The 1,131,362-nt window shown below is 44.2% G+C and overlaps 14 protein-coding genes, 1 long non-coding RNA gene and 2 other non-coding genes across 66 annotated transcripts; 7 read left to right on the top strand and 10 right to left on the bottom strand.

Annotated features, from left to right (window-relative positions):
• Nucleotides 1-10,876: 10,876 nt before the first annotated feature.
• Nucleotides 10,877-38,953, bottom strand: LOC127052032 (suppressor of cytokine signaling 1-like). Its single transcript, XM_050955196.1, has 3 exons — nucleotides 38,860-38,953; nucleotides 16,201-16,325; nucleotides 10,877-13,602 (listed from the first exon to the last, which is right to left on the bottom strand). The coding sequence occupies exon 3, from the start codon at nucleotides 13,534-13,536 to the stop codon at nucleotides 13,024-13,026; it is 513 nt and encodes a 170-aa protein (XP_050811153.1). The 5' UTR covers nucleotides 13,537-13,602; nucleotides 16,201-16,325; nucleotides 38,860-38,953; the 3' UTR covers nucleotides 10,877-13,023.
• Nucleotides 38,954-82,680: 43,727 nt separating this feature from the next.
• On the top strand, nucleotides 82,681-101,761 carry SERHL2 (serine hydrolase like 2). 3 transcript variants are annotated; one of them, XM_050954658.1, is made up of 14 exons: nucleotides 82,682-82,797; nucleotides 85,378-85,439; nucleotides 86,120-86,269; nucleotides 86,363-86,476; nucleotides 88,099-88,140; nucleotides 89,301-89,320; nucleotides 89,553-89,627; nucleotides 91,850-91,933; nucleotides 92,175-92,287; nucleotides 92,662-92,741; nucleotides 93,134-93,168; nucleotides 94,784-94,860; nucleotides 98,663-98,753; nucleotides 101,169-101,761. In XM_050954658.1, the coding sequence occupies exons 2-14, from the start codon at nucleotides 85,400-85,402 to the stop codon at nucleotides 101,286-101,288; spliced, it is 1,041 nt and encodes a 346-aa protein (XP_050810615.1). In that variant the 5' UTR covers nucleotides 82,682-82,797; nucleotides 85,378-85,399; the 3' UTR covers nucleotides 101,289-101,761. The 3 variants fall into 3 exon arrangements, with proteins under 3 accessions (XP_050810637.1, XP_050810615.1, XP_050810625.1); XM_050954668.1 differs by having other exon boundaries at nucleotides 82,696-82,797; nucleotides 85,351-85,439; XM_050954680.1 differs by lacking the exon at nucleotides 91,850-91,933 and having other exon boundaries at nucleotides 82,681-82,797.
• A 990-nt stretch (nucleotides 101,762-102,751) lies between these two features.
• Nucleotides 102,752-110,837, bottom strand: RRP7A (ribosomal RNA processing 7 homolog A). 2 transcript variants are annotated; one of them, XM_050954820.1, is made up of 7 exons: nucleotides 110,712-110,831; nucleotides 109,210-109,352; nucleotides 106,507-106,632; nucleotides 106,132-106,255; nucleotides 104,991-105,088; nucleotides 104,235-104,433; nucleotides 102,752-103,318 (listed from the first exon to the last, which is right to left on the bottom strand). In XM_050954820.1, the coding sequence occupies exons 1-7, from the start codon at nucleotides 110,773-110,775 to the stop codon at nucleotides 103,233-103,235; spliced, it is 840 nt and encodes a 279-aa protein (XP_050810777.1). In that variant the 5' UTR covers nucleotides 110,776-110,831; the 3' UTR covers nucleotides 102,752-103,232. The 2 variants fall into 2 exon arrangements, with proteins under 2 accessions (XP_050810777.1, XP_050810785.1); XM_050954828.1 differs by lacking the exon at nucleotides 106,507-106,632 and having other exon boundaries at nucleotides 110,712-110,837.
• Nucleotides 110,838-112,452: 1,615 nt separating this feature from the next.
• On the bottom strand, nucleotides 112,453-135,296 carry POLDIP3 (DNA polymerase delta interacting protein 3). 2 transcript variants are annotated; one of them, XM_050954427.1, is made up of 9 exons: nucleotides 135,118-135,296; nucleotides 131,749-132,142; nucleotides 124,889-124,963; nucleotides 121,474-121,569; nucleotides 120,092-120,274; nucleotides 119,328-119,405; nucleotides 118,115-118,244; nucleotides 117,078-117,144; nucleotides 112,453-116,578 (listed from the first exon to the last, which is right to left on the bottom strand). In XM_050954427.1, the coding sequence occupies exons 1-9, from the start codon at nucleotides 135,222-135,224 to the stop codon at nucleotides 116,404-116,406; spliced, it is 1,305 nt and encodes a 434-aa protein (XP_050810384.1). In that variant the 5' UTR covers nucleotides 135,225-135,296; the 3' UTR covers nucleotides 112,453-116,403. The 2 variants fall into 2 exon arrangements, with proteins under 2 accessions (XP_050810384.1, XP_050810376.1); XM_050954419.1 differs by having other exon boundaries at nucleotides 124,889-124,966; nucleotides 135,118-135,292.
• Nucleotides 135,297-135,582: 286 nt separating this feature from the next.
• LOC127043405 (U12 minor spliceosomal RNA) lies at nucleotides 135,583-135,732 on the top strand. Its single transcript, XR_007772256.1, has one exon. It is a non-coding gene; the product is annotated as a U12 minor spliceosomal RNA (small nuclear RNA).
• A 15,555-nt stretch (nucleotides 135,733-151,287) lies between these two features.
• On the bottom strand, nucleotides 151,288-234,836 carry LOC127051572 (uncharacterized). Of its 22 annotated transcripts, none has more exons than XM_050954018.1 (18): nucleotides 234,528-234,836; nucleotides 233,023-233,112; nucleotides 232,480-232,545; nucleotides 228,313-228,402; nucleotides 227,770-227,835; nucleotides 225,374-225,463; nucleotides 220,697-220,762; nucleotides 217,929-218,018; nucleotides 217,393-217,458; nucleotides 216,060-216,149; nucleotides 206,585-206,650; nucleotides 159,113-159,202; nucleotides 158,583-158,645; nucleotides 157,231-157,311; nucleotides 155,756-155,951; nucleotides 153,851-153,961; nucleotides 152,689-152,778; nucleotides 151,288-151,612 (listed from the first exon to the last, which is right to left on the bottom strand). In XM_050954018.1, exons 1-18 carry the CDS (start codon nucleotides 234,626-234,628, stop codon nucleotides 151,358-151,360), a joined length of 1,767 nt encoding a protein of 588 aa, XP_050809975.1. In that variant the 5' UTR covers nucleotides 234,629-234,836; the 3' UTR covers nucleotides 151,288-151,357. The 22 variants fall into 22 exon arrangements, with proteins under 22 accessions (XP_050809975.1, XP_050809985.1, XP_050809994.1 ...); XM_050954028.1 differs by lacking the exon at nucleotides 225,374-225,463 and adding an exon at nucleotides 221,242-221,331; XM_050954037.1 differs by lacking the exons at nucleotides 225,374-225,463; nucleotides 227,770-227,835; nucleotides 228,313-228,402 and adding exons at nucleotides 221,242-221,331; nucleotides 223,006-223,071; nucleotides 223,560-223,649.
• LOC127052326 (uncharacterized) lies at nucleotides 177,142-182,030 on the bottom strand. 2 transcript variants are annotated; one of them, XR_007774723.1, is made up of 3 exons: nucleotides 181,935-182,030; nucleotides 177,628-180,401; nucleotides 177,142-177,408 (listed from the first exon to the last, which is right to left on the bottom strand). It is a non-coding gene; the product is annotated as an uncharacterized LOC127052326 (long non-coding RNA). The 2 variants fall into 2 exon arrangements; XR_007774722.1 differs by having other exon boundaries at nucleotides 177,628-177,780.
• A 143-nt stretch (nucleotides 234,837-234,979) lies between the features above and the next one.
• LOC127051756 (heat shock 70 kDa protein 12A-like) lies at nucleotides 234,980-249,839 on the top strand. Its single transcript, XM_050954478.1, has 4 exons — nucleotides 234,980-235,323; nucleotides 243,146-243,370; nucleotides 245,140-245,311; nucleotides 247,112-249,839. Exons 3-4 carry the CDS (start codon nucleotides 245,158-245,160, stop codon nucleotides 248,158-248,160), a joined length of 1,203 nt encoding a protein of 400 aa, XP_050810435.1. The 5' UTR covers nucleotides 234,980-235,323; nucleotides 243,146-243,370; nucleotides 245,140-245,157; the 3' UTR covers nucleotides 248,161-249,839.
• An 11,504-nt stretch (nucleotides 249,840-261,343) lies between these two features.
• Nucleotides 261,344-267,835, top strand: LOC127052065 (cytoglobin-1-like). The gene is made up of 3 exons (XM_050955300.1): nucleotides 261,344-261,892; nucleotides 265,289-265,520; nucleotides 266,662-267,835. Exons 1-3 carry the CDS (start codon nucleotides 261,798-261,800, stop codon nucleotides 266,788-266,790), a joined length of 456 nt encoding a protein of 151 aa, XP_050811257.1. The 5' UTR covers nucleotides 261,344-261,797; the 3' UTR covers nucleotides 266,791-267,835.
• An 18,583-nt stretch (nucleotides 267,836-286,418) lies between these two features.
• Nucleotides 286,419-359,459, bottom strand: LOC127051762 (putative RNA-binding protein Luc7-like 2). Of its 6 annotated transcripts, none has more exons than XM_050954531.1 (11): nucleotides 359,285-359,459; nucleotides 358,623-358,749; nucleotides 336,095-336,189; nucleotides 321,352-321,450; nucleotides 319,818-319,928; nucleotides 317,480-317,623; nucleotides 309,673-309,849; nucleotides 300,822-300,913; nucleotides 298,681-298,710; nucleotides 297,508-297,696; nucleotides 286,419-287,379 (listed from the first exon to the last, which is right to left on the bottom strand). In XM_050954531.1, the coding sequence occupies exons 1-11, from the start codon at nucleotides 359,420-359,422 to the stop codon at nucleotides 287,187-287,189; spliced, it is 1,395 nt and encodes a 464-aa protein (XP_050810488.1). In that variant the 5' UTR covers nucleotides 359,423-359,459; the 3' UTR covers nucleotides 286,419-287,186. The 6 variants fall into 6 exon arrangements, with proteins under 6 accessions (XP_050810488.1, XP_050810477.1, XP_050810448.1 ...); XM_050954520.1 differs by lacking the exons at nucleotides 358,623-358,749; nucleotides 359,285-359,459 and adding exons at nucleotides 337,849-337,919; nucleotides 347,489-347,683; XM_050954491.1 differs by lacking the exons at nucleotides 358,623-358,749; nucleotides 359,285-359,459 and adding exons at nucleotides 336,610-336,680; nucleotides 337,849-337,865.
• A 3,358-nt stretch (nucleotides 359,460-362,817) lies between these two features.
• Nucleotides 362,818-362,890, bottom strand: TRNAR-CCU (transfer RNA arginine (anticodon CCU)). The gene has a single exon. It is a non-coding gene; the product is annotated as a tRNA-Arg (tRNA).
• Nucleotides 362,891-364,000: 1,110 nt separating this feature from the next.
• On the bottom strand, nucleotides 364,001-484,806 carry UBN2 (ubinuclein 2). 5 transcript variants are annotated; one of them, XM_050953778.1, is made up of 17 exons: nucleotides 484,241-484,806; nucleotides 479,128-479,220; nucleotides 463,674-463,775; nucleotides 447,669-447,806; nucleotides 446,628-446,740; nucleotides 437,408-437,906; nucleotides 426,362-426,432; nucleotides 425,425-425,554; nucleotides 421,882-422,000; nucleotides 421,052-421,165; nucleotides 419,001-419,144; nucleotides 411,034-411,084; nucleotides 408,846-408,888; nucleotides 405,337-406,866; nucleotides 382,413-382,659; nucleotides 381,440-381,529; nucleotides 364,001-373,183 (listed from the first exon to the last, which is right to left on the bottom strand). In XM_050953778.1, the coding sequence occupies exons 1-17, from the start codon at nucleotides 484,682-484,684 to the stop codon at nucleotides 373,134-373,136; spliced, it is 3,978 nt and encodes a 1,325-aa protein (XP_050809735.1). In that variant the 5' UTR covers nucleotides 484,685-484,806; the 3' UTR covers nucleotides 364,001-373,133. The 5 variants fall into 5 exon arrangements, with proteins under 5 accessions (XP_050809735.1, XP_050809741.1, XP_050809752.1 ...); XM_050953784.1 differs by having other exon boundaries at nucleotides 479,128-479,217; XM_050953795.1 differs by having other exon boundaries at nucleotides 479,128-479,254; nucleotides 484,241-484,323.
• A 51,636-nt stretch (nucleotides 484,807-536,442) lies between these two features.
• IFT56 (intraflagellar transport 56) lies at nucleotides 536,443-743,238 on the bottom strand. 6 transcript variants are annotated; one of them, XM_050954243.1, is made up of 18 exons: nucleotides 743,160-743,238; nucleotides 742,905-743,042; nucleotides 611,269-611,361; nucleotides 598,718-598,832; nucleotides 590,819-590,868; nucleotides 585,719-585,864; nucleotides 584,089-584,260; nucleotides 583,571-583,645; nucleotides 577,987-578,089; nucleotides 575,049-575,104; nucleotides 571,307-571,360; nucleotides 570,781-570,844; nucleotides 555,492-555,580; nucleotides 550,386-550,469; nucleotides 548,713-548,782; nucleotides 542,811-542,917; nucleotides 539,668-539,801; nucleotides 536,443-537,893 (listed from the first exon to the last, which is right to left on the bottom strand). In XM_050954243.1, exons 1-18 carry the CDS (start codon nucleotides 743,160-743,162, stop codon nucleotides 537,782-537,784), a joined length of 1,665 nt encoding a protein of 554 aa, XP_050810200.1. In that variant the 5' UTR covers nucleotides 743,163-743,238; the 3' UTR covers nucleotides 536,443-537,781. The 6 variants fall into 6 exon arrangements, 4 of the variants coding, with proteins under 4 accessions (XP_050810200.1, XP_050810192.1, XP_050810209.1 ...); XM_050954235.1 differs by lacking the exons at nucleotides 742,905-743,042; nucleotides 743,160-743,238 and adding exons at nucleotides 611,945-612,082; nucleotides 612,200-612,321; XR_007774561.1 differs by lacking the exons at nucleotides 536,443-537,893; nucleotides 539,668-539,801; nucleotides 542,811-542,917; ... (1 more) ...; nucleotides 742,905-743,042; nucleotides 743,160-743,238 and adding exons at nucleotides 551,573-551,729; nucleotides 611,945-612,082; nucleotides 612,200-612,324 and having other exon boundaries at nucleotides 550,414-550,469.
• Nucleotides 626,170-689,570, top strand: LOC127051530 (guanylyl cyclase C-like). Its single transcript, XM_050953946.1, has 27 exons — nucleotides 626,170-626,380; nucleotides 628,027-628,139; nucleotides 628,735-628,802; nucleotides 633,409-633,624; nucleotides 636,634-636,755; nucleotides 637,652-637,748; nucleotides 648,914-649,031; nucleotides 651,752-651,890; nucleotides 653,706-653,791; nucleotides 654,747-654,858; nucleotides 656,134-656,215; nucleotides 659,566-659,671; nucleotides 660,607-660,669; nucleotides 661,254-661,325; nucleotides 662,212-662,316; nucleotides 662,888-662,974; nucleotides 665,960-666,092; nucleotides 669,626-669,763; nucleotides 674,388-674,476; nucleotides 675,763-675,854; nucleotides 677,299-677,457; nucleotides 682,994-683,186; nucleotides 683,835-684,009; nucleotides 685,071-685,169; nucleotides 685,930-686,024; nucleotides 686,513-686,589; nucleotides 689,402-689,570. The coding sequence occupies exons 1-27, from the start codon at nucleotides 626,170-626,172 to the stop codon at nucleotides 689,568-689,570; spliced, it is 3,216 nt and encodes a 1,071-aa protein (XP_050809903.1).
• Nucleotides 670,083-889,387, top strand: PLBD1 (phospholipase B domain containing 1). 2 transcript variants are annotated; one of them, XM_050954286.1, is made up of 11 exons: nucleotides 670,083-670,090; nucleotides 852,015-852,184; nucleotides 855,145-855,228; nucleotides 855,987-856,125; nucleotides 861,627-861,788; nucleotides 866,377-866,521; nucleotides 874,353-874,553; nucleotides 874,668-874,808; nucleotides 885,944-886,129; nucleotides 887,213-887,319; nucleotides 889,134-889,387. In XM_050954286.1, exons 2-11 carry the CDS (start codon nucleotides 852,144-852,146, stop codon nucleotides 889,299-889,301), a joined length of 1,374 nt encoding a protein of 457 aa, XP_050810243.1. In that variant the 5' UTR covers nucleotides 670,083-670,090; nucleotides 852,015-852,143; the 3' UTR covers nucleotides 889,302-889,387. The 2 variants fall into 2 exon arrangements, with proteins under 2 accessions (XP_050810243.1, XP_050810233.1); XM_050954276.1 differs by lacking the exon at nucleotides 670,083-670,090 and adding an exon at nucleotides 838,893-839,024 and having other exon boundaries at nucleotides 851,965-852,184.
• LOC127042754 (guanylyl cyclase C-like) lies at nucleotides 763,292-827,038 on the top strand. The gene is made up of 27 exons (XM_050936006.1): nucleotides 763,292-763,502; nucleotides 767,026-767,138; nucleotides 767,919-767,986; nucleotides 772,384-772,599; nucleotides 775,993-776,114; nucleotides 777,045-777,141; nucleotides 782,489-782,597; nucleotides 784,033-784,171; nucleotides 785,670-785,755; nucleotides 786,621-786,732; nucleotides 792,769-792,850; nucleotides 795,834-795,939; nucleotides 797,532-797,594; nucleotides 798,165-798,236; nucleotides 799,136-799,240; nucleotides 799,774-799,860; nucleotides 805,694-805,826; nucleotides 809,350-809,487; nucleotides 813,058-813,146; nucleotides 814,565-814,656; nucleotides 816,107-816,265; nucleotides 821,367-821,559; nucleotides 821,956-822,130; nucleotides 823,196-823,294; nucleotides 824,032-824,126; nucleotides 824,623-824,699; nucleotides 826,864-827,038. The coding sequence occupies exons 1-27, from the start codon at nucleotides 763,292-763,294 to the stop codon at nucleotides 827,036-827,038; spliced, it is 3,213 nt and encodes a 1,070-aa protein (XP_050791963.1).
• Nucleotides 889,388-909,556: 20,169 nt separating the features above from the next.
• ATF7IP (activating transcription factor 7 interacting protein) lies at nucleotides 909,557-1,076,942 on the bottom strand. Of its 9 annotated transcripts, none has more exons than XM_050953856.1 (14): nucleotides 993,484-994,556; nucleotides 978,174-978,266; nucleotides 976,684-976,829; nucleotides 969,616-969,753; nucleotides 967,664-967,729; nucleotides 966,394-966,467; nucleotides 965,385-965,473; nucleotides 963,969-964,604; nucleotides 960,318-960,385; nucleotides 941,070-941,148; nucleotides 934,976-935,134; nucleotides 933,543-933,728; nucleotides 917,439-917,551; nucleotides 909,557-915,830 (listed from the first exon to the last, which is right to left on the bottom strand). In XM_050953856.1, exons 1-14 carry the CDS (start codon nucleotides 994,547-994,549, stop codon nucleotides 915,414-915,416), a joined length of 3,330 nt encoding a protein of 1,109 aa, XP_050809813.1. In that variant the 5' UTR covers nucleotides 994,550-994,556; the 3' UTR covers nucleotides 909,557-915,413. The 9 variants fall into 9 exon arrangements, with proteins under 9 accessions (XP_050809813.1, XP_050809823.1, XP_050809833.1 ...); XM_050953866.1 differs by having other exon boundaries at nucleotides 934,976-935,131; XM_050953808.1 differs by lacking the exons at nucleotides 909,557-915,830; nucleotides 917,439-917,551; nucleotides 933,543-933,728; nucleotides 934,976-935,134; nucleotides 941,070-941,148 and adding exons at nucleotides 957,213-958,864; nucleotides 1,076,501-1,076,539; nucleotides 1,076,795-1,076,942.
• Nucleotides 1,076,943-1,131,362: the final 54,420 nt, after the last annotated feature.

The following is a 1,131,362-nucleotide window of genomic DNA, read 5'->3' as shown; positions in this document are numbered from 1 at the left end:
AGCCTTTGCTGGATGCTGGACTAGATGAACAGTGATCAGTTCTAGGTAGACAATTTAGAAACTTCCATGTAAAAATTACATAGTCCACAATGTAGTCAAATGCGGAGTGCTTGATCAGCTTACTGTCAGTTGTGACCATAAGGAAGTGATGGAAACCTCGTGGCACGGGATGTTTAAAACAGACCTGGATAAAAACACTGCTCTTATTATCATCATCATTTACCCTAAGGCCCCAAATCAGATAGGGACCCCGTTGTTCAGAGCCCTGTATAAACATGCACGCACAATCCCTGCCCCAAAGAGGTTATAGTATTATTTGGAACAAGATGCAGTGAGTAACAAACAACAGGAGGGAAAGGTGGAAATGAGCTAGAGAGAACAATCTTGCATGGCAGAGACCAGACGAGGCTTTTTGCATCTCTCTGAGTGGTGCACATTGAACCACCAGGTGGTGCCCCATTACAGAATGTGTCCTTCTTCCTTTGTGCATCTGTTAGTTCTGGGGGTGGAGAGAGCTGTATAAATATACCACTTTCTCCCTTCCTATCTTAGTCACCTCTGCAAAAACATGGTTCATTTAGTCAGTGGTCCCTTTTCTCTAAGCCTCAATATGGTTACATGAACAAAATATGAAATTACACCATGTGGCATTATAGAAAGTGAGTCCTAGCCAGGGCACTGCAGGGTAAGGTGATCAGATGTCCCAATTTTATGGGGACAGTCCTGGTATTTGGGGCTTTTTTTTATATCGTCTCCTATTACCCTCCCACCTCTGTCCCAATTTTTCACTCTAGCTATCTGGTCACCCTACTGCAGGGAGATGATGTTACACGCACACACTCTATCCTTTGTTTATTTATCAAACAGCAAAGATTCCTCACCCAGCCTACCTTTGGACCTGGGGAAAAAAACTACAGTTGCCCTTCTCTTTCCTCATGTTATAATGAATCTTGGGGGAATTATTCTTTGCGAGGATAATTCTGCCTCTGGTCTTCTTGTTTCACTAATGTCAGGGCTAAGGGAGGGGTGGATGAGATGACATGACACATACACACACATATCCCTTTCCAAGGCTATTCAACCATCTTTCTCTGAAAAGACAAACAGCAGAGTTACAGTCAAACACTTTGTGGTATTGTTCTTACAGCCCGGCCCCTGGCTCCTGGAGACAAGTGATTACATGAGAAGCTCAGTTTTCGTTTACAAAAAAAGGATGTTTTTAGCTTTCACAGTTACAGGAAGAAGATTATAAATGTGATCCAGAACTTGCACATTAAAGGCTCAGAAACCAGAAGACAAGTCAGAATGCATATTGCCTTAAAAATCATGAGAGAGTTTTTTGTTTGTGATGTTTTTTAATTCATGATTTTTTTAAAAACTTTTTGGGTTAGAAATATTGTAAACAGCAAGAGAAAAACAGGAAGGCTTATGAAGACCGCACTAAAACCAGAGAAACTCCATTTAACCTGCATGCAGCACAAGCGCTGTAGAGAAAGAGGAGCAGAAATGCCAATTAGTATCTGGTATTTATTGCGCTGAGTGCCTTCACTGTGTAGGTTCTCTGGTGTTTCATGAGACCTCCCTCTGCAAATGAAATAGCACTTCCTATTGGCTTTTAAATTTTGCCTCTTTGTTTCTTTTAATATTATAAACAATTTATATCCTATGTAGTAAATAGAATAGAATTTTTTTCACCTCAGGACAGATTAACATTAAGCTTCTACTTTCACACACGAAAGCATTTTCTATTAATACAATAAAAAGCTTTGTACCTTGCACAGTATCTGGATTTCATGCAAGGTAAAACACCAAACTCACAGAGGTCAAGTGGGAGAAAAAAGCTTTTATAAAGTACAGGCTATGCTGATTTCCCTCTCCCTTCCCCTCCTCCCCCAGTTCCCATCATCTTGCTTTGGCAGAATTATATAAACCAGGATGTAAGATGTGACATCTGTATTTTGTATTCTACAGTCAAAGTTCTATGTGAATTGAACAGCTCTTCCACTTACCAGCACCAGAGCTATAACCCCAGAGAAAAAGAGCACAACTAGAATACGCTTAAGGCAAAAAATAATGCTAATGAACTGTAATCAACAATTTAAAGAACAAAAATTTGTACTTCTCAAGCTGTAGATGTTACTGCAATGGTTCACACATTACACAAAACATGGGAAATAGAAGAGGAAAAACACTTTTCTCACTCATTCCAGGTCAGGTCTGTGCTAGAAATTTTTGCCAGTATAGCAGTATTAGTTAGGGATATGATTTTTATGACATTTTTATACTGATAAAGCTTTTTAGTGTAGATGAGGCCCTAGTCACAAATTCCCCTGGTTGTTATCAAGGCATGGCAGGCAAGGGAAAATTAGAAGATCTGCTTTACTGATATGTTTACTTGAAGAAGGAATTGATGGTAAAAGCTGATTAAACATTCCTTATTACTCCCAAAGCCAACACCATATTCTGGAATTAAGAAAGGATACCAGAGTTAACCAATAGCACTGTGCAAACAACCTATTTCCTTAACTGATAAACTGAGGCCTAGTCTTCACTGGATAGTTACCTTGATTGTATTTAACTTAATTTAGTGATTTAGTGTTCTCACATTACTGGCTGAGAGGCCAGCTGGGTGATACTGGGCAGGAAGAGAGGACACGCCACTGTGAGCTAGATTTTTAAAGGTAATGGGGTTCCTAGATATACAGATAAATGCCTAGTGGGATTTTCAAAAACACCTGGACACCAAATTCCCATTGAAGCCCAGGGGGCACCTATCTACATCTTTAGGTTACTATTACCTTTGAGAATCTGGCCCTGAGTGAATGGCTGTATGGTCTCCTGGTGGAAGAAGTGTATGTGGCAGGGCAGTGCTGTGGGGGCGAGCTGGGTGTTGATCCTGAAGAGGGCAGACAGAGTTGCATGTATAAACACAAGTTGTCAAAAGGATGCAAGGGAGCCAGAGATCCCAATTCTACATTACTAACAGTCCAGCTCTGTATCTCATCTACACAAGAAAGTTGAATTGATTTAACAAATCATGTTTTCAACCAATTTAGTTAAACTGCTGCAAAGCCCTGTGTAAACACACATTTTGGTTTAGCTTAAACAGATTCCTAACTGATTTAAACTAAATGGAACTAAAATTCCACCTCCCTCTAGACTTTTGCTTAACTAAATCAATATAAAACACCACCTTAAATTAAAATGGTGCAAATTTCTCATCTGTAAGAGCCCTAAATCACTTCTCTCTGGTTAATCTCATCCGCAAAACACAAATTCAACTACCTGCTGACAACTCACTGATGTAGCTTTGTACTCCACACCTGTCTCCTTCTGTCCAAAGTAAAATCTAAGCCTCTCTCTCTGATATCTCCTAATGGATGTCTAGCCATCAGCTCAACCTCAACATGGCTAAAAAAAAGGCCCCTAAGCACCTCCCGCCCCAGCCACTACCTCCTTTCTCAATTACCGTGGACAATACCATCATCCTACCTGCCACTAGGGTTGCCAACCCTCCAGGATTGTCCGGGAGTCTCCAGGAATAAAAGATTAATCTTTAATTGAAGGTTATGTAATCTGATGAAAGCTCCAGGAATACCTCCAACCAAACTTGGCAACCCTACCATTCACTCAGGTCCATAACTTGGGCATCATTGACTCAGAGCTCTCTCTGGGCCCTCACAGCTGGGCTATGTCTCTAAATCAGTATTTCTCAAATGTGGCCACTGTGGCCACATGCAGCCACCAGGGGCTTTACTTGAGGCCATGACAGCCACCTGGGCTGTGAGTAGAAGGGGGTAGGGAGGGCAAAGTAGTGCCTCCTCCCCCTCCCTGGTGCTCCTGGATGCACTGCCACCTTGGTGTTGGTTGCTGGGGCCACCCTCTGGAGTCACCTGGGGGCGGGCACAACGCTGTAGGAGCAGGCAGCCGGTGAGTTCCCCATCTTCCCAGGGGTGGTAGGGCACTGGCTTTGGGCTTCAGCTCAGAGGTGTCAGGGCAGCAGGCTCTGGCTGCAGGACTTCAGCCTTTACCCCTGGGCACTGGCAGCAAGCCCCAGGATCCAGTCCATTGGCTTCAGGCTTCATCCTCTGGCTCTGTCCTCCAGCTGCCGGACTTTGGGCTGTGAGTGCCCATCTCAGGAAGCAAGAGACAAGGGCTGGGAATGGAAGCCAGGTTTTCCAGAAGGCAGTGCAGAGCACTAACCACTAAGCAAGCAGACCAGGCAAGCAAAGGGGATTTTGACTTTTAGTATCTTCTGGTGTCTAGGAGTAAAAAAGTATCAGAATACAGTGAACAAATATGTCTGACCTTATCCAATCAAATGAGTCTCTTGAATTTTAAATGGCTTCTATTGTTAGATATAAAATCCAATAGTGTTTGAAATAGCAAATAAGTGTTGTAGTGGGTGAGGCAGAGCGCTTTTTCATACAGAGAAATAGCATCACCAAGAAAGGGTGCATGGAGGGATTGTTCCTTACCAGGATTCAAACCCCTGCCACAATATTTTTATGCATACCAAACTTTTGGTAAGACTTTGCTTTCACTAACCTTTCTCCCCCAGCCTCACAGCCCCATATTCAGATCCTCCTCCCATCTCATCTCATCCTTCTACAGCCCCACGAGAACCCTCCTGTCAGCTCCTAGCTCTCTGGGGACATTCCTCCTCACCCCCATCAGTATGTCCTTCATTAGCTCTGCCCAGCTGTGGTTTATAAATTGTTTAAATCTTTTCTAGGTACAGATAACGATCACAATTACCCAGAATACAAAAACACAGTCAGCTCAAAGTGTGGTTAGGCTCTGCCCTACTTTCATTGACTTAAGATGAAAATGCTCTGTTCGAGGGGTGGGGGAGGGGGGAGAGATAGAGAAGAAACCCACTTCGAGAAATACAACTGCATTTGTTCAAACCGCATAGCCCTTTCCTGCTGTCCTGCTTTGGACCTTATGTGAATAGAACAAAATGCTTTTGAGATGTGAAACCTGAGACAGAGGCTCAGATTCAGCATAGCACTTAAGCACTTTTCTGAACAAGGATAGACTTATGTACTTTTCTGCATCAGGGTCAGAGAGAGGCCCAGATCCTAGAAAGTATTTAAGCACCTAACTTCCAAGGCCAGAATGATTATAGAACATGGCAGGTGCTGCAGAAAAGGACTCAGATGCATTGGCAGAGTACCTCCCACAGTGCTTAATATATTAACCCATGTACCCAGTGAGGTCTTTCATCATATTAAGTTAGTCAGTGGCCATGTCCAGAGAAGTGGGGTAGAAAAGAGCCCTGGACTTTCCTTGCTGTGACAAAACCCCTCTATGGGAAGCCCGCCTTTAGTTATAGAGGTAGCAAGTAGCCGTGTTTGTCCTAAAAACATCAAAGTAATTGTACACCTACATTGCAATGTCTGCATCCTTATAGCATGACACAGCAACAATTAGCAGTGATCAAAAATCATTATTACTGAAATAAACGTGGGAGACCCTTTAACTTCCCTGCATGGAATAGGCTCACACAGAGTAGAATGGACGTCCACGTTTCAGCAGCAAGGATGATGCCCAGATATATATGACCCTAGACTTGAATGTGCAGTTGCTAAACTTCTCTATATTGTGTTTTTTTTCAGGACTTTCACCTCTGGAAACTGTAAAGGACAGCTGAGGTTTCACATCTCTGGGTCTATGACCTTGCCTAAGATAAGAAATATTTGCTGAATTCGCTCACCTTTTCAACCCCATCAGTGGTAGCAATGTTGGGGGAATATTAGCATACACAAGAGAGCAGCCACTTGCACTTAAAGCACAGGGTTGTGTGGCTCTCCGGTGAGCAGGGTTAGACAACACAGAAGTAAAACAGCAGCAGCACTGTATTTACACTAGTACTCCCACTGGTGGAGTTGAACTAGTGGTAGCAACAATAGCAAATTTCAGGGGAAAAGGTCTATTGTAGTGAAGACCAAGGAGAGACTAAGAGGATATAGTGTGAAATATGATGCACTCACGGATGATAGTTATTAACACCGTTGACAAGGCACAGCTCATACAGCCTAGGAAGTGTGAGTGACAGAATACCCAGAAAACACATTAGAAAATTCTGGTAAGAAGTTTTTCATGCTACTGGAAAAATGTTATAAAGAGAAGAGACAGTAACAATAATGCACTGCAGTTATACTTAGTGCATCTATAGCACCTTGCCTCAGGACTTTAAAGCACATTACTGCTATTATTAGCTTTGCCCCTAATGGATAACATATGAATGATTTGTCTGTGTGGCTTATTTTTAAGGAAGGTAACTATATCAACATACAAGTCAGATGCTGCATTTATTTTTGGCATATTCCCTGCAAGGTTCAGTGGTGGTGGGAAAACATCTGGGCTTCCTTACTTCCCTGTCTCCAGTTCATCCCTTCCTTATGCATGATCCCGAGCCTGCAGGGATGGTGTCACCCCCGCAGCACACAGATCTATTATTTATTTTTGCTTGGGAGTCCAAGAATCCAGATACTTACAATATGACTGGATTTATGTACAGATCTAAGCAGAGATGGGACATATCCCTAGTACTAAGCTGTTGTATAATATTACGGTTCACAATCTGCTGTCAAAACAGCTACCACCTTTTTAGGTTTATACATTCTTTGATCTAAATGTAGAAGTAAAAAGTGAACCATCTTGTCCATTTAGAAATAATTGTGTGCATCATCACATTTGTTGGGAAGCCTTCTGCCTTGAGAATCTGCAGCTGAAGGAACTTTAAAGAGACTGTCTTGTACAGACAGGTTCATATGCTGCACTTACTGTAAAGAAGTAACCAGCATAGCAGCATAGAAAGTGAAAGCTGAAAATGAAGTTAATTCAAGAACATCTTAGTCTATCCCCAGCTGGTAGGTAAGCTCTAGCAGACGCATTCAGCACTAATCATTTCAGAGGTATAAAACAGGACTCAAAGAAAGAGATGAGGGATCTGGTGTGTGTGGATCCTTCTGGATGAAACAGGAACCACTTTAGATGTATTTCTCATCTGAGTTAGGTTGGCTTGTTCCTGCGATAGGTCCCAATTCAGCAAAATACTTAAATACATGGGGAGTTTTATTAAAGTCAATGGCATCATTGATTTGAATGGAATTCCTTGTATGCTTATGTACCTTATTGAGTCAGGGCCATAATGAGGTGGATTCAGTTCTGACTTATTCTCATGAAATTTAAGAGACAAATGCAAACATTGAGTGTTTTTTTTTAATGAAAGAGGATTTTTATTAATTTTAAAAATATAGAAAATATAGTTTATACAAACTGAACTGTTTTCAGCCCAGAGTTCATAGCATCACATTCATTAGCTTACATCATAGGAAAGTGTCCTTTCAGATTTAATTCATACAAAAGATAGAGAGACTGGTCTTATCTTTTAAGTGAATTGGTGCAGGAATCTTCTCTATGCCCACCAGGTATAGTTCAGTGACTGTTCTAACCCCTCCTCCTCCCCCACACTGTATCTCTGCACCACCATGCCTCAGCATTGATGTAAACAGCCACCTCTAGGGAAGATAAGTTGCAGTGGCCCATTCAATCCTTGGCCGCTCTACTGGACTATCAAGAGTGGGGTCGTTAACTGCCATCTGTGATTATGAGTTGCCTGATGTGTACATAGGCTGGGGAAAAAATTCTGTTCACTTGGCTACATGCAGATAAGATTTCAAAAGCTGGTTGCCTGACTAGAAAATGGGTTGTCCAGTTTCCAAGTTGTGGGCTCGTTCTCTTGAGTAAGTTATGTTGAAATACTGGTCCTGCTGTGATTGGCTAAAGGCTTTTCTCTGTATTGCACTTGTTCTGCTTTGGAATATTATGCCCAGGTTTCCGACTTCTATTCTCTAGTTTTTAGAGCCTACATTTTCCTTGAGAAAGGCATATCCCAATGGACTTCAGAGCCTAAGTCACTTGGGCATGTCTGAAAATGTTACCATGTCCATGTTTTGCTCCTGGTCCTCTCCCACCCTTAAAGCCAGAAGAGAATAACCTGAGGGGATTTGAAAGCATCTACATGAGACCTATTCATGTATAAATCCATCAATTCCACAAGTGCAATTTGTTATTCATAACAGTGCGAGTATGGGCTTGTTTTGATTAAATGTATGATGGAAAACCCACTTTCTACCACCACTGTCTTATTGCGAAGTGCGCCTGATCCAAAGATCATTGAAATCAATGACAGTCCTTCCATTGATTTCAATGAGATCTGCATCAAGCCAAAATCTAAAGTATTGCCACCAAGAACAATATCCTGAAAGGCAGGCAGTTAAAAGCTTTGTTAAAACATGCATGTGCTGTCATTTATTCTGGATCTGATGCATTAGTGCTTTTTGAGAGCAAACCACTTCTCCTCCACACTTTTGTCAAGCCTTCGAGCTTTACTGTGGTTGACATTAATTAGGCCCATTCTTCTCCCCTCTGACTGGCACAGATGAAAGCTGCTGCTCCTGAAGTTACTCAGCCTGCCACCAGCCTTCCTTGTTGTCTGGGTCTAACAGATAGGAAGCTTGACTCTGTCTGTCCCAGGCAATATGATTTTTCCCCAGCCTAGGTCCATGCTTGTCTACTAGGAACTAGACCGAAACCCCCACATCTCAATTCAGAAAAGTAGATGGTAACAACTTTTGGTCACTGTGGACCTGGAGCTGGAATCAATTCAATCAGTGACAGAGGGAAAGGGCTAGGAGTCACATCTGCAATTCTTTTGTGCCATCTAGTTCCTTCCCATCTGAACAAATTCAAGGGAAGTCACGTATGGAATTAAACTATTTAGCTTGAATCAAAATTAGATTTTTCTGACAATAGTGCTACTAGATGTAGTGGCCCAAAAGCTCAGACAACTCTCCAGAAAGGAATCGTGAGTCAGAATGGCTCTCTTGGCTCCCGTTTTTGTCTTTCTTTATGACACCTATTCTCTCCTTTCCACATCCTCCCTAATCTGTCCCATCTTCCTGTAAGGCAATTACATGATACAACCAGAAGATTCCATCAATCTACATATACAAATATACAACATTCATGGGGTTATACATCAAAAGAATTGGCATATTTGGTATAGTCTAGTACCTGAGTTTATCCTGGTAAATTATCAATTCTAGCAAATTATAAGGCAATACTGATGCAAACATAGTTTTGGTAACATCATCAGAGGTCAAATCTGAGACATTATTGCATGTATAGGGAAAATTATATTTGGAATTCTGATAAAGTAGAGGGGCCATTCAGAAATCCAAACATTCATCATGCTCTAATACTATGCAATATATGAGATGTGGGAGTTTGTGCAAGCTCCACCTAGAAACATGGAGTGTGATCTGGTGAAGCAGGTTCATAATGTACACAGACCCTTTTCTCAGAGGTAGTGATAACATAAAAGCCATCAGCTGGGGGGCCCCGCTGCACATGTGCATACTGAGAAGCAACTAACAAATTTCAGCCAAGGACTCTGGAAAAAATACGACATGACTAGTTAAGACACAAGAGCATTATGAAGAGAGCTGGTGAGAGTCAAGTCAGTAATCCCATCTGTTAGGAACTTCCAGTTTCTTATGCTGCACTTGTTGCTTGTTGGGATTAAAACTCGAGCTCTTTAAGACTTGATATACAGAACCTCTTATGAGTCCAATCAACTTTTAACTTTTACTATTAGCAAGAATACATTAAGAATCCATATGTGCGCTTGTATAATTCCCTCAGCAAACCGAGGTGTGCCAGTCAGAGACCTGAACCAACCTTGTTTTCCTATTCCCTGAACAGGGTGTTGAGGGCAGTAGATGATAAGAATGCTATAAAGAAATTACAGACCTGCAGACCTCCAAAGAGGCACTAGGGTACATGTCAGGAGACGTTTTCTCCTTCTTGGGGTGGGGATGGACAAATCTACATTCAAGGTGTCTTACAGAAATATCTCCCACTGAGTGTCAGCAGCAAAATCCTTCTTAACAGAACATACTTTACAGAGAGAGAGATTTAAACACTCCCACAAGCTAACAATTATGGTTTTACTTAGTCCATATTTTTCCAGAAGTTTTAAAAAGTATTTCCATAATCCTGGGCAGGTGGGGGGAGGGAAAGCACCATCTCCAAAACCCTTTACATCCAAATTGCCACAATACTTTTCCACACCATAGTTCTCCCAAAATTGGTTTCTTTGTCCCACTCTTTGTCTGAGAGACCCTGAGAGACCTTTGTCTTTGTATTAATTGGGACAAACGTGCATATCATCCTTGTTTTAGAAATTAATAAAACAATACTTAGCACTTATATATTAGTTGTCATTCTTTAGAGCTCAAACCAATTTCCTATGGAGTGCGCACCAATTAAGCTATTTATAATACAGCATGTTAAGCATGTGCTGTGTGGTTTAGGTATAGAGCACGAACATTAAAACTAACTAAAAGATCCCTCTATTAGGAGCTAGAGTATTTTATTTATCCTTAATGTAATTTTCAAAGAGAGCAATCGTGACCATTAACAATGGAATGATTCAAGAGCTGTTAGCTACACAACCCAAGGTGCTTATTTTTAGGCCAAATAATCAGATAAGAACAGTTCACAGCTGGGTCAAAGCAATGGAATGAGATGGCTCTTCCCTCTGTGTGTTACACAACCATCGTAAAACAGAGCCATTCCTGAGCACAGCTGTGAACCTTTAAGAAATAAGTCAGTTCCTTTTGCTATTGCACGGAGTAAATAGAGGAATGTAGCGAGCATACTTCAGGTGTTGCATTTGCAGTGGGGCAAGGGTGGGAGGGAGTGAAATGCCATGTAGGTAGGGAGGACTATGTCCCACCTATCTTCCAGAGATAGGATAAGTAAGGGAGTGCACAGCACAGAGTGGAGCAGGCAGGTGGCATTCATAGTTGAGGAAGGAGCTCAGGGACAGTGGTTTTGCAGCAATGCACAGAAATAAAGAGTGTCTGATCTTCGCCTACAGGCTGGAAACACTGATGAAGTTCAAAATTGCACAAAATATTGCTGTCACTGACTGCCTCCTGTTGACCCACCTGCCTCTCCATCTACTTTGCCGTCAGTCCCACCTAGGCGGTATGACAGAGTACTTTGGTTGTGCTGTTGAGGAGCTTGTCATGCCAATTTCATTGAATAAATTTCTTTTAAAAATATCCTTGTAGGGCCTGGGGCAAGGCCTATTTCCTCTTTTCACTTTGAAGTGGGCAGCAGCCCAGGACTCTCACTATTTAGAGCTAGTGCCAGAAAAAAAATTTGCAAGCTATTAATCAGAGGAACACCTTGCCTCTCTGCTGCCTGAGACATTAAAAAGAAAAGAGATGTGCCTGAAAAGGTACCAAGAACATACAGTCTACTTGTCTGCACAAACTTGGTTATTTAACTTTGTACGTGTGCTAATGAGGCAATTTAAGTTGGTTTCTCTTTTAAAAGGAAACTGTTCCAATATAAGTTATGGACCAAATTTTCAAACATTTGCTCTGAAGTTACACACTCACAATGCCACCTGTGCACAGAAACATCTGTTTTCTTAGGACATTTTTAGGGACACTGCTTAAATACTGATGTCAGTCAGATGAACCCAATCTTTATAGAACCTTATTTTCATAATTCTGTTTAATCCCCATGTCCGTTCCCACCCTCACCAGCTGTGACATCTATGTGTATTCTTTGCATCAGGACCTTGTATAACTAGCTGTTCTTTGAGGCACCTAGTATACTATTCAATGCAATACAAATACAATATTTGAAATTTAGATCTTATATACTGAGACAGTATCCTCCTTGTGGTACCTATATTTTTAGATTAATACACTAAAAAAAAATGAAATGAAATTTACTGTTCCTAACTAATCCTTTTTTCCTTTTTCACTTCACTCAGCATGGTCAGTGAATCTTTGATTTACATGTACTGGCCCAATGCCAGTTTGTTTGGTTTTCCAGCACTGCAGGACAATTATTACTTTTTTTGAAAGCTCCTTTCGAAAACATTTTTATTAGTAGTAACTTTTATAATGCACTTCTCTGTCCCTTTTAGACAAAAACCTAACTTTTTAGAGAGTTCCTTTAATGATGATCTGCAGGGGGCAGCAGCATACTGCCAGATGACCGTACGTGATGGTGCTTTATACACATCCGCTGATACAATCAATAACAGAATTGACTCTCCAAACCAAGACTTGGTTGGCTGAAATATTATATTATCCCATTACAGTATGGCCCAGCTGCCCATAAAAAAATGAAGCTATGCAGTCCAGCTTCCAATAAAAGCAATGCAGAAGCTGGTGGAACTGTATTATTACACATGCCTGCAACTGTTTCCTCCAGTGCAAATATTATACAGTCATTTCTTGTATTTCTGAAGTGGCATGTTATGTATTTCCATGGTACAGGGAAGTGAAGGTTGCTGGTTGTGAAATCTTTCTCTCTCTCAACACACACACACACACACACACACACACACTGACCCATCCACCTTTGGTATCAGAGAACAGTGTACAATTCCTGATGACATTGAATCAGAGCTTGTCAAAGTCTTTGAAATTCAACTGGTCCTTTTCACAAGGAGAGATTTTTCAGCAAGAAATAGCTTAGGCACTTTAGAATACAGGGAGAAGAGGAGTGTGCTGGGAGGACAGGCAATGCCCATGTTTCTGAAGCTTATGCATCACAACTGGAATAAAAAGTGCTGCATTGGGGCAGTTCTACTCTGCCACAGGGAGAAACTATGCACCTTTACCTCAGGAGGACATGGCTCCCCTAGTCAGCAGGTTTCAGTTATCCCCCCACCCCTACCCCAAGGAAAAGTACAACCTAACGGCAGTGGCACATTCAGTTAGCGTGTCACACTCACTCAGTTTTGCCTGCCACATGTATGCAGCTGTCTCCCTCTCTGTATAGGCAGTGGATTCCAAGTGATATTATGCCTTGTTCCTTTCCACACTGAAAAGTAACTGCCGCTCCCATGTACCTCTTCCAATCTCTGACCTTCCTCCCTTGTCCCATTGTAAGCTCCCAGGCTTTGACGCAAAGTTCCTACAACTTGGGAACAACCCTGTGGTTCCTGCAGAGGGGTTCAGAGAACACCAAGGGGGTTCCCCCCATTTCATCACAGTGGATGGGGTTGGCCTGGGTTCCTGCCACCACCATCTCCAGCAGCCTAACTACGCAGTCCGAGAACCAGTCCTTCAGCCAGAAGTAGCCCTCCCGGAAGGAGATCCGGAGGCTGACTGGGCCTGTTGGCATCCGAACACTCACACTGAAGAGGCAGTTCCCCTGAGAGCTGTCCCGCACCAGATAGGTCCCCACTGGCTCCTGCTGTAGCTTTGCGTGTGCTTCACTCACAGATAAGGGACCCCAGTAGAAGCCACTGGCCTGCAGGATATTAAGCGATCGCTCCACTACCTCCCACTCACAGCTGCGGAAGGCCCGGTAATGAGTGGGTAAACTGGATGGAACTGGAGCATGGGGAGTTCTCCGTTGCTGCCTTTGTGGAAGAAAAAGGTTATTGTGTGCGTTCAGTAGATCATCCGGCCTCCCTCTGATCATCTCTCAAAAGGCCCATGGATCCCAGAAAGATGTTATCTTTAATACACTTTCTTCTTTGCATTCAGCCTGGGGAAGAGAATGAAAGTGAGGCAGGCAGATAGGAGTTTTAGTATCTTTCTAATTGGATAAACAAAGTGTCACACAAAGAAAGCTGGGGAGCAAGGACACTACCGGGAGGAAAAGGTACACAGAATTTATACAGCTGCAGAAATCAGTGATAAAAAAATTGTTCAGTAACTCATATTCTCTCCACCCTGGCTCTCACCTCAGCCAATGCAGGATTATTCCTTGTAACGGTCTGCTTATTCTAGTCTTAAATGACTCCAGCAAAGGGGCTTTCACCACATCCTTCGGCAGATTATCTTAATCTAATAAAGCACACTGCTGGGAATTTCCCAACACATTCCCACAAGTTAGAGAATAAGATAGGATCTTTCCTTGCCAGGAAATCTTGTTCATTATCATTTAATGACTGATCAAAGGATTTCTCATATCTGCCTCCACTCTCTTCTTTGAGGACAAATATGGCTATGAAGAAACAGATGCTGGGAAGGACTAATTGCCACCAATACCCACATGCTCCTGTAATCAGTGATTCAATTATAGAATAGCTCTCCTCAATGCAACAGAAGAAGGTGAAGCTCTCTGCCCCAGTCTCCAACAATATCTCCCATATCTGATGATCTGTTTAACCCTGAGCATGTGGGTCAGAATCACCATGAGTTAGATTTTAATCCCATTTATACAGATAGGTACTGTTGAAGTCCAAGTAGTGATCTTCTCCTTAACCTCAGCCCCTTACCACTGAGAGTCTCCTGTATCACAGCCTTCTGGGTGTCTCTCCCCTGTGCTCCATGAATCCTGTTGAATAATTCCAGACTATATGCTTCTTCCCTAACAAGTTATATCCTGACAATCTATTGCTAATTGTCTGCCTGTTACTCCTCCTGCCTCTGTTCACAAGCTGGAATAAGAATACTCCTCTTTCTAACTGTCACGGTCCCTTTCTCTGTTTCTGTGTTCCTACCAGGTTCCCTATATTTAGCAGTGTTGATTCCTGCACCCGGACCTGCTGCTGCAGACATCAATCCATCTAAGTTATTACAATTTATATATATACACACACACATACACATATATAAACATAAAAACCACAGCCCGAGCCAGAGGCTTCTTCTGTATGAGAAGCCTGAGCTGTTACATACCACTTCCCCGGCGTACGAGTCAGTAACTCACCGCCAAAACCTTGCCCTCAATCCTCTGACATGCTCCATTAACCCAGTCACTCTCTCTTTTTCTGACAGAACATGAGGGGGAGAAGGCAAGCATGCGAGCAGACTGAACTGCCCCCAAGCAGCCTATAGACTGGGGAAGAGACATGCTTCAGTTTCCTCTTACTTCACCTTGGGAAACTTCATAGCTTATCTCAGGCATACCACAGTACTACAGCAACAAAAACCAATGTCCACATTCCTTCAGTCAAAAGACAGGGATTTTCCATTCCCTCAGACTGGTCAGGCAAGCCAAACCCCAACAGAACCCCTGTGAAGCCTGCTACAGCAGTCACTGTTCTAAAGCTCAACTAATCACATCACTCAATTTGCTCATTATTTTGAAGCTTCCTTTAATTTATTTAGTTTGGTACTTGCACCAGATTGACTGCTCTGTAGCCTGAAGTCCTCCAATGGTGGGGAAGGTATAACACAGGCAGAGGGAGCCAAGCTTCTTTCACATGGCCCTGCTAACAGGTGTTACCCCTTACCTAAGAGTGGGCTTTGGAGGAGGGTACAGGAGTTCAGTCTCCATCATCCATTGTCCTTCTGCTGAATCTACCAACAAAGGACTAAGGCCAGTTGTCATGGTGATTTTGGGGATTTGGACACTGGTCAACTAAGGCCCCATCTTTGCTAGCCTTTTCCCCCACTAATGTTTCTCATTATGGTTAATAATGACACAGCAGCAGCACCACCAGTGGCACTAACAAAGGGAACTTTTCTAGACATAGAACTGTGACTATACCGTCTGATCTCTCATTGGGAAACTTTTACAGTGGCAGAAAGCTTCACTTTCTAGTCCTGAAAGCTTATGGGACACAGAACCTTTAACCCATCACTGGGAGGATAAGGAGAAGTCAGCCACTGGCAGGTTGATTTTTATTTATTTATTAAATAAAGCCAGCTGTTGGAAGCTGCTCTGGAGATTTGGAATGTCAGAATAAATCCCAGGGGAGATTGATCAGTGGGCAGAAAGCAAGTAACAGTCGAAAGTGCATTATAACTGCAATTTATCACAGAACTCACCACCTCAGATGAGAGAAAGTAAACACACACACACACACACACACACACACACAGAGTTAAATGGATATACCCAGCCTGTAAAGTGCTTTGAGATCAAAGGTACTATAGAAATGTATTATTACCACTATTGCTTCCCAGGATGTAGCTACAGCACTGAGTTGAGGAGGCAGGTCCAAAACCTCACTTCTTTCAATTGCGCCCCTTTTGGCCAAATCAAGACATCCAAATAGCAGTTTAGCCAAGTCAGCTCAGCTATGACATGTGACCTCAAGGGTATAGGTTGTAAAGCAAAGAAAATTGCAGCTTCAGGCATATAGATCTGATTTTTCTGCACCTTTGCATCCAAACTCCCCAAAAGGCTTACCTCTTTCAATTTGCCATCCATCGGGATAAGCTTTTGGACATAAGGCCCAGGAATATCCATTTCCAAGAGTTCCAGAACAGCACTTCCTAACTTTTGCAAAGCCCCAAGCAAGAATAGCTTCTCACCTTGAAAAGTAAGAGACATCAGTTAAACTGGTGAGCAAGTCCATCAATAAAATACAGTGGGCCCCAAGTTTGCCCATCTTGATCTATATCAGCCCAGACACATTTGCTCGGCAGTACATTTCAGATGGTGTGTGACGGAATGTACCCATGTCCACACCTTACACACGATTGTAATAATCTTTGTACAAAGTATACCTTGTGAGATATCATTCAAAAACTCAATTTTCTGATAAATAACATCATGGAAAAACACATACAACACTGTTACATGCAAAGTTATAAACATAAGCTGAGACCATTACTTAGGCCTGGTAAATACTGGGGTGAGGGGGGGGAGAAATCGATCTAAGTTACCCAACTTCAGCTATGTGAATAATGTAGCTGAAGTCGAAGTACTTAGATCGACTTACCGTGGTGTCTTCATCGTGGTGAGTCGACTGCTGCCGCTCCCCCCGTTGACTCTGCCTGCGCCTCTCGCCAAGCTGGAGTACAGGAGTCGATGGGAGAGCACTCGGGGGAGTCGATTTATCGCGATAAATTGATCCCTGCTGGATCAATTGCTGCCCGCCGATCCGGCAGGTAGTGTAGACATAACCTAAGACTGTGACTACACTAGCACTTTTGTCAGTATAACTTATGTCACTCAGGGGTGTGAAAAAAACAACACCCCTCTCAGTGACATAAATTACACCTACAGAAGCTCCAGTACTGACATCACTATGCAGCGGGAGATACTCTCCTGACAACATAGCTACTGTCGCTTTTTGGGGGTAGTCTAATTATGTCAACGGGAGAACTCTCTCCCACTGGCATAGAGCAGTTAGACAGGAGATCTTACAGAGGTGCAATTGCCTTGGTACAGGTGTCTGGTGTAGACATATCCTAAAAGTATGTTTTCCAGAGAAGACTTGGGAATGGCCAAACCAGTTCCTCAGAGGCAAAGGGCAAGCTGATGCCTCAGCCAGGTGTGAACAAGGCTGATGGAGCATTACCCGTGAAGCGGCCATTCTTTGGGCTTGGTTACACTTGCGAGTTACAGCGCAATAAAGGAGCTCCGGGTGCCCAAGCTCACTACCTGTCCACACTGGCAAGGCATGTAGACCGCTTTGACTCCGCGGCTACAGCACTGCTGGTACTCCACCTCGCTGAATGGAATAATGTTTGCTCCACCCCCACTGGAGCGCCGCGGCACCAGTGTGGACGAAGTGTTGCATTACATTGTAGCCTCCGGAAATGTCCCATAATCCCCTTAAGTCAAGTGGCCGCTCTTGTCATTGCTTTGTAATCATTGCAGGAATGCAGATATGTCCTTTGAAAGACAGCCGGCTCCTTATCTGCTTTGAGACAAAGCAACCATTACTGTGGAATGCTGTGTGACAGAGAGAGAGAGAGAGAGAGGCGGAGGGGGGGGTCTGTTGCTGTCTGAACTTACAAGACAGCATGCTGACATGTTCTCAGTCCCCCAAAAACCCACCCTCTTCCCCCCCCACATACACACAACACATTCCCTGTCACACTCCACCCCCAGTGGTTTCCCCAGGAATTGAAATTGGGGGGTGTTCAAATTTACAGGTGGGGTGTCAGGAGCAATGAGATAAATAAAAGAGATATGAATAAAGTAAATGTTTTGTTAGGATTATGCAAATTTAACATAAGAATAATGCAAGTTACACCAAAACACATAACAGGTCTAGATTTCTAAAAAATATATACATTTAAAAAAATGTATTTAATTTAAATTGACTTTTGAAAAGTAAGCCATCATGGGATAAGAGGGCAGTCCTCTCATGGATCAGTAACTGGTTAAAAGATGGGAAACAAAGGGTCGGAATAAATTATCAGTTGTCAGAATGGAGAGAGATAAATAGTGGTATCCCTGAGGGGTTGGTACTGGGACTAATACTGTTCAACATATTCATAAATGATCTGGAAAAATGGGTAAACAGTAAGGTGGCAAAATTTGCAGAAGATACAGAACTATTCAAGATAGTTATGTCCCAGGCAGACTGTGAAGAGCTACAAAGGGATCTCACAAAACTGGGTGACTGGGCAACGAAATGGCAAATGAAATTCAATGTTGATAAATGCAAAGTAATGCACATTGGAAAGCAATCTCAACGATACATACAAAATGATGGCATCTGAATTAGCTGTTATCACTCATGAAAGAGATCTTGGAGTCATTGTGGATAGTTCTCTGAAAACATCCACTCAATGTGCAACAGCAGTCACAAAAGCAAGCAATGTTGGGAATCATTAAGAAAGGGATAGATAATAAGACAGAAAATATCATATTGCTTCTATATAAATCCATGGTACATGTACACCTTGAATACTGTGTGCAGATCTGGTCACCCATCCTAAAAATATATATATTGGAATTGGAAAAGGTACAGAGATAGGCAACTAAAATAATCAGGGGTATGAAACAGGAGGAGAGATTAAAATGACTGGGAATTTTCAGCTTAGAAAAGAGATGACTAATGGGGATATGATAGAGGTCTACAAAATCTTAACTGGTGCGAAGAAAGTGAATAAGGAAATTTTATTTAATCCTTCACATAACAGAAGAACTAGCAGTCACCCAATGAAATTAATAGGCAGCAGGTTTTAAAAAAACAAAAGGAAGTACTTCTTCACACAATATAAAGTCAACCCAGGGAACTCTTTGCCAGGGGATGCTGTGAAGACCAAAACTATAACAAGATTATAAAAAGAACTAGATAAATTCCTGGAGAACAGGTCCATCTGTGGCTATTAGCCGGGATGGGGAGGGATGCAACACCATGCTCTGAGTGTCCTAGCCTGTTTGCCAGCAGCTGGGAATGGGCAACAGGGGATGGTCACTTGATGATTACCTGTTCTGTTCATTACCTCTGAAGCACCTGGCCTTGACCACTGTTGTAAGACAAGGTACTGGGCTATATGGACCATTGGTCTGACCTAGTATGACCATTCTTATGAAAAAATTAATTATAATAATAAAAATGTTTAGTTCAGAAACTCCCCAACATAATGACCTCCCAAGATAGCAACAATGTGAGATAACAACCTTGGCAAATAATGCATTTTAAAAATCTTGGCCTACTAGGAAACATATTTATATAAGTGTCCATTCCCAGGCCTTGGCTACACTGGCGCTTTACAGAGCTGCAACTTTCTCGCTCAGAGATGTGAAAAAAAACACACCCCTGAGCACTGCAATATACAGCGCTGTAAAACGCCAGTATAAACAGTGCCGCGGCGCTGGGAGCGCGGCTCCCAGCACTGTAAGCTAATCCCCACAGGGAGGTGGAGTACATACAGTGCTGGGAGAGCTCTCTCCCAGCGCTGGTGCTGCGACCACACTTGCACTTCAAAGCGCTGCGTGCTCACACGGCAGCGCTTTGAAGTTCCGAGCGTAGCCAAGCCCTCAGTCACAAATCTAGCATTCTGGAGCAAAGTGACTAAAATATAGTCCAACAAACAAATGTTTATTTAACATGCCCCTCACTTTCCCCTCCACCGCACTCCACTCATCGGTGTTGTCCGTGGTCAGTGGAAACTCAGAGTTCAGAGGTGCTTTCACGTGAGTACACCTCCCAGGTGGGGGACAAGAAGGCACCTTGCTTGTTCCTCCAGCTGCTCAATGTTCGCTCTGGCCACATCTGTTCGTCGTGCCACCGTACACTCCACTGCTCTGTTGCCAATGGCCCTGCACAGTCACCTTCTGCTGCCACCTGCCACTGTGACCTCTGCAAGTTGGTCTTTGAGGTTCCATCAGCTCTCAGTTATTTCATCTGAGCTCTCACTGGGGGAACCTCGCTTGCTGCTAGTGCAGTCTGGGCTGTCTCCTCCACAAAAACGCTGTCCCACAGGAATACTGTTCCCACAACAGGACTAAGCACTTAGACCTGATTGTCAGTGATTTCAGCTGCAGTGGTCACTTCACAGAACAAAAGACTCTCTATGGAGCCTAATCAGCTCTGTCTTTAAACAGTGGAGAGGGACAGATCCCCACCTTCTCTCTTGATGCCTTCAAATCATCACAGGCTAAGTACAGTTCTACTGCCCTTTACTCATACAATAGGTACAACATTTCATCCCCCATTCCCCCCACATTCAAGTGGTTTGTAACCCAACCCCAGCCAAAATCTATCACTTGGACAACACAGATCTGTTTGCTGGATACCTAGGTACATTAGGTGTGAATGTAAATATAATCTGGTCCCACAGCCCCAGCTCATCACTAGCTGTCACGGAGAGCTCATTTAGACTTCGCTTACAAATCATCATTTGATATTATTAGGTTGGCCAACATCATGAATGCACTGACATCAAAAAAAACAACAGCTGTATAAGGAAGCAAGGAAGCTGGTCTATGTTCATACTTTTCAAATCTAGTATACTTTTTCAGATACAGATATTTTATCATACACTATATAAGCTTTTAAGTGTGTATTAATGTTTCAGTTTAAATTCAGATTTCCAAACAGTCACTAAATTGGTATGTAACTAGCTCACAAAACTAGAGGGGGTGTTGGGGAAATTCAGGGAGGGTGTATACCCCCCCTGGGGGAGGGTCTAGGGAAATCCCTGCCCACCCCCCATTTGAAAAGCATGTTGCAGCCACTTGCATGCTGAGATAGCTACCACAATGCACTGCTCTCTGTGGCTGTTGCAAGAGCTGCTAATGTGGCCACGCCAGTGCGCTAGCAGCTGTCAACGTGGACAGATTGCAGCACTTGCCCTACTGCGCTCTACAAAGGCTGGTTTAACTCAAAGCGCTCTATGTCTGGAAGTGTAGCCATGCCCTTTGGCAGGAAAAAAGGGCATCTACATCTTGGCAAAGAAACAATATGAAGTTCCCTTCCCCACAGACTGCCTGTCACCTTGCTCCCAGCTGGAAATGCTTTGAATTTAACATAGTTTGTTAAGTTAGGCACCGGTTGCATTTTATTTTTATTTTTCTTGCAACCATTTCTGACTTTTATATTCTATTGCTTGTACTCACTTAAAACCTCTTTGTAGTTAATTAACTTGTTTTATTGTTTTATCTAATCCAGTGTGTTTGAACTGAAGTGTCTGGGAAACTCCATTTGGGGTGGCAAGCTATGTGCACATTATTTCTATTAAAGGAATAACTGACTTTATATAATTTGGATTGTCCAGAAGAAGGCTAGACAGTACAGGACATACATTTTCGGGAGGAAGTCTAGGACCTGGAGTGGGTTGGGTTGGGGTCACCCTGCATAACCAAGGCTGGCAAGAGCCCAGATGTGGCTGGCTGGCTGCAGCACACACAGACACAGCTAGGAGTGACTTGCCTGCTGGAGAGTGTTTGTGAGCAGTCCAGCAGCCAGGCACTGTAAAGGGCACCCCAGGTTAGAAGGCAGGGGTGAGACAACTACTCCTTAGTCTGGATTGTACCCTGGGTATGTCACTTGCCGACAGTCAAAGGATAGCTTTATTATCACTGCCTTCAATGCTCTGGCCTGAGTAGCAACCCCGTGTACATGGTGGATACCTCAAAAACAGCTCTCAGTTGCCTCAGAAGCATCAGGAAGAACTTTGAAATTGTCATGGTCTTTTGGAATTTTAACAGTGAAAACTGAAAATGTCTTCAAACTAATTTTAAAAACTGTTCGGGATCTCAAAGATTCTGCTTCCCACAACAACAAGCTCAAGATAGCGATTGATACAGTGCCTAACAAGAGAAGCATCTTGTTTACATTTGTTCTGTGTGTCATTTGAACAGCCCATATTCACTATTGAACCATCTGAATGCAGCCCCAATCAATTTTGATTTGAGCTCTTCTGCCTTGATTCCAACAACCTCTACAGCTGCCTTTTATTCCTTCTGCTGGCCCAGTTACCAAGGCTGCTATGTCAGCAAAGAGAGCACACGTCCCAAAAATACAATGTACAACGACTTGTTCAGCTACAGACCGGTTAGTGGATTCATCAATAGGCAGAAAAATAAACCTAGCTTTCTATACATATTTCGGGGGCACTTCCCTAAGACCTTGTCTACACTACAGAGTTTCATTATTTCTATTTAACTGGACTGCTTTGCAATGTTTATAGTCCACGCCATGAAGTGCAACCATACAAGGGAGGTGTATTTAGCTGATTTGTAGTTCTGCCACATGTCCACAAAATCAGTGTAGCTGCAGTGCTTTCTGGGTATCTTTTCCTGAGTTCTCAGAGCAGCTCCAGGCTGAACTCTGGGCAATTCTGAAAGGCCTCAATATATTTGTGGGAGGAGGGGTCAACACTCCCACAACTCACTGGGGAAATTCTCTGCTTCCCATGAGGTATCCCATAAGTCCCCTGGAGCACAGCAACATATTACAAAGAATTTCATGCAATCTGGAGTCCAGTCAGAATGCTGAGCTTGCACTTTTGTATCAGCAGCAAAGGTTATAATTGGATCTTATAAAAGTGTATCATGAGTCATGCAAGGTGGCGGCAGTGAGAGGGTGAGGAGTGTTCCAAAAGAGAGCCCAAGAGTGAAGCTGGAAAGGAGTCCTATCTGTATACTTTAATGGTTACCACATGCTCCATCCACATTAATGCTAACCTTATTTAAGCTGTTACCAGAATACTGTAGTATCTCCTTTGTCCACACCAGCACTAAACACAACTGAGTCTCAATCAAGGTTGGTTCTAGGGAGGAACAAACAAACCTAGGCTGAATAGTACACAAAGAGGCTTGCCTGTAGATGAAGGTGCTACTGTTATGTTAACAGTGTCAACTGCCATTCATTTCTTTAAGACAGTTGCAAAGTCTCAGGCCACGTCCAGACTAGGAATTAAAATCGATTTTAGATACGCAACTTCAGCTACGTGAATAACGTAGCTGAAGTCGAATTTCTAAAATCGAGGTACTCACCAGTCTGGACGGCGCTGCATCGATGTCCGCGGCTCTCCGTGTCGATTCCGGAACTCCGTTCGGATTGATGGAGTTCCGGAATCGATGTAAGCGCGCTCGGGGATCGATACACTGCGTCCAGACTAGACGCGATATATCGATCCCCGAGCAATCGATTTTAACCCGCCGATGCCGCGGGTTAGTCTGGACGAGGGCTCAGGCCTGTTCCTTCTCTATCCTTCACTCTGTGGATATAAACATAGGTTGATTCAAGAACGAGGCCATTTATTTATTGTTTGTTGATTAAGCCCATTATGATTGGCAAGTTACAGGGTATTTGGAAAAACTCAAAACTGAAATTGCATCTACTGATTGTACAAACCAGTGTTCAGCAAGGAAGCAAATGTATAGCTCTCCTTATACTGCAATCTAGTAACAGAAGCCACATGTAGAGAGAGTGACATTTCCTGCTTCCATGTATTGTATATCAGCAGCAGAACAATCATGTACACGGAAGGAATCAGTTCTACAGGCCTTGCAAAAGGATTGCTCTTATCAGACAGCTTTTCATTAAGCTGCTTGGCTCTAGCAGCAACAGCCAGGTTCATTACAGCCCTGCAACTGCAAAATATCAGAGAGGCCGTTGCTCTCCTAAAAGCCAAAACATGTTTTGCAAGAGCTGTAAGTAACCAGTTGCAGTTTAGTTACTACAAACCTGCTCTGGTTTGCTTGTCTAATTTAATTATCAGGTGGCAAAAATAACTACTACTGAACTCTGGCCTACAGCTTGGAATTATTTTTCTCCCTCTTAAACAGTCAAACTGTTTTGCAGCAGCCATATTGGCTGATGCTAAGTTTAGGAGACTTTAACAGCTGCTATTTAGCCTACTCGAGCCTGACTAAAAAACTGAATTGTTGCTTGCCTTTCTGGTCATTGGCCTGCCTTTGGTGGTCATTGGCCAGCTGTAGTGTTGTCAAAATCATGATTTTATCTTGTGATGCAAGAAGCTCCAACCTTCACACAAATCTCAGCCCTGCTGGAGGAAAACCCTTGACTCGTGGTCTTCCCCACCTCCTGGAGAAGAGCAGCTGATAGAGCTGCTGCAGGAATAGCTCTTCCCCCTCCTCCTGGGAGCACAGGGACGTTTTTTTGGGTGGAGGATGGGGAGATGGGGAGCGGCTGAAACCATTCTCGCAAGAGAGGAGGAGGAAGCAGAAACAACCCAGAAGCTCAGGGTGGCTTGGCTCCCCCTCTCCATTGAAAAAAGGAGCAGCTTCCTCCTCTTCCCATTTCCCTCTGCAACATCAGGCCTGGGAAGGTGAAGCGGGGGGAAGGGGGGGAGGGCGGGGAAGCATAAGCCCTGGATCTGCCTCCTACCCGCCCCCTCCTCCCCCTCCCCCCCCAGGCTGGTAGAGGGGGTGAAGAGCCACTGGAGATGCAGGAAAAAGAACAGGAGTACTTGTGGCACCTTAGAGACTAACAAATTTATTTCAGCATGAGCTTTCATGGGCTACAGCTCACTTCTTCAGATGCACAGAATGGAACATAGAGACAGGAGATATTTATACATACAGAGAACATGAAAAGGTGGAAGTATGCATACCAACTGGAAGAGTCTAATCAATTGAGATGAGCTATCGTCAGCAGGGGAAAACACTTTTGAACTGATAATGAGATAAAGAGATGCAGGGGAAGCAGAGGTGCACTGAGGGGTAAGGGGCAGATGTGGGACAGGGGTGGTTTGTTATTAATTGATGGACTGGAGGATGGATAGATGCAGGGTGGGAGGGCACAGAATTAATTAACATTTTGGGGAGAAGTTGGCTGCCTCCTTGTACAGAGTTTACAGTAGACCTCTCATAGCAGGGCCCAAAACCCATTTTATAAATCTAGAAGAGCTGCCAGTTGTGTGTCTGTCTGTGTCATATTTACAGCCACCACAGACCAGATCAGAACACTAACAGACAACACACTCAGACTTAGGCATGTTCAGCAGTGCATTTTTCCTTGGTCTCATCCCATCCCCAGTGCAGTACTTCTATGAATAACATCATTTACGTCCATTCACCTGCCTTCTGACTGCCAGACTCTCCTCAACCCCTTCTCCTTCCCTTTTCCCTGATGCAGCTCAATCCTCTTTACTTCAGCCCCACGCAGGCACCATCCCCATCTCACTGGGGCTCAGTTGCTGCTGTGCCAGGTTGAGACTACAGAAATAACTTCTCCAGAAGTAACAAGCTGTCAGTGGTTTCAACGTGGTGAGACGACTGGCCCACTGATCAGAAAAAGGATATTGAGTGAATGGTGCTGAGGAAGATCTAAGAGGTAACCAGTCATAATGGATAGTTTCAACTACCCGGGTACAAAACTGGTCAAGTGTTACAATGGGAAAGGTTTCGAGAAAATTTCTTGACACTTAAATGGTTGCTTCTTGGAACAGTTAGTCCTACAAGCACACAGGAAGAGAGGATATCCTTAACTTAGTCCTAAGTAACCCACAGGAGTTGATTGAAGAAGAAACAATAGTCAGGCCCCTAAATAACAGTGATCACAATATAATTAAGGTCAATATCCTCAAAGGACGGATCGTATAAAAAAATTGCATTGACACACTAAGCATTAGAAAGGGGGATTCCTGCCACCTGCCCTCTCCATGAAAAGGAAGCTAGAAAAAAAAAGCCCTGAAAGTCAAAGTCACCACAGAGGTTACTTAAGCAACCCTAACACAGTCACAAATGTATGCAAACAAGGAAGCAAGAAAGGAACCAAAATGGCTAAAAGGCAAGGTACAAGAGGCCATTCAAGCCAAACAGGTATTATTTGCATTGTGGTAGCACCTAAGAGCCCCCGTCACTGATCAGGACCCCACAAGCCTAGGCAATGTACTAAACATGCAACAAAAAGATCGCTCCTACCCGAATGTGCTCACAATGGAAGTAATCTTTAAGAAGATGGCATCTAACCCTAGTGAAGCCAATAAACTACAGAAGGTAATAAGTACATTGAGGTTAGGATGGTTATGATGAGATTGGGTCAGCAAATAGCAAAGATATATATAAAAACTAAAGTGTTTTTCCATAGATCAGGAAACTTGTGAGAAAATAATCCGGTCTACTAGACTACTAGTAAGTAAAAGGCACAATTAAGGAGAATAAGGACATTGCTGAAAAGCTAAATACATCAGTCTTCACTATCAAGGATGTAAAAGAGATATCTCCCCCAGATCTATTATTTTCCAGTTATTAAGGTTAGGCACTATCAGACTTAAAGGTATCAAGAGAGAAGATGCTGAGAAAAACTGATAAAAAAAAAACAACAAGTCATGAAGACCAGATGGTCTACACCTAAGGATTCTGAAGGAACTAGTGGAGGAACTGGCTGCAAACAAAAACCGGCAATCTCATTAAAATCAGCTATTCTATCAAAGGATTGGAAGATAGCAAATATTATCTTTTTTAAAAGGCACTACTACAGAAGAGTAAGCCTCATCTCAGTATCAGATAAATTTATTGAGAAATCTATTGTAATTCTATGTCAACAAGATAGTGGATAAAGGAGAACCAGCTGACATAATTTATTTTAACTTTTACAAAGTTTTGGTTGAAGTCCCTCACCAGAGGCTACTGGAGAAAATAAAGCAGTCATGGGGTGAGCGTTAAAGTATATCATCACCGATTACAGACAGGCCAAGACAGAAAACAAAGAGTAGGAATAAGTAGTCAATCTGCAATATGGAAAAAGGTTAACAGCAGTTAGCCTCAGGCCCCAAGGTTCCATACTGTTTAATATATTTATTAATTATCTGGAAAAGCAGGTGAACAGTGAGGTGGCAAACAGTGCAGATGACAAAATTATTTAGCTTAGTTAAAAACATTGAAGAGAGGAACTTCGGAAGGGTCAAGCAAAGCTAGGTAAATTGGCGACACAAGGTCAGACTAAATTCAGACTAAATTCAGTGTTGATAAATACAAGGTAATGCAATTTGAACTACTCATACAATTTACAAGATTCTAAATTAATTGTAATAACTCAGGAAAGATCTGGACAACACTGTAGACATGGGATGGGCAAACTTTTTGGTCTGAAGGCCACATCTGGGTATGGAAATTGTGTGGTGGGCCATGAATGCTCATAAAATTGGGGGTTGGGGTGCAGGAGGGGATGAAGGCTCCAGCTGGGGTTGTGGGCTCTGGGGTGGGGCCAGAAATCAGGAGTTCAGGGTGTGGGAGGAGGCTCTGGGGTGGGGCAGGGGGTTGGGGTGGAGGGGTGGGAGGGTGAGGGCTCCGGCTGCGGATGGGGCTGGAGATGAGGGGTTGAGGGTGCAGGAAAGTGCTCTGGGCTGGGACTAAGGGGTTCAGAGGGCAGGAGGGGGAATCAGTGCTGGGGCAGGGGGTTGGGGCGCTAGAGGGGATCAGAGGTGCAGGCTCTGGACAGGCAGCTCTGTGCGCTGCCCTGTCTGCAGGCACCATCCCTGCAGCTCCCATTGGCTGTGGTTCCCGGCCAATGGGAGCTGCAGGGGTGGCACTTGGGGTGGGGGCAGCATGCAGAGCCCCCTGGCTGCCCCGACACATAGGAGCCAGAGAGGGGATATGCCGCTGCTTCCGGGAGCCCCAGCACATGCGGAGCAGTGCAAGCCCCCGACCTCGCTCCCCGGTGAGAGCCTAAGGTCCAAATTAAAATGTCTGAAGGGCTGGATGGGACCCCTGGGCCATAGTTTGCCCACCTCTGCTGTAGACAGCTCAATGAAACAAGAGTCTGCTTGATGTGCAGAGGCAGTCAGAAAAGCAAACAAAAATGTTAGGATGCATAATAAATAGAATGGAAAATAAAAATGAGGACGTAATGACATTAAGAAAGTCAGTAATATGCCCTCACCTCTCACCTGGAATGCTATGTTCAGTTCTGGTAAAAAAATGGATACAGAAGAGAGAAGGGGGTTCAGAGACTGGGGATGAAGAGGCACAGAAAAGACTAGTACTGTTTAGAAGAGACAGGTGAGAAGAGCATGAAGGAAATATCAAGACAATGAATGTATAAAGTCAATCCAGCAGTTCTTTCTCTACGCTCTCATAATACAACAAGAAGAGGACAGTCAATGAAGTTGAAAGGTAAACTAAAAATTGACAGAAGAACTGCTCTCCCCGTGCATACTTTACTTTTGGCGCAGTCCCCAACATTCTAATTTCTTCATTGCTTGTCCTGCACAAACTCTATTAAATACTCATCAGCCTGTGAAGACTTCATAAAGCACACCTCACTATACCAATCCCTAACGCCAGTATTTGTGCCTTTGTTTAGGTAACAAATTTTTTATTGGTCAGTTTATGCCCTGGTTTAAAAGTATTTAGCTGTAAGTACAGAAGTTTTTAAATCAAGTGATTTTAAAGCAGAGCGGACTAGAGACTCCACAGTGAGTCATTTTAAAGTATCACTTTTAAGCAACCATCACTTAAACATTCAAACTTCCCATAAGAATTCCATTGTGCTCTGATAATCATCACAAACATACTTTTCCTTTGCAAAGTTAAGAACGTGAATACAGGTCTTATAAAGGAGCCCTTATGTCAATCTCAATTATGGAGCTGCTACTGAATAGCTCTATATCAATAACTTAGACTACTTTTCTTCATACTATCGCAAAAGAAAAGTTATGTACCATTCTACAGTGAATCAGTTGTTACAAACAAAAACACAATCATACCTCTCCAACATTTTGAGGGGCAGCACTTTGGTCCTGTTGTACATTACATTCCACACAAATCTTGGGTCTCATCACTTACTTTCAAAAGTTGCTTACAACAAAAATAATCATGATGCTGATGTTATTGAAAGTCATTTACATTAAAGGGATATAAATCTCACAGTACTTTCAGTTTCTTGCATTCATATATTTATGTCCTCCTCACTTTGGTTCCTGGTCACACATTGTCTCCTGTATGTGGGCCCTAGAAGGTTGAGAAATATGCACAAAATTACTAGATAAGTGACTTAGTCCAAAGCTGGAGCTAGAACACTGTTCCTTTAGTGCCAAAAAACACAGACTTCTACCATTTGAGAATAAGGGGAAAATCTCTGTTACGCTGATGAATAAGAGAACCATTACTGTTCTCTCCAAAAGTGTAAGAGCACACATACAGGCTATGGCCCCAGTCCTGCAACTGGATCCTCAAGGGCAGATCCATGCACCCATGTTCAACCCCACTGACTTCAGTGAGACTCCATGCACGTGGAAGCATCCCCCTATGCAGTTCAAACTGTAAGAACAGGGGCCTACAACAATTACAATTAAACATAATTTGAGTACATTTGCTTAATTATAATCTATTTTCTTTTACTATAGGTGGGACATAAGTTTTCAATATAATTTAATTATGTGGAAAGTATGACAGCTATTTTTGAGCTAGAGAATCACAAAGTGTTGGACAAGTCAAAATTCGAGATCAGGCTTACAGAAAAGCCTTCAGAGTAATTTTTGATCTAGCCCAATTTTGCTAACAAAAATTCTAGGGGAGCTAATACAAAGCTAAAGGAACCTGGCTGCAACCTTAACCATGGAAAGATGATCCTCTATGTAGTACATTACATATGTTTATGAGTATGAGAGAGCATAAGAGAACTGTTCGGGGGAGGGCAGGAAGGGGGAACACAGAAAATGAGCGTTACCAAAATACCTTGAGAGTAGTTCTTGGAAATGTGCAGTCTGCAAATTTGTATCAGACTTCATTTCCTGTGAAGTGTACACTGACTTTTTCATCTCTCCACCAAAGGAAAGGAAAATGAACACGCTTTAAAGGGGCTGCTGTGCACTCTCCAAAGGCAACACAGCAAATGTTGCCATTAAATGAAATGCAAGCAAATTTTGCCATTAAATAACACACACAAAAATTGACATCTTTTGCTCATTTAATCTAGTTTACAAGAACTGAACTATTATGATTCTGGTACAGAACAACTGGATATAACCTACGATTCAAAGTAGTATTGATTATACCTTCTTAAACCTTTCGCTTCTGGAGACTTGGGTTCAAATCCTGGGTTTGGTCATGGATGTAAATGAGTTTGAAAGGTCTCATCTTGGTCATTTTGGGACACTTATTCACAATACAAAATAAACAGGGACCAGTTGTGCCAGACATCTTTGCTTTAAGAAAGGCCCAAAACTGAATTAATAGATGGGTCTGATCAGAAATAAGGCAGAATTGTACAAATGTAGGGCTGGAAGGGAGCTCGAGAAATAATCTAGTCCAGCCCCCATGCCAAGTAAACCATCCTAGTCTAACCCTGACAGCTGTTTGTCTAATCTGTGCTTAAATACCTTCAATGACAGGGATTCCACATCCTCCCTTGGTTCCAGTTCTAACAATAAGGATAGTTAAGCAAGTTTGTCCCTAACATCTATCCTAAATGTCTTTTGCTGCAAATGAAGCAGTTTAGTTCTTACCCTACCTTTCATGGACATGAAGAACAATTGACCACCATCCTCAACAAAACTCTGCAACCACATTAAGGGCTGTTATCAGGTCCCCCCAGGGTCTTCTTTTTCAAGACCAAACATGCTGACTTTTTTTTAATCTTTCCTCAGAGGTCAGGTTTTCTAAACCTTTTATCATTTTTGTTGCTCTCCTCTGGACTCTTTCCAGTTTGTCCACATCTTTCTTAAAGGATTGTGACCAAAACTGGACACACGCTCCACCTGTGATCTCATCGGTGCTGAATAAAGCAGAACAATTACCACCCATATCTTACATATGACACTCCTGTTAATACATCCCAGAATCATATTAGCCTTTTTTGCACCTGCACCACACTATGGATCATGTTCAGTTTGTGATCCACTATAACCCCCAGGCCTTTGCAGTATTACTACCACCTAGCCAGTTATTCCCCATTTTGTAGTTGTGTGTTTTATTTTTTCTGTCTAAGCATGGTACCTTCCACTTGTTAATTTCAGACCAACTCTCTAATTCAGCAGTTCTCATACTGTGGGTCAGGTCCTTGTTTTAATGGGGTCACCAGGGTTGGCTTAGACTTGCTGGAGCCTGAGGCTGAAGCCTGAACTCCACTGTGTGGGGCCAAGGCTGAAGCTCAAGGGCTTCAGCCTTGGGCAGCAAGGCTCAGGTTACAGGCCTCTCGCCCAGGGCTGAAGCCATTGGGATTTGGATTTGGCCCTCACTGCGGCAGTGGGGGTTGGGTGGGCTCAGGCTTCGGTCCTCCCTCCTGGATCGTGTAGTAATTGTTGTTGTCAGAAGGGACTTGCGGTGCAATGAAGTTTGATAACCCCTGCTCTAATTTGTCACTGTCATTTTGAATTCTAATCTGTCCTCCAAAGTGCTTGGTGTCATCTGCAAATTTTATAAGCATACTGTCCATTCCATTATCCAAGTCATTAATGAAAACACTGAAGAGTACCAGACCCAAGACTGAGTCCCGTGGGACCACACTAGATATGCCCTCCCAGTTCAACCATGAACCACTGATAACTACTATTTGAGTATGGTCTTTCAACCATTTGTGTACCCACCTTATAGTCCTTTCATCTAGACCACATTCTCATAAGCAAACGAGGGCAATTTCATGTGGGACTGTGTCAAAAGCCTTACTAAAATCAAAATACATCACGTCTACTGCTTCCTCCCTATCCACTAGGCCAATAACTCCATCAAAGGAGGAAATGAGGTTGGTTTGGTGTGATTTGTTCTTGACTATTGGCTATTATTTATCACCCTACTATCTTCTAAGGCTCAGATTTTTTTAAGACATTTAGGCATTGCAACACCTATCTGATTTAGGAGCCTAAATATCATTTTAAAAGGGATGTAGGCACTTAGGGGGGCTTAAATCCCATTGGCAGTTGAAATCTTTTTTGAAAATTAGATTTAGGCTCCTAAATCAGTTAGGCATTGCAATGCTGAGTATAACAATGCCTAAATACATTTAAAAATCTGGGCCTAGGTGATTGCAAGTTGATTAGTTAATAATTTGTTCCATTATATTTCCAGGTATAAAAGTTAGGCTGACTGGTCTATAATTCCTTAGGTCCTCTTAGTTCCCTTTTTTAAAGATTGGTACTATGTTTGCCCTTCTCCCTCTTCTGGGACCTCCCCTGTCCTCCATGAATTCTCAAAGATAATTGTTAATGGTTCCGAGATTGCTTCAGCGAGGTCTTTAAGTACCCTAGTATGAATTTCATCAGGCCCTGCTAACTTGAATACATCTAATTTATCTAAATATTCTTTAACCTGTTCTCTGGCTTGTGTTCCTTCCCCCTTGTTAATATTAATTGTGCTAAGCATCTGATCACAATTAACCTCTTTAGTGAAAACTAAAGCAAAATAGGCATTAAATACCTCAGTCTTCTTGATGTCATGAGTTATTAGCTCTTCTTCCCTGCTAACTAGTGGACTTAGGGCAGGCCTAAACTACAAACTTTCATCGATGCAGCTGCTGTAGCACTCCTGGTGAAGACACTTTAAGCCGACAGGAGAGAGCTCTCCTGTTGGATTAATAAGTCCACCTCCGTGATAGGCGGAAGCTTCTCCCACTGACACAGCGCTGTCTACATGGAAGGGTTAAGGTTAGTATACCCATCGCACGGGGTGTGGATTTTTCACATCCCTGAGCAACATAGTTATACTAAAGTGTGTAGTGTAGACCTGGCCTTACCCTTTCCTTTGTCTTTCTTTCACTCCTAATGTATTTGTAGACCCTTTTCTGAATGTCCTTTATGTCCCTTGCTAGGTGTAACTCGGTTTGTTCCTTAGGTCTGGGTCTACACTCAGTGGCGGCTCCAGGCACCAGCGCTCCAAGCATGTAAGCCACAGGGGGTGCCCTGCCAGTCCCTGCAAGGGCGACAGTCAGTCAGCCTTCAGCGGCTTGCCTGTGGGAGGTCCACCAGTCCCATGGAGTCGGCGGCGGGTACGCCGAAGCCGCTGCCTGTCTGCCGTGCTTGGGGCAGCACAAAAGCTAGAGCCGCCCCTGTCTACACTACAGGTTTAGGTTGACATAAGTTGCCTTGCATCAACCTAGCTGTGGAAATGTCTTCATATAAATTTGGCTCCCACTTCTCTATGCTGATTTAGTAACACCATCTTCCCAAGTGGCGTAGAGTGATGGTAGACATAATTAGGTCAATGCTGTGTCACTGTAGACACGGTGTTGCTCACATCAACTGTTACTGGCTTTCAAGAGCTATCCCACAATGCCCCACACTGACAATACAATCAGCATAAGCGCTCCTGGTGAGGACACACACTGCTGACAGAAGGAGCCAAGTGTGCACATACACAAGCGATTTAATAACTGTGGTGGGTATATGCTGATGTAAGTTAAGTCGACATAATTTTGTAGTGTAGACATGGCCTTAGTCTTTCTGATTTTGTCTCAACATGCTTGTGCTATTCTTTTGAACTCATCCGTAGCAATCTGCCCATATTTCTACTTCTGGTTGGATACATTTTTGATTTCCAGGCAATTAAAGAGTTCCTGATGGAGCCATATTGGCTTCTTACTATTCTTCCTGTCTTTCCTTTGCATTGAGATAATTTGCTGTAGTGCCTTTAATATTGCCTCCTTGAGACACTGCCAATTCTCCTTTACTCCTTAGTAGTATTAGCAATAGTTGAGATGCTGCATGTCAGCAGTGATGTACATGGGCAGACTGGTAGTAAGAACCAATATTCTAGCTTTAACTTATGCCTTTAGTCACATGCATTCATGTATCAAATGAATATATAATTTCAGCATGGTCTTGTAAGTAAATATTCATTTATAAAAGTACTCCTTATACAGCAGAAGTGTCTACCATCTGATATTTATGTGGCCCGCATGACATATTCAGATTCCACACAATCTAAGCTTTCATTTAAAAAAATACATTTCCAGCCCTCATGGTTTACAAACACTAACCAAGTGTAACTGAAGCAAAGCTGTCTGTTAAGTCTGCAGAGCTCCGGAAATAATGGTTGACAAAATGTGACCTCCTTAATTAATCCAACTGAGGTGGTGATCTTGGAGTCTAATTATTACATTTAATATCAGCAATATCTATTTTATTGCTAACCAAGATGAGATGGGAATGGGTGAGAGAAAAGAATGGGTGAAAGAGGGAGTGTGTGGTAGTAGGGGGGACTGGGAGTTACTGGTGGGAAAGAAATGCAGATAGAAGAAAGATGGAGACAAACAGAGAAAGAAAAATTGAAAAGGAGAGAAACATAGGGCAGAAATAGTGGCATAAAGGTGGGAATATTTTCTGTGAGTAATATTGAAGCCACATTCAGTATCAATGAGATAACTAACATTTCAGTTACAAGCTATATTCTACCTTAGATCTTTGTGCAAATATCCCATTGACACCTGCAAGAAATTCCCAGTGGATTAAGGATGGTACATACTCCAACATGTTGACTCCAATCCATAATTTAGAAATAGAATTTGGCCCTCTCCAAAATGAGTTTGACAACACTGTTACAGAAGCAGAGATATGTATATTTGGAGGTTTGCATGAGATCAACTTTTTTTTTGGTGGGGACAGAGGCACAGGTGTTCTTTCATGTCTGCTTTTCAAGACACAAAGGTTCAATAGTTGTGACATAGACTCCTGAGCCTTGGGAGAAGACTGCAGTTTATGCATTGCTTCTAGAACAGCCTAAAATTACTCCTGGGGGAATTCTGCACCACTGCATGTGTGCAGAAATCACGTCTCCCACTGATTTCTTTGCTTCCCAGCAGAAAAACGACTTTTTGACAGGGAAGCTGCAAGAGCAGTCATACACTAGTCCCTAGCAGCGCAGGTACATCATTTCAGCCACCTGGAGCAGCCGGCGGAGAGGTAAATCACCATGGGGCTGGGGACACCCCAGCCAATGGCTCCTACCCTGAGCCAGGATCAACTGCTAGTCCTGGCTGGGCTGGAGGCAGGAGAGGATGGGACTTCCTCTTCCCCTGCAAGGAATAGTTGGGGCTGTGTCAAACTCACCCCCAGAAACCTCCCCCAGGAAGTTCAGCATCCTCCCATGCTTCCTGCCCCCATCGTTCCTCAGCTGTGGGGCAAGGGGTCACTGTATGAGGAGCTGCTCCCCCATTCATCCAACCCCCGTGCATCTGGACCTCCCATACTCAGACACCCCTGCTAAGCCTCACCCCATACACCCAGAAACCCCCTAACCCTCCATACCCAAATCTCACCCAACTGAACCTCAACTCCTGCATCTGGATCCCCCCTGCACTCAGCCCCCTGCCTCTGAACCCCCACCCTTGCACCCAGACCACCCCCCACTGAGCTCCCTGCACTCAAACCCCCACCCTGATGCCCCACCCTCTGCACCACCTTGAATCCCCACATCTAGACCCCCACACCACTGACCCCCACCTAGCTGCACCCAGACCCCCAACCCCATCAAGCCCCACTCCCCCAGCGCCGACCCCCCCCCCAACATCCCATGCCCAGACCTCTCTGTTGAGCCCCAACCACCTTCACCTGGAAGCCTCTGTAGTGGGGGTTCAGGGGCAATGGGACACAACAAGCCTCTGTTCATCCAGATCCCCCCACACCTACACCCCCCGCCACCGAGCTGCCTGCACCCAGATTTTCCCACACAGAATCATCTCACCCCACACCTGGATCCCCTGAGCTCCTCCACACTTGGATCCTGCCTGCCCCACACCTGGTGCACCTGGTGCAGGCGGGCAGGGCGGCCCCAGGGTGTTTCTGGGGCAGGTCCAGGCCTTGTGTCAGGGTTAAGTGCAGCCTCACTCGGGTGTCTCAAGGCTGGGGGGAGGGGGGCTCAGAGTGATTTCCCACCTTTCTGCAGCCAGTGGCCTATGCTCCCCACTGCCATGCTGGAGCCTCTGCATTTATTTATTCACATATAAAACTTGCATAATTTTAAAATATTGTGCACAGAATTTTTAGGTGCAGACTTTTTAATTTTTTTGGTGTAGAATGCCCTTAGGAGTATTACATGAAAGACTGCATACATTTCAAATCAACAATATACAAGGTCAGTTACGGATGAGCCGGGTTATTTAATCATATCACTCGGACAGTGATGAGCAGCATAAAAATGAATCAGTGCCTATTGATCTGGAGAAGGTCAAAACAATACTTAAAAATCATTCCTGAAGCCAAATATCCAACTGAGGAAGACAATTAACAAAAACAGAAATGCTTATAAACACAGTTTGGCTTCATCCACAATGGCTAGCCAAATCTTATTAGAACGCAGGTCAACATTTATACTTAAATGTTTTGCGCGGCAAACATTAAACACATATGCTTAACTTTAAACATACATATAGTCCCTTTCACCTCAAAAAGATTAAACATGCTTAAAGCATGCGTGCTCAGTGTTTGCAGAATCCAGGCTACAACCAGGATTGTTTTGGTAATGTAGACAGGACTGTGTCCTCTCTTCTGACAGACTGGCATTAAAGGGGAAGTGTCAGAAAACTGTAGTTATATTTGATCTCATCACATCTCAGGAACTAAACAGGGTTGGACCTGATCAATATGTGATTGGATTCTCCTTTAAATTCCCCAGAGTGCTGCAAGGAGCGAAACTGGCAATACAAGAAATTATGCTGTTCCCTTTAAATTAGTAATGAACTAATAATCCCAAAATGGTAGCAGGCTGAATTGGCAACCATAAAAATTAAAAAATCACAAGTCAAACACCCTCCAAAAATCACAAGACTAGCTTTTAAATCATGAGTTTTTATTTATAAAAAATAATAAAATGTTGGATTATTTTCATTTGCCTTCAGGGTTCATCCAGGTCCTGTTTTCAAGCTTTTCTTTGAAGCAGGGCTTTTTTATTTATGTATTTATTTTTAGATAAAAGCTGTGATTCTCAAGTCTGAGTTCTTGGAAGCATTTAATTAAGTAAAAAATAAATATAGTGAAATTCACAATAAAAGCGCAAGGAGGGTGACTAGAGTAAGGAACCCGATATTGCTGTAAAGTGCCATTTTTCATATAAATTACAGAACCAAGGTATTGGTTATGACATCTTTTTGCAAGTGTAGGGATGTCATCATCATCCCTGGTGTGCTAAGCAAATTCCAATTTAAAATTACAATCTACATTTATATAGGAAGAATTTCCAGTTGGCAAATTATTCAAGTCCTACATTGTGTACTGTTACATTACACTTACCATTCCAGAGGTGAATGCACCTCCGTGCCAACAAAAATGATCCTGCTGTTTAAAATTTGTAAAGTTGGTAAAATATTTTATATTCTTTGGATGAAAGAAACCAATTCTCAATATTTTATTTCTGAGTCTTCTGAGATTTGATATTTTTCTTATAGCCACAGCTCCTGCATTTGAATTACCATCAGTTTTCTTTTTTCTACATTGAATTTCCAGCCCTTGTGGTTCTGGGGGGAAACTTGAAAACGTGACCTGAGTGAGCCCAAAATACTCAAAAAGCAGAAAGCAAAGAAGAAGAACCCAAGATTCATTATTGTTTGAAAAATCTGATTATTTTTAGAGGTCTGACTCATGATTTTTTGAATGCTTGGTGTTTGCAATGCTTTTATACCAATTATTCAGGTCCTCTACCAAACCCACACCAAAGAACACACATTCATTGAAGCATTTTCTAATTTTCAAATCTAGTTCCAATCCACAAATTCACCCCAATTTTAAATCTTTAGTTTAGAATAAAATCAACCGCTACTTTACTAAGAAACAAAAAATAAACCAAAATCAGTAGCCACCTATAGTAGCAGTAACAGTAGCTGCACCTACCACCTGTGTTCTAGCATGTAGCAACAAACAAGAGGACTGTCCAAGTGAGCTAACAAACCTGACAGCTAGAATTTGGGACAGAGCAAGTGGTGACATAAGATAATAAAACAGCTTTTAAGAGGCTGCCTTTATCTTCCCCTTTCTTTTTTTTTTTTTAAAGAAATTTCAGTGCTGGTTAAAGATGACAGATTGGTTTCTTGTGTCTCCACCTGCGCTGGTACCCTCAGACCAAAGCTGTAGCATCAGGATGGTTGAGTGGCTGTAGCTGGCATTGCCAGTGCCTGTGCTAACTTGCTCTCCAGGGCTGCTCATCTAACAACTAGCGCTAAATTGTTTCAGCAGAGAAGCTGGGGGGAAGCCCATTGTGTGGCATCCATCTTTGGCCAGGTTGGCGACTTCAGTGACTCGAGCCTGCTTGAATCAGGAAGGGATAACAGCAGAGAGCACATCTTTCCCGAGGAAGAGGTGGGGGGGAGGGAACCCTTCCACTTTCTAGGTTGCCGCAGTCCAGATGGACTCAAAGGAGCGACCCTCTGATGACTAGCCCCCGAGGATAGGACCTGCCCGCGATCTACGCTCTTTGGGGCTAGCTACTTCGGACACCGTCCGCTGCAGCGTGGGGCTCTGCTCCTACGTGGATTTGCAGGCTGGAGAAGGAGTTTTGTGTGCTGGGGGATCAAGGCAGGAAGCGGCTGCTAACTGGCTTTAATTTTAGGACAATCGGTGCAACTTTCCAGGCGGAGAAGCAGCACCGGACCCTGCAGTTCAGCCAAGAGTTTGCCTCTCCACCCCAAGGAGCCGGGTTTCATCCACAATCTCCCGCTAACTCAATGAAGCGCCCACCCCAAAACGTTCCTCCCTCCTCCCTCTCTCGAAGAGAGCCCCCCTTCCAGCCACTCGAAAGTAACAAAGGAGGCTTTGCGTTACTTACTGGAGGCGGGGGCCAGCCCGTGCACTCGGGCCAGGGATGCACGCCAAATCCTCCTGCTGGCTCGCCCGTGCCGGGGGCCGGGAGGAGGGATGGGGGCTAGGGCGCCTCGGGTTTGCAAACAAGGGAAGAAGATGCTCTGTTCAGGACAAGAGGCGGAGGGGGTGTCCCTCTCTCCCGCCCCCGTTTCCTAAGTAGGTCCCAAATAGTTGCCCAGGTGCAAAAGTGCGGCTGGAAACCCCCCGAAGGAGCAGCTCGGAGCCGAGCCCTCTAGCAAAGTTGCTCTGAGCTCAGAGGGGAGAGAGCGAGGAACGCGGGGCTGAGTCACGGGAAGGCGGCGGCGGCGGCGGCTGCTGCTTGGCGCGTCCCGCCTGCTTGGAGAGGGGGGGCGGGGGGCAGAGCGAGACTCCCAACAGCAGCAGCAGCAGCAGCCTCCCTGGGCTGCCGGCCGGCGCGCGCCAGCCTCCCCCGCACGCGCGCCTGCCTCGGGTACCGGCAGCTGGGTCGCGCGCCTGGCTGGCTGCGCGCCGCTCGCAGCCCTTCGCTTTCGTTGGTTCCAAGGAGGCCGCGCGCACCAAGGGACCGCCGGCAAGTGCGAGCCCCGCTGACAAACGAAAAAGCCCCCCCTGCGCTGGGGCGAGGCGAACCCCTCTCCGCTCTGCTGCCCGCCCGCGCCAAGCAGCAGGGCCGCGGCCAGGGAAGGGCAGGAGCGAGGGGGAGGCTGGGAGGTGACTGACCCCTGCCCTTCCTGCGCAGGGGGGTGAGCCAGGGCTCGCTGCACAGGCCAAGCCTGGGCAGACGCTGGCCCCGCTGCTGGGATCGCAGACGGTAATTCCCCCTCCAGAGACTCCTAGGAGGGGGTCAAAATAGATGCCCCCTGCGGTGGCCGGGAGCCAGCAGCGTCCAGCCATCCTCCTTCCCAGCCAGCCTGCAGCATTTAACCGTGGGGCAATCGGTGGGTCTCTTGTGGCTGCAGGCAGTGCGGGCTCAGGAGCACACAGACAGAGGGAATGGTGACCCCTGCCCACCTCATGCATGGTAGCCCGGCATCCTGCTCCCAGGCCTGCTCTACACCCAAAACTTGTACCGACCTACGCCATGGTTCAGGGCTGCGGAACGTTTCGCACCCGCGGCACCGCAGTTAGGTCGATCCAACCCCTGCTGCAGATGCAGCCAGGTCGATGGAAGAATTATTCCATCAGCCCTGCCATGGCCTGTCGAGGGGGTGGATTTAGTACAGTGATGAAAAAACTGCCTCTGTCGCTGTAGTTAGCATCTACACTGCGGCGCTACAGCTGTGCCACTGTATTGCTTTTAGTGTAGATATACCCCAACTCAACAAAGGACACTCTGTCCTCCCTCTCAACAGCATCCTTGCAAAGGATCCTGTGCTGTGATTTTGAATAGAAGAACACTGTGGGGTAGTGCCAATAAACTTTGCCCTCTATTTTACATAGTTATTTCAGTTAAATATTGGTGGCCCCCTAAACACAGAGCTGCTGTGATATCAGCTCTACTTGAGCCTTGGCCTGCTAAACCCAGGGTTGTAAGTTCAATCCTTGAGGGGGCCATTTAGGGATCTGGGGCAAAAAGCTGTCTGGGGATTGGTCCTGCTTTGAACAGGGGTTTGGACTAGATGACCTCCTGAGGTCCCTTCTAACCCTGATATTCTATGATACTTGTCACAGTTGCAGAAAGAAAATGAGGGCAAACTATACCAAGCACAATGGGGGGTTTAAGGAGAGGCTGTCCCTTCAATTCTCTTTCATCATGGCAAATCCCAGAGGGATGTGACCTCTTTTTGTGCCCTGTGCCATCCCCCTCCCCCCATTGGTCTCTAGCTATGTTCTTAAGGTGGTCTGGATGGCTATTCGGTTTATGTCCTTCACTGGCAATCTTATTGCACCCCTGAACATCTGGTATTCACACGAGTCAGTCTCCTGCATGTTGGTGGCAAATGTAGGATTGGAACCTGGAATGTTTGAGTGTTGTCCTAAAGAGCTAAAACTGTTCTTGTCAACTGATTGAAAAGCCTGAACATTGAGACCTTTGCTTTATCTGAAGTGCACTGGCCAGAAAGCAGTGAAAAGACAATTGAGGCCTGTACATTCTTGTTCTTGGGCTTCCCTAATGGATTGCTCCAGCAAGGGGTGGCCATTGTACTTTCACCCAGTGCCCCATGGGCATTGTAGGGTTGGTGGGTGATTAATGAGCAACTTATCAGTGCCCAATTCTGTACCAGCCATGGCCATCTTACCATGATCACAGTGCATGGTACCACCAAGGCCAATGATCAATAATGCAGCTGCAGTTAATTTTTACTAGCAACTGCAGTCAGTCCTTAATGAAACTCTGAGAGGATCATGATCCTGAGCAACTTTAATGCATGGGGAAGAAAGGATAATGACACCTGGACATGAACACTCAGAAAGTTTGATATCAGGCAGAAGAACAGGAACAGACAGCAATTGCTCGAATTTACAGCTGCCAGTTTAATGGTGATTGCTGATTTGCTCTTCTGCCATCCAAAGACCAGGGCCAGCACTTCCATTTAGGCGACCTAGGCAATTGCCTAGGGTGCCAGGATTATTGGGGGGCGGCAGGCGTGCCTGTGGAGGGTCCGCTAGTCCCGCGGCTTGGCTCTGATGGACCTGCCTCAGGCGTTCCTGCGGACGGTCCGCTGGTCCCGCGGCTCCGGTGGACCTCCCGGAGGTGTGCCTGCGGCAGGTCCACCGGAGTCGCGAGAGCAACGTGCGGGGCGGAGAAATGGCCATGCGTCTAGGGTGCCAAAAACACTCGCACCGGTCCTGCCAAAGACTCACAAGCAGACCTTGTACAGCTCCTGCGGTTTCACTCTTTCTTCTCTGGGTTTCTCCAAATTCAGCTCTTCCTTTGGCCAGTCACTGTGGTGTCCTGTGATTGCATTGCACTAACAATGTGCTCTTGGTCTGAAGTAAGGTTATTGGCAGAGCTGTGTGGAATCTAAAACCATTATAAGAGTGAGTGCTGCAGGTAACAGTTACAGTGCACTGACAGAGCAAGCCCCTTCAAAAAGTTTGTTTTTTTCCACCTGGGGAGAAACAAACACTAAAAAGAGTGGGGGGAAAACCCAGAGAAAACCCACAAATATTTTATAACATTAAACATAAACAGCATACCATGTGATTCATTTCATAAATGTCTGTTCCTCAAAAATAAAAAGGTACATGTTATTTTTGTCTCAGCAAGGTTGAAATAGTGCGCTGAGCACCAGCCATTAGAAGTTTAAGATGACTACACTTTAAGAAGGTCTCATCTTTTTCATGTGAATTTTATTTGTCTGCGCAAATAGGGGAGACTTGCTTATCATAGTTTTCTCTGCATTCTTGGATGACATCTTCAGCAAGTTGGGCATAGTATTCTGTGCTTTCCAAATGCAAAATTGAAGAGTGGTCAAGAGGAGAGTTTTTCGTCTGTGGATAGTTGTAGCCATTTCTGCGTGATTTCTCAGATTATACCAGCCACCCTGCATTAACGTTAATGTTGATTCTTCTAATTCTTCCTTTAAGTTTTCCTCTATTTCTTTACTTGCAACATCTAGCAGTGAATCTCACTTTCTTACCACTACTGCAGCTCACTCATTCTAGCGCTGAGCTAACCACCACATAAAAGCTATCTCTGGGACACCCTGCAGCAGTCTACCTCATAAGCAATAAAGGCCCATCAGACATATCACATCTGTGTTTTGACTCCATTTGCTCCACATATTTCGAAAAACTGGCTATAATCTATGTCATGGTACAATTCCCCACTCTGAACCTTAGCATCCAAAAGGTGGGGTACTAGCATGAATCCCTCTAAGCTCAATTACCAGCTTAGAACCTGTAGCGCTGCCACCAACCAGGAATTTCAGTGCCTGGTACATTCTGGTCCCCCCAAAACCTTGCCCAGGGACCCGCAAGACCCAGACCCTCTAGATCTTAACACAAGGAAAGTAAACCCTTTCCCTCACCGTTGCCTCTCCCAGGCTTCCCCTCCCTGGGTTACCCTGGAAGATCACTGTGATTCAAACTCCTTGAATCTTAAAACAGAGAGGAAAATGCACCTTCCCCCCTCCCTCTCTCTTCCCCTCCCAGATTCTCCCTGAGAGAGACAGTAATCCTACCACAGAGAGAAATTAGCCTCTCTCTCCCCATTCCCTCCTTTCTCCTCACCAATTCCTTGGTGAATCCAGACCCCGTCCCCTGGGATCTCACACCAGAATAAAAAAAACAATCAGGTTCTTAAACAAGAAACTTTTAATTAAAGTGAGAAAAACAGTAAAAATTATCTTTGTAAATTTAAAATGGAATAGGTACAGGGTCTTTCAGCTATAGACACTGGGAATACCCTCCCAGCCTAAGTATTCAAGTACAAATTAAAATCCTTTCAGCAAAATATAAATTTGAACTCCTTCCAGCCAAATACACATTTGCAAATAAAGAAAAACAAACATAAACCTAACTCGCCTTATCACCTAGTACTTACTATTTTGAATCTATAAGAACCTGTATCAGGGAGATTGGAGAGAAACCTGGTTGCACGTCTGGTCCCTCTGAGCCCCCAGAGTGAACAACCTCCAAAAACTAACAGCACACACAAAAACTTCCCTCCCTCAAGATTTGAAAGTATCCTGTCTCTTGATTGGTCCTCTGGTCAGGTGACAGCCAGGCTCACTGAACTTAACCCTTTACAGGCAAAAGAGACATGAAGTACTTCTGTTCCATTAACTCTTAACTATCCATTTATGACAATCTACAAGGACCATAATGTGTTGGGGTCTGGGTACCTCAGAGATTACCTCATTATATGCTCTCCAGTGGGATGCTACAGCTGGAGGGACCCAGAATAAGGCTCTAGGTGTAGGGGACAGAGCATTCTTAGCACTGGATCCACTGTTATGGAACCCCTTTCTTGTCACAGGAGAGTTGACTGAGACCAAGCCTGACTGTCCAGACTGAAATGTAAGATTTACTTTTAAAGTATTCCCCAAGTAATAATTTACTTTAAAAAAAAAGAAAAAGAGGGACACTAACCAAACAACACTCCCTGAAACCAGGAGACCACGTTCGAGGCTTGTGCTTTTTACAGAACTCTTTTCAGTGTTTAGGTACCAAGATGAAAGGCACCTTGGAAATACAATAGGCCCTTGTTACTGCCATGTGTGACCCCTTTTAACTCCAACCCAACACTGCACCTTTGGAGAATGCACATGCATCCTGAGAGTAAGGTATTCTGGGATGTTCAGGGTAGCGATGAAAAGCTGCTTATGCAAAAGGGTTAGTTCAACAAAAACTCGGGCCTGCATCATCCTCTATTTTCAGTAATAAAATAGCTTCTCCGAGACACCAGACCAAGACCATACCATTCCATGGCATGCTGCAGGTTTGGGGGATTAATTCCCACTATTCCTGAAACATTCTAAAATAGAATACAAGAAAAATATATCCTCCCCAGGAGAAGCCTTAGGTCTTAGGTCCAAAGGGTTTTATTGAAATCAGACTGCTGATTGCAATAGCTCTAAATTCACTGTGTTTTTGGCTGAGCAAAGTGAGGTCCTACATTCAAGTTGCACAGAGACCTGGGCATGTGGGGGAAGGGTGGAATGGGGGTCACACAGAGCCCCTGATGTGTGGTAAACGGAGAAATGGGGTGGAAATGGGGAATGGGGAGCACACAGAGGTGAATAAAGGGAACCTGGGGGTCATGGGAGAAGAAATGGAGAAGCAATGGGGGAAATGGGGGGCACACAGAGCCCTGGCCATGGAGAAGAGGAAATGTGGGATAATGGAATGGGTGCAGGGGGATGTGGGGAATACACAGAGCCTCTGGCATGTGGCAGAAGGGGGCATGGAGGAATAGAGAACTGCTGCCATGGGGGAGGGGAATGAGGAGTTGCAGGGAGTCACTGAAATAGACAGGGATGGGAGAGTGGCACAGGCAGCTTGCAGGAGGTGGAATGGAGAGATACAAGGAGCCCCTGGTGAATGCAACGAGCTCGGCCTATCCAAACTAGGAAATGTGTGACTACAAACCCCAGTGTGAAGACGACAGCTTAGATCCTTTTCCCAGTAAGATACCTTCCCCTACAGGGTCCCCTCTCTGATGCTGCCTTGCACAACCTCCTCTGAGGGATGTTCACAGTTCAAAGAATGAAGCATCAGGAAAAGAAGAGGACAAATCTTTGTGGCTGCAAGCAAACTGAGGCTGAATTAGTTCTACTCTTGCAGGAATCGCTGGCACATTTCATTGGCCCCTTTCAGTGAAGCTGCAGCCTGGCCCAACCCCTCCCACTCCAGGAGTAGGTCACTTCTCAGTAACAAAAAGAGACATGCTTTCCAGGAAAGTGAAGGCTGCTTGCATGCCGCCCACAGTGCAGTGACCCAGTGAGGGATGCCAGAAACACGTTGTGCACTTCCATTCTCACACTGCAAGAATTGGGCAAGAGACTGATTCCGTCTATGAATGTAAGACAGTGCTAAACAGCATCATAGAGCATCCAGGATCACTTACAAGGCGGGTTAGGAAGAAGAAGAAACGTTAAGGGGCTGTACAAAGGTAATGGGGGAGGCTGCTCTTCTGAAGGCTCCCACATGATAAGCACTACCAATTCATCTCACTTCTGTCCTGCAATAACCCCTGCTAGTCCACTCTTCCCCCTAGTCCCAGCACACAGCTCTGCCAAGGCATCTCAACAGTTTCCTAGAGAACCCCCTGCTTTTCCATTCTGGGCCCCATGCATGTATATGGGGATCCTTTAATGGACTTGTAAAGGTATTTTCCCCCCAGTTTGAACTTTAGCGTCCAAAAGTGGGGACCTGCATGTACCTTTCTAAGCTTAATTCCTAGCTTAGACCTGATAGCACCGCCACCAGCCAAAATATAGTGTTTGGCACACTTTCTGTTCCCCCCAAAACCTTCCCTGGGGAACCCAAGACCCAAACCCCTTGGGTCTTAAAACAAGGAGAAATAAGCCATCCCCCCTCCTTTCCCGCTCCCAGACTTTCCCCTCCCTGGGCTACCCTGAGAGACTACACTGATCCAAACTCCTTGGATCTTAAAACAGAAAGGAATTAAAATCCCCCCCCACCTCCTTTCCCCCACCAATCCCTGGTGAGTTCAGACCCAATCCCCCTGGGTTTTAAACAAGAAAAAAAAATCAATCAGGTTCTTAAAAAAGAAAGCTTTTAATAAAAGAAGAAAAAGTAAAAATTATCTCTGTAAACTCAGGATGGAAAATGTTTACAGGGTATTCAGCTCATATAGACTAGAGGGACTTCCTTCCCCTTAGCCTGAGATTAAAAAAGTTACAGCAAACAGAGGTAAAACTCCTTCCAGCAAAATACACATTCACAAGTTAAGAAAACAAACATAAGACTAATCCGCCTTTTCTAGCTAGTACTTACTGTTTTGAACATGAGAGACTGTTTCAGAAAGATTGGGGAAACCTGGGGTGCACGTCTGGTCCCTCTTAGCCCCAAGAGTGAACAAGGAACAAAACAAACAACACAAACAAAGACTTCCCTCCACCTAGATTTGAAAGTATCTTGTCCCCCGATTGGTCCTCTGGTCAGGTGTCAGCCAGGTTCACTGAGCTTCTTAACCCTTTACAGGTAAAAGAGACATTAACTCTTAACTATCTGTTTATGACAGGACCTCAGTCCTGATCTGCAGCACCTCCTTTCATATGGAATGGCAGACAGTGAGGACTTGTCTTCACTGAAGGGTGAGCTTGTAGTAGAACTCACATGTTGCCCCTAACCTGACTCCCATCCACACACACATTCTCTAAAATGAGTTAAATGGTGCTTTAAACTCAAACTAGCTGGCTTGCCAGGGGATATATTTTGAAGCTCAAGTGTTCCTGACACCCAAACTAGTGATGTAGTAGGACTCAGCCAATCTTTGCTGCTAATCCCATTGCTCTGCGCTGCCCGGTGTTGGTTTGCACCATGGCCTTTCTCAAGATAGGCTAACTTGAGTGTGGGTAACTTGAGTTGACTCTGGAGTGAAGACATAGCCTGAGAGAGCTACCAAAGTGGGTGCTGACTGGAGCTGTGCAGATAGCTAAGGGTTAATGTCTTTTTCACCTGAAGCACCTGACCAGAGGACCAATCAGGAAACCGGATTTTTTCAACTTTGGGTGGAGGGAACTGAGTGTTTTTGTCTTTGTTTTCTGGCTGCCTGCTTGCTCTGAGCTTTGGAGAAGTAGTTCTACTTTCTAGTTTTCTGTTTCCAAGTGTAAGGACAAAGAGATCAGATAGTAAGTTATATGGTTTCTTTTCTTTGGGATTTGCATGAATATAAGTGCTGGAGTGCTTTGATTTGTATTCTTTTGGAATAAGGCTGTTTATTCAATATTCTTTTAAGCAATTGACCCTGTGTTGTATCATCTAATACAGAGAGAACATTTGTACTTATTTTTCTTTCTTTTTATATAAAGCTTTCTTTTAAGACCTGTTGGAGTTTTTCTTTACTTCAGGGAAATTGAGTCTGTACTCACCAGGGAATTGGTGGGAGGAAGGAATCGGGGAGATCTGTGTGTTGGATTGCTAGCCTGATGTTGCATTCCCTCTGGGGGAATAGGAAAGTACTTTTTGTTTCCAGGATTGGGAACAGAGAGGGAGATTCACTCTGTTTGGGTTCACAGAGCTTGTGTCTGTGTATCTCTCCAGGAGCACCTGGAGGGGGGAAGGGAAAAAGAATTATTTCCCTTTGTTGTGAGACTCAAGGGATTTGGGTCTTGGGGTCCCCAGGGAAGGTTTTTCAGGGGGACCAGAGTGCCCCAAAACACTCTAATTTTTTGGGTGGTGGCAGCAGGTACCAGGTCCAAGCTGGTAACTAAGCTTGGAGGTTTTCATGCTAACCCCCATATTTGGGACGCTAAGGTCCAAATCTGGGGCTAAGGTTATTACATGAGTGGCAGCTGGTGGGAGACAGAATCCAGAAGCCAGTAGAAATATTATATTTTTCTTTTCTCTGCTAAGGGCTTTTTAGCAGAGAGAAGCAGTTGGTTTTAAAAGGGAACCAGAGAGAATTTTTTTTTCTGCTCTCTCTCGCAGTTTGTGGCTTGCATGTTAAGGGTCTTTTGTCATGCAATAGCCCTCCCATTAGGAGTCAAGTACCAGCACTTATAGGCATGCAAATAAAGTGGTTTTTCTGGTTTCCCTTCATTGAACATTAGCTAGAGAGAGAAAAGGAAAATTAGCTAAAGGCACTGTTGCTAGGCAGACTTCAGGAGGCAACAGAGAACCTGCAGTGCAGAAGATAAACACCGGAGGGCACCCCAACACAAGAAAACAGGAATCATGACTTCTAAGGCAAAAATTGAGGCCGAAGAGCAAATCAAAGAAGCTGAACACAGGCGACAACTGGAAATAAAACAAAAAAAGATGGAGATGAAAGAAAGAGAAGAACAGATCAAAGAGGCAGCCTTCCAAAGAGAACAGGCAGCCCAAGAGGCAGCACACAAAAGAAAACTAGAAGAAGAAGAGGTGGCCCACCGCCGAGAAATGGAAAAGCACCAAAAAGAAATGGAAAAACAACAAAAATAAAATAAATAAAAAGGAAAAACAAAAAAAAAATGAACTGGAGTTGACAAAAGCTGGGCTGCATGTGCCAGCCAACCCTAACAACCCGGCGCCCATTATTGCTCCACAGCACAGGAAATTTCCCACCTACAAGGCAGGTGATGACACCGAGGCCTTCTTGGAAAATTTTGAAACAGCTTGTCTTGGGTACAAGATTCCCGAAGACCAGTACATGGTAGAATTGAGGTCACAGCTCAGTGGACCTTTAGCAGAGGTGGCAGCTGAAATGCCTAAGCACCAAATAAATGACTATAAACTTTTTCTAACCAAGGCCAGATACAGGATGGGGATAACCCCAGATCATGCCCGTCGGCGCTTCAGAACCCAAAAGTGGAAACCCGAGGTGTCATTTCCCAAACACGCCTACTACATTGCAAAAAACTATGAGGCCTGGCTAACAGGAAACAACATTCAAACCTTGGAAGAACTGAACCTCCTCATACAAATGTAGCAGTTCTTGGATGGTGTTCCTGAAGACATCACGCGGTACATACAAGATGGAAACCCCAAGAATATCGCTGAGGCGGGGGAGATTGGAGCCAAATGGATGGAACTGGCAGAAAGCAAGAAAGCTACTGTCAAGGGGAACGATTACCCCAGGGGGCACACAGACCATAAACCCTACCACCGAGGACAGCCAAAGACCCCACATACCACCCAAGTAAAGCCACAGATACCCTACCCTTCAACCTCACCAGTCTCCAGTAACTCACCTCGGCCCAGTGACCCATCAGATGGAAGATGCTTTAAGTGTAATGAACTGGGACATATCAAGGCCAACTGTCCCAAGAACACCATGCGAGTGCAATTCATTACACCACCATCACACCAAAGATCCCCAGGCCCGGATGCCTCTCAAATACCCTTGGAGCGAAGGGAAAATTTGAGAGTGGGCGGAAAGAAGGTTACTGCGTGGAGAGACACGGGGGCACAAGTGTCAGCTATCCACCAATCCTTCGTTGACCCCAAATTCATCAACCCAAAGGCCAAAGTTACAATTTACCCCTTCATGTCACAAGCTGTAGACTTGCCTACAGCTCAACTGCCTGTCCAGTACAAAGGCTGGTCAGGAATGTGGACTTTTGCAGTCTATGACAATTATCCTATCCCCATGCTACTGGGGGAAGACTTGGCCAACCAGGTGAGGCGGGCCAAGAGAGTGGGAATGGTTACACGTAGCCAAACCAGGCAAGCTTCCAGACCCATTCCTGTTCCTGAGCCGTCCACAGAGGCCCCGTCTGTGTTACCAGAGACCCAGACAGAGGTAGTGGACCCGGATTCCATGCCAACCACTGAAACAGCCACAGCACCTCCAGTCCCAGGCCCGGAACTGGAACAGCAACCAGCACCAGCAAGTGCAACTACATCTTCAAACTCAACGCCAGAGGGCGCCAGCGAGCCAAAACTGGCAGAAGCACAAGACAGCCATACCCAAAAGGCTCAGCCAGAGCCTGAAATACCCTCAGGTGCACCAGCGGAGAGCGGTACACCAGCAACGGAAACAACCCCATCACCTACATCGCTTCCAGAGGGACCAAGCCCAAGTCCACAGTCTGAGGAAGAACTGGTGACCCCAGCCTCAAGGGAACAGTTCCAGGCTGAGCAGGAAGCGGATGACAGCCTTCAGAAAGCTTGGGCAGCGGCACGGAGCACCCCACCGCCTCTCAGCTCTTCTAATCGATCCCGGTTTGTTATAGACCAAGGACTTTTATAAAAGGAAATTCTTTCTGGTGGACACCGGGAAGAATGGCAGCTGCAAAAACAGTTGGTGGTTCCAACTAAGTACCGGGGGAAGCTCTTAAGCTTAGCCCATGATCATCCCAGTGGCCATGCTGGGGTGAACAGAACCAAGGACCGGTTGGGGAAGTCCTTCCACTGGGAGGGGATGGGCAAGGACGTTGCCAAGTATGTCCGGTCTTGTGAGGTATGCCAAAGAGTGGGAAAGCCTCAAGACCAGGTCAAGGCCCCTCTCCAGCCACTCCCCATAATTGAGGTCCCATTTCAGCGAGTAGCTGTGGATATTCTGGGCCCTTTCCCAAAAAAGACGCCCAGAGGAAAGCAGTACGTACTGACTTTAGTGGACTTTGCTACCCGATGGCCAGAAGCAGTCGCTCTAGGCAACACCAGGGCTAACACTGTGTGCCTGGCCCTAACAGACATCTTTGCCAGGGTAGGTTGGCCCTCTGACATCCTTACAGATTCAGGGTCTAATTTCCTGGCAGGGACCATGGAAAAACTGTGGGAAACTCATGGGGTGAATCACTTGGTTGCCACCCCGTACCACCATCAAACCAATGGCCTGGTTGAAAGGTTCAATGGAACTTTGGGGGCCATGATACGAAAATTCATCAACGAATTCTCCAATAATTGGGACCTAGTGTTGCAGCAGTTGCTGTTTGCCTACAGGGCTGTACCACATCCCAGTTTAGGGTTTTCACCATTTGAACTTGTGTATGGTCACGAGGTTAAGGGGCCATTACAGTTGGTAAAGCAGCAATGGGAGGGGTTTACGCCTTCTCCAGGAACTAACATTCTGGACTTTGTAAGCAACCTACAAAGCACCCTCCGACACTCTTTAGCCCTTGCTAGAGAGAATCTAAAGGATGCTCAGGAAGAGCAAAAGGCCTGGTATGACAGACATGCCAGAGATCGGTCCTTCAAGGTAGGAGACCAGGTTATGGTCTTAAAGGCGCAACAGGCCCATAAGATGGAAGCATCATGGGAAGGGCCCTTCACGGTCCAAGAGCGCCTGGGAGCTGTAAACTACCTCATAGCATTTCCCAATTCCTCACTAAAGCCTAAAGTGTACCATGTTAATTCTCTCAAGCCTTTCTATTCCAGAGACTTACAGGTTTGTCAGTTTACAGTCCAGGGAGATGATGCTGAGTGGCCTGACGGTGTCTACTACGACGGGAAAAAAGACGGTGGCGTGGAAGAGGTCAACCTCTCAACCACCCTGGAACGTCTGCAGCGGCAACAAATCAAGGAGCTGTGCACTAGCTTCGCCCCACTGTTCTCAGCCACCCCAGGACGGACTGAACGGGCATACCACTCCATTGATACAGGTAATGCTCACCCAATCAGAACCCCACCCTACCGAGTGTCTCCTCATGCCCAAGCCGCTATAGAACGGGAGATCCAGAACATGCTACAGATGGGTATAATCCGCTCATCTACCAGTGCATGGGCATCTCCAGTGGTTCTGGTACCCAAACCAGATGGGGAAATACGCTTTTGCGTGGACTACCGTAAGCTAAATGCTGTAACTCGTCCGGACAACTATCCAATGCCACGTACCAATGAGCTATTGGAGAAGTTGGGACGTGCCCAGTTCATCTCTACAATAGACTTAACCAAGGGGTACTGGCAAGTACCGCTAGATGAACCTGCCAAGGAGAGGTCAGCATTCGTCACCCATGCGGGGGTGTATGAATTCAATGTCCTTCCTTTCGGCCTTCGAAATGCACCCGCAACCTTCCAGAGGCTGGTAGATGGTCTACTAGCTGGACTGGGAGAATTTGCAGTTGCCTACCTCGATGATGTGGCCATTTTTTCAGACTCCTGGCCCGAACACCTACTACACCTGGAAAAGGTCTTTGAGCGCATCAGGCAGGCAGGACTAACTGTTAAGGCCAAAAAGTGTCAAATAGGCCAAAACAGAGTGACTTACCTGGGGCACCAGGTGGGTCGAGGAACCATAAACCCCCTACAGGCCAAGGTGGATGCTATCCAAAAGTGGCCTGTCCCACGGTCCAAGACGCAGGTCCAATCCTTCTTAGGCTTGGCCGGATACTACAGGCGATTTGTACCCCACTACAGCCAAATTGCTGCCCCACTGACCGACCTGACCAAAAAGACCCAGCCAAATGCAGTTAAGTGGACTGATGAGTGTCAAAAGGCCTTTACCCAACTTAAGGCAATGCTCATGTCTGACCCTGTGCTCAGGGCCCCGGACTTTGACAAGCCATTCCTAGTAACCACAAATGCATCTGAGCGTGGTATAGGAGCAGTGCTCATGCAGGAAGCAACAGATCACAACTTCCATCCTGTCGTGTTTCTCAGTAAGAAACTGTCTGAAAGGGAAAGTCACTGGTCAGTCAGTGAAAAGTAATGCTATGCCATTGTGTACGCCCTGGAAAAGCTACGCCCATATGTTTGGGGACGGCGGTTCCAACTACAAACTGACCATGCTGCACTAAAGTGGCTTCATACTGCCAAGGGGAACAACAAGAAACTTCTTCGTTGGAGTTTAGCTCTCCAAAATTTTGATTTTGAAATTCAACACATCACAGGAGCTTCTAATAAAGTTGCTGATGCACTCTCCCGTGAGAGTTTCCCATAATTCAGTAGTTAAAAAGTGTTCTTAAAATGTAAAAGTCTGTTAGTTATATACTTAGGAGTATATGTAAAGGTGTATGTGTTGTATTAATCTGTTTATTTTCAAGTTCTAGAAGGAAATCGCCGCCAGTGAGCTTCCCCACTGTCTGCAATTTGGGGGGCGTGTCATAAACAGATAGCTAAGGGTTAATGTCTCTTTCACCTGAAGCACCTGACCAGAGGACCAATCAGGAAACCGGATTTTTTCAACTTTGGGTGGAGGGAACTGAGTGTTTTTGTCTTTGTTTTCTGGCTGCCTGCTTGCTCTGAGCTTTGGAGAAGTAGTTCTACTTTCTAGTCTTCTGTTTCCAAGTGTAAGGACAAAGAGATCAGATAGTAAGTTATATGGTTTCTTTTCTTTGGGATTTGCATGAATATAAGTGCTGGAGTGCTTTGATTTGTATTCTTTTGGAATAAGGCTGTTTATTCAATATTCTTTTAAGCAATTGACCCTGTGTTGTATCATCTAATACAGAGAGAACATTTGTACTTATTTTTCTTTCTTTTTATATAAAGCTTTCTTTTAAGACCTGTTGGAGTTTTTCTTTACTTCAGGGAAATTGAGTCTGTACTCACCAGGGAATTGGTGGGAGGAAGGAATCGGGGAGATCTGTGTGTTGGATTGCTAGCCTGATGTTGCATTCCCTCTGGGGGAATAGGAAAGTACTTTTTGTTTCCAGGATTGGGAACAGAGAGGGAGATTCACTCTGTTTGGGTTCACAGAGCTTGTGTCTGTGTATCTCTCCAGGAGCACCTGGAGGGGGGAAGGGAAAAAGAATTATTTCCCTTTGTTGTGAGACTCAAGGGATTTGGGTCTTGGGGTCCCCAGGGAAGGTTTTTCAGGGGGACCAGAGTGCCCCAAAACACTCTAATTTTTTGGGTGGTGGCAGCAGGTACCAGGTCCAAGCTGGTAACTAAGCTTGGAGGTTTTCATGCTAACCCCCATATTTGGGACGCTAAGGTCCAAATCTGGGACTAAGGTTATTACATGAGTGGCAGCTGGTGGGAGACAGAATCCAGAAGCCAGTAGAAATATTATATTTTTCTTTTCTCTGCTAAGGGCTTTTTAGCAGAGAGAAGCAGTTGGTTTTAAAAGGGAACCAGAGAGAATTTTTTTTTCTGCTCTCTCTCGCAGTTTGTGGCTTGCATGTTAAGGGTCTTTTGTCATGCAATAGCCCTCCCATTAGGAGTCAAGTACCAGCACTTATAGGCATGCAAATAAAGTGGTTTTTCTGGTTTCCCTTCATTGAACATTAGCTAGAGAGAGAAAAGGAAAATTAGCTAAAGGCACTGTTGCTAGGCAGACTTCAGGAGGCAACAGAGAACCTGCAGTGCAGAAGATAAACACCGGAGGGCACCCCAACACAAGAAAACAGGAATCATGACTTCTAAGGCAAAAATTGAGGCCGAAGAGCAAATCAAAGAAGCTGAACACAGGCGACAACTGGAAATAAAACAAAAAAAGATGGAGATGAAAGAAAGAGAAGAACAGATCAAAGAGGCAGCCTTCCAAAGAGAACAGGCAGCCCAAGAGGCAGCACACAAAAGAAAACTAGAAGAAGAAGAGGTGGCCCACCGCCGAGAAATGGAAAAGCACCAAAAAGAAATGGAAAAACAACAAAAATAAAATAAATAAAAAGGAAAAACAAAAAAAAATGAACTGGAGTTGACAAAAGCTGGGCTGCATGTGCCAGCCAACCCTAACAACCCGGCGCCCATTATTGCTCCACAGCACAGGAAATTTCCCACCTACAAGGCAGGTGATGACACCGAGGCCTTCTTGGAAAATTTTGAAACAGCTTGTCTTGGGTACAAGATTCCCGAAGACCAGTACATGGTAGAATTGAGGTCACAGCTCAGTGGACCTTTAGCAGAGGTGGCAGCTGAAATGCCTAAGCACCAAATAAATGACTATAAACTTTTTCTAACCAAGGCCAGATACAGGATGGGGATAACCCCAGATCATGCCCGTCGGCGCTTCAGAACCCAAAAGTGGAAACCCGAGGTGTCATTTCCCAAACACGCCTACTACATTGCAAAAAACTATGAGGCCTGGCTAACAGGAAACAACATTCAAACCTTGGAAGAACTGAACCTCCTCATACAAATGTAGCAGTTCTTGGATGGTGTTCCTGAAGACATCACGCGGTACATACAAGATGGAAACCCCAAGAATATCGCTGAGGCGGGGGAGATTGGAGCCAAATGGATGGAACTGGCAGAAAGCAAGAAAGCTACTGTCAAGGGGAACGATTACCCCAGGGGGCACACAGACCATAAACCCTACCACCGAGGACAGCCAAAGACCCCACATACCACCCAAGTAAAGCCACAGATACCCTACCCTTCAACCTCACCAGTCTCCAGTAACTCACCTCGGCCCAGTGACCCATCAGATGGAAGATGCTTTAAGTGTAATGAACTGGGACATATCAAGGCCAACTGTCCCAAGAACACCATGCGAGTGCAATTCATTACACCACCATCACACCAAAGATCCCCAGGCCCGGATGCCTCTCAAATACCCTTGGAGCGAAGGGAAAATTTGAGAGTGGGCGGAAAGAAGGTTACTGCGTGGAGAGACACGGGGGCACAAGTGTCAGCTATCCACCAATCCTTCGTTGACCCCAAATTCATCAACCCAAAGGCCAAAGTTACAATTTACCCCTTCATGTCACAAGCTGTAGACTTGCCTACAGCTCAACTGCCTGTCCAGTACAAAGGCTGGTCAGGAATGTGGACTTTTGCAGTCTATGACAATTATCCTATCCCCATGCTACTGGGGGAAGACTTGGCCAACCAGGTGAGGCGGGCCAAGAGAGTGGGAATGGTTACACGTAGCCAAACCAGGCAAGCTTCCAGACCCATTCCTGTTCCTGAGCCGTCCACAGAGGCCCCGTCTGTGTTACCAGAGACCCAGACAGAGGTAGTGGACCCGGATTCCATGCCAACCACTGAAACAGCCACAGCACCTCCAGTCCCAGGCCCGGAACTGGAACAGCAACCAGCACCAGCAAGTGCAACTACATCTTCAAACTCAACGCCAGAGGGCGCCAGCGAGCCAAAACTGGCAGAAGCACAAGACAGCCATACCCAAAAGGCTCAGCCAGAGCCTGAAATACCCTCAGGTGCACCAGCGGAGAGCGGTACACCAGCAACGGAAACAACCCCATCACCTACATCGCTTCCAGAGGGACCAAGCCCAAGTCCACAGTCTGAGGAAGAACTGGTGACCCCAGCCTCAAGGGAACAGTTCCAGGCTGAGCAGGAAGCGGATGACAGCCTTCAGAAAGCTTGGGCAGCGGCACGGAGCACCCCACCGCCTCTCAGCTCTTCTAATCGATCCCGGTTTGTTATAGACCAAGGACTTTTATAAAAGGAAATTCTTTCTGGTGGACACCGGGAAGAATGGCAGCTGCAAAAACAGTTGGTGGTTCCAACTAAGTACCGGGGGAAGCTCTTAAGCTTAGCCCATGATCATCCCAGTGGCCATGCTGGGGTGAACAGAACCAAGGACCGGTTGGGGAAGTCCTTCCACTGGGAGGGGATGGGCAAGGACGTTGCCAAGTATGTCCGGTCTTGTGAGGTATGCCAAAGAGTGGGAAAGCCTCAAGACCAGGTCAAGGCCCCTCTCCAGCCACTCCCCATAATTGAGGTCCCATTTCAGCGAGTAGCTGTGGATATTCTGGGCCCTTTCCCAAAAAAGACGCCCAGAGGAAAGCAGTACGTACTGACTTTAGTGGACTTTGCTACCCGATGGCCAGAAGCAGTCGCTCTAGGCAACACCAGGGCTAACACTGTGTGCCTGGCCCTAACAGACATCTTTGCCAGGGTAGGTTGGCCCTCTGACATCCTTACAGATTCAGGGTCTAATTTCCTGGCAGGGACCATGGAAAAACTGTGGGAAACTCATGGGGTGAATCACTTGGTTGCCACCCCGTACCACCATCAAACCAATGGCCTGGTTGAAAGGTTCAATGGAACTTTGGGGGCCATGATACGAAAATTCATCAACGAATTCTCCAATAATTGGGACCTAGTGTTGCAGCAGTTGCTGTTTGCCTACAGGGCTGTACCACATCCCAGTTTAGGGTTTTCACCATTTGAACTTGTGTATGGTCACGAGGTTAAGGGGCCATTACAGTTGGTAAAGCAGCAATGGGAGGGGTTTACGCCTTCTCCAGGAACTAACATTCTGGACTTTGTAAGCAACCTACAAAGCACCCTCCGACACTCTTTAGCCCTTGCTAGAGAGAATCTAAAGGATGCTCAGGAAGAGCAAAAGGCCTGGTATGACAGACATGCCAGAGATCGGTCCTTCAAGGTAGGAGACCAGGTTATGGTCTTAAAGGCGCAACAGGCCCATAAGATGGAAGCATCATGGGAAGGGCCCTTCACGGTCCAAGAGCGCCTGGGAGCTGTAAACTACCTCATAGCATTTCCCAATTCCTCACTAAAGCCTAAAGTGTACCATGTTAATTCTCTCAAGCCTTTCTATTCCAGAGACTTACAGGTTTGTCAGTTTACAGTCCAGGGAGATGATGCTGAGTGGCCTGACGGTGTCTACTACGACGGGAAAAAAGACGGTGGCGTGGAAGAGGTCAACCTCTCAACCACCCTGGAACGTCTGCAGCGGCAACAAATCAAGGAGCTGTGCACTAGCTTCGCCCCACTGTTCTCAGCCACCCCAGGACGGACTGAACGGGCTGAACGGGCATACCACTCCATTGATGCAGTTCGGATGAATTTCAGTGAATAGATTTTCTTGTGTGAACTGGGTGATCTAAGCCTCACGCCCCTCATCAGACAATCACCCAGGAATCAATGCCCCTTTTAGAGATATAGTTTAAAACTAGAGGGGATTAAAATCTTTGGGGAGGTTCTCAGTCGTATGTTATACAGGTCAGATAAATGATCTGGTGCCTTCTGGCCTGGGAATCTATGTGGTCTTCCATTTAAGGACTTTTACACAACATACAGACACAGTCACTCAGAGAAGTGCTAAGCAAGTCTAGAATCAGGGCCTTTTATGTAATGTGACATAATTCCTCATTTTTAAAATATAGCACATGATTTTTTTAAAATGGAAGTTTAGATTCTGGAGCACAGTGAAGTCTCTTGCCCTGTTAATTGCAAATAAATGAAGGTAAAATGATCTAGTGATATATGTCTGAGTTTGCAAACAGCCTGAAACACTAGCTCAGAAATGTTAACTGCTCCAGTCCATGTAAACAAGCTGTTAATTCTAAAACCTAATGATGACTATTTAAATGTCAATATTGTTAACTATTTAATTCCTGATTGTTTTAGCAGAAATGTCAGACTAATATGCTTAGTTGTTGTTACTGGGGGTAGTGACAGATATTTGGGGAGGGCATAGTGTTACACCCTGAGGGTTTTTTTTATTATTTATATTGGGACCAGGCAGGCTCCCAGACAACCACAAAACAAAGAAGGCACAAGCTGGCATAAAGCCACCTTTGCCTCCACCTTAATTCCTGTGCTGAGTGGAGCTTGCTTAGAATGCAAAATTGGGGCCTTATTTTTTTGCGCTAAGTTCCAGATTGAATTACACCCAAAGTGCTTAACACAAAGAGAATCATGCAGCCCTAATAATTCTCTCAGAAGAATCACAGAAGAAAACCCACCAAAAAACTCACAAGGTGCATTTTATATTTACTAATGTATTGTGATGGACCCAGGCTAGTTGAGAACAGCAGAGTAGCCCTATTGGCATCCAGCGGGGGTGGGCGAGCGAAGCCCGCCCACTTCTAAAGGACCTCCCCCCAGCCTAAGGGAGGACCCACAGGTCTGGGACACCAAGTAATTACGGGGGGCAACTAATGAAAAAACAGGATCGGGAGTGAGGTCATAGGGCTAAACGAAGGGAACCCGATGGGGACACCGAGCAGAGAACCCCGGACAACGCCCACTGCTCCTCGAAGGCCTCAAGGGAGCCAGTGGATGCCGCCCAGAAGAACTCTGCCCGGATGCGTGAGCAGACGGAGGAACGGAAATAGGCCCTACAGTCGCAGGAAATCCCATCGGCCAACCTCCTCTCCCTAGTGTTGTAGATGGCCAGTTTGACCAGGGCCAAGAGGAGGTTGAGAAGGAGATCCCGCGACTTCGTGGGGCCACGGATGGGGAGCATGTAGATAAAAAGGTGAGGGGAAAAGTGCAACCAAAAACGCAGGAAAATATTCAGGAGGAGCCGGAACAGGGGCTGCAACCTGGCGCACTCCAAATAAACGTGCGCCAAGGTCTCCTTCTCACCACAGAAAGGGCAGGTGCTAGGGACAGATGTGAACCGCGCCAAGTACACGCCCGTGCTCACGGCTCCGTGAAGGAGCCGCCAACTGATATCCCCGGCAGGCCTCGGGACCAGGGCAGAGTACAAGCTGGCCCACCGGGGCTCCTCACCCTCGAGAGGCGGCAGGAGGTCCCGCCATTTGGTATCGGGGCGGGATACGAGGGTGAGGTAGTGAAGGGTATGGAGCACGAGCGAGTACAGATGTTTCCGTGGCGTGGTCTGGAACAAAACCGGCTGCAGATCATGCAGCCGGCTGGCAGTGAAAGGGTGAGGGGGCCGATTGGGTCCACGGGGCAGGGGCCCGATAAAAATGTCCACAGGGCCTGGGGTGGAGGGTGGGCGGGGCGTGCCCTCTCGCAGGACCCGGTCGAGGTAAGCCCGAGCAGCGGGCAGTAAAGCGGCCTTCACCTCCTGAAGTATGCGCTGGGGAGTACGAGGTCTGGAGAGCCCCATGCGCTGAGCGAGCGTCAGGGGATCCAGCCAGTCTCCCCGGTCGTAGTCCAGGAGGTCTCCGACCCTGGTGACTCCCGCCAAGACAAACCTCTGGCACACCGTGGGGGACTCCGCCACCTGCACACGAAGCTGGGGATTGTGTAGCACGGGCTCCGCAAGGAGATCAACCCCCACAGTGGCCGCCACGGACCTGGTCGTTGAAAAGAGCTTCCAGGTCCGGAGGAGGTCTTGGTAGAAGACCGGCAGCCCGGAGAGGTCTCGCGGAAGACCTCTCGGATGGACGTAAAAGAGCTGCCGGTCGTATCGGAGCCCTCGGAAGTGGCGGAGGAATGCGTGCGGCAATACGCTCCACGCCGGACTACCCGCACCAAACAGGAGCCTCTGCAGGGCCTGGAGGCGGAAGACATGGACCTGAGCGCGTAAGCACTTCAGGCCCTGCCCCCCCTCCTCCAGGGGCAGGTGGAGGACCTCCGCAGAGACCCAGTGCGTCCCTGGCCAAAAGAACTCCAGAATCACCGTCCGGAGGTTGGCCAGGAAACCCGGGGCCGGGACCAGGGTGTTGAGTCGGTACCAGAGCATGGACAGGACCAGTTGATTAAGCACCAGTGTCCTCCCCCAAAGGGAGAGGCACCGGAGTAGTCCTGTCCATTTCCGGAGCCGCTCCGTCACCCTGCCCTGCAAATCCTGCCAGTTCTCCGGCGGAGACGGATGCGTGGCAGAAAGGTAAACGCCGAGATAGAGCAGCGGACCCGCGCTCCACCGGATGGCCTGAAGCGCAGGTGGGAGGGAGCTCGCCTGCCACCCGTCCCCAACCACCAGACCAGAGCTCTTGACCCAGTTGACCCGGGCGGAGGAGGCCGCCGAGTACACAGCCTGGAAAGCCTCCACCCGCGCCAAGTCGCCCGGGTCCTGGACCATGAGGAGCACATCGTCAGCATATGCCGACAGGACCAGCCGCAGCCCCAGCTCCCGAAGCACCAACCCCGTCAACCTCTTGCGGAGGAGACAGAGAAAGGGCTCGATGGCTAGAGCGTACAGCTGGCCCGAGAGGGGGCACCCCTGCCGCACTCCCCGCCCGAAGCTGACCGGCTCGGTCAGGGTCCAGTTGAGCCTGACCAGACACTCCGCAGAAGCGTACAGCACCTGGAGAAAACCCACAAACAGGGGTCCGAAGCCAAACACTCGCAGAGTGCCCAGGAGATACCCGTGATCCATCCGGTCGAACGCCTTCTCCTGATCCAGGGACAAGAGGGCGAACGACAGACCATCCCTACACCCCAATTCCAGAAGGTCCCGGACCAGATACAAGTTATCAAAGATGGTGCGGCCCGGGCCGGTGTAGGTCTGGTCTGGATGGACCACGTCCGCCAGCACGGACACTAGCCGCATCGAGATGGCCTTCGCAACAATTTTGTAGTCCGTGCTGAGGAGCGAGACGGGACGCCAATTCCGTAAGTCGCGGCGGTCCCCCCTCTTCGGCAATAAGGCCAGCACGGCTCGCCTGCACGAGAGAGGGAGGACCCCGCTCTGCAAAGCCTCGGCCCAGACGGTGACCAGGTCTGGGCCGAGGACGTCCCAGAACACGCGGTAGAACTCCACGGTCAGCCCGTCCAAGCCCGGAGATTTATTGGTGGGCATGTGACGGAGGGCCTCCGAGAACTCGGCCAGAGTGAGAGGCAGCTCTAGCCGGTCCCGGTCGCCCGTGCTGACTGTCGGGAGCCCGTCCCAGAGCACTCTGCAAGCGTTAGGATTGGTCGGATCCGGGGAGAAAAGAGTGGCGTAGAAGGCCCTGGCCCTCTGGCACATCTCCGCCGGATCCGTGAGGGGGGTGCCGTCCTCCGCCAGGAGGCAGGTGACGTGCTTCTTGGCCCCCCTCCTTTTCTCCAAGGCGTAGAAGAAGCGGGAGCCACGATCCATCTCCCGAAGGAGGTGGATGCGGGACCGAACAAAAGCACCCCGAGCCCGATGGTCTTCGAGAGCCCGGAGCTCCTCCCGCTTCTCCCGGCATGCTCCGCAGAGGGATGGATCCGCGGGGTTGACGGCCAGACGCCTCTCCAACTCCAAGACCTCCCGCTCCAACTGCCCTATCGCTGCATCCCTCCGTCGGCTGGCACCCCGAGTGTAGTCACGGCAGAAGAGCCGGGCGCGCACCTTCCCCAGATCCCACCACCGCCGCGCCGAGGAAAAGGCGCGCCTCTGCCCTCGCCAGGCCAGCCAGAACTCCCGGAAGGACGCCACGAAGCCCACATCCTCCAGCAAACTATTATTAAAGTGCCAATAGGCCGGCCCCGGCCTCTCCGCGCAGAGAGAGGCCGTCACGGTGGCAAGGTGGTGATCCGAAAAGGGGGCCGGCCGAACGCTGGAGGAGTGGGCCCGTGAAAGGCGGAAACGTGACAGGTAAATACGGTCCAGCCGGGAGTGGCACGACCGATGGGCCTCCACCCGGACGAAAGTGAACGTCGAGACGTCGTCCGGGTGGTGGTCGCGCCAGACGTCCACCAGGGAGTGGCGGTCGACAATCTCCCGGAGGACATCCGCAGCTGCCGGGCACTGCTCGGTCCCCGAGCGGTCCCGTTCCTCGAGGGTGGTGTTAAAATCGCCTCCCAGGACCAGGCACTCACGAGGGTCCAGGGAGCCGAGGAAGGCGGACGCCTGCTGATAAAAATGTAGCCTCTCCGGGGCCGATGTCGGGGCGTAAACGTTGACGAGATGAACCACAAGCCCCTCCATGCGGACCCGGAGGTGCAGCAGGCGACTCGGCACAGCCTCGGCGACCCCTAGCACCTCGGGCCGTAGGTCGGGGGAGAACAGGATCGCCACTCCAGCCGCGCAGACAGAGAAGTGGCTAAAGTAGGCCTCGTCCCCCCACTCCAGCCGCCAGCTAGCTTCAGCGGCCGGATCCGTATGGGTCTCCTGCAGGAAAACCACAGAGTACCCCCCCTCCCGGAGGAAGGAGAGCACCTGGCTCCTGCGGAGACCCATCCTACAGCCTCGGGTGTTTAAAGTGGCAAGGATGATCGGCGCCATGAGGAGGGCTGGGGGGGATCCTCGCTGGCAGACACGCCCACGGCCTCCGGCAGGCCGCGCAGCAATCCATGACCAACCCCGAAGGTGAGTAAGGAGTCACGGAAGACACGAACCCGCCGGTAGGCCATGGCGGCCTGCTTCCCGGTTCTCTTACCCTCCCCCATGAGGGCCCTCGCGGCCCGGAGGACCTGATGGAAATCCCCCCACCGCTGGAGCGCAAGATGGACTTTGTTCCGGGAGCCACAGACGTCCTCAAGGAACTCCCGCAGCTCCTCCCTCAGCGCATGGGGGGGTGGGGTCACTGATCGATGACTGGCCCCCAGTGGGGCCCCCGTCACAGCCCCGTGGCCCACCAAGGTGGGTAGGCAGGGGGCAGATCCCCAACGTGGCAGCAGATGGACCGACGCCACACGACCCGCCCCGCTCCCAGATTCAAGAAGGGGCGGTGGAAGGAGAACAGCAGCCCCTGGGGGGTCGGGACAGGAAAGAACTAGTGAATGCGCTCCCTGGGAGGTATTGCCAGGGGCGGCACTGGCATTACAGGAAGTGGGGGGGACAAGGAAGAGCCAACAGGAGTAGGGCGGGGATCAGGGAGAGAATCCGGGAAGGAGGTAGAGGCGGGATCCGGAGCCTCCATAGGTGAGACGCCAGAAGGTGGCTCCTCCTGGCCAGGCTCAAGGATCTGGGAAGTGGGCAGGGGACCCCTAACGATGCCGGGCTCAGCCACTGTAGCACGTGCGGCAGCTTCGGCATCCAGAGAGAGATGGTGGTCAATGGGGTCCCTGCTGAGGAAGGAGGGCGGGTCCTCCACACCCAAGAGGGACACCCCCTGGGAAGCGGGTCTCGGCAGCGGGGCACTGGCCGTCGCCCCAAGGGGCTCGGCAGCTGCCAACAAAGTGCCACCCGCAGTCGAGTCGAGGGAAGATTCCAGGGGACCCTCAGAGGTGGGAGCAGAAACAGCGGGTAGGGGAAGGGAACCTGGGGACAGGGGGGATGTAGTGAGGTCGCCCAGATCGAGGCCCGCCGGCAGAGGGTCGTCCTCCCCCTGCGTGACCGGGGTCAAACCCAGGGCCTCGATTTCTGCGTAGATGGGAGGGAGATCACAGTCCACCACCCCAGGGCCCTCCTCGCCAGCACCCGAGGCGATACCCACCGCGGAGCTCTCAGAGGCGCCAAGTGGGAAGGGGGCGAGAGAGGCTCCCTTGGGGGCATCCACGGGAAGGGACCCCGGAGAAGGGGCGGTGTCACCCTCTGGTGCTGCCACGGCATCCCCAGCCGGCACCACAAACTGGGAGTCATCAGGGGACAAGGCGGAAGACTCGACATCGGCACCCCCCTTCCTGCTCTTCCGGGGGGCCTCCGAATCCGAAAGATGTAAAGAAACTCGAGCCTTCCACTTGCCCCTCTTCCCCTGCACTAAGGACCAGCCCTCCATGGCATCATCCGGGGGCTGGCTAACAGGGGTCGGCTCGGGGGGCAAGGGCAATGGCTCAGGGTCTCGAGGAGGCAGTGGTGGGACAGCAGAAACCGGGGAGGATTCCCTCTGGGATGAGCCCTCTCCCACGGCCGGCAGTAGCCCCGCCACACCCTCCTCCACAGAGGTGGACCGAGAAGGAGGAGGAGGGGCAGCTTCGGGTGCCGGGCAGCTAGAGGGACCGGCAATGACAGGGCCGGCGCCTTGCCGGGGCTCGGGGGTCCCGGACGCTCCTCCGTGCTGGGCCAAGGGACAGTCCCTCCAGACGTGCCCCATCGCCCGGCAGAGGTAGCACCAGGCCTCCCCCGTTGAGTAATGCACCCGGTAGTGGGCTCCCTGGTAAGGGACCAGAAAGGAGCCCTCGAGCGCCTCTCCGCCACGCGCCGCCGGCGGCAGTTGAAGCTGCACTTGCCGGCGGAACGAGAGAACATGACGGAGGGCGGGGTCCTTGCAGCCCAAGGGGAGAGGGCTGATGACAGAGATGGGGCGTCCCAGGGCAGAAAGGGCGGGCAGCAGGGCGGCATTGGGCAGAAAGGGAGGGACGGAAGTCAAGATCAAACGGACCCCCAGGTCTTCCAACGGCTCCAGGGGGACGAACATGCCCCCCACCGCCAGGCCCGTCTCTACCGCCTCCTGGGCGGAAGCCTCCGATGCCAGGAAGAAGACCACCTTCCCGTACATTTTGGAGGCCGCCACGATGGCCGTGGGCCCCACTACCCTGGCCAACGCCCGCACGTAGGTCTCCACGTGGGGCGAGGCGGGCACCAGGAGGCAACGGACGCCGTGCTTCCTGGTCAAAGTGGGAAAGGGGCCCCGGCCGCTGTAGATGTTGGCGGAAGCGGCGGGCGGAGGAGCAGCGGCAGGCAGGGGGGCCGCCGCCACCTGGGCGTACGCCCTGGGGGCCGGGGGAGGGACACCTGCAGAGCTGGTGGAGGGAACAGCAGGGAGGGACGCCGCAGCCGGTAGCGGGGCTGCAGCAGCGGGGGCAGTCTCCGCCATATAGGGCCTGGGCTTTCTAGCGGGGCCCTTACCCTTCTTCCCACCCCGACCCTTCCCACCGGCTGGGGGGGCTCCCCCCGAATCAGAAGTGGCGAGAGACGTGGCAGCAACGGAGGTCTCCCCAGTACTTGCCGCCGCCAGTGCCCCAGCAGGGGCGGTGGTAGGTGGATCGGCAGCAGCGGTCGAGGTAGAGGCTTGGGCAGTGGACACGGGGGCAGGTGGAGGAGGGGTAGTGGGAGCATCGCGAGGGGTCTCCCCCGCCGCATCCCCCGCCATAACGAGAGCGGGGAGGGGGACAAACAGCGAGGGGAGGGGAAGGAGAGGAGGCGGCCACCCTTCCCCGCTAGGCTGCAGGCAGGGGAGGAGGGCGCCAGAAGGGGAAGGCTAAAGGGGCGTAGGGAGCAACCAAGGACTACGGGTGGGATTGGTGCAGGGCACCAACGCAGAGGGGGGTTCCGGCTCCTCCAGTTGCACTAGGGGAGCGGGGGGGCAATGGCAGAGGGGGGAGTGCAGTGAAGAAGGGGAAACCAAATGGGGAAGGGCACAAGCGCCTGAGAGGGGGCGTGGGCGCATGAGGGGGAACCGATCAGGGCTGGGGTAGCACAGGGTGGGGGGAAAGGGCGAGCTGAGATTGGGGTAGAGGGACCACGGGGACAGCTACAGGGCTGGGGCAGAACTATCAGGCAACAGAGGGAAATAGGTGGGGTGGACAAATGTGGCAGAGGGGAGGGGGTCAGTCCAGTATGAGGGGGGAGGTGGTGCACCCACAGGTACTTGTGCCAAAAAGTCAATGGTTGGCTGCTGCTGCTGCAGGCCCAAATGGTGAAAGTGGGCGTGGTGAGCCAGGCGAGCAGCTCAGACCCAGAGGCAGGAGTCCAAAGCAGAAGGAAAACAGCCAGCGGGGGTGGTGGAGGGGGCAACAATGGTGGTGGGGGCGAAGGGGGACACGGATGGACTGGGGGCAGGCTCCACGCCACACCCCCGGTGCCCCAGCAGACACAGTCCAAACCCCCACCACAAGAGCACAGTTTGAAAAAGACTCAGTCCAGAAAAGCCCCCTCCACAGTGGTCATCAGACTGTCTCCAGCAGCGGGTGGTCGACTTCTCCTTCTTCTCCTCCTCCGGGCACCAACAGCTCCCCAGCAACAGCCACAGCAGCCCCAGCAGCTCCAGGTGGTGGTGGTCTGGTGTCCAGGCAGGAGGGACCCTGCTCAGATGGTGGTGTCCTCAGCAACAAGAGCTGGGGTCCCTCACTCCCCTCCTCTCTGGGAAGCAGGCCAGCAGCCCCCTCCCAAGGGGCTGTAGGTGGAATAACAGCAGTAACTGAGGTGGGGGGAACCACCAGCCAGCCAGCAAACAGACAGCAGAGAGAGGGGTCAGTGGTGGTGTCTAGCCCAGCCAGGGGAGCAGCAGGAGCAGGAACAATAGCAGCAGAAACAGCAGCAGTGAGGGCCCAGTGCCCAGCAGGAAACAGCAGCAGCAGCAGCAGCAGCAGCTCTCTCCCTCCTTCCTCTACAGCAGAGCGGTCAAAGGGAAACCTGCTACTGGCCCCAGGAGAAGCAGGCTTCTGCTCCCTGAGTGACCAGAGCAGGGGCTGCTCCAAACTAATGAGAACACCTGACTCCAATTAACCTGCTAAGAGTCAGGTGAGGCTGTTAAGCACCTGACTCTAATTAAGGCCCCTCTGATGCTATAAAAGGACTCATTCTAGTCAGCTCCCCAAAGGGGAGCCAGAGGACAGGAAGATGATAGCAGCAGGTGGCATACTGCTGGAGGACTGAGGTTGGGATGAAAGTAATTTACAGGACTTATGGTACTGCTGGAGTCCTAAGGGGGTGTGGCCTCTCAAGATTTAAAGGCCCTGGGGCACTGACTGTGGCTTGGAGCCCCAGGGCCTTTAAATCAACCTGGGGCTCCCAGCTGCAGAGGTGGCTGGGAGCCCCTGGGGCTCAGGGGCAAGTTAAAGAGCCTAGGGCTCTGGCTGCCATGGAGCTCTGGACCTTTTAAACCCCATGACTGTAGCTGTGGCAGCCCAGAGCCCTTTAAATCTGTCACCAGCCCAGCTGTGGGTGGGATTTAAAGGGTGGGGAGCCCATAGCCCTTTAAATCCCCACCACGGAAGCCAGTGCTGTCTGGCCTGGCATACTGGCTCTTGCTGGTATGCTGTACTGGAGGAGACCAGCTTACTTTCACCTCTGACTGAGATGTACAAATGTTATCAGATATCAGGAGGAAGGTCCTGTGGTGAGGCTAAAGAAGGTGTTGGGAGGAGGCCATGGGGAAGTAGCCCAGGGAGTTGTAGCTGTTGTGCAACTGTACCAGGAGGTGCTCTAGATAGCTGCAGTCCACAGGGCCCTGGGCTGGAACCTGGAGTAGAGGGTGGGCTTGGGTTTCCTCCCAACTCCTGATCAAATGCAGGAGGAATTGACCTGGACTGTGGCTTCTACCAGAGGGGAAGGTCTCTGGGCTGTTTCCCAACCTACAGGGTGAATCTATGAGGTGAGCAAATCTGCCAATAAGCACAGGACCCGCCAAGATAGAGGAGGAACTTTGTCACAGTATCTTAACCCAAATTAATTAACAAAATGTGCTAAAGGAAAATGGTGTCACCAAAATGTTCTTACATGTTAGAGACTATAAAACCAGGTAATTCCACCCTTCCCTAACTGCTTCTGTTCTACAGCAACACTTCTGAAAACTGTTTCTACACTTTGGTTTATGCTAAAATAGCTGGTTGATAAAGGGAAACAAAATGTTGGGACAGGCCCTAGAGTTTAAGTGGCAGACAAAGGAATTGCATGCAGGCTTCAAAAAATATTCACAAGTTAAGTAGAATACAGTACAGATCAGTTTTCCATGTGAGTTGCATAGGCATTTTAGATTAATATAGAAGTGCAACATTAAATAATCCCTCAGCACATGTGGGATTTTACTGACACTCACATTTGTACAGGTTATCATCAATTCTGTTACACCACCATAAGTATATAGCAATAAGACTACCCTCAGTCACTCTTAGACATGAAATAAATAGATTGACTTCAGCACAAGCCAAATTTGCTTTTTTTTATACTCAAACATACTGGGAATTGGGGGAGAGAGCAGGGAAATTTCTCACACAGATTAAAAGTGAGAGGTCAAAGGTTCTGAATAGTATCAATCAAATCAGAACAAGGGCACGTTATTACTCACCACAAATAGATCAATTTTTGAAATTCTACCAGGCTCTTTACAATAATTTACCACCTGACACAGAAGAACTGAATAACTTTGTTAAAACTCTTAAACTCCCACAAATCTGAGAAGAGCAGCAGGCCAGTCTGGCCTTTCCCTTGCAATCAGAGCGAATAGTCAAGGCTGTGGAGAAAATGAGTCCAGACAAGACCCTGAGTCCTGATGGCCTACTGATAGAATTCAATCAAAGTCTCAAAGAAATTCTGGTCCCTAAGCTGTTCTACATTTACCAAGATCCCTTAAAGAAATGGATGTTGCCTCCAGTTATGAGGGAAGCCTTAAATAACTGTGCTACTTAAACTGGGTAAAGTTGCATAAAAGTCTAGTAGCTATAGACTCATCTTTTTAGTCAATACTGATATAAAAACATTTTCAAAAATATTGTCTGGGGCTTGAAAAAGTAACAAGTGATATGGTTCACCCCAGTCAAGTGTCATTTATTAAAAGAAAGGCATGGTTCAGATAACACATCAGTTGATCAACGTTATGGCAGTCCACCAACATTCTGGAAATTTCCATGCAATAATTTCACTCAGTGCAAAGGAAGCCTTATCTAACAATATCTGTTTCTTACCCTGGATAAATTTGGGTTGAGGAAATCCTTTATTTCATGGACTCAGGTGCTAACATCCAATCCCACCTCCTCTATCATAACAAATAGTACAACGTCTCCCACCTTTGATCTGTTCTGTAGAACTAGACAGGAATGCCCTCTCCCCATTCCTGTTCAATCTAGTATTAGAACTACTTGGACTACTAATTAGAGAACACAAAGGTATTCAAGGGATCAAATTAGGGACTTGGGAGGCAAAAATCCTTCTACATGCAGATGACATCCTCCTATTTATTAAAAATCCAGATCAATCTATTCTAAATATTCTACCAACAATGGATAACTTTGGTAAATTCTCTGGCTACAAGATAAATTGTGATGCATTAGAAGCAATGAAGATTTCATTGGATCTAGTTGAAAATGGCTCTCCTATAGGGATATTTAGATGGTTACAGACAAATCTCAGATATCTTGGCATCTTGTTCCTTAAGGGAATTAAGAACTTAGTCAAGGTTAACTTAGCCCCATTAATCATGCAGTCAGAAAATGATTTAAACAGATGGAAGGCACTACCCGTCTCCCTTCGGGGAAAAACAAAATGAATACCCTTCCCATGATCTTTTGTATTCCAAATTCCCTTCCCATCCATATTCCTCCCTTTTATTTTACTGAAATCGACAACATGTTCAGGTCTTTCTTAGGGGTGGGGTTGTGCTGGTAACAAGCCCACAACATCCTTACAAAGATTACAGCCCTCTGTCAGTACAGGTGGGTTAAAAGTTCCCAACTTCAAACTTTACCATCAGGCTATAATTTTTAACCATGCGGCACAGTGGCTTGTTCCCTCATGCTGGAGCCATGGATTGAATCCAGCTGGAAGCAGAATTGGTTGCTCCTTTACCCCTCTCCAAAGCGCTGCACTCAGATTACAACAGATTCCCTAAAGAACAATTTCCAGTTATTGTGACAACCAAAAATATTTGTAGTACAATGACTACTAAATTTAAAGACCACCCCCCTTCTACATATCAAAGCCTCTCTCTAGGGATAACTTGAAACTCTGTATAACTGGCAACTCCATGATTTGGCCAGATAGGATTAGGAAAGGGATTTTGATCATCAGAAATTTTGACCATCAAATTTATGGCTTACATTGTCCAACTCCTGTTGGCACTTCCTAGGCTGGTCAGGGAAAATCACATTCTACCTCTTGGTCTCTCTTTGTTATCCTTACTCCGGCTCCCAGCCCCATTACTTCCATTCTTAGTCTGCCCCAGACTCCCCACCCCCTGGTCCTGGGCTGGTGTCCTATCCCCTCTTGCACGAGGGCTGAGAAACCCACTCAGTCTCTCCCCAGAACTGTGGGCCAAGGCAGCCCCTTGGCCACCCTGACATGCAGTCGAGATTTCCAACCCCACACCTCCAGCTCAACTTCTGCAGTGGGATAGATGCAGGTCTCAATATAAATACAGGAGACACGTACTGGGAGGTGTCAGTCCAGACTATTCAGCTTCCCCTGGTCTTCCTGAACCAGAGTACACCTGCAACCTGAATCTACGAGTCCCTTAACTACAGTTCCTCTCACCCTAACTGCTACTACCGAAAGAAAAGCCCTCTGATTTTTGGAGCGGATGCCCACTGCTTGGGCCCATTGTGGTAATAGTTGAGGTAGTAACATTCCATAATCGGGCAATTTTTATTTAATATGCCCAGACTGACCACACCTGAAGCAAACCACAGGGCCCCATGGTCTGCTCCTACTAGTATTTCAAGTAGACCGCAGGGCTCCCCGGGTCCTTTGTAGGCGCTGTGCACTCCCCACCTCCATGTTTAGGACACTCGGGGTCTTTCACCCTTGAGGACTTCCCTGGGTCACCCCCGGTGAACTCCCCTTGGTTTACCATATTGCCCCGGCTGCTTGTCTCCTTCGGCCTCAAAGAAGGCTTCAGTTCACTCCATGGCTTCCCCCCCGAGGCTGGCTGAAAGTGCCTCATCCAGCTCTGCACCCCCCGGGGAGAACCTTCAGGAACTGTTTCAGGACAGCCTGATCCCGAACTTTCTCCATTGAACTGGTCTCTGGGCAGAGCCCCCACATCGCGAAGTCCTGTGGTTTCTGGGCCACTACCCACAACCGTGCCCCTTGCGGAAACGGTTCTATCCAGACCCTGACGCCATAAGCCCTCGGAGTCGGCCCTAACTGGTCTAGGACAGCTGCCTTCACCACTGGGTAGGAGTCTGCCTGCTCATCACTCACTACCTGGTAAGCCGCCTGTGCCTTGCCTGTCAGGAGCGGTGCTATGCCGACCACCCAACCCCAAGTCGAATCCTCCCAGTCTGCTGCCTTTACCACCAGGAAAGCCTCAGGGTCATCCTCTGGCCTGAGCTTTGCCAGGCCCAGAGCCAACTGACCCCCCAGTCTGATCACCAACTGCATTACCAGGTGTGGGCACGGCCCAACCACTTCTGTTTCCACACCTGCTGTTTGGAGTGGACTTCTTGCCAGTGGGCCCCCTGCTGTTTCTGTTGATTCTCCTTCAACTGCATGAGCAGGGCCTGGGTCAGGCAGATCACCTTCTCCATCTTTCCCCGTAGTCTAGGGGTGGGCTGGGATCCTACTTCTCATACCATGGGTCACAGGTGGCCACCACTGCTCAACTCCAAGCATCCATTGCCAGGCCCAGGCCCACGGGGGTTTATTATTCCTTTTTTAACAAAGGTTAGCAAACAAGCAGAATGCCATCTTAATTCAAAACCAAACACCCTAGCCCCATCCCTTCTCTGAAGACCTGCCCCCCACTCACAATATTCCCCCTCCCTCGGTGGCTTGCTCTCCCTCACCCTCACTCACTTTCACTGAGCTGGGGCAGGGGGTTGAGGTGTGAGAGGGGGTGAGGGGCTCCGCTTGGGGGTGTGGACTCCAGGGTGGGGCCATAAATGAGGGCTTATGGGTGTGGGAGGAGGCTCTGGGCTGCAGCAAGAGCATGGAGTGCAGGGGTGAGGGCTCCATCTGGGAGTGCAGGCTGTGGGGTGGGCCTGGGATGAGGAGTTTGGGCTGCAGGATGGGGCTCCAGGCTGGGGGGTGGGCAGAAGGGTTCATGGTGTGAGAAGGGGCTGTGGGCTGGGGCAGGAGGTTAGGGTGCAGCGGGGTGAGGGCTTCATCTGGAGGTGCAGGCTCTGAGATGGGGCCAGGGATGAGGGGCTTGGGTGCAGGATGAGGCACTGGGTTAGGGGAAGCTCAGGGCTGGGGAAGGGGGTTGGGGCATGGGCTTACCTCGGGCAGCTCCCAGTCAGTGGCACAGCAGGGCTAAAGGCAGGCCCCCTGCGTGTCCTGGCTCTGTGCTGTGCCCTGGAAGCAGCCAGCAGGTCTGGCTCCTAGGCAGAAGCGTGGCAGGTGGCTCCGTACACTGCTCTTACCCGCAGGCACCCCCCCTGCAGTTCCCATTGGCCACGGTTCCCAGCCACTGGGACTGCAGAGCCAGTGCTCATGGTGGGGGCAGGATGTGGAGCTCCATACCCCGCCCCTACCGCCTAAGAGCCGGACCTGCTGGCCACTTCCGGGGCACAGTGTGGAGCCAGGACAGTTAGGGACTAGCCTACCTTAGTTCCACAGCACCACTGACCAGACCAGTGATTTCCCTACACCCCCCCTGAATTTCCCCAACACCCCCCCTAGTTTTGTGAGCTAGTTACATACCAATTTAGTGACTGTTTGGAAATCTGAATTTAAACTGAAACATTAATACACACTTTAAAAGCTTATACAGTGTATGATAAAATATGTGTATATGAAAAAGTATAATAGATTTGAAAAGTATGAACACAGACTAGCTTCCTTGCTTCCTTATACAGCTGTTGTTTTTTATGATGTCAGTGCACTCATTTTGGTGATGTTTGCCAACCTAATAATTTTAAATGATGATTTGTAAGCAAAGTCTAAATGAGCTCTCCCTGACAGCTAGTGATGAGCTGGGGCTGTGGGGAAAGGCTTCAGGGCCAGATTATATTTACATTCACACCTAATGTACCTAGGTATCCAGCAAACAGATCTGTGTTGTCCAAGTGATAGATTTTGGCTGGGGTTGGGTTACAAACCACTTGAATGTGGGGGGAATGGGGGATGAAATGTTGTTTCTATTGTATGAGTAAAGGGCAGTAGAACTGTACTTAGCCTGTGATGATTTGAAGGCATCAAGAGAGAGGGTGGGGACCTGTCCCTCTCCACTGTTTAAAGACAGAGCTGATTAGGCTCCATAGAGAGTCTTTTGTTCTGTGAAGTGACCACTGCAACTGAAATCACTGACAATCAGGTCTAAGTGCTTAGTCCTGTTGTGGGGACAGTGTTCCTGTGGGGACAGTGTTTTTGTGTAAGAGACAGCCCAGACTGCACTAGCAGTGAGGTTCCCCCAATGAGAGCTCAGCTGAAATAACTGAGAGCAGGTGGAACCCCAAGAGACCAACTCGCAGAGGTCACAGGGGCAGGTGGTAGCAGAAGGTGACTGTGCAGGGCCATTGGCAACAAAGCAGTGGAGTGAATGGTGGCACAACGAACAGACGTGGCCAGAGCAAACAGTGAGCAGCTGGAGGAACAAGCAAGGTGCCTTCTTGTCCCCTACCTGGGAGGTGTACTCATGTGAAAGCACCTCTGAACTCTGAGTCTCCACTGACCAAGGACAACACTGGTGAGTGGAGTGTGGTGGAGGGAAAAGTGAGGGGCATGTTAAATAAACATTTGTTTGTTGGACTATATTTTAGTCACTTTGCTCCAGAATGCTAGATTTGTGACTGGGAATGGAAACTTATATAAATGGTTCCTAGTAGGTCAAGATTTTTAAAATGTATTATTTACCAAGGTTGTTATCTCACATTGTTGCTATCTTGGGAGGTCATTATGTTGGGGAGTTTCTGTACTAAACATTTTTATTATTATAATTAATTTTTACATAAGAATGGTCATACTGGATCAGACCAATGGTCCATATAGCCCGTACCCTTTCTTACAACAGTGGTCAAGACCAGGTGCTTCAGAGGGAATGAACAGAACAGGTAATTATCAAGTGACCATCCCCTGTTGCCCATTCCCAGCTTCTGGCAAACAGGCTAGGGACACTCAGAGCATGGTGTTGCATCCCTCCCCATCCTGGCTAATAGCCACAGATGGACCTATTCTCCAGAAATTTATCTAGTTCTTTTTATAATCCTGTTATAGTTTTGGTCTTCCCAGCATCCCCTGGCAAAGAGTTCCCTGGGTTGACTTTATATTGTGTGAAGAAGTACTTCCTTTTGTTTTTTTAAAACCTGCTGCCTATTAATTTCATTGGGTGACTGCTAGTTCTTCTGTTATGTGAAGGATTAAATAAAATTTCCTTAATCACTTTCTTCACACCCGTCAAGATTTTGTAGACCTCTATCATATCCCCGTTAGTCGTCATCTTTCTAAGCTGAAAATTCCCAGTCATTTAAATCTCTCCTCCTGTTTCATACCTCTGATTATTTTAGTTGCCCATCTCTACCTTTTCCAATTCCAATATACATATTTTTAGGATGGGTGACCAGATCTGCACACACTATTCAAGGTATGCATGTACCATGGATTTATATAGAGGCAATGTGATATTTTCTGTCTTATTATCTTATCCCTTTCTTAATGATTCCCAACATTGTTTGCTTTTGTGACTGCTGCTGCACATTGAGTGGATGTTTTCAGAGAACTATCCACAATGAGTCCAAGATCTCTTTCATGAATGTTAACAGCTAATTCAGATGCCATCATTTTGTATGTATCGTTGAGATTGCTTTCCAATGTGCATTACTTTGTATTTATCAACATTGAATTTCATTTGCCATTTTGTTGCCCAGTCACCTAGTTTTGTGAGATCCCTTTGTAGCTCTTCTCAGTCTACCTGGGACTTAACTATCCTGAATAGTTCTGTATCATCTGCAAATTTTGCCACCTCACTGTTTACCCATTTTTCCAGATCATTTACGAGTACGTTGAACAGTACTGGTCCCAGTACTGACCCCTCAAGGATACCACTATTTATCTCTCTCCATTCTGACAACTGATAATTTATTCCGACCCTTTGTTTCCCATCTTTTAACCAGTTACTGATCCATGAGAGGACTTCCCTCTTATCCCATGATGGCTTACTTTTCAAAAGTCAATTTAAATTAAATACTTTTTTTTAATTTTTTTTTTTTAGAAATCTAGACCTGTTATGTGTTTTGGTGTAACTTGCATTTTCCTTATGTTAAATTTGCATTATCCTAACAAAACATTTACTTTATTCACTTTCTTCACATCAGTCAAGATTTTATAGATCTCTAGCATATCCCACCTTAGTCGTCTCTTTTCTAAGCTGAAAATTCCCAGTCATTTTAATTTCTCCTCCTGTTTCATACTCCTAATCATTTTAGTTGCCCATCTCTGTACCTTTTGCATTTCCAGTATGTCTTTTTTGGGATGGGGTAACTTGATCTGCACACAGTATTCAAAGTGTACATGTACCATGGATTTATATAGAGGCAATATGATATTTTCTGTCTTACTATCTATCCCTTTCTTAAAAAAGGAAAGGTTTCAGAGTAGCAGCTGTGTTAGTCTGTATCTGCAAAAAGAACATAAGCTTGCATGGTGTACATCCGATGAAGCGGACTTAAGCCCATGAAAGCTTATGCTCAAATAAATTTGTTAGTCTCTAAGGCGCCACAAGTACTCCTTTTCTTTTTTTAAAAAGCAAACAGAATGTTGGGAATCATTGACTGACGCTGCACACTGAGTGGATGTTTTCAGAGAACTATCCACAATGACTCCAGATCTTTCTTGAGTGTTAACAGCTAATTCAGACTCCTTCATTTTGTATGTATATCTGAGATTGTTTTCCAATGTGCATTACTTTGCATTTATCAACATTAAATTTCATCTGCCATTTTCGTTGCCCAGTCACCCAGGTTTATGAGATCCCTTTGTAATTCTTCGTAGTCTGCCTGGGACTAACTATCTTGAATAGTTTTGTATCATCTGCAAATTTTGCCACCTCACTGTTAACCCATTTTTCCAGATTATTTATGAATATGTTGAACAGTAATAGTCCCAGTACTGACCCCTCAAGGACACCACTATTTATCTCTCTCCATTCTGACAACTGATAAATTATTCTTACCCTTTGTTTCCCATCTTTTAACCAGTTACTGATCCATGAGAGGACTTTCCTCTTACCCCATGATGGCTTACTTTTCAAAAGTCAATTTAAATTAAATACTTTTTTAAAATGTATATTGTTTTAGAAATCTAGACCTGTTATGTGTTTTGCTGTAACTTGCATTATTCTTATGTTAAATTTGCATAATCCTAACAAAACATTTACTTTATTCATATCTCTTTTATTTATCTCATTGGTCCTGACACTCCCCGTGTAAATTCGAACATCCCCCCTAATTTCAATTCCAGGGGAAACCACTGGACCAGACTTTTAAGGGCCCAGTTGGTGGTGCTGATCAGAGCTGCTAGGGTCCCTTTTTGACCAGCTATTCCAGTCAAAAACCGGACACCTGGGGTATGTCTACATTACAAAGTTAGGTCGAATTTATAGAAGTCGATTTTTAGGAAGCGATGTTATACAGTCAATTGTGTGTGTCCCCACTAAGCGCATTAAATTGGCAGAGTGCATCCACAGTATTGTGGTTAGCATCGACTTTCAGAGGGTTGCACTGTGAGTAGCTATCCCACAGTTACCACAGTCTCTGCTGCCCACTGGAATTCTGGATTAAGCTCCCAGTGACTGATGGGGCAAAAACATTGTCGCGGGTGGTTTTGGGTACATGTCGTCAGTCACCCCTCCCTCCATGAAAGCAATGGCAGACAGTCGTTTCGCACCTTTTTTCCGTGCAGACGCCATACTTCTTTCGGCAGATAGTGCAGTAGGACTGCTAATCATCATCATCCAACCACTGCTTCCACTACAACTCTGCTCTCCTGGTGCCATGAATCCATCTCACAGGGCCTCTCGTTGTTTGGTATATGTTGTCAGAGGTGTGTTGTTAGAAGCACTACTGGTGTGGTGCTCTGCTCTCTCCTTGTTGGTATCACTCGGCTGCGTGCGTGTGTTCCCTCTTGTGCTGCCCCAGCTCTGCAGATAGCTGACACAGCAGACCTGAAGAGAACCCCCAAATGACCACAGAGACTAGTAAGGTACGAAGGCACGTCGGCCAGGTTTATTGCCGTATGGACACAATTGCAGTTCCCTCCAGATTGTTACTCTACAGGGCATACTACGAGAAAGTGTCCCCGGTCAATGGACTCGGCTCAGTTAGTGGCGGGACTTTCCACTGTCCCCTAGGCCGGACAAAGACATCGCCCCAGGGATACATTTTTATACACAGGTACAAACAAGTTACACATCACTCCTGACGTATTGAGGTACATCCCTTCTACGTACAAGGTACAACCCCTCTACGTAGTAAGGTGCCGCCTCTCACCTTGTACATGTTGGTTCGATCAAAACAACTCTATCCATCATTTTAGCCTTTTGCCCCTGTCATTGGGATGGGTCAGTCTGTTCCTTGTTATCTGTGTGGAATGTGCAAGTATGTGAATGTTCTGATCTCTAGTGTTCAGTACCTTTTAGGTACGTATCTTCTTGCAGCATCAGCCCTTTCCTTGCCAGCTTCTGTGAGCAGGGCCTGCCTCTGGCTCACAGCTTCACTTTGCTTTATGTTAGCAAAGTCTTGGCCATTATTTTAGTTCAGGCCTCAGGCCTCATACTGGGCCTTTATCAGGGCCTTCACTTACTACAGTATAAATATCTATTCTTGTGGCATCTGTCATCATCCACCACTTCCGCTGCAACCCTGCTCTCCTGCTCATGTCTTGATTGCAAATTTCTCCATGTTGTCTGTCATGGGCTCCCAGGAACATGTGTTCTTCCTCGGAAAATGTGTGCGGTGCTAGCTGTCGTCCTCCACCACTTCCGCTGCAACTCTGCTGTCCTGCAGACGCCATACCACGGCAAGCATGGAGCCTGCTCAGCTAACTGCTGCTGTTGTGAGCATTGTAAACACCTTGCACATTATCCTGCAGTATGTGCAGAACCGAACCTGCAAAAGCAGGTGAGGAGACAGCGCAGTGATGAAAGTGATGAGGACATGGACACAGACTTCTCTCAAAGCACAGGCCCTGGCAATTTGGACATCATGGTGGTAATGGGGCAGGTTCATGCTGTGGAATGCCGATTCTGGGCCCGGAAAACAAGCACAGACTGGTGAGACCGCATAGTGTTGCAGGTCTGGGATAATTCCCAGTGACTGAGAAACTTTTGCATGCGTAAGAGCACTTTAATGGAACTTTGTGACTTGCTTTCCCCTGCTCTGAAGTGCAAGAATACCAAGATGAGAGCAGCCCTCACAGTTGAGAAGCGAATGACCATAGAACTGTGGAAGCTTGCAATGTCAGACAGCTACTGATCAGTTGGGCATCAATTTGGAGTGGGCAAATCTACTGTGGGGGCTGCTGTGATCTAAGTAGCCAACGCAATCACTGAGCTGCTGCTATCAAGGGTAGTGACTCTGAGAAATGTGCAGGTCATAGTGGATGTCTTTGCTGCAATGGGATTCTCTAACTGTGGTGGGGTGATAGACGGAACGCATATCCCTATCTTGGGACTGGACCACCTTGGCAGCCAGTACATAAATCGCAAGGGGTACTTTTCAATGGTGCTGCAAGCACTGGTGGATCACGAGGGATGTTTCACCGACATCAACGTGGAATGGCCAGGAAAGGTACGTGACGCTCACATCTTCAGGAACTGTGGTCTGTTTGAACAGCTGCAGGACGGGACTTACTTCCCAGACCAGAAAATTACTGTTGGGGATGTTGAAATGCCTATAGTTATCCTCGGGGACCCAGCCTACCCCTTAATGCCATGGCTCATGAAGCCATACACAGGCAGCCTCAACAGTAGTAAGGAGCTGTTCAGCTACAGGCTGAGCAAGTGCAGAATGGTGGTAGAATGTGCATTTGGACATTTAAAAGCTGGCGCAATTTACTGACTCGGTTAGACCTTGGCGAAATCAGTATTCCAATTGTTATTGCAGCTTGCTGTGTGTTCCACAATATCTGTGAGAGTAAGGGGAAGACGTTTATGGTGGGGTGGGAGGTTGAGACAAATCAGGTTGAGGTTGATTATGCACAGCCAGACACCAGGGCAATTAAAAGAGCACAGCAGGGCGCGCTGTGCATCAGAGAAGGTTTGAAAACCAGTTTCATGACTGGCCAGGCTATGGTGTGAAAGTTCTGTTTGTTTCTCCTTGATGAAAACCTGCCCCCTTGGTTCACTCTACTTCCTTGTAAGTCAACTGCCCTCCTCCCTTGGATCACCACTTGCAGAGGCAATAAAGTCATTATTGTTTCAAAATCATGCAATCTTTATTAATTCATCACACAAATAGGTAGCCCGGGAGGGGTGGTGGAGGGAAGCACTGCATGGGGTGGGGTGGTAGATAAGGGGAGGAGGGAAGGACAAGGTCACACTCCACTTCAAAACTTATTGAATGCCATCCTTCTGTTGCTTGGGTAGTCCTCTGGGGTGGAGTGGTTGGGTGCCCAAAGCACGCCCCCTCCCTCCATTCTTGGGCGTCTGGGTGAGGAGGCTAGGGAACTTGGGGAGGAGGGTAGGCGGTTACACAGGGGCAGCAGCAACGGTCTGTGCTCCTGCTGCCTTTCCTGCAGCTCCACCAGACGCCAGAGCATATCAGTTTGATCCCCCAGTAGCCTCAGCATTGCATCCTGCCTCCTCTCATCTTGCTCCCTCCACCTCTCATCATGCTCCCGCCACCTCTCATCTCGCTCGTCCCTCCTGTCCTTGCATTCATTTTCTGCTTTCCTGGACTCTGACATTGTTTGCCTCCACGCATTCTGCTGAGCTCTTTCAGTGCAGGAGGACTGCATGAGCTCAGAGAACATTTCATTGCGAGTGAGGTTTTTTCGCCTTCTTATCTGTGCTAGCCTCTGGGACGGAGATGATAGGGGGAGAGTTGAAACATTTTCAGCTGTGGGAAGAAAAAAAAGGGAGAGTAGTATTTAAAAAGACACATTTTAGAGAACAATGGGTAGACTCTTTCATGGTGAACCAAGCTGTTAACATTACACAGCACATGTGTTTTTGTTACAAGGTCGCATTTTGCCTCTTATATTGAGGGCCTGCCAGTTTGGTGTGAGAGATCTCACATGCAGGGCCGGGCAACAGAATTCAGCTTGCAGGCAGCCATGGTAAGCCACAGTCTTTCGGCTTCTTCAACTTCATAACATGTGAGAATGGTTTCAAACAGCAGCACCCTCCTTTCCCATACCAAGCACCTGCTGGGTTAGCCATTTAAAAGGAGGGGCTGTACTGGTCGTGAATGCATCCCAAGTCTTCAAGGCAAATTAATCATTAAACATACTTGCTTTTAAACCATGCATTATATTTACAAAGGTACGCTCACCAGAGGTGCCTTCACCGGCTTCATGGTCCGTGAGCCTGCGTTGGGAGGGTATTGGTTCCAGGGTGATAAACAGTTCCTGGCTGTTGGGGAGAATGACTTCTCCACGTGTGTGCTGTGCGCTATCCTCATCCTCCTCCACCTCCTTATCTTCCTTGTCCCCAATATCCTCATCCCTGTTGCATGAGACTCCCCACTTGCAGGTGTCCACGGACAGGGGTGGGGTAGTGGTAGGGCCCCCCCCTAGAATTGCATACAGCTCATCATAGAAGCGGCATGTCTGGGGCTCTGACCCAGAGCGGCCATTTGCCTCTTTGTTTTTTTGGTAGGCTTGCCTCAGCTCCTTAATTTTCATGCGGCACTGCTGTAGGTCCCTGTTGTAGCCTCTGTCCATCATGCCCTTGGAGATTTTTTCAAGTATTTTGGCATTTTGACTTTTGGAATGGAGTTCTGATAGCATGGATTTGTCTTCCCAGACAGCAATCAGATCCAGTACCTCCTGTTTGGTCCATGATGGAGCTCTTTTGTGATTCTGGGACTGCATGGTCACCTGTGTTGATGAGCTCACCACGCTGGCCAAATAGGAAATGAACTTCAAAAGTTCCCGGGGCTTTTGCTGTGTACCTGACTAGTGCATCTGAGTTGAAAGTGCTGTCAAGAGCGGTCAAAATGGAGCACTCTGGGATAGCTCCTGGAGGCCAATACCATTGAATTGCATCCACACTACCCCAAATTTGACCCGGTGATGTCGATTTCAGCACTAATCCCCTCGTTGAGGAGGAATACAGAAATTGATTTTAAGATCCCTTTAAGCTGACAAAAATGGCTTCATCGTGTGGATGCATGCAGGGTTAAATCGATCTAATGCTGCTAAATTCGACGTAAACTTGTAGTGTAGACCAAGGCCTGGTACGGTGACCAGATAGCAAGTGTGGAAAGTCAGGACAGGTGTGTGTGTGTGTCTGTGTGTATGTAATAGGAGCCCATATTAAAAAAAGCCCCATATATTGGGACTGTCCCTATAAAATCGGGATGCCTGGTCACCCTAGGGCCTGGTCAACCTAAGGAAGCTTATGTTGACCTAACCATGTAGCAAAGATCAGGCCACAGTCTTCTGCTGTCAAAGTGCAGAAATTTCTGAGCAGTGAAGCTGCAGGTCTCAGCTGTGTTCAGGAAGGGGTGCTGCAGGCTAGGCTGCCCTTTGGCTGCAATTGTGCTTATAGTCACCAGGGGTCGCTGCTCCTTGGAGATGGGGAACTCTCCTGGAAAGTTTAAAATCAGAACACAGTGGTACTGCCTTTTGCACGGCACAGGAAGCAGAGGTACTGATCCCTTCTAGTCACAAAAGGGATAATTACAGAGAAAAGGTGGGTTAGGTAATATCCTTTACTGGACAAACTTCCAAGCTTACACAGAGCTCTTATTCATCAACAAAAGTTGGTCTAATAAAAGATATTACCTCACCCCCGTGTCTCTCTAATATCACAGGGCTGACATAGCTGCAACAACACTGCATAAAAGGGATCATGTTACTTTTGCAAGTGCAAGGGGGGTTTATTATTTGTGTCTGGGTTAAATTCTTGTTTGGGTGATGATTGTCTCCCCTGAAGCTGACACTGGCTACAGCATCCTTCTTCATGTCCTATCTTACACTGTTGCCTAGGCCAGCGGTTCCCAAATTTGTTCTGCCGCTTGTGCAGGGAAAGCCCCTGGTGGACTGGGCCGGTTTGTTTACCTGCCGCATCCGCAGGTTCAGTTGATTGCGGCTCCCCGTGGCCAAGGTTTGCTGCTCCAGGCCCATGGGAGCTGCTGGAAGCGGTGGCCAGCACATCCCTTGGCCCGTGCCACTTCCAGCAGCTCCCATGGGCCTGGAGCAGCAAACTGCGGCCACTGGGAGCTGCGATCAGCCGAACCTGCGGACAAGGCAGGTAAACAAACCAGCCCAGTCCACCAGGGGTTTTCCCTGCACAAGCGGCAGAACACTTTGGGAACCACTGGCCTAGTGGTTGCTGAGTGCTGTTAAAGAGCAGCTGCAATACACCAGAGCAGCAGTGGCTGCATAGCAGCAGTGGAAGAAACACTTACTTTCTACGCAGTGCACAGATAAGCAGGCTCCCTTCAGCACGAACGGTGCTACAGAAGTGTAAGGTACAGTTATAATCACTACTGCTAGACATCAATTTTAAAAGGGCACAGCCCCACCATCCTTAAGTTGTGTACAGCAATGAGGCTACAGAGGAGAGCTGGAGAAGGGGCAGTATTAGGTCCCTTTAAGCGTTGCAACCACAGGGGGAGGATCTTCTCTGTAGTTCCGGCTGCAGCTATTAGGAAGTGGCTATCTGAGTCCTTCCCTCCTGCTCTCTGCATCAAGCCGACTCAGGGCTCAGTGTGTGCAGCTGTGACTTTGACGCAGCCGTGTGGACTCCTGGAGGTACGTGAGCAGCCGCTGCACAGGTGCCCTCGTGCCTTCTGATCTCCTTTCCCCTTGTGGTTCTTACCTAGCTTCCTCCTTTTAGAAATCTCCCCTTTGTACTGAGTGAGGCTAGTGCTGGGGGGAATGCCAGAGCGAAAGCCTGGCTTGTAGTTTCTGGTATAAGTACAGGCTGGGTAGGTAGCAGTGGAGTTTCCAACTGTGCCTTAGCCTAGGGGGCCCACAGCTAAGGGGTCCGTTCATTCTCCCTGGCACTGTCAGTCCTTGGCCTGTGTGCTAAGGCTGCAAAGGCAGGGGCAGATGGGCAGGATGCTGAGTTTTGGTATTTGGACCTGTCCTGCTAGGAATCAGACCAGATCCTACCAAAGAGCTTTTGTGAAGCAAGTTGGGATGACTTTGGCCTAATCTGCATTAGAAAAGGTTTGCTGCTACTATAACTATGCCAGTAAACCCTCCTTGCACAGCCCTAGCTTATACTGATGAGAGAGTTCTTTTGCCAGGAGAGTGTATGCCACTGGCACTAATGAAATCAGCTATTCTGGTAAAGTCACTTTTTGCCACTATAACTGATTCTACACTAGAGCTTTTGGTGGAAAAGAAATGTTGTGAAAAAAATCCCACCCCTAACTGACATTGCTAGACTGGCAAAAGTTTCTAGTACAGCCAAGAGCGGCGCCAGGGTTTTTGGTGCCCTAGGCGGGGGTCCTTCCATGCTCCCAGTCGTTGGTGGCAATTCTGTAGCGGGGTCCTTTCACGCTCCCGGTCTTCGGGGCACTTTGGCGGCGGGTCCCGGAGCGAGTGAAGGACCTGCCGCAGAATTGCCGCCGAAGACCCAGAGCGTGGAAGGACTCCTCGCCGCCGAATTGCCGCCAAGGGTGGCAAAATGCCGCCCCCCCAAATCCTGGTGCCCTAAGCGACCGCCTAGGTCGCCTAAATGGAAGCGCCAGCCCTGAATACAGCCCTGGTCAAGGACACATCCAACCAGGGGCTGGAACTCGACCAACACCCTAGTGCAGAGAGGCTGTGTCCCTCGTCTCAAGCTGCCTGGCTTCTGGAAACTTAAGGGCCATGTCTGCAGTGAGGGTAAACTGGCATATTTGCTTTATACCAGCAAAAGTTCCAGCCTTATGTGTCTTACTCTAGGGGCAGTTCTACACTAGGGACTTCTGTCAGCACAGCTGTTAGTCAGGGGTGTGAAGACCTGTGATCTGACATAGCTGGGTTAGGAGAAGTCCCTATGGTAGGTGCAGCTATGCCAGCAAAGCTATGCCTTTCCCAGCTTGTTTCGCTCATGGAGGTGATTTTATTATACCGGTAACAGCCTTGCCAGTATAGCTACTCCCACACTAGGAGCGCTTTGCTGGTACAGTGTGTCAGTATCCCTATACCAGTAAGCTTTCCTTCTCCTCGCAAGAATACTATAAAATATTTTGTTTGCTGGTAAGTGGGGCTGAACCACTCTCTGACTTCTCAGACTGAAGATATGTCTATACTATGCCAATGTAACTATGCTGGCATAGCCCACTAGTGCAGACACAGCCTACACTGACAGGAGTTTCCCATCACTGTAGGAACACCACCTCCCTGGATGACATTGGCTCCATTGACAGAGGCCCTCTTCTGTCAGTGTAGCTGCATCTATCCTAGGGGTGTTGTTGGTATAGCTATGTTGGTTGGGGTGTGGTTTTTCCATACCCCCCAACCACTGTAGCTATGCTGATATAACTTTTTGGCATGGGGCCTGAGCTAAGCCTAAAAGTCCTGGGCTCCCCACACAAGAGCAACCTCTGCTCTAATATGTTCTTGAATGGGTGGAAAGAGCAAAAGCCTCTGTCTTCCCAGCCCACGCATAGGCCAGGATGAGGTGGCAGCAATTGGGGGAGCAACAATGATTGGGGGATCTCGAGAGCAGAGGTAAAAGAGCCTCTGAAATGAATGGAGATTACCATGCTGAGTCAGGTAATCTGATCCCATATCCTATCTCTGACTGGCCAATACCAGCCTTGGCTCTATCAATACCCCTCAAGCCTTACAGGCACAACTCCCTGCTATTCTATTTCTGGGATTTTTTTCATGCGGCAGCTGACATCTCTCATGATCTGCAGCATCTCCTACCATTCTGCAGAAGCATCTGATTGAATTCAATTAAATGAGCCTTCATTGGCATGCCAAGCTATACAGATATTGCCAAGCATCCTACATTGTTCCCAGGGGCATGATAATTTTGCCATGGAGGGCAGGGGGAGAGGATCTATGGTAGAGGAGCCCCTGGTGGATGATGAATAGGGAGCTGTTTCCTTGGAGATGCTAATAAATACTGTGTGAGAGGAGGAGTATGTGAGAGGCGGGGGGAGAGGATCTATGGTAGAGGAGCCCTGGTGGATGATGAATAGGGAGCTGTTTCCTTGGAGATGCTAATAAATACTGTGTGAGAGGAGGAGTGTATTCTGTGACAAGGTGGACCAGACTCTGGCAATCTGGCATCAGGTTACAGAGTGACTAAAGTGCTAAAGGAGAAAAGTCAGTAAGCCTCTCCTTGCTTACTGTTTCTAGTAGACTGTGTGCCCCTTTTCTTCTAAGGTTCCAGGAGGTAGAAAACGAGATGCCCTCGCTGCTGAAATGGTCTTCTCTGCCAGTGGCAGGTAGGTGTCTGTGTTGCTAACCAAGGGGAATCTGCTGCTGAGATCCAGGTTTGAGTCCCACTCTGGATCTCCTGTGCTTGTGGCCAGCAGGGTTAGCAGGTGCTGTGGAGCCAGGAAAGGATTGGGAGAGGGGAATTCCTTCTGTTGCTTTATTGTGAAAGCCCTCCCCTTCCTGGCAGTTAAGGAGCATAACTGGCATGTTGCCCTGGAAGGTGCAGTCATGCTGATGGTGCTAGCTACCAGAGAGGGCAGCTGCTAGTGACCTGGGGTGGGGAAATCCTAAAGGAAAGGTCTCTGGGGGTCAGCACTTACCAGAAAGAAACCCCAAAACACCTTGGCAAATAACCTCTGTGATTAAAGAGGGTAAGATCCTGGGTCCAGCTCATCACTCACGGACAGCTGGTGAAACTGGGGGAGCTGGGATGTGGGAGGAAGAGGAGGGATGTGATTGCAAGGCTGTACATGGGGCAAGGACTAGTGAGAGGCCAGAAGCACGTGGGTCAGGCCCAGGGGTGGAGGTGGCAAACAGTTACTACATAAGCACAGGCTGGAGTTTGCTAGCTGACTAACAGCTGGCACCTGTTCTGAGCGCAATGTGATGAGTCTCTCAGCACCCTAACTGAGCAATGAGGCTGCAGTGCTTGGGTGAGGTAATTTTGCTGATGTATGTTGTATTTCAGGCATGGTCTCGGAGTTGACGTTTCCAGTTCCTTGGGGCCACATTGCAGCCAAGGCCTGGGGATCCTCGCAAGGCCATCCCGTGGTCTGTTTGCATGGCTGGCTGGACAATGCCAACACCTTCAACAGACTTATCCCATTGCTCCCTAAAGGTGGGGCAGTTCTTTTATGGTAGAACCTTTGGTTCGCTGCTGGGGGGAGGGAGGCTGCTCTGTGACTTACTGCCACTCCTGCCTCTCTTTCAGATTACTATTACATGGCAATGGATTTTGGGGGCCACGGCCTGTCATCCCACCGGCCCATGGGCTTTCCTTACCACTTCCTGGACTACGTGAGTGAGATCCGCAGGGTGACAGCAGGTGAGCAGGCTGGGAGGACTCGCAGGGCAGGGAGCTTTGTGTTCCTGGCTCCACAGCCAGACAGGACTCCTCTCACACCCCTGTTCTCCCCCCACACACACACCACATGACCAGTTATCTCCTGCTTCCTCCTGGCCTCGCCATGATCCATCCTCTGGATAGCCCCCTAGGCCAGACTCCTTCTTGACTTTGGCTTTAGCCAGACTGAGCCCCAGGCTCCCTCAAAGAGCACTTCATCCAGAAAGTGTGCTAGGTTCAGAGGGGGCATAATGCTGCTTACCTGGGCTTCAGGCACCATGGGACCCCAGTCAGGAGCTGAGCCTTGATCACCACAGGAGCCAGACCCCTCAGAAACCAAGGGCTTATCCAGAGCTGCAGGTCCACCAGCACCCAAGAGCAGCACTCCAGGGCCGCCCAGAGGATTCAGGGGACCCCAGGCAAAGCAATTTTGGAGGCCCCTGTCCATAAAAAAAAAAGTTGCAATACTATAGAATGCTATATTCTTGTGGGGGGCCCTGCGGGGCCCAGGGAAAATTGCCCTACTTGCCCCCCCAATGCACTCCCTCTGGGTGGCCCTGCAGCACTCTGCACTCGCAGCCTGGATGAAGAGCCCAATTTCTGACTCTTTTTCCAGAGTGAGAAACATGAAACCAAGTGATAGAAATAAAACCCTGTAAGCGCAGCAGTTAGTGACCTGCTGATGTGTCCAATGGATCTGTGTGCTGCCAGGCTCGCTCATTCTTACCAACCAGCCCCCAGGCTTCAACGGTCTGCGCTCTGCTCCCCCGCTCAGACCAGTGTTAGAAGAGTCTCTCAATTCTTCCTGTCGAACCTTTCTCTGTGACTCATCAGTGGGTGCATGGAGTCAGTTTTTGTGCTTTACAACAGGGTCAGCCATAAACAAAAGCAGGCCTGACCAGGACTCTGCAAATCCTCCGACCACCTGGTCCAATTTCCTGCCTGGGAATGAAACTGGAAAAGCAGCTGTCCGCTGCTCAGTACCACCATCCATCTCTCCAGAGCCGAAGGAGCGCACACCCCTTTGAAGTGCTGCAGTGCAAACCCTGTCTTGAAGATGCCAGGGCACATTTATAGGAGCAGGATGGATGCAGCTGTAACTTCCAGGCTGATTTCCACAAACCTAAAGGGCTGTTATGAAAATGCATCATGTGATTTAGGAGCCTGGCATGCTGAATTATGCCACACATTTTCATTAAGAGTAATAACAGTCCTTCCCCAGGATCATGGCCCCGTCTGCCCTATTCCCTATGAATGCTCCACAGCAGAGCATTCAGAGGTGCGACTTTCCTACAGTGCAGAATGCAGCCAGGCTCCTTTGTCTGACTGATGGTCCCAAGGACTTGCCCTGAATGGGAACGGCTGTGGCAGGTGAGATCTATGAGCCAGAGGTAACTGCCTGGAATCAGCAAACAGGCAGTGAGAAGCTGAGGCAGGCGGAGGTTGATCCCTGTAGGCCTGGCCTACTAATCCATCCTATTTCCTGACTAGGAAGCAAAACATCAGTGAAGGCTCTCTTTAGGTCCCTGTGTGTAGGAAAGGGGTGAGTGGCAACACATCACTGCTGCTGTATTTAATCGAGTGTTTTATCTGTTGCTTTTTAGCCTTGAAGTGGAGTCGATTTACTCTAATGGGCCACAGTTTGGGTAAGTGACTCTTGTCCCAATGGTAGTTTGACACCAGCAAACATTGGTGAATGATTAACTTGCATCACTTTCTTTTGGCAGAGAATAGACTGCAGTATTTTCTTTTCAAGTGCCAAGCACCCCACCCATTTGATGCAATTATGTGGCTCACACCCCATTTGAATTACACACAATCATCTAGCACACCTTTAAAAAGAACTGTGTAAAAAGAACTCTTGAGTACAAGAAAAACAGTCCAAATGCAAAGTGGGTTTCAATCAATGCAGTGCTGTCTTCCTGAGTTGGCAGAGAGCCTGAAACAATGGCTCTCAGATGTAATTTCCCAGAACCCTCTTACTGATCTTATCAGGACATTAACTTTAAATCCTAAGGATGACACTTTACATGTCACTAACTCTTTAGTTGCTCATCACTTTGTCAGATAAGATGGGAAATAGAGTGGGTATGGAGTCCATGGGGGAATTGAGACATGGTGCAGGAAAGGAATGGCTTCCTCTCCTCCCTCCTCACTTTTGCTCTGAAGAAAGAAGGAGAGATAAGAAGGGAGGGAGGGAACACAGAGGAAAGCATGGAGGCCTACAGGTGACCGTATTCTCCCCCTGAGTGATGCTGAATGTAACTAACAGGACTTCCTGATATCCTCACTGTTTCTACATACAGTCCATATTCTATCCTTGATTGCCATTGGTGAGAGAAATGCTGTGAATTGAGGGGATCAAGTACCCCTAAACTTATCCCTTGGGCCACAGACCATAATTAAAAATGTTCCTCTCCCCAGTGGGTTTGACGCCCCAGATCTTATCTATCCCATCTGTGACCACATCTCCTCGTTCCCAAAACACTGTACCATTTTTGCTGGCAGCTCCCACTAGCCAGGGCTTCCTGCTGAGGCAGACTGGGTGTGATGTCTGAAGGGATCTCCCCCACAGACAGTATCCCTGCCCTATTTCCTACAGTCCCCCTACTGGGACACTCACTGACCTGTGGCTTGGGATTCAAACCTCAGGTAAGACTGTTGCCTCCTCCTTGTCAAGTGAGCACTTCTAGGCCAGCCCACCAATACTCACCGGCATCCTCTTGGTAGCTGTCACTCTGGGGAAGGATGTTGCCCTGCACAGTGTTTACTGTATATAAGCCAAATGTCGTCCTCTCTCTCACAGGTGGGACTGTTGCAGGAATGGTGAGTACAGCAGCCTTTATTCATGGGGTTGCCTCAGATGGAAGGGTGATGGCCCCTATAGGCTGGGGGAATTAGGGGGCAGCCTGCATGGGACAGAAACAAATTTGTGTCTAAGATGAGAGGAAGCCCCTCCCGATACAGGATGCTTAAGAGAATTGTGTATGTTCTGGGCCAGCTAAGAACATGACCCTTTTCTGTTCCTCCCTCTCACAATATTTCTGCCTCATTCCAGTTCTCCTGCATTTTCCCTGAGATGGTGGATAAGCTGATCCTGGTGGAATCTTATGGCTTCTTCCCAGCTCCTCAGGTTAGATTTTTCCCTTTGGCAGACACAGAAGAGATGACAGGGTAAAGAAAAAACCCTCAGAAGGCTTATTCCTTGTACTGCCACTAGGGGAGCATGTTTCTCAGTGGTCTTCCCTTCTGGAGGGCATGTGCTCATTTCCAGTTGCAGCGGGTAAAGGAACAAGAGGTTGAGAGACCTAAGACAACTAGAACAGTTCCTGTCTCTTCCCCAGGCACAGTGCTGGTCAGAACAGATCTAAATGAACAATAAATATCTGGAGCCACTTGGGGCTTCGGGAGTTCATAGTGAAGAAACAATGCCCTTGTTTGTTGTTCATAATCATGTTCCTTAGGGTAGTACCTAAGGGCCAACCAGAAATGGGGCCTCATTGTGCTAGGCACCGGACAAACACAGTAGCAGACCGTCCCAGGGCTGGATGACTCAGGGGACTGATGATAGGGCATGAAGACTTTCATTTCTAGTTCAGTGGTTCCAATCTGATCACAGATTCAGTATTGCCAACCCCAAATGTTCAAAAATCATGAGTCACCAAAAACCATGAGGTTGGCTTTAGAATCATGAGATGATGTAAAATAATAGATTTGGTGTTTTTTATTCATCTTCTGCTTTCTGAGCTTTTTGGCTGCACCAGGGGGGGGGGGTGTGTGTCACATTTTGAAGCTTTCTCCACAGCCACAAGGACTAGAAACTTATTTTTTCTTTAAGAACAAAGACTGAAATCTTCACATAGCCACTTGGCTCCAGGAGCTGGGGCTTAAAGGAAAGCAAGAATTATCAGAAGACTCTTGACAAAACCGTTAGAGTTGGCAACATATTTTAAACATAGCCTCTCTCTGGCCATGTCTACATCTAAAATTTTGCAGCGCTGGTTGTTACAGCTGTATTAGTACAGCTGTATAGGGCCAGCGCTGCAGAGTGGCCACACTTACAGCAACCAGCGCTGCAAGTGGTGTTAGATGTGGCCACACTGCAGCGCTGTTGGGCGGCTTCAAGGGGTTTTGGGGAAGGCGAGAGCAAACCGGGGAAGGAGACCAGCTTCGCCGCGGTTTGCTCTCGCGTTCCGCGAACCACCCTGCAAACCGCAGGGAAGGAGACCTGCTTGCTCGGGGGTTCGGCGAACGCGAGAGCAAACCGGGGAAGGAGACCAGCTTCGCCGCGGTTTTGCTCTCGCGTTCCCCGAACAAGCAGGTCTCCTTCCCTGCGGTTTGCAGGGTGGTTCGCGGAACGCGAGAGCAAACCGCGGCGAAGCTGGTTTCCTTCCCCGGTTTGCTCTCGCCTTCCCGGAACCACCCAGCAAACCTCAGGGAAGGAGACCTGCTTGCTCGGGGTTCGGGGAACGCGAGAGCAAGCCGGGGAAGGAGACCAGCTTGATTACCAGAGGCTTCCTCAGGTATGCTGGGATACCTGCTTATTCCACGGAGGTCAAGAAAAGCGCTGGTAAGTGACTATACTTGATTACCAGCGCTGGATCCTCTACACCCGAGACAAAACGGGAGTACGGCCAGCGCTGCAAACAGGGAGTTGCAGCGCTGGTGGTGCCCTGCAGATGTGTACACCTCCTAAGTTGCAGCGCTGTAACTCCCTCACCAGCGCTGCAACTTTCTGATGTAGACAAGCCCTCTGAGTATGTCTATAGTACAGAGCCTATGTCACCACAGCCACTTAGTGTTAGGCGTAGCATACACCGACAGGAGTTTTTCTTTCCAAGTAGGAAAACCAGCTCCTTAACAACATTAGCTATGTTGATAGAAGCCCTCTTCTATCGACATAGTTGCATCCACACTGGTAGGTTTGTTAGCATAGCTATGCTAATCAGGGGTGTGGTCTTTTTCACACCCTGTAGCTTTGCCAACATCATTTTTAAGTGAAGACCAAGCCTCTGTGCACACAATCACTTGCATTTTCAAATTTCACAGTCACTTGTGCCAGGGCAGAACTTGCTTGTTCCAAACCCATTTAGACACAACAGTGAAGTGCAGGTTAATCACAAATGGGTAATCTGAAGGTGTAAATTCTCCACTTTTGTCTATACATGCACAAACTTGTACAGATGGGGATATTCTGAGGCCCTTTGAAAATGTCACCTTAGGGCCATTCCTTTCATGTAGGTCACCAAAATAGTAATCAGAGAGGATTTGATGGATGTCATTCCAGTTCCTAGTGGGACAGGCGTTCACCCCACACCAATGACCATCACCACTAATTGGCTGTCTTGTTGGCAGGGTCAGGACAAAGGCCCAGGATTAGGTAGGCACAGGAAGCTGAACTCCCCTCTTCCCTCTAGAGATGGGCCATCCAAGTCAGAGGTGAGATATTAAAGAACTTGTAGTATTTCATTTGTAAGAGTAGTGGTGTCTTTGGCAGTACTTTGTTCTCCCGATTACCACCTCCACTGCTGTGTAGTGCTGCCATTAACCCCTTCCCAGCATCCATGGTGGTTGTTCAGATGAGCTGTACGTAATTGGTAAAGTGCTTTGAGATCCTTGAGGGTGAAAGGTGCTACAGAAACATACAATCACTTCTGTTGCCTGCATCTCTGATTTCTAGGAAAGTGACGCATGGCTGAATTCTAAGAGGAAGGTGATTGAAAGTCTCCTGAGTCTGGAGGAGGACAAGCACCAGCCCCCTAAAGTACGCAGCCCCCAAGAAGCGCTGCAGAGGTGCGTGTCTCCCCCCCCCCGGCCCCATCTTTGGTCTCTGTGAGAGATGGTGCCACCTCTGCCCTCGCAGAGCTCTTGCCGTAGGTGGGTGTTCTCCTGGACAGAATTAGTAGGGGCAAGAACCATGAGAGGCAGCAGACCCCTTTGTACTTTCCCCTCCCTTCAGAATCAGCAATTCATTTTCTTCCAGAATCTGAGCAGGGCTTGTACCCCATTGCCAGTCCCCTGCCTCCTGTGGGGCTGGAATAGGTTGGCTAATGTACAAGAACTGAACTAGTTAGGTCTTTTCCCTTCCATCCCCTCTCTCTATCATCTTCTCTGTTGATGCCTTCCATCCCCCACTTCTCCAAAGCCACATGCTGTCTCTTTCCCAGGCTATTACAAGCCAACAGCCACCTGACAGAGGAGAGTGGGAGGATCTTACTGCAGCGAGGAGCGACTGAGGTGCCAGGAGGTGAGGTGCCTTAGCTGCTCGGGGAAGTGATGGCCAGCTGGCTACAGAGCCATGCTGACTTTGGGCTTAAAGTGCCACCTGCTCCCTGGCCTAGGCCCAAGGCCTGGGGCAGCCTGGGTGTGAAGAGCCCCTGAGATCTGAATGAGTGACTACATTTGGAAGGTGGACTTCCTGTATCTGACAACTGAGGTCCAAGCCCACCTTTCCCCTCAGGCCAAGGAGCTTAATTCATTTAACACTTGAGTAAAAAGAAGAAATCCCCAATCCATCATTCCTCCCCTTCCCCCTAGATATGACCCTGGGTTAGCTAAAAAGCAGAGGGGGAGCTGGAACCCCAGTGTGAATTCCTACTCTGTGGGGTGTAAATAACTCTCTCTCTCCTTTCTTTCCAGGCCTGGTGTATAACAGAGACATGAGAGCCCTTACGGTGAGTACTGACGTTCTCCCCTGCCCCTTACTCTGATGAGGCCCTTTGTTGAGGGAAAAAACCTTCCCGTTTTAGGTCACATCCCATCTGAATTCCATTTCCCACCACCTAAAGCCCAGGCCATAGGTGCTGGAACTAGGGGTATGGTTTCCATCATATCCAGGGTTTACAGTTTGGTTCAATGGCTCTCAGCTCCCCCACTCTACAAATTGTTCCAGCGCCCCTGCCCCACGCTTGTTCAGTGCCTCCCCCGCCCTCCCCGGCTGCAAGTCTTAAGTTATATAAATGGCAGAGCTTCCTCTGGGAGACTGTTTTACACTCTAATAGGTTGAATTGACCATACAGCTTTGAAGCCCCACTGCAGTTAATGGGTTTTCCTAAGCAGAGCAAGTTAAACCCTTTCAGATCATCCTGAACAAGTCCTCTCCCTCCCTATCCTAAGTCCGGGGAGAGTGGGAGGGTGCTTAGGGGCAGCTTTTCAGCTTGTTTCCCTTCTGTGGGGTTGCCTTGGAAGAAGAGCGGGGGCAGGAGTTGGGGTGATCAGATATCTACATCTTGTCCAACTGTCCTACCTTTAAACAAGTCAGGTCTGCCCTACACTACAGACCTATATCGGAATAACTACGTCACTCAGGGATGTGAAAACTCCACATCCCTGAGCAACGCAGTTATACCACGCTAAACCCCCACCCCATAGACAGCACTGCTTCTCCTGCCGATGTAGCTCCTGCCTCTCAGGAGATGGATTTACTAAACCGATGAGAGCTCTTTCCTGTCAGCTCAGAGTGTCTTCAGCAAAGTGCTGACATAGCATTTTAAGTGTGGACTTGCCCTCAGTCCTCATTTTGTCTGCCCTAAAGTAGGGACTCAAGCAAGAGATTCAGCCAGCCTTCTTTTAGGGGAGGCTTTCTAAAACCTTTCTCTACTAACAACTTTGTGTGAATGGGGAAACTCTAGTCATGCGATCTCTCAGCATCACTCTGGGGTCTGCGGAGCCTTGTGTGTCAGACACCCACTAGAAATGCTCAGACCTGAGACCATTCTCATTCTTGAATGTATTACAACACTTGGCTTTGATGTATTGGTGTTGTTGCAATTTTGAAACCCTATGGGTAGAAAGAGGTGCCTTGTTTCATAGCTCTAGACACCTTGTTGCCCTAATAAGATCACAAGGGTTTTTCACTTATCACGGTGGGCCTGCAGCTTGGATAGAGCTGTCTGAGCCAGCTTTAATCCAGCTAGCACAGCAAAAAAACAGCAGTGAAGAGACGGCAGCACAGACCCCAGCATGGGCTAGGGCGCAAGTACATACCTAGGGTCTAGACAGGCTTGTACAGCCTGCGCCACTGTGTCGCCCACATCTTCACTGCATTTTTAGCCATGCTAGTTAGATTAAAGCTAGTGTGCATGTCTGTATGTGCTCATCCCTGTGATTGCAGTCTACACTGCAACACTCTGCTGCACTGATAAGTCCCATCCAGGCCCCAGAATAGCCCATAGGATGTAGTGTCAAATGTCAGATTCCAGGCCAACCAGTGAGTGCATTGCCTCCCAACCTCGCCCCCCGTGGAATTTCTGTGGATGTCTGTGTCTCCATTTGTCTTTGCATCTGCAGCACAATCAAGACTCCCTGACTCTGGAGCAGTGTGTGAGCTGCTTGAACAAAATCCAGGCCAGTGTCCTAATGATCATGTGAGTGATGCACAAGCATAGCCAATAGCTATCGTCCGCCCCTTTCCATGTGCCTATGCCCAGGGTGGGTGGTGCATTGGAGTGCAGGTATGAATAAAAACCCTTTCCATGTGTGGAAGGTAGAGTTAAGGATTTAATACTGACAGGAATTAAATAAGCTTGGTGTATAACCGCTCCGGGACACACAGCCAAATACAAACAAAGTTAGCCCCCTGCTCAGCTTTCGACAGGGCGGTAGTGCCACTTCCAGCAGCCAGCCCCGTTCCCCTTCCACGGGTTCCTTCACTTAACCCATGGCAGGTGCGTGTTCACCTACAGAAAAGGGTATGGACACCGGTTCTCTCTTGCTCGCTGCTCCCTCAGAACTAAGGCTACGTTTTAGTCATGGGTGTTTTTAATAGAAGTCATGGACAGGTCTCGGGGAGTAAACAAAAATTCACAGCCCACGATCTGTCCATAACTTCTACTATATACCTCTAACTAAAACTTGGGCCTGGGGGCCTCTGGGGGGGGGCACGGGGTCCAGGGGCACCGTGAGTGCTGGGGAAGGTGGCCTGGGACCCCTGCTGATACTGGGGGAGGGGGCGGGCAGCGGCATGCAGCCTGGGTCCCCTGCTAGTGTTGGGGGGAGGGTTGGCAGGGCTCACAGCCTCCCTACCAGGCTCCATGTGTCCTTGCATCTCCTAGGTGGGGAAGGGGTCAGGGGGCTCAGTGCGCTGCTCCCACCACAAGGGCTGGCTGCGCAGCTCCCATTGGCCGGGAACCGCAGCCAATGGTAGCTGCGGGGGCAGGGCCTGTGGGCATGGGCAGTGCACAGAGCCCCCTGGCCCCTCTGCTTAGGAGCTGCAAGGCCATGCCAGTGGGAGCTGGGGACCCTCTGATCCTGAGGTAAGTGCCACCCACACCTCCCAACCCCCTGCCCCTAGCACCCTCCCACACACCCAAACTGCTGCTGCTGGCCCAGCGGCTGTGAGCACCAGCTACTGCAGAAGTCATGGAATCTGGAAGAAGCTGAGTCAAGGAGCCCTTCACAACTGGTTAGCGCTGCTGGATGCTCAGGGAGGAAGAGTCTCTAGGCTGGCAGACAGAACCCCCAGTGCAGTATTCATGCTTCTTCTGATCATCTACCCCATGGGAAGCCTCCACTCCCCAGCCCATGCAAGGGGCTGCCACCATCCCGCCTGTTAAAGGTGGGTTTTCTTATCCTTTGTCCCCAGGCTCAGGCTTTCTTCCCCTTCTGCAGGATTCTCCTCCCTTTCTTGGAGAATCCTGCTCACTGGGTCTTTCAAAGCTTGTATCTGTGGACTTGTGTGCACAGGCTCCCAAGGGGTCACTAATGTGTGCCCTATGCTGTAACCTTTCTTACCATGCTCAGAAGTGGAAGAGGGGAGAGAAATACTTGTAGTGGAGCTCTCATGGTGGAAAGACCCATTGTAAAACAGTTCTCAATTCCTGCTGAGTGTATGTTTCACTCCCACCTGCTGCTCGCTTGCTTCTCCTCTCAACCCAACCCAACCCAACTCCCAATTCACCCTGGCACCGCATGAGTGGGCTGGAATAACAGTGGGAGAAGCCTGATTGTAAAAGAGCAGGTGCGTATGTGAAATGACCAAAGATTCTAAAATGGCTGAATAGGAGAACTGCTTTCCACAGTCTGTCTTTAACAAGAAAAATAAGCACACAGCTCTCATCCAGTCTGGATTGCATGCATCCTAGAGCATTATGGCAATGAACTATCAAATTTACTCTAGGCACTACTGTCATATAAATACTAATAGTTTCAAAATAGTAGGGGAAAAGTGTGTTTCTCTTTTCTTATCCTTCTATGGGGATCTCTTTCATAGGGTGAGGTGGCACTAAACACAGCAACGCAGACACAAAGTGGAGATTGATTAAGTTAAATAACACTACTGGGCCCTACGCTAATAGCAGTTAGCCACCCCAGATGAGAGAAGGGTGGCAGTGCATTTCTCAGGTTAGGTCACATACACAGACATCTAAGGCTGGTACAATAACTGCTAAGGTGCCCCCCGTGATGGCTTATTGCTGTAATCAATGGTAACATCTCACAAGGGAGGCTTTCGGAGAGGAGCTGGTGTTAAATTAAACACAGATGTAGAACAGCACATTAAAGACCTAGCACTGCTCCCCGTGAAGTGTATGGCAGAGATATTCATGTCACTGGCAGCCGAACTGGGCCCTAAATGTATAGATTATACTGTACCAACTAACAGGGAGGGAAGATGAGGCAACTTAAGGAGGAGACACTTTTTTGTAACGCACTCTTCATCAGTAGATCTTAAATGCTTTACGAAGGAATTTAGTATCATAACATCAAGAATCGTGTGAAGGTCTTTAAAACTCCGCCTTTAACTACTTCTCATTGTCTAATTCTTTCTTCACTAGTGATGCTAGCCTGGCTTACCCATTTCTCCACTCCTCCCAGAGTTGGAAAACCCATCCCCGAAACTAATCTCAACCCATTACCACTGCCTCCCCCAAAGCCCTTCTCAACTGCCCGCTTTTATCACAGCTCCTCCAAGAAGAGGCAGCAGGGCATAAATTGATGATCATTTAAATAAGGCAAAACAAGTAAATTATAAACATTATATTCCCCTGCTCACTTCTGTATGTTGCTCCTCTTCTTAAAGGACAAGATCTGCAGGGCTGATGTCATGTCCGCTTAACCTGTCTCTAATCCTGATTGGGACCTTAGAGCACCTCTATAAAATAAAACCTCACTGGAAGTTGTGGGGAAAATGGAGAAACTAACTGCAGAGCTGGCTTAGCCTCCATCTGTTACAGAAATAGAACCATAGGCACTTTTACTTTAGGAGAACATGTTCTTAAGTGTCTAGCTGTTTCTTCTGGATCGTGTCAGGGCCAGCTCCAGCTTTTTTGCCGCCCCAAGCAGCGAAGGAAAAAAAAAAAGTAAAACCTGATTGAGCTGCTGCTGAACTGCCGCCGAAGGGGAAGAGTGAAGAACCCACCGCCTCTTTCTATTGGCTGCCCCAGGCACCTGCTTCCTTAGCTGGTGCCTGGAGCCGGCTCTGGATCCAGTAGAAACAAACATTTTTTGGAGACATCTTGAAAATGTGGGGAGGGAGAGGACTTGTAATCGCACGTTGCACCACCGTGTGGAAGAAATGCAGTGTTACAGCCTCCCATAAAAGTTAAAATTGGGAAACTGCAACATACTTGTTTGTGGGGCTTGTTTTGTTCTCTCTCATTTGTCTGTTTTAGCACTTCCGGAGTGGCTGCTCTTGTAGCCCCTCGTACCCTACTGCCCAGAGGAGGCTAATGCCAGGGATTGTTTAATGGCTAAAACCAAACATACATGTTCAAAGGGAGAGGAGGAAAGCCACCAGGGAGAGATGGAGGGGCTGGCTGGGTGAAAGCACCAAAGAAGCTGGTTTTCAGACCCTAGGCAAAGCTGTCCTGGCCTTGGCTCTCCTAAGAACTTGACATTCACAGAACTGAGCCCTGGGAAGGGTAATTTCCTGAGCTTATGCACCATGATCAATCCACTCTTTCAGCAAAGGCTTTGATAGATAATGGACCCCTGAGTGTGGTCCTTCCTCCTCTCACTCAACTAAGTGAGTCTAACCCTTGGTGTCCACAACAGAGTCATATAGTCCAGTCCCAGCCTACACATATTTGACTCTGGAAAGCAAGATGAGCTAGTTCAATTTCTCTGTGTCTGTGTCTGGTCTCACCTCTCAGGGAAGGAGAGCAGCTAAGATCTGTAGCGATGTGGCCCAAGATGCAGTGTGTTAGATGGGATTTTGTGATTGTTTTCTAGAGCACAGGATGGAATTTTTAATCCTGAAGCTGAAAATGTGAACCGGTACTTTGTGAAGCCCCTGCGGGAAGCATTCCAGTCCAACCTGAAGGTGAGAGCAAGCACCAGCCAGACATGCCCAGTCACTGCGGGTTTGTGCACACAGGGAAATAGCAATTATTTCAAAATAAGCATCCACCTGGGGAGTTCTACTGGACTAGCTTTAGTGCCTTAAGTTCACACCCTTCATCATTCTGGTTGTCTCCTTTACTTGAAGCATTAGGCTGCCCCACTCAGCAACTGCTAGGCCAAGTCCTTCTCCACTTCCAGTTATCTCAGCAGTCTGATGCTTCAAATGAAGGAGATCCCCTGCCCCCCTCAGAGGGTGCATCAGACAATTTGCCACCCTAGGCACTACATCAGTGCTCTGCCTACCCTGCATTTACACTTCCGTAACATAGGCAGAGCCAGGTTTGTACAAATTTTGATGAGGCCAATGGAGCAAAGCCCCCAGCAGAGGCATAAGGGGCAAAGCCTCCCCCATGCTGGGGACTTGTGGTGGGGCAGAGGGGGAAACCCCCAAGTAGGCACAAAAATTGAAAATAAAGGCACAAGAGAAAGTCTGGTCCACACGTATTGGATAAAACCGTGGGACTAAGCCTGATTATAGCCCTGGCCTGGGTGGGTGGGTAAGTGACTCCGCCCCAGCCCAGGGTCTGATATAAAGATGTATAGGACCTAAAGGACTCCTTTAAAATAGCACCCATATTTCAAGGGGGACACCCCATGCACAGACAGGAGTGACTCGCCACAACTTCCTGACGGACTCCCCTTTCAGGGCCACAGTCCAGCAAGTAAAGCAGTGTGCTCCTCCATAAATAGGCTGTCCTGGAAGGACCCCCACACTGGGATCCCCCATCCTGAGGAACCAGCAGCCCTGTGTTAGGGATTTAGCTGAGACTTGTGGCATAGGGGGGCCATCCGTCCGCCCTCCCCCAAGCAAACCCTTCTGGGTGTCAATCCAAAGGGGAACCCTATGATGCAGGGGGAGTTGCACCAGGCCAGTGGGGACTCCTGACATGAAGGTGGGGCAGTAGGGGCATGCAATACATGGGTGGAACAATGTGGGGAATAATATAGGGAGACTGGATGAGTGGGACTGGGGGGTGGGGGGGACAAGACCTGGGATGGGGGGGGGAAGACCAGGATACAGAGGAGACAAATGGGGTGTGGTGGGAGGCAGGAAAACAGGGCAAGGGAGCAGCTCCTGGGGCAGGTGGAGAGTGGAGAGAGCAGGACGTGGTGGGGTGGGGCAGACCCCAGGGGGTAGGGAGGACTAGGGAAACGGACAGACCCCAGGGGATCAGGGGCGTGGAAATTAGAAGGACTGCAGAAGTGGGGGGAGGGAAGCCCTGACCCTTCTGGACCCCTTGATGGAGCCTCTAGTCTGAAGCCCCTACCTCCCCCTCAATCCTACCCTCCTAGCTGCCAATCCTGAGGCCCTTGGGTGATGGGTCCATCCTGCCTCCCAGACAAGCCACCGTGGACTTTCAGCAGCCAGTAGGTGAGGGATCAGGAGATGATCATGGTATGAAGCAGAGTGGGACCCAGATGCCAGCCAGACCAGGCTGTGGCATGCTCCATCCCAGCCAGGTTTTAAAAGTGTGTTGGGGGAGGGGGCAATGGCCCTTTGGCCTCTGTCTCCAATGCCTATGGGGGCAGATAAGGTGGGATAGATAGGAGGCAGGATGCCAGGTGGAAGATGGGCTAGCTGCACAGGAGGGAGATCAGGGGCAGGAAGGCTAGGATGGGGGCGGGGGAAGACTTAGGATATGGAAAACAGGGGCTGTATCCCAGTGGGGCAGGGGTATCTGGGGTTGGAGAAGGACAGAAAGGAACTGGAGACTAGGACAGGAGGGACAGGCTGGGGGTGCCACATACCTACCACTAGGGGGCTCCTCATTCTCTGGCTCATCCAGGGGGAGGCCACCAGGGGCTAAGCTGAGCCCTCCAGCTACATGGTCCCTGCCTCACATGCTAACGTGCCAGGGTGCCACTGACGTGCATTAACAGTTTGTTAATACGCTTTGATTTAGTCCTCTTTGAAACCAGACTAGGTCAAAGCACTTAAAGGAACCATTAATGGATGCAGGGTCCACACAGACAGCCCATACTACAGCAGCTAGTGTGGGGCAGAGTAGGCCCCAGTGTGCCATGAATCTGCTGCCCTGGGCAGCTGCCTTTTTTGCCTGTCCCTACTGCAGCCTCTGTCTCCATGCTCAGTACTGCTCATTGCAGAACATGTCTGCCTGCCTAGCTCAGTTGGTCATTTTATGACCTTGCAGGATGAGGTGAGATTATGCTTATTTGCATGTCTACAGCATCTGTTGATGAAGTTATCCCACTCTTCAAGAAAAATATTTAGCCCCAGCATTTAGCTTGATGGCTTCCTGTTGCAGTGAACTCCACAGACTGCATGGAGAAGTATTTCCTCCAGTTCACGTCTCCCTGTTCTCTCTCCCTCTAGCACTTCCAGTTTGCTGAGGTGACGGGGAATCATTTTGTGCACCTGAATGAGCCTGAAGTAGTGGCTGGGCTCATCAACATCTTCCTGAAAAGGGACCAGAGCTCCAAAGCCAGGCTGTAGCCTGGATTCCTGCATCAGGGCTTGGCTACCAGCTTTTCATGGCAGACAGCAGCAGTAACAAAAGAGGACAAGGAGCTTAATAGCCTCGCATGCGAGACAAGACAGCAGCATTACCTGGCTGGGCCCTGAAGTTTTGCTCATTACATGATTTTCATCCCTCTCTTGAGCCCAGTGGCTTGGAATGGCAAAAGAACCTGTCTCAGCAAACAGGCACACAGGACTCTCAAGGAAGAGCTGTTCAAATGGAGACAGGGAGGAGTCCCACCTCATACCTCCACTTTACATGTTACAACAGCAGCTTCTGGATTTAAGGCCCACTTCCCTGTTAACCCTGGTGCCGTTTCATCAGCAGGAAGCAAACCCCCTTGCTTCATTCTGGTGATGTGCTGCCTTAGAAGAGACTGGGAGGGGTAAGCCAGGCACTTCCCTACCACCCACAGCTTATAATAGATATGTTTATATATGCATGAGAAGTGAGTTCTTTGATACTGTATGACATTTCACCTCTCTTGACCCAGTACCTGCCTCCTATAACAATTCTGCATCTCTAGTTTCATTGAGCATTTTAGCCAGGAGTGACATGAATTTATTCTGGGACCAGTAGGTGCACAGTGCAGGTTCTGCTCCTTAGCAGGTTACAGGAGACTCGGCATCCAAGGAGAGTACAGCATTTGAGCAAAAAGCCACAATCTGGTATTAGGAGGGGAGTAGAGGGTGGCATTGCTGGAGGGAGACAGACAACCCTGTAGGAATACACAGCTTCACAGCTGGACTATGAACAGCAGCCATTGTGACACATTTTCTAGTGTCTACTCAAACCAATCAAAAGAGGTCACACTCTTCCCATGTGCTAAACAAGCAATAGCCTAGCTGCCATCACTGTAATAAAGGGGGCCACTTACTCCAAAAGAGAGCTGGACTGTTAAAACAGATTCACCCTTATTTGAGAGAAAGGGAATGAGAGGGTTGTGGGGAGAAGCATGGGCCTGCGGGGATTCCCTCCCCCGGCCAAAGCGCTACAGGCAGGCCCCCGCGAGCACCATCCTTGCAGTCAGAAACACAGGACACTGACACTGCCTTCTTGTGAACGTACTGAAACAGAGGATAAGCCAGAGCAGCTCAGTGCCCTAAAGGCAACAAGCAGGAGGCTCATGACAGTAGGGAGGGAAGCATGAACACCTGCCTTGTAAGCCTGCAGGCACCAGCCCAGCGCTCTGAAAAACTGCCACAGGGCACGGTCTCAGGGGGACAGGAGCATTCTCCTCTCTTTCCACAGGGCCTCACTTCCCCTCCCCCAGGGCGTGGGGAGGCTCACCGCAGCAGTCAACACACTAGCTTGGCCTAGATTAGGGCAGAAGCTCTGCCCAGCACACACTACGTAGTGTATTCTGCCCTGTTATCTACTCAAGCAGGCATGTGGAGAGCTGCTAGCTGACGGCTGACAAGGGCAATAAGGCGGCACATAGGAAACGGGAAGTTTATTTACAATTCACATACAGTGGACATCTGCTGCCTTTGATTCAGCAGCAGCCCTCCTGCAGTTGTCCAGGAGTGGGGGTGGGTCCCATCCCTTGCTGGGGGATCTGGTTTAAGACGGGTGTCCAGAGGAGACTGCAGTAAGATAGAAGATGAAGGCTGGTTACAGGAGGACCCCATTCCACTGAGCACAGGAGGGGCTGCAGCCTCTGAACTGCACATGAGTCATGCTAATGGGAGTCTCTGCTGGGCTCACTGCCACTAAAGGCATGTTCAGCAGACAAAGAGCTCCACCCAACCCTCTACTTGTAACCAATGGGGATTTCTCATTGAGGGCCCAGGTTACCGCAGAGGGAACAAATCGGTGACACTGCACTTCCTAGAGGCCCCTCAGCAGGCTCTGTCTGTAAACTTCTCAACGCGTCCTCCCGCAGAAACATCCAAGGACGTGGCAGCGCCCAGAGTGGCTCAGTATGGCCGGAACTTGCGCTGGGCCCGCATCAGCGCAATCCTCTGCTTGTCCTCCTCAAACTTCTTTCTCAGCTGAGCTATGTCTGAAAGGACAAAGAGGGAGGTTGAGTATGGCAAGACCGGGATGGGCATGGCCACATTACCAAGAGCAGATGATTTACCTTGCTTGAGAGCTTTGTACCCTGGCGGCTCTCAAAAGCTCTTTACTTACTGGGAAGCAAGTTTGATCCCAGCACAAGCAGGCTCAACAGCCACTTCAGTTAAGTGGTGCAATTCCCATTGCATCAGTGCTGAATTTAGAACTGCATATATAGGGACTCTCTCGTTTACCAATGTGCTGCAGTTCCATCTGCGGTGGAACATGTCGCTGTTTACTTTAACACAGCTGCCTGTATGCAGCCAGTGAAAATGATATTCACTGGGAATTCAAGGGAAACAGAGAGAACACAAAGCAGCAAATAGTCCTGTGGCACCTTATAGACTAACAGATGTATTGGAGCATGAGCTTTTGTGGGTGAATACTCACTTCATCCGATGCATGTAGTGGAAATTTGGAAAGGATACGGGTGCTAACAAATGTGTTCTTACAAAGACTGGCATGGAATCAAATCAATGAGGACAAGACAAGGATCTCATGATCATGTACCATTCAGATAGCAACCCAAGCTCCCCACAGCATTCTGCTGGATATTGCTTCTGCACGAACTCAGAAAGGGAAAATGCAACCATTTGAATCAACACCACTTCTCCAGGTTTTCCGCAAAGGTCTCCCATCCAAATACTGACCAGAACCAACCCCATTTAGCTTCCAAGATCTGACAGGATCGCAGCCTGAAGTGGTGTGACTGGCTGTCCTGCACCTGTGCCTGGAATTCACAAGAGCAGTGGTGGCCACTCTCACCTGTCACAGTGTTGGTGACAACCAACCTGGACAGGTGGGGTGTTCAGACTGTGATGCTGGGGAACAAGGAGGTAGTCACCCCTGCCTACACAACTCACTTTCTCTCTTGGTCTCTCGATGCTGCCAGGCATAGAAGTTGAGCAGCTCCTTGCGTGCTCTTTTTCGCTTCTCCCTCTCCAGCACCCGCAAGCTGGCAGCCTCTGTCCGGGGGAGTCCAGGCCTTCGGCCTTTCCGTGTCACCTTCACCCAACCCTCCTCATCCGGAATACCCTCCTCCTTCTTCGCTTTGGCTTCTTTCTAAGTGAGAAGGATGAGGGAGAAAATGCAGCTTAGTCCAAACCTGTCATGAGCCGACTGGTTCCACTCCACAACAGCTTCCTGAGACTGTCACCCAACAAACACCTCCCTCACAACCCAAGGGCACGGAGAATCCCAGCATCTGCTGCTCTGCCATGCGAGAAGGCCCACGGTGGTGTTCTGAGGGAGCTGTAGAATTGTGATACAAAGTGGCTGAGGATGTGGGCATCCAAGAGCTGGTGTGTTTGTGGTAACTATACCACAGCTTGTGGGGAGGATAATGGAACCTGGTCAGACCAAGTGCCTGTGCACTACCTGCCAGCAACTGGGAGACGGCAACCATGGGCCCAAACAGGAGGCCTTGCCCAGCCAGCAACCCCGATAAAGAGCGTGGACAAACTGACAGCATGTGAAACACTGGAAGACTCGGGCATTCCTGCTGCTGCGCAAAGAGCTGCTCTGTCCAACAGGAACAGGCCAGTCAACAATGACAGTCCCCAAGGACTTGCTAGGCGCAGAGAATCCCATGCCTGGTTTATCTCATCAGCCCTTCCTACCTCTGCTATTTTCTTATCATAGGTTTGCATGAAAGCGTCCACTTCAGCCTTCAGCTCTGCTGGATCCACCACTGAAGCTGCATAACGAGCAATCCACTCTGAGACAAGGAGAGAAGAGGTCAGCAGCTGCCTCTCCAGTGAGCCTACCCCACAACAAGATACCTCAATGCAGCCCTGGACAGAGGTACCAGAGAGGTGCTCAGTCTCCATGTCATCACTCCAGGGCCTGCCTGCTAAGATGGCCAGCAAGGGAGCCAGTGATTGACAAATGTGGCCACAGTGGTTTGTGGGGCCCAGGCACCTTTCTCACCATGATCTGGGCTGATGCCTGTCAGCTCTTTTCACACAGGCCAATGAACATCTGTGTGATGAGAATAGCAGATAGCCACTCACGTCTAGGGCTGGGAAGAATCCAGTGTCAGAGCAGAGTAGCTCCATGCTCCGCTACACAAGCCAGCCAGGGCCCTAAACATTCAGAGTTCAAATTTAACATCCTCTGCTGTGAGGACCTAGCATCTCCTTAAAGTGCATCACATCCTTCTAAACCTAAAGCAAAGATGTCAGCATCAGCAGGAGGAGGTGCCAAACCACAGGAAATCCTGGCTCTGCCATGGACTGTGCTCCCAGCTGGATAGTTCATTAATGTCAGTAAAACACACTGTGATTTTCAATGCATAGTGCCATAGGAATGGGGACTAGTCTCATTTTCAGTTATAAGCAAGTCAAGGCCAACTCCCCCAAACCAGAGAAGATACTGAAAGACTATGGATAAGGGCCACACAACCACTTGAATGACGAAGGCATCATATAGGGGTGACAACTGCAACTCCCTTGTGGACCTCCCCACCCCTTCCAGAGCAGCGGGTTATGGAGCCTGTGATCAGGAACTAGGTCCTTCCACTAGTGTGAGAAGTTCCATGTGGGGTGAGTGAGGAATACAGGGAATGCAGAACAAAAGGAGGAGGGACAGGGGAAATGCTGGACAACTCCCAGCTCAACATGGGGCATGTGAGAATCACTGTTGAGGGGTGACTGACACACAACCTGGATGGCACTGTTATGGTGTGGGATATAGCCAGGATGAGACACCACTCTGATACACCCTCCCATTGACAAGTCTGGAGAGCACAAGGTGACTTACTGTGGATACCGGTTTTCACGGGGTGACTCTCTGAAGATATCACATGAGGGCCCTGCAGAGATAGGGACTTGGCTGCCTGTACCCCAGCCGGATTCTTAAACACCACGTAAGCCACTCGAAATCCCTAGGGAAAAGGCAGTGCATTGGTACAGTCAGTAACCAATCAGCTCAGAACAAGCAGTACCACAGAACGAGCGGCTTTATTAGAGAAATAAGGCTGCAGCCAGCACTAGGGTTCCCAGGAGAGAGTTAAAAAAATTGAAGAATCCCTCAGGAGGCCTCTTTCCCCACCAACACCTCAGGTTTCTTCCTGTCCGAGCCCCTACAACATGCCCCCTTTCCCTCTGCTCTTCTCAGAGTCTCCCTGAGCTTTACCAGAACTGTCTTGAGATTGAAGAATTTGGACTTGGGTGCCTCTGGTTTCTCTCGTGGCCCCGGTTTCTCACACACGTTCACATACTGGACAGACGAGCAGCAGGAAAACAGCCTGGACAGACATGCCTTAATACAAGGGAGAGGAAAAAAGGTGACCAGGGCTCACCTGTGTGCCCTTCCCTTGGGAGATGGGGGCTACAGTCTGCTGTAGATACCCCATTTCCCCCCTACTTCCAAAGATTCCACACTGCAGCCATCACCATCCTCCCAGCTGAGAATGGTTTATAACAGTCTCCCTGTGCTCATCTGCAGCTGTCAACGCTGAGTGACAAGAAAGCCCTCTGCCATTCCCCTCACATGTGAGTTTGACGCCTCACAATGTTTCCTGCAACTGGTGGATCAAGGAGCAAGACACCCTTGCCTGGGTCCCCCATCTGGTAGCGTACCTACCATGAGGGAGCCTGATCTAGGCTCTCAGCCCACAGGGGAGTGTCCACACTCAAGTTTTGTACCTGTTTTCAAATAGTGGTGCAACTGCTCTGGGATAATTTATAGTGAGCACAGGGCGCACGTGTTTTCATCACTGTTAAGAAACATCTGCTCCCAGCAGATTTTCAGAAAACAGAGTCAAGAACGTCTGAGCTGCATCTGCATCAGCTTCTACTTCTGTGTAGCTGCATCATGGCCTAAAAACATGCACAAACTTTTGAAGCAAAGACACATTTAGGAGTGAGATTGGAATGAAGATCAAACCCAGCTCCTGTGAAGCCCTTTGGTCAGTGAGATGGTCTATCAGTTGTACCTTTAAAAGCAATGATATCCTACAACTCTGGGCTAACTGAACAAACTTACACCAGTTTCCTTGTGGAACTGGTGTAACAGAGTCCCTAGACTTCTGCCTTGTAGGATCAATAAGCTCCAGAAGCACTGCAGCTCCCTTGAGGTTAAGGAGGTTGCGTGGGCAAATCTGTGGCAACTCCCCACGGTTACTGGATATGTCACAAGATGGGAGAAGCACCAGGCAAATTTACCTTTCCTACAGGCAAGAAGGAAGACATAGGCTTCAGTGATCCCCCTGTAACTTGTAACGAGGACAAAGCGTGATTTTACAAAAACTCGTTAGCTAGTCAAGGTGAACTTTTGGCTCCACGCTATGGTTGTCTTTGACTAGCTAACGTGGGTTTAAAGGTATTAAACTGCACCTACACTAGATCCCAAGTGGCATTTCAAGTGGGGTTAGCTAACAAACAAAACACATTTTTCCTTATTCTAGACAAAGCCTCAGAGGGAAGCACGGCCTTTCTTAAGTCATCATCACCCTCTCCCTGCACCACTGTTTAGTCTGTACAGCTCTCCCATACAAGTACTAACATACAGTAACTCCTCACTTAACTTTGTAGTTATGTTCCTGAAAAATGCTATTTTAAGCGAAACGATGTTAAGCAAATCCAATTTCCCCATAAGAATTAATGTAAAGGGGAGGGAGGGCTGTTAGGTTCCAGTGAAATAAATAAATATACATATACTCTGTGTGTGTGTGTGTGTAAGTATTAAACAAACAATTTAATACCATACACAGCAATAACGCTCGTGAAACGTGGTTGAGGTCAAGTCAGAGGGTGGGATATTTCCCAGGGAATACATTACTGCTAAATGATGAACTAGCACTTGGCTGAGCCCTCAAGGGTTAACACATTGTTGTTAATGTAGCCCCTCACTCTACAATGCAGCACAAATGGAGGGAGGAGATACAATAAACGCACGGCAGTGGCTGCAAACATTCCTTGCGGAAACTGAACCCACGCTATCCTACTGGAGCATACCACTCCCTCCACTTTCCAAAATGTCGGGGGAGGGGGGGGCGTGTGATGTGTGTGTGAGAAAGACAGAGACACACATGGTGTGTGTGTGAGAGACAGACAGACATGCACTGCCCCTTTAAGTACACTGCCTTTTTAAGTAGATCAGCAAGTTGAGACAGCAGCTGCTGCCAGCAAGCTCCCTCCGTCCCAAGCCCTGTCGTGTTGTTCCCCCCTCCACTCCATGGAAATAGGGTACAGGAGTAGGGGGCAGGGCTAGGGGGACACCCTGACATTAACACCCCTCTTCCCCTCGCCCAGCAAGCAGGAAGCTCCCGGGAGCAACTCCAAGGCAGAGGGCAGGAGCAGCACGTGGCAGTGGGGGGAGGGACAGCTGAAGTGCCCGGCAATCAATAGCCTGCTGGGCGGCTGCCGCACAGAGAACTTAGGGCAGTGGGGAGCTGATAGGGAGGCTGCCTGCTCGGCCGCCCTCCCACCCTGGTTCCAAGCACGCACCAGCTAGATCCAATGGGCTGCTCTTCCTGCAACCAGTGGACAACGCAAGTGGCTGCTAAACATTATAAGGGAGCACCGCGCAACTTTAAATGAGCATGTTCCCTAATTGATCAGCGATGTAACAATGAAACAACTTTAACCAGGGCAATGTTAAGTGAGGAGTTACTGTACTTGTTACAGCATCACACTCTGCTCTTCTGGTTATGCTCCAGCCCCCAGTAAAAAGACCACATTCATGTATTTCTTTCACAACTTCTTCCAGCCCAACAGCTAGGGTTGCCAATCCTTCAGGATTGTCCTAGAGTTTCCAGGAATTAAAGATTATGTCATGTGATGAAATTTCCAGGAATTTGTCCAAGCAAAGTTGGCAACCCTACCAACAACTCACCTTTGTGCAATATGGGGGGATATTAAGGACAAAGAGAGTACGGTTTGGAGGGTAGGTAGTATTGGTGCCTTCTCGGACTTTGTGCTCCTTCACATACAGGTAGTGAGGCGACTGTTGCTTCTCAGAAAGCTTAACTGGAATGGCTAAAATGGGACAATTTTTAAAGAGATGTAGCAATTTACAGCAACTGACTTCAGCAGAGTATCAAGTTCCAGAAAACATTTTAGGAGGCAACACCATCAGTTGCTGACTTCATTGCCTAATCAGGTTCTACCTGGCTCCCACAAATAAATCTCCAGATCTCCCCCAACACCCATCAGTCCTGACAACTCAGGAAAATGTGTCAAGGTGCAAAGTGCTTTACTCAGCCAGGAATACTAGAAATCCATTTCTTATGGAAAAACATGGAATTTGCATTTTTACAGAGACTCTTAAATTTTAAATTCTGTGAAAAAATAAAAACATTAACTAACTTTTACTGAAAGTACCAGTATCACTTATTCCACAGGTTCTCAAACTGAGGGTAGGTGGGTGAATGGAATGTATTCTGGAGGGGAGGAGAGCATGAAAAGCTGCTGGTGGCAGCACTGCATTCAGAGCTGGGTGCTTGGCCAGCAGCCACCACTCTCCAGCCACCCAGCTCTGAAGGCAGAGTAGAGAGCAGCAGCTGCTGGCCTGGCACCCAGCTCTGAAGGCAGCACCAGCACAGAAATAAAGCTGGCTCGGTATGGTATTGCCTTCAGAGCTAGGTGGCCAGACAGCAAGTCTATTAATTTTGTTATAATAACTGATGGTACCTATAGGCTTCAAGCTTGTTTAAAAATTGTAAATATATCAGTAAAATATTGTGTTCAACTGATACCTGCACATAACGTGGCTAGGAACAATTAAGTTCAGCATCTCATGTTCATCATGGGGAAAAAACATGGACTTTTATGTAAAAAGCAACAAAGAGTCCTGTGGCACCTTACAGACTAACAGACGTATTGGAGCATGAGCTTTCGTGGCTCCAATGCGTCTGTTAGTCTATAGGGTGCCACAGGACTCTGTCGCTTTTTACAGATCCAGACTAACACAGCTGCCCCTCTGACACTTGACGGACTTTAATGGGTTTTTTTAACCCAGATGTTTTTGGGGGGCGGGGGGGTTGGTGTCATCACAGAAAACTGGGATCCCTGCTCATGCCACAGGAGCTGCTGGACGTGCTGTGGCGCAGGCCAGGGAAGGTGCCGCGGGATCGGGGCCCTGCCACGCAGGCGATGCACCACGCGCTCGGCTCGGGGCAGGACAGCAGCGTGCGGAGCAACCAGCGCCCGACACAGGCAGCGGCAACGGGCGCGTGCGAGAACCGGGGCCCAGGGGGCGCGCGAGGGGGGGGACTGGGCTTGATCAGCCCCTGTGGATACGCTGGGGACGGGGGCACCCCGGGATTTCAGGCTAGAAGTTCCCCCCTTTAAACCCGTGCCCCGTCCCCGCCGCAGGCCCCTCCCCCAGCTGCTTACCTGTGTAGCCCGCCGGTGCCCCGGCCTCCGCGCTGGTCACATGCTCCCTCTTACCGGCCGCCATCTTAATTTCCCAATCGGTGACGTCGGCTCAGCAGCCCGGACGTCGAGGCGCGCAGGGGCCGCCGGGAGCTGTAGTTCCTTCGCGGCGTCCCCTTCGCGCTGGGGGAGCTGGCGTCACGCAGTGACTGGGTAGGGGGCGGGGCTTCCGGAGAACGGCGAGGCACGAGGCGCAGCGCGGGAGCGCGCGCAGCCAGGGTGCTGCTGGCACAGGCGCAGCCGTCTCGCAGGGAGGCCTCTGCCAGCGCCGAACTGGGTGGAGTCAGAGCGTGCACGGGGGGGTCGGGTAAATACAGGGCCTCACACCCCACAGGCCTGGCAGTAGCTACAGTGCTTCTGACTGTGCCCTAGAGGTGGCTGCAGAGAGGCTCCACGCACCAGCATCCCAAGCAGCTGCTTGGGGCGGCTCGCTGCAAGGGGCAGCAGGCCGGGTGTTTTTGCCCCCAGGCAGCCCGCCGAATTGCCGCCGCGGAGGGCGGGGGCAGTCCGTGTGCTGCTAGGGTGGCACGCATGTTTCCGCGGCGGCGGCAATTCAGCCGCAGCTTTTATGTTCAGCTGGGCGCGGCGGCGCAGCTTCTGTCTTCCGACTGAAGGCAGAAGCTGCCCCCGACTTGCCACCGCCCCGGAAACGCGCGTGCCGCCGTAAGGGCGCACAGCCTGCCCCTGCCATCAGCAGTGGCAATTCAGCACGCTGCTTGGGGGCAAAAACAGTAGAGCTGGCCCTGCCCACAGCACCTCATCGACCCTGTTCCAGTGATTGCATTGCCATGGCCCTTTCCCTAATTAGAGCAATTTCCATTCTAGGGCAATTTCATCAGGGGATTTTGCTACTTCTGAGAATGCTGCTGAGCCCCACAACAATCTTGCCATAGCCAAGTATTATCACTGCTTTACAGATGGGGAAATTAAGGCAGTAGGTTAATCACTGTGGCCAAACTTGCATAGGAAAGCTGTGACAGTTTGGAAGACACTAGAGCTCTAGGCATAGGCAGCACAGCATGCCCTCTCCCTTCTGTTTCTAAGATGTCAGTTTTATTTAAAAAAAAAAAAATTCTCATTGGTGAAAGGAGGTAAATGTAAAGCCCTGGAGTCTGAAAGCACCTCTCTATACCCAGAACAGGTGCAGCACAGCCACAAATAACACAAGTTCTTTCCAAATCACTCCTCCTCTGTCTTCCCCACTACTGTCCAATTCCCACAGCGAAGTGCAGTGCAACCCTAGGGGTGAGAGAAATTGTATCTCCGTTACCTATCTTTGCTGACAGTTGTGATATTGGTGGACCACTGGAAACTGAACTTGAACCACCATCTAATTTCACACAAACCACTGTTTTTAAGTCTCTGTCACTGGAAAATACAAAATCACTAAGGTGGCAGAGTGCTTAAAGACAATAAAAAAAGAGATGGAATCCTATGAAATGAGCAGCTGAATCTAAGGCTCTGCCCCATTCCCTCACTCTCTTTAACATGAGAATCCCAGCTCCCACAGAACAAACTGTTTTCTTTAAGAGACAGATTTTTTTCAAATGACCATGTCAAAGCTCTCTCTCAACCATTTTAACTTCTGCTCGCCGCAAATATGAGAACTCTTTGGAGAAGTCGGGATGAGCTGTGATAGGAAGTCTAAAGCAGTTGGGAAGATTCTCTAAATTAGCAAGATTAACAGAACAGGCTGATCCAGTAAGGATGGCAAGATTTGGTTTATTTAAATTATGATTAAAAATGGATATGGATAAATGATTGAACACTTTGCAGATATCATGGGAAAGGTGACCTTCATTAGATTTAAAGTCTCAGAAATGACCAAGGTCAAGATCCCCCACTGCTACACCTTTACAGGTAACACATGACAAATGCACTTTTTTTGGGTAACTTACTAAATTATATTAGAATTCTACAAATAAGGTCTGTTAGTAGAACTCACCTTTGACTCAGGCTCTCCATTACAGTATATGTATAATCCAAACATTCTCAATGGTCACACTTGAGCTCCTGGGCTGTAGGGAAATAAAAAGTGTGCCATGGCCTTCTAAATAAATGTCCATGTCAGTTAAATTATCCCAGGTTTGACCTATGATCACAATGTTAATAATGTGACTCTCTTCCTTAAACAAATACCATTAATGCATGTGTCTACATTCACATCATCCTAACAGTAAAGGAACTTCCTATGCCAAAAATATGGAGATTAGTGACCCACCTAGACCTGTATCCTTTCTCCAGCTGTGGCTGAGGCTTAGTGTATAAAATCAGAAAGCTCCTTGTTAACTGCATAATAATCTACTATAGAGAACATTTTTAGACAGAGGGACACCAGAACGCACCATGCCTTTCTGCCTTTGGAACTAACTGTGGATCAACAGGACAACAGTCCTCTAAAAGGATTAGTGTTACTGCAGGTTTGTCTCCATGGAGCAGTACTTACAGTAGTGACAAACCCTTTCAGAGCCTTGAGGCTGCATTTTTAATCAGGAAGATAAACTTTGAAAGCTTGTCACCATGTAGGTTCTGTTTACATGCTTGCTAAGTGGTCAGTGGCCGTTCTAGGGCTTGTTGCTTCACACGGTCCTGATAGTCTTAGCCAGGCTGAAGACCACCATGTTTCTTGTCAAATGGGAAAAGGAAGGTTAGCATCCATGTAAAGAGGCTTTGCAATGCAGACAACTCAAGTCTTCTGTCCTAAGGAGGCCATGATGAGCTGGGTAAATACACCACCACAGAGCATATGGATGTTTAAAAATAAGGATGCAGCACAGGAATTCTTGTGGTTATCATCAAAAACATGCACTCCACCACTTGGAAGGTCAGTGGCCTTATAGACATTTCATCTGTCATGATAGAAATATTATTACTGGGAGAAAGGACAGACAAAAGTTTTCCGAGGCAGGCAGGAGAGTTGTGCTACTATGTAAGGTTCCCAGGTTCTCATTGCCTTATTTACATTGCAGTAGCACTGAAAGACCTTACTCAGGTTCAGGGCCCATTGGGCTCGGTGCTGTCCCTGCTCCAAAGAGATTACTGTGTAAATGAACACTGGAACATATTTTCCCCTCTACTGTTACAACTGTTGTAGACCTTCATGAAGTGAGAATTGCCAAAAGGCTCAGACAGTGCATAGTTAGGATCCACTCTTTAATTAAATGTTTGTTGTGAGCTTAGTGCTCCTGAAAGATACCTAAAAGACCTGTAAACTGAAGGCCTCTCTCAGAACAGGTATGGAGAAGACAGCAGCAATGCAAACTTCTCCACATCGTCTCACCAATATATTTCAACCCTGAGGGTTGTTCAGTCTCAAAGCTCCATTCATTCTTTTGCCTTCAAGCTGCCAATAATGTGGACTGACTGTCCATTTTGATAGTGTGGATACCTAGCTACTAAAAATTAGACCAAGACTACCAATCTCATTTCACATCATAGGACAGCAGCCAGCTATCAGCTGGTAATAATTCTGATGACATAGTGAGCTGGGCTGAACTTCAGCACTAAAGCTGTAAGGCTTTGTCATATTAGTACCAGTTGCCTGAGTTGAGCCAGGCATGCACTCTCCTCCCACTGCCCACCTTGTGCTTAACTATGTATGGCATTCACTGAACCAACACTACTGATTTGAGACTTCCCAACTTCTTTCTACCAGTGAAGCAGCAGGCTTGATTCAAAGTTCAACTGACCTGGCCTCTGTCAATTTCCTCAGTGTCTTAAGAAGTTTAGAATCCAATCTCTGTATAACAAACATTTATTCTGAAACAGATAATACATAGTCTTCTCCAACCCCTAACACTCCCTTTCTCCCACCCCTTTTTATTAAAACACAGATGTCTGATGGATGATCTAAAAGAGGAACAATTGATGTCTCAAACCTTTCCCCCATACACTTGCAGTTCATAAGAAGCATCCCCGATAACTGCAGTTATTTTCCAGATACAATGAGTACTCAGAAAAGCAAGTTCTGTTGAGTCCTCAGTTCTTTCTATGGCTACGAGTGAAATGGCATGATAGAGGAATGGTTTGTAGCCACCGGACAGAACAAAGAGTTTGCACAAGAGTGCAAAAGAAACATAGGGTCCACCAAGAAATGGAGTCTGAATCTATAATGGTACTGGACAGAGTTCACTAAAGAATATCCGCAGTGCTGACCAGAATTGGTTAGTTTCATAGCTGGAAGGATCAAGTTCAAACTTCAGCCAGATTTTGGGGTGGTTTTCACTTTCCTCTTTTCTCATAATACAATTGAAACTAATAGAGTTAGAGCTACCTGGACTTCCCAATTTTCACTGGGTTAATACTATGCTAACAATGGGAGCACAACAAGTGCCACCTAGTGGCCAATGGCTCATCACAGACAAACAGTCCCTCCTTGGAAGGTACATTCTTGTGGCTCTACCTGGGGCTTGCTTGGTTTCCATGCTCTCTTCTCTGCTGTATACCTTACACTGATTTCCCAACGGCCATCCCTGAGGCCATGAAGTGCCTCCACCATCCTTCCAGCCCATGTACATGAGCAGCTGGTCTGCATATCGGCCAAGCATAGCTCACGTGGAGCCATTTTACAATTGATACTCCTTCAGAGCAGGCGGACAAGAGGATTATTTCCTACATATTAGTACATGACTTACTTCCCAACCCACTCCTCTCCATAAAATTGGACTGGAGATGCTAGAAGAACTTCCCAGTCCCAACCCCACTCAATAAAAAAGCTCATGTCCCTACATGGACAGCAGGGGTTGGCAGAACATGATATGACTCAACCTAATTGGAGGGGAAACACTCAATTTCTAGTGTTTCTGGTTAAAATCCCTGCTCTCACATGAAGTTAGTCCAGAAAGAAGGAAAATGCAGATCACCCTGGGGTACCCTAAGGAGCAGATATATTCATGTTACACAGAAGCCTGGGCTATTTTCTCCCCCTCAGTGCGTTACTGAATGCTGAACTTCACCAGGACAATAGCAGAGGCTTAACTGTGACAGTAGATTAGATGCGGTATGTCTGCACTTGTGCACATATCCTCCCCACAGCCCAAACTCTTCCATCAGTTGATAAACAGGGGAGCTGGATTCTTCTCAGAGCCTCCAAGTGTCACAGCTGCTGATTAGCAAAGCATCTAACAACCAGGCAGAAGTTGTATCCTACCAGGTGCACGTGAGATAAAAGTGTCAAAACGCTGCTTGCTTCTGAGCATCACACCTGGCTCCACCCCAAATGAAGCAGCTTTAAAAATTAAATCTGGTATCAAGCAACAATAACAGAGGGGCTTCACCTTTCGGTCAGAGGTTGTTAGCCGGAGGACAAGAGGTGCTGTTTATCATTCCCCTTCCCTCAAAGTCTCTAGGTGCACTTTTAATAGCTGGCCACAAAGGGGTGTGGAGCAAACGAGGGAGTTACATGAGTCTATGCTTGGTAATATATCTCACTGTTAGACGGGGGAGGTTATTCTCTTGGAAAAATGTGGAAGAAAACTCCAACTATGAAAACAGAAAATACACAAGAGAGGGAACACTACTGTACAGGAAGGTAGCGATCATAGAAAACAAAAAACACAAGGTGGGCAAACACAGTAACACCTGCGCTCCCACGTGATTCTCCCCTTCCAGGCCTTCAGCAAGTTTTCCAGTCCACTGCTCGCCTCCACTCTTCTCAGAGTTTGATTTTGAATTCTGTGGGCTGCACAGAGACAGAGGCCGCCGAGGATTTGAAGAGAGCCTTCAAAATGGTGTCAGGGTCCACCTCAGCTGGCGGATTTGAGGAGGCACCAGCATTCGACCGCCGTGGTTCTACTTCCTTCTTCACAGAGGGGGTGTCGCTTAATCGACTGCATGATGAGAAAGACACAATAGTTAATCTCACATTACAATAAGACTAGGGCAGTCTCAGAGGCTACTGTTCCCCCTCCAAGACATTAGGTGTGTGGCTTAAGAAATGCTTTCAGCCGTGGAAGGGTTCCTGGTCCCAGCCTCTCATTCCTGAGCCAGCAGGGGCTAGGGGTGCTTTGGAAACAGACTGCAGCACACTCAATTCAGGTGCATGTGAAGGGAACGCATTGCATTGCTCAGGAGCAATCCTGCAGCCAGTCAGGCTAGCACTGATGGGCTGTGGAAGGAGTCTCATCTTGTTTTCCTTGAGTGGAAAGGCAGCAGCTGCAATCCAGCGCTAGGTACAGCTGAAGGGGTGTAGGTGAAAAAGGGCTACAGAGGATTTTCTTGTGAGAAGAATTTGCCATAGAAAAATATTCCTCCTGTACCTCACCTCAAAAAGTCCTCCCCAAAACAGAACCTGCAAATTCTTTTGGCTCTTCCACCCGGAGCACTTACAGCAAGATTGGCTGATCTGATGTGATGACGTTCCCGTTCATGTGAAGGTTGCACTTCATTGGCTGCCCTAAAAAAACCCAAAACCAAATTTCATATCCCCAGCAAGGCAAGACCCCAGAAGCATTACACTGACGTGCGGACAGAGGTGAGTGGATGCAGCCCCACACATTGGGGAATTGTGGGGAGCCATTAGAGACAGCAGCTTCACTCTTGAGTCATGGCAAAGTCAGAGCACTTGCAAGCAGCAGCGGAGCTACCGTAAGAGCTTAATGCAATTACAATACTCTAGCACCAGCATAACAGCTGGCCGAGCAATTACAGAGTAGGCTGCTATGGTTTAGCAAAGATGCAAGAGAATCTCCGATTGTGAGCTGCTTTCACCTTAAGTGACTTTGCTCGCTAGGATAAAGTTACAAGAGCCATCAATCCTCAAGTTTAAGGGCAAAGAGCAAGTGAATAACCATCTAGAGTCAGCAATGAATTTCTATCTACAATTATATATCGGTAAATTGTATTAGCTGAATCACTGTACTATTCAAAATCCATACAGAGACTGATATTCATTTTTGCAACCCCCTGATTTCAGAAATGCTTTGGATGTGCCTTGAGGCCTTTGCAAAACACAGGGGTTCGTCATACTGCCCAAGCAGGGACACAATGCCTTCCTGTGAAGTGTCCAGCATTGGCTGGGGTCAGAGACAGGATACTGGATTAAATGCACCAATAGTTTTATCTGGTGGGGAGAATTTTGTGTTTTTAACTTCAGCGGAAGCCAGAGGCAACCTCTGAGCTAGACCGCTCCCCTAGGGAAATAGATTTTGAAAACAACACTGACGGACAGTGGAGATACTCAACTACCTACATAAAACCTGTAGCATTGAACCCCAACCCCCTTTATCCAGCTCTCAGTAGCATTCCCTGACACACTCCCTCCTTGAGCAGCACAAGACTCTGAATTACCTTCTGAAATCTGCACCGAGCTGGAAAGCCTTTGATTGATTCATGCACCTGACCTTCAACTCCAGCCTCAAACTTACCATCTAAACATCTGTTGTTGTATTTCTTATATGCTGTGATGGCATCTTCCTTCTTCACAAAGACCACTTCAGCCACTCCAGGGTGCATGAGACGGGCTCGCTTTAGAGCGCCACACACACAAAACAGCTCCTGAGGACAGACAGCAGGTCATGGCTGTGCTTGCTGTCAGTGCCACATTAGAGTTATTGCTTTGATCTGACGGTCTTACCATGGTGGGCCAGGCTCAGAAAGAGGGCCCCCACATCCACAGCTGAGTAGTTCAAGACTCTGGGAGTGAAATAGCTAGCAGTCTAGAGATACCGACTATGGTATAAGTCAGTGGTGGGCTACACTGCGGCCCATCAGGGTAATGTGACTGTGGGCCACAAGACATTTTGCTGACGTTGACCGTCCACAGGCATGGCCCCCTGCAGCTCCCAGTGGCTGCAGTTCGTCATTCCTGGCCAATGGGAGCTGCAGGAAGCAACGAGCCGCTGGGATGTGCTGGCTGCCACTTCCTGCAGCTTCCATTGGCTGGGGATGGCAAAAGTGACCACTGGGAGCTGCAGGGGGGCCATGCCTGCAGACGGTCAATGACAGGAAAACATCTCGGGGCCCGCAATCAGATTACCCTGATGGGCTGCAGGTTGCCCACCACTGGTATAAGTACTTGGGTGTCTGATAGATTGATTACTAACACTACTGCAGGATGAAGCGTTCAAGGTTACTTCAGTCATAGCATAGGAAATAACTGGAGTTAAACCCAGTAACCCCTCTCTGTCTAACTGAAAGAGAGAGGAAGGTTTTTCCAAAGTGGGATTAAAAGGATTTCCATGTTTTTCATTTCTGAAAGGAACACAAATTAAAATTCTAATCAGCTGGGGGCCTATGTTTAGTGCTCAGGAGCTGGGAGCACAAGGGAGGCTTACTATGAGCAAGTGCTGTGGAGGTTCTGGATGTGGAGGGTGGGCAGTAGAAGGGTGAGAACAATGCCACGTATCCCTTGAAATCAACTCCTCCAGCCAACTACACATGGTCTCAATGCACCCTAAAAGGGATTTTTCTTCAGCATAAAGGTTAAGAAGTGGAAGGTAGGGAACTCTCAGAACTCTTCCGAAAAAACAAATGTCAACCCCTGCACTAATACAAAATGTGGCTAGTGCAATCAAATCTATGGAGAGGGGCATGAGGGAAATTCTAGCCACACAGAGCCCAGCAATAAATGGCACTCACAACAATGTCTTCCTCTGTGACTCTGGGGTGCAGATTGTTCACAGTCATCTTTGTACCTTCCAAAGGGCTGAACACCGGCTGCTAACACAAAGAAGAGCATATCATATGCAGAAGGACAGAGTAAAAGACATCAGAGAAGACATCATGGCAGAGAAAGCATGAATAAACTGAAGCAAATAGGGCCCTAGGGAAGGCAAATGGGAGAAGGGAGAGGGAAAAACAATGCTGAAAAGTTAAGACGGTACTAAGCTCCCTCAAACCTAGCCCAACTGGTCTTTACAGATAAAGCCCATCTTTCCTGCTGATAGGTCTCTGAAGTTATTTTTCCATCTCAACCCCAAGTGTGATCATTAGTTTAGCCCTGCACATGTAAACAGTCAGTTAAATCTCAAATCCCATTGGTCCCTGAAGTCACCATTGGTGTTGAAGTAACCACCCATTTCTTATCTTTTATCCTAGCAACACGGATTCTGCCAGGACTTCTGGGGGACAGAACATTCAACAAAAACATCAAGATGGGAAGCCCAAACATTCCCCCTTCTTACTGTTTAGCAATAAATGAGGATTCATAGACAGATTCAGCTTTAAAATGCCTGGAAGTGGGTTCTAGTCACCTAGATTGGCTTGACCCTCTAAGTAACAAATCCCATGTTGAGGGTGTGGGAGGGAGATGTCGAGGCGAGCTCTCCATCCAGCCAATCTAGACAGATTTTAGAGGTGTGGAGGGTATCCACTAGAAGGCAGACCCCTTATCTTGTACTCACCTCTACAGGTGCTGGTTCTTTTGGTGGTTCCTCCTTGGTCACCAAGGTCCGGGACATGTTTGTCAGGGCCTTTGTCCGAATGGGAGAGAGAGGTGCTGGGGGGGCTGTATAGGTGTCATTCTGGACCACTTTGGTGAGGGGGACGGTCTTGGAAAGAGAGAACTTATTGCCACTCAGCCCAGCCTAAACAAAGGGTGAATAACAGCATCCTTGAAAGCTGTAACCTTCTCAAGCAGAAACCCCTTTTCAAGCAGCAATAGCCAGGGAGAGTTACCAACACACACTGAGGTGCTGTCACACCCTCCCAGTCTGATGACTTTATGAGCTACTGGAGACTCTCAGCAGCTCCACCCCTGGCTGGGGAAATCAGCTAAAGCACTTATGGATGCATTTAGCCCTAAAGACAGTGTCACCGCTCCTTGCAGACAAGCACTGTTAAAGGATACTTGTTTTCACATTGCAGTAGTAAAGCTCAGTTAAGAAGGATTTTCATTTTACATCATTCATCCTGAAGATCCCAAAGCACTTTTCAAACTGCCTGCAGAGATCATTCATCCATTACGATTTATCTATCTATGGGCTAGAATGCAGTGGCCATTCTTCTCCAGAAACACTAACCTAGTATCACGGTAAGAGATGTGAAGAATAACATCTCCAGTTGGGGGCTGCTTGGGGAGTTTTAGGTCAGCAGAATATAATGATCATGCTTGGAATGTGGTCAGTGTATTGGAACTAACATCTCTACTCTTGCAAAAAAAATCCAGGAATTTTTAATGACCTTAAGTGGTCAGGAGCTCAGTTTTAAATCTTAGTCAGATGCTGGCAACTCCAGCAGTTAAGTGGCATTGATTCAGCACTGACTTAGATGAACCAAACCAGATTGTGGGCGCCAGGACAGCCACATTTATTTGCCTGCTTTTCCACCCTCCCCCAGATGGTTGGTGCCTGCGGATAGGCAGCCAGCTGCAATTTTGCAATGCAAGAGGATCTCTCTCTCTAGTTGTCCAGTCTGGGATCAGTGGGACCAGCAAGTTTCCACTACTCGCATGCTCAGGCAATGATGAGCCAGGTTCAAGGAACTATTCCCCCACCAGGGGAAGACAGCCAAAAGCCAACATGCAGGAATCTCCTACCAGTGACGGTAAGCAGTCATTCTGGCTGCAAAAGGCTTATAACAACGTACAGAGCCCAAAGAGGACTCCTCTGACCTGCAAGGTAAAGCTGGAAGCACAGGCATGAAGGAAAGGGAGGGGCTGAGGGCAAACACATTCCAAGGGGATCTTTTACATACTTTAAAAGAACATAAGCCCTGTAAAACTGCAGCCTGCATGTCCACCCAAGGTGAGCATGGTGTGGTGGGGACTGTCGAGACACTCCCTTACCGCGTTGTGCAGGAAGCTGTTTGTGGTGGTGATTTTCATCTGTTTGCTAGGAAGGGGAGATACACTTTCATCATCATCTTCCATGTCATACAGGCCCTAAAGACAAACAGCAAGCAAACGATAGTCTCACAAGGGCATGGTTTTACTCAGATGGCACCATGCCCATCACCTTCCTCTCCCCAACTACAGCCTCCTGAGGAACAGACCTGCTCACTGTCAGAGAGATGGTAGCAACAACCCCTCTCTGTGCCTTGCTCCTGCCCTCACAACTCAGTGACAAAGAGCTGAGGTTGGATAAATCTGATTCAAAAAGCAAGTGAACACAAGAGTGCCCTCGCAATGACACTTCTTCCTCAGGGATGCCACAGCAAAGAGAGTTCTCCAGAAATACTGCAGCTACATACAGATTTCTGAATCGCTGAACATTATGTGGACTCATGGACATTAATACAGTGAAGATTTAGTGCCTGCTGTTCCTTAGCATCCTGCCAGCTACCAGCCTAAAGCAAATGTACATGACTTTTTGGTAAGCAGATGGCTGCCAAATGCATGTGAGTCCAAACTTCCTTTTGAATAAACTGTATTCAACACATTAGATGCCTGTCCGGTCCCAGAAAACACTGTGCTGAGGAGGTCGAAATTCTTTGTTGCTGAATGAACAATTCATTTCCAAGCTTCGTTAGATGCTTTGAATCCCTACCCTCAACACTGTGGGGAACTCCCAAATACTTTCATTACATTGTAGCCAATACTGTTTTTAAGAGGAAATATAAATGCATATGGTTGTTTCCAAAACACAAAGCCAAGATACCTGCCCAAAGAGCTTATAATTCAACTCAAACACAAAGATATATGGTATATCTTGACTTTAGTAAAGCTTTTGATACTGTCTCGCAGGATCTTCTCATAAACAAACTAGGGAAATGCAACCTAGATGGAGCTATTATAAGGCGGGTGCAAAACTGGTTGGAAAACCGTTCCCAGAGAGTAGTTATCAGTGGTTCACAGTCATGCTGGAAGGACATAACGAGTGGGGTCCCGCAGGGATCAGTTCTGGGTCTGGTTCTGTTCAGTATCTTAATCAATGATTTAGATAATGGCATACAAAGTACACTTATAAAGTTTGCAGACAATACACCTCTACCCTGCTTTAAAGCTGTCCTCGGGAGCCAAAAAAATCTTACAGAGTTATAGGTGAAACTGCATTATATTGAACTTGCTTTGATCAGCCGGAGTGCTGCTTTACTGTGTTATATCCGAATTTGTGTTATATCGGGTTGCATTATAATAGGGTAGAGGTGTACCAAACTGGGAGGGGTTGCAACTGCTGAGGAGGATAGGATTAAAATTCAAAACGATATGGACAAACTGGAGAAATGACCTGAAGTACGTAGCATGAAATTCAATAAGGACAAATGCAAAGTACTCCACTTAGGAAGGAACAATCAGTTGCACACATACAAAATGGGAAATGACTGCAGAGGAAGGAGTACTGTGGAAAGAGATCTGGGGGACACAGTGGACCACAAGTTGATTATGAGTCAACAGAGTTACACTGTTGCAAAAAAAGTAAACATAATTCTGGGATGTATTAGCAGGAGTGTTGTAAGCAAGACACAAGAAGTAATTCTTCTGCTCTACTCTGCACTGATTAGGCCTCAACTGGAGTATTGTGTCCAGTTCTGGGTGCCACATTTTAGGAAGGATGAGGACAAATTTGAGAGAGTCGAAAGGGCTACAAAAATAATTAAAGGTCTAGAAAACATGACCTATCAGGGAAGATTGAAAAAACTGGGTTTGTTTAGTCTGGAAAAGAGAAGACAGAGAAGACATAACAGTTTTCAACTACATAAAAGGTTGTCACAAGGAGAAGGAAGAAAAATTGTTCTTAACCTCTGAGGAGAAGACACGAAGCAATGGGCTTAAATTGCAACAAGGGAGGTTTAGATTGGACATTAGGAAAAACTTCCTGTCAGGGTGGTTAAGCACTGGAATAAATTGCTTAGGGAGGTTGTGGAGTCTCCATCATTGGAGATTTTTAAGAGCAGGTTAGACAAACACCTGTCAGAAATGGTCTTGATAATACTTAGTCCAGCTACGAGTGTAGGGGACTGGATTAGATAACCTCTCGAGGTCCCTTACCGTTCTATAATTCTATACTCAGGGAAACAGTTTACAAAGTGTGGAGATCAGTGAAGAAAGGATCTGCAAAAGAAGTGGGTTTAAGGAGGACACAGGTTCTGGTTGGGCACAGGAAATAGGAGTCTGCTCCAAGCATAAGCTGCAGTAATGAAGAAAGCATGAAGGCAAGAGATGCAGCAGGACTGTAAGAAGAGGGATAGTTGGATGAAATGAGAGCAGAAGTATTGGCAGGGATGGAGTTGTGTGGAACACTGAGGATGAGGACAAGGGGCTTGTATCTGACATGGATGGAAAGAGAAAGTTGGCGAAGGGATTCACAGAATGCAGCAACATTGCCAGAAGAAAGGAAGAAAGAAGTGTTCTAACCAACGGCATTCTGGGCAGATAAGGGTGGGGAGTAAATTAAGAGATAAGACCAAAGAAGGCCAGAGATAAGGCAATTACACTCATCAAGGCAAGAGATGACCAAGACATGGAAAAGGTTTTACCATAGCTATGAAGAGGAAAAAATAGATTTGAGAGATACTGTGGAGGAAAACCCCAAAAGAAACAAGAGCCTGGGTACAGAAGAAGAGAAAAGAAATCAAAGGAGATGAGAATGTTACAAGTCTGGCTGGTGCTAAAAGATTTCAAATGCAAATATGGTAAAAGAAAGTGACAGCACAGAGTGCCAGATGTCTCCCTCAGACCTCCAGAGGAGGTGTGCTCAGTTAATGAATACAGAAACTACCAGGCTAAATCATAGCACTGGTCAACGTAATCCAGCATTCTGCCTCATCAGAGTCCAGTATTCAGAACTTCTGAGAAGGGGGAACCCCCCACATAATGCACCTGGTCATTTGTGAACAGACCACAACCAGATTCAGCCTAGCAGGCTGGATGTTGGACTAGATGGACCAACTGCATGATCTGGTGTGATATTACCAACGATTTTATGACAAGAGTCTAGAGGGAAGGGACACAGGAGAGGATTCTGCAAAGAAACTTTAAAACTCAGAAAGGCAAAGGTTGTAAATACCACCCTGTATTCTCAGAACTGTCATGTACGATAGCTACGATATAAAAGGTCCCTTTTATTTGACCTCTCCTCCTCCTACCTTCTTCACAAGAATACACAAGAGTCAAGGTGTGAAAGAACTTTCAAATTCCTCCCTTTCCAAGATACTAGAACCCAGAGGAAAATGAAAGGTGTCCCCGTCACATTTACTAATCCTTGGGGAAAACACATAATAACAAGTGGATAGTACCAGTACTGCCAGTGAATGGAACTCACCTGTCTCTGTGTGTGGTTGTTCACTACATTGATCCTCATTCCTGCAGGATGAGTGTGTCCTGGGACTGCAGCCTTCTGCTGTGGTATCAAAGGAAAGAAACAGCCAAAGGATTAACACCACAATCTGCCAGTCCCAGTCTCAAAACAGGGCAGCCATTTGTTCATTTCAAGAATACTTAAATAAGACTCACATCCCTGCTCTCATATATACCATGGTAGGTAGGACATAGAGACAAAGCCTCAGTTAGAAAGCACAGAAGAGTCAGAATAATGCAGAATCAATTTTTTTTTCTGCAGTAAGTGCTCAGCATGACACACCAGCCCAAAACAACAAAGGAATTAAGAGCTAAGGCCTAGGTAGAGGATTTATAACTGCCAATTATGTGAACTTTGACTCAAGATTAGCAGGAGATGAATTTAAAACCTGCAAGGCTAAGATCAGACTTATGCATATACAAATATTAAATATAGCTAAGTGACAGGATCTGCAGACTGCCCTTCTTTGGTGCTGTGGGAAGCAACAGTGCATATAACCACGTTTTATGGTATTGTCCAGAAACCTACACCCTAAGGATCAAAGTAATTCAAAAGCTCTGTTCTATATCAAGCATGAACTTATCCCTACTCAAGTATGAAGTTTTGCTTGAAGCTAATGCTGCACAAGATGGTACAGCTGGTCCTTTCAGCAGTCTGACCAGTTACTCTGTGCGACTGGAATAAACCCAGGGTCTACCACAAGGGTCTCAAACACGCGGCCCGCAGGAGCCCCCCACCTTCCCCCAGTATTTACCTAGAGTGGCTCTGGCCTGGAGCACACCGGGGTCAGGGCAAGCTCCCTGCCTGCCCTGCCCCCACACCGTTCTGGGAAGCAGAAAGAACGTGGGGGAGGATAGGTGCAGGGTGTGTGTTGATGTTGCTTCAGGCACCGCCCCCAGCAGCTCCCATTGGCCACAGTTCCCTGTTCCCGGCCAATGGGAGATGCTGGGGGTGGTGCCTGAAACAACAGCAATACACCCCTGCACCTCTCCTCACCCATGTTCCAGTATATGCTGGGCCAGTACATGCCCACCCCCCCGAACCGTGCCTGCAGTCGAACACCCTGCCCTGAGCCCCTTGCCGCACCCCTCCTGCACCCCAACCCACTGCCCTGAGCTCCCTGCCACACCCAACCCCCTGCCGTACCCTGAGCTCCCTGCCGCACCCCGCACCCCAAGCCACTGCCCTGAGCCCTCTGCCGCACCCCTCCTGCACCCTAATCCCCTGCCCTGAGCCCCCTGCCGCACCCCTCCTGCACCCCAATCCCCTGCCCTGAGCCCCCTGCCACACCCCTCCTGCACCCCAAGCCCCTGCCCTGAGCCCCCTGCCGCACCCCAGCCCACTTCCCTGAACCCCCTACCACACCCTTCCTTCACCCCAATCCCCTGCCCTGAGCCCTCTGCCGTACCCCTCCTACACCCCAACCCCCTGCCGCAACTCTCATCCCTCCTGCACCCCACATCCCAACTCCCTGCCCTGAGCCCCTGCCACACCCCACACTCCTCCTGCACCCCCTGGAGGCAGGGAGGGGGCGGAGTTGGGGTGGGGATTTTGGGAAGGGGTTGGAATGGGGGCAGGGAAGGGGTGGGAAGAGGCGGGGCAGAGCCACATGGAAGGGGTGGGGTGGGGGCAGGGCTGAGGGCAGCGGGGGGGGTTTCAGTGATGCGGCCCTTGGGCCAATGTACTAGTCCTCATGTGGGCCTCATGGTCATTTGAGTTTGAGACCCCTGATCTACAACTTCACCATTTCACAACTGACAGTTCCTTTTCTGGAATATTGGGTCTCTTAACTGTTTAGCAGCCATCTCCGAGAGCAGTATGTAACTTGTCCAGGACAGTGGGGCTAATATTCTCTTTGCAAAATTAGCATAGGAACTTTTAATAATCACAATGAGTCAGAGCCTCAGTTTTGCATTTCTAGAAGGCAGCATCTCCTGCAGCACAGCTCCCTCTAGGCTCCTTCTCTGCCACTGATTCAGATTCAGAGAGAATGTCTTCCCTACTAAACCACCACCACCACTTCCTGCAGCACACTGAGGTTTCCTTGGAGGCCTCTCATTCAGGTAATGATCAAGAACTATCTTCCATTCATGTCAGACATCTGACAAGATTGCATCCCAAGGCAACATGGCTGTCTGCCTGATGGGACCAGGACAGTTTAGTTTGTGGGTTGTGAGCAGGGGCATTTGCAAACAGCTGGGAATTTTGGCAAAACCTGTGAAGAATCTTAGATCACATGTAGGGTTTCCTCTGTGGTTTTAGTTATGTGATTTCATGTTGTTTTTAACTCTACTATGCACAATTCCAGCAGTTCTCAAACTGTGGGTCGGAACCCCAAAGTGGGTTGCAATCTCATTTTAATGGGGTCACCAGGGCCAACATTAGACTTGCTGGGACCCAGGTCTGAAGCTGAAGTCTGAGCTCCCACCCGCCACATCAGACAGCGGGGCTCGGGCTCCACCCCTCCCACTCCCGAGGTCATGTAGTAACATTGTTGTCATAAGGGGGTCATGGTGCAATGAAGTTTGAGAAGCCCTGCACTACTCCTTAGTCAGCTCTGTAGGGCAAGAGGAATTGGTCAAAAAAATCAGTAAGGTCATTAAAGTAGACCAAGTTTTCAGAAGCCACTTAAATCTTCTAGCGTGCACTGCAAGAGTCTTAACGCCTCACAGCCGAGAGCTCTGTACACATCCCTTTACCTTAACTGTCAAGGATTGCTATAAGTGTCACCTATTTGAATAATCAACCACTATGGGAAGCTTTACTGTACTGTGATTAATGCATCACACTACAGTAAAGTGAGAGAGCCAGCTTCTATCCTTTGGTCTAGTCTCTCACTCCCCAGGCTGGCAAGGACTGGGAACTCTGCAGAGATAATGTGCAATTTCTCCAAAAATTCAGTCCTCCAAATTCAAGGAGGAAATGGCTTTTCCTAGCAGACATGGGAAGCAGCTGAAAAGAGTGGTCAGGTAAGAGATTCAGCAAAAGGTTTTGGTAGCTGTGGTGCTCATCCTAGGGAGGAGGACAGTTTAGCAGCCAGAAGGGGTCAGGATCAGGTTGTAAGTTCCTGTTATCATGTGCGGTGGTTTGCTGCTCTCCCCCAGCACCTTTCCTTTTAGCTGTCCAGCATCCTCTCCTCCTTTACAGTGACATACGGGTCTACTCACTGCACTAAGTGCACGTGTAGTTCACTGTGGAGCCTGGCAGGTGATAAGCGGCACTGGGGTCCAGGAGAGTTAGCTGAGATTCATGTTACCTGAGGGCAGTGGTGGATTACCACACAGGCCCACAGAGCCTGTGCCCAGGAGCCCCGGCCAATGTGGGGGCCCCTGCAGGAGCACCGGAACTCTGGCCCTGCATCCTTGCTTCTCCTCTCCCCCCAGGGTCTTGCCACGCTGCTCCTCCTTTCCTGAGGCCCCGCCCGCTGGAGCCCAATGAGCATATTCCCCCCCTGCCTCCTTGTGCAGGGCTGGCCTGGGCCCTGCTGCTCACCCCCAAGCACCGCCACTCTTCTCCCCCCACCCCCCCCCAAGTCCCTTTTTGGCAAAACTGGCCATTTATCCCATTTCAGCCAGGTCACAGGGCCTTGGCGGGGAAAGGAAGGAGCATGGGGGGGCCCAAATGTTCTTTGTGCCCAGGGCACTAATAAATCTTAATCCACCTCTGCCTGAGGGTGGATGGGAAAGGTTGTATCCATGGCAACGGGGTAAAGTCAGAGATCAGTGAACAGAGGAAAGCTGGCAGGCCAATCAGTTGGCTATATTGAATCTGGGACAAAACCCGGGTTTTGTAATTTGTCAAGTAAATAGGCCACTTCCTGAAAACGAGAACTTTCCTGCTAAAACAGGTCATCATCAGCTTGTGCTGGAAAAGGGCTGGAAAAGAAGAGAAGATGGGGAAATGAAGACCAAAAATGTAGATATCTGTTATAAATGCAAATAACTGCATATTCTAACTTGTAATCTTATTCTTGCAGACAGTCCTATCCAATTAACAGAACATCCAACCACGCTGTCCAGATGGGTGTTTTGCTATGATGATCAGCAGTGTAGGAGTTAATGATGATACTTATAGACTCATAGACTTTAGGGTCAGAAGAAACCAATATGATCATCTAGTCTGACCTCCTGCACAAAGCAGGCCACAGAACCCTACCCATCCACTTCTATAACAAACCCCTAACCTATATCTGAGTTATTGAAGTCTTCAAATTGTGGTTTGAGGACCTCAAGCTGCAGAGAATCCACCAGCAAGTGACCCAGAGGAAGGAGAAAAACTGCAGAGGAAGGCGAAAAACCTCCAGGGCCTCTGCCAATCTGCCCCAGAGGAAAATTCCTTCCCGACCCCAAATATGGCGATCAGCTAAACCCTGAGCATGTGGGCAAGACTCACCAGCCAGCACTCAGGAAAGAATTCTCTGCAGTAACTCAGATCCCATCCCATCCAACATCCCATCCCAGACCACTGGGCATACTTATCTGCTGATAATCAAAGATCAATTGCCAAAATTAAGCTATCCCATCATACCATCCCTTCCATAAACTTATCAAGCTTTGTCTTAAAGCCAGATATGTCTTTTGCCCCCACTAATCCCCTTGGAAGGCTGTTCCAGAACTTCACTCCTCTAATGGTTAGAAACCTTCGTCTAATTTCAAGTCTAAACTTCCTAGCGTCCAGTTTATACCCATTTGTTCTTGTGTCTACCTTGGTACTTAGCTTAAATAATTCCTCTCCCTCCCTAATATTAATCCCTCTGATATATTTATAAAGAGCAAGCATATCCCTCCTCAGCCTTCTTTTGGCTAGGCTAAACAAGCCAAGCTCTTTGAGTCTCCTTTCATAAGGCAAGTTTTCCATTCCTCGGATCATCCTAGTAGCCCGTCTCTGAACCTGTTCCAGTTTGAATTCATCCTTCTTAAACATGGGAGACCAGAACTGCACACAGTATTCTAGATGAGGTCTCAACAGTGCCTTATACAACGGTACTAACACCTCCTTATCTTTGAGGAAATACCTCGCCTGATGCATCCTAAAACTGCATTAGCTTTTTTAACGGCCATATCACATTGGCGGCTCATAGTCATCCTGTGATCAACCAATACTCCAAGGTCCTTCTCCTCCTCTGTTGCTTCCAACTGATGTGTCCCCAGTGTATATCTAAAATTCTTATTATTAATCCCGAAGTGCATGACCTTGCACTTTTCACTATTAAATTTCATCCTATTATTATTACTCCAGTTTACAAGGTCATCCAGATCGTCCTGTATGATATCCCGGTCCTTCTCTGTGTTAGCAATACCCTCCAGCTTTGTGTCATCCACAAACTTTATTAGCACATTCCCGCTTTTTGTGCCAAGGTCACTAATAAAAAGGTTAAATAAGATTGGCCCCAAAACCAATCCTTGAGGAACTCCACTAGTAACCTCCTTCCAGCCTGACAGTTCACCCTTCAATACGATCCCTTGGAGTCTCCCCTTTAACCAGTTCCTTATCCACCTTTCAATTTTCATATTGATCTCCATCTTTTCCAATTTAACTAATAATTCCCCATGTGGAACCGTGTCAAATGCCTTACTGAAATCGAGGTAAATTAGATCTACTGCATTTCCTTTGTCTAAATAATCTGTCACCCTTTCAAAGAAGGAGATCAGGTTGGTTTGGCATGATCTACCTTTAGTAAAACCATGTTGTAATTTGTCCCAATTACCATTGGCCTCAATGTCCTTAACTACTTTCTCCTTCAAAATTTTTTCCAAGACCTTACATACTACAGATGTCAAACTAACAGGCCTATAGTTACTCGGATCACGTTTTTCCCTTTCTTAAAGATAGGAACAATGTTAGCAATTCTCCAGTCGTACGGTACAACCCGTGAGTTTACCAATTCATTAAAAATTCTTGCTAATGGGCTTGCAATTTCATGCGCCAGTTCCTTTAATATTCTTGGCTGAAGATTATCTGGGCCCTCCGATTTTGTCCCATTAAGCTGTTCAAGTTTGGCTTCTACCTCAGATGTGGTAATATCCACCTCCATATCCTCATTCCCATTTGTCATCCTTCCATTATCCCTAAGCTCCTCATTAGCCTTATTAAAGACTGAGGCAAAGTACTTATTTAGATATTGGGCCATGCCTAGGTTATCCTTAACCTCCATTCCATCCTCAGTGTTTAGTGGTCCCACTTCTTCTTTCTTTGTTTTCTTCTTATTTATATGGCTATAGAACCTTTTACTATTGGTTTTAATTCCCTTTGCAAGGTCCAACTCTACATGGCTTTTAGCCTTTCTCACTTTATCCCAACATGTTCTGACCTCACTAAGGTAGCTTTCCTTGCTAATCCCACCCTTCTTCCACTCCTTGTAGGCTTTCTGCTTTTTCTTAATCACCTCATCCAGCTTGGTCTACAACTCCTGCCTCTGGTTTTTTCTCCCTTTTTTGGGATGCAGGCTTATATTTTCCTCAGATTTTTTCTGGGCAAGATGAGGGTGCTTCACATCTCTCAGTGCTACTACTTCAGTCTGTCTGAAGACTCAGAACGCTGCCTTAGTCACATGTAGAAGATTTTATTGGCCACTAGAAGGACCAGAATCACTTTTGCTCACATGAAAGCTCAGATTTTGCAGACAACACTCCAAATACCAAAAATCCAGACACCATAAAACCTGGCATGCCTATTTCAGTGTCTGGGTTAAAATTCATCACTATGGTTCCCACATTCCTCCTCTGTAATCATTTGAATTCATCTATCCAACCGCTATCATTGTAACTGGCCTGTCATAGCACAGATGGTGGGGATCAAGTGATAGGATAGCAGTGACTACCTACCTGAATTGTTTTGGTGATCTTCATGGCTGGGGTCACTGTCCCCACAGATGGACTTACAATTGCAGCAGTAGGAGCACTCCTTTTCAAGCTGATCTTCTCTCTGGCATCTATCACTTTGGTCACCTTCTCAGCAGGCACACTCTGCTGCTTGCGGGAATTCAGCATTTCCCGGGCATCCTGCACTTTCCCTTTGATTTTGAACCGAGCATCTTTCTGAAGCAGTTTCTCCCGAGCATCTTTAACTCCCAGTTTGTGTCGCGCATCAGTGAGGCCAATCTTTTGCCGGGCATCAAATGTCCTTTGGAAACTGATGGTTGGTGTTGGTCTACTTAAAAGAGTTTGCTGGATCCCAATTCGAGATCGAATGCCTCCAAATACTGGCCTGCTGTTTAGTCTGGAAAAATATATTTCAGACTGATAAAGTGGGTTATAACATTAATGGAAGCATTTCTGTGGGTGCAAACAAAACCCTGTATTCCCAAACAGAACCCCGAGTATGCATGTGCACATACAAAACAGCAGCAGAGTGATATTCCAATAGTCTATCTATTCTAAAGGTCCTAGGTGTTTTATAAGCTGATTAATAAACTATATGACATGATATGCAAAAGGCAAAACGACAAGATTTTTAAAAATGAGTTCCTAAGTCCATACTTAAGCAGCTGTAAATGCTGAACATACAGCAGCTCCCATCTAAGCCCTTATGACTTCAAGCGTTGTTATTTTGGGGGAACCATGCAAAGACCAAAAGGACAGAAACAGCTTTCCACACTTTTGGATTCAGCACATCCTTCAACATGTTCTTTGTAACACAATATGCCCTGGTAGAAAAACAAAATTAACCTGTACTGACATCTTTTCAAGAATTCCTGTTAGACAAACACAAGTTATGTTTTCTTGAAGTGCATGACCCTCAGATGTTAGGATGTGTGAGTGGCTTACACCATTTTCACTTCAATTCACCCAGTTCCAGTATTAGCATCTGAGCAGAATTATACAGACTGCTACCTACTTAACGCTGTTGAAAGCAGTCAGGATTCTCTGTATTGAAGATTAAGTTAAATCAGTGTTATCAAGAGAGCAAGAGTTAAAGAAAAAAGTAGGTGGTATGACGACTGTCACTTTTCTGCAGAGAATCACTCCTGTAGTAACTGAATGATGCCTAATACAGGAGGAACCAGTAACCACATCACTCCATATAACTCTGTTCCTGTTATTACAAATTCTACTTAATAGCTTGATGTGACAAATAAAATAAGAGTTATCACTTTCATAATGTTTGAGTGGGCAAGCAGATTTTATGCCTAGACTTTTGAATTTTCATGACAATCTTGCAAGGCTGTATTAAACAGCATTATATAGTAATATAAATTAATTCTGCTTGCCAAATACTAAGTAAGGCATATTAGCTGGATCAGGGAGCTTACAATCCATGTCAGACACCATGAACAAGAAATAGACAAGGCACAAATGTTCAAGTAAGGGATGCTGTTGACAGATTACTGCTGAGCAAATGAAGGTTGTAAGGATTCCTGTTAAGAAGGGTTTTGAAAGAGAGAGAGGAAGTGCTTCGTGTAATAAACAGCATAAGACTGTTCCAAGAATGCAGGAAAGCATGAATGAAGGGACAAAGCCAAGGCCTTGGCTAGACTAGGATTTAAAAGTGTGTTAAAATGTACTAGCCAAGTAGTTCTCAATCTTTTGGGGCTCAGGATCCATTTGTAAATGTTTATGACTTGTCACAACCCAGTAAATAGTCTGGGGGTGGACGTCCTGGGGTGGTTTCAGTCAGATCCTGCCCCGGGGGTGGGGCACTCACCCCACAGTGGCAGCTCCTGTGCTGTGGGGCTGGCTGGGTTTGGCTCTCTGCTCCCGGCATTGCAACCTCTGGGGTTGCAGTGCTGGTCTGGTCTGGTCCCGCCTCCGTGACTGGATAAAATTTGTGAGTGGAGTTCTGACCTGCCTCACAGGGTTACAGCTTGGTTCACTCAAATTTGGACTGTTGAGGCTCCCATCATCATGACAGCTGGGCCCTGGGACCACAGAGATTGTAGTGCCTGGAGCAGGGAGGCAAGCCCAGCCAGCCCTGTGGGACAGGAGCTGCCACGTGACCCTTTGGAACATTCTCGCAACCCAATTTCTTGCAACCCAACCCATGGGTTGAAAAATGCTGCACTAGTCAATATGCGTAAGCTAACCTGTTGTAGAAGATGAAGCTAGACAAGATAATGTAGACTTTAACTTATCCACTTTAGCACATGTTCAAGTCTAACCTCTCCCCAAACTAAAACCATGGGAGCAGACTGGATTGCCTAGGAAGAGCAGAGAGAGAGATGCGAAGCATGAACAGGGTCTTGAGGAGCATCGAGTGTCTGAGGCAAAAAGGAAGGTCAAAAGCTGCCATAGGAAAAGGTAGCAGGGCAGGAAAATCAAGAGGGCACATAGGCCTTGTCTACACTAGATATATACTTGCTATGCTAAGAATCATTCTCACCTCTTAACTACCTTATAACGCATGTCACATCCACAAGAACGCTGAACAGTTTTGCAGGTGTGCTATCAACTGTATGAAGGAGACTATGATTTTTCAGATCTAAATATCTGTTTAGTCTGAATCATTTCATCCTGAACTCTGGCCAGTGTGGCTGCAGACTAGCCCAAATGTTTAAACTAGGCCTTCCATGTCCCACTGCTGGGAGCTGTGCTGGGAACTGCAGGCAGGGTACCCAAGAACACAGAAAACGTGAAGTCCTACACTTAAAGCAGTGTGTTAGCGTGGCTGCAGGGCAAACCTGCAATAGTTACTGAATCCTTTCAGCACGGCTAGTGTGGACTCACTGAACCCTTTATGCTTAGCCTGGTTCAGTTCTCCAGTGTAGACAAAGCCGCAGCAGGGGAGGCCGAGAGAAGAGCAGCGGAGCAGCAGTCTCGGGAGGCAGCAGATCCCTTTGCTCTGGCAGGGAGGGGGCTTGCGCAGGCGAAGGCAGGAAGCTGGAGGGGAGCCTAGGCGAGCACCGGGAAAGGGCAGGGCGACCCCCACGGCACAGCGAGGCTGCCGGCCCCATACGGGAGAGGCCGGTCCCGCACCCGGGAGGGGGGGGGACAGGGGGCAGCAGCCGCCGCCGCCGCCGAGCTGCCCCCTCCCTGAATCTCCATTCCCCCCATCCGGTCTGACTGACAACAAGGCCAGCCAATTAGCATCTAGAGAGGGGTCCCAGGGGACAGAGACTCAGCCAATGGAAAGTCGGGGGTGTGAGGAGGGGGCGGCCGCCGCTGGAACAGGCCCAGGCAGGGGTGATAGTGGGGCTCGGAGTCCCGCCGGTGACTCCCCGCCCCAGCGCGCTGCGTCCCGGGCCCCCGGCCGCTCACCTCCCCTTCACCGTCACACCGCGCTTCCGGATGAGCTCGTCCAGGGACAGGTCCGCCATCTTGTCGCGGGGCCCAGAGACAAGACGCAGCGAGCGAGTCCCGGACATGAGATTAAACTACTTCCGCTTCCCCTCCCAGCTCCGCGCGGCAACGGGGCTGCATCGCGCGACCCACCCTCCCCGGGCGCGCGCGCGCGCCACAAAGAGGGCGAGAAGGTAAGGCGCGCGGTTCCCACAATCCTGTGCGTCCGAAGACTCCATATTTGCATACGGGACGACGGTTACGTGGACGATTTCTACCCCGAAAATAATGCTCACGCTGAAAAGAGACACGATGGAAGCGTAAAGAGTGTCTGGAACCGCGGCCTGGGTTAACCTGAATCCGGAGTGGAACTGCCGCCTCGCTCACCCCGACTGTGATAGCATCCGCGTCGGCTCCCCCCTCTAGCTGCTCCATTTTGCCGTTATGCCTTAAACTTATGAGTAAGGAAAATAACGATCCGGGGTGACGCCCGGGTCCTCACTGCTAATGTGAGAAGAATTTTTGCGCGGGCACAGGTCGCCCCCAGGGTGACTCGCCTACTTAGCGAGATGCCCGGGTGCTGTGATCTGCCCGATCCCACCCACCTGCTGATGTGGCAAAGACAAAGAAGTTGTGCTTGTTTCGTGCACGAGCTGTTCCTTGCTCGGGCCTTGTGTGCTTGGCATGGTTCAGTGCGGCGGCGACAGAGCGCCGTGCTGGGCACAGCCCTTTAAAAGGTTTTTTTTTTTTCCTACGGTCCGGGCGCTTTCCAGCTCTGGGACCAACGAAACGAACTCGTTATTTCGGCTTCCTCATATCCAGGCACGGACACCCGCGGGGGCTGAACTGGCAACATTTTGCAGCGCTAAAAAAAACAAACATGAACAGACCTGTCCAGTTTTATACGTGAACGCGTGTTGTGTGAGTCTCATGAAACAGATCAATGAGCAAAACGGGAAGATCTTTGCCTGCCAGTTAAAAGTGTTTCAGTTCCATTTGCCTTCTGCCCGGACTGAACTTCACACCAAGAGCAATTAGGGGGTAACGTAACATAATTAAATCTATGTCCTAGTCTATCAAATACCATAAACAGTATGCTAACAAAATACTAAGTTTAGCCCTAGCATTTTCAGTCTATTCATCAATAACCTACAGACCCTATTAGTGCAAACTCAGAGCTCCCACTAAAAGAAAGAAAGAGAAAATCAGCTCTGTGTGACAGGGGTGCTGGAAAAATTTGTATGTGGGGATGTGGGGCTGAGAGCAATTGAACCAAATTGTAAACGCACTGTATAATGGAAAGACATCAAGCCAGGGGTTGTGGCAGCACCTCCAGCACCCTTTGGGTTCCAGCACCTATGCTGTGTTGATATTTTGGTCATACAATGTGTCTAGGCAAGCAAGGCTACAATAAGTTACAACAGCTAGAAACATACTGTAAAACATTAATGGATGCAATATAAACGTTTAAATATTTTTGAGGAAGTTGTGGGGGAGAGGAACCACTCACAATCAGACAAAAAGAGATAACTGTGCAAAGCGTACATGTAAATCCAAAGTCTGCAAGTTTTTACTATAAATCTAGGAGACATTTCATTTCCAATGACACATGATCTTTCACTCCTAAGAGTCTTGAGAAAACTTGTGTCCCGCTGTTTTCTTAGAATTTGCAGATTCAGGGGCTGGTGAGGTGACCTGTGCAGAGATGGCTGTTTGCTTCACCAGTGGGCTCTGCTGGAGCCTGGTCAGAAAGCCCATACAGGAGAGTTAGGAGTGGAGCCTGACCTTGCTGAGTAGGTTTCCTTTCTCAATGTTTATTAGAAGCTTCAGGGGTCTCTAAAGCCCCCGGGTCAGCTTCTGCTCGTGCTCTGTTACATTTCAGCGGGATCAGTCCCACAGTCCCCAGAAATCATGTAGGCGAGACTGTCCCCTCCACAACTCCTCTCATTTCTGAAGTGTCATTTCCCCCTACACTCCCTGGGAGAGAGTGAGGACAGGCACAGCACCAAAGGAACCTCTTCCCTAGGACATCTTCCTTGGTGACTTGCTGCTTTCTGCTAACTCTTTCCAGAGCAGGGGCACTCTCTTACAGGAGCAATTTTCCTCCCATCGTGGCTTTCCAAGGCTGACCCTTTAAATATGCAGAGCCAACCCATGCTCCCACAATGAAGAAAGAAGGATACACTGGTTAAAAAGCCAACCTGCCTTATAAGGGAAGTGAAAGCAGCTATTAAAATAAACAAATAAATAAATACATAGAGGGATGCTAATAGCAATTAATATAATTTAAAAGCTAGGAATTGTAGAAAATTGGTAATGGAAACAAAAGGATACATGGAGACAATAAGAAGATTTTTAGTATATTAGGACCAAAGTTAATCTTAACTATAGTGTTGGTCAGTTACTAGCTGGAAATGATGGAATTGCCAACAATAATGTATAAAAGGCAAAAATGTTCAATAAATATTTTAGTTCTGTGTTCAGGAAGAAGCCAGCTGATGTATTACTTAATTTACAAACTCTTTGGGGGCAGGAACCGCCTTTTTTTGGTTCTGTGTTTGTGTAGCACCTCGCACATGGGGTCCTGGTCCATCTCTGCTAGGTGCTATGGTAATACAAGTAATAAATAATAAAATTATTCCTATACAGTGCAGAAATACTTTTCATTCCAACAGTAGCTCAAGAGGATATTAAACAGCAGCTACTAAAGATAGATATTTTTAAATCAGCCAGTCCAGCTAATTTGCATCCAAGAATTTTAAAACTGGCCAATGAGCTCTCTGGCCCATTAATGTTGATTTTCAATAAGTCTTGGCACAATGAGGAATCTCCAAAGGACAGGAAGAAAGCTTATGTGCCAATATTTAAAAAAGGTAGATGGGATGGCCCAGATAATTATAGGCTGTCAATCTGACATCACTCCTGGAGAAAATAGTGGAATGGCTGATACAGGACTTCATAAAGAACTAAAAGAGGTTAATATAATTAATGCCAAGCAACATGGGTCTGTGAAAACTAGATCTTGTCAAACTAACTTGAGATTTTTTTTGATAAGACCACAAGTTTGGCTGATAAAGAAAAGAGTGTTGCTGTAATATAATTAGACTTCTGTAAGGCATTTGACTTGGTACTGCATGGCATTTTGATTACGAAACTAGAGAAACAAAATCAACATGGTAGACATTAAATCATTAAACACTAACTTACTGATGGGTATTAAAATGTAATTGTAAAGGGGGAATCATCATCAAACTGGTTTGTTTCTAGTGAGGTGTTGCAGGGATTGGTTCCTGGCCCTATGTTGTTTGACATTTTTATTAATGACCTAGAAGAAAACATAAAATCATTACTCATAAAGTTTGCAGATGACACAAAGATTGAGGGAGTGGTAAATAATGAAGAGGACAGATCATTAAACAGGGAGCAATCTGGCTCACTTAGGTCAGGTCTACACGGCATGCTTACTTCAGTATAACTACGTTGCTCGAGGGTGTGAAAAGTCCACACCCCTGAGTGACATAGTTATACCGACCTTAACCCCCTGTGTAGACAGCGCTATGTTGGGGCTGGGGGGGAGAGCTTCTGCCACCATGGCTACCACTTCTCGCTGAGGTGGAGTTATTAAGCCAATGGGAAAACTCTATCCCATCTGCTTAGAACAGTGGTCACCAACCAGTCATTCGCGTTCAACTGGTCGATCCTGGAGTCTCTCCCAGGTGATCACGATCTCCACGGGTGTAGTGGGACTGCCTCTGCCACCAAGGCAGGGTCCCTGCCTGCCCTGGCCCCACGCCTTTCCCAGAAGCCACCAGCACGCCCCCATGGGCCAGCGGGAGAGGAGCAGGGGTCTCTGGATGCTGCTCCTGCCTGCAAGCACTGCCTCTGCTGTGCCTGCAGAGAGGGACAGCGTGCAGCCACATGTCCCCCTTGTGGCTGCAGGGGAGCGTTGACCCCTTTCGGGAGCGGTGCGGGGCTGGGGCAGGCAGGGAGCCTGCCTTAGCCCCACTGCACCACTGCCCGGGAGCCACCCGAGGTAAGTGCTGCCTGGCAGGAGCCCGCAGCAACCAAACCCCCAGCCCTGAGCCCCCTCCTAGAGCCAGCACTCCATACCCCCTCCTGCACCCCAGCACTGTGCTCCAGCCCAGAGCCCCCTCCTGCACCCAAACTCCCTCCCAGTACTTGTACGCCTCATCCCCTCCTGAACCCCAAACCCCTGCCCCAGGCTCAGCCCGGAGCCCCCTCTCATACTGCAACCCCTCCCGGCCCCAGCCCAGAGCCCGCACCCCTTCCTGAACTCCAACCTCCTGCCCCAACCCGTTGTAATTGAGTGAGAGTGGAGGAGAGCGAGCGACAGAGGGGGGGAATGGAGCAGCAAACATCAGCACTTGGATGATCACCTGATCTGTAGATGAAATTAGGTTGTTAGTCACCTGCAATTCATTGGCCTTCTGAAAATATAGTCTGTTCTGGCCTTGCCTTTTGTATGAAATTCCCTGGCTTTATCATGGAAATTATATAATAGACATACATCCAGCGCTGTTATGCCATCTCTGTCTGCATAACAGTCCCAAGCAACCTTCGTTGCACAGTTGACTGAATTTACAAAGAAAGACAAAGATACATTTGTCAATGCAGTGAACATCTCAATTCTCATTAACATCTGGAGACATTTGCCTAATTCTCCATTCAATGAAATTGATTTTAGCATGAACTAACCATATTGACATATTTCTTCCCTGTAGAGCATGCAATAACTACCCAGAATGTTATTTCTTCACTGTTTCCTGTTCTCAGGAGAGCAGTAAAAATCAATGAGATAGAGATGGCAAAATCAGTTCTTGTTAAGATGGACAGCTGGAGCCAAGATTTCCTGCAAGAAGTAGAGAAGATGGGGAAAAAGTAATCTCTTTTTCTCTAGAAACTTTTGGCAGAGAATCAGTTGGATAAGGAGAGACAAGTCTAGTAAGTCATTTAGGGCCAAACATTTAAAGGTATTAAAGTGCCTAAAGATGCAGATGGGTGCTTAGAGGGCACCTTGGAGGTGCTTTTGGAAATCTCACTATGGCCCAGATCCTCAAAGGTATTTAGGTGACTAACTCCAATTGAAAGCAATGTAGGTTCAGCACCTAAATATCTTTGAGGATCTGGTCTAGGTGCCACTCTGGATCTTTAAGCACTTTTAAAAATCTGGTCCTTTGTCCCTCACCTCACACTGTAGCAGGTTTGGGTTCAATATCCCTGAACCAGCCATATTAGGTACATAAAGAGTTTTGAATACTTCCACCCTCCCTCCTGTATAGTCCCATCACTGCTCCTTTGGCTGCTTATTTAAGTGCTTTCTCTGCTTTGCTTCACCAGAATACCACATTTGTATTTCAGCTTCTCTGACCTGAGGAAGGAATTTGAGAAACGGACTGACCTCTCCAAACTGAGCATGAAAGCAAGTAAGGGAGAAGGGCAGGAAGAAAGGACATACAAGAAAAGAGCAGGGGGCTCAAGGAGCCTGGCCCCTTATTGCATCTCCACCCCTTGCTTTGTCCACACTACAGCTTAAAATCGATATTAGTAAAATTGATTTTATAAAACAGGGTTTATAAAATCGATTTTACGCGTCCACACTAGGGCACATTACGTCGGTGGTGTGCGTCCATGGTCCCAGGCGTCCATCGATTTCAGGAGCGTTGCACTGTGGGTACCTATCCCATAGTTCCTGCAGTGTTCCCTGACCCTTGGAATTATGGGTTACTACCCCAGTGCCTGATGGGGCAAAAATCACTGTCGTGGGTGGTTCTGGGTACAGCCTCACCCCCTCCCTTCCTGAAAGCAGAAGACAGCCATTTCGCGCGTTTTTTACTGGGTAAAGTGAGCAAACGCCATTTTACAGCAAGCATGGACCCTGGTCTGATCAGTACCTTGATCATGGACGTTGTAAACAGTTCACGCATTCTCGTGCTGTCTGTGCTGAACCATGAACAGCAAATGCAGGAGAGGATGCTGCAGCGACGGCAGCGCAGCGACGAGAGTGATGAGGACCTGGAGACTGAGTTCTCTGAAACCGCGGGCCCCCGCGCTTTGGAGCTCCTGATGGTAATGGGGGAGGTTCTAACCATTGCTCGCCAATTTTGGGCCCGGGAAACAAGCACAGACTGGTGGGACCGCATAGTTTTGCAGGTGTGGGACGATTCGCAGTGGCTGCGGAACTTTCGCATGCATAAGAGCACTTTCTTTCAACTTTGTGACTTGCTTTCCCCTGTCCTGAAACACCATAATACCAGGATGAGAGCAGCCCTCACAGTGGAGAAGTGAGTGGCAATAGCCCTCTGGAAGCTTGCAACGCCAGACAGCTACCGGTCAGTCGGGAATCAATTTGGAGTGGGCAAATCTACTGTGGGGGCTGCTGTGCTGGAAGTAGCCAAAGCAATCATTAAGCTGCTGCTACGAAAGGTTGTGACTCTGGGAAACGTGCAGGTCATAGTGGATGCCTTTGCTGCAATGGGATTCCCTAACTGTGGGGGGGCCATAGATGGAACCCATATCCCTATCTTGGCACCGGAGCACCAGGGCACCCAGTACATAAACCGCAAGGGGTACTTTTCAATGGTGCTTCAAGCACTGCTGGATCACAAGGGACGTTTCACCAACATCCACGTGGGATGGCCAGGAAGGGTTCATGACGCTCGTGTCTTCAGAAGCACTGCTCTGTTTAAACGGCTGCAGCAAGGGACTTACTTCCCAGACCAGAAAATTACAGTTGGAGATGTTGAAATGCCTGTAGTTATCCTGGGGAACCCAGCCTACCCCTTGATGCCATGGCTCGTGAAGCCATACACAGGCAGCCTGGACAGTCGTCAGGAGTTGTTTAACTACAGGCTGAGCAAGTGCAGAATGGTGGTAGAATGTGCATTTGGCCATCTCAAAGGGCGCTGGAGAAACTTACTTACTCACTCAGACCTCAGCCAAACCAATGTCCCCTTTGTTATTGCTGCTTGCTGTGTGCTCCACAATCTCTGTGAGAGTAAGGGGGAGACCTTTATGGCGGGGTGGGAGGCTGAGGCAAATCACCTGGCCGCTAATTACGTGCAGCCAGACACCAGGGCAATTAGAAGATCACACCAGGAAGCGGTGCGCATCAGAGAAGCCTTGAAAACGAGTTTCATCATGGGCCAGGGTACGGTGTGACTGCTGTGTTTCTTTCCCCTTCATGAACCTCCCCGCCCCCATGTATTGACTCCTGCTGCTGCAAGCAAGCTACCCTCCACCCTTCCATAACAGCTTGCTTATGGAAATAAAGTTACTATCTGTAAAAAACCTTGTATTCTTTATTAAAAGTCAGTCCCTGTAAGCAACCCACCCTCCCTCTTGCTTTAAAAAGCATGTAATTAAAAATACATAAGTAGGGGTTTTGGAGGAGGATGGGAGGGAGGGAGGGAAGAGAAAGGCAATTAAGGAAGCCTTGAAAACGAGTTATATCATGGGCCAGGGTACGGTGTGACTGCTGTGTTTCTTTCCCCTTCATGAACCTCCCGCCCCCATGTATTGACTCCTGCTGCTGCAAGCAAGCTACCCTCCACCCTTCCATAACAGCTTGCTTATGGAAATAAAGTCATTCCCTGTAACCAACCCACCCTCCCACTGCCTTTGAATAGCATGTCCTTATAAGAACAGTAAAAGAAATGAAAAGGTACCCCGGGAGTGGTTTGGGAGGAGTATAGGAGGGAAGAAAAAGGCCATTAAGGGCATTTCAATGTAATGACAGTCTTTTGGTTGGACTGTCCACGGGGGTGGAGTGGGCAGGTGCAGAAAGCCTTCCCCCACGCGTTCTTACATGTCTGGGTGTAGAAGATATGGGACATGGTGAGTACTGAGGGAGGTTAAACATGGGCTGGAGTAGCACTCTGTGACCCCGCAGCTCTTCCACCAGACTTCGGAGGATGTCAGTTTGATCGCGCAGCAGCTCCAGCGTTGCAGCCCGCCACCGCTGATCTTCCTGCCTACACCTCTGATCTTCCTGCCGCCACATCTCATCTCGAGCGTCCCTCCTGTCCTCACGTTCACTGGCAGCGTCCCTGTACTTTGCGACCACTTCTTTCCACTCCCCCAGATGAGCTCTTTCACTGCGGGTTACTGCCATTATTTCTGTGAACATCTCCTCCCGTGTCCTCTTCTTCCTTATTCTCCTTATCTGACCTATCCGTCGGACTGGGGTAGGGAGGCTTGAAAAATGTGCAGCTGCATGAGTGGGGGAAAAGAGTGATAGAAGGATCATAAGAGATACATTTCACAGAACAATGGTTATACTCTTTCACAGTGAACTACACTATTCACCGTACGTAGCACATGTCACTTCACTACAAGGTCGCCTTTGGATTCTTTTAGTATTTAGTGCTTGCGGCTGTGGTGTCAGAGATCAGCACAGACGCAGGTCCGGGGATTACAAATCAGCTTGCAGGCGGACATGGTAAGGCATACATCTAATGGCAGTTAACCGTGCAACCTCTTTTATTCCCCCGTACCACTGGCTATTACCAGGTAACATTCATGCTTGGCAGCCAAACTGCTAGAAAGCACATCTTCTGCTTCTTTTCTTATGCCATCAGAAAGGTTAAGCACTAGAGGAAAATTGTGAATGGTTTCCCCCCCCCCACTCTGCATGTCTGCTGTAATGGCAGGTCACTGAAACTTTACCACCTCCCCCCTCCCCCCTCTATGCCTTGGCAATTAGCAGCAATAATTCCTGCTGCCCAAATGCTAAAAAGGTCAGCGCCATTAGAGACACCTCCCCGTAGGAATGTGCAGGTTTTTACCCTCCCCCCCCCATGGCTAACTGCTAGGAAAGGTTTTTTTTAAGGGAGCAGGAAAGCATAAACGAAGGAATGGTCATCTCTGTCCCCTTAATAAACTACATTACTTTTTAACAGGTGACCATGAACGATATCACTCTCCTGAGGATAACAGACAGAGAAAAAGAAATTATGCTTCTTGAATGCCAGCAATCCCCGGGCCATACGCAACTAGGCTTTGTCATGCAATGATACCCGATTACGTGCTCCAGGCATGGCGGGGTAAAGTTTCGTACCATGGTGGACGGAATAAGGCTGCCCTGCCCAGAAACCTTCTGCAAAGGCTGTTGGGGTACCTCCAGGAGTGCTTCATAGAGATGTCCCTGGAGGATTTCCGCTCCATCCCCAGACATGTTAACAGACTTTTCCAGTAACTTTAATGCCAGCTACTGCATGCAAGCCTTCATGGCAAATCAATCATTAAAAAACGCTTGCTTTTAAACTATGGCTTTTATTTAAAAAAGTACACTCACCAGAGGTCGCTTCCATGGCTTCATTGTCTGTGCTAGTGGCTTGGGAGGGCTGTGATGGTAATTCTGGTTGGGTGAGGAAAAGCTCCTGGCTGTTGGGGAGAATGGAGTGCTGTGTGGTCTCTGCCATCTCGTCCTCCTCTTCCTCCTCCACATCTTCGCCGTCCGCAGAATCATCAGCAGTGGCTGAGATTACTACCCCCACCTCTGAATCCACAGACAAGGGGGGGCTTGTCGTGGCGCAGCCACCTAAAATTGCGTGAAGCTCCGCGTAGAAGCGGCATGTTTTTTGGCCCAGATCCGGATCTGCCATTTGCTGCTTTGGTCTTCTGGTACGCTTGTCTGAGCTCCTTCACTTTAACTCTGCACTGCACCGAGTTCCTGCTATGGCCTCTCTGCCTCATGGCATTAGAAATCTTTTCAAAAGTTTTCTCATTTCGTCTACTGGAACGCAGTTCTGATAGCACAGAATCTTCTTCCCATACAGCGATCAGATCCAATAACTCCTGTGCGTTCCACGCTGGAGCTCTTTCCCTATTCTCAGGAGACTGCATTGTTACCTGTGCTGTTGAGAGCTCCACGCTGGCCAAACAGGAAATGCAATTCAAAAGTTCCCAGGGCTTTTCCTGTGTACCTGGCCAGCAGTAGAGTTCCTTTACCTGTCCAGAGCGGCCACTGGTGCACTGTGGGATACCTCCCGGAGGCCATTAACTTCGATTTGCGTCCACACTAGCCCAAAATCGATTTTGTAAAATTGATTTTAGGGTTACTCCTTTCGTTTAGCTGGAGTACAGAAATCGATTTTAAGACCCCTTAAAATCAATTTTAAGTGCCTTGTAGTGTGGATGGTTACAGCGTTAAATCGATTTAACGCAGTTTAAATCGATTTAACGCTGTAGTGTGGACCTGGCCTCAGCCCTTAAATTATCTTCTCTTCCCCCATCACCATGGCTAGTTAAAATGTGTTAGGGTCAAATTGCTTCCCTTCCAGCCCTTACATGAGTATGTGGGCGGTGGGAGGGTCAGAAGGAGCCTATTTAGGAGTCTGGCACAACTGTAGTCCCTGCAAATGGGGGAGTGTTCCCTCCATATTCCTCAGGGATGCACAGAAAGAAGGGCTGGAGCAGTGTCATGCCCCACCGCTCTGCCATTCCCTCCTCTGCACCCTCTGGCCATGCAGGCTGGGGTTTGCTGCAGCCCCTGAAAGGGTGTAGAAGTAGGTGCACTTCCCCTGACCACCATTACTCCTGGGGAAACTCTGCGCATCTGCGGACGCACAGAATTCTACTGTCCCGAATAATTGTGTATTTTCCCGCCTAAAAGACATTTTGCCCAAGCAGTGCTGCATTTCCACCCTTTGCCCACCAGAGGCCGCTATGGCACCAGAACAGCCGGCTGCATGAATGCAGCCAGCTGGTCTGGCACAACGGCCTCTGGTGGGCAAAAGGCGGAACTGCATCACTTCGGGGCAGAATGTATTTTCTGTGGGGAAAAAAAATGTTATGTCCAGTTCTGCAGAATTCCCCCAGGAGTTCATCACAGCACCCTGCCCACAGAGCCATGCTAGGACAGAGTGGGCCACACAGGGCTGCTGGGGGGTCACAGACTGGGGTTCAGAATGGCTGGGGGGTGCAGATTGGGAATGGGCTCAGGAGCTAGTGGGGTGACAACGCTGATGCTGGAGATGGCGGGGGGGGGGGGTGTCTGTAGAGACCCATGGCTATGGGGAGTGTGGGGACGGGGCAGATGTGCCTGACTGAATGGGAGAGGCTTGGGATCAACTGGGGTCTGCATGGGGGGGCTTCCCAACTCCCTAACAATCCCATCCCCCCCCAAAAACCTTCTCCCACCCAACACCTCCAAGTTCATTCCTAGACTCCTTTCCCCTCCCTCAGCTCCTCTGTTACCCCTGACTTCCCCAGCCTTTGCACTACCCCTGACAGGTGCAGGAAATATAGTTCTGTATTTTAATTTAAATGAATTACTCAAAGTTCTGCATAACATGCCTAGTAAGAAAGTTATTTATAAAAAAATATTACCAGAATCTTTTTTTCTGTATTGCTCTGTATTGTTACAGACATACTTTCTGACAGATATTTTGAAATAAATTACCAAAATAATTGAAACTGGCATGATTATATTGTGCTATTTTGACAAATTAAATATGCAGAATTTTGCAGAATTTTCAAATATTGTATGCAGAATGTTTAATTTTTTGGCACAGAATTCCCCAAGGAGTAACACCATGGAGCTCAGGGCCTGGCTACACAAACATGTTTGGCACTGCAGTAGCTACAGGTACTGCCACCAGGGTAATCTATACTGGGGTAAGTCACTTTTTACAGCTCATCTGTGCTAAGGGGTTGCGCAATACAGAGCAGAGTGAAGCCAAGTCTCTGTGAGAATGCACACTTCCATACAAGGCTTTCAAAATGGCGGCTGCAGCTGCCAAGTCCTAGAATACCCAAATGCAGTTCGCAAAAACCAAGTCTTGTCCGATACAAGTGTCATACCTACACCACATGCCTCAGTCAGACATGTCCCCTGCCCATTTGTTCCTTTTGCTCAGGCCCAGCTATTTATCATCTTCTCATATTTCTTTCTAGTTAGTCTCACTTTCTGGCTGGCAAGTTCTAGCCCAGCATTTCCAGTATTGCAGGAGAAGGTTAAAGTTAAAGAAGACATTTCGTCTTTGATAGCTAACATAATGGAAACACATCTATTTGTTTCAGAGATTGAACTCTTCCAGTTGGTGTGCGTACTTCCACCTTTTCATGTTCTCTGTATGTATAAATATCTCCTGTCTGTGTGTTCCATTCTATGCATCCGAAGAAGTGAGCTGTAGCCTATGAAAGCTTATGCTGAAATGAATTTGTTAGTCTTTAAGGTGCCACACGTACTCCTGTTCTCTTTACCTCTATTTGTAACACAGTTTAAAAGAAGTTTGAAGCAATGAGCTTTGTCTGTCCTGAATTAACTGACTGCATCTCTAATATTTACTACAACTTCTCTGGTTTACAGCTTTGTTTGTTTCTTTTTCTTTTTCATAAAGGAGCAAAATGCTCTCTTTTCTGCTTTTCTGCAGAGCACGCTGGGTCACCATATAGGTAAGCACTGATTTAGTTTTAGTACCTTATGGAAAAGTCTGAAAGAATTTAATAAGGATGAAACTCATAAAGTTTCATAGAAAATTACTTTGAAAACCTAAAAATTGCAATAGAGAATGAGATCTCTCCTATAAAAAATGTATAGAGTATCTTTAACTAGCAATTGAATAAGGTTTTTTCCATAAGAGAGATACATTTATGCAAATCATCGTTTGCTGAAATGGCTTATGTTTGCATATTGTTCACTAGCTACCCCAGGGGAAAATAAGCACTTGAAAGGGGTATCCAAGCATTTAACCAGAATCCAGATGGTGATTTTGAAAGTGAAAACATTCTGGAAAGAGATTAATGCTATGATCAAAGGACTACAAGAGAGACATGAGATGACAGAGATGTTGTTTCCTGGTCTGTCAAAGTATAAAACAGAATTCTCTGAAGGTGTGGCATCTGCTGAAAAGGTAATGAGTCTCGTGCACAGTAGCAAGGCACACTTGGGCTCTGATTCTGGGCTGCTATGTAGCTCCTTTACACTGCTCCTGCAGAACAAAGAGGATGAAAATCAACCAGATCTTCCCACTGGGGAATCTGCTTCCACCAATCCAGTGTAAGAAGGGTTCACTAGTAACATAAGGCCTGCAGAATGGGCCTTTACTGCTTCCCATTTGCAGCCGTATGTTTAGTATTGTGCCGGGGGAGGGAAGAGGCATGTGGGGAGAGGGAGTGGATATCGCTGGAGAAATCATGACTGGTATGTAGAAAGTAAATAAGGAAGTGTTATTTATTCCTTCTCAAAACACAAGAACTAGGGGTCACCAAATGAAATTAATAGGCAACAGGTTTAAAACAAACAAAAGGAAGTAATTTTTCACACAACGCACAACCTGTCTAACTCTCTGCCAGAGGATGTTGTAAAGACCAAGACTATAACAAGTTTCAAAAAAGAACTAGATAAGTTCACGGAGGATAAGTCCATTAAAAGCTGTTAGTCAGGATGGGCAGGGATGGTGTCCTTAGCCTCTGTTTGCCAGAAGCTGGGAATGGGCAACAGGGCATGGATCACTTGATGATTACCTGTTCTGTTCATTCCCTCTAGGGCACCTGGCATTGGCCACTGTCAGAAGACAGGATACTGGGCTAGATGGACCTTGGGTCTGACTCAGTATGGCCACTCTTCTATTCTTATGTTATGTTAATCTTCTGAATGGTTCCTTGGGGACAACTGCTGCCAGGACATAAGTTAGGGCAGCCTATGAAGCTGCTCTAGCTTATTCTGGGGACTGAACTAGCTCATGACAGCCCCATTATCCACGGTGTGTAAAATAGCATTGTCACCTTTGTCCCCTACTCCATATTGTGGGCTATGCCAAGCTCACTATGGCTGCAGCCAGATATCTGAGCCAGTATCTCTGTTATGTCTGGTCATCAATAGAAACATTTTTGCAAGCCTGTTCTAGGAATGATGTGATATTCCCGTGGTGTTATCTGGGCTGATGAGCTGCTAGATCACTCCAATCCTTGTCTCTGGGAGCCAGCCTCACCTTGCTCTGCTGTGAGAACACTCACTCCTGTGCTGTTCACGCGGAGATGTGAACTGCTCCTCTGTTCCCGGAGAGTTTTGCCTGGGCTTGTTTTAAGCTATGAGGACACATTTTCAGCCTCATAACTATATACATGAAATTATGACCTATAACTTCACTATAACAACAATGCTCTGTGCATCATGAGCCTTCTGAAGACACCCGACATGCAAAGTTTGCATTGGATACCACACAATCATATTCTAAGGATGAACATGGGGGTGCCGGGTGTTCCCCCGAGATACAGAGTGTCGCAAATGGATGGACCAGTTCAGATATAATAGGAATCTACTTGGACCAAAACAAGAACCATGCTGAGATTTAGAGAAGTTTGGTTGACTTATTCTTTTTCCACCTGGAACTTCCAGGCAGGACCAAATGGAAAGCCCTCATATGCCATGAGCAAAGATGTTCTTGCTGGTATGCCTCACCTCTCAGAAGCCAGAAGTACTGGAAGTCACATGAGAAAAATCAGTTCTCCCGAGTTTCCAGCTCACTTTAGCACAGGCAGAGGTTTGGAGTAGCATTTAAATGTCAATGTATTTATCTGGACCTCTAGTCTTTCTGAGATATTGCCCATTTCACTTTCTGTTGGTCAGGGCTGTTGGCAGCTATGATCATGTTAGGTGCACCCTGCATTCTTTACACTGACTGACTGCAAAGCAGGAGCTGGATTTTAATTTGGTCCAGATAATTTTTTTAAAAATTTTAGGTCAGTTCCCCAGCTGGTGTAAATCATTGTTGCTCTATTACATCAGTGGAGCTGCAACAATTGACAACAGCGGGGATCTGGGTTCCTAATGGTACAGACCCAGGCCAGACTCAAGATCTCAATCTGGAGCCTTTTTCTCTGGGATATATTTGTATTCCGAAGTCACCAGTTTTTCAGGGATCCCTCCACTACAGACCAGGTGGTGGGCATTTGGGTCCTCATTTGGGTGATCTTCTGGAAGTCGCTTCTCCTTGAGATTTGTTTTAGCTCCTCCCTGACTCTTTTTAAATGACACTAAAATGTGTAGCACTTTGGGGGAGAGGTGCTTTATAAATACAGTCACTGTGTTATTATTTTGACGATCAAATAGAAATGAACAATGTGACATGGATTAACTTTCAGCCTCTTTATTTTCATTTTTTTTTGTTTTATTAACCAAGGCATGTTACACCATATTAAATAGTACATTATGTTGGCTTGGAAATTGTACTCTTGTCCTGTTTTATAATTCTAAGCTGAGATGCTAGATAATTTGTTTGAAGATAGGTATCTTGGAGAGTCCAAAGTTAGATGCAGAAGTGAATAGGTCAGTTTGAGTGGATAATATTGTGTCCATGCTTGGCATTCCAGGAGTAGAAAGGTGTAACAGGGGGAACAGAAATGAGCAACCAAACCATAATACATATACAAGAAAATGAATACATGCTTTCTAGAGACTCATCTTAACTTCACAAGCCAAACCCCTTTCTAAAGAAGTTTATTTTACCCAAAGTCTTTTTTGCCGTGTTTCAGCCAAGGTTAGTTGAGATCCTGTTTTCACAAATGTAAACCACTGTTCATTTACTTCCTAGGTGCAGGATAAAAGGGTGTCTTTTTGTCTTCTTCCTATATCTCCCAAAGTTCATTGTCCCTAGTCAGGGGTGCTATCACTCCCCCATTACTTGTTTTTTCCAGTGTGCTCTTCTCTATTGAATTCCCATGGCTCTGTTGACTTCCTGTGTAGATGGGGATTCCACTGCGTTAACTTACAATCTGAATTTACATTTTGGCAGATAGAGACACATATTATCTCCTGTTTGGAAGAAAACCTGCCTTTCTCTTTGGTTGGTGACTCATACCTTGATATCAAATCTAAACATATTTCTAGTACAGGCATATAACCCCTCACATAATATCTGTACATACATTTCACAACCCTATTAATGACCAGCGTGACCATGGTTTTGAGACCTCTCATGGCATTCTTTATGGATAACTACTATGAAAGCTATGTGCAAGGTATAGTGAGCTTGTCAAGCCTGTTAGGATTTGCTGCTATAAAGCAGTGAACGCTTTGCCAGCAGGCACCAGTGGTCTCTATGTCACATCCCCTTCCAGGAGTATACGCTACAAGAGCTAAAACCTGAGCATTTTCTGAATAAAAAAAGACACAAACTGCAAGGCTACTCTTTCACTATTTTTTAAATTGTTTTATAACTCAGAGGTATAATCAGATTCCAAACAGCCATTCCATTTAATCATAGATTACAGCTTTCTTAAATACTAGTCTCCCACATGCCAGCACGGGCCACAGAAAGTTAAACAGCATCCTATCCTCCACGTTTTTATTGTCCACATGCTGTATGCAAGAGATTGGGATTCTTTCCTCTGTGGGCCACACAGCTTTAATGGGCGGGTTCTGAAGAAGCAACAAACAGTAAATTTTGTAGCACTCTGCTGTGAAATGTACAAGTGGCTGAAACTTCTGTAGATCAGGAGGAAGTGAAGGCTGAAAATAAAGTGAGGACATTGAGTATCATAGGGATTTTGCAATGTTGTTATGCTAATTGTTAAGCAGATTCTACCACCACCCGTTGACTCAGTTTGCAGCTTATAAATATGGAGTAACTGACACCAATAATGGAATTCATAAGCCAGAACTGATAGTGATGAGGGAAACACACCCAGGATTCTTTTAATTAGTCTGATCTCCGCACCAGGAGAAGTTCTAGGTTATGGGACTTAGCGTGCCAGAGGCCTGACAAAATTCCTGGGCTGTCTTTTCTCCCACATATCCAAACAAAGCCTTTCAGGAGACCAGAGAAACCAAGGATTTTTGAAATGTCCAAACTGCAGGCTGACCACACAGGTCCATTGCAGTCCTGATGGACATTTACCACAAGAAACAGGACAGAGTCTGGTTTTATAGAACTGGAATATAGGTATTGAAATCAGAGTTCCACCCACTTACGGTTGTCCCAGTTCCACATAGCACAATGTAATGTCCAGCTTTCATGGGCCAGCACAGAAGCCAGATGCACATTCTCTATCAGCCCCTTCTGGCCGATGGAAGGTGTGGCATTAACAGGGTGTGAAGGGAGGAGCATCTAGAGCTCCTCAGCCAGAGGTGTTACTACGATGTGCAGCTACACTACAAACTTACATTGGCATTTTAACTACATCCCTGAGGGGGTGTGAAAAATCCACACCCCCAAGCAACGCAGTTATACCAACCTAGCCCCCAGGTAGTCAGTGCTAGGTGGACAGGAGGGCTTCTCCCATCAACATAGCTATTGACTCTCATAAAGGTGGATTTCTTCCGTCGGCATAGTAGCATCTTCACTGAAGCACTACAGTTGTTGCACCGCTGCAGTGTTTTACGTGTAGATCTGCCCTTTGAGGGGGGCAGAAAGAGGAGTAAAAGGGAGGGGCTGGACAGGAAAATTCTTGGAGTTTGGTGAATCCCAGCCCCCTGGTAGACGTGGACAATACAGCACAGAACTCAGTGGGGTGTCTTTCAATACCGTGAGTTTCACAGACATTTTTGGAAATGGAACCCCCTTCCCAGGCTTGGTATTTACTCACCCTACTCTTGGCTTGGTAAAAGTCTTCTCCATAGTTAAAATAGAGATGTTTAAGGTGATTCTTTATCTCTCTTGCCAGCCCAGGGGGCAGCTACAAACCAAACAAAGAACGAAACAGCCTGCCTTAGCCAATATGAAATGGGAATAATCCATTTCCTGGTTATTGGCCCAACAGTGATTTGGAAACTTCCGTCTCCCAAGGTTTGGTCAAATGCCCAGACTGGGACATGGGCTTGGGAGGAGGTTTCTATGTCTTGTAAGTGCATTCCAGACAGTCAATGGCAGAATTCGTGTCTCAGTCATGTGACCTACCACACTACATATGACTCAGCCATTCTCCTGTCACATCATTCACAAATATAAAGGAATCGCAGTTCTCCCCTCTGCTCTGCCTGTCCTGCACAGCTTATAATTTAGCTCATGTTATTTCCATTGTAGCTGCCTGTCTATGTTAGGCTTCCAGCCAGGGCTGGCTCTAGGCACCAGCAAACCAAGCACATGCTTGGGGCAGCACATTTTCAAGGGCGGCATTCTGGCCGTATTTTGTTGTTGTTGCTGTTGTTTGTTGTTGCTTCCAGTGACAAAAGCCTGGAACCGGCCCTGGCAGCAGCGTGGCCGTGCGCTGGGGCCGCTGTGGTTCATGTTGGGGAGCAGCGTCTGCACCTTGTGGCTGGGCCGGGCAGGCTCCAAGTGGGGGACACTCAGGGTGGTGGCTGCCCGCAGGGTGCATGGAGCCACCTGCAGGTGCCGCAGGGTGGCTGCCCCCCAGCGCCACAGCCGGGGCTGGGCGAAGCAGCCCAAGCCACCCAGAGACTGTAGCAGGGCAGCCAGAAGCTGCAGCGGGGCCACAGAGGGCAGGGCGCTGCCGTGTGGGGCCTGGGGCGGCAGGGGGTGTGAGTTGGGGAGGGCACTGATGGCGGGAAGAGAGCCAGGGCCCGGGTCGGGGGCAGCCAAAAATTTTTTTGTTTGGGGCGGCAAAAAACCTAGAGCTGGCCCTGCTTCCAGCATCACTCGCACAGTTGGTGCTGAACCAGGTTTAGCAACTGTGGGACATTTGAGATATTTCCCTTGTGTGAATAAGACTGTAGAGAGGTGTCAAATCTAAGCAGGTTACCCAGCTTCCCCCTGCTATCCAAGTCCTAATGCACTATAATGTTAAATACCTGTTGGCTGTCAAAGAGGCTTGTGGTTTTCTTCGAAACTGGAATCTCAAGGAGTTCAAAAATTCGCGTCAGTCTTTGTGACAGATCTTCTTCACATATGGAAAACACAGCCTGCGGTGCAAAGATAGCAACAGATCATTGTAAACATTGATGAGGATCAAGAATCATGGTGCAATACGTACAAGACTTAAATCTCATCTTCAGTAGAGAGGTCATTCGACTGTAACATCCCTCAATCAGTAGAAATGCACCTTGAATCCATGTGCAAAAAAGCTTCAGGTAGCTGTCAGGGATTGAAGTTATCTCAATAATAGCTAGAGGTTAATCAGTTAAGGGAGTGCCAGTGTGGGTGCCTCCCACTGCACAATTGGTGCAGACATTTCTGACAGCAGTCACTCCATTTCTGTGCACCTGTGCTGTCCTCTTAATATACAGTGGTGATTTTTTCCCCAATACACCCAGTCTTGAAGCAATAATTAGAAATCAAAACTAGATCTCCTATGTGGCACAGCACAGGGAATCAGAAGGAAACCAGACAAGATGCTGCAACACTCTCAGCTGATGCCTAGTTGGAGTGAGAAATGGCAACAAGGAATTGAACCTGCTCTTCTGAATGCCAGGACTGTGCAGCACCATTAGGTTGGTCTCCATGGCATTCCATAGGCCCTGCTGGGCTGGAAAATAAGAGTTAACAGCATAGTAGCTGACCCTTTTGTGACACTTCCCAGGGTTACCCAGGGTTGTGAGGCACCTCACTACCACCTGCCCTTAGTGTGAGGAAGTCTTTTCTCTACCTGCTGTGTGCCAGCTCCCCGAGTCCCCCGGACTCTGGCAACACAAGCCCTGCTTTCCAGGCCTCCGCAGGCCTCGCTTCTCTGTACAGGTTAGCAAGAGGCACCCACTCCCTACTGAGTCCTCCGCGCATCCTCCTGGAGCATCCAGCCTCTAATTCATTGAACACTCTTAGAACTCTTAGATTCTCTGCTCCCAGGACACACCAGCTTCTACAGTCAACTCAGGATGACCACTCCACTTAACACACAGCTTAGATACATGGATAGTGAAACAAGAATAAGGGTTTTTTTAATCAAAACACAGAGAGTCAAATGTTAGTAAGTAACAATGCTGGAAACAAATAGTTACATATAAACCATAACATGCTTATTTCAGCTAAACTAAACTCACAAGGTATTCCTCAGTCTCTTCTAGGAGAGCTTTCTCCCAGTCTTTTCCCTAGCATTTTCAACCAGGATGGCTGAGATCTCTCTTTCATAAGATCAGTCCAGCTGGAAACTTGCCTTCACAGACTGAAGGATGCCAGAGCATCTCTCTGCACCCCCCAGGTATACCAAGCTAGAACTTTGATCTTCACCTGAAAACCGGGCATCCTCGGCTCTTTGTCTCTTTCAGTTAATTTCCTTCTAAAGTTTCTGGAAACTCTTAATGAACATGTGACTCAGTATGGGAACAGAGTTTTATTGTAAGGCACACAATGGCCCACCAGAGAGATAAATATCTCTCTTCCTGTCTGGACAATTTGTCTCATGGTGCACTACATTTCAACAACCTGCCTTCAACCACCAGTCCTACAGAGCTTAATTTTCAGCAGATACACTTAACTCCTCACGTATTCGCTATACGTTCCTTTTACAATGATTATGATGTCATGTGTGACACAGGCTTTCATTAGAGACCATATATGGCATTCTTTTGATGAACCTAGGGGATCCCCATACCCCTATGCCCTCTGTCAGTTGGCATCAAGAGGTGCTTAGATCACATTTAGTTTCCTGCTTAATCATGCAAGTACCAAACGCCAGGTCATTAGATTGGCTCATACAGTGCTATTATTTTTTCAAGACTTTATACATTTGAGTTCTAGGATGGATATGAATAGGAACAAACCTTAATTATGGTGCTACCTTTTTCATATGTCACTGGGAAGGCAGAGCCACTTGCAGCACATTTGGCTTTCTCCCATTCATGTGTCCTGAGCCCATTGTACATTTCCAGCACATCTGCTTCTTGACAAGGGTCATTCAGGTTCTCAGAGAACTTATGACTTCTCATTGCATTGGCCAAGACAGGCTCCAATCCAGGGCTAAAAGAGGGGTTAAAAAGTTCATTTTAAAATGGAAGCGCCAGATACAAAGGAGAAGCATCAAGAATAAAGGGATATTCATAAAGAATAACTAATAATAATCTGGAAATAGTTTATGAATTGCCATATAATTCACAAGACACAGCCTCCACTCTGTATTTCCCAACCCTAAACTGATATCTGCCTGACCAGGGAGCATCCAGGTGTGCCAGATTCTGTCTGGAAAAGTATCACCCTCACAGTGATATTCCACAAGTGGCAGCTGGCATGATCTAAACAGCACTTGGGTTTTGTCTTGAGAGCTTGCCTCTTTCATCTGCACTTGGGTAGTGGGACAGGCACAGAGCTGCCATTGTCACCCTTCTCACTGCAGCCAGTAGTACACATACCCCATGGAGACTGAGAATCTGAGGAGGGGACACTTTGGCTGCCAAGGTGGCATAGAGGGGTCACAGCATTGGGAGAAGGATCAGACTCTTTGTAGAAAGATAAGCTCTGGAGGAAATATTTACAAATCCCCTACTTTTGCTCTAAGACTCTTTTTTTCTTTCTCCACTTTTCACATTCTTCCTCCTTCTGATGAAACTTTTCTGCGCCGATCATTCTGGAAAGCTCCATGAAACAGATTCATGGACAAAATAAATATCACCAACCAGCCAATGATGCACAGGACACTCCCATTCCAGAAGTTAAGAGACAGTCCCAGCTTCTCACCAATCTATTCTGCAAGCCTAGCTCACAGGACAGTTATTGTTCCAGATGTATTTATGGCCTTGCAATGTTGTGATGTTGCTGCCGCCAAATGCAGTGTTATTACATTGTGGATTTCTTGTTTCACAGGTTGAATTCACAAGGCACTTGATGGGATTCATTTAGATACTGAAGGGATTTGCTAGCCCCAATATTTCTACTTAGGAGGAAGGTAATGTGTGTTACAAACTATAGTCTGATCCAGCACCCACTGAAGTCAATATCAAAATTCCCATTGACTTTGATAAGAGCTGGTTCAGTCCAATGTGTCAAAACCTTGGGTAATAAACATCTTTTGATGGACAAGCAACACTGCTTGTCCCTAACTCACAAAAATCTCCTTTTCCCTGAGCACAGACATGTGTGCTGCTGTCTTCATGCACCTTCATGAAGTTTGTTCACAAGGTTGTGTTTGTAGAGTCCCAACAAGTTCACAGGTGACAGATGTACTAGAAAGATGGGAGCAGGGTGAGTGGTCCTAGATGAAGAGGCAATTCACAGAATAGCAACAAAAATACACACTACTCACTTCTGAGCGAAGCACTGACTATTGTTGGAGGCTTCCTGCGATCTGGAGCCACAGCAATTGGTCTCACTTGCTGCTTCCTGACTAGAGATGGGACAAACAACGTTAAATAAAAAATGCAGATGGGAATAAACCAAAACCCAGAAAACTGAACTTTGGAGAAGTTCAGATCCAGATCTAGATCCAGATCCAGCCTTTGCAGCTAGCCTTCTGTATTTGGTTGAACAAAATCTCTGGATCCAACTTAGTCTGAATTTGGGGGGAAATTTGGATCTAGTTCCAATCTCTGTATCATGGATCACTTTCTGTTAACAACCAAAATTTTTGTTCTACATCAACCGAGTCTTGAGTTGACAAAATTCTAAGAAAAGCCTTTCAGGTTTGAAAAAAGATTGATTAGCTATTTCCCTTATCCTGGCTGCCTCTGTATTTCCTTTTTCTAGCTGGGATTGGAAGCTCCACAATACCATGGAGAGAGGCGGCTGTCATTGTAATGCCATCCTGACCAAGCACAGAAGTTGCAGGAAATATCTCACTAAAGCCTGTTCTTATCCAATTTCCATCCCTGTTATATGGCATTCAGATAAGGCTAAAGAAGATCCTTACTTTTGTGTGTTTATTGGAACCAACCTTTGCTGGATTTGCTCATCACTATTCTTGATCTTTTCGGAGGATTCATTTTGACATGTTATGCTTGTGTATTGCATCTCTAGGGTACTGCCTCTCTTCTGTCCCCCACAGTACACCCCTTTCCACTCTCACCAGAATCTCAGCTGCCACCCTTCCTTTAGGAGCTTGTCAATGCCACCCCTTAAATAGCTGTTAAGAGGTCACTGCTAAGTAATGCAAGACTCTCCCTTTCCTCCAGGATCAGAGTATGCTATCATGGCAGCTGCACTCACAGTCCTGCCAAGTATAAGCTTACCACCTGCCCTTTCTATATCAGGAAGGGTGGCTTTATCCTGTGTCCCGCTGATGCACAAAAGGGTATTATCTATTCAGAAAACTATTTGGGATGGAGCTGAAATTCATCATAGTGTTTCAAAACATGACATGATTTTAAGATGAAAATCACACAGCGTAATAAGGCTGTGGTGTTACATCACACTGTCAGATTTGCATTGCAAGACAAACTAAAGTTGATGGCAGCCTCAGGACCTGACCATGGAGAGCGATGCCAAGCCAGAGAAATGGAGCTAGTCCAATCACTAGGCATGTTAATATTTTAGTATCAACACCCACAAGCAAGAAGAAAGCCCACCTGGAAATGTACAAGACTTCTTTGGTATGATAGATACTTGAGAAAGAATCACAATATTTTTCACTGTCATCGAGGCCTGACCCTCCCTACTTACCTGAGCCGTTCTTGCAAAACCTCTAGTCGTTTCTCTGCGCCTTCAAATTGAGCATTCATTTCCCTTCCATTAGGCAAAGAACAATGCAAAGGATTTAGAGTTAATAAAATATCCATAAAGTAATAACATCTGCAAAAGCTGAAGTCCCTCCCAAAATTTTTAGTCAGCCCTTCAGCAAAAAACCGAAACAGTCAAAACTTATATGGTTAAAAACATATCTGCTCAGCTGGGTGACCATGGCCCTGCCCTGCCATGTGGGAGACCTGTGATGATCTTAGCCACCCTCTCTCTCTTTCTCTAGGAGTCAGCGCCAAGCAATGGTGCCAAGGCACAGCACTGAGCCTCTGGAGACAAGGAGGGCCACACATTGTCCCTCTAGCCAAAGAAGGGGCCGGCATCTCAATAAACAACAAGGAGGGCAAATGACAAGAACAGTGTGAACCTCAGAGATCCATTAGGAACATGAACACTTGTTTGGCCCCAAGGGTAGGGGTCTAAAATGGAATATAATTTCAGATCACCAAACTTACCTGAGTTTGTCTTCCACATATTTCACCCGTTGTTCCATCTTGGTTCCACTCAAATTTGTGAGCTCATCCTGTGGAGCCTCACTTTCACCTCTGGATGGCACAGAGCTATTGAGGATGACTGATAACTCATTAGAAGTCTTTCCAGCATAGACATTTTAGCAATTATCACTAGAGCAGGATGAACTGGGCAAGATAAAATAAGAACTCACCACACAAAACTTAAACTGAATCGAAAACATTTCAGAGGTTGGGGGGAAAAATCTGGCTTGCTATTTTACTTAAACCAGTCTTCAATATTTTTAAGATACTTTTATTTTAGAGAGTGTGAGAAAAAGAGAAAGACAGAAATAGGTTGTAGCATTCTAAAGATATGTTGCAGTTTCATGGATGCTTCTCTGTTTCTCAGTTCTTCCTAGGACCAGAAATTCCAAATATTGTTCTGGAGAAATGTCCAGCTCAGTTTTGCAGGTTCAAGATATTCCTACAATTCAGTTAATGACTGAGTAAGGATCTGACCCCCTACCACAGAACCCCAGTGTCAGATAAAGGATGAGGCAGCCTGGGCCATTGGTAACTGCAAGCATAGGCACTGATTCCGTGGCTGCTGTGGGGCAGGAACACCCACTGGCAGTCAAGCTCCCCTCCCTCCCTGAGCGCGCTGCGTCCCTGTTCCTCCGCCTATCTCCCAGTATTTCCCGCCCAGCCACTGCCTGGCTGCGTTAGCACGCTCTGGGAGAGCACCCACGTGAAACAGGGAAAGTTGGCACCTCTGACCGCAAGTCTATAATTCCCTTCTAGGGTTGCCTCATGAACTGCTGTCTAATATTTATGGAAGGAGCGGTTCTCTGGTTTTTCACTGGGTGTCACTGCTGTTGAAAACCTCTCTTTTGAAACTGAAACAGGATCCAAATTGTGCAGCTCGAACTCGCTCCATCGGTACAACGATTGGACCCAAAACTCCAGATCCAAATACCCCCAAATTTTAGGGGAAGTCCAGCTTTGGAGCTGAACTGTGCAGCTCCACTCCAGATGTCGTTAAGACTTACTGCACAAACACACACTGGCCAAGCTTTTGCAGCTGAGCATGGGATGATTCAGGATGCATGTGTGTGTGCTTGCTGGTGAACTTAAATGAGCAGAAAGGTCAAGTTCAGCAGCGGTCAGTGAAAAAGCAAACCCTGTTTTCCCCTCGCAGTATGTGCAGGAACAATCATTTTGCAATTTTCTAATTGGTGCAAAATCAAAGCACTTTAAGATATCATTCGGGGGAGGGTAGGGGACATGCATAATTTTGTCATTTTTGGTTTAAAATATCTGGTCTTCATCCTGGACTGAAATTTGCAAATGCTAGGATTAAGAAAAAAACGATGCTGTCTCTGACTGCAAACACTGACAACAGGAAGAATGCTGCATGAGAATTTCATAACCATTTTTAAACAGAAACTTAGAGCTCCTATTAAACATGCTGTGATTACCCATTGAGTTCCAATTGCCCAGCATACCTGTTGGTCTCTTTTGAAGTCCCTGTTCTGTGATCCAACTCCTTGCACTGTGAAACCTCTGGCTGAGCTGTGCCTGGGTTAGATAAAGCGCATTGCTCCATGCTTCTATTAAAATAGCAAAGGTCTCTTCCAAACTTTCCACACTGAATGCTAAACTAATTTATTAGACTATCATAAGAAAGCAAAGTCAATTTGTACAGTGTCCCACTTTGCCCACTCACACTCCCCTGAGCTACAAGTAATTTAATGCAGCTCTCCTGCAGGCTGAAAAGAGACTACTGTTGCTATTTATAGTTTTAAATATGTGGGAGGTGTTTAAATGTGCTGATGGTATCCAGAGAAGTGGACAGACAATCTCTTTGCAAAACCAGAGTAGAAAGCCAAGAGATTTGCTGCCCTGGCAGTGGGAGCTTGATTTTGGCCATGATTCAGTTTCTATTGAAGTAAATGGGAGTCTTCACAGTAGAACTGGGTGAAAAATGGATTTTTTGGCTTGTGGGCAACTTCACAATTAAAAAAAAAAGTCCCAGTTAAAAATGAAAATGTAAATCTTGAACATTTTAAGCACATTGAAAATTCAAAAATAAATCAGCAAAAAGTAAGTCTTATTTTGGCTCAATTGAAATGTTTTATTTCCATAAAAAAGAAATGTTTTATTTTGGTTTGAGCTGTTATATTTAAAAATAAAATTAAATGAAAATTTGAAACAAAGTTGTTTCCAACTAAACTATCAACAATCTTTGGTCAGAAAAATATTGAAGCAGTCCATTAGGCATTTTTCAGCTTGACTTAAAAAATTCAAAATGAAAAACGTGGCAAAATTGACATGTATTTGCAAATGTTTGGCTGTTGCCAATTTTTTTTGTGTTTATTGCCCCCAAAAAGTTGCCTGTGAAAATTTGCTCATCTCTGTATATATCACCCCCCCTCAATCTCACCCACCAACAGAAGCAAGCCAACGAACACAAAGCCTACAGCCAGGGCCGGTGCAAGGATATTTTGCGTCCTAGGCGAAACTTCCACCTTGTGCCCTCTGCCCCCACCCCTCCCCCCAGAGCATTGCTTATTATAAACTTTCAAAAATGAATACTGCATAATGTGGCATTGTTCATTAGAATTAATACATATTCGGCTTGAAAATTTATTAATTTTATTATTTAGCCTACATATTTAATGAAAATAATTGAATAACCTGACAGGGTGTGGGGCTGGCTGGCTCTGGGCAGGGCAGGGGTGCAAAGCTGGTTGGAGATGGGGTGTGGGGTTGGCTGGAGACAGGGGGTGCGGGACTGGCTGCGTGCTGGGCAGGGGGTGTGGGGCTGGCTGCAGGCAGGGCAGGGGCTGCAGCAGGGGCTGGATGGAGACAGGTGGTGTGGGGCTGGCTGTGGGCAGGGCAGGAGGTGTGGGGCTGGCTGGAGACAGGAGGTGTGGGGCTGGCTGTGGGCAGGGCAGGAGGTGTGGGGCTGGCTGCAGGCAGGGCAGGGGGTGCAGCAGGGGCTGACTGTGGGCAGGGCAGGGGATGCGGGGCTGGTTGAGGCAGGGAAGGGGGTGCGGGGCCTGCTGTGGGCAGGGGGTGAGAGGCTGGCTGGATATAGGGGTCTGGGGCTGGCTAGAGACAGGGCAGGGGGTGTGAGCTGGCTGTGGGCAGGGCAAGGGGTGTGGGGCTGGCTGTGGGCAGGGGGTGAGAGGCTGGCTGGATACAGGGGTCTGGGGCTGGCTAGAGACAGGGCAGGGGGTGTGAGCTGGCTGTGGGCAGGGCAAGGGGTGTGGGGCTGACTGGAGGCAGGGAAGGGGATGAGGGGTTGGCTGCAGTCAGGACAGGGGGTTCAGCTGCCATGGATGGAGCTGGAGCACAAAGAGCAGCTGCAGAAGGAAGAGCTGTTGGACAGAAGCTTCTGTGAGGAACCGGCTCTGTCCCATGGAGAGGTACCGCTGCGGGATCTGCATTTTAAATAGCAGTGGGGATGCCCCTGGAGCCCCTTGCCCTCTCAGCCTTGTGGGCACTGGCTCTCTGCGGCTCACTCCCTAGGGGCTCAGCCCTGCTCTTCTTGCCCCCAGTCCCTCATTAGGCCTGGGTGCCTGTAAAGCATGCAGCATATCTTTGTACTGTGTTAAAGACTCCTGAACTGGTGGGGGCTATGCCTAATTGCTGCCACTATCTCTTTCTTTGCTGGGCAATTAGATGACAATTAACTTGGAATAGCCCAGAGGGGTCAGAGTAGAGAAGGAGGGAGGAGAGACCTTTAGGTTTCAGTTCTGTGCAAAGCTGGTTAACTTTTCTTTTCAGCTGCCTATAAACAAACCTAGTAGAGAAAAGAGTTTCTTCCCCACATCTCCTCCCCCAAAAAATCGGTTATGATTTTAATGGATCCAGAAGCAAAATAATTCTGTAATCAAAAAGACAAGTTTCCTGCTTTCCCTTTCACAAAGATCTATTTCCAACCCAGGTAACTTATTATTTATTATCTGTAGTAACTATGTTCTCACGTTTGAATGATACACTGTAGTGGTGTCAGAGTTCTTTGGAAATCCCTCAGCTCTTTTGCGGTGTTGAGAGTGAATGCTAGACCCTCGGTTAATTACTTTTACCTTACTTCACGTGCCCATCTTTTGGTCATTAATTTTTGAAGTTAAATTAGATTTTCAAAACCCAGCTTTAAAATGATGTTCATGCCGACAATTGCAATTTAAGTGTCTAAACGGGGAAATCGATGCCTTGAAATGATGGGATCTAATTTTAAAATTGTATTAAAAATGTGTCATTATAAAGGGGAAATATTTTAAAAGGTTTATCCAGCATCCCCATTACTGTTACCCAGGACTCTGCTTCAAGCAGTAACACAGGAGGGAGAGGGCAATGGACAGATTAGTGTTCAGTGGCACTTCAAACAAAAAGACATTTACTCTTAAATTATCTCGTTGATGCCTAATTGACGATCTAATAGCATGCATCAAGTACATCAAAACTTTGCTGAATAAGCTTGTTAGCATTTCTAAGGGGGACACTGAACATTCCAAACAGTGATAAGTGGTGCTGTCATGCAGGCATGACTGCGGCAGCTCAGACTCCCTCTCTGTCCCAGCAGCAACGGCTGCTCAACCATTAAAAAAAAAATTTGAGGGTGCCTTTTGGCGCCCTCAAATCTTGGCGCCCTAGGCAACCGCCTAGTCTGCCTAAATGGTTGCACCGCCCCTGCCTACAGCCTGATCGAGTTATTTCTCCTACAGCCAGGAAAGGAAGAGAGAGTTTTTATTGCCATTTCGAGTTCAAAATTCTCAGGAAACATGAAGATACTATAGCAACAGGGCTAGATAAGTAGTGGACTAGACAGAATCTAGTTGTAATGTTAGAGAAGTGGGTAGCCAAAAGTTCTGGTGATCTGGCAGCAGGAGGTTGGAGAAACATTAGATCCAAAATAAATCCTTATCTGGGCTCAGAATCTGTCTTGACCTCAGTCACCAACAGCCATGGGCCCATTATGGGGATAATTGATTTAGGACCTGATCCAACTCCCATTTAAGTCAGTGCAAATCTTCACACTACCATCAATGTGAGCTGAACTGGGACTTTACAGGCTTGGCCAGCCATGACACTTACAGAGTCTAATGAAGTAAAAACATTAGAGTTTAATACTGTTTGTTTTTTTGATTTTTCTGGGTAACCCTGAGCAGGGCTGCTGAGTGTTTTACCCATTGCTGGGAAGTTGCTGACTCTTCACATTGCTGGGGTGTGGCCAGGGCTAGATTAACCCTTTGTGGGTCCCAGGGCCAGCTCTAGGTTTTTTGCTTTCCCAAGCAAAAAAAATTTTGGCTGCCCCCCACCCGGGCCCTGGCTCTCTCCCACCCAGCAGTGCCGTCCCCCACTTGCACCCCCTGCCACTCCTGGCCCTGCACGGCAGCGCCCTGCCCTCTATGGCCCCGCTGCTGCTTCTGGCTGCCTTGCCGCAGTCCCTGGGCGGCTTGGGCCACTTCGCCCAGCCCTGGCTGCAGCACTGGGGGGTTGCCACCCTGCGGCACCTGCAGGTGGCTCTGTGCGCCCCGTGGGCAGCCCCCAGCCCGAGTATCCCCCACTCAGAGCCTGCCCTGCCCAGCCCAGGCACAAGGTGCAGGTGTTGCTCCCCAACACGAATCACAGTGGCCTCAGCGCATGGCGCACTGTTGCTGCCAGGGCTGGTTCCAGCCTTTTGCTGTTGGAAGCAAGAACAACAACAACAACAACAAAGGATGGCTAGAATGCCGCCCTTGAAAATGTGCCACCCCAAGCACGTGCTTGGTTTGCTGGTGCCAAGAGCCAGCCCTGGTGGGCCCCTTCCAAGTGTGGGCCTCGTGCCATGGTGCCACCGGAGCCATTGTAAACCCGGTACTGACCATGAGAGACTTTTGGAAAACTAGCAGATTGCTACAGCTCTGCTGTCATTTTTGACTTACAAAATTTGACTCACCTATTAATGTATTTTACCTGCTTTAACTTCTCATTTCTTTTTCTTAGCTGATAAATCTTCAGTTAGTTTACTAGAGAAGTTGGCTGCCAGCATTGTTTTTGGTAACATCCAGAGTAGCAATTGGTCTGGGGTAAGCAACTGATCTTTGGGAATGGGAGTAACCTAATGTGATGTAATATTTAGTATAGTGACCATTATCACAAAGTCCAGTTTATCTGGGTGGCAAGATAGGCTAGAGAGTCTAAAGGGACTGGCTGTGACTCCATGGTAAGACTAATATAGTGATCCAGGAGTTCACGTTTGTTACTGGATTGGTGAAATCTGATTATAGAATATACCATCAGTTTGGGGTGTTTGCCCTGTTTCTGACACTCTGGCCTGAGACTGGCACTCATAGTTGCTATGCCTTTGTGCAGGATTGGCCTCCCAACTGCCTATGGACCATGTGATCTCAGGAGCCCAACAATTCCCAGAGGTTCCCCCAATGGAAGCAGGATGAAGAGTGCAATAGTGAAGTGTGCACAGACATATGGAATGTGCCAAAGCCTCTGCGTTGACATTTTCTGGGTTTGCTACCTTGTTGAAGTGGCTCCATCATCCCCTTCTCCCAGCACTCGTCCAAGATATCACTGAATGCAGGAAGCCAACATTTGAATCTTGGTTCCAAACCATAAAAGAGTTAATCAATTAAACTTAATGTGAACCCAAATTATGAATTTCCCCAGAAGTGGAAATTTCCTAAACTGAAAACATTAACATTTCCTCCTCTCCTCTTCAGAAACACAATGTCAGGGGAAAGGAAACAAAAGTAGTGCTGGGCTATCAAGGCTAAATCCTCACTCTGGCACTTTGAGTGCAGAAGGTGGGGGCCTGCAAGGATTCTAAAAAATAAAACTGGCCACTCTAGGCTGGTATTAAACTCCCAAGGTTACAGCTTTTCTCTGACCTTGAATGGGTAGATGCTGCCACCACTCAAATGCAAAACCCATTTAGGAACACAGGAAGGCGCACCTGGGAATTCCTTCCTGTGGGGTACCCTCAAGCCCTTTCACACCCCCTCCGAGGAAGAGCGGAGAAAGAAAAACAAAGGAAATCAGCTGTTGCCACCAGCTAATTAAACAACATGTGCACAAACCTCTTAGGACACAAAATCCAATCCCGTTCTTTAAAAAGGTAAATTTTATTAAAAACAAAAAGAAAGAAAAAACACCTGGAAACTCAGGCTATTGCTAGATTTAAAAAAAACACTTACTAGGATTAAGCATCAATAATAACTTTCTTGAGGTCCAGCTTAAAGGTTACAAGCAAAACAAAAGCATTTGGGGTTAGCACAGAGGAGTCCACAGGCCATAAAGAAATAAAAAGAGAGAAACCTGATCACGTCTTCCTAGACATTTCCTGATCTGCTTACATATATAGGATTTCAAATGCATAGTTTCTAGGTATGATACCAATGATTTTTCATACCTGGCCCCAAGCTTCTCACAGCATAGTTACTCCCTGTCTGCCTCTCCCCGAGAACAACCACAGACAGACAAAGGGGAAGTTTTTCCCCAGTTTTAAAAAGTTCTAGCCTTCCCATTGGCTCTTTTGGTCAGGTGCCCACTCACTTCCCTTTACCTATGCATCACAAGGAGACTTTTTAACCCTTTACAGATAAAGCAAGTAGAGAACAGCTACTAAGAGGGATTTCATAGCTAACTGGCTGGCTGCCTACCCCTCCTTTCATTTATCACATGGGCTTTGGCAGAGGAGAGGGTTGGAAACTCCTATGTTTTGGGGCGAGAGAGTCAGTCAGCTTCTAATTTAGAAAGAAACAAAGCAACTGCTTCTTCAGCCTCTGTTAAACACTTAAATGTCACATTCCTGCTGCCCTTTGCTCTTTGCTTGAGGCTCATTCTATTTTGATTGGTGCTGTGGGAGCAGCAAGTATCATACCTTTAGTCCCAGATTTGGACCTTAGCGTCCAAAATATGGGGGTTAGCATGAAAACCTCCAAGCTTAGTTACCAGCTTGGACCTGGTACTTGCTGCCAACACCCAAAAAATTAGAGTGTTTTGGGGCACTCTGGTCCCCCTGAAAAACCTTCCCTGGGGACCCCAAGACCCAAATCCCTTGAGTCTCACAACAAAGGGAAATAATCCTTTTTCCCTTCCCCCCTCCAGGTGCTCCTGGAGAGATACACAGACACAAGCTCTGTGAATCCAAACAGAGTGACTCCCCCTCTCCGTTCCCAGTCCTGGAAACAAAAGCACTTTCCTCTTCACCCAGAGGGAATGCAAAATCAGGCTAGCAAATCCAACACACACAGATCTCCCCCTGATTTCTTCCTCCCACCAATTCCCTGGTGAGTACAGACTCAATTTCCCTGAAGTAAAGAAAAACTCCAACAGGTCTTAAAAGAAAGCTTTATATAAAAAAGAAAGAAAAATACATACAAATGGTCTCTCTGTATTAAGGTGACACATACAGGGTTAATTGCTTAAAAGAAATATGAATAAACAGCCTTATTCACAAAGAATACAAATCAAAGCAGTCCAGCACTTATATTCATGCAAATACCAAAGAAAAGAAACCATATAACTTACTATCTGATCTCTTTGCCCTTACTCTTAGAAACAGAAGATTAGAAAGCAGAAACTACTTCTCCAAAGCTCAGAGACAGCAGGCAGACAGAAAACAAAGACCCAGACACTAACTTCCCTCCACCCAGAGTTGAAAAAATCCGGTTTCCTGATTGGTCCTCTGGTCCGGTGCTTCAGGTGAAAGAGACATTAACCCTTAGCTATCTGTTTATGACACGCCCCCCAAATTGCAGACAGTGGGGAAGCTCACTGGCGGCGATTTCCTTTTAGAACTTTAAAATAAACAGATTACTACAACACATGCACCTTTACATATACTACTAAGTATATAACTAACAGACTTGTACATTTTAAGAACACTTTTTAACTACTGAATTTTGGGAAACTCTCACGGGAGAGAGCATCAGCAACTTTGTTAGAAGCTCCTGTGATGTGTTGAATTTGAAAATCAAAATCTTGGAGAGCTAAACTCCAACGAAGAAGTTTCTTGTTGTTCCCCTTGGCAGTATGAAGCCACTTTAGTGCAGCATGGTCAGTTTGTAGTTGGAACCGCCATCCCCAAACATATGGGCGTAGCTAGACTGCAAAAGTCCACATTCCTGACCAGCCTTTGTACTGGACAGGCAGTTTAGCTGTAGGCAAGTCTACAGCTTGTGACATGAAGGGGTAAATTGTAACTTTGGCCTTTGGATTGATGAATTTGGGGTCAATGAAGGATTGGTGGATAGCTGACACTTGTGCCCCCGTGTTTTTTCACGCAGTAACCTTTTTTACGCCCACTTTTAAATTTTTCTTTGCTCCAAGGGTATTTGAGAGGCACCTGGGCCTGGGGATCTTTGGTGTGATGGTGGTGTAATGAATTGCACTTGGATGGTGTTTTTTGGACAGTTGGCCTTGATATGTCCCAGTTCATTACACTTAAAGCATTTTCCATCTGATGGGTCAGTGGGCCGAGGTGAGTTACTGGAGACTGGTGAGGTGGAAGAGTAGGGTGTCTGTGGCTTTACTTGGGTGGTATGTGGGGTCTTTGGCTGTCCTCGGTTGTAGGGTTTATGGTCGGTGTGCCCCCTGGGGTAATCGTTTTCCTTGACAGTAGCTTTTTTGCTTTCTGCCACTTTCATCCATTTGGCTCCAATCTCCCCCGCCTCAGTGAGATCTTTGGGTTTTTTATCTTGTATGTACCGTGTGATGTCTTCAGGAACACCATCCAAGAACTGCTCCATTTGTATGAGGAGGTGCAGTTCTTCCAAGGTTTTAACATTGTGTCCTGATATTCAGGCCTTATAATTTTTTGCAACGTAGTAGGCGTGTTTGGGAAATGACACATCTGGTTTTCACTTTTGGGTTCTGAAGCGCCGACGGGCATGATTTGGGGTTATCCCCATTCTGTATCTGGCCTTGGTTTGAAAAAGTTTATAGTCATTTATTTGCTGCTTAGGCATTTTAGCTGCCACCTCTGCTAAAGGTCCACTGAGCTGTGACCTCAATTTTACCATGTACTGGTCTTCGGGATGCTGTACCCAAGACAGGCTCTTTCAAAATTTTTCAAGAAGGCCTCGGTGTTATCACCTGCCTTGTAGGTGGGAAATTTCCTGTGCTGTGGAGCAATAATTGGCGCCGGGTTGTTAGGGTTGGCTGGCACATGCAGCCCAGCTTGCGCCAAGTTCAGTTCATGTTTTTTCTGTTTTTCCTTTTTTTTTATTTTCTTTTTGTTGTTTTTCCATTTTTTTGTTGTTGTTTTTTTATGTCTCGGCGGTGGGCCGCCTCTTTTTTTTTTTTTGCTTCTTTCTGTGGGCCAACTCTTTTTTTGCTTGTTTCCTTTGGTGGGCCACCTTTTTTTTTTCTAGTTTTTTTTTGTGTGCTGCTTGTTTGGCTGCCTGTTTTTTTTAGTAGGCTGCCAGTTTGATGCTTTTTTTCTTTTTTTTTAAGCTCCACCTCTTTTTGGTTTTTTTTTAGTTGTCGCCTGTGTTTAGCTTTTTTGATTTGCTTTTCGGCCTCCATTTTTGTCTTGGTAGACATGGTTTCTGTTTTCTTGTGTTGGGGTGCCCTCTGGTGTTTCTCTTCTGAACTGCAGGCTCTGTTGCCTCCCGGGGTCTGCCTAGCAACAATGCTTTTTTTCCTTTCTCTCTCTAGCTAATGTTTAATGAAAGGAAACCAGAAAAACCACTTTATTTGCATGTATATAGTGCTGGTACTTGCCTCCTAATGGGAGGGCTATTGTGTGACAAAAGACCCTTAACAGTCTGGTAATGGCTTCTTGCTTAACATGCAAGCCACAAACTGCCAGAGAGAGCAGAAAAAAAATTTTTTTTTAAACCCAAACTGTTTCTCTCTGCTAAAAAGCCCTTAGCAGAGGAGAGAAAAAAATAATATTCCTACTGGCTTCTGGATTTTGTTTATCCCATATCATACCTTTAGTCCCAGATTTGGACCTTAGCGTCCAAAATATGGGGGTTAGCATGAAAACCTCCAAGCTTAGTTACCAGCTTGGACCTGGTACTTGCTGCCAACACCCAAAAAATTAGAGTGTTTTGGGGCACTCTGGTCCCCCTGAAAAACCTTCCCTGGGGACCCCAAGACCCAAATCCCTTGAGTCTCACAACAAAGGGAAATAATCCTTTTTCCCTTCCCCCCTCCAGGTGCTCCTGGAGAGATACACAGACACAAGCTCTGTGAATCCAAACAGAGTGACTCCCCCTCTCCGTTCCCAGTCCTGGAAACAAAAGCACTTTCCTCTTCACCCAGAGGGAATGCAAAATCAGGCTAGCAAATCCAACACACACAGATCTCCCCCTGATTTCTTCCTCCCACCAATTCCCTGGTGAGTACAGACTCAATTTCCCTGAAGTAAAGAAAAACTCCAACAGGTCTTAAAAGAAAGCTTTATATAAAAAAGAAAGAAAAATACATACAAATGGTCTCTCTGTATTAAGGTGACACATACAGGGTTAATTGCTTAAAAGAAATATGAATAAACAGCCTTATTCACAAAGAATACAAATCAAAGCAGTCCAGCACTTATATTCATGCAAATACCAAAGAAAAGAAACCATATAACTTACTATCTGATCTCTTTGCCCTTACACTTAGAAACAGAAGATTAGAAAGGAGAAACTACTTCTCCAAAGCTCAGAGACAGCAGGCAGACAGAAAACAAAGACCCAGACACTAACTTCCCTCTACCCAGAGTTGAAAAAATCCGGTTTCCTGATTGGTCCTCTGGTCCGGTGCTTCAGGTGAAAGAGACATTAACCCTTAGCTATCTGTTTATGACAGCAAGGCAGAAGGGCTTTTGCATCTTTTTCAGAGTTCCACATTTCCCATTCCTCCTCCCCACACATTTATGCATTCCAGCCCATGAAATCCATTCCTTAATAGGTCTAAGGGAGAATGGTCACTTATGGAGGTGACTGACACCCTTAGAAGTGTGTGTATGGGATCACGTCTTTTAACGGCACTCAATCCTATTCAGGTTCTTATGACTTGTTTACATAGGAGGTGTTGGGGGGTTATTCTGTACTAACGCACATTAGTGCAGATTAAAAATACCTGTGTATACACACTGCAAATCCACAAAGCACACTGACTCCCTATTTGGTGCAAATTCTGGTGTCCTCTTTTAAAGTGGACTAAGTTTGGTATGAATTGCGTTAGTTCAGTCTACTCACGTGCACACTGCTGCTGTGAATTACTTTGGCAGTCCTCCCACTGCTATCCCACACTGCTTTGCGGACATCCATGACCGACTTTTCTGTTTACCTGTGTGTTTCCACTGCTGCCATTTTTGGTGGATGTGAACTAGAAGCATTTCCATTCTTCAGGTCCTTCCTAGGGATGCTAACTTTCTGACTGCAGAAAACAGAACACCCTTGCCACACCCCATCACAGAGACCATGCCCCCACTTGCTTCATCCCCCCACCCCCTTCCACTGCTTGCTTTCCCCCATCCTTGCTCATTTTCACTGGGCTGGGGGTTTGGGTGTGGGAGGGGGTGAGGGCTCTGGCTAGGGATGTGGGCTCTGGAGTGGGACCAGGGATAAGGGGTTTGGGGTGCATGAGGGGGATCCGGCCTGGGGCATGGGGTTGGAGTGTGTAGGGGATGTGAGGGCTCTGGCTGGTGGTGCAGGCTTTGATGTGGGGCCAGGGATGGAATAGGGATGAGGGGTTTGGAGTGTGGGAGTGGGTGCAAAGTGTGGGGTCTGGGAGGGAGTTTGTGTGGGGAAGCTCAGGGTTGGGGCAGGGGGTTGGGGTGTTCGAGGGGGTGCAGGCTCCGGGTGGTGCTTACTTCAGGCAGCTCCTGGAAGTGGCCGGTATGTCCCTGCAGCCCCTAGGCGTGGGACAGCCAGGCATCTCTGTGCGCTGTCCCCATCTCTGTGCGCTGCCCCCACTCACAGGTGCCACCCCTGCAGCTCCCGTTGGTCACCCCTGCACCTAGGGGCCCCAGGGACATTCCAGTGGCTTTCGGGAGCCATGCAGAGCTGGGTAGGGGGCCTGCCTTAGCCCTGCTGCACTGCTGACCAGACTTTTACGGCTTGGTCAGCAGTGCTGACCGGAGCTGCCTGGGTGCTTTTCTGACCGGGCGTTCCAGTCAAAAACCAGACGCCTGGCAACTCTAGCCCAACCTTCCCCACTCCCTGACCAATGCTATGGCCATTAGTTCTCACCCCAGAACACATTTTCAAAATGGCTGCTGGACTAGCTGCGCAATGGACTTCTATCTCATACTGAATCCTTGGCCATCAGCTCTCTACAAACCCATCCCAGAGAGGGCGCATACCCATCTGCTAATTTCCTTCTCCCTCCCCATATCTCTCCAGTCTGGTGAGTGCAACCCACCGCCCTAACCCCATTCACATGCTCAAAATGGTAGCCATATGGTGCAAACACAGCCGCATCCTTTCCCTCCATTTCCCTCCCATAATGCAGCAGAATCAAATAACGATATTATATAGTTGTGTGGAATTAAAAAGTTTGAGATATTTGTTACATGAAAAAAAGTTTGGTTAATATTCACAGGTCACATGCGGCAGATGTAGGCACAGACACTGCATGCCCATAAAGGTAGTAAGGCTACTGCTCTGGCTGAGGTACATATGTCTTATAATTGGGAGTTGTACTGTTGCCGCTGCTCATCCTGCCAGGGCTGAGAATGATTCTCTCCCACTAATTGATGCTGGTTTCTCAAGCCCAGGAACAGTGCAGCACTTTGTGAAGCTGCTCCAGGCATAGCTTGTGTAGTAGCAGTTGCTCAGTGTCATCCTCTTCCTCCTCTTCCTGCCTCTGCTGCTCATAGACTCATAGACTTTAGGGTCAGAAGGGACCAATATGATCATGTAGTCTGACCTCCTGCACAAAGCAGGCCACGGAACCCTACCCATCCACTTCTATAACAAACCCCTAACCTATGTCTGAGTTATTGAAGTTTCAAATTGTGGTTTGAAGACCTCAAGCTGCAGAGAATCCACCAGCAAGTGACCCATGCCCCACGCTGCAGAGGAAGGCGAAAAACCTCCAGGGCCTCTGCCAATCTTCCCCGGAGGAAAATCCCTTCCCGACCCCAAATATGGCAATCAGCTAAACCCTGAGCATGTGGGCAGGACTCACCAGCCAGCACTCAGGAAAGAATTCTCTGCAGTAACTCAGATCCCAATCCCATCTAACATCCCATTACAGACCACTGGGCATACTTACCTGCTGATAATCAAAGATCAATTGCCAAAATTAAGCTATCCCATCATACCATCCCTTCCATAAACTTATCAAGCTTTGTCTTAAAGCCAGATATGTCTTTTGCCCCCACTAATCCCCTTGGAAGGCTGTTCCAGAACTTCACTCCTCTAATGGTTAGAAACCTTCGTCTAATTTCAAGTCTAAACTTCCTAGTGTCCAGTTTATACCCATTTGTTCTTGTGTCTACATTGGTACTAAGCTTAAATAATTCCTCTCCCTCCCTAATATTAATCCCTCTGATATATTTATAAAGAGCACGCATATCCCCCCTCAGCCTTCTTTTGGCTAGACTAAACAAGCCAAGCTCTTTGAGTCTCCTTTCATATGACAGGTTTTCCATTCCTCGGATCATCCTAGTAGCCCGTCTCTGAACCTATTCCAGTTTGAATTCATCCTTCTTAAACATGGAAGACCAGAACTGCACACAGTATTCCAGATGAGGACTCACCAGTGCCTTATATAACGGTACTAACACCTCCTTATCTTTGCTGGAAATACCTCGCCTGATGCATCCTAAAACTGCATTAGCTTTTTTAATGGCCATATCACATTGGCGGCTCATAGTCATCCTGTGATCAACCAATACTCCAAGGTCCTTCTCCTCCTCTGTTGCTTCCAACTGATGTGTCCCCAATGTATAACTAAAATTCTTATTATTAATCCCTAAATGCATGATCTTGCACTTTTCACTATTAAATTTCATCCTATTACTATTACTCCAGTTTACAAGGTCATCCAGATCTGCCTGTATGATATCCCGTTCCTTCTTTGTGTTAGCAATACCTCCCAGCTTTGTGTCATCCGCAAACTTTATTAGCACATTCCCGCTTTTTGTGCCAAGGTCAGTAATAAAAAGGTTAAATAAGATTGGTCCCAAAACCATCCTTGAGGAACTCCACTAGTAACCTCTTTCCAGCCTGACAGTTCACCCTTCAGTACGACCCCTTGGAGTCTCCCCTTTAACCAGTTCCTTATCCACCTTTCAATTTTCATATTGATCTCCATCTTTTCCAATTTAACTAATAATTCCCCATGTGGAACCGTGTCAAATGCCTTACTGAAATTGAGGTAAATTAGATCTACTGCATTTCCTTTGTCTAAATAATCCGTCACCTTCTCAAAGAAGGAGATCAGGTTGGTTTGGCACGATCTACCTTTAGTAAAACCATGTTGCAATTTGTCCCAATTACCATTGACCTCAATGTCCTTAACTACTTTCTCCTTCAAAATTTTTTCCAAGACCTTACATACTACGGATGTCAAACTAACAGGCCTATAGTTACTCGGATCACTCTTTCTCCCTTTCTTAAAGATAGGAACTATGTTAGCAATTCTCCAGTCGTACGGTACAATCCCTGAGTTTACTGATTCATTAAAAATTCTTGCTAATGGGCTTGCAATTTCATGCTCCAGTTCCTTTAATATTCTTGGATGAAGATTATCTGGGCTCTCCGATTTTGTCCCATTAAGCTGTTCAAGTTTGGCTTCTACCTCAGATGTGGTAATATCCACCTCCATATCCTCATTCCCGTTTGTCATCCTTCCATTATCCCTTAGCTTCTCATTAGCCTTATTAAAGACTGAGGCAAAGTACTTATTTAGATATTGGGCCATGCCTAGGTTATCCTTGACCTCCATTCCACCCTCAGTGTTTAGCAGTCCCACTTCTTCTTTCTTTTTCTTCTTATTTATATGGCTGGTGCTGGAGGAGCCACTGTTATGGCCACATCAGCTTTAGCTGAAATCCAAAACCAAAGCTACCCACAGCCAAGAGCTCATATAAAGTCCACACAGTCTCTGCGTATTGGCAGTAGAGCAGCACAACATATTGTTGCATCCATGCTGGCCAACAGCCATTTGAAAATGGTGCTAACTTGCCCAGAAAGAGAGGAAGCACAGGAAGGAGGGAGCAGACTTATGCGATTTGTGGAATTTAACCCCAGTCCCAGAATACCACTCGCTTCCACTATGTATCCCACAACGCACTGCAAGAAAAATCCCAGCATGTGCACAGCTCAGCAGCCAAGTAAGGATCCTGAGATATGTGACACTACTCTCCATATTCTTCATAGAAATATTGTTATGATACTACTGCACTACTTCACTACTACTGCAAGCAGGGCCAGCTCCAGGCACCAGCTCAGCAAGCAGGTGCTTGGGGCGGCCAAGGGGAAGGGGCGGCATGTCAGGCTCTTCAGCAGCGGGTCCCTCGGTCCCTCTCGGAGGGAAGGATCTGCCGCTGAATTGCTGCCGAAGAAGAAAGCGGCGCAGTGGAGCTGCCACTGAGCACTTTTTGTCCCCCCCCCCCCCAGCCGCCGCTTGGGGCGGCAAAAACCCTGGAGCTGGCCCTGACTGCAAGATGGGTCATGTGAGGTTTTATTGGAAAAGTTATAATTTACTCAATATGATTATCCTATTTGTATGCATGTATCATTTCTGATCTGAAGTTAGGAATATTGACAATGTAATATTTACAACTGTGTTTACACCTGGGGAATGCACACCAGACAGAATGCAATCAGCCTGGAATGGGTCATTAGGGAGAACAATAGGACTTTGAAGATGCTAATCTCCCTCCTTCCTGAGAAGTTTCCTGGGATGCTGCTTTGACTCTGCAGGGTCATGTGATCATGTCACCTAGTACTGGATTCATCTTGGACTTCTGGTATTTTTCCATTGGAAGGAGGGGGATGGGATTGAAACAAAGGATTCCCACCATATATAAATCCTATTTAAGGCTGGAAAGTGAGTTAATCTTGGTTCTTCTCTACTCTCTCCCTGCCCAAGAAGGAAGACTGCTGAAAACACCCGAAGAAACAAAGGAACTAAGGAGGGGGAGAGGGACGGGGATGGGGCCCAGGCGAAAAGGGTCTATCCTGTGAAAGGAATACCTGGAGATCTAAGCTGCAAGCAGTGCAGTTTACCTCCAAGAAACTTTGCAACCTGCCTAAAACAACACTTAGGGTGAGAATTTCTTACTATTAACCAGTTACTTTAGTGTATTAAGCTTAGTTTGTGTGTTTTGTTTTATTTGCTCAGTACTCTGCTTTGATCTGTTTGGTATTCCTTATAATCACTTAACATTTGTCCTTTGTAGTTAATAAACTTGTTTTGTTTTCTAAACCCCAGTTTGTGCAATTCATAACTGGGGGAACTGTGCATATCTTCCTCCACACTGAGGGAGGGAGTGAATTTCATGAGCATACACTGTACAGTTTTCTGGGCAGTGCAAGACAATATAATTTTGGGTTTGCACCCAAAGGAGGTGTGTACTTGAGTGCTGGGCAATCCCCAAGCTGAGTCTTCGCACACAGAGCTGATCTCAGTGCGTGTCCCTTTGCAGCTCAGTGTGTCCCTACCTGTGTGTGTGCTAGAGGAGGCTTGAGGGCCTGGCACAGCTGGACTGGGTAAAGGAGCCCAGGTTGGCTGAATGGACGGGCTCAGTAGGACCCCAGTACATCAGGTGGTACCCTGGAAGAGGGGTCCAACCCTTCCAGGATACACACCTGAAATGCCACATGCTTAATGAACACCAAGCCCCCACCATGTGTACACACTGATCCAAACTGAAAAAGGACACAGCTGTCCCATGGATACACTATTAGCCAGCGTATGTAGTGCATCAACTCAGTACAAACTAATCCCCTGTGTAGACAAGCCCTTATACTGCCCTAATCACTGTAGTATCTGAGCACCTAAAGCATTTGTTTTAACCAGTGAATAACACTGATATCGAGGACACCGGGGGACTTTCGTTAGTCATGTCCCACTGAAATAAAACAAGTGTTTTTATTACAGCTCAGATACATCAACAGTACACTAGTGTAGATTTATATAGCCCCAGGAACGCCAGCTTTCTGTGCAAGAAAATACAATAGATATAGGACTTGGAGAGTTAATGCCAAGGGCTCCATTTAGGGAGGGCGGGGGGGAGAGGGCACCTTCAGCCCCTCCAGTTTCGTACCTTAGCTGGGAGCCTCTCCTCATAAGTCATGTGCTCCAGCCCCTTAATCATTTTCATTGCCCTCCACTGGACTCTGTTAGAAGAAAAAGGAGCAGGTTGACCCAGAGGCGGATTTTAATACGGGCTTCTTTATTGCGATACTTGTTCCCCTTGACCCAATTGTCAAGTAAGCACTGAATTAGTTACAGTACACTCGTTTTGTTTAAGTTAGCATGCACATGCCTACATCTGTTACAACACTTCAAAACCCCTTATTACGTAATAAAAACACCCATTCTGTTAGTAAACTCACCTCTATTGATTGTGCACAGCATTACGCAGATCACACAGGCATTTTTACCTTGAAAATACATTTCTTTGCAACAATTTGGTGCCACGCATCTCCCTGGTCAGCAATTCTCAGGGGAGGGAGGAAGGGGCCATGAATAAGGGCTCTTTTATGTAGCTGGGAAAGGAAGGGAGGGAGAAATAATATTGCTTTACATAAAAAGTATATTTTAGATCCCCACACTCTTTATGCACCTGCGAGCTTATCTATCCCCCACAAGCTGGAGGGGAGGGCAACGGATGACACTTATCTATCAAGCGAAGAAATGGTGCCTGCCTGTGACTTTACTCACTAATACCATACCAGCAAACCAGTGGTTTCCCAGGTCTCTACTTAACCCTTACATATCCCAACACTCTCTCCAATTTGTCCACATCCTTTCTGTAGTGAGGGGCCCCAAAACTGGACGCAATGCTCCAGATGTGGCCTCACCAGTGCCCAATAGAGGGGAATAATCACTTTCCTCTATTTGCTGGCAATGCTCCTACCAATGCAACCCAATATGCCGTTAGCCTTTCTGGAAACAAGGGCACACTGCTGACTCATATCCAGCTTCTCATCCATTGTAACCCCCAGGTCCTTATCCGCAGAATTGCCTTTTAGCCAGTTGGTCCCCAGCTTGTAGCAGTGCCTGAGATTCTTCCATCCCAAGTGCAGGACTCTGCACTTGTCCTTGTTGAACCTCATCTGATTTCTTTTGGCCCAATCCTCTAATTTGTCTAGGTCACTCTGGACCCTATCCCTACTCTCCAGCATACCTACCTCCCCCCCACAGCTTAGTGTCATCCGTGAACTTGCTGAGGGTACAGTCCATCCCATCATCCAGATCATTAATGAAGATGTTGAACAAAACCAGCTCCAGGACTGACCCCTGGGGCATGCCGCTTGATACCAGCTGCCAACTAGACATGGAGCTATTGATCAATACTCATTGAGCCCAATGATCTAGCCAGCTTTCTATCCACCTTATAGTCCATTCATCAAATCCATACTTCTTTAACTTGCTGGAAGAATACTGTGGGAGACTGTATCAAAAGCTTTGCTAAAGTCAAGGTATATTATGTCCACGGCTTTCCCCATATCCACAGAGCCAGTTATCTCATCATAGAAGGCAATCAGCTTGGTCAGGCATGACTTGCCCTTGTTGAATCCATGTTGACTGTTCCTGATCATCTTCCTCTCCTCTAAGTGCTTCAAAATGGATTCCTTGAGGACCTGCTCCTTGATTTTTCCAGGGACTGAGGTGAGTCTGACCAGTCTGTAGTTCCCTGGATTCTCCTTCTTCCCTTTTTAAAATATGGACACTGTATTTGCCTTTTTACAATTGTCCAGAACTTCCCCCGATTGCCATGAATTTTCAAAGATAATGGCTAATGGCTTTGCAATGACATCAGCCAACACCCACAGCACCCTCAGATTAATTGCATCCGGTCCCATGAACTTGTGCATGTGCAGCTTTTCTAAATAGTCCCTAACCTGTTCTTTCACCACTGAGGGCTGCTTGCCTCCTCCCCATACTGTGCTGCCCAGTGCAGCAGTCTGGGAGCTGACCTTGTCTGTGAAGACGGAGGCAAAAATGCATTGAGTATGTCAGCTTTTTCCACATCATCTGTCACAAGGTCATCTCCCCCATTCAATAAGGCTCCCATACTTTCTCTGACTTTCTTCTTGTTGCTAACATACCTGTAGAAACCCTTCTTGTTGCCCTTCACATCCCCTGCTAGTTGCAACTCCAGTTGTGCTTTGGCCTTCCTGATTACACCCCTGGATGCTTGAGCAATATTTTTATACTCCTCCCTAGTCATCTGTCCAAGTTTACACCTCTTGTAAGCTTCCTTTTTGTGTTTAAGCTCACTGAAGATTTCTCTGTTAAGCCAAGCTGGTCGCCTGCCATATTTGCTATTCTTTCTGCACACCGGGATAGTTTGTTCCTGCACCCTCAGTAAGGCTTCTTTAAATACAGCCAGCTCTCCTGGACTCCTTTCCCCCTCCTATTAGCCTCCCAGGGGATCTTGCCCGTCAGTCCCTGAGGGAGTCGAAGTCTGCACTTCTGAAGTCCAGAGTCCCTATTCTGCTGCTCTCCTTTCTTCCTTTTATCAGGATCCTGAACTCAACCAACTCATGGTCACTGCTGCCCAGGCTGCCACCCACTTCTACTTCCCCTATCAATTCTTCCCTGTTTGTGAGCAGCAGCTCAAGAGGCCCACAGCCCCTAGTTGGTTCCTCCAGCACTTGCACCAGGAAGTTGTCCCCAACACTCTCCAAAAATATTCTGGATTGTCTGTGCACTGCTATATTGCTCTCCCAACAGATGTCAGGGTGATTGAAGTCCCCTATGAGAACCAGGGCCTGTGATCTGGAAACTTCTGTTAGTTGTCCGAAGAAAGCCTAGTCTACCTCCTGCTCCTGGTCTGGTGGCCTATAGTGGACGCCCACCATGACATCACCTGTGTTGCTCTCGCCTCTAAACTTAACCCAGAGACTCTCAGCAGGCTTTTCTCCAGTTTCATACTGGAGCTCTGAGCAATCATGCTGCTCTTTTACAAACAGTGCAACTCCTCCACCTTTTCTCCCCTGCCTGTCCCTCCCGAACAATTTATACCCTCCATGATGCTCCAGTCATGTGAGTTATCCTCCAAGTCTCTGTTATTCCAACTACATCATAGTTCCTTGACTGTGTCAGGACTTCCAATTCTTCCTGCTTGTTTCCCAGGCTTCTTGCGTTCATGTACAGGCACCTAAGATAAATCATGGAGCAGGTCCTCAGGAACAGTTAGCATGGATTCACCAAGGGCAAGTCATGCCTCACTATCCTAATTGCCTTCTATGATGAGATAACTGGCTCTGTGGATGAGGGGAAAGCTGCGGACGTGTTATTCCTTGACTTGAGCAAAGCTTTTGATATGGTCTTCCACAGTATTGTTGCCAGCAAGTTAAAGAAGTATGGGCTGGATGAATGGACTATAAGGTGGCTAGAAAGCTGGCTAGATCATCGGGCTCAACGGGTAGTGATCAATGGCTCCATGTGTAGTTGGCAGCCGGTATCAAGCAGAGTGTTCCAAGGGTTGGTCCTGGGGCTGTTTTGTTCAATATCTTCATTAATGATCTGGAGGATGGCGTGGATTGCACCCGTAGCAAGTTTGCAGATGACACTAAGCTGGGAGGAGTGGTAGATACACTGGAGGGTAGGGATAGGATATAGAGGGACCTAGATAAATTAGAGGATTTGGCCAAAAGAAATCGGATGAGGTTCAACAAGGATAAGTGCAGAGTCCTGCACTTATGATGGAAGAATCCCATGCACTGCTACAGACTAGGGACGGAGTGGCTAGGCAGCAGCTCTGCAGAAAAAGGACCTAGGAGTTATAGTAGACAAGAAGCTGGATATCAGTCAACAGTGTGCCTTTGTTGCCAAGAAGGCTAATGGCATTTTGGGCTAAATAAGTAGGAGCATTGCCAGCAGATCGAGGGATGTGATCATTCCCCTCTATTTGGCATTGGTGAGGCCTCATCTGGAGTACTGTGTCCAGTTTTGGGCCCCACACTACAAGGATGTGGAAAAATTGGATATTGTCCAGCGGAGGGCAACAAAAATGATTAGGGGACTGGAGCACCTGATTTATGAGGAGAGGTTGAGAGAAGTGGGATTATTTAGTCTGCAGAAGAGAAGAATGAGGGGGGATTTTTTATAGAATATTAGGGTTAGAAAGGACCTCAAGAGATCATCTAGTCCAACCCCCTGCTCAAAGCAGGACTAATCCCCAAATGGCCCCCTCAGGGATTGAGCTCACAACCCTGGGTTTAGCAGGCTAATGCTCAAACCACCGAGCTATCCCTCCTCCTATTTCAACTACCTGAAAGAGGGTTCCAAAAAGAATGGATCTAGACTGTTCTCAGTGGTACCAGATGATAGAACAAGGAGTAATGGTCTCAAGTTGCAGTGGGGGAGGTTTAGATTGGATATTAGGAAAAACTTTTTCACTAGGAGAGTGGTGAAGCACTAGAATGGGTTACCTAGGGAGGTGGTGGAATCTCCTTCCTTAGGGGTTTTTTAGGTCAGGCTTGACAAAGCTCTGGCTGGGATGATTTAGTGGGGGATTGGTCCTGCTTTGAGCAGGGGGTTGGACTAGATGACCTCCTGACGTCCCTTCCAACTCTGATATTCTATGATAACTAGTTGATTGCCCTACTTTCTCAGCATGAATCAGGAGGCCTCTCCTGTTGCACCCTCCTCCTTGTGTTTCCATCTGGTATCCCACTTCCCCACTTACCTCATGGCTTAGGTCTCCATCCACTGCAGTAAGAGTACAAACCATTATATATTTTCCTCTTGTAAACTCAGACACTGTCCAGGTTCTTAGGGGACAACTGAGACAAATATAGTGCCCATCTATAAAAAGGGAAATAAAAACAACCCAGGAAACTACAGTCCAGTTAGTTTAACTTCTGTGCCAGGGAAGATAATGGAGCAGGTAATCAAAGAAATCATCTGCAAACACTTGGAAGGTGGTAAGGTGATAGGGAATAGCCAGTATGGATTTGTAAAGAACAAATCGTGTCAAACTAATCTGATAGCGTTCTTTGATAGGATAATGAGCCTTGTGGATAAGGGAGAAGCGGTGGATGTGATATACCTAGACTTTAGTAAGGCATTTGATACAGTCTCGCATTATATTCTTATAGATAAACTAGGAAAGTACAATTTAGATGGGGCTACTATAGGTGGGTGCATAACTGGCTGGATAACCGTACTCAGAGAGTAGTTGTTAATGGCTCCCAATCCTGCTGGAAAGGTATAACAAGTGGGGTTCCGCAGGGGTCTGTTTTGGGACCGGTTCTGTTCAATATCTTCATCAACGATTTAGATGTTGGCATAGAAAGTACGCTTATTAAGTTTGCGGACGATACCAAACTGGGAGGGATTGCAACTGCTTTGGAGGACAGGGTCAAAATTCAAAATGATCTGGACAAATTGGAGAAATGGTCTGAGGTAAACAGGATGAAGTTCAATAAAGATAAATGCAAAGTGCTTCACCTAGGAAGGAACAATCAGTTTCACACATACAGAATGGGAAGAGACTGTCTAGGAAGGAGTATGGCAGAAAGAGATCTAGGGGTCATAGTAGACCAGAAGCTTAATATGAGTCAACAGTGTGATACTGTTGCAAAAAAAGCAAACATGATTCTGGGATGCATTAACAGGTGTGTTGTAAACAAGACACGAGAAGTCATTCTTCCGCTTTACTCTGCGCTGGTTAGGCCTCAACTGGAGTATTGTGTCCAGTTCTGGGCACCGCATTTCAAGAAAGATGTGGAGAAACTGGAGATGGTCCAGAGAAGAGCAACAAGAATGATTAAAGATCTTGAGAACATGACCTATGAAGGAAGGCTGAAGGAATTGGGTTTGTTTAGTTTGGAAAAGAGAAGACTGAGAGGGGACATGATAGCAGTTTTCAGGTATCTAAAAGGGTGTCATCAGGAGGAGGGAGAAAACTTGTTCACCTTAGCCTCCAATGATAGAACAAGAAGCAATGGGCTTAAACTGCAGCAAGGGAGATTTAGGTTGGACATTAGGAAAAAGTTCCTAACTGTCGGGGTAGTTAAACACTGGAATAGATTGCCTAGGGAAGTTGTGGAATCTCCATCTCTGGAGATATTTAAGAGTAGGTTAGATAAATGTCTATTAGGGATGGTCTAGACAGTATTTGGTCCTGCCATGAGGGCAGGGCACTGGACTCAATGACCTCTCGAGGTCCCTTCCAGTCCTAGAGTCTATGAGTCTATGAGTAATCAGAATTTTGTTCTTAATAAGGTTGAAATGATTGAATAATTTAGATGTAATTATTTTAAAACCACAGCACACATTGAACTTGACCTGACATCACTCTGGTACAAATGCTGCTTAACAATGGTCAGTTCTTACTCACAAACACAGAGCTAAACTGATGGCACAATTTGGGGATTAGGAAGACCCTAGGGTATATTGGCAGGGTCTCCAGAGCATTGGTGGGATATTACCCTTTTGGATCAAGGAGGTGAGGCTGGGCTAGTGAGATTCTCTCTCTCTCTGACACACACACAAACACATACACACATACACTCTCTCTCTCTCTCTCTCACTCATCCTCCACCTCCATTTTTCCTCTCTGTGTGCCCCCTATTAGTAAAAAAATACAACTTTTACAGAAACTCCTTGTTACTTTTGATTTCTGCCTGTGGGCTTGAAAGCATTGTTTGTGCTTTTATAAGAGCAACTTTGCAGCAGCACTCTGCTTCTGGCCCAGCCTATCTAACCTAGGGATGAAGAAGAGAGGCAGGAATGGGGACCAAATGTTACAGATGGTGGAAGGATTAGTTAAACCTAGCACTTCAAGAGAAGCAGCTAGGTTCTAATGGGTCGATAGGAGGTGAGGCTGCATTCCTACTGGGCTCCTATCATCCTTTGACATCTACAACTGGTCACTTATGTATACTCAGCCTTTGATCTCTGTGATGCTGGTGAGTCTAGTGAGTCCTGGAACTCAAGGTTGATATTACCATGTCCTGCATTTCCCTTTCCTAATTCTTGATTACTAAGTAGATTTTCATGCAAACAGGATACTTGCTCCTTAACACCTCATCTTTTTCCCCTCCTGCTGCTTATTCTCCAGCAGAAGGCATGATCCTATTTGTTGTGGAGCTATATTGTGACAATGTCACATGCAGTGGACTGTGACTCCCAACTGTGGAGAGTAAGCAGCCGATAAATTAAAAATGGAGATTCTGTTTTCACACAAATGACACTTGGAAGTAATCAGGGATAATAAGTTCCTACAGTTTGAGACAGGCAGGAGCAAAAGTATTTCTAAGAAAAATGTTTTCCATGAGATATCTGGAGACATATAATACCCTATTAGTAAATCCTACACTCTCCTGTCTTCTCCCCCTCCAAAGCTAAATTACAAGAGCTAAAACCCAGGAATTTGCTGGATTAAAAAAAAAAGACACATACCACCAGGCTGCAGGTTTACTTGCTTTTTATTGCTTTTCAACACAGGGGTTTAATTTGACTCCAAATAGTCATTACTTTTAATCATAGATTACACCCTTTCTAACTAGCTGGTTCCCACAGGTCAGCACTGGCCACAGAAACTTTATTGGAATAGAGCTTTCTATCACTTTATTGTCCACATGCTCTATGTAAGCTGTTGAGATTTTTCCGTTTGTAGGCCACATAACTTTAATGGGTGGGTTCTGAAGAAGCAACAAACAGTAAATTTTGTAGCACTTTGCTGTGAACTTTACAAGTGGCTGAAACCTCTGTTGATCAGGAGCAAGAGCAGGCTGAAATAAAGCGAGGACAGTGATTATTGTAGGCACTCTGTGATGTTGTTATGATAATTGTAAAGCAGACTCTACCACCACCCTTCGTCTCACTTTGCCGCTTCTAAATATGGACTAATATCAGCAAGTGAATTCCTAGCCCAGAATTGATGGTAGTAGGAAAGGCATGTCTGAGGATCCTTTATTTTCTCTTATCTCTCGTCTGGAGAGGTTCTTGGGTTCAGCATGCCAGAGACCTGGCATAATTCCAGTAGCCATTGGCTGCCTTTGATCCCCATATCCCCATCCCTCCAAACAGAGCTTTGCAGGAGACAGGAGAAAGAAGAACTGCAAAGTGATGCAGCAGCGCCATCCAGCTCATATACTTTTACCACAAGAAACAGGACAGAGTCTGGTCTTGTAGAGTTGGAATATGGTTATTGAAACTTGGGTTCCACCCATTTACTGTTTTCCCATTTCCACATAACACAAGATAGTCTACGTCCACCTCTCATGACAAAACATGAAAACCAGATATAGACACTCTGTGAGCCACTTCTGACTGATGTAAGGAATGGTATCAGCAGGCTGTGAAGGGAGGAACATCCAGAGGGTTTTCCACAATGTCCGCTTTGAGGGGGGCAGAAAGAGGAGTAAAAGGGAGGGGCTGGACAGGAAAATTCTTGGAGTTTGGTGAATCCCAGCCCCCTGGAAGATGTGGACGATACAGCACAGAACTCAGTGGGGTGTCTTTCAATACTGTGAGTTTCACAGACATTTTTGGAAATGGAACCCCCTTCCCAGGCTTAGTATTTACTCACCCTACTCTTGGCTTGGTAAAAGTCTTCTCCAAAGTTAAAATAGACATGTTTAAGGTGATTCTTTATCTCTCTTGCCAGCCCAGGGGGCAGCTACAAACCAAACAAACGACAAAACAGCCTGCCTTAGCCAATATGAAATGGGAATAATCCACTTCCTGGTTATTGGCCCAACAGTGATTTGGAAACTTCCACCTCCCAGGGTTCGGGCAAATGCCCAGACTGGGACATGGGGTTGGAAGGAGGTTTCTAACTCTTGTAAGTGCATTCCAGACAGTCAGTCAATGACAGAATTCGTGTCTCAGTCATGTGACCTACCACACTACATATGACTCAGCCATTCTCCCATCATACCAATTACAATCATAAAGGAATCACAGTTCTCCCCTCTGCTCTGCCTGTCCTGCACAGCTCACAATTTAGCTCAGGTTATTTCCATTGTAGCTGCCTGTCTACTTTGGGGCTTCCAGCTTCGCTCACACTGGTGGTGCGGAACCAGGTTTAGCAACTGTGGGACACTTGAGACATTTCCCTTGCGTGAATAAGACTGTAGAGAGGTGGCAGATCTAAGCAGGTTACCCAGCTTCCCTCTGCTACCCAAGTCCTAATGCACTATAATGTTAAATACCTGTTGGATGTCAAAGAGGCTTGTGGTTTTCTTTGAAACTGGAATCTCAAGGTGTTCAAAAATTCGCTCCAGTCTTTGTGACAGATCTTCTTCACATATCGAAAACACAGCCTGCGGTGCAAAGATAGCAACAGATCATTGTAAATATTGATGAGGATCAAGAGTCATGGTGCAATATGTACAAAACTTAAATCTCATCTTCAGTAGAGAGGTCATTCGACTGTAACATCCCTCAATCAGTAGAAATGCACCTTGAATCCACGTGCAAAAATGCTTCAGCCAGCAGGGATTAAAGCTATCGCAGTAATCTATGGAGGTTAATCAACTGAGTGCCAGTGTGGGTGCCTCCTACTGGCTGGAAAATAAGAGCTAACAACTGAGTCGTCAACATGGGTGGTGCATGAACCACCCGTTCAGGGAGGCTTCGGAGTGGGGTCTGCTACTGACGATAGTATGGCAGAGCCGAAGATGGCATCAGAGGCAGAGTCCTGGGTGGTCACATAGTGATCTGTGAAAGTATGGGCAGAGACCCAGCTTGCCACTCTACACTTTTCTGAGATGAGGACATCTTTAACAAATGCAACCGCAGTGGAAACAGATCTTGTGGTGTTTGTGTGGATCTCTGATGGAGACAGCAGGTTATGTGCATAGTAACAGTGGTTAATGCAACTGGAGACCTATTTGGAGAGTCTTTGAGCTGTATTGCGGAGCCCTTGGATCTTTCCTCTAATGAAAGAAAGAGTTTGGGAGACTTCCTCAAGTCCTTAGTTCAGTCCAAATACAATGCCAGGGCTCTCCTAACATCCAGCATATGTAGTGTTGCCTCCCTGTTGGCACGATGTGGTTTTGGAAAAAAATACGGGGAGATGAATTAGCTGGTTCATATGAAAGGAGGAAACTACCTTGGGAGGAATTTGGGGGTGTGGCCTCCCGGCCCTGAGGTAATGGCCACTAGAAATGCCATCTTCATGGATAAGTGTAACACAGAGCAAGTGGCCATAGGCTTGAAAGGTGGTCTAGTCAAGGTTCTCAAAACTAGATTGAGGTCCCAGGTTGGAGTGGGTGGTCTGAAATGTGGGAAGCGGTTTCCCATGCCTTTAAGGCATGTCGTTGGTTGGGCAAATACTGAACATCCGTCCACTGGATGGTGGAAGGCTGTTAGATGTACTTTGCTAAGAGCTAAGAGAGAGCCCACACCTTCTGAGGTCTAGCATATAGTCTAGGATCAAAGGGAAGGAGGAAGATGTTGGGTTTGGAATCACATCAAATTTGGAATTGTTTCCATTTTTGAAAGTAACGAGGATGAGTCCCCAATTTCCTATTATGTAGTAACACCTCTTTCACCTCCTCAGAGCATTCACTCTCTAAGTGTTGGAACCAAGAAGGTGCCAACCCTGGAGCTGAAAGATCTGTAAGTTGGGATGAAGAATCCACCTGTCCTTTTGGGAGAGCAGGTGGGGAATGGGCCGAAGAGGAATCAGAGGACATACTGCCAACTGTGCAAGGTACGGGTATGAAACTTGTCTTGGCCAGGAGGGAGTAATCAGTATAACTTTTGCTTTTTCTCGCCATAACTTTAACATGACGTTGGACATCAGAGGGAACAGGAGAAAGGCCTACAATAGTTCCCTGCCCTGTGAGAAGATGAGAGCATCGCCCAGGAATTGTTTCCCTAGTCCAAAGTTGGAACAGTAGTAGGCACATTTCTTGTTCTGGTAAGTAGCAAACAGATCTATTGTCAGAGTGCTCCACAGGATGAATATGTTGTGGAGCACTGCTGCGTTGATTTCCCTTTTGTGATTGTGTGAGAAATTCTGACTGAGATTGTCAGCTGTCACATTTTATATCCCTGGTAGGTAAGTGGCTGAAAGGAGCACATTGTGGTAGATGCACCAGTTCTAAAAGTTTCAGCATTTCCATGCATCTGGTGCATCCTTGGTGATTTATGTAAAACATGCAGATTATACTGTCCGTAAGGACTTTTGTGTGAGTAACCCTGATGAATGGGAGAAAATGTCACTGGCATTTCTGACAGCTCTTAATAGTAAAAGATTGATATGACAAACTGCTTCCATGGGAAACCACTTAGAATATCAGGGTTGGAAGGGACCTCAGGAGGTCGTCTAGTCCAACCCCCTGCTCAAAGCAGGACCAATCCCCAGACAGATTTTTGCCCTAGATATCTAAATGCCCCCCTCAAGGATTCAGCTCACAGCCCTGGGTTTAGCAGGCCAATGCTCAAACCACTGAGTTATCCCTCCCCACACTTGCCCTGGACTTTGCAGTCATTAGGTGGGCTCCCCAGCCTATTAGAGATGTGTCTGTTCTTAGAATCACTGTTAATGTGGGTTCTGCAACTGGAATGTCTGCATGGACCTTGTGTGGTTCTTTCCACCAGTCTGGGGAGTATTTGACCCTGGAGGGCATCGATAGCAGCTTGTTGAGCCCGTCCTTGTTCCGAGAGTAGACAGATCTGAGCCACATCTGTAAACATCTCATGAACAACCAAGTGTGTGGAGTCATAAAAGTGCATTCCACCATGTGCCCGAGAAGTTGGAGAAATTTCTGGCTAGCATTTGGAGGCTGGCCTGGACTGTCTCTATGAGACTCCTAAGGGTGTTGGATCTGTGCAGTGGGAGGAATGCTCTTGCTTGCACTGTGTCGACTTTGGCCTCAGTGAACTGCAGACATTGCAGTGAGGTCAAGATTGATTTCTGGGTGTTGAAGTTGTAGACCCAGCTGCACAAACATGTGCATAATCATCTGGGTGGCTTACAGGGAATCTTGGAAGGAATGAGCCTAAAGAAGGAAGTCATCCAGGTATGGGTGGATGACAATATCTCATGTTCATAGGTGTGCCACTACAATGGAGATCATCTTGGAAAACACCCTTGGTCGACTTGGTATGATGACTTGGTATGATGTTGCTTTCCCATGCATTAACCACATCCACAACTATAGAATTAAGCTGAGGGTGCATGAAGAGGAAGTCTGCTTCCTTAGGGGACATGTAATACTTTTTGTCAGACCTTTTGCATGTTGGCGCAATGGAGTCTGGTGTCTGCCAGATGACCTTGGCAGGGTACATAAGCACCTTGTTGATTGGGAGGGTGATTCTTGAAGAGGAGGGAGTGTGCAGTATGTCTAACCATTTATAGTAGAAGTCTTTCACCTCCTCAAGAGGAATTTGTAGTGCATCCACCACCCTCTTAGTGAAGTGTTGGAAGAGCTTACAGTCATTGGCCAGTGATGGAGGATGGGGCATTACTACCTCATCTGGTGAGGAGAAGGAGATATTTGCCAGTGGGGTAGTTTCTATCTCTAGTCTAGCAAAAGAAAAGGAAACTCTACAAATCACTATGAACTCTAACTATCTGCTACCAATATAAAGAAAGTTAAGTAGTCAATGGACTGCTACACGTTCTGTTTGAGGCCGAAGGTGATCGAGAAGGAACTGATGGTGGTTTGCCTATGCAGTGCTAGTTAGACTCAAGGCAGACCATGTGGGAGGGTGAGTGTATATATAAAGGCCAAATGGACACTGCTACCTAAAGTCTCTGATTAGAGGTGCAGGGGTGCAAATACACCTAAAGTGGAGCAACCATAGGGACGCATCTTGAAGAAGAATTCTCAGATTCTCTGTTGCCAGAGGAAAAGTACACACCACCTTACTAGATTCAATTCAGGATCACCACTCCATTTAACACACAGCACTTAGAGATATTGATAGTGAAAGAATAATACATTTTTTGTTAAAGGGCAAAGATTCAAATGGTAGTAAGTAAGAATATTGGAAACAGTTACATAGAAAACAAAACCATAACGTGCTTGCTAGAGCCTAAACTAAAGTCACAAAATATTCCCGTCTCTTACAGCAGTGGTTATCAACCTTTCCAGACTACAATACCCCTTTCAGGAGTCTGATTTGTCTAACATACCCCAGTTTCACTGCACTTAAAAACAACTTGCTTACAAAATCAGACATAAAAATACAAAAATGTCACAGCACACTGTCACTGAAAAATTGCTTCCTTTCTCATTTTTACTGTATATAGTTATAAAATAAATCAAGCAGAATGTAAATATTGTGCTTACATTTCAGCATATAGTATACAGAGCAGTATAAACAAGTCATTGTCTGTATGAAATTTTAGTTTATACTGACTTTGCCAGTGCTTTTTATGTAACCTGCCATTAAGTTAGGCAAATATCTAGGTGAGTTGATGTATGCCCGGAAGATCTCTGTGTACCCCCAGGAGTACACATGCCCCTGGTTTAGAACCACTTTCTTACAGGATAGCTTACTTCAAGTCCTTTCCCCAGCATTTTCAACCAGGATGGCTGAGATCCCCCTTTCATAAGATCAAGCCCACTGGCTGTCTTCACTGATTGAAGGATGCCAGAACATCTCTCTGCACCCTCTAGATATACCAAGTCAGACCTCTGATCTTCATCTGAAAACAGGGCTCCCTTGGCTTTTTATCCCTTTCAGTTAATTTCCTTCTGAAGTTTCTGCAAACTCTTAATGAACATTTGACTCAGTATGGGAATAGAATTTTACTGTAAGACACGTAACGGCCCACCAGAGAGATAAGTATCTTCCTCCTCTTGTCGGGAGAGTTTATCTCATGGTGCACTGCCTCTGAGTGACCTGCCTTCAACTACCAGTCCCACAGAACCTAGTTTTCAGTGGATACATTTAACTCCTCACATATTCTCCATACATTCCTTTTACACTGGTTATGATGTTACGTGTGACACAGGCTTTCATTACAGACCATACATGATGTTCTTTTGATGAACCCAGGGGATCCCAGTACCCCTGTGTCCTCGGCCAGTTGTCATCAAGATGTGCTTAGGTCACATCTAGTTTCCTACAGTGCTATTATTTTTTCCAGACTTTATACATTTGAGTTCTAGGATATGAATAGGAACAAACCTTAATTATGGTGCTACCTTTTTCATACGTCATTGGAAAGGTGGAGACACTTGCAGCACATTTGGCTTTCTCCCATTCATGTATCCTGAGCCTGTCGTACATCTCCAACACAGCTGATAATTGACAGGGGTCATTCAAGTTCTAAGAGAACTTATGGCTTCCCATTGCACTGGCCAAGACAAGGTCCAATCTAGGGCCAGAAGGAGGTGAAAAAGTTCATTTTAAAATGAAAGTGCTAAATACAAAGGACACACACCAAGGCTAATGGGCTTTTAATTCATAAAGTGATGGCTAATAATAAGCCTGAAATACTTTAATAATTGCCATGTAATTCACAAGCACACAACTTCCACTCTGCAGTTCTCAATCCCAAACTCATATCCCCCTGACCAGTAAGCGTCCGCGTGTGCCAGATTCTGTCTGGAAAAGTATCACCATCACAGTGATATTCCACAAGTGGCAGCTAGCATGGTCTAAACAGCACTTGGGTTTTGTCTTGAGAGCTTGCCTCTTTCATCTGCACTTGGATACTGGGACAGACACAGAGCTGCCATAGTTGCCCATCTCACTGCAGCCAGTAGTACACATGGCTCATAGAGACTGAGAATCTGGGGAGGGGACACTTTGGCTGCCAAGGTGGCATAGAGGGGTTACAGTGTTGGGAGAAGGATCAGACTCTTTGTAGAAAGATAAGCTCTGGAGGAAATATTTACAAATCTCCTACTTTTGCTCCAAGACTCTTTTCTGTTCCTTCAGCTTTTCACATTCTTCTTCCTTCTGATGAAACTCTTCTGCGCTGACCATTTTGGGAAGCTCCCTGAAATCGATTCACGGCCAAAATAAATATCACCAACCAACCAATGAAGCACAAGGCAAGACTAGGATTAGCCATCCAGTCCAGAATCAAGTTATGAGATAGTCCCAACTTCTCACCCATCTATTCTGCAAGCCCCGCTCACAGGACAGTTATTGTCCCAGATATATTTATGGCCTTGCAATGTTGTGATGCTGCTGCCACCTTTTGTGATGTTGTTGAATTGTGATAAGAGAATGCAATGTTGTCGTACAATGATGTAATGTCAAAGTCCTGGCCCGTGGGCCATCTGTGGCCTGAGAACCTCCCAACTGCAGCCCGCAGCTCCCGTTGGCTGGAGGAGAGGGACAGAGATACCATCACTAGTCGCTGGGCAGAGTCAGCCATAGAGGCAGCATCGTTAGTTGCCAGGCAGAGTCAGCCCTGGAGGCAGCATCACTTTTTTCCACAATGAATATAAACAAGTCAAAATACTGAACACAACTATCTGATGCACACCTTGCTGCAATCCTGAAAGTTTCAACTGCTCAGTCACTGAGGCCAAACATCAACAAACTGACAGAACTGAAGATTTGCCCAGTGTCTGGCAAACACTAATAACTCTCCGGCAGGCAAAGAATTGTATAAAGTTGTATGACAATTTTATTATTTCTAAGAAATTCGAAATAAAAAAATACAATATAAACTTTTTCTTTTCTGAACACTACCTTCAGTGACATTATTGGTCTGCTGGGAGGATTTGAGGACTGGCACTGGCCCTAAGGTAAATTGAGTTTGAGACCCCTGATTTAGATACTGCAGGATTCGCTAGATTCCCAGATATGTAGGTGAAAGGTAAAAGACAGTTACTCACCTTTGTAACTGTTGTTCTTCGAGATGTGTTGCTCATATCCATTCCAGTTAGGTGTGTGCGCGCCGCGTGCATGGTCATCGGAAGATTTTTACCCTAGCAACACTCAGTAGGTCAGCTGGGTCACCCCCTGGAGTGGTGCCACTATAGCGCCGGATATATACCCCTGCCGACCCAACGGCCCTTCAGTTCCCTCTTGCCGGCTACTCCGACAGTGGGGAAGGAGGGTGGATTTGGAATGGATATGAGCAACACATCTCGAAGAACAACAGTTACACAGGTGAGTAACCGTCTTTTCTTCTTTGAGTGCTTGCCCATATCGATTCCAATTAGGTGATTCTCAAGCCTTACCTAGGCGGTGGGGTCAGAGTGAGACGTTGCAGAATGCAAAACTGCTGAGCCAAATGCTGCATCATCTCTGGACTGTTGAACCAATGCGTAATGTGAGGCAAAGGTGTGAATCAATGACCAGGTAGCAGCGCGACATATTTCCTGGATGGGGACATGGGCCAGGAAAGCGGCAGATGAGGCTTGTGCACGAGTAGAATGGGCAGTGAGATGGCTAGCCAGAATGTGAGCCAATTCATAGCATGTTCGGATGCAGGATGTCAACCAAGATGAAATTCGTTGGGAAGAGACCGGCATGCCTTTCATCCAGTCTGCCACCACTACAAAGAGCTGAGGCGAACGTCGGAAGGGTTTGGGTCTCTCGATAAAGGTGAGAGCCTTGCGGACATCCAAGGTATGTAGTTGTTGTTCCCGATGCGATGAGTGCATCTTCGGGAAAAAGACTGGGAGAAAGATGTCTTGATTGACATGAAAAGCAGACACCACCTTAGGAAGGAAAGAGGGGTGTGGTCGCAGCTGTACCTTGTCCTTGTGGAATACCGTATACGGGGGATCTGCTGTCAAAGCCTGAAGCTCCAATACTCGTCTTGCCGATCTGATAGCGACGAGGAAGGCTGTTTTCCAGGAGAGGCAGCGAGCAGGTGGCCAGAGGCTCAAAAGGGGCACCCATAAGCTTGGCTAGCACCAGGTTTAGATCCCAGGTAGGGGTCGGGCGTCTGACTTGAGGGTACAACCGTTCCAATCCCTTAAGGAACCTGGAAACTATGGAGTGAGAAAAGATTGAACGGCCACTTTGTCCTGGGTGGAAGGCGGAAATAGCTGCCAGATGCACCTTTATAGAAGAGACCGCCAGGCTCTGCTCTTTCAGGGACCATAGGTAATCCAGGACAGTAGGGACAGATACCTGTCCAGGAACTAAGTTACTCTGAGCGCACCAGCAGGAGAAATGCTTCCACTTGGCGAGATATGTCATCCTAGTGGAAGGCTTCCTACTGCCCAAGAGCACCTGTTGTACTGAGGCAGAGCAGCGCAACTCAGACTGGCTCAACCACACAGCAGCCATGCTGTGAGATGAAGGATTGCAGGTCTGGATGGTGAAGCCTGCTGAAGTCCTGTGTTATGAGGTCCAACCAGAGTGGCAGGGGGATCGGGTCTGCCACTGAGAGGTCGAACAACAGGGTGTACCAATGCTGCCTTGGCCATGCTGGAGCAATGAGGATCAGGTGGGCTCTGTCCCTGCGGAGCTTGAGTGGGACTCTGTGGATGAGTGAAAATGGTGGGAAGGCATAAAGTAGGTGCCTCTTCCACAGGATCAGGAATACGTCTGAGAGGGAGCCTGGGGAGCGTCCTTGGAAGGAGCAGAACACCTGACATTTCCTGTTCTCTCGGGAGGCAAAGAGGTCTATGTGGGGAAAGCCCCACCTCCGGAAAACAGAATGGATAACGTCCAGACAAATCGACCACTTGTGAGACAGGAAGGACCTGCTGAGGTGATCTGCCTGAGTGTTCTGGACTCCTAGGAGAAAAGACGCTACCAAATCGAAAGAGTGGGTTATGCAAAAGTCCCAGAGGCGGATGGCTTCTTGACAAAGGAGAGAGGAGCGTGCCCCGCCCTGCATGCTTATATAAAACATGGCCATTGTGTTGTCTGTGAACACTGATACACAACGGCCTTGTAGATGGTCCCGAAACACCTGGCATGCTAGACGGACTGCTCTCAGCTCCCTCACGTTGATGTGCAAGGTCAGCTCTTGGGGCAACCAAAGGCCTTCAGGGTGAAGGCTCTCAAGGTGGGCACCCCACCCAGAGATGATGCATCTGTGGTTAGGGCCACCGAGGGTTGCGGTGGGTGGAATGGCATCCCTGCGCAGACCAGAGAGGGGTCTAACCACCAAGTGAGGGAGTCGAGAACCTTCCTGGGGATAGTGAGCACCGAATCCAGACTGTCTCTGTGTGGACGGTATATTGAAGCAAGCCAGGTTTGGAAGGGACGGAGACGTAGCCTCAGGTACTTGGTCATGAAGGTGCAGGTGGTCATGTGACCTACTAGGCTGAGGCAGGTGCGCACCAACATTGTCGGAAAGGATTGAAGACTTTGAATTATTGAAGCCATTGTTTGAAAACGTGACTGAGGGAGGCAGGCTCTCACCAGATTGGAGTCCAGAACAGCTCCGATGAAGTCTATTCTTTGCGTGGGTGTCAGAGTAGACTTTTCTGGGTTGATCATGAGGCCTAGGCTCCCGAAGAGGTCTCTGACGATGTACAGGTGCTGCAATACTTGTGATTGGGAAGTCCCTCGAATGAGCCAATCATCGAGATGCGGGTAGACGTGAACTCGACGACACCGGTGGGAGGCGGCTACTACAGCCATGCATTTGGTGAAGACCCTTGGAGCTGTAGAAAGCCAAACGGAAGTACCATGAACTGAAAGTGTTGGTGGTTGACCACAAAACGGAGGTACCGGCTGTGTGGCCGTGGCTGTGTGGCTGTGTGGATAAATGGCGATGTGGAAATACGCGTCCTCCATATCGAGGGCAGCATACCAGTCTCCCGGATCCAGGGATAGGATGATGGTCTCCAGGGATACCATGTGGAACTTCAGCTTTATCATGAATTTGTTGAGTTCTCGCAGGTCTAGGATCGGTCGTAGACCTCCCTTTGCCTTGGGGATTAAGAAGTAGCGGGAATAGAACCCCTTGCCCCTCATGTCTTTTGGTACCTCCTCTATGGCTCTCAGTTTTAGGAGTGCCTGGACCTCTTGTAAGAGGAATTGCTCATGAGAGGGGTCCCTGAAGAGGGACAGGTAGGGAAGGTGTGGGGGAGGGGTTGAAACAAACTGGAAGTGGTATCCCGCTTCCACCGTGTGGAGGACCCAACGATCTGAGGTTAGCTGGGACCAGGCAGGGAGGAAATGGGAGAGGCGGTTGAAAAAGGAGGGAGAAAGATCTGGTAGGGTAACTGGTGGGCCGCCCTCGGGCGTCCCATCAAAAGTTTTGCTTGGGCCTCGTTGGTGGTTTAGGAGGCACTTGACTTTGGGTTCCTTGAGGGCAAGACTGCCTCCGCCGATTCCCCCTGCCATGCCTTCTGGTAGCGTCCTAACGCGGCCTAGTCTGGTTGTAAGGGCAGTGTGGCTGGGGCCGGAAGGACCTTCGTTGGGTCACTGGCGTGTGCATACCCAGCAAGCGCATTATGACACGATTGTCCTTCAGACTTTGCAACCTGGGGTCAGTTTTGTCTGAGAAAAGGCCCTGGCCCTCGAAGGGTAAATCCTGAATGGTCTGCTGCAATTCAGGGGGAAGGCCTGAAGCCTGGAGCCAGGAGATACACCTCATTGTCACTCCAGATGCCAGAGTTCTGGCAGCCGAGTCCGCTGCATCCAGAGAGGCCTGCAGGGAGGTTCTTGCTACCTTTTTACCCTCTTCAAGTAGGGCTGTAAACTCTGGACGGGACTTCTGGGGAAGAAGCTCCATAAACTTCCCCACAGACACCGACGTATTAAAGTTATACCATCTTAGGAGTGCTTGTTGGTATGCCACCCCTAAGTTGGAGGCCCCCAGCCGAGTATATTTTGCAGCCTAGGAGGTCCATGCGTCTAGTCTCCTTTGCCCTAGGAGCAGATGCTTGCTGACCATGATGCTCCCGTTCGTTCACTGATTGGACAACCAGAGAGCAGGGAGGTGGGTGAGTGTAGAGATATTTGTACCCCTTTGAGGGGACCATATATTTCTTCTCTACTCCCCTAGCTGTAGGTGGAATTGAAGCTGGGGATTGCCAAATGGTGTCCGCATTAGCTTGTATAGTGCGGATGAACGGGAGAGCCATTCTAGTAGGTGCATCAGCCGATAAGATGTCCATGACCGGGTCCTCTATTTCAGTGACCTCCTCCATCTGCAAGTTCATATTCTGAGCCACTCGCCTCAAGAGGTCTTGATGGGCCCTGAGATCGATTGGTGGAGGGCCTAAGGAGGATGTTCCTGCTACCGCCTCATCAGGTGAGGAGGAGGAGGAGGAGGAGGAGAGGCCTGGGACCAATGGGTCTTGAGGTGGGTCATGTACTTGAGGGGCATCATCTGCATCAGGTGGAACCTCGGTGACTGCAGATGGAATTGGAGCCTCGTCTGTGTCCGTAGGAGGAGGGCGGCTCACTGTCGCCTCTGGTACCCGGTGTTCTGACGGGGCTGACCGTTGAGCCACTGATGGGGCACCTTGGGCCTGGTGGTATGCCCATGGTGTCCAGAAGGACCAGTGATGAGGCTCTTGTTCGTGGCTTTGTCTCTCCGGATATTGGCTGGGGACATCAGAGTCACGCTCCTGATGGTAGGATGCACTACCAGCCTGAGACGATACCGATGTGTGTCTCGAAGGCCACGGTGGTGCCGAGAGACCCTGGGAGGGCATCACTGTTCTTGACGCTCGATCCCAGGGAGGTACCAGGGAGCGGTACCGGGGGCTATGGTGGTACCGCGAGCGAGATTGGGACCTTCTACCGTACCGGTGCCGGGAGGTGGACCGGGATCTCGAGTCCCTTCGTCTGGAGCGACTGCGGGATACACGGTACCGAGATTGGTGCCAAGAGCCGGATCGGTACCAGGAGTATCTGTCCAGTGAACGAGATGTTGAACATCGCCACAAGTGTGACCGGTACCACGATGGAGAGCGGTGCCGGAACTGCGAGCGGCGCCGGGAGCGAGAACAACGTGATCGAGAGTGTCTGCGAGACCGTGATCTGGAATGACGTCTCTCTGGTGGACCGACGGAAGGAGGCCTTACCAGGGCCAGATTGCCGATGGATTGAACGACCCGCACCGGCGGTGCCGGGGGTTGAGGATGTATCGGCTCCATCATAGCAATGAGCTCCCTTGCCATAGAGAAAGTCTCGGCATAGAACGGAGAGCAAGACCAACCACAGCAGGAGCCAGGGAGTTGTCTGGCACCGGACTCAACGGCCCTTGTGGGACCGGAATCGATGGCGCCGCGCTAGGTGGAGCTGCAATCTGTGGTGCCAGCGTCGACGGTGCCGGAGCAGATGACGGTGCCCGACGAACCGTCTTAGACGAGCACTCCTTCTGTGAGGCTGGAGTTGGAGCACTATGTCGTTTCCCAGTCGGGGAAAGGGAGCGGTGCTGAGGATTCGGTGCTGGTAGAGGTTGGTGCCGGGACTCCTTCTCAGTACTGGAGTGATCCGGTGCCGAAGGGGTGCTCCTTACCGAGGCAGTCTGTTGGGCGCTCGGTACCAGTGTTGCAGGACTAAGTGCCGACTCCATGAGGAGCTGCTTCAATCGAAAGTCCCGCTCCTTTTCGTCCTTGTTTTAAATGACTTGCAAATGCGGCACTTGTCAGCAAGGTGGGATTCCCCTAGGCACTTGAGGCAGGAGTCATGGGGATCCCCTATTGGCATCGGCTTCTGGCACGCCGAGCACGGTTTGAATCCCGGTGCCTTGGGCATGGGCCCACACCGGGGTGGAGGAAAGGGGCTAATCCCGATCCTCCCTTCAACTATATACACTAACTATGAATAGAAGTACTAACACTAACTATAACTACAAGAACTTGAACTATAAACACAGTAAAGAGCAAAGAACTACGAGAAGCTAGGGATGTGGAGACCAGCAAAGCCGTGCTCCACAGTTCCAACGACTGTCACGGGCGGTAAGAAGGAACTGAGGGGCGGTTGGGTAGGCAGGGGTATATATCCGGTGCTATAGCAGTGCCACTCCAGGGGGCGACCCAGCCGACCCACCAAGTGTTGCTAGGGTAAAAATCTTCCGACGAGCGTTCACACGGCGCGCACACACCTAATTGGAATCGATATGAGTAAGCACTCGAAGAAGAATGTGTATTACAAACTATGCTCTGATCCAGCACCCACTGATGTCAACTTCAAAACTCCTGTTGACTTTGTTAGAAGCAGGTTCAGGTCCTGTGTGCCAAAACCTTGGGTAAGAAACATCTTTTGATGGACAAGCAACACTGCTTGTTCTTCTCTCCTGACAATCCCCTTTCCCTGAGCACTAAAGCATGGGCTGCTGTCTTCATGCAGCTTCATGGATTTTGTTCAGAAGACTCCAGAAGAAGATGTACTAGACCAGTGGTTCTCAAACTGTGGGTCAGGACCCCAAAGTGGGTCACGACCCCATTTTAATGGGGTCTTCAGGGCTGGCTTAGATTTGCTGGAGCCCAGGGCCAAAGCCCAAGCCTGAGGGCTTTAGCCTTAAGCAGTAGGGCTAAGGTTACAGGCCCCCTGCCTGGGACTGAAGCAATTGGACCTCAGCTTTTGCCCCCCGGCCTGGGGTGAGGGAGCTTTGGCTTTGCCTCCTCCCCCGCCCCAGGTGGCAGGGCTTGGGTGGGCTCGGGCTTTAGTCCCCCCTCCTGGGGTCCTGTAGTAATTTTTGTTGTCAGAAGGGGGTCGCGGTGCAATGAAGTTTGAGAATCCCTGTACTAGACAGATGGGAGGAGGGTGACTGGCCCCAAGTGAAGAGGCAATTCAAATAATAGTAATAAAAATACACAATACTCACTGCTGAGCGAAGCACTGACTCTTGCTGGCGGCCTTCTGTGATCTGGAACAACAGGAATCAATCCTGCTTCCTGCTTCCTGACTAGAGATGGGATAAACCAAGTTGAATAAAAGAACAGATAGAAACAAACCAAAACCCAGAAACCTAAACTTTGGAGAAGTTCAGATCCAGGTCTGATCTGGCCTTTGCAACTAGCCTACTGTACTTGATTGAACAAAATCTCTGGATCCAACTTCAGGGGCACCTTTTCAGATTTTGGTGGGGGGGGGGCAGGGCAACTTTAACAGTGATTTCAGGGGCTACTTTGGCACCTGAAAACTCTAGGTTTTTTGCAGATAATTTAGAAATTAGCTGACAGGAGCACTGTATCTAGTTCCTATATAAAGAAAGACAAATAAAGAAATAATAGACCCACTCAGCTGTAATACTAACATGTTCTGACATCTTGTGTCAAGACACTTAAAGGGTACTGGTTAAGTTTAAAATTTTAATGTATATTCTTACTTTGTTACTAAGTTTCGAAGACAACAACTGAAACAGTTGTAGAAAAATCTAGATTACTTTCTATCACTTTTTTGCAGTTCACTAAGCTTGGAATAGATCATTTAACTTTTGGAAACATTCTACTAGGGCAAGGTTCCCTGAGTTTATATTGCACTTGCCTGGGGCTCTGGGGTATTAATCCACTACAAATAATAGGCACAAAACTGACCTTAAACATGAGTGAAACTGACACTTTCAAGTCACTTTCACAGTATTGGCAAACCCAGATATTCAAAAATCATGAATCAGGCTCATGGGATGACCAGATGAGAAGAAGAAAATATCGGGACACATCGGGGGAGTCACTGGTGGAGCAAAAAAAAAAAAAAAAAAAGCAGAGTTCTGCAAAATATCGGGACAAACTGGGACAAACGCCTAAATATCAGGATATGAGATGGGCTTTAAAATAATGAGATTATGTAAAAGTAATAGATTTGATGTTCTTTTTATTTGCCTTCTGCTTTTTGAGCCTTTAGAGTGGAATGGGGTCACATTTTGAAGCTTTCTCACAGCAACTAGGGCTAGAAACTTAAATTTTTCTTTAAGAATGAAGGCTGAAATAATCATATATCCACTTGACTCCAAGAGCTGGGGCTTTAAGGAAAGCAAGAATTATCATGTAGAAGCAGCAAAGAGTCCTGTGGCACCTTATAGACTAACAGACGTATTGGAGCATGAGCTTTCATGTGTGAATACCCACTTTATTGGATGCATGTCTAATTATCATGAGACTCACAACAAAATCATGAGAGTTGGCAACACTGCTTTCACTTCTGTTTAAAGGCTAGTAAGTTTCCAGAAGGCTCTTAAACACAATACTACAGTGATTGAGTTGCATTTCTCACAGGAGAACATTTAAAACCAAACACCAAGAAAATTCCACATTTTAAAGTTGAGAAAAAAAATGGAGACTTCTGAGGTATATGAGGGCCACTGCAGGCAGGAAAGGAAAATAAACAGGCACAGGAGCTCTGGGAAGCTCTTCCTGTTGAAAGAAAGTTGGAAGGTCAAATCTGTTAGTCCTTAATCCAGTAAAACGTCTATTGCCATCAGCGCCTCCACTCATAGATATTATCATGTGCTCCATAACTGCACACTTCCTGCTTACATATGTAAGTGGACTGTTGCCCCCTTACTAACATTCAGTGGGAGTGTTTGGTTGCTAGCTCCCAGCACTAAAAAGGGAGGGGTCAAAAGGAAATCAGGAGCCTGAGACTGACAGTCTCCAGGATCAATGTGGAGAGGCCAATGCTCCAGATCAGCCTGATTGACAGGGCAGGCAGGCTAATCAAGGAGTCAGGAGGCTGGGGGGCAGGGGGGAGGGTCCCGTCCTCCCTGTGAGCTGGAATTATCTGAGTCAGATGGAGTGGGGCCGAGCTAAGGAGAGAGCAGGGGCCCAGGCTAAGCTGCTGGGAGCAGAGCTGCAGCCCAAAAAGCCAGAGCACAGCCCAGAGAGAGCAGACCTGCCCTGGGAGGAGAGAGGCAGCCACCAGAGGGGCCAGATAAGCAGCCCAGGAAGCAGGTGAGAGCTGAGAGAGAGTCACAGAAGCAGCCTGCAGAGCAGACCTGCCCTGGGAGCAGAGCTGTAGCAACTGGAGCCAGAGAGGCCAGAGAAGCAGCCCAGGGAGCTGAAAGCAGAGCAGCAACAGCTGACGTGCAGAAGCAGAGTGGAGCTGGGGCTAGAGCAGTCCAGAGCTGGGTTCGGTGAGCAGCTGAGGAGAGCGAGGGGGACCCTGGGCAGTGGGCCCAGCACAGGGAGATGCCTCAGCCAAGAGGTTCTGCAGGACAGACTTGGAGGGGGATTGTAACCCTGGCAGAGCGGGGGTGACACTGGGGAGAAGGGTCCTGCCACCCAGAGCCTGAGAGTGTGTGGCCACCACCAGAGCAAGTATCCAACCCGCAGCGTCCCTGCAGCACAGCCAGGGCTGGAGGAGGAGGCCTGGGACCTACAAGGAACAGACTGTCAACTGCCCTGACATTCCAGAGAGACTGTTTGTAATGTTCTCTGCCACAGAGCAGGGTGATGTGTTTTCCTTTAACCTTTTCCATTTTTCCTTATTCTTTTTTAAAATTAATTGTTAATTAAATAACTTGTATTTGCTTTAAATTGTATGATGTGATCAGTGGGTCAGGGAGGTGCGCTGTGCAAAGAGAGTACCCCGGAGTGGGGACACCCTAGCCCCTGTCCTGGGTGACCACAGCAGGGTGGGGGGTCGAGCCCCCCAGGAATCCTGGGCCCAGCCTTGTTGGGGTTACGAGGACTCTGCCAGGAGAGTGGAAGGGGAGTCCTCAAGGACAGGGAGGCCTCTGGGTAAAGAAAGTGGGAGTGAGGACTCAGATCCTTTCTCCAGCCGACTTCACCGGGGTAGTGCAGAAGCCAGGAAAATTCCCCACAATAGCGGGACCATTCTCCAGCTTACACATATCTGAGCCATCTTGACCAGGGCTACACATTTTATACACATTGACTCAGGGACTAAATTTTCTGGCATATTCTGAACAGTGCTAAGCACACAGATGGTGCCCAGTGAATAATAAAAATCATGACAATAATCATCGACTTTATGGACTCTGTGGATGCAATTTCTGTTCTTTGTTCTGGAATTAGCCTGGATACATAAAACCCTAAGAATTTGAGGCAAAAACACACCTGATATTCATATGACACTTTCTCCTTCCTTCCTTTTCTTGAACTCAGAACAAAAAGTGACAAAACAAAATGGGTTTCTGTTAAAATGTAAAATTGCACAGCAACCATTGCTCTATAACCCAGCATGGGGCAGAACCTGCCATCCCGTGGGAGTTAAGTGATCTCCTCTTATCTCTCTCTCTTTCTTCATCTTTTCTGACCCCTGTGCTGCTTTTCATGCTGTCAACCATGACATCCTTCCCAAGCACCTGGGACCGTTTCCTAGAGTCTCAGAGAACTGGCTGCCTTGGTGTTGCGCCCATCTATCAGCGTCTTCATTTTTGTAGCATTCAACAGAGAAAGAGGCTGGTTTGCTAGATAGGGAGTTAGCCCTGAAAGACCTAGGTTCTACTTCCCCTATGGACTTCCTATATGATCTTAGGCCAGTTCCTAAGGGACTGAGTTTCTAAGGTTTTTAAGGCACCCAAAGATGCAGCTAGACATCTAACCTTTTAGGTGCTTTTGAAATTCCCACTAGGTTCCTTAAATACCTTTGAAAATCTAGCCTTTAGTCTCTCCATGCCTAAGGCCTTGTCTACACTACAAAGTTTTGTCAGCAAAAGCTGCCTTTTGCTGACAAAACGGGAGGGATACACACTATAAAGCTACTTTTGGCAGCAAAACTCTACTGTTTTGCCGACAAAATAAAATCACCTCAATGAGAGGCATAAAGCTTTTTGTGGCAAAGTTAAAGTGACAAAGGTCAGTATAGACGCTGCTGTTTGTTTTGTCAACATAACTGGCTTCCACCAGTATCCCACAATGCCTGCCGTTACCGCTCTGCTCACTGTTTTGATCTCTGCTGCCCTGCAGGCTTGCGCTCCACCCCTTTCAAAGCTCTGGGGAGTATCTGAGAGCTGAGCGGTGCTGCTCTGTTTGGGGAACAAAGACCAAATCATTAACAGGGAATGCTCCTGTTCTGCCCTCCAGTAGGAACACAGCTGCAGGCAGACTGCTGCTGCAGGGAATGTGGGGTAGGGAAGGGAGACTGCTGTGCTGCTTTGACATTCCTCAGCACAGAGAGCTGCTCAGGATGCTGCTCCCGGGCTGGGGACACTGTGGGAGAGCTTGGAGGGAATCAGAACCATAGGCAGGCAGGCAGAGTGGGCTGCTTCTGCCAGAAGGGTGGCGTGGAGGAGACACTGCTGTGCTGAGCCAGGGGCTGGCATCAGGGGGGTGTCCCCCTCCACCTGTCTCAGGATAGGTTGGTCAGCCTCCTGTCTCCCTCACCCCAGACATACCACTCACAGCTCCCTCTCATCACATATGTCAGTTGAAAAGCAGCTGACAGTCTACTAGGATGCCCCTGGAATAATGGGATTGAGAAACCTGCATCACGTGACACTGTACCTGCTCCATAAGGCATTGCAAACCCTTCCCAAAGCACCCTGCGGCCAGTTACACAGTGGGATAGTTACCCATAGTGCACTGCTCTCTGTGTCGATGCAAGAGTTGCTAGTGTGGATGCTGACATAAGGAGCTGGTGTGGACATGCAACAGCTATTTTAATTACAGTGGCATAACTTTTGCTGACCAAAGTAGTATAAACAAGACCTCAGTGCCTCATCTATACAATGGGGATAACAGCACTGCTCTACCTCACGAGAGGCTGCGAGGAGAACTAGGTTAGACATTGAGAGGTGCTCAGATACTATGGTGATGGGGTCACAAAAGTACCACAGGTAGAGTGAAAACTTCTCTACACCACTGCTATCCCTTCCCTGGGGTTTGACCCCTTCTTTTGACCTACACCCCTGAAATCTCCCTCTTTTCTGAATGTAAACTTGGCTCTGAGGGCTTCACTGTATTTCTTCTGGGTCTCCTGGATTCTCTCTTCAACACCTCCTGCCCCCTGCAGAGGGATTCCTGTTTTATAGGCTCATTAATGACTTCCAGATCCTTGATTTAATCACCACCCCTTTCTTATCTTAATTCCTGCCTCTGTAAACAAAATACTGACTCCCTGCCTAAGAGGCACAAGCTAGGAGCAGCCCCTCTCCTCTGTAGAACTCACATTCCACACATATGCTGTGCTGCAGTTAAGAGCTCCTCCAGGGAACAAGAAACCTACTGTATGAAACTCTGGGGGAGGAGCCCCCCCAGCTCCCTTTAAATGGTGCCCAGTGGCAGATTAGCCACTGGGGAAAGGGGGCCCGCGCCCAGGGGCTCTGGCCAATTGGGGGACCCCGGAAAAAGGGGCACACCCATGCCCTGACCTGCTCCGCCTGCCCAGGGCTCCTGTGGGGGAGTGAGGGAAGCCTGAATTTCCCTGGCAGCAGGAAAAGCAGGGGACTGCAGGAGGAAGAGGTGGGGAGTTTCCACTTGCTCTGGCCCAGAGCCCCACAAAAAATGTACTCTGCCACTGATGATGCCCCTGTCCAATTGATCTGAATTTGGGGGGAAATTTGGATCTAGCTCCAATCTCAGTATCATGGATCACTTTCTGTTAAAAAGCTGAACCTTTGTCCTACATCAACCAACTTGCCAGTTGATAAAATTCAAAGAAAAACCTTTCAGGTTTGAAAAAGATTGACTAGCTATTTCCCTTATCCTGGCTGCCTCTGTATTTCCTTTTTCTAGCTGGGATTGGAAGCTCCAAAATGCCATGGAAAGAGGTGGCTGTCATTCTAATGCCATCCTGACCAGGCACAGAAGTTACAGAAATCTCAAACCAAAACCTGTTCTCACAGTTAGCCGGGGTTCAGACAAGGCTCCAAAAACATCTTAAATTTTCTGTATTTCTTGGAATCAACCTGTTTGAAATTTGCTCATCACTAATCTTGATATTTTCAGAGGATTCATTTTGGCATTTTATGTTGTGAACTGTGTTGCTAGGGTACGGCCTCTTTTCTCTCCCCACACTGTTCACCCCTTTACACTCTCACCAGAATCCCAGCTGACACCCTTCCTTTTCGGAGCTTATCCAAGCCACCCAGGAGCACCATCAGCTTTTTTGCCATCCTAGGAGGCAGAAAGTCCCGCCCCCGAAATGCCGCCCCCGACAGAGGTGGTGGAAGATCCCGCCCCCAAAATACCACCGACGACCAGAGTGGCCGAAGACCCAGCTGCCAAGGTTGCCGCCCCCCAAATGTTAGTGCCTTAGGCGACCGCCTAGGTCACTCAATGGGTTGCGCCGGCCCTAAAGCCACTCCTTAATTAGCTGTGAGGAAGTCACCGTATACAGGATTCTCTCTTCCCTCTAGCCCCAAGAGCAGTGTGGAAAGAACCATACAACAACTGTGAATGCAGGCATTCTGTTCGCACAACCCAAGAGATGCCAAGCAGGAGAAAAGGAGCTAGTCCAGTCAATAGGCGTGTTGATATTTTACTATCAACACCCACAAGCACTCTGTAAACTTGGTGAGGAGAAAACCAAACCTGGAAATTTTCAAGACTTCTTTTGTACAGTAGATATTTAAGAAGGAATCACAATACTTTTCATTGTCATGGAGGCCTGAACTTCCCCACTTACCTGAGTCTTTCTTTCAAAAACTGTAGGTGTTTCCCCATACCTTCAGATAGAGCGTTCATTTCACTTCTGTCGGGCAGAGAATAATGCAAAGAGATTAGAGTTAATAAAATATCCATAAAAATAACATCTGAAAGAGCTAAAGCCCCTCCCAAAATTATTAGTCAGCCCTTCAGCAAAAAACTGAAACAGCAGAGACTAATATGGTTAAAAACATATCTGCTTGGCCTGTTGGCTTAAAGATCACTGCTCTGACCTGCCCGTGGGAGACCTATGATAATCTTAGCCACATTCTCTATGGCCTGGTCTACACTACGAGTTTATATCAAATTTAGCCATGTGTCATAAACAGATAGCTAAGGGTTAATGTCTCTTCCACCTGAAGCACCTGACCAGAGGACCAATCAGGAAACCGGATTTTTTCAACTCTGGGTGGAGGGAGTTTGTGTCTGAGTCTTTGTCTGTCTTCCTGCTTTCTCTGAGCTTTGGAGAAGTAGTTTCTACTTTCTAGTCTTCTGTTTCTAAGTGTAAGGACAAAGAGATCAGATAGTAAGTTCTATGGTTTCTTTTCTTTGGTATTTGCATGAATATAAGTGCTGGAGTGCTTTGATTTGTATTCTTTTTGAATAAGGCTGTTTATTCAATATTCTTTTAAGCAATTGACCCTGTATTGTATCATCTTAATACAGAGAGAACATTTGTATGTATTTTTCTTTCTTTTTATATAAAGCTTTCTTTTAAGACCTGTTGGAGTTTTTCTTTACTTCAGGGAAATTGAGTCTGTACTCACCAGGGAATTGGTGGGAGGAAGAAATCGGGGAGATCCGTGTGTTGGATTTGCTAGCCTGATTTTGCATTCCCTCTGGGGGAATAGGAAAGTACTTTTTGTTTCCAGGATTGGAAACAGAGAGGGGGAGTCACTCTGTATAGTTTCACAGAGCTTGTGTCTGTGTATCTCTCCAGGAGCACCTGGAGGGGGGAAGGGAAAAAGGATTATTTCCCTTTGTTGTGAGACTCAAGGGATTTGGGTCTTGGGGTCCCCAGGGAAGGTTTTTCAGGGGGACCAGAGTGCCCCAAAACACTCTAATTTTTTGGGTGGTGGCAGCAGGTACCAGGTCCAAGCTGGTAACTAAGCTTGGAGGTTTTCATGCTAACCCCCATATTTTGGACGCTAAGGTCCAAATCTGGGACTAAGGTTATGATATGGTGTAGCAGCGGGTGGGATATAGACAGAATCCAGAAGCCAGTAGGAATATTATATTTTTCTTTTCTCTGCCAAGGGCTTTTTAGCAGAGAGAAACAGTTGGTTTTAAAAGGGAACCAGAGAGAATTTTTTTTTCTGCTCTCTCTGGCAGTTTGTGGCTTGCATGTTAAGCAAGAAGCCATTACCAGACTGTTAAGGGTCTTTTGTCATGCAATAGCCCTCCCATTAGGAGGCAAGTTCCAGCACTATAGGCATGCAAATAAAGTGGTTTTTCAGGTTTACTTAACATTGAAGATTAGCTAAAGGCACTGTTGCTAGGCAGACTTCAGGAGGCAACAGAGCCTGCAGTGCAGATGATAAACACCGGAGGGCACCCCAACACAAGAAAACAGGAATCATGACTTCTAAGGCAAAAATTGAGGCCGAAGAAGAAATCAAAGAAGCTGAACACAGGCGACAACTGGAAATAAAACAAAAAGAGATGGAGATGAAAGAAAGAGAAGAACAAATCAAACAGGCAGCACACAAAAGAAAACTAGAAGAAGAAGAGTTCGCCCACCGAAGGAAACAAGAAGAAGAAGAGTTGGCCCACCGCCGAGAAATGGAAAAGCACCAAAAAGAAATGGAAAAACAACAAAAAGAGAATGAAGAGAAGGAAAAACAGAGAAAACATGAACTGGAGTTGGCAAAAGCTGGGCTGCATGTGCCAGCCAACCCTAACAACCCGGCGCCCATTATTGCTCCACAGCACAGGAAATTTCCCACCTACAAGGCAGGTGATGACACCGAGGCCTTCTTGGAAAATTTTGAAAGAGCCTGTCTTGGGTACAGCATTCCCGAAGACCAGTACATGGTAGAATTGAGGTCACAGCTCAGTGGACCTTTAGCAGAGGTGGCAGCTGAAATGCCTAAGCAGCAAATGAATGACTATAAACTTTTTCAAACCAAGGCCAGATACAGAATGGGGATAACCCCAGATCATGCCCGTCGGCGCTTCAGAACCCAAAAGTGGAAACCAGAGGTGTCATTTCCCAAACACGCCTACTACATTGCAAAAAACTATGAGGCCTGGATAACAGGAAACAACATTCAAACCTTGGAAGAACTAAACCTCCTCATACAAATGGAGCAGTTCTTGGATGGTGTTCCTGAAGACATCACACGGTACATACAAGATGGAAATCCCAAAGATATCGCTGAGGCGGGGGAGATTGGAGCCAAATGGATGGAACTGGCAGAAAGCAAGAAAGCTACTGTCAAGGAGAACGATTACCCCAGGGGACACACAGACCATAAACCCTACAACCGAGGACAGCCAAAGACCCCACATACCCCCCAAGTAAAGCCACAGATACCCTACCCTTCAACCTCACCAGTCTCCAGTAACTCACCTCGGCCCAGTGACCCATCAGATGGAAGATGCTTTAAGTGTAATGAACTGGGACATATCAAGGCCAACTGTCCAAAGAACACCATGCGAGTGCAATTCATTACACCACCATCACACCAAAGATCCCCAGGCCCGGATGCCTCTCAAATACCCTTGGAGCGAAGGAAAAATTTGAGAGTGGGCGGAAAGAAGGTTACTGCGTGGAGAGACATGGGGGCACAAGTGTCAGCTATCCACCAATCCTTCGTTGACCCCAAATTCATCAACCCAAAGGCCAAAGTTACAATTTACCCCTTCATGTCACAAGCTGTAGACTTGCCTACAGCTCAACTGCCTGTCCAGTACAAAGGCTGGTCAGGAATGTGGACTTTTGCAGTCTATGACAATTATCCTATCCCCATGCTACTGGGGGAAGACTTGGCCAACCAGGTGAGGCGGGCCAAGAGAGTGGGAATGGTTACACGTAGCCAAACCAGGCAAGCTTCCAGACCCATTCCTGTTCCTGAGCCGTCCACAGAGGCCCCGTCTGTGTTACCAGAGACCCAGACAGAGGTAGTGGACCTGGATTCCATGCCAACCACTGAAACAGCCACAGCACCTCCAGTCCCAGGCCCGGAACTGGAACAGCAACCAGCACCAGCAAGTGCAACCACATCTTCAAACTCAACGCCAGAGGGCGCCAGCGAGCCAGAACTGGCAGAAGCAAAAGACAGCCATACCCAAAAGGCTCAGCCAGAGCCTGAAATTCCCTCAGGTGCACCAGCGGAGAGCGGTTCACCAGCAACGGAAACAAACCCATCACCTACATCGCTTCCAGAGGGACCAAGTCCACAGTCTGAGGAAGAACTGGTGACCCCAGCCTCAAGGGAACAGTTCCAGACTGAGCAGGAAGCGGATGACAGCCTTCAGAAAGCTTGGGCGGCGGCACGGAGCACCCCACCGCCTCTCAGCTCTTCTAATCGATCCCGGTTTGTTATAGACCAAGGACTTTTATACAAGGAAATTCTTTCTGGTGGACACCGGGAAGAATGGCAGCCGCAAAAACAGTTGGTGGTTCCAACTAAGTACCGGGGGAAGCTCTTAAGCTTAGCCCATGATCATCCCAGTGGCCATGCTGGGGTGAACAGAACCAAGGACCGGTTGGGGAAGTCCTTCCACTGGGAGGGGATGGGCAAGGACGTTGCCAAGTATGTCCGGTCTTGTGAGGTATGCCAAAGAGTGGGAAAGCCTCAAGACCAGGTCAAGGCCCCTCTCCAGCCACTCCCCATAATTGAGGTCCCATTTCAGCGAGTAGCTGTGGATATTCTGGGCCCTTTCCCAAAAAAGACGCCCAGAGGAAAGCAGTACGTACTGACTTTAGTGGACTTTGCTACCCGATGGCCGGAAGCAGTAGCTCTAGGCAACACCCGGGCTAACACTGTGTGCCTGGCCTTAACAGACATCTTTGCCAGGGTAGGTTGGCCCTCCGACATCCTTACAGATTCAGGGTCTAATTTCCTGGCAGGGACCATGGAAAAACTGTGGGAAACTCATGGGGTGAATCACTTGGTTGCCACCCCATACCACCATCAAACCAATGGCCTGGTGGAAAGGTTCAATGGAACTTTGGGGGCCATGATACGAAAATTCATCAACGAATTCTCCAATAATTGGGACCTAGTGTTGCAGCAGTTGCTGTTTGCCTACAGGGCTGTACCACATCCCAGTTTAGGGTTTTCACCATTTGAACTTGTGTATGGTCACGAGGTTAAGGGGCCATTACAGTTGGTGAAGCAGCAATGGGAGGGGTTTACGCCTTCTCCAGGAACTAACATTCTGGACTTTGTAAGCAACCTACAAAGCACCCTCCGACACTCTTTAGCCCTTGCCAGAGAGAACCTAAAGGATGCTCAAGAAGAGCAAAAGGCCTGGTATGACAGACATGCCAGAGAACGTTCCTTCAAGGTAGGAGACCAGGTTATGGTCTTGAAGGCGCAACAGGCCCATAAGATGGAAGCATCATGGGAAGGGCCATTCACGGTCCAAGAGCGCCTGGGAGCTGTAAACTACCTCATAGCATTTCCCAATTCCTCACTAAAGCCTAAAGTGTACCATGTTAATTCTCTCAAGCCTTTCTATTCCAGAGACTTACAGGTTTGTCAGTTTACAGTCCAGGGAGATGATGCTGAGTGGCCTGACGGTGTCTACTACGACGGGAAAAAAGACGGTGGCGTGGAAGAGGTGAACTTCTCAACCACCCTGGAACGTCTGCAGCGGCAACAAATCAAGGAACTGTGCACTAGCTTCGCCCCACTGTTCTCAGCCACCCCAGGACGGACTGAACGGGCATACCACTCCATTGATACAGGTAATGCTCACCCAATCAGAACCCCACCCTACCGAGTGTCTCCTCATGCCCAAGCTGCTATAGAACGGGAGATCCAGAACATGCTACAGATGGGTATAATCCGCCCATCTACCAGTGCATGGGCATCTCCAGTGGTTCTGGTACCCAAACCAGATGGGGAAATACGCTTTTGCGTGGACTACCGTAAGCTAAATGCGGTAACTCGTCTGGACAACTATCCAATGCCACGCACCGATGAGCTATTGGAGAAGTTGGGACGTGCCCAGTTCATCTCTACAATAGACTTAACCAAGGGGTACTGGCAAGTACCGCTAGATGAACCTGCCAAGGAGAGGTCAGCATTCGTCACCCATGCGGGGGTGTATGAATTCAATGTCCTTCCTTTCGGCCTTCGAAATGCACCCGCCACCTTCCAGAAGCTGGTAGATGGTCTACTAGCTGGACTGGGAGAATTTGCAGTTGCCTACCTCGATGATGTGGCCATTTTTTCAGACTCCTGGCCCGAACACCTACTACACCTGGAAAAGGTCTTTGAGCGCATCAGGCAGGCAGGACTAACTGTTAAGGCCAAAAAGTGTCAAATAGGCCAAAACAGAGTGACTTACCTGGGGCACCAGGTGGGTCGAGGAACCATAAACCCCCTACAGGCCAAGGTGGATGCTATCCAAAAGTGGCCTGTCCCACGGTCCAAGAAGCAGGTCCAATCCTTCTTAGGCTTGGCCGGATACTACAGGCGATTTGTACCACACTACAGCCAAATCGCTGCCCCACTGACCGACCTGACCAAAAAGACCCAGCCAAATGCAGTTAAGTGGACTGATGAGTGTCAAAAGGCCTTTACCCAACTTAAGGCAACGCTCATGTCTGACCCTGTGCTCAGGGCCCCGGACTTTGACAAGCCATTCCTAGTAACCACGGATGCATCTGAGCGTGGTATAGGCGCAGTGCTCATGCAGGAAGCAACAGATCACAACTTCCATCCTGTCGTGTTTCTCAGCAAGAAACTGTCTGAGAGGGAAAGTCACTGGTCAGTCAGTGAAAAGGAATGCTATGCCATTGTGTACACCCTGGAAAAGCTACGCCCATATGTTTGGGGACGGCGGTTCCAACTACAAACTGACCATGCTGCACTAAAGTGGCTTCATACTGCCAAGGGGAACAACAAGAAACTTCTTCGTTGGAGTTTAGCTCTCCAAGATTTTGATTTTCAAATTCAGCACATCACAGGAGCTTCTAACAAAGTAGCTGATGCACTCTCCCGTGAGAGTTTCCCAGAATTCAGTAGTTAAAAAGTGTTCTTAAAATGTAGAAGTCTGTTAGTTATATACTTAGGGGTATATGTAAAGGTGCACGTGTTGTATTAATCTGTTTATTTTAAAGTTCTAGAAGGAAATCGCCGCCAGTGAGCTTCCCCACTGTCTGCAATTTGGGGGGCGTGTCATAAACAGATAGCTAAGGGTTAATGTCTCTTCCACCTGAAGCACCTGACCAGAGGACCAATCAGGAAACCGGATTTTTTCAACTCTGGGTGGAGGGAGTTTGTGTCTGAGTCTTTGTCTGTCTTCCTGCTTTCTCTGAGCTTTGGAGAAGTAGTTTCTACTTTCTAGTCTTCTGTTTCTAAGTGTAAGGACAAAGAGATCAGATAGTAAGTTCTATGGTTTTCTTTCTTTGGTATTTGCATGAATATAAGTGCTGGAGTGCTTTGATTTGTATTCTTTTTGAATAAGGCTGTTTATTCAATATTCTTTTAAGCAATTGACCCTGTATTGTATCATCTTAATACAGAGAGACCATTTGTATGTATTTTTCTTTCTTTTTATATAAAGCTTTCTTTTAAGACCTGTTGGAGTTTTTCTTTACTTCAGGGAAATTGAGTCTGTACTCACCAGGGAATTGGTGGGAGGAAGAAATCGGGGAGATCTGTGTGTTGGATTTGCTAGCCTGATTTTGCATTCCCTCTGGGGGAATAGGAAAGTACTTTTTGTTTCCAGGATTGGAAACAGAGAGGGGGAGTCACTCTGTATAGTTTCACAGAGCTTGTGTCTGTGTATCTCTCCAGGAGCACCTGGAGGGGGGAAGGGAAAAAGGATTATTTCCCTTTGTTGTGAGACTCAAGGGATTTGGGTCTTGGGGTCCCCAGGGAAGGTTTTTCAGGGGGACCAGAGTGCCCCAAAACACTCTAATTTTTTGGGTGGTGGCAGCAGGTACCAGGTCCAAGCTGGTAACTAAGCTTGGAGGTTTTCATGCTAACCCCCATATTTTGGACGCTAAGGTCCAAATGTGGGACTAAGGTTATGATACCATGTTAAACCGCATTAACCCTGCACGTGTCCACACAACGAAGCCCTTTATATCGATATAAAGGGCTCTTAATACTGGTATCTGTAATCCTCCCCGATGAGGGGAGTAGCGCTGAAATCGGTATTGCCATTTCAGATTAGGGTTAGTGTGGCCGCAATTCGACGGTATTGGCCTCCAGGCGCTATCCCACAGTGCACCATTGTGACCGCTCTGGACAGTAATCTGAACTCAGATGCACTGGCCAAGTAGACATGAAAAGACTCGCAAACTTTTGAATTTCAATTCCTGTTTGCAAAGCATGGAGCGCCGATTAGCACTGGTGACCATGCAGTCCCAGAATCAAAAAAGAGCTCCAGCATGGACTGTACGGGAGATACTGAAGCTGATCTCTGTATGGGGAGATGAATCTGTTCTATCAGAACTCCGTTGCAATAGACAAAATGCCAAAGCATGTGAAAAAATCTCCAAGGCTAGGATAGAGAGAGGCCACAACAGGGACTCAACACAGCGCTGCGTGAAACTTAAGGAGCTGAGACAAGCATAACAGAAACCCAAAGAATCAAATAGACACTCACAGAGGGAGGGAGTGGGGACTGAGGACTCCATCTATCCCACAGTTCCCACACTCTCCAAAAATCATTTGCATTCTTGGCTGAGCTCCCAAAGCCTGAAGGGTGAAAAACATTGTCATGGATGGCTCAGAGTATATGTCGTCAGCCACCCCACCCCTTGAAAGAAAAGGCAAAAAAATCGTTTCTTGCCTTTTTTCAATGTCATCGTATGTCTACTGGATGCTGCTGGCAGACACGGTGCTGCAGCACTACACAGCAGCATCCCCACCCCTTCTCTTCCTGATGGCAGATGGTGGAATACGACTGATAACCGTTGTCATCATCCTGTGAGTGCTCCTGGCCGGCCTCGGTGAGGTTGGCCGGAGGTGCCTGGGCAAAAATGGGAATGACTCCCGGTCATTCCCTTCTTTAAGCTTTGTCTAATGGAGATTCAGTCCTGCCTGGAATATCATAGCAGCTGGTGGCTGCCTCCCCCGACCTTTTATCTCTGATAGCCGACGCAGTAAAGTCAGTTTCTTATTCATGCATGCTTTATTACTTCATCGCATAAATTGGGGGATAACTGCCATGGTATCCCAGGAGGGTTGGGGGAGGAGGGAAGCAACGGGTGGGGCTGTTGCAGGGGCACCCGCTAGAATGCATGCAGCTCATCATTTCTGCGGGATGTCTTGGGCTCTGACCCGGAGCGGCCGTTTGCCTCTCTTGTTCTTTAGTAGACTTGTCTGATATTCTAGGCAGGACTGACTCTACCTTTAGACCAAATGTAAAGAAGGGAATGACCTGGGGAGTCATTCCCATTTTTGTACGTGCGCCCCTGGCTGACCTCACTGAGACCAGCCAGGAGCACCCATAACAGCAACAGATGGTACAATATGACTGGTAACCGTCGTTGCCCATTTGCAAAGCAGCAGACAGTACAATATGACTGGTAACCATCTCTGCTAACTTGCAAAGACAAGTGAATGCTGCTGTGTAGCACTGCAGTACCGCGTCTGTCAGCAGCATCCAGTAGACATACGGTGATAGTGAAAAAAGTCTGAATGGGCTCCATGGTTGCCATACTATGGTGTCTGCCAGGGCAATCCAGGGAAAAGAGTGCAAAATGATTATCTGCCGTTGCTTTCACAGAAGAAGGACTGAGTGACGACATTTACCCAGAATCACCCATGACACTGTTTTTGCCCCATCATACATTGTGATCTCAACCCAGAATTCCAATGGGCGGGGGAGACTGCAGGAACTATGGGATAGCTACCCACAGTGCAACGCTCCAGAAATTGATGCTAGCCTCGGTACATGGATGCAGACTGCCGAATTACTGTGCTTAGTGTGGCCGCGTGCACTCAACTTTACACAATCTGTTTCCAAATACCGGTTTCTGTAAATCAGAATAATCCCGTAGTGTAGACATACCCTATGTCTCTTTATCTAGGACTCAGCACCAAGCAATGGCCCCAAGACACAACACTGAGCCTCTGGAGACAAGGAAGGCCTCACATTGTCTCTCTAGGCAAAGAAGGGGCTGGCATCTTAATAAAGGGGAAGGAGGACTAATGACAAGAACAGTGCAAACCTCAGGGATCCTTTAGGAACATGAACAATTGTTTATAGGCCCCAGGGATAGGGGTAGAAAATGGAATAAAATTTCATATCACCAAACTTACCTAAGATTGTCTTCCACAGAGGTCACCAATTGTTCCATTTCGGTTCTGTCCAAATTTGTGAGCTGGCCCTGTGGAGCCTCACTTTCACTTCTGTAGGGCACAGATGTATCAGGGAAGACAGTTAACTTATTAGAAGCCTTCCCAGGATAAGAGCGGCAGCACCAACACCACCTTCTACCCAGTAATCCCGTACCAGCACAGAAAAGAGGAAGTTAATAAAATACACATAAAATAAAAAAAAATTAAAAACCCTACCCCGAGCAAAGTTACCCCAGAAAGAGAAGTGCCAGAGTCTCCATAAAAGCTGCTCGAGACTTCGCTATTGTAACTGATTTTTATGTGGAAAGTGCTAAGATACTACCATGATGGGTGGCAGGATAAAACCTTAAAATAGGTTAGTGACTGCAATAATCACTGGAACAGGATGACCTGGGCAATATAAAATAAGAACTCATCACACAAAACTCAAACTGAATCTAAAATCATTTCACTTATGAAAAAAATCTGTCTGGCTATTTTGCTTAAAGCAGATTTCTTTTTGGTAGGCTACCACAGCAGCTGCACTCACAGTGCCTGCCAAATACAAGTTTATTACCTACCCTTACTGCATCAGGCTGGGTGGCTTTATCTTCTGTCCTGCTCATGTGCAAGGGAGTATTACTTATTTAGAAAATTGTCCAAACCACCACTTCATGAACTGTTACGAGGTCAGTGTGTACAGCATTCTCTCCTCCCTCTAGCCCCAAGAGCAGTGTAGGCTACCACAGCAGCTGCACTCACAGTTCCTACCATATACAAGTTTACTGCCTGCCCTTACTGTATCAGGCTGAGTGGCTTTATCCTCTCTCCTGCTCATATGCAAGGGGGGTATTACTTATTTAGAAAATTATTTGGAATGTAAATAAAAGTAATCACAGTGCCTCACACCATGACATGATTTCAAGATGCCAATCACATGGCATAATAAGGCTGTGGTATTACATCACACTGTCAGATTTGCCCTTCAAGATAAATTGAAGTTGGTGGCAGCCACTGGACCTGTTTTTCCAGCGTTGAACACTCCCTGGACAGGTGGAAAGAACCATACAACACTGTGCAGGCATTCCACTTGCACAACCCCCAATGATGGAGAGTGATGCCAAGCAGGAGAAATGGAGCTAGTCCAGTCACTAGGCACGTGGATATTATAGTATCAACACCCACAAGCACTTGGTAAACTTGGTGAGGAGAAAACCACACTTGGAAATTTTCAAGACTTCTTTTGTATAGTAGATATTTAAGAAAGAATCACAATATATTTCACTGTCATGGAGGCCTGAACCTCCCCACTTACCTGAGGCTTTCTTCCAAAAACTGTAGATGTGTCACCATACCTTGATATAGGGCATTCATTTCACATCTGTCAGGCAGAGAATAATGAAAAGGGATTAGATTTAATAAAATATCCATAAAGTAATAACATTTGCACAAGCTAAAGCCCCTCCCAAAATTATTAGTCAGTACTTCAGCAAAAAATAGAAACAGCCAAGACCTATATGGTTAAAAACATATTAGCTTGGCCCGGTGGCTTAGAAATCACTGATCTGTCCTGCCCTCTGGGATGATCTTAGCCACCCTCTCTCTGTCTTTTTCTCTAGGACTCAGCGTCCAGGAATGGCACCAAGACAGAGCATTGAGCCTCTGGAGATAAGGCGGGCCACACATTGTCTCTTTAGGCAAAGAAGGGGCTGGCATCTTAATAAAGGGCAAGGAGGACAAATGACAAGAATGGTGCAAACCGGAGGGATCCATAAGGAACATGAACAATTGTTTGGTGGCCCCCAGGGTAGGGGCACAAAATGGAATAAAATTTTGTATCAGGAAACTTACCTAAGTTTGTCTACCACAGAGTTCACGAATTGTTTCATCTTGGCTCCATCCAAATTTGTGAGCTTGCCTTGTGCAGCCTCACTTTCTCCTCTGTAGGGCACAGATGTATTGGGGATGACAGTTAGCTCATTAGAGGCCTTCCCAGCATAAGAGTGGCAGGAACAACACCACCTTCTACTCAGTAATTTTGTACCATCACAGAAAAGAGGAGGAAGTTAATAAAACATATATATATGGAATACTGTGTGCAGTTCTGGTGTCCCATGTTCAAGAAGGATGAATTCAAACTGGAACAGGTTCAGAGACGGGCTACAAGGATGATCCGAGGAATGGAAAAACTGCCTTATGAAAGGAGACTCAAAGAGCTTGGCTTGTTTAGCCTGGCCAAAAGAAGGCTGTGGGGGGATATGCTTGCTCTATATAAATATATCAGGGGGGTTAATGTTAGGGAGGGAGAGGAATTATTTAAGTTTAGTACTAATGTAGGCACGAGGACGAATGGGTATAAACTGGATATTAGGAAGTTTAGACTTGAAATTAGACGAAGGTTTCTAACCATTAGGGGAGTGAAGTTCTGGAACAGCCTTCCGAGGGAAGTAGTAGGGGCAAAAGACTTTTCTGGCTTTAAGACAAAGCTTGATAAGTATATGGAGGGGATGTTATGATAGGATCGTTAATTTGGGCAATTGATTTTGGATTACCACCAGATAAGTCTGCTCAATGGTCTGCGGGGAGATGTTGGATGGGATGGGAACTGAGTTACTGCAGAGAATTCCTTCTTGGGTGCTGGCTGGTGAGTCTTGCCCACATGCTCAGGGTTTAGCTGATCGCCATATTTGGGGTCGGGAAGGAATTTTCCTCCAGGGCGGATTGGCAGGGGCCCTGGAGGTTTTTCGCCTTCCCCTGCAGCATGGGGCACGGGTCGCTTGCTGGTGGTTTCTCTGCAGCTTGAGGTCTTCAAACCAATTTTGAGGATTTCAATAACTCGGTCCTGGGATAGGGGTTGTTATAAAATTGGATGGGTGGGGTTCTGTGGCCTGCCTTGTGCAGGAGGTCAGACTAGATGATCATATTGGTCACTTCTGACCTATGAGTCTATGAGTCTATATATATATGAAATAAAAAACCCTACCCCAAGCATAGTTACCCCAGCAAGAGAAGTGCCAGAGTCTCCATGAAAGCCACTCAAGACTTCGCTATTGCTACTGATTTTTACGTGGAAAGTGCTAAGATACTAACATGATGAGTGGCAGGATAAAACCTTAAAATAGGGTAATGATTGCAATAATCACTGGGGCAGGATGAACTGAGTAAGATAAAGGAAGAACTCACCAAACAAAACTCAAACTGAATCTAAAACCATTTCAGTTACAGAAAAAAAAATCTGTCTAGCTATTTTGCTTAAAGCAGCTTTCTTTTTTTGTTAATGACACACTTTTTTTTAATTTTGTAGAATCCCATTTAGAGAAGGAAAAAGGAGGAAATAGGTTGTAACATTATAAAGATATTTTTCACTTTCATGGATGCTTCTCTGTTTCCCGGTTCTACCTCAGACGAGAAATGCCAAATATAGTTCTGGAGAGATTTCCAGCTCAGGTTTATATATTCAAGATGCACCTGCACTTCAGTTAATGACTGAGGAAGGATATGACACCCCCCTCCCTCATATAAATTCACCTTCATGAATTTTGTTAGAAATATTGTGTTTATAGGGTCTCAACAAGTTCAAAGGTGACAGATGCACTAGACAGATAGGAGGAGAGTGACTGACTCTTGGTGAAAAGGCAATTTACAGAATAGCAACGAAAATACACAATACACACTTCTAATCATTATTATTGATCTTTCAGGAGGATAAATTTTTACATTTTATCCTTGTGAACTGCATTGCTAGGGTACAGCCTTTCCTCTCTCCCCCACGGTTCACCACTTTCCACCCTCACCAGAATCCCAGCTGACACCCTTCCCGTTAAGAGCTTGTCCAAGCCATCCCTTAATTAACTGTAAGGAGGTTACTGTATACAAGATTCTCTCTTTCCTCTATCCCCAAGAGCAGTGTAGGCTACCACAGCAGCTGCACTCACAGTCCCTGCCAAATACAAGTTCACCACCTCACTTTATCAGGCTGGGTGGCTTTATCCTCTGTCCTGCTCATGTGAAAGGGGGTATTACTTATTTAGAAAATTATTTGGAATGGAAATAAAAGTTATCATCTTTCTTCACATCATGACATGATTTCAAAATGTCTATCACATGGCATAATAAAGCTGTGGTGTTATATCACATTGTCAGATTCGCCCTTCAAGGCATATTGAAGTTGGTGGCAGACTTTGGACTTGACCTCCGGCGTCAAATGCTCCCTGTACAGGTGGAAAGAACCATACAATACCGTGCAGGCTTTTCGTTCACACAACCCCCGCTGATGGAGAGAGATGCAAAGCAGGAGAAATGGAGCTAGTCCAGTCACTAGGCATGTTGATATTTTAGAATTAACACCCACAAGCACTCGGTAAACTTGGTAAGGAAAAGTCACACTTGGAAATTTTCAAGACTACTTTAGTATAGTGGATATTTACGAAGGACGCACAATATTTTTCACTGATATCGAGGCCTGAACCAACGGTGACCAGACAGAATATATGAAAAATCGGGATGGGGGTAGGGTCGGGAGTAATAGGAGCCTATATAAGAAAAAGACAAAAAATTCAGGACTGTCCGTATAAAAAAAATGGGACATCTGGTCACCCTACCTGAAGCTCCCCACTTACCTGAGGCTTTCTTTCAAAAACTGTAGGTGGTTCCGCATCCCTTCAGATAGATCATTCATTTCACTTCTGTCGGGCAGGAAATAATGAAAAGAGATTAGACTTAATAAAATATCCATTAAAGTAATAACATCTGCAAAAGCTAAAGCCCCTCACAAAATTATTAGTAAGCCCTTCAACAAGAAACATAAGCAGCCAAGACTTACATGGTTAAAAACATATCAGCTTCACCTGTTAGCTTAGAGATCACTGTTCTGCCCTGCCCTGTGGAAGATGTGTAATGATATTAGCCACCCTCTCTCTGTCACTTTTTCTAGGAGTCAGCACCAAGCAATGGTGCCTAGCCACAGCACTGAGCCTCTGGAGACAAGAAGGGCCACACATTGTCTGTCTAGGCAAAGAAGGGGCTGGCATCTCAATAAAGGGCAAGGAGAACAAATGACAAGACTGGTGAAAACCTCAGGGATCCATTAGGAACATGAACAATTGTTTGGCGGCCCCAAGGGTGCGGGTAGAAAATGGAATAAAATTTCATATCACCAACTTACCTAAGTTTGTCTTCCACAGAATTCACAAATTGTTCCATCTTGGTTCCATCCAAATTTGTGAGCTTGCCTTGTGAAGCCTCACTTTCATCTCTGTAGGGCACAGATGTATCAGGGAAGACAGTTAACTCATTAGAAGCCTTCCCAGCATAAGAACAGCAGCACCAACACCACCTTTACCCAGTAAACCCATACCCTCACAGAAAAGAAGAGGAAGTTAATAAAATATATATATATATATATAAAAATAAAAAATAAATAAAAAACCCTACCCCAAGCAAAGTTACCCCAGAAAGAAAAGTGCCAGAGCCTCAATGAAAGCCACTCAAGACTTCGCTATTGCTACTGATCTTTACGTGGAAAGTGCTAAGACACTACCATGATGGGTGGCAGGATAAAACCTTAATATGGGTTAATAATAGCAATAATCACTGGGGCAGGATGAACTGGGCAAGATTAAATAAGAGCTCATCACACAAAATTCAAACTAAATTTAAAACCATTTCAATTACGAAAAAAAATCTGTCTAGCTATTTTGCTAACAGCCGTTTTCTTTTTTGTTAAAGACACTTTTCTTACAACTTTGTCTAATCCCATTTAAATAAGAAGAAAGGAGGGAAAAGGTTGTAACATTATAAAGATATTTTTCAGTTTCATGGATGCTTCTCTGTTTCCTGGGTCTTCCTAGAACCGGAAATGCCAATATTGTTCTGGAGAGATTTCCAGCTGAGTGCAATAGGTTCAAGATGTTCCTGCAATTCGTTTAACAACAGAGCAAAGAACTGACATCCCTCTCCCTCATACAAAGCACCTTGATGTATTTTGTTAAAAATATTGTGATTCTAGAGTTCTAACAATTTCAAAGGTGACAGATGCACTAGACAGATGGGAGGAGGGTGACTAGCCCCAGGTGATGAGGTAATTTACAGAATAGCAATGAAAATACACAATACACACTTCTGATCACTATTTTTGATCTCTTTGGAGGAGTCATTTTGGCATTTTATGCATCTCTAGGGTACTGCCTCTCTTCTCTCCTCCACAGTTTGCCCCTTTCCGCCCTCATCAGAATCCCACATGACATCCATGATCCATCCCTTTAGGAGCTTGTCCAAGCCACCTTTTAATTAGCTGTTAGGAGGTCACTGTATACAAGATTTTCTCTTCCCTTTAGCTTCAAAAGCAGTGTAGGCTACCATGGCAGCTGCACTTACAGTCCCTGCTAAATACAAATTTACTACCTTCCATTAGTGTATCAGGCTGTGTGGCTTTATCCTCTGTCCTGCTCATGTGCAAGGGGGTATTACTTATTTAGAAAATTCTTTGGAATGGAAATAAAAGTCATCATATTACCTCACAACATGACGTGATTTCAAGATGCCAATCACATGGCATAATAAGGCTACGGTGTGATATCAAACTGTCATATTTGGCCTTCAAGACAAACTGAAGTTGATGACAGCCTCTGGACCTGACCCTCCGGCATCAAATGCTCCCTGGGCTGGTGGAAAGAACCATACAACAACTGTGCAGGCTTTCCATTCGCACAGCCCTCACTCATGGAGAGAGATGCCAAGCAGGACAAATGGAGCTAGTCCAGTCACTAGGCATGTTGAGATTTTATTATCAACACCCACAAGCACTCGGTAAACTTGGTGAGGAGAAAACAACACTTGGAAATTTTCAAGACTTCTTTTGTACAGTAGATATTTAAGAAGGAATCACAATATATTTCACTGTCATGGAGGCCTGAACCTCCCCACTTACCTGAGGCTTTTTTCCAAAAACTGTAGATGTTTCCCCATACCTTCATATAGAGCATGCGTTTCACTTCTGTCAGTCAGAGAAAAATGAGAAGGGCTCAGAGTTAATAAAATATGCATAAAGTAATAACATCTACGAAAGCTAAAGCCTCTCCCAAAATTATTACTCAGCCCTTCAGCAAAAAAACAAAACAGCCAAGACTTATATGGTTAAAAACATACCTGCTTGGCCTTGTGGCTTAGAGATCACTGCTCTGCCCTGCCCTGTCCCGCCCCGTGGGAGACCTGTGATGCTCTTAGCCACCCTCTCTCTGTTACTTTCTCTAGGAGTCAGTGCCAAGCAATAGTGCCAAGGCATAACATTGAGCTTCTGGAGACAAGGCGGGCCACACATTGTCTCTCTAGGCAAAGAAGGGGCTGGCATCTCAATAAAGGGCAAGGAGGACAAATGACAAGAATGGTGATAACCTCAGGGATCCATCAGGAACATGAACAATTGTTTGGCGGCCCCAAGGGTGGGGTAGAAAATGAAATAAAATTTCATATCACCAAACTTACCTAAGATTGTCTTCCATAGAGTTCACGAATTGTTCCATCTTGGTTCCATCCAAATATGTGAGCTTGCCCTGTGAAGCATCACTTTCACCTCTGTAGGGCACAGATGTATTGAGGATGAGAGTTAACTCCTTAGAACCTTCCCAACATAAGAGCGACACACCAACACCACATTCTACCAAGCAACCTGTACCCTCACAGAAAAAAAAGAGGAAGGTAATAAAACATATATATAAAAATAAAAATAATAAAAAACCCTACCTCAAGCAAAGTTACCCTATCAAGAGAAGTGCCAGAGTCTCCATGAAAGCCAATCAAGACTTCACTATTCCTACTGATTTTTACGTGGAAAGTTCGAAGGTACTACCATGATGGGTGGCAGGATAAAACCTTAACATAGGTTAATGATTGCAATAATCATTGGAGCAGGATGAACTGGGTAAGATAAAAGAAGAACTCACCACACAAAACTCAAAATGAATCTAAAACCATTTCAGTTACAAAAAAAAATCTGTCTAGCTATTTTGCTTAAAGCAGATTTCTCTTTTATTAAAGACACTTTTTTTTTATTTTGAAGAATCCTATTTAGTGAAGGAGAAAGGAGGAACTAGACTGTAACATTATAAAGATACTTTTCAATTTCATGGATGCTTCTTTGTTTTCAGGTTCTTCCTAGGATCAGTAACGCCAATATTGTTCTGGAGAGATTTCCAGCTCAGATTTATAGGTTCAAGATACTCCTGCAATTCAGTTAATGATGGAGCAAGGATCTGACACCCCTCCCTCCCATATAAATGCATCTTGATGAATTTTGTTAGAAATATTGTCTTTGTAGAGTCCCAACAAGTTCAAAGGTGACAGATGTACTAGACAGGTGGGAGAAGGGTGACTGGCCCCCGATGAAGAGGCATTTTACAGAATAGCAATGAAAATATACATATGCAAGGGAGTATTACTCATTTAGAAAATTCTTTGGAATGGAAATAAAAGTCATCATATTGCCTGGCACCATGACGTGATTTAAAGATGCCTATCACATGGCATAATAAGGCTGTGGTGTTATATAACATTGTCAGATCTGCCCTTCAAGACAAATTGATGTTGGTGACTGCCTCTGGACCTGACCCTCTGGCGTAAAATGCTCCCTGGACAGGTGGAAAGAACCACACAGCAACTGTGCAGGCATTCTGTTTGCACAAGCCCCACTGATGGAGAGCAATGCCAAGCAGGAGAAACATATTTCACTGTCATGGAGGCCTGAACCTCCCCACTTCCTTAGTCTTTCCCTCAAAAACTGTAAGTGTTTCAGCATATCTTCTAATCGATCATTCATTTCACTTCTGTTGGGCAGAGAATAATGAAAAGGGTTAGACTCAATAAAATAGCCATAAAATAATAACATCTGCAAAAGCTAAAGCCCCTGACAAAATTATTAGTCAGCCCTTCAACAAAAAAACGAAACAACCAAGACTTATATGGTTAAAAACGTATCTGCTTCGCCTGTTGGCTCAGAGATAACTGCTTTGGCCTGCCCTGTGGGAGACCTGTCATGATCTTAGCCACCCTCTCTCTGTCACTTTCCCTAGGAGTCAGCGCCAAGCAACGGTGCCAAGGCACAATATTGAGCCTCTTGAGACAAGGAGGGCCACATATTGTCTCTCTAGGCAAAGAAGGGGCTGGTGTCTCAATAAAGGGCAAGGAGGACAAATGACAAGAATGGTGAAAACCTCAGGGATCCACTAGGAACATGAACAGCTGTTTGACGGCCCCAAGGGTAGTAGTACAAAATGGAATAAAATTTCATACCACCAACTTACCTAAGTTTGTCTTCCACAGAATTCACAAATTGTTCCATCTTGGTTCCACCCAAATTCGTGAGCTTGCCTTGTGGTGCCTCACTTTCACCTCTGTAGGGCAGAGACGTATCAGGGATGACAGTTAACTCATTAGAAGCCTTCCCAGCATAAGAGCACTTTTTTTTTATTTTGTAGAATCCATTTAGAGAAGGAGAAAGGAGGAAATAGTTTATATCATTATAAAGATATTTTTCATTTTCATGGAGGCTTCTCCATTTCCTAGGTCTTCCTAGGACCAGAAATGCCAATATTGTTCTGGAGAGATTTCCAGGTCACGTTTATAGGTTCAAGATGTTCCTACAATTCAGTTAATGACTGAGGAAGAATCTGACAACCCACTCCTCCATATAAATGCACCGTGATGAATTTTGTTAGAAATATTGTGCTTTAGAGTCCCAACAATTTCACAGGTGACAGATGCACTAGACAGATGGGAGGAGGGTGACTGGCCCCAGGTAAAGAGTCAATTTACAGAATAGCAACGAAAATACACAATACACACTTCTGATCACTACTCTTCATCTTTTCGGAGGATTTATTCTGGCATTTTATGCTAGTGAACTGCGTCACTAGGGTACAGCCTCTCTTCTATCCCCCAAAGTTCATCCCTTTCCACCCTCACCAGAATCCCAGCTGACACCCTTCAGTTTAGAAGCTTGTCCAAACTACCCCTTAATTAGCTGTTAGGGGGCCATTGTATGCAAGATTCTCTCTTCCCCCCAGTCCCCATAGTAGTGTATGGTACCACAGCAGGTGCACTCACAGGGCCTGCCAAATATAAGTTTACTACCTGCACTTACTGTATCAGTATTGATGGCTTTATCCTCTGTCCTGCTGAAGTGCAAAGGGGTATTACTTACTTAGAAAATTCTTTGGAATGGGAATAAAAGTCATCATCTTTCTTCACATCATGACATGATTTCAAGATGCCAATCACATGTCATAATAAGGCTGCAGTGTTATATCACAGTGTCAGATTTGCCCTTCCAGACAATTTGAAGGGCAAATTGAAGGGCTGTCATGGTATAATTCCCCACTCTGAACCTTAGCGTTCAAAAGATGGGGTACCAGCATGAATTCCTCTAAGCTCAATTACCTGCTTAGTACTTGTAGCGCTGCCACCAACCAGGAATTCCAGTGCCTGGTACACTCTGGTCCCCCCAAAACCTTGCCCGGGGACCCCCAAGACCCAGACCCTCTGGATCTTAACACAAGGAAAGTAAACCCTTTCCCTCACCGTTGCCTTTCCCAGGCTTCCCCTCCCTGGGTTACCCTGGAAGATCACTGTGATTCAAACTCCTTGAATCTTAAAACAGAGAGGAAAATTCACCTTCTCCCCTCCTTCTCTCTCCCCCTCCCAGACTTTCCCTGAGAGAGAAAGTAATCCTCACACAGAGAGAAAATTAACCTCTCTCCCTCCCTTCCCTCCTTTCTCCCCACCAATTCCCTGGTGAATCCAGACCCAGTCCCCTGAGGTCTCACTAGAATAAAAAACAATCAGGTTCTTAAACAAGAAAAGCTTTTAATTAAAGAAAGAAAAAACAGTAAAAATTATCTTTGTAAATTTAAGATGGAATATGTTACAGGGTCTTTCAGCTATAGACACTGGGAATACTCTCCCAGCCTAAGTAAACAAGTACAAATTAAAATCCTTTCAGCAAAATACAAATTTGAACTCCTTCCAGCCAAATACACCTTTGAACTCCTTCCAGCCAGATACACATTTGCAAATAAAGAAAACAAACATAAACCTATCTCACCTTATCACCTAGTACTTATTATTTTGAATCTATAAGAACCTATATCAGGGAGATTGGATAGAAACCTGGTTGCATGTCTGGTCACTCTCAGAACCCAGAGAGAACAACAACCAAACACTAACAGCACACACAAAAACTTCCCTCCCTCAAGATTTGAAAGTATCCTGTACCCTGATTGGTCCTCTGGTCAGGTGACAGCCAGGCTCACTGATCTTGTTAACCCTTTACAGGCAAAAGAGATATGAAGTACTTCTGTTCTATTAACTCTTACTTATCTGTTTATGACAGTGGCATGCTCTGGACCTGACTCTCCAGCGTCAAACTCCCTGGACTGGTGGAAAGAACCATACAACAACTGTGCAGGCATTCCGTTCACACAACCCCCACTGATGGAGAGAGATGCCAAGCAGGAGAAATGGAGCTAGTCAAGTCACTAGGCATATTGATATTTTAGTATCAACACCCACAAGCACTCGGTAAACTTGGTGAGGAGAAAACCACACTTAGAACTTTTCAAGACTTTTTTTACATAGTAGATATTTAAGGAGGAATCACAATATTTTTCACTGTCATGGAGGCCTGAACCTCTTCACTTACCTGAGGCTTTCTTCCAAAAACTGTAGATGTGTCACCATACCTTGATATAGGGCATTCATTTCACTTCTGTCAGGCAGAGAATAATGAAAAGGGATTAGATTTAATAAAATATCCATAAAGTAATAACATCTGCACAAACTAAAGCCCCTCACAAATTATTAGTCAGTCCTTCAACAAAAAACCGAAACCGCCAAGACTTATACAGTTAAAAACATATCTGCTTCGCCTGTTGGCTTAGAGATCACTGTTCTGCCCTGCCCTGTGGAAGATGTGTAATGATCTTAGCCACCCTCTCTCTGTCACTTTTTCTAGGAGTCAGCATCAAGCAATGGTGCCTAGCCACAGCACTGAGCCTCTGGAGACAAGGAGGGCCACACATTGTCTGTCTAGGCAAAGAAGGGGCTGGTGTCTCAATAAAGGGCAAGGAGGACAAATGACAAGACTGGTGAAAACCTCAGGGATCCATTAGGAACATGAATAACTGTTTGGCGGCCCCAAGGGTAGGGGCACAAAATGGAATAAAATTTCATATCACCAACTTACCTAAGTTTGTCTTTCACAGATTTCACAAATTGTTCCATCTTGGTTCCATCCAAATTTGTGAGCTTGCCTTGTGAAGCCTCACTTTCACCTCTGTAGGGCACAGATGTATCAGGGAAGACAGTTAACTCATTAGAAGCCTTCCCAGCATAAGAACAGCAGCACCAACACCACTTTTACCCAGTAAGCCCATACCCTCACAGAAAAGAAGAGGAAGTTGATAAAATATATATATATATATATAAAAATAAAAAATAAATAAAAAAACCCTACCCCAAGCAATGTTACCCCAGAAAGAAAAGTGCCAGAGCCTCAATGAAAGCCATTCGAGACTTCGCTATTGCTACTGATCTTTACGTGGAAAATGCTAAGACACTACCATGATGGGTGGCAGGATACAACCTTAACATGGGTTAATGATAGCAGTAATCACTAGGGCAGGATGAACTGGGCAAGATTAAATAAGAACTGACCACACAAAATTCAAACTAAATATAAAACCATTTCAGTTATGAAAAAAATTCTGTCTAGCTATTTTGCTTACAGCTGTTTTCTTTTTTGTTTAAGACACTTTTTTTTAATTTGTCTAATCCAATTTAAATAAGGAGAAAGGAGGGAGAAGGTTGTAACATTATAAAGTTACATATGAGCTCAAACTAGCTATGGGAATAAAGGGAAACAAGAAGACTTCTTATCAATACAATAGAAGCAAGAGGAAGACCAAGGACAAGGTAGGCCCACTGCTCAGTGAGGAGGGAGAAACAGTAACAGGAAACTTGGAAATGGCAGAGATGCTTAATGACTTCTTTGTTTCGGTCTTCACTGAGAAGTCTGAAGGAATGTCTAACATAGTGAATGCTTATGGGAAGGGGGTAGGTTTAGAAGATAAAATAAAAAAAGAGCAAGTTAAAAATCACTTAGAAAAGTTACATGCCTGCAAGTCACCAGGGCCTGATGAAATGCATCCAAGAATACTCAAGGAGCTAACAGAGGAGGTATCTGAGCCTCTAGCTATTATCTTTGGAAAGTCATGGGAGACGGGAGAGATTCCAGAAGACTGGAAAAGGGCAAATATAGTGCCCATCTATAAAAAGGGAAATAAAAACAACCCAGGAAACTACAGACCAGTTAGTTTAACTTCTGTGCCAGGGAAGATAATGGAGCAAGTAATTAAGGAAATCACCTGCAAACACTTGGAAGGTGGCAAGGTGATAGGGAATAGCCAGCATGGATTTGTAAAGAACAAATCGTGTCAAACCAATCTGATAGCTTTCTTTGATAGGATAACGAGTCTTGCGGATAAGAGAGAAGCGGTGGATGTGGTATACCTAGACTTTAGTAAGGCATTTGATACGGTCTCGCATGATATCCTTATCGATAAACTAAGCAAATACAATTTAGATGGGGCTACTATAAGGTGGGTGCATAACTGGCTGGATAACCATACTCAGAGGTAGTTATTAATGGCTCCCAATCCTGCTGGAAAGGTATAACAAATGGGGTTCCGCAGGGGTCTGTTTTTGGATCGGCTCTGTTCAATATCTTCATCAACAACTTAGATGTTGGCATAGAAAGTACGCTTATTAAGTTTGCAGACGATACCAAACTGGGAGGGATTGGAACTGCTTTGGAGGACAGGGTCAAAATTCAAAATGATCTTAACAAATTGGAGAAATAGTCTAAGGTAAACCGGATGAAGTTCAATAAAGACAAATGCAAGGTGCTCCACTTAGGAAGGAACAATCAGTTTCACACATACAGAAAGGGAAGAGACTGTCTAGGAAGGAGTATGGCAGAAAGAGATCTAGGGGTCATAGTGGACCACAAGCTAAATATGAGTCAACAGTGTGATACTGTTGCAAAAAAAGCAGATGTGATTGTGGGATGCATTAACAGGCGTGTTGTAAACAAGACACGAGAAGTCATTCTCCTGCTCTACTCTGCTCTGGTTAGGCCTCAGCTGTAGTGTGTCCAGTTCTGGGCACCACATTTCAAGAAAGATGTGGAGAAATTGGAGAGGGTCCAGAGAAGAGCAACAAGAATGATTAAAGGTCTTGAGAACATGACCTATGAAGGAAGGCTGAAAGAATTTGGTTTGTTTAGTTTGAAAAAGAGAAGACTGAGAGGGGACATGATAGCAGTTTTCAGGTATCTAAAAGGGTGTCATCAGGAGGAGGGAGAAAACTTGTTCACCTTAGCCTCTAATGACAGAACAAGAAGCAATGGGCTTAAACTGCAGCAAGGGAGATTTAGGTTGGACATTAGGAAAAAGTTCCTAAGTGTCAGGGTAGTTAAACACTGGAATAAATTGCCTAGGGAGGTTTTGGAATCTCAATCTCTGGAGATATTTAAGAGTAGGTTAGATAAATGTCTATCAGGGATGGTCTAGACAGTATTTGGTCTTGCCATGAGGGCAGGGGACTGGACTCGATGACCTCTCGAGGTCCCTTCCAGTCCTAGAGTCTATGAAGGTATTTTTCAGTTTCATGGATGCTTCTCTGTTTCCTGGGTCTTCCTAGGACCAGAAATGCCAATATTGTTTTGTAGAAATTTCCAGCTTAGGTTTATAGGTTCAAGGTGTTCCTGCTCTTCAGTTAATGATTAAGCAAGGTCCTGACACCCTTCTCCCTCATATAAATGCACCTTAATGGATTTTGTTAGAAATATTGTGTTTGTAGAGTCCCAACAAGTTCAAAGGTGACAGATGCACTAGATAGATGGGAGGACGGTGACTGGCGCCAGGTCAGCGCCGGTGCAACCATTTAGGCAACCTAGGCAATCGCCTAGGGCACTGGGATTTGGAGGGTGCCATTTTCTTAGGCAGTAACTGCGGCAGCTGGATCTTCAGATGCCACGGTCGCCGCCGGCATTTAGGAGGAGGGAGCTGGGGCGGGGGGGTTGGGAGGGCTGCCTGCAGCAAGTAAGGGGGGGAGGCAGCACACAGGGGAACTCCTCGTCCCAGCTCACCCCTGCCCCGCCTCCTCCCTGAGCACGCCATCGCTGCTCCACTTCTTCCGCCTCCCAGGCTTGTGGCATCTAAGCTGATTTGCTCCGCAAGCCTGGTATGCAAGAGAAGTGAAGCAGCGATGGCATGCTCGGGGTGCTCATGCTTATGTGTGGAGCAGGGGTGAGCTGGGGTGGGGGGGGTGCCTCAGGGCACAGGGTGGGGGTTGGGGAGCTGCGACAGGGGGGCGCCTCATGGCAGAGGGGGGAGCTGCCATGGGGGGGGGGCGCTCAGGGCGAAGGTGCAGGGGGGAAGGAGCAAGGTGGAAGTTTCGCCTAGGGTGTGAAACATCCTTGCACTGGCCCTGCCCCAGGTGAAGAGGCAATTTACAGAATAGAAATGAAAACATACAATACACACTTCTGATCACTATTTTTTATTTTTTTGGAGGATTCATTTTGGCATTTTATGCTTGGGAACTGCCTCTCTAGGGTACAGCCTCTCTTCTCTCCCCCACAGATCACCCCTTTCCACCCTCACCAGAATCCCAGCTGACACCCTTCCCTTAGGGAGCTTGTCCAAGCCGCCTCTTAATTAACTGTTAGGAGGTCACTGTGTACAAGATTCTCTCTTCCCTCTAGCCCCAAGGTGTAGGCTATCATGGCAGCTGCACTGTCCCTGCCGAATATTAGTTTAGTACCTGCCCTTATTTTATAAGGATGAGTGGCTTTATCCTCTGTCCTGCTGATGTGCAAGGGGGTATCACTTATTTAGAAAATTTTTTGGAATGGAAATAAAAGTCATCGTATTGCCTGGCACCATGACAGGATTGCAAGATGTCAATCACATGCCATAATCAGCCTGTGGTGTTACATCACACTGTCATATTTGCCCTTCAGGACAAATTGATGTTGTTGGCAGCTTCTGGACCTGAACCTCCGGCATCAAACACTCCCTGGACTGGTGGAAAGAACCATACAACAACTGTGCAGGCATTCTGTTCGCACAAACCCCACTGATGGAGAGAGATGCCAAGCAGGAGAAATGGAGCTAATCCAGTCACTAGGCATGTTGATATTTTAGTATCAACACCCACAAGCACTTGGTAAACTTGGTGAGGAGAAAACCACACTTGGAAATTTTCAAGACTTCTTTTGTACAGTAGATATTTAAGAAGGAATCACAATATTTTTCATTGTCATTGAGGCCTGAACCCCCCCACTCACCTGAGGCTTTCTTCCAAAAACTGTAAATGTGTCACCATACCTTGAAGTTGAACATTCATTTCACTTCTGTTGGGCAGAGAATAATGAAAAGGGATTAGATTTAATAAAATATCCATAAAGTAATAATATCTGCATAAGCTAAAGCCTCTCCCAAAATTATTACTCAGCCTTTCAGCAAAAAACCGAAACAGCCAAGACTTATATGGTTAAAAACATATCTGCTTAGCCTGGTGGCTTAGAGATCACAGCTCTGCTCTGCCTTTGGGAGATTTGTGATGATCTTAGCCACCCTCTGTCTGTCTCTTTCTCTAGGAGTCAGCACCAAGCAAAGGTGCCAAGGCACAGCATTGAGCCTCTGGAGACAAGGAGGGCCACACATTGTCTCTTTAGGCAAAGAAGGGGCTGGCATCTCAATAAATGGCAAGGAGGACAAATGACAAAAACGGTGCAAACCTCAGAGATCCATTAGGAACATGAATAACTGTTTGGCGGCCCCAAGGGTAGTGGTACAATATGGAATAAAATTTGATATCACTAACTTACCTAAGTTTGTCTTCCACAGAATTCACAAATTGTTCCATCTTGGTTCCATCCAAATTTGTGAGCTTGTCCTGTGGAGCCTCACTTTCCCCTCTGTAGGGCAGAGATGTATCGGGGATGACAGTTAACTCATTAGAAGCCTTCCCAGCATAAGAGCGGCAGCACCAACACCACCTTCTACCCAGTCTCCATGAAAGCCATTTGAGACTTCACTATTTCTACTGATTTTTATGTGAAAAGTGCTAAGATACTGCCATGATGGGTGGCAGGATAAAACCTTAAAATAGGTTAATAATAGCAATAATCACTGGGGCAGGTTGAAATGTGCAAGATAAAGTAAGAACTCACCAAACAAAGCTCAAACTGAATCTAAAACCATTTCAGTTACGAAAAAAGTCTGTCTAGTTATTTTGCTTAAAGCAGATTTCTTTTTGGTTAAAGACACTTTTTTTTTATTTTGTAGAATCCCATTTAGGAATCTAGAAGAGAGGAAATAATTGGAACATTATAAAGATATTTTTCAGTTTCATGGATGTTTCTCTGTTTTCTGGTTCTTCCTAGGACCAGAAATGCCAATATTGTTCTGGAGAGATTTCCAGCTCAGGTTTATAGGTTCAAGATGTTCCTGCAATTCAGTTAATGACTGAGCAAGGATCTGACACCCCTTTCCCCTATATAAAGCATGAGGAAGGCAGGGGCCAGTGGCAACCACAAGTCTATAATTCTCTTCTAGGGTTCAGAGGTAAACAAAACACAAGGATGAAACCAATGATACTTTTCATTGAGACTGTAGCTTCAACACCACCCTTGGCTTATGAACTATTTTTTAATATTAAAGGAAGAAGCAGTTCTCTGGCACTTCACTGGGTGTCACTGCTGTTGAAAACCTCTCTTTCAAAACTGAAACAGGATCTAAACTGTGCAGCTTGAGCTTGCTCCATCGTACAATGATTGGAGCCAAAACTCCAGAACCAAGACTTATATTTTAGAGGAAGTCCAGCTTTGGAGACTACAGCTGTAGTTAAGACTTACTGCAGAAACACATACTGGCCAAGCTTTTGCAGCTGAGCGTGGGATGATTCAGCATGCGTGTGTGTGCGCCTGCGAGTGAACTCAAATGAGCAGAAAGGTCAAGTTCAGCAGTGGTCAGTGAAAAAGCAAACCCTGTTCTCCCCTCACAGTATGTGCGGGAACAATCATTTTGCAGGGAAACCACTTTAAACAAAAATGGGAATTTTCCAACTCTGGCAAAATCAAGACACTTTAAGGTGTAATACGGAAGAGCGCAATTAAGTGCAGAAACTTATCATTTTGGTTTCAAATATGTGTTCTTCATCTTGGATGGAAATGTAGAAATATTAGCAAACAAAAACACGTAGCCTCTGGCTGCAAACACTGATAGCAGGAAGAACTCTGCATGCAAGTTTCATGAGTACTTTGAAACAGAAACTTAGAGCTCCTATTAAACATGATATGATTACCCTCTGAGTTCCCATTACCCAACATACCTGCAGGTCTCTTTTGTAACCGTTGTTCTGTTACCTAGCTTCTTGCACTGTGAAACATCTGGTCGAGCTCCGCCGGGCTTACGGAAAGTGCTTCGTTCCATGCGTCTATTAATATAGCAGATGTCTCTTCCAAACAGGAAGGGACAGAAGGGAGAAGAGATAAATGGAAGCGGATCCACAGGAGTGTGGGGAAGAGCTCCAAGTATCAAGCACTTTCTTGCTTGTACAAACAAGCAGGAAAGGAAGCCCCAACTAGGGTGTTGGTGCTTTCAAGATCTGTTGTAGCTCAAAACTGCAATTAAGTTAGGCTGACCCCTGCTTGGAGAATTTATGCAGAGAGCCCTGGCTCCCCACCCCCCAACACCAGACTCTGCAGTAACCACCCGGCCAATGGAAAAGGAGGGGCAGGGTTTCATACTGCAGAGTTAACTGTAAAACGGTTTCACTTTAAGTAGTCTGTTCTAACAAGCTGTACAGGAGTCTCCCTCTCTCTCTCTCTCTCAAGTTTATGATCATGGCAAGCAAGTCCTTGTTCATTGTTGCCATTGATTTTGGCACGTCTTACAGTGGCTACTGCTTTTCTCTTGCGACACGCACAGATCAAATCCGGCAGGTGTTCTGGGGACAGGCGCACGGGCTCATGACTGTGAAGACCCCAACGTGCATCCTCTTCAATGAAAAGCGTGACTTTAAGAAGTTTGGCTATGATGCCGTCATGAAGTACACCACGCTCCCCTCCAGCGAAGCTCACAAATGGTAGTACTTCCACCACTTCAAGATGAAGCTGTACAACAAGGTAAATGCAATCTCTAGGTCAGAGCAGCCAATTCACAAAAGAGCAGGGAACATGCATAATAAGGTTGTAAGCTTTCTAAGAGCCGGTAACTGGACCACTGACATGCCATCCCCTGCCTTGCCTCTTCCCCCAAAGGCGCTGCCCTGTCTCGTTCCCCAATATTCCACCCTTTCACCAGCTCATCCTGAAGCCCCTGCACGCCCTGTGCCACCATTAGCTGCCCAGCCCTGAAGGCGGCAGCGGCTGTTGCTGCTGTGCTGGCTCCTTCCTTCCACTTAGAATTGCCAAAGATCAAAAAAAAAACAGCCATCAGGGCTTGTCAAATGGCCCCCGGACACACAAGCTGGCACCCAGACACACAAGCCCGAACCTGGACTGTCCAAATGAAAACCAGATTGGTGGCAATCCTAGTGCTTAATGGACTAGAGGGACTGATTTATGAGGGAGGATTAAGAAACATGTGTAGGTTGGTTAAAGCAGTGGTTCTCAACCCCTGCTGGAAATACGCAGAGGGGTACCCTCAACTCATCCAGATATTTGCCTAGTTTTACAAGAGGCTACATAAAAAGCACTAGCAAAGTCAGTACAAACTAAAATTTCATATAGACAATGACTTGTTTATACTGCTCTATGTGCTATACCCTGAAGTGCAAGTACAAAATGTATATCCCAATTGATTTTATAATTATATGGTAAAAATGAAAAAGTAAAGAATTTTTCAGTAATATTGTGGCTGTGACACTTTTGTATTTTTGTGTTTTTATAAGCAAGTAGATTTTAAGTGAGGTGAAACTTGGGAGTACACAAAACAAATCAGACTCCTGAAAGGGGTACAGTAGCCTGGAAAGGTTGAGAGCCACAAGGTTAAATGTAACTTAATAAACTACCTAGAAGTATCTGTGAAGACCAAGGAGGGAGGAGAATTGCTTAAGGAGGCTCAAGAGCTAAAACTAAAGCCTGGTCTGTACTAGGAAATTGAGTCTTCACTGAAACACTTGCAGCAGGTCCTCTTCTGAGCTAGTATTGAAAATATTTAAATGCTAATGTAGGCAGGACACAGACATTTTCAACATCATTTCTGAAAGCATGACTGAAACTTACCAACAGTTATTGTGAAAACAGACCTATACTGCAGCATTCTTTGTTGTTTTTTTTTTAAGTATGAAGAATGGGCGAGAATGGGCCATGGAAGAGAGACATGGATTTCAGCTGAATCCCCTGTGTCTCAGTGACACCTAGAGGAGAGGCAGTTACTAGACATGCTCAGTAGCTATTTTGGAAGCTATACGGAAAGTTTCTGCTAAGGACAAGCAGTGCTACAGATTCCACATAGTCACCATAGGAAAACTGAGCCAAGAAACGGAGATCAAAGGAAAGAGATTATAAATATAGGAGGCAAATCTGGGGATTCAGCAGCTAATGATGCAGAACCAAGAGATGTGTCTGCTGTGAAGGCTGCATCGCAATACCTGCAGCTCTTAGATATGGGCTATAGATTCCTCTTCTTACTAGAAAGTCAGACAGTCCACTGTTGGCTCAGAGACTGGAACTGCTGCTGGCTGTAAGGAGCTTTAGAATATCCTCAGGAAATCAATAGTTCCAAGAGTTTGGAGGGGAATGGAAAGGAGGGCATTTTCCTCAGGCTTTGCAGAATCCAAGTGACAAAACATGTACATTAAAAGGCCACACGATAGAGCCTGAGACATTATCTCTGTGTAGGGTGACCAGACAGCAAGTGTGAAAAATCGGGGCAGGGGGTGGACAGGAACCTATATAAGAAAAAAAAGACCCCAAAATCGGGACTATACCTATAAAATCAGGACATCTAGTCACCCTAACTCTGTGAGAAGATTAGAGGTGAATGTGTATGTATTTGTGTGCCGAAGTACAAAAGGGTATAAAAAAGGCATACTGTCTGTTAAAACCTGGCACTGAATTTTATGTATGTAACAGCAACAAAGTGGGGAAGCCCAGGGCTGGCTCACAATGTTTTGGCACCTGAGGCGAGGAGCTCAAATGATGCCCCCATGCCCCTCGCTTGGGCTAAAACTTTGAAAGGTCTCAATTCTGCCTTCTTCCTGTTCTACTCCTCTCATGGTACTGCTCTGCTACCTACCCCAATAAAGGAGAACTAACAACTTAAAATGCCTTGTTCAAAAATTTTAAGTAACACTTAACTTTCAAGTGCCTGAACAGCAAACGTAACTTTTCTTGTCTGCATAGTAAACACTGGCATTTTTGTCTGTTTGAATAATCAAAGTGGTGCTTTCCGTGCCTTCTTGGTTGCAAAGATTTTAACTGCTTCCTGCTGAAGGTCCACAGTCTGGGCCAGCTCATGCTCTATTGAGATGGTTGCAAGGCTGACCAGCCTCTCCTATGTCATTGTAGAGCCTATGTGTTTTTATAACTTCAGCTTGGAGAAGCTGCATTCTCCACTGGCAACTGCTACAGGAAGTGTTAGAAGTATGCGCAGAGCAACAAAAGCATTTGGAAAGAGGGTGGTCATCTTATTTGTGCACATCTATTCCAGAACAGCCTTTGGATTTGATCCTGCTGAAATGTATCTTGAAAGGGCTTTCAGTTCATCCAGGGGTGACTCCAGACACCAGCTGTCATAAACAGATAGCTAAGGGTTAATGTTCTTTTACCTGTAAAGGTTTAACACAGGGAACCAAACACCTGACCAGAGGACCAATCAGGAAACAAGACTTTTTCAAATCTGGGTGGAGGGAAGTTTTGGGTGTGAGTCCTTTGTTGTTGATCTGTTCTTTTCTCGGCTTTGAGAGTGACCACAGGAATCTCCAGGCTTTCTAATCTTCTGTTTCCAAGTTGTAAGTACAAGGATAGTAAGACAATAGGTTTATATTGTTTTTTTGTATTTACATGTATGTAGTTGCTGGAATGTGTTAAACTGTATTCTTTTTGGATAAGGCTGTTTATTCATTTTTCTTTTAAGCAATTGACCCTGTATATTGTCACTTTGATACAGAGATCCTTTTATGTCCTTTTTCACTCTTTTTTATATAAAGCTTTCTTTTTAAGACCTGTTGGAGTTTTTCTTTAGTGGGGACTCCAGGGAATTGAGGCTGCAGCTCACCAGGGAATTGGTGGGAGGAAGAAGTCAGGGGGAAAATCTCTTTGTGTTAGATTTACTAAGCCTGACTTTGCATTCCCTCTGGGTGAGGGGGAAGAGAGATTAGATCTCTCGGTACTTGTGTTTCCAGGACTGGAAGCAGGGAATCTCCTAGGGTCGTCCAGGGAGGGGAGCCTGGGAGAAGGTAACAAGGAAACAAGGGGAGGGGGTTATTTCCCTTTGTTGTAAGACTCAAGGCATCTGAGCCTGGGGGTCCCCCAGGGAAGGTTTTGGGGAGACCACAGTGAGCTAGGCACTGTATAATTCCTGGCTGGTGGCAGCAATTACCAGGTCCAAGCTGGTAACTAAGCTTGGAGGTTTTCATGCTAACACCCATATTTTGGACGCTAAGGTCCAGATCTGGGAAGAAATGTTATGACATCAGCGCAGTAAGCGCGTGCCTGGGGCGGCAAGCTGTGAGGGTCAGTGTGCCGGTCTTGGTGAGGGCGGCATGCCTGCAGGAGGTCTGCCAGTCCTGTGGCTTCAGCGGCAATTAAGCGATGGGTACGGCAAAGGTGTGGGACTGTCAGACCACCCACAGAAACGCCACCAAAACCACGTGGGCAACGGACTACTCGCAGGCATGCCACCGAAGGCTGCCTGACTGCTGTGCTTGGGCTGGCAAAAAACAGAGCCGCCCCTGAGTTCATCAGCTAAATCACTAGCATCAATATCACGTGTGTCATCATGTGTCAAAATTGTCTCTAGTGCCCTGCATTGCTGGTGTAGGTCTTTTTCAGGTATAGTGAGGAGTTCTGGAATATCACACAACATCCTACATATACTGCTGTGTTTCTTGAGCTGCACGAAAAGTTCTTCGACTGACTGTATTGCACAACCTAGCACCTGGTTAAAGAATTCAACTTTGAATTGTTGTTTGGGGTCTCTTATGGGATTAACCCATGCCTCGTAATCAAAATGTCGTCTTCTTCGGTGACTCTGGTATTCTTGAATGGGTGGGAAAATAGCTTCAGTGTGAAGTTCCTCTGCCAACTGCTGTGTACTCTTCAGAATGTTTTGAAATCCCTCATCTGACCAGTAAGACTGTAGGTATGACTTTGCTTTGTCCAGTTGTTCCATTGCTCCAGATATATCATGGAATATCAAGGCTGGAAAGGACCTCAGGAAGTCATCTAGTCCAACCCTCTGCTCAAAGCAGGACCAATCCCCAGACAGATTTTTGCCTCAGATCCTTAAATGATCCCCTCAAGGATTGAACTCACAACCCTGGGTTTAGCAGGCCAATGGAAGGTCAACACCTTAGAGTCTCTTGCTTACAACATTTATTTCAAACAGTATGTCATGCCACAACACTAAGTCACACAGAAATTTGAAGTTATGTATGTTTCTGGTGATTCCATTTCCCTCTGCCACTGTTCTCCCACAAACAGTTCCTGTCATAGCATTATCCTCCATAACGGCAACTATGGCATCATCTATCTTCCCAAATAGGTGTTTGATAGGCTTTATCGCCTCCACTAGACTTTCCCATCACATGGCACTCAGTGGTTTCAGTATCAGAGAAGATGTTCCCAGATGTTGCTTCAAAATCTGCCATTGAGGAGTCGATGCAGAAAAAAATATATAGATGCTTTGAATTACATTAAAAAATTCAGAAGCCTCATTAGAAGCTGATGCTGCATCACTGATCACCAAGTTCAATGAATGAGAACTTCATGGGACAAAAAAAGCTTGAGGGTTTAACTCTTGGATCTGTGTCTGCACTCCTCTGTTCTTTCCTCTCATGTTGGTACCATTATCGTAGCCCTGACCTCTCATGTCAGCTATCGCAATTCCCATATCTTCCAGCTTTTTAAGAAGCACATTTGTCATATCAGCTTCTGTAGTATCATCAATGTCAATACATTCTAAAAAATACTCTCTGACAGTCACCATTGCAGGGACATTTTCACTAGGTTCTGTTGCTGTTACAAAATGCACCATTAAAGTCATTTGTTCCATATGGCTGATGTCAGGTGTTAAGTCCAGAATAACAGAGTAATATGTTGCTGACTTCAGATCTGCCACAATCTTCTGTTTTACTTTTGTATGATCTCATTTTGAATTGTTTTTCCAAGGTAGTGGTGTGTGTACATTTCTTGGGTGGTGACTCTTCTTAGATGTTCCTGGAATACTGCATCAAACTCAGCCATCAGCTCCACAATTTGAAGGAAGTTTCCATTGTTCCACATACAGCTGATATGAAGTGCCACACAGAGCTAGGTTTTGGGGAGCAAGCATTCTCACAATGGCAGTGAGCCGTGTCAGAACATTTTGCCAGTAAAGAGACTCTGATGAAATCTTCTCCTTATGCTGATCATCTATGGTGGCCTTTAACCTTAGTCTCATCTCAAGCTCTTTCCACCTATGGAATGCTCTCTGGTGATTTTCTGCCTTCTCATGGCATGCCAGATTTCTAGCCAGATTTTTCCAGTCCTTTGTTCCTGTAGAACCCAATGTGGTGGGAACATATGACTGGAAGAGTTTGCAACAAAAACACTATGCAGCATTCTGGGTTTTTTAGTACATAAGCCATGGCCTCTCCACTTTGTCACCATTGTGGATTTCACACCTGTAATGTGTTCGATGAAAACTTCTATTTTCATCGTTTTTGGAGAACATGAAGTTTTTCACTTGCTGTAGCCCAAGCAGTACAAGGAAGTCCTTCAGGCTACTGCTCAAGTGGGTCCACAGTCCTGGATCATCTAGACTTAAGGAACTAAACTCAGCAGCAGCTGTTTCTTGTGCCTCCACCACACTCTTCTCTGATCTACACTTTTCTTCAGGAATGTGCATGGTTACATCCATTTGAGATGGAGATATGGATGCTGCTGTAGCTGCCAGGTCACCTGCACTCTGACTAACTGGAAGATCAGACATTTCCTCACCACTCACATCCTCACTGGGGCCGAAAGGCTCACCGTGAACATTTGTGCCTATGTATCTCAGGAGAGCTCCTTCCTGCTTAGAAAGAAAACCTTCCTTTGCTTTCCTTCTTTTTCTGAATGCTGCCCCAGAGGGGTGTTTTCTTCTCTCAGTCATGACTGCTGGTCTGTGCCAGCTATAGTGGCTCTCAATGTTCAGTTGAAGGGGACAAATAAACAGGCTGGTAGCAGGGCCTGAGTGAGGGAACATATCAGCATCTTAAGGGCCTAACTGACTTCAGTTGATTGCCTGTTCCCCTCAAGTGGGTTTAGGGAAGCAGCAAGCTCCCTGAGAAGCTAGTGTTAATCAGCCCAGGCTCCTGGGGGTGCAAGAGAGGTATCATAGAACATCAGGGTTGGAAGGGACCTCAAGTGGTCATCCAGTCCAACCCCTGCTCAAAGCAGAACCAATCCCCAGACAGACTTTTGCCCCAGATCCCTAAATGGCTCTTTCAAGGATTGAACTCACAATGCTGGGTTTAGCAGGCTAATGCACAAACCACTGAGCTATCCCTTCCCCCTGTATAGAAGAGGCTCCTCTTCCTCTCTCTCTCTGCGGCTTCTGCTGCTTTCTGTTATTCCCACTCACCTTTTCTCCTGCCTGCCTGTTATGTCTCTTGTGCCCTACTTCCTCCAGCACAGCACTCCACCATCTCTGTGCATCTAGAGCAGAGAGAATACATATGCAGCAGCAGCAGACACAATTTTCTACACTCTGGGTCCTAGTGGTGCCCCATCCCCACCCCATCCCACCCCACCCCAGTCTGGCACATGAGGCGGTCGCCTCAGTTCGCCTCATGGTAAGGCCAGCCTTGAAGAAGCCTGTATAAAGAACAACAACAGGTTTACTGCCTAACAGTTTTGTTTATGATGTTATTCAAAAATATGCATAATACAGGTTGCAAATGTTTGTGTATGTTTTAAATGTGTGTTCACTAAGAAATAAATTGTATGCTGGTTCTCTCTCAGGCTGACTGGCAGCTGTTAAGGTGCTGTTCTCTTGCAGTGGTCTTTGGGAATTTTGTGGATTGTGTATAAAATTTGCGTAAAGTTGCCTTCGGTGATTCAAGAGCATGAGTACCAACCTCAGAACAGACTGTCAAGAAGCAGGGCATAAACCCCAAACTGGCTGTGAGTTCTACACTTGGATTTCACCAGTCTATTTTAACTGACTGATTCAGCGATGTGTTTGTCAGTGTACAGTTGAGACATGGGGACTTTTGCATGAGCTGGCACCTGGTCTGCCAGCATCACAGTTTGGTTGAGGGGAAATAGTTTGCTCTACTAGCCACATTAATATTTGACTTACAAAGTCATTCACAGATTTGAGGCAGCTGGCAGTCATGGGCTTTTGGAACAGCTGCACCTCCTACACTTAGAGTGCAGTGATCTATGCTCCACAGAGTTATTCTCCCTGCTTACTTAGATTGTAACATCTTGGGGGCAGGGACCATCATTTTGTTCTGTTTGCACAGTACTGATCACAAAGGGACCCTGATCCATGACTACAGCTCCTAGGGTGTTACTGTACACCATTGATGAGTGTGTTACAGGTCCTCCTCTGCACCAGTCTCCAGAAGCTGAGTGGTTATATTCCCAGTTACAGAGAAGCTGTTCTTGTGCTTTTGGCTCTGGAGGTCCCCAGTTCAATTGTCAGTGTGTTGGCCAAGCTGGCAGCAGAGAGGGGAACCCACAACACACCCAGCCATGGGTTACGCTACCACAATACAAATAAAAATAATTCATTGTTTTTTCTCACTTCTAGAAAATCACTTCCAATATGGAACTGGAAGCAGATAATGGAAAGAAGTTTCCAGCCCTAAAAGTATTCTCAGAAAGTCTGCGGTACATGAAGGACCATGCTCTGAACACCATACTGGAGGCCTCATCCCAAACTGTCTACGACACTGAGGATGTCACCTGGGTCATTACTGTTCCAGCCATATGGGATGCTTCTGCCAGGCAGTTCATGTGACTGGCAGCTAAAGAGGTAAAGTGAGTAATAGCCTGATGGCCTCTGAGATTCTCTCTGGAATTTTCACTGCACAGCGGTGCGAAAGAATCGTTCAACATTTAAACAAATCTTATTTTAAAACTTGCTCTGCCATGGAGTAGGCTGTGGTTGAAGACTTTTTTCTATGTCCGGTGTTCTCAACCTGGAGGTCACAGCTTCTCTTCCCTCTCTATCCTGCTAAATTAGAGGGGAATCCTGACTAGATCTTGCCTAGGCTGGAGAAGTGTTACAGTACAGAGCACTGTTTTGCTTGCTACACATTACTACGAGAAGTGACAAAATTATCTACTGCCTGAGAGGCTTCTGTGAATGAGAATAGCATCTGCAGCGAGAGTAGCTGGAACAGAACCTACATGGACTATGGATCCTCATGTGTCATGGCATATACTAATGCTGGTTGGAATAAGGTAGAAATTCCCCTCCCGGCACACACACAGTTATAGTACTAAGTATCAGAGGGGTAGCCATGTTAGTCTGGATCTGTAAAAGCAGCAAAAAGTCTTGTGGCACCTTATAGACTAACAGACGTATTGGAGCATGAGCTTTCGTAGGTGAACATCCACTTCGTCGGATGCATGTACTGGAAATCTCCAGAGGCAGGTATATATATGCAAGCAAGAAGCAGGCTAGAGATAACGAGGTTAGTTCAATCAGGGAGGATGAGGCCCTCTTCTAGCAGCTAAAGTGTGAAAAGCAAGGGAGGAGAAACTGCTTTTGTAGTTGGCAAGCCCTTCACAGTCTTTGTTTAATCCTGAGCTGATGGTGTCAAATTTGCAGATGAACTGAAGCTCAGCAGTTTCTCTTTCAAGTCTGGTCCTGAAGTTTTTTTGCTGCAGGATGGCTACCTTTAGATCTGTCCATTTATCCTTTTCCGTAGGGACTGTCTAGTTTGGCCAATGTACATAGCAGAGGGGCATATCTGGAATATGATGGCATATATTACATTGGTGGACGTGCAGGTGTATGAACCGGTGATGGTGTGGCTGATCTGGTTAGGTCTTGTGATGATGTCGCTGGTATAGGTATGTGGGCAGAGTTGGCATCGAGATTTGTTGCATAGATTGGTTCCTGAGTTAGAGTTACTATGGTGCGGTGTGCAGTTACTGGTGAGAATATGCTTCAGGTTGACAGGTTGCATATAGCCGGCTTCTTGCTTGCATATATATATATATATATATATATATATATATATATATATATATATATATATATATATATATATATATATATATATATATATATATATATATATATATATATATATATATATATATATATATATATATATATATATATATATATATATATATATATATATATATATATATATATATATATATGCAAGCAAGAAGCCGGCTAGAGATGACGAGGTTATATATATATATACTTGCCTCTGGAAATTTCCACTACACGCATCCAACGAAGTGGGTATTCACCCACGAAAGCTCATGCTCCAAAATGTCTGTTAGTCTATAAGGTGCCACAAGACTCTTTGCTGCAGTTATAGTACTGCACGTAAATTGTCCATGAGCATGGGGTGGGGGTTTCACCTTCCTCTGGCTCATCTGCCTTTAGTCACAGCTGAGAACAGACTAGATGGAACAGACCATTATTCCTGATAGGACATCCCAACATTCCTGGGATTAGGAGAACCTGGCCAACATACTGTGCTCATGGTGCATCCAAGAGGTGAGAAGTCAGGATCCCATCACCACTCCTATTATCACTTTCTCTTCTGATTTTAGGCAGGACTTATCAGTGACATGTTTTCTGAGAAGCTCATCATCGCCTTAGAACCAGAGGCTGCCTCAGTCTGGTGCAAGCAGCTCCCACGAGAAGGGTTTGTGGCAGAGGGTGGTGATAGACAAAAGTTTGAAGAGTCACCTGGGACCCAGTATGTCGTCGTTGATTGTGGAGGTAACTTTCCCCCTTAAACAGGTATAATCTCTGCTACCTGCAGAATTTGTCTATTCAGCAGGCACCCTTCTCTCATAGAGAGCAAGGGACCGAGCTCTATACTGAATTCTTATCCCCCAGGCTGTGCTTGCTCTTGGTTCTTTAATTTCTACCTGAAAGAGCAGACACCTGATGTTTTGTCTATATGTGGGGTGGGGAGTAGTCTGTACTAAGTTGAGTTAGCGTTGATTGAAAAAGTCTGGTACACAACACAACCCCTGCAGCACACTAACTCCCTACTTACAGCACATTCTGGAGTCCTCTTTCAAAGTGTGCTAAGTTCAATGCAAATTGAGTTAGTTTGGTCCACAGCTCTGGGGTCAAGTGGACGAGATGTCTCCTCCGCTGTTTAAAAACTGATGCAGAGCCAGGATTAGCCAATTTGCTCCTGGATCCAAATATATCAGCATTGCTGCAATATTTGTCCAGCAGTCTTATAACACGCTTCAAGCAGCTGTGGTGAGATCCTTGATCTCTTCATCATCTGGGAGTGATGGTGCAGGGAGCTCCTGTGGCCAGCTATCACATAAGAACCTGTCTGAGGAGATCTCAAAACACATGGCTGAAAAGGGTCGCAACTGCATGCCTGGCAGTGCTGTACAAAAAGCAAATGACTAAGAAAAATGTACAGAGGAACCGGGGATGACAGAAGAAAGTCTGGCACTGACCATCCGACCTGTCCATTTTAGGAGGAGCTGGACAGGATTTTTAGTTGGCTCACCACTGCAGAAAGGGGGATGAAAGGAGAGCCCCTTTAAGGGCCTGATCCAAACCCTATTGAAGTCAATAGGATTCTGTTGTCTTCAACTGACTTTGATCAGATCCTAGTGTGCAAGTTGCTGCTATCAGAGCCACACCACTCCACTGTACACTGCCCTGCTACGTCAGCAATGCGTACACACCCATTTCCTGTTGTGTAGCTTGAATCCATAACCTCCTGCTGCAGGAGCAAGAGTGCTGCCACATAGTTTCACAGTATTCACCCACGAGTCTGCAAGGTGCCACAGGACTCTTTGCTGCTATTACAGCTTCTTTAGTTTCTTGCTGTTGTTTTGGCATAACATGTGAACTTAGTGCTGATGACAGACTGACATCCCGGTGAGACAGAAGTTTGTGTTACACACAGAACAAATTCAGCATGGACAGCAGCAGTGCAATCTTCCTACAGACAACCTATGTTCAGCATTGTGCCCCAACTCGGCCAGAGAACATGGCTATCACAAGATGTCAGTTTTCACATCTATTCAGTTCTGACATCTCAGCAGACTACCCAGAAGGGACTTAGCATCAACTGGGATGTGGATACTTGGCCACTGGGTACTAGACTGAGACCTACCAACTCATTTCCTGCCAGCATAAGAGCTCTCCTGCCAGCATAATTAACCACCCCCAACAAGTGCCGTTAGCTATGTTGGCAGAAAAGCCTCTCCTGTCGACATCGTGCTGTCCCTACCAGCACTTTTGCCAGTGAAACTTATGTCAGTCAGGGGAGAGTTTTTTTTCACACCCCTGACTGACAAAAATTATACTGACAAAAGTGGTAGTGTAGACAAAGTCTAAGAATCCTTGCGCATGGAAAGATTATAAACTAAAGAATGGGCAACTCTGTATCCAATTTGCAGAGTACATTTGCCAATTGTGAGATTTTTTTGCTTTTGTAAAATTATGAACTCTTTAGAAAGCAGCCTTTTATTCAGCTGAAGTGAAAGCAATAACTTATTTTTAAAAATTAACTAATTTCACTCTTTTTGAGGGGCTTAGGTGGTACTATAGACATCACAGTACATGAAATCCAAGAGAACTACTCCCTGAAAGAGTTACATAAGGCATCAGGAGGAGGATGGGGAGGCAACACAGTGGATGAAAACTTCAAAGAGTTCCTGAAGGAGATCTTCCAAGATGGAGTATGGGAGGAATATGCACAGAATCACCCAGCGGAATGCCATCAAATGCTGTACAACTTTGGCCTTCAGAAATGCTCTTCCAGCAAAGATGAGGTCTACATCCATTGCTACCACAACCTAACAAAAGTGGCAGAATGCAAGCAAAAAGACATCTCCCTCTTCTTCAAGGGTGTGGAGGGAGCTCTGTGGTGCAATGGGACCATCATGATTACATATGAAAAAATGAAGAGCTTTTTTGCCTACAGTGTCAGACAAACCATTGACACCTTGCAGGAAATCCTCAGCAAGCCTGAGATGGCCAAGGTCCAATATATTTTACTGGTTGGGGGCTTTGCTTCCAGCAGTATCCTGAGGGAGGAGATCTATGAGACCTTTAGGGGGCGGTATCATATCCTGTGTCCACTGGAAGCTCAGGCAGCTATTGCAAAGGGAGCCGTTTTATTTGGGAACAATTCACAAATTGTTGCCTCAAGAATCAGCGCTCTGACATATGGAGTAAAGGTATCTCGGGCATTTGATATTGCTGTCCATGATATACAGAAAAAGAGAGTCTCAAAAGCTGATAATTATGTATATTGCACAGATCTCTTCAATAAGTTGGTGGGAATTGGGGATTTGGTAGAGGTAGATGAGGTTGCCAGTTATACTTTCACTCCCATAGAACCAGATCAAACAAGTGTGATTTTTAGTTTCTATTGCACAGAAAAGAAGAATGCAAAGTACGTAGATGAGGAAGGGCTGAAAATGCTCGGCTCCTGTACTGTGCCAACGCCAAACACAGAGCTGGGGAGAAACCGCCAACTGAGACTGGATATTAAATTTGGGCTAACGGAATTTAAAGCCACAGGTACTGATGTCACGTCCGGTGAAACTCAGACGGTTATGATAGATTTTTTAACAGTGTGAAGATTGCACAGTTCTAGGACTTGTAAGAAGAGCATCAGACTTGAATGATTCAAGGGACTATAGGGCTCAATTAGGAGAATATATGAGCTGTCACAATAGAATATCCAAGTGGACCATATAGTCCAGTAACTCACTTCCTGCCACACTAGAACAAACGAATAGTCTGTCTAGTCTGATGATCCTGCCTCTTCGCAAGTCACCTATTAGTCTGATATTCTGCCATCTGTCATTCCTGATTGGACCAATACAATTTGTCTAGTTCAGTATTCTGCCCCCTCCCATGCTAGATGAGACTAATGGTGCACTATCTAGTCCAGCACCCTGCATGCTACACTACTGGATCTGAACACAGTAGCCCAAGTAGTCCAGTATAATTACCTATATCCCACTAGAGCAGCTTTATCGCCATCTAGCCTGGTATCCTTTTTGCTGCCAGACCAGGCCAATGGTCTCTCTAGTCCAGTATTTTTCTTGCAGCTGTATTTTCTTAAGCTATTATCTTGTCAGACATCATTTTCTAAAGACTAAGTTTAATTCTGCTTGCTGTGATTTTACTGTATTATGAAAAATATTCAAATATATGATTGTATTGTTTTAAAGATCAGAGAAAGTGTAAACACATAATATTTTGCAACAGTGAAATTATGTTTAAGCAATAATTGAATCGTAGGACTGGAAGGGATCTCGAAGTGTCATCTAGACCAGTCCCCTGCACTCCTGGCAGGACTAAGTATTATCTCAAATTAAATATCTTAAGTACTAACTAAATGTAGGTATATTGAACAGGATGAAAGACAAAAAACAAACTCTGAACCATCGTACATGGACAGCTACAAAATGTTATGAATTTTGGGGCTTTTAGATACGAAATTGTGAGCGTGTGGTGATAATTTAACTACATCATTTAAGCAAACTGGCATCATTAATTGAATAGATATTAATGGGCAGATTGTACCACACAGCCCTGAATAATAATAATGCTGCAAACTCCCTTTGGGGAACTAGCAGTCTCTGTTTAGGTGAGTACAGGGACACAACTGTCTCAGGCTCCTCTATGCACAGGACAAGCAATCTGGCTCTAATTAATCTGGTTACTAAGAAAGAGCTACGAGACTCTGATCCTGCTGTCTGATCTGCGTGAGAAGACCCCTACACCAGTTTATTTGAATAGGGCTTTGCATGGACAAAGGCTCTGCCTAAACAGATCCATTGTAGAATCAGAGCCTAATTGACTATTACCGAGATCCTGTAGTGTACATTTCTATGCACTTAGAAGTGAAAATTACCATGTTAAAATATAAACTGTTACCTGGATTGATACATTGTATTAGAATTAGATTTTGGGATATTTTACATTAGATTTCTGTCCTCTGCCCTAGAGTGAGCACTTCAATTTTACTAGCTGCCCCTGCACATTAAAAGTGGCATTCAGACAGATAGATTGTGGCCTTTTTTCACTGCCTTACCGGGTTTCATTCTCCCAACTGCTGAACACTTCCTGAGCCTTCCCCAATGACAAGTGCCCCAGGTCAGGTGAGCTAAGGGTTACACAGAAATATAAAATTGAACATGAAAATGTCAAATAAAAAATGTACACAAAATGGGCAACTTCACCCCATCTGTGATATTTTGACTTGGGTAAGGCCTCAGGTAGAGACAGTAAAGTAAAATGGAGAGACCCTCAGGACCCTGTCCTTCCCTCACTCTCTAAAATACATATGGGCATAACAAAGGTTTCCATGACTAAACTGACTGACTTGCAGTGCCTACCACTGTAGCAAACCCCACACAAATGGCGTTAAATTACCCAGGCTGGGAACATCAGTTAAAAACACTGCTGCTGTTGCCACCACCAATATTTGCATCTAGCTAGTAAGGGAGTCAAAACAGTTAACCAAAAGTGTTTCACCTCCACCACCTCCCTCCAAAAGACAAAGGTTGTTGTGTTGTGCCCTGGAGCCTGACACAATGGGCTCTGGCAGAGTCACTCCAAAGGCATTTAAACAGCTTTCTTTTTCTCTTCCCAAATTGGTTAGACATGATTTATCACAACTGGAAAGTGAAAGCAGACAGTTCCCGTAACATAGGGTTGCTTCTGTTAACTCTAAACAGCATCAAAAATGTACTGGGTGCTTTGCTGCCAACTGGCGGAGACTCAGAGAGGGGAAAAAACATGGTCATTTAAGCCCATTGCTAGCCAATACTACATTGCTCCTTGTGGTTTATCTCCCTAAGATTTTTTCAGTCCAGTTTCAAATAACCCAAGTGATGTAGGAGACTATTCCACAATCCATTAAGTCTCACTGTTAGGAAACCTTGGCTTACATTCAGCAGAAATGAGCTGTTGTTCAAGTTCCTCCACACATATGCTGTTAGATAAAGAAACAGAAGTGAAAGTTTTTATTTCTCAGAAACCCACGATGGGTGGGGAAGGAAATCAGCAACAAACAGGCTGTGTCTATAATTAAGCAATGAACACTTACTGGCTATTCAGTTTTAACACCCCTTGAGTGCCAGGCTCCCAGCACTTTTCTCTTTTAACCACTGGGGACTCCGTTAGCTATCCAAGGGCTGGTCTACGCTACGCGTTTAAACCGATTTTAGCAGAGTTAAACAGATTTAATGCTGTACCCGTCCACACAACGAGGCCCTTTATATCAATATAAAGGGCTCTTTAAATCGGTTTCTGTACTCCTCCCCAACGAGAGGAGTAGCGCTAAAATCGGTATTACCATATCGGATTAGGGTTAGTGCGGCCGCAAATCGATGGTATTGGCCTCTGGGCGGTATCCCACAGTGCTCCACTGTGACCGCTCTGGACAGCAATCTGAGCTCGGATGCAGTGGCCAGGTAGACAGGAAAAGCCCCGCGAACTTTTGAATTTCATTTCTTCTTTGTCCAGCATGGACTCTGATCAGCACGGGTGGTGATGCAGTCCCAAATCCAAAAAGAGCTCCAGCATGGACCGTACGGGAGATACTGGATCTGATCGCTGTATGGAGAGACAAATCTGTTCTATCAGAGCTCCGTTACAGAAGACGAAATGACAAAACATTTGAAAAAAATCTCCAGGCTGTGATACAGAGTCCACAGCACAGTGCTGCGTGACATGCGTAACGGAAAACCAAAGAATCAAATGGACGCTCATGGAGGGAGGGAGAGGGTACCAAGGACTCCAGCTATCCCACAGTCCCCGAAAATCATTTGCATTCCTCGCTGAGCTCCCAACGCCTGTAGGGTCAAACACATAGACCCTGAACCACCCCAGACAATCTCATCAATTTACCACCTCTCCCCCTCTGTGATAGAAGAGGGGGAAAAATCGTTTCTTGACTTTTTTAAATGTCAACCTATGTATATTGCATGCTGCTGGTAGACACGGTGCTGCAGCACTAAACAGTAGCATCCTCTCTTCTTCCCTCCCTGGTGGCAGATGGTACAGTGCAGGAGGACTGATAGCCGTCCTGGTCATGAACTTGTGAGTGCTCCTGGCTGGCCTCAGGTGAGGCTGGCCGGGGGCGCCTGGGTATAAATAGGAATGATTCCCTGTCATTCCCAGTAGATGGTACAGAATGGCTGGTAACCGTCCTCATCATAGCCACTGGGGGCTGAACTCCATCAGCCCCCTCCCTCTCATGTGTAAAGAAAAGATTCTGTACTGCCTGGACTATCATAGCAGCGAGATGCTGGGCTCCTCTCCCCCACACCACTTAATATCCTGCCTGGACTATCATAGCAGCTGGAGGCTGCCTCCCCCTCATTTTATCTCACTAACAAGTCAGTGTTTCTTATTCCTGCATTCTTTATTACTTCATCACACAAATGGGGGGGACAGTGCCTCGGTAGCCCTGGAAGGTTTAGGGAGGAGGGAAGCAACCGGTGGGGTTGTTGCAGGGGCACCCCCTAGAATAGCATGCAGCTCATCATTTCTGCAGGACCTAATATGGAGCAGCTGTGTTCTCTGATACACTGGTTCTCTAGTACACTTGCCCCATATTCTAGGCAGGACTGACTCTATTTTTAGATACCATAAAGGAGGAATTGACTGGGGGAGTCATTCCCATTTTTGTCTTTGCGCCCCCGATCGACTTCAGCCAGGGGCACCCATGACAGCAGCAGACGGTACAGAATGACAGATAACCATCATCTCATTGCCAATTTACAATGGCACAGCAGACAGTACAGAACAACTGATAACCATCACTGCTGTCATGCAAAGGCAAATGAATGCTGCTGTGTAGCGCTGCAGTATTGCCTCTGTCAGCGGCATCCAGTACACATACGGTGACAGTAAAAAAAAGCTGAACGGGCTCCATGGTTGCCGTGCTATGGCGTCTGCCAGAGCAATCCAGGGAAAAAGGGCACGAAATGATTGTCTGCCGTTGCTTTCGCGGAGGAAGGAATGACTGGCGACATTTACCCAGAACCACTCGCAACAATGATTTTTGCCCCATCAGGCACTGGGATCTCAACCCAGAATTCCAAGGGGTGGGGGAGACTGCGGGAACTATGGGATAGCTACAGAATAGCTACCCACAGTGCAACGCTCCAGAAATCGACGCTAGCCTTGGACCATGGATGTAAACCACCAAATTAATGTGCTTAGTGTGGCCACATGCACTCGACTTTATACAATCTGTTTTACAAAACCGGTTTATGTAAAATCAGAATAATCCCGTAGTGTAGACGTACCCCAAGGTACTACAAGGGGCTGGCTGCCTTTCAGTAGATATGAGTTCCCTCTAAATGTCAGGATGAGGGTTTTCAGGAACAGAGCCAGCTCCAGGCACCAGCAAAGGAAGCTGGTGCTTAGGGCTGTCAATGGAAAGGGGCGGCGGGTTCGGGTCTTTGGTGGCAATTTGGCAGCGGGTCCATGAATCCCTCTCGGAGTAAAGGACCCGCCGCCAAAGTGCCGCCAAAGAAGGAAGCGGCGCGGTTGAGCTGCTGCCAAAGTGCTGTAGATTGGAGCTTTATTTTAATTTAATTTAATTTTATTTATTTATTGCTGCTTTGTTGCTTGGGGCGGCAAAAAAGCTGGAGTCAGCCCTTCTCAGAAAAGAAGAGAAAGTTCCAAATGTGCCAGTTTCTGTATGTGTCATACCAATTATAGGTTTCTTTACCGTGATTGTCCAGAAGAGGGCAGCAACAGGGACCAGTATTTCCCTCTCAGTGGAGAGTCCACAGTGGAGAGTCCAACTGCAAACCAGTTATCTAACCATGAGGTCACCCAGGAAGTTAACTGCCTTCCCAGTGCTCCCACTCCGTTACTGGTGTGGGAGTGAGGGAACTGACTTTAGATGCCTCGTTAGACCCACAGGGAGAATGCCTGGCTGGCCTTCCTATAGCTTAGCATTACTCAAAGGAATTGCCACACCAGAACAAGCCAATGGCCCAGTGAAGTCCAGTATCCCTTCTCAGGCAATAATTAACATATGCTACTTCAGAGGAACGTGCAATATGCTGTCCATAATGCACTTATTCTATACTGTGATAGATTGGGGGGGAGGTATTCTCCTGATCCCAGTTGATCAATGCTACCATAAAACATGATGAGCACCAGCACAGTTAAGTGTCATCCTAGCTAGAGTAATGGCAGAAGTTATTCTTATTCATAAATGTGTCTAGCCTCTGAGAGATACCATTATCTCAGAATTCTCTGCTTCTGACCTCCCAGTAGTATAGGGTTACCAGGTATCTATCTGATTTTTGACTGGAACACCCGGTCAAAAAAGGACCCTAGTGGCTCCGGTCAGCACAGCTGATTGTGCCGTGAAAAGTCCAGTTGGTGGCGCATCAGGGCTAAGGCAGGCTTCCTGCCTCCCATGGTTCTGCACAGCTGCCAGAAGCAGCAGCATGTTCCTGCTCTGGCTCCTAGGTACAGAGGCAGCCAGGGGCTCTGCACACTGCCCCTGCCCCAAACACCAGCTCTGCAGCTCCCATTGACCAGGAACCACAGCCAATGGGAGCTGCAGGGGCAGTGCCTGCAGACAGGGCAGCACACAGAGCCATCTGGCCATGCCTCTGCATAGGAGCCAGAGGGGGACATGCCGCTGCTTCTGGGAGCTTCCAGAGGTAAGTGCCTCCCGGATCCTGCACCCCTCCCACGCCCCAACCCTGATCCCCCTCCCACGCTCCGAACCTCTCGGTCTCAGCCCAGAGTACCCTCCAACACCCCAAACCCCTCACCCCCAGCCTCACCTCAGAGTCTGCACCCCCAGCTGGAGCCCTCCCCCCTCTGCACCCCAAACCCCTGCCCTGATCCCCCTCCCACCTTCCAAACCCCTTGATCCCAGCCCGGACCCCTCTCCTGCACTCTAAATCCCTCATCCCCAGCCCCATACCAGAGCCTACACCCCCAGCTGGAGCCCTGACCCCCAACCCCCTGCCCCAGCTTGGAGTCCCCTCCTGCACTCTGAACCCCTCAACCCCAGCCCAGAACCCCCACCTGAACCCCAAATCCCTCAGCCCTGGCCCTTCACCAGAGCCCACACCCCCAGCTGCAGCCCAACCCCCACCCCACCCCCACTCCAACACCCTGCCCCAGACCAGGGCTCCGTCCCATTCTCCAAACCCCCCAGCTTCACCCCCCAACCTGGAGCCCCCTCCTGCACCCCAAACCCTTCATCCCCAGATCCCTCACTCCCAGATGGAGCCCTCACCTCCTCCCACATCCCAACCCACTGCCTCAGCCCAGAACCCCCTTCCACACCCTGAGTTCATTTCTGGCCCCACCCTGGAGCCCTCACCCCCAATTGGAGTCCCTCACCCTCTCCCACACCCCAAACCCACAGCCCAGTGAAAATGAGCGAGTGAATGAGGGTGAGGAGAGAGAATGACAGAGGGAGGGGAGGATGGAGTGAGCGGGGCGGGGCCTCAGAGGAGGAGTGGGGCCTTGGAGGAAGGGCAGGGCAGGGGGCAGGGCAAGGGTGTTCGGTTTTGTGCAAGTAGAACAGGGGTAGGCAACCTATGGCACGCGTGCCGAAGGCAGCACGTGAGCTGATTTTCAGTGGCACTCATACTGCCTAGGTCCTGGCCACCAGTCTGGGGGGCTCTGCATTTTAATTTAATTTTAAATGAAGTTTCTTAAACATTTCAAAAACTTTATTTACTTTACATACAACAATAGTTTAGTTCTATATTACAGACTTATAGAAAGAAACCTTCTAAAAACATTAAAAGGTATTACCGGCAGGCGAAGCCTTAAATCAGAGTGAATAAATGAAGACTCGGCACACCACTTCTGAAAGGTTGCCGACCCCTGAAGTAGAAAGTTGGCAAACCTACAGTAGTACCTCTCACTCCCCACCATGGGGAGCCATAACACTAACAGAGATGGCTCCCTTGGATAATTTTAGTATCATTAAGAGGGCAGCTAAAGAGCACCTGAGACAAGCAGCGCAGGTCGCCTTTGATCTGCCCATGATGCTCATTCAATACAAAGTGATATAAATTGAAGAGGGAATTACAAAGGAAAGGTTAGCCTGGTCACTTCAAAGGTTTGCCAAGCCAGCTTCAGGCAAACACTTCCAACCAGGACCAATATAAGGGAAAAGCCTGTTTGTTAGGACAAGGGCAGGTGGCATTCTAAAGTCTGGCCATGGGAGGCAGGTGCGGGGTGACATCTTTATTTGGAAATAAGGTGTAAAGCTGGGCTGGGAGACAACTATTCTCCTTAGAAAGACTTTTTAAATTGTGCAGGAAAATCAAAAATAGTTTGTCCAAAGCAATAAATACAATAGTGAATGGATTGAAGAGATACAAAGGATGTTTCAGCAGAGGAGGTGATAATCTCTTCAGAACATCAGCGTCTAATATCTTTGTGGGAGGTGTCATGGCTGACAGTATAATTAGGGCTCCATATCTGTCACAGAGGTTGTGGAAGTCACAGATTCCATGACTTTCCATGACCTTTGTGACTTCTGCAGCGGCTAGTGTGACTGGCCCCAAGGCAGACCAAGCAGCTGGCTTGAGGGACCGCCCGAGCAACCACTGCTCTGGCAGCCCTCAGCAGCTGGTGCTGCTGCCCCCACCTTTCCCAAAAGCAGCCCCCACAGGATGCCCTCTGCCCTGCAGCAGCAGCTCCCCAGGGAGGCCAGCAGCAGTCCCCGAGGTGCACCTCGCAGCAGTGGCCGCCCCAAGATTGAGTCAGGGGTATTTATAGTGAAAGTCATGAACAGATCATGGGTCGTGAATTTTTGTTTATTGCCCATGATTTGTCCGTGACTTTTACTAAAAATACCAGTGACTAAATCGTAACCTTAATTATAATATACAAACTAACGCTTTAGAAATTAAAAGGACCACAGGCTGTAACCAGGAGGCCTGAGGGAGAAGGGGAAAAGACCACTATCTAAGGAACCAAGATTTGTCTCAGACATGCTGCCTACAAAAAGGGGATAGAGAAGAACAGGACAAGCTGGAGAAAAGAGAATATACTCTGAAATCAATGGGTATTGTTACAGCAAGTGCCCCAAGGGTATCTGTCTAGATGAGCTGTTGCAGAGTTTCAGGCTAAATGTATTATGCACTCACCACTGTTGTAGCCTGCCCCGCTGGAAGAAGTTATCTGGGATTGAGTGCGGCTCCCTGGGTCTCCCCTCCTCTAGAGGTGATCACAGTGGTCCAAGTTCTAACCAAGAGAAAAACTTAATACTTCTAGTATAAAGAAAATACAGGAACCTGAGAACAGGGCATCTCATGACATGAAAGAACATTCCATTGGAAAGTAAATTCTACCTCCATGCCCTGTGCAGGTCTAATTCCTTAACATAAGGAAAATGAAGGTTCCCATTCTCTTCTTTAGGAGTCCTCCCTCTCAGAGCACCTTGAAAAAGAAAACCTCTTCGTAATCAGGGAGGATTTTGGCCCTAAAAACCCTCACTGCCCCTTCACTTGGTAATTCTCCCATTCCCAGATCCTAACAGGACGTTATAGTTCTAAGGCATGGGAGGCCCCAACACCTCATGTCATCTTAACGTTACTCCTCCCTTCGAGCTTCTGTGACTACTTGCTGTGTTGGTCAGAATTTCCCTGACCTAGTTTTTCAGTTACCTTCAAAGACCTATTTGTGCAGAAATTCCAACAACACAGCTGCTCCCCCCGCAACCTTCAGGAGCTTTCCTGAAATCCAGGACATTTTGCTGAGGATTTAGTACAAGAAAACAGAAGTCCCCATTCTTAAGGCTCTGCCTCAATCTGCTCTTTGTTGGAGTTGGGAACAGGAAGGGCCTTTCACTTTCAGTGGAGTCATTTGAGAATCTACAGTGTGCTGGAGCCTTCCCTCATTATTTACCCAACACAACTGTATCCCCTCCCATCCTTTAGATGTGGCATACTCCCACACCTTTCCACCCCCTCCCGATATCCACTATACACACAGCCTCTAAATCCACCTATCTGTACCCCCATACAGGCACAAAGCACACCCCATTCCTCTCTGTACAGAAACACAACTCCTGTCTACACACAGCTCCAGACATCATACACAAATCTCCACTCCTACATACACCAACTCTCTTCGCCTTGTGCACAAATTTCCACACGTGCTCCCTTCCACGCCATACCCACATACCACCAGAGAGACTTGCAGAACAGAGGAGGTCTTCACTTCACAGGGTAGCTGACATCCGCTGATATAGAGGAACAAGTCTGGAGTAGTGCTGAAGTGACCTTTGCCCACCCCCCGCCAATGAAATTGAGCTGGCATGAATTTACCAGGCAGGCACTGAAGATGCCTTTCAGCAGGCCTGAGATGGAGGAAGACTCTTGGAAAGTGCAACATGTGAAAATAAGGAATCCCAGACCTGGGCTGTAACAGCCTCAGTGCTGGTGCCCTGGTTCACTGCTTGGTTAAGCACCTTTACTTTGTCTCTGCTGGTATTACTAATGCACCCATCACTGCAGTATCTAGACCCATCTACACTAAGGCTGCTGGCTGTGTGTTTGGAACTACTATTTCTTTTTGTTTATGATGCCAGATCCATGTCACTGTATTACACCAAACATGCTGAAACACCTTGCTTGCTATCATGGTAGGATCAGTTCCTTTCCTCCCCCTAAATCATCCCTTATACATAAGATTTTGTCCCTCATTTGAATAGCTCCAGAAACATTGTTTCCTCCACCTCCTGCCACAGCGTTTTTGTTTCCTGAACTTTTCTTCATTAAAAAAATTCTCTTAGACTTTAACCTGAATTACCCATGCAGCAGCTTAAGCCCCTTTGTTTCCTATTCTGCTCTAAGTGACTAATAAGAATAATTAGCCTCTGTTCTCTTTCTACAATCTCTTTCTACCACCTCACGTTAGGTTTCTATCAGACACTTGTCTGTCTCTCCCTCGGTTGTCTCCCCCTTACCCTGAGCAGGTTGCACTGAACTGTGCTCATCAGTTTTGGTTTTTTTTCTTTCAAACCTCTTAGGGAGCCATGTGAGGAGGATCATAACTGTAAACCAACAGGATTAGAGTAAGGAAAGGGAAAGAAACACGTATGCTCTGGATCTTCAATGCTGTTGATTTCCTATTGTGCTAGAATTACATGGCCCATTGGGGGTGCAGTGAGCTCAGGCAGTGGTGGCCTGAACTTCTAAGGATGTGCCTTCAAAGATAAAACTAAAGTAATAAATGAAAAGGGTCAGGTAATCCCAGCCTAGGCTCCAGCAGATGTTTTGCCCATACTGCTGACCTACAACATGGTAGAACATAATTCTATATTTGCTCAGTTCAGGAGCCACCAAGGACTGGAATAACAGGAGAATTAGAAGGTAAGGGGGAAGTCTATTGAGGGGCAGGCCTGGAAAAGCAGTGTTCCTGCAAGGCAGGACTAAGGTGAATTACTAAAGCTGAGTGAGAGATCTGAGCACTGGAACAGCAGAAGTGCTGGAAAGTCAGGACTGTGGTGAACTGTGGTGCCTAGGATAGCAGTAGCCCTCTCTGATTAAACAAACAGCAGCAGCAAAGAACTCCAGAGCTCTGTGTACAACCCTCCCACTGATATGGATGGTCATCACCATAAAAAGCCTTCAAAGGAGGTTGTGACAGGTTGGATCACAGAAACCCTCTTGGGAGCTGCCAGTTGATGTGCCAAGACTACTTCTGCCCCTGCTTTCCCTCTGGCAGCCTGGGAATTCAGCACTCTGTCTGGCTGAGCCAGACACTCCCATCTGCTCCCACAAAGACCCTGGGTCTGAATTACTTGCCCCAAAGCTGCAGGTTTACCTGAAAGCAGCTAACAGAAATGTTCCTGTCTTTTAACACTCAGATGTCCAACTCCCAATGGGGTCTAAACCCAAATAAATCCGTTTTACCCTGTATAAAGCTCCCTCAAGTATTAATACACACTCTGAGTTAATTAATAAGTAAAAAGTGATTTTATTAAATACAGAAAGTAGGATTTAAGTGGTTCCAAGTAGTAACAGACAGAACAAAGTAAGTCACCAAGCAAAATAAAACAAAATGCATAAACCTATGTCTGATCAAACTGAATACAGATAAGATGCTCACCAGTTCTAGAATGCTCCCTTTTACAGACTAATGTCCTTTTAGCCTGGGTTCAGCAATCACTCACATCCCTTGCAGTCACTGCCCTTTGTTCCAGTTTCTTCTAAGTATCCTGGGGATAGAAAGCCTCTCTCTTTGGCCAGCTGAAGACAAAATAGAGGGGCCTCCTGGGGGGTTAAATAGACTTTCTCTTGTGGGTGGAGACCCTCTCCTCACTCCTATGCAAAGTACAGCTCCAAGATGCAGTTTTGGAGTCACCTGTCCATGCATGACTGAGTTGCTTACCAGCCAAACCACATTCCTGGGAAAGCCCAGATGTGGATTGGCGTCTCCAAGTTCATTGTTGGCTTAAGTGTTTCTTGATGGGGCACTTACTGAGAATAGTCTTTTCTCAGGAAGCTGATCAACTGCTTCACTACAGCCTACTTAGAATCAAACAAGTATGTAGCCAATATTCATAACTTCAAATACAAAAATGATATATGTATACAAATAGGATTAATAGATTCAATAGATCATAACTTTTGCAGAGATATGTTACATGGCGTATGTAGTATAAAACACATTCTAGTTATGTTATATATATACATTCATATGCATATTTCCATAAAGCCTTAAGGGAGGTACCATCACAAAGGTGAAGCAGCATAGGCAAAAAAAATGTTCAGACTAGGACTACAGAGACTCTGTATCTCTCAAATTGGAGGGCTTGGGCTGGGAAAGGCCAAGATAGGGAGCTGGCTCAGATGGCCAGATTAGTAGAGTTTGATTCAGATGCCAGTTCTCAGCAACAGATGAGTTGAGATAAATCCCCTCCTTGTAAAAGTAGCCAGCATGGAATGATCAAACCACAAAGAACTATAAAAGCATCTTGTCTACATCACCGATGACATAGAGAGGTCACTGCTCTGACAGTGACAGATGCTATGGAGTGGAGCTGGCAGGTCAGGCATACGCTAGAAAGGGATCAGTGTAGGCTCACTGACACTCTGTGAAGAACGTGGGAGATATCTATTATTCATTGATAGTATGCATACCTCTGTATTTGATTGATACCATGCTGTCTGCTGTATGGGTGCAAAGAATTAAATCAGTCCTGGTTGGTTTTTGCAGGTCTGCAGATAGCCCAATCACTGATACTTACTACAGGTATCAATGCCTTTGCAGGTTTGCCCCCACCAGGCTCTGCTCAGCAGGCTCGCTAGTAACCCCAAGTGGTGATGGCGATGTGATAATCCTAGTGGGAAAAAGGAAACAAAGCTAGGAAGGAGTTAAAAGCCGGAGCCCTGAAGCTGAGAGTGTCCAAAGGAAGAGTTAATGCTGGGGAGACACTGACCCTCCTCTCATGGCTCCCTAAGTTTGGGGGGAAATGCTAAGCATTATGTGGGTGTATGCCTTCTTGCAGGCCTTTTTCTCCCTGATTTCAACATTCCTATGGATAAATAAATACTTTGTTTTGAAGAAGTTGTTGGGTGTCACTGTGTTTACCTAGTGTTCATGGTTCCTGAAGGGAAGTCTATAGCAGGGGCCAGAGCCAACTGGACCGTCTGAGGAAACATGGTTGGTAACAGGTGTGCTGCAGCCTTGAGACCCAGTCTAAAGATGGGGTGAATCTCAGAATTCCACTCAGAGACATGAAGGTGCTGGGCCTGTCACTTGGAAAAGTGGCCACAAAGATACTGAGTGAGAGGTTGAAGATATAACTTACGCTACAACTCCGATATCCACAGCAGTGTGGGAGTGTCTTTATGGAAGAAAATGGACACACTGCCATGGCTGAAAAGCCATTGGATAGGCCAGCCCAAACCCCATCCTTGCCCACTGAAACCCCAACTACTCTTCTTCCTCCCCTCCCTTCACAGCAAGACCTCTTCTCTGTGTACTGTGGTCCCCTGCCTTCACAGTGAGAATGCTATCTCTTCTCCACATGGTAACCTCCTTTCCTGATTAGAGGTGATTAGACAGCACTAAAACCTGCAGAAATGTGACTGACTGAAATGGAAACAAAGCACCCATTCAAAAGCCCTTAAATCCCTAGGGCAGTATATAGAGAGCTCTGAAACAGAGAGCAGAAGCACAAATAACACTATCTGCAACTCCCTACCCCTCCTCTCTCACCTCACTGCACTCTAATCTCAACATGGCATTCTCTGAAGCAGAAGTGCAGAGGGCTCGTGGGGCCTGGGAGAAGATGTATGCCAATGCTGAAGACAATGGGACAACTGTCCTGGTCAGGTAAAGAAAGATCCTATTCCATTGCTAGCCAAACGGGGGAGGAATGAAGACTGAGAGAACTACATGCTAGGAACTTGTTCTGGTGCACTTCGCACAATTCCTTGCCTTGAAACGTTATTAGGTATGGATACTGCACCTCAGTGGGAAATAGATGAGACAAAAGAGGTTCAGAGAAGTAAAAGAGGAGTGTGGAGAAATGGGCTGGAAAAGATGAAAGAAACTAGAACGATTTCATTTGAAAAGAAGAGATATAACTGAGATATATACAATAATGAACAGTATAAAAGAGAAGGCCAGCTAGCCAGACACTCCTCTTCACTCTGTCCCATAAGCAGATAACAATGGGACAGACAAAACAGAAAGTTAACTGACTTCCCTTAGTCCACATACTAATCTGTGATAGAACCAGGAACAGAATCCAGATCCTATGTCCCTCTAAACTCCTTTAATGAGTTGTTTACTTCTATGTCCTCAAAAATTCTCCTTCAATTCTCCTTGACCCTTTCCAATCTAGCTTTCACCTATTTCATTCCACAGAAATTGCTCTCATTACTAACCTCCTTTTACATAACGAATAGCTTTGTTTCTAGTCTCATTCTCCTTGGATCTTTTCCTCTAGAATCTTAACACTTGCGTCTCTCCTTCTTCCAAAAATTCAAATATCTTCTTTTCATCTTCAAAGCACCCAATAACTCAGCTGGCATTTACATCTCTGCCTTTACCCACTCGTATAAACCCACCACGGATCTGCCCAAGTGCAACTCCATACCGTTTCTGGTGTCTCTTTCACTCACTCCTTCCTCCTCTGACACCACTCCGAATGCCTGCATTAGCCTCAGTAAATGTATATAAAGCTCTTTCCCTCTTTATCCTAGAATATTGTGAAGTAAACTAAGGTCAGAAAAGATATAATTTAAAAAATGGTGCTGTCTCATTCAACCGATCTGTTCCCTGTGGTATTTACTGTAAAAGATTTAGCACTTTTTATTACTGTTAGCTCTACTGAGCCAACACAGCTCATGGAGAATGAGCTGGATTCTATTAAGAACATAAGAACGGCCATACCAGGTCAGACCAAAGGTCCATCTAGCCCAGTATCTGTCTACCGACAGTGCCCAATGCCAGGTGCCCCAGAGGGAGTGACGCTAACAGGCAATGATCAAGTAATCTCTCTCCTGCCATCCATCTCCATCCTCTGATGAACAGAGGCTAGTGACACCATTCTTTACCCTTCCTGGCTAATAGCCATTTATGGACTTAGCCACTATGAATTTATCCAGTTCCCTTTTAAACATTGTTATAGTCCCAGCCTTCACAACCTCCTCAGGCAAGGAGTTCCACAAGTTGACTGTGTGCTGTGTGAAGAACAACTTCCTTTTATTTGTTTTAAACCTGCTACCTATTAATTTTATTTGGTGACCCCTAGTTCTTGTATTATGGGAATAATACTTTCCTTATCCACTTTCTCCACATCACTCATGATTTTATATACCTCTATCATATCCCCCCTTAGTCTCCTCTTTTCCAAGCTGAAGAGGCCTAGCCTCTTTAATCTTTCCTCATATGGGACCCTCTCCAAACCCCTAATCATTTTAGTTGCCCTTTTCTGAACCTTTTCTAGTGCTAGAATATCTTTTTTGAGGTGAGGATACCACACCTGTACACAGTATTCGAGATGTGGGCGTACCATGGATTTATATAAGGGCAATAATATATTCTCAGTCTTATTCTCTATCCCCTTTTTAATGATTCCTACCATCCTGTTCGCTTTTTTGACTGCCTCTGCGCACTGCGTGGACATCTTCAGAGAACTATCCACAATGATGCCAAGATCTTTTTCCTGACTCGTTGTAGCTAAATTAGCCCCCATCATATTGTATGTATAGTTGGGGTTACTTTTTCCAATGTGCATTACTTTACATTTAACCACATTAAATTTCATTTGCCATTTTGTTGCCCAGTGACTTAGTTTTGTGAGATCTTTTTGAACTTCTTCACAATCTGCTTTGTTCTTAACTATCTTGAGTAGTTTAGTATCATCTGCAGTTCCTTTCTATGCACTATCTGCACAATTGCTGACTAACATCTGATTGCAGACTTTTTTTTTGTTTTTACTGGTGATGATGCCCAAGCCAGGAGTCCTGGCTTTAGTATCAGATCCTGGGCTACACTTGCAGGGCTGGAAGTTTTGGGAAAATAAAAAAAAAACTCTTTACCTATAAAATGATATGATAGTCACTGAGTCGCAAAACTAGAACCACACAATGCCATTTTCAGAGTCACTTCTCATGTATATAGCTGCACTGCATGTATATAGCTGCTAGTCTGTGAGGCATTTCAATTACAATGACCATCTTCCACTCCATTTCTGTATTTCATTGCTCTGTAGTGTATTAACTTGTACCCCTTTAAACCATAAGCCCTTCTGCCCAGGGAATCCTGTTTGGCACTTTCTATGGTCAGACTAAATAAATTATTAGTTTGTTCCAGCGAGGGAAATATTGTCTTCTTACATGATTTGCCAAGGTGCCACTAAACTTTGGATGGGATTATAGAAAGAAGCCTCATTTCCTTCACAGGTGACTTCAGTCTAAACCATCTTTTGAGTGAATGATGCCAGTGGTACTTAACACTTAACCATATGAAGGGAGGCAGCAAACTGCAGTCTGGGCCTTCCCCGAATAAAGAGTTGGCTAACAAAGCCTATGCTAGGGGTTCCCTCCATCTACTCATGTATTTAAATAAGGGAAAGAGCCTACCACTTGGATTCTCTGTTTACATCTTCTTGGGCTCTCGCAACATCCTTGATGGGACTGAATTCCCAATTTCCAATGAATTTCAGCTTTTATTTGTTTTATAAATCATCTATTTAAGTGAGCAAACTGGACAAGGTAGAATTTTAATCCAGGTACAGAAGATGAATGTGTCTCCTGGCCTCACACTCTGGAGGCATTTTGTTACAAACTTTTGTTAAATGATGAGTGAAACTAGCTAGGAGGAGAATACAACGGGTAGGCTGTGAGCATTTAGTGTTAGCAAGCATCATTGTGGTCACTGGGTTTCTGGCTGGCAGAATTCTGAACAAGTTTTAAAGTTTAATTAACGAGAAAAAATCCTGGAGGTGGCTAAGCAGAGGTAATGGCAGATTACTACAGGATAGTGGTCTGGAGTTAGCAGGGATCTGCTTTTGACTTGCTAGGAAAGAAGGCCAGAGAAAGCCAGAGCTGACACAGAAAAGGGAGCAAGTGATGATTATAGTTAGGGAGAGAAGTCAAGGAAGTCCATGAGACAAGGTCCTGAACATGACGCTATACCAGTGTCAATGCCTCAGTGCTCAGCTCATTAGGAAAAAAAAAAGTCTCTCAACTGTCTTGTATTCTTCTCCAACCCCTGCAGAATGTTTACAGAACACCCAGACACCAAGTCCTACTTCACCCACTTTAAAGGGATGGGCACAGCCGAAGAGATGGAACAGTCAGATCAGGTCAGGAGTCATGGCAAGAGGGTCCTCACCACCATCAATGACTTGGTCCAACACCTCGACAGCACTGATGCTTTCCTTGGGATAGTGAACCCACTGGGCAAGAAACATGCAGTGCAGCTCAAGGTTGACCCCAAGAACTTTAGGGTGAGTCAGCAGACTTCTCCTCTCAAATGAACCAACATGTATTGGGATGCACATCTTTCCTGTGAGACAGAACAGATGTCAATCAGCTTTGAGGATGCTTATGCATTTGGGGCTGCAGAAAGGTCATAATTAGAACTGACAAATGGCCTGCCAGTAGTGTCCATTCCCCCATCCCTACATCCCCTTGCATCACGTTACCCAGGCTTGTAATATAGTACTATATAGAAAGTACATAGAACTTTTAACCTTCAAAGCATTCTTATAGCATTAATTAAATCTCAAGACTTGCCTAGGAAGTAGGTTAGTATTGTAATGACATTACATATATACTTAAGAAGAGATAAAGACACTTATTGTTTTAGAGCATAAGACAACTAGTAAATGAGAAGGATTAGGAGAAAGCTTGCCTTATGGGCAGGCTAATCCATAATTGTTCAGTACATGGTTTCTTGCACCTTATGCTGAAACATCAGGACTGTGTCTACACTAGAGAGCTTACAGTGGCACAGCTGCACCAATGCAGCTGTGTCGCTGCAAGATCGCTCATCTAGCCACTCTGTGCTGATGGGAGCGAGTTCTCCTGTGAGCACAGTAAAATCACCTCCACAGGCAGCAATAGCTAGATGAGAGGGAGAAGTTCTCTCGATATAGCACTGTCCACACTGGTGCATCTCTTGGTCTAACATATGTTGCTCAGAGGTGTGTTTTTTCACAGCCCTGAGTGACATAAATTATAATGACCAAAGTGGTAGTGTAGACATGGCCTAATACTGGTCACAGACAGGATAATGGACTAGATGGTCTGCTGATTTATCTTATATAGCAATTCATATGCTCTTAGGACTACGTATACAAGTGTGGCCTAAATCAATCCATCAGATATGGGATAGATTTAAACAAACAGTGGTAATGGTGTAGAGTGGGTTTTCCACCACAGTTCATTTTCATTACCCATTTCCAGTTCTGAATGCCACACATTGCAAAGCAGTTTCTGTGTCCCTTTCCCTTCTCCAAAAAGAATCAGGCAACTTTTTTCTTATTAGGAGGAACCAACTGACAAATAGCAATTCTTACTCACAGATAGAATGGAGAGAGTTCACATAGTCTGCTTCTTTCCCTCCCACCCCTCCTTCTCCTTTAGATAATCTGTGACATTATCTTGCAACTGATGGAGGAGAAATATGGTGGAGACTGCAAGGCTTCCTTTGAGAAGGTGACCAATGAAATCTGCACTCGTCTGAACAATGCCTACAAAGAAGCTGGCTGGTGAGGAAGTGCCATCTCTGGGCTCCTAAAGCCTCTCACCAGCACCAAGACTCAGCACTGAATCACTGATTTTGAACTTCCAGCCACAGTTGAAAGCGAAGAAAAAAGAGGCAAAGCTAACAACATGACTATAGGAACGTAAATACATATAGGAAAATAAAAGCATATATATCAAAGGCAACCAACCAATCTTAATGCACTTTGCACCTAGAGATGCCCCAGTTTGATTCTTCAGTCAATATGTATGTAAATTAGCAATAATCTTAAAAGCCCATGTAATACATTTTAAGGTAGATACTTCTGGGTGGAAGACTCATCACTTCACCTGCTACTAGAATAGAAAGGAACAAACCTCCCTATCACCTCCCATCTTTCCATCCCTTGAGCGATGGAGCAGTATTCCCTTTCAGAGCATCTCATCCTCTGGTCAGCAACCTGAAGGCATCATTTTTGGAGTGATATGAGAGGTGCTTCTTTCTCCAGTTGCCCTGTTTGTGAAATACCGAGTGAAAGTCTCCAGGTGTGAGAGCAATTAACTACCGAGAAGCCATGAGGGAAGTTACCAGATTGGCATGTGCAAGGATGGTGAGATTTCCAGAAGTATGGGGTGATAGTCCTCATCAGGCCAAATAAGGCCACCCACCCCTTCACGGTCATAAACGAAGGTCAGACCTCAAATGAAATACAGGCCTTAGCAGCAGAGTTTAACACTTAATCTGTCCACTAGAGGGCAGTGGTATCACACATACTAGCCTGTATACTATGTAAACAGTGCCTTAAAATTAATCCAGTGGAGAGTCTTTCTTTGTCAGCTGAGTGAGGCCTGGCAGGTTTGACATTGGTGTAAATCTCCCCATAGTCCTTCCCCTATTCCTTGTCAGCGTTCCTGTTCCATCACGGTGCCTCAGCCTCTCTTCAGCAGTAAATGAACCAGTGTCTGCTTGATTGTTTTTCCTTGTACTTAAAGGAAGTGGTGAAATCATTAGTTACTATATTTAACAGCATGTGTCCTTCTGCTTAAGTGTAACTGCAGATATCGCCTGATTGTAATAAACAGAATTAAAGAAAGCGAATGTCTCCCCTCACTTGTAAAACCAGAACGGAATATTTCATAACACAGAGACCTTGTCAAGGGAGTGGATAGTCAGCTGTGGAGCCTGGTTATAAATGCACTATTACTGGCAGTTATATGGCATTTAAATTAACCCATCTGGGATGCAATTCCCAGGCACCTAACAAATCTACAGTGCTTGGACTCCTAAAGTGGTGGAAGGGGAGTTTCCATCTTGTCCAGGGGCACAACCATAAGATAAAAACAACGTTTAACAAAACAAAACCAGAACTTGACGTTTCTCTCACATTCCACTGTTTCATTCACAGATCACATCCACTCAGCAGTAGACTCTGAACTCCCAACATCCAGAAACTAAACTGGTCCTGGAGAATGAGGACTGACTAGATAGTCTTTGCTTCAATGCCCTGCCCACTGAATCCATGTATATTCTCGGCACTCAGACATCTAAAGTGAATTACTCAGGAGGCAGGAGAGGGGAGTAATGTTGTTGTTTTTTCAGAGATCAGGATCATTCCAGTTCTCACACCTAGCATGAACACACTTGATTATTTATGCTTCAGATCAAAACGGAAGGGAGTAGGATTTTAAGATAACTCCGGGAAGGGGAACCAAAGGAAGTAACCAAGCTTTAGGGCACCTGGAGACTGGAAGAACTTGGTGACAGGATGCTTGCAGCTGGGCAGGCTTCAGGGAGTGAAGCTAGGGGCTGGGAAGGGTAGGAGATGGGTTAGGATGCTTGTCTGTGGGTATAAAACAAGAAAGAGTATCAGGCATTTTTGCGGGGGTCAGATTACAAGCAAGTGTGCTCCACTGCAGTTTTAAGTGTTAAAGGGAAGAAGCAAAACTTGTGAAAACTATTTATGGTCCCAAATGCATCACAGAGCTTACATATAGAGCCAAGTTAAACATGTTGGAACATTATAAATAAATTCCTATAAGTAGATTAGTTGCACTTTCCAAGATCTCAAAAATGATCACCTAAGTATTGTACAAACAGCCTATACTCTCAAATGATCAGTCTCTCCAGTGAATTCTGACCTTTCAGTGCTTTTCCTTTGGGCTTAGAGGGTGGGTTGGGGTGAGGAGCAAAGAAAGATAAAGAAACAGTTACAAGCAGGATGAAGCAAATATAATTGGAAACTATCAGACTCCTATCATGGCCAAGCAGTAACTTACCAGATGAGAGTTGCATTGGTAAAGCATTGCCACAGGAAGGTGAGAATTCCAAAGCACCCCATCATCAGCAGGTGTGTTTTCACAAGTCGTGAGTGAGGCATAACAAGAGGTTGCAGTGGGGTCTATGTCCCTGGCGTTCCCAACTCTCATCTGTTTCTTCCTACAACACCAAAAATTTTTTGAAAAATTACATATGCGGCAAGGAGCCAATATATAAGAAAGGTTAATTGCTACTACATCTCTAAGTGAGGATTACTTAGATCTTTACAGTACCTGTCATCTGGAAGGATCCCAAGTATTTCACACTACACAGGAATCATTTCTTCTCGCTACTGACATGCAACCAACCTTGGGATGAAACATCAAAAGTCTAAAGGTGCACAGCAATGCTACAGAACAGTTTTGGACAAGAGGCGAAATATACTGGAACCATTTGAAACTGCAGAGTGAATTTCACACAGGTGAAGTAATTACCCAACACGTTTATACATCTGGGTTTAATATTTTCTTTATAAAGACCCTGAATATCCCCTCTGCCACCTGGAAATGTTATCTCAAAGGGGAGCCAAGATAATTCTGAATGTGTAATGTGGTGTAGGTGTCGGAATACAAACAAGCCCCTTTTTTCTCAAAAGAGCTGATTTGCCCTCTGCTGTATCTGTCACAGGTGGACTGTTGCAGATCTCCTCCCTGCTCCCCTTGTGTGGTGCACAATAAATATAACTGACAAGAGATAAGGTTCAAAACAAACAGGTAAATGTATTAGGAGATAGAATTACACAGATAGGGAAGGGGTAAATGTAAATGACTAATAGCTATATAACAAACAAACCCAGTAACGCAGCAGATCTTCCCTGCAAGCATGAAGCTCAGGCCCAAGAATGAAACTAAACCCACCCTGGCATTCAAGAAATAGGACCCCCAACTTAGAAATCCTAATTGCTTTCTCACTCAATTCCCAGCACTTTGGTGGCAGTGGTGAAGTCCAGGACCTCTACTCTGTAGGTAATTGAAACCCTTGGAGAAGGAACACTGGAGAGTCCTTCGATAGAAGTCAGGACAGAAGAAGTGGACCAAGAACCCTCTGGATGGTGACATTCTCCAGGTACAGGAAGTGTAAGATGGTAACATGTCTTCTTTTCTCTTCACTCCGGGAACGAATGGTGTTCTTCGCTGATGCACGAGTGTCATGAAGACCCAAAACCGCACACACAGTCGCTATGATGGACTGCCCTATCAGCCTGTGATCACAGTTCTTTTACAGAAACTATGGTGGGAAAACATGGTACTATCTGTAGAAAGGCGGGAAACAGTCTGAGGTGATGGAACCTTGGGGATCGCCCAGTGGTGGGGAAAACTTGTTCAGTTCAGTTTCATCCAGACCAGGCTGACAGTGTACAGAAGATCACAAGATGGAGTCACAAGATGACAGTTTTCAGACTCCATCTTGGATTGCCACAGTGTCCTTAAAATCACTGATCATTAGGTCTGATATCCACACAATAAACTGTGTGTAATGAACCAGAGAATGATACAACAGTCCATACCCAACAGAAAGAACACCCTGTAATTATAAATTTAATGAAAACATACTGAGAAGAGCCTAGGAGCTAGTGAGAAGGATTAATAAGGATGTCCTATGAGCTGTAGAAAGTTCTAGAAGAGCATGAAGCTGGTCAGAGCGACAGTTAGTGAAATCACAAAGCATTTGGGGAAGCATCTATAACAGGGGTCCCGTAGGCCATCTGTGGCCTAAGAACCTCCACACTGCGGCTCGCAGAGGAGAGACCCATGCAGACACACTGCCGGCTCTGTCTGCTGCAAGCGCCGTCCCCCGCAGCTCCCATTGGCTGGAGAAGAGGGACAGAGATAGCATCACTAGTCACGAGGCAGAGTCAGCCATGGAGGCAGCATTATTAGTTGCCAGGCAGAGTCAGCCATGGAGGCAGCATCAATTTTGTCCACAATTAATATAAACAAGTAAAAATACCGAACACAACTATCTGATGCACACCTTGCTGCAATCCTGAAGGTTTCAACTGCTCAGTCACTGAGGACAAACATCAACAAACTGACAGAACTGAAGATTTGCCAGGTGTCTGGCAAACACTAAAAACTCTCTGTCAGGTGAAGAATTGTATAAGGTTGTATGACATTGTAGCAGGGTGGACCCCTGCTCCTGCCCTGAAGGGGTTAAAAACAGCCCAGGGAAGGGGCTGTGGCTGGAGAAAGCAGCTTTTAGGCTAAACTGATTGGGGAAGTGGCTGCAGCTGGGGCCATGCCCCAAACTGAGCAACAGGGCCTTATAAGAAGGCCAGGGAAGCCAGAAGTCAGTCAGTCTCTCTTTAGCTATAGAGGGAGCTGGACATAAGGTACCTGAGTGAAGCAGGGCTGGGGAAAGGCAGAGGGGCTGGGGAGCTCTAGCCTGGAAAACCCTAGGCTGTGGCCTAGTATTGGGCTAATAGGTACTGGGGGTTGCAGAGGGCAGCCCAGGGGTAGGCCAAGGCAGCAGGTCTAAACCTTCCTTGCCAGTGATGAGTAGGCTGATACTGCAGTCTGTCCCAGGGCATGGGGTTAGACAATGACTGGCAGTAGCCATATACTGAGGTAAGGTGGGGATAGAGGGTGGGAGTTCCCTGGGGAGGGGAGACCCTGAGAGAAAGGGGTTACTGCCAGGGGGCAGCACCCCATGTAAAAGGGCACTGGGTCCAGGGAGGGACATGGGGGCCAGAGGACAGGCAGATCACCAGCCTGCAGAGGGTGCTCCAGAGCTGAATTGAGCTAATTCCCAGAAGTCACCAGCAGGAGGTGCTGTGGGGGTGAGTCTGGCTTGTCTACAGACATTTATTATTTCTAAGAAATCCAAATAAAAACTACAATATAAACATTCTTTTCTGAACATCATCTTCAGTGACATTATTGATCTGCTGGGAGGATTTGAGGACTTGGCACTGGCCCTAAGGTAAATTGAGTTTGAGACCCTTCTTCTATAAGAATGAGAGCTGGTCAGAGAGAAACTTGCTGTCAGGTGTGAAAGCAGAAGTAATGAATCTGTACTAGCCCATAGTAAACAAGTGAGAACTGATGCAGCAACCAAGTGCTAGTGAAATGCCACACCAGAAAATGTTTAGAAATTCCACGGAAGTATATGCCAGAACCATGCTTCCAGCAGAGAAAAGAAAACCAACCACCCCCAGTTATTCAGTTCCAATCCCTGCCTTTTTGTCTCACTTACCTACCAAGTTTGATAAATCTTTAATTACCACACTTTGGGGGGGGAGGGGAAAGCTTGCTGTGAAAATAGATCGTGACTGCCAGTTTGTTCAATTGGAGAATGCAGGTTTGTAGTCCGCAAGTCAACTTCATTTGAACAGCCATGCTGAAGCCCAGCAAACAGTCCCAGTTTAATGGTTTTATTTTGTTGTGTTGACTTCAATATTCTGAGCATTGGGTATCACTCTGGCTTCTGCTGCCTCACAAAGGGATACAATCAGGATCCCTTTAATGGTTGCCAGGGGTGAGCAAGCCACCAGCCTCGGACATCAAGCCCAATGTCGCACTAAGCTGGCCAGCAGGAGCTATTCAGATAAGCAGCTCGTACTGTTTCTTCCCCCTAAAAATCACCTGTCTAAGGCAGCTTGGTTCCATTACAGCTTGTAGTGAAGGGAGGGAGGACAGTTATTTTAGGGTGCATCTGTACAGTCTCCCTACCGGCTAGAGTTTAGGTAATCCCAGCTCTGAAGGAGAGGAAGAATGGCCTTGTAGTTAAAGCACTGATAATCAGATTTAGGTTGTACTCCTGTCTCTACCACAATCTTCCTGTTAGTCTGGGAGCATGTGTAATTCAATGGGCAAGTGAATGATAGAAAGGGAAGGGAGATATTTGATTCATAAAAATCTACAGAATCAAGCAATGGTGTCAACCCTCTGTGACGTGGTGGTAATTGAATCTTTGGGGACTACCACCACGGAAAACCTGATAAAATACAACACTCAGTGGTGTCACCAGTTCCCTTCTGTGCACTTAGCTCAGATGAAGCCCAAGAGCATGAAAACAGAGCAATGAAAGTCATCAGGGAGTATCACAGTATCCAAATACTCTTTCCCAATTTTTCCTGACAACCCCAGAACACCATCAAATTTCTGAAAGAACATTGAGCATGGCTGGGATGACATCCCCAGAAGTAACCAAGCACCATCTAAACTCATTAGGTACTGTTAAATGCTAAGAAGGGGCAATTTTCAAGCTACAGGATGAGCTTGCTCGCACTGGCAACCCATTCACATATAAGGGACCAAAGCTCATTAATATGACAAAGTCTTTAGCGCAGTCTTTAGTGAAGATGTCAATTGAATGGATACTTTGGGTCATGACTTGTATGAAGCCTTCACAGTCCAAATAATTATCCTAGGCTCTGTCAATCTATGGGCTCAAATCAAGAACAGACTAAAACTGTGTGATGTCATTCCATATTCTTTATGAAAATATGCTTCTGATATGAATGACATAAGAGACTTTATGAAAGATGGCTCACGTGAGATATCATTGGAAAGGTTATGATTTACTGAATGTGATTATCCAGTGTGTATGCCTGTATCATTTCTGTATCTGAAGTTAGGAATATCGACTATGTACTTGTATTTCAACTATGCTACTTTGAGTGATGCCCACTGCTAACACTTCAAGTACAACAATGGAAAAGCCAGACAGGGCAGCTGACCCTCAGCCAGGACAATAGTCTGTGAAAAGCTTGGCCTTCCTGTGTATGCTCCATACTGCCCCTGACTCATGGACACTGTAATCCTACAGAGTCAGGTGGTCTTGTCACCTGACATTAAAACATTACCTGGGACTTTTTGTAACTTTCCACTGTAAGGGAAGGGGGGTCAAACTAGGAAATAAAGGACTCCGGCCTTAGGCAAATCCTATTTAAGGGGGGGGAGTGAGGTAATCCTGGTCACCAGTTCTCCCCTGCTACCCCACCCAAGGTGACTGCTGGAAACAACTAAGACTGAACAAGGGGAAAGAACTGGGCCTTGGCTGGAAGGGTGTCTGGCCTGTGAATAAGATTATTAGAACCATATTTAGGGTGAGAACTCACATGTAACCACTTCCTTTGGTGTATTAAGCTTAGTTTGTATGCTCTGTTTTATTTTCTTAGTAATCTGCCTTGTTCTGTCTGCTACCTTCTAAACTACTTAAAATACACCTGTAATAGTTAATAATAAATGTATTTCTGGTTTATAATACAACCCAGTTTGTGATTTCAAATAGGGTGGGGGTTTGAGAAACTGTGCATACTGTCTTCCACATTGAGGGAAGAGGACATCTGAGTGCTGGAGCAAGTCTCTTAAACTGAGTCTTCCAAGAGCTGATCTGCAGCTGGGTGTGGCTCTGCCTGTGTGTGTGTTAGAGGAGGTTTAAAGAGCCTGGCTCAGCAAGACAGGTTAAAGGGGGCCCATGCTGGCAGAACAGGTAGACTCAGTGGTATCTCAGCAAATCAGGTGACGTCCCAAGGGGTCCATCCCATCACACTGTGCTCAAATGGAAAGAAAATCAGAGTGAAGGTGGCAGGGACTATCACAGAGAACCACACACAGGTCATGGCTCATTTCCTGGTCATGTCCAGATCTTGGTGTGATGTTGATCTATGTGAGACTTTGAGAAAGTGTGAGACCTCCGTGGTATCATGATTTATGTTCATATGTAATGGAACAATGCATATGTGCCAAGCAAAAAGCAAGATAAAGCACATCTTGTATGGTCTTCCTGAGAGAGGACCAATTGACAATGTGATCGATACCTTTTGCCAGAAGGGACCTTTCAACATAGAAATCACAGATGGTATGGCTGAGGCGCCAGCTCTTGACAAACAAGAAACTGTTAAACACCTGCCAAGATTTGGTTGAACGCTTCATTATAAGGCTACAGAGAAAATAAGGGATCTGTGATAAAGTCCACCCCTTGTGTTTGAAATGTATGCAGAGGAAACCATTAAAATATTCTCAGAAAGAAGAGACTCCATGGTATTGTAACTGTCCAATACTAAATCATTGACTCCACAAATATCTCCAAAATCTCAATGAAGAAGCGACTGTCTCATAGGCACACAAAGGACAAATTAAATGCATACTTTTGTAGGAAAAATGCTCCAGCATGTAAAGAATTGCTCAAAGAATTTCATAGTCACATGGCATAACGAAGCTGCTGCCTAACACTGTTCAGTGGAATTTCTTTGTAGTCACGAGGAGGCTGACAAATTATCTTGCATGCCATAAATGTCACGGGGAGACTATTATACTCAATTTTTTTGTGCTAGATGCAAATGTTCTAGTGCTTTCTGTAAGATGCTGTCCAAGACTTCCACCAGATTGTGGTTTTGTGCCTGCTGGGGAACAGAATTACTGTATATCCATCAGAGATGTGTTCCTATCAGTCAGGCCATTAAAAGCCACTCCATACCCTTTCAAAATGTGACACTACTGGAAGGTTGGCGAGAAAGACCAAACTTTCTTACTGGAAGGCATTTGATTCAGCCTCCAAGGATTCTCTCCTTACTGGTAAGGAGCTTGGTATGGCTGAGATACTGACTGATGAAGTCATAAATGCACTGGATGCATTCATATGCCAAGTTTACTATCCCAAACTACCCTCTCCTATTGGGCATGGATGGGCCTTGGAAGTTGATCACACTAGTTGTGTGTGAAAAACCATGTGATCCTGAATCAATCCTTTGAGTGCCCTGTTAAAATCTTGAACTTTTTTTTTAAAGATGTAAGACTTCAGTTGCTTACCAGCCCACACTATGGTATAGCACTCCTTTTCTATGACAGAGTAATTCTGTTCAGTGGGGGACAGCTTTTTAGTTAAGACAATGGGCTGCTTCTTGTTGTCCTCCCCTGCTTGCAGCAATACAGCACCCAAGCCAGTGTCAGATGCATCAGTACATAGGCAACTAGTAACTGCTGTTAGTAAGAGGGCACAATTTAAAGGTTATGGTAGTGCAAATTAGACAATAGAATGGGGACTTCGAAGCAAATTAGCAAGGTCTTGCTCAGATAGTGCACAAAAATGTGTCACTGATTTGCTATTGAGCTGGCTTTGAACCCTTCTAAAGTGAATGAGAATGTTATGCCCTTGAGCTGCTAGATCCCCATCAAACCAAGGAGACAGCTGATCCATCTTTACTTCTGTATTACTTATTTAAAAAGATCAGCCATGGGCTAAAATGTAAAAGACCATTTTCCTGTAACAATAGCTGTCTAAATGGGGATACCAAGCCAAGATACTTATTTCAGTGATCGATTACTCTCGTTTATTTCAGACTTGGGATTAATTCTCCACTGTGCCCAAATGGAAAGATCCTCTAAGGACCTTGCCAGCTGTGAACTGGGTATATCAGAGCCTAACTCTGCCTCCTCCCATTCCCTCACATGCTCTGTCTCCTCCTTGCCTCCAAGAAGCCTTTGCTTTCCCTTATGCCATGCAGTGGGTTCCAGCACGGTAGATGGCAGATGCAGCAGGCAGAAGAACCATCACTGCCACTAGGGAGATTCCTTTGGCTGTTTCAAGTCCACTCTGTGCTGCATAAGCAGAGAGCTGTCACTTTAGGTCTGTAATATGAGGGATGGATAATGGTGTGATTTATCTTAGGCCAGGTTTGCCTCCTCTATCACCACTGACCGGCAACTTTGTTTGGTTTTGGGAGCAGAGCAGATCTACTACATCTCTCCACCAAACACCAGGTTCTCCTTAGCAGCCCAGCTACTGTGTTGCTCAGTAACTTGAATTATACATTTGACCTTTCTGCTTTATGGCTTGAGCCTTACATTTCTCTTGTCATTTTATTGTTTGTTACACTGAAGTGCAGGGAACAAACAATAACTAACTGCATATTTGCTGAGGATTTCTGGAACAATGTAAACCATAAGATATTTTTGGAGCAGTACAGAAAAAGAATTAAATCTACTAGGCCAATTTTACCCCTGCTGTAATTTTCACTGGAGTGAGTGGAAGTACAACAGATTAATTATAGCCCTAGCTTTCAAAGTGCAACAATATGCTACTTTCAATACCTCACTGCATACAATACAGTATAGCATACCTTCTACTACCCCACTCTGTACACAGTATTGTCAGAGCTTGTAATTTAGAAATAATATTGAAGTATGTATCTATGTAACACTCAGCCACTGCAGGGATGGGTGTGGTGACACTCAGGATTGCTGCATACCTGTTGTGTACTTTGCACCTGGTGGGAAAGAGCAGCTAACAACACTTTGTCCTTATCCTTGCTTGGAAAACTCTTTGCAGTGAAAACATTGCCATCAATGCTACTTTCTGTATTTCCAGTGTGAGCTGGAAGTGGCTCTCTTGTTACATAGCAAGACCATCAAAATGCTACTATGGGAATAGGGCACCTACAGCTGTAGACCCACACAGTGTGAAAGGAGGCGATCAGCTAAACATACTGTACAGCTCTTCTAGTCTTAGATACAAATCACACTCCCAGCAAAAGCAGGAGAGGCTCTCAGAGGAGCCAAGAGTCAGCAACTGCTTCTGTCTCAAGGCTATGAAAGAGGGTGAATAATGAAAACCAAAAGACATTGCTGGAAAACTCACCCACAGCCCTGCTTATTATACAATAGAGCAATTTCCATCTTTGAAGCCTGTATCTGAAGGAAGAATGGAATGTGGGGATATGACATTGACCCACCCTATCTAGACTAGGAAATAGGTTGTATTGAAAAATAAGATAGTTCAAGATGTTAGCAAACATATTTTTAAACACTGCCTATTTTCCCAGTTTAGACCTGCCCATTCAGAAGAGGGGCAAGGAAACAGCACTGGGCATGTTAGAAAGTCCCATTTCAAACCACTTGAGCATCCAACCAGAGAGCTCAAGTAGTTACACTCCAGCTCAGAGAACTCAGCTGGCCCATGGCCTTGAGCTGCTCTGGTCAATCCCAATAGTAGGGGCCTTAGCAAGGTGAAGTTCCCTTGTCTGCAGACACAATGGCATGAACAGAAAATCCCTGGGAATCGTGCTCCTAACCATAATTAATCCTAAGGGATTCATCATGTGAGGGAGGAAATGCAGGATATTTTAATTCTGACCTGGGATTCTGGGAAGACAATGAAGTGAGCAAGCAAGCATTCACCCCTGGGCTACCACGACATACACAGACTCTAGCCCATCCTTTTCCTACCAGCCTGAAAGGGGCTCAGCGCTTCTCTGTTTCAATCTTTAAAAAAACCCAGACTCCATCCATCCATTCATGTCACATGGCTGTTTCCCTGCTGCGGCCACCTCTTCCCACTCCCCCAAGATGCCCAGCCCTGGCCTATGCTGCCTCCCCATCCCATGATCCCCACGATCATCCCTAGTGTCCCCAGTGGCCCTGCTTCCTCCCTCCCTGAGCCCTCCCATCCTCCATGGGTTTATTTCTCCCCAAACACCCCCCATCGCTAGCCCCTGGACCCACTGCCCCCCGCATCCCAGACACCCTTCCATCCAGGCCACATGTCTCTTTCCTTGCTGTGGCCACCCACAGATTCCCAGCCCTGGCCTATGCTGCCCTCCTGTTCCCCCCCAAGATCCCCCCCAATCATCTCCAGTGTCGCTGGCAGTCCCCCCCCTTCCTCCCTTGGGCCCTCCCATTTTGCCCCTCACTGCAAGAAAGAAGCTCACCAGGGCAGGGCAAGCAGCTGCAGAGCACAGGCAAAGTACTCTTCTCCTGACCTGAGACATGTACCTGAGCAGCTGTAACTCCCCTCCCCAGATGTTGGGGAGGGGCATGTGACCATTCCTGCCCCTCCCTAGCATTGCCCCTGTACGTAATTCAAAGTTCTTAGTAAAGTTAGGACTGGCTAGCACAGGCTTTGCAGACAAGAGTGCTGTTACCTTATCAAAACCTTTCTGGCACACCTCTGACCATTTCACCTTATTAGGTTTGTGCTTTATACACAAGTCTGTGATTGGGGGATACGTGGCTGAACCCCATCACAAACCTTCTGTAGTTGTTTGCCAGGGCTGTGAAGGATCAGATCTATCTTTTAGTTTGGGGCACAGCCCAATTTACAATGGCTTCCACTTTAAGAGGGTCGGGGGATATTTGCCCCCCTCCAACCCAGTGCTCTAGATCAGGGATTGCGGCTGCTCCTATTTTGCACTTAGAGGATCAGACTCTCTGAGCTCTGACAGCACAACCCCAGGTGTTTTTTATAGTTGTCCCATGTGTTGTTGAAAACTGCTATGTCACCTATATATGCCCTTGCAAAATTCTGTAAACCGTTTAACACTTTGTTGACCAGTCTCTGTAAGGTTACATCAGGATTGACTAACCCAAAATTTGTAGAGCCCTATGGCAGTTATAAAAGTGGATTTTTACTGTGCCTCCTCCTCTAGAGGGATCTGCCAGTAATCTCTAATTAAATCAAAAGTACTGAAGTGCTTGGCTCAGTACATCCAGCATATCATCAATTCTTTTCATGGAGTACACGTTACAGTAACAGCATTACATTTCCTATAGTCCACACAAAAGCTCACAGTGCCATCCTTTTTGGGGACCAGATCACAGGGAATGCCCACGAGCTGTCAAGATTCCTTAAGTAGTCCCAGGTCTAACATGCTTTGTACCTCTATACGAATTTGCTCTTGCACCTTGCCAGTGGCCCTGTAAGGGGGAGGTTGTATCCCTTTGATGGGGAGTTTATGGGTTAGTGAGTATGTTCTTCCTGGCTTTTTGTAAAATAAAATATCTCACTGTATCCTTGCAGCACAGCTAACACCTCTTCCCTTTCGCTGGTGCTAGCTCTCCACAGATGTCAATGCTTTCCAGAGTTAAACCACCTTGGCATTCAGCCATCAAATCAATGAGTGGGTGTACCTCAGTTTCCCCTTCCACACAACAGATCATGTTTACTACGGTCTCCCTGCTGTGATAGGCTTTGAGAGGGTTCATGTGTACAAGCTGTGGGATAGCATTCTCCTGGGGCTTCCTAACTTGATGTGTCTTCATTTCCCACTTCCATCACTTGAAAGGGCCCCTTCCAGCAGTATTACATTTTGAATTTTTTCACGGTGTTAAGTACTATCACAAAATCTCCTGTGTCAAAAAATGTGTTTACAAGTATTTTTGTCATATCATGCCTTTTGTTTGGCCTGTCTTGGACAACTTCCATAGAATCATAGATTATTAGGGTTGGAAGGACCTCAAGAGATCATCTAGTCCAACCCCCTGCTCAAAGCAGAGCCAATCCCAAATCCCTCCCTCAAGGATTGAACTCACAACTCTGGGTTTAGCAGGCCAATGCTCAAACCACTGAGCTATCCCTCCCCCTCATCATGTTCATTGACTCCTTCCTGACCCACCCAACATATTCAGATACTGGTTATTCCCTCACCTCATTGCTCCCTTCCCCTACATCTTTAATGAGCTCAAGAGGTCCCCTTATTTTTCTCTGATATAAAAGATCAAATGGAGAAAACGCTGCAGATTCCTGGGGTTACCTTTCTGTAAGCATACAACAGCAATGACAATAACTTGTCCCAGTTTTGGCCCCTTTTCTTGGCATACATTACCAGCATGGATTTTTGGGCCCCATTAACCTTTCCACCAACCCATTGCCCTACGCATGATAGGGGGCCGTCTTAAGTTGTTGCACACCACATAGCTTCCATAGCTCATTGAATAACTGCACCATGAAATTCACCCCTCGATCAGACAAAATCTCCTTAGGGAAGCCCACTCTGCTGAATATAGCGAGAAGGGCTTTTGCCACCATCTCAGCTTGTTAGACAGTGGCCACCTCAGGATATCTAGTGAAAAAATCCATCAGCACTAAGAAATACTTTTTCCCCCTCTGAGTTGGGCACAGCATAGACCCCACAATGTGCACTGCCTCCCTGAGGAATGCCTCCTGTATGACAAGTAAGGGATACAGAGGAGCTTTCTGGGGTCCTATGCATCTTTTCCTCTCTTGACATGCTACAAAACACCTGCAATAATCTCTCACATCAAGAGAAATTCCTCTTTATCCTGTTAAGTCTTCTGTACCCCCAAGTGACCAGCAAAAGGCCCAACATGCGCTACCAGCATCAATTCTCCATGGGGCTGGCTGGGTAAAACCAACTGTTTATAGGGCTGCTCAGGGTCTCTGTTTCTTCCCACAGAAGCCTGCAAGACAGCTTCCCATCCTCTTCAAAAAAAACTTCTCCCACTCCTTTCCTCTAGGATACATTTCCTTATGCTCTCTAGAGTGGGGTCTTGCCTTTTGCTTAGCCACGAATTCCTAACACTTGGGACAATGTCCTCAGTTACTGACATCAGACCCTGTTTCCCTCAAGCTTGTGAGGTAAGTTATGGGTGTTCCCACCTGGGTCCCCCTGGGACCTTGGACAACAAGGGCTTACTTTCCTTCAATTTGGGGCATTTATTCCTCAGGTGCTCTGCGGAATTACTTCTGGGTTTTCCTGTTTTTATGGAGGTAGGGTTCTGGTGAGGCAGGGGCAGGGGGAGAGAGGTGAGTGTCCTGCCTCCTGATCACCCTCCTTCTTCCAAAGAAAAGCAGTGACCTTGCTTTTCACCAGGTTTAAACCCCTTCATCTGTGGTTTATTTGCAATAGATGCTTGAGCTCTCTCAAATTCATCACGTAGGGTAGCCAGTTCAACAGTTTTCATCTTTTTAGCCCATCAACACTGTTTCACATAATCTCTGCATATGCTCAGGAAATGTTCCTGAGCAACAAGATCACACGTTCCTTCAAAGCCTGTAACACTTTTTCAATCAAATCATTCATCTAGTTCACATATACCACATTACTCATCCCAGCACTCCTCTTAAGGCTTTGAAATTTTACTCTGCATGTTTCAGGTGTAATCTGAAACGCTATTAAACCTATTTCCTTTAATTTACCATAATCTGAAGCATCTCTAATTGGCATTTATATTATTGACTATATCCAGAGCTCTCCAGGACACCTTTGAAACCAAAGTGGGCATCTTTTGGTTCTCAGGAAACTCAAGAAGTACACACAACCTGTTGAAGGTGATAAAATATTCAGCAATATCCCCATCTCACTGTATGCAGGACATAACTGTTCCTATCTGTCGATTTTTGGAGAGGTGGGACTCCCTGGTGTGTGGGGACTGTAGTTTGCTTCCCTATCAAGTGCAGCTGGTGATTCCTCTCTTTTTCCTTCTCCTCCATGGCTACTTTCTGGTCTTGATTTCTTCGGCTTGCAGTTCCATTGCCTTTCAGTGTGCAGCTTCTTGCCTGGCATTCTCTTCTTCCATTTCTTTTATCTGTAATGATTTTAATTCTAAAAGTCTTGTTCTTTTTCTCTCTCCTGCCTGCAATATGCACAGCTCCAATTTCTTACGAGTTTCTCTTTCTTGTTGTTCTGTTTCTATGTCTCTTGCCCAAAATAAGCAAACAGAAAATAAACTGGTAAACTCTGATCTCTAGCCACCACACTTAAATATGACATAAAATCATCACTAGTGTATGAAGTACAAATCTCACTCAGAACAACAAGCAGTGCATTTAATCCTGTACAACCATGACACAGTGACTGGTTCCCCCTGGGTTGCCTCCTGGAACTGGGATACCACTGAACCGTCTGACTCACCAGCCTGGGCTTCCTTTCACACTGTACTGCTGTGACAAGCTGCAAAGCCCTCCAGCCTGCACTTTCACCAGCATCCACACATGCAGTTACACGCAGGCTCTCTAACCACCAGGTTCCAGGCCTAGGACCCCAGAGAAGTACCATCCAGCCCTGGTCAAATCTGGCCAGTATATGGGTTTAATACCCAGTCTGCCTCTCCCTCAATGTGAAGAGGACGATGCACACTTGTGGTAACCAAGCAGAGATTTTCCACAAGCACTCCAGTCAAAGCTCACTGGTTTCGATTAAAACAAAACCAAGTTTATTAAACAAAAGTGATTATAAGTGATAGCAAACAGTTCAAAGCAGACTACCTAGCAATTGCAAAACAAAAAAACCCCGCAAACTAAGCTTAATATACTAAATAGATTGGATATGAATTAACAGATTCTCACCCTGAGAAATGATACAAGCAGGCTGCATTTTCTTAAGGGGTAAGCTGCACTTGCTTTACAACTTGGAATCCCCAGGTCTTTCATAAACAAGCTAGAAATCCCTTTAGCCTGGGTCCAGCACTTCCATAAGTTCAATCTTATTCCTCAGTTGTTTCCAAGAATCTTATTGGGTGGGGAGTGAAGAACCCCAGATGTCACTCTCTGCCTTATATAGCTTTAGCATATGGAGGAAACCCTTTGCTTCAAAGCTTGGTTCCCCTACCAATTTGTGGAAAAAAAACCAGACATCCCAAGATGGAGTCCAGAATCATGTGGCCTGAGGTCACATATCCTTGTAGAGTCATATCAGCTATTACTTACTGCATTCTCAGGAAGGCTCACCAGGTGGGAGATTAGCTTCTCCGAAGGCCTACTGTTTTCCCTAATGGCTCATTGCCCTGAATAGATCCTTCCCAATCAGTTATCTAGACTGAAAGCATCTTATCTAGTGGGTGTTACCCAGGTGTAACTACATTCGAAGTACAGATACATACTCGGTATTTATAATTTCAGATACAAAAATGATGCATGCATACAAATAAGAATCATATTCGTAAATCATAACTTTTTCAATGACAGCTTACATGACCTATCGTGCACGCAATGCATCATAATTAAGCCATAATCATATCATAATATCACTGAACAATATGGGGTGCAGTATCACAGTAGGTTTCTGAGCTAGAGGGACAGATGTTGATTTGTATTTACAATGCACTTGGCAATATAGACAATTTCACAAAACATTCCTGGAGAAGGAAAATCATGCTCCAGATTTAAGAATGATTTCATGTAATTGTAAAATTTGTCCACCAAAACTGCTGTAACATCTTTGTAAGTTCCTGAAGTCACTGACCTAAAAAATAAGACAGAATGAGCCACACAGGGTACAAAAACAAATTTCAGTTCCAATCAACTAGAATGCTCCTACATATAGTTTAAAATGTAAATGTGCCCTGCTCATACCATCTATCTTAGGCTAAAATACTGGCAGAACTATACTAGTATACCTGGTTAGTACAGAGCAACTGTGCTGCCCGTTTCAGGATTGGAATATAAACTGAATGGTACAGTAACCCAATGAAAAAGAAATACATGTGGTAACAGTCACTAGGTAGAACAGAGCAGACACATGCCATATGTACGCATTGCAAGGGCTTGCATGTGCCCTTACCTGAGGGTATGAAGGATACACTGTGGAACTTTTTGAACAATGACAGTATATCACATCGCTGTGTAGTTCAAGGGTGCAGAAATTCAAACTAGGACAAATATATATAAACATAACTTACATTTCTTAAGCACCTTTAATCTCGCAGGATCCCAAAAGGAACAATCCCTGGAAAAATCATGGAGCAGGTCCTCAATCAGTTCTGAAGCACTTAGAGGAAAGTGATCAGGAACAGTCAGCATGGATTCACCAAGGGCAAGTCATGCCTGACTAAGCTAATTGCCTTCTATGACAAGATAACTGGCTCAGGGTGGGGGAGGGATAGCTCAATGGTTTGAGCATTGGCCTGCTAAACCCAGGGTTGTGAGTTCAATCCTTGAGGGGGCTACTTAGGGAATCTGGGGCAAAATCAGTACTTGGTCCTGCCAGTGAAGGCAGGGGTCTGGACTCAATGACCTTTTGGGGTCCCTTCCAGCTCTGTGGGATAGGTCTCTCTCTCTCTCTCTCTCTATATATATACACACACACACACACGCACATTCCTTGACATTAGAAAAGCTTTTGATATGGTCTCTCACTGTATTTTTGCCAGCAAGTTAAAGTAGCATGGGCTGGATGAATGGACTATAAAGTAGCTAGAAAGCTGGCTAGATCATCAGGCTCAACAGGTAGTGATCAATGGCTCCATGTCTAGTTGGCAACTGGTATCAAGCAGAGCGCCCCAAGGGTCAGTCCTGGGGCTGGTTTTGTCCAGTATCTTCATTAATGATCTGGAGGATGGCATGGATTGCACCCTCAGCAAGTTTGCAGATGACACTAAACTGGGAGGAGTGGTAGATATGCTGTAGGGATAGGATATAGAAGGACCTAGACAAATTAGAGAATTGGGCCACAAGAAATTGGACAAGGTTCAACACGGACAAGTGGAGAGTCCTGCACTTAGGACAGAAGAATCCCACGCAATGCTAGACTAGGAACTGAGTGGCTAGGCAGAAGTTCTGCAGAAAAGGACCTAGGGGTTACAGTGGATGAGAAGCTGGATATGAGTCAACAATGTGCCCTTGTTGCCAAGAAGGCTAACGGCATTTTGGGCTGTATAAGTAGGGGCATTGCCAGCAGATCGAGGGACGTGATCATTCCCCTCTATTCGGCATTGGTGAGGCCTCATCTGGAGTACTGTGTCCAGTTTTGGGCCCCACACTACAAAGAGGATGTGGAAAAATTGGAGAGTCCAGGAGAGGGCAACAAAAATGATTAGGGGGCTGGAGCACATGACTTTTGAGGAGAGGCTGAGGGAACTGGGATTATTTAGTCTGCAGAAGAGAAAAATGAGGGAGGATTTGATAGCTGCTTTTAACTACCTGAAAGGGGGTTCCAAAGAGGATGGATCTAGACTGTTCTCAGTGGTACCAGGTGACAGAACAAGGAGTAATGGTCTCAAGTTGCAGTGGGAGAGGTTTAGGTTGGATATTAGGAAAAACTTTTTTACTAGGAGGGTGGTGAAGCACTGGAATGGGTTACCTAGGGAGGTGGTGGAATCTCCTTCCCTAGAGGTTTTTAAGGTCAGGCTTGACAAAGCCCTGGCTGGGATGATTTAGTTGCGGATTGGTCCTGCTTTGAGCAGGGTTTGGACAAGATGACCTCCTGAGGTCCCCTGCAACCCTGATATTCTATGATTCTATTATCCCTTTATAAGGAATCACTCACACTCAACTGAAACACAACTGCCTCTGGGGTGGAACATGGATCACATTCTGTGTCAGCAACACAATGTTCATTTTTAGGAGGAGAAAGTAAAGACTAACTTTTCTAAGTTGAAGCTGCTAAAGGTATGCATTGGTAACAGCCAGGACACTATGATTTTAAGAGCTTTTGTCTCTTCATGATCTTGCAGTAGCCATTGTCTGTTTTAGGTCTCATCGGAAAGACAGAACTTTGAGCAGTAGAGTTGTGTATTTAAAACATTTTCCTCCAAATGAGAAAAGTTCTGTACTGCTTTTTCTCATACAATTGACCTAACCAAAGAACATACAAAAATAAACAATTAGCCACATTCACCCTGAGACACCAAGGTGCTCAATGTTAACTTACCGGACAATGCAGTTTACTTTAATTTTTTTTATTTATTTATTTTTACAATTAAGGATGTACAGCCTACATCCCACAAGAAAAAGCAGAAAAAGTCCTTATGGAAAAAAACCCAAATATACTGAACACATACCAAATGGTACAGAGATGGGACTGGCTTTGATTTCAAAATTTCAATAAAAATAAAAAAAAGATGTAATGCAACAGCTGTTCAATTCCCCAGTCTAAATAGGCACTGTAAAAAAAGACATTTCAGCTTTCTCTGGCACATATTCCAGTCTAAATGCTCTGACTGTAAACAACTCCTAAGTTCCCATACAATTATTGGGAAACAACCTTAGAATAAAAGTTTAGTACCCACCCGCCCTCTTAAAAAAGCCTTCAATGCTGCTGTTTGGACTGGACCAGAATTAGATAATTTTATAAAGGTTTGAGAGCACCCAAGGCAAGTAGTGCAATATAATTTGTCACTATTTAACTTGCTTTGGAACGGAGAGTAAAACAGCGAGATCTGCACCTTAGTACATAAAACTGTCATCCTGGATAAAGAGAAATCGTTCAGAGAAGTTTTACAGCTTGGTCAAAGTCAAGGACACAGCTTTAGGCATCATCAATTGAAGGGGTTCAATTTAGACTTAGTTATAACCACTTTTATATACTGTACATCTACCCTAGTTGGATCAGTATCTGGAACTGCCCACTGGTGTCCCTTTGAACAACTGTAAACTAAACCATAGTATGCAACTCCATAGGAAGCTAGAGGATCCGGTGACTGTACAGCAGTTATATCTCCCCTGCTTCACGCTCCTCTGAGCTCCTCCGGTCTTCTGATCGGCCATTAGCACTTTCATATGAACGTTTCCTGTCTTTGTTATCTCGGGGTGACCTCTCTCTTGAGCTCCTGTCTTTGTCACGTGATGTTCTGTCATGATCTCTTGACCGTTCTTTGTCTCTGGAAGATCTTTCTTTTGAGGATCTGAAAAGTGCAATACATTTGAGAACCCAAATTAGTCATGAATCTTTTGCTGCCACAAAGAACATGTTTTGTTAAAATTTGTATTTATCTTTTGCAGACATACCCAGTTTGGTTCCATATAGACAAATACATGAGAAGCCATCAGGAGACATGGACCCCCATATCCAATTTCAAAACAGACTAGCAGAGGCAGCATTTTTGAAGTACACTTATCATGGAGCTAAGCTTAAGGTTGGAACTTGCTTTTCATTAATCCTTTTGATCCCTTCCCCTGAAACTTTCATCAATAAAAGTTTCTGCCTGAATTTTCCCATGTGTGGTCTTTAGTCCAAGGAGAATTTTCTGGTACACTTTGAGGTTGATAACAGAGCAATTTTAAAGTGGTTTGAGATACGAAAGTTTTTTCTTTTCTTTTTATAAACAGAAAGCAAACTACTGAAGTCTTCTAGTTTTTGGAGTGCTCAAGAATAGCTTTGCTTACAGACTTCAGAGTTGTTTTGTTCATTGACCCTCTCATGAAAACTAGCATTTTTGAGTAATTTTAGGAAAGTTGCATGCTTTATTTTATTTTTTAGATGCTTAACTATGATTATTTGAACTTCCAAGAACTCTGCCAGGCAGCCACAGGAATTTTCTATTGCAGATTTGTGGTATAGCTTTAATCAAGTAAAAATGTGTCTCATATTCCCAGCCCTGCGTAAGGGGTTAATTCTTACTCCCCTTTGTAAAGCACTTCAACTCTATAGATGAAAAGGCTCTTTGTAAGTAATAGTACCACTGAAGCTTTACAATGTTATAAAAAACTAAATGATGGAAAGAGAAATTATTACAGTGGTCAAGAAATTCTGTGTACTTAAAACTAGTATAGAAGATTGCCCTGTCTCCACTAATGGAATGGTGTTGAGAGTTTGTATTAGTGTCTCATCTTAATTCTTCAAAGGACAAGACTGTAAGAAAGAAGATCTACAATCTGTTCTCAAGTTTTGATGCAGACTTCCTTTTTGAGCTTGGACAAGTCACAACCTCAGTTCCCCCGCTTGTAAAATGGAGATTACTCTACAGGAGTTTTTCAAAGCTTAAATATTTAAAAGACATCTCGAGGCTCTCAGATGGAGGGTCATATAGAAGTACCTAGTATCAATCACACAGAGTAACTCAAATTACAGACCAAAGAATTAAGAAAAGATAAGACTTGTTACAACCTGGACCAGTTACCACCCTGTATGGTCAGTCTGTTGTGAGTGGGTCCAATCACCACATCCCACTGCAGTTCCAAATCAACTGGGACTGGGTAGAATCTAGTCACTGTTTCTAGCTCTAGGACTATGGATACACATTCAGGTTCAGAACTATTTGACATTCTACCTTGTGACTTACGGTGCCACCACCCAGAGGCCCTACACCCCAAAGTCAGTATGAGGGCTACTGTGCACCTCACCCCCCCAAGTTGCTCCCCAGAGGTAAGCCAAGCCAGTGGGCACTCAGCTTCTACTTCAACCCCTCTGGGAAGAAATCCTGCAGGAAAGCATGGAAATGAAGGTTACTTATCTGTAGCTGGACCAGACGAGCCTCTGCATAGTCACACTATGGGAATCATGGCACTTGTGTTGTGAGCTTTCAGTACCTTCTGGAAAGCAGTGCCTGTTGAGGCCATTCACTCCTCTCTCCTCCACTCACTCTGGAGAGTTTTGAGGGTAGAAAGGGTAAGTGGCCCTAACTGCTCTCCAGTTCTTTCCACTACTTTGGGAATTCTAACCTGAGCCATTCCAGAAGTTGAGAGAGACAGAGACAGAGACAGAGAGAGAGTGAGAGAGAGAGAGAGAGAGAGAGAATATGCAGACTCCTCTAGAAGAATTCTGGTTACAGGTAAATAACTTTCATTTCTTCTGAGTGGCATCTATACATTCCCGCTTGTGGGAGTTTAGTAAGCAGTTCGACCTGCAAGAAAGTAGGCTGAGGAGTTCTAGGTAAACAAGGTCAACAGAACACTTAAAACAAGCATTAGTTCTGCATAGAGCAAACAGGAGTAACCAAACTTCTCGCTTTCTCAAAAAAACTAAAACCAAAACAAAAAAACCCTTTGGTTACTAACCTTTCTGTAACTCTTGTTCTCAGAGATGTGTTGCACATGTCCATTTCAATTTAGGTATGTGCACACCTTGAGCACAGTTGCCGGAATTTTTTCCCCTAGTGGTATCCATCAAGTTGGTTCCAAGCACCCTCTGGTGTTGTGCACTCATAGCACTGGTATAAAGGTCCCTGACGATTCTGCTCCCCTTAAGATTCTTCTTACCAACTGATGAGTCTCTGATGAGAGGAGACTGACGGTGGGTTTTGGAATGGACATGTGCAACACCTCTTGGAGAACAACAATTACAGAAAGGTTAATAACCCCTTTTTTTTTTTCCCCCTTCAAGTGCTTGCACATGGTCTGTTCCAATTTAGGTGACAAGTAGTTGCACAGGAGATGGGCTTGTAGTTCAAGGACAGGCTGACTGCAAGACTGCATGACCGAAGTTGGTGTCATTTCTAGCTAGTCAGGTGATGATATTTGGTGAAGACCGGTGTGGCGGCTGACAGGTTGAATGGAAGAAGTGCAAACTGGTAATGAACTTGGTTCATGACAAATCTTAGGAACCTTCTGTGGCCTGGGAAGATTCATATGTGGAAGTATGCATCCATTAGATGGAGAACAGCATACCACTCCCTGTGAGTAAACGATGGAAACCAAGAAGAGCATGTGAAATTTAAGTTCTTAAGATAGTGGTGGAGATGATGCAGATCTAGTATTGGCCTAAGAACACCCTTGGCTCCCAGGATTAGGAAGTAACAAGAATACAACCCGTTTCCTCTTAAGTGGAATGGAATCTCTTTCACAGCTCCCACCTGAAGGAGGGACTGAACTTCTTGTTCTAAGAGTTGCTCATGAGAAGGGTCCCTGAAGATGGATGGGAGGGTGGGGGTGGGATAGACAAAAACTGGATGGTGTATCCCAATTCTACTGTGCTTAGAAACCAACGATCTGAGGTAAGGTGGGTCCAGGCACTGAGGAAGCAAGAGTGTCAGTTGGAAAACAAGGAGAAAATTGCCTAAGCAATGAGGAATTCCCGCAACCATCACAGGCAGTAAGAAGGAACAGAGAGGGAGTGGTGTCAGTAGGACCCTTCACACCAATGGTAGGAGCAGAGCCCTGTAAATCTGCTGATATCCACTTTATATCTACATCTGCGGATGTGGATATCCGCATATCATTTCTGCAGATTGCGGATGGATGGATATGGATACTAATTTTATATCCACCCAGGGCTCTAGCTATGAGCGTGCAACACCACAGGGTGCTAGAGCTGACCCAAGAGATGCCAATAGGGGGAAAAATTCTGGCAACTTTGGTCAGGGCATGCACACACCTAAACTGGAATGGACATGTGTAAGCACTCAAATAAGTCACCTTAATGAGGGAAAAATTTTGCTAAAAACCCCAAAATATAACAAAACCACATATATAGGTACAGTAACAGTCATGCAACATGATGTGATGATGACAGTGTGAAGATATGCCATGGATGTTGCCTTTGTCCTGGATCAGGGCTAACAGTTCCAGGAGACTGAAGCCCTGTCAGGTGATAATTTGAAACAGTGCATTTTACATGGACAATCTTTGAACCATGAGGGCCTAACTCCTTTTGTATCAGCTCCCTCTCTCCAAGGGCTTGAAGAAGTTCTAGATAAGCTTTGGCCCCATATAAATAATGGCAAAGTTTTCTGAATATATAAAGTATGATACCAAAAGGTAACTGACTTTGTTTGCAGCAAGAGACATTTAGATTAGATATTAGGAAAAGCTTTCTAACTATAATGTTAGTAAAGCACTGGGACAGGTTATCTAGGAGCTTGTAAAATCCATATAGTTGAGGGTTTTAAGAACTGGTTAGACAAACATCTGTCAGGGATGCTGCAGGTATATTTAATCCTTCCTCAGCATGGCGGGGTGGACATCCTACATTTCTGTAATTCCTCAATAAATGTAAATGAGACTTAGGGACATATAGACATGCAAGTAGTCAGAAGAAGATGGAAAGCCCAGGCATCTCAATTAGGATAGACATGAGGGCAGGACCACCTGTCCTGTAAGAATGAAACTTAAAGGTGATAGTACAAATAGACTTTAGGTTTGTATCTCAGAAATTATCAAGAATAGTATCTTCATAGAGATACAGTCTAGAGAACATCTGACTAATGTTTAAATGGAAACCTATGAGCTTTATGAGAATAAAAGTTACAATCCCACAGGTCATGCTAGATGGGAACACCCTAGGGTGAGACAAATGAACTTATTCTTCTGCAGCATTAGCAGTACATCCTAAGCATTACAATGGATAATTTAGTCTACTTTAATGCTGCTCTTAACAGCAAAATAACTATCCCAAGCAGCTCTAGAGGTACACAGAGCAACTCGATCACATAGAAAGTTATTACTAAGCGAAGAAAGGCTGTCAATGTGCATCAGATGTTGGAACAGAGATGACAACCAAATGTCCTTTGGCAGGAGTTGTTTCTTAAAAACAAAAACAAAAAAACCCCAAATGCAATAGTCTAGAACAACAGTAAAGGAAGCCTTATCAAGTTCACCAATTTAGGAACCGTTCAGATGGGGAATTGAGAGATTCATAGCGTAAAGGCTCCTGTTTTTCAACAGAGATTTTCAGATATCAGCATAAACACTCAGTCAAGAGACACAACAACATTGAGTCAAGATGTCAACCAGAGAAACTTCAAATCTGTATAGGGACAGGAGACCCAGTTGTCTGGAAAGCTGGACCTGACAGATATACCACCATAACCAAGATACTGAGTGACACACTTGCCAATATGTAACCACAAATACTGATAGCAACTTTATACCAAACTAACATCATAAATCAGGGGCAACATGCAAAAAATTTCCTGTTCTAAGTGCAGGAAAGGAGTGCTACATTAGGACATGCTTCTCTCTGGTTCAGAACCATAGGCAGACATGTTTTATCCCTGTTTGGAAAGGACTTTAGTAGTATTTAACCCATTTGTAGAACAAGATAATATAAGATGGAGACCTTAGGCAGAGTACTTGTACAACTGAAAGAAAAACTCTTCTCAAAGAATCAGTCAATACATCTTCTTTTCCTGGTAGATGAGACATAGGACCAATCCAATGAAGTTCTTGGACTTTGGAACAGGAAATTTCCCTGGCAGAACTGTTTAGAGCGAACTCCTCTTCAGTGGTGTGAGAGATACATTAATGTAATGCTGTCCATCGTAATTTAGACAGATTTGCATTTGATTGCGGGGAGAAGAGCCTGGCCGGTCAGGGCAATCTTTCACTCAGCTGCCGTATCTTTACATGGAGCTACATCTTCCACCAAGATCACAAACTTGGGAGTAGATGGAGATGAAGGTGAAGATTCCTTTCCACCCTCTAGGATTATTACTGCACACAGCCAGAAGATAAAGAATTCCCTGGAGCGCATGCTCTTTCCCCCCATCTTATGAAATCTTGCAACTGGAAGATACTGAGGCATTGTAGCTGAGGTGTTCCTAGAAAAGGTTGTAAAATCCTGAAGAGTTCTGCTGAAGTCTCAGACATAACCTGGTATTAAAACTATCAAGTACCTGTATAGACAAGGAACCTGTCAACCGCAGACAAGCTTACAAGTCTGGAATATATTACGGCTTTAGTGACCACAAATCTTCTAAATGAGTATGAAAGTTGTGCATACTGCTAGGGAAGAACCATCCAGACACATGGAGGGTCAAGTCTATATAGAGACAAACACCCGAACATTCAAGGAGAAGAGTCATGACAGCCAGGCAACACTTGTTGCCGTATAAATGGCAATTGGAAAGGTACAGCTTTACTGATAGAGGTCTTCTTTGACTCCAATAAGAAATATGTATAAAGAAATAAATATGCAACAATTGCATAGAAGGGGGGGTAGAGTCTGGAACATTTCTGGAAATTAAAAAGAGCTCTTTCTCTGGAACTCAGAAGTATGTCCATCCTCAGGATATTAGTACAACCAGCCAGCAGTCTGCTCCATGCCATGTAGTCCTGTTGTCCACACTGTATGATATGTGGCAAATCTCATTCACACTGTGGCCAGGAAATAAACCTTATGTTGTCTTTAAGTGTAGGCAATGGATGTTTCAACCCTTACGTTCAATTGTCCTTCCAAATTGGAAAGAACAGAAGCCAGGTTTACTGAGACTTGAAATGTGGGTCAACTGCTCCATTGGACAGAGTACTCTATTAGAGCTAAGGAAGGCTTAGTAAAGCTAAGTATTGGTGCCTATCTGTATTTCTACTACTCATGGGGGGAAGGAGTAATGTCACTGGTAGCCAATCCCAGACACTGTACTCCTTCCTCATTTGGAACCAGAAGCTAAGTATACAGAGCCCAATATTATTCTAATAAAATTTCCTCTTGCAAGAGGTCATGTTGATTGATCCATGTGTCTATTTATGTCTGATCTAGAACAGTGGTTCTCAAGCAGGGGTACATGTACCCCTGGGGATACGCAGAGGTCTTCCAAAGGGTACATCAACTCATCTAGATATTTGCTTAGTTTTACAACAGGCTATATAAAAAGCACTAGCAAAATCAGTACAAACTAAAATGTCATATAATGACTTGTTTATACCTCTCTATACACTATACATTGAAATGTAAGTACAATATTTATATTCCATGGTAAAAATGAGAAAGTAAGCAATTTTTCAGTAATAGCATATTGTGACATTTGTATTTTTATGTCTGATTTTGTAAGCAAGAACTTTTCAAATGAGGTGAAAATTGGAGGCAAACAAAACAAATCAGACCCCTGAAAGGGTACAGTAGTCTGGAAAGGTTGAGAGCCACTGCTCTACGAGATATCAGAGTAGGCCTCAAAGCCCGTCATATACATCTCTAAATCTAAATAGGTCCTACAGCACTGTAACCTCTCTGCAGAACCTTGGCAACATGCTTTTTAATTCCCTGTGTGGGAAGGACTTCAGTATCTTTTTTGCCTTTGCATTTGAGGGCTACAAAGAGGGTCGGAAACCAAAAGACAATTCTTTCTGGATCAGATTCCTCTGACACTGTAACCTGTCGCTCCTACAAAGGCTGCACAGCAGAGAAATCTTTGGATCCTTGAAATACCTCAGAATCAACAGAACTTTAGTGGGTATAGACCCTCACATCTGAAGGGAGTCTCTCATCCAGATCTCAGCTCTCAGCCTTTCAGATCTCAGCACCTGTGTCTTGCAAACCTGGCTCTGGGCCGCTGATGGAGCATCGGAAAGAGAAACACCCTCTCCTTGGGGAACAGCCATTCAGAGCACTGAGTGTGTGCATCTGAAAATGGCCAAACAGGAAGAGCAATGTTAAAACACTATCCCTGTAACAGAGACCCACCATCCTGGATCTGATCAGAATCTTATTCTTCCCCCTTTCCAGTGCTGTGAGGGCTTCCACACTGAATTTGTTTCCTCAAGCCACTATATTGAGTACAGAATCAATAAGGCAAGTAGTTCTGCAAAGATCATGGTGTTGGAATTTCAGTACCATGGTCTTAGTGGTGCAGAACCACTAGACAAATGACACTCAATAGTCAAAGACATCCGATTCTCATGCTGGCTACGTCCCAGGCAATTTGATCTTGGGAACCATGCTTGGCAGTTATTCATATCTGGCTGTTGAATCTGGATCCATGTTGCTACTTAGGATCCATGTTGGTTCTGGATACGTACTTGCCAGGCACTCATCTATGCTTAGCTGTAAAATTTGGATTTTTTCCCCCCTTTTGTAGCCTGGACTCATGCTTTGCTGCAGACCCAGATCTTGGATTTTGCAGGTCCAGATCCTGGCTCTGTGGATCATGATCCTTTGGCAACTGAATCCAGTGGCCAGAGAGCCCCTTTAGGCACATTAGGTCTCTTAGGTCAACCTGGACAGATCCTGGAACCAGATACCCAAGCTGATGCTAGGACTTACAAATGGCCAGATTTAGCTGACTGAGCCTGAGGAGCCTCCCCATCAGCGGGGTGCCACTGAATGGCCCAACCCTCTCCTGCCAGTCCAGACAAAGCCAGTGTCAAACAAGCATCTGCTCTCCTCTTTTAAAAGAAAAATCTCACAAACTAACTATAAACAAAATTTGCCCCAAAGTTTACCAAAGAGGCAGGGGGCAGGAGCAGATGAGGAAAGCATCAAGGACACTGTGTTCAGTATGAGTTCTCTGCCCCTGTGGCGGTTAAAATGAATTGGAGGGCGGTTAGGACCATTCCTTTTTTCCTACCCTCAGAACCCTCCATGACAAGAAGGGGAGGAAGGAACAAGTGGCATCTTTCCAGAAAGGATGCATCTTTCCAGAAAGCTCTGGAAGCTCATGGTGTACTTGCCTTGATCCCCACGAATAGGAATAAACAAAGACCTAATGAAGAACACCACAGGCTAAGAGGATTTTCTTAACCATAGTGACTTTACTCGTAAAGCACTTGAGAGTGAGAGATCTTTGAAAACAACAAAGTCTTAAGATTCAACTTCCCCATGTCTGATCTCTCCCCTTTTGTGAGTCTAAGATTTGCCAGCATTTCAGGCCTATAACCTGGGTATCATTTTTGATTCAGACCTCTCCTTAGGTCCTCACATCTAAGCCAAGTTTAAGTCTTGCAGATTCTGTGTGTGTAACATCTAAAATATTGCCTCCCTTATCCATCCACACAGCTCAAACTCCCATCCAAGCTCTCATCTTCTGTCCCAATTACTGCAACATCATTTTCCCTACTCTGGACAATACAGTTTTGCCTTGATTATCTATTCTGAATACTGCTGCAAAGATCATTTTCTTAGCCTGTTGCTTTGACAACATTCTTTGCAACCCTCTACTGCTTCCCCTTTCTCTACCACAACATACATACGTTGTTTGTCTTCACTTTTAAGGATGGTGTATTCCCACCTACCTCATTAGAAAATGAGATGCTGATCCTCACCTACAAGTGACCCAAGATGCCAGCCTCCATCGCTAACTTGTTAAATTTTCTAATAGGCATCTTTCTGCTTTCACCCACGTTTGGGAGAAGCTCCCCATAAACTTCCTCAAAATCAACTCATTATCCTCCTCCAAAACCCTCCTCAAAGCACTGTTTTGCCACGATGCCTACAAAAAAAAATTAACAATGGTTTGGCTGCTCATGTGCTGAGCCCACTGCTTATCAAGCTGACAGATACTGTCTCACTGCTTCCTTGTGCTCGTCTTTCTGTATCCATCTGCTGTCTCCTGTCGTATACCAGATTGCAAGCTCTTGAGGCAGAAGCTGGTTTTTTTTTTTGTTTTGTGTTTGGACAATGCCTAGCACACTGGGGTCTTAGTCCACAACCAGGGCTCCGAGGTGCTACAGTAATACAAACAATCACAACAGATGGTTCTCAGCAATAGTCCTTCAATGAGCTATCAAATACCTTTGCAAAGCAGGGAAGCTGTCTGGAATGCAGTACAATAAGTTGCCTTCAGGAACATTCAGGCTTATTTTCACTCACAGTACGGCACAGGGTTCACAATTTGACAAATATATTGCACGTTGTCACAGCAGTTTCCCCCCATCAAAAACAAACAAAAAGGTAACCCTGTTTCTATATCAGTGCTCATGCTAAAAAATGACTGAAATCTGGAAATGCCCCACAAGGTGTGTAAAATTACTAAGGGTATGTCTACACTACCTGCTGGACCGGCAGGCAGCGATCAATCCAGTGGGGGTCGATTTATCGCGTCTAGTCTAGACACGATAAATCGTCCCCCAAGTGCTCTCCCATCGACTCCTATACTCCACCACCATGAGAGGTGCAGGTGAAGGCGATGGGGGAGCAGCAGCAGCAGTCAACTCACTGCGGTGAAGACACCATGGTAAGTCGTTCTAAGTACATCAACTTCAGCTATGTTATTCATGTAGCTGAAGTTGCTTAACTTAGATCAATTCCCCCAGTGTAGACCAGGCCTAAGTGTTCTTGGTAAACAATTACATTTCTACTCTAAATTTCTGGAAACAGTTACACTGATCAGAAAACAGTTGTATCCGGGACGGGAAACTGCTTCTCTCAGAAGGCCAACGTTTACCTTTTTTTGCGTTCTCTGCTCCTGTCCCTGGAACTATGCCTGCTTCTCTGATGGCTGCGGCTCCTGCTGCGGCTGCTGGAGCGAGACCTGTGACGGTGGCGTTTCTCACGGGATTTGGAGCGAGTTCTTCTCTTTCGTTCCCGGGAGGCAGAGCGAGACCGATGTCTGCGGCGATCTCGAGACCTAGATCTGGAAACAAAGGATTTATGGTGAATGAGGCAGTCAGCAGCTCTACCAATATGCCAGTATTTAGTGCTTTGTACATGGTAGTGAGTCTGTACAGAGATCAGTTTCCAATTATCACAGCTATTACATATTTCTCAGAGACCAGCCTGAAGGAGGAAAGTGATGGGGGAATCCTCCAAATTCCCTTGTGACTTGTCCAACCAAATTTAGAGCAGATGAAGGGAAGACTCTGCATGTTTGGTGCTTTGCCACTACCCTTCAAAGAAATACAAGTTCTTATTTGACAGAGTCTATTTAACAAACAGATAAAGTTAAAAATGTTGATGTTATGAAAGACGTAGTGACAATGCGCCTCTGGCAGGTGCTTTATGTTGCAGTTCTGTCTATGAAGCCTTCTATTTAAGACCTGATATGCACCAGATACCACTGAAGTTTTAAAACAAGAGCTATATTCTTATTTAGGGCCATTAACATAAGATTATATTTGCAGGCTCTCAAATCTCTGAAGGTTTATTATTACAAATAATTTCCTATTGAAAAGCTAGCAATGTAAATGAGTGGCTTCCAACTGAAGCTTACGAGGCGAAGTGCATTGCCTAAGTACTGACACCTCTGGATGGGTCACCTGTGGATCCTGAACCTGGGACCTCAGGGTCTAAAAGCACAAGTGTCCATTGCTTAAGCTAAAGGACCTGGGCCATTAGCTTGCAAGCAGTCACAGACTCAAGCCTTTTGACATATTCTTACTACCACCAGAGGACAAAAAAAACCATTGTGTTGGCCATGGGCGAACACATGTGCATATGCAGTCCAACACCATAGCGATCAGTGCAGTATAACTCTGTTGAGAACGGCCATCATCTATGATGTTTTGGTACTAAACAAGGATGCTGCAGTCTAGTAATGCTTGACAATGAAATTTATAAAGGTTCTAGCTTTTAAAAGCTTGGCTTCACTACTAGTGCCCCTTTCCTACAGATTACATACCTTCTGGGATTCTTGCTATGGGATCTGGACCTGAAACAAACAGAAAATGGAGATCAGCTTTTGTTATACAAATATTCACAAATTAGAAAATGCAGAATATTACAATGAGAACAAGCTAAAGTAATTGATTACTTACCACAGGGGTCGGCAACCTTCGGCACACAGCCTATCAGGATAATCTGCTGGCGGGCCACAAGCCATTTTGTTTACATTGACCGTCCGCAGGCACGATCCCCCCGCAGCTCCTAGTGACCACGGTTCACCCTTCCTGGCCAATGGGAGCCGCAGGAAGTGGTGGCCAGCACATCCCTGCGGCCTGCCGCTTCCCGCAGCTCCCACTGGCCAGGAATGGCAAACCGTGGCCACTGGGAGTTGCGGGTGCCCGTGCCTGCAGATGGTCAATGTAAACAAAATATCTCACAGCCCGCCAGCGGATTACCCTGACGGGCTGTGTGCCGAAGGTTGCCGACCTGACTTACCATTACATTTCTTATTCTATGAAACAGTTAAGATAAAGGCCCCAATAAAATGTGAGTTACAGTTTCTTTAGAGAAAGATTTCCCAGTGCTACATTGATCCGACTGTTTAAATGCTTCTTCTCTATTTCTTCCTGGGTATAGCATGCCACAAAAATTCCTTATTTTATTTAAACTCTCTTCTTTTTTATGAAGACCTTAGAGAGTTAAGGAAAATACTGACCCTCTGTTCTTCTGATGCACAGAAGACCTGATTTTATGGGGGATTTCACAGCTGAGATGTGAGCTCATCAACATTGCTGTAGAAAGTCACTGTGGACTTCTTAAGTCCACAACAAAATGCATGCAAACAGCAGTTTAAACAAGTCTGCATGTGAATTCCTAGAAACAGTGATTGTGTATTTCACTGAGAAGATTCAGGACTACTCCTAAAGAGCCCATCATATACTCAACCTCTTTAGGTCTAATTTGAGTATTTCAGATACTTTCCAATCTATCTATGCAGCGTATTTTCCCTAAAAGACACCTAATGTATAATTTACTTGTTAATTCTCAGAGAAAATTACGTCTGAAATCACTGAAAAGTCAATATTTGCTCATGTTTATATTAACCCAGTTGTATCCATTACTTATATAGAAAAAGTACAGTAACTCTCCACTTAACGTCCTCTCCCTTAATGCTGTTTCGATCTTACGTCCCTGCTCCATTACAGAATATACTTGTTTAAAGTTGTGCAATGCTGCACTATAACATCGTTTGGCTGCCTGCTTTGTCCACAGCTGGCAGCTCCCTTATCACCGCGTTTTCCCCGCCTCCTGCCCGCAGCAATCAGCTGGTTTGAGGCATTCAGGAGGTAGGCGGGAGAAGTGAGGACTCTGTGCGCAGGCTCCCCCTCCCTCCCCTGCCTCCTGAACACCGCAAACTAGCTGATTGCCACCAGCAGGAGGCGGGGGAAGGAGCCAGGATGCGACATGCGGAGTAAAGGGTGGGAGGAGAGAAGAGGCAGGTTAAGGGTAGGGGTTTGGAGGAAAGGGTGGAGTGGGTGGACTGAGGGTTGAACCCCCCCGCCCCTGGTGCTTGCACAGTAGGGGAAGCTGCACCGGCTGCTGCGCAATGTGCTTCTCCTAGCCAAGGCACCTTCAGCCTCCTTGCCTGCAGTGCCAGTGGGCTGTGCCTGTATGGGGTAAGGCGGGGTACCTCCCATTGCTTCATACTACAATCATCATTGTTGAGTATTAAATTGTTTCTTTAAAATTATTTTAAAAAACGTATACCTGTATTAAATTGCTTGTTTAAAATTTATACAATGCCTTTTGTCTGGCAAAAAAAAATTCCCTGGAACCTAATCCCCTCTATTTACATTAATTCTTATGGGGAAATTGGATTTGCTTAACATTGTTTCGCTTAAAGTCATATTTTTCAGGAACATAAATGCAACCTTAAGTGAGGAGTTACTGTATTCCACCAGAAACAAGGAATTATAGACTTGAGAAAAGCAGTCAAATAGCAAATAATTTTCAATTCATGTAGAATTTTCAGCAAAAGCAGCCTGTTTTGCCACCAAGCATACATACACAAACACAAATATGCAAGAAAATTCAGTCTTGCATAGATTCTGCAATGGCTATTAAATGTATGCTGCCAAAAATAGAGCAAATCTCTACCTCCTTAGCTTCTCCCTTTCTTCTTTCTCCCTCTCCTCTCTGCGTTTCAGGCGCTCCTGATTTCGTTTTTCCTGTTTATCAGCCACAACCCTCTAAAACACAAAAGGACATTTTCAATACATCACTTGAGCTGAAAGGTGATATAAAGTCATCTAAACAGTTAGTTAATAGTTGTTTCTTTCTCACTTTCTGTGCATGTATATTATCAACTCTCTTCTCATTCTCTTAGCATCATATTTGACTTATTTACTTTGTTTCGGAAGTGGCCATTATTACAAGAGAGCTACACAGAAGTGATGGTATTAACATCAAGAGCTGAAGGAAGTAGAACTATATTAAGTCAAAGTTTTGCATGGAAAGGAGTTAAAAAGCAGTGGGTCAGGATTTCAGTGTTAGAGTTTCCGTACTAATTCTGTCATACTCTGGCAAGTGGGTGGTAAATCAGAATGAGCAGAGCTAGAAATTTTATGAGCTTCCTTCGTTTACACTGGAAGATAAGTAAGGGCTTAGTCTGCATCAGAAAGACCCTGAATGGGCTGGTGCCTGGATCTGAGGCTACTTGTCTCCACACTGTGAACATGACAGTTACAATCACAGAAAGGATGCTTCAGCTGATAGTATGTGGAGGTTGAATTCACTACATTTAGGGGCAGGGCACTCTCGGCACAGGGCCCTTAGATGTGGAACTCACTGCAGCTGGACATTAGGAAAAGCCCCAAGTCTTTCCACCTTCTGGGCATAATGAAAGAGATTCATATCTCTTTCTAAAGGTCATCTTCTGAGTTGTGGAATTGTCCCAGACCATCTTGATTAGATTTCTGAGGAGAGTTTTAGGAAGGAGGAAAGTTATTTTTTTTGGTAAGTGACGTACTTCAAAGATTACATACAGGGTACTTGAGGAATTTGGAATTATCATCCATGGACAATTTTTATAGTTAGTATTCAATTTCTTATAGTTTTGATTTCAAGTAATTCCTTGTAAAACTATGACAATTTACTTGTAATTATTTTTAATAACTATTCTTGTTCCAGGGAACTATTTGCATTAATGCCTTCCTCTCATAAATATCACACATAACCACACAAAATAAAAGACAGTTACTCGCCTTTGTAACTGTTGTTCTTCGAGATGTGTTGCTCATATCCATTCCAATTAGGTGTGTGTGCACCGCGTGCACGTTCATAGGAAGATTTTTACCCTAGCAACACTTGGTGGGTCGGCTGGGTCGCCCCCTAGAGTGGCGCCGTTATGGTGCCGGATATATACCCCTGCCGACCCAACGGCCCTTCAGTTCCTTCTTGCTGGCTACTCCGACAGAGGGGAAGGAGGGCGGGTTTGGAATGGATATGAGCAACACATCTCGAAGAACAACAGTTACAAAGGCGAGTAACTGTCTTTTCTTCTTCGAGTGCTTGCTCATATCGATTCCAATTAGGTTATTCCCAAGCCTTACCTAGGCGGTGGGGTCAGAGTGAGATGTTGCAGAATGCAAAACTGCTGAGCCAAATGCTGCATCATCTCTGGACTGTTGAATCAATGCGTAATGTGAGGCAAAGGTGTGAATCGATGACCAGGTAGCTGCCAACATATTTCCTGGATGGGAACATGGGCCAGGAAGGCGGCAGATGAAGCTGGAGCCCGAGTAGAATGGGCAGTGAGGTGGCTAGCCGGAACGTGAGTCAAATCATAGCATGAATGGATTCAGGATGTTACCCAAGATGAAATTCGTTGGGATGAGACCGGTAGGCCTTTCATCCGGTTTGCCACAGCTACAAAGAGCTCAGGTGACCTTCAGAAGGGTTTTGTTCTCTCGATATAAAAGGTGAGAGCCCTGTGAAAGTCTATGGTGTGCAGCTGTTCCCGACGCAATGGGTGCGGCTTCGGGAAAAAGACTGGGAGGAAGATGTCTTGATTGACATGAAAGGCGGATGCCACCTTAGGGAGCAAGGAGGGGTGTGGTCGCAGCTGTACCTTGTCCTTATGAAATACTGTATACGGGGGGGTCCGCTGTCAAGGTCCGAAGATCAGATACTCGTCTTGCCGAAGTAATAGCGACAAGGAAGGCTGTCTTCCAGGAAAGGTACAGCAGTGAGCAGGTGGCCAGTGGTTCGAAATGAGCACCGATAAGCTTGGCAAGCACCAGGTTGAGATCCCAGGTAAGGGTCAGGCATCTGACTTGAGGGTACAAACATTCCAATTCCTTGAGGAACCTTGAAACTATGGGGTGAGAGAAGATTGATCGGCCATTTTCCCCTGGGTGGAAGGCGGAGATGGCTGCCAGATGCACTTTTATGGAAAAGATGGCTAGGCCCTGTTCTTTCAGGGACCAGAGGTAGTCCAGGACAGTAGGAACAGACATCTGCCTGGGGACTGAGTTACGCTGAGTGAACCAGCAGGAGAAATGCTTCCACTTGGCCCGATGTGTCATCCTAGTGGAAGGCTTCCTACTGCCCAAGAGCACCTATTGGACTGAGGCAGAGCAACGCAACTCAGACTGGTTCAACCACGCAGCAACCACGCTGTGAGATGAAGAGACTGCAGGTCCGGATGGTGAAGCCTGCCGAAGTCCTGTGTTAGGAGATCCGGCCAGAGTGGCAGGGGAATCGGGTCTGCCACTGAGAAGTCGAACAGCATGGTGTACCAGTGCGGCCTCAGCCATGCTGGAGCAATCAGGATCAGGTGGGCGCTGTCCCTGCGGAGCTTGAGTAGGACTCTGTGGACGAGCAGAAACGGTGGGAAGGCATAGAGTAGGTGCCTCTTCCACGGGATCAGGAATGTGTCTGAGAGGGAGCCCGGGGAACGTCCCTGGAAGGAGCAGAACACCTGGCATTTCCTGTTCTCTCGGGAGGCAAAGTGGTCTATGTGGGGAAACCCCCACTTCCGGAAAACAGAATGGATGACGTCCGGACAAAATCGACCACTCGTGAGACAGGGAGGATCTGCTGAGGTGATCTGCCAGAGTGTTCTAGACTCCTGGGAGAAAAGACGCTACCAAATCGATCGAGTGGGCTATGCAAAAGTCCAGGAGGTGGAAGGCTTCTTGACAAAGGAGGGAGGAGCATGCTCTGCCCTGCTTGTTTATGTAAAATATGGCCGCTGTGTTGTCTGTGAACACTGATACACGACGGCCTTGGAGATGGTCTTGAAACACCTGGCATGCTAGACGGACTGCTGTCAGCTCCCGCACATTGATGTGTAAGGCCAGCTCTTGAGGCGACCAGAGGCCTTGAGTGCGAAGGCCCTCGAGGCGTGCACCCCAACCTAGAGATGACGCGTCCATGGTTAGGGCCATCGAGGGTTGCGGTGGGTGGAATGCCATCCCTGCACAGACTAGAGTGAGGTTTAGCCACCAGGTTAGGGAGCCCAGAACCTTCCGGGGAATAGTGAGCACCGAGTCCAGGCTGTCTCTGTGTGATTGGTATATTGAAGCAAGCCAGGTTTGAAAGGAACGGAGGCGTAGCCTCGCATGCTTGGTCACGAAGGTGCAGGACGCCATGTGACCTACTAGGCTGAGGCAGGTGCACACAGACGTTGTTGGGAAGGTTTGAAGACCTCGAATAATTGAAGCCATTGCTTGAAAACGCGACTGCGGGAGGCAGGCTCTGGCCAGATTGGAGTCCAGAACTGCTCTGATGAAGTCTATTCTCTGCGCGGGTGTCAGAGTAGACTTCTCTGTATTGATCATCAGGCCTAGGCTCCCAAAGAGATCTTTGATGATGCGCAGGTGCTGCGACACTTGTAACTGGGAAGTCCCTCGAATGAACCAATCGTTGAGATACAGGTAGACATGTATCCGATGACGCTGGAGGGAGGCGGCGACTGCAGCCATGCATTTTGTGAACACATGCGGAGCTGTAGAAAGGCCAAACGGAAGTACAGCGAACTGAAAGTGTTGATGGTTGACCACAAAACGGAGGTACTGGCTGCGTGGTGGGTAAATTGCGATGTGGAAATACACGTCCTTCATATCGAGGGCGGCATACCAGTCTCCCGGATCCAGGGACAGGATAATGGTGCACAGAGTTACCATGCGGAACTTCAGCTTTATCATGAATTAGTTGAGTTCTCGCAGATCTAGGATCGGTGGCAGACCTCCCTTTGCCTTGGGGATTAGGAAGTAGTGGGAATAAAACCCTTTGCCCCTCATGTCTTTTGGCATCTCCTCTACGGCTCCCATGGCTAGGAGCGACTGGACCTCTTGTAAAAGGAATTGCTTGTGAGAGGGGTCCCTGAAGAGGGATGGGTAGGGAGGGTGGGAAGGCGGGGTTGAAACAAACTGGAGGTGGTATCCCACTTCCACTGTGCGCAGGACCCAACGATCTGAAATTAGCTCGGACCAGGCAGGGAGGAATTGGGAGAGGCAGTTGAAAAAGGGAGGAGAAGGATCCGGTAGAGCAACTAGTGGGCCGCCCTCAGGCATCCCACCAAAAGTTCTGCTTGGGCCCCGCTGGTGGTTTAGGGGACGCCTGATTTTGACCTCCTTAAGGGCCAAACTGCCTCCGACGATTCCCTTTACCACTCCTTCTGCTAAAGTCCCGGCGCGGCGGCCCTAGGTGGGGCGTAAGGGCGGTGTGGCTGGGTCAGGAAGGTCCTGCGTTGGGTCACTGGCGTGTGCATACCCAGCAAGCGCATAATAACGCGATTGTCCTTCAGACTTTGCAATCTGGGGTCAGTCTTTTCTGAGAACAGGCCCTGGCCTTCAAAGGGAAAATCCAGAATAGTTTGTTGTAATTCAGGGGGAAGGCCTGATACCTGGAGCTAGGAGATATGCCTCATCGTCACTCCTGACGCCAGAGTTCTGGCTGCAGAGTCCGCTGCATCCAGAGAGGCCTGGAGGGAGGTTCTTGCTACCTTTTTACCCTCCCCAAGTAGGGCTGTAAATTCTTGATGGGACTCCTGGGGAAGAAGCTCCGTAAACTTCCCCAAGGACACACATGTTAAAGTTATATCTACTTAGGGGGGCTTGTTGGTTTGCCACCCTAAGTTGGAGGCCCCCGGCCAAGTATATTTTGCAGCCTAGGAGGTCCATGCGCCTAGCCTCCTTTGACTTAGGAGCCGGGGCTTGCTGGCCATGACGCTTCTTTTCATTTACCAATTGCACCACTAAAGAGCAAGGAGGTGGGTGAATGTAGAGATATTTATATCCCTTTGAGGGGACCATATATTTTCTCTCTGCTCCCCGTGCTGTAGGTGGAATCGAGGCTGGAGATTGCGAAATGGTGTCCGTATTAGCCTGTATGGTGCGGATAAACGGAAGAGCTAGTCTAGTAGGTGCATCAGCCAATAGGATGTCCACAACAGGGTCCTCTATTTCAGGGACCTCCTTCCCTGTAAGTTCATATTCTCAGCCACTCGTCTCAAAAGGTCTTGATGGGCCCTGAGATCAATTGGTGGAGGGCCTGAGATGGATGTTCCCGCCGCCGCCTCGTCAGGTGAGGAGGAGGAGAGGCCCGGGACCAGGGGGTCCTGTGGAGGCTCCTGTACTTGAGGAGCGTCATCTGTGTCAGGTGGAACCTGGGTGTCTGCAGATGGTATCGGAGCCTCATCCGTGCTGGGGGAGGTGGGGCGCGGGGCAGCTTACTATCGCCTCTGGTACCTGGTGTTCTGATGGGGCCGACCATGGAGCACCTAAGGGCTTGGTGGTATGCCCACGGTGTCCAGAAGGACCAGTGATGAGGCCCTTGCTTGTGGCTCTGGGTCTCTGGAAATATATGGCTGGGGACGTTAGAGTCACGCTCCTGAGGATAGGATGCGCTACCAGCCTGCAATGACACCGATGTGTGTCTTGATGGCCACGGCGGTGCCGATAGGCCCTGGGAGGGTGCCACTGTTCTGGATGCTCGATCCCAGGGCGGTACCAGGGAGTGGTATCGGGAACTATAGCAGTACGTGAGCGAGACCAGGACATTCTACCATAGCGGTGCCTGGAGGTCGACCGGGATCTCGAGTTCTTTCATCTGGAGCGACTGCGGGATACACGGTGCCGAAAGCGGTGCCGTGAGTTGGGTCGGTACCGGGAGTATCTGGCCGGTGAACGAGATGTCGAACAGTGCGAGTGCGACCGGTACCATGATGGAGAGCGGTGCTGGGACTGCGAGCGGCGCCAGGAGCGGGAACGGCGTGATCGAGAGCGTCTGTGAGACTGTGATCTCGAACGACGTCTCTCTGTTGGACCAACGGAAGGTGGCCTTACTAGGGCTTGTTTCCCGATCGATTGTATGACCCACACCGGCGGTGCCGGGGGTTGAAGCCATGTCGGCTCCGTTATGGTGATGAGCTCCCTTGCCGTGGAGAAGGTCTCTGGTGTAGAAGGGAGGGCAAGCTCAACCACAGCATGAGCCGGGGAGCTGTCAGGCACTGGACTCAATGACCCAGCCGACCCACCGAGTGTTGCTAGGGTAAAAGTCTTCCGACCAACATGCACGTGGCCCGCACACACCTAATTGGAATTGATATGAGCAAGCACTCGAAGAAGAACACTCTCAGTCCACTAGCACTTTTACTCATGATCCTAACAGAAGCATTTACTGCATTTGGGCTTCAATTGAGGAAAACTTGTGCTTAACTCCTATTGAAAACAAGGGGCCTTAAGCGCATGCTCACATAGCTCACTGAATTGCAAAACCATAATTCATAGATTTTTAAGGCCAAAAAGGACCATTATGATAATATAGTCCTTCGACCCACATAACACAGGACACAGAATTTCACTCAGTATTTCTTGCCTCAAGCCCACAATTTCAAGTTAGGCTAGAGATTCTCATTTAGAAAAGACACAATAGCAGAGCAGGGAGAGCAGAGAAATTTGGGAGTTTAGAGGTGGTGTCGGGGCTTGTAAGCTCTGAATTCTCCCAGTCTGTGCATGTGCTGGGATCTCAGGGAGCCCCTGGAGCAGGACGCCGAACGGGAACGACACTGACATTCGTGCTGTGACTGGCTGCAATAGCCCCTCCGAGATGAGGACCTTTGGCGTCGTCTGCCTCGGTCCCGTTCGTGTTCGCTCCTTGAGGTGAAAAGGTGCTGAGAGTCTAGGTCAGACGGAATCCAACCAGACAGTCTGGTGGGTGTCAAGGGCAATCCACATGGACTTTGCCCTGAACCGCCACTGGGTGGCAAACAGTGTCGAGAATGTTCCCTCAACCGAAACCAGTACCGAGCCGGGGTGACTGTGGAGATCGCAGCGGCAGCTTGCCTCTGGAGTGCAGGCTGACATTGGCGGTGCTCCTGGTACTGGCATGGACATAACATCCCAGGTCGCCTGCAGGGCCTCCGGTGTGGAGGACACCTGGATATCTGGGGAGGCCTGCTCTGAATGGGCCAGGCTACTCTGCTCGACTTGAGTCGGAAGCCTAGAGGCCGGTGGGGATTGAGGACTGCCCGATATGGGTCTAGCCTCTGTCCCAGGTTTACTCAGATGCTGCAGCGAAGAAAGCCTCTTTCTAACCTTCCTGGCATGCCCCATGGACAGGGAGCGGTACCGACTAGTTGATGGTGCCGAAGGGTTGCCGCGCACCGACACCATGGTGCCCGGTGCTGATTCAGAGCAGTGCACCAGAGCCGAGGTCAGCACTGACTCCATCAAAATAACCTGGAGCCTGATGTCCCTTTCTCTCTCGGTCTGAGGCTTAAACGACTTGTCAATCTTGCAGTGTCCGCTGAGATGGGTTTCCCCCAAACAGCTCAGACAGTCTGTATGCGGATCACTCAGTGGCACAGATCGCCTACATATGTTGCATAACTTAAAACCCGGAGCACGGGGCATGCCCAGGCCTGGGTCCTCTAGCTGAACTAAACTAACTAACTACAGGTACCATACACTGAATGAACAAGCAGTTTTGGGGACAAGCTACAGCAAAGCTGGAGCAGAGCAGTTCCAAATCACCTTCACTGGTGGCAAGAAGGAACAGAGGGTGGGAAGAGCGTGCAGCGCCCCTTATACCGCACCATGGAGGTGCCACTCCAGGGGTCGCTGGGGCGCTCCTCTATGGGTACTGCTAGGGGAAAAACTTCCGGCACCGGTGCATGTGGCAAGCACACACACCTACTGTGGAATACACATGAGCAATCACTCAAAGAAGAATCATCACATCTCGAGATTAGTTATTTCAATGGTTAATTTACTGTTAAAAATTTGCATCTTATTTCTAGTTTGAATTTATCTAGCTTCAATTTCAAGGGACTGGATCTTGTTATGCCTTTGTCTGCTAAAGGGAAGAGCCCTCTACTACCAAGATCTCCCTCCCCATGTAGCTACTTTTACAGGGTGCTTAAGTCACCTATTAACCTTTTCTTGAACAGAGCTTCTTTCGTTTCTCACTGTAAGGCAGGGTTTCCAGAGCATGGACACCACATTCCAGTAGTGGTCCTGTTCACATTGAATACTGAAGAAATACCACCTCTGTTCCTACTCAATATTCCCGCTGCTTGTACATCCAAGAATCACATTACTCCTCTTAGCCATAGTATCATACTGAGAACTCATGTTCAGTTCATTATCCAACATGACCATCAAGTCCTTTTCAGTGTCAGTGCATTCCAGGATACACTTCCTTCTTTGTAAGTGTGACCTATGTTCTTTGTTCAGAGATGTATGATATGCATTTGGCTATATTAAAATGCAGGTTGTTCATATGAACTCACCATGCCAAGAGATCATTTTATAACACTGTCCTGTCATTATCTTTAACTTACCATTCAACCAATTTTTAATATGGGCCTGCCTCAAAAGTTTTAAATTTACAAGATGAACAAATAAATTCACATACAATAAAAAAGTTTCCTCTAAGATCTTCTCACATGAGATTAAGTTGTCAGTAAGAGAGAAAGAAAAAATAAGTAAAACTGATTTACCCTGAGCTCCTCAAGTTTCTCCCTTATTTCGATAAACCCTAAGTGCAGTTTTCCTCCAAAGTGGTCAGCAAGTCGCCTGTCGTTATCATGAAGACCAAGGTAGGCAGAACACACTTCACACACACGGAGCTTCTGCTGCTGAAAGCTGGAGGCAGGCATTGAATTCCTGTACACTTCCTGCGGGGGTGGGGGGAGGGGAGGAGATACATTTTGAGAGCTTCTTACTCTTCAATACATGAAAATACGAACACAAGAACCTCTTACCAGAAGCAACATACATCAAGGGTTATACTTGCCAATTAAGAGTCAGAGTAATTCAGGATACTATATTAGACCTGTTTTACTATTAATTTTATCCATGTAAGGTATAAATCATATGTCTCCATTAAAATACAAAGAAATTTCATTATTTTTAAATAAAACATTATTTGGACACGAACAAAAAAATAGAGCCGTGGGCAATTCATTTTGCTTTTCAAATAAAAACAAAAGAAAACGGACCTGTTCTTTAATCTCTCCTCCACAGTAGGTTACTTTGGAGGAGTCTGACAATTTTTGAGAGTTCAACATAGCTAGTAAATATTAGCAGTGAGCACCATATCTATGAAGATTGCACAGTGGTTTCCAGAGTGAATCTATTTAAAATGCTATCCTGAAAAATCAACTTTCCAATCTTGATCTCTACTGAAGAGTTATTTTTAATTGAGCAAAATTTGTTTGGCCATTTGAGTATCTGAGGACAGCTGGGAAAAGGAACAAAGCCACACTTAATCCTCTGTAAAAAAAAAAAAAAAACAAATATTTGCAGTTATTTTAAGCTGCTCCAGCATCAAAAAGACTCAGATAGAAAGCAGAAATATGACATCGAAATAGCTCTCAGTGAAGAGTCTTTTGAGAGCTCCAGTGAAAACTGGTTTGTCTTGTCAGTGTTATACACCTTTGAAAAAGTCTCATCATGCATAAGGCTGAAAACTAGTCTTCTTACCAGCACTAGCCATAATACCAACTGGTCTTAACAACTGTAGAACCAAATACACTGTCCATGAAAACGAAACAGACCAACATAACTCAACTTAAGTAAAAGCCTTATCTGTGAAAATAAATACACTTGAAATAGTGCAGGACTACCTTAAAAAAAAAAGTGGGAATACCAACAGAGACCCAATGGACTGAATAATAACAGAATAGTGGTGAAAATATGAGCTATATTTAAGCTAACTCTGAAGCAAAGTTAGCTTTACAATGAGGGTGGATACAAATAAATGATTTAAATTTTTTTAAAAAAAACTCACTTTTTTATTTAAAATCGGATTTTTTTGATTAAATGCTTTTTGAGGAAAATACTTACCTAAAGATAGTTTTAATTAAGATACATTATAGCTCAAAGATATCTCATCATGGAATAGGGATTATAAATTCTAATTCTATAGTATGAAACAATATATTCATGTAATGGTTAAGAAAAGTTTTGTAAATGAGTTCCAATAGTTCATGGATTAGGGAACCAATCTTATGGGGTTCATGGGTCTTCTGTCTAGATTATTTAGGTTTATCTTTCTATCTACCCAATGGGACTCAGTGCTCAGTCTAGAAGATACCATCAGAGATGCTTAATTTTGCAGTTCTCAAACTGTGGATTTGTGTCTCCAGAGAGAACATGCTTGTTAATAGCAAAAATATTTTTAAATAAATAAATTATATATAGAGGTGAGAAATAACAGACCTCAACCCTATTGTCCCTCTGCAAATGTGTGTCAATCCCTTACCTCTCTCTAAAAGTGCAAAGTTTCAAAAAGTTCAATGAATAGAAGATTGTGGGGGCAGAATAGGTCTGGACAAGGAGAAGTCACCTGGAGATAAATGTGAGAAGGGAGGGCCAGGCAGTAGAAAAAAAAAGTGAAACTGTTTGAGCAGCATATTCCAGAAGTCTTGAGGTCTTTGAGTGTAGCCTTCATCGATTTGAGATCTACCATCCCATTCTCTCTCTAGAAGGGAAAACCTATAATGGCAGCAGGCCGTGAAAAAGACCCAGTTTGGAGATATTTTAATGAAGTTCCTCTACCTGTGGATAAGACAGGCATGCGTGCAAAATGCAAACAGTGCAATAAAGAAATGCAAGGCCTGGTCGCCCGAACGAAACAACATAATGAGAAATGTTCTCTCTCAGGAGGTAGCTGCGTTGAAGATGAAAGTAAAAAGAAAAAAAAATCTCCATCATCCTGAAACAACCATAGATAAATCTGTGATAAGAACCAGTAGATTATAAAAAGAGGTAATTGATTAAAAATTGCCTGGTTTGTTTATGCAACAAACTCTCCTTTCCGTATGACTGAGAACCCACACTTCATTAACATGTTCAGTCATTAAGATCAGGATACAATCCACCCAACAGAGCAGATTTCACAGGCAAATTGCTGGATAAAGTGTATGAAAGAGAAATAGAGCACTATGCAAAAGGTCTAGAAGGTGAAATTGTTAACCTGAGTCTTGATGGGTGGAGCAATGTCCACAATGATCTTGCTGTATATCTTTGTGTGACAAAAGAAGAAGGGAATGTTTTCCTTAAAGAAGCACTTGATACATCAGGAAATGCACACACAGAATACTTACAAGTAGCAGCAGCAAGAGCTATAACAAACTGTGAAAAAAAATTCAATTGTCTAGTACACAACCTGGTTGCAGACAATGCTGCAAATGAGATGAGAAGAAATTTAGAAGAGAGTCCCAAGCTAACAACATACGGTTGCAATGCTCATTTGATGCACCTCCTAGCCAAAGACTTCAGTGTTCCAGAAATAAAGGTTAATGTTGTTGAAACTGCAAAATACTTCCGTAATAACCACTATGCAGCGGCTGCTCTGAAAAAAGTGGGAGGATCCAAGCTAACTCTCCCACAAGACATGCAATGGAACTCAGTAGTGGACCGTTTTAAGCACTATATCAAGAACTGGCCCAATCTGATGACAGTTGCATCGTGGAGGTGAATGCCTGGCTGCAAAGATGATGTCGCCAGGAGGGCTTTGGCTTCCTCGACCACGGGATGCTATTTGAGGAAGGACTGCTAGGAACAGATGGCGTTCACCTTTCGAAGAGGGGAAAGGCCTTATTTGCGCACAGACTGGCTAACCTAGTAAGGAGGGCTTTAAACTAGGTTCGACGGGGACAGGTGAGCAAAGCCCGCAGGTAAGTGGGGAACAAGACCTGGGAGAAGGGTTGGAAACAAGAGGGAGCACGGGCTATAATGGCAGAGAGGAAGGAGGGTCAGGGCAAAGCTGGGAGGCAAAATCAAACCAGTATCTTAGATGCCTTTATACAAATGCAAGAAGTATGGGTAATAAGCAGGAAGAACTGGAAGTGCTAATAAATAAATACAACTATGACATTGTTGGCATCACTGAAACTTGGTGGGATAATACACACGACTGGAATGTTGGTGTGGATGGGTATAGTTTGCTCAGGAAGGATAGACAGGGGAAAAAGGGAGGAGGTGTTGCCTTATATATTAAAAATGTACACACTTGGACTGAGGCGGAGATGGACATAGGAGATGGAAGGGTGGAGAGTCTCTGGGTTAGGCTAAAAGGGGTAAAAAACACAGGTGATGTCGTGCTGGGAGTCTACTACAGGCCACCTAATCAGGCAGAAGAGGTGGATGAGGCTTTTTTCAAACAGCTAACAAAATCATCCAAAGCCCAAGATTTGGTGGTGATGGGGGACTTCAACTATCCAGATATATGTTGGGAAAATAACACCGCGGGGCACAGACTATCCAATAAGTTCCTGGACTGCATTGCAGACAACTTTTTATTTCAGAAAGTTGAAAAAGCTACTAGGGGGGAAGCTGTTCTAGACTTGATTTTAACAAATAGGGAGGAACTTGTTGAGAATTTGAAAGTAGAAGGAAGCTTGGGTGAAAGTGATCATGAAATCATAGAATTTGCAATTCTAAGGAAGGGTAGAAGGGAGTACAGCAGAATAGAGACAATGGATTTCAGGAAGGCGGATTTTGGTAAGCTCAGAGAGCTGATAGGCAAGGTCCCATGGGAATTAAGACTGAGGGGAAAAACAACTGAGGAAAGTTGGCAGTTTTTCAAAGGGACGCTATTAAGGGCCCAAAAGCAAGTTATTCCGATGGTTAGGAAAGATAGAAAATGTGGCAAAAGACCACCTTGGCTTACCCTTGAGATCTTGCGTGACCTACAAAATAAAAAGGCGTCATATAAAAAATGGAAACTAGGTCAGATCACGAAGGATGAATATAGGCAAATAACACGGGAATGCAGAGGCAAGATTAGAAAAGCAAAGGCACAAAATGAACTCAAACTAGCTATGGGAATAAAGGGAAACAAGACGACTTTTTATCAATACATTCGAAGCAAGAGGAAGACTAAGGACAGGGTAGGCCCACTGCTCAATGAGGAGGGGGTAACAGTAACGGGAGACTTGGAAATGGCAGAGATGCTTAATGACTTCTTTGTTTCGGTCTTCACTGAGAAGTCTGAAGGAATGTCTAGTATAGTGAATGCTTACGGGAAGAGGGTAGGTTTAGAAGAGAAAATAAGGAAAGAGCAAGTAAAAAATTACTTAGAAAAGTTAGATGCCTGCAAGTCACCAGGGCCTGATGAAATGCATCCTAGAATACTCAAGGAGTTAATGGAAGAGGTATCTGAGCCTCTAGCTATTATCTTTGGGAAATCATGGGAGACGGGGGAGATTCCAGAAGACTGGAAGGGGGCAAATATAGTGCCCATCTATAAAAAGGGAAATAAAACAACCCAGGAAACTACAGACCAGTTAGTTTAACTTCTGTGCCAGGGAAGATAATGGAGCAGGTAATCAAAGAAATCATCTGCAAACACTTGGAAGGTGGTAAGGTGATAGGGAATAGCCAGCACGGATTTGTAAAGAACAAATCGTGTCAAACTAATCTGATAGCGTTCTTTGATAGGATAACGAGCCTTGTGGATAAGGGAGAAGCGGTGGATGTGATATACCTAGACTTTAGTAGGGCATTTGATACAGTCTCGCATGATATTCTTATAGATAAGCTAGGAAAGTACAATTTAGATGGGGCTACTATAAGGTGGGTGCATAACTGGTTGGATAACCGTACTCAGAGAGTAGTTGTTAATGGCTCCCAATCCTGCTGGAAAGGTATAACAAGTGGGGTTCCGCAGGGTTCTGTTTTGGGACCGGTTCTGTTCAATATCTTCATCAACGATTTAGATGTTGGCATAGAAAGTACGCTTATTAAGTTTGCGGACGATACCAAACTGGGAGGGATTGCAACTGCTTTGGAGGACAGGGTCAAAATTCAAAATGATCTGGACAAGTTGGAGAAATGGTCTGAGGTAAACAGGATGAAGTTCAATAAAGATAAATGCAAAGTGCTCCACCTAGGAAGGAACAATCAGTTTCACACATACAGAATGGGAAGAGACTGTCTAGGAAGGAGTATGGCAGAAAGAGATCTAGGGGTCATAGTGGACCACAAGCTTAATATGAGTCAACAGTGTGATACTGTTGCAAAAAAAGCAAACGTGATTCTGGGATGCATTAACAGGTGTGTTGTAAACAAGACACGAGAAGTCATTCTTCCGCTTTACTCTGCGCTGGTTAGGCCTCAACTGGAGTATTGTGTCCAGTTCTGGGCACCAGAATTCAAGAAAGACGTGGAGAAATTGGAGAGGGTCCAGAGAAGAGCAACAAGAATGATTAAAGGTCTTGAGAACATGACCTATGAAGGAAGGCTGAAGGAATTGGGTTTGTTTAGTTTGGAAAAGAGAAGACTGAGAGGGGACATGATAGCAGTTTTCAGCTATCTAAAAGGGTGTCATCAGGAGGAGGGAGTAAACTTGTTCACCTTAGCCTCCAATGGTAGAACAAGAAGCAATGGGCTTAAACTGCAGCAAGGGAGATTTAGGTTGGACATTAGGAAAAAGTTCCTAACTGTCAGGGTAGTTAAACACTGGAATAGATTGCCTAGGGAAGTTGTGGAATCTCCATCTCTGGAGATATTTAAGAGTAGGTTAGATAAATGTCTATTAGGGATGGTCTAGACAGTATTTGGTCCTGCCATGAGGGCAGGGGACTGGACTCGATGACCTCTCGAGGTCCCTTCCAGTCCTAGAGTCTATGAGTCTATGAGTTTGTGAACAAAACTGAAAAAATAGATGGCACTGTCACAGCCAAAGTTCTTAACATTGGGCTTAAGAGAAATGTTGACCACATGCTGAGTACCCTGAAGCCTATTTCTGTAGCATTGAACAAAATGCAGGGAAATAGTTGTGTTATTGCTGATGCTGTTGAAATTTGGAAGGAACTGAGCGAGATCTTAAAGAGAAATATGCAAAGACAGAGTTAAAGTACAAGCATTAAAAAAATCGAATGGGACAAGCACTATCTCCAGTTCATTTTCTTGCAAATATTCTCAATACTTGGTACCAAGGTGAAACCTTAACTGCTAAAGAAGAGGAGCTGGCTATGACATGCACATCCAGCAATCATCCGTCCATAATGCCAACTATAATAAACTTCAGAGCTAAGCGTGAACCATTCAAGAAATATGTTTGCTGATGTTTTAAAGAAAGTCACACCAGTGAACTAGTGTAAGTCACTTAAGTACTTGGATTCGAGACTGTTGAAGTGATAATCTCACTTAACAGCAGTAGCTTCTTCTGCTGGTGTAGAACGAATATTTTCGTCCTTTGGACTAATTCATTCCAAATTGAGAAATCATTTTGGGACCTGAAAGAGCAGGAAAGATTGTATTTCTTTTTCAGATTATGAACAAACAGGAAAATGAAGATGAAGATGACTTAGTTAGCTGCAGAAGCCAATATTTTTAGTTTCTCATGTTGACCTGGCTGACATAAATATTTATTTAAAAAAAATTAAATCAACTATTTTAGTTAAACAATTTTAACAAAAACAAACCTGATTTTAAAAAACTTGAATGTTTACATTCAAAAATTTATATGCTTGTTTTGTTAAAATATTGTATGTTTGCTGTTGAAGAAAAACATCCAGAATACACAACATAGTTGTTTTAGTTAAATAAAAAAAATTAAATGTCTGTCTGGTGATGTTCTCCTCCTAATACAGCATGGCAACAAAATCCTCCAAATATTAATGATTAACCTGTTGAATTGGAGATCACCTCCCAATGACTTCATAAATATCTGCTTCAATTACCTTTGGTAAATGAAATAACCAAACAATCATTCATTTTTTGATATACCTATAAAACTAATCTGAAAAGTTTTCAAAAAACACTTAAAAAATGTATAGTGTGTATCTTCTAAAAATGAAACCTACATCTATTTCTGAGTTGTGAAGAATATGTATTAATGCTATAAAAACCAATGAGAATGAACTTTTATGTAGAAATCCATGATTAAATCGAGTCTTCCTGACTAGTGATTTAAATCAAATCCACCCTGTTTACAACTGACGTCTCATACCCTGAATCAAAATTAAGGAAGTGCTGCGGACTGATAAATTGTATAGTACATAGCTGCTGATGAAATGTAAGGTATTTTGGGGAATTCAAAAAAATTAGGTGTCAAAATACACAATTTCGGAAGAAAAATCCCTTTTACATAGAAGTTCAAGTCAAAGACATACTCAGCCATTTCCACTTTGGCAACAAAAATAATACAAACCATTTAAAAGCCTGCAATACATGCTGAGCATTCCAAACCAAATTATTCAGAGAAATATGGTTTAAGAGATCTGGTCTCATCTCCTAAGGACCATCTGGAATGAAGTGTCAATGAATTCACAGATGTAAAGACAACAAAATTACCTCTGCTTCTCTCTTCTTTGCCCTTGCTTTCTCCACTTCATCCATTACTTTCTGGGACTCCTCCACATTTCCATCAGCTCCCAGCTGTTCTACTTTGGCCAACAGCTTCCCAATTTCTTCATTCAATTCATGAACTCGTTCAGCCTTGGAAGAACAAGGGGGAGCTCAATACAGGCAGGTTTTCATGTGTTTTAGGTTTGGCTTTTTTCTCAGAGAAGCTGGATTGTGCTTGTTGGGATTAATATCCAGAAGTCATTGCTTATATGAAATAAACTCTTTAAGGCAAAATCAATGGAAACATGTTCATATACAAATACCTCTGATCCACAAGTAGTGTAGGCCCCACCCAACCTGTAGTCTGCAACACGTATATCCCGAAGTAGGAAGTCCACCCTGCATATTCACAAATTATTAAATATTCAGGTTATGACATTTCTACAGCTGCCTCTGGGATTTTCATGGTGGTAACTGTTCTGTGGTGAGCTGGAGCCGGTTCGCACCAGTTCACGGGAACCCGTTGTTAAATTTAGAAGCCCTTTTAAATTTAAAGTGGCACCTTAGGCGCCAACTCCATGAGCTCCGGCAGCTCCCTGCCCTAGCTCACCTCCGCCCCGCTCTCCCCCCCACCCCCCTCAGCAAATCAGCTGTTCGCACAGGAAGCCTGGGAGGGCTGAGAAGCAAGCAGCGGCTTCGCGCTCAGGCCCAGGGAGGTGGAGACAGAGCTGAGGTGAGCTGGGGCGGCGCAAGGAGGGCTGCCCACGCCATGGCAGGTAACCCCCTGCTCCCTCTTTAGCTATGCTACCCCGCCCCTAGGAGCCAGAGGGACCTGCCAGATGCTTCCCAGGAGCTGCCCCAGGTAAGCATCGCTGGAACTCCCCACCTCGCCCCCTGGCAGGTCCCTCTGGCTCTTAGGGGTGGGGCGGGGCGGGCACCCACTACAGTGGCCCACAAGACCCTCCTGCCCAGCCCCTGAGCTCCTGGCTGGGGAGGCTAGTCCCAAACTGTTTCCCCTCCCCCGCAGCTTCAGCTTGCCCGCCGCCGGTGCATGCTCTGGGCGGCGAGCTCAGCCTGACCTGGTGCTCTAGGTACCGTGGCCCACCTCCAGCTGAACAGCATGGTTGTAGTGCCTCCAGCCACCAATGCTCCATGTGGTTCGTGGTGGCAGAGGCCTGCCCCGGCTCCAGCTGAGCAGCGTGGCTGTAGCGCCACCAGCCACCTCCAGGCAACACAGTAAGGGGGTAGGGAGCAGGGAGGGGGTGTTGGATAGAAGGCAGGGGCGTTTGGGGGAGGGGAGGGGGCTGGATAGTGTTCGGGGTGGTCAGAGGGCAGGGAACAGGGAAATTGAATAGGGGCAAGGGTCCCGGGGGAGCAGTCAGGAAGGAGCAGGGGTTGGATGAGGCAGTGGGAGGCAGTCAGGGGCAGGGATTCCAGGGGCAGTCGGGAACAGAGAGAAGAGGTGGTTGGATGGGGCAGGGGTCCCGGGGAGTCATCAGGAACGAGAGGAGGGATTGGATGGGGATGGCAGGGGGCAGTCAGGGGACAGGGAAGGGGGGTGGAGGCGTGTCAAGGAACGCAGGTGGTTGGATGGGGCAGGAGTCCCGGGGAATGGGGGCAGGCAACAACCCCCTCGTGAGGGGGCCACAGCTCCATTCCCAGCCTAGGGATGAGGCTGGGGACAGGGCCAGAAGCAAAGCCGCACCCCTCCACAGATCCAGCTCCTGGCCACCATGGCAGCCCAGCTGCGGCCCCAAACCCACCCCCATCTTCAGCCCCTGGCCATAGCTCTGTTCCTGGCCCCAAATCCACCCCTAGCGTCTGCCTCCTTACCCCTGTCATGCCCTCCCCCCCCCCCACAAGCCCAGCTTGGTGGGGGGAGGGAGAAAGGGAGTGTGACCCTTAAGTTTGGAAACCACCACTCTAAACTCCCACATGCTCCAGGCCAAGATTAGGGTTGTGGTGCCAGGGTTGAGGGTGCATATATGTAACAATGGGTTGCAAAAAAATAAAAGAAGAAGAAGAAAATGCTGTTGGGTGGGTTGCCCTAGTAAAAAGTTCGGGAAACAATGATTTTAGGGACAGATTCTGGGAGGAGAAGGAATCTCTTTCTCAAACAAAAATGCTCAGTTCAGGTGGCCTGTCAAAGCCTAAACTTCCTTCCTTATGAAAATGGTTTGAATTTCACTTCTGGGTAGTCTCATTTGAATTCACCTCAGGTGTACTTGTGCTAAATAAGAAATGGTTACTTTCTGAGAGAGGAAAATCAGCCCAATTTTAAGTATTCCCTTAAGCAGTCCAATAGGGCTTTGCAGCATGTCAGACACCTGTTTTAAATGCTTACTTTAGCTGCAACTTCAGCACTGATCTCTTCTTGGGTTTCTGCTAGTCTTTTCTTAGCCACTTCAGTTCTTCTGTCACAGTCGGCAATGAATGACTGCAGGTGATCCATTGCCTAAAACATCAAAAAAGATTATCACTGCCAGAAAGAACAAGCAAAGCCACTTAGACAAAAAAATCTGGACAAAGCCATATTTGAAAATGTGTAGGAATTACCCAATAAACTCCTTTTAGGTTCTCTTCACTAAGAAAAAGATCATTTTTAACCAGTGTTCAAATCCTTCGAGAGCAGCCTAGAGTTTACTTCAACCAGCCAATATGGGTTAAAACTAAAAATGTTTTATCATTGGGATTCTAAATGAGAGTTAATGAACAACCTTCCAGGTTCATTCCCAGGTTCCTTCCCAGCAATTATGTCCCTCTCCCTCAGTTCCTCCGTTATCCCTGACTCCCTCAAGCCTTCGCACTGCTTCTGATGGGTGCAGGAAATACATTTCTGTAGCATAGTTTAAATGAATTACTACTCAAAAGTTCTATATTAATACAGTAGAACCTCAGAGTTCTCTCAGGAATGGAGATTGCTTGCAACTCTGAAATGCTTGTAACTCCGAACAAAACATTATGGCTGTTCTTTCAAAAGTTTACAACTGAATGCTGTCTTAATACAGCTTTGAAACTACACTGTGCAGAAGAAAAATGCTTCTTTTACCATCTTAATTTAAATGAAACAAGCACAGAAATGATTTTCTTACCTTGTCAATTTTTTTTTTAAACTCTCCCGCTCCCCCCCTTTTTTTTTTTTTTTTTTTTTTTTTTAGTAGTTTACACATTTAACACAAGGCTATCCTGTTTGCCTGAGGGCGGGGTGAGGGTGGAAGGGGGTACCTCTTCTGCTGCCTGATTGTGTACGTCCAGTTCCAAATGAGATGTGTGGATGACCGGTCAGTTCATAACTCTGGTATTTATAATTCTGAGGTTCTACTATATGGCTAGTAAGGAACCTATTTGTCAAAAAAACATTTCCTGAATCTTTTTCATAGTCTGTATTGTTATAGACATATTTGTGGACAGGTATTTTTAAATAAATTAATAAAATAATTGAAACTGGCATGATTATATTATGTTATTTTTAAAAATATGCAGAATTTTAAAATATCGTGCACATAATTTGTATTTTTTTTTTGGGGTGCAAAATTCCCTCATGAGTAATTTCAATTGTAACAAACCACAATTAGTTTTGAGACAGGAGTTGATGGCAACAGTTGGATGACATTCAGAGTCATGGGGATAACAGATATGAAGATTTAACTGCCTAGCCACAGACACAATACTCAACTCTAGCCACAGACTAGATGCGTAGCTATTTATATGCTCCCATTATTGTAGTATCTAGATAATCATGCAAGAGCCCCACCCTCCAAATCTATAGCTTTGTGGAGAAGGTTTATATTTTCTCTATATATTTAGCACGTTACATCTATTGTATGTGCATAACCAGTTTGTAGAGAGAATAGTGTATTTTAAGGCAAAAAACATACATCAAGCTCAAAGAAAAAGTCTTGTTCTTTGGATGCAATTTCATAATCTGCTCTTAATGCCAGGTCATGCACCTTCAGACATTCTCCAAGGTCCATCCTCTGAAAACAGACAAAAATGATTATTTGAGGGTGGAGTGGGAGAAGAGGTAGAGCTTAATCTGTAGGAGAAATATTACTATAGTGGAGCGTGAATGATTTTTTCAATTGTAAAATATTGGAAAGTGAACCATTTTTCTTTATGGACCTTCAGATAAGATTATTTTAGTATTGCTGCAGGTTATTTCAGTTTTGCTACAAAAACAATGTGGCATTTGGAATGATTATAGCATATAGGTGTCAGAAGAAATAAAGCAGAAAAATGACTAACATTAAGTCAGATCCTATTTGTGCTGTATGACCTGAGAACCATCATCTCCCACCCTAGTTTAAAACATGCTCACTAACCAAAGTTCATGAAAATGACTGAAGTAACAGACATCCAGTATTTAGCTAAACAACTGCAACACCGTTCTCAGCTAACTGGGTAATAGTCATCTTAATTATCACTTCAAAAGTTTTTTTCCTCCTGCTGCTGATAGCTCATCTCAATTGATTAGACTCTTCCTGTTGGTATGCATACTTCCACCTTTTCATGTTCTCTGTATGTATAAATATCTCCTGTCTCTGTGTTCCATTCTATGCATCCGAAGAAGTGAGCTGTAGCCCACGAAAGCTCATGCTGAAATAAATTTGTTAGTCTCTAAGGTGCTACAAGTACTCCTGTTCTTTTTGCAGATAATCTGCAGTGACAGTTGCTGGTCCACACTAGGAGATAAATAACTTAGTCTTAATCATCCTTTAAATTGCTGCAATCTAAGCTTTCTTACAGACAAGCATTGTTTAGAACTGAATAGGTTAAATAAAAAGTCTGGATGAAATCTCCCTCTCCCTCAAAAGATTTTGGTGATGAGTGAAGACCAGCGGTCTAAGTGCACGTCTTAAGACTGAGGGCTTGTCTACATCAGAAAGTTGCAGCGCTGGTGAGGGAGTTACAGCGCTGCAACTTAGGAGGTGTACACATCTGCAGGGCACCACCAGCACTGCAACTCCCTGTTTGCAGCGCTGGCCGTACTCCTGTTTTGTCTCGGGTGTAGAGGATCCAGCGCTGGTGATCCAGCGCTGGTAATCAAGTATAGACACTTACCAGCGCTTTTCTTGACCTCCGTGGAATAAGCATGTATCCCAGCATACCTGAGGAAGCCTCTGGTAATCAAGCTGGTCTCCTTCCCCGGCTTGCTCTCGCGTTCCCCGAACCCCGAGCAAGCAGGTCTTCTTCCCTGCGGTTTGCAGGGTGGTTCGGGGAACGCGAGAGCAAACCGCGGCGAAGCTGGTCTCCTTCCCCAGCTTGCTCTCGCGTTCCCCGAACCCCGAGCAAGCAGGTCTTCTTCCCTGCGGTTTGCAGGGTGGTTCGGGGAACGCGAGAGCAAACCGCGGCGAAGCTGGTCTCCTTCCCCGGTTTGCTCTCGCGTTCCCCGAACCCCGAGCAAGCAGGTCTTCTTCCCTGCGGTTTGCAGGGTGGTTCGGGGAACGCGAGAGCAAACCGCGGCGAAGCTGGTCTCCTTTCCCGGTTTGCTCTCGCGTTCCCCGAAAGCCCTTGAAGCCGCCCAACAGCGCTGCAGTGTGGCCACATCTAACACCACTTGCAGCGCTGGTTGCTGTAAGTGTGGCCACTCTGCAGCGCTGGCCCTATACAGCTGTACTAATACAGCTGTAACAACCAGCGCTGCAAAATTTGATGTAGACATGGCCTGAGAAATAAAAAAGAAATAAAAATAAAATTAAAAACAAAAAAACTCCAGCGCTTAGTTTTTTTTTTTTTTCTCATCTAAAGTAGTATTAAAAGGGATGCGGTGGGAAGGGAGAGAGGCAAAAGGGATGCAGTAGAAAATGAAATGGATTGAGCCACTGCCCATTATATGTTATGGAGAAAAAAGCCTGCATGGAGCAGAGAATTCTTTTAAAGTGTGCCCTTAAGGGTACACTCAGCTAGCAGTTAAATTCTGCTTCTAATTTTGAAATTCAGCTATAATAAAGCATAAAGTTCTAATGAAATCAGCTGCCTATGAGTTTGTAAGGAGGGCAAGACAAAGCAAGATAAACATAACCCAATCAGTTCATACCGAGAGAAAGAACAAAGCGTTACGCAAAACACCATGCTATGCAAAATGAGATTCTGCAGAGATGTGTCTGATTTTTTCTCCCATGTGAAAATACTTAAGGCCCAACAAAATTAGGTTACCAACATCTTTATTTATTTTACTATATCACATAACATTTTAAAAAACAAAGTGTGTAGAATTTTCCTTAAATCAACAATCTAAGATAACAATGAGAAATATTTAATCAAACTATGAAAAGAAACAATTTGTAATTTCTAAGCCACTTGTTGGCAGTAGCCATCCTGCTAAATCACGACCTCAAGCATGCAACTGTCGGTATGCATGGAAAGACCTGAACATTGTCAGAGACTGGAAATAAGTCACTGCTCTGGTTTAACAGTGATTTTACAACCAAAATAAAATAATAAATATGAGTTTAAAGCATTTTTTAAAATAAGCACAGTATTAATAGCAGGGGGAAATTTGAAAGTCACCTGATACTTGACTCCAATTGTCAAAGACAATTTCACTTTAACAAAATACCTAATGTATTGCCAGAGGTTCAGAAACTATTAGCATTATAAATTATTCACAAAGGTTAACATTTAAGAGAACACTCTCCAATAGCTCACATCAGTGAAAAGTATGTTTAAATTTAACATTTTAAAATGTCTGTGGCGAAGTAAAGAACCCTAAATGTTCTTGGTTAGTTAAAAAGTTTTTAGTTCTTTACACACACTTCATCTTGTTAATCCAAGGTTTTTTTTTCTTTAAGATTTTATTTAATTGTTGAGCTGAGCAAGAGGACTGCAGTTTTCCCTACAGTTGCTACACAGGACTTTGTGACAATCATGTTGTTAAGTGAAATAAGCCACTAAGCCAGTGATTCTCAAACTTTTGTACCGGTGACCCCTTTCACATAGCAAGCCTCTGAGTGCGACCCCCTTTATAAATTAAAAACACTTCTTATATATTTAATACCATTATAAATGCTGGAGGCAAAGCAGGGTTTGGGGTGGAGGCTGATAGCTTGCGCCCTTCCCCCCGCCCCCCGTGTAATAACCTCACGACCCCGAGGAGTCCCGACCCCTAGTTTGGGAACCCCTGAACTAAGAGTTAGTGGCCATGTAAGTTATTACACAGGTCTGCTTTCCATGGTAGCAGATTCCAATTCTTTATTCAACCTGGAGTTAGAAGATTTGATTATGAGGAGAATAATGAATTATGTCTTGACAAATGTAATTAACTAACATTAGAACGTACATGTCTTGCAGCCTCAGAAAGCACTGCACATCGTATCTACAGCATTGTTGAATTTAGGACTAGGTAAATTATAACCACTTAAGAGTTAAAACCTTGGGTTTAAAAGGGAACTGTTAAATTTGTCAGCACATTGGACAGAGTTGCTCCAATCCAGGTGTACACAAAACTTTACCTCAATCTGGTGATCTGCAGTAATAAGTGATATGAATATATTGCCATAAGATCTGAAATATGCCCAGCGTTAGATGGGAGGAAAAAATAAATCTGAAAATTTTCCAATTCAGAGACAGAAGATTAGACTAGAAGGAAAATTACAAATTATACTTAGTTAATAAATTAGAACACTAAAGCTATCAAAAAGAAAAGTTTTGGACATGAGACTATAATTCAGATTTAAAGGTTCTTACACCAAACTTTGCAGACATAAGCAAACCTGGCTAGATGTCATTGCAGTTGTTGGTGCAGACTTCAGCCAAGTATACTGTGCAGCACTAGACACAGGGAACTCAGGCAGGAGGCATGGCTGTGCTTGTTCTAGCTACATTCACATGTAGGAGGTCTACAGACCTAAAGATAGTTATATGCGTCCATCTGATTTTCAGATCTTGGAATGGGGTAATATTGATACACTGGTCACCCTGAAACACCAAAGAGGCCTTTGCTGAACCGATCAGATTCTTCACTGTGCTGAGGCACCAAGGCTGACAATGTTTGGCAACTTCACTGAAGTTAATGACTTCTGCATAGGTTCAAGTTTTCATGGATGTCAGGTGCCATTACAACTAGGGCACTGTAAAAATTAGTTTGCAGATCAGCTCACAGAGTCAAAAACTGTAGTGTCAAGTATTTGGAATGGGACTGGAGATGGAGCAAGAAAATGTTAATCAGGACAGATCTTTTATCTTCTGTGATTTGAGGTCAGGACACATCTTTCCCATAAGGAAAGAGAGCATGTTGTGGTCGTCCATGCCTTAGAGGCTCATGAAACTTGAGGTTCCAGATGGCTCTGAAGTAACGTATTGTTCGCCATCAGGCCACTATCAAAGGGTTGGGACTGCATAACAACCTTTTGTCCGCCATCATTAACATAAGAACATAACAACGGCCATACCGGGTCAGACCAAAGGTCCATCTAGCCCAGTATCTGTCTACCAACAGTGCCCAATGCCAGGTGCCCCACATGGAGTGAACCTAACAGGCAATGATCAAGTGATCTCTCTCCTGCCATCCATCTCCATCCTCTGATGAACAGAGGCTAGGGACACCAATTCTTTACCCTTCCTGGCTAATAGCTATTCATGGACTTAGCCACCATGAATTTATCCAGTTCCCTTTTAAACATTGTTATAGTCCCAGCCTTCACAACCTCCTCAGGTAAGGAGTTCCACAAGTTGACTGTGCGCTGTGTGAAGAACTTCTTTTTATTTGTTTTAAATCTGCTACCTATTAATTTCATTTGGTGACCCCTAGTTTTTGTATTATGGGCATAAGTAAATAACTTTTCCTTATCCACTTTCTCCACATCACTCATGATTTTATATACCTCTGTCACATCCCCCTTAGTCTCCTCTTTTCCAAGCTGAAGAGGCCTAGCCTCTTTAATCTTTCCACATATGGGACCCTCTCCAAACCCCTAACCATTTTAGTTGCCCTTTTCTGAACCTTTTCTAGTGCTAGAATATCTTTTTTGAGGTGAGGAGACCACAACTGTACACAGTATTCGAGATGTGGGCGTACCATGGATTTATATAAGGGCAATAATATATTCTCAGTCTTATTCTCTATCCCCTTTTAATGATTCCTAACATCTTGTTTGCTTTTTTGACAGCCTCTGCACACTGCGTGGACATCTTCAGAGAACTATCCACGATGACGCCAAGATCTTTTTCCTGACTTGATACAGTGATCTTTAAATGTCCTCTTAACTTCACCCTTACAAGTCATGATGGTTTACAGAGGAAGGTAAAGGATAAGCAGAATGGCTACAGCACTGGAAGTCCCTGACTGAATTTGATCGCAAATGTATAGAGTATTTGCAGTCACAAGCAGGAACAGTGCAGGAGACAAAGAAGAGTTCTTCACCTCCACCATAGCATCTTCTAACTCTCTCACTGCAAACTGGATGTAAGTCCTTCGCTAGCAAAGGCCAGTGTGGCAATATTGAATTGGAGGCTATCAATATATCCATGTGGGAAAAAACTTCCTTAAGGGCAAAGGACATCCTGTCATGGAGCTCTTGCTTCAGAAACTATTGTTTGTCATAAAATCTTGCCAACTACCAACATATGTAAAACCTTCCATTTTTCTGGAAAGGTCGGCAAAAAGGTGGAAGCAGATTAAATGGCAATTTTTCAAGTCCTCCAATTTCCTAGCTCCAAGTCAGCTGGGTTTTAGATAACTATTAATCTGTATTAAGAGATCCTACACATACGCTCTTACAGGAAACTGTTTTGCCACCCTTTCTGTGTAACATGTACATGAGACCATCAGAGTTAGTAAGGAAACATGGATTGCATTGAATTCAGTATATTCACCTTTTCACATAAGATCCACTGGTGCAATGAAATGAATAAACTCAGTGTCTTTATGAAGACAGAACAGAGGAAGGCAAGCTTGATGAGTATTAATTAAAACGATTGGAGAAGCGATGGTGGGTTAGGGACAGCAGTTGAAAGATGAGTATAGTACCCCTGGATGAGAGAATCCACCATTTGTACCCATTTGTACCCCCAAATTAACTTTTGGAACTGTATGATTCAGAGTTGCTTTTGGAATTTTAACTAACAGCTGTAGCTAAATAGGTCTTTTCCAAGAATCTGGATCTAGTTAGAGTGAGATTTTGTTTCTGTTACAGACCTTGCTATAATCACTCACTTCTTTACCACCTTGAGACAAGACTGGTATCATGAGCACTACAGGGGGTTGCAAAGACACTATTCAGAAACTCGAGCTAGTACAACACAGATGGCCGTATGATGAGCCAGCCATAATGTAGCAGCATATAACATCAGAACTTCCAGGAGCAGCACTGCTTCCTGATAAATTTCTGGGAAAAGTTCAAGGTGCCTTTTTTTTAAATAAGGCTTTAAGTCTTAAATGGTTTGGTATCTGAGGTACTGCACCTTTGTCTTCCACTGCAGAAGGACAGAAGAAGAGAGGTACTCAAGCTGGAGCACCATTTCTACAAATGAAAGGGAGCTTTTTACAAGGTGTCCTCAATTATGGAATTCACTTCCTTTTTAAATCCAATAGAGCCAGACTTTGCGTCTTCTAGATATGCTGCAACACTTATATTTTCTTGTAGGCATAGGAGGGTCCGGAGACTGATGATGATTTAAGTTATTTTATCACATGAATGGACAGAGTGTATTTTTTGTGGAAGAGTTTACTAACTGGAAAAACTCATGACCTGAAAGTATTGTAAAGAAAATGTAAGATTTTTAGTTAGGCATCAGATTTAAAATACCCATCCAGAGTTCCATGTTTTTTTCTCTCTCTCTCTCTTCCCCCCTCCCCCCAACCTATACTTTCCTTTGGATACACAAATTAAAACATTGTAGATTTTCTCTAGAATATAGACTGCAACCATCCTCCCCTACCCTATCAGACATTGGGTGATTTCAGGGCAGTATTGCAAGGGTGTCTGCAATATTAGAGTTTTACAGACCAGCTGTGTAAATACTAAAATATGAGCTCTGGTCAGTCATCTAGAGATTGGAGTCTGACCAATACTGGGAAGGTGAAGTAACTGTAGTCAAAGCTCTGGCCCATTTTAACAAAAACCTTAAGAATGTACTTAACTTTCAGCAACGGTGAGTTGTCCTGTTAAAGTCAATAGGATTACTCATGTGCTCAAAGTTAACCATGTACTTAAGTATCTTGCTAATTTGGATCTTCTATCTATATGGTCCTATCCTGCAAGCCTCCTGGAAGGTGTCCAGTGCCATGGCTTTGAGGGATGTTGTAGGTACTCAGCATCTTGCAGGATCAGACCTACATAGTGTACTTTATGGTAGGCATATGGAATGTGCAAAATGTGTGACAAGGTGCTCTCTGGCCCATAATGAAATAGGATGATAAGAGGCAGGGCCTCTGGTTCATGAGTTGTATATGGGATTTTTTGCAAGACAACACGCAGTATTTTTGTGGCATGCCTGAGTATCGGATAGGGAAGTATGGTCAATGTTAATAGGGCAGAGTTAAGACTATTGCAGGGAAGCAAAAGTGAATTTCCTCAATTTCAAGGATTTTGGATTTTTTTTAAATATCATTTCAATAATTTTCTGAACACACATAACCTATATATAAGCCCCTTCATTTTCAGTTTAAACAGATTTTTACCAAAAAATTCCCATGTTTTACAAAAAGTATTATTCATTTTTTGCCCTGATTTTCACTCTACTTTCTAAACAAACAGGCACGCACACAAGCTCTGAAGTGCGCACACATCTGAATATACTGATTAATCTTATGCCCATCATGTACACATTTCAAGCTATTAGCAGATAACACTTTAAATATTTGACACACTAAAATGGGAAGAAAGCAAAAATCTGTATCAGAATATGTTTCAGAACACATGGAAATATTCAAAAGTTTAAATACAAAACAGGAGAAAAGCAACAAAAAACAAAAACAGGAGAAAAGGATGAAGTTGAGTGCATGCGCTGCAAATGGAGTGGCCCAATTATTAAATGTAAATATTTATATGCTAATAGTTCTAAGTCTACAACAGTAAACTATTTATTCAAATGAAAAGTTTTATTTGGAGATTGGAGATGTACAGTTTTCTTAAACTCAAGAGGTGGCATTATTTTAGTTCTGCAGCAACCTACATTGATGAATGGAATTTAAAGCATTTATCTATTGAATACTTTCCCCTCATCTTTCCATCCACCAAAATAAACCCCAATATTTACCCAGAAAAATTATTAATAGTTTTTTGCACGGATTTGCACTTGTTTTTTGGCTTAAAAAACTCTGGTAAATTCCCAGAAAAATGTAAATAAAATAAAAACTGAAAACAAAAAGGGCCCTACCTATGTATTAATGACCTTTTCTTTATTACGTATTTGTCTGAAACTTAGTTTTCATTTTAGTATTCTGGTGTTTCACTTATACAGAAATTTGAAATGTAACACTGTAAAGACATGTATAAGCTGTATAGGTTTTGATTCACAAACCTTGTAAAGTATACAGAGGCCGACACAGTGCTTACATCTGCAGGCTGCTTGTAAGCTCCATACCACTAATTATAGCTTAGAAACTCCACTAATATTGTGTAGAGTTTGTAAATACTAGTAAGAAAAAAAAACCTAAAGAATTTAGGAATTCTTGAAAAAAGGAAAAATAAAGCCTATGTACTAGTTTTCACTGGGCTTAAAAGGCATAAAAATGAAGTCTGAAGCCTTTAGGACTACGTACTTTAGATATAAATGGTCAAAAAAACCCTCTTATATAACAAGTGTTAGTGAGAGAAATATGACTTTTTACTTTTGAAAGATTCATAACTGGAAAGAGCTGGGTCAATTAAGCTCAAACTTTCTAAAAATTCTCCTCAATCTGAAATGTTCGGGTTAAGCCCTGCACCCATATAAGGCCTGAGACTACCCCTGTGCCCATATAGTCAGATTGAAGGACCAGGGCATCAGTATGCAAAATACCAATCTGAAAGAAGAGTTTCTGTGAGAAAAAAAGAGGAGAATGTCAAAACCAAGTTTAGAACAGACACTGATTTATATGGAGTCACTTTCTGCGGCCCATGATAACTAGTATATTACAGCTTACTGCATGATATAGTATTACCTGTAAAGAACTTGAAGACGGCTTTGCGTAAACAGACATTCACACAGGAGAGAACACACTGTGGTCTTTTTAACCTTAATTTTAACTTTTTCAAATAGGTTCTATTCTCTTACTTCCACTGTTCCTAGAACCAGAGTATACAAAAAAAAGTTCCTCTTCCCTCTCTCCTTGCCAGCTTCTTCTACTGGAATATAGACAGCTGAGTGTGAGATCCGTGCAGTGGCTTTCAAATTAGAGCTGGGTAAAATTTTCAGATGAATAGTTTATTCAATGAAAAAGGAAGTTTCAGGTTGACCAAAACTATTCATGAATATATTGACCAAACACACACACTAAACACTGCAGTAATGTCAAACCCAAATTTTTGCCCCAAAAAACTGTTTAGACTTTCAGGCATTTTGACAAAAGCAAAGGAAAGGATCAATGAAACAGCCAGAAGAGGAGCCTCCCTCGTAAGTTTTAGCTCAGTAGTTAGGGCGCACTTACGTGGGATGTGGGAGACGAGTTCCATTCTCCACTCTGCCTGATGAGGAGGGCCATTGTGGGAGACCCTAATTCAAATTCCTTCACCTCATCAGGCAAAGCAGTGAATTGAACTCAGGTCTCTCACATCCCAGATGAGTGACCGTTCGGTCATCAGCAGAATCTCCCATAATATCCTGGGTCTGGCCAGAGTAGCAGATCTTATATACAAAACATGAAATGACAGGTAAGAAAACCACTTTTATCCTTTCTCCATAGTAGAATTCATCACTCTAAGCAGTAGTTATGGGAAATGGCCAGAAGTGCACAAACTCCCTTCCAAAAAAACATGGAGGGAGATGTACATTTTAGAGATCCATTGCTCTAACAAGAGGAAGACAGAAGCAGAAGATACACTTGCATCTGAGTGTTTTACTTGTTCTCCAATCAAAGCAAGAGCATATCTAAAGTATGGTGAGACCATTTACATACTGTATTTATAAGTGATATAGATTTGCTTTTGTTTTATTAGACAAAACTGAGAGAAGGTTAGGAGATTCTGCATATGAAAACAGCAGGTAAGAGACCAATATTAAGTCTTAGTAGTTTGTCAAAAAGATCAACAGAAGGCTTTTCAAGGCTATTAGTTTAGTCATATGAAGCACTGTAGCTTCCTGTTTGCAAAGCCAGCAACTCACTGGTGGAGTGAGCACTATTTCCTTTCAGAAACTCCTGATCTGCCTTTGAATAATTTTTAAAACCATATGGCTTTATACTAAATACAGTTTTATACCCTTTAACCACACATAGACTACAAAGTTGATATTCCAACCTGTTTGAAGGCTTAGCAATGAAAGAGAATAGCAATCTAAAGTGTTGCCATCTCTCAAGATTTTGTCATGAGACTAGCAATACTTGGTGAGTTTTTGTTTTTTATTTAAAGCCTCTGTTCTTGGAATCATTTCATTATGCAAGAATCTCTGCTTTCAAAAGAAAAGAAAAAAGTATCTTGCCCTCATGGCTGGGGAGAAATATGAATTCTAAAGGCTTAAAAAAATAAAATTAAAAAAAAGACTAAACAATCTCATGATTTTTAAGCAACTCGTGATTTGAGGTCCAACTTATTTTTGAATGTTTGCAGCTAGTAAAACTGGAATGCTCATCCAATTATGCAGAAATAGTCTCTGTAGGGGCAAAATCAGAAATAAGTCTGAAAACCACCTTGTCTGCATGTAGGGTCACTTACTAGAGAGATAGTCACTCTCCTGGCTGAAACAATGGCCAGGATATAAGATACTTTAGGGTCAAAATATGGTTAACACTTTTGTCCTCTGTTCAAAGGATGTATTTGACAGAGCCCAAAATATTCTCTTTAGCTTCCGTTACTCTACTTTGAATGCCTCACAGCTCTGTCCTAGGAAACTGCTTTGAGGAAGCAAGATGTAAGAGGATGCAAAAGTAGGAAACAGAAGAATTTGTGTACATTGTTTCTACTACACAGACTTGAATTCTCTTGAAATTCCAGCTTAGAATTTACAGAAGCTTTACAGGTCATCTGGAATTTCATCTGAAAAGTCAGCCAAAACAGGTTAATCCTCCAGAGGAAGCACTAGGAAAACAACCACTCCAAATAGTCCTGAGAAGTTGAGTGAAGTTCTTTCGAAGTGTTAAAGGAAATCAAGTAGTTACTTAGAGCATCCATGGCTCAAAAACACTATCAGTATGGATCCCAGGTTATACATGTAGAGATCTAAACTATTCAGAGGAACTTTATGAACGGTCTTTGATCCTCAGGAAAGTCTACATACAGGGTTCTGCCAACACATGTAATATTCAGGGAGACCCCAGGCAAGGTAGAAAAAAAGAAATCAGGATGACTAAAGCCTTTTCCTGACTGACCCTTCTGGCCACTTGGCTATTAAGTCAGACAAGATCATGTATAAGCGCACAGCTCTGCCCACCACTGAGTTTCTCTGTCTTGTGTTTATATGAATGTCAACTGCGAGAGAGAGAGAGAGAGAGAGAGAGAGAGCGAGAGAGAGAGAGAGAGAAATTGTGTGTATGTAGCATGAAAATCTGTATTGGGCTGATGGGATTAGCCACAGATGGAGTCTTCTTTAAATTGAACTATCTGGCCACGAATAGCTTAAAGACCTTGTGGTTGAACTCCCAATCTTCTACTGCAAAACACAGTCAATGCACAAGTTTGACCGTAGGATATATGCTGCTGAGACCAAGAGATTTGTTCCTCCAAAAAATTCTGATGGACTCGAGGTTCGATAACCCTTTCTTGATTCTTCCCCAGAAGTCAGGTATAACATGATTTTCCTATGAACAGTAATAACATTTTACAGAATCTCATGGAGACATTTCTCAAGGGCAAAGATTGCTCAGACAAACTAGAAGTTTTTATGTTCCCCTTTTAATGGTGCTGTAGGCTTCCTAAACTGGCCATTTCCCCAGAACCGTGAGAAAGTTCATTTGAACTCTTGCTCTTAAAGAAGGCTTCTCAGTAAACAGCATGACATAGGATAAGCCACATAAAGGCGTGCCTCTGGGAATTCCTTTCCAATTGCTCCTAATGAAGGGAATAAGTTACTAAGTTTTTTGTTGTATTCAGAGCTACACTGTGGGAGACTCTGTATCTTGAGGATTCCCTTTGAATGAGGTGGAAAAAGTGTTGCTGATAAAAATATTTAGGAATATGGAGACAGGTCTTGAGGGGATGGATCTCCCGAAGTGCCTTGGTTAGAAGAGATATGAACTCGACACAAAATAATCTTAACAATACAACATTTAGAGCAGGGAGGTCCAGAACAAGGTAGAAGCCTTCGATGCACTTAGTGAGAACAAACACATTTGAAAATAGTCTAAGCTTTTTCATTCTTCTTGAACCAGGAAGTTTGGCCCACACCCAAAAGCATTTTTATGACCAGTATAGGATTCTGAAGCTCATCTGTAGATTAGTGGAAACCAGGAAGATGCTTGTCAGAACAACCTTCTACAGGTTTTTTGTTTTTGTTTTTTTTTTTTGGGTGGGGGGGGGAGAAGAGAGATTTTCTGAGCAATTTAGTGTTTAACAACACAGCTGAATGTTGTATCGCTATGGTCCACATTCTTCTCCCAGATACTGACACTAAAAGGGATCTGCGGAGAATCATATTATATCATGGATAGCCTTGTAGAAAATAAAATCAACCAACAGATATTAACTTCCCCATGCCCCCTTTCTCCATATTTCCTACAATAATGAATTAAGGAGAGGGTAAAGGTGGAGCAATACAATTGGTTATACATAGACCATCATCATTTTCTAACCTGCTAGTACACAGATTTGAGAATAAAGAGATGTGTATTAGCCATGGTATTCCTGGAGTGCTACAGAAAGTCTGATTGCTGAACATGACTAAAAAAGAATGAAGCTTGAAGTGAGTCAGTGACTTGGGGATCAACTGCTTTACATTTTTAGAAGTTTTGGAGGTGAGGGGGAGTGGACGACTGTTGAGCTCACTGTAGAAATAACAATGCTCTTCCAAGTCAGGACAAAAACTTTGTTATGCTAAACTAAGGAAGAGTCTGTTTTAGGAAATGAGAAAAGAGAGTTGGAACACAAATGACTGTGTAATCTGGTGACGCTAAAGATGTGCTCTGTAAATGGCCCTCTCTGTTCTAGGTTCAGCTGCTTAGAATCCACTATCTTCCACACTGTTAGCTTTCCTCTTAAGTCCTCCACATCAGTCCCATGGCTTATTTATTTGGCTCTTTTTCCTTCTCCTCGAATTCTCTCTCATTCTCTTCTCTGCTTTTGTAAAGGCCACTTCAGAGAAGGGAGGGACAGAGCTGCAACTCCTAGATCACAAGTACATAGAACGCAAGGATTACTAATGGGGAAATCTGTGTACGTGTGTTCTGCGAGCACTTTATGCACCTGAGAATATTGTGGAGAAGGGCCCTGAAAGGTTCTATGGCCATCTCTTAGGAATTAAGGTAAACTGAACCAGCCACCATGGCTACCTGGAAATACACCGAGGCACAGGTAAACCATCCATCAAGTCTACTAATTTCAGTTCTTGTCTTCCAACAAATCCTTATGTTGTTTCCAAGCTCCATTTAGGAAAATTTCTCTGAAGGACATGTTTAATGATGAAGAGAGAAAGCATACAAAATTGGTGAAGAAATATGGGGGGAAAAAAAACCCAACAAACCAGGTTCTGCCTCAAATGGCCTCCCAAAAGCCTTTTCCAGCACTGCTACTGAATAGGAGGAGGGGACTGCCTACATGTGCCACACCCTTTGATTATCACTCTGAGTCATAATACTTCTACTACTTCTAGCACTGGGGAAATGCTGCAGAAATCCGCAAGGCTAACGGAGCCCTCCTACTACCCTTCAATACTTAACCGTTATAAAAGGGAGAGAGAAGACAGCAAAAAAATCTAGCCATGAAAAAGAGTAAGCAGAGGAACTTCTGGCTCAGCATATGGAGGCAAAAACCAGGATAACAAGCAGAGCTGTTGATGTGCCGGAACAGGTGGTGATAGTATCTAGGATTTATTTATTTATTTTCAAGTAGGATTTTTTTGTTAACCTCCTCAAACATCAGTAGAAATGGCAGAATACCTGGAAGGAGAGGTCATTTAGTAGATCCTACAATGGAAAGCACTACTTTGTCTAAATGAGACTTCATGCACAATTGACATCATAGCTTCTATTACAAAATATTTAATATTCAGCCATTCATTCCTTCTCTATAACCTTTCCAATGAAACAGAAGTGCCTCAAATGAACATAGGTGCATATCTGTATCACATATCCGAAATGTCATAGCACAGAACCCATGGATGACAAGTGTGTGTAAGGATTATTTATGCATGCACACACACACTTTGGCTATGTACAAAGTTGGCCAAACTATCCCATAACACTAGAAGGAAAACCAAGGCAGACATTTTCAAAAAACTGTCAAGTTAACTTAAATGTCAAAAATAGGTATGTTTCAGGCATAATTAAGACAAACAGAAGAATGAATTTCTGTTATTGTTTCTGTAAACAAAATACAAGATTAAGTTACATACAGTTCCAGAGAGGACATCATGAGGGCAGCAGTTTAGGAGGTGACTCTTGCACACTCGGTCATCACTGAATTTGATTCGCTGACGGGTAGTATCCCCTGAAATATAGAAATGAAGACACTCCAGGTTAGACAAATGGAGAAACCAGCCTGCTTTTGCTAAAAGTGTTAAAAATTCCTTTACCCCAAAATGAACAAAGAAACCCTAATGGAAGCTTAAATTTAAACAATTAAAGTACCCTTTAATCCCTACCCAAATATTAACTATGTATTAATTTTTTTTTTTACATACACTATATACTGCTGTTTAAATGTAATTATAAGCTTCCACTTTTTCACATATTTTTAATATTTTTTTTATTGAAAAAGCAGTATATTAGGTAAAAATACTTTGCCAAGAGAGCATCAATGTAAGATGCTATATAAGTGTCTGTTCCAGATTTTGTGTAAGCTACCAAAAATGGATTTGTACTTGCCAATTAGCATATAACAATCTTACAAACATGTAATAATACACACTTAGAGCCTCCACTGAACACCATCTGCCATTTCTTCCATTACTTTCTTCTTGGATGCAAAGCATCCCCTTACTTCTGGTGGGGCAGGATAAATAGAGGGCAAAAGAATGGATTAAGTGATTAGAAACCTGAAAGAACCAATCACACAAATAGACATTGCCTATATGTAACATTACTTTTACAGAAGCTTGCAACCCCCATGTCATAGACCCCATCTGCTGCATGTTGCTGAGCTGGAAACATTTTAATTCTATTTTCATAATGGTGTAGCTCCTGCATCACAGCAGAAGCATCAACCAGCTTACCACACAATGAGGTCCAATTGCAAGTTTAAAAAAATCCCATCTGTGAACAAGGTTGGATAGTTCAGTTCCAAATAACCAATTATTGAGGGCTTTTTTTATTGCAGGATGTGTTTTCCTTAAAAAGTCATAATGGAACAGCCACTATTCCATTTCTGGAAGTGAGGTCACTCAAAGAGTTTTTTTTCCTGTAGAGATACAGGAATTATAAAACATCTCAAAATCTCACAGGATGCCCATCTACTCATTAAAATACAATAACCGCCTAACACCACTATTAAATGAAAACCTACTGGTGAATTACTGAAGCAAGGACAGCTGTTGGAGAAAAAGTACAATGAGTTCAGTTTGCAACTTTTTCCCATCCCATTACCAAAGTACTTTAAAGAGGGTGGTTAAATTTTGCAGTTAAGAATGTAGTCACTTCTCCATTCTAATAAACCGGAAACATCTGAGATTTTAAATCTATGAAATGGTTCAACAAGCCCAATCCATTTGTTAACTATACAATAAAATGGTCATGTCCTTCATTCTATTATGTAATCTCATATTTAAATATCACTGCTATGCATAGGAAACTAAAACGTAACATTTTCAGATGGGCTGAACTTCATTCAAGTTGTTAAACAACTGAAAATTTCCAGAACAAGACACACTTAATTTGCCTGTAGGATGCAACACAACGTTAAGACCAGTAATTCACAGGCTAGAACAGCTTCGGAGCAGTTCAACAATAGGTTTTCTAGAGGCTAAGTCTTCAGTTTTAATGGGTTATTTGTAAAACTAAAAATTTAGAATAATCCCTTATTCAATCACGCCTGCTACTGCAGTAAAAGGTTTTTTGGAGGGGTCCATTTTTTTTTTTTTTTTTTTTTTAAAAACACAACTGCGTTTGTTCCACATTCATTAACACATCTGAAAAGTTAGTGATAACTCACGGCTCGGCGAATGCGGGGCCTTTCTGACACTCCCTTGCAGATTGAAGTAGGCAGGCAAAGATACATTGAACCTTTATAAATAAAACAAGGGGCCAGATTGTTCAGTTTGTATAGAATAGACTCTGCCAGCAATTTCAACACAGCATCTAGAAATACATGTTGACTGTAAAGATTTGTGTACATAAAAACAAATGAACAAACCAACTGGTGTGTTAAAAAAAAACAACAGCTGATGGCCACTAGAACTACTGAAAGGGATATTGAGACTGGGGAGTAGCTAACGGACTTATGTTCCTCAGGCGTTCGGATATAGGAGTGTTTTCAGATATGTTACTAAGCTCCAGAGGGAGCATTCTTTGTGCCTTTGCCACAATCAACTGCTGATTGTATAGCAGCAATGTACTCAGTCTCTCTTGCCTTTCCATTTACATAGCATGTGAGACTTAGGAAGAAGGGATAGGACAATACAGAGAAAACAGAGGTAGCTACAAAAAGGAACCTGTTCCACATTTACATTATAGTCACTATTTATGGATTCTGTATTAGGTCTTCACTTGAATAAATACCTAAATGTTTGCTGGGTAAGTTGGTTCTGCATATAGCATTCTGTTCTACTCTTTTCCCTGGTTCTACAAGACTGGTTTAATAGATATTTGGATTTTTTTTTAAATTGACTCTGCTGTTATCATAGAAAAGCTTTTGCAAAGAGAAGGCTCTGGTAACATGCCCTAAAGAAGGTTAAGTTATAAGTTAGTTCATCTGAGAGACCATTCCACAGCCAGATCCCCTTGAATAAAAATATTCTGTCTCAAGCATTCTATGAATTGGTGCTATCCCAAAGCTGCACAGATGTCTTGGCAGGTCATAGATGAAGATGCAGTCACAGATGTAGTTTGCTCCTAACCCACTGATGACCTTCTGCTAGGATAAGGTGAGGGCCCATTTTGTAGGTGCCTTTGCTGGGTAAGGTGTGTGAACAGGGAGAAAGACAAAAAACCACCAAATGCCTGGGGCTCACTCTGCTGCAAAGGGAGAAACCTTTTGAGAATTATTTTTGTAATGCAATAGCAGATGTTCCTTCCCAGAGTTTTCCAATAATCGAGTGATTTGGGTGTGAATAAGCCAAGGTTCACAAGAGTTCTACTAATCAAAATGAATATTCCTCTTTGGTCTGAATGGATTTAATTAAGCAGCCACAGTATTCTCTTTAATATTTTATAATATGAAAACAGTCACTAAACAAACCTGTGAAATACTTATGAATATAACCTTGTGTTTTCACAAGGGAAAAAAATTTAAATGCACTTAGTAGTAATTTTAAAGTGTTTTAAATTATCTTTATTAAATACAATTAATTAAACCTATCCCTTTGTAAGCAGTAGCCTAACTTTTTGATTGCACTATGCTGCCTTTTTTTGATTCCATCACGTTTCAACTTTTTCTGAGATAAAATAACTAAGTTAAATAACTTATTTTTTGTAATTAAGGCATATGTATTGAGGCTAAGCCTACTAGAGACCATAACACCTTAATCTTTTTTTGTTACTATTCTAATAAATTAGTTTTTTAAAATATTTGACTACTTTTGATATTGGTCAATTGACAGGTCAGATATTGTCAATTATTTTTGGACTAGTCAAATAACCAAACCCATTCTTAACCTTGTCCCTACTGAGTACTACATGGTCGATCTTCAGGGATTACACTTATTAATAAATTACCGTTTTACATTTTTAATGTGTTACAGCAATCAGCATCTATTCTATTATGACCCATTTCAGTGCTCCCAATCGGATTTTATTTGTTATTTATGTTGATTGACAGTGGATTTATATGGAAACTCAAAAGGATTGATTTAATTCACCTAAAGAAACAGCAGCTTCAGTTTTATTCAAGATATCTGACCCAAACCATATTTCTGTGATTTATTACACTAGGGGTGAGCGGGAGAAGAACTTTAAACAAGAACGAAGCTATTCAGGAAAACAGCCAATTGTCAAGGATGCTTCTATGCTCAACCATCTCATTTCTTAAGATGCATGCACACAACACCCGTTAGTATTAACACACACATCAAGAGGTGACCAGACCCCAAACAATGGCAGTAATAATGCAACAGTCATTTCAGAAAACTGTTTTACTACATTAAATAAAAATAATGTTGACTAAAAAGCAACCAGAGTCAACAGCTAAGACCAAATTATACTGCTGAGCTTTAAAGAAAATTTAAGGGCTAAGAACACACTTAGTACCTGTAAGATTAAGCCTCGTAAGAATAAGTCATTTTAAACACCCTCCAAAAATCAAACTTTGCTGTGAACATCCACCATGTTCCTTTGGTTCATGCCTGAGGGAATTTACAGTACATTTTGACTGCTGATTTTGGCAATGAGTTTGTATATTTCACCCATCTTTTGCAATAACTAACTACAGACTAGTTTTGTTTCAATCCATCGCTTGTTCACAGTATTGAAACATACTATGAACAGCAATTTATTCCTTCCATTTTAGAATCATATATTCTAGCAGGAATTATCAGTTAGTGTTAAAGCTTAAACTCTAATACCAAGGCACAAGTGCAATGCAACCAAACACAATGGCAATGTGTCTTTGCATTTGGAGGACAGGATCAAGCTCTTGATATAGATTTTTCCTCATAACTTAAACACCAAAAGTTTACATCTGTTTAATACCTACCACACTGTATTTACCATAATATATTAATAGGAATAATATATTCTAAGTGCAGAATCTCTTACACTTTACACTGTGGCAATATAAAATTGACAGCTATATGCCACAGTCAAACAGTTCACTTAAAGTTTACTTCTGAGCATGCAATGTATCAAGAAGGAACATTATTCCCACGCCCATCCCAAGAGACAAGAAGATACCAATTTATTTTTCATAGAATTGTTGTTCCAACAGGATCTTCAATCCTAAGATCTCAACTCTGCAGCCTGAGACTGGCAGAGATGTTCTTGAACATTTTTTATGTTTCTTTATTTAAACGGCAGCAGCAGCAGGGCTGAGCACAAGTCAGCAGCTCACTCCCCCTATGGCAGATGTATGCCAGTCACTGAGCATGATCACTGCCCTAGGAACCTTCCCATCAGTTCCCAGTTATGAAGGACGTAAACCTCCCAAAAGAAACAAGCCACCTGATGTTAAAAATCTGCATTAAGAAGTGAAATAAAATTAAGCTGCAAAAAGCAAAGATCACTTCAATTAAAAAAACCCTCCAAACTCTGAGGGAGCAATGAGCAGGTGAGAAGAATCCTGTTGGAATTACAGCTTCAGAAAAGAATTGCATGTTCGGAATTCTCTCTTCTCTAAAGGTACCATCCAACAAGATTCTCATTCCTGGAGAGTAAAAAGTACACGGGACGTCCCAAAAGAAAGCAATGCTGCAACACACAACCCTAAGTCCAAAACAAATAATGTGACCAAAACAAAAATTAAATACATAAGGGAGAGGTTAAATACCTTCTACCCTCAAACAAAACACAGACAGCATTTAAAAAGTATAAAAACCTCAAAATCAGCCAACTCAGATACAGGATATCCTAAAATGAAACAAAAAACTTTACAGGACAGAAGAGTTATTTATTCTATACTCTGTAAACAAATTCTGTAGCGCAAAGAAAACAAAACGTAATTCCCTCTCGATAGCTGAATCAAAAGGAGTAATCTTTTGCGAACCTCTGGAGAAAGAACAGTGAAGATATCTGTGAGCCAAATATCTAAGAGAGGCATGGGAGACGAACTTGCCTTGGATTCAGTGAGGTTTGACATGACTATCTAGTTCATACCAGCCACATCACAGCAACACAAAACATATCCAACAACTTTGACATGGTCTTCTTAAAAATTATTGAATCAATTCTAAACAAAAAATTTCCAAAGTTGCTGGAGTTTGCAAGGACTTTAGTCCCTCTCAAGGAAAATCTACAAGAACATTTTAATAATCAAATATATGGAGAAGGGCTTCCCTAGGATGGTTTGTGTGGAATTGGCAGTTACCGGAATACAATGAGAGACACCCCCTACGACACTTGGTTTCTCTGGGATTTCAGGGTCCACTAAGGTTGTCACATGTAGAGATTCACCATGGGTACTACAAAGCAACTGCCACAACTGTGTATCTAGGTACTTATTTGACCCCCCTGTTCAGGGTAGCAACTAAGAACATGGGCTCACTGGCTCTGTCAGGAAGTACTAGATTTCTTGCAGCATCTTTTCCTGATAAGGTGCATGAACATATTCTCAGTAAGGAAGGGATAGAGGAGAAGCGATCTGGATAGTTTTCTGAAAACCTCAACTTGTAGCTCCATTGGACAACTCTCAGAATGCATGTGTTCAAGGTGACCATGAAACTGCCTTGGAAAGCACCAACTTTCTTGTAGACCCAAGTGCAAGAGATACCTGAAGCTGCAGTGTCAAAGCTGGAACTTTTGTGCACTGAGAGCACTAGCCACAATACAAAACACACCTACCTACACAGAGAACTCTAATTGTTCACAACCCAGGGATAAAGAAATGGTTTGAAGCTTGTACTAGAGACCTCATGATAGCCTCACAGAGGATCTGCAGCGATTTGGCAGGTTTGGCAAACATATGTCATCAGAAATCCCTTGGAGTTTGAGAATGACTGTCTTCCATAAAATGATTGCCAGTAATCACTGGTGGATCTGCAAGTGGCTAATGAGACCAATCCAGGATCCACAGATCTTGTCACAACTGGGGCAGACATTTCCCAACAGAAGGGGTAGATCTGGATTGCTGAGTTGGGATGCAGAGCATTCTTTCCTCCTTTCCTGTTTATCCAATTCCTGTTGAATCAGTTAGATCTCAAAATACTGGGGTTCTTGCCACAAGGTCCTTTCCCATTTTGGTCAGCTGAGGGCTTGGGCTTCCCAGGAGTTTGTCAATATTGCACTTCTTCATGTTGGCTTTGAGGGTGTCTTTGAAGTGCTTTCTTTGCCCAGCCCTCATCTGTTGACCATGGCTCAGCTGTGAGAACCTGACTTGCTTTGGGAGTTGATTTTCTGGCATTTGAAGAACATAACCAGACCAATGGAGTTGGTGGTGGATGATCAAAGCTTCAATGCCGGAGGTTTTGGCTTGGGACAGAACACGGACACAGATGTGCCAGTCATCCCACTTGATTCAGAAGACCTTGCGGATGCACCACTGATGGTATCATTCGAGAACCTTGAGGCATCCACTGTACATGGCTCTGGTTTCAGCACCATACAAGAGAGCTGGGATAAAAATGGCTTGGTACACGAGAAGCTTGGTGTGGTTCTTGATGTCACAATCTTTGAAGACATTTTCTCAAGCATCCAAAAGCTGCACTGGTGCATGGAAGGCAGTGTTGAATTTCCTTGTCAATGTCAGCTTTCTGTGACAGATAGCTACCAAGGTAAATGGAGTGCTAGACATTCTCCAGGGCCTCTTCATTGATCTGAATTATGGGAGCAGGATCCTGGTGATGCAGAGCCTGTTGGAGGAATACTTTCATTTTCTTGGTGTTGTGTGTGAGGCTGAGTTGGTTGTAGGCCCCAGATTTTTTTAGGATAGTTTTCTGAGTGGGCGCACAGGGCCCAGTCATCTGCATATTGGAGTTCAATGACTGATTTAGTGATAATCTGTGTCTTGGATCAAAGGAGATTGAGGCTGAAGAACTTGCCGTCCATTCTGTATTGGGTATCAAATGCAAACATATAATGAATCACTGAATCACCAACTCCACCTCAAGAACATGAGCATAGATGGAGTTCGAGAACTCTTGACTGAAGTCTGCCGTCAGCAATGTGTCAGAGAACTACTGATTTTCTTCTAATACTTCATGAGTTGACTGGAGCTTAGTATCACAGACTTCAAAAAACTGAGGCTTCCAGCGTATGGCAGAGACAAGGCTTGTAGGGCACTTGTATTACAAGGTGATGACGTGGGACACTTCAATGACTCGGCTGCTTCACTGAGTTGATCACAGAAGTGCTACATTTGAGCCAAAAGGACTGGCAGACAGACAGTCAAACAACTCAGATGTCTCAGCCAACTGAGGCTTCTGCCTTGAAGCACTCTGGCCCAGACTCATGTCAGACGTAAATAAATTTCTGGAGTTGCTGGAGGATGCATTAGAGACATTCTTCATGTCATCTTAGAGCCCAAGGTGACATCTGCCAATATTTCTGGCACTCCTTAACATGGTGGTTGACTCTATATGCAGACAATGCAACCAATATGCTTATTTGTCATTAATAGTCCTGTTGCAAGGATGTGGTATGAAGCTTGTGAGTGGCCTTCCTTGCTCCCTATGTCCTTCAGAAAAAAACAAATATACCACCAGCAGATATGAGGCTCAAATGATGCATCACAAATGCCAACACCAGGGTGCAAAAGACAGGCTCCCAATTCCAAGAAAACCACTGGCAATGACACTAAACAGGTGCCTAAAATATGAGACACGGGCAAAGTTGCTTCAGAGGTGCTGAAGTGCAGATAGACAAATAGGAAAAGACCATGGGTACGCACTGATTGAAGTGTTGAAACAGCTAGCGCAAAAGGCAAAATTTGAGAAACTTGGACCAGAGTGGAAGCCAAAGACTTTACTACGAAATATTGTGTGTGTTTCCAGGAGTAAGGGGGAAAGAGCTGGAGTAATGACTGGAGAGGTCCTTTGCGGACCACAGTTCAGGAATTGAACTGAATGCTCCAAAGGCAATGGTTAAACTAAATATGATAGCATGCACTCAGAACTAGAACTGCTGGCCTGTTCTCCACCCCACCAATTATGTATATATGGACTAAATGTATTCAAGAGCTTAAGAATTCCTGAGTCTCATGCTGAGGTGGTGAGAACCCTAACAGATGTTATGTTTAGAGAAGGTTTTGTTTTCCATTAACAGACAATTCCACAACTTAGTCTGTACTCTGCTTCCAGTTAGATTCCAATTCTTATAAATGCTCACAATCTAAAACTATACAGCTGTATAGGTTACTTGTCAAGATTACTTTATTCAACTCATTTTAATAGTTTCTTCTACATCACTTATTTTGTTTAACTCCCTGATTTTCCTCATATAAACCTCATCAACAGACTACTCAACTTTGACTTTACATCATTTGTCAGGTTATTTGCATACAAGATAAATGCCTGAACTATATAACTAGAACTTGCTACGTCACTTTTCCTTAGAAAGAATTTGGGCTCTATTTGCTCAATACCTTATACTGGGTGTTTACAAGATAACAAGCACATATGTGAAATTTTGAAAATAATTAAAAACTTAAATTTGTACTTCCTGCAAGTACTAAATGAAGTAATCTCAACAAACATGTTGTGCGGGATGGGAATGACAGATCAATAAGAGATTGGAAGACAAGCTTCTACCTTGTCTTAATATTGAACTATTTAACATTTAAATAAAATGTTACTACCTACTAAGTAAATACTAGAGAGTTCTGTTAGTAAGCAGTAGTAAAGCAAAATGAAAACTGGTCTTAACATCTTGACATTGAGCATACACGGTCACTGCCAATTTTAGTTAAAGATATTTATTTTCAACTATATGTCAGTTTAAAAATAGTAAAGAGTGCTTACCATCAGGACAAAGCTACTACCTAACTGTAGTATAAGTCTGACACCAATTCTTGTTAAACACTTTAAAAGAACTGTGTCTATCAAATGTACAAAAAAGTAAATGTAATAAGCTCAGGGCTAAGTGTTATTAACCTGAGGGCCTCCCACACTCTCTCTTTTATTAGCAAGTTTTGAAGCACTCAAGTTAGAATTGGATGCTGATCCTCTCATCCCAAAAACTGTTTTGAGATTAAAAACAGCATATGCAAAGGAAAAAAAGGCATGCAAGTAAATTAACAGATATGTAACAAAACTGTGAGATATGTATTTCCAGCGCTAAAAAAAATAAAATATGAAACAGAATTTTCAAAGTTGCCATAACATACATACCACTAAATTCAGGAAGAGACTGTTTTACTTAACACTATGCAAAAATGTATTTCCATAATTTATTATGCCAAGAGATATGCTTGATATACCTTCACTTTCCCCCAGAATGTTATATGTATTGTAGACATATAACCTTTGCCTTCTTTCTAAAATAGGACTACTTAATGTCCCTAGCCTCAGTTTGCTAGAAGCTGGGAAAGATTCAAAAGGAGCAATAAAATGGGCAACATTTTCAAATTTAAGTACCTAAAGTTAGGCACCTAAATCTGCAGCTTTCATTTACTTCAGCACCTCTGAAAGTCAGACCACTTATTGAGTTGCCTATATTTAAAGCATCTTCATTTGTAAGTCCTGACGTAGTTGTATCAAATATGACAATTTTCCACACCTCCAGAGCAGTTTCACTCTAGTCTTAGCTGTGTTAATTAAACCAGTTTTATGCTACCACCACAGCACTGTTTTTTTTTTTTTTTTAAATTATGGCATGCTCTGCTATCAATCCACTTTTTTTTTTTTAAACAAACAGCATTAATGAGAAATGCTTAAAAGCTGAGCTCCTATGCAATCATTTCTCAATCTCTTCAATGTACCCTTGTCAGAAAGAGTCTGGGACAACAGGTAAGATTTGCCAATGTGGCCTGAAGGTCAAGCTCATGCTTTGTCTGATACATTCTCAATAGTATTGCACATAACATTTAAGATATATAAACTATGTCTCAATGACAGTGCAATATTCTGTCAACTTGTTATTAGTAAGTTGTTTTATTAAAAGGAAAACTGAATAGCAAGAATGTCAAACGGTAACGGTGGAAAGGTCGTTCTATGGTCCAGTCTATCTCCTGTAGGATCAGTCTGCATACATTAATTTTCCCTTTTACCTATCTTACTTTCTGAACAGCTCTAATGGCGATGCCTCAGCCCCGCTGGAGTAAATTTTATTAACTCGATTCTCACTTTCAAAAGTGATCATCATTCCCGCCTGTTGATTGAAATGATGGTTTGGGTCAGACTTCCCTCGGACGGACTATTACACCTCTCGCCATGGCTCTGCACCTGACGATCTGAAAGGCTGATTTCTCCTGTCCGAACAATGCAAAGTGCGGTGTCTAGGGACCATGAGCTACGAGGGAAGATTTACAAGTGTTTTATCTGGGACTTGGCGGGGGGTCCTCTGCTGTGCGCGCGGGGCGGCTCGGAAGGCGGCGTGCGCCCCGAACACTGGCTGGGCGCGGACTCGGCCGGCCCGGAAGACAGGCCTGCGCCGACCAGCAGGACGAAGGATGGATTTTTCCACCACCTGACCGGGGAGTGGGGCCGCCTGCGCCTGCCGGGCTCGAGCTAGGGCTGGCGGGGCCGCGGGCAATGGGGGTTTCATTACAGACTCGCAGGCCGGTTCTAGAGGAGATCGCCGTAGCCACCAGAGGCCCGTAGCAGAGCCAGCCCCGCCCGTGCCCCCCACACGGGGTGTAACCGCCTCCGACCGGCCCAGTGCGCCGCCGCCGCCCTTTAACCCCCTAGCCCCGCCCCGAGCGGCAAAGGGGAAGTAGGTGCTCGTCCTGCCAATCATCGCTGCCAGCCCAGCGCGCTCGCTGTTCCCAAGCGATGCCCCTGGCTATGACCGCAGGGGGCAGCAGCCCCGCCCCCCGGCCGGGTGGCACTTACCGTCCCGGGACGTGCCCATGAGCTGGTCCAGCATGGCGCGCATCTGGGCCTGCGCCGACATCCTGAGCGCGCGGGGCCCGGCCGAGCCGGCGGAGTCTGTGTGAGCTCCGCCGACAGCGGCCTACAGCGCTTCGGGTCGACGCTGGCTCACCGCCCTTACGGGTCCGGGCGGAGCCTCTCTCCGCGGCCGGTGAGGGCTACGATGGCGCCTCCGCCTCACGTTCGCGGTTCGGGCCGAAGGGCAAAGCGGGAAACTGCTTCGCGCTGTTCTCGGTCTCGCGACTTCGCTTCCCCCGCGCGCGATCCTTCACGCTTGCTACACGCGCGTGCGCGCCAGCGATAACGGAAAGCCGCGCAGCGCACGCGCGCGGGCGCGCGCCTTCTCTCCACTCCACCCCTTTCGACGTCAGCGCTATCAGGTTGAGCACCCGCTGATTGGGCGAGTAGACAAATTTCTGTCTGTGACAAAAGCGGCTCCGCGTTTCCTGATTGGACTCTAGAACCTTTTGCCCGGCTGGGCTAGCGCTCGTGCTGATTGGACACGGCTCTCGTTCTCTTTCTGTGTGACGTCCTCTATACCCCCCCCTTCGAGTCGGGCGAACCCGATCGTTGTATTTCCCTTTCGATAAGAACCTCTTCCCCCGCCTCCTCCCCGATCCAAGACTAGTACAATCCGCGTTCTACCTGAGGAACGTGGCGCAGCTGCGTGGCTCCGCGGTCACCGCAATGACCAGCTGGAACACGCCTGGTGTAGTCTGAGCTAAACCGAAAAAATAGTCCATTGGTAACATCTGGATGGGCAAAATCTCTTCTTGGATTGTGAATAGCTCTGTGTCAACGGACAGTGAAAAGTTATGGTGGATTTTTTTGCAGAGTAGTTTAGTAGAACTGAGCCTGGTTGTTGTTTTTGAAAAAATTCCTGATATGCAGATTTTTGTTGTATAAGGACTTCAGTGAAAGAAACGCGCTTTGCTAATGAACGTGTTGAATAAAATCTAATCAAACCGTTGCATTTTGATATCAGGTTAAGGACATTAATTTCAAATCTCAATCTACAAAATAGATAATAAAACCGCTCCTGACATCTAAATACTAAATAATGTAATAGAAATTTTTCTTTTCATGTTTTTGAAGCTTTTTCCATGCTGCTAATGTTATTGTATGTTCTGCCATAACTGTATTGGCAAGTGACATATCAAGCCCACAATAATACAAATATTGGAAAAACTCAATTTACTTTCTCTGCTCGTGGAAGCTTCTTGGGTTCTCTAACAGTTGGTACGTGAGGCTGCACTGCAATACCGATTATTCAGTGATATCCCTGCACTGAATATCTCCTCAAGTCTGTTGATGTTACATGCCAAAGGTGTGGGGATGAAGGGCAGAATGTTGAATGGTATTGCCACACCTGATTCATCCTCATTAACCCACTTCTGTAGACAGGGGGCTGTGTCCATTTCATTTCATTCAGCTGACTATATGGTATACCTGTTGGCTGAGTATCTTAAAAAAAACCATGTTGCCTGTGAGGGATGTGACATTGACATGAACTGTGACTATATAAATCATGGTTGCACCAGGTCTTATACAGAGGAGGTCAAGTGGGATGCCTATGGAAAAGTTGTAGTTTGCTGGTTATGATTATGCCACCTATATGTGTGTATCATTTTTGTATTTGAAGTTACGAATATTGACTGTACTTGTATCTCAATATGTTTGATTCAGTGAAGCATTTGGTCAGCTTCTTGAGAAAGGACTATTCTCAGTAAGTGCCCAATCAAGAAACACTTAACTGACAATGGACTTTGGGAGATGCCAGTCCACAGCCGAGCTTTCCTGGGAATGTTCCAACTAACATGTAAACAATGGTGTTGGCCTGCAAAAAGCTGAATCATTCATGGACATGTGACTTGCCCAGATGGCTACAAACTCCATCTCGTTGCTGTGACTTTGCACAGAAGAACAAAGGGGTTTTCACCCACAAGAGAGAGACTATAAAAGGACCTGGAAGCCGCTTCATTTTGTCTTCAGCTGGCTCAAGAGATAACCTCTCCACCCCAAAGAGATCCCTGAAAGAAACAAGAATAAAGGACAATAACTACAGGGGTGTGAGTGATTGCTGGACCCAGATTAGGAAAGAGTCCAGTCTGTGAAAGAAGCTTATTGGAACATCTGTGGGGGTGAGATTTTATCTGCAGTCAGTTTCTTAATGTATTAGGCTTAGACTTTCGTGTTTTGTTTCATTTTGCTTGGTAACTTACTTTGTTCTCTCTGTTATAACTTGGAACCACTTAAATCCTACTTTTTATACTTAATAATCACTTTTTCTTATTAATTAACCCAGAGTAAGCAATTAATACCTGGGGGAGCAAACAGCTGTGCATATCTCTCTATCAGTATTGTAGAGGGTGGACAATTTATGAGTTTACCCTGTATAAAGTTTATACAGAGTAAAATGGATTTATTTGGGGTTTAGGCTCCCAGAAAAACCAAAATACTGAGTGTTGGGAAAGTCTCTGTTAACTAAGAAGCCCCTGAGTTGTGTGGATCTCAGTTTCAGTGAACTGCAGGAGGCCATGGCCCAACCTCTGGGTCTGTGCTGAAGCTGACTGGAGTGTCTTACGTAGCAAGACAGGAGTGGAGGGAAGCCTTCTCTGGCAGGGGAGTTTGTTCTCAGTGGTATCCCAGCACATCTAGTGTCAGTCTTGAGGGAGTTTCTGTGACTGAACCCATCACAGTGGCATAATTGGTAAGCTCTGTGCACAGCTGATTGCTTTCAAACATTGGTAGTGATTTTAAGTGACTTTTTGAGTGTGGTGGCTGGAGAACCGACAAAGTGGTTACTGGTTTCTTATTTTCTGTTTGCTTATTTTGGGTAATGGAAATACAGGCAGAAAAATTAGCAAAATAGGTAAGAGTAAAGCTCAGAAGAAGCTATAACTGCACAGGTTACAAATTGCTAAGAAGGAAAGAGAGAGCCAGCAAGCCTTGGACTTAAAAAAACAAAGAAATTGAGGCCCAGAGACAAGCACAAATTGAAACCCAAAAACATGAACTGGAATGAAGTGGAAGAGGTGCTCAGAGACATGTATCCTGAAGGTCGAAGTTGGGGTCCTGGTGACTCCTGGGGTGGGAACAGACCCCAAGAACTCTGTAGCTGGAAGCAAGCCTAACCTGAATGAATAGGGGGTTGGGGGAGGGATTTTGCTGACCAGTGAAGGGTCTGTCATAGCTGTGAGCTGGATCAGGGTCACCTTTACTTTTGGGGGACACAGTGTCTGCCCCAGGGGAGAGCCCAAAGAGGAATTTTAGGTATACTGCCTCCGCCGCAGACAGCGTCCAAGTCTCTGGCAGTAAGTTCAGGAGAACAGTGTGATGTTGCACTCCACAATGTTTTATGGAAATATGCTAATGAGTGTGAATATAATATAACTGGAATATCCTCCATGCAAAAGGTCTCTTGTAAGGTATCATTACATAGCTTATGATCTACTGAGTGTGGTCATCCTATTTGTATAAATGTATCATTCTTGTATCTGAAACTAGAAATATGAAAGATAACTCTGAGGTCCTATTGTAATTATGCAAAGTGTGGGCCATTAATGGTGGTGGTTTGGAATCTTAATGGCTCCAATCAACTAGGACAATTGGTTGTAAATGGCTCTGTTTACTTGCAAGCCTTCCTGTGAGCCAGGCCAGGAAGAATGAAGGTTTGGGGTCTCTCAGGACGTGACCATGCTACCTGGTACTGGAGTTCATCTTAAACCTGGTGGTTTTCCATTTAGAAGGAGGGGTGGGTGCCCAGAGAGACAAAGGATTCCTGCATTGTGCCAAAGCTATAAAAGGGGGCAGAACAGAACAAAGGGGGCTGCAATCATGAGAAATCCCCTAGATACCACCTGTGCTGGAACAAGGGCTGTACCAGGGGAAAGGATTGGGCCCGGACTAGAGAGCAGTCTAGTCTGTGAAAGACGCTTATTGGAACATTTCTGAGGGTGAGATTTACCAGCATTCAGTTTCTTAAATGTATTAGGCTTGGACTTGCTTGTTTTGTTTCATTTTGCTTGGTAACTTACTTTGTTCTGCCTAAAACAACAAGGAGTCCTTGTGGGCACTTTAGAGACTAACAAATTTATTTGAGCATAAGCTTTCATGGGCTAGAACCTACTTCTTCAGATGCATTAAGTGGAAAATACAGTAGCAGGTATAAATACATAGTACATGGAAAAAATGGGAGTTGCCTTACCAAGTGGGAGGTCAGTCTAACGAGACAATTCAATTAACGGTAGGATACCAAGGGAGGAAAAAATCACTTTTGTAGTGGTAATGAGAGTGGCTCATTTCAAACAGTTGACAAGAAGGTGTGAGTAACAGTAGGGGGAAATTAGGTTTTATAATGACCAACCACTCCCAGTCTTTATTCACGTCTAATTTGATGGTGTCCAATTTGCAAATTAATTCCAGTTCTGCAGTTTCACGTTGGAGTCTGTTTTTGAAGTTTTTTTTGTTGAAGGATTACCACTTGTAGGTCTGTTATTGAGTGACCAAGGAGATTGAAGTGTTCTTCTACTGATGTCAGATTTTGTGTCCATTTATTCTTTTGCATAGAGACTAACAAGTTTGGCCAATGTACATGGCAGAGGGGCAATGCTGGCACATGATGGCATATATCACATTAGTAGATGTGCAGGTGAACAGGCAGGTGATGTGGTTAGGGCCTATGGCACCGGGATTTGTTGCAGGGTTTGGTTCCTGGGTTGGTGTTTTTGTTGTGTTGTGTGTAGTTGCTGGTGAGTATTTGCTTCAGGTTGGGGGGCTGTCTGTAAGCGAGGACTGGTTTGTCTCCCAAGGTCTGCAAGAGTGAGGGATTGTCCTTCAGGATAGGTTGTAGATCCTTGATGATGCGCTGGAGAGGTTTTAGTTGGGGGCTGTAGATGATGGTTAGTGGCATTCTGTTACTTTCTTTGTTGGGCCTGTCTTGTAGTAGGTGACTTCTGGGTACCCTTCCGGCTCTGTCAATCTGTTTCTTCACTTCACCAGGTGGGTATTGTAGTTTTAAGAACGCTTGATAGAGGTCCTGTAGGTGTTTGTCTCTGTCTGAAGGATTGGAGCAAATGTGGTTGTATTTTAGGGCTTGGCTATAGACAATGGATCGCGTGATGTGGTCTGGATGAAAGCTGGAGGCATGTAGATAAGTAGAGCAGTCAGTAGGTTTCCGGTATACGGTGGTGTTTATGTGACCATCGCTTATTATCACTGTAGTGTCTAGGAAGTGGACCTTTTGTGTGGACTGGTCTAGGCTCGAGGTTGATGGTGGGGTGGAAATTGTTAAAATCCTGGTGGAATTCCTCAAGGGCCTCCTTCCCATGGGTCCAGATGATGATGAAGATATCATCACTTGGGCCTCTTCAATCCTACTTTTTATACTTAATAAAAGTCACTTTTGCTTATTAATTGACTCGGAGTAAGTAAGTAATGCCTGGGGGGGCAAACAGCTGTGCATATCTCTCTATCAGTGTTATAGAGGTTGGACAATTTGTGAGTTTACCCTGTATAAGATTTATACAGGGTAAAACGGATTTATTTGGGGTTTGGATCCCAGTGGGAGTTGGGTGTCTGGGTGCTGGAGACAGGAACACTTCTTAAGCTGTTTTCAGTTAAGTCTGCAGCTTTGAGGTACGTGGTTCAGACCCTGGGTCTGTGTTGGAGCAGACTGGTGAGTCTAACTCAACAAGACAGGGTTCTGAAGTCACAAGCTGGCAGGGAAAACAGTCTCAGAGGTAGTCTCAGCACATCAGGTGACAATTCCAAGGGGGTCTCTGTGACCCAACCCATCACAAGGGATTTCACTTCCCATGGTAATCGGATATGCTTGGCAAGTTTCAGCACTCCTCCACTAATGGCATATATAAAATCTTTGGAAAAGGATTGTATGAATCTTCAAATTTGTGAGGATGGTATAGCTTCATTTTTGTCCCATGCTAACAACATCTTGAGGAAGTCCATGAGATTTTGGCATTAGGGTGTAATCATCAGGCCTCTCTGGTGATGGAGGCTATACTTGTTCAGTGTTGGATTTCTTCAGATCCAGTCATCTGATCATGGTACATGGCTTCGAGACCTGATCAGGCTCTTCTGAGAAAAGTGAATCCAGCTCAGAGGCCATTCTTAGTCAGAGAGAATCTAATATTGCCTTAGACAGGTTGTTTGGTATCACCACAAGTTTGTGATTATCTGATATAATCTCCAGGCTGTTACCAAAGCCTGCTTCAAATTTTCTCTGAATGGGTTTCTTTGTGGCTTGATAATTTTTAATATCAAGATAGCTCATATTGGCCACACATTTCTGTGTGAGATTCACCATTGATACAAAACAAGGCTTTGAAAATAAATCAGCTGAATAACCTCTCATTTACTGCTTTTTCTTTCATAGAGTATATGCTATCATTATCTTCACCTTAATGACACTTGTGCTTTTCTGTTGATCTTGTGTAGGCTCTATAACAAGATTGTGATAGTGTGCCTCTGCTGCTACCAGCACCCTTGATGTAACAGCCAGTCTCTTTTGTCTGTCTGTTTTGCTCTTTTCCACGCATTCCTTTCTGACCTGAGATCTACTGCTAGACACAGTGGCTCTTTGAACTTGGTCCCTTTCACATACGTCAGTATTTTGTCACAGAATATATAGACTCTTTCTGGTGGAGGATGAGCCCAATCACCTTATTGATTTGTACAGTTCATGGCCAATTTCTTCACTGTAGTTGCAAGGTTCTGTTTGTTTTTCAAGCTGTTGCAAAGTTTTCTTGTATGTGTGATCTTTCTTTCTACAGTTGAAATGGTGTAATGGCCTCCACTCAGGGTCTGGTTGGGAAGAGTGGCATAGTGGTCAAGGCCACAACCCTGGACTGCCAAGGGGGGTGTGAGGAGGGGAGTCCGGGCCCTCCCACTCCACCAGGCTCCGACCCAAGGCCCTTTGGGCTACCAGTAACCTGGCAATCAAGACTACTTAAGGCTGTTCTCCCTGGGCCTCTTCCTCTCATCTCCCCCACTGGGGTCACCTCAGTCCAAGGCTGTCTCCTGGTGGGGAAAATCCAAATCAAAAGGAAGGAAGAGGGAGTCACTGCTGTCCACGGCCACAGGATACTTCCCACTCTGCTTGTCTCTGCAGAAGATCCTCCCTTCTCACAGTGGGTCCCCTTGGGCAGCTGTCAGAGCCTTTCGGTTTAGCTCTCCTCTGCTCCCCCTCAGCACTGCTCCCTAGCTGAGCTAATTCGCTGCCTTTTAATTCCTCCAGCGCATGGAGCATTGCTGCAGGTGTGAGAGGTGAGGTTGGCTGAGCCTAAAATGAGCCCTTAAGCCCTTGTTGCTCAGTGTGGGATTTGTACACCCTATTACAGATGGTAAAATACATTGGGTATTTCATTGGTGTCTTTTATATTGCATAATGGTAGCACATTATTGGATCTCTGTGGGTCTTAAAAGATTCATCCATGATTCCAAGTCTCTTGGTTTGGTCAGTTCTGTGAAAAGAGCATCTACATTACATATCACTCATGTTTTTAGACCTTTGCTCTGTTCAAGGACCCTTTCTGGGAACTTCTAAATCAAATTCCATTGTTCATTCAGGAATCACAGCTGCATAACAGTCAAATCTAAAGCAAACAGTGGAAAAATACATAAAATCAATGTGTAAAGTACTGTGACCTAAGATGTAAGTCCAAAAATAATGATTTTAATGCCTGTAGAATGATAACATGTTTTCACATGAAGCAGGGTGTGCCCCCCCCCTTAGGTTGTTAGTGGTTGCCATGGCAATGGGGCATAGTTTTCATTATTTTAATGTTAAAAAATTACCCAAGACTGAGTGAGGATGTATTCATTTTTAGTCAAAATATGGCCCATATCTGTCTTTCACCCAGTGTCTACTCTTACGTGAATCATTTCCTGGGAAACCATACAATTCCATCTTTGACCTTTATGTGTGGTAGTTTAATCAACTGTTTTTGTAATGTGTATGCATGGACTTTAAAAAATAAGAAAATGGGAATTTGCCTACCCCATGGTACCAAAAAGTTGCCTGGCTTATGGACTGATGCATCTATGTCTGCTAGAGACATACTTTTGTTTTGCCATTTACAGTGTGGTAATATTTGTATAACTTTAATGCCAATAAAGTATACTTGAATGGAATTGTGTGTCAAAGCACCTGCAACAATGTATGCCTGAGCAAATTTTTTTTTACAAGTTATTTTTTTTCCCCTTCTGAGCTTCTTTGTTTGGATGGAATTGAGCATCACCTTAAGGTTCCCCTTTTCATATCAGGGTAAGTTCAGAGAGAGAGCATGTTAAAATGCAGAATGAAATTATGACAGTGCAGGTAGAAAGATGACAGTCATAATAGCAACTATTTAGAAACTCCTCCCATAAAATTGAGGTCCCTGTGGGTGTATCTGGCAAGACCAGTGGGTTGGATGTGCTTCTTATGTTTTCAGAGCAATGCTATAAGAGCTCTTGGAATTAGCTCAAACCAAAGAGATCTCCAGAATAAAAACAAGATAACGCTGCACTGGCTATCCATCCAAACTCACAAACCTCCCAGTTATCCAATCCCTAGAACGATGTTGCCATCTAGTGTCCCAAAAGAGCCACTGATTTCTACAAGTCCCAAGAGAGCCAGATTTTTCCGTCTGCGTCCAGGAACCAGGGCCAGTTCCAGGGTTTTTGCCACCCCAAGCAGCAAAAATGAGGAGGCGGGGGGCGGAGGAAAGCCACAATTGCTTCAGTCTTCGGCAGCAATTTGGCAGCTAGTCCTTCACTCCAAGAGGGAGTGAGGGACCCGCCCCCGAATTGCCGCTGAAGACCCAGACATGCTGCCCCTCACCGTTGGCCGCCCCAAGCAGCTGCTTGCTCGGCTGGTGCCTGGAGCCAGCCCTGACAGGAACACATTAAAATAGTTTTACACATGGCTAGTATTGAACCAAAATATAAATCAAAAAACAGATTTAAGATTATAGATTTGAAGTTCTTGATAAAAATTTGAGTTGAAGGGGGGAAAAGTATGTTGCATTGCTCAAAAATAACCAACTTTAACCAGGTTAGGAAGGGAAATCTCCCCTCCTCCTCCTCCTCTCCCCCACCCCTTCTCAGCTGGAGACAGGGTAATCACTACAACAATGGCAAAGTAAAGCTGGGAATAATGTGTATATTTATATTTTTGTGTATGGAGGGTTTCAAGAGGTATATGAAGGACCACCCCTCCACAGGAGAGGAAAAAGTAGGTTAAGAGGTGCTAGAAAGGAAAAAGTGGTTGGCCCAGTGGGCCAGTGCTTAGTGCTAGTTAGTAATACTAGGTTTTAACCTCAACACACTCTGCTTTTCTACCACTGTTTCTATGAAGCATCATCAATTTGTCTCACACTCATTCACCTAATTTACATTGTAGTTTGGTAATTCTACGTGTGTCATCAAGCTTTTAAATCTGACAAGGAAGATGCACATAATACAGCTACCTTTGATCACATTCACTGGACTGAGCAGTGAGGCACACTTAATCGTGCTATGGAAATCAATCACATTACTCATTTCAATTCCTAGCATATATCCATCTTGGCTTTTAACAGCCTATAGTGGTCCTGATAAAATCCAAATGATTATGCTGGGCAGGGGAAAGCATCTTGAGGAGTTAATGGAGGTTATATCCACCCCCCATTTGACTCCAATGATCCTTGAACCCTCCCAAACACTGGAAACTTTAGGGTTGAAGGATGGCTAAATGCCAACTGTTCTCCATAGAATCAGATAGAAGCAACCTGGAGTGCTCCTTCCCATGTGCATTTGGCCTAGAGATTGCAATATTTCCTCATAGATTCAGACATGGCTGGAGTGATTTGTCATCTCTAAATCAGACTACCACAATGAGCTTGGAATGAGGCTTTATCTTAAATCCATTTGGAAAATGAAACTAGAGCAAAATCCAGGAGCTGACTTGTTAAATAAAATAGCTCTTTGAGTACATTACATCTATCTCTCAGACATGCACTGGCTGCCTCTTGACTTTCAAGTAGTTTGACTTATCAACTCCTAAATGGGCTGGGACCTTTCTACGTGAGATATCACCTCTCTTCCTGGGATACTTCTATACATGAGGTCAACAGAGGAGCTGCTGGTAGGGCATTCTCCATGAAGACCCCATGACTTTGGAGTTCATACCCTCTTCCTGTCTCAAAGTAGACAGTTGGGGATAGAACTTTTTTCAGAGGTGGGTGAATCATGAAAGGTTGAAGACCTTGATTTACTGACTAATGGGAAAACATGTTGCTGGCATTTTTTTCCCTTTAGTGTTCCAGCATGTATGCTAAGCAAAGAATAGTAGCCATATTTACTTAAATAATCCATGTCCCTTGGGTCTCTTGTGTGAAACATTTTAAGATATACAACATATTGAAGGCTTTAGAGAAAACCCAATTCTATTCCCTGAAGAAATTTAAAAAAAACAGCTATGGTAGAAATTGATGATTCAGTAGGTGGTGCTCTTCTATCTGAATTACTATTGCATGGGCTACTGTGGTCGTAGTTGCTAGTGAAATCTTTCCAATTAAGCACAGATCTGAAGTCTTGACCTCTTGTTCTCATTAGGAATCCTCTGGTATTTTTCTTACAAAGCAGTCTTCACTCTTAAAACAGCCAATTACTATATGGAGGACAGCTAGAAAATAACTGTTTGAAGGATCTAGGTAACATTAGACACATACAATTTCATCCAGAGATTCAGGAAAGTTTCTAGAAAATGAGAAAAATTAGCACTCATGTCAGGGGAGAGTTTTTGCCCTGTTTCCCTGGACCTTGTCTGTCACATCAGAAACTAGCATCTGATAAGCAGATTGTGTCTCCTTCAGGTGAGAATCTAAGCCTAAAAATAATAGAAAACCTAAGCAAGGAAACCTAAATAAAGAAGTTTCAATAAACTGATTTTTATTTAACAATAAATAGGAATTGTAACAAAGCAAAAATCTAACTCAGCTACCACTCTGAAACCTGTCTAGTGAGCTCTTCCATTCCTACGGATCCCATCCTTTCCCTCCTGGCTGTTGAGGCAGTTTAAGGCCCACGAGGCCAGCAGCTTCCTCAGTGGAGCGCTCCCCTTTGGCGTGGTACTCTTGGTGAAGAGCTAGGTGTTCACGGACACTGCGCAGAAGACAGAGATAAGTAGCAGCCTGGAAATGCAACTCATGCTGGGCCCTGCAGAGTTTCTCACTGGTGATCTGTAGACAGGAGGAAGCCAAACAACAGGCTTAGCACACACCCGACAAGCTAACGGGCCCTTCAAGACACACAGTGACCTTACTGGCCTCAACGTCCCCCACGGGAAGAGTGTGTATAAAAACGGACCCTGGGCACCCAGGGGCTGGCTGCGCGCCACGTACTCGCTCCGCTTAGCGCTGCACGGCCAGTGTCCCGCTCCTGCAGCGGTGGGGCGTTGGGTCACCTCACCTCCACCCCGGAGGCCCCGCCGCGCCCCAGCAGGCAGCTCAGGTGACCGGCAAACCCGGGCCCGGGGTCGCTGCCGGACTCTGCGCAAAGCGAGGAACGCGGCAGCGGCACCCCGGCCAGGCTGAGCTGCAGGGGGCAGCAGAGAGCAGCGCCCCGCCCTGGCTCCTGGGGACGGACTCCGAGTGCCGCGCGGAGCTCAGCGAGGCTCCCCAGCCCAGGCGGGAGGGGCGGGCCACGGGGGTGTTGCCGGCAGCTTCCTACAGCGGGGGGAGGGGGTGGCTCGGCCAGCGGCCTCCCGCCCCGTACCCGGTGGGCGCGGAAGGCCTCCCTGAGGTGCTGATAGGCCGCCATGTCCCGGTAGGGGCGGCCCGCCTGGGCGCTCACGTAGCGCAGCTCCCGAAGGAGGCTCCGCAGGGTACAGAGCGGCGACCCCAGAGACGCCATCTTCTCAATCTCCCCCCTCAGCGCCTGTGTCTCTGTGCCCTCAGCCAATGGTGTGCAGCCGCCTCACCAATCAGCCAATGGAAAGCAGACATCTGGCGCAGACTCCGCCCCAATTAGGGGAAAGCAATCGAGCGCTAAAAAATCCCGAAACAAACTGAGGGAGGTGGCGCAATCGGGCGCTGAACTGTCCATCGCAGTCAGAGAGAGGAGGCGCCGCACAAGCGCTCAGGACAGACAGCGCAGGATGCGCTATAGAGGGCTTATTTGCATGCTCGCACCCTCCAAACGCGCTGGCAGGGCAGGCAATCGAGCACCGATGCGGATTTGCAATTGAGGGAAGGAGTTTCGAGGAGCCGCGCTGGCTGAGGGCGGAGTTTCTGGCGCGGTCTCTGCCTCCAGCCTCAGCGACCTTCGTTCCCCGCGGATTTAGTGCCCCCCCCCGCCCCGTTTGTAGAACGAGTGGGGACTGGGGGCCGCTGTCGGGTCCCGTCCCCGGGGTGCCCAGTGCCCAGACATCCCGCCGGGCCTGGCGCCCTTGAGCAGTCGCAGTCCCAGTCCCAGGCACCGCCCCGCTTCCCTGTGTGACCTGCAGGGGCCTGGTGCATTTACCGTCCCACCACGGGGCACGCGCAGCTCTGGGTAGTTTGTGACACTTGCCAAACTCGCAGGCTTCACCTCTGAGCCGGAGGGAGATTAGCCCATAACAAAGTGTAAATAAAATGGAGAGGACACAGAGACCGAACCCGCCCCGTGACCCTGCTCGTACACAGAGAAATGGCTCTAGCTCCGGTTCTCACACTGGGGGTTGCAAGGTTATTACATGGGAGAGTCCTGAGCTGTCAGCCTCCACCCCAAACCCTGCTTCGCCTCCAGCATTTATAACCGTGTTAAATATATAGAAAAGTGTTTTATATAAGGGGTCACCAGTATGAAAATTTGAGAACCACTGCTCTAGGGGCTGGCGAGTGACAAGCTGAGATAGACACTTAGTTGGGCTACCTACTCATGCTGGGCAGGAGACCAGGAATTCATTAATCCAGGCTAAACAAGTGACTTGCACTTTTCCTTATGTGTTTTACTTGAGCTTTAGGCATCTGAGCTATTTTTAAGCCTCCTTTGCTGTATTTTGAATGCCCAGCGTCTTAGGACTGATGAGTAGCACTTTAAAAACGAATGTTTGCAGTCCTAGTGCCTTGTGAGCAAATTTACGGCAACAAACTGGTGTGCAGCTTAGTGCTCACAAGCTAGTGTTACTAACTTATTTTATTTTGAATTTTGCTATCTGTTTTGCTATCTCCAAACCACTGGAGTCAAATGAGTACATGAGCCTTTCAGCTTAAATTTAAAGTTTCTATTTCTTACATGAATCCTAAAAGCGAAAAAATCCCACCACCACCAACTCTTCCCCAAGCAACATCACCCGCCCCCCCCCCAACCAGACAAACAAAAATACAGACCTCTCCCCTTCATCCTTTGGAGCACAAGACATGCATCATTTTCTGCCATTTCTTTCTTGTGCTGGTCTGTTCAGGTTTCTGAGTGTCATGTTGATGGATTTGGCTTCTTTTTCAATTGGTCTGTATAATGTTTCGCTAAGTGGCCTGTTCATATGATCACTTGCCATGGAAGTCATGTTGTTGTCATTCTTAATGTGTGTCCTAACTATGTCCATTGTCTTCATACCACTGTTAGATTGTTCTGCTTAAGAGTTTCTGATGTTGCAAGAAACTCTTTCCAATGGAGTTTGAAGATCTTCCTTTGGCATTTACTATCAGTTGATTTTCGTATCAACTTCTATAGATTTCCATGATGCCATAAAGGAGGGAAGGCAAGATACATTGCTGTTTTTTAAAGCTAGCATTTTTGTGTGAGGGCCAATCATGTTACTTTTTCAAATCTTTTCAAGTTTATGAACATTTTTGGTGTTTTTTTATATTTGTTGTGTGACAAACAGCATGGTGTCATCATCATTACACATCTCACTCCTTAGCTAGGTAAAATAACTTACTTCTTCTAGTGCAGGTGTGGGCAAACTGCAAACTGCAGCCCGCAAGCTTAATCTGGCCCACCAGCCATTTTAATCCAGGCCTGGCGCTCCTGCTGGGGAGCGGGGTCTGGAGTTTGACCCACTCCGGTGCTCCAGCGGGGAGAAGGGTCGGGGATCTCTCCACGCGGCTTCTGGAAGCAGCCCAGCTCCTATGCATAGGGGCAGCCAGGGTGCTCCACTCTGCATGCTGCCCCTGCCCTAAGCACTGCCCCTGCAGCTCCCTTTGGCCAGGAACCACAACCAATGGGAGCTGCAGGGGCGGTGCCTGCAGACAAGGCAGTGTGCAGAGTCGTCTTGCTGTGCATCTATGTAGGAGCCAGAGACAGGACATGCCACTGCTTCCAGGAGCTGCCTGAGGTAAGTGCCGCCCGGGGCCTGCACCCCTGAGCCCCTGCCCCAGCCCAGATCCCCCTCCAGCCTTCCAAATCCATCGATCCCAGCCTGGAGCACCCTCCTACACCCCAAACTCCTCCTCCGCAGCCCCACCCCAGAGCTCACACCCCCAGTGGAGCTCTCACCCGCCCTGCAATCCCCAGCCTCGAGCCCCCTCCTGCACCCTGAACTCCTCATTTCTGGCCCCATCTCAGAGCCTGCATCCCCAACCAGAGCCCTTACCTCCTCCTGCACCCCAACCCCAATTTTGTGAGCATTCATGGCCCGCCACACAATTTCTATTCCCAGATGTGGCCCTTGGGCCAAAAAGTTTGCCCACCCGTTCTAGGGGTTCTTCATCCAGTCTAATGGTTACTTTTGTGACATTGAGAGCCATATATTTTGTCTTCCACTTGTTAATGAACCAACCAACTCGTTATGCTGTATCTGCCAAAAGCTATGCTCCCAGAGTGGGGGAGGAGGTGGGCAACCAGACGACTCTATTTTATTGAACCTGATTGCCATATAATATTATCAATGCCAAGCATTAAAAAATCATGAGCCTTTAAAATAAGAGATTTTGGGTTATTTTTATTTGCTTTCTGGGATGTGAGTAAATTAAAAAAAAAACAACATGTTTATTAAAGTCTCAAAATTTTGAAGCCAAACGCATGATATTTAAAGGCTTGGAGTTGATAAAACTGTATGTTGATCAGGGTCAGCAAGATAGGGTGTGGTTCCTCCCCTGCTGTGGGTTAGTCAGTCAAAGACAATTTCAGCTGGGAGGATGAGGTATTATGCTTCAACTCATCTCACTTCAAAGTGTTCAGAGTTATGCATAAGGCTATATTGGGCACAAGTCACCTCCAGCGGCTTCAATCCACCCCCGAGTTGAAAGCACAGTGTGGAAAGACCTGCGAAGAGCAATTTGCGTCACACGGATAAATAGTTTGGGAAAGGGGAAAAAACTTCTCTTCACCCCAGATGGGACTCGAACCCACAATCCCTGGCTTAGGAGGCCAATGCCTTATCCATTAGGCCACTGGGGCTACCGTAAAAATGTGTTCTTCATTCGCTCATTTCTCCCAACATCTGACCCCTCCCCCTTTAACGAACACTGATTGGTCAATCTATTAGCACCCTCCCCCCACCTTCTTGTCAACTGCAGACAAGAAGCTGTGCGCACAGCCTTCTGGGACCTATCATGTCTGCGCACTAGCGTACATGGGAGCGGCAGCTCTCCCCGCACGGAACCCTGGGAAGTGTAGTTTTATCCCAAGACAGTGCGTGGTTTGGGGCGATGATGGCGCTGGGGGCGGGGCGTGGCCTTAGAACCTGGCCCCTACGTTGAGTTGGGGAGGCCACGGAGCAAAGTGGGCGGTCCCGCTGCGTGCCAGACCCATCACTGGTCGCTCGCCGCCCCGGCCTGAGATCACGTGCGGCCCCTGCTCACCGCTGCGCCAGGCTGCCACGTGCTGGGTGGCTCATGGGGGAGCGAGTGGCGCCCTGTGCCGGTGGAGAACAGGTACCGCTGCTCAGCTCCCCCTACACACCCCGATCCCAGGCCCGGGCGGACTGAGTTTTCTTGTGCACCGTCAGCAGCTTCTGACACGTGGGGTTGGGGGTTAATTAGTCAAGCAAATCTGGGCCAACATTGTCCCCGGGTGATTTAAGAGTCGCCCCTCTGCAGTCGCAGGCCAGTTGCACTAAAACTGATGGGCCAATCAAAGTTTAATGCAGAGCTCTTCAGTGTCAGCAACGAGCAGATTAGATACAAACTAGGGGGCTGGAGCAAAGTTAAAACCACGACCTGTTAACCCAGCACCAGCGCCGTTTCCGGGGGGTGATGTGTTGTGGGGGTGCGATGGGAAAGATAAGATGTAGTTTAGCACCCCTGCCTTTACACGTTTATTTAATAATAGTCCCCCTTCCCCATGTAGTTGTGAGTCTTCCTCAGGCACTGTCCCATTATTGCTGCTGGGAGCCTGAAGATGAGGCAGCTGACTGAAACAATGCCTGTTCTTCCCCAAACACTGGGGGATTGATCACGTTACCTGACCCTTGATTTATCAGCTATAGCAGAAAGCTTAGATAGATGTAAATGGTCCAGTCTTTATGATGCTGAGAAGTTCTCTATCTTACAACCACACACACGGTGCTAATATGTACATTCCTCTTTATTTAATACAGCACAGACACGTGACACATACAAAAGAAAAATACACTCATGAAAAAGAACCCTGTCCCAATTAAGGACAGGAAACATTTACACTCAATTGAATAAGGCTCTTACTTTAGAACACAGGTCTGCTAGCTACACTTGGAATCTCAGAGCAAGCCTATTGCCAAAGAATCAGCACCCTATTTAGGATAGTGAAAATAGGGAGGGACAGAACATGTTTGGGACCTGTGAGGCAGGTTCAGTAGATTCAGTTAACACACTGAGATCTGCAAGAGTGGGTGCACATATGTGGTTATAGGATAGCACTGCCTTCTTTGCTATTTGATCCTGCGGGACCAAAGCATGATGAAAGGAATTATTGTCCACCAGCTCTTCTTGCAGAATGTCAGATATGCAACCTGTCAAAAAAAAATCCAAACTGTCCTACAAAATGCAGGACGATAAACCTGAATATTTGGGAGGAAAGCAAAAACATCACAGTATCAAGGTGAAGAGTTTTATCAGGAACCTCCCAGGTGGCCAACATGCTGCCAGCACACTTGGGAATGCACACAGGAAACTCTAGCTTCCCTGTTAAATGGCTAGCATGTATTAAACTGATCAGCAAGAATACACATTTGGAACTGGTGCAGACTTCTGTGGCAGCAGCTTCCCCATTTTCCTGCTCCAGTTCAGGATGGAAATTAAGCAGGCACCAGTTCCTCTGGCAAAGAGCCTTACACACTTTTTTTTTTTTAAAACTAAAATAATAGAAAAAAAGGGAGACAAGTGTATTTACAAAATCCATGGCTGGTACAGTACATAATTTTTAAGACACACTAAATGCTACAATCTTTCAGGTCCTGAGAGTATTACAAAAAAAAAAATCAACTCAAAATTTGTATTCAGGTCCAGTTTTATAAGGAGAGAAATCAAAAAATCACTTGTTTAAAAATACAGTATCCCTTTAAGTTAGTGGAACGCATCTTTGTAAAAAAAAAAAAACAAAAACAAAACCAAAGTAATTGGCACCCGTCACCAATAAGTAGCTGGATTTGGTTATTCAGGCCCCTCTCCTCAAGGGCTGCTATACATGCTTTTTGTCATAAGGGGGAAGCATTTCACAGGGGAGTTCATCAGGTAAGCACATGGGCCTGCTCTCCTTTCACCAAGCCAAAGGCTTTTTCCCCATGTTCTGAAGTAAGCAGGTACTAAGGAGCAAGCAGATGTGAATTTGTGTGGAATAAAATGAAGAAAAAAAATAAATCACAGAATCCCCACTTCAAATGTGTCTGCCATCACACAGGAATTGTACATTCCCTTTCTTGGTATTAAGGAGGATCACAAAAGTCTGTATACTGACAGTTTCTTTTTGTTTAGTTGAGGCACAATAAGCACTCGCCTGCTAATTTTTTGTTCTAAACTTGGCAAGGACAGTCAGGAAAGTACCCAGGTAAAGGGCCCTCAGCCCCTCACTTTACATAATCTACATTCTCAAGAGCACCAGCCAGCCAAGTAGAATTAAGCTGGTTAACGCTTTCATATATTTTTTAATGAAACAGCAAACAGGATGCTGCAGCCTAAACCCTTTCACTGAGAGGACTCTTGCTGCAATTAGAATAAGCAGCTTTTAAGCTTGGAAGCTCTGCTGTTGAGCAAATCCCTTCACTAGGCAGAGGTAAAAGGACTTGCCCATGTCTGCTCACAAGGAAGAATTCTAGGACAGTGCTTTCTCTCTCTCTCTAAATTAGAGCAACAGATAACCTCCTATAGTAAGCATCTTTGACTGGGAGCCTAGAAATTGCCAGCATTCTAAGGATTAATTAACCACAAAATGCATTTGACCTCCAACCCTTGGGGGAAGGAGGCTGGAAGAAGGAGAAAAATCACACAGAAAGGGGACTAATTTAACTGCTAAAATATAACAATGCTCAGCAGAGACTTTTTGGGGGGGAAGTAGAAGAATAATTAATTGTGTAATGTATTTTACTTCTTTAAATCAATAGTCCTAAATAAATATTCTGGAGAGAAACAAATCCCAGTCTAAACCTTGAGAATGTATGCAAGAAAATTGCACAAATTGCTACAGCAAGATAGAAATACTGACTAAAACAGACTCATTACAGCTCTTGCTTCTGAGCTGGATTGTTCTGCTGTAACAAGTGCAACACTGAGCAGTGGATGAGAAGGCAGTGGGGATCCCAATGCAGCCTCTATTTAGATGAGATACCATCTATAAGAGATCCAGCCACTGATTAGCTAAAATCTCCCCTTAGTTAGAAAGGGTCCGTTCACTAAACATTGCATTTACTAAATCCTATATTTCGATGGCAGGAAGGGTACAGGAAATCAATCCCTCACCCACCCAAAAGTGTAATCTATACATCAGAATTACTTCAGATTGCTGTGGCTTCTTGGTCCAGTTCTGCAGAGCTGAATATTGTGCAACTATCTAAAAAGCTCTCAGAATCAAACCTATCACCAACTGGAGATTTTAGTCTCCCTTCAAAAGCCATTTTATTACACTTTTGACACTAGAGTTTGCGCAAGAGAATGGGTTTTTTTCTTTTTTTCTTCTTTTTGAATACAAAGTTCATTTTCCCTGTTAGAAAAAAATACTTTTTTTTGTAGTACAGACATTCAAAAACTACGTCATGTTTCTTTGGGTAGAAGTTTAACATTTGTTAATGGGGGCAGGGAGAGGAGTGTACATAACACTGGAACATGTAAAGAATACTTATCTGCATAGTTGATATTCATGACTATTAATCAAACTAAGGCCTTATCTGGAAAAAGCTGAGAACACAAAACAGTTTTTTCACCCCCACAGGTGGAAACTAATCAGTCCCAAATAAGCTCTGGGTGTCATCAGCTATTTGGTTTATCTTAAACTTGGTAGCATCTCCCAACTTGTTTTGGTTGGACAACAGCTCTTTCCCTCGCTCACCATCCTCTCTTTTGTTGTTGGGCAGTCAAGAACACTGTCAAAGTTAACCAAAGGTAGTGTACCCCACTTGTACTGGACACTTTCATTAGTATTAAAAATGTATTAGCAGCTTACTGCTTCACAGCCAGAAGGGGGTGATGAGAGAAAATGAGAAATTGCAATTCATTTCTAGAAAGATGGAATAACTAGGAATTTTTTTTTTTCATTCTAAGAGTTGCTCTACAGAGTTACAGTTATCACATGTTGGATACTAAAAATGTAGACAGACATCCTTTGCCTCAGCTAAGGAGAGCACAGCACAACTCAGGTAGGGCATGCACACATGGCTGGAGGATACTTTTTTTTCCCGCCTCCCCCTCCCCCAATCATGGGACAGCTGCACGCCAGGCTGGTCCCTTGGAGCAGATTCATAGGTTCTCTAAGATACTTCACCTACCCAAAACCCCAAGGGGTTATGTTAACAGCCAGAAATTGCTGGGTCTCAGGAAAGTTGGGTAAACCAGCTTTGGGGTTGCTTTGTGCTGACAGGATCACTAATTTATATAGATACAGCTGTGATTTTCAACAGGTTAAACAAAGCTTTCGGGTAAGTTTAAAAACTTAAAATTACAGCCATAACCTATTTTCTCTCACAAAATCAAACCCTGGTACTTGACAGCCCACCTTACTTTCTAGATTAACTCTGGAAAGTTCTCAAACCTTGATCTGGTTTCTGGAAGGGGAAAGCCTACTCTTTCCTCCTCCATACTGCAACCAGACCAAGCCTGTCACTACCTAATAGAAATACCTCACAGAACCACCATAGCTTACTTATGTTTGTTATTGTCGGTTGAGCTACATTCAGCATTAGTCAACATTTGATTTTGACTAGTCAACACTGATTTCTCTGAAAGTTTTTATAGAAATGCAAGCTAGACATTTGTTCAATTATTTTCAGCATACAGTAAAACCTTGCTAATTTGCATTAAATCACTTGGACAACTATTAGCAGACTGCTTATTATATAACAAGCAAAATTTAACAAATAAAACAGATACGTTCATTTAGTTTGATCACTGTAGTTAAGATATATTGTAAATTATGTATACTGCTAATTAGTAGATCTTCTATAAATAATGAAGTCTCAACAAGACACATCACTCCAATCTTTGAGAGCTGGAAAAATGCACTTTTTCTGGTGTGTGATTTAAGCAGTTTGTGGATTATAGCAAGGTTTTACTGAGACTAATTTGCTGAGAACAATATAAGGAAGCCCACTCCATTCTTCTATTGCATGGGAGAAAATGGCACAACTTTGGTGAATTTAAGTACTCATTTAAGCCAGAGAGTGATAGAATGACTATTGTCGGGCAGACGTGGATAGCACCATGCAAGCTTCCCTGTAATACATCTCAATTCAGACTTGTTTCAACCTAATATTTTAGCTGTCTCCTCTACTAAAAGGGCTATCAGTGTGGGGAGTTGTGCCAAACTCTAGGAGTGGTTATGACAGACAGTCTAATACTTACAGGTAGACAGACTGAGATTACCAAACTAATTTCATTTGTGACCTAAACAAGATTCAAACAGATCTCCAAAGGGAAATGCATCAAATTCCTTTCCCTCTAACCAACTCCTCTCTCTCACACACAGCTTACTATACTGTCATCTGTGCCCAAATGTCCACCTTTCAGAAGTAAAATAGAATTCTTAGGAATACTGCTTTGTGTGTGTGAGAGAGCATACAGAATGAATGCCATGGTACAGCAGCTATAACTTATTACACACACACACACAAACACCACACTTATTACAAAAAGGGAAAATAGTATAACAGCATAAAGTCATCTTGGCAAGTTTAAGATTTTTCTCCCAAATGCCTCCCAGCAGTTTAGGATCTCTGAGAACAGTTTAAAGGAAGGGAGAGGGGGAAATAAAATAAAGAAAAGGCACTTAAACAAAGGACAAAGGCCTGAATCAAGTAAGTCATGGAGGGGTAACAGCCATTTCACCAGAGCTAGGACCAATCAGAATCTACCAACTTTTATTTTTAAACTTCTATAAAATTAAAATTGCATAAAGTGTTAATTAACCAGTCATTTACCTACCACATTTACCTTCTGGTTCATTTTAAGAAAACAAAACAGCAAGTGTCCCTACTGTGATCCCCATCTCAGCAAAAAATGGGGAGCTGGAGTCCGGGGTGTAAGCCTTCCAGAGCTTTGCTTGACTGCAGGTTTTGCTTTTTCCTGAAATTCAATCTTCAAAGAAAATCCAAAACTAACATAATCGAAGAGGGATCACTGTGCCTTTAACAATGCACTCAAAAAAAATCAAACACCCCATCACTCCTAATCCATCTGTGGGCAAATACTACTCCAAAAACGAACTGTAAACTAGATTAAAATTCGCTAATAAATACAGCCAAAAGTTCATTTTACAAATGTAGCAGCAAATGTGATAAAGTTAGTTGGAGTCCTAAGAGACAACCCCCAGAAGGTTATGGTTTGCACAACTGATGGCAGCTTGGGAGAGTTGCGGGATTTCTCTGCTTTCATGTCCTCAAATGTCCTGGACCAAGTGGAGGAGGAGTGTGGAGGAAGTATCAGGCAGTTGGAGTGGGGGAAAGGAACAAGACCCTGTGTACCTGCTTCACCCAAAATCTATGCATCAAACAGCCTTGACAGGATTCAAAACAAAAACCAGAACCCAGGTAATTAAAAGTCACTTCTGATTAGCTGAAAACAGATGTTAAACCCACAGCATCCACTCATGACTTGGTGACTCAATATTACTAATGCATTTTAACAGCAACCTAATAGAGAATGATGGGCAAAAAATAACAATTTAGGCCATCAACATCTATCTGGGGAGGTGGAGAACACAGCAATAATGATCCAAATGATTAGAAATTTTGCAGCTTGTGGTTCAACTAGCCTAGCTCCTTTCTCTATTCTTTGCAAAGTTCCCAGAGGATTTAAAATTGCTACCTATGCCTTTTGAAGCTTTGGAACATGTAGCAGAAGGCATTACCCAAAGGGTTTTTAGCATCTAAAACCTGTGTTTGAAATTATTGCTTGAATTATTTGAGGTTAAGGGTGAGCTTGATACTTCAGCTCACAGACAATCCCCAAATTAAGGTCAGCTGCCCAGAAAGACAGCTCAACTGGCTCTTATTGCTTGTGAATACTGAGGGTTATTTAGTATGTACAGCAGCTTATATACATTACCAAAGGCCCTTAAAAAACAGTGACTTGAAAAACAGCTTAAACAACAAGTTGCTGTGCAAGGAATAATAAAGTGTATTAGTCTAATTTTGCATTGGGATGTTGCAGATATCCTTCACCTGCTCCCCGGTTCTGGGAATTACTCTATAGTTATCTTTTGACCTGGCCTTTCCGGGTCAAGGAAGTGGAGAATAGAGAAGGAGTTGGAATACAGAATCTTTCTCCTTTGGGTCAACTGATTCCAAAGTGGCCCACCAGACTGGTAGTGACTAGAAATAGTTATACTCCCAGAACTGTTTCAGTGGCCTATATGAAGTGAGTTTGTGACCTCAGTAAAGTTTCACATCATACAACTATTTCCAAAACTAGTACTAATATGCCTTCTTGTTACCATTCTCAGAAAACAGGCCAACAATTGAATGGGCTGTGGAGACTGAACTCCCCTCTCAATCCTAGAGATATACCTTGCAAATGAGGCACACTTGCGGAATGGGGAAAAGGAAACTTGTGCTGTCATTGTCTGTGCTGTACGGATAAAGGGCTCCAATCTCCAGGACTGTCAATTGTGTACCTGTCACTAGATCTAGAATTTCACTTTTAAAAAAAAAGTATGAAAGTAAAGGATGGCTATATGTGTGAGACACCTTGAGGGAGGAAGTATAGAAGAGAGCAGAGTTCTCTTGGGGTGGAGGTCTTTTCCACATATTGCTGCTGGGTGGCCCTCCACTTCACCCCCTCAGCTATATGCATTATTAGAAGTGTGTGGTATGTTTGGCATAGGTCAAAGAATTCTGGCTTCACAGAATCTGCTTCCTTCCTCCCTTCTTGGGGTAAAAGATCACACAAAAGCAAAACTTGGATGCTACCCTCTGAATAGTTAATGAAATCTTATGCCTTGGAGAATTTTCATCTGAGTAGGAATGCCAGGGTCTGTATGAATATATACACCCTTTTTGAAATTAACCTTTATGCTAAGAGTTGTAATTTTGTCTAGCCAACATGCCACCTACAGAACATTTACATAAGCAGAAAAACACAATTTGCCTAGTGCCACGGGGTGAAATTCAAAACCTAATGGATCTTATTTTGGTTCAGTCTGTCATTTACAGAAATTCCTTGTGCAAAATCCTTTATTGCTGGGCTCAACCCAACATTTATTTATTTTTTATATGATATATACAATATATATTATTTTAAATTCATGTTTTTATATAATTTATATATATAAAATTAAAGAGATCTAAATAGAAAAAAGAATTGTTGTCTGTTCTTAAGAAAAATAGTTCACATGTCAAAGAAAATGGAAAGCTAAAAGTTGGTTTAGCAAAAACACTAGAGATTTAATAGCCGGAGGTCAAAGTTTGTACTTGGAAGGTGTGAGGTGACCATCAGTCATAAATACAATCTCAGATCAGAACTACTGGAAAGTTCAAGACAGACTAAAATTCCAGTATCTTTGATCACAGGGATATACTGGGTTTGCAAGAGAAAGGGCCTCAAATCAGAAATTGTGATATTCCAGATCAGAAGATCCCATACTTTCTTACTTTTATGTTGCAATTTCTGCCATGCTTCTCTTCCCACTTAAAGAAAGATGGGACTCAACAATAAAGTTTTAAGGAAAGAACCTCTTCTGTCCTATTGTCCAAAGTGCAATGTGTGCTAAATGTTTCCTAAACATACAAATGGACTACCCAATATATTGCTATCCAAAAATGAAAGCCAGCCTTGCTGTCTTGTATTACCATGCAGGGCAGAGTTCAGGTCATGAGTACCCCAGGCCAGCGGGGGCCGGGAATGCTAAAGAGACAACAGATTCAGCCCCAGGAGGAGAAAAGGCTCCCCAGGTCACTTTTGAATGATTCCTCTTTGGCTAATGATTGAAGCAGTATAACTTGGCTCTGAAGTAAGCCTTATCCAGCTCTCTTTAGCTGAAGGGTTCATTACCATGTCTAGCTTTTGAAAGTAGTTGGATGGAAGAGGGAATGGATCTAGCAGGGATGAGGAAGTGCCTTTGTGTTTCATGAAGGATGTAGATTCTACACTGTAAATAGCAGAGATACACAAGGAGAACCAATTGAAGAAATGAAGCAAGTTTAAGGGTGTAAAACCATAGTGTTCATCTTCCAAAGAAATTAGGTATGGGGAGATAAGAATGCTGTCTGATCTGAAACAAAATTTAGATTCCATTTTATGTAAAAAAAGATTTTTTTCTTTAAATACCAATCACTCTATGCTAAAATTAACTTGGGAGTAGAGACTAATGGAAACCCCTCTTTACTCTTCTCCTGCCTCTCCAATAGGATTCTCTCTTTGAAAGGGAGCTCTGCCTGGGGAGTAATGAGACTGCTTTAGCCACAGGACCCACAAAACCCAACAGGGCCTGTATTCATTAGGCTTTTCCAAAGAGGTAATTTTGGACAAATGTCTGTATCAGAAACTATTTGTGGAAAGTTTATTCTTATTTATGCCACAGAGTGCCCAAGCAGAGACCATCTCTGGGCTGCGCTACATATGGTCCACGACCATATGATACACTCAGGGCCCATTCATATTTTTTTGCAGGGACCTTCAAATTGTTAAAGTGGATGGCTTCCTACCTCCCAGGATAGATGGAGAAATTTACTCCATCTCTCTTCATGCTTCCTCCTTATCATTAGGCATTACCCAGAAAGTAAACATTGTGCCACTGTGGGTTTGACAACTGAAACTTGCCAGTCAGAACAGATTTTAAAAGGCTGAGTTTCTTTAGGTAAGCTGTAACTCTGATCAATCTGCATGAAAGCCTTTCCTCCTTTTCCTCCTCTATTTGATCAAGTATTTTCCTTTTTCTTCTTTCCTCTCACCACAGTGCTTGGGATCAGAGTATGTAAACATTGACAGAAACAGCAGCCCTGTGACCATGTAAGCACTTTTCCAACCAGGCAGATTCCATCAGCCAATCAGAACCGCTTCATGCTCCTGTGCTCATCCAGAAGTCACTGGGTTTTCCGCTGTAACTTAGTGTCCCCTTTACTTTGGCCTCCATCTGGAATTTGGGGGTGGGGGTAGACAGGGGAAAGAAGAGGAACGAAAAAAACAGATAAAGTTCTCTTATGATTATGGGAGTTACAGTATGAATAAAGCAACCTGCACTGCAGAATACTGAACTGCATTCCTATTGGTTGCACTGAATAGGTGAATTCCAGCAGCTAATGAGAGTGCACAACTGTGACATGCAGTAAATGAACATACCTGTTTGCACCAAAGGCTGTGGCTGACGGATAAGCTATCTACAGGATGTGGGCAGCGTTTGTTTGTTTTTAAAAAATAAATTTTAAGTGGAGATGCCAAACTCAAACACTACTAAAATGTGCTGTCTTCATGGGGTGGAGAATTCCCTTATCTTCTCACCAGCTTATTTAATTTGCATTATAATTGTTGATGTTTAACACTCAGCAGAAAACACTATTCTTTCTTGAAGTAACAGCTAAATTGTTGTTTGGGAGAGTGCTAAATCTAACCCTCAGGTCTCTCTAGCACTTTTTGCAATAAAGCATATAAAAATCAACCTATGGAACTTATTGTAAACAGCTGAGTAAGAAAGGTTGAACTGTTTTCACAGGCTCTTGAAACAGCACTTCCTAAAAACTGTGGAGCTGAGCATTATGTGGGTGGAGTAAAGAACACCCCCAGCTCCACTCAGCCACAACTCATGAAGGAGCCAAGAAAATTCCATGTCCTAAATTGCATAATCCTTTACAACTGTGAAACTATTTGAGCTCGTGGACTGTAACAGGGCGAAGCAGGGTCCCCCTTGGTCCTGCCTCTGCTCTGATCCAAAAAACACTCAAGAGACCCTTAGGTTTAGCAATCACCGGTGCAGTTTATTTACAGGGTGCAATCCCACCACCTTCTCATCCTATACCACTTGGGGTTTTCAGCCTTGAGGACTCCTTAGCCTCAGCACTCACAAGGGAAGAGCTACCCTCCTCTGACTTCCCGTCTTCCTTCCTTCCTCTGGGCCTGTATATAGCCACAGGCTAATAGGCTGGCAGCTGTTTCCCCTTTGCCAATCAGGCACAGGTTTCTCTAGCCAGTTCCTATTTACCTCCCTTAATTGGAGCTGGCATGACAGAGGGCTGGCTCAACAGTTCCTGCCCAGCACCCTGTCACATGGCCCAAAAAAATGAAGAACCACTGCTTTAGACTGAGGTGCTCAAACTTTATTGCACCGCGACCCCCTTCTGACAAAAAAATTACTACATGACCCCAGGAGGGGGTACTGAAGCCTAAGCCCACTCGAGCCCCACTGTCATGGGCGAGAAGGGCCAAAGCTGAAGGGCTTCAGTCCTGGGTTTGGGGGTCAGTAACCTGAGCCCTGCTGCCCAGGGTTGAAGCCAAAGCCCAAGCCCCAAGAGATGGGGCTCGGGGTTAGACCTGAGCTCCAGCAAGTCTAACACCAGCCCTGGCAATCCCATTAAAAACGGAGTTGCGACCCACAGTTTGAGAAAATACGGTTTCTCACCTTTGTAACTGTTGTTCTTCGAGATGTGTTGCTCTTATCCATTCCAATTAGGTGTGTGCGCGCCGTGTGCACACTTGTCAGAAAATTTTTACCCTAGCAACACTCAGTGGGTCGGCTGGGCACCCCCTGGAGTGGCGCTGCAATGGCGCCAGATATATACCCCTGCCGACCCTATGGCCCTCCAGTTCCTTCTTGCCGGCTACTCCAACAGAGTGGAAGGAGGGCGGGTTTGGAATGGACATGGGCAACACATCTTGAAGAACAACAGTTACAAAGATGAGTAACCGTCTTTTCTTCTTAGAGTGCTTGCTCATATTGATTCCAATTAGGTGATTCTCAAGCCTTACCTAGGCGGTGGAGTCGGAGTGAGAAGTTGCAGAATGCAAAACTGCTGAGCCAAAGGCTGTGTCATCTCTGGACTGTTGAACCAGAGCATAATGAGAGGCAAAGGTATGTACCAAAGACCAGGTAGCTGCATGGCATATCTCCTGGATGGGTACACGAGCCAGGAAGGCAGCAGATGAAGCCTGGGCCCTGGTAGAATGTGCGGTGAGGCGGCTCGAGGGAACATGAGCCAAGTCATAACAAGTACGGATGCAGGCCGTCACCCAAGATGAAATCCTCTGGGAGGAGACAGGTAGGCCCTTCATTCAGTCTGCCACCGTGACGAAGAGTTGGGACGTTCTACGAAAGGGTTTTGTCCGCTCGATATAAAATGTGAGCGCTCTACGAACATCTAGGGAGTGCAATTGTTGTTCCCTTCGTGTTGAGTGTGGTTTCGGGAAGAAGACCGGAAGGAAGATATCCTGGTTGACATGAAAGGCCGATATCCCCTTAGGGAGGAACGCTGGGTGTGGTTGCAACTGCACCATGTCCTTGTGAAACACAGTATACGGTGGGTCTACCGTGAGAGCCCGAAGCTCGGAGACTCGTCTGGCCGATGTAATGACTATGAGGAAAGCTGTTTTCTAGGATAGGTATACTAGCGAGCAGGTTGCTAGTGGCTCGAATGGGGCAGACATAAGTCTGGATAGAACCAGGTTAAGGTTCCAGGTTGGGGCGGGGTGGCGTACCTGGAGGTATAGGCGCTCCAAGCCCTGAGGAACCTAGAAACCATAGGGTGCAGGAACACTGAACGGCCACTCTCCCCTGGGTGGAAGGTAGAGATAGCCGCCAAGTGCACCCTCAATGATGATATTGCTAGGCCCTGCTGTTTGAGAGACCAGAGGTAGTCCAAGATGGTGGGGATCGGGACCTCGGTGGGAGTAACGTTTTGCGTTTCGCACCAGCAGGAGAAGTGCTTCCACTTGGCCAGATACATGGCCCAAGTGGAAGGTTTTCTGCTATCCAGGAGTACTTGTACTGATGCAGAGCAACGTAATTCTGATTGGCTTAACCACGCAGCAGCCATGCCATGAGGTGAAGGGCCTGCAGGTCTGGGTGGCAAAATCTGCCGTGGTCCTGAGTTATGAGGTCTGGGTGGAGTGGCAGGGTAATTGGGTTGGCTATAGACAGGTCAAGCAACGTGGTGTACCAGTGCTGCCTGGGCCACGCTGGAGCGATCATGATTAAGCGAGCTCCGTCTCTGTGGAGCTTTAGCAGGACCCTGTGAACCAGCGGGAATGGTGGAAAGGCATAAAGCAGTTGGCCTGTCCATGGTATCAGGAGGGCGTCCAAGATCGAACCCGGGGAGAGACCCTGGAAAGAGCAAAACATCTGGAATTTCCTGTTCTCGCAGGAAGCGAAGAAGTCTATGCGGGGAAATCCCCACTTCCAGAAAACAGAATGGATAACTTCTGGATGAATCGACCACTCGTGAGACAGGAAGGATCTGCTAAGTTGATCTGCCAGAGTGTTCTGAACGCCTGGAAGGAAGGACGCTACCAGGTCTATCGAGTGGGCTATACAAAAGTCCCAGCGTTGGATGGCTTCCTGACAAAGGGGGGAAGACCGTGTCCCTCCTTGATTGTTTATGTAATACATGGCCGTTGTGTTGTCTGTGAACACTGAGACACAACGGCCTTGCAAACACTGTTGAAATGCCTGGCACGCAAGGCGGATTGCTTTCAGCTCTCGGACGCTGATGTGCAAGACCAATTCCTGAGATGACCAAAGGCCTTGAGTGCGAAGATGTCCAAGGTGAGCACCCCAGCCGAGAGATGACGCATCCGTTGTCAGGGATATAGAAGGCCGGGGCAGATGGAATGGCATCCCTGCACACACCAGGGAGGGCGTCAGCCACCAGTCAAGGGAGCCTATGATGCTCGGGGGAATGGTGACTATCATGTCTACGGCGTCTCTGCTTGGGTGGTATACCGAGTTGAGCCAAGATTGAAGGGGACGGAGGCGTAGCCTGGTGTGTTTGGTCACGAAGGTGCAGGCGGCCATGTGACCCAGGAGACCGAGACACATGTGAGCCGAAGTCGTCGGGAAGTTCTGTAGGCCTTGTATAATTGTTACCATTGCCTGAAACCGAGGCTGTGGTAAGCAGGCTCTGGCGAGACTGGAGTCCAGAATGGCCCCAATGAAGTCTATCCTCTGTGTGGGAACCAGAGTGGATTTCTCTGTGTTGATCATCAGGCCTAGACGTATGAATAGGTCCTTGACGATGCCCACATGATAGGTGACTTGTGACTCTGAGGTCCCTCGGATGAGCCAATTGTCCAGATATGGAAAAACGTGTATCCGACGGCGGCGGAGGCTACAGCCATGCACTTTGTGAATACTCTTGGGGCTGTAGAGAGGCCAAATGGTAGGACCGTAAACTGGAAATGCTGACAGTTGGCTACAAACCAGAGGTACCGCCTGTGAGGAGGATAAATTGCGATGTGAAAATATGCGTCCTTCATGTCGAGGGCGGCATACCAGTCTCCGAGATCCAAGGACGGGATGATGGTACCCAGGGATATCATGTGGAACTTCAACTTTATCATGAACTTGTTGAGTTCCTGCAGGTCTAAGATAGGTCTGAGACCTCTCTTTGCCTTGGGGATTAGGAAACAGCAGGAGTAAAACCCCTTGCCCCTTTCGTCGTTTGGTACCTCCTCTATGGCTCCCATGGCAAGGAGCGACTGCACCTCTTATAAGAGGAGTTGCTCGTGAGAGGGGTCCCTGAAGAGGGACAAGGATAGGGCGTGGAAGGGGGGGCAAAACAAACTGGAGGTGGTACCCAAGTTCCATCGTGAACACTGAGACACAACGGCCTTGCAAACACTGTTGAAATGCCCCAACGATCTGAAATTAGGAGGGACCATGCAGGGAGGAAACAGGAGAGGCGGTTGGAAAAAGGATAGAAAGGATCCTGGAACGTAACTGGTACGCCGTCCTCGGGCGTAACTTCAAAAGTCAGGTTTTGGCCCCATAGGCGGTTTAGAGGGACCCTGATTTTGGCCCCCTCGGGATCCTGATTGTTGTCTACGGCCAGCCCTACCCCGCCTTCTACCAAAGTCCTGCCTTTGTCTAGATGGAGGGTACGGGCGGTGAGGCTGGGGACGGAAAGGCCTGCACTGAGTCACCGGCGTGTGCATGCCGAGAGAGCGCATGGTGACCCTGTTGTCCTTCAGGCTTTGTAGCCTAAGGTCCGTCTTTTCAGAAAACAGGCCTCGACCGTCAAAGGGCAGGTCCTGTATGGTATGCTGAAGTTCCAGCGGGAGGCCTGACACTCGGAGCCATGAAATACGCCTCATGGTGACTCCCGAGGCCAGAATCCTGGCTGCGGAGTCAGCTGCATCCAACAAGACCTGGAGGGAAGTTCTCGCCACTTTTTTCCCCTCCTCCAAGAGGGCTGCAAATTCCTGATGGGAGTCTTGGGGGACTAGCTCCGTAAATTTGCCCACCGCCGCCCAGGTGTTGTAGTTGTAGCGGCTAAGCAAGGCTTGCTGATTCGCCACCCGGAGTTGGAGGGCCCCTGCAGAGTACACCTTACGGCCCAGTAAGTCCATATGCCTAGCCTCCTTCGATTTTGGCGCCAGAGCTTGCTGGTCATGGCGTTCCCTCTCATTGACGGATTGTACAACGAGGGAGCAGGGAAGAGGATGGACGTACAAGTACTTGTAGCCCTTGGAGGGCACCATGTACTTGCACTCAACTCCCCTGGCAGCGGGTTGAATGGAGGCTGGGGACTGCCAGATGGTATCATCATTGGCCTGGATCGTCCGGATAAATGGTAAGGTCACTCTTGTGGGGGCGTCAGCTGAGAGAATATCCACCATCAGGTCCTCTAGCTCCGGAACCTCCTCTGCCTGGAGATTCATATTGAGTGCCACACGTCTCAGGAGGTCGTGGTGAGCCCTCAGGTCAATAGGAGGAGGGCCCGTGGAGGATGTCCCTGCCACCGCCTCATCAGGAGAGGATGAAGATGAAAGGCCAGGGACAAGTAGGTCCTGTGTGGCCTCGTGGTCCTGGACGCCCTCTGACTCCCTTGGTAACTCAGACTCTGGTGGGGGAGCTGGCACTTCCTCCGTAGTGGGAGGAGGGGGGCGGCTGATAGTCACCTCCGGCACCTGGTGCTCCGATGTGGCAGAGCGAGATGGGGCTGGAGGTACACCTTGGGCCTGGTGATACACTCAAGGCATCCAGAATGACCACTGATGGGGGCCTTGATCTTGGGCCTGGGTCTCCTGGAAGATCCTAGTGGGCACATTGGAGTCCTGGTCCTGTGCATATGAACTGTCCGCCTGGGATGACACGGATAGGTGCCGGGATGGCCAAGGACGGCCTGAAAAACCCTCTCTGGTTGGTTTTGGTTTATGAGGCCCCGGGGATCGGTACTGGGAGCCATACCGGTACTGGGAACAAGATCGGAACCTATGACCGGAGCGGTGCCGGGAGGTCGACCAGGATCTCGAAGCTTGGCGTCTGGATTGGCTGCAAGAGTCACGGTGCCTGGGGCAGTGCCAGGAGCTGGATCAGTACCGAGAGTACCGGGCCGGTGAACGGGACGCTGATCTGCACCACGATTATGACCGGTACCAAAGAGGCAATCAGTGCCAGGACTGCGAGCGGCGTCAGGACCGGGAATGCCGGCATGATTGCAATCGTGAGCAGTGCCATTCTGCAGTGCCCATAGAAGGTGGTCTTTATCAGGACAGGCTTGCCCACAGACTGTATGACCCACACCGGTGGTGCCGGGGGTTGAGGCAGCGCAGACTCAGTCATTGTGATGAGATCCCTCGCCGTGGAGAATGTCTCCGGCGTGGAGGGAATCGTGAGCTCAACCACTGCTCTTGGCGGGAAGCTTTCAGGGACCAGACTCAACGGCTCTTGCGGGACCGGAATCGACGGTGCCAAGGTAGTCGGTGCCACGACAGGTGTAGGTGCCGGGTGGTCCGATCTATCCGAGCACTTCGGCTGCGGTGCAGAGGGCACAGAAGCAGTGCAAGTCTTAGGCCTCTTCACCCTCGGGGAAAGAGAACAGTGCCGAGGAGGCACCGGTGCCAGAGATGGTCAGTGCCGAGAGATCTTAGCAGCGCCGGTGTGATCCGGTGCCGAAGAAGCGCTTCTGGCAGTAGATTGTCCAGCGCTCGGTGCCGAGGGCAAAGGAGTAAGAGCTGCCTCCATCAGGAGCTGTTTGAGACGAAACTCCTGCTCCCTTTTTTGTCCTCAGCCTGAAGGCCGTGCAAATGCGGCACTTATCGGCGAGGTGAGATTCCCTGAGGCACTTAAGGCAGGAGTTGTGAGGATCTCCTGTTGGCATGGGCTTGTGACAGGCTGAGCACGGTTTGAAACCCGGTGAACTGGGCATGGGCCCCGGCACCGGGTGCGGGGGAGGGGCTAATCCCCGAACCCCTCTTAACTATATACATTAATTATGTAAAGAACTACTAAAAAATAACTGCAAGTATAGAAATTTCAACTATATACACAAGAATAACGAGAAAAACTACGAGCAGCTAAGGAAGTGGAGGTCAGCTAAGCTGCGCTCCACTGTTCCAACGACCGACATGGGCGGTAAGAAGGAACTGAAGGGCCGTTGGGTCGGCAGGGGTATATATCCAGCGCCATAGCGGCATCACTCCAGGGGGCGCCCAGCTGACCCACCGAGCGTTGCTAGGGTAAAAATCTTCCGAAGAGCGTGCACGCGGCGCGCACACACCTACTTTGGAATCGTTATGAGCAAGCACTCGAAGAAGAACCGCTGCTCTAGATCACAGTCTTAAAAAAATAAAAATAAAAAAAATCAAAAAAAATCAAACTAATCCTCTCAGAAGGGACAATATTTATCTGAGCTAATCAGTCAAGAGTTTTCAACCTGCTCATCCTATTTAAAGTATGAGGTGTTGTATACATACAAAGGAATTAACGAAAAATCAAGAAGCTGGTAAATGGAAGTTCAGTGTCACCTCCAAAGCGGAAGACTAGCTCCACAAATAAGCCCCTCATTCATCTTGTAACCAATAAAAAAATTATTTACTGGGTATTAATAATTCTATTTCATTCATTGCAATCTTAGGTCTCTAGTTTCCAGTGCAAGAAAGTTCACTACCTCCAAGATTTTTTTTTACCTTTTGAGGTAATGGTAGTGACAACTTATGCACGAAAGACCCACTATTCCACTTCCACATATAAAACTGCAATAGCATGTACACCATTTGCCATTACTAAAGCCTGAGAATATTCCAGCCACTTCCTCTATTGTCTTCGTTATCTTCAGATCATCATCAGTCTGGTCCCCAGCAAGGAAGCTGAAGCCCAGATAAATTCTCAGGCCAAAAAGATAAATTTGGCCTTTATGTTTTTAACTTCTGAGAAATGAAGGAGGGGAAAGGATTTCCTTACCTGTGTAAGCTTGCTGCAAGTGAGTAGGCAGAGGTGAATGAGACAGCGTCGCTGCATGCTGGGCACCTGGCTGCAAACCTTTCAGTAAATCTGAATGAAATGAAAAGATTGGGGGTGGGGGGTGCAGGAATTCACATCCAATGTATACAAGAAGGCAGTCACGTTTAAAAAAAGCAGCCTCTTATTTTCAGACCTATGTTGATGGGCGCTACATAAATAAGTAGATGCACATCAGCACATTCCCATTACTTGTTTTAAGCCATACCCCAAACCTTAAATGAGATATCCAAAATTACATGATAGCGCTATCACATGTGGGATAAAGGGCCAATGGGTTAACATCACCAAAAGTTGGTCCATTCAGCACCGAGCAGGGGGCATGTTAGAAATGCAATCCTTTGGACTATTTCAGTAAACAGAAAGGTCCCATTGCCTCCAATAATAATCCCAAGTGGAAAATCTAAAGGCTTTTTCTACACTAGGAGATAATCGATCCTGTCCTGGTCAATATTCCCCTTTGCAATTAAAAATGGTTCCAGTATCAGAGGCTCTATGTGAGCTGCTACTGAGGGGAGCATGGCTGTGACCTTGATCAAGTATCTCTGCATTACCAGTCTTCTGATTCATTGCTCTGTAAAACTTGTAGCACAGAAACTGCTCTAATAAAACTGTGTTCTCTCTTCTAAAAAGGTGGGACAAATGAATACAAAAAGCAAGTTCAAATCCTACTGTATAGTATGAACATGTTAGTGCTGGTCAACTTCTTGAAGAAAATTGTGACTAATTTTTAGAATCATACACAACTAGAGACTTCTTATGTAACATATTATAATGCTGTACTTTGCCCAGTCCAACTTTAAAGGAACTCAGGCAATGGTGTTTCCATCACTTCCTTCCCAATTTGAGTTTGCAAGTGGTGAAGTAAGGAAGGATGCTGAATTAGATTGCAGTGTGAATAACTAGCTTCACTTACTCTGAGCTAGGCTGTGGTGGAAAGCCGCTGAGGTAGATCCCGAGGTGGTTGTTACTCCAGCTGTGTCCGTCCCAAAGCCAAGCAGCTCCAAGGGAAATTGGAAGGGTACGGTCACAGGAACAAGGCCACCCAGCATCCCAAAAGGAGTCAATGGTGCAGATGTCACATTCTGATTGGTTACAGACAGGGGTGATGTCATAAGAGTCAGAGGTGAGGCATTTGCCAGTAACGATGCTCCTGCTGTTGACTGTACAGAGACAAGGGTTACAAATAATAATTAACAATTTTTAAAAAGTATTACTGTAGCACCTAGGAGCCCTAGTCACAGACCAGGACTCCACTGTGCTACGTGCTGTACAAACAGAGAAAAAAAATCAGTTCCTGATCTGAGGAATTTACAATCAAAGCTCTACTGGGACAAAACCAAGAACAGAAACTTAACAAAATTTAAAGAATTGAAATGTTTTTGTTATATCTGGTGTTCCTTAAAATAGCAAGCTTAACTCCTTAGAAATATTTGCTATCAGTGTTAGATTTTTTCTTCACATTGCTGGCTTGTTACATAAGCACAGCTTTCACTTTTATAAGATTCAGGCACAATGACATTCTTGTTCATCTCTTGTGATTGCAGGGTGACCAGAGGGCAAGTGTGAAAAATCAGAATGAGGCGGGGGGTAATAGGTGCCTATATAAGAAAGCCCCCCAAATCAGGACTGTACCTATAAAATCGGGATATCTGGTCACCCCATGTGATTGCCTTCAGTCTAGGCATAACACTATTTCTTTGTTGGTTGTACACGAGAAGAGTAATCAGAGCTCTAAAGAAGAAATTTCCCATTGATTTTTTGCATTATTTTTAATTTAATAAGAGTAGCTCTGAAATTTTTGGAGGCATGGTACCTCTTCCCCTTCAAAACATATACTTTGAAAACATTGAGTACACTGGCAGCTTTTTGATTTCATAACAAGATGCTTACAATAAGGAGTCCTGAAAGCCACAACTCTATTATAAAATGGCTCAATTTCAAGAGATACATGGCACTGCAAATAAGTGGCCATAATCACGCTAATGAGAATTTCAGAAGGCAGGCAGGAAAAAAAAAAATCTTGCTCAGAGAAAATATAATCTCTGCATAATCATTTGATATCCAAATTACATTTGTGTTAATTTCATCTCCAGGTTGGAAGCAAGAAGAGCCAAGAATATTCAGGTTTCAATACCCTCTAAAATGCATTAATTAGCCTGCCATCTAAATACCAGCAACTGTCCAGCTCATTATAAATCACCAGTTCTGCAAAGACACAGAAGTCATATGATAATTCCCTGCCATTGTACAGGCCTTAGGCATTGGTGTACCTCAGTCCCTCCTATTCTCTGCCTCTGGCACAGTCTCCTGTGGGCTGTAATACTTGGTCTAATTTTGGTTGTTGGCTTTAGTGTGTGAGTGCTGGTGGCCTGTGATATATAGGTGGTCAGGCTAGATCATCTGGTGATCCCTTCTGACCTTAAACTTTATGATTAATCTCTTCCAACTGTTTTCTTGTGAAATGTCTGAGAAATGTAGACGAGCTTTCCAGCACATTCAAAAGTAAACAAATCCAGGCTGTGGCAGAGTAAAGGTCAGGGAAGAACATTCCAGGACTGAAGACATATACAGAGAGAATTCCAGCTCAAGTGCCTTTCATCTCACCTATAACTGCAAGGCACAATGAAAGAGGTGACCTCTGGTAACTCAGACCCAAGTCATTTACAGCATTAAATGGTCAAAACCCAACAGCAGCTCATGAAGCAGCAGCAGGACAAGCTATCTCCACTTAATAATCAGGCTGCCATTATTTTGGACTAACTTCAGCTTTGAATGATTAGCGCTAAAGCTTGGTGGAGAGTAGGCTGTGTACAGATGGTGGGCTTGCCACGGTACATAAGGTTCCTTTTGGACTCCGAAGAGGATTCTTCTCTCGGCAACAATGTTGGCGTGGTACCCACTTATGCCTCCATATGGTGCCAGGGGTCTGGGGACTGGTGGCATGCCAGAAATAGGGATGCTGGGATCAGGTAGGGCTTGCTCCTAGATAGTGCTGGGGGACCCAGTGCCAGGAAGGTGCTTGATGCACCCTGTTCCCTCCCGCTTACAGACACTGGAGCTGGCAGGTGCCCTACTGGGGTTGGCGGAACCGAAAGAGAGAGAAGGTCCCTAGCTGCCTGAAAAGCCTCTGGGGTCGATGGTACCATCAGTCTGTTAGCACCATGGTGGCTTCCTTGTGTCTACAGAGGGTCCTGCACCAGGCTCAATGCCCTCAGTGTTGGTCCGGGGGGTAGAAGAGTGGCCCCGCATGGGGTCTCACTAATCTCTGTTCTCGCCACTTGCCTCTCTTCTGCACCAACGAGCACCCTCTCAGTGTGCTGCTTCTTATGCTTCTTCCTCAGCACTGGAGATGGAGAATGGTGATGGGAAGACCTCAGTGCTGGGGGAGCACTTCACACTGACGTCGAAGTACTCGGCGCCAAATCGGAGCAGCTTGGCTTTCAGACAGGTCTGAGGGCAGCTTCCATGAAGATAACTTTCAATCTGATGTCCCCCTCTTTCTTGGTGCAGGATCTGAAGTCCCAACAGATCTGGTATCTGTCCTTCACGCGAGTGTTGCCCAGGCACTTTAAGCAGCTGGAGTGCAGGTCACTCACGGACATAGGCTTGCCACAAGAGGCACAAGGCTTGAAGCCTGGGGATTGGGGCAGGCCCAGCCCCTGGGGCTAAGAAGTCCCTCCACAATAAGAACTAACCATTCACGCTAAATACATACATTAAAACTGCTTGAAACTATATACGCTACACTATGACAATCACAAATGTAGGAAAAGTCTGAAAACCACTAGGAAGAAGCCTTTCTGAAGTAAGAAGGATTGTTCCAACGACCACCACGGGTGGTAAGAAGAAACTGCGAGAGTGCAGGGCCAGCAGCACCCCTTATACCAGCGCATAAGCATGCAACTCCAGAGGGCACTAGAGTGGCCCAATGGATACCATTAAGAGAAAAATTTCCAGCAATGAAATTCCAGATCTGTTGGGACTTCAGATCCTGCACATACACACACACCTAAGGCCTGGTCCACACTACGCAGTTAAATCGATTTAAACAGCGTTAAATCGATTTAACGCTGTACCCGTCCACACTACAACACACTTTAAATCGATTTTAAGGGCTCTTAAAATCGATTTTGTACTCCTCCCCAACAAGAGGAGTAACGCTAAAATTGATATTACTGTATCGATTTAGGGTTAGTGTGGACGGAAATCGAAGTTATTGGCCTCATCATTTTACAGTAGCTACCCACAGTGCACCGCTCCAGAAATCGACGCTAGCCTCGGACCATGGACGCACACCACCGAATTAATGTGCCCTAGTGTGGACTCATAAAATCGATTTTATAATATCGGTTTTATAAAACCGGTTTTAGTTATTTCGATTTTATGCTGTAGTGTAGACGTAGCCTAAGACGGAAGGCACATGAGAAACAACTCAAAGAAGAAAAAGTACTTTTAAAACATGGCTGCTAGGTGCCAACACCACCATTGCCATAGATTTTATGGTCATAAACACCATATTTTTTGATCTGTGCCGACAGCCTGCACAACACAGGCCATAACATTTCACCAACTGACTCCTGCATCAACCCTATAACTTCTGGTTCAGCCACAGCATCTTTCAGAATGATATTCTGTCTTGATTTAGTTACTTCAAGCAACAGAGAAATGACCGATGGCTAATTACTTAAAATTTTGTGCCTCACTTAAAATCTGAATTTGTCAACCTACAGCTTCCAGCCATTTGATCTTTTTATGCCTTGTCTGCTAGATTAAAAAGCCTTTGACTGTCAGAAATCTTCTCCCCAGGAAGATAGTTAGACAGTGATCAAGTTATCCGGATCCAACCATCTCTTGGATAAGCTAAATAGATTGATCATTAATAACCCACCATAAAACAGATTTTCCAGACCTTGAATTGTTCTTGTAGCTCTTTTCTGAAACACTTCCAATTTGTCTTTTTTAAAGCATGGACACGTCACTGAACACAGTACTCCAGTAACGGTCTCACTAATGCCAGACATCTCTTCCTACTCTAGTCAATATTCCCCTGCATATACAGCCAAGGATTGCCTTTGCTTTTTAAGTAGGTGCATTGCATTGTCAGCTCACATTCAGTTGATTATCCACCATGACCCTGAAGTCACAGTTGCCCAAAATACATTTTCCCATTCTATAAGTGTGACCTATATTCTTTGTTCCTGCATGGATTTAGCTGTAAACACGTTTGAGTGAGCCCAGCTTACCATGCAATCCACATTGCTCTAAAGAACTAACTTGTCCCAATTATTTACTACTCCACTGATTTTAGTGTCATTTACAAACTTTATCAACAATGAAGTTTTCTTCCAGATCATTGATAAAGATATTGAATACTTTCTCAAGATAGTTAAATCCAAAGCAGACTGCAAAGAGTTACAAAGGGATCTCACTAAACTGGGTGACTGGGCAAAAACATGGCAGATGAAATTCAGTGCTGATAAATGCAAAATAATGCACACTGGAAAACAATTCCAACTAAACATACAACATGATGGGATCTAAATTAGTTGTCAACACTCAAGAAAGATCTTGAAGTCACTGTGGCTAGTTCTTTGAAACTTTGCTATCAGTTGGCTGTGTGTGTGTTCTCTGTGTGTGCTGCCCCGGCTCTGTGCAGACAGCTGACACAGCAGACCCCGAGAGAACCCCCAATGACCACACACTCTAGTAAGGTACGAAGGCACCCGGGCCAGGTTTATTGTCGAAGAGAGAAACAGTCTCTAGCTCCCCAGATTAAATATCCAAGGTGCTGCTAGCTAGTACGTATGTGCTCCTTGACAATGGACTGGCTCAGTCAGTGGCGGGACCTTCCACTGCCCCCTAGGCCAGACAAAGATATCCAGTCAGGGGTGCATTCTTATACACAGGTACAAACAAGTTACACATCACTCCTGATGTATTGAGATGCAACCCCTCTACATAGCAAGGTACAACCCTACTACAAAGTAATGTGCCACCTCTCACTTTGTACACATTGGTTTGAACAAAACAACTCTATCCATCATATTACCCTGTCATTGGGATGGGTGAGCTTGTTCCTTATCTGTGTGGAATGCACAAGTATGCAAATGTTCTGGTATCTGGTGTCCAGTACCTTTTAGGTATGTCTCTTTTTCCACCATCAGCCCTTTCCTTGCCAGCTTCTGTGAGCAGGGCCTGCCTCTGGTTCATGGCTTAACTTTGCTTTATGTTAGCAAAGTCTTGACCATTACTGTAGTTCAGGCCTTAGGCCTCATACAGGGCCTGTGGTAAGAGTTCATGTTTCAGGGCCTCATCTTACTACACATGAACCACTGTCAACTTTCTGGTATCACTCATTGCTGGGTGGGTTTTTTTGGGGGTGGGTGGGAGGCGTGGGGGTGGGAATTATAAACTTTTATTTAAAACAAGTTACTAGCTTCCCTCATTGTGAAGAAAACCTTTCCAATGTGAACGGCAATTCTGTCCTGAAACTAGACAAATTGAACCACCACCACAGCAAAATGTGATCCACATTATTATTCTGAAACCTAGTTGTGTTCATCCTTTAAATATTGCTGTAAATGGGTCACTGCCAAACATAACATGCCTCTACCCCAAGGGCTCATCAACTAAATGCACAAGTGAAAACAAGACGGGGAGGAGACACAGTTAAGGCTTGACTACGCAAAGCTCAAATGTTTCATAGAATATATTTTGGCTTTAGTACTTCACTGATACAGAAGTTGAGGGGAAATTATTGTTTATTAATGGGAAGGGTATTTCAGACCTATCAGGTGGTGCAGAAAGCAGCAAAGAAGGTAGTGGAAGGAGATGAAGGCAAAAAAAATGACCAGGGTGAAATTACTGAGAACCATAAAGGTGAAGAGAAGCTTGAACTTCATACAGGAAAACAGCAGGAACTATAGCAGGAAAATGCAGAAATCTGAGAAGCAAGAGACAGGGTCAGGAAAAGGAAACTGCATTTTAGATTAACTGGAACAGGAAGATATCCAAGTCTGACAAGCTGGAGAGAAGGTTGCAGTAACTATACTGACATTCAAATGATCATAATTTACAATTTTACATTTTAGAGTAAAAAAATCAAGCCAATATAGTTACTCAATGTGGCTAGATGTTCCATTAATTGGAAAAAAGACATTCCATTGAAATAAAACTTCCAGCCTTCAGCAGGTAATAGCTTAATGGAGAAAGCATCAAGTATGAAATACCTATTCTTCCAGGAACCACAAGTTCATATTCTAACAGTCAACTCAATCAGCTCCTTATCTTTCTGAGACAGATAAATTGAGTGTCAGACAGTTTACTTTCTGTTGATCTGTAGAGAAAACCTTAATAATCAAGCTCCTGTCTGCTTCATGTGCATTTTTACTTGCATTGTACTTTAACAAAAGTGCACGTGTCAGAGAACTGAAGCCTTTAATGCTTCATGTACATGCTGTACACATACATAATACACGCTTTGATTAGTTGGAGTTATACGATGTTGTATATGGTGCAATAAACAGCATGCTTTAAAAAGTGTATCGCTGCTTGACAGATAGCAGATATACCCATCCCCACAAGTCATATGTTGTAAAATGCTGCAGCTGTTTAACAGAAAGTAAAGAATCTTTCTAGGTGTAACTGTAGGACTAATTTTTGGTTTAGGTAGGCAGAATGTAATTACCCTAATTGGAATTTGGCCAAATAACCAGAGCTATTCTCCCTATGCTTCCAAAAGTAGCATGGAATCTTTAATAGTGATGAGTGGTCAAGCATTCTATTTTACATCTCATTCTAAAGATGACATTTTGACAGAAACCCAGCACCTTACAACAGGATACTGTGTTACTGGTTCACTAACAGCTCAGTGGGAAGAATATAATTCACTAAATTATGAATATCTTATTTACAGAAGCCTGGGTATTCTTTAATAAACAATAAATAACTGCATTTTGCTCTTATATAAATGCTTTTCATCTGTAGATCTCAAAGCAATTTACAAAAGGAGGTATCAGATCTAATGGCAGAACTGGATATGGAACACAGGTCTTCCATATCCCAGTTTAAGTGTTTTATCCACTAGATCACACAGTCTCCCAAAAATGAGTTGCTGGGTCTCCTCTTTGAAAGTTTCTAATGCAAATTCTGATCAGATACGACCACTTTGGTTTACATCTGAGATTACAGCATCAGACGAAAGGGTTAAAAGCCATACGGTAAAACTAAGCAAAAAAACCCATACAGCCTCAGCACTCCCAAGTGTTACACTACAACCAGAACACATACATCAGAATAAATCACTGAGAACAATAAGGGAAAATGTCAGTTTCAAGCTTGCAAGAGGGTGACTAAGCAGAAAGAATAAAGCTAGTTTGAAAGCTGGGACAAGGATCTTAGTGCATCTTAAAAAACTTCAAATAAACTGCTGCTTTAGGTTCTACGGATGTGACGTTAAAACACAACAAATTTTCTCAAAGCTCTCTGATCAATACCATGGGTACACAACGGCAGTTCGTTTAAAAGGATTTCTTTGTTTACACTTTCAAAGCAGACTTGAACAGTTGGCTTGCTAGCTAGTTTGTAAGTGCTGCAAGTTCATGCTGGCTGGATGAGTTAATGAATAAGAGGAGGTTACTTACCTGTAACTGGAAGTTCTTCGAGATGTGTGGTCCCTATTCATATTCCAATCATGAATGTACGTGCAGGCCATGCGCCGGAGGGTTTTTGTAGCAGTGTCTGTTGACCCATATGTCATGTGTCTCCTTGTGCTCCCAGCCAAGGTTATAACAGGCTGTGTGGATTGACGTCTCTCTAGTGACCCTTTTATCGCTGATACCACTAGTCCACAGCAGAGGGGATGGAGGGCAGTTATTGGAATACATATAGGGACCACACATCTCGAACCTCCAGTTTCAGCTAAGTAACCGCCTCTTCTTCTTCAAGTGGTGGTCCTTGTATGTAGTCCAATCGTGGGAGAGTAGTGAGCAGTAATCAGTGTGGAGGTGGATACATGGATGCAGGAGGATACGCAGTTTGTAGTACAGTACAGCACACGGCAGTGTCCACAGCCATCTGCTGTCGCCTCCTCCCTGAGGTGCTTTCTGAGGTGCAATTGTCGCACCTCCCAGCTCTGCGGCAGGAAAAGCAAACAGCAATATGGGCTTCCCTGAGGCAGTAGAGAGAGTGCTGGTGCTAGTCATTCATGGAGAATAAGCAAGGGTAGGAAATAGTTCTTAAACCCAGGACTGGAAAGCATAGTCCATGGGAAGAAGTGGTGGTCAAGGTCAGACTCCAACCAGGGAAAACTATCACTAAGTAACTATCAGAATTATGTAAAACTATCTACACTACAAAAAAACAAAGAACTACTATATAAAAGGTAGAATAAAAGCTCTCAGTGTAAACACTAAGATTGCAGAGGAACAGGGGTTCTAACTCCAGCCATGTGACAGTAAGAGGGAACTGGAGAGGCGTCAACCCATATGGCTTATCATAACCTTGGCTGTGAGCACAAGGTTACACATGAGCAGGTCAATGGACATGGCTACGAAACCCTACGGTCTCCAGTGCATGGCATGCATGCACACCTACAACTGGGATACATAACAGGGACCATCACTCAAAGAAAGTAGGCTTTGGTTTCATTTCCTCCTCCCTACAAACCTTTGGAAATAAAACATCATCATCCTTCATTTTGGATACAGTGGGAATGATTCTCCACTTCTGGTGCATTAGGGATACTCTGTGCCTCTCTGGCAGTGCAAAACAGCCCTTAAAGATAGGGCCAACCTGTGGCTGGTTAACCATCACCCCAACGTAGGGGGAATCTCACTTTGCATAGAGCCACTATTTTTCTTCTGGACACTGGGACAGGGGAATGGCTAGTGTTCCATTATGCCTATGATACAAATTATGAGATTGGCTTAAAAAATCTGAAGCTTTAAGTAAAATACCTAATACTGTGAGATTTGCGATACAATTGTGAAAGCTGACAACACAATTATGGTTGTTGAGGGCCACTGGCTGCTGGAGTAAATTAGAGTGTGTACGTTGGGGACTGGACTGGTGCCTGATGGTCAGGGCGGGGAGGACAAAGCTACCCTTGTCCCTACTCTGATTTTCACAGAGTGCTCCTTGGACAGACCCAAAGGTAAGGGCCAGAGTACGTTTGACGTGGAAAACATTAGCCTGGGGAGTCTGCAATAGGACTTAAAAGTCTTATAAGTAATACACACCTCAAACACACAATCGCCTTTATTAAATTGGGATTTCCATGAACCAAAAGGATCTGTGAATGGGGTGGGGATAGAGGACAATGCCTCAAACCACCCAACAGCAATTCCTGCAATCAAATAGAGTTCTACAAGACCAAAATGTTGTTGTGAATGTAAATAGATATAAAGCAATAAAAGGGCAGGGGGATATGGAGGGTTTAAGGAGGAAGTTTCCAGAACCCGGACAGTGTGATGTAGGTATTCCCATCTGACAACGGAGAAGAAGAAAAGACATACATCTATTTAACAATCTACCATCTAGGTTTCTTATTAATTAGAGAAGATGATGACATCGTAGAAAAGCAAAATGATTTCTCTCCGGTTTTCAGCATGGAGGATGTTTGGGAGATGCCTCCCCCCCATTCCCAGTAATAAAAATGAAGCACTGTCAGAAACTGAAGTATCAAAAGAGGAGACACCAGAATACACTGATAAATTAAACAAGAAGTCTACAGGATCAGATTGTGTATATCCACCAATTTTGAAAGAACGTTAGAATGAAGTGGCTACGTGGTTAACAAAAATATGCAATCTCATCCAAATGAGCAACTGTACCTGAGGAATGGAAGATAGTAAATGTTGCACCTATAATTAAGAAAAAGATATTAGATATCATCCTAGAAGTTACAGAAAAGTGATCCTTACTTCGGTACCTGGCAACTTGGTTGGAAAAATAATTTAAAAGAATTATTAAACACATCAAATTCATCTATGAAGGAACAGGCAAACACAGCTTCCTTAAAGATGTCATGCCTTCCCACTCTACAGAAATTCTTCATGTGTGTTGTGAAAACGGTGAATAAAAGAAAATCAGTTGACTGTTCATTTGGAATTTAAAAAGCTTTTGGAATTTCAAAAAAGCTTTTACGCTGTGGCTACTTAATAGTAAAAGTACTCCCAGGCATTAGAAACTGGCTAAATCCTAATCTATATTAAAAGATGCATCTGTTTAAAACCATTTAAAATCACAGCTTTGTTAAAGTTAAATTGGAGAAACTCTGAATGTAGGGAAGGCCTAAGAAACAAATATGAACAGTAAGAATAAACTCTCACTCTTTGCAGTGGCCAACGTTTAATCAGTAAGGTGCTCCAAAGACTGATACTAGTGTGGACAGGACTCCTGTCCGGGAGTGTGCGAGCCTCTTGTACGTACCAGCATGACCAGGAACAGCTGTTAGTGAGCCTGGTGCCCATCCCAGTCGGCAGGGCTGAGGGCGGGGCTGGGTGCAAGCAGTGGCCTGACATGCTGCTGCTTTCGCCTCTGCAGTTTCTGGCCCGGTTGCTGGCCATGGCCCTCCTGGTCTCTCTCATTGTCCCTAAAGCCCCATAGCTCTGTGGATATAAATTGTGTATCCACACAGGGCTCTATACACGGACCACTAATTCAATCTTGTATGGCACGCTACTTTTTCCACAAGCCTTTCAATAGTTTATTTTTATTCTGGAATTTATCATTCTGGAAAAACACACCGAACACTTTACATTTTAATTTTTCATTGTAAGTGGTACCAACTCTCTTAGAATGCCGAAAATAAATGTCTCATTTTTGTCCTCCTATCCCATATTTTTACTTGACTTGGAAATTAACTAATTTGTTTGTTTCTTTATGTATTAACAGCAATTCCAACAGAGCAAAAAAATGTGCTCATACATATAACCCAATCCCACAATTCTCAACAAGGTTTTAATGCAACGAATAAGTGTTAGTTAATTGCTTCTACTGAGTCAGAGAGCACAAGCAATTGGTTTTTTGTTGGTACTATTTTTCAAACAGCTACATGACATTTTCTTAAATGGGATAGTCATTAAAAGAGGAGCTAGTAGTGACCCCTGTATTAGGTTACCTGGCTTTACATTATAAAACTTTCAACTTTTAAAATAAGTTCTAACACCTCCATTGTTTGCATCAGGCCTTTACAAATTTGGCAGGGAGAAAGCCCTTGTGATAGAAAAGGCTGTTTTCTTTGTCTCACAAAATTTATTCAGTTTTAACTGATGTAAGCTATTAAAAATGACCATTTCCCTTCTGTCATTTACACTCAGAAGAATTTTGATAACACACTAAAACATAACTTAAGAACCACTCTAGAGAGCTGGGTCCATGCTGCCATCACACAGGAGCAACAACACAAACCATACCGGGAATGGTTGGGTGCTACTTGAGCACTGAGCCAGGCTCCTCCCTAGCCCAGGGGCATGAAGAAAAAATGATTTAATTGCATATGTTTACCAATGCTAGGAATCTGGTAATAAGAGAAATCAGAATTTAACATTTATGAGCATAAGTTCAGCCTAGTTGGTATTGCTCAAATCTGGTGGGAAGATTCACATAATTGAAAATTAAAAATCAATGGTTATTAACTATTTATGAAGCACTGACTGGGCAAAAGGGGAGGGGGGTCAAAAATGGCCTTAACTGTTTTAGAGTCACTGACAACTCAGAAGAAAATGATCTGGAATGCTTATAGATCAATATCCTAAAGGCTAAAGCACAAGATGGGGTACTAGTTGTGGTTTCTTACAGACCACCAAAATCACTCTAGAGAACACTTGACTGGCTCCGTAAGCATTATCTATACTGTGTTGGAAAGAAAGCTGAATTATTATGGTGGACATCAATCTGAGTGACATATATTTACAGTCTCATGCTGCCTACAGCAGGATAAGTGGTATTTTAAGGGAGACATAACCAGCCCCAACTGTGAAACTTTGCTAATCTTTTCCACCTGGCGAGGTGAGCGAAGTCACATGACAGGCAGATCATGCGTCTAAATCAGTCCTTTGGGGTCGAGATAAATATGTTATTTACACTATAGAAATTAGTTCTTTGAGATGTTGCAGTCAGCGTGGATCCCATTGTAGTTGCACGTGTGCCTCTCATTCATGAGACTGAATTCCTTTCATTAGTAGCATCTGCTGGGGCTGTGCACACACCCGGAGTCTCCTCATACTCCTGCACAAGTGCATAAAAGAGGAGGATGGCTGCAATCCTCCTTTGGTTTTCTCACAATTCAAAGCCTGTGCAGCTGAGGACTCAGAAAAGCGGGGATGGAGGGCTAATTGTGGAATCCACACTGACTACAATACTTCAAAGAACCAGTTATGTAGGCTGAATAACAATATTTTCCTCTTCAAATGTGTCAGTGTAGATCCCATTGTAGGTGGCCTGGAAAGCAGTATTCTCCTCCACATGGCTAAGAGGACTATCAGTTGTGTTAATCAAATAAAGATTTAAAGATAGACATTCTGGGTCTTCTGAACTTGGCATCTGCCCTAGCTGCCATGTCAAGTGCGTAATGTTTAATGAAAGCCAGTGTGTTACATCACATAGCTGTCTTCCAAATCTGAAACTGGCATATTTCTGAAGCAGACTGATGAGGTCCCCTGTGCCCTGGTGGAGTAAGCCTTCACATTCAGAGGGAGAGCTGATAACAGGTGGAAGTACACTGTGTAATCAACTTGGAAAGTAGCTGAGAAGAGATCAACTGGGCCATCTGATATACCTGATATGGCCACAAAGACAAGGAGGCGAGCTAAGGGCTCAGTCCTATCTAGATAGTAGAGTAGAGCTCTGGAAGTGTCCAGGATATGGAATTTTTCTCCTGGAGAGGAGTGAAGTTTTCAAAAGAAGTCTGGCAAGGTGATGGATAGTCTGATTCTGGTGAAATCTTCAAACCTGGGAATGAACTTGGGGTTTGTTCTCTTCATAGGGAAATGGTGGTGATACGACATTCACAGCAGTCCAGCCATAAGAGCTTGAATATCGCTGACATGATGTTGACATAATGGTGACTAGAAAGACCATCTTGATGGTAAGGTGGTACACTGAACATTCTGATAGAGGTCTGGAGGGAGGCTCCTTGAGCTACAAGAGGATCACACTGAGGTTCCAAGTAGGAATGGGTCTCTAACTGGAGGGCAGGCATGGAGAAGGCTTTTGAAGACTCTAGACACTCTGGGGTGAGAGAAAACAGAATGTGACAGAACTGGTGCAAGATGCACAGATATTGCTGGTAGATGAACTTTGAGAGAGTGAAATGTCAGCCCTGACTGTTTCAAAAGTAGCACATAGTACAGGATCATTGGGATTGGGGCCTTGACCAGATTTACATAGTTCTAAATTGGCCATATTAAATAAAAACCAAACCAAAACAAAAAAAAATGTTTCCATTTCACAGAGTAGGTTCTTCCTGTGGAAGCCTTCCTGCTCTGCATAAGACTCTCTTGCACCTGTCTGGAGCATTCCCTGTTAGTGATACTCATCTAGCCAGCATCCAAGCTGTCAGGTGCAGCAACTGTGGGTCCAGATGCAGCATCTGACACCCTAGATACTATGTCTGGGTAAGAGGGGAGGCATGGGAGGTTGGCTGGACATCTAGTGTAGGTGTGATTGCCAAAACTGTCCTGGCCAGCATGGGGCTATTATGACAGTGACTTTGTCCCATCTGATCTTGGATATTATCCTGGGGATCAGGGGAATCAGTGGGAAGGCACAGAGGACAGCATGAGACCACTCAAAGAGAAAAGTGTCTGGCAGAGATCCTACACTCATGTTGCCCCCTAGAGCAAAAGGCTTCACATTTGGGGTTCTCTGCTGAGGTGAACAGGTCTATGATCAGGGTACACCACCTTTGGAATATCAGTCCAGGCTGGATTTCTGCAGTGACCACTAATGGTTGGTTACCATGTTTCTGCTCAAGAAATCTGAAATGTTGACCCCTGGGGGATGAAGAACTAGTGGTAGGTGATGCATGGAGGTATTGTCTATCAGGATCTGCACTACAGAGTTCCAGGTAGGAACACAATCCTGGCTAGTCTGATGGCCCATAGCAAAAGGTAATTCCTGTGGGGATTGGTCTGGCTTTGAGGAGGGAGTTGGACGAGATGACCTTCTGAGATCCTTTCCAGCCCTGATATTCTATGATTCTATGTTTAATTTCAGATGATTCGGGAACTACACTTCTCATATTTGGAGGGGATTCTGGTGGTCAGCCCAACCTGTCCCTAAGGCATCCATAATAAGCGTCACTGTCAAGGAAGGGGCTGAAAAGGACAGTTAATTCCTCATATTCACAGTAAGTTCTAGCAGATCAATGTACTGTAACTAATCCGCAAGTATAGTGTTTGTCTAGGGAGTACACTGTTTTTAGTCTGTGCTGTAACGACCACAGGTAAAGTCTGGCAAGTGACATCACATTAAGTAAATACTGGCACGTGTCCTAGAAGTGCTAGATGTGTGTGAATTGTCATAGATGGTCTCACCCTTGTCTCATGTAAAAGGGACCTGAATCTGTCTTCCAGCAGGTATGCTCATGCTGCCTGCACGTCAAGTAGTGCTCCTATGAATTCTGTCGCCTATGGTGGTGAGATTTGCAATTTTTCATAGCTCATCAGGAGCCTTAATAGAGAGACTAGGGATAAACAACTTACTCCATGGCTGTCTGCCTCATCCTGGGGTTTTCCCCTGAGCTGCAGCCTGTTGTCCAGGTACGGGTAGATATAAGTCCCTACCTCCTTAGATGTGCTGATACTACTGCCAGGCACTTGGGGAATATTCAGTCTTGTGGAGAGTCCAAAAGGTAGAACTCTGTATTACTAATGTTTGAGTACCACCATAAATCTTTGGCACTTCTGCAAACTGAGTGAATAGCAACATGGAAGTATGTATCATGAACCAGTCTTGAGCCTGGAGAAACACAATAATGAAAGTGTTACAAATCTGAATCTGAGGCGACATATGCATTTGTTCAGTCTCCTGAAGGCTAAATTAGGACAAAGACCTCCTTTCTTCTTTGGACTGAAGAAATACCCAGCAGAGAAGCATCTTCCCCTTTATTCCTGAAACACCTCTTCTATGGCTCCTACCCAGAGAAACAAGGCCATTTCTGTTTGTAAAAGGCTCCGGGAATGTTTCAGTAAGTGTAATGCACTGTCTTATTTAACTAGGAGTGCTTGGCAAATGGATACTCACAGCTGGAGTAATGCCAAGGTGTAGGACTTTCTCCCGAACAGATACAATTGTTTGGGATCTTTATCTATTGGTGTGTTCTTGACCAAATGTAATTTCTCTTGGGCAGGGGAGACTACTAGAGAGCCAGGGATGGGGTGCGAATAAAAATACTCACACCTGGAGGGTGACACCTGGTATCATTTTTCAATACATTTTGTCATGGGTGGTACAATGGCTGGTGTTTGCATAGAGCTTTAGTTTGGTCTAGAAAGCCCTCATTTATAGGGATAGCAATTTGGGCAGGGGCTGCAGCTGACACAATATTGAATAGTCTGTGATACTTCTCCGATGTGACCAAATCTCCATCTCCAATATGTCTGCAAATTCTAATAGAAGCTCCTGAAATGCTTTTAATATTTTCCAATGTCTGTATTGGTGCCAAGGCAACTGCCTCATCAGGCAATGAAAAGAGGTCTTTAGGAGGCAACACTGGGTGTTAGTGGTCTCTGTCTCCAGGTCCCATTCTTCTGGGTATTCTGGTGTCTTGTCAATGAAGCTGTAGTGGAGGGAGATGATCGTTTCTATCTTGAAGGGGGAAAAGTGGCTCCTCAAGGAATGGGAAGACTGAACCCAGTAGCCCCAGAAGGGTCATGGAAGCATACCATACAGGTAGGAGGGTGATTGAGAGGCAGAAGAACTCTCCTGGTAATGCCACCCAGGGATGGTATGGGACATGACTCTCTTCTCAGTGTGAGAGAAAAAGTTTGCTCCGGTGATGAGGAGTAACTAAACAGTATAACCTTGTCAATGCCAGAGCTCTTGTCTGTACTTGTAAGCATCTTTATGTCAATGACTGTTTCCACTACTCATTTCCCCAGTTCTGGGGTTGATGCTGGCAATGGGGCCTCTGATACTGGGCCTGGTTTCAAAGGAGTCTGCTACAATGCAGTTTGCTCTCACACATTTTTCTTCGGTCCTGAGATTCGGAAGATTTATTCGACAATACCTTCTGAAGCCTCACTGCATGGCATGGGAGGAGACAGAGCACTTCCTCAAATTCCTACCCAGATGTTTCTGGGCGGCATCTGACAGTGATCTGTTTCAACATCTGAGGCAATGCCTTAGATATCGATGGCCTCAATGTCTACGTTGCTGTCAGTGCTTTTTCTTTGCTTAATGTGGTTGTCTCTGCTGAAGTCTTAGGGGGTCTCACATGCCTACTCATTGGAGCCCTGGTTGGTGCAGGTTTGGCTGGTTCCTGAGCCTGGATTTTCTGAGTCTGATGCCATCCTCCTAGACTGTTCTAAGAGATTAAGTTTAAGCTGTGTATCCCAAGATTTTCTTGGGATGTAGGATTCACCCAGGCAAAAGGAGGACTTGTTGTGCTCATCTTTAAGTGGGATAAATCTGTCACACAATGGCAGGGCTTGAAGCCCACTAATTTTGATTCTTCCATCTTATACAAGGCGATCTACAGAGGGGGTTCTGGTCAAAGGATATCAATCTGGACAAGGATTAAAGAGCCCAAAAGGTTAAAAGTAAAGTTTTAAAGGTTGCTCTGGAATTTTTCAGAGGTTTTGATGAAACCATGCTAGAGTTGTCAGCAGAGAGGACGGCGCTAGGTTCAGTCTCGCTGCTGTGGGTGCTAAGAGGGAGCTGAAGGATGGTCGCAGCGCCTCACTCTTTATGCCCTTCTGTGGGCAGTTCAGCTCAGGGTGCATGTGCAACCCCAGACAGACACTGCTAGTGGAAATAATTCAGTCTCATATGCATGAAGTGCATGTATGCCTACAGTGAGATTCACCCTGACATATGCCTGAAGAACAGAATCCTGTGCAGAGCCACAGGGAAGAGAAGAAAAGATTTAAGTTAGAAAGCCCTGGGAGCTGCTGCTCAATAGAGAGCAAGAAGAGACTCTAAAGAGCCAAGAAAGGGCTCAGGAAGAGACTGAACAGAACGTGGGAAGTACTAAAAGCTTGGTCCAAAGGGTGGGCTGAAGAGTGTCTAAAACTTGAAGACAGACCCTCAGGGTCTGGGGTGGAAGACTTTTGTATTCCGACCTCCAGTCTGGACTGTTTGCTGTAGTGACTTGGTACTCTAAATAAGTCATTAAAGAAAAAGTCCACCTTACTCATTTGGAGGGCCAAGTCATTGCAGCAAACAATCCAGGGTGGAGGTAGGGAGATGCAACCTGAGTGAGGGGAAACCAAGGAAATGGCTACCCCAAAGCCAGACTGGGTAAGGCAGTGCTGCTACAACTGGTGTAGTTTTCAGAATTAATCTGACAAACCCCCTTTAGTAAAAAGAAAAGGCTGGAGGACATTCTACAACTCCTGGAGAGCCAACAGAAGCAGGAACATGCATGGCTGATACCCAGCAGCTATGACAGGAACACCAGTGTCTCCAGCAAGAGATGAATGTCCTGGTATGTTTCAGAGGTAGAAAACCTGTACATCAGAGGTTTGAGTGCCCTGGGTAGCAGTGCGAACACTGGGCAGGGGCTCAGGGAAGACAAACCTCAGGAACATATATAAGAAGCAGAGGCACTGGAAGGCAAAGACATAGAGGGGTAAGGGGCTGCTTAAATGTTTCAGGTCTGGAAAGGTGGATCACTACTTCAGGAGGGTCTTCCCCTTGAAGACCTGTGAATATGGTAACTAAAAGGAAATAAATCCTCAGGCAGAGAGATGAAGATGGGGAAACAATATAACCTGCTGGAAGAAGCAACACAGCAGGAGAAAAAGGGGCCTTCTCTAGGGTAGAGAGAGGGGACTGGATTGAAAAACCAAAAACAGGAGAGGACAAGAAGCTTAAGCTGGATGCTGATCATAGCAAGCTTAGAGAGCTCACAGGGAAAGCAGAGCAGCTGCAGGCTTAGGCAAAGGACACCAAGCAGTGAAGAGAACTGCTTAGAGCAGGGGTAGCCAAACTGTGACTCTTTTACAGTTAAAGTGCAGTTCATGGAGCCCCCCAGCTCAAACTCTTTCCCCTCGCTCCCCTTTCTCAGCCTACCAGACTGGGGGGGAGGGGTGATCTCAGGGCATCTGCCCTGCAGCGGGATGGTGAGACTAGTCATTTCTGGCAGAAGTCTCTGGTGCCTGAGAGTTGAGGAGCAAAATTTAAAAGTTCACACACCCTCCAAACACCCCAGCAGTTTGAATCACACCCTCCACAGGCACACATCTCCTCTTATCCTCAGTGGCTCCTCCCTGCAGCTCCCAGGCATTTGCCATTGCATCTTCACACAGAGCTAACAGCTGGGAACTGCAGAGGTGGGCCACAGCTTTAGTTCTGCGAGGAGAGGCAGCAGCAAAAGCAGCAGCTGCCATCATTTTGACGCTGCCTCTCCCCATGGCCACAGTTCTCAGCTTGCCCAGCTCCGGCAGCTGCTATGCAGGGAGTAGGCCCAGTAGCAGCATGTGACTGAGCAAGGCCAGCAAACCCTGCTAAAAATTTGGGTGGGCATGTGACCCCATGTGCCACCACCCCGCCACGTTGTCTCTGGCTTCTGCACAGCCAGGAGGGGTTCTCGAGGCTTCAGCACCGCATGGTGTGCCTGCCGGGGCTCAGGACTTCAGCAGGAGCCCTGGCAGGCTCTCAAACTTCTGAAGATGGTCGTATGCAGCTCAGTGGATCAGTAACTTTGGCCACCCAGGGTTAGAGGAAAGAATGATCAGAGCACTGAAACATCTTATGGAGTGTGGTAAAACTGTAGGCACCACGACCTTCATCGATGGTGAGATGTTCACCCTCTTGAGCTGGCATATGGAGAGGCAGCATTATCTGTGGGAGTTTTGATGTCAGTTTTTCAAAGCATCCAGGCAATAGCAGCATCAAGGAGGTCCAGCAACTAGAGTGGGTCAACTGCCATAGAAACAGAAAGGAAATAAGGCATGGGCACTGCCAATTGTGTGCACTGATTGTGAGCAAGTGGGACATGGAAGATGGGTTTGCCCTATATGAACAATGACTGTAAGCTCTGCCTATTTACACATAGCATCAAGAAAATATGAGAAGGCTTAGAATACTAAAGATACTGCAGGCAGAGAAGCAAACTGTCTGGTGTCAATGGGGGGAGGGATAGCTCAGTGGTTTGAGCGTTGGCCTGCTAAACCCAGGGTTGTGAGTTCAATCCTTGAGGGGGCCAGTTAGGGATTGGTCCTGCTTTGAGCAGGGGGTTGGACTAGATGATCTCCTGAGGTCTCTTCCAACCCTAATAATCTATGAAATGAGGTTCTGGTAGATATTGAGAGCTTGCCTTGGGATGGGCAAGGCTTTGGACTGTCACATGACAAGTAGGTCATGTGGTTAAATCAGGTTGAGATAAAACAGAAGCCTGTGGCGAGCCAAAGGGAAGACAAGAGAAGGAAAGACTTCAGGCAGAAAGCCATGGACATGACGGCTCGCTAGAGAGTCAAAGGAGCAGCAAGGCTGAATACGCAGCTCTAATGCAGAGGCTCTCTGTAGCTCCCAGGCAGAGGGCCTGGAGCCTGCAGAAAGCGGGAGCCAACTAGGACAACTTGAGCATAGAGAGCAAGTCTGCTAAAGGATGGCCTCAGCAAAGACAGGGCTACAAACTCTGTACCAACAGTTGTGAGCAAGTGAGGAAGACTGGGTAGGAGTTCATGCTTCTTTGAAAACTTAGTTAATAAACAAAGACCCCAAGAAGGGCTCTTAATACATGAAATTTTATGTTGAAGTTATTGGTGAAACTGAAGAGAGAAACAGAAGTAGCACCTAGCTTGAAACCAGAACAGGTAAGGTGGCCCTGCTATATGGCTAGTACTAATTCTTGGAATTTGTAAAATTAAAGATTACAATTCCTTAACTCAAAATCTGTTGCATCTAACATGGGGCAATTCTATATTAAACCTCATCTTGCTAGATAAAGTGGAATTGATCACAGAAACAAAAACTAGTAGTTGCTTAGGTAAAAGTGATCATGACTTGAGAGAGTTGTCTTTTTATGTGCAAACAGAAAGAAGTCCAAAAACCATTAATACAAATACTGGGTGCTTTAAAAGGCCAGTTCACAAATCTGAAAAAAATTATAACTCAAATCAGCTGGAAGAAAAAAGTTTAGAGAAAAATGTGAATGATAATTGGGAACCATTTAAGAATATTTTATTAAATGCCCCCCAAATCCACAAATAGAGAGGGGGGAAGAGGAAAAAAAAAAGGACTACGTTGGTTAACCTGACTTATAGGGGAAGTGAAAGCAGCTATAATATAAAATAAATGGAAAAAAGAAGATGCTGATAGCTATGAATATAAATTAGACAATAGCAACTGTAGAAAAATATTAAGGAAAGCAAAAAGCACACAAGATAGAAATCAATGGCCAGAAGAGATAAAGATAGTAAGGAAGAGGTGGTTTGAGGTTTTGTGTGTGTATTCTTAAAAATATATTAGGAACAAAAGGAATCCTAACAATAGTATTGGTCCATTACTAAATGGAAATGGTAGAAAAGTCAAAAATAACGCAGAAGAGGCAGAAGTTTTCAATAAATATTTCTGTTCTGGCTTTTCCCCCAAATACAGATGATTTATTCATATTATATGATTATAAAATACTTATTTCAGCAGTAACTCTGAAGTTAAAACAGCAGGTACTTGAGGCATTTTTAAATCTGCAGGTCTAAATATTGTACATCCAAGAGTTTTCAAAGAGCTGTCTGAGGAGCTGAATTGCACCATTAATGTTGATTGTCAGTAAGTCTTGGAACACTGGGAAAGTTCCAAAGTACTGAAAGAAAGTTATTGTGCCAATATTTTAATAGGGTAAACACAATGACCTGAGTAATGTTAGGCCTGTCAGCCTGACATCAATTCCAGACCAAAAAAAAAAAAAAAATGGAATAACCAACACAGAACTCAATTAATAAAGAATTAGAAGAGTAATATAATAGAAAATAAATTTTGTCTAAGTAACAATCTCTTTTCCTGATAAGCTTAGAAGTTTGGTTGATAAAGGTAATAATGTGGACATAATAGACCTTTAAAGGCCTTTGACTGAGTACCACATGACATTTTGAGTAAGAAACTACAACTATGCAAAAATCAACATGGCACACATTAAACATTAAAAATGGGGTGACAGGTCTCAAAATGTAATTTTAACCAGGGAACCACTGAGCAGATGTGTTTTTAGTAGGGTGCCATAGGGATCAGTTCTTGGTCCTATATTATTTAATTATTTTATCAATGACCTGCATACAACCATTACTGACAAAGTTTGCAGATGACAGAAAAACTTTGTGAGTGGTAAATAATGCAGAGGATACAGATACAGAGCAATCTGGATCGCTTGGAAAGTTGGAAGAAAGCAAAACGTGCATTTCAATAACCAAACAAAGTTATACATCTAGAAACAAAGAACGCAGACCACACTTACAGGAAGGATGATCTATTCTGGCAAACATTTTCTCTGAAAGAGACTAGAAGATCATGGAAATAATCAGTTACACATGAGCTCCTAGTGTAACATTATGGCCAAAAGGGTTAATGTGATCTTTGAATGTATAAATAGTGAATACTGAGCAGGAGTAGAGAGGTTATATTAACTCTGAACAAGTGTGACTGCTACCAGAATAATGTCCAGAATTCAAGAAGGACATTGATAAGATGAAGAGGGTTCAGATAAGAGCCACAAAAACAATTAAAGGATTAGAAAATATGCCTATAGAGAAAGACTCGAGCTCAATCTAATTTATCAGAGAGAAGGTTAAGGAGTGAGTTGATCATAGTGTATGAGTACCTACGCGAAACAAAACTTTGATAATAGGGGCCCTCTTCAATCTAGCAGACAAAAAGGTAAAAGAAAATCTAATGGCTGGAAACTAAACAAATTCAGTCCAGAAATTCGGTACAAGTTTTAACATATGAGCAACTATGAAGGCTAATCTTACATGGGCAGTTTTTATTCATATACAAGCAAATCTTGCCCAAGCCCTTTTTACTTAGCTCATTTCCAGGATGTGTGTACTCTTGGGCTTTCATATTCCTTCTGAAAGTATTCCATAGCATACATAATACGTATTAGCATAAATATTAAAACTATGCTGGTTATCCATCAACTTAACAGAGGTTATGCTTGCTATTCTAACCCTACACAACTTAATTCTCATTGTGCAAGTCAATCCTGGAAGAGTGGCAGCAGAAGTACAATACAGCCTTCTTTATCGTACCATTACGATAAAGGAAATCAAACACAGAAGATGTAGACAGGAATGGCCTCAGTTTACCAATGCTTGATCCCACTGCAATCTCCAGAAATACCATTAAGTAGTTGTAGTCCACAGAATCGAACCTCTCTCTTCTCAGTGTTCTAGAGAAGACAAACTCTGCTCCCTTACACCACAGACCTGCCAATATATGTTGTGATGAAAATTCCTTCCCTCCCGAACCCTAAGGTCAGTTGGAACCCTGCTCCTGTGCAGAAACACACCTTTCACCAGTGTGAAACCATTTCAGCACATGCATTAGAAAGATTTAGTGAAAACATGTTCATGACCAATCTTCAATCACATTTATGAGAAAGGATAGTGACAAAAAAACTTCAAAATAAATCTCATTATGAGACCCACAATTGAGTCTCATTAGATACATACCTGCACGCTCGCTGCTATAACTGGAGACCCTGAGGCAGAAGATGGTCTATGTGGCATCGACAATTGTTTAGTAGCACCCTGTGTTCCACTTCCTGCTCCCCCAGAGAGACTAGTCCTACTTGCTCCACTTGAATTAGGGTTACTGCCTCTGCTGGCAGGTACATTCATTCCGACTCCACTCAAGTTATTTTTGCCAATAGTCCCAGAGGGAGAGGAGGTGGGCAACTTTGAAGAGGCCTGAGGGTTCTTTGCAGGCTGAAGGCCTGTGGTGCGACTAGATGGCAGCAAATTCATGGTGGGAGACTGCCTGCTGATATTTACTCCACTGGGCTGTTTATGAAGGGGGCTGCTACTGGAGTGACTACTCTGGGGTACTAGTGCACTTGAACTGGAAGAAGTGGGTGATGTTGTGGGCCTGGAAGAGGAAGTTGATTTAGATGGAAATTTAGGAGATGCTGTGGGCTTGGGTGTGACAGAGGGTTTGGATGAAGTGGGCTTGGGAGAGGCAGCTGGTTTAGGAGAGGCAGCCATGGAGAAGGGAGGCTTGAAACCCTGGGAAGAACCCTGCGACACCATAGCCTTGGCAAAACAGTTACTAGAGGTAGAGGTGCTGGATGTTGTCCGAGAAACTAGAGGGTGGGATACTTGAGAACCACTTCCAGATGAGGGGCTAGACAAAGGAAGGCGGTACATTACTGGCTTATCTGGACTTTTGATGACTGGGGATGAACAGGAGAGTTTGGGATTGCTACTCAGTTTCACCACGGGATTGGTCTGTGACTTAGTAATAGTTGCTTGTAGAGGAGACACGTATTTCTGTTGGACAGCCGAATGCTGGTGCACCTTTGTCACTTGTAATGTTGAGGAAGAACCACCTTGGCCCTCTGAACAGGATACCACGATAGCAGCATCCTTGCACCTCTGAGAGGAGGAGGAAGCAGCTGCTTGAGCCTTGGAGGAAGAAATATGGGTCTGCGAAGAGGAAGCAGCTTGGATCTGGCTTGACCTCTGTAGTCCTTGCTGAAGTAGCTTGGCTGGCAAAGGTTCCAAGGAAACCTTAGGGTTTTGAATTGAAGAGCCAGCAATAAGGCCTGAAGAGATGCCCGTGTGAACTAAGTCCTGGGGTTTCTTTGGTACTGGTCCTGTGTGACCAGCGATAAGACTTGATGAATGTGGAGTCTGAGTTGGCTCTACCTTCTTTGAAGTTGCTAGAGGCAACTTACTCATGATGCTTGCCAGTTTCTCTTCTCTCAGTCCAGGGCGAGGTCTTGAGGTTGGTGTGTCTATGGTGGACCCCACGGGCGAGATCTTGGCTCCATTGTTGATAACTGCCAAAGCATCAGATATAGAATCCAAAGAGGGTGGGTGGAAAGAGAGGTCTTCATCGAGTGAGTCATCCAAACAGATGGTCTCTGGAGCTGATGTACAGATAGAGCTAGCTACCGTACTGATAGGTGCGCTGGAATTAGCAAAACAAACTGAAGTCACCAAAGATGTACAGGCTTTCTGCTCTTTCTTTGGACTGGAGTCCTGGTGGAGAGTGGCAGGGTATGGGATAAAAATAGAGAAAAAAAAACACATTAGCAAGTCACAATGCCCTCTCCAAAGCAGATCAGTGTAACTTTAGTGCAATGCTATCATTCTGCAAATCCAGAAGCACAGCTCTACTGTTATATTTTTCCTTTAAAGATAGTCTCAGCATTATCTGATACCTAGATGCTGCAGTACAGAATACCTTGTTCACCAGGTAGTAGGGTACAGGAAGGGAAGAACACCGTATTCAGCTATGAAGAACAGATATTACGTGCTACAAGCGATCATATTAAGTATACTGAATTTAACTATGTGAGTTAAGTGGTAAGGCATTGTGAATGGCCTCCATGCCATCTTGATGCAAAAGCCCAGATAATGGTCATGCTATGAACAGAGTCCAAGATATTTAGATGCTTAACTCCCATAGATTAAAATGGGAATTGGGTGCCTAAATACCTTTTGAGGATCTGGGTCAGAGTTTGCAAAAGACCTCTAAAGACACTTACATTTAGTATATTAAGGCATTCACCACTTAATATCTAGGTATCAATAAGGTCCCACCTTTCTCTGCCTGCATGACTGAACACACACAGAAGAGACAGTGCAGCAAGGAAGTGGTTCTAGGATGCAACATTTTAAAATGGGTAGTTTCAGTCAAATTCAGTCCTGTGTATATAATGTAACAAAGTGACAACATGATCTACTGTACCAGGCCCACATACTCCTGGAGTATGTTACCAGTATACCTAGTGTTGCTCACAGAAACACGACTTAGAGCTGTAGTTTCACTTGGAATATCACAGTAAAGAAGAGTAGAGTAAACTGTATTATAGAGGCTTACGGAACTAGTCTTCAATATGCTGAAAGTTAAGGCAAATCTGAGCTCAACCATAACTACAATGGAACTCAGAGGAAATGGTAAGCCTAGTTAGAGGCTACATCAGCTTACTACATTGAACTTGTCCACCCAACTACACAAAATTTTCCAGTGCTATGACCTAATTTAAGACGAAAATGAAGTAATCAAAGTGCATGCATTTTTAAAAAATGTGTATTACTTTAATGCATTTAGTACCTTCTTACAGCCATTTTTAATGTCTTTATAATTTAAAATTACAATAAAGCCAAATAGTATATTACCCACTTTAAAGCCTATGGCATAAGTCTCTAAAGTGAGTAACGGCATGTGATGCCACCACATGCAATTAAGTGCTGATTGAAACAAGTAACCAGTGATTTTCAATTGATATAAAACAGGATCATTAGCAATATATTCATGCCAAATGGTTTAGTATGTGAACAAAGATTCCATTGTGCAAACTGATGTTAACTGGATTCCACTATATTTCCTCTTTGCCAACAGCACTATGAAGCCAAACACTCGAGAGGTCACAACGAACAGGAGGCAGATTTTTTTTAAAATGTGCATATGCTCTTTTAGGGAGGTTACCAAATGGGTCCACTCAAAGACCCTGCATCAAGTGTGTGCTAAAAAGAACTTGTCAAAAAATGGAATTTCTAGCCCACAGGAAATTCTGAGATTCCAAAATCTGATTTAATCCCAAATTGGGATGAAAAATTGAAATCTCAGTATTTTTTGAGAAATGAAATATTCTGAAATATTTTGGTTTGATCTTACTGAAATTATACATTTCATTTTTACTTTGTTTTGACTTTCATGTATAATTTATGTAAAAACCAACTTTTGTTATATATTATAATTCATAATATAATAAGATGAAGCAAAACTTTGACCTTAATGTTAAGTTTCATTTTCTGTAGAAAATTTCAACAAAATCAATGTTCCCATGAAACATTCTGATTTCATGAAGTCTGCATTTTCTGATGGAAAACAGTTTCCTTGGAAAGTTTTCAACCAGTTCTAGAGATTTAGCTATGGAAAAAGGAAATTTTTTAACATGCATCATGTTCAACATCACTTCCTGAACGTTTGCATGGGTGGCTGCAATATTTACCTTGACTTTGGGTTTAGGTGCCAGAATCACCTTCTTCTTTGCCCTAAAAGCAGGAAAGAGAGACACACACAAATCAAGAGAAAAAACAGACGGTTAGTCATTCTAATTCTAGAAGATGTAATCAGAGTAACAAGTTCACAGGACTACAGAAGACTGTTCCTCCCCGCAGTTTAAACTGCAAAGGTCCCTGAGACAAAAGTTCAGTTAGACTAGGAGGGAACGAGCGAAAAGGAGGAAACAGAGATAATATGTAGTGCAACATAGCTCAGTGGTTTGAGCATTGGCCTGCTAAACCCAGAGTTGCGAATTCAATCCTTGAAGGGGCCATTATAGGGATCTCGGGCAAAAATCTGTCTGGGTATTGGTCCTGCTTTGAGCAGGGGGCTGGACTAGATGACCTCCTGAGGTCCCTTCCGACCCTGATATTCTGTGATTCTCTATCATGCTTGTCACACTTCCCTGTGTTTTCTTAGATACATCTGATACGCTTGCTGACTATCAATTCTGCCTCATATATACCAAGTTAAAAGAGAGGCTCATTTAGTCCTTTTGAGGCAGAGAATATTTGTATTCCAAATTATAACAGAGACTACACTGTTTAATGTAAACTCATATTTCAGTCAATTTCAGTTACAACTGTGTTTGCTTACTGGGTAGTCGCTATAGCATTGTGCAATCTGGAGTGATCTATGACAGTTATACCCATACTGAAAGTCAGTGCTGCTCCGCAGGTGTGGCAGTTGGGAGAAGTAATCCACCAATGTGCAGTCTCCCTCATGTGATCAAGGAAACTGTTGCATGCAAATCAGATATACAGTAGGGGTGGTGATTGGTTGAGTTATCACTGATATCACAATGGTCTAGAACTCTTGACGTGGCATAGATACATGCTTTGCTGTTGCATGGGTTTAATTTGTAAAGTCAAAATGACTGAAAACTTGTGAATTGGATGGTAATAGACTGCAAATCCTAATGATGATTGAACCTGGTGATATTCTGAATAAAAAGAACTCTCAAACATGCTTGTAACGGTTTCTGTCACTTCATATTGTCACTTTGAAGCCTAATGTCTGAGTCAACCATGAAATCTTATTACATAGATAAAAGTGCCTCATACACCTGCTATTAGATTCGAGAACAACCTAGCATCTGGGTGTCCTGAATGTTTTCACATCTGTAGTTTGTTATCAAACCATACAGGAAAAAATAAATATTAAAAAGGACAAAAAGAGCAATAAAGACTGAATTTCTGTGTGATTAGCTAATAAAATGGCAAAACGTCGATAATTAACTTTTGGAACTCTGATATTATTGAGGCAACCAGTTTAGTAAGATTCAAAAAAAGTTTAAACGTTTAAATGAATATGAATAGTATCTGCTGTTATACCAGCTCAAACAACAAGGGCTTAACAATCCTCAGCTGCAAAGTCTGAGGAGTACCATACTCCCACCTGTATCCTCCTCCACACACTTACCTTTGCCCTTCCATTTCCTCAGAAGTATTAAATAGTTTAGTGCACTGTACTGTTTTTATGCACTTCTCTGAAACAGGATACTATATTTGTAAGATTAACACAGAAGTGTTGCGGTTTTGGGTTTTTTTGGTTATTACAGGAGTTACAATTTGCTTGGTGCTAAAAGTTATAAATGACTATTTCAATTCTGTCTGAACTACAATGACTCCTCACAGACAAGGGCAGCAGTGTTTGAGGGTTAGGGAAGATAGAGTTTCACTCAAATCAGAGTAGATATCTTAATAGATGTGCTTTTGTGGAGTGGAGTGAAGAAAGAGTGGAAGAAATACCCACATGCTATAATACCTATTTGCCAAGGGTGGTGCAAAGTTTAGGATTTACAAATCACTTTGAAATCCTTGGATGAAAGGCGTTATACCAGTATTAATATCTGTTCCAGCTTTTTAACCACTTCACGCTTGAATTACGCAAACCACAGTGCCTCAAGAACAACAAAGATGTAGGTCAGAGGGTTAAATCATTAAAAGAAAAAATCCTGGTGCATTCTAAAGCGCCTCAAGCAAAAAACAAAAAGCAGGAGGTAGAAGCAGTGAAAATAAGCCAGAATCTGTCTGAACTCCTAAGGAACAGAGCAACACACAAGGCTCGCCACAGCTACCCAGACAACTGAAGCACAAGGAAGGGATACCAGCAGGTGCCAGCTTTGTACTCACGGAACAGAAGTGAGATGATTGTGAACACTTCGGCTTTCTTTAAAGAGCATCCTGAAAGAGAGAAAGAGGGAGAAAGAGAAAGACATACAGTGATTCTACATGAGCAACCATGACATGGTTACTAGCAACTCATCTACCACTAAATTTTCTGATAGGCCATTTGTTTATCTGCCCCCTAAGCACAAAGCAAGCAGTTTATTTGTACTGTTATCTTCGTATAGTTAAAAACAGTCAGTCAACCACGAACAGACAAATGCTGCAAAACAGATTACAATTCACATTCGATATAGATAACTAGTGAGCTGGCAGAAAGCAATGGAGGCAAGTATTATCTTCAATGGGATAGAAGTATCATATTTTAAATGCAGCAAAGAGTCCTGTGGCACCTTATAGACTAACAGACGTATTGAAGCATGAACTTTCGTGAGTGAATACCCACTTCGTCGGATGCATCCGACGAAGTGGGTATTCACCCATGAAAGCTCATGCTCCAATACGTCTGTTAGTCTATAAGGTGCCACAGGACTCTTTGCTGCATTTACAGATCCAGACTAACACGACTACCCCTCTTATACTTGATGTATTTTAAATGTCCCCCTCCCCTTGCCAAGGCTCTCAGTGCAACATACAACCAAAAAATCCCATCAATATTTCAACATACTGTAATGGGGCAACACCATGGTCCTTGATTTAAATTAATTTCTGGCACTGCAAGGATCTACACACCATAATTTCCTTACCATGGTGGAGGAGGAAAGCAGAATCCAAAAGACATGCTAGCTCCCAAACATCTCAGCATCATGTACAGAATACCAAAAAATTGCTACACACAATGACATCACTTAGGCTGCTTCAACATTGTCCAAAATTCATCAATGGAGTCAACAAGTACAGCTCTACCAATGACAGCAATAGTGAATGTTTTAATGTTGATAGGGTTCAGGTGTTATTACCTTGTCATCAGATCCTGCTCTGAGACAGGTTGAACAACATGGTGGTAAAAATACCCACATGCTGTCTACACTAGAACTTCCACTGTTGCTATCATCGATGGAGCTGCATCAGACGTGAATTACAGTCCTTCCTCATTCCCCTCCCACCCCACCGCCCCCTCTAGGCAAGGCATTTACACTAGGACAATGAAGCATTCTTCTGCACTGCTTCTATCATCCGGCAACTCACCCATTATTTCACCTAATCCTGAACAGCTGTCTAAATAGCTTCCACCGTTGGTAGCACCCTGTAGAGCACGGATCAGCAACCTTTGGCACGCAGCTCACCATGGTAAGCACCCTGGCACGCAGGGCCAGTTTGTTTATTTGCCGCATCCATAGGATGCGGCGGACAGCACATCCCTCGGCCCACGCCGCTTTCTGCAGCCCCCATTGGCCTGGAGCAGTGAACCGCAGCCAGTGGGAGCCATGATTGGCCGAACCTGTGGATGTGGCCAGTAAACAAACTGGCCTAGCCTGCCAGGTTAGTTACCCCGGTGAGCCGCATGCCAAAGGTTGCTGATCCCTGCTGCAGAGGTACACCACAGCAGAAAAACTTGTTTCCTAGTATATGAGAGGTATTGCAGCATGAGGCAGGTCCAAGAGCAGGGTTTCATAAATCCCATACAAAAAAACTCTCCCAAGAATCTTTTCGTTACAGCTTCAAACCCCTTCCTTTACTCAATTCCATTGTTAATTCTTTTGACTCCATTCTCACAGCTGCCTTCTAGTCCTACACTATGTAGTTCAAATTACATGCAGAGGCTGCAGCAGGGCTCCCACAACAGCTGTATCAGAACACTAACTGCAAAGTTCCCTCCAAGAAAGATGAAAGCCTCAAAACAATGGAAAAAAAAACACACTTTCTGCATCCCATCCACAACACTCAATGGGGGAGGAGGGGTGATCCACCTGAAGAAAAAGCTATCAGTAAACTGAATGTTTATCAAGAATATTTTACATTCATATAATGCCTTTCATCCTGAAGGATCCCAAAGCACTTCCTCTATAGACATGCACACCAATAAAATATAACCCCTGGTGTGGAGTAAGGCAGATGGCATACAGCACATCACATGAAAGTGGGATGGGATAGGGGAATGGTGACAGGTTTTGGCCAATGACACTGGGGCAGCCTACTAACCAAAGACCAGGAGATCATTAGTGTCCATGCAGAACAGATGAGACATTGATTTGAATGTTTCCTCTGAGAAGTCTCCCTGCATGCAGTAAATTACAGGGAATTCAATGTATTATTTAGTTCATAAGAGCAAAGAACAGAGCTGAACCTGTCATTCCACAGAATCTAGATATTTCAGACCCCTTGTTTATATTATCAAACCATTCTCATCTGGAATGTTACATGCTTATCCAACCATTCATGATTCAACATAAAGTGCTTCATTAATTTCCAGTTTACATAGTTCCTGCTGCTGAACAAACCAGTCCAAAGCTAAAAAACGGTATAAATAATGGAACATACTGAGCATAATTACAAACACATCAAATAGGCAGACTGGTTAATAAAAGAGATACTTCATATGTTAAGTGCTAATTGCTTATTTACACCACACTATGATTTGTTAGATGTCATCTCCCCCATTGTCAGACAACAGGAACCCTCCTCCCTCCACTCTCTTTTTCCTTCCCATGTACACCTTTAGATTAAAAGGTTCCATGGACATCTTTCTAAATACAAAGGCCTATGAAGTACTCTCTCTGGAGTCTGCTGATGCCCATTCTTACTTAAAGAAAAAAGTTTCTGTATAAAGTTACATTAAAATTTCTTCCTCTTCCTAGTCACTATGTACAGCCTTGCCAATACTCCAGAAATTGTACAGATAGGTATTGATCTTGCAGGGCAGTAGCAATTGCACAATTTTATCTCCTATACAGCTGAATTGAATTTTTGTTGGCACAAATTTGTTTACTATACCCATTAGAATATACTATTGCTTGACTGCTGACCAATCCATCAGACGTAGTAAAAAAATCTCCTGCCAGCAACACTCCAAAACCTTATTTGCATACACCGCTCTCTCCCCCTAAAATGATATTTTATAGCTCAATTAATTGAAATACAAGCCAATCAGAATGCGATGCATCAAAAATGGTACAACTTTCAAAAGTCAAGCTGTCACACCAGCATGAATCACACAACAATGATCAAGTCTACATCAGTTATTCTCTCTCTTATAATGTCACTGCAATGGAACATGGGTCACAAGATCAATCTCTCCTGCTTTGCCTTAGCTTTTCTTCTCCATGGACTGGTAGTTATAGCATGTAACTGGGAGTCAAGAGACCTAAGTTCTCTTCTTGTCTCTTTCAGTGGCTTGCTACAAAACCTTTGGCAAGTCACTTAGCATTTCTGTGCCTCAGGTTGCCCATCAATAAAATATGGACATTGCCTATTTCACAGGGGGTGCTTATTAATGTTTAGAAAACAGATGATTTTTGGACAGAAATATAAGTGCATTCCCATAAGCACAGCCATGTACCTGTCTTTGGTTCTTGTCTATTTTGGGTATTTGGTAATCTTGCTGAACTGCATTACAACCTCACATTTCAGTGCAGGAGCTATGCCACTCCAGAGTTTTTTCATTCCTCCACGGTCCCTCAGACTGACGGATTGTCTCCTGCTAACTGGTGTAAAGAAACGTTCAATTTTCCCTTACAGGAGTGTTGGAAGAAATCAATCAGCTCAGCAACTGCTATTACCATCTGCATTAAGCAGCTTTAGACTGCTTTACTTACATAAACTTGGTTGCCTCTTGTGCTCAGAGACCACCATGGTTCCATCTGTGGGAACTGAAGCAGCTGGGGCAGAGATTAGAGATGATGGCAGGGATGCATACTGAAGTCAGATTATTTCCTGTACAAGGAATTTATGGGGTATACATACAAGATAGACAGCACAAAGATGTTCCTTATCCTCAGAGACAGACACACCATGAACTCGTGTCCTACAGTCAAGTATACTATGATGTTTGTAGCTAGGACTGACTTCAGGCTGGTCTTTCTACACTCTCTGATTTCACTGTTTCTTCCTGTGTACATGTTGGGAAGTTGGGGATATCTGTGGTCTTCTGGGCTCACTAAGACTCACCATTGAGAACTATGATAATTGTTCAACCTGGCTGGCTATAGCAAATAGTGTGGATATGGTACCATTATCAACAACATGCTTAATTATGCGTGCTAGTCACCCTGAAACACATGGAGGCCCACCCCCTCCTCAAGAAGGAACCATTTGATGCTGGAGTGACTGTCAACCAGCCAATCTAATTTCTTCATTTTAGCTACTGAGAAAACTGCTATTCAGGTTTACAGGCAAACTTAAAATTAACGACAACCTGGGTAGAATGGTCCATTCTTTCTCTGAAGTTGAAACCATGATTGAGAATATTCTGCTGGTTTTAAAGCACGGTCAGATGGGCATACTGGACCTCTCAGCAATTTTGATATGACTGAAAGTAGGCTGTTTGGTGACTAAAACTTTGCTGAAGTGTTCTAAAACTACCAAGGAGTCATATTTAATAGTGATGGAAAACTGTCATGTCTGATTTGATAGGACACATCCCTGATGTATACCACATATCTTCCACATTTTTCAGTATACATGAGCTCTCTTGGTGAAATAGCCTCTAAATGCAAGATACAATTGTATCAGTATGTGGATATAAATTATGTATGTCTTGCTCTGTAGACTCAGCAAGTTATTTTCTGTCATGTAATTACCAGATGGATATATAAAACTGCTTAGTCCTTAACGCTGATAAAACAGAAATCTTGTTGTTGGGCAGAAGTAATTTAGATGAGACTACTCTTCTCCTTCGCAGCCCCACTTGTTGAGATCACTCATCTGGAGGTAATAAGATTAAAAATCTTGAAGACACTTTTCACACATTCATCCCATCAAAAGCCATATGCCAGATGTGGTATAATGTTTTCAGTAGCAAAGTATGCACAGGTTTCACTTTAATTTATCCTAGGATGACCTTGCAACAGCACTCAGGTACTTCATTTTCCTCACCAATAATCTCTCATGACACTCTCTTACCTAAACTGTTGTCCTGTGTCTTGTCTATCTTAGATTGTAAACACTCCTGGACAGGGCATGTGCTTCATTGTTTGTAAAGAGTCAGATATATTTACAGCACTATATAAATAGTGAACACATTAATAATAGTAACAACAGACATACCCATGTGAACATGAAAGTTTTTATCCATTAGCACATTTACTCACTAGTTTAAGAAAATCATTGCACCTTCCCTTGTATTCTTTACATTGGCTGCTATGCAATGGTAGACAGGTTATAAGCTTGTTGGTTGGTTATTTATTTGAGTCATACGTAGTGTTGACTTTTGGCTACACTCAGGACCTCCTCTGAGTCTCGGATCATATCAAAACTCTTGACACCATCCGCCTTTTAGGACTCCAACTATTATGTTTAAGCATGGCAGAATTCATTTTTTAAAATAATTCTGATGGATAATATTGATGTTTATTTTTAAGCTTTTTAAAAAGATTTTTATCGATTTAAATCTTCACAGTTGCAGAAAGTGATGGGGGGCTGTCAGTTATTTAATGAGAGTAGATGACAAGATTCAAAAAATTTAAGCATTATCAATGTTAAAACAAATTGTCAACATAATGTCAAAATATACAAAGTAAATATCCTTAAATCAACAAAACATATGTTTTTACTATTCATTTGCTAGTCGATTTGTAACAAGCCTATTTCTGAAGTCTAAATAACTGGATTTTGACTCTGAAAAGTTCTCATGCAGCATTTTTCTTTTCCTTTTCCTATCTGTAAATTTTCATCATCATCTATGGAAATATTTTTCATTGTTTTGTATGTATGGCGAAATCAGCATTTACTGACAAAAAGCTTATCCTTCCAAGACTAATTATGTCTTAGAATTTCGCAGGCAATTATGCCTTTTCTGTGATGGACCCTAAAGTATGGAATTCATTCACCTCTTTGCCATCAGACTCTGTTCATCTCTTCCTATTTTTGAAACACCGTAGGACTTTATTTCAAACTTGCATTTTAGCCTCATTATTATGTCCCTCCTACTTTCCCCTTCTGCATTGTCCTTGGTTCATTGGTTTATTTGAATTTTAACAAGATTAAGGAATTGTTGTACTTTACTTATGTCATTGCACATCATCCAAAGTGTCTTAGCAGGGGACATTTTAGAAATACAGTAACTCCTCACTTAAAGTCTTCCAGCTTAACATTTGTTTTTTTGTTGTTTTTTTTTAAATAAGGGTTGGAAGGGACCTCAGGAGGTCATCTAGTCCCATCCCCTGCTTGTTTCATTGCTGATCAATTAGGGAAACATACTCATTTAAAGTTGCGCAATGCTCCACTCTTACGTTGTTTGGCTGCCTGCTTTCTCCACAGCTGGCAGCCTCCCTATGCCCCTCCCTCTCAAGTGCCTACCGCCCTTTGGCAAACCCCACAGATCAGCACTTCCTCCCCCCTCCCCTGCCTCCTGCCCATGACAATCAGATGGCTTGCTGCGTTTAGAAGGGAGGGGAAGGAGGGCAGGAGAGAGAAGGGGAGGAGGAGGAGCCAGGATGCAGCATGTGAAGTAAATGGGGAGGGGGGGGAGAAGAGGCAGGTCAAGGGGGGGTTTGGGGGAAGGGGTGGAGTGGGTGGGCTGAGGGTTGAGCGTCCTGCCCCTGTTGCTTGCAGAGTAGGGGAAGCTACCCTGGAACCTAACCCCCACTATTTACATTAATTCTTATGGGGAAATTGGATTTGCTTAACATCGTTTCACTTAAAAAGTCACATTTTTCAGGAATGTAACTACAACGTTACGTGAGGAGTTACTGTAAAAGTACAAAGGATTATTAATAAAATGTTTTGTGCACTCTTGCTATAGTATCAGAGCACTGACATTAAAATCATAATCTAGTCACATGTTAAATTGGTCAGAGATTACACAGACAGCTCCACTTCCTATATCACCCAAACCATCACAGGAAAAGTCTCCCCAGCAATCAACCCACAATCCCCTGTATTTCCCCAAAAAGATGTGCCTTGGACCATGCAGTGAAGGTTAGTAAACTCAATCTCTGGCAGACCACCAGAGAGAGTAACCCTCCGCTAAAAGCACTCTTCTTCCAGCCCTCAAGATTCTATGTAAATACAGAAACAAATTTAATTTGTAAAATCTGTCAATTTTCCTACAATTATGTTCCAGTTCAACTGGCACAGTTTAAAGCACAGCTGATCACTTTACGTGACCTTCATTACTTAACAAGGTAAGGTGAAAGATGCCTGCCAGCCACCCTGTAAAGGGACACTGTCATGTAGTGTGGCACAATATTTAAGTATATTTAGGAGAGACTTACAGAACATAATTAAAATATTTTTAGGAACATTTCATTTCAATTAGGAGATGCGTTACCAAAACATTCCCCATAAGGTAGGGATTCTCTAACTGGGGGTCGGAACCCCTCAGGGGGTCGTGAGATTATTATAAGGGGGGTCACAAGCTGTCAGTGTCCACCCCAAACCCCACCTGGCATCCAGCATTTATAATGGTGTTAAATATATAAAAAAGTGTTTTTAATTTATAAGGGGGGGTTGCACTTAGAGGCTTGCTATTTGAAAGGGGTCATCGGTACAAAAGTTTGAGAACCACTGCCATAAGGGAACCTAATTTATAGCATCATGTTAGTATAAAAGAGCAAAGGAGAAAACCTGAAGTAGCTACATTGTTCAAACCAGGTGAAATGCAAAAAAATATACTGCATCAGTGATGAAAGTTAGATGTTTTTAAATTTTCAGCTTCAATGACCTAAAATGTTATCAGTAACAGGATATTTACAGTATTTTAAAATTATGACAGTGTCCTTTATACCAATAGTCTGCAGAAGCATGTCACCCTAAGTGAGACTCAAGAAGCTGTTACACAAGTGGCAATCGGAGATACTAAGCAAGTAGCTTACCTAGCCTGCATCCAGCCTTTAGGCCAAAGTGGTTTCACCTCTGTCTCCATAAAGGTCTTGAGGTAATCCTCAGGAGACTGACTTCTATTTGGCTCTAGCTCATAGCATCCCAGCTTGATCTTGACAAGGTTACACAACAAAGCCCTGTTGAGAAAGAGAGAAGCCAAGCATGAACCATATAATGAACTGCAAAAGTCAATCTGAATGCTCAGCAGAAAGACTGAGGAATAGAAGAGTTGTTGCCATGTAATGGGCTGTTCACTGCCCTCTGTGAAAAGAGCTCATGAGTCTCAATCCACTTTTGTAGAAAAGATGCTAATGTAAAAGACAACCATTGTAACTGACACTGATGACCCACCTCACCACTTTCCATCCAGGCTTTATGACTAAGGTTGTTTTAGTCCCGGGTATTTTGAGTAAAAGTCATGGACAGTAAAAAAAAAATTCACAGCCTGTGACCTGTCTATGACTTGTACTATATACCCTTAACTAAAACCTAGGACCATCGCAGATGTGGGTGTGGGTGCGGGGAGGAGTGCAGCCCAGGCAGGCTCCCTACCTGGCTCCACGCAGCTCCCTGGAAGTGGATGGCATATCCCTGCAGCTCGTAGGGGGAGAGAAGGCCAAGGGGGCTCCATACACTGCCCTAGCCACGAGCTCTGGCTCCGCAGCTTCGACTGGCTGGGAACCACAGCCAATGGGAGCTGCAGGGCAGCATGCAAAGCCCCCAGACCCCTCTGCCTAGGAGCTATAGGGACATACTGGCCACTTCCAGGGAGTCCCCCCCGAAGGTAAGCACCGCCCACACCTCAACCCTCTGCCCCAGCCCTGAGCCCCCTCCCACACCCAAACTGCTGCTGCTGGGGGTGGAGGGACCGCGGTAGCTCAAGACTGCCCCAACAGCAGCTGGTGCAACTGGCCCAAGGGCTGCCTAATCTGCTCAGGCAGCCCTGGAGTGCCACTGCAGAAGTCACAGACTCCGTGACAGACAAGCAGACTGACTTATGACCAACACCCTCTGCGCCCTCCAGTTCTTGACATGTCCTCTTTTATATGGCATCATGTCTGGAACGTTCTCCCACACCTGGTCTGTCATGGCTTCAATTTCTTCTTAGAACAGAGAATGCTTAAAAGCTCTATTGATGCACCATATTCCACATCACAGTACATTGTTTATTGAGACTGCAAGCTCATCTGGGCAGGGACCTTGTCTCTTTACTGTCACTAAAGCACCTGACACTGAGTTATACCAGAAAAATTGCTTTTTAGGCCTTGGTGGACAGATTGAATGAATGGGACAAAAACTGAACTCCCTTCTTGACCCGGTGGTAGTCTCTCTAGGTCAGCTTGTGATATATTGGCCATAGATGTAGATGGGCAAAGACCTCATCAGTGTCCAAGAGCTACAAATCCAGCACCTTTAACTAATGCTGGTTTCTGCTCTGAACTGAATTTAAGTCTTGCCTAGATTGGGAGATTTAACCTTTTTAAATACTGATTTAGTGAGATCCATTTGCTAAAAAAAACAAACAATTTTCAGTAACTGTTAAATTTCCTGGAGTAGACAAGTCATCAGTATGTCAGGTGAGGTTCCAGGTGCTGTCCAAAATCTCAACAATGCTATGTGATGCAGCCCACCCCCAGCACATCCTCTTATATTAAAGTTTCTAAGGCGAGTCCTTGAGATGCAGCCTTTCAACTGTCTTCTGAAATTCCTGCATGAGGGATATCCTCCCTTTGGCCAGATACAGGATCTTACATAACTGATGGCCCTTTATACTGCTTCAGCATTTTTATGTAGTATAAAGGGACTGGAGTGGGGATTAAGGTCCCTCACCCCTCAAGTTTCAGAAACAGCTGCATGGGAAACTGAGATGCCTTTCTTCATACCTATCTTTTTTATAAAGCCATATTGCCCCTGTCCCTTTCCCAAATCTTTATCGAGTCTGTTTCTCACTGACATTGTTTATTAGACGGTGCTGTGGCTCAGTGTCCCCACAGAAAGGCTAAAAAACTTGTGCAAGGTGAAAAAGGGCAATGTTATGTCACACCTCACTGTATCATCCCAGTGGAATTTCTTTCTTGGCCCAACAATCCTCTTTCCTGGCTTCTCATCATCATCTTCCTCTGACCCATTTTTCTCTCGTTCATCTTCTGCTTGCAATCTAGAACAATTTTTTTGGTGAGAGAATTAGGACTTAAAAACACAGACACATGGTGTATTCCCCTAAGAAAGGCATGAATTCTCTTGTACCAGGCTGTACAAATTGGGGTGCAGCCCTCAAGTTCTCATTATACCATTCCCAAAGAGGCAAACAAGACTCTCCCACCCCATCTCTCCATGTCACTCTCACCATCTCTGGCTGGCAGGGCAAATTGTGTAGACTCCTTCAGGCCTGCTCACTGCCAGTCTAGTGCTGTGAATGGGATGACAGATGGAGGATGCTCACCAGTCAATTCTTACTCCTATATCCAATCCCAAGCCCAAATCAGTTTCCCCTCATGTAGTGAAGAGGTAACAGTTTTAATAATCAGGACAAAAATAATCAAGAACATAAAAAATTACATTTCAATTCCATCTTCTTCTTGTTTACCACTCTTGATATGTTACAGCCTCCTTTTCCTCCCATCCTTACGATCTTACCTCAAAGTCACTTAATGGGACCTCTTTTCAGAGTTAATTGACAGTGTTACTTAATTAGCTGAAGGAATCAAGGATTACTTTGCACTGTTCCAATTTCCTTTTACACCCCTATATGGCCCAAGTACATTGCCTTTGCAGTATTTATACCCCAAAATTGAGAAACATGGAAATTTAACCTATGTTTCCTGCATGAATCCCCTCGCCAAATACAAATATCCAGACTTCAAAAGTACACACTTTGCATTCTTGGCTTGATTGTGAGCCTGACAGTCCTCCTGATACTTGAATAATTGTTCAGGCATGACATTGCTGACAGCCAGTCTCAGTTTTTGCAGTGGTTCCCTCAAACGGTCATCCTGGAAGGGGCAAAAACAAAGTAATCTTGGTATATGCCCTGGAAAGGACATACCCAAGAGGTTTTATGAGCTGCTGCTCAGAGATTGCAATCAGGCATTAAGAGTTATTTCTAATCAATATTCCCATCAAAACATGTGTCACGAAGTCCCCAGGCGATGCTCTGGAACTGCGCCCTATGAAGCCAGTCAGGAGTCCAGTGAAGTCTCCTCTCTATGAGCAGACTGTCTTCAGGGCAAGAAGCTCACACAGCCTCCACCTTCCTGGGTCTGACCTTGGAACATTCAGCATCCTCTGCCCCTCTGTGCGCTTCCCACATTGAGTCCGCCCAGGCGGGGTCCTGGAGAAGCCAGAGGGTCCCGCACCCCTACTTCGCAGTCAGACATGACTAAGCCAGCCAGTAAAACAAAGGTTTATTAGATGACAGGAGCACGGTCTAAAACAGAGATTGCAGGTACAGAGAACAGGACCCCTCAGCTGAGTCCATCCTGGGGCGCAGCGAGCCAGACACCCAAATCTGCCCTCACCCCTCCTCCCCCGCTAGCTCCAAACTGAAACTCTACAGCCCCTCCTTTCTGGCCTTTGTCTCTTTCCCAGGCCAGGAGGTTACCTGATCTCTTTGTTTTCCAACACCTTCAACTATCCCCTTCCGGGGGGAAGGGCCCCAGCCATTAGCTGCCAGGGGATAGAATGTCAGCCATTTATGTGCATTGGCCCTTTGCTCTGCAACAATCTCACACCTTAGAGACTTAAGAACTGCATAGGGGAAACTGAGGAACCCCTACAATATTCAGAGGAAAAATGAAGAACAGTCCTACTTCATCTCAATACGGAAACTTTAGAAACAGTTCAAGCAATACCTGCTTATTGGCAGTAATAAAAAAACCATGGGAAATTCCAACATGGTTCTCTAAAATGGCACTGAACTACCACATTATGGTTAACAATGATACAAAACAATAGAATACTGTTTAATTGCTAATACAGCTGAAATGTTCAAAGGCAAATATCTAAAAAGAAAAACATTTCTATCTTTGTGCATTTCTCACAGCATTACCTCCTGGTCTCTTCAGATGACCCTTTTTTACCAAAAAGGGGCTAAAAGTGTTTGATAGAAAAATAAGGAAAATGGACTGAAGTGGGTACCAACACTTGCCAGTAAGTAATCTAAAATTAAAGTGGCCAAAAATTCCCAGTTGTACACAAGCCGTTCAGGCAATATGCAAGACTGCCAAATTTTGAGGAATGATCATCTTCATAGCAAAAAAACTCCAGCAAATGTTAAGCTGATATTATATTATGTACTTACCATTTTCCCAGCTCTTAATTATTTTATCCCTGCCACTGCAACCATTTGCTGAGAATGACTTTTACAACATTTCTACAATCAGCAAGAGGACGTTGTAGCATGCAACATGGCATTGTCTACTCCTTCTTCCACCTCCCGCCTCTCCCCCATACCACACAGATGATAAGCCTTTTGCCTCCATGGAACACTTCCAGGCCCTGAACAAGGCGTGGTCCCGAGCTCTTCCACCACAAACTTTAACTACTCGCACAAGTAGCAATGCATTAAACAGACCACCAGGGTAGCTTTACTATTCAATCATAGATCACAAAATACCTTCATTTACTCATCTCCACAGGGAAAACATACATACTCATATTTAAAAGCAAAGCAACTGTGAAAATGGAGCACAAAAATCGTCGAACAGTCATAATAAGTACAAAAGGGAGTTAAACTAGATGATTCCTGCAGTCCCTTCTTACTCTATGATTCTATGAAAGCAGCATTTTCAGACTCACAGAAGGGGTTAAATTGGCTAACCTCCTGTTATGATAATGACTTTCAATTCTGAAGCACTTAGAGGAGAGGAAAGTGATCAGGAACAGTCAACATGGATTCACCAAGGGCAAGTCATGCCTGACTAACCTAATTGCCTTCTATGAGGAGATAACTGGCTCTGTGGATGCGGGGAAAGCAGTGGATGTGTTATTCCTTGACTTTAGCAAAGCTTTTGATACCATCTCCCACAGTTTCTTGCCAGCAAGTTAAAGACGTATGGGCTGGATGAATGGACTATAAAGTAGCTAGAAGGCTGGCTAGATCATCGGGCTCAACGGGTAGTGATCAATGGCTCCATGTCTAGTTGGCAGCCGGTTTCAAGCGGAGTGCCCCAAGGGTCAGTCCTGGGGCCGGTTTTGTTCAATATCTTCATTAATGATCGAGAGGATGGCATAGACTGCACTCTCAGCAAGTTTGCAGATGACACTAAACTGGGAGGAGTGGTAGATATGCTAGAGGGCAGGAATAGGATACAGAGGGACCTAGACATATTAGAGGATTGGGCTAAAAGAAATCTGATAAGGTTCAACAAAGGTAAGTGCAGAGTCCTGCACTTGGGACGGAAGACTCCCATTCACTGTTACAGACTAGGGACCGAATGGCTAGGAAGCAGTTCTGCAGAAGAGGACCTAGGGGTTACAGTGGACGAGAAGCTGGATATGAGTCGACAGTGTGTCCTTGTTGCCAAGAAGGCTAACAGCATTTTGGGCTGTATAAGTAGGGGCATTGCCAGCAGGTTGAGGGATGTGATCATTCCCCTCTATTCAACATTTGTAAGGCCTCATCTGGAGTACTGTGTCCAGTTTTGGGCCCCACACTACAAGGAGGATATGGAAAAATTGGAAAGTCCAGCAAAAGGCAACAAAAATGATTAGGGGGCTGGAGCACATGACTTATGAGGAGAGGCTGAGGGAACTGGATTGTTTAATCTGCAGAAGAGAAGAATGAGGGGGGATTTGATAGCTGCTTTCAACTACCTGAAGGGGGGCTCCAAAGAGGATGGATCTAGACTGCTCTCAGTGGCACCAGATGACAGAACAAGGAGTAATGGTCTCAAGTTGCAGTGGGGGAGGTTTAGGTTGGATATTAGGAAAAACTTTTTCACTTGAAGGGTGGTGAAGCACTGGAATGGGTTACCTAGGGAGGTGGTGGAATCTCCTTCCCTAGAGGTTTTAAAGGTCAGGCTTGACAAAGCCATGGCTAGGATGAGTTAGTTGGGAATTGGTCCTGCTTTGAGCAGGGGGCTGAACTAGATGACCTCCTGAGGTCCCTTCTAACCCTGATATTCTATGATTCTATGACTGATTTGCATGGAATTTTGATCAATCAGGTACCCCAATTTGTGTCCCCATTCATTGTGTGTTATTAACTGTGTAATCTGCCACTAGAGCAGAGCTAGAAGTCAAGCACAAGCAAAGCCATCTTGATTTCTAATCTCATCTAGCCTTCAAGATGAATCAGGTCCATCGCCATAAAGGTCTTGAAATACCTGGCAAACTAGCTTTGCCTTCAGTCTCTCACACCCTGCCCTCACTGTTACATACATGACTCTTGCAGAAGCCACTCTCTTCCCCTTTTACCTGGACATTGAGATGTAATTTCTTCAGACGCTTTATCAGTGTGTCCTTATTGCATGGCACAAAAGCCTCAAGATGGGAGTACACGTTGTGACGGACGATAGGACTCATCTCCTGTAACTGCAGCTCAATACTGAACAAAAAACAAAAAACAAAGAGATAGCTAACTAGTGAGGCAATCCTGGGTGAGAATGGAAACTATGCAGAAACCTAAGGAGCTTTGCATACATTACATACTCTAGTTATGCATACAAACACACATTGAGGGTGGAGTGTTTTTCTATAGGTGTGTGAGTAAGACTAATTTTTGCAGAGAGAGATGAAAATCCATTAGCTAAGAATGAGAGTACATTCAGAAAAATATGCTAATCTAATGCATATTATCCTGGCAATACTAAACATGGTTTTGTATACCATTCAAATTTGCAATTACTCTGCCAATTTCATGCCATGAATCAACCAACTGTGGCTGTTACATTTATTCAGAAATAATTTACATTTTCTAAAATTTCCTTTTCAACCTACACTATGATCATACAAGACCCTGCCCCCAATACAAAAACACCCCAAACAAAAATCACCTTCCCACACTAGACATTGGGCTGCAAAGATTAGAGAATTAGAATGGGCTAGGTTTTTCCTTCTTAATAAAATCTGAAATTATTTCATTTTATGAAAACATGGGACTGTAGAGAAGTGATGTGCAAACTTCCATAGAACTCTACTAACAAACTCAAGGCCAAGAGCACTGAAAAATATTTTGCATCTGTATGGTTTATCCAGTGTATCTCTGTATTGGAACTTGTCACCAGTACAGATCTTCAGCTGGTCACTAACTGGCTTAGATTAACTTGTCTTCCCCACTTGTTTAGTTTCCTTTAGGTCTTTGTAGGAGTAACTTAAATATAACATCCCAAAACATAGAGAGGTGAACACTTACTCCAGCAGAATATTGTTCATATCCTGTGTGAAGAATTTCTTCCTGCCTTCTTCATCAAACAGCTTGGCAGCCTGGAAGGAGAGCAATAAAAGTACCAAGAAATTTATAGCACATTTTACCCTTAAGATCTTTACAGACTAAATAATATACAAACTACCTTTACGGCCATATCTCACTCTGTCCTGAAATACATCCACCTAACAGTGAAATACAAAATCACTACATGACTATTTAGAACAGGAAGTGAAGAATATTACTACACTTCTACCCCGATATAACGCAGGTTCACATACAACGCGGTAAAGCTCTGACACACTGCTCTGAGCAGCGTGTTAAGGATGCCCGGCCAGGCCAGGGCCGAGGGTCTTGATAAAGAGCAGAGGGTCTCAGGGGTGGTCAGGGACTCCCCCTCCCCCCGGGTCTGGGGAGCAGGAGCTGTGGGAGGCACTTTTGGGGGCAGCGCAGTCCCAGAGCGGCCCAGGGGATTAGCAGGGGGCCGGGAGCAGCCTGCTCTGCTTCCCTCACCCCGGCTCCAGCTGTGTGGCTCGGGAAAGGAGGCTTGGGGGGGGAAGGCATCCACCCAGCACTCATCAGCAGTGACGGAAGTGGAGCAGCCCAGCCCCAGTCCCCTCCACTCCGCCAGCTTCCAGCTGCAGCGCTCTGCTTCCCACCGCCGGTGAGCGTGGAGGGTGTCCTTTCCCCAACCTCACCACACTCACCGGCAGCAGGAAGTGGATCAGCCCAGCCCCAGCCAGCTCCCAGCTGTGGTGCTCCAATTCCTGCCACAGGTGAGTGCAGGACCTTTCCCCAGCTGCCCCCTAGCGACATGGCTGGAGCTGTGGCAAGGAAAGCAGAGCAGGCTGGGACCGCGTCGCTCTGCTTCCTGCCGCAGGTGAGTGCGGGTGTGCATCCTTTCCCCAATCTCCCCGCACCCACCTACGGTGGGAAATGGAGCCGGAGTTGGCGGAGTGGAGTGGACTGGGGCCGGGCTGCTCCGCTTCCCGCCTCTGCCAGTGAGTGCCTGTTTCGGGGGGTGGGGGGGGAAGTGGATAGGGATCGGAGCAGTCAGGGAACAAGGAGGCAAAGCAAGTTTGATATAACATGGTCTCACCTATAACATGGTGAGATTTTTTTTTTGTCTCTCAAGGACTGCATTATATTGGAGTAGAGGTGTATATCGAACTGAAACTGCAGATAGGCAAAACAATCTTTCAATTTAGAATGTTGCCAGGTCTCTTGGGTTAGTACCCCATTCTTACTACAAGCGCCAAAGGACCTTTCAACGAAAAGTTATAAGGACCTTTGTTTTAATGTCTCCTCCAAAAGATTCCACCAGCAGGGATATCCTCCCACCGTAAAAAAAAAATAAAATAAAATCATACTGGGACGGTGGCTCACCTAAAGAGAAAAATATGATTCAAATTATACCAACAGTTGAAGCAGTGAAATCTCTCCTCAGTTCATTAAGGATTCTCTTTCTCCCTAGGATTACTGGTTCCTGCTGCAAATCCTCTGCCTTCCTAAGAGGACCTATCTCCACTGCTCCTGATGGAATCCCTGTGAAGGAATCATGTAGACAGGAGCCACATCCACTTCCTCCTCTATGGTGCTGTCCAGTATTCTCTCCAGCTTTGGTTTCATGGAGCGGACATCCTATCTGTGCTCCCTCCTGCTGTTCCTGTATCTTCCTATGTAGAAGTTTTGACTTGAAATTAGACGAAGGTTTCTAACCATTAGAGGAGTGAAGTTCTGGAACAACTTTCCAAGGGGAGTAGTGGGGGCAAAAGACATATCTGGCTTCAAGATTAAGCTTGATAAGTTTATGGAGGGGATGGTATGATGGGATAGCCTAATTTTGGCAATTAACTGATCTTTGATTATTAGCAGGTAAATATGTCCAACGGTCTGTGATGGGATGTTAGATGGGGTGGGATCTGAGTTACTACAGAGAATTCTCTCCTGGGTGCTGGCTGGTGAGCCTTGCCCACATGCTCAGGGTTTAACTGATTGCCATATTTGGGGGTCGGGAAGGAATTTTCCTCCATGGTAGATTGGCAGAGGCCCTGGTTTTTCGCCTTCCTCCGCAGCATGGGGCACCGGTCACTTGCTGGAGGATTCTCTGCACCTTGAGGTCTTTAAACCATGATTCGAGAACTTCAATAACTCAGACATAGGTTAGAGATTTGTTCCAGGAGTGGGTGAGATTCTGTGGCCTGCATTGTGCAGGAGGTCAGACTAGATGACCATAATGATCCCTTCTGACCTTAAGTCTGTGAATCCATGAATCTTCCTAGCCCTATGGGGAGTGGGAGGGAAGATGGTCTTGCTCCTACTCCTTCCCATTGATCTCAGTCTACACTGAAATTGAAGGTGTGACTGGCAGCTCTGGTAGGCACACTCACATTAGCTTTAATCTAGCTAAGAGACTAAAATAAGAGTGAAGACACAGTGGCATGGGCTTTAGCACAGGCTGTACAAGCTGGCCTGGAGACCCTGGGTACATGTGTTGCTAACCCATACTGCTGCATCTTCACTGCTATTTTTAGCATGTTAGGATACTGAAAAAGGGTGTGCTTGTGAATGCCTGGAGCAATGTGCAAGTGTGATATCACTCTAATACGTGAGACTACAGACAATGTGATAATCACACAGCAGTGCAATTGACTATATAGAGAATGTCAATTTTTTTTAAAATGAAAAATGTTCTCCAATCTATTTCCATAGTCAATGTGTTACAAACAATTGTGATAATTTAAACTATTTGGTCCTGTCCAAACAGAAACCTAATGCTCTCCTGACATTTTAAAGCGTGGTGTCTCTCCTCACCCTTATGAGCATGAGGCTTCAGAAAGAAAGAAAATAGGTATATTGATTGATTGACATGCAAGCGAAACACTACCTTTCCAAGAAACTTTGGATGTGAATGCATGTAAACCTTGTCCTTGTAGATCATGCATAGAGGACCAGACAAAGTACATACGCGGTGTTGTTGTAGCCATGTTGGTCTGAGGACATTAGACAAACAAGGTGGATGACAATATCTTTTATTGGACCAACTTCTATTGGAGGGGGGGGGGGGGGGGGGGGAAGGAGAGAGAGAGAGAGAGAGAGAGAGAGAGAGAGAGAGAGACAGACAAGCTTTCAAAAGCTTGTGTCCCTCACCAACAGAAATTGATCCAATAAAAGATGTGTCACCCACCTCATTAGAATACATAATTCACCTAATCTGCTAGCTGAGGTGATTGTCACCAAAAAGGCTACATTCACTGATATATATAGCAAGGAAAATGTAACTAAGGTTCAATGGGAGCACCCATTAGTTTTGACACCACCAAGTTCAAGTGGGTACAATCTCTCCAGAGCCTTCAAAAACTTCATTGTCTTTTCCAACTCTATTGCAATTATTATCAATTAGAGGGTAAAAAGCCGAAATAGTTGCTAGATGGACTTTGTTTGATCAAACTAATGTTTTAGGGATAACAGATAATCCAGAATATGATGCATTGGTAACCAGATCTGGAAAACAGATTTCTACTGGAACAAAATAGAGAATCTCTTCCACTTTGCTAGGTGAATATACCCAGTGGATTATTTTCTACAATTTAAAATGCATATCTTAACTCCTCTTGCACAGCCTCTTCCTAGGAGGTTAGCCACAGAGCGATCCAGTCTGTCACATGGAGGGCCTGCAGTATGGAGTGGAGGTGACGACTGTGGTCCAGAGAGATTAGATGTGGGTCTGCTGGCAGAGTGACTAACTTTGATCAAGTGGAAAACCAGTGTTGCCAAGGTGAACTTGGAGCTATAAGTCTGATCCATTGTATGGTCCTATCTGATTTTTAACAATACTCTAGGAAAGAGCAGAACTGGAGGAAATGTGTGCAAGATCAGGTTTGTCCAGGGTAACAGAAAAGTGTCACGGAGACTCCAGGCTGTGATTTTGTTGAGAGTAAAACTGATGACATTGCCTATTGACTTTTGTTGCAAAGAGGTCTACCTGGGGAGTCCCCTGCAGCTGGAAAATGGACTTGGAAATGCCTGATAGAGACCACTCATGGTGGTTGGTAAAACAATCTGCTTAACTGGTCTGCCAAATTGTCCTTCATGCATGGAATGTGAGAGGTTTTGAGGTTGATTTAACTGGTGATGGAAACGTCCCACAGGTTGATTGCCTCTAGGCATAGACAGCAAAGAATCCTGTGGCACCTTATAGACTAACAGACGTTTTGGAGCATGAGCTTTCGTGGGTGAATCCCCGCTTCGTTGGATGCATGTAGTGGAAATTTCCAGGGGGCAGGTATATATATGCAGGCAAGCTAGAGATAATGAGTTAGTTCAATCAGGGAGGGTGAGGCCCTGTTCTAGCAGCTGAGGTGTGAGGGAGGAGAAACTGGTTTTGCAACTGGCAAGCCTTTCACAGTCTTTGTTAATCCTGAGCTGATGGTGTCAAATTTGCAGATGAATTGAAGCTCAGCAGTTTCTCTTTGAAGTCTGGTCCTGAAGTTCTTTTGCTGCAGGATGACCACCTTAAGGTCTGCTATAGCGTGGCCTGGGAGGTTGAAGTGTTCTCCTACAGGTTTCTGTATATTGCCATTCCTAATATCTGATTTGTGTCAGTTTATTCTTTTCTGTAGCGACTGTCCAGTTTGGCTGATGTACATAGCAGAGGGGCATTGCTGGCATATGATGGCGTATATTACATTGGTGGACGTGCAGGTGAATGAACCGGTGATGGTGTGGCTGATCTGGTTAGGTCCTGTGATGGTGTCGCTGGTGTAGATATGTGGGCAGAGTTGGCATCGAGGTTTGTTGCATGGATTGGTTCCTGAGCTAGAGTTACTATGGTGCAGTGTGCAGTTACTGGTAAGAATATGTTTCAGGTTGGCAGGTTGCCTGTGGGCGAGGACTGGCCTGCCACCCAAGGCCTGTGGAAGTGTGGGATCATTGTCCAGGATGGGTTGTAGATCCCTGATGATGCGTTGGAGAGGTTTTAGCTGGGGACTGTATGTGATGGCCAGTGGAATCCTGTTGGTTTCTTTCTTGGGTTTGTCTTGCAGTAGGAGGCTTCTGGGTACACGTCTGGCTCTGTTGATCTGTTTCCTTATTTCCTCGTGTGGGTATTGTAGTTTTGAGAATGCTTAGTGGAGATTTTGTAGGTGTTGGTCTCTGTCTGAGGGGTTAGAGCAGATGCGGTTGTACCTCAGTGCTTGGCTGTAGACAATGGATCGTGTGATGTGCCCGGGATGGAAGCTGGAAGCATGAAGGTAGGCATAGCGGTCGGCAGGTTTTCAGTATAGGGTGGTGGTAACGTGACCATCACTTATTTGCACCGTGGTGTCTAGGAAGTGGACCTCCCATGTAGATTGGTCCAGGCTGAGGTTGATGGTGGGGTGGAAGCTGTTGAAATCGTGGTGGAATTTTTCCAAAGTCTCCTTCCCATGGGTCTAGATGATGAAGATGTCATCAATGTAGCGTAGACAGAGAAGGGGCGTGAGTGGACGAGAGCTGAGTAAGCGTTGTTCCAGGTCGGCCATAAAAATATTGGCATATTGTGGGGCCATGCAGGTGCCCATAGCGGTGCCACTGATCTGGAGATATGTATTGTCATCAAATTTGAAATAGTTGTGTGTGAGAATAAAGGCACAGAGCTCAGCAGCCAGTTGTGCTGTGGCATCATCAGGGATACTGTTCCTTACAGCTTGTATTCCATCTGTGTGTGGGATGTTTGTGTAGAGAGCCTCTACATCCATGGTGGCTAGGATGGTGTTTTCTGGAAGGTCACTAATGCATTGTAGTTTCCTCAGGAAATCAGTGGTGTCATGGAGATAGTTGCAAGTGCTGGTGGCATAGGGTCTGAGCAGAGAGTCCACATATCCAGACAGTCCTTCAATGAGAGTGCCAATGCCCGAGATGATGGGGCGTCCAGGATTTCCAGGTTTGTGGATCTTGGGTAGCAGATAGAATAACCCTGGTTGGGGCTCTAAGGGTATGTTGATTTGTTCCAGTGTTAGTTTAGGTGAGTGTCCAGAGTATATGGTGCAGTTTCTTAGTGTATTCCTCAGTGGGATCTGAGGGAAGTGGCCTGTAGAATTTGGTATTGGAGAGTTGTCTGGCAGCCTCCTTTTGGTAGTCAGACCTGTTCATGATGACAACAGCACCTCCTTTATCAGCCTCTTTGATGATAATGTCAGGGTGGCTTCTGAGGCTGTGGATGGTATTGTGTTCTGCACGACTTAGGTTATGAGGCAAGCGATGCTTTTCCACAATTTCTGCCTGTGCACGTCGGCTGAAGCATTCAATGTAGAGGTCGAGACTGCCATTTCGACCCTCAGGAGGAGTCCATGTGGAGTTCTTCTTCTTGTGCTGTTGGTGGGAGGGTACCCGTGTATCAGTGCACTGTTCAGTATTGTCCTGAAAGTATTCTTTGAATCGGAGACGGCGAAAGTAGGCTTCCCAATCGCCGCAGAACTGTATCATGTTGGTGGGGGTGGCAGGGCAGAAAGAGTCCCCGAGATAGGACAGACTTTTCTTCTGGGCTGTGTGTAGCTGGATAGATTGACAATATTTCTGGGTGGGTTAGAGGTACCATGGTTGTGGCCTCATGTGGCAGGTAGGAATTTAGACAGATTGCAGTCCTTTTTCCTTTGTAGAGAGGTGAAATGAAATGAGTAATGTAGATCTCCTGTCTTATTTTAGTGAAGTCCGTTTGTATGGAAGTTTGTTTATTAATGAGAGTCTCCAGGTTGGAGAGCTCTTTTTTGATGTTTTCCTGTTTGCTGTATAGGATGCTGATCAGGTGGTTCCTCAGTTTCTTTGATAGAGTATGGCATAATCTCTCACTGTGGTCTGTGTAGTATGTAGATAGCAGTGGATTTTTCACCTTTAGTCCATTTGGTATGATGTCCATCTGTTTGCATTTGGAAAGGAAGATGATATCTGTCTGTATTTGTACAAGTTTCTCCATCAGGTTGATGGATTTCCACTCATTTCCACTTCAACCTCCCTGGCCATACTATAGCAGACCTTAAGGTGGCCATCCTGCAGCAAAAAAACTTCAGGACCAGACTTCAAAGAGAAACTGCTGAGCTTCAGTTCATCTGCAAATTTGACACCATCAGCTCAGGATTAAACAAAGACTGTGAATGGCTTGCCAACTACAAAACCAGTTTCTCCTCCCTTCGTTTTCACACATCTCACCTGCTAGAACAGGGCCTCATCCTCCCTGATTGAACTAACCTCGTTATCTCTAGCTTGCTTGCATATATATACCTGCCCCCTGGAAATTTCCACTACATGCATCTGACGAAGCGGATATTCACCCACGAAAGCTCATGCTCCAAAACGTCTGTTAGTCTATAAGGTGCCACAGGATTCTTTGCTGCTTTACAGACCCAGACTAACACGGTTACCCCTCTGATACTTCTTCCACCTGGATATTCAAGGTGGAACCCACTCTTTTTAAAAGGTCTTGATGGGCCAAATAGTCAACAGGTGGAGGTGACGAATCCTCGGAAACCACTGCCTCATCAGGCAATGAACAGGATGAAGCCAAAATTAGCTAAGGTAGACCCTCCACTGGCTTTTCAAAGGGGAGATTCACCTGAGCAACATCCTCCTGCTTGGTACTGAGCCTGGTACCAGGCATGCTCTCCTTGGTGGGATGGTACTTGACCTTACTTGATGCAGCAGAAAGGGGTGGGGGTGGAAAGGACCTGGCAGTAGGGGGGAAATTCTCAAGGGTTCCAAAACAGCAATTGGTTAGGCAGAGGAGCCTAATTACTTCCAGGCCATGGATTGCTACAGGTCACTCAGGACAGTCCCTGCTCTGGGGGCCAGGGTGTTAAGACCTCAGAGGGGAATGAAGAAATACATGACATGACTTCATAGTCTGAAGATGAATCAGCCTCTTCTGACCAAGGAGGAAGGGAGGTGCTGTTCATGTTTGTGCTGGTGACCAGCACTGGAAGTCCTGGGATGATGGTAATAGAGAAATCATCTCCAGCTTCCCTCTTGATGGCTCTTGGATGGCCCATGATACTAAAGTCTGTATTGTAGTAGCTGGCAAAGTTTGACCTGTGGTCTTCGGTACCAGATAAGAAGTCTCCTACACCTAGGGTGACCAGATCACCCAGGTCAAATATCGGGACGCAGGGGGGCAGGGTGGGGGCAGAGAGGAAAAAAATGGCAGTAGAGAAAAAATAAAAAATCCCCCACCTCCCGATTCCTCCTCCCTCCACGAGCGCTGGAGGGAGGCCCGGGAGGCTCAAGGGAGTGCAGGGCCGGGGTGAGTGTGAGTCCGCCCTGGCCCCGAGCAGGCAGAACTCAGGCGCGGTACCTGGAGGGAGAGTAGGGGGTGGCCTGCGGGGCCAGGCGGCAGCTGTTCTCCCCACCTGGGTAGCAGGACTCGGGAGCAGCCGCTGCTGCAACTCCCACTGCCGCAGGGGGAGGAAGCGACTGCTGGCCAAGCTCAGCGCCTGTGGCTCTAGTGCCCACGAACCCCCCGAGCCCGGGCCTGCTGCGGGGATCCAGCGTGCACACTGCGAACGCCCAGCCCCTGGCCAGTAGCATCTGGGCTGGCTGCCCAGCTGGTGCAATCCCACGGGCGGCCCCAGAGTGGGGGCAGCAGGCCCCAGGCCCACCATCCCGCTCGGGTCCCGCAGGGGAAGGAATGGGGCTGGGCTGCCGATGCCTCCGCCGCGGGATTGCACCAGCTGGGCAGCCAGCCCAGATGCTGCTGGCCAGCAGCTGGGTGCAGCGTGCGCGCTGCTGGGTCCCCGCAGCAGGCCCAGGTTCGGGCCCGGGCGCCAAAGCTGCAGCTGATGAGCTCCACGTGCTTGGCCACTTCCTCCCCCCGCGGCAGTGGGAGCTGCAGCGGCGGCTGCTCTGGAGTCCCGCTGCCCAGGTGGGGAGAATAGCCGCCGCCTGGCCCCAGGGGCCGCCCGCTACTCTCCCTCCAGGTAAAGCGCCAAAATCCTGCCTGCTCGGGGTCAAGCCGGACTCTCATTCACCCCGGCCCCGCACTTCCCTGCGTCTCCTGGACATGGCGTGCTTGGCAAGAGGAGGGGATTTGGGAGGGATCCAATGGGGGAAGGAGGGGGCGGAGTCAGGGCAGGGGAGGGCACAAACCCTTCTGGGCTCCAGAGCCTTTGCTTGTTTATCCAGTGTCCCAACCAAACACTGGTCGGGACGCGGGACAAACAAGCAAATATCAGGACAGTCCCGATGAAATTGGGAAGTCTGGTCACCCTACCTACACCACCTGAAACAATGGTACCGAGAGGCTCAATAAGTCACTTGCAGCAGTATAAGCCACTGGAGTCGATGGCACCAAGATTGCCTCTGATGAGTCAATACAGACAGCACAGAGGAGCTTCACAGTGCCACTTCAGGGGCCGGATGCGACAGTGCCTGTGCCAGATTCGACAGTCCTGACTGAGCAAATGATTGTCTCATGGAGTGCCTCAGCTTCGAGTGCTCTCTACTTCCATTATCTGCATGCCTGCTGAACTTCGGTGACACAGATTCTCCCTCTCCCTTTGGGGGCAGACCTGCGATGTTACTTCCTCAGCACTGGGAAAGGTGACCAGTGCAGAGACTCAGACAATACAGGTGGAGTGGTCCTCACTGAAGCCAGAACACTCAGCATCCATTCAAAGCAGGAAGGTACAGCGCTTCTTCCATAAGGAGAAATTTAAGTCGGCCTGTCCTGTCTTTCTTGGTTCTAGATTTAAAGTCCCTACAAAATTGAGACTGATCCCTGATGTGCAACTCCCCAAGACGCTTCAGGCAACAGGAATGCAAGTCACTCAGTGGCATTAGCTCCTTGCAGAAGTAGCAGGGCTTAAATCCTAGTGACCAAGACATGCCCTAGTATGGTTCCCAGTAATGGGAACTGAAGTTTTTGAAAAAAATTTAAAAGAAAAACATAACCATCGCTAACACTATAAACTACTAAACTAATAAAAATGGATACAAGTTATATATAAATAGAAGGACAGAACTTGCAATTGCATGACAACTGTCATGGGCGCTAAGGTACTGAGGAGGGAGAGGTTAAGGACAGCCCCACCCTCTATCCCACCATGCACCAGTGCAGGGTAGCTGGGGATGCATGTGCCACTTCAATGGGTATCCTTGAAGGAAAAAATTGACCATAGTGCACTGGGTGCATGCTACCCCTGAAGTGGAATGGACATATAATCACCTAAAGAAAAAACTAACTAGTTTATTTTTCATCCTTCAAATTGATATACACACAATAAATAAGCAGCATGGTGAAAAAATTAATACTTTCAGTTTCAACAAGATTAAGGTTACAATAAAATAACTTAGATTTTATAAAAAACTAAATCCTCAAAGATTTTAAACCTGACGGTATCTTTGTGAATGAACTTGGACTCTGTCCTCCTTCCTACCTCGACAAATGAAAATGTTCAGAAATCATTAAAATTAGCAGAAGAGTCCAAGTTCTAAAAATTACCACTGAAACTGGAAGGACATATTGTGTCTCTCTCTGACACAAAGTGGGAAAGTCTCTTGAAAAATATCACCAGTTTGCCCCTTCCTGATTGAACTTCACAAGAAGGGCAGGAATAAAAAGACAATATGAGCAAAATAAATGAGCAAGGAATTAGGAGTTAAAGATGGAAAAGATTTAAGTCATCTAGTCTATCGAAGCCCAAACCTCACTAGTACTGGATTTTTCTGTACAGAATATTCAACTGTTTTGTCTAGTCGTTTTAGTTCAAGCGATGAAGTTCCCACTATTTCCCTATGGAAAGCATTCCACAATGAGGTGAAATAAACTAAACAACAGATCTTGTTTCTGGCAAATATTTCCTTTATATTCAACCTACATCATCTTTGCTTAGTTTCACCTACTTAATCTTACTCACAGCCTCTGGGGGTGAACCAAACAATTATGATCCCTTCCTGATATTTCTACCAGCATTTAAAGGGTATGACAATGCAGCTTAGGCTGTAACTATTACTCTTGGCTCTCAAGGGTCCTTGAATGCAATCCCCTACCAATGAGTTTACACTTACTATTCGTAGGTCTCCAATGCGCTTTTCAAGAAGTACAGGCAGGCCTTCTGGGAGGGCAGGCACCTGCTTCGGTGTCATGACCTGAGAGGTGTTGGTTGGCTGAGTGGCACTTCCATTCTCTCCTGATGGCTCGGACACTGGGCTGCCATTAGAGGTGCCGTCAAGCAGCTTGTCAAAGTCAATTTCTCCCAGAATCTCCAGGGCACTTTCGGCTTCCTGCAGGAGCTCATGCTCATTTGTGCTACCAAAAATGGAGAGGACAGGATCGGTAACCCTGAGGTTCAAGTCTGAGACATCATTTCCTGTGGTAGCCAAGGAGGAAGGGGCTTTACTAGGGGTGGAGGTGGCAATAGTCACTGGGGGTTCTGGATTGGATTCTTTCTTCCTCAGGGCTTCCTTCTCCTTTTGGAGCTTCCGGAACACGGCTGCCAAAGAAAGCGAGTCCTTGTATAACTTCTTCTTCTTCTTTTCAGATTTGTGTGAATTTAAAGCCAATACTCTGCAGAGAATGGAAACTTTTGTTAGAACGCATACAACTGTCAATGCCAAAAAGTCTCTTTCTGCAAGCATGTGGGAATTCACAACAGCTCAAAAATAACCAGTGGGGACAAAGAGCAAAGTCAGGTTGTGTGCATGCACCATGAGATTTTTACCCAATCAAAATAATATAGACCTCATTGCCAACCAAACTGCTCCTTTTCCATGCTGCCCATCTCTTCATCATCCACCACTACTAAATCCTGCACACAATACAGTATTAACAAAGTAAAGCTTATCCTAATGAATGATGAAGAGCAAATTATGGAGGAATCAGTAGACTCCATAGTTAAAGACAAGAGTCTAAACTTATATTCTAAAGCTATTTTCTCCATTGCCTTCCAAATATTTGAATGGTGACCAGTTTGCTTTTGATTTGGTATATTTAACTATCATAATGGCAGAAATTTTTCCTAAGAATTTTGAAAGTGTAGGATTAATGTTTATATCCTACTCAATCAAAATGAAGTTCTTATATATTTCCTCAATTTCTCTTTTTTTTTAGCACGTTATAAGCAATAGCAAGTTTTCAAAGTTAATTCTTAGACACTCTCAAACAGGTCAGTTTTAGTTCATGAAGAATTAACCGAGAGTCAATTTAAGAATCTTTACCTTTATGTACTATCCAGAGAGAACAGGAAGGATCAAACCAAATGATAGTTTAGTTACGCTGCCCGTTTGTTACAAATATTTAAGATTTTGGAGGACTATAAAATGTTCTCCAGGATCAGATAACAGAAAACATGACACTATCCCATTGGATACATATTTTTAAGTCTCACCTAACAAAGGCTGCATTGGTAGGAAGACTGGATAGGATGGATGCCTGGAGCAGGAAGGTAGGGACTGAAGAGGTTAACAGAGATTTCCTGAGACGGGAAACCTGATGTGGTTATGAAATGTAACGAGAGCAAGCAGGACAGGAGAGTCTAGTTGTGGAAAGAAGGGCAGGTGGAGTGGCAGGGAGCAAACAGAAGATGCACACGAGAAGAAACATGGCGAAAAGATGAAAAATAGTAGACTAGGAGATAAAGGAATGACAACTTACAGCAGAAGTAAAAAGGAATAGGTGTAAAAAGGAATCACTACAGTGAGAAAATGAAGAATGAGAGGAGAAAAGTCTGCATTAGGAAAACACATGCTGCAAGTGCCTCAAATGCTGTCTTGTTTGGCATTATCAACCTGGAATTCAGTATCATCTTAGAGCTCATCATCAATGAGTTACTTGACATCGGCGCTCAAACGCTGTATTTAACATATTAGGATTTCACTAGTGCATGAATGCCTGAGTATCACAGCACTTCAAGCACTGAAACATTCAGCACTGAAATCTTTACACATGAAATCTGATGGTGATATACACAGTTAGAAAACTGCAGGGAATGATATAGGAAAGGCATGGAGAAATGCTGGGAGTAGGAGGACTGGAGGCATAAAGAGCAACAATACTGCTTTCCACCTTACCTTTCTAGCAACACTTTCTATATAGTTTCCTTTCTCACTGCACGCCTCTATGCGCACCTGCTGTTAACAAAATGTGAATGCAGCAAAGGAAAGCAAGGGCACAAAGAGATAGGCGACATGAAAAAAGGAGACTAAGGATGGGAAGGGAAAAGAGAAGAAGGGAAAAGAGAAGATAAAATATTGCTGGTAAGGGGCCCTGGGCAGAACAGAGATGCTGATCTTCATGGACTCCAGGCTCCTTCTGCATATAGTAGAACCTCAGAGTTACAAACACCTTGTGAACGGAGGTTGTTCATAACTCTGAAATGTTTGCAACTCTGAACAAAATATTATGGCTGCTCTTTCAAAAGTTTACAACTGAACACTGACATAATACAATTTTGAAACTTTACTATGCAGAAGAAATATGCTTCTTTCCTTTTTTTTTTAGTAGCTTACATTTAACACAGTACTGTACTGTGCTTGCTTTTTTGGTCTCTGCTGCTGCCTGATTGTATACTTCCAGTTCCAAATGAGGTGTGTGGTTGAATGGTCAGTTCATAACTCTGGTGTTCGTAACTCTGAGGTTCTATTGTACTTAATTTCTCCTGCTTCTCTCTTCCCTGCTCAATGTTTTGTGTCATTACTATGGATATTTAAATATTAAATTACTAATGCAAAACCATGGGTTTCCCAAGCAAGAACTTCATTAGCTAAGAGTTATGGTTGGAAGTGCTACTACAGAGAACAATTATAAAAATTAAACTGTGGAAATCACTAGCTAAGGTATTCAATTCTGATGCTAAACTTCAGGCATGTCTATAATGCCCCACAGTTCAGACTAAGGAGGTGTGAATAGCAGTATGTACCAAAGTGCTGCTCGGTAACTCCCCCATGGAGATACTGTGGGCGTGAACTCAAATCTATATTAGTGTGAACTCAGGACCTTTAAGACTGCACCCACAGCATCCTCATAGGAGAGAGAAAGCACAGCTCTTTGGTATATATTCGCTATTCGCATTCCCTTACTCCAAAATGCAGGGCAGAATAGACATGCCTTTTCCATGCAATTCGTTAATGTACACCTACCTAGACCACAAGCTTCTGTCTGAGCAACAAACCAGTCTCAACTTTGCATCTGTATTGCTGCTCTGAAGTTGGGGAGAGAAGAAACTCAAAACAACCTTTCCACCCATAAGAAGTTTGATCTCAATGACAACAGCCACTATAATGCATTATTGAGACTTGTAAAGTAGATGAACAAACACTATTCTACTTTATAGCTATATATAGTCTACTAATCATACATAAGAATGGCCATACTGGGTCAGACCAAAGGTCCATCTAGCCCAGTATCCTGTCTTCCAACAGAGAGAATGAACAGAATAGGTACTCATCAAGTGATCCATCCCTTGTCACCCATTCCCAGCTTCTGGCAAACAGAGGCTAGGGACACCATCCCTGCCCATCCTGGCTAACAGCTATTGATGAACCTATGCTCCATGAATTTATCTAGTTCTGTTTTGAACCCTGTTATAGTCTTGGCCTTCACAGCATCCTCTGGCAAGGAGTTCCACAGGTTGACTGTGCATTGTGTGAAGAAATACTTCCTCTTGTTTGTTTTAACCTGCTGCCTATTAATTTCATTTGGTGACCCCCTAGTTCTTATGTTATGAGAAGGAGTAAATAATACTTCCTTATTTACTTTCTCCAGACCAGTCATGATTTTATAGACCTCAAGCATATCCCCCTTAATCATCTCTTTTCCAAGCTGAAAAGTCCCAGTCTTATTAATTTCTTCTCATATGAACACTGTTCCATACCCCTAATAATTTTTGTTTCCCTTTTCTGAACCTTTTCCAATTCCAATATATCTTTTTTGAGACGGGGTAACCACATCTACATGCAGTATTCAAGATGTGGGCATAACATGGATCTACAGAGAGGTAATATGATATTTTCTCTTATCTACCCCTTTCTTAATGATTCCCAACGTTCTGCTCAAATTTTTGACTGCCACTAAACACGGAGTGGATGTTTTCAGCAAACTATCCACAATGACTCCAAGATCTCTTTCTTAAGTGGTAATAGCTAAATTAGACCCCATCATTTTATATGTACAGTTGGGATTATGTTTTCCAATGTGCATTACTTTGCATTTATCAACACTGAATTTCAGCTGCCATTTTGTTGCCGAGTCAGCCAGTTTTGTGAGATCCCTTTGTAGTTCTTTGCAGTCTGCTTTTGACTAAACTATCTTGAATAGTTTTGTGTCATCTGCAAATTTTGCAACCTCACTGTTTACTCCTTTTTTCTAGATCATTTCTGAACACGCTGAGTAGTACTGGTCCCAGTATAGACCCCTGGAGGACACCACTATTTACTTCTCTCCATTCTGAAAACTGATAATTTATTCCAAGCCTTTGTCTCCTATCTTTTAACCAGTTACTGATCCATGAGAGGACCTTCCCTCTTATCCCATGACAGCTTACTTTGCTTCAGAGCCCTTGAAGAGAGACCTTGTCAAAGGCTTTCTGAAAATCTAAGTACACTATATCCACTAGATCCCCCTTGTCCACATGCTTGTTGACCCCCTTAAAAAATTCTAGTAGATTGGTGAGGCATGATTTTCCTTTATAAAAATCAAGTTGACTATTCCCTAACAAATTATGTTCATCTATGTGTCTGACAATTCTGTTCTTTATTATTGTTTCAACCAGTCTGTCTGGTACTGAAGTCAGGCTTACCGGCCTATGATTACCAGGATCACCTCTGGACCCCTTTTTAAAAATTGGCACCACATTAGCAATCCTCCAGTCATTTACAAAGGGATATAGTATGTGATCATGTAACTAAAGGCGATAACACCATGGACAAGGAGACCAAATTAGGATTGCACAGGTAACCTTCATTCTGCATTTGCTAACTTGAGTGCCTATCTTTGCAAACTTAACATTCTTTTAACTTGAAGTTGTGTGCAATCCCTTTGGTTTTTAAAAAAAACTGAAAAAACAGATATTCCATCATGTGGAACCGAGAACAATGTAGGTGACAACAACAGAGCTGGAATCTTTGGATTCACAACACACATCTCTGCCACTTAAGCTAACAGAGTTACTGATGGCACTATCAGACTGTCATCATGTATATATGGGCCAGCCACTAGAAGTGGATAAGAAACACTGCTAATGGGGTTCACAGATATTTGCTGACAGCAGACGTAATGGAAGGTTTGGGCATTGTGGGTTACATTCCAGGTTCTGGAGGGGAGTTCACTCTAATGGCCCCCTCAAGCCTAACTCCTTTTGCCCCAAGCTCTCCAAGTTATACCCATCCCAATCGTCTCTTTGCCCTCCCCACCAGCTCTTTGTATCCTCCCTCTAGCTTCTCATCATGGTCTCAGTCTTCTCAGCTAGCAAGTACTAGCCTTCCCTCGGAACAGCACATCTGAGTCTTCATTCCTCCACCTCAGCTCCCACTCCCAGTTTCTCTCCACAGGCTCTTCACTCCAGTCTCCTTACTTCCTTACCTAACCAGTTCTAGCCCCCAACCTACCACTGGCTCCTCATGTGATCTCTCTTCCCTGCTGCAATGGCTCTAAATCCTAATCTTCCCTCTGAACTGATTCCCAATCCTGTCTCATACCCACATTTCCCTTCCCCACAGCTGTCTCCCAATTCTAGTCTCCCTGCCCTCACAAGGCAAGCTCTTACTTCCACAGTTCTATCTCAGCCCCAGTCTTCCTCCATCCTCTTGTCCCAATCTACTCCCTCTACTGCCACCCATCCCAGGTCCAGTTCTCACCCCATCTGCATTCAAGTCAAAAGGCTTTTTCCTCCTTGCTGCCTGAGTGCCAACAACGGGAACACAAACTACAAAGAGAGAGAGTCTCCCTTTTTTGAAGTTAGTGCCACTGCAGCCAGAAGCAGCAACTGCAAGGTAAGTCTTGCTCAGTCCCTGCCGCCCTGCAGAATTTAGCTGCCAAACTCCAACAAGACTCTATTGAGCATATATGATTTGAGATTTTTTTTTTCCAGATCTTTAGAACTTGGGCAAATGTGTGGGGTTTAATCACAGGAACAGCGAAATACACATCCAAGGCCAGGATGACACCTCTGCCAAATTTCCAGTCACTGTTCCAAAGCATGGTGGCACTAAACTTCTCAATGACACAGTTTTTGGATTTGACTTTAACATGGGCAAAACCATTTACTTTTTCCTAATCTTACTTTCACAAACTACTGAATCATTTTTGCTGAAACAAACAAAAAAAACAGCCTGAGGAAGGCACCCAGCATGGGAAATTACAGCCCACATGGCTAAAATCTGGCATACTTATAACTGAGCAATTGAAAACAGGGTCTTTATAATCAGAATGGCTGTGTAACCTTAGCTAAAGATAGTGCTATTAGTACAGCATGTAACAAACTCCTTTTTGGACTAACAGCACAGAGTGTCATAACTCTATTTCTATATTTGTCTGTGTACATTAGGCTCTCTGAAAACCTTATCACCATGGTATACAAAAGCAGATAGTAATGGATGAGACAATTACACGGATGAGACATTTACACAAGTATATGTATATACACCATCTAGGTTTACATCACTCTTCAGATTTAAGATTTCATCTTGTAGAAGACTGCTTAAATTCCTTATGATAAAAATCATGTTGAAGGAATACTGAAGATGGGAATGGTAAAGTTATGATAGCAATATATTGGCATTTTAAAAAAAATGTCCTATGTCCAAAACTTCCATTCTGCATAACTACTTAAAGTTCTTCATTCAAAAAGAACAAATCTTTGAACTTAAAGGCCTCATTTTGCAAGCCTTTAATATGTTGAGTAATATATATATATATATATATATATATATATATATATATATATATATATATATATATATATATATATATATATATATATATATATAGTGTATACTCGATCATAAGCTGGTTCATTTATAAGCCAACCCCCCCCAACATGTATAAGTGAAAACAAAATTTTTATAACCTGACCCTACAATTCAGAGGTCAGCAAACTTTGACTCCCGAGCCATCAGGATAACCACTGGGGGGCCGAGATGGTTTGTTTACCTTGAACGTCCGCAGGCACGGAGGTAAACCTAATTAAACAAGGTGTCCCGGCGTGCCAGCTGCTTACTCTGATGGGCCTGGACAGTAACTGGTGGGGAATTTTTGAGGGGGGGGGGAGGAAGCTGGGACTCAGGGGAGTAACCCAGATGACCACCCCCACATGATCCCACCCCTAGCCCAGGACCCCCACTCTCTCCCCATCCCATCCCTTTCCACCTTATCTGGGGAGGGCCAGGGGAGGATGTCTCTGACCTGGCTGGAACTGCTCCAGCAGGCTGGGCAGCACGGCCACAGCCTGCTCCGGAGGCCACAGCCTGTTCTGGGGGGCGGAGCCGAGCAGCACAGCTGCAACCTGCCAGCCCCAGAGTTGCAGCTGCTTTGGAGTGTGGGGGGAGAGCAGCGTGGTGGCCAGAAGCGGAGACACACTGGCCCCACCTCTTCCCTTCTGTCTCTGCTGTCTGTGCTGCTTCTCCTTGCTCCCTCCGTTGGGAGGAGGGGCTGTGTCCTACCTCTCCCTCTCTATACCCGTTCATAAGATGACTTCCTCTGGTGCTTCCTTTTTTTTACTAAAAAAATTCGGCTTATGAATGAGTATATACCGTTACTTCTGATTAAGATCACCACTTTAGATTATTAGAACAATTAAAGCTATTCAAATTTTCACAAGTGAAACAGAGTGATGGGCCAGAAATTAAAATCTGAAGTCTCCAACCAACAAAGACTTGTGCGCATGCTTAACTTTATGCACTAGTGAGTAGTCCCACAAAAATCAATGGGACTATTCAGAGTGTGTAAAATTAAGAACATGCATAAGTCTTTGCAGGATGGAGGCTTCAGTTTGTTCAATGACACACTAGCCTGAATGTTGTCACTTTCTGATTCGCATATACTAATATTATCTCAGTTGACAATATTGCAGTATAAATGTAGAGGAAAAATATCCATTAATTTTCTTACTCTCTTAGGTGAAAACATTTTTGTCCATATTACATTTTGTAAAAGTCTCCCTCACTCCTCTTCAAAAAGGAAAATAAAATTTTGGACAGAAAACTAGATCAGCGCCCATTTAGCTACCCAAGCAATTAAAATAAAACCAACATCATATTCTATTATAGACTAATTACATGACAAATTTCTGTTTTCTTAGGTTTCAGCTATTACTGACAGTAACAGTCTCAAACTTGCATTTTAATCTTGTCAAATGTGGGTTTCCTTCCAACTTTAGGCAACTGACTTTCTCCACATAAGTTTTTTGGTTTGTTTTTTTAAATAAGAATGGTAAAAGTGAAATTTATAAATCAAACTTGACTAATTGATCAGAGATATATATTGCTTGTAAAGCTGCATCCCAGAACAATTCTTACAAAATTTATGGTCACATTATTTTAAGCCCCTGAAAAAGGAGTTTTAAATTGGGAAGTATGATATAAACCCCATTATTGCGCTAACACTAGGAAGTCCCCGGATAGTGACTGAAAATCTTATATAAAAGGCTGTACCACTAACATCCAGACACACACCACTGCTCAAGTCCTAAAACAGCAATATATATCCATTTTAGTACAATGGACTGACCCCACTTCTATCCCACTCCCTCACTGTTCTTTTGATATCCACATGTCACAACTTCACATTTAGGCTTGGAAGGATTAGATTCTTATCGGTGTCAGCCAACGTCGATTTCTCCATACACAAACCCTTAAAAAAAATTTTTTATCTATAATAATGGAAATTCATAGAGGGCAAAGAAAGAAAAATAAAGTTTGATAACTTATTGAAGTCTGATTTAAGGATATTTCCTTTGTATATTTTGACATGTGATAATTTTTTTCCAACAGTAATAAAGCATTAACTTCTTTGAATCTCACCAGCTGTCATTAAATTGTTTGACCCCTTCCGTAATTTTCCACAGCGGTGAAAATTTAAGTAGATAAAAATCTAAAAAAGCTTTACAAAACAAATATCCCTCAAAATTAAAAAATAAAACTCAAGTTCTGCCTACCCTATTTATGTTTAACTATATTCAGCTAAAAAGTCAAGACTGGCAAACGAACTCAACAGGGGATGAGGGGACATTAAGCTATTGCTTCTCTTGTTGCAGTGAGGTGCCCTCTCTTTTAAAAACCTAACAGATGGACCTACCCCAGTTGCTTAGGAACTTTCATTTTCCGAGGCTTTTTCTCCTTCTCTGTGCCCTCCTCTTTCCGCTTCCGCTTCTTAATCCCATGGTCCTCTCCTTCTTTTAGTTTGGACACCTAAAGAATCAAAAAGGTGATAGCGTTACCTCTGCTCTACAATGTTTTTATACAATAAGTGCTTCAGCCTCATGTCTAGCAAGTCAGAGCCGACATCATCACTGTTAAGCAACTGGATTTAAAAAAAAAAAAGGGGTGAAGGGCACTCCTTCACTGTTTAGCCCACCAAGAGCTCAAGGCCTCAATTACATATTTTCTTATGTACTTTCTTTTTGCTTCTCACCACTTCAGATGACAAATTAGACATAAGTGTTCTTAGACTAAGGGCTTGTCTTCATTACCCAGGTGAAGTCAACCTACGTTACACTACTCCAGCTACGTGAATAAGGTTCCACCCTTGTGCTACTGGAGTGCATGTCAATACTTGAATATTAACAACAAATGTTTTTAAAATTAAAAAGATACGAGATAATGAGACTGACATCACCTCGGGGTGAAAGTAATTAATTTCTTATCGGTACGGGGACCCAACCCGGATCCGGGCCTCCGGAGAAAAGGGCAGGGCTTGGGGTCAGCCTCCCCCAGCCACCCCATCCATGCTGCCTGGCCCGCATCACCTAGGGCTCTGGTGGTGATTTAAAAGGGCCCAGGGCTTTGGCCGCTGCTGCGGTAGCAGCGGCTGGGAGAGCCCCTTTTAAATCGCCGGCCCCAGGGCACCTTCCCCTTTTGCCACCCCCATTGGCAGCCCAGCCAGTAGTCCCTGCCAGAGGGTCCTTTGCCACAGCAGCGCTTTAATGTCAGCTGGGTACGGGCTGCTACTGGCTTCTTACCGGTATGCCGTACCAGCTGCCTTCAACCCTGCATCACTTATATCTCTTTATCAGCAAGCTTTCAGTTTCTCATTTTGTTGTAGCCAGATTACGAAGCCTTTCCTGATTTTCAAAATCAGCCATAAATTCCAAGAGGAAAAGAAACTAAGATCACTTGCTTTAGGTGGCCTGTGCTTTTTGTCCTCTGCAAAGTCTTCATCCTCTGAATCAGATGCTTGGCGGAATTGCAATGTTCCCGTGTTGATGTAAAATCCTCCATATTTGGTTGTCAGAGATGCAGGAACCAATTCATCATACTGGGCAGGAAACAGAAGAGTCAGGTAATTAACCAACATCTATCACTTTATTAATAGGAAACAATTCACTTATTTAAATACAGTCTCTGAACATGAGGTATTAAACACAAACATCTTACATAACTTGCTAGATTTCAAATCATAAACATACCAGTGCTGCTGAAAAGTTATTTGTCAAGGCTGTGGAGTGCTAGTGTCATAGTATCAATCAACTGCTTTTGAAGCAACTAATAAAAGTTCATATTTGGGAGAAGGCCAGGGTCACCACACTGTTGATGACACACTATCCATGGAGTGGCAGCAGTGGCACACCAAAAAACACCACCTGTTAGATGTCGTCCCGGTTTTATAGGGACAGTCCCTATATTTGGGGTTTTTTCGTATATAGGCTCCTATTACTCCCCACTCTCTGTCCCGATTTTTCACACTTGCTGTCTGGTCACCCTATTAGGAGATGTAACAACAGTCATCTACGTCAATATTCCATTTCTGACAGTGTCTACTACCAGAAGGTTCAGATGACGGTACATGAAACCATATAGCAGACAATTACTGAATAACCACCCAAAGGTCAACATAGAGTTGTGAAGAAATATTCTATCAGTTACTGGGTGACTTGCATACTGCTATATGCAGGTTTAATATTTAGTATACCTGGATTTTTTTTTCAAAATCCTACTAAGATCTTGGCCTCACCAAGATGCGCTAGCCACAGACTCCACAGATTTATTATAAGTTGAATAAAAATATCTCCATTTATCAATTTTTAATGTGTTTGCATTTCAGTTTCACAGAATTCACTCTTATTTTTCTAGTATGAGAAAGAATACCCAATTTACCTTCTCTATACCATTCATTTTTTTTGCATGCCTCTAGCATGATCCTCTCTCAATTTCTCTTTAAATGGTCCTTATCTTTCCATGCCTCTAATTATTTTCATCACCTCTTCCTAGACCCTTTATTTCTGCTATATATTTTGAGATAAGGTGACTAGACAGAACAGAACATTGCAAGTAAGCGGGGGGACACCCATGAATTTATGTGCAAGCTTTATAATATTTATAATCAATTTATGTAGGGGTTTTATAATATGTTCAGTGTTACAATATTTTCAGTATTATACTTTTAATATTTTTTTTTTAACCTCTGCTCAGTGTGTTTGTTTCACTGAGCTGTCTGCAATGATACCCAGGTTGTCTTCTTGTGTAATTACACTTAATTAGAACTCAGCAGTGTCTCTGAATAGTTCATATAATTACTTCCACCGTGCTTTACTTTGTCAACATTAAATGTCATCTACCATCATGTTGCCCATTCAACTGGCTTTGAGAGTCATCTGTAGTGCCTCATTATCTTCTCAAGTAGCCTACAGAACATAAAAGTTACCATCTTACAATTCCTAGCTCACAAATGTATCACATACCACCAATGGTAGCATAAAACACTATACCACCTCAAAATTAACCTTATGCAATATAATCATCGAAATGTAGGGCTGTAAGGAACCTTCAGGAGTCAAGTCCATCCAGCTCCCTGAGCTGAGGCAGGACCAAGTACACCCAGACCATCCTTGACAGGCCATGTTGGTAACTATAGATTTATTCCTACTTTGTTTACCCTCACTCAATCAATTTCTTGTAGATATTTTGCTAGCAGTGTATGTTCAAGAAGGTTCTGTACACAGAGAGTAGCAGTCTTGTTGATTCACTCAGGAACAACATTCCATAGAGTATCATGAAAGAAGTGCTTGCAAGAGGACTAGAAGAGTGGGGCATTGAGCAGTAGCATGAAAGGACAATGAAAATGAGACAAGCATGTTAAGATTGATGAAGTGGAAGAGGGAGTGGAAGAGATGAGAAGGTCATCTTGAGGGGTGAGAAATGTGATATTGGTGACAGCATTTTTTATGGGGAGTGGTGAAAGAATGGGAAATCTGTACAACACCTGTGACTACGAGTCCAGAGAGAAGACATTTACAATACCTACGAGAAAAGATTACAAGAACTATCACAACTGTAGTGTACAGACAAATGGATTTGTGAACTATTTTGAAAGAACAAGAGACAGCATTTGGATGTGCCTTAGAGGTATTAGACATAGGACATGGAAAAGTCAAAGGTGACCTCAAAGATACAGGCCTAAGCAACAGGGAGATTGATGCTTGTCAAATATGAAAGAAATGGAGAAAGTGGCGGCTCGCAAGAAAGAAAAGGAATTGTTCTCTGCCTATGTCAGCTTGAGCTGAGACACATCAATAAAAGGAAATGTTGGAGACAGGAGAAGATCCAAAACTGAACAGATGGAGACAAATTAGGCGCTAACAAGTGAATGAGAGTCACTGGGATGGAGATGGTAACTGAAGACATAAGAGCATATGAGATCACTTCATGAAAAGAGATAAAATGAGGAGGGGAAAAAATCAAGAACAGAACAATGAAGGATGAATAATAAGACAGAGATGGTCAACAAAAGCCAGGAGAGGTAGGTCAAGAACCAGAAAAGAACAGAATAGCAAAAGCCTAGGGTGACTAAGATGTGAAGGAGGGTATGATCAATGGCATCAAAAGCAGTTGAGTGCTAGAAGGAGGAACATGAATTAAAAGATCTTAAGATTTGACTAGGAAGAGGTTGCTAGAAGCCTTGATGACAGCAGTTTCAACAAAATGAAGGAGGCAGAAGCCAGACTGGAGGGGATCCAGTAGAGAGTTGGAGATTAATGTGGCAGTGTTTGTAAATTATAATATTTGATAAGGTCATAGGTAAAAAGAGTTAAATGGAGAAGGCACTGGAGAAAAAGGCAAGAGGTTAAATGAAGATGAAGGAGGACACAAAAGTGGTGAGGGAAAGGAGGTTAGGAGGCGAGAGGAAATGGGGATCACTGGAGCACACTGAAGTCACAAGATAGATAATGGAAGTGGGAGGGGGAGGTAGTGTTAGAGGGAGAGAAAGTGGAAGGCAGGTAGAATGAAAGGCAGAGAGAGGTTTAAGGTGAGAATCAACAGTAGAAACAGGCAACAGGGACTTCAGGCATAAAAATCAACAAGGGGAGAACTTGTAGTGGAAGAACTCCATGCAGCCACGTAACTTTCTTCATAGACTCAGTGATGCAAGAAGATAAAGGAAGTTGGAAAAGAAAAGGCTGTGAATGATGATTATCTTTTAAAAGATGGAGTGGGCATTCCACTGGGAACAGGAGTAGATTTAGTGAAGTTGGAATATGTAAGGTCAAAGGAATGGGGATGCAAGTGATGTCAAGGGCAAGAATGCAGGGAGATTGGAGGTACCCAAAGTTGGGACAAATGTCATCCCAGGCCAGGTAATGGTGGCAGTGAGAGAGAAGAAAGCAAAAACAGGGAGTGAACTGTCTGAGGGTTGGGAAGGAAGTGCTGATATGAGTGGAGAAGAGAGTTGTATGAAAGAAGTGGGATGACAGAGAAAAGCAGGAACTATGCCACAGAAAGTTAGTCAATCAACCAGACAAACAGAAATTTAAAGGCGTTCATTCAGTATGTATAAAACCAAACAAGTAGAATGTAAACTATCCAGTGGTTGAATAAGCAATCAAGCAAATAGCAAACAAGATCAGTGAGACACAGATGGACAAAAATATACCAGTTGATGTTTCAAAAGTGGCTTGTGAAAGAGTGTCAAAGAGCTTTTTGAAAGCCCACAAAAATTCATCCAGCTCAAAAAAATTCTAGTAGACTTGACTTTCCTTTACAGAAGCTATGCTGGTTTGTAACCATCATATCATGCGTGCATAATTTATAATTCTATATTTAATTTTCTTTTCAGCCAGTTTACCTAACCCAGAAATAATGCTAACTGATCTATAACGCCCATGATCACACCAAATGACTTTTTAAAAAAATAGGTACAACATTTGCTAACTTTTAATGCTCCACTGTATTAGCTGATTATGTGATTATATAATCTTGGGAGTAGCTTAACTATTCCACTCTGAAGCTCCTTCAGAACTCTTGGATGAAGAACATTTGGTCCCTAGTGAGAAAGAACTCTTGGATGAAAAATATCTGGTCCCTCATCAATTTGTTCCTCCTTGTTCCTAATGCAAAGGAGCCGAATGATTTCTTTGAAATGTCTTAATTCTCTTCATTCGCTGTGAGACTAGGGGGAAAATTCTTATCACAGGACCATAGAAGCTAAAACTTTAGATATGGTTTTCTGATGAGAAAAATGAAGAGCAACTAGCAAAATACTAAAAAAAAAAAAAAATTGCTGTTAATTTTTAAGTACATCGGAAGCAGGAAGCCTGCCAAAAATCAGTGGGGACACTGGACAATCAAGGTGCTAAAGAAGCACTCAAGGAAGACAAGGCCATTGCAGAGAAGCTAATGAATTCTTTGTATCAATCTTCACTGCAGATGATGTGAGGGAGATTCCCACACCTGAACCATTCTTTTTAAGGGCGGAAATATGAGGTCCTGTCCCAGACTGAGCTATCAGTGGAGGTGGTTTTGGAACAAACTGATAAACTGAACAGTAATAAGTCACCAGGACTTCATGGTATTCACCCAAGAGTTCTGAAGGAACTCAAATATGAAATTGCAAAACTACTACTGTGACATGCAACCTTTTGCTTAAGTCAGCATGTATCACATGACAGGAGGATAGCTAATGTGACACCAAAATGTTTAAAATGCTCCAAAGGCGATCCTGGCAATTACAGGCTGTTAAGTCTAAATTCAGTACCAGGCAAATTGGTTAAAATTATCGTAAAGAACAGAATTATTATATAGATGAACATGATTTGTTGGGGAACAGTCAACATGGCTTTTGTAAAGGGAAATCATGCCTCACCAATCCATTAGAATTCTTTGTGGGAGTGAACAAACGTGGACAAAGGTGATCCAGTGGATACAGTGTACTTGGACTTTCAGAAAGCCTCTGACAAGGTCCCTCATCAAAGGCTCTTAAGCAAAGACATGAATAATGAGATAAGAGGGAAGGTCCTCTCACGGATCAGTAACTGGTTGAAAAGACAAGAAAAGGGTAGGAATACATGGTCCATTTTCACAATGGAGAGAGGTAAATAGCAGGGTCCCACAAGGATCTATACTGGAACCAGTGAGGTTCAACATATTCATAAATGATTTTGAAAAGGGTAAACAGTAAGGTGGCAAAGTTTGCAGATGATACAAAATTACTCAAGATAAAGTCCAAAGAAGACTGAGAAGAGTTACAAAGATCTCACAAAACTGAGCAACAAAATGGTGGATGAAATTCAATGTTGATAAATGCAAAGTAGTGCACATTGTATGTATAGTTGAGATTGTGTTTTCCAAAATGATGGGGGTATAAATCAGCTGTTACCATTCAAGAAAGATCTTGGAGTCATAGCAGATAGTTCTCTGAAAATATCTACTCAATGTACATCAGCAATCAAAAAAGCAATGTTAGGAACCGTTAGGAAGGGGCTAGATAAGACAGGAAATACAATGCAACTATATAAATCCATAGAATGCCCACATCTTGAATATTGTGTGCAGTTCTTGTTGCCCCATCTCAAAAAAGGCATATTAGAATTGGAAAAAGTACAGAGATGGCAACAAAAATTATTAGGGCTATGGAACAGCTTCCATACACAGAAAGATTAAAAAGATTAGGACTATTCAGTTTGGAAAAGAGACGGCTAGTAGCGGGGATATGATATGTCTATAAAATCATAAATGGTGTGGAGTAAGTGTTATTTACCCCTTCACATAACACACAAACAAGGGGTGAACCAATGAAATTAATAGGCAGCAGGTTTAAAACAAACAGAAGTCAACCAGTAGAACTCATTGCCAGGGAATGTTTTGAATCCCTAAAGTATAACTGGGTTCAAAAGAGAATTAGATAAGTTCATGGTGGATAGGTCCATTAATGGCTATTACCCTAAATGATCAGGGACACAACCCTATGCTCTGGGTGTCCCTAAACCTAACTGCTAGAAAGTGGGACTGGACAAAAAGGGATGGATCACTAGATATATTTCCCTGTTCTGTTCACTTCCTCTGAAGCATCTGGCATCAGCCACAGTCAAAAGACAACATACTGGGCTTGATGGATCACTGGCTTGAAGCAGTGTGGCCAGCCTTAAGAAAGGCTGTCCCTCTCTTGGGTTGCGGACTCATTCTCAAAAGTTAAAAATGAAATTAATTGCTCATGACTGTTTAAAGGCAGTTCTTTAAACAATCATGCACACTAGTCATTCTGTTTTGGACTATTGTGCAAAGGCTCCTTATTTTTGTTCTTATATTTAGCATGTCTGAATCTCAGTCAGAAATATTTAGGTTTGTCTCTAATGTAAGAGAACTATAAGTCTCAGTTCTGATACAGACAGAGCACTGCTTTACTGCATTATATCCGAATTCATGTTATAGTGGGTCACGTTATATCGGGGTACAAGTGTATTTAGATTTCCATTAACTGTGAAAGTGTCTTAAGTTTTTCACATTGGTTTAATATACTCTTCTGCACCACATGCTTTAAGATTACTTGGCTCAGGGCCATCAGTACTGCCTTCTGGTGATTTAGGATTTTATTTTTATTTGGTTTAATTTTAAACCCAAGGAACTCAGGGTGATTTGATGTTTTCCAGACATTTCTCTTTGTAAAAAAAGGTCAACCAAGTTGGTGTGTAGTTTTTTTAAATACAGATGTTTAGTTTGGAAATTAATATTTGGCACTATGTTAAGCTTCCTGGCCCTAACAGCACCAAAGGCTTCAGTTCAGTAAGGTACTTAAACCTATGGCTAACTTTAAGCACCTCAGGTGTCTCAGAGTCAATGAAATTGCTCATGTGCTTGAATTTAGACACCTGCTTAAGTACCTTGCTGAATTAAGTACTACAGAGGCCCTTTCCCTTCTAAAAGGGAATCAAATTACACTTTATAGAAATAGCAAATAATTAAATTGTTGTTAAATTTTACTATAAAGCCTACTCAGGCTCACTTGGCAAAAACAACTGCCTTTGAACTATCTGACTGTAGTTTGCAACACAGCTTCATTCTTCATCTTAAACTAACTGTCCACGACATTTGCCAGGTTCTAGAAGTTACTATACCACCTACTTTGTCCTGCTTGGGGGGGGGGGTGGGGGGGGGGGAGAAAGAGAGAGAGTTACTTGCTAGTAACTGTTCAAGACACACCTTTGTGCATTCACACTCCTAGGATATGACACTCCTGGCATCAAGGTACAGATGTGCCCTGAAAAGTTGTGTCTATTGAGAAGTGGTCAAGAGAGCTCGGGTGAGGGTAACAGTGCACTTTTTTAGGCCTTGTCTACACCACAGAATTGTGTTGACAAAAGTTATGCTGCTTCAATTAAAGTACTTTAATTAAACCGCTGTTGCATGTCCACACTATGATCCTTGTGTCTGGCAGCAGAGTACATCCACACTAGCAGCTCTTGCATCGAAACAGAGAGCAGTGCACTTTGGGAAGCTTGCCCACTATGCAGCTGGCCACAGGATACTTTGAGAAGGGTTTGCAATGCCTCCTGGGGCAAATACAGTGTCACATGATGCAGGTTTCTCAATCCCATCATTCCATGGGCATCCTACTAGATTGCCAGCTGCTTTTCAACTGACGTGTATGGGGGGGAAGAGAGAAAGAGAGCACACGTGTAGGAAGGAGACAGCATGTTTTGGGGAAGCATGCGAGAGATTGTGTATGTGGGGAGTGTATATGTGAGAGATAGTGTATGTTGGGGGAGAGTGAGTCAGCAAGCTGTCTTAGTTCAGACAGCAGCCCAAGCAACCAATCCTGGGGGAGAGGGACACCCACCACCATATCAGTCCCCAGCTGTGCTCAGCAGCCTCTTCCCCTAACACTGTCCCACCACCTGCCCACTCTGCCTGACAGCTGATTTCACATTAATAGTTCTGTGATTCCCTTTGAGTTCTCCCACAGACTCCTAAGATACCAGGAGCTGCATCCTTATCAGCTCTGAGAGCTCTCCACCCTGAGGAATGTCAAAGTTTCCCAGAGTTTTGAAAGGGGAGGGGCATAGTGAGCAGAGTGGTCATAGTGGACATTGTGGGATACTGGGGGAGGCCAGTTATGTTGACGTAATGAACGGCAGAAACTACACTGATGCTTTGTCACTTTGCCATCAAAAGAAGCTTTGTGGTATGTACACCTCCACTGTTTCGTCAGCAAAAGCTACTTTTTGCCGACAAAACTGTGTAGTGTGGACACATCTCCCAACCGCAAAGTGCTGTGTTATGTATGGCTCAGATGTACAGGGGAAGGCGGAGAGGTAGCATGAACACAGAGGAAACTCTAGGAACCAGAGCGACTAGTAAGTAACCTTTTTCTCTTTGAGAGCCTCTGAGTATTCTAATTTGCAGATCATCAAACAGTGCTCTACCAGAAGTACATCAGGCAAGGAGTTCTTCACTAAATATGCACTGTAGCACTGCGTTCCAAACTATGCATCAGAGCATAATGCTAAATCCAAGGATCAATGTCTGTGAAAGTATGCACTGAACTTAAAGTTGCTGCTCGGCAAATCATGACATAGTGGGTCTTGCAGAATGGGTATTTAAATCAAGGGGTACTGGTTTCCTAGCTGACATGTAGCAGCGTTCTATGCACCACCTAGCCCAATATAAAAGTCTATTTGGTAATAGGTTCTACATGGCATTTCTCCCCAAATGCTACAAATAGCCCATTAGTATTTTCTAAAAATGTCTCTTTTTAACCCAAAAAGAAAGTGCCCTCACTACATCTACAGTATGTAGACAAGTTTCTTAAGTGGGAATGGGATTGGGGGGAAATACATTGAGATAGGTGGAAATTTGAGTCCAGCTTCATGCATAAAGTGGGATGGGGCATCACAATGATCTTGTCTTAGCCACTCAAACATATACTAGTGCACAATCAGAGCACTGATCTCATGCTTCTAGAAGGGACAAGACCTATCAGGAGGGATAGTTTTGATTAAAAAATGTTGAAGAGGCTTGTGCAAAAGGCTCATACAGAGGGCCCATCAGCTTCATTAAAACGAGATTTAGGTGTCATAAAAGGAGAGGCAGGAAGTAAATTTATCATAACTTTAAGGAACCTGGATACCATCAGATATGAGAAGATGGATTTGTCCCTAACAATTGCAAGAAAGCAAATATTGCTGTCAAACAGACTTTTATGGAGAGTATGGCTAGGTCCTGAAACTTAAGATGTAGGAGGTACTCTAGAACTGCAAGGACCTCAGCTGGAGACGGAGTGAGTCCCTTACCTATGGCCCAGACAGTCAACCGTTTCCATTTTTGCATATTGCATTTTAAGATAGAGAAGATAGAGTCCTGGATTGTAAAAGGACATCTGAACCCTCCAAAATCAAACTGTCCACATTTGTCAGGTAGTTAGCCTCTGCACTGCAAGATGGAACATCTCTGAGCTGGGATGCAGAATCTTCCTTTGCTATTGAGACAAACATCCAGAGATAGAAGGCAGCAGGTATGGTGGTTCTCTGGGCCACCCGCAGTGCTAATGAGGTCACCTTGTGGCTTTTAATAGGATGTTGACAGTATGACCTGATTTTCTTATGACCTTGAATATCAAGAATGGAATGGAAGACATATAGAAGATGTTGGCTCCAGCCCAACAGAGAAACATCCTTAAGAAAGTTTTTGTCTCAGAGTGCTCTTGTGCAATACACTTGGCAACTGGTCTTTTGTTTGGTCACAAATCTATTATTGGTTGGGCCTATCTGTGAAATAGCACACTAGCTCTGCTGGATTCAAGGATGGCTTTTATTGATGATCCTGAGACTTCCTGCAAAGCAAGTCCTGCCCATACGTTTGCCTTGCCTGCAAGGCAAAGAGCTACTGACCGGCTTTGGATGCACCACAGCCAAAGATATTTGTGAAAGCAAGAAGAGCTACAAATATACTCCTCCCTATTTGCTGCTGTGACACAGGACAGTGGTATTGTCTGTAAGCATGTGTACTATACAGTGCTGCAAAGATAGCTGAAAGGCTCTGAGAGGCCACCAAGCTGACCTAAGTTCCAGTATCTTGATAAGAAGTGTAGATTCTCAAGTGTTTCCTGGCCTATGTCCTTGGCAGTCTTGGTAATGCACACCCCAGACCAAACTGGAGGAATTGGCGAGGATTACAATGTTAAGGGAGGGGAAAGCAAAAGGTATTCCCTGGAGGACATGGCCCCTGTGAATTATTTGTATTGCAGTACTGTCTGTTCCCACTAATGAAGCTATTGGAGCACTTGAGAAGGAATAGTCTCCTTTGAAGACTGTACATTTGGCATGGCCAGTGGTGTAAAAGTCTCATGTTCAGACAAGCAAAGGGTGTGACAGAGTGATGAAACCATCAGGCCTAGTAGTCTTAGGAGGAAAAAAAAAAAATCACGTAGTACATACTTGTTAATCCCTGAGAATTGCCGGAGGGTCTTGAATTTGAAAACTTTGTGGAAGAAAGGCTCTGGCCTGAGTGGTGCCCAGGACTGTTCTGATTAAAATGGATTCTTCGTATAGGTTGAAGTGTCAATTTCTTCCAGTTAACAGTCACAAAGACTGGAAGGAGTTGCACACGTAGTGATCTCTGAGGAGAGGTCCCTCAGTGAGTTAGCCCTCAGGAGCCGATCATCCAAGTACGGGTAGACAAATATTCCTTGGTGTCTGAAGTGTGCACTAGCTACTGTGAGGCACTTGTTGGGGCTGTAGACAAGTCAAAAGGAAGGCCTCTGAATTGGTAGCATCTTGTGCCCCATCTCACATACCTGATGTGAGCATGTTTGATTGCCAGATGAAAGCAGGCATCCTTTAAATTGAGGGCTGCACACCTATTCTCTGGTATAAGGAAGAGATGTCCCCTAGAGACAGCATCCTGAACTTGAATGCTTTTATATATCTGTTTTGGAACCTGAGGTCAAGGTAGGGTCTCAAAGTTGCTCTTGTTGGGGATCAGGAAATGGATTTGTCTCACTTTCCCCGAGTTTTCCTGCAGACACTGTTCACAGTGTCCCACCTCTCTGACTCACTTCTTGAAAAGGAAATCAACTTCTTCCACCAGGATTCTCTTATAGGATGGGTGTTTGAAGAGAAAAGTGAGGGTGGCGAGGTAGTCATGTGCAGAACTAGATGGAATCTGTCACAAATGGTGTTCAGTAACCAGCAATCAGAAGTAATCATGCAACAGATGCTGCAAAAAGACAAAGTCCGAAAGTGTGAATGAATGGAGTGGAGATGCAGACTGGAGGCATGGTACACTACAAACATACAGTCAAAATTGCTGTTTAGAAGCTGATGTTGATGGCTGTGAGGATGCACAGGGAGAAAGCCTACTTCTGTACTGCTGAGGTTATTTGCCAATAGCAGGTTTAAGAGATGGCTGATATCACTTCTGGGGATGTATCCCTTGGTGTTGCCTAGGAGCTTGTCTTTGGAAGCAAAATGATAGGTAGAAAAAAATCTCAGAGTTGAGGAAGAGGACTGTGTTAATTGTAGGGAGTGGAGAGTGGCCATGATCATCTCTAGGCCTTCATCATTTTGTCACTAAAAGTGGCAGTGCCCTCAAAAGGGAATTCCCCAGCCCTCCCCAGGATTCAGGTACAAGACCAGAAGCCCTCAGACAGAAGTACCTTCCAAGAGCCATTTCTGTGGCCATTTTCCTTGCACTGGCATCTAAGGCAACCCAGGCTGCTCTTCAAGCAAGCAAACAACTATTGGTGACAACAGTCTTGGCCACTTCCTTCTGTTCCATGAACAAGGATTCAAGGCTGGGGCTTGTGACATCAAACAAAGCATAACTGTAGTGGGACAACACAGCTTTATAGCTGACCACTCGAAGGCCTATTTAACCAGGTAAGTAAGCTCTCCTGCCAAAACATCCATGTCATCTCTCTCTGACGAGAGTGTTGCACTTACGTGTCCTATAAGATGCCTTGTTCCCCTTAAATCTCCTATATTGCAGATACAATCATGGAGTTTGCCAAAGGATGCTGCTGCAGCAGGAACTGGTGTCTTTTAGTACAGGGTATATCCGATCATTATCTTGGATACAGGCAGGGCCAAAAAAAGTAAAAATAAAATGAAATAATTTTGGGCTGCACTGAGAAGGCTGAAGCCAATAGGCAGAGGCAGTTTCTCCCCAATCTCCATCTGTAATATGTTCAACAGGGAGAATCACAGGATTTCTCCAGTGCTGTGATCCCTGCTTGCAGCTAGCTGGAGTATTTGCCAGTACCCAATAGTTTCTGAAACATTTATTAGTCAGAAGGGAAAAAGAGATGAAGCATTAATCTGATCCTCTAGTGAGGTGCCATCTGTATGTTTCTCTAATGGTGATTTATACGGTTCCTCTGAAGAAATCTCATTGTATTTCTCAGACTGTAGGTGGATTACCTGCAGATCTGAGGAATCTGGTAAAAGTAAGGAAGTTTGCATTGACATCAAGTGAGGAATAGAGATGTTAGTAAAAGGACTGATGCTAGAGGAGGACACGGTGCTGAAAGAAGTATTGGCACTAATGTCAGTGTGAAGGTCAGAGTTGATCTTGCAGCCTCCAGCAGGTCCTTCATGGAGTCCCATATGTAGGGCCACAAGACGAGGTGAAGACTGTCTGGATCTGAGGCAAGGAATGAGGACCAGAATCTTGAGGTCAAGTTGAGGGACCCTCCAGCAGTTCCAGATCGAGACTGGAGAAGTCAGCAAAGTCAGGCAGCAAACCATGCGGTGGGGTGGCTAGTAGCCTCCATGGTGGATTCCCTACTCGGACACAGAGGTCAAAGTTTTATCAGAATCTGAAGCAATGAGGAGTCCAGTTGGTGCTGAGATGTTTAGCTCTGGTGGTATGCAGAGAAGAGGTGACAGTTTAAGTACGGTTTTAAGTGTCTTCCAGGCCCTCCAGAATCGAGAGAGCACTTCCTCCTTTTCTTCTGCTTATGTCTCTCTTGTGGGAGATGTGCTTCCTCTTCTCCTTCCTTTTAGCCAGATGGGCCTCTGAGTGGATCGCAGTGCCAAGACTGGGGCAATGGAGGATAGGTCTGGTGTCAGAGAAGAGGGCAGTGGTGCTGAGTGAGGGTAGGCACCCAAATTTAGGCTTCCTGAATCACCATCAAGGTTACTGGGACCTGAATAGATGGTGCTGATTTGGTCATTCAAGTCACTTTTAGTTTAGCCTGGTTTGGGACCTGACAGGTTCCCAAGACATAGGAGGGGGTGTCTTCACTAAACTGTCCTATGCTACTCTAAATTAACAATTTTCTTGTAAATATCAAGCTAGACTAAGAGAAGTTCTAGCCTGAGGAAATGAAAGCAAGTTCACTTTGCTCTCTGTAGTGGCAGCAAATGAACAGAGGTGGGTGGGAGCTGGCTGACTTCCTTTAAATAGGGCAATGAAGTCATCCTCATATGAGATCTCCTGAGCACCCTACAATAGACACTGCTATTCGAGGCAGTTTCACAGCTCAGTAAGAATGTACAGTGGCCCTCAAACAAAAAACAAAAAAAAAAAATATATCAATTGTCCCTTGTCTTTCTAGCTATTCTAATTGCATCTGAGCACATAACTATCATTAAAAAGCCCAGTCTTAATTTCTGCCTCTAATTAAAGTACTAACCAACACCACATTCAAATGAGGCTTTGCATGACATATGTCAACCAATGCACTTCTCTTGGGTCCAATTTCCTTCTCCTTCCCTCTGGCTATGACTCACTTCAGTTCTCTTGCTCCATTCTCTCTCAAGCCTTCTGGCCACCTTCCTCTAGGAATAGCAGCTCAGTACTGCTGGGCTTAATACAACTCAGCCTATACCCAGAGCGCTGCTATTGCCTTTGTACTGCAGGCAGGAAGCCCTATACTTTTACTTGCCTGGATAGCACTTCACTTATCCCGAGTAACAGAATTTCCCTCAGCCTGTTTGCTCCCTTGATTGCCTCATATTCAGTGAATTCTTCACAAGTTTACTGCTTCTGATATGCTTAAAGAATTTCCTGCTATTTGTTTTTATATCTGACTAGCTTCTCTTCAAATACTCTCTTAGGATAGGTCTACCTTGCAAGTGCTACAGCAGCACGGACACTTGTTTCAGTGACAGAAGGGTTTTTTCTGTCACTGTAGTAAATCCACCCCCTCGAAAGGCAGCAGATAGGTTGATGGAAAAATTCTTCTGTTGACCTAGCAGTGTGTATACCGGGGCTTAGGCTGGCTCAATGGTGTGAATTTTTCACACACCATGAGCAACAATAATTAGACTGACTTAAGTTTTAGGTGTAGACTAGGCCATAGCCTAATTTCCATCTAAGATTTTACCTGGACTGAGTTAATGCTTCTATTTACTTCATTTCAACTGGATGTCTAGTTTTTGAAGTTTAGGTTAAATAAGCTATTGAACCTTGCTGTTAAACTATACCTGCTTATCACCAGTACTCCTTATGTACTTACAGTAACTCCTCGCTTAACGTTTAGTTATGTTCTTGAAAAACGCAACTTTAAACAAAACGATGTTAAGCAAATCCAATTTCCCCATAAGAATTAATTTAAATAGGGGGGAGGGATTAGGTTACAGGGACACACACAGTATAAGTTTTAAACAAACAATTTATACTGTACACTGCAATGATTATTGTGAAGCTTGGCTGAGATGGTGAAGTTAGAGGGTGGAAGAAGGTGGGATATTTCCTGGAGAATGCCTTACTGCGAAATGATGAACTAGCATTCGGCTGAGCCCTGAAGGGTTAACACATTGTTGTTAATGTAGCCTCATACTCTACAAGACAGCATGAATGGAGGGAGGGGAGACAGTATGGCAGACAGAGACACAGAACCTGTCTGTGGGAAACAGAGAGATGCACATTGCCCCTTTAAGTATGCTGACACCACTAAGTACATTGCCGTTAAAAAAAATCAGGAAGTTGAGACAGAAGCTGCGGTCAGCAAGCTCTCTCCATCCTGAGCCCTGTCCTGTCCCCACCCTGCTCTATATGGACAAGGGATAAGCAGGGGGGCATGGGGAGGGGGACACCCAGACATTAGCCCTCCTATACCCTACACAGCAAGCAGGAGGCTCTTGGGAGCAGCTCCAAGGCAGAGGGCAGGAGCAGCACATGGTAGTGTGGGGAGGGACAGCTGAACTGCCTGACAATTGGTAGCCTGCTGGGCAGCTGCTGCTCAGGGAACTTAGGGGAGCGGGGAGCTGATCGGAAGGCTGCCCGCCCACCCTGGTTAAAAGCCCCCACCAGCTAGCTCTAATGCGCTGCTCTTCCTGCAAGTGGTAGACAAAGCAGGTGGCTGCCAAACGTTATAAGGGAGCATTGCACAACTTTAAACTAGCATGTTCTACAATTGATTAGCTACTAACAACAAAAAAACATTAAGGGGATAACTAAGTGAGGAGTTACTGTATTTCAATAACAAAATGTTTAAAGGTAATGAAAACAAGGTGATTGTTTTTGGAGGAGAGGAGGAGAAGAACCTAAATAAATATTCTTTTGAAGTGTTGGAAACCCAAATATACCAGCATTTTGCCGGAATGGGAGACCTAGTCAAACAAAGCTGGTCTAATTTCACTAACAAAGCTGAGTGAAGTATGATAAAGTGAACTATTGCATCAATAAGGAAGTCAATTTGATTTTTAAAATCACTGGGTTTTAATAATTTATGGGATAGTAACAAGGCAAAGAATTTATTTTAATATACAGTGAACATTTGATCTTCTGATGCAATGATGCCAGTGAATGACCATAAAAATTAATACAATAATAGTTTCTTGGGTGCCTGAAGTCATTTGTCTTTTGGATTCATATCATGCACACAGAATAAAAAGTATGTTCCCCTCACCCTCCTTCAAAATAAGTACCGCCTCACATCTTTATTGCTGCTTAAATGAGATTTACTCACAGCTTCAGAGTTATCGATGAAAGGGTCTGTTTCATCATAGCCATAACCTATATCAATCAGATCCTGCAAGCGATCCTTTCGATGCTTGTGACACTTTCCACCCTGCAAAGAAAACAAAACTGTGGTAAGCCAGTCTGGGAATCACACTGTTCTGGTATCAAATGAAGTCTGTGAAACAGGAACAGGAACCCTGGAACGATGGCTCAATTTAGGAGACTACTAATCAGATAGAGTTTTTCACCTCTTGGACACTTGGGACAACTCTGAACTAGTGAATATAGAAACCAAAAAGCCATTAATATCCAATGCCTATATTTTAACTTATGCACAAAGTTAGTTGGTGGTATGTGCAATTCTTTATAACATCCACACCAGAAACCACAAACACAGTTGACATTCAAGTTGACCAAATGGTGGTTGATGCACGAAGGGACATACGAATCTTTATCACATCTGGTACGTAAATATCTTGCAATGACGGCTACAACAGTGCCATGTGAATGCCTGTTCTCACTTTCAGGTGACAATGTAAACAAGAAGCGGGCAGCATTATCTCCTCCAAATGTAAAAAAATTGTTTGAGCAATTGGCTGACCAAGAAGTAGAACTGAGTGGACTTTAGACCTTAAAGTTTTACATTGTTTTATTTTTTAAATGCCGTTTTTAGGGTTTTTTTTAAAACAATTCTACACCTGTAAGTTCAAATTTCATGATAAAGAGATTGCACTATGGTGTTTGTATTAGGTGAATTAATTATTTCTTTTGGTTTTTTTACAGTGCAAATATTTGTAATAAAAAATATAAACTGAGAACACTTTGTATTGTGTTGTAATTGAAATCAATATATTTGAAAATGTAGAAAACATCCAAAATATTTAAATAAATTGTATTCTATTATTAACAGCACAATTGAGATTAATTTTTTAATCACTTGACAGCCCTCATCATAAATTATTACAGCTGCAGACATACAAATGGGAAGAATGAAGCCTCATCTTATTTTTCAATTTTTTTTTTTTTTAAGACAACTTGAGCATATCCCTTTCAACAGCAAATGGCAACTAAGGAAAAAATATACAAGGGCAAATTTAGCTTTTGGTTTGAGCTTCCTGGTTTTAATTTTACAACACCTTCCCCAACTCCTCCTTCATTCAAAGAGCAGGTCAAACTTGGAATAACTTCATGTCACCACACATGCAGAACATTTTTCAAAGTTCTAAAAGGGAAATTAATTCTCTTTAAAGAAGTGCACGATGTTACTATCGGATTCTCACTCTTGGGTCTCCAATGTAAATCATGCAGGAAAGTCCCCTAATTCTTAGATTTTTGGCCTTCTGAGGCACCTCTAAGATAGAAGAACATTGCTCTTGAGCTAAGCATGCTTCATCCCCATGTATCTCACTGGATCCAACACACCTCAACAGTTCCTTTCAAGAGCTCCCTAAAGTTGAATTATATACAAAACATTGTTTGGTATATATCTATATAGCCCATTACCCTAGTATCTGAGCACTTCAGAATCTTTAATATATTTATATTCACAAAACATCGGACGTAAGGAAGTATTAACATCATTTTATGGATGGGAAACTGAGGCACAAAGGAACTAAATGATTCAACTAAGGTCACACAGGAAGTCTGTGGCAGAGCACGGAACAGAACTCAGGTCTCCAGACTAAATATAAATATTTGATACATGTAGTCAACCATTTCCTTCCCTAAAATACTCTCATGGAAGAATTCTGCTTTTGGAAAGGAAGTAGATTGAGGGATGCCCTAACAATGATAAAATAAACATCCCGCTTGACAGCCTGAACAGGAGCAAGGCCAACAGATAAACATATGGAGCAGGGCTTCAATGACTACTTTGTGCGTTCCCATAATTTAAATATTTTTACAGGAGAAAATAGAAGCTGCCTTGGTTAAGGACTAACAGAACCCTAACATTTTCCTTAAGACCCAGGCCAGCTATATCACTGCACTGAGAAATGTCATCAGGAAGTAATTTTAATATGGTCCTCTAGCAATATTACCAGGGAAAGATGCCAAAAAAAAAGTTGAATAGTGCTTCTAAGGCTTGTCATCTTCCCAAAGTAAAACCTTAATGGTTTTTCAGTTTGAAAGAAGGGGGGCCTTTCTTCAGCCAATTGAGGATGCAGGCATGGGAAAGTGTAAATAAACGTAACAGAAAGCTTCAGTGGAATAAAACAAAACTAAGGAACAGTAAGTTACACTCAAACAAGTGAAGACATTTGAACTGCCTGTGATTGCAATTAGAGTGCTTCTTGTGGGCATGCTTGCGCTCTGCTGCAGATCACTTGCAGTCACAATTGTAAGACCCATTTGTAGACACCACCCGAGATATTGGAGTCTGAGGCCTGGTCTACACTACGCGTTTAAACTGATTTTAGCAGCATTAAACCAATTTAACGCTGTACCCAACCACACTACGAGGCCCTTTATATCGATATAAAGGGCTCTTTAAATCGGTTTCTGTACTCCTCCCCCACGAGAGGAGTAGCGCTAAAATCGGTATTACCATATCGGATATGGGTTAGTGTGGCTGCAAATTGACGATACTGGCCTCCAGGCGGTATCCCACAGTGCACCATTGTGACCGCTCTGGACAGCGCTCTCAGCTCAGATGCAGTGGCCAGGTAAACAGGAAAAGCCCTGCGAAATTTTGATTTTCATTTCCTGTTTGCCCAGTGTGGAGCTCTGATCAGCACGGATGGCAATGCAGTCCCAAATCCAAAAAGAGCTCCACCATGGACCGTATGGGAGATACTGGATCTGACCGCTGTATGGGGAGACAAATCTGTTCTATCAGAGCTCCGTTACAGAAAACGAAATGCCAAAGCATTTGAAAAAAAAATCTACAGGCTACACAGTGCTGCGTGACAAGCATAACAGGAAGCCAGAGACTCAAATGTACGCTCATGGAGGGAGGGAGGCGGTACTGAGGACTCCAGCTATCCCACAGTCCACAGCAGTCTCCAAAAAGTATTTGCATTCTTGGCTGAGCTCCCAGTGCCTGTAGGGTCAAACACATTGTCTGGCGTGGTTCAGGGAATAGCTCGTCAATTTACTCCCTCCCCCCACACACGTGAAAGAAAAGGGAAAGAAATCGTTTCTTGACTTCTTTCAATGTCACCCTATGTCTACTGAATGCTGCTGGTAGACGCGATGCTGTAGCAGTGAAGAGCAGTATCCGCTCCTCTCCCCTCCGTGGTGGCAGATGGTGCAGTAGGACTGGTAACCGTCCTTCTTATGAACCCGTGAGTGCTCCTGGCTGGCTTCAGGTGAGGCTGGCCAGGGGCGCCTGGGTGAAAATAGGAATGACTGCCAGTCATTCCCAGTAGATAGTACAGAACGGCTGGTAACCGTCCTCACCATAGCAACTGGGGGCTGAGCTTCAATCAGCCCCCACCCTTTCATGTGAAAAGAAAAGATTCTGTACTGCTTGGACTATCATAGCAGTGGGATGCGGGGCTCCTCTCCCCCACACTGCTTAATGTCCTGCCTGGACTGTCATAGCACTGGGAGGCTGCCTCCCCCTCATTTTATGTCACTAAAAACTCAGTGTTTCTTATTCCTGCATTCTTTATTACTTCATGACACAAATGGGGGGAAACACTGCCACGGTAGCCCAGGAACGTTGGGGGAGGAGGGAAGCAACGGGTGGGGTTGTTGCAGGGCATGTAGCTCATCATTTCTGCAGGATCTGACACAGAGCAGCTGTACTCTCTGATACGCTTCTCCAGTACATTTGCCCCATATTCTAGGCAGGACTGACTATTTTTAGAAACCATAAAGGAGGGATAGACTCAGAGAGTCATTCCCAGTTTTGCCTTTGTGCCCCCGGCCGATCTCAGCCAGGGGCACCCATGATAGCAGCAGACAGCACAGAAGGACAGATAACTCATCTCATTGCCAAATTACACTGGCCGCAGACAGTACAGAACGACTGGTAACCATCTCTGCTATCATGCAAAAGCAAATGAATGCTGCTGTGTAGCGCTGGAGTATCGCCTCTGCCTGCGGCATCCAGTACACATACGGTGACTGTAAAAAAAAAAAAAAAAAAAAAGGCTGAACGGGCTCCATGGTTGCCATGCTATGGCGTCTGCCAGGGCAATCCAGGGAAAAATGGCACGAAATGATTGTCTGCCGTTGCTTTCCCGGAGAAAGGAATGACTGACGACATTTACCCAGAACCATCCATGACAATGATTTTTGCCCCATCAGCCACTGGGCTCTCAAAACAGAATTCTAAGGGGCGGGGGAGACTGCAGGAAAAGACGGTTACTCACCTTTGTAACTGTTGTTCTTCGAGATGTGTTGCTCATATCCATTCCAGGTAGGTGTACGCGCCGCGCGTGCACGTTTGCCGGAAACTTTTTACCCTAGCAACTCCAGTGGGCCGGCAGGTCGCCCCCTAGAGTGGCGCCACTATGGCACTAGATATATACCCCTGCCGGCCCGCCCACTCCTCAGTTCCTTCTTGCCGGCTACTCCGACAGTGGGGAAGGAGGGCGGGTGTGGAATGGATATGAGCAACACATCTCGCAGAACAACAGTTACAAAGGTGAGTAACCATCTTTTCTTCTTCGAGTGACTGCTCATATCCATTCCAGGTAGGTGAATCCCAAGCCTTACCTAGGCGGTGGGGTCGGAGTGAGAGGTCGCGGCCTGGAGTACTGCAGAGCCAAAGGCCGCATCATCTCTGGACTGCTGAACCAGGGCGTAATGGGAAGCAAATGTGTGGACCGATGACCAGGTCGCCGCCCTACAAATCTCTTGGATTGGCACGCGGGCAAGGAAAGCCAGCGATGATGCCTGTGCTCTGGTGGAGTGAGCAGTCACACGGCCGTCGGAACGTGGGCCAGGTCGTAGCAGGTCCTGATGCAGGAGGTAACCCAGGAAGATATCCTCTGCGAGGAAATCAATAGCCCCTTGACCCGGTCCGCTACCGCCACGAATAACTGGGGGGACTTGCGGAACGGTTTGGTCCTGTCCACATAAAATGCTAGCGCCCGATGGACATCTAGCGAGTGGAGCTGTTGCTCCCTGCGGGACGAATGGGGCTTTGGGAAAAAGACGGGGAGGAAGATCTCCTGGTTAATGTGGAAAGCCGAGACCACCTTGGGAAGAAAGGCAGGGTATGGTCTCAACTGCACCTTGTCTTTATGGAAGACCGTATACGGGGGATCTACTGTGAGGGCCTGTAGCTCTGACACCCGTCTAGCTGAGGTGATGGCCACTAGGAAGGCGGTCTTCCACGAGAGAGCAGGGAGCAAGGAGCTAATGGCTCGAATGGAGGACCCATGAGCCAAGTTAGGACCAGGTTGAGATCCCATGAAGGGGCAGGAGGGCGGATCTGTGGATAGAGACGCTTCAGTCCCTTCAGGAATCTCGCCACCATAGGGTGGGAGAAGACGGAACATCCGTCCACTCCAGGATGAAACGCGGAGCTGGCCGCTAGGTGGACCCGGAGGGACGACAACGCCAGACCCTGGGCCTTGAGGGACCAGATGTAGTCTAGAATAGTGGTGATGGGAGTCTCCATAGGGAGAAAACCTTACTCCGAACACCAACAGGAGAAACGCTTCCACTTAGCCGAGTAAGTAGCCCTGGTGGAAGGCTTTCTACTGCCCAGGAGAACCTCCCGAACCGGGGTACAGCAGCGTAGCTCGGAGCCTGTCAACCACGCATGAGCCATGCCGTAAGGTGCAGAGACGGAAGGTCCGGGTGACAGAGCCTGCCGTGGTCCTGGGTGATCAGGTCCCGATGTAGGGGCAGAGCAAGTGGGTTGGCTACTGAGAGGTCCAGCAACATGGGGTACCAATGTTGTCTGGCCCATGCTGGAGCTATGAGAATCACCTGAGCTCTGTCTCTGCGCACCTTGAGGAGAACCCTGTGTATCAGCGGAACAGGAGGGAAGGCGTAACACAGGTGGGTTGCCCATGGGATCAGGAAGGCATCTGCTATAGACCCTGGCTCCCGACCTGGAAGGAGCAGAATGCTCGACACTTCCTGTTCTCCCTGGACGCGAAGAGGTCCATCCGGGGACGACCCCACCTCTGGAAGAGTGAGAGGGCGACGTCTGGACGGAGGGACCACTCGTGCGAGCGGAAGGATCTGCTCAGTCGGTCCGCTAGAGTGTTCTGCACTCCCAGGAGATAGGAGGCGGAAAGGTGAACGGCATGGGCTATGCAAAACTCCCAGAGAGGCATCGCCTCAAGACATAGGGGAGAGGACCTGGTGCCGCCCTGCTTGTTGATGTAAAACATGGTCGTCGTGTTGTCGGTGAACACCACGACACAATGACCTTGAAGGAGATGGAGAAACGCTTGACAAGCAAGACGGACTGCTCTCAACTCTCTTATGTTGATGTGGAGGTCCATCTCCTGAGGGGTCCACAAGCCCTGAGTTCTTTGGGCGCCGCAGTGCGCCCCCCAGCCCAGATCTGAGGCGTCCGTAGTCAGGGATGCCGAGGGCTGGGGCGGATGAAACAGGAGCCCCGCACAGACTACGGACTGGTTCAGCCACCACCGAAGGGAGTCCAATACCCTCTGAGGAACGGTGACGACTGTGTCCAACGAATGTCTGGCCAGACGGTACTGCACGATGAGCCAAGATTGAAGAGGCCTCATGCGGAGTCGGGCATACGCCGTCACGAACGTACAGGCTGCCATATGGCCCAGGAGGGCCAGACATGTTCGTAGAGAGGTCAGCGGGGCCGCCTGCAAGCGCAGAATGATGGCCGACAGCGACTGGAACCTGGGCAAGGGTAGCAAGACCCTGGCCAGGGTAGAGTCCAGAACGGCCCCGATGAACTCTATCCGCTGCGTGGGGAGCAGAATAGACTTGTCCACATTGATCACGAGGCCCAGGGCAGCAAAGAGGCTGCTGATCCTGCGGACGTGGTCGCGGACCTGCAGCTCCGATGTGCCCCAGATCAGCTAGTCGTCGAGATAGGGAAACACGTGAATGCGGCAACGCCGAAGGTGTGCGACGATGACTGCCATGCATTTCGTGAACACCCTCGGGGCCATAGAGAGGCCAAAACGGGAGGACCGCAAATTGATAATGTTGGCGGTCGACCACAAAGCGGAGGAAACGCCTGTGTTGGGGGGATATGGAGATATGGAAATAAGCGTCCTGCATGTCGAGGGCAGAGTACCAGTCTCCAGGATCCAGGGATGGGATGATGGTTCCAAGGGATACCATACGGAACTTCAACTTCACCATATACTTGTTGAGCTCCCGGAGGTCGAGGATGGGCCTGAGGCCGCCCTTGGACTTGGGGATTAGAAAGTAGCGGGAATAAAACCCCTTGCCCTTCTCGCTCTCTGGAACCTCCTCTATGGCTCCCTTGACGAGGAGCGTGTGCACCTCCTGACGGAGGAATTGCTCGTGAGAGGGGTCCCTGAAGAGGGATGAGGATGGTTGGGGGGAGGGTGAAGAAAACTGCAGGCGATAACCGGCCTGCACCGCACGCAAGACCCAACGGTCCGATGTTATTTGGGCCCACGCCGGGAGGAAAAAAGAAAGACGGTTGGAAAACTGCGGGGAAGGATCCAGAGGGGAAACTGGTACTGCGCCCTCGGGCGCACCTTCAAAATGAAGGCTTAGGTCCAGGAGGGGCCTTGGCGGAGCCTTGGTTCTGCCCCGTTTGGCCACCAGACGGTCTGCGTCGGTTGTTCCTGCTGCGGCGCCTAGTGAGGTCCTGCCGCGGACGGAACTGAGGATACGACCGACGCTGCTGCTGTTGGTTCTGCTGCCGGAATGGCCTGCACTGTGTCGCATGCGTATGCATCCCCAGCGACCGTATTATGACCCTATTGTCCTTAAGGTCCTTTAGTCTGGGGTCTGTTTTGGCAGAAAACAGGCCCTGGCCTTCGAAGGGGAGGTCCTGGATAGTATGTTGGAGCTCCGGTGGAAGGCCAGAGACCTGCAGCCAGGAAATTCGGCGCATCGTGAGCCCCGACGCAAGGGTCCGAGCAGCCGAGTCCGCAGCATCTAAAGAGGCTTGTAGCGATGTCCTCACTACTTTCTTGCCCTCATCCAGGATGGTGGTAAACTGGCGGGCGTCCTGTGGTAACAGCTCTGCGAATTTCCCCGCCGCTACCCACGAATTGAAGGAGTAGCGGCTAAGGAGGGCCTGCTGATTCGAGACCCTGAGCTGTAGCGCCCCCGCCGAATAGACCTTGCGGCCCAGGAGGTCCATCCGTCTTGCCTCCTTCGACTTGGGCGCTGGGGCCTCTTGACCGTGGCGTTCCCTGTCGTTCACCGACTGGACCACAAGTAAGCAGGGTGTCAGGTGAACGTACAGGTATTCATAGCCCTTCGAGGGGGCCATGTACTTCCTTTCCACCCCTCGAGCAGTCGGAGGGATGGAGGCCAGTGACTGCCAGAGAGTAGCTGCGTTGGTCTGGATAGTTTTGATAAAGGGCAGGGCCACTCTGGTGGGCGCATCGGCGGAGAGGATGCTCACCACCGGGTCCTCGATTTCAGAGACCTCCTCTGCTTGCAAGTCCAGGTTCTGTGCCACACGTCGGAGGAGGTCCTGGTGTGCCCTAAGATCTAGCAGGGGAGGGCTGGAGGACGAGGTACCCGCCACTGCCTCATCTGGTGAAGACGACGAGGAAACCCCCGGCAACAGAGTGTCCACGGGGGGTTCTATCTGGGGCTGCACCTCCATCACTGGAGGGAGCTCTGGGTCCTGGTGGCTGGACCTGCCGTCTGCTTCCGGGGAGGGAGGGGGTCTAGACACCGTCGCTTCCGGTGGCCTGCGTTCCGCCGCAGGGCGGGGGGTAATGTGTTGTGGACCCTGGGCTTGGCGATACGCCCATGGGGTCCAAAACCCCCACTGTTGAGGCCCTCGTTCCTGTGGTGGAGGATCCTGAAATAGGGCCGAGTGTCTGTCCTGGCTGAAGGCATAGGCGCTGTCCGCCTGAGAGGACACAGATGGTTCCCTGGAAGGCCACGGAGGCGCTGGGCCTGTTTGATAGGCGTCTCTGTATGCCGACTCCGACGCTCTCCTCGGTGCCGAGGATCGGTGCCGCGACCCGCATCGGTGCCGGGATCGGGACCGGGAACGGCGTGGTAGCCGGTGCCGGGATCCGGAGCAGGATCTGCATCGAGGTCGGTGCCGGGAGCGGGACCGTGACCTTCGATCAGCACGGTGCCGGGATGGCAGTGGGGACCGGGACCTGCCACCGACGCGGTGTCGGGAGGTCAACCGGGATCGGGACCTACCACCGGCTCGGTGCCGGGAGGTCGACCGCGGAGCCGAACGTCGAGGTGAACGGCTCCTAGAGTCTCGGTGCCGGCGGTAAGAGGAGCCAGACCGGGACCGTGCAGATACTGATCGGTGCCGCGAGTGCGACTGGTACCGCCTGGGAGAACAGTGCCGGGACTGCGAGCGGCGCCCCGAGCGCGAGCATTCACGTCTCCGGGGCGATCGGTGCCGGGACTCTGGGGACAGCACTCTTAGCATTGGTTTGCCTCTGGAGGTTACCCGTCCCAGGGGTGCCGTCTGAGGCTGCGATGGCTCCGTTAGCGCTATCAAGTCCCGTGCCGAGGCAAAGGTCTCCGGCGTAGATGGGACTAACAGCTCGATCCCTGATCTCAAGGGGGAGCTAGGAGGGGCTGGACTCGACGGACCTTCCGGACCCGGAGTTGACAGCAGCCCTGCAGGCGGTGCCGCGGCCAAGGTAGGTGCCGGGCGTTCCACTCGGGCCTGCCTCGATGGTGTTGCAGACGCCGAGGGTCGTGGATCTGCTCCTGGTGCCGGGGATGGTCGGTGCCGGGGAGTCTTGCCGGTGCCGGAGTAGAAGTGACCAGCTGCGCCGCCGGTGCCAGAGTCAGTGCCACTTCCATTACGAGAGCGCGGAGTCTTTGATCCCTCTCCTTCTTTGTGCGAGGCTTAAAGGCCTTGCATATACGGCACTTCTCACTTATGTGCGATTCCCCCAGGCACTTGAGGCACGCATCGTGGGGATCGCTAGTCGGCATCGGCTTCTTGCATGCCGAGCACTGCTTGAAGCCCGGCGAGCCAGACATGAGCCCGGTGCCAGGCGCCGGGAAGGGCAACGGCCCACCTGCGAACAAGTTAAACAACTATATATAATACACAACTAACTAATATACTATCAAACTATCTATGAACTATTTACAACTATGACTACGAACAGAGTACAGGAGAGCTAGGTACGTGGAGGACAGCAAGCCGCACTCCACAGTTCCAGCAACCGACACGGCGGTAAGAAGGAACTGAGGAGCGGGCGGACCGGCAGGGGTATATATCTAGTGCCATAGTGGCACCACTCTAGGGGGCAACCTGCCGGCCCACTGGAGTTGCTAGGGTAAAAAGTTTCCGGCAAACGTGCACGCACGGCACGTACACCTACCTGGAATGGATATGAGCAATCACTCGAAGAAGAACTATGGCATAGCTATGGAATAGCTACCCACAGTGCAACGCTCTGGAAATCGACGCTAGCCTTGGACCATGGATGCACACCGCCGAATTAATGTGCTTAGTGTGGCCGCGTGCACTTGACTTTATACAATCTGTTTTATAAAACCGGTTTATGTAAAATGGGAATAATCCCGTAGTGCAGACATATCCACAGGCAGGTCTCAGGGTACCATATGTACCCAGGTTCACCTGGTTTGAACTTAAGTTATCAGAAAATGGATTCTTGGGTTGGAATGAAGTGAAGTGTCCTGATGACATTGAGCCACTAAGCAAAACTCTTAGTACCAAGACTATTATTGGTGCTGGCCATCCACACTTAAAAAAAAAAAGTAATTGCTTGGCAAAAAACATGAAAGCTTTCACCTTTTAACATGCAAATTTATCATCTGTACCTTACGAATTAAGTCAAGATGTAGCAATATACTACAATCTGCTGCATTTCAAAAATAACCAAGTAACAATGTCAAAGAAAATCCCTAGTCAAATCAAAGCCATTCACTGAAAAAGTCAGAGATTATATCCATTTCAGCTAATTCAATCACTCAAGGTATTGCCTCTGTCTCTCAAAGTTATTCAAGAGACACCACCTACCAATGTGGAAATAAAGATGGTGCTTTTAAGATGCAGATATTGTGCTTAGATAAGTTTCAGAATCAGAAGCCTATCCAGTTTAGCTGCAGATATCAGTGGCAGTTGAAGAGGAAGGACCAAGTACCTTTCAGCTAATTACCTTTTTTCATAGTAAAGTATGCACTGTGTAATTGTGTCTTTTCATCATATTAAATGTGATGTGCAGAAACCATGTATTGAATTATTCTGAACACAAAAAGACAATGAAAATATTTCTTTGCACAATATGCACCCAAAACTTAGTGAGTTGAACTGTGCCTAATGATTCTATCCTTTTAAGCAACTTAAGCCTCTAAATCCAGAAGAAAGAATTAGGTTCTGGGTCCACGCTCTCTCCTACCATCTGTAATCTATGCGGTGTTTGAAAGCGCAGCGTGATCTTAGAAGAATTACACGGATTGGTCATTTAGATAGCAATGTGAAGCACAGACCATAGATTTGATTTTAGTCAGGGAAGGAAAATGGCTGCATGGATCAAGTCAAGAATGGGGCCATTCAAAGCATACTTTGTGTGTTGAAGTCTAACATGCAGGAGTCAGTCCACCTAGAAAATTCTGCCTGATCAAATGAGCAGCTATGTAAAGTGTTCCTATTCAAATGCTCACAGAATGCATCTACTTTTATGGGAAAAATTTCTACTGGCATGCTTTTTTCCTTCCCCTTCTTCATTTGGTTCAATGAGACTTATGCCTGTTTTTTTTTTATATATATAAATTTTACACACACAGGTCTGCTTGAAAACTAGCCTACACATAAGGTTCTGATGCTGGCTATTTACCAGCTGAATGAACAGGGTGTTCTGGTGAAACACAGCATCCAGATGAGTGGCCCCCAAACTTTTTCTGTCATGCCCTCCCTTACCACTAATGGAATCAGAGCCACGGTCAGGGGCCAAGACGCAGTTCGGGGCCATGGACCCAGACTGGCGCTGGAGCGGAACTGGGGGCAGAGCAGGGCTAGGTGGTGCTCCCTCCCTGCCCCCGGTGGGGGCTGGCCCAGGCCCCGCTCTGCCCCCCTGAACATTCCTTCATGCCTCCTAGGGCAGCATGCCCCACAGTTTGGGGAACTCTGATCTGGATACTTTAGTGACTGACACTATAAACACTCATAATTAGAGTATCTAACTCCATTCTCAATATATACAAACATTAACCAGTTAATTTTCCAAAAAGAATTAGTTTTTAAATCTCCACATATCAGAAAAAAGTTCTACGTCACTGAGTGAACTTTTTTTATTATTATTATTATATTATTATTATTGTTATTAAAGTTACAAGGGAAATTGGAGGTGCAAACTGACCTTACGATAGGAGTTTAGTTGCACCTTTAAATACAAATAAATTTTCTCCACAATATTTCAAGCCCTTACCAAAGAAATGCATTTCATAACATGATGTACTGTATACAAATATTGTTTTTAACACTTTAAATTTTTCTCAAGTTCAATAAGTGCCATCTTTCTCTTTTATTATTGGACAAGGTAAACAATAATATTCAACTGCCTTTTTCTATACCAAACATTTTATGTATCTATGTCATCTCTCCTCATTAGCAATCTCATCCCCCATAACACGTCTAAGGTATTGTGTCTAAAACACAATTATCTCTGTATAATATATTGATATCATAGACTGAATGCTTCTTATCCTATTAAAGAAACTTGCCTTTTTGATAGGAAAAATTCCAGAGAAGTCAGAAAAATCAGTTTACATAGGAACATTAATACCAAACGTATTTTCGCTAGTGAAAGGCATCACACTAACAGCCCTGGATACTGAAGTCTTCTAAATACAATGATTAAGTTGTTTTTATTGCCAGATCAATCTATCATCTAAGACTATCCATGTGAATTTAAGGAGCTGGCTGGGTGTGGTCTTATCTAACATCTCTTGGTTTCTACTTTGGCATTTATTAGTGGAAGCTTTTTTCACGGTGGACTATTTAAAAATCAAAGCAATTCAAATATATTATCATGATTTGAATTACCAAGCAGGGAATGTTGATTTAAACAACTGATTTTAATCATGCTTTGCATTTGTACTTTTAAGCTATTTTCTTAAAGAAAAAGCTGCGCCTCATTCATTGGTAACCATTTCAAACATGCTTTTTTGCAACTAAATGTAGTTTTTACATTAAATTCAGTAATTTTTTTTACTAACCAGAAGGGTATATTCTATATACATTTATTTAAGCAATTACAAAGCTTAACATATATTTATTTGGATTCTGAATTTTTTGACGTCAGTAGATGGCAATTTCTTATTCACTAGATTATTAATTTACTTATGATTTCTGTCAAGTTATATTTGGGCTGAAATTGTAAATCAAAGAAAAATGCACAACAGCGTTTAGTTTTTCTATTAGTTAATATAATTACCTTAAAAGATGCTAGACACAAGAAACAAATTTAATCAAAAGAACTTCTGCATTTAAAACTCACATTTATTAAAAAAAGAATATCTGCAATTAGTAAATTACAGTGATTGTTTCTGGTCAGCATATCCTTCAAGATTTTAGAACGAGCAGATCTCATCCTCTCATGCCTACTTTTTATTCACACATTTGAAAAAGAAAAGCTTTCCTCCTTTTTCATTCCCAGTTTTTCAACTCTGAATGAACTATTCATTGGAACTAAACTAATTGAATTAACTGAAATGAAAAATATTCTCTGCAGCAGCAGTTACTGCTGTCAAACTCTGGTTCCAGGTGCTTAGCCTATGACTTCCCCCAGTTCAGTGGTTCGACTTTCTTGAAAATGTCAGCACCAAATATACTACTTAATATTTTTAAGTGATTTTAATAGATCATAGTAAATTTAGGCCTTTACATATGTGAAATTATGACAACCTATTTAAAAAGAAAAAATATTTTGATTTAAATTTTTAAAAACTTTTTAAAAAAAAATCACTGATTTTTATCCACTCTGGCTTGTTTACATTACTACACAGTGCTGTTCAAATTACTCTCAGTACTATTTTAGTGCTTGTTCCTAGCAGCCTGCAAGTTTTTTGTGATGTGGCAGCTGCTGGATAAAACTCATTCAAGACTGAAATTTCTATTATAACTTTCCAACAGAGGCATCCCAAAACAAGTATGGCTCTATCTTGCTGCATCTACATTTGAGGTAGAATGTAGCAACTATTTAACAGTGCCCAATACTACTACACGACAATTCAGGGAGAGAGAGAATATGGTATCAAATAGGGCTCACACTACTAGTGTTAGGAAAAAAGATCCTGAGTAAGGCTATGATTCTGTCACAGAGGTCACGGTTTGGTGATTTTAACAGATGTCCAGAGTTCTTGAAAATTCCAATAAAAGCATTAGATTTGAGGAAAATGAGAAATCACTTATTTCCTTTAATGTCTGCAGTACAAGTGTTGAAAATAGCATTTTGTGCACTGTTACTGAGGACAGCGTTAGTGAGTAATAAGCAGGGCATTACTGGCTAACAAGCTAAGTTACAGGCAGCAAGGTTCAGGCTTTGGCTTTCAGAATCATGGAAAGCTCTGTTAGTAAATGGCCATTTTAACACTAACAATCTTGTCAAAATTATACAAGGTTTAATAGACAATTTAAAAGTTTCTGTATTGATTTAGTGAAAACTGAATTAGTATGTGTACATTTCTGTGATTTATTATTTACGGCCCACATCCTGTCAGTGACTTTTAATACAAATACCCATGGCACAATCATGGTCTTAATCACGATAACCACAGTGGTCAGTACCTACATTTTTTTCTTTCATTCGAAGAACTGCACCATCTGAATTTTTGGGTTTTTTTTTTGGTGATGTGGTGGCTGCCTGAGAAAAGGCATTAAATAATGACTGACATCTGAAGGCTAGGAGAAGTGGACTGTGATGGTAGCGTGGGGAAAAAAATCCTCTTGCAGAGTGGTCCGCATCACTGGTACAAATATAGAGAGAAGAGTACCATCTATTGTCACTATCCTTGTATTCTGCAGCACATGTTTTTCCTCTGAGATTTCCCATCCAGTACTGAAGAAGTGCAATGACTTCTTCCCTTGAGAGATCTATCATGAGTACCAACCACTGTATAACAGGTGCAGGTATTTGCTTAGGGAACTCAGCATATGTTCCAAGGCACAGATAATATCAAGTTGAGCTCTTTTCATTAGTATAGCCTTATCAGACAGAAAGTGGGTCCATTACAATCCAAGCAAATTAAATAAGACAAGAAACTTGACTGATATAGGTATAAGAAGCAGCTGTGAAGTCAGAGTAGCAACCATATCCCAAAAAACCTGAAAATGTTAGCATCTAATGTTATTACTAAGAAATGGGGTGTTACAGCAGCTCTGCTAAAATACTCACATATTTTGCCTCAAATTTCTTGGCCAGCATTTCCACCTCATACCGCTCACGTTGTTCATCACTAAATGGATCTTCTGAGTGGGCAGGTTTCTTCTGAGAGAAGAGAGGTGGAAATTACACATTCATTCTGTTTCACAGAAAGACATGACGAAATGAAGCCTTATTTAATATCAAATTGTGTTCTGATAGCCTAAGTAGTTAGAATTCACTTAAAAAAATACAGATGAACTTTTCTGCTTCCAATAGCTATTAAAAAGGAGTTGAACTATTCAGATCAGTCAGAGCTACACAATTGCCCTTTTACTCATTTATCTTATACTTCAGTTCATAACTCTTTTGCTGGCATATCTGAAATCAGGCATATTCCAAGGTACAGTATACCCATTTGCCCAAGTAATTATCCTACCTGGCAAGCCTCAGCACTTGGCAGACATGGGAGAACTGCTGTTTGAGGAGCAACAAAAGGAAGAATTACCTCCAACCAAACATACTCCCTTATTGCTTATCAACACAATTTGGATGTGATATTTTGTGATGATAAAAAGATGAACTTAGTATGTTTTCAGCATGGAAGCAATGCAAAAGAACTATGATGCTCAATAAAGCATAGCCAAAACGGAGAAGAGGGTAATTCCCTTTGCATTCTCTCACCATCTCCTCCTGGCTCTTTCGAACAATAAGGAGTCACAGTACATACTGTCTGCATCTGCTGCTATGGCAGCCATAGGGATGATGCAAACTAGAGATTATGACCTCATTGTACAAATAAGCAGGAAAGAGGTACTGGTTTCAAAAAAGCCATTTTCACTCAGCTATGGATAAACTGATGTAAGGACTGACGGGGACAAAAAGGGACCTGTAGACAAGAACATGAGGATTTTTGTTTGGGAGTAAGGGGTAGCAAAGGAAGCCGGATTACTTTCCTCAGACAAGATTTCATCTATCGAATGGGGGAGTTGTAACAAAAAATACTAAAATGGTCCACAGAATGTTTTTTCAGGCTAATGCAGTCCTTAATGGATGCCAACTAATTTGGCTGAGCCTGGCCTTTCTATTCTAGGTTTATTTTAGCACTTCAGGATAAGAAAATTGGTGACATTCAAAACTTACAAAAAGATAAGTGCCTTCTAATTAGGACATGAAAGTCCAACCTAGGACCAACTAGTTGCAATTCTAGCCCAATGAAGGATTGTGAACTATTCCCTAATTCAGTGTGATGGGGTCACAGTGAAGTAGGTCTGCAAGGCCCACATTTCTAAAGTTCACAGGGCTTCTGAACCAAGTGCTTAGAGAAGAGGTAGAAGAAATTACTTATCTGAGAAATTCTGTAATGGTATAAAATTTACTGCAGGATTAACTAAACTTAACCCCTTGGTCACTTTCATTCTGAAACAGAAAAAGCCTGGTTTATACTTAAGTGAAATGTCACATGAAGACAAAACATTGGCAGCAGAAATAACAACTTAACAAACACAATCTTACACTGGCATATATCAGCCCTTTATTTCTAGGTTAATTTTCCTCCTGCTGGGACTCCTAAAAGCCACACTAGATTGTTATATCACTTTTGTTAGTTAATACCACAGGCTTCTTAACATTTAAGGACAACTATTACTACTGCAACTTACCAAGACATCCTGCTAATCACATGCCACAATCTTTCATACTTAGAGTTAGTAGAACACATCTTGTCAGCACTAAACTAAAAGCCTTGACAAATGAATTTCTCCATCTATCCAGAGGAAAAACAGAGCAAGGGCCGCATAAATTTCTTCCATGTAAACCAGCCATCTGTTTCTTACTTGGGGAGGGAAACCCATCTCTAGGCTGGAAAGAGGAATTCATTTTCATGTCCGGTAAATTTTTGGGCTCTTCACTGAGTCTGGCAACAAGGGATCAATTATTATAGTGATATTTTAAAGTTATATAACTTCCTTTGGAAATATGTACGACAAAACTGTGAAATGCCCTTCCACTTCTTGCAGTAATCATCTGTCTCTTGGGGATTCCTTTAAGGCTATTTCAGTTCTATCAGATACTGTAAGATGGAAAAGTGTACTCCCTATCTTGTTATGCAACTCCTTATAAGAAAGGTGGGAGAAAACAAAAGCTTTAAAAAAACCTAATCTTCCTTTGTGCAATAGTAATGTGTAAAACTCAACAAGTTTATATAAAGATCTTATTTTAAAATCTGATATGTTGCTAAAAATTATGCTAAATTCTAAAAGCTAAAACTACTACTTAAAAAAAAAGCCAACAGTGCCAATAACAATTTTCTTCCTTTCCAGCAGAGATTGAATAGGCCCAAAGAGATGCTATTGAAAGAGCCATAAAGGATAAGAGTATTAATTCTTAAGGCTCATTTAATATGGATATTTTCCTCATTGCATTAACTGGCAAAATGTTAGTGTGGTTCTTCTACACAACAAAGGTAATCAATTCCCGTTTTAACACCATGACAGCCATATCCCTGTTATTTTAGTTTGCTTCGAAAAATCGCATCTGTAACACATCCAGAAAAGTGGGAAGTAGACTGAAAAACAGCAAGTCCAAAAGAGCTACGGCACCTGTATCTTGCAGAGCTATCCTCTCGTCTCATATCTCCCTGCTTTAAGTGAAAAATTCAATACTAGTAGCTACGGAGTAAAATTGTGCCTCTATAATACGGCTTGATTAAGTGTTTTTCCCCTTTGTTGCTCTACTCCATTAAATGAGGATACTTTCACTCCTGTCTTTAACTTAAGACTTCTTTTTTAAGCCTCTACTGTTCAACAGTTTCAAAAGAGGATGGAAGGAATGAAAACTCAAAGGATCACTTCAAAAGGATGGAGGTTCTTTATGGAAAAAAACATCTCACCATTTGATGGTTTCACACTGTTCAGGAGAGAGAAGACATCATGACCTGTTATTATAAAGTAGGACTCTGCAGGGAATTGATAAACATGAGAGCATGTATAATTCTTGTCTTTTCCAATACCTAAAGTGAAACATGTTCCTTCTCATCCCAGTGGTACTAAAACCCACTAACCCACCAATATTTTTTTTTAACTGGTCTACATGTGAAAGTTGTACTGGTATAATCACTGAGAGGGCATGTTTTTTTAAAAAAAGTATAGGTATACTAGTACTACTCCAGGATGGACTCAGACTAGTATAGCTTATTCCCATTCCCTTAGAGGAATAGCTATACTGATGTAGGCATCTTTAAAAAACAGCAGAGAATCCTGTGGCACCTTATAGACTAACAGATGTTTTGGAGCATGAGCTTTCGTGGGTGAATACCCACTTCGTTGGATGCAGTATATTCATATGCACACGAGCAGAAGTTTACACTTTAACTATACTGGCATAGTTAAAGCAATACAACTGTTTTAGTGTAGGCAAGGCCCTTGATAGCACAACCACTAACAATGGTCAAAATTCATATTTCATGCTCTCCTGCTTTCAAAGATAGAAAAGAGATGTGGAAATGAACTATATCAGATCATCACCTATCGGCCAGATATGAACATTATATGTTACCAGAATTAAGTATATTAAGACCTTCAGGGAAAACTGGGCTAAAGAAGAGTTGGGAAGAAGTCAACCTCCACAAACACAAAACCTCTGAACATTTAACATCAATTTTCAACCCCCTCTCCCAACACTCCTTAACGTTCACATAGGAATAGTGAACGAATTTGGTACTGTAATATTCCATACAGCCCTGCAATATACAGATTTCCACCAAAGTGCAGACCAGCCATTTAAGTAGCCTGCACTGGCACTGTATGCTCACAGTAGCTTAGGAAGGGATCTCACTATAGGAAGCAGATCCCACAAAAATAATTAGGAGTTAAGTTGCTCATTTTCTGTAATCCCTCTATATTTCAAGGATAAAGTGATATTATTCATTCCAAACAGAGAAGAAGGTCAAGGAGGGTAGAATATAAGGTTGTAGTACCGCCTGTTTGAAAGGCTTTGAATGAGAGCCCAGGGCTTATCTATCCAATGCTCTGGATGTTCAAGTCTAGTGGTGCTACAGACAATGGCATTTAAGCCTTTTGTAATCAATATAACCACCATAACCAGAATGATGTCAGCTATCCCCTTTCCTCACCACTCCCTCCAAAAAGAGAAAAAATACCCAAGAATTTTCTATATACTAAAAGAAAGAAAAGCAAGTTAAACGAGTCCTCTAGCAACTTCACTACTACCAGCATATTATACAAAAAAATGCTCAGATATTATGATGATGGGCAGCATTCAACACTCAAGAACTGATAAGAATAGGATAGGCCTAGTGTATCTACTTTAGCATTGCTCCACATGCTGGTCTCTGATGAGCAGCACCTGCTGCCTATTTCCCATTAAGTTGTATCCACAAGTTTTTTTGTAATCCACTCACCAGTGCCAAATGGGAAGCTTTTTGGAGGAGTTCTGGGGGTCTACCCCAACAGTTTTGGGGGTCTCCCCCAAGAATTCAGGGTTTTCCCCCCATTAAGTGACGTTTTCAGCAGTTCTAACATTCCTATTAAGCCTGAGTCTACAGATACATGCCTCCAGCACAGCTACTGCTAACGCTGTACTTTTGCCACACCAATAACTTCACACAGCTCTGACTCAGTTTCATCCTGCTGATGAAAACCTTGCAGACAACTGTGACCTGACAGGAACTGTCAGTTTCACTCTGCAGCTGTTTGGCAGAGCTTATAACAGCAGGAAAGACAACACTTGACCCGCTGACAGGAGAGAAAGACCTGGGAGAGGCGCGTAATAATAGCACGGCCTCCTCCACGCACTGGGGCAACATACTGGCGCCTAAAAAGGGGACTTGTGCTTGAGACAGCAGCCAGCAAGGGCGGACATGGAGTCCCGTCCTCCGCACAGGGCACACGGTAGAGGAGCAAGGCAACTGGACTCCTCAGCAGCGCGCTGCCCGAGCCATCTCCGGCGGGGCCCACCCCCAAGCGAAAAGTCGCTCAGTAACAAGCGCCTTAGATGCGCCGCCGGAGCCGAGAGGCTGCGGGCGCGGCCGGCTGTAAACCGGCCGGGAAGAGGGAGCAGGCCCAGCTCCGAGGGCGTGGGGCGGGCACTGTGCGCAGCTCCCCGGGGAGGTGTTGGGGTCCCGTACCCGCGGCTCCCCGCACAGCAGCAGCTCGGGGTAGCTGAACTCCACGCAGCTCTCCTCGGTTGGGTCCTTCAGCACCACCTCCAGGCGGACCGTCTGCCGTGGCGGTGGCGCCTCCTGCGGCGGCGGCGGGTCCTGCCTGCTGCTCTCGCGCTGCTGCTGTTGCGCCGGCGGCGGCTCTGGCCGGGGGGGCTCGCGCTGCTGCTCAGGCCGGCTGGTCTCACACGGCGGTTCCGGCCGCGGGCTGGTCTCGCGCGGCAGCTGAGCCTGTGGCTCCGGCCGGGAGAGCTCGTGCTGTGAGTCGGGCGGCGGCACCACCTCGCGCCCTAGCAATAGCTGCTGCTCCGGCTCGCGGCCCCCAGGCTCGCGCTCCAGTGACGGGCTCTCACCCTCGCGTCGCCTCACGGGTGCCAGACTAATGAACGGCACCCGGCGCGGCTCCGCCATCCTCCGACCCCCCTCCTCACCCGTACGGCGACACTCCCCCGCCGGCTCCTCCTCCCTCTCCCTCCCTCCCCACCCGATCGGAGCTGCCCCCTACGTTCTCCTCGCTGCTACCACCGCCGCCATTTTGGAGCCCCCCCACATAAATAGAAGCAGGCCGCTAAGCCGCGCATGCGCAAGACGCCGTAGGCCACGGGCGAACCGCCCCACGTCGCTGTTGTTATTGCTCATCGACTGCTACGTCACGGCAGCCCCAGCGCCCACACGCTGCTGACGCCAGCTCCCGCCCACAGTTGCCTTGGAAATATGCACGCTGCCTGCGGTACGGCTCTTAAAGGGCCACGAGTGCGGAGGTCACGGCGCGGGGGTCTGCACAGAGCCAAGCTGGACAGTGGGGGCGGCTCACCGCGGGGCACGGATCTGGGCCGCACCGTGACCCCCATGTTGGGGCTGCAGCGCGAAACGCCGGGCCCGGCTGCCGGGCGCCCCGCCAGAGGCGTCCCCTCGTCCGCCTTCCCCAGGGAGCAGCGGGGCCCACCCCAGCGGCTGGGCCCGTCCGGTGTGGGTGCGTGTGACGCGGTTGGGGAGGGGCTGGCATCTGAGTCCTGACCTGCTTTACTCAGCTGCCCGGAATGGGCCGTCCTCACGGTGCCACCAGCGGAGGTGTCCCGGCGAGCCGCGGCCCCGTTGGGGACTGCACGCTTTGGTTTAGTAAAATCCTTCTGCTCCAGGAGCGCAGGGCCTCGTCCTACCCGTTGCGCAAGCCAGCCAGGGGGGCTCAGCTGTCATCTTTGAAGGCAAAACAGGACAGTATCCCGCTGTAGAGGAAAGACAGGAGAGAATGAGACCAATATGGCTGCAGCAGGAGCACTTTAATAACCGGAAAATCCAGAAAGAGTCTTACAAAAAGTGGAAACATGGACAGATTGCCAGGAGTACAAAAGACTAGCGCATGGATGTAGTGATAAAATCAGAAAAGCTAAGACACAGCACATAGTTACAGCTAGCAAGGGACATAAAAGACAATAAGAAGTGAGTCTAAAATACAGTAGGAGAAAGAGGAAGGAAAGTGTAAGGCCTTCACTTCACTGGAGAGGGAGAGAATAATGGATGACACCATCACCAAGAACGCTGTCGTGTTTAATACCATTTTTTCCCACAGTCTTCACTAGAAAGGTTATGACTAGATGTTTAACACAATGTTAACAATAAGACAAAAGGAACACAAGCCAGAAGAGGGAACTACCAGGTTAAAATATTATGATAAATTAGATGTATTCAAATAGTCTGGCCCTGATGAAATCCACCTCAGATTTACTTAAGGAACTATGTGAAGCAATCTTGGAACCATTAGTTAACTTCAAAAACTGAATGAGTTCTCATATCTTTCTCCTTTTTATCCTCCCCTTATGTAAACTAATAACAAAAGGGGAGGGTAAAATGGGGGAAGATATGCCCACTTATTTAGCACAGAATCACAATGTTGAGAACATTAATCAAAGAACGAAAGGGCGTGAAGAAAATAAGTTCTTTCATTGGCTATATACCAGTACCAGGATCCTGGCTAAAATAAATAGACTTGGAATTCCTCATTTATGAGCATAAGTTTGATATAGTTAATATTACTGAAACTTGATGGTATGAATGGCACAATGGGAATGATAAAAATCAACGACTATTACCTATTTAGGGATCAAGTGGGCAAAAGGGGAACAGGAGTGGCACTCTGTCAGGGCATTGCCTGGTTCTTATAACTTTAAAGAAAATTATCTTAAATGCTTGTGGCTTGATGTCCAAACAGATAAAGCACACAATGGTGCCTGCTACAGACTACCAGTTCACACTAGGGAATAAGATGACTAGCTCTTGATGCACCTCTCGATAGTGAGTAGGAAAAAAGCTATGTGACCCTGGAGTACTTCAGTTTGAGTACTAGCAATCTCATGGTGCCAGTGCTAAAATATCCTTGCATGAAGAACAAATTTTTAATAATGGGCTCTTCAGTCTTGCAGAGAAAGGTGTAACAATATCCAATGGCTGGAAGTTGAAGCCAGCCAAATTCAGACAGGACATTTTTTGACAGAGTAATTAACCATTGGAACAATTTACCAAGGTTCATGGTGGATTCTCCATCACTGGCAATTTTTAAATCAAGATTTGATTTTTTCTAAAAGATCTGTTCTAGGAATTATTTTGGGGAAGTTCTATGGCCTGTGTTATACATGAGAGCAGACAAGATTATCCCAATGTTCTCTTCTGGCCTTGGAATCTATGAAAATTCATGGAGCATGCATGAGAGGCTAGAGAACTGGAGAAGAGCAAACAAAGCACCTATATTTAAAAGAGGAACAAAGAGGACCTAGGGAATTATAAACCAGTCAGCCTGTCTTTGATACTCAGAAAGATCCTGAACAAATTGATTAATTTATAATTTTGATAAATATAGTTAGCATGGATTTATTAAGAACAAATCATGCCAAATCTACTTAATTTCCTCCTTTGACAGGGTTATTTGCCTAGTGGATTGGGGGTGGGGAGTACTATGTAAATATATTTTGATTTTAGTAAGGCTTTTGACACAATCCTACATGACATTCTAATAAAAAAACTAAGAAAATGTGGTCTAGATGAAATTACTATAAAGTGGGTGCAAAACTCGTTGCAAAACTGTACTCAGAGTAGTTATCAGTGGTTTGCTGTCAAACTGGAGGGATGTATCTACTAGGATTTCACAGGAGTCTATCCTGTGTCTAGAACTAATCAATATGTTTATTAATGACTGAGATGGTTGAGAGTATGCTTATAAAATTTTCAAATGACACCTAACTGGGAGGGGTTACAAGCACTTTGGAGGACAGAATTCGAATTCAAAAGGACCTGGCTGTATTGGGGAATTGATCTGAAATCAACAAGATAAAATTCAGTAAAGACAAGTGCAAAGTTCTACACTTAGGAAGGAAAAAATCAAAATGCACAATGCAAAATGGGAAATAATTGGGTAAGCAGCAACACTGCAGGAAAAGATCTCATAGTTATAGTGAATCATAAATTGTTTATGAGTAACAATGTGATGCAATTTCAGAAAAGGCAAATATTCTGTATCTTGTGTATTAACAGGACTGTTGTATGTAAAACATGGGAGGTAATTGTTCCACTTTATGTGGCATTGGTGATGGCCCAGATGGAGGATTGTGTCCAGTTTGGGTTACCATACTTTAGGAAAGTTGTAGACAAACTGGAGACAGTCCAGAGGAGAGCAACAACAAAGATAAAATTCTTGACCTATGAGGAAAGGTTTTAAAAATGAGATATGTTTAGTCTTGAGAAACGAAGACTGGGGGTGGGGGAGAAAACTTGATAAGTTCTCAAATATGTTAAGGGCTATTATAGAGAAGATGGTGATCAACTGTTCTCCATGTCCACTGAAGGTAGGGCAAGAACTAATGTGCTTAGCCTGTAGCATGGGACCCTTACGTTAGATATTAGGAAAAACATTCTAACTAAAGATAGTTTAAGTACTGGACTAGCTTATCAAGGGAAGTTGTGGAATCCCCATTATTGGAGGTTTTTAAGAACAGGTTAGACAAACATCTCTTCAAGGATGGTCTAGGCATAATTGGTCTTGCCTCAGTTTGTTGGGATGGAGTGGATGACCTCTCAAGGTTTCCTGCAGCTCTGTATTTCTGTGATCCTGATAGCTGTTGAGCTCTGCTGGTATACGGGGGTAAGCAAGAGCATGGGATAGTATGGAAATAAAGCAAGGAAAAGAGAGAGTCACTTATTACAGGAGGGAAATCCTGACAGCCCTGGTGGGGACATACAAGTATGCCAAAACAAAAACAAGCTAAATCCCACAAATCCTTTCAAATCACTAACAGGGAATAAAGCATGAAAATATCTTGTGTCCATATCATTCCTGCCTAGAACTTTTTGCAGCTTCATTGTCATCATCACTTAGATATAGACATATCCTGGAAAGGGAAAGCCAGGGCCCAGTAGATAGGTACGGAGTTGTACTAAGAATAACTTCTAAAAGTTTGCCATGTTGGCAATCCGAGAAAGGGGAGTAGGAGTCTAAAATGTAGATTTTTAAGAAGCAATCAGCCATACGCTTTTTCAGGGTTGAACAACATATGATGTATCCTTATTCTGGAAAAATGGGGCCAGGGTGGCTTGTCCTATATTTTGAAGATGTTGTGAAGGATTAACTTAGTTCTCAGTTTCCCTTGTTCTCCTGCTCCCACCTCATAATCTGTCAGTTGCATAGATTAGCCACTGTTTTTTCTCTCATCTAAATTCAAATCGCCTGGTCAAAGATAGTGCAAATCATACTTTTTTACTTGAAAGCGTAGGCCATTGCTTTGTTTCTGAGTAGAAAAAAGCAATAGGAAAAACACTGCTGATGGACTGTAACTCTGAGAAATGTGGGATTTCCCTTTGAAGCCTGGCAGTCTTTGGCAAGTGTTGCTATCCAAGAGGACTTCTCAGCCCTGAAAACTTGCAGCTTTCATCCAGGTTTTCATAAAAGCAACTTGTGTTTGGACTCCGGCACTACAATGAGTAAAACATACGATCTGTAAAATCACTTTTCCTCTGTTGTTTTCTTGAAACTTGTATCTGATGAGGTAAAATGGCATTGCTCTATTCCAGTGGTTCCCAAACTGTGGGTCGGGACCCCAAAGTGGGTCACAACCCCATTTTAATGGGGTTGGCAAGGGCTGGCATTAGCCTTGCTGGGGCCCAGGACTGAAGCCTGAGTCCCACTGCCTAGAGTCAAAGCCCAAGGGCTTGAGCCCTGAGTATGTGGGGAGGGGGCTCAGATAACAGGCCTCCCACCTGGGGTTGAAGCCCTTGGTATTCGACTCTTTCTCTCTCCTCCTCCCACCCCACCAAGAGCAGTGGGGCTTTGATTTTGGCCCCCACTCCCAGAATGGCACGGCTTGGGTGGGCTCAGGCTTTGGTCCCCACTCCAGGGGTCGTGTAGCAATTATTGTTCTCAGCAGGGGCTCACTGTGCAATGAAGTTTGAGAACCCCTGCTGTACTCTCTGGACTGGCATAGGAAACTATCAAATTAAGATCTACTGACCCTGCCAGATTGAAATTTTAGGGCTCGTTAGGTTCTGTGAGATTAAACTCCATATTTCACTGAAACTTATTGAGGGAGGAACTTGGTGCTCAGGTAACAGGTCTTGTGTGGGATCTATGGAACTCTGAGCCAGCTGCTGTGAACCCCTTCTGCTGAATACTTGTTTTCAATTTAACAAGGATATGAGAGCCAACAGAAGCTTGTTTTTATTTAGGAAAAAGAACACATGGATACTATCTTCTAGGTTGAGCATGGACACAACTTGTACTGCAAGTTTGAAGACAACCCTTAGGAGGCTACCTACTGTAAAACTAAGTTGCTGATCGGAAGCCAGAGAAATCACTGATAAACTGGCTATCTACATTCTCGACATTCAGAGAAATGATGAATGCAGACCAGCTCAAATTTTTAATCAATACATAGTAGCTGGAAAACTACCTTGAATTTGCATTCAATGTGGAGGTTGGGTATAAAGAGTGCATACACACCCTGGCTAGATTTTGCGTACAGTGTCTGAATGTTTCTTTGACAGGAGAAAACAGGAAATAGTGTTAATGGTAAGTGACTGGACTACAGAAATGTTAGTTAGAGGAAGTTACTTCTTGTAAATATTCTCAGACAAACACTTGTTCTGAATTATGCCATACCAGACCTTAATGAAAATAGCAGTCTTCTACCTGCAAGGTTCTGGCAGGCAGAGGCACCAACTTCCTGAGTTCCCAAGTGGTGCTCGACTGCCCCCCAACCCCAAGCCCTGCCCCTTCCTCAAGCCCCAGCCCCACCCTACCTCTTCCTGCCCCAGCTCCTCCCCCAGTATCTCCTGCATGCTGTTGAACAGCAGATTACCAGCAGGTGGGAGGCCCTGGGGGAGATGAGGGTTGAGCTGATCAGCAGGGCCTGCCGGTAGGTGGGAGGCACTGCGGGGTAAGGGGAGTAGCTGATTGGTGGGGCTGCCAGTGGGTGCTGAGCACCCACTATTTCTTTTTCATTAGTGCTCGTGCTGGAGCACCCACAGAGTCAGCACCTATGCCACAGGTCTTTATGGTGTATTTTTTCCTCCTCTTGACTTGTGTTACATGATAAGCTCACTGTTGTTTGTTGTATATGTCTAATTTAAATTGTGAGCTTGCAGCAACATATTTCCTTATTCCTTTGGCACTATATAATTCTAATCTTAGGTCTGGATCTTTCTTTGGATTTAAATTGAAGTTACCAAGAACAAGTCAACTTATCTCATAAGGAGAGTGGTCTCTTTTTGTATAAATAGGACTTCTGTTTTGGGGGAATTTAGTCATTTGATTTTTCAGGATTTATTTTTTAGCAATTTTTTAGTTTTATATAGATGTCCAAAAATTGGGGTTTTGTGGGGCTCTCTTTATACATATGGTAATGAGTAATGTATATTATTACTTATTTCAGTATCATATACTGTAATGAGTAATCTCTTTGAGATGTTCCCTAGTGCACTTTAATGTAGTGCTTTAGTGCATACCAGCAGGGTCTACGTAGACCAATTAATGTGCAACACATTAGTGCACGCTAGAAATCACACTTCCATAGCGTACCATTTCCAGAGTTTATTGGATAAAAAACTATTTCTTTTTTAACTGGGATTGTTTTATGGGGCAAACTTAAAGCCAGAAGCCTTGTGTATAAGCCTACGCTGAAAGTTCTTCTCTTATCTTTCAGACTGTCTGAAAGTTGTTCAGATTAATAGTTTCATTAATGGATTTATCCAGAGAATTTCCTAAGAATATTGCACCATGAGAGAACCCAGACATTGTGAGGGGTGGTATATCTACATCAGAGATTGAAAAGAAGACACACAGCAACAGATGCAATAAAAGTAGTCACTGGAATCAGTTGTTGCATTAAATATAAACAGAACACAACACTTTAAGACAATTCAAACATTTTTGCTGCTGTTGGTCTTTAGAGATTTGTTTGAATGCACCAGCAGAATATTCTGGCGTTTTACCATACAACAAAGTAGTTTGGAAAGAGGAATCGGAGGCCTCTCAAAGCAAGTTATGAGTTTTCTGCTTTGTCATCTACTCTATTCTTTGGAGTCAAAGTCCTGTTGCAGGATACATTTTCTTTGCAAGTTTCAAGACAAACATTCATTGTAGGATCATAAACTATAAAAGACAAGTGTAGTAAATGTACATGTCATGACCATTTATTTTTTTCTCCTCAGGATGCAACCATTCAGACTTAAACATTTAAGTGATCCAGTACAGAATACAGATTCCCTTTTTTGCATCTTTATTTTGAAGGTTTCCTGTCTGCATAACACTTAGAGACTGAAATATCCAATGCAGTGAGCAAGCCTTCTGGAGGGAGTTTGAAGTTCTCTTCTTGAAGGAGGCATCTGTTAAATTATAAGGAAGGAAGAGAGTTTACCAGCCCTCAGAAGAACAGTAATTTTGAGATGAATATGTAAAGTTGTCTGGTATTTCTTTGATGAAGGTAAAGTAAAATAATTCAGAAGGATTCTAGATAGATGCAGAGATACCTGACAGAGAGGAGGTGCAGAAAACTTGCATTTAGCCATGTATAATAAAGATACACTTAATGAGGGTATTGGTCCAAATAAAATCACTATTTCAGGGCAGTGGCTGTAAAACAGCCCTCTTCCCCCATCCAGGGTTTTTCATTCTGTGGTCTAGTCACAGTCTTACTGTTTGAAGGAGGAAGTTTGGACCTATGGCTCATTGGGCTAAGGTCAGAAGCCATTTGGCAGCTTCTGGTTAGAGCTCAAATCTTCAGTGACCAACAAGGAGCTTTGCAAGTAAGAGCAGTTTTCATACATAGACAGGTACTGTAGCTATAGAACACATTTTACCTTTAGAAGTGTATTTATGTTTAGCTGCTTCATTTGCCATTTTGCTGAAGTCAGGGAAGGCACTGCACATGGGTGGACTTGGAACACCCAAAATAATGAGGCAAACCCGCTGGTAAACAGTAAGCCTGTGACAGAAGTAGCACCTTTGCTGTTGGATTTCTCCCATTGATGAAGGATAAGTTCCAGGAGACCAAAACAACTATGGTAAAAAGTGACGACCGGTTGGGTTGGGGTTTTTTTGGTTATTGTTTCTGTGAACTGTAGATCACTGAAGATATGTAACAGGCCTGCTAATTACAGTGCTGCTTGTATCCTTTTGAGGGGTTATGAACAGATCACTTAGGAAATCAAAAAGAAATACATAGAAGAAAAATACAGAAAAGATTTTGAAGAGAAGACCCCACTAACCTGAAAACATAGAAGATAAACATTGTTTTAAAAAAAAGCCTTCAGTGAACGGGCTAGCTCAGGAGTTCTCAACCTTCTTTTTGAGGCCTCCCAACATGTTATAAAAACTCCATGGCCCACCTGTGCCTAAACAACTGTTTTTCGGCATATAAAAGCCAGGGCCGGGGTTATGGGGCAGTAAGCAGGACAATTGCCTGGGGGCCCTGCAAAACTAAGTTACTCAGGCTTCAGCTTCAGCCTTGGATGGCAAGGCTCAGGGACCCAGGCTTCAGCCCTGGATGGTGGTACTTCATCTTTCTGCCCTGGGCCACCGTGAGTCTAATGCTGGCCCTGCTCAGAGGACACCCTGAAACCTGCTCATGCCCCCCTTCTCCCCCCTGGGCCAGGGAGCTCCAGACTCCTAGTTGAGAACTGCTGGGCTAGCTGAAAGAGACATTTAAATTGAGCAGCACATGCCTGTAAAATGCTGATTGTGACCACTGTGGTGCTAAAATTCAGCTGAGCTGTCTATCTACGTATTGGTAGAAACCGTGGTCATTTTGCAGTTTAGAAATGCCAGGTCATTTTCAGGGACAGGAGGGATTGTGTCCCCTGGAGTTTTGTCTTAAATGCTGTTTTGGTTATTTGCACTGTTTCTTTAAAGAAGTTTGCCTGAAGGGGATACCTGACTGGTATAAAAAGCTGTTCTATCAGACCAGCACATCTGGAGGCAGGTTGCAGATCTGTCTTCGAAATGTTGAAGCCAGGTTATTGTGTCTTATTTATATTCACAGTCAAGCTTTAAACAAAACTTTAACGAGGATATGGCTACACTTGCAGCTGTATAGCACTGGGAGTTACAGCTGTCTTCGTACAGCTGTGTAGGGAAAGCGCTGCAGTGTGGCCACACTGACAGCTACCAGCGCTGCAGTGTGGCCACATTTGCAGCATTTGCAGCACTGTTGGGAGTGGTGCATTATGGGCAACTATCCCACAGAGCACCTCGTCTCATTTTGGCACCGTGGGTTGTGGGAAGGGGACGGAAGGGTGCGGGTCATTCCGCTTCCTGTCCCAACGCCCTGTGATGCATCGCTTCACATCCCTGCAGTCACTGTTTTTCCGTCCACGTTTGGTGCCATTGTGACTCTCCAAACGGTTTCTGTGCAGCGCGATTTCTGTGGGAAATGGAGACTGAGCTGCTGAGGAGTATGCTGATGAGTCTCGCCAGCATATCACGTTTGGCAGTTGAGCTATTCCTTCAGCTCCAAAGTGACAGTGAGAAGTCCGACGATGATATCGAGTCGCCTGACACATATGACACTAAATTGCTTGTGGCATTCATGGAAATGCTCAGCACCATGGAATGCTGCTTTTGGGCTCAGGAAACAAGCAGAGTGGTGGGATCACATCATCATGGAAGTCTGGGATGACAAGCAGTGGCTGCAGAACTTTCGGATGAGAAAAGCCACTTTCATGGGACTGTGTGCTGAGCTCGCCCCCACCCTGTGGCACAAGGACACGAGATTGAGAGCTGCCCTGCCAGTGGAGAAGTGGGTGGCTGTTAAAATCTGGAAGCTGGCAACTCCAGACAGCTACTGATCGGTCGGGAACCAATTTGGAGTGGGAAAGTCGACCATTGGAATCGTGTTAATGCAAGTTTGCAGGGCCATTAATCGCATCCTGCTAAGAAGAACCGTGACTCTGGGGAACGTGCAGGACATTGTGGATGGTTTTGCCCAAATGGGTTTCCCTAACTGTGGAGGGGCGATAGATGGGATGCATATTCCTATTCTAGCACCACCCCACCTAGCATCCGAGTACATTAATCAGAAGGGGTATTTCTCTATGGTTCTCCAGGCGCTTGTGGATCACCGTGGGCGTTTCATTGACATTAACACAGGCTGGCTGGAAAGGTGCATGATGCACGCATCTTTCGGAACAGTGGCCTGTTCAGGAAGATGCAGGCCAGGACTTTTTTCCCAGACTGGAAGATCACAGTAGGGGACGTTGAAATGCCCATTGTGATCCTTGGAGACCTCGCTTACCCGTTAATGCCTTGGCTTATGAAACTGTATACAGGGAAGCTTGACAGGAGCAAGGACCGGTTCAACTACAGGCTGAGCCGGTGCCGAATGACTGTGGAGTGTGCTTTTGGCCGTTTAAAAGGGCGCTGGTGATCTCTATATGGGAAGCTAGACTTGGGGGGGAAAGCGGTATCCCTGCGGTTATATCTGCGTGCTGTACCCTCCATAATATTTGTGAAGAGAAGGGTGAAACATTCAGTGAGGAATGGACCTCCGAGGTTCAATGCCTGGAGGCTGAATTTGCACAGCCAGAGAGCAGGGCTACTAGAGAGGCCCAGCACAGGGCTTCAAGGATTAGGGATGTCTTGAGGGAGGAATTTGAGGCTGAAAATCAACAGTAATGTTTGGTGCCTTGCACGGGAGTGAAGTGCAGTGGTTACAATGTTAGTAGGAATCTGTTTTTCCTAAAATGATTTTCAGTGCCTGTTTCTTTCCTGGGCTACAGTATCTTTCACTTTCTGCAATAATAAAGACTGTTTTCAAAGCCAAGAATTCATTTATTGAAAAGAAAATAACTTTCTTGACAGACCCACAACATTTTGGGAACCTAAAAGGGCAGGGGTGTGGGGTGGTGAACTGTACAGTCACAGGTTTGAATATGTCCTGCCTGGAGTGCTGTGCAATGACTGCTGCACTTCAGGATGAAAATACTGCATGGTGATGGGGGTTGAGTGCAGAGGGTAAGGGTCGTTGTTCTCAGGGCTGGTTGGTGAACGTACAGGTGTTGAGGGCAGCTGGTGGTGGTAAGAACCTGGATCCTGGGGAAGGGGGTTTGGAGCTGACACTGGGGCACAAGGGAAAGAGCTTTGGGACGGGAAGTGGGGCCAGCACGGTAGTGCTCTGCCTGCATGGCTACGAGTGACTGGATAGAGTCCGCTTGGCGCACCAGGATGCTTATCCGCTGCTTTGTGCTTTTCTTCTTAGCCGCTGCGTTTCTCTGATGGATCCTGCTTTCCCTTTCCCTCCAGTCCTACAGTTTTTTCCTCCAGTCCTGCAGTTTTTCACTCTCTCTGGCAGAGTGATCCATAACTGCTTTCAGCATGTCTTCTTTGCTTTTTCGTGGCTTCTTCCTGAGGTTTTGTAGCCTCTGAGCAGTGGATGATACAGGCAGTCGAGTAGTCAAGGACACTTTTTGAAAGGCAAAAATGGCAACAGTTAACATAGGCAGCATTGTTTATAATCTCACCCAGACAGTTATTCCCACACAGTGAAGGAGCTTACAGTCTTCACTTTGGCATACTTTTCCCATACCAAACAGAGCGCACATAACCCACAGGAGCCACGAAATGGTGAGTAAGGGGGACTGATTGCTTCAGGGATATGCTGGGGTTTCTGTGCGTTGGGGAAAGCAAACTGCTGCAGGGGGCATCTACACTGAACAGTCTCCTAACATTTTCCACAGGAGTTAATCCTGGAAGATATCTCGCTGCTGTGGGTCACCTGGGAAGAGCAGGAGGGTCTTCTACAGCAATGCAGATTCCGCCCTGGCCCCTATGCAGCTTGCCTGTGTGCAGCAATGGTCCCCCCACCCCTCACGGCACAGTAGCACGGACACGTTAGCCTGACTGGGGCAAGGACCACAGTGGCTCTCCCTATAAACTTGCGCAAGTGCATTGCCCACGCTCTGGCTGAAACTTTTGAAGAGATTACTGAGGCTGATTACCGTGACGTGATAGACCACATCAATGGGCTATTCCACATCTAAGCATGCATGCATGCAGCCTTAACCCCCCCTCCTCTCCCAAAACATTTCCATCCTGAAAATAAAAGCTGCTTACCGGTAACCCGCTCCTCTGCTTGTCCTTCACCAAGTACCGGCTGCTACGACTGGCTACCTTCCTCCTGGCTTGAGAAGAGCTCCTGGCTGCATGCCTCCTGGGACTCCAAGGTGTCTTCCCCCACCCTAGTACCCTCAGTCTCGGTTTCCTCCCCCCCCTCCCTCCCTCCCTCCCTCCCTCCCTCTCCCCCTGCTCTGAAGTGTCCATCGTGGTCGTCGGATTGGCAGTGGGGTCACCCCCAAGTATTGTGTCCAGCTCCTTTTAAAAACGGCAGGTCGTGGGGGCAGTGCCACAGCGGCGGTTTCCCTCGTTGGCTTTGCAATAGGCACTCTGCAGCTCCTTCACTTTAACCCTGCAGTGCACCTTGTTCCGGTCATGGCCCCTTTCCAGCATGGCCCTTGATATCTGCCCATAGGTATTGCAATTCCTACGGCTGGAGCACAGCTGTGACTGCACAGCTTCCTCCCCCTAAACACTGATGAGGTCCAGCAACTCGCCATTGCTCCATGCTGGGGCTCGTCTGGCGCGTGGAGGCATGTCACCTGGAAAGATTCACTGATTGCACTCCACACCTGGCTAAGCAAACAGGAAGGGGATTTTTAAAAGTCCCGGGGCATTTAAAGGGCGGGTCACCTGAGGCCAGGGCAGTAGAGTGTGAACTGATGAGTAGAGTGGCTGAACAGGCATTCTGGGATACCTCCGAATACCTCTGGAGGCCAATTACAGCGCTTTTGGTGGCCACACTGGCGGAGCAGCGCTGCATCACCAGCGCTGCAATCGTTATTCCCCAGGCAGAGCAGGAGTACAGCCAGCACTGCAGCCAGGGAGATGCAGCACTGTATGTGCCTTGCAAGTGTGGATGGTGAGTAAGTTGCAGCGCTGTAAACCCACCACCAGCGCGGCAACTCTCCAGTGTAGCCAAGCCCTGAGTCACAGATTTGTTTTATGCAGCCACCACACCCATTTGTAACACAAATAAGGATTATCCTTGATGAGGAATCCTTTTCAGCAAAGACTTTCTCAATACAAAGGCAATAGTTCTAAAAGAGAAGCTGTGAACATTCTTGCTTGAAGCCTGTAAGTAACACATTGTACAATATATATATTTGTATTATAGATGTTTTCCCTTTGAGGGATCTTATGCAGGTAGTGAGCGGACACAATCCTGCTTTTGAAACTAGATGAGAATAAAATTGGGCACATTCAGACCAGAACAGACTGCTTGTTAAGCAGCTAGCTATTTCCTCTTCAATGTCATCTTTAATTGTTACCAGTACTTCATTAATTCCCCAAAGCAATTCAAACTACTGAACAGGTAATAAGATAAGGGCTATTAGGGCAGGAACAAGCATTGAGCAGTGTTCTCTCCCAGAGAAAGGACAAGCTCAGGTGAATATTTCTAAGCTGTCTTCATGAGAACCAGAAAGATTAGTGGATCCAAATCAACCTTTTGGGGAGCAAATGGAGCAGGAAATTGGGACTCAACTGCTGAGTTCTTTTCCCAGCTCTACCGCCAACTTGCTGTGGGGTTTTAGGAAAATCACTCAACTGCTTTTTGCCTGTTTACCAATTTCATAAACGGTTCTTTCATGCCTTTCTCTCAGTGATTTGCAAAATGTTTTGAGTAACTAAAATGATGGACATTTTATAATGGCCAGATCCACAAAGATACTTGGATGCCTAAATCCCTGTTTAGGCTCCAATGCGATCCAAATAACTGCCACTTGGCTGTCACCTAACCTTGCAGGCACTTAGCTTACTCATCATATAATTTTTGCAGTAAAAGTTCCCTAGGCTCAGCCTCAGCAGAGCTTTCCCAAAAATGTGGAGGGGGGGTCAGGGCCAGGGCCCTTGGCCAACCTGGAAGCCAGAGCGTGCCAGGAGCCATGGACTCTCCACCTGCCCAGGATGTGGGGGGCAAGAGTAGCCCCCACCCCATGTATCTGTCCTATGGGCCCTCTGCCCAGGGTGTGTGGACGATTCGTGGCTCCCCACAACTGCTCGTGGCTCTTACTCCAACTTGACTCTGGCTGGGGCTTGGGAGCTGCCACCCAGCCATGGTAAGAGCCCACGCGGCCAGGCAGCTGTGAGGAGCCGTGGACCCTCCACCTGTTCTGGGCTGGGGGCCCAGGGGCAGGGACATAGGCCAGGGGCTGCTCTCAGCCCTCCCACCCCAGGCAGGTGGAGGGTCCGCACAGTTTAAACAACAGCCCCAGGCTTCCCAGTCAGGCTCCAGCTGCCAGCCTGGCCAGGGGGGTGATGCCTTGGGGGGATGAGGAGGGGTGGGAGCAGGAGGGTCCATGGCAAAAAGTGGGAGGGCCATGGCATCCTGCCCCCCCCTTTCCAGCACCGATGCCCAGGCACCTAAATTTCTGCCAGTGCAGCAGGTACACTGCTGCACAACTCTAGCTGATCAGGTGTGTATCTCATGCCTAAGCTCCAGCACAATCCATGAACCATGGGAAAATAAGTGTTTGTCTGCTTAACTTTCATGTGGGACCCAACCTGGTAGGTGTGCTCAGAGGCTGCCCACTGAATTGTGTCCCATTCAAAATCTGGCCACTGAACAAGATATCTTTGTCCACCTCAAAAACTTAGCACCGTGTTCAGAATACTACACTAACCTGGGATGTGGGAGACCTAGGTTCAATTTCCCCCTTAGGCAGTGGGGGAGAAAATATTTGAAGTGGGGTCTCTCACCTCTCAAGACAATGCTCTAAATGCTGATCTATGGCAGTGGTTCTCAAACTTGTTGTATTGGTGACCCCTTTCACAAAGCAAGCCTCTGAGTGTGACCCCCCCCATCCCTTTTAAATATAAAAATATGTTTTAAATTTATCATTTTAAATGCTAAATTTATAATTCTGTTTAAAATGAATGTACCTTTTCTCACCTCTTTTAAATAAAGACAAACATTTTTATTGAATTATTGTTATAAGCAGAATTTTTATTTTTTAATAGTTAATGTTTAATACTGGGAGTGCAAAGAAACTGGATATCACTTTTCACAGCAGACTTAGCCACTCTTCTGTGCTGCTGCTGCTGCTGCTGGCAGCACTGCCTTCAGAGCTGGGTGGCTCACAACCCCCACATAATAACCTCAGGACCCCCTAATTGGTCATGACCCCCATTTTGAGAACCCCTGATCAATGGGATATTCTGATGTAGGGCTCCCTTAATCTCTCCTGTTGAAGCTTTTACACTGGTGAGCAGTTAAACAAATAATCAGAATTAAGTCAGTGGGACTACTCACATAACTGCTCACCATTTTAAGTAAGAGGTTCACTGTCTAAAACCAAGGAATGAGAGGAGTTATTTAATAAATCACACTTAAATATAATCTTCTATGTGAAGATTTCAGTATACTCAACAAATAACTAATAAAGTCTCAACATAATACCTCTGTTGGGTAGGGCAAGCTAAGCATAGCGGGTTTTCAGATTAAATTGAAAAAGAGAAAATGTAGCTGATTAGCAGGAAACATTTTCTGATTATGAGATCTATTCAACTTTGAAATAGACCATAAAGAAAGTGTTGGAAGGCCCACCCCTTCAGCAGGTAATTTATAAACAGATTAGACAAAGCTATGGGTTATATTATAGGAGCAATCACACACTAGAGGATAGAGGAGAAGAGAAATTAATTTAGCAGGAAAGTTAAGGTGCAGAAATATCTTCATGTGGTACTGTGACTGAAACGCAAAATGTACACATTGTACAGAACCTGCCCTAGACTGACTAGGTACATTGAGTGGGAAAACTTGTATACCTTCTCATTGAGTTTATTCAGCATGTGACCTAATAGATCTTTACTTTATGAATGTAACAACCAGCCTTCTGTTCTTTCTCAGTTCACTGCATTTGTGACATCCGTGAACGAACAGGATAAGAGTAGGATGTACACTATAAAGGAGAGCCATATTACATACAGATACTATGATAATCAGCAATGATGAGAAAGAAACACAAACTTCAGGATCATGTCTGACAGAGTTTTGGTAACAACATTTTTCTAGTTTGCTTGTGTGTGGCAGTAGTTTAAGGACTAATTTTAAAGCCATTCACTTTGTGCTACTTGCATAAATTCATTAATCCTGCAAGATGAGATATACCTTTAAGTTTTACATAACAAGTAAGATGCTTTTCCACACAGCAAGAAATCTCTCTACTGCAGTTACTTTGCACTATATGGTGCATGGTGTCCCACAGAATATTGGTCACTTGAGACTGATCGTGTATTAAAGGAACAGATGATAAAAGATGAGGCACATTGTCCCTCCTGCAGCCAGTTTAAAATGTGGTTTGAAGATTCTGACTTTGTAATGTAATTCCTACATCCAGGGAAACACAGCTCAGGGACCACACTGGATCAGTTATCCCATTTTTCAAACAGGTTTGATTGACACATGAAATGGTTATGTATGAACTACTTGCATACAGTATTTGAATATTGAATAGCTCAAGGCCTTTTTTCTTTTTAAAATCCATGTAAAAAAGAAACTGTGTACGGAGATGTTAAGGTATTTATACAGCACTGCATATCCTACAAGATTACAAATATGTTATAGACCCATTGGACACAACACTATATGTAGGGTTGAGTTGATTTTTGCACTTAAAACGGGGATTCAGCCTAAATTTTTAACACTTACTAATACAGAATGAATTTTCTGAAAATGTATAAGTAAATATTAATATAGCATTTGAATTAAAATTAAAAATAGGCCCTATAAGAATGTCAGTAATTGCCTCACTGGTCAGAGGTGTCAGACAACCTGGCTTACTTGATATGCTTGCATGGCATGTTCAAATAAAGAGAATCAGAAGAGGAAAGAGAGAGAAAATGTAGAAAGTGGAGGTTACTTACCTGTAAATGGAGGTTCTTTGAGATGTGTGGTCTCTATCTGTATTCCACATGTGGGATACGCATGTGCACGTATTTTTAGTATTGGTCCACACATGCACCGTAGCTCTCCTCATGCTCCAAATAAAGGGTTTAAGGGACAGTGTGGGTTGACACCTCTCCAGTTCCTTCGTTTACCACAAATTCAGATATTCCACAGCAGAGAGGACAGAGGGCTGGTAGTGAAATACAGATAGGTAACACACATCTCAAAGAACTTCCAGTAACAAGTAAGTAATCTCTCTTTCTTCTTCATGTGATGGTCCCTATGTGTGTTCCACATGCGAGAGAGTAACAATCAGTGGTCAAACAGGAGGTGGCTGTGAGGACACAGAAGTGATAGCTGACTGTAATATTGCTGTCCCCACAGCTGTATCTGTAGTTGAAGATTGGACCAAAGCAAAATACCTTGTGAAGGTGTCTACAGAGCTCCAGGTAGCTGTCCTACATATCTCTAGTAGAGGTACGTCTCTCAGAGATGCAATAGAGGTTCCTTGCGCTCTGGAGAAATGATCCTCTCCTCGGGAGTGTGGGGTGGGATGTGAGCTAGTTGGTAGCAAAGGATTATACAACCAGAGATCCATTTTGAAAGTCTCTGCACAGAGGCAGCAGAGAAATCAAGGGATCAAGCTATGGTAACGAATAATAGGTGTCTTTCTAATAACTTTTATACTTCTTAGAGTGATTGCTCATATCCATTCCAGTTAGGTGTGTGCGCGCTGCGTGCACGTTCGTCGGAGAAACTTTTACCCTAGCAATCCTCGGCGGGTCGGCTGGGCACCCCCTGGAGTGGCGCCGCTATGGCGCCTAATATATACCCCAGCCGACCCGGCCACCCCTCAGTTCCTTCTTACCACCCGTGTCGGTCGTTGGAGCAGTGAAGCGCAGCTTAGCTGACCTCCACATTCCCTAGCAGCTCATAGTTTTTCTTATCGTTGTTATATCCATAGTTGTAGTTAATTGTTGTTATATATATGTATATATAGTTAGTTAGACTTAGTTAGTGTTAATAGTATTGTTGTTAGTACTTGTTTGAGGGGATCGGGGGTCAACCCCTTCCCCGCACCTGGAGCCGGAGCTCATGCCTGGCTCACCGGGTTTCAAACAGTGCTCGGCCTGTCACAAGCCTATGCCGGTAGGAGATCCCCATGACTCCTGACTAAAGTTCTTCGGGGAGTCACACTTATTGGCTAAGTGCTCAATTTGCAAGACATTCAAGCTGAGAACTAAGAAGGAGCGGGACATCAGGTTAAAGCAGCTCCTCATGAAAGCGGCCCTGACACCTCTGTCCTCGGCACCGAGCACAAGCCAGCCGGTAAGCAAAGGCACTCCCATGGCACCGAGCGCTGCCACCAAGGACTCCCGGCACCGGCCCCCGCCAGCACCAAAACCTACTCCGAGCCGCTCGCTCTCCCCGAGGTCGAAGATGGCGAAGACCCAGGTGAACCTGCCAACACCCGCCTTGCAGCCAGAGCCTGCACCGAAGTCGGACTGCCCGGCACCGATACCTGCCGTGGCACCGCCTAAGCCGGCACCGTTGACTCCAGCCCCACGAGGGCCGTCGAGTCCGGCTCCTGGCAGCTCCCCGGTACCCACCGTGGTAAAGCTTACTTTGCCGTCTACCCCGGAGACGTTTTCTGCGGCAAGAGACCTGATCGCGATCACTGATGCTGCACCGCCCTTACCCCTGGCACCGCCGGTGCGGGTACTGCAATCAATGGGCAAGCCAACCCTTACCAGACCATCATCTGTCAGCGTGGCAGACCGGCACCGCTCCAGACTGTGATCCCGCAGACGCTCCAGATCGAGACGTCGCTCCCACTCTCGACGGCGATCCCGGTCTCGGCACCGTTCCCCTACTCAGCACCATTCGGACTCCCGGCACCGGTCTTCACCTCGGTACCGTTCAGGCTCCTGGCACAGGTCAGGCTCCCGGCACCAGTCAACATCTCGAGCGTCAACCCGATACTCGCAGTACCGCTCCAGCTCCCGGCACCGTACCAGGCACCGCACCTCCAGGAGCAGGTCAAGGCAGAGAGACTCGAGATCTCGTTCGACCTCCCGGCACCGAGCCGGTCGCAGGTCCCGGTCTCGCTCTCGGTACCGTTACGAGTACCGGCACCGGTCGCCACAACCGAGGGGTGTGAGGTCCGTTGGGACTTCGGCTCCATCCTTCGCTGCTCCACCATGGCCGTCCAGACACACATCTGCATCCTCCCAGGCGGACAGCTACTACGACCGGGACCGGGATCCGGAAGTACCGGTGGGTGTGTTCCAGGACCCCCGTCCGCAGGACGTAGGATCCCAACAGTGGTCCTTCTGGACACCCTGGGCGTACCATCAGGCCCAGGGTGCTCCCCTGGTCCAGACCCGTTCTGCTACTTCGGAACATCGGGTACCAGAGGCCACCGTTTCCCGCCCCCCCCGTGGTTGAGTCGGAAGAACAGATACCACCAGACTCCCCAGGGCAGCTGGAGCAGGAACCGACCCAGGAGCAGGAGGCCATCCAGGACACACTCATCCCCGGAATATCCTCCTCCTCCTCGCCGGATGAAGCCATGGCAGGGACCTCATCTTCAGGACCCCCGCCGATAGACCGCAGGGCCCATCAGGACCTCCTGCGCAGAGTGGCCCTTAACATCAATCTACCAGTGGAGGAGGTTCCAGAAGTTGAGGACCCAGTAGTGAGCATCCTCACTGCAGATGCTCCCACCCGGGTAGCGCTACCGTTTATCAAGACCATCCAGGCCACTGCCGATACCCTTTGGCAGTCTCCAGCCTCCATTCCACCGACGGCTAAGGGAGTCGAAAGAAAGTACATAGTACCCTCTCGGGGGTACGAATACCTGTACGTCTACCCTCTTCCCTAGTTGTCCAGTCGGTCAACAAAAGGGAACGACATGGCTAGCAGGCACCGGCCCCTAAATCCAAAGAGGCTAGATGGATGGATCTCCTGGGTCACAAGGTGTACTCAGCAGGTGCCTTGCAACTCCGTGTGGCCAACCAACAGGCCCTATTGAATCGGTACAGTTACAACACCTGGGCGGAGGTGGGTAGGTTCTCCGAGCTACTACCCCCGGACTCACGCCAGGAGTTCAATGCGTTCCTGGAGGAGGGTAAGAAAGTGGCCAGGACCATCCTCCAGGCCTCCCTAGACACGGCCGACTCAGCAGCCAGAAGCCTGGCCTCGGGGATTACCATGAGGCTCATTTCCTGGCTTCAGGTCTCCAACCTACCCCCGGAACTGCAGCACACCATCCAGGACTTACCCTTTGATGGCAAGGGTTTGTTCTCGGACAAAACGGATTGCAGGCTGCAAAGCCTGAAGGACAATCGAGTTATCATACGCTCGCTGGGGATGCATACCCCTGCGACCCAGCGTAGACCCTTCAGGCCCCAAGCACGCCACCCATATTTCCCACCCCGCCAAAGGCAGGACCTCAGCAGAAGGTGCGGACGGGGGAGCCGCAGACGCCAGTCCAGCTCCCCGGGGGGCCAAAACCAAGGGCCCTCTAAGGCACCACCGGGCCCCAAGTCCGGCTTTTGAAGGTGCGCCCGGGGACGGCGTACCAGCCTCAGGACAGGATCCTGCCCCTACCTTCTCCAACCGCCTCTCCCACTTCCTTCCTGCATGGTCCCAATTAACATCAGACCTTTGGGTTCTGCGCACTGTGAAGCAAGGATACCACCTACAATTTGCTTCTTCACCACCCTCCCACCCCCCTTCCCGGTCCCTCTTCAGGGACCCCTCTCACGAGCAAACCCTCCTGCAGGAGGTCCGATTTCTCCTCGCAGCAGGAGCTATAGAGGAGGTACCTCTAGATGAGAGAGGAAAGGGGTTTTACTCCCGATATTTTCTGATTCCCAAGTCAGAGGGAGGCCTCAGACCTATCCTAGACCTGCGGGGCCTCAACAAATGGATGCTCAAGTTGAAGTTCCGCATGGTCTCCCTGGGAACGATTATCCCATCCCTGGATCCTGGAGACTGGTATGCCGCCCTCGACATGAAGGACGCGTACTTCCATATTGCCATTTTTCCACCGCACAGGAAGTACCTTCGCTTTACGGTCAGACACCAGCACTTCCAATTTGCAGTCCTCCCCTTCGGCCTCTCCATGGCCCCAACGGTGTTTACGAAGTGCATGGCCGTCGTGGCCGCCCACCTCCATCGGCAGCAAATTCATGTGTTACCGTACCTGGACGACTGGCTCCTCAAGGGGTCCTCCCAGTAGCAGGTACGGCAGCATGTCGAGGTGGTTACGGACCTTTTCTCCCAGTTAGGTCTGCTCCTCAACGCCAAGAAATCCACCCTGGTCCCCACGCAGAGGCTAGACTTCATAGGCGCAACCCTGGACTCTACTCAAGCCAGGGCCTACTTACCTCAGCCCCACTTCCAGACGATCGTCTCGATCATACGAAGCTTGCAGGCCTCCACGATCACCTCAGCTCGCACCTGTCTCGCACTCCTGGGACATATGGCCGCATGTACTTATGTGACAAAGTATGCCAGACTCCGCATGAGACCCTTCCAAATGTGGCTTCCGCCCGGGCAGGGACCACCTAGACGTCCTGATGACAGTCCCCCCCGGCCCCCTCCACTCCCTCGACTGGTGGCTAACTCCATCCCTCGTATGCGCGGGGATGCCGTTCCATCCACAGCCACCGTCAATGACTTTGACAACAGATGCATCATCCCTGGGTTGGGGGGCCCACTTAGGGCACCTGCGTACCCAGGGTCTCTGGTCGTCCCAGGAGTTGACACTTCACATAAACGTCCGGGAGTTGAGAGCAATCCGCCTCGCCTGCCAGGCGTTCCAACAACACCTACATGGCCGTTGTGTTTCGGTATTCACAGACAACACAACGGCCATGTACTACATCAACAAACAGGAAGGGACCCGTTCGTCTCCCCTATGTCAGGAAGCCGTTTGACTCTGGGACTTCTGTGTAGCCCAGTCGATAGATCTTATGGCGTCCTTTCTTCCAGGGGTCCAGAACGCACTGGCGGACAGGCTCAGCCGGTCCTTTCTCTGCCACGAATGGTCGATCAGACCGGACGTCATACATTCCCTCTTCCAGAGGTGGGGATTTCCCCTCATAGACCTGTTCGCTTCCCGCTCGAACAGGAAGTGCCAGGAGTTTTGCTCCTTTCAGGGTCTCTCTCCCGGGTCGATCATGGACGCATTCCTCCTGTCTTGGAGGCACCACCTATTGTATGCCTTCCCTCCGTTCCCCCTATTGCACAAGGTCCTGTTGAAACTCCGCAGGGACAAAGCGCGTCTAATCCTGATCGCATCTGCGTGGCCCAGACAGCATTGGTTCACCACACTGCTGGATCTGTCTGTGGACTCTCCAGTCCCCCTCCCTCTCCATCCAGACCTGATCACACAGGACCACGGCAGGCTCTGTCACCCGGACCTATGAGCCCTCCACCTCACGGCGTGGCTCCTACATGGCTGAACGCGGCGGAGTTGAGCTGCTCCGCGCCGGTTCAGCATGTTCTCCTTAGCAGCAGGAAGCCTTCCACCCACTTAATGTACTCGGCGAAGTGGAAATGCTTCTCTTGCTCATGTGCAACTCAGGGCGTTACCCCTTTGGAGGCTCCGATCCCCACGGTCCTAGACTACCTCTGGTACCTTAAGCAGCAGGGCCTGGCGACATCCTCCCTGAAGGTACACTTAGTGGGCATATCCACTTTCCGACCAGGAGAAGGTGGCCACTCCGTGTTCTCCCACCCATTGGTCACTCGGTTCATTAAAGGCCTAGAGCGTCTTTATCCCCCCGTACGTCGCCCTGCCCCTACCTGGGTCCTTAACTTGGTCCTAAACAGGCTCATGCTCCCACCATTTGAGCCACTAGCGACTTGCTTACTCCTGTACCTATCATGGAAAACAGTCTTCCTGGTGGCCATTACATAGGACAGGCAGGTCTCCGAGCTGAGAGCTCTAACAGTGGACCCACCCTACACTGTTTTCCATAAAGACAAGGTACAGCTGCGACCCCACTCGGCGTTCCTCCCTAAGGTTGTGTCTGCCTTCCATACCAACCAGGACATCTTCCTCCCGGTCTTCTTCCCGAAGCCCCACTCTTCTCGGAAGGAGCAGCAGCTACACTCCTTAGATGTACGCAGAGCACTCGCTTTCTACATTGAGCGAACAAAGCCGTTCCGAAAATCTCCCCAACTGTTTGTGGCAGTCGCGGAGCGGATGAAAGGCCTGCCAATCTCCTCTCAGAGGATTTCCTCCTGGGTGACTGCATGCATTCGCGCATGCTACGATCTAGCTCATGTCCCTTCTGGCCACCTCACAGCGCATTCCACTAGAGCTCAAGCGTCATCAGCCGCCTTCCTGGTGCGCGTACCTATCCAGGAGATATGCCGTGCAGCGACCTGGTCATCGGTCCACACATTCACCTCGCACTACGCACTGGTCCAGCAATCAAGAGATGATGCAGCCTTTGGCGCAGCAGTTCTACATACTGCCACATCTCACTCCGACCCCACCGCCTAGGTAAGGCTTGGGAATCACCTAACTGGAATGGATATGAGCAATCACTCGAAGAAGAAAAGACGGTTACTCACCTTTGTAATTGTTGTTCTTCAAGATGTGTTGCTCATATCCATTCCAAACCCACCCTCCTTCCCCTCTGTCGGAGTAGCCGGGGAATCACCTAACTGGAATGGATATGAGCAATCACTCGAAGAAGAAAAGACGGTTACTCACCTTTGTAACTGTTGTTCTTCAAGATGTGTTGCTCATATCCATTCCAAACCCACCCTCCTTCCCCTCTGTCGGAGTAGCCGGCAAGAAGGAACTGACGGGTGGCTGGGTCAGCTGGGGTATATATTAGGCGCCATAGCGGTGCCACTCCAGGGGGTGCCCAGACGACCCGCCGAGGGTTGCTAGGGTAAAAGTTTCTCCGACGAACGTGCACGCGGCGCGCACACACCTAACTGGAATGGATATGAGCAGCACATCTCGAAGAACAACAGTTACAAAGGTGAGTAACCATCTTTTCTTTGTAGATAAAAGGCCAGTGCCCTTCAGACATCCAGAGAATCTCTTCAACCGAGGCACGTAGTTTTGAAAAAAATACTAGTAAGCTGATGGTTTGACTCATATGAAACTTGGAAACTACTTCAGGGATGAATTTTGGGAGGGGGTACAGCGAGACCTTTTCATTATGGAAGGTAGTATATTGTGGGCCCGCCATGAGTACTCTCAGCTTGCTAGCTCTTCTGGATGACACTATGGTGATCAGAAAGGCCCCTTTCATAGACAGATGGGCCATACATTGTGTGGCTAGAGGATTAAAGGAAGGTCTGGTGAGAGATGAAAGAACAAAATTGGGGTCCCACTGGGACACAAATTCCACCAATGGGGTTGAAAAGATCAAAGGACCCCCTTTAAAAATGTAACTGTGACAGAATGAGTGAAGATTGTGCGATTATTAACAGGAGGACAAAAAGCATTGATTGCTGCTAAATGAACCCGAAGAGAACTAAAAGAGAGACTTGAAGACTTAAGGGTAAATAGGTATTCCAGGACAGCAGGGATCCCAGCAGATTCTGGAGATAACTGGCCTTGCTGAGTCCAAGAGGAGAAATTCCTCCTTTTAGCTGAATAACCTCTTCTAGTAGAGTCTTTCCTGCTTTGGTTAAGGGTGGATTGCCCCACTCTGGAACATAAGTGCTCTACATCGATGCCCATCCAAATATGGGGCTCTGAGCTGCAGTGATTCCAGACTGGGGTGTCTGAAAGTGTCCTTGTGCTGTGTTAGTCCAGAAATGGGCAGGTGTTAATGGGCGTTTGAGACGAAGGCTTCATTAGGTCTGTAAGCCAGAACTGTCTCAGCCTGCTAGGTGCCACAAGGATGATTTAAGCTCTGTCTTGATGGATTTCCAATAGATCAGGGGTCAGCAACCTTTCAGAAGTGGTGTGCCGAGTCTTCATTTATTCACTCTAATTTAAGGTTTTGCATGCCGGTAATACATTTTAATGTTTTTAGAAGGTCTCTTTCTATAAGTCTATGATATATAACTAAACTATTGTTGTATGTAAAGTAAATAAGGTTTTTTAAATGTTTAAGAAGCTTCACTTAAAATTAAATTAAAATGCAGAGCCCCCCAGACTGGTGGCCAGGACCTGGGCAGTGTGAGTGCCACGGAAAATCTGCTTGCATGCCGCCTTCGGCACACGTGCCATAGGTTGCCTACTCCTGCCATAGATATTAATGTAATGGGAGGGAAGCCATACCTCAGGTGATCCTTATCCAGTGAAAATGATGAAATTGTCCCTGGAATCATCATATCCAGTTTACCTTCCTTCTCTGAATACTCCAACAGAGCTGGTTCATGGTGGCAACTACAGCTCATGTACTGATCCCATGGGCCCCAATAGTGCCAGGAGGAGGGATCACCCAGCTGGGGAGGGCTGCATGGCATAGAGTATTACCAGTCTCTAGCAACTCATTCTTGGCAGGAGAATGAAACCTAATCTTCTAGGGCTTCTGTCTAGGACCATCTCCGCCTGATACCTCTGAGACTCCTGAGGAACTTCCAACTCATTGGAAGAAAAGGTCAGATCCTAGATTCCCAGCAGAACCAACAGTACCAATGGTTGCGTGCCAAGGCTCGCAGATCTGAGGGGAGAACAGCTGTGCACCTTTTGAATAGCTTTCTCCTTTGGAGTAACTATGTCCTCGAACAGAGGTAGGCCAGAGAGGAGGAGTGAATAAGGAAAGGGGAGAGCAAAAATGTTCTCCGGGGAAGATATAGGTCTCAGAAGACCTGGGAGTATGGGGTCAGTCCATTGGTGGATCTGTCGAATCCAGAGCTTCCCTGATCATAGTGGAAGTGGGATCCCTCCAGGGATATGTTGGTATAGGCACTGCGTTGGCTCTGGATGTGGAAGAGAGGAACAGAGGGATGTTTTTCCTGTGCATTACATGTTAGAACCAGCAACTCCATAGCCGTACACACCACTTTCTCTTACTAAGAAGTTTTACTCATGCCTAAGTCCTTAGCACCTGTGCACACAGAGTCTCCCGACTTTAATGAGTTGGAGGGGATGCTTGCTTTTCGGGGCAGTCTTGGATGAAGACAATTTGTCCCTCTGCCTATCAGAGTGCCCCTTACTCTCATGGGAAGCTGCCTTTTTATGGTTAGAAGTCTTAACTTCCACTCCTGAGCTTGTGCTTGGAGGGGTGCTGCCTGTTTGATGAGGCTGATGTACTGTGGGGTCTCCCCAGCCTGGATCTGATTGGGATCTCATTGCCTGGCCCATCAGGTGTTTCTTAAGTCTCAGTTCCCAGCCCTCACTAGTTCTGGTGGAAAAGGAGAGACAAATGGTGCTCTAGTCTGAGATGTGAGCCTTGCTAAGGCAGCAGAGACACTATCGATGTTCTTTGCTAACTGAAAAAAGAGCGTGGGCAGGAAACAATTTCTGGACTCTAGGCATAATCCCTGCCTTCCTGAGGGAGCAAATTCCCCAGGGTGGGGAAAAAAGGGGAACAACTACTTCACTAAACTATACTGGAGTCTAAAAAGGAGAAAAATACTAAAAACAATTTACAATATATTTACAGAAATGACACAGCAGCTGAAGCAGCTGAGGACAAAGATGATTCCAGCTTGGACCATGCAGCAGTAAGACAGAACAGGAGAGATGTCAGTCTGCACCATCCCATATATCCTCAGTTTGGGGTACAAGGAGAACTACAGTGCATGTGTGGACCAACTGACACTGCTTACTAAAAAATTCCAGATTCAGGCACATTGTGGAACCTGCGTGTCCCACATGAGGAATACACACAGGGAACATCACTCAAAAGAAGAAAAGTTGTGCTCTGAGAAGTAAAAATATCCAAGAAGACACTGAATAACTAAACTTAGTTCAGCTAAAGACCATATTCTACTTTGACCTTACTGCAAACTGTTGACATCAGAGGGAGACCCACTGCAGATTGAGGGGGCATGTAATCCTAAATGTATACCACAGACAGGCATTAAAAATGGAATGTGGCTTTTGCCACAGAACAAATTTGATACCTGTCACTGGGAGATTGCTCAGGCCCAACTGTCAGTTCTTAAAGGTTATATGGCCACATGCTAGATTCAGGGATTAGTAAGAGAGGAATGCTGCTCTATTGGACCAGTTCAGATTCTGGTCAAGGAGACCACCTCCCCTTGAGCTTGCTTCTATCAGTTAAGGAGGTAGGACTACCCTTCCTTCCCCCACAGTATGATTTAGTGAGATTTTATTAGCATGACAATTATTCAGGTGTTGCCAAAGTTTAAGAAAAAAACACTTTCCTAAGCTATGTCAGGTGAGTAGGACCCATCCAAGATAGGGTTACATACTGTGACAGGGTCAGGCCAGATGGCTACAAGAGAGTGGTCGAAGGTAGATACGTTAGCTCCAGGTAAAGCAGGTCCCTTTTCCCTGGGTAAGATAACAAGGACTATTCCAGAACACTCAGGAACTTTCTAGAACTAATTAAGGCAGGCAGGCTAATTAAGACACCTGTAGCCAACTGGGAAGGTACTAGAATTAATTATGGCTAATCAGGACATCTGGTATAAAAAGGCTCTCACTCCAGTTAGTGGTGTGTGTATAAGGAGCTGGGAGTGAGAGGATGTGCTGCTAGAGGACTGAGGAGTACAAGTGTTAACAGACATCAGGAGGAAGGGACCTGTGGTGAGGACAAGGAAGGTGTTGGGAGGAGGCCATAGGGAAGTAGTCCAGGGAATTGTGGCTGTTCCAGAAGGCACTCTAGACATCTGCAGTCCACAGGGCGCTAGGCTGGAACCTGGGGTAGAGGGTGGGCCCAGGTTCCCCCTAAAACCTCCCAACTCCTGATCCAGCACAGGAAGATCTCTGAGGCTAGCAAAATCTGCTAATAAGCACAGGACCCACGAAGGTAGAGGAGGAACTTTATCACAATACATATTTGGAGTTTGATCCCATGTCCATTTGTTGTTACTGATCCAGTGGCAGATTGCTGTATAACACCATGCCATCTGTACCATTACTCTCCTTTCTCACAGCATTAGGTACAGTTTTGCTTCATCACTGTTTGATGAAGTCATTTATGACTCCTGATAGTCTGAAAGATCTTTTTTGAACTTTCTTGTATTTTGGATATTGAAGAAGGAAAGTGTCTCTGCTTCAATCTCGCCTCTCTTAAATTAGCTGTACAATAACTCCTCTCAGTGTTCAGGCTGTGTTTTGTAGCTACCAGTTTCCATTTTGTATTTGACTTATCCCCTTTTCCCTCCTACAGCCCACTCTTTGCTCCTCCATTCCTCATATCCCTGCTCTTTCCCTCTCCACATTCCTTCTGTTCCTTCCAGGCTGCCTCACATCTCCACTTGACCCCTGCTCTCCCCACACATGGCTGTTTCTCTCCAACCTGGATCCCACAGTTCTGCTTTCTGGTGTCAGGGGAACTGAGCTGGATTGGACAGGGAGAAGGTTTTGTTTTGTTTGGCTGGGGGCTGAATATATAGTTGAAGAAACTCTTTAATAAAGGATTCACCCTTAATTCCCCTTTCTGAGCTACAGGAATTCCAGCTCCACATCTCTGTTCTTCTAATAAGATCTCAAGCTAAATCAGAGAAGACTTGTTTTTTTTAATCTTAAAAATATTAAGCAGCAGCAAAGAAATGGTTACTCACCTTGTAGAGCAGAGGTGGGCAAAGTTTGGCCCATGGGCCACATCCGGCTTGTGGGACCATTCTGTCTGGCCCCTCCCCTGCTAACTTCCTCCCTTGCAGCCTCAGCTCACTATGCTGCCGGGCAGCTCAGCATCAGCGCATCCCCTGCGGGGGGGGGGGTGTGGGGGGAGAGGAGAGCAGGGAGGAAGCCTCACCCGCAGCCTCAGGGAAGCAGGCTGGAGGTGCAGGCGGCAGGAGCGCTGCGAGCCTGGGCCAGAGGACTCAGGAGGAGCACCGGGTGGCTGCGCAGCCAGCCGGAGAGAAGCGGCGCTTTAAAGGAGACATCGTCCCTGGTCCTCCTGAGTCCTGCACCCATGTTTGCAGGGCCACATTCCAAAAGGGCTGGAGGGGGGGGGTGGATAGGGGGTGGGGTCCCAGGAGGGGTCGGTCAGGGGACAAGGGGGGGTTTAGATAGGCGATGAGGGGCCTGTCAGGGGGGATGTGGATAGGGGTCAGAGGGCAGTCAAGGAACTGGGAGTAGCAGGGTTGGATAGGGGGTGGGGTCCCGGGCGGGAGTGGTTAGGGGACAAGGAGCGGGGATGGGGGGGGTTGGATGGGTTGGAGGTTCTGAGGGGGGCAGTCAGGGAGGTGGGAAGTGGGAGGAGGTGGATGGGGGCAGGGGCCAGGCTGTTTGGGGGAGGCACAGACTTCCCTACCCGGCTCTCCATACCATTTCACAACCCCAGTGTGGCCCTCAGGCCAAAAAGTTTGCCCACCCCTGCTGTAGAGCAACTATGGTTCTTCAAGATGTGTATCCCTATGGGTGCTCCACTCTAGGTTCACTTGTGCCCTCTGCACCTTTGATTGGAGATTTCTCACAGCAGTGTCCATTTGGCCTGTGCATGTGTGTTACTCGGTCTTGTGCTCCGTGACGTTGTTATATAGCATTGTGAAAGCGAACTGCCCTCAGTTCCTTCTCTACAGTAAAGCTCCATCAGAGAACTCTGAAGCAGAGGGTAAGACGGGTGGATAGTGGAGCACCCATAGGGACATACATCTTAAAGAACCACAGTTTGTGCACAGGGTGAGTAATCATTTCTTCTTCTTCTTCAAGTAGTGTCCCTATGGGTGCTCCACTCTAGGTGACTACTGAGCAGTTTTCTCTGAGGAAAAGTGGGCTTTGGCGTTGTCAAGGTTTTTTTCCCCCACTTTGAACGTTAGAGTACAAATGTGGGGACCTGCATGAACACTTCTAAGCTTAATTACTAGCTTAGATCTGGTAACACGGCTACCACCCAGAAATTTTAGTATCTGGGGCACTATCTGTCCCCCCAAAACTGTCCCCTCCCTGGGCTGCCTTGAGGGACTTCACCAATTCCCTGGGGAACACCGATCCAAACCCCTTGGATCTTAAAACAAGGAGAAATTAACCATTTCCCCTCCTTTCCCCCCACCAATTCCTGGGGAGTTGTCATAAACAGAGTGTTAAGGGTTAATGTCTCTTGTACCTGTAAAGGGTTACAAGCAGGAAACTGGACACCTGACCAGAAGACCAATCAGAAGACAAGATACTTTTAAATTCAGGTGGAGGGAAGTTTGGGTGTGAGTTCTTTGTTCTTCTCTCAGAGGGTCTGAGAGAGACCAGACATTACTACAGGCTCTCTAAGTTTCTTTTCATATAGTAAGTAAAACAGGCAGTTTAGGCTTTTTAATTGTTTTACACTATTTGCATTTGTGGATCTGGCTGGTTAACTTTTATATGTGTAGTTGCTGGGAATATCTTGATTTGTATTGGTACTGGTGGGAAAGTCTCTTTCTGGTGTCTGTAAGCTATAAGACCCTGTAATATTTACATCTTGAAGTTACAGAGAAAATTCTTTACTTTTTCCTTTTATTAAAAGATTTCTTTTTAGACAACCTGATTGATTGTTTTTTCTCTGTTTCCCTTGTTTTATCCCAGGGGATTGGGATAACTCACCAGGACGGGTGGGGAGACGGGAGGGGGAGAGATAAAATCTCTCTTTGTTTTCCTTGAATCTGTTTGCCTCTTTGTGAAAGGGAAGGAAGATGCTTCTCTGTATGGTGATTTAAGAGGTTAGATCAGTATCTCAGGATAGCCCAGGGAGGGAAGTTCTGAGAGGGAGAAGGTGGGGGAATGGTTTATTTCTCCTTGTTTTAAGAACCCAAGGGATCTGGGTTCTTGAGGTCCCCAGGGAAGGTTGGGGAGGTCAGAGTGCCCCAAAACACTATATTTTTGGGTGGTGGCAGCCTATCAGATCTAAGCTGGTAATTAAGCTTAGGGAAATTCATGCTAGTATCTCATTCCTGGACTCTAAGGTTCAGATTTGAGAAAGAATGCTATGACAGGAGTCCAGACCCAATCCCCTTGGATCTTAAAACAAGGAAAAAGCAATCAGGTTCTTAAAAAGAAAGCTTTTCATTAAAGAAAGAAAAGGTAAAAATTATCTCTGTAAAATCAGGATGGAGAATGCTTTACAGGGTACTCAGATTCATATAGCCCAGAGGAAACCCCCTCTAGCCTTAGGTTCAAAGTTACAGCAAACAGAGGTAAAATCCTTCCAGCAAAAAGAAACATTCCCAAGTTGAGAAAACAAACAGACTAATCCGCCTTGCCTGGCTATTACTTACAATTTTGAAACATGAAAGACTGATTCAGAAAGATTTGGAGAGCCCGGATGTATGTCTGGTCCCTCTTAGTTCCAAGAGCGAACAACACCCAAAAACAAAAAACACAAACAAAGACTTCCCTCCACCAAGATTTGAAAGTATCTTGTCCCCCTATTGGTCCTCTGGTCAGGTGTCAGCCAGGTTTACTGAGTTTCTTAACCCTTTACAGGTAAAAGAGACATTAACCCTTAACTATCTGTTTATGACAGGAATTTAAGTCCAATATCGAAGAAAGTATAACCAAGCCAAATGCAGCATCAGAAGCAGAGTTGTGAGTTATTGCATAATGCTCAGCAAACATATGTATGGAGATACAAGTCACGGCTCTCCATATTTCAGTGATGAGAACATTTCTGAGAGAGGCGGCAGAGGTGGAAACAAACCTCAGAGTGAGTTCATATGAACAAGGATGCTTGAATATTACAAAATCAGTAGCAAGAACAAATGCAGTCAGATATCCACTTGGAAAGTCTGTTTAGAAATTGCAGACCCATTTGATCTGTCTGCGATCAAGCCAAATAATTAGTGAGCCTTTCTGAAAGGTTTAGTCTGTCAAGATAGAAAGCCAGGGCTTTCCTGACATCAAGTGTGTGTAACAGCCCCGCTTCTTTGCCTACACAAAGTTTAAGGTGGAAGATTAGAACATGAATTGATTGGTTAATACGGAACTTGGAAAATATTTTTGGTAAAAACTTGGAACATGGTCGTAATGTGACCTTGTCCTTCAAAAATACTGTGAAAAGAGGGATATGCCATAAGGTTCCCTATTTCCCCAATTCATTGAGCCGACGTGATGACTACAAGAAATGCTTTTTTCATCATTTCATACATGAGTGAGTGAGCAGGAAGCCATCTGGTCAAATGGAGATCTTGTAATGAATTTAAGAACCAGACTGAGGTCCCAAACTGGAGTAGGACGCTTGACTGGTGGAAAGGGATTTCCAAGCCCCCTGAAAAAACCTCATTGTCCTTAGGTCAGCAAATACAGAATAATCTTCCTTTGGAAAATAGAAAGCCATGATGGCTGTGTCATGGTATGAACCCCCACTCTGAACCATAGCATCCAAAAGATGGGGTACCAGCATGAATTCCTTTTAAGCTTAATTACTAGCTTAGATCTGATAGGGCTGCCACCAATCAGGACTTGCAGTGCCTGGTACATTCTGGTCCCCCCAAAACCTTCCCAGGGGACCCCAAGACCCAGACCCCCTGGATCTTAAAACAAGGAGGAACTGACTATCTCCCCCCTCCTTTCCCCCCTTAGACTTTCCCTCCCTGGGTCGTCTGGAGAGGCTTCACCAACTCACTGGTGAAACAAGATCCAAATTCCTTTAATCTTAACACAAGGGAAAATAAACCCTTCCCCCACTGTGTCCTCTCCCAGGCTTTCCCTCCCTGGGCTATCCTGGAGAGAGAGACAGATTCAAGCTCCGTGAATCTAAAACAAAGGGAAATTCGCCTTCCCCCTCCTCCTTTCCCCCCACCACTCCCTCGTGAGTTTAGACTCAATTCCCTTGAGCCTTAACAAGGGGAAAAAATCAATCAGGTCTTTTAAAAAGAAAAGCTTTTATTAAAAAGAAAGAAAAAGTAAAAATTGTCTCTGTAAAGTCAAGTTGGAAAATGTTACAGGGTCTTTCAGCTTGTAGACACTAGGGAGAGTCCTCCTCCCCCTCCGCACAAATACAATCCTTCCAGCAAAGTACACATTTGCAAATAAAGAAAACAAACAAAATAGACTAAACCGCCTTTCTAACTGGTACTTACTAATTTGAACAGGAGAGATTTTTTAGAAAGATTGGAGGAATCTGCTTACATGTCTGGCTCCTCTCAGAACCCAGAGAGAACCCAGAAAAAAAACCCAAGAAGCACAAAGGCTTCCCTCCACCGAGATTTGAAAGTATCTTGTCTCCTGATTGGTCCCCTGGTCAGGTGTTCCAGGTTTACTGCTAGTTAACCCTTTATAGATAAAAGAGACATTAACCCTTAACCATCTGTTTATGACAGGCTGTTAGATAGAATCTAATTGATCTCAACAAGAGCCCTGAGTTCTAGGGTGTAGTCCAGTATATCTGTCCGCGATGAGGTTGTTGGCAGAATGTGTTTGAAGTCACACCAGCAGGAATATTTTGTCCATTTTTGGAAGTAAGTGTAGCATGTAGACTGTTTTCTGCTATGTAATAGCACTCTTTTTACTTCCTCTGAGCAGTTTGTTTCTAATCACATCAACCATCGAGCAGCAGTGCTTTGAGATGAAGTCTGAGATTAGGGTGAAGGATCTTCCCGCCTTTCTGGGAGAGGAGATGAGGAGTGACCTGGAGAGTGACTGGCGAGTAAACAGCCAGCTGTATCAGGTAAGGAAACCATGTCTGTCTGGGCTAGATCAGAGCTATTAGAATAACTCAGCCTTGTCCTTTTTATTTTGAGGAGAACTTAGGATATTACAGAAGTTGGGGGAATATGTATTATAGACCCGACAGCCACTGAAGGTGAAAGGCATCCCCCAAGGATCAATGACCCAACTCACCCCTTGAGCAGAACCGGATGCATTTCTTGTTTATTACCAGGTGTATAGCTCTATTTGAGGGATTCCCCATTGCTGGAATATGTGGTGCAGTATGATGGAGGCTTTCTTGGGGAGGCTTGAGAATAATATCCTAACCAACTGGTTACAAAGTGAGCACAGATCAACCCCCCTGGGTCTTTAGGACACTGAAAAACAATCAGGTTCTTAAAAGAAGTTTATTAAAAAATAACAATAAAAGAATCATCTTGGTAAAATCAAGATGGAAGATAACTTTACAGGGTAACAAAAAGATTCCAAACACAAAGGATTTCCTCTGTTGGCAAAAAAGACCGTTACTCACCTTTTTAACTGTTGGTCTTCGAGATGTGTTGCTCATATCCATTCCAATTAGGTGTGCGCACGCTGCGTGCACGTTTTTCAGAAGATTTTTACCCTAGCAACAGTCGGTGGGTCGGCTGGGCGCCCCCTGGAGTGGCGCTGCTATGGCGGCGGATATATACCCCTGCCGACCAACCGCCCCTCAGTTCCTTCTTGCTGGCTACTCTGACAGTGGGGAAGGAGGGTGGGTTTGGAATGGATATGAGCAACACATCTCGAAGAACAACAGTTACAAAGGTGAGTAACCGTCTTTTCTTCTTCGAGTGCTTGCTCACATCGATTCCAATTAGGTGATTCCCAAGCCTTACCTAGGCTGTGGGGTTGGAGTGAGATGTTGCAGAATGCAAAACTGCTGAGCCAAAGGCTGCATCATCTCTGGACTGTTGAATCAGAGCATAATGTGAAGCAAAGGTGTGGACCAAAGACCAGGTAGCTGCATGACATATCTCCTGGATAGTACACGAACCAGGAAGATGGCAGATGAAGCCTGAGCCCTGTTAGAATGCGCAGTGATGTGGCTTGGGGAAATATGAGCCAAATCATAACAAATGCAGATGCACGCCATCACCCAAGATGAGATCCTCTGAGAGGAAACAGGTAGGCCTTTCATTCGGTCTGCTACCACGACAAAGAGTTGGGGCGTTTTACGAAAGGGTTTTGTCCGCTCAATATAAAATGCAAGCGCTCTACGGACATCCAGGGAGTGCAATTGTTGCTCCCGTCGCGTTGAGTGTGGCTTTGGGAAGAAGATCGGGAGAAAGATGTCCCGGTTAACATGAAATGCCGAAACTACCTTAGGGAAGAATGCTGGGTGTGGTCGCAACTGCACCTTGTCCCTGTGGAACACAGTGTACGGTGGATCCACCATAAGAGCCCTAAGCTCGGAGACTCGTCTGGCCGATGTAATGGCTACGAGGAAAGCTGTCTTCCAAGACAGGTAGAGTAGTGAGCAGGTTGCTAACGGCTCGAATGGGGGAGACATAAGTCTGGTTAAAACCAGATTGAGGTCCCAGGTCGGGGCTGGGCAGCGTACTTGGGGGTATAAGCACTCCAAGCCTTTGAGGAACCTTGAAACAATAGGGTGTGAGAACACGGAATGGCCACCTTCCCCTGGGTGGAAGGTAGAGATGGCTGCCAAGTGTATCCTCAGTGATGATACTGCTAGGCCCTGCTGTTTGAGAGACCAGAGGTAGCCCAAAATAGAGGGAATGGGGACCTCAGTGGGAGTAAGATTATGCATTTTGCACCAGCAAGAGAAACGTTTCCACTTTGCCAGATACGTTGACCAGGTGGAAGGTTTCCTGCTACCCAGGAGAACTTGTCGTACTGATGCACAGCAACGTAACTCTGACTGGTTTAGTCACGCAGCAGCCATGCCGGGAGGTGAAGGGCCTGCAGGTCTGGGTGGCAAAGTCTGCCGTGGTCCTGAGTTATGAGATCTGGGTGGAGTGGCAGGGTAATTGGGTTGGCTATCGACCGGTCAAGCAACGTGGTGTACCAGTGCTGCCTGGGCCATGCTGGAGCGATCATGATTAGGTGTGCTCTGTCCCTGCGGAGTTTTAGCAGGACCTTGTGAACCAGCAGGAACGGTGGGAAGGCATAAAGGAGCTGGCTCTTCCACGGCATCAGGAAAGCATCCGAGATCGACCCCGGGGAGAGACCTTGGAAGGAGCAGAACATCTGGCATTTCCTGTTCGCGCGGAAAGCGAACAGGTCTATGTGGGGAAATCCCCACTTCTGGAAAACAGAATGAATAACGTCCGGGCAGATCGACCACTTGTGAGACAGGAAGGACCTGCTGAGTCGATCCACCAGAGTGTTCCAAACTCCTGGGAGAAAGGACGCTACCAGGTCTATCGAGTGGGCTATGCAAAAGTCCCAGAGTTGGATGGCCTCCTGACAAACGGGAGAGGATCGTGTCCCTTCCTGCTTGTTTATGTAGTGCATGGCTGTTGTGTTGGCTGTAAACACTGAGACACAATGGCCTTGTAAATGTTGCTGGAAAGCTTGGCACGCCAGGTGGACTGCTCTCAGTTCTCGGATATTTATGTGTAATGCCAGCTCCTGAGATGACCACAGGCCTTGAGTACGAAGGTGTCCGAGGTGAGCACTCCAGCCGAGAGATGACGCGTCCGTTGTTAGGGACATTGAGGGTTGGGGCGGATGGAACGGCAGCCCTGTACACACCAGGGAGGGAGTCAGCCACGAGTCTAGGGAGCCTAGGGTGCTCGGGGGAATGGTGACTATCGTGTCTATTGGGTCCCTGCCCGGGCAGTATACCAAGTTGAGCCAAGCTTGGAGAGGACGGAGGCAGAGCCTGGCGTATTTGATCATGAACGTGCAAGCAGCCATGTGACCCAGGAGACCGAGACAAGTGCGAGCCAAGGTCGTCGGGAAATTCTGTAGACCTCGGATGATTGTTGCCATCGCCTGAAACCGCGGTTGTGGTAAGCAGGCCCTGGCTAGACTGGAGTCCAGGATAGCTCCTATGAAGTCTAACTTCTGCGTGGGAACCAGAGTGGATTTTTCTATATTGATCATCAGGCCTAGACGTGTGAATAGGTTCTTGATGATGCCCACATGCTGGGTGACTTGTGTCTCAGAGGCCCCTCGGATGAGCCAATCGTCCAGATAAGGAAAAACGTTTATCTGACATCGGCGGAGACAGGCGGCAACTACGGCCATACATTTTGTAAATATCCTTGGGGCTGCAGAAAGGCCAAACGGCAGGACCGTAACCTGGAAGTGCTGACGGTTGGCTACGAAGCTGAGGTACCTCCTGTGCGGAGGAAAAATGGCGATGTGAAAGTACGCGTCCTTCATGTCGAGGGCGGCATACCAGTCTCCAGGATCCAAGGACAGGATAATGGTCCCCAGGGATACCATGCCGAACTTCAACTTTATCATAAACTGGTTGAGTTCTCGCAGATCTAGGATAGGTCTGAGACCTCCCTTCGACTTGGGGATTAGGAAATAACTAGAGTAAAACCCCTTGCCCCTTTCGTCCTTCAGTACCTCCTCTATAGCTCCCATGGCGAGGAGCATCCGCACCTCTTGCAAGAGGAAGCTCGTGAGAGGGGTCCCTGAAGAGGGACGGGATTGGGGGTGGGAGGGCGGGGTTGAAATAAATTGGAGGTGGTACCCATACTCCACCATGCATAGGACCCAGCGATCTGAAGTTAACTGGGACCAAGCCGGGAGGAAGTAGGAGAGACGGTTGGAGAAGAGAGAAGGATCCTGGCCTGTAACTGTTACGCTGCCCTCGGGCGCACCTTCAAAAGTTCGTCCTTGGTCCCACTGGTGGTTTCGAGGGACCTTGATTTTGGCCCCCTTGGGAGTCCTGACAGTTGTCTACAACCACCTTGGCTGTGCCACCTGCCAAAGTCCTGTCTTTGTCTAGGCGCAGAGTACGGGTGGTGAGGCTGGGGACGGAAAGACCTGCATTGGCATTAAGAATTAACTACAAGTATATAACTTTGAACTATATACACAAAAAGTAACTAGAGGACTACGAGTAGCTAGGGAGGTGGAGGTCAGTAAAACCGCACTCCACAGTTCCAACGACTGACACAGGTGGTAAGAAGTAACTGAGGGGCGGTTGAGTCGGCAGGGGTATATATCCGGCGCCATAGCGGCGCCACTCCAGGGGGCGCCCAGCCGACCCACCGAGTGTTGCTAGGGTAAAAGTCTTCTGACGAACGTGCATGCGGTGCGCGCACACCTAATTGGAATCGATATGAGCAAGCACTCGAAGAACTTTAAAGTTACAAAAACAGGGATAAACCTCCCTCTTAGCACAGGGAAAATTCACAAGCTAAAACAAAAGATAATCTAACGCATTTCTTTGCTATTACTTACTATTTTTGCAATACTAGATGCTTAGTCCAGATATGGCTTAGGGAGATGTATTTGCCCTGCCCTGGTTCCTTTGCTGACTCTGAGAGAACAAAATAAAGACAAAACTAAAAACCTTCCCCCACAAATTTGAAAGTACTGTATCTTCTCCCCTTATTGGTCCTTTTGGTTGGGTGCCAGCCAGGTTATCTGAGCTTCTTAACCATTTACAGGGTAAAGAGGGATTTTATGCTACCCTTAGCTATATGTTTATTACAGGGGTCAACATGGATTTTTGAATGTTTGATTGTAGGCCCAATTTAAAAGAGAGATCTGTGGCCTCAGACGTTGCCTGGATGTTATGTCCATGGAGCAACCTTTCAGAAGCCAATCATCTAGGTGACGGAACACCAGAATTCTTTTTCTGAAGATATGTGCCGCTATCACTGACATAACCTTCCAAAAAATCCTTGGAGCAGGTGACAGGCCAAAAGGGAGCACCCTGTACTGAAAATGATCCTGACAGACAGTAAAATGTAGGAATCGTTTATGTGAGATGGGTGCATCACTATATGGAAATATGCATCTCCTTGGTCTAGTGGTAGAATTATTGCTGCAAGTGTCACCATTTTGAATTTTTGTGCTATCACAAAGATGTTGAGTATACTTAAATCTAGGATATGTCTCCAACTGCCATTCTTTTTTGGAATCATGAAATACCTGGAATAAAATCCCTTTCTTCTGTGCTGCATGGGATCTGATTTACGGCACCCAAGAGTAGGAGAGAATACATTTCTTGTTGTAGCAAGTTCTCAGAAGGGTCCCTGAAGAGGGACAGGGTAGGGGGGCTCACAGGCAGAAGAGAAGTAGTGGATGGAGTACCCTGTGGAGATTATCTCCAAAACCCACTTGTCCATAGTGATTGACTCACAAGCCCACCAGAAGTGGTAAAGGCAGTCGCCAAAGGGAGGAAGACAGGTGAATCGATGCAGCTAGTAAGAATGGGGATGGTAACTCAGGACCTCGACCAACCCATCAAAATTGGTGCTTGGAGGTGGAAGACTGCAAGGTTGAAGGTTGAGGAGTGGGTGGTTTTCTTCTCTGAAACCTCTGTTTTTTATGTTGAGGATCATACGATCTGTGGGAGCTTGACAAACTGGGCAGGACAGGGATCTCTGTTCTGCCTGGGACTTGCTAAACTTTCCCTTGTGGGCAGGTGTATAGACCCTGAGAGAACAAAAAGTGGCCTTTAACATGCACAGAGATTTGTCTGTGCTGTCCATGAACAGTTTAGTACTATCAAAAGGTAGATCTTTAACCGTATTTTGGACCTCCTCTGTAAATCCTGAGAGCTAGAGCCAGGAGTCCCTCCTCATAACTACTGCTGTAGAGACTGAATGGGCAGCAACATCAGCAGTGTCAAGGGAAGCCTCCAAGGATGTTCCAGTGAGAATCTGTCCTTCTGCAATAACTGCCTGAAGGTGCTCTCTATGTTCAGCTGGTAAGTACTCAATAAAAGAGTTCAGCTAGGTATAACTTGTATGATTGTACTATTGCCATTAATGCCTGTTTCTGAATTGTAAAGTAGCTGACAAATACAAATTTCTACTAAAGAGGTCCAGGCACTTATGGTCCTTGTCAGAGAGTGCAGATTTAGCATGAGTGTCCAAGATGTGCCTTCCATGTTTGTTAACTACATTGACACCAAAGAGTTAGAGAGATGAGAAAATAAAAATTGAGTCCATTTGGCACTGCATTTAGCCGTATGGAATGGAAATCCATCAACCTCATGAAGAAACTTGCACAAATACAGACAGATATCATCTTCCTTTCCAAATGCAAACGGATGGACATCATACCAAATGGACTAAAGGTAAAAAATCCACTGCTATCTACATACTACACAGACCACAGTGAGAGATTATGTCATGCTCTATCAAAAAAACTGAGGAACCACCTGATCAGCATCCTATACAGCAAACAGGAAAACATCAAAAAAGAGCTCTCCAACCTGGAGACTCTCATTAATAACCAAACTTCTATACAAACGGACTTCACTAGAATAAGACAGGAGATCTACATTACTCACTTCACCTCTCTTCAAAGGAAAAAGGACTGTAAGCTGTCTAAACTCCTACCTGCCACATGGGGCCACAACAGTGGTACCCCTAACCCACCCAGCAATATCGTCAATCTATCCAACTACACACTCAGCCCAGAAGAAAAGTCTGTCCTATCTCGGGGACTCTCTTTCTGCCCTGCCACCCCCACCAACATGATACAGTTCTGTGGCGATCTGGAAGCCTACTTTCGCCGTCTCCGACTCAAAGAATACTTCCAGGACAACACTGAACAGTGCACTGATACACGGGTGCCCTCCCACCAACAGCACAAGAAAAAAAACTCCACATGGACTCCTCCTGAGGGTCGAAATGACAGCCTGGACCTCTACATTGAATGCTTCCGCCGGCGTGCACAGGCAGAAATCGTGGAACAACAACATCGCTTGCCTCACAACCTAAGTCGTGCAGAACGCAATGCCATCCACAGCCTCAGAAACCACCCTGACATTATCATCAAAGAGGCTGATAAAGGAGGTGCCATTGTCATCATGAACAGGTCTGACTATCAAAAGGAGGCAGCCAGACAACTCTCCAATACCAAATTCTACAGGCCACTTCCCTCAGATCCCACTGAGGAATACACTAAGAAACTACAGCATCTACTCAGGACACTCCCGACACTAACACCAGAAGAAATCAACATACCCCTAGAGCCCCGACCAGGGTTATTCTATCTACTACCCAAGATCCACAAACCCGGAAATCCTGGACGCCCCATCATCTCGGGCATTGGCACTCTCACTGAAGGACTGTCTGGATATATGGACTCTCTACTCAGACCCTATGCCACTAGCACTCCCAGCTATCTCCGCGACACCACTGATTTCCTGAGGAAACTACAATGCATTGGTGACCTCCCAGAAAACACCATCCTAGCCACCATGGATGTAGAGGCTCTCTACACAAACATCCCACACACAGATGGAATACAAGCTGTCAGGAACACTATCCCTGATGATGCCACAGCACAACTGGCTGCTGAGCTCTGTGCCTTTATACTTACACACAACTATTTCAAATTTGATGACAATATATATCTCCAGATCAGTGGCACTGCTATGGGCACCCGCATGGCCCCACAATATGCCAATATCTTCATGGCCGACCTGGAACAACGCTTCCTCAGCTCTCGTCCACTCACACCCCTTCTCTATCTACGCTACATCGATGACATCTTCATCATCTGGACCCATGGGAAGGAGACTCTGGAAAATTCCACCATGATTTCAACAGCTTCCACCCCACCATCAACCTCAGCCTGGACCAATCTACACGGGAGGTCCACTTTCTTGACACCACGGTGCAAATAAGTGATGGTCACATTAACACCACCCTATATCGAAAACCCACCGACCGCTATGCCTACCTTCATGCCTCCAGCTTCCATCCCGGGCACATCACACGATCCATTGTCTACAGCCAAACACTGAGGTACAACCGCATCTGCTCTGACCCCTCAGACAGAGACCAACACCTACAAAATCTCCACCAAGCATTCTCAAAACTACAATACCCGCACGAGGAAATAAGGAAACAGATCAACAGAGCCCGACGTGTACCCAGAAGCCTCCTACTGCAAGACAAACCCAAGAGAGAAACCAACAGGACTCCACTGGCCATCACATACAGCCCCCAGCTAAAACCCCTCCAACGCATCATCAAGGATCTACAACCCATCCTGGACAATGATCCCACACTTTCACAGGCCTTGGGTGGCAGGCCAATCCTTGCCCACAGACAACCTGCCAACCTGAAACATATTCTCACCAGCAACTGCACACCACACCATAATAACTCTAGCTCAGGAACCAATCCATGCAACAAACCTCGATGCCAACTCTGCCCACATATCTACACCAGCGACACCATCACAGGACCTAACCAGATCAGCCACACCATCACTGGTTCATTCACCTGCACATCCACCAATGTAATATACGCCATCATATGCCAGCAATGCCCCTCTGCTATGTACATCGGCCATACTGGACAGTTTCTACGGAAAAGGATAAATGGACACAAATCAGACATTAGGAATGGCAATATACAAAAACCTGTAGGAGAGCACTTCAACCTCCCTGGCCACACTATAGCAGACCTTAAGGTGGCCATCCTGCAGCAAAAAAACTTCAGGACCAGACTTCAAAGAGAAACTGCTGAGCTTCAGTTCATCTGCAAATTTGACACCATCAGCTCAGGATTGAACAAAGACTGTGAATGGCTTGCCAATTACAGAACCAGTTTCTCCTCTCTTGGTTTTCACACCTCAACTGCTAGAACAGGGCCTGATTGAACTGACCTCGTTATCTCTAGCTTGCTTGCTAGCACACATATATATACCTGCCCCTGGATATTTCCATTACATGCATCTGAGGAAGTGGGTATTCATCCACGAAAGCTCATGCTCCAAAACGTCTGTTAGTCTATAAGGTGCCACAGGATTCTTTGCTGCATTTGGAACATAGTATTTCTTATCCACTCTCTTGCATGTGGGCAGAATTGTGGTTAGGGTGTGCCAGATAATAAGGCCCTGCTGGACCCTGCAAAGGTTAACAGGCAGGGCAATGCGGGCAGATGAAGCTGTATGGAAGCTATCAAGCAGCTTATGATTTGGTTCTTTAACCTCCTCAAGAGGGATCTGCAAAGAGTCCCCAATTCTCTTGACTAGTTCCTGAAACTGTTTAAAATTATCTACCAAGGATGGAACAGATGGCCTAACTGCTTCATCCAGGGATGAAGAAGAGATCTTAGCTAGTGGAGAGACATCTTCATCAGCTCTAGCATTCTGTTCCACAAAGGTTTCTTCCTGAGGTTCCAGTTTCCTAGAGAGGGAAGGTGATGAAGGCTGTCTATCACTGTGACAGGTGGTGCTATAGGCCCTAGAAAATTGCTGATGATAGGCCACACAAGGGTCAGTATGGCCTAGGAGGCCAAGGACATTGCGCATATGACATGGGTGGAAATATCCATGGGTGTTCATAGCAGCAAGATGGTGTTTGTGGCCATCTCTCATGAGTGGCACCAATCTCTTCAGAGACCTCAAGAAAGGAGCCTCTATAAGAATGGAGAGGAGAGCCCTGCACAGATATTTGGGAAACTGAGCAAGATCTTCAGAATTCACCTCTTCCAAGTCACTCTGTATCAGTGGAGCATTGGAAGAAGCATGAGATGAAACCGTAGGTACCGGGCTAATGTCCGGAGATCTGGAAGTCTGTGGTACCAAGAGTATATCAGAGCAGAGCAGTGGTGAGTCAGGCATCTTGGACACAGCAAGGTCTTGGGGAAAGTGAAGCTTCTGTGTACCGAGAGTGTTGTCAGTACTGCATCCATGGCCTGCGCTGAAGCGATAGTGGATGAGGAAGTTGACAGAATCATGAATCTTGACTGCTCCAAGAGGAGTCCAGAGAGTTCTCAAGTGGGTTTTTTTGATACCGAGAAGTAGAGCTCTTCTTGCCACCTTGGCTCCACTGACAGTACTGATGATCTCTTGAAGCCTGAGACTTTACAGTCTTTAGGTCTGATAGCAGCACCCTTGGTACCTGAGGAACAAGCAGTTTTGTGGGTACCAGGTTGGAGAGCAATGAGTGCTGAAATGAGTGGAGTCATCAGAGACAGAATTCCTACCCGGAGAACTCGAGGGATGGTCTTTGGGAGTCATATAGGAGGAATTTTAGATCTTCTCTTAAATATTGTTGAGGAGTGAGGCTTGGGTTCAGTGAACTTACTCGGGAACTGGCATACAAGGAGTGGTGGGTGGTCCCCTGGCTTGGGTCAGACGCTGGGTGCAATGAGGTCTCCATCATAAGTGGTTGAAGTTTGATCTCCTGTTTTTTTTCCTGGCTCTAAATTTTAATGCCAGACAGAAATTGCACTTTTAGGAAATATGAGATTCCCCAAGGCATTCACTTGGATTGCCTCCCAGCATGATAGGCAATGTTTGAAACCCAGAGAACCGGGCAGACCCTTCCAGTACAGTAAAACTCCAGGACAGAAGAAACTATATCTATAAAAATATTTTTATACAGGTTTTTTTTAAAACTACTATAGCTGGGATGCACTATACCTCAAAGTAGCACCCAGTAACTCTCATATTCATCATTTGTATATGGTTGTGATATTGCACACAAAGCATGCCTTGTTAAGCTATCATATGAAAGGTCATGATCTGCTAAACTCGTGTGTGTGTGTGTATATATGGATAGATAGATAGATATAGATAAAGTGTATGAAATCGAGATTTTGATATATAGTTGTTGTTGAAATATGTTGCAAGTCTGGGAGATGACCACAGTTGGCCTTCCAGTGGCAACAAGGGGTGACACACCCCCAAATGGGTGTTAAGCCACCATCACGAGCCATTGAACAGCAGGAGAATTGTAAACAAGAGATTTACAGTTCTGCAGGAGACAGTTGCACACCACACAATGAAGACTGCTCAACTCTGTGACTCAGCAAGACACACCATGACATGTTTAAGCCAGTAACTTTCCTGGGACATGAACTGAGAGTATAAAATAAAGGCCAGTGGCATCATGATGGTGACCTAAGCCCAGAGGTAAGTGGGATACCGGGAGGAAACACGAGGAGGACGGTACAAGACAGGAAGCCTCCTGATTCATGCTGAAAAAGTAGGGCAATCAGCTAGTTATCTTAGGCGCATGTACACAAATGCAAGAAGCCTGGGAAACAAGCAGAAAGATTGGAAGTCCTGTCACAGTCAAGGAACTATGATGTGATTGGAGTAACAGAGATTTGGTGGGGTAACTCACATGTCTGGAGCACTGTCATGGATTGGTATAAACTGTTCAGGAAGGACAGATACAGGAGGAAAGGTGGAGGAGTTGCATTGTATGTAAGAGAGCAGTATGATTGCTCAGAGCTCCAGTATGAAACTGGAGAAAAGCCTGTTGAGAGTCTTTAGGTTAAGTTTAGAGGTGAGAACAACAAGAGTGATGTCATGGTGAGAGTCTGCGATAGACCACCAGACCAGGAGGAGGAGGTAGACAAGGCTTTCTTCGGACAACTAACTGAAGTTTCCAGATCACAGGCCCTGATTCTAATGGGGGACTTCAATCACCCTGACATCTGCTGGGAGAGCAATACAGCTATGCACAGATAATCCAAGAAGTTTTTGGAGAGTGTTGGAGACAACTTCCTGATACAAGTGCTGGAGGAACCAGCTAGGGGCTGTGCTCCTCTTGACCCGTTGCTTACAGCCTGGGAAGAATTGGTAGAGGAAGCAGAAGTGGGTGGCAACCTGGGCAGCAGTGACCATGAGATGAAAGAGTTCAGGATCCTGACAAAAAGAAGAAAGGAGAGTAGCAAAATACGGACCCTGGACTTCAGAAAAGCAGATTTAGACTCCCTTAAGGAACTGATGGGCAGGATCCCCTGGGACGCTAATATGAGCAGCCAAGTAGTCCAGGAGAGCTGCCTGTATTTTAAAAAAGCCTTACTGAGGACACAGGAACAAATCATCCCAATGTGCAGAAAGAATAACAAATATGGCAGGCTTGGCTTAACAGTGACATCTTCAGTGAGCTTAAACTCGAAAAGGAAGCTTACAAGAAGTGGCAATGTGGACAGATGACTAGGGAGGAGTATAAAAATATTGTTCAAGCATGCAGGGGTATAATCAGGAAGGCCAAAGTACAATTGGAGTTGCAGCTAGCAAAGGATGTGACAGATAACAAGAAGGGTTTCTATAGGTATGTTAGCAACAAGGTGGTGGTCAGGGAAAGTGTGGGATCCTTACAGAATGGGGGAGGCATAGTGACAGATGATGTGGAAAAAGCTGAAGTACTCAATGCTTTATTTGCCTCGGTCTTCACAGACAAGGTCAGCTCCCAGACTGCTGCACTGGGCAGCATAGTATGGGGAAGAGGTGAGCAGCCCTCAGTGGTAAAAGAACAGGTTAAGGACTATTTAGAAAAGCAGGACATGCACACGTCTGAGGTCCAGATCTAATGCATCCAAGGGTGCTGAAGGAGTTGGCTGATGTGACTGCAGAGCCATTGGACATTATCTTTGAAAATTCATGGTGATCGGGGGAGGTCACGGACTATTGGAAAAAGGAAAATATAGTGCCCATATTTTAAAAAGGGAAGAAAGAGAACTGGAGGAACTACAGACCAGTCAGCCCCACTTCAGGCCCTGGCAAAATCATGGAGCGGGTTGTCAAGGAATCCATTTTGAAGCACTTGGAGAAGAGGAAGGTGATCAGGAAGTGTCAACATGGATTCATCAAGGGCAAGTTATGCCTGACCAACCTCATTTCTTTCTATGATGAGATAACTGTCTCTGTGGATATGGGGAAAGTGGTGGATGTGATATATTTTGACTTTAGCAAAGCTTTTGATACGGTCTCCACAGTATTCTTGCCAGCAAGTTAAAGAAGTATGGATTGGATGAATGGACTATAAGGTGGATAGAAAGATGGCTAGATTGTCGAGCTCAATGGGTTGTGATCAACAGCTTGATGTCTAGTTGGCAGTCTGGTATCAAGCGGAGTGCCCCGGGGGTCGGTCCTGGGGCCAGTTTTGTTCAACATCTTTATTAATGATCTGGACGATGGGATGAATTGCACCCTCAGCAAGTTTGCAGATGACACTAAGCTGGGGGGGAGGGGTAGATATGCTGGAGGGTAGGGATAGGGTCCAGAGTGACCTAGACAAATTGGAGGATTGGGCCAAAAGAAATGCGATGAGGTTCAACAAGGACAAGTGCAGAGTCCTGCACTTAGGAAGGAAGAATCTCATGCACTGCTACAGGCTGGGATGATTTAGTTGGTGTTGGTCCTGCTTTGAGTAGGGGATTGGACTATATGACCTCCTGAGGTCTCTTCCAAGCCTAATATTCTATGAGACCACCTCTCTCCTCCACCACCTACTTTGAAGGCAATGAGAATGCTGGAAAGACAAAGACTTTAACCTGGGGAGATTGGTCCAAGACTGAGAAGGAAATTAAGCCTGTGTATTAGGAACTGTAACCTGCATGTGACATCCAGTGGGGTGAGAAAAGCTATTTGCATCCAATCTTGCTTAGTCTGAAAGGTTGAATTTAGAATGCGTGTTTAAGGTAATTTTCTGACCTTTATGCCTACCACTTATAATCATTTAAAAATCTGTCTTTCTGTAGTTAAACTTATTTTAATGTTTTTATCTTTAATAATGAGTTTATCTAAAGTGCTTGGGGAATCTGCTCTGACTACAAAAGCTGATTCATGTCTTCTATCCCTTGACAAAGTGACAAAATGATGAGCTTGCATTGTTCAAGAGAAAGTCTTAAGCAATGTAAGATAGTACATTTCTAGGGTGCAAAGCTGAGGGGATTTGCTGGTGTCTCCCTCTATATCATTTATGAATGGCTTAGAGAGCATTTGTGCAATTTAGCTGTGTGTGTCTCTGTATGCTGGTGACTGAGTGATAACAGCACCTGGAGGGGTTTGCTGCTTGTCATTAACAAAGCAGCGTGAGAGACAGCCCAGTCTGGAGAGTTATGGGGGCACAGCGATCCCACAGTTCCATGCTGTGCCCCAGTGATTCCGTCACAATAGCTAAACTGAACAACTACTACTAAGAACCACTATAATAAACTAACTAAGGGGACACAGTTGAGGTAAAACTCAATGTGGACAACTGCAAAGGCTCCATCTTAGGCTAGGGCAATTGAGAAGGAACTGAGGACGTGCCTGTACAATGCTACATAACGACAGCACGGAGCATGAGACTGAGTAACCTGCATGTGAAGGCTGAACAGACACTACTATGAGAAATCTCTGATCAAAGGCGCAGGGGGGCATGAACGCACCTACAGTGGAGTACACATAGGGACACTTTTTTCAGAGGAACTTTCTGAACTAAACCTTTCAGGTCTTCTTTATGTATTATAAAGCTGTCATAAACAGATAGTTAAGGGTTAATGTCTCTTTTACCTGTAAAGGGTTCAGAAGCTCAGTAAACCTGGCTGACACCTGACCAGAGGACCAATAGGGGGACAAGATACTTTCAAATCTTGGTGGAGGGAAGTCTTTTGTTTGTGCTCTTTGTGGTGGTGTTGTTCGCTCTTGGGACTAAGAGGGACCAGACGTACATCCAGGCTCTCCAAATCTTTCTGAATCAGTCTCTCATGTTTCAAACTTGTAAGTAATTAGCCAGGCAAGGCGTGTTAGTTTTATTTTTGTTTCCTCAACTTGTAAATGTTTGTTTTTGCTGGAAGGATTTTTACCTCTGTTTGCTGTAACTTTGGACCTAAGGCTGGGGGGGAGTCCCTCTGGTCTATACGAATCTCATTACCCCATAAAGCATTTCTCTGATTTTACAGAGATAATTTTTATCTTTCTTTCTTTAATTAAAAGCTTTCTTTTTTTAAGAATCTGATTGATTTTTTCCCTTGTTTTAAGATCCAAGGGGATTGGGTCTGGACTCACCAGGGATTGGTGGGGGAAAAGGAGCGGGGATGGTTAATTCCTCCTTGTTTTAAGATCCAAGGGGTTTGAATCTGTGTTCACCAGGGAATTGGTGAAGCCTCTCAAGGCAACCCAGGGAGGGGAAAGTTTGGGGGGGACAGAAAGTGCCCCAGACACTGAAATTCTGGGTGGTGGCAGTGTTACCTGATCTAAGCTAGTAATTAAGCTTAGAAGGGTCCAAGCAGGATCCCCACATCTGTACCCTAAAGTTCAGAGTGGGGAAAGAAACCTTGACAAAAGCAAAAAGTTCAATCCTTCCCCTAATTCAGATCACCTTTAATGTCAGCACATAGACTTGATCTACACTGGGGAAATGTGTTGGAAGTTATGTTAAGTAACACTTTGTTTACAGTACTTGCTAAGAGGAATTTAACTTGTTTAAAAAAAAAACCAGCATGCATCAAAATGTTTTAGTTGGTCATGGATCAACCTTAGATAGTTACAACAGCTAAGACATTTTAAAATAAGAAATATTTAAAATATGACAATTATGGACATTCTAATTAAGTCACAAAATACAACTTTTACAAGAAAGTTTAAAATTAGCCCATGAGCTCACATTGCTTAGAAGATAATAAGGTGCTAAGTAACAATCAGCATGGATTTGTCAAGAACAAATCATGTCAAACCAACCTAATAGCTTTCTTTGACAGGATAACAAACCTTGTGGATGGGGGAAAGTGGTAGATGTGGCATAGCTTGACTTTAGTACGGCTCTTGATACTCTCTCACATGACCTTTTCATAAGCAAGCTAGGGAATACAACCTAGATGGAGCTACTATAAGGTAGGTGTATAACTGGTTGGAAAACTGTTCCCAGAGAGTAATTATCAGTGGTTCACAGTCAAACTGGAAGGGCATATCAAATGGGGTCCTACAAGGATTGGTCCTGGGTCCAGTTCTGTTCAATATCTTCATTAGTGATTTAGATAATGGCATAAAGAGTACATTTATAAAGTTTGTGGACAATACCAAGCTGGGAGCATTGCAACTGCTTTGGAGGATAGGATTAAAATTCAAAACAATCTGGACAAATGGGAGAAGTGATCTGAAGTAAATAGGATGAAATTCAATAGGGTCAAATACAAAGTACTCTACTTAGGAAGGAACAATCAATTGCACACATACAAAATAGAAAATGACTGCCTAGGAAGGAGTACTGCGGAAAGGGATCTGGAGGTCATACTGGATCATAAGCTAAATATGAGTCAACAGTGTTACACTGTTGCAAAAAACCCCCTCATTCTAGGATGTATAGGCAGGAGTGTTGTAAGCAAGAAATGAGAAATAATTCTTCTACTCTGCTCCTCGCTCATAAGGCCTCAACTGGAGAATTTCAGGAAAGATGTGGACAAATTGGAGAAAGACCAGAGGAGAGCAACAGAAATGATTAAAGGGCTAGAAAACTTGACCTATGTAGAAAGATTGAAAAAATTGGGTTTGTTTAGTCTAGAGAAGAGAAGACTGAGGGGAAACATAACAGTTTTCAAGTACATAAAAGGCTGTTACAAGGAAGAAGGAGAAAAATTGTTCTTGTTAACCTCTGAGGATAGAACAAGAAGCAATGGAGTTACATTGCAGCAAAGAAGGTTTAGGTTGAAAATTAGGAAAAACTTCCAGTCAGGATAGTTAAGCACTGGAATAAATTACCTAAGGAGGTTGTGGGATCTCTGTCTAACCTGCTCTTAAAAATCTCCAGTGACAAACACCTGTCAGGGATGGTCTAGATAATACTTAGGGCATGTCTACACTTACGTCTGGAGCAATCGATCCAGCAGGGGTCTATTTATCACATCTAGCTCTCCCGTCAACTCAGTACTCCTCCAGAGCAAGAAGTGTATGTGGAGTTGACGGGGGAGCATCAGCAGTCGACCAACTGCAGTGAAGACACTGCAGTAAGTAGCTCTAAGTATGTTGACTTCAGCTACATTATTTTTGTAGCTGAAGTTGCGTAACTTAGACCGACTTAGCTTGCCCCGACCCCCTTCCCACAGTGTAGACCAGGCCTGAGTCCTGACTTGAATGCAGGGTGTAGAGTAGAAGACCTGGTCCTGCTTTGAGCAGAGGGTTGGACTAGATGACCTCCTGAGGTCCCTTCCAACCCTGACATTCTATGACCTCTCAGTCTCTTTCAGTCCTACAATTTTATGATTGTTGTCTACCAGCCTACTTCTAGAGGCTATCCGGCTTTCCTGCTGGTTAAGCATCAGTGAACAGAATAATTAGCTGCATTTAACATCTGTCACAAAGCCACCACATTGATTTTTCTATAGCTTTAACCCAGGCTCATAGCAGCCATTCCAATTTGTTTCCAAGTTAATTAAACTGGAAAGGAAAATAAAAATGCCTCTTACAAATGGAATGTTTTATGTAACTGCCTTTAATGACAGCATTTACTGATCCATTATGTGGTCTCTTTTTGCAACATGGTGACCCTACCCTTATTCCTGTCATGGTTTGAGGACCTTATTCCCATCACTATCATGGTGGGGGTCCTTAAAATGGAATTTTTCCTTCTTTTCATATAAAAGCAGGTGGCCTACAGCCTATCAAATCATGCCAGACATCACATTGATGATACAGGTGGAAGTTCTTGTTTGAAGACTTGGGCATGCTGGAGAAACACCTTTGTCTCTGCTGCAGTGAGATGATAAAAGGTAACTGAAGTTCCTGAGCTCCAGCAGAGAGGCCTAGCGATATCCTCAGAGTTAGGAGCCTTTTCTATTAGAAGCTGGGGAGAATTCAGAATCTCTTCAGGAGTAAGAAAAACAAAAAATAAAACCACTTACAATATAAGGGTTATCCAGCCACCCTCATCTCAGGATCTAACATCAAAGGTCAGTACATAGGCCATTAGGCCAGTCTGCTTTAACATGGTTCATCTTCATTTGACCATAAAATGCTGATTTGGCAGTCAGTCAATCATACATCCACCCACCTCTGCAGTGAAATAAATTTGCTGTCTCAATTGCCAGCCTCATCACAAGGCAACAAAGCCAAGCAAGAAGTTAGACTGAAAATCAAAGTATAAGCTTTAATCAAGGTACAAACATCATAGTGTTCAATGAAATATCTTGTCACAAGGTACAAAAATACTTTATAAGTTAAGTAATTTTTCCTTTACAAATAATGTACAGATATTATGTACTGTAAGCCTTAAAATTCATTTCTATATCATATCCATTGTGCATTTTCTTAGAATTTCATCTCCTTTAGGATTAAGTGGTCTATTCTGAAAAGGATTCTCCCCAATTCCCTTTCCAGACCACCTTGAAACACAGCAGAGTATTTGCTGGGCAAACTGTCAAGCAAACGCACAATACGTTGCTGTCTAAGGTAGTGACTAGAGAAGAGCCTGATCCTGTAAACATACATTAATAACTTTATTGATGTGAGAGGTAAACTGGTGGGACAACTCACATGAGCAAATTTACTAACGTGCACAAATGTTTGCAGGATCAGACTCTATAGCAAGAAACAGCTCAGCCAATCAGAACCTAATGCTTTGAAAAGCAATCCCCCAAACCTTGTAACTATCCTCCTTGAAAATAAGTAAGCAATTCTGGGGCCCTGCATTTGTGGTTGATTAGCTTTGTGTTCAGAATTAATCTGACTTTGGCCAAGGGATAGCAAATCCTTTTAGACAAAAAGGAAAGAGATAAAAGAGGTTATAAATTGGTCAGAAGGATCCATCTCAAAATGGATGTTGCTCAGGATGTGGTGTGTTCCATCCTGCAGTAGGCCAGGAATATTAAAAACATGTTAACTGTTAATAGTAAGTCAGTCACTAAGATAACACAATCCTTCTTCCATTTGCCATCATCACTCTTGTGCTGAAGCAGATTTGCTGAGTTCTTCTTTGAAGGCCAGGACAACTATTTTAAAATATAAACCTCTCAAATTGCCACAGTACATCTTACGCAGTACTGTGGGAGCTGGTACAAAGGAGTCTGGAGTGCCTGTGAGGGGCAGTTTGAGTTGCTGAACATTGGAATCAAAATCTGAAAGGTTGAGAACCCTTGAACTAGACACTGGGATTGATGTAGAACAGAAAAAATGCCACTTGGATCTAGGTGGGAAAAGCATGGAATTCAAACCCCTTCTGTCCAAAAGAAATCCTTCATACCAATATCATTGAAATTTTGTGCAGTCCAACTGCAGTACTCTTTTTTCCTCCATCTGAGAGTTTGGCAGTCTCTTTAATGTTTGAGAGGCCAGCCCTAAACGAAGACTACAAGAAAGATGTGTGTGGGGTGGGAGGGTGAATGAAGGGGAGGGGCTGGACTCCATGCCCTCCGCTATGCACAAAAAGATGGCATCTGACTTGGTTTTCTTGGTGATGCTGTCTTAGACAGGCACTCTGTTCTCTTTGGCCCACTTCTTCATGATGCGGATGATATACTCTACCTGAGGGTTACCAGTGCTCCTTAGGAGATGTAGCACTTCCCGCAGTGTCTCTCTGAAAAGACAGAAAACAAAGGTTTAAAGCAGGGTCACGAGCACTTGGCTAGAAACAGCTGAAATTTCTGTGCATCTTTACATCCTGAAGGATTGCAAAGCACAGACTCTAAGTATGCAATCTACTTCACCTATGACTGAGGAGGAAGGTGACAGCTAATAAACATCACAGTAAACCTACACAATAGTATGAATCAAGAAATAAAGAATATTGTATCTAGTTGGAACTAGAATGGAAATTCTAGATCAGCAAAAAATATTATTCATACTGTAGCTTGCCAGGATATAAAATTTAACACTCCTACTCTTGCAAAAAATGGCACAAGACATTTAATGGCAAATTGTAAGAGCTTCAGTTTTTCAGGCCATCTGACAGACAACTTCAACAGCACAGCAACACCTATTTCAATACAGGAGCACTGCTCAGCACTAATTAGTCAATGTGTTTTCACAACATGAAGCATTATGTATTTTTTATTACTAAGAAATAAGAGTGCTGCCTTCAGAAGCATGACTCCCTGAAATACCCTGTTTTCCTTGGAGGTTTCCCATTCAACTACTAACCAGATCTAATCGTGTTTAGCTAGATATATCTGATTAATTAATTCATAGTTTTAGGTGGTTTGCATTTAGGGAGAACAAGACCTGACATAACAAGTACATCAGTTTGTTTCTCAGATGCCTGCCATATCCATGCAGAATTCAGATTTTTGTGGAAGGATTAACTCAATTCGAGTTCAGAGACTGAGGTGTTCAGAGACTGACTAGTTTATCTGCACTACTTTGGTAAGGGGCACTGTTAGAAAATGGAGGGCAGACAAGGGAGACAGTAACAGATGCCAGGGCTATGGGCGCTCCTGTTTTCTTGAAAGGTATGCATTTAAGAAAGCAACTGCAACTCCTCCTCTGTGTGGGCCCAAATGGGGAGAAAAATAAGAATTCTAGAGATTATGTGAATCTTAACCAGAACGTCCATGAACTCTGCCAGAGGGAAAATTGGAGGGTGCATTAGTTAATGCCACTGCTTGCAGAGCCTGGTCACTCAGCAGCACAGCAGACTTTTTACTGGAAAACAGGAACAGAAGGTATCCCCTCTTATCCTCCTCCATTCCCCTATCCAGTGAGGTAGGCCAAACACAAAACAATAAATCGGAAGGACCATTTCCTCTTTTCTCTTGGAGGTTTAATCAAACCAACAAGCTTGTATTGAACAAAATTTGCAGAAAGAGAGATTAGGCTTTCACTGAAAACATTCATTTATCATTCAGAAACATGTTCTTCATCCCTCCTGGAGTTGTGAGTAACCATCCACCTTTTTAATTCTGCCATCCTTGAAATTCTAAGACCAAGGAGGAGGGGATATGACTTCCATTCACAGGCCATCAATACCTCTCCCTAATCAGTGAAATGAGGTCCTCCCTTCCTGCCTTCAGGGAATAAGCATGCTGTGTCTGTAGTTTAGCTACTACAAGAACAATGACCAGCAATCTATTTGAGGTCCCTGCAGTGCAGAGCACTAGCTGATGGACTATCCTCCACCACATATCCTGTCCCTGTTGGGCTGGAAGCTAGAAATCAAAAATGGTTATTGAGTGTGCAACTACTGGGGCAGTACAGGTCTCTTTCAAAAGACAAAAAAAAATGGAGGGTTAGGGGACATCTGTTCCTGAAGTCATGCATCTCTTCACAAAAGCAGCTGTGATTGTGGTTCTAGCTACAGCTAGCTGGGAACGGAAGACTAATGAGAAAAGTTCATACACAGCAATGGTACGTACTTGGGTTCTCGGCCAGCTAAGATCATTTGGAAGATGCCCACACAGGCACCCCTCTTGCCTTCCCAGTATTCAGGGTTAGGGTCCAATCTCTCCAGAACATCAAAGGCTTTGGCTGAATAGTAAAACTGGCCCATCTGTGTAGGAAGAAAAAAAACTTTACACATTTCAGGTCACAAGACTGCCTATACAGAATGAGATCCAAAGTTACAGGCTGGTTCTGATGCTATTTGTCTGGTGTTAACAAGAGGACCTAGTCATGGGAACAGCATGCATTTTCCTTTTCTTTTCAGGTAGTCCGTAACTAAAACAGGTACATTCCAATTCCACATTGTCTATGTACAGACTAGGAAAATAGTTTTATCTAACATGATCTTAAACAGTACAGACAGGCCAAGTTGTGACCTTTATTAACTGGTCATGATCAACTCTAGACTCCCCACTAGGTAAACCACATTCAGCTATGAGCTAATAGAGCTAGTCAAAAATGTCATCCCTTTATTTTTGTATGTAATGTTGTAGCCGTGTTGATTCCAGGATATTAGAGAGATAAGGGGGATGAAGTAATATCTTTTATTGGACCAGCTTCTGTTGGTGAGAGAGAAACTCTAAGGCTTACACAGTGTCGTCGACCTGTAAGAAGTGTATAAATTCCAATGAAAGACAGCCTTAGTCTTTATGCATGACTTTCCCTGTATACCCTAGGTGCAAAGTCCTGTTTAAAAGCATGTTAGTTAAAACAAGTTTATCCACATTTTAAAACATAATGGATTTTCCTAGTCTAGATATGGCCATAAAGACACAGCTCTGAAGACTGCTGGGGTATTAGTTCAAAACTAATTTTTTACCCCTCACTATAAAAGTAGAAGAAATATCAAATGTAGTAGTGTTGCAATTCAGAGCTTTCCTGAACCTACGGGAAAATCGTAAGTACACCCAACCTTAGTTATTGACTTGCAGGATAGGTCTAGGGGCACCTGGATTGGTACAGATGGGGAACTCTCAATTCTTCTTTTGGACCTTTTCTAAGGTGGATTTTAAAAGGTGTAACGTGCTAACATGTTTTAAAAGTCTACTGTACATAAGGCAGTGTATATTTTAATATGTGCTAGTTGGTCAAGTTAAAGCCTAGGACAGTTTAGCACACATTCAAGTATATGCTGCCTTGTCTACACTACACTTCTAAAACATATTAGTTAGCCTGTGTTAGCGAACACATGCTAACAACCTACCTTTAAATCCTGGTCTGGACAAAGCCTTGATTGTAGTAGGAAGGACCTGTGGGAAATTAACCAGGGAACATAGCCTCAACTCCCTCAGAGGGGATCTAATCACAGAAGCATTTAGCTTCATATTTGTTCTCATAGAAAGAGTGAAAAAAGATTAAACATATGTGCACACCAGTCCTGGGAAAGAGACAATTTCCAGCAATGCACTGCTACATTATCACAGGACAATTATCAATATGCTTTTGAAATCTTTCATGGCCTGTGTCTCAATCTAAAGGAGTGGGCAAGAATCCCAGTGCTAGAGGCTAAAGATGTTGATCTCATCTATTAGTTTATTGTACCTACTCTTGAGGGTGGAAAAACAAACACCAGAGCATCTGTGCTAAGATTGACAAGGTAGGTAAGGTAAAACCTTTTACTGAACCAACTTCTGTAATTGTAATTGTTTTATGATACCCCGTATGTGGGTTCCCACCTGTATTGAAGGAGGTTCTCCGCTTGGCCTGAATGGGTATCTGAATGGCCTATTCCACAATGTGATCTATTTCTCTGGTGGAGTGTCCTTGTTTAGTGAAGGCAGTTTTGACTGTGATTAAATGCCTGGCTGTTGCTAACAAATTTATTGGTGTGTCTGGGGTAGTTGCAGGAGCTGAGAAGGTAAGTGTAGTGATCTGTGGATTTCTTGCACACAATCATTTGTGGGGTCTCCTTGGTGAAGCTGACTGTGGTATCCAGGAAGTTAATGCTGGTGCGGGTGTTTTCTAGAGAGTATGATGGATGGGCAGTTGTGGTTGAAGTTGTGGTGGAAATCTGAGGGAACCGAGGTCATCTGTCCAGAGGAGGAAAACATCACTGATGTACCTCATGTATATCGTTGGTTTTGTGGTGTATTTTTCCAGAAATTTTTCTCGAGGTGGCCCACGAAGAGGTTGGCATACTGGGGGGCCATCTTAGTACACATGGCTGTTGCCAATATTTGGAGAAAGTGTTTGTTAAATGTGAAGTTACTATGTGTGAGGATGAATTTGATGAGTCTAGCGATGTGTTTAGGTGGATTTTTGAGTGCTGTATATTATCTTGTAAGTATTTGAGGCAGGCAGCAATGCTGTCATGGTGAGGAATGCTGGTGTATAGGGAACGTGACATCCATGGTGGCAAGGATGGTGTTCTGGGGGAGGATGCTGATGTTGGAGTTTCTGGAGGAAGTCAGTAACATCTTGGAGGAAGGTGGGCCTTTGTGTGGGGAGGGATAGCTCAGTGGTTTGAGTATTAGCCTGCTAAACCCAGGGTTGTGAGTTCAATCCTTGAGGGGGCCATTTAGGGAACTGGAGTAAAAATCTGTCTGGGGATTGATCCTGCTTTGAGAAGGGGGTTGGACTAGATGACCTCCTGAGGTCCCTTCCAACCTTATGATTCTATGAGTGGTTTAAGGATGGTTTCTATGAGACCTAATATTCCTTCAGTAAAAGTCCTGTGGCCAGATATGATGGATCTGCCTGGGTTCCTTTGTTTGTGTATCTGGGAAGCCTGTAGCAGGTCCCTGTGGTGGGTTTGTGGGGGATCAGGTTGTAAGCTTCACAGTCTGGACTGCTGTCCCAGAAAGAACTCCAACTTATAGCCCCTGGTTGTGTCTATATTAGAGTTTTCTCTTAAAATTTCCCATTGCTCCCACCACTGAAACTCTACTAGAGGTAGAAATTGTGATTAGCCCTAGTGTAGCCCAGTCACCAGTCTAACTAGAAGACATGATGGTTTAAATGTTGACAGATCTCTACCAGCCTCTATACATTGTGGAGCTTCACTAAAGGTAGCAATGGTGAGCAATTTTAAGAAGAGGAGTCTGCTGTAGACAAGGCATCGGAGTGTAGTGCCACAGATTTAACAAACTAGATACCAGGCCTCAAACAGAAGACTCACCTTGTAGCAGTCATTTGCAATGAGTTGCAAGAGACTGAAGGACTCTCCTGAGGTTTCCATCTTCAGGTAGAGCTCCCAGGCCAGTCGAGGCTTCTTATTCATGATATCTACAATGAGAACAGAAAGTTAGAGAAGGTGAAGAAATGCTATAGTGCACTGTCCAGTAACAACAGGACTAAAATGTTCATAATCTTATCAACCACTTCACCAAAGTCCCTGTTCCCTACTGAAACACATAGGGTTTGAATGAAAGCTAACCATCCCCTCAGCCACATCAATGATAGTGGTAAAGTGTTACAGTTTGCAAACATAAGAAAGAAGAGTTATGAAATCTACACCCGTCAGATTTATATTTCACAGATACAGCACTTACTGTGCTGGAACTCAATGGTCCATCTAGTCTGGCATCCAGCCTGGTGACACATCAAGTCAGTCCATTGCTCTAGCTAGTCTGGTATTCTGCCCCTGACTGCAGACAATACCAAATGCTTAACAGGATGAGGGAAAGGGGGATGGAAATAAAACCCAAGAGAAATCTCATAACACATAGCTAGTTATACAGTGCTATACATGAAAGAAACAATTTGTGATCCTCATTCTATGCTTTGAAGCAGGAGTTCATATTGCTCTCATTATCTTAGTTTGCACACAGTAACTACAAAATTAAAGAAGTCCTAGCCACCTAAGTCTGCAGAGTTTTAGACTCAAAAGGTTATCTACAGCTCAGCACATGAACTCTTTAATTTCAGTTACCAGCAATAGCTCTAAGTTCCATTTCATGGTTTTGCTGCTAGTTTCCACAGCTTCTGTGCAAGGGCAGGATAAACCAGCATTCTTTGAAGTGAGTGTATTCCCTTGGAACAGTGGATTTTAGAGATGACATACAGTACAAATAGGAAAAAGTCTAGAGTATGTTTTGTACATGTATTCAATAAGAATCTATAAGATAAGCCCTTATCTACACTACAACACTTAACTGTGTTTGTTACACTTAGTAGCATGGTTAACAGTTAAACCACAGCAGCTAACAGTGTTTCACCCTTGCCAGAGGCCTGGGCTGACACTGATCAGCACTGTTATTTTGCTGTGTTGACAGGATGCTCTAATGGTGCCTGTCTGAGTCCTCCTCCTTCCAAGAGCTCTGTGCAGGACCATCCAGAACCAATTTCCTTGCATGATGAAAGAGTCTTTGTGCACGTCCTCAGGACACTCTATCCCTCTGCTTGGGCAGTGTAGGAGACCTATAGTTACCCAAGATTTTCCCAGAGATATGAGTAGGAAGCATCAATGATGCAGATGCACAAACTTGGTTGGAATATGATTATAATAGGAGGGGTGGATAAAGAGAGGAGGAGAGTAAGCTGTTGTCTGGACACGAGTCAACCATGTTTGTTGAACAGAGTCTGAAAAGAGTTTGTATCCAGTTCGCAACACATGCACTAATACTTATAGCATTTAAACAACAATTAAGCAATTGAAATTCACTTAAATCCTTTTACCTCTTCAGTTTTGGGTAGAGGACATGCATGACGTGGAACTAACTACCACTTTTGAAGTCCCATGATGTCAGAGATTATTATGGGGCATAGAGTGGAGAATGTTGAATAAACAGAGAATGTATTTCTTATAGGGTACTGGACTGTGACATTCTCCTACTCTCTAATCTATTCAAACAGTGAGACTTAATATTACCCACTCACGTTCATAGAAAATAAGTCAGACATGAAGGACTGATGTCCTGAATGCCTGGCACCCACCTGATTTTAAATACTGAATCCCCATAGTACTCATTGGTCCAAAGAAAGATAAAAATATCCACAAGATCCTTGCCATTGTGCACCCTATGAGGAAATTCTTTCCAGATTCCATAGATCTTGTGGTCATTTTAACAGTGCATATGTGAGCAAGAACTGCCACGAGCCATTAACCTGAAACATCTCTGGTATAACACAACTAGTCATAAGTGCCAGAATACACTTTCTCATGAATCCCAGTAAGTTTCATCCAGTACTTTTAGAGACAGAAAATTCCACAAACAGACCCTCTGAAGGTAAGGAAGTATTTAACCTAAAGTTTGGCTTGTTAATTCCAGGCATATCACAATATTTTCTTATTGTGAAGGGAAAATATCCCCTTGGATCAGGTGTCTACCTCCTCTCAGAGTTCCACCAGCTATTCATTCTGTGCACTGGTCATTAATATGGGGAAAATTCTTGTGCTCTTCAAGGTGAGGGAATGCTTGGCATTATGTGTACAGAAGTCAAGCGGAGTAACAATCATTTTTGACATTTATCAGGAATACCAATATAAATCCCTTCACACTGCACTAGAAACATACTCCAGAGTAGTCTATCTGCACAACCAACCTCTCTCTATCTGATTCTAAGTAAAACTATAATCTAGGGATAACTACATTAAAAATTACAAGAACTTCTCATATGTCCGAGCACAAACTGTTCACCAACTGGAGTCAGGAAGAATCTACCCTTCCTTCACAACCTACATGGTATAGTATTGTACAAGTAGGTGCATTATGGGGAAGTTACATCCTGTTATGAAATATCCTGAAATGGCCACTATTGGAGATAGTACATAAGAACAGGTAATTATTGGACTCTCCTGGTGTGGCAGAAACTGAGACACCAGACTAGATTTTGGTTTCTTCAGCTTCAGTAGTAGCACCCTCAGCAGAGAGAACACAAGTCTTAGCCCCACATATGACGACCAGATGTCTGAGCACTGAAAACCTCACAAACCATGATTTCTTATGGGGAAAAATGCCTTTATAATTTAGTAACAACTAGCAATCTATGCATATAGAGAAACAGTGCGCCATGCTGGGAAGCGAAATAGTAATGGCTTTTCACCTCCTCTTTGAGATAAGGTCTAAATAATTGGTACAATAGCTCGAGACCACACATATTACACAGAGCCCTGAATCAGTTGCATTTCCAGCATCTCTAGCCTCCTGCAAATATGTGAGGACAGAAATATCCAAGGGATGATTTGAAGGCCAAAAGTACAACTAGGTTAAAAAAAAGAATTAGATAAGTTCATGGAGGATACGTCCATCAGTGGCTATTAGCTAAGATGGCTAAGCTTCTGACTGCCAGATTCTGGGACTGAAGGACAGGGAATGGATCACTTGGTAATTGTCCCATTCTGTTCATTCCCGCTGAAGCATCTAGCATTGGCAGAAGACAGGATATTGGGCTAGATGGACCATTGATCTGACCCAGTATGGTCATTCTTATGTTCCTACAATATCTGCTCATACTCAGAAATGAATACGCTAGAATACTTTACATTTCTATAGAATCTTTCATCCAGAAGGATCTCAAAGTAATATATATACTTTACACATCAAGGGATAAGTTCATCCACCACTGAAAGCAGCTGGCCCTGTAATAAATTGTGGCAGCTATTTAGCAGCACACCTCAACATTTTAAGAGATATGGAAGAATACAGCAACTCTAATGAAACTTCAGTGGAAACTTAGCATGAAGAAAATAATTTCTAATGCCACAATTACCTAATGTACCCAAGAATATTTAACTATTCTTATGAAAGTTCCATGGGATCTTTTTAATGACCACAAGGATCTTACAGCATCCCTAGCACCATAGTAGGGAATTGCTTTAGTACAGAATTAAATGGAAGCGCACCACCTACTGAATCAGCACCATCATTTCATTCTGCATCTTGGGTTCTGCCATCACGTAAAACTTTATCCATGGGTGTGACACATGGCCAGAAAGGGTTAAGCATCCTGCAGGATAAATTACTCAAATTCAACCTTTAGGGACATATTGGTAGATAATGATTGTGTTTTCATGTGTTTACATATATATTGTTAGAGTTTAACAATGTAACCAAATAGTTCCTGTTTTTGCTGTATTCTATTAATTGAGATCAAAAGGAGATCTGAACATTTAAATGAACTGTAAATATAGTGCTATCACTGTATTGATCTCTCTTTGAAATGTATAGCAAATCACCTGCGAATGGTGAAAAACAGGTAATTGCCTTATGTTAATCCCTGTAGCTAGTTACCAGTGATGCTTAGGAAATAAGTCTACTTCACAGTCTCAATGATTGCTTACTGTTCACCTAAGAACTCTGAGCTGTCAAGAGAAGACGTGAAACTGTATAAAAACCCTTGGGTCCTGATCCTTTTTATCTCAGATTTGCTTGATGCTTTACGCAAGGGAAGTTTCAGTTGTAAACTGAGATCTCCAGTCCCACCTGGATCACCCTGAATATGAATGTTGAACCTACGGACTAATTCTGAAAGAACTCTTTGCAACTATAAAAGTTACCATCTCTACTATAAAACTGATCTCAGAATTGTACTCAAGTCTGTATTTTACTGATCTTTTAACTAATTCTCTCTTCTTTTTTAATAAATTTTAGTTTAGTTAATCAGAATTGGCTGTAAGTATTTATTTGGGTAAGATCTGAGATATTCCTTAACCTGAGAGGTAATGTGTCTGATCCTTTGGGACTGGTAGAACTTTCTTCTATGATGAATAAGATTTTCAGTAATTCGCATATCTGACTTGGGTGTCTGGGTGGAAGCCCAAAACTGGGTTGCTTTAAGGGAAGTGTGTTTTGGTTTCTTGGTAACCAGTAAGGTATTATAGAAGTGTTGGCTTGGTATAGGAATATCCACCAGCATTGGGGATTGTCTGCCCCATTCTTTACAGTTTGCCCTAACTGAATAACCTCAGTGTGGCTCCCCTGGGACCCCGGTCACAATGGGTAAATGTCAAAACATAAAATTCACAATAAACAAATATTCTAGATTTATGGATTAATTAAGAAAGAAACTGTGAGGTCCCCAAGGAGAATGAGGAATGGTTGGTCAATGTGTGTGGTGTAGAAGTCTCCAGTTACCTGTCTGGGAAGGGTATAGCATAGATAGTGACTCCACCTCCAACACAGCATAATGAAGCTACTGTTGCTGCTCTGGAAGTCATTGGGGTGGGAGAAGGGCAGTCTAATGAACATTCTTACGGTTGTGCTGAGGCTACAAGGAAGGAGTTGCCTCAGGAAAAGTCTCCAGATTTGAGCTGCACAAGCCTGTAGCAAAGGCCACCTCTGTGGTACTCCGCTTTGAAAAAGTGGTACTGCTCATGTGCTCTCAAATTGACAAAATGTCACCTAAAGTAAGTGACATTGGCAAGCAATCATCACAGTAACAGCCACCATGTTCTTTATCTATTTAGTCAGTCTATGGTCTTCTTCACCAAAGTAGTTGAGCATTGCACAATCACTAATGGATTTTATTTTCACAGCATCTCTTTGAGTTAGGGAACTACTGTTCACATTTTATAGATGGAGAACTGAGGCACAAGTGTAAGTGACTTATCCAAGATTACAGAGGAAGTCTGTAGAATTGAACCCAGGCCCTGACTGCTAGGTTGGTGCCCTATCCACTAGACTACCTTTCCCTTCCACTCACCTCTTCCTATTCCTCTAAGGTTTTATATTATACATCACTTGTATATGAGCACCTTTCCATGAGAAGGATTTTGTAAAAACTGGAACAAACCAATATTAATTTAATAGCAATTAATGTAATCTATTATAATCGGCAATCTCTGCTCAGACAACGTTCTGGACTTGGAAGAATGAGGTCCGACAGGTCAGGAAGAAGGAGCATTGGCAGAGCTGTGTTGGGCCAGAACTGAAATAGGAGTGGTTATGCAGCCAAAGATATACTGCTTGCAGAATACTTACTCGCACTACAGCTGGCTAGAGCCAGTGCTGTTGGCACTTCACTTTCATAAGTACTAAATCCACCCACAACATTAAAAACTAATAGGGAAGATGGATTGGCAACACTAATGCAAAACAGGAGGATCCACACCCTGCAATCTTGCAAGTAAAGTGACTCACAGCAACGAGCCAGCCAGCTAAGGTAAACATAATCATTCTTTATCTTCTCACTCTGGATCAAGAGGAACACCTGCAGGAAAGAAGGAAAAAGAAAATTATGTGCATCTGCTCTCCCAAATACACAGTAGACCATGTTCTTGTTTCAATATGTAGCCAAGGCCCAGGCCGGAGAACACTCAACAACAGCTTGATGGGAAGAGTTAGGGTGTGAAATTGTAATCCCTCGGGGCATCTCTCTGTGTCTGGTAAGTGGGGAATTCACACAGTACAACATTTATCATGGTATTATCTGGAGCTCTAAAATGCCAAACTATGGTGTGGCCTCACTTGAACAGCTGCTAGCGGGTGTTGGTACATAGCAATCCAGCCATAAAGAAAGACAGCGGCTGAGAGAAGAGGCTAGTTTGCATAGGCAGCAACTGAGAATGCATTAATTTAGAATGCAGTGCAAAGAATGAAATCAGTGTCTTTCTAAAATACCAGAAGTCTCACTGTGATGATGATCCCTTCCCACCCCTCTGCCACATATTGTATGAAACAGAGCATTCCTGGACTAACAATAACAGTCCTTAACTATTAGTTTTATCAAGGCTCTGTGTCAAAAAATGACTTTTTACAACATATAGTGGAGTTACAGTCATTCCACATCTAAGGAGGGCTGGGGGTGATTTTGTTGAGTTCCTGAGGTCTGGTCTATACTACAATGTTAGGTTGACCTAAGTTGACTTGTTTTGCATCTATCCACACCACACCTGATGCAGGTACCCACCAACATCAATGCAATAACAACCTCCAACAACGCAAAGCTAAAGTCTACGTTCTTCCATCAACATAGTGCTAATATAGACAGTGCATTACCTGTGTCAACTCTAGCAGTCTTTCAGGAAAAAACTGTCACCATATGGCTCCTGGAACTCAAATTTAAAACTCAAAAGAAAACCATTTCATTTTTTTTGGCCTATAAAAATCAAACGATTTGCTTAAAATAAAATCACATGGGTTTGGGGAGTTTTTGGGTCTGTCCTCTGATTTTTTTAACCCTTGTGGGAAATGTCTCTTCTTTCTTCCCAGCAGCCAACTGGTTTTGTGCATTTCAGGGATAATTCAACATCAGATGCACCAAAAAAAAAAAAAAAAAAAAGCTATGTGTGGGGAGAAATTAATCTCCTTAAGTACTAATATGCTGCTGAATAGAATGGGCAGCACTTCCTCTTTCTTTCCTCCTCGCAGGGGAAGAAAGTTTGTTTCTCACAAAGCTCCAAGGGAGACACCTAAAGCTCTCATCTATCCGGTCTCTGTTGCTCAGTGATCCCTACTCCGCCTGAACAAGCCCTAAGTATGCCTGTGATCTCAGGCACAGTACACGGAACACTGATCAAGAGAGCATTCCTTGATCAGCTAGAGATAGCTTGGAGTGCTGCACTCACAGCATAATCCCCAGATACCCAATCCTATGAGTTAGCAGGACTCCAACTCCCTTGAACAAGATTCACTGAAAGCAAGATATACATCTCAATTCCTGCAGGAAGTAGCAGCTGCATTTCCACACAATATGCAGAATCAGAAAGGTGTGGGGGTGAAAGTGTGTGTGTGTGGCAGGGGGTGGTGATTATGTAGGAAATAATTCCATTGGCTTTTTTTTTTCTCTTTTTCTTAAGAAAGTATATACATACCTCTTCACCCTCGCTGGTATTGCCAGTGGCAGCTTTGGCTTGGGCGTAGTTAAAGTTAAAAGTGTCATCATTGTAGAAATAACTCTGGAAAATAAGCCAGACAGACAGAAAACCATGGTGTACAACGTTAAAAATAAAGACCAAAAATCTGAGTCAGCCTATAGCAGACAATTGGGAAAAAAACCACAAACGATACACTGTAAACATTAGGCACTTACAAACAGTGCCTAAAGAATTATGGAGGGGCTTTCCATCCTGACAATATGATTACAGTCAAAACTGAAACATTCCTGGGTATTAATCATGGTTGGTTTGGAGAATGTTCCAAGCCAAAAATTACAGGGTGGCAGCTTTTGTTGGGTTTGGCTTTCATTCTGGGCACGCTAACACCTGCTATGAGGCTGTGGCCACTTCCTCCATGACCCCTCATATATCCCCAACACCTTAAAATCTGGGCTGGTGAACAGGTAGCTCTGACTCTCGAGTGGTTTAAAAGAGTGAGCAGTGGAGCCCTCTTGCTTTGTGAGGCTAGCTAGCTGACATTCACAATCATAATACTGTGCTGAGTATTCTCCCTCAACAATGGTTTTGTCAGGGTTAGAACAAGTCTGTGGGTTAGGGAAACTTGGTAAGCAAGAAGCTAGCTTCTCTGCATCACCACTTCCTTTTGTACAAATACAGCCAGCCTTCTCGCTCAAACTTCACTTCTAAGTCCTTCAGCACTGGATGCCAGAGAATTTCAATGCTACCCTTCCTGTGACTTACATCTCAAAATTCTTTATGCTGTGGGAATCCGCACAAATAAGGCCAAGTCCATTCTACAACTTTCAAGAGAGTCTTATCAGTTATTGACATGGTCAGCTATAAACATGATTACAAAACTCTGACAGCAACTATGGTCAGCTAACAGCATTTCACCGCAGTTAGGGTGTATCTGCATTACAGAAGTGAACATAAGTTGGGAGGAACAGACCTTGTGTAAGTACTAATGCTGCTGTGAATTCACAGTAGCCATGCCCATCTGGTTGCAGAACAAGCACATTTTCTATCCTGCACTAGACTTACAATTGTTATCTTGGGTCTTGTAGCACCAGACCTTAAGTCCCTTGATCTTTTCATACCATCACTTGCTGTTCTGAGTAAGGTACAACTCCGCTAGCTGTTCAGACACTCAGTTGTACACTAACGTGTTCCTTATGACCAGGACTCATCTTGGCCTGGATTATCTCATCTCCCCAGATGGTCATCGGTGCCAGTATGTTGCCCTCAGACCGGCTGGCACACTCATAGCAAGGCGTCCTTTGAGACATGCAGTTTTAATTCAGTCACAGATAAAGGTGATTACTGAGGAAATATAATGCAAATGAGTTCCACAGTGTTCTCAGCTCTACTTGTAAACCTAAGTGGCTTCGATCAAAATTGGCCTCTGTGCTACAAAGCATAAACCATACTGGGCAGGCCACCTAAGACTTGACTGGTGGGAAGTAGCGGGAGAACTATTTGAACCATTAGGGCTATAGGAATATAGGTGTTGCCAGCCTGGCTTAGACCAGCGGTCCATTTAGCTTGCATCCTGGTTTGGAGAGTGGCCAGTACCAGCTGCTTCAGAGGAAGGTGCAAAAAACCCTGCAGTAGGCAGTATGGGATAGCCTACTCCCAGGGAACAGTTCCTTCCAATCCCCACTCTTTAGAAGTCACCTTATGCTCTCAAGTATAAGGGTGTGTATCCCTTCAAAAAGATTTTTAAAATACTTATTGTTATAACTCTGGGAATATACAGGACTGGCGCTAGACTTTTTCGCACCCTAGGCACATGGCCATTTTGCCGCCCCGCACGCCGCTCCCGCGGCTCCGGTGGACCTCCCGCAGCCATTTCTGTGGAAGGTCCGTTGGTCTGCGGCTCCAACGGACCCTCCACAGGCACGATTGCGGCAAGTCCACCGGAGCCACCTGCCGCCCCCCACCCCCACAGCAAAATTCCGCCCCCCGAAAATCCTGGCACCCTAGGCAATTGCCTAGTTCGCCTCAATGGAAGCACCGGCCCTGGGTATATAAAATGTCCAGTCTTTTTTAATCCTCCTAAGATGTTGGCCTCAATATCATCTGGTGGCAATAAATTCCACAGGTTAACTGTGTGTCTTAGCTGAAAAATATATTTCCTTCAAAATGATCCATTTTGAATTTGCCACAATTCCACTGACTCTCCTTGTTCTTGTCCTCTGAGAGAGTGAATAGAAGTTCACAATCTACCTTCTTTGTATCATTATTTTATATACTTTTCTCCTGTCTCCTTTTATTCTTTTTTTCCCTAAAGCCTACAGTTTCAAACTTTTTCAATCTCTCTTCATATGAGAATATGTTCATGTCCCTAATCATTCTCATTACCTTTCTCTGAACCCTCTCTAATTCTGATGTTCCCTTGGAGTGACCAGAACTGAACAGTATTCCAATGAGGGCATACCACCAATGTATATATTAGCACCATTTCTTCTGTATTAATCTGTTTCCTATTCCTTATGCATCCTAATTTTATTTGCTCTTGATGAACACATTGGCAATGCACTAGAGGAGACTGACAGAGGTGGATCACATGATGGTTAATTTTGCTTGAAGCACGTCCAATCAAAACAGTGATCACTTGCATGCCATTGGAAACATTTACATGTGCAGACATGTGATGTGTTCCATGCATTCTTGGGGGACAATGAGAAGGTGGGAGGGGCAAGTGGTTATTAGCATACCCCATTTTTCTGGAGTAGACCAAGTCTCAGAGTTCTAGGCCGGCAAATGGTTGGCTTCCTTTATCCAGTTCAGCACTCCTTTTTACAGAGTGAAGTGGACGCTCTAGTTATATTCACATAACCAGTTTAACCTGCCCTCCTTCCTCCAGGCTCTCTTATATGATGTCCCAGAGTGCATTGTTCCACATGCTGCTGAAACTGCTTTGTTTGCATGCCCTCAGCCCAGTCTATTAGCTGTGGAGGCACTACAAGGCAGTTGCCCAGAATGCACCGATAAACATAGTTAGATAGCACAGTAAGTGCAGATGTACAAACAAGGCTCTTTGAGCAAAAAATGTGCCCTGTTACATGTATCCAGTTAAACTGCTCTGGCCTCTACAAAATCATGGATAAAAGTTGTAGGGCTGAAACGACCTAAAAGATCATTGGCCGCTTTGTTTGGGAGCTTCAAAAGTACTACTTCCTTACCCACCCTTGTTAATGTTTAGCCATGCCTAGGGACATATTTTTCATCTCCAGGTGTGTGGACATATTAGATTCTTTTGTGAGCTCTTTATGCTTGAAAGCACTGGCAATGCATGGTATACAAGGGGTTAACCTAATGACCCTTGATTTGGAATGTATGGAGGGGCCTGGTGCCAACTGGCACCAGGCCTTAGTCAGCAGGGAATGTTCAAGCACTGATAGGCTGAGTTATCCTAGACTTCTGGAACTGGCTTTGTGCAGCACCCTATTTCTCTGGCACTCCTTAGCCGCCCTTTAATCCAACAATCATTGTTTGCCAGCTTCATGATCTGGTGTCTTTATTTTAGTTATCTCATCTGTATGTTTCATTTCTAAACTGCTTTTCCTCTCACCTACTTCCCATTTCCAAAGTTACTTCGAACTCTGCTATATTATACTGAGATAATATAAATAATATCAAATAAACTACAGGAACTGTTTGTACATATTCCAAGTGAATGATCAAAGGAACAGGGGAGGTGTGTGTGCATGCCTGTGTACACTAGTATCCTCTAGTGGGTGGCCCAGGAAAGAGCTGCTCATGTGCAAATCAGAATCTCTTCAGCAACTGAGCTCAGGAAGCTGCTCTTTCAGGCATGCAAATAGCAGACAAGTGTAAGTATGTGTGCGCGCGCAATACTGCACTGTGCTGGATGGGATAGATTATTCACCCTTGACCCCTGATTTGCTCTTAGAAGGTTTACATTTTAAAATCAAATTATAGCCTATACGTTAGGGAAAGTTAAAATGTGTAAAGATGTTGATGATAAAAAATAATTGAAGTTGTAATGCAAGTAGGGAAAACAAATGTAAAAATACGTGTTACAGGCTTTGCAAAAGTAGGCAACCTAGATAGTTAGCCGAAAGTGCTTGACCTAAGGTTATAAGGTTTAGTAATATGCATCTTGTGATAAACAAATAAACCACAAAAGAGGAGTGTAAGCTTGAAATAACAGATTTTTAAGGGATTTTTGGTATATGTAACCATCAAGTTAACCACATTAATGTGCTGGAAATATTGGGAAGTGTGTTGACACAAACAGCTTATGTCAGCAATCAGAACCCCAATTATGGTTTCCCCGAAAGCCACACCTGGACAGGAGCTCATAGGCAATCTAAATATGGTTACCGGATGCATGGGGGATGTAAGGAAAAAGGGTATAAAAAGGTTGTCAGACCAACCCCAGTGGGCACAGCAGCATGACAGGATGTGGAAGTTTAGATTGTCACACATCACTTCTGATATTCTCCACTTACTTTTCCTTCCATCCTCTGATACTTCTGATTGTCTCCATATGGGTGTGAGAATGCATAATGCAGGGAATTGTTCTGCTATACTTATTTTGCTTTTCAATTATTGCTATTATACTTGTATGTATTTAAGTACTAAATAAAGTCCTTGTGTCTGTGTGTGTGATTCACCAATCTCATCTCCTTTAAAAAATGTGTATAGCTGTTTGAGCAAAATAACCTGTTATTAGTGACTTGTGCAATCTGCATGCTAAATTAATCAAAGGCTACAAGGTCAGGCTTTTCATTTGTTCCCTCTGCTGGTTGAGTTAGGAAGGCAGGCAGCTCCTGTCACTCAGCGAATAGAGAACACTGGTTTGCAGTTGAAGATAAACCTCTTGATGTTATGTATATCAACATAATATATAAGAATGTGCCATTGTTTTCATTTCTCCAACAAAAAAAAGATAGAAAAGATAGAAAAAACAATCAGACACCCAATGGAAATTTCCCACCCCAGATAAGTAAGATTTCTTCTCTCAATGGGAATTATGCATACACAGGCCTGAGAGAAAAAGCTCTTAGCACAAAAAGCTGGTAAACACAGCAGTAGTTAAGGTGCTCTACTGACCTTGACTGAGTTGAGGTAAATAAGGACATCATCAAATTGTCTGAGCAGAAAGAAGCAGGAGGCCATGCACTGTCTCCCTGGGATTGTATCTAAGGCATGAGAGGAAAAGGCAGATATTTAAAATTGGGTGGTGGTGGAAAATTAACTTGGATATCTGCCTCCCAAATTGCCAACAAAATCCTAGAAAATAGTATAACCTGCCTCTTTGAGACAAGGGACTACACTACAGATGGAGAATAGCTATTAGTTCATCTGGTCATCCTTCCCTATTCTGCGCTGAGATAATGCAAGATTGTTTCCCAAAATAACTTTTCTAAATCTAAAAAGTTCACATATATTAATTCCTTTATATTGGACTCCATATCAGGCCTTGCCATGTCCCACTGGAAAACTGTTAATCTCCCTTCACAATGGTATACGAACACAGTACTCTTATACGGCACTTCTCATCAGTAGATCTCAAAGCACTTTACAAAGGAAGGTCAGTATCATTATTCCCATTTTACAGAGGGGAATAATTCGAAGTGAGGTGATTTGCTCAAAGTCACTCAGACAGCCAGCGGCAGAGCCACAAATAGAACCCACATCTCTTGAGTCTCAGTTCAGTACTCTATCCACCAGGCAACATTACCAAGTATATGGGTATACAGTTTCCATTTCTTGTCCTGCAGGGTCAAGAGATAACAGGATTGAAAGTTGTGACTGATGTGAGACCCTGGAAATGTGAAGACCTCAAAATCTCATGCATTGAGATGAGACAAAGGTTATGGACCCAGGAGATATTCATTGACTATTGTATCAATAAGCATTATGTGTATCTTTGTGTTCCTGGTTCACTGGGCTGGGTTCCTATGAAATCTGGAATCACTTAGAGGAGGGATGTTAATAATTAATGCAAGTTCCCAATGCTGGTTATGCAGATATCCGGAGAGGTGAAGCTACACTCCCCAGGAGAAGTAGCATTGACTTAATTTACCTGATTCAGGAGGTCTGAAAGACAAAGGCCCCAAACTGTACAGAGTCAGCTTGAATTTATTCAGGACAGATCCATTCTGCAACCAAGAACGGACAAATCTGTATATGGACCTATCAGGATTTCATGTGGATAGCTGGTAATTTTGTATGTATGTAGGCTGTTTATTGTTTTATGATGTTTTCTCTGTAATGCTTTTGTCATAAATAATTGTACTATGCTTTGTGAAAGCTAACTGGTCACTGATTAACTGTTATTGTCCCTGAGAAACAGGAGAACTGCAAGTGCTGAAATAAAGTCAGACGGACTGGGATAATCACCACAGTGAATTGTAAGGGGACTGTAGCTCTAAAATTTGGATCTGGAGAGAGAGGAACACTGGTCCTGCCCCGATAAAGGGTACAGCTAGAGGCTTGAGACCTAAGGGTATGCCTTGAGGAAATCATGAAGGGGGCAGATGTATAGTTAACCCCAATATTATGACAGTTTTCAAACAGAAATCCTTCCCTAGCCGAAGGTTTTATCTGGGCCTTGGGCAGGAGTTATGGAATGAAAAATTGCCCATTTGAGAGGAAAAAGTTTTGTTTTTGCTTTTTTAATGAAGCAGCAGTTTGAAGTTGTTCAGGGGTGCTGAAAAATTAATCCATATCCCAAGGGGATTTATTCTAGTGGACAGAGGATTAGGAGGCAATCAAAAGTGTTATCATATGGCTCTGCAATTTAACACCTTAATATCACCTCTAGGTGTGATGTCTTTGTATAAAACACACACACACTTTGGTTGAATGTAGAAACAAAACAAAACAAAATGAAACAACCTGAGTGTTTAAACAGAGTCCACTAATGGAGAATGTAAGAAACCAACTGAAAATGGGTATGTTTTTGCTCCCCTTCTCTATCCACTGTCAGACTCCAATCTTATTGTCCTTCCTTGTAGGATTGCTCTAGTGTGTTTTTTTTTACACCAGTGGTGCCCAAACTTTTCCTGTAACACCCCCTTTTACCAGTAATGGAATCTGTCTGCGCTATTCCTTCCCCCCACAATTATTGCACAGCCATGGCTTCCGCAGCAGAGGAACTTGGGCTGAAGGTGGAGCTGGGTACAGAACTGGGGATAGGGGAGGAGCTAGGGCTAGAAGCAGAGCTAGCCTGCCAGCAGAGAGGGAAAGAGGGCAGAACTGGGCAGGAAGTGGAGTTGCAGCTGGGCTAGGAGCATAGGAGGGGCCGGAGCAGGAGCTGGGCTGGCGGGTGGAGTGGAGCTGTGGTTGGGGCTGGAGCTAGGCTGGGGACAGAGCAGGGGGCGGAGTGCAGCTCCCACTGGAGGCAGAGCTGGTCTGGGGGTTGAGTGGAGCTATGAAGCTGAGGTCAGAATTGGGTGGTGCTCCCTCCCCACCACTCGTGGGGACTGGCCAGCCCCTCCCGCGGCATGTTCCTCTGCGTCCCCCTGGGGGAGGGCACACCCCACAGTTTGGGGACCACTGCTCTACACTCTGGCTTCCCCAGTCACTTCACTATGTATTATATTCTAGTACCTACTTGGGAACAGAAATTGGCTTGTGTGTTTAATTTTCCCTTTGCTTACATATATGTCCATCACTACATGCATCTTCATGTGTCAGGGCAATAAGTTAAATAAACCTCAGTGTTCTTCCACTCCCCTCAAGGCAATAGAAGGCACAAAGAAACCCCAAAAGAGACCGTCCCACACACCTACCAAGACATTTAAGTTCATAAATCCATAGCAATTTATATTATACAAGATCCAAACAAAATATAAAGAAATATTTAAGGAGAGTAAAAATTAAGAATATGTTTTCTTTATAATTTAATCAAGTTAATGGAACATTAATTTATAAAAACAGAATGTTCAAAGATCAAGAAGTTCTTGAAATTTATTCTCCCCCCCACATTCCCACTCATCTTCCACTTTCTAGCTGGAGATCATCTTATCCCAGCACATTCTTCTCTGCATAGTTATTTTTTTAGAAATGCATTTAATTAAAGTAATATCCATACATCTCATACAACTCAGGCTAACACTACACATTTCCAAGACAGTCAACTGGGGCATTAATCTTAGAGTTCTAGTTTTTCCCTCTTCGTAACACTCATACTTCCATATTTGTAAAAAACAGCCTCCCACTGAACTTTCAGAGTATAGCCACAGACACCCCTTTTCCCCTTCCTGCAAACTATCCCTTAGAAAATTCTATATACTGGTTTATGAACTCCGAACATACAACACATAATGGCTGGAGACCGGAACTATTTTCCCATTAATGGCCAGAGACCATAACATCCTGATTGTTATTTCCATATGTATGTGCTACAGATACCATCATGTCCCCATCCATCATTATGTGATGGGCTAAATACTCCACTAGACTTAGTTTACTTTCCCCACAAAGATTACAGACCTCACTAACTAATATTATTTCAGGCAATTATATTTCACCCATCACTATAGGATCTGAGTGCCTTACAAATTCTAAAGAATAATATGTTTCTCTCCCTCACACAGTTTTTATTATTGTGAAAAGCTAAGCAGAAGTAGTAAGTTTTGCATTCCACACTGATGGTGGCAAGGTTTGCAGTCATTCTGATTTCCTGCAGCACGTTCCACAGTCATGGCCAGCTGCCAAGAAAGTTTTGTCATTCCTGTTCATTATCCTCATTGTTCTTTGGTGGCAGTTGAAGTAGGAAAAAGAGTCCAAAACTGAACTGAGATTTTCACCATTATTAAGAGGCACAAACTCCTTAACAAGTAAGAAGATTTCAGGTTATGATCCGATCACATCTAAGAAAAGCAATTGGTCCTTATGAGTACTTGGGGAAACACCTAGGGGAAAACCTACAGGAAGCAGTGTCTATAATTCAGTATAGCATACTCTTTTCTTGGAGTCAGTAATAAACTAAAGCCCCAGCACTGTTTTGAGGATATTGTTTTGAGGATATTGTGCTGCTACATAAGCGCTATCTTGGGAAAAGACAAGCTGGGTCCCTGACTAACTGTGGTCATACAAAAATTCAATGGCACACTTTGAAAGTCTGTTGCTCTAGTGTTCTGCCCAAATTCCCTGTTAGAGGATAATTTTATGTAGGCAAAATGCAATTATCTATGATTTCACTTTAACAGAATATTATTCTTCACTCCCTGTTCTTAGGTATAAGTAGCATTACTGTGCTTTGTTAAGCATCTGACCAGTATTGTGCTGGTACAGTACCAGTGCTGGATGAAATATTTCCTGAATAAAGATCATTCATAGAATGCTTTGAGAGGATGCCTATATAAAATATGGTATTAAAAAGAGAATAAAAAGAACACAAAATAGTCATGGATTGGTGCCACTATCACCAAACCTGGTTTACCATGGATACTACTTGTTATGGCAAGAAGTGAATGGGTGACTTTGCTTTAGCTTTGTTCCATTTTGACTAATGAAATGGAAGTAAAATAGGAAAGTTAGGATTTTATAGACCTAATCCATCCATGTGATTCATGCAGAAAGAGGAAAAAACCTCATTTTGAGAAGCTCCATACTTTGTGTAACTTAAAGTGACTCATAAAGGAAGGTAATATGAATTCCAGAAAAAGAGTTTTCACTCCCAGTGATTTGATGTTTTTCCTTTACCAAATGCAAGATTTAGTCTTTAAACTATTGAAGATGAAGGGGGGGGGTGCTTAGTCCCCATTATTTTGGAATAGTGTGCAATCCTTGTGTTCTAGGAGGTAGAGCTACCAGCTATAGGTGTGCCAGCAGCAGCCACTTCCGTGGGCTACAGAGTCCACTCATATTGAGAATTAAGTTTGTCTAATGAGAACTGGATACTTACTAAGAGATATGCTCAGCTACAGAAATGATATACCATTTATTAAGTGAAAGTGTTAAAAATGTGACAATTTACTGTGTCTCCCCCCTTCAGTTCTTCTTTTACTCTCTCCAAGGAATCTGATCCTTATTTCTTTTTCCACCATGAGGCTAAAGAAAGGTGAGCTATTGGGAAAGATCACTCAGAGCACTGGCATTAACTATTCCACCGCTTGGGCAGGGAAAGACCCTGGCGGGCCGGGGCGGTCTGTTTACCTGCCAGGTCTGCAGGTTCGACTGATCACGGCTCCCAGTGACCGTGGTTCACCACTCCAGACCAATGGGAGCTGCTGGAAGTGGCGCGGGTCGAGGGACGTACTGGCTGCCACTTCCAGCAGCTCCCATTGGCCTGGAGTGGTGAACTGCGCCGCCTGGGAGCCGCAATTGGCTGAACCTGCGGACGTGGCAGGTAAACAAACCGGCCCGGTCCACCAGGGGCTTTCCTTGCACAAGCGGTGGAACAAGTTTGGGAACCACTGGTATAGGGGACTGTAGTGGGGCGGCTCCCCCACTCCAGCGGAAAAAGGGTTAAAGTCAGCCCTGGGAGAAGGTTGTGGCTGAAAGCTGCTAAACTGGGCTGACTGGGGAAGCTGATTGGGGCATGGCCCAACTTAGTCAATCAGGCCACAGCTGGCCTGTATAAAAAGGCTGTGAGCCAGAGGTCCAGAAGCCTGTGTCCAGGCTGGGAGAGAGCAGGGCATTGCTGCCTGCAGAAAGGGTACCGGGAGTGAAGCAGAGCTGGGGAAAGGCCTAAGACGCTCCAGGCTGGCAACTCCCCAGGCTGCAGGGCCTGGTCCAAGGCCCATAGAGGTACTGGGAGGCAGAGGAAGGCAGCAGTCCAAACCACCTTGCCTATGATGAGTGGCTTTTACACTGCAGTCTGCCCCAGGGAGTGCGGGCGTGGTGATGACTGGCAATAGCCCAGACTGAAGCAAGGTGGGGATTAGAAGGTTGGGTGTTTCCCAGAGAGGTGAGACTCACAGAGACTGGTGGAGTATTGCCAGAGGGAAGCCCCAGAATAAAGGGTCATTGGGGGCTGGGAGGGACACAGGGCCAGCTACAAGTGGGACACCGGTCCTGCAGAGGGTGCTCCAAGGCTGGAAAAGAGCTAATTCCCTGAGACTACCACCAAGAGGTGCCACAGGGGTGACTCCCACACCTTTACAGTGACAGTAAAAAAAAAAAACCAAACAAAAAAGCAACCTCTAGTGCAGGGGTGGTAAACCTGAGCCTGAGAAGGGGCCAGAATTTAACACTGTACATTGCCAAAGAGCCACAGTAATACGTCAGCAGCCCTCCCCCCAACACACACACCAGCTCCCTCACCCTGCTCCCAGAGTCTCCCACCCACCGGCAGCCCCACTCATCAGCGCCTCCCCCTTTCTCCCCATCAGCTGTTTCGTGGCATGCAGGAGGCTCTGGAGGGATGGGGGTGTGGGGGGGGGAGGCAGGGAGAAGCAAAGGCATTGCAGGTTCAGGGAAGGGGGTGGGAAGGGGTGGAGTCCCTGGGGCCAGGGCCTGTGGCAGAGCCAGGGGTTAAGCAGTGAGCACTCCTGGAACATTGGAAAGTTGGCACCTGTAGCTCCAACCCTGGAGTTGGTGCCTATACAAGGAGCTGAATATTAATTCCGAAGAGCCACACGTGGCTCCAGAGCCATAGGTTGGCCAACCCTGCTCTAGTGCCCTCATTTGCAATGTCAATTCCAGTTTATGAGCTGTTTGTGATCAATAGTTTTAGCCATCTTTTTTCCTAGCTGAAATGCAGTGTAAGCTGTTGATTTTGGGCAGGTTTTATTGTGGAAGAAATGTAGACAATGGTTGCTGCATAATGGATGCTTCTTGAGTTTTTCTGAAACCACACAATAATTAAAAGTCTAGATTTACACAGCTCTTGAATGGAAGGACTCATACCCTAACCCTGCTCATTGCGTGTTTTTTAATTTTCTAAGTCAATAATCTAACTAGAAACAACAGAGATCTAACCGCTGACCTCTGTAAGACTTTGCTGAATGTGTGACATAGTTATCATAAACTACCCTGTTCTCAACAGTTTTTTAAACATTTTCCATGTCCATGTCTGGTCCTGGGATCTCTGTAGAGAGTGTGAGATGCAGAAAGTCCAGAATCGCAACAGAGAAAGTGCTCTGCTTTTTCTGTTTGTCCATTGGCCTTTGAAAATTCCCAGTAAGTTAACAGGCTTGTGAAGGTGCTATCAATCACTTCTCTGGCCTCCTTCCAACCCCCCCCCCCCAACACTAAAGCAGGATTTTCTTCACTTTACGAAACACACAAAACTAGAAAGGAATGATGGTTTGTAACAGTTAGATATGCTGATGCAGGGCACAGACAGTCTAGTGGTACTAGCTCTTTAATCCTGGGAGACCACCAAGGACTGGCAATAGAAGGAAATGCTGGATTTTGACTTCGAGGCCAACTATGTTAGCAAAGGCTCTCATACAAAGGCAGCAAAAAAGACGGTTACTTACCTTTGTAACTGTTGTTCTTCGAGATGTGTTGCTCATATCCATTCCAGGTAGGTGTGTGCGCGCCGCGTGCACGTTCGGAGAAACTTTTACCCTAGCAACCCAGGCGGGTCGGCTGGGCGCCCCCTGGAGTGGCGCCGCTATGGCGCCCAATATATATCCCAGCCGACCCGGCCACCCTTCAGTTCCTTCTTGCCGGCTACTCCGACAGTGGGGAAGGAGGGTGGGTTTGGAATGGATATGAGCAACACATCTCGAAGAACAACAGTTACAAAGGTAAGTAACCGTCTTTTCTTCTTCGAGTGATTGCTCATATGCATTCCAGGTAGGTGATTCCCAAGCCTTACCTAGGCGGTGGGGTCGGAGCGAGATGTGGTGGTATTTAAGACTGCTACGCCGAAGGCCGCATCCTCTCTTGATTGTCTGATCAGCGCATAGTGTGCGGCGAATGTGTGGACCGATGACCAAGTTGCAGCACGGCATATCTCCTGTATAGGCACGTGCGCAAGGAAGGCCGCCGACGTCGCCTGAGCTCTCGTGGAATGAGCCGTGAGATGGCCAGAGGGGGCGCGAGCTAAGTCGTAGCATGCGCGAATGCATGCAGTTACCCAGGAGGAAATCCTCTGTGAGGATATAGGCTGCCCTCTCATTCATTCCGCGATCGCCACAAACAGCTGAGGGGACTTCCGAAAAGGCTTTGTTCTCTCGATGTAGAAAGCAAGCGCTCTACATACATCTAAGGAGTGTAGCTGCTGCTCCCGCCAAGAAGAGTGTGGTTTCGGGAAGAAGACAGGGAGGAAGATGTCCTGGTTGGTATGGAAGGTAGAAACAACCTTAGGGAGGAACGCCGGGTGGGGTCTCAGGTGCACTTTGTCCTTATGAAAGACGGTGTAGGGTGGGTCCACTGTGAGAGCTCTCAGCTCTGAAACCCGTCTGGCCGATGTAATAGCCACCAGAAAAGCCGTCTTCCATGACAGGTATGTGAGCGAGCACGTCGCCAGTGGCTCGAATGGTGGGAGCGTGAGCCTGTTCAGGACCAAGTTAAGGTCCCAGGTAGGGGTAGGGCGGCGTACTGGGGGGTATAGACGCTCCAGGCCCTTAAGAAATCTGGCGACTAAGGGATGGGAGAAGACAGAGCGACCACCTTCCCCTGGCCAGAAGGCGGAGATGGCCGCTAAGTGTACCTTTAAGGAGGAGATTGCCAGGCCCTGTTGCTTAAGGTACCAGAGGTAGTCCAGGACCGTGGACATTGGGGCCTGCGTAGGGTTCACCCCTTGAGAAGCGCACCAGCAAGAGAAACGCTTCCACTTGGCCCTGTACGTTGAGCGAGTGGAGGGCTTCCTGCTGTTAAGGAGTATATGCTGGACCGGTGCGGAGCAGCTAAGCTCCGCTGCGCTCAGCCATGCAGGAGCCACGCCGTGAGGTGTAGAGCTCGTAGATCCGGGTGGCGAAGTGCGCCGTGGTCCTGGGTAATCAGGTCTGGGTGGAGAGGAAGGGGAATCGGGTCGTCCACAGATAGGTCCAGCAAGGCGGTGAACCAGTGCTGTCTGGGCCACGCAGGTGCGATCAGGATCAGATGCGCTTTGTCCCTGCGCAGCTTCAACAGGACCTTGTGCACCAGAGGGAACGGGGGGAAGGCATATAGGGGGTGGTGGGTCCACGGCAGGAGAAACGCATCTGTGATCGACCCCGGAGCGAGACCTTGAAAGGAGCAAAACTCCTGGCACTTCCTATTGGACTTGGTTGCGAAGAGGTCTACGCGGGGAAATCCCCACCTCCGGAAGATGGAATGGATGACATCCGGTCTGATCGACCATTCGTGGCAGAGGAAGGATCGGCTGAGGTTGTCGGCCAGCGTGTTCTCAACCCCTGGGAGGAAGGATGCCCCCAGGTCTATCGACTGGGCTATACAGAAGTCCCAGAGTCGAATGGCCTCCTGACCTAGGGGAGACGAACGGGTTCCCCCCTGTTTGTTGATATAATACATGGCTGTTGTGTTGTCCGTAAGTACGGAAACGCAACGGCCTTGTAGGTGTCGTTGAAACGCCTGGCAGGCGAGGCGGACTGCCCTCAACTCCCGGACATTTATGTGGAGTGACAACTCTTGGGACGACCAGAGGCCCTGGGTGCGTAGGTCCCCTAAGTGGGCTCTCCACCCCAGGGATGACGCATCGGTTGTTAGAGTTACCGATGGCTGCTGTGGCTGGAACGGCATGCCCGCACATATTAGAGATGGGGTCAGCCACCAGTCGAGGGAGCGGAGAGGATCGGGGGGAACCGTCAGCAATACATCCGGGTGGTCCCTGCTCGGTCGGAATACTGAATGAAGCCACGTTTGGAGGGGCCTCATTCTGAGCCTGGCATGCTTTGTCACGTAAGTACAAGAGGCCATATGGCCGACCAGTGTGAGGCAGGTTCGAGCCGAGGTGAGTGGGAAGGCTTGCAAGCTCCGGATGATCACACCGATCGCCTGGAAGCGAGGTTGAGGTAAGAAGGCCCTGGTTTGAGTCGAGTCCAGGGTCGCGCCTATGAAGTCCAACCGCTGTGTGGGTACCAGGCTGGACTTCTCGGCATTGATAAGCAGGCCCAGCTGGGAAAAAAGGGCCGTAACTGCCTCGACATGCCTTTGCACCTGCAACTGAGAGGACCCTTTCAGGAGCCAGTCGTCGAGGTATGGGAAGACGTGGATTTTCCGCCGACGGAGGTGGGCAGCTACGACGGCCATGCACTTGGTGAACACCCTCGGGGCTGCAGAGAGGCCGAAGGGTAGAACCGCAAACTGGAAGTGCTGATGTCTGACCGTGAAGCGGAGGTACTTCCTGTGCGGTGGAAAGATGGCGATATGGAAGTACGCGTCCTTCATGTTGAGGGCGGCGTACCAGTCTCCAGGATCCAGGGATGGGATAATGGTTCCCAGGGAGATCATGCGGAACTTCAACTTGAGCATCCACTTGTTGAGGCCCCATAGGTCTAGGATGGGCCTGAGACCTCCCTTGGATTTGGGAATCAGAAAATAACGGGAATAGAATCCCTTGCCTCTCTCGGCTATCGGTACTTCCTCTATAGCCCCCGCCGTCAGGAGGGAGCGAACCTCCTGTAGGAGGGTTTGCTCGTGAGAGGGGTCCCTGAAGAGGGACCGGGAAGGGGGGCGGGAAGGGGGTAAAGAAGCAAATTGCAGATGGTATCCATGCTTCACTGTGCGTAACACCCAACGGTCTGACGTTAATTGGGACCACGCCGGGAGGAAGTGGGAGAGGCGGTTGGAGAAGGTAGGGGAAGGATCCTGCGTTGAGACTGGTGAGCCGTCCCCGGGCGCACCTTCAAAAACCGGACTTGGGGCCCGGCTGTGCCTTGGAAGGTCCTTGGTTCTGGCCTCCCTGGGCGCTGGGTTGGCGTCTGCGTCCTCCCCGGCCACGCCGTCTATTGAGGTCCTGCCTCTGACAGGGTGGGAAGTATGGGCGCCGTGCTTGGGGTCTGAAGGGTCTACGCTGGGTGGAAGGGGTATGCATCCCCAGCGAGCGAATAATGACTCGATTGTCTTTTAAATTTTGTAGTTTGGAGTTCATCTTCTCTGAGAACAACCCTTTCCCGTCAAAGGGTAGGTCTTGGATTGTATATTGCAGTTCCGGGGGTAGTGTGGAGGCTTGAAGCCATGAGATGCGTCTCATGGTTATTCCGGACGCCAGGGTTCTGGCTGCCGAGTCAGCTGCATCAAGGGAGGCCTGGAGCGAGGTCCTGGCCACCTTCTTACCCTCCTCCAGGAACGCGTTAAATTCCGGCCGTGAGTCCTGGGGAAGCAGTTCGGCGAACTTACCCATCTCCGTCCAGATGTTGTGGTTATAGCGTCCCAGCAGGGCCTGCTGGTTGGCTACCCGGAGTTGCAAAGCCCCCGCCGAGTATATCTTGCGCCCCATGAGGTCCATCCGTTTTGCCTCCTTGGACTTGGGGGCTGGCGCCTGTTGGCCATGCCGTTCCCTGTCGTTAACCGACTGAGCCACCAGGGAGGAGGGTGGACATACAGGTACTCGTACCCCCGAGAGGGTACCATGTACTTCCTCTCCACTCCCTTAGCTGTCGGCGGGATGGAGGCTGGTGATTGCCAGAGGTTCTCGGCGGTGGACTGAATGGTCTTTATGAATGGGAGAGCTACCCGGGTAGGCACATCGGCCGAGAGGATGCTCACTACCGGGTCGTCATCCACCTCTGCGACCTCCTCCACCGGGAGGTTGATATTAAGGGCCACTCTACGGAGGAGGTCCTGGTGGGCCCTGAGGTCTATCGGTGGGGGTCCCGATGCCGATGACCCAGCCACTGCCTCATCCGGCGAGGAGGAAGAGGAGGATACCCCGGGGATGAGGGTATCCTGTACGGTCTCTTGTTCATGACCTGGTTCCTGCTCTTGATGTCCCGGGGAGTGCGTGGGTGACTGTTTGTCCGACTCAACCACCGGGGGGCGGGAAACAGTGGCCTCCGGTACCCGATGCTCTGAGGCGATGGGATGTGTCTGAGGCACGGGGGCACCCTGGGCCTGATGGTAAGCCCAGGGTGTCCAAAAACCCCACTGTTGGGCAGCCGAGTCCTGTGGGCGGGGGTCTTGGAACACCCCCAGCGGTACTTCGGGGTCCTGGTCCCCATAGTAGCTGCCTGCCTGGGAGGATGCCGACGTGCCCCTTGATGGCCACGGTGGCGCTGCAAAAGTCGGTGCTGAGGTGCCGACCGACTTCACACCTCTGGAGGATGGTGACCGGTGCTGGTATTGGTGCTGAGATCGAGGCCGGGACCTGCGACCGGCTCGGTGCCGGGAGGTCGACCGGGATCGCGAGCGCCGTTGACTGGATCTGCTCCTGGAGGTGCGGCGTCCACCTCGGTGCCGGGAGCTGGAGCGGTGCCGGGAGTCTCGAGTTGATGCTTGGGACGTAGACCGGCGCCGGGAGCCCGACCGGTGCCGAGAGCGTGAGCGGTACCGGGGTGACCGGTGCCGGGAGTCTGATCGGTGCCGGGAGCTCGACCGGTGCCGGGAGGTCAACCGGTGCCGGGATCGTGATCGAAGTCGCGAGCCTGAGTGGCGCCTTGAGGTCGAGCGACCGCGGGACCGCGAAGTGGAGCGGTGCCGGCCTGTTACACTGACCGAAGCTGGTCTGGTCAGGGTCGGTTTGCCCATAGAGCAGAGAACCTGCACCGGCGGTGCCGGGGGTAAGGGCATTGTCGCCTCAGTGATGGCAATTAGCTCTCTCGCCGCGGCGAACGTTTCCGGGGTCGAGGGAGAGGCGAGCTCAACCACGGTGCGTACCGGGGAGCTGCCAGGCGCCGGACTCGACGGCCCTCGCAGGGTCGGAGTCAACGGTACCGGCTTGGGTGGTGCCGCGGCAGGTATCGGTGCCAGGCGATCCACCTTCTGCGCAGGATCTGACTGCGGGGCGGTTGATGGCGAGATGGTCTGCGCCTTCGCCGCCTTTGGCTTCGGGGAGATGGAGCGGCTCTGGGCTGGTTTCGGTGCCGGCTTCTTGGTGACACTTGGTGCTGCGGTGCCCTTGCTGAGCGGCTGACTTGCGGTCGGTGCCGAGGGCAAAGGTGTTAGGGCCGCTTCCATGAGGAGCTGTCGCAATCTAATGTCCCGCTCCTTCTTGGTCCTGGGCTTGAAGGACTTACAGATAGCGCACTTGGCCGATAAGTGCGACTCCCCTAGGCACTTCAAGCATGAGTTGTGGGGGTCTCCCACGGGCATGGGCTTGTGACAAGCCGAGCACTGCTTGAAGCCCGATGAGCCAGGCATGGGCTCCAGCTCCCGGTGCAGGGGAGGGGGGGTACCCCAATCCCCTCGCTACTACTTATAACTACACTAACAACACTAAATAACTTACTAACTATCAACTATATATGTACAAGAACAACTACAACTACTATATACAACAGTAGCGAAAAGAGCTGCTAGGGAGTGTGGAGGTCAGCGAAGCCGCGCTCCACAGTTCCAACGACCGACACGGGCGGTAAGAAGGAACTGAAGGGTGGCCGGGTCGGCTGGGATATATATTGGGCGCCATAGCGGCGCCACTCCAGGGGGCGCCCAGCCGACCCACCTGGGTTGCTAGGGTAAAAGTTTCTCCGACGAACGTGCACGCGGCGCGCACACACCTACCTGGAATGCATATGAGCAATCACTCGAAGAAGAACTATAATCCCCATCCTAAATCTAGGGAAGCAAATGCAAAGTCTAAGGTCAGCAGAATGACCTTAAGCAGGCAACAGAATGGCTGGTGTGTTATAATATACATAAGTACAGTACATTTTGGAATACTGCACTGAGAGTTCTTATTGTTCCTTTTTATTAAATGCTATCAGCATGTGCTGCCCTGAACATATAAAACATTGTCTCTGCCTCAAGGAGCTTACAATCTAATTTAGACAAAAATATGCTACTTGAAGATAATACGGTAAAAGCTGTTTCATCTGGCATGTTGGGGGAATGGGGGTTGCCGCTAAGTAAAAAATGCTGGTTAACTAAGAGGGAGGAGTTGGGTACTGGAGGGGGTGTGTGGCTGGGGGTTGGGGTATGGGGTGCCATATCTGGGGGATGCTCACCTTGGGCGACTCCCCACAAGCAGTGACCTGTCCCAGCTGCTCCTAGGCAGAGGCACGGAAGGCAGCTCTATCTTCCGCCGAGTGCTAGCTCCCCAGTTCCCATTGGCTGGGAACCATGGCCATTGGAGCTGAGGGGGTGGGAGCTGCAGGTGGAGGCAGCGAATAGAGCTGCCTGCCCTGCGTCTGCCTAGGAGCAGCTGGGACAGGTCGCCGCTTGCGAGGAGCCGCCTAAGGTGAGCGCACCCTGGATATGGCACCCCGCACTTTCTTCCATGTCCCAACTTGCTGCCCTGAGCCCTCTCCCGCACTGAAACTCCCTCCCAGAACCTGCGCTCCACATTCCCTCTGGCACCCCAACCCCCTGCCAGCCCCACGGCAACTGGACTATAAACAGGAATTTTAATGAAGATCAGAAATGCCAGTTTAGAGAGCTTTCCGGTTGGTGAAGTGCTGGATAAAGCAGCTTTTACTGTACTGTGTATTTGATATATCACTGGGCCCATCTCCAGCCCAAATGCTGCTGTTAATGTGATTGTTTATGACAGAAGTACACCTCTACCTCGATATAACACTGTCCTCGGCAGCCAAAAAATCTTACCGTGTTATAAGTGAAACCGTGTTATCATCAAACTTGCTTTGATTCAGAGTGTGCAACCCTGCCCCCAGAGCACTGCTTTACCGCGTTATATCTGAATCTGTGTTATATCGGGTTGCGTTATATCGGGGTAGAAGTGTACCATTTTACATTGATAGAGATGCTGTTTTATTACAAACCGATTGCTCTAACTGGAACAATGTAGGTGTCTATAACATGCTCAAAATTGTGTGCACATACGTCTGAGCATATCCTCAGTTTCAAATGACAGCAGAGGTACTGTGTGGAAACATTATGCTGGTAACAGCATAACTAGAGCAACACAGTGCCTGGCACTAGACATGCTGAGAGTCAGCAAGTGCATAGGCACTATTATAAGACAGTATATACCAGTAGTTCTCAACCAGGGGGTCCAAGGCCCCCTGGGGGCCACAAGCAGGTATCAGGAGTCCGCCAAGCAGGGCCAGCATTAGACTCACTAGGGCCCAGGGCAGAAAGCCAAAGCCCCACCAGCCCAACCCTGGCAACCGGGCCTCAAGGTGAAGCCAGAGCAGCTTAGCTTCGCAGGGCCCCCTGTGGCTTGGGGCCCTGGGCAGCTGCCCTGCTGGCTACCCCCTAATGCCAGCCTGGATTGTACATGCAGAAAAACAGTTGTGGCACATGTGGGCTGTGGAGTTTTTATAGCATGTTTAGGTGGGCTGCAAAAAGAAAAAGGTTGAGAACCCTGGTACATACTGTAGTATCAGTAGAAGAGTTTTTACATAATGGAGAAAGAAAATTTCAAACATACCACATTCACTGGCTGATCCTCCCACAAGCTGGAAGAATTGTTGCGCAATTTTCAGATGATCCCTCTTGGAGAGAAACAAATGACATGAGATCCAGAGCATGGAGTGGTGCCATGGGACAGAATGAATGCATGCTCCAAGAGAGGTGAGAGGAGTGAAGTAGAGCAAAGTGAATATACACATTGTGGGGTGAGGGGAAAGATGGGGATGGAGGTACAATAAGGAAGGAATGAATCTTATTGCTTGGACCCATATATACAGAATCATTGCAAAAGGAAACAAGGCTTTTGTAAGCAGGATAGAGAGGCTCAGTTTAGTTTGGATGAGTCTCAGGGCTAGTAACAGAAACTCACAATTCACTCACTCTGGACTGTGAATTATGGAGAGAGAAGAAATTAAGGGACTCAGAAAGCATGGGATTTGAGTGTGAAAGTATCACCTCTTTCCCATTAGCTGCATTCCAGATACCACATTTCTTTCTCCCTAGTACTAATGTAAATGCTGGAGCAACAGAGGGGTTTTACTCACTGAGCCCATTTCCTGTCCAAGGGCTGCATTCACCACTCCCTTGAGTATGTACTCCTGCAACAAACAAGAGGATCAGAGAAGACAAGTTAAAGAATTCAGAAGACATACAAAACAGCTGCAGACAACTTAGAAATTTTGTTCCTGCCCATGCCAACTCTATTTAAACTTCATTTTATTAGTAGTCAGATATGACTGTACTCCAGCAGCGTGTAATAAATAATAACAAAAAAAAATCCTGCATGTAAGCCAGTTGTTTAAGTGAAATGAGCTAGGGTTCTGAATCAAGGTCCTGTGTAGAGACAGCAACATTATAAAAACACCATCAAAATTGTCAGGAATTGTCCTGCTGTTATCAGTCACAGAAGAGGGGCCCAAGTAGACTGAATTCCCCTTTCAGGCTTATAAGTGGTCAAGCCAGGGAAGAGGATATGTGTGTCTGCCCCAGGGTATGGACGTTTGCATTGCCTCTGCCAGTATTATACCTACTCTGTGAATAAAGAGAACTTGAGTCTCTAGGGCTGACAAACTGACTGATATCTTTCAGCCATCATGAAAAAGTAAATCCGGTGCTGGTATAAGGTATTAGATTGACAGTGTTGGAGGCTGAAGTCCTCTGCCCATAAGTCAGGTACAGCAAAGGCAGAAGCATTGCAAGTTTTCCCATATATGTATATATATAGTTCCTCCACCCTTCCCTGGAGAGAGGCACCTCTGAAGCCTCTGCAGTTCTTGAACCCCTCTGCTGACATGCCAAAGAGGGGGACAATTAATGCCAATTGTGATTACAGTTTTTGGTGGAACTTGTCCAGTAGTACAACAATGGCATGTTACCAATAATAAATAAGAGGAACTGGACTGAGAAACTCACTGCATTTTACACAGGTCACAGGCCCATTCAGCCAGAATGCAATTTATCTGTCTGCATTCAGCCAGAACAACTGATTTTCTGCATATCCAGTAGATTAAAAGCCAGGGCTGGCATTAGGAGTAGCAAGCAGGGCAACTGCCTGTGCCCCGGACCACAGAGGGCCTCACAAAGCTAAGGCTTTGGCTTCAGAGACGTGCAGCTTGGACTTCGGCTTTTTGATCTGAGTCTCGGTGAGTCTAACGTCGGCCCTGCTCTCTGGTTTATTTTGGCAGATCATCTGAAACCTGCTTATAGCCCCCCAGGAGGCCCCAGACATCTGGTTGAGAACCGCTCGGATCAGCTTTTAGCCAAGATGGCCAGGGACACAACCCCATGCATCGGTGCCAATTTTCCCTGGTGCCGGTGGGAGCTCATGCCCCGCCCGGCTCCGGCCCTGCCCCGACTCCACCATTTCCCCGCCCCAACTCCACCCCCTCCCTGCCCCTATTGGAACCCTTCCCTAAATCCCCGCCCCACCCCCGCCTCTTCCCTGAGCACACTGCGTTCCCCCTCCTCCCCACTCTCTCCCAGCCACACAAAACAGCTGTTTTGCGGTGCAAGCGCTGGGAGCTAAGGGGAAAAAGTGAACACACTGCGCGCTCAGGGGAGCAGGTGAAGCAGAGGTAGAGGTGAGCTGGGCAAGTGGCTGCTGGTCGGTGCTGAGCACCCACCAATTTTTCCCCGTAGGTGTTTCAGCCCTAGAGCACCCACAGTCGGCGCCCATGACCCTACGCTCTGAGTGTCTTAAGCCTCTTACTGCAAGAAGCTGAGACTGGAGAACAGGGGATGGATCACTCAGTTGCCCAATTCTGTTCATTCTCTCTGAAGCATCTGGCACCGGCCACTCTTGGAAGACAGGACACTGGGTTAGGTGAACGACTGGTATAACCCAGTCTGGCCCTTCTTATGCATATTAACGTACTGTATATTATCAGCCTCGTGGCAAGTACCAGCATGTATGTGAAGAATATATTTATAAAATCAGACACACATAGAAGTCCTGCATGTGGAGATGGATCTATCATTCTTAACCCAAGGAGCTGCAGTCACCTTTTCAAAAAAGCCTACCAGAGAAATGTTTCCTCTTTTCCCTGAAATATAAATTTCCTGACAAACACTGAGGAGCAGGACTTGATAACATTCAATCTAGAACCTGAGACCGATTTATAGTTGTAGAAGGTCTCTGCAGGGCTAAATAAAGGAATTTATACCATAGCTATAGAAAGATTTCCGTTTTGCCAGTGGGAACCAGCATTTGATTTGAGCCATGGAAGATCCTAAAATGTCAGATGTTAGAAATTACATTATTTTTGAAAAATCTCTTTTAGGTAATATTAAATCTTTCTAACATTTATTCATTATAATTTCTCTCTCTTTAAAAGTCTGCACGGTGGGACTCATGATAACTACAGCAGCCTGGCTTTACAGGCAGAGAGAGATAATAAAACAGTACCAATAAACATATTAAAACTTTGTAAAACATGTTTTCTGTAACATATATGGCATATGCACAATTCACAATGGCTGTGGTGTGGCATAAAAGATTTATTGGTACTCATCTAGGATGATCTCCATAATTTGCCTGTAGTTTTGCCACTCTCAACTCATGTTTACAGCAACATTTACAGCACACCTCCATTACCAATAAATAGATAGAGAATACATGAACACAAACAGCTAGCACATGAAGGAGTGGAGAGGACAAAAGGTTTTATCAGCATGAGTTTGGGATGACTGGCATAATTTGAGTGGCAAAGCCATCAGTAGCTGCTCCAACGCTGTTAAAACTAGGATTCGTAATTCACTGCTGGTGCTACTCCACCATCAGCAATGGTGGAAGTTATATAGAGTACACAGGACTCAGGAGTTTTGGTCACTGTATCATGTAATCTTCCAGAGTATGCCTTCCTTAGTGTCTACTTTAGACATTTTCTCTTGTTCAGATTCACTGTATTTATACAGTGCATGTGTCTCTATATATGTGGGCTTTGAGAAAGAAAATGCAGGGAGGAGCAAGAGACTGAAGCTGGCCCAGCAGCTGCAGAAAGCAGTTCAAATAGATAGTGTTGAACTGGAATGAGGGGTTGAAATGAGGCCCAGCTGGGACCATCTCTTCCCCCTAGCACCTCCCAGACCCAGACCTATGCAGAGGACAACCCTATCCCCTCACAAGGACCCATAATGTCTTCCGTCTCCTCCCCAGCCATGTGATCTTTGAGAAAAAACTGCAGGGAAGAGTCAGCAAGAGACATAAGTCAGCCCAGGAGCTGCAGAGAGCAGTTCAAGCAGGAGCCAAGGACACGGCAGTTTTCACTCCGAACATTCCTTCTCCTCTGCTGATTGGCTGTTCCTCCAACACCTCCCACCATCACTCTTCCTGTCTAGTTAATACGCTTAACATAACCCAACTGAAAGGATTAAAATAACGAAATCGCAAAACTAACATTACGTTTGCCACCGCTACATTGTTCACTCTGTTTCTGCATTCTATCCCTTTCCCATACCCTGCGTCTGTCTTCTCTATTTAGACTGTAAGCTCTTCAGGTTAGGGATTGTCTCTTATTCTACATTTGTACAGTGCATTTACATTTGCACAATCAGGCCCTGTTTTCTACTGGCCCCTACACATGACCATAATAAACATGATAAATAAAATACTACATGCATATATATATTTCACACATACAAAGCTTTAGCACTGGTGAAAGGTGATGGAAGGATGAGTGCAGGGTGTTAAAAGAGATGAATCCTCAGGGTACTGGCTTGGATATGGCAGATTCTACCCCAACTTACAAACTCTTTCTTTAAGTAACCATGCCATAAGTCTCCAATTACCTGTGGAGTTGTAGGTTCCAGGTCCTTAATCAGGTTATAAGCCTCCTGCACATCATCTGAAATACCAGAAGTTACATGCATGACAAACCACAGTGAACTGTATTTGGACAGACCACTCATCCTCCACAACATTCCTTTACCCAGTCACAGATAGATAAAGCATTTGAAGGGGAAAAGTAAGGGGACTATAAATCTGTGTAAATGTATACCTTGCTGGTGGTGGTTTGCTTGAGCCTGTATAACAAATATGGTTTGAATAATAGCTTCTTTATTACTACATTCTTCCTAGTACAGAGATCACTTGGCCCCTTGTTCATAGTCCAGTGGATGACTTCTCAATAGTACAAGATCAAGATAATAAATCCTTCACACTCCTGTCTCCCTCAACATGTTTATTCCTCCCTCAGGGCAAGACTGGGTTAGCTGCTTCTGAATACAGACTTTACAGTTTCATTATTAATACCTCAACATTTGGCAAATTAGTGTATCTGACTCTAATTCTCTCATGTAAAAAGCACTGTTAGTGCAAACGTTAATTAAAGAATTTTACTCACACAAAAAAGTTATATACTAAAAAAAGTACATTAAAAAAAAAGGATCCAGTCTTAGAACATCTTAACTCCATCCCCTTCACTTATATATATTAATGCGGGGCTCTTCTGTCACACAATTACCCAGCAAAGTTAATTCACACTAATAAAAAGGAAATCCATTGCAAATTACCAGGTGTTGATAATTGAGCAAATATTTTTTTTTAAACTAAGGTACTATAGAATAGCATATTTTGTTCATGTATTTTGACAAGTACAGTTTAACTTTAATGATATTTCATTGTACAATACTTATACACCATTTACATCTTCAAAACACTACAAAATAAATCAAACCTCACATACTCATGAGGCACTTAGGTACATATGAGGCCAATAATTTTTTTTAAATACTTTGCTCTTAAGTACCAAGTATTATTGGTTTACTAGTACATGCATTTTAGTACAATTTGTAAAAGTAATGAAGTCTTAATATGAGATCTTACTGTAGATCTCTGGTATTAAATCTTTGATGAGAAATCAGGTGAAATAGCCATTTTTGTGAGAATTAAAAGGGCTTGTGGATTAGCAAAATAATATTAATGAGGTTCTGTCCAGTATGTACCATAAGTGAGTTATATCCATTTATGGCAATAGGAAAAGAGAGCACATCTATGTACTAAAATTTGTGACAGCTCAAGTAATGAAGCTGAGTTCCAGCTGGATGCGCAGATACAGAGACAGTCTAGGATGCAAGTGAGTAGCAAGCAGAAAACTCATTTGAGACAAGTCCTCTGACAAAGGGATTAAATTTCAATAACCTTATTGGCATGGAATAAATGTATTGCTAAAAATCAGCACATCAAGCTTCAGAATCAATATAATTAAGCTACAGAAGGCCCATAGAGCTTTTTCTTTTACAACTTTTATAATCACTCAAATGCCTTGATGCACTTATTGGTATGTAAAAGTTTAGGGTGTGGTTTATTTCTGCTCCTTAGGTATGAAGTCTAAAGTTTATCTGATTATTTTGAGTTTTATGGGGTTATCACAGTTTTATTTCTTTCATCTAAAAAGAACCAACTTGACCAAGACTATGGCACCTGTAGCGTCTACACTGAAGCGCTACAGTAAGAGGATGGGTTCTCCATCTCTGTAGTTAATTCACCTCCCCAAGAGGTTGTAGCTAGGTTCATGGAAGAATTCTTCCATCTAGTCAGCACTGCCTACACTAGAGTTAGGTTGGCTTAACTACATTGCTATAGGGGAATAGAATTTTTACACCCCTGAGAGACAGCTATGTGGATAGAACTTTTCATTGTAGACCAGCCACAACTCTAGACAACTAGGTGTCAAAGTGGTAAAGGTTACTAGCTGAAGCAGTCAACATTACTGAAACCAGGGCCGGCTCCAGGCACCAGCGCAGCGAGCAGGTGCTTGGGGTGGCACGTCTGGTTCTTTAGCAGCAATTTGGCGGCGGGTCCCTTGGTCCCTCTTGGAGGGAAGGACCTGCTGCCGAAGTGCCGCTGATCACAGCTTCCCCCTCCCCCGCCCCCCGCCGCTTGGATGGCAAAAAGAATGGAGCCAGCCCTGACTGCAATCTCCTTTGAAATACAATAAAACAGAATGTGTGGGACTAAACCATAAAGACAAAGAAGGTAACATCTACTGCTTTTAAGGACACTGCTCTAAATAACTAGTCATGCAGAGGTGATGAAATACCATGAATAAGGAAGACAATGAGTGGAAAAGTGCTCAACATATCCCATTACACAGGTTCCTGCAGTTAACACCAAATCATCAATCATTCCACTTCTCAATGGAGAAATACAGTGGTGATGAGCATGAGGGGAGAGGGAGGCATTGTAACCAATAAAAAATACAAAAGGAACTGAAAGCAAAGACAGAAATGACTTGGAAACACAAGAAACTCTTGCTGCCCGGGGAATCTACCTACATTTTTCAACAGTTGGCAAATGTGTGTAGGATGGATTGTCTTGTTCAGACTGCAGCCCTTTTTCTGGTAGGTGTTTTTTGTTTTTTCTTTTTTTTTTTTAACAGTCTGTCTGTGCCACGTTTACAGAAATAATTTTCATTGCCTGGGTGGCAATCCTGTGCCCATTTTTAGCATTTTAGCAGATTTAAGGGGAAGTGTTTCACTAGTGTAAAAAAAAAAAAGTCTCTGATCTTCTGCCGAAGTGGATTTGTTCAAACCTTTGCTAACAGTCCTCCTTCAGAAGTCAAGAAAGTATGTAAGACATTAGCTTATTTACGATGGATGAAATAGTGCAAAGAATGATGTAGCCCATTTAAAGAAGGCTAGTTGTGAGACAATGAACAGATGTCACAGAAAAAGAAGAGTTTTTAATCCCTGCATCTAAGGGAGAGACAGAGGGAGATTTCATTACCTTGCCGGAGATAGTAAATCACCAGGTTCAATCTGGCTTCAGGAATAACATCAACCAGGGGTGGCAGAACCTGCAGAGCCCCTTCCCCACCTCGGAATACAACCTGCAGAAACGAAAGCACCAATCTTTTTAGTCCTATAGAGTGTTCCAGTCTGTGGTCTCACAATCATCCTTGAAATTTCCACAGTAATGACATATTATAGTCAATGGATTCAGCATTAGCTGGACCCCTAGTTTATTAATAATTATAAACATCTCATATTTTATAGTGTCTTTATCCTGAGAAATCTCTAAGCACTTTACAAAAATAAATAACTACTATTCCTGGAGCAGAACAAACCAGCTATTCAACAGTCAAAGCAACAACACATGACAGCATTGAACAAGTTAGGCAGAATATGAACTAAAAACTGACACTGCAAGGGGAATATAGATGGAAAATTACAATTAACTTTGATTATACCAAAATATTAGGGCTAATAATCCTAAATACATGAAAAGTGTCACATTATCTTTAAATGACCAAAAAAAGTCAGGTCTTCAGTTTCACATAACAATTCCCTCCTCCCACAACACCATATGGGACATTGGTTCAGGTGTGATTTGGGAAGGAAGCTTACCACCTGCTGAATCATTGCTAAAAAGGATCAAAACATAATTCCACCACTGAAATCAGAAAACAGCTTTAACTCTTGAATGCATAATATGTTAGAAAAAATTATAGATAAGCTTATTGGGACTTGGTTTGTGGTTCAGCCAATGTGCCATTTGAATAGGGTTGTCAATTTTAGTTGGGCATATTCCTGGAGGTTTCATCACATGACATAATCTTTAATTAAAGATTAATCTTTAATTCCTGGAGACTCCACATCAGTACTGGAGGGCTGGCAACCTACATTTGGATAAGTTTCTCAATCACAATGCAGCTTATTGAACAAAAAGACGAGGGCCCTGAGTCAAGCAAGGGGTGTGCTTTGGTGGCTCCTACAATGGGAGAGGACAGGCCCTGAGGAATTTCCAGCTCCAACAGGACTTTCAGGGTACCAAAGTTAGTAGATCTGCAATTTCATATTTGAGTTTCTTCAGAACTCCTGGGTGAATATCATCTGGTCCTGGTGACTTGTTACTGTTTAATTTATCCATTTGTTCCAAAACCTCCTTTACTGATAACTCATTCTGGGACAGTGCCTCATATCTGTCAAATGGTATGGAAATCTCCCCCACATCCTCTGCAGTGAAGACTGATACAAAGAATTAATTTAGCTGCTCTGCGACGGCTCTGTCTTCCTTGAGTGCTCCATTAGCACCTCGATCATGCAGTAGCCCCTCTGATTGTCTGGCAGGATTACTGCTTCTGATGTACTTAAAATTTATTTTGCTGTTAGTTCGTGCGTCTGTTGCGAGTTGCTCTTCAAATTCTTTTGGGGCTGCCTAATTATACTTTTACACTTGACTTGGCTGGGTTTTTGCTCTTTTTTATTTTCCTCAGTAGGATTTGACTTCCAGTTTTTAAACTGATGCCTTTTTGGCTCCAACCAAGGTGTCATTTTTTTTTTGGTCTTTTTTTTTTTTTTAATTTGGGGTACACTTAATTTGAGCCTTTATTATGGTATTTTTAAAAAGTTTCCATGCAGCTTGCAGGTATTTCTCTCCTGTGACTGTACAATGCTTGGCTCAGCTGTCAGGAAGCGTGCAGGATGCCAACTGGTGACACACTACCTGGACTGTTTTCAGGCAGGGCTATAACAGGCAAGTGTGAGGGTTGCTTGGGGTTTTTCAATAGCTATGGGGTAAAATGGGTTCCCCTACCGCTTGAGGCCAACCTGCAAGTCATCTCGGATACAGTGGGAGGGATAGGTTTTAGTCTGTATTTCAGGAAGCGTTGGTGTACCCGTCAATGGCCCCAGGAGTGGAGGGAGTCTGGAATTTTGAAAGACATCAGTCACATTCCTGGTGTTCGTCCCAATTTTGGTGGAAGTCACCATCTGGGATGGGGAGTTCAAGGACAAGAGGATCAGGTTTTGCTGCAACCATCAAGCAGCTGTTCTTGTGGTGAACTCTCAGTCCACTAAATCAGCCAGGGTAATGAGTTGATAAGGTCCTTCATTCTCCATTGCCTTGAATGCTGTACTTATTTCACTGCCAAGCACATAGCTGGGCTTAAAAATGATATAGCAGACACTCTTTCTTGATTGCATGTCAACCAATTCTGAACACTAGCACTGGAGGCCATGGCGGTGCCCAACCTAATGCTGGCAGCCCTATGGAATCTTGCACTGTGCACCTTTTTGGCTTACATGACAGCGTTTGAGATTCAGGTATTCAAGGAGGTTGTGGGTCTTCCCAGGGCCTGGCCTATACTAGAACCACAAATTCGGCAGTTTATGGTCTTGCTACATAGGTGGGGGCTTGCATCACTGGCTACAGATAACCAGTTAGCTGGGGTGTCCTTTTGCTGCAAGTCTGCAGGTCATCCGACCCCATCAAGGATTCATGGCCTGTAGGATGCTGGAGGGCTGGGTCTAAGTTGCTGGGACACAGAACAATGTTAAGGAGCCAGTGACCTTGCAGGTCCTTAGACAATCAGTCAAGGTTCTTGCTCAGATCTGCCATTTGGGTTGGGGGTGAAGCTATATTCTTCAAGGCAGCCTTTCTTTGGGGCCTTTTGGGTCTGTGAGCTTGTCCCATCAGTGAAGGGTGACACTTCAGTGCAGGATATCAAACTACAGGATGTACAATGGATAGCTGACTCTCTACAGCTCAAGGTTCACAGGTCAAAAAAACAATCAAAGAGGGGTCAGCAAGGCTGTTGCTCCGCACTACTCTGGTGAGATGGACTCTGTTACAGGCACTGCAGGCATATGTGACTCAACAGCCACCTGGTGAGGGTTCCCTGTTCCTGCATGGGGAATGTTCCTTCCTAACCAAATTCCAGTTTGTGGGAGTGTTTAGGAAGAGGCTGTCATTCTTGAGCTTGCCGCCAAGAGAATATGGCTCCCACTCGTTCTGTATGGGGGCCACACGGTGGCTATCCTATTAGATCTGTGTGCATTAGAAGTCCAGGCTAAAGGACGCTGGTGATCTACAATTCTACATGCAGCTGCCTGAGGCGAAGCCAACATAGGGGATGGGCTGTAAGTGTCACAGGTTTTAACCATGTCTGCTTTCTTCCCCATGCTGATCACACACAATGATCACACAGCACACACACAGCTGAGAATATGGATTGAAGGCATGGTATTGTGCACTGGGCTTATAAGAGAGCACGTAATTCGGGCGAGAAGCTTGCAACTGGTCCTCAGGAGGGACATGACTTTGTCTTGGCACGGCAACGAGGGCATGACCTGGGACCAACTCGTGTCCCTCTCGCATGGGCTGGTGCACCAAAAGGACATACTGGGCATCATCATTATCCATTTACCGGAAAACGACCTTAGAACGTGCTCTGGCCCCAAACTGATTTTGAAGGCTAAGTGGGATATTAGACTGCTGGCAAATGTTTCTTGGCATGGGGATAGTATCACTAGAGATGCTGGTCTGCAGGGTTTGGTGGACTGCAGAATACCCACAACAGATGGATAGGGCCTGAATGAAGGCCAACTGGAAAATAGCAACATGGCTGGGGTCCAGAGGTGCTTCAGTTATCAGACACGGCCACATACCCTAGAGTGCAGCTGAGCTTTATCGAGGATGGTGTGCACCACTCTGATACAGGTGCCAATTTGTTTCTGGATGATCTTGGTATTGGGTTGGCCAAAGTTCTAGGTAGTGGGATTGAGGCAGCCAAGCTAAGGTGGGCACCTCCTTGTGGCAGGTGCCGGGAACAGGAACTTGCTGATTTAGGCTCCAGATACAAAAAGGTAACATAGTGAGCATCTGAGGGCATCATGTCTAACCCCTAGGGGAAAATGAGAACCAGGGGTCAGGACATTATCCTGGGGAATCACCCCACCAATGCACTTGATGGTGGTGCTAAGGGGTCGAGGCCCGCTCTTGTCTCAATCCCGGAAAGGAGGAGGGATGCTAGCAGGCAATTGGAGACATGCAGAGACCTTCCTAGTGTGATGACTGGCACCCCTTGCAGAGGGAGCCCCTAAGAACTGGCAAAAGGTCAATGGGGTGCAAGTGACCATGCTGGGCTATCCTCCAATACAAACTTTGGATGTAATTTGACTAGTAAAGTTGTGGCCTGTTTAAAACTCATACCAGATGTCCTTGCCTTCTTCCATCCAGTGAGCACACCAAACTGAGCAACTTGCCAACATCAAATAAAAGCAAACTACTATCACCAGTCGTTCACCAGAGTAGCAATAAAATCACTGGAGTAGAATGCTGCCAGATGATCAGTATATCTCCTCCTTTAAACACAAATATTTTTACTTTGCCTCAGCATCTGCCCACCATGAGTTCCTAGTCATTAACTTTGCAAATAGAGACTATTATCTTGAGACATTTTAATTCCACTGCCATTGTATCGTGGTTAGACAACATTGTTCAGGATCCTCACTCATTCTGATTTTTGCATTGAAGTCCTGATTTTGACAGGGCTGTTCAAGGAGGGTTGGGGATTTGACCAGTCCAAAATTAATTGGTCCAACCACATCAAAAATGGTCAAATATTTTAAACCACTAATTTATTAGAACAATAACAAAATGAGTAAGACTGTATGGTCTCCAGCAGGCTTAGCCCTAGATAGATACATATGCCTAATTACAAAAAATGAGTACTTAACTGAGTTACTTTAAACTCAAAAAATATGAAATACAATTAAATAAAGTTCTAAAGAAAGACAGCATCAAAAAATCCTGTGGCACCTTATAGACTAACAGACGTTTTGGAGCATGAGCTTTCGTGGGTGAATACCCACTTTGTCGGATGCATGTAGTGGAAAACCACTGCATGCATCCGAATAAGTGGGTATTCACCCATGAAAGCTCATGCTCCAAAACGTCTGTTAGTCTATAAGGTGCCACAGGATTCTTTGCTACTTTTACAGATCCAGACTAACACGGCTACCCCTCTGATAAAGAAAGAAAGAATGGCACCATGATGCAATCAAAAAGATAGGCTGCCATCTATATCAGGGCATTCTTGCTGGAATATATGACAAATATTTGACCATGATCAAATAATAGGCAGTCAATTGACTGGCTTGCCAAGCATAACCCCAAGTATCTTGCAAGGACAGGATCACAGGACATTTAAAGCATCCTAACTTATCCCTGAGGATAAAGCAACATTTTTTCATGACATGGTAACAAGCCATGACAATGTAAAAAGACCAGAATGGTGTAATGCAACAACTTTGCCCTAGAAGACAAAGTATAAAGAAGGGGTAGGAATGCAGGTTCTTGTCTTGAAGGTGGCACAAAGACAAGAAAAGCATCAGAAAATGAAACCGATTAAATAAAAGTGGGAAGCGTATTGATCAGACTGCCTCCCTTGCTTACATTTATGGATTCACATAACCTCTTAACACCTCATCTCCTACTGCTTAATTCCCAATTTTCAATAGTGCTACGTCAAGAAAAGCTCTGCAGACCATAGTTTGAGATCCACAGCTTAGATGAATCCATTACTCACCAGATTGTGCTTAATGAGCTCCTTAGCAAACTCAAAAGATGACGAAGCATTGTCCATCAGACTCTTGAGTTCTGCCTGAAATTAAATATTATACCTATAAAAAGTTTATTAAAAATACCCCCCACAGGTGCAGATCCACACCACATCTGAAACTGATAGGACAGCAACTCCAGCTGTGATAAGCTGGGTTGGTGGAGAAAAACAGCCCCCCCACCCCCGACCCCCCACGCACACTTCACCGTGCTGACTGTTGCAAATGGATAATTCATACAAATGTAAAGCAAAACTTGCATTGGGAAAATGGAAAGGCCAGCATGTGAACAGAAAACCTAAGTGTCCAACAATGTGAAGACTGTGGATAGGTAGGTGATATCCTTTGGGGGAGGACACTGACATGATAAAAGGTCATTTGTCAATAACTGTGATTAAGTATAAGGCAGATACCACAACAGGGAAAAGAAAGTTGCATGAGACTTCAAAATGAGACTGACAAGCCAGAAGGGCTTTCCAATAGATACCTCAGCAGCCTTGCCATTGTAAAGACGGAAGTGGTTACAAGCCTTGAGGTTAAGAGCTATGGTGCTGTCAGGAACTTGCTGAAGGTAAACAGCCAGCACCTCTTGTGACACATCATAGTAATCCAGTTTGTAGTAACATAAAGCCACATATACGTTGAGAGCCAGGTATTCCCTGAAGGGCAAAAGAGGAAGTGTTCACAGAAGCATTCATCTCCTGCCAGAAAATTGTGCTGAAAAGGAATATTAAGGTCTTTTGACTTTCCCTCAGCTTCCCATGTACTGTTTACAAATACAACAAGTATTGAGTTCCTGAGAACAGCCTTATATGTGACTAGGAACTGTCAGGCTGAAATTTCCTCCCAAAGCACAGAATTACACAATGATATGCATTATGGAGGTGTTTCAGCTTTCTCTGAAGCATTCAGCATTACACACTGTCAGAGGCAAAAGACCATTGACCTGTTCCAGAATAGCCATTTATACGTTGCAAAACCTTCCTTTGACTCTGGACCCTGCTTCCCAGGCCAGCAGCATCTAGAGCAGGCCTGCACAACTCGTAAAGCGGTGAGGGCCATATTACTCCAAAGAAAACAGCTGAGGGCCAAACCCCCCCAGCCCCGCCAACCCCCCCCCCAAACACCGCCAAGCCTCCCCCCCCAAACACAACATCCCCTGCCACTGCCCGCCCACTCGCCTCCTCAGCCCTTCACCCCCACCGCCGACTCACCTGCTCTCCCCACCACCACTGCCCATCCACTTGCCTCCTTAGCCCCCACCCCCAGCTTGCCTCCTCACCCTCCACCACTGCCCGCCCACCTCTTCAGCCCCCCTCCCTCACCCACCACTTGCCTACTCACCTCCCGCAGGCCGCACAGTGAGCTCACGTGGGCCGCATGTTGTGCAGGCCTGATCTAGAGAATATTACATAGGCAGCACACTAAAAACTGTCTGTGAAGATGTGGTTGGGGGAAAAAAACAAGCCCCGTGCTGCTCAGCAGCAACATCTCCGAAAGTTTGGTTCCTTATCCACTTCCTGGCTGAGGCTGGTGGCTATAACGTGGAATCCTGGGACAGAGGTAATAACAGGATAAATGGGAATGGAAAAAATCCTCAGAGCTCAAAAGGACACACAGGATCCCTTGAATAAAAACAACAAGACTGAGGATTTCTTATGAAGGCTGAGGTGGAAGAGAGTTCAATAACTAAAAATCAGGGCCAGCCAGGCAATCAGCCAAACAAAACAAAACTAAAGTGACAGGTACATGCTTTGTATTGTGGGTAAGACACACTCAGAACATTTTCTGCTCTGCTTGTAATTCTGCAACATTTCATAAGAAACAGGAGAGGGGGTCCCAGGATGGGTCACAGAACAAAGCACATTAAAAATAGGGGATTGAGGCGGACACATTCCCCCTTGTGCCTTATGGGTGTAACAGTTCTGATTCCAGTGACAAAATGGAGATAGCTGCAGAATCCCCTTCTCACAGAGGGAAAGACACAAAAGTGTCGATACCACCAAAAATAAGTTTCCAGAAGCCAAGCAACCACATACATGGAAAGGAAACACAAATTCTTCAGAGATACTGCAGTGAGGCTGAGAATGGAGGGGAGGAGAAAAAGAGACACCAACCGGTTATCAAGAAGTATGCGTTTGTAGATATCAATAGCCTCTTGGTAGTGGGACCGCATATAGTGGATAGATGCCAGACTGAGCTGATCTTCTGTGATGTCCTGCAAATTCTGGTGGAAGCTCATCAATTTCTTTTCATCACTGAACTAAAGAGAAAGAGACAGACAATCTCCAAAAGAGTTCAGCAAGGAAAACAAGAGCAATTAGTCATATTAATCAGGAAGGGCATACAACAATACTAAGTGAGATTGAACTGCAGCAGAGAAGATTCAGATTAGACATTAGGAGTTGCTTTCTAACTTTAAAACTTGTTTAGCCAATGGAGAAATCTGTTGAGGGAAGATGTAGAAAGCCATCATTGGAAATAACTGAGCCTAAAACACACAACTGTCAAGTCTGATTCAGACATAATTAAACCTGATATGCCATGATGTATGGGTAACAGCAGGGAGATGGACTAGATACTCCATACTCAAAATAAATCTATAATATAAAATTTTACTACTATAATTTGAGCTAAGATTTGTTGGTTTTGGATCCAAAGCTTAGTTCTCAGGAACTAAGTTCCCATCCCTCTCCGCTAAAAACAAAACAAAAAAACCCACAGCTCTCGCTGAGCAAAAGGCTATTGCAAAGACAATTCCCACAATACTATTTTGTGGCACTGACTAGTTCTCTTTTTCCCCAGACCTCACATTTCCAATTTTTGTGATTCCATACAGTGTAATGTAATAGTTTCCATTTAAAACAACTGTTGTAGTTACATAACAAATGTGCAAATGTAAAATGGAAAGAACATGGTTAACAAACAATTTTGCAATTGCATCGAAATTATAAAGTAGCCAAGAACATCCATTTAATCAGACCATTCAAGTCACTTACAATTCTGATGCTTCCCCATCTTATACACATTGCTGCTAGCAATGGTAATTATGAACCCGCTCTATTGCTGATTTTTAAATTGGGGTGTTTTTTTGTTAATTGATAGGTCTCCCACATTTAAAATATCTAGCTGCTCATCTTTGCTTCATATCTCTTTCCCTCTTGCTTGAGCTGGTCATGCAATAACACTTTAGCACAGCCAACAGTGCTCAAAAACATTAATTTTATATCTTCATAGCATGGGCATCAGGTCTGTATAATTTTTGGTGGTGCCTGGAATGGGTCCCAGCCCCGGCCCACCCCACTCTGCCCTGCCAGCTCCCGGCATTGCTTGGGAGAGGGAGCGAAAGCCAGAAAGATGCAGGGCAGGGACTTGCGGGAAGGGATGGAGTGGGGGCGTGGCATGGGCAGAGCAGGGGTGGGAAGAGGCAGGGTGGGGCAGAGAGGAGCAGAATGGGGTGGGCTGGGGCCAAGTCATTTGCTGCTGCCAGCACCAGGCCCCCCCAGACCCCACATCTACCCAAAGTGAGGGTCCCGGGGTTGTTGCCTCAGGCCTTCTATGGACGGAATGGCTCTGAAAATATAAGCCAAAACATTGGTGCAGCTGGTCCACCTTCTTGAATATGGGTGGAGCACGCGCACCACGGGTCCATATAACTCGCCACCTATGCTTCATAGTATCTTTCATTCCAAAGCCTCCTAAAGTACAGTAGAACCTCAGAGTTACCAACATCAGAATTACGAACTGACTGGTCAACCACACCCCTCGTTTGAAACCGGAAGTACGCAACCACGCAGCAGCAGAGACAACAAAAAATAAGACTAAAAAATACAGTATAGTGTTAAATGTAAACTAATAAAAAAATGAAGGGAAAGTTAATAAAGGTAAGGAAACTGTTTCTGTGTTTGTTTCTTTTACATTAAGATGGTTAAAAGCAACATTTTTCTTCTGCATAATAAAGTTTCAAAGCTATGTTAAGTCAATGTTCAGTCATAAACTTTTGAAAGAACAACCATAACATTTTGTTCAGAGTTACAAATATTTCAGAGAACAACCTCCATTCCCAAGGTGTTTGTAACTCTGAGGATCTACAGTACTTTGCAGACTATATTCATAATGATTGTTCAACCATCATTGTAGCGTAGACACCTCTGGGTGTTAGTCAATTTGTGCCAGTGCCAGTACACAACAGATTTTAGGCAAGAAAATGAAAAATTATGTTTTCAAAAAAACCTGCAGAGAGACTTAGGTAGACAGAATGCAACTACCCAAATTAGAATTTGGCTGGGACAACAGGGTTAACAGGAGTTTTTGCAGAAAGCGACAGTATCTGGGTTTTATCTCTCATCCAAAACACAGTTTCTCTAGAAGTAGTGCCCTTTCGCTGCATGTTGGGACACGGCACAAAAATGAGTCAGAGGGAATAATGCATTACCCACTGATGCCCAAACATCTAATGAGGACCCAATCCAGCAAAGCACTTAAGCAAATTCTGAACTTTAAGCATATTCACATACTTAAAGTTAAGCATATGCTTACCCGCTTTGCTAGATTTGGAGCGTGAACAACAAATACCACTTCTTGCAGCACTTGATATTTCTGTGACCTTGCTTAAGTTATAAGGTCTCACAAAAATCACAGTGACTTCATAATACATACATAATAAAGACTTTTGTTGGGAAGTGTAGGGCTTAGAATAGCAGCATTTTATCTGCTCTTTTGTCAAGTTTAAAAGGCCACTGTGAAAGACAATCCAATTTTATCAATACATTTACTCTGAAACAAGCACTTCTTGATGTGGTTGCTTTCTTAACCTTTGATGTTTCTAAATTGACAGAGCCACTTATTCACAAGTGGTTCATGACATGGAGATAAAAGTTCCCTTGTTAGTAATAAACTGTGATCTATTTATAGAACAAAAGCAATCCAATTTGCTGGCTAGAAGTGAAGGAGCTCTCATGAGTGGGCTAGGATAAAACAAGCCAACTCCTCTATAATCTGTTCAATTATTCTTGAACATACCAAAATGCAACAAAGTGAAGGTTGTGCCTCATCCATTGTTGAAATGAAATGAAATTTCCCTGCTATAAACAAGATTGTGTTTGGGGGGAACTGAATAGCTCAGGAGACTTTTATATCATTTACCAGTCATTTTACTTAAAATTAGGGCTGTTAAGTGATTAAAAAAATAAATCCCAATTAATCACAATTAATTGTGCTGTTAAACAATAATATAATATTTATTTAAATATTTTTGGATGTTTTCTACATTTTCAAATGTATTGATTTCAATTACAGCATAGAATACAAAGTGTACAGAGCTCACTTTATATTTATTTTTGATTGCAAATATTTGCATTATAAAAAAGAAATAATATTTTTCAATTCACCTTATACAAGTTCTGCAGTGCAATCTCTTTAGCATGAAAGTTGAACTTACAAATGTAGAATTATGTACAAAAAAAATGCATTCAAAAATAAAATGATGTAAAACTTTAGCGCCTACAAATTCACTCAGTCCTACTTCAGCTAATCACTCAGACAAACAAGTTTGCAGAAGATAATGTTGCCCACTTCTTCTTTACGTCACCTGAAAGCGAGAACAGCATTCGCATGCCACTGTTGTAGCCAGCGTCGCAAGATATTTATGTGCCAGATGCGCTAAAGATTCATATGTCTCTTCATGGTTCAACCACCATTCCAGAGGACATGCGTCCATGCTGATGATGCCTTCTGCTTGATAACGATCCAAAGCAGAGCGGACCAACCGACACATGTTCATTTTCATCACCTGAGTCAGATGCCACCAACAGAAGGTTGATTTTCTTTTTGATGGTTTGGGTTCTGTAGTTTCCACATCAAAGTGCTGCTCTTTTAAGACTTCTGAACGCATGCTCCACATCTCATCCCTCTCAGATTTTGGACGGCACTTCAAATTCTTAAACCTTGGATCAAGTGCTGTAGCTATTTTTTGAAATCTCACATTGGTACCTTCTTTGCATTTTGTCAAATCTGCTGTGAAAGTGTTCTTAAAATGAACAATATGCGCTGGGTTATCGTCCAGGATTGCTATAACATGAAATATGGTAGAATGCAGGTAAAACAGAAAATGAGACATACAATTCTCCCCCAAGGAGTTCAGTCACAAATTTAATTAACACTTCTTTTTTTTCCTCCGAGCATCATCAGCATGGAAACATGTCCTCTGGAATGGTGGCCAAAGCATGATGTTTAGCATATCTGGCACATAAATACCTCGCAACGCAACTACAAAAGTGCTATGTGAATGTCTGTTCTCACTTTCTGGTGACATTATAAATAAGAAGCAGGCTGTAGTATCTCCCATAAATGTAAACAAACTTGTTTGTCCTAGCGATTGGTGGCACAAGAAGTATGGCTGAGTGGATTTGTAGGCTCTGAAGTTTTATACTGTTTTGTTTTTGAGTGCAGTGATATAATAAAAAAAAAAATCTACCTTTGTAAGTTGCCACTTCTACGATAAAGAGATTGCACTACAGTACTTATATGAGGTGAATTGAAAAATACAATTTCCTTTGTTTATAATTTTTACAGTGCAAATATTTGTAATAAAAAAGTATATAAAGTGAGCACTATATAATTTGTATTCTGTGTTGTAATTGAAATCCATGTATTTGAAAATATACAAAAATATCCAAAAATATTTAATAAATAATAGATTACCAATTGAAATTTAAAAAAAGTAATCACGATTAATTGCACTGTTAATCGTGAATATTTTTTTTTTTAGTTAATAGCAAGTTAACTGCGATTAATCAACAGCCCTACTTAAAATGTTAGTTCCAAGATGTGCCCCACCTGAGAAGAATTAGATGATCTTAGAAGAAAGAAAGTGGAAGTAGCTGCCTTTTATGTCAGTGGTTCTAATCAGGTCCTAGGGTGGCAATGGCCAAAAAATACCGTCAGACTGTTTCTATTAGGCCTATGTGAAGTGAACTGGTGGGTCTCATTCTAGTTCCTAGCAGACCGGTGTCTTCTCAGAGCTCCCCTCTTACACCTACAGATGATTTCTCTATGTCAGATTAATGCAGTTGTGTTAGTGGTTGGGAAGGTTTGTTCTGCTGCAACCCATGATGTACCTATCCTGAGGACGCATTCTGGAAGGTTGTCAGTCCAGCACCAATTACAGTTCAAAATTCAGAAAGAAACATGAAGTGTGAGCAAAGAGACATACATACCTTATGTGCTAGATGAAAGAGCAGACGATTCTGGAGTCGACTTTTAGGTGCTGAAAGGAAAATCCAACAGTACGTTTCAGAGCCCTGGTACTAACACAAGGAACGTTTCTAATTCAAGTTTTCCCTCGCTATTTGTATGACCCCCCAATACACACCACTAGCTTGCCCAAGCACATCTCACTAACCCACCCACCCCACACAGCCTATAGCTGAATTTCTTCGCAATTTCTCACAGACTTGACACTCTTTACAAGTCTTCCTGTGTTTCTCATCTTCATCAGCTCTAAGACTCTTTTTAATTTTCTGAACATACATTTCCCCCATGCCTTTGCCTCTTGTCTTCCTTAACTCCATGGTTTTATTACTTCTCTCTAAAACATTTAGTACATTTGATAGCGTTTGTATGAAAGATGCTATAGAAAGCACGTTGAGAACAATGCATTTCTAAAGAAATATAGGCAATCAACCCTTAATCAAGGCTTCAAGTACCATGTGCCACAATTAATGTAAATTATGTTGCAAGACCCTTAAAAATTACACAGCAATATTCCTGGAATTATGAGGCAAGGCCCAGCACAGTAGAGAACCCAGGAATTACACCATCCTGCTACAACACTATCTATTTAGGTCTGCTAAGACAAATCAGCTCTAACTTATATCAATTTAGATGGAATAAAGGGGCCCCAGAGTGTCAAAGGTATTATAACCCAGTCACTGTTCAACATTAAAGAGTTTTAAACAAGTGTCAGGGATTGGTATACAGAGACTTTGGTCTGCTGAGTACCATGGCAAATACACCATTAAAATCATTTTAACCTTTTATTAAAGATACAGAAAAGGAAAAAACAGATAAAGCATTTGAAATGTAAAATAGTAATAAGGCTCTCTTTTTAACAACAGCCCTTGTTCCTTTAGCTGGAGAGAATTTTTAGAAGGGAAAACCCTCATGACTGCCAGTCTCTTAGATATCAGAGGGGTAGCCGTGTTAGTTTGGATCTGTAAAAGCAGCAAAGAATCCTGTGGCACCTTATAGACTAATAGACGTTTTGGAGCATGAGCTTTTGTGGGTGAATATCCACTTCATCAGATGCATGTAGCGGAAATTTCCAGGAGCAGGTATATATATGTAAGCAAGCTAGAGATAATGAGGTTAGTTCAATCAGGGAGGATAAGGCCCTGTTCTAGCAGCTGAGGTGTGAAAACCAAGGGAGGAGAAACTGGTTTTGTAGTTGGCAAGCCATTCACAGTCTTTGTTTAATCCTGAGCTGATGGTGTTAAATTTGCAGATGAACTGAAGCTCAGCAGTTTCTCTTTCAAGTCTGGTCCTGAAGTTTTTTGCTGCAGGATGGCCTGCTATAGTCTGCTATAGTGTGGCCAAGGAGGCTGAAGTGTTCTCCTACAGGTTTTTGTATATTGCCATTCCTAATATCTGATTTGTGTCCATTTATCCTTTTCCGTAGAGACTGTCCAGTTTGGCCGATGTACATAGCAGAGGGGCATTGCTGGCATATGATGGCATATATTACATTGGTGGACGTGGAGGTGAATGAACCGGTGATGGTGTCTCTTAGATGATATTAAAGATATCTGTTGTCCTTTAAGGGAAAAAGAGAAGAGTCCCCTCCACTCAATAATTAGCCCTGCCTTGAGAGCAGGAGACTGGACAAAAAAACTCTTGACGTCCTTTGCAGTCCTACCATTCTATGATTCTATACATTAGTTGAGATGGGCTGGAGCTGTTATTGCTGCTGCTGTTAAAATTTGATCCCATTTCTAAAAAGACAAAACAAGAGAAAAAAAAAACCACAAAAAGGTGTGGGTGAGGAGGGGGGAAAACAGAAAATGTAGCTTCTGTCTCTGGTGCTGACTTTCACTTGCAACCTTATTGCTGGAGAAACACAGGCCCAGAACACAATCTTATCAGCTACTCTGTGAACTGGCAAACTTGTACCAGCACTGGGCTTCGTAGGGCATCCCTTTTAGTTGCTTCTTTCTGGTCACAGGCTTAGCAGTGTTGCAAAATATGCAGTCTTGGATGGGTAAGCCAGACTCTTATTATATAGAAGGAAAAAGGAGAGGGATAGAAGAGAGAAGAAATAAGGCAGGGAAGGGAAAAAAAAAAGCACATGGGAATGGTGCAGGAGAGAGACAAAGTCTCTCCTCTCAGGTGTGTTCAGGTTTCAGCCAAACTGTTGGAGGAAGAGATGTCATCTGGCTCCCTCTCTCTGGCATGGTTTTGTCAGGACATCCCTCAGGATCAGGACGACAAAGGGACAAGGTCCCAGGAGATGGTGGAAGTAGCAGCTATGATGATAAAGCTTGCTCCAGTAGCCAATTTTTCTCCCAAAGTCCCTTTTTTAAGTCCCTCAAAATGGAGTGATTGGTAGAACAGCCCATTCCCTCATTATTTTTTCCACCAATTAGGCATAATATCCAGCACACCGACTTTGGTTCACTAATTTCTTGATCCACATTCTTCTTGTTTACCAAGCATGACCTTAAATTAATACAGCCCTTCAGTTATATCTATAGCCCTTTCTGCTTGGACTAATTCAGTCCGCCTCACTTTTGCATCTTTTCTCATCAACATTTGTTAATATAGGATGGTTATTGTGCTATTTATGAACTAATACTCTTCTTACAGTTAAGCTCACAATTAGAGTAAATTTGTAGGCCCAATGATCACAACAAATCTCTCTCCCTTCTCTGTGTAAAGGCATATGTGGCAGCAGTTGGCAGGAAGAACAGGGAGTTTTGAGAAGGAGATTGCATACAGGAAGCTGTTAATGTCCAAACCAAGAAGGGGGCAGAGGAGGAGAGTTTACAGAAGACACCTCCTCTCTGAACCTCATAAACTTCACTGCAGCAGACTCTGCTCTGCCAAGATTGGGAACTCCATAGGCCACACATCCCCAGCTGTGGAGCTCTTAAGATGTGCACCTTAAGAGCCCCACAACTGAAGTAGCTTATCCTACAGAGCTACTAAGCTTTGCTGGGAAAGTCCTTCTTCCAAAAACCTTCCCTTGGCTGTATCTCCCCAGCTAATCAGTATTCCCATCTCTGCCCTACCCACCCAGCTGGCCATTAATGCACCATATAAATGATTGTATGTGACACCTTTACAAAAAAGGAAAATTATGCAGGTACTGTATCTGTATCTGTGTGGTCACAAAACTGGAGAGTGAGCAAAGCCTTCCTTGTAACATGGAACAATAATTCTATTGGCATCCTAAACCATGAAAGCAGAGCTCATCCCAAAATGACCCCTTCCCAGAGATGGAATTTCCTTGTATTAACTTGTAGATATTTAAAGTAATTTAATGGGTGATTTTTAGACTCATTCTTATCCCTTCCTAGATTTTCCTTCTTCCCAACAAGAGCTCCTGCTCCTTCCCTCTCCTTTATGAAAGAAGAGCCTTCCCACCTTGCTAGCCTTTCTTGTGTACAATGCCACAAAACAACCCTCTCTCAATGGGCTGCCAGCCTCATGCTGTCTGCCCACATTCTTTTTATCACTGGACTTGCCTTCTCCTGTGCTTTATTATGTCCAGCAGCATACTTTCCCCTGCCAATTCCTGTGGGAGAAGGAAGGGAGATCTTATCTTAAGAGAAGCCCTGTGGTAATAAACTGGGCTTAGTTCTGATATCAGGTATCAGCCCCATGCCAAAGACGTCTCCAGAGGTGATCTAGGGTGCTCTGTAAGAGTACCTCAGGCCCATAATCGGCACAGTGGTTGGTTCTAGAATTTTTGTTAGTGCCAGATTTGCTGTCATTCCAATCTCAGCAAATGACTTAGACCAGTGGTTCTCAACCAGGGGTACATGTACCCTTGTGGATACACAGAGGTCTTCCAGGGGGTGCATCAACTCATCTAGATATTTGCCTAGTTTTACAACAGGCTACATAAAAACCACTAGCAAAGTCAGTACAAACTAACATTTCATACAGACAATGGATTTGTTTATACTGCTCTATATACTATAGGCTGAAATGTAAGTACAATATTTATATTCCATGATAAAAATGAGAAACAATTTTTCAGTAATAGCATGTTGTGAAGCATTTGTATTTTTAAGTCTGATTCTGAAAGCATGTACTTTTCAAGTGAAGTGAAACTTGGGGTTCACAAGACAAATCTCTTCTCCTTCTGAGATGGTGTTACCCAATGTTTGCAGCCATGTCTAGGCTCTGTTTGGCTTTGCCTTTCAGCCTCACCTATTGGTTAGGACACAATTGCTGGCTCCAAAAATGAATTTGTCTGTGCTAGAAGAGCTGGAGTTCAGGCCAACCTAATGTCAGCTGGCCTCAGTGCCAGTCTACCAACTTTGACAGCGTTTTTTCCCCTTCTTTTTCCATTCCTGATCAACCCTATGGCGTGGTGCCTATTAGAAGGAGCACTCACTGAAAAGTACTCTCTTTGTTCTTTGGCGGTAGTATTCTCTTCCAGGTCTAAGGTGATGCACGTTGATTGTTCAAGCAAGTACAGTTTCAGTCATGCATCCCTTGACCTCCAAGTCCTCAAGGAAGATTTACAAACCACATATTTATTTGAGATGTGACTTTCCTCCAAACAGAATAAGCAGCAACAATATCCATCAGCCAGAAAGGATGAGTAAGTCACAGATCCGACAGGGTTTAAATCTAGAAGATTTTAAGTCTGTCATAGCAGTAGGCAGAGGGTGCCTAGCCCCATTGTAGGGGGTAGGGGTTGGTTTTAGAATGTCCAAATTGAAGAAGAGAAAAAATAAGAGGGCAAATATAAATTTCTTCACAGAATTGTTTATAAAAGGTTGAGCTCAGTAGGAGTAGCGGGTCAGAGACCCACTGGATTCCACCTTGCTGCTATAGGCTGCAAGATAGAACTGAAGGAAGGAGGGTTGTGGCCACTTCACCCTTTATGCCCTTGCACAGGGAACATGCACTGCCCCAATGAACAATGACATTAAAAAAAAAATCAGATTTTGCACAAATAAGGTGCAGGCATAACTACTGTGGGGGCAATGATGCATACTTGAAGACCCTCTCTTTCAATTGCTAAGAAAGAGATTTAAAATGCAATTTGATTTTATTCAAATACTACACTGAGATAGACAGAAAGTGGATGGGTAACTTCTCAAAGTGAAACTGCAGTGAGAATTTTAGACAGGCAGAATGGGATTGGAATTGGGTTCTCACCCTTCCTCTTTCAGACTGTGCCACGGGAACTTTAGGACCCTTTCTTGCAACAGCAAAGTCCTCCTGCAAGGTGTTGAACATCCCCAACTCCAACAGAAGTTGACCAGTAGTTAAGTGAACTCAGCACCTTGCAGGTATAAGCCCCCAAACGTCTAAACTGCTTTGGTTCAGCATTGATGCATAAGCCAGCACACCATCTACTGAACCACTCAAAGTCTATATGGGGCCTACCCATGTCAGGGAGACCAATGTACTGTTGCCTACATTTCATTTTCTGACAGTTGTGCTGCGCTAGTTAGCTTCAGTAGCACTGGCTCACAATCAACAGGATGGTAACTCCCTGCCGCTTGTCAACTACAACACAAACTGCATTTTAGATCTGTAAGTAACAAAAATGTAAGGCTGGAAGGGACATTGACATTTGACCTAGTCCATCCTGCTACACTTGAGGCAGGACCATCCCTGAAAGGTGTCTGTTAAACTTATTCTTAAAAACCTTCAATGATGGGGATTCTACAACTTCCCTTGGTAAACTATTCCAGTACGCAACTATCCTTATGGGTTAGGTAGGTAGTTTTCCTAATATCTATTTAAATCTCCCTTGCTGCAGATTAAGCTATTACTTCTTGTCCTACCATCAGTGAACATGGAGAACAACTGATCATTTATAACAGCCCTTAACATATTTGAAGGCTGTTATCAGGTCCTTCCCCACCCACAAGTCTTTTCTCAAGGTTAAACATGCCCAGTTTTTTTCAACCTTCCCTCATAAATCAGGATTTCTAAACCTTTTATCAGTTTTATTGCTCTCCTCCAGTTTGTCCATATTTTTCTTGCAGTGTGGCACCCAAAAACTGGAAACAATACTCAAGCTGAAGTTTCACCAATGCCAAGTAGAGCAGGACAATTACCTCCTGTGTCTACATACAGTACTCCTACTGATACACCTCAGAATATTAGCCTTTTTCACAACTGTATCATATTGTTGGCTCATGTTCAATTTGTGATCCACCATAATTCCAAGATCCTTTTCTGCAGTACTACCATATAGCCAGTTATTCCCAATTTTGTATTTATGCATTTGATTTTTCCTTGTTAAGTGTAGTACTTTGTGCTCATCTTTATTGAACTTCTTCTTGTTGACCTCAGACCAATTCCCCAATTTATCACGGTCATTTTGTATTCTAATCCTGTCACCGAAGTGCTTGCAACTCCTCCATTTTAGCGTCATCTGCAATCAGGAGAAATTCATTTCTAATAGACCATTTCAATTTCAGATGCTCCACCTACCCAAGACTTTCTTACAGAGCAAGAGACATTACAACCCTCTTGTTAAATAAAAACAGCTTTGAACACAAGCTTAGAATAATAGAATCATAGGGTTAGAAGGGACCGCAAAAGTCATCTAGTCTAACCCCCTGCCAAGATGTTGGATAGATCAGCTTCTTGCATTCTTGTTTCAGATCTTATTTTCCAAAAGCATAAAATATTTTCTGTAGCATGCATTGTCTGATGGGTTCGGTCACAGAGACCCCCTTGGGACTGTCACCTGATGTGCTGAAACTACCTCTGAGCCAGTTTTATCTGCCAGTTTGGGCCTCCAGAACCCTGTCTTGTTGAGACAGATACACTAATCTGTTGCAACACAGACCCAGGGTCTGAACCATGTGCCCCAAAGGTGCAGACTGAAAACAGCTTAAGTGCTCCTATCTCTAGCACCCAGCTCTCAATGGGATCCAAACCCCAAATAAATCTGATTCACTCTGTATAAAGCTTATACAGGGTAAACTCACAAATTGTCCGCCCTCTAAAACACTGATAGAGAGATATGTACAGCTGTTTGCTCCCCCAGGTATTACTTACTTACTCTGGGTACAATAATGAACAAAAGCGATTTTATTAAGTATAAAAAGTAGGATTTAAGTGGTTCCAAGTAATAACAGACAGAACAAAGTAAGTTATCAAGCAAAATAAAAGAAAACATGCAAGTCTAAGCCTAATACATTAAGAAACTGATTACAGATAAAATCTCACCTTCAGAAATGTTCCAATAAGCTTCTTTCACAGACTGGACTCCTTCCTAGTCTGGGCCCAGTCCTTTCCCCAGTACAGTTCTTGTTAGCTCCAGCTCAGGTGGTAACTATGGGATTTATCATGACTGGAACCTCCTTTGTTCTGTTCCACCCCCTTATATAGCTTTGGCACACGGCGGGAATCTTTTGTCTCTCTGGGTACCCACCCCTCCTTCTAAATGGAAAAGCACCAGGTTTAAGATGGATTCCAGTACCAGGTGGCATGGTCACATGTCCCATGAAACCCCAAGCCTTCATTCTTCCTGGTCTGCCTCACAGGAAGGCTTGCAAGTAAACAGAGCCATTTACAACCAATTGTCCTAGTTGATCGGAGCTATCAAGATTCCAAAGCACCATTAATGGCCCACACTTTGCATATTTACAATAGGACCTCAGAGTTATATTTCATATTTCCAGTTTCAAATACAAGAATGATACATTTATACAAATTGGATGACCACACTCAGTAAATTATAGGCTTTGTAATGATACCTTACAAGAGACCTTTCGCATGAAGCATATTCCAGTTACATTATATTTACACTAATTAGCATATTTTCTTGAAATCATATGGAGTGCAATGTCACACATTGCAAGGGTTTTTAAGACACCATAACTCCTAACACAGTTAATCCAAGAGACACACCTCACCTTTCAAGCCTGCCTGTTCAGCTTGTGTATACATCCCCAAGAGGAAGTAAGTGCATGCTAGGTTCACCCAGACATCAGGGTTGCAATCTGGTTGCTTGGTCAACGCCTCATACTCCTGAAAGACAGAAGGTTTTTGAGACACTTTCTCTGTGATGTCCCAGACATTTGACAGCAAGACAAGCACTATGTAGACCAGAGGTTTCCAAACTTTTCTTATTGCATACCCCCTTCCAGATCTACCAGCTGCCCACATACCCCATTCCTTCTCAGCACTGATACCTTACATGTTCTTCTTAACACTACCTATCTTTAGCCATCTGTCTATATTTCACTGTTACACACAGATATAGTTATAGTGTGATATATAGAACTGAAACAAAAACCCTGACTACGTTCTGAGCTCAGTTATACTAGATAGTTGCTGGACAACTGAATCCGCACTGTACAGTGATTGGAAGTGAGGGCTCTATTCATCAGCATTTCTGTGTTCTCATTGGTATATCTTGAAGTAAAATTAACCACCATATTTTATGTAACAAATTCCCACAGTTTTAAAGTTTTGTCTGAGTAGCCTATTATGAAAATGCAATAAATAAAATAATTAATAAATAAAATCCACTATTACACAATTTCTTCCGTGTACCCCCAGAGATGTCTCGCGTACCACAGTTTAGGAACTGCTGATGTAGACAATATTACTCTCCCTTTCTGACACTGGCCAAAGTATTACCAGATGACATAGATCAGCCAATTTTTTCCAAAATACAAAAAAGTCAGTAGTATGAACTACCTTTGGGACAGGATTTTGAAGGAAATGCAGGAATGGAGAGAGGAGGTGGTACAGACAATTCAAGATTTGCAGACACTTGCCAAACAAAAAGGATCTTGTTTGAACTGACAGAAGAGGAGGTGATCCATGAAACAATGTGACCACAAGGACAAGGTAGAGGAAGAGATTGGCTAATGGTGGCGAAACTGAGTTAACAGGTTTGCAGCACTGGGGAACAAAGAGGAGAAACAGGCAGAAGCTGGGGTGGCAAGGAAGAAAAGAAAGGAAGCCAGTCCCTGCTGAAGAGAGGAAGAGATGCAGATAACCAAGGACTGGAGACCAAGGAAAAATGAGGATAATTTAGAGCTTACTGTGAGAGAAAACGTAAGACAGATTCATATCAACACCAGGAAAAGACAGATCTATGTGATCAAGGACTCTGAACGGATCAGTGATGACTATGCTAGGCTGGGTAGGTCACTTAAAGAAGCTCAGATCTTCAGTGGAATACTTGTCTCTAGAGAAGGGTGAAGGGGTGACAAGATAATGAAGATCAGCAGCTAGCTCAATGATTGGTGGTATGAGGAAGGTTTTGGGATGATTGACAATTGGGAGGCATTCACAGAAAGAAGACTTTTGACTGATGGACTTCACTTGAGCAGCTGAGGCGTTAACCTTCTGAGATCAATGCTGGCACAATTGATAAGAAGGTCTTAAAATTAGGAGATGTTGGGAGAAAGCTGAAAGAGACTTGTGAAATTTCCATGCCTGGCTTCACTGCACAAGAGGAGGAAAATCAGTTAAATGAAGATACAGTAAGGGATAAAAGAACACCAAAGTTAAGAGTATGGACAGCAAGAAGGAAAGTACAAATATTGAGTGCAGTCTGTTAGTGAAAGGACTGGACCTAATCCAGCTAGAAAACTGAGGGAGGTCTGAGGGAAACAACTGACATGGTTGTACAAGAATACAAGGAATCTGAGCAATAAAATGGAGGAACTGGAATTACTGGTGGATGAGGTCAAACTGGATATTATAGGGATTACAGAAACATGGTGGAATAGTAATCATGATCTGAATACACGTATTGAAGAGTGTGTGTTGTTTAGGAAAGACAGAAATAAAGGTAAAGGTGGTGAGTAGCACAATACATCAATGATGCAGTAAACTGTACAGAATTAGGACACAATAGCATGAACAAAACAGAATCTGTTTGGGTCAAAATCACTTTGGGGAAGGATTGTCAAAAAGGTTCTTTTGAGACAGTGGTAGGGATCTGCTAATAGACCCCCCACGATTGGACTGGGATATGGATAGAGATCTCTAATATTACTAGGAAAGATAACTACTACCAGGAACAGTGTCATAATGAGAGGTTAACTTCTTGGATATAGAATGCAGAATAAATACTACTAATACTGGTAGGGCCCAGATATGCCTGGATGTGATAGGTGATAGTTTTCTTCATCTTACAGTAAGTGAATTAACAAGAGATGATGCAATTTTAGACTTGGCCTTGATAAGTGGTGAGGACATTGTAAAAGGGCTGGTCATAGGAAGTAACCTTGGATTGAGTGATCACAGTTGTTTAAGTTAAATGGAAAGATAATCAAAATCAGGTTGTCAACTATGAATTTTTATTTCAAAGGGGAAGACCAGGGAATTAGTTAAATAAGTCAGCTGAACTTCACTGATACTCAAATTATGTGAGCATGCTCATCTGTCTGGTTACTGTGGTGTTGGTTTTTTATAACGTTCATGGTAGAAAACTAAGATTTGCAGAGGTACATTAATCGGAACAGATTCTGGCTATTCTTAAACTGGTCAGCGTATTGAGTCCCAAACTCACTAAGTCTCACTTCTCTGAATTTTGCCTTCAGGACATCTGAGCTCTGGAGCCTTATAATTTCTAATTTAAAGGCATATTCATCAATTGAATCAATAATTTTCTTTGCTTCAGCAGGACAAGGTCCAGCGACAGAGATAACAAATAGATCACAAATAAATAAAACAAATCCTTTGGAATTTTAAAATTCTCAAACTACATTTTAAAACTTTTGGTCAGATAGTTTAGGATTTCTTGAATAGTTTTCATCAACATTTACTCCTGGGGGAATTCTTCATCACTGCACATGCTCAGAATTCACGTCCCCCGCAGATTTATTTGCTTCCCCACAGAAAAATTACTTTCTGAAAGGAAAGCAAAGGGAAGCTGCAAAAGCAGTCACGCACTACTCCCTAGCAGTGCAGGTACATCGTTTCAGGCACCTGGAGCAGTCGGTGGAGAGATAAATCACCGCAGGGCTGGGGACACCCCAGCCAGTGGCTCCTACTCTGGAGCCAGGATCAGCTGCTAGTCCCTCCTGGGCTGAAGAGGATGGGACTTCCTCTTCCCCTGCAAGGAGTGCCTAAGGCTATATCAGACCCACCCTCACAAACCTCCCCCAGCTGCAGCAAGCTCATCATCCTCCCATGCTTCCTATCCCCATCACTCCTCAGCTGTAGAGGAGGGATCATTATATGCTGCTCCCCAATCCACTCAACCCCTGCACATCCAGACCTCCCGTACCCAGACACCTCTGCCAAGCCTCACCTAGTACATCCAGAACCCCCCTATCCCTCCATACCCAAAACCCACCCCACGGAACCTCAACCCCTGCATCTGGAGCCATCCTGCACCCAGACCCCCTGCCTCCAGACCCCACACCTGCACCCCCACTGAGCTCCCTGCACTCAACCCCCATGCTGATGCCCCAGCCTGAGTCCCCACATCCAGACTCCCACACCACTGACCCCCAACTAGCTGGACCCAGATGCCCATCCCACCAAACCCCACTCCTGCACCACCCTGAACACACCTCACCCCGCTCAGACCCCTACACCAGACCTCCCTTCACTGAGCTCCAGCCACCTCAACCTAGAAGCCCCTGCATAGTCCCATTGCCTCTGCACCTGGAGGCAGAGCCATCGCTATTGCCACCCTTACTTCTGCTCTGCTGCTGGTGGTGGTGCTGCCTTCAGAGCTCGGTGCCCGGACAGCAGCTGTCACTCTCTGGCTGCCCAGTTCTGAAGGCAGCACTGCTGGCAGGGGCAGCACAGAAGCAAGGGTGACAGTATAACACACCATGCCACCCTTACTTTTGTGCTGCTGCTTGCATTGACGCTGCCTTCAGAGCTTGATACCCGGCCAGCAGCTGCCACTCTCCAGCCACCGAGCCAGTGCTTAATTTGTGCTGGGGTTTGCCAGGGCTGAGACCCAGTACCTCTTTCATTACAAATTAAGCACTGTCGGTAAGTTACTTACTAAGGAAGTCATAGGCAAATGATTGGCAACACATCACAGTGCATTAATTTAATTATAAACATCTTTTTTAAAGTGAGCCGATGGGCCAGATAGGAAGCCTTGGCAGGTCACATATGGCCAACGGGCTGCCTACTGAGTATCACTGACTTAAATGTGTAGAAGGCTTTGAATTTCTTTAAATCAACTATACACAAGCTATCAGCAATTTGCATCCCGAGCTAGGGGAATAGGGGTGAGGAGAAAAAAAAACTTGTGGAGAAAGGCTCCAGACCCAGTAGGATGAATAATCCTCTCAAAAAGGTTATTAAGAGTAAGCAGAGAGCCTATAGGTAATGCAAAAAAGCACTGATCAGCAAAAAAGGCTACATCTTGGAGGTTAGAAAATATAGTAATAAAGTGGGAATTGCTAAAAGTCAAGATGGATTAGCTCTTGCCAAGGAAATTAAAATAAATCAGAGGTTTTTTTAAAAGCAGCAAAGAATCTTGTGGCACCTTATAGACTAAAGAGGTTTTTTTGTTATATAATTAAAAAGAGGAAGAGGTTGGGCTGCTATGCATTGTGAATGGAAAGGAGATTAAAGATAATCTAGGTATGGTCCAAAGACTAAAACAAATGCTTTGCCTACATTTTCAATATAGATGATAAAAATGGAACACAGGCATAAAGGCAGGAGAGCTGATGGAAGAGAGTGTACAGATATGCAAATTACCACAGGTGGAAGAAAAACTTAAAGAGCTTAATACACTCAAATCGAGGAGACTGGATAATTTCCAACTCAGAATACTGAAAGAACTGGCATGTGAGATAAGCAGTCTGGTACTAAGGATTTTTAATAAATTTATTTAGGGTAGTTTGTATGACTGGAGAATAGCTAGTAGCATACCTATATTTAAGAAAGGGAAAAAAGTGATCCAGACTACTACAGACCTGTTAGTCTAACCTCAATAGTACACACAGCTGTAGAACAAACTGTAAAGGAAAGAATAATTAAATTCATGGAGATAAATGGAAGAAGGGGGCTCTAATTTAACATGAGTTTACCAAAGGTAGATCATGCCAGATTAACCAAATTTTCCTTCTTTGAAAAGAAAACTGATTTTTAGATAAGGGAAATGGAGTAGATCTAATATACTTGGACTTCAGTAAAGCTCTGACATGATACTGCATAGGAAATTGTCAGTTAAATTACAAAAGACAGGGATTAGTACAAGCACTGTAAAATGGATAAGAAACTGTCTAAAGGGGAGAAGGCAACAAGTTGTGCTGAAATTAATCGGACTGGAGGGCAGTTACTAGTGGAGTTCCTCAAGGACTGCTCTTTGGACCAATCATATCCAACGCTGGGGCCATGGCACAAAAAGTAGGAGTGTGTTAATAAAATTTGCTAATGATACAAAGTTGGGAGGCACAGTCAATACAGAGGTGGATTGGCATGCTATACAGGAAGATCTAGATGACTTTGAAGACTGGAGCCATAGAAGTGGGATGAAATTCAATAGTACAAAATACAAGGTCATGCACTTAGGGTCTAATAATAGAGGCTTACAAGCTGGGGCCTCATCAGTTGGAACAAAGGTGAGAGAGGAGATGGGAGACCTGGGTGTGCTGGTAGATTATAGGATGACTACAAGCCACTAATGTGATGTGGCTGTGAAAAAGAAAAAAACACTAGAACATAAGAACGGCCATACTGGGTCAGACCAAAGATCCATCAAGCCCAGTATCCTGTCCTCTGACAGTGGCCAATGGCAGGTGCCCCAAAGGGAATGAACAGACAGGTTATCATCAAATGATCCATGCCCTGTCACCCAATCCCAGTTTCTGGCAAAACTAGGATATATCAGATTATGTCAGTGGCCAGGATGTGGGCACTTGGAGCAGGAGTCACGCCTAGTGCTCAGAGCAGGAATCAATACCCAGGAATTGGAAGCCAGGTGCCCAAGCCTAAGGTCACAGTTGGAGTCAGGAGCCATGCGTACAAGTCATCGGTCAGAACTGGGTTACCTGGAGTGAGGCAAGGCAGGAGCAGGGCTGGAACAAGGCAGGAGCTATCACAACCACGAGCAAATGCTTTGAGCAGCCGCTGAATTGCTGCTACTGTTGGGCCTAAGATCCAGTCTTTTGACCCTTCCAATCAATCAGGCAGTGTAGCCACTCAGGCAGTCTACGATAGGCCAGCTGCACTCATCAGATTGCCCAGAGACTGGTTCTGCCGCAGGTGCTGCTTCCAGACTAGATCTGTTGCAGACCCTGATTCCTGACAAGCATAGCATTTCCAGTAGAGAGAGAGAGAAGTATTAATGCCATTATACAAGGCACTAATAATACCTCTTTCAGAACATTGTATACAATTCTGGTCACCCCTGCTCAAGAAAGATGAATTCAAACAGGAACAGATGTGTAAAGAACAGTTACCAGGATAATCAGGGGAATGGAGGGCCTATTTTGAGATGAGATTGGAACAGTCTGGCTTGTTTAGACTAGCAAAAAAGGCTGAAAGAGAAAATGATTGCTCTCTATAAATATATCAGGGAGGTGTACACCAGGGAGGGTGAAGAGATGTTTAAGTTAGATGACAGTGATGGAATAGGCACAAATAGGTATAAACTGGCCATAAGCAAATTCAGGCTGGAAATTAGAAATAGGTTTCTAATAATCAGAGAAGCGAGGTTCTGGAACAACCTCCCAATAGAACTCCTTCCAGTTTATGTTTCCAAAAGCTCACATTTCAGAGCTTCAGTAAGTCCCCTGCAGGGGTAGGAAGGGATTTTCCTCAGCCCCCAATCTATTCTGGGTTTATATTTGCTTGTCCACTTTGTCCTTCCGCTGAAGGATGAGAGATGACCACAGATGGAGAGGATCGCTGGACAGGGTGGGTCAGTGCTCTAAGGCAGGGCTGAGCAGTCTCTCCCTCACTGGCACAGCTGACAGGTTCTTGCTCACATGCTGAGTCTAACTGATCATATGCAGATTTGGGAAGGGATTTTCCCCCAGGTCAGATTGGCAGGAACCTTGGGAATTCTTCTGCAGCAAAGGATATAGGTCCTTACCAGGACTGTCTAGCTTAATCTCACTTAATCATTTCCCTGCTACTCATACACTGCAGCTCCTCCTATTATTTGCCTGTGCCACATAATAGTTGGGTCTCTTTTGTGCTGTAATACTTTGGTCTACTATCAGTGGCTGGGTTTAGTATGAGAGTGCTGTTGGTGGCCTGTGACATACAAGAGGTTCGACTAGATGATCTAGTGGTCCCTCTGACCTCAAACTCTATTACCTTTATTTCATATTAGATTCTGACATAGAATGTGTGCTACTGGTCCCTTGCTGTCCACATTATAGAATAAATCAATAGAATGGACAACGGGGAACCAGTAACAGTATAAAAGTTAACTGCGGGGCTATGTAATATATTCTGTGTCCCAGATAACAAAGGAAAAAGGGACATCAGCACAAACAACCTTTTTCTAATCTTTTCTGATGCTCTAAAGTTACCTATTCCATGTCACACCCTAGCATGCACTCTTCAGGTGACATATCCGCTAGGAAATCCCACTCAGTAATGGAACTCATCTATTGTAGATTCCGGTATATACCTTTTTAAATAACTGTAAATCATAGTTTAGCACAGACTAAAATATGGACATAAAAAGACAGTATCATGAATTCCATAATATCAAAAATAAATAAAATAAAATCCACATTAAGTATTACAACACCACTGTTGGACACGAGGTCCCAATTTAAGATTTTAAAGTAATCAGCCACAGTTATGCAAAGGTACTGGATATGTAATACCTCACCTCTAATTTCCTTCTACATTTATGTTCATTCCATATGCTTGAATGTTGCCATGTAAACCATTTAATTTCATCAGTCATTTGTGTAGAACAAAGCACATTATGCTCAGCGCCTTTAACAGATTTTTTTTTAATTCTTTTTAAAAAACAATATCAAGCAACTCTGTGCCTTGTGAAAGACCACTGTGAGGACAAAGATCAGTGAAACCTTATTTACATCTGGAAACTATCTGCTTGTGGGGATGGAGAGATACTCAGATAAAAAAACTGAGACTTTTCTACATGTGCATAAAAAAAATTCCAAGCCACTTTCCATTTTAAATTAAAAGCTGGTCCGCATGTATATGTATGTGTGTATACACACAGACCAGCTCCTAATGCCTCTATTAGCAGACAGCGGAAGAGATGAATACAAACACTGGCACTTTTTAAAGGCCTGGATCAATATCACCACCTGGTGGTGAAACAGATTTAGACAGACTGGATTATTTTATTTACTGATGTGTCTGGTCCTCTTTTACTCTTGCATCCAAGAGTGTTCAAAATTTAAAATCTATCCTGGATTTCCTTTTAGTAATGTAAGCCCTTACAAAGTATTCAATGCAACAGAATAAACTTAATTTATTATTATTATTATTTTTTACAGAATGTCTCTCCATCTCCACAAGCAGATATTACCAGATGCAACTAAAGAAAGTTTCAGTACTGTCAACTCATGCCCTTTAGCCTACCCAATTCCAATATTTAAGGCAATGGAAAACGTTGAGGTCTACCAATTCCAAGCATCCCTGGCAACTGTAGAGAAGAGAATTCACTGAGTGAGATATTTTCACCTGCTTCTAACTTCTGTCCCCTGCAAGTTGTTCCAGAATAAGGGTAAAATGAAATATCCTCAAAAATCTTGCAGACATATTCAGGGCTGGTTGGGAAGGGATATTCCATCTCCAGGGAACTACAGGCCAATCAGCCTCACCTCAATCCCTGGAAAAATCATGGGGCCGGTCCTCAAGAAATCAATTTTGAAGCACTTAGAGGAGAGGAAAGTGACCAAGAACAGTCAGTATGGATTCACCAAGGGCAAGTCATACCTGACTAACCGAACTGCCTTCTATGATGAGATAACGAACACTGTGGATGAGTGGAAAGCAGTGGACATGTTATTCCTTGATTTTAGCAAAGCTTCTGACATGATCTCCCACAGTATTCTTGCCAGCAAGTTAAAGAAATATAGGCTGGAAGAATAGACTATAAAGTGGATAGAAAGCTGGATAGATCATCAGGCTCAACGGGTAGTGATCAATGGCTCCCTGTCTAGTTCGCAGCCGGTATCAAGCAGAGTTCCCCAAGGGTCGGTCCTGGGGCCGGTTTTGTTCAATATCTTCATTAATGATCTGGAGGATGGCGTGGATTGCACCCTCAGCAAGTCTGCAGATGACACTAAAGTGAGAGGAGTGGTAGATACGCTGGAGGGTAGGGATAGGATATAGAGGGACCTAGATAAATTAGAGGATTGGGCCAAAAGAAATCTGATGAGGTTCAACAAGGACAAGTGCAGAGTCCTGCACTTAGGACAGAAGAATCCCATGCACTGCTACAGACTAGGGACCGAGTGGCTAGGCAGCAGTTCTGCAGACAAGGACCTATGGGTTACAGTGGACGATAAGCTGGATACGAGTCAACAGTGTGCCCTTGTTGCCAAGAAGGCTAACGGCATTTTGGGCTGTATAAGTAGGAGCACTGCCAGCAGATCAAGTGACGTGATTATTCCCCTCTATTCAGCATTGGTGAGGCCTCATCTGGAGTGCTGTGCCCAGTTTTGGGCCCCACACTACAAGAAGGATGTGGAAAAATTGGAGAGTCCAGAGGAGGGCAAAAAAATCTGATAGGGGGCTGGAGCATATTACTTATGAGGAGCGGCTGAGGGAATTGAGATTGTTAAGTCTGCAGAAGAGAAGAATGAGGGGGGATTTGATAGCTACTTTCAACTACCTGAAAGGGGGTTCCAAAGAGGATGGATCTAGCAGGGCCAGCTCTAGGTTTTTTACCACCCAAAGAAAAAATTTTTTTGGCTGCCTCCACCCCAGCTCTGGGCTCCCCACCCCTGCTTCCCCAGCCCTGGGCTATCCCCTGTCCACCAGCACCCCCTGCCACCCCAGCTCTGGGCCTCCCCGCACCTGCACCCGTCTGCCATCCCAGCCCTGGACTCTCCCCCATCACCCGCACCCCAGCCCTGGGCTCTCCTCCCCCACAACACCCCATGCTGCTCCAGCTCTGGGCTCCCCCCTTCTACTCCTTGGGCATACTTGTTTCCCATTCACAGTGCCACCCCGCTCTAACAGTGAGCTCTCCATTCACAGCAAGCTGCAGCATGAGGTTTCAGTTACCATATTCCCTCCCCCTCCCTTTCCTGTTGATAGCGGCCAAGGGAATGCTGGGAAATGTAGTTCTTCCCCTGATCCAGGGCTGGCTCTATAGGCAGGGAGCTAACCAAGGAACTACAGCTCCCAGGGCCCCCTGCTGGTTCTCAACTCCCAGGCTGGATCCCTGCCGGCTGCCGCCCCTGCAAATGGGCTGCTCCAAGCACCTGCTTGCTTTGCTGGTGCCTAGAGCCGCCCCTGGGATCTAGACTGTTCTCAGTGGTAGCAGATGACAGAACAAGGAGTCTCAAGTTGCAGTGGGGGAGGTTTAGGTTGGATATTAGGAAAAAACTTTTTCACTAGGAGGGTGGTGAAGCACTGGAATGGGTTACCTAGGGAGGTGGTGGAGTCTCCCTCCTTAGATGTTCTTAAGGTCAGGCTTGACAAAGCTCTGGCTGGGATGATTTAGTTGGGGATCGGTCCTGCTTTGAGCAGGGGGTTGGACTAGATGACCTCCTGAGGTCCCTTCCAACCCTGATATTCTATGATTCCAACTCAAGACTGGAAACCCATTTAACCCTGTACATGTGAGCAAAAAACTCCACCTATAAGGGGAAAAGTCACCATAATTTCACAGCATAATTCTCTAAAACTATAGAAGGATGTTTTTTCCCCTGTGATCCCTAATTCTATGAATTTACTTTAGTGTTTTTCCCAGGGCTAAAGGGAAGTGTGAAAATGGGAGGGTATAGAAACAAATTAATAGGCGGTGAAGGCTCATTTCAGAATGACACAAGGCAAGATAGTCAACAGAAGCAGACTTATGTTTTGCTAGATGTCAAGAGAGAGCAATGTGTGGGCACACCTAGTGGTTTGAGCATTGGCCTGCTAAACCCATGGTCCTGAGTTCAATCTTTGAGGAGGCCATTTAGGGAACTGTGGTAAAAATCTGTCTGGGGAGTGATCTTGCTTTGAGCAGGGTGTTGGATTAGATGACCTCCTGAGGTCCCTTGCAACCCTGATATTCTATGATTCTATGACAGAGTATGGGCTCAGTGATCCAGGACTGGCAGCAAATTCTATTTTGCAACAGGAGAGGCAGAAGAGTTGTGGGGAGAAGGCAAAATTCCATAGGGTCACCTTCTTAAATGGAGTACAATAGGCACTATATGATGCAAGCAACTTGATAATCTATAGATTACTTGAATAAACATATTTTCTAATAACTTTGAAAACTCTTTGAGGTAAAAGGGAGGTTTTATGCAGTCATCAGAAAATTCATAGAAGAGCAACAAAATCAATTAAGGGGTTAGAGGGATTATGAAAAAAGGATTTAAAAGAATTAAATATGTACTACCACCACTTGGCTAAATAATGAAGATGGGGATATGACTGTGTTGCCTCTTTTTGATCTGAATGGGTATTCAAAGTTCAGGGCCCTGGGGATGTTCCCGATGGAAGAATTGAAGATGGAATCTCGTATTTCCTGTGTACATTCCTTGTAAATAAACAAGATTGCATGAAAGTCCTGCTTTTCCAAATACAGGAATAACCAAAGGCAAAGCGAGGAGTTTCTTAGCTTACAAGTCCAAGCATCTTTTCAACCAGCATCCCAGAACCTCTCTCTAAGTTTCCCTCAGGGTCTCATCTGGTTATAACTTTTGCTTGGATTTTTCCAGGTAGTCTCTGTGTCTCTCTGGTCCTATGCATGGGTGGGTGTACACGTACACACACACGTACACACACGTACACACACACACACACACACACACACACACACACAATATTTAGCGCACTCGTGCACACACACACCATGCCTATATAGTCCAAACTTGTTCAGTGGGTTCACATAACCCTTTAGTTTTAGATGGGGGGCTGTGGTTAATTTATCCTTACAGTTATGCTAACTAAAGAGTGAATTCACGCCCATTAATTTCAACAAGGTTTTAACTCAACCCGTAACAAGGTTCCACCCAGCTCAAACAATAACTTTCCACATAATATTTTCTGAAGGTGTACACACCAGATAGGGAAAAGAATGTTAGAACAACTATCATGAAATTAAGAAAAGGACAATTTAGGCTGTGGGGCAAAGATTAACTAGGATGCTGGACCAATAGACTGTTTCAGTGTAGAAACTCCTATTTCCCTAATCCAAACTGCCTTTCTGTATAGTTTGCTCTATTGCTGCTGGATTTATACACAAGTGGCCTGACCCATTTCTTCCGCACCACCAAAACACATCTCTCCTGCCTACTGCCACCACTTTAGGACAACATCCTGATTCTCTCCAGCAGGAAGCAGGATTTCTTCATCTTACCTCCAGTGCTCTCTTGTAGTCCCCCAGGTGAAAGGCACAGTATCCAATCCAGAGGTCAGTGTCCTCATCTTGTTCCCCCACATGCCTTTTAAACTTCAAAGAAAAAGGGATGCAAAAATGACACCAGCTGTCAAATTTTGTCAGAGTGTCTCATGTGAAACAAATCAATTTATAAAATTAATATTAGGATGATTTCTGCTGGCTTGACAACTCTGGACACTGAAGTCAGGCGGTGTGAATATCACATTTTCAAGGACAGGCAGTTTCTAACCATTTACATAGTTTCTGTACAAATATTGTAAAGCTGTAAAAGTAAAGAAGGGTGAGTGATTATTCAGGCGGGTGCAGGGGGCATATCTAGGGTGTGAGAAAGAACAGAAACGACAAATTAGTTGAAAAAGCTGGAACTTTTTCCAAACCAGGAGCTCTGCTGCAGTTGGGAACAGTCTGCCAGAAAGAATCTCGTCACCCTAGTCACTGGGAGAAGGGTTTGGGCAAGGCCCTGGGGGCTGTGCACTGGGCACCAATCCTGCATTGGCAGGAGGACGGGGAGAATGTGGACCCAGTGGCCTGCGGCCCCTCCCACTCGCACCCCCGTTGCCTGGGAGACTGGCGGAGTTAGCCCATTAGCTGCGGAAGCGCAGAGCCCTGTAGGCCGAGCCCCCTCCCCCGTTACCTCCAGCAGGGCGATGGCGCCGGTGAAGTCCCTCTGGGCCAGCAGCTCCTCCAGCTGTGGGACTTTCTTGCCTTTCTTCTTCCGTTTGTCGCCCTGCGGCGGGGCACCCCCCACGGCCGGCTTGGCCCGGGAGAGCATCTGGAGGGGCAGAAAGAAGAGGGGAGAAGGGTGAGAGCGGGGAGGCGCTGGGGGGCGTCAGACCTCCCCGCTCCTGCGTCCCACAAGCGGCGACCCCCTCCCCGCCCTGGCCCTCACCATCTTGCCCCTGGGCTCCTCGCTGCTCCAACGACTCCGTTACCCCGGTAACGCCGCGGGGGAGCGGTGGAGACTGAGTAAGTGAGACACCGAATAGGGCCCGGCTGGAACTCACGTCCCAGCTCACAGTTCCGGCCCCCATCCCGTGGCTGGCGCAAAAGAGGAGCCGCTCGATTCTCCGGGGAGAGTTTGAGAAGGGACGTTTCCGGTGCGGCTCGTGCTTATCTCCATAGCAACCCAAGGGGCAGGGTGTGATTTTATCGCCGCAGTGTCACAATAATTATTTATTTATTTTTGGTTAATGTCCCCGCTCTGGGGACGAGCGGTTGAGATGAGACTGTGAGTTTTCATGTGTAATACAAACCTGGCCTTCAGGGGTCTGGAGACAAGCTCAAAAACAGGACCCAGGTCCGCTTGAGAGGCTCATCAATGAAGAAAGCGAAGAGAACAGATTTTTGGTGTCTGACTCATGGTTTTCAGTGCCTGGGGTTGCTCATAGTGTGATTGTGCAGCAGAAAACTTGGGGCCGTGGTACAACACCGGTGCTTTTGTCAGGCGAGAACATAGTAATGTCCTTTGACAACATCCTGAGAGGCTCTGCATAGGATATAACACTAAATAATGAAATCAGAACAGGGAACTATTGATTTTGTCCCCGGGGAACAAATGATTCAGTGGTGATGTCATGACATGTATCAGTGTGTGTATGTGACGTCATCACTGTATTCTTCAGTGCCATCAGTGCGCGCAGACCTTTACAGACAACTCAATACGGTAACTCCTCGCTTAACGTTGTAGTTATGTTCCTGGAAAATGTGACCTTAAGCGAAATGATGTTAAGCAAATCCAATTTCCCCATAAGAATTAATGTACATGGGGGGGGGTTAGGTTCCAGGGAATTTTTTTTCATCAGACAAAGGACTATATTATATATACAGTATATAAACAAACAATTTAATATTGTATATAATAATGATGATGGTGAAGCTTGGTTGAGGTGGTGAAGTCAGTGGGTGGAAGAGGGTGGGATATTTCCCAGGGAATGCCTTACTGCTAAATAATAAACTAGAACAGCTGAGCCCTCAAGGGTTAACACATTGTTAATGTAGCCACACACTCTACAAGGCAGCACAAATGGAGGGAGGGGAGACAGCATGGCAGATAGAGACACAAACTTTGTGTATGAGAGAGAGAGATGCGCAATGCCCCTTTAAGTACGCTGATCTCCTCTAAGTACATTGCTTTTTTAAAAGTAGCAAAGAATCCTGTGGCACCTTATAGACTAACAGACGTTTTGGAGCATGAGCTTTCATGGGTGAATACCCACTTATTCGGATGCATGCAGTGGTTTTCCACTACATGCATCTGACAAAGTGGGTATTCACCCACGAAAGCTCATGCTCCAAAACGTCTGTTAGTCTATAAGGTGCCACAGGACTCTTTGCTGCTTTTACAGATCCAGACTAACATGGCTACCCCTCTGATAATTGCTTTTTTAAGTAGATCAGCAAGTTGAGACAGCTGCTGCTGCCAGAAAGCTCCCTCCATACTGAGCCTTGTTGTGTCCCCCCTCTGCTTTATGGAGATGGGCAGAAGCAGGGGGGAGAGGGACACCCTGACAGTCCCCCTTCCCCACCCCCGCCCTGCACAACAAGCACGAGGCTCCTGGGAGGAGCTCCAAGGCAGAGGGCAGGAGCAACTCATGGCAGCGTGGGGAGGGACAGCTGAACTGCCGCCAATTGATAGCCTGCTGGGCGGCTGCCGCACAGGGAACTTAGAGGAGCAGGGAGCTGATGGGAGGCCTGTCAACCATGGTTCCAAGCCCCCATCACCAGCTCTTTCTGCAAGCAGTGGACAAAGCAGGTGGCAGCCAAACAACGTTATAAGGGAGCATTGTGCAACTTTAAATGAGCATGTTCTCTAATTGATCAGCAACGTAACAAGGAAACAACGTTAACTGGAAGGACTTTAAGTGAGGAGTTACTGTAGGTGAGTTCCTCCTCAAATGGTCCATTAACTTTCCTCCAGTCATAGGGAAGAAAGGAAGCAGGAGAGCAACTGAGGGGGCTGTTAGTGGGTTCATAGAATATCAAGGTTGGAAGGGACCTCAGGAGGTCATCTAGTCCAACCCCCCTGCTCAAAGCAGGACAAATCCCCTGACAGGTTTTTACCCCATTCCCTTAAATAGCCCCCACAAGAATTGAACTCACAAGCCTGGGTTTAGCAGGCCAATGCTCAAACCACTGAGCTATCCCCTCCCCCCAAAGGTCATTGAGTCCAGCCCCCTGCCTTCACCAGGCAGGACTGAGTACTGATTTTTGCCCCAGATCCTGAAGTGGCCCCCTCAAGAATTGAGCTCACAACCCTGGGTTTAGCAGGTCAATACTCAAACCACTGAGCTATCCCAGCAAGTGATATAAATTGTTGTCCTCAAAGGAAACCTGCACAAAACTTTAAAAAGACAAGTCTGGGAGCTTAAATTCTTAACTTTGCTAGACACTAAAAATCATGGTCCGAATAGACATTAGCTTTATGGCTTATTAAAATGGTGTAAGTGAAGTGTTAATGGGCCACTTCACCTCATACAGTCCCTTGAAATATGTGCTAAACAATCTGTTCCATCTTGTCTTTAGCTGTGACACTCTGAATTAGTTCCCCAGACCTGAAGAAGAGCTCTGCATAAACTCAAAAACTTGTCTCTCTCACCAACAGAATTTGGTCCAATAAAAGATACTACCTCACCCACCTTGTACATCTAATATCCTAGGACTAACATGGCTTCTCCAACACTGCACAAATATGGACATTTTGCAGTTGTTTGTTGCACCAAAGCAGTCAGGGTGTTAACTCATATTATTGACAATCAAAATCCATTGCTTCTGTCATCTATCACATCTCATGACACAGAGCCTGCCTGGAGAGTGAAACTGAATATTCATGGAAACACTAGTGACTTTCAAATGATACAGAAGCAGACATCTAACTTTCAACCCCTCCCAGAATGGAAGTTACCTGACACAGCCCTGACTAGCCCTGAAAGTGCTCCGAACACATGGGCCAGAGAAACAACTTTCAAAGACCAACAGTATGGTATGCCCCAATGGTAGTAGTTATAAAGAAAAGTGGAAAAATATGAATCTGTGTGGATCTTAAAAGACTTAATGAAGCAATTGGGAGAGAAAAATATGTTCTCCCAACTCTGGATGATTTCCTTCCCAAAATGAAAGGAACTAAAGTATTCTCCCAAGCTGAATGCCTCAAGCCAACTCTGGCAAATTCCTCTAGCCAAAGAAAGTGCTGAATTGACACATTTATCAAACACTTTGGGAGATTTTACTTTCGAAGATTACCTTTTGGATTACCAGTGCACCTGAAATTTTCCAAAGAAAGATTGCAGAACTGTTAACAAACACAAACAGAGTTGTAGTTTTCATGGACAATGTTTTGATATATGGATCTTCAATGGAAGAACACAACAAAACCTTCAATAAAGCCCTCAGCCTAATCAGTCAGACTAGACTGAAGTTAAAGAAAAGTGTGTTTTCCACCTATCCCAAATTGAGCTTTTGGGACAGTCAATAAAGAAAGATGGAATTGGTCTGAGCCTGAGAAAGTAAAAGAAATCTGAGAATGAAATGCCCCCACATATGTACCAGAACTGAGAGCATACTGGGCATGGTATATTACCTTGGTCGATACCTAGAAGACCTTTCTACAGTGACAAAATCACTGCATGAACTATCCAGTGCATCTTGGCTATGGGGACTAAATCAAGACATTGCCTCGAACAAACTCACAATGGTCAGTGTAGATGCAAACACCTCTATGGCCTAGGTGGTATACTGTTGCAACAACACAAATCTGTGTGCAAACCAGTTGTGTTTTGCTCTTGCACACTCACAGAAGCAGAAAAATTATACAGAGTGAATGAAAACAATGGCCTGGCAAGTCTATGGGCATATGAAAACTTTTACAGATATCTGTATGGATGGGATTAATTTACAGTGATAAAAGACCATAAAACCCTCATCAGTGGAAAAGATTTGGATCAAGCCCTGCGAAGATGTCAACGTCTATTGATAAGGTTAGTGTGATTTAATCCAACTTCTAAATATGTTCCTGAGGAAAATCTGGTAGTAGCCAACATTCTGTCATGGAATCCAGCATCACACTGTGATGTTACCCAGGGTATGATTTGGACTGTTGAATAGCTGAGCCCCTTCAGTTCTCTAGCCAGGGGTGCCCTTTACACTGCTTTGCTATATAAACAGCCACTCCTGGCCTGCTCACGCAGTCTTCAGCATGTAAATTCACTCCCAGCTAAATACATGAGCACTCTGAGCATTCACTCATGAATTACATATAGGGCGATACTCGCAAATTCTTAGTCCAAGCCTTGTTCCATGAAATGTGCATCTTGTGCAGGTCAGCACCCTCCTGAACAGTACAAGTTCATAGAAAGTCCATCATTTCATCAAAGGAAAATGATAATGTGCCAGCGTTGTTATCCCACACACTTTAATTCAAACACTAGTTAAGACAAAACAATAAGATATGTTTAATAACTACAGAAAGATAGATTTTAAGTGATTACAAGTGATGATGCATAAAAGTCAGGATTGGCTACAAAAGAAAATAAAAGAGCAAAATGGAAGTTAATGCCTAATTTAACAAGTGAACTTAAAAGCATTAGATTTTGTCTCACCATATGCTGCAGTAAATTTCACAGTCTGGATCCTCTTTTCAGCCTGGAACTCCTCCCTTGCCCCCTTCCTTAAGAGTCTCTCTGGTATTCACTGATGTCACGAGCAGAGAGATGGGAGGAGGAGAGGTGAATTGGAAGTCACTGTCTCTCATTCTTATATCCCTCTCCCTTCTTTGAGGATTATCCCCAGCTAGGGTGTAGGTGAAAAGCAGTCTCTTGTGGATGTGAGGCTTGAAATATTCCTGTGATGCAATGTAAATTTTGCATTCACACCTTCCTCCGGCTGAAGAATGATTGCTTAAGCAGTTGATAGTTTTTTTTAACACGTCGCAGGGGCCAGTGTGTCTTTGTCTCTGAAAAACTGGTTTGTGAGCTTTACCCAGAGTTACAACACATTTCAGTAGAATATCATAACTTCACATACAGTGTTGCTACATATATTTCAATGTTCAGCAGATTATGAATTTTCAAATGTTACCTCACAAGGCATACTCTGTACAAAATTTACCATAGTCTTGTAAAAGTGATGAATGTGATCGTATGACTCTCACACACTCAGCTACTTGTGATCTCAAAGATGATGTAAAGGCATACAGGGATGCACACCGATCAGTGTCAGAAATGAGGCTACAAAAAGCAACCTCAACAGACATGCAACTTCAGTAAGTTCTAAATTACATTAGGGCTGGCTGGCTCAACTATAAAGGATACTAAGGAACTGATAAGAGGCTACTCTGTGGTACGTAGACAGTTAAGTAAATGTAAGGGACTCAAGATTAAGACAACTGCATTGTAATTCCAAATAAAATGACAGAAGAAATATTAAACCTCATCCATGAAGGACATCAAGGATTAACTAAATGCCATATATGGGCCAACCAGCCAGTGCAGTGGCTTGACATCAGCAAGGTTATAAACAATAAAGTATCTGCATGTGAACACTGCAGAACTAATAGACCAACACAACACAAAGAACCTTAAATCACAACACATTTACCAAACAGACATTGGAAGAGACTAGCTTCAGATTTATGTGAATACAGAGGATATCATTACCTGGTCGTAATGGACTGTTTTTCCATGTATAGAGAGATAATGTACTTGAGAGACATGTCACAAGAAACTGAAGTGCACTTTTGCTCATTTTGGCATTCCAGAACAACAAGGGATGGACAATGGACCACAACTGACTGCAGCAGAATTTAAGTCATTCTGAACAAAACATGATTTTGATCATATTACTAGCAGCTCATATTGCTCAGAAGTGAATGGAGAGGCTGAGAGAGCTGTACAGACAGCCAAGAAAACCCTAGAACAGGAAGATATATTCCTTTTCCACAGGTTGACTGTGTGTTGTGTGAAGCAGTACTTCCTAATGTTTCTTTTAAACTGGCTGTCTATTAATGTCATTGTGTGACCACATAAAAAAAGAATCAGGAAAGGCATAAATAACACTTCCTTATTCACTTTCTCCACACTGTTCATGACTTTATAGACTTCTGTCATATGCCCCATTAGTCGTCTCTTTTCTAAACTGACACATCACAGACTTTTAATCTCTCCTCATATGGAATCTGTTTTATACTCTTAATTTTTTGTTGCCCTTCTCTGTACTTTTTTCAATTCTAATATATCTTTTTTGAGATGGGGCAACCAGAACTGCATGCAGTATTCAAGGTGCGGGGGTACCATGGCTTTATACAGGGGCATGATTATATTTTCTGTCTTATCATCTATCCCTTTCCTAATGGTTCCTAACATTTTCTTAGCTTTTTTGACTGCCATGGCACACTGAGCAGATGTTTTCAGAGACCTATCCACAATGACCCCAACAACTCTTCCTTGAGGGGTAACGGCTAATTTAAACCCTAATCATGGGACTTTTTGTGCTCCCATGATGTTCCAGTGAAATCATTTAGATCAAGCGCTGTTTGATAACATACAGGAAACCATTGATTGAGTGGATATCTCCGAAAGTAGTAGCAAAACATCCAGCGGACAAATATAAACATACACAGATATGAGAGACTTGGACTCTTGTAAACAGTTCATTGCCATCCCTTATAAAATTAAATGAAATGTTGAATAACCTGAAAGATACTTAATTGGAATTATCATCTGCATATCAACAGATATCTGCTGAATTACCAGGGCATTTCTATTTAAGTGCCTACATATGATTTATGCACCTAAATATGAAAATGATGATCAAAGTGACAAAGTTCAGAAAGAAATAACAACACCTGCACCATTTACTCTAATAGAACTACCAAAGGGCTGTTGGGGAAATACAGTCTTGGAGATAAGATCAGTTAATGATCAGGCAGTAACTCAGAGATATCAATGTTTCCAGCAGTGTCCTCCCTTTCTATCAGCACAGAAATAATCACACATTTCTAAACAAATGTCTTTGAAGAAAAAAATGTCTAAAGATATTGTAACAGATAATAGAGTACAATCAATCTCCAGGAAAAAAGGGAAACTATTGGATGATGAATGGTATAACACATGAGAACTTCTCTTTGCTATCCAAATGCACATGGATAAGCGGAAATATGAATAACTGATCAAGAAAGGTCTATAAAACCAAGGACGAAGCTAAGCATTGGAAAAAGGCCACATAGGAAAGATTATTTGCTTAGAGATTGACACTATATTTAGCAACTGGTTTATAATAAGCTTTTATTTTTTCCAAGGAGAGAGGAAGTGTTGTATCTAATGCTAACTGAATACTGCAGGAATGACTAACTATCATACCTACATTCCAGCACTAGAGGGATCTTAGGGAAGGAAGTAAAAAAGGAGAAAAATAAGATGATGAGAGATCTACTGCATATGTGGGAATTTGTTTACAAGATCCAGTTTAATCCTATTGACTGCTAGCTTATTTCAGTCAAAATACTACAGATATCTTTTAAGTGAGTTGTACAACTAAAGTTGTGACACTTAGACATTATATATCAGTGGTTTTCAACCTGTGGCGCATGGCCCCTTTTGGGTCTGTCTAAGGGGTCTGTGAAAGGTTGTCGTTACCATAGAACAGTAGTTTTCAACTTGTGGTCCGTGAACCTGTAGGGATTTGCAGACTGTGTCTAAGATTTCCAAACAGTCTGCATCTCCATTCAAAATTTTTTTGGAGGTCTGCAAATGAGAAAAAGTTAAAAACCACTAGTCTATGCTAGTGAAATTTGGTTTGCTAACCACTCTATGTTACTCTTAACATGTTGTAAAACAGCATATATCCATATGCAAAGTTACTTCCAGCAGTGCACAGGCATTCATATCACCATTTAGAAGAGGTTTGCTTAGTGTAAAATAGGTACTGTGTCCTTTCTTTCATTAATAATAAGCTGGTGATTTCTCAGTTACAATTAGTCAGTTGTTCAAATCAGAGAAACTGCCATCACAAACAGGGCTCATTGACATCATTATTGCCCATCGCAGCAGAAAGGCTAAGAACTGAATGGACCATGGAGACTGAATTCCTCTCTTAACACCCAGAGATGTTCCCTTCATGTCAAGGCTGAGGGACATAAGCTGGTGGCAAATAGCTGGTAGATTGTATTACTGCAGCTGGTGGTGTAAAGGGTTCCATGCATAAAGGGCAGGATCCAAAATCCATTTAAGTCAATGGGCGTTTTTCCATTAACTTCACTGGGCTTTGGATCAGGCTGAAATACAGGACTTCATCTTGAAAGGCATATTATTATTTAATCCAGCATGTTTTATCAGCACCGTATTAACTTTTTTTTTAAATTAGGAAAACTAGGTGTAGAAAATACTATGGAAAGTCAGATCAAAGGAGGTAGATTTAGTAGTCTTATTCTCCATGTTAAATGCCAACAAACCTTTTTTAAAATGTAGTGCCAGATTGAGAAATCTGGCTTCTTTATTAATATTGATGGCATACTGCTGCAACAGCAGTGTATTACTCATCTGCATTATCTCCCAGGCCATGTACTTTTAGTGTGACTGATGATCTTGTTTATTCCCACACAGAATTGCTGGGTGACAGTGAATTTATGTGTACTGATAGCAGCAAAAGGGGAAGTCCTGCAAGTGGGGCTAAACATAGAAATAAGTATGGGAACACAATAAGCTTTTAAATTAAAAAATGAAGAGTAGAGGGTAAGGATGGAGAATAAGGAAAAAAGAGAAAGAAGGGAAAGAGAAAAGAAGTAAGGGAGAGAAAAGAAAGGCAGGAAGTGGAGTGCATCCAGACAGCATAAAACATTGTTCACAAAGACAGGGCCAGTGTCAGTTTGGCAAACATTGATAGCAGTGCAGGAGTCAGGGTGAGAATCCTATAGGCTTTCTGAAAAATGTGCAGTTCTGGGGCCAGTATCCTATAGACTTTGCCTCTCTGATGCCTTGCTTAGACACATGTACAAATAAAGGAAGCCAAAGTCATATGAGCAAGTTGTTTTATCTACAGTATTGGTCCCAAACACATCTTACGGTAGGGATACATAGTCTGAAAACTGCAGTAATTTTTTTTTTTTTAAAATAGGGGTGACTCCTTCTGGCCAAAGGAAAGATGGGTTTTGGCTGTAAACTACAAAGATGGAAGAGGAGAGAAATTACTAGTCTTTACATTTTTTTCTTACCATTTAGATTATGCAGCTGTTTGATTCATTATGGATTTTAGGACACTGGATGAGCTTGAGTTTTGTATTGATTTTTAAAAAATCTCTGCCTGTCACTTTGAGCTGAGGACTCTCTCCCTGTTCTCTTTCCTATGTAACATTGGCCTGGTCATAGGTTTCAAAAAGGGTCCAAAGAGCTCCATATGGGAGAATCAGAACCTTTATTCTCAGCATGTCAGGCTCCAACAAGTGAAACATGGCTATGGACAGAAAAATTGCTGTGTAATAATGACACCTGTCTCCACAAACCTTCTCCCTATAATCTATCAGCCAACTTTAATTAGAAATAAAGTTATCTCTGAAAAGCCAGTGCAGCTTCTGCTATGCTTTGCTTATCATCAACAATGCTGTCTGCCAGATCTGGATAGTAGAATCCTTATTACCACTGATGATTTAAGAGTCAGAAAAAGTTTGAATTTCAGATCCCAGATGGATTTTGGAATGTTGGCAGTTAGAAAAATCATCTTTTAACTAGTCATATTGGGTCAAGGCACCACTGAGAGCAAATAAACTTGGACACTGCATTACTGTCACAGGTTTGCTTTTTAAGACTGTAGTGACATTTTGATTCTGGCATCTAACAACACTGAATAAATAAACTAAAACAGTAGCATTTTTTATTGACTTACCTGCAAATGCAACTGTTTATTTTTGAACATACTACAAATGGGAAAAAGCCACTGGAGTTAAGATGATCAAGGACACTTGAAAAGAATCTCAGCTGTCAGGGGCGGCTCTATGTATTTTGCCGCCCCAAGCACGGCAGGCAGGCGGCTTTCAGTGGCACACCTGTGGGAGGTCTGCTGGTAACATGGATTCGGCGGCATGCCTGTGGGAGGTCCACCAGTCCCGTGCCTTCGGCATCCCAGCCACCGCATTGCCACCGAAGCCGCGGGACCGGTGGACTTCCTGCAGGCATGCCATAGAAGGCTGCCTGACTGCCTCCCTCACAGCGACCGCCAGGCTGCCCCCCCTGCTTGGTGCACTGGTGCCTGGAGCTGCGCCTGTCAGCTGTGTCATATGAGGACAGAATGCAGAAAAAGAGGGGTGTGTGAGATCTTGTTACATCTTACACCCCCTAGGCCAGTGGTTCTCAACCTGTGGCCTGCTTGTGGCTCAATCAGCAGACAGCTTCAGCCCATGTGACATCCTCAGGGCCATACAGGTAGTATATATATTGTGTGGAGGTGGCCCACATAACACATTGAGCCCATAATGGTAACTAGATTGAGAACCACTGTCCTAGGCCAAAGCTGGAGGGGTTAAATGCCACCAAAACATGAAATTTTCTAAACAAATTCTATGTAACATAGCCATCCATAATGAAGGAAGTGGTACTGCCAATCCAAACATATACAAATCATGAGTCCAGCCGCCCAAGAATTATTTAAAAAAATAAATATTTGGTTCTTTTTAATTGCCTTCTGGCTTTTGAGCCTTTTGGTGCACTTGTGTCTCATGTTCAAGCTTTGCCTCTGCATCTAGGAGAGCAAGAAACTTACTTTAAAAAAAATTAAAGCTGAGATTCTCATGTAATATCAAGATACCAGTATCTGGAGTTTTCAGGGGGAAAAAACACTACAAATTCAAGACACAATGAAATCACAAAAGTTGGCAACTCTGAAGAAATAAACAATTGTAAGAAACATTCAGTGAAAAATTTATTTTTATAGGACACTATACCACAATGTTTCATTCATAGTATAAAATCAGATATTTGCATAGCAGTGTATGATTCTCGACATAACTGTTGTTTGAAAACATACCTTTTAGCTGATTGAATGTTCCTTAGTAGCTCAGACAGAATGTGGGACATTAGGCAGCAAATAAGAGATGTTCCTTAATATGCAGGATGTGAGGTTCATACACCCCTCAGAAATATTAGGGCCACAGAAGTGATATCAACATCCATGTTTGTGTGATTGATTGCTGCTACGTTCAGCTGGTATTTTCACATCATCTGCTGATTCCTAGGCTATAAGTTTTCAGGAATCCTCAGTTACTTTCTTGTGCCTATTACTCCTCTGGTCTCCACCTTCCAAGGAGGGAGTGGAATTATGATGAGTAGCCTAAGGAGGTACAAACTGATGTAGTGGGATGTAATTAAGAAAAGGAAGGTTAGGATGGATATCAGAAAAAATGTTAACAATGAGCTCTATTAAGTTGTCTGTTCCCAGTTCCTCCCTTAGAATGTGAGCTCTCTAGGCTAAGGGACCTTATTGCACCATGTCTGCCATATTCTAACCACTGCACAATGTTCTTGTACTTCTAATAATGTTTATAATAAAATTAGTCTCTGAAGAGAAGTATTGAAAGCCCCATTACTTGAGTAAGTTAAAACTGGACTGGACAAAACACTGGAGAACATATTACAGGGATCAATCTTGATGGGCTGAGGGAGCTGACAGAACGACTCAATAGGTATTCTGCTCTGATTTCTGTTATTCTGTGTGTCTATGAATTTTCCAGAAGAATAAGAGAGAAAAACTCAGAGCAAATGTATCATACTTAATTCCACTAACTTTACTACTATTTACTGACTGCTTCCAGTAGGCAGACTAAGAAGAGAATTTAGGCCTAAAGCCTTCTCACATTGACTTCAGTGGGAGAAAGCTCAGGCCCTCAGTGAGTAATTACCCCAGAACAGCCAGAGTTGAGCCAATAAACTAGACATGAAAGACTCCATCTTCCATTCCCAATCTGATGGTCCATCCATCCACTCCTATGCTCATACTTCTATTCCAGCTTGTTATTTTAGAGTTCCTACATTACTGTTTATAAGCACAGGGTTCGTTGAATGTGCTGGTTTGCAATTCTAGGCTCACTTATAAGTGCTGGACAGAGTAATGTGGTTTGCTCATAAACCTGGCTGCTGACATTGAGTTATCTCCCCCTCCCTCCAAAGATAAAGAACAGTGAAGCATTTATTTGGTATTAAAGGTAAGCTCATATAAAATATTACACGGATTTTGTAAATAGGCAGGGCTGGCGCTTCCATTTAGGCAACCTAGGCGGTCGCCTAGGGCACCAGGATTTGGGAGGGCGGCAGACTGCTCCAGTGGACCTCCCGCAGGCGTATCTGCGGGGCGTCCGCTGGTCCCGCGGCTCCGGTGGAGCATCCGCAGGCACGCCTGCGGCAGGTCCACCGGAGCCGCGGGACCAGTGGACCGTCCGCAGGGACGCCTGTGGGAGGTCCTCCGGAGCCGTGGGACCGGCGAGCCAGCCCTGCGCCTAGGGCTCCAAAAACCCTGGCGCCGCTCCTGTAAACAGGTATACAATATACAGTGCTCTTTTAAATACAGGCTTTTATAATGAGATAAACCGAGAAAATTCTGGTTTCAGTTCAGTTGGTCTGTGCCACAAACACTATTTGCACAGATGATGTTTAATTTCCTTGTTTTGTTTTTAAATAATCTCTGGAAAGTTATAAAAGTTTATTTAGTCTTCAGTGGGGCTTCACTCCAGGTACTGGTGAACAGGTAGTAGCTGCTATGGATGTCCATTCATCCCAACATGCAAGATCCATCACATTCAGTAAAATATGGATTCAGTATTAATCTGCCTTAAGAGCTGTTGGCTCCCTCTACCTTTCTATTTCCTTTTCTCCCTTGTCATACTAGCCAGGGACGGTAGATTTTTTTTTACCTTTTCTTACCCCCTGATTTGAGAACATTCTCAGGATGTGTTGTTGAGAGGATCCACTCAAGAACACTGCCTTGTTACCTCTGAATGATTTGAGGTTTGGCTTTGGTCCCCCATGTCAAATCTGCGACCTGCAGGGATCAGGTCCCTGTATGACTCTTAGCAGCCACATCACAAAAACAATTAACACAATTGGCCCCCTCCTTGGTAGTCTCAGGAGACAGGCCAAGGCCTCAATAGACTCTGAAAAGTGCATTCCCCTAGAGGTGTTTCTCTATAGCAGAGTTGGAGTACATTGCCTAGGGTGATATTGGGGGATTCCTAAAAGATGGATTCTGTGCTGATCCTGGAGGTTTTCAGTCAGACATTTTTTGGCAGCACTAAAAATCATTTTGATGGGAAAAACAAAAGGAATGAAAAGACATACAAATTAGATAGAGTGATATAATAACCCCCAAACATAGGGGCACAGCCAAAACAGGTGACATGGCAGGGCAAAACAAACACAAAGCAACCATCTGTGTTCCTCTGGGGCTTTAATGGATCTTTTACTTTATATCCATTTTAAATTGCCTCCTTTTACAATCCAGTTGGCCCCTCTTTCTTTCTCTTCTCTATCCATCAGTTCACTGTGATGCAAAGTTAAAGTGTCCTTATCAGACAAGGTGCCAGTAATATCTCTCTTTTATAGCCTCAACCTTTTCATGAGCAAACATACAAAGCAACCTTTGGTCTCTCTCCTTTCCTGAGTTCTGTTGCTTTTAATTCTTCACAAGCAGAAGTGCCGGTTAGGGTAGATGGGTGTGGATGGAGGTGGAGGCAGAAAAGGGGAGAGAGTGAAGGGGTGAAAGAGAGACGGTATAGCTGATCGGTGGATATACAACAGAAATCTTTGTTTCAGCCTATCCAGGAACAACAGCAATGTAGTGCGTGTGTCTGTGAGAGCATTGGGCAATGGGTCTAAACTGAGAGGAGTAATGAGGCAACGAATGCTGGGTCCGGACCTCTGGCCACTGCTCCTCTGTCTCCAGCTGCTGTGGCAGGTTGGTGAGAGCAAGTGTGACAAGGATAATTATGTAATCAATGTGATGCAGCAGAATCACTCAGACCTTCCATGGACCTTCGATAAAATAAAACCAGCTGTGCAGCTGGGACTACGTATTGTAGAAGAGCAGCTGCAGAAGGCAGGTAAGGGTGTGAAGCTGTGTGTTCTTTTCCCCTTTAGAGTTTTTGGGTCAGACTGTGAGCCCTGGCCCTCCCTCAGTCAGTGCTTTTACAAACTGCCCCTTGGAGCTGTTCTTCGGCTGTCCAGTCACCATGTAGATCAGACAATAACTGTCCCTTTCTTTCCAAGCAGTGGAGCCACAGTGCAAGGATTGAACCAGGGATGTTTATGTGCAAGTTGATGCAAACCCTTCCCTGAATTAATTTCTGAAGATGTTCAGTTGGGATTGAGAACATAGGAACTGCTGAACCAGACCAGACCAGATCAGGGGTCCACTGAGTCCAGTATCCTGACTCCTCCTCTAGCAGAACAGATCAGTGATCTATCTATTCTGGTAACTTCTATGTTAGATAATGACAGATATGTCAGCCCACTCCCACAGTGATGCACATAACTTTGTAACATTGTGATAAAGAAATTTCATCCTGATCCCAGTTGCTGCTCAGATTATTCCCTGAAGTGTGGCGATCAGCAGCCCTTATAACTTTTAATTTAGGTTGCATCACTACAGATGCAATTCTTACTCATTTTCATATCTAACCTCTCTTTTCAATATCACTAAACCAGTGATTCTCAAACTTGTGCATCTTTTCCAGGGTGCAGGAACCTAATTAGTGGAGCCACGACTGTGCGGCTCCACTAATTAGGTGAGTGGCCCATCATTCTCTCTTGTGCAGCTACCCAGGCGCGCACCTCACAGGGAACTATCCGCAGACCACCTGAATGGAGCTCGTGTACCACTGGTGGTCCATGGAGCACAGTTTGAGAACCTCTGCACTAAACTATTTGCCTCCATAATGTCCTGTTACAGCAAGTTCTAAGAAAACTATCTCCTTTTCCTCCCCATTTTTAATGTTTTGTCTTTTTGTTTAATTTGAATTTGATGCCTTCTGATTTTTTTCCTGTAGCTTTAAAAATCATCTGATATTCTGCCTCTGATCATGCCCAATACCTGACGCTTTAGAGAAGGGTGTCAGGCTTCTATAGTGGAGCTAATTCTGCGATCTTATCCAGTGGAATGGAGGGTTGGGGGAATTGTTTCCCAGTGAATTTTGGGAATGGAGGCATCGTAGTATGCAGGCCCATATTAATGGATGGACTAATGGGGCCATAGTCCAGGCCCCTCAGAGGACTACACCCTCCCCAAACCCATGGAATTGCAGTAAGTAATGTTGTTATCTGCACTCACTTGCAGTGACATTCAAATTTGGCCCAGCCGCTGCTGCGTCATGATCAAGGGACAGCTGGGACAAACCTGAGCAGTGTTGTGACCCCAAGTGATAGGTCACAATGCCTAGAGTAGGGAGCCAGCCCCAGCCCCATGGGACAGGAACAACTGCTGCAGGGTAAGTGTGGGCTGCACAGAGGTTTTTGAAACTGAGGCCCTCCCACCCTTCCAAACAATTAAAAACACCGAAGGGAGGCTTCCGGAGGCAGAGAGAAATGCAGGGCTCAGGATATTCTATCTCCAGGACCCAGAATGTTCTTAATCTGGCCCTGTTAGTATGAGACTGTACTGCTCTGTGTCATGAATGAACAGAGAGGGACCCTCAGTGCATCAGTGAGTAGATGTGTCTTGTAATGCTATTTCCCATTTCTCCTTCTATAGGAAAAAATGTGATAATCAACGCCACTTACCATGGCTTCAACACATCACTATATGTCTCACAGGGCTGTAGCTCTACCACCTGTGAAGGTGTGCAGGTCATCAAGCAACTCTATGTGAGTACTAGGCATTTCTACAGGAATCCTTCTTTTCTGTTTATGGAAGTGTGTTGAGTGTTGGCTAGAGGCAGGTATAATGTGTGCTGAGGGCAAAGTACAGGATTCCTACATAGACACTCAGTTCACCTCATTTCCAATTTATAGCACCCCCTAATTCCTACTGTCTGCCGCATACATCTGTACAGCTAGCCTCTCTTGAGCCACTTCGCTCCTCACCTGCAACTCCAACACAGCTCTGACAATACATTTTAATTCTGACATGTAGTCTCCCTACTGTTCTAGACCTGAGCTCCCACACAGCTTTGTCATATACCTCTGTGCAGACCACACACTGCCATGCATCATTCTGTCACCTCCCTTCTTCTCTTGCTCCAGATTCATCCTCTTATCTGTTCCCTCATTCCACAGCCCTTTCTCTGACCACTCCGGACTTGCTCAGTGGCAATTTATCTTGGTGCTGTGACTTCTCACATTTCACAGTCTCCTTCCAATCCCCCTTGCCTGTGCCTTGCGCCACATTCTGCATTTCCCATATCGGTAGCCCCTTCCCTCACTTTGCACTATCTGTTGCAAATGCTCTTTTATCTTGCAGAATAGCGACACCCTTGGCTGCGTTGTCCTGGGACCCATTTGTACTCATGCCACGTACCAGATGGTCTCGTAAGTATCAGAAAAAAACATTACTGTGTTCCAAAGAAGTAAAATACTCATGTCATGGTATAATTCCCCATTCTGAACCTTAGCATCCAAAAGATGGGGTACCAGCATGAATTCCTCTAAGCTCAATTACCTGCTTAGTACTTGTAGCGCTGCCACCAACCAGGAATTCCAGTGCCTGATACACTCTGGTCCCCCCAAAAACCTTGCCCGGGGACCCCCAAGACCCAGTCCCTCTGGATCTTAACACAAGGAAAGTAAACCCTTTCCCTCACCGTTGCCTCTCCCAGGCTTCCCCTCCCTGGGTTACCCTGGAAGATCACTGTGATTCAAACTCCTTGAATCTTAAAACAGAGAGGAAAATTCACCTTTCCCCCTCCTTCTCTCTCCCCCTCCCCGACTCTCCCTGAGAGAGAAAGTAATCCTCACACAGAGAGAAAATTAACCTCTCTCTCTCCATTCCCTCCTTTCTCCCCACCAATTCCCTGGTGGCTCCAGACCCAGTCCCCTAGGGTCTCACCAGAATAAAAAAAACAATCAGGTTCTTAAACAGGAAAAGCTTTTAATTAAAGAAAGAAAAAACAGTAAAAATTATCTTTGTAAATTTAAGATGGAATATGTTACAGGGTCTTTCAGCTATAGACACTGGGAATACCCTCCCAGCCTAAGTATACAAGTACAAATTAAAATCCTTTCAGCAAAATACAAATTTGAACTCCTTCCAGCCAAATACACATTTGCAAATAAAGAAAACAAACATAAGCCTAACTCACCTTATCACCCAGTACTTACTATTTTGAATCTATAGGAGCCTGTATCAGGGAGAGAGGAGAGAAACCTGGTTGCACGTCTGGTCACTCTCAGAACCCAGAGAGAACAACCACCAAACTCTAACAGCACACACAAAACTTCCCTCCCTCAAGATTTGAAAGTATCCTGTCCCCTGATTGGTCCTCTGGTCAGGTGACAGCCAGGCTCACTGAACTTGTTAACCCTTTACAGGCAAAAGAGACATGAAGTACTTCTGTTCTATTAACTCTTAACTATCTGTTTATGACAACTCAACAAAATTGTTTCCTTCTCAGACTAGCATAGACACTGAACTTGTTGTGTGGGACATACTGCGCTTCACAATCAGGGTCCTACAGAGCTCTTATACCTGGCCGCTACCTCCGGCAAGGACAAAATGCCCCCTAAAGAGCTTATTAATGCAACTGCTTTACTAGGTAGGACTCAGGAGAGGAGTGATAATGATTGACAAAAAGTAGTCCGATCACTCAAAGTCTCAGCAGACTACCTCTTTAACACTTGCAGCAGGAGACAGAAATGATCTTGAACATAGGAATCTCCATATTGACTCAGACAAGTGGTCCATCTGGACAAGTATCTCATCACTATAGTAGATGCTTCTGAGGAAGGTGCAAGAAACTTTGCAGAAAACAGTGCTGGGATAAAGTGCACTAAGAGACGGTTTCCTCCTAACCCCCAATATGTAGAGGTGCTCATTCCCTGAAATATGAGTGATTATATGCCTTCCAAAATTCTTGTTTTTTAAAATATATTTACTGTTATATACATGAACAACACAAAAGTAAAATGTTGTATGTATATATAAGTGAAGATATTGTTATCCATAAAATTATGGTCTGATCCTTTTTTGAATCCTGCTACGCTCTAGGCCTCAATGATATCGTGTTGCAAGGCATTCTATAGGCTACTTGTGAGTTGTGTGAAAAAATATTTTCTTTAATCAGTTTTGAATTTACCTTCTTTCAATTTCATTGAATGTTTCTTTGCTCTTTTACTATGAGCCACTGTGAACAGAAATCCACCTTCTCTTTTCCACTCACTGTTTTGTATGTTTTTAATCATGCTCCCTTGTATTTGCCTCCTCCCTAAGGTAAAGCATCCCAGACTTTTCAGTCTCCCTCATACAAGAGTTTTTCCATGTCCCTACTCATTCTGACTGCCCACCTCTGACCCCATTCTGTTTCTTCTATATCCTTTTTGAGGTGGGATGACCAGAACTGAACATATTATTCCTTGTGGGGGTGTGTGATTGATTTATATTATACAGTAATATTACCTGCTTTGTATATAGCAGTATTATAATATTTTTTGTATTACACTCCATCCCATTCCTTAAGCATCCTAACATTGCTTTTTTGGACTTTTGCTGTACCTTGATCAAAGAGCTTCACTGAGTTGTTTACAATAATTCCCAAGTCTTATTTCCCCTCCACCCCAGTTAATTCAGAATGTTTATGAGGAGTTGAAGCTTCTGCATGGCAATGAAGAGCACTAACCATTAGGCAAACAAGTTGACCCAGGGTAAAATGAACAGATTTGGGAACCAAAAGCAAGTTCTTTACCTGGCAGTACTCTAAACCAGCCTGGTAAATTTCCACTTTAACAATGAAATTATCTTCCTGGCTCACTGCATCAGTTGTCCTCCCAAGCACTGTGCATCCCTCCACTGGCTCCCCCTTTTCTACTGCATCAAACATAAGCTACATCACTTCATAATAATAATGGCCTTTACCTGGAGATGAAGTTAGACAGTAGTTCTGTCATACCAGTGCCAGATAATTCTAATTGCCATATTGTTCAGTACAATATTTCCTATGAAGTGTAAAAGATCGTCCTAAAAGAACTGCAGAATTTTTCTAGTGTAAAGTGATAACAGTGCAACATTGCAGAAAATACCTTCACCCATTACAACCTCTCTATGGAGAAAAAATAATGGTGTTTTCATAAATTCACCCCAGGTGGAGGTTTGCCATGTTTGTCTCTATAACCACTGCTATTTCCCCTTTCCCAAAATACACTGAGAAGTCTGGTTGTAGGAGTAAGATTTGTCAATGGCTCTGAGAATCTCTCCTCCAACCGTGTTCTGTGAAGTGCTAAAACCAATTTAAGAAGAGTGGCTATTGGTGGCCTGTGATTCATCTGACATCATTCACCTGGCAAAGGATGTCAGCCCACAGTTCATCCAAAACTGGCTTAATGGAAATAACAAAACTTCATTAAGCTATTTCAGATTTCCTTAGTGTATAGGCTGGCACTGTACAATAATTTTACCCTTCTACATAAGATGAAATGTGATAACTGGTTCTGGAGGTTCTTATATGATACCTAGAGGTTGAGAGAAAGATTACATCAGGGATTGATCCGTCAGTAGACAGGTAGCTTTTTGTTTCTAGCTCCCCTGTGGTCTAAAGAAAATGACAATCATCACCATCTGATAGCTGTTCCATGAACTGTTTAAAATAAGTTGATAGGTTTCAGTCCCACTCTTAGAAGCAGAAGATGGCATCACAGCAACTGTGATGGGTTTCCCCCAGGGTGCCACCCAAGACTGGGGTGCCACTTGACCCCCTAACCCACCAGCCTGGACTCCCTCTCACACTGTACTGCTGTGACAAGCTGCAAAGCCCTACAACCTGCACTTTCACCAGCATATGTACGAGTAGGGACACCCCCAGCTGCAGTTACATGCAGGCTCTCTGACTAGCCTCTGCATTGGAAGGCTACAGCTAAGGCAACTCCCAGCTCCTCAGGCATGCACCCACTCTGGAGTATAAACCCCAAACTATACCATCTTACACTGCACAGGAAAGTGTACAGTGTAAGCTCATAAAATTCACCCCCTCCCTCTGTATGGAGAGGAATATGCAACAGCCTTTGCCCCGAGCTATGATTCCCATACACTTCACTCCAACTCACTGGTTAGATAATGCAACAACAAGTTTATTAACTACAAAAGACAGATTTTAAGTGATTATAAGTGATTGGCAATCTGGTTTGAACTGTTTGCTATCAAATAAACAAAAAATGAAAACTAAATTTGATATGCTAGATAGATTTGATATGATTAGCAGATTCTAACCCTAAGAGATGATACAAGCAGGCTGCAGATTCTTAAGGGGCAAGCTGCACTTGCTTTACAGCTCAGAATCCCCAGATGTTTCATTCACAGGCTAGAAATCCCTTTAGTCTGGGTGCAGCACTTCCTCTAGTCCAGTCTTTGTTCCTCAGGTGTTTCCAGGAGCCTTCCTGGGTGGGGCGTGAAGAACATCAGATGATTTCATTACCTGCTTTATATAGCTTTTGTATATAGCAGGAACCCATTGTTCCCAAAGCTTGGTTCCCAGACTAGTCTGTGGAAAAATACTGACATCCCAAGATGGAGCCTGGAGACATATGGTCTCATTACATGTCCTTGTAGAGTCATAGCAGCCATCGCTTGGAGGCTGTCTGTAGCGTTTTCAGGAAGGCTCCTCATGTGGGAGAAAAGCTTCTCCTAAGGCCTATAATTATGTCATAATCATTTGGAAGGGTAGTGTGTCGTGGAGGCATGCAATGTACCTATACCGAGGCTAGTTAAATTGTCAGTCGAGCACCATTACGCTGTATTGACATTTTAATTAAAGATTTCACCTGTTCCTTGGTGGGATGGGGTGGAGTATTATTTCAAATTTAGTTTGTTGTAAAACGAAGTCAGGACACAAACTGAGAACGTACTGGGCATGTGAATCACTTGGTAGCTACCTTGATGTGACATCAATTCATGTATCAGTCATATTTCTTTCCCCCTCTCCTCCCTTAGCGTTGACACAAGATTGGGCCTCCCTCTGATCTCTGCAGGGAGCTTTGGGCTGTCATGTGACTATAAAGACAACCTAACTCGAATCCTGACTCCAGCCAGGAAACTGATCTACTTCTTCGTTGATTTCTGGAAAAAATTCAATTTGCCATTCAAAACCAGCTCCTGGGAATCCACCTACCTCTATAAGACAGATAACACCACAGAAGACTGCTTCTGGTAAGAGCATTCCCAAGTCTCTCCCAACTACGGTCCAAGAAAACTCAGACTCACTCTGGCATGATTTCTTTAGGCTATCCTTAGATTTCTCCCTCTCCCTCTCTAACTCTCTTTATTGCTCTCATAGAACTGAGAGTTGGAAAAGACCAATTAGACCATCCAATCCCTCTCCTTTCCAGAGCAGCAATATTCTCTACACTACATTTACCAGTGTTATGTCCTGTCTGCTTGCAAATGTTCCCAAGTTACAGATTTTCATCATGTCCATTGGGAGAATATTTCACAGTCTAATAGATTTCACTGACTGAGTTTTTGTTGGCATCTAAATTAAATTTTCCTTCTTTCAATTTCATCCCATCACTCCTAGTAATAACCTTCTGTATCATCCTAAGTAATTCCTCTACTTCCTCCTTGATGCCTGATTGTCCCCACACAGGATACAAATCAGTCCGGTTGTTACTTGTATCTTGCTAGGAGAAAATATTATATCTGATGGTTGTGGAAGGAAGGAAAAAAAATCAAGCCCTTGGTTTTACACCATTCAAACATTTGTAGCCTGTTTAAATCCCGGCTGTAAATGGTTATGCATCTGGCTTAACATATGAGAGGTCCCATTTTGTACTACTGATATGCATAAAAGTCTGCAAGTTCAGGGCCTGAGTTAGCTCTTTTAATTCTTTCTCACCTTAGTCCCTTCAGTCACTGGTTATTTATGTTACACTGAATGCCTTTCAAACTCTGATCAATGTTCTTCTCTGAATGAAATGACCTAAAATGAAAGCAATAGCCTAGGTATGGTCTTACCAGACCATGGCCATAGAGGGATATTATTACTTTTCTGCTCTGTGACATGATACTTCAGTATATGCAACTGCAGGGGCTGCTCTGTCACAGCATTGTAAAAATCATATCTAATCTGCTGTCCGCTATCACCCTTAGGCCTTGTTCGGTTTTTTAGAGTCTTCTTCATTACCATTGAATTTCAATCAATGATACTGACTTTTTTCCTTTAGTTACAGTACAATGCCTTTTTCCCAAGTTGAATCAATCTTATTTAGTTACATTTTGCCCAGACTTTAATCTTTCTAAGTCCCTTGCTGGTTTTTTCATTGTCCTCAGTGCTAGGTACAATTTCTCCTAATTTCATATCATATGGGACTTGTATTAGTATATTTTACTCTATTTTTCATTAATGAAGATGTTAGTACAGACTTAATATCAATCTCTGTGATAGTCCAACAGACACTTTACCTGCACAATATATTGCTATTTATCACTACCCTTTGTTTATGTCCCGCAATCAGCCAATTGTCAGTTTGAGTGTGTTCGTATCTCAGTTTGAATTAATTTTTCAGGTAAGATTGAGACAATTGCTTTATTAACATCCAAATATTACATTTAGTGCACTCCACTCTTCCAGTGATTCAGAAACAGAAGTTTGTGTGGAAAGATTTATTCTTTATTGCCCTCTGTCAGGAAAACACATCAGTACCTGCTGAACTTTATGTACCAGATTAAACCCTACTGAGTTCAATGTGACTTAAGCATGTATTTAAGTGCTCTGTTGAATTAGGAATTAAACTACAATCCCAGTTCCATGATCTCATAGGTGTTTAATGACCATTCTCTTAGTATTTGTCCTTTTATTAAGGATAGAAACTTGACTTACAGGATGGTAATTGCCAGGATCATTTTTCTTTCACGTTTTGAAAATCAGTGTTTTTTCTCTACTCTTCTGCTATATCCCCAGTTCTCCATAACTTTCCAAAAATAAATGTCCATGGTACCGTATATTCTCTAGCTAGAGTCCTTTAATACCTTAGGTTCCCTACCATTCAGAGCTGTTGATTTCTGTATTTCCTTTATCAATACTACTTGTTGTGGTCTTCCTTACTTCCTAATTGTTCAAACTTTATATTGTTATTTTCAGGAAGGACTTATTTTGTATAAAGTGTTGTGGTTAACTTGAAGTGTTTTAAATTGACTATTTTCTTTTAAAAATCCAATTTCTGATAAAGCACCCATTAAATAATATGGCCTGATTATTTCCACCCCACAAATATTTCGAGGCATGAGTATCTCCAATGGGACTATTCATGTGTGTAAAGTTGTTAAGACACCTGAATGTGTGCAAGATTGGAGCCTTATTAAGGACATGATCCTGGTGAGGTGCAAAGCACCCTCTTTTCTTACTGAAGACAATGAGAGAAAAAGGGGTTCAGCACCTCAAAGGATGGTGCCCTAAGTGCTGTTAGATCACAAACTAAGCAAGCCAGGGGAGGAAAAAAATAGAGAAAATTATTTGTTTTCCCTCCACTAATTTTTCAGACATAGCAACCCGAAGTCTCTTTTGTAACTATAAGAGGTACAAAATTTTCAGATAGAAATAGGATTTTCAAATTGACAATGTCCTTTTAGTGCTTTTACCTTGCATTTACTCATTCTGCTTTTTTCCTCTCTATCTCTCTCCAGCAAGTCTTACTTGACTTTGCACTGTTATTTTTTTTGCCTCCTATAGTTCTTAATCACTTTTTTTAAGCCTCAGGTCTTTAAGCAGTCCCTTGGAAAAACCACATTTGCTCCTTTGCACTTCAATTTGTTTCTTCTAGGATTCCCCAATCTCCCATTCATCCTCACTCACTAGATTTTGTAATTCCTCAAAGTTTTCTGTTTTGAATATTATCTTACTACATTAATGCATTATCTGAACCAACCCTTTATAATACCAGATTTAAGTGGTTCTTGGTCAGGTTCAAAGTTTTCCTTTTTATGCTCACATTCTCTGTACTGCTTTCCCTCCCAAATTCTATTGTTTAATTTTGATGCAGAATGGCTGCTGCATTCCAACCTAGAAGTGGCTACATTTGTATAGTAGGTGAAGTGATCCTTATGTGCTGTAAACAGTCTCAGACATTTTAGGATTATTAATGAGGGAAGGTACTTTATAAATGTAAGGCATTAGCAATATTTTCAGCTGATCTATAACCCGCACTTCCTATCCTGCATCAGGTACCTCAATGCACTGGAGGCTGGAGTCTCATACTTCTCTTCAGAGGTGAAGTTCAAAGAGGTTTTAAGGACACCAGAACAATTAAAGAAAATTGTGAAGGATCAGAGCCGGAAAAGCAATGGTAAGGGGAGATGAGAGTTCCCTCTCCCTTGTATGCATGCTGTTGATCTCTGTCTATGCACTACTGCCTGGGTTATGTTCTGGGGAAAATCTTTCCATTTATGGCAGGCAGAGCACAGATACTCTTTTTCCTCTTCTATTTTTGTGAATGTGGGAAGATGGCACAGAACTCAATTCCCCCACTGTCCTGATAAAGCATATGGCCTCCTGGGGTAGATTAGCTTCTGAAGACATGGCACTGTCTTCCTACAAGCCCTGTCCAGTGGAGCATTCATAACCCAGCAGCCCCTGGTCATAGTTTGGATTCCTGTGTCACAAGAATGCCCAGCTTTTCTCTGTTTCTCTCTCACACGCACGCCTTTTATGCAACAAGGGGGCTCATTTCAAACATGGGGGAATGACCAATCCCTACGGGAAACCCTGGGCATGGTGGTGATACCTCAGCTCTATTAACAAGTGCTTATGATAATACAAACCCCTGACATCACTGAGGAGGGCGAGCACGAGAATAAGGAAGCCAGTGACAGCTTAATGGTTTATTCTTCTAATGCCCTTTGCCTTAGAACCTTCTATACCATGTTACTGATAGTAGTTTACGCTGCACTCCATCTATGTGTGATTTTAATGCTCATGAAGGAAAGGAGCTGATAATGGCTGGAGTCAGGCATAATGTGGGCAGGTGCTGAGCAAGCTTTCGCCTCCCACTGATTGTAGTTCAGTCCTGACCCACAACTGTCTGTTCTCCTATTTCTGGCAATGCCTCTCAGCCCTGACTTGCTGTAGCCCTGCTATTCTAGAGTTTATGATCTAAGAACAGTATGTAAAACTCTATTTGTCCCCCTCTCCTTAATTGTATGCCTCTCACCTTCTCTCCATCTGTCTTTGCCTGGTTTGTAGTGATCATCATGTGTGGCTCCCCAGCTGAGGTCAAGACAATCCTAGGGGAAGAGAAAGTGGATGAGGACATAGTCATCATCCTGGTGGATCTTCACAAGTAAAGTATCACCACTGGTTTTCCTTCTGCCCCCACTCCCATTTCCTGCAGGATGGAGCTAATGGAAATAGTGCAAGAGGAACTCATGCTGAGGAGACATTTTACCATGAAACATTTCCCAGTCACCTCCTTTTCATAGTCTTATTATAGATTCATAGACTCTAGGACTGGAAGGGACCTTGAGAGGTCATCGAGTCCAGTCCCCTGCCCTCATGGCAGGACCAAATACTGTCTAGACCATCCCTGATAGACATTTTTCTAATCTACTCTTAAATATCTCCAGAGATGGAGATTCCACAACCTCCCTAGGCAATTTATTCCATTGTTTTACAACCCTGACACAGTTAGGAACTTTTTCCTAATATCCACCCTAAATCTCCCTTGCTGCAGTTTAAGCCCATTTCTTCTTCTTCTGTCATTGGAGGCTAAGGTGAACAAGTTTTCTCCCTCCTCCTGATGACACCCTTTTAGATACCTGAAAACTGCTATCATGTCCCCCTCTCAGTCTTCTCTTTTCCAAACTAAACAAACCCAATTCTTTCAGCCTTCCTTCATAGGTCATGTTCTCAAGACCTTTAATCATTCTTGTTGCTCTTCTCTGGACCCTCTCCAATTTCTCCACATCTTTCTTGAAATGTGGTGCCCAGAACTGGACACAATACTCCAGTTGAGGCCTAACCAGCGCAGAGTAGAGCAGAAGAATGACTTCTCATGTCTTGTTTACAACACACCTGTTAATGCATCCCAGAATCACGTTTGCTTTTTTTGCAACAGTATCACACTGTTGACTCATTTAGCTTGTGGTCCACTATGACCCCTAGATCTCTTTCTGCCATACTCCTTCCTAGGGAGTCTTCCCATTCTGTATGTGTGAAACTGATTGCTCCACTTAGGAAGGAACACTTTGCATTTGTCTTTATTGAACTTCATCCGGTTTACCTCAGACCGTTTCTCCAGATCATTTTGAATTTTGACCCTGTCCTCCAAAGCAGTTGCAATCCCTCCCAGTTTGATATTGTCCGCAAACTTAATAAGCGTACTTTCTATGCCAACATCTAAGTCGTTGATGAAAATATTGAACAGAGCCAGTCCCAAAACAGACCCCTGCGGAACCCCACTTGTTATACCTTTCCAGCAGGATTGGGAGCCATTAATAACTACTCTGAGTACGATTATCCAGCCAGTTATGCACCCACCATATAGTAGCCCCATCTAAATTGTATTTGCCTAGTTTATTGATAAGGATATCATGCGAGATCATATCAAATGCCTTACTAAAGTCTAGGTATACCATATCCACCGCTTCTCCCTTATCCACAAGACTCGCTATCCTATCAAAGAAAGCTATCAGATTGGTTTGACACAATTTATTCTTTACAAATCCATGCTGGCTATTCCCTGTCACCTTACCACCTTCCAAGTGTTTGCAGATGATTTCTTTAATTACTTGCTCCATTATCTTCCCTGGCAGAGAAGTTAAACTAACTGGTCTGTAGTTTCCTGGGTTGTTTTTATTTCCCTTTTTATAGATGGGCACTATATTTGCCCTTTTCCAGTCTTCTGGAATCTCTCCTGTCTCCCATGACTTTCCAAAGATAATAGCTAGAGGCTCAGATACCTCCTCTATTAACTCCTTGAGTATTCTAGGATGCATTTCATCAGGCCCTGGTGACTTGCAGGCATGTAACTTTTCTAAGTGATTTTTAACTTGCTCTTTTTTAATTTTATCTTCTAAACCTACCCCCTTCCCATAAGCATTCACTATGTTAGACATTCCTTCAGACTTCTCATTGAAGACAGAAACAAAGAAGTCGTTAAGCATCTCTGCCATTTCCAAGTTTCCTGTTACTGTTTCTCCCTCCTCACTGAGCAGTGGGCCTACCCTGTCCTTGGTCTTCCTCTTGCTTCTAATGTATTGATAAAAAGTCTTCTTGTTTCCCTTTATTCCCATAGCTAGTTAGAGCTCATTTTGTGCCTTTGCCTTTCTAATCTTACCCCTGCATTCCTGTGTTATTTGCCTATATTCATCCTTTGTAATCTGACCTAGTTTCCATTTTTTATATGACTCCTTCTTGGCCGCCTTTTAGCCAATCATCAAAGCTTTTTGGTATTTCAGCCAGGACGCATCCTCCACATCACTTATCCAATCCATGTTAGATTTTTTCAAAGGCATCTAGATTTTGAACTGATGTCATAATCATAGAGTCATGACCTCACTGCAGGATGAAATTATAGAATAACGGAAATCAAAGTTAGAACCTAGTGTCCTTTCTATCCTCCTCCCTACTACCCTACCAGCAAATGCGGGAATGCACCCGAAAAGATATTCTTCAGGGTTTTGTCTTGTCCAATTTTAAATGACATAAGTAGCGGGGCTTCCAGCACCTCCGCTGAGAGACTATTCCATAGCCAAATGGATCATCCTACTAGGATGTACTTCCTGGTATTCAGCCTAAAAATTCACTTGCTCAGTTTCATTTTAGTATTCCTAATTACAGCCGCTTCAGATTATCTTACATGATTTCTCTCCTCCTTTGAAATGGGATCTTCAAAGGAGCCTAAGTTAGTTAGGTACTCAGTTAGGATTTGGGCATTTAATTACCTTAGGATCCTTTGAAAATCTGGCCAGAAGGCTAATATTTTCAAAGATATAGAGGCACCTAAAGAAGCAGAGAGGCACCTGGTGGGATTTTCAAAAACATCTAAGGCCTGGTCTACACTGGGGGGAAGGGTGGGAAGGAAGGGGTGTTATGGTACAATTCCCCACTCTGAACCTTAGCGTCCAAAAGATGGGGTACCAGCATGAATTCCTCTAAGCTCAATTACCAGCTTAGAACCTGTAGCGCTGCCACCAACCAGGAATTCCAGTGCCTGGTACACTCTGGTCCCCCCAAAACCTTGCCCAGGGACCCCCAAGACCCAGACCTTCTGGATCTTAACACAAGGAAAGTAAACCCTTTCCCTCACCGTTGCCTCTCCCAGGCTTCCCCTCCCTGGGTTACCCTGGAAGATCACTGTGATTCAAACTCCTTGAATCTTAAAACAGAGAGGACAATTCACCTTCCTCCCTCCTTCTCTTTCCCCCTCCCAGACTCTTCCTGAGAAAAAGTAATCCTGGCACAGAGGGAAATCAGCCTCTCTCTCCCTCTTCCCTCCTTTCTCCCCACCAATTCCCTGGTGAATCCAGACCCCGTCCCCTGGGGTCTCACACCAGAATAAAAAAACAATTAGGTTCCTAAACAAGAAAAGCTTTTAATTAAAGAAAAAATAAAAATCATCTTTGTAAATTTAAAATGGAATAGGTACAGGGTCTTTCAGTTATAGACACTGAGAATACTCTCCCAGCCTAAAGATACAAGTACAAATTCAAATCTTTTCAGCAAGATACCAATTTGAACTCCTTTCAGCCAAATACACATTTGCAAATAAAGAAAACAACCATAAGCCTAACTCGCTTTATCTACCTAGTACTCACTAGTCTGAACTTATAAGAGCCTGTATTGGAGAGAAACCTAGTTGCACGTCTGATCCCCCAGAGTGAACAACCAAAACTAACAGCACAGCACAAAAACTTCCCTCCCTCAAGATTTGAAAGTATCCTGTCCTCTGATCAGGTGACAGCCAGGCTCACTGTTCTTGTTAACCCTTTCCAAGCAAAGAGATATGAAGCACTTCTGTTCTATTAACTCTTACTTATCTGTTTATGACAGGTGTTGATCTAAGTTAAACATACCTGAAGTCAGCGTACTTTGATCTACTCACCATGGTTGGTTCACTGTGGTGAGTCGATTGCTGACATTCCCCCGTCGACTCCGCCTGCACCTCTCGCTCCGGTGAAGTACTAGTGTCGACAGGAGAGCACTTGGTGGTCAATTTTTTGCGTCTAGACTAGACATGATAAATTGACCCCCGCTGGATTGATCACTGCCCACCGAGTGGGTTAGGCACTTAACTCATTCAAATCAATAGAAGTTAGGGATCTAACCTTCTTAGGCGCTTTTGAACATCCCACTAGGCACCTAAATATCTGTGAAGGTCTGGCCCTTTGTGTTTATGCCCTTAATGTAATTGTAGAAATTTCTCATATCCCCCTTAGCTGTAGAGCTGGTCAGGAATTTTTTGACAAAGTTTTTCATCCAAAAATGATTTGTCAAATCCTGTGACAAGGGCAGTTTTGATTAAAAAAAATTTCAGCTCCAAGTTGAAATTTCTACTCAAAATAAAAGAGCAAGAGGCCCTGGAATAGTCTTCTGGTTATGGCCCTCTCTTAGGATGCAGGAGTTATAAGACATCTAGGTTTTAGGGCCTGCTCTGCCTAATTCAGAGCAGAGACATGAACACAGGTCTACCTCATTCCAGGTGAGTGCCCTGTCAGTAACCTAGTCCCAGATTTGGACCTTAGCGTCCAAAATATGAGGGTTAGCATGAAAACCTCCAAGCTTAGTTACCAGCTTGGACCTGGTACTGCTGACACCACCCAAAAAAATTAGAGTGTTTTGGGGCACTCTGGTCCCCCCAAAAACCTTCCCTGGGGACCCCCAAGACCCAAATCCCTTGAGTCTCACAAAGGGAAATAAACCTTTTCTCTTCCCCCCCCCTCCAAGTGTTCCTGGAGAGATACACAGAAGCAACCTCCGTGAATCTAAACAGAGGGATTCCTCCCTCCCCGTTCCCAGCCTGGAGAACAGAATTACCGAGAGTCAATTTCTCTTCCCCCCTCACCCAGAGTGAATGCAAAGTCAGGCTAGTACATCTAACACACACAGGTTTTCCCCTGACTTCTTCCTCCCACCAATTCCCTGGTGAGCTGCAGACCCAATTCCCTGGAGTTCTTCACTAAAGAAAAACTCCAACAGGTCTTAAAAGAAAGCTTTATATAAAAAAGAAAGAAAAATACATACAAATGGTCTCTCTGTATTAAGGTGACAAATACAGGGTCAATTGCTTAAAAGAAATATGAATAAACAGCCTTATTCAAAAGAATACAATTTAAAGCACTCCAGCAACTATAGACATGTAAATACAACACAAAAAACCAACTTTGTACTCACAACTTGGAAACAGAAGATTAGAAAGCAGGAAATAGAAAAATCCTTCTCTAGCTGAGAGAGATTCAGGCAGAAGACAAAGAACTCAGACACAAACTTCCCTCCACCCAGAGTTGAAAAAAAGTCTGGTTTCCTGATTGGTCCTCTGGTCAGGTGTTTCAGGATACTTTTTTTTTTTCAGGTGAAAGAGACATTAACCCTTAGCTATCTGTTTATGACACGCCCCCCAAATTGCAGACAGTGGGGAAGCTCACTGGCGGCGATTTCCTTCTAGAACTTTAAAATAAACAGATTACTACAACACACGCACCTTTACATATACCACTAAGTATATAACTAACAGACTTCTACATTTTAAGAACAGTTTTTAACTACTAGATTCTGGGAAACTCTCACGGGAGAGTGTATCAGCTACTTTGTTAGAAGCTCCTGAGATGTGCTGAATTTCAAAATGAAAATCTTGGAGAGCTAAACTCCAACGAAGAAGTTTCTTGTTGTTCCCCTTGGCATTATGAAGCCGCTTTAGTGCAGCATGGTCAGTTTGTAGCTGAACCGCCGTCCCCAAACATATGGGCGTAGCTTTTCCAGGGCGTACACAAGGGCGTAGCATTCCTTTTCACTGACTGACCAGTGAGTTTCCCTCTCAGACAGTTTCTTGCTGAGAAACACGACAGGATGGAAGTTGTGATCTGTTGCTTCCTGCATGAGCACTGCTCCTATACCACGCTCAGATGCATCTGTGGTTACTAGGAATGGCTTGTCAAAGTCCGGGGCCCTGAGTACAGGGTCAGACGTGAGCGTCGCCTTAAGCTGGGTAAAGGCCTTTTGACACTCATCAGTCCATTTAACTGCATTTGGCTGGGTCTTTTTGGTCAGGTCGGTCAGTGGGGCAGCGATTTGGCTGTAGTGTGGTACAAATCGCCTGTAGTACCCAGCCAAGCCTAAGAAGGATTGGACCTGTTTCTTTGACCGTGGGACAGGCCGCTTTTGGATAGCATCCACCTTGGCCTGTAGAGGGTTTATGGTTCCTCGACCCACCTGGTGCCCCAGGTAAGTCACTCTGTTTTGGCCTATTTGACACTTTTTGGCCTTAACAGTTAGTCCAGCCTGCCTGATGCGCTCAAAGACCTTTTCCAGGTGTAGTAGGTGTTCGGGCCAGGAGTCCGAAAAAATGACCACATCATCGAGGTAGGCAACTGCGTATTCTCCCAGTCCTGCTAGTAGACCATCTACCAGCCTCTGGAAGGTGGCGGGTGCATTTCGAAGGCCGAAAGGAAGGACATTAAATTCATACACCCCCGCATGGGTGACGAATGCTGACCTCTCCTTGGCAGGTTCATCTAGCGGTACTTGTCAGTACCCCTTGATTAAGTCTATTGTAGAGATTTCCTGCTTTCTAATCTTCTGTTTCCAAGTTGTGAGTACAAAGTTGGTTTTTTGATTGGTCCTCTGGTCAGGTGTTTCAAGATACTTTTTTTTTTTTCAGGTGAAAGAGACATTAACCCTTAGCTATCTGTTTATGACATGCCCTAAACATGGGGCTATAGAGTCAGTCTTTCTGAGCCAATGAATATTTAACTTACACGAAGTGGAACAGCTTCATCAGGAGAGATCCATCTTAGAATAGCCTGGTAGCTAATGCACTCAGCTGGGATATAGATGACACAGTTCTGCCTGAATTAGGCAGAGCAGTGACTTGAACCTAGGTCTCTCATGTTTCCTCCATTTTAGGTGAGTGCCATAATCACTAGGCCATTGGTTATTCTATAGTTGGTAATTCTGATTTTTCAGAGAGAAAATTTCAAAGATCTCAGTTTTGTCCCACTGTAGCATGGGAAGCTTTTCAAAATAATGAAATTTCTTGCAGGACTGGAAAACTGTTTCCTACCCAGTTCAACTTAGTTGCATAATATGGCCAAATGACATTGGATTTTTTCAAAATCTCCCTACATTTACCATTTCCTCTAGCACCTGGATTGTTTTCATACTATTCTGATCTTCCAGTTTGTCAGATTTATATAAAAGAGAGAGGCTATTAGCAGGCCAGTTATTGCACTGACCTCCACAGCAGTGATCTCAATGGGATTTCACAAATACAAGATTCTGACTTCATTACAGGTTGGAACAGCAGCTGGAGGCCTAGAAGTTTTCACTCAAACACATATCTGCAATAACAGGGAAGGGAGTTGTAGTCAGTAAGTGTTGATGGTATTGAAAGAAATGGTCTTTCAGGTTTGCCCTGGGATTAAAGCCCTCTTTGAAACATACTAAGCTTGGATGTGAGCAAGTATATAAATCTGAAGGAGATCAGGTAGCAGTAGTATATTGACTCTCTCTTTGATGGTATGTATAGGACAAATTTTTATTATGGATGTTAGAATGATGTAAAAGCTATTGAAAATATCACAAAACAGGGTACTAGTTATGGTACTCTAAATTCCTGTGACTATAAGTCACCAGTTCCAATCAGGTCCATGCCATGGCTGGCAGGCAAAAAAACCAGGAAAACTCAGATTAGGAATGGTTTATGGAGCCTTTCACTGGTTACAGTTCTATGTGAAATGGACTGGTTATCTCAGTTCAATATCACTAAGACAATATATGCCAACTGGTTCCAGTCGTGGTAACCTCAAAGAGGCCGAGAATCCCCAGGACCATGGAGTCTGAATGCCTCTCAATCCTAGAGCTGGCCTCTCTGGGTCAGGACTGAGGCACTAAAGGAATAGTTTAGTAATGTAAGATCTAGGTTCAAACACCTCTTGGAATCACAGTTTAAAGTTCCAACAGGCTCAAGTCAATCTTTCCTCTCTAAAGGGAATATATGAAGTAGCCTGCAATTCACTTGGTGTGTGTGTGTTTTTCTGATGACACCTTTAAAATGTGGAGTCCTGTAAGCATTGTGTTGACATCAAGCATCCTATGACATTTTCCATAAGATCAGGGGGATGCCCTTGTGTCCTTAGCCACAATTTCCCTGCCTTCACTAGCTTGCGGAGTGGTGTCTGAAATTGGTTGCCTCTCTCCCACGCCCAGCTACCTATATTTCAGTGGTGTTGTGTTGATATAGTTGTAAAGAGCAGACTGGGGAGGAAGATGTGCTCCTGGTTAAGGCACTCTCCTTGGATTCGGAGACTTGGGCTTCATTCCTGACTCTGACTACCACAGACCATCGGCACATCACTAAGGGTTGGTTTACATGGCACTAGCAAAGCATGTTAGAGGGATATGATTGATAAAGCGCTTCAATGAACAGTGCTCCTACTGCCCTGCATGCACCCTTCTGGAGCAACCTAAAAGGATTATGTTAACAAGATCTGAGTATCTTTTAGTTCATGTCAGCAAGGTCTACATGGGGCAGTTAAAGCATTTTACAAATCACACCCTTCTAATGTGCTTTGCTGCTGCCTACAGACAACTTCTACAGAGGTGTTTTGAAGATAATTCATTTATATGTGGCCCCCCCATCACCTTGCATATAAATATTTACAGATAGGGTGGTCTGTGCAGTGATAGCACAGACTAAATCGCCACTCTGCCCAGGATGGGGGGAGGGAGGGAATGAGATGATTTTTTTCTCCCTTGAATAGGAGGATTGGAGCCACCACTGCAGTTGCTGCAGCATGTGGTCTTCTGACAGGGCCAGTTGCCTCAATGCCATGGTGCCCTCCTACCATTTGCTGCTGCTTGTTTTTGATTTTAGCATAACCCTGTCGTTATGGGATGTCTCAAATCAGGCATTCACAAACACATAGAAATATGCTAAATCCAAACAAGCAGCAGAGGGTAACTGGGTCAGGCCCCACTTTTCTCCAGTGGTGGAGTTCCCCAAATAGCTCTGGATTTAAATTCCGTTGAGCCAGGAGCCCTCTGCCAGCCAGAACTCAAGCATAGATCATGTTCATCTGTAGAACTAAGTGAGCCACTGCTGGGAGGTCTCTTGCACTAAATCTTGTGGGCTCCAGATAATTTTCCCTATTGGTTAGTCCAAGCCTGATTGTAAAGTGCTTTGAGATCCCTTCAGGGTGAAGGGTGCAGCATGAATGTCTGGGGATATTATTCAGGGCAGGGACAGTGTGTATGGGGGTGGGGAATATAAGAACAAAAATGGCCATACTGGGTCAGACCAAAGGTCCATCCAGCCCAGTATCCTGTCTGCCAACAGTGGCCAATGCCAGGTACCCTAAAAGGAGTGAACCTAACACGTAACGATCAAGTGATCTCTCTCCTGCCATCCATCTCCACCCTCTGACAAACAGAGGCTAGGGACACCATTTCTTACCCATCCTGGCTAATAGATTCATGGAAGTTAAGTCCATTCATGGCTATCTAGTTCTCTTTTAAACCCTGTTATAGTCCTAGCTGCTGCTGCCTCCTGTGCTTGGGCTAAAAAGAGGACTTTTGACTCCAAAGCTCTTACTCTGGCACTATATTCATTCTGAGAGTTAAAAAGACAAGAATGAGCAATCAGATATGGGTTATGGGATGAGATTCACAAAAGGAGCTTTTAGCAATCCAACTGTATCAAATACAATTATATAATACTGCCCATTCCCACTGATATAGTGTGGTAGAGCTCTGACCTTGCCCCCATGAGTCTTGCACTTCTAGGCAGTTTATGATAGCCTCAGTGGCTCACTGTGACCCTCCATATAGCCCTTCTCTCTCTAGGGCCAGGGTTACAGTCTACTGAGCCCTTTTCATCATAGGCCAGCAAGGAGGTTGGTGAGATAACTCCTGCAGGCTGTTGTCCCTGGGGACTTATTTCAGAACAGTTTAGCCTCCTGTCCTGACAGGGGCCTGACTTTCCCTCCCAGGAGATGTTCCTGTAGTGGTGGGTTGGGGGGAACCCAGGCCCACCCTCTTCTCCAAGTTCCAGCCCAGGGACCCTAATAGTAGCAGCTGTTGGCAGCCAACCTTTCACTGCCAGAGTTGCTACATTTCCCCACAGCTCTCCTGCTTCTCCCTTACCTTAGGGCTCACTTAACAATGGTTTGCAGATATCTTCATTAACCAGCCCTTCAGCCATACTTCCTCTGCCTGCCTGGAGTGAGCCCTTTTTATGGTATCAGTGAGGCCTTAATTAGAGTCAGGTGGTCACATTAGTGTAATGGCCTCACCTGACTCTTTGCAGGTTAATTAGAGTCAGGTGTTCTCATTAGCCTGGAGCAGCCCCTGCTCTGGTCAGTCAGGGAACAGAAAACTGTTAATTCAGCGGCCAGTATATCTGCCTTCTGCTATTCTGCTGTACCCAACTGGCCTGGGTCTATCACAATAGTCAATCTCCTCTCAGTGATGCTTTCAGCAAGTGGCTCTCAGATTGGTTTGTGAAGCACTTCTAGATGGTCTGCGGAGCTGCTTCTGTCATGAAGTGAATTAGCAGCCATCTTCAAGCAGTGGCCCATCCTGCTAGTGTAGCTCATTACCAGACTTCGATGGTTTCCACAGACTCATTTAGCTCACTAAACTAAGGAAAAACAAGCCAGCCCATCTCTGCCTCCTGCATAGCTATTTCATATCTTTCTTGGCCAAGTGTTTCTGTTTTGTAAATTCTGCTGTGATCAAGTTTGTAAAGGACACCAAAATTAGAGGGATAGTAAATGCATCAGAGGTCAAAAACAAATTGACCAGTAATCTGGAGAGATTGTAGTAATGGAGTCTTCAGACACCAAGAAGAGACTCGGGCCCAGGTATTTAGGCTCCTAACTTCCACTGATTTTAATAGACGTTAGAAGCCTAGATGGCATTTTGGATCTGGGACTCAGTCTCTCTACGTGTAAAGTGCTTCAAGCAGGGAGAGAAAATAAACAGCACAGAAACAAAGCAGGGCAATAGAATCTATTTAGTCATATGTGTCTATTTTTATCTGGTCTCTTCAGATCTGTCCCAATATTACCATTTTGTGTAGCTAAACACTATAGCTGCCATTGTACAGCTGTGAACAATGGAAAGGGATGTATCTACCACAGTGAAAAGTGATTTACAATGTCAAAAAGTTTTAGAACCACCATGTGAACCTGTTAATCAAATGTTCCTTTTGGGAGAGGGGGAAGGTCTCTCTAGGTATGCAGAGCTGCAGGTCTCCCCTGCTCCTGCTGTCACTTGTGTTTTTCTTTGCAGTAACATCTACTTTCAGAACAACGCCAAATCAGACAGTTATATGCGGAATGTCCTTGTCTTGACGCTGCCACCACCCAGTTACACACCGAATTCCACGAATGCCACAGAAGAACACCTGGTAACCACACTATTTCATATCTGATCATTTCATCCAGCTCACCTGTGTTCAAACAAGAGTGTTCAAAAAAAAATAAAATAAAAAGGCTGCTACTGACTACTCATCCCACAAAATAAACTAATCACATTGCAAAACAGCAGTGTGGTATAGCAATGTTTAGCTCTTCAAGTCAAGACAGTGTGACAATGCCGGATGACATCTAATTTTCCTGCTGTAATCTGACATCATGATGTGGGGTTACAGCATCACAAAGCAAAGGTGCAAGATTGTTGTGCTACACTATGAGGCCCAAACTAAGTTCTAAGCTTTTAATTGGCCTGCGAGTATCCAGTTTATGGGACTTGGGAGAGAGCAGTGAAAATTTTTACTCCTGGGGGAATTCTGTGCCACTGCACATGTACAGAATTTATGTCCCCCCCAGATATCTTTGTTTCCCCACAGAAAAATGAGTTTCTGACAGGAAAGCAAAGGGAAGCCACAAAAGTGGTCATGCGACCCTCCCCAGCAGTATGTTTCAGGTGCCCAGGGCAGCCAGCAGAGTGGTAGATCACTGTGGGTTGGGGGCAGGATTGGGAAAGACACGGCTGGTGGCTCCTACCCTGCGCCAGGCTCAGCTGCTAGTCCCGGCTGAGCTGGGGACGATGGGACTTCCTCTTCTCCTACACAGCATGTGGGGCCAGGTCAGACCCACCCCAAGATTTCTCCCCTGGCTGTAGGAAGCTCTGTAACCCCCCTGCTCCCCAGCACTTCCTGCATCCATCGCTCCTCAGCTACAGGGGGAGGGATTACTGTACAGGGAGCTGCTCCCCCATCCATCTAGCTCCTGTGCATCCAGACCCCCTCATACCCAGACCCTCCCTGTGAGCCTCACCCTACCCCTACACCCAGAACTCCTGTGACAAGCCCCACTCCCCCTGCACCTGGACCACCCAGAAGACCACCCACACCCAGATTCCCACCATACTGAGCCCCAACCAGCTGCACCAGAATCCCAAACCAACTGAATCCCATTCCCCCAGCATCTGGACCCCCCACTGAGCTCCCACATCCAGACCCCCCTGCTGAGCTCTATCCCATGCCCACACACTCAGACCCCCCTGCTGAGCACCAACCCCCTTCTCCTGGGCCCCCCAGTACAGTCCCATTACCATTGCACCCAGAACCCTCCAACAAGCCCCTGTGCATCCAAACCCTGCTCACACCCAGCTCCCCCACTGAGCCACCCGCACCCAGATTGCCCCACGCAGAACCCTGTTAACCCACACCTGGATCCTCCCACGCTAAGCCTTCCACACTTGCATCCTGCCTTGCTGAGCCTGCATGCCCACACATGGTGCATCTGGCATGGAGGGGCAGGGCTCTGGAGTGTTTCTGGGGCAGGCCTGTCCTTGCGCTGTGTCAGAGTTGGGTGCAGCCTCACTGCTGAGTCCGTGTCCTGGGGGGGGGGGGAGGAAGGGGGAGCTGCACAGTGATGTCCCACTTCTGTGCAGCCAGTGGTCTGTGCTCCCCAGTGCCATGCTGGAGCCTCCAAATTTATTTGACAAATAACATTTGCAGAATCTTAATAGATCGTTTAAAGAAATTTTAATTTTTTTGACACAGAATGCCCTCAGGAGTAGAAAATATGGACTGTACCTCAAGTTTTGGGGTGATTGTAAAGTCTATCAGATGCTTTCTAGAGTAGCTATACTACATAATTCAGACTGGATTTATAGATGTGGTGGGACTGTGGGGGAAAAAGGAGCTGTGGCCAGGTTTCAGAGATACAGACTGTGGGGAAAACAAGGGCTGAGAGACAGAAACTCTGCTACACAACAGAGGAAGCCAGGGAAAAAGGAAGGATCTGGAATTGTGATTTGGGGGAGTTGTGGGAAGACAGAGATGAAACACCTTGCTACCAAAGGAGAACAAGTTGGGGATTTGGAGGTGGGAGACCCTCTTGTAACAGGTTTCTAGCTGAGCAGTACAGCTACAGAGCTTAGTTGCCTTGCCCTGTGCCCCTGAGGATAAGTGCAATGGTATCGCTACTGCCCTCTGGTACAGAACAACAGAATAAACTCTGATGAAAGGTAATTCAGTGATTTTTTATGGGTGACCTTGCTCTGCTCTTTTGGGGCCTGTCATCTACAATGTCACAGCAGATCCAGGGTTGTTTGTAGGTTGTGCCTCTGCATTTCTTTTCTGGGTCAACTTTCTGCTATCTAGATTGCATCAGCAAAAACTCAGGCAGGACCAGCGCCTTATGTACCTTTAATATCACCAAGTCTCCCCCGCAGGCTTGTAGAAACCTTTGAGGCGCCATCAAGTATCACAGACTAGTGAACTAAACCCAAGGCGTGGAAGATTCAGAAATCAACAGTTGTCAGGAGGTGTCTACTGGAAAATACTTTTGACCCACAGCACCTCTTGCTATTCCAGTCCTAGGGCCTCCCCAGTTCTGTCACTGCACCTGAATCTTGACCTGCAGTACCCTCTTACTACAGACCTGTGGCTCCATCACCTCACTCTGCTTATACATCTCAATCCCACCTTGCAGCATCCTATTTTTCCAAGCCTGAGCCTCCCCCCACCACTACCAATGCACCTCACTCTGATCTGCAGCAGCTTCTGCTGTTCCATTCCTGAAGTTTTTCCTGAGTTGATACTCCCAACTATGCTGCAGTTTTGGATGGAGGTATAAACAGACTGTGTTGCCAGCTTCTTTTTTTCCCCTATTCTAGCTGAATAATGACTATATTGTTGGCTATTTGAATGGAGTCTTGCTCTTTGGACACGTCCTGAAGAAACTTCTGCTCTCCGAACAGCCAATTGAGAGTCCCACTGATTTCATTGAACAGTTTCGGAACGTCACATTTAAAGGTAATCAAGTACAATTCTGAGCAACAGCTCACTGAGTGGACTGTGGGGAGAGGGAGTTTGTTTTCCAGGTGGGCATGAGGGGAAGTCCCCTTACTGCTAAACGGGTTCAGACTCTGCAATGAGTTGTCTTCCCTCTTGTTCTGTTCAATTGATTTTTCCAAATATACTATGATAATCAGCACTGAAGAAACAGACTAAGTAATATCCATACACGGAGAATCCCTCTCTGTATACATCACATACAAAATAAGAGGTGAAACATTTTATAAATTTCAGTTAGGACCAAAGTGTTTGGGGGCCAGAATCTCTCCTGGGCTGCAGGCTCTTCACACTGGTCTGGCGGTGTAAAGGGTACAGAAATGACCTAGGAGGAATACTCCTGGATAGTGGGAGGGGCACTTCCTGGTCAGCACAGAATGAGATGACATATGTTAAGCTCCTTGGCCTTATTACATTGTGCTTTTCTAGTGTAGGTATAGAGGACTGAATTGTCTATATGGGGACGATTGCCTGGGTGGACCAAAGGATGTGCAATAGTGAGGCATCCAAGTGGGTTGCAGAGTCCATTAGACTCTTCCCTGTCATCTGACTGGCATCCAGGTTTTATTTTAGGCTAGACACAAGGTTGGATGAGGATGAAGTATACATAACATTGAACCAAATCCATCTCTAAGCTTCATCCCCAAAAATGTAGCCAGTTCTTCTTTTGTCGTTGTCCTGGATGGCAGTGTGGGGAGTATGTATAGTAGATAACGTTCAGCCACAGCTAACATTGGGCAAGAAAGCATCAGCATCAATTTCACCATTGACTTCAGAGGGAGCAGAATTAGGCCAACACTGGGTGATTTTGAAGATTACACCCTAAAATCCTTAGTCTGTAACATTAACATATCCTGAGTTATGGAATGTATGTGTTCCCCACCATAAGAAGAAAAGCAGCAAGGTAAGAAAAAGTATGGTTAAAATGGCAAGATACACAAGGTTATTAGACCCAAACAGCTATCCCTCAAAAGATGGAAATCTAGCCCAGGGGTCAGCAACCTTTCAGAAGTGGTGTGCAAGTCTTCATTTATTCACTCTAATTTAAGGTGTCGCGTGCCAGTAATACATTTTAACATTTTTAGGAGGTCTTTTTCTATAAATCTATAATATATAACTAAACTGTTGTTGTATGTAAAGTAAATAAGAGTTTTAAAATGTTTAAGAAGCTTCATTTAAAATTAAATTAAAATGCAGAGCCCCCCGGACTGGTGGCCAGGACCCAGGCATTGTGAGTGCCACTGAAAATCAGCTCGCATGTCGCCTTTGGCACCCATGCCATAGGTTGCCTACCCCTGATCTAGCCCAAGTGAAGCCAGTAGAAAGGAAAATAAATTATCTCTGTATTTCCCTCCTTGTTAACAGACTTTAAGACCGAGGATAGAATCAGAGTTTCCTTCTCAGCTCTAGAGATGGTCCCTTGAAGGTACATTGGCAGGATCAGTGTATGGAAATAAAACAAACTGGTTGCTACATGAGTTGTATCTTTTCTGTGGTCAGGGAGGCTTCATTCTTCAGTATTGTCAGCTCAACTCCTTTTACCAATTTCAAACTCATATTTTAAAGCAAAAATAGTATGGAAATAGGGGAGAAGCAGAGGTTGAATAAGCTGATGTGGGTGGTAAGAAGGATGCTGTCAAGTAGATGCAGAAGGTTAATGGGAAGAAAAACCCTAACATCAGAAGTCTCTTAATTTACACCTCTCTTCTTGTCACATGTTAATGCTTCTTGGGAAAGTGCCAGGCTCCTTCATTGATCTGTTCCTTGTGTCCACAGGTGCATTGGGTCCAGTGACCCTGGATGAATTTGGAGATCTTGATGTCAATTTGTCTGTATTGTATACATCAGTAGATACCTATCAAGTATGTAATTCCATTAAGAAGGTATTCTGTGGTGATCTGTGAGAGGGGAACTAGAGGCCCTGGGTTAGAGTGTGACTATGACAAAAGGGATAGCCAGAGCTGAAAGGGAGGTGTACTATAGCGGTCTGTGTGCAGGTGTGGGGGGTAAGGGTCCCTTCACATCCCATCCCAGACCCCACTTCAGGTCCTTGTACTGTCTTTCTCACCCTGCTGGCAGCTGCCCAAGGGGTCCTTGGAGCAAGCAAACAAATGAAAAGTCTTCTCTTTCTTCCCTTCTGGGAGAGGGGAGTCCATGGGAAATTAGAGAAAAGTAAGGGTGACCTGGGACTCAGGCAGTTTTCCTGGGTCAGCTCTTTGGGCTTAGTCTAGATGGGGGTCTATCTCCAGCCCCTTCTCATGGGGCATGTTGTTTTGAGGCTCAGTTGTGCAGCTTTGGGAGAAGTGAAGCTTGTTGCTGTCTCTCTCTGTGAGCCCAGCTTGGCTTTCAGAGGCAGGGCAGCCTTCATCCTGTTCACTGCCCCATCCTGGGGCAAGTGTTCCCTTTTAAGCTCCCCCTACTCCTGGCAGAACAAGCCTTGCAGGTGTGTCTTGTTGGTGTTGAACAGGCCGAGGGGAACTTGTTTATCTCCTCTCTGCCATTTTGAGAGCATGCCCCTTCACAGCAGCACAATGGGGCAAGTGGGGAAAGACGTCATCCTGATGACTAGGTAGACTGATGAAGTCAAAAACACTAGACTTTGTGGGACTGCTGCACTTCTGGGAAGAACAGAGTAGTAGTACAGGCGGAATATGAAAAACAGCAACATGAACCAGGCTGGAGGGGACACATCACTGCAGTAGAGGGCATGAGTCTATTTTGATGAGAGTTGTGTAGTGCATTATGGGAGGATGAAGCAAAGGAAAGGGACTGAGCACGAGAGCTATTAACAAAGTTCATTTCTATACTCTCTCACAGTTCCAGACCCTCCTGCAGTATGACACTCATCAGAATAAGACAAAACCAATGACTGCCAGCCCATCTTTCATCTGGAGGAACCAGAAGCTTCCTAATGACATTCCAAGCACCGGTGAGATACCTACTAAAACTGGTTAATAATGGAGGGGGCTCATGCACCATTAAGATAACACTTACTGTGCAATGTGGCCACCCAATCTTAACTGTCATAGGGATGTCAATAGGAGCAGCTCTCACTGGCCAGGCCATTGCTTCCCACAGGTCCCAATAGCCAGGAACAGCGAACTACAGCCACTGGGAACTTGCAGCCTGTCAAGGGCTTACTCTGAACAAGCCACGAACCAAGTTTGGGAACTACTGCAAATCTAGAAGTCCAACTTTTTTGCAGCTTAGGCAAAACAAACAAAAATGCTTTCCAAAGCCAAGAATTTAAAAAGACTTCCTCCAGCCAGTTTCCAAACAAATATATTCAAACAGAAAATGGCTCTAGACAGCCAAAGTTTTAAATTACTGTTATCATCCACCTCCTATCAAAACTGTTTTAGCTAGCTATGACCTCTTCCCTCTAGAAAGCTAACCAAACTCAATAACTAGAACACAACCCTTTTATAAAACAACAAAGAGTCTGGTGGCACCTTAAAAACTAACAGATTTATTTGGGCATAAGCTTTCGTGGGTAAAAAACATCACTTCTTCAGACGCATTTGAAGAAGTGAGGTTTTTTACCCATGAAAGCTTATGCCCAAATAAATCTGTTAGTCTTTAAGGTGCCACTCGACTCCTTGTTGTTTTTGTGGATACAGACTAACACAGTTACCTCCTGTAGTTTGCAATTGTTAATACAATTCTGCTACTCTTCCCCATGACATCCCTTGAAATTAGGGCTTTCACCTTTGATTTTTCTGTTGCTCAGCGTTTTAATGCCCACCCTACCAATCCCTGGATGGGGTCTATACACTCCAACATAAATTTTATTCTGGTTCTTTAGGAAGAATACACAATATTAATTCGTGGTGGAATACTGTTTAGCATGGTATAGTGTCAGTAGCCACAAGAGGGTAGCAGAGCCTCAAGAACCAAACTAGTGCTCTGATACTCCCATTTCAAACATCACCCAGTCACATTATTAAAATCATGTTTGGAATTATGCATGCTTCTATAAGTGAGACATGTTTCGGGGGGTTGGCAGGGAGACACCTCATGACTCCTCATGCATATCTGCTTAACTGATTTATTTATTGGTGGCCTGATGTCCTGCCTTCCTACCTGGAGGCCAATCTTCCACTGATTTCAACAGACTTTGCAGCAGGCCCTGGGTATGTATTTTTTCATATGTGTTCAGTGTTCTCACTAAGGTTGTATATTTCCCCATTTCTCTCCTTTGCAGGCCTGCACATCCTGACTATCGCTATCTTTGCACTCACTGGGACCGTGGTGTTGGTTCTGATCATCGTTCTGCTGGTGTTGAGGTACCAGCCTCATCTTTCTTCTCTCCTGCATTTGCTACTTCTGGGCCTGGGTTGTTTGATATCTCCTTGAAAATCTGTCCAATTATCTCTCACCCATCAGCAAGGCTTTTGTTGGCTTCTCCCTCTGTGTGTGCCACTCTATTGAAGACATCACGCATGGCACCTGTGTTCAGCACTCACTGCTTTGAGAAATGATCCAATTGCTCAGGTGGTAGACATAATAGATTGTCAGGCCTATTCCACCCACTAGAAAGCACTGATCTGCATACACACACAAACTTAACAAGCATCTTTGTGAGGATAAGGCCAACCTTCAGACTTTTTCTCACTTATTGCTCAGCCATTTCTATTACTGTACTATGATTCTTTACACTGTTGGTGACTTAACGGTTCATTCTGAAAGGATGACTCAATCTTGTGTCATTGCACTAATAAAAACAACCAGAAAGTTTTGGTGCCACAGTCTCTAGACCCTCTTTGTCTCTTACTATTTTCCCAAACTTGTCTTGCCTCATTGCAGCTAGTTCATATGCTTTTTCTATGGCTAAAATTTTCTGACTAGATTGTGGTATAGCTTCTATCATGGAGGAAAAATCAGATAAATAGAAACTGAAACCCACTCTAGGATCTTCTCAGAGAAAAAATTCAACCCATTTCCAGCAGAGATACAGTGAGACCCATATAAGTATATAGCTCTCATATTCACAGGACTCAGAACCGTCATTTTCGGCAGTTTTAAAGATGTATCATTTTACCTGGACCTTCCACCTTTAGTAGCTCAGACAACTCCTTTTCCACAGATCAAAGGACTTCAGAGACAACAAGAATATTGGATTCTATGAAAACCTGATTGGTAGCACACTGTAACCATTGTCATTTTGACCTGATGTGTTCTCCTTGCTAGTTAACACTTTCCGTGAGGTAAGACTCCAAGCTGATGTAGTCAGTCCACACTTGGATGCCCAGCTGTACCCAAGAAACAGAAGAGCTCATTGTTCACAAACCTATGGACAAACATGCCAACAGACTGATAAAGTTAATCTGTATTTGTTTATTTGTTGAAGAGCTACCAGATATTTGACAAAAGGCTATTTCCAGACACTTTGTACTGCTGCCAAAGGTGCTATTACCCCTCCTGAATCTATTCCAATGAATCTATTGATGGCAAAGATATTAATCGTTGAATTCCATTTAGAGTTTTATGCCACACCCATCACTGTGGTCTCTGAGAACCTCCAATACAGAAGAAATTCCTGGGGATTTCTCAGAATCAATTCTTGCTAATTTTTTCCAATGAATTTACGCTTTGCATGTAGAAATGTTACCAAACTTCACAATCCTAGTTAATTCAGATGATGCAGTGGATCACCTCACAATTCTCAAGGAAGAAGAGAGACCTGACAATGCCATTCTCTTTTATCAGCCAGTTAATGTCCTGTTTAATAACTGTCTACACCTGATATCAGTTTTGCTCTTCCCATCAATATAGTCAAGCTCCACAAGCAGCCTACCTAAACTGAGGTCTTCTGACCCTAGTTTCAATTGTGCAGTAATTTCCTGCTCTAGTAAGTCTTATCTCTTGATAGATGATAATAATACTCCTAAGGATCCATTAGGCAAGAAAATGAACCAGAGCTCCAATCATTTCTTATATATCACCCAGTGTGTGGAGTTCCTAAACCAGGGGTAGGCAATCTATGGCACGGGTGCCAAAGGTGGCATGCAAGCTGATTTTCAGTGGCACTCTCACTGCCCGGGTCCTGGCCACCAGTCGGGGGGGGGGGGCTCTGCATTTTAATTTAATTTTAAATGAAGCTTCTTAAACATTTTAAAAGCCTTATTTACTTTACATACAACAATAGTTTAGTTATATATTATAGACTTATAGAAAAAGACCTTCTTAAAACATTAAAATGTATTACCGGCACATGAAACCTTAAATTAGAGTGAATAAATGGAAGACTCAGCGCACCACTTCTGAAAGGTTGCCGACCCCTGTCCTAAACTATCCACACTTTTCTGGGTAGTTCTGACTTCCAAGTAAAGAAATCAATCCAGAGTCCTCAAAAAACACAAAACCAATATTAGATATTGGAAATGTCATTCCAGTCCAATAAGTGCTTAGGTACTAACAAGTCAAATGGATCTTTCTTTTCTACTGAGATTAGTTGCCTTATTTATTGATAGTTCATAGAATTTTCTAGTTAAGATTATGAAATGGGAATTTCCCACAATTTAATGTTTTCCGAGCCATCTTGAAATTTCTCCCTTATGATATCTCTCTGTTCTTGAATACTGTTAGAGCTTCATGTGGGGAATTCAGGAGAGATACAGTGAGACCCATATAACTAGAGCCCCATGATCTCATAACTGTCTAGCACTTTGACTGGTGGTCCTACTGGCAAATTATGATGGTTCAAATGCAACACTCCAGACTAAAATCAGAAAAAACTTCTACAACTAAAAATGGACATTTCCTCCCTCTCCCCTTAGCAATGGCAGTTAAAATATGTTAAAAACATAAAATATTTATGTCAGTCAGCATCCTAGGATCTTCAGTGTTCCAGAGCATTCTGCAGCAGCCAATCACTGTTCAGGATTTGCCAGCATTCCACTAGCCAATCCTTTTTATACAGAAGCAACCCACGTAGAAGAGTGGAATTTCCCATGAATTGTTTTTCTGTTTTCTTATAATTCTTCTGTTGAGGGAAGACATTCCTGCAGAAAAGACAGGGGATTCCATGCCCCAATTCCAAGGATTATTCCCCAATATAATCAGGAAATCTGCCAGCGGCAAAGGCCCTCTACAAGAAGTCACCTTCCTTCATTCTGCAGCCTCCCCACTGGCTTCTTGCTTTTCCTGGATAGCACAATTCATTTCTGCAAGAGCCTTGCTGCCAGGGGCTCATCTAATCCATGTTTGCCTCTGGGATTGCCTTCAGAGGATGTTCAATAGCAAGAAAAGTAAACAGTATAAGCTATCGCAGACTCATTCTGCAGTAACTTGCATTGTCTTCCCCTGTGTATGAATGTGAAGAGTTAGGCAGCAACCTGCCAGCAATTCCTCTTCTGCGTTGACCCCTTCAGATCTATAGTGCTGAAACCTCAAAGAGACCAAACTTCTCTAGAATCAGGGGAAAAAGGTGTATGTTATGGAGAGAGTATTTCTCCCTTCCAGGCCTCAACGCTGGAAGCTGTAGGAGCAGGCTCTCCAGAAATGCATGAAGAAAAGAGTACTGGAGCTAGTGCACAGGATTCTCTCTAATACTCCAAGATTCCCCTCCACACTCAGCAGTATGGATTCCAGTTGTTTCACAGGATGATCTTAAACAGGTGCACTTGTTTCACAGAAAGTACAGGAGAGATATTGCATTTCGGCAGAAGAAATGGTCTCACATACCCCCTGACAAGATCCTGCCTCTGGAGACCAATGAGACAAGCCACGTCAGTCTGAAGGTAGGAGAAACAAGACATCCCCATGGAGGGAGGGTTGTGGGGGCTCAGAGTTTCTGCATTATCAAGGTTTAGACAAACAGTGACTACTGCTTGGGCTCTGACAGTGGTAGAAGTATCTGTTAAAACTGGTTCACTGTCTTTTCACCTGCTACGCACTGTGCAGAAGAGGAATGAGATTAATCCCCAGTAACTTCCGCACTTAATACAGCAAGTGCAAGTTCTTTGTATGACTGTGAACAGGGGCGGCTCTAGGTATTTTGCCACCCCAAGCAGGGTAGGCAGGCTGCCTTCAGTGGCTTGCCTGTGGGAGGTCCCCGGTTCCTTGGATTCAGCGGCACGCCTGCGGGAGGTCCACCGAAGCCGCGGAATGAGTGGACCCTCCGCAGGCATGCCGCTGAAAGCAACCTGCCTGCCACTCTCCCGGCGACCAACAGAGTGCTCCCCGTGGCTTGCCGCCCGAGGCACGCGCTTGGCATGCTGGTGCCTGGAGCCACCCCTGACTGTGAAGCCCCCTGGCGGGCCAGGTCAGTTTGTTTACCTGCCGTGATTGTGGCTCTCACTGGCTGCAGGTCGCCGCCCCAGGCCAATGGGGGCTGTGGGAAGTTGTGTGGGCTGAGGGATGTGCTGGCCGCAGCTTCCCACCACCCCCATTGGTCTGGAGCGGCGAACCACTGCCAGTGAGAGACGCAATCGTCTGAATCTGCAGACACGGCAGGTAAACAAACTGGCTTGGCCCACCAGGGTGCTTACCCTGGTGAGCCGTGTGCCAGTGGTTGCCAACCCCTGCTCTGGGATTTAGTTGGGCTCTAAAGAGAGAGACACCCATGCAGATAGTACCATACTTTGATGTTATTTTTCTCTCTACAGTCTGGTGCCTGCCAGGGTGTGGTTGGTATGTTATAATTGCTGGTTAATGAGTCTTCTTTGTTCCCCAGATTGATGAAGACAAGAGGCGTGACACAATCCAGAGACTGCGCCAAGCAAAATATGACAAGAAGGTAAAATGACCAAAGCATCTCTGCTCCCCTTCCCTTCTTTAATGAGAGGCTTCTGTGAAAGGCAGTTGGTTCTCTTCAGAGATCAGGAAGCAGTGCCACCCCCATTCTCATCTAACCTTGCTAAACTGGTGAGTTTATGGAAGGAGTGAAGTGTTCATTTTCCTTTGAGGCCCCCTTGTATTAGCAACTGCCAGAGGCAGAATACTGGACTCAGTGAACCACTGGCCTAGTCCCGAATGGCAAGAGGCAGGATCCAGGACATAACAGACCACTGGTCTGATATGATGTGGCATGAGGTAAATTAGTGGACTAGATGGGAAAAAGAGAACTCTTATTTATGTGTGAAATAGCCTGAATTTCAGCTGAACTTTTTGCCTGAGTAAGATGACACATGTGAGTGAAGGGTCTGAAAGATCAGCCCCTTAGTCTGTTCCAGGACAACTTGGTAAATCTTGTGAAAATTAATATAACTCCATTACTTATTAGTGGATAAGATATATTCAAATACCAGAAGTAGTTTAAGGGAGCACAGATTGTTGTTGTGCAACTGCTATGGTTTCCTTCCAGTTGTTTTTTCTTTCCAGGTGGTGATCCTGAAAGATCTCAAACACAATGATGGGAATTTCACAGAGAAACAAAAGATAGAACTGAACAAGGTAACTGTTTCATGTAGCAGCTAGGCACTACAGACTGAAGGAAACTAATTAGTGAACTCATTCCCCAAAATCCATGTGTGTGTGTCCATTCCACAGGCTACTGTAGCTGGAGGGCCCCTCTGTTTGTTATGGGCGTTGGGTCTTATGCACAGTTCTGATTCTGAAGTTGAGGATGACTGAGATCACTCATGAACTTGATAGAACCTCGTTAATCCACATTTTTATAATCAGTGCTAAAAATTATGCTTTCTCTTTCCTCATTCATACCAATCTTTTAATAGTGGAGTGTTGTAGTCAAATCTCCTATTACTAAGGGCTAAATGTATCTCTGGTGTATACAAATACATCTCCATTAACTTTCACAGAATTATACTCTATATTAGGATTTAATTTGGCTTTAATACTTCATAATTTTTTACAAAATATGCTACGTACATTTTTACATTAGGAACAGATACATTGTAAAGTATTATAAATAATTTAAATGAAACTGCAATAGCCTAACTAAATGAACAAAGTACATACTATCATGCAGGATCCTCATATTTTTATTATTTGTTCATTTACTAACTAATTTGCAACATTCAGTCCTTTATAATGGGTATCCGTGTCCAGGGTGTGAAACTGTGAGGTTCTACTGCAGAGGCATAATGGAGACTGCGGAGTTTGGAATACAGTAAACAGTCACTCCCCACCCTTATCTCCTAGATCAGAAGGCTCTTGAATGAGAGCTACTCTTCAGCAATTACCCACTTTGGTTCTCCCATACGTGCACACAGAGAACCCACACATCATATCAGGGTCTGGGATTGAGAACCCCTTCACAGCATCAGACTTAATTTTGGCTCCCACACTGTTTTCAATGGATAAATTATTTTTGCTCTAGCTCCTCCAGATCGACTATTACAACCTGACAAAGTTCTATGGCACAGTGAAGATGGACACGATGATCTTTGGGGTGATTGAATACTGTGAGAGAGGATCATTGCGGGTAAATAACTGTGCAAGCCCCTCTTACCAGTTTTTAAAAGGAAATGCTAACCTGCCAGATGGCTGGGTCCTAGTGCGAGAGAAAGGGAGGAGCAGAAGTGAAGTCAGGAATATTACTTGAGTACTTCTGTGAAGTAATATCACAGACTTCTCTTCTGCTCCTCTCTTTTCTCCTGCCTGGAGTTGATCCTCAGCAGGTGTAAACTGGCATTGCTCCTGAGTCAATGGAAAGACTCTCACTGAATGTCGTGCTAGGATTTGCACAATGTTCATGCAGGCAAACATATTCACAGAGGCTCATTTTTGCCACTGGAAAACACAGTGGCTAGAAGTTAGGTTCTCACCTTTTTGTAGTTGCTTTGTAGCACAAACTTATATTCCATTCCCTAGCCTCCAAGTAACCCAGTGTCTGTCTTAATTTACATACTTCTTAAGTAAAACAGAGGGGCACCCCTTTTTAGTCATTGACCAAAAGGCTGTGTGATTCAGAGCTTTGTTAACATTACAAAGAGATGCCTTCCCCAGCTGTTTCCTTGCTATAGGTCAACCCCTTTGTCTCCTTGTCCTCCCAGGATGTCTTAAATGATAAGATCTCCTACCCAGATGGCACCTTCATGGACTGGGAGTTTAAAATCTCTGTCATGTATGATATTGCCAAGGTAAGTGTCACTGAAGCATTTATAAACCTGTCCACATGCTATAAAACTTACATAGTGGATAGCTATAGGTGACAGGGCCTAACATAATATATGCTTTAGGCTACCAAGAGAAAAGGTGCAGTCTAATGGCTAGAGAAGGGATTTAGGCACTTGGAGCCCTAAATTCTATTCCTAGCTCTGCTGCTCATTTATGGTGTGTGGCGTTGGGCAAGCTGCTTAAAGGAAAACTCCAGTGTTTGTTCAGAATGGTTGACTCGCACCATCTTATATCAAAAACAACAGAATAAGGTTTGTTTTTTAAATGAACACTGTAGTTAATCTTTTAAATGTAAATCTTTCAATGGCTATTAGCCAGGATGGGCAGGGATGGTATCCCTAGTCTCTGTTTGCCAGAAGCTGAGAATGGGCGACAGAGGATGGATCACTTGGTGCTTACGTGTTCTGTTCATTCCCTCTGGGGAACCTGGCATTGGCCATTGTTGGAAGACAGGATACTGGGCTATATGGACCTTGGGTCTGACCCAGTATGGCCGTTCATATGTTCATGGTAAAACTCACTACTAGTACTAGGTGTAACCATTTCTGGAAGTGAGGTCAAATTAGCCTGGGAATAAATTCATCCTGCACTGAAATCAAGGCTGGTTTTAAGTAACCTTCACTACGTACACTAAAAACTGTGTTATCTGGCACTGCACCAACAGGAAAGCTCAATAAACCGGCATTTCTGATTTTCACTGAAAGTCCTGTTTATAGTCTGGGTGGCATGGGGCCAGCAGGCTCCCTGCCTGGCTCCATGTGGCTCCCTGGAAGCAGAAACACATCCTTACTGCTCCTAGGCGGAGGAACAGCTAGGCGGCTTTGCATGCTGCCTTGGCCCCAAGCACTGGCTCCACTGCTCTCATTGGCCCATCTCGACCCTGCCTATTCCCACCCCTGCTCTGCCCCCGGCCATGCCCCCACTTTACCCCTTCCCCCAAGACCTCACCCCCATCCCACCTCTTCATGCCCTCGCCCCTGCGCCTGAGCGTGCCCCATCCCCACTCCTCACCAACCTTCCCAGTGCCTCCTTCATGCTGCTGCCACTCTCACCCGTGTGCTTAACCTGTGTGCTTAACCAGGCTTTCTGCTTCCAAACCTGCTTCCCCAGTAAAAAGGATGGCAGTGGAGGAGAAAACCTTCTCAGACACACCAGCTCCCCAACTTGAAGACAAGGGAGTTCTGTCACATGTAGACCCCAGTATCATTGAATCATCTCGTAGGAGGCCAAAACTGGTGAGAAGTTTCTGCTCTAGTGGATTTGCTGCCTGGGTTGGTGTCAGCAGGAGTGCACACGAGATGCAGAAGCAGGAAGTGGGCCCTGAAGCTTGCAGAAGGGCCTACAGTTGTAGGCTCTCTACAGTAGGTGGTGTCAGCAGGGCTGCATGGGAGTAGCAGCAGTGTTAAGAAGTGTTTCCTTTGGACACACATTATTACATAGTCTCCACAGGTTTCAGCATGATATATGTATGCACAGGATAACCAGTTCCAATCACATTTTTAGGGCTGCTTGTATCCCCCTAAGGTTGGGGTTCAAACATACCTCTGCTGTTCCTGTCTCAACTGTCTCACAACACTACCTGACTCTTCCCCTGCTATAAGCAAAGCACAGTTCTCTCTTGTGAAAGAGCAGCATGTCACGCACCCTGTGATTATGATCACTCAGTTGGTATAATCCACATTCATGATTATCTTCTGTCATCCTTGAGGATGACATTTGCATGTGTGTGTGTAAAATTATGCGGCCAAATTCAGAGGGGATCTAAACTGGTGTCATATACACCTTCTAGCCTCCTGAGCGTACAGATTGCATTTTACATATCAAAGAGCCAGAAGAGAGAGGTGTAGAAGGAAAAAAACTAATAGGAGACTGTAAATAGGTGTAAATTGTACACTGCCTACTTAAATTTACACTTACCTATCAGTTGTTTCTCCCACTACATCGCTCTTCCAGCTCCTTGACATACCAGATATGCCATCTTTGACGGTCCTAGACTAAGTGGGCCAAATTCAGAAGCGATGAATAAAGGGATGCAAATTACATGTCTGCAAGTATGTGTGTCGGAGAAAGAGGGTTCAGGAAGCCGGAGTCTAAAAACATCTGAATTAGCATAACCTGCTTGCTGAGGGAACTGGCAGATTCACCTCTGAAGTTAGCCCACAGACTGCAGGTATTATGTATGGACTAGTGTATATAGATTCAAAAATTGTAAGATTAGGAAGGACCTTTATGATCATCTAACCTGACCTCCTGCATTACATAGGCCATAGAATGTCATCCAGTAATCTCTGCATTGATCCTTCAGCTGCCCTCTACTTCAGAGAATCAGACCTGCTCAAGTGCTGCTGATTATGAGTCTCACTTGTAGATTGATGTCTACAGAAAGGATACAATCCTAATACTTTTGTCAGTTAATGGGGATTTTTCATTTAGCTAAAGTGCTCATTCTTTACAGAATAAAAAACTGGAACATTTCCCCAGCCACATTTTTAGGGTTGTAAAATACTTATACGAAACTGTAACTTTACTAAAAACACCATAAAAGCAGTTGTTGCAAATTCAATGAACTTCAGTTGGAGGAAATAAATTTCTCAAACTCAGCAGATCTAGCACTGTCAAGAAGCACATCTCAGTATCAGACAGTGTCAGTTGGAAAGAAGGATAATCTGGGTAAGGCACTGGCCTGGAACTCTAGAGACCTAGCTTCATTTCAGAGCTCTACCACTGACATCTAATTTGACCTTGGAAAATCCCCTTTGGTAAAATAATTCCCTACCTCATAGGGATGTAGTGAGGATAAAATTCTTTAATAATTGTGACATGCTCAGATACTATGCTGATGAGGGCCATGTAAGTACCTAGATATATTTTATGATGAACCTTCAAATTCTTACTAAGGTTGGTAGCAATCAAATCACATACAGTCTCTCTCTCTCTTTTTCTCGCAGGGAATGTCCTACCTGCATTCAAGCAAAACTGAGGTCCATGGCCGCCTCAAGTCCACAAACTGTGTAGTGGACAGCCGCATGGTGGTGAAGATCACTGATTTTGGCTGCAATTCCATTCTTATTCCAAGGAAAGGTATGCAAAAATAGTCACAATCTCGACTCTTCTCATCTCCTTCCCAGCCCCACAATAAGATTGTGGAACTATTAGGCCAAAGTACAGCATGTGGGGAAATAGGTTTAAGTGAAAGCAATATGTATGTTTCTATGCAAAAGTACACTTACTGATTTGTCTAACACTTACTCACTATAATGTTGTGGAAAGTTAGATTTTCTTAGTCCACTTAGACTTTTTAATGTTTACCCTCTAAAAAGCTACATGATATCCTGTGATCTGTTATGCATTAGATGTACTGAATACAGAGAAATGAATGCATGACATGCAATACAACTTTATTTTGTATTGCATCTTTCATACAAACTGTGTCTGAAAACATTTTACTGAGTTAAATAATACAGTCACAGAGAGAAGTAATGGCAGAAGGAAAAAGGAAGCAAGTGGTAAAAAGAAGAGAGGAAAGAAAGATATAGTTTCAACTGATATTTGGAAAGCAGGGGGAGTTTGTGAGAGGACAAGACAGAAAGGTTGTTGAAATGGCAGGAACTGTAAGGAAAAAAGCTCTTTCTTACAGCATGTGGCAGGACAGCCCGAGCTAAAGTGTCCCCCTGCGGCAGACTGCAGCACAACTAGTTCAACTACCTCAGTTTCTCCTGGTCCAGCCATTAAAAAAAAACAAACAAAAAACACAGTCTCTCTCAATGTCCATTCAAAAGCCCACTTGTGGGCATAATGTATTCATGTACACATTCAGCAATCTGCATAACCCTCATGATAAAACCATTCTCTCCAAATCCAAAGGTACAACTGGTATAAACAAAACAGTTTTTCATGCTCTCTTCAGTGATTTCCAGGTCACCCACCCAAGAGTCAATCACCACTCTGTTCACAGTTCCTTTGCCCTTGTTCCAGGGCCCACTCTCCAGGCCATATGCTGGAGAGTTATCAGAGTTGCTTTGATCCCACAACTGTGGTACCAGAGCTTTCCAAGTCAGGCCTTCCTCAAGAGAACTCACTGCAGTGTTCTACTTCCCAGGCCTTCCTGCCTGTGAGTCCTGTCCTGCTTAAGGAACATCTCTCCAGATTCAACCCTCTTGTTTTGGGGCTCAGCTTCCTGCAGCCCTCCATTCAGGCCTGGTACAAAAGGGCTCCCCACAGTGTTCCAATTCCCCAGGCCTCCTTGCTTGTGAGTCCTACCCTTGCTCCTGGGATCCACACTCCAGCATCAGCCCTCTTATTTCATTCTCAGCTTTCCCTGACCAAGTTGATTTTTCCTCTATGTCCTGGGGCTTTTGCACGAGCTTTCCCGCAACTTGGCAGGGCTCCCTAGCTCTAGCTGGGGCTCACTAACAACTTTCTTCAACTTCAGGTCTTCCCAACAGCCCTCGGTACCAGCTCCCATCACCATCTTTCTCCCACCCTCCCGGTCTCCTGTAGCGCTCCCCCAGTAACTCTTGCCAGCTCTCCTCTGCTCCTCTCTGTCTCCAACAACTCTCCTCTGCTGCTCCTATCTGGTTCTTGGTCTCTCTTTTCTTTCTCAGGCAGCTCTCACTTGCCCTTTCTCTCTTTCTGAAACCCAATATGGAGGCAGCTGATCAGTTACAGTGCACTGGACCCTGCTCCCTCTCAAAGGAGACAGTCACTCTGACACACCAACAGTAATGAGATTATGTGACAGGTCAGAAAAGATACACCATGATAGTACTGATAACAACATGGAGTGTCTGCATGAAATATCACAATATCTTTTGATGTAGTGTGATGTAATTTGAACATTAACGTCATTTTACATAAATTTACATAATTTTTACATTTTAAAATAATTCTCTAAAGAGATCCTTAATATTTTATATTCCTTAGATAGAGTTCCAGTAAATTATAGCTTTCACTGTTTTTTTAATCACTTTTTTTCTATTTCTGCTAATCATCATTGGATATTTCTTTATAAATAAGCATTCCTCTCTTCTCCCCACCTATCTTCTCCTCCCACTTGATTTTTGAGTGAAGATATAAACCTGAAATTGTGACACTGGAATTATTTGTATGATTACCAGCTGGAAGGTCATAAACACATATTATATCATCTCTTTGATATGTAGACAGAAGAGAACCTGGGGCTGGAATGGCAAGAGAAAGTTCTTAGATTCACACACAAACATTTGCAGTAATAGAGGTAGGAATATGGAGAATTAGTGGCTAGGAAAAGTGCGCTGAATGTAAATGTTACATTCCTCCCGCTCAGGTTTTTCTCATTGTCACATTTCATATTTATATTCATTTTATTGAAATTATTGGCAATAAAAATGATTAGGGGTATGGAACGGCTTCCATATGAGGAGCGATTAATAAGACTGGGACTTTTCAGCTTGGAAAAGAGATGACTAAGGGGGGAATATGGTAGAGGTCTATAAAATCATGACTGGTGTGGAGAATGTAAATAGGGAAGTGTTATTTACTCCTCATCATAACAGAAGAACTAGGGATCACCAGACAAAATAATAGGCAGCTGGTTTAAAACAAAAAAAAGGAAGGATTTTTCACACAACACACAGTCAACCTATAGAACTCCTTGCCAGAGGATGTTGTGAAGGCCAAGAATATAATAGGGTTTTAAAAAGAACTAGATAAATTCATGGAGGATAGGTCCATCAATGGCTATTTGCGAGGATGGGGTGGGATGGTGTCCCTAGTCTCTGTTTGCCAGAAGCTGGGAATGGGCAACAGGGGATGGATCACTTGATGAGTACCTGTTCTGTTCATTCCCTCTGGATCATCTGTCATTGGCCACTGTCGGACGACAGGATACTGGTCTAGATGGACCTTTGGTCTGACCCAGTAGGGGTGTTCTTACATTCTTATTTTTATATTAGTAACAGGTTTCTCTTCTTTCTCTGGCAGCTCAGCGGGAAATGTTGTTACAAGCAAACTGTATTGGATGTTAGAATTCATCCCCTGAAACAAAGTTTTTTCATCACAACAGGGTGGTGTTTGCATTATGACTGCTGTGCTGCAGCTCAGAGAATGTTTTTGCTTTACATTATGATACAATATCAACATGTCATGATAGGTTGGTACAACAGAATAACACCACAATGTCTAGATATCATGGTGACCAGTGTACAAGAAATACATATGTATGTTGTTATCTAGCCACAGATGTTATGGCACAATGATGCTGTCAGCCTCAAAAGCATTTGGGGATTATTTTCATAGATTCATGGAATTTAAGGCCAACAAGGACCTTATCACCATCCAATCTGAGCTTCTGCACAACACAGGCCATAGAACCTCACCCAGTAATTCCTGCATCTAGCTCAACAACTTGTGTTTGAACCTAAGCATATCTGGTAGTCAGTTATTCAGTGTTTATTGAAGTCGGCCCTTCCGCACAACAGCTGTACAAATATCTGAACAATACCAAGCTCTAGTGGGGATGGGGGTAACAATAGTAAGAAGATAAAATTAAAACAACATGAAGGGGATGAGGTTCTGAAGAAGCTCACACAAATCAGTTTCATCTCTCTCTGTATCTACCACTTCTGGCTGCTCAGATCTGTGGACAGCTCCTGAACACCTTCGTCATGCTGATGTGTCTCAGAAAGGTGATGTGTACAGCTATGGAATCATTGCACAGGAGATCATCTTGCGCAGGGAGACCTTCTACACTAACTCCTGCTGGGACCATAAAGGTAAAATACTAAAAACCCACATCTGTCTTACGCTACAAATGTAACATTTGGATGTTGTGGCTGTGACTGTCACATTTTCCATAATTTTTAGTGAAAAACACTGTCTCTGTTAAATACATGAGCTGCTACTTTTCTCACTGGGCAATGAATTAAGAGTCTAAGGGTATGTCTTCTAGGCCTCCAGCTTCCGTTCCATCCTGTAATGAAGTCAGATCATTGAGATCACTGCTGTGGAGGTCATTGCAATAAGTGGCCTGGTAATAGCCTCTCTCTCACACTTTTATGTCTGGCAAACTGGAAGATCAGAATAGCAAGAAAACAATCCAGGTGCTAGAGGAAATGGTAAATGTAGGGAGATTTTTAAAAAATTCCATATGTCATTTGGCCAAATTATGCAACTAAGTAGGACTGGGTAGGAAACAGTTTTCCAGTCCTGTGAGAAATTTTATGATTTTGAAAAGCTTCCCATGCTACAGTGGGACAAAACTGAGACCTTTGAAAAAAAAATTGTGAAAAATCAAAATGGTCAGCTATAGAATAACCAATCGCCTAGTGGTTATGGCATTCATCTAAGATGGAGGAGACATGAGAGACCTAGGTTCAAGTCACTGCTCTGCCTAATTCATAGCAGAGCTTGAACTGTGTTATCTACATCCCAGCTGAGATAGATACTAATAGCTATCAGCTATTCTAAGGTGGATCTCTTCTGTTGGAGCTGATCTGCTTCGTGTAAGTTAAATAATCATTGGCTCAGAAAGAAAGACTGACTCTATAGCCCCATGGTTAGGGCACTCACCTGGGATGAGGTAGACCTATGTTCAGGTCTCTGCTCTGAATTAGGTAGAGCAGGCCTAGAACCTATGGCCTTATGGCTCCTGCATCCTAAGAAAGGGCCATAACCAGCAGGCTATTCCAGGGTCTCTTGCTCTTTTATTTTGAGTAGAAATTTTGACTTGGAGCTGAGAAAAATTTTAATCAAAACAGCACTTTTCACAGGATTTGACAAATCAAAATTTTGGATGAAAAACTTTGTCAAAAAATTCCTGACCAGCTCTGCAGCAAAGGGGGATATGAGAAATGTCTACAATTACTTTAAGGGCATGAACATGAAGGGCCAGACCTTCACAGGTATTTAGGTGTCTAGTGGGATTTTCAAAAGTGCCTAAGCAGTTTAGGTCCCTAACTTCCATCAATTTGAATGAGTTAGCTGCCTAACTCACTTGGCGGACAGCGATCGATCCAGCGGGAGTCGATTTATCCTGTCTAGTCTAGACGCGATAAATCGACCCCCCAAGCACTCTCCCGTCGACTGTGGTACTCTACCAGAGCGAGAGGCACAGGTGGAGCTGATGAGAGATCATCCTAGTGGGCTTCTTAGTCACTTAGGCATTTCTGAAAATGTTACCTTTAGGCCAGCTTTCATCTGATTGTGGACAATGCATGACTCTTCCTCATATTATGAACATAACTTTTAGGTCTCTGTCTGCCTGATTTGTCAAAGACTTTGCCAAAAGCTTTGTAGGCCAGTGAGATAATTGTGTTAGGTTTACATGGATAGAAGGCTATGCTAATAAAAGACCCACAATGGACAAACTTATCTGCAAACAAGACGCTTCATAGTTATCAAAGTAGTTTCTTTTATTGGGAAGCCAACATTGTATTGTTCCTGAAATGGACAAATTTTGTTTATATGATGTAAATCCAATGTTACAACACCAGAATCCATCTATCATTATAAATTAGAATAACCATATGTATGTAAGAGTTTAGGATTCCCCAGATTGCATATTGATAACGAGTTCAGACACCTCTTCTGCCTCTAAGTCATCCTGCCAAATCCTCCCTGTGTTTGTTTAAACACGTAATACAGCAGCACCTCAGCCTCCCAATTAGCTTTTTCCCTCTAAACATGTTAGAATTTCTGGGGTAACCTCATCATGCACCTTGCCCAGACACTTAATGTTTATACTCTGGAAAAAACAGCCTTTCATTTGCTAACTCAATACAAAAGAACATTTAAGAAAGCTCATTTTGGGTAGAGGGGACATTTCAGATTTATTTTTGGGTTTCTGTTTGCCTAAAAAACAAACAAGCAAATCATCACCAATTTTTGAAAGTTTACAGTGCTCTACTTATTTAGAAGATAAGGAATCATTAGCTAAACATACTATATTCATGGCATATTGGTCATCTTTATAACCTTGTCTGCCCAAGAGCATACTGTGTGTCAAATGATGCCTGGTCCTGTGTGGGAGTACAATTGGGAGCAGAGTATAAGAAGTCTTATTCCTGCTTGTGCAGGGGGTAGGCACAATCCCACTGAACACAAGGATTTGATAAGCGTAGTGTCACTACTGGCAAAGGACTCCCCAAAATGGGTGAAGAGGGGAATGGGGGGATATACTCTCCCTTCCATACTTCAGCCAGCCGGGCTGCATGTGAGGGTGAGAGAGCAAGTTGCACTCTTTCAAAAGGTGTTTCAGGGGCCATGTTTCCCTGCCCGCCACTCCCACTTAGCTAGTGGCGTTAGGGTCACAATCTGTCTCTGTGTTGACTTTGACCTATGTTTTATCATGAAGCTTCACCATTTTAGAAAAGTTTTGTCCATTCCAAATCACTTTAGTGTTTCCATCCCGTAGGCTTAGACCAACTTACTGACAGCTTTCTCAGCATTAGGAGATGCAATCCATGCCTCTTGCTGGAGTGGCTCACAGGTGACAGGACATTTAATAGTCTCCTAATATTAGTAGTGGCTAAATCTACTGGGCATGAAGCCTCTTTGGCCACTCTGGATTCACCGAGTAACTTTTTTTAAATCTGTGGGCCAATCTTTTGTTAAGATTTTAAAGTTTCTCTTTAGCAATGAGACTACATCCACATTCCATGGAGCCTTTCCCTTTATTTATAGTATTAGGGATGTATAGGTGGTTGATGTAACCAGTTCTGATATTAATCCTGATTTCAGAAGTTGGTTAAATAAGTTTAGCATGCATTCAGACAGCTGAGGGGTTAGGTTTTATGGTATGCTGCCAAGAATCAGTGGGGATTGGGACTCACTATTAGGAAGATTTTCAAAGACCTCAACAGTTCCTCTTTTATAAATGTTTGGCCTAGGATCAGAGAGAGGACAGGTAACAAATGAAGAATTTTTGAATTATGCTTGAGTCATATTCTGCCTCTGAAAAGAAACTTCTAGATACTATGATGATTGGCATGCTGTAAATACCATAGATAGATAGATAGACAGATAGATAGACAGACCAGTAATAGGCAAAAAATCTCCCTGCTGTATGTGTAGAATCATTTGTGATACCTCTTACAGAAGCCTTTTACATGATTGGGTTAGCAGAACATTCATTATTGTGTGCTAGGAAGCAAGCTAATGGTTTGTTGATGGCACGGTATGAATGAGTTTTGAAAACATGACTGAATTCTGTCATGTTCAGGAGTCAGACAGTCAGAGGTGAAAGGAAGCCAGTATGCCCCAGTATGGAGCACCGGGAAAAGCTGTGGCCCAGCTTCCCTGGGCAGCAATTTAAAGGGCTTGGGGCTCCTAGCAGCAGCTGGAGCCCCAGGCCCTTTAAATTGCCACCACAGCCCTGCTGCTGGAGCCTTGAGGTAGAAGCAGAGGGGCTCAGGGCTCAGCCGCTGTGACTGCCCCGGGCCCTTTAAACCGCTGCCGGAGCCCCCAGCTGCCACCACTACTCCAGGGCTCTGGGGGCTATTTAAAGGGCTGAGGTGGTAGAAGCAGGGAATCCCCGGGCCCTTTAAATAGCCCCCAGAGCCCTGGGTAGCAGCGGCAGCTGAAGGCTCCGGCAGTCGTTTAAAGGGCCCGGGGCGGTCGTGGTGGCTGAGCCCTGGACCCTTTAAACTGCTGCTGGAACCCCCGGCTGCTGCTGTTACCCTGGCAGGGGAGGGAGAGGGCACTTACCGGTACAGGGTGGGCCGGGGCTGGCTCTGACCCCCCCATTCCCACCCCTTCCACCCAAGGCCCCACTCCTTACGGAGGCCAGAGCTGGCCCCCACCCAGTCCCATACCAGTAAGTCTCTATTTCTACTTTCACCCCTGCAGAGAATTTTGGTAGGATGGGACAGTGTCTTCCTGCTTATGGGTACAAATAAGGCAACAAACTGCCATGTTTCAAAATTATACTCATATACATTAAAGTTCTGATTTGTAAAGGGGCTGAGCATCTGCAGCTTCAATTGCCTTTGTGAGATTGTGCTCTGCACTTCTGAAAATCGGGCCATAATGTCCTAATGGGCCTCTCATATTACCATTTACTATGGCTACACCCCATCCTGAGAAAGGCACTAATATAGCTACTGCCCACTTGGGAAGTTGTCATGTCCATGTCTATCATGCCCAATGCATTAATACATGCACATGTACCTTCCTGTTCCTTTCATTTCTCAGGTGGCTTCAAGTCACTCTGTTCTGGCCTTGAGCCTTATAACTAGAAACCCCCCAAAGTTCGGATCCAGATAAAAAAAACATGGGTGTCCAGAGCCATGCTTTTGCTTTGGGCCCATCTCTATTTAGAATACTACCTTCGCATACTGAACTCACCCAGAAATGCACTGCCGCTTTATTGTTTAAATATTGCACTTTTTTTTTCATTAGAGAAACTCTACAGAGTGGAGAGTGGCAAAGGAGTTAGACCCTTCCGCCCAGACCTGGTCCCAGAGACTGCAGGAGAAGGAGAGCTGGAAGTAAGCCTACACTAAAGGAAAAGAGGAAATGCTTCTAGCCAGGCCAGAGATGGCTGGTGTGGGAGGATGAAGGCTATGCACACTGTATGTTTCAATGCTGTGGCCTTTCAGGAAGAAAAAATATCCCATAATTAACATCAGTGAAGTGAAATGTAATTCACTGGACTTCTTTCTTCCTCACTCCAGTGCCCACAACACAGCATTTCCTTCTTCTGCACCTGGCGGCTTCCAACAACTACAACATGTGTTAAGGGTGACTCTTTCGGAATTCACATGGTGTCCAGTGGGAGGCATTTGCCAATCCACTGGAAAAGAAAAAAAAAAAAAAAAAAAAAAACAACTCAGAGGATATTTTCCCCACTTTTAGAATTACGTTTTTTAAATTGCATTAAAATTGTGATGGGACATATGGGACAAAGACGACCCCTGTTTCATTCTAAGGAACAGATGTATGTTTAGTATGGCACAAGTGTCTGTTCGTTCTGACCAGATGCATCATGAGGAGGGTGTTTCACCTTTGTCTGCAGCATCAGCTATTAGCCAATTCTGCAGGTTGGATAACTGGGCTAAGTGATTAATCATCTGATTCTACATGACAAGAGCCCAGATACTAGACTTCATTAATGGATTGTCTGATCCAGTGTGGCAAATCCTATATTCTTAAGTGGAGTGATTTATGGGGTCTATGTAACTATTTGGGAAAGGGCTACTATTATCTTTTGACAACACTTTCAAACAGTAGTACAGTATTCATTTCTATATTACAGTAGTATGTCTTTTAAAATGTTGATATTATTAAACCACAATAATCATTAAACGCTAGAGAGGGTATCTCAGAGGACTGGTAACAGCATGACTTTTTATCTCTGAGTCACCAGTTCTAGCCAGGACCCAAGCTCAGGGAATTGGGGATGGAATTACTAAGGCTTTCACTTCTAGATCAGTAATTACAGTCTGGTACCAGGTTGGGGGATTGGATCCTTTCACTTGGCTTTCATTATGGACCACTGATTCAAATTCTGTTCAGGTTGGTAGTCATTACTGAATGTCAGTATCATCTGTCTGCTGACCAGTGGCTAACGTGAAGCGAGTGTTGCTGTAAGGTGCCTATAATGAATTCCCTGATCACAGATTAATAACAATTAAAGTTTAATAAGTTACTGGCCAAGAGGGATGGGAGAGGAATTCCATATTGACTAGTGAACAGATCCTGGTCTTGCTGTTTAACCCTATTACCCTTCTTTGCAACTGCTCACCTGAATTTCCCCTGGGTTGTACATTCTCAGGTGTATATGCTTGTAAAAAGTTGCTGGGAGGAAGATCCAGAGAAAAGGCCTGACTTTAAGAAAATTGAGAGCACTCTGGCTAAAATATTCAGGTAAGCACTGTGTTCTGAACTCCCAGCTACTTGGATGCTGATAGTTCTAGGTGTGTATTCTGATGCAACATGACTCAATCAGTGGAAAAACAGAGCTCACTTGACTGGGGCAGGTGTGGGTGTGTGAGAGAGATGATCACCCAGAGCCCAAATTATTATATTGTGTAAATAGAGACTACCCAAGTGTCTGATAATGGATCATGATGTCGAGGTTTCAGGAAATTGGTGGAGTTGGATATTCTGGGGATGAGATGATTAGAAAGTTCAGGTGACTTGTTTTGGTGAGATTAATGGATTCAGATGACCATAGAATGAGGTGAATGAAAAGATCAGGTTACCCAGAGTAAAGTAATTATAGGGTTTGAGTGAAAGGAGTTCCCTGTCATACTTTTTCTAATCTAGTTATTTAAAAGTCCCAAACAATGGGTTTTCAGCCACTTCCCTTCAGAGACTATTTCACAACTTTTAAACCTATTCCCATAAGTCTGTCCCACCAGCCACATGCTTATATTTTTTTTGCTCTTCTCTGAACTTCCAGATTGTCATTATTGTTCTGATAATGTGGTGTCTGTAACTGAACACAACATTCCAGATGAGGTCACATGAAAGAAGTCCAGAAAAATAGTTAGATTCACCTCCAGGAGCATGGAGGAGCACACAGTTCATGCCCAACAACTGCAGAGGCAGTTGCATTAGAGGAGGGCTTACCCCAGGGGAGGGCACTTGGTTCCACTTCCACCTTAACATGGATGTTTTGCTTGGGGAAAAGGCAGTTTCCACCAGAATCTAAATTATTGGATCTTCCAGCCCTCTTGGCCCCATCCACTTCATAGGCTGTATCTGCTAGCTCAGGACCCCAAGTGAAGCAGAGATTATGACTGGCTTGTGCTATATCATCTCTGCTTCTGGCAGATGGTCCATTGATGGGAATCTTCAGTCCAGGTCCCACCAGTGGAAACCAGCAGATCTCAATGAGTGAAATATGACCCACAACCTGTTACTTCCCCGTTTGGTGATAAGATGCCATTGCAAAGGCAGCCCAAAATTGTATTGGCTTTTTTTGGTGCTATATCCCTCTGCAAATTCATATCTAATTTGCTGCCTCCTATCACCTCTAGCACCTTCTCAGGATTCTCGCTTTCCACGGTACTTTCTCCTGTTGAATATTTGTTTCTCAGGTTATTTTAAGTGACCTGACACTGTGGAGATTAGCAGGGCCAGGAGAACTGGGGCTCAGAAAATTAGCAAGACAGGGTGACCTGGGTGGGCCTGAGGCCTTTATGCCTTAAGAATAAACCTTTGCTAAGAGGTGAAATTATGAGCTTTGAGCAATTTCCATTCTAACTGCAAGGAAGCCATGCTCTGAAATAACCTTCTGTAGCTCACTTTTGCCTGTGTCCTGCCAATGTGCTTTCTTCATTCTTTTCCCTACCACTGTTACCAGTAACTACCATGGTCAGACCAATGAAAGCTACATGGATACCTTGATCCGGCGTCTGCAGCTGTATTCCCGGAACCTAGAGCATCTGGTAGAGGAGAGGACGAAGCTCTACAAGGCAGAAAGGGACAGAGCGGACAGGCTTAACTTCATGCTGCTCCCACGGTGAGTGTTGACCAGCAGGGGTTTCCATGCAGTAGGAAGCGTTCAGTATTGACTGTGAGGCTCACTGGGGTGTAATGCATCAGAATCATTGTGGGAGGCTCCAACCACAGTGAGCATGAAGGTGTGAATAATACTTGTTCCACAGAATAAATTGTAACAGTTCACAGTGCTTGCCTCCAGAGATCCAGATCAGACAAAATGGGTTAAAATATTCTGTGAGTTATAACAAGTGACTAAAAGCAGAATTTGGCCCATTTTCATTCTTTTTTGCCTATGATTGGCATTATCACCTTTCAAATGAGCTGTAGAACTTAGGTCCTGAACATATAAGGTGATTAAAGATCCCATGTCTTTACCATTTAGCCTTTACTGACTGTTAACCCACATTAGGACAGTCCTCTCTTGAGGTGGTGGATTTGGTTTGGTTTTGCAGGGCTCTGATTGAAAATGCTGTTTTGCCAGCAGACCATAATATTCATGGCCTGGTTGAAATTTATAATGATTTTTTTGTCCACAGCTATTAATACAGTATCCCCAACATCCTCTTTCTTACGTTTTTTTCATCTCCTACGCTGCCATGGTTTACAGATGACTTGCAAAAGGGGAGCAAGTGGGGTGACTGCTAGGGCACTTCAGGAGGAAGTTTTGTGCTAATTAGACTAACTGGAACATTAAGAACTTTTACAGTTTTATGATGCCATGGTTGTGCAGGAGGCAAAGAAAGATTTGTTTGTGGCAAGCAGGCTGAGAGCTAGCTGGCTGAAGCATCACAGACATAAGATTGATGTTGAGGTTGAGTGGGTTGAGGGAAACTATCAAAAGAATTTGCAAAGATTATATTAGATCCCCAGATGAAGGGACAGCCATTTATGGAACATGTTGGTAATATGGGTGTTTTGTTAGACTGACGACTGCTCCAGGGTGCTTTGCTAGAAGCTATAGCCAAAAGTCTTGTATCTGGTGAGATGAATGTGACAGTTTCTTTCAGATGCAGGCAGACCTTACCACCATTGTTTATGCTTCTGTCACTTTCAGCCTAGACTACTCTAATGAGCTCTACTGATATATCTTGATATCACTTGGAAACTGAAGCTGGTACAGAATGTAGCTGCCTGCTTATTGAGTGGAATTTCACACTAAGAGCACATAATGCTGGTGCCCTGGGATCTGCACTGGCTGCCTGTTGGTATCCAAGTGGAGTAGAAGGGTTGGGTTTCACTTATAAAGTACTAAATAGTTTGGGACTTGGTTGCCCATGAGACCACCTCTCTCCCTAAACTGTACTGCTGCAATTGTGGTCAACAGAAGACCTTGATACAGAAGAAACTGGGCTGTCAACATGTTATTCTCTGTGAAGCCTGATCTGCTCTGGATCATGCTTCTCATGTGGTCTGCCAGATCAGCTAACTTTCCAAAGAAGCTATGTCACAACTTGCCAGGAGCAAGGCATCTTGTGCCATATTCCCTTTGCTAGACGAGTAACAGTTAGTTGAAATTAATCTAAAAAAACGGGCTTTTAAACTCTCAATAAAAATGAAGGTTGTTGCATGCTTAAACTGAAGGTGAAGTCAAATTGTGAGCCCCTGACCTGGTCGTGGATGGTTTGGGTTAACACTGGGGAGCTGATCTCCTGCTCCAGCTTCCCCCCATGCTCCCTCTTAGGAGAAGCAGAGAGGCAAGTCTGATTGCCTACTGCCTCCTCAGGGCTCTTCTAGCTGCTGAAGGACCAAGTCTTATTGGTTCTGCCAGTACCAGAACCTGAGTGGCTTCTCTAGGCCGTGCTCAGAGGTCTGCACTCATGGCCCCTCTTTCCCAGACGATACTCTGCCTTTGGGCAGATTTGTCAGGGTGCTGATGCATCCAGCACGGGGGCAGGGAAGGCCTGGTATACCCCATCACATGCTACAAGGTCCATTTGTAGATGAGGTGGATGGAAAAAAATGAGAGCAATGTAATTTATGCTTGTATTTGATATTGTGATTTTAATTTGTTATGGGGACACTCAGAGCTTTAAATGTGTCTCTGTTGGTATTAGAGTTATAAATCAAAGTAAATTCATAAACATAACTGAATGTCTCTGTTTACGTGAATGGAGGTGGGATCAGTGTTGGTGATCCTAACAAATTCCAACTTGGAGAATTATATTCTGCTAACCTAAAATCAGACTGCAGTTTCATTTGGAGAAAGTCTTCGTTCCTTCTAAAATGGAAGCGTTGTTTTTGTTGTGTGCTACTGATGAGTTGCCATATTCTGTCCCAGAAATTATTGTATTTCAGCAGTGGATGAAATAATCCTTATACCCACAGTGTGTAAAGTGCTTTGGGATCCTCCAAGATGAATGACTCTAGAGAAACATAAATTATCATAAAAGTCGTCTACCATTTTGAAAGTTCTCACTTGCAGTTTATTTATAGATATTCGCTCTCTTTTAAAAGCTGGAGGTTATCCTAACACTGATCCTGTATTTCTTTGAATCAGAGAATCAAAGACTGCTTCCACCTCTCCTCTGTTCTAGTTCCCCCATCTACCCAGCTCAGCAGGTGGTAAAGTTGCAGGGCTCCCAGTTCCCTCTGCACTCTACTCTTTCTGATTCCTCATACAGGATCTTTGGGGAAAATGTACAGCAGAAAGTGAAAATGGGACATTGTTTGCACAGACAGAAATTCAAAGTTTTGACAGAATTTGTCAATTACCTAGGAACTGCTCTAACCTGCCAGTGCCCAGGAAGTCCATGTCTAAGGCCCCAATTCAGCACATCACTTAAGCACATGGTTAAAGTTAAAATTATTTGCTAAATCAGAGCCTTAACTAGGAAGTACTTGCAGAGGCTCAAAACCTCCCAGATCTGATCTAAAATTAAAATACTACTTAATGATTTAAAAGATGGGAGAAAAAAATCCAGGCTTGGTCTACACTTAAAAATCAGGTTGACATAGATACATCAGTCAGGGGTGTGAAAAAGCACCCCCCTGACCGACATAACTATAATGAACTAATCCTCAGTGTTGAAACAGCTATGTTGATGGAAGAATACCATTGTTTAGTGAAGTGGGATTCCTACACCAACAGAAAATCCCCTTCAGTTGGTGGAGGCTGCATCTACGCTACAGAGTTATGCCGGCATAGCTATGACTTTTAACTATGCCAGTATAGTCTTCGTAGTGTAGTCGTACCTTAGTTTGTTATCTGTAAAGTGTGGTTGAGTGGAGAAGGGTGGTATTGTGGTAAGCCCTTTCTGATTCACCTGTAGTTAAGATTTGTAACTCAAGAATTTAAAGTTATCTTGCCACAGATGAGCACTTTCTAGCTTATGCATGTCTCACCATGACCAATAAAATAACTGATCTATTTGAATGCTAATGAAGAGAGTTGTTTGCCTGGAACTGGCCAAACCAGTCCTCCTCTGTATATCTAGGTGTCACATCTGAAAGACTTACAGGAGGATGCTAGAGGGAGACCTGTAGGTGCCATGTGCGAACAGAGGGCTATATAATCTGGAGATAATTTGAAACAGCATGGATTCCTAGACTTCATGTAATCATTATACATGATGATGGCCATACAGACACACTGATTTAAAAACAAGCTTGAGGATGGAATGAGGTCCTTGGGAGTACAGTGGACAAACATTTCACAAAATGAATTAACACCTATTTTTAAGATTACTTTTCAGTTAATTATGTGACATAACCTGTGAATTTTGAATTTAATGTCTACATATCTTTAGCTTCTTTCATCCTCAAGGATCCTGAAGTTTTTTTTACAAGCTTTACAAATGATATATATGGGAATCAATTCACCTTCTCCAGCAATGCAGTCACCTCTGTGGTGGCATACAGCAGCAGTTTCAACAGCAAACACCACCACTAAGGTCTTGTCTACATATTTAGTGTGGAGTAAGCTAGGGTGTGAATTTAAAGCACACTATCTATTTTACTCTCTGTGTAGACACTCTATTTTGCACTAAAATGGTCTTTGTGCGCTTTAGCTTAATATACTTTCAAACTCCTAGGATTGTTAAGAATGACAGACTGCCACTGACAACTGAAACAGAATTGGGAATTCAGGGAGGCAGAATCTAATTAACCAACTTGGAATTTGGCCAGGACACCAAGCCAAACACCCCCAGTCTTGTCAAGAACAAGATGTACAGAGAAAGAAGTATAGCTATGTCTGTACAGCCCCAAAGTTTATACGATGAGGGTGTGACTTGAAGCACACTCTAATGTGTTCTGTTGTAACTTCTCCATATGGATGCTGCAGGCATGAACTAACTACTTCACATTAACATAGTCCTCTTTAAACAGGACTAAATTAGTGCAAACTCAGTACCTTTTAGATTGCACCCACAGCATCCACAGGGGAGTTATAGCACAGCACACAAATGTGTGCTGCAGTTCAGACCCCCATAGTCAAAACTGTGGGGCCATGTAGACAAGCCCTGTGTCTCCTTGGCTTTAGTGTGCACAATTCCAAGCTAGAAACTTGAAAGCAGGTCTTGGGAGGAGCCTGCCTGCCTGATCCAGTCTTGTCTCTGAATTTTCTCTGTTATTATATATAGGGAGTGTGGCAAATTGCTGGCACTATTATGATGGGTCCCACACTTTCTCCTCTTGTGAGGGTTCAGGGCACCATTTCTCACCCCTGAACTGGGGTATCAGCTGTCCCACTAGTGTCCCAGAAAAGGGGATTGGAGAGGGAGGGACCTGGGCCCACCCTCTACTCCAGGTCCCAGCCCAGGGGCCCTACGGATAGCAGTAAACCACTTGAAGTAGCAATTCCTTCCCCTGGGCTACTTCCCTTTCCAGCCCTTCAGCTTGTGGGGCTTCCTGCCCTCTCTCCACTTGGGCCAAGTTTCTCCCAACCCCTTGTGTCTGTAGAGTCCCTCTGCTCTGCACAAGCCAGGTTTCCCTTTACCTAGAGTCTTGGTCTTCTGGCCCACCACAGCACTTCTCCAAACTGCTCTCCACTCCAGCACCAAACCACTCTGCTTCAACTCCTTCAAACTACTCTCCTCCAAATTGTTCTCTGCTCCAACACCAAACCACTCTGCTTCAACTCCTCCCACTGTCTGATTGAAGCAGGGGGGTTTCATCAGGTGACTGGCTTCAGGTGCTCTAATTGGCATAATTGGTTTCAGGTGCTCTAATTAATCTGTAGCAGCCTGTTTGCCCTCTACAGGGAATAAGGCTGTCATCATCCTGGGGCTTACATATCTCCCATCTATCACTCTCCTGCTGCCCTCTGGCCATGCTATATCACAGGATGCATAGGAAGGCATAGCGTTTTACAAAAATATAAGAAAAGGAGTTTACAATCTAAATAAGAGCTTATAATCTAGAAGGCTCTTGTAGCCAGAAATGCTAGCGTGTCTGACTTTCTAAGTGCCTGTTGAACTCATCACCAGAAGGTTGGTTTGTTTTCTTATCAAACCTCTATTTCTGAAACACGTACAGCTGTCAGGTCTAGGAGGTTAAGTTGTCCTCTAAAGCAGAAGGTATATTTATCTCCGTTTCCCTTCCACCTTTCTTTACAGGCCAGTGGTAAAATCTTTGAAGGAAACTGGGCAGGTAGAGCCAGAGCTGTTTGAAGCAGTAACCATCTACTTCAGCGACATTGTCGGCTTCACCACGCTATGCCAATACAGCACCCCCATGGAAGTGGTGGACATGCTCAATGACATCTATAAGAACTTTGATCACATTCTTGACCATCACGATGTTTACAAGGTGAACAGAGCCACACTTACACTTAAATTATAATCAAGGTACATAAAACATCCCATACAGAGTAATTGGGAATAAAATTTGGTAACAAAGGCTCAAAACCAGTATGCTAAGTAAACACAAATGAGAGAAGTACAAGCCAAGATTACGTCTCTCTAATGTGCTTCACATAGCTGTCTGTAAATGGTTTTTGATACCAAGTAGCAGAGCTAGCTCCAGGGTTTTTGCCACCCCCAGCGGCGAAAAAAAAAAGCTCCGAGTTTGCAATCAGCGGCAGCTTCACCGCACCGCTTTCTTCTTCGGCAGCACTTCAGCAGCCGGTCCTTCCCTCTGAGAGGGACCGAGGGACCTGCTGCTGAATTACCGCTGAAGAGCCCAGCGTGTCACCCCTTCCCCTTGGCCGCCCCAAGCACCTGCTTGCTGGGCTGGTGCCTGGAGCCGGCCCTGCCAAGTAGTCACAGATTCATTACCTAGAATGCTGTGTATTGAGCACTTCACTACCAGAAAGATGTCATCTAATTGGAAGGAACATGGCAACCCTTCACTTTCAAAGAGGAGATCAACAAGATGATTCTAACAGGCCTTTTCCATCTGCAATTTATATGTATCTTCCAGTAACTGGGAATGGTAACTGTTAATCATGTTCCACAGGTGGAGACCATTGGTGATGCGTACATGGTGGTGAGTGGCTTACCAAAGAGAAACGGCAACCGCCACGCAGTGGACATCTCTATGATGGCACTGGATATCCTTAGTTTCATGGGGTCCTTTGAATTACGACATCTTCCAGGCCTGCCTGTTTGGATTCGCATTGGGATTCACTCTGGTATGGGGTCATGGCATCTTAACATGAATGACATAGCTATTCTATCTAGATCAAAAAGTAAACAATGATTAAAAGTGCTCATGCTTCATTATTCATAAATTGATTCTCTGTGAAGACTATGGCATAGCATGACACACAACTGGCCAGAAGCACTGTCAGTCACCTTCCTCAAAAGCATCAGGTATAAAAGACCATTGTTGGAGGAAGGGCAATGGACTTAAATAAACCATTGGCTTGCTCCCATACCATTTAACAACCCCATCTCTGTGATGTTGGTAGCCGAGCAAACCAACCTCTGTAGTTCCTTATGAGATTGAGTTGGTGACATTTATACCCACCTGAGTCCTTAGAGACCTTTCCTCCCCCCTGAAAAGTAGGCCTGTGTTAAATGCTTTTGAGACAAATGTTCTCACCAGGCCCACTTGAGAATCAATTTTTGTTTTACTTTATTAGAGTGGCATTGTGGATAATCCAAAGAGCCCAAGTACTTGGGGAAACTTTATCTTTGTATTTTTGCTTGTTTCAGTACTCTGTTGTTTATGTCCATCACCAGAGAAGGAATATAACAATTCAGTTATTTGGGAAGGCCCTAAAGACATCACCAGAAACTTCTTCATAATTAAGTTCATTCTTTCCATCCCCTGCTTCCAGAGCCGACACTTAGGAATTATGCTAATACTTCTGCATTTTTGTCTATACAGAAATATATTCAAATAGTCTTTTAATATATTTAATACATTTAATATATTTTACAAGCTGAACAGAGATAGGCCTGGTCTACAGTTGGATTGGAGATCTCCAGACACTGTACAAAGTGATGTAGATAGTGCTTTCAATCAGTGCTGACCCCAATGCCCCTGCTCTGCTACTAGAAGTACCATCTTCCAGATGAGACCACTCACCCACCGCCGGACACTAACAGATAACTCCCATGTCATCATGCTAATTCCTAAGTTTCAGTTTCTTTCTGGCATGTCTGAGACCTCAAAGGCTTCTCTGAATCCCCATGGAATAACAGCCTCTCTGTCTTTCTCTTTCTCTGCCCTGTCCTCTGCTTTCAGGTCCATGTGCAGCTGGTGTGGTTGGGATTAAGATGCCTCGTTACTGTTTATTTGGAGACACGGTTAACACAGCTTCAAGGATGGAATCCACAGGTTTACGTAAGACTTGAAGCTCACCTCTCTGTGTAATCTGGCAGTAGGCTATTTGTGCGCTCAAATCTAGAGTTCCTTCTCCAGCCAAGAACTACTTTATCATCAAAGCATAGACATTTAAAGATAGAAGATCAAATTGTCCATTCGTCCACTCCACCCTGAAAAATGCAGGCCTATTCCTAGTTCTTGCTTCCTAGTTGATGAAGAGGGTAGGTGCCTGGCTGGCTCAGTTCCTGTGGAACTGGTCATTTTAATGCTGCTGAGATTTAATTTAATTGTATTTATTATATAATTGATTATGTTTGGGCACCTGGTGACTTGGATGGGCATCTTTATTATATTAACCATAAATGAATAAATGTCCCACAGTCTAATAGTTTTGCAACTAGGAATGTTTCCTGGAAGCCAGCCTAAATATTCTTCCCTTTGCTCAGTTTCTTCCCATTCCTTCCCCTTCTTGATATTTACTCCTCCCTCCACTCCCAGCAAATACTGTTATCACATCTATCCTGAGGCTTTGGTTAGTCCAGCTATAATTATTTAATTGTTTTAGTCGTTCCTCATATATAATGTTATGTGATGCAGTAGTTATTTTTGAGTTCAACAATATATGGGTAGTTTTAATGTCATTTGCTCACAGAATGAGTCTTAAGACATCAATGACAATTAGATACACCTCTGCCATAGCACAGGTTTGCATAGAAAATGAACATGTTCATGCATTGTTTCCGAATCAAACATTGGTTGCCTGTTTGTTTATTTTTAGCTTTACGGATTCATGTAAGTGGGTCTACGATCGCCATCCTGAAGAGGACAGACTGTCATTTCCAGTATAAAATGAGAGGAAAGACTTACCTGAAGGTAACATATACCATGCCTACAAACACACAGGAATGAAACTTATCTAAAGGTATCATACACCTGAGATGTTCACCTGTCTTAGACAAACAGCAGTAGAGCAAGAGAGACCTATCTGTTGGTAACACAGCCACAGGGTGATGGAGACACCACTCTAGAATTAATATCACCGTTGAAAAAGCATTTGAGGCATAAGTCAAGGCAAAACAGATGTCCAACATATCATTGGTAATAAAAATTTGGAGAGGAGACAGTGGTGAATGGGCCTGGTGGGAGAGGCCTATTAATTTGCTCACCTTTGCTTTGTTACATTTATTTGTTTCAGTTTATAAAATCTGATAGGTGCCCATCCTATGCTCTGGGTGCCTGTTACATACAGTAAGCAAAGACAATACAACCATAATATAATACAGTATAACATAAAGCATATAAATCATATATTGTGCCTATGTAATCCCTAAATTGTGCTTCTCTCTTCTCTGACATACTAGGGCAAAGGAACTGAGATTACCTATTGGCTGACAGGGGTGAAGGACCAGCAGTATAATCTCCCAACACCTCCTTCTGTGTAAGATGTTCTTTATTTGTGGGAAGGGAGAAAGAAGCTCTCAGGCCTTGAATTTCAGCCTTCACCAAAAGTGCTGAAGTGCACTTCTCTCCTCAGAATTTTTAACTGACTATACTTTTTGATATTCCTTGGGTTCATGTCAAGGACACAGCAGTGTATGTGCATATGAACACATGCAAATATACATAATAGCTGTCACAGGACAAGGCCAGATGGCTATAGGAAAGTAGTGAGAAACAGGTATGTTAGCCCCAGGCTAAACAAATTCCTGTTACCATAGTAACCAAATGGCAGTTGCTCCAGGTTAATCAAGACACCTGGGGCGAATTAAGATCCTTCCAGAAAGCAGTGGAGACGGCTAGGTTGATTGGGACACCTGAAGCCAATCAGGGGCTGGCTGAAAGTAGTTAAAAACCTCCCAGTTAGATGGTTGGGTGTGTATGTCAGGAGCTGTGGGAGAAAGTTGTGCTATTGGAGAGATTGAGCAGGACACACAATATCAGGCACAAGGAAGGGGGCTCTGAGGTAAGAGTAAAGTGGAGGCTGTTCTGGAGAAGTAGCCCAGGGAATTGTACGTGTCCTGTTTCTAAAAGGTCAGCTACCATAGCTAATACTATTAGGGTCCCTGGGCTGGAGCTTGGAGTAGAGGGTGAGCCAGGGCTCCCCCACCCCTTGATTAATCACTGAGACTGGGAGATAACAGAAACTGTGCAAGGGAGGATTGCTTCTCCTCATTTCCCTTGCTGGCTTATGATGAAAATGACTCAGTAGGTTGTGACTCTTACCTCTAGAGAGAGAAGGGCTATGGAGGGTCAGAGTGAGCTTCTGAGGCTAGTGAAATTTCCCAGGAAATGTGGGACCCGTGGAGACAAGGACAGAGCTTTGTATGTGTATATGGACACATGCAAGTATACATAATAGCATTAGTTCTGGGATTGCTAATAGGCTTACATACTTTACTGGATCAGGGCGTTGGATGAGAGACATTCAAGGAAAACTCACCAGAAAGGGATGTTGATTTAGTAGGTGTAGGTTCAGATTGAGGTGGGGGGGGTGGGGAAAGAGTGGTGATACTCTCCCAAACTTTACCCCCTGTCTGTGCTTGAATCACTTTTACCACTAAAATTACATGCCAATGACAATAGAATGTTCAGATTTTATTATGTAATTTCCCTTCTTTTTTCTTGTATGATTTGATCACTAGTGAAACAGTTAGTAACACTAACATTAAACTGTCATCACTAAGCTTCAGACTCTATACCAAAATGAGATGAACGAGAGCAGTTCACATCAATTAGTTACCATTTTAGGTTGTTTGCAGACTCAGGCACCTTTGTTTATATTGGGTTCTCATTTTGAAGATTACCTTCACAGGCATAAAGTCTAGAGACTTAATTTTTAAAAACTTCTAAACAAAACTTCAGTTTCTGGAGCATAAGAGAGGAGTTACCAGGTAAAAATGCTAGGTTGATGTCCTGGTTTAATCAGACCCAAGTAGGTAACAGTCTTCCTTTTGAATTAACACTGAGTCAGTTTCTGGAGTAAAGGGATGTGGTGACACTGAAGTGCTGCCTTTCAGAAGTGACATAAAACTGAGTTCCTGACCACTTGTGGTCATTTAAGATGTACTTTGCTCAGTACAAAGGGCATTAGTTCCTGTGACATGATCAAATTCAAGTCTGACTGATTACATTTTTCCAAATAGTTTCAGTGAGATATGGAGTTCTTCTTCACTTCCTCTCCTAACCCATTGTGTAGTGTTGCTATGTACTATTTACACAGCTGTTGTGATCCACCTCAGAAGTGACTGTGTTTCAATACAGATTGAAGTAATTCCTTTACATACTGTATATGGTAGTTTGGGCTCTTTTATTTAGTGCCTTTCACCCCAAATGTAAAATATTTTTTATTGCAAAAGTTTTGAGAATTAGGTCATGTCCCATTGCACAAGTTCACCACTCCTCCCATTCATTCATATCTACCTGAAGCAGAAGAGACTGCCTTTCTCTCAGGGTAAGAGGTGATTTTTGTCAGGGTCTTTCCAGACCAGAAAGCATCTAGTTTTCTGGATAGTTTAAAATCCCACGCACTCTTGAGTGACTTGTTCTACAAACATTCATCTGTGGGCTTAGGAAGTGATATTCCTGGCCTATTTTCTTCAGTACATTTCTTTTCTAACTAGGCACTTTTTTTAACCTAAAGAAATTTTAAGAAGAGCAACAGAGAATCGCCTTTAGGATTTTGGCACTCGGTTTGAAGGTATCCCTCAGACTGTACCTATTGCTATCTGTGATGTTTATGTCTTCACTCTGTGATATGGCACCAATCTTATATATATGGGAATTTTTGAATTGTTCTGCATGGGACATACCTGTGAAAATCATACATGTCCCATGAATTTCTGGCAGAGTGGCAATTCTAAGAATAACACCACTATTTTGAGAAACACCTGCAGCTGAATATTAAAGTACTTGAAACTGGGTCTGGTCATAGAGTCAGTCCGTTTCAACTAGATTTGTGAATCCAGTTCAGGTTTTTCTCCTCTTCATTTAAAGTGACTTCACAGACTCTACAGGTGGGAGATTGTGATGCTAAAACAAACTTCCTTGGCAGAGACAGTAACTCATATTGTTAGAAACTGTCACAAGTAGACCCTGAATTGGATTTCTAAGTCCACTTAGAATCAATTCCATCTCATTAGTATATGGAGGGCTTCTGGAACGATGGCAGGATAGAATTGTCTAAAAATGGCTTGGAAACTGAGGGTCCTAGTTACCTGTACTGCATGAAATCTTTCTTCTGCTATTTCCAGGGAGAATCAGCAGCGGTTGCAAGATGACTTAGCAGGGATGATAACAGAGTGTCTGGAGAAAAGGCAAACTGAACGGGTCCTGGTGCGTGAGCCTTCCCGGGTGGCCAGCTACCGAAAAGGCACCCTAGAGTACCTGCAGTTGGCCACCACAGAAAACTCCAGCACCTAGCTGTAAAACTGGATGTCTAATGTGACATAAAAACCATGTACAGGCTTTGGAAGATACTACGGAGAAGCTGGAGACTGGCACTCTCAGGGAGAAAAACCAAGATTGTTCTCTCTTTGGGAAATGTCTCTACCACTTGGCTTTTTATCAGTGAATCAGATAGATCCTTTGCTGTGGTGCCAAAATGTAGTTGCCTCCATGCTTGCTGCATCTTCCCAATCACCTGATTGCTTCACCCAGGCACATCCTCCCTGATCTGGGGAGAGAGAAAATATCCATTTGAGACTGAAAGATATTGTCTAATGTGATCAGCTGTTCAATGACCCATTTCCCAAAGCCTTCTCTATAGAGTCTTAATTTATCATGATTTTAAACTTAGTGTTTAACTTATGTTATTATACTAAACAGATTCTCCCTTAGCTCAAGTGGCAATGGACTAATGTTTTTGGAGATAAATATTATGGGTTCCATCCTTGCTGCCTTTTATGTACAGGTTAGCACAGACTCCATATGTGCAGCCACCAATGCATTGTATGTACAGTCCTTGAATGCAGTTTTTTTTTAGACCTCTCCTCTCATGCATAGTTGGTCATTAGTTCCTGCATAAGTCCTTTGATTTAAATAGTTACACCACAGATGAATCAGTTGGCGCATGTTATTATGTCTCCTGTCCACACATTCCAGTCCTGTGCATTTCCTTTCCATGTATATCATTGGAAATTCATTTTCAGTTACCCTCACTTAAAAATATGCATTCTGTTTCTAATTTGAGTTTGTCTAGCTTCAACTTCCAACCATTGGATCTTGTTATGTCTTTGTCTGCTAGATCAAAGTGCCCTCTACTATCAAATCTTCTCCCCTTCTGCTATTTCAATCCCAAATTTCTCCTGCTTGTTTTAAAAAGAAACTGCAAGGCATTATATTCCAAATGGCTTAGTAAGACATACTTCTGCCTCCAACTGGAGAAGATTTTGGCTGCACTTTTCACTTGCTCGTTTGAAGTCATCTCACCAAATACAACCTACAGCTGTCTTTGATCAGAGTGAGAGCCTTGTTTTGGTTAATGAGCATCTACATTTCCTCCTATTGAGTTTGTACATCTGCACTTCATGTTCTTAACCACATTGCTTGTCTATATTCCCCTTTCCATTTGTGCATGTGCCTGCAATCCCGCTGGCCATGTGCATCTCTGCATACATTCTGTGTGATAGCATATCTTCATGGATTGAAGATAGTCTGTGGTGGTATTATGTAGCTTGATAGCTAATTGATTCCAAACATCTCAGCACAACTAACATTAGAACACAATACATTGCTCAAGGGTGGCTCTAGGGATTTTGCCACCCCAAGCACGGCAGGCAGGCTGCCTCCCACGGCGTGCCTTCAGAGCGTCTACTGGTCCCACGGCTTCAGTGGACTCGTCGCAGGCGTGCCTGTGGGAGGTCCTCCAAAGCTGTGGGACTGGTAGACCCTCCACTGGCAAACCATCGGAGGCAGCCTGCCTGCAGCCCTCGCGGCGCCGTCCGAGTGCCCCCCGCAGCTTGCCACCCCAAGCACGCGCTTGGCGTGCTGGGGTCTGGAGCCGCCCCTGACCTTGCTATGGGTTTGATTAAGGTAAATGAGGAACAAATGAATATCCTGCACCCCAGGCAACACTACAGGACCTTCACTGGGGAGGTGCTAGAAAATAGGGAAACCAAAGGAAAGTCTAAAGTTTGAAATGCTTTCCTTGCTAATAGAACTGCAATAATGTCTTGTGTGAGGATCTGAGAGAAATGCAGAGAGATGTTGAAAGGAAAGAGCAACTGGATTCAGAGGGTCCTTTATCACCCTGACGATAGTTCCAACCATGTTTAAAAACTTGTCTGCTATGACAATCAGCTGTAAATCACATATTGGAGCTAAATATAGACATATATTTAACTCATTTCAATATTCCTTCCTGGCCAGCAATGTCAAATGGAGAGAGCATGTGATAAAAGTGAATTTTCATTTTATGAAGCATGTTTCATACATGAAAAATTATGAAATACTTGTTTTCAGGCAAACCTAGCACTTATGCATTCAGACTTAAATTAGAACTCATTTTATTGAAAGAGGAATAGTTAGCCACTGCACTGGGGTTTATCCTCACCTCTTTTTAAGAAGTACCCTGGGACCTTCACCTTTCAACTAGACTAGAAACAAGGACAAAACAGTTTTGCACAAGGATGGTATATTTAGTAGTGCTGCATCCCTGCTACTGCTGCAGCACTGCAATATGAGCTTTGGGCATAAGCCGAAGCCTTGGCGTGTGACTTGAACGAGAGATCATCTGATGTGAAAGAGCTACCACACAAACTACAGTGACAGCCTTTAAAAGAGTCCTGGTGAGAATGGCAATAGTGGTTCAGACCAATGGTCCATCTAGTGCCCAGTGCCAGATGCTTCAGACCAGGGTCGGCTCCAGGCACCTGCTCAGCAAGCAGGTGCTTGGGTGGCCAAGGGGAAGGGATGGCACGTCTGGCAATTTGGCGGCGAGTCCCTCAGTTCCTCTCAGAGGGAAGGACCTGCCACTGAAGAAGAAAGCAGCACAGTGGAGCTGCCGCTGATCACGGCTTTTTTTTTTTTTCTTTCACCGCTTGGGGCGGCAAAAACCCTGGAGCTGGCCCTGCTTCAGATGGAGTGAACAGAACAGGGCAATTTATAACGTGATCCATCTCCTGGCATTTCAGTGCCAGCTTCTAGCATTTAGAAGTTTAGGGACTCCCAGAGTATAGGGTTGCATCCCTGACCATTTTGACTAATAGCCATTGATGGACCTATCCTCCATGAACAACTTTTTTTTTTTAAACCCAGTTATACTTTAGACTGTCACAACGAGTTCCACAAGTTGAATTTAAACCTCCTACCTCTTAATTTCATGGGGTGACCTCTGGTTTGTGTGTTATGCAAAGGAATAAATAAAACTTCCTCATTCACATTCTCCACACCATTTATGATTTTATAGACATCTATCATATGCCCTTCAGTCATCTCCTTTCTAAGCTGAACATGGAAGCTGTTCCATACCCCTGATAATTTATGTTGCCCTTCTCTGTACTTTTTTCACTTCTAATACATCTTTTTTTTTTAAATGGGGGCAATCAGAACTGCATGCAACATTCAAGGTGTGGGCATACCATGCATCAACAGCTGCTTTAGAACATCAGGAGGAATACCCAAAATAGGACAAGAAATCTACATGGCCTACAAGTAATCTGGATTGCAGGGGGCAAAGGAGGGATGCTTCTGCTTTATCATCTTGCTTTCTGAGACATGAGCACATTGGACATATTTTTTCAGCAGCATAAGGAACTGGTCTTTCTTTGATGCAAAATGTGTGGTCTCACAGGGCATGGCCTCATTCTTGTAAAAAATACATTGTTTTACTGAGTGCTTTTCTGACAAACAGTCACTTTGTGATTCTTGAACATACCTAAAAAGAACAGGAACCTTGAAGCTATTGGTTAAAATGGCACCAGTTGGTACTAGGCACTATGGGCCACTGGATGAAGCAGCAAGTCAGAGGCATAACAGCATGACCCTCACAACATACAGGAAATTGCTGCTGTGATGAACCTGCCTCTGGCAGGAAGAGCAAAGATTTAGGAGTGGAAGACAAGCATCCATAGGGGAAGCTGAAGAGAGGCCAGCCTTGATCCCAGCAGTTGGAAGAATGGTATAGAGAAGGGGTTCTCAACCTTTTTCATCCTGAGGCCCCTCAAATGCTATAAAAATTCCCTTGCCCTCCTGTGCCACAATTGTTTTTCTGCATACCCTGTAACTTAAAAGCCAGGGCTGGCATTAGGGGATAGCAAGAAGGACAGCTGCCTGGAGCCCCATACCACAGGGGGCCCCTGTGAAGCTTTGTTGCTCAGACTGTGGCATCAGCCCTGCAGCGCGGGGCTCAGGCTTTGACTTTCTGCCCTGGGCTCCAGCGATTCCAATGCCAGTCCTGCTCTCCGGTTTATTTTGATTGGACCCCCTGAAACCTGCTCATGGCCCCCTAAAGGGGCACCAGACCCCAGATGGTGTAGACAATAGAGCATGGGGGGGAGAGTGGGGGAGACTAAAGACAGGTGATCTTGGTTCATCTCCTAGGTCGGAGGCTTCCCCTGTGCCCTTGGGCAAGTCGATTCACCCTGTACCCAGCTCCCACCTGTAAAATAGGAGTAGTTCCACTCCCCATGAGGATAAGTCCCCTGCTGAGCATCAGGGCTGAGGACCCCCACCAGCATCTAGGTAGAGAGACATGTCTGTGGGCAGGGGCTGGTGAGTGGCTCATCCCTGGGGCTGTTGCCGCGCTGAGGGGCTTGTGTGGGTGGGTTCTGCGGGGCAGAAGGGCAGCGAGCCAGGGGGTCGGCAGCACCTGCCCAGCCCCAGTGTTTGGCGGGAAATGCTAGCGACGTGGGCTCAGGAGTGTCCAGGTGCCGCTGCCACCCAAACCCTCTGATGACTTCTCTAAATAGAACATGGATTTTTTTATGAATTGGTTGAAGTAGTTTGATAAATTTCACTCCACAATTTGGGTGCAGTTTATAGGGAGTATTCAATTGATTATTCTGTATTTGAAATTAGCGATTTTAAGATCTCTGATTAGCTATGTCACTTAAATCAGCTGGTATTGTTTTTGTTCCCTTTTTTGGGTGACATTGTTTTTGACTAACTTTGTACAAACAAAACTTAACTGATATGCAGGGGCTGTGGAAAGCCATTTAAAGTGTGTGGGGGCCTTTTAGGCATTTTCCCCCATTCCCCAATAGCCTGATTCCCCTGGATCATGAACCCCTATGTCAGCCCCTCCAAATATGAGTGAGTGGCCTTGAGACCTGATGCATGAGGTTTTAGTACCACTTAAGTTTGTCCTGGCCAAAAAAGTGGTGAGGCTGGGACCCTGGGGCCCTGGCTCCTCAGCTTATGCTCCTCAGCTTATGCTCCTCAGCTTGTTTGTATGTTTGTGAAAATCATGCATGAAAGATTCAAAATGCAAAACATAATTCACATAGGGTTTGAATGTTTCACTCAGAGCTAAGGCTGAATAGGTTGACTGCAAACCAGGTGGAGTGAGATAAGACTGTATGGATCCCTTAAATGTACTTTTCCAGACTCTAGTGGTAGTGTTCAGGTTTTTTAAAAAGTATAATATTGTTTTTGGAAGTTAGCTGGACTCTGCTGAAACAAATTAACTCTGTATTGAATGGAGATTTTTGTTGGGAATTTCCTTCATTTAAAAAAAAATCAAAGAAAGAAAACAAAGAGCAACAGTTTAAACTGAGTTGGCTAATAAGGCCTGTGAGAGGAGAGCACTTTTCTGGCAGTTCTTGTGAGCATATCAAAGCTTGTCTCCCCTTCTGCAGATTGTAGTAAGTCATAGAAGGGGAGGGGTAAATTGCGATGGAGGAAGAGAATTATACCTGATTGGGGTGTGAGAGTAGTGGATGACAGAGGGGGAGAGTCTTTTAGTCACACCAAAAACTTTATGTACTTTAAAGATTTTTATATTTAGAAAATGTTAGTGTCTAGTTTTTAAAATGTGTATAAAAACCTCCAGCTTTCCCCATTCCATACCAACTTTTTATGTCCCTCTTTTTTGCTCCTAGATTCTACACACATGCCCGCACATACATGCATACCTTCTCCCCTTAATAATAAGATTGAACAGTTAATTAGCTCTTTTCATCCATAGTTCAAAGCAGTTCTTCACAAAACCTCTTGCCTTCCTCATTGCCCCTTTGAGTCCAGGGAGTACAGCTCTCCATGGCTTCCACAAATCCTACCCTTTCATGCTTTCCCCTGGTCTCCTGCCCTCAACCTTATCCATGTATCCCCTAGTTTAGGCTCAGGAACCCATACAGTCAGCAGCAGGTCAGATTATACTTACAAACATTTTAAAATAAATTGAAAGCCTACTGTAATAGCCTCATAAAGACAGCTCTATACCAGTGGGAGAATGGAGCCATACATTACAAGAAGGGAGGGCATAAAGCAAAATAATGCATCTTGCCATTTTGACGCACCTCTGCACAGACTGTTTCTCCACCTTAGTCTAACTGACTGGGAGTCAGGATCAGGTTTTACTTCAACATGTTGATTTTTTTTTTTTAAAGGCAAAACAGCAAACAGTTGGTTTGCTTCAAGGAAGAGAACATCTTGCAACATGCAAATCCTTAAATTACTAAATTAAACCTTCTGTGTAAGAACAATAATTAACTTCTCTAGTTGTTCTTGGTTGCTTCCCATTTATTCACTAAGTTAAACAGGAATAGATTATTTGCAGTCCTGTCCTTCCAGTTTTCCACTTCCTCCTCTTTATATCCCTGTTCTTATACTCTCCTAGTTAATGCCTGTCCTACCTACTGAGCACAGAACACAGACACCATCACACAAGCTCTTCATATTATAAATATTTACATGTTGTCCACTAACTCTTTCTCTTCTCCATCCCTCAACCCCTCCCCCCGCAAACATTGAAAGATTCTACTCTTCAGCAAGGCCAACAAAATAAATATATACATTTGGAGTTTGTAGGCCAAGTCATTTTGGAGATATGATGAGTCAAAACAGTCTTGAGAAATTTCTCATCCCTGGGTAAAATGGTTCTGGGTTGTGACATTCAGGGTATTAGCTTTTTTGAGTAAGATGTGCTCTGGGGAGCAGGCTGGAAGTCAGACTTCTAAATGGAAGCTAGCTTCTACCTTAATGATAGAGATGCTAGTTCTGCGCTGTAATGGACCTGTTGCACCATCTGTTTTCAGGAGAATCTGGCTTGTACTGCTGTTTATTAACTCTTGTTCTCTCCCCCTTTGTTACCCTTCACTCCTACCTGGTCAGTTTTCGTGAACTCAACTTGCAGCAAGGTGGATAAAAATCAATGATTTAAAAAAAAATTTTTTTTAATTTAAATTGGATTTTTTGATAAAATGCTTTTTGAGGGAAAAAACCTATCTAAAGATATTTTTAATTAAGATTAAAGCTCAAAGATATCATGGAATAGGGATTAAAAATTCTATTCTGTAGTATGAGACAATATATTCATGTAATGTTTAAGAAAACGTTTGTAAATGAGTTCCAATGGTTCATGGATTAGGGACCCAAATTTATGAGGTTCCAGGGGGTTCTGTATAGATTATTTAGGTTAATCTTTCTATTTACCCAATGGGACTCAGTGCTCAAACTAGAAGATACCATCAGTGATCCTTAGTTTTGCAGTTCTCAAACTGGATTTGTGTCTCCAGAGATAACATGCTTGTTAACAGCAAAAATGTTTTTAAATAAATAATAAGTAGAGATGAGAAATAACAGACCTCAACCCTATCGTCCCTCTGCAAATTTGTGTACACAGAGTCAATCCCTTACTTCTCTCTAAAAGTGCAAAGTTTCAAAAGTTTCATAGATAAGTTTGTGATAAGAACCAGCAGATTACAAAAAGAGATAATTGATGAAAAAAATTGCCTGGTTTTTTATACAACAAACTCTCCTTTCCGTATGATTGAGAACCCCACACTTCATTAACACCAGGATACAATCCACCCAAGACAGCAGATGTTGCAGGCAAATTGCTGGATAAAGTGTATGAAGAAGAAATTGAGCAGTGTGCTCCACTCTTCAAGACTCTAGACCTTTTGCAATGTCCACAATGATCCTGTTGTATATGCTTGTGTGACAACAGAAGGGAATGTCTTCCTTAAAGAAACAATTAATACATCAGGAAATGTACACACAGCAGAATACTTACAAGAAGTAGCAGTAGGAGCTATAACAAACTGTGGGGAAAAAATTCAACTGTCTAGTATGCAGCTTGGTCACAGACAATGCTGCAACTGTATCCAAGATGAGAAAAAATTATTTAGAAGAGAGTGAAAAGAGTCCCAACCTAATAATATATGGTTGCAGTGCTCATTTGATGCACCTCCTAGACAAAGACTTCAGTGTTCCAGAAATAAAGGCTAATGTTGTTGAAATTGCAAAATATTTCCGTAACAACCACTTTTCAGCAGCTGCTCTGAAAAAAGTGAGAGGAACCAAGCTAACTCTCCCACAAGACATGCAATGGAACTCAGTAGTGGACTGTTTTGAGCACTATATCAAGAACTGGCCTAATCTGATGACAGTTTATGAACAAAATCATGAAAAAAATAGATGGCACTGTCACAGCCAAAGTTCTCAACATTGAGCTTAAGAGAAATGTTGAACATATGCTGAGTACCCTGAAGCCTATTTCTGTAGCCTTGAACAAAATGCAGGGAAATAGCTGTTTTATTGCTGATGCTGTTGAAATTTGGAAGGAACTGAGTGAGATCTTAAACAGAGAAATATGCAATGACAAAAGTTAAATTACAAGCATTAAAAAAACGAATGGGACAAGCACTATCTCCAGCTCATTTTCTTGCAAATATTGTCAATACTCAGTACCAGGTTCAAACCTTAACTGCTGAAGAGGAGGAGTTGGCTATGACATGGACACTAAGCAATCATCCCTCCATAATGCCAACTGTAATAAACTTCAGAGCTAAGCATGAACCATTCAAGAAATATGTTTGCTGATGATGTTTTACAGAAAGTCACACCAGTGAACTGGTGGAAGTCACTTAAGCACTTGGATTCAGAGACTGTTGAAGTGATAATTTCACTTTTAATGGCAGTAGCTGCTTCTGCCGGCTTCGAAAGAATATTTTGTTCTTTGGACTAATTCATTCCAAATTGAGAAATTGTTTGGGATCTGAAACAATTCTTTCCCAGATTATGAACAAAGAGGAAAATGAAGGTGAAGATGACTGAGTTACTGGGGAAGCCAATATTTTAAGTCTCATGTTGACCAGACTGACATAGTCGATTTTGATTTTTTTGTTAAATATTTAACTATTTTAGTTGAAAACAATTTTAACAAAAATAAACCTCACTTTAAAAAACTTGAATGTTTAACTAAATTCAAAAATTCATATGCTTGTTTTGTTAAAATATTATATGTTTGCTCTTGAAGGAAAAACATCCAGAATATGTAACATTGTTGTTTTAGTTAAATAAAACAATATAAATGTTTGTCTGGTGATGTTCCCCTCCTAATACAGCATGGCAAGAAAATCCTCCAAATATTAATGATTAACCTGTTGAACTGAACATAAGAATGGCCATGCTGGGTCAGACCAAAGGTCCATCCAGCCCAGTATCCTGTCTGCCAAAAGTGGCCAATGCCAGGTGCTCCAGAGAGAGTGCACCTAACAGGTAATGATCAAGTGATCTCTCTCCTGCCATCCATCTCCACCCTCTGACAAACAGAGGCTAGGGACACCATTCCTTACCCATCCTGGCTAATAGCCGTTAATGGACTTAACCTCCATGAATTTATCTAGTTCACTTTTAAACCCTGTTATAGTCCTAGCCTTCACAACCTCCTTAGGTAAGGAGTTCCACAGGTTGACTGTGCGCTGTGTGAAGAAGAAGAATTTCCTTTATTTGTGTAAGCAGAGTCAGGATAAGCTCTACCCTGACATCTGGTGGAAAGAATTTCAGAGAATGTATTTGCATAGGCACGCCTACCCTATCCCAGACTGCCGAGCTGTGGGACTGCTTGGTGACAAATGACTCACCCTCACTTGGGTGGTACTTGCTAGACAAGGGACATGGGTTCCAAAACCCAGTGAATTGAGAGAGGCTGGGGACAGGTATCTGTACCTGATGGTGCAGTCTCCTTGTGGAGCCAGCAGCACCATTTCCACCCCCTCTTCTCTCCACTATGGAATGTCAGAGTTGATTTTTTTTTTTATTCCCTCAAGAATCTAAATACAGGTTACTGAGCTGAACTCACTTTGGGCTAATGGTGCACTAGCACTGGGGCTCCCTTTCTAAGAGCTGAGATCACTGAGAGTTGAAATCACTAAAGAGCTGAATTTACTGAGCTGAGAGCACTGAGTACTGTGTTAACTAGTAGGGGAGCCTGAAGATATACTGTGGAACCGAGCAGCTGGCGGAGTGGAGCAGTTGTGGGGACGGCTGGAGCGGCTCACGGGACAGCTGGTGGCAGCGGAGTGGCTGGCAGAGCGGAGTAGCTGTGGGATGGGTGGAGCAGCCCACAGAGCGAATGGAGCTGAGCAGTTTGCAGGGAGAACTAGAGCAGCTCATGGAGCAGAGCAGCTGGTGGAGCGGAGCCGTTTCTGAGGACGGCTGGAGGAGCAGAGTGGAGCGGCTGGTAAAGCGGAGCAGTTCGTGGAGAAGGCGGAAGCAGAACCCATGGAGAGGCAGGGCAGTTGGCCCCGGACCACGTAAGGTGCCCCTTTCTACCCAGGCTGGGGGGAGGGGCCTCTGCAGATAAACTCTCGAACTCTGGGGTGGCATTGACCAGAGATTTTTGGGTTGTTGGATTTCGGGGTGATTGGACTTAAAACCCTAAGGGGAAAAAGGACAGTGCCAAACGTACGTGGAGGTGGGTTTTTGTTTATGGTTTGTGTTATAACCCTGTTTGTGGTGTTTCTCCAATGGGATGCCGCATTGATTCCTTCCTTTATTAAAAAGATTTTGCTACACTCAGACTCCGTGCTTGCGAGAGGGGAAGTATTGCCTCCTAGAGGCGCCCAGGGGGGTGTGGTATGTGAGTGTCCCAGGTCACTGGGTGGGGGCTCGAGCCGGTTATGCATTGTGTTACTGAAACGGAACCCCTGGATACTGAACCCGGCCCTTGTTGCTGCCAACTCAGAGGGGCAGAAGGGTTACATTTTTGGGGGCTCGTCCGGGATGCCTGGGTCAGTACCCCTCGCAAGCACCAGTTGAGTGTTCCACTGTATTGGGAAATAATTGTGTTTATATTTTGAGGAAACTACTGTTTGTATAATGGCTAATATGTTGGGTTTGTTGGGCCCCAGTCCTGCAGCCTCTAGCTCAGGGGTGGCAGACTCAGCCTATGATTGGGCAAAAGCACTGGGGCATATATTGGAAAAGATTGTGTTGGCCTATGCTACGTCAAATTCTTGTCGTAAGTTAAGGTTATTTGATGGGGAAGAGGAGTTTGAACTCTGGTCGGAGCATACTACTGAAATGCTGCGGGAGTGGGCCGTACCTGATGTAGAAAAGCGACGATGTCTAATAGAGAGCCTTAGTGGCCCAGCATTAGATGTAATTCGCACCCTGAAGCTCATTGACCCTGAGGTCAGTGTGAAGGACTGCCTAGAGGCCCTTGATAATACCTTTGGGAGCGTAGAGGGCCCTGAGGACAGTTACTGTAAATTCATTAATTCCCGACAGCAAAGGGGTGAGAAAATTTCAGCCTATATACAGAGGCTGGAGAGACTACTTCAGAGAGCTGTTATGAGGGGAGCAGTGACTGCTGAGCAGATGGATCAGACCAGACTGGCTCAAGTTGTAAGAGGGACTCAGTATCAGAACCCAATCCTACTTCATCTCCGACTAAGAGAACAGCAGGAACATCCCCCAAGTTACTCCCAGCTGATAAAGGAGGTCAGGGACGAAGAAGAAAGGCAGGCAGCCAGCGAGTGTTGGGAAGCCCAAACATTGGAACCAGCCAGCACGACGCCACCGCCAATGGCCAGTGTACTGATGGTGAGCACCACAGAGGAACTTGCCCAACAAATGTAGGTCCTGACAGAACGGATAGCTGAGCTGCAAAGCATCATTGACCGAGCTAAGATTTCCAGGAATAAGGAGCCTCAGACTGTGACGATAGAGAAGTCAGTATCTAGAGTCACCGTCCCACCTCGCCGAATGGGGAAAGGACAATTCTTTTGCTACCGGTGTGGTCAGGATGGGCACAGTGCTGCTAACTGCCATAAGGAAGAGAACCCCTCCTTAGTGTATGAAAAGCTGAGGATTAGTTGGAAGAGATCCAATAGCTGCCAGAAGGTCCAGGGACAGAGACCACGTAGACCTAGAGGATTTGAAGATTCCCCTAGAAGAGACCATCCAGCTGGGATCCCTGCAGGACTGATAGGGCCTCGAGCAGAGGTCATGGTGAGGATTGAAGGGGCGGAATGTAAAGCCGTGCTTGACACTGGATCTCAAGTGACTATTATATTTCAGTCATTCTACCAACAGATGCTTAGGCACCTGCCCATACAGTCACTGACTAGCATTGGTCTGTGTGGCCTCAGCATGGATGAATACCCCTATCAAGGGTATGTCATAGTGCACCTGTAATTCCCAGAGGAGGTTGCTGGGGTAAAGCAAGAGGTAGACACCTCTGCTTTTAATATGCCCTCACCCCAAAGGAGCCTCTGATGTGTCTGTGCTAATAGGAACCAACTCCAGCCTCTTTAGGATACTGGCCGATTACTTCAGACAGCAAGCAGGAGACCAATATCTGAACAATTTGGTGATACACACACACTGTGCCGCGGCTTACAGAAAAATTGAGGACACAAGAAAAGTGATGCCTGATTTGCCAGTAGGAGCACTGAGGTATGCAGGCCCGGTCCCTTTAGTGGTGCCTGCCATGTCAGAAAAGGAGGTGATTGTCACGAGTACCTGCCTAAAAGGCAGTAAGGGAACATTAGTTGTGGTAGAGCAGCCAACCAAGGGAGGGCTCCCAGAAGGAGTGCTGGTTCTCAGTGGAGTCATAACCCTACCTGCTGAAGCCCAGGAGGAGGTGACGATACTGGTTGCTAATGAAACACGCCGTGATGTGTTTGTAAAACCAGGGCAGAAGATTGCAGACATCTTTGAGCCTGAAAGCGTTGTGAGACCCCAGTGTGAAGCTGAAGTTCCAATGACAGATCCTGCGAAGTTTGACTTCGGGGACTCACCGCTGTCTGAGGAGTGGAAAGATCGCCTGAGGAAGAAGCTTTGCGAGAGATCCAAGGTGTTCTCACTACATGAGTGGGACATGGGATGTGCAAAGGGAGTGGAACACCATATCAGGCTACAAAATCCCCGACCCTTCAGGGAGAGGTCTAGGAGGATTGCCCTCTCTGAGATGGAAGACGTGCGCCATCATCTTCAAGAGCTGATCGCGAATGGTATCATCACAGAGTCACGAAGCCCCTATGCCTCACCCATTGTGGTCGTTCGTAAGAAGAGTGGAAAAATCCAGATGTGTATTGACTACCGCACCCTAAACAGGTGCACTACAGTTGATCAATACACCATGCCTCGAGTACAAGATGCCTTGGACTGTTTGCTGGGTAGTCAGTGGTTCTCTGTGTTGGATCTTCAGAGTGGATACTACCAGATCCCTCTGAGAGAAGAGGATAAGGAGAAGACAGCCTTCATCTGCCCGTTAGGGTTCTACCAGTTCGAACGCATGCCACAAGGGATTTCTGGGGCCCCTGCCACATTTCAACGACTTATGGAAAAAGTCGTGGGAGACATGAATTTACTGCAGGTGTTAGTTTACTTGGATGACCTGATTGTGTTTGGAAGAACCCTGGAGGAACATGAAGAAAGACTTCTTAAAGTGCTCGATAGGTTGGAGGCATACGGTTTGAAGCTTTCAATCGATAAATGCCAGTTCTGCCAAACCTCAGTGAAGTATGTAGGTCACATCGTGTCCCAAGAGGGTGTGAGTACTGACCCCGATAAAATAGAAGCACTCACTACCTGGCCACGTCCCATTAACTACAGAGAACTCAAGACGTTTCTTGGATTTAGTGGCTACTACCGCAGATTTGTGAAGAACTATGCTACGATTGTAAAACCTCTGAATGATCTTACCAGGGGATACCAGTCCAACAAGAACAAAGCTAAGACCCAGAATAAGCGGAGGCCTCCAAAGCCTCCTTTTCAGAGACACTATGGCCCCTTCGAACCATTTGGGCCACGGTGGGATGAAAGATGTGAGAGGGCTTTTCGGGAAATCATTACTTGCCTAACTCATGCTCCCATCCTAGTCTTTGCTGACCCAAGCAAACCATTTATCCTGCATACTGATGCCAGTTTGGAGGGTCTGGGAGCAGTACTGTATCAGGAAGTGGAAGGCAAACGCAAACCGGTAGCCTTTGCCAGCCGAGGACTGTCTGACAGTGAAACTCGCTACCCCATCCACAAGCTGGAGTTCTTGGCCTTGAAATGGGCCATCACTGAGAAATTTCGAGACTACTTGTACGGTGCTCGGTTCCAGGTGTGGACAGACAACAACCCACTGACCTATGTGTTAACAAGTGCTAAATTGGATGCTACAGGCCAGAGATGGGTGGCCGCCTTGGCTAGCTATGAGTTCAGCATTCAATACCGATCAGGGAGGAGCAATGTAGATGCAGATGCCTTGTCCAGACGTCCGCAGGCACCTGACGTTGCTGTGATACCCACGGATGGCGTGAGAGCTATCTGCAGTGTGAGTCGCCGAGAGCCGGAGGCCCCTGAGAGCCTTCATGGATGTGTTGTTGAAGCTTTGGGCCTGCCCCCTGAATGCGTGCCTTCTGCTTCAGTGAACTATATTGCTTTGGACCAATCTCCTTTGCCCATGCTCAATGCAGCTGACTGGCAGGAAGCCCAGCTGCAAGATGTTGATATTTGTGATACACTACTTGCCAAAAGAGAGGGGCCAGGCCCAGCTGCGGTTGTCCCACCTACCCCAGAGGGTAAACTACTAATGAGAGAATGGACCAAACTGAAACTGATTCAGGGAGTGCTACACCGCGTGACCACAGACCCTCTACAAAAGCAACGGAATCAACTAGTGCTGCCAAAAGAGTACAGAGCCCTGGCCATGAGGGCCCATGATGACTTTGGACATTTAGGGATGGAGAGGACCCTGGAACTTATCCGCAGTAGGTTCTATTGGCCTCGGATGGCCGAAGATGTTCGCAGAAAATGTGACACCTGCGCTTGATGTGTTCAAAGGAAAACTCTGCCCACAAGGGCTGCATATCTGAAGAACATCACCAGCAACAAACCTCTGGAGCTGGTTTGCATTGATTTCTTGTCCTTAGAAGTAGATAAGAGGAATATTGGGAACATTCTAGTAGTGACCGACCATTATACGCGATATGCGCAAGCATACCCCACATGTGATCAGAAGGCCACTACCGTCGCTTGAGTACTGTGGGAAAAATATTTCTCAGTTTATGGATTCCCAGCCCGGATACACTCAGATCAGGGAAGAGACTTTGAGAGTCACCTTCTGAAGGAGGTGCTGAGGATAGCAGGAATTAAAAAGTCAAGGACAACGCCTTATCACCCACAGGGTGATCCTCAGCCAGAGAGGTTCAACCGAACCCTGTTAGATATGTTAGGGACTTCGCGGCCAGAGCAGAAGGCAACCTGGAGCCAACATGTCGCATTTCTAGTGCACGCCTACAATGCCACAACGAACGATGCTACGGGAGTCACCTCATATCTCTTAATGTTTGGGCGAGAACCAAGATTACCCATAGACCTGTGCTTTGGTGTATCCGAGGATGGAGATAGCCATGAAACTCACCAGCAATATCTATCCTGACTACGAGAAAAGCTGCGGGATGCTTATCACTTAGCTACATCTGCAGGTCAGAAGAATGCAGGCCGCAACAAACATCGATATGATGCTAGGGTACGTCCGCAAGAGCTCCAGCCAGGGGCCAGAGTCCTGCTGCGAAATTTGGGTATTGCTGGCAAACACAAGATAGCTGACAGGTGGAAGGCAATACCTTACCTAGTGATGGAAAAGCTAGGAGACCTGCCGGTTTATAAGATCAAACCTGAAGAGGGTACAGGGCAGACAAAGACCGTGCACAGAAACCTTTTGCTCCCTGTGGGGGAATTGGTAGGCAGCCCTTATGAGATTGGCCGCAACTGGGCAGAACGAAGGTGCTATGCCAAAGCCGCCTTCCAACGTGGACAGCCGGCTCCCTGCAGCTAACCTACCCCTACTCAGCACATCTGAGAGTGAGTCTGAGGAGGAAGACACAACCATGGTGTATCCTGGGATGAAGACAAGATTTTAGTCTCGATCCGCTGAATCAGAAAAGAGCACATCCTCTTCCGCCCTAAACCCTATGGCAGAAGTATTTAGGCCCATTCCTGACATCCCTGAGCCACTGGTGGGACCCCCGTGTAATGCCTTACACAGGCTATTGGACAGTGGTGACATACAGATGGAGGATGTCCAGAGCACCTGCGACCCTCCACTGTTAGAACTAGAAATGCAGGGGCCTATGCCATTATCCGAGGGGAACTCACAGGAAACCTCCCCATCCGTCACTCAAGAGGATGTCCCCCCTACCATAGCAACAGAGATTCTCAATAGGCGAGACAGGGTAATAAGACCAGTGAAACGGTTAACTTACGATGCACCTGGGGTGATTAGTGAGGAGCCTATACATTTAGCACACAGGTTAGTGAAAGCTAAAGTGGGCTATCTAATGCCTTTTGGAAGGGACCAATAAGTTGGTATAGTAGGGAATGTGATTTGTCGGGACGACAAATTCTTGGCTGGGGGGAGGATGTAAGCAGAGTCAGGATAAGCTCTACCCTGACATCTGGTGGAAAGAATTTCAGAGAATGTATTTGCATAGGCACGCCTACCCTATCCCAGACTGCCGAGCTGTGAGACTGCTTGGTGACAAATGACTCACCCTCACTTGGGTGGTACTTGCTAGACAAGGGACATGGGTTCCAAAACCCAGTGAATTGAGAGAGGCTGGGGACAGGTATCTATACCTGATGGTGCAGTCTCCTTGTGGAGCCAGCAGCACCATTTCCACTCCCTCCTCTCTCCACTGTGGAATGTCAGAGTTGATTTTTTTTTATTCCCTCAAGAATCTAAATACAGGTTACTGAGCTGAACTCACTTTGGGCTAATGGTGCACTAGCACTGGGGCTCCCCTACTAAGAGCTGAGATCACTGAGAGTTGAAATCACTAAAGAGCTGAATTTACTGAGCTGAGAGCACTGAGTACTGTGTTAACTAGTAGGGGAGCCTGAAGCTATACTGTGGAACCGAGCAGCTGGCGGAGTGGAACAGTTGTGGGGACGGCTGGAGCGGCTCACGGGACAGCTGGTGGCAGCGGAGCGGCTGGCAGAGCGGAGTAGCTGTGGGATGGGTGGAGCGGCCCACAGAGCGAATGGAGCTGAGCAGTTTGCAGGGAGAACTAGAGCAGCTCATGGAGCAGAGCAGCTGGTGGAGCGGAGCCGTTTCTGAGGACGGCTGGAGGAGCAGAGTGGAGCGGCTGGTAAAGCGGAGCAGTTCGTGGAGAAGGCGGAAGCAGAACCCATGGAGAGGCAGGGCAGTTGGCCCCGGACCACGTAAGAGGCCCCTTTCTACCCAGGCTGGGGGGAGGGGCCTCTGCAGATAAACTCTCGAACTCTGGGGTGGCATTGACCAGAGACTTTTGGGTTGTTGGACTTCGGGGTGATTGGACTTAAAACCCTAAGGGGAAAAAGGACAGTGCCAAACGTACGTGGAGGTGGGTTTTTGTTTATGGTTTGTGTTATAACCCTGTTTGTGGTGTTTCTCCAATGGGATGCCGCATTGATTCCTTCCTTTATTAAAAAGATTTTGCTACACTCAGACTCCGTGCTTGCGAGAGGGGAAGTATTGCCTCCTAGAGGCGCCCAGGGGGGTGTGGTATGTGAGTGTCCCAGGTCACTGGGTGGGGGCTCGAGCCGGTTATGCATTGTGTTACTGAAACGGAACCCCTGGATACTGAACCCGGCCCTTGTTGCTGCCAACTCAGAGGGGCAGAAGGGTTACATTTGTTTTAAACCTGCTGCCCATTAATTTTGTTTGGTGGCCCCTAGTTCTTATATTATGGGAAGAAGTAAATAACTTTTCCTTATTCACTTTCTCCACACCACTCATGATTTTATATACCTCTATCATATCCCCCCTAAGTCTCCTCTTTTCCAAGATGAAAAGTCCTAGCTTCTTTAATCTCTCCTCATATGGGAACTGTTCCAAACCCCTAATCATTTTAGTTGCCCTTCTCCGAAACTTTTCTAATGCCAGTATATCTTTTTTTGAGATGAGGAGACCACATCTGGACATAGTATTCAAGATATGGGTATACCATGGATTTATATAGGGGCAATAAGATATTCTCCATCTTATTCTCTATCTCTTTTTTAATAATTCCTAACATCCAGTTTGCTTTTTTGACTGCCGCTGCACACTGTGGACATCTTCAGAAAACTATCCCTATGACTCCAAGATGTCTTTCCTGATTAGTTGTAGCTAAATTAGCCCCCAACATACTGTATGTAAAGTTGGGGTTATTTTTTCCAATGTGCATTGTTTTATATTTATCCACATTAAATTTCATTTGCCATTTTGTTGCCCAATCACTTAGTTTTGTGAGATCTTTTGAAGTTCTTCACAGTCTGCTTTAAGCAGTTTAGTATCGTCTGCAAACTTTGCCATCTCACTGTTTACCCCTTTCTCCAGATCATTTATGAATAAGTTGAATAGGATTGGTCCTAGGACTGACCCTTCGGGAATACCACTAGTTATCCCTCTCCATTCTGAAAATTTACTATTTATTCCTACCCTTTGTTCCCTGTCTTTTAACCAGTTCTCAGTCCATGAAAGGACCTTCCCTTTTATCCCATGACAACTTAATTTACATAAGAGCCTTTGGTGGGGGACCTTGTCAAAGGCTTTCTGGAAATCTAAGTACACTATGTCCACTGGATCCGCCTTGTCCACATGTTTGTTTGACCCCTTCAAAGAACCCAATAGATTAGTAAGACATGATTTCCCTTTTCAGAAACCATGTTTACTTTTGCCCAACAATTTATGTTCATCTCTGTATCTGAGAATTTTATTCTTTACTATTGTTTCAACTAATTTGCCCGGTACTGACATTAGACTTACCGGTCTGTAATTGCTGGGCTCACTTCTAGAGCCCTTTTTAAATATTGGCGTTACATTAGCTATCTTCCAGTCATCGGGTACAGAAGTTGATTTAAAGGACAGATTACAAACAAAGTTGTTAGTTCCACAATTCCACATTTGAGTTCTTTCAGAACTCTTGGGTGAATGCCATCTGGTCCCGGTGACATATTACTATTAAGTTTATTGATTAATTCCAAAACCTCCTCTAGTGACACTTCAATCTGTGACAATTCCTCAGATTTGTCACCTACAAAGGATGGCTCTGGTTTGGGAATCTCCCTAACATCCTCAGCCATGAAGACTGAAGCAAATAATTCATTTAGTTTCTCTGCAGTGACTTTATTGTCTTTAAGGTCTTCTTTTTTATCTCGATCGTTCAGGAGCCCCACTGATTGTTTAGCAGGCTTCCTGCTTCTGATATCCTTAAAAAAACATTTTGTTATTACCTTTTTGAATTTTTGGCTAGCTGTTCTTCAAACTCCTTTTTGGCTTTCCTTATTACACTTACTTACTTAATTAGGCAGTGTTTATGTTCCTTTCTATATACCTCACTAGGATTTGACTTCCACTTTTTAAAAGATGCCTTTTTATCTCTCACTGCTTCTTTTACATGGTTGTTAAGCCACGCTGGCTCTTTTTTATTTCTTTTACTGTGTTTTTTAATTTGGGGTATACATTTAAGTTGGGCCTCTATTATGATGTCTTTGAAAAGTGTCCATGCAGCTTGCAGAGATTTCATTCTAGTCACTGTACCTTTTAATTTCTGTTTAACTAATCTCCTCATTTTTGCATAGTTCCCCTTTCTGAAATTAAATGCCACAGTGTTGGGCTGCTGAGTTATTCTTCCCACCACAGGAATGTTAAATGTTGTTATATTATGGTCACTATTTCCAAGCTGACTTGTTATAGTTACCTCTTGGACCAGATCCTATGCACCACTCAGGACTAAATCAAGAATTGCCTCTCCCCTTATGGGTTCCAGTAACAGCTGCTCCAAGAAGCAGGCATCTAAAGTATTGAGAAATTTTGTCTCCGCATTTCATCCTGAAGTGACATGCACCTAGTCAATATGGGGATAATTGAAATCCCCCAGTATTATTGAGTTCTTTACTTGATAGCCTCTTTAATCTCCCTTAGCATTTCATAATCACTATCACTGTCCCGGTCAGGTGGTCGATAATAGATCCCTACTGTTATATTCTTATTAGAGCATTGAATTACTATCCATAGAGATTCTATGGAACATGTGGATTAATTTAAGATTTTTACTTCATTTGATTCTACATTTTCTTTCACATATAGTGCTGCTCCCCCACCCCCCATGACCTGTTCTGTCCTTCCAATATATTTTGTACCCTCACTCCACCAGGTTTCTGTGGTGCCTATTATATCAATATCCTCCTTTAACATAAGGCACTCTAGTTCACCCATCTTATTATTTAGACTTATTATTTAGGTCCTCTTTCAGTGTGGGAGGACTGCATGAGCTCAGAGAACATTTCATTGCGAGTGTGGTTTTTTTTGCCTTCTAATCTTCGCTAGCCTCTGGAAAGGAGAAGATAGTGTGAACGTCGAAACATTTGCAGCTGGAGGAGGGAAAAAAAGGGAGAATGGTAGTTAAAAAGACACATTTTAGAGAACACTGGATAGACTCTTTCACGGTAAACCTTGCTGTTAACATTATATACCACATGTGCTTTCGGTACAAGGTTGCATTTTGCCTCTGATTGAGGGTGTGCCCATTTGGTGTGAGAGATCACTCACGCAGGGTCAGGCAACAGAATTTGGCTTGCAGGCAGCCATGGTAAGACACAGTCTTTTGGCTTCTTTAACCTTCATAACATGTGGGAATGGTTTCAAACAGCAGCACCCTCTTTCCCAGACCAAGCAGCCATTGGGTTGGGCATTTAAAATGGGTTGGCAATTTAAAAGGAGGGGCTGCATTTTTGGGTTAACGTGCAGCACAAACCCAACTAACCCCCCCCCGTGCCCCACACACACCCAATTCTCTGGGATGATCACTTCACCCCTCCCACCACCGCATGGCTAACAGTGGGGAACATTTCTGTTCAGCCCGAGGCAAACAGCCCAGTAGGAACAGGCACCTCTGAATGTCCCCTTAATAAAATCACCCTGTTTCAATGAGGTGACCATGAATGATATATCTCTCCTGAGGATAACACAGAGAGATAAAGAACAGGTGTTGTTTGAATGCCAGCAAACACCGGGACCATACGCTGTGTTATGCAATGATTCCAGACTCTGTGCTACTGGCCTGGTGTGGTAAAGTGTCCTACCATGGAGGATGGAATAAGGCTGCCCTCCCCAGAAACATTTTGCAAAGGCTTTGGGAGTACATCTGGGAGAGCTTTATGGAGATGTCCCTGGAGGATTTCCGCTCCATCCCCAGGCTCGTTAACAGACTTTTCCAGTAGCTGTACTGGCCATGTATGCCAAGGCAAATTAATCATTAAACACACTTGCTTTTAAACCATGTATAATATTTACAAAGGTACACTCACCAGAGGTCCCTTTTCCACCTTCAGGGTCCAGGAGGCAGCCTTGGGTGGGATCGAGGGGTACTGACTCCAGGTCCAGGGTGAGAAACAGTTCCTGGCTGTCAGGGAAAACGGTTTCTCCGCTTGCTTGCTGTGAGGTATTTTCAACCTCATCATCATCTTCCTCGTCCCCAAAACCCGCATCCCTGTTGCATGCTACTCCATTGACTGAGTTAAACCACAGGGTTAGGGTAGTGGTGGCTGCACCTCCTAGAATGGCATGCAGCTCATCATAGAAGCGGCATGTCTAGAGCTCTGACCTGGAGCGGTTATTTGCCTCTCTGGTTTTTTGGTAGGCTCGCCTCTGCTCCTTAAGTTTCATGTGGTACTGCTGCGGGTCCCTGTGATAGCCTCTGTCCTTCAGGCCCTTGGAGATTTTTTTCAAATATTTGAGTATTTCATCTTTTGGAATGGAGTTCTGATAGCATGATGCATCTCCTCATACAGCCGTCAGATCCCGTACCTCCCGTTCGGTCCATGTTGGGGTTCTTTTGCGATTCTGGGACTCCATCATGGTCACCTTGGCTGATGAGATCTGCACTCACCTGCAGATTGCCACTCTGGCCAAACAGGAAATGAGATTCAAAAATTCACAGGCCTTTTCCTGTCTACCTGGCCAGTGCATCTGAGTTGAGAGCGTTGTCCACAGCAGTCACAATGGAGCACTCTGGGATAGCTCCCAGAGGCCAATACCGTCGAATTGTGACCACACTACCCCAAATTTGACCTGGCAAGGTCGATTTCAGCACTAATCCCCTTGTCAGGGGAGGAGTACAGAAATTGATTTTAAGAGCCCTTTAAGTTGAAAAATATGGCTTTGTTGTGTGGAAGGGTGCAGGGTTAAATCAATGTAACACCACTAAATTCAACCTAAATTCATAATGTAGACCAGGGCTGAGTCTGGAAAAAGAGAAATGTAGTTCACTGGTAAATAATAACCAGAGCTGGACTTTAAATTTTGATTCAAGAAAGCTGTACCTCTTATGTAGCTGAGCATTATGAACATTGACATGATGAGAAACAGTTACTGCTCTGTCTCACTGAACACTAGACTAGCCAAGAAAGTGTTTCTGATTGTAAAGTTACAACCTTTTAAAGTAATAAATGCTGAAGTAAAAATAATGAAAACTGCCTTAAAGCAACTGAGTTATCACAGTGTCAGAAGTGCTTGAGCAAGAGCTTAGCAACTCAGAAAATAGTTTATTTTAATTGAAAAACCTCATAGCTTATGATAGAAAAAAATTACTTCTTAACAGGATTTTAAGGCACTGAGCAAAACGGGTGCAATTTATTTGAAATCAAGCTAGGTATCCAATCATGAATGCCATTATCTACTGCCTTTTCAAAGCATTAGATATTGTGCTGATACTCATATCTTAGTTATTTTTACAGTGCCAATCGTCATAGTATGAATGCTAAATATGGTGAGATTCTTAGGGTTGTCCATGCTGCATTCAGCTCTCTGCTTGGCAGGTTTCCTTAATGTGTTTCTTTTATTTTTCTCTCCTCCGTTTTTCCTTGTCTTCAGTTCTTGCAGGAAACCTTTTGCACAAAGGTGAGTCATGTATTTTGTTCTGAAATTCAGCCTTGGGCCTAGTCTTATCTCTTCTAGAATAAGGTTCCATGGTCAGTAGCCTTTGACCAAAAATGCCTTGTTTGTAGCTCTTGCAAGTTTTGTCCTTGGCACCATCAGCTGTATTGACCTAGAGGAATGCAGGCAGTGTTTCCCACTCTAACATATGTATCATAAGTAACACCAAATTTGGCCCTTGCTGGAGCCAGTCTTACCCATGAGGTCAGAGGCTCATCCTTCAAGTGATTTTTTTCCGGTTGTCTGGAGAAAACCCTCTCTGATAGATTGCCTTCCCCAATGTCCTCACCTCCAGGGAGTGAGTTTGTTTGTGCAGTCACTCAATAACAGTTGTGGTAGGAGACTTGCAGAACATTTCTTCTCTCCTCAGGAGCCAAGAAGGTTTTGGAGGTGGGAAAGAGAGCAGCCAATACTATTTACTCAAGAGAGGAAGGGGAGGAGAGAACAAAAATTGCCCAGCAGCTCAAGGTGTCCCTGCTCCCTCCCTTCTTGTGAAAAATGGGTCAGTCTTCTCTCTGCTCCTCTATCCTCCCCTTTCCTCTTCTATAATGCTCCTATTCCAGATCCAGGATGGAGGAGAAGGTGGCCCTCTTGGAGTTGCCCTCTCCCAAGGCCTACAAGAGGGTGTTTGTGAAGATCCACTGGAGCTGCCTCTCCTCCCAGGTGTGTGCGTGTGCATGTGTGTGCCCCTCTCTCTCTCCCCCGAAGCTTTTCCTCCAACTAGGTCTAGATTGGGATGAAGAACCTATACAGGAGGAGCAGAGGTGTGCTGGGAGTAAGGGGCACATATGGGGTAGTGAGGCAAGAGGTGTACAGAATTGCTGTGTTGCTGGGTTTGTGGAGTTGATCTGTAACTGGGATAAGTGTGAGGACTGGGGATTTGTCACAAAATAAGTTGTTTTAGGGTTAAGAGTGCACTGTTGATGTGGGGGCTGGAACATAAAAGTACCTGTGATGGCCAAAATTGTATTTGTCACTGAAAATTGGCAATGTGAATTGACACACATATTGGAGGCGGACAGGGGAAGTTAAAGTCAGAACACAGCTCAGTAATCATTGAAATAAATTTTAAAAAAACCTTACAATTTATGAGACAACCTCATAATTTTTGTGGGTTCTGACTCCTGATTTTTGAACTTTTGGTGTTTGTGGAGCTATGCAGTGTCTTGATGGGTTGTGAATGGAGACCTGATGTTACTGAGGGCTGAAAGATGAAAGCTGGGATTTTCAGAAGTATTCAGCATTGGTCTTTTGCCATTGACTTCCTACCAGAGCAGAGTTAGGCAACTCTGAGCAATTTTGAAAATGCCAGCTGAAGACCAGTATTTTGACTTGGTAGAATAAGTGAATAGGGACAGGTCATGGAACAACACTGTGATGTGCTCTTGGCATCTTTTCCTGTATTCTGGACAGTTGAGTTTCTGTGCTGCCTTCACCTTCAGACTCTGATCCAGCGATTTAGAATAGTCCAGTCTGTAGGTGACTAATCCATGGATTGCTGTGGGCACATCTTCATCAGTGGGAAAGTGCGTTGATTATATACTTTTTGTGGGACACTGGATATAACAATCCTCCTCCTTTCAGTCTTGTGACTTGAAGAAACTGTACTGAGAAACATCCATGTATTTGTATACAAGACAAGAGTGAACATGGTGTTGAAATTTGAGGAGACCATCAGTCTAACTTAGATGCATTGCTGTTTTAGCAAGATTGCTGTTTTAATTAATGTGATTTTCAAAATGCTAAAGGAAATAAGCTTGTGTTTTTTTCATGATGAAAAGCAAGATGAAATCTCAAGTTCTAGGGAGCTAGTGTCTTAATAGCTTGGGTTTACCTGCCTGGATTTGAGGTGCAAAGCAGATATCAAGTGGCTCCTTCACTATTAGTTATACAAGAGAACTATTGAAAAAAACCTTTGCAATCTTTTGAATCTCAACTGGAAATCAAAGTTGATGATGCCCATGGCACTCTGTTTGTAGATTGCTTTCAATATCTCTCTTTGTAAGATTTCTTCTGGGTCAGGTATGGGAGTATCTTTTTTTCTATATCAGGACTCAACTGTGGCTGATGCTATGCATTGAAAAGATTGTGAACATAGTTTCCTGCAAGTGATATAGCACATGGCTGCTACCTTTTTAGAGGGTTAGTCTTAATGCAGTCACAGTTTGTGCAGCTAATGTAGTATATTTCTATCTTTGGAAAGGTGGTAGGAGAGTTTGCTGTAGTGCCGTACGCGCGCTCTACTTGGGCACGCTGAAGAAAAAACCAGACCAGGGCAAGGTTTTCGAGGTCACCAGCAAGTGGGACTCCAGCAACCACTTCCTCCACTCAGGCAGCTTCACCCGCTTCGCTGACTGGCGCTTCATACACCGCGCCCGACTAAACTGCGTCCCGCTCAACGGAGCCGTCTGCCACGGGAACCGAGACAAGCGCTGCAGGAAGTGTGGGTACGCCATGGAGACCCTGCCCCACGTCCTGTGCAGCTGCAAGCCCCACGCCAGAGCCTGGCAGCTGCGTCACAACGCCATCCAGGACCGTCTGGTAAAGGCCATCGCTCCGCACCTGGGAGAAAAAGCCACCAACCGCACCATCCCTGGCACCGACAGCCCACTGCGCCCGGACATCGTCGTCACGGACGAGGCTCGAAAAAAGATCATCCTCGTTGACGTGACGGTTCCTTTCGAGAACAGGACCCTGGCCTTCCGCGAGGCCCGAGCCCGAAAGCTCGAAAAATACACCCCCTTGGCGGACACTCTGAGGTCAAAGGGCTACGAGGTCTATACCGACGCCCTGATCGTTGGGGCCCTGGGCGCCTGGGACCCTTGTAATGAACGCGTGCTTCGGGCTTGCGGGGTAGGCCGTCGCTACGCGCAGCTCATGAGACGCCTGATGGTCTCGGACACTATCAGATGGTCCAGAGACATCTACACGGAGCACATCACCGGTCACCGCCAATACCAGGAGTAAGCGGGCATGACTCCGTGCACCCGAAGGGGGGAGGAGATCTTCACACTCCCCCATTGGACTCTATCCCCTGAGCCCTGAACCCACCAAACCAAACTCCACTATGTGAGGGTCGCCCTATCCTCATCACCCAGCTCGCTCCTTTATTCCCACGACTATCTGTAACCTGTTTGTATGAGCGATGTACCCTCACTGCCTCTCGACTGTATCTTGATCTCACCCACCGTTCACCCCACATTGGGGACATGACAGACTGTATATGGTATATGCTGCCCAATACCAAAATACTGAACCCCCCCCCCGTAGTCTGTATGCTATCCCCGATGAAACAATAACTGATGCTTTAAACTCTGTATCGTTTATTTTCAAATATTTCTATCTTTGGAAAGGTGGTAGGAGAGTTTGCTGTAGTGTAAAATGTGTTAACTTTGAGTGAGTACTAGGTGGAGCTTTTGATTAAAAAAAGTCAGTATAATTTTGAAATGTGCCAGAATTTCAGTCCTGGAAACTGAGGATGTCCACAGGTCAAATATGAGACAGGAAGTGGCTATACATGCTTCTCCCCATCTCTGCCCTGCCAATGAGCCTGACCTTAGCTCTGTTCCTCAGGGGCCATCTCTAGCCCTGAGTAGATAGTCTGGGTTTTGTAGCTTTTCATTCTCCTCCACCCTTTAAGATTGTGAACAGAGGTGTCTGATATGGTGAACCAACCAGTCTGTTCAGTTGTCTGTTATTAAGTCAGCAAACAGGCATCTGATGATGATTATTCTAGGTCATTAATTAGAGATTGAAACTAGTGACCTAGAATTGGTTGGCTGCATAAACTTCACTACCAATTGTCTGATCCATCTTGTTCTCCACAAGGGATTGGGTATCTCAGTGGAATGAGGTCCCCACACTTATTGCTGGAGACATGTAATACAAGATTCTAACTTTCACCTCCTTGGTTTTTGTTTGCAGAAATCCACTATGCAACAGTATATTGGATGAAAACTGAGAAAACAATCCAGGTCAGAGATATGCCTCCTTGGACAGGAATGGAGATGCCTATGGCTTTTACAATGACACCATACAATCAACAGGGTGGTGGATTCTGGAGATCGGAGCCGGCTATGGGAATCAGTCCATAGGCAATGAACGCCTCATGTATGCAGCTGGCTTTTTGGAGGGCTATCTCACAGCTCCGTAAGTACTTTTCAAGTTAGCTTACTCCGTAAGTACCTCATTTCAGTGCATGATACTGCCAGCTAATTCTTCAGGTCTCTTTTCTCCCTCTCTGTTTTGAGTTAACTATAATATTAACACTTATCACCTTTCATCCAAAGATTTCAAAGTTAGTTTGTTTTTTAACAAAGAGTCTCACAACAGCTTGGAGAGAGAGATGAGTATTAAACGTATTTTACTGATAAGGAATTGAACCACAGAGCTTAAGTAACTTTTCTAAAATCCAACAATTGGAATGCAAGCCAGGAGTCCTGTCTCACGTTTGCCCCAAGTAGATCACAAATGGATGATTTAGTCATTCCTTAAAAATAGCTCTTAAGGAGGATTACATACATCTTCCCTTCCTTTCCTTGTTCAAGTGCTGGAAGAACTCCAGTTAACATAAGACAGTTGTTCTCCCTTGGGACATGTGCATAAGTCTTCCATGTTGGAATCTGAACACAAATGGGGGCATCTCAAGCTGTAGTTTCTTCCCCGTCTAACTGCCTGCCACATTCATCTCTGTGCATTCAGAGGGTCTGTTCTCCAAGAGCCAGCGTTGTCTGAATTTTCTCCCATAAGAGATAAGTAAGTCTCTTTATGCCCTTGTTCTCTCCTTTTGCACACAGCTGTGACCAAGCAGCGTAACTGCCTCTTTTAAAGGCTCTCCTCTTCTGATAACAGCAAGTGGAAAGCATAACAGTCTGTTCCAAGATGCCGAAAGCTTTACTTGCATCATCAACAGCTGCTCAGCTGTCAGGCATCAAGCTACAGCAAAATAGTCTAAGTAGACCAGCATGCTCTATTTCACTAAGGAGCACATAGGGAGGTTCTGTGTTTCAGAAAACTATGAAAAAAATTTATGATGAAATAAACTCAGAGGTGCTGATGCTCTTCTACTATATCTTATCCCTTACTGTATAGACCAGGGGTAGGCAAAGGTGGCACGCGAGCTGATTTTCCGTGGCACTCACACTGCCCGGGTCCTGGCCACCAGTCTGGAGGGCTTTGCATTTTAATTTAATTTTAAATGAAGCTTCTTAAATATTTTAAAAACCTTATTTACTTTACATACAACAATAGTTTAGTTATACATTATAGACTTATAGAAAGAGGCCTTCTAAAAACATTAAAATGTATTACTGGCACACGAAACGTTAAATTAAAGTGAATAAATGAAGACTTGGCACATCACTTCTGAAAGGTTGCTGACCCCGGTATAGACTAAGAAAGTATGTGTCCTGCTGTGCTTTTTCTTAACTTTGTTTAACTTGTTATAAACAAAATGACTTGCAAATAAAGGAGAATCAGCACCGCATCCCTCCCTCCCCCCACACTCCCCTCCACTCTTAAAGGGAAATAATTTGGCTATTCCTGTGCTCATGTAGTAATCCTGGACACTGATTAAAATGAGGACAATTTTTTTTAGCATTGCGCCCAAAAACTGTGCATTACCTGGTACTATGGGGAGGCAGGGAGAGGAAAAGTAATTTATTTTATAATTGCTTTTGGATTTTCAAAATTCACTGTTCAAATTTGGTGGGAACTACCTGTTAAATTCCTTAATACTAGCTAGTTGTATTCAGACTGGGATAAAATCTGTCATTGCTTGGCCCAGAAATGCTTCTGAGTTCTTTCAAAAACCCTTGTTTTATAAATAAACTGAGAATTATTGGCCTAGATCTTCAAAAGCAGGTGCCTGAAGCTAGGCACCTAAATCCATATTTAGGCAGCTAAATAAATGTCCTGACTTTCAGAGGCATTGAGTGTCACAGTTACAGGGCTGGCTGCACCTCAGATCCCTTCTCTGGTCTCTGAGTGCACTCCCACAGGTAATAGCCCTCATGTCCTTACCTTTTCCAGGGTGAAATCCTGCAATGCTCACTTAGACGGGGTCCTGGGTTACAGTATCTGTGGATCAGCTGCACTTACCTCTGCAGACCTGACTGGGTTTGGGTCTCCCCATACTTCCTTTCAGTGGCAGACCGAGAAATAAAATTGAGAGGAGTGCTAGGCCTCACTTTGCTCAGCCAATTACAGAGCAGCTCCAAATCCATCACACTAAGCACCTACATTTCTCATTTATTTCAATGGAACATGATAGGCCCCAAAGAGCAAACTTTAAACCTGGAATATCATTGGTCAAACGTCTCTCTGGTGTGTTCTCACCAAGCTGGCATCCTGTCAGTGATGCTCCTTTTCATTTAAAGAGGTAAATTGAAATTCTCCTTTGGAGTGTACCTTGAAATTCTCAGTGCGGTTTCATGATTGCCTTACATTTTGTCCTAAGTAGAATAGAAAAGCCTTAACTTAATCTAATGAGCTGATTACTGCTTTAGTATGACACCATTATAAAGCATGAAGGACTTAGACGTTTCATTAAATATCACAAGGAAATAAAAAAAATCACTTGAATCCCTGAACTCCGTCCTCCCTTGTATATCTCTGATTTGTGCAAGGAGGCAGGGCCTCTCAAGAAGCTGCAGCGAAAAACCATGATTTGAGGTCCTCAAATCATGTTTTTTCGCCTTCCTCTGCAGCCTTGGACACGGGTCACTTGCTGGAAGGTTCTCTGCACCTTGAAGTCTTTAAACCATGATTTGAGGACTTCAATGGATCAGACACAGGTTTGATACAGGAGTGGGTGAGTGAGATTCTGTGGCCTGCACTGGACAGGAGGTCAGACTAGATAATCACAATGGTCTCTTCTGACCTTAAAGTCTATGATTCTATGATTCTGCACTGGCTTGATCAGTGAGCAGCCTAGAGATGCCACTGGTGTAAAGTTTGCCCTATGTTGCTGGACATTCACTGGGTGTGGCAGATAGAGGGGTCTGTCAGGGGGCTGGTTACAACTCCTTGATTACCTGCCCTGGCCCAAGCACTTATTAAGCAAGTTAGAGAAGCTCCCAGGTTGCTCTATCTGGCTATCATGCCCAAGGGACCATCTGCCAGCTGGAGTGTATTCAGGGCTGGTGCAAGGATATTTTGTGCCCTAGGCAAAATTTCCACCTCCCCCCATCCCCTGGAGCATTGCTTATTATAAACTTTCAAAAACGAACACTGCATAATTCTAATGAACAACACCATATTAATACACATTATTGGACCCCATATCTACTCTGGTAACACCATCAGAGGACCCACCACATCAGCCACACCATCAAGGGCTCATTCACCTGCACGTCTATCAATGTTATATTTTCCATCATGTGCCAGCAATGCCCCTCTTCCATGTACATTGGCCAAACTGGACAGTCCCTACGTAAAAGAATAAATGGACACAAATTGGACATCAGGAATGGTATAATACAAAAGCCAGTAGGTGAACACTTCAATCTCCGTGGACATTCTATAACAGATTTAAAAGTCAAACTTCAGAAACAGACATCAAAGAGAAACAGGAGAACTAAAATTCATTTGCAAATTTAACACCATTAATTTGAGCTTGAAGAGGAACTGGGAGTGGCTGACTCATTACAGAAGCAGCTTTGACTCTCCTGGAATTAACACCTCCTCATCTATTATTGGGAGTGGACTACATCCACCCTGATTGAATTGGCCCTGTCAACACTGGTTCTCCACTTGTGAGGTAACTCCCTTCTCTTCATGTGTCATTATATAATGCCTGCATCTGTAACTTTCACTCCATGCATCTGAAGAAGTGAGGTTTTTTACCTACAAAAGCTTATACCTAAATAAAGCCTTGGCTACACTTGAGAATTACAGCGCAATAAAGCCGCCCACAGCACTGTAACTCACTCCCCTGTATGACAAGGCACATACAGCACTGTATCTCTGTGGCTACAGCGCTGCAGATACTCCACCTCCCCGAGGGGAATAACAGCTGCTGTGGAGTGGTTGAGACGCTGGTGCTCCAGTGTAAATGGGGAGTAAACTTATTACTCAGCCCACGTCCAGACTACAGCCTAAAATCGATGTGCTTAAAATCGATTTTATAAAGCAGGTTTTATAAAATCGATTTTGTGCATCCACACTAGAGGTACTTACATCGATGTTGAGCGTCCATTTTCCCTGGCATCCATCTTTTGCTTGAGCGTTGCACTCTGGGTACCTATCCCACAGTTCCTGCACGGGTCCCTGCCCTTTGGAATTATGGGTTACTAGCCCAGTGCATGATGGGATCAAAGTCCCCGTCCTGGGTGGTTCTGGGTACAGCTTCACCCCCCCCCCCTTCCTGTAAACGGCACACAGTCAGTTCGCGCTGGGTGGTTCGGGGAACGCGAGAGCAAACCGCGGCGAAGCTGGTCTCCTTCCCCGGTTTGCTCTCGCGTTCCCCGAACAAGCAGGTCTCCTTCCCTGCGGTTTGCTGGGTGGTTCGGGGAACGCGAGAGCAACCCGCGGCGAAGCTGGTCTCCTTCCTCGGTTTGCTCTCGCACTCCCCGAACAAGCAGGTCTCCTTCCCTGCGGTTTGCTGGGTGGTTCGGGGAACGCGAGAGCAAACCACGCTGTGCAAGCAGGAAATGGAATTTCAAAGTTCCCGGGGCTTTTCCTGTTTACCTGGCCAGCAGAAGAGTACCTTTACCTGTGTAGAGCGGCCACTAGAGCACTGTGGGATACGTCCCGGAGGCCATTAACTTCGATGTCCGTCCACACTATCATAAAATCGATTTTAAGAAATCGATTTTGGGGTTACTCCTCTCGTTTAGATGGAGTTCCAAAATCGATTTTAGGGACCCTTAAAATCGATTTTATGCACTCTGTAGTGTGGACGGTTACAGCTTTAAATCGATTTAGAGCTCTTAAAATCGATTTAAAGCTCTAGTCTGGACCTGCCCTCAGTGATTGACCTCCGGAAACTCCCCATAATCCTTTTAAGTGAAGGTTCCTCTCCTTGTTTGTTGTGATGCTTTGGTTTTGTTGTGAACTCTGGGTTCCAGGAGCTGCTTATCAAAACACCAAACACAGCTACTGTTTGCTGTGAATGAGCAGAGGCAGGCAGGGGGGCTCCCTTTGGAATGCCCACAGCTAATGTTTGCTTGAAGAGAGAGGGGGGGGGGAAGGGTCCCTTTCAGGGAGTGGCTGCTTATCTGGTCTGTGAGAAAAAAAACAAACAGCTGCTGTTTGCTTTCAGTGAGAGTGAGAGACTGGGGTGGAGGGAGGCGGGGTGGAACTTGCAATGCAGGGTTCCAACACAGTGTCGGCTCCAAAAATCCACTCTCTCCCCCACGCTCTCTGTCACACCACACCTCACTCCACCCCTTTTGAAAAGCATGTTGCAGCCACTTGAACGCTGGGATAGCTGCCTATAATTCACAGCTCCCAATGCCACTGCAAATGTGGCCACGACAATGCGCTGGTAGCTGTCAGTGTGGACAGATTGCAGTGCTTTCCCTACTCAGCTGTACGAAGACAGGTTTAACTCCCAGCGCTGTACAGCGGCAAGTGTAGCCATATCCTAAATCTGTTAGTCTTTAAGGTGCCACCAGACTCTTGGTTATTTTTATAAAATTAGAATGGCGGACACTCCATCATACTGGGGGATCGAGTTTGGTGGGGAAGGGAAGCAGACTGGGTTCAGTCACTGGGAGGATCGGGTTTGGCTGGGGAGGGGAAGGGAAGCAGACCAGGTTTGGGTGTGGAGCGGGGAGCAGGCGCAATCTGGGTTTGGCTGGGATTTTGGGCAAGGTAGGATTCAAAGAGTCGCAAAGTGAAATGGGCGCTCTCCTCTCCAGTCCCTGGCATACAGCAGGCTCCATTCTCCTTCTGGCTGCTGTGAAATCTATAAGACAGAGGAGCTATTACTGTAATGTACCTACCAACACAGCAATATCTGTACAATTATCGATCCACCGTCAAAGGACTTCACTGGCTTTCTAAATGGCTGGAGAGCAATTCATTGGGAGCGTGATTCGTGTCATATATGTCCTCCCTACAGTCTGCAATCTACAGCCAGCATCTTGATTGGCAGCAGCACCCCCTAATCTTGGCGCCCTAGGTTGTGCCGGCACTGAGTGTATTGCTTTCTGGCTAGTCCCATTCCCTGTCCCCAGCATGCCCCCTTCACTGGGGACTGAGGGGGAGGACTATGTAGGTGCCCACTCTGCTGGTTCTCTGTCTACTGAGGGAATCCCCAGAAGGGGAGTCATGGTGAGTCTGTTTCCTTTGTGCCGCCTGAGTGGTACAATGGGAGCGGAGCAGAGCAGAGAGGAGAGTTTTCTGCTTACAAGGGATGTAAGTGGTGCATAGGCCCTCTGCACAGGAATGCATTTCACCCTCAGAGAGGAACTGGGAATAAGACCTGCAGATCTTGCAAATCTATTCCTCCCAGTGAGGGTTGCCCTCTTGGTGAAATGAACTAGGATTGTCACAGGCTTTAACAGAAAGAAGTCTGGCCTTGTGACAAGTGCTCAGCATGATCATATGCAACCCAGGTTATGTACTTGGCTCTGATGTATTGCTTTCAATGCTAGGTGGGAGCTTCCTACACAGATGAGTGGCTTAGTTCTGCTCACTCTGGATCCCAGCAAAGCTCTTGGCAATTCCCATCCATTCCATTTCTCAAAACAGTACAGCCAGAGAGAGTCTTTGGTGCTCTGGAAGTGTGCAGGACCCTTTCTTCCCTCTCTAAATATACATTTTTTGCAGAGCTATTAGCTAATCCATTGAGGAAGAAACACTTGGTTAACTGGTACGTAAAACATTGTTAGATGTCAGTTGAGTTTTTCACAAACTATGAAATCAGCATCCACCTGATTGCTTTCTTGATCCAAAATGGGATCATCTTCCAGTAACCCTTTTGTGTCATATTTTCAATTAATGTGCTAGGACATCCAAGATGCTACTGACCTAAAGCATGCTTGAAAACAGAAGTTTCATTATAGGGATACTTTAATCTCACACTCTCATCTTTTTCCATAGTAAGACAGTTTGAGTGGGTGGTGAGCTATGCCATTTATAATCTGAAAAGTCTCTTCTTATTACATGCCTCATGGTTTGTCTTGCACCAGAGATGCAAAGGTAATAGAGTGATAAAGAAACAGCTGACATGCAAACTGTGCTGCTTATCTGTTACTATTCATGAAGCCAGAATTGAAAGAAATGAAGGGAAAATGGCAGAAAATAACTTTCAACACTTATTCTTTCATGCATATGTATGACTATACTTCAAACCTGTATCCGCAACTAATTAAGAATCCCACCGTTCTAAGCAGAGTTCAGGAGTTTATGGGGTATGTACTGAGTTACTAGAAATATGATTCTTGAGTTCATGGCTTAGAAATAAAAGAGTGATGGGATCCTCAGGTCTTTCAGCAATGAAAAGAATAGCAGGCAATCACTATGCCCTGGCAAACATTCCAGGTGAAGTTCTATGCTGCATCTCCAAAGAGAGTCAGCACAGCAGGTGCAGCCCAGGGAGGTGGATGCGGGTGGAAGTGGCTTTATACCACCATTCCATGGCCCAGATTATGGATTGCTGTGGGAATTGATCTGCTTTACAGCAGCCTTTTCTGGGCTGCCTATAGGCTGCTATACAGTACAGAAAAGCTGTAGCCGTGAGAGCTATGACCATGCCCCGAAATGTTCCCAGGATGCACACTATTCCTGAGCCTATGGGGAGGGGGGAATGGGGACATCATATGGCCATTTATGTCAGTCCTGCCCTGCACAGCACTGGGGGAATTCGGTTGCAGTCATTTTATACTCCTGTATGCTTACCAGACTTAGATAAAGGGGCCGGAGCAGGGGCCAGAATTTGGTCTGGCCTGTTTTAACAAAACATCGTGTTTTGTTCTAAGCTCTGTCTGGGAGGTGGAGAGGGGAGAGAGAGAGACAGCTATTGCTGAATATCATTATCACAAGTACATTTGCCTATGGTTAATCCACTCTATTATTTAGTTAATTATGGTGTAAAGTGTTGTTCTTTGTAGGATACATGGAATATATTTTTTTTTTCTGTAGATTTTGCTTTGAGCCTTTGTTGCAGGGGAGGCTGGGCAGTGAAAGAGAATAAGGACAGTGTCCATTCAGAATAATGGAAAGAGACTTCTCTGTAGACCAGAATTTGTTGAGATTACATTAAGAAAGCTTGATTCTCAGACAAGAGTGCACAAGCTTTCATAATTAGGGCTCTATCAAATTCTTGGCCATGAAAAACACGTCACGGACCATGAAATCTGATCTCCGCGGTAAAACCTGGTCTTTTGTGTGCTTTTATCCTATATTATACAGATTTCATGGGGGAGATCAGCGTTTCTCAAACTGGGGATCATGATCCAAAAGGGAGTTGCAGGCCTAATTTTGGCAGTTAATTTGGCAATTAATCTTTGATTATCAGCAGGTAAGTATGCCCAGTGGTCTGTGATGGGATGTTAGATGGGATGGGATCTGAGTTACTACAGAGAATTCTTTCCTGGGTGTTGACTGGTGAGTCTTGCCCACATGCTCAGGGTTAACTAATCGCCATATTTGGGATCGGGAAGGAATCTTCCTCCAGGGCAGATTGGCAGAGGACCTGGAGGTTTTTCGCCTTCCTCTGCAGCATGGGGCACAGGTCACTTGCTGGAGGATTCTCTGCAGCTTGAGGTCTTCAAACCACAATTTGAGGACTTCAATAACCCGGACATAGGTTAGGGGTTTGTTATAAAAGTGGATGGGTGAGATTGTGTGGCCTGCATTGTGCAGGAGGTCAGACTAGATGATCATAATGGTCCCTTCTGACCTTAAACTCTATGAGAGTCAAAAAGTTATTTTAGGGGGGTCGCTGTATTGCCACACTTGCTTCTGTGCTGCCTTCAGATCTGGGCAGCTGGTGACCAGTGGCTGTTGGCTGGGCGCCAATATCTGAAGGCAGCGCCCCACCATCAGCAGTGCAAAAGTAATGGTTGCAATACCATTCCATGCCACCCTTTCTGTGCTGCTGCCTTCAGAGCTGGGCGGCCGAAGAGTGGCAGTTGCTGACTGAGGGCATAGCTCTGCAGGCAGCAGCGCAGAAGTAAGGATGGCAATACCATACCATGCCATCCTCATTTCTGCACTGCTGCTGGCAGCGGCTCTGCCTTCAGGGCTGGAATCCTGGCCAGCAGCCTCAGCTCTCCAGCTGCCTAGCTCTGAAGGCAGCACTGCCACCAGCAGCAGCGCAGAAGTAAGGGTAACAGTACCGCAACCCCCGCTACAATAACCATGTGACCCCCCCCCCCACAACTCCTTTATGGATCAGGACCCGTAAAATTACAACACTGTGAAATTTCAGATGTAAATCGTTGAAATCATGAAATTTATTATTTAAAAAATCCTACGACTGTGAAATTGACCAAAATGGACCTTGAATTACATAGGCGCCGACTCTGTGGGTGCTGGGTGCTTAGCACCCACCAGCAGCCAAGCTTCCCCCCTCACCTCCCTGCTCCCCAGTGCCTCTCCCCTGTTGGCACCCCACTGATCACTTCTCCCCTTCCCTCCCAGCAGGGCCGGCTTTAGGCCTATTCCACCAATTCCCCCGAATCGGGCCCCGCGCCTAAGAGGGCCCCTCACCCAGTGAGAATCCCTTCCCTGGCTAGAGGCGCCTTTTTAATTTTTACTCACCTGGCAGCGCTCTGGGTCTTCAGCAGCACTTCAGCAGTGGGTCCTTCACTCTCTCCGGGTCTTCAACGGCACTTCAGAGGCGCGTCCTTCGCTTACTCTGGGTCTTGGGCGACACTGCGGCAGTGGGTACTTCAGTGCTGCTGAAGACCTGGAGCGAGTGAATGACCCGCCACCGAAGTGCCGCCAAAGACTCAGAGCAGCGCCTGGTGAATACAAGCCCCATGTGATTTTTTACATGTTTTTTTTTAAGTCATCCCTGCCAGGGCCCAGTTGAAACTGTTTGAATTGGGCCCCACGCTTCCTAAAGCCAGCCCTGCCTCCCAGCACCTCCTACCTGCCACGTGCAGGTCGGCTCTGGGAGGGAGGGGGAGGAGTGGAAACAGGGCACACTCAGGGGAGGAGTGGGATGGGGCAGAACAGGGGTGGGAAGAGGCAGGGTGGGGACTTGGGGGAAGGGGTAGAGTGGGGCAGAGTGGAGGTCAAGCATCCCCTGGGTAGAGGGGAAGTCGGAGTCTGTGGTGAATATGGTAGGGCCCTAACTATACAGAATCCTTTGGATTTCAAAGGATTTGCTGCAGAAATTCAATCAGTGTCTTCAGGCTCTCCCAGAATCCTGAAGATGAGATGCTAATTCCTAAGCAAACTGATTCATCAGAAGACTTTAGACATGTAGGAGTATGCTTGTGATGTCCCCTTTTCTCCATCTCCCCTCTCTCACTTCTCTCTAGGGAGATGCTTGTTCCAAGTTCTGGGTGATCATGACTTAAAGCCAGATGGGAGATGTTCTAAAGCACTCAGCATTGGCCTAGTCCTGCTCCCATTGTAGTGATTTGGAATTTTACCATTGATATCAGTAGGGGAAAGAGTTAGACCAGCACTAAGCGTTTTTGAAAATCCCATGCAGACAGTATATAAGTATTGTGCTGATCCAGTCAGCAATGGTGTATGCATTATCACAATCACTTACCTTGTACACACTGCCAAAGAACATGGCCCTTTTAAGTAGATTACTGTGAAGGGGTCAACGCACTGCTGGAGTTGCTCCTTGTGGTCAGGCATGGCAGCTCTCACCCTGTCTGGCATCCCCTGCTGACAGATGCTCTGGTCCTCTGGAGGTCAGCCTCCTCCTATGATGATCCTACAGCCAGGTCATGATTTAAGTCCACCTATTCCAAGGTGACATACAGTTCAACAAAATAAAAGTCTAGTCCTTATATCTGGTGTCCAGTGCCAGTGCTGGGCTCTGTGGTCCTTTTCCCTTCTCTGGCCTCGTGCCACCATACGAGTGGCTGATATGGGAACCCAGGCACACACACTACATTGCTTCTCAACCCAGGGAACCTATAACCAGCAGCCAAAGACAGCTCCATCTCACTTCTTGCTGCCACCTCCATGGGCTTCTTCCTACTCAGCCTCTCAGGCCTTCTCCCCTGCAATCTCTCAGTCCAACTCTTGATTATTTTTGAAAGTGGTTTCTCATGTGTAATTTAATATAGAAACTAAAGTTATCATATATACAGACTCCCAGGACCCTCTTCTGGGTACATCACACTGTTGAGTTTAAAAAAATTTTTTTTTACAGACCTGAGGTACCTTGCCTGCCCCTCTCTGCCATATGTGAGAGGATAAAGCAATATAATAAAAGCTAAATGTATGTCTCAGCTTTCCTTCTCTAAATCACAGCCAAAATTAGGTTGACTTGCAATACAAGATCTTAGCTATGTGGAGAAGTTTTGCTGCTTATTGGAACTTTTGGCAGAGGGTTTCATTTTGGAAGTTTTCTCCCTTCCCTTTTGTGCACAAAGCAGTGTATTACATTATTTCTAATGATTACTTCCACTGCAAAAGCAGAATGCTCCGAATAGCTAGTGGGCAATACAGTTCTCCATTTGACTTCCATGTGAAAATAGGTAGCAATTTAGAGAATACTGTTCTCTTCTCTTCCATCTCTCCCCAGCAGTCTCTCTTCAGTGAGGCCAGCTTCATGGTTAGAAACAAGGCTTCATGGAAGTATTGTACTTCTTTCCTACCTGGATGCTTCCGCTTGCAAATCTCCCAGTCTTATTCCTCCAGCCACAAGCACTCTGTGACCCTGCTGAGCCTTGTCTACACTAAGGGTATGATAACAACCATGGAGGATTTTCTAAAAATTACCCTGAAGTCAAGAAGGTTTAAGATTAGACTTCTGTTTAAATGTTTATCTGGAAGAGGTCAGGGGAGAGACTACCAAATGATAGGTTACAAATGAACTGTGAATTAGATCACTCTGGTCTCCTAAAGCCAGGATGGGATTTTTGAAAGTCCTTAGTCTAGTTTCTGGTGACTGGCTCTCTCTATTAACCAGTCTGAGCAAGTAGTTTCACATTTGTCTAGTATCACTAAGCTTACCTAACTCCCCAGGCATCATTTATCTCCATCCTCAGGATGTGTCTTATCAAAGGGTTTGTATGCACAGGGAAGTTAGTATGGAATAGCTAAACACATTAGTTATTGTGAGCTTTTTTTCTCATGTAGACAAGCCCAAAGTCTTTGAGACCTCAGTGCTCATCTGGGTTATTAATAAAGGCATTTAGATAAATGTACAACTGACTAAGTTTTCAAACTTAACAGTACAGTATCTGCTGACTCTGGGTTTTCTGTACAGGTACAACAGGTTTTAATAATTCTTGTTAACTTCTCCTTTGGGAGTGAAAGAAAAACAAACTTGTATTAACAGCTGAATTTGCTCACTTAGTCACTTTTCCGTCTGAAAATATTTTTTCTTTTTTTGGTCTCTTTGCCTCCCAGCTCCTGAGTGTCTTTGATGTCTGCTTTCTGAATGCAGATGGAGATCTACTGGACCTTATTCCTGTATTATTCACGTATTCAGCAGTGGGTTGGTATAAGGGTGACCCAGCAGACTTTGAGAGATATCAATGGGACATGGGTCACTGCTCTGCTCTTATCAAGGTGCGGGCAACAAAACTTCTCATAACTTCTAGCCCCTGCGTAGACTTGTATCATGATCATGTTGATGTAACCCTCATTATTATTTATATTTTGGGAGCATGTAGGGGCCTCAATCAGGCATCGGGGCCCCATCAGACTGGGCACTATAGACACATCAGTCTTGATTCCATTTTGTTTTAACTGATACTGTTCATAGATAAGTTTTCTAACAAATCATTCTAGTTCTTGCTTTTGTATCATGTTACTCTTGTATTTGGGCTTTCATTTGTCTCTAAATTGAAGTTGTTTAATATCTGAAGATGGCTAAAAGCCACGTTGGAGAGACAGATAAGAAGTTCCCATGCATTTTTAAGGGGTACAAAACATCTCAGAATGGCGGATCAGGTGACTGTGCAGTATGCTACCTTTGAAAAGGGCAGTATCTGATTTTCTAGAGCCAGCCTCTTGTCCCTTGGTCTGCTAGTGATCTGTCGAGGCAGCATTTTAGTCTTCTGGAGGGAGGAACAGGAGATACCTGCATCTGATTTAGAGGTAGCCTCTTTGTGTAAATTTGGGGAGTTAAAGATGCTATAGCAGGCCTTGCAACTGGTGATTTTCATTATCATCCAGGAGAAGAACTATGGTACTGTGGCAATGGGTGTCATATAAAAATGGTTAGAAATTGGTTTTTCATTTCTAATTGTGGTCTCCTTCCCTGTGCTAGTAGGGAGATGGAACACTGCAGGTGTAGGCACGGTGCTCTGAGGAAGAAGAGGCAGTGCCACCTAGATCAACAGGCACTCTTGGTTTGACTTTCTTTTTTAAAGAGAGGTTTTGTTATTGGGTTTCAGAAGAAATCTCAATAGCTGGTGTAGATAGTGGCCACAACATGGTGCTTCAAAGATGAAGGTGACAAAATAGGGAATTCTCAGGGTTCCAGTTGGGATCTGAAGACTTCTGGGACACTCCCTTTTGGTGTAGGGAATGTCACAACTCAGGAACCTTAGCTTAACCTGGAGAAGAGTCAGATATTTACTTATTGTAACTGGCTTCTGTGAACACTGGATATTAGAGCTGAGTGAATACTTAAAAGTATGAATGTAAAGACAAGGGAACCTTGTCAGTAAAAGCAAATTTGTTTAAAAATGTAAATGTATATTGACAGAATATTCTTTTTTATTTAAGCAGGTCACCAAGAGGAACATAAACAAAACCAGCATATTTTCAGCTAATATTGAAGAATATTTGTAGAAAGCAAATTTTGCATAATACATGTGTCCAATAAAAACTAAACTAACTAATCAAATAATCAAATAATTACTACTAATTGCATGTAAACAGCCAACTGACCAAGGATTATTCCCAGAAATGTCAGTGACTAATTTTTAACAGCCGTAGCTGGCTGTCACGGTAGGGCAGCTTCTCCCAGCCGACCTCTGTAAATTTCCCTTAGCTGGTTCCACCCAAGTTGGCAACAAATTCTTTTTTTTTTTTTTTTTTAAAGCAAACAGAACACAAAACAAAACCTTTGTAACAAAAATCCTCTCCTCCCAGGTGCCTTGTCTGGGGTGAAGGCTTCAGCCTTCCTGCCCAACTTGGAGGCCAGGTCACACCACTTCAATCTTTTCTTCTGTGGGCTGGGAAAGGTCAGCAGGCAACCATTGCATCCCCTGCTCATGTCTCTCAGAGTGAGACAAGAGTCTGGTTGTATGCCATGCTTTCCCCCAGAACTTATTCTGGAGGGCTGACAGAGAAGACAGCCTTGTCTCACCCTACCCTGCAAAGCTCCTGATCTCAGGCCCTTAAAGAAACAGTAGCCTGGATTTCCCCAGACTCTATCACCTTCGGACCATTTCTTCTATCCTAGCACCTACATTCATCATTTCCTAGGCCATTATCTGCTCCAGAATACCTGGTCTCCCAGGCATCCCCTCTCTGACTTTAAAGGGCCAGTATGTCCTGTTATAACAAGAGATTCAAACTTGATAGTCTGATAATTCTTGAACAAAGGCAAAATCCATCAGATGGGTTATTTGCAACAAATTGTTTTTCCAGCTCTACTGATGTAGAATAGAGTGTTAGAATGATCAGGATTACTCACTGTTCTCCTTCTGTTTTCTAGGTTCTCCCTGGATATGAGAACATCTATCTTGCTCATTCCAGCTGGTTTACATATGCACCTACGTTGAGAATATATAAACACTGGGACTTCAACATCAGATTCTGGTATATACCTTTTTAAGTAAAGGTAAGTCATGGTTTAGCACAGACTAAAATATGGACATAAAAATACAGTATCACCATAATAGCAAAAATAAATAAAATAAAATCCACATCAAGTATTATAACACCATTGTTGGACACAGGGTCCCAATTTAAGATTTTAAAGTAATCAGCCACAGTTATGCAAAAGGTACTGGATATGTAATATCTCACCTCTAACTTCCTTCTACATTTATGTTCATCCATTTAATTTCATCAGTCATTCGTGTAGAACAAAACACATTATGCTCAGCATCTGATCGATTTTTTTTCTATTTTTTTAAATATTAAGCAACTTTGTGCCTTGTGAAAGAGAGCTGTGAGGATAAAAATCTCTGAAATCTTCTTTAGTTACATCCAGTAACTATCTGCTTGTGGGGATGGAGAGATACTCAGTTAAAAAAATTGAGATTTCTCTACATGTGCATAAAAAAAAATCCCAAAACACTTTCCATTTTAAGTTAAAAGCTGGTCTGGGGGTATATGTATGTGTATATGTATAATGCCTTTATTACAAACAGCCAAAGAGATTAATACAAATACTGGCATTTTTAAAAGACCTGGATCAATATCACTACTTGGTGGTGAAATAGATTTAGACAGACTGGATTATTTTATTTACTGATATATCTGGTCCTCTTTTACTTGTGCCTCCAAGAGAGTGTTCGAAATTTAAAATCCATCCTGAATTTCCTTCTACTAATGTAAGTCCTTACAAAGTATTCAATGCAACAGGATAAACTTAATATTTTTTAATGGAATGTCTAGCCATCTCCACAAGCAGATATTACCAGATGCAACTAAATAACGTTTCAGTACTGCCAACTCAAGCCCTTTAACCTACCCAATTCTAACATTTAAGGTGCTGGAAAAGGTTGAGGTCTACCAATTCCTAGCATCCCTGGCAATTACAGAGAAGAGAATTAACCAAGTGAGATAGAAATATCTCCTCCTAACTTCTGTCCTCTGCTCATTGTTCCAGAATAAGGGTAAAATGAAATATCCTCAAAAATCTTACAGACATATTCAGGGCTGGCTGGAAAGGGATATTCCATCTCCACCCCAAGTCTGGAAACCCATTTAACCCTGTATGTGTGAGCAAAAATCTCCACCTAATTCTATAAGGGAAAAAGTCGTCATAGTTCCACAGCATAATTCTCTAAAACTATGGAGGAATGTCTTTTCTCCTGTGATCTCTAGTTCTGTGCATTCACTTTAGTATTTTTCCCTGGGCTAAAGGGAGGTATGAAAATGGGAGGGTATAGAAACAAATTAATAGGCTGTGAAGGCTCATTTCAGAATGGCACAAGACAAGATAGTCAATAGAAACAGACTTAGGTTTTGCTAGATGTCAAGAAAGAGTGATGTGTGGGCACACCTGAGAACAGAGTATGGGCTCAGTGACCCAGGACTTGCAGCAAATTCTATTTCACAGCAGGAGAGGCAGAAGGGTTGTGGGGAGAAGAAGGCAGAATCCCACAGGGGCACCTTCTTATCCAAAAGGAGTACAATAGGCATTATATGATGCAAGCAAATTGATAATCTATAGATTACTTGAATAAACATAATTTCTAATAACCTTGAAAACTCTTTGCAGGTAAAAGGGAGGTTTTATGCAGACATCAGAAAATTCATAGAAGAGCAACAAAATAATTAAGGGGCTAGAGGGACTGAGAAAAAAAGATTAAAAAAAATTGAATATGTAATACTACCGTGTCAAGGTTCCTTCCCCACTCTGAACTTTAGAGTACAAATATGAGGACCTGCATGGACACTTCTAAGCTTAATTACTAGCTTAGATCTGGTAACTCTACCACCATCCAGAAATTAGTGTCTGGAGCACTTCCTGTCCCCCCAAAACTCTCCCCTCCCTGGGTGGCCTTGATGGACTTCACCAATTCCCTGGTGAACACAGACCCAAACCCCTTGGATCTTAAAACAAGGAGAAATTAACCATCCCCCCTTCTTTCCCCCACCAATCCCTTGGATCTTAAAACAAGGAAAAATCAATCAGGTCCTTAAAAAGAAAGCTTTTAATTAAAGAATTAAGGTAAAAATCATCTCTGTAAAATTAGGATGGAAAATACTTTACAGGGTAATCAAATTCGTATAGCCCAGAGGAACGCCCTTGAGCCTTAGGTTCAAAGTTACAGCAAACAGAGGTAAAATCCTTCCAGCAAAAAGAAACATTTACAGGTTGAGAAAACAAAAATAAGACTAATCTGCCTTGCCTGGCTATTACTTACAATTTTGAAACATGAGAGACTGATTCAGAAAGATTTGGAGAGCCTGGATGGACGTCTGGTCCCTCTTAGTCCCAAAAGCGAACAACAACCAAAACAAAGAGCACAAACAAAGACTTCCCTCCACCAAGATTTGAAAGTATCTTGTCCCCTTATTGGTCCTCTGGTCAGGTGTCAGCCAGGTTCACTGAGCTTCTTAACCCTTTACAAATAAAAGAGGCATTAACCCTTAACTATCTGTTTATGACATACCGCTTGGCTAAATAATGAAGGTGGGGATATGATTATGTTGCCTCTTTTTTTATCTGAATGGTTATTCAAAGTTCAGGGCCCTGGGGATGTTCCTGCTGGAAGTACTGAAAATGGAATCTCATATTTCCTGTGTACATTTCTTGTAAATAAACAAAATTGCATCAAAATCCTGCTTTTCCAAATACAGGATTAACTAAAGGCAAAAAGAGGAGTTTCTTAGCTTACAGGTCCAAGCTTCTTTTTAGCCAGCATCCCAGAATCAGAACCTCTCTCTAAGTTTCTCTTGGGGGTTTCACTTTGGTTATAGACTTCTGCTTGGATTTTTCCAGGTAGTCTCTGTGTCTCTCTGGACCTGTGCATGTGTGCACAAACACACATGTTCTGCCCTCAACCCCACCAAAAACAATACTTAGCGCGCACACACACCATGCCCATACAGTCCAAACCTGTTCAGTGGGTTCACATAACACTTTAGTTTTAGATGAGGGGCTGTGGTTAATTTATCCTTACAGTTATGTTAACTGAAGAGTGTATTCACACCCATCAATCACAACAAGTGTGATGGGGCAAGGCCAGATGGCTACAGTAAAGTAGTAAGGAAAAGGCATGTTAGCCCCAGGCTAACCAAAACCCTAGTACCATGGTAACCAAATGGCAGTTGCTCCAGGATAATCAAGACACCTGTGGCCAATTAAGATCTTTCTAGAAGGCAGTGGAGATAGCTACATTGATTGGGCCACCTGAAGCCAATCAAGGGCTGGCTGGAACTAGTTAAAAACTCTCCCAGTTAGTCAGTGAGTTTGGTGTGTGTGTGAGGAGCTGGGAGCAAGAGGGCAAGGAGCTGAGAGTGAGCGGGTATGCTGCTGGAGGACTGACGAGTACAAGCATTATCAGACACCAGGAGAAAGGTCTTGTGGTAAGGATAAAGGTGTTTGGAGGAGGCCATGGGGAAGTAGCCCAGGGAGTTGTAGCTGTCATGCAGCTGTTACAGGAGGCACTATAGACAGCTGCAATCCACAGGACCCTGGGCTGGAACCCGGAGTAGAGGGTGGGCCCGGGTTTCCTCAAAACCTCCCAACTCCTGATCAGACACAGGAAGAGTTGACCCAGACTGTGGGTTCCACCAGAGGGGAAAATCACTGAGGTGAGCAAATCCTCCAATAAGCGCAGGACCCACCAACATAAAGGAGGAACTTCGTCACAACTGGTGACAGAAGTGGGATTTTTGGTGTGCACAGCGCAGCAGAAGGAGGGCGATTTAAAAAAACAAAAAAGGGGGAGAGGGTTTTTTTTTTTTTTTCACCACAATGGATGACGTAGTGCGGGCACTGACATAAGCCACGGCGGCCAAGCAGGAGGCTACCCATGTCCAGGCAGCCGCCCAGCAAGAAGCAGTGCGGCTGCAGCAAGAGACTAATTGCCTGCTGATGAACCAAGCTGCTCAAGACCGAGCTATGTTGTGGGAACTGGTAAACCAGGTAAAGACCCTTACAGAGCTGAACCGTGGCCATGATGGGACGTGGCTCATACGGGCTAGCCATTGGCTGCAGAAAATGACACGGGAGGATGATGTAGAGGCATACCTTCTGGCCTTTGAGAGCACAGCCCTACGGGAGGTCTGGCCTCTAGATCAGTGTTCTGGCATCCTTGCCCCATTCCTGTGTGGGGAGGCCCAGAAGGCCTACCATGATTTGCCTGAAGATGCTAAAGCAGACTACTCCCAGCTGAAGGCAGAGATCCTGGCCAGATTTAGAATTGCAACACGGATTTACTAAAGGTAGATCGTGCCAAACCAATCTGATCTCCTTCTTTGAGAAGGTGACGGATTACTTAGATAAAGGAAATGCGGTAGATATAATTTACCTAGATTTCAGTAAGGCGTTTGACACGGTTCCGCATGGTGAACTGTTAGTTAAATTGGAAAAGATGGGGATGAATATGAAAGTTGTAAGGTGGATAAGGAACTGGTTAAAGGGGAGACTCCAGAGGGTCGTATTGAAAGGTGAACTGTCGGGCTGGAAGGAGGTCACCAGTGGAGTCCCTCAAGGATCGGTTTTGGGACCGATCTTATTTAACCTTTTTATTACTGACCTTGGCACAAAGAGCGGGAATGTGCTAATAAAGTTTGCAGATGACACGAAGCTGGGGGGTATTGCTAACACGGAGAAGGACAGGGATACTATTCAGGAAGATCTGAACCACCTTATAAACTGGAGTAATAGAAATAGGATGAAATACAATAGTGAAAAGTGCAAGGTCATGCATTTAGGAATTAATAATAAGAATTTTGGATATACGTTGGGGGCGCATCAGTTGGAAGCGACAGAGGAGGAGAAGGACCTTGGGGTACTGGTTGATAGCAGGATGACTATGAGTCGCCAATGTGATACGGCTGTTAAAAAAGCAAATGCGATTTTGGGATGCATCAGGCGGGGTATTTCCTGCAAGGATAAGGATGTGTTAGTACCGTTATATAAGGCGTTGGTGAGACCCCATCTGGAATACTGTGTGCAGTTCTGGTGTCCCATGTTCAAGAAGGATGAATTCAAACTGGAACAGGTTCAGAGACGGGCTACAAGGATGATCCGAGGAATGGAAAAACTGCCTTATGAAAGGAGACTCAAAGAGCTTGGCTTGTTTAGCCTGGCCAAAAGAAGGCTGAGGGGGGATATGCTCGCTCTATATAAATATATCAAGGGGGTTAACGTTAGGGAGGGAGAGGAATTATTTAAGTTTAGTACTAATGTAGACACGAGGACGAATGGGTATAAATTGGATATTAGGAAGTTTAGACTTGAAATTAGACGAAGGTTTCTGACCATTAGGGGAGTGAAGTTTTGGAATAGCCTTCCGAGGGAAGTAGTAGGGGCAAAAGACTTTCCTGGCTTTAAGACAAAGCTTGATAAGTATATGGAGGGGATGTTATGATAGGATCGTTAATTTGGGCAATTGATCTTGAATTACCACCAGACAGGTCTGCTCAATGGTCTGCGGGGAGATGTTGGATGCGATGGGTACTGAGTTGCTGCAGAGAATTCCTTCTTGGGTGCTAGCTGGTGACTCTTGCCCACATGCTCAGGGTTTAGCTGATCGCCATATTTGGGGTCGGGAAGGAATTTTCCTCCAGGGTGGATTGGCAGGTGCCCTGGAGTTTTTTCGCCTTCCCCTGCGGCGTGGGGCACGGGTCGCTTGCTGGTGGTTTCTCTGCAGCTTGAGGTCTTCAAACCATTTTTGAGGATTTCAATAACTCGGTCCTGGGATAGGGGTTGTTATAAAATTGGATGGGTGGGGTTCTGTGGCCTGCCTTGTGCAGGAGGTCAGACTAGATGATCAGATTGGTCCCTTCTGACCTATGAGTCTATGAGTCTAACGACCGCAGTGCGGGCCCAGCGGTATCATGAGTGGAGGTACCAGGAAAACAAAACCCCACGGTCCCAATTGTATGACCTCATCCATCTCGCATGAAAGTGGTTGCAAACAGAGCCCCGGAGTCCAGAAGAGATACTAGAGGTTCTGGTCATTGACTGGTACATGAGGGCACTGCCACCAGATCTCCACAAATGGGTAGGCCAGAATGATCCGTTCACCTATGACGAGATGATCACGCTGGTAGAAAGATGCATGACAGCCAGAGAATTGACCCAACTACCCAAGGAAAGCTCCTTTTGTAGCAAACACCCAACCCCAGCCCTGGAAGGCAGGACAGCCAAACCAGCAGAGACTCCAAAAGGAAGGGATTGGCTTGAGTGGGGGGAACCCTGGGACTAAACCCCCTAGCCCACATTTAGAAACAATTATAGATGTTATGCATGTGGGGAGTGGGGACACATAGCAGCACAGTGTCCCAGCACCGAGGAGCCTATGCAATGCAACTTGGGGGATTGGGAGTTCCCATGCGCCCTTATCCACCTTGCGGCATCGCATTAGCCCCGCATAACTACACCAGGCTGGTGAAGATAAATGGAGCAGAGACTACAGCACTTGTGGAGTCGGGGAGCGCTATCACCTTTATATCGGGTAAGCTGGTAAAAAGTAGCCAGCTGCTGCAAGCCAAACGCATGGCAATGACGTGTATGCATGGGGACGTGAGCCATTACCCCATCATTCCAGTGGAGATAGAGGTTCAGGGGAACCCCATTGAGGTGACAGTGGGCGTAGTTCCTAAACTCCCATATCCTGTAGTTATTGGGAGGGACTATCCAGGGTTTGATAATTTACTCCCCCCGGAGAAGCTGGAGGGAGGTGGAGACCCTGTTGGCAGGGACTCATCACTGGGGGAATGTCAACCCCCAATGTTTTCTGAGTTTTCTCAGGATCTATTCTCAGCCCCTCAAAAGGCCCGGAAGACAAAAAAAAAAAAGGAAGGCCGCGAAGGCTTTGGGAACCCGAATCCTGACCCAGGGCCAGAAGATCGCACTAGTAGACAGATGGACACGAGCAGCCATCAGAGAAACTACCAACACGGAAGGTGAGCCCAAGGCTGGCCCCAGCCGTGATGGCAATAAGCCGTTGGAAGAAGCAGAAGCCGGCCCCTGGGAGCTCAGGCAGGTTAGTTCTGGGAGACAGACTTTCAGACGGGACCAGGCAGAGCACCCTAGATATGATAACGTCAGGAAAGAGGTGGCTGAGATAGATGGGATACCAGTGGAGGGGAAGGTCTGGGGTCCAGGACCCTACTTTATAGTGAAGAAAATCTCCTGTACCGTGTGGTGCAAATGCAGGAGCAGGAGATACATCAACTTCTGGTGCCACGAAAACATCAAAAAGCCATATTGAGCCTCGCCTGCAGTCACCTGTTTGGAGGACGCTTAGGGGTAGAGAAAACCCAGGCCAGGATCCTGCGGAGGTTCTTCTGGCCAGGAGTACATGAAGATGTTAGGCGATACTGCACCTCTTGTCCAGAGTGTCAGCTACATAGCCCTCACCCACACTTGTGGGCCCCTTTGATACCTCTTCCAATAATAGAGGTACCATTTGAACGCATAGCCATGGATCTGATTGGGCCCTAGAGAAGACAGCTTGGGGCCACCAACATGTGCTGGTTGTATTAGACTATAAAACCCGATACCCGGAAGCCGTCCCCCTACACAACACAGCTTCCAAGACAATAGCTAAGGAGCTAGTACAGAACTTTTCCTGAGTTGGGCTACCCAAGGAGATACTGACTGATCAAGGGCCACCTTTCGTGTCCAAGTTGATGAAAGATCTCTGTTCATTGCTCCATGTACAAGCCCTACGGACCTCTGTATACCACCCACAAACAGACGGTCTTGTAAAAAGATTCAATAGGACCCTCAAGGCCATGATCAGGAAAGTGGTGAGCCGGGGTGGGAAAGACTGGGATACCCTATTGCCTTACCTCGTGTTCGCCAACCGGGAAGTTCCACAAGCCTCCACAGGTTTCTCTCCATTCGACTACTATATGGGCGCCACCCCCGAGGCATATTGGATATAGCCAGAGAAGCCTGGGAAGAGGAGCCAAATCCCGGAAGGAACATAGTCGAGCATGTACTACAGATGAGGGATCGGATAGCCCGAGTTACACTCATTATACAGGAACAGTTGGAGAAAGCACAGGAGACCCAACGGACCCATTATAACCACCAAGCAAAGCTTTGACGGTTCCAAACAGGGGATCAGGTAATGGTCCTGGTGCCCACAGCAGAAAGCAAGCTGTTGGCCCAGTTGCAGGGACCCTATGAAGTGATTGAAGCCATGGGAGAGGTAAACTATAAGGTGCAGCAGCCAAGCCGCAGGAAACCGGAGCAAATTTACCATATCAATCTTCTAAAACCATGGCATGATTGAGAGGCATGCTTAGTCATCCAGGAGACCCTTCCCCAGGAGGATAACTTACATGAGCAAGTGAAGATATCATCCAACTTGACGCCAATCCAAAAAATCGAGGCAGCCGACATGATTAATCGCAACTGAGATGTGTTCTCTACAAAACCGGGGCAGACGACTGAGACCTGTCACCATATCCGGACGATCCCCAAAGCCAAGGTAACAGAGACCCTACCGAATCCCAGCAGCCAAAAGAGAAGAAATCAAGGCCGAAGTAAAGAAAATGTTAGAATTAGGCGTTATTGAAGAATCCTACAGTCAGTGGTGCAGTCCAATCGTTCTAGTGCCCAAACCTGATGGTACCGCGAGATTCTGTAATGACTTTCGCCGACTGAATGAAGTATCCCAATTTGATGCATACCCCATACCACGCATCGATGAACTGGTTGACCGACTGGGTAGTGCCCGATTCTTGACTACACTGGATCTAACAAAAGGGTATTGGAAGATTCCCCTGACCAAAGAAGCTAAAGAAAAGACAGCGTTCTCCACCCCAGATGGGCTATTCCAGTACACTGTCCTCTCTTTTGGGTTACATTGGGCTGCAGCCATATTCCAGCGCCTCATGGATAAGCTGCTGCGCCCTCATACTAGTTATGCAGCTGCATACCTAGATGATGTCATCATCCATACGCCAGACTGGGGAACCTACTTGGAGAAAGTTGAGGCCTTTCTACGCACCTTAAGGTGGGCTGGCCTCACCGTTAATCCTGCTCAATGTGCCATAGGACTAGCAGAGGCTAGGTATCTGGGATATATTGTAGGAAGGGGTATAGTAAAGCCCCAAACTAATAAGCTAGAGGCGATTCAAAACTGGCCCCAGCCGACCCGAAAGAAGCAGGTCCGTGCGTTCCTAGGTGTAGTAGGCTACTACCGAATTTTTATTCCCCACTTCACCAGTAGGGCAAGTCCTCTAACGGACCTGGTGAAGGCCCGAGGTCCAGACATGGTGAAGTGGACCGACGCAGCAGAGAGGGCATTTTTAGACCTTCGGACAGCCCTCTGTAATGACCCCATACTCATAGCCCCAGACTTTTCCAAGGAATTTATTTTACAGACAGATGCTTCTGAGGTGGGGTTGGGGGCGGTTCTGTCACAAATGATTGAAGAAGAACACCCGATCCTCTATCTAAGCAGAAAGCTGCTCCCAAGAGAACGGAAGTATGCAGTAGTCGAGAGAGAATGCCTTGCTGTCAAATGGGCCATGGAGACACTGCGTTATTATCTCTTAGGCCGGCGATTTACTCTTGCGACGGACCACGCACCCCTCCAGTGGAAGCAGAGAAATAAGGAAAAGAATGCCAGGGTCACCAGGTGGTTCTTGTCCCTCCAACCATTCCAGTTCCGCATATGGCACAGGGCTGGATGCCACCACGGCAACGCTGAAGGTTTATCACGAGCACACTGCTAGCATCCCAAGTTGCCTAACCCTATGGTGTTGAGCAGAGGGGGGGATATGTGATGAGTCAAGGCCAGATGGCTACAGTAAAGTAGTAAGGAAAAGGCATGTTAGCCCCAGGCTAACCAAAACCCTAGTACCATGGTAACCAAATGGCAGTTGCTCCAGGTTAATCAAGGCACCTGGGGCCAATTAAGATCTTTCTAGAAGGCAGTGGAGATAGCTACATTGATTGGGCCACCTGAAGCCAATCAAGGGCTGGCTGTAACTAGTTAAAAGCCTCCCAGTTAGTCAGTGAGTTTGGTGTGTGTGTGAGGAGCTGGAAGCAAGAGGCGCAAGGAGCTGAGAGTGAGCGGGTGTGCTGCTGGAGGATTGACAAGTACAAGCATTATCAGACACCAGGAGGAAGGTCTTGTGGTGAGGCTAAAGAAGGTGTTTGAAGGAGGCCATGAGGAAGTAGCCCAGGGAGTTGTAGCTGTCATGCAGCTGTTACAGGAGGCACTATAGAAAGTTGCAATCCACAGGGCCCTGGGCTGGAACCCGGAGTAGAGGGTGGGCCCGGGTTCCCCCCAAACCTCCCAACTCCTGATCAGACACAGGAGGAGTTGACCCAGACTGTGGGTTCCACCAGAGGGGAAGATCACTGAGGTGAGCAAATCCTCCAATAAGCGCAGGACCCACCAACGTAAAGGAGGAACTTTGTCACACAAGGTTTTAACTCAACCCATTACAAGGTTCCACCTAGCTCAAACAATTACATTCCACATATTATTTTCTGAAGGCGTACACACCAAATAGGGAAAAGAATGTTAGAACAACTGTCATGAAATTAAGAAAAGGACAATTTAGGCTTTGGGGCAAAGATTAACAGGGATGCTGGACCAATAGACTGTTTCAGTGTAGAAACTCCTATTTCCCTACTATACAAAAACTACTGTTTCTGTATAGTTTGCTCTATTGCTGCTAGATTTATACACAAATGGTCTGTCCCACTTCTTCTGCACCACCAAAAAACATCTCTCCTGCCTGCTGCCACCACTTTAGGACAACATCCTGATTCTCTCCAGCAGGAAGCAGGATTTTTTTCATCTCACCTTCTATGCTCTCTTGTAGTCCCCCAGTGAAAGGCACAGTATCCAATCCAGAGGTCAGTGTCCTCATCTTGTTTCCCCACATGCTGTTTAAACTTCAAAGAAAAAGGGATGCAAAAAAGACACCAGCTGTCAAATTTTGTCAGATTGTCTCATGTGAAACAAATCAATTTATAAAATTAATATTAGTATGTTTTCTGCTGGCTTGACAAACCTGGACACGGAAGTCAGGTGGTGTCAATATCACATTTTCAAGGACAGGCAGTTTTTATCCAGTCACATAGTCTCTGTACAACTATTGTAAAGCTGTAAAAGTAAAGGAGGGTGAGTGATTATTCAGGCGGGCGCAGGGGGCATATCTAGGGTGTGAGAAAGAACAGAAACGACAAATTAGTTGAAAAAGCTGGAACTTTTTCCAAACCAGGAGCTCTGCTGCAGTTGGGAACAGTCTGCCAGAAAGAGTCTCGTCACTCTAGTCACTGGGAGAAGAGTTTGGGCAAGGCCCTGGGGGCTGTGCACTGGGCACCAATCCTGCATTGGCAGGAGGACGGGGAGAATGTGGACCCAGTGGCCTGCGGCCCCTCCCACTCGCACCCCCGTTGCCTGGGAGACTGGCGGAGTTAGCCCATTAGCTGCGGAAGCGCAGAGCCCTGTAGGCCGAGCCCCCTCCCCCGTTACCTCCAGCAGGGCGATGGCGCCGGTGAAGTCCCTCTGGGCCAGCAGCTCCTCCAGCTGCGGGACTTTCTTGCCTTTCTTCTTCCGTTTGTCGCCCTGCGGCGGGGCACCCCCCACGGCCGGCTTGGCCCGGGAGAGCATCTGGAGGGGAAGAAAGAAGAGGGGAGAAGGGTGAGAGCGGGGAGGCGCTGGGGGGCGTCAGACCTCCCCGCTCCTGCGTCCCACAAGCGGCGACCCCCTCCCTGCCCTGTCCCTCACCATCTTGCCCCTGGGCACCTCGCTGCTCCAATGAGTCCGTTACCCTGGTAACACCACAGGGGGGGCAGTGGAGACTGAGTAAGTGAGACACCGAATAGGGCCCGGCTGGAACTCACGTCCCAGCTCACAGTTCCGGCCCCCATCCCGTGGCTGGCGCAAAAGAGGAGCCGCTCGATTCTCCGGGGAGATTTTGAGAAGGGACGTTTCCGGTGCGGCTCGTGCTTATCTCCATAGCCACCCAAGGGGCAGGGTGTGATTTTATCGCCGCAGTGTCACAATAATTATTTATTTATTTTTGGTTAATGTCCCCGCTCTGGGGACGAGCAGTTGAGATGAGACTGTGAGTTTTCATGTGTAATACAAACCTGGCCTTCAGGGGTCTGGAGACAAGCTCAAAAACAGGACCCAGGTCCGCTTGAGAGGCTCATCAATGAAGAAAGCGAAGAGAACAGATTTTTGGTGTCTGACTCATGGTTTTTCAGTGCCTGGGGTTGCTAATAGTGTGATTGTGCAGCAGAAAACTTGGGGCCGTGGTACAACACCGGTGCTTTTGTCAGGCGAGAACATAGTAACGTCCTTTGACAACATGCTTAGAGGCTCTACATAGGATATAACACTAAATAACAGAACAGGGAACTACTGATTTTTCCCCGGGAACAAATGATTCAGTGGTGATGTCATGACATGTATCAGTGTGTGGTATGTGATGTCATTACTGGACTTTTCAGTGCCATCAGCACGTGCAGACCTTTACAGACAACTCAATACAGTAACTCCTCGCTTAAGGTTATAGTTATGTTCCTGGAAAATGTGACTTTAAGCGAAATGATGTTAAGTGAATCCAATTTCTCCAGAAGAATTAATGTAAATAGGAGGGGTTAGGTTCCAGGGAATTTCTTTCAAAACACACACACACACACACACACACACACACACAGAGTTTTAAACAATTTAATACTGTACACAGCAATTATGATTGTGAAGCTTGGTTGAGATGGTGAAGTCAGAGGGTGGGGTATTTCCCAGGGAATGCCTTACTGCTAAATGATGAACTAGAAGAGCTGAGCTCTCAAGAGTTAACACGTTGTTAATGTAGCCTCACACTCTACAAGGCAGCACAAATGGAGGGAGGGGAGACAGCATGGCAGACAGAGACACAAACTCTGTGTGTGTGAGAGAGAGATGCACGTTGCCCCTTTAAGTACACTGATCTCCTCTAAGTACATTGCCTTTTTAAGTAGATCAGCAAGATGAGACAACAGCTGCTGCCAGAAAGCTCCCTCCATCCTGAACACCCTGTCGTGCCTCACCCCCACTCTATGGAGATGGGAGTAAGCAAGGGGCAGGAGCGGGGGGAGGGGGACACCCTGACATTAGTCCCCCTCTTCCTCCCTGCCCTACACAGCAAACAGGAGGCTCCCAGGAGCATCTCCAAGGCAGAGGGCAGGAGCAGCACATGGCAGTGTGGGGAGGGACAGCTGAACTGCCAGCAACTGATAGCCTGCTGGGCGACTGCTGCACAGGGAACTTAGGAGAGCAGGGAGCTGATAGGGGGGCCTGTCCACTCTCGTTCTAAGCCCCCACCACTAGCTCTTTCTGCAAACAGTGGACAAAGCTGGCGGCTGCCAAACAACTTTATAAGGGAGCATTGCATAACTTTAAACAAGCATGTTCTCTAACTGATCAGCAACGAAACAACGTTAACCGGTATGACTTTAAGTGAGGAGTTACTGTAGATGAGTTCCTCCTCAAATGGCCCATTAACATTCCTCCAGTCATAGGGAAGAAAGTAATAGGGAAGAAAGCAAGTGGGAAAGCAGCTGAGGGTGTTGTTATTGGGTTATAGATTGTTGTCCTCGTCCTCAAAGGAAACCTGCACAAAACTTTCAAAAGATCAGTCTGGGAGCTTAAATTCTTAACTTTGCTAGACACTAAAAACCATGGTCTGAACAGACATTGGCCTTATGGCTTATTAAAATGGTGTAAGTGAAGCGTTAATGGGCCACTTCACCCTGAATGGTCCCTTGAAATATGTGCTAAACAATCTGTTCCATTTTGTCTTTAGCTGTGACATTCTGAATAAGTTTCCCAGGCCTGAAGAAGAGCTCTGCATAAACTCAAAACCTTGTCTCTCTCTCCAACAGAATTTGGTCCAATAAAAGATATTACTTCACCCATCTTGTACGTCTGATATCCTGGAACCAACAGGGCTTCTTCAACACTGTACAAAATATAGATATTTTGCAGTTGTTTGTTGCACCAGAGCAGTCAGGGTGTTAACTCATATTATTGACAATCAAAACCCATTGTTTCTGTCGTCTATCACATCTCATGACACAGAGCCTACCTGGGGAGTGGAACTGAATATTTATGGAAACACCAGTGAATTTTAATTGATACAGAAGCAGACATCTAACCTTCAACCCCTCCCAGAATGGAAGTCACCTGACACAGACCTGACTAGCCCTGAAAGATCTCGGAACACATGGGCCAGAGAAACAATTTACAAGGACTAACAGTATGGTGTGCCCCAATGGTAGTAGTTATAAAGAAAAGTGGAAAAATATGAATCTGTGTAGTTCTTAAAAGACTTAATGAATCAATTGGGAGAGAAGAATGTGTTCTCCCAACTCTGGATGATTTCCTTCCCAAAATGAAAGGAACTAAAGTATTCTCCCAAGCTGAATGCCTCGAGACAACTCTGGCAAATTCCTCTAGCCAAACAAAGTGCTGAATTGACACATTTATCAAACCCTTTGGGAGCAGGGGCGGCTACAGGTACCAGCATGCCTAGCACGTGCCTGGTGCGGCAAGCCATGGGTGTGCTCTGCCGGTTACCGCAAAGGCAGCAGGCAGGTTGCCTTTGGTGGCATGCCTGCAGAAGGTCCACTGGTCTCGCGGCTTCGGCGGACCTCCTGCAGGTGTGCCGCCAAATCCGCGGGACCGGGGACCTTCTGCAGGCAAGCCGCCGAAGACAGCCTGCCTGCCATGCTTGGGGCAGCAAAATACCTAGAGTCGCCCCTGTTTGAGAGATTTTGCTTTTGAAGATTACCTTTTGGGATTACCAGTGGACCTGAAATTTTCCAAAGAAAGATGGCAGAACTGTCAACGAACACAAATGGAGTTGTAGTTTTCATAGACAATGTTTTGATATATGGCTCTTCAATGAAAGAACACAACAAAACCCTCAACAAAGCCCTAGGCCTAATCAGTCAGTCCAGACTGAAGTTAAATAAAAGTGTGTTTTCTGCCTACCCCAAACTGAGCTTTTGGGGCAGTCACTAAAGAAAGATGGAATAGTCTGACCGTTGAGAAAATAAAAGGAATTCGAGAATAGAATGCACCAACAAATGTACCAGAACTGAGAGCGTACTGGGCATGGTAAATTACCTTGGTCAATACCTACAAGAGCTTTCTACAGTGAGAAAATCACTGCATGAACTGTCCAGTGCATCTTGGCTATGGGGGCTAAATCAAGACATTGCCTCGAACAAACTCACAATGGTCAGTGTAGAAGCAAACACCTCCATGGCCTAAGTGGTATACTGTTGCAACAACACAAATCTGTGTGCAAACCAGTTGTGTTTTGCTCTCGCACACTCACACAAGCAGAAAAGTTATACAGAGTGAATGAAAACAATGGCCTGGCAAGTCTATGGGCATATGAAAACTTTTACAGATATCTGTGTGGATGGGATTAATTTACAATGATAAAAGACCACAAAACCCTCATCAGTGGAAAAGATTTGGATCAAGCCCTGCGAAGATGTCAACGTCTGTTGATAAGGTTAGTGTGATTTAACCCAACTTCTAAATATGTTCCTGAGAAAAATCTGGTAGTAGCAGACATTCTGTTATGGAACCCAGCATTACACTGTGATGTTACCCAGGGTATGATTTGGACTGTTGAATAGCTGAGCCCCTTCAGTTCTCTAGCCGGGGGTGCCCTTTACATGGCTTTGCTGTATAAACAGTCACTCCTGGCCTGCTCACACAGTCTTCAGCACGTAAATTCACTCCCAGCTAAATACATGCATACTCTGACCATTCACTTATGAATTACATATAGGGCGATACTCGCAAATTCTTAGTCCAAGCCTTGTTCCCTGAAATGTGCATCTTGTGCTGCTCAGCACCCTCCTGAACAGTACAAGTTCACAGAAAGTCCATCATTTCATCAAAGGAAAATGATGATAAACCAGCCTTGTTATCCTACACACTTTAATTAAAACATAGGTTAATACAAAACAATAAGATATGTTTAATAACTACAGAAAGATAGATTTTAAGTGATTACAAGTGATGATGCATAAAAGTCAGGATTGGCTACAAAAGAAAATAAAAGAGTAAAATGGAAGTTAATGCCTAATTTAACAAGTGAACTTAAAAGCATAAGATTTTGTCTCACCATTTACTGCAGTAAATTTCAGAGATTGGATCTTCTTTTCAGCCTGGAACTCCTCCCTTGCCCGCTTCCCCCGTGGTTCAGAGTCTCTCTTGTATTCGTTGATGTCATGAGCAGAGAGATTGGAGGAGAGTTGAATTGGAGGTCACTGTCTCTCATTCTTATATCTCTTTCCCTTCTTTGAGGATTACCCCCAGCTGGGGTCTAGGGGACAAGCAGTCTCTTGTGTATGCAAGGCTTGAAATGTTCCTGTGATGCAATGTAAATTTCGTATTCACACCTTCCTCCTGCTGAAGAATGGCCGCTTAAGCAGCCATTGAAAGCATTGTAATTCCAAATGAAATCACAGAAGAAATAGTAAACCTCATCCATAAAGAACATAACATAAACATAAGAACATAAGAATGGCCATACTGGGTCAGACCAAAGGTCCATATAGCCCAGTATCCTGTCTACTGACAGTGGCCAATGCCAGGTGCCACAGAGGGAATGAACCCAACAGGCAATGATCAAATGATCTCTCTCCTGCCATCCATCTCCACCCTCTGACAAACAGAGGCTAGGGACACCCTTCCTTACTCTTCTGGCTAATATCCATTAACGGACTTAACTGCCATTAATTTATCCAGTTCTCTTTTAAACGCTATTATAGTCCTAGCCTTCACAAGCTCCTCAGGCAAGGACTTCCACAAGTTGACTGCGCTGTGTGAAGAAGAAATTCCTTTTACTTGTTTTAAACCTGCTGCCCGTTAATTTCATTTTGTGGCCTCTAGTTCTTGTATTATGGAAACAAGTAAATAACTTTTCCTTATTTACTTTCCCTACATCACTCATGATTTTATATACTTCTATCATATCCCGCCTTAGTCTCCTCTTTTCCAAGCTGAAAAGTCCTAGCCTCTTTAATCTCTCTTCATATGGGACCCATTCCAAACCCCTAATCATTTTAGTTGCCCTTCTCTGAACCTTTTCTAATGCCAGCATATCTTTTTAGAGGTGAGGAGACCACACCTGTACGCAGTATTCAAGATGTAGGCATACCATGGATTTATATAAGGGCAATAAGATATTCTCCATCTTAGTCTCTATCCCTTTTTTAATGATTCCTAACATCCTGTTTGCTTTTTTTACCGCCGCTGCACACTGCGTGGATGTCTTTAGAGAACTATCCACGATGACTCCAAGATCTTTTTCCTGATTAGTTGTAGCTGAATTAGCCCCCATCATATTGTATGTATAGTTGGAGTGATTTCTTCCAATGTGCATTACTTTACATTTACCCACATTAAATTTCATTTGCCATTTTGTTGCCCAATCACTTAGCTTTGTGAGATCTTTTTGAAGTTCTTCACCGTCTGCTTTGGTCTTAACTATCCTGAGCAGTTTAGTATCATTTGCAAACTTTGCCACCTCACTTTTTACCCCTTTCTCCAGAATGTTTATGAATAAGTTGAATAGGATTGGTCCTAGGACTGACCCTTGGGGGACACCACTTGTTACCCCTCTCCATTCTGAGAATTTACCATTTATTCCTACCCTTTTAACCTACCCTTTTAACCAGTTCTCAATCCATGAAAGGACCTTCCCTCTTATCCCATGACAACTTAATTTATGTAAGAGCCTTTGGGGAGGGACCTTGTCAAAGGCTTTCTGGAAATCTAAGTACACTATGTCCACTGGATCCTCCTTGTCCACATGTTTGTTGACCCTTTCAAAGAACTCTAATAGATTAGTAAGACATGATTTCCCTTTACAGAAACCATGTTGACTTTTGTCCAACAATTTATGTTCTATGTGTCTGACAATTTTATTCTTTACTATTGTTTCAACTAATTTGCCCGGCACTGACGTTAGACTTACTGGTCTGTAATTGCCAGGATCACCTCTAGAGCCCTTTTTAAATATTGGTGTTACATTACCTATCTTCCAGTCATTGAGCACAGATGCCGATTTAAAGGACAGGTTACAAACCCTAGTTAATAGTTCTTCAACTTCACATTTGAGTTCTTTCGAAACTCTTGGATGAATGCCATCTGGTCCCGGTGACTTGCTACTGTTAAGATTATCAATTAATTCCAAAATCTCCTCTAGTGACATCTCCGTCTGTGACAATTCCTCCGATTTGTCACCTACAAAAGTCGGCTCAGGTTTGGGAATCTCCCTAACATCCTCAGCTGTGAAGACTGAAGCAAAGAATACATTTAGTTTTGCTGCAATGACTTTATCGTCTTTAAGCGCTCCTTTTGGATCTCAGTCATCCAGGGGCCCCACTGGTTGCTTAGCAAGCTTCCTGCTTCTGATGTACTTAAAAAACATTTTGTTATTACCTTTGGAGTTTTTGGCTAGCCATTCTTCAAACTCCTCTTTGGCTTTTCTTATTACATTATTACACTTAATTAGGCAGTGTTTATGTTCCTTTCTATTTACCTCACTAGGATTTGACTTCTACTTTTTAAAAGATGCCTTTTTATCTCTCACTGCTTCTTTTACATGGTTGTTTAGCTATGCTGGCTCTTTTTTAGTTCTTTTACTGTGTTTTTTAATTTAATTAAATGCCATATATGGGCCAACCAGCCAGTGCAGTGGCTTGGCATCAGCAAAGATATAAACAATAAAGTATCTGCATGTGAACATTACAGAACTAATAGACCAACACAACACAAATAACCTTTAATAACAACACATCTGCCAAACAGATGTTGGAAGAGACTAGCTTCAGATTTATGCAAATACAGAGGATATCATTACCTGGTCATAGGGGACTATTTTTCCATGTATATAGAAATAATGTACTTGGGAGACATAACATGTCACAGTGTTATCAAGAAACTGAAGTGCACTTTTGCTCATTTTGGCATTCCAGAACAACAAGGGATGGACAATGGACCACAGTTCACTGCAGCAGAATTTAAGGCATTCTGAACAAAATATGATTTTGATCATGTTACTAGCTGCCCATGTTACTCAGAAGTGAATGGAGAATAAAGCCAAGAAAACCCTAGAACAGGAAGATATATTCCTTTTTCTCTGAGCTACAGGTCAACACCAATAGCAGCTACGGGATAGAGTCCAACATGACTTCTGATGGGAAGACAACTCAGAACTACTGCTCTAACTTTTGAAAAGAATCTATTTCCAAAGACATGAAAAAGTAACTAAATCAGATAAAAAAGTAAAAAGAGCTTATAAACACCTTTACATCACACAATACTCAGAGAACTGCTGGGTCTAAGACCTGGTGACCATGTTCTGTCAAATTGGATATAGAGAGAGGATGGACACTTCAGCTGTCATAAAGAGAAATAACTTTAGAACCCAGATATGTGATTGAGACCAACAGTGGAGAGTTCAACGGAAACCATTGACATCTAAAGTTTGTTCCTCAGAGAGAATGATAGACTGAGAAAACGCTACAGACAGTGGATTCCAAACTGACCACATTCAGTTGTTGCAACTAATGGATGCCCAGATGACCAAGCTGTTACATGTTCAGGTTGTGTAATTAAAAAGCCAGTATGATTCAGAGACATTTAACAGACTAATTTGTATTGAACTTCAAAGATACATGTAGGTACATTTTGTAAATGCTAGGAACGTATTAAAGGGGGAGATGTGATGGAATGTTAAACCGTATTATGCTGTTAAGCCATGAGGCGGTACACTGTGCAACATACCTTATTTCAGCTAACCTCGGCCTTACAGGGCAGAGCATTACAGGATTTTATGGAAGATGTATTTCTGGTGTATCTCTCTGAGAAGGAAACTCTGTCGTCATTCAATAAATGACACAGAAGTTTGACCTGCCAGTAGCAGCCCTGCAACCTACCATGTATGAGGTGGAAATGACATCTGCCAAGTCTGCAGACAACATGTAGCAAAGGGAGCAGCAGAAGCGATTAGAGCCAGGGAGGAAACCACCTGGCCGCACTCGCAACCAGAGCAGACCTGGTCCTCACTTCTCTGGAAGTGAAGGTTGGCTGGTGACAAGCTTTGAGGCCTTACAAGCTCTCCAATATTGGCTCACCCCATTGGGTGGTGTTTGTGTGCCGTGCTGGTGCCTGTGGGATTGGCTCTCTATTGATTGGGCTCACATGCATCTGAATATGCTACTGTCGCTGTGGCCTTTTGCTTCCAGTGGTCTGCTCGTGGCATCAAAGGAGAAACGGTTCACAGTAAATTGTTCAGGTCTGTGATCTCTCTTCTCTTTTTTTACTTGTTTTGAAACAGCAAGTTAACCATGTTGACATTTAAATAATCAGCATTGGTAAACTGAGCCAACACATAATTGAGATGAATAGGGCAGTTCATATCTTTCAGAATTATTGTTTTATGTTCTCTGCAGATGCAATCGATCATCTGGTCATCACTGCATCAGTTTATACACTCATTTAACATTTTCAAGGCTTTCTTTGCAACCATAAGAGTAAGATACTTTTTTTTTTAATGAAAGATGAGATTTTGGAGAAAAAAAAGAAAAAGTGCTGTGTCACTGAATCAGTGAGACTGGTCCAATTCTAGCCTGAGTTTGGCACATCCACCTCCATGCGAGTCCGAGGGCAAAGCCTCACTCATCTGTATAATGCTTATTCTGGCAGATAGTACATTTTGAAGTGAATTGGATTGAGATTGAGGGCCTTATGAAATCAAACACCAGAAAAAGAATCCCTTATTGGAGGGCAGAACACAGGTCAAAGATATTCCCTCAGTCCCACCCCCTCTCTCCTGCCAAGGGGCAGGAAAACCCACAGATGGCTCTTTTTTGGTCTTGCCTTACCTTTCCTGGGCTGGAAGTGGAGAAGCAGTTCATTTCATCTTCAACTCCTCTTCTTCTTAATAAGGGTGTTGAAACTGGATGGAAACCTCAAACACTGAGAGTCATAGAGCAAGTACAGTCTAGCACTTGGCTCCCTCACTTATAGAAATGCTCTTTTGAAAACTCTTAGGGAGAGAAAATGTCTCTGCTGTCCCCCTGTATCAGCCAATGCAACAATTCAGCAATAATGGATAAGCACAACTGCTGCATAGTTCTTCTAAAATAATCTGTAGTGAAATGCTTAACACTGCTGAAATTTAAATGGTCATAATTAGGCTTCAGCGTTAACATCCCGTCAAAGTGAATGGGGCAGTTCACATTTCTCTTAGAACTACTGTTTCAGCCTGTCTGCCTGCAGACTCAGGAGAACACCGCATCAATTTTCATTCAGATTGCTAATTTTGGAAACAAAAGGGCTAGAGATTTTTTTTCATGTACATATTCCATTTTAATTATATTAACATTGATGAGGGTGCAGTTTTTCTCTATTAGATCAGCCACTGCTCAAAATATTCTCCACCCAGTGCAGATAAATATTTTAATCCCTTTAGGATTTGAAAGTTAAAAAGGAACCAGTTTGGTCATGTCTAGCTCATTTTACATGCCTTCCTCTTATGGCTGCAGCTATACTCCCTGGGGCTGTACTTGTGTGAGTTCTAACATACTAACCAGTGTTGGACCTAGTCAGTATTTGAAGAGAATTCAAAGAAAATCAGGGAACTTCTTGAAGTGTCGTGGTCAATGATCAAGTAAAGGGCATTCTTCTGTTTGAATGCTGATTGAATACTGTGATGATATTTAGCATGGTAGGGGGATTCTGTGATCTTGAAAGTGGCGGAGTCGGATCTAAGCAATACATACTTTAGAACATCAGGCGTCCTTAGGAAAGGGTTCAGGAAGAAAAGTGGGGGAAGCAAGAGAGTGAAAGAGCTGTTGCACTTATGTGAATTATTTTAAATAAGAATCTGGTTTAATCTTACTGTCTGCTTGCTTACTTCAGTCAAAATATAACATTTCTGGCATCATGGATTGCTTCTGCCTTTGTCTAGGTCACTTTGAAGTCTTTATGCTGAAAAGTGATTCAGATGTCTTCATTTTTTTTCTAGCTTAGCCTACACAGTTAGCTGTTCCATCGCAGCAGTGGAATTTATATTTCCCTGAGTACGTGCAAGCTATTTAGAGTGATAACGTTTCTGCAGAATGAAAGAAAGCCTTTCTGAGGGATTGTTTGGGACATGAGAGGCAAAGGGCATTGTAAAATATGCCTGTCAAGCCAGCTGCTTTTCCTGATTCCACAGACTTTGATAAAACAATTCTGGTACCTGGTAAGCACTTTGACTTGCTGATAAATGTTTTGGCAGAACATTATTTTTCCAGTAGATAGTAGAAACCCCCAGAAAGCTGACCGCGGGATATATGACTGCATTGTATGAACTAGTCTCTACATGCTATGTTGATATCCTACCTGACAAAATGATTCATGATCAAATAACTGAAAAGACAAATAATTCTAAAATTAGAGAATCATTGTTCATGGGGAAAACACACCAACAAGGCAACTCAGTTAAAGGAAATGTAATAGCCATTAAAGGTGCAGAATCATTGGCCTGGATCGTCTGCCCTTAACTGACTACCTGGACATTCCCTTTGCATAATGGAATCCCCATTGGTAGCCTGCCCAAGGCCTCTAGTATAGAGAGTAAGGCAATGGAAAGAGGACATTCCAGAGTACTTCTGTGCTCCAACAATTCCTGGGTTTTAGAATGATCTCTCAGGATGTCCTTGCAGCTGGACACAATTTAGAGCAGTCTTGATGTTCTAATTTATGCCAGGGGCCAAATTGTCTCCAAGCTAGTCCTGGGATTAAAGGAATATAAAGGTAATTCAAAGCTTTCTATAAGGAAAAACAAGGATTCTCATTGCAGAATTGGGTTACAATAGAGTGCTATGCCTTAGGGACATATCCCTGCAAGAAATCTCTTTAAGTAAAAACTTGGCCTTTTTTGATAGAGTGCAAGACACATCTCTTTGACTAGGCTTCCCATGGATTGTGTGCTAGTCATTTAGCCACTCTCAGATCATCTTTTGACTGGGCAAATTGGCAGCAGAAGAGAGTGATCTTTTGAACCTCTTAATTTGAACTGCTAATGGTTCAATTTAAACAATATACAGTGCACCGAGATACCACTGTGATGGATGCCATAATAAATAATTTTTCAGGCCACTAAGAGAAAACTGGATAGTTTCTCACAACGTGTTCCTATTTTATGGTGGAAAATCCAGAAATCCATGCATATAAGGCTTCTCTCTGACTAGAATGAACCAATCCTGCATACATCACACTGCAATGCTTCAAATACTGTAACAAAGAAGGTCTTAGATGTGTTTCTAAACTTGCAAGAAATTCAGACATTATATACAATTAAAAAGTATGCAATCTCCGTGTGCACAAAGTAAGAAACACTCCACTCTCAAAAAAAGAATAGTTAATTATGGAAACACAAAGACTGTGGGTCTGATCCTGAAAGGGAACATAAGAAGATAAGAATGGCCATACTGGCTCAGATCAATGGTCCATCTAGCCCAGTATCCTGTCTTCCGACAGTGGCTGGTGCCAGATGCTTCAGAGGGAATGAACAGAACAAGGCAACTTATCAAATGATCCATCCCCTGTTGTCCAGGCCCAACTTCTGGCAGTCAGAGATTTAGGAATGCCCAGAGCAGAGGACTACGTCCTCGACTACCTTGGCTAATAGCCGTTGTTGAACCTGTCCTCCATGAACTTACCTAATTCTTTTTTGAGCTCAGTTATAAATCTCCACTTTCACAATATCCCCTGGCAACAAGTTCCACAGGTTGACTGTGTGTTGTGTGAAGCAGTACTTCCTTACATTTCTTTTAAACCAGCTGCCTATTAATTTCATTGTGTGACCACATAACAAAGGAACCAGGAAAGGGATAAATAACAGTTCTTTATTCACTTTCTCCACACTGTTCATGATTTTCCAGACCTCTGTCATATCCCCCGTTAGTCATCTCTTTTCTAAACTGACACATCACAGACTTTTAATCTCTCCTCATATGGAATGTGTTTCATACTCTTAATTTTTTGTTGCCCGTCTCTGTACTTTTTCAATTCTAATATATCTTTTTAGAGATGGGGCAACCAGAACTGCATGCAGTATTCAAGGTGTGGGAGTACCATGGATTTATATAGTGGCATGATATTTTCTGTCTTATCATCTATCCCTTTCCTAATGGTTCCTAACATTATCTTAGCTTTTTTGACTGATACACTGAGCAGATGTTTTCAGAGAACTATCCACAATGACCCCAACAACTCTTCCTTGAGGAGTAACTGTTAATTTAAACCCCAATCATGGAGTTTGTGCTCCCATGATGTTCCAGTGAAATTACTTAGATCAAGCTCTGTTTGATAACATCCATGAAACCACTGATTGAGTGGATATCTCCAAAAGTAGCAAAAAATCCAGTGGACAAATATAAACATACACAGATATGAGAGACTTGGACTCTTGTAAACAGTTCATTGCCATATATTACAAAAATAAATGAAATGTTGAACAACCTGAAACAACTTAATTGGAATTATCATCTGCATATCAACAGATATCTGCTGAATTACCAGGGCATTTCTATTTAAGTGCCTACATATGATTTATGCACCTAAATATGAAAATGATGATCAAAGTGACAAAGTTCAGAAAGATATAATATCACCTGCACCATTTACTCTAATAGAACTACAAAAGGGCTGTTGGGGAAATACAGTCTTAGAGATAATATCAGTTAATGATCTGGCAGTAACTCAGAGATATCAGTGTTTCTGGCAGTGTCCTCCCTTTCTATCAGCCCAGAAATAATCATACATTTCTAAACAAATGTCTTTGAAGAAAAAAATGTCTAAAGAAATTGTAACAGATAATAGAGTACAATCAATCTCCAGGAAAAAGGAAAACTATTGAATGGTGAATGGTATAACACATGAGAACTTCTCTTTACCATCCAAATGCACATGGATAAGCGGAAATATGAATAACTGATCAAGAAAGGTCTATAAAACCAAGGAATGAAGCTAAGCATAGGAAAAAGGCTGTATAGGAAAGATTATTTGCTTAGAGGTTGACCCTATATTTAGCAACTGGTATAATAAACTTCTATTTTTTCCAAGGAGAGAGGAAGTGTTGTATCTAATGCTAACTGAATACTGCAGGAATGACTAACTATCATACCTACTTTCCAGCACTATGGGGATGTTAGGGAAGGAAGTAAAAAAGGAGAAAAATGAGATGGTGAGAGATCTATTGCATATATGGAAGTTTGTTTAAAAGATCCAGTTTAATCCTATTGACTGCTAGCTTATTTCAGTCAAAATATTACAGATATCTTTTAAATGAGTTGTACAACTAAGGTTGTAACACATGAGCATTGTATATCAGTGGTTTTCAACCTGTGGTCCGTGGACCCCTGGGGGTCTGCAAACTGGGTCTAAGATTTCCAAGGAGACTGCATCTCCATTCGAAATTTTTTTAGGGGTCTTCAAATGAAAAAAAAGTTTAAAACCACTGGTCTATGCTAGTGAAATTTGATTTGCTAACAACTGTGTGTTACTCTTAACATGTTGTAACACAGCATATGTCCATATGCAAAGTTACTTCCAGCAGTACACAGGCATTCATATCACCATTTAGAAGAGATTTGCTTAGGGTAAAACAGGTACTGTGTCCTTTCTTTCATAAATAATAAGTTGGTGGTTTCTCAGTTACAATTAGTCAGTTGTTCAAATCAGAGAAACTGCCATCCCAACTAAGACTCATTGACAATATTATGGCCCATCGCAGCAGAAAGGCTAAGAACTGAATGGACCATGGAGACTGAATTCCTCACTTAACACCAAGAGATGTTCCCTTCATGTCAAGGCTGAGGGACATAAGCTGGTGGCAAATAGCTGGTAGATTGTACTATTGCAGCTGGTGGTGTAAGGGTTCCATGCATAAAGGGCTGGATCGAAAATCCATTTAAGTCAATGGGCGTCTTCCCATTAACTTCATTGGGCTTTGGATCAGGATCAAATACAGGACTTCATCTTCAAAGGCATATTATTATTTAATCCAGCATGTTTTATCAGCACCCTATTCACTTTTTTAAAAAATTATGAAAACTAGATGCAGAAATATTATGGAAAGTCAGATCAAAGGAGGTAGATGTAATAGTCTTGTTCCCCATATTAAATGCCAACAAACCTTTTTTAAAATATAGTGCCAGATTGAGAAATCTGGCTTCTTTTTTAATAATGATGGCATACACTGTTGTTGCAGCAGTATTACTCATCTGCATTATCTCCCAGGCTATGTACTTTTAGTGTGACTGATGATCTTGTTTATTCCCACACAGAATTGCTGGGAGACAGTGAATTTATGTGTACTGATAGCAGCAAAGGAGGAAGTCCTGCAAGTGGGGCTAAACATAGAAATAAGTATGGGAACACAATAAGCTTTTAAATTAAAAAATGAAGAGTAGAGAGTAAGGTTTGAGAATAAGGAAAAAGGAGAAAAAGAGAAAGAAAGGAAAGAGAAAAGAAAAAAAAGGGAGAGAAAAGAAAGGCAGAAAGTGGAGTGCATCCTGACAGCATTAAACATTGTTCACAAAGACAGTGCCAGTGTCAGTTTGGGAAACATTGAAAGAAATGCAGGAGTCAAGGTGAGAATCCTATAGGCTTTCTGAAAAATGTGCAGTTCTGGGGCCAGTATCCTATAGACACATGTACAAAGAAAGGAAGCCAAAGTCATATAATGAGCAAGTTGTTTTACCTACATTATTGGTCCCAAACACATCTTACAGTAGGGATACATAGTCTGAAAACTGCAGTAATTTTTTTTTTTAAATAAGAGTGACTCCTTCTGGCCAAAGGAAAGATGAGTCTTAGCTGTAAGCTACAAAGATGGAAGAGGAAAGAAATTGCTAGTCTTTACATTTGTTTCTTACCATTTAGATTATGCAGCTGTTTGATTCATTATGGATTTTAGGACACTGGATGAGCTTGAATTTTATATTGATTTTTAAAAAATCTCTGCCTGTCACTTTGAGCTGAGGACTCTCTCCCTGTTCCCTTTTCTGTGTAACATTGACCCAGTCACATGTTTCAAAAAGGGTCCAAAGAGCTCCATGTGGGAGAATCAGAATCTTTATTCTCAGCATGTCAGGCTCCAACAAGTGAAACATGGCTATGGACAGAAAAATTGCTGTGTAATAATGACACCTGTCTCCACAAACCTTCTCCCTATAATCTATCAGTCAACTTTAATTAGAAATAAAGTTAGCTCTGAAAAGCCAGTGCAGCTTCTATTATGCCTGGCTTATCATCAACAATGCTGTCTGCCAGATCTGGATAGTAGAATCCTTATTACCACTGATGCTTTAAGAGTCAGAAAAAGTTTGAATTTCAGATTCCAGATGGATTTTGGACTGTTGGCAGTTAGAAAAATCATCTTCTAGCTAGCCATATTGGATCAGGGCACCACTGAGAGAAAATAAACTATGACTCTACACTACTGTCACAGGTTTGCTTTTTAAGACTGTAGTGACATTTTGATTCTGGCATCTAACAACACTGAATAAATAAACTAAAACAGAAGCATTTTTTATTGATTTACCTGCAAATGCAACTGTTTATTTTTGAACATACTAGATATGGGAAAAAGTCACTGGAGTGAAGAAGATCAAGGACATTTGAAAAGAATCTCAGGTGAGTCATATGAGGACAGAATGCAGAAAAAAGGGTGTGTGTGAGATCTTGCTTCATCTTACACCCCCTAGGCCAGTGGTTCTCAACCCGTGGCTTGCTTGTGGCTCAATCAGCACACATCTGTGGCCCATGTGACATCCTCAGGGCCACACAGCTGGTATATATATTATATGGAGGCGGCCCACAAAACACATACAGGCCACAATAGTAACTAGGCTGAGAACCACTTGCGTAAGCCAAAGCTGGAGGGGTTAAATGCCACCAAAACATGAAATTTCCTAAACAAATTCTATGTAACATAGTCATCCATAATGAAAGAAATGGTACTGCCAATCCAAACATATACAAATCACGAGTCCAGCCTCCCAAGAATTATGATTGGCTTAAAAACAGAGAGATTTAAAAAAACAAATGTTTGGTTCTTTTTAATTGCCGTCTGGCTTTTGAGCCTTTTGGTGCACTTGCGTCTCATGTTCAAGCTTTGCCTCTGCATCTAGGAGAGCAAGAAACTTACTTTTTAAAAAATGAAAGCTGAGATTCTCATGTAATATCAAGATATCAGCATCTGGAGTTTTCAGGAAAAAAAACAAAAAATTCACGACACAATAGAATTACAAAAGTTGGCAACACTGAAGGAATAAACAATCGCAAGAAACATTCAGTGAAAAAACTATTTTTATAGGACACTATACCACAATGTTTCATTCATAGTATAAAATCAGATAGTTGCATAGCAATGTATGATTCTCAACGTTACTGTTGTTTGAAAACATACCTTTTAGCTGATTGAATGTTCCTTAATAGTTCAGACAGAATATGGGACATTATGCAGCAAATAAGAGATGTCCCTTAAAATGCAGGAGGTGAGTTCATACACCCCTCAGAACTATTATGGCCACAGAAGTGATGTCAACATCTATGTTTGTGTGATTGATTGCTGCTACGTTCAGCTGATATTTTCACATCATCTAGTGATTCTACAGCTTTCAGGAATCCTCAGTTACTTTCTTGTGCCTATTACTCCTCTGATCTCCACCTTCCAAGGAGGGAGAGGAATTATTATGAGTAGCCCAAGGAGGTACAAATTGATGTAGTGGGATGTAATTAAGAAAAGGAAGATTAGGATGGATATCAGAAAAAAATGTTAACAATGAGCTATATTAACTTGTGGAAATATGACTCTGCCCCACTCTGTTCCCAATTTCTCCTTTAAAATGTGAGCTCTCTAGGCTAAGGGACCTTATTGCACCATGTCTGCCATATTCTAACCACTGCACAGTGCTCTTGTACTTCTAATAATGTTTATAATAAAATTAGTCTCTGAAGAGAACTGTTGAAAGCCCCATTACTTGAGTAATTTAAAACTGGACTGGACAAAGCACTGGAGAACATATTACAGGGACCACTCTTGATGGGCTGAGGGAGCTGACAGAACGACTCAGTAGGTATTCTGCTCTGATTTCTGTTATTCTGTGTGTCTATGAATGTTCCAGAAGAAGGAGAGAGATGCACTCAGAGTAGTTTTGGAACCAGAAGTTAATGCAGTATTATCTGTTTAAACTAGATTGAACAAAATCCAGTTGTTTATTATCCAGTACAACAGCAAGCTGGGCAAACAAGCAGGGTCCTTGAGTCGGGATGAAATCCTGGCTCCACTAAAGTCAGTGTAAAACTCCCCCTGATTTCAATAGAGCCAAGATTTCAAATATAACACTGAAATTCAGGAAACTCACTCTCTCTTTCTCAGTGTTTTGGATATTTAACACATATCCAGATATTATACTTGTTGGCAAGGGACCAAGTTTCCCCCATAAATAAAGTGTAGCTTCCTTTGATTTGAATGTGAGTTGTTCATGTATATCTGAAGGCGGAATATGGTCTAAAGCATCAGGGAATAGTACTCATGACATAGATCTCTACTAAGTGATCTAAAGGAAAATCTCTATTAGTCGTTAGTAGTACTAGGGCTTGTACCTGCTTTCGAGGCCTCTAGCCACTTGAGGACAGTGCAATCAAACTGATAGACACTTGAGATGAGCAGATGACAGACTCTGTGAGAAGAGGACAGCAAGAGATATAAAAAAACAGGATTTCTGTTTTTGTGTGGTGAGGTCGTGAGGAGGTGGGAGCTATTTATTTATAATATGAGTACTGCCTGGGGATTCAGTTATGTGGCAAAGAGGGGAAAAATGTGCTGCTGTTTTGATTCTTTCAATTTTTTTGCATTGTGTTTTTAGAGGGCAGTTTTAAGCTGCTGTTAAATCCAAATAAATAGTAGATATATCCCAGTACATTACACAATTCCCATCATTATCATGATATGCAAATGTAACATGCTTAATTCCAGTAACTTTACTAGTATTTGCTGACTGCTTCCAGTAGGTAGACTAAGAAGAGCATTTAGGCCCAAAGCCTGCTCCCATTGACTTAAGCGGGAGAAAGCTCAGGCCTTCAATGAGTAATTACCCCAGAACATCCAGAGTTGAGCCAATGAACTAAATATGAAAGGCTCCATCTTCCATTCCCAATCTGATGGTCCATCCGTCCACTCCTATGCTCATACTTCTATTTCAGCTTGTTATTTTAGAGTTCCTACATTACTGTTTATAAGCACAGGGTTCGTTGAATTTGCTGGTTTGCAATTCTAGGCTCACTTATAAGTGCTGGATAGAGTAATGTGGTTTGCTCATAAACCTGGCTGGTGACATTGAGTTATCTCCCCCTCCCTCCAAAGATAAAGAATAGTGAAGCATTTATTTGGCATTAGGGGTAAGCTCGTATAAAATATTACATGGACCTTGTAAACAGGTATACAATATATGGTGCTCTTTTAAATACAGGCTTTTATAATGAGATAAACCAAGACAATTCTGGTTTCAGTTCAGTTGGTCTGTACCACAAACACTGTATTTGCATAGATGGTGTTTAATTTCCTTGTTTTTTTTAAATAATCTCTGGAAAGTTATAAAAGCTTATTTAGTCTTCAGTGGGGCTTCACTCCAGGTTCTGGTGGACAGGTAGTAGCTGCTATGGATGTCCATTCATCCCAAAATGCAAGATCCATCACATTCAGTAAAATATGCATTCAGTATTTATCTGCCGTAAGAGCTGTTGGCTCCCTCTACCTTTCTATTTCCTTTTCTCCTGTGTCAGAATAGCCAAGGATGGTAGATTTTTTTACCTTTTCTTACCCCCTGATTTGAGAACATTCTCAGGATGTGTTGTTGAGAGGATCCACTCAAGAACACTGCCTTGTTACCTCTGAATGATTTGAGGTTTGGCTTTGGTCCCCCATGTCAAATCTGTGACCTGCAGGAATCGGATCCCTGCATGACTCTTAGTAGCCACATCACAAAAACAGTTAACACAATTGGCCCCCTCCTTAGTAGCCTCAACAGACTCTGAAAAGTGCATTCCCCTAGAGGTGTTTCTCTATAGCAGAGTTGGGGTACATTGCCCAGGGTGATATTGGGGGATTCCTAAAAGATGGATTCTATGCTGATCCTGGAAGTTTTCAGTCAGACATTTTTTGCCAGTACTAAAAATCATTTTGATGGGAAAAACTAAAGGAATGAAAATGGTATCTTAAAGACATAAAAATTAGATAGAGTGATATAATAACCCCCAAAAGTAGGGGCACAGCCAAAAGGGGTGACATGGCAGGGCAAAACAAACACAAAGCAAACATCTGTGTTCCTCTGGGGCTTTAATGGATTTTTTAATTTATATCCATTTTAAATGGCTTCTTTTTACAACCCAGTTGGCCCCTCCTTCTTTCTCTTCTCTATCCATCAGTTCACTGTGAAGCAAAGTTAAAGTGTCCTTATCAGACAAGGTGCCAGTAATATCTCTCTTTTATAGCCTCAACCTTTTCATGAGCAAACATACAAAGCAACCTTTGGCCTCTCTCCTTTCCTGAGTTCTGTTGCTTTTAATTTTTCACAAGCAGACGTGCCAGTTAGGGTAGATGGGTGTGGGGTGGAGGTAGAGGCAGAAAAGGGGAGATAGTGAAGGGGTGAAAGATAGACGGTATAGCTGATCAGTGGATATACAACAGGAATCTTTGTTTCAGCCTATCCAGGAACAACAACAATGAAGTGCACGTGTATGTGTGAGCATTGAGCAATGGGTCTAAACTGAGAGGAGTAATGAGGCAACGAATGCTGGGTCCGGACCTCTGGCCATTGCTCCTCTGTCTCCAGCTGCTGTGGCAGGTTGGTGAGGGCAAGTGTGTCAAGGACAATTATGTAATCAATGTGATGCAGCTGAATCAGTCAGACCTTCCATGGACCTTCGATAAAATAAAACCAGCTGTGCAGCTGGGACTACGTATTGTAGAAGAGCAGCTGCAGAAGGCAGGTAAGGGTGTGAAGCTGTGTGTTCTTTTCCCCTTTAGAGTTTTTGGGTCAGACTGTGAGCCCTGGCCCTCCCTCAGTCAGTGCTTTTACAAACTGCCCCTTGGAGCTGTTCTTCGGCTGTCCAGTCACCATGTAGATCAGACAATAACTGTCCCCTTCTTTCCAAGCAGCGGAGCCACAGGGCAAGGATTGAACCAGGGATGTTTATGTGCAAGTTGATGCAAACTCTTCCCTGAGTTAATTACTGAAGATGTTCAGTTGGGATTGAGAACATAGGAACTGCTAAACCAGACCAGACCAGACCAGATCAGGGCTCCATTGAGTCCAGTATCCTGGCTCCTCCTCTAGCAGAACAGATCAGTGATCTAGCTATTCTGGTAACTTCTATGTTAGATAATGACAGATATGTCAGCCCACTCCCCCAATGATGCACATAAGTTTTTAATATTATGATAAAGAAATTTTATCCTGACCCCAGTTGCTGCTCAGATTATTCCCTGAAGTGTGGGGATCAGCAGCCCTTATAACTTTTAATTTAGGTTGCATCACTACAGATGCAATTCTTACCCATTTTCATTTCTAACCCCTCTTTTCAATATCACTAAACCAGTGGTTCTCAAACTTTTTTTTTTTGCGGACCACTTGAAAATCGCTGACAGTCTCGACAAGCCACTTAACGATCTTTCCAAATGTTGTTTGTACCATTAGCAAACTATTGTAAAATGCTTTAGATAAAAGTGCTATATAAAAAAAATTAGCATTTTTGTTCTACAGATAAAAGCACACAACTCATATTTACATAGCAGTAGTTTTACTTTTCTAATGCGATGGATGTGCCCTCTCTCCCTTGCCATGGCAGCTCCAGAGCTGGGGCTGGGAAGGAAGAGGCTCTCTCCCTTTCTCCCCCACCACAGCAGCCTCTGAGCTGGGTCTGGGAAGGAGGGCTGTCTGTCCCTGCTAGCTGCAGCCCTGGAGCTAGGATAAGTCGCCTCTTTCTCTGGCCGCTGCAGCCCTGCACGTCTCAAATCCCCCTCACCCAGGGGTGCGCTGGAGCCAGTTTGCACTGGTTCCCACAAACCGGCTGTTAAATTTAGAAGGGGTTTTAGAACCGCTTGTTAACTGGCTTCCCTGTGAGGGAAGATTTGATGGGCAATGGCGGGAAAGCATGTAATTCCTCCTCCCGGCTGGTGGGGGCGCTGCGCTGCGGGAGCCACGTGAGCTCCCTCCTGGCCCTGTTGCTGCTGCTGCTCTTTGGATCTCTGGCCCTGGGGCTCCTGCTGCTGCATGGTCGGTCCTGGCTGCGTCCTGCTGCTCGGGCTGCTCCCAGCCACTCTCCCCGTCTGAGTACCTGCACCCCTGCCCGCAGCCCCAGCCCCCGTCTGCACCCCCTGCCCGCAGCCCCAGCCCCCGTCTGCACCCCCTGCCCGCAGCCCCAGCCCCCGTCTGCACCCCCTGCCCGCAGCCCCAGCCCCCGTCTGCACCCCCTGCCCGCAGCCCCAGCCCCCGTCTGCACCCCCTGCCCGCAGCCCCAGCCCCCGTCTGCACCCTCTGCCCACAGCCAGCCCCCGTCTGCACCCCCTGCCCACAGCCAGCCCCCGTCTGCACCCCCTGCCCACAGCCCCTGCCGCAGCTACCCCCTGCCACAGCCCCAGCCCCTGTCTGCACCCCCTGCCCGCAGCCAGCCCCTGTCTGCACCCCCTGCCCGCAGCCCCAGCCCCCGTCTGCACCCCCTGCCCGCAGCCCCAGCCCCCGTCTGCAGCCCCAGCCCCCGTCTGCACCCCCTGCCCACAGCCAGCCCCCGTCTGCACCCCCTGCCCGCAGCCCCAGCCCCCGTCTGCACCCCCTGCCCGCAGCCCCCGCCCCGTCTGCACCCCCTGCCCACAGCCAGCCCCTGTCTGCACCCCCTGCCCGCAGCCCCAGCCCCCGTCTGCACCCCCTGCCCGCAGCCCCAGCCCCCGTCTGCACCCCCTGCCCGCAGCCAGCCCCTGTCTGCACCCCCTGCCCACAGCCCCTGCCGCAGCTACCCCCTGCCACAGCCCCAGTCCCTGTCTGCACCCCGTGCCTGCAGCCCCAGCCCGTCTGCATCCCCTGTCCACAGCTACCCCTTGCCACAGCCCCTGCCCGCAGCTACCCCTTGCCACAGCCCTTGCCCGCAGCCAGTCCCTGTCTACACCACCTGCGCATAGCCAGCTCCTGTTGCAGCCAGCCCGTGTCACACTCCCTGTCTCCAGCTAGCCCTGCCCCACGCCCCTGTCTACAGCCAGCCCCAGGTCCACTGGTGCCCTGCAGTTCTCAGGGCAGTAACCCTGCACACCTGCTTCAATTGGGGGGGGGGGGGCAGGGAGTAGCTGGGACCCATACATGTGCACATCCAATGGTGACCAGACAGCAAGTGTGAAAAATCGGGATGGGGTAAGGGGTAATAGGAGCCTATATAAGAAAAAGACCCAAAAATTTATACTGTCCCTATAAAATTGGGACATCTGGTAGCACACCCTAAGCGAGTGGCAGGGACCCACACATGAGAAACAGAGCTCATTTCTAGTTCAGGCCCATCTTTTTAAAAAAGAACTTTAGATAGGGTTAACATACGTCTGTATTTTCCCGGAGATGTCAGGCTTTTCGGTTCTTAAATCGCTGTCTGGGCGGAATTTTTAAAAGTTAAAAATCGTCTGGGAAAATACGGACATATGGTAACACTAGTGGTACAAAATAATACATACTGTGGCACATCCCTTAAATCAGAACTTTTTATAGGGAACTGGTTGTTAAGATTTTAGCAGCTCATCACTGCCCTCACCCCCTCTTCTCACCACACTGCTACTGGAAAAATATATCTGATATTCTGTCTCTGATCATGCCCAATGTCTGATGCTTCAGAGAAGGATTTCAGCCCTCCATACTGGAGCTAATTCTGCAATCTTATCCATTGAAATGGAGGGTAGGGGGAATTGCTTCCCAGTGAACTTTGAGGATAGAGACATCTTAGTGTGCAGGCCCATATTAATGGATAGGCTAACGGGACCATAGCCCAGGCCCCTCAGAAGACTACACCCTCCCCAGACCCATGGAATTGCAGTAAGTAATGTAGTGATCTGCACTCACTTGCAGTGACACTCAAATTTGGCCCAGCCACTGCTGCGTCATGACCAAGGGGCAGTTGAGACAAACCTGAGCAGTGTTGCGACCTCCAGTGATAGGTCATAATGCCCAGAGTAGGGAGCCAGCCCCAGCCCCATGGGACAGGAACCACTGCTGCAGGGTAAGTGTGGGCTGCACAGAGGTTTTTGAAACTGAGGCCCTCCCACCCTTCCAAACAATTAAAAACATTGAAGGGAAGTCCCCGGGGACAGCGAGTACAGCAAGGTTCAAGATATTCTGTCTCCAGGACCCCGAATGTTCTTAATCTGGTCCTGTTAGTATGAGACTGTACTGCTCTGTGCCATGAATGAACAGAAAGGGATCTCAGTGCACCAGTGAGCAGATGTGTTTTGTAATGCTATTTCCCATTTCTCCTTCTATAGGAAAAAATGTGATAATCAACGCCACCTACCATAGCTTCAACACATCACTGTATGTCTCACAGGGCTGTCGCACTGCCACCTGTGAGGGTGTGGAGGTCATCAAGGAACTCTATGTGAGTACTAGGCATTTCTACAGGAATCCTTCTTTTTTGTTTATGGAAGTGTGTTGAGTGTTGGCTAGAGGCAGGTATAATGTGTGCTGAGGGCAAAGTACAAGCTTCCTACACAGACACTCAGCTCACCTCATTTCCAATGTATAGCACCCCTTAATTCCTACTGTCTGCCACATACAGCTGAGCCTCTCTTGAGCCACTTCGCTCCTTACCTGCAACTCCAGCACAGCTCTGACAATGCATTTTAATTCTGACATGTAGTCTCCCTGCTGTTCCAGACCTGAGCTCCCACACAGCTTTGTCATACACCTCTGTGCAGACCACACACTGCCATGCATCATTCTGTCACCTCCCTTCTTCTCTTGCTCCAGATTCATCCTCTTATCTGTTCCCTCATTCACAGCCCTTTCTTTGACCACTCCGCACTTGCTCATAGAGCCATAGAAGATTAGGATTGGAAGGGACCTCAGATGGTCATCTAGTCCAACCCCCTACTCAAAGCAGAGCCAATCCCCCAGACAGATTTTTACCCCAGCTCCCTAAATGGCCCCCTTAAGGATTGAACTCACAACTCTGGGTTTTAGCAGGCCATTGCTCAAACCACTGAGCTAGCTCTCCCTCTCAGTGGCAGTTTATCTTGGTGCTGTGTCTTCTCACATTTCACAGTCTCCTCCCAATCCCCCTTGCCTGTGCCTTGCTCCACATTCTGCATTTCCCATATCGGTAGCCCCTTCCCTCACTTGGCACTCTCTGTTGCAAATGCTCTTTTATCTCTTGCAGAATAGCAACACACTTGGCTGCGTTGTCCTGGGACCCACTTGTACTTATGCCACGTACCAGATGTTCTCGTAAGTATCAGAAAAAAACATTACTGTGTTCCAAGGAAGTAAAATACTCAACAAAATTGTTTCCTACTCAGACTAGCATAGACACTGAACTTGTGTGTGGGGCATATACTGTGCTTCACAATCAGGGTCCTACACAGCTCTTATACCTGTCCACTACCTCTGGTAAGGACAAAATGCCCCCTAAAGAGCTTATTCATGCAACTGCTTTACTAGGTAGCACTCAGGAGAGGAGTGATAATGATTGACAAAAAGTAGTCTGATCACTCAAGGTCTCAGCAGGAGACAGAAATGATCTTGAACATAGGAATCTCTATATTGGCTCAGACAAGTGGTCCATCTAGACAAGTATCTTGTCACGGCAGTGGACTGTAGTTGATGCTTCAGAGGAAGGTGCAAGAAACCTTGCAGAAGACAGTGCTGGGATAATGTGCACTAAGAGATGGTTTCCTCCTAATCCCCAATATTTAGAGGTTTGCTCATTCCGTGAAATATGAGTGATTATACGCCTTCCAAAATTCTTGTTTTTAAAAATATATTGTGACAGACCCAGGCCAGTGTGGTACAGGAGTCTGGTAGAGGGCAAATATACTAGTCACTGGCTGAGTAGTTTACTGTTCCCTGAGTGACTTGAGCAGGGGCTGCACTGGAGTAATCAGGAACCTGCTAGAACCAATTAAGGCAGACAGGCTGATTAGAACACCTGCAGCCAATCAAGGCAGGCTCATCAGGGCACCTGGGTTTAAAAAGGAGCTCACTCCAGTCAGGTGGTGAGGAGCGGAAGTGTGTGTGAGGAGCTGGGAGCAAGAGGCACAAGGAGCTGAGAGTGAGAGGCTGTGCTGCTGGAGGACTAGGGAATACAAGTGTTATCAGACACCCGGAGGAAGGTCCTGTGGTGAGGATAAAGAAGGTGTTTGGAGGAGGCTATGGGGAAGTAGCCCAGGGAGTTGTAACTGTCATGCAGCTGTTACAAGAGGCACTATAGACAGCTGCAATCCACAGGCCCTAGGCTGGAACACGGAGTAGAGGGTGGGCCTGGGTTCCCCCCAAACCTCCCAACTCCTGATCAGACACAGGAGGAGTTGATCCAGACTGTGGGGAAGATCACTGAGGTGACCAAATCTGCCAATAAGCGCAGGACCCACCAAGGTAGAGGAGGAACTTTGTCACAATATTTACTGTTATATACATAAACAATACAAGAGTAAAATGTTGTGTGTGTATATATAAGTGAAGATACTGTTATCCATGAAATTATGGTCTGACCCTTTTTTGAATCCTGCTGTGCTCTAGGCCTCAATGATGTCGTGTTGCAAGGCGTTCTATAGGCTATTTGTGCATTGTGTGAAAATATTTTCTTTAATCAGTTTTGAATTTACCTTCTTTCAATTGCATTGAATATTTCTTTGCTCTTTTACCATGAGTCAGCGTGACTAGAAATCCACCTTCTTTTTTCCACTCACTGTTCTGTATGTTTTTAATCATGCTCCCTTGTATTTGCCTCCTCCCTAAGGTAAAGCATCCCAGACTTTTCAGTCTCCCTCATATAAGAGTTTTTCCATGTCCCTACTCATTCTGACTGCCCACCTCTGACCCCATTCTGTTTCTTCTATCTCCTTTTTGAGGTGGGATGACCAGAACTGAACATATTATTCCTTGTGAGGGTGTGTGATTGAATTATATTATACAGTAATATTACCTGCTTTGTATATAGCAGTATTATAATATTTTCTGTATTATACTCCATCCCATTCCTTAAGCATCCTTACATTGCTTTTTTGGACTCCTGCTGTACCTTGATCAAAGAGCTTCACTGAGTTGTTTACAATAATTCTCAAGTCTTATCCCTCCCCCCCCCCCAGTTAATTCAGAAGGTTTATGAGGAGTTGAAGCTTCTGCGTGGCAATGAAGAGCACTAACCATTAGGCAACCAAGTTAACCCAGGGTAAAATGAACAGATTTGGGAAACAAAAGCAGGTTATTTACCTGGCAGTACTCTAAACTAGCCTGGTAAATTTCCATTTTAACAATGAAATCATCTTCCTGGCTCACTGCATCAGTTGTCCTCCTGAGCACTGTACATCCCTCCACTGGTTCCCCCTTTTCTACTGCATCAAACATAAGCTACATCACTTCTTAATAATAATGACCTTTACCTGGAGATAAAGTTAGACAGTAGTTCTGTCATACCAGTGCCAGATAATTCTAATTGCCATATTGTTCAGTACAATATTTCCTATTAAGTGTAAAAGATTGTCCTAAAAGAACTGCAGAATTTTTCTAGTGTAAAGTGATAACAGTGCAACATTGCAGAAAATACCTTCACCCATTATAACCTCTCTATGGAGAAAAAATAGTGGTGTTTTCATAAATTCACCCCAGGTGGAGGTTTGCCATGTTTGTCTGTATAACCAGGGCCGGCTCCAGGGTTTTTGCCTCCCCAAGGAGCAAAAAGAAAAAAAAGCAAAAAACCGCAATCGCTATCTGTAGCTTTACCACCGCAGCTTCAGTCTTTGACGGCAATTCGGCAGCTTGTCCTTCACTCCGAGAGGGAGTGAGGGACCCACCGCCAAAGACCCAGACGTGCCGCCCCTCACCATTGGCTGCCCCAAGCAGCTGCTTGCTGGGCTGGTGCCTGGAGCCGGCCCTGTCTATAACCACTGCTATTTCCCCTTCCCCAAAATACACTAAGAAGTCTGGTTGCAGAAGTAAGATTTGTCAATGGCTCTGAAAATCTCTCCTCCAGCCCTGCGCTGTGAAATGCTAAAACCCGTTTAAGAAGAATGGCCATTGGTGGCCTGTGATTAATCAGACTTCATTCACCTGGCAAAGGAAGTCAGCCCCCAGTTCATCCAAAACTGGCTTGATGGAAATAACAAGACTTCACTAAGCTATTTTAGATAGCCTTAGTGCATAGGCTGGCATTGAACAATAATTTTACCCCGTACATAAGATGAAATGTGACAACTAGTTCTCGAGGTTCTTACATCACACTTAGAGGTTGAGAGAAAGATTACACAAGAGATTGATCTGTCAGCAGACAGGTAGCTTTTTGTTTCTAGCTCCCCTCTGGCCTCAAGAAAATTACAATCATCACCATCCAATAGCTGTTCCATGAACTGTTTAAAATAAGTTAATAGGTTTCAGACCCACTCCTAGCAGCAGAAGATGGCATCACAGCAACTGTGATAGGTTCCCCCCAGGGTGCCATCCAGAACTGGGGTGCCACTTGGCCCCCTGACCCACCAGCGTGGGCTCCGTCTCGCACTGTACTGCTGTGACATTGCCCTGAGCTATGATTCCCATGCACTTCACTCCAGCTCAGTAGTTAGATAAAGCAAAAATAAGTTTATTAACTACAAAAGATTTTTAAGTGATTATAAGTGATAGCAAACAGTTCAAAGCAGATTATCTATCAAATAAACAAAAAATGCAAACTAAATTTGATATGCTAGATAGAGTGAGAATCTGCTATTCATATAAAATCTAAGAGATGATACAAGCAGGCTGCAGATTCTTAAGGGCAAGCTGCACTTGCTTTACAGCTCGGAATCCCCAGATGTTTCATTCACAGGCTAGAAATCCCTTTAGCCTGGGTTCAGCACTTCCTCCAGTCCAGTCTTGGTTCCTCAGGTGTTTCCAGAAGTCGTCTTAGGTGGGGAGAGAGGAACACCAGATAATGTCACTCCCTGCCTTATTTAGCTTTTTGCATATGGTGGGAACCCATTGTTCTCAGGCTCAGTTTCCAGACCAGTCTGCGGAAAAATATTGACATCCCAAGATGGAGTCTAGACACATGTGATCTCATTACATTGTAGAGTCATAGCAGCCATTACTTGGAGGCTGTAGCATTCTCAGGAAGGCTCCCCAGGTGGGAGATAAGCTTCTCCTAAGGCTTATTGTTTTTTTCCTAATGGCCCATTGCCCTGAATAGTCCCTTCCCCACCCACTATCTAGACTGAAAGCATCTTGTCTAGTGTGTGTTACCCATCTATCCATGCGTTAGTACATTTAAAATACAGATACATAGTCAATATTTATAACTTCAGATAGAAACATGATACATGCACACAAATAGGATAATCATATTCAGTAAATCATAATGTTTCCAATGACACCTCACATGACTTATCTTGCATAAAATACATTATAATTATGTCATAATCATTTGGAAGGGTAGTGTGTAGTGGAGGCATGCAGTGTACCTATACCGAGGCTAGTTAAATTGTCAGTCGAGCACCATTATGCTGTACTGACATTTTAATTCGTTTGTTGTAAAACGAAGTTAGGATACAAAGTGAGAAAGTACTGGGCATGTGAATCACATAGTAGCTACCTTGATGTGACATCAATTCATTTATCAGTCATATTTTTTTTTCCCCCTCTCTTCTTCCCCTTAGCATTGACACAATATTGGACTTCCCTCTGATCTCTGCAGGGAGCTTTGGGCTGTCATGTGACTACAAAGCCAACCTAACTCGAATCCTGACTCCAGCCAGGAAACTGACCTACTTCTTCGTTGACTTCTGGAAAAAGTCCAATTTGCCATTCAAAACTAGCTCCTGGGAATCCACTTACCTCTATAAGACAAATAACATCACAGAAGACTGCTTCTGGTAAAAACATTCCCAAGTCTCTCCCAGCTACTGTCCTAGAAAACTTGTACTCGCCTCTGGCATGATTTCTTTAGGCTCTCCTTAGATTTCTCTCTCTCTCTCTCTCTCTCTATTGCTCTCATAGAATTGAGAGTTGGAAAAGACCAATTAGAACATCCAAGCCCTCTCCTTTCCAGAACAGCAATGTTCTCTACACCAGTGGTTCTCAGACTAGGGCTGCTGCTTGTTCAGGGAAAGCCCTGGTGGGCTGGGCCAGTTTGTTTACCTGTCACATCTGCGGGTTCAGCCGATCGCAGCTCCCTGTGGCTGCGATTTGCCGTTCCAGGCCAATGGGAGCTGCAGGAAGCGGTGTGGGCCAAGGGACATCCTGCCCGCTACTTCCCGCAGCCCCCATTGGCCTGGAGCAGTGAACCACGGCCACTGGAAGCTGAGATCAGCCGAACCTGCAGACGCAGCAGGTAAACAAACCGGCCCGGCCCGCCAGGGGCTTTCCCTGAACAAGCAGTGGCCTTGGTTTGAGAACCACTGCTCTACACTACATTTACCAGTGTTATGTCCAGTCTGCTTGAAAATGTTCCCAAGCTACAGACTTTCATCACATCTATTGGGAGAATATTTCACAGTCTAATAGATTTCACTGCTTGAGTTTTTGTTGGCATCTAAATTAAATTTTCCCTCTTTCAATTTCATCCTATCACTCCTAGTAATAACCTTCTGTATCATCCTAAGTAATTCCTCTACTTTCTCCTTGATGCCTGATTGTCCCCACACACGATACAAATCAGTCCGGTTGTTACTTGTATCTCCCTAGGGAAAAGGGTGTATCTGACAGTTGTGGAAGGAAGGAAAAAATCAAGCCCTTGGTTTTACACCATTCAAACATTTGTAGCCTGTTTAAATCCCGGATGTAAATGGTTAAGCATCTAGCTTAACACATGAGAGGTCCCATTTAGTACTACTGATGTGCATATAAGTTTGCAAGTTCAGGGCCTGAGTTAGGTCTTTTAATTCTTTCTCACCTTAGTCCCTTCAGTCATTGGTTATTTATGTTACACTGAATGCCTTTCAAACTCTGATCAATGTTCTTCTCTGAATGAAATGACCTATAATGAAAGCAATAGCCTAGGTATGGTCTCACCAGACCATGGCCATAGAGGGATATTATTACTTTTCTGCTCTGTGACATGATACTTCAGTATATGCAACTGCAGGGGCTGCTCTTTCTGTCACAGCATTGTAAAAATCATATCTAATCTGCTGTCCACTATCACCCTTAGGCCTTGTTCGGTTTTTTAGAGTCTTCTTCATTACCATTGATTGAAATTCAGTGGTAAGATACTGACTTTTTTCCTTTAGTTACAGTACAATGCCTTTTCCCAATTTGAATCAATCTTATTTAGTTACTTTTTGCCCAGACTTTAATCTTTCTAAGTCCCTTGGTGGTTTTTTCATTGTCCTCAGTGCTAGGTACAATTTCTCCTAATTTCATATCATATTGGACTTGTATTAGTATATTTTACTCTATTTTTCATTAATGAAGATGTTAGTACAGACTTAATATCAATCTCTGTGATAGTCCAACAGACACTTTACCTGCACAATATATTGCTATTTATCATTACCCTTTGTTTATGTCCCACAATCAGCCAATTGTCAGTTTGTGTGTTCCTGTCCCAGTTTGAATTAATTTTTCAAGTAAGATTGAGACAATTGCTTTATTAACATCCAAATATTACATTTAGTGCACTCCACTCTTCCAGTGATTCGGAAATTAAACTAAAAAAGCAATCAAGTTGGAAAGATTTATTCTTTATTGCCCTGTGTCAAGAGAACACATCAATACCTGCTGAACTTTATGCATCAGCTTGAACCCTATTGACTTCAGTGTGACTTAAGCATGTACTTAAGTGCTCTGTTGAATTAGGAATTAAAATACAATCCCAGTTCCATTATCTCATAGGTGTTTAATGACCATTTTCTCTTAGTATTTGTCCTTTTTATTAAAGATAGAAACTTGACTTACAGGATGGTAATTGCCAGGATCATTTTTCTTTCACGTTTTGAAAATCAGTGTTTTTTCTCTACTCTTCTGCTATATCCCCAGTTCTCCATAACTTTCCAAAAATAAATGTCCATGGTACCGTATATTCTTTATCAAGATTCCTTTAATACCTTTAGGTTTCTTACCATTCAGAGCTGCTGATTTGTGTATTTTCATATTTTCTGTATTTCCTTCATAAATACTACTTTTCATGGTCTTCCTTACTTCCTAATTGTTCAAACTTTTTTTCTTTTATTGTTATTTTCAGGAAGGACTTATTTTGTTTAAAGTGTTGTGGTTAACTTGAAGTCTTTTAAATTGACTATTTTCTTTTAAAAATCCAATTTCTGATAAAGCACCTATTAAATAATATGACCTGATTATTTCCACCCCACAAATATTTAGAGGCATGAGTATCTCCAGTGGGACTATTCATGTGTGTAAAGTTGTAAAGACACCTGAATGTGTGCAAGATTGGAGCCTTATTAAGGGCATGATCCTGGTGAGGTGAAGAGCACCCTCTTTTCTTACTGAAGACAATGAGAGAAAAAGGCGTTCAGCACCTCAAAGGATGGTGCCCCAAGTGCTGTTAGATCACAAATTAAGCAAACCAGGGGAGGAAAAATAGAGAAAATTATTTGTTCTCCCTCCGCTTATTTTTCAGACATAGTGACCCAAAGTCTCTTTTGTAACTATAGGAAGTACAAATTTTTCAGATAGAAATAGGATTTTCAAATTGACAATGTCCCTTTAGTGCTTTTACCTTGCATTTACTCATTCTGCTTTTTTCCTCTCCTTATCTCTTCCCAGCGAGTCTTACTTGACTTTGCACTGTTATTTTTTTGCCTCCTATAGTTTTTAATCACTTTTTTTTTAAACCTCAGGTCTTTAAGCAGTCTCTTGGAAAACCACATTTGCTCCTTTGCACTTCAGTTTGTTTCTTCTAGGATTCCCCAATCTCCTATTCAACCTCACTCACTAGATTTTGTAATTCCTCAAAGTTTTCTGTTTTGAATATTATCTTACTACATTAATGCATTATCTGAACCAACCCTTTATAATACCAGATTTAAGTGGTTCTTGGTCAGGTTCAAAGTTTTCCTTTTTATGCTCACATTCTCTGTACTGCTTTCCCTCCCAAATTCTGTTGTTTAACTTTATTGATGCAGAATGGCTGCTGCATTCCAGCCCAGAAGTGGCTACATTTCTGTAGTAGGTGAAGTGATCCTTATGTGCTGTAAACAGTCTATCAGACGTTTTATGATTATTAATGAGGGAAGATACTATATAAATGTAAGGCATTAGCAATATTTTCAGCTGATCTATAACCCGCACTTCCTACCCTGCATCAGGTACCTCAATGCACTGGAGGCTGGAGTCTCATACTTCTCTTCAGAGGTGAAGTTCAAAGAGGTTTTAAGGACACCAGAACAATTAAAGAAAATTGTGAAGGATCAGAGCCGGAAAAGCAATGGTAAGGGGAGATGAGAGTTCCCTCTCCCTTGCATGCATGCCGTTGATCTCTGTCTATGCACTACTGCCTGGGTTATGTTCTGGGGAAAATCTTTCCATTTATGGCAGGCAGAGCACAGATACTCTTTTTCCTCTTCTATTTCTGTGAATGTGGGAAGATGGCACAGAACTCAGTTCCCCCACTGTCCTGCTAAAGCATATGGGCATCTTCTGCTTGTAGAGGCCTCTTGGGGTAGATTATCTTCTGAAGACATGGCACTGTCTTCCTACAAGCCCTGTCCAGTGGAGCATTCATAACCCAGCAGCCCCCAGTCATAGTTTGGATTCCTGTGTCACAAGAATGCCCAGCTTCTCTCTCTGTGTCTGTTTTTCTCTCTCACACACCCCTTTTGTGCATCAAGGGGACTCATTTCAAACATGGGGGAATGACCAATCCCTACGGGAAACCCTGGGCATGGTGGTGATGCCTCAGCTCTATTAACAAGTGCTTATGATAATGCTAACCCCTGACATCACTGGGGAGGGGGAGCATGAGAATAAGGAAGCCAGTGACAGCTTAATGGTTTATTCTTCTAATGCCCTTTGCCTTAGAACCTTCTATACCATGTTACTGATAGTAGTTTATGCTGCACTCCATCTATGTGCAATTTTAATGCTCATGAAAGGAAGGTGCTGATAATGGCTGGAGTCAGGCATAATGTGGGCAGGTGCTGAGCAAGCTTTCTCCTCCCACTGACTGACTGTGTAGTTCAGTCCTGACCCACAACTATCTGTTCTCCTATTTCTGGCAATGCCTCTCAGCCCTGACTTGCTGTAGCCCTGCTATTCTAGAGTTTATGATCTAAGAACAGTATGTAAAACTCTATTTGTCCCCCTCTCCTTAATTGTATGCCTCTCACCTTCTCTCCATCTGTCTTTGCCTGGTTTGTAGTGATCATCATGTGTGGCTCCCCAGCTGAAGTCAAGACAATTCTAGGGGAAGAGAAAGTGGATGAGGACATAGTCATCATCCTGGTGGATCTTCACAAGTAAAGTATCACCACTGGTTTTCCTTCTGCCCCAACTCCCATTTACTGCAGGATGGAGCTAATGGAAATAGTGCAAGAGGAACTCTCATGCTGAGGAGACATTTTACCATGAAACATTTCCCAGTCACCTCCTTTTCATAGCCTTCTTGGCCCCCTTTTAGTCAATTATCAAAGCTTTTTGGTGTTTCAACCAGGACGCATCCTCCACATCACTTATCCAATCCATGTTAGATTTTATTCTAAGGCCTCTAAATTTTGGACTGTGATGTCATAATCATAGAGTCATGACCTCACTGCAGGATGAAATTATAGAATAACGGAAATCAAAGTTAGAACCTAGTGTCCTTTCTCCAGGGCTTTGTCTTGTCCAATTTTAAATGACATAAGTAGTGGGGCTTCCACCACTTCCACTGAGAGACTATTCCATAGCCAAATGGATCAACCTACTAGGATATATTTCCTGGTATTCAGCCTAAATATTCACTTGCTCAGTTCATCTTAGTATTCCTAATTACAGCCACTTCAGCTCACCTTACATGATTTCTCTCCTTCTTTAAGGTGGGATCTTCAAAGGAGCCTAAAGTAGTTAGGTACTCAGTTAGGATTTGGGCATTTAATTACCTTAGGATCCTTTGAAAATCTGGCCAGAAGGCTAGAATTTTCAAAGGTATAGGGGCACCTAAAGAAGCAGAGAGGCACCTGGTGGGATTTTCAAAAGCATCTAAGGCCTGGTCTATACCGGGGGTGTGTGTGTGTATCAATCTACGATACACAACTTCCGCTACGTGAATAATGTAGCTGAATTTGACATACTTAGATCTACTCACCACAGTGTCTTCACTGTGGTGAGTCGACTGCTGACGCTCTGCCGTTGACTCCGCCTGCACCTCTCACTTCGGTGGAGTACCAATGTCGATGGGAGAGCGCTCAGCGATCAATTTATCGCTTCTAGACTAGACACGATAAATTGACCCCTGCTGGATCTGTCGCTGCCCACTGAGTGAGTTAGGCACCTAACTCATTCAAATCAATGGAAGTTAGGGACCTAACCTGCTTAAGCGATTTTGAAAATCCCACTAGGCACCAAAATACTTGGTATTTATGCCCTTAATGTAATTGTAGACACTTCTCATATTCCCCTTAGCTGTAGAGCTGGTCAGGAATTTTTTGACAAAGTTTTTTTCATCCAAAAATGTTGATTTGTCAAATCCTGTGAAAAGGGCAGTTTTGATTAAAATTTTTCTCAACTCCAAGTTGAAATTTCTACTCAAAATAAAAGAGCAAGAGACCCTGGAATAGCCTGCTGGTTACGGCCCTCTCTTAGGATGCAGGAGCCATAAGACGTCTAGGTTCTAGGGCCTGCTCTACCCAATTCAGAGCAGAGACATGAACACAGGTCTACCTCATTCCAGGTGAGTGCCCTAACCGTGGGGCTATAGTATCAGTCTTTCTTTCTGAGCCAATGAATATTTAACTTACACGAAGTGGAACAGCTCCAACAGAAGAGATACATCTTAGAATAGCCTGGTAGCTAATGCACTCAGCTGGGATGTAAATAACCACAGTTCAAGTCTCTGTTCTGAATTAGGCAGAGCAGGCCCTAGAACCTAGATGTCTTATGGCTTCTGCATCCTAAGAGAGTGCCATAATCACTAGGCGATTGGTTATTCTATAGTTGGTCATTCTGATTTTTTTCACAAATTTTTTTTTCAAAGGTCTCAGTTTTGTCCCGCTGTAGCATAAGAAGCTTTTCAAATCATGAAATTTCTCGCAGGACAGGAAAACTGTTTCCTACCCAGTTCGACTTAGTTGCATAATTTGGCCAAATGACACATGGGATTTGTTTAAAAATCTCCCTACATTTACTATTTCCTCTAGCACCTGGATTGTTTTCTTGCTATTCTGATTTTCCAGTTTGTCAGACTTATATAAAGGTGAGAGGGAGAGGCTATTACCAGGCCAGTTATTGCACTGACCTCCACAGCAGTGATCTCAATGGGATTTCACAAATACAAGATTTTGACTTCACTGCAGGATGGAACAGCAGCTGGAGGCCTAGAAGTTTTCACTCAAACACATATCTGCAATAACAGGGAAGGGAGTTGTTGTCAGTAAGTGTTGATGGCATTGAGAGAAATGGTCTTTCAGGTTTGCCCTAGGGTTAAATCCCTCTTTGAAACATACTAAGCTTGGATGTGAGCAAGTTTATAAATCTAAAGGAAATCAGGTAGTAGTAGTATATTGACCATCTCTTTGATGGTATGTATAGGACAAATTTTTATTATGGATGTTAGAATGATGTAAGAACTATTGAAAATATCACAAAACAGGGTACTAGTTATGGTACTCTAAATAGCCTGGGACTATAAGTCACGAGTTCCAATCAGGTCCATGCCATGGCTGGCAGGCAAAAAACCAGGAAAACTCAGATTAGGAATGGTTTATGGAGCCTTTCACTGGTTACAGTTCTATGTGAAATGGACTGGTTATCTCAGTTCAATATCACTAAGACAATATATGCTAACTGGTTCCAGTAGTGACAACCTCAAAGAGGCCGAGAATCCCCAGGACCATGGAGTCTGAATGCCTCTCAATCCTAGAGCTGGCCTCTCTGGGTCAGGACTGAGGCACTAAAGGAATAGTTTAGTGATCTAGGTTCAAACACCTCTTGGAATCACAGGTTAAAGTTCCAACAGGCTCAACTCAGTCTTTCCTCTTCCAAAGGGAATATATGAAGTAGCCTGCAGTTCACTTGGTGTATGTGTTTTTCAGATGACACCTTGAAAACGTGGAGTCCCGTAAGCGTTGTGTTGACATCAAGCATCCTATGACACTTTCCATAAGATCAGGGGGTTGCCCTTGTGTCCTTAGCCACAATTTCCCTGCCTTCACTAGTATGCAGAGCGGTGTCTGATACTGATTGCCTCTCTACCCTGTCCAGCTGCCTATATTTCAGTGGTGTTGTGTTGATATAGTTGTAAAGAGCAGACTGGGGAGGAAGGTGTGCTCCTGGTTAAGGCACTCTCCTTGGATTCGGACACTTCGGCTTCATTCCTGGCTCTGCCACAGACCTTGGGCACGTCACTAAGGGTTGGTCTACATGGCACTGGCAAAGCATGTTAGAGGATGTGATTGATAAAGCGCTTCAATGAACAGTGCTCTTACTGCCCTGCATGGACCTTTCTGGAACAAGCTAAAAGGATTATGTTAACACAATCTAAGTATCTTTTAGTTCATGCCAGCAAGGTCTACATGGGGAAGTTAAAGCATTTTACAAATCACATCGTTCTAATGCGCTTTGCCGATGCCATATTGACAACTTCTATAGAGGTGTTTTGAAGATAAATTCATTTATACATGGCCCCGCATCAGCACCGTGTATATAAATATTTACAGATAGGGTGGTCTGTGCAGTGATAGCACAGACTAAATCTCCACTCTGCCTGGGATGGGAGGGATGAGATGATTTTTTTCTCCCTTGAATAGGAGGATTGGAGCCACCACTGCAGTTGCTGCAGCATGTGGTCTTCTGACGGGTCCAGCTGCCTCAGTGCCATGGCGCCCTCCTGCCATTCCTTGCTGCTTGTGTTTGATTTTAACGTAACCCTGTAGTTTATGGGATGTCTCAGATCAGGCCTTCTCAAACACAAACACAGAAAGATGCTAAATCCAAACAAGCAGCAGAGGGTAACTGGGTCAGGCCCCACTTTTCTCCAGTGGTGGAGTTCCCCAGATACCTCTGTGGATTTAAATTCTGTTGCGCCAAGAGCCCTCTGCCAGCCAGAACTCAAGCATAGATCATGTTCATCTGTAGAACTAAGTCAGCCATTGCTAGGAGGTCTCTTGCAGAGCTACTAAATCCTGTGGGCTCCAGGGAATTTTCCCTATTGTTCAGTCCTAGCCTGATTGTAAAGTGCTTTGAGATCCCTTCAGGGTGAAAGGTGCAGCGTGAATGTCTCAGGATATTATTAAGGGCAGGGACAGTGGGTATGGAGGTGGAGAGGCTGCTGCTGTCTCCTGTGCTTGGGCTAAAGCAGCACCGTAACAAGGGCGAGGCGAGTGAGGCACTTGCCTCGGGCTCACGAAACAGAAGGGCGCAGCTCTACCACCATCAGCGGCGCTTTGGCGACAGCTCTTTGGGGGCTGGTCCCTGTCAGAAGAAGGACCTGCCACCGAATTGCTGCTGCCGCTTCATTCATTCTTCGGCAGCGGGTGCTTCTCTCTGAGAGGGACTCAGGGACCCACCACCAAATTGCCACCGAAGAGCCTGGAGCCGACTCTTGCCTGGGGCACAAAAATTCCTTGTTACAGCTCTGGGCTAAAGAGAGGACTTTGGACTCCAAAGCTCTCACTCTGCCACTAAATTCATTCTGAAAGTTAAAAAGACAAGAATGAGCAATCAAATGTGAGTTATGGGAGGAGATTCACAAAAGGAGCTTTAAGCAATCCAACTGTACCAAATACAATGATATAATACTGCCCCTTCCCATTGATACTTATAGTCAATCTCCTCTCAGTGATGTTTTCAGCAAGTGGTTCTCAGACTGTGGTTTGTGGAGCACTTCTAGATGGTCTGCAGAGCTGCTTCTGTCACAAAGTGAAGTAGCAGCCATCTTCAAGCAGTGGCCCATCAAGCTAGTGTAGCTCATCACCAAACTTTGATGGTTTCCACAGACTCTTTTAGCTCACTAAACTAAGGAAACACAAGCCAACCCTTCTCTGCACCCTGCATAGCTATTTCATATCTTTCTTGGCCAAGTGTTTCTGTCGTGTAAATTCTGCTGTGATCAAGTTTGTAAAGGACACCAAAATTAGAGGGATAGTAAATGCATCAGAGGTCAAAAACAAATTGACCAGTAATCTGGAGAGATTGTAGTAATGGAGTCTTCAGACACCAAGAAGAGACTCAGGCCCAGGTATTTAGGCTCCTAACTTCCACTGATTTTAATAGATGTTAGAAGCCTACATGGCATTTTGGATCTGGGACTCAGTCTCTCTATGTGTAAAGTGCTTCAAGCAGGGACAGAAAATAAACAGCACAGAAACAAAACAGGGCAATAGAATCTATTTAGTCATATGTGTCTATTTTTATCTGGTCTCTTCAGATCTGTCCCAATATTACCATTTTGTGTAGCTAAACACTATAGCTGCCATTGTACAGCTGTGAACAATGGAAAGGGATGTATCTACCACAGTGAAAAGTGATTTACAATGTCAAAAAGTTTTAGAACCACCATGTGAACCTGTTAATCAAATGTTCCTTGTGGGGAGAGGGGGAAGGTCTCTCTAGGTATGCAGAGCTGGAGGTCTCCCCTGCTCCTGCTATCACTTGTGTTTTTCTTTGCAGTAACATCTACTTTCAGAACAACACCAAATCAGACAGTTATATGCGGAATGTCCTTGTCTTGACGCTGCCACCACCCAGTTACACACCAAATTCCACAGAAGAACACCTGGTAACCACACTATTTCATATCTGATCATTTCATCCAGCTCACCTGTTTTCAAACAAGAGTGTTCCAAAAAAATAAATAGAAAGGCTGCTACTGACTGTACTCATCCCACAAAACAAATTAATCACATTGCTATACCACGCTGCTGTTTTGCAGTGTTTAGCTCTTCATGTCATGACAGTGTGACAATGCTGGATAACATCTCATTCTCCTGCTATAATCTGACATCATGATGTGGGGTTACAGCATCACAAAGCAAAGGTGCAAGATTGTTGTGCTACACTATGAGGCCCAAACTAAGTTCAAAGCTTTTAATTGGTCTGCAAGTGTCTAATTTATGGGACTTGGGAGAGAGCTGTGAAAATTTTTACTCCTGGGAGAGTTCTGTGCCACTGCACATGTATAGAATTTATGTTTCCCCCCCCCCCCCCGCTTTCTTTGTTTCCTCACAGAAAAATGACTTTCTGACAAGGAAGCAAAGGGAAGCCACAAAAGTATGCTCCTCAGCAATATGTTTCAGGTGCCCAGGGCAGCCAGCAGAGTGGTAGATCACTGTGGGTTGGGGGCAGGAGTGGTGAAGACATGGCTGGTGGCTCCTACCCTGCGCCAGGCTCAGCTGCTAATTCCGGCTGAGCTGGGGAGGATGGGACTTCCTCTTCTCCTACATAGCATCTAGGGCTGGGTCAGACCCCCAGATTTCTTCCTCGGCTGTAGGAATCTCTGCAACCTGCCGCCCCCCCAGCACTTCCTGTACCCATCGCTCCTCAGCTGCAGGGGGAGGGATTACTGTACAGGGAGCTGCTCCCCCATCCGTCTAACTCCTGTGCATCCAGATTCCCTCATACCTACACCTTCCCTCTGAGCCTCACCCTACCCCTGCACCCAGAACCCGCCTGACAAGCCCCACTCCCCCTGCATCTGAACCACCCAGAAGACCATCCACACCCAGATCCCACCCTACTGAACCCCAGCCAGCTGCATCTGGATCTCAAACCAACTGAACCCCAAACCTCCAGCATCTGGACCCCCCACTGAGCCCCCACACCCAGATCCCCCCTGCTGAGCTCTACCCCATGCCCACACACTCAGACCCTCCCCTGCTGAGCACCAACCCCCTTCACCTGGGCTATTCTAGTCCTAGGGCCTCCCCAGTTCTGCCACTGCACCTGAATCTTGACCTGCAGTACCCTCTTACTACAGACCTGTGGCTCCATCACCTCACTCTGCTTATATATCTCAATCCCACCTTGCAGCATCCTATTTTTCCAAGCCTGACCCCCACCACCACCACTACCAATGCACCTCACTCTGATCTGCAGCAGCTTCTGCTGTTCCATTCCTGAAGTTTTTCCTGAGCTGATACTCCCAACTATGCTGCAGTTTTGGATGGAGGTATAAACAGGCTGTGTTACCAGCTTCTTTTTTTCCCCTATTCTAGCTGAATAATGACTATATTGTCGGCTATTTGGATGGAGTCTTGCTCTTTGGACACATCCTGCAGAAACTTCTGCTCTCCGAACAGCCAGTTGAGAGTCCCACTGATTTCATTGAACAGTTTCGGAATGTCACATTTAAAGGTAGTCAAGTACAATTCTGAGCAACAGCTCACTGAGTGGACTGTGGGGAGAGGGAGTTTGTTTTCCAGGTGGGCATGAGGGGCAGTCCCCTTACTGCTGAACGGGTTCAGACTCTGCAATGAGTTGTCTTCCCTCTTGTTCTGTGCAATTGATTTTTCCAAATATACTATGATAATCAGCACTGAAGAAACAGACTAAGTAATATCCATACACAGAGAATCCCCCTCTGTATACATCACATACAAAATACGAGATGAAACATTTTATAAATTTCAGTTAGGACCAAAGTGTTTGGGGGCCAGAATCTCTCCTGGGCTGCAGGCTCTTCACACTGGTCTGGCGGTGTAAAGGGTACAGAAATGACCTAGGAGGAATACTCCTGGATAGTGGGAGGGGCACTCCCTGGTCAGCACAGAATAAGATGACATATGTTAAGCTCCTTGTCCTTATTACATTGTGCTTTTCTAGTGTAGGTATAGAGGACTGAATTGTCTATATGGGGACGATTGCCTGGGTGGACCAAAGGATGTGTAATAGTGAGGCATCCAAGTGGGTTGCAGAGTCCATTAGACTCTTCCCTGTCATCTGACTGGCATCCAGGTTTTATTGTAGGCTAGACACAAGGTTGGATGAGGATGAAGTATACATAACATTGAACCAAATCCATCTCTAAGCTTCATCCCCAAAAATGTAGCCAGTTTTTCTTTTGTCGTTGTCCTGGATGGCAGTGTGGGGAGTATGTATAGTAGATAACGTTCAGCCACAGCTAACATTGGGCAAGAAAGCATCAGCATCAATTTCACCATTGACTTCAGAGGGAGCAGAATTAGGCCAACACTGGGTGATTTTGAAGATTACACCCTAAAATCCTTAGTCTGTAACATTAACATATCCTGAGTTATGGAAGGTATGTGTTCCCCACCATAAGAAAGAAAGCAGCAGGTAAGAAAAAGTATGATTAAAAATGGCAAGATACACAAGGATATTAGACCCAAACAGCTATCCCTCAAAAGATGAAAATCTAGCCCAAGTGAAGCCAGTAGAAAAGAACATAAATTATCTCTGTATTTCCCTCCTTGTTAACAGACTTTAAGACCACGGATAGAATCAGAGTTTCCTTCTCACCTCTAGAGATGGTCCCTTGAAGGTACATTGGCAGGATCAGTGTATGGAAATAAAACAAACTGGTTGCTACATGAGTTGTATCTTTTCTGTGGTCAGGGAGGCTTCATTCTTCTGTATTGTCAGATCTACTCCTTTTACCAATTTCAAACTCATATTTTAAAGCAAAAATAGTATGGAAATAGGGGAGAAGCAGAGGTTGAATAAGCTGATGTGGGTGCTAAGAAGGATGCTGTCATGTAGATTGCAGAAGGTTAATGGGAAGAAAAACCCTAACATCAGAAGTCTCTTAATTTACACCTCTCTTCTTGTCACATGTTAATGCTTCTTGGGAAAGTGCCAGGCTCCTTCATTGATCTGTTCCTTGTGTCCACAGGTGCATTGGGTCCAGTGACCCTGGATGAATTTGGAGATCTTGATGTCAATTTGTCCCTGTTGTATACATCAGTAGATACCTATCAAGTATGTAATTCCATTAAGAAGGTATTCTGTGGTGATCTGTGAGAGGAGAACTAGAGGCTCTGGGTTAGACTGTGACTATAACAAGAGAGATAGCCAGAGCTGAAAGGGAGGTGTACTAGAGCTGTCTGTGTGCAGGTGTGCGGGGTAAGGAAGCAAGCAAACAAATGAAAAGTCTTCTCCTCTCTTTCTTCCCTTCTGGGAGAGGGGAGTCCATGGGAAATTAGAGAAAAGTAAGGGTGACCTGGGACTCGGGCAGTTTTCCTGGGTCAGCTCTTTGGGCTTAGTCTAGATGGGGGTCTATCTCCAGCCCCTTCTCATGGGGCATGTTGTTTTGAGGCTCAGTTGTGCAGCTTTGGGAGAAGTGAAGCTTGTTGCTGTCTCTCTCTATGAGCCCAGCTTGGCTTTCAGAGGCAGGGCAGCCTTCATCCTGTTCACTGCCCCATCCTGGGGCAAGTGTTCCCTTTTAAGCTCCCCCTACTCCTGGCAGAACAAGCCTTGCAGGTGTGTCTTGTTGGTGTTGAACAGGCCGAGGGGAACTTGTTTATCTCCTCTCTGCCATTTTGAGAGCATGCCCCTTCACAGCAGCACAATGGGGCAAGTGGGGAAAGACCTTAACCGTGATGACTTGGTAGACTGATGACTAGACTTTGTGGGACTGCTGCACTTCTGGGAAGAACAGAGTAGTAGTACAGGCAGAATATGAAAAACAGCAACATGAACCAGGCTGGAGGGGACACATCACTGCAGTAGAGGGCATGAGTCTATTTTGCTGAGAGTTGTGTAGTGCATTATGGGAGAATGAAGCAAAGGAAAGGGACTGAGCGCGAGAGCTATTAACAAAGTTCATTTCTATACTCTCTCACAGTTCCAGACCCTCCTGCAGTATGACACTCATCAGAATAAGACAAAACCAATGACTGCCAGCCCATCTTTCATCTGGAGGAACCAGAAGCTTCCTAATGACATTCCAAGCACCGGTGAGATACCTACTAAAACTGGTTAATAATGGAGGGGGCTCATGCACCATTAAGATAACACTTACTATGCAGTGTGGCCACCCAATCTTAACTGTCATAGGGATGTCAATAGCAGCAGCTCCCATTGGCCAGGTCATTGCTTCCCACAGCTCCCAATAGCCAGGAACAGCGAACTGCAGCCACTGGGAGCTGCAAGTGGCCATACCTGCAGATGCTCAGGTAAACAAAGCATCTTGCAGCCTGCCACCCAATCTTAACTGCCATGGGGATGTCAATAGGAGCTGAGAATATGACAGTACCTTATCCCAGCCTAACTAAACCTGTCATTTTCTGTGTACCCAATACAACTTCAAATTATCATTTCTGTTCATATACTGCTAGGAGCCTTACTGTACTCTGTGCAGCACAGTTGATCTATGATGTACTTGATGCTATTGGAATAACAGAGACTCAGTGGGATAACTCACGTGACTGGAGTACTGTCATGGATGGATATAATCTGTTCAGGAAGGACAGGCAGGGCGGAAAAAGTGGAGGAATTGCAGTATATGTAAGAGAGAAGTATGACTGCTCAGAGCTCTGGTATGAAACTGCAGAAAAACCTGGGAGTCTCTGGATTAAGTTTAGAAGTGTGAGCAACAAAGGTGATGTCGTGCTGGGAGTCTGCTGTAGACCACTAGATCATGCGGGTGAGGTGGACGAGGCTTTCTTCCGGCAACTAACAGAAGTTACTAGATTGCAGGCCCTGGTTCTCATGGGAGACGTCAATCACCCTGATATCTGCTGGGAGAGCAATACAGCGGTGCACAGACAATCTGGGAAGTTTTTGGGAAGTATAGAGGACAATTTCCTGGTGCAAGTGCTGGAGGAACCAACTAGGGGCAGAGCTCTTCTTCACCTGCTGCTCACAAACGAGGAAGAATTAACAGGGGAAGCAAAAGTGGATGGGAACCTTGGAGGCAGTGACCATGAGATGGTCGAGTTCAGGATCCTGACACAAGGAAGAAAGGAGAGCAGCAGAATATGGACCCTGGACTTCAGAAAAGCAGACTTTGAGTCCCTCAGGGAACTGATGGGCAGGATACCCTGGAAGAATAACATGGGGGGGAAAGGAGTCCAGGAGAGCTGGCTGTATTTTAAAGAATCCTTATTGAGGTTGCAGGAACAAAGCATCCTGATGTGTAGAAAGAATAGTAAATATGGCAGGTGACAAGCTTGACTTAACAGTGAAATCCTTGCTGATCTTAAACACAAAAAAGCTTACAAGAAGTGGAAGATTGGACAAATGACCAGGGAGGAGTATAAAAATATTGCTCAGGCATGCAGGAGTGAAATCAGGAAGGCCAAATCACACTTGGAGTTGCAGCTAGCAAGAGATATTAAGAGTAACAAGAAGGGTTTCTTCAGGTACATTAGCAACAAGAAGAAAGTCAAGGAAAGTTTGGGCCCCTTACTGAGTGAGGGAGGCAACCTAGTGACAGAGGATGTGGAAAAAGCTAATATACTCAATGCTTTTTTTGCCTCTTTCTACACGAACAAGGTCAGCTCCCAGACTACTGCACTGGGTAGCACAGCATGCAGAGGAGGTGACCAGCCCTCTGTGGAGAAAGAAGTGGTTCGGGACTATTTAGAAAAGTTGGACAAGCACAAGTCCATGGGGCTGGATGTGCTGCATCCGAGTGTGCTAAAGGAGTTGGCGGATGTGATTTCAGAGCCATTGGCCACTATCTTTGAAAACTCATGGCAATCAGGGGAGGTCCTGGATGACTGGAAAAAGGCTAATGTAGTGCCCATCTTTAAAAAAGGGAAGGAGGAGGATCCGGGGAACTACAGGCCAATCAGCCTCACCTCAGTCCCTGGAAAACTCATGGAGCAGGTCCTCAAGAAATCAATTCTGAAGCACTTAGAGGAGAGCAAAGTGATCAGGAACAGTCAGCATAGATTCACCAAGGGAAAGTCATGCCTAATTAACCTAATTGCCTTCTGTGATAAGAGAACTGGCTCTGTGGGTGAGGGGAAAGCAGTGGATGTGTTATTCCTTGACTTTAGCAAAGTTTTTGATACTGTTTCCCACAGTATTCTTGCCAGCAAGTTAAAGAAGTATGGGCTGGATGAATGGACTATAAGGTGGATAGAAAGCTGGCTAGATCATCGGGCTCAATGGGTAGTGATCAATGGCTCCATGTCTAGTTGGCAGCTGATATCAAGTGGAGTGCCCCAAGGGTCAGTCCTGGGGCCAGTTTTGTTCAATATCTTCATTAGTGATCTAGAGGATGGCGTGGACTGCACCCTCAGCAAGTTTCCAGATGACATTAAACTGGGAGGAGTGGTAGTTACCCTGGAGGGTAGGGATAGGATACAGAGGGACCTAGACAAATTAGAGGATTGGGCCAAAAGAAATCGGATGAGGTTCAACAAGGACAAGTGCAGAGTCCTGCACTTAGGATGGAAGAATCCCATGCAGTACTACAGACTAGGGACCGAATGGCTAGGCAGCAGTTCTGCAGAAAAGGACCTAGGAGTTACAGTGGACGAAAAGCTGGATATGAGTCAACAGTGTTCCCTTGTTGCCAAGAAGGCTAACGGCATTTTGAGCTGTATAAGTAGGGGCATTGCCAGCAGATCGAGGGACGTGATCATTCCCCTCTATTCGGCATTGGTGAGGCCTCATCTGGAGTACTGTGTCCAATTTAGGGCCCCACACTACAAGAAGGATGTGGAAAAATTGGAAAGAGTCCAGCGAAGGGCAACAAAAATGATTAGGGGGCTGGAGCACATGACTTATGAGGAGAGGCTGAGGGAACTGGGATCGTTTAGTCTGCAGAAGAGAAGAATGAGGGGGGATTTGATAGCTGCTTTCAACTACCTGAAAGGGGGTTCCAAAGAAGATGGATCTAGACTGTTCTCAGTGGTACCAGATGACAGAACAAGGAGTAATGGTCTCAAATTGCAGTGGGGGAGGTTTAGGTTGGATATTAGGAAGAACTTTTTCACTAGGAGGGTGGTGAAGCACTGGAACGGGTTACCTAGGGAGGTGGTGGAATCTCCTTCCCTAGAGGTTTTTAAGGTCAGGCTTGACAAAGCCCTGGCTGGGATGATTTAGTTGGGGACTGGTCCTGCTTTGAGCATGGGGTTGAACTAGATGCCCTCCTGAGGTCCCTTCCAACCCTGATACTCTGTGATTCTATGTGGCTGGAAGAGATCACATTCGACAGTAAAAACTTTACTGAAGTGTAATGGTACTGTGATGGACCAAAGGGGCAGAGTTAATGTTGCATGGCAGGTGTCTTCCTAACTTTGCATTTCCTACATTTCTAAGGTTTGTGCTTTCTTGGCCCGTGCAATAGTACCTCCATAATCCTGGCACCTGAACTGCTCATTTTCTGGTTTTCTAACTTTTGGATTTTTGGACACAAACTCATGTTGTGGATGAGCATGAAGAGCCTAGGGCACTGTGGAGAGCTAGAAAGCTTAACTCCATATTAACACAGTGCCTTGTATGCAAATAGCCGTAAGCTGTACAAAAAGCTGTAGGTGGAGAACAGTTCAGTATGGCTGTACTTCACTCACTACTAGATGGTGCCTCCTCTGGCTGTTCTGGGGATTAGCTCTGCCAGGGCAACACTCCTTCTTGCAGTTCCACCCCATCTCTCTGTCCACAGTCCCCCCCCGCCCTCACTTCTAGAGCTTCCTGCTTCCTCTGCCAGATCACTCAGCGTTTCCCTCTTCTGGGGCATCAAAATCTTTCAACACAATTTGTCCCAGGCAGTCTGCTTCCTGCCTCCTGGTCTGCGCTACTTCCCCAGTGTCTGGCAGGGGAAACTGGTCCTTCCCTCTACTGTGTTCCAGATCAGGGGCCCTTCCATCACTTGCTAAGATCTGCCCTATCCCATACCTTGCTGCTTTTCCCCTGAGCTTTTCCTATCTTTCTGGCTCTATGGGTTTGCCAGCCCAAACTCCATCTTCCTAGGGAGTAGCTGTAGACTACCCTCCAGTCCTAACCATATTGTCCTTCTCCCAGGGAGCAAATGCAGACTACTTCCCTGTGGCCTCCAGCTACTGTCAGCTTCTGGGCTTTATGCAGACTACTCCTGTTCCTGTCCTTGTCCAGCTGAGCCTTGACTCTAATTAATCCCTGCTCCCTGGCTTCTCCTCCAGGTGCAGTTAATTGGCTCAGCTAGCTACCTTAACCCCTTCTCCCTTGTGTGGGATAGACACCCTATCACAGGCTGATACTAACTCAGCCATCAGTGTATTGTGATCAGTGGAACTGGAGCCAGAGGGCCCTTATTCCCTGGAGGGACAAGGACTGTTATTGACAGCACGCCAGGGGACAGGGAATGGGTGGAGTTTGTCTGAGTTGCTTCCAGCCTCAGGGAGAGCGCAGTGCACAGGGTTTAATGAAATCATACTTGTTGAACTTAACCTGCCTTCAGCTTCACTCTTTGCTAATGAAACAAGGAAGAGAACACTCCCAGTAAAAGTCAGCACAACCTAGCTCACACTGGCTTGACCCAGACTCTGTTTCAGTTCTTGATAGCTTTCTACTGACCCTTTGTATGACCCACGATAAGTCTGGACCACAGAATCATGACGTACCACTTTCTCTTGGTGACCAAAAGTTCCTTCTGTATTCAATCAGATTTTAAATCCAGACTACTAGAATTCAGAGTTTTGTGGAACACAGTGGCACCAAAAGCCCAGTAGAGAGATGAGCACTTTGACTTCTAGATTTGCAAGTACTTGGCATAAGAGTTATTTAGCACATTAAGCTAATGTCCTACATGTCTCTGTTGACAAGTGTTATTGTGCAAATGTAGCTAAGCTGAGGTCCCACTCATTGTTCTCCCCCCAGTCTTGAGTCCATTTGCAGTAAACGGTTACATGGAACGTGATGTTTTCATTTACATTCTTCCACCATCTTCAAACTCCTTAAGAAAATGCCTCAGGAAGTCATTTATAGCCAAAAAATAGGAAACCTGACATTTTTACAGAGTTTAGTTTCTTCGATAGTAGAAACATTATAATGAGACCAGCATATGTTTTAGCACCATAAATAGGCTTCCTGAATCATCCAAAAGTCTATGAAAACACAAATCCGGAGCTATTAGGCTTAGTTCAGGATTATGCATATATTACCATTTTCAATTTGTAGCAGTCAAGCAAGCCATAGTAAAGCAGGGGATCAGTACTTGCAAATCTAGAAGTCCAGCTTCTGATATAACCAGATTTTTTGCAGCTTAGGCAAAACAAACAAACGTAAATGCTTTCCAAAGCCAAGAGTTTAAAAAGGCTTCCTCCAGCCAGTTTCCAAATAAATATATTCAAACAGAAAATGGCTCTAGATAGCCAAAGTTTCAGTTACTGTTACCATCCACCTCCTATCAAAACTGTTCTGGCTAGCTATGTCCTCTTTCCTCTAGAAAGCTAACCAAACTCAATAACTAGAACACAACCCTTTTATAGTGTGTAATTTGCAACTGCTGATCCAATTCTGCCACTCTTCCCTATGACATTCCTTAAAATTAGGGCTTTCACCTTTGAATTTTCTATTGCTCAGAGTTTTAACACCCACCCTACCAATCCCTGGATGGGGTCTATACACTCCAACATAAATTTTATTCTGGTTCTTTAGGAAGAATACACAATATTAATTCGTGGTGGAATACTGTTTAGCATGCTATAGTATCAGTAGCCACAAGAGGGTAGCAGAGCCTCAAGAACAAAACTAGTGCTCTAATACTCCCATTTCAAACATCATCCAGTCACATTACTAAAATCATGTTTGGAATCATGCAGGCTTCTATAAGTGAGACACGTGTTTCAGGGGGTTGTCAGGGAGACACTTCATGACTCCTCATGCATATCTGCTTGACTGATTTATTTATTGGTGACCTGATATCCTGCCTTCCTAACCAGAGGCCAATCTTCCACTGATTTCAAAAGGCTTTGTATCAGGCCCTGGGTATGTATTTTTTAATATGTGTTCAGTGTTTTCACTAAGGTTGTATGTTTTCCCATTTCTCTCCTTTGCAGGCCCGCCCATCCTGACAATTGCTGTCTTTGCACTCACTGGGACTATGGTGTTGATTCTGATCATCGCTCTGCTGGTGTTGAGGTACCAGCCTCATCTTTCTTTTCTTCTCTATTTGCTGCTTCTGGGCATGGGTTGTTTGATAATTTGAAGGATTTTCAAGGAGATATCTCCCACCCATCGGCAAGGATCTTGCTGGCTTCTCCCTCTGTGTGTGCCACTCTATTGTAGACACCACGCATGGCACCTGCATTCAGCACTCTGCTTTGAGAAATGATCCAGTTGCTCAAGTGGTAGATGTGACAGATGATCAGGCCTATTCCACCCACTAGAAAGCACTAATTTGCATACACACACAAACTTAGCAAGTGTCTTTGTGAGGACAAGGCCAACCTTCAGACTTTTTCTCACACTTAGCCCTTTCTATTACTCTACTATATTTCTTTACCCTTTTGGTAGCTTAACAGTTCATTCTTAAAGGATGACTCAATCTTGTGTCATTGCACAAATAAAAACAACCAGAAAGTTTTGGTGTCACAGTTTCTAGATCCACTTTGTCTCTTACTATTTTCCCAGACTTGTCTTGCCTTATTGCAGCTAGTTCACATGTTTTTTCTATGGCTAAAATTTTCTAACTAGATCGTGGTATAGCTTCTATCATGGAGGAAAAATCAGATAAATAGAAACTGAAATGCACTCTAGGATCCTCTCAAAGAAAAAGTTCAATCCATTTCCAGTGCATCTATATATCTCTCATATTCACAGGACTCAGAACCGTCATTTTCAGTGGTTTTAGAGATGTATATTTTACCTGGACCTTCTACCTTTAGTAGCTCAGACAACTCCTTTTCCACAGATCAAAGGACTTCAGATACAAGAACATTGGATTCTATGAAAACCTGATTGGTAGCACCTTTAACCATTGTCATTTTGACCTGATGTGTTCTCCTTGCTAGTTAACACTTTCCGTGAGATAAGACTCCAAGTTGATGTAATCAGTCCACATTTGGATATCCAGCTGTACTCAAGAAACAGAAGAGCTCATTGTTCTCAAACTCTTAGGGCAAACATGCCAACAGACTGATAAAGTTAATCTGTATTTGTTTATTTGTTGAAGAGCTACCAGAAATTTGACAGAAGGCTATTTCCACACACTTTGTACTGCTGCCAAAGGTGCTATTACCCCTCCTGAATCTATTCCAATGAATCTATTGATGGCAAAGATATTAATCATTGAATTCCATTTAGAGTTTTATGCCACACCCATCACTGTGGTCTCTGAGAGCCTCCAATGCAGAAGAAATCCCTGGGGATTCCTCAGAATCAATTCTTGCTATTTTTTTCCAATGAATTTACTCTTTGCATGTAGAAATGTTACCAAATTTCACAATCCTAGTTAATTCAGATGATGCAGTGGATCCCCTCACAATTCTCAAGGAAGAAGAGAGACCTGACAATGCCATTCTCTTTTATCAGCCAGTTAATGTCCTGATTAATAACTGTCTACACTTGATACCAGTTTTGCTCTTTCCATCAATATAGCCAAGCTCCTCAAGCAGCCTACCTAAATTGAGGTCATCTGACCCTAGTTTCAATTGTGCAGTAATTTCCTGCTCTAGTAAGTCTTATCTCTTGATAGATGATAATAATGCTCCTAAGGATCCATTAGGCAAGAAAATGAACAAGCGCTCCAATCATTTCTTATATATCACCCAGTGTGTGGAGTTCCTAAACTATCCACACTTTTCTGGGTAGTTCTGACTTCCAAGTAAAGAAATCAATCTAGAGTCCTCAAAAAAACACAAAACCAGTATTAGACATTGGAAATGTCATTCCAGTCCAATAAGTGCTTAGGTACGAACAAGTCAAATGGATCTTTCTTTTCTACTAGGATTAGTTGCCTTATTTATTGATAGTTCATAAAATTTTCTAGTTAAGATTATGAAATGGGAATTTCCCACAATTTAATGTTTTCCGAGCCATCTTGAAATTTCTCCCTTATGATATCTCTCTGTTCTTGAATACTGTTAGAGCTTCATGTGGGGAATTCAGGAGAGATACAGTGAGACCCATATAACTAGAGCCCCATGATCTCATAACTGTCTAGCATTTCACTGGTGCTCCTATTGGCAAATTATGATGGTTCAAATGCAACTAAACCTTCCAGACTAAAATCAGGGGGGGAAATTACAGCCAGAAATGGACATTTCCTCCCTCTCCCCTTAGCAATGGCAGTTAAAATTATGTTAAAAACATAAAATATTTATGTCAGTCAGCATCCTAGACTCTTCAGTGTTCCAGAGCATTCTCCAGCAGCCAATCACTGTTCAGGATTTGCCAGCATTCCACTAACCAATCCTTTTTAAACAGGAGCAACCCACATAGAAGAGTGGAAATTCCAATGAATTGTTTGCTTGTTTCACATTCTTCTGTTGAGGGAGGACATTCCTGCAGAAAAGACAGGGGAGTCCATGCCCCAATTCCAAGGATTATTCCCCGATATAATCAGGAAATCTGCCAGAGGCAAAGGCCCTCTACAAGAAGTCACCTTCCTTCATTCTGCTGCCTCCCCACTGGCTTCTTGCTTTTCCTGGATAGCACAATTCATTTCTGCAAGAGTCTTGCTGCCAGGGGCTCATCTGATCCATGTTTTCCTCTGGGATTGCCTTCAGAGGATGTTCAATAGCAAGACAAGTAAACAGTATAAGCTATCGCAGACTCATTCTGCAGTAACTTGCATTGTCTTCCCCTGTGTATGAATGTGAAGAATTAGGCAGCAACCTGCCAGCAATTCCTCTTTTGCTTTGACCCCTTCAGATCTATAGTGCTGAAACCTCAGAGAGACCAGACTTCCCTAGAATCAGGGGGAAAAGGTGTATGTGATGGAGAGGGTATTTCTCCCTTCTAGGCCTCAATGATGGGAGCTGTAAGGGCAGGCTCTCCAGGAATGCATGAAGAAAAGAGTACAGGAGCTAGTGCACAGGATTCTAATACTCCAAGATTCCCCACTGCATTCAGCAGTATGGATTCCAGTTGCTTGATAGAAACAGGTTCGCTTCTTTCACAGGAAGTACAGGAGAGATATTGCACTTCGGCAGAAGAAATGGTCTCACATCCCCCCTGACAAGATCCTGCCTCTGGAGACCAATGAGACAAGCCATGTCAGTCTGAAGGTAGGAGAAACAAGATATCCCCATGGAGGGAGGGTTGTGGGGACACAGAGGGTATGTCTACATCTACAAGTTTGCAGCGCTGGTTGTTACAGCTGTATTCGTACAGCTGTATAGGGCCAGCGCTGCAGAGTGGCCACACTTACAGCAACCAGCGCTGCAAGTGGTGTTAGATGTGGCCACACTGCAGCGCTGTTGGGCGGCTTGCAGGGGGGTTCGGGGAACGCGAGAGCAAACCGCGGGGAAGGAGACCTGCTTGCAGGGGGGTTCGGGGAATGCCAGAGCAAACCGCGGGGAAGCAGGTCTCCTTCCCCGCGGTGTGCTCTCGCGTTCCCCGAACCCCCCTGCAAGCAGGTCTCCTTCGCCGCGGTTTGCTCCGGTGTTCCCCGAACCCCTCTGCAAGCAGGTCTCCTTCCCCATGGTTTGCTCTCGCGTTCCCCGAACCCCCCTGCAAGCAGGTCTCCTTCCCCGCGGTTTGCTCCGGTGTTCCCCGAACCCCTTGCAGGCAGGTCTCCTTCCCCGCGGTTTGCTCCGGTGTTCCCCGAACCCCCCCGCAAGCAGGTCTCGTTCCCCGCGGTTTGCTCCGGTGTTCCCCGAACCCCCCTGCAAACCGCGGGGAAGGAGACCTGCTTGCGGGGGGGGGTTCGGGGAACGCGAGAGCACACCGCAGGGAAGGAGACCTGCTTCCCCGCGGTTTGCTCTCGCGTTCCCCGAACCCCCCTGCAAACCGCGGGGAAGGAGACCTGCTTGCAGGGGGGTTTGGGGAACACGAGAGCAAACCGCGGGGAAGGAGACCTGCTTGATTACCAGAGAGGCTTCCTCAGGTATGCTGGGATACCTGCTTATTCCACGGAGGTCAAGAAAAACGCTGGTGAGTGTCTACACCTGATGACCAGCGCTGGATCACCAGCGCTGGATCCTCTACACCCGAGGTTCGACCGGGTGTACGGCCAGCCTGCAAACAGGAAGTTGCAGCGCTGGTAATGCCCTGCAGATGTGTACACCTCCTAAGTTGCAGCTCTGTAACCCCCTCACCAGCGCTGCAACTTTGTGGTGTAGACAAGGCCAGAGTCTCTGCACTATCAAGGTTTCGTGTCAGACAAACAGTGACTACTGCTTGGTTTCTGACAGTGGTAGAAGTATCTGTTAAAATTGGTTCACTGTCTTTTCACCTGCTACGTACTGTGCAGAAGAGGAATGAGATTAATCGCCAGTAACTTCCCCACTTAATACAGCAAGTACAAATTCTTTGTATGACTGTGAAACAGGCAGGGTAAATCTTTCCAGGCTCTTCCATTGGGTTCCCTCACCATTAGTATCACAGATAACATCCCTTTTCAAGAAGGGGTTGATCCTTGTTTTGTCTGTAAATCACAGGCCAATAGTATTGATTAGAGGAAAAGACCCTGATGGCATATGGGAGTTGCGTGAATGGTGGTTGTATGCTATGGGATTTAGCTGGGCTTTAAAGAGAGAGACACCCATGCAGACAGTACCATACTTTGGCATTATTTTTCTATCTGTAGTCTGGTGCCTGCCAGGGTGGGGTTTGTATGTTATAATTTGCTGGTTAATGAGTCTTCTTTGTTCCCCAGATTGATGAAGACAAGAGGCGTGACACAATCCAGAGACTGCGCCAAGCGAAATATGACAAGAAGGTAAAATGCTCCCCTTCCCTTCTTTAGTGAGAGGCTTCTGTGAAAGGCAGTTGGTTCTCTTCAGAGATCAGGAAGCAGTGCCACCCCCATTCTCATCTAACCTTGCTAAACTGATGAGTTTATGGAAGAGGACAGGTGTTCATTTTCCTTTGAGACCCCCTTGTATTAGCAACTGCCAGAGGCAGAATATTGGACTCAATGAACCACTGGCCTAGTCCCGAATGGCAAGAGGCAGGATCCAGGACATAACAGACCACTGGTCTGATGTGATGTGGCATGAGGTAAATTAGTGGACTAGATGGGAAAAGGAGAACTCTTATTTATGTGTGAAATAGCCTGAATTTCAGCTGAACTTTTTGCCTGAGTAAGGTGACTCGTGAGTGAAGGGTCTGAAAGATCAGCCCCTTAGTCTGTTCCAGGACAACTTGGTAAATCTTGTGAAAATTAATATAACTCCATTACTTATTAGTGGATAAGATATATTCAAATACCAGAAGTAGTTTAAGGGAGCACAGATTGTTGTTGTGCAACTGCTATGGTTTCCTTCCAGTTGTTTTTTTTTCTTTCCAGGTGGTGATCCTGAAAGATCTCAAACACAATGATGGGAATTTCACAGAGAAACAAAAGATAGAACTGAACAAGGTAACTGTTTCATGTACAAGCTAGGCACTACAGACTGAAGGAAACTAATTAGTGAACTCATTCCCCAAAATCCATGTGTGTGTGTCCATTCCACAGGCTACTGTAGCCTGAGGGCCCCTCTGTTTGTTATGGGCGTTGGGTCTTATGCACAGTTCTGATTCTGCACTGTAAGTCACTGAAGTTGAGGATGACTGAGATCACTCATGAACTTGATAGAACCTTGTTAATCCACATTTTTATAAGCATCATTTTTAGCACTGATTTCTTTTTCCTCACTTCATACCAATCATTCAATAGTGGAGTGTTGTAGTCAAATCTCCTATTACTAAGGGCTAAATGTATCTCTGGTGTATACAAATACAACCCCATTAACTTTCACAGAATTATACCCTATATTAGGGTTTAATTTGGCTTTAATACTTCATAATTTTTTACAAAATATGCTATGTACATTTTTACGCTAGGAACAGATACATTGTAAAGTATTATAAATTAAATGAAACTGCAATAGCCTAACTAAATGAACAGAGTACATACTATCATGCAGGATCCTCATATTTGTATTATTTGTTCATTTACTAACTAATTTGCAAGATTCAGTCCTTTATAATGGGTATCCGTGTCCAGGGTGTGAAACTGTGAGGTTCTACTGCAGAGGCATAATGGAGACTGCAGAGTTTGGAATACAGTAAACAGTCACTCCCCACCCTTATCTCCTAGATCAGAAGGCTCTGGAATGAGAGCTGCCCTTCAGCAATCATCCACTTTGGGCTCTCTCACATCTGCACACAGAGAACCCACACATCATATCAGCGTCTGGGATTGAGAGCCCCTTCACAGCATCAGACTTAATTTTGGCTCCCACACTGTTTTTAATGGATAAATTATTTTTGCTTTAGCTCCTCCAGATCGACTATTACAACCTGACAAAGTTCTATGGCACAGTGAAGATGGACACGATGATCTTTGGGGTGATTGAATACTGTGAGAGAGGATCATTGCGGGTAAATAACTGTGCAAGCCTCTCTTACCAGTTTGTAAAATGAAATGCTAACCTGCCAGACGGCTAATCTGCCAGTCAGTAATATTACTTGAGTACTTGTGTGAAGTACTTGAGTACTTCTGTGAAGTAATATTGAGTACTTCTGTGAAGTAATATCACAGACTTGTTCTCTTCTGCTCCTCTCCCTTCTCCTGCCTGGAGTCAATCCTCAGCAGGTGTAAACTGGCATTGCTCCTGAGTCAATGGAAAGACTCTCACTGAATGTCTTGCTAGGATTTGCACAGTGTTCATGCAGGCAAACATATTCACAGAGGCTCATTTTTGCCACTGGAAAACACAGTGGCTAGAAGTTAGGTTCTCACCTTTTTGTAGTTGCTTTGTAGCACAAACTTATATTCCATTCCCTAGCCTCCAAGTAACCCAGTGTCTGTCATAATTTACATACTTCTTAAGTAAAACAGAGGGGCACCTCTTTTTAGTCATTGGCCAAAAGGCTGTGTGATTCAGAGCTTTGTCTCCTTCTTGTCCTCCCAGGATGTCTTAAATGATAAGATCTCCTACCCAGATGGCACCTTCATGGACTGGGAGTTTAAAATCTCTGTCATGTATGATATTGCCAAGGTAAGTGAATCAGTGGCGATGAAGCATTTATAAATCTCTCCTCATGCTATAAAACTTGCATAGTGGGTAGCTATAGGTGACAGGGCCTAACGCAGAGGTGGGCAAACTAAGACCTGTGGGCCACATCCACGCCCTGAGCTCCTGGCCATCCCTGGCCCCTCCCCTGCTGCTCCCCAATAGCCTCAGCTTGCCGTGCTGGCAGCGCGGCAGCATGGCTGGCTCCGACCGGGAGGCGTGGCTCAGGGCAGATTTAACCATGAAGACAAGGTGCCCTAGCACGGGCCCCCCAACAACAGGGAGCCGCAGGGCTGGGCACTTGGGCAGCTCAGCACCAGTGCACCCCCCACAGGGGGGAGGGGCTGCACTGCGGGGGCAGGGGAGCAGGTGGGCGGCGTGGGTGGCAGGAGTGTGGGGAACGTGGCCAGAGGACTCAGGAGGAGCACTGGGTGATCGCGCAGCCAGCAGGAGAGAAGCGGGGCTTTGAAGGGGAAACCGCTGCTAATCTCCGGCTGCATGGCTGCCCCTGCTCCTCCTGAGTCCTCCGCCCATGTTCGCAGGGCCACATTCCGAAAGGGGATGGGGGAAGTACCAGAGGGGAAGTTATGGGCAGGGGGTCCCAGGAGGGGGTGGTCAGGGAACAGAGAGGGGGGATTGCCTAGGGGGTGGGGTCCCGGGGTGGGTGGTTAGGGGTAGAGGATCCCATGAGTGGGTGGTCAGGGGACAGGGAGGAGCAGGGATTGGATGAGGGTGGGGTTCCTGAGGGACGGTTAGGGGTGGAGATCCGAGGAGGGGGCAGTCAGGGAACACGGAGTCGGGGGGTTGGATGGGTTAGGAGTTCTTAGGGGGGCAGTCAGGGGGCAGGAAGTGGGAGGAGGCAGGGGGCAGGCTGTTTGGGGAGGCACAACCTTCCCTATCCGACTCTCCATACCGTTTCGCAACCCTGTGTGGCCCCCGGGCCAAAAAGTTTTCCCACTCTTGGCCTAACATAATATATGTTTTAGGCTACCAAGAGAAAAGGTGCAGTCTAATGGCTAGAGAAGGGATTTAGGCACTTGGGAGCCCTAAATTCTGTTCCTAGCTCTGCTGCTGATTTATGGTGTGTGGCGTTGGGCAAGCTGCTTAAAGAAAAACTCCAATGTTTGTTCAGAATGGTAGATTTGCACCGTCTTGTATCAAAAACAACAGAATAGGGTTTGTTTTTTTAAATGAACACTGTAGTTAATCTTTCAAATGGTAAATCTTTCAATGGCTATTAGCCAGGATGGGCAGGGATGGTATCCCTAGCCTTTGTTTGCCAGAAGCTGAGAATGGGCGACAGCGGATGGATCACTTGGTGATTACTTGTTCTATTCATTCCCTCTGGGGCACCTGGCATTGGCCACTGTCAAAAGACAGGATTCTGGGCTATATGGACCTTGGGTCTGATCCTATATGGCCGTTCATATGTTCATGGTAAAACTCACTACTAGTACTAGGTGTAACCATTTCAGGAAGTGAAGTCAAATTAGCCTGGGAATAAATTCATCCTGCACTGAAATCAAGGCTGGTTTTAAGTAACCTTCACTACGTACACTAAAAGCAGTGTTATCTGGCACTTTTCCAGCTGGAAAGCTCAATAAACTGGCATTTCTGATTTTCACTGAAAGTCAGTCCATAGTCCAGGTGGTGTGGAATCAGCAGGCTCCCTACCTTGTTCTGTGTGACTCCCTGGAAGCGGTGACACATCTCTGCTGCTCCCAAGAGGAGGAACGGCTAGGCAGCTCTGCATGCTGCCCTGGCCCCAAGCACTGGTTCCAGTGCTCTCATTGGCCCACCCCTGCCCTGCCTCTTCCCACCCTCACTCTGCCCTAGCCATGCCCCACTCTACCCCTTCCCCCAAGGCCTCACTCCCGCCCCGCCTCTTCATATCCCCCCTGCACCGTGCCCTGCTCCTCACCAACGTTTCCAGCACCTCCTGCATGCCGCTGTCACTGAACAGCTGATCCACAGCATTCAGGAGGTGCTGGGAGGGCAGGAGAGGAATTGATTGGAGGGGGCCGCCAGTGAGCGGGAGTGGGGGAGAGGGTCAGAGCTTAGCTGCTGGTGGGTGCTAAGCACCTGCTCATTTTTTCTCCATGGGTGCTCCAGGGCTGGAGCACCCTTGGAGTCGATACCTGTGCCCGAGCCCCCTCCTGCATCCAAGTTCCCTCCCAGAGCCCATGCCCCACACTCCCTTCCGTGCCCCAACCCCCAGCCCTAAACCCCCTCCCAGTTAACTGGAATTTTTTACTTACCGCCCGCCCCTCCCCCCATTTCCCCAAGATGACAGATAACAAAACTTGTACTGTATTTCCATTTTTGGAAGGTGGAGAGTTGAGATAGGTAGTAAAACAAGGTTTTTTTTAAATTAAATATGTATTTGTTTTATTTTTAGTGAAATGGGGACCAAGAATTTCACATACAGATTTAGATAATCTATGCCCTTACCTTTCTTACTGCTCCATCATTCCTACTCCCATTCCTGGCCAGTCCTTCCATTTCCCTACATGCCTCTGCTCAGATGTGGTCTCTGTGATGAATGATTCTGTTATGTCTGTTTCAATGTGATAATGAAAATCTCACTCTTTATTAAAATCTCCTTAATCCAAATTGTCACAGTTCGTTGGTCCTGGTAATGACTATTTCACATTCAGTTAACCTTCAGCATTAAGAGCTCTTTTAAATAACAACTGTGGACATGTTTCCCTCTCTTCTGGAATCTTACAAACAAGTTTTCTTAATGGTTTGCAGTTAATCTTCATACGACTCCCTTCCAGGCACTGACCAAGGCTGACCCTGTTGAGAGTATCAGATCTGATGAGATCATACCATGAGATACGGGGCGAATACTGGCTTCAATGAAGTCACTGGCAAAATTCTCGTTGACTTCAATGGGGCCAGGATTTCACAGACAACCTGTTAGCCACTGTACTATTTGTAAATGGATATTGGAGTCAAGAATAAAAGGAGTATGAGGCCCTTTCTATGGCATATCACCTGATGTTATTTGAACCAGTCAAGATGATTCAAACAAGTTTTCTGAGGAGTCCTCATAAGCACATGAGTCCTTGGTGATTTGCAGTTTCGAGCTGGTTTTAGAGTGGAGGGCTATGGTGTGGCCTAGTGATTACCAAACACCACTCTGCTGTCATCACCTTACCTGACCCTCATGCACACACACTATTCCCTACTTTTATCCCAGCAGCTCCTTCTCTGCTTACATCCGTCTCTTGCTTCACTGCCCTCCAGCTCCCATTTGCATCAATATCCAGCTCATGCATCCCTCAGACCCAATTGCTACTTCCTGCAGTTCAATAATCCAACACCTACTTCTTGCAGCCCTGTACCTTCCATCACCAGCTCTTGTTCCCCTGCACCCAATTCCTGCCTCTCTGACTGCTACCCTACCTGTGAGTTCTGCCTTCTGCTTCCCCAGATCTTCAGCTGACCCTGAAGTGCCTTGAAGACCCGCAGCAAGGACCCCCCGCCGCTGAATTACCGCTGAAGACCCCACACTTCAGTGGCGGGTCCCGCTTTGGCAGTAATTCGGCAGCTGGGGTCCTTTCACTCTGGAGTGGAAGGACCCCCCACCGCCGAAGACCCAGAGCGGAAGAAGCTCCGGGGCCTGGGCCCAGCAAGAGTTTTCCGGGGCCCCCAGAGCGAGTGAAGGACCCCGCTCCAGGGGCCCTGAAAAACTCTCATTGGGGCCCCTGTGGGGCTCGGGGCTTGGGGCAAATTGCCCCACTTGCCTCCCCCTCTGGGTGGCCCTGGAATCATCTTGTAAGAGGCCAAAACTGGTGTGGCGTTTCTGCTCTAGTGGATTTCCTTCCTGGGTTGGTGTCAGCAGGAGTGCACACGAGATGCAGAAGCAGAAAGTGGGCCCTGAAACTTGCAGAAGGGCCTGCAGTTGTAGGCTGTCTACACTAGGTGTCAAGTATCAGAGGGTAGCCGTGTTAGTCTGGATCTGTAAAAGCAGCAAAGAATCCTGTGGCACCTTATAGACTAACAGACGTTTTGGAGCATGAGCTTTCGTGGGTGAATACCCACTTCCTCAGATGCATGTAATGGAAATATCCAGGGGCAGGTATATATATGTGTGCTAGCAAGCAAGCTAGAGATAACGAGGTCAGTTCAATCAGGGAGGATGAGGCCCTGTTCTAGCAGTTGAGGTGTGAAAACCAAGAGAGGAGAAACTGGTTCTGTAATTGGCAAGCCATTCACAGTCTTTGTTCAATCCTGAGCTGATGGTGTCAAATTTGCAGCTTTTACACTAGGTGGTGTCAGCAGGGCTGCATGGGAGTAGCAGCAGTGTTAGGAAGTGTTTCCTTTGGACACACATTATTACATAGTCTCCACAGGTTCCAGCATGATATATGTATTGCTGGCATTCCACTAGGATTGGAGTTCAAACATACCACTGCTGTTCCTGTCTCAACTATCTCACAACACTACCTGACTCTTCCCCTACTATAAGCAAAGCACAGTTCTCTCTTGTGAAAGAGCAGCATGTCACGCACCCTGTGATTATGATCACTCAGTTGGTATAATCCACATTCGTGATTATCACCTGTCATCCTTGAGGATGACATTTGAATGTGTGTGTGTGTGTGTAAAACTATGGGGCCAAATTCAGAGGGGATCTAAATGGGTGTCATATACACCTTCTAGCCTCCTGAGCATACAGATTGCATTTTACATATCAAAGGGCCAGAAGAGAGAGGTGTAGAAGGAAAAACAACTAATAGGAGACTGTAAATAGGTGTAAATTGTATGCCGCCTACTTAAATTTACAGCTACCTACCAGTTGTTTCTCCCACTACATCGCTCTTCCAGCTCCTTGACATACCAGATATGCCATCTTTGACGGTCCTAGACTAAGTGGGCCAAATTCAGAAGTGATGAATAAAGGGATGCAAATTACATGTCTGCAAGTATGTGTGTCGGAGAAAGAGGGTTCAGGAAGCCGGAGTCTAAAAACATCTGAATTAGCATAACCTGCTTGCTGAGGGAACTGGCAGATTCACCTCTGAAGTTAGCCCACAGACTGCAGGTATTATGTATGGACTAGTGTATATAGATTCAAAAATTGTAAGATCAGGAAGGACCTTCATGATCATCTAACCTGGCCTCCTGCATTACACAGGCCATAGAATGTCATCCAGTAATCTCTGCATTGATCCTTCAGCTGCCCTCTACTTCAGAGAATCAGACCTGCTCAAGTGCTGCTGATTATGAGTCTCACTTGTAGATTGATGTCTACAGAAAGGATACAATCTAATATTTTTGTCAGTTAATGGGGATTTTTCATTTAGCTAAGATGCTCATTCTTTACAAAATAAAAAACTGGGACATTTCCCCAGCCACGTTTTTAGGGTTGTAAAATACTTATACGAAACTGTAACTTTACTAAAAACACCATAAAAGCAGTTGTTGCAAATTCAATGAACTTCCCTTGAAGGAAATAAATTTCCCAAACTCAGCAGATCTAGCACTGTCAAGAAGCACATCTCAGTATCAGACAGTGTTAGTTGGAAAGAAGGATAATCTGGGTAAGGCACTGGCCTGGAACTCTAGAGACCTAGCTTCATTGCAGAGCTCTAATTTGACCTTGGAAAATCCCCTTTGGTAAAATATTCCCTACCTCATAGGGTAGTAGTGAGGATAAAATTCTTTAATAATTGTGACATGCTCAGATACTATGCTGATGAGGGCCATGTAAGTACCTAGATACATTTTATGATGAACCTTCAAATTCTTACTAATGTTGGTAGCAATCAAATCACATACAGTCTCTCTCTCTGTCTTTTTCTCACAGGGAATGTCCTACCTGCACTCAAGTAAAACTGAGGTCCATGGCCGCCTCAAGTCCACAAACTGTGTAGTGGACAGCCGCATGGTGGTGAAGATCACTGATTTTGGCTGCAATTCCATTCTTCCTCCAAGGAAAGGTATGCAAAAATAGTCACAATCCCAACTCTTCTCATCTCCTTATAAGATTGTGGGACTATTAGGCTAAACTACAGCATGTGGGGAAATAGGTTTAAGTGAAAGCAATATGTATGTTTCTATGCAAAAGTACACTTACTGATTTGTCTAACACATACTCACTATAATGTTGTGGAAAGTTAGATTTTCTTAATCCACTGAGACTTTTTAATGCTTACTCTCTAAAAAGCTACATGATATCCTGTGATCTATTATGCATTAGATATACTGAGTACAGAGAAATGAATGCATGACATGCAATACAACTTTATTTTGTATCACATCTTTCATACAAACTGTGTCTGAAAACATTTTACTGAGCTAAATAATACAGTCACAGAGAGAAGTAATGGCAGAAGGAAAAGGAAGCAAGTGGTAAAAAGAAGAGAGGAAAGAAAGATATAGTTTCAACTGATATTTGGAAAGCAGGGGGAGTTTGTGAGAGGGCAAGACAGGAAGGTTGTTGAGATGGCAGGAACTGCAGGGAAAAAGCTCTTTCTTATAGCATGTGGCAGGGCGGCCCCAGCTAAAGTGTCCCCCTGCAGCAGACTGCAGCACAACTAGTTCAACTACCTCAGTTTCTCCTGGTCCAGCCATTAAAAAAAACAAACAAAAAACACAGTCTCTCTCAATGTCCATTCAAAAGCCCACTTGTGGGCATAATGTATTCATGTACACATTCAGCAATCTGCATAACCCTCATGATAAAACCATTCTCTCCAAATCCAAAGGTACGACTGGTATAAACAAAACAGTTTTTCATGCGCTCTTCAGTGATTTCCAGGTCACCCACCCAAGAGTCAATCACCACTCTGTTCACAGTTCCTTTGCCCTTGTTCCAGGGCCCACTCTCCAGGCCATATGCTGGAGAGTTATCAGAGTTGCTTTGCTCCCACAACTGTGGTACCAGAGCTTTCCAAGTCAGGCCTTCCTCAAGAGAACTCACTGCAGTGTTCTACTTCCCAGGCCTTCCTGCCTGTGAGTCCTGTCCTGCTTAAGGAACATCTCTCCAGATTCAACCCTCTTGTTTTGGGGCTCGGCTTCCTGCAGCCCTCCATTCAGGCCTGGTACAAAAGGGATCCCCACAGTGTTCCAATTCCCCAGGCCTCCTTGCTTGTGAGTCCTACCCCTGCTCCTGGGATCCACACTCCAGCATCAGCCCTCTTATTTCATTCTCAGCTTTCCCTGACCAAGTATATTTTTCCTCTTTGTCCTGGGGCTTTTGCACGAGCTTTCCCGCAACTTGGCAGGGCTCCCTAGCTCTAGCTGGGGCTCACTAACAACTTTCTTCAACTTCAGGTCTTCCCAACAGCCCTCGGTACCAGCTCCCATCACCATCTTTCTCCCACCCTCCCAGTCTCCTGTAGTGCTCCTCCAGTAACTCTTGCCAGCTCTCCTCTGCTCCTCTCTGTCTCCAACAACTCTCCTCTGCTGCTCCTATCTGGTTCTTGGTCTCTCTTTTCTTTCTCAGGCAGCTCTCACCTGCCCTTTCTCTCTTTCTGAAACCCAATATGGAGGCAGCTGATCAGTTACAGTGCACTGGACCCTGCTCCCTCTCAAAGGAGACAGTCACTCTGACACACCAACAGTGATGAGATTATGTGACAGGGCAGAAAAGAGGTGAGGTACATCATGATAGTATTGATCACAAAACAGTGGAGTGTCTGCATGAAATATCACAATATGTTGTGACGTATTATGATGTAATTCAAACATTAACAGGTCATTTTACATAAATTTACATAATTTTTACATTTTAAAATAATTCTCTAAAGAGATCCTTAATATTTTATATTCCTTAGATAGAGTTCCAGTAAATCATAGCTTTCGCTGTTTTTTTATCACCTTTTTTCTATTTCTGCTAATCGTCATGGAGTATTTCTGTATAAATAAGCATTCCTCTCTTCTCCCCACCTATCTTCTCCTCCCACTTGATTTTTGAGTGAAGATATAAACCTGAAATTGTGACACTGGAATCATTTGTATGATTAGCAGCTAGAATGTCATAAACATATATTATATCATCTCTGTGATACATAGACAGAAGAGAACCTGGGGCTGGAATGGCAAGAGAAAGTTCTTAGATTCACACACAAACATTTGCAGTAATAGAGGTAGGAATATGGAAAATTAGTGGCTAGGAAAAGTGTGCTGAATGTAAATGTTATACTCCTCCCGCTCAGGGTGTTCTCATTGTCACATTTCATATTTATATTCATTTTACTGAAATTATTGACAACAAAAATGATTAGGGGTATGGAATGGCTTCCATATGAGGAGCGATTAATAAGACTGGGACTTTTCAGTTTGGAAAGAGATGACTAAGGGGGGATATGATAGAGGTCTATAAAATCATGACTGGTGTGGAGAATGTAAATAGGGAAGTGTTATTTACTACTCCTCATAACAGAAGAACTAGAGATCACCAGACAAAATTAATAGGCAGCTGGTTTAAAACAAAAAAAAGAGGATTTTTTTCATACAACACATGGTCAACCTATGGAACTCCTTGCCAGAGGATGTTGTGAAGGCCAAGACTATAACAGGGTTTAAAAAAGAACTAGATAAGTTCATGGAGGATAGGTCCATCAATGGCTATGAGCCAGGATGGGCTGGGATGGTGTCCCTAGTCTCTGTTTGCCAGAAGCTGGAAATGGGTGACGGGATGGATCACTTGATGATTACCTGTTCTCTTCATTCCCTCTGGATCATCTGTCATTGGCCACTGTCGGACAACAGGATACTGGGCTAGATGGATCTTTGGTCTGACCCAGTAGGGGCGTTCTTACACTCTTATTTTTATATTAGTAACAGGTTTCTCTTCTTTCTCTGGTAGCTCAGGGGGAAATATTGTTACAAGCAAACTGAGAATTATTGGGTGTTAGAATTCATCCCTTGAAACAAAGTTATTTCATCACAACAGGGTGGTGTTTGCATTATGACTGCTGTGTTGCAGCTAAGAGAATGATTTTGCTTTACATTATGATAGAATAACATGTCATGATAGGTTGGCACAACAGAATAACACCACAATGTCTAGATATCTTGGTGACCGGTGTACAAGAAATACATATGTATGTTGTTATCTAGCCACAGATGTTATGATACAATGATGCTGTCAGCCTCAAAAGCATTTGGAGATTATTTTCATAGGTTCAGGGAATTTAAGGCCAGACCTTATCACCATCCAGTCTGAGCTTCTGCACAACACAGGCCATAGAACCTCACACAGTAATTCCTGCATCTAGCTCAACAACTTGTGTTTGAACCTAAGCATATCTGGTAGTCAGTTATTCAGTGTTTATAGAAGTCAGCCCTTCCACACAACAGCTGTACAAATATCTAAACAATACCAAGCTCTAGTGGGGATGGGAGTAACAATAGTAAGAAGATAAAATTAAAACAACATGAAGGGGATGAGGTTCTGAAGAAGCTCACACAAATCAGTTTCATCTCTCTCTGTATCTACCACTTGTGGCTGCTCAGATCTGTGGACAGCTCCTGAACACCTTCGTCATGCTGATGTGTCTCAGAAAGGTGATGTGTACAGCTATGGGATCATTGCACAGGAGATCATCTTGCGCAGGGAGACCTTCTACACTAACTTCTGCCGGGACCATAAAGGTAAAAGCCTTAAAACCCACATCTATCTTATGCTACAACCATAGCATTTGGATGTTGTGGCTGTGACTGTCATATTTTCCACAACTTTTAGTGAAAAACACTGTCTCTGTTAAGTACTTGAGCTGCTACTTTTCTTACTGGACAATGAATGAAGAGTCTAATAGTAATGACACCTGTGAGTAATAGCTGTGATTTTTTTTAAATAAGATTTGTATTGTTTTTCCTTCCCTCCTCCCCGTTGCAACATTACATATTCCAACATGTCACAATTCAGTAATACCAAACATCTACAACAAATCCACATGGATACCAAAAGGACAAAGGAAACCCAATGACATGAAATAAGAGTGCTTGGCATTTGTAGGTGGGCTAGTTAGGCATTCACTACAGCATTTTGCAGATCTCACCAATAATGTTTCAAGAAAAGAAAATTTTCTTCTCCACTGCATCCATGAAATCACATTTCATGATACTGTTTGAAATAGTTGACAGCCTGGTAAATTCTGGTTTCCTTGGCTCAGAAACCTAATCGGATCTTTTGTGCTGCAGGGAATTTTCCACATGTTTCAGGGAGAAGATTAATTATATTTGCGCCAAATTGGCTGCTATTTTAGAGAGCAGACCTATGACTTGAGGGGTATGATGAAGTGGGAATGTTCTTGATGTGCCATTTGAATGCTGGGGAGTGTTGACCTGGGAAGGTTGCAGGGGAGTTTTGCTGGAACTGCCTGCATTGGGGAAGGGAGCATACCTGAGCATGTAACATGAGAACCCAGGAGGGGGGTTGGAGGCCAGGTAACACCTCTGGCCAGGAAACTGGACAAAGGACACAAAGGCTGGGGGAGGAGCTGGGGGGAGGCTGAGTGAGAGGCTGGAGGGAGTTTCAGTTTGGAGCTTGCGGGGAAATAGAGAGGGCCACCCCGACCAACAGGGCTGTGGCCTCCCCGGGGTCCCCAGATGGACCTAACTAAAGGGTGTCCTGTTGTCTTTATTGGCAAGACCTGTTTTGGACTGTGTTCCTGTCGTCTAATAAACCTTCTGTTTTACTGACTGGCTGAGAGTCATGGTGAATCGCAGGAAGCTGGGGGTGCAGGGCCTTGTCTCCCCCCACATTCTGTGACAAGGGGCATTCTAGGAAGTTTTGCTACATGAAGTTATGGAGTCATTGGGTGAACATCAGCTTGTGATTTTTGAGTTGTGGACCCATACCTCTCATGGCTAGTAAAAGCAAGCAGGGAGGTATTGAATCCTTTGATCCAGAAGATGGTTAGTATGATGAAACAGTAAGTCTATGCAACTACTAAAGCAGAACACCATTAAAGTTCTGCTGAGGCCAGCTGGGGCTTCATCTTCAGTGGAATTAAAAGCAACATTTTCAAAACTGCCTCAGTGACGTAAACTTAAGTCCTAGTGGCTTCTTAGTCACTTAGGCAGTTCTGAAAATTTTACCTTTAGTCCAGTTTTCATCTGATTGTGGACAATGCATGACCCTTCCTCATATTATGAACACAACTTTTAGGTCTCTATCTGCCTGATTTGTAAAAGACTTTGCCAAAAGCTTTGTAGGCCAGTGAGATAATTGTGTTAGGTTTACCTGGATAGAAGGCTATGCTAATAAAAGACCCATAATGGACAAACTTAACTATGAAGCTTCTTGTTCGCAGATATCGAAGAAGTTTCTTTTATTGGGAAGCCAACATTGTATTGTTCCTGAAATGGACAAATTTTGTTTGTATGATGTAAATCCAATGCCACAACACCAGAATCCATCTATCATTATAAATTAGAATAACCATATGTATGTAAGAGTTTAGAATTCCCCAGACTGCATATTGATAACAAGTTCAGACACCTCTTCTGCCTCTGAGCCATCCTGCCAAACCCTCCCTGTGTTTGTTTAAACACATAGTACGGCAACACCTCAGACTCCCAATTAGCTTTTTCCCTCTAAACATGTTAGAAGAATTTCTGGGATAACCTCAGCATGCTCCCTGCCCAGACATGTAATGTTTATACTCTGGGAAACACAGCCTTTCAAATTGCTAAGTCAATACAAATGAACATCTGAGAAAGCTCATTTGATGGGGAAGGGACATTTCGGATTTACTTTTGGGTTTTTGTTTCCCTAAAACCAAACAAGCAAATAACCACCATTTTTGGAAAGTTTACAGTGCTCTACTTAGTTAAAAGATAGGGAATCGTTAGCTAAACATATTATATTCACGGCATATTGGTCATCTTCATAACCCTGTCTGCCCAAGAGCATACTGTGTGTCAAATGATGCCTGGTTCTGTGTGGGAGTACAATTGGGAGCAGATTAGTAGTGGGTAAATCTATTGTGCCTGAAGCTTCTTCGGCCACTCTGGATTCACCGAGTAACTTTTTATAAATCTGTGGGCCAATCTTTTGTTAAGATTTTAAAGTTTCTCTTTAGCAATAAGATTACATCCACACTCCACGGAGCTTTTCCCTTTATTTTAGTATTAGGAATATATGAGTGGTTGATGTAATAGGTTCTGATATTGATCCTGATTTCAGAAGTTGGTTAAATAAGTTTAGCATACATTTAAACAGCTTAGGGGTTAAGTTTCTATAGTATGCTGCCAAGAATCAGTGGGGATTGGGACTCACTATTAGGAAGGTTTTTAAAGCCCTTAACTGTTCCTCTTTTATATATGTTTGGCCTAGGATCAGAGAGAGGACAGGTAACAAATGAAGATTTTTTGGAATTATGCTTCAGTCATATTCTGCCTCTGAAATGGAGCATCTAGATACTATGATGATTGGCATGCTGTAAATACCATAGATAGATAGATAGATAGATAGAAGGACAAGTAATAGGTAAAAAATCCCCCTGCTGTATGTGTAGAATAATTTGTGATATCGCTTACCAGAAGCCCTTTACATGGTTGGGCTAGCAGAACATTCATTATTGCAAGTTAGGAAGCAAGCTAATGGTTTGTTGATGTCACAATATGAATGATTTTTGAAAACATGACCTGGATTCTGACGTGTTCAGGAGTCAGAGAGTTTTGGTAGGATGGGACAGTGTCTTCCTGCTTATGGGTACAAATAAGGCAACAAATTGCTATGTTTCAAAATTATACTCATATATATTAAAGCTCTGATTGGTAAAGGGGCCGAGTATCTGCAGCTTCAATTGCCTTTGTGAGATTGTGCTCTGAACTTCTGAAAATCGGGCCATAATATCCTAATGGGCTTCTCACATTGCCTTTCCTGTGGCTACACCCCATCCTGAGAAAGGCACTAATATGGCTACTGCCCACTTGGGAGGTTGTCATGTCCATGTCTATCATGCCCAATACATGCACATATACATTCCTGTTCCTTTCATTTCTCAGGTGGCTTCAAGTCTCTCTGTTCTGGCCTTGAGCCTTATAACTAGAAACCCCCCAAAGTTCAGATCCAGATTAAAAAAACATGGGTGTCCAGAGCCATGCTTTTGCTTTGGGCCCATCTCTATTTAGAAAACTGCCTTCGCATACTGAACTCACCCAGAAATGCACTGCTGCTTTATTGTTTAAATATTGCACTTTTTTTTTCATTAGAGAAACTTTACAGAGTGGAGAGTGGCAAAGGAGTTAGACCCTTCCGCCCAGACCTGGTCCCAGAGACTGCGGGAGAAGGAGAGCTGGAAGTAAGCCTACAGTAAAGGAAAAGAGGAATGCTTCTAGCCAGGCCAGAGGTGGCTGGTGTGGGAGGATGAAGGCTATACACACTGTATGTTCCAATGCTGTGGCCTTTCAGGAAGAAAAAATGTCCCATAGTTAACATCAGTGCAGTGAAATGTAATTCACTGGACTTCTTTCTTCCTCACTCCAGTGCTCACAACACAGCATTTCCTTCTTGTGCACCTGGTCTCTTCCAACAACTACAACATGTGTTAAGGGTGACTCTTTCTGAATTCACATGGTGTCCAGTGGGAGGTGTTTGCCAATCCACTGGAAAAGAAAAAAAAAACCCAAACAAATCAGAGGATATTTTCCCCACTTTTAGAATTATGTTTTTTAAATTGCATTAAAATTGTGATGGGACATATGGGACAAAGAAGATCCTTGTTTCTTTTTAAGGAACACATGTATGTTTAAAAGCAGCAAAGAGTCCTGTGGCACCTTATAGACTAACAGACGTATTGGAGCATGAGCTTTCGTGGGTGAATACCCACTTCATCGGATGCATGTAGATCCAGACTAACATGGCTACTCCTCTGATACTTGACACATGTATGTTTAGTATGGCACAGTATCTGTTTGTCTTGACTAGATGCATCATGGGGAGGGTGTTTTACCTTTGTCTGAAGCATCAGCTATTAGCCAATTCTGCAGGTGGGATAACTGGGCTAAGTGATTAATCATCTGATTCTACATGACAAGAGCCCAGATACTGGACTTCATTAATGAATTGTCTGATCCAGTGTGGCAAATCCTATATTCTTAAGTGGAGTTATCTATGCAATTATTTGGGAAAGGGCTACTATTATCTTTTGACAACACTTTCAAACAGTAGTACAGTATTCATTTCTATATTACAGTCATATGTCTTTTAAAATGTTGATATTATTAAACCACAATAATCATTAAACACTAGAGAGGGTATCTCAGAGGACTGGTAACAGCATGATGTTTTATCTCTGAGTCACCAGTTCCAGACAGGACCCAAGCTCAGGGAATTGGGGATGGAATTACTAAGGCTTTCACTTCTAGGTCAATAGTTACAGTCTGGTACCAGGTTGGGAGATTGGATCCTTTCACTTGGCTTTCATTTATGGACCACTGATTCAAATTCTGTTCAGGTTGGTAGTCATTACTGAATGTCAGTATCATCAGTCTGCTGACCAGTGGCTAACATGAAGTGAGGGTTGCTGTAAGGTGCCTATAATGAATTTCCTGGTCACAGATTAATAACAATTGGTCACATTTTAATAGGTTACTGGCCAATCGGGATGGGAGAGGAGTTCCATATTGACTAGTGAACAGATCCTTGTCTTGCTGTTTAACCCTATTACCCTTCTTTGCAACTGCTCACCTGAATTTCCCCTGGGTTGTACATTCTCAGGTGTATATGCTTGTAAAAAGTTGCTGGGAGGAAGATCCAGAGAAAAGGCCTGACTTTAAGAAAATTGAGAGCACTCTGGCTAAAATATTCAGGTAAGCACTGTGTTCTGAACTCCCAGCTACTTGGATGCTGATAGTTCTAGGTGTGTATTCTGATGCAGCATGTCTCAATCAGTGGAAAAACAGAGCTCACTTGACTGGGGCAGGTGTGGGTGTGTGAGAGAGATGATCACCCAGAGCCCAAATTATTATATTGTGTAAATAGAGACTACCCAAGTGTCCGATAGTGGGTCATGATGTCGAGGTTTCAGGAAATTGATGGAGTTGGATATTCTGGGGACGAGATGATTTAAAAGTTTAGGTGACTTGTTTTGGTGAGATTAATGGATTCAAATGACCACAAAGGGAGGTGATTGAAAAGATCAGGTTACCCACAGTAAGATAATTATAGGGTTTGAGTGAAATGAGTTCTCTACCATGCTTTTTCTAATCTAGTTATTTAAAAGTCCCAAGCAATGGGTTTTCAGCCACTTCCTTTCAGAGACTATTTCACAACTTTTAAACCTATCCCTATAAGTCTGTCCCACCAGCCGCATGCTTATATTTGTATTGCTCTTCTCTGAACTTCCAGATTGTCATTATTGTTCTGATAATGTGGTGTCTGTAACTGAACACAACATTCCAGATGAGGTCACACCAAAGAAGTGCAGAAAAATAGTTAGATTCACCTCCAGGGGCATGCAGCAACACACAATTCATGCCTAACAACTGCAGCAGCAGCTGCATTAGAAGGGGGCTTACCCCAGGAGAGGGCAGTTGGTTTCACTGCCACCTTAACATGGATGTTTTGCTTGGGGAAAAGGCAGTTTAAAATCCAGCCAGGGCTCTATCAGAATCTGAATTATTGGATCTTCCAGTCATCTTGGCCCCATCTATTTCATAGGCTGCATCTGCTAGCTCAGGACCCCAAGTGAAGCATAGCTTGTGCTATATCATCTCTGCTTCTGGCAGATGATCCATTGATGGGAATCTTCAGTCCAGGTCCCACCAGTGGAAACTAGCAGATCTCAATGAGTGAAATATGACCCACAACCTGTTACTTCCCCGTTTGGTGATAAGATGCCATTGCAAAGGCAGCCCAAAATTGCATTGGCTTTTTTTAGTGCTATATCCCACTGCAAATTCATATTTAATTTGCTGCCTCCTGTCACCTCTAGCTCCTTCTCAGGATTCTCACTTTCCATGGTACTCTCTCCCATTGAATATATGTGTCTCTGGTTATTTTAAGTGACCTGAAACTGTGGAGATTAGCAGGGCCAGGAGAACTGGGGCTCAGAAAACTAGCAAGACAGTGTGACCTGGGTGGGCCTGAGGCCTTTATGCCTTAAAAATAAGCCTTTGCTAAGAGGTGAAATTATGAGCTTTGAGCAATTTCCATTCTAACTGCAAGGAAGCCACACTCTGAAATAACCTTCTGTAGCTCACTTTTGTCCGTGTCCTGCCAATGTGCTTTCTTCATCCTTTTCCCTACCACTGTTCCCAGTAACTACCACAGTCAGACCAATGAAAACTACATGGATACCTTGATCCGGCGTCTGCAGCTGTATTCCCGGAACCTAGAGCATCTGGTAGAGGAGAGGACGGAGCTCTACAAGGCAGAAAGAGACAGAGCGGACAGGCTTAACTTCATGCTGCTCCCACGGTAAGTGTTGACCAGCAGGGGTTTCCATGCAGTAGGAAGCGTTCAGTATTGACTGTGAAGCCCACTGGGGTGTAATGCATCAGAATCATTGTGGGAGGCTCCAACCACAGTGAGCATGAAGGTGTGAATAATATTTGTTCCACAGAATAAATTGTAACAGTTCACAGTGCTTGCCTCCAGAGATCCAGGTCAGACGAAATGGGCTAAAATATTCTGTGAGTTATAACAAGTGACTAAAAGCAGAATGTGGCCCATTTTCATTCTTTTTTGCCTATGATTGGCATTATCACCTTTCAAATGAGCTATAGAACTTAGGTCCTGAACTTGTAAGGTGATTAAAGATCCCATGTCTTTACCATTTAGCCTTTACTGACTGTTAACCCACATTAGGACAGTCCTCTCCTCTTAAGGTGGTGGATTTGGTTTGGTTCTGCAGGACTCTGATTGAAAATGCTGTTTTGCCAGCAGACCATAATATTCATGGCCTGGTTGAACTTTATAATGATTTTTTTGTTCACGGCTATTAATACAGTATCCCCAACATCCTCTTTTTTTACAGTTTTTTCATCTCCTACGCTGCCATGGTTTACAGATGACTTGCAAAAGGGGAGCAAGTGGGGTGACTGCTAGGGCACTTCAGGAGGAAGTTTTGTGCTAATTAGACTAACTGGAACATTAAGAACTTTTACAGTTTTATGATGCCATGGTTGTGCAGGAGGCAAAGAAAGATTTGTTTGTAGTAAGCAGGCTGAGAGCTAGCTGGCTGAAGCATCACAGACATAAGATTGAGGTTGAGTGGGTTGAGGGAAACTATCAAAAGAATTTGCAAAGATTATATCAGATCCCCAGATGAAGGGACAGCCATTTATGGAACATGTTGGTAATATGGGTGTTTTGTTAGACTGACGACTGCTCCAGGGTGCTTTGCTAGAAGCTATAGCCAAGAGTCTTGTATCTGGTGAGATGAATGTGACAGTTTCTTTCAGATGCAGGCAGACCTCACCACCATTGTTCATGCTTCTGTCACTTTCAGCCTAGACTACTCTAATGAGCTCCACTGGGAGCTATATCTTGATATCACTTGGAAACTGAAGCTGGTGCAGAATGCAGCTGCCTGCTTATTGAGTGGAATTTTACACTAAGAGCACATAATGCTGGTGCTCTGGGATCTGCACTGGCTGCCTGTTGGTATCCAAGTGGAGCTGAAGGGTTGGGTTTCACTTATAAAGTACTAAATAGTTTGGGACTTAGTTGCCCATGAGACCACCTCTCTCCCTAAACTGTACTGCTGCAATTGTGGTCAACAGAAGACCTTGATACAGAAGAAACTGGGCTGTCAACATGTTATTCTCTGTGAAGCTTGATCTGCTCTGGATCATGCTTCTCATGTGGTCTGCCAGATCAGCTAACTTTCCAGAGAAGCTATGTCACAGCTTGCCAGGAGCAAGACATCTTGTGCCATATGCCCTTTGCTAGATGAGTAACAGTTAGTAGAAATTAATCTACAGAGATGGCCACCTGGGCTTTTAAGCTTTCAATAAAAATGAAGAGTTTGTTGCATGCTTAAACTGAAGGTGAGGCAAATTGTGAGCCCCAGATCTTGTCATGGATGGTTTGGGTTAACACTGGGGAGCTGCTCTCCTCCCCCAGCTTCCCCCCATGCTCCCTCTTAGCAGAAGCAGACAGGGGAGTCTGATTGCCTACTGCCTCCTCAGGGCTCTTGTAGCTGCTGAAGGACCAAGTCTTATTGGTTCTGCCAGGACCAGAGCCTGAGTGGCTTCTCTAGGCCGTGCTAGGAGATCTGCACTCATGGCCCTTCTTTCCCATGCGACACTCTGTCTTTAGGCAAATTTGTCAGGATGTTGATGCATCCAGCACGGGGGCAGGGAAGGCCTGGTATACCCTATCACATGCTACAAGGTCCATTTGTAGATGAGGTGGATGGAAAAAATGCGAGCAATGTAATTTATGCTTGTATTTGATATTGTGATTTTAATTTGTTATGGGGACACTCAGAGCTTTAAATGTGTCTCTGTTGGTATTAGTTATAAATCAAAGTAAATTCATAAACATAACTGAATGTCTCTATTTACATAAATGGGGTGGGGTCAGTGTTGGTGGTCCTAACAAATTCCAACTTGGAGAATTATATTCTACTAACCTAAAATCAGCCTGCAGTTTCATTTGGAGAAAGTCTTCGTTCTTTCTAAAATGGAAGCGTTGTTTTTGTTGTGTGCTACTAATGAGTTGCCATATTCTGTCCCAGAAATTATTGTATTTCAGTCGTAGATGAAATAATCCTTATACCCACAGTGTGTAAAGTGCTTTGGGATCCTCCAAGATGAATGACTCTAGAGAAACATAAAATTATTATCATAAAAGTCATCTACCATTTTGAAAGTTCTCACTTGCAGTTTGTTTACAGATATTCGCTCTCTTTTAAAAGCTGGAGGTTATCCTAACACTGATCCTGTATTTCTTTGAATCAGAGAATCAAAGGCTGCTTCCACCTCTCCTCTGTTCTAGTTCCCTCATCTACCCAGCTCAGCAGATGGTAAATTTGCAGGGCTCCCAGTTCCCTCTGCACTCTACTCTTTCTGATTCCCCACACAGGATCTTTGGGGAAAAATTACAGCAGAGAGTGAAAATGGGACATTGTTTGCACAGACAGAGATTCAAAGTTTCGACAGTTCGTCAGCTACCTAGGAACGGCTCTGACCTGCCAGTGCCCAGGAAGTCCATGTCTAAGGCCTCAATTCAGCACATCATTTAAGCACATGGTTAAAGTTAAAATTATTTGCTAAATCAGAGCCTTAACTAGGAAGTACCTGCAGAGGTTCAAAACCCCTCAGATCTGATCTAAAATTAAAATATTACTTAATGATTTAAAAGATGGGAGAAAAAAATCCAGGCTTGGTCTACACTTAAGAATCGGGTTGACATAGATACATCAGTCAGAGGTGTGAAAAAGCACCCCAGACCGACATAACTATAATGAACTAATCCTCAGCGTTGACACAGCTATGTTGATGGAAGAATACTATTGGTTAGGGAAGTGGTATTCCTACACCAACAGAAAATCCCCTTCAGTTGGTGGAGGTTGCATCTACGCTACAGAGTTATGCCGGCATAGCTATGACTTTTAACTATGCCAGTGGAGTCTCCGTGTAGTCATACCTCAGTTTGTTATCTGTAAAGTGTGGTTGAGTGGAGAAGCGTGGTATTGTAGCAAGCCCTTTCTGATTCACCTGTAGTTAAGATTTGTAACTCAGGAATTTAAAGTTGTCTTGCAACAGATGAGCACTTTCTAGCTTATGCATGTCTCATCATGACCAATAAAATAACTGATCTATTTGAATGCTAATGATGTTGAAGAGGGTTGTTTGCCTAGAACTGGCCAAACCAGTCCTCCTCTGTATATCTAGGTGTCACATCTGAAAGACTTACAGGAGGATGCTAGAGGGAGACCTGTAGGTGCCATGTGCGAACAGAGGGCTATATAATCTGGAGATAATTTGAAACATCATGGATTCACAGACTTCATGTAAAAATTATACAAGATGATAGCCATACAGACAAACTGATTTAAAAACTAGCTTGAGGATGGAATGAGGTCCTTGGGAGTACAGTGAACAATCATTTCACAAAATGAATTAGTACCTATTTTTAAGATGACTTTTCAGTTAATTAGGGGACATAACCTGTGAATTTTGAATGTAATATCTACATATCTTTAGCTCCTTTCATCCTCAAGGACCCTGAAGTTTTTTACAAGCTTTATAAATGATATATATGGGAATCAATTCACCTTCCACAGAAATGCAGCCACCTCTGTGGTGGCATACAGCAGCAGTTTCAACAGCAAACACCACCACTAAGGTCTTGTCTACATAGGGAAGTTAGTGTGGAGTAAAGTAGGGTGTGAATTTAAAGAACACTATCTATTTTGCTCCTCATGTAGACACTCTTATTTTGCACTAAACTGGTCTTTGTGCGCTTTAGCTTAATATACTTCCAAAGCCCTAGGATGTGAAGAATGACAGACTGCCATTGACAACTGAAACAGGAGTGGGAATTCAGGGAGGCAGAATCTAATTAACCAACTTGGAATTTGGCCAGGACACCAAGCCAAACACCCCCAGTCTTGTCAAGACCAAGATGTACAGAGAAAGTGTATGTGTGCAAAATGACACTGAAAACTGGATTCAACTTCCAAAGCTGTCAGATGCTCACCAGACAGATTGGAACTAAGTAGAAAGAAGTATAGCTATGTCTGTACAGCCCCACAGTTTGCACGATGAGGGTGTGAATTGAAGCACACTCTAATGTGTTCTGCTGTAACTTCTCCATATGGATGCTGAGGGCGTGAACTAACTACTTCACATTAACATAGTCCTCTTTAAACAGGACTAAATTAGTGCAAACTAGGTACCTTTTAGATTGCACCCACAGCATCCACAGGGGAGTTGTAGCACAGCACACAAGTGTGTGCTGCAATTCACACCCCCATAGTCGAAACTGTGGGGCGATGTAGACAAGCCCTGTGTCTCCTTGGCTTTAGTGTGCACAATTCCAAGCTAGAGACTTGAAAGCAAGTCTTGGGAGGAGCCTGCCTGCCTGATCCAGTCTTGTCTCTGGATTTTCTCAAGTATCAGAGGGATAGCCGTGTTAGTCTCGATCTGTAAAAGCAGCAAAGAGTCCTGTGGCACCTTACAGACTAACAGACGTACTGGAGCATGAGCTTTCTTGGGTGAATACCCACTTCGTCGGATGCATGTAATTTCTCCATATGGATTTTCTCAGTTATTATATATAGGAAGGCATAGGGATGCATAGCATTTTACAAAAAATAAGAGAAGTCTCTTCCCCAAGGAGTTTACAATCTAAATAAGAGCTCATAATCTAGAAGGCTCTTGTAGCCAGAAATGCTAGCGTGTCTGACTTTCCAAGTGCCCACTGAACTCATCACTAGAATGTTGGTTTGTTTACTTATCAAACCTTTATTTCTGAAACACATACTGCTGTCAGGTCTAGGAGGCTGAATTGTACTCTAAAGCAGAAGGTATATTTATCTCCGTTTCCCTTCCACCTTTCTTCACAGGCCAGTGGTAAAATCTTTGAAGGATACTGGGCGGGTAGAGCCAGAGCTGTTTGAAGCAGTAACCATCTACTTCAGCGACATTGTCGGCTTCACCACGCTATGCCAATACAGCACCCCCATGGAAGTGGTGGACATGCTCAATGACATCTATAAGAACTTTGACCACATTCTTGACCATCATGATGTTTACAAGGTGAACAGAGCCTCACTTACACTTAAATAATAATCAGGGTACATAAAATATCACAGACCAAGTAATTGGAATAGAATTTGGTAACAAAGGCTCAAAACCAGTACTCTAAATAAAGACAAATGAGAGAAGTACAGGCCAAGATTATGTCTCTCTAATGTGCTTCATATAGCTCTCTGTAAATGGTTTTTGAGACCAAGTGGTCACAGATTCATTACCTAGAATGCTGTGTACTGAGCACTTCACTACTAGAAAGATGTCATCTAATTGGAAGGAATTTGGCATCCCTTCACTTTCAAAGAAGAGATCAACAAGATGACTCTAACAGGCCTTTTCCATCTGAAATTTATATGCATCTTCCAGTAACTGGGAATGGTAACTGTTAATCATGTTCCACAGGTGGAGACCATTGGTGATGCGTACATGGTGGTGAGTGGCTTACCAAAGAGAAACGGCAACCGCCACGCAGTGGACATCTCTATGATGGCACTGGATATCCTTAGTTTCATGGGGTCCTTTGAATTACGACATCTTCCAGGCCTGCCTGTTTGGATTCGCATTGGGATTCACTCTGGTATGAAGTCATGGCATCTGAACATGAATGACATAGCTATTCTAGCTAGATCAAAAAGTAAACAATGGTTAAAAGTGCTCATGCTTCATTATTCATAAATTGATTCTCTGTGAGGACTATGGCATAGCATGACACACAACTGGCCAGAAGCACTGTCAGTCGCATTCCTCAAAAGCATCAGCTATAAAAGACCATTGTTGGAGGAAGGGCAGTAGTCTTAAATAGACCATTGGCTTGCTCCCATACCATTTAACAACCCCACCTCTGTGAAGTTGGTAGCTGATCAAACCAACCTCTGTAGTTCCTTATGAGATTGAGTTTGTGACATTATACCCACCTGAGTCCTTAGAGACCTTTCCTCCCCCACTGAAAAGCAGGCCTGTGTTAAATGCTTTTGAGGCAAATGTTCTCACCAGGCCCACTTGAGAATCAATTTTTGATTTACTTTATTAGAGTGGCATTGTGGATAATCCAAAGAGCCCAAGTACTTGGGGAAACTTTATCTTTGTATTTTTGCTTGTTTCAGTACTCTGTTGTTTATGTCCATCACCAGAGAAGGAATATAACAATTCAGTTATTTGGGAAGGCCCTAAAGACACCACCAGAAACTTCTCCATAATTGTTAATTCTTTCCATCCCCTGCTTCCAAAGCTGACACTTAGGAAATATGCTAATACTTCTGCATTTTTGTCTGTATAGAAATATATTCAAATAGTCTTTTAATATATTTAATACATTTAATATATTTTACAAGCTGAACAGAGATAGACCTGGTCTACAGTTGGATGTGAGACCTCCAGACACTGTACAAAGTGATATAGATAGTGCTTTCAATCAGTGCTGACCCCAGTGCCCCTGCTCTGCTACTAGAAGTGCCATCTTCCAGATGAGACCACTCACCCACCCCCCACTAACAGATAACTCCCATAGTTATGATGGCATCATGCTAATTCCTAAGTTTCAGTTTCTTTCTGGCATGTGTGAGACCTCATGGGCTTCTCTGAATCCCCATGGAATAACAGCCTCTCTGTCTTTCTCTTTCCCTGCCCTCTCCTCTGCTTTCAGGTCCATGTGCGGCTGGTGTGGTTGGGATTAAGATGCCTCGTTACTGTTTATTTGGAGACACGGTTAACACAGCTTCAAGGATGGAATCCACAGGTTTACGTAAGACTTGAAGCTCACCTCTCTGTGTAATCTGGCAGTAGGCTACTTGTGCGCTCAAATCTAGAGTTCCTTCTCCAGCCAAGAATAACTTTATTATCAAAGCATAGACATTTAAAGATAGAAGATCAAATTGTCCATTCGTCCATTCCACCCTGGAAAATGCAGGCCTATTCTTAGTTCTTGCTTCCTAGTTGATGAAGAGGGTAGGTGCCTGGCTGGCTCAGTTCCTGTGGAACTGGTCATTTTAATGCTGCTGAGATTTAATTTAATTGTATTTATTATATAATTGATTACGTTTGGGCACCTGGTGACTTGGATGGGCATCTTTATTATATTAAATATAAATGAATATATATCCCACAGTCTAATAGTTTTGCAACTAGGAATGTTTCCTGGGAGCCAGCCTAAATTTTCTTCCCTTTGCTCAGTTTCTTCCCAGTCCTTCCCCTTCTCTCCCCCCCCCCCCCCGCAAATACTGTTATCACTTCTGTCCTGAGGCATTGGTTGGTCCAGCTATAATTATTTAGTTGTTTTAGTCTTTCCTCATATATAATGCTATGTGATGGAGTAGTTATTTTGGGGTTCAGCAATATATGGGTAGTTTTAATGTCATTTGCTCACAGAATGAGTCCTAAGACATCAATGACAATTAGATACACCTCTGCCATAGCACAAGTTTGCACAGAAAATGAACATCAAATGAATCAAACATTGGTTGCTTGTTTGTTTATTTTTAGCTTTACGGATTCATGTAAGTGGGTCTACTATCGCCATCCTGACGAGGACAGACTGCCATTTCCAGTATAAAATGAGAGGAAAGACTTACCTGAAGGTAACATATACCATGCCTACAAACACACAGGAATGAAACTTTTCTAAAGGTATCATACACCTAAGATGTTCACCTATCTTAGACAAACAGCAGGAGAGCAAGAGAGATGTATCTGTTGGTAACAGGGTGATGGAGACACCACTCCAGAGTTAATATAGCCATTAAAAAAGCATTTGAGGCATGAGTCAAGGCAAAACAGATGTCCTGGAAGTACTGTAGGTAAAATATATAATTGGTAATAAAAATTTGGAGAGGAGGCAGTGATGAATGGGCCTGGTGAGAGAGGCCTATTAATTTGCTCACCTTTGCTCTGTTACATTTATTTGTTTCAGTTTATAAAATTTGATAGGTGCCCATCCTATGCTCTGGGTGCCTGTTACATACAGTAAGCAGACAATACAACCATCATATAATACAGTATAATATAAAGCATATAAATCATATATTGTGCCTATCTAATCTCTAAATTGTGCTTCTCTCTTCTCTGACATATTAGGGCAAAGGAACTGAGATTACCTATTGGCTGACAGGGGTGAAGGACCAGCAGTATAATCTCCCAACACCTCCTTCAGTGTAAGATGTTCTTTATTTGTGGGAAGGGAGAAAGAAGCTCTCAGGCCTTGCACTTCAACCTTCACCAAAAGTGCTGAAGTGCACTTCTTCCCACAAAATTTTTAACTTACTATACTTTTTGGTATTCCTTGGGCTCATGACAAGGACACAGCAGCATATGTGTATATGAACACGTGCAAGTATTCACAATAGCATTAGTTCTGGGATTGCTAATAGGCTTACATACTTTACTGGATCAGGGTCTTGGAAGGGAGACATTCAAGGAAAACTCACCAGAAAGGGGTGTTGATTTAGTAGATGCAGGTTCAGATTGGGGGAAAAAAGAGTGGTGATACTCTCCCAAGCTTTACCCCCAGTCCAAGCTCCAATGACTTGTAACACTAAAATGAAATGCCAATCACAATAAAATGTGCAGATTTTATTATGTAATTTCCCTTCTTTTTTCTTATATGATTTGATTACTAGTGAAACAGTTACTAACATTAACATTAAACTGTCATCACTAAGCATCAGACTTTATACCAAAATGAGATGAACGAGAGCAGTTCACACCTCTTCGTTACCATTTTAGGTTGTTTGCAGACTCAGGCACCTCTTTGTTTATATTGGGTTCTCATTCTGAAGATTACCTTCACAAGCATAAGGTCTAGAGACTTAATTTTTAAAAACTTCTAAACAAAACTTCAATTTCTGGAGCATAAGAGAGGAGTTACCAGGAAAAAATACTAGGTTGATGTCCTGGTTTATTCAGACCCAAGTAGGTAACAGTCTTCCTTTTGAATTAACATTGAGTCAGTTTCCAAAGTAAAGGAGTGTGGTGACACTGAAGTGCTGCCTTTCAGAAGTGACATAACACTGAGTTCCTGACCATTTGTGGTAATTTAAGATGTACTTTGCTCAATACAAAGGGCATTAGTTCCAGCGACATGATCAAATTCAAGTCTGGCTGATTACATTTTTCCAAATAGTTTCAGTGAGATATGGAGTTCTTCACTTCCTCTCTTATCCCGTTGTGTAGTGTTGCTGTGTACTATTTAGGCAGCTGTTGTGATACACCTCAGAAGTGACTGGGTTTCAATACAGACTGAAGTAATTCCTTTACATACTGTATATGGTAGTTAGCAAAGTAAATTAGCAATTTAAGATCTCTGATTAGCTATGTCACTTAAATCAACTGGTATTGTTTTTGTTCCCTTTTTGGGGAACAGATGAGTGTTGGTACAACAAATCTCTCAAGAAAACTTGATGCTTTCTGGTCTGGAAAGACCCTAACAAAAATTACCTCTTACCCCCTAAGAGAAAGGCAGTCTCTTCTGCTTTAGGTAGATATGAATGAATGGGCAGAGTGTTGAACTTGTGCAATGGGATAGGACCTAATTCTCAAAATGTTTGCAATAAAAATAATAATTAATAGTATCTTACATTTATTTTTCACCCCAAAAGATCCCATCTATGGGCTTAGGAAGTGATATTCCTGGCCTACTTTCTTCAGTACATTTCTTTTCTAACTAGGCACTTTTTTTAACCTAACGAAATTTTAAAAAGAGCAACAGAGAGAATCGTCTTTAGAGTTTTGGCTCTCCCTCTGAAGGTGTGTTTGAAGGTATCCCTCAGATCCTACCCATTGCTATCTGTCATGCGTATGTCTTCACTCTGTGATATGGCACCAGTCTGATAGATATCTGTGAAAATCATATATGTCCCATGAATTTCTGGCAGAGTGGCAATCCTAAGAATACTACCACTATTTTGAGAGACACCTGCAGCTGAATATTACAGGTACTTGAAACTGAGTCTAGTCATAGAGTCAGAGCCATAGTCCATTTCAACTAGGTTTGTGTAGGTTTGTGAATCCAGTTCAGGTTTTTCTCCTCTTCATTTGAAGTGATTTCACAGACTCTACAGGTGAGAGATTGTGATGCTAAAACAAACTTCTTTGGCAGAAACAGTAACCCATATTGTCAGGAACAGTCACAAGTAGACCCTGAATTGGATTTCTATGTCCACTTGAAATTGATTCTGCCCACAATCTATCTCATTAGTATATGGAGAGCTTCTGGAACGATGGCAGGATAGAATTGTCTAAAAATGGCTTGGGAACTGAGGATCCTAGTTACCTGTACTGCATGAGTCACTGAAATCTTTCCTCTCCTGCTATTTCCAGGGAGAATCAGCAGCGGTTGCAAGATGACTTAGCAGGGATGATAACAGAGTGTCTGGAGAAAAGGCAAACTGAACGGGTCCTGGTGCGTGAGCCTTCCCGGGTGGCCAGCTACCGAAAAGGCACCCTAGAGTACCTGCAGTTGGCCACCACAGAAAACTACAGCACCTATCTGTAAAACTGGATGTCTAGTGTGACATAAAAAACATGTACAGGCTTTGGAAGATACTACACAGAGGCTGAAGACTGGCACTCTCAGGGAGAACTGGGGGAAAAACCAAGACTGTTCTCTCTTTGGGAAATGTCTCTACCGCTTGGCTTTTTAATCAGTGAATCAGGTAGACCCTTTGCTGTGGTGCCAAAATGTAGTTGCCTCAGTGCTTGCTGCATCTTCCCAATCACCTGATTGCTTCACCCAGGCACATCCACCCTGATTTAGGGAAAAAGAAAATATCCATTTGAGACTGAAAGATATTGTCTAATATTTTTAAAATGTGATCAGCTGTTCAATGAGCCATTTCCCAAAGTCTTCCCTGTAGAGTCTTAATTTGTCATGATTTTAAACTTAGCGTTTAACTTGTAATTTTTTATTTGAAAAAAGTGCATTTATATATTTTTTAAAATACTTAAAATGTATGTAGATATGGACCTGGATATTTTGCAATTTTGTTCTTTTGTAATTTTCCCATGGTATATTCTCAAGTGTTTTGTTTAGTTAAATTAATCTAGCTCAAAAAATGGTGCCTCCACTGTTTCTCTAGGGAGCTTATTCCAAAGTTTGGATGGTTTCTGAAGCATATCTGAATCTCTTGGGTCTACAGAATTAAGCTGGAAATCTTGCAAAAATTGGCTCTGTCATAATATTTCTCTACTTCTGCTTCTGGCCCCAAAACCAGAAGCACATAGACCACTGCAAAAATTAAAAATAAAACAGAACAGAACAGAACTCAAAGAGTTTCATTTCAACTTTTGGGTGAAGTTTCATGAGTGAGCATTTTGTTTGGATTTTATCTGAGCTGGCTCAACCATATGCTAAAATCAACACCTACTGTCAATTATCCACTTTAACAAAGAGCCAAAGTACAGATGTGTAACAGAGGAAACAACTGGCATTTCACTGAAAAAATAATCATTAACAAGCTAGATTTTGGCAAATGACTTTCTCTGCATAAGTGGCTTTCAAACTGTGGTCCATGGACTTGTAAATGACCTGTATGCAAATAGTGGTCTGCAGGGTTGCTTCTGTAACAGTGGTGAAGCATTGGTCAGTATTCAAACAATGAAGCTTACTGCCTCAGCTGTCATTCAGTCTAGCACTCTTATGGTTTCCAGAAACTTCTTTGACTTAAAGAACAGGAGTAGTTGTGGCACCTTAGAGACTCTCTAAGGTGCCACAAGTACTCCTGTTCTTTTTGCGGGTACAGACTAACACGGCTGTTACTCTGAAACCTTCTTTGACTAAGTAAATGCTTAATAAAACAATAACACAATCACCAAACTTTTTTTTCTTGAGCAGCTGCTTTGTGTCTTTCTTGATCATGTATTTCTCTGATTTAAATCCAACAGTAATTTTTTTTAAACATAAAAATTGAAGGAGGAGCAAATATACATCAGGACAGAATTGAAGTGCTAAGTTTCCTGGAAAAATGAGAGCAGTAGCTGGGGCTGTAGGCATCAAGGGACCAGTATTAATGTAAAATCCTACACTCAGGAAGAAAAATAAACACCACATAAACAACTTGGGTATATAACCAAGCAACCATATGGACCAAATTGAACTAAATCAATTGTAATATTGTATTCTGACTACTATTTTAAAATTTCTTTCCTCCCCTGTATTATAGCATTATAGTTACTACAGGGAATGGGGAGGACTTGGATGAGAATGGAGCTCCTACCGTCTTCTTCCAAAAGATGGCTTGTCTTTAGAAGTGGTCCATAGTACCAAAATAATACAAACAACAATTGAGAACCATTGCCCTACACTTCTGTTTGGCTCCTTATTAAATTAGTTTTAAGTGGATGAGCAAAGGGGTATGCGCCCTTACTTTAGCGTAGTAGTTTAAATGCCCTGTCTTTCTAAGCTGGATCTTTTTCAGTCTTGAAATATTAACAAAGATAATTACAACACATCCTCTACCCCCTGTCCCGATTTTGCTGCCTGTCCACAAATCTTCATGTGCATGTCTGCACTCCTTGAATGTCCACACATTTCTGCAAGCTGGTGTAATATACTGGCTATCTGGCACCACTCTCTTGGTGGAATAGTTGACCTGCTTAAGTCTGTATAACCAAATCACACTCTAGTGACTAGATCACTCAGCACAGAAAAGGTCTAATGTTATTATACTAAACAGATTCTCCCTTAACTCAAGTGGCAAAGGAGTATGTTTTTGGAGATAAATATTATGGGTTCCATCCCCGATGCCTTTCATGTACAGGTTAGCACAGACCCCATATGTGCAGCCACCAATGTATTATATGTACAGTCCCTGAATGCAGTTTTTATTAGACCTTTCCTCTCATGCATGATTGGGGTCATTAATTCCTGTATAAGTCCTTTGATTTAAATAGTTACACCACAGATGAATCAGTTGGCATGTATTATTGTATGTCTCCTGTCCACATATACCAGTCCTGTGCATTTCCTTTCCACGTATATCATGGCAAATTCATATTCATTTACCCTCACTTAAAAATATGCACTCTGTTTCCAATTTGAGTTTGTCTAGCTTCAACTTCCAACCATTGGATCTTGTTATGTCTTTGTCTGCTAGATCAAAGTGCCCTCTACTATCAGAAATCTTCTCCCCTTCTGCTATTTCAATCCCAAATTTCTCCTGCTTGTTTTAAAAAGAAACTGCAAGGCCTTGCATTCCAAATGGCTTAGTGAGACATACTTCTGCCCCTAACTGGAGAATATTTTGGTTGCACTTTTCACTTGCTCATTTGAAGTCATCTCACCAAATACGAACTACAGCTGTCTTTGATCAGAGTGAGAGCCTTGTGTTTTGGTTAATGAGCATCTGCATTTCCTCCTATTGAGTTTGTACATCTGCACTTCCTGTTCATAACCGCATTGCTTGTCTGTATTCCCTTTCCGTTTGCACATGTGCCTGCAATCCTGCTGGCCATGTGCATCTCTGCATACATTCTGTGTGATGGCGTATCTTCATGGATTGAAGATAGTCTGTGGTGGTGTTATGTAGCTCGATAGGTAATTGATTCCAAACACATCTCAGCACAACTAACATTAGAACACAGTGGCTTCTTAAATATAATACATTGCTATGGGTTTGATTGAAGTAAATGAGGAACAAATGAATATCCTGCACCCAAGGCAGCACTATTGGACCTTCACTTGGAGATACTAGAAAATATAGGGAAACCAAAGGAAAGACTAAAATTTGAAATGTTTTCCTGACTTATAGAACTGCAATAACCTCTTGTGTGATGATCTGAGAGAAATGCAGAGAGAGGTGTTGAAAGGAAAGAGCAGCTAGACTCAGAGGGTCCTTTCTCACCCTGATAGTTCCAATCATGTTTAAAAACGTTTCTGCTATGACAATCAGCTGTAAATCACATATTGGAGCTAAATATAGATATATATTTAACTCATTTCAATATTCCTTCCTGGCCAGTAATGTCAAATGGAGAAAGCATGTGAATTTTTCATTTTATGAAAAATCATGAAATATTTGTTTTCAGGCAAACCTAGCATTTATGCAATCAGCCTTAGACATTAGAACTCATTTTATTGAAGGAGGAATAGTTAGCCACTGCACTGGGGTTTATCTTCACCTCTTTTTAAGAAGTACCCTGGGACCTTCACCTTTCAACTAGACTAGCAACAAGGACAAAACAGTTTTGCACAAGGATGGTACAGGGCCACCCAGAGAATTCAGGGGGCCTGAGGTCTTCGGCGGCAGGGGACCCTGCTGCCGAATTGCCCAAGACCCAGCACTTCGCCAGCAGGTCCTGGGGTGGAAGGGCCTCCCGCTGCGGGTCTTCGGGGCACTTCGGATCCACCCCCCCGCCACCAAATTGCTTCTGCTCCGGGTGGCCCTGGGATGGTATATTTAGTAGCTGCATCCCTGCTACTGCTACAGCACTGCAACATGAGCTTTGGGCATGAGCCGAAGCCTTGGCGTGTGACTTGAACGAGAGATCATCTGATATGAAAGAGCTACCACACAAACTACAGTGACAGCCTTTAAAAGAGTCCTGGTAAGAATGGCAATACTGGTTCAGACCAATGGTCCATCTACGGGCCAGTGTCAGAAGCTTCAGATGGAGTGAACCGAACAGGGCAATTTATGACGTGATCCATCTCCTGATATTCCAGTGCCAGCTTCTAGCAGTTAGAGGATTAGGGACTCCCAGAGTATGGGGTTGTGTCCCTGACCATTTTGACTAATAGTCATTGATGGACCTATCCTCCATGAACTTCTCTCTTTTTTAAACCCAGTTATACTTTAGACTGTCACAACATGCCCTGGCAACGAGTTCCACAAGTTGACTTTAAACCTCCTACCTCTTAATTGAATGGAGTGATCTCTGGTTTGTGCATTATGCAAAGGTGTAAATAACACTTCCTTATTCACATTCTCCACACCATTCATAATTTTATAGACCTCTATCATATTCCCTTCAGTCATCTCTTTTCTAAACTGAATAGTCCCAGTCTTTTTAATCTCTCCTAACATGGAAATTGTTCCATACCCCTGATAACACTGCTCTACAGCCAAAATGCTTCTGAAATAAATGTAGTCCAACTTTACTAATTCTGGGTCACTGAGAATGAAAATGATGCTTAAAATTGTTGATTAGCTCTAGTTTTCAAGATATGCTATTGGGCCAGTATATACGACCCTTGACTTGGGAATGGCGGAGGATAAGTGAGTTATAAAGGGAAAGTATCTCAATTTAAACCAGAAATGACTAAAATACATCTTTGACTGGATCTATGAATAAATCTATGACTGGGTTTGGACAGTACTTGCTTTTTAGGCAAAACAATTAATGCTGCAATCTAAAGCTGGTATTGCGTCATACATGATATGAATTGCATCATGTTATTCCTAGAAGTCATGGATAATGCAATCATAACGAAGCTTACATCACTCTGCTGAACAAATTGCCCTATATCAGCTCTAAAATCATACAGTGTGGTGCTCTCTTATTTGTCAGTGTTTGATTTTGCAAAGGGACACATTTCTGTTTAGCCAAAGTGAGCAGAGATGCCTCGTACTTGTATGAACAGTGCAGATAACTTCTGCTATGTTTGTGGTGAAGTGACTTTTGCATCACAAAAGCGCAGTATAACCACTATGGTTAAGAAAGCCTATCACCTTTCTTTTGGCTGCAAAATTGGAGATCAGGACAAGAGGTGGGCCCCACACATATGCTGCAACACTTGTGCAACAAATTTTCACCAGTGGTTGAACAGGAAAAGGAAATCTATTCCTTTTGCAGTGCCAATGATTTGGAGAGAGCCAACAGATCATACCAGCAATTGTTACTTCTGCATGGTGCATCCAGTTGGGAAAGATGTGTCAAAGAAGAAAAAGTGGACTGTGCATTACCCAAACATTCCATCAGCTATACGCCCAGTACCCCACGGAGAAGGACTGCCGGTTCCTGATGCACCAGAATCATTCTCACTTGAGTCAGACGAGGAAGAGGAAGAGGATGAAACTTCTGGTCCTGAACCATCAATGTCACAGGACCCACATTTTCTCCCATCCTCCTCCTCTGAACCACACCTCATAACACAAGGTGAACTGAATGACCTTATCAGGGATTTGGAACTACCCAAGAGTAAGGCACAGCTGTTGGGCTCCAGACTACAGCAGTGGAATCTCCTGGCAGGCTATCAGGGCAAATGGAGCCCATCAATGCTTGCAGACTATTGCTGGACAGTGACAAGAAATGCTCCATTTAATGAATACAAGAGACAAGCCAAGAAGCGCCGAGTAGACACTGAATAGGACTAAACTATGTACATAATAGTTTTTTTGTCTTTTGTTTCATAATAAATTTTATTTATATAACCCTTTTGCTGATTTTTAAAGTGTTACATAAACAGGACAGGTGAAATATTATCATGTAAAGCAACCATAAACACATGAAAAGACCTAGGTTTACAATTTATGATTAAAACTCTACTATCTACACAATATACATAGACATAAAATGTAAAAACTTAAATATGTTAGAAACAGTAGCCAATCAGTTGTTTTAATTGTCATACTTGAATTCAGCACATCAAAATACATAATAAATATCACATTTTATCTCTGAAGCAGACTACTTCTCAAAAATTGTAGACCAGTGTAATTTATGTTGCCCATCTCTATACTTTTTCCAATTCTAATATATATATTTTTAAATGGGGGCAATCAGAACTCCATGCAGTATTCAAGGTGTGGGCATACCACGCATCAACAGCTGCTTTAGAACATCAGGAGGAATACCCAAAATAGGACAAGAAATCTACATGACCTACAAGTAATCTGGATTGCAAGGGGCAAAGGAGGGATGCTGCTGCTTTCTCATCTCTCATCTCGTCTTCTGAGACATGAGCGTGTTGGACATATTTTTTCAGCAGCATAAGGAACTGGTCTTTCTTTGATGAAAAATGTGTGCTCTCAAGAATGGCCTCATTCTTGTAATAAATACATTGTTTTATTGAGTACTTTTCTGACAAACAGCCACTTTGTGATTCTTGAACATACCTGGAAGCTGTTGGTTAAAATGGCACCAGTTGGAACTAGGCACTATGGGCCATTGGATGAAGCAGCAAGTCTGAGGCATAATAGCATGACCCCCACAACATACAGGAAATTGCTGCTGTGATGAACCTGCCTCTGGCAGGAAGAGCAAGGATTTAGGAGTGGAAGACAAGCATCCATAGGGAAAGCTGAAGAGAGGGCAGCCCTGATCCGGTAGTTTCCCCAGGAATAGAAATTAGGGCGGGTGTTCGAATTTACAGGGAAGGTGTCAGGACCAATGAGATAAATAAAAGACATATGAACAAAGTAAATGTTTTGTTAGGATTATGCAAATTTAATATAAGAATAATGCAAGTTACACCAAACACATAACAGGTCTAGATTTCTAAAAATATATAAATTTAAAAAAAAAGTAATTAATTTAAATTGACTTTTGAAAAGTAAGCCATCATGGAGTAAGAGGAAAGTCTTCTCATGGATCAGTAACTGGTTAAAAGATGGGAAACAAAGGGTAGGAATAAATTATCAGTTGTCAGAAAGGAGAGAGATAAATAGTGGTATCCCTGAGGGGTCGGTACTGGGACTATTACTGTTCAACATATTCATAAATGATCTCGAAAAATGGGTAAACAGTGAGATGGCAAAATTTGCAGATAATACAAAACTATTCAAGATAGTTAAGTCCCAGGCAGACTGCAAAGAATTACAAAGGGATCTCATAAAACTGGGTGACTGGGCAACAAAAATGGCAGATGAAATTTAATGTTGATAAATGCAAAGTAATGCACATTGGAAAACAATCTCAGCTATACATACAAAATGAAGGAGTCTGAATTAGCTGTTAACACTCAAGAAAGATCTTGGAGTCATTGTGGATAGTTCTCTGAAAACATCCACTCAGTGTGCAGCGTCAGTCAATGATTCCCAACATTCTGTTTGCTTTTTAAAAAAGAACAGGAGTACTTGTGGCGCCTTAGCGACTAACAAATTTATTTGAGCATAAGCTTTCGCGGGCTACAGTCCACTTCATCGGATGTAGCCCACGAAAGCTTATATTCTTTTTGCAGATACAGACTAACACAGCTGCTACTCTGAAACCTTTGCTTTTTAAAGAAAGGGATAGATAGTAAGACAGAAAATATCACATTGCTTCTATATAAATCCATGGTACGCCTGCACCTTGAATACTGTGTGCAGATCAGGTTACTCCATCCCAAAAAAGACATACTGGAAATGCAAAAGGTACAGAGATGGGCAACTAAAGTGATTAGGAGTATGAAACAGGAGGAGAAATTAAAATGACTGGGAATTTTCAGCTTAGAAAAGAGAAGACTAAGAGGGGATATGCTAGAGATCTATAAAATCTTGACTGATGTGAATAAAGTGAATAAAGTAAATGTTTTGTTAGGATAATGCAAATTTAACATAAGGAAAATGCAAGTTACACCAAAACACATAACAGATCTAGATTTCTAAAAAAAAATAAAAAAATGTATTTAATTTAAATTGACTTTTGAAAAGTAAGCCATCATGGGATAAGAGGGCAGTCCTCTCATGGATCAATAACTGGTTAAAAGATGGGAAACAAAGGGTAGGAATAAATTATCAGTTTTCAGAATGGAGAGAGATAAATAGTGGTATTCTTGAGGGGTCAGTACTGGGACCAGTACTGTTCAATGTACTCGTAAATGATCTGGAAAAATGGGTAAACAGTGAGGTGGCAAAATTTGCAGATGATACAGAACTATTCAAGATAGTTAAGTCCCAGGCAGACTGAGAAGAGCTACAAAGGGATCTCACAAAACTGGGTGACTGGGCAACAAAATGGCAAATGAAATTCAATGTTGATAAATGCAAAGTAATGCACATTGGAAAGCAATCTCGACTATACATACAAAATGATGGCATCTGAATTAGCTGGTAACACTCATGAAAGAGATCTTGGAGTCATTGTGGATAGTTCTCTGAAAACATCCACTCAATGTGCAGCAGCAGTCACAAAAGCAAACAATATTGGGAATCGTTAAGAAAGGGATAGATAATAAGACAGAAAATATCATATTGCCTCTATATAAATCCATGGTATGTGCACACCTTGAAGTGTGTGCAGATCTGGTCACCCATCCTAAAAATATATATATTGAAATTGGAAAAGGTACAGAGATGGGCAACTAAAATAATCAGGGGTATGAAACAGGAGGAGAGATTAAAATGTCTGGGAATTTTCAGCTTAGAAAAGAGATGACTAATGGGGATACGACAGAGGTCTACAAAATCTTGACTGGTGCGAAGAAAGTGAATAAAGACATTTTATTTATTAATTATTATTATTATTAATCCTTCACATAACACAAGAACTAGCAGTCACCCAATGAAATTAATAGGCAGCAGATTTTAAAAAAACAAAAGGAAGTACTTCTTCACACAAAATAAAGTCAACCTAGGGAACTCTTTGCCAGGGGATGCTGCGAAGACCAAAACTATAACAGGATTATAAAAAGAACTAGATAAATTCCTGGAGAACAGGTCCATCTGTGGCTATTAGCCAGGATGGGGAGGGATGCAACACCATGCTCTGAGTGTCCCTAGCCTGTTTGCCAGAAGCTGGGAATGGGCAACAGGGGATGGTCACTTGATGATTACCTGTTCTGTTCATTCCCTCTGAAGCCCTTGGCCTTGACCACTGTTGTAAGACAGGGTACTGGGCTATATGGACCATTGGTCTGACCCAGTATGACCATTCTTATGTAAAAATTAATTATAATAATAAAAATGTTTAGTACAGAAACTCCCCAACATAATGACCTCCCAAGATAACAACAATGTGAGATAACCTTGGCAAATAATGCATTTAAAAAATCTTGGCCTACTAGGAAACATATTTAAGTTTCCATTCCCAGTTACAAATCTAGCATTCTGGAGCAAAGTGACTAAAATATAGTCCAACAAACAAATGTTTATTTAACATGTCCCTCACTTTTCCCTCCACCGCACTCCACTCACCGGTGTTGTCCTTGGTCAGTGGAGACTCAGGGCTAGGCTACACTCGAAACTTCAAAGCGCTGCCGCAGGAGCGCTGCCACGGCAGCGCTTTGAAGTGTGAGTGTGGTTGCAGCACCAGCGCTGGGAGAGAGCTCTTCCCAGCGCTGCACGTACTCCACCTCCCCGTGGGGATTAGTTTGCAGCGCTGGGAGCCGCGCTCCCAGCACTGGGGCACTGTTTACACTGGTGCTTTGCAGCACAGTATCTTGCAGCACTCAGGGGTGTGTTTTTTTCACACCCCTGAACAACAAAGTTGCAGCGCTGTAAAGCGCCAGTGTAGCCAAGGCCCCAGAGTTCAGAGGTGCTTTCACGTGAGTACACCTTCCAGGTGGGGGACAAGAAGGCACCTTGCTTGTTCCTCCAGCTGCTCACTGTTTGCTCTGGTCACGTCTGTTCGTTGTGCCACCATTCACTCCACCGCTCTGTTGCCAATGTCCCTGCACAGTCACCTTCTGCTGCCATCTGCCACTGTGACCTCTGCGAGTTGGTCTCTTGAGGTTCCACCAGCTCTCAGTGATTTCAGCTGAGCTCTCAGTGTGGGAACCTCGCTCGCTGCTAGTGCAGTCTGGGCTGTCTCTTACACAAAAACATTCTACCCACAGGAACACTGTCTCCACAACAGGACTAAGCACTTAGACCTGACTGTCAGAGATTTCAGCTGCAGTGGTCACTTAACAGAACAAAAGACTCTCTATGGAGCCTAATCAGCTCTGTCTTTAAATAGTGGAGACGGACAGGTCCCCACCCTCTCTCTTGATGCCTTCAAATCATCACAGGCTAAGTACAGTTCTACTGCCCTTTACTCACACAATAAGAACAACATTTCATCCCCCATTCCCTCCACATTCAAGTGGTTTGTAACCCAACCCCTGCCAAAATCTATCACTTGGACAACACAGAACTGTTTGCTCGATACCTAGGTAGATTAGGTGTGAATGTAAATATAATCTGGCCCTGAAGGCTTTCCCCACAGCCCCAGCTCATCACTAGCTGTCAGGGAGAGCTCATTTAGACTTTGCTTACAAATCATCATTTGAAATTATTAGGTTGGCCAACATCACCGAAATGAATGCACTGCATCATAAAAAACAACAGCTGTATAAGGAAGCAAGGAAGCTAGTCTATGTTCATACTTTTCAAATCTAGTATACTATTTCAGATACACGTACTTTATCATACACTGTATAAGCTTTTAAAGTGTGTATTAATATTTCAGTTTAAATTCAGATTTCCAAACAGTCACTAAATTGGTATGTAACTAGCTCACAAAACTGGGGGGTGGTGTTGGGGAAATTCAGAGGGGGTGTAGGGAAATCACTGCCCTGATCCCAGCAGTGGGAAGAATGGTATAGAGAAGGGGTTCTCAACCTTTTTCTTCCTGAGGCCCCTCAAATGCTATAAAAATTCCTTTGCCTGCCTGTGCCACAATTGTTTTTCTGCATATCCAGTAGCTTAAAAGCCAGGGCTGGCATGAGGGGATAGCAAGAAGGACAACTGCCTGAAGCCCCATATCACAGGGGCCCCTGTGAAGCGTTGTTGCTCAGACTGTGGCATCAGCCCTGCACCGAGGAGCTCAGGCTTTGGCTTTTTGCCCTGGGCTCCAGCGATTCCAATGCCAGTCCTGCTCTCCAGTTTATTTTGATTGGACCCCCCTGAAACCTGCTCATGGCCCCCCAAAGGGGCACCAGACCCCAGATGGTGTAGACAATAGAGCATGGGGGGGAGAGTGGGGGAGACTAAACACAGGTGATGATTCATTTCCCAGGTCAGAGGCTTCCCCTGTGCCCTTGGGCAAGTCGATTCACCCTGTACCCAGCTCCCACCTGTAAAACAGGAGTAGTTCCGCCCCCCGTGAGGATAAGTCCCCTGCTGAGCGTCAGGGCTGAGGAACCCACCAGCACCTAGGTAGAGAGACATGTCTGTGGGCAGGGGCTGGTGGGTGGCGCAGCCCTGGGGCTCTTCCCGCGCTGAAGGAGCTTCTGTGGGTGGGTTCTGCGGGGCCCGAGGGCAGCGAGCCGGGGGGCGGCAGCGCCTACCCAGCCCCGGTGTTTGGCGGGAAATGCTGGCGACGCTGCCCCGGGAGCGTCAAGGTGCTGCTACCGCCCGCTCCCACTACGGCGGCGCCGTGTCCCCCGGGCTAAGCCCCGCGACCAAGGCACAGCCCGGGTGGGAGGGCGGCCCGGGGAGTCCGTACTCTGTAGCCGCCTCCCCACCCCCGGCACAGGGCTCAGCGGACAGGGCGTGAGCTGGACCCGGGAGGAGGCGTGTCCCGAGCTTCCCCAAGTCCCGCAGCCGCCCGGCCGGGACACGCGGGGAGCAGCATGGCCCGACTCCGCCACGCAGGCTGCTGCTGGGGGCTCATCCTCTTGTGGGCGGCGGCCCGAGCAGGTGAGAGCGGCAGGCGGACGGACAGACACCGGCGCTGCCCCGGGGGACTCACAGACCGACCCCCTCGGGCAGGGGCTAGAGAGACAGCACACAACCCCCAGGGGGATGGACAGAGAGACAGGCCCGGGGAGGTCTGGGGCCAGACAGACACTGCAGCCTGTCGGGCGGGGAGCCCCTAGCTTGGAGTCTGTGCCAGGCACCCAGGGTAGCGTCCCAGCGCCGTGACAGACAGACCCCCGCAGGGCTCCCGCTCCACACCCTGAGCGCAGCGCGGTCTCGCCGGGCAAAGGGCTGATCAGTTCCGTGGCTCTGCCTGGCTGAGCTCGTCCCTCTGGGTCTTCGCAGCGAGTCACGTTGTATCAGAAAGGCAGCCGGAGCTGGTTGTGCCTGTCACTGACCTGACCATAGCTACAAACCTTCTTGCTGCTTGCGGAGATACTCTTCTTAATCATCTTGTTTTCCATACTAAACCCTTCAAAGTGGAAGCAGGTGCCAATTCAGTGATTGTGTTGTGCACCAGGCCCATTCCCTAGTGAGCCGATAATTATGACCCTTGCTGCCCAGAAGGATCAGTGGAGTTGAATTGGCATGAAGTCTAGGGTCTGGCCACGATAGGGATGTTTGAGGCAGCCAGCACACATTATAAAGGGATTTAAAACAAACTTCCCCTTGGTTAAGCTCTTCAGTTCTGGTAGGAACTAATGATAGCTAAGTGGTAGTAAGAAAAGATGCAGCACTGCTTCCAGAGCAGATCCTGCCCTGCAGTCAGGAGGGAAGTCAGTACAAAAAGGTTTATTTAGTTGCCCATATTTCCTTGTGTATAGCTATCATACCCAGTGGAGGATACTGTTTGTAGGCAGGGAATATTATAGTAAAGAATATGATACAATGTTACAATTTGTAACTTTAATTAATTTTAAAGTTCTGATTTGTGAGTGTATAATAAATATTGTCCTTTTAGCCTCAGAAGTGCCACATATATTACAAATCTGGTGCTTTGTGTCTGTATATTAACTTATTGCCTCCTGCTTGTTACTTTTACTGTGATCGGTGAGAAAATATCAGGTTATTTTTAAGAAGTTCCCTGTCTATATTACAAAGGAGAGAAGAGATCCTGCACAGAGCTGCTTATCATTTTATGTCTGCATAAGATATTTGTAGCAAAAGTTGTAAGGTTAAAATTAGGTTAATTTAATATCTAAAGGTGCTGTAGCACTTTCAAACTCCTTCATGGATTGCTTTGATTTTTGTGCCTCCAGTTTCTTCTGTCTATTGTCACCACACTTCAAAGCCAAGGGTTGGCTTTAACTGATATGTACATTTTTGGTGGCCCCACAATTTTCTGTAGAACTGGAGCTTCTATTTTAAAAATTAATTTCCCACCTATTTTATTTGAGAAACCTTGCAGATATGAATGAATGCTGTGGGTCTAATTGTATGCAGCTAGAAAAAATAGTCCTGAGAAATGTGAACAGTCCAATTAAGCTCAATGGAAATATGAAACATAGTGATGAGAACAGTAGGGATTATTCAGCAACTGGAAGGAAGGAGGAAAGAGAAACTAAAAGGAAAGACTGCAAAAGAAGGGAGGGAGAGACTGATGGAGAATAACATAGAGGACAGTGAAAGGGAGGCCATGGCTGTGGAGGGATAGTGAGGAGAGAAGGATGAAGTTAAGGCAAATAGCCATTGTATACAAAATACTATCCAGAGTTCAAATTTGCAAGTAGTCTGACATCTCCCCCGGTATGGGAACAATAGAAATATATCAGAGTAGGAGGCAGGAACTCCTACCTGATCTTCTCCCAGCTGTTGCTGGGGTTCGCAGGAACATGGCTTTACCACACATTTTCCAGAATTGTCCTAAATTAGTTTCTTTCTTGCCACAGAACAGTAAAAAAAAAATCAAGACACTTTTGCTATAAAATGGATGAGAGTCCAATTTTGTGGGAGGAGTGGCGATGGGAAGAGAGGTGAAGCTGTCCTACCTTATCTCAAAGACCTATATTTAAAAGAAAATGTATTAAATTTGTGTGATTCATCAGTCAGTGGAAAGGTAAGGAAACTCAAAAAGAAACTTGAGATATGGTGAAAGTGTTATAGCCCATATCTGACTGCTTCAACAGCTTTGTATTGCGGTGTAGGCAGTGACTACAGGATTACCAAGTAGCTAGTAGAGCTGGTCAAATTGTTGTTTGAACAGTAAATATAGGCCTTTTTTTTTTTTTTTTAAAGAGACTTGTCTAAATAGAACATGAATTTTTTATGAATTGGTTTACTGTTCAATATGGGTTGAAGTAGTTTGATAAATTTCAATCCACAATTTGAGTGCTGTTTATAGGGAGTATTCAGTTGACTTCTCTGTAATTGAAATTAGTGATTTAAGATTTCTGATTAGCTATGTCACTTAAATCAGCTGGTATAGTTTTTGTTCCCTTTTTTGAGTGACATAACTTTTTTTGACAAACTTTTGTACAAACAAAACTTAACTGGTATGCAGGGGCTGCGGAAGCCATTTAAAGTGTGTGTGGACCTCTTAGGCATTCCCCCATACCCCAAGAGCCTGATTCCCCTGGCCCATGAACCCCTATGCCCAACCCCTCAAAATTTGAGTGAGTGGCCTTGAGACCTGGTGCATGGGGTTGTAGTACCACTTAGGTTTGGCCTGGCCAAAAAAGTGGTGAGGCTGGGACCCTGGTGCCCCTCACTCCGCAGTTTATGCTGGTATGTATGTTTGTGAAAATCATGCACGAAAGATTCAAAATGCAATACATCATTCACATAGGGTTTGAATGTTTTCCCCCCCCGCACACCTCCCCACCAATTGCACATATCAAGTGGTGAGATGAGATATCTTGCTTTGACATGATAGTCTGACGGGAATAAACAAGAGTTTGGGTCAGTAATTAAGTCTCCTACTGGAAGAAGGAAAACCCAAGTAGTGTATATCCAAATAAAACAGAAGGTATTGGCCTTAGATTTGTTTCTTAATTTGGAAAGGATTAGGTTTCTTCTCTAATATATGTACAGCATAAAGAACCCTATAAACAAGTACTAGAGATTTAACATTTGATACATATTTCAGTCTTAAATGTACTTTTGAAAGAGTGTAAACTTCCTATTTTGGGGGAAGGGGTTTCTGAAATCTTATTAGGCAGATAGTAAAAGCAGTATCAAAATACAAACACAAAAATGGAAAAACACCATAAGTTCCTCACTGTGGTTGAATTGAAATATTAAGCTTGACATCTAACCATTGAGCAATGTGTTTGTGGGCTGAAAATGAAAGAGGTACAAATATGTACAAGTTCTGCATTTGTGGTTGCCAAGTTGTGCAGAAATTATTTTCACGGAAATGGTAGGTATGGTGTTGTACAATTAATCCTTTGCTTTACCCCACCTAATTTATACTGTCCATCAAACTTAATTGTGGATACTTTTTGTAATTAAAATGTGCTATTTAGTATATTCAAAGCACTTGAAAAATACACCCAACACCTACTTACTACTACACTGAGGACTAAGCGTGGTAACTTGAGCAAAAAATACTGGTGTTATCACTCCCCCAAAGTTGCAACTCCTGCAGTTTTAAGGAATAAATCCGTTGTTTAGTATGTCTAATTTTAAGATAAGGTCCATCATTTAATAAGCTTTTTAAAATATGTAAATCTAACCTACGACTGGCTGAGCAGCAAGAAAAAAAAGTAGTAATTAAGCAACACTTGAAGAATTTTACTGGTATTATGAGATGTGCCAAATGGTATTTGAGTAGCTGTGGAGCTGGTTGAATGTTGGGGGGGGGAAAAAGTCTTTAACTTATTTGATGAAAATAAATTACATTTGTCAAATAACATTTACTGAATACTGTTTGACCTGCTTTTTTGGCTTTTCTCCCTACTTACTTTTATTTCTTATAGTAGATTGTGATTTTTTTTCTGGACATCATCAGCAGTGTGTCTCCTCTTTTCCTTCATTCTCCCTCAATCTGTTCTCTCCTTATTTCTCTTCATTGTGTGCTTCACTGTCTTTCATGCATTGTATATCTCTTCTTTTTTCTACACCACCAAATAAAAGAGCATCTCATTTTTAGCATATCCCATTAATCTCTCCCTCTCTCTCATTCTGACTCCCATATCTAGCCACACATGCAGACACAGGGCTTGGGAATTTTACCAGCAACTGATAACAGAGGACCACTACCTATCAGACACAGACCAATTCAAAGATAGGTAATGGCTTCCACTGTCTAGGGTATCATCAGATGAAAGGCAAACACCATTTAGCTTTGGGGGAAGGGGAGGGTGCTATGTTTAATATTAGAGTGCTGTCTCTGGATCTTTCCTTAGGGAAAGCAGTCTTTCATATCAGCCTCCAGCCAGTATGTATTTACTAAATTTGAAGTCCCCTCCTAACCCTCAGTGACTACTGGAAGGGAGGAGGCATATTCTTGTTTCATTTGCTTTCTCATCCCCATAGTGCCTTGGCTGCTGTAGGGTGCGGTAGGAGGTGTCCCCACAAACTACCCTGTCCACAGGTGTTTTTTTCTTTTTTTTTTTGACTCATCCTTAGTGAATAGCTCCAATGTTTCCCTCTAATTGCTATGCAGACCTTCCCAAGCAGCAGCAGAACAGAAACTGACCCAATTGTTATCAATGTCACTGCTGTAATTCAGAATCCTGTGGACTGCAGTGGACACTGACAAGACAGTGGCACTATGTATCAGCAGCTGTGGCACTGAAACTGTTTGCATCACTTACACTTGGTTCCTATTTATCTTTGCAAATACCATGTGTAGAAATTTTATTTATTTATTTATTTTAAAAACACTGCAGAAGTTAATATTATTCACCTGGGAAAGATTCCAGGTCTCCCTGACAAGTTTTCTCAAGTCCTGTGTATGCTATTGATTTTTATAGAAAGTTTATTAATGTGACAAAGGTTCAGAAGAGCTATAATTGCAAGGTCCATCACGATGTGTCAGTTCTGTGTGTTTGCTTACAGAATAAAATGCTAGTAGTATAGAAAAATTGGAATGGTCTATTTGTTCAAAAAGTTTGGATTATATTGTGATGTAAATTTATGTAAGTGCATTCAGACCTTGCTACTTTCATGTGTTTAGAAGTGTTACAGGGCAGAGCTAAAGCTGAATATGTTGGCTGCAAGCCAGGTGGAGTGAGTTAAGAAGGACTGGGTGGATCCCTTAAATGTACTTTTTCAGATTCTTGTAGTAGTGTTTGGGTTTTTTAAAAAGTATAATATTGTTTTTGGAAGTTAGCCGGATTCTGCTGAAACAAACTTAATTTTGTATTGAATGGAGATTTTTGTTGGGCATTTACTTCATTTAAAAAAAAAATCAAAGAAAGAAAACAAACAGCAAAAGTTTAAATTGGGTTGGCTAATAAGGCCTGTGAGCGGAGAGCACTTTTCTGGCAGTTCTTGTGAGCATATCAAAGCTTGTCTCCCCTTCTGCAGATTGTAGTAAGTAATAGAAGGGGAGGGGTGAGTTGGGGATGGAGGAAGAGAATTAAAACTGCTTGGGGTGTGAGAGTAGTGGATGACATTGGGGGGAGAGTCTTCTATTCACACTGAAAACTTTATATACTTTAAAGATTTTTATATTTAGAAAATGTTAGTGTCTAGTTTTTAAAAACCTCCAGCTTTCCCCATTCCATACCTACTTTTGATGCCCACCTTTTGTTCTCCCAGAGTCTACACACATGCCTACACATACATGCATACCTTCTCCCGTTAATAATAAGATTGAACAGTTAATTAGCTCTTTTCATCTGTAGTTCAAAGCAGTTCTTCACAAAGCCTCTTTCCTCTCTCATTGCCCCTTGCCCGCATTTTGAGACCAGGGAGTACAGCTCTCCATGGCTCCTACAAATCCTACCCTTTCATGCTTTCCCCTGGTCTCCTGCCCTCAACCTTATCCATGCATCCGCTAGTTTAGGCTCCGGAATCCATGCAGTCAGCAGCAGGTTGGATTATACTTACAAACATTTAAAAGTAAATTGAAAGCCTACTATAATAGCCTCAAAGACAGTTCTGTACCAGTGTGGCCCAGAATTGAGCCATGGATTACAAGAAGGGAGGGCGTAAAGCAAAATAATGCATCTTGCCATTTTGAAGCACCTCTGCACAGACTGTTTCTCTACCTGAGTCTAACTGATTGGGAGTCAGGATCAGGTTTTACTTCAAAGTGTTGATGATTTTTTTTTAAAGGCAAAACAGCAAACAGTTGGTTTGCTTCAAGGAAGAGAACATCTTGCAACATGCAAATCCTCTAATTACTAAATTAATCCTTCAGTGTAAGAACAATAATTAACTTCTCTAGTTGTTCTTGGTTGCTTCCCATTTATTCACTAGGTTAAGGAGGAATAGAGTACTTGCAGTCCTCTCCTTCCAGTTTTTCACTTCCTCTTCTTTGTATCCCTGTTCTTATACGCTCCTACTTAATGCTTGTCCTTCCTACTGAAGCACCGACCCCATCACATAAGCTCTTTATATTATAAATCTTTACAAGTTCTCCACTAATTCTTCCTCTCCTCCATCCCTTAAAAAATGAAACAAAACGAAAAACCCAAATTGAAAGATTCTACTCTTCAGCAAGGCCAACAAAATAAATATATATATTTGGAATTTGTAGGCCAAGTCACTTTGGAGATATGATTAGTCAGAACAGTCCTAAGAAATTTCTCATCGCTGAGTAAAAATGGTTCTGGGTTGTGACATTCAGAGTATTAGGTTTTTTGAGTAAGGTGTGCCTTGGGGAGCAGGCTGGAAGTCAGACTTCTAATTGGAAGCTAGCTTCTACCGTAGTGATGGAGATGCTAGTGCTGCTCTGTATTGGACCTGTTGTACCATCTGTTTTCAGGAGAATTTGGCTTGTACTGCTGTTTATTAACTCTTGTTCTCTCCCCATTCTTTACCCTTCACTGCTACGTGGTCAGTTTTTGTGAACTCAGCTTGCACCAGAGTGGATAAAAATCAATGCATTTTTTAAAAAAACAAACAAAAAAACTCAATTTTTTTAAATTTAAATTGGATTTTTTTGATAAAATGCTTTTTGAGGAAAAAACCTATCTAAAGATATTTTTAATTCAGATTAAAGCTCAAAAATATCTCATCATGGAATAGGGCTTATAAATTCTAATTCTGTAGTATGAGACAATATATTCATGTAATGTTTAAGAAAAGTTTTGTAAATGAGTTCCAATAGTTCGTGGATTAGGGACTCAATCTTATGAGGTTCCAGGGGCTTCTGTATAGATTATTTAAGTTAATTATCTATCTACTCAATAGGACTTCGTTCTCAGACTAGAAGATACCATCAGTGATCCTTAGTTTTCCAGTTCTCAAACTGGATTTGTGTCTCCAGAGATAACATGCTTGTTAACAGCAAAAATATTTTAAAATAAATAATATGTAGAGATGAGAAATAACAGACCTCAACCCTATTGTCCCTCTGCAAATTTGTGTACACAGAGTCAATCTCTTACCTCTCTCTAAAAGTGCAAAGTTTCAAAAAGTTCAATGAATAGAAGATTGTTGGGGGTGGAATAGATCTGGACAAGGAGAAAAAGTCAGGAGATAAATGTGAGAAGGAAGGGCCAAGCAGTAGAAACAAAAGAGAAACTGTTTGAGCAGAATATTCCAGAAGTCTTGAGGTCTTTCTGAATGTAGCCTTCACTGATTTGAGATCTGTCATGCCATTCTCTCACTAGAAGGGAAACCCTATAATTGGCAGCAGGCCGTAAAAGAGACCCAGTTTGGGAATATTTTAATGAAGTTCCTCTACCTGTGGGTAAGACAGGCATGCATGCAAAATGCAAACAGTGCAATAAAAAAATGCTAGGCCTGATCGCCCGAATGAAACAACATCATGAGAAGTGTTCCTTCTCAGGAGGAAGCTGCGTTGAAGATATCTGAACATGCAGGATCTTCAGGTTGTTAAACTTTTTTATTTTGTACTTCTTTCTTAAGGACTGCCTGTCTTCCTTCTGGACTATTCTCGAATTCTCATCTTTGAGCAAAAAATATAGTTGTTGTTCTGCGGTAATATCATTTGATACAATTGTGATTAAAAAATATGTAGTTGACATAGGTAGATCTTCCTTTTACAATTTCACCTTTAAAGGTGAATGCAATGAGTAATACTCAATGAGCAGTATGTTAATAATAATTAAATAACTGCATTGACTTATTTTGTTTAGGAGACTCTATCCTCAACATATAGGATTCTGAAGACTATCCACTTTCAAAATCACCATCATTTTCTATAATTTCAGAGTTATCTGCCGATGATAAGGTTTCAGTCACATCAGGTATGTAACATAGCCACAGTATATCACCTGTAGCAAAAAGAAGAAAAAAATCTCCATCATCCAGAAACAACCATAGATAAGTTTGTGATAAGAACCAGCAGATTACAAAAAGAGGTAATTGATGAAAAATTGCCCAGTTTTTTTATGCAACAAACTCTCCTTTCCATATTATTGAGAACCCCGCACTTCATTAACATGGGTCAGTCATTAAGACCAAGATGCAGTCCACCCAAAAGAGCAGATGTCTCAGGCAAATTGCTTTATAAAGTGTATGAAAAAGAAATTGAGCAGTGTGCAAAAGGTCTAGAGGGTGAAATTGTTAACCTGAGTCTTTATGGGTGGAGCAATGTCCACAATGATCCTGTTGTATGTGCTTGTGTGACAACAGAAGAAGGGAATGTCTTCCTTACAGAAACAATTGACACATCAGGAAATGCGCACACACAGCAGAATACTTACAAGAAGTAGCAGTAAAAGCTATAACAAATTGTGAAAAACATTCAACTGAGCTTGGTCACAGACAATGCTGCACATGTATCCAAGATGAGAAGAAATTATGTAGAAGAGATGAAAAGAGTCCCAACCTAATAATGTATGGTTGCAGTGCTCATTTGATGCACCTCCTAGACAAAGACTTCAGTGTTCCAGAAATAAAGGCTAATGTTGAAATTGCAAAATATTTCCGTAACAACCACTTTGCAGCAGCTGCTCTGAAAAAAGTGAGAGGAACCAAACTAACTCTCCCACAAGACATGAAGTGGAACTCAGTAGTGGACTGTTTTGAGCAATATATCAAGAACTGGCCTAATCTGGTGACAGTTTATGAACAAAATCGTGAAAAAAATAGATGGCACTGTCACAGCCAAAGTTCTCAACATTAGGCTTAAGAGAAATGTTGAACACATGCTGAGTACCCTGAAGCCTATTTCTGTAGCCTTGAACAAAATGCAGGGAAATAGCTGTTTTGTTGCTGATGCTGTTGAATTTGGAAGGAACTGAGTGAGATCTTAGAAAGAGAAATATGCAATGACAGAGTTAAATTACAAGCATTTAAAAAACAAATGGGACAAGCACTATCTCCAGCTCATTTTCTTGCAGATATTGTCAATACTCAGTACCAGGGTCAAACCTTAACTGCTGAAGAAGAGGAGTTGGCTATGATATGGACATCCAGGAATCATCCCTCCATAATGCCAACTATAATAAATTTCAGAGCTAAGCGTGAACCATTCAAGAAATATGTTTGCTGATGATGTTTTAAAGAAAGTCACATCAATGAACTGGTGGAAGTCACTTAAGCACTTGGATTCAGAGACTGTTGAAGTGATAATCTCACTTTTAACAGCAGTAGCTGCTTCTGCTGGCGTAGAAAGAATATTTTGTTCCTTTGGACTAATTAATTCCAAGTTGAGAAATTGTTTTGGACCTGAAAAAGCAGGAAAGCTTGTTTTTCTTTTCCAGATTATGAACAAACAGGAAAATGAAGGTGAAGATGACTGAGTTAAGCTGCAGAATCCAATATTTTAAGTTTCTCATGTTGACCTGGGTGGCATAGTTGATTTAATTTTTGATTTAAAAATATATATTTCATTTAACTATTTTAGTTAAAAACAATTTTAACAAAAACAAACCTGATTTTAAAAAATGTGAATGTTTAACTAAATTCAAAAATTGATATGCTTGTTTTGTTAAAATATTATATGTTTGCTGTTAAAGAAAAACATCCAAAATACATAATGTTGTTTTAGTTAACTAAAACAGCTTAAATGTCTGTCTGGTGATGCTCTCCTCCTAATATAGCATGGCAAGAAAATCCTCCAAATATTATTGATTAACCTGTTGAACTGGAGATAATTCACCTCCCAATGACTTCATAAATATCTGCTTTGCAAAGCATTAGATGTTGTGCTGATACTCATATCTTAGTTATTTTTACGGTGCCAATCTTCATCGTATGAATGCTAAATACGGTGAGATTCTCAGGATGTCCATGCTGCATTCAACTCTCTGCTTGGCAGGTTTCTTAGTGTATTCCTTTTATTTTTCTCTCCTCTGTTTTCCCTCGTCTTCAGTTCGTGCAGGAAACCTTTTGCACAAAGGTGAGTCATGTATTTTGTTCTGAAAATTCAGCCTTGGGCTTAGTCTTATCTCTTCTAGAATAAGATTCCATGGTCAGTAGCCTTTGACCAAAAATGCCTTGTCTGTAGCTCTTGCAAGTTTTGTCCTTGGCACCATTAGCTGTATTGACCTAGAGGAATGCAGGCAGTGTTTCCCACTCTCACATATGTATCATAAGTAACACAAATTTGGCCCTTGCTGGAGCCAGTCTTACCCATGAGGTGAGAGGCTCATCCTTCAAGTGATTTTTTTCAGGCTGTCTGGAGAAAACCCTCTCTGATTGCCTTCCCCCATGTCCTCACCTCCTGGGGAGTGAGTTTGTTTGTACAGTCACTCAATGACAGATGCGGTAGAAGACTTGCAAAACACTTCTCTCCTCAGGAGCCAAGAAGGTTTTAGAGGAGGGAAAGAGAGCAGCCAATACCATTTACTCAAGAGAGAAAGGGGAGGAGAGAACAAAAATTACCCAGCAGTTCAGAGTATACTGCTCCCTCCCTTCTTGTGAAAAATATGTCAGTCTTCTCTCTGTTCCTCTGTCCTCCCCTTTCTTCTTCTATAATGCTCCCATATCAGGCCTGGGATGGAGAAGGTGGCCCTCTTGAGTTGCCCTCTCCCAAGGCCTACAAGGGGGTGTTTGTGAAGATCCACTGGAGCTGACCCACTCCCAGGTGTGTGCACATGTGCCTCTCTCTCTCTCCCGCTGGAGCTTTTCCTCCAACTTGGTCTAGATTGGGATGAAGAACCTACACAGGAGGAGCAGAGGTGTGCTGGAGTAAGGGGCACATATGGGGTAGTGAGGCAAGAGGTGTGCAGAGTTGTGTGGGTGGGTGTGTGGAGTTGATGTGTAAATAGGATAAGTGTGAGGACTGGGGATTTGTCACAAAATAAGTTGTTTTGGGGTTGAGAGTGCAATGTTGATATGGGGGCTGGGACATAAAATTACTTGTGATGGCCAAAATTGTATTTCTCACTGTAAATTGGCAGTGTGAATTGACACACATTGGAGGCGGACAGGGGAAGTTAGAACACAGCTCAGTAATCATTAAAATAATTAAAAAAAAACCGCTTACAATTTATGAGACAACCTCATAATTTTGGGGATTCTGACTCCTGATTTTTGAACTTTTGGCGTTTGCAGTACTGTGCAGGTGTCTTGATTGTGAATGGTTGTGAATGGAGACCTGAAGTTATCAGGTCCCATGTTACTGAGGGCTGAAAGATGAAAGCTGGGATTTTCAAAAGTATTCAGCATTGGTCTTTTGCCATTCACTTCCTACCAGAGCAGAGTTAGGCTAACTCTGAGCACTTTTTGAAAATGCCAGCTGAAGACCAGTATTTTGAATTGGTAGAATAAGTGAATAGGGACAGATCATGGAACAACACTGTGATGTGCTCTTGGCATCTTTTCCTGTATTCTGTACAGTTGAGTTTCTGTGCTGCCTCCACCTTCAACCTCTGATCCAGCGATTTAGAATAGTCCAGTCCAGGGGTGGGCAAACAATGGCCCATGGGCCAGATGTGGCCCACAGGACCATCCTGCCTGGCCCCCGAGCTCCTGGCTCAGGAGGCTAGCCCCCGGCCCCTCCCCTGCTGTTTATCCTCACCTACAGTATTGGCTCGCTCGCTCCGCCGCCGGCATAATGCTCTGGGTGACGGGGCTGTGAGCACCTGGGGCAGTGCAGCTGCAGAGCCTGGCCTGACCTGGTCTCTGTGCTGCATGGTGGCTGTGGCAGTGGCAGCGTGGCCCAGCTCCAGCTGGGCGACACAGTGGTAGTGCCGCAGCCACCATTTCTCCAGGCAGCACGGTAAGGGCACAGGGAGCGGGGGTGGGGGGTTGGATAGAGGGCAGGGGAGTTCAGGGTGGTGGTCGGGCAGGGATATGGGATGGGGGTCGAGGAGAGGAAACGGGGTTGAATGGGTTCATCATCAACTGTTTGTAGATTGCTTTTAATATCTCTTGTTGTAGGATTTCTTCTGAGTCAGGCATGGGAGCATCTTTTTTTTTCTATATCAGGACTCAGCTGTGGCTGATGCAGGAAACTATGTCCATAATCTTTTCAATACATAGCAAGTGATATAGCATTAGCTGCTTCTTCCCATCTCTGCCCTGCCAATGAGCCTGGCCTTAGCTTGTTCCTCAAAGGCCATCTCTAGGCCTGAGTAGGTAGTCTGGTTTTTGCAGCTTTTCATTTTTTTCCCCCTTTAAGATTGTGAGCAGAGGTGTCAGATGTGGTGAGCCAACCAGTCTATCCAGTTGTCTGTTACTTAAGTCAGCAAACAGGTATCTGATGATAATTATTCTAGGTCATTAATTATAGATTGAAACTAGTGACCTAGAATTGGTTGGCTGCATAAACTTCACTACCAACTGTCTGATCCATCTTGTTCTCCACAAGGGATTGGGTATCTCAGTGGAATGAGGTCCCCACACTCCTTATTGCTGGAGACATGTAATACAACATTCTAACTTTTTCCTCCTTGGTTTTTGTTTGCAGAAATCCGCTATGCAACTGTATATTGGATGAAAACTGAGAAAACAATGCAGGTCAAAGATGTATTGGACAAGAATGGAGATGCCTATGGCTTTTACAATGACACCATACAATCAACAGGGTGGGGGATTCTGGAGATCAGAGCAGGCTATGGGAGTCAGTCCATAGGGAATGAACGCCTCATGTATGCAGCTGGCTTTTTGGAGGGCTATCTCACAGCTCCGTAAGTAAGCTAACTTGAAAAGTACTCCGTAAATACTTCATTTCAGTGCATGATTCTGCCAGCTTTTCTCCCTCTCTATTTTGATGCATATAAGTTAACTATAATATTAACACTTATCACCTTTCATCCAAAGATTTCAAAGTTAGTCTGTTTTTTAACAGAGTCTCACAATAGCTTGGAGAGAGAGATGAGTATTAAACCTATTTTACTGATAAGGAATTGAACCACAGAGCTTAAGTAACTTTTCTAAAATCCAGCAATTGGAATGCAAGCCAGGAGTCCTGTCTCACATTTGCCCCAAGTAGATCACAAATGGATGAATTAGTCATTCCTTAAAATTAGCTCTTAAGGAGGAATATGTACATCTTCTTCCCTTCCTTTCCTTGTTCAAGTGCTGGAAGAACTCCAGTTAACATAAGGCAGTTGTTCTCCCTTGGGACATGTGCATAAGTCTTCCATGTTGAAATCTGAACACAAATGGGGGCATCTCAAGCTATAGTTTCTTCCCCATCTAACTGCCTGTCACATTCATCTCTGTGCATTCAGAGGGTCTGTTCTCCAAGAGCCAGCGTTGTCTGACTTTTCTCCCATAAGAGATAAGTAAGTCTCTTTATGCCCCTGTTCTCTCCTTTTGCACGCAGTTGTGACCAAGCAGCGTAACTGCCTCTTTTAAAGGCTCTCCTCTTCTGATAACAGCAAGTGGAAAGCATAACAGTCTGTTCCAAGATGCCGAAAGCTTTACTTGCATCGTCAACAACTGCTCAGCTGTCAGGCATCAGGCTACAGCAAAATAATCTAAATAGACCAGCATGCTCTGTTTCACTAAGGAGCACATAGGGAGGTTCTGTGTTTCAGAAAACTATGAACATTTTTTTTGATGAAATAAACTCAGAGGTGCTGGTGCTCTTCTACTATATCTTATCCTTTACTGTATGTGTCCTGCTGTGCTTTTTCTTAACTTGTTAAACTTGTTATAAACAAAATGACTTACAAATAAAGGAGAATCAGTACTTCATCCCTCCTCTTCCCCCCCACACCCCTCCACTCTTAAAAGGAAATAATTTGGCTATTCCTGTGTTAATGTAGTGCCCTGGACACTGATTAAAATGAGGACAATTTTTTTTTAGCATTGCACTCAAAAACTGTGCCTTACCTGGTATAATGAGGAGGCAGGGAGGGGGAAAGTAGTTTATTTTCTTCTTTATTTCAATGGAACATGATAGGCCCCAGAGAGCAAACTTTAAACTTCAAATATCATTGGTCAAACGTCTCTCTGGTATGTTCTCACCGAGCCGGCATCCTGTCAGTGATGCTCCTCTTGATTTCAAGAGGTAAATTGAAATTCTCCTTTGGAGTTTACCTTGAGATTCTCAGTGCGGTTTCATGATTGCCTTACATTTTGTCCTAGGTAGAATAGAAAAGCTTTAACTTAATCTAATGAGCTGATTACTGCTTCAGTATGACACCATTATAAAGCATGAAAGACTTCGACGTTTCATTAAATATCAGAAGGCAATTAAAAAACATCACTTGAGTCCCTGAACTCCGTCCTCCCTTGTGTGTCTCTGATTTGTGCAAGGAGGCAGGGCCTCTCAAGAAGCTGCAAGTCCCTGAATCTGCACTGATTTGGTGAGTGAGCAGCCTAGAGATGCCACTGGTGTAAAGTCCGCCCTATCTTGCTGGACATTCACTGGGTGTGGCAGATAGAGGGGTCTGTCAGGCTGGTTACAACTCCTTGATTACCTGCCCTGGCCCAAGCACTTATTAGAGCAACCTGGGAGCTTCTCTAACTTGCTTATCTGGCTATCATCCCCAGGGGACCATCTCCCAGCTGGAGTGTATTGCACTCTGTCCATTCCCCTTCCCTGTCCCCAGCATGCCCTCTCCGCTGGGGACTGAGGGGGAGGACTATGTAGGGGCCTACTCTGCTGGTTCTCTGCCTGCTGGGGGAATCCCCAGAAGGGGAGTCATGATGAGTCTCTGCTTTGTGCCGCCTGAGTGGTACAATGGGAGCAGAGCAGAGATGAAAGTTTTCTGCTTACAAGAGACATAAGTGGTGCATAGGCCCTCTGCACAAGAATGCATTTCACCTTCAGAGAGGAACTGGGAATAAGGCTTGCAGATCTTGCAAACCTATTCCTCCCAGTGAGGGTTGCCCTTTTGGTGAAATGACCTAGGATTGTCGCAGGCTTTAACAGAAAGAAGTCTGGCCTTGTGACAAGTGTTCAGCATGATCATATGCAACCCAGGTTATGTACTTGGCTCTGATGTATTGCTCTCACTGCTAGGCGGGAGCTCCCTACACGGATGAGTGGCTTAGTTCTGCTCACTCTGGATCCCAGCAAAGCTCTTGGCAATTCCCATCCATTCCTCTTTCTCAAAACAGTACAGCCAGAGAGAGTCTTTGGTGCTCTAGAAGTGTGCAGGACCCCTTCTTCCCTCTCTAAATATACATTTTTTGCTGAGCTATTTAGCTAATCCATTAAGGAAGAAACACTTGGTTAACTGGTAAGTAAAACACTGTTAGATGTCAGTTGAGTTTTTCACGAGCTATCAGATCAGCATCCACCTGATTGCTTTCTTGATCCCAAGTGAGATCATCTTCCAGTAACCCATTTGTGTCATACTTTCAATTAATGTGCTAGGACATCCAAGATGCTACTGACCTAAAGCACGCTTGAAAACAGAAGTTTCATTATAGGGATACTTTAATCTCACTCTCTCATCTTTTTCCATAGTAAGACAGTTTGAGTGGGTGGTGAGCTATGCCATTTATACTCTGAAAAGTCTTATTATATGCCTCATGGTTTGTCTTGCACCAGAGATGCAAAGTTAATAGAGTGATAAAGAAACAGCTGACTTGCAAACTGTGCTGCTTATCTGTTACTATTCATGAAGCCAGAATTGAAAGAAATGAAGGGAAAATGGCAGAAAATAACTTTCAACACTTACTCTTTCAGGCGTATGTATGACCATACTTCAAACCTGTATCCGCAACTAATTAAGAATCCCACCGTTCTAAGCAGAGTTCAGGAGTTTATGGGGTATGTACTGAGTTACTAGAAATGTGATTCTTGAGTTCATGGCTTAGAAATAAAAGAGTGATGGGATCCTCAGGTCTTTCAGCATGAAAAGAATAGCAGGCAATCACTATGCCCTGGCAAACATTCCAGGTGAAGTTCTATGCTGCATCTCCAAAGAGAGTCAGCACAGCAGGTGCAGCCCAGGGAGGTGGATGGGGGTGGAAGTGGCTTTATACCACCATTCCATGGCCCAGATTATGGATTGCTGTGGGAACTGATCTGCTTTACAGCAACCTTTTCTGGGCTGCCTATAGGCTGCTATACAATACAGAAAAGCTGTAGCCCTGAGAGCTATGACCATGCCCCGAAATGTTCCCAGGATGCACACTATTCCTGAGCCTATGGGGAGGGGGGAATGGGGACATCATACGGCCATTTATGTCAGTCCTACCCTGCACAGCACTGGGGGAATTCTGTTGCAGTCATTTTATACTCCTGTATGCTTACCAGACTTGGGTAAAGGGGCCGGAGCAGGGGCCAGAATTTGATCTGGCCTGTTTTAACAAAACATTGTGTTTTATGTTCTAAGCTCTGTCTGGGAGGTGGAGGGGAAGGGGAGGGGAGGAGACAGCTATTGCTGAGCATCATTATCACAACTACATTTGGCTATGGTTAATTCACTCTATTATTTAGTTAATTACGATGTAAAGTGTTGTTCTTTGTAGGATACATGGAATATCAAGAGTGCTCTGTAAAACCAATTTTTTTTTCCTTTGCAGGAAACAGGATCAATGGACCAGAAAACAAATAAAAAATAATAAGGATGACCCCTTCTGGAGGCATGCTGGCTATGTTATTGCACAGCTGGATGGGCTGTACATGGGAGCCCAAGAATGGGCTAAGCACCACAAGCGAAGAGTAAGACTGATGAAGCTCTCTAAGTGATTCTAGGGGGAGAAGGGAAGGACAGGGTAACTTAAAGTCAAAGACATAGGAGATATTTAAAGACAAAGGTCTCTGCTTACCTATTCTGCCAGGGCCGGCTCCAGGCACCAGCTCAGCAAGCAGGTGCTTGGGGCGGCCAAGGGGAAGGAGCGGAACGTCAGGGTCTTTGGTGGCAATTCGGTGGCGGGTCCATTGGTCCCTCTCGGAGGGAAGGACTGGCCGCCGAATTGCCACTGAAGAAGAAAGCGGTGCAGTGGAGCAGGCGCCGATCGTGGCTGGTTTTTTTTTTTTTTTGTTTTTTTTTGTTTTTTGTTTTTTGTTTTTTTTTTGCCACTTAGGGTGGCGAAAACCGTGGAGCCAGCCCTGTATTCAGCATACAAAGCTTCCATTAACATTAGTGGATGTTTGGTATAGATGATATAACAAACAAATCTTCAGTGCAGATCAGAGATGTGTTCTCTAAAACTGATTTGCAACTCTGTCTTCTTGAATGCTGGTTGGGTTGGGAATGATTTTAGAATGCACACTTAGATTGGAAGATTGCTTTCTTAATTGGTTTGTGGGCAAATAATTCTTGGGTGTTCAAAGTGGCAAGAATACTGTGAATAAAAAACTGGGAGGTCACTAAATCTTTCACCTTTATTTTCAAAGGTAACTTTTAAAAAAAACTCTTTGAAGCCTTGGATTTCTTTTTAAAAAACTAGTCTTTCATTTTAGAGTATGTGTGACAGTATTATGGCAGAGCTGTTTGTGATTCATATTAGAATTTGTATTGGAAGTATCATTACCAAGATCCAGATCATCAGCTGGTGTAAAACAGTGTAGCTCCATGAACTTTAATAGAGCTACAATAATTTAGAACAGCTAAGGATCTATCCCAAAATGTCTAATGCATTTCACACGGTGAAAGCAAGGACTTCAGTAACTGACCTTTTAAACTTTGCCTAAGAACTGCAAGGAAGTGGGCAGGTTGGGGGTGGTGAACTGCAAAGCAGAAACATTTAAAATAGTAAAGCCCTGCCCCCCACCTTTTTTTTTTTTTTTTTCTGTAGAATTTGCTTTGGGCCTTTGGCCTCCCCTGCAATAGAGAGTGAAAGAGAATAAGGACAGTGTCCATTCAGAATAATGGAGAAAGACTTCTTTGTAGGCCAGTGTACCTATTGGGTTTCAGGGAAGTAGGCAGGCCCACTGCTAAAGGATCCCCCCCCCAACCTAAGGGGAGGATCCACAGGACCTCAAAAACCCAACTGATTTTGGGGGACAACTAATAAAAGAACAGGGACAGGAGTGTAGTCAAAGGGTCATAAGAAGGGAGCCTGATGGGGACACCGAGCAGAGAACCCTGGACAGAGCCCACTGGTCCTCGAAGGCGTCAAGGGAGCCAGTGGACGCTGCCCAGAGGAACTCTGCCCGGATGCGTGAACGGACAGAGGATCGGAAACAAGCCCCACAGTCACCGGAGTCTCCATTGGCAAACCTCCTCTCCCTGGTTTTGTAGATGGCCGTTTTAGCCAGGACGAGGAGGAAGTTGACCAGGAGGTTGTAGGCCAGTGTACCTATTGCTAACGGATCCCCCCACCAGCCTAAGGGGAGGATCTACAGGACCTCAGAAACCAACTGATTCCGGGGGACAACTAATAAAAGAACAGGGACAGGAGTGCAGTCAGAGGGTCATAAGAAGGGAGCCTGACGGGGACACTGAGCAGAGAACCTCGGACAGCGCCCACTGCTCCTCGAAGGCTTCAAGGGAGCTAGTGGACGCCGCCCAGAGGAACTCTAGTCCGTTCACGTATCCGGGCAATGACTGGACACAAGCCCCACAGTCACCGGAGTCTCCATCGGCCAACCTCCTCTCCCTGGTTTTGTAGATAGCCATTTTAGCCAGGGCCAGGAAGAGGTTGACCAGGAGGTTGTAGGCCAGTGTAGCAGGGTGGTCCCCTGCTCCTGTCTTGAAGGGCTTAAAAAGACCAGAAGAGGGCTGTGGCTGGGGCAAGAATCCTGGGCTGATTGGGGAAAGTAGGCTCAGCTGTGGCCATGCTCCAATCAGGCCCAGCTGGCCCCTATAAGAGGCTGGGAGCCAGAAGCCTCTCTCTGTTTGTAGACGGAGATGGGCCTGGCTGCAGGGAGCTAGAGACAGGGTACCTGAGTGAAGCAGGGCTGGGGAAAGGCTGAGGAATTCCAGCTTGGAAAGCCCCAGGCTGTGGCCTAGACAAGGTCAATGGGTACTGGGGGTTGCAGAGGGCAGCCCAGGGGTAGGCCAAGGCAGCAGGTCCAAACCCACCTTGCCAGTGATGAGCAGGCTGATACTGCAGTCTGCCCCAGGGTGTGGGGCTAGATGATGCCTGGCAGTAGCCTGATACTGAGGCAAGGTGGGGATAGTGGGTTGGGGGTTCCCTAGGGAGGGGAGACCCTAAGACTGAGGGGTTACTGCCAGGGGGCAGCACCCCGGACAACAGGGCACTGGGTCCAGGGAGGGACATGGGGGCCAAGAGGACAAGTGGATCACTGGCCTGCAGAGGATGCTACTGGCTGGAAAAAGAGCTAATCCCCAGGAGTCACTAGCAGGAGGTGCTGCAGGGGTGAGTCTGAACATCTACAGCCAGAATTGTTGAGATTATGTTAAAAAAGCTTGAGTCTCAGACAAGAGTGCACAAGCTTTCATAACTGGAGCCCTACCAAATTCACGGCCATGAAAAACGCGTCATGGACCATGAAATCTGGTCTCCCCTGTGAAATCGAGTCCTTTGTGTGGTTTTAGCCTATGTTATACAGTTTTCATGGGGGAGACCAGTGTTTCTCAATTTGGGGGTCCTGAACCAAAAGGGAGTTGCAGGAGGGTCACAAAGTTATTTTAAGGGGGGGGGGTCGCAGTATTGCCGCACTTGCTTCTGTGCTGCTTTCAGATCTGGATGGCTGGAGAGCAGCAGCTGTTAGCCGGGCACCCAGCTCTGAAGACAGTGCCTTGCCAGCAGCAGTGCAAAAGTAAGAGTAGCAATACCATGCCATGCCAGCCTTACTTCTGTGCTTCTGCCTTCAGAGCTGGGTAAAGGGGAAGTCGGCATCTATGGTGAGTTTGGTAGGGCCCTAACTATACAGAATCCTTTGGATTTTAAAAGGAGTTTCTGCAGAAATTTGATCAGTGTCGTGAGGCTCTCCCGGAATCCTGAAGATGAGATGCTAATTCCTAAGCAAACTGATTCATCAGAAGACTTTAGACATGTAGGAGTATGCTTGTGATGTTCCCTTTTCTCCCTCTTCCCTTTCTCCCTAGAGGGATGCTTGTTCCAGGTTCTGGGTGATCATGACTTAATGCCACATGGGGGATGTTCTAAAGCACTCAGCATTGGCCTAGGCCTGCTCCCATTGAAGTCATTGGGAATTTTACCATTGACATCAGTGAGGGAAAGAGTCAGACCAGCACTGAGTGCTTTTGAAAATCCCTTGCAGACAGTATACAAGTATTGTGCTGATCCAGTCAGCAATGGTGTATGCATCATCACAATCACTTACCTTGCACACACTGCCAAAGAACATGGGCCTTTTAAGTAGATCACTGTGAAGGGGTCAACTCACTCCTGGAGTTGCTCCTTATGGTCAGGTATGGCAGCTCTCACCCTGTCTGGCACCCCCTGCAGACAGATCCTCTGGAGGTCAGCCTCCGCCTATGGTGATCCTGCAGCCAGGTCATGATTTAAGTCCACCCATTCCAAGGTGACATACAGTTCAACAAAATAAAAGTCCAGTCCTTATATGTGATGTCTGGCTCTAGTGCTGGGCCTTGTGGTCCTTTCCCCTTCTCTGGCCTCATGCCACCATACGAGTGGCTTGTATGGGAACCCAGGCACACACACTACACCGCTTCCCAACTCAGGGAACCTATAACCAGCAGCCAAAGACAGCTCCATCTCACTTCTTGCTGCCACCTACATGGGCTTCTTCCTACTCAGCCTCTCAGGCCTTCTCCCCTGCAATCTCTCAGTCCAACTCTTGATTATTTTTCAAAGTCATTTCTCGTGTAATTTAATATAGAAACTAAATTATCATATATACAGACTCCCAGGACCCGCTTCTGCGTACATCACACTGTTGAGTTCTTAAAAAAAACCTCAACACTTGACTCATCCCACTCTTTATAGACCTGAGGTACCTTGCCTGCCCCTCCCTGCCATATTTTTTCACTAAAAAATGTGAGAGGATAAAGCAATATAATGAAAGTTAAATGTATGTCTCAGCCTTCCTCCTCTAAATCACAGCCAGTATTAGGCTCACCTGCTATACAAGATCTTAGCTGTGTGGGGAAGTTTTGCTTATTATTGGAACTTTTGGCAAAGGTTTTAGTTTTGGAAAGTTTTTTTTCCTTCCCTTTTGTGCACAAAGCAGTGTATTACATTCTTTCTGATGATGATTTCCACTGCAAAAGCAGAATGGTCCGAATAGCTCGTGGGCAATACAGTTCTCTATTTGACTTGCATGTGAAAATGGGTAGCAATTGAGAGAATACTGTTCTCTTCTCTTCCATCTCTCCCCAGCAGTCTCTCTTCAGAGAGGCCAGCTTCATGGTTAGGAACAAGGCTTCATGGAGTTACTGTACTTCTTTCCTACCTGAATGCTTCCCCTTGCAAATCTCCCAGTCTTATTCCTTGAGGCACAAGCACTCTGTGACCCTACTGAGCCTTGTCTACACTAAGGGTATGATAACAACCATGGAGGATTTTCTAAAAATTACCCTGGAGTCAAGAAGGCTTAAGATTAGACTTCTGTTTAAATGTTTATCTGGAAGAGGCCAGGGGAGAGACTACCAAATGATAGGTTACAAATGAACTGTGAATTAGATCACTCTGGTCTCCTAAAGCCAGGATGGGATTTTTGAAAGTCCTTAGTCTAGTTTCTGGTGACTGGCTCTCTCTATTAACCAGTCTGAGCAAGTAGTTTCACATTTGTCTAGTATCACTAAGCTTACCTAACTCCCCAGGCATCATTCATCTCCATCCTCAGGATGTGTTTTATCGAAGGGTTTGTATGCACAGGGAAGTTAGTAGGGTATAGCTAAACACATTAGTTATTGTGAGCTTTTTTTCTCATGTAGACAAGCCCAAAGTCTTTGAGATCTGAGTGCTCATCTGGGTCATTAATAAAGGCATTTAGATAAATGTACAACTGACTAAGTTTTCAAACCTAACAGTACAGTATCTGCTGACTCTGGGTTTTCTGTACAGGTACAACAGGTTTTAATAATTCTTGTTAACCTCTCCTTTTCTTCCTTAGTTGTTTTCTCTGTAGCAGTATTCCAGTGTCAATATAGTGTCATTGCAAAAGCATTATGTGAACATGCGAATATTTTATATAAAGGGGATAACTTAATGATTCCTTTGGGGGTGAAAGAAAAATGAACTTTTATTAACAGCTGAATTTGCTCACTCAGTCACTTCTCCATCTGAAAATATATATATTTTTTTGGTCTCTTTGCCTCCCAGCCCCTGAGTGTCTTTGATGTCCGCTTCCTGAATGCAGTTGGAGATCTACTGGACCTTATTCCTGCATTATTCACGTATTCAGCAGTGGGTTGGTATAAGGGTGACCCAGCAGGCTTTGGGAGATATCAGTGGGACATGGGTCACTGCTCTGCTCTTATCAAGGTAAGGGCAATGCAATTTTTCATAATTTCTAGCCCCTGAGTAGACTTGTATCATGATCATGTTGATGAAACCCTCATTATTATTTATATTTTGGGAACATGTAGGGGCCTCAATTAGGCATCAGGGCCCCATCATGCTGGGCACTACAGACAAATCAATCTTGATTCCATTTTGTTTTAACTGATACTGTTCATAGATAAGCTATCTAACAAATCATTCTAGTTCTTGCTTTTGTATCATGTTACTCTTGTATTTGGTCTTTCATTTGTCTCTAAATTGAAGTTGTTTAATATCTGAAGATGGCTAAAAGCCATGTTGAAGAGACAGATAAGAAGTTCCCATGCATTTTTAAGGGGTACAAAATATCTCAGAATAGTGGATCATGTGACTATGCAGTGTGCTACCTTTTGAAAAGGGCAGTATCTGATTTTCCAGAGCCAGTCTCTTGTCCCTTGGTCTGGTGGTGATCAGGAAGACCGCTGAGGCAGTGTTTTAGCTTTCTGGGAGGAGGAACGGGAGATACGTGCATCTGATTTAGACTCATAGGTCAGAAGGGACCAATCTGATCATCTAGTCTGACCTCCTGCACAAGGCAGGCCACAGAACCCCACCCATCCAATTTTATAACAACCCCTATCCCAGGACCGAGTTATTGAAATCCTCAAAAATGGTTTGAAGACCTCAAGCTGCAGAGACACCACCAGCAAGCGACTCGTGCCCCACGCTGCAGGGGAAGGCGAAAAACCTCCAGGGCACCTGCCAATCCGCCCTGGAGGAAAATTCCTTCCCGACCCCAAATATGGCGATCAGCTAAACCCTGAGCATGTGGGCAAGAGTCACCAGCTAGCACCCAAGAAGGAATTCTCCGCAGCAACTCAGTACCCATCGCATGCAACATCTCCCCGCAGACCATTGAGCAGACCTGTCTGGTGGTAATTCAAGATCAATTGCCCAAATTAACGATCCTATCATAACATCCCCTCCATATACTTATCAAGCTTTGTCTTAAAGCCAGGAAAGTCTTTTGCCCCTACTACTTCCCTCGGAAGGCTATTCCAGAACTTCACTCCCCTAATGGTCAGAAACCTTCGTCTAATTTCAAGTCTAAACTTCCTAATATCCAGTTTATACCCATTCGTCCTCATGGCTACATTAGTACTAAACTTAAATAATTCCTCTCCCTCCCTAACGTTAACCCCCTTGATATATTTATATAGGGCGAGCATATCCCCCCTCAGCCTTCTTTTGGCCAGGCTAAACAAGCCAAGCTCTTTGAGTCTCCTTTCATAAGGCAGTTTTTCCATTCCTCGGATCATCCTCGTAGCCCGTCTCTGAACCTGTTCCAGTTTGAATTCATCCTTCTTGAACATGGGACACCAGAACTGCACACAGTATTCCAGATGGGGTCTCACCAATGCCGTATACAACGGTACTAACACATCCTTATCCTTGCAGGAAATACCCCGCCTGATGCATCCCAAAATCGCATTTGCTTTTTTAACAGCCGTATCACATTGGCGACTCATAGTCATCCTGCTATCAACCAGTACCCCAAGGTCCTTCTCTTCCTCCGTCGCTTCCAACTGATGCGCCCCCAACGTATATCCAAAATTCTTATTATTAATTCCTAAATGCATGACCTTGCACTTTTCACTATTGTATTTCATCCTATTTGTATTACTCCAGTTTACAAGGTGGTTCAGATCTTCCTGAATAGTATCCCTGTCCTTCTCCGTGTTAGCAATACCCCCCAGCTTCGTGTCATCCGCAAACTTTATTAGCACATTCCCGCTCTTTGTGCCAAGGTCAGTAATAAAAAGGTTAAATAAGATCGGTCCCAAAACCGATCCTTGAGGGACTCCACTGGTGACCTCCTTCCAGTCCGACAGTTCACCTTTCAATACGACCCTCTGGAGTCTCCCCTTTAACCAGTTCCTTATCCACCTTACAACTTTCATATTCACTCCCAGCTTTTCCAATTTAACTAACAGCTCCGTGTGCGGAACCATGTCGAACGCCTTACTGAAATCTAGGTAAATTATATCTACCGCATTTCCTTTATCTAAGTAATCCGTCACCTTCTCAAAGAAGGAGATCAGATTGGTTTGGCACGATCTACCTTTAGTAAATCCGTGTTGCAATTCGTCACAATTACCATTGACCTCTATGTCCTTAACTACTTTCTCCCTTAAAATTTTTTCCAAGACCTTACATACTACAGACGTCAAGCTAACAGGCCTATAATTACCCGGATCACTCTTATTCCCTTTCTTGAAAATAGGAACTACATTAGCAATCCTCCAGTCATACGGCACAACCCCCGAGTTTATCGATTGCTTAAAAATTCTCGCTAACGGGCTCGCAATTTCCCGCGCCAGTTCCTTTAATATCCTCGGGTGGAGATTGTCCGGGCCCTCCGACTTCGTCCCATCGAGCTGTTCAAGTACGGCCTCTACCTCAGTTGCAGTAATATCCACTTCCATATCCACATTCCCGTTTATCATCCCTCCATCATCACAAGGTTCCTCACTAGTCTTATTAAAAACCGAGGCAAAGTACTTGTTTAGATGTTGGGCCATGCCTAGGTTATCCTTAACCTCCATTCCATCCTCAGTGTATAGCGGCCCCACTTCTTCTTTCTTTGTTTTCTTCTTATTTATGTGGCTGTAGAACCTTTTACTATTGGTTTTGATTCCCTTTGCAAGTTCCAGTTCAATGCGGCTTTTAGCCTTCCTCACTTTATTCCTACATGTTCTGACCTCAGCAAGGTAGCTTTCTTTACTGATCCTGCCTTCCTTCCACTCCCTGTAAGCTTTCTGCTTTTGTCTAATCCCCTCTCTGAGTTGCTTGCTCATCCAGTTTGGCCTACAACTCCTGCCCATGGTTCTTTTCCCCTTTCTCGGGATGCAGGCTTCCGACAGTCTCCGCATTTAGAGGTAGCCTCTTTGTCTAAATTTGGGGAGTTAAAGATGCTATAGCAGGCCTTGCAACTGGTGATTTTCACTATCATCCAGGAGAAGAACTATGGTACTATGGCAATGGGTGTGATATAAAAATGGTTAGAAATTGGTTTTTCATTTGTAGAGGTGGTCTCCTTCTCTTCGCTGGTACGGGGTTGGAACACTGCAGGTGTGGGCACCGTGCTCTGAGGAGGAGGAGGAGAAGGAGGAGGGAGTGCCATCTAGATGAACAGGCAGTCTTGGTTTGATTTTCATTTTTTATTTTTTTAAAGAGAAGTTTTGTTGTTGGGCTTCAGAAGGAATCTCACTGTAGACGTTGGCCACAACATAGTGCTTCAAAGATGAAGATGACAAAATGGGGAATTCACAGGGTTCCAGTTGGGATCTGAAGACTTCTGGGGCACTCCATTTTAGTGTCGGGAATGTTGCCTCTCAGGAACCTTAGCTTAACCTGGAGAAGAGTCAGATATTTACTTAGTGTAACTGGTTCCTGAATGAACACTGGATATTGGAGCTGAGTGAATACTTAAAAAGAATGTTCTGTCAATATACATTTAAATTTTTAAACAAATTTGCTTTTACTGACAAGGTCCCTTGTTTTTGCCCTCTGTACTTTCTATTTAACCAGGTCACCAAGAGGAACGTGCACAAAACCAGCATATTTTCAGCTAATGTTGAAGAATATTTGTAGAAAGCAAATTTTGCATTCTAAAAAAAAAAAAAAAAAAAGTATTTAAGCAGGAAACTTGATTCTAAGTAGCACTCAGAGGACTGAAACATATCATAATACACATGTCCAATAAAAACTAAACTAAACTAATTTCAGATATTTACTACTAATTACTTGTAAACAGCCAACTGACCAAGGATTATTCCCAGAAATGTTAGTGACTAATTTTTAACAGCTGTAGCTGGCTGCCAGGGTAGGGCAGCTTCTCCCAGCCGACCTTTGTAAATTTCCCTTAGCTGGTTCCACCCAGGTTGGCAACAAATTATTTTTTTTTAAAAAGCAAATAGAACACAAAACAAAACCTTCATAACAAACATCCTTTCCTCCCAGAGGCCTTGTCTGGGGTGAAGGCTTCAGCCTTCCTGCCCAACTTGGAGGCCAGGTCACACCACCTCTATCTTTTCTCCTGTGAGCTGGGAAATGGCAGCAGGCAACCAGTGCTTCCCCTGCTCACGTCTCTGAGTGAGGCAAGAGTGAGGTTGTATGCCATGCTTTTTCCCAGAACTTATTCTGGATGGCTGACGGAGAGGGGAACCTTGTCCCACTTTACGCTGCAAAGCTCCTGATCCCAGGCCCTTAAAGAAATAGTAGCCTGAGTTTTCCGAGACACTATCACCTTCGGACCACTTCTTCTCTCCCAGCACCTGCATCCGTCATTTCCTAGGCCCTTATCTGCTCCAGAATTCCTGGTCTCCCAGGCATTCCCTCTCTGGTTTTAAAGGGCCAGTATGTCCCATTATAACAAGAGATTCAATCTTGATAGCCTGATAATTCTTGAACAAAGGCAAAATCCATCCGATGGGTTATTTGCAACAAATTGTTCTTCCACCTCTACTGATGTAGAGTAGAGAGTGTTACAATGATCAGGATTACTTACTGTTCTGCTTCTGTTTTCTAGGTTCTCCCTGGATATGAGAACATCTATTTTGCTCATTCCAGCTGGTTTACATATGCAGCTACGTTGAGAATATATAAACATTGGGACTTCAACATCACTGATCCAAAGACAGTTACTGGTCGGATGTCATTCAGCAGTTACCCAGGTAACTGGGGTGAGAATAGGAAACCTCATACTCCATGTTCGTAAATGCATCCATGTCTGTATGTGCCTTCTCCACATCTCACTGACTCTTGTGTAGTCTTCTATAAAAGCCTTATAGACAGGACACTGTTACTATAGGCACTGAGACTGACCTACCTTAATACTCTTAGAAGCCAATAGAGGAAAATTTCTTGCAGATTTATTGTTTTGAATGTATCCTTTTTTAAAAAAAAATGGTTTGGGATGGTGTTCTGAAGAGTACTTGTTAAATATTCTGCAACCCCCTGGTGCAAATATGGTTCCTTATGAAGGGGTTTGAATTCTGCTTGCATGGTACATGTTTGTCTGCATTGCTGATCTTTTCCCCACTCTACCCAAGCGTAGCCCTACAGTACTAATGTGTCTCTGGTGATGATACTGTTCTGAACACTTCACTTTAGTGATACTGATGGGATTACTAGAGAGTATCAGATTGACATCATTTTTGACATTTGATTGCCAGTCTTCAAATTGATTTTTCAATCTCCTTTTTGATTTGTGGAGCTGGGATGTGTGTTGGGGGAGGGTGGTTTTACTTGCCCAATGAACTTTAGAATGTCAGGGGTGAAAGGGACCTCAGGAAATCATCTAGTCTAACCCCCTGCTCAAAGCAGGACTAATCCCCAGACAGATTTTTGCCCCGAATGGCCTCCTCAAGGATTGAGCTCACAACCCTAGGTTTAGCAGGCCAATGCTCAAACCACTGAACTATCCCTCCTTCCAACTTACTCTCCCTTAAGAGGATGGGCTTTTTTCCTTGTTCTTTGTGTATGCTTCATGTTTTAGTTATGTAGCTAAAACTACTTATAAACTACCACAGAAAGATTTGGCAGCACATCTCATTCTCCTCATTCTAGAGCAATGTTAGAAAGTGCCAGTTAATGTTAAAATGTGGTCTCTTGGTTTAAAAAAAAAATGAGTGGGGGTTGCAATCTTTGTGACCTCTTCACACAAGACAGAAATGTGAGTCTTCCCTGATTTGACCAATTGGCTTGTCAAGCACTTCGCCTTGGAAGATATCAAAGAATCAGCCACTGAGGTGCTAGTATAACTAGGCTTCATTCTAGTAGACCCAGCATCTCAACTTGTTCCCCAGAGACAGTCAGATTCGCCAAGAAATGTTGTAGACATGGCTCCTCTTAATGCTTTCTTGTCCCAGGACAGACTCTGATGCAACAATATGGTAGGATTTGCCATTACCAGCAAATTTCAGCAAAGAGCATGCTACAGAAGTTGGGTGTCATGGCCACAGTGAAGTTCCTGGCACCCAGGGTATGTGTCTACATGAGAGAAATTCAGCGGGCTATGAATTATAGTGTAGTATCACATGCCACTAAGAGAGCCAGATCAATCAGTTCATCGGTTTGCACTAGCTGACAGTATGGCTCACAAACTCTCTTGCACTTTTCCAAATGATGGACAACAACTGAGATGCAGGCTTGGTGGCAGTCTAGGGACATCCTGCAATAAGGAAAACTTCCAAAATCTTTTGCTGCAAGTTGCAGTAATGTGATGGAGTCTTGTACCTTTCGGTCATTTAGCCCTCTGGGGTCTACAGTGGAACCCACAGGTCCCATGTCACGGCTTCAAATGAAGACTGCAACCTTTTCCATGTACATGACCCACACCAGGCTATCACTTTTCCCTCCACCTTTTCATGTTCTCTGTATGTATAAATATCTCCTGTCTCTGTGTTCCATTCTATGCATCCGAAGAAGTGAGCTGTAGCTCATGAAAGCTCATGCTGAAATAAATTTGTTAGTCTCTAAGGTGCCACAAGTACTCCTGTTCTTTTTGCAGATACAGACTAACACAGCTGTTACTCTGAAACCTTTGATTTGAGAGAGCCAGCCAGCAAACTGTCTTGATAAAAGACACTATATTCTGCCTAGTTGCAATCCTGCTATTAGCAACTTCTGGTTAATGGCAACATATTGTTGGGAACCAGTCCCATCTTATTAACATCAGTGTTATTAGGATTTGTATATTAGCAACAGCATGCTGCTTATTAACAGCTCTTTTTTTGGAAGAAAGGGCCACCTGGAGCTGCAGCCTTGCAAACGTGCCTGCAGAAGGAAGCACTGGGATGTGCAAACCTGCCTGCGGCCAGTGCTTAGCATGTCCTAGCCACTTCCTTCTGGGGCTACATCCCAGCAAACCTGCCTGCACACAAGGACCACAGGAGATAAAGGGCTAAGGCCGGGGAGGCTATGGACAGCGCAGTAGCAGGGAGGGGGACTGCAGCCCAGATGCCGGAGCTGTACAGTACCTCTCTCTATACTCTCTGGGGGACTGCACACACAGAAGGAAGTACTGGGACATGCTGAGCTCCGACCTCTGGAGAGCACAGGGAAAGGTGCTGTGTAGTTCTGTGGGCCCCAGTGCTCTCCTCCCCGCTGCTGCCCCACTCCCAACAGATTTGCAGGGCTGCAGCCATGGAAGGCAGATCTCAGCACTTCCTTCTCTGGCTGTTTCTTCACAATCCTGCCTTCCGCTTATTAGCAACTGCTGGATAATAGCAATAAGCGGAATCTACTGTAATTGGAAACCCAAATCAGCTTAAATATAAGTATTTTTAATTGACATTTCACAGAAAGAGAAGGCATTAAAGGCATAAAACAGACAGACATCCCTCCAAGCCGGCCCTGATAATTAGTTTACAAAGTAATTCTAGATTATATCTGGCCTACCTCATGACAAAAAAGTCTTGGTTCTTCTACATTCCAAAGCTGCTTCACACCCTTTGTAAGAAGTGACGTGCCCTCCCAGAAAAAAAATATACCTCCTCCCCAGTTATTGTTTGACCCCAACACGCATCAACTTGCCCAGGACAGCAGATCCTCCACACTGAGTGGCAATAAATACCCTTTTTTGATTATAGCAGCCTGTCTTTTGCAGTCTGGTTAATAGGTTGTTAGTTAGTTAACATTGGGTCACAGCACATATTATGTTTTTGATTAAGCATCCTTTATTATGTACTTAGCAATAGATACAACTAGAGGATCGTACACTTTGTTGCTTATATAGGCCGAGCTGACAAATAGGGATGGGGGGAAGTAGCAATGTACTTTTAATCTCTGAAACTGTAGCAGTTTTACAGAATACTGCCACAAAACCTACATTTTATTGTCAGTTTGTCTCAGCCGCTCCTCTTCATCTCTTTGTTGATTTATCAGTTTCATATCAACAATTTTTCCTTGATGGTGCCCATTTGATGCTCCAGGCAGAGGAGCCTGAGCAGTAGCATTGTGACATCAGTGGTAACTCAGCCAGTTATCACTCACTCCATTCAGTGACCTTAACTCTAACCATGCTGCCCGTATTGGTTCTCTCTCTCCCCTGGACACTGCCCGTGTGATGCTGCACACAGAGGAGCTTTGTGACAACAGACACACAGAGAAATGCCATTGAGTTGAGTATAAGGCCTGGCTTTGCTTGGCCAATTAAGATTTCAAAGCGAGGCTGAAATAAAATAAGTTCTGTGAAGAATTTAAAAAGATCTCACAAAACTAAGTGATTGGACAACAAAATGGCAAATGAAATTTAATGTGAATAAACTTACAGTAATGCACATTGCAAAAAAATAACCCAAACTATACATACAATATGATGGGGGCTAATTTATCTACACCAAATCAGGAAAGAGATTTTGGAGTCACTGTGGATAGTTCTCTGAAGACATCCACACAGTCTGCAGAAACTGTCAAAAAAGCAAACAGAATGTTAGGAATCATTAAAAACAGAATAGAGAAAAAGATGGAGAAAATCTTATTGCCCTTATATAAATCCATGGTACGCCCACATCTTGAATACTGCATACAGATGTGGTCTCCTCATCTCAAAAAAGATACACTGGCATTAGAAAAGGTTCAGAGAAGGGCAACTAAAATGATTAGGGGTTTGGAACAGGTCCCATATGAGGAGAGATTAAAGAGGCTAGGACTTTTCATCTTGGAAAAGAGGAGACTAAGGGGGGATATGCTAGAGGTATATAAATCATGAGTGGTGTGGAGAAAGTGAATAAGGAAAAGTTATTTACTTGTTCCCATAATATAAGAACTAGGGGCCACCAAATAAAATTAATGGGCAGCAGGTTTAAAACAAAAGGAAGTTCTTCTTCACACACCTGCGGAGGTTGTGAAGGCTAGGACTGTAACAGGGTTTAAAAGAGACCTAGATACATTCATGGAGGTTAAGTCCATTAATGGCTATTAGCCAGGATGGGTAAGGAATGGTGTCCCTTGCCTCTGTTTGTCAGAGGATGGAGATGGATGGCAGGAGAAAGATCACTTGATTATTACCTGTTAGGTTCACTCCCTCTGGGGCACCTGGCATTGGCCAATGTCAGTAGACAGGATACTGGGCTGGATGGACCTTTGGTCTGACTCGGTACAGCCATTCTTATGTTCTAAATAAATGATGCTTTAGCCACTGGGTTATCCCTATGGAGAATACCACTTGAATGTAAATACAGCAGATAAAATTTAAAATTCCACAGGCCAGGACCTGATTTCTGCAGCTGCTGTGGGAAGCCATGCGGCATGGACCATGGAGCCAGAGCTTGGAGCTCCTTGGCCCTAGCGCTATGTTGTTCTGTTGGATGTGACACCCAGAAAGTCTGGCAAAAGAACAAAGACAGCCAGGCAAGAAGTGGCTTCAGCATGGACTCTCCAATGTGTTTGCTGTGTGCAGCTCTGTTCAAGAATTCAAAGAAGGCCTTCAGTGTGAAGGATCAAAACAGAGACTGCTTTCTTGGTGAAGAAGACTTGCATAATATACCTGCTTCCTTTGAAAAGACTCCCACTAATGGGATCCCCACTCAGAATCACTTGGGCCCCCCTTCTGAAAGAGATAATTATAGGCATCTTTGAAGAAGAAAATGTACCCTCCAAACTAAAGCATACCTTACATTAGCCAGCTGTCGAGTAGCCATCTCTGGACCCTGTGAATTGAACCAGTTACTTATTGATATCTAACCTTCCATGTAAGCAAATTAATTGAGCCACTTCTAACTATGCCTATCTACTGACAATAATCCTGGACCCTTCCTGGTCAGGCTTCTGCCAGGACATGAAGCAGAGAAGCATTAGTCACATCACCAAAACCAATAGGTTTTGCCTAGAATGTGAGGGGTGAGGACCTGGCAGGAGCAGGGATGTGAGTGGCCCTGCTGGGGGCAGTGGATTTTGGCTGAAATGGGAACAAGCTTTGGGGGGGGGGCAGGCTGGAGTTAGGGTGAAGAGTCTGGCTGGAATAGAGTGAGGGGGCCACTAACTCATACCCAGTTCATACCCTTTCCCTAACCTTGAGATCTCTTCCTCACCCCTGTATCCAGAGTGACTCTGCTTCCCTGTTACAGGCCTTTTTAAGGTCGCTGCCTCACCTTTGTGTTCTAAATGATGTCTAGAACATTCCTGTAATTTTGGAATTTATGGGATGCAGTGGTCAAAAGTTATTGCATTACATGCAGACAAACCAAGAAATGCCATCAAGTTAAGTGTAGGGCCTCACTTTGCTCAGCAGTAAATAGTGCCATGATGAATGAGGCTCCAGTCCTGAAAACTTCAGTTTCCTACATTGTTTGTTTGGAGACAAGCTAAATGGCTCTGATCCCGAAGATGTAATCAGATTGCTTGTGTTGGCTTTGATACAGGAGTGACAGGGTTCATTTGAGAAGTTTGTTTGAGAGATGCTAATAACGATGGGAGACTGGCTTACAGATAAAGTAGATGAATTGTACAGAGAGGCAACAATTGACCAAAAAAAGGCAATTTCAGTTGCATCAAGCTCTCGTGCATCCTTAAACATAGAGCAAAAGACAAGGATGAATGAATGGAACTCCAGCCATCTGCTGGTATCTCTAGTTTTCACTTGTGCTTATTTCTGAGGGATTTTTCCCCTGGTTGAACTTGTAGCATGCATTTAACTTTTTCCTTTCTCAGGATATTGAGATATCCCAGGCCACACTGGCATATATGCATCTGTGTAATTAGACTGGGAAAGGATGACAGGTGATAGTTTATTGAAAAAGAATTGGAGGATTAAAAATCAGGGAATATCAAAACCCAGGAAGAAATAATCCTTTCTGGCTTGCTTGGATTTTGACATTTTTGTAATTAAAAATTCCACTTTTTTAAATAACAATTTATTGTATAAATTAAGAATAAAATAAAAAATAACAGAAGATATGACCTGCCTGGGAGAGGGGACCCAGCCAGCCAGACCACACACAACAAACAGCCACACACAGTCTCCTGGAAATGCCTACTCTTAAGATCCTTGAAAGACACGGCATCCTAAAAGATGGCTTGTTTGAGTCAGGTCCATCAGACCACTATGTCTTCAAGGAGGAACAGGAACTGGCCTTTGCGGTCCAGTGGTACAGGCTATTACTCCATTACAGGGCCTATATATGGATATCTAAGGCTTGTCTACATAGAAATTGAAACCAACATAACTAAGCTAGTTTGTAATTAACAGTTTGAGTTATTTTGGCGCAAGCCCATGTGTGGACACTTATTTTAGAGAAAGAATGTCCTATTCCGATATAATTTAAATTGGTAAAATCTACTTTTATTCCAAATAAGTGTCCACACACAGCCTTGCTCCCAAATAAATCAAGGTGTTAATTACAACTACAGACAAGTCCCAAGCATTTTGTACTGCCACTCATCACTGGAGTTTCCAAGTGTCTTCAGTGTAAAATAGACTAGCAAGAGAGAAGTCTCTTCTGACCTTTTTGGCATCTCTAGCTCTTCTGCTATATCTGGTGATAGAAAGCTGTGCTTGAGTTAGGTTTTATTTGGGTGCTGCATTTTGTTTTTTGGAACCAACTACTCAGAACTTCAAGCTATGAGTGTTCCCTGCCTGTTTTTTGCTTGCAAAAACCTGTTACTGCTGTAAGTTCAGAGAAGAATTATTTGTAGAGTAATTCTCTTCTAGGTGTACTCTAATCTGAGAAAAGCCATGGAATCCTGTTTTATGAGAGAGGATAATGGCTTGAGCCCATGGGTGGCAAGTCTGTAGAAATTTTGGTGGTGCCCAGAACCCGCCCCCCCCCAAACTCCGCCCCCACCTGCCTAAGGCTCTGGGAGGGGTTTGTGCGGCGAGATCTGGAGTGCAGGTCCTGGGCTGGGGATTGGGGTGCAGGAGGGGTGCAGGGTTTGGGATGGAGTTTGGGTGCTGGGTGCAGCTCCAGGCTAGGACAGGGGGTGGGTGTGCAGGAGGGGCTGAGGGGTGCAGGCTCGGAGGTGAGGGTGTAGGAAAGGGTGAGGGGTGCGGGCTCTGGGAGGGAGTTTTTTTGGGGGAAGGGGTGTGTGGGAAAGGGGACGTGGTGCACGATCTGGGAGGGGATGCATGTTCTGGGAGGGAGTTTGGGGATAGGAGGGAGTGCAGGGTTGAGGGTTGTGGGGCTGAGGATGAGGGATTCATGATGCAGGATGGGGCTCAGGGCTAGGGCAGAGGGTTGGGGTGTGGGGTGAGGGCTGTGGGGTTGAGGATGGGAGGTTCATGCTGCGGGGGGGCTCAGAGCTGTGGCAGATGATCAAGGTGAGAGGGGTGAGGGTTGGGGCTGAGGATGAGGGGTTCATGCTGGGGCAGAGGATTAGGGTGTGGTAGGATGAGGGCTCTGGCTGGGGCTGAGGGGTTCATGATGCAGGAGGGGGCTCAGGGCTGGGGCAGAGGATTAGGGTGTGGAGGGATGAGGGTTAGGTAAATCATAGGACTGTAAGGCAGAGCTAGGGTCCATGTTAAGAGTCCATAAAGATAACAGGAAGTCTTCTGTTTTGTTTAAGGTTTTTTGATGTCTCTGGATGACTTTTACTTACTTGGCAGTGGCTTGGTAATGTTGCAGACCACAAACAGTGTGTTTAACCAAACTCTTCTTAAACAAGTGGTGCCCAAATCTCTCTTTGCTTGGCAGAGAGTCCGTATTGCCAACATGATGGCAGACAGTGGCAAAACCTGGGCACAAACTTTCTTAAGATGCAACTCAGGTAAGTAAGTTTATATGAACCTCTGAATAAAGAAAGCACTGCCTGCCTTTTTTCCCCCACCCAGCTTCTCCAGGCCATGGTGGAAGATCTAACCTCTTCCTAATTGCCCCCTAGGGACCTATAACAATCAGTACATGGTCCTGGATATGAGGAAGGTTAAGCTGCAAGAGAGCTTGGATGACGGAGCACTCTATATCATTGAGCAGATCCCAACACTTGTGGAGTATTCTGATCAGACAAGTGTTCTCCGTAAAGGTAATCACTGCTTTGGTTTCTTTAGGGTTAGGAAAATTCAACCATTTGTGCAAGCTGACAGTGTTGTTTTACATCTGGGAATGGTTTACGTTGGGTGTTTGCACTGGGACTCCAAGTTGGGAAACTTTTCTGTGAATGTCACCTAGATCCCACAGGCAGTAATTTCTTGTGTGCACCTTGCTGTTCCATATGAAACTGGCTCCCACCTGCTGCACCTGAATGCAAATGGCTGCCATGAGCATCTTTTTAGAATGTGCTGAAGGTAACTTGTGGTGGCTTGTTCTTCTTTGCCTGACTTGGCTTTCTCCTGCATGGTTTCCCTCTATACTGGAGCACCTTTATTTTTTCTCAGAGGAGGGAGGGAGCATTTTTAATTAGTGCTGAATTATTGTGACACTGAGAGTCACTTGAATCTTTTTGTGATTGTCACCCCAGAGGGAAATGGGTTTAAAAGAAAAAAAAATGACTCTGATAGCTGGACTCAATTTCTGAGCTGAGCATTCATAGGGCTGTGTCATCTAGCAAATATTTGCTCTCCAGAAAATGCCTTAAGCCCACAGCAAAGCTAGTAACATATTGACTGAAAATATAACCCAAAGGTATAAGAAATCATGCTAGCAGCCTGTATCAGCAATCCAGGCACATTCACAAGCATTTTCCAGGCACTTGTGTCTTTACATGGAAGTCTGATCTCTGTCCACCAACTTCATTGTTTTGGTTCCATTGTTCTGTTGTGCACTTGCACAGCTGAAGAGGTGATAAGTTGCAGAATTGACCTACATACACTAACGTTCATGAGGATGTATCAATCATAAATGTGGTGGTTTTGTTTTGGATTCCTGCCCTCTCCTCTAATTCACTGGAAGTGTCTAGAAGTTTTTTGGTGCTATCACAATATAAATAATGCTTTTGGGGTGGGGATGCTTATCATGAATAATCTATAAAATTTCTTCATCCATTTTATGTTTTATGTACCTCTAATCTGCTGAAGATGCAGAAATAAGTGTTTTTTCTTCTTATATTTCTCACTTGTCAAAATGTTAATTGGGAACAGACTAACAAATTGAGGCCTCATTAGTCCCTTCTGACTGGGGGAGCTCATTGCAGTTAGTGAAGTTTGCCAACTAGTGAATCTGATGTTGGCCATTATGGACACATGCGTCTCCCAGATCCTCACTGAGGATCTGAAACATGGCTATTTACATGGCATCTGGTTGTTCCTGCTGCTGAGTGGGTGGGCTTAGCATCGCTACTCCAGTGGCCCTTGCGAGGGGCTAGAAATGAAGGAGCCTAATAGCTGATCTCAAGTGGGGTAGCAGGAGAGAGGTCTTTAGAGAGGTGGTTCCTCCTTCCCCTTGCTCTGGGATTGTGACAGATACCTGAGTGCAGTGCCAGCTGGTGGTGGCAGAGGATGCATCAGTGACTGGGACCAGACCATCTGCTCTGCGTGATTGGTCCAAACCTTTCTTAGACTGAGCTGGAACTGCTGTTATGCAGTTGCATTTTGGGCTTGTACTTGGCACAGTCATTTTTTGCCTGCTTCTGCCAAGTCCTCATTTGTGAGGCCAGTTGCCTGCCCAGTATTATCTCCCTCCAGCCCATTTTGTTGATGATCTGTTTTTTTCCTAGTCAAGTTCCTCTGTCTCTGGACCAGATTAAGGTGTGTTCTCTGACTATGCTTCTGTCTCCAGGCCCCCTGGTCTGGCCATTCACTTGCACCATGTGTTCAGTTCAAGAGAATATGGGGAGGTCTGATTCAGGTCGTCTGCTCTCTGGGGATGATTTAAGCTGTTCCATGTGTTTCCAAGCCCTAAGTCTTTCCTGACTTATGCACTTGAGCTACAGTCAGGGAAGCTGCTGGCCTCGTCCCCCACCTATAACTACTTCCCAGAGGCAGGCTGTATTTGGACCTGACCTATCTCTCACTCCAGGATCTGCAGTCACTCCTCTCCATAGTTTGTTCAGAATGTTCTGCCCTAAGCCTGGCCTAGGGGGCTCCTTTTTAAGGTCTGGCCTAAACATTTGCCTGAGAGCCAAGCAAATAGACTCCTGGCTTGTCCCTTGTCTCCAGATGAGCAGAACCCAGAATCCCTTCTGTTTAGCTGCTTCAGGCAGCTGATCTCAGTGGCTATCTTCCTGCCCATCAGAAAGAGCAACTGAGAGAGGGTGGATCCAGAGCTGCCAATTGGCTCCTCCCCTCAGGTTGTCAGGGCTAGCAATGGCTCTTGTCAGTTAAGGGCCTGAAAAGTGATGGGTAACATCAGAAGTCATTGAGGAAGTCCTGGTGTCATCCAAGCTGGTGGTTCATGAGTGCCCACACAGCAGGTGTGAGAGAGGAAGATAGAAAATGTGCAGTGAGGACTAAAGAGTTAAAGGAAATCAGAGCAGGAAGAGGAACAAGTCACGGCTAGTGCATTTACAAAAACAACCCACAAACTGAAATTTTTGCAGAAAACAGAAAGATCAACTCTGTATTTGAATGTTTCTTGTACCACACGTACCAAATTTTAGGGAATGGTAGAGGCAGAGCCAAGAGATGGTTTCATTGTGCAATTCAGAAGCACTTGGGAAAACTAAAAGCATGTAATTTTTAAAAAAGTTTTTTAGCTGCTGTTTATGGCTAAGTTTAAAAGGATTGGAGGCTTTAGAGAAGAGAATATGCAGGAGTGGAAAATGAAATGAATTGTGAGGCTTAAACAACCTACTGCTGAAAATCTTTGTGTGTTTAAATGTTGAAATAAATAACATTTTACATTACCTGCTTTGATAACATGGCCATTTCCCAAGTATCTGGACATGTTTTGCATATGTTGGATCAAGCACAGTACAAATCAACCATTTCCTGGAATCTGAAATAAATACATTTTTTCTTTTCATCCGAAAGCCTGGGAGCAGTACAGCACCGGCATTCATTCCTGTCTGTGGCCTGTCCCTCCATTAAGCCCAGCCTGGTCATGTCTTTGCATATGATTTCCTGCCACATAGTTGATGGCCAGCCTTCAGATCTGACTGACCGTGGTTGTGTTTGCGTTATTTTCCTTGGCATGCTGTTTGTCTTCTAAGGTGTCATAATTATTGTAAAAGCAGCAAAGAATCCTGTGGCACCTTATAGACTAACAGACGTTTTGGAGCATGAGCTTTCGTGGGTGAATACCCACTTCGTCAGATGCATGTAGTGGAAATTTCCAGGGGCAGGTATATATATATATGCAGGCAAGCTAGAGATAATGAGGTTAGTTCAGTCAGGGAGGATGAGGCCCTGTTCTAGCAGTTGAGGTGTGAAAACCAAGGGAGGAGAAACTGGTTTTGTAGTTGGCAAGCCATTCACAGTCTTTGTTTAATCCTGAGCTAATGGTGTCAAATTTGCAGATGAACTGAAGCTCAGCAGTTTCTCTTTGGAGTCTGGTCCTGAAGTTTTTTTGCTGCAGGATGGCCACCTTAAGGTCTGCTATAGTGTGGCCAGGGAGGTTGAAGTGTTCTCCTACAGGTTTTTGTCTATTGCCCTTCCTAATATCTGATTTGTGTCCATTTATCCTTTTCCATAGAGACTGTCCAGTTTGGCCGATGTACATAGCAGAGGGGCATTGCTGGCATATGATGGCATATATTACATTGGTGGACATGCAGGTGAATGAACCGGGGATGGTATGGCTGATCTGGTTAGGTCCTGTGATGGTGTCACTGGTGTAGATATGTGGGCAGAGTTGGCATCGAGGTTTGTTGCATGGATTGGTTCCTGAGCTAGAGTTACTATGATGCGGTGTGCAGTTACTAGTGAGAATATGTTTCAGGTTGGCAGGTTGCCTGTGGGCGAGGACTGGCCTGCCACCCAAGGCCTGTGAAAGTGTGGGATCGTTGTCCAGGATTGGTTGTAGATCCCTGATGATGCGTTGGAGGGGTTTTAGCTGGGGACTGTATGTGATGGCCAGTGGAGTCCTGTTGGTTTCTTTCTTGGGTTTGTCTTGCAGTAGGAGGCTTCTGGGTACACGTCTGGCTCTGTTGATCTGTTTCCTTATTTCCTCGTGCGGGTATTGTAGTTTTGAGAATGCTTGGTGGAGATTTTGTAGGTGTTGGTCTCTATCTGAGGGGTTAGAGCAGATGCGTTTGTACCTCAGTACTTGGCTGTAGACAATGGATCGTGTGATGTGCCTGGGATGGAAGCTGGAGGCATGAAGGTAGGCATAGCGGTCGGTAGGTTTTCTGTATAGGGTGGTGTTAATGTGACCATCACTTATTTGCACCGTGGTGTCTAGGAAGTGGACCTCCCATGTAGATTGGTCCAGGCTGAGGTTGATGGTTAGGTGGAAGCTGTTGAAATCGTGGTGGAATTTTTCCAGAGTCTCCTTCCCATGGGTCCAGATGATGAAGATGTCATCAATGTAGCGCAGGTAGAGAAGGGGCGTGAGTGGACGAGAGCCGAGGAAGCATTGTTCCAGGTCGGCCATAAAAATATTGGCATATTGTGGGGCCATGCGGGTGCCCATAGCGGTGCCACTGATCTGGAGATATGTATTGTCATCAAATTTGAAATAGTTGTGTGTGAGGATAAAGGCACAGAGCTCAGCAGCCAGTTGTGCTGTGGCATCATCAGGTATACTGTTCCTGACAGCTTGTATTCCATCTGTGTGTGGGAGGTTCATGTAGAGAGCCTCTACATCCATGGTGGCTAGGATGGTGTTTTCTGGAAGGTCACCAACGCATTGTAGTTTCCTCAGGAAATCAGTGGTGTCACTGAGATAGCTGGGAGTGCTGATGGCATAGGGTCTGAGTAGAGAGTCCACATATCCAGACAGTCCAGACATTATTATAAAATAATTATTGTAATCTTTTTGACTGCAGCCAATCCTATACCGTCACTTCACATCCTGCTCCTTCTAGCTTCTTGAGTTGTCATAATATCATTCCACAGTACACCTGCCATCTTCCAAAGAACTCTCATCTCTGTTACCTCCAGCTGCCTTCTGTTGTCTGTTTCATTTAACGCAGCTGCTTCCAGACCACAGAGTAATACTGCTAGTACATGGGTTTGATTCATTTTCATTTTGGTGCCAAACAATGTTTTTATCAGTCCATAATTTCATCAACTTCTATGTAGCTGTTGTATCTAAAGCACGTGTCCTTTAAACCTCATCCTTGATTGAACTGTTGGCACTGATCAATCTTCCTAGGTACATGTAAGTTTTTACATGTTCTATGACTTCACTGCTGCATTTCAACACTTTTTATATATTGTCCCTTTTCTAAGATGCAACCACTTCGTCATCTTGGCATTTATTGTAAGTTCAAGTCGACTGCACCAATTTTCCAAGGTAGTGAAGAGTGTCATCGTCAATTCAAACATGTCTGCTAGTTGTACAGTGTCGTTTGCATGAGCTAAAGAGCTTAATTTTTGATCATCGAGCGTCGTGCCCTCCAACTTGTATACCATTTTAAACGTCCAATTTAAGAACATGATGAAAAGTGACGGTGATTCCATGCCCCCTTGTTTTACGCGAAACTTTGACTTGAACCAGTTGCTTAATATCCCACCAGTTCTTATGGCACTGCAGGAATCTTCGTACGTAACTTTTATAATTGCAGTTATTCTATCTGGAACTGCATATGATTTTATTACTTTCCATAATGCTTCCCTCCAGACCAAATCAAGTTTATTCATGAAGTCGATGAAAAGAGCAAACATCTTTAATCCCCATTCTCACCTTTTTTTTCCATCAGCTGTTGGAGTGTGTCAGATCAGTTCAACTTTGGCCTGGCATGAAGCTGCACTGTTCCTTGCCTGCTGCTACTTCTAAAACTGTCCATACTCAATTGACAATTACTTTCATCAAGATTTTTCCAGTACTGATAATAAGCTTATACCTCTTCAATTATTCAAATTGGCAGGATCTCCTTTCTTCAGGATTGGTACAACTATTGCCTTTACCCAATCATCAGGTACTTTCTCTTGCTTCCAGACCTTATATATTTTTCTAATGTTTTGATAGCACTTATTCCACCAGCTTTTAGCAGCTCAGCTGTTATGTTATCTATTCCTTCAACTTTCCCATTTTTTTAACTGCTTCATTGCTCTTTCTTTTTCTTTTTCAGATGGTGGTTCAGTGCTTATATGCATTCTGCCCTGTTCCTCTGGCATGTCTAGAATGCTTGCATCTGGAAAAATTACGCTGTTTAGCACTTTGTCAAAATGCTCCTTCCATACTTCCAGGAACTCTTTGATATTTGTTGTTGGTTCACTAGTATTTCTTACTACTTGCATTGTTGACTTGATTGTGTTTCTGTACAATTTAACCTTTTTGTCTACAGATGGGAACTCTGATTTCAGACTAAGGTAGATAGGGCTCATTTCACCTTTTTAGGCAAGTCTGTCTCAGAGAAATAAAACTGATTTCAAATCCAAGTGGTCCAAGCTTGTTAGCCTTGAAGTTAGTAAGGTGGAACTGCTGATTGTGCCTGTTCCTAGCAGGCTATCACATCATGCTTCCACCAGCTGCATAGGGTAGAATGTGCTAACAAGCCATTACATCTGAAATCGATTTGTTATAAAAACAGTACTACAAGCCAGACTGATTTATATGGCCTAACAAATGGAAATCATCATGAATTTTGGTTAACAGCTAAATATATTACAGATAGTGCAATCTGGAATGTTAGAACCGTTTGCTTCAGGCCAGACTGAGCCAGTAGTGGAGGAGTTAAGGAAATTACACATTTACCTTTGCTGCCAAACAAGAGACACGTTGGCTGGGTACAGGAGAGTTCACAATTGGACATTATACTTTCCTTTATTCAGGACACTCAGGTGGACAAGTGAAGCATAGGGATGGGGTTGCAATAAATAAATAATGATTGGAGATTACCTATTTCCTAGAACTGGAAGGGACCTTGAAAGGTCATTGAGTCCAGCCCCCTGCCTTCACTAGCAGGACCAAGTACTGATTTTTGCCCCAGATTCCTGAGTGGCCCTCTCAAGGATCAAACTCACAACCCTGGGTTTAACAGGCCAATGCTCAAACCACTGAGCTATCCCTCCTCCCTCCAACAGCAGTGGACAAGAGAATAGTTACTTTAAATAATAGCTGGAAACCAGTGTTATAGCAAGGTTTACTACTGCCTACCTTAAACTATGCATAACTGTGACCTCTTGTTATGTACCACCAGAAGCAGCAGAAGTGGAAGAGAAGGATGGATTGTAACAACAAGTGGCTAGCTTTGTAGATGAGATTCCTGATCATCACATGATTTTTATAATGGGAAATATGAATGCAAAGTTTGGTAGTGCACATGGTAAGCAAATGAATAAAATTGGGACCACATGGTATCAGAATGGCAAATGAACTTGCTGTGAGATACACAATCTGATTATTGGTGGTACTTGGTTTCTTCATGAAGATATGCACAAGATTATGTGCAATTCATCAGATGGTCAAACTAAAAACCAGATTGACCACATTGTTATCAGTAAAATGCATAAAAGGGCATCTTTGGATGTTAGTCTGTAGAGATGCAGGATGTGGCAGTGATCATGAATGACTAAGGGGAAAAATTAATATTAAGTTAAAGTCCAATAAACAGAGGAGTGTAACTGGAGCCACACTTGATCTTGATAAAGCTAGCTATGTGAGGGAGGTGTAAAAGTTGATGCTTGCGAGGCATTTCATTAATTTGTGTTTTGATGAAGAAATCTCACTACAGACTGGGAAATATTCAAGGAAGTGATACAAAATACAGTGTAGGAAGTTATGGGAAGACATAAAAAAACAAGGAAAAACTGGACATATAATGAAACAAGAACATTACAGGAAAAGTGTAAACAAGCCAAGACTGCTGGGAAAGTGGAAGAAGTAAGTGTTGCATTTGCCCAAAGCAGTGAAGAAATCACAAAGATTGGGCAAGCAAAAGTTCTGGAAAGAAGAGACTCAACAACTAAAGGTGGTGTCAAGAGAACAATATATACACTGCAGAATCAAAATAATAGCCCTCAAAGCATTCTTGCAGTGCGAGTGAGCTGAATGACAAGGGACTCAGATTTACTTTAAGGCAAAGCTGGAGCAAAGAGGAGAATCTTGCAATGTTCATTAAACTTGTCCAGACTTGGGCTTAGACGCATTTCTGAGTGTATTTCTTCACTGCAACCAACACTTGTCTCTTCTGAGCATCACCAATGGGACCGGTAGCTGATGTGCTCTCGCCAAACACAGGTGATGCTGCAGAGTAAAGGTGGAGAGGCGGTCTCTGAAAGCCAGGATCCAGATAGAAACAAACACCTTGAGTTTTAGTTACAAGTGAACTGGCAGCCAGTGCTGAGCTCAGAGCAAAGGGGCAATATGCTCTAACCTCCCTGTCCTACTCAAAAGTCAGGCAGATGTGTTTGTACTAGCTTAAGCTTCTAGGTGGCCTTCAGGGGTAGCCCTACGTACAGCAGGTAGCAGTAATGAAGTCCTTAAGGTGACAAAGACATGAATTGTTGAGGTGAGGTTCATATCTGAGAGAAAAGGATGCAATTTCTTAGCCAGCCTTAAATGCAGAAGGACTTGCTGGCCACTGCCGCTGTCTTTGGCCTCTGGAGCAAAGATGAGTTAGGTAAAACACCGAGATCACGTGCCTCTTAGTTTGCATCTACGTAGCCCCTTCCATCCAAAATCTCATAGCACTTTTTTAAATAATAATGAATTAAACCTTCCAGCCCCTGTGCAAGGTTGACAAGTATTATCCTCATTTTATAGATGGGAAAACTGAGTCCCAAGAGGTTGTTTGCCTGCAGTCAGAAAGCATGTCTGTATTAAAGCCAGGAATAGAGCTAAGATTTCTGGACTCTTGAGTCTTGTGCATTAACCACAAGACAGTCCTTGGCTCCCCACACAGCACTCAATACAATCCCTTGCTGCTTCACAGTCAGGAAGAGTAAAATAGAAAGTTCCTCCTAGACACCCAACAGAGTCCCTGCTGTACGCATGGGCCAGCCTTCCCCCATACTTCCAGCTCTACATACTGCTCATTGTGCGGTCTGCATGGCCTAGCCTGCAGCAACGGCAGGCCTCTGTCTGGAGGAGAAACTCACTCAGGAGCTGGTACATGAGGGCACTGCACTGTATAGGTGGGATTTACAGCCTTGCAAAAGCAGGGAACAGTGAGGAGAGGCTTTACTTGAGGAGAACTTAACTTGGGTTACTTTGCTGTAGTTTTTAAATACAGTGCTTTCTGGATGGGGATGCAGAGGTATCTGCATTCTTTGCCTTCCTTTGAGACAGTACAACTGTAGAATTTATTTCTAAATAATAATTAACTCCCTTCTGTTTGGAAATGAATTTGCCTGAAAGCTGGCCTGCCCATATCTTGCTAGCTGCTTCTTTGGAGGATGGCTTAAGTGCATTAATCTATGGAGGACATCTGCTTTACTGTGCAGAGAAACATATGACACTGGATGTTCCTTTCAACTAGGTTATGTCGTATCAACCAATGCAGGCTGTGCAGTTATACAGGACACCCACTTCTGTGCCACGTTTGTATTGAGACACAAGACTGTAAGCCATCTACTCAGAGACGTGCATGGCTCTGACGTATTGGCCACTAGTTCAAAACTTTATATGTCTAAACACTTGATTTGTATTCTTGTAACAGTTGCCTGATGAGCCCCAACTTATTATTTGAGCATAAACCAACCAGATTCCCCCTCTCCAACTCCTCAGAACAAGGGGTGTTACATCAGTCAGTATTTAGGTGGGAGACCTCCAAGCAAAACCCTGGGTATTGATGACTCAGTAGGTGACAATCTCCTTTTCAGTAGCAAACCAGTGCCCTATGCTGGTGATAAAGGTTGCTATGTAGCTCTAGGTGCCACATTACAGCATATGCCATCCCATTACCTCCCCCTTCCCCCATGGGGGAAAAGACTACATTATTGTACATTTTTAATTGACAGAAAAGGATCACATTTTAATTCTCCTAGGGTTACACTTCAGAGCCAGGTCCTGTCTAGTTATGGTCCTGAATGATCCCATGGCATTTGTTTTGCAAACTTAGGAACATCCTAACTTATTTGTACTACAGAGAATTGCATTCTGCCTACCTAATAATCTCCCTGTAATTTCAGTTGGATACACTATTCTTTAAAGGTGCTTTCACGACAGGATTGTCTTGACCTTTGTCTTATGTGAGATAGAGCCAGGAGAGTTCTGTCCTAAGTCTTTTGGCTTTGGGCTTGCTGAGGTGATGGTGGTGGTAGCAAGTGCAAGATTCCCTTTCTCTCTCTTATTGGTCAATATGCACCATCAGCTACCACAACCTTCCAGCCTTCTCCTCTCTTGCTCTCAACAGCCTGTCACCTGTTTCTCTGGGTATCCTTTTTTGTTGATCTGCTTTCCAGTCAGGTCTATAATAACAGTTAGTTCTGTGGCTCCTTTTTAGGTTACTTGAGTTGAAGGCTGCTGGCCTCTTTGGTTTCATGGTTTGTTTTGCTGTGACCTCTCTTTCTGCTTGTTGTTTCAGGGCTTTAGTTGTATCCCTGATGTCTTGGGTGCCTGTTTGTTCTGTGCCTTGGCACATGATTTTTTCCTCGCTTCTGAGTTTGTTTGGTGCTTTGGCATATTTCTCAACTTTCCAGCATGGCGCTTTGATGCATATATTTGGTGTGTGACGTTGGTGGGATTTTCATTTTAGGAATCATTTTTTCTTTCAAGAAAGAAGCTCAGTGGCTTCAAGATGTGCTTGCAGGAGACACGTTACTGTGGATGAGCACTATTGCTGCATCCTCTGTTTCAGCAGATCATGAGGGTGCACAGGTGGTCAGCTCTGCCTGTGGGCACTATCTAGACCTGAACCTCTCAGACCTCCCCTTGAAGCACCACAAGATACTTCTGTAAGTCTAGCCTGCAACTGGCTCAGACTTGCTTTGTGCGATAAGCCTTCAAAGTGGAGGCCTGAGACCCTGTTAGCACCATCCCTCCAGTAAAATTACTTGTGAATGAACTCATCTGCTCCCAATAGCGACCGATATGTTGTGCTGCTGTCAGACTGGATCTAGCTTCTGTTCCCTAGCTGGCATTGTTAAGGAAACACAGCAATTTAAACATTTTTTTTAAACAAGTGCACAGTTTGTTTAAGTAATTAAACAACAGAATGGGTTGTCTCCCTTGCAGGATACTGGCCTTCTTACAACATCCCTTTCCATGAAACCATCTACAACCTCAGCGGGTATGCAAAGTACGCTGAGAAATATGGGTTGGACTTTTCTTATGAACTGGCTCCCAGAGCAAAAATCTTCCGACGGGACCAGGGGAAAGTGGCTGACTTGGAGTCCATGAAGTATATAATGAGATATAACAGTAAGAAGCCCATTTGTTTTCCTTTGATTTATTGTTTGTATTATGGTGTTGCCTGGGCAGCCCCAGTCATGGCTTAGGACCACATTGTGCTCAGTGTTGCACAAACATAGGACAAAGAGACAGTCCCTACCCTGAGGCACTTACAATCTAAGTACGAGATAAGACTTGAAAATCTCTCTTTTTTTTTTTTTTTTTTTTTTTTTTTCCAACCCCGTGCAGGAACAAGGGAGGCTTTCATTTCTGAGTGCACATGCCATCGAGGTCTATTCTAGCTAACTGTTCCAGAGAACATCTGAAACACCAACAGAATTAGGAGACTTGCTCGGGCTCTCTGGGGAGAACTTTCTTGAGCACAATTGGAGCAAGGAAAGGGTCTTGCAAAGCCTTAAGTACTAGGCAATGTGTCTATAATACTAATGTAGAGGATTTAGCATAAAATCTTTTAAAAAGACTCCTTTATCTTTCCCCTCTCAGAAGGAATGTCCTTCAATGCACAGTGCTCTGTCTTGATGCTGTCAGGATCTGCCTTACTGGGATTAATGGGAAAAAGTGGTCTAAATAAACACCATCTCTAGGTACAGATGACCATAGCTGCTTTATTTTGATTCTCTTTTGCATATAACATTGTTTTGCCACATGTGAAGTTTGGAAAGACTTTCCCCCAGGATGAACTGGCAGTGATCTGAGGGAAAGGGCATGGGGACTACCTCTCTTTGGCTCACTGAGTAGCAATCAGATGGGCATAGTTTTTCCCCACTCCCCAAATCCCTGCAATTGCAGGGGGTATTGCTATACCTTGCTCCTTGCCATCTTCATTTTTAGTTTCTTGTTTTGTAAACTTTTTTCTTCTGTTCTAGACTAAAATTTTAAGACCAGAGCTGCTCACTACTTTCTCTTTCCTGATCCCTCCCCCATTCTCTTGTACGAGTTGGCTTTCTCTCACTGCAACTTCCCAGGTAGTGTTGCATCAGCTTGCAGAGTATTCCATTCCGGACTTTACGGGAGGAGCCCTTAGCCCCTGCTGGGAATGGCCCTGTGAGTAGACTGACTTGTTTTCTTTTCTCTTCCCCATTTATTTCCCAGACTACATGAAGGAGCCCTATGCCAAGCTCAATCCGTGCAACACTATCTGCTGCCGCGAAGACCTGAACCCTTCTCTCCCAGTGCCAGCAGGCTGCTATGACTCAAAGGTAAAGACCGCTAGAGCCCATGGCCCGCCTTACATACTGTCTGAGTGAAAGCAAGGTGCCTGCTCTGGACCTGCCAACCAAGTCTTCATACTCTGCAGAAGGAAGTTCCCTGTCTGCCCCTTCAGTCCCCCAAACTGCGACAGTGCGGGAGAGTCAGGAATAAAACACTATCCTGGGCAACACTTCTCACCAGCGAGTAAAGAAAAGCATCTGCAAGGCAGGGTTATGGGATACTGGCTGTTGTATTTGCCTATTTAGCTAGGGCCCTGCCAGCCTAACTGACTGCTCTGTACAGTGTTATGTGGTCTGTAGGATCTCTGATCCTCTGCACCATCTGGGAATTAGCTAATCCTTTGGTAAGCAGCTAATTGCCAGGGTTTCCTGAGGCCACAAGGGAGTGCTGTGGGGTGAAGGGGAAGCACCTGGGCCAGACAGGATAGGACTCCTGTCTGCCGTAAGTCTTGGTTGGCCCCATCTCCTTCTGCTGCCTCCACTCGCTGCAGCTGCATTCTGGTCCTTCTCTTCAAGGTTTAACTGGGAGAGCCAGAGTCAGTGCTAGCGGGGGTGAGGTCAGTCTCACTTAAACACAGGGAGCAAGAGGGGTGGAACCAGATGGCAGAGGGAGGTGAGCTGTACGTTTTGTGGGTGGAAGGATGCAGGACCCCGAGGTACGTGGGTACAAACTTATCCTGTGTATCCAGGTGCAGAATGCTGTGGTGAGATTGCTCACCCTTAGGGCACTAAGGGTTAATACCCAAATTCTAGTAAAGCCTGGCAGTAGGTAGGGCTCAGGAATGTACTAGTCACTCAATGCCCTGGATCCCTCAGTTATCTTATTTTCAGGGTGGCACAGAGGGAATGGGAATTTGCCAAGCAGCTGTCTGCTCTCGTTAATGGAAACCATGTGGCCAGTTCCCTGGAACTGCAGGAATGTTTCCCCAGTGACCCCTGTGTTTGCTAATGCCTTGCTCTTCAGTGAGTCATTTTGCTCTAGACTTAACCTGTATAATTATTCTCAGCATGAAGTTGACAAAGGTCAGGTAGCTTTTAGTTTTAACCCATGATTCAGTAAAAAGAATGATTTTTACAGGCAGGATTTATGGCAGCTTTGTTCTTAGTACAAATACTAGGTAAGTTAATACCAACCCTTAAAACACCTGGCGAGGTCTAAGGCGTTTTACCTTGTCATGGCTAGCCCGTTTCCGGGATTGTGTGTGAGGCTGCAAGGACAGGCAGAATCAGAAATCTTTGGCAGACCCAGTTTCCACTCTTCCCTGGCTTGCCTCCGATAGCAGGACTCAGCAGGGACCCCAGGGACCTCTGTTCTGGCAGCTACACTTGGTGCAGAAATGTGAGTGGGAAGGTGGCTAAGTGGCTTTATACCACATGTACCTCCCTGTATTTTCTCACTAAATCCCCCAGAGGGCTGTTGCAGCAGCCAAGAACAGCTGGAGCACAGCACTGTTTTGGCCAGGTCCCCTCCCCACCAGCTGGAGACCCTTACGCTGTGGGTATTCCCCAGGGGGCAGATCGGCTGCCTTTACATCAATGGGGCTGTAAGTCACCTTGGGTCCTTGGTTTCTTAAGGTGGGGGCAATGCTTAGTTTAATAAACCTTTCTGTTGGGGGCGGAGGGGAAGGAATGTTGCTTGAACTAGCATAAGTATTCCTGTACTCAGTTTCTTTCCTTTACTCCTGCATATACCCACTTAGACCAACCTGAGCAATGCCCTCCCTCTCCATAATGTTTAAACAGTTCAAATGTGATAGGACAATGTATCCTCTAGCTATAGAATCCTGCCCTGTCCTTCACAGGTGGCAGATTTCCATATGGCTTCAGTGTTTGCAGCCTGTGCTGTCAACGGCCCACCTGTAGAGGATGGGCTTCCTGTTTTCAGCTGGAAACAATTCAATGGGACCAGGCATCAGGGTCTGCCAGATTTCTACAACTTTGACTTCGTCACCATGAGGCCAATCCTGTGAAACTGGTATCAGGGTTTATAAAAAAAATATTTTTCCTTTTTCTGAATACTTCCATTCTCCCACAAAATAAAACATTCTTTAAGTCCGTGTTTGTGCCTTAACTGACCTCCGCTTTCCTAATTTCCAGAGCTTTGTTCTGTGAGGCAATGGGCTTGGGGAGGTACCATCTAATCAGTCTTATAAGAACACAGTACCACACATACCAGGAGTTATTCACAAACTGCAGTCGAAGAATGAGAACATTGTCACAAACCAGCAATGAATGAGGAGGCTCCTTGGGCAAGTCACTTCACTTCTGTGTGCCTGAGTTTCTCCATCTGTAAAATTGGGGTGATGCTTGCCTTCCCTTTGTAAGGCACATCTGAGAGCCATGGGTGAAAAGTCTATGCAAAAGTTAAATATTATTATTATAAATTAGAGGCAGAACAGGTCCACTTCACAATGAGGCTTTGATAGCGCTGCTCACTGGAGCTGGGTGGAAACCTTCTTGTCTACAGTGCATTCTTTCAGTAGTTTGTGTTAAAGCTTTTGCGCCTAAAGACGCAGAAAGGCACCTGGTGCAATTTTCCCACCAGACTCCTAAATGCCTTTAAAAATCCAGCCCTGGAACCTGAGAGGCTGTCATGTGCAGAGGGGATGCTTTGTGGACTCAAACAGGCTGTTTTGTGGCTAGATTGGTGCCAGTCAATAGCTGAGAGGAATAGGTTAGTGGAAAGTGAGGTATTTTCCTCTCTACGTACAGGCATGTGACTGGGCAGCCAGAGATATGGAATTTGTTACCAGCTTATCCATTGAATTGTCCAGTCTGCAAAATGGGACATAGGGACTTATCCTCCTTTGTGAGATACGTTAACATCTGTGAAGAAGCAGTTCTGTAGCTATTATTTCTTCTTTGAGGGCTGGTCCCTATTTGTATTCCACACATAGGTATCCATGTGCCTGAGACTGGAAAACTTTGTAAGTAGTGTCCATTGGTCCACAGCTGCTCCCTGAAGATCCTCCGGCTCAGCACGAAGAGTATAAGGGGAAGTGCGGACTGTCCACCTCTCCAAGTTCCTCTTTACCACCTCATGGCCTGAGTTGGACTCCTCTATGCCTGAAGCTGTCTTAGCACCAGCTTTCTTATCTGTAAATATAACTGTAGATGGTTCTCAGTGTTTTAGTAGTCTCTTTATTGTTAGTGTAGATTAGTTTTCCCCACTGTCGAGAGAAGGACTATACCCAGATTTCTGAGGTTTAAACATCTTGTCTCCTGTCCTTGCTCCTCAGTCAGCAATGACCATGAGCACGGTCTTTACTGCCTTGGGGAGGTACATATCTCTGCCAAGTGCAGGCTCTGCTGCTCCTTCCCTCTCCCGAGAGGGACGAGCACTTCAGCTACAGAAGTACCTGATGGAGAAAGCTATGAGACCCCAGTCAGATCCAGGCCAGGGAGATTCCTCCTGTGACAGGTTCTTTCTGGGGTGCCACCTGGAACTGGGGTACCCCTGAATTCCCACCCCCCAACCCACCAGCTTGGGCTCCCTTTTACACTGTACTGCTGTGACAAACTGCAAAGCCCTCTCCAGCCTGCACTTTCACCAGCATACATAGAATCATAGACTTTAAGGTCAGAAGGGACCATTATGATCATCTAGTCTGACCTCCTGCACAACGCTGGCCACAGAATCTCACCCACCCACTCCTGTATCAAACTTGTGTCTGAGGGTATGTTTATACTAGAGGGCTATTCCAGTTTTACAGAAACTGGTTTTTTAAAACATTGTATAAACTCAAGTGCACGTAGCCACACTAAGCACATTAGTTTGGCGGTGTGCGTCCACGTACCGAGGCTAGCGTCGATTTCCGGAGCGTTGCACTGTGGGTAGCTATCCCATAGTTCCTGCAGTCTCCCCCCGCCCATTGGAATTCTGGGTTGAGATCCCAGTGCCTGATGGGACAAAAAACATTGTCGGGGGTGGTTCTGGGTACAGCCTCACCTCTCCCTCCGTGAAAGCAGCAGCAGACAACCGTTTCGCGCCTTTTTTTCTGGGTGAACTGTGTGGACACCATACCATGGCAAGCATGGAGCCTGCTCAGCTCAAGACAGCAGTCATGGACGTTGTAAACACCTCGCGCATTCTCGTGCAGTCTGTGTTGAACCAGGCCCTGCAAAACCAGGCAAGGAGGCAGCGGCTACAGCAGAGCGGCGATGAGAGTGATGAGGACATGGACACAGACATCTCTCAAACTGCGGGCCTCAGCGTGTTGGAGATCCTGCTGGTAATGGGGCAGGTTCTAGCCATGGAACACCGATTTTGAGCCCAGGGAAACAAGCACAGACTGGTGGGACCGCATAGTGTTGCAGGTGTGGGACGATTCCCAGTGCCTGCGAAACTTTCGCATGCGTAAGGGCACTTTCATAGAACTTTGTGACGTGCTTTCCCTGCCCTGAAATGCCAGAATACCAAGATTAGGGCAGCCCTCACAGTTGAGAAGCAAGTGGCAATAGCCCTCTGGAAGCTCGCAGTGCCAGACAGCTATCGATCAATTGGGAATCGATTTGGAGTGGGCAAATCTACTGTGGAGGCTGCTGTAATGCAAGTAGCCAAAGCAATCATTAAGCTGCTGCTATGAAAGGTTATGACTCTGGGAAATGTGCTGTCTTTGCTGCATAGTGGATGGCTTTGCTGCAATGGGATTCCCTAACTGTGGTGGGGCGATAGATGAAACCCATATCCCTATCTTGGCACTGGAGCACCAGGGCACCCAGTACTAAACTGCAAGGGGTACTTTTTGATGGTGCTGCAAGCTCTGGTGGATCACAAGGGACGTTTCACTAACATCCATGTGGGATGGCCAGGAAGGGTTCATGATGCTCATGTCTTCAGGAACACTACTCTGTTTAAACGACTGCAGCAAGGGGATTACTTCCCAGACCAGAAAAGAACAGTTGAGGATGTTGAAATGCCTGTAGTTATCCTGGAAGACCCAGCCTACCCCTTGATGCCATGGCTTATGAAGCCATACACAGGCAGCCTGGACAGTAGTCAGGAGTTGTTCAACTACAGGCTGAGCAAGTGCAGGATGGTGGTAGAATGTGCATTTGGCCGTTTAAAGGTGCGCTGGCGCACATTACTGACTCGCTCAGACCTCAGCCAAACCAATGTCCCCATTGTTATTGCTGCTTGCTCCACAATCTCTGTGAGAGTAAGGGGGAAATCTTTATGGCGGGGTGGGAGGCTGAGGCAAAACACCTGGCCCCTGATTACGTGCAGCCAGACACCAGGGCGATTAGACGAGCACACTAGGAAGCGGTGCGCATTAGAGAACCTTTGAAAACCAGTTTCATCACTGGCCAGGGTACAGTGTGACTGTGGTTTGTTTCTCCTTGATGAATTCCACCACCCCTTGATAGACTCATTCCCTGTAAGCCACCCCCACACACACACTTCGAACACAGTTTTTTTTCTAAGGAAATAAAGACATGATTTTTAAATGAGAGTGAATTCTTTATTGATTGATTATAAAAAGAGGGAGAGAACTGACAAGGTAACCTGGTTGGGGTTTGGGAGGAGGATAGGAGGGAAGGAAAAGGCCACTAAAAAAATTTCAATAATAATGAGAGCCTTTTGGTTGGGCTGTCCACTGGGGTGGAGTGAGCGGGTTCACGGAGCCTCCCCCCATGTGTTCTTACTCATCTGGTGGATGAGGAGGCTAAGGAACATGGTGAGGGGGGAGAGTGGTTATACAGGGGCTGCAGCAGCACTCTAAGATCCTGCTGCCGCCGTTCCTGAAGCTCCACCATACGCCGGAGCATGTCAGTTTGATCATGCAGCAGCCCCAGCGTTGCATCCCAGCTGGTCTTCCTGCCACCACCTCTCATCTCAAGCATCTCTCCTGTCCTCACGTTCGTCCCTCCTGTCCTCACGGTCACTGGCATCTTTCCTGTATTTTGATAACACATCCTTCCACTCTTTCAGATGAGCGCTTTCATTGCGGGTCACTCCCATGATTTCCGAGAACATTTAATCTTGCATCTTTTTTTTTTTCGGCCGCCTTATCTGAGATAGCCTTCGGGATGGAGTAGGGAGGCTTGAAAAATGTGCAGCTGCATGAGGGAGGGAAAAAAGGGAGACAAGTATTTAAAAAGATACATTTTACAGAACAATGGTTATACTCTTTCATGGTGAACAACACTATTCACCTTACATAGCACAGGTGATTTCACTACAAGGTTGCATTTTGCATCTTAATATTGAGTGCCTGCGGCTCTGGTGTTAGAGATCTCACAGACGCAGGTCCGGGCAGCAGAATTCGGCTTGCATGCGGCCATGGTAAGCCATTGTCTTTCGGCTTCTGCAGCCTTCATATATCCAGCGCCCTCCTTTCCCAAATAGCAAGCAAAGCCCATTGAGTGCTGCTTCTTTCCTGTTAACGTGCAGCAGCAGAAACCACCCCCCCATCCAATTCTCTGGGATGATCACTTTACCCCTCCCCCCACTGCGTGGCTGGTAGCAGGGAAGATCCCTGCTAGCTAAATGCGAAAAAGCTCAGCGCCAATCACCCTGCTTGGCTACCTGCAGGGAAGGATTTCTTTTAAGCCACAGGCAAACAGCCCAGTAGGAATGGCCATCTCTGTCCCCTTAATTAAATTCCTGAATTTCCACCAGGTTACCATGAATGATATCACTCTCCTGAGGATAACACAATGAGATAAAGAACGGATGTTGCTTGAATGCCAGCAAACACCGGGACCATACGCAGCAAGGCTTTGTCATGCAGTGATACCAGATTACTTGCTACATGCATGGCGTGGTCAAGTGTCTTACCATGGAGGACGGAATAAGGCTGCCCTGCCCAGAAACTTTCTGCAAAGGCTTTTGGAGTACCTCCAGGAGAGCTTCATGGAGATGTCCCTGGAGGATTTCCGCTCCATCCCCAGACATGTTAACAGACTTTTCCAGTAACTGTACTGGCCGTGAATGCATCCCAAGTCCTCAGGGCAAATTAATCATTAAAAAATGCTTGCTTTTAAACCATGTTTTATATTTACAAAGGTACACTCACCAGAGGTCCCTTCCATGGCTTCATTGTCTGGGATAGTGGCTTGGGAGGGTTGGGAGGATAATTCCGTCAGGGTGAGAAAAAGCTCCTGGCTGTTGGGGAGAACGGAGTGCTGTGTGCTCTCTGCAAGCTTGTCCTCCTCTTCCTCCTCCTCGTCTTCCTCGTCAGCAGAATCCTCAGGCATGGCTGAGATTACCACCCCCACCTCGGCATGCAGCTCAGCATAGAAGCGGCATGTTTTTGGCCCTGCCCCAGACCTTCCGTTTGCTTCTTTGGTTTTCTGGTAGGCTTGTCTGAGCTCCTTTCACACGGCACTGTACTGAGTCCCTGGTGTGGCCTTGGAAATTTTTTCAAAATGTTTTTTCATTTCATCTTTTGGAACGGAGTTCTGTTAGCACGGAATCCTCTCCCCATACAGCGATCAGATCCAGTACCTCCCATGCAGTCCATGCTGGAGCCCTTTTTCAATTCTCAGGAGACTGCATTGTTACCTGTGCTGGTGAGCTCTCCACACTGGCCAAACAGGAAATGAAATTCAAAAGTTCGCGGGGCTTTTCCTGTCTACCTGGCCAGTGCATCTGAGTTCAGATGGCTTTCCAGAGCGGTCACAATGGTGCACTGTGGGATACCACCCGGAGGACAATACCGTCGATTTGCGGCAACACTAACTCTAATCCGACATGGCAATACCGATTTCAGCGCTACTCCCCTCGTCGGGGAGGAGTACAGAAATCGGTTTTAAGAGCCCTTTATATCAATATAAAGGGCTTCGTTGTGTGGACGGGTGCAGGGTTAAATCGGTTTAACGCTGCTAAATTCGGTATAAACGCGTAGTGTAGATCAGGCCTCTGTCTTATCCATTCCATCCCTTCTTATTTCTTTACCGTCTACCTCATCATTGATATACAATTCTAGTGCACCACCTTTGCCTTTATTTCAGTATTTCCTAAACAGCACATACCCCTCAATACCTGTACTCCAGTCATGACTACTATTCCACCATGTTTCTATTATCCCTATAACATCTGGTTTCACTTCCTGCACCAGTAGCTCTAGTTCCTCCATTTTGTTACCTAGGCTCCTCGCATTAGTGTACAAACATCTTAATTCTTGCTGTTTGGCTTCGCTCACATTCTTTACCCGATTAGGCCCAGACATTCTACCGCCAGTATCACTTATTAGACTGGTATCTACACTGTCCTTCCTCCTTATGTCCATTATCCTACCCATGCCTGTATCCTGTCTTACTTTGTTTTCTTCCCTCTCAGTGTTAAATTCCGGCGTGGAGATTACCTGGACATCTCCCAACCATCTCCCCCAAATTCCTAGTTTAAAGCTCTCTTAATCAGTTATGCCAACCTCCATCCTAGAAGTCAATTTTCCTCCCTACTCAGGTGAAGTCCATCCCGAGAGAACAGTCCTCTGTCCATGAATGCCTCCCAGTGGCCATACATCCCAAAGCCCTCCTTGTAGCACCACTGCCTGAGCCATCTGTTGATCGTCATAATCTTGTCACACCTTTGTTGCCCTTCTCTGGGAGCAGGCAGAATCCCACTGAAGATCACCTGAGCCTCAATTTCCTTAAGCGTCTTCCCCAGCCTGGCATAGTCTCCCTTGATATGCTTCAGCGAGAATCTAGCCGTATCATTTGTTCCCACATGAAGGAAAATCAACAGATTCTTTCCCGCTCCCATTAGGATCCTTTTCAGCCTCATGTCCACATCCCGTATCTTAGCACCCAGCAGACAGCACACCCTTCTGTTCTCTGGATCAGCTCTGGTTACAGGCCTGTCTATTCTTCTCAGTAAGGAGTCCCCAATCACATAGACCTGCCTTTTCCTGGTGACGGTGCTATTTTTGCATTCTATCTCCTGTTCCCTCTGGCTGCAAGTCCTCTCGATTCCTATTCACCTTGCTATCCTCCTAGGGCTCATATTTGGTGTTATCTCCATTGACTCTTCCCCTCTTCTTATAGGACTATCTGATCTTCTCTTCTTCCGTGCCCTCTCACCTTCAGCGACAACCTGCTGTGCCCAGGGGCGGCTCCAGGCACCAGCACTCCAAGCGCATGCCTGGGGCGGCAAGCCATGGAGGGGGCGCTCTGCTGGTTGCTGCGAGTGTGGCAGGCAGGCTGCCTTCAGCAGCATGCCTGCAGAGGGTCCGCTGGTCCCGCAGCTTTGGCGGACCTCCCGGAGGCGTGCTGCCAAATCCACAGGACCGGGGACCTCCCGCAGGCAAGCCGCCAAGGGCAGCCTGCCTGCAGTGCTTGGGGCAGCAAAATACCTGGAGCCGCCCCTGGCTGTGCCCCTTCTTCATTTTCTAACTCCACAAACCTGTTCCTGAGCTCTATTTCTCCTTCACTAGCCCGTCTTTTCCTCTACCTGGTTCTCTTAGTCACATGCCTCCACCGTTCACTTTCCTCAGCCAGCAGTCTCCCCTCAGAGTTCTTTGGTCCTGCTTCCATCTGCAAGTCGGAGCTTTTCCATTCAGACTCCTCATGTCTTTGCTCCATCATCCGCTCGAATCCCCTTCTAAATTCAACCAGAGTTTCCACCTGCATCTCCTGTCCTCGGATCTTTTCTTCCATCAGCTCTATCAGGCGGTGCTTCATGCCGATGAAACTTTTATCAGGTACCCCCTCCAGGATCACGTACATGCGGCAGCTTCCACATCCAGTCATCTTCATTGTGTCTTCCACTGCTTGGGTCACTACAACTGCCTCTGTATAAATCCTGTAAATCTGGGAAACACAAACCAAACCAAACCATCACCACCCACAGCAAAACAAACCCCCAACAAGCACCAAGACACTGCTAGAACACTTCACACTCCCTTCAGTAGCCTGTCTCTTCCTCTGCCTGCCTCTCTTACTCTTCCCCCAAACTTCCCCTGTAAACTCCCCCTCAAACTCCCCTGTTTACAGTTCTGTTTGCTGGCTCCTGTGCCGCTGGCTGGCTGGCTGGCTACCTTTATAGGATGCCTAGTCAGAAGTCCTGCCCCCTAATCAGGGCTCAGCTTCTCTCCCAGCACACTGCCCCTGCCAGCCTGCACACATACAAATACAAATAGCTACAAATACCTTCTCTTCCTACGTACAGATAGGGACACACCTAGGTGCAGTACATGCAGGCTGTTTGACCAGCCCCTGCAGGGGAAGGCTACAGCTAGGGCAACTACCAGTCTCAAGCATGCACCCCCTCTGGAGTATAAACCCAAAATTATGCCATCTTGTGTTGCACAGAGAACTGTACAGCGTAAGCTCATAAAATGTGCCCCCTCCATCAGTGTGGAGAGGAATATGCAACAGCCTTTTGCCCTTGAATTATGATTACCGCACACTGGTTTAGATAAAGCAAAAATAAGTTTATTAACCACCAAAGATAAAGTTAAAGTAATTATAAATGATAGCAAACAGAACAAAGCAGATTGCCTAGCAAATAAACAAAAAACACAAACTAAACTTATTATACTAAATAGATTGGATATGAATAGCAGATACTTACCCTAAGAGATGATAGAAGCATTCTGCAAAGTAAGGGGCAAGCTGCACTTGTTTACAGCTCGGAATCCCCAAGTGTTCCATTCACAGGCTAGAAATCCCTTTAGCCTGGCTCCAGCTGTTCCCCCAGTTCAGTTTTTGTTCCTCAGGTGTTTCCAGGAGTCGTCTTGGGTGTGGCGTGAAGAACACCAGCCGATGCCACTCCCTGCCTTATTTAGCTTTTGTATATGGCAGGAACCATTTGTTTCAATGCTTGGTTCCCAGACTGGTCTGTGGAAAAACACTGACATCCCAAGATGGAGTCTAGAGACGTGGTCTCATCACATGTCCTTGCAGAATCCTAGCAGCCATTACTCTGAGGCTGTCTGTAGCATTCTCAGGGAGGCTCCCCAGGTGGGATATAAGCTTCTCCTAAGGCCTATTGTTTTCCTATTGGCCCATTCCCCACCCACTGTATAGAATGAAACCATCTTGTCTAGCGGGCATTCCCCAGGTGTAACTACATTTGAAATGCAGAAATATAGTCAATATTCATAACTTCAGATACAAAAATGATACATGCTACAAATAGAATAATCATATTCAGCAAATCATAACTTTTCCAATGACATCTCACATGACTTATCTTGCATAAAATACATAATAATTATGTCATATCACTCTGAAGAATATGGGGTGCAGTGTCACACCTCTCATCACATCAGCCTCAGCCCAGGAATAGTGCCCCTCCAACCATGAGCTCTGGAGTGGAGGCCAGATCTGATATAGCCAAAGACTGGTTGTCTTAGGTTTCTCACGAGAGTAAGGGCAGCCTCATGGGCACAAGATCATATCCCCTTGCACATCTGCTCCAAAAAGAAAGGATCCCTCCCCAACTCCTTCCAATTCAGGTGAGTCCTTGCGTTCAGGTGCTACAGACTGAGACCTGCTTAAACCTCCTGGCCATGAGAGCAAGGGGCCTCGGACAAAGATCCAGTGGTACCAACTCGGGTACCTGCTAGTAATCTGAAGAACTGGCATTTGCTGACACTGATCAAAAGCTCCAGGTGGGACTGTTCTGACACTAGAAGAGGAATCCACTTCAAGGAGAAAGAGCTACTCCCCTGCTTCATCTGTCAGCACAGAGTACCAGTGATGGAACTGGATCTGACCTTTTCATGGGTTGAAGCTGATGTCTGGGGGAATCATCACCTCTACAAAGGGGGGTTAACCCAGACAGAGCTTCAGACTGTCCTGGAGCCATCCTCCAACCGCACAAGACTACCCTCCCAGGGACCAGTGGTGCCCAATGCAGGTCCTCTCAGAGGTCCAGAGAGGTTCGGGCCACCTCCAGTTTTTGAGGCCTCTAGCCATAATAATAATAATAAATGAGGCCACCTGAAAACAAAATAAGGCACCAAAAAAGAGTGAGACATAATTTGAATATTTTTTTATTTAACAAATGCTTTTCTAGCCTTTTTGTGTGCAAAAAAAAATGTCTTTTACCAAATCACATCTCTTATTTGCTTAAATTTGAAGCTCTAAGCTGAGAGTGTGTGTCACATTTTGGTCCGATAGGGCTGCACATAAAAACAAGGTGCGAAACTTTTTAATTGTTTGGCATTTGATAAGTGTCTAAATTTGAGGCCCCCTTTGAGCTTGAGGCCTAGGCCAAATGGCCCTCCTGGCCCCGCTCTGATTGGCCCTGGCTGAATGCCTTGGGGACTGCCTTTGAACTGGCCTTATTGGGGTCCATGGGATCCCTGTATGTGGTATCCTGGATCCGTGTGAGAGTCTCATCAGGCCTCTTCCCTTAGGCAGTAGCAATTGGCTCCACTGAAGTAAATAGAAGCTGGATCTACTGGTATGGACAGGCAAATTATCCTCCGCCCAATGAGGCAATTGCCCCATCTTCATTATCCCTGCCTGATAGCCACAGGCACTACCCAGAACTCTTGCAGAGCGTGGCAACTGAACTTTAGATCCCACTTGAGGAAGTTCATGACACATAGCGCAAGCTCTTGTTCATCCTACAGCCCAGGGGACCCAATTGGGTAGGTCTCCCAGTAAATGAGGCTATCATGGAACCTGCCAGGTTGGTATGGCACACACCTGCATCATGCTCTTTTACCCCCAAAAGAGCTGAGTGATGATACTTTGTCCCTGTGAAACGGTCAGAATGTTTCTTCACCAATCCTGCCTCTAACTCTCTAGTTGTTGCCTAGATCCTTCCATGGCTGCTCGTACAGCACCCCAAGACTACCCCTGCAGAGAAGAGTGCTAAATGTTTTGACCTTCTGAGGAGGAAGGTGTTTGCATCCATCAGCCTCCAATTTAGAGTTGCTAACTACCTAGTGAAGTATGATTTTATGAATTATTCCAAGTTCTTGGACTATACAGATAAACTTACTCGGGAGGACAGGGTTGACTCATGGCACAAGCGTCAGTTGACATGGCCAGTCCTGTATCTAGAACCATAGCAACTGCAATAGTAATGGGGCATGAATTGTAGCATCACTCTTGAGGGTTCCTCTGAGAGGTTCAGAACACCATTGTGGGCTTGCACTCATTAAAAGACTCGAGGACAATCCTCTGTTCCCTGGGCATTTATACCGTAGCCCCAAAGAGGAAACATCATAAACAGATATATAAACCAAGGCCTCTTCTCCAGCTTTTTCACAGCCAATGAGCATACGAACCACTATGCAAACATCAGAAGCTGCACAGACCAACATATGCAGACCCATTCATCCAACCTTATCCACCAGCTAAAGGTTACTTCGGAAAGGACATTTTGAGAGTTGCAAACCAAATCACTGATGCCATCCCCACCTGTTTCCCAAACCTTTGGTGGCCACCTAGCATACTTCGTGCACAATTGGAGGGCTACAACAATGGACAAGTAGGTACTAGATATTATCCAGTTGGGCTATACCATCGAGTTTCTTTCCCACCTCCCCACACCCCCTCCTTCCAGCCTCTCTTCAGCAACCACTCTCGTGAGGAGATCCTCCAATAAGAGGGGTACTCCCTCCTTGAATGAGGGGCTATCGAGCGAGTGCCACCGCAGCATTGAGTTAAAGGATTCTATTTCCAGTATTTCTCAGTTCCCAGGAAAAAAGGAGGATGGCTGCCCTGTCTTGACTTGCATCAGCTGAATACTTTTATTTGCAAATTAAAATTCCCCATGGCTAAATTGGTATCAGTAATTCCCCCCCTGGAAAAAGAAATATGGTTCAGGAAAGGGGTTTGTTTCCATGTGAATATACACCATTCCCACAGGAGATTCCTCAGGTTTCTGGTAGCACAGGGACACTTTCCACTCCTGTTTGGTCTGCCAAAAGGACCCAGAGTCTTCAGAAAAATCTCAGTGGTAGTAGCTGAGACAAAACAGAAACCTCATTTGCCCCAGGGCCGGCTCCAGACCTCAGCACGCCAAGCGCATGCTTGGGGTAGCATGCCGCGGGGGGGCGCTCTGCCGGTTGCCAGGAAGGCGGCAGGCGGCTCCGGTGGACCTCCCGCAGGCGTGCCTGCGGAGGGTCCGCTGGTCCCCTTGTCCTGCAGCTCCGATGGAGGATCCGCAGGCACGCCTGCGGGAGGTCCACCGGAGCTGCGGGACCGGCAAGCAGCAGAGTGCCCACTGCAGCGTGCCGCCGTGCTTGGGGCAGCAAAATGGCTAGAGTCGACCCTGATTTTCCCATACTTGGATAACTGGCTTCTAATAGGGAGATTCAGCCAGGAAGTTCAGGTGAAAATCTTATCTTCACTCTGCTTCCTGGCACCCATGGTAATCTATGTAAATATGGAGACATCTACTCTGACTCCCACATAGATAATAGACTTTATGGGAGCAACCCTACACTCAACCTCAGCAAGGGCAAACCTCCCTATGGATTGATTCTAGACCATGAACAGCCTGATAAGACAAGTCACTCACAGACCTTGAACTACAGACAAGGTCTGTCTTTCCGTACTAGGCCAGATGACTTCTTGTACTTGTGTAATGCTGTTTGCTGCCCTGTTTACTCACAGGGACAGCATGAATACCAAAATGTGACATTCTCCACCACCATCAGGGCTTCCACTGCCTGGAGGATGAACCTGGAGCAAGTGTACACCGGAGTCCTGTGCCTTCTTCCCACACTTGACACAACCACAATCACAGACACATCCTGCATAGACTGAGGTGCTCACATAGGTGACCACACAATACAAGCTACACAGATGCCTCAGGAGACCAGGATGAATATCAATTTCCTGGAACTAAGAGCAGTCACGTGGGCCTGCAATGCATTCCTCTCACTTACAAGGTCCTGACATATCTGGATAATGTTGGAGACATAACGACTGTCTTCTATTTAAGCAAACAAGGAGGAATGAAATCTCTTCCTCTCTGCATAGAAGCACTTATGGAACTGGTATAACCACAACCACATCACTCTGTCAGCAACATACTTCCCAAGTGCACAAAACTCACCAGTGGACAAATCTCAGGAGGCACTTCTTTGTAACCACGAGTGGGAGATACACAATTCAGTGCTAAATGAAATCTTCACTCAGTGAGGAATGCCATCTTGGGACCTGTCTGACTCCCAGATGAACAAGAATTTCAGCATATACTACTCCAGAGCAGCACTAGGTCAGGACTCAGACTCACAGACTTTAAGGTCAGAAGAGACCTTTGGCGCTGAGCATGGGGGAACTCCAGGGTGCAGATACAGCCCAATGGACACGGCTTGCAGAAGTTCCCCATCTGAGGCACATGGTGTGTGTCTGTGTAGAATACAGAACCTCCAGTTCCAGGTAAGTAACCTCCATTTATTATTTGTAGGGTAGTGCCTAGACCCCCGTTTGTGGTCCAGGGCTTCATTGTCCTAGGCACTGTGTACACATCCAACAAAAAGACAGTCCTTGCCCCCAAAGAGCTTACCGTCCAACCTAAGAGTCTCTAAGTCCTGTTATTTATTCATATGAAGGGAAAAGAGTGGGTTTATTCTGGTCTTTCCTCAAAGCTCCATATGCCAGATTGGCCAATGGGCTAGAGCTCCTGACTCAGGGAGTGAGCCGCTTGTGCCTATGTGGGCTGACTGATTCACTTTAAGGAAGGGATGGGACAGTCCTCTCTAAGGAAAGACATAACTGACCTATTAGGATCATGCTGTTGTGTAGATGTAACATGGGGTGAATTTTACTGAGGATAAACATGCTGCGGGCATAGAAAGGAAGGGTTCTTTCCCCAGGAGGCCCTGCACAACAAATACTTGTAAATGTAAGGGGAGGAGGAGTGTTAGCCTAGCGCAAGGAAAATATAGGGGCAGGGATTCAGTTGAAGAACAATTTAATTCTTGAAATAAATGAAAGGTAACAAAATAATATTAGCCATTTCTATTGCAACATATCCAACTGAGGGCTTTGGCTCGCTGCCTGAACGCCACCACCTCAAAGGGAGAAAGCAGTAGAATTGGGCTTTTCAGTTATTGTGCCTCCTGAGGCACCCAGCTGGACTGGTGCCCCACCTGCTCTTATGTCACTTTGCATGGAGTTTTGAATACAGTAAATCGCTTCTCTGCCCTTGATGGAAGTAATGGCTTTGACATTTGGCTGGTACAACTTAAGTTCCATAAAAGCAAGGTGTAGGTACATTTGTTACACTTGTTGCTTCCTCTGTATGCATGAATAGCAGACAATTATACTTAATGTGTACAAAGTGTCAAACACTCCACTTGCCTTTATTCCTTTTTTAATTTCTCTATGAATAAAAATGTCTTTTAAAACAGGACCAGAATCTAATGAATTGATCCACTTGGAATTTAGTGGTGAAGGTGTGTGTGTGGGGGGAGGGGAGAGGATAGAACGAGCTTTCCTCTCCTTACCATTTGGCTCTATCCTTATCTAATGCTTCACATCATATACTGGCAGGTGGCAGCACAGTCTCACTCGTGCTCTCTGCTAGGGACATGCACAGTCTTTATATTTAATAAATATGTTTCTGGACAGATTAGCCAAAAATTCAGGGATATGGGGCCCTGTCTGTTAAAAAAAGAAACCAGCAAGCCCCCAATGGCCTGTCAGTTTGAGAGATTTAAAAGGGTTAAAGATGAGGCTGGGATTTGTTTTACCCTGGACTGAGGTCTAATTCTAGCTCACACAGAGTCCCTGTGAGGCCTTGGGAAAGTGAACTGCACCTGTTCCTCCCTGGTTAAATGAGGGTAACCCATATTGTTCTCACAGGTATATAGAGAATCTAACTACTGTTTGTAGAACCTTTTGAGTATGAAAAGAGCTGTCACTGCACGGTGTAATTCTAACTGCTCCAGCCACCGCACAAGCAGTGGAAAGCAATGGTGCAGCTAGTAACCCAAGAAGGGTAGTTAATCCTGGAGTAGTGAGGAGCCTTCAGTGCTGTGTGCTGTCAGGAGTATGGCAGGGGTGTGAAATTGCATTTCCTGGCATTGAGATGCCATCACCCAGCCAAGTTATTTTCATTGCCGTGGACGAACATCCTTGCTGCACTTGTGGGAAGCGGCTCCAATGGACATTGCCATCCTGGAGAAAAGGTAAGTTCACATCTCTTCCATCTCTCTTGCCAGCCACCTGGGAGGTGGGGAGACATACCACTGCTATCTCAGGAGGGAGGGGTGTCCGCCCTAGTAATCATAGAGCTAGCGGCTCTCCTTCCCCCTGTGCGTGCATGCTGGGGGAACGGTGTATGGCTGGTTGGCAAGGGGAGATGGATGGGGCTGAGAGCTGTGTCACCTTCACCAATAATGTCAAATTGCTGAAAGTTTGCTTGATCTCTCCGGGCTGGCTCTGACCCCTGACCACGTCCCTGCACTCGGTCAGCCCTGGCCGGGTCTGACTGGCTGTGATGGTGTGGGGTCTAGGGAAAACTGCCAGAATCCGTCCATAGGTTACTTTAGAAATGAGGGAGGAGCAATTGTAGCCCAACAGTATTTCCCATCCACTTCATTGGAAGCTTTCAGGATCCTTGTCTGACATCAGCTAGGGAATGCAGCACCCACACCCCTGCCTGTGGGAAAGCGAGCAAGCATAGGAAGAGTTTTTGCTTGGTTACAGTCCTGAAGCAGAGGAATAAATTGCAAGTCGGGCTAGAGCTTACTGGAATATTAGCATCCTTGGTCCGGTAGCATTTCTTTAATAAAAGTGTTAAATTCTGATGAGATGCATTCATTGCGGAAGCTCAGCTCTAATGTGCAGCCCATTGTCACTAGGTGGCACAGAAGAGAAGTTTTTGCTTTGGGTTAGTGGAACTAACGGTGTGAGGTTCCAGTGTTGTGCTTTATTACAGAGCTCTGAACCTACTGTGGAGTTTGGTTCTTTGATAAATCTGAGTAAATGAACTAAGTATTTTCTGTGCAGTGAGAACTGGTTCAGCATCCCCTCAGGCACCAGCTGAGCATCTCACTTTGCATAACAAAGACCAGAAAGTTCCAGGGCTTGGTGAGAGGAGCTGCCAAGGTTCAGGAACTGGAAATGTCTAGACACAGACGCACTAGTGCGTAAAGGGATGTAAGGAACCTACCTAAGAAGCTGGGAACTGGAACAGCATGTGCTATCTGTGGCCTGATCTGACTGCAGGGAATTAAGAATGGGACCCTTGCTGAGATTCAGACCCAAGAATTGTTGGAACTAAAAATGGAGAAAGCGATAAAACTGAGCTGATCTTCCATCTCACAATGCCATCCCATATTATCTATTGGATGTATCTCCTCTTGTTTTTCTGTTCACCAATGTTTAAGGAAGAGGCTTCTCTCAATTACCTTGGTTCTTAACCATTAGGAAAGCAGCCGTAATTCAGACTTCTGTCTGCTTTAACATGTTTGAGCTGTGAATCTGCCATTTAAGTCTCAGCAGCTACTTTGTTTGTATGTACCAGGTCAGTTTTGCTCTTTGATACATCTCTTCATTTACTTCTAGATGCACTCTTACTACAAAATAAAACCAATCCTGTTGAAATATTTTAAAAACAAACAAAAAAAACCAACCCCCTCCCCCCTAAAAAAACTGCACATGTGCCAACCAGGGCAGTTTGAGGCCTGTAGTACAACTGGTGCATTTGGAGGTAAAATAACTGGATTTCACATTACTTTCAACTCTTCTCCCAATTATTTAAAACAATTAAAATAATTGGGGAAAAAGCATCTGTTTAAAAGAATCCTGATAAGAAAACTGCAAAAACATTCTTTAGATTGCTTCTCATGAACCAGGTGCTTTCCAAAGAGGAAGATCCAGTCCTTGCCTTAAAGAGTTTGAGCTAAATTCCTGCAATCTGATACAGATTATTTTTATATACGTATGAAGTTGAGCATGATTGACTTCCCAGTTCCTGACACCAATTTCCAGTATCAGAGTGTCCTTATACCCTTCCCAATACGTAAGTCAATGTCATATTTAAAGTAACAGTAACAGAGCATGGGAAGAATTTGCAGATTTTATATAGCAAAAGGTAAAGCGTATCTATATATTTACATGAACTTGTTTTAAATAACAATTTTAAAATATCAATAATCCTGCATCAGGAAAAAGAGCTGATTGAAATAATTAACTACTATTAAATTCTCTCCAGTGGTTGCTTACAGACGTATGTACTTTTCAACTGGTGCCATTTAATCAGAATAGTCTTTGCTTCATCAAATGTATGGAACTTATATAAATGTTGACCATCTCTAATAAGTCTTAACTGAAGTAGGAACAGTACTGCTCCCTGCATCCCTGCTGCTACCCACACTTGGGATGTGCAGGGCTGCGGCAGCCAGAGAAAGAGGCAACTTTCCCGAGCTCCAGGGCTGTGGCTGCCGATGAGAGATCCCCCTCCTTCCCAGCCCCAGCTTGGGAGCTGCTGTGGTGGGGGGGGGAGAGGGCACATCCATTGCATTAGAAAGGTAAGACTACTGATATTAAAATATCAGTTGTGTACTTTTATTTGTAGAATGAAAAAAGTTTTTTGTTTTTTTTTATATAGCACTTTTATCCAAAGCACAGAACAATACTTATCTAGCGGTACAAACAACATTTGGAAAGATCGTTAAGTGGTCCGCCAAACTCCTCAGCAATATTCAAGTGGTCGGTAGGAAAAAAAAAAAGTTTGAGAACCACTGCCTTAGGGCTTGTCTATATTACAGCCTGGCCGACACTTAAAACTTAGGTTGACATAGCTAGAGGTGAAAAATCCACACCCTTGAGCTCTGTAGAGATGCTGACCTAACCTCTACTGTAAATGCAGCTAGATTTACAGAATAAAGGGCCCTAGCCACTGTTACTAAGGATGGCAGTGTTCCTACGCCATGGTTTGTGTCACTGTGGGAACTCCACTTCCCCAAGCAATAATAAGTAGGTTGACAGAAGCATTCTTTTGTTGACCTAGCTATGTCTATGCCAGGAGGTAGGTTGGCATAGCAACAGTGCTCAGGTATGTGGATTTTTCACCCCCCCTCATTACCATAGCTATGTTGACCTACCTCCAGGTTCTCAAACTGGGGGTCGGGACCCCTCAGGGTCGCAAGGTTATTACATGGGGGAGGGAGTGTCGCAAGCTGTCACCCTCCACCCCAAACCCCACTTTGCCTCCAGCATTTATAATGGTGTTAAATATATTAAAAAGTGTTTTAATTTATAAGGCGGGGGGGGGGGTCGCACTCAGAGGCTTGCTATGTGAAAGAGGTCACCAGAACAAAAGTCTGAGAACCACTGACCTATGTTCTAGGTGTAGATTAGCCCTTAGAAATGTGGCAGTTATAACTGAGGTTTTGGCCATGTTCCCACTGTTAATGCCTCTGTTTCAGTTCCTCAAACTTCTCCCGGCTTTGGCTTGGCCTAAATGGGGACTCTCTTTTCTGTAAGTTGAAAGGGGGACAAAAAGGTCTTTCCAAGAAAAGGAAGTAAAAAACCCACCCTTCTGCTGTTCTTTAGGTGCCACTGTAATACAAATTATTATTTAAATAAGTAACTGCTGGCAAGAAAACACTTCTTATTTTGGGAATACCAATTGCAACTGCGTTCTCCAGAGCTGCTCCCTTCCCCCCCTGCAAATTAGGTGCAGGGTCCAGACCGCACTTGCTGCAAGAATGAGATCACCTCAGCCCTGCCCTTTCCTGACTTTGAGTGCTTAACTGAGCCCTAATAACATTCTCCCCTGGGGGCTCTTATGAAATTATACCACCCCGCCACGCCAGGGCACTGTGTGATAAGGGGTATTCTGCAACTAAAGCCTGAGTCACACTTGCCTGCACCTCATGCTTCCATTTACAGCAGTGCAAAGTGCATGTGAAATGCTGCTCGCTCAGCAGGATTGTTTTGCATTCACTTTGCACTAGGGAAGTGACTACACAAGGTGCAAGGCAATAGTGAATGAACTGATCCTTCCTTTATGCTTAGAGAAGAAAGCTGAGCAGCTTAGGCTTCAAGTGTATCACGCTGTCCCAGGCAGCTATGTACTTCCCTTCAGTATGCAGTTAAACCTGTGCTCTGTACCACGTGGTACAAGCAGATTCTTATCTTTAATGACCTTTTCTAAAGAAGTGCTTTGTGATTTCAAATACATTTTTATTCAGCCTTTAGTTAATGACTGTCTATTACTTAGTTTGCAATTTTTGCTGGTCCCTTGGTTGGTGGCTTGAGCCAGCTTTCACTATCATTGCTGTAGAGGTAATAGCAATACTTAGCAGTTAGGTTTGTGCAACTTCAAAATGCTCCACCCAACATTAATCCTTGCACTGCAGGTGGGAGCCAGGTCTATAATTCCTATTTTAAACTAGAGCTGGGGGAACTGAAAGGGTAAATGACTTGCCCAAGGTCCCACAGCTGTTCAGTAGCAGACCTGGAAGGCTTAGTTCCCTGTCCATGCTGCTGCCCTATAGTAGCTCCTTTTTATAAGCAGCTTGTGAGTCCAATTCACATGAGATGTAAGGCTTGTCTAGGACCTGAACTTTAACTCTTTGAACAGTGAGGTATGCCTGTACTTCTGCAGGACAGTTCTTCCCCATCCCTGCACTTAGAACTTTGGTCTTCCCAGGCCCTGCTCCTGCAAAGGCTTATGAAAGTACTTAACATTACACACTATGAATAGCCCCATTGACTGGAACAAGACCACTTAAAAATGTGTAAAGTTAAGCAGATCAGTAAGTCTTTGCACGTTCAAGGCTCTAATCCTTTAGGCTGAAGTTTGCCAGAAGCTGGGAATGGACAACAGGGGATGGATCACTTGATCATTGCCATTCTGTTCATTCTCTCTGAAGAACCTGGCATTGGCCACTGTTGGAAGACAGGATGCTGGGCTAGATGGACCTTTGGTCTGACCCAGTGTGGCAGTTCTTATGAAGTTAAAAAAAAACGTGTGTATGGAGAGGTGGGGGGTTAAATGTCAGTGTCCTGGTTCCTATTCTCCACTCGGGTTCTCTTTGTGAAGTGCTGTAGGAGCTTCGAACTGCAGAAGAGAAGAGATGCCGAAGCAAACCTTTTGAGAAGGCTGGGCAAGTAAAAACAACCCTGTTAGTGGTCCCAGAAGAATTTCAGAGCCCAACCTTTGCTACCCAACAATTTGGAGAACATGGTGATAGGGTTTAAAAATCTGAATTCTTGGCGCTCACTCCAGACATCCCCCTCACACCCCTCCCAGCCAACTGCATCTTCAGTGAGGAAAGAGGCACATCTTGCCATTTGAGAATAGGACTCTCCTGGGATGAGCGGAACCAACCACAGATGACTCACAGTGTTAAAAACCCAGTAGTTTATTTCAAAGTATAAATTTCAGGCTTTTTGGACAAAACCCCATTACGGGTAACACTTATACACACACTAATCTACAATACATACAAAAAATGGGGACAGCTTGCAAGTGCCCAGTTTAAATTGGACATTAGATAGGTCCTACATTATCTTTATTTACATGTTCAGCTGCAAAAGAAAAATCATGTTGCGAGTCTCCTACAAAGGATATTGTACATGTGTATTTTAATGGCTGATAAATTACTAAAGCCAAACTAGACCCCCAGATGCCTACGCAGTTACCGTATTTACAGATATAACCCATTAAATCCAGACAGCTCTTTAAATATTTTTTTAAAAAAGAATGCTCAGGCTGCACAATAAAATGAGAAACAAAATCAGTTTTAATAAGATTGATTAGATCTGAAGATGAAAAATTAAAAAAAAAAAAAAGATTCATTTGCATTCTCCATCTATTCCTATGTTTCATGCTCCCCCCCAGAAGCTGGTTGAAGGGGATCTTGGTTGCAGGACTGGTTAGACTAGCAGCCTAGCTTGAACTCCTCCGAACTGCCAATACTTTTGTACTTGGTGCCCACCCCTACCCAAAAAGAAAAGCCAAATTAAAAAAATATATATTTAATATATCAAGCCTTTTATCTTAAAAATCTGGATAGATTTTGTTGTTGACTAAATGAAAATACTACAAAGGTTGTAAGAAGGCGGAATCACAGCTTAGTTTTATACAGTGTTTGCAGTACTCTAATACTGGGACACTGCTCTTCAGGGAACGAGAACCAAACTATGGACTTTTGGCCTGTCATTTCATGTAATATGATTTCTGGTTCATTAGACACTTTAGGCAAACAGCGTAAGAGAACTGACCAGGTTTGTTACAGTACGGTACTGTGCTCAGATCCTAGCAATTCTCGAATTATTGGGCCCAATCTTGCTCCCCATGAAGTTTTGCTGTTGTTTTCACAGGATGCAGGATCAGACCCTTTGTGTGTAAGGTGAAGACAGCACATGTATTGCCACCTTCCCACCCCATGCTAAAAATTCACGTCAGGATGGGCAACTGTCTCAGTGCGAGTGCTAGATAATCTCTAAAACTCACTCAGACATGGATGGTGGTGTAAATAGTTTGGTGTAGCAGGTTTTTAATATCAATTGCTATTCAGGGGAAGCTGGTCAGAGCATTTAAAAATATTTAACACATGCTTGACTACAGGCGTAAAGAGAATTGTATAGCTATTGTACCCTGCAATTTCCACAGGCTGCTGGTGCAGGTACAATGATGCAGACACACATTGTGCCTGCAGATTACAAATCAACACGTTTTAGGTCTTAGTTGCCTGAATTTGATAGAGCTTTCTCAACATAAGCTGAGAAATGAAGTGGGGGACAGGCAGGTCAGTGGGGCTGTGGCAGAGGGAAATTCAATGGAAATTAACAGCATTTTGCTAACAGCACCCACTTGTGTACAGAAAGGAAACCAATCTCATTTCTCTCCCAGCAAGAAACTGAATTAAATTACACTACTCATAATCTGGAAATCAGATCCCAAGAACTACATAAAAGAAAAGAACATGTCAGAAATGAAGGTGGGAAAAACAGAGCTAAAGATACAGTACTGTATTTCTTAAAAACTTGGAGAACAAGCTCCATCTTTGTATTGTTATATACACAATGGCAAGAGCAAAAACCGTAAGCAAGGAGCAGTCACACACTATAGTACTGAGAACATGGGTGGGGGGGGGGGGGGGAAGAACCTCTGACAAAGTGCAAAACAGAGATTAAAAACAGCCCTGCCCCTTAATGTCACTTAGATATTTTAGTACATTTAAAAACAAAACAAGTGTTGAGGCTTCCAACAATCCTAACAGGGACAAACACTTCCACAGAGAGCTCCATCCTAAAAATGCACTTCATTTACAGTCCTGTACTAAGCAGTCTAGCAAATATTTTTTGTAATACTCTGAAAGAAGGTATTTTGCAGTGTAACCAGTTATTCCAGAATGTCTGTTACAAGCAGAAGTTTTTAAAACAGTTTTATTGCTTCTATGGGCTAACAAGTCTAAAACAAAAAAGAAACAGAAGTAGCCACAACAGGGTAATGTAGGGGGCCAAAGCGTGACTTCCAGCTGAGGAGCTCAGCACAGCTCCTATTGGCTAACAACAGAGATAATGACCATTGCAGAGAACAATTCTGTTTTGAAAGTGACACTGTAAAATGGCATAATGAGGTCTCCTATTTACTGTCTCTGATTTCCAGATCAGCTAACTTGGAAGCCTCCAAACATAGTCAGGTATCAAAATCAAACTATGTTCCTGATGATTCACACATTGTCACCACCAACTAAAGATTCAGCACTTGCAATTTATTAACGTCTCTTTGGGTGAAGCAGAATCATTCTCCCATAGTTGTGTTTACTCCACAGAATAAGCGGAAACCTTTTAGTCACCCATATGGCTAAAACACATCAATGACTACTACACAGAGTGGGAGCAGATCTGCTGAGCAGGCCACTTATTACAGTCACTTTTCAGACTCGAATCACATCTTACTATTTTGTAAATAAAGCCAATTCACCCAGTTCCTCTGCTTCCCACAGTTCCCTTCAGGGCCACTGACTCAGCTTGAGATTTAAAGAATTATTCTTGGCTGCATTTCCATCTTCCTTTGTCAGAGCCAGTGCAAGGAAGTTCAGTGCCCTAGGCAAAACTTCCACTTTGTGCCATCCCCACATCCAGCTAACCCTGCCCCCCCATGGCAGCTAACCCAGCCCCCTAACCAGGGAGCCCGCCCCCCAGCGGCTACCTCCCCTCCGTGGCAGCTAACCCCGCACGGGGAGAGCCCGCTTCCACGGCAGCTAACCTTGCCCGGGGAGGAACCCCCCCCCACATGGCAGCTAACCCCCCTGGGGAGCCCCCGCGCCAGCTAATCCTGCCTGGGGAACCCGCCCCAGCTCACCTCAGCTCTGCCTCCTCCGCTGAGCACGCCAGCACCGCTTTAATTCTCCTCCCCGCCCAGGCTTGCGGCACCGATTAGAGGAGACTTAGAGCGTGGGGGTGTGTGCTCAGTGGAGGAGGCAGAGTGGAGGTGATCTGGGGCAGACAGCGGTTTCCCTGTGTGCCCCTGCCCCCCTCATTACTGCAGGTGGCCCTCCCTGCTCCAGCTCACCTCCACTCTACCTCCTCACCTGAGGGGGCTTTTAGGTGCCCCCAACCACTAGGCACCCTAGGCAGCCGCCTAGTTTGCCTAAATGGTTGCACTGGCCCTGTCCTTTGTTTAAGCACACAGTCCAACTAAAAACAGGTTGCACAAAATCTCCAACAAACACAATGCTAGGACATTCCTGATAACCACCATTTCCATCAGATGAAAGGAATGGAAAGTTAGCCAAGGGGACCTCTCTCCAGCAAGACAGGGCCAATAACAGTCAAGAACTGAATGAGAGCAAAACACATATTACAGACATGCTCACATGTGAATGGTGTGGACTGGAGTCACAATGGAGAGGATGTTAAACAAGCAGCACCCATCCCTAGGGTGTGGGTCCCCTCCTGCCCGCTTTTGAACAACAATCTCTCTTTGCACTGAAATGTCCTCCATCTTCCTTTGGTACTGCTCCAGACAGCTTATTAAAAGTAGTCTAAGGAGAACTAAATATGTCTAAATGGCCCTAAGATAGTCACTGTAAAAAGACAGTTGGCTGCATTAACTTTATATAAATAGCCTAAAACATACAATTAAGCAGGTCTTATCCTTGAAGGTGGCAGACAGAACAGTGGATAAAATCCGGAAAATTTCAAAGCATTATTGATTATTTGCACCAGGGAAATGGAGGTGGCTGTTGTTCAGTGGAGGGTTAAATACTGTGGAAAAAATGAACAGGTGTGAACCTTCTCTTGGGATACCTGAATTCCTAAACATTTATTCATGGAGACCAGCAATATTCCTGACTACAGCTGCTAACACGAAAGATAAAACAAGGAGTTCCACAAGAGAGACTGCTTCTTGTTCATCTGAGAGGAATGAAAATCCCAGCAATAGGAAGGAGTGATGGGCATGCGAGAGCATAAATGTTACATACAAAAGATGGGGGCCCCATAGGGGGCTTTACAATACAGTGTTATTTTACTGACACAAGTTCTTTAGAGGAACAAAATAAAGAACCCACACTCCCAAAACACATTTTATTAGCGTATTCTGGCATTTAGACTTTCCAACCTCATTTTATAGTTCAAAATCCAGTAGTTTCAAGGGACAAGAGAGCAAAACGGCTTCTACTGTGGCTAGGCAAGGCAGTGAAATGGGTAAAGGATGGCTCCTTTCCCTGCCCATGAAGTTGTTTGACTCTGCTGGGCAGGAAAGACGACAAACCAGCTCTATTCTTCCGAAAGATGGCAAGGTAGAATCTTACCTGCCACGTGTGTGTAGGTCGGTGGGTCTTTTCAAATCAAGCCACAATAAATGCAGGGTGGAAAAGCAGCTTTCCTTTTGGTTCAATTCATAAGCATCGTGAAAGGCCCTACTGAAGTCTGCAATTGCTCTACAACTTTTGGGCCAATGGGTGAAATAAAAGTTTTCCAAAACTGTGTTCTGGATTTGGTTGTCTATCCAGTGGAGACGGACTAGGGGCTGGGAGAAGAGATGGGGAACCAACATTATCTTGATATCTTTTTGTATTAATACAGCATCCAAAGCATGTGGGATGAAATGGAAGACTTTCAGTGCCACACAGATTTCCTTTGGCCAATCTAGCATGCAGCCTTCCCAGGAGAACAGCGAAGGGTGCTGATGCAGAATACTGTCTGTATAACCTACTAACCATCTTCACGGGACAAAACCAGCCACTCAAGAACTGCCTGTTGCGTTGAATGATATCACAGGGGGGAATTAACCCAGAGATACCAGTGCTAGACTTTCTGGGGACTGTCAGAATAGAGCAATTGTATTGGGGCCAGGAAGAGGAGCAGCAGCAACAGGAGGCTAAAAGGGTGAAGAAAAAAAAATACCACACCTAACCAACACAACAGAGACCTGGCTACATTTATTTCTGAAATTACTCTTTAAGGCACAAAATAAATTTAAAAAAACAGGGCTGGAAGTATGAGGAGGGGGCAGAGAATTATCTGAGCTACAAAGAGAAAACGTGAATGAAGTCTCTACAAACCAGTTTCAGACCTGATTTGATAATACTCCCAGATTCTAACCGGGATGTGAGGAGTGGAGAGTAGTGGGGGTTTTCTTGCACCACCTCCAGATTTATACACACCCCTCCTGCACTGGACAGACTCAAGATTTCTTTCCTTCTGGAGAGTGGACTTGTTTATAAGATGAAACCAAACTACTCAATCTTCCAGTTCAAAAGAAGTCAGACTCAGAATCCTTTCCTCTCACAACCTTCTTACTGAGTTGTAGGGAGCAAGTGAGTCTGTTCCTGTCCTCATGTTAGCGCCATTGTAACTGTTCAGCACATCATAGACGTGTTGTGTTTGCTTCGGGCAAACTGTGCAATGTATGATCCTGTTCCCAATCTGAAGCAGAATCCCAGTTGTCCAGAATCCCCTTGGATAAACCGTAGGTATCTCTGAAAGGAGCAGCCATAAGGGAAGAGGAGCAATTAGATTTCAAATTCCCAAGGCTTGAGCTGTCCAAAAAAATAAGTTCTCTTGCTGCAGGCTGAGAATTAAATTTTGCTTTGGGTTCTCAATAGATGTAGTGTATCACACAGGGCTGTCCAAAATAATCCTAAAGAGAGTGAACTGAACAGTGAATTTCATGTATGGGATTAAAATCCCAAACTGGAGTCACTCTTGATAGTGGGAAAGTTTTAATGGCTCCAAAGGTCTCTGGTTTAACTGCTCTGGGAAGAGATCACATCTGTGGACTGGGGGTCACAGAAAGGTCCAAAGCGTCCATAAATATCCTTAGCCCTAACTGCAAAGTAATATTTGCTGCCAGATACAAACTGTGTGAGAGTGCATGCCATAGGCAGCGGGAGGGCCTTTACCTCCCCAATCTTCTTCCACTGGGAAGGCATGGTGGCACTCGGGTCCTCATGGTAAGCATACAGATGGTAACTGTCCACGCTGGCACAGCTCCGATCCACTTCCATGACACTCCATGACAGTACAATACCATTCTGGCTCTGCACTCGTGCCAGCTTCAGCTGTGGCTTCTGAGGCACGGAGGTGCTGGCAGCTTCAGGGGGCAGGCGTGGTGGTTGTGGGGCCTCTGGCAGTGGTGCTGGGTGCACAGGACGTGGCGGCTCCTAAGGGACATACAAGGGAAAAGAGAAAAGGTCACAGTCTGTAATGAGGGCAGAAGGATGCACACATCACTGCTTCCAACACAGATGCATTCTGAAGGCCTCACCCAACACACCAATTGAAGTCAATAGAAAGGCACCTATTGACTTCAACAGGCATCGGATTAGCTAATAATTAAACTAGAAGAGCTTGAAGGTCCCGTGTTTCAAAGCAGGTAGGGCCTGGGAAGATCTGAGCACAAGGTCCTCTCTTACCAATGGAGCTGTATTTGAAGTTCAAACCAGTGACTGTTCAAAAAGGGTATTTGAGAATTACCCTTTTATTTACCCACTGCCGTGTGTGTGTGTGTGTGTGTGTGTGTGTGTGTGTGTGTGTGTGTGTGTGTGTGTGTGTGTGTGTGTGTGTGTGTGTGTGTGTGTGTGTGTGTGTGTGTGTGTGTGTGTGTGTGTGTGTGTGTGTGAGAGAGAGAGAGAGAGAGAGAGAGAAACAAATATACATACATTTCTGGCCACATTATGGAGTTAATTAAGATTAGTTCAGAACTGGACTATAAAGTCCTGCCACATACTACATGTCAGAAATTTCACATTGGGCTAGTTTTTATGCACTTTCGATTTGCTATACAGTTTGTGTTTGATTTCTTGTAATAAATTTGTCTGGAGTTCGAGCCTGGCAATCAGATTCGTTTTGTGGAGGGATATCATTAACGGCTGCTGACCCCAGAACTCCATGGACAGAGGTGATGCTGATGTCTAACAAGATGTTTGATTCCAACTCTACGAAACAATAAAATGATAAAAAAATAAACCCAGTGGCCCAGGCTCTCTGCTGGTGTAAATTGATACAGTTCCATTTATTTTAATGCAGCTGTCCCCAACTTATCCCAAGCAGTCAATCTGACCCAGTGTCAGCTATAATGGAAAAGACAAATCACTCAGAAGGGGTTAAATTCAGCATTACAAAGAATGGAAAACCAAAAGCCGGTGCCGACCATGTTATTTTCAAAACAACCCTGAATAAGGAGTGGATCACATTGTGTCCATATACAATGACCACCCTGCACCCAGATACAAACACCACTAATAATTTTGCTGAGAAACTGCAGGAGCCAGAGCCCTCTCATCCCCACAAGTGATAATCTTTGGCACAAGAAATGACTCACAGGCAGAACAGTGCAGAGGAATTTTTATTATTTTGAGAAATTGTCCATGATTTCCATTGTAGCTATCCCTGTTCACAGCTAAGATCACAGACCGTATTCCTTAATCCCTTGAAGACTTGAGCTCTTTGACCAAGCACATTTTCTCAGCACACCCTGATCCCAGAAGGGCCCTGGCACACATCTAGTATTAAAGTGCAGCAATTCTCAAACTGCTATGTAGGCCACTGGGGCTTTGTGGCGCACTTGCTAGTGGTGAGCTGGCAGGTCACATGCGTCTAACTGTTCTAGTTGTGGCAGCTTTCTGAATGAAATCGGAGGAGTCCACAAGTCCTTGACTAACATGTGGTCCATACTATGAAATAGTTTGAAAACCCTTTATGTTGAGACAAACCTGTGAATAGTGACACAAATGTGGTGGCACTTTGAAGCAATGGATAACTGTACTTACAGCATGCACCTGTGGTGGCCGGTGATGCACCGTGAGTTGAGGGCCTCCAGATCCAAGGGTTAGCCCATTGTTCACAACATAGGCAGTTGTCTGAGGCATTCGCACTGTCAAACCTACAAAGACACCAGGGGGAGAGAAGAGGTACAATCAGGATCCTGAGTAGTCAATTCTTCGGGCCAGCCAATCAGAATGCCAGAGGACTGACCCTTTAGGAAAGCTAAGTAAGTATTTTTTATGAAACTGCTCCTCAGAGAGCTGGAAAAGGCTAGAAGGGATAGGCCCCAAAAGGGGAAGGAGGCACAAACAGAGATGCTTCTCTCCCCCACAACAGTTAGGGAGCGAGAATAAAGCAGGTGCACATGTTGGGCGGGGGCAGAAGAGCAGTGCTTGAATGTCCATCCCAGGAGCCAAGAATCCTTAGCAGCACCACAAGAAGCAAAACAAAAGATTCTAGACCATTCTAGACCAAGATCTGAGATCATGAGAGAAGAAGCAGATTAATCTGGGGCCCAAGGAGGGGGAAAAAAAGCAGAAGCCCACTGCAGCAAAGTAATGTTTACCCAACGTACCAGTGGCAAAAATCAGCACTGTGGATAGCAAAAAGAACTGTGTTTCATCCCATCTGAGAAGTGTTCATCCACAGAAGGCCATGTGTGTTTTTCATGAACACTTACACACATGAACTGGCATTAAATGAGGCACTATGGAGAACCCTGGCTAAGGATGGACTAGATGACCTTACAGGTAAGTGCCTAGGAATTGTGAGAACTAACAAGAAACTGTTACTTACCTTACAGTAACTGTGGTTCTTCAAGGTGTGTTGTCCCTGTATATTCCCCTCTTGATGCGCATGTGCCCCATGCACTCAAGTTCAGATTCTTTTGGCCAGAACTATCTGTTGGGGGCTGCCCCTGCACCTTGCGTTTCTTTGTGCCTCTAGCCAAAGGCACAATGGGTGGTGTGTCCTCATCCACCCCTCGGTTCCTCACCAGTACAGAATCCAGGTACTCCACAGTAGCAGGGAAGGAGGGCAGGTCAGGGAATACACATATATAGACAAGACATCTTGAACGACCACTGTTACTGTGAGGTCAGTAACATTTTCTTCTATCTATACATAGTCCACTGTTGGTGACTCACCAGTAGTGACCTAGATCACAGGAGGTGGGTGCTAGGAATCTACCTGAATGATTGTAAAACTGCCCTACCAAAACGAGCATCAGATCTTGATATGTCTACTATAGATCAATTCTGGGGGTAAATGTATGCACTGAACCCTAAATAACTGCCCTATATATCTCTAGTACTGGAACATTTCTTAAAGAATCTACAGCAGCTACTTGGACTTCTCTCATACAGGGAGCTCTCACTCTCAATGGTGGATCTAAATTTGCTATTTCATAGCACAACGCAATATATGTTGAAATACAATCAGGCATGTTGATATAATTTGACCTTTCACCCTATTCCCATAAACTACAAATAATCTCAGGGAATACCCTAAATGGCTTAGTTCTATTCAGAAAGAAAGAAGGCACCCTGGTGTGTAAAGTTTAGTTTCCCTTGATTGCAATGTGACTTTGGAAAGAAAATAAGTAGGAATATTACTTGGTTGAGATGGAAATCAGAGACTACCTTCAGCAACAACTTTGGGTGAGGTCTCAAGGTTACTCTATGCTTAAGAGAAACAGTGAATGCAGATCCTGCCATTAGAGCTTGTATTTCTCCTATGCTTCTGGCAGATGTTATTTCTACTAAAAAGGCTGTTTTAATGTAAACTTGGAGCAGGGAACATGTAGCTCAAATGTGGATCCATTAACCCATCAGTACAATGTAGAGGTAACAAGGAGGAGGAGATTCTCTGACTGGGGATATACTCTCATAACGCCTGTGAGCTGGCAAACGAGGTGCTAACGCATGCCAAGATCCCCATGCCTCAACTGAATATTGACAAACACAGAGCTGGAATCAGTCTGTCTCACCTGTGTGTTAATATTCTTAAAATAAGTATTAGAATTCCAATATGTCATTTTTGAGGTGGGGCGACCACATCTTGGATTTATATAGAGGCAATATGATATTTTCTGTCTTATCTATCCATCCCTTTGTTAATGATTCCCAACACTGTTAGCTTTTTTGACTGCTGCACATTGACTGGATGTTTTCAGAGAACTATCCACAATGACTTCAAGATCTCTTTCTTGAGTGGTAACAGCTAATTTAGACCCCAACACTGTATATGTATAGTTAGGATTATGTTTTCCAATGTGCATTACTTTGTATTTATCAACATGAAATTTCATTTGCCATTTTGTTGGCCAGTCACCCAGTTTTGTGAGATCCTTTTGCAGCTCTTCAGTGTCTGCCTGGGACTTAACTATTTTGCGTAGTTTTGTATCATCTGCAAATTTTGCCACCTCATTGTTTACCCCATTTTCCAGATGGTTTATGAATATGTCGAATAGGACAGGCCCAGTACAGATCCCTGGGGGACAGCACTATTTACCTCTCTCCGTTCTGAAAATTGACCATTTATCCTACCCTTTGTTTCCTATCTTTTAACCAGTTACCAATCCATAAGACGACCTCCCCTCTTACCCCATGACAACTTACTTTACTTAAAAGTCTTTGGTGAGGGACTTTGTCAAAGGCCTTCTGAAAAATCTATAGCCACTGGATTCTCCTTGTCCACATGCTTGTTGACCCCCTCAAAGAATTCTAGTAGATTCCTAATTCTATTTTACACTTCATTTGCCAGAGTTTATGCTCCTTTCTATTTTCCTCACTAGGATTTAACTTCCACTTTTTAAAGGATGCCTTTTTGTGTCTCACTGCTTCTTTTTCTTTGTTGTTTAGCCACAGTGGCACTTTTCTGGTTCCCTTATTATGTTTTTTAATTTGTGGTATACATTGAAGTTGAGCCTCTATTATGTTGTCTTTAAAAAGTTTCCATGCACCTTGCAGGGATTTCAATTTTGGCACCGTATTCTTTTAATTTCTGTTTAACTGACTTCCTCATTTTTGTGTAGTTCCCCTTTCTGAAATTAAATGCTACAGTGTTGCACTGCTGTGGTGTTTTCCCCACCATAGGGATGTTAAATTTAATTATATTATGGTCACTATTACCAAGTGGTCCAGCTATATTCACCTCTTAGACCAGATTCTCTGCTCCACTTAGGACTAAACCAAGAATTGCCTCTCCTCTTGTGGGTTCCAGGACTAGCTGCTCCACGAAGCAGTCATTTAAGGAGTCAAGAAACTTTATCTCTGCATCCCGTCATGAGGTGGCATGGACCCAGTCAATATGGGAATAGCTGAAATCTCCCATTATTATTGAGTTTTTATTTTTATAGCCTCTCTAATCTCCCTGAGCATTTCATAGTCACTACTACCACCCTGGGTCAGGTGCTTGGTAATATATCCCTACTGCTATATTATTATTATTAAAGCATGGAATTACTATCCATAGAGATTCTATGCTACAGTTTGGTTCATTTAGGATTTCTACTTCATTTGATTCTATGCTTTCTTTTACATATAGTGCCACTCCCTCACCAGCACGACCTGTTATGTCCTTCCGATATATTTTGTACCCTAGTATTACTGTGTCCCATTGATTATCCCATTGATTTCATCAAGTTTCTGTGATGCCTATTATATCAATATCCTCATTTAATATGAGATACTCTGGTTCACCCATCTTATCATTTAGACTTCTAGCATTTGTACATAAGCACTTGAAAAACTTGTCACTTTTTAGCTGTCTACCATTACCTGATGTAACTGAATGGGATTATTTTTCATTTGACTGTTTCTCATCAGATCCTAACCGTATTTTATCATCTTCCATCCTCTCATCCTTACTAGGACATAGAGAATCTCCATTAATAGATCCTCTCCTAAGGGATGTCTCTGTCCAAACCACTTGCTCCTCTGCACCTGTTGGCTTTCCCCCAGCCCTTAGTTTAAAAACTGCCCTATGACCATTTTAATTATAAGTACCAGCAATCTGGTTCCATTTTGGTTTAGCTGGAGCCCATCCTTCCTGAATAGGCTCCCCCTTTCCCAAAAGTTTCCCCAGTTCCTAATAAAAACTAAACTCATCCTCTCTACACTGTCATCTCTTCTATGCATTGAGACCCTGCAGTTCTGCCTGTCTAACTGGCTCTCGGCGTGGAACTGGAAGCATTTCAGAGAATGCTACCATGCAGGTCCTGGACTTCAATCTCTTACCTAGCAGCCTAAATTTGGCCTCCAGGACCTCTCTCCCATCCTTCCTTATGTCACTGGTACCTACATATACAATGACCACTGGCTTCTCCCCAGCACTACACACAAGTCTATATAGACAGAGCATGCTGCTGTATCAGCCACATCTAGGAAAACTTGTAGCAAAGTTCTAGCCAATATTTGACCTTTGGTTATGATGGCCTGAATCTGCTCCCACTGTTCTTTGCCAGTAATATCTGGTAATTTGTTGTCCTAAATTGCAGGGTTGAGGATAAATAGGTTTATGGCCAAAAAGGTCAAGGAGCTTTTGGTCCTTGTCAAACAGGGTTGATTTAAAGTGGGGCTATCTGCCACTTTCATTTGCAACTTTGAGCAAAGAGTTGGTTGTGGGGTGTGAAAACAAAAATTTGGAGTCTTTCGCTGGGACATACAGTAACTCCTCACTTAATGAAGAAGCCTGAAGCCTCAAGAGTATCCAGCTTGGTACTGGAGGGTTTAGAAAGTTAGTTTAAATGAAGACCAAGATCTTTTTGAGGCAGGCTCTCTGAGGAGAGCTGGAACTCCTTTTCTTCCAGTAACTTCTGATGATTTCTCCTTTGAGGGTCTGGGTGAATGTGATGCTCAGGTAGATGGGCAGAGCGTTCCTTGACCTGATTAGAGGCAGGACAAGGAGCATGCCATCGTGAGTAGTCTGAGTCTGATCTCTCATTTTTTTCTAGCATTTCTCTTGAGGGCTTTACAGAAATTACAGTAAGGAATGTGCTTGTTCCCCAGACAGTGAATACAATGGGAATGTCCATCACTGACAGGGATAGTGTCCTGGCAAGTGAAACAATGCTTGAATCCTGGCATATCTTTGTAATGGAAGAAAAGGGCCACCTCCCAAGAGGGTAGGAAGGGGAAAAATGAGGGAATAAAATAAAAACCCTCCAAATCAAAGAAATAAAACTAAACATTGATAAGGGCTAAACTATACTAGAAGGCAAGCTTAATGAACAGATAAGCTGGCATGGCTAGATGCTCTGTTTCAAGCCAAGGTGGTTGAGAGGGAACTGAAGGCAGTTCGCCCGGTTGGCCCTATATAGCCGCAGCATGGGGCATAAGGCGGTATAGGGCAGGGTGCATGCACAGGCCTAACAGACATTGCTACTGAAAATCTCCAACCAAAGGCGCACAGGGTGCATGTACACCAGAAGTGGAGCACCCATAGGGATGATACTCAAAGAACCAGAGTGTGAATGAAGGTGTTCAACTGGCTCAGGACCAAAATAGGGCACCAGCCCCCTTCCTTTTTGGAAATCAAAATAATGGGGTAAAACCTCTCTCTCCCCCTATATTATTGAGGTACTTCTTCCACTGCTTCCAGATCTAGAAGTGATTCCACCTCTGATGTAGCATGCTCTTGAGAGAGGGGTCCCTTAAAAGGAGTGAGGAAGGTGGGTGGGTGTTGGGGAGACTCTGTAATTGGACAGAATAGCCTACCTCTGATTTACAGGACCTTAGGGATGGTGTTCCAGACTTCACAAAAATGAAATAAACTGTTCTCATATGGAGGGGATATAATAAGAAAATGCAACAGAAGTTGTACGCCACTTCTGACCAAAGAGTCAAACATTCTGCCTTGATGATGTTGAAGCTGGTGAGAAGACAGCAGATGATTTCTTCCTCTGAAACTTCTGGCACTTCTTGGGTGGTTCAGGTTGTCTCTACTGGGTATAAAATGATTGTCTTTGCTGTGGTTTTGCATTTGTACAGGAATGAAGGTTACTTACCTGTAATGGGAAGTTCTTGGAGACATATGGTCTCTACTGTTTTCCACATGGGGATACGCATGCATGCCCTGTCCCAGAGAGTCTGGAGTTCTTAATAAGCAGTGTCCATTGACCCAAACATGTGCAGCTGATGTCCTCATGCTCCAGACCGAGGGCGTAAGGGCAGTGTGGGCCAACATCTGCCTCTCTGATGATTTATTTTACCACAAATCCAATAAGATCTGAAGCAGAGGGGAAGGAGGGCAGGTAGTGGAATACAGCTAGAGAGCACACATCGTGAAAGACTTCCAGTTACCAGGTAAGTAACCTCCACTTCTTGAGTGCTGGTCCCTGTGTGGATGACTGATAAGCAATATTCAGACTGGAGGGGAGGCAATGCAACGATGCAGTCAGTAAAGCTGCTCAAAGAACTTCAGTCCCCACAGCTGGATCTGCAGTGGAGGCTTGAATTAGTGTGCAATGTTTTATGAACGTGTGACTGGAACTCTAGGGAGCTGCTCTACATATGTCCATTATCAGTACCTCCTGTAAAAATGCTGTGGAAGTAGCTTGTACTCTTATGGAGTGTACCCTAACCCCTTGCGAGGCGCGCACACACACACACACACACTAGTAGCACATGATAATGCAACCAGAAATATATTTAGAGGTTCCCAGAAGATTTTGCTTGTCCTCGTAACCTTTCTGCTATAGTGACAAACAGTCTTGGTGATTTTCTAATTAGTTTGGTCCTTTGCAGGTAGAATGCCAGGGCACATCTGACATCTGGGAAATTAGAACTTTTTCATCAACAGAAGCATGGAGTTTTGGGAAGAAAAAAGGTAAGCAGATAGGTTGGTTGACATGGAATTCAGAAATTACTTGAGAGAGGAATTTAGGATGAAAGTGAAGGAAAACCTTCTCTTTATGAAAAATGGTATATCTGGTGGATCAACCAAGAGTGCTCCCACCTTGCTCACCCTTCTAGTATAACATCAACTAAAAATGCAATCTTCAGGGAAAAGGTGGGACATAAGAGCATGTGGCCAAAGGTTCAGATAGTGGTCTGGTAAGAATTGACAAGATGAGACTGGAGGTCCCATTGAGGCGTAGGCTTGATCATTGGCAGAAAGGTCCTGACTAGGAATTTAACTGTTGCTGGGTGAGTGAAAACAGAACACCTGTTCGGTGGAGGAAGGCAGGCACTGATTGCTGCAAGATGAACCTGCTGTGAGTTAACAGAAAGACCTGAGTTCTTCAATGACAGGACAATCTAAAATGACTAGGCTATATGCAGATTCTGAGGAAGAGTGATTGTGCTGTGCCCAGGCAGAGAAGCATCTCCATTTAGCTAGGTAACAGTTGCTGGGTGAATCTTTCCTACTCTGAGTAAGAGTGATTTGGACAGCTCCCAAACATGATTGTTCTAGTTCTGATGCTCATTCAAAAACCAGGCAGTGAGGTGAAGTGGGTCTGGACTGGAGTATCTGATTTTGCAGTCTTCTTGAGTTACAAAATCTGGGAAGGGGCAGATCCTGATAGGAGGATGAGTTGACAGTCTCAGAAGTTCCAGTAACCAAAAGGGTCTAGGGTGTGGTAGCAGAGGGATAGGAGGAAAGACATCTGAGTTGGTCTGTATAACAACAGGAGAGCTACCCTGGAGTAGTACAGGGGAAGTTTCCTGTTTGCGATGTGAAGAGATCCCACTAGAGTGTCCCCCACTGAATAAGTATCTTGTTCAGGACAGAGCTGTTATTTCCACTCATGGTCTGCAGAGAAATTCCTGCTGAGTTTGTGTGCTAGAAAACACTGAACACCTAATAGTATGTGGCTAGGACAGTGATGTGATTTCTTATGCACCAATTCCAGGCAGAGGGGAAGGGATTTTGCTCCTTTCATAAGCATACAGCTACGAGTAGCATAAAATACCTCCTTTATCTGTAAGGGGTTAAGAAGCTCAAATAACCTGATTGGCACCTGGCCAAAAAGGACCAATAAGGGAAGAAGATACTTTCAAATCTGTGGGAGGAGGTTTTGTTTGTGCTTTCTTTGTTGTTCTCTCTGGGACAGAGAGGGACCAGGGCAGGGAAAAACATCTCCTAAAACCCTACCTGAAATAAGCATCCAAGATTACAAAAACTGTAAGTAATAGCAAGGAAATGTGTTAGCTTATCTTTTGTTTTAGCTTGTGAATTTTCCCTATGCTAAGAGGGAGGTTTATTCCTGTTTTTTGTAACTTTGAAGTTTTGCCTAGAGAGGAATGCTCGGTTTTAAATCTTATTGCCCTGTAAAATTGCCTTCCATCCTGATTTTACAGAGGTGCTTCTTTTACTTCTTTTCTTTATAATAAAGTTCTGCTTTTAAGAACCTGATTGGTTTTTAGCGTCCTACAAACCCTAGGGTCTGGTCTGTGCTCACCTTGGTTGGTACATTATTCTCAAGCCTCCTCAGGAAAGGGAGTGAAGGGACTTGAGGGGATATTTTGGGGGAAACAAGAACTCCAAGTGGTCCTTTTCCTGAATCTTTGTTTAACTCACTTGGTGGTGGCAGGGATACAGTCCAAGGACAAGGAAGAATTTGTGCCTTGGGAAAATTTCTAACCTAAGCTGGTAGAAATAAGCTTAGGGGGTCTTTTATGTGGGTCCCCACATCTGTACCCCAGAGTTCAGAGTGGGGAGGGAACCCTGACAGCTCCACTCTGCTTGTTTTACATAAAAGATTCTGATGATGTTGGCCTACACTATTTGGATATGGTGTGAATGTATGAGTGGGAGAAAGGCTTCACAGGCCTGGCAGACTGCTCTCATTTTGAGCAGACTGATGTGCAGCCTGGCCTTCTAGGGGGTGTCCACATACCCTGGTATGGTTGTTCAGGTGAATGCCCCATCTTAGAAGAGATGGGTCTGTCATGAGGGTAGCACTGGGGGTGGGATTCATGAAGGGGATTCCCATTTGCACTCATTCTGGATTTGACCGCCATGTGAAAGAAGAGATGATGCTTGCAGGAACAGTCTCTGGTGTTCATGTGATCCATGTCTGGTGTATAGATGAACGGGAGCCAGGCCTGTAGGCAGCGTAGATAAAGTCTGGCGAATGGTGTCACATAATACACAAACAGATGTGGCCTAGTAGGGAAAGGCATACTTTGACTGACATTTTTGGTTTGCAAGTAACCTGTGTTATCAGATTGCTCATTGATTGAAATCTTTGTGAGGAAAAAAGCTCTTGCTGAAATGGAGACCAAAGTCACTCCAATAAAATGTATTGGCCATATGTGGTGGTGGTGGTGGTCAAAATGGACTTTTCTTTGTTCATACAGACACTGCTGCTAGAAGATGAAGCAAGAACAAAGTTGCTGACTTGTCCCGGTTGCTGGGTTGGAACTAGCTGTTAGGAGCCAGTCATCCAAGTATGGGAAGACTAAGTAGCCATGACATCTTATCTGGACTGCCACCACACGTAACATCCTCATGAATACTCTGGGACTGTTGCTAGTCCAAAGTGAAGGACTCTGAACCGGTAGTGTTCCTGTCCTATCAGGAAACGAAGAATTTTTTCTGTGGGGAGGATGAATATCTACATGAAAACAGGGTATCCTTCACATGGAGAGTCATGTGTATCACATTGCCTCCTGTTGGGAGGGGATTATTGATGCTAGTGTAACCATCCTGAATTTTGGCTTTCGAATAAAGATGTTCAATTGTTGAAGGTCCTCACTGGGTCTCTACCCATCACTTTTTGGGACTAGGACATATGGAATACAACCTTTTCCCTTGATATTGAGATGGCACTTGTTCTACTGCCCTTCATTAGAGAAGAGACTCTGCCTTTTGCCAAAGAATCTCCTTGTGAGAGCGGTCTATGGAGAGAGGCTGGGAAGGAGGTTTGTGGGAGGAAGAGAGAGAACTATGATGGAGTAAGCATGGTGCACGGTTTCTAGAACCTACTTGCCTGTTGTGACACGAGTTGTAGGCAAAAAGTGTGAGAGGGCCCCCAAAGACTGGGGATGGGGAGCGGGGAGACAGAAGTGGTTGGCATCAATAAAGGTAGGCAGTTCTTGACTGAGGCATCAAAAGTAGCCCTTAGCACATGGGTAAAAGTCGTGGCAGTAAAAGGGGATGAAAATCTTGCACAGAGGGTCAGCTGGGCAGTGGTGATGGAATACTTGTGGCAGGAGCAAGCTTGGCCTATATACTTGCCTGTGGTGTTCTCTCTTTGGGGCCAGAGCATAAATTCCCAGGGAGTGAAGGGTGCATTTACAGTCTTTCAACGAGTGTAGAGGCTCATCAGTTTTCGCACTGAAAAAGTTTGAATTGTCAATCGGTAAATCCTCTATGGAGTTCTGCACCTCTCCAGGGAATCCTGAAGAGTGAACCCAAGACTCATACACTTCATAACCATACCCATGACTAGCCCTCTACAGACTCCTAGGGACCTCAACATTACTCATGTCCTTCAGTGTAAACCTTCATGAGTCTTTACATTAAAAATTCCACATCCCTCAAACAGAAGATTCTCAATTGTAACTCGTACCTCAGGGATTCCTGATGATTGGAGCCGAGAAAATCTCCTCATGGCAATCGAGGTAGCCATGGATCTACATGCTGTCAGCAGTATCAAGGTCGCCACAGAGCGATGCAAGTGTCACAAGCTCACCTTCGGCAATCAGGGGCACAAACTTATTTCTGCTATCTGAGGAAACCTATTGATGAATTTAAGAGATGGAGTCCCAATTTAAATAACTGTACTTCACCAAGATGCTCTAGGAACTGGTGATTTGCATTTGAAGACTAGATGTTTAATAATTATTTTTCTGCCCAAATAAATCTAGTTCCTGGGACTTCTTGCTTCAAGGTGTTGCTTTCTGCTGTCTTTGGTTGTTGCAGCACCTAACAAAAGGTGTAGCCAATGACCCAGGTGTGAGTGTAAAATTGCTAAAAGCCTTGGGAAAGCATTTGGTAGGAAAGATCTGCTTATTTTGATGTTGGTACCAAAGAAGTGGGCACCTGCCAGAGCAACTTAGGTGGTGCTAAAAACTCTTCACTGATGGGCACTGCAAATCATTTAGGTTGAGGTGTGAAGGATTTCCAGGAGCTTGTATGATTTTTCTGAGACCAGTTCCACTGGATACTCCAGTCTGAGCCATCCTACAAGTCCTGGAACATCTTGTGGTCATCTGTGGTTGTGGTATGGGTACCACAGCCTCATCGGCAGATGACAATGCGATGGGTGCCAGGATGGGGTGGTCCTGCATCTGTAACTCCTCATCAGAGCCATGACCAGTCTGCTTGGTTGGCAAGAGTGGACACTGAGTTGCCTTTAATAACCCCTTGTGAGGTGGTGGGTAAGGGGATCTATCCTTGTACTAGGATGTTGCCACTAGTATTCTAACCTGATGAAGTCCCCATATTGCCCATTAAGGACAACAAGGATAGGCATACTGAATGGATGGCTATGGGAGTGGATTCCAGAGATAACATCCCTCTGAGGTCTTATGTCTAGGATAATAAAAATCAGCCATTTGTGGCGTGTATTAGCCAGAATATCCAGAGAATGAACTGGTGTCTCCTCCCTACTATCAGCAGAGCCTGGGGATGACAATAAAAGTCTCCCAGGACATGAGAAACCGTTCCAGCTAGAGTGCTGGGAACACCCACACACTGTGCTCGGAACACCCACACACTGTGCTCTGATCAACACCTATGTAAGAACAGCAGTTGGTGCTGGAAGAGGTGCCTTCACTACCACTCACCAAGAGAAGTCCAGTACCAAAGAGACCATGAGGTCTTTTGACAATGTGTAGGATTTGGGTATAGTTAAGTTGGTGCTATTGTAGTCAGGTGGTTGGATGACATCAGCAGCAGGATAGTCAGGATCAGAGATATTGATACCAGGAGCCTTGGGGCTGAGAGGTTGGTTCCAGGTGACTTCTGTGATACCAAGAAAGGGGGTTGAAAGGCATAGGCACCAGTGCCTGAATGAGTGCCAGAGGGACCATTCTGGTGCCTTGAGCTACCCTTTTTGAGGTGATTTGTGGCCTCTTGAAGAAGGAGCTGATGAAGGAGACCTATAGTTCTTCCCTTTGTGGGACTGGTGCACTTTTTTCCCCTGTTCTCTTCGGTTTTACCAGTTAACGAGGGATGAAGCTTTTGAAGGGGTTGTCTCATATTTGTGAGCAGAAGAGTTCACAGGAGCACTTTTTGAAACTATGTGCTCAGGAATCTGAAGAGGGATATATCAACCTCTCCAAGAGGAACATCTTCAGCTGAGTTTCCAGGTTCTTGGGATTCTCTTAGAAAAAGATTTACAAGTGACATCTGCCTGTTACATGCCACTCCTCCAGACACAATAAGCATCTGACGTGCCCATTATTATGGAGCACTGCCGCCTCATATAAAAGGAAATTTTGAAATCTTGGAGATTTGGGTTCAGTCAAAATGACTGGTTTTGGCATGGGCACAAATTCTTCGGGTATGTCTACTCAGCAACTAGACAACTGCTGCTGGCCCCCGACTTGGGCTTGTGGGACTTGGGCTGCAGGGCTGTTTCATTGCTGTGTAGATGCTTGGGCTCAGGCTGGAGCCCAGGCTCTAGAACCTTGTGAGGGTGGGAGCATCCCAGAGTCTACACAGCAATAAAAAAGCTCCGCAGCCCAAACCCTGTGAGCTCAAATTGGTAGGCACAGATTTGCTGCGGATGTCTAGCTGCTGTGTAGACAAACCCCCAGTCAAAAACAAATAGGTTTTGTTTTTGTCACAGATTAAGAGAAAACGTTATCAAAAAATCTCTAAACTAACACTGAGTACGTACCTACCAATTTACAATTATTTACAAAACAATGGGCAGAGTGCACAGTGAGCAAAAAGTCTTGGATGCTGCAAGTTCTGACTCATAACCATGGGCGGTGAGACGGAAGTGAAGGTGGTTGCGGTCTTCATGCCTTGGTTGGAAGCATGAAGACACTCAGGTGGAAGTATGGTCCCCAATGGACACTAATGGCCAAAAGAATCCAAACTTGAGTGCACTGGGTACACATGCGCACCAAAACTGTTGAATATCTATGGAGAAACATTTGAAGAACAAATCAACATACCCTTAGAGCCCCCACCAGGGTTATTCTATCTACTACCCAAGATCCACAAACCCGGAAATCCTGGACGCCCCATCATTTCGGGCATTAGCACTCTCACTGAAGGACTGTCTGCATATGTGGACTCTCTACTCAGACCCTATGCCACCAGCACTCCCAGCTATCTCTGTGACACCACTGATTTCCTGAGGAAACTACAATGCACTGGTGACCTTCCAGAAAACACCATCCTAGCAACCATGGATGTAGAGGGTCTCTACACAAACATCCCACACACATATGGAATACAAGCTGTCAGGAACAGTATCTCTGATGATGCCACAGCACAACTAGTTGCTGAGCTCTGTGCCTTTATCCTCACACACAACTATTTCAAATTTGATGATGATATATATCTCCAGTGGCACGCTATGGGCACCCGCGTGGCCCCACAATATGCCAATATTTTTATGGCCGACCTGGAACAACGCTTCCTCAGCTCTCATCCACTCACGCCCCTTGTCTACCTACGCTACATTGATAACATCTTCATCATCTGGACCCATGGGAAGGAGGCTCTGGAAAAATTCCACCATGATTTCAACAGCTTCCACCCCACCACCAACCTCAACCTGGACCAATCTACACGGGAGGTCCACTTCCTAGACATCACGGAGCAAATAAGTGGTCACATTAACACCACCCTATACAGAAAACCTACCAACCGCTATGCCTACCTTCATGCCTCCAGCTTCCATCCCAGGCACACCACACAATAGATTGACTACAGCCAAGTACTGAGGTACAACCGCATCTGCTCTAACCCCTCAGACAGAGACTAATACCTACAAAATCTCCACCAAGCATTCTCAAAACTACAATACCCGCACGAGGAAATAAGGAAACAGATCAACAGAGCCAGATGTGTACCCAGAAGCCTCCTACTGCAAGACAAACCCAAGAAAGAAACCAACAGGACTCCACTGGCCATCACTTACAGTCCCCAGCTAAAACCCCTCCAACGCATCATCAGGGATCTACAACCCATCCTGGACAATGATCCCACACTTTCACAGGCCTTGGGTGGCAGGCCAGTCCTCGCCCACAGACAACCTGCCAACCTGAAGCATATTCTCACTAGTAACTGCACACTGCACCATAGTAACTCTAGCTCAGGAACCAATCCATGCAACAAACCTCGATGCCAACTCTGCCCACATATCTACACCAGTGACACCATCATAGGACCTAACCAGATCAGCCACATCATCACTGGTTCATTCCCCTGCACGTCCACCAATGTAATATACGCCATCATATGCCAGCAATGCCCCTCTGCTATGTACATCGGCCAAACTGGACAGTCTCTATGGAAAAGGATAAATGGACACAAATCAGATATTAGGAATGGCAATAGACAAAAACCTGTAGGAGAACACTTCAACCTCCCTGGCCACACTATAGCAGACCTTAAGGTGGCCATCCTGCAGCAAAAAAACTTCAGGACCAGACTTCAAAGAGAAACTGCTGAGCTTCAGTTCATGTGCAAATTTGACACCATCAGCTCAGGATTAAACAAAGACTGTGAATGGCTTGCCAACTACAAAACCAGTTTCTCCTCCCTTGGTTTTCACACCTCAACTGCTAGAATAGGGCTTCATCCTCCCTGATTGAACTAACCTCGGTATCTCTAGCTTGTTTACATATATATACACCTGCCCCTGGAAATTTCCACTACATGCATCCGACGACGTGGGTATTCACCCACGAAAGCTCATGCTCCAGAATGTCTGTTAGTCTAAAGGTGCCACAGGATTCTTTGCTGCTTTTACAGATCCAAACTAACACGGCTACCCCTCTGATATTTGAAGAACAGTACTTCCTGCAGATGCTGACTTTCTGTGGAGAGCTCCCAAGCACTCAACAGACCTAAGTCTTCTTAGCTAGTGCAATCTGATATACTCACAGCCTGAGGCAATACAGCCACAAGTCATGTATTACACTCACACACACTGTTCAGGTTTTTTTGCAAGAGAAATACACAGTCTTTTCTGGTATTCTATCTGCCAAAAAGTCTAATTTTAAAACTAGGGCAGTGAATCAACTAACTTAGCACAAAGGCATGGTGTGCAGTCACATACTATTCAAGCACACAGCATCCTGAGGCAGTATATAGCAGGGGCTATGGAACAAGCGGCTTTGCGGAGGTATCAGTCTATTCTCATTCTCAGGACAACTAGTGAATGTCGTCATTTATGCTTGTCAGCATAGAAATCACCCACAGCAGAGGAAGGGAGGGAAATGATAAAAGAGGAACTATAAATAGCAATTAACAATCTAGCACTGAATTGCTGCATGAGTTTAAGCACTTTATGGTTCACATGCGCCATTCATGACAAGAAAAGAATTTTCTGCTGGGGGAAATATGAACCAAGCTCTCAAACGGTATTGAGTTGAGCTTGCTGACATCTACAGCCAGCATGCATCATAGCTCATGCTGTGATTGGTGGGAAATCTCAGCTCCCTGGAGATATACAGGGGTAAATGAAGCCAAAGATAAATCTCACTGGAACAGGGTCCAAAAACACAGTATGAGACACCACAGGTTGTTATGGAATTACACTGAAACTGAGCATTCTGATGGCAAGCCATGTCTGACTTACTATATGGGTTTAAGAATTTTACTGCATAAGAATAAGAGAGACTCTCCCCACTTCGCTAGCACCGCACTTTTACAAGATTGGTGCAGGTCAGATGTTGAGTTACCTTACATGCTCATCCATAGTTTGGACAAGTCACCCAGAAGTGCACGGCTGCTACTGTCATTGTTTGAAGAGATACCTATCCAGCCTTTGCTCAATCCACATGCCTGAGTGAGGAATGTTTTCAAAGACCCATGATCTTACTGACCTCAGATTTTCTCATGTCTTCATAAGCTGAGAATTCACCCCACAATTCTGCATAGTATCGTGAGAGGTATCTGGGCATCAAATGAGCATCCTGATATTATCAATCTCCACAATACTAGGATATACATGAAGAAGGACTTCTTACCTGCACTCTGTGGGCTGACCTGCCTTAAACCAGGGCTCTGCATGACGGCACCTCTCACTGGATTCTGAGCTGGTGGTGCAGGAAGGGTAGTATAGACCACTTGGTGATTAGCAGGGGCTCTCGGTATGGGAAGCCTAGCAGCACTCTGAGTCACTGGACGATGCGTTACATTCACTGTTGTCTGAGCTGGAAAAATAAAAAGGACCACAAATTGGAGTCAAAAGGATTAAAACTGAGACCCCTCCATTCCAGAATGCAGGCATCTTCGACAACTGATCCACGTGAGCCGTGAAAAATAAAAGCAGTCTCTATGAAACATTATATTAAGTGCATCTACTTTTAAGGGGTTAAGGAGGATATAGAAGAATGCAGTCTGAGCAAAACTGAAGTATGTGTGTTAAATTTTATATAATGAAGAAATGCCAAAATATACAAATTTCAGACAAACAGAGAAGACAAATATTTAATATCCAAGAGATACAGTTCAGGGTTAAATAGTAAATTCTTACTTAACATGGTTCAAATGCACAAAAAAACCACACACATTTTACTATTATTAAATCTCCTCTGCAAAAACTAAATAGTATCCAAACTGTAAGGAATAATATAGAAAATCCTAGGTGGTAAGTGTGCTTTGGTATTATTAGCGAACAGTGGGCAACAGGGCAGAAATCACTAGAGAGTTCTCAGTGATTGGGTAACATCAGGTCTAATTGGTTTTCAGCAGTCACCTATCAGGGTTGGGGGGAAAGAAAGACCTATGTTTCCCTTATAACTTTAATTTTTGAAGTCATGCTGCTAACAGGAGAAAGTTCACCCTGGGATGGAGGGAATTCCACAGCAGCTTAGCTACCAGAGCTGCCCAAGAACTAGAGAGGTACTAGGGTGAGTGGCTGTGCTATTGCAGTCCCTTCAGGAATTCAAACCCCACAGCCAGTGCAGATTCCCAGTGCCTCAACAACCTCCTCCCTTGGGCAGCTGGCACCTCGGTGGTCCCTCCAACTCTCCTTGGACAGCCAACAACATTGCTAATAATTTCTAGAAATGTCTTATTCAGTGGACGATGTTTTTTTATTGGATTGTCAGGAGCAGTTTTGTCCTGGCTGAGGGACAGACTAGATCATCCAATAGGACTGCTCTATTTATTCTATGATTCCCAGAAGGAAATAGCTTATAGGACAATAGCTTATTCTGCCATCTAGCCCCTTCCAGACAGACTCATCCACCTTTCTCTGCTTAAAAAATTTCAATTTCTCTAGCTTTGGAAGAACCCAAAGAGGTTAGGAAGGTCTGGCTGGCATTAAAAAGATGAAAAACCTGCTGAAAAACAGGGTCTGTACAGTCATCTCAAAAAGTTAACACCAAGAGACCGAACGGCACTAGGTTTCAGAAGCCGATCACCACATTCACAGAACTATACAAAATGAAGTTACCTGTAGGTAGTACGTGTATGGTAGTCTGGGAAGGCCCACTTGTTGGCACACCTGTCTGCTGCAGAGGAGTCGCCTGTAAAGGCTGCAGTGGGCGAACCAAGGGCTGGGAGGATAGACTCATTCCAGATACACCCGACTGATTTTGCTTCTTGGAATCTGCTTCAAAAACAGAATGAAATTGTAGACAATAGCAAATAAGGATTGAAAAGGCCTGTTGGGTCATCCAGTCCCTTCCCCTGCCACCCCCAAACCAATGTCCTACAGCATGCTTGCTAGTGTGGTGGTTCTTCCACCTTTTCATTCTACAAACCAACATATAAAAGATGCTCTAAAGGACCCATCTTCCATCAGCCCAATCTCTCTGTTTTTTTACATTTCATTCTGCTATTCTCAGGAAAGACTGGGCAGACCACTGTGATTCAGGGACCAAAGTTCATGAAACACTATGCTAATGTCATATCTCTTCTAATTTTAAATGGCTCAGGCAATAGGCCTTCAACTACTTCCTTTAAAGACTATTCCATGGACTAACAATGATTGTTAGGTCTTATTTTTTATGTTCAGCATAGGCACTGTTTTCCTTAATTTCATCCCTTTATTAATAGGAATAATGCTGCACACCTCCCTAAGTAATTCTTGTTCTACTTTGAGGTTTGCACCTAATACTTGCAGACACGTATGTTCTCTCCCCAACTTACTCAGCACTTAATGGTATGTCTACACTACAGTAGCACAGCTATGGCTATAGGTCAGCGGCACTGACCTACAGCAGTCAGGGCACAACATTTTTCACAGTCGTGAATGACACAGGTAGGTCAATTTAATTTTTAAGTGTAGAGTAGGCCTTGGTTTTGTTTTCTGTTTGTAAGTCAACTCCTCCGCCCCACAATTAATTCCTGTTGCTTTACTCTGAGTTCCATCGAATTTGCTTATCAGAATGATTTTTCTTGCCCTGAGATGCTGCTTACTTTGCTCTACTGCAGTGATGAGGATCTGTGTATGCAGCCTTAGCAATGCCTTTTCTCTTTAACCAGCTTGTGAGAACTTGAAATAATTTTTCAAGTTAGGCTGAGAAATACTCTTAAGTGCTTTATTAAAAGCAAGATAAATCACATTTCTACTGCATTCCTTTGTCCACAAGCAGGTTAACAAGGAAATGGCAAGACATCTCTACCTAGATGCTTCAGTTGCCATAAAGGGAAAAAACACCAGGAAAACAAAAAACAGAATCTGTAGAGATAAAAAGCCACACAAACAAGCACACTGAGGAAAGCTTTGATGGGACTCACTCAAAAGACCTGGGATGACAAGTGCACTCCTAGCAGCCACTAATTCAGTTCAATGGCACACAGAGAATCCCATTCTGACATATCACTAGGGTGACCCCAGACAGCAAGTGTGAAAAATCGGGACAGAGGGTGTGGGGGGTAATAGGAGCCTATATAAGAAAAAGCCCCCAAAATCAGGACTGTCCCTATAAAATCAGGACATCTGGTCACCCTACATATCACTGAGGCCCAAGATCAGAGTAAGCAATGTTAGTTGGGAGTGATGTCATAGATGGTTACCAGGAAATAAAATCCTGAAGGCCTAAAATCAAACGTAGGAAGATAAAATGTTGAATATAAGTTGATTTTAAAGATGAACTGAAAGAGTTTTAAATATACATATGTCTTGTTTTAAATCACAGGGCTATGTGAGTTAGATATAAAGAAGAACTAGGACATAACTAGACAGCCTGGGGACTAGGGGCTGTTTAGCTCCGTCCCCAGGGCAACATCCTAGGCAACTGAGCAGCCTTTTTTAGAGTAGCACTGCTCACCCTTTTTAAGGGAAGGGGTTAGAAATGGTGCCCTACACATTGCCTGCCCCATAACATCCAGCCAATAAAGAAGAAAAGTCTCATTCTAGGAGCATAGAACGTCAGCATGCTTATGGACGAAGGCGATGCATGAAGGCCTGAGAAAGGAATAGCTCTTATCTCCAAAGAACTCATCTGCTACAATATTGATTTTGTAGCACTGAGTGATACTAGACTGGCTGGAGAAGGTTCCATCAGTGAGCTAAGAGGTGATTACACTTTCTTTTGGAAAGGACAAGCTGAGGATTAAGACAGAGTCCATGGAGTTGGATTTGCAATAAGAATGCCTTTCGTGAAACAACTTCTTGACCTACCTTTTGGGCTGAATGAACAACCTCATGAAACTTCAATTTCCCCTGAAACCTTTACAGCATGTCACTGTCATCGGTGTCTATGTGCCTACACTGACCAGCGCAGAGGAATGCAAGGAGCAGTTCGATTCTAACCTGGACTTCATCCTCAGATTAACCCCTGCATGAGACATGCTCATCCTGCTGGGAGAGTTCAACACTAGAGTTGGTAGAAACAGCAGTGAATGGAGAGGTGTGATAGGATGACATGGAGTGGGAAAGATGAACAGCAAAGGACTCCTTCTCTTGGGTAAATGTGCAGACCATAATCTGCTCATCATTAACACCATCTTTAGGCAAAATGATAAAATGACATGGATGCATCCATGGTCTAAACAATGGCACCAGATCAATAATGTTATTACCCACTGAGACATCCGCAATGTCAGAATTACCAGAGCCACATGTGGTGCAGGATGCTGGACAGACCACAGATCGGTAAGAGCAGTGCTCAGCCTGCATATAGTCCCCTCACAGTGCAAGCGCTACAAGCTCAACAGAACAGCCTTCAACATAGCAAAGCTCAAGCACATAGACTATGAGGTGCAGTTTCAGCAGTCACTTGATAAGCTTTTTTCATGCCCTACAATCACGGCAACCCAACAGAAAAATGGAACCAGTTCAAAGATGTGATTATTGACACAGCTAAATAAGTGCTGGGGCCAAAGAAAAGGGTACCCCAGGACTGGTTTAATGAGAACAAGTAGGACATTTCCAAACTCCTAAGTGACAAGCAGAAAACATTTGTTGAATGGCAGAATGAAATCTCAAATCTCAAAGATAGGTAGGTTTAATTACCTACAGAGCAATGCCCAGTCTGAACTGAGGAAATTGCAGGATGAGTAGTGGAAGAGGAAAGCTGCAGAAGTTCAGCATTATGCAGATAAAACCAAGGCAAGAATGTTCTTTGACACTCTCTCAAAGCAGTCTACAGACCATCTAAATCTGGCACAGCTCCCCTGAAGTTAGAAGATGGCATAACTCTCATCAATGACAAGGAGGGAATTGTACAGAGAGGGGCTGAACACTTCAGTAGTCTACTCAATAGACCATCCACAGTTGATTGGGTTGTCCTTGATTAATTACCTGAGAACCCTATCAAAGAGGATCTTGACCTACCTCCATCAGTTAAAGAAGTCATGAAAGCCATTAAACAATTGAACTCTGGCAAAGCATCCAGAAAGGATGGTATTCCAGCAGACCCGTACAAAGTAGAAGGGCAAAAGGCTATTGAGGTATTTCATGACATTTTGAGTAGCACTTGGAAGGAAGAAGAAATGCCACAAGACTTCAAAGATGCTATTATTGTATCACTGTTCAAAAACAAAGGCAGCAAAGCTGACTGTGGGAACTACAGAGGCATTTCTCTCCTTGTACAGCAGGGAAAATACTAGCTGGCATTCCACTGAACAGACTAACTGCAAACATATCTGAGGAGAATCTGCCAGAAATGCAGTGTGGTTTCAGACCAGGTCACGGTACTATGGACATGATCTTTGTCATAAGGCAGGTCCAGGAAAAATGTTCAGAACAGAACATGGAACTATATGCAGTTTTCATCAATTTGACCAAAGCTTTTGATAGAGTCAACAGAAAGGGTCTATGGGCTATTGTGCATAAACTGGGCTGCCCAAGAAGGTTCATACAAATGCACTGTCATGTGGTCATGGAGCAGACAGATGAAGTGCTCTCCAATGGTGACTCTGACGCATTTGAAATCTCAAATGGAGTGAAGCAAGGCTGCGTACTTGCACCAGTGCTGTTCAACTTGTTCCTTATCCATGTTCTCAGCCATGCCAAAAGGGACTTGGATCAGGGGATAAACATCTAGTATCAACTTAACGGCTCCCTCTTTGATCTTTGAAGACTCAATGCTAACACCAAGATGCTGGAGAGGTTTCTCGTCGAGGCATTTTTTTTGCAGATAACTGCACCTTGATAGCTCATAGGCATAATGACCTTCAGATCATCGTTGACAGGTTTTCTGAAACATCCCAGCTCTTTGGCCTCACCATCAGCCTCGGGAAGACAGAGGCCTTGTTCCAACCAGTGCTTCATTCCAATACTCCAGCACCAGCCATCTTCATTCAAGGCACACAGCTGAAAAATGTGGATCAGTTCAAGTATTTGGGTAGCATTATCTTGATGATGGAGCTTCATCCTATAGCCTTCACAACTTAGACATCTTAGTGGAGAATAATAGGCACACCAAACATCTGCTCAGTATAGGAGACTTTCCTAGGCAGAACAGACACACACTGTGTCAATTTTTTAAAGGTGATTGGCCCATCACGGGATGGACACAGATAGATGGCCAGAAGCTTTGAGTCTGCCATGTTAAGGAGCCCTGGACAGGGGTGAATTTACACCAACTCTAGCTGTCAGTACTTAGTCCAGATGAGTAGATATGATCACAGCAATTGTAAGTCAAGTTCAGAAGAGTGCTGACCATTTTCAGTACCATTGTAGAAAGTTTAACCAAAGCTAAGAACTAGTGAGAATTGCCAGCCTTGCTTTTCCTGCTCCAGAAAAAATTCACTTCCTTCCACATTCCTGATGAGCTGGAGGGAGATTCCTATTGGAAAAGGGTGAGCCATCAGAAGGAACCTTTGCCTTCCCTAGAAGTGTAAGTGTTCAGTCAGGGGTTATATAAAATGTTCTGTCAGGGGATTTGGTAGAAAGGAAGGAGAGAGAAAACCACCACCAGAGAACAAAACACAAACCTGCACAACTGGAGAAAACTCCTCAGAGCACCAAGAACCTACGTAAAATAATCTAATAATAATTCTGTAGACAAATCATAAAGGGCTAAAGATGGAGCCAGAGGATTCTCCAGATAGCTACAATGGACACTAAAGCTTTTGAAGGTAGAAGTAATTTACAAACCAGAAGATAGTTTATAACTGGACTTGAAGATGTCACATCTTTCCTTTGAGGATCACTGAAATTCCTCCAGCAACCCCAATTAAGTGGGCTCTGACAGAATGACAAGATTATATTGTGAAGCTGAGTTATTAGAGTGAAAGGAGCTGTGAAAAAAGTCCATCTTTTACTGGCAGAAAAGATCTGTTGGCACAGTTTGCCACAGTAACGTGATCCACTTTAGGACAAATATCACATGAATCTCCATTTGTTCCCTCTGGCCTCTTTTACAATTTATTAATTTAACTGGGTAGCAGCTTTGAATACAAACATTGTAAAATAATGTTAACTAACTTCTCAACTGAAGACATTAAGATTTGACGACAGTGGTAAAAAGACCCAAGTGCCTATGTTACATCTTTTGCTGATCCTAACATTGGTGATGAATTATGCATATGAAGTTTTCTAGTGTAGACACAGCCAAAGAGCTGAAGTTACATGATCTTCCTAGTTATGTTTCCTGTACTGTCCTACCAGCTGAGTAGGGGAGGGAGCTGTTCTTGTTTTTCTGTAAATTACACTGCTATTTTATTGAAGTAAAGGCTACTGTATTGTTGCAAGACCTACAAATGGGGAAGAAAAATAATTCTGAGATCAGGCGAAGGCATCATGAGTATCTGTGTGGAACATCTTCAGTACAGCACTAATACTATAGACTATCTTGAGGAATCTTTATTAGACTTTTCAGTGACTAGATTTAAGGAAACAATGCAATGTACTGCAACTGTAAGGCTTAAATTAGTTAAAAGGTTAATTCTAACTTGCCTAAATATCTGGCTTACAATAGGTAGGAAGGTAAATGAAAAACTTTTAATCTACTTATCAATTAGAAATTTCCATTGTTCCTTTGGAAAGCTGTGAAAATATAATTGTTTCTTTGGACCATTTCTCAAATTGGTAGGATGAAATACTAATACTAGCCCAATTTTCCTCACCGCTAAATGGATCTCTTCTGACTTACCTTGGGAAGAGCCATCATCTTCATCATCCAGGGTGAGATCAATGACACCTCCTGAGTCACTGCCTGTGACCTTCCCACTCTGAAAGACAAAACTCCTGCATTTTGCAAAGGCAACTCCATGGAACACAACAGATAAAGAGGTGTTGACTGAAAACTGAGTAAAAAGGGGCTCAGAGCTAATGCACGGTGATTGGAGAGGGACTGGTGATATTAGGGGAAGGAGGAAATTTGAGATGACATTCACAATGGTTGAGAAGGAGCTGAAAACAGAATGAATAGGATGTAACACCAGTATTTTATAATTTTGTAAGATGTAGTGGGGCGATATTGTAGAGTACTGGTATTTTATAAATAAACATATAAATTATTATTATTATTATATAGCCACCTTTCATCCAAGAATCTCAATGTTTTAAGCCAAGATACACAGCAGGTTGTGATTTCCTCAGTTATTCTATGAAACATCTGTGTTGTTAAATGAAACAAGGCAGCAGCAGAGTGGCTTTAACCAACAGAGAACTGCATTAACCAACCTGAAATAAATAGCCCATACTATATGCTCATTATGAACCTGACTTCATACTGAAAAAGTAAAGGCAAAAACCACTTGGGCATCTATACATTTACTGGGCAAATCAACACTGACAATTAAAAATTTCTAGTTGTGTCCAGCCTTCTGAAGCCATTTCATTAATGTAATGATAGTCATAGGTTATGTTGGAGTAACATATAGCTGAAGCCATTTGGCAGCACTCTTTTAAAGCTGATTAACAAAAGCAGCTTTTAAGTCTTCATGAGGGCTCAATATGGAGCGGAAGGATAGCTCAGTGGTTTGAGCATTGGCCTGCTAAACCCAGGGTTGTGAGCTCAATCCTTGAGGGAACCATTTAGGGATCTGGGGCAAAAATCTGTCGAGGGATTGGTCCTACTTTGAGCAGCAGGTTGGACTAGACCTGAGGTCCCTTCCAACCCTGATATACTATTCTATGAATGTTGTAACAAACTAAAACATTACCCACCAGAGAGAGATTTTCCTTAGCAGTAAACTTGGTTTCTGCAAAGAAGCATTCAACAAAATCTGAATCCATATTCTTCTTTCAGCTGTTCAGACTTCCTAGTCAGTCTACCCTCCACCCATGCACTTTCTTGAGATGACAGGAAAGAGATGACAGGGGAGGGAAGAATGTATATTTCAGGGGCTCTGCACACATTCTCTGGAGAAATCCATGATGTGAACACTCCTGGCTTCTTAAGCCCGCTGCAAAATTTGGGAACTTTCTTGTTGGTGTGGGTGGTGAACAGATGTATTCCTAGAGTCCACCACTGGCTGCAGATTCAGCAATCTTAGTGACTCCCAAACTCCCTGGGATAAATAAATGGGCTGAGAGTAAACGTAACAATTGATCCCAGGGAAGAATAAATGTGAAGAAATGGTATAGAATAGGGTCTCATCCCTGGGCCAGTTCAAATGCCAGTTATCAGTCCTAGAAAATGAAAGATGTGCTGTTCTGTCAAATGACAGTGTATCTGAAGAGCCATGACATTAGAAGCTACCTCTATGAATTCTCAGTTGGCAAACCATCCCTTTCCACTGAGAGGGAAAGGATGGTGTCAGAGCAGTTTTCCTGTGTATTATTAATCACAAGTGATGAGTCACTAAACATTGGGACATCTGAATCTAGAGTGGCTGATATTGATGATCTGTTCAGTAAGTCATCCAAACAGAGAAATCACTTGGATTTTGCTGTCCCTGATGGCTGCTGTTGCCAGTGCTAAGGATCTTTATCAATATCCTACATGAGGCAAGATGAAAGTTGAGGGAGGTTTTATTGAAAAAGGCTCTGTTTGAGGGCAAAATGAGAACTGATGGGATTCTAGATTTGGTATAATTCTTTTCAATTTGACACAAGAAATTATCTTGCTCTGTAACAACTATGCTAGACAGACTAGTTTCCATCTTGAATTTTCTGTACTGGATGAATTGATTAGGCAAGTTCAGATCTTACACAAGGCAATTTCCCTCTGACTGCATGGTTAGTATTAAGCAGACAGAAGATTTCCTTTTTTATCCTGAGGAAATGGGTAGATGGCTTTGTCTAGAAAATAAAGTATGCTTTCTGCTATAGCTTTTTTTTTTTTTCTGGGAAGAAGAAGAAAAAAAGAAGAGACTCAGTGAGGAGTAGGAGGAAGAAGAAAAATCTAATGCTTAGCCATTTTTTACTTTTCAGACTCAGTCTGAAGTGATTTCCTTCCACTCCTTCTGCAAGAAGGAAATACAGATTCCTTAGATGAACCTCCAGAGGGAGAAGAGAAACTAACTCAGAAGCAGACTTGGAGGCCTGCCTAACTTGTGTCAGTCAGTTAACAGGGCTGCAAGTTCTATTAGCTTGGAAGTTGACTTTGGAAAAGCTGGAAGGTCAGAATCTGTAAAAATAATCTAGCTGGGGACTCACAAAAGGACAAGCAAGTCCTAAATGAATTAGCCAATGAAGTCTCAAGTTTTTTGGCATGTAAGAAAGGAACCATGTGTTAGGATGAGACACGTCTTCTTCCAAGGTCTTGTACAGGCAACCTCCCCAAAAGGAAAGGCCTATACCATGGAGTGTAGATGCAAGACTGCTTGTCCTTAACCAGAACTAGTGAACTCAGTGGTGCCTGCCATCACCGGGGCCTTAACAGAGTCTTTCAAGAATCACATACAAAATTAGTTGGCAAGTAGAATGAGGTCTATCTTTACTTCCTACAAATGTGGCATTGAACTACCATGTTCTTGCAGAGCTCTTGAATTTAGAGAAGAGTGCAGAGTAATAGGAAGCCCTGGCAATCAGACATTTAGTATCAATTCATACTGTTTTCTTAAGGTGGATTGAAATGTTTTGTCTCCAGGGCCTAAGGGAGAAATATTAACATCTAATGGAAAAGAGGATATTTTTCCACAGAGTGAGTGGCTACCTAGCCAATCCTTGGAAAAAGTGGCCACTTGTTCCCAGTATTGGAGGGGGTGAGGGAGACTGTAGAGCTTGCCATAGACCTATGGGCTAGAGGACATAAGAACTCTGGTTACATCAAACCTCTGCCTATCACAATCAAGTTACATAAATTCATAGATTCCAAGGCTGGAAAGGACCACTGTGATCATCTAGTCTGACCTTCTGTATAACACAGGCCATCAGATTTTCCCAAAATAACTCCTAGAGCATACCTAAGGAATCTAAGTTCTTGGGAAAGGAAGATCTCATCTGAGTTTCCTGAAAGTATTTCTTACTACCTGTTCCCTACTATTTGAAAATCCAGCTCCTCCCCTTCAACTGAAGACTATGCTTTGACAAGGGGCTGCGAGGAATATCCTCTGCTACTCCTCCTGTAAGTAGAGTGGGAGAGGAATCAGCTCACTGTGATCTGAGGCATGTCACAGCCACAGTGTAGGATTTTTGCCTGTTGGCTGGCTGAATGCTCCACGAGAAGCCAAAAGCAGCTGCCTGAAATGGAAGTTGACATGAACAGAGTAAAGAACACGAGATGGTGCACAGAGATAATGGAGCTTAGGTGAGAAGAAAAGCACTGCTGGAAACTTGTGATTAGTCCTCATTCTGCCTAGCAAATCTGAACAACAGAAGGAAATCCACAGTCCAGTCTGCCAAGTGAACAGGAACAGAAACAAAATGCTTTATTTATTTTTTTTAAAAGGCATACGATTCCAGAGATCATTCTGTACCCAAGAACATGCAATAGATTTGCTAGTTTCTATCTCCTCTCAGAACCAGGCTCCCACTTTTCAGTTGCAACATAAAGGTTGCCCAAACTCAGTGGAGGTTTAGTCATCTGTAACAGTGGGGGATGAGACTGATAGCTGCCTTAAGGGTGGACAGCAAAGCTTTTTAAATTTTCCTAGCCACCTATATATGTTAATGTACATACTTTAAAACAAAAAACAACTTGCTTCTGTCTTTCGTTTCTTCTAGAAGTTTGCCCTTTGTAGCCTATGTAACTCTGTGTTTTATGAAATAATAACATCACAAACCCTGTGGGCATGTTAACCACAGACTAATCTGAGCTCCTCCTAATGTAAGAGTCTTTTCTCCTCCCACATGCTAGAAGGCAGCAATATAACCATTTTAACCTAAACAATTAACTTTCACCAAGACACTGCAGGAATGTTTAAGTGATGGATGCAACAGAGAGGAGAATCATACTTATATGTGCTTGGTACACAAAGAGCAGTAATGTCAGAAAATAAAGCTTAAATTCCTCTTGGGTTTTTATGATGAGGAGTTTATAGCCACCATTTCAGAATTTTAAAAATCATTACAATAAGGACTTCGACACAGATAAACAAAACAGATACGGATGGCCATGGATCATTGAGTCTCTCAGGCAAAAAAGTGAACAAATTTTAAAAAACTTTGAAGGTCATTTTCAAACAGAAACTGGTCACAAGACTGCTAGATCCTATCTCTTGAATCCTACTGTAAAAGGAGGCACTGATGTTTATAAACCTTCATACCAAAAAAGCAGAAATTAACTACTAAAAATTCCATTTGCTACAATATTCTTTAATGTTCTCTTCATTTGGCATATTTTTGACATTTGTTTTTGTACGGTCAACCCGGTAATTCTGCATCATGAGAATTTTGTATCTTTAACTTCTAGTGGTCATATTGTATATTTATTTATGCAATAGTGCCTCTTCTGTAGAGGGTGAAAGAAAATTAACTTCATTTTTCTTTAGTATTGTGGTTGTTTTCATACCAATACCATTAAAGCTTATGCTAGAGTTAATTTCAAAAAGGAATCCTTTCCCAGTAATTTATAAGCTTAATTGTAAAAAAGAACTCTGTTCTGAAACTTAATGTCAAAGGTCACACACCTTGAATATTAATACTTTTAAAAAACAATTTGGGATTTCAATAAGAAATTAATTTATGGTTTCTGTATTGTTTATAAGCTACCTTTTTGTGCTCCTTTTAATGTGTTCATGTTGGTTTTCAAGTTGGTTTGGTGAATTTCACTTTCCAAGGAAGCCATTTCATGGCAAAGTGAAGCTTTCCAAACTAGCAAATTTCACTTTGAAGTCTGCTGTGCAGCCATCCCAACAAGATTAACAATACATATTGAAAGGCACAAGAGAAGTATCAGTAAACAAGGTAGGGAGGACAGAAGAGACAGGAAAGAGTGAAGGGTGAGGGAAGAATAAACAGGCAACAGATGGGTAAGAGGAGAAAACTAAAGGAGGAAGAAAAACCAATGAGAGGGGAAAAAGAGGCAGTAGACCAGAACCAGGTGCAGCTACCTCCACCAATCCTGGAAGCAATATGCAAGTGCTTCACAGTGCCACTTCATGTCTCATTTAGTGTGGTTTATTCTACCTGAAATACATGGCCAGTGGGGAGGAACCAAGTGGCCATTAGGCACTGCTTTATCTCTGATCCAAGTTTCTCCTAAAAACCTCTTTTCTTAAGTAGTGAAAAGTTAATCAAGACTCCAGTGCTTTCTTATATCTGTAAGGTGGTATGCACACCTACAACACTGTAAAAATAATCTCTGCCACTGCTCTTCTGCTCAATTTGCTTGCCATGAGTAGCAAACAGATCAAAATGGGTGTGGGAGAAGAGTGTATTGGCATGTCCATTGGCAATAGGCAGCTCTTCCACACTACTGATAAGTCCAGGGATATGAAAGAGGAAAGACATGGGCAGGACTGAGGAAGGAAAGTAAAGCAGGTGACAAAGTATAAATCTCCTTCAAACCAGTGACTGTGCAATTCTACTTTTGGGGGTTTAATTCAAATCCTAATTTAAAAAATAGTTTGAACATCTGTTACTTCCTGCAGTGTTTAGAAAACCACACAATGAAAGCCATGTCTAAAATGTATCTGAATTGGGGGTGGAGGGGAGGAGGTGTTTATATTTAAATTTGGCATTCCTGAGTCTTCTACTGGTTGCAACCATCTTACTGACAAGTGACCTGACACACTGGCTGTGACTAAGTCTGTATGAAAGCCATCTGGAAATATGTTTGTCTTTTATCATAAGAATCTATACAGGTAATTGTAATGAAATAATCCTAACTTCAAATGTGAACAAATAGGAACTCAAGAGGTCCAGACTCCAAATTTCACATAGCTTCAGATATGTGACAACATATCTGCTTCCCCAACTTCTACCTCAGCAATTCTTTCTAAAAAGAAAGAACTGCAGCACTGCATAATGTGACAAGCAGTCACATTGACTAGTGAGACAGGCCTTAGAAGGTGTGTGTCAGGGAAAACGCACTTTTCTGTGCTTGAAGGCAGGTTATGTAGGAATAAGGAGATGTAAGTGAAGCCTTCCTATAACCAGCACAACAAATTCTCACAGAAGACAAAGAAATATACCTACCACACAATCTAAGAATGAACGACTCTTGGTGAAAGTAAAATGGCTGAAACCAAAGTATTTGCTTTGACCAACTAGTTAAAGTCTATAGTACTAGTAAACAGGGTCACCATAATACATAACTGCAAGAAGATGCCTTCATGTGGGAGGATGTCTCCATGTAGATTTGCAATAAAATCTAAGTGCACACTATTAATAGTTCAAAAATGGGTAAAAGTTCTCTGAAAGCATGTAACCATGTCCAAGCAGTTGTCCCACAGCTTAATGAAAAGCAGCCTCAGATGCTTTATCATAATTACATGGTGCTTTACTGATTCTGAAGTCATTCCTCCTCTCACTACTTGGAGTTTGGAGACATTGGGGTGAGTTATCACATTGCATTCCACAACTAAAACTTTTCACAGACTTGAAACATTTTGTTTTTCATGCTCCCGGTAAAAAAGCACACTGCAGAGAAAGATACAATATCTGCACTGGGCAGCAGAAAGCCTTTCAGACTACCTCTGCCATGTACAAGGCTGATATCAGTTTACAATTTAACAGGCAGCAATTCCATTTCTATGAGAAATCTTAAAATACAGGGAATGAAATAGGAGAAATTTAAGACCAAAAATGGTTAAGGAGGCTAATGGTCTGATCAAGACAGCTATAATTCTGAGAATCAGCTTAAAGAGAGGTAATGGCTGGCATATCAGGCAATATACACCAATTAACAGTACACTAATGAATTAAACTCTGAGAACGGAACCTTTTGGGTACTGCAGCTAAACACAGAAATATATGTGTAGACTTTTCTTTATCACTGTAAAACCTTGATTTTTTTTTTGCATGGAAAACATTTTGGAGAAAGTTAACAGATATTTTCTCCTATTTTATTTATAAATCAGACACTATATATAATTGTAAAAGCTGTTTTGGTATTATATAACGCCATGGTTCAGCTGATCACATCGAAATAACAATGCATGGTTATTTATGTAATGCCACCTGCTTTACAGAACGAAACAATTAAAAAAAAAAAAAGAAAAGAAAACTTTAAAACACTCAAAATGCAAAACTGAAAATACATTCCAGCCTAGTAAATATACAGACTCTGAAGGTTATCTGTGGCAGGTCCACAGAATACAGACCATTTTTTATTAATATGAGAACAGTTTCTATAGTAACAGAAAAAAAATAAATTCAGAGCGTTCTAAACCAGACAAAACTGTGCAGCATCACATTACTATCATACAAGACGCACCAAGGCGTTATATAATAGCAAGATCACACTTAAAACTTTGAGGGGGGAGTTAAAACTGGGAGTACTCTGCTTATCTAGGGTGTTTTGGGCCATGGCACTGTCTCTTCTTAAATCTGGGTATGAAACTACAAATTTTGACAACATACATGCACACACTAAGAATTGGTTGGAAAATAACAAGTTCAGCATTTTTCAACATATTTTAGCCCCACAGATTACTTCAGAATCAGATGTATATGGCCACTTAATAGGTATAACCTCCAAAGCAATTACGCTCTTTCCTTCCTACAAAGTATATTAAATATTCCAGCCTTGCAAAACTGTCAGGAAAATTTACCATTCCAAGCACCATACCTATCTGCCCCCTCTTAACAAGATGATGAAAACAACAGTAACAAAAAAGCTAAGTTTACTCGCCTTTTACTCCAAGCAAGTAGAATTTCACATGGCTAAAATATTCATTTTAACGTTGTGTGGGTGCGTACACAAAGTGCAAGTACTGCCAACAGACATTTTCTGTAGTATCTTTGAGATGGGACCATGATGTTCCCTTCACCCCCATTCAGAACTGCTCATTACTTTCTTCAAAACAAGAACAAAGCAATTTTGAACAAAAAAAGGGACCAGCAGAGTAACCAGTTTTAATATACCCCTATTTATCATATACCCTTTACTCAAATATTGTAAATTGGTTCTATTCCATAGGGATTTTTAATTAAGCCTCATCTATTTTCCCATAAATATAAAAATTAGTGGATAAAATTTGGATCCTTAGCACGGCCAATTCTAATTCTAACAGCAAAATCTTAAGGAATAACCAACTGAGATAGTACTTCATGCATTTCTCACTCTGTTGTTCTGGCTTTGCATTTTTAAATCATGTAATTAAAAGGGTATATAATAAACACATGCATGCGCGCACACAAACATACATCTCTACTCTTCATTGCTTCTGTAAGGTGAAACATTTACTTTGCTCCCTCAAAATCCATTGCCCACCCAAATACGGTAAGCATCACAGACAGGCTAGCATGAACTAGGGAAGATCCCAATCCAACAATCGGTGAGAAAAATATACATTTTTTTTTTAAAATCAAGGTTTAAAGCAGTAGATACAAATGAGCTGCATCAAGCTATCTGCGGCTAATGTAATGGCACAAATCCGTTGACCTGGTTATTTTAAACACTTGGCTGAATTTTCTAGTTCCAACCCAGCTTTATAAACACTAGTAAATTTTGCTTGTTGTTGAAGATGGCTGTTAGTGACTGGGGGTAGTCTTCCTAGCATATTCAGGATCTCAGGGAAAGGTGCATCACTTAAAAAAGCTGGAAGGTTTTGGAGGAGGATTGCTTCATCCAGAAGCACTGCATGTTGCTGAATTGGGTACCACTCAAACAGTGATGGGATGTCAATTCACTTAGTACAGTTTCTGTTCTGCCTTAAAATCTAAGGCTATGTCTATACTGTGGACCTTACAGCAGCACAGCTGTAAGGTCTCCTGGGTAGCTGCTCTTTGCCAGCAAGAGAGAGCTCTCCTGCTGGCATAATTAAATCATGCCAAGGAGCGGCGTTAGCTATGTTGGCAGGAAAGCCTCTCTTGACAACAAAGTGCTGTCCACATCAGCACTTCTGCCAGTGAAACTTACATCAGACAGCGGGTGTTCTTTTTCACATCCCTCACTGCCAAAAATTTTATTTACAAAAGTGGTAGTGTAGACAAAGCCCAAGTCTTGGACTTAGAATTAGTCTCAGGTAAAGGTTCCACCTTACAGATTAGAAATAACTGAACCTTAGCAGCACAAATATACCTTCAATGTCAGACACACAAAAAACAGTGTCTTGTTTTACATACATAATGTATACATGTTTATTTTCAGTGAAAAAACCATGAAACAAGGAAATATTTCAATCAGTAATGTTTCAAAAATATGAAATGCGTATTAATAGCTGCTTATAAATCTTTAAAGCTGACATGTCCACTCTGATCACATTGTTTCCCAACAGACTCTGCATTCATTAAGTTTAGCACATATTGCAGGACAGGGGAGGGGAGAAAAAATTTGTAAGTGTATTTTACTTATCAACATCATACCAAGTGAATTTATTATTGTCAACAAAGCTCTTAATAACTAAACAAGTCAGGGAGCCTTAGGAACAATGGGAAATGGGTCATTGATCATGTTAGCTGAAAAGATAAAATGCACAGATAAGGCATGAACTCAAAAGGATTTTATTTGTTCTGTGAAAGGATAAAGTGCACTCCAGATTAGGGGAAGGGAGGAGAAACTGACTGTTTAACTGTCACAAGGATTTAACAACAGTTTGTACCCATCACTGAACAGGTAAAGATTTCAACCCAGCCATTTTAATGCACCCAATGTTCATTTATAATCGGACATATATGTCTTTCATCAATATATTAAAAGGCAGTATATTCTCTCTGTGTCATAGCCCTGTGTTTATACATAGTATATATTACATATAAGGTATAAATCAGGTATATAAATTAGGATAATAAAAATATTTCAAAAATTATAACAAAGATTTGAAATATAATTGAAATAGCATCTGCTTCCTTAGAACCATTTAATATATTAAGCTTTATATTAAGTACCTGCCACGTTTTCAAAATTATACTTCTAGGTCCTGAGGCACTGGGAGGATCATGATGAAAGGGGCAGTGACTAGATAGTAAGAGCAAAAGAAAGTTTAAATTATATTTTATAGCCTCCTTTTAAATTAAGTGCAATAAGCTTTCCTCTCCTCTCCCTATGCTTTCACCTGGGGAGGTAGGGTGAGAGGATAGAAAAAGGAGAACCCGATTAGCTGCAATCTGAAAGTCCACGGATCAATTGCTGCTTAATAGTAGATCGGTTTATGTTGAACTAATTACCACTGTGCAACTCTTCAGAGTAAAACAGACATGACAGATTAAAAACAGAGTAACACTAGGATGATTTCAACCCTGGCTCTCTGACATTTTGGACAATTAAGGTACCTGGGGTGATGGTGTGTGTAAGAAAGAAAGTTCATACAAGGAGGAAAACTGATTTTCTAGATCTCACATACTGTAGATTAGGTGGGTATTAATTCCTTTCATAACAGTGAATAGCATAAGAAAAATCTCAGTATGATGTGAGGAGTTGGGCTGACTTCATAAGCGCAACTGGAATTAATGGCTGTCCCTTCATGCTGGCAGCAGAGACTTCCCAACACTATTTGCAGAAAGGACAAAACATGGGAATTCTTTCTGACAAAGGCCTCCATGACTCCCAGCACCAAGGTTTTAGCTTGAAACAGGGATTTAAAACTGAAGTTTCTGGGCGTATCAGAATGAGGACACAGTCATTTCCCACACTGCTTGGGAGCTCCTGCTTACAATTAACTCTGTCTTGAAAAATGGATGCTAAATCCTGAAAATGGCAGACACCCTTCCAAAAACTCAGCTCCAAGCAAGTAAGGGCTACATGCTTCGCAACTAGTATGAAGCTTTTCAGCTTCTCAGGAGTAAGTCCAATTACAGAAACTACAGGAGTAGTAGTAAATTCTTTTAAAATGCATTTGTCATATTTAGATGGTTTTAAATGAATTTTAATTACTGATAAGAGTGCCAGATTGACAGGTCTGGGGACTGAAATTCTATTTTTATAAACAGGTAGATTACAGGTAGGGGAAGTACAAGTTGCACATAAACACTGCCCTCAAATGTACCTTGTCCATGACTAAGGAAGAGAGAGACCATATAGAATCATAGGACTGGAAGGGACCTTAAGAGGTCATCTAGTTCAGTCCCCTGCACTCATGGCAGGACTAAGTATCTCCAGGGGTTCATGCAACAAATTTTTTGGTGGCCTCAGAGTGCAGCCACCAACTCTTGCTGGTGGCTGCTATGACAATTTTTCCTAAAATACTTAATTAACTTTAGGAAAAACCATTAAATATGCACATATACATGCCCAAATCATTGTAATTTATTTATAAAGCGCTTTTTGCAGTTGTCCCTATTCTTTACTGGACCCAAACAGACTAGAAACACAAATAAGGTGCTTTGCATGTTTTCCTTTTTTTTTTTTTTTTTTTTTTTTTTTTTTAAGACTTGCTAGCTATTAAGTCTGCTATTGTGAAAAGTGATATTTGTATATTTGTTAATATCACTTTGCACTGCAGACTTACTCATCCTTGGCAAACTAGAGGACAAATTAAACCCTGGATGGGGAGGTGAGTAAGGAGGCAGGATGGTCAGGGGCAACAGGGGACTGGGTGAGAGGATGCAGCAGGGGTCAGGGTGATGGGGTGGGAAGGCAGGGGTGAGTCTCGGGCTGGAGCCTGGGGTTCTGCTGCATGGGTGGGGCCAGGGGCCAGTGGTGACATGAAGGGGTGAGCCCAGGGACAGAGCCTGCTGTCTACCACCCCAGGGATGAAGCCAAAGCCCAAGCCCAAGCCCCACTGCCCCCACAAGGTAGGGAACTCATTGGTTGCCTGCTCCTACAGTGTTTGTGGCTCCAGAAGGAGGCAGGGGGCGACCATGGGGCAGGGGCTGCTGCTTTGCTTCCCCCGCTCCCCCCCCCCAAAAAAAAACCCAAAAACCACCACCCAGGCAGCTGCGACTGCAAGAAAAACCTCTGGTAGCCACATTTGAGGAACGCTGATCTAGAGCATTCCTGACAGGCGTTTGTCTAACCTGCTCTTAAAAATCTCCAATGATGGAGATTCCACAACCTCCCTAAGCAAATTATCCCAGTGCTTAACCACCCTGATAGTTAGGAAGTTTTTCCTAATGTCCAACCTAAACCTCCCTTGCTGCAATTTAAGCTCATTGCTTCTTGTCCTATCCTCAGAGGTTAAGAAAAACAATTTTCTCCCTCCTCCTTGCAACAACCTTTTATGTACTTGAAAACAGTTATCTCCGTCTTGTCTTTTGTGAACTATATAGAAGGGGAATAGGTAGGTTCAGTCTTCATGTCCTTTTCCTTCATCTCTCTGCTGACACTGACAATAAGGAGGCCAATTAGCATAAATGCTGATCACTTTTGTGATGTGGACACATATCACAAAGAACTGAACGGAAACTGAATAGCTCTCATATAATAAACAATTTTGCTTATTCCTCACCATGATCATATCTGAACTATCAACAGAAATAAAATGTTCTATATATCCTATTACATATCATGAGCTATCATCCTGCTCCTCTATCTCAGCTTTTTAGAAAGAAAAACAGAACTTTGGTGGTACCCATTTAATTTCTAATGGGGTAGAGTGGCTATTTCAGCTAAGAAAGGTTTGAAATAAATTAAAATTTATACCAATTTTTTAGCAATAACCCACTTTCAAACAAGATACTTACTCCTGTTCCAACCAGAAACAGCATTTTCCACTTCTGAAATTTTTCCCACACAGGAAAAGATAAAAATCTAGTCATACTGCAATCAACAGTTTCAACCTAACAGGAGTCAAATTAATGTTGAAAATATGGCATGAATAGTTAATGGCAAAAAAACCCAAACTGAGTTTTAGAAATTGGCCAATTAAAAGCTATTCAAAAATCCTCCCCACAGGAGTGGTTGCAATAGACGTCCAATTAAAATATACTTTTATTGTACCAACGAGTGAAACCATTAGCCTTGCAGCATGCCTTTACAGTAAGTCACACAAAATGCAGTAAGACCAGAACAGGGCATGCAGGTAAGTATGACCACAATAAGCAGCAAAGGGGACAAAAGGGAAGATTTTTTTTTTTTGGTCAAGAGCACTGTTTCTGTTGGATATTGTTCAAGTTGAAAGTAAACAGTTGTTCTGTAACTATAGATAAATCACAGCACAGAACTGCCTGAGATTATAAGGATGAGAAATTTTTTCCCCCCTTATATAAAGGGTAGTCTGGAAAGTGCTACACATATATTTTCATTCTTGTGTAAACTTGGACAAAGCGCTTTTAGAAGAAGCAATTCAGCTTGCTAGTCCAACAGAACCGTGATTTTTAAATTTTTTTTATGAATCCCTTATTTAGGACCTTAATTTACTCAAATTCTTTAGCATTCCTATGCCTTGGGGTAGCCTACTGCATGGTTTCCCTATATTATGAGAGTTCAGGTTGTCCCTTAATTTTTAGTTTTCCCTCTTTTTAGATATTAGAAACAATTGTTCTCCTTTGCGCCCCCGCTTGATTTGCTTCATCCTACAGTAAAATTATAATACTGGGTCTACTGTGTTTCTACAGGAGTCACTAATGTAGTGGTTCTCAACCTGTGGCCCAATCAGTATACAGCTGTGGTACATGTGACATCCTCAGAGCCATGCAGGTAGTACATATATTTGTGGATATGGCTCACATAAGAGGGAGAGCTGCCTATGCAGCACACAATGGTAAATAGGCTGAAAACCACCCACTAAAGTCATAAATGTAACGTGCTAAATGGAAGGCAGACAGTTGGACAGCAGTCATTTAAAACAACTATATTCTGACAATCCGCAAAAGAGACAGGACCATCATGAAAAAAGGCAAGTGGAACAAACAAAGGAACATAATACTTAAAATTTAAATAGTATTTCTAATCTTTAAAGCACTTTTCAAACTAATTAATCCTTTACATGCCTCATGAGGAAATGGAGCTTTATAGACTCATTTTACAGACCGGGAAACAGAGGCAGGGAGTTTAAACAACTTGCCCAAGGCCACAAAGGGAGTCACTGTCAGATTCAGGATTAGAACTCAAGAGGTTTCTAGCACCTAAGTCTTCTGTTCGAGACATCTAGAGAACCCATTAGATACTTGAAAGTCTTTCCAGCAAGAAAGTCCTTTTGTGAGTTAGGAGTTAATAATGGTGAAGTTACTATCTAACTTAGGGTTTATCTATAGTATCCTTCATTATTCTGTGTAAGCACTTCATTAGTAGTTTAGATCAGGACAGAGAAGTTCTTCGGGGGCTTAAGCTAAGTGCGCATGCACACACTCCTCCCCCAAGGGATAAAGTCAATTTGAATTTTAGTTTAAGAAAAAACAGAGATAGTTTTAAATACTACATTTTCCTCTCTTCCTAAGTGTGTCTGCTATTTTTTGTAGTTTTACAATCAATTTTTCACATTTAAATATCTTATCCTCTCTCCTCTATTGAACACTAACACATGTGCAACTGATTGACTAAACACAAAAAATCTGCCAAATACACAAAGTAAAAAATATTTTTTCTTATCTTTCATTGATCATAATCGTAGGTATTACGTTACAATAGGTAAAAAAATTCAAACACGATCTTTACTTTGCCAATGTCCTTATAAGAAAATTAATGGAAAGGGCAGTGAGAGGTACTGAAGTCATTGGGCTAAGTTCTCTAGGATGGCTCATTTAAAATTAACTCCTCCTACTCCTTTCAATTCCTACTCTTCTTCACTGCTGAAGTAGCATTTATAACTTATTTCTAACACATTCACTGGCAGGTGCTAAATTTGTAGCCTGTAAGAAACCCCTTTTTTGTGAAATGTAATGATAGGATTAACTTGCCGCAATCAGGCAGTGACTAATGGTAAGTCCATAGGGCGAACTAAGTAATTTCTAAGATAGGTTGGGAAAGAACAAGACTTCCTGACACACTTCCTCTTGGTGAAGGAATCTGATGGAAGATTATACTGCACTGAACATGTAGGTTAATAATTTTATCTTAATTTGCATATGCTGACCAAATGCTACGGTCAGTTGTGGAAAGGGGAGGAAACAGAGTCAAATGTTCACGACTCCTGTTAAGTGCAGGAGACATCCTTCCAGGGATAATATGAAATGTGATGGAAATCCAGTACAGGAGAGATATACAAATAGTTAAGATGCGCACACAGGCAAACAAACAGCATGTCAGCTGTATTTGTATCTGCATTTCATGGGGCTGTTCTATTTCCTTTGCAGTTGCTATAAGATTTTTTTTCCCTCCTGATCCATGTATCAGTAGAAGGCTGTGCATTTTGATATCAGTTATCATGATGTGCCTTTGGGGATGAGAATGTTTAAGAACTTTTCCTTTACCTAGAACTATGCAAGGGGAAGGAGGAGACCTGTAGAAGTGTAAAATAAGAAATAAATCTCAAACTCTCCAGATCAGGACAAATATATGACAGTCAATTTAGAAGTGTGCTAAAACCAGAACAATCCCAATCCTTGTCCTAATAAGGATGAAGTCAATTTGGACAGAAAAAGAAAGAAGGTGATCAAATAACTGCTTGTGTGATAGTGCATGTATAAATACCTGTAGCGTATTTGTGCCTACTCCTCTTAATTATCAGTATTCTCCTCTTTGTAAAAGGCTACATCATAGCCAGCAGGCACAAGATGGTGTAACAATAAACACACCCTCTCCATAAGTGTAAGAGATAAAACAACACTTACTGAAGATGGCATTATTTAAAGACTGTGCTTGACCAACTTTAGTCCCAGCTGCTGTAAAAGGTCATGCAGACTCCAAGCCTTGCTCTTTCAAAATTTCTGTTCACAGCTCACTTCAGTGGGCACAGGCAGGATACTTCTTGCTGAACTAAGCAGTAAGAAATTTCCTTAATGCCCCAAGTACAAAATAAATTCAATCAACAGGAGAAGTTTTCCTTTTTCTACCTTAGCAATGAATCTCAACTGATTCCTTTTATAGATGTGTCAAGTCATTGGTTCTTGTTTTATCACACAGTTTATAAACACAGGTTCACTACAGCATCCTTGAAGAGCACTGGTAGTCACACTGGTTTTGTCCTTCAGAAGAGGCACCTTGGAAGAGCTATGTTTCAACATCACATGACTTTTAGAACTCAGAGCCATGTGTCTCCCAGGGATTAAAGTCACATTAGTGCTGGGTGTCACATGGTTGCTGGCAGGTACAACAGATTTCTTAGGAAGTAAAGGCATTTTGCTTTGTTCTAAAATGACATGTTTTACGGAAGAAGTGGAAGCATCAGATACTGGTTCTTTTACCACTTCATTTGGAATAGTGTTATAGAGATAATTGGGAGTGTTACTCTCCATTATATCCGACCAGGCCCTGTAGCGAATTTCTGCAGCTCCCCAGTAATGTCTAATAGCAGACTCAGAGCGATGGCCTGTCACTGCCATGATCTCTCTGGGCCCCAGTCCTGCTTCACATAGTAACTGGATGGTAGTAGTTCTGAGAGAGTGATTGGTATATCGTTTGGACAGCCTGGCTGCCACACTTATCCTGGGCATCATTGTACCCAAGTAGTTCACTCCCATGGGTTCCCGTTTGTACCAGACAGGCTGCTCTCGCATCTGCTCTGTCGTTAGTTTTAACGGATGCAAGTAAAAGGCAGGGGGTTCAGGTGGCAACTTAGACAAATAAAGCTCCAAGGAAAAAACAGGACAGTTTGGGTCTCCTGGCATATCGTACATTTTACCCATTTTATGGGGGTCTTCTGCATTTCTCCCTTTGCCAGGATATCTAAACATAGCATATCGTCGCCCATTCTTGTCCTTCTCAACAACAAAGGCATCTGGAGCCAAGTCTCTTAAGAGTTCCCTCCCTCGTTTGGAAAAATGTAATTGCAAATCAAACCATACCTTGTTGACTAGTGCCAGAGGACTATGTAACCCCAGCACACCAGACAGCTTAATCTTATGTAAGTCCTCAGCTGCTATGGGAGGGTGGTGGTGAGTTTCATCCTTCCCCTGCATGCGCAGCATCTTCAACACACTCACAAACACCATGTTAGCACTGGCAAACTCTTTGTCCTTCATTAGGCAAATCTGACGATTATAGGGTAGCATTTTGAGATGCCGGTTCAAGCCAGCACGCATGGACTTATAACTTGCCACACTGTAGGTATTTCCATCATGGTTCCTTATTGTGTAATAAAACTCTCTTAAAATATCATTGAGTTCAGTTACTGGCACCAATTCAAAGCTAGGATCCTTGCCATTTTTAGCCAGCCACTGCTTTAGTAGATTAGCAGCCCAGCCAGTCTGCTTGTGGGTGTTTTTGATGCTCTTAGCATCCTCTTCCTCCTCCTCCAAGCCAAACAGGACATCCTCAGGGAAGTTAAAATTCATCTGTGCTGCTTCTACTGGTTCTTTACTATCTGATGAAGTCTCTTCCTGTTTCAACTGGTTTTCGAAACAATTGATCAAAGTTGTACCATCAAATATGCCACAGGTATACGGCACACTGCGAACTACTTTTTGTTCTGAGAGCTGTGAAGTGCGGAGTAATACATAATATTTTGGATTTTACATAACAAAGAGCAGGTGGCATTAACTGGATTTTTTTAAAATGACATGGCATGTCTTAATAGCATACCTCTCTAGCCAAATTTTTTAAAAGTTTTAGATTAGTAACCATGGCATTACACATACTTTAATTAATTTCATTGAAAGCAGCCCTAGAAACATATAATGTAACAAAAAGGTGAAAACCGGACAGCATAACACATTTTCCCTTTCGTGCTACACACCCACCACTTAGATGGACCACCACCACCACCAACTGGGGTTGTTTTTGCAAAATCTTTGCTGAGTTTCAGATTTTGCCAAACATCAAATATTCTCCAATATATATCTTACTCTGACATTAATAACTGAGATTTGAATCCATAAATCTGTCAAATTTTTCTGTATTTCAGAGATTAAATATATAAAGATATCAAGTATGAATTACATTTTTGTAGCTATAATCCACAGGTATCTAAGAAAAATTAAGTACCAAGCTACCATTTTTAGATACTCAATGTCAATACATCATTTACACATGGCAGTGACTGGTCATTCTAAAATATTTGTCATCTATGCCAAATCACTACTGCTATTAAGTTGGCAGGGGAGGGGACGACACCAGCTCAGAAGATTTTTCTCCTGCCCTACAGACTGAACATTATCTTGAAATACCATTAAATAGGGGAACGTCACACAATAGAAGTTATTGTCCTGATTTTCCCCTCTCAGTTTATATACTAGTTAAGCTCTACTGAGTTTAATGGAATTACTTCTCATTAATACCATTATTAGTGGGAGGGGATTTAATTTTAAAATACAATATGCAGAAAACCAACTACAAGTAATTTTTAAATGATATAATTTCCCCATTTCACTTCAATGCAAGTTCAAAAGAGGTCCCTAGACATGAGGCGCTGGGAGAACTGCAGATTCTTCTTATTGTCTGGTGGGTATTTCTACAAGAGGGATTTTGTGGTGTGGTACACAAAGCTGAAATATTAGATAGTCAATTAATTTATTCCCATCGGACAGTCCTCTGACATAGTGTGTCAAGGAGAAGTTTGCAGTAATTTCACAGGTTTGCAGCTTTCAAATAAAGTTCAGAAGCTGTAGACAAACCTGGGTTGTGTCCCTTTGTATCAAACATGTTTTAGTGTTCTTTGAATTAACTCATTTATTTACACAAAGTTGTTGGTCCTAATTATACTGGGAATCTTTGCAAATATTACCAAGAGCTCATGTTTCCAGTAACACTATGGGTCAGAAGAAGAAAAAACAAACAAACATGAATCTGAATGCTAGAAAGGAAAACCAGAAAGGAAGGAAACAAGGAATTTAAGGTGTTTGGTTGCAGGATGAGAGAGACAGGTGAAGATCTATGCTCCTGTGGATTATAACTTCAGAATGTTACACAGAAGCATAAACCACAACCTACCTGTGCTGTGCTCTCAGTTGGTCTCTTATTTGTTGAAGCATCAGTTGGTGGTCTGTTTGTCTGGTTCTCTGAGGGGTCAAGAAATTGTTCATTTGCAATATCTAATCATTGTCACACATACAATGATAAAAATATACTTCGTGGAAATGTTATGATTTAAAATTAAAAGCTTTATACCCAGCAACACTAAATTCCTGACACAAACTAATCCATAGTAATTGTGCTCTACCCTGTAAAAGCATTTTTCAGCTGTAGATCTCAAAGTGGTTTACAAAATGTAGATGGGATGGCAGATATAAAATCACAGGTACTTTCCAGTCCAATAATAAGGCTACACATTTTCTCTCTCAGAAGTCTCTTTGTTAATGAGGTGTTCCAAAAATACATTTAGAACACCTCATTAACAATCTCCACAACAAAAATCCCCCAAATCCTTCTTTATTCTGTATTTACACTGACAGGTTATAAAGTAAAAACAAAGATATGTATTTACATTTTTGAGTGCAAACTGACTCTGAACACAGAAACAATGACTGTGCACAGAATCATTTAGTTTGACAGGACTGCTCTCTCAACAGACACTGCATCTTTAGTAGGGAGATCCTGGGGCTCCATTTTATACATGTTAAAGGGGTTGGGGAATATATTCCTGACACACAATGCAAACTCCCAGTGCTCCTTGCTTGTACGAGTGGGAGAACTCCTACTCCAAAGTGCTAAGCAAAGCAAGACTACAGTTAGTTATGGGTTCTGAGCTAAAAGCTGAATATGATATAAACAAGTGCCAGCTTGATGAGAAAGCAGTTTTAATATGTAATTTCAGACAAGAAAGTGAAATAAAACCTGTTCTGGTGCTAAGCTCTGCTTGTATTTTACCTTACCATGAAGTGGTATAATTTTTTTTATATATGGCTTTAGCTATCAGATAGATGGCTACATCAAGTAAAGTGAAATCCTGTTATAACATGATGTTTGGGTCCAAAAAATTCCATCGCGATAAATGCAGGGTCGCGGTATAGCGAGGTTTCAAGCTGATCAGTTTAAGTCATTGGTCCCCAACACGGTGCATTGATGTGCACCGCCTAGTGCCCATCACAGGAGAGAAGCCGTGGCCCTGCACCTGCTGGGAACAGAGAAATCGAGGGCTGCGGGCGCCAGTGCTCTCTGTCCATGGCAGGCGCGGGGCCGCGGCTTCTCTCCAAGCCGGAGAGAAGCCGTGGCCCCGTGTCTGCCGAGGACAGTGAGCACCGGCGCCCACAGCCTCGAAGTTCTCTGTCCCCGGCAGGCGCAGGGCCGCAGCTTCTCTCCCTTGCTGGGCACTAGACGGCGCACATCAATGTCCTGGCGGGCGCCATGGCGTTGGGGACCACTGGTATTAGGCCTTAAAGGGGAGCCAACTTATGATCACGTTATATGCGATTTCGTTTTATGGCTGGGCACATTATTGCGAGGTTTGACTGTACCTATATGGGGAGCAAATATTTGATAATGAGCTTTTCAGTCAAGCAGATAAAGGTATAACAAGATCCAATCAATGACTGGAAGCTGAAACTAGACAAATTCAGACTGGAAATGTGGCACAGATTTTTAACAGTGAGGGCAATTAGCCACTGGAACAAATCACCAAGGGTTGTGGTAGATTCTCCATCACTGGCAATTTCTAAATCAACATTGGATGCTGTGCTAAATGAAACTTTCTAGTTCAAATGGGAATTATTCTGGGGAAGTTCTATGGCCTGTGTTATACAGGAGGGTTCATACACAAACACAGTAATCCCTTCTGGCCTTAGAATCTATGAATATGCAGTACTGCTTCTCTGGTCTCTGGAATACCCGTTCTGTCTGAAACACTGAAGACTAGTTCCAAAAATACTCATGACTGCTCCATCTGACATATGGCAACTGAATCTAGAAATGCAGAGAAGCAGCAGCAGCATTACCAAATGGCTGAAGATGGTAGGAAAGCACTTCAATTGCTTACTGTGGTATCATTTTTAAACATTCATTGCGCTTGAAGGCTCTGCTTTAACAAAATTGATACATTTTGCTTTGATACTAGTTTAGCACTCATTTGTTCATTTTGTTTATTTGGTTTTTTATGTTTATTCTGCTGTATTGTGAAAGGCGTGCCACAATATTATAATGCCACTGATATAGTATTTACTTTCCTTGTAATGTGCCTTTACTCTGTAAAGCAGTGTTTCTCAAACTGGGGATCCCAACCCAAAAGTGGGTTGCAAGGCTATTGTAGGGGGTCACAAGATCACAAAAAAAATATTGCTAAGGAGAGGGGAAGCAGGAGTGGGAGTGGAGTACAGCAGCCGCTGCTCTCCAGCCACCCAGCTCTGAAGGCAGCGCTGCTGACAGCAGCAGTGCAGAAGTAAGGGTGGCAATGGCATGAGTATGCTCCTATGGGTATGTATTGTAATTTGTTAACACTTTTGGGATAGAGGTTCATCACAGCCTGAAATATTTTCAAAGGGCAAGCCTAGAAAAAAAAGTTTGAGAACCCCTGTGATAATGCAGTCATTTTAGAAGGCTGTATTAAAGATAAGTACATAACAACTAATAGTAGACTGGGAGTTTCTGGCATCAAGTGGTTTAAACCCAATTCTAAACAAAGAAAACTTTAGCAGGCAAAAGTGCTTGTGTCATTTATTGTTAGAAGAAATTCAGAAATATCCAACAGACACTTAAAATTAAACACTTTTTTGGTCTAAGCAGTTTTGACAGATCTTAGTCTAGAGGTGTTGTCTCAGTAAATCATTCTTAGGAAATAAAATTCCTGTATGAATAAACTCCACTTCTAGCCTGTTTAAAAGCTTCATGGTCCTCTTGCATATATATTCTCTCTTCCACTCCCAAAATTCTGCTGTATTGTGAAAGGCGTGCCACAATATTATAATGCCACTGATATAGTATTTACTTTCCTTGTAATGTGCCTTTACTCTGTAAAGCAGTGTTTCTCAAACTGGGGATCCCAACCCAAAAGTGGGTTGCAAGGCTATTGTAGGGGGTCACAAGATCACAAAAAAAATATTGCTAAGGAGAGGGGAAGCAGGAGTGGGAGTGGAGTACAGCAGCCGCTGCTCTCCAGCCACCCAGCTCTGAAGGCAGCGCTGCTGACAGCAGCAGTGCAGAAGTAAGGGTGGCAATGGCATGAGTATGCTCCTATGGGTATGTATTGTAATTTGTTAACACTTTTGGGATAGAGGTTCATCACAGCCTGAAATATTTTCAAAGGGCAAGCCTAGAAAAAAAAGTTTGAGAACCCCTGTGATAATGCAGTCATTTTAGAAGGCTGTATTAAAGATAAGTACATAACAACTAATAGTAGACTGGGAGTTTCTGGCATCAAGTGGTTTAAACCCAATTCTAAACAAAGAAAACTTTAGCAGGCAAAAGTGCTTGTGTCATTTATTGTTAGAAGAAATTCAGAAATATCCAACAGACACTTAAAATTAAACACTTTTTTGGTCTAAGCAGTTTTGACAGATCTTAGTCTAGAGGTGTTGTCTCAGTAAATCATTCTTAGGAAATAAAATTCCTGTATGAATAAACTCCACTTCTAGCCTGTTTAAAAGCTTCATGGTCCTCTTGCATATATATTCTCTCTTCCACTCCCAAAATTAATATTCAAGCAAAGCTTACCAACTCGAGGTGCTGTGATGGTGCTTGGTTCGGTGGGAGCTGGACTACTGAATGCAGAGAGTGGGATCTTCATCTGTATGGGACCCCGATTGCTGGTAGGATTATACAGTCCTGAAGTAGCCACTGTGGTCAAAGTAGTCCTTGTGGCTTGGGCAACAGGATGTGCTGTAGAAACAGCCTGTACTGCCAGTGTTGTCCCTATCGGCCCAGCACTGGCCGGAGAGTTCCTCTGAATGCCAGGGCTGGGCACAGAAGGGCTGTTATTTGGTTTAGCTGGGTTAGAAGATGCCAGAGACACTGGAGTTTTGGCAAGGCTACCAACAGTAGATGGGCTTTGCACAGATATAAATTCAACATTGCCTGACTGCTGGTTGGTGACCAAAGTCCCTGCGTGGCCTTGCAGGAGCTGAGGCTGGGAGGATACTGCAACCGGAACATGCAAAATTACTGGCAAAGACTGCAGTGAGACAGACATGGGCTGAGTGTTGCTACTGGGCATCTGTGTGGTGCCAACTACTGTAGCTGTGTTGGCTGTAGGGAGAACTGATGTCGTCAAGGAGCTGGAGGTCACAGGAGTCTGAGGTTTGGGCTGTCCACTGACCACTGTCTGAGGAGCAGCAAGACTGGGAGCAGATACTATAGAAAGGACAGAAACATTTTTAAGTTTATGTACCAAGTGAGCAATTTCACATCAATATAACAGCATAAAAATGGAAAAGCACAATATTAGAGTAATAATTTCACTAGGGAAGCCAGACAGTTTGTAACTTTTAAAAAATGTTATTTATACTTTATCTTACAATCATGCCCAAAACTCCAACAAGTATATGATCCCCATTGTGTTAGGTGCTGTACAAATATATAGGAAGATATAACCCCTACTCTGAAGCAATAAATAGATGGTATTTTCTTAGTATCAAAATTACACACATACATGATTGATGCAGAGAAATGTTATAATCCTGAACTCATAATTTCAAGAAAGTTTTAGCAGGCAACTTTTATCCATCAGTTAAAATACTATAAAGATAAAATGCAGTAAGAATTGTAAAAACTCAGCTTATGGAAATAATACTATTATTTCCATATACTGTTATTGAGAAATTGCAAAGGCACAATTATAAGAGACCAAGGCCCCAGTTCTGTAACTTGCTATGCACAGGCAGACCCCTGCAGCCACATACAGTCCCACTGAGGTCAAAGGGACTGGGATCTGCCTGCGTGCAACAAAACTGCTGGATCAGGGTCAAAAGTTAAGCAACTGTCTATATAGTACGTATGTAGTTAATCTGGCCAACACTTGTTAGTAGAAGATGATTCTGTAGAAAAGGCTTGATCTTCACAATTTTCAGGAATGCAGTATTGTTTAAACAAAATTGTAAAGTGCGTTTCTGAAGACCAGGTGAAGCTTCTTACCTGCATTTATGGGGGGCTGAAAAGGTGCTGATGTGCTCTCTCCTGTGTTTCTCTTGGACTCCAGCATCTGTCTCACTGTGCTGGCATTTCTATGGAATAAAGGTTTATGTTAGCATCTCCCAGTGAGTGCTTCTGAGGTGTACCAACAAGCAGTACAGGAGTCTAGAGAAAGCAGTAGTTTAAAAAAAATTATTTAAACTATTTATACTTATGTCATTTTCAGTATCCACCTATTACCAAATACTTTTTTCCTGTAAAATTAATCCATTGTGTCATCTCTGCCACAGTACTGCCAAACTTGACTCGTCACTAGTGCAATTTTACACAATCTACCTTTCCCAATAAAAATATCTATTTTTTTAAAAAGGTAATTTTAACTCCTTTTAAAAAAAAATCTATTACTACTAGCTACTCAATATTCGGCATTACCTTAACTAAGTGCACATTTCCTGTAGTAAATATATGATTTTTGTGACATGAAAAGAATGGGCATGCATTCACAGCTGAACAGCAAAGGAGGAAATGAAAGGGCATTATAAATGGGTAAAATACAAGAATATTAAACTAGCACAAACTCAGGGGTAGGCAACCTATGGCACAAGTGCCAAAGGCGGCATGTGAGCTGATTTTCAGTGGCAATCACACTGCCTGGGTCCTGGCCACTGGTCTGGGGGGCTCTGTATTTTATTTAATTTTAAATGAAGCTTTTTAAACATTTTCAAAACCTTATTTACTTTACATACGACAATAGTTTAGTTATATATTATAGACTTATAGAAAGAGACCTTCTAAGAACGTTAAAATGTATTACTGGCACGCGAAACCTTAAATTAGAGTGAATGAAGGAAGACTCGGCACAGCACTTCTGAAAGGTTGCTGTCCCCTGCACTCAATCATATGCTGCAAGATCTCTTACTGGGCTTGATCTAAATACAACTCAGTATTAAAATGACAAATTCCTACTCTAGTAAACTTTAAATGAGACACAGCTGCTTTCCTCAGTCCTCACCGATAGGTTAGGTTGCTGATGCTGCCTGTATCACTCACTGCTTTCCCTGGAGACAGAGGTGGGTTTGGTGGATTCTACAAAGAAATAAATCAACTTGAAATCTATTGCTTTATATTAAACTCTGTATTTTTTTCATTTTTTGTCCAACGTGCACTTTCTACTGCCACAGACTCAAGACATAAGAACCTGAGATGTTTTTAGGAGCCCTAAGAGCTCATTCAATAAAGCATACTGTCCCCTCTTATTTCGCATATCTTAATCCCAGCTTCAAAGTGTTCAGTAGGGGGAAATCAAGGTCTCTTGAACTCATTCGGACTTTTAGTTTCCATCTTTTTCCTTGGTAACTTATTACAAATACATTCTCTGGACTCAAGGAAACAGTTCTTCCCTATTTACTCCTAATTTCTTTAATTTTTTCCCCAAAATGTGACGAGAAAGGAGATATTCGTCTGGATCTACTCACTTGCTTTCCCCACCAAGCCTTGTATCATGGCCATCTATCTGTCTGGAGGAAAGTGGGCATGGCTCCCTCCAGAGTCCTTTAAACTCTGTTCCAAGTTAAAGAGAAAGGCTGGATCCAGAGCCTCTGAAGGCGAGCCTGTCCTACAATTTGAGGGAACTGCATTTAATTCCTTAATTTTTATGTATGAACTTCAAACTGCATTCTCATTTACAAGGCCCCTTTACACTGCTCTAAATTACACTTAGGACTTGTGTATGCAGTGTGGCAATGCACACTAGAAGGCTGTGAATTTTAAAGTGCACCACTATGTTGCGCACTAACTGTCCTACATAGATACTGCTGGTGGATACTAAAAAGTTCCTTTGTGCATGTTAAACTCGTTATAATTTAAACCCCTCTAGTGCACATTGCCACACCCTGTAGACCAGTTCTCACACCTATTTCAATACACCTTTATGCTGCCAGAGTGTGTAAAGAGGTCTTAAATTCAAGGACCTGATTCTGATTTTCATTGAATGAAAAGATGGAAACACTAGGCTTATTGTAGTCTCTAACATTACCACCTGCTAACCAACACTTCTGACATTATTTGTCTCCCACCCAGCATCAGACCAAACTAACTAAGGCAACACGCTCTTGCACTTTCTGCAATTAGAAGAGGGTAGAAATTTTCTCCTTAACAGGGGAAACTATTTAACTGTATTTCTATAGCATTCTTTTCATACTGAAATGTGTATTTCCATAGGTTATTACTCAGACTAGTTTTAAACAAAAACTAACAAAAGAATCTACAATTTCAGTCCTTACTTCCTGTTTTTTCTTCAGATCCTCCTTGGCTGCTCCAAAACGTTTTGTCAATCTAGCAATTTTAGCCTGGTGGCAGAGGAGGGAGAGAACCACAAAAAAACATTTAAAAAAAAGTTAGACTAATTAAAGATACACACTGAGATAAATTAAATGCAATTTTAGAGAAAATAGTCTTTCCCAGGAAACATGGCACAACCTGCAACTAATACTGTACAGCAAGGGAAGCAAGTGTGTGTGAGAGCATGTGTGCAAGAGAGGGAGGGAGTCTCAAACGTTTTAAAGAGATAGTCTGGACCATCTTTCCCTCTAGAAATTACACATGCCACCCTCCCTTCCCAGTGGTGATCAGGCAATATCCCTGCAGCACCAAAAGCAACTACTTATGTGGAAAAGTAACATTAGGAAAAATATTTATAACTATTTTAATGTCTCATGAATCATCATTTGGGAAAAAATTAATCAATCATACTTTTTCTGCTCTTCACTTCATCTCCCTTTCCTATCTATTTTGCCCTCTCTCACTTATCCCCTACCTGAGTTTCTTTGCCACCTGATCCTTCTTTCCCCCTGCATATACTGTCCAGATGCCAGGTTCTTTTATCTTCCGGAGTACTTTCCAGACATCTCTTATTCCTACTCTGGACATACTGCCTAGAGCCCATTCCCTCTGCTTTCCTTCATCCATTGGCAGATCCTGATCCTTTCCAGATGTCAGCTTCCATAGCTGGCTACTTCTGGTGGCACTAGTTTACGCGCCTCTCCTCCTACAAATCAACAGACCTTTGTATAGGCAGCTATGCTGCCTCCACCTCATTTCCAGTATCTTTTATAGACACCCAGGTTCTTCTTTGCAATGAAACATCTGTATGAAGAACTGGAAGCAAGGAGCCATCCCCATGAGACCTGCTGGCTCTCCATAGACAGTGAGATTCACAGACAATGATTTGGGAAACTCTGACCTCAAAAACCTGGCTCAAACTCCCCACCTTTTACATATTTTTACAAGGTAACAAGAAAGGCTGCAATCTGTATGACATATATTAATTATATGCGCTGCAGAAGCACCTACGGGCCATGGATTAGATTCCTATTGTGCTAGGCTTTTTACAAACACACAAAGAGATTGTCCTTGCTCTTATGAACTTAAAATATAAGTATGACTAACATCAAAAAAATGCACAGGTCACATGCATTTTCAGTTTATTTGACAGCTATATTACATAGGTTGGTGTCTCAATACTGTGTTGATGGGTATACTGAAAATGCCCTAGGTACCACAGATCAATCAGTCTGTGCAAGGCTTATGTCAATAGATCATTAGCGTTCTTGACATGAGCCTTGCACAGACTTATTCAACATGTATTCAGCAGCCCCAGGTTTGGAAGATTCCACACTTTCCTGCAGGAAGACTGAGGCAGCTCAAAAAAAAACAACAACAAAAAACCACAGCAACTCCACACCTTTGTTTAACACAGGAAGCATTCATATCCCTATCACAGCAGAATTCTTCAGTCTGCCTGGGAACTGGACATGAACTCATGTCTAGTGGTGGTTCTTCATTTAAATATTCTTCCAACAGCAGGGTCTCTCCCACCCTTCTTTTTTTAAAATGGGTTCATTTCTACTCTACGAGACCACAAATGAGACAGATTTCCATGCAGATCATTTATTTGAAGAATGTCTGTAAAAGTGGCAGTGCAGAGTAGAAAAGTGATTTACTAATGAATAAAGGGTTTATTTTCTTCGTACTATACAATTCTTGCTCATACTATCTGACCAGTGACTTGCTTCCAGGAGTGCTCCACCTCCTCCAACAGCAAAAATAATGGATTGTTGTTTTTGTTTAAGAAATCAATTGACTTCCATTAGTAACAGCCAGATGGGGCCTATTGCTAGTTTCAAAGCTAGTTTTTAAACAATGCCATACTGCGCCATGTAAAACACATAAGTACCTGTAGTTCAGTAAGCACAGTTTTATGCCTCTTGCTACATTCTATCTTCTCTACTCGTGTTTTCAGATCTGCCAAAGTCTTGTCAAATACAGCACATTGCAGGGCACTGAGTTTCTCCTCTAACAACCTTTGGACAACCTAGAAAAATATGCAAACATACATTACCAGTACTCAGGAGGCTGGCAATGTCTTTATGCACAGCACACATTCAGCATCTTGTCACATACAAAGATTGATGCTATCATTCTGTCAATCAAATAACCATCTGATCATCAGTACCATGATATTTAAGTATTTTTGTAGATGCAGAGTTAGAAAAAAAGAATTCCTCATCTTGAGTTTTAATAGATATAGATGGACCCTCTGCCAGTTGCTGAACAAGTCCATCGCCCTATAGCATGATAAACATGTATAATCCTACCAAAGCAGTTTTTATAAGATCCTTAATAATAGTGTGAAAGGCACTGTGGTAAAGTTTTGTGTAAATGGACTTTTCCCTGACCTTATTTCTGTCACTATAGATCCTGACATTTTAGAACTGGAATTTAAGAAATTCAGTGGAAAGAACAAACCTAACATTTCTTTCAGACACAGTTTTCCTCCAGCACAACTGACCTATGCTCCCATCTGTGGAAAGAGAAGTTGTATAGTAACTAGAATGAGATGTGTGGCCTTTATCTGTCTTTCACTGTACGTGCACATGGACCCATGCATCTGAAACTGGAAAATTTTTGCGAGCAGTGTCCATTGGTCCATGCCTGCACCCTTCTCCACATACTCCAAACTGAGGGCATAAGGCATAGACCAACCACCTCTCCAGTTTCTTCTCTACCATGAATCATATATATCACATGATCTGGTGGTGAATACACCAGTTCCAAAGATTGACAGCTTCTATACACAGGAAGGTTGTTGATGTAGAACACTGTCGTCATGTTGTCTGACATCACCAGAACATGGAGGGTTCGTAGGAATCTCTTACAGGTCTCGCAGACTGCATGCTGTTTAGGAAGCTCCTATGCATTCTGAACTCTGGGGGAGTCCACATCCCTTATACTGTATAGAATTTTAGATAGGTGCCCCACCCTAACAATGAGACACCCATGATTGAAGTCTTGGGGGGGATGGTGGGGGCGGAGAAATGAAGAGCCCCCCCTCCACACACACTTGCTCCCTTTTCTCCCACCAGGCTAAAGAAGCTTGCAGTCTGAGGGCGAGTGAGACAAGTTTGTCCATACTGTGTCTGTTCAGCACAAACTGTCCAAGGCCAAGCTTGGAGTAACCAAAGCGAAGTCTCACAAAGGGTATCATACAGTTATGGGAAGCCATGTGATCTAGTATGATGATCTATGACAGATGTGATATGTGTGGGCTCAGCTGGACCTGAGTGACAAGTTCCTTTATGGATTGGCATCTGTCCTGTGGAAGCTATACTTTGGCACTTACTGAGTCCAGCGGTGCCACGATGAACTCTACAGTCTGCATGGGAACTAAAATGGACGTTTCTGTGTTTACATAAATTACCAATGAACACAGAAGATTGACAGGGGTGAGGTTGCTGTCCGTACCTCCTGATGAGATTTTGTCATCAGTAACCAGTCGCTGAGGTAGAAGAAAACTGATGATGTATGACATCAGGAATGTCTGCCAGGGGTGAGGTTGCTGTCCGTACCTCCTGATGAGATTTTGTCATCAGTAACCAGTCGCTGAGGTAGAAGAAAACTGATGATGTATGACATCAGGAATGTCTGCCACGATTTATTTACCTTTGCAGATACCCTTAGCACTGTTACAGGCTTGAAGGGGGCACCTCTATACTGACAGTGGTTCAGATCTATTGTGAAACCTCAAGTGTCTTCTGTGTGAGGGATGGATGTAGGCATCTTTTGTATCGCACACTGCAAACCAGTCATATTTGTTCAGAGAAAGTGTTCATTATTGAAACCAGGGTGACCATGCTGAACCTCAATCCACAGATGAAGACACTGAGCTGTTTGAGATATAAGATGAGTCTTCATCCTCCCTTCTTTTTGGGGATGAACATTTTTTTTTCCAGTAAAAAATCTTTCTCCAGTACTGAGGCGGCACCAGCTTTATGGTTCCTTGATGAAGAATGGAATTTAGTTCTTGAAATAACAATCATGAGAGAGAGAGATTCCTGAAGGAGGCTAGAGAAGGGGGGTTTGGTGGTGGAAGGGAAAGAAACTCTGTGTTGTTGTTGGTATGATGCTGAGGACCCATTTGCCTGTTGTCTGCCAACTTTGGGAAAAAACGAGCTAGATGGCCACTACACTGGGCAGAAGAACATGATATCTGGCGTAATATGCTGCTTTTGAAGCTCCCATCAAAAATGTTTCTTAGTGGGAGGTAGAGGTTGGAAGGCGGAAGAATGTTGTGCTTGCTTTGCTGCGCCCTCTGTTGTTTCTCGGTGGTTCATAGCCTCTCTGATGATAAAAAAGTTGAGATGCCAGTTGTTGCCTATACAGTTGCTCCCTGTGGAATTTCCTCCTTGGCACTGAAGTATAGATCCCCCGTAATGGGAGGGTTGCCCTTGAGCTCTTCAATAAGTGCAATGAATCATCTGTCTTCTCACTGATCAGGTTGTTCCCTGTAGGGCAAACCATCTGCTGTACATTGCACTTTCCTGGGAAACCCAGAGGACTGAAGCCATGATGCTTTATGCATGGCAATAGCAGTCATCATCAATAAGGAGGCTGTGTCTGCTGGACCAACTAAGGCTTAAGTGGGTTGAACTGGCAATCCATTTGCTTTCTTTAATGAGTGCATGGAACTGTATTCTGTCCTTCTGTGGGAGCTTATTAGTAAATTCCAGCAGCTTGGAATAACTGGCACAATCATATTCTGACATTTGATGGAACTGCAGGCTGACTAAAGCGAAAACGAAAACAAAAAAACCAACCAACCAAAAAGTTTCTTCTCTAACAGGTCCTTATCGGAAGTGGCGGATTTTGGTTGATGTTACCTGCTTCTGCTTCTTTCAGTGACTGTTTGGTGCACTAAGTTGTTCAGGGCAAGCTGTGTAAATAAAAAAAATTGCTCCCCTGACTGGTACAAAGTACATCTTTTCTGTCCTTTTTGGATTTGGATAAAGCATGTGTCTCGGGCATGTCAGACCACGTTGGTATGTTCTAAGATGGCTTCATTAATGGGGAGTACAACATTGCTAGGCCCTGCACTTCGTAGAGCGTTGAGGAGTTTGTGAGATCTCTTGCACTTCCTCCACAGGGATTTGGAATGTGTCAGAGACCCTACTTAATATGTAGGGCACTACCAAATTCATGGTCCATTGTGGTCAATTTCATGGTCATAGGATTTTAAAAATAAATTTCATTATTTTAGCCTATTTAAATCTAAAATTTCACCGTTATGTAACTGTAGGAGTCCTGACCCCAGAAGGAGTTGTGAGGGGTCACAAGGTCATTGTAGGGGTGTGTGTGGTACTGCTACATTTACTTCTGCGTTGCTGATGGCAGTGGCATTGCCTTCAGAGCTGGGTAGTTGGAGAGCAGCAGCAGTGCAGAAGGAAGGAAGGCATGGTATGGTATTGCCACCCTTACTTCTCCGCTACTGCTGGCGGGATGCTGCCTCTACAGAGCTGGGTGCCCGGCCAACAGACGCTGCTCTCCAGCTGCCCAACTCTGAATGCAGCACAGAATTAAGGGTGTCAATACTGCAAGCCCCCTAAAATAACCCTGTGACCTCTCCTGCAACTCCTTTTTGGGTCAGGACCCCCAATATAAGAAACACTAATCTTCCCAGTGAAATCTGAATAGTAGAGGGTAAAAGCACGCAAAAGATCAGATTTCACAGTCCATGATGCATTTTTCATTGGTTTACTAATAGGTCTAGGGGATGATGGTGACAGTCTCGTCAGAGCTATTTGTTCTGGATCTTCCTTCTCCTCCATTAGTTCCTGAGGGGTTCCAGTTCCTCTCTGTAAGGAGAGGGATGTCATGATTCCCGATGTGGTCATACCAATTCATGATAGCATATATATGGGTCCCATGGTCCCAATCAGAGCAGTCCAATGATGACTGAGGCCCAAAGGCATAGGGTACTACTGGTCCCAAGATGCGTACACTATCTTAACAATATAAAGAAGCCCAGGAGATTCTGGATCCTCTATCTGGGCTAATCTCCCACTTTAGTGGAGGTGATGATGCTCTCTCGCACCTGCCTGATTCACCTGAAGAGAAATAGGTAGTTTCAATTCCATGGGTGGTATTGTGGCTCTTGTGATGCCACAGCTGGTGGAGAGTACCAGAGAACTACTCCCTCTTTCATGCCATCCCTGGACTGGTGGTGTCAGGGTCTTTCATGTGAGGACTGGATCTGAGAGTACTGGAAACTCCAAGGACGATGACTATAACCTCAAGGTTAATATCTCTCCCCTCAGATGTGAAGAAGTGCAGAGGACTCCCATCCTGTACAGGTGGAGTTTGTCTGGTCAGAGTCTTTGGTGCCAGTCGACCAGTCTTCGGAGTGCAACAGTTCCCCTGGCAGGAGGCACTTGGTGCTTCTCTTTTGTTGGTACCATGGATGATATTGCTCCTGTGAACGATGCTGGTCTTAGAGCACTCTTGCTCTTCAGAAACAGGAGACTGTGTCCCTTATGTGCTCCTGAGCCTCCTGAACCAGGAAATGAAGTCTCACTTGACTTAGATAATGTAAGGGAAGAGGTCATCCTCTTGGAAGCAGACCTGGAGGGGGATTTCTCTCCTCTCTTATGAAGATGTTTGCCACCCTCCTGATTTTCCTGAGTGGAGGAGTCTTCAGTTCTACTTCTATCAGCCCTAGAACTGGAAGTCATCATGCTTGGAGGCATGCTCCTTGGTGCGTCTGCCAACCGATTAGAGGACTGTTCAGGCTGGGGCCCAGCTGTGGAATCCATAAGAAATTTTCCAGGCATATACTCACAGGCTTGGCGAGTTCTGCTGGGGAAGGATCAGCATATGCTGTACTTTGAGGAAATATAAGATTGCCCAAAGCAGCAGAGGAACTTTAGGTGAACATTGCTGACTAGGAAGTCCAGGGGCAGGAAACAGTTCTTGAATCCTGGGATCTTGGGCATATTAATCACCCACGAGGGGTGGGAAGGAATGCCCTCCCCCCATCCTAAACTTGTCCTAACTTGCTAAATATTAAACTATCTAAAAGTAGTACAAAAGACTCTTTACAATTATGTACAGGTAACAAAAAGTAGCAAATGCTGCAGACCCTGAAGGGTTCCATTTCAGAACACGGGCAATAGAACGAAGCTGGAGAGACCTTCGGTCCGCACTGCCCCTTACGTCCTTGGTTCCGAGCACAAGGAGAAAAAGAGCATAAGCACAGACCAGATGACCCTTCTAACAAAAATCTTCTGGTCTCAGGAGCATGGAACTCATATGCCCCCACAGTGGAATACACAGAGAGACCATCACTCCAAGAAGCAGTTAAAATTCTAAGTGCTGAAAGATAAAAATTGGAGAACATTTTGAGCAGAAGTTCTATCATTTCTAACGCTAGGATGTTTCTCCAATCACACAACTGTAAAAGGAGCAAAAAACTTTCTTGAAACCCACAAATAATTTATTTTTTCTAACTGTTTTAATTTCATTTTACTATCTAATATATCAGTAAAGTTGCAGCAAACAGCATGCAGGCTGCATTTTTGTTTGCAGAGAAGGACAATGGTTTATTAGTGAAGGTGTTCTCTTAGGCCCAGCCTAAATTTAAAATGTATTTTACACTTGGCTCTGGTCTAAAAGAACATTTCAAACATAGTTGCTACTGAACTTTTTCCAAATGTAGTTTAGTTCCCAACACAGACAAATTTTGAAGATGTCCATGCACTTAAAAAAACAAAAAATTCCTAGCCTATGCTTCAACCAGGCAACATGTGGTAGACTCCTGTCCTTCCATACCTGCAGAGTCAGTCTGGTCAGAGAGTCTTTGCTGGAGCATGACAGTACCATTGGTGTAGGAAAATGTAGAAAACATTTTAATTTTAAATCCTTATTTGAAATTAGATTTGACTCTCATTCACACTGATTGTCCAAACACTATTTGGAAACAGTTCAGTACACTTTTGAACACATTTTCAAAAACAACTTCAAATGAGAGAGCTCTCACTCCTCTTTCTCCCCCACCAATTCTCCAACAAAAAGCAGCAGACAATACTATACATTCCTGGATTTTTTTAAGGTTAAAAGTATGCTGAATTTTGTTTTTTAAATCCTTGAGATATTCTTTGTACTTCACAAAGAAACAATAGGATACAAACATTCTCATCCTCCCGGAAGTCATACTTAAACTACAGCTAGAGAGTGGAAGCAACAAAAATCAGTAAAATTTCTAAGTAAAACATTAGAATCTTTTATAATACTGATAAGTCAACCTCAGCATGAATGATTTCAGACTGAAAGAGGTGAGCATCACCAACAATTATACATTAAAAAGATATTGTCTAGTTATACAGGACCCCAAATTTGACCTGCTTGAGAATAGTTATCATTTGATGGAGAACATTCTCCAGATTTTGCATTTTATATAGTGATTACATACAATAACCAACAAAAGAATGTTACTTCGGTTGTAAAGTTAAGTACTTTAAAGTTAGGAAATGCCAAATTTAAGATTTGTCCATGAAATCTTAATTCACCCTACCTCCTCTTGTAACACACTCTTCAATTACATGATCAATACTATTTTTTCCACAGAATGTGGACAGTGCTCGAGGAATGATGCAGCATTTTGGCGTCGACGCCTCTGGATGACACTGCTTGTCGGCAGCATTTTGGCCGATGCTTATCCGCCAGCCAGTACAGAGGCGCACTTAGACACCCCGGTGGGCACCACGTTGGGGACCCCTGACCTAAAAGGTCTTGATCAATGATAAGGACTGTGAAGGGCACAGAATTATTTTTGTGATTTGCAGGTTGATATGGAAATTATGTCCAAAGAAAAGAGGCTAGAACTCAAAGTGAAAGAGCTACAATAGTAGAGCTGTGGGTTCCACCTAAAAATATTTCTAACACCTCCATTCTGCAGCAAGATCTAGTATACCTTTTGCAACTTCTGGTTAATATCCCCTCTGGCTGTAATTTTTACTTGGAGCTCTGCTTCATACTCTTCTCCCATGTACCGACGACGTTTAGAATGTACGTTGTCCATATCCTCTGATTTGGAACGCTTCCTTCTTGACACTTCACCTGGAAGCATATGGCACAGGAACCACTGAGGAATCTTAAGAACAGCAGCAACCAAAGGAAGCCTACAGCTATCAGTAGCTTCCTTTCTTTCAAGTCCAATCACTCGTCATTCAAAGGATGACAGAATCTTTGGAAAAATCTCAGATCTTCAATTTTTTTTTTCATAAACCAGAAAACCCCTACACTGTGACTTCAATATGGCACTTTGATTCAATGCATCGAAGTACAACCACCCTTTAAACCTATAATACTCTAAAGAGACATACTCTGTAAATTTAAATGAGGTAATGAAAATATGCAGCCATCTTGGGCACACAGAGCCTGCCAAACTGCTCCCCCAAAATGCATGACCATTCTAGTACCATTCTTTCCTTCTCACCTACCTTCTTTACAATGGGCCTTCCTCACCTTTGAACCGTATAGAGATACATAGGGCAGTAATTCCCTGTACTGAGAGATGGGGTGCAGCAGGATTCCCCATCCAGCCCCTCCCCCTCTCCTGCCACAGCATGCAGTAGTGACCTAAGTATATATACCATAGCCTGACTAAGCTACAGTGAATGGAGGCTATTGTAAGCATAAATACAGAAAGAAAAAGGGAGCTTGGTACAAAAGGAGAAGACAGAGTAAATTAAAAATTAAGTTTAATATTGGTTTAGAGAGAATGACTTGTATACCTTTTCCATCTCTTTTTACTGCATACCTGCTATGAGCTCTAACTCAAGTCTTGCAGATATCTGTATTTTTATGGTTTTCAAATATGGTACAGCTAACTTTTAAAAATTTGCATTACCACCTAAACTACTTACCTATGTTTAGAAAAGTTTGATTTTTTTAATTTAAGATACCATTACAGTGCAAGTATCTATAGAATAAAGAGTATTTTTAAAGGAGGATATTGATTATTGCAGAGTGTCAACTTTCAAATTTTCTCCCTGTGAATTTTCATACCAAAAGAAAGCACAGGTGCTAAAGCTCCATCTCTGAGTTGTCCATCAGAAAGTATCTGCAAGTTTGGTAGAAATCAAACTCAAAAGAAAAGATCTGAGTGGAATGAGCATTGTCCCTGGACTATCAGACAGAAGTTTACTAGGAACATTCATGTGGTTAACAGGACTTCAGTAGCATGCATGCACTTCAACCTGCAGCTTTTAAAAATATATTATTAAGTTTAAGGTAGATATTTGGTTACTATGTAAATATTTCTCAATTAGATAAAACATCTGTTTCACATTAAAGTACTGAAACAAAGGCTGACTCTGAGAATTTAATTCTAGAGCAACACTACACTGATATTCTTTCATTCTTCCTGTCAATAAGACCTAACACCTTTACGGTACCTACTTCTCTCTGGATGTCTCTCTTCTTCTTTGTGCTCTTCCTTTTCTCTCTCTTTATCCTGTTCCTTGCTTTCTTTTTCCTCCTCTTCCACCTCTTCTGCAAACACAACAGATGACCAAATTTTATTTCTTTACATTCATTTATAAAAACAGTATTAAAATGAGAGTCCTCATGGAGGGTAAAATAATTCCACTGTCTCTTTTCAGTCAGTCTAGTTTTAGCTGATGAACCTTGGGATTCCTATGCATACTTTCACACAGCCATTTGAGAAAGGAAAAGAGAAGTGGGGGTGGGAAGGGACGAAATACCTTGAAAATCAAAATAACTACAGTATAAATCAGCAAAAGGCTTTTCGAAGTAAATTCTCCATTTATTTAAACAGCTTGAAAATCACCCGACTTTCTGAAAGTTATCTTTAAACTACTGAAGAAATAAAATGTTTCAGTTAAAGTGATGTTAAAATGGCTGCCTACCAGATGTCACTGCATTTTTCATGTTCATGAAAGAGGTACACAAAAGCTTTAGTTCTTCACTAACAAAGTATTCATATTTTTATATTTCTTTTTGTAAATAAATCCACATTTAGATTATGTTGGAAGCCATAAGGTGGAGAAGTTTTTTCCTCCACCTTTAATATTCCTGAACTAATAAGTGAAACAAGGTGGTTGAAGTAATTTTTTTTTTTTTTTTTTTTTTTAAAAGAGACCAACTTTTGTTGATGATAGATACAACCTTTTGAGCTTATACAGAGTTCTTCTTCAGATCTGAGAAATGCAATCAGTGTGAAAATGAAAATATGAAAAAAAAAGCCTCAGGCTGAGATTAATAGTTTATAGATTGTTGTAATAAGTCATAAATCCAGTGTCTCTTTTCAGTCCATGATTTTTAGTGTCTAGCAAGTTTGTGAATTTAAGCTCATAGGCTCATCTTTTGAAGGTGTACTGAAGGTTGCCTTTGAGGATGAGGGCTGAAATCAGATATACAGTGATCGCTTTGTGAAAAGTGTTCACCCACAGTTGATATAGTATGTTTGTCTTTTATTGTTTTTCTGTGTGAATCTGAGCATAGAGATTTTGTCATTTCACGAACACAGCTGTTACTGGAGTATTTAGTGCACCTCTTGCCTTACTGTCCTTAAAAGGGGTTAAACTGGATGCTCAGGGTGCTCATAAAAGTGGAGATTGTAAGAGCATGTGTCAGCAACTAGGGGGGAGTGGGTGTCAAAATATCTCACTGTTTTCAGGGGTCTAGGGCAGCGGCATCACTTGTCCTCCAAAAAGGGACTTTGACAAGAGGTCTGAGGCCAGGAGTCCTTCCTAAAACCCCATAGCTAGAATAGTGACTGGACTCTACTCAGGTGATCTGGAAGCATGTGGGATCCAGCAACTGGGTCCACTTGCAACAGACTGGTGATAAATGACCAAATGGAGTGGTACTGAGCCACACTGTAGCACATTGGAAGAACTACTAAATGATGTGCCTCAGAACACAGCTACCAAATTTTCATCCAAGAATGTGAAAGAGTCCAGTTTGAAGGTTAGAAAGAACATGCAAAGAGAACATTGTATAGATGTCTTCCAAGAAATTAGCCACACTCTTCAAGAGTGGGTTTAAATACCATCAAGACAAGAATCTTTGGTTACTTAATAGACTATGGTGATTCAAGATCTAATATATGTAGGAACAATTCATTTTAAAAGCGGTTTATCCTTTTTGGAAAGAAACTTGTCACTTCATTGTCGTGAATGAATAGAATTTTACAGTTATACATATGCCAAGAGTGTGCTATCTTCCTTCTGTTGGGCCTTTGAGGTTGGGGCAAAAAATGGAAAATACTTCCTGTTTAAAGGTAGTCAGGGCCAAAATACCTTTGGCAGAAAAGGGAGCTATTCAGAGACATTTTGTTGTTATTTAAAATCAAACATGGCTTATTACAATATGGCCACAGATCATGGCCTCCAGTATGCTACTTCAAGGGTAAGAAGTCTCTTAGAAAAGCTAGGCATCGTACATTAAAAGAGATTAAAAGGACTCTAGGGAAGCAGTGATGGATTTCCAAGTTAGCTTCTGAAGAAGCATGGCTTTGTGAAATCTGGAGACAAGGAAAGCCTGTCTCAGGGAAACTAGAATAATCCAATAGTCTTTCCCTGAACTGCAGACAACAGGGTAAGGCACTTGTGCAATCCTTTCTGGAGGAAATCAAATATGTTAGCCATTGTAGATTTGATTAATCTGATCCATTTATTTTGTACCAATTTTGACCAGATTCTGTAGTATGATGAGGAGGCACACAATCACCTTCCTTTGTGAAAGGGTTCCCCATTGATCTCCATTGCTAACTGTGTCAACTCTCTCTCTGTTCAACAACCATTGATTTAGAGAACATTTTAAGTCTGGATGAAAAATTTAACCCAGGGATAGAAGTTTTAATATTTTGAGAAGGAATGCCCATCCCCAAATAATCCACCCATTTCTAAGGTCTTTGTCCACTACCATCTAAAAGTGCCAAACCAGAGTGGTGTACCAGGCCCTGCAGTTTCAGTCTTCTGCCACCAAGATGATCTGAGCGTTGTCTTTCCTTGTTTTCTTAAGAATCTTGAGAATCAGGAAGGTACCAGAGGGAAGGTGTAACCACGATGGCTAATTCACATATGTGGCCTCTAAATAAATAGTTGCAGCACTCTTGCCCAAACTTTCCAATTTGGATGCTTAAAAGTTAGGTACCTACTAGGGCTGTCAATTAATCGCAGTTAACTTATGCATTTAACTCAAAAAAATTAATTGTGATTAATCACAGTTTTAATTGTACTGTTAAAGAGACTACCAATGAAATTAAATATTTTGTTTTTCTACATTTTCATATATATCTTGTATTCTGTGTTGTAACTGAAATCAAAGAGTATATATTGATTACAAATATTTGCACTGTAAAAGTGATAAACAGAAGAAATTTTTCAATTCACCTCATGCAAGTACTGTAGTGCAATCTCTCTCTCTTGAAAGTGCAACTTACAAATGTAGAATTTTTTTTTTGTTACATAACTGCACTAAAAACAAAACAACATAAAACTTCAGAGGCTACAAGTCCACTGAGTCCTACTTCTTGTTCAGCCAATTGCTAAGACAAACAAGTTTGTTACATTTACAGGAGATAATGCTGCCCTCTTCTTATTTACAGTGTCACCAGAAAGAGAGAACAGGCATTTGCATGGCACTTTTGTAGTCAACATTGCAAGATATTCACGTGCCAGATATGCTAAACATTCATAATCTTCCTTCATGCTTCGGCCACCATTCCAGAGGACATGCTTCCATGCTGATGACACTTTTTAAAAAAATAATGTGTTAATTAAACTTGTGACTGAAATCTTTGGGGGAGAATTGTATGTCTCCTGCTCTATTCTACCCACATTCTGCCATATATTTCATGTTATAGCAGTCTCAGATGATGACACAGCATGTTGTTAATTTTATGAATACTTTCACTGCCGATTTCATAAAACGCAAAGAAGGCACCTATGTGAGATTTCTAAAGATAGCTACAGCACTTGGCCCAAGATTTAAGAATCTGAAGTGCCTTCCAAAATCTGAGACGGACGAGGTACGGAACATGTTTTCAGAAGTCTTAAAAGCGCAACACTCTGATGCAGAAACTACAGAACCTGAACCACCAAAAAAAGAAAAATCAACCTTCCGCTGGTGGCTTCTAACTCAGATAATGAAAATGAACATGCATCGGGCTGCAGTGCTTTGGATGGTTTTTGAGCAGAGCCTGTCATCAACATTGATGCATATCCCCTGGAATGGTGGTTGAAGCATGCACATCTGGCCCGTAAATATTTTGCGACACCAGCTACAACAGTGCCATGAGAACACCTGTTCTCACTTTCAGATGACATTGTAAATAAAATGCAGGCAGCATTATCTTCTGCAAATGTAAATAAACTTGTTTGTTTTAGCGATTGGCTGAACAAGAAATAGGACTGAGTTGACTTGCAAGCTCTACAATTTTACATTGTTTTACTTTTTAATGTAGTAATTTTGTACATAATTCTATATCTGTAAATTCAACTTTCATGATAAAGAGATTGCATTACAGTAATTGTACTAGGTAATTGAAAATTATTTCTTCTGTCTTTTTACAATGCAAATACTTGTAATCAAAAATAAACAAAGTAAGCACTGTATACTTTGTATTCTGTGTTGTAATTGAAATAAATATATTTGAAAATGTAGAAAACATCCAAAAATATTTAAATAAACGGTATTCTATTATTGATTAATCACGATTAATTTTTTAAAATCGCTTGACAGGCCTAGTATCTATGTTAATATTTAGCTGCAGGTGCTCAACCCTTTGGAAAATCTGGCCTCTTATTTAGGTGCCTAAATAAGGCATTAGGATACTAACTTTAGGCTCAAGTTAGGAAAATTCTAGGGTGTATTTGAGGTGCAGGTGGAGTCTAGTATTCATCTGGTATTCCTCAACGGTTGCTCAACATTTACAAGGTCTCTGAATGAAAGGCCAAATTTTCTTTGTGATTGTTTTACCTTCTTAGGTGTTCCACCAGAAGTTTGTCCCATACTTCATCCCGTGATATGAAATGGTGCTAGTTTTCATGGATGTTTTTCTGCCCAGAACTATGCAACAGATGTACCATGTTATGTTACCATGTTGATTGCCGAGGACTACCCTAATTGAGTTGTCTGATTTGATCAGAATTACTTCCCCACCCAATCCTACACCAAGGTAAGTGGTTTATATCAGACAAGACTCTCCTTACTACTCATATTTCACATATAAAGAGTAGCTGTGCTCCCAAACTGGTCCACACTGTGAACTAAGTAAGAGACAAGGTGAATCCCAAAGCCCATCAAACTGAAATCTATTGTGAGGACTATTCCATCTGAATGTGAGAGCTATATGTTCTTCATGAAGATTCTGGTTTTACCCATCAGGTTAGTAACTGTAGAATTGGCTGAGGAAGATTAGAGGCAGATGTTCCAGATTTTCAGGCAATGGTACTCCTTGATGGAGAAATAGCATTAACTCCTTTGCATGGAGGCCGAGCAAGGGTAACTCCTCTTGTAATGAGCATTTGTTGGAGGACTTGATCTTGAAGATCTCCAAGAGGGGAAAGCAGCTGATACAGCCATCTTAGGTGGTGAATAGACTGGGTCAGTGACACTTGTTCAACTAGATTGACTGCTAAGCACAGTGTGTTGAAGAAGCAGCTTAAAAATCCCTGCATTCTTCTCATTATTCTGGTCAAGTGAAATAAAAAACACACACAAAGGAGGAAGAAGATCTATATGGGTACTCGTTGTGGAAGTTCAGTGCCTGTGTTCTGGACCCAAAACAGTCTTCTTCTTGCTGTCTTTTTAGAGCAACAGTAGTTGCAGAAAATTGAACAAACTAACTCCCCCCTTGTAGGGAAAACTGTAAATAATACACAGACACTCAGGAGGGGCAGATGAAATGTTGGTTGAGCATGGTGAAGATAGCAGCAAAAAGGCTGTGTTTTGAGGATTCTTTACATGGCTTCTTACTCCTTTTCTCCTATGCCCACAATTACTGAGAAGTCCCTAAGAAAATGTGGTCAAGCAGGGGGATTAGGTTAGGTCATGACAGAGATCCAATGCATAGAGCAAGGAGGCTGCCATTCGGGGCTTCTAAACCATTCAGGAGTGGAACATTGATTTTAACTTTGTAGTGTATTTTTTAGAATTATTTAAAATAAAACTGCAGGTTACTAAGTTGTCCAACAATGGCTATTAGCATCCATCAATGGCTATTAGCCAGGATGGGCACGGATGGTGTCCTTAGCTTCTGTATGCCAGAAACTGGGAATGGGAGACAGGAGATGGACCACTTGAGAATTACATGTTCTCTTCATTCCCTCTGGGACACCTGGCATTGGTCACTTTCAGAAGATAGGATACTGGGCTAAATTGGACCTCTGGTCTGACCCAGTATGGCCGTTCTTATGACTGAATATATTAACATTACACTAACATTCAGTGCAGCTCTTACTAGTAAACTGGAGGGCCTTGCCACAGAATTTAGATCAATATGCACTACACTACCTGGGGGCTTGTTTAAAATAACTGCCTGAATAGGAGTCTCCATATTTGATGTAAAAAGTCAATAGATATATTTTACAAATATTGTGGCCAGAGAGATGAGAGAGAAAGCTCAGGAACAAGAATAGAACATGCATCTCTAAAGAAATTTTTAGTGTGCCAATCACTATATCTAGGTCCTATAATAAAATGAGTCCAGCATTACTGCAGTCTGATTAGTGCAATACTCTGTGCTGCTCCTTAGAGCATATTAAATTTCTGAAAATTTTTGAATGCTACTTATGAAGGAAATGTCACTGGATGATTTAGAAGCCTTCTTTAGTGAAGGAAGGTTTGAGTAAAAACACAGCTTGGATTGTTCTCTAAATATGGCAACACTCCAGCTCAGCTTGATCTCCAAGAATAGGGAATTCCATAACTAGGGACCCACCAATGAGAATGGCCCTTTTATTCTGCACTAGGAACTGTAAATTGTATTGTCCTTAGTGATAAATGTGCTCTTGGAGGATAGCAGAAATTAGCTAGCTCCTAATATCCTGCATGTTTTGAAGAGCAGGATCTTAAAAGTGATCCAGACGGGGAGCCAGTGGCCCATTGGTGTGATATGCTCTCATTGACTTGCTTGTCCTAGGTGATAGACTTCCAACTAGCACAACACACACAGCCTGTGTGTCACTTTCCTCCTTAGAGAGCACTATAGAAGTCTGCTCTAGACATGACCATGACTAGGACTGTATCGGAGAGGAAGGGTTGCAACCTATTTCTGGCCACTACCACTATTTCTATTTGCGTTCTAGGAGCAAGCAGTCTGTTCAGTAAGACTTGAATATATCATCCTGACAAATGGAGGGGCAGACGCTCTCAGTAAAGTGCTTTCAGGGTTTCTGCGGTTAGTTACACTTTTCTATTAGTATCACTTCCATTTCATTTGGGTAGAGTTTGAACACATTTTTGTTCTTCCAGAAATGTATTTCTTGGCTGAAGTAGCTGGAAAATAGCATCAGCTTCTCCTGATTAGAAGGGCATAGAGCTTGTTGTCATCTGCCCACTGATTGCACTAGAGCCCATAGCACTTGACGATCTCACCTATGATCTGAAAATGTTAATTTCAGGAGGCAGAAAGAGAAAAAATGTTTGTACTTACTTTGCAGCTACAGCCTCCTTTCAGATTTATCGATGAAAAGCGTTATGAGAGTTAGCTGATATTACTGTTCGTGTGAAACAGTTTCAGATGCATCTATAATCATCTTCTCTTTCTTTTTACATTTTCTAAAAAAATTTAAGTCTAACTCCTCCTGCAGCAGTTACGGCTCATCATACTAATTAGAGGTCAGACTAGATGATCATAATGGTCCCTTCTGACCTTAAAGTCTATGAGTCTATGACTTCCACAGCACATGTTACTAACCAACTGAAAAAAGTTACCTAAAAAACTGTCGAGAACAGTAATACAACTGTCACCAGCGGGTGTTCAAGTTCCACCTTATTCAACGCAAAGAAATGCAACCAAAAATGAACAAAAAGTTTTAAAAATTCAGTTTACAAGAAGGAAAAAAAAAAAAAGCGTTTTCTTCTTTGGATAGTCCACCATTATGATCAATGGGCTTTGTCTATCAATACCTAGTATCCACACAGTAGGGAAAAGAACTAGGATCTGTGGCTTCAGACAGTAACACTCAAAAACGCACCAATGCAAGTACCCAAGTCTGCACCCTAGCGATGTGTAAATTGTGAACAAAGGGTCAGGATGCTACCTGGCAAATCTATTTGGCAGAGGTAGACTCCTGCCCCAACCAAAAGTTTAACCCCATCTTAGTTTAAAGGATTTTGACCTTTAAATGTTTAAAAGCATTTATAAGCTTTTAATACAAAGTCAAATCAATTTTGTTAAGTCACATCTAGAGGTCTTTTGACACTTTTTGGGCCTTACTAGAGCACAAAGAAGGATTCAAAACAGTCTAGCATCTTGAGTTAATAGAATTAGAATTTTACGGTCCTAAAAGGACCACCACCCTTTTTCTCTGGGTGTGCGGGACAAATGGCAGAAGGGAGAGAGACTAACTGAATTCTCATGATGGAACTGGGCACTCACTTTACTAAAGACGGCAGTTTTTAAGAACAATGTATTGTTATAAAATCCTAGCTATGTGTATGACAGAAAAGGGCCACAGAGTGGTTACTTACCTGCGCAGTAACTTGAATTCTTCAAGGTGTTTGTCCCTATGGGTGCTCCACATTAGGATGTGCGTGAACCCATGCACTCTTGACCAGAGATATTCGTTAGCAGTGTCTGTGGGTCCACACTTTTCCCCTATACATCCTCGTGCTCTGGCATGAACATATATAGGGAGAAGCAGACCTGTCGCTACTCCAGTTCCTTCTCAACCACAATGCCCTGAAGTACAACTCTGTAGCAGAAGGGAAGGAAGGCAGACAATCTCAAAGAAGAAATCAAGTTACTGTACAGGCAGTCATACTTGTTTATAAGGAGCAATTGAGAAGGGGATATGGTTTGATGGACACACCGGACTTAGAAATACTTTCACTTTTGCAGGTATGTTTTTCTTGTGGCAAGTTTGCTACTACTCAGGAGTACGGCCTTGATCTCAGAAGAACAGCACATTTCCACGCCCGAGAACAATTGAGGAGCCAGGCCTTGAGGTGTAGAGAGGAGAGGTTGGGGTGGGTCATGGTGGCCAATTCCTCTGTCATGAGATCCACCATGAGCAGAAGGTGAAGAAGGGCCTATAGAGAGCAGTGAAGCAGATCCAGGAACCACACCTGCCTTGGCCATCATGGTTCTATCAAGCTAGTTATTACCCTCTTTTGCTTTAGCTTGTTTGGGGCCTTGACAATCAATGGTGTACACCTGCCTGCCAACAGAAGGGTACAAGGGTCAAGGGATGAGGAGGGCATCCCACATCTAGTTATGGATGTAACCTCCTCTTCAGCAGAAGCAATGGCATTTTGTATTGGATGGTATTACAAATAGATCCATCTCAAAGAGGCCCCAGGACGGACAAATGCTCTGAAATATCAAGTTGCTGAGTTCCTGAGCAGGTCCATGATTGGGGAGTCTGCTACGGCATTTTCTAGGCAGGTAGACTGCTGATAGGTCTATGTGATAGGATATGCACCAGTTCCTTAGTCATACTGACTCTGTCCACAAAGACTGGGATCTTGCTCCCCATTGCGGATTCATGTATCACACTGCTGGACAACAGAGTGGCATCACTCTGATAGAGTGGCTCCTGGTGTTAAGTAGGAAGTGATAGCAAGCACAGAGAATTGCCCTGAGTTTGAGATTACTGACGTGGAGAGGGATACTTCCTGGGGACTCCATTTGATCTGTGCTGTGAAGTCATGAAGATAGACATCCTATTCCAGTTATGAAGTATATGGTTTGACCCTTGATGGGGCTAGACATGAAAAGAAGATTCCCATACAATCTCTGATGATTTTTTCACCACTGGAGGGAAGTGAGAACTATTGGCGGTAATGTGCCTGATTGGAAAGACTGTGCTTGCTGGGCCAGTCTTGAGCCAGGCCTGAAGGAACTGAAAGTGTAGTCTGGCATGGGGTGTCACAAACGTGTGGCCTAATAGCTGCAGGCAAGATTGTGCTGTGGATTGTGGTATCAGCTGAAGTCAGGAGATGAGGCTGATCATGGTGGACCTTTGTAAAGGCTCTTGGGGTGGTTGAAAACCCAAAACAGGAGGACACTGTATAAGTAATGATCCTTGCCCAATGACAAACTATAGGCAATGCGTGTACATCCTGGAGGTCAGGGGCAATGAACTAATCCCCAGAATTATTGTTGTTAGAATTACGACCCTGAAGTGCTGAAAAATGATAAATATATTCAGAGTCCTGCAGTCAAGGATTGGTCTCCATCCACCATTTTTCTTGTGAACTGACAATTACCTGGAATAGAACCCTCTCTCAATGAACCTGGGGAGAACTGGCTCAATCACTCCAAGAAGTTGGAGAGATTGAACTTCTAGCCTTAGAAAACCCTCATGAGAAGTGCCCCTGATGAGGGATGGGGATGAAGGATGGGAAGGAGGAATGGGCTGAACTGGATGGAATATTCCACTAAAATCCACCTGTAGGAGCCCTCTCTCTGATGTGATGAGCTCCCAGAAAGATAGAAAGTAGTGGTGGAGGGAGGGTCGTTTTGTGCAGTGAGAGATCTGGAGTAGGGAATGGATTGTGACCTTTGACCAACAGGTCAAAATGGCCACTTGGAGGAGGTCACCATTAAAGAGGGACCCTTTTTCTGAATTCTGGACCTCCTTCTACAGGGAATTGCAGGTCTGGTGTAGGTCTGGCACTGTACTAGTTGAGAGCACTGAGTTATTTAGATCCTGAGGGACTGCAGAGTAGCCACAGAATCTTTTAGAGTGGAAAGAGCCACTGCTGCTGCTACTGAAAAGTTTAGGCATTTCAAAGAGAAGGTTCCTCCACACTATTCTGCATTACCCTGGGAAAGCTGTAAGCTTGCCGCCAGGGCCCTGGATGCATGACAGCGGTGGTAAACATTGAACACAAGGCTGTGTAAACAGTGCCAAGGGAAGCTTGTATGAAAGTTTTTGCAATCATGTGGCCTTCTGAAATAAGGACTTTAAACAGTTTTCTTTGGTGTTGGGGCAAATTATCAATAAAACTTGAAAATTTACCATATATTGTGAAATCACATTTTGACATCAAGGCCTGATAGTTCACAATCCTAAGCTGGAAAGCAGCTGATGAGTAGCTGTTACAGCCTAAAAGGTCCAGAAAACTTGTTTGTTCTCTCATTGACAGCATCCACTACCAAGAAATTGGAGGTGGGACAGGAGGAAAAAAGTACTCCAGACTCTTGGCTGGTACATAATATTTTTGGTCGACCCACTTGCAAGTGGATGAGATGTTCACAGATATCTGCCAGACTGTGTGAGTTGGTGACTATAATGCTCATTAATGGGTAAGGTGTCCTTGTCCAGGGAACAGAATGCAACATTGTCTCTTCTGGATTTCCTCCAAGGGGATCTGAAGTGACTCTGCTATTCTCTTCACCAGGCCTGGAAAGGTCCCGATATCATCTACTTCTAAGATGGTGGTAGGGCATAACTGTCTTGCAAATGTAATACTTTTCGCTGTATTCTTGGGTGGCAGCGTCATCTATTTGGAAACATTTGCATCTTTTTTCTTTTTCCAGATAAAAAACCAGTAGTACAAAGTAAAAACATTCCATTTGCTGAAAGGGTGCTGTAGCCATCTTTGAGATATTTCTCATGCTTGACCAGCAATCTTGCATCAGGGTCAGTGTTTCTTTAATTTTTCCTCTCTACTCACTTGCCATATACCCATTCGACCCATGAGTTTAAATAAGTCTGAGTAGTATATTCAGAATGAAGTGCTTCAACCACTTCTTTATTGCTTATAAAAAAAGGGACAATCAATAAGTGTTTTGAGTTTCATGTCACAAAATCTTTGAGGTTTTCTCAATTTGGGGGAAAATCAGAATCACCCTGGGAGCTAGGTACCAAAAAAGTTCTTCTTTGTTAATAGATTGCTATCTGAAGGTTAAAAGGAGTTCAACTCTTTGCTGAAACCCTACCCCTTCAGGAAAGGTTGACAAATGGACATCTCTTTTCCCCCCAAGTTCCTTTTATACCATGCCTAACAATTGCTGGGTCCTCCCCACAACCCCTCTCCCCCAACCCTTCTCTTTTTCCTTCTCGTCTTTTTTCCTTTGTTTTAACATTTCTTTCTTAACCCAACTCTTCTCCTCTCCCCTATTGCTCCTTTTCTCCTGAGGTTGAGATTCCATTCCAACAGTCACGAGAAAACAATACACTGTAAGCCTTTAGCGGTATGAACAGACAAAAGCTTATGAGAGCATGCGGAAAGAATCTTGTGTTGGTGAGTTGCTGCCTGAGCCTGAAGTTTTACATACGTGAACTTGCTTCTGCAATTCTATATATTAGGGACCACAACATGAGCAGGGAATGAAGCTGGATAGCTTTTAAGGATTCACCACCTGCTTTACCTGTGGACGTAGCAGTATGCTTATAGTGTATATGAGAGGGGATCTGGCGTCCCCAGCTTTTCCCAGCCAAAATGGTTCCTTCTTTGTCCAGAACTTGGAGTGGAATATCACACTAGTTCAGTGTGATATTCCACTCCCAGGGAGCATCTTCAGGTGAACATGGGCCAAATGACCTCCTCCTCCTTCCCTATGTCAGTACCTCCTTTCTCCACTCTCACCACAAACTGGATAGTAATGCAGATAAGCCATAAGCCGTCATTACTTTTTAGTCTAGGGTTGGGTGAATTTCCTCCATACTGGGGAAGCAAGGAGGAGGAAGAGGGAACTGCCATTCAAAAACTTTTCCTTTCAAATTCAAAAGAGACCGCAAAGGCTGTTTAAACTACCAGGGGAAAAGGTTATATTATCAGAAAGGACACCCCGCTTACCACTCTTCAGATGTGCCCACTAAATCTTTAAGACCTGACCATTTCACTAAGATTTCTGATGTCTTTTTAAGTTTGCCCTTAAATATGGTGGTTCTTCTATAACTGGTTTCCTAGTAACTATAGGTGTGTGCTTCTATGTGGCATAATTCCATGTATCGTAAGCACAGTGCATGGTAGAGAGACCATGAGTCTGCAAATCACCAAAATAATTAGAGTTTATCCATGTAGTCAACACGATCTTAGTATACTCTACAATTTTAAAAATTTCTTTTGGAATATATTAGGCACAACATCAGTTAAATCCTCTCTCAATGATCGAGACAAGTCAACTCAATTGTACTAAAGAAATAGCTGCATGGAATAAGTGTAATGGAAATCACACCATGAAGCACTATTCAGAGCTTCACGAGAGTGACAATTAATAGCTAACCCATAATAGAGCCTTGGGATATGTATGTTGACACTGAAGTTTCCCATTAATTATTTAGATAACACCACAGGTGCACATGGCAGCTTATAGAGACAGATAAAAATGGCAAGTCTCTCTGCCTTGGACAGCTCACAGTTTTAAACATCTTGATGCACTGATGCATACTGGCAAAGTGGAAACTTAAGAAAGTTAGCTATTTCTCACGACTGATGATCAATAAGAATTAAATCCTCCACTATTTTAAAAGAATAAAAGTAACTAACTAATGTTTAAATATTATATGATAACACGTATCCCTTCCTTTCCTGTGAATTCTGCTTTGAACAGCTTTTCCAAAGTCTTCTTGACAGCAATATGCTAATCGATAAAATACTGTAGGCCGCAAGCATTCTCAAGATACATGAGACCTGAGAAGAATAAGTAAAATAGGAGTATATGCATTCCAGAAGAGGAAAAGGCCAGGATATTAACAACATGCCAATCCTGTCTGTTGCCTTAGCATTTTTAGTTATTTTCTTCTTTCCTTCAAATATCCAACATATTTTTAACACTCTTTATTTTAATTATTTCAGTGTTTCCCAAACTCCGGAAAACTGACCTCCTCTTCAGCGCTGCCATATGTTGCATACTGTAAGATTAGTAGGCTGTTAACATCTTCCACATCCCCTTGCATAGTCCTTCATGCCTATGCTTTGTTAAATGTTGTGCTATTTACTACTCTAGGACAATAGTAGTAAATGTTATGCTTTTATCAAAAAAATTTTAATCAGATTATCTCCACACAAGGTAGTTTACTCCAATTGTTAACTACAGTCTTTGTAAAGATATTTACTTAAATTGCTTACATTTTTGGCCCTTAATTCCCTTAAATGTGTGCTCTTTTGGTCTTTCATTTGACTCTAATATAAAAGTTTTTGTTGCCTTCCAGCTCGGATCAATATGTTTTCCGTTTAGACTGCAACTTATGAGACAACCACCTGTCTTCCTACATCTCTGGAACATCTCATACTGTTTTAGGTACTATAGAAATAGTAAATTATGACTAGCCAAGTAGGATCTCTAGCCTATCAACTTCTAAAAGTAGTATATGGTTCCTTATTCACTGAAGTCATTTCTGGCAATGCCTCATTGATCTCAAGTTGAAATAACTTTGATTCACTGTCTCTCTAATTATCTTCACTAGCCAGGATTTTCTAGTTCCTATATTTTTGTGGTTCTCAGTCACTGCATAGTCTCTAGTTTTTGTAACATCCACTTTAACAAGAAAGGCAGAGCTGCAAACCATATTCCCAAAAACATGGCTCTATAAATCCCATACGTTATGTATATTTTCTTCCAACTAAGATCCATCTTTAATTATGCATCTCTAGAGGGTGTTTTTGGTTTTTTTGTCTTTTTAAACAGCAACAAAACTGTCGTAAGCACTGTAATGAAAGATTTACATGTCCACCACCACCATTTTTGGGAGAGATCATTCTGGCTTTGAAGTGCTATTAAATTTTTCAATTACCTGTGCTGGGGTAATCTCAGTTTTTCAGTTTATATCTTTGTCCTCCATTTTGGGCATGCAAGTACAGGAGCAGCAGCACGATGCATACATTTAGAAAAATTATTTCTGCTATATTTCAATATTTGTACAATCAATTAAGCATGACAAAATAAACCTGAGGCAAACAAACTGTCCCTGGAGAATCCGTAACTGGAGTACAGCTGGTGGAGGTGACTGTGTCAGCTCCACTATCTCCTTCACCGGAACGTCTGCCCATTGTAATGTGAGGGGAGGGGTATATCGTGGATATTGCAAGAAAGGGGAGCACTGAAGTCAGGCCTTGGTGATATTAGTTAAAGCCTGACCCTTGCACCTTTAACTTCTGCCAGGACCACACAAGGCTCCCTGACATTCCACCCAAATCTTTCCACTGTACCTAAGCAGAGCTTGAACCTACTCAAGACACTTATTAATACTTTCAACTTGTTTTTTCAATGGCTGGTCATTTAATTGCTCTGCTTAAATCAGCTATTCATATTTTAAGAAGAATCTCAAAATCGGCAAAGTTAATCATTTTTCTTTTGCAGAGCTCATTACTTTATTAACAATGGCCTTACTCCATGAATTATCACAACAAAAATTCTTCTGAATTTGATGCTCTCTTAAACGACTTAATTCAAATAAGTTCTTACAAATATGGAATAAACTGAAGAGTCTCCCAAAATATACAACTGAAAGCTGAAATTCTGTCCGTGTCATTAATATACCGAGACATGAATCTAATTTATCAAATAAGTGAATGAAAATCTCATATTTGGACCACAACTACAATAAAAACAGTGTCTAACCTGGAGAACTTGTCTTGTTTGGTATTACCACTTCAGCATCCTCCTCTTTCTCACCACATGGCTCCTCTTCATCAGAAAGTACTAAGAAAGCTTCTTTGGGCAAACTTTCACTGATTTCGTGTTTGGATGGTGAACCCAAAGAGTTCTCCATTTTATCTTCCAAATCTGGGCTTGTGTCATCCACTGGAAGCAGGGAAGTTTTAGAAAAACAACATAGTTCATCTTCAGCTGGGGCCAGCTTTTCCAAAATTGGAATTATTTCATCCGTCTCCATAGAATCTGTGTTTTCTAAGATGTTCTCGCTTGGTTCTTCTAGTGACTTTTCAATGGCAGTTTCTGGAAGTTCTGCAGATTGGTCTTCTTCATCCTTTGGTTCCTGGTCGGTTTCCATACTGCTAGATATAGCTTCTTCTCCAACAGTATCTTCATCAATAACCTCTTCTTCAGCACTTTTTTCTTCTTCAACAGGTAGATCAGAACTAACAGCTAATTCACTTGTTTCTGCTTTCTCTTCTGAAGAGAGATTAACATCACAGCTTACTTTGCTTTCACCTTCAGATGGGGGCTCTGTCTCTCTTTGGTCTAAACTATCTTTCATTCTATGTTCTTCGTGAAGGTCATCATCTTTTTTGTTATCAAGTACCTGATCTCCACCCTCAGAGATTGAAGCAATATTAGAGTCGTCCTCCTCTAGTTCAGAAATAATGTTCTCAGGAGACAATGCTTCAGGTTTGCAATCTAAGTCACCATCTTTGTTCTCTGCCCTGACATCAGGACTTTTGACATCAGAGATTTCCTCACTTTCAGTTCTTCCTTCTTCAGGGTTAAGACATATATCCACTAAACCATTAACCTCTTTTTTGTCCTCCATGCAATCTGTGTTGCTTAAAGGGGAATTAAGATCAGAATCTCCATTTTCATGTTTGCCATTTAACAGTTTAATGTCAGTTGTCTTCAATAGCTCCTCTTTGACCTTATAGACAGCCTCAAGTTGTTGCCGATCGCTTACTCTCATTGTTTTTCGGGCCTTAAAGACTTTTCTCTGAGGTTCTTCTGTGGTATCCATCTTGACCCTTAAAATATAAAAGTATAGCAAGGAATTAAAATAAAATATTGTTTAGTGAAACTGCTAACTAGTCCCTCCCAGTACGTGTGTGTTACACAGTATTGTAAGTATTTAATGCAGGTAACTCCAAGAATATTTTAAAGCAAACCGATTTCATCACATTCATGAAAGCAACACAGCATTATATAACTTTAATGTCATTTCTCATTCATATTTTCATCCACACCCAGCCCTCTGAAATGCAACAATTATAGATAATTTTATGTACTAAAGGTCTTCTGACTCCATTCACTAGATTCACAATGTCCTATATTACTACACTTGATCAACTTATTGACATTTAAAAGTAAAAAAAGACAACTCTTAAATTAGTTTGTGCTAACCTAAGATCCAACCAAAAAAGTCATGTGAGAGATGCAAACAGTTCCTTGGTTGGAAATTAAACATTCTTATTTCAAAGATACTAGAAATCTAAATATTTTACTCTTACTTTGTTTCATACAAAACATTTACTCAGTTTTACAGAGTTTCAAAAACAAAACAAGAACCTGATTCTCTCCCCTCCCGCCAGAGAAGCAATACAAACCTGTTCTGAAACTGTTGTTCTTCAAGATGTATTGCATGTGTTCATTCTGCTCTTGGTGTCAGTTCGCCCTGTGCACAGCTGTCGGAAACGTTTTCCTTCAGTGGCACCCATTGGGCGAAGCTCTGTTGCTGCATGCTAATGCATATGAGTATAAAGGGCAGAGCCATCCCAGTCCTTCTCCATTCCTTCTTTCTTCAATAAAGAGAGGTAGAAGACCAGGTTGTGGAATGGACATGTGCAACACATCTTGAACAACAGTAGTTACGGAACAGGTTAGTAACCATTTTTTCTTCGAGTGATTGCACATGTGCATTCTGCTCTTGGTGATTCACAAGCTGTAAGACAGGAAGTAGGATCAGAGTATATTTCAATAAAGACTGGAGAACAACTCTCCCTACTCAAGCATTATCTCCAGAATCCTGAGCCCCTGCATAGCAGAAGGCAAATGTGTGGACCAAGGATCACGTTGCCTTTCTACAAATGTCTGCAGTTGGAACTTGTGCCAGAAAGGCTGCTGAGGTTGACTGTGATCTTGTCGAATGAGCTGTGACTTTATGGATGAAATGACATTAGCCAAGTCACAGCATGCTAATATGAAGTATGCAATCCAGAAAAAAAAATTATCTGGGTGAAGACTGATGGATCTCTTACTCTGTTTGCCACTGCTATGAACAGCTGGGAGGATTTATGAAAGCGTCTGGTTCTGAACAGGTAAAACACCAACGTTTTTCAACATCCAAGGTATGCAAGCACTCTTCCTTCTTGGTTGTACAATGGTTTTGAGTAGAATAGAGGCAAATAAACTGGCTGTTTGATGAGGAAAGAGGAAACTACCTTTTGGATAAACTTCGGATGCGGAGTTAGTTAAATTTTCTCCTTAAAGAAGTTTGTATATGGAGGTCCCTACATTACTGCCCTCAGCTCCCCATCTCTTTTGGCTGAGGTAATGACTACCAAAAACGACACCTTCATTGATAGATGCAGCAGCAAACAGGTAGCCAATGGTTCAAACGGAGGACCCCCTAAGTCTTGATGATACTAAGTTTAGATCCCATGGGGGAATGGGGTCTTGTACTTGAGGGTATAATTTGACTAAGCCCTTTAAAAGTTTTATGGGCATGTCACTAGAGAAAAATAGAGTGATTGTCCACTTTAGGATGGAACACTGGAATAGCAGCCATGTGTACTTTGATGGAACTAACTACCAAACCTTGGGGTCTCAGGAATAAGTAGTAGTTCAGAATGTGTTGAAGTGAAGTACCGGTCAGTGATACCCCATTCTGGTGAAACAAGGTAGAAAATGCCTCCATTTAGCAAGGTAAATAGCTCGTGCAGAATATGGACCTCTTGAACGTCTTTTGAGCAAGCCTGCTCTCTAGTGTCTGGCCATGGAGGGATCCATGCAGTTAAGTGAAGTGATTGTAAGCTTGAGTGGAGTAGGCAACCGTGATCCTGGAGATTAGGTCTGAGGCTAGATTTGAGATTTCACTGACAGCACCACGAGAGTGGAGAACCAGTGCTGGCGGGCCCATGCTGGGGCTATAGGTATGACTCTGCCAAATATAAGACAGGATCAGGCCAATGTCCTGTGAATGAGTGGGACTGGTCAAAAAGTGTAGAGAAGACTGCCTGACCATGTCATTAGAAAGGCATCTTATGGAACCTGGGCTGTGATACCTAAGGGAGCAGAACTGCTGACACTTTCTGTTGGCTTTTGTTGCAAATAGGTCCACTTGGGGAAACCTCCAGAGCCAGAAGACGTATCCGGCCACATCTGGGCAAAGAGACCAGACATGGTGACTCAAATGTATCTGCTCAGGTTGTCTGCTAGGTCAATCTGTATATCTAGCAGCTAAGACGCTTCTACATCTAATAAGATGGCAATACAGAGCTCCCAGAGTAAAGTCATTTCTTGACAGAGTGGCAAAGAGCTAGCTCCCTCCTGCTTGTTGAGGTTGTTTGTGAGGACTAAAAGGCTGCTTCCCTGATGTGCAATAGAAATACCTGGCACGTCAGTCTGACAACTTACAGCTCTCTGACACTGACGTGTAAAGAACCATAGACCCTGCATTGTAGAGAACCCATGTGGACTCTGTCACTAGCACGGGAGTCGGTTGCAGGGGCAGGCAAAGAGAACATCTACACATATATTGGCTGGATCTGTCCACCAATCTAGGAAGGTGAGGGCATGGGTGGATACACTGATGGCGGCTTGGTAAGAAGACTGATATCTGCCAGCCCCACAGAGTTCTGAGTTGCTTTCTGGCATACTGAATCATATAGGTGCAAGAAGCTTATGACTCAGAAGCCTCAAACAGTTTCCTGTTCTTGTGACTGTGCAAGCCTTCAAATCTATAAAAAACATTACTAATCTTCCTAAACTGTTGCTCTTCAAGCTGTGCTGTTCATGTCCATTCCATGTTAGGTTAGGTGTGTGCATGCTATGTGCACCATGTACCATTGCCAGAGATTTTTCCCTCAGTGGTACTCACTGAGCTGGCTCTTGCACCCTCTGGTGCCATGCGCTCGTGTACTGGTATAAGGGGCGTTGCTAGCCACACACCCTCTCAGTTCCTTACTGCCTGTCAATTGTGACCAGGATAGGAGGGCATGCTGGGGAATGGACATAAGCAACACACCTCGAAGAACAGTTACAGAATGTTAGTAACCGTTTTTTCTTCGAGTGCTTGCTCATGTCCATTCCACGTTAAGTGACTCACAATCAGTACCTTAGGAGCTGTAGTTCACAGACTTGCTGACTGCAACACTGCTCTTCTGAACCTGGTATCATCTCAAGCCTGTTGGGTGACGGTGTAGTGGTATGCAAAGGTATACACCAAAGACCAAGTTGATGCCCTGCAGATGTCTTGGATTGGGACTTATGCAAGGAAAGCCTCTGAAGTGGCATGAGCTCTCATACAGTCAGCGGTTAGAATAGCCAGAGGTATGACATTTGCCTGCTCGGAGCAATCCTGAATACAGGAGATTATCCAGGATGAGATCCTCTGGGTTGATACTGGAAGTCCTTTCATCCTTTCCGCTACAGTTACAAAGAGCTGTGTTGATTTGCAAAAGGGTTTAGTACTCTCAGTATAGAAGGCAAGGGCATGCCTAACTTCCAGTGAGTGCAGTCACCACTCCTCAGACTTCTTGTCAGGCTTCAGGAAGCAGACAGCAAGAGACTAGTCTGGTTGCTACAGAATTGTGAAGCCACCTTTTGCAGGAAAGTTGGATGGGGGCACAGCTGGACCTTGTCCTTGAAGAACACTGTGTATGTTGGTTCTGATGTTAAGGCCCTGATTTCAGACACCATTCTAGCTGAGATGATTGCTACCATGAAGGTTACTTCCCAGGAGAGAAGTAGGGGGAACGACACCAGCAGTTCGAAGGGAGGGCCTATGAGCCTTGACAGAACCAGATTTAAGTTCCACAGATAGGTTTGTGGATCTGAGGATAGAGTCTATCCAGGTCTTTGAAAAACTGGACCGTCATCTCGTGAGAGAACCGTACAGACTTGCTGTTCACTGGCAGATGGAAGGCTCAGATTGCGTCCAAGTGCAATTTGACAAATGCATGGGCCAGATCTTGTTGCTTCAGATGGAGCAAACATCTAAACTACTACTGAACTAATAGCAACTATTTTTCTAAGGAGCAAAATAGCCTGAACAGAAGACTGGGTCAGAGAAAGGACTTGATGCGACACCCCTATCGAGAAGTGCTTTCATTTGGCCAGGTAGGTACTTCTAGTGGACGGCTTCCTGCTACCTAGCAAGACCTGTTTAACTTGCTCCAAACAAGCCTGCTCCTCTGGTTTCAGCCATGTAACATCCATACAGTTAGGTTAAGGGAGGCAAGGTTTGGGTGATGCAATCGGCCATGGTCTTGCAAGATCTCCTGCAGCCAGAATATCAATAAGGGTGTTGGATGATTCCTTAAGATCCTCAATCTCTAGTCCCAGGTGAGTTGCTACCCACTGCAAAACATCCTGATGGACCCTAAAGTCGTCCTACAGGTGGGAGGTACTTTGTCCCAAGACGGCCTCATCTGGGGAGGAAGCGGGCTCCTTCCTCTTCCTCAGCCTTATCATCATCCATGGAAGCCACATCCTGAACATCAGTACCGGGGTTGGTGTCCAGTCCCAAGCAGGAAGGGTCGGTAGCCTGCATCTCAGAAACCACCAAGTATGATAAATGGGAGGGAGGACATGGTACTGGTGGAAAACCCATGGGTTTCCAGTATGGCCACTGCATATGCCATTGACTTGTTGGCCTGGTGCTGGCAGGAGACCCGCACCAAGGTCCAGCAGTTCACAGGTTGGGGTTTGGTGGCAGTCCTTAGGCTGAACGTATAGTTCCCCTTTGGACTCATATTAAGAGTCCTCCCTCAGCGACCATGGTGGAGCAGTATCACTCTCTCCATTCGGTGCCAGGAGGCCAGGGACCAATAGCAGACCAGAGATGGCTGCAACAATGATATCATGGTCTGCTTGCCCCCAGAAGGCCCTGGGAAGCAGCTCTTAGCATCATGCTCCTTCCTGCTCATGGACACCGGAGCCAGCAGCTGTTCCATCAGAGTTGGGGAGACCAGGAGCAAAAGTAAGTCCCTGGCCACTGCAAAGGCCTCCAGGGTCAATGGAACCATCACACCACTGGTGCCGCGGTGGCTTCTGAGCATTGGCAGCTGATCGCACACCAGACTCAATGCTCTGGACAGAATTGATGGTGACGACATAGGAATGAGAGTGAAGGAGTGGCTTGATATGGGTTGCAAACCGCTGCTTTCACCATGCTTGTCATCCCCCTGCACCAGTGAGCACCCACTGTCAGCGTGCTACTTTTTGTGCTTCTTCCTCGGCACCAGGAATGATGAACAGTAGCAGTAGTTAAATTAACAAAATATGAAACAATCTCCTTTCCCCTCTCAAAAAGAAAAATACTGAGGAGCAAAACGTCCTGATGGACCCTGAAGCAAGAGGGGTTGTTCCAGCAACTGCCACAGGCAATTACAAGGAACTGAGAGAGTGTGTGGCCAGCAGTGCCCCTTATACTGGCACATGCGCAAGCAGCACCAGAGGGCACTAGAGCCAGCCTGATGGATACCACTGAGGGAAAAATCTCAGGCAAAGGTGCATGTGGCACGCACACCCCTAACCTAACGTAGAATGGACATGAGCAAGCACTCAAAGAAGAATTGATCAAAATGCCTAGAGCCTGGACTGCAGAAGAAAGGACCTGGATTGAGACAGATCCTGTACAGCCCCTATGAACTCTATCTTCTAGACTGGACACAGGAGAAGTTTTTCTGTGCTGATTAACAGTCCTAGAGCACTGAACTTTGACTTGATCAGGGTAGCACTACTCTGCATTTGCAGTTTGGACTGGCCTTGGACAAGCCAGTTGTTTAGGGAGGGGTAAACCAGCACTCCTCATCTTAAGAGGAATGCAGCTACTATTGCCATAACCTTTGTAAAGACCCTGGGAACTGCCGACAGGCTGAAAGGCAGCACAGTGAACTGGTAATGATTTTGATTTACCAGAAATTGGAGATACTTCTTGTGAGCTTGACTGATTGCCACATGGCAGTATGCACCTTTTAACTTGAGGGAGGCATACCAGACCCCAGGTTCAAGAGAAGGGATAACTGAAGCTTGCAAAAACTTAATCCTTTTAAAGAATTTGTTGAGATGATGCAGGTCTAAAATTGGTCTGAGACCTCCTTTCACTTTTGAGATTAGGAAACATTGGGAATAAATCCCCTTCCTTCTGAGGCCACATGGAACCTCCTCTATGACTCTCAACTGAAAGAGTGATTGAACAAGGAGTTTGAGTGGTCCCTGACGACAGACAGGGAGGGAGGGGTAGAAGTAAACTGGGGAGCACATCCCACTTTGCCAGTGTTTAAGACCCACTGGTTTTAAGTAATCTGGGACCAAGGACAGTGGAAGTGGGACAAATGGTTTGCAATGATGAGGGGTTTAGGTCTGGAGGCCTGGAGACTGGTATGTCAACCTCAACTGTCACATCAAAATGCCTGATTTGTAGTTCCCAGGTGTTTTGAGGAGATTGGAGTCAGAGGCCTATGCATGTAATCCCAGACCTCTTTTTTGATAGGTCCTGCAGATGAGGAGAAGCGAAATACTGGTGTCTGCGCTGCGGCCAATAGTGCTTCTTAATTGGGGCAGATGTGTACAGACTTAAGGACTTCTGAGCGGCTCTAGAATTCTTAAGTCCACGAAACTCGCTGTTTGTCTGGTCCAAGAATAAAGAAGGATGCTCAAATGGCAAATCCTGAATAGTACTCTGGGCTTCATAGGAAAGACCAGAATACTGGAGCCAGGATGATCTCTGCCTGACCACTGTGGAGTCCACGGTTCTAGCTGCCAAGTTTACAGCGTCCAGCCCAACCCACAGTGACATTCTTGTAACTGGCCTTCCTCATTGATCATGCAAGAGAAGTCCTGCCTAGTATTCTCCAGAAGCAGCTTCTTGAAAATTTTTCCATGGAGCCCCACAAATTAAAATTGTATCATCTCAATAGAGCCTACTGGTTAGCAATATGCTATTTCAAAACTCCTACAGAATACATCTTTCTGCCAAATATGTCTAGCCTCTTCATATCTTTTGATTTGGGGATGGCAGGCTGGTGCCTCCGTTGTTCTTTTTCATTAGGCGCTGTGACAACTAATAAGCCTGGAGGTGAATAAGTTTAAAAGGTACTCCAACTCTTGGGAAAGCACAAAATACCTTCCTTCTGCCCTTTCAGAGGTGGGAGACAAAGAGGATGGAGTCTGACATAAATAAAGCCTTTATTGGCTCTAATATCACCTCATTAACTGACATAGCTACACTGGAGGGGCCCACTGATGATAGCATGTAAATCAAGAGATGTGAGGATTCGCTGACCTCTTTGATCTGTACACCTAAGTCTGCATCCACTCTCAAGTTTTAACTCCTGATAAAAATTCTGAAATCACCCAGAGGAGGTGAAGTTGTGCTGTACAAAATGGCCTTATCTGGAGAGGATGAAGAAGAAGTCAAGACAGCAGGAGGCAGAATCTCTTCTATCAGCTGTTGCTGCAGGCCTGGAACCTCCTCTTGATTCTCTCTACCAGGCCTGGTGCTGGATTCTGGAGCCTGGGCCGTTCAATGTGCAGATTCAGCCCTTCTAGATGAGGGCACCGAGTATGCATGCTGTGGGAAAGATCTGAAGCTGGGGGAAACCCCTAGAGATTCCGAAACGGCCACTGATATGGATCTGGGCCACAATGGTCCCAGCCATATTCCCATGGTAGGTTCCATTGAACGGTCACAGAGGAAGGTGGGAAGAGAGAATTTGTGCAGACTGGCAGGTCCTACTTTGGGGCTGCAATACTAAGATCCCACCCCCAAGTTTAACAATGAGTTCCCTTTTCCTAGACCATGGTGGGCTAAATCCAGTTGGTGTTGGGAACCAGTGCCAAGAAACTGGTGATGGAGAGAGCGCTGCCTCATAGCAGGCTTCCCTTTGGATAGTTCCGAGGCACCACTTGTTCAGGAAGCAGGCAATTGCATCACCAGAGGTTGAACTTCTGGCAGAAGGGCCAAAGGACCAGACTCCTGGAAGGAAGGAGACACCAGCACTGAGAGACAGAGCAGGTTTCTTGCTCAAAGGTGGTTGTCACAAAGACATCTTGTTGTGGTGCTGAAAAAGCCAACAGTGCCCCTTGTGGAGCCAGAGTGGACTGTTGCAACTTAGGCACTGGAGGAATGTTTAGATTTCAGGCGCACTCTACTTGACTCCTTCCTGACCATGTCCCAGACTTAGGCTATGTCTACTCTATGGACCTTCTAGCAGCACAGTTGTACCACTACAGCTATGCCATTGTAAGGTCTCCCTGTAGCCACCATTCGCCGGCAGGAGAGAGCTCTCCTGCCAACATAATTAAATCACCCCAACAAGCAGCATTAGCTATGTCCACGTAGCACTGTCCGCACCAGCTCTTTTGTCAGTGCATTTTTTTTCACAACTCTGACAGAGGCAGTGTAGACAAAGCCTTAGAGACTGGAGACCTTCCCCTGGCTGGTGCTTCTCCAGAAGCTTTGTATTTCTTCCTTGATAAGGGTGACGAAGAACGGTGCTGAGATTCTGCTAAAGCTGGAGGAGCGCTTCTCACTGACACTGCAGCACTCAATACCATGTCAGACGGGTTAACTGACAATAGCCTAAGCACCACCTCCATCAGCAGTTCAGCCTAGCTTCCCTATCCTTCTTTGTCCTAGACTTGAACTCTCCACAAATCTTTTCATATGTACTTCCCCCAAGCACTTCAAATAGCTTCAATAGCTATTGTGTGGGTCACTCTGTAGCAGAGATCCGGAACAAGCTTGAAACCTGGTGACCAGGGCATACCTGGGTACTAAAAAAAAAGGGGGGGGGGCCCCGCGGGACAACAAATCTGAAAAACTTACATTTTTTTTTAAAAAAAAAATTACTATCCTAATGCAATGAACACTGTGGGAGGAGCTAAAAAATAAATGAAAGGGTTAGGGGTGGCTCTGCCCTTTATACTTGCACATAGTAGTGAGCAGTAGCAGGGGAAGCTCGAGCTACCGAACAGGTAGCGCTGAGGGGATAAGTTTCCAACTGCAGTGCACTAGGCATACTGACACCAAGAGTGGAATGCACATGTGCAATGACTTGAACAACAAACCCAAACTCCTAAATGACAAAACGTTTACAACTTCATGTTAAAAAGCCCCCCTTTCATACAACTATATCCCTATAGATTATGGGACCTTGGTAACATTCTTCTATTATGTGGGTAAAAATATGGACTAACACTGTACTGATAAATCTGTATTTGACATAAAAACAACTTTTAAAGAAGCACTTTCCTCCAAATTATTTTGGGTATGATGTATAGCTTTCAAGAAATTACATATTTACAACCACCCATTCCCTACATCAAACCTGCTACAAAAATTAGAAAGCCCCCTCTCCAGGTCACTAAACTGGTTGATAATTGAGGCAAACAATTAAGAAAAATATTGACTAAATGCTAGATTTAAAAATCAATTTCTAAACTCCACATATACTAGCTGACAAATCAAATCAAGTCCAGCCATTCTAAGGAAGCTGAAATGTTCACTATATTTTTGCAAATGGAGAAAGTGTGTCAACACATATATCACTGTACTGTTATACCAGTTGCTATTAAGACCCTTCTTATAGGAGAACCACAGCCCCTCCAAGAGCCTCAGTTTCCTAATCTATAAAATGGGGATAATTATAGTGACCTCGTTTGTAAAGCAGTTTGAGACCTGCTGATGAAAACTGCTACATAAGAGTTAGATATTATAAGATAAGGAGTGATTTCTATTAGGACTAGACTGTGAACTTGTCTTGGACCATCTACTCTAGTTTTAGATTCAGTCTGAAAGGATTAAATTAAATGTTGTTTAGAAGCAGTAGAGGAATATAAGGAACTCTCTCTACTCCTAGAATGAAACTGTTCAGTAAAAGACCTAGGCCAAATGCTCAGCTGGGGTTAACCAGGTTAGCACCATTCAATACAATGGACCAATGCTGATTTACATCAGCTGAGAAACTGGTCCCTTGTGCTCAATTTTTAAATTTATTTATTTCTTTTTTTGCACTCTAGTAGCAGTGGAGAGAAATTATCCCAGTATGTATCCAGAAAAGCAGATTTGATATGCTGGGGATAATGAAGCAGTAGGCTTTGTTGATGGTTTTCGTGAAATCTGAAGGATCATTTCATGAAAACACTGAATGAGGCACTGTTCTGCAAATTGCCACTTTACCTAATCTCCTCACATATATAGTAAGATGAGGCCCTGAAATATAAACTCTTGTGTCAGAGGCCCAGTCTGAGGCCTGAAGCCTGAACCAACGTACTTCCAGGCATTGCTAAGCAAAAGCTGGGCTGGGAGCCAGAGGCAGGCCCCCCTCTCAGAAGTTGACAAGAAGAGGGCTGCTAGAAGCAGGTGCATACACACGTAAGTGCTAATAAGAGAAACTTGTGCCAAGATGGCATCAGAACACTCCACAGAGATAATGGGAAACAGGCAAGTGCATCTTAAAGACAGCATCAAAAGGACAGCATGATGGATAGATCTGTTTGAAACAACATGATCAAAGGAGGAGACAGCATCCTAATGAGCCAAGGGGCTGTACTTCAATAGGTTGGTAAGGATGAGTAATCTGTCCTGTAACTGTATAGAAGTAGGTCCCAGAGTGCACATCTTTGTCTGGTCTAGGGGGCAATGGAAAGTCTCGCCACTGACTGAGCCGGGCCATTGCCAGGGGGCACAAATTCATAGTATGTCTTGTAGAATCTACAGGAAACTATTACTGTGCTTTGTTTGACAATAAACTGGGCTTGAGTTCCTTTGTACCTTACTAGAGTCTGTGGTCTTTGGGGGTTCTCTTAGGGTTTGCTGTGTCAGCTATCTGTACAGAGCCGGGGCAGCACACAGAGGGAACATGCACGCAGCTAACTGTTATCATCGAACAAGAGCAGAGCATCACACGGGCACCTACTGACAACATATATTGAAAGATTTACAAATTAAGGGGACAAATGGATGGTTCACTGTCTCCAAAAACATGCAAGAGACAATACATTCTCCCAAGTTTAACGTTAACGCAGCAGTTAATGATTTATTTTACTATGTTTTTACATTTACCAGCTCTTATTAAAAAGAAAGTTTTTCATCTGAGAATTACAAGTTTGTGCAGGCTATGTCAACACTACTCTAGGTCAGTGTTTGCCAATCTTTCTGGGTTCAGGACCCATTTGTAAATGTTGACAGCTTGTCGCGGGGGGAGGGGAGGAGAGAGGCCCTGCTTGAGGAGGGAGAGGGAAAGGTGCCAGCCAATCGCAACTCAGTAAATTGTTCTGGAGGGGAGAGGAGGGAGGTTGTGTCCTGTGCTCAAGGTGCATGGAAGAGTTCAGCTCTCTGCAAACTCTAGGGCTACAGTGCCACTCAAATTTGTAAAAGAGGCATTGTGACCTATGTGGAAGTAGGGAAATTGATTTCAGGCAAAACAGAGGAATTACTCCATATTTTCTTGTATTTGTTTCATAGGTAGCCCAGGTTTCAGTGGCTTCTACCTTATCAGTTAGATAATTTGCATTAATACAGATGCTTTCTGGCTTGCTATTGGATCCAAAGCTATTCACAGCTTAAAGAGTCTTACCTTAAAAGGGACATAATTAACTCTCCAGTCATTTCAATGGTGTGGCCTAATGCATTTCCCTATGCATTACCTTGTTGGTCAACCAAGCAGTTCCCCAGTACTGCTATAAACTAACCTTGTTGGGGCCTTTCCCCAATACCACTCTGCATCTGATCTTGCTGCACAGTCAATAACTTCAGATGGTATAAGCCCAACAGAGACAGAAGGCCCCACGAACAGTCCTCCGACGACACCCCAATAGAGATTTCAAAACGTCTCATACCTCTCTTGTGGCACCATGGGGTTCGAACGAAAACGATCCGTAGCAGCTGCCTTTGTCTCAGTAGGCGTTGCCATCCCGGACGAGCCCCCAAATTGTCGGAGAAAAACTCAGTTCTCGCTTTTTGTTTGGGTGCAGCAAAATCAAATACTTTATTATTTCTCCAGCAATTGCAATAGAGGGAGGGAGTGCCCTAGGACACAGGGTCACCCCAGTCTCGGACAGGTCTCTCAACAGGTAAACAATTACAGCAAGCATTTATACCTTTGTTACAGACAATAACAAGCAATAATACAGACAATAATAAGCAACAGCTGCATTTTGTTTATATATAGGCCATCCTGCTATCTTATTTTTCTCACTAGAAGATGCCAGTCTACATATTTGGTTATCAGTGCAAGGTCGTGACAAGTTCTCACACAGTTCTTTCCCACTCGCCTCACACCATCCTTGCTTCTACAAGTCTCGCGTCATTAGGGTTACAGCTGGCCTAACTCTTGTTAACTGCTAGACTTACTCTTGCTAACAGACTGACATGCATTAAGATCCCCTACAAATCCTTGTCAATTCTTTCCCTACTTCCACACCTAGTACACGGGGTTGCCACGCCACTTGCTCAAAATTTGGCTTGGCCGGTCTCCCATCATCATGATAGAGGGCAGCTGCGCCAAACCTGAGTAGCATTGAGATCCCAGAGGTCGTGCCATCTGGAGCAGAGAGCCCAGGCCAAGACAGTCCCATGAGACAGGAGCTGCCATGCAACCCTTTGAAACATTCAGGAAACGCAATTTTAGGTTGCAACCCACAGATTGAGAAACTCTATACTAGGTCCCCACTTTGAAAATCTCATCCTTCGTATACGGGAAAATTATATGCTCCTAATTTAGAAGAAACAACTACTTGATTTTCTTTACAAGCTCATAAAGGTTGGAATATGCAAAGGACCAATTTAAAATTCTGTTTCTGAACCCTGAGTGGAATGATTTAAATCACCATGATTAATCTATAGTTGATCACTGATTTAAATGGCTCATTTAAAAACAAATATACAGAAAAATAAACATTTATTTAAACATTTATTTAAAGCAGGCTGAGTCTTTGTAAAATTAATTTGAAAATCTGTATTACAACAACATGATCAAAATTATAAAAGGTGGGTTTTTAAGTGCCACAACTAACAGGGTCTTATTTGATTTTTACAAAACCCCAATAGGCAAAAAAACCCAAAACTTTGAAAATTAAGGCCCTGATCCTGCAAACACCTAAGGAGGTATACAACTTCCCTCATGAATATACTGCCAGTAATGAAACTACTCATGTGCTTAACGTTAAGCAGCTGCATTCGTGTTTGTAGCATCAGGGCTCAAACTGCATTTCTATTAAAAATTCCCAGGGCATAAAAATTTCTGTCACTTCCAAATAATACTACTTCCTTGTTAACAACGAAAAGTTACATATATTTCAATATATTAACTAAGTTTTCAGAAGGACCTAAGTTCCTTACCTACATATATATAAACGTATATGGGCCCCATTATCATAGTATCCACGCACTTTAATCTTTTTTAATGTATTTAACACTCAGAGGCAAGGAATATTATTGACAGATTTTGAGGCACAAAGACGCAAAATGACTTGTCCAAGGTCAAAAGTCTGTGACAGAGCAAGAATTTTTCCAAGTCCAAGGCATTTTTTCTAAATGATGTAGGAACACAAGTCCCTTGACTTCAAACTGCAGATCTTAATGAAGGAATACAGCCTGGCCAATGCATTTCAGCTTTCTTGACTTGTGGAGATTCAATAGACAGGAAGGAAGCGTTGGTCAGAAGGGCTATTTGCTTATCAGTTTAGGGTTTGAGTTTGTGTTGTTCTCACAGAATGTTAATGAGTCTCTGGACTTGTCTTTTTCCAGCTTAAATTGAGCTTTATACGTGTGAAGTTTCTTAGTAAAAAAAATCTCTACATAAATCTGAAATTCTACTAACTAGGAAATTAAAGAAGAATCATAAAACATTTACTTTAGCAATTAAAGACTATAAAATGGGAAGTAAAGAACTAACATGTAAATAAAATATAATTTAGATGGTTTAAAAAATAGATTGGATAAAAATCATTATTTAAAAACATTCTGCTTGAAAACACTCAAAGGATCTGTTATGATTCAAGACTTCAGGCATCCTTGGGGGGTGGCGGGCGGGGGGGAGAAGACAGTGGTACTGTAATTGGAAACTGCCTATGGAAATAAGTGAGCTTTTTTCATTAACCCATTTAAAGCTGCTATGCTGCCTGCCTGGAATGCAATATCTTGTAATTTAACCAATCAAGGTAGGTTCCAAGCCTACAGCCACTAAATATTGTATTCTGTAATTGATAATACAAGGAAACTTCCTGAAAGAAGATAAAGTAGGACCTCAGAGTTACAAACACCTTGGGAAAGGAGGTTGTTTGTAACACTAAAATGTTCGTAACTCTGAACAAAAAGTTATGGTTCTTTCAAAAGTTTACAACCAAACATTGACTTAATACAGCTTTGAAACTTTACTATGCAGAAGAAAAATGCTGGGTTTTTTTTAGCAGTTTACATTTAAACACAGTACTGTACTAGTTTTCGGGTTTTTGTTTGTTTGTCTCTGCTGCTGCCTGATTGCGTACTTCCAAGTGAGGTGTTTGGTTGACTGGTCAGTTCATAACTCTGGTGTTCGTAACTCTGAGGTTCTACTGTGCAATAAAGAGAATGTTTTTTCCTCCCAACTGTTTTCCATTTACATTATTCATTAACATACTTCCTTATTATTTTTACTCTTTTCTACCTGCCAAACGTTAGTTCTCATATTTGAGTCACCATTACTGCTTAGACAGCACTCTGATAGGCAAAATAGAAATACATGTTTTGTTTAACCTCTTAAACCTGCTTCCCATATTTACATCAGGATCAGTATGTCAGAGAAGAACATCTGTATATGATTAACTGCTGCTGCACTGCCAGCAGAGGGAACAAGCACTCAAATTTTTATGATACTCATAAAATAGTTGCTTTGAAATTTATTTCTGTAGCAAGTGTCTCTCTCAACAGATTATAACTGTTTAAAGATCGACTAAATGTCAAGTCCAAATGACTTGTTAGTATCCTTTTAAGTTAGCTACACAGTGTGCAAAATCCCCTAAAATACATTTTACACTAGTATTTTTAATATGTAAGTTAATAGATGCACATGAAAACATTTAACACACTTCAAACGCATATGCTTTATAAACTAGCAGATATCTCCTCCTTCCCCTCACCAAAACAGCTTCAAATGAGCTTAGGGCAAGCAATTTCACACCTCTGGAGATGTTCATCTCACCCTACTTGTATAACGTAGAATAAAAATTTCATTATTTATTGTGCTCATAGCCATCCTCCGATAAAAATTTTAACAAGGAGATATGTCTTGGAATAAAAATGTGCTTTACTACTTTAATTTAAATAACGGAATAATTTTAGGTTTGGCCAATCTGTCTAAGGAATTAAGAGTTTGAAAAGATAACAGAAGATCCTCCCACCAACTTGTTGAATGTAATGTGCGGATTGTAAGGGTCCTTTATATATGAACTAATAAGAGAAAAGAAGTAATTTAAATTTATGATCTCCAGGACCACAATACAATAGAATTATACAATGGGATTTTTCTTGTGTGAACCTTTAATCAGAATGAAGTTTGCAACCACATATAGTAATTTACAAACTAAGGTAAATATATCTGAATAGACACATGGAATTTCAATTACAGTGTATACAGGAAAACAGTGGATCTCTGTTTTCAGATGCCTTTTATAATTACAAACATACAATTGAAAAGCAAAGCATGTAAAATCAGAAACATTACCAATTTGCTTTGCTATATATTCCTTAGTTGTATAAATAATTAATGTGGAAAAGTATTTAATTTTTATTAATAATATGTATTAACTATATTATGCAGAAAAAGGAAAGGTACTTGACTATTTTGCTTTTTTACAAGACTACCGTACTTTGGCAAACGGCCACAGTAGAATGTAAATTATTTTTTCTCCTATTTTTATAAAATAAAGATGCATCTTCCAATTTTTTTTTTTTTGGCATTATGAGAACAGGTTTTATTTAAACAGCTTTTAACAGTTTACTCTGTATCCAAAAATATATTGTCTAAAAACCTTCCTAAAACCAAAAATTTAAATATAATTTTAAAATTATTCTAAAAGAAAAAAAGTTTTGTTTTGTTTTTTTAATAAAAATCCATATTAGGTGATCTTAACTGACATGCAGATCTTTTACAGATTAACTACTGCAGCCAAAGAATGTTAAATAAAAGCTAGCACAAACTCTGAAAAGTTAAAATGAAAATTACATTTGGTTCGTTAATAAATATATCACTGCACACAAAACTTAGAGCATAACTTCCAGCCATACCCACAAGGGAGCACACTGCAGCCATGTAACAGATCTCTTGTAGGCGCCGAGTGTGACAAGAAACAGCCAAAGCAATAAGGAAGTAGCATTCAACAGACCGGTTCATACAGGTTTGGTCATATTCGTGCAAGCCAATCAGCAGTCTTCTTTCACATATCTAGCTACCTTCCCTGACTAAAAGGGGTAAAGAGGCCACGTTTCAAACAATAATTCTAGAAAAAGGCTACACTTATCAAAGACTTGCTTGAGCAAAGTATCTAGAACCACTGGTATTTTCAATTTACATTATTAAATATCCTAAAGTGTCCCAAGTATTAATGCTTTGCTTAAGCCTCTTCAAACAGCGTTTGAGTACTTCCACAATTCTTAATAATCACATGACCAATTCATAACAAAGAAAGTACTGCCACAGGTGCCCAACCAAGCAAAAGTAACTTTTATAAATCAGGCATTTCTTATCTCAAGGAAAGGCATTTGTACAGTGGTGCACAAAATGATTCATGTATCTAGATGGAAAATGTGCAAGGGGTTTGATTCTATAAATAAAATTTTTAAAAAATTTGCATAGATGGCAATCATAATTATGAAACATCAACATGCACAAATATTTTGTATATCTATTTAAATTCACTTACGACAATTCCTTTAGCCTTTTCTTTCATATTAAGCTTGAAAATCACATATAGTTCTGCGCCAAATAGGTAAACACCAGCAGGAACATCTCTCCAATAATACCTGCAGATTTTTCTCCCTACTGAAAGGCAAAGGATCAACATTCAAATGGCCAGGGGCTATATGGTAAAACCAAATATGTGCCAATGTATTTTTTAACAATACATGAAGGACCCCTCCATCAGCCAATTAGAGAGTTTTCCCTTTCCCTCCCTCAAGTCTTTTGCAGGAGAGATCACTGCTGTGAAACAACAAAGGCAGGTATTAGCATAGCTGCTATGGATTAGCCTATAATCATCTGCTCATATGAGCAGCTCAAGAGCTGCTCAAAAAGTTGGCCAATCAGCAGCCAGCTTTCTGAATCCTGCCTGGTAACAGGAGACAGACAAAGAGAAGGTTATGGAAAGCAGTGAAACAAATTGGGATCCAAACAACAGTGCACAAAGGTTCTTTTCATAATACAGTCAATCTAGAACAGTGTTCACATAAAATCCCCAGAATGTGTATTAGCTAAAACCACCATAACCACAAAAACACTTGCCAAAGAGCAAGAACTATGTGGAGGAAATAAAGATGGTTCTCTACGATCATGTAAATCAATGTCCTTCATAGTTATCCAAATATGCAAGTCTAGTTAGCATTTGGCATAGTCAGTCAAAGAAATAAGAAGAGCAATTGATCAGGGCACTTTGTTCTAGGTGCAGAGTCCAAAACTCCAAAGTACAGAATGAAAGAACTGCATGGAACCTGCATTTTTAAAAAATGGTTCCTAAAACTCAGTTTTCAAACTGGAATGAACTGCAGTAACAAGTTAAAATAACCTGGCAATAATTTTGAAATTCACAGAAAACAATTATATCCTTATATACAAAGGAAAAAACTACACTGTTTCCATGTAAATCAATCTGAAAAAGAGGACAGATGCTAAGATGTTCTGCACCAGTGATATGTCTGGATATCGCTAACATATATTTTCTTAAGTCTACCTTATCTGATTGCAGTTCAAATAGCAAAGTGCGCAATATACAAAACATCACCTATTTGTAGTATTTCACAATTATATCTACTTTTGAAATGTAACAAACAGGATTGTCATATAATAAATAGATTGACAGCCACAAATACAATTTCTTTCTGGTACATGTTACAGAAGTTTCTGAGTTAGCTTTTGAGTTCTCCCCTTTAAAGCTAAAATTAAAGGAACGTTAGCTGAACAATATCAATTAAACTTGTATGTCAATTTTAGGGTGAGAATTTCTTACAGCATTTATATCACAGTTTGCTCTATTTTCTAATAAGCATATTAACAGATTAAATATGGGATAGTTCTAAACCTACTACACTATTTTTAATAGACTTTTTACTATATATAATATTGACCTTTCAATGAAATGGTTAAGTAGTAAACAAGTTCATAAACAAACAGCCTTTCCCCCTTCTAGTACAGAGAAGCCTTGTAATTTTTCAAACATACCCAAGAGGGAGCCTGGTGCAGCAATGCTCTTAGTTTACATAATCTCCCCATAGGAAAAATAAATCAGCAGTTGCTTCATTGTTATTGTACTGGGAAAGAATTCAAATACCTTATCTGATTGGCTCAAATCAGCAGTTGCCTGACAACCAATCAGATATCAGCTCCTCAAATCCTGCCCAGCAACAAGGGAAGCACATGAGGGTACTACCAAGAATCCAGACAGGGTGTGAAAACAAATAAGGCTGAACTATTGTACATAGAAATGACATTTTAATCAATATAAACAGATTCCCAAATAAGTGCTAAACCATTTAATCAGAAGCCCTTTTTCTGGTCTGAATGAAACAACTGAAGCTTCACAACAGAACTAGGTGATGACTGTAGCAAACACGACATTTACAGTCTCAGTAAAGATATCGCATTTTATACCTACAGGTCCTTGTACGCTAAATTGGAGCAGGACATATTCTAAGACCACAAACTTTCACTAATGTAGACATTAGTTTAAAAAAATGGGTTAAAAAAAGCATCCGAGTTTAATACTGCAGTGGTTAACCCTTTCCCCCTTAGAATATTTCATAATGCACATATTCTTCCCACTATTCCAAAAGACAATTCAAGCACTGCTCCTCTCATGAGAGCAAAACCAAAGTGAGACAAAATCATTTTTTAATACGCGAGAGTCTCTCTTAAGCCACAATTCAGCAAAGTACTTAGCACATGTTTATGTCCATTCCTATGCAGGCTATGTCTACATTACCCCTTATGTTGGCAAAACTTGTCACTCAGGGGTGTGAAAAAAACCACCCCGAGCAACATAAGTTTCGCCAGCATATGCGCTTGTGTGCACAGCATCTCTCACCAACATAGTTAATGCTGCTAGTTTAGGTGGTTTTATTATGTCGATGGGAAAGCTCTCTCCTGTCAGCAAAGAGCGGCTACACAAGCGATCTTACAGTGGCACAGCTGTATCAACACAGTTGTGCCACAGGAAGCTTGCTAGTGTAGATATGGCCTCAGTGAGGCACTTAAGCATGCACTTAAAAGTATCTGCTTAAGTGGTTTGCTGAAGCTGGGCCTTAGCGAACAGAACTTGAGTTCAAAGTATTTTTACCTTTTCTATACCATTTCTATTTGAGGAACAGTTCCTCCACCGCCACCGAGGTAACAGTTCAGATTTTTCCTAATTTTGTGTGTCTTGCGTCTCTCCTGGATGTGCTAAATGGCTTAATGAACCTGTAATTATGACATTAGTTTTAGAACTCTCTTCCTACATTACAGGGCAGCTGCTCTGTGTAGATGCATTTACTCAAATTAAATCTTTCAGCTTTACCCAACCAATTCCACAGAGTTGAACATAATTTAGTTCCCTACTACCTGTCTTGACAGATGCTGTGAGAAGTGGAAACAACAACATTCATTCCCAAAATGTATGTTTGTTTTTAAAGGTGGAGGGGGACAGAGCATCTCTCCCAATAACTTGGTCTTTTCATTAAAAATGCACATTCCAGTAAGCACCACAAAAACAATTCAGGTTGCTAAAAGCGATCAGCTTGTTAACTTGTTAAATCAGATTCTCTCTCTCTCTCACACACACACACACAAACTCCTCTGTAATAAAATATAGTGAAGAGCCTCAACTTGTTCTCAGAATTACATTTCAATGCTTATTTGGATTATGAAAACTAGCAGTATTTTCTTGAAGGGAATTTAGCCATATTAACAAGACTCGCTAGTCTATTTTTTTCTTTCTTCCTAGGACTACTATGGAGTTTAACCTTTACAGAGAATTCAAAACCTCAGCTTTCCATGAACTGAAACACCTCAAAGCCTTATGTATACATATTGCTACTGCCACACATTTGTAAAACAGCAGAAGTGAATGTTTTAACATGGTGACATTTACAGCCATCCAAATGAGAAAGCAAATATGTTTGTTTATAAATACAATTTGAGTTAACACTTTTTAAAGATGAGTTAGTACATTTCAAACACATCTGTGGTGTTGCGTGTGTCTTATTTCTATTTTTGACATAACACAGGATTCATTACTACCACTCCCCGTTTGGCAACATAATTAAACAATATCAAGCAGAGTTAATTATGCCAAGGAAGTTGATACACAACGTCACAACCCTTGTAGAATTAAAGTCTATATCTACTTCTGAAATTCCCAAATGAAATGAAATTATGCAACATGCAACAAAAAAAAAATACACATTGCACACTTGAACTAATCATTCATATACAAAGGATAAACAATAAAAGATTACAGCTACTACACAAAGAAAAACTTGACAATTATTTTTAAAAAAATCAATTCCACTTTTGTTTTGAAGTTTTTCTACACATTACAAGAATATCGCCTAAACCACACCTATATTATAGAAGAAACTTACAGCGAATACTTACACAAAACACATGAGGACTAAAGCGACAAGAGAGAACATTAACAGACATATGATTCGCTATTCCAAGTTAGGCCGCTTCACCGTAAATATAAAATGTTCTGTTAGAGCCAACTCAGTATGCACTTTTTCTAATGAAGAAAGTAAGGCATTTACACTTACATTTAGAATAGCTTTCTTCTAAATTAGTCCACTTACTACATGCATTTAAGTGCAGTGATGCAATTCTGACCTCTTAGCCTTTGCAACTGTGGCATCAGACAGCTCATCTCAGAAGAATCTGATGTCATTAACAGCAGCCCTTTGAGGTCACTTGTCAGATATAATGAAAGAAGAAAGTGAAGAGGAAATGGCAAAAAACTGTAAAATAAACAGGAGTAGCATTAAGAAATTGTGTTAAAACTTACTATGTGTCAAACAAAACATTAATATTTTTAACTCTTTTCTTTTGGTAATCAAAAATGGCTATTTGAAAATCTACCTAAAAGAGCATTTGTTCAATTTCTCAAAAATGTGTATTTTAACATGCTCTTAATATACTAGGTTTGTTTTTCTCTAGGGACAATTTGCTTTCCACAGAGAGATGATGTACACCTGTTGGGGACTGTTTTGTTTATTTGCTTGCTTAGTACACCCAGTCACCTATGCACTACCACAGATATAGGTCACTACTAAAAACACCAGATCCTTCAAATCTAATTCAAGGAAGCAAGACTTCTTGTTCCTTCAAAACCTGTTGATGTTTTATTTCCTGTAATTAAAACTTGGTTAGAATACTGATTACCTTTTTCTTTTTCTGGGTCCATTTGTTTACTTTTACATTAAATAATGATAAAAATCATTTGTAAATGTAAAAAACATACCCAAAAGAGAGCCCCCTGCAGCCATGTTGCCACCTTATCAGCTCTCCCAGCAACAGAAACTATACTTGACTAGTCTGATGTCACAGGACTAAGCGGAGATTTGCATAGCCCCTCCGGTTGGCTGCTGAAGATTAGTTTGCATACACCTATCAGTAGCTGGAGGCTGAGCAACCAGAAGGAGAAATACAAAAATCTGCCTGGCAACAAGCTGAAAATAGAATCAGTACACTGGGTGAGACCTCGAATGGGTGTGAAAATAGGAGAAGACTACAAGCCAACCCATGATGCCTCAAATTGCAAAATTATACATATATGTATGTGCAATATGTATATCCTTCCAAAAAAAATTTTACACCTGAAACTATACATCTATGTAGCAGAGACAGACAAGCAACTTCTCTGCAAATTCAAGAAATGAAAGGCTCACACAGTCTTCAAATATTGCACTGAAGGAAAAGGTGTTAAATATTGTACAATATATTTTTCTAATGTTTATGCTTTTTTATGAAAGGAAAAATTAGTTTTAAAAAGCCAAGCTAGGCTAGTCATTTTCATTAAGCATTTTATTAAAGAACCCCTATTACACTCAAGCAAACAAAAAAAAATTAGTGGCATTTTCGTACAGTTATAATCTGTCATATACATCTTTATACCTTCTCTCTCATTATTTCCCATTATTAACGGGTGTGATCATGCAAATGGGTGTGAACAGAAACTGTTATGTTAGACCTGTTATCTCTGTCAGTTTAATTTGGTGATGTTACAATCAAACATTTGGCAATACTATCCACTAAAATGGAAGTGATTACGACAATCATTCATATTGGACTGTGGAATCCCTGAAACTGAGATTTTATTCCTGCCTTGTAAATTATCTTTCTGCTGAGGAGACCACTAGCCTGCAACGATACACAATGAGGAGCAATAGCAGAGATTCCAGACTACAGGACTCTTCTCATAAGCAATTTAGCATGGTGAGCATCCTGAACATAAAAAAGAAATCTTCCATTTACACACGAAGTCTCTTGGTAATAAAATAGAATCCAGCATGGAGTGGATTGGGGTGGGGAGTAAGTATACAGCAATTTTTTAAGTTTTCACAAATATATCTCTGAAATTACTCTAAGTAGGGCAAAGATCAGTATCCACAATGGTTTACTGGAGACCTCTCCTCATCCCCAAGTTAACCGGCTTCAGCAGTCCAATTTTCACCAACTTCGCTGCCAAATTATTGCATATATGTACATACACATGCGCACATTCCCACAAACATTGTCCTCTAGGTTATACAAATTAAATTAGGATTTTTATTTTATTTATTTATTTTACTTTTTGTAACCAGAGATGGCTGCTGGCATGTAGAACACAGACAGAGCAGTTAATAGTTTGGGGTCCTTCAACAGAGCAGAATCATGAATACACGACATAAATGTATTCAGTTCCACCAAAAAGGAAGACAAAAGAAATGTGAACACTAGGAAACTTTTAAAGAATAAATTTTGGAAGAAAGAAGTGTCACTTTGCCATGAAACAGGTTTCTATAAGTAGTAGTTTTATCAACCATATCTAAAGTCAAACATTTACTAGGCTATTTTCTATTGAAAAAAACTCAATTTTGTTATTTTTATTGGTTAGTATGGCCCTTTACCCATAAAGCAGCTGTCTGACTAATATTTACAGACTAAATATTTTCATTAAGTATCAACTACTGTCAGGACAGCTTGAAAGCTATAGCTAACCAATGTTGTTTTCTTTTTACTACTAATGGCAAAGGATAAGAGAAACACTTTCAATGAAAGGTCTTCAATTTACTAGTATGAACAATGGCCCTGGCTAATGACAGATACTGCGTGTTTCTATAATGCTGAACAATCACTTTCTAATAAACATTGATGACAGTACAAAATCAAGAATCTCAAGCACAGATTGGATAAGATGTATTTGAACTAATAACATGATAGATTAAATTCTCTTAGGTCAATAGTCAGCCAGTTATTATTTTATCTTTGCTGACAGGAAAATATCTATCATTCAACTCAACTCAAAAATATAAAACTATGCACTCAAAGAAAAAGATTCAAGATATTTTTCAAAGAGCATTTCCAAACTGCATTTCATTATGTTTCAACTTCAAACATAAAAGTTATAGCCCAGCCACTTCTTCAGCCTAATTCTGCCACGAAGCAAGTTCTACAGTCACAACCAGTAAAAAAGACTGTCAAGGCTTAACAAATGAATCATTACTCAAGCTGACTGAGGAGGAGCTCACAATGGGAAACAGGAAATGCGTAAATATATCACACCAAAAAATATGGCTCTTTTATGTTGCTTCGGCAATGAAAAGGAGTTGTAAACTTAATCAGCTTTCTGCCAGTTTTGACAACATAGTGCTCTCTACACCCCGCTGTGCTCTGGGGATTCCTGTTTGCCAGAATGTTTCCTTGAGATCAAAAACAGGGTTCAGATTGAGCTAGTACTTGGCAATACTGTGTACCAGCATCTTTTATGCTGTCTTCTTGTTCTCTAACCTTTCATTTTAAAAAAGTCTTTAGCTCACAGGTTACCAAGATCCCTTCAAACCACCTATAACTGATCCAGTAACATGCCTACAATTGCAAACCTGAAACAATAACTAAGAGGTGTGACCAGCCTTGTCTATTTCAATGGATGCTAACTAAAAATGACCAATGATAATACTTCATTGTTACCAATTTCATTGCTTGCCAGGGCATGAAAGAAAGGAGAGAGGAACATATTATGAAGATTTGTATAATCCACTGTGATAGTTCTTTTTGGCACCTTAAATGAGTGGTTTTGGGAGACTACCACCAATCCCTCTCTCCTCCAAACCAAGGAGGAGTCAACCCAAAGAAGCCTGGTAGAACCCAACAGAGCATCTGCCACTCATCCCCACCAGGGTGCTGCCAAGCTCAAGTAGTCCACAGGCCATACAGGCCTCAGCAAGGGAAGGCCAGACTTGAGGTTCCCAGCAGAATCCATGGCGTACAAGTATTATTTTTAGCCCATTTTTATAAATGCTAATGTTTTGTATGCTTCTTTGACCGCTGCTGTGCACTGAGCAAACACTTCCAGGAGCATTTCAGTTCTGAGTAGAAATCTTCCATGCTTGTTATTTGTACATGAAGATTTTTTTCTTTTTTAAAAGTTTAATCACAATAATTATTCAGTTTTTGAGTACGAGAATGACAAAATTACAAGCACCCCATTATAAAGAAAACGGTGGCCTTTCTTTGCACAACCCTACTGTCAAAACTTCATGGGATTGATAGCTGAAATGCTGCAGAGTAGTAGCTCTCATTGAAGAGCAGTACTCTGTCTTGTCCACAATAAAACTGGTTTTAATTTGACAGTTATCCACATATGAAATCAAATATCAAGCATTTTCCTATTGTTTATGTTTTTCATGCAATGAAATTACTACTAGTAATATGGATAAGCCCCCACATGACATCCAATACTTATATTTTTCTGCATTTTCTGGACAATTTAAATTATGATTTTTATTCATTTAAAATAAATGTTTGACATCACAGCAGGAAAAACTGAAAAAATAGGTACTACCAAAGTCTACAGGGTCAGTGGTTTCTACTCATCTGTTAGTGACTGAGAGATCTGAGTTCTGCTTCCAGGGCCATGAGTAAGCTGAAGACCCACTGTAATGGATGTGGGGACCTCCATTAGCAAAACTGTGGTGCAGGTGCCACATGGGATCTACACAGGTCCATCTGAATGAACAGATGAAGTTTTCTGAAGGCCAACCGGTTCACATAAAAACAAGGCAGAGGCATAATTTGATCTCTTCGACTGGAAACTCTTAAAAACTCAAAAACATCTCATTGATCAAACATTAGAAGAAGGAGGGGCAAGAGGAAATAGCTCAGTGGTTTGAGCATTGGCCTGCTAAACCCAGTGTTGTCGAGTTCAATCCTTGAGGGGGCCACTTAGGGATCTGGGGCAAAAATCAGTACTTGGTCCTGCTAGTGAAGACAGCGGGAGATAGTCTCCAATTATCATCATTATTATTATAACTGCATAGAACAGTGCTTGTTCCAGCTGTGAAATGGTAACACACAGTTCTTGTTGCTTGAAAGCACTGAGATGAGTTGCTGTAAAGAAGTAGATTGCTGAATATCAAATTTAATAGCCTGATTTTGACTGTGGACTATATCAATCAGATTCTTCAGTGGCAGGTGGAAGACCGCAATATGGACAATACTTTCACATGAAACGGCAGGGGGGTAAGCAGCTAAATGCTGCCCAAGAAATCAACTTACAGCAAAAAAATTCTCATTTCCTTTGTATCTTTTTGTTCAAATTCACATAGTTGCATATGTTACTCACACTTAAAACTACTGATTCCTATTAAAATTAGGTATTTACTACCACAAAAGGTAAATAGTTAATTTATACCACCTTCCCTTTTAGAAAGATCTTAGTGAAGGATTCTTGCAATGCTGCACCTACATTTTTATCCTCTATAAAGAAGGAAAAATTTTTGATGGTTTACATGGATACACATTTATTATGCTTTTGTTAAAATTAATGTATTTAAATTCATGCTAATATATTTGTGTTTTAATTAAAATTAGCTCATTTAAATTTGGGGTTAAGTTTTTACTCCATAACACCCACAAACTCTCCCACTAAAAGCCAGAGACATCCTGATTTTAATTCAAACATTATAACCTTTCTGAAACAAGATTCTCAAAATGTATCTGGACTGCTAATAATAAAACCAGTTTGAGTTCTATTTTAAAATATACAAGGAAAAGTGTTGAGGGAGAAGAATGATTTACTGTAGCCCATAGCTGTGCTGGATGGTTCCACCTGACATCCAACTACCCCAAACAAAACATGGAGTTTCTGTCAAAATATTCGTCACAGAAAGTCAGTATTGCATCAATGAAAAGGGCAGAGACTGCTGAAAAAAATCAGCGTCTAGTTTGCCAGCGTACCCTAAGGGAACATAGCTATTGAAGCTTGAAATACCTTAGCCAAGGGCTAATTAAGTCTTCCACAGACATGATTCTCAGAATTCATGTGTCTGTTTGCTCTTGTTCAAATATAGTCAGTCATAATGAGGACTAACAGTATGTAGTAACTCCTTTAGAAGTTATACTATCTAGAAACTCAAAACACCTTTACAATTTTAATACAACCTTACAACTACAGTATATTTTACAAACTGTTTTTTCAATTCTTATTGCTACATAAACAGATGATTTTATTGACCCTATTCTGTCCTGAGAAGAAACAAGAGAAGCAGTTCTAATTAAATGAAAGAAATCACATGTGTATTAGCAAAAGGGAATTGGGTTGCAAAAAAACAAATAGCTAGTATGGTATATACTCAAGAAGAGCTCAGCATTTCCCTTCAACTCTGGCCCTTTTGGAAAGGGTTAAATGCAGTCACGGAGCAATAATTTTCTGTCTTATTTATTTGCACATCTAAGATACATGTCCATGCTAAAAAATTCCTATATACCATGTCAACATTTAATTCCTTGGTTCAGAGATTAAATCTACTTCTGAAAATAAGTGTAGTATATGAGTTAAAGCCCTAAGATGTGAAAACATAGGTGACAATGAAGAATCAAATTCAAGCCTGGCATATGGAGGAAGCCAGACTAACCTTGTTTGAAGTCCACTAAAAAGAAATGGCAATAACGACAATATAAACACAAAATTTCCTGAAAAAAATGCCCCACAAAAATTAGTAACTAATTTCACATTTGATCACACTGGGGACATCTCTCTCCAACAGCAAGACGGGAGGTCAGAGGTCCTTGGGGTGCAGTATTCCAAACCTCTGTAGCAGCATAAATTAGATTACCTTCACTTTTTCCTGATGACTAAAGCCACAACTTTAGCCATAAAGCAATAAATTACACAGACTCTGAACAGCTCTACTAAAATTTTCTCAGATGTCTTTACATTAAATCATGTGAAGACCAAAGGCTCAGCATCATCCCTTTTGATCTCACCAATTGCATCTATTCTTTGATATCACTGAGACGCGGAACCTGGTACACAAGGCACCAAATTCTATATCAGATATAACTAGGCATTCCCACAGGAAATTAGAAGGTGGCATTGATGGGAGCTGTGAAGGCAAAGAAACATTCTGGTTTATACAAAATGCCAGTGAAATTTTTCTACCCAGGTCAATCTTAGATTCAAATATTTTTTTCCTGATCATATGTATCCCAAGAGACAGCTTTCTTTCGGTACGTCTTCACTATCCGCCGTATCGGCGGGTAGCAATCGATTGCTCGGGGATCGATATATCGCGTCTCATCTAGACGTGATATATCAATCCCCGAACGCGCTTATATCGATTCCGTAACTCCACCAACCCGAATGGAGTTGCGGAATCGACAGGGGGAGCCACGGACATCGATCCCGCGCCGTGAGGATGGTGAGTAATTCGATCTTAGATACTTCAACTTCAGCTACGTTATTCACGTAGCTGAAGTTGCGTATCTAAGATCGATTTTCCCCCGTAGTGTAGACCAGCCCCTAGAGTGTAAAGAGTAAAAGTGTCCAGAAGTTAAACTTGGAAGATTAAAAAAATTCATGATGGGTGGTGGGGAAGGGGAGCATCTCTTTGGAATTCTATGCACTTTCTCTGTGCAACTGTGTCCTTCCTGCAGTTACATTTACTTTATCTATCTTAGCTACTTATCTGCCCCCCCAACCTTCCTTGTTACTGTAGTTATCTGAACAACTCACAATCTTGAATGCATTTAACTCTGCTACACCCCTGGGAAGTAGGGAAGTACTATTATCCCTACTTTAGAGATGGAGAACTGAGGCCCAGGAGGTATTGGACATAGCAGGGAACTGAACCTGGGTCTCTCAAGGACCATCTTTCCTCTTATTTAATTAATGCCTCATTTTAACAGCAAATGTGTGCAAGGTTAGACTTCCTCCAATATGATTCACACAGTTCTAGAATGTTTTACAGTGGATCTCTGGTATACGTTGGGGTTGCATTCTTGAAAAAGGCAAAGGATAACGAAATGACAGATACTGGGGACAGATACCCTCCATCCCCGCTCCGCCTCTTCCTGCCCCCTTCTCCACCCGTCCTACTTCTTCCCACCCAGTTCCGCCCCCTTCTCCGAGCGCACCCCATCCCTACTCCTCCCCCTCACCCCCAGCCTCCTGCATGCTGCAAAACAGCTGATCACCGTGGGAAGGAGGCTATTGGCAACGGATATGTGGACTGACATAAATTGTAACACGTTCCCCTACTGATGAGCAACGGATATGCAAAACAACAGATCAGAGGGAGACATATACCAGGGACCCCCCTGTATAACTAATCTGTATTACATTAGATGACTTTCAAGTCAAGGAAGCTAGCCACAATCTACAGCAAGAAACAAATTTATTTGCTACTGCCTATAATTAAAGGTTAAGAGCCTACTGTCAATTGCCAACTATTTTGGTTCATTTTTCAAATTATAATGAAACAAAACAAAAGCATTTCAGTTACTTAAAAATATACAGAAAGTATAGTTAATTTGAAAAGTTGCTTTTTTCAACAGTCATCACATGAAGTTTTTGGATTTGTTCACACTTGCAAGGTCACAGTTGCATATGATATAAGCAAAGGGTTAGCAGAAAAAAAAAAAAAAAAAAAGGTCTGTCCAGAGCGCTTGATCTTGTAGAATTAGAATGATCTTTTACATACAGTGTCTTAACTCACAGAGATGGTGTCCAAACACTCAGTCTACCAGAATTATCTTGATTTTGGAAGACGGTACTAAAATCCCTTCCTGTTTTAAAGAAACCAAGGTTTTGTTCCAATCTTACAAAAACAGCTTGGTGAGCGGATACTTTCTCCCTGTCCACCCAAAGTTGTAAGGCACAAATGTGTTAGCCTCCCAATGCCCAATGGTTCCCACAGTGTTGCCCATTATACATCTAAAAAGACACAGACACCCCCAAAAATTTATGTTTTCAACATCTCATGATTTTATGTCAATCTCATGATTTTCAAAGCTTTGGGCTGGCCATACCACATGAAAAGAACAAGAGAGCACATGGGCTCAGTTCAAAAACATCTAGGCCAGACAGCAGGAGCAGTGGGTGACTGTAAGAGCTAGTACAGCAGCCGCACTACCACCAGGAGTGAGTGGGGGGGGAGAAGGGAGGGAGGACAGAAAGCTAGAAGGAAAAAAACACAAATTGGACTGTTTCTCACCTTGCACATCCACATATTCCTGAACTGCCACTGAATGTGACAAGTGTCCAACTTTGCATTCTAAAAATTGACATTGTATTCACAGAAAATTAAATAAGACTGAATTATACTGCATTTATTAATCAAGACCACAACAAAAGGCTAAATACAGAAACTTTTCTCTGCAGTGAAAAATCCACGCTGTTCTAACTCCATGAAACAGGAGAATTCATCTTTGAGACCCAGCTGGACTTATTCTCCCCTTAGCAACTCAAGACCCAGAACTGTGCAGGGGACAGACCCCTTCAGGCACACCAGGGCCCATGCAGCCCAACCCCTACTCCCTGCCACGAGTGCAGGGAAGAAAAACTGCTGGGAGGGGACAGCCAGAAACTCAGCCAGCAGAGACAAGCAACTAGAGAAGGAACCTTCAGAGATTGATGTCATCAATACCTGACTTTTCCACGACACAGGGACCCCTTGATGCCAACTGGCAGAGGGAACAGGGTTTTTATAGGAATCCATTGCGCTTACATGTGAGGTTTCTACAGACAGCCAGTAGCCCACTTGTCGCCCTAATCATTGCAAAATATATTTAAAGATAACATTTAAGAAGTTAATGCAACTATATTGAAAATTATATTCTTAAGGTCTTGATAAGATAGGTGACCAGGGGATGACATGACTCCGACAAGTTCCTTTCAGGTAGGAGGTAACAGACGCTTATCTCCCTGTCTGGTCATATGTGTATTGTTTGCTTCACAATGGTCACTGAACCTGATGCTAATCAAGAAACTGTGAAATCAACAAGAGAGGAAAGCCATAGGAAAAAACAAACAGAAGGGGGTATCCTGTTTATGAAAAAGAACAAAGGATTGTTCTGATATAGCTAGGAATTCCAAGAGACACCCTGGATACTTCACCTGGAGACAAGCTGATAGCATTTGTTTGTCATATGGAGAGAGAGTACCAGCCTACCGGGCTGTAAAGCACTGGTGTGCAATACTATTAGACATGAGAATATCTTGTTAATTTAGTCTAGACTCTAGACTATTATTATATTGTTATTTTATATATAACCATTTGTTTCATAATTCTGCTACTATTAAACCTCTACGCCAATATAATGCTGTCCTCGGGAGCCAAAAAAATCTTACCGCGTTATATCGAACTTGCTTTGATCCTCCGGAGCGCGCAGGCCCCCTCCCCTGCCACAGGAGCGCTGCTTTACCGCGTTATATCCAAATTCGTGTTATATCAGGTCGCGTTATATTGGGGTAGAGGTGTACTTTGAATCTCTATGCTTTGTTAAATAACCCTAGACTTGATTTCACTATAAACATATCTAAGTGCTATGTGAAGCAGGGTGGTGATCAGAGGTGGAACTGGTAAACTGGGGTGTGCTGTTTCTTTGGAATTAGTGGATTTGTGAACAGCGTGTGTCCAGTGATCCAGGAGCTGGATACTCTAGGGAGAGGCTCAGAGCAGTTGCAGTTTGCCTTTCACTAACCTGGAAAGACAGCAGGGCCTGTGTAGAACTAAAGGGGAGCAGTTGTGTTGCATGTGGGAGGTGGAGTTGGGTAGCTGAGCCCTGGCAGACACAAAAAGGTTTCTTCATGCTAATAGCAGGTGCTCTGTGAGGTGCCTCAATTCTGGGTACCCCCAGGAAGCATCACATCCTCTCCACTCTCCAGTTTTTACTCTGGAAATTTTTTCCCGTATGTCTTTTGACTGTTTGCTCCAACTCTCTAACCTCAGTCTCTTCACTTCAGTTTAACTTCAACTACCCTCCATGCTACCCTTTCCTCTATCTTCTTAATTCCCACCCTTTAATGCCCCCTTCCTCTTCCTACTCTACTTCCTTCTCAACAAAACCCAACTTAATTTTTTTTAAAAGAAACGAACAAAAAATTATGAGACTAACATGACATTTGCACACTCTTCTTGAATGTTATATTCCCTCCTGCAGAGGTTTGTTTTTACTATCTAAGATTGTCCCTGCAGTGAAGACTTTACATTCTCCTTGTCTGAAAAAAATGCCTAGCATAATAGGACCCTGATCTCAGTTGGGGTCCCTAGATGCTACCTTAATAAATAAATAATAATGGCTTGATGCTCTTCTACACGAAAACAAGTTGTTGAAGAAAAAGTTGTTTTGATTACCTCTATTTCTCATTTTTTTCTCTGCTGTAAAATTGTCAAGCTGGACATCTGTTATAAGAAAAACAATGCAACATTCTGGAGAAAGATGTCAAGAATATATAGTCAGTATATTCAACAACAAAACTTAACACTTTTACATTTCCCAAGCAGTGAAACCTGTTGCAGGATACAAAGCAACTGCCAAAGGACATGCAAAAGTCACAATACACCCAATGTTCAAACATATGGATACACTGATTAATTTACTGTGCAGCACATATTGGCTGACTATGAACTGTCACTCCTCACCCTGAAGGTGATCGTATTTCAGTGGTGCTGTATGCATATCAAGTAATACAGAACTGATGTGTTTTGCGCCTGTTACATTTTCTACAAGTGAAGCTGCTAATATTCAGACTTGTTTAATTTCCACAGTGGAACAGTATCTTCCAGGGGATAGCGACAGCACTGCCTGTTCCCAAGGAAAGACAGTAAGACTGTGGTTGTGGAAAGATTGAGCCAGGAAATAAAAAACTGACAGTTAAGTAAAGTCCCATGGCACTGGCAGCACAAGTATGAGCAGTGGCTCGATAACAGGAGATGAAGTGAGTACAGTTGCTGCTGCCCATTGCCACTGCAGGACAGCACAAAATGAATATTAAAGTAGCTACAGGGAAGAAGAGGTCTGGAAATATTTGCTGTAAATTTTCACTTTTTTTTAAGTTAATTAAAACAAACTATTAGGAAATATTTCCAGTTCCACAATAGTTTACAAAGCACTTTGGGACCCCTCAGGAGGATACAGGAGCATAACATGATATTAGCTCTGAGAGATGTTTAAAAATAGCCATTAAAAGAGGGACTTCTCGGATCTAAAAGCACAAAAAAGAGTGAAAAAGCCACATCCATCTATCAGAGAGGGAACGATGATATAAGGTGAGTGAGACGGCAGTTTTCAAGATAACTGGAACAAACAGACAAACTTCAGTTCTTTTAAAAAAAAAACAAAAAACAACAAAAAAAATGCTGCTCAATGAACACACACACACACACACACACACACACACACACAGAGCAAATTTGCAGTTCCAAAAGCTGGGTCAACACACGCAAGCCACAATAATGTGGTCTTCCATGAGGATTTTAGATCCAAATTTGCCCCTTCCATACAAACCCGAAGTTTCAATATTTTATTTTAAATTATACATATGAAATGCAAAACCACAAAGTGAGGCTACAGACAATATGATATCAATGATACCACATCATTTAAAGTTAACTGATCTAACAAAGCTTTACAGCACCTTTCATCTCCAAAGCAATCCACAATCATGAGCAAATTGATCCTCAAAAACTCTTAAGTGAATTATAACATTTTAGAGATGCGGTGCAAGCATGCACGCACAGAGTTAAGGTCCGCACAGTCAAAAGCTTGACGATTCAATAAGAAGCCAATAGGGCCAGATTTTCAGGAGTACTAAGCTTCAACCGGAGCCCTGGGTGAGCCTCACTTCTGAAAAATCAAGTCCTTAGATACCTCAAAATTAGGTGACCAATAACTAAAGCACCCAAAATGAGAGCTTGCTTTGAAAGTTAACCTGTACATTACTAGGCCAAAGCCATAGGGGGACTATGTCAGAGCCAGGATTAGTATTCAAGCATTTGACTCCCAGTCCTCTGTTCAAACCAAGAAATCATACCTTTCCTTTTGTGTTAACGTCTCACATTTGGACAATGGCAAGTTGAAATGTACCATATGCACAGATACAGTATTTAACAAAAGAGAGGCACCCATACTACTCTAATTTAGGTTGTGAAGCTACTAAGTCACTTTCTCCCACTAATTAAAGACATTTTGAAAGCCTATGTTATAAACGGCAGATTTTAGATGCACAGTAGACAGGGTTGTGTGTGTCAAGGACAGACTGGTATTAATGAAAAACAAAAGCATATTTTGGCATCCAAATGCTTTTTTCCTCAGAACTACATTTCCATAATGAATAGTTTAGATGATAATGATTTTAAATAAATGAGTTTTCTTTATTAGTTTCCTCTGATGTTACGCTACTAGGATTAATACGTTTCTCCCACCATCGGATATTTGGCTTTCAGAAGTCTCATAAAAAAGCTTGAGCAGCCTCTAGAAATTTAAACTACCAAAACATGTAATGTGTATTTTTTAAATTGGGTTAATCAAGTTGGGTGAATTCAGAAAAAAGCAAGCTGGGGAGAAGGATATGACAATTATATCTTAAGTAGTCCTCTCTGAAATATTGCACAAATTTAAATTAGACATAGTTTTAAATAACCTAAAAAAAACCCAAAACACAACTCTTGATTATTACACCCCTATCTATCTTCAGTCAGCTATCCTCATCAGACAGGTATTCTGAAGACTCAGCACTGCCTTATTCAAATTTGGTTGGGGGGGGGAGGGAGAGAGAGCAAGTGAGTGTCTTTCCTTGTTAGCTGCACTGCTGCTAACATTATCTATTGTCATCTGTGGCCAAGAGATAGCACACACAGTTGCTAAGCAACTCTTCTTGGGCCATCTCAATACTGGCTTTCCGCCACTTGGGAATACTTAAATGAACCTAGCATTTGCACATAAAAAAACCCCAGAGGCAATGCATTACTAAATGCAATACCAACTGCAATCAAACTCTTCACAACTGTTTCACAAAGTCTGATCAAGCAGGCCACAGACCCTTCAAGAGAAATTTTTTTTTTTAAATAAAGCAAGCAATCAGCTTATACAATTCATTCATTTCAAAATCAAATTCCTCCTTCTATTTTGATCACTACTAAATTTAAGCCATGAAGATTTGTTTTGTTGCCATTTTTGTAAAGCACAGTAAGACCTCATGTGAGGGCAAGCAAAAAGTTGCAAGGAAAAATGCAAGAATCAAAAAAAATGCAGGGAGTATTTTCTTTTCCACTGTGACAGTCTGTCCCCCCATGTTCACCCTTTTTCACAGGGCTACGGTAAATTTTGAACAAAATATGTCTTGTGAGGTATGATTTGAAAACTCAATTTTCTATCCATTACTGTCCTGGTAAAATATGCATGGCAGGCAACATTGTATGTAAAGTTACATGGTTCTACTATATGATATTACTAAGACATGTTCCAAGTCTGAGGAGCTGTCACAAACCAGTTTCCCAAAGACTAAAGGCTAACCAACACCTCAATCAGGTGTCAACAAAAATCAAATGGACCATCACCTGGTTAAGTGGCTGTTCTTTGGCAGAAAAGAGGGTGGGGGCAAAAAAACTACATCTTGACAAAGAAATAGTTTGGGGTTCCCATCACACAGACTTTCTGTTTTCTGAACCTCAACAGGGGATATTCTCAACAAAGAAAAACAACAAGGGAGAGTAGATACCCCAAATTATCACTCCCCTTTCTCTCTGCCCCAGCATCCACAACACCTGAACAACAAAGGAAGCTGCACTGGACTGGGGGGAGGGATCCTGATTGAAAGAGATTCATCCAATAAGGCTGCTGAAACGTGGTGAGAGAAATCTGCTTTGAATTCACTTAATAAGCTAAGTTAGGTATTAGTTGTGTTTTACTTTTAATTTTCTTGTAACCAATTCTGACTTTTATGCCTCAATACTTGTAGTCACTTAAAAATCTATCTTTCTGTAGTTAATACATTTGTTTTACTCTTAGATAAACCAATGTGTTTGGATTGAGGTGTCTGGGAAACTCCATTTGGGATAACAGGATTTGGGCATATAATTTTCTATTAATAAAATGATGGACTTTATATGAGCTTGTCTTGTCCAACAGAGAGCTGGCAGTTCAAGACATACATTTCTGGGGAATGTCTGGAACTGGGAATTTGCTGGTGTTACTCTGCAGTGTAATTCATGAGTGGCTGGACATAGCACTCATACAATATAACTGAGAGTAACTTACATGCTGGATGCTGTGTGTGAGCAGACCAAGAGCGGTAGCTCTCACAGAAAAGCAGTGCAAAAGGCACCCCAACATGGAGAACTGAGGAGAAACAGCTGTTCATCAATCCAGATAGTACCTTGCACATAATGTCCCATCCACTCCTAAATTTTTCTAGATATTTACCTGTACATGATTTTTCCACATAACAAGAACCCTAATCTGCGTGGGTTGTGGTGAAATTAGCGTGGTAGGAAGAAACAGCACTATATAAAGAACAGTTACTTTACAGTAACTGTGGTTCTTTGAGATACGTTGTACACATGGATTCTATGCCACACGTACTTTCTCTATGACTAAGGAGTCCTACTTATATAGGATTTTGTATTAATGAAGGAAATAAGGAATGGTTAGGCTCATTCTGCCCATTATGCCTCACGTGAAGGGGCCCTGCAAGGACATCTGAGGTGCAGGAATGGTTCCAGCTTACACAAGTGGCCAAACAATCTATCTTTGTACAGTATCAGATGCATACAAAGCAGCCTGCAAGGAGGTTCAAGCTATCACCTGTTCCTCTAGCCTGATGGATTTGGGTTTTTCCCTGTGATCCTGTGGGAGTCTTTCCATAAACTGAGACAATTTATCCCAGTGCAGACCAATGCTTCTGGCAAAACACAGAGTGGTTTGCAATACACATCTGGAGACTAGTAGAAGAAGAACAGATTTTTCTGCCAAACAGATCCAGTCTCAGTATTCTTTTGTTGTTGTTTTAGGAGGCCCTTGCTGCTGGGCCAGGATCATTCCTGGACAGCTGCTATAACAAAATGAGCCTGGCACCAGATGTTAACTAAAAGGACTCAAAGCCCTTGGGAGAAACTCCATACAGTATGTCTGCTCCTCAGAAGTGGCAGGCATTGATGTTAAAGTCCACCACAAATCCTCTACAGGCTTTAAAAATCCCTCGTTAATAAACATGGAAGAAAGAAGACTGTGCAGCAGCTTGTGTGACTTATCCCACTGGAAAGTAGTGCAAGAGGTCTTGGATCTGGGCCATGTGTTTCCATCAGGTCTTGGAATACTTAAAAGCTGAGGACAGAAGGACTGCCTGCTTCATAAGGCGTGGATAATAAAAATGCCACCAGGATTAATTGTTCTTCCATCTCTGCCCATTGATCCTCTTAATTCTTAGGGGAAGAAAATGTGGCCAGAGGCAGGGGTTGCAGCACAGCACTGGCTTGCAGTCATATAGCTGCATACCCAAAGGCCTCTAAGCATATGGATACTGGATACGTGTACACAGAAGAAAAACAGGGGCCCTGTTTCCTGTGAAATCCATGGCCTCCCTTGCTCAAAGAGTAATCTCTGAAATCTGTCTTTGACTGCCAGTGTGGTGCCCATAGAGGAGGAGAAGGAGGAGGAGGAGGAGAAGCAGGAGATAAGTCTCCACTATGTCTTGATGGAAAAGATTTAAAGAACATACCTCCTTCAGTGGTGGGACTATCCTTGATATGCTCCGACGCTCCTGCATCTTTCTTACCAAGTTAGGGAAGGAGACAGTATCAGCCTCTCCACTCCACCATAATTTTGGTGGCCTAAGATCTAGTTAGTACTGATGATGTTATATAAGTCAGCAACAGGGACTCCAGTATCAGGCCCACAGACAGGTCACTTGGTGCCCAAAAGGCTATAAGCATTGAAAGAGATGTTAACTAAGTGCTGAATGCTGTGGGTACCAAGAAGGTCAGAGTCAGTGCTGAAGAGAAGGTAGTCAGTCAGTGACTTTAGCCAGCACAGCAATAACTCTTTTCATAACCACTACTGAGGTGCTAGAAGGGCCCCATCTTAGGCCCGTGGCCGCAGAATTTGAGAGGAGTCTAAGGCCTAGTCTACAAGTTAAGATCGAATTTAGCAGCATTACACCGAATTAACCCTGCACCCGTCCACACAACGAAGCCAATTACTTCAACATAAAGGGCTCTTAAAATCGATTTCTGTAGTCCTTCCCGACGTGGGGAATAGTGCTGTAATAGACATTGCCGGTTCGAATCAGGGTTAGTGTGGACGCAATTTGACGGTATTGGCCTCCGGGAGCTATCCCACAGTTCACCATTGTGACTGCTCTGGACAGCAATCTGAACTCGGATGCACTGGCCAGGTAGACAGGAAAAGCCCTGCGAACTTTTGAATTTCATTTCCTGTTTGCCCAGCATGGACAGCTGGTCAGCACAGGTGACCATGCAATCCGAGAATTGAAAAAGAGCTCCAGTACGGACCGTACGGGAGGTACTGGATCTGATCGCTGTATGGGGAGAGGATTCTGTGCTAGCAGAACTACGTTCCAAAAGATGAAATGTCAAGACATTTGAAAAAAATATCTCCAAGGGCATGATGGAGAGAGGCCACGATAGGGACTCACTACAGTGCCGCATGAAAGTTAAGGAGCTCAGACAAGTGTACCAGAAATCCAAAGAAGCAAACTGACACTCCAGGACAGAGCCACAGACATGCCGCTTCTACGCTGAGCTGCATGCAATTATAGGGGGGGCCGCCACCACTACCCACCTCTGTGGATTCCAAGGAGGTGGTACTCTCAGCCATGCCGGAGGATTTTGTGGACGGGGAAGATGAGGAGGAGGAGGAGGACGATGAGCTTGCGGAGAGCATACAGCACACCGTTTTCCTCAACAGCCAGGATCTTTTCCTCAGCCTGACTGCAATAGCCTTCCAACCCTCCCAAGGCAGTATCCTGGGACCATGAAGCCAGAGAAGGGACCTCTGGTGAGTGTACTTTTGTAAATATAAAACATGGTTTAAAGGCAATCGTTTCTTAATGATTAATTTGCCCTGAGGACTTGGGATGCATTCGCGGCCAGTACAGCTACAGGAAAAGTCTGCTAACATGTCTGGGGATGGAGCGGAAATCATCCAGGGACATCTCTATGAAGCCCTCCTGGAGGTACTCCAAAAGCCTTTGCAGAAGGTTGCTGGAGAGGGCAGCCTTCTTTCATCTCCCATGGTAGGACACTTTACCACACCATGCTAGTAGCCAGTAATCTAGTATCATTGCATGACAAAGCCTGGCAGCATATGGTCCCGGTGTTTGCTGGCATTAAAGCAACATTCGTTCTTTATCTCACTGTGTTATCCTCAGGAGACTGATATCGTTCATGGTAACCTGGTTGAAATATGGGAATTTAATTAAGGGGACATTCAGAGGTGGCCGTTCCTACTGGGCCGTTTGCCTGTGGATGAAAAGAAATACTCCCTGCAGTAAGCCAAGCGTGGGGGCGGGGGGCGCATTGGCACTGAGCTGTTTGTGTTTGGCTACCAGGGATCTTCCCTGATAGCAGCCATGCGGTGGGGGGAGAAGTAAAGCGATCATCCCAGAGAACTGGATGGGGGGAGGAGGTTAGTTTGGTTTCTGCTGCTGCACGTTAACACAAAAACCGCAGCACTCAACGGGCTTTGCTTGGTATGGGAAAGGAGGGCGCTGCTTTTATGAAGGTTGCAGAAGCCGAAAGACAATGGCTTACTGTGGCTGCATGCAAGCCGAATTCTGTTGCCCGGACCTGCGTCTGTGATCTCCAACACCAAAGGCGAAGGCACTCAATATTAAGATGCAAAATGAAACCTTGTACCGAAATCACATGTGCTATGTAAGGTGAATAGTGTTGTTCACCATGAAAGAGTATACCCATTGTTCTGTAAAATGTATCTTTTTAAATACTTCTCTCTCTTTTTTCCCCTCCCTCCTGCAGCTGCAAATTTTTCAAGCCTCCTTCCTTCGTCCCGAAGGCTATCTCAGATAAGGCAGCAAAAAAAACAGCACGCGAGATGAAATGTTCTCCAAGATCATGCAGTTGACCTGCAATGAAAGAGCTCATCTGAATGAGTGGAAGGACACAGTATCACAGTAAAGGAAAGCGGCCAATGAATGTGAGGACAGGAGGGATGAATGTGAGGACAGGTGGTGGCAGGAAGATCAGAGGAGGCAGGATGTAATGCTGGGGCTACTGTGGGATCAAATGGACATGCTCCGGCGTCTGGTGGAGCTTCAGGAATGGCAGCAGGATCACAAGAGTGTCGCTGCAGGCCCTGTTTAACTGCCCTCCCCAAGTTCCATAGCCTCCTCACCAGACTCCCAAGAACGCAAGCGGGGGCGGGGGAGGGAAAGCTCCATGCATACTGCCATTCCACCCCAGTGGACAGCCCAAGCAACAGAAGGCTGTCATTCAACAAGTTTTGAAGTGGTCTTTTCCTTCCCCTCCTCCCACACACCATCCACGCTACCTTGTCAGTTCTCTCCCTATTTTTATAATCAATTAATAAAAAATACATGGTTTTTAAATGATAGTGACTTTATTTCCTTTGCAAACAAGCTGTGATTGAAGGGGGGAGGGTGGGTGGCTTACAGGGAATAAGTCAATCAAGGGGGCGGGTTTTCATCAAGGAGAAACAAATAGAACTGTCACACCGTAGCCTGGCCAGTCATGAAACTGGTTTTCAAAGCTTCTCTGATGTGCAGTGCTTCCTGGTAAGCACTTCTAATCGCCCTGGTGTCTGGCTGCACGTAATCAGTAGCCAGGTGATTTGCTTCAACCTCCCAACCCGCCATAAAGGTCTCTCCCTTACTCTCACAGAGATTGTGGAGCACACAGCAAAACAGCAATAACAATGGGAATATTGGTTTGGCTGATGTCTGAGACAGTCAGTAAAGTGCACCAGCGACCCTTTAAACGTCCAAATGCACATTCTACCACCATTCTGCACTTGCTCAGCCTGTAGTTGAATAGCTCCTGACTACTGTCCAGGCTGCCTGTGTATGGCTTCATAAGCCATGACATTAATGGCTAAGCTGGATCCCCAAGAATAACTATAGGCATGTCAACATTCCCAACAGTTATTTTCTGGTCTGGGAAGTAAATCCCCTGCTGCAGTCGTTTAAACAGACTAGTGTTTCTGAAGACACGAGCGTCATGAACCTTTCCCGGCCATCCCACATTGATGTTGGTGAAACGTCCCTTGGGATCCACTGATGCTTGCAGCACCACTGAAAAGTACCCTTTGTGGTTTATGTACTGGTTGCCCTGGTGCCAAGATAGGGATATGGGTTCCATTTATCGCCCCACCACAGTCAGGGAATCCCCTTACAGCAAAGCCATCTACTATGACCTGCACATTTCCAGAGTCACTATGTTTGGTAGCAGCAGCTCAGCAACTGCTTTGGCTACTTGCATCACAGCAGCCCCCAAAGTAGATTTGCCCACTCCAAATTGATTCCAAACTGACTGGTAGCTGTCTGGCGCTGTAAGCTTCCACAGGGCTATTGCCACTTGCTTCTCAACTGTGAGGGCTGCTCTCTTCTTGGTATTATGGCACTACAGGGCAGGGGAAAGCAAGTCACAAAGTTCCATGAAAGTGCCCTTACGCATGCGAAAGTTTCCCAGCCACTGGAGACTCATCCCACACCTGCAACACTATGTGGTCCCACCAGTTTCCCGGGCCCAGAATCAGCGTTCCGCGGTATGAACCTGCCCCATTAACAGCATGATCTCCGAAGCGCCGGGGCCCGCAGTTTGAGAGAATTCTGTGTCCATGTTCTCATCACTCTCGTCGCCGCGCTGCTGTCGCCTCCTCCTCGCCTGGTTTTGCAGGGTCTGGTTCAGCATAAACTGCACAATAATGTGCGAAGTGTTTACAATGTTCTTGACTGCTGCGTTGAGCTCAGCAGGCTCCGTGCTTGCCGTGGTATGGTGTCTGCACTGAAAAAAGGCACACAACGATCCTCTGCCATTGCTCTGACGGAGGGAGGGGCGACTGACGATATGACTTACAGGGAATTAAATTCTACAAAGGTGAAGGCTTTGCATCAAGGAGAAACACAAACAACTGTCACACAGAATGGTCCCCTCAAGGATTGAACTCAAAAGCCTGGGTTTAGCAGGCTGTTGATTTCACGGAGGGACGGGAGAGAAAATGAATACGAAACAAATCTGGTCTATTTCTTGTTTTGATCCACATCATCAATCTTTTACATCTTAGGCTGGCACCAGACGGTGCAGTATGATTGCTAACCATCGTCACCTCCAGGGCGCTTAGCAGATGATGCTGCATTAAGACTGTAAGCCATCGCCATCTCCTGGCTACTCGCCAGAAGATGCTGTATTATGACTGCTAGCCCTCAACATCTCCTGGGCGCTCAGCAGAATATGGGACATAAGCTGGCTGAGTCACTCCCATCTCTGTATGACGACAATGGCTTTCAGTCCTAATGCACCATCTGCTGCCAAAAGGCAATGAGCTGCTGCTGTGTAGCAATGCAGTCCCATGTCTGCCAGCACCCAGGAGACTTACGGTCAGCTGTGCGGGCTCCATGCTTGCCGCAGTATGGCATATGCACAGGTAACCCAGGAAAAAGGGCATGAAACGGTTGTCTGCCATTGCTTTCATGGAGGGAGGGAGAGAGAGGGGGGCCTGATGACATGTACCCAGAACTACCTGTGACAATGTTTTTTGCCCCATCATGCATTGAGATCTCAACCCAGAATTCCAATGGGCGGCAGAGACTGCGGGAACTATGGGATAGCTACCCACAGTGCAACACTCCAGAAGTCGATGTTAGCCTCAGTACTATGGATGCACACCCCCAAATGAATGTACTTAGTGTGGCCACATGCATTCAACTTTATACAGTCTGTTGCCAAAAATCGAATTCTGTAAAATCGGAGTAATCCTGTAGTGTAGACATACCCCAAAATGTTATGTTTCCAGTCTGAGGGTCCCAGAGAAGATCTACGTCTCGACTCCAGAGCAATGCTCCTTCCTAACCTTCTTCAATAAATCGATAAGTGCAGTCAACCAACGGAGTCTCTTAGATGTCTCAGCACTGGAGCTCAGGGTGGAATCATGGCTTGCTGGGGCAAGAGGAACTGAAGGGAGAACTGAGCTTTAGCTGTGTCCTTCTCTGTTCCCAGGGAGGTCTTCATGGAGCACTTCAGAAAAAATAACTGAACTAGCATCCCCAGATTTCTGAGGCCGCTTGGAAAAACAGCAGCGGATGTAGAAATGGTCAAGGATATAACCTTCGCCTACAAGAAAAAGGCACTTAGCATACCCATTGTTGAGTAGCATAGATGCATTACAGGAGGGACATATCTTAAACCCTGGAGATTTAGCTCCAGTTCCAGTATATGCACAAGAATGCAATCAATGTGGACAACCACTTGAAGACAATTCTGTTAGTGAAGGACTCCCGCTCCTAAATATGGAACACTGGAGGGTAAACCACTTTTGGATACAATATAATTTAAAATGAATACCAAGAAAATAAAGAACTAGTTACATATTTACAAACATTAAACACTAAATATAGGGAAGATTAGCTCCCAATTGGTGTACTGGAAATGCAGGTATATTTTAAAGGTAACAATTCTGATTTTTTTTTCCCCCAACATCCCTCACCACGATATCACTGCTTGCCTCAAAATATCCACAAGACAATGGACAACACTCAGAAATTTACCCAAACACATGACCAAACTCATCTATTTCACCCTTACCCATAATAACTTTACATTTAACAACAAACACTTTGCCTAAACCATGGGAACTGTCATTTGGGTACTAAGATGGCACCCCAATAAACCAACCTTTTCAGGCACCACCTCAAGAAAGAATTTCCAGAAAAATGCACCATAAATCCAATGATATACCTGAGAAATATTGTTCATATTTTCATCCTCTGGGCAGATGACCTAAACTCCCTCTCAGATTTCCAAAACAACTTCAACATCCACCCTGATCTATCAAATTATCTTTGGAACACTCCCACATAAGCATAATCTTCAGGGAAACTACAATCAGTTTCAACCATGGAACTCTACAAATGATTATATACAAGAAACCCACAGCTCACAGCTGAAACATGACTACAAGCCATAAACCCATGAATGTGTATGATGGTTTGATTCGGTTTTGTGTTTTTAGGAAAATTATAAACTCATGAAAGTCAGGCTTTTGGTGGAAAATCATTTGAGCAATGTCATCTAGATTTGGAAACGTGTAAATTCTCCACTGGACAAATGCTATTTGGGTTACTTAGATGTTGTAATTGTTCTGGCTGTTTGAATTTCACAAGGTGGGTGAGGTAATATCTTTTATTGGACCAACATCTGTTGGTGGAAGGAACAAACTTTTGCGCTTCACAGAGTACTTCCCAACAAGAAGTAGGGCCATGTCTACACTACACAGTTAAGTCAACATAAGGCAGCTTATGTCGACATAACTGTGGAGGTGAACACACAACACTCCTCCTGGAGATTTAACTCTCCTGCTATGCCAACATAAAAAACCCATCTCAACAAGAGGTATAGTGTTCAGGGAGACTTAATTAGAGCAACAAGGTGTTACTGTAGACACTGTGTTGGTTTTCGCCCTAAATGGCCTCCAGAAGGTGTCCCACAATGCTTATCGTGACAGCTCTGGTCAGCAGTTTGAACTCCACTGCCCTGCACCCAGGTACACAGGCATATACCTCTCCCCCTTTAAAGCCCTGGGAATTTTTGGAATTCTTCTTCCTGTTTGCTCGGCATGCACAGCTCATATAGTATCTACCAAGCTGACCATGCCGGCTACCAGCAGCAAACATGCTCCTACCTGGAGTACACCGGAGTTGGTGGATCCGTTGGGTCTGTGGGGAGAGGAGGCTGTGCAGTCATAGCTCTGTTCAACCCGCATGAACTCCGATACCTATGAGCAGATTGTTTGTCACATGGAGGAGAAGGGGCACGATAGGGACACACAGCAGTGCTGTGCAAAGATAAAGGATCTGAGGCAGGCATACTAGAAGGCAAAGGAGGCCAAATCGTCAGTCTGGTGGTTTGCCAAAAGACATGACACTTCTACAAGGAGCTGCAAACCATCCTCAGCAGCTACCCCAATGCCACTGCCAAGAGCCCAGTGAATACTTCAGGGGGGACTCGAGACAGCAGCCAGCAGAGTGAAACCTAAGGACAATGTAGTGGACAAGGAAGTGGAGTTGGAGGACGACGGGGGACAGACGACAGGGACATCCAGCGGCATGGCAAGCCAGAATCTCTTTTTTTTTTACTCCAGAGCGGTCTAGCCAGTCCCAGCACTCCAGTTCTGGCATATCTGATGTAGGAGAGGGAAGCTCTAGTAAGTATTCATTGCGCTTTGATACTGAAGGGAGACAGGAGATATTGCTCTGCTTTTTTAAAATCAGGGTACAAGAGAGATTATAATAATTAACACAGGCACAGTTTGTATCTGCTTCTCATTCCCCTTGGCAGCTAGGCAGAGGGGGCCCTGCAGAAAAGTTTGTTTATGCATACCAGGATGTCCTGGGAATCCTCCATAAAGCTCTCTAGGAAACTCTCCTGGAGGTACTTTGCAATCCTCTGCTGAAGGTTTCTTGAGAGGGCTGCCTTGTTTCTTTCCCCACAGTAGGAACTTTGCCCTGCCAATTGTCAATTACTTCAGCATGCACTAAAGCAGCACATAAGTAAGCAGCATATGGACCTGGTCTGCAGCTGCACACATTCATCTTCGGTTACCCTCAGAGTGAAATATCAGCTGCTATCACCCCAGCCTGTGGAAAATGGTGCCAGTATCAAGAATAGTGGCCCCTAGGCGCTTGCAGTGATACTCCTCTGAACTCCCCCACCCCACCCTTTGTCCCATCTTTCCCCTTCCTCCCAAGCCAAACTCACCAAGACTGAGGCTCTCCCTGTGCTGTGTTCCTGCCATGAGAAAGTGGTGTTTCTAATTTGTTTGGATCAAGGCTATGAGTGCACTCACAATAGTGCCTCTTGTCTGTTGTTTCTTTAGCTACTGCAGATGTGTCCTTGAGAGTCTCATCCTGCACACTGGCTTAGCAGCCCCATCTGATGAGAATAAAACTGGAGGAATAAGGGAGACATGTTCTGGGAGGTGCTGCAATCCTCTGATGCTTTGGACTGCGAACAGGGACCATGCAAAGAGGTTATCAATAAGAAACTGTGAATGGATAGCCAGAAGAGGAAACAGACAGGAGCAGATGATACAGCTGCTCCAGTACCAAACAGACATGCTGAACTACTGGCAGAAACATCCATGCTCACCTCCCCTTACAGTCCAATCAGAGCCGTTTTCCATGCCCTCCCTATACTCCCTCCACACATTCTTCACATGTTCTCAGGCTGTTGCAGTATCCCATGCACTCCAGTCCACTTCCCATGTTTCGCAATGACAGCTGGACATAAATCCAACCAGGAGAACCTAATTTGAAAATATGCTCTTGATTTTCGTGATCCTTGCAGAACACAGAAATGTTTTCATGAGTGTGGAATAGAAGTATTTATAGAAAGAGAAGGAATCTTTATTTGTCTCTTACGTCTAATGGTTGCCACTGAAATGCATACACAGTGGTAACTGGCACACTTGCACTGTAAAATTTAGGCACATACAGCAATCATTACAAGGTTCACACTATGGTGCAAGAAAACAATGCCTGGTTAAATGCATTACATAAACTCAAATCACTAGAGCTCATTTGTAAAAATGCTCCTTTAAAGTCTCTGTGATTCGAACAGCTCGCCGTTGAACCTCTCTAACAGCCCTGGTATCTGGCTACTCAAAAGTAGCAGCCAGGCGATCCAGCTCAACGCTCCATCCTTGCAGAATCTTCTCTCTCTTAGCTTCACAAATGTTATGCAGCACAGCAAACTACTATGGCAATGGAAATATTTTCCACATTGAGGTCTAACCTGCCAAAAAGGCAGCGCCAACAACCTTTTATGCAGCCAAAGATACATTCAGCAGTCATTCTGCACCTGATGAGCCTGCTGTAGAAGCACTCTTTGCGCAGCCAAGGTTGTTGGTGTAAGGCTTCATGAGCCACGAGGGCAAGAGGTAATAGGTTGGGACTCCCAAGGATCACTATTGGCATTGCCACATCCCCAACTGGAATCTTCTGGTCTGGAAAGAGAGTCTCTTCTTGCAGCTTTCTCTACAGGCCAGTATTCCTGCTAAGATGCATACATTATGCACCTACCCTGACCACCCTGCACTGATGTCGATGAAACCACCCCAGTGATCCATCAGAGCTTGAAATACCATAGAAAAATGGCCTTTTCTGTTTATGTACTCCGTCACAAGTTGGTCTGGGACCAAAATAAAGATGTGTGCACCACCTACCACCTTCTCACAGGTAGGGAATCCCATTTGCCACAAAACGATCCACTATTTCATGCACATTGCCCAAAGACACAGTCCTTCATAGCAGGAGGTAATTAATGGTCCTGAACACTTGCATGACTGCAACCACCATGGTGGACTTCCCCATGCCAAACTGATTTGCGACTGACCGATGGCAATCTGGAGTTGCCAACTTCCACACAGTAATCACCACTCACTTCTCCACTATTAGAGCAGTACTCATTTTGGTATCCTTGCGCTGAAAGGCAGGGGCAAATGTTACACACAGTTCCCAGAAGGTGGCTTTGCACTTCTGAAAGATCTGCTGTCACTTCACGTCATCCCATACCTACGTAACAATGTGATCGCACCACTCAGTGCTTGTTTCCCACGCCAAGATCCAACAGACCACCGTGTGCAGCTGCTCTGTGAATGCCAAAAGAAATCTTGAATTGTTTCTGTCCATGGCACACAGCAGAGTAGCCACCATGGTTTCATTATCAGATTCATAGCTCATGAAGTACTGCTGGATCACCAGCATTGTGTTCATAATGCTCATCATAATACTGAAGAGAAGGGCAGGATCTATGCTTTCAGGCAGAGATGGTGGACATGCAGTTTACAGGGGCTGTTGAAAAGCAGTGAAAAACACAGCTGGAAGCCCATGGAATAATGGAACAGAGAAAATTGAATCATGGGATGCTGAGCCTGTCCCCATGAGGCACTGTGATCCCTTCCCAGAAAACCCAGCAGCAGATGGTGGTGAGTTGCACAGTGGGAGAGCTACCTATGGTGCACTGCTCTCTGTCGATGCAAGAGCATCAACTGTGGACACACTTTGCCAGCAGAAGGAGCTTTGTGTGGACATGCAAAAGTGTTTCAATTACAGCAGTGGATGAACATCGACATAACTTAAGTTGACTTAACTTTATAGTATAGACATAGCCTAAGCTAAATACAAAGTGGGACAGATTGTTAAGCATAAGGGGTTTACAGGCCAGGAAGCCATAGTAGGAGGCCACTTTTAAAACGAAGTGGGCAATTACTTCTGCAATCATACAACAAAGGAAGGTTAGTAGACAGCAGCGTGTGTTGCAGACTTTTGTAATGGGCCATAAAACCAGTGATTCTGTTAAGCCCATAGTTTTTAAATGTCCAGCAGAGTTATGAATTCAAGTTCCCAGGTTCATCTTTTGAAGGTGTTGTGCAGGTTTCCTTTGAAAAATGAAGACAGAGGTCAGATATGGAGTGATTACATTGTGAAAAATGTTCACCATAATAAGACCTCTTTTTTTGGTGGGGGGGGGGAAGAGTTCATTTGATTGTGTAGGAATTGTCTGGTTTCACCCATATAATTCTTGTTGTTGGGGCATTTGATGCACTGGATGAGTAACACCACATGTGATAGGAATGCGTAGGATCCATCCATCTTGAAAGTTGTGTTGTGGGGGATATTGATCATCATAGTATTGAATATATGTCTGCAAGGTTTGCATCTGTTATTCTGGTAGGGTCTGGTGCTGCTTTGAGTTGGTGAGTCCTGATCTTACTCCTGATGAGGAGTTTGGTGAGGCTGAGAGGTGGTTTGAAGACCAAAAGAGGGGGTTCTTTCAGGATGTGGTCTCCATGAAATATGGGTGGGTAATTGTTTGATACCATCCCATACGGCTTCGAGTGTGGGTTGACAGGTGACAGCTAGGGGATCAGTGGGTTGTTTTCTTTTTTCTGCATTGAAGCAGATTCTTCCAGGGTATTTGGGTGGCCCACATTCCATGATGCAATCTACTTCTCTGATACAGTGTCCTTTTTCAGCGAAGGCAGTTTTAAGCGGGTTGAGGTGTGTATTTGTACCTGGACTTTTTCTTTGGAACACATTCTGTAGTATCTAACTGCCTGGCTGTAGATAACAGATTTCTTGGTGTTTCTGGGGTGGTTGCTGGATCTGTGGAGGTGAGTGTGGTGACCCAATATTTCTGGACACTTGAAAAATTCTTTTTTACTTGCTAATCTTTTCCTGGGATGTGGCAAAATCATTACACAACACAGTAGGTTATTTCCTCTGGTCTTTCCGTTAGGAAACTGCAACCAGTCCAAATACTACTTTTCATGCCTACTGCTGCTTCTGACAACTTCTCTTGCAGCTCCCAGTTGAGAACTATTCAAGCTCAAATTAAAGACGATAATCTACCCAGCCAAGAAGTTAATTTAATACCTGCCAAAATACCTTCAAAGTGCACAAGCAGAGTGTAATGTTTTGTCCATATTACAGGAAATGGGTAAGGAAGTTTTGCATGTTGTGGCTGCCACTGGTATAGTGGAAAGGCTTAACCAGCAATTACATCTACCAAGGGTGAAAGAATCCTCAGTATAAAGGAAATAGAAAGTTAGGCTAAAGGATAAAAAAAAAAATTGGTTTGTCTGTCTCCCCCCACAAGGAAGCTCAAGGGCTGTTGGAGGAGGACGTTTCTGAGCACATGCTGTGCAAGGGCCATAGCTGCCAGTAAGGAGACAATGGTGTTAGTGCTTCTCAAAACATTTTATCAAAGGTTGTCAAGGTTTTCTTCTGAGGACAGTAAGCCCAGAACTGGCAAGTTCTGAAGATGAACTGGATTCACAGAAAGAGACACTATTGAGAAATTAGGATTCCAATAAGGGCTGTTCAAGTCTAAAACACTAGGAGAGGGAGACCCAACTCCTGTATCTCATAATGAATAAGAACATCTTCAAATTCAATTTGTTTTTCTGCATCAGCCATTTCCCCCCAAGTATGGGACATGCTTTTCTCTTCAGCATTTGTCATTATCTTGATGACCTGTTGCCAGATGCCCCCCCATTTGCTCTTTCGAATGCAGTCTGCAGTGTTTCCTGTTAGATACTTGCTTAAAGCTGCACTGCTCTATATGATCAACTGTATTCATGCTTATAAATATGTAATCAATTAATGTAAAGAATGAGTGACTTAGTGCGAGTGAGTGACAGTCAATGGCAAAACAAAGAGGCAAATATTGCCTTTTATGAAATCATAGTATTATCTTGGTGAGGGTATAAATCTCAAGATAGGCAGCCACGTGGGTCATCAACAAGGAAACGGAACAGCACGCTAAACTCAGGACAAGAATAGAGGCAGTAGAACACTCCCACAGATCCAAAGGGACTTTGGGGACTCATCAACTTGCAGCCGATGTCCGGGCAGCTGTCGCCTGATCACTCTCAGTCACCTGTGAAATTGAAACCAGCATCCAAGTCTGCAGCCTGCTGGTATGAACATGTTATGTGTGAGAGAGTATAAATGCGCAAGTAAGGGATGCCAGTAAATCAACCCTGAGTGTTGCTCTAGTTCGACCTTTGTGGTTATTTCTTGGCTGGTTCCAAGAACAGATAACAGTTCCAAAACAGAAGGGAATTTCATGGAGATTCCACCGCAATTTTAGTTATTCAAAAGGCCCCACTGATCAGACTCAGCAGTGGTAACCTAAGTAAGAGTCCTTGATATCAACTGAGGCAAATAAATTATGTTTGTATCCTGCTGGTAGGACTGAGAAGAAGAATTTTATCTTAAATTTATTTTCATTACATGAAATCATTCATCCACTTCAAGTCCAGGATGAGCCTGAATTCTTCTGATTGGAGAATTATGAAATATCTTGGACACCTCACTCCACCATCACTAACTCTTTGAAGTAATATTTTGGGTGAATGCAGGAAACGGCATCAATGCTGATCAAATGGTAACATGGTTTCTTCTAATGATCAAGAATGTGATTTGGAGAGATCAGGGTAGAGAATGGAATTCTCTGAACTACCTCCCCACCATAAGTAAAATGACTCAATTGTCTGAGATAATTATGGACCATTTTTCCAGATCCTTAAGTGAAGAATAAGAAGAGTCTGATTTTATTTCTTTTGCCTTTGCAAAGTCTTCAAGTCCTCCCTACAAGAGGAACATTTTTGTATCTGGATTTGTGATTAAATAAACGAATCTTGCTCCAACAGAAAACCTTTTCCAGAGCTGAATCTGTGTTGTCACCTAAAATTCTGATGCTCTTAAAAGTACTAGAAGTCTTGATTTGAAAGGAAAATTCACAGTGTGTCACACTTTCTCCAGGATCAGCACCACAAGTTATGGTGAGCCATAGTGAAGGAACCAAAATTGTTTGCTTCAAAGTGAATGGAGTCTTAAAAAAGAGAACCTGAAATACGTTAGAAATAGAGAACAAATTTTAATAATTCAATTCCTCAAAAAATTATGTGTAACTTGTAACAATGTAAGAAATTGGAAGCCACAGATGGCAAAGTGAAATATCATGTAGTTTGATCTTGTGTCCACACTTTTTAGGTACATAACATACGCTTTGGGCTACCCTAAGTAATACCACTTTCACTTCAGTGTTTTTGGCAGTGGTTATTGGCACTGTGGACATCTGTGACCATGATATAATAGCCCATTTGGCAAATAACAGTCATTTTTCTAATAATACCACTGCTAAGGAAGATTTTATGGTTAAGAATGTGTTCAAGCTTTCTGGTCATTTAAGTGTAAGCTAATTTACTGTTAGGAGAAAAAATTCTTAGTAAAGAAAGTGGGCATTAAAAGATATGAACGTTTAAACAGACATTTAACCCAGAAAATTGAGTTATAGGTAAGTTGGTCTATTTTTATCAACAGTAATGCTCTACAAAGTAACTCCTTAGCATGTATTAAATTTAGATTTCAGAACATATGGAACATTTCACTCTGAATGGAGTGTCCTTCTTGATCTTGTCTCACTACCTTAATTTTTATTTCAGGTCGTCTGTTGCACGAGAATAAAACTGAACTTGATGCAGAGCTACTGTACTTAAAACTACCATTCCAGATCAATTTTTTCTAATTGTTTAAGAAGAAATTGCGGTTTATGTAAACACTGAAAGAAAGAAGAAGGATGCTAAGGCAATCACTCAAAGGAAAATGTTCCTTAGTTATTAAATTTATTTTTCATCCAAACTTTCCTGGCTCAAAACTTTCAGAATGGATAGATTGAAGCTACTCAAATGTGTTTTAGAATCACTTCCTGTAAGGAAAGATTTGTGAAGGTTAGTCACTACTATGAATGTTATAGTATACAGAATGTGAGTGAACAACAGTATAGAAGAGTATTTGTGTTTGATCAGTATAACCTTTCATGAATAATGTATGAGATTTTATAATTGTATAATTAATATTTTTCATATTAACATATTTATAGAACTTGAAAATATTAAGTTTGTGTAAATGTGTAATGTGATATTACTGAATCTGGACACAGCACAAAATGAGAACTCTGAGTCCTGTTAACCTCTCCATTCATTTACATGAGTGTTTAGGATTATAGGAACGAGTAGTCTGGTGGCACCTTAAAGACTAACAGATTTATTTGGGCATAAGCTTTTGTGGGTAAAAACCCACTTCTTCAGATGCAGGAATTGTCAAAAATGTAGTACATCTAGTGCAGTATTCTAACAATAGTCAGCACCAGATGCTTCAAAGAAAGGTAAAATAAAAGTGTAAAGTAAAATACAGTGAAAAGTGTAAAATAATCTGACCCTTATGAAAGTCTCATCCTAACCAATAATAATAGATCATCTTAAACCCAGTAACATGAGGTTTTATATCCATTCCACAACACTTTTTAGAATTACATATCAGAACTCTGAAAATTATTATCCACATAAGTGTCCTACTCCTCTTTTAATTTTGCTAAAATCTTGGTCCCAATGATATCTGGTGGCAATGAATTCCACAGTCTAATTACGTGTGAAAAAGTATTTCCTCTGAATTTGCTGCTTCAATAATGCACCATCTTCTTTTGGCAGAAACTTGTAGAACACTATTGTGTCAGAAGACCCAGTAACAGAAATGGAAGCTCTGAAGACAAATGTTAGGACATCTAAACCAGAAATGACATGCCCAACAAGCTAAACCTGTCTCATCTCAGTTTGTTTTGGATCATTTTTGGGATGATACTTAGCAAAAGAGGTAGAAGAACAAAGATGTACAAAAATTCTTGGCTTGAATCCCAGAGAATTGTATCCATGAAGGAGTCAGGATCTCCCAACTTCAGACCAGAACTGAAAGAACATCATGTTGCCTCTTGTGGCAAAAAGGTCTAATTGAGGAGTCACCTGACTATCTGAAGATGGAAGCAGTGACCTTAACAAACCATTCACATGGAATACTGTATTTCAAATCAGATCATCAGCTAAGACTTGGTTCTTATTGGGGAGATGAACCTCCAGAGAAATGATTTGATGCAGGATGCATGATTCAAAAAAACTGAACACTGCTCGATAAAGTAGCAGAGAATGAGCTTGTCCTTGTCAGCTTTTACAAAATTCATGGCATAGGTGTTTTTATCAAAACTTGCACAGATCTACTCAATTTGAAAGAGGAAATCATGGGAAGTCAGACATAAATTGCCCTCAATCTTAGATCACTTATATAAAGCCTTGTCATCTTATAATTCCTAAAGGACTTGAACTGAATAATGACCAAGGAAAGCTCCTGAGCCAATGCCAGACGCATGTGTCACAATTACAGCCAACAGCTGAAAAGTACAGACACTTTTGCAAATATTCTGAGGTATTGCCCATGCAACAGAGCCTCCAGGATTTTCTAAGGCACAGTCACAACTGAGAAGGCTTTTGACTAGTTTTGCCTAGTATATAATTTTTAAACCAACTTTTTTTGGCACCTTACCATGAATATGTTAAATCTTATTAATATATATGACAAGTCATGAATCTGTGAATTCCTACAGAATCAATTTACCTCTGAATTTACTAAAAATTGTTTTTTTTTTGATAAGTAAGTGGGTAGAAGTCTGGAACAGGCCCCATGAATTTTCCCACCATCTGAGGGTACGTCTACACTACGGGATAATTCCGATTTTACATAAACCGGTTTTATAAAACAGATTGTATAAAGTCAAGTGCACGCGGCCACACTAAGCACATTAATTCGGCGGTGTGCGTCCATGGGCCAAGGCTAGCGTCAATTTCCGGAGCGTTGCACTGTGGGTAGCTATTCCGTAGCTATCCCACAGTTCCCGCAGTCTCCCCCGCCCCTTAGAATTCTGGGTTGAGAGCCCAGTGGCTGATGGGGCAAAAATCATTGTCGCGGGTGGTTCTGGGTAAATGTCATCACTCATTCCTTCCTCCGGGAAAGCAACAGCAGACAATCATTTCGCGCCCTTTTTCCCTGGATTGTCCTGGCAGACGCCATAGCATGGCAACCATGGAACCCGTTCAGCTTTTTTTTTTTTTTTTTTTTTTTACAGTCACCGTATGTGTACTGGATGCTGCGGACAGAGGCGATACTCCAGCACTACACAGCAGCATTCATTTGCTTTTGCATGATAGCAGAGATGGTTACCAATCGTTCTGTACCGTCCGCTGCCAGGGTAATTTGGCAATGAGATGACAGTTATCTGTCCTTCTGTGCTGTCTGCTGCTATCATGGGTTGGCCGGGGGCGCAAAAGCAAAACTGGGAATGACTCCCTGAGTCAATCCCTCCTTTATGGTTTCTAAAAATAGAGTCAGTCCTGCCTAGAATTTGGGGCAAGTGTACTAGAGAAGCAGTGTATCAGAGGGTACAGCTGCTCCATGTCAGATCCCGCAGAAATGATGAGCTATATGCCATTCACGGGGGGTGCCCCTGCAACAACCCCACCCGTTGCTTCCCTCCTCCCCCAACCTTCCTGGGCTACCGTGGCAGTGTCTCTCCCATTTGTGTCATGATGTTATAAAGAATGCAGGAATAAGAAACAGTGACTTGTTAGTGAGATAAAATGAGGGGGAGGCAGCCTCCCCGTGCTATGACAGCCCAGGCAGGACATTAAGCGGTGCGGGGGAGAGGAGTCCAGAATCCTGCTGCTATGATAGTCCAGGCAGTACAAAATCTTTTATTTACACCAGAAAGGGAGGGGGCTGATGGAGCTCAGCACCCCGTGGCTATGATGAAGACGGTTACCAGCTGTTCTGTACCATCTACCGGGAATGACCAGGAATCATTCCTATTTTACCCAGGCGCCCCTGAGGCCAGCCAGGGGTATTCAGCAGTTATCAAGCATGTACCGTCTGCCACCACGGAGGGGAGAGGAGCGGATACTGCTCTTCACTGCTGCAGCATCGCGTCTACCAGCAGCATTCAGTAGACATAGGGTGACATTGAAAAAAGTCAAGAAACGATTTTTCCCTTTTCTTTCACGTGGGGGGGAGGGAGTAAATTGACGAGCTATTCCCTGAACCACGCTGGACAATGTGTTTGAGCCTACAGGCACTGGGAGCTCAGCCAAGAATGCAAATACTTTTCGGAGACTGCTGGGGACTGTGGGATAGCTGGAGTCCTCAGTACCTCCTCCCTCCCTCCATGAGCGTCCGTTTGAGTCTCTGGCTTCCCGTTACGCTTGTCACGCAGCACTGTGTAACCTGTAGATTTTTTTTTCAAATGCTTTGACATTTCGTCTTCTGTAATGGAGCTCTGATAGAACAGATTTGTTTCCCCATACAGCGATCAGATTCAGTATCTCCCGTACGGTCCATGCAGGAGCTCTTTTTGGATTTAGGACTGCATTGCCACCCGTGCTGATCAGAGTTCCACGCTGGGCAAACAGGAAATGAAAATCAAAATTTCGCGGGGGGGTTTCTGTTTACCTGGCCACTGCATCCGAGCTGAGATTGCTGTCCAGAGTGGCCACAGTGGTGCACTGTGGGATACCGCCCAGAGGCCAATACCGTCAATTTGCGGCCACACTAACCCTAATCCGATATGGTAATACCGATTTTAGCGCTACTCCTCTCGTTGGGGAGGAATACAGAAACCGATATAAAGAGCCCTTTATATCGATATAAAGGGCCTTGTAGTGTGGACGGGTACAGAGTTAAATCGGTTTAACGCTGCTAAAATCGGTTTAAACGCGTAGTGTAGACCAGGCCTGAGTAGCTTTCTTGTGGTTTACTCTCAGATGAAGAGAATGATATAGGGTACACCCTGACTAAACAATCAACTTGATCTCTTGTCCAGATTGCTCCTACAAGCCTGCTATCCAGGCAAGTGTCCATGTGGACACCTTGATAACTAACTTATGTTAACACCACTGCCAAATATTTAGCGAACAAACTTGGAGCTTTTTGGAGACCAAAAGTGTGGGTGGTAAAGCTGTCACCAGTTAGATATATATGCCATGTGTGGAAGAGGGGTTTGGGCAGCAGGTGCCTCTGTTATGTGCATTTGATCTCAAGGTATTGGATGACTCCTATTCCTAAGATCAGATCTCGATGAGTCTTTTTTTTTCCTTTGGAGTTTTAGAGTGGAATTAAGATGGAGTTAATATTGGTGTATTGACTGCACTAAGGCTCCAAGGCACTAACTCAATTCTTCTGCATGTTGGGTACTGTAGATTCAGAGGCTGAATATATTTTCAGTGACTACAATGCCTATGCAGAGTAACTTTTTTCTGGATCAGCTCAGGATTCCATGGCTCTCATGACAATCATAGGACTGCCCAATGTGGCTTCTGGCCTACTCAGATAACTGGTCACGCTCTGGATTTAGTATCCTGAATGGACTGGAAGTAAGCAAAGTCAGGATGCCCTTCTAACAGGAGTGAAAGACCTATTCTAACGAGACATCATTGGACACCAGAAGAACAGGAGAATTTACAGATGGTTCTGAGGAAGAACATTATTCAGCTGAGAGTAAAATCTTAAAAGTGTCAATATATGCTCCAACAGTTTGTTGTCTTCCCCCGAATATGGTGATGCCTAAACATCCTCACAAGTAAGCACTGTTTACAGATGACCTGTGATAAGTAATACAAGAGAGTAAATGCCTAGAGTTCTATTAATGGAAGTCTTGAGCTGACTTTAATCAAATGCACCATATAGAATTCGTATAGTCATTTGCTGCAGCTGTTTGGGAGATGAAGTTTCTTCTTCCCTATCATAATGTTAATTCACCATAGCATTTGCTAACTCTCTCACAGCTAACCCACTGGCAGTTTGGTGAATCTGTGCTGCCTCCAGTTCAGAATTTTTCGAAGAATTTTCATGCTACTTTGCAGATATAAAATTCTCAGATTTTTAAAAGAATTGTCTGCCTCCATGCAGAAAAAGAATGTTAATTCTTGTGAGAATTAAGTAAATTACTTATTTATAGATTCATAGAGTTTAAGGCTAAAACAGACCATTAGATCATCTAGACCAATGGTTCTCAAGCTATTGTGGGCCGCATACGCAGCTCTCTGTGTGTTATGTGGGCCGCATCCACACAATATCTATACAATCTGAATAGCCCTGAGGATGGCACATGAGCCACAGCTGTGTGCTGATTGTGCCACAAGTGGCCTGCAGGCCATGGGTTGTGAACCACTGATCTAGACTGAACTCCTGAATAACACAGACCACTGAATTTCACCCAGTTAGCCCTTTATTGAGCCCAATAACTTGTTTGACATAAACATACTTTCCAGAAAGACATCCAGTCCTGATGTCTTCAAACCAAGAGCCACAGAATCCACTACTTCCCCTGTCACTTTGTTCCAATGGTTAATCACCCTCATTGTTGAATTTGTGTCTTATTTCTAAACAGAACTGGTCTGGCTTCAGCTTCCAGCCATTGGTTCTTGTTATACCTTTCCCTGATATATTAAGAGATTCCTTTCACACCTGGTATTTTCTGCTTGGGAAGGCACTTATACACTAACCAAGTCACATCTCAATCTTCTTTTTGATAGAAGGGTTCAATCCATAAGGCATTTTCTCTAACCTTGAATCATTTTTGTAGCTCTTTTCTGCACCCTCTTCAATTTTTCCAACATCTTTTTTAAAATGTGGACTCCAAAACCAGACACAGTATTACAGCATCAGTCTCACCCATGCTATAGTCAGGTTGAAAAAAACAAAAAAAAATCCACTTCTCTAGTCCCTTATTTATTTATACATTCAAAGATCTCATTAGCCTTTTTTTGCCACAGCATCACAGTGGAAGCTCATACTGAATTATCTGTCCAATATGAATCCCAAATCCTTTCCAAAGTCATTGCTTTCCAGGATACAGTGCCCCACTCCACATGTATGGCCTGCATTCCTTGATGTATAACTCTGCATGTCAGGACAGCCAAATTCAGTCTGTGTGACTGCCTTGTCCTCCTCATTATTTATCACTCTGTTATTCTTTGTCATCTGCAAATTTTAATAGCAGTGATTTGATTTTTTACATTTACTTCCAGATCATTGATGAAAATGTTGAACAGACATGCCTTAAAACCAATCCCTGACACTAGAAACACACTCATTCAATTATGATTTCGTACTAGCTACTATTTTTTCAGATCTCTTACTCCACTTAATGTGTGAAGTATTTATACGGTATAGTACTAATTTTTTTTAATCAGAATGTCATGCAGTACTAAGTCATACACCTCACACAAGTCTATTACATCTAGGCAGTGACCTATATCAACCAAATTTGTAATTGTGTTCTTTACAATCAGGTTTGTTTGACAAGACCTATTTTCCACAAAACTATGTTGACTAACATTAATTATATTGCTATCTTTTAATTCTTTATCTACCGAATCCAGTACCAGCTTCTCCATTATTTTGCCTGGCACTGATGTCAGGTTAACTGGCTCACAGTTACTATGTCACCCTGCTTGCCCTTTTTGAATATTGCCACAACACACTTTCAGAATTCTTCCAGAATTTCTCCAGTATTCCAAGATGTACTGAAAGCTATCAGTGGGTCAAATATCTCCTCAGCCAACTGTCAAGGACTCTTGAGTGCAAGTTCCTCAGGCCTTTAAAAATCTCTAGTAGATGCTGTTTAACATCCTCAGTTACTAATGAACTGCAAGGCACTTGAACTTATGTAATATGAATACCCCACTCAGCTGTCCAAATACAGAACAGAAATATTTGTTGAACACTTCTGAACTTTCTGCATCATTTACCATCTTCATCTAGTAACAGGCCAAAACCATTGCTAGGATTTCTTTTGTTCCTAATATACTTAGCCTTGCCAGCCATGAATTTCTCCCTGATGTCTAACTTCCCTTATCAATTTTCTACACTTCATAACTTTTAATTCATATATACTTTCTTTCTTGCCCCTGCATTCATTTTTTATATAGTGCTTTACTATTTCTAAATTGCTGCCTTCCCTTTACAAATGAACCAGGAAGTGATGTTAGCCAAAGTTGTGCTCTTTTCTCAACTGTGGCTTTTTGTTCAATTAAAACTTAAGAACTCCCAACGTTGAGATTATGGAGTCATTCTACTATTTTAATACATTTTTAACCTGACACACAATTACAAACTGAGAAGTTTTTGAAATAACAGAAGGAAAGCAAACCTATGGTCCATAATAAAACCTTTTCTTTTTGGTAAGAAAAACTGTTGCAGATTTTGGTGCTGAAGCATATAAAATACAATCTGCAGTTAGTCCAAAATGTTGATGTTCAAAACTTTCTTCCTTCCCCTGTCCCCCCAGGAGTATATTTCATTATTCATCTTTCCTCACTTTCAAGTTCTCAGTTTTATTAATTTCTGAGCTAATTTTCCCCTCCTTGTTGTTATCCAGTTCTAATGCACCCTTCTAGCATGACTGTATCTTCTTTCCTGGTCTCTACTAACACCATACTTCAGAACTGTCCTGTCATATCTAGTCACTGCTCTCCAGTTTTCTTCATTCTACTCCATCCTATTACTTGTGGAATGCAGCTCGCAGCCTTCCCCCAATTCCCCTCCAATTTCATTCAATTTAATTAAGCTCCCCTTGACTTTCTTTCTTAGTCCTGATAAGCTCCCTTGACCAGTTCCATTCTTCCTGGTCTCTTTTTCAATTGCTGGTCTATTCCTTTAAGCAGTCCCTGCCCTTGTTTTCTTTGGCCCTGTTCACCTCCCTTAGTCTCCTCAATGCTTTCTCATCTCTTTTCCCTAACCCGGTTCATGTTCCTTGGTCATACACCCTACCTTCCCTATCTCCGGCACAGCTTGAAACCTTCTTCAGCACTACTGTCTCATCAGGCAAGAGGCAACATGAGCGTATTTACATGCAGAACTGGCACACATCTGCCAAACACAGTTCTTACATACACAGTAAAGAGATGCTAAGAGTTCTACAGGTGCATCCAAACATAGTATAAATTGCAATTAACAATATTCTGACTGTTAAAACTGTTTGATGTATAGTAGCTAGTTTCTTTTGGCAATACCACTGATGGAGAGAAAGTTAGAAAGCAAACATCCTATTATAGTTTGTTTACTTTGCCTATTTACAAATACACATACAGTGCTTTCATTTGGGACAAACTCATGTGTACATGACATATTCACAGATGACAGTTCGGAGTACAACATTTTAAACATCAGTTTTGCCAGCACCTATACAAGAGAATTTAAACCAGAAGCAGCTTGTGTTTAAATGTACGATGGTGCAATTATATCTAATGACACCCAGCAAATTAAATCTGCTAGTGATGTTTTTTAAGTTTCTGAAACCTACTCCCTATAAAGGGAAGAAAGTCTGCAGCAATGTCATGCCTCCACATGCATCAGTTGGTGTCACTGTAGAGAGAAAGCAAAGTGGTAGCAAAATTATATATATACATACACACACACATATATACATACACACACACATATATACATACACACACACACACACACATACATACTTGAAGCACACACAAAGGAGTAAAAGTGGCATGCGTGTGTTTTCTGGGATATCTGGGATACTTTAAAGTCTTCAGGTCAACTCCCCAATGAAAGCATTTTATGGTAACTGCAAACTACTCTCCTTGCAGCAAGAATAAGCCAAACAAAAAATTATATTAAAATAAAACAAGTTTGACTTCCAGACTCTCAAAAAAACATTTGTTACATGTAATTCTCAAAACTATGCTTAGTGTCCCTGGCATTTTGCCAAAACATAAAATAAAAAATAAACAGAACGTAAGTAGAAAAGGGAAGTTGGCAGGCCTCTGAAAGATTAGGGCAAAGAAGAAGCTGCTTCTCTTACCTGGAGAACTCTTGACATGTGTGAAATGAACTTCCTCCTCTATATAAGCCACAGGCATTTAGCTCATTTGCATAAATATCAAAGCTACAAGTAGACTTCCAGGTCGGCCATCTTGAGAATAAAATCTTGTTTCATTTACACACAAGCAGGAATACTGTAGGTTAGCCAGCGTGTGGGCTACTGCACTACCTTTCAGTTAGTGATCCATGTCTGTTCAGTAAAGTGTGCTCATATCCCCCACTTAGTCATGTGAATTCATCAAGAGATGGTATCACTGAAGATCACTAAACAAGCACACTACAGCCTCAAAATGAATGTTGCAACTGAAAGGGTCTAGAATCAGAACTCTTTGTACCGCTTTCTGTGCTGCCAACTATTAGCACTGCAGCAACTATGTGCAGTGAAGTACCTCCCACATATCACACAGTAGTACCAACAGGCATAAATATATGAGAGCACAAGGCAGCACATTAAAAAAGCAGCAAGATAAAACTCCAATATTTCCACACATTCAAAGCCTACACACATTTAGGTGCCTTTTCTATACCTTTTCAGATCCATCAACCCTGTTCTTTCAATCCAGAAATTAGAATGTCTACATTCCAGGCAACAGAAAGTCCATGACAGATGTTATTTGCTGCCAAAGCTGAGCCAGACTGCAGTTACAGCTAGCTGGCACCAGTAAAAATTTACATAAAGGGGGCCTCATTTCATGACTAAACTGCAGCAGGATATTGCTGAGTAAAGCCTCTCTTTTTTCCCTGTCAGACAACTACTGGTTCTGGAATGTACAGTCAAGTTATTTGTTTACCAGTTGTCCAGATCCAAGTCCCAACAATAAGATTAACAATTAGCTTAACAGAGCTGTGATAAAAAAGGCTTTTGCAGGCAATGTTTTAATGAATCCATTTTTTAATTTATTCCTATGAAGGAGAGCTCAGAACTAATATTCCATAGTTCAATTTGATTTTAGTAAGTATGTAGTTGTAATCCAAATAATAATATTTGAAAGAAATGGATTTACTCAAGCTGTGTATTACTACTGCTGGTCTTTTAAACCCCTCAGCTCCTATTCCCAATACCTCAGAGCCTCCGAAAAGTAACTGATCAGCCACCACTTTCACAGTACAACCAATACAATTTTCATCTGCTGTTGACAAGTAACCAGTCTGGCCAGTTGGTTTAATTTAGATGGCCCCTCCCCCCATTTACTTCTCCTTCATCAGGCAATTATAACTGTGGGCTCTAGCTTTTCCAGTTTTGCAAACAAAACAGCTACCGGTAGATATAGAAATCGGTATTTCACCATCTCTCAAATTCCAAATGGTTAATACAATACAATTTCTCCCTCCTTCCAAAGCCCAGGAGTATTAATAATTCAATTATATGTTTCTTAAGAACACTTCTATTTAGTTGCTGTACCTTCCGAACACACAAAAAATTCATGTTTTGCTTTCAAAAATCGTGTTTGTTTGGGAAAGGGATGAATCGGATCTTCATGCCCTCCTGTCTCATTTGATGCGAGTCTCCTTAAATGAGAAGACTTACTGTCACATCCAATTTTAGTGCTTACAGCAGCAAAAAATGAAAAGCAAAAAAACCCACAGTAATCTTAACAGACTTCATATTTAGCAAGAGTGCAAGTTATTGCAATGTGGCACCAGTTAGTGGCACATCTGTGGAAAAAGAAACACAAAAGAGCAAACAGGAGTGGTGCTCATCAGTTCCAGTCAGGCTCACTCCAGGGCAGGAAAGTCTGCTTTGCTCCACTTATCTCCCTTTGTTCTCTCCAGTTTCTTATTTCTTTTTTATGTCCCTAGGTTACAGCCGCTACAGAAATTCAAAATTTATTTTATAGTCTCTTTCCACTGTAAGAGTATTTTGCTTTAGGTTTGGTTCTAGGTAGTTAGTTCAGCATTACACAAGTTTTTTATTCCTCACATCAAACACAATGTAGTTTAACTATCTGAGAACTTCTATTAATCCATATTAGTCCATTTTGGTGCTTAGAGACTGCACTCTTCACTGTGGTATCAGAGCCTGCAGTGACGTATAAAACAAGAAATTTTCTCTGTCCAGGAGGAATGCCAGACTAAATCACTCCCATTAACCAATAAACCACGCAAGAGACCTGGTAATAGCTTGCCTTGACCTCTGAGAAAATCCTGGAATTCATATTCTATTTCAGCCAAAATTTTATTTATTAGCACTTCCAAATGTTGTATGGTATACTTCTTTCAGTGGTTCTTTTGTCATTTGCCAAGCAAAACAGAAGATATACAGCCTCCTTGTGATTCATATTCCTGTTAGATAAAGGACACCAAATGCTGCTAAAAATATAAACTTGCATTTCTCACATACAGAAAATTTGCACTACAATCAGATGTACAGACAGTAACATCCTAGTAAAGTTCCCAGCACAACAAAAAACAGCTCTTAAGAAACAAGGCCACCTGTGTTTTCTAGCTGATTTGTATTAAGAATCTTAGCTCCATTCCTCTAATGAAATTCAGTGCCAGAGATTGAAGACAGCCCAAAAGATCCATCTGTTGTGTTAAAAAAAGGCACCACCCTGATTCCAGAACATTCGGAACAAAGTCAAGGGCACTCCCTTGGTTTTAAGTTATTTTCTACTCCTTGCTGCATCCAGTTAAGTGCTCAACTAGTTGTGAGTAAGTAGGTTTTCAGATACACAGTGTGGTTAAGGAAAGCAGAAACAGCTGGTTGAGTATTCAGAAACATACCAACTAAGTTTTAAAGGCATTATGAACTGCTTCCATGAAAAGGGTAAAACTGGAGCAGCTAGAAGGCTTGTTAAATCCCACATCGCTCCGGCAACATCTGTGTTTCTCATACAAAGCAAAGTAATCAATATTGAAAAGAGCTATACTAAACTAGGCAGTTTTTGTAGTTGCTTCCAAAATTTAGTTTTGTATGAGACGAGTACAACTTAGTGCATGTACTGCAAGTTAAGAAGTAGATTATTCGCTCATAAATCCCCCAGGGATTCTATTAGTAAAAAAGCTGAAATATTTTTCCTCCTTGCCTCCCCATTTAGGGCTTACTGCTTAGCACATGCACCTGAAAAGCTTTTATTACACTTGTATTTTTAAAGCAGGTTAAACTTGGAACTCTCCCCCTAAAACACACACACTTTCCTAATCTAAAACCAGGATGACCTAAAAACCAGCAGATATATTGTGTTCAAAAAATGAAGGGTAGGTTTTGTTAAAAACAATAAATAACTTCTTTAGCCTTAGCAGCAGAAAATGTAAACTGGAGAGACAGGATATCCATGAAAAGCAAATGCTACTATCGTGTGTACATTCAGAAGAAAGATGCAGGACATTCTGCTAAGGAAGAATAGCTTGCTTATTAAGAAAATAATTAGAAATAATTTACTTTGGGTTTGTGTCAAAATTTTAGTGTAAACATATTTATTCAGTAATTATGTCTTGATTAAAAAAAGAAACCACAAACATCTAAAAAGTAGGTCAATTCTAGTAGCTTAAAATTTTGTTTTAAAAAGCTCTGAGGAAAAAATTGTTTCACTGGTGTTCTAAAAATCAGACTATCACTTAACTTCCTCTTTACAGCACCAAATAGCAATTATTCACACATCACGTGGCCAAAAAACTGGCATTTCCCCATACTTCCTCTCTGGTTTTAGAAAGGCAAAGAAAACTAGTGATCTCTACAATGTGGAAATGGTCTATAAAAACATATACTTATTTGGTCCTGTGTGGTTTATTTCGCAGCATAGGGCTGTATCTTCAGAAGGAAGGTAGCAATAGCCAGCTTCCTCCTGTAGGAGAGGTGAAAGTCAGCTATTATTAGATAAAGCGCTGCTAGCTTGCGACTCAAGAGTCGCAATTAATATTGTGCTCCCTCACCTTGTGCTTAAAGAGCAATTCTCAGTTTTACTGTGCTCCCTCACCAGCTTTACAGAAGCATCTTTGTTTCACTCAGCCCTCGTCCAGACTAACCCGCGGCATCGGCGGGTTAAAATCGATTGCTCGGGGATCGATATATCGCGTCTAGTCTGGACGCGGTGTATCGATCCCCGAGCGCGCTTACATCGATTCCGGAACTCCATCAATCCGAACGGAGTTCCGGAATCGACACGGAGAGCCGCGGACATCGATGCAGCGCCGTCCAGACTGGTGAGTACCTCGATTTTAGAAATTCGACTTCAGCTACGTTATTCACGTAGCTGAAGTTGCGTATCTAAAATCGATTTTAATTTCTAGTCTGGACGTGGCCTTAGTTGCAATTTACATTTGGACCTTCATCCTTTACTAAATGTATACCAGAAAAAAGTGTAAAATGGTCTAATCCTACTAATAATGCAGAAAAACTAACACTTGACAAACTCGTAACTCTCTTTAAGACACGGAATTCTTGAGAAATCTTAATAAATTTTCATCAATTAAAAATTCTAATGGGCCCAATTAAACTTTGAAATCACATAATCATAATAAGATTAAATATTCAAATTTCAAAACAGTTCTGTGTGTTTTGCAAACAGTTGCTGCTACTCATTGAAGTACCCAGAAAGTGAGCAGCCTGAAAGTGAGTGATTTATGTGCATTAGGGACTGCAGCATTAAGAGTCCATTCCAGTTCACTTTGAATCCAGTCTGAGATTATTTACTTCCAAAATATCTACTGAAAATGAGAAGATGCAGCTGTGGCAACTGAAACAATTCTGGGCTTTCAGGGGAAAATAAAAAACAAACAAGACATGTTAACACAGTTCCAAGTGAGAGTAAGGTTTAGAAATGAATGAATCCAAGTATCAGCATAAAGTTTCCATGTAAATGCAGATTATAATTTTTTTCTGTTAGTAAAATTCTTTGAAAAGCAACAACTTCAGAAATCTAAATGAGGACAAGTTCTTTGCCAATGATTGTTTGGCACTCTTCCCAGAAATTCATATTTATTTACTAGCAAGAGCGCAGTCTCAGGAGTCTATCTTCCAGATTTACTTTGTGTCAGCACCAAAGTCAATCCTCTAGAACGCCATAAGGCTCAAATGGAAAAAATGATGCAACACCAGACATGCAAGAACGATCAGCAGAGACTAACAAAGCCCCACTGATAACCTCCTATTTAAAATGTATAGCAATCATTCAGTTAAAAACATTGGTACTAACCTGTTAGAAACTCTTATATCTTTAACACTACCATTAGTGATTAAAGTAAAACTATAAACACAATTAATTCTAAAATGAACCAAAAGAACGCACTTTCACCCCAATTAAGTATTTAACTGCTTTATCCCCATGAATATGAACCAATTATTTTTGCTTCATTCCTCCTACTAAAAAAACATTGTTAATGAAAAGGTAGTTGTGGGGCCACTAGCCAGCAGTATTAACACCTAACAACTCAAACGCTCAGGACCCTGAAAATGAGAATATTGGCATTCTATATGTCACAGCAGTTCAAGCTATAACAAACATTTTAAACATTCCAAAAACCACTTTAAAAAAAGAACCCACAAAAACCATCTGTCTAAGGCTTCCTGATGAGCAGTCATTTCCTGCAGCGTTTGGAAGAAAGATATTGCTTCTAAAACGGCCTCACAGGAGGGCGAAGCGAAGCAAACCAAAACAAAGCAACGTCTAAACACCAAGAAAGAAGGAAGGGAGAACAGGACAGAAGGAGGAGGAGGAAGGATAGCTTAAATGTTTAAGGCAAAGAATGGGAAGCCAAGAGATTTCCTGTGTGGCCCTGGACAAGTTCTCTCTGCCTCATCTTCATCTGTAAAATGGGTATAATTTATCTGCACCACACGGAAGTTGTGAGGCTAAATTAAACTCTTTGAAGGGGCATCAAAATCCTCATATGAAGTGCACTTACACTGTGCCTACTATTATTATGAACAACAACAAGAGACAGAGAGAGAGAGAGAGAGAGAGAGAGAGAGAGCGCGCAAGCACACAGAATCACTCACCTCAGTATATCTGTAGAAAGGCACTACTATACTCATCCATTGTCTGCACTCACAATGGAACATAGCACAGCAAGGGTTAACATCAATCAGAAACAGAACAGGTACAGCAGACTTGATAATTAAATTAGAATTTTCTGAGAATTTTACAAAATAAAATCCTTCAGAACTCCTCCCCTTCCTGTCTGCACTAGCTGGCAGCTGCTAGGGAGATTTTTGTACCTAAAATCATAATCTCCACCAGTTATTGCAAAATAGAGTATTATTTCAATTTAAAGATATGCTGAGAGATATGATAAAATTTTCTCCCTTTGATTTGGACAATATCGGGCATTAGCATTTGGATTAATCAGTAATGCAATCACACTACCTTAAAAAACACAGAAACCTCAGGAGAGAGGCTTTTAAAAAAGATTCTGCTGGGCCAAAATGACTGATCTGCACATTTTGAAGAAAACCAGAAATGCACCTGTGTGAAGGATGGGAAAGAAGGAATCCCACTGGCTTACGGCAAGAGGGAAGGTAACTAAATACTAAATTTGATGAATATACAAAAGAAAAATCATATTTTTGGGGAAATAAATGGAGTGATGGAAAAATTCAGACATTTATGAGTAAGAATTCTGGAAAGAATCCCAAAGCATTTAATACCTTAACTATTCTGGCTAGTCAACCAATAAATACCACTGAAAACAACTGAAACAGTCAAGGCCAATGAATAAAACTAAGGCAGTATTAATAAATAAATAACACCACCACCACAGTACCAGGAATATTAACTGTGTCAGTTCCATTTCCTGAATATAGTAAACAATCTCCCCATATGATAGGCCTTTATTTCTCTGAAAGTTCTCCCCTCCACACACACACACACTGTGATCAATGCATGCATTTAATTACCGAAAGATTTATTCAACACAAGTGACCATATTACATTCAAATTCTCATATTTTATTAAAAAACTTTTATCTACCTTTATCATAAACACATAATAAAGATGCACACCTAGTTTTCAGGAGACCCACCCTCCGCACTATTCTGAACCTATTCTCATAAACCCAAAAGAACCATTAGAAAATCAGTATGTATAAGCAAGCATTTATAGATTTTTTTTAAAAATCACACAGGGCATATTTCATTTATTAGTTATAGGATGTATGCTGGCAGACAAAATTAAATTCATAGATAAAGAAGTCCCTTCCCAGAATTTTAATATTTTTAAAAAGACTTCACAAAAAAAATAATTAATGTAGTATCAGCTTCAGATTAGGAAATTGTTTGGTGTCTGTCCTGATCAATTTTCCTTTTTTGGAGGGTGGGTAGGAGAGAGGTTCTGATCTGCTGCTTGAGGATGTCAAGATGCTATTCCTATTACCAAATGCTTTTTATTAAAAAAAAAATAAACGCTGAATTTAAGATAGCTACTGTCAGTACTTGCCAGTGCTAGAAAATTTAAGGTGAGGAAGAGGATGATGCCTGTGTAGTGGAAAAATGCCTTTTTAAAAACAATAGAAAAAGGAGTGCTCTACTTGTGCGTATATATAGCCACTTATCCCTTACCTCCTGCTCCAGGGCACTTAGATTCATTAAATAGTCTATATCTAGTCAAACAGAGAAGAGAATGCTAGGCCATGGGAAACTATTAACCCTTCTAAATTCAGAGTTGAATGAAAATATACCAAACAAAAATAGGAATGTATATCTTTAACTTTCATTTCCAGTGTTCTTGTGGTTTCATACTGTAGTTACTGTCTTAGAATTACAAATAGTTACTACCAAAAAATACTCACTGTTTAATAACACACTGCTAGCCGCGTATTATGCGGACATTTTAAGTTTTGAATGTCTTGCGTATTTCAGGAGAAGAAAAAACACATATTGTAAATAATATGGTTACTGAATGCACTGCTGATCGAATATTCTGATTTCACAAAATTTCCATGGGAGTTATTTTTATTTGGGTTTTTATACATATATGCTACATAATTTTTTAAGTTCACCGGGGAAGGCCAGCAAAAGTGTGGGAGATTTGGCCTGGGTGTTGGTAAACAATCAGTTTAATACATCTGCAGTGATATGACCTTTGACCTCACCAGTCCCACCCCCACAATGCTTGTGAAGTACTATTTATATTTAACCTAACTCTTGAAGTATGCATTGATTTCCTGCTCAAAGAAACTAAGCGGGGGAAGGAAAAAAAAATACACCTACACAACTCAGAGCTAGTTCCCCCCAAAACATCAAAGTTGTAAATATATCTTGAAATGGGTTTCTCAGAAAAGCAGAACTGTTTCTTACCTCTAAATCTGAAGCATGTGACTCCAGCAGACTTGCTTATTTGCATACAGTCAGACTAAACTGCTGCAAAGAATACTTCGTCAGCCATTTTGAGACTGTACTGTCTCATCTGAACTGAAAATGTGTTTAAAATGGCTGCACTCAAGGTAAGCCACACAGTGACCACTCAGCAGTAGATAAAACATTTATGTAGCAAAGCACCTCCCTCTTTACCACATGGCAAGAAATAGTACAGGCACAGGGGGGGAAATAATGGTTAATGCACATGCTGCAAAACAACTGCAGCTTCTCAGAGTACAAGTGATATAAAGAAGAAAACGTGAGACATGAAGACAGTCTTGTTATGTCTGTGAACCAGTCTGTGGCTCAGGATATATATTACGTACTCCAAATCCTTCCTGATTCCAGACAGCTCTAAGTCCATGCCACATATTAAAAGCTACAAAAATAGAGCCAAATCATGCACAGAGCTGACAGACATTAGGGAATACTCTTCAAAAGGAGCCTCCTTTCAATCCTTTAAAAAAAAAAAAAAAAGGAATGGAAATCTGCTCCAGGCCATTATAGCTTTTATGCCATATTATCATCACACAACATTACAGAAATATTTGGGGAAACTATCTACACGGTACAACAGTTACCACATTTGAAACCGGAAGTTCATTCTGTAAACCAAAAATTTAACCAGAAGAGCACTTTTTGAAAACTCCACACATCAGGCACCTAAAATCTTTGCAAGAAATTAAGTACCAAACTAATATATAAAGCCAGGAAATTTTTTGTGGTGTCAAAAATAGGATATAAAGGTGTAACACCTTTCCAGGTGGAATGATTTGCAGGAAGGATTCCAATAGGCTCCCCTCCATATGAAGCAGTTCTTGGGGGGAGACAAACTACAGTGATGTACCCTTAAAAAAGGGAAATACTTTATAAAGTATTTCAACAGAACTAGAATTAAAGGAGAACCTATAACATGTTAAAGGCCACTTACAAATCACAATCACTTGGACTACCAGCCAGGAAAGACTCAGGGCTGGTCTACACTGGAGGGGGAAGGGGGGGGGAAATCGATCTAAGATACGCAACTTCAGCTACGTGAAGATTCTTAGATCGATTTACCCGTCGTCCTCACAGTGTGGGATCGATGTCTGGAGCTCCCCGTCAACTCTGCTACCGCTGTTTGGGCTGGTGGAGTTCCGGAGTCGACGGGAGCGCTTTCGGGGATCGATATATCACGTCTAGGTGAGACGCAATATATCGATTCCCGAGAAATCGATCGCTACCCGCTGGTACGGCGGGTAGTCTAGCCGTACCCGTTGTTCCTACAAGAGTTCCTCCCTAATAACGTCACTCCATTATGCAGACACCTGCAACAACAGCCATACAAATAATAGTATTGCCATTAACAGTTTTCATTATGGGGTTTCATCTTGAGGAAAAGAAAAAAACAACAACATTTTTTCTATCATCCACCACAAATAATGCATGCTGGGATTCTTTTTGGAAGATCATAAAGCTCATTATCTCTTTTGCAAACCTTTCTGAAATGAGATCATGTATGACACATTCTGGATGTTTCTGCAGCCCGTGATAGCTGGTGACTTCAGAATTAGTTAATCATTCCAGCAACAGATGCCTGCTGTGCTCATCAGCACCAAAATTAGTATTTGGTACTGACTCAGAATGTTGAGCTAGGCTATATTGTTAAAACAAGAGTAAAAGGAAAATGCACAGTGGCATGGCTTGCAATGCAATAAAAATATACATACATATATGAATAACTGAGTCAACCTAGTTCAGTTAGCAGCTTTGATTAGATTGTACACGATTAGAGGATAACTACAAATATGTTTGTAACTCTGTACCTAACAGAAAACAAGAATCCTGGAAAACAAATTTGTTCAAACAAGAGAGACTGAATTAATTCCATGCAAATACTCAAACCTTCTCCCCACTAATAGTCGCCTGCAATTCTAACCGACATTACAGTAGTTTGTAAACAGAAAACAATCAGCATTTTGAATGATTGCCTATTCGTATCAGTATAGCCAAGTGTCAACATTTATTATGACCCTTCTGTTTACAGACACAGAGAGCACTGAGAGAAGTTTCAGACCCCAACATTAAGATTTTATTTTATTCAGATTACACACACCCTTTAAGTATGCACTTCTGCTTTGAAACACAACCTGAAATAGGGTTCCATGTTTACTGTGTTCTCAAAGATTTCAAGATCAAATGTGCTCTTCTAAACATAAACCTTACAAATTCAACTTTGTATCTGGGAGTCAAGCTAGGTTGCTTCCATCTCACTCAGTCACCAGCATTAAAGGTTCCAAATTATGACATTTCACCTAAGCAATACCAAGGTCTTTAAATTATGCCCACTCAATGAAATCTGTGAAACCTTAATGGGTTCAATAAGTTTGAACAGGTGTAACTGTTTGGCTCTGTAATTACAACTCAAGAAATATTTCTCAAGAAGAAATATAATCCATCTCACTCTGTTAGCACAGCAGAAGTAATACAGCTAACACGATTAAAATATTATACAAAGGCCCTGATTCAAAGAACATGCATAACGTTAATCATGTCTAGCCACAGTAAAGTCCAATTGCCTATTGATGTACTTAAAGTTATGTACATGATTAGACCAGAATTCAGCAAGATATTTAAGTCACAGAACTCAATAAATCCAGCTAAACAGACACAGGCCATGTCATTAAGAAAATGAGTAGTATTTCAAAGCATGTTAACTTAGCTAACACTTTGGCTACGTCTCCATACGGCACAAAATCGAAATTACTAAAACCGGTTTTATAAAACCAATATTATAAAATCGATTTTATACGTCCACACTAGGGCACATTAATTCGGTGGTGTGCGTCCATAGTCCTAGGCTACCATCGATTTCCGGAGCGGTGCACTCTGGGTAGCCTCATTAAAGGAATGAGACCAATTACTTTGATTTCTGTCCACACTAACCCTAAATCGATATAGTAATATCGATTTTAGCGTTACTCCTCTCGTTGGGGAGGAGTTCAGAAATCGATTTTAAGAGCCCTTAAAATCGATTTAAAGTGCCTTGTAGTGTGGACGGGTACAGAGTTAAATCAATTTAATGCTGTTTAAATCGATTTAACTGTGTAGTGTGGACCGGGCCTTTGTAAGGGACCGGGGCAAGGGTGGTCTGGGCTAGCAGTCACAGCTGGGCTGAGGTCTGCCCATCAGGTACAGTAGTCACCAGGCAGGAGTTGAAGGAACTGCAAGAGCCAGTTTCCACAAGGAAGAGTCAAGGTGAGAGACTGGAGATCAGAGGCAGTACCAGGCTAGGATCGAGAGGCAGTAGTCGGAGTCAAGGTTAGGCTGGAGTCGGAAACTGGAGACCATGAGATCAAGCAAGTCTGGCACATCAGCAGGCCAAAATCTATGTGGCTGCCCAGACAACTTCCCGGGGAAACCTCTAAAGTTAAAAAGGTGCTTAGCCAATCAAGAGAACTACAGGGTACTGTCACTCTGGGTTTCTTGGGCGGTACTTCCTGAGGTGCCTGCTAGCCATAGTGCTCCCTGGCTGTGCCTTTGCATGGCCTTCTAGTGGCATTGTGGGAATACAGCTGTCCCAGGCTCTCCAGACCTGGGTTCCAATTCCTGGATCCTTACACATGCTTTTAAACATGGCTTTGTCCAGAGTAAGTGCAAAAAATGGTGGATTAAAAATGGTAATTAAGACATGCACATTAACTGACTTTAAACACCACTCCTTTTCCGAGTGTGGCCATGGTCAAAGTGAGAAAATTTCATTTTCATATTCTCAGAAAAAAAACTATATTAAGATGGAGTTACTGTTGAGAGTCCCTATCAGTAGTTAAGTGTAAAGAAGAATACAGGAATGTTGTAATTTTCCCAAAACTCAAGCATTACAAACCCAGGAAATTCAGAGTTAAAAGTTAAGTTTTAGTCCAAAAATATAGAGTTAAGGCACCCAAATAACCTTAACTCTGTCCGGTAGTGACCCAAGCAATAATCATATGATTATTACAGTATTTCAGCATTTATAGTCACAGATTAGAAATATCACATAGTCGCATTCACCTTGAGTTTCATGTTTACTGTTCATGGGGTGGAGGGAGAAAATCCATCTTTAAAAATCAGTTTAATCTAATGATCTGAAGATACGTAGTATAAGCCTTATGTCATTTTTAAAATGTTAACTTTAAGGGGCAGATGCTCTGCTCTGTCTGATTTATGCGATTCTGGAACAGCAAAACATAGCCACAGAATATTAACCAGTTAAACTGGGTTAACAGTTGTTTTGCGTCACCAGAGCAGTACAAAGCAGCCAAAGTGCAGACCCTAGTTTCTCCTTCCTGTACCCCAAATTCTCCTACACACCTACATCCCTCTAGCTCAGGGGTTCCCAAAAACGTGGTTCGTGGCTTGTTCAGGGTAAAGCCCCTGGCGGGCCAGAAGACGCTTCTGTTTACCTGAGTGTCTGCAGGTACGACCGCTGCCCACAGCTCCCACTGGCCAGGAATAGCGAACCGCAGCCACTGGGAGCTGCAAGCGGCCATACCTGTGGACGCTCAGGTAAACAAAGAGTCTTGCGGCCCGCCAGGGGCTTACTCTGAACAAGTCGCGAACCAAGTCTGGGAACCCCTGCTCTAGTTCTCCCCTTCCTCTTGCCCTCCCCCTTGAGTAGGATATTAATTCATAATATGAACACTGACACAAATATAAAAAGATACCCAGTTATTTAGTTTCAAAATTAGTTGTTGCACACTTGCCTTCTTTTAAAAATGTGAATCTCTCAAAGATTTTTGACTCTGCTATGCATCTGGAAAAATCAGACTTAGTTCCTATAGGCTCAGTCTATCAAATCAGAATACATTTTTAATACAGGTCTACAAAAGCCATCCCATCCATTAAATCTAAGTAAAAATAACATGCCTGAATTCTCATATCATAAGATGAGAATTTACAGGCAACACACACGGGAAAACTAATGCAAAATAATCCAAGATGAAAATGGCTTTGTTAAACCCACAAAAATCAGAGTCTGATCTGTGTTTGCATCCCATTATATCACCCTGATGCACCTAAGCATTGCAGATCACACAATTCTAACTGGGAACAAGGAAGGTAGTTTGTTTTTTGATATGGTGAGAATGCATGTGTGTTGCAATACTTAATCCGTTAATATCTATGATGGATAAGTGGAGACACTATTATTATTCAACTGTGCTTCAATACTTAATTAAAATAGCTAAAGATGCAATTTCAGCTTTAACCAACTTTTCTGTGTATGGTCTCAAACTGAATATACATGTTTGTGTAAGTATACACATTTTATAAAAATTCTAGATTGCTGTAGCATAAAATGGCTCCTTGCAGTGTTGTGTAATGGAGAACAGCACAAAATGGCCACCCTACTGACAAAATGACTGAGCTTTGCATTATACAGTCTACTTGCAGTTAACTGAAACAGTCCGGAATGACTACAGTTGTAAAATCTTTACTTCATTTAATAAAAATGAAGTATCAATTTATTGAAATCCTTTTCTCAACATGCATCTAAAAAAGGAAACATGGTTTCTGCTTTTCAAATCCCAGTACATTTACAGCAGGTTAGCTATGTTCACTTCTCAGTGTTAACAAAAGATAAGTATATCAAATTGGCCTGAGTACAAAAAAACACATTCAGAAGGAATGTACTCATATTTAGCCAACTAATTTATTAAACTTTCATATGACCGTATATATTTGTGCCTGGAAGACACAATAGTTGATGTAACTCACTGGCATCTTTCTATTAATTTACAGAATGTATGACTCAAAATAAAACATTTCACAGCTGGACAGGACACTGGTATATATTTAAGACCTACTTTATTAAACATAAATTAATGTAAAGGAGACTAACACTAATATGAACCAAGGAAATAATAGTTTCTGGATTTTTCCGCAATTCCATATTTAACACCTAATATTTGTGTTTAATACTTACTAACAAATACATGTGGTCCAGACAGAAGATCAAAGTAATCAGTATTTTTAAAAAACTGAGTCAATGGCTTTCAAATACATAATTACAATTTTAAAAACAACTCATTCAAAACAAAAACAAACAAAAAAAAACAATCAGCACTTCAGTGGTGCTAAACAAGTGACAAAGCAAGAGTGCGTGCACTAGAATCAAGCATCTTTTAAAAGTTATATTCTCTAGTACAATAGCAAAGTTTTCAAATAGGATATCAATTGTATTCGTCACACACTAGTTTTGCACTTTGTCTTTCAACAGCTAGAAGCAAATACTCTGGATATTTAGAAAAAATACTTACAGTAGTTTTACTAATTACTAGCATTCTGTTCATTAACACACGTATTATCTTATGAGATACTTTTTGAACCTTATAAAATGATATACTTGTACATATTATGAATTAAGGAGACTAAAATATTACATTGCTGAAGTTCAGACTCTTAATTTCTGTTTAGGATGCTACAACCATACTACTACACTAAAAAAGAGCCAAGATGGACTGTACATTTTTTGGTGAGGAGGCGACTTTGTAACATACTAGAGATGTTCATGAGTTTACGTTTTGAAGTACAAATATTGGTGTTAGGATTTTGAGGCCCTCTCAGAAATATTACAGTCACACTTGCACTTTAGAAAGCTAGTGAATTGCCTCTGTCATGCTTCTTGATCTACTTCTATTTTTGTCATTTAAAAACCAAGTGTTTATGCATTCTCTGCAACACATCTTTGTATCAGTGCATCATTTCATGATCAGTTTATGAAGACTGAAGTTGAACCATTTCTAGAGAATATAAAACAATGTTCCAATGCTTCCAGAAAGTAAGAGATTTTATTTAAGGCCAAACTTTTAAATTTCCCTGCTTCCATTGTCAGAAAAGAAAAACTAAGACATTTGCAGACATTCAAACATGGTCACATCAAGGCTTGCAAGAAAGTTCAATATATCCACCTGCATATTGGGATCATAGCACAACGTAAAGTCTATCAAGTAGACACATGGAGTTGGCTGTGCGCAAACAGTAGTTCTTTGTAATTGAAAAAAGAACCAAGGCCCACATTTCACAATGGTCTCCATGTGGGTTAACTACCATGCTTCAATAATCACAGGAAAATTGAACTATCAGAAATTTCAGTCATGAAGTGTCATGTCAGCCAATTCAAATCTGAACAGTTATTTAAAAGATAAAACCCTCCATTAGTTGCCCAACAATGACTACATGCAAACTTCAGGCACTTAACTACCATATGTTTCTCTTTAATGGTGCCAAGGAAAACTATGAGCTACAAGGGGATTAAATACGCTCTCAGGCAAGGTGGCTTTCACAAAGCAGAAGTGTTTTGGACCATTGCTTTGGAAGATATACTCCTGCTACAGAGTGGACACCATTTCTTATACTCAGATTGTAAACTTCCTGGGGTAGGGATAGCCTTTTAGTTGCCTGTTTGTACAGTGCCTTGCACAGCATCCAAGACTGAAGATGGATGACTGGGCAACAAAATGGCAGATGAAATTCAGTGCTGACAAATGCAAAGTATTGCACATTTCAAAACATAATCCCAACTACACATACAAAACATGTTCTAAATTAGTGGTTAGCATTCAAGAAAGAGACCCTGGAGTCATGGAAAGTTCCCTGAAAACATCCACTCAATGTGCTGCGGCAGTCAAAAATGCTAACAATGTTAGGAATGGGACAGATAAGACAGAAACTATAATGCCTCTATCAAAATCCATGGTATGCCACAACTTGAATACTGTGTGCGGATCTAGTCCCTCCAGCTCTAAAAAGACGTATTGGAAAAAAGGTACAGAGAAGAGCAACAAAAATGATTGGGGTATAGAACAGCTCCCGTATGAGGCGAGATTAAAAAGACTAACTTTTCAGCTTGGAAAAGAGATAACTAAAGGGAGATATGACAGAGCTCTATAAAATCTCCACTTGTGGGGAAAAAGGGAGTAAGAAAATATTATTTACTTTTTCACGTAACACAAGAAATAGGAGTCACCCAATTAAATTAATATGCAGCAGGTTTAAAACAAACAAAAGGAAAAATATCTTTACACAACACGCAATCAAACTATAGATCAGAGGATGCTGTGAAGGCCAAAACTATAACAGGGTTCAAAAAAACTAGATAAGTTCATGCAGGATAGGTCCATCAATGGCTGTTAGCTAGGATAGGCAGGGACACAACGCTATGCTCTGAGTTTCCCCCAGCCTCTGCTTGTCAGAAGCTGAGGGTGGATCACTTGATGATTGCCTGTTCTGTTCATTCCCTCTGAAGCACCTGGCATTGGCCACTGTCAGAACACAGCACGCTGGGCTAGATGGACCATTGATTTGACCCCAGTATAGCCATTCTTATGAAGCTCTTAGGTATTACTGCAATATATATATAAATAATAATTTCACTTGTGCTAAATACCTAATGTACTATCAATTGCTGTGTAAATTGAGAAAAGCTGGTAGGCAGCCTCACAAGAGGATGCCAAGTTCAAAGAGGCATGGAAAAATCCACTGTCACACACAGAGTCCTAATTATATATATTTGGATATTTATAACACATTCATCTTCTACAGACTACAAATAAAAAAAGACTAAGGTAAAAACTTTCCTCATCAATGCACTACAACCCCCTCTGACATAGGAGGTGGCAGCTGTTTAAATGAGCACATAAAAGCTTTATTACCAGCAAGGTTTTTCAAAATGTTAGATCCAATAATACCTTTTACAAATATTCTCCCCTTCGCCACTTTCACCAATTTTTTTTTTTAAATAGAAAAAACCTGTTTTTTCCAATCTCACAGCTCATTTTCTCTTTTTAGATTTTTAGGGAAGTTGTAATATTGAATTTGTGACATCATAGTAACTTCAACAACAACAAAATGATTTTATAAACACAAGACTGGAGGACGAAACAGAATTATTAGGTGAGTGACAAATGGAGAAATTGTATTAAAACCACAAACTATTTTCAATAATAGTGAATTATTGGCATGGTACTTTTTTTGTACATATATTCCTTATTAAGTTTCATAGTGTAAATATCCTTAAGACATTTGGCATAGCAGTTCCTACTGATTAGTAAGCACAGTAGTAAACTTAATTACTAACTTTTCATATAGAAAAAACTGGCCTTGGGAAATGGTTAAGTATATTTTTAAAAAATGAAAAAAAAATGAAAAAAACAGATTTAGCATGTTGTATAACAACTGCTCTTTGTTTTAGATTAGCCTATACTTCTTTGTAACAGACGGAAAAACATTTTAAAGAAAAGATACCATATTGAAAAGACTATTCAATTTTTTTAAATCTTTTTTCTCAAATACAATTATTAGTGAAAATAACATTTTCAAAGTTTGTTTTGTTTTACATGTTTAAATTACAGCAGCTCTGATGAACTAAGAAATAAATTTATTCCCCCCTACTCCCCCCTGCCCTTTTTTTTTTTTTTTTTTTAAGTTTCTTCAACAATTTTAATCCTAAAAATGAAAACAGCCAGCCGGAACACTTGGCTAGTAGCATCACCCCATACCAAGCGGGAAACAGACATATCAGTGTGAGCGAGTACTTCCAAGCTTTTGGTGGCTGGAAACATTACAAAGAGGGCCTTCCACCAGGGAAATTAATGCACTGCAGTTGATGTTTAATATCTAAGTATGTGAAATGGACACAACTTAATAGCAGAAGGAATTGGCAAACACTGAAGATTAAATGTGGCAGCCACAAATGATTGGATGTGTGCAAGTCTATAGGACTAATATTTCAATGAAAACCATTTAGATGGTTCAGATATGACAAACTAAGAGTCCAAATAGCATAACTTCTGATGAGGTTTTCCCCCATGGCAGTGGTTTTCAGCCTGTAGTCTGCAGACTCACAGGGATCAGCAGACAATGTCTAAGGGGTCCACAAAAGGCTGTTGTTCCCATTAAACAGTGGTTGTCAACCTGTGGTCTGCGAAATGAAAAGTTTGAAAGCCAATGTCCTTTATAATTCAAGAGACCCATGTTAAATTAGTGTTCACAGCAACACATGAAACAGTTCAAAATATCACAATAGGGACTTCTTCAGTATCTCTAGCTAGTCCCCTTTAAACAACATATTTGTTACACTGTTTAAAGCAAATGAGTTTCTATTAAAGCGTTAATTCTTCTTTGCAAAAAACACAGATAAGCGCAATTTGGTCTGAGCTTCAAGGTCTCCCAACTTTATAAAACAAAACAAGACTGACTTATTTGTAATGACTGTATCAACACACACATACAATGATGTTTCTGTATACAGTATTAATATTAGTGCGTGTCTATGACAAACTAGTTGCAATTCCAAAGGAGTAACATGTGATACCATTTTCCTGATCCATGAGTACATAAAAAAAGATTTGCTATTTACAACACGTATAAGAATCATAAGGTTTTCAAATGTGAAAAATATTGCCATGACCAGCAAGATTTAAAAAAAAAAAATTGTGACACTTAAATAACTGTGTAAAGCACTATCCAAATGTCAACAAACAAATCCTTACAATGTCCTTGTAAACTATTATCATTCCCATCTGTAAAATGGGTAAACTGATAGAAGTTACATTACGTACCCAGGATCACACAGCAAGTAGCAGAACTGAATTTAGAACTAGAGAATTCCTGCTCCTCAATCTGATGCTCTTTTCATACACACATAGGACCACATACTAGAAATTCTTGGATTAGATAAAGTAATGCTTATTGCTTACATTCTGATCAATTCTATATTTAATTTATTTATTTAGCTGGCGCTATATCTCATTGAGACCAGCGAAATTTAAGCAAGTATTATTAACTACGTTCTCCAACCTTCCCTGGCAGAATCTAAATATCTATCAAGTATTAACTTCTGCGGAAGTTTTACTTGGAACAGTTAGGTTATTTTACATATGATACCAAAGATGTATTTGAATTTATGGAATAATTCAAAATATCTTGTCAACAAAGGGAAGTTGTACTGTACTACTGTTGTATGCAGTAATTCAGTTGAAAGTACATAGTTCATAAAAATGTTATGCTTACTTACATTTACTTGAGGAAATTGACCAATTATATATTTACTTTTAATGTATTGTCTGATTACTGACAATTATGGACAGACTTAATTATGATGTCTAGACACGCAAGCGTTGTTTGTCTGGGGCTGTATGAAGGTAGCAATATTAAGCTTGACAGACTCTCCCCCACCATTGAAGTGTGGAATGTTTATGTTCCCCTCCTCCATTTTAACCTACATTTTTACACTTGAAGAATGTTATCAAACAAGTCACATGAGCAGTACAATAGGATGAAATATTATGCAATACCAGAGCCAGCAGCAATATCTTTACTAGAATATCTGACAGGCACTAAAAAAGTAATCGGGAAGAAACATACCAACTAGAAGAAATAAAGAATTAAGACAACTGCAATACTTTTAACATGCTTGCCATGTCTCAACTAAATGCACTAAGTACAAAATTACAACATATTTTTGGACATATGAGTTAAAAAGATTAATTCTAAAACTTGGAACCCTGTGCTTTATGTACAAAGGCTATGGCTCAATTTTATTGCCCAGCAGTTTGTTCTGTGTCACATTTGTTCTATGTGGGCCTCACTGCAACTTGAGGCAGAGATTCTGTTCTTTGTTCAGTTCACCTAAACTACTGTACAACAGCTATGGTGCAACTTAAATAATGCATAGCTATGCCAACTTTCCCATTTCAATGTGGAAATGCCCTCATTTTTAGTAAGTTAACCTCTGCTACAAAAATCTTTTCAAAAGCCGTATTTGTGGTAACACATATTTAAGGTATTAAGGAGTTTAACAATAGGAATGGTTTTCTCCTGGACACTTCACAGATCAGTAAGACATCAAGGACCTTGTTTATGGCATTTATGAATGCATCAACACTTTCATGCATAATAATATTACCAGATCAGAAATGAGCCTGGAAACACTTGCTTTTGAGTCCTTGCTCATCTTGACCCATCACTGACCTCCTACAGCCACCTTCACTAATTATTGTCATCCCCCCAGGTTATTCCCCACAAGCGCTCTTCTTAGCTCAAGGTGCAGGAAAACTTCTTCTGAGGTCCCATGCATAAGGGCAAGGGCAGGAATCTGTGGCAGCAGCTTCCAGTCCCCTGCACCCAGCAGGAGCCAGAGGCATCTGCTTGTTGCTCCCCAAATGGTGATGTCCTCAGGGAGTCAGTGCTGAGCCCCAGCTACGCTACGCTACGCCCCGCCCATCTGGCACCTACCTGTGGCCCACGACAGCCCTTGCAGAGAAGATCCCGAACCTGAGAGGAAGAAGGAAGCGCCCTTATTACCCACTCTCCACCTCCAGCAACCTCAGCGCAGGATAAAGAAACGCGCATGCGCGGAGGAGGCTGCACTGGAGCTCAGTCACGTGCTCCCATGCAGTACACCCGTTTGCATCGCTGCTGCTCCGACGCATGCGCGCTGCGCAGGTACCGCGGCGCGGGACAGGGTTCGCGACAAAATGCTGCCGCTGTCGGGACAAAACAAGCCCGGTGTCGCAGCCCGGGCTGTACCTGTGTCCGTGAATCCCGCCACAGCCTCAGCGCTCGCGCTCCCGTCTCTCGCCGCTTCCGCCACAGATTCAAAACCAGAACCCTATACAGCCGCCTTCCCCCAACTGCACACGCCGGGCCGTTATGCAAATGAGCCCCACTTCCCCGCCCTCTGATCACTGGCCACGCCCCTATGCGGGATCGGCCGTGGGGGCTGTTTCATAGCTGGCCAATCCGAACGCCGGCCATCTTGGTGGCATGCAAATCAGCCACAGTATTATTTAAATAAGCGTGTGGCTCCACCCCCTCTCGGGTGGCCGCGGAAGGTTACCGATGGTGAAGTGCAAGCTCTGGCCGGGATTTAAGGTGGAACGCGGCAGCACGCGGCGTGGGTTGAGCTTGGCCGCTCATTGTAGCGACAAGTCTTGCCTGGCAAAGGGATTCCCCACTGCAGCTCTGGGGCTGTGGTACAGGTGCCCCTGCCTGGGGGGCTATGGGGAGTGTCTTGGGGGGCAGCAGGTGTCATGGCTATCAAGGGTGGGGGCAGGGGGCTGTAGTTGTGGGTGGGTAGGGAAAGGGGTGTAGAGTTGGGTTGCAGAGTTGGGGTGAGGGGGTGCAGAGTCAGGCTGAGGTGGGCAGAAGGAGGGGGGGCTAGAGTCAGGTGGGGGGCATGGAGTTGGGTGGGCATCAGGGCTATGCCTGGCAGAGGTAAGGGGGGTGTTGGGCAGAAGAGCAGAGCAGCTCTGCCAGCATGAGCAGGCAGCATTAGTTCTGTGTCTCAGGGCTTGGCTACTCTGCTTTACAGCGCTGCAACTTTCTCACAGGTGTGAAAAAACACACCCCTGAGCGCAGCAAGTTACAGCGCTGTAAAGCACCAGTGTAAACAGTGCCCCAGCACTGGGAACACAGCTCCCAGCGCTGCAAGCTAATCCCCACAGGGAGGTGGAGTACCTGCAGCGTTGGGAGAGCTCTCTCCCAGCGCTGGCGCCGCAACCACACTCGCACTTCAAAGCACTGCTGCAGGAGCGCTCCCGCGGCAGTGCTGTACAGCTCTAAGTGTAGCCATACCCTCAGAGCAGCAGTGGCCCCCAAAGAGTCACTTGTCCCTTTCCTCTTGAAGCATGCAGTATGCTCAACAGACAGTATAGTAGCTCTCCTAGCTACATTCCTAGGGACAAGGTAAGTTGTTGATCCTATTTTACAGAGCAGAAAATGTACTCTAGCCTCTTCAGGGCAGGAGCTGTCTGTAGTTACTGCCTTGTACAGCACTGAGCACATTGTTACTGTCTAACAAACAGCAGCAAGATTAAGTGATTTCTGCAAGGTCACATAGCAAATCACTGGCAACCTGAAGCAGAAACTACAATCTGGAGTGTGTATATTTATCCTCTCCCTAACACATCCCATCCCCCCTCTCTCTATCTTGATGCCTTTTACATACTCTGCCAATACTAGGGATCCTTCCTGACTTACATGATTAGAAGTCTGAAGTTATATTACCATCAAACAAAAAACAGTACCTAATTCAGATTTTTGAAATGTAAAATGTTGTACATATGCTGAGCATTACTATGGTGAACTAGAGTATGTTTTGCAATCACTAAAGTTTTCTGTTTTTCTTAGTATTTAATATTTTTCTTATCAAATACATACAATACTGGACCAATGCAGAAATATGGCCTGTTTTACTATGGGTAAGAGAAAATAAGTTCCCCTTCCAGTTTGAGTGGAAATGGTATTTAAATGAGTAGCTATGCTATAAACACAGTACTAACATCTGTGTCCTCAGTCAAATACAAAATATACTGACCAAAATTCTGTTCTTTGGCAGGGCAGCAACATCTATTTGGTTATATAACCCACATGTTTTATAATATGGCATCAAATTTTTATTTTTATTTTACACACATACACCTCCACAAGGGAGAGAAGCCATAGGGAGGACATGTGGATTTTAGTTGAATCAGCTGGCTTTGTTTATGAGCAAAGGGTAGGGCAACAGAGGTCTAAAAATATCCATAAATAGGACATGGCAGTTTCTGAAGCTGTATAATAAGTTTTCATTTAGGGAAAGCATTATTTCAGTTTCCACACATTCACATTTGAGAGTTGAGACAATCAGAGCTCTGGGGGAAGGAGTCTGAGGGAGGTTTTTTAAATGTAGTAGTTAAAGACAGCCTGATGGATTCAGTGGCTGAGTAAGACAAGATTAAGAGAGGAATCTGCTGTGACAGCTGGATCCTCATACCTGTACCACCTTGTGTGACCCACTGTGGTTTATAGACAGAGGGAGAGCTAGGAGGGGAACATGCTGTCCTTAGAGAGTACCCAGCCTGCAGAACATCTATGTATCTATTCTAATGGCTTTAAACTGGGCCACCGCGGGCTTCTCTTGTGGTCATAGCCTCCTCAGCAGTGATTGGGGGCTGGGGAGACAAAGCAGTGGCCTCTCCCCTAGGATTCCCAGCAGGGACTGTGCCTTGCACTCCTCTGGAAACACAAACACTGGAGAAGCAGGCAGCCAGTGCGTTCCCCGCCTTCCCAGAGGCAGTGGGGTCAGACAGACTTCAGCCCTGGGGTGGCAGGCAGCAGGTTCTAGCTATAGAGATTTGGACTCTGGTCCCTGGCCGCATGGCTTCAGACTTCAGCTCCCAGGCTCACTAGGTTCCCCCTGCCTCCCCACCCCCATTCAGTGCTTACTTTGTCCCCAGGCTTCCTGAGGCTGAGTAAATCTGCTGTGAGAAGCGGTTTGTTAACATCACTACATTTTGTCCCAGTTAAAGTGAAAACAGGGCAGACGTAGTGAGGAAAAGACTTGTAAATTCTTGCCCATGGGGAAAGGATAGTGCCCTAAAGACAGCCTTATAGACATCTAGAGATATCTTCATGATATCTAGGGATATCTTGTATACATTGATCCCAACACCTGTGCCACTTTGGATACAGGCTATAGATCTTTATTTAATCAGCATCTGAAGAGATCAGTCAATTATTAGCCCAAAGACTGAATTGCTGCTAGCTGTGAGGATCCCCAGACTTTTGTTTGCTGACAAGGCTTTTAAGCATTGTGAAAAATGACAGCCTCTGAGTTCTTTTCAATCCCTTCTAAGTGCTTGTCAAGCCACTCAACAGCAGCGTCATCAGCAAAATGAAGAGCCCTAAGGCCACCATGAAATCTAGTCAGTTGACACTCAACAACATGCACCATTGACTGATGGAGATCGCAGTGACTAAGTGGGTCATCGCACAGAATCCCTGCATAGAAGTTGGCTGCACATATTCCTTGGACAGTTTGGAACCTGTTCAACTAAGTCCAAAGGTGACATGGCATGTAAAATTCTGGCAGTTGAATGGTTGGATCAGTGGCAAGGAAACCATTCCATAAGTCTTTTGCAGACCACTCATTGCGCCATGAGGTTGCTGCTGACAGATTCCAATCTGGCAGTTGAGACCACAGTGGACACCGACCTTAGTCATGCTCTAGGGTGAGTGAAGAGCTCTTAAAATCCAGATGATGCAGACTTCATGTTATGGCCATGCTACAGAGAGTGAGAAATCTCTGAAAGAAGATCAGAAAGGAATATGGGTAGTAAAGTATAGAATTGTAAATGTTATGTTGAAATCTTGCATTTAAATATATGTAACAGCAACAAAGGGAGGGGGGAGTTAGCACAGGCTAATAGTTTTACTGCTTAAAATTTCATAAGTATTTCAAATACAACTTACAATGTTTTGTGTGTACTAAATGTCTACTAAGAAATCATATCATATTTTCTCTTTGAGTATGTCTTCATTCACTGCACAGTTAATTTGAGCTCTTGCCCAACCCTCCCCACCACTACTACCACCCAGAATGACTTAGACTTGGAGGTGATTTAAACCAGGATAGCTTACTTAACTGTACTATTAACTTTACATCTTTTGTAACACTCTAAGGCAGGTAGCATGTTGAAAAATGTGCTGGTCCTATACATTTATAAATATTAGATTTTGTGTTTTACTGAAGCTATGAATTATGTGGTACTGCTACACATTTACAAATATTGTGTGCTTTGAGTACCACTATGCATTCTGCAATATGTCATGAACTAATAAAGATAATATTCTCCAAAAATAGAATTTTGATTGGCAAAAATAGTGCAAAAAACAGGCAATGCAATATCAATGTTTAATAATAATGGAATGGAACTTTAAAATTGGAAAAGCAGCATCTCCTTCACCTTTTCCTGCTGGATTTCCAGGGCCTTTCTCCTATCTGCTTTTTTATTTTCCAAGCTGTCTGCCATGTTGGCCATCCAGGCCCTTTGTTCATGGTCTGATGCAGCAACTGACTTGCAGGATCTCACTGAACATTTCCTCTCTACTCTTTTTCTTTCTTTTCCTCATTAGGGTCAGGCATTCTGTGGAGGTGGCATCCCTCAAGGCTGCAACAGCAGCAGCTGATAAAAGCAGTCACAATGGAAAGAGAAAAATAAGTTTCAAAACAACCTTCCCGTATTCCCATAAAAATCATAGAATCATAGATTATTAGGGTTGGAAGGGACCTCAGGAGATCATCTAGTCCAACCCTCTGCTCAAATCAGGACCAATCCTCCTAGACACTTCAGCTGTGGAGTGCATCTGCACAGCACTGCTCTCCAGCCCCATCCACAGTCTGTATGGCCCACCAGGGTGTAATGAGAAGTTGGGGGTAGGGAATTTTGGTTGCATGAAAAATAAAGTCTTGGTCCTTATTCCAAGGGTATGAATGCAGTGTAATGGCACTGAATATTGGCACCATTTTCCACAGGCAGTGATGTTTTTAGCTGATATCTCACTCCTGAGAGTAACAAAGGTACAAAGAGCACATTTGCTACTGGCATCCCGAAGCTCCCTGGGCCCTTATGCCATTAACCTGTTTACTACAATGATGCCAGTCGAGCTCATCGTGGAAGCAATAAGGCCGCCATCCCTAGAAACCTCCAGGAGATGATTGCAGAGTATCTCCATCAAAGTTTCACTGAGCTCTCTGAGAAGGCTACAAGGGATATGTATATAAACAGACTGCTACACATGCACCTCTCCCTCCCACCAAGAGGGGAATGAAAAGCACATACTAACTCTACCTCTCTTTGTTGTACTGCTACCTCTTCTCATACATGTAAAACAATGAAAAGTCTATACCTGTATCTTGTTAACTTGAGGATGGGCTGGGCACCACCTTTTACATGTAAACACTTAAGGAAAAATGTACACATGCACTTACCCAAGTCTCTTCCCCTTCCTTGTGCTTGTTGATGGTCAGCTGGCAGGACTGGCTAAACAGATAATGGCTCATAACATGGCTGGACTACCCCGTCACATCTGCTCCAACCTCCTCATTGCTTGTGTCAGGGGTCTCTGTCTTGGGCTCCTCTGTAGTACCATGGTGGTTTGTGAGGTAATGGTGGGGTCTGCAGCTCAGCACCAGATCCATTTCTAGTCTTGTAAGTATGCCTGGTGTAGTTCCTTCACTTTCACATGGCACTGCTATTCATGCCTGTCATACCTCTTTTTCTGCATCCTCTGTACAATCTTTCCATAGATGCCCACAGCTATGCTTGCACAATCTCTTTTCCTTATAGACTCATAGACTCATAGACTCTAGGACTGGAAGGGACCTCGATTAAGGCCCAGAAGATCCAATACCTCCTGTCCACTCCAGGCAGGAGCATGTCTAGTGTGGTTGGTTGGGCAGTTAGCATCTTTCTTCTGTTGTGTATAAGTGTGCTCACCAAGGTGGGCAATCAGGAAGCATTTCAAAAATATGCACGTCTTGGGAAGTTTTGCCCTAAATGTATGTTTAATTATGTTAATGGTAGTGTTTGTTTGAATTAATGTTTGCTATAATTATTAGTATAAAATGAGTTAATTATAGAACAAAAATCAATAGAGTCCATGATTCAAGATGGTGTCATGCGCAGGGGTGGCAGGTTTGTAGAAATTTTGATGGTGCCCAGAATGCCCAGAGCCTGCTCCCACAAACTCTGCCCCCACACCTGCCTAAAGCTCTGGGAGAGAGTTTGGGTGCAGAAGGGGCAAGAGGTTGGGCTCTGGGAGTTTGTGTGGGGGAGGGGGTCTGGGATGCAGGCTCTGGGATGGAGTTTGGGTGCTGGGTGTAGGCTCTGGACTGGTGCAGAAGGGCCTGAGGGGTGCAGACTCTAGGATGGAGTTTGGGTGCAGGCTCTGGGAGGGAGTTTGGGGGCAGGAGCTGGAGGGGATGTGTGTGAAGGGGAGAGATGCAGGCTCTGGGAAGGAGTTTGGGAGCAGGAGGGGATGTGTGGGAAAGCAGAGGGGGTGCAGGCTCAGGGAGAGGGTAGGGGGGTGCGGCGCTTACCTGGGGCTCCTAGGCAGGGCGGGCTGCGGGGGCCTTTGTGCACTGCCCCCCCCCCCAGGCACTGTCCCCACAGCTTCCTATTGGCTGCAGGGGCACTTGGGACGCGAGCAGCGCACGTAGACAGACCCACCCTGCCCAGGAGCCACAGGGAGGGGCCATTAGCCACGTGGAGCGAGGGGGCAGGAAGCTGCCCAGCTCCACTGACGGTGGATGGGGGCCCCAGGCCATTTTAAATCACCCAGAGGATGTGTGGGTGGGAGCACCCAGGGGGCAGAAGGCAGGGCCGAGGGAGAGACCCAGCCTCAAACATTGCTGGAGTCGGGCCTTGGGCCAGGAATATTCCTGGTGCCCAGGCACCACAGGCCCATAGAATTACCTTACCACCTACTGTTGTGCCATAATGACAACTCAGACTCCCTGTTGTTTCTCCTTTTTGTCAGAACTTTCGAATCTTTTCAAACTAGTGGTGGGAAAAGAGCAATGGCCTCTTAGGAGGCAGTTAGAACCAGCTCAGACTGCTAGGTTCGCACCACTGAGCCTATAAAAAGGGCTGAGTGCCTGAGCATTCTTGCTGTCCATCAGAGAGCAGCCAGCTATTACGCTGATTTGCGCAAATGTCGAGGATCTCCTCAGTGACTCTGGACCCACACCACCAGCAAAGACGACATCACTCATGAACTGTAACACCTACCTATATTCTGATTCCAGTGACATCTTTATCTTCAATCCTAGTTCCAGTAGATCTTCACCAATGTTTCTGTGCTCCTCCCTCCCATAGCCCAAGTCTGGCTGCGAAGCTTGGTTTGAGGTCCAGGATTCAGATCCCAAGCTCTCATGCTACAGTGAGATACATCACCATCAGTTTTGTCTTACCTGAAGTTGTTTCCTCTGACTTAGTACAGTATTGGGGTAGTTTGTGTTTTCCTTTTGTTTAGTTTAAATATAGCCAAGGTTAAGGGTTGTATGGGTCTCTGGGCTTCACATCCAGTTGGGGGGCAGCCACATTTGCATTGGGTTATTTATTCCTTAATCTTTAACTGTTTTTGAAGCATGCACATCTGTCTCTTTTACATCATACACGAGAGGGAGGTGGGTGGACTGACAAACTGCTTCTACAGGTGATCTGATACTGTATGCCAAATCAAGTTCCTGAGCCTGTTGGCTAGATTTAACGTTAACACAAGGGGCTTCCAGTCTGCATGACCCTGGGGCAGTGGAGTTTACAGTTGTGACCAGAGCAGTCACTGTTGCAGGGGATGGGGTATCGTGGGACACTAGAGCTCCTGGAGGACACAAGTCATACAATGCCCCCACTTGCACTGTATTGACCTCAGTAAATTGACTGTGGTTCCATGCCATCTGGGGAGGTGGTTTTACTGTGTTGCCATAACAGGGAGCTTACTTAAGCCAGACACAAATTTGAGCGTAGACATATGCAGAAATAGATCAATATAAGATGACTCACATCAACCTAATTGAATAGTGTAGACCTGGCCTAGGTGCTGTGTTAATGCTACCTCTGTATGTTGACTGAGCAGAAGTGTTTTGGTTCATTAAGCACCCTACCAGCTTTGCTATCCTTTGAATTCTGCCTTATATCTCATTTTGTTACCAGTTAATTAGACCTAATTCTATTTTTGATTAACAAGGAAAGATGTGTAATGGTACAGGGGTTTTGTACTGTAAGAGTAAGATACAGATGATTCTGTGCGGTTTGGGAAATTCAGTGCTGAAGACAACAGTTTGCCACAACTTATTACAAAAGTACTTTTTAAAACCTGTGTAGCCTTGATCGTATTTACAACATTAAAGTACCCTAGTACTTTAGATGCTTGAGATATTGGTAGGCCTATTTTTCATTCAGAATGCTTGTGCATAATCTTTCACTAAAGAGTCTAAGATGTTCAAACTTTGAAAGAAAAATTAATTGTAACAGCTGTGTGACATATTAGCCACCTGGAATCTATTAATGTGACTTGTCTTCCAAAACGAGACTGAAATTAAGTCCATTCTAAACAGCAAACAAAACTTCACTAGCTAAAAAGAAAGACTCTTTAGTAAAAACCAGATTATTTCATCCCATGCGTTCCTTGATATGACTAAGTTAGTATGGCCTAATCAAGCAGCTGACATCCTTGAGAGCCTCAATGCTATGGAAACCATTCTACTTTTATGTCATTTTTCTTATTTGTCTGAGAGCATAATGTAATAAAATCTCATTCCATGGGCAAGTTACCAATAGAAAGGTAAAGGAGGTGTCACTTAACTAATAAAAATTTACAGAATCATAATTTCAGTGGTGTCACCCTCTGCAGTGTGGCAGGGAGGACTCACTGCTCCTTCCCAGCTCCCTCCTAGTTGGTATAAATTTTGATAATACAGTGTCATCAGAATGGGTCAAATTGGGTATCATTTGAAAGCACTTTCTCCCATGAACACAGTACCAAACATGACAAACGTAGAGCACTTGTGTAGATATATATTTATTTAAAAATCAACACTTTTTAAAATTATACTTTAACACAAGGATATATTGATCTTTAGTGTAATTCTAGGAAAGTTAGCCTGGACATTTGGGACTGAAAATAATTATTCATTAAAGTCATGATCAGTGTTGTCTCCATCTAAGGCACCACTGCTAGACACATTGTCACACAGATGTTCATCTGTGCAGCACTCATGCATCTCCATACAAGGCAGGCTGCTGGCCAAATATTTACAGTGTGGTGAGCATATAGACTTTGCACACAAGCGTTTGATTAGCTAAAGAACTGATTCAAGAGTGCATGGTATTTCACATGTAACTGGTGTGATCAGTCCATCCTCCAAGACCCATCCAGGCCCGAGAGAGGAGTGTAGTTTTGGATGCACTCAGTCATCCCAGAGTCATTCCATTGCTTGATAATTTGCACTCTTGCTGTTAGCAGGTATACATGCACCCCTTGTCAGTGGCAATTTTTCTACATTTGTCTGATTCCTGGAAAACATCCACCAATGTAGTTTTGCAAGTGTCATAATGTTGGTCTTCAACTGGTAAACTCAGCATATGATCATCTCCAGTGCATTTATGACCTCATCAGTGACTGTCTCAGCTGAATCAAATATCTTCCAGTAAAATAATTTGGTCTTTCCAACCAGCCTCCCAATAGTATCACTTCCTGGTGTGGAAACCTGGTATGGTGGTGTCTTTTAATGGTTCGAGTGACAGGAACACATCTCTGATGGCTATACAGTGCTGTTCTTCAGCAGCAGACACAAAACCAGAATCTTGTGGAAGTCTTGAGTAGCATCCCACAGAAAGCACTAGAACATTTGAGTTGTGCAAAAATCTGGAGTTTAGTAGCACCTCTCTCTGTGACACTGATGGCATGCAAGATCATGTGAGTGTCAGCCTCCTCATGGGAACTACAAAGAAATTCTGCTGAACAGTGTGAGGTAGCAGCTTCATTATGCCATGTGACAATTAAATTCTTCAAACAGTTCTCATGCCTGGAGTGTTTTTCCTGCAAAGTATCCATTTTAAGTCATCCTGTGTGCAAGTATGAGAAAGTAGCTTCATCATTATGACATTGGAGATGTTCATGAAGTCAATGATTTTTGTATTGGACAGGTGCAATACCATCAAATCTCTTTCTGATAATATTTATAATGGTTTCCTCTGCATACATGTGAGACATGAGATGGACATCATAGATCTCTGTAGTCTCATCATGAAATCTCATAATTAAGATTCTGACATGGGTATTTTTAGTAAAAGTCAAGGACAGGTCATGGGCAATAAACAAAAATTCACAGAAGCCACAACCCGTCCCTGACTTTTACTAAATATACTCCGGGGGAGACAGACAAACAGTCAGACCGCTGCCCAGGGCTGACCTCCAGCAGTTGCTCCAGTCTGGCTGATAGTCCTGTGACAGGGGCTGACCCCCGCTGCTCCAGCGGCCCTGGGGCTGGCTGCCAGTTGCTGCTCTGACAGTCCCAGGGAATGCAGCCAGCCACTGTTCTGATAGCCTCTGGATTGCTGATCCATTGTCTCAGGGCTGACTGCCAGCCAGCTGTTCCCGCAGCCCTGGGGACCGCTACTCTGGCAGCCCTGGGGTTGTCCACCAGTCGCTGCTCGGGTGGCCCTAGGCTGACCACTGGTTAGCTGCTCCGGCAGCCCTGGGATTGCTGCTCAGGTAGCCATGGGGCTGACTGCAGGCTGCTGCTGCTCCAGCCCTGTCCCAGAAGAAGTCTTGGAGGTCCCAGAAAGTCACACAATCCAGGACCTCTGTGACAGAATCGTACCCGTACTCATAATAAAACCAAATCTCAGCAGGCGTTAACAGTGTCTGGTTTGGCAAGAGCTTGTATCTCAGCCATACCATCTATGATTGCTATCTTGAAAGGGCTCTGCTGGCATAAGACCATGCAAGATGTGCATTAGTTTGTTTTTTGCTTGACAGATATGCATCCTTCCATCACACTCAAACATCAGTTGTGGTACCACCGAGAACTCATACTTTCCCAAAATCTCATGTAAATCAACATCATGCTGGGATCCAGATATGACCAGGAGACAAGTAAAATTGACCTCTCTACGGTTAGCTTTGTAATAGTCTCTACCATTTTCACTGACTTTTTTCTTTACATCTGAGCACAGCTTTAGTCTGCTCTTCTTGATTGAAGCCCATAGACAGAAGAACTGATAAATTGTCATGGGATAAGAGTGAAGGTCCTCTCATGGATCAGTAACTAGTTAAAAGATAGGAATCAAAGGGTAGGAATAAATGGTCAGTTTTCAGAATGGAGTGAGGTAAATAGTGGTGTCTCCCAGGGGTCTGTACTGGAACCAGTACTGTTCAACATATTTATAAATAATCTGGAAAAATGGGTAAACAGTGAGGTGGCAAAATTTTCAGATAATACAAAACTACTCAAAATATTTAAGTCCAAAGAAGACTGTGGAGAGTTACAAAGGGATCTCACAAAACTGGGTGACTGGGCAACAAACTGGCAGATGAAATTCAGTGTTGATAAATGTAAAGTAATGCACATTGGAAAACATAATCCCAGCTATATATATAGAATGATGGGGTCTAAATTAGTTGGTACCACTCAAGAAAGATCTTGGAGTAACTGAGGATAGCTCTCTGAAAACATTCACTCAATGTGCAGTGGCCATCAAGAAAACCAACAGAATATTGGGAATCATTAGGAAAGGGATAGGAATAAGACAGAAAATATTGTATTGCCTCTATATAAATCCATCGTATACCCACATCTTGAATACTGAGTGCAGATGTGGTCACTCCATCTCAAAAAATACATATTGGAATTGGAAAAGGTACAGAAATGAGCAACAAAAATGATTAGGGGTGTGGAATAGTTTCAATGAGAGAAGAGATTAATAAGACTGGGACTTTTCAGCTTTGAAAAGAGATGATTAAGGGGGGATATGATAGAGATCTACAAGATCATGATTGGTGTGGAGAAAGTATATAAGGAAGTGTTATTTACTTCTTCTCATAACACAAGAATTAGGGGTCACCAAATGAAATTAATAGGCAGCAGGTTTAAAACAAACAAAAGGAAGTATTTCTTCACACAATGCACTCAAGCTGTGGAACTCTTTGCCAGAGGATGTTGTGAAGGCCAAGACTATACCAGGATTCAAAAAAGAACTAGATAAATTTATGGAGGATCAATCGCTATTAGCCAGGATCGCAAGGATGCAAAATCATGATCTGAAGTGTCCCTAACCTCTGCTTACCAGAATGGGCAACACAGGATGGATCACTTGATGATTATGATTGCTCTACAGCCAAAATGCTTCTGAAATAAATGTAGTCCAACTTTACTAATTCTGGGTCACTAAGAACGAAAATGGTGCTTAAAATTGTTGATTGGCTCTAGTTTTCAAGATATGCAATTGAGTCAGTATATATGACCCTTGATTTGGGAATGGCGGAGGAGAAGTGAGTTAAGGGAAGGGATCTCAATTTAAACCAGAAATGACTAAAATATATCTTTGACTGGATCTATGAATAAATCTATGACTGGGTTTGGACAGTACTTGCTTTTTAGGCAAAACAATGAATGCTGCAATCTGAAGCTGGTATTGCGTCATACATGATATGAATTGCATCATGTTATTCCTAGAAGTCATGGATGATGCAATCATAACGAAGCTTACATCACTCTGCTGAACAAATTGCCCTATATCAGCTCTAGAAATCATACAGTGTGGTGCTCTCTTATTTGTCAGTGTTTGATTTTGCAAAGGGACACATTTCTGTTTAGCCAAAGTGAGCAGAGATGCCTCGCACTTGTGTGAACAGTGCAGATAACTTCTGCTATGTTTGTGGTGAAGTGACTTTTGCATCACAAAAGCGCAGTATAACCACTATGGTTAAGAAAGCCTATCACCTTTCTTTTGCCTGCAAAATTGGAGATCAGGACAAGAGGTGGGCCCCACACATATGCTGCAACACTTGTGCAACAAATCTTCGCCAGTGATTGAACAGGAAAAGGAAATCTATGCCTTTTGCAGTGCCAATGATTTGGAGAGAGCCAACAGATCATACCAGCAATTGTTACTTCTGCATGGTGCCTCCAGTTGGGAAAGATGTGTCAAAGAAGAAAAAGTGGACTGTGCATTACCCAAACATTCCATCAGCTATACGCCCAGTACCCCACGGAGAAGGATTGCCGGTTCCTGATGCACCAGAATCATTCTCACTTGAGTCAGACAAGGAAGAGGATGAACCTTCTGGTCCTGAACCATCAATGTCACAGGACCCACATTTTCTCCCATCCTCCTTCTCTGAACCACACCTCATAACACAAGGTGAACTGAATGACCTTGTCAGGGATTTGGAACTACCCAAGAGTAAGGCACAGCTGTTGGGCTCCAGACTACAGCAGTGGAATCTCCTGGCAGGCTATCAGGGCAAATGGAGCCCATCAATACTTGCAGACTATTGCTGGACAGTGACAAGAGATGCTCCATTTAATGAATACAAGAGACAAGCCAAGAAGCGCCGAGTAGACACTGAATAGGACTAAACTATGTACATAATAGTTTTTTGCCTTTTGTTTCATAATAAATTTTATTTATATAACCCTTTTGCTGATTTTTAAAGTGTTACATAAACAGGACAGGTGAAATATTATCATGTAAAGTAACCATAAACATATGAAAAGACCTAGGTTTACAATTTATGATTAAAACTCTACTATCTACACAATATACATAGACATAAAATGTAAAAACTTAAATATCTTAGAAACAGTAGCCAATCAGTTGTTTTAATTGTCATATTTGAATTCAGCACATCAAAATACATAATAAATATCACATTTTATCTCTGAAGCAGACGACTTCTCAAAAATTGTAGACCAGTGTTACCTGTTCCGTTCATCCCCTCAGAAGCACCTGGCATTGGCCACTGTCAGACAACAGGATACTGTGCTAGATGGACCATTGGTCTTACCCAGTATGGCCATTCTTATGTTCTTAATTTTTTGGGTTTTGAAGGCTTCATATGTGTCATGACCCAAAGTATCCATTTGACTGACATCTTTAGCTATCTTGTCACTGAAGACTGCTCTTGTCATGATGTTAATGAGCTGGTCCATCATACATGAATGGATTACCAGTGTGAGAAAGCTTATCCTGTAGCTTTAAAATTAACTCTTCTTGGCATTTAAAGGCACCTAATGAGTCTAGATTGTGCTTGGTTACTTTTGAGGAAGTCATCCCAGCCCAAGGCCACTCAGAGGATTCAGGGGACCTGGGGCAGGGCAGGGGAGCTGCAGCGCCTGTACACCCGGCGGTGGTTCAGGTCTTCGGTGGCATTTCGGTGGCGGGGGGGCCTTCAGTCGCTCCGTGTCTGCGGCAGCACTGAAGGGCCCCCGCCACCGAAATGCCGCTGAAGACCTGGAGCGACTGGAGGGCCCCCCGCCACCGAAATGCCGCTGAAGACCTGGAGTGACTGAAGGGCCCCCCGCTGCCAAAATTCCACAGAAGACCTGGACCAGCATTGAAAGCCCCCCCGTCACTTAAATGATGGCCGAAGACCTGGACTGTCACCGGGCCAGGGCTCGCGGGGCCTGGGGCAAATTGCCCCACTTGCCCCCCTCCCCCGGGCGGCCCTGTCCCAGCCATACTTATCATTTGTTCGAAATTCAGTGGAGTTCTGGGATTGGGCAGGAAAAAACACAGGGTTTTATGCCCACCAACCCCCCAGTGCCTATCACTGTTCTGTTTTCATGCTCCAGGGCTTCATTTGAACCAAGTGCAGAAGAGAACTGGCAACCTTTTAATAACCCAATTTCCTTTTCAAACTTCCTCCCATCTGTCAGTGTCAGACTTTTCTATACCTCTTATTTCAGTGAGATACCCAGGCAATTATTGCAAAATAGTTGGTTAAATCGAAATCAAAAAAGTATTTCACAACATCTTTCAGTGCTGCAAGGTGCAAATTCCAATTAACAGTCCTGACAGAGAGAATACAGAGCACCAAAGATTTAACCGTTTGTATATATCACTGAACCATCCCAAAAGTTGGCTTTGTCACTAATTCAACCTCATTGAACTACCTGACCTGTTTTGTAATGTTGCAGCCCTCCATGGTGTGAAACAGAAAGCACAATGTACAGTGAATGTGTGGAACTGGTTTCGCAAATCCAGTAACCTTTGGGAAATGACTTCAAACACATCAGTATGCTTTTCAAAGATGACATCTGGGCAGCATTTTTGAAGGGTGTGTACTTTCTTTAAGTATTTGATTCACAGTACTGTAACAACTGGCTGCTGACATCTTAACCACTGCCTTATTACAACTCTTTTGGCATAATAAACAAAGCTGATAATCAGTTACCACTGGACAACTTATTTTTTGCCTATGATAGCAATTAAACTTTTAGCACTCCTTCCATTTATAGTTGTGATGCTGGCGGACCAGGTGCCAGTTCATGGCAAGGCCCCAAGCCTCACTGAACACTGACAAATACATAGCTGGAAACCAGTCTTGCTCACCTGTGTGTTAGTATTGTTAAGATAAATATTAGAGTTGTGAGAATATGTTGGTGTCTAGACCTTATGAATAGTGTAGGATGAGGCATGTGCTCATCTAACTTATAACTTCTATAGCCCAAATTATAAAGTTATATTGAGTGTTTGCATTGTAAACCTTTGCAACTGTGTAATTCACCAAACAGGAAAAGAGGCATTAATTAGGGTAAAGTCTCAAACTGTTGAAGGTAAATGAGGCATTGTGTAGGATCAAAGAACAGAGACCTTGTTGACTGCATTCCTGGCTCCCTCCAGGAAGGAGAGACTTGTGCATGAACTCCACTCATGAGCTTGGATTCTGGGGTGAAGGGGATAAAAATCTCTGATAAGGAGAAACCAGGATGTTTATGCTATCTGGACTCTGAGGGACAAAGATTTGTAAACATAAGCAAGAGATCCCCATGCTGCTTGGCATAGGTCAGCCCTAAAGAACATATAGAGCTGCTTATTATAGAAGCTTATATTTACCTTTTCAAATTTAAGACTGTAACTCATTTGTGTGTGTATGTTTCCTGTTTTAACATTGTAAATAACTCATTTCTTTTCTTAGTTAATACATCTTTAGTTAGTTTATTACAGGATTGGCTACAGGTATTGTATCTAGTTTGAGATCTGAATACAACTGACCTTGGGTAAGTGACTGGTCTTTTAGGAGTGGGAGCAACCTGAATATTGTTGTGACTGTTGGTGTAAAATAACCATTTGTCATATAGTCCAGCTTGCCTGGGTGGCAAGATAGACTGGAATGCCCAAGGGGACTGTCTCTGACTCCATGGTAAGACTGTTAGAGTGCTTGAGGAGTTCACACTTGTTACTGGGTTGGTGAAATCTAATTATAGAACATATAGCCAGTCTGGGATTTCTGCCCTGCTTTTTGACAGTCTGCCCTAAGGTTGGCACTCAGTAGTGAACCACTCAAGACAATGTGACGATATTAATCTATAACATTAAAAAAATTAATCAGGTATCATTAGCTGATAACACAGTACTGTTAGTCAAGGACTACAATTTAACTTTGTGAGGGCTGCATATTTGACATATCTGTGTTAAAGTCTAATTTTAAAAAGTTGAATTTTAAACATTTTCTTGAATATATATCTGCATAGTTGCTCTAGATCTGTTATTTTTGGTACCAGTGTGTTTGTGAGAGAAAGGGCTTTCAAATGACACCCAACTTGATCCAGGTCTGATGACACTCACTGTATTATCAAAATGTCCACCAACAGGAGGACTTGCACCTGGGAGCCGTGGAGGAGGGCAGTGAGTCCCCCTTGCCACACTCCAAAGGGGGACACCATTGAAATTATGATTCTGTAGATTTTAACTAATCAAATGACACCTCTCTTGCCTTTCTAACATTAACATGCCCATGGAATTTACAGAACTGTATCTTATTTTGTACTATGGAAGTGTTTGCATGGGGGGCAGGAACTCTGCTTCTAAATTGCATATCAGCTGAGCTGCTTATTGCTTGCCTGCAATTGTCTTTTGCTAGTTGCTCTGGAAATAACTTGGGCTAAGAGAAAGTTGCGGGAGAGAACAGAAATGCATAACAGTATTGTAGTAATGATATCATAAATAATAATTAAAATTGAGATAGCCCTCTTTCAAACCTCTACTTTTAGCTGCTCAACTCTATCTAAAACTACCTCTAGAGATGAAATCTGTTTGGCCTCAGAATTACATGCTTTAGGAAAACTTCAGGAAAACGTGTTTAATCACTCTTAACTTTATCTAAGAGTGAAAACTCTTAACTGGTTAAGAAGTGTTTTGACACATATATGAACACTGCTGCGTTTGGGAATATGTTTTGACTTGTTGGAAGAAATTTGTTTTGAAGAGAACATAGGTGTGAGTATTTCAGAATGATGTACTGAATATGTATATATAGTCTTAACTGTACAATACACAGTCTTAACTGAATGAAGCATGCACTAAAAGTATGAAGAGCTGAGATTCTGAATACAGGTTTGTGCAATTGACAGCTGAAAGAGATGAAAAGTGTTTTGGACCTCTAATATTTAGAAATTGAAACTCTTTGGTGTTGCGTAGCAAACTTTCTATATTATCTAAAAAGATTTACTTCTTGGTCAGGATGAACACTATGCCTCTACTTCCTCTTTGCAACTGCCCTCAATTTTTCAACATGCTACCTGCCTTAGAGTGTTACAAAAGATGTAAAGTTAATAGTACAGTAAATTCAAATGGTAACAGTTGTATAAGTATCTCATAGGTTGACTACATTGTGAGCTTGCAGGAAATTGCTGTTTTTTTCATTTGCAGACTACCTTAAAGATGACTTGCAAAATAAATTAGATTATGCCAGGTTTAGCTGCTTCAGGGATACAAGTAAGGACTGAAAACTTCTCTCAGATTTATTTTCTTCACACTGTCTTTTTTTGGGGGGCTTTCAAACACAGGAATGTCTACTGTTGTATTCACTTATGCACTGCCCAGAGTGTGGGTGGCATGCTGTGAAGCTCCTTATACACAACCACTTGGAATCTAACACAGAATAAAGGCAGATCTCTTGCAGGCACCTTAAGCACAGAGGGCATGTCTACACTGCAGTTAACATCCGTGGCAGGCCTGGACTGTAAAACTGTGGTGTAGACGTTCAGGCTGAAGCCCAGGCCCTAAGATCCTTCCCCTAATGGGCTCCATCCCAAGCCCAAAAAGTCAGCTGACACAGGCCAGGGTGTTTAATTGCAGTGTAGACATACCCTGAGTGATCACTGAACACGCCTGGTACTCAGAGTAGAAAGGATCTAAAGTATCCTGAGTGGAAGAATGGAGCAGTTAAAAACAATGCGAGAAGGCTTAAAGAGCACTTCATTCAGGATCTGTAAGCAATGGGTGCCAATGAAAGGAAGGCAGTCAGTAGACAGCCTTATTTCTGACAATAGCTGGTTCTGAAGTACTTAATGTGTTTAACAGCATTCAGTTATCTCTGGCACAGGAGGTTAACTATGAAACTATTACAAAAATGAGTACTGCACTCCATGTAAAAATAAAACACACAAAAGATGTTTTTCAGCATACAAAAATGTGAAACCACAGAATTTGTGACTGATCTAAGGCTGAAAAGCCAATCTTGCAATTTTGGGGGTTTGAGTCCCTGCTAAGAGACCAGATTTTGACTGGAATATGGAAGAAAAATCTCAGAATACTGGAAGACCCAGAACTAATCCTTGACAAAGCAATGACAATTTGCCAAGCAAAGGAAGTCACCTAGTCCAGAATTAAGCTTATAGAGGATGGACAGTGCTCAGACACTTGACATAAGAGAGAATCCAAAATACAAGAGAGAGAGATTGAGAGAGAGACCTGAGGCAGAAAGACATCCAGAGCTCAAAGTCTTATTAGTGAGGGGCAAAAGGACGGGAGAAGTAAAAGGGAGAGACACAGATTGCTTTCCCACCAAAGAATAACAAGTTTTGAAATCTCTTGTTTAGAAATTTTCTTAAAGAAAAAAAGACTTCCAAATATGGAAGTCTCATGAAAACTTTTTTTGTCATGAAGCCATTTTATTTTAAATCAAACTTCTTGATTTTTTTTATTTTAATCCAACTTCTTGATTAACAGACTCAACCAGTGCTAGTCTCAACTCAACAAGCTTACAAAGCATTACTGGTTTGGAGTATGCATCAAGGGAAGGATAGTGTTTTGGTTCCTGCAGAACCTGTTTCTGAATCAGAAGAGCTCAAACCCTTCTAATCTTTAGTTTGTTTGTTTCTTTTGGGATGTCTGTCATTTGAATTGGAAAATGTTTGAAGTCACTTTTTTTTTTCTTTTCAGGAAGCACCTTCAGTCTGTTGAAGTGTTAAGCATGATTCTTTCGGATTTATCTTATCCTTTCCCTATTTAATATATATTGTAGGCATTGGCCTAGGTTGTGCTGCCAGGTTCAGTGTTAATGTTACTCCTTTTGTTTTGGAACATCTTCAAGCTATTTACTATCTGGGCAGGATTCTCACTCCTGGAGAGTATTTTTATTTTGTAACTAGTAGCTGGAATCTTAGTATATAGATTATTTATCTGAAGATACTACTCTGGGAGGATTATCATTCACCCACTTCTCTTTAGGGTTTGGAGGAGAATCCTTTTGGGGGGTGATGGTTTTCTCCACCTTCTATATGTATTAACTGGTACCTTCTTGGGTTACTAATTTTTCAGTCACTTATTTTTGGGATTTGCTTATTTCCTGGGGAGTGTTCATTTCTTGCTCAACTATGCAGTGAGTGAAAGGTTCCAAGGTGGTGGTTAGTCAGGAATGATATGGCCATCTCTGTGAGGGTATAATTTGTGCCCCAACCCACTACTGCTGCTGTTAGGGCAGGAGTGGGATGTGGGAGGCACAGAAATAGTAGTGGTACCCTTTCAAATGTTGCCTGAAAACTAAGCTCTATCCACTAGGAACTGAACTTGGATCCTAGCCCATTTCACACAAGACACCAACCGCCATCAGTTAGAAGCAATTTTTCCTAACTACCAACTTGTGCTTGATTTGACAGGTGACTCCAGGGGTGAAAGGTGGATTTGTAATAGGCTACAATCTCTATTACTATGCAGTGCACTGTAATCTTCAACTAGGCATAGGTCAGAATGAGTCCAATTTCTCAAATCCAAAATATCCCAACTTCATATACATCAAAGAGTTGCTGCAGGACACAATTGAAGATTTTATTGTTGCAAGTTTGGGATGACCAAATTATTCAGAAGTGGCAGTCAAAATGAGTTATGTGGGTTTTCCTTAATAGCAATTTCATAGTACTTCATTCTGTCACACTTTGTTTATATAGCACACAAATTGTCTTACTCTGTTGTTTTTGGTAATGGATTATATATTGTCTCTGTTTTGAAATAGATTAGTTACTATGTTGGTCCAATAAAAGATATTGCCTCACCCACCTTGTCATTCTAATATCCTGGGACTGACATGGCTACACCAACACTGCATACAACAATAAAAATTTTATAGGCAATCCTGAGAATTCTGACTAAGCCCTGAGTTTTAAACCAAAAGACTGAGGTAAGGACCTTAATCCTGCTGAACTCCTTGATGGTGGTGCAAACTAAAGAGTTTTGTGATGGGTGCAATTGACTTGGTATGACTAATTAATGGGAACAGAAAACTCAGTAGATTTCAGACAGATTTTGCCTGTGTTCTGCCACTGACGGTTACTCTGACAGGGGGTGCTATGACAGCAAGCTACCCAGGGAAGGGAAGTGGGAGATGTCACTATGGCAACAAGCTCACATGGTGAGGTGAGACGTTGCCTAGCAACTGAAGCTTCAGGCAGGAGAATTCTATAGAGGGTTTGGAAAACAACCATTGGAGAGGTTGGGGGAGGGGAGAGAAGAAAGTAGAAAGATGGGGAGGAGTAGATAGAGTGTGACTGGGAGGGAGAAAGAAGAGACAAAGGTTTGAAAGGGCCTGAAGGGAAGAATGAAAGATAAGCTGAGGATGGAGAGGAGAAATGAGATTCCATAAGTAAATAACAGGAAAGAAAACACTCGCATGTAATGTTCACATAGTGCAGTGGGGTGATGGCACTTTGGAGGTTATCAGAGCATTTCAATTATACAGTGAATTTTTCATAAAGGCTTGTTTTAAAAGATTATGGTCAGAGCATGATACTGTGGGAGAAGGTTACAGAAAATCTTTTCCCCCCAGAAAAAAATATTTGGAGGGAGGGATCAGGGAGAGAGAGAGAATCATTGCACCATGATCATAATTTGCTCATAGTTACTTACCTACATTAAATTATTGGGGCATTATGTTCTCTTTTAAATAGCACAAGACAAAAATTATTTCACTAAAGTGGATGATCTTTATTTAACAAAGTCAGGGAGGCCCATGTTTATATCTCGGCACAGCCTTTTGACTTTAGGTGACTGAGGCCTTGGCTACACTCACACTTTACAGCGCTGCAACTGGGGTGTGAAAAAACACCCCCCTGGGCGCTGCAAGATACAGCGCTGCAAAGCGTCAGTGTAATCAGGGCAGCAGCGCTGGGAGCGCGGCTCCCAGCGCTGCACGCTACACCCGTAAGGGATGTGGTTTACATGCAGCGCTGGGAGAGCTCTCTCCCAGCGCTGCTGCTCTGACTACACTCACACTTCAAAGCGCTGCCGCGGCAGCGCTCCCGCAGCGCTGCCGGGGCAGCGCTTTGAAATTCCAGATGTAGCCATACCCTGAGAAATTCCAGAGGGATCTAACAAAGGTAAGCAAATGGGTAGCATGATGGCAGATGAAATTCATTGTTAAATGCAAGGCGGTGCACAGTAGAAGGAATTACTAGAATTATGTGTACACACTGATGGATTCTAAATTAACTAATCCCTGAGGAAAAAGACTTGGGTATCATTATGGACAGGTGAATGTAAGCCTCTATTCGATGTGCAATAGCAGTCAAAAAAGCAAACAAAATGCTAATACACTGCTACATCAGTATATACCAACGCCATCCGATATAACACAAATTTGGATATAACGTGGTAAAGCAGTGCTGGGGGGGAGGGGGCGGGAGGCTGCGCACTCCAGTGGATCAAAGCAAGTTCAATATAACATGGTTTCACCTATAATGCAGTAAGATTTTTTGACTCCCAGGGACAGCGTTATATCAAGGTAGAGATGTATATATAAAAATGGAATAAGAAATCATACTGACAATAATATAATACCTCTATATCAATGGTATGCCCTCAAATCAAATATGGTGCTCAAATCTGGTCATCCTGTATCAAAAAGATATACCAGTAGCAGAAATAGGAATCCAGAGCTGGATGGTGAAGTTGATTAGAGGCCCGGATAGATTTCCATATGAGGAGAGAATGAAAGACCTGGGACTGTTTAGTTCAGAGGGAAGATGAGTTACAGGGAATATAAAAACTGTTAAAAAAACAACCCTGAACTGAACAGAGAAGGTAAATTAACTGCTCCTACTTACCCTCTTATACAACAACAACAAGGGCACAATCAGTGAAAACCGAAAGGCATCATATTTAAACCATGCAGCTTTTACATAATACATAATTAGCCTGTAAATTTCATTGCTACAAGACATCAAGAGCTTAGCAAGATTTAAAAAAAAATTGACTTTTATGTGGCTAAAAAAAACATTCACAGATACATAGCATAACATATTTACAAGAGAGAATCCTCACGTGTCAGTGTTTCAGAGCCTGGAAAAACCATCTTTCAGTCTCCAAATTAGAGTACTCATCTATTTGTGGTAAATCCAAATTGCCTATTGACAAAGCAAAGGTTTATTGTACATTTTGATCAGAGGAAAGCTGGAGATTTTGACAACTAAATTTCAAAATATGAAATGTGTCATGTGAATAGTCCAAATGTATGTATACTGCTCTAATTACTATTTAATTGCAAAACAGAGCCAGCATTAACTATGGAGTTGTGACCAGCCCCTCCATAAATATTTTATAGCATCAAAAATGTTCTGTGTACCTAACAGGATGAATTAGAAGGCATAGTCTGCCTGGAAAAGTTGAAATCTAAAACCTTGATCTTGCAATTTTCACTGGATGGGGAGATCTATATGCCCACACAAAGTCCAGTTTAAAGCAATATAACTCTGCATAGGTACAGGATCTGTCTGCATAGATAAGATGGCAAGATCAGAGCCTATTTTCAGATTTGATACAACAACAGAGGGAAGGGGAAAATGGACAAGGAGAATACAATGAAACTACACAGTTACCATTGCATGGTGAAGCAAAGAAAGCTTATTATAACTAGAATGATTAAATGGCTCTGACTCATTCCTTGTAGCAGTCAGAACATAAGTGGGTCTTGAGGAGGAATGTGAATGTGAATGTGAGTATAATGGCATGGCATACCATATTTATCTGAAAAATATGTTTAAAAAATGTGTTTGGTTAACCAAGCTATAAACACTTAAAATGTACTATTATATGTTTGCAGTAGAAAATATCTGTCCTTGTTTGTGAACTTTGGTGAGAACTTACCGACTTTAAAACTTCTTAAATTTAATGCTACTTCATGCATCTCTTGAGGTAATTCTCAATTATTGGTAAAAAATAAGCCAAGTTTGAGGTTGTATTTTCATTACCATGGAAGTGTGTGATGCAAGGGGAATCCTCAATTGCCCTGCTAACAGTCCCAAATGGCAAACTGGAGTCCTGGTACTAGCCCACTCCATAGGCAATCTTCAGTTTAAGGTGATGTCTACACTAGAGGCCTTACAGCGTCACAAGTGTACCCATGCAGCTGTGCTGCTGTAAGATCTCCCATGTGGCTGCTCTATGCTGACAGGAGAGAGCTCTCCCATTGACCAAATTAAACCACCCCCAATGAGCAGCAGTAGCTATGTCAGTGGGAGAGCATCTCCTGCCAACATAGCACTGTCCACACCAGGACTTCTGCTAGTGTAACTTATGTTGGTCAGGGATGTGTTTTTTTCACACCCCTGAGCAACGTAAGTTTTACCGACCGAAGTGCTAGTGTAGACACAGCCTTAGTCAGAAGTCCTCTGATTAGCCACAAGATAGCTAGCAACATCAGTGCTGCAGCAAGCGGGGCTACTGTAAGTCTCCTTGGTTTGGTCTACACTTGGAACTTACGTCAGTATAATTATGAAAAATCCACACCCCTGAGCAATGTAGTTATAACCACCAAACCCCCAGTGTAGATACTGCTATGTCAATGCTTCTCCCATTGACATAGCTACTGCCTCTACCCATTGGCATAGGTAGCATCTTCACTAAGTACTACAGTGGTGCTGTTGCAGCACTGTAAGTGTAGACAAGCCCCTACCAGTAGTATCATGTGGAATTACCTTCAATGGAGCCAAGGAGAGCAGTAGCCAGTTCCAGACAGAGAAGATCCTTGCAAAAAAAAGGTTTATCTTACTCCACAAAGTAAAATCCAATCCCTTCCCAAACTCTTCAGATGTCAGAATTTTACTGCAAAGAACATTGTTACAAATCACTGGTGTCATAAATACCTTTTCTGATGCATGGACACATTTCATAGCATTTATGAAGTATATAATTTTATTTCTAATGTCTAGTGACATGATAAACTTTCCTGATTTTCAATTTCATTTATCAAGATCACCATCATTCTTTGATCAAATTATGGTCTGGTCTGGTACAACAGAGTGTATGCTATTCCTTAGATAATATATGGAAAAGCATAATCCCATCTGTAAGCAGTTGATGTTTTACAGTCATCTTCTAGTTTAAATTGAAAACATGTTTAGTATTATTAAATGCAGAACTGCAATATTTTATAATCAGTCATCATATGTAAAAAATCATTTATTTAAGCACATTGTATTCAATATATACAGCTTGTGCATGTGTCCTCTATTGCCATGTAGTAATCTAGTCAAACCTCAGTATTACAAACACCTCAGGAATGGAGGTTGTTCATACCTCTGAAATGTTAGTAACTCCGAACAAAACATCATGGTTCTTTCAAAAGTTTACAACTGAACATTGACTTAAATCAGCTTGAAACTTTATTATGCAGAAGAAAAATGCTGCTTTTAACCATCTTAATGTAAATGAAACAAACAGAAAAATAGTTTCCTTACCTTGTCAAATCATCTTTTTTTTGGTAGTTTATGTTTAACACTACTGTGTTTGCCTTTTTTTTTTTTTTTTTTTTTTGGTCTCAGCTGCTGCTTGATTCTATACTTCTGATTTCAAATGAGGAGTGTGGTTGACTGGTCAGTTCGTAACTCAGATTCGTAACTCTGAGATTCTACTGTACTAAACTATGCACACGGGCCTGCTTGTGTGTGCAAAGTGGGAGTAAGACACCACTATTCTGATTTGTTAGTGTATAATACCCACAGGTAGTTAAATGACTGCATGGAGTGAAAGAATGTGGAGAACCAGGCCCAAACATCTCTAATTTTAGCTGAGACTTATAGTAACATTAAAAAAAAAAAGCTTAAAAAATTGAAACAAGCAATAGAATCCTGGTGCATAGGGTGTGCTGTGGTCTAGAGCAGTGGTCTCCAAAGTGGGGTGCGTGCAAGAGGATTCTTGGTGGTGCGTGGCAGGAGGAGCGCTTTTTTTTTTTCTTCATCAGTTCGGGCGGGAGTCTGAGTGGTTTTTTTTTTTTTTTTTTTTGCTTTGGCAAAAATGTTAGAACCGGTGCGGCAGGGGGTGTGTGCTCAAAATGTTTTTACTGATAGGCGTGCACGATCAAAAAGGTTTGGAGACCACTGGTCTAGAGGAAGAGGGGCCAGAGCCACAATGTATACCCTATGGCGATTCTGGGTGGCACTACTGCTCATAGGCACCTTGTCTTGGGTTGCTGTAGTTTAGGAACTTAAAGCTACTTTTGCCATTGGGCTGTGAGGTTTGTGATCTGCATCTATAAGATGTAGAACTAAATTACACTCACTGTCTTTTATATGAGAAGTAACATTAAACTCCTTACCACTTATGGCCCCTAAAGATTCCATTGCAATTTTTGCAAGATCCGGAGTGCTGGCCTCAGTCTCCTGGCCAAATTCCAATGTAAATAAATTACATTCTTCCTACTTACATTCCTCTTGCAACTTCAGTTGGACACAGTACACTTCCTGGTCTTAACTGTCATGAAATATTGTGGTATACTGTTAAACGGCTGTCACATTCCACCCTAGAGTTAACTGCATTTCAGTGATGGGTGACATGATAAATATAAGAATAGCAGTAAGTAAAAGTGAACTGTAAAGGAAAAAACAGCAATTTGTGCTCTTTTATAAAGATATAAAAAAAGGCCTGAAAATACTGTTATCCTCCCAGAAAAAGGTGTTTTTCTCTCCCTCTTTGTTTTCGTAGCATCAGAAATAAAAAGAACAGAAGTACTTGTGGCACCTTAGAGACAGAGGGTATGTCTACATCTACAATTTTTGCAGCGCTGGTTGTTACAGCTGTATTAGTACAGCTGTATAGGGCCAGCGCTGCAGAGTGGCCACACTTACAGCAACCAGCGCTGCAAGTGGTGTTAGATGTGGCCACACTGCAGCGCTGTTGGGCGGCTTCAAGGGGGGTTCGGGGAACGCGAGAGCAAACCGGGGAAGGAGACCTGCTTCACCGCGGTTTGCTCTCGCGTTCCCCGAACCCCCCTGCAAACCGCAGGGAAGGAGACCTGCTTGCTCGGGGGTTTGGGGAACGCGAGAGCAAACCGGGGAAGGAGACCAGCTTCGCCGCGGTTTGCTCTCGCGTTCCCCGAACCCCCCTGCAAACCGCAGGGAAGGAGACCTGCTTGCACGGGGGTTCGGGGAACGCGAGAGCAAACCGGGGAAGGAGACCAGCTTGATTACCAGAGGCTTCCTCAGGTATGCTGGGACACCTACTTATTCCACGGAGGTCAAGAAAAGCGCTGGTAAGTGTCTACACTTGATTACCAGCGCTGGATCACCAGCGCTGGATCCTCTACACCCGAGACAAAACGGGAGTACGGCCAGCGCTGCAAACAGGGAGTTGCAGCGCTGGTGATGCCCTGCAGATGTGTACACCTCCTAAGTTGCAGCGCTGTAACCCCCTCACCAGCGCTGCAACTTTGTGATGTAGACAAGCCCTAACAAATTTATTTGAGCATAAGCTTTTGTGGGCTACAGCTCACTTCATCGGATGCATAGAATGGAACATACAGTAAGAAGATATTTATACATACAGAGAACATGAAAAGGTGGAAGTACACATATCAACTGTAAGAGGCTAATTAATTAAGAGAAGCTATTATCAGCAGGGGAGAAAAACTTTTGAAGTTATAATCCCATTCCCAGTCTCTGTTCAAACCTAAATTAATGTTATCTAGTTTGCATATTAATTCAAGTTCAGCAGCTTCTTGTTGGAGTCTGTTTTTGAAGCTTTTCTGTTGCAAAATTGCCACCTTAACGTCTGTCATTTAGTGACTAGAGAGCTTGAAGTGTTCTCTGACCGGTTTTTGAATGTTATGATTCCTGATGTCAGATTTGTGTCCATTTATTCTTTTGTGTAGAGATTGTCCAGTTTGGCCAATGTACATGTGCCAGCAATGCCCCTCTGCCAGGTTTGAACAGAGACTGGGAATGGCTTAGTCATTACACTAATTGAATCTATTTCCTCATGTTAAAGTATCCTCACACCTTCGTGTCAACTGTCCAAAATGGACCATCTTGATTATCACTTCAAAAGTTTTTCTCCCCTGCTAAAAGTTTCTAATAATTAATTAGCCTCTTACAGTTGGTATGGGTACTTCCACCTTTTCATGTTTTTTGTATGTATAAATATCTTCTTACTGTATGTTCCATTCTATGCATCCAATGAAATGGGCTGTAGCCCATGAAAGCTTATGCTCAAATAAATTTGTTAGTCTCTAAGGTGCCACAAGTACTCCTGTACTTTTTGCTGATACAGACTAACACGGCTGCTACTCTGAAACCAGAAATAAAAAAGTTTGTTTTTCCAGTTTCTACTGAAATTGTCCTTGGAGACTAGAGAACTAGAATTTAATCCTTCTCAACCCTTAATCTGAAGGGGCAGATTAATTTTTCAAAACAAGATCTTTTTCCCCCACTATTTGTCAGGTATACAAGTTATTCAATTAGCCACAAACATCTTGTAGGAAAATACAAGTTATACAAAACCTGACTTTGAATGCAAATAAACATGCAGGGATGGGAAATAAAAGGCAGTAAGGGGAAGAACAAAAACTAAAAAATCCAAACACACTAACTCTCAAGTCTGTTTTATACATTGGTTGCACTTACAAAGACGCTACTGGTTTGATATTTGGTTAAAATCTTTCTAAACTGACTAATTTTATGTAATTACAGTATAGTTACATGGTTATGCTTTTTGATACCTTAATTACCACTAATTCAGATGATCAGAAGGTTCACTACATGAATGGGAATAATTACAGTGTAAATTCAATGTAGTAAATATACCTGAATCCTAATAGTTCCCGATGGATAATAATGAATGCAGCCATGTAATTAGTTCATCTTCTGGATATGTGAATTATTGGCAATTAAGTATCAGAAAGTACAACCACAGTGTAATTACATTGTAACTGGAATGAAACTACACTGTGATTAGTCATTGTATTATGCTGTCAACTGATATTCTCTATACTTAAAATGAGAAACAGATAGAACTGATATGTACAATAAAGGGTGCAAGATTTTTTTCCCTTTGCATGATACCTTTGAAGATTCAGACAGCCACTTCATTCTAGCCTCTGTTTTCAGTTGCTTGCAACTAGTTTAAAAAAAAAACAAAAACAAAACTGGTCTCATGCTGAAATGCCACATTTCTGCCTTTAGCTTAAAGACTAAAGTTTCACAAAAATCTGTAGAGCCACTCAATTATTCAAGTATGAAACAATATTTTCTCTGTGAAAAAACGTATTCCAAACTTTTTTGTGTGCTTCAAAAATGGCTAAGTTTTAGAACCTCAAGCTTGAAATTCTGCTAGTCTTTAAAACAAAACAAAAAAAGTCACTATGGTGTCTCTGAAAAATAATTGTAACATTGGAAGGTTAATGTTTCTCACTGGTAAATATTCAACGTGTTATTTCAATAAATTTATTATTGTGATTATTTTTTGAATTATGGCAGTTCCCGAAAGGTCCCCACTAAGATTGGTGTCCCATTGTGCTAGGGAGTGAACCAACAGAGTAAAAGACAGTCCCTACCCCACATTGCATACAGTCTAGGGCAGTGGTTCTCAAACTATTGTACCGGTGGCCTCTTTCATATAGCAAGCCTCTGAGTGTGACCTCCCACCTTATAAACACTTGTTTATATATTTAACACCATTATAAATGCTGGAGGCAAAGTGGGGTTTGGTGTGGAGGCTGACAGCTTGTGACCCCCACCCCATGTAATAACCTCATGACCCCAGTTTGAGACCCCTGGTCTAAAGGCACATCTACACTAGTGACTCTACACATGTCCTCACATGTGGTTGTGCCAAACTCCCTTACTGTTCCCCTGTAAACCCCAGTAGTATGTGTCTGAAGATAAGTATAGGGCAAGTAAGCTACAGTTCCTAAGGGCTATGAGTAAGTACATGCCTCAAGCTGTGCCATGACCCTGTACCCATGCCAGTGTGCAATGTGGATGGAGGCAAGGGGCAAGTACCAGGTCTTGAATTTCAATAGTCCTCCTCCCACATTCCCATAATGCACTAAACCCTCTTCTGTCTGACCCTCACCCGATCTATAAAGGTCCCGGTCCCCAGCCCGTTGTCACCAGTAGTAGTAAGCTGCAGAGACCACATCAGTTTTCCACTCCATTCCTTTGATCAGTACAAGAGAATGTACATCCTGCTCTGAGAGTAGCTGCTTGGCCCACTGACCACAACCGGGCGCTGATCAATGTGTGGTCAGAGTACGTTGTCCTCCATGACTTCTCCTGGGTTGCCAGGAACATCAAATTCTACCAGGAAATATCACAGAGACTGGAGCAGGTGGGCACTGAGCAGATTCCGGCCCAGTGTCAGGAATGCATCAAGCACCTGAGGTTCCTGTACAGGAGGGCAAAGGACTCAAACAGTCACTCTGGGAGGGTGCATTGCACAGGCCCATTTGACAACAAATTGGAGCAAGTGTTCTCAACAGTTCCTAGTATAGAGCCTGAAATGGCTCGTGACCCCCTCCTCAACCCTGCCGGCCTCATTGTCCATCAGGATGGCAATGATGGCCAGACTGAGGAGGCAGCAGGGACCACGGAGGATGCCCTGGAAGATCCAGAGAATGAAGAACATGTGATTCTGCACCACTATCTGGGGACGCCAGTTGAGGAAGACTCCTCTTTCCCCCCACAACGAACTTGAGCAGGAACCCGAGTCACGGCAAGAACCAGAACCAAGCTGGTAAGTTACAGTGGACTCCCACTCTTCCTGCCAATATCCTATCTTGTTCTGATGCAACATTCCTGATTTTAAGCCCAGCCTCCACTCCACATCACCCTAAAATGGTCCCCAAGCAAGACATGGCTATAAATCAGTGGTTTAATTGATTTCCCACGAACCACTATTATGCATTTGTCAGAAGCTATAAAATGGATTATTAAGGAACAATCATCGTGCTCTTGTGTCAGTGCATTTCTCGGCCAGCAAACAGACAGCAATGGTCCCAGGGCTATATGCAGCAGAGGAATAATGTGGCCAGGTTTAGGAAGGTCCTGGCTGAGGATGGGACAGTTTTAGAAAACTTATAGTTTGTTGTCTAAAGTTAGTAATAGTAGCTGTCTTTTGTTCTTTGGAAGATTTCACTGTTTCAATGCTTCTCCCACCTACCCCATTCCTACTGCCTCCCTACAATGGGAGCAGCATGGAAGGAGGGAAGAGAGGTTGAGGTGCAGGGGGAGGTTAGGTCTGAGCAAGGGAAGGGGACACTTCGGTTGTCTGAGGAAAAAAGTTATTCATAACAGTCTCCTTTCTCCCTTGGAAGCTTACACAATTGTTACAGTTCCTCTCCCTATTTTCTGGCCTGTTCCAACACTGAGGCATACTGCACAAGTTGGGGGAAACAGGGATGGGAGAAGGATCCGGTCTAGTGGTTAACACAGTGCGGTGTTCCTTTGCAGTAGTGAGGCCAGCGCCTTGTGGTGCTGATCTGAAACTTCAGAGAATAAAATCAAGTTGTGGTTTGTCTCTTTCTTTCCCTGTCTGTTTCATCATCGTTAGGCAGCCACAGGGGCAGGATTTTCTGGTGATGCCATTTGTGTGCGTGTGTGTGTGCAGGAGGTGGGGGTGGGGGCAGTTTTAGTGGTTTGCATCTCCCTTTGCATGGAAACTCAGTATGCTAGGTGAGAATAAGTAAAATCTCCAGTCCTGTTAGCATATTTCAGCAAATTTCTGGTGTAGCAGAAAGTCCAGCTGGGTCTTGAGGTTCAATGGTAGTGCAAATCTGCTTTTTCATAGCTGACCAAATCCCTCCATTCAGCAATATGCAGAAGGGGGACCATTAGCAGAAGCATCTCTCTGGAATATAGCGTTGCCAACTTTCTGATTGTACCCCACCTCTGCCCCGTCCCTTCCCTGAGGCCTCACCCGACTCACTCCACCCCCCCCGTCGCTCGCTCTCCCCCACCCTCATTCACTCACTCATTTTCATTGGGCTGGGGCAGGGGGCTGAGGTGCAGAAGGGGATGAGGGCTCCAGCTGGGGGTGCAGGCTCTGGGGTGGAGCCGGGGATGAGAGGTTTGGGGTGCAGGAAGGGGCTCTGGGCTGGGGCTGAGGGGTTTGGACTGTGGGAGGGGGGTCCAGGCTGGGGCAGGAGGTTGGGCTGTGGGAGGGGGTATGGGCTCTGGGCTGAGGGTGTGGCCCAGGGTGTGGCTAGTAATGAGGGGTTCAGGGTGTGGGAGGGGGCTCTGCGTTGGGGCAGCGGGTTGGGGTGTGTGGGGGGTAAGGGCTCCAATTGGGGGTGCAGGCTCTAGGGTGGGGCGAGGGTTGAGGGGTTCGGAGTGCAGGAGGGGGCTCAGGGCTGGGACAGGGGGTGGGGTGCAGGACGGGGTGAGGTGTGCAGGCTCCGGGTAGTGCTTACTTCCCAGGAAGTGTCTGTCATGTCCTTCTGGCTCCTAGCTGGTAGCGTGGCCTCGTCTGCAGGTGCTGCCCCTGCAGCTTCCATTGGCTGCAGTTCCTGGCCAATGGGAGCTGCAGAGCTGGCGCTTGGGGAGAAGGCAGCAAGCAAAGCCCCCGTGGCTGCGTCCGGGAGTTGCGCTGAGCTGGTCACTGCAGCCAACCTGACTTTTAGCGGCCCAGTGAGCTGTGCTGACTGGAGCTGCCAGGGTTCCTTTTCGATCTGGCATTTCGTTCGAAAACCGGATGTCTGGCAACTCTGTTGGAATAGATTGCTAGCTCTCTGTCACTGGACTAGAAAGCCACTTCTCTTTTTCATTCTGGTACCTTGAAAACTGCTATGTTCTCCTATCTTTAAAGAAAAAATTGCAAATGGTAACAGTCCCTGGAAGAAACTGCTACCCACAGCTCCCGAGACACTATGAACATTTTAAATTTTAGAAAACATTAGTACATGTATCTTACCATTAGTAGCCTCAGTTCCTTCCTCAGGGACTGCAAAAGTTGTCTGAGGATCAAAGACAGTTATACAATCACATTCCTAGAATGTTGAGAAGTATCAATACTGTGGCCTTCTACGGCAAAATTATGTGACATGGGGGGATTTCTCGGCTTCTTCTGAAGGAAAAAGCATATAGTTCTACTATTGTCTTTGAATTGGCAAGACTTTCAGCTCCCAAGAGGGAAAACATTCCACCAGGAGGGCAGGAGTAACATCCCAGAGACAGCAGAAGCTGGTGGAGAAGGACCCTGGACGAGCTGCTCATAGGGATGGACAGGAGGAACCAGGAGCAATTTGAGTTCCTCAAGGCACAGAAGGAGCTGGCTCTTCAGCAGGAAGAGAAACTGATGAATTAGTTAATGGAGCTGGAAGCACACCTCAGGGTACAGGAGTGTGCTGTAATGGAGAGGTACACAGATTTGGTGGCAGGACAAGTTCAGGGTCCCCCTGCTGCTGTGGCTACTGCATATCTATGAATGGCTAGCACCTCCTCTTCCAAGGTGCTGCAGAGGGGGACGACCCAATACTCCAAGTGACCATGAGGAGCCTGCAGGATTCCTGGGACCACATCCTCCACTGGCACCCAAAACCCCTCACAGGGGAACATCCATGAACAGTCAGGAGGGGAATGATGATCCTGGGGGAATCCCTGAAGCCCACCAAGTGTCTGCCTCCCAAACCCCACACAGGAAAAATCCCTGTTTGTCCCCAAGAACAATTTCACCCCATCATTCCCCCCCCTTGTTGGGAGGAAGGGGAGGGCAAGAGGTTGGGTTCAGAGACATTAACTTTTGGCCATTATTCATAGATTCAGTCCCATTATGTTCTGTTGGTTTACGTTTCCTTTAAAAAATATTTCAGTTATTTGTTCCAGTACTTTTAATACATTTTATAGTTTCCTTGACTTGTGTGTGGACCCTCCTTTCTAAGTATGATGATGGTCTGATGTTTTCAGGTTGAGAATTGGGCCCCATAATTCACAGCACATGAACTGCAATGGTATAATTGTCAGGTGCCATTATATTGCAAACACTTTTCTGTCCATCCCCCCCAACGTCTTGCAGGTTAAGAAACATCTGAAGTCCCAAGGATGCATGGGAAGGATGGGGAAAGTGCATTGTCAGGAGCTTACAGAAAGCACTTGTAATTCTAAAAGCACCAACTCACAACACAGAAAATGGGCAGATGAATGTCTTTATGGTTTGGTTTACACACAGAAAAATGTAACACAATTAAAGAAACAATACAGGCATCTGTCACAAACCACTGATTGAATGTTCCCCTCCAAAGCTTGACCAGTTTCAACCTTATTAGAGATTACTGCTAAGTGTATTTAGGACTACCAACAATGAACAGTGGGGGGGGAAACGGGGGGGAGCGGGGAGAATAGATGAAACAAAAAACAACAACAAAAGTGTTAATAAGTAATTAAGACAGATTGAGTGCTCCCAGTAAAGGTTTGTTTAAAACTGTTAACATTTAAGACAAAAGCATCCCACAATGACTGCATTACAACTCAGCCCTGACCCTCCACACCAGAAAACCAACCCTAAGGTGATAACCCAGTGGAGATGCCCTGTTACAATTGCCTGTAATGGGTGAATAGTCACAGGAATTAATGGCTAAATGACTGGCTACGGGGGAAAAACACTCCAAAAGCTATGCGGCCCCACAAGTATGTGCCAATATTCCCTTGCATGCTTTTCCAGCAGCAGTGCAAGGTGTGAAGCTGTCCCTCAGCATAGACAGATGTCACCTTTGCCCCCCTGCTGTGCCCACATGTGTGCACATCTGGCATCACTGATTTCCCTTGCCCTCTGGGAACCAGGACCAGTACACATGTGGGTGGGATACAGCTGCCTGTACAGAGTTTGTAAACCAGCCTTGTCCTGTGCCCACTGGAGTTGGAAGCACTCCCCATTGCATTCACAAAAGTTATGGCATGTGCAGCAGGAGATTATTATGCAAGTGGCATTGGCCATACTGGCATCCAGATGGTTGCATGGGCAACACCAACAAGATTTCAGCAAACATGCACTCCACATTCTGCAGCTACTGAGTTTGTAATTGGATTCCTTTTTTCCAGGGTCACTGATGTCAGGGTATGGTTTCCAAGTTAGGAACAAGTATAAAATGAAAGTTGGCACAGCCAAACCAAAGAGAACCATATCAGTTCTGGAGAACACAGTTCCCCCTTCAAATACAATCCTGCTCTCCTCAGCGTCCTGGCGTTACAAGCCTTTCCAGTGTTATCCACATTGGTATTTAGGAATCTACCTCTGTGGTCCACCAAGCCTTAAAGAACCAGTGAACCTTTTTAGCTCACATATTCACTCGCCCCTTTTGGATGGCAAAGTATTGGGATGTGTGCGCTATTGATGGCCCCTTCACAGTTCAGAAACTCCATCCTCTGAAATCCAGCTATAATTTCCAGAACTTTGCTTACAGTAACCATCCCTAGGGTAAATCACGGTGCCTTGCAAACCTGCACTACCTTGATCCCGACAATGGCCTTTCCAACCCCAAAGTAGTTTGCAACTAACCTATAGCAGTCTGGTGTTGCCAACGTTCACAGAGCAATAGCCACGCACTTCTCCACTGGTATGGCTTCTCTGAATCAAGTGTTCTGGTGCTGGGGACGTAAGCTCATCACATGGCTCCAAGGAAGTCAGTTTCCTCATTTGGAAGTTCTGAAGCCATTGCTGGTCATCCCATATTTCCAAAATGATGTAATCCCACCACATCTGACATAGACGCCAACTTCTCCTGGTGCTAGTGGATGCTCAACCCCCTCCTGCCCCTGCCCTGACTCAACCTCTGCCCCAACCCCTCCTGCACCTGCCCCGCCTCCATTCCAACCCCTTCCCGAAAGTCCCCCACCCCAACTCCACCCCCCCGCCCCTATTGGACTCCTTCCCCAAATCCCTGCCCCCACCCTGCCTCTTCCCTGCCTCCTCCCAAGCACGCTGCGTTCCTGCTTCTCCCCCCTCGCTCCCACAGCTTGTTACGCTGCGAAAAGTTGTTTTGTGGCAGCAAGCACTGGGAGAAGCAGGGACGCAGTGCGCTCAGGGGAGGAGGCGGAGGTAGCTGGGGCAGGGAGCTTGGCTGCTGGTTAAGAAACCTGCACATTTTCCCAGTGGGTGCTCCAGCCCCGGAGCACCCATGGAGTCGGCGGCTATGACATCTGGTGTTCCTGAACCAGAAGCGACAGTCCACCCAAGGGCACACTGTGACAATATCAACATTCACCATATCTGTTCCATGGGACCCAAATGGATTGTCATTCCTCCTCAAGATCAGCTGTCTTTGGTGTTTCGGAAAGTTCTGTCCAAATTCTATCCTGCATCTCACCAATTGCTTACTCCATTGCATAAACATTTCTCCTGGAATAAGCAGCAGAACCACATCATCATCCAGTAGCTCCATTTGTTCCACCCAGCTAAGCAAGAGGGAGACATGAGCAGGAACTGCCATTGACACAGTACCAACAACACGCACAAAAATGATCCCTAGAATGTCTCCCTGTGATGCACAGAACCCTGGGATACTGCCTCTGAAACAGATCATAGAAACACAGAATATCAGGGTTGAAAGGGACCTCGGGAGACCATCTAGTCCAACCGCCTGCTTAAAGCAGGACCAATCCCCAGACAGGTTTTTGCCCCAGATCCCTAAATAGCCCCTTTAAGGATTGAAATCACAACCCTGGGTTTAGTAGGCCAATGCTCAAACCACTGAGCTAAATGGTAGAGCTAATGTCAGATAACAAGAGCAGCAGTGTGGATGTGGGTTATACATGTGTACACAGTGTTATACCCATGTCCAACACAACATAAGTGGAACATATGTGAGCATGTACACTGTCTAGTAAGCTTGTGCGCTGGTGTAGACATAGCCTAAATAGACAAGATATACACAAAGTTGGAGGGGAAAGATATAACATGCAAACAGAATTAGAGTAATTCCACACTTTAGTTCTCTCTCTGTTTTTAAAATTTTGGGTGTGTTTTTTTTATTTTACATTTATTATATATCTATATATATTACATGTACTATGGGGCAAGGGCATGACAGAAGGGAAGACAGGAAGGGATTATTGACATGAAAATCAAAGGAAGCGAGGTAAGGGGGATGGAGGAGGAAAGAATGGAGAGGAACAAGAAGGACAGGTGTAGCAAGACTGAAGTGAGAAGACAGAGGAGGGAAGAGTAAGCAGCCAATCAGCACAGAAGAGGAGAGCATTTTCAGAGTAAAACGTCTGATGACATCATCAGTGTCCATGTTAAAACTACTTCTACAGCTGCTTCTGCCTGCTTCAATCTCTGATTGACTCTGCCTTGGACAATGTTTATCCATCCCTTCCCCTAGCCAACATAGCTTTGGAGGCAATGGGGAGTTGCGGGAGGCTGGGAGGAGGAAAGAGTGACATTCCATGGGGCTTGTGTCCCTGGAGATGCGTGGTGCGTGAGAGTGATTTTGCTCTAATGCAATGATAAAGTGGAACTGAAAATAAATTGATAAAGAAAAAAAACACTTATTTAGCTGCAGTTCTGCTTCTGCACAACTCTAGGCTAAAAATAGAAATGTACTGTTAAATGAGTCAGGATGTGCATTTCCCATTCAGGATGTGTTTACAACTACATTTCTGCCTGTGTGCAAATCCCATCCACCAGCACAGAATGAATTAACATCATGTTCCCCCTACTTTCTCTTTCTTTAAATGGAAAATATTAATGCAAAAACTGAGGGCTAAATACTTCTCTGTATTACACTGTTGCATTTGTGGGGAAGATGGTAGTGTAAAAGGTTCTTTTCCCACTAGCATTTCCAAACAAGGGCATGGTGGGATATCAACCTACCATGCAAGAGCATGGGGAGGGGTGCACTAGTTACTGCGCAGACATTGCCTCAAAATGAATTGACCTACCGACTAAGGGGCATGGTCAGGTCATCAACTTCTCAGTGCATGCGCTGGTGTTGATATGAGCTACATGCAATCCAGCCATGTTAATCCATCTACAACACACCCATCAGTGAGGTATCAGAGCACAGTAGGGCTTAGCAGTATTTCTGATTACTGTACTATTATTATATGTGTGTATTAATAGATTCATTAGATGCAATATAGCTGAGTTTACATTGCTGTGGGAATCTTAACTTTTAAAATTTCATGACGTCTGTCTGTGTAAACTTTCAACCTTAAAACTGCACGCACCCCACCCCACACACACTTTTGTATAATATTTTTTACCCTTCTGAATGAAAGAGGTCATATGAATGTAATATATTATTGATTATAATTATATGGGAGGGCCTGATTTATTACTGTATACACACACATATATAATACGAGCACTTCGAACTTATAATAGCACCTTTCATCCAAAGACCTCAAAGCATTTTATAAACATTATACTATTCAATATGCCGCTGCAGCAGGTAAGTATTATACTAATTTTATACCAAGGTCAGTGATGAGAAGAGATGAAGTGGCTTGTCCAAGGTCATATAGCAAATCATTTACAGAATCAGGAATAGAATGCAGAGGTCTTGCCATCCAGTACAATCCTTTACTCAAGCCACTAGACCACACTACCTCCTCTTACTTGTCATTTCAAAAAGCCACAAGCCATGCACGAACAAAAAATCAGAAACTGAAAGGAGACTGGTTTCTAGACTTTTCACAAAATACAGAACTTGCCTGTCCTTCAGATGAACTGCCCTCATGATATACAGGCAAACAGTGTTGCTGTTTTCAGTGGGATCTAAAAGTTTGGAAGAGGATTTCTATGAGGTGGGTTACCAAGATCTCAGAAGAAGAGTACGGTGTCTTCTTCACACCTGTATCCATATTATTTTCAGGAGATGGGGTGACATCAGATTAAGCCGCAGAAGGCTGGGTTGACACTTGTATGGGAGACCTACTGCCCACTCCCCCAAAAGCCGGTATGCTCCCTTAGCCATTTCTTCTCTTCCTCTGATAGTGTATGACATTTCTATAACACATTTTGCACCTGAAAGACAAAGTGCTTGAAGACATAGAATCTATATAAAGGGAATACCAGTTATGAAATGGAACCATTTCTGAGGAGAAACAGTACTTGAATAGTGCACAGCAATCACACAATAATATAGGGCAAATAATGAAAAATGTATTCAGTTGAAAGGACAGGGGATTTTAGATAGAGGTGGACAGAATGTAAGTACTGTAATTGAAATTTGGCTGGGACACAGAGTTTAATGCCTCTACCCTTGTGCAAAATTCATGAGATCTTTAAGGTTATAAGGAATAGCCAGCATGGATTTGTGAAGAACAAATCATGCCAAACCTAATTTTCTTCTTTGACAGGGTTATTAGCCTAGTAAATGGGAGGAAAGCAGGAAACATGATATATCGTGATTTTAGTATGCCTTTTGACACCGTCCCGCATGACAGTGTCATAAGCAAACTAGGGAAATGTGATCTAGATGACATTACTATAAAGTGGGTGCACAACTGGTTGAAATACCTTATTCAAACGGTAGTTTCCAATGGTTTGATGTCAAACTGTGAGGGCATATCTAGTAGGGCCCCTCAGACGACAATCCTGCGTCTGGAACTATTCAACAATTTCATTAATGACTTGGATAATGGAGTGGAGAGTATTCTTATAAAATTTGCAGATGACACCAAGCTGGGAGGGTTGCAAGGAGTTTGGAGGCCAGGATTAAAATTCAAAATGACCTTGACAAATTAGAGAATTGTTCTGAAATCAACAAGATTAAAATCAATAAAGACAAGTGCAAAGTATTACACTTAAGAACAAAAAATCAAATGCACAACTACAACATGGGGAACACCTGACTAGGTGGTAGTACAGTTGAAAAGGATGTGGGGGTTATGTTGGATCACAAATTGAATATAAATCAACAATCTGATACAGTTAAGAAAAAGGCTAATATTCTGGGGTGTATTAACAGGACTGTTGTATGTAAGACACGGGAGTTAAAATTCCTGCTTTGCTCTGCAATGGTGAGGCCTCAGCTGGAGTACTGTATTCAATTCTGGGCACCACATTTTAGGAAAGATGTGAATAAACTGGAGAAGGTCCAGAGAAGAGCAACAAAAAATGATAAAAGGATTAGAAAACCTGACCTATGAGGAAAAGTTAAAAAAATTGGGTACATTTAGGGCTTGGCTACACTTGCAAGTTAGAGCGCATTAAAGCATCCCCAGGCGCCCTAATTCACGACCCGTTCACACTGGCAAAGCACATAGAGCACCTGGACTCTGAAGCTGGAGCGCTCCTGGTAATCCACCTCCATGAAAAGCATAACATTGACTGTGCCTTGGCTGAAACGTCCCAACGTCAGTGTGAACAAAGTGTTGTATTACTGTGCTTTGTTCGGCCTCTGGAAATGTCCCATAATCCCCTTAAGTCAAGTAGCCACTCTTGTCATTGTTTTGGAATCAGCTGCAGGAATGCAGATATGCCCTTTCAAATCTCTGTTTCTGACAGCCGGCATGCTTATCTGCACTGGGACAAAACAACCATTAGTGTGTAGGGTGACCACATGTCCCTATTTTATAGGGACAGTCCCGATATTTGGGGCTTTTTCTTCTATAGGCACCTATTACCCCCCACTCCCGTTCCAATTTTTCACACTTGCTGTCTGGTCACCCTACATTAGTGTGGAATGCTGCTTGCAGTGAGTGTGAGAGAGAGAGAAATGTGTGTGGGGGGTGTCTGCTGCGTCTGAACTTACAAGACAACTTGCTGACATGTTCTCAGCCCCCCCCAAATCCACTCTCTCTCCCCCCACATACACACAACACACTCCCTGTCACACTTCACCCCACCTCCCCATTTGAAGAGCATGTTGCAGCCACCTGCAGGCTGGGATAGCTACCACAATGCACTGCTCTCTGTGGCATTGCAAGAGCTGCTAGTGTGGCCAGGCCAGCGCACTTGAATCTGACACCATGAATACACTGCAGCACTTTCCCTACTGCAGTCTCCGAGGGCTGGTTTAACTCACAGCGCTCTACATCTGCAAGTGTAGCCATGCCCTTAGTCTTGAAAAAAGGCAGCTGACAGGGGACCTGAACCTGATAACAGTCTTCAAATATGTTAAGGGCTGTTACAAAGAGGATGGTGATCAATTGTTCTCCATGTCCCTCCATGTCTCCACCCTTTTCTGCCTCTTGGGGACATGCCTCCGGGTAACATCTTCCAATGTAAGAACAGCCTGCAGCAGTGGGTATGTAATTAATAATCTACACCCTGCTTCCCCCTGATCCCCCAGCATTGGTACAGGAGAAAGGAGAAGTGAGGTGGAAAATGTTTTACCGTCTCCAAGCACAACCCATACATACTGGGAAGAGCAGATGGCAAAAGCATTCCAAAATTGAGAAAAAAAAATAAATTATTTTTGGCATGGACTAGTCTTTAGAATAATAACCACTTATGCTGTTTCTCTCTTTCCCTGGCACCTGAAATACTGAGGCTCTTACAGACAGGGGATTTATCATCTGCTGAATGCCTGAGAGATCTCCAAGGTAAGCAAAAGAGGATGAGGGAGGAGATGATTGCTGACCTCGTAAGTGCATCTCAGTAGAAGGCCAAGAAAACAGAAGCATGGATGGAAAGTGTTATGTTCATGGCATAGACACAGAGAGGTTAGATAAAATACTAATGCTCTTTCTGGAAGGCTGCAATGTAACACTACTTTATTTCTTAGAATTCAAAATGATAACACACAAGAGCCCCCAAAAAAGAGAGAGAGAGACAAAACAGGCTGCTTCCTAAAACAGCGAGGCATAACTCACCCCATCTTACTCTGGGTGGCTGCAAACTGACTGCTCTTAGGCCCAGATCACACACTTCCCGGCAAAGCCCCCTGCAAGCAATATCAGGAAACCCTTCTGAAATTTAAAGTGACATCCTACAGTTTTAACACAGAAGGTTTCCTGAAGCAGTCTGAGAGGCTCTAAAGGGGCTGCCTGGACACAGAAAGAGAGAACATAAACAAAGAAAAGGACATGCAGGAAAGGCTGCTGGACATAACGTAGAGGCAAACAGCTCTGCTGGTGAATACTGCAGTGCTATGTTCACTCCCAGCATCCCAGCCTAGCCATATCCAGCACAAATGTGTGAACACTCAGGGCATTAGGCATGTTCTGTCACTGTTTCACTGGTTTGAAGTTTGCACTATTAGTTGAATCACACAGGTTTCTATTATGTGAAACTCAGCTGAAAAATTTCATTGAGGTTCTAATGAGGTACTGCTCCCCAACCCCTAACATCAAAAGCCTTATAAAATGATTACACAAACTTCTCCTTCATTTTCTTGGTTATAGTATATTCATTTTCCAGCACTTCACCCTGCCTCAATGTGTGAGCCCAAAGGAATCCCTGACCCTGTTCACCTCACCAATTTGGGCACCCTCTGGCTGTTCATAACATCCAAAACTTCTCTCTACTTCTGCCTCCCAGCCATTGATGAAGATCTCTCCATTGCTCTCACAAATATTATGCAAAAAACACAGCAAGAACCTAGGACACAGGGCAGATCTGAGATGTTGCTCACAAGCATCCAGCCTTATCATGAGGCAACTCTGCCTTCTCTTAAATCTTTCAAATTGGCATTGCACTGAAGCTAGTCAGGGTTTAGTTAAACAGCATTTTTCTCCTAGCCAAATTCTGGTAAAAGTTTTCATAAGCCAGGGTAGCAGAGGGTAAACTGACACCAAAGCTGCCAGATTGATTGTCCCTGTATACTCTATTTATCCACTAAAGAAGATCCATCAGCAGTGCAAACGTGACACTCCCCCATCAATGTGCATTACTCTGAGCTGTGGCAACTGCTGCTACAGATGGAAATGGAGTTCAGAGCCCATTTGATTCTTGGCCTCTGCTAAGACTGAAAAAAATGGGGCCCATTTAGTTTCAACTACATGGTAGTTACTGTGATAAAGCCCCTTCTTCACAAGGAACTGGACAGAAATCCACTATCTCATTTCACACTGTTAGGCTGGGTTCATTTTCATATACGTTTTATGACTACAGGAATCCATGTTGGTTTCAAAATGGAGTTTTGCACCCATGTGAGCTATAGGTTCATTTTTCTGCTCCATAATCTTTCCTGGTGTTGTAAACAACTTCCAGTCAGAACTGGTTTTCCTAAGGGGTTTCCCAGAAGGGGCTTCCCATCTTTTCTAAGGGGCTTCCTGGGCAAGTGTATAAAAGGCTGCCCCGAACATGGCTTCAGGGCTGTCCATCTGAGTGGCAGCCAGGGACAGCCATGGGTCACAGGTCGTACCTGCAGGCATTCATCCATCCTAGTGATAGAAGGGCTAGGGATTTTCCTCCAACAGCTTCCTCACCTGTAAAGAGAAGAGAGAGAAGAAGAAGAAACAACGCTTACCTTTGTCATCATCCGTCACTGTTCTCCTGAGCGTACCATCTGTTCTGCTTCCCTTGATCCCGAAGGAACATCAAGGGACTCCTTGGAACTCCTCTCCAAAGCCTTGTCATTAGCCAGAGGATTGAGGTCTCAAGCACCTACCGTCGCTTTGATCTGTGAAGAAGGTTTTTATATCTGTTTTATAGGGTTGAATTTGGGGGTAATCACTGTATTGTGCAATTTTGCTGTTTATTCCCCTTCTTATTTGTCCCACTCTTTGTTATAAACCTTTCAATACACTTTATTTGATTTTACCTTTACTGATTGACTCCTCATTATTTAGGGTGGGAGGGGTCCTCTTTATAGGAGAAGGGATCCTACCAGATGACAGACGCTGGACAGGGAGGCCGAACCTAGGGAGACAGAAAGCATAAGCGTCTCTTGTCTTATCACACACACACTCCTCCTTTGTCTTTCAGTCCTTTCCCTTTAACAACACAGGGCAGAAACAGCTGTCAGATGATAACTACTTTTGGTCACTAGTGGTTGGATTTTCAAAACAGCTCTGCATCCAACATGCTGAGATCTTAAAAATCTGGTCACTTATTTTGGTGCCTAAATGGGAGCTGAGCTCTTTAGAAAATTTGGCCAAACAGTTTAAGGCTATTTCTACATTACAGCTTATGTCAGCTGAACTTATGTCACTCAGGAGTGTGAATAAACCACCCCCCTGAGTGACATAAGCGCCAGTGTGGACAATGCTGTTGGCAGGAGAGAATCTCCCACCGACACAGCTTCTGTCACTTGCTGAGGTGGTTTTATCATGCTTGACAGGAGAGCTCTCTCCTGTTGGCATAGACTGTCTTCACCAGATACGCTGCAGTGGTGCAGCTGTGCCGTTGCAGTGCTGTATATGTAGACATGCCCTAAGGCTGTTTGAACTGGTTATTTAGATATAAAAGGCTCTATATCTCATTCACATCACCCACAAATCAGAGACTACCCGTGCCTGCTGATAGTGGAGGAGTGGAGTGAGGGCAGTTGGTTTCAGCAGTTACTGAGCATGCTCAGTCTATGTGAGCATGCTTAGTACAAGCCAAGCAGCAAATCTTGTGGGGGGGGGCACATGACCCTGCATTCCCCCTCCCCCATGTGTTGCCTCTGCCACAAAGCCATCCAGTTGTCTTAAAATATTTTCAGAAAATAACTCCTAGGATCCAAGACCTTGGTTGGCAGATTTTCAGGATAGATCATTTGTTTTATGCATTGTGTTTATGATGGAATTACATTGGCTTTGCTAAGCAAACCTGGAGCCTTTGGAAAAGCCAGTCAATTGATTCCCCAGTGCATACTTCAACCTTCAATGGGCAAGCCTTCTGATCTTCATCTGCCCCGAACTATTTTTCTGTGCCTGCTACAGGGAACAGGATGGGGGAAAATTCAGTCGCAATTCAGGTTGGAGGATAGGTAGTGTTTACACGCTAGGACTGGTAATTGTATTTGTGAAGGGCGCTATAGGAGTAGTGGATAGAGGTTTCTTGTCAAGTCAAAGGGGAAATAACTCCAGCCAGGTCTAAGATAAAATAAAAGATTCCCTGGGAGGCTCAAGTTATCACACAGAGCTCTTTAGTCAGGTCACAGCCGCTCATATTGTTGCAGCACTGGAGCAAAAGCAGTAAACATCAGACTAGAATTTCAACATGTCCCACTCCCTGCTGGGTTTGAGACCTCCTTCTGCTGGAGATTCAACAGCACTTGTGTGAGCCAGCCTTGGTGTCAAAAACCTAAGGGAGAAACAGTGTCAAGCAGTTCAGAGCTATCACAAAATTGTGTATAATCCACTTCTTTAAGGACTGTTTAAAAGTAATTAAATAGACTGTTAAAATGTATTGCGCAAGAACCAGAAGGAAACCCTTTCCTTCACTCAATGGAATGCAAGCTGTTCCCCTTCAGACTGCTCTTCCGGTGCAGCTCAGCCCTAGGGGCAGGGGGTGGGGAAAGGGAAGAGAAGAAGGGAACTCAGAGGCTGATGCTCTGGTTGGCAGGGCTGACTGACAGGAGGGAACCAAATTGGCTGTGGCTTAAAAGAGCTCAGTCAGCTTGACAAAGTTTTTCAAAGTTCCCCTGCAGCTGGAACCATCTCTTTGCAGCTCAGGGTGAAATCAGCCTCTGCTTACTATATTTCCCCGCTTCAGGCTCCTGTCCCCTTTATTCCCACAACCCACAGCTAACAATTCTATCCCTCATGGGAGCAACTGTATTAGAAGGGACAGTTCCTAACTTCTGGATGTGACTCAGGCTCCCTTGGGACAATCATGTGCTATTGATAATTTTTAACAGAGATGAACTTTTAATACTGGAAAAAGAAAGGGAAACATACTGTTCATATCACATGGGAATCTACATCCATTCATCTTTGTTATCATCACCCTTTTTCTACCCCTTCATATCCTTTGTGGCAAAATCATAAACGCTAAAATAGCAGATTTAAACCTAAGACTTGTTCTCCTCTCAACAGTTTAGTCTTTACCTCCTGCTGACTCTTACAATTAAGTCGCAAGGTTGCATCTCGGAACAGGTTAGGACATCACAAGCACAAAATAGTAACTTCAGTTTGGGAAGTAGCAGGAGGAGAGTCTCTCATTTGCTCTTCCTCTCAGCCTCACTCCTTTCTTTTCCACACACACACAGTTGAAAATGCGACGGAGACCTAGGCTATGCCTACACCACCACAGAAGGTGTGATTGGAGCTTGGGAAGGCATACCATGCTAGTTTTAATATAGCTAGCGCAGCTAAAAATAGCAGTGAAGACACAATGGGGGTAGGAACACGAGTATATAACCAGGGTCCTGGGCAGGCTCCTACAGCCTGCGTTGAAGCCTATGGTGCTGCCACTTCACTGCCATTTTTAGCTGTGCTAGCTGGCAGCCTACCTGAGCTGCAGTCACATTTCTGATTGCAGGGGTAATGTAACCATAGATTCTCCATGGTGAAAAATGACACTTTCATCTTAAACATTTCACTTCCATGTGTTTAATTGTGGCGAGGTAATATTTCCATAGTACTTCGGGGAGGAATTTATGTTTCCGTTGGGATGCGGTGTTTGCTTGTGGAGGGGAATGAGGTTATGTCCCTGTGAGCATCAGGGAGAGTTTTCAAAAATTTCCCACTGTTGTTAATGCTGATTCATCTCTACCAGTGCTGGTATTTCTAGTGAAGATGGGCCGCTTTGGCTGCCAGCCTACTGCAGATATAGTTGCTAACACCAGTGGAGCTGAATCACTGTTAGCAACAGTGGGAAATTTTTTGAATATTCCCCTGATGTAGGCAGGTCCAAGGAGCCACTGAGGGTATGGCTACACTTGCAGCTGTACAGCGCTGCCGCGGGAGCGCTCCGGCAGCAGAGCTTTGAAGTGCGAGTGTGGTCGCGGTGCCCGTGCTGGGAGAGAGCTCTCCCAGCGCTGCAGGTACTCCAGCTCCCCGTGGGGATTAGCTTACAGCACTGGGAGCTGTGTTCCCAGCGCTGGGGCACTATTTACACTGGCGCTTTACAGCGCTGTAACTTGCTGCGCTCAGGGGTGTGTTTTTTCACACCCCTGAGCGAGAAAGTTGCAGCGCTGTAAAGCGCCAGTGTAGCCCAGGCCTAAGATTAGGCAGGAAGTCACCACAATTAGGTCATACTGTAGTTACAAGTAACTAAATCAGAAAGAGTAGAGGGGGGAAAGCTAATATTTGGTATTTGTGAATTTAACTATATTTTGTGTATAGTCATTTTAACCATGGATGACACATGAACTGCAGGCTGGGGGAGGTCATGAAAGACGGGGGTGCACGGCCCCAGCCTTCCCAGCCTCACAGTGCCAGGCAGACGGGGGGTGCACGGTCCCAGCTTTCCCAGCCTCAGAGTGCAAGACAGACGGGGGGGGAGGGCGCATGGTCTCAGCCTTCCCAGCCCCGGAGTGTCAGGAGGATGGGTGGTGCGCAGCCGCAGCCTGAACTAGGGCCACAGCATGGGAGGACTGGGGCCACACTGCTGCATGCAGAGTGGGTGGGAAGCCGGGGGGGGCCTGAAGGGGAGTGAGGGCAGGGTCATGCCTGGCTGTTGGTACCTGACACCCATGATTTTAACTTTCCCTTGTTTATGTGTCTCTCTCCCACTAGAGGTCTGCTCAGGCCTGGACTGAGCCTGAGAGCATCAAGTTGTTTTCTGACCCCACCCTGAACCTGAGTCACTGCTGCCTCCTATTGGTGGGTCAGTGCAGTGACTGTCCGCGCCAGTGGCTGCGTGGCCTGCTCCTGCTGTCCGCTGCCCCCTGCTGGACCGTGTGCAGGCACTGTGACTCCTCAGGACCCTTATGCAGCAGCACACACAGAGTGCAGTGAGGAGGCAGCAGCCAGCAGGAGAGGGGCACCCAGCCGCTGCCACAGAAGGAGCAGACCCAGCCTGCACCAAGCCCAAGAGAATCTGCTTGTTTCCCACCTGACTCAACCCAGACCCCTGTGCCTTCTGACTCCTGCACAAGGAAAAAAAAGTGCAGGCACAGACAGAAAGGCAGCTTTGTTTTCCACCCTGATTCATCATCCAAGAATGATGTTTAAAAGAGAAAAAACAGATCCCAGGAACAGCAAGTAGCAGCTGTCAGTAACATACACACCTTTTCACAAACACAACAGCAATTTCTTTTCTTTCTTTAGCTATCTCACTGTTCAGTGCTAGCAGACACAAAACTCTGTAATTTTTACTATGATGGTGTAGAACTGATAAATGAAATTGTTTTTAATTGTTCACTTTATTAATGTAACTTCTGTTCACCATTCACTACACTTGCCTACACTGTAACTTCTGTTCCATATTGTAATTCAAACCCCATTTTAAAACACTCACTCCATTTTGTAAAAGCTTCCTCCAACCTTCATTTTTGCAAACCCTGCTGTAATCTTATTAGTTTAGTTTAGATGTGTGAATGAGGTATGTATGAATGACAGAATCAACCTCCAGCCCCAGCCTGCCCTGATGAGATAAAGTTCAAATACCAACGGCTGAAGACTTAGACAACAGCCCTAAACAAAGTAAGAAACATCCACCCTAAAAAGAAAAGGACAACAGAACAAAAGAAGGAAGATCAAAGCCAGGTTCAAGGCTGAAAGTCACGCCTGCAATTGATGGGTGATCAATCTAAACCCAGAGGCAGCGTGACACAGCAAGACCTATAGACTTTGAATCCAAACTAAAAGCCTATAAAAAAAAAAAGGGTGAGATGAGAGACTCTGGGTAACATTCTGCTGCCAACATGGAAGGACATCAGTGCCTGCCCAACGGAGATCCAGCTTGTCCTTGTGCCTGGCTTTCCTGGCCAGTTAGCCGCCACAAGCTACGAACCCAAGCTGCAAAATCAAGCCATGAACTTAAGCTATCTTCAGGACTGGTAACTACGCAGCAGCTGCAGAACACCTGATGAATGTGGATGTGTGTGTGTGAATGTGTGTGTGTGTGTGTGTGTGTGTAGGTATTAGGTATAATGTGAATGTGTGTGTGTGTGTGTATAGGTAATAGGTATAATGTGTGTGTATAAGAATTAAGATATTAGTTATTAGTCATAAATTGTTATCATAATAAATGTGGCATCTTTGTCTTATCCCCTTTAATAAGATCCTGCTGGTTTTTACTGGTCTAATATAATTGGTATAACATTTTGGTGGAGAATAGCGAAAGGGGGATTATTGGTATTTTTGCCTCACTTATTGTAAACCAATCTGTGTGCACACAACCAGCTCTACGGAGCACGGTTCTATTCTTGGTTAACCAAAACCTGCTGGCCCCCGTGTGGGTAGCAGGAAAATAAAGAGCTCTTAAAATTGTTAACAAAACCTGCTGGCCTCCGCGTAGGTAGCAGAAAACATAAAATTGTTAACAAAACCTGCTGGCCTCCGCGTAGGTAGCAGAAAACATAAAATTGTTAACAAAATCTGCTGCGAAGAGGTAGCAGAAAGAAAGAAAAAAAATCAAATCAGGGGCAACAAGAGGGTCTCAGGGACCAGACAGTGCTGCTTGCTGAACAAAATTAAAAATGTTTAAGAAAAAACAAGGGAAAACAGTCCTAGAGGAAGGAATGAAGTCAAAAGTAGCTTCTACCTCACCTTTTATTAAAGAGATATGGGCACAGTCCTTAGACTGAACAAGCCCTTGCAGATATCTGCACCATTTCGGACCTAGAGGATAGGTTGGCCCAATATATCCTCATATGTAAACCCCCAAATGCAACAAAAAGAGACACTGCAGAGATCTGGCTGCTGTGAGAGGCTTGTAATGACAGCTACCTCCACCTAACAGCCTGTAAAAAGAAAAAAAAAAAAAAAAAGAGGAACATTTGAGACCTCAGAAGGGGCAAACTTTTGGGACCCCTCTGGAGAGTGGGAAGGGGGATATTTGGGTAGATTCCTCCTCCCAGGGCCAAAATGCCATTGCAACAGTAACAACAGTCCTGCTTCTGCCTCAGACCTCCAGGCCATGGCAAAGTGGCTGGAGATTTTAAAATAAAAAAATCTAAAGTCACAAAGAAATGCACGACTTAATTAGCATTTGTGCAGCCCCAAGTACCAAACACACTGTGGCAAAGACTGAGCAGGGTCTGCCATGTGGGAGCACTGTGCTAATATATTTCTAAGCTTCTATTTTTCAGGCTCTAAATCAGAACATCAGGAGAGCTAGTACCAGCTGAGGAGTTATAAAATACCATGGTTATAGTGTCGCGACAAAGTCTGTGTTCTGTGTTGCGTGTTCTGTGTCTGTCTCTAGTGGTGTCCTGTGCTAGCACTGGGTCCAGAAAAAAAAAAAAAAAAAGAAATACTACACTAAACAGGACAAATGTCTTTTCCTCTCTCTACTTCCCCCAAGTTCATCCAACTTAGCAATCACCACTTGTGTCCAAAAAACTTTGGTCCCCAGTGCATCAGGTTTATTTTTTGTTAGGTTATCTAATAGTCATTTTGTTGTTAATTTTGTTATTGATACATTTGTATTGTTAGTTACATTTGCTTATATTGTTAATTCTACACTTTCGTCTATGCACTCTGGTTCTACTCCCCCAAGCCCTAAAGGGTAGTTCTTGGGCCCTCATAACTTGTAAAACCTTGGCCCATAATTGTAGGGCCCCATCTTTCAGGTTCCCGGAAACTTCTTGAGAACAACTGTTAAAAATAGGGGATTCTGCAACATTTTAGCAACAAAATGTTAGTTTAAGTCCAAATCAGCTTAACCTTGCATGACAACTGTGGTCCTCCTACAAAATCTTATTTGCTGTGTGTGCTTAAAAAGGTCCTGACTTCAGTAACTTTTATTATTTGATGGCTATTGCTGCATCAAACTTGGTCCTCATTTTATTTGTCAATGTACCCAATGATTGTAATGGTTTTATTGTATTCCCAATTATTATAACTATAATTGTTTTCATTTATGTGTAGGTTATATCTGGTGTTTAGTCAATTGTAATAGGTTTAGTTATATTCACCTAGTTATAATTATTTGGTTTGTTTGCAACAGATCACCTTGCCCTACAATGTCAACAACTACTGTAAAGGTCATAAATCAAGGGGCAAAGTGTTGTAGAAGCAGCCCACCTGGTCAGCAGTTCTAAACATAATTTTTCATCCCCTCATTGTCCTATTAGTAATCCTAACTGTTATGTTGGTTCTGCCTTAAAACAATTACATAAAGTGTGACCCATTCAATGCCCCTGGAGTGAAGGGTCAAAAGGGGGACAATGTAGAACTGATAAATGAAATTGTTTTTAATTGTTCACTTTATTAATGTAACTTCTGTTCACCATTCACTACACTTGCCTACACTGTAACTTCTGTTCCATATTGTAATTCAAACCCCATTTTAAAACATTCACTCCATTTTGTAAAAGCTTCCTCCAACCTTCATTTTTGCAAACCCTGCTGTAATCTTATTAGTTTAGTTTAGATGTGTGAATGAGGTATGTACGAATGACGGAATCAATCTACAGCCCCAGCCTGTCCTGATGAGATAAAGTTCAAATACCAACGGCTGAAGACTTAGACAACAGCCCTAAACAAAGTAAGAAGCATCCACCCTAAAAAGAAAAGGACAACAGAACAACAGAAGGAAGATCAAAGCCAGGTTCAAGGCTGAAAGTCACGCCTGCAATTGATGGGTGATCAATCTAAACCCAGAGGCAGCGTGACACAGCAAGACCTATAGACTTTGAATCCAAGCTAAAAGCCTATAAAAAAAAAAAGGGTGAGATGAGAGACTCTGGGTAACATTCTGCTGCCAACATGGAAGGACATCAGTGCCTGCCCAACGGAGATCCAGCTTGTCCTTGTGCCTGGCTTTCCTGGCCAGTTAGCCGCCACAAGCTACGAACCCAAGCTGCAAAATCAAGCCATGAACTTAAGCTATCTTCAGGACTGGTAACTATGCAGCAGCTGCAGAACACCTGATGAATGTGGATGTGTGTGTGTGAATGTGTGTGTGTGTGTATATAGGTATTAGATATAATGTGAATGTGTGTGTGTGTGTGTGTGTATAGGTAATAGGTATAATGTGTGTGTATAAGAATTAAGATATTAGTTATTAGTCATAAATTGTTATCATAATAAATGTGGCATCTTTGTCTTATCCCCTTTAATAAGATCCTGCTGGTTTTTACTGGTCTAATATAATTGGTATAACAATGGAGCTAGGCAAGGCTAACTGCAGGTGGTTGACATCATCTAGCTATGGCCACAAGCAACACAAGCACTCTCCTCTACTCTCATCTTACAGAGGCTCTGCTGTCCCTCTGTAGGTTAGCAATAGGCACACTGCAACCCATCAGCCCCCCGAGTGTCTCCCTGGAACATCCAGCCCTGGGTTCACTGGACAGTCACAGTAGTCATAGATTCACCGCTCCCAAAGAAACAGTTCACACCAGCTTAAAAGTTCCACCTCAGATCACCACGCCGTTCAACACACAGCACTTAGATATGTTTATAATGAAAACAAACACAAGTTTGTTTAACAAAGAGATTCAAATGGAAGTATTGGAAACAAATGGTTTCATAGAAAATAAAATCATAACAGTCATGCTAGAGCCTAGACTTAATTAACAAGATACCCTCAAATCTAAGTATTGCTTATCCAAAGATCTTTACAGCATTTTACAGCTAGGTCTGGCTGTGATCCCTCCTTCATGAGACAAAACACGCTGCCAGCTGGTCTCCTAAGTAAAAAGATCCTGAGCATTCTTTTGCAATCTCAGATATATCAAAACAGTCATTTGATCTTTAGTCATAAACTGGACACCCTCCTGCTGTTTGTTCCTTCCATTTCTTGTTGATTTTACATTCTTGATTAGCTTGTGGCTCAGAACACAAATAGACCCACATTGTGAAGTGGACAGTACACCATACCCAGACAGGGATATATATAAGTGTCTGTTACCCCCTATGTGAAAGGAACCTACTTGACATTTCACCTTCTGGTTACTTACCTCAGTTCCAAAGGCTTTAAGAACATAATTTCCATTATAGATACATAACTCCTTTAATACTACTTGTACACACATTTAAAAACTATTATTATAATGACCAGTGGGCTACATGCCACCCTTTGGAGAACTAATATGCATACGCCTGACTCACAGGATTGCTGTAAAACCCTATGCCCCCCGTGCCCTCTGCCAGTTGGTATCAAGAGATCCCTGGTGTCACAGTTGTAACTGTTGTCAAATTTGATCAGTTTTTGTTTGTTTAATGCTCTCATTGTAGCAGCAAGCAGAGGGGAGAAAGTGGAAGGAAGTACAGTAGTTAGGAAGTGAGGAATGAGGAACAGTAGAGAGAGAGCATGTGGCGGGAGGAGGAAAGCAAGTCACCAAGCAGGATGAAAAGCATGTAGAAGTGAGACAGTAGGTTTCCATGACCTGTTTAAAAAACAGAGGGGAAGGAGATAGGGATCTAGATGCATGACACACATTTACATTAGAAAAATAAGACAGAAGGAATGGTATATGGAGTCCTTCATCCAGCAGTTCCAATCTGTTCTCAGACTAGTAATGACTGAAAGTCATTCCCATCTGGTTGGTGGCTTTTGGGTGGCCTGTACAAAGTGAATGGATGGGTATTTTCCTAGAAAGAAGTTTCCACATCACAAAAGTTTTAGGGCAGATGCAGTTAAACTGGCAAAAAAAGTGTTTTTGGGTAGAGCTTATTTTGTTTAGGTATAAGCTCTACCAGCAAAAGCACTGTTATGATGGTATAAGCTGCATCTCCACTGGAGGGTTTGCCAGTGTAGCCATAATGGCAAACGTTGTCTACTGTAGACAACAAGGCCTGACACAAAAGTTACTGACTGTGCACAAAGAGAGGTAGTGTAACCTCACTATCCTCTTACAAACCTTGTTCTTATTGGTCCAGTCCTGCTTGCCTACCACATGTGAGTAGTTCTTTTAAAGTCTTATGAGTAAAACAAGCTGGATTTGGCCTGGTGACTAGGTCACATGATAACATGGCAATAGATCAGGGGTTCTCAAACTTCATTGCACCGCGACCCTCTTCTGACAACAAAAATTACTGCACGACCCTGGGAAGGGGGACTGAAGCCTGAGCCCTGCCACCCCAGGCAGCGAGGCTGAAGCCTGAGCCCCACTACTCTGCAGAGGAAGGGGCAAATCTTAAGAGCATCAGCCTTAGGCAGGTGGGCTGTAACCTGAGCCCTGCCGCCGAGGGCTGAAGCTGAAGTCTTAGCCTCTGGTTTCAGCTTCCACCTTGGGCCGTGGGGCTTGGACTTTGGCTTCAGCCCCAGACCCCAGCCCTGGAGACCCCATTAAATGGGGTCATGATGCACTTTGGGGTCCTGATGCACAGGTTGAGAGCCACTGCAATAGATAAATTGCTGTGACTGACTTAATCAGCTTTCTGACAATGACAATCAAAACATTAGATTCAGATATGTATTTGTGCACACGCATATGATGTTTTCATTTTAGAATCACTGTTTCCATGTTGGAGTTAGACTCTAGAAAGCTTATTTTGCCATTAGAATGAAACATAGTTCAGCCCTGGGGCTCCTGGGCAGTCAGTAGCTATGTCTCCACTTTCCTCTCAGCTAATAATGCACTTTTAACAGATTACAGCCTGCAAGAAAAATATGAGCTGTGGGGGGAGGGGAAGGGCAGTCAGCACTGGAAGGGGCCCGTGGCAGGATTTTCATGTTAGTTAGAGACAGCCTGGCACATGCTTAGAGCCCTATTGTTGTGCAAAAGTAAGCTATTCAAAAATGTGAATTCCAGGGGCGATTACTAGAGGGAATTATTTTTTTTTGCAAAAGCAAAATGTAAGTGTAAGTGTAAATGGAAAGTATCAGAGGGGTAGCCGTGTTAGTCTGGATCTGTAAAAGCAGCAAAGAATCCTGTGGCACCTTATAGACTAACAGACGTTTTGGAGCATGAGCTTTCGTGGGTGAATACCCACTTCTTCAGATGTAAATGGAAATACACACATATTTTGGAGGTGTAAGATAGTGACTTCATAGTAAATGCTGCATTGAGAGTTTCCTTGTAAGGCTTCTTTGGACCCCTCCTACTTCTATAACTTCTGATTTAAGTGTATAGTTTGTTTGAAAATTTCTGTGTGCAGTGTAAATTAGGAGACTTTTTCCTGAAAATGTTGTAACTTTAAAACTCTAGGACAGCGGTTCTCAAACTGGTTGCGACCCTGTTT

This window comes from Gopherus flavomarginatus, chromosome 1 (genome assembly GCF_025201925.1).
Source record: "Gopherus flavomarginatus isolate rGopFla2 chromosome 1, rGopFla2.mat.asm, whole genome shotgun sequence".
NCBI lineage: Eukaryota > Metazoa > Chordata > Testudines > Testudinidae > Gopherus > Gopherus flavomarginatus.
Note: the sequence above shows the minus strand (reverse complement) of the source record. Positions and strands in the feature narration are given on the sequence as shown.

What these genes read in the sequence shown, in the direction of transcription:
- LOC127052032 (XM_050955196.1), bottom strand. Translation starts at nt 13,536, where the DNA reads ATGATCAGAGGGAGGCCGGATGATCTACTGAACGCACACAATAACCTT.
- SERHL2 (XM_050954658.1), top strand. Translation starts at nt 85,400, where the DNA reads ATGCCCTCGCTGCTGAAATGGTCTTCTCTGCCAGTGGCAG. An exon ending in GCTTCTTCCCAGCTCCTCAG is followed by an intron (nt 89,628 to 91,849) that starts GTTAGATTTTTC and finishes TCTTGTTGGCAG; the next exon opens with GGTCAGGACAAAGGCCCAGG. An exon ending in CATTCCAGTCCAACCTGAAG is followed by an intron (nt 98,754 to 101,168) that starts GTGAGAGCAAGC and finishes CTCTCCCTCTAG; the next exon opens with CACTTCCAGTTTGCTGAGGT.
- RRP7A (XM_050954820.1), bottom strand. Translation starts at nt 110,775, where the DNA reads ATGGCGGCCGGTAAGAGGGAGCATGTGACCAGCGCGGAGGCCGGGGCA. An exon ending in CGTGAAAACCGGTATCCACA is followed by an intron (nt 105,089 to 106,131) that starts GTAAGTCACCTT and finishes TCCTTGTCTCAG; the next exon opens with AGTGGATTGCTCGTTATGCA. An exon ending in ATGATAAGAAAATAGCAGAG is followed by an intron (nt 104,434 to 104,990) that starts GTAGGAAGGGCT and finishes CTTCTCACTTAG; the next exon opens with AAAGAAGCCAAAGCGAAGAA.
- POLDIP3 (XM_050954419.1), bottom strand. Translation starts at nt 135,224, where the DNA reads ATGTCCGGGACTCGCTCGCTGCGTCTTGTCTCTGGGCCCCGCGACAAG. An exon ending in TCACAGAGGAAGACATTGTT is followed by an intron (nt 118,245 to 119,327) that starts GTGAGTGCCATT and finishes GTCTGTCCTCAG; the next exon opens with GAGCTGTTTTGTGTGTGTGG. An exon ending in CAACAACAGATGTTTAGATG is followed by an intron (nt 117,145 to 118,114) that starts GTAAGTTTGAGG and finishes GGGTTTTTTTAG; the next exon opens with GGCAGCCAATGAAGTGCAAC.
- LOC127051572 (XM_050954018.1), bottom strand. Translation starts at nt 234,628, where the DNA reads ATGGAACGAAGCACTTTCCGTAAGCCCGGCGGAGCTCGACCAGATGTT. An exon ending in TTTTTGGAAGAAAGCCTCAG is followed by an intron (nt 216,150 to 217,392) that starts GTAAGTGGGGAG and finishes TGTGCCCTACAG; the next exon opens with AAGTGAAAGTGAGGCTCCAC. An exon ending in GTTTTGCAAGAACGGCTCAG is followed by an intron (nt 157,312 to 158,582) that starts GTAAGTAGGGAG and finishes TCCCATCTCTAG; the next exon opens with TCAGGAAGCAGCAAGTGAGA.
- LOC127051756 (XM_050954478.1), top strand. Translation starts at nt 245,158, where the DNA reads ATGTTTTCTGAGAAGCTCATCATCGCCTTAGAACCAGAGGCTGCCTCA. An exon ending in TGTCGTCGTTGATTGTGGAG is followed by an intron (nt 245,312 to 247,111) that starts GTAACTTTCCCC and finishes TGAGGGGCTTAG; the next exon opens with GTGGTACTATAGACATCACA.
- LOC127052065 (XM_050955300.1), top strand. Translation starts at nt 261,798, where the DNA reads ATGGCATTCTCTGAAGCAGAAGTGCAGAGGGCTCGTGGGGCCTGGGAG. An exon ending in GGGACAACTGTCCTGGTCAG is followed by an intron (nt 261,893 to 265,288) that starts GTAAAGAAAGAT and finishes CAACCCCTGCAG; the next exon opens with AATGTTTACAGAACACCCAG. An exon ending in TTGACCCCAAGAACTTTAGG is followed by an intron (nt 265,521 to 266,661) that starts GTGAGTCAGCAG and finishes CTTCTCCTTTAG; the next exon opens with ATAATCTGTGACATTATCTT.
- LOC127051762 (XM_050954531.1), bottom strand. Translation starts at nt 359,422, where the DNA reads ATGGCGTCTCTGGGGTCGCCGCTCTGTACCCTGCGGAGCCTCCTTCGG. An exon ending in ACTTTTTCTTTGAGCTTGAT is followed by an intron (nt 319,929 to 321,351) that starts GTATGTTTTTTG and finishes TTGATGTTTTAG; the next exon opens with GCAATGGATCACCTGCAGTC. An exon ending in CATAGCAAGAATCCCAGAAG is followed by an intron (nt 297,697 to 298,680) that starts GTATGTAATCTG and finishes CTTTGTTTCCAG; the next exon opens with ATCTAGGTCTCGAGATCGCC.
- UBN2 (XM_050953778.1), bottom strand. Translation starts at nt 484,684, where the DNA reads ATGGCGGAGCCGCGCCGGGTGCCGTTCATTAGTCTGGCACCCGTGAGG. An exon ending in TCATCGATAACTCTGAAGCT is followed by an intron (nt 447,807 to 463,673) that starts GTGAGTAAATCT and finishes TTTCCTGCCCAG; the next exon opens with TATGATGAATTGGTTCCTGC. An exon ending in CCACCACAGCCTAGCTCAGA is followed by an intron (nt 381,530 to 382,412) that starts GTAAGTGAAGCT and finishes CATTTCATTCAG; the next exon opens with ATTTACTGAAAGGTTTGCAG.
- LOC127051530 (XM_050953946.1), top strand. Translation starts at nt 626,170, where the DNA reads ATGAGGCAACGAATGCTGGGTCCGGACCTCTGGCCACTGCTCCTCTGT. An exon ending in TCGGAACGTCACATTTAAAG is followed by an intron (nt 651,891 to 653,705) that starts GTAATCAAGTAC and finishes TTGTGTCCACAG; the next exon opens with GTGCATTGGGTCCAGTGACC. An exon ending in GAGGAAAGACTTACCTGAAG is followed by an intron (nt 686,025 to 686,512) that starts GTAACATATACC and finishes CTGACATACTAG; the next exon opens with GGCAAAGGAACTGAGATTAC.
- IFT56 (XM_050954243.1), bottom strand. An exon ending in TCTTTCATCTAGCACATAAG is followed by an intron (nt 585,865 to 590,818) that starts GTATGTATGTCT and finishes CTTTCTCTTTAG; the next exon opens with TTCAGTGATGAAAAGAAATT. An exon ending in ATACCAGCGAGGGTGAAGAG is followed by an intron (nt 548,783 to 550,385) that starts GTATGTATATAC and finishes TCTTTCCTGCAG; the next exon opens with GTGTTCCTCTTGATCCAGAG.
- LOC127042754 (XM_050936006.1), top strand. Translation starts at nt 763,292, where the DNA reads ATGAGGCAACGAATGCTGGGTCCGGACCTCTGGCCATTGCTCCTCTGT. An exon ending in ATCCTGGTGGATCTTCACAA is followed by an intron (nt 777,142 to 782,488) that starts GTAAAGTATCAC and finishes TTTTCTTTGCAG; the next exon opens with TAACATCTACTTTCAGAACA. An exon ending in ACTCTGGCTAAAATATTCAG is followed by an intron (nt 814,657 to 816,106) that starts GTAAGCACTGTG and finishes CACTGTTCCCAG; the next exon opens with TAACTACCACAGTCAGACCA.
- PLBD1 (XM_050954276.1), top strand. Translation starts at nt 838,958, where the DNA reads ATGGCCCGACTCCGCCACGCAGGCTGCTGCTGGGGGCTCATCCTCTTG. An exon ending in ACTGCTCTGCTCTTATCAAG is followed by an intron (nt 861,789 to 866,376) that starts GTAAGGGCAATG and finishes TCTGTTTTCTAG; the next exon opens with GTTCTCCCTGGATATGAGAA. An exon ending in GTATATAATGAGATATAACA is followed by an intron (nt 886,130 to 887,212) that starts GTAAGAAGCCCA and finishes TTTATTTCCCAG; the next exon opens with ACTACATGAAGGAGCCCTAT.
- ATF7IP (XM_050953804.1), bottom strand. An exon ending in TTAACCAGAAGTTGCAAAAG is followed by an intron (nt 969,754 to 976,683) that starts GTATACTAGATC and finishes ATATTTTTCTAG; the next exon opens with GTTGTCCAAAGGTTGTTAGA. An exon ending in CTGTGCTTACTGAACTACAG is followed by an intron (nt 967,730 to 969,615) that starts GTACTTATGTGT and finishes CTCTGCCACCAG; the next exon opens with GCTAAAATTGCTAGATTGAC.